Source organism: Catharus ustulatus, chromosome 7, assembly GCF_009819885.2.
Source record: "Catharus ustulatus isolate bCatUst1 chromosome 7, bCatUst1.pri.v2, whole genome shotgun sequence".
Taxonomy (NCBI): domain Eukaryota; kingdom Metazoa; phylum Chordata; class Aves; order Passeriformes; family Turdidae; genus Catharus; species Catharus ustulatus.
Genome location: NC_046227.1, coordinates 19,918,629 through 21,013,628, shown reverse-complemented (window position 1 = coordinate 21,013,628; position 1,095,000 = coordinate 19,918,629). Strand labels below are relative to the sequence as shown.

General features: G+C 37.7%; 9 protein-coding genes, 1 long non-coding RNA gene and 1 pseudogene across 38 annotated transcripts; 3 read left to right on the top strand and 8 right to left on the bottom strand.

The window, feature by feature from the left end:
• Positions 1–177,920: 177,920 nt before the first annotated feature.
• Positions 177,921–225,093, bottom strand: GRB14 (growth factor receptor bound protein 14). The gene is made up of 13 exons (XM_033065358.1): positions 224,993–225,093; positions 206,077–206,233; positions 201,506–201,627; positions 199,362–199,436; positions 194,062–194,199; positions 190,286–190,396; positions 190,000–190,095; positions 189,364–189,444; positions 187,019–187,135; positions 186,751–186,808; positions 186,571–186,658; positions 182,782–182,875; positions 177,921–178,855 (listed from the first exon to the last, which is right to left on the bottom strand). The coding sequence occupies exons 1-13, from the start codon at positions 225,053–225,055 to the stop codon at positions 178,709–178,711; spliced, it is 1,347 nt and encodes a 448-aa protein (XP_032921249.1). The 5' UTR covers positions 225,056–225,093; the 3' UTR covers positions 177,921–178,708.
• Positions 225,094–257,412: 32,319 nt separating this feature from the next.
• Positions 257,413–338,108, bottom strand: COBLL1 (cordon-bleu WH2 repeat protein like 1). Of its 9 annotated transcripts, none has more exons than XM_033064809.2 (14): positions 337,729–338,108; positions 295,437–295,616; positions 290,224–290,425; positions 289,113–289,341; positions 287,434–287,472; positions 286,443–286,537; positions 286,086–286,325; positions 276,857–277,001; positions 275,838–275,906; positions 269,485–269,743; positions 266,935–267,020; positions 263,439–265,036; positions 262,655–262,837; positions 257,413–259,934 (listed from the first exon to the last, which is right to left on the bottom strand). In XM_033064809.2, the coding sequence occupies exons 1-14, from the start codon at positions 337,797–337,799 to the stop codon at positions 259,848–259,850; spliced, it is 3,483 nt and encodes a 1,160-aa protein (XP_032920700.1). In that variant the 5' UTR covers positions 337,800–338,108; the 3' UTR covers positions 257,413–259,847. The 9 variants fall into 9 exon arrangements, with proteins under 9 accessions (XP_032920700.1, XP_032920702.1, XP_032920703.1 ...); XM_033064811.2 differs by lacking the exon at positions 337,729–338,108 and adding an exon at positions 337,612–337,669; XM_033064812.2 differs by lacking the exon at positions 337,729–338,108 and adding an exon at positions 332,046–332,083.
• A 22,946-nt stretch (positions 338,109–361,054) lies between these two features.
• Positions 361,055–382,797, bottom strand: SLC38A11 (solute carrier family 38 member 11). 3 transcript variants are annotated; one of them, XM_033065256.1, is made up of 12 exons: positions 382,774–382,797; positions 380,351–380,468; positions 379,870–379,944; positions 379,145–379,279; positions 377,505–377,570; positions 375,794–375,900; positions 375,553–375,632; positions 367,570–367,640; positions 366,553–366,714; positions 364,749–364,861; positions 363,946–364,077; positions 361,055–362,032 (listed from the first exon to the last, which is right to left on the bottom strand). In XM_033065256.1, the coding sequence occupies exons 3-12, from the start codon at positions 379,928–379,930 to the stop codon at positions 361,787–361,789; spliced, it is 1,173 nt and encodes a 390-aa protein (XP_032921147.1). In that variant the 5' UTR covers positions 379,931–379,944; positions 380,351–380,468; positions 382,774–382,797; the 3' UTR covers positions 361,055–361,786. The 3 variants fall into 3 exon arrangements, with proteins under 3 accessions (XP_032921147.1, XP_032921145.1, XP_032921146.1); XM_033065254.2 differs by lacking the exon at positions 382,774–382,797 and adding an exon at positions 381,452–381,589; XM_033065255.2 differs by lacking the exons at positions 366,553–366,714; positions 382,774–382,797 and adding an exon at positions 381,452–381,587.
• Positions 382,798–418,302: 35,505 nt separating this feature from the next.
• On the bottom strand, positions 418,303–487,935 carry LOC116998528 (sodium channel protein type 2 subunit alpha-like). Of its 5 annotated transcripts, none has more exons than XM_033064282.1 (29): positions 487,646–487,935; positions 479,103–479,344; positions 478,404–478,655; positions 472,035–472,351; positions 468,348–468,466; positions 467,376–467,465; positions 465,624–465,752; positions 465,032–465,123; positions 463,719–463,991; positions 463,357–463,420; positions 462,352–462,493; positions 462,015–462,221; positions 458,600–458,899; positions 454,875–455,228; positions 453,868–454,000; positions 451,975–452,213; positions 450,705–450,878; positions 449,099–449,455; positions 447,741–448,226; positions 437,834–437,954; positions 437,094–437,248; positions 435,927–436,100; positions 431,652–431,774; positions 429,413–429,694; positions 426,952–427,005; positions 425,612–425,749; positions 423,818–423,922; positions 422,404–422,674; positions 418,303–421,573 (listed from the first exon to the last, which is right to left on the bottom strand). In XM_033064282.1, exons 4-29 carry the CDS (start codon positions 472,299–472,301, stop codon positions 420,381–420,383), a joined length of 6,042 nt encoding a protein of 2,013 aa, XP_032920173.1. In that variant the 5' UTR covers positions 472,302–472,351; positions 478,404–478,655; positions 479,103–479,344; positions 487,646–487,935; the 3' UTR covers positions 418,303–420,380. The 5 variants fall into 5 exon arrangements, with proteins under 5 accessions (XP_032920173.1, XP_032920175.1, XP_032920171.1 ...); XM_033064284.2 differs by having other exon boundaries at positions 454,881–455,228; XM_033064280.2 differs by lacking the exon at positions 465,032–465,123 and adding an exon at positions 464,844–464,935.
• Positions 487,936–496,205: 8,270 nt separating this feature from the next.
• On the top strand, positions 496,206–571,895 carry SCN2A (sodium voltage-gated channel alpha subunit 2). The gene is given in 31 exon segments (XM_033064300.2): positions 496,206–496,555; positions 517,012–517,330; positions 520,370–520,488; positions 522,937–523,026; positions 524,671–524,799; positions 525,288–525,379; positions 526,459–526,731; positions 530,532–530,595; positions 531,157–531,298; positions 532,073–532,088; positions 532,091–532,176; positions 532,179–532,248; positions 532,251–532,278; position 532,743; positions 533,690–533,980; positions 537,126–537,506; positions 538,470–538,602; positions 540,220–540,458; positions 541,276–541,449; positions 543,155–543,511; positions 545,141–545,620; positions 554,632–554,752; positions 555,121–555,275; positions 557,284–557,457; positions 559,569–559,691; positions 564,449–564,730; positions 565,251–565,304; positions 566,216–566,353; positions 566,970–567,074; positions 567,251–567,521; positions 568,564–571,895. Coding segments are annotated over 30 exon segments (6,051 nt in total). The 5' UTR covers positions 496,206–496,555; positions 517,012–517,063; the 3' UTR covers positions 569,760–571,895.
• A 1,414-nt stretch (positions 571,896–573,309) lies between these two features.
• On the top strand, positions 573,310–677,119 carry CSRNP3 (cysteine and serine rich nuclear protein 3). 7 transcript variants are annotated; one of them, XR_004418423.2, is made up of 7 exons: positions 591,738–591,839; positions 606,646–606,817; positions 649,612–649,782; positions 660,817–661,076; positions 666,126–666,422; positions 667,894–670,946; positions 676,608–677,119. XR_004418423.2 is itself a non-coding variant. In XM_033064293.2 (6 exons), exons 2-6 carry the CDS (start codon positions 606,670–606,672, stop codon positions 668,935–668,937), a joined length of 1,920 nt encoding a protein of 639 aa, XP_032920184.1. In that variant the 5' UTR covers positions 573,310–573,598; positions 606,646–606,669; the 3' UTR covers positions 668,938–677,119. The 7 variants fall into 7 exon arrangements, 6 of the variants coding, with proteins under 6 accessions (XP_032920184.1, XP_032920186.1, XP_032920183.1 ...); XM_033064293.2 differs by lacking the exon at positions 591,738–591,839 and adding an exon at positions 573,310–573,598 and having other exon boundaries at positions 667,894–677,119; XM_033064292.2 differs by having other exon boundaries at positions 667,894–677,119.
• A 3,903-nt stretch (positions 677,120–681,022) lies between these two features.
• Positions 681,023–699,625, bottom strand: GALNT3 (polypeptide N-acetylgalactosaminyltransferase 3). 2 transcript variants are annotated; one of them, XM_033064299.1, is made up of 11 exons: positions 699,549–699,625; positions 691,393–691,987; positions 689,946–690,118; positions 688,626–688,775; positions 688,141–688,375; positions 687,310–687,427; positions 686,667–686,867; positions 685,450–685,581; positions 684,718–684,819; positions 682,038–682,190; positions 681,023–681,569 (listed from the first exon to the last, which is right to left on the bottom strand). In XM_033064299.1, exons 2-11 carry the CDS (start codon positions 691,899–691,901, stop codon positions 681,447–681,449), a joined length of 1,896 nt encoding a protein of 631 aa, XP_032920190.1. In that variant the 5' UTR covers positions 691,902–691,987; positions 699,549–699,625; the 3' UTR covers positions 681,023–681,446. The 2 variants fall into 2 exon arrangements, 1 of the variants encoding a protein (XP_032920190.1); XR_004418424.1 differs by lacking the exon at positions 681,023–681,569 and adding an exon at positions 683,980–684,325 and having other exon boundaries at positions 682,108–682,190.
• A 3,818-nt stretch (positions 699,626–703,443) lies between these two features.
• On the bottom strand, positions 703,444–742,300 carry TTC21B (tetratricopeptide repeat domain 21B). 2 transcript variants are annotated; one of them, XM_033064290.1, is made up of 29 exons: positions 742,183–742,300; positions 741,869–741,998; positions 740,811–740,921; positions 739,488–739,654; positions 736,650–736,772; positions 735,047–735,204; positions 734,549–734,633; positions 733,066–733,164; positions 732,290–732,482; positions 731,282–731,379; positions 730,573–730,773; positions 729,202–729,331; positions 728,616–728,773; positions 727,494–727,718; positions 725,624–725,862; positions 725,246–725,318; positions 724,188–724,298; positions 723,691–723,829; positions 722,165–722,271; positions 720,933–721,121; positions 717,855–717,965; positions 716,649–716,730; positions 715,785–715,935; positions 713,482–713,643; positions 712,895–713,090; positions 710,238–710,462; positions 707,639–707,759; positions 705,130–705,197; positions 703,444–704,181 (listed from the first exon to the last, which is right to left on the bottom strand). In XM_033064290.1, exons 1-29 carry the CDS (start codon positions 742,261–742,263, stop codon positions 704,104–704,106), a joined length of 4,011 nt encoding a protein of 1,336 aa, XP_032920181.1. In that variant the 5' UTR covers positions 742,264–742,300; the 3' UTR covers positions 703,444–704,103. The 2 variants fall into 2 exon arrangements, with proteins under 2 accessions (XP_032920181.1, XP_032920182.1); XM_033064291.1 differs by lacking the exon at positions 741,869–741,998 and having other exon boundaries at positions 742,183–742,248.
• Positions 742,301–743,722: 1,422 nt separating this feature from the next.
• LOC116998526 (sodium channel protein type 1 subunit alpha) lies at positions 743,723–835,687 on the bottom strand. Of its 6 annotated transcripts, XM_033064275.1 has the most exons (28): positions 835,274–835,687; positions 827,481–827,560; positions 807,841–808,156; positions 801,330–801,448; positions 797,242–797,331; positions 796,332–796,460; positions 795,507–795,598; positions 794,317–794,589; positions 788,837–788,900; positions 788,326–788,467; positions 787,959–788,165; positions 787,170–787,475; positions 786,060–786,440; positions 784,759–784,891; positions 783,706–783,944; positions 781,320–781,493; positions 780,360–780,716; positions 779,168–779,650; positions 775,424–775,541; positions 773,874–774,028; positions 771,069–771,242; positions 768,446–768,568; positions 756,502–756,783; positions 749,880–749,933; positions 749,401–749,538; positions 747,947–748,051; positions 747,321–747,591; positions 743,723–746,971 (listed from the first exon to the last, which is right to left on the bottom strand). In XM_033064275.1, exons 3-28 carry the CDS (start codon positions 808,102–808,104, stop codon positions 745,803–745,805), a joined length of 6,042 nt encoding a protein of 2,013 aa, XP_032920166.1. In that variant the 5' UTR covers positions 808,105–808,156; positions 827,481–827,560; positions 835,274–835,687; the 3' UTR covers positions 743,723–745,802. The 6 variants fall into 6 exon arrangements, with proteins under 6 accessions (XP_032920166.1, XP_032920167.1, XP_032920169.1 ...); XM_033064276.1 differs by lacking the exons at positions 795,507–795,598; positions 827,481–827,560 and adding an exon at positions 795,697–795,788; XM_033064278.1 differs by lacking the exons at positions 795,507–795,598; positions 827,481–827,560 and adding an exon at positions 795,697–795,788 and having other exon boundaries at positions 786,093–786,440.
• A 354-nt stretch (positions 835,688–836,041) lies between these two features.
• LOC116998536 lies at positions 836,042–920,712 on the top strand. Of its 2 annotated transcripts, none has more exons than XR_004418425.1 (3): positions 836,042–836,180; positions 909,454–909,534; positions 920,343–920,712. It is a non-coding gene; the product is annotated as an uncharacterized LOC116998536 (long non-coding RNA). The 2 variants fall into 2 exon arrangements; XR_004418426.1 differs by lacking the exon at positions 920,343–920,712 and adding an exon at positions 912,960–913,046.
• Positions 864,353–933,193, bottom strand: LOC116998535 (annotated as a pseudogene).
• Positions 933,194–1,095,000: the final 161,807 nt, after the last annotated feature.

The window sequence follows — 1,095,000 nt, the reverse complement described above, 5'->3', positions numbered from 1 at the left end:
GACTTCTGCTTTTTTCCTGATATTCTGTATTTTTCACAGCTTTTATTTCATGTTTTATTTTAGAATCTTGACTTTAAAAGTAGTGATTTTGCACAAAATCTTGCAAAATTCTATTAAAAAAAAGGAAATCACTGTTATAGTAAAAATAGGTGATGTTCTTGTTGTTGAACAACAGTATAGACAGTGGTTTTTAATCACGATACCAGGAGGTATCAATTCAAGTGATTCTGAATGTTTGAGAAGTACAGCTGAGCAGTTGTATGGAATACCACATTTGTAATCAAAACAAATAATGTAGTCACAATTATTTGACAGACTCTACTTTCTTAACACCTGTTAACTGGTATTGATCATAAATTTTCTTCTCCATTCTCTCAGAAGAATCCTATATTTTAACTCTTCTTTTACTTGGACTGCTCTTCAGTTAACTTGCCTAATTCTAGCCCTATTACCCCATTGCATACAAAGTGCATCAGCAGTTGGTTTGTAGTGGGACTTCATGAATACCCACATCCTTTCCCACAAACATTAAACCATTAGACTCACAAATATTTGTAATTTACTCATATTTGAGACAGGCATAATAATATTTCCTTCTCTCACAGGGCAAGAACAGTCTGTTTACAGAGCATTTTGGGTTAAACTGAAAGGTATTTCATACCTGGAAATATTATTGAAGAGATGAGAATGAAAAACCAATCTGAATCATTATTGTTACCTGCAGACTGGCTGGCCAATGTCATAATGAGGGAAACAGAGTAAAACAGAAAAAAAAACCCTAAGAGCTAGATTTTAATGAAGAATTGTTTATTTTCTTTAATTAAATTCCTAAGTTTGAGAAGTCAGTGGTTTTTTTATGGAGCATATGCTCACCAGGCAGGCTTTCTCATAATCATCTCCATTTTAATTACTTTAATACTTTCATGAGAGAAGAATCTGTATCAACATTTATTTCACATTGGAAGAATAGAAAAAATTCTTCTATGTGTCAGTCTCAAGAGTTTATATTTGTAGTTTGAAGAAGAGCAGTCAAGGTCAAATAAGTGGCTCTTTACCCACTGCATTAAAAAGATGCCCCTAGACCTACAGGTAGCAGTTTCTTAATAATTATGAGAAACCAAGGATAGTTAAGCTTGCAACACAAAACATACAAGCCTCAAACTAAAGCCCACTCAAGTCAGCAAATGAAGCCCCTTCATTTGCTCAGCTTGTTGATAAGTCTTTCTGCTCCCCAGGGACGCATAGCCATCCACCCAGTCTTTCTTCACCCAGGTCTTGATTAGAAGTGATACACATTCTGAAATAGTACTTATGTTTACTATTCTCAGCTATGAGCATCAATAATGGCATTTTTATATCATTGAAAAAAATGCTTTAAAAGAAGCAAGATTTAAGCTACAATAAGAGTGTAATATAAATATTGCTTAACACAATGTAACAGAATAGTTTTGTGTAATATACTATTATATACTATTTTGAAATGGTATGTGCAGTATCTGCTCCTGTACAAACCTTTCTCTTTTTTTGGTCAGAAATTTTATGTTTTATATGCTGCACATCTGTGGCATTTAAAAAAATATAACAGCTAATCTCTTCTAATTCTATACAGGCCAATATGCAGGTGTGTATTTGTTTATATAAAACATTAAAAAATAACCTTTTGGAAACAAAGTTACCTGGAAATAATTATGTATTATGAAATCAGGTTTAATCTATAGATTCATATTTGATTTGTTCTCGCTTCGTACAATACTCCCATCAGAGCAACCTGGGAAGTGAGGAATCCAACATCCATTTGAAATTTCTGAGACACTTTTTAAATTTTGAAATTAATTTTAAAATTTATTACCCTTTGTAATCTTTAACTTCCAATTTGACACTATTGGATTTAATAAGTAACTGAGTATGTAGCAACTACTACATCTCTATCCAGGTGAGCTGGCTGTTCATGGCAAAAGCTGTTGGCTGAGGATGTGCAAGAGACAGATTAACAAACTCCTGATGCAGAATTGCATTCAGACACTTCAGCCTCACGCAGCATAAAGAAATCTTCTGGGACTGAATCCCTTATCATGGTTTGAAATTAACCCAACTCACCAAGGACTTAAATCCAGGCAGACACAATGCCTTCTTTCGTCCAAGAAAGTATCCTGGAATCAATCAAATCTGTACTGATGGTAAGGTCAAACCCTACTTTTTGGCACAGACAGTAGCAGTATGATAATTCAGCATTATACGCTGGCTCAAAATATCATTACTACATTATCAAAAGAAGTCAGCTTTTTGGAACTGAGTCAAACTACATCTTCTGACCTCCAGACCTCTGGTACACATCCCCAACCTTGGATACCTTATCAGATATTTGAAGGGTTTTTTGGAATGGGAATTTTAGTGCCTGCTGAAACTGGTCCCCTAAATGCTCATGTCCTGAACTTAAACAACTCACACTGCTGTGATGCTTGACCCACCTTTCAGTGTTCATGAGTTATGTTTGAGACAAAATGATTAGAAAACAAGAATCACAAGTTCAGTGTTCTTATATTTCTAAAGCACTTAAGAGAAAACAGATCATTGAAATAAAAACTGAAAATCACTTTCTGTTTAATTTCACCTTTTGTTTTTAGCTGATCTTTCAGCTTTGTACAGCCTAATTAAAAAGCCTGTTGTTCCTTAGGATTTGAGACCAGTACACAGCTGATATCTCACATTATACTTTGGTAGCTCTTAGTACCAGCCATTGAATGAAATGTCAAATGCTGACTGACCCTGGTGCATAAACTCCAAAAATATGCAACATAAACTCATTTTTTGACACAATTTAATAGCCTACTTTAGCAGGATCTCAGATTCTCTAATTCTCAACATTCTCTTACATTTAGAAGGCCACAGAACTGCCGACGTGATGTTGGGTTTTTTATACCACTTCTGAAGGTAGGATGCCACCCACTAAGACTGCCACCAACCAGCAAACTAGGCTATTCTTGACAAGGTCTCATGAAAATAATGACCAAACCTAACCCAGCTTCCACTGTGAGCAAATCATAACCTTGAGTTCAGTGTCTAATCCTGGGAGGAAATGTCAGCATTCCCAAAAATATTGCAAAATTGTCATTACCTAAGGTAAATCTACTCAAACAGCCATTGTCTATGGGGGAATTCAGAAGCTGAAGCTTTGTGACTTGCGTGGTAAAGCTGTGGCTGCTAAAAATGAACAGTTGCTAATTGATAGGGGCTTTAAAATGAAGATATCTGGTATGTGAGATCCTGTTTTGATCTTTTTTACTTTCACACATGTGCCCTTCTGTATCCTGTGGATCTTCTATGTGGCTCGGTGGGTACATGCTCCACATGGTATTCTCTCTTTCTGATGTTAAAATACAGCACATAGGCTCTTACACATGGTGTAGGAACCTCTCTTTGATGGACATATAATCAAGCAGGAATTTGAAAAATGTCCAAGACTTTGCTTTTATTTCTTGGCTATTGGACATAAGTGTGAATTTAGCCTATAAAATTTATTTCTTTTTTATTGCATTAGATAAATTAAGTGGGAAAATCCTTCTTCTTAATTCCTTCTCCTGCAGTCAGTTCCACAAAGTGTGGTTTAAGCTATAAGTACTTAAACATATAATATATAATACCATTGTCAATAACAGATATTTTAGGAACTATTTTATGCCATGATAGAACGGAAGTGTGTTTCTTTCCTTTCTCTTTTAGTCTTACACATCAATGTTTTTCCTATTTGAGCACACTTCATTAACTCCCATGTGTCATTCATTTCAGTCTGCACAATAAAAATACTTGTCCACAAAAAAAATTTCTCAAAAAGCCCTCTCTATCGTGGTAGTTTCCAGTATTATTTGTTGTAGACGTATTTGTAAGTAGTTCTTCTAAGCACCTATTTGAAGCATTATGTTTACATACTATATATAATATATTAATATTTCATTTGCATACAAACTTAAAAACATATTCTAAAGTATATAAAATATAATTTAAACAAGCATGCTCATTATAACTTTTCTCTTTTTATACTGTTTTCTTCTAAATTGAAATAATCTTCCCTGCTTGGCACAGACTATCCCCCTCAATAACTATAGCTTTATCTCTGAGTGTAACTGCAATTAGAATAGCATGCTACTGTAGCATTAGTGGAGCTTTTTTACTGTGAGACAAACAACTATTCAGTTATTCTATTCCGTTATTTTGTAAGTTAAAAAGCATATTTACATCCCAGAAGAAAGTTGAAGCCTGAGGAATTTGTTTTTCTTATAAAATGCAATGGATGGATAAAATATATAGGCATTAAAAAGTTTAATTTTTTTAAAGTATTGAAATATTATTCTCCACACATGAAATAGTAATCTGATAAAGACTGAAGCAAATGGACAATTCTGAACAAAAACTCTATTGAAATAAATTATTTCATTTAAATTTCTAGCACCACCACCCCCTTCCAGCCCTCATCAATAGTCAATTCACTTGTCCCAGATCTACATGAGGTCACTCAGATGGCCTTGGATCCTTTTGCAATTTCTTAGCACCCAAAAGAATGTAAGCAGAACTCGTGTTCTGGCTCTAAATGTACAAGGTCATTAGGTTCTTCCAAGGGAGAAATTTTACAGAGTTTCAGTAACTCTGCAGTTCCTCTTATGCCGCTAGTGATCACCAGCAAGTAATATATTGATTCAGTTATCCAAAACCAAAATATTTTTAAGCACATCTACAAGAAATGCAACAACAACAAAAAAACCTACAAAATCCCTAGGCCTCAAATACTTTGTGAAAAATATCACAGTATCTGCTGTTCAAAAAGCAGACTGATGAAATAGCAATACTTGCTTTGCAAGCATTGTGAATTTCATATCACTATCGTCTCTGTAACGTGATCATGCAGTGGTTGAGGGTATTGCAGAAAACAAACCACACAACTGCAGTGTATTGGAGGCTCCCACCATCACAGAGCAAGCCCAGCATCCAACTATTGTCCTTTTATTCTCTAGAACTGCTGGAGGTTTATGCCTGGTTTGGTTTTGATGGCCTTTGTCTAACTTACACTGTGATCTACAGTCCTTGCTCTGTTTAACCCTTCTTTGAGCTGTGTAGACCATGCATTCAAGACCTGTGCCTAATACACTGACCATGCTAGAATTATAGCCCATCCAGCATTATTTCCAAAACAGAGACCGGTTAATTTATCACTACTGTGAAGTCAGACTCCCTCTTACGAGTACTTATCAAGGACAATTCAGCAGCTACTATTTCCTTTGCTACATATATTAGTTTCCTAACTTAGAACAAAACAAAATAATTGTAAAAATATATCTTTTAAAACACAATAAAATGTATTAGTATTTTTATTAAATAATGGGAACAACACTGACTTTTTTATTAACAAAGTTTTATATTATACTTTCAAAAAATACTCTTGCATTTTAAATTTTTCTTACAGAGGAATATATCTTAACATGAAAAGTAACTAATATCCAATCAAGCCTGATCTCCAGATAAATGAAAAAAAGCAAGATAAAATTAAAATACTGAAGACAGATTAGGCAGTTTGCTGATAGCTAAGATCAAAATCAATATAATGTGTAAAACTTCAAGAGATAAATAGTGGTGTATTCTTGTTTTCTAGAAGGAGAGCACAGAGTACTAACTAGAGACAATACTATGTGCTTTTCATTTTCAACTCAAATGGGAAAGGTTTACTCTTGAATCCCTATTTATATAAGAGTGGAGCATGGCTGTAGAGAAACAAAGGTGCAAATATTGAATAGAAATCCTTATTCTTAAATACATGGAAGGGGTATTAATATGCTCAGTTTTGTTCTTTGGTTTCTTTCTTTGTGAATAACTGGCTAAATTCATGAGCAGCACATGTAAGCTGCTAAGAAGTCATCAAACATTTTGTCACTCCAAAGAAAGGCTTCAGAATAGACCTCCTTGTGAAAATTACGAAGCACCATTAATACAGCCAAAACTAGAGTATTACCTATAGAAGAACCCACATTTCACAATTCTTCCCATTCTTCTGCAGTATTAGAACCTTTTCCTTAACCGACACTTTATGCCGTAAATGCATGTGACCTTGTGTAGTTCCTTCAAAAGATTCCTGGATTCAGTAAAAAATCAAGCTAAAGAATATTACGACACAATAAATAGGAGGAAAAACTAAATTGGATCACTAATGAGTATTAGGAACTTTTCCTCAGTCACCAAGCAAAGAGAAGGTCCACACCAAGCCATGTGGGCATGACAGGGAGGCAGAAGGACATGCCTTTAGTGGTGGAAATGTTCCTATTCCTGTTCATTTGTCAGGAACCAGATTTTTTTTTTCTTTTTTTGACTATCATCAATTTTATTTTGGAGATCTGATGCCTTGCAGCCTTCATATTCTTACTGAAAGAGCATTCCTTAAAACAGTACGAAGCAAATTCTCATGTAGTGAAATAGTTTTGGTTTCCCATTTATGAAAATACCCATAATATCTGATTCTATATTAATCCTAAGACATTGGAGGAATGGGAAGCATTCTAATTGTGAAAGTCTCCTTACAGCCTTTGTCTTTTCTTTCTACCTCCAGCAAAAGCACTTTTGTGCTCGTGAATAAAGCCCATTGCTGAAAACAATCACTTCTGGAACTTTTGTTTATTTTACTGATGGCTAGGGCTACACCACAGAAGGAACTGGAAAATATCCCTTTACTGCTCCTTCATTTTAGTGACATAGAAACTTTGATCCATATCAAAGAAATTCCACATGAAAAATATTTATGGACAAATCTGGATATACAAGAAAATATGCAAATATTTCTATTTTCTGAAAGATACAATAGATTACCATGTAATCACATCTAGTAAATCTTTAGACCAACATTATCTCTCTGAAGAAACATCTAGCAGAAATATTTCTGTATTTTGAATTCAAAAAGCATTCACAATAGTTTGAAGGATTTTTGCAACTTTTTTTGCAACTTATGAGTTAGTGGAAATCATCCTTTTTTATACTTTAAAAAGCTGCTATAGAAACCCTATTAAAATATAAGAACGACAACACAACAACAGCAGCAGCTTTTTTTATGTTATGCCCTATTCAGCTGATACTGTCCTTTTGGAAAGCCAATGACTTGTTAGTACCTCTAGCAGGAGTGTGAACAGATGCGTCCCTGACAGGCGATGGATGGTCAGGGTCCATCTGGCCAGTGCAGCTTGGACAGAAATGATGTATACAGCTTCATCAGCGAATGACTGTCATCAATCCTGTGCCATGGATAGCGTAAATGACAGCTACTCTGCAGCTGAGGCCCAGGTGTGAGAACCAAGAAGGGGCTGATTTAAGAATGCTGGGTAATCAGGAATGTATAGTCTCCAGGACTTTAATTTGTATCTTTAACCTCTTATAAATATCCCTGTATGCTGTAGGAGGTATGTGTTTTTAAAGAGTCCGATAGTGAAATTAGCTTCAGGATGACAGACATTCTTTGCTCTCCTGTAGCTGCTGATTACCCCAGTTCCCAGTATACATTAACAAATGCATGCTGAGCTTTGGTCACTGTACTGTGGGCTCCACAATTTAATTATTACCTCATTGATTTTTCATGTATTTCAATTTTCTTTTCTTCAAGTCACAGTGGCTGTCCTATTGGGGGCAATGTTTGTTTTTTCTTTCCAAGATCCCCTTGTGGAATTTATTTTGAATTCAAAGATTTATTTCTTTTTTTTTTAACCATCAGGAGCTCATATTTGCTTAGTCTGTCAGTTCATAGACAGGTAGATGCACAAACCCTGAAAATGAACTTTATGGTTAAAGCTAGATATAAACAGAAAACAACAATGCATTGACCACTGATATTAAAGGTACCTCTGTTTTTTAAAATGGCCCCTTTTTAGCATGCATCAAAGAGCATGCATAATTTGCATTTATTAGCATTTTATTATTTCATAGCATTGGGGACAGGAAAATGGACACAATTATTGTATCCTCACAGGGTATTTCTCTATTTATATCTATTTCACAATAAATTACTTTTCTTTATCAGTGGATCATATGTATTAATGCAGCAATTTAAAAGCACAAGAAATTATTGTATTTTTTTATATAAGGGTACGGATTGGTCCTTTCAGTACGCAGCAATATGTTTGTAGTCATAAAAGGACATAGTCTACAATCATATTGTCTTAAGAGGCAATTGATTGCCAAGGGCTCCATTTTGACCAGGTAAAGGTGTTTTGCATGCCTGAAGCAAGACTTGTATGCACACATTGTACTAGATCTATCACACTGCATGAACAATTTTTCTATCAATGCAAAAAAAAAATTAAAATCTCTGATTTCCAGAGTATAAGCCATGCTAGCAGGCATAAGACTTATAGTGTATTTCTTTCTGACTGAAGCCTGAAAAATATAACAAATCACTGTCAATCAAGGAAAAGTTTTAGGAAAGCATGATGGAAATTTTGGTAATATCATTAAAAGGAGGTGGTGTGGGACAATACACCAAACATCCCCATTCCAGACACAGAACTCAGTTAATATGCAACATAACCAGCAAAGAGGCCTTAACATGAACTTTGAAGAGGAGGCTACAGTGAGCCACATTAATTGAGGAATGTGATCAATTTTCATCACCAAGGACTGACTTTTGCTGGCCCTTCAAGCTCCTGGAGCAGATGTGAGCATAAGGACAACAGAGGAAAGTGGAGATGTCTTAAAATTGTCTTAAAACCCTGGTTCAGCTCCTTTTTCATCCAAACAGCATGGATGAATTAGACTTAGCTTGGACAGAAATCCCATTTTTAAGTGTAATATATATATATAAATGCTTGAGTATGTGCAAATTTGCATGTGAGAGCATTTGAGCATGTATATATTTCCCAATAGTCATTTTCTGAAAACAGTTTCACTCATATTCTGAAAACAATCTTCTTCAAGCTCACTGAAAGCCACAATCAAGAAGTATTCTGGAGAAAGAAATTGGAAAATTCTTTGAATAAAAATTCATCTTGGGCAACATGGAACTTTTTGTCATCCAGACAGAAAATTTAATTGATTTTAAAAAATCTAGTAAACATATTAGGACTTGTCATTTGGATTTTCCTGAAGAAAATCTGTCTACTCCAATAGGAAATAATAATAATAAAAAAAAAAATCCCCCCAGTTTTGTAGAAAGGAAAATTGTCATCAGAATGCTAATGCTACAAACCCATGACAAGTCTACAAAAAGACCATAGTACAGATTCCTACGGAACACACAGGAGTTGTATATACACAGACTTTTGACTTTAAGTGTTTTAGGGAAATGTTTTCAAAAAGTACACGTGGGCTTTAGTGTTGGTGATCTCCAGAAAGTCTTTGCAATTTGTGCTCTGAAATTCTTGAGCACTTGAAAAACTATCCCTTTTAATATTTTATAGGGCTGTGGTTTAACCTTTAGAATATGAATAGAGCCCCCATCTGTGTAGGCTTACTTGTTACCCAGTAGTGCAGGTCAGTACCCATCAGATCAATACAACCCCAGGAGAAGACGGAAGTGGAGATGGGCCATTGAGCAGGGAGCATTTACACCAATGAATCACAATTACAGGAACACCTGTGCTAACAAACTGTGTCCTGGTCCACTGGGAAAACCTGCACAGTGCTCAGTAGCCCTCAGAATTTCTCATTTATTATCACTGGTGGGTTGGCCTGAAGTTGTATATTGTGTTACAGTGCAAAATTCAGAAGGATACTGGTCAAGACCTCTTAGGACAACTAAGCTTTCATAGGGCTTTTTGCTGCTTCTCCTGTATAAGAATTTTAATATTATCTTCAAGGTACTTTCATTCATACATCTTGGTTTCAAACAGCAAAGCACAGGTTCAAAAACGTTACATCTAAAATCATGCTCACATTGAAAGTGATGTACGTTAATGAACTGTTTATAAGCTGTGGCTATGTATCATGTAACAGAGAAAAAGAGAAAACAGGAAAAATAACCATATAATACTTGAAAACACCTCCCTTGCACACTGCTACAATATTTTCTGTTATTATAGGTGTGGAACAGCTTTATTATTGCTGTGCCATTAGAGTAAATTATCTACCTGAAGTGTAAGGAAAGGCAGCAGTATAATGAGGAACTGCCACTATGTGAGAGTTTGGACTGGCAGGAAATACAAGCATTGCTGCCCTTAAAACCTCTCTCTAAAGGAAGACTGTATTAATACATCTCGAGTCTCTTCTATGCTGTCGTAATACTGTACAACATCTGTTTTGCCACATATGCCAGAAAACCAATAAATGTATCACTGAACAATGGACTTTTAAAATTACCTAGAAGCCGGAAAGCTTACAAACACTTCCTGTGGAATTTAGCAGATAACATTGGTAGTATGCAGTAGGCAGAACCATGACATTTTGCATATATTTCACGGTGAGAAAGCATCAGAGTAGAAGACCATGCTACACAACTGAAAGTGTCCATCCAGCAAGCCTCGTTCTGACTTCAGAAGTCATGCTTTTAACACCACGCTGAGAAACATCTAGCTGGAGATCGAGACAGATGAAGATCTGAGTATGTTCTCTTGTTCTATCTCAAAATTTTGTCTAGGCAAAATCTAAGGCCTTGAACATATGTTCAGGATTTCTGTCTGGATACCCTTCAGGCCTGCCAAAAGGACACAGCTGCTTTACCTCTGACTAGGCTTTGGCACATCTGAAAATCCCATGTACCAGGATTGGTGAAGAGCATACCCAGGAAGCTGGTACACTGAAGACATGTCACAACACATAGGTTGTGCTATGTAAACGATGTGGACAACTAAAATATCTCTCATGCAAGGTCATCTGTGAAATATCATCATTCTAGGGGACATTGCACCACACAGGCACTATTTGGCACATTTGCATATATTTGTTAGTACAGGTAAGGAATACTGAATATCACAAAACTCTTACATCCAAAAGCCAGAAGAAAGATAAGAAGTGTGACTGAAGATTATATGAAGGAAGGAAAAGAATGAGACATCTGGAGAAAATCTTCATTTTCTGTAGAGTATACATGACAAAGTGCTTTAGGGGGAAGAGAGTTAGCTATGCACTAAGCTATTTAATTTATCACTCTGCAGGGCAGAATGAAGATATCCATTCTCACTTGCCACACATGAGTACTTCTCAGGATTCGAATTCAGATTTGATCACAACTGGAAAACTATTCAGCTGAGTTAGCCTTTCCCTCATTTCTCATAAAAGGAGAAGGTATTTATTTTGTTTAACAAAGCGAGCAAAAAATCACCAAAGATTTGCTTATTTCTGGAGCTTTCTTTGTTCTGAGTCCTACAGCTACTTCTCTTTTCCCAGTGTTTGTTTTTTCTGTGTGTCTCAGATACCCATTGCTATCGCCTTCAAAACTCCCCAACCAGGCCACATTTAACAAAATTCCTCCTCAAATCTCATCAGATTTTTCAAAGCAAAATACCACATGGTACTGAATAAACAAATTAAAAGGAGGAGAAGGCCCCACATAGAGTGTACCTCTAGTATCACTGATACTGCCTTTTCAGCCATTGCTTTAGAGTGAGAACCAGCACCGGACAAAATGAAAAAGGACATGTAAATTTCTACTACAATTTCCAGCTCTGTAGGAAAATTAAGAAGGGAATGCCTAATCTGAGATATTAGTAATTTTTTAAAGTAATTTTCCATTAGCAATACTTTCACTGTCAAGATTTTACATAAGTCCAGTGTGCCTTAAAACTCCTTTGATGTGTTTTTGCTATTCTGGTTTTGGAACCTGATTGGAAACCACTAAGTATGCTTAACTGTGCCACTTATTTTTCCTTCTGATTAAAATGCAGGCTGGCACAAGCAGAGACTGATGGCCTCTGAGTTTATAGATTGACCAGGGCACCTGCCGTGCAAGCATCTTTGTGCTGCCCCATCACTGAATTTCATTCTGACCTTGAAGCATCACACTTGATAAAGCTGAAAGTTAGTTTCTATTTCTATTTCCAGCCCTGTTTTTTAGTATCCCTTAACAGACTGTCAATTGTACTCTGACACAATGGTGCCTGCTTCTTCTAGGCTGTAGTTCTCAAGAGATAGTAAACTTGATGTTTTCAGCTTGAGAGTTTTGCAGCTTTTTTGTATGATTATGACTTTAAATATTTTTAAATTAATCACAGCAATAAGACCAGTAAGATATCTACATGACAGCTTAAATCTCCAGTAATTTGGCGGAATACCTAAGACTATACCTGGTCATTTTGGTACCAGAGAAGATTTTTTGGTTAAAGGTCTGTTCAACCTATTTTATAAGCAGTAGTCAGAAGGGAAGTTTCCTCAGAAAACAATAACATTTTCTGAAATGTCTCTTTTTGAAATATCTCTTGCAGCACTACAGCTGTAGATACACGTCACAAGGAATGTGAGCTTTATTTAGTATAAATCTTCCAAACCGTGTTTCAATGTAAGGAAAGCGAATACAAAATTTTTTAAAAAACAACATATTTGTGTTTTTAATGTTTCAAATAGTTTCCCTTTTCTATCCATAATCAAAAAATCAAGTACCCCAGAATTTAATGTATCCATAACTGTGCAAAAAGATGATCACATTTTACAACAGTGGGGATTGGTTAGAAGTGCATTGCTAAAGATTATACTGAAAACACTGAAAACAAAAACCTGTGCCTATAGCTCTCTGTTTAGGATCATAGAGACCTTACTTTCTGAATAACATGAAAACCTTTCCAGCACACAAATAGAATAAATTTAATGTAATTAATAGAATTCCAGCCCTGATTTTTTTTTTTTTTTTGGTTTGTGACATGTATGTAAAACCAACAAGTATTTCGCTGTCCAATGACCATGATGTGGCATCAACTCGACAACAGTTTCCTAGAAGGGTTTATGCATAAAGCTGAGCAATAACTGCAGTTACAAAGCACACAAAACATCTGAAGACAAGCCATCAAAAGCAAGGAAATTCTGATTTCTAGTTGAGGCCTGTGACATTTACAGGCTATACAAGAATACATGGGATGTTATACAGCATTGCGCATCATTATTGTGGAAGTCATTGTTTCCCTCATTAGTGCTCTAGATCTGTACATTACTTTCATTCCAGGTCAATGACCTCCATGCTGACAGTCCATCCTTAACTCACCCTTTTGTGCCTAGGTATTGTAGCAAATTTGCTACAGTACGTGACATCTCACACTTGAATTTTCTGCAATATTTGAAGACATGTATCCCATTCAAATGCACTACTTATCAACTCAGAGGTCTTCAGAAAACCATTAAGAAGATATGGGACACATATCTAAAGGAAAATTAGGTATAATTTCATTTGTAAGTGTTGTATTTTATTATAATATTTAAGCTGTAGTTCTCTGTAGAGCTTTTAATTTTATGTGATAGAATGATGTGCAAATCATGCAGCACAGTTACAGTATTTCTGAAATGTTTTAAAAGTTTAATAATGTTTTCCAAATGAATAAAGATATTTATTCTCTAGGAACATGCAAAACATTAAACATTTCCATACTCATTGTCCAGATGTCTTTAAGTGTTAATTAAAAGCATAACTTAATAGGCTGCAAACATGTTAGCCTTTCATTTTTAATGCAATTGAAGATAAATGGCTAAAATTTAGCAGTGATTCTGGACTCCTGAAAAACTGTGATTGACACAGTATCATCCTGTAATGAAGCAGTTAATATGCAGACATTGACATGGCAGAGCCATTATGATAGATCATATCAATTCATAATTTGGCTTCATAAATATGTAGAATTATTGACACAATATCTTACAATGGCACTTCCTTTTCTACAATGCTAATGCACAGGACTGGCCTTTGCAGTGAGAACTTTAAAGTATAACCTGAGAGAATGTGACATGTGGAGAGGAGACATGTTCATGAGGCAATAAGTCACTTTCTGTTTTAATATCAGAAAACGAGGGAAAGGAGTCAGTCGGGGTTTTCACACCTGAAAGTCAGTAGTGCTTAGATAGGTTTACTGTCCACATTCGTTGTTTTGCTGTTCAGGAAATTGCACAGAATTTGTCAGACAGTGGGAAACTGTTTGATCAAACTAGCAGGAAAAAATGCAAACCCAATTTTGATTAATTGGTTAGATAAAGAAAGAAGATAACTGACCAACTGCAGCATTTTCCTTTGTGTTTTTCAAAGAAACCTTGTGTGGACTTGTTCTATGAAATTAGATGTTGAGGTCTTTTTTGAAATGTGCAAAGTAACTTTTCTAATAACTTAATACCACTGATGTTAGAGCCCAGGGAAACAAGGGCAAAGCAGAAGAACCATGCAAATGCAGCTAGGAAAGTCAGTTTTGTCAAAGCTTAAAGAGCACCCTGTCTCTAATACCACTGTTTAAACTAGCAAGGATTTGAATCAAAACATAGAATTCTGACAGATCCAGAATATGCTGATGGGTACACAAAAGATTTGTATTTATTTGTCCCAGTGTTCTCGGGTGATGTCATGATGTTCATATTGGGTGTCCAGCAAAACTTTTAACACTTTAGTTCTATGTCTTAATTTTGGTTTCCACTCTTCTTGCCCTTGACTAATAATGAGGAGAGGATGTTTGGTGGATATAAATGAGTCACTTGGTTGATCTCAAATCTCAAAAGACAGAAGACAGTCAGCTGATTCACCCCAGCTGAGGGTATGCATATTTAAATTTTACTTTCACAATTAGCTTCTGTTTAAATTGTGAACAAAAGTACTCTTTAAAGTAATCAAACCACTACTATGTATACAGGATAAACAGAGGCTGCGATGATATACATACTTTAAAAAACCATAAAAATTATTGTGGGGGCTGAGTACTTTATATTGGCTTCTGGTGCTAAGAGAATTTTGTAATGGAATTATAAAGCCCTCGAAAAAGGGATTTATAAAGGAAACTCTAATATACCTTTATCTATCATGGCACGGCTGGGGGCTACTATAATAATCCTTTTGCTTTCATGTGGCCATCTGGAGGCCTATTAAAACTAGTATCTAAAACAGACTCCCAAGTGCATTGAGTTTGCCAGTTCCCACTAAGTCACTAAAATCAGGGAGTTGGCCCTGCTATAGGGTGAACTGTCTGCTACAGAGCGAAGACAGATTGAACTCTAACCTTTTACACTGTGAATATGTTGTGTACAGGTTGATTTTGATACCTACACTTTAATTGTGGAAAACCCCTTGCCCTAGGCCTGTAGTGCACCTCTGGGGTTGTACAACAAGATGCAAGAGAGTAGGCAAAGTGAGAATCAAAATATTGCAAATTTAATGAAGTATTCTGTTTCAGATGAGAAATACTCTATTCTGATTTTTATGGAGACCAACAATAAAATATTGAAAATTTATGCATTAACCTACTTTCCTTGCTCAAATATAAACACAGAGATTATATATAACATTTGTTTAGTGCTGTGAGTTTTTACCCAAAGTGTAATGGAAATAAATATTTGAATATGCAAATTATTTTAAGTGTAATTTGTGCTCTCTGTTTTTTATTCAATTAAGATTAGGTTCATGTGAATTTACTCAGTGAAACATTTTGATTCAGTGGAAAATGGGTATCATTTGTCCAAAATAAAGCCCTTTCCATATACTCATTACTGATCTTATTCAGTAATGTTGTTACATCCTATTATACCTGATACATTAAAAAAAAAAAAAAGAAATTAAGTTGCTGTCTAAAATCACACTAGAACTTAGATCTAGGACCAAATAAGATGCATTAATTGCTTTACTGCTTCACTGCAAAGCCACTCTTAAAACATAATTCCTTAATGAAGTCCGTTAATTTGTTCATGGCAGTACACAAGCTGTTCAAAATGACACAGAATTGCACTCTGTTTTCTAACCCCTGCAGTTTCTTCTGTTAGTCACTCTGCCTTGTGTTGTTATCCCATGGATAGTAATTATTTTATAGTGGCTGTAATTAGGAGAGAATTAGGCTTGGTAAACAAAACCTGCCTTCTCCTGTTAATAGCTAAGGATAATAAATTTGGCTCTGACATTCACTATATTTGGACAAGGCTTGGCCTTCTTCCAGTTTTCCCAATAAGAACTTTATTATATAATTATGCCTTGGAGGAGCTCATATTACAAGGTAATTTTTTTTTTGTTAAGACACATATTGCATGGCTTCCAGCCAGTAAATGATATACTGTAATATATGCCTTCAATAAATGTTTTAAGCAAAATCTCTCTAAGCAATGTTCTGCTAGAGCTGCACATTGCAATTCAGGAGCTATATTTACAGGAGTTTTTCATAATGCAAATTATTTTTTTTGCTCCCATAGCCCAACATAAAAGTGTTTACAAAGAAGCCTAGGATTATTTTTATTAGCAAATGACACGGTTAGATCTTTAACTTATATCTCAGTAGCTTAAAAAAATAATGCTTTTTATTCTGTGAGCAAAGTTAGAATTTTGTTGACATGCACAGAAGTTCAGCAAGTATCTTATTTTCTATTTTCAGCTTGATTTAAAAAACAACCCTTTGTTCCATCACTCAACTCACATATTAATGCATCATCTCCCACCCTTTCCTTTATTTATCTTTTACCGTTTATGTAAAATGCAATTTAAGTCAACACACAATAGCACAAAATGCTTTTCAAAGGGAGTCCATCATATGCTAAACAGAAAAGGAGGGGCTTAAGGGAAAATGCATGAAGTAGTGAGTGGCTCAAAAGAGAGAAAGAAAACATTTCAGTGACAAGGAGGAGCAGAGATAGGATCAAGACAGGGAAAAGGGAGCAAGCAATTGAATTCTGAAAAAATACAGTAATAAAAATCAAACAAGACAAGTACACTAAATTTAAATATTTCTGCTGCTGAGTTAGCACTTCTCAGAAGATATAGGCAAATAATTTTCCATAATTGCATTCACCATTTTTTGTAAAAACTGTGTAGGTAAGCTCAATTCAATTTACATACTTAAAGACATAAACCAAGACCAAATAGATTAAAAACTAGGTAAACAAAAGAAGATTCCAAAAGTCGTGTTTCCATGGCTGCCTTTTCTGGTCACTAAATAGCATCCAGTTTTTCTGTACACTATTTTATACTACAGGTGAAAGAGTTTAAATTTTTCAGCTACACAACCAATGCAGTTCAGATAAGATACACACTTACCATCAAAAGTTTTTGGTGTAAAAATAGTATATTTTGTGTATTTTTACTTCACTCATTTGAAAGCTCAATCTATTTTCTGGTGACACAAATCAGATCAGTATTGATAACTCAATATACAATCCCCAGGGTAAGAGGAGTCAAAAAGATCAGGAGAAAGGAACTGGTGTATGTGTCAAGACAATGATGCCAAAGTGCTCTTGCATAGAATATGAATGATATATTAGTTTTAAAAAACTCTGCTCACATAGACAGCAGCAAGAAGATTCATTGTGATGCAAAAAGAGTCAAATCTTAAAAAGGAATCACACTGCTTCAAATTTAAGGCGTAACTTGGCACTTAAAAAATTAAATTCTTGAGCAAAATTCATCTGCATTAGCAGCACACAGTGGATCAGTTTGGGCCTTGGTAAGAAAAAAGCACACGGGCAGGGACCAAGTACATCAACAGTCATTCCAAAGAGAAAAAGATCATTAGATCAGCCAGGCCTGTCTTATTCCCATTTGTTGATGTAACACCATCCAAGACAGTATTTTCTTCCATGTTCTTTCAAACATGTATTTTTAATTACTCAAACTAAAGAACTAACACTCTTTTCCTCAGGGAACAATTGCCTAAGCATTCCTTATTGTTTCAATCATACCTTGAAGGATATACATTTTACATTCTTCCAGAAAGTGTCCTATTATTTTACTGTTGTCTGTTAACTTTCCAAAAGTTTCAAATTACCTTTTTTCTTCTCATCTTGCTTCCTGGAACTCTCTTAGAAGGGGGTCCACAGAGTTGCCGTGGCCTTTGAGACAACAGGGTTCAAAGAAGTACCTCTTCTATAGATTCACATGGAAATGTCAGGGAAGCAGGGTGAGACCACTTTTTTCATCAGGAGAGCACAGACCAGTAGTGGTTTTATAGCGTGAGCCTGTGTATAAAGGTACTGTTGACAAAAACTACTCATCTCAAGCTCTCTCCAAGAGTTGGATTCTATAATTTTGTGAAGATCAAGTGGCAAAGAAACTTCTATTGTTGCCTTTCCTCCCTCTATTTTTTTCCTCTTCCTTTCCTCTTCTTTCCTTTCTCAAAGGGGTTGCAGAAGAAGGAAAAGAAAATAAAGCTGAAAGGGCATGAAAGATATTCAGGGTTTGTTTTTCCTGTCTCCAAGATGCAAAAAGGAGATGCAAGACCATGAGCGACTGTTTTATGTATAAGAGCATTGATTAAGAATTTCTTTTGCCATCTTATCTTAAGCTAACATGATCTCAGTGTCTGGAAGGTTTTATATGGTTCATAATTTTAAAATATCACTTTAGAAGGAGGAGAAGGTGGGACATAGACATAATTCTGTCCTGTATTGAAAGATCAGCTACCTGACAAACACTAAGAGCCCATAAATGTGCATGTTGCCCTATGATGCACAAGGCGACCAGACTCAGACTTTGATAGATGACCGGTGGAAACACATTCTAACATCAAAAATCTCCTCTTGAAGTCTCTAGGATTTGTATTGATTATCCTCCAAAAGTTGTGTAAATTTGAACAAAGATGAGGTGACAGAATAGCCAGTCTCTTCAGAAAAAATAAAATAATCATGTCTTAATAAAGAAACAACTAAAAAATCATGTCTTAATAAAGAAACAAATAAAAACCTCTGTAAATAGAAAGGATAAAAATGTAGTTTATAAACAACGTATATAGGCTATAAAGAAGTATACAGACTACTATATTCTCCCTCCTTCCCATTATGCTGTCTCCATCTGCAGCTGCAGTAAAAGGCAGAATGCAGTTTAAATAATCGTGTTACAACTTCCAATACAGACAACTTACTGAAATCCTATCTTAGCATACTTACTGCTCTGGAAGAGACTTGGGTGAATTGGCCTGAATAGCTACTCAAAAACTTTCTTTCAGGACTCCCCACTGTGCTTTACTCTGAAGAGCTCTGAGATTACTCTAAATTGTGCACAAAGCCAAATTATATCCTGGTCAGAGCCAGGGTGCAAATGAAATATGGAAAATTTTGTTCACCTATAGTATCTGCAACTGAGAGCTAAGGATTAAGCAAACCTTGTTACAAACAGGGTTTTGGAGTTTTACTTTCTTACAGGTTGAGGAAAGCAAGCTCAGAGAAGGGCATAGTGAGCAGCAGGGAAGCAAAACTCCCCTTATCATTATTCTAAAATGAGATCAAGTGAAAGACTGGTCATGGAGAATATCAGACATTAAATAGTATCCCTGTGTGCAAATCATAACTGTATACGCTGTTTTAGATAATGGCTTACATAGGGAGATGGCTTCTTATAATGAAAAAATACTAAAAAAGGTGATAGAGAGACCTGATGGTGTCCTTATGAGAAATATTAGGGAATAAAGATAAAATGTTTCATTTGTTTCACATTTATAACATGTGCCCTGATTCTTTCTTCATTATTGGTAAGCCATCCTATGAACAGAAAAACAATATGTGAAGCCCATAGCATATAGTCAGCTTTGGGTGGGTAAGCTCTCTAGAAACTCTGAAAGCTCCATGCAGTGGTAAGGAAAGGTCTAAATAATATTGACTCTAAATCTTTGACTTACCACAAAAGGCTTTTGGGCAACTAGCTTGGTAATACATCCTTGGCTGGATGTCTGGTAAAAATGGTCATTTACAAATGTGCAAAATCTCTCCAGCTCTGCACTGGTCAGGTCACATTGGAAATAATCACTTCTGCTCCTGACCCCTCTGTCTGAAAACACATCAGACTTTGAGTTTGCTTTACTCACAGTGCCCAGTAGATACGGGGACTGTGCTGTGCTCTAACAAAGGCCTGAGTTACTGACTAGCTTTTGGCAAGTATCTGTGATACCAAACAAGAGCATTGGTCTGGATGCTGATGATCTATGGCTTGTAGGTGTAAGAGATGTGAGGGAATGTGATTCTTGTCACACATGGTAAGATCAGTATGTTAAAATGGCAAATGGAGTAAACAACTTCTGATCTGTTTAAGGCTGGTCAATGTCTGTATCAATATCATCAACTATGTCAATTACTACTACAACCAGGTAACAGAGACTCTCCTTTAGATAAACAGCAGATGACTGTGGTTTTGGAAACAAAGGACAGAGAGAAGCTGAGCTGTCTATACAGTGTAAGACTTAGACTGATATCTCACACCCAGTCAAGATGCTTTGGTATAACAGTGGCATCTGGACCAGAGCAGAAACATTTGATTTGCATAAATAACCATACTTTGGTCCCTTTCACCTTGAAAAACGTTTCTATGCATTTGACTGCTGCAACATTTCACAATTGCCTGGGAAAATAAATTATTTGGGGGTGGAGGGGTAAGCGACTCTGGCAGAAGGATCTAAAATGCCAGCACTTTATTTTCAAGTTTCTTTATGATGTCAATACCCACACCAAATTATTTGTATTCAGATTTCATGACTACTTGGAAGAAATAAAAAAGTAGCAGAAAAGCAAAGATTGCACCCACAAAGAAAAAGTGATAGCCTCCAAGGACAACTTAAGGAGAAAACTGGATTGTGGAATTGCCAGTTTCTGTGCACCTCCCAGACAGGCAGTGAGGGGAAAGTTTTTGCTTAGCCATTTCTGTCCCTCTGCAAAGGTAAGCAAGGTGCAGCTAGTAACTAAAACTTTCCTAGGTCTAAATACAAGGAATCAAGAACAACAAGAAAGGAGTTAAAAACAAACCAACAGAAGAATATGAGAGAATGAAATAAGCGTAGTTTATGGGTTTTTTTTTTCCCCATGGATGTCAGTTCATGACCAGTCTCATACTATAACTTCAAGGGTCATTTCTCTGCAGTCACTAAAATACCAAAACAAGAGAAAGCTGCATGTAAGTAGAAAAAAAAATCAAAACCCCCAGATTTCTATATTCTCAAAAGAATTTTTCATAAAAGAGACCTTATAAAAGAGAGTCCCCCTAACTCATACACTGTTAACTGCATTCCCCTGCTAATGAAAGAGAGAACACATTAAATGGAGGAAGGATTCATTGGAAATACACTGGAAAACAAGATTAGGTAAAATTTTTGATTTTAAAAACTTGTAGTGCATTTTAGAGGGGAAGAAAATGGTAGGACAGTGGTAGATACCTCTTCCTATGCTGTTTCAATGTACCCAAGTGTAACTTAAATATGAACTTTGCCTCACTAAAGTTGACTGCCTACATATTTTCAACAACATTGTACACATGGTTCAAGGCCATTTGTAGGACTCAAACACGGAAATTCTTTGCATTTCAGATTTCTGTAAGGATTAACAGATGAGATTCCCCTCTGGTAGCTTTGCAACTCATCAGACAAATTCAAATGATGTACAGATATTGCTACTCTCACATCAGGACAGTAGATACACAGTTTGTCCACAATATCTCACAAATATCAATTAAGCAATTAACTTTGAAAAATAGCCATATTCAAAGTCCAACCACTACTGTCCAAATATTTCAGAGATAACACAAGTTCAGAGCAATAAATGAATTCTTGGACAAGTTAAATTTTGTAAGCAGTTATTTGCCCAACAACAGTGCATAAAATAGAAACTGCCAGGTAGGTTTAGTGGTAGCAGAAAGCACTTTGATTAGGATAAAACTGTTTCACATTCATTACAAATAGGAGGTGAAATTATAAAAGTAGTTTGAAAAATAAACCAGTGAACCAGCATGTCAGTGCAGCTCCTCATAACAGGACTTTATTGTGAAGTTTATCTGATCATACACACTCCTTCATGAATGCCCACTTAAAAATGAGGTAAAGCCAAACTTTAGTACCCAGGTCCCTCACATTCAGAGTGAAAAGAAGCATCCCCTAGACATAAATACGTGAATAGTGAATTCCACAGGGCCATGTGTACCAAACTGTTTCATTTCACAACCCAGGTGAGGCTGTGCTCCAAACCAGGGACCTGCCTAGACCCTTTTCTTCTGACCTTGAGCAGTAGCTCTTAAGGAAAAATCTGTTTAAACAGATAGAGATTATCTCATTTTATATTTTGGGAAGACATAGTCAGATACAAGACTTCCTGGTTACTTTAATCCTTGTCAGAGAACAAAGAGCAAGATAAAATGGAACTTGGTGCTTGAGCCAAAATCCTTTGAAATCAATTAGATTCTTTTCATTGATTTCAATGAGTTGTGGATCAGACCACCTCTTCCTCAAGGCAGCAATAAGACACTTCCTAGAGAAGGCAGGGGTCCTCAGTTTTGCCATTCATTCATTTTGATCTTTCACTGTTTAATGAATCTCTTCATCCTGCTCTTATTCTCAGCTCTCAGCCAGGCAGGCATTAGCAGTGCATTCACTAGGCAGTAGACGATCACCAGTATCCATCTTTCAAAAGAGACGTACAACTGAGGCCACTCAGGGCCATTAAAGATCCCATGGTATTTTTGCAAGAGCAGAAATAACAATGCCAGAGTCTTGGCCAAATTCCAGCCTCTTTAATTACATTCTGTCCATCTATATTCCCTCCTTAGTTTCAGCTGGAAAAATTAGCCACCATTTTCCACTATCTTATTAATCTTTTAATGTAGAATTAATTATAACAGAAAGACTATGAGTGTAAAATATTGGCACTAACAGCTATAATGAGAATATCATTGCTGTCCATAAAAACTGGAAAATGCAACTCTCTTTCCACAGACAAAGTGTACATCATTAGGATAGCAAAAGTAATCATATAATCGTTTTCTATTTTTAAAAGAGAAAAGCCAAAATATGCCTAAGTGGAAAAAAACCCAAAAACAACTCATATTACCTTAATCAAAATTAAAATTAAAAAAAAAAAAAAAGAAAAAAGAAAAAGGAAAATAAAAAAAATACTTAGCACAGCTTGGACAAGCTCCACATTATTATTTGATATCAGGAAGCACTCAGAATTCTTGACCAGTGGGATTATTTATGTGCCTTTTGAAGCTGGAAACAGTGTGATAAGATATCCAGCTATTTTGAGGACCTCCAGACTAGAAGAACCTTCAGTTATTTTTCAGCATCCCTACTTCAAAACAAAAAAAGAGAAACAAACAAAATTTATTCCAGGTAATTGACAATGTGTAAAACAGATGATCATTCTGCTCCTTGAGGACACTAAAAATCTAGACAGTATCTTCACATTTTTTTCTGAAGAAAAGATCTTAAATGCCTTTCTTTCCACAGTATGGATGTAATGTATCATAGAGAAGACCGTGGCCCCAAAAAGATCTCAGATGGTACAAAACTTTAAGTAACAATTTGGAATAAAGAGGCAGGATAACTACTCTCTGTGGAATGCAGTAAAAGAGGGTTCAACCATGAAAGCTTACAACTCACTCACTCTTCTAGCAGATGTGGCTGTGATTAAAAGGTTGTTGGCAACAAGTAAAATGAAGAGCACTCCAGGGGGCCTGGAGAGCTAGTCCATTAACTTCATCAGCCCTAGATTTAGTTCCCATCTCAGTACAGTCTTAGGAAACATTGAAATTGCATTTACCCATCCTAATTATGGGATTCACTGAAATTGTAGGGCAATAGGCAGAGAATTCATAGCTAGAAATAAGGCCATGTGAGTATCTTTCTGTAGAAATAATTTGGTCATTTGCAGATCATATTAGGTCAACTCACTTGTGGTACTGTAATCAAAGCTACAGACTGGAGAGCTTCAGAGTGATGATAAATGGCAGGAGATTTTTTTGTCAAGAGTCAAGAGATCTGAAAGGAGAGGGAAAAACTAAGGGGAATCTTGCAATAAGTTCAACTGACCAAAGAGCGACTGTTGTTTAGTTGAACTCAGGGCAATCTTCATGATATCTGGGGTCTGTTTTGCCTCTTCAGCAGAATTGATGAAGTCTGTCATTTGTTAAGACATCTAACAGTGAAAAGCTGATATTTGGGAATTCCTAGGAAGAAAAAAATTTATCAATGTCAGGAAATAGCCTAGATAACTTTGGAAACTTTTCCCTTCAGTCTTCATGATAATTTGTGAGGAAAAGCACTTTGAAAACTAAGGTATTGCTATGTATTATTGGTATAGTTTTCTCTCAGAGGCAGCAGTACTGCTTTGATAGCAAAGTTCTGCTGTTCAAATCACCTGTAAAGTTGAAACATCCTGGATTTCATCCTATCTGTAGTGGGTTTTACCTGGCATTGAGAGGCAGACTGAGCAACTGAGCCTCTGTCTTATTTCTGACGTTCTCGTGGTGGTTACTGCAATATGAGCTGTAATCATTATACAGCCAAATGTGATGTTTCTCAGTGAATCAGCTCTAGCACGGATATGCACATTTCTCTTGAATCCCTGCCATTCATGACTATATTTGTTAAGACAATGCTCAAAGGATGGCTGATGTTTCACTAGCTACAGAAAATATTAGAATACTCTCTTTACTCCTGAGATTTTGCAAAGCAGACTGCAACTTCCACACAGATTAGAAAGAAAAGTTGAAGGCCTAATATGTTCAACTCAGAACTTTTTTCAGTAAGAGCTAACTTTCTTCAGACAGCCCCCAACCCTGTTCACAGAGCATGGAGAAAATAATTTTTAAAAATACAGGGAAAAATTATCTTCACTGATATAATAAGGACTTCATAAACATCCAGGAAATATTTCAAAATTTTTTGTGATACCTTTTTCAGACATTACATCTGCCTAAGCTCTCAGGATTTGCAAACATAGCTAACACTCAACACTTTTATGAGGAGAATATTTTTTTAAGTGTTTAACCTCTTCCTCAGCCCATTTAAACACTTTTTCTTGCTGTTTGCACAAGACGGACAGACAGGAAAAGTTGAAAATATGTTTGGAGATTCCAGTAAAACTTTTTATTACACAAGTCACTGTTAAATGTATGATTAAAAAAAAAAAGAAAATACATTGTTAATCAAATCTTTTACAGATATCTCAATCCTGTAATAAGGAAAGACCAAACAATTTTCAGGCCCTCTTTCTCACTGATACTGGTTTTTTTTAGCAAATAATTATGCTTGATAATTTGCACTGAGCAGGAAGAACTATTTGAATTTGAACATATGAAAAAAGTGTTCTCTGCAACAGATGTCTTCAAATGTAGCATGTCCTGTCCCACAGATTCAAATTAAAGATCTTATAGCAGTTACCCATCCACTGCATACCCAAACAAGAAATCTCTACCTATCAAACCTAGCTAGTAGGTTATAGAGAGAGAGAAAATAAATCTAGCAGCCTAATCTAATTTATGAATGTACATAATTATGAATAATTGAATGAAGCTAAAAGAAGAAAACTCTAAGTGAATGACAGAGTGCAGATCAATTCCCAAGTAAAGCAGTGCACACCCAATGGTTTACCACAAATTAAATTTGACTGAAAAAACCTAAAAAAATTACTCTTCTGGCAAGAAATAGAAGTGATGATCTAGCATATCCTATGAGCCCATTATTAATTGCCAAAAAGCCCTTTACATATTAATAACTTTCTTTTTTTATTCTCTTGAAATGTGCTTCGCTTTTGAAAACATAGATGCTTTCAAAGCTGTAATAAAAATAATATTTTAAAAGTTTTCCTCACCCAGAAAAGTATATTTCATAATTAAAAAGCTAGATGTAGCCTCATTTCTAGTTTGGGGGTCAGCCTGGATGACACAATGGCCATTTCTGGCTGGACTATCTACAAATACGTAATTGGAGTGTAAATTATTTTCACTATATAAATAGCTCCTGATGATATCACAATTTGTAAATAACATAGCTTGTTTTCCCAGAAACAGCTTTGTGCTAGCTGACAGCTCTGAAAAGCTTCTGCACTTGATTATGCCTTTTTCCTCTTTATAAGTCAATAGGAAACTAGGTGTCATGTGCCCAGTATGAATTGGGTCTGCTTTTTCAAATGTTCTGTTACATCCATGACACATAAGCACTTTTAACATCCTTGGGTAGGAAAGCAAGCTGCTTGCACACAGATGTATTATTTTTAAGTCTTTATTTTTATGTAGTTGCAACAGTGTATTTCACAGCTGGCTGATGAAACACACTGGAATGATTTGGAATTCCTCAGTGCTCCTTAGCAGGCAATTAAACTGAAAATAGAAATGACCGTATGTGGTCAGGTGCATTTCTTTACTGTATTACTCACACTGCTGCCAGCAGAATATTTAAAGCATACATTGGTGCAGCTGGGTTAAGGGCTTTCCAAACTTCACTACTCAAACTCGCCCTAGAGAAGCCTTAAAAATACATCTGTTTATTAAGATTTTTCCATTAACCTTTCCAATTTCATGGCATTTTTTTAACTTGTTTAGTGATTATAACAGTATGCTGTATAATTAATATCTGAAGACCTTTAAACACGCAGAGAAAGTATTCTAGAGACCTTCTATCCTTGTCAAATAGTAAAACAGCATTAAGAAATGGCTTTGAAGGAGAATATCCTCCTTTACGTCTTACTGAAGTTGAAGGTAAATACATCATAGAAAAGGCTACAAAATCCTGTGCTGAGATACTCCAGAACCTGGCACGACATATGGCGAGATGAAATGGGATGAGCCTCTGGGGTAATGTGGTCCCTCAGAGAGAAGTCCTCTTCTGTTACCTTGTAAAAATTGCCTTTTCTTGAAAAACTAGTGATTGTTGTATCCACCTCCCTTCATTGTCAAGAAGAGACAAAACTGTTACTGCTTTCTTGTCTGTTCCTTAGGCAAGAGTGCACAAGAACAAGAGCTCACTAAGGAGCCAAATAAAGGGAGGGCATTTTAGCAAAAATATAAGATAATATACGTCCATACACAGTACTATTTTCAATATAAACATTTTCTTCCTTGTATCCACAGAGAAAGCAAGGGGGAAGAAAAAAAAATACATAGCTTTTATGTTCTAATGGGAATATTTTGGAAGTGAAGCTCAGTTATAGAAAAGTTTTATAGAAGTTACAAATACTTTCTATTGTATGTAGCAGTTTTTGGAGAAACATCTGTAGAGTCCAGCTAAGTTATATCTTATCTGATCCTGTAAGAATTGTCATAGGGAAGAAATGGAGGCACAGTAATCTGATATAACCCCACAATCAAGTGAGGCCATCTCTAGGAAAAAAGAGAGTGATGGTCATAGAAACCTGCAGCATCCAGAGGGGAAGCAATCAGCCCAGGTGGAGGGAGAAAGCAGCAGTCTGAGATTCCAACTAGATCAGGATACCCAAGGATCTTCTCCCTCCACTCACACACATGGCAAGGGTTGGCAGAGCTGCCACAGGAAGAGAGGAAACTACCCCAGCTCTCAGTTACAGCTTAGCAAAGTACAGCACAGCTGAAATGGGGATAAAGGCAGCTATGTTGTATCAGTTTGAAGTTTTGTTTCTAACTTTCTGCGCTGAAGCTGCCATTGTTGAAAAGTCGTATTAGATTTACTTATCTACACATGAAAGTCTTGTTAAGGTTAATGAGAATTTCTGTTAGATAGGCGATAGCAGACTTTTTCATTATTACTATAACACCAAAATGTTTTCCCACGTTTCAGGATTAGAAAGCAGTGGGTGTCTTGAATTCTAGGTCTGAAAAGCTCCATGAGAAGTTCATATATTTAGATCAGCAGCAATGTGGAAGCTGTCAGCTAATCATATTTTGCTCCTAATTGCAACACACTAATTGGAAATAAAATAAAAGTAGCCTGTTTTGAGGAGAGGGTGAGGCACTGAGTTGATAGACATGTCTTTTTTTCACTTACATGTCATATGTTCCTTATTATTTAGATCCAGATACTTTCTAGATTTTCTTTTAAGCTAAAATATCAGATAGCATTTATCTAGGCATTTTAAAGTCATGACAAGATAAAAGCCAATCTTTTTGTAATCAGTATGCAGAGAAGAAGAGAAGCAGTAGTAAAGCAGTTGATGCATGTTTGCTGACAAAATATTTAATCCAAACATTTAATTTCAATCTGCCACTGTTCTCAGTTGGTATAATTACTTTAAGCAAATATCATGTAGAAAGGAACAGAAAATAGTCTCAACTACTGAAATGTAAATAATAAAATATAATCATAATCACATGTTTTAAAAGATATAATTTCATTGTAGGATCATTTTGTGTGGACTATTTTAAATGTTTAAGTGATTTTAAATTATTTCTGACATAATGGCTTATGATGCTGTCTATACTGGCAAGCAGTGGAAAAGATTTAATTCTCTCTTGTGTTCATACACACCATTCTTCAAAGGTAATATGGGGAAATCACACTGTAGTCCATGGAAAATTGTAGACTTTTGCTTTTCATGTCACTGAACATTAAAATCAAGACAAAATTTGTGTAGTGATCACAACAAATTTTCGTGGATTTAACCAAATTAATATGAACAATGTTGTCACTCTTTTAAACTTACTTGATACCTAACCAACTCAGCACCTGGTGACAGTCTTCAATTTTTAGTAAAAAATTTTTGAGCAAATTTTCTATTTTCTGGAAAATTAGGGCTGTAAAGTACCACTCCACCCAAAAGCCACTTTGATTTTCTACAATAAGTTAATCAATCCATCACAAATCTTGTGGCCCTACAAAGAGCTGAGAGTGTGAATAAGGTGGATTTCATTGATGACTAATTCTTTTCTTGTGGTTTTCCACATTCTTGACTCTATTACAACGCTTGTCTATAGCACTGATAAGATTTTGGATGCTGTTCTAGAAGTTATATAGGCTTGTAATACTTAAATACAACTGCAAGCCAAACGTGTGCATTATTCAAAACAAGCAAACAATAAACCAAAAACAAACAACAAAAAAAGACTGCTCTTTAGTGCTATTCTCTAGTGAGTAAAATTTACTTTTGTGCAGAGGATGATTACAAAGGAAGAGCAGAACTCAAGTCTTGTTTAAACACTGACTTGCAGATTAATTGGGAAAATTGCAAATACAGTAACTACGAAATTTATAGGTAATTTTAAATTTTGGGAAAAAAAAAAAAAAAACCATTAAATTGCATGTGTCCCAACCATATCAAGAAAATTATTACAAGGCTAAGAAGGCGCCAGGACAGAAGAATAGAAGCAGCTTTGTTTACTAATTGAGTGCAATACTTTTTAGCAAAGTTCTGTACTATAATATAAAGTTCAATCCCCAAAGAAACTTGACTTTACCTTTTCCTCTTCAAAGACTTCCTCTAGAACAGAAAGAGGTAATAGCGTTAACATGAAGTCTAAGTGACCATTGAATATCAGTCCTCTCCTCTCCTGCAGCCACTCAGGCCAGTCCATAGCACCTGCATGTCCTTGCTGACCGGGAACAGGGAGCCAAGCTCAAAACCTGCACTGGCAGTTCCCAACCACGCTCCAGTCTCTCAGGTCGCCTGGACACATAGCACGGTTTGCATGTATAGGAGGTGAGAGACAAAACATTCTACTTGCCATGGTGAGAGGGAGGCATTTTTGTTTGTTTCTGTACATAGCAAAAGCATAAGTTCATTTCAAAGCAAGAAGATGGGTGTGCTTAATTTGTTACTTATGAAGTGCATGAGCAGATGAGATAATGCAAACCAGCAGAGAGGTTATCCATACTAACTAGATATAACAAGAAAAGCAGAAACAATAAAAAAATGTTTTAGGAGGAAAAAAAAAAAGAAAGAAAAAGGAAATGTTTTAAAGTGAACTAAGCAGGATCTGAAGACACTCAGAGTCAGGTAATCTCTAACATAATTACACCAATATTTCTCTGAAGTGAAGTTACAATTTTGTTTACTTCTCAGGCAGACTCGCCTGTATTACAGGTCAAGCATGCGTGTCAAAACCGGCCGGCTTTTCAGCGGTGATTGCTGTTACTTATCGGGTTTGTTTCCATGGCTAAACAGGTAGCGCTCCCCTCTCCCAGCACCGGTACCACACCAGAGCGGGGCGGGCGGGGAAGGCGCAGCTGACAATGGCAGCAGAGGCTTTATTTATTGCTCCCAGCGGGGGTGCGATGCCGCAGCTTTACAACCATCAACACCCTGGGGCTTTTTAGTTCCACATATAAGACAAGGAAGATGGGGGATGACAACTAACCTCAAGGGATTAGGTACCTGAATCCTATCCCAACTACTAGCAGACTCCAACTGTGTTTAAATGTTTTTTGAAGAATTTCTGATGTTCAGTGGTTGCTGATTACTTCCAGATTTTAGTTCTACACCAGTGGAGCTCTGCTACAAAGAGTTTAGCAGTTTTTGTTAAAAATTGCAATTGCACCAAAGAAATGTCTTCTTTAAAACCAGTTTCAAAAATATTACAACACTGTTTAAAAAACCCCAAAAAACAAACAAAGAGCAAAACCCTAAACCAAAACCAAATTACGGGCTCTTCACAGTGAAAGAAGAATGCAGAAAAGTGAGGGGGAAGAGAGGAGAGAGGGTGAAGATGACAGGGATCATTTTAGCTTTAAGGCCTTCTCAAATTTTCCTTTAAATGCTATAATGATATTTTAATCTTCAGGAGGATGATTTACATAAATTTTCTATAGACAGCATTTCCTTTCTGTTGAGTTTACACAATTTAAACTTCAACCTGGGGCCTGTCTGGGCCTTTCCTCCATTATTAAGTGTCAATATAAGAGAATGCGTATACTTAGATATATCTTTTATCTTAGTAAGTTAGATACTATTAGATACTAAGATACAATTTCAATATTATAAAATGAAAGGGTTTTCTAACACACACAAAAAATCCCACATATTCTGTTTGCAGATGCACACATCTTTCTAGTAAATCAGAAGCCATTCAGTGAGTAGCCTGAACGTAAATGTGGTGAATCTGAGTTACTGAGTCTAAAAAAATACCAGTAAGGTGTCACTTGAGTTTTCTTCAGCTTCCTAGAGTATGAAAGGCTTAATCACCATATTTATACCTAAATACTTCATTGTTTTGTTAACAAAGAAAGCATATTAAGAAGAAAATATTCAAAGAAATAATTTCATTTACATAACTATCTTTTGTATATTTGTCCACTGAATTTAAGACAAGTTTTGCACATAACTCAGTGGAAGATAGACTTCCTTTGCAAGGTTGGTTTGTCTGTTTATTTTCAGGTGTGTTCATAGCTTTAAATAGCAATAAAGGCGTAAGCAGGCATTCTAATAGTGGAAGAATTTAGACGAATTATTATTTCCATCAACTTTCTTTCAATGCAAGTGTAATTTTTTTAATTCACCAAAGCTCCTTCCCACAAAAGGGAAAGAAAAAAGAGGAGTATGAGAAAAAAAAGAGTAAAAGAGAGACTAATAGAAAATTTTCCACTACTCTTAAGCAACTGTGAAAATCCTTAAAATCTTGGTATTAATACAAAAGCATGTAAACTAAAATTCACTTTATCTTCAGAAATGCTCACCATGTTTAGATGTCACTGTTCCCATAGCAGAGTTCCATTCTGACATGAACTACTGTTAGTTTTACAATGCAATACTGGAGTTTACATCCTTCTAGCAAGCTCCAGGACAGCGTAAAACTAAGTTATCTTGGGCAGGCTATAGCCCAAGCAGCAAAACCCAGGTACTACTGCATATTTGCATGGTGCAAACCAGACAACGGATCTGTTTCATGGCACTGGGATTTTTGGGAGTACAAATCCAATGCCGGAATAGATTTCAAATCTTTTCACATCCAAAATGGATCTGAAGCTGCATGTACAGACTTCTGATTCATCAACAGCACTATTATCTTATTACAACATGGGCATCCGTTAGAGATGAGTTGTTCTGATTTTGTGTGAAATAACTCACTGATGGTGAGCTGTATTTGTAGCACTGACTCTTGGCAGCGCACAATATACCACAGCCAGCATTGTGCAAGAAGGGATTATTTCATTCCACTACATCATATCACAACTGACTGTACCTCATAGTACAAATGCAACCTTGTCATTGCAATTTGTCACACTTTTTTGTGTGCATTATAGCTCACTGAAGTCTCATCTCCCGTGCTGAATAGCCCACTGCCGTATAACAGATGACACTATAAATGAAAAAGGCAAGATCTCAACAAGGGAGATATTGGTTGTAGCATCCATTACAGAACTGGCTGTCTCCCAGATCCCACTCATTCTGGAACTGCATCCAAAGCTCAAGCAGGGGACAGTTTTGCTGCCACCATCATGTGTCCACTGGCCTCCTAGCAAACGTGGCTTGCTTTATATAATCATTGGACCACTAAGCAGCAGCTGCATGCAAAACATCTGGTGTCAATCCTGTTTGTTCCTTAGTTATCTTAGAGGCCAATGTACAACTGAAAACAACAAAATCTATATCTCCATTCTCATCATTGTCCACATTTTTCTTCCATTTAAAATCATCTCTGCAGTATCAAGAGAAGCCAAGGTAGAAATGGGAAGGCAGAAGAGTTGGGCCTAGTCAGATGAGAACTGGTGGGGAGAGGGCACAAAACAGGGTGAGGTGCCCACCTGTTCTCTGGGTCTGTATTCAAGTACTGCCCTGCAGCCAGGGTGAAAACCCAGTCTCCTCTGGGCACTGGGTCAAATTATATCTGTGCTGGGGCATAGCTACCTGACTGGGACTCCGTGCCTATGTCTCACTGTTGATGTGATGATGCGAATTGAAACTGTAAAACAACCTACTCCAAGAAAAGTGCTGGAGGTGAGGGGGTATTCTTTGGGGTTTTCCAAAAGCATTAAGTACCCCACCAGCTTCTCATACCAACACTCTCTCATGCCATAATACCTGATGCTAAGCAGCTGCATTGCCTTGACCACTGCTTTTCATGAAGAAGAGTACTGTCTCATTGTTCCTTTTGTTATCCTTGTTTCATCCATCCTTTCTGTACAAGTGTAAACCTTTTACTTACACTGCAGGTTTTCCTGTGCAGTGATTGTCTTTGTTATACATTTGTAAAGTGCTTAACTCAGAGAATCCATGGCCTATGCATGCTACTGTTACAGAATGGTAATAATAGGAGGCAGATTACTTAGAGGAAAGTGGATGAATTTTTCAAACAGGTATGTGCAAATCAGGAAAAAACCCTCAACAGTGAAAAATTTGTGATAGCAGAGTGAGTGAAATACATGAGTGGGCAATTGCCTATTGTATTGTTTTATATCATTGTGAAGAATCTTTTAAGAAGTTTCCCCTCTCAAGAATTATTTCCACCTAGTTAACATGGAACCACTAATGCCAAAGATTTTGTGTAGGTTATAAAACTATTCAGCCAGCACAAAAAAACAGCGCACAGCAGGGAAACATTGAGATAAAACTGAAGTGTAATTTCTGCTATTCTTACATGCCTAATGAATACACTTTAATACAGTAGTACAATAGACATTGAGATTTCTTGAATCACAGACACACGGAAAATGTTTGTGTGCAAATAATTTTTTCCATATCCTACCACCTCCAATTTTCTTGCAAAAAACTTTGCAATACATTTAGGACTTCACAGTAAAATATTCTATTTCTCAGTATTAAGGGGTTTCTGTTGCTCTTAACAAGTCCAAGAGGTGTTTTTTATTGGTGAGGACTTTCTTCCTAATCCTCAAAAAAAATACAGGTTATTTCAGGTTCAGATCAACCTACTTGGCACATTTCACACCACCTTATCTGTACAGAATGCTTTCCTAAAGCCAAATTTCAGTTCATTATCAAAGGAAGAATATGGTACAATAACTCAGAAAAGACCTTCATAAATGCTCTTGATGATACAGTTTATTTTAGCCCACTTGCCAAGTTTTGCACTACACGTCCCATGCCCTGCCTACATAGTGCTCCCCAATCCTTGGCAAATGTAGAGTCTTCAGCTAATCACTTTACAGTTATCTCTGAATCCATCACACAGCCAGGCTACAAATGGCTTGTCAGGGCACTGTTTCCCTCTTCATTCTGCTTCCTTTTAAGTTAGTAGGAGCACTTTACAACATCAAGAACATCAATTAATAGTAAATTATGACAGAATTCATGTGGGATCATATATTACAACCTCCTTGATGCCAAAACCTTTCACAATGATGAATACCAATACAGTGAATACCAAATACAATTTATAATGATTTTGCCATTTCCTGAAAAGTGTTGCCAATCTACCTTTGATTCCAAAGAAGCAGCACATCTTTATCTGTTTGAAAATACGAACTTTTGCTCATGAGATCTACACAAAGGCTCTTTTATGTAGGTCAAAGGATGCTTCCCCTATGCCCATTTAATATGTTTTCTGTGAAGTTCTGTGTGCTGCCCTTAGGGCCATGCACATGCTGTCTATATGCATGCAAGTTGCACAGCAAGTTCTTCCCCCAGCCCCATCACAATATCTACAGTTCCATCTGCCCTGTGATGAAATTGTGTGCCTCCATCTATTTTTCAAGCATTCTTAAGTGTCACACATACAGTAAATCACTGCTTTATGAATAAGCCTCTAAGACAAGGACACAGTTTACAAGAAACTTAGCATTTGAGCTATTTTCATCTTGACAATGAGTGACATATCTCTCAGAGAATATTATATATTTAGAGTACTTTGAAGGCACTGTACTTAAGAAACATGTCTCATCAATTGGATGAACTACTGAACTAAGTCTTAAATGTTTAAAGAAGGGTCAAAAAGACACCCTGCTACAAAAGTGTGCAACCTACACCTGACTAATACCAGAGTAGAAATGCGCTCAATGAATATTTTTTGCAAGTCTTCTTCCTATTTAAAAAAAAATCTTATACCTTATCTCTGAATATTTATCAGACCTGGAACTGATATTTTAAGAAGTAGAAGCCAAGCTTTAAAGGAAAAAAAAGCACACACCATTCTTCATAAACTTCATGAGAATTTCCTCAACACCTGTCTCCATTTATACAACACATCAAGGAAGGCTAGAATCCAATTTCAAATCAAATAACCTCCATATCGATGTGTGGTGTAGTTCACAATGAGCTCTTATCAAGTTGTGCTTTCTGGTGGGTAATGCACACAATATAACTTAGAGCAGCCATTTGGCAGAACACTGCTGTAGTCAAATTGAAATAGCCTTTAGTACGTTGGTTAAAATGGAGAGCCATAAGGAATGCCTGTCATTTGGTGAGAAAGTGTCTTTAAATTAAGAAAAAGAATTTCCCTTGAAAATACGACATAGGACAATGGCACAGATGTTAGGATTTTATTTAAAACTGCAAAGGCACAGTGCAGCACAGAGACACAATTTGTTAGGAAACAAAAGATCATGTGCCAGTGACCAAAGATTTGCTGCTGGATTCTTGTCATAGAGGTAGCAAGAAAATGTGAGCTACCTACTCATAATTGCTCATTTCTCAAGGGAACCGACACCTCGAAACTGATATCACAGAACAAACATATATCTTACCAAAAAATGAAAACCATGGTAAACAGGTAGAGTAGCTGATGTAAGATTACACATTTAAGAAATGTACAGGCTTTTTTTTAAACACTGAGATGTATTTGATAGACCATATAAATAAGGAGTCAGCTAATATAAACAGAAGATCATTCAAAAAACAGATTATGGATGAGATTTAAAAATCACTGAAGGTCATGGAAAAAAATTTCCACTTACATCAACAGATCCTTTGAAATGTCCAGCTACGTCACCCAAGTAAGTCGCATAGCTAAATCAGGCACCTGAAACACCAATCTTAAATAAGAACTGGTGTTTCAGGTGTCTGATCTAGCTATGTCACTTATTTGGGTGAAATATCAAAGAGCTGCATCAAAGGGCAGTATCACAGAGATGAAATTCTGTCTTTTCCTAAGCAAGCAGTACACGGGACTGTTCCCATCAAGAACTCAACTAGTAGGTCAAGGACAGTAATTCCTCCCCTTTCCTAGGTACTTTTTAGGTACCTGAGCTATCAACTCAGATTTGGGTCTCCAGTGTCACCAATATGATGGTGAATTTTAGGGACTCTAGCAGAGATCACCAACACAGGTAGGAAGCACATAACCTCTAAGGAGGAGCCAAGGCTTGTTCAGCCCGGAGAGGAGGTGGCATGAGGGGAACTGTGCGAGAGCAGAGGTTACCTGGCTCTAGAGCAAGGGTCCTCACTGAGGGCAGTGCAGGAAAAGGAGAATCAAGCATCACTAATTAAATCAGAAGACAAGAAATAATGAAAATTCAAATCCTTGAAAGGATAGTTAGAGACCAGAACAGATTTCACCAAGAAGTTGTGGAATCTCTGTCCTTGTGGAATTTCATGGCCCAACTGATTGAAACCCCACAGCTGATATTGCTCCTACATCAAGCACACTAGGGCTCCCCTAGACTGACCTAAATAAGAAACAGAGCACCACCAAGATACTTTTCTTCTATGATGTGACAGCAGACACATTAAGGGTGATTACAGGGATAAAACCAAATAGTGCTTGTTTTGTTTAAGAATCAGCATTCTCTGCTGAAATTTATAAATACTTTTTAAAGGTTTTAAATACTTTAAAAAGTTTGTCTGTTAAATACACGTGCTTTCCACTTTGCTTATAGTGGTGGATATCAGAACATATGAAATTTGAAAATCTGTGTTAATTCAATGCCATATGGTTATAGGTATTCATCCAAGAAACTGGCATCTCAACAAATGATTAGAAGAGCTTTCCAGATTTGAAGTTCAGTGGAGAATCCAGTTGACTGGCTGCTTAAAGTGAATGAACCTTTTGCAAGGCCTGCCTCCCTGTCTTTACCTTGGGAAAGTCAGTCTCTCACTTTCCAGTAGCAACAGCAACTGCAGAAGGCTTTGCAGGGGTTTTTACACCTCTGTTTCCCCAGGACTCTCTGAGAGTAAGGATTATGTTCTGCCTTCCACCTTACCAAAAATGATGGCAGGAAGAAACACAATAAAGCACAATAGCATATTGAAAAGGGCCACATGATCTTCTCAAATTTCCCCACCCAGTACACCAGAATGCAGAAGGAACTGAACAATTCTACCCAGCACTACTGTGAGAAACCACTGCCAGGAACAATCATAAGAAGAAGAATTCGGAGAAATAATTCATATTTCACAGTGTAAAGTAGCATTTTAAGTAATCTAAATGTTAGGCAAAATTTAGTCAATTATTAGTATCAACCAAAAAAAAGGCTGCCAATACCACACTGCAACCAGTCGGGAATTTTAAGGGAAGACTAATAACACTATGAGATTACCTTGCTTAAGCTTGATCAGGGAAAAGTAAAAAGAAGCTGCTTAAAATCATGCAAACTAAACCATGTTAGTGTGTACATGTACACAAGAAAGATAAATATATGGAAAGTCAACAAAACTTGTGAGTTTTTCTTCAGATCAATAGTTCTGTTATTCCATGGTGAATCTGACTAGAAACTCTAAATGGAAGGAGAAAAATAAATACAAATGATATCAAAACTGTACAGTACTATTTTTGATAACGGATCAGAGTAACTGGAAAACCTACAAACTTCCATATTCAGACTTCACAAACAGCAAACGAGCGGTCAGACTGAATGCAATGGGATTAATCAGCATGTGAAAAATCTCTTTGTGCATGTGAAGAGTTAGAACCCTCATTTAAGCCATTTCACAAGAAAACAAATCCCTCTGCGTAAGTGGTTTTGGCAAAGATATGGTCTTACTTTGTTTCAATTATTGTATTTTAGAATTTTGATTCTTGACTCCCTGCTGGAGATGTATGAACATTTTAAAAACTTGTCAGATTTTTCAAAATTCATGTTCTTGTTTAAGTGTCTCTAAGTATTACTGATGGAGACTTTTATCTGAATCAGTTTGTTCATTACTAAGTGCTAAGAAACATTAGAAATGAAGTATGTCTGTGATCTTAGATAAAAGTATTCTGTTCTGTTCACAGTTAACTCAATAAAAGAATTGCATCAGACCAAATTAACATATGATGGAAAAATCTCGAAAGAAAGGCCTCTGTGAAAAGCGATGTTGGTAAAAAAATGCTAAACACTTTTGTTGCAGGAAACAGTAGTGAATCAGTATCCAGCAGAAGAGGATGCAATATATTGTCACAATACCTAAAATTAAGGTTGTGACCTTTTATCAAAATGAAATATCCTATAGATATTTTCTGAATGATAGAAGGATATGCATGATCTCCTGTCCAGACTAGAGACATAGAACATTTCAATTAATTAAATACAAACTGTAATGTATCACTGTAGACCCCAAATACATAGATTTTATACATGGGCCAAATTCTTCTCATTTAACTAAATCTAATTATCATTGCAAATGTGAAATTCTTCTTACTGATTTCAGTGAGAGGGTATCTTGTTTGTCTGAAAAATGTAACACATATATCACAGCTGCTCGATTTCCTCTACCAGAATACTATAAATGACAATAGTAAAACACAAAAGGAATTATTTATTACTATTAGCTATTATTATAATTATTTCAGCTATTATTAGAATTAAATATGATTTTACCTACTCCTTGTTTTCTGGGGGACAGACCCAAATCTTGCAATTTTTGTAGTATTTCCTTAAATTGTCTTATCATGACTTGCAAGTTGAATTCAAACAGGGAAAAAAATCATACTTGTGTGGTCTTATACTTGATAGTGGGCAAAGCTTAGGGGAGTGTGCAGCACTGCTTTTGAAGCAATCACATATTATCTGGAGGATTCTCGTCTTTCAGGCTGTGTGAGGTACATGGGAAATTCCATTACAGAGTTTGCATCTCCATCATTTATTATCTACAGCGACAGACTGGCATTTCTTGCAATCGGGGAGAAAAATACTGTGTGGATAACAACTCAATTATGTCTTAAAATTAAGTTTGAGAGAAAAGTTTGTGCACTGTATAGCTCATGCAAGTATTTTCTCAGAGGCTGTCAGCTCTGTGAAATGAAACTGTGAAAGAATATTTTGAAGCAAAATATAAATAAATATGAGAACTACTAATTAAGCTGAAGGATACATTATATAATTTAAAATATGTAAGTTATTAAATGTCTTCCCTAGTAAAGAAACATCTTCATTTATGAGATTTCACTAAGACATTGTGAAAACAAGGACCTGAGAGAGGGCGTTTCAGAGAATGTCTTGTGCATCTGAGTCACAGTTTTCAAGCAGCACCTGTTCCTTGCTTTATTGTTCCAGAACAATCAATCACAGAAATTTTATTGGAGAAAAAATAGTATCGTTTCACTAACTGTCGCTGCACAAAAATTTTAATTTGGTACTTTTATCTTCTGATATTTCAAGGGATAATGTTAGACCTAATGTTTTAAAAATATATTATTTTATTTTCTGTTGTAAACACAGGTCCAAACATTAGCTGGTGGTCTTTCTGAAAACATTTATCATCTTATGCAGGAAAGACAGAACATGCAGCTTCTAGGTCATTTAGAACTTCTGCTGCATCATCCAAATGTAATGAAGAAAACCCCAAATATCTAAGAATTTGGCATTCTGCACAACTGCTGCCAGCAGGGACAGATTTGAGTGAAGATTGTACCTGTTCTGATGCCCTGCTAACACCATAGAAAAAGGCTAGACCAGCTGACTCATAGAAACTGCTGAAATGCCAAACAAAACTGGTTCTATCATGACACATGCTAGAGCAGACACAGCAACAGTATTTTGCTGCTGCAAAATTTCATTTTCACTGTGTGTTATTCACTTTCATTCATTGTAGATGTGTGAATAAGTATGAAAATGTTCTTTCTAATACAGGACAAAACTGGGACTGCACATGTCTACCTGGCATTGAACAGGGAGGTCTAGCAGTGAGAATTTAGCTTCAAGAGTCAAGTTTCCCCCTAATACTTGTGAATGGGCAGGTAGACCACAACACCACTCCTCAAAAACAGCGGCTTGGCTCAAGTCCTGGTTGATAACTGGGCCAAGACCAGCTACTTCACCAACAAAAAATCTTAACTGATCCCCTCTGATGCCTGTCTACAGAGAAGACAAGGGCAGGACTGTACTGGGGTAAAAAGAAGAGCAGCCAGCTTTGCCTACATTTCCTAGTGAATGCTGTCATAGAAATAAGCAGATTTGAGCTTAAAATCTCAAAACTCGGAAAGCAGGCCAGGAAAAGTAGGTGATTGTCAGCAAAAAAAAAAAAAAAAGAGTAAAAGCATTTTAGATACTGTGTTATACTCTTAATTCTTGGCTAATATGTAGCCAAAGCTTTTTTATTAACATTCCAGTTTCTTATTACCAGTGAAAGGCTAAGATTAAAGGCTCAGGATTTCAGCAGCTGTGATTTGGTGTTTTGCTTTTGTAGATTTTTGTAGTGGGGTTTTTTGGTTTGGTTTTGTTTTGTTTTTGAGGGGGTTGGGGCTGGTGTTTGTTTTTAGATGTGGAAAGGTTTGAAAAGCTAAATGAAACGTGACATGCTTTCTAGAGCAACTTTGATTTAGTCAGCAAGGAAGTGTGGAGAGAACTGCATCTCCTATATCATTGTGTGCTTTCTGTTTGGCTTTGGCAATAAGCAAGCCAAAAAGATAAAATGTATTTGCAATAACTGAAAGAAAAACTATGAATAGAGAAATTACCATACCAGTGGAAATGATCTGCTCTCACATTGTGAGACCAGCTGTTCGAGCCTTCATCATTTGTACATTTGCAGTATGAAGGGTGAATATACCCCATTATTGGAGCTGTGCACAACCTAGCCTGACCTAAATGCCAAGAAATAAGCAAGTGAGAGTGAAGCATCAGTGGCAAATTGGAATCTAAGGCCTTTTGTGCTTGTTAAATGGTGGAATGATTATAATTGGAAAAAGTGATGTGCATTAGTTCTGAGTGAATGTACAAGAAATGACAAGCGTGTAACTTAATGATTACTTCACAACACCCAGGACTGCCTTCTAGTCTTGCACTGAGAGGCTGAGCCCTACAGCAGAGAAAACTGCATGTCTTCTCCTGCTATTCATGGGCATCCTCCACAGGTCACATGGAAATAACCCTGAAGTGATAAGTCTTGGTTTAGGAAGTCTGCTGCTTAAGCTTATATAAGTCATTGTGACAGAGCATTTTTTTCCTCTCTCCATAAGCCTTTGTCTGTATTAGTAGCAACTGGGTAGAGTCCAGTTTTAAATGAAAACATAGACTCACTGTGTATTCTCACAGGTAGAAAGCGTATTTGTAATTAACATCTAAAATACTTGCATGACTACACATCATTTATTTATTATTTTTCATGTTTTCATTCTGCAGATCACCATGACTGTAGCAAAAAAAAAAAAAAAAAAAAAGCCAAAAAACCCAGTAAAACGTTAGTCCAAACATATTAATGAATAATTTCAAGTGAATAAGAAAATTAATAACTGCAGATTAATTAAACTTCTTTTTAAAGCTGGCAGTAACTATTTCCCAGGATATTAGAAATTCAGTACAATTATTTTTTCTTCATTTTAAAATAATTTCTGTCTAGGAAAAGCATTGCCAAGCACTTCCTGGATGATAGGCATGTACTTTATGGTAGGCTCATATAAAGATTCAGGGTTAAATGCTCAATGAAAATGTATAGTACATAAATCTACACACAGAAGTGGCAGGCAGAGTGTCAAGAAGCAATCATCTCCAAAGTCAGTTTACCCTCACAATAGGGGCCCTGTCACGGTCAGAGTTAAACAGGCTCTGGATAGGACTGAACTTCTGTCTGCATAAAAGAGTCAGAACTCGGGAGTTTACCAGGACATTGGAACTTCACTATTAAGCAATATAATAAAACAAACCGATCCTAGTTAGTTTTCACGGGGAAGATCTTGAAGCTCTTGAAAAGCAGTTCACCAAAAATCATTTCACAGAAATTTTTTACTGCTGTTCATTTATATGTTGCTTTCAATATGCTGTCTTTTAAACTGGAAGAATTCCCATATTCTCAAGTAATTAAGACCTGTTTTTCCATAAATGAAAAATTACAGTCCCTTTCTATATCACTAGTTGAAGTCCTTTGGAAACTGCTGAAGATATTCAGCTGAAGAAGTGGTTTTTATGACATATTATGATGATAGAGATCTCAGTATTAAACAAAAATATATGAAAGGTGATCTTAAAAAAAAATTAAAATACTAATATAATTTCCTTACTCTTGTTTAAGACAGATATTGAAGCTCTCATAAATCAAGAGGTAATCCAGTACTGTAGACAATTTACAGACATCCAAAAATAAGCCAGAAACCAAATGACTGCTATAAGTAACACATAGAACACAAGACCCTAATCTTCAGGTCCCAAACAGGGACTTACAGCTCTTAAAGTTTTGCCAATTCTCACAAAAGTCTATGTAAGAACCTTACTTATTTCTATGGAAGAATGTCTAAGGAACCTGTAAAAATTCGAAAGTATTGAGCAGCTACTGCCTTCTTACTTCAGATATATCAACCTTCCAGAACAGCCTTGAGGTTCCCAGTCTTGCCCCACGTTTTCCCATGCAATGTTTGGAAAGATGGAACATCAGGGAAAGAGCTGTTCTCCCTTGTTCTCTTTCATTAGAAATGTTCGTTTGAATATGATTTACTATGGAAAAGGATGTTAATAAGAAATGCTTTTTTACATTTATTAGTGGAGAGACGGCCTGACAGTTGGGAAGGAGAATGTATTATAAAGACGATAGTGCAGGTAATATCCTGTATATTGAGTCTAATCACCCATTTAAAGTTAAAACAGGAGTTGTTAAGAATGTAGTGAATCACACTCTAATGATTAGTGATGAGAATCACCTAGATAATGAAATTGGTATTGAGAAACAGATTTTTCGGCAGGATGATTATCTTGCAAGATTGATTAAAAGGATAATTGTAGAACAATGTAACCTTTTCCATAATTATAGCACTGAACTTGTTTAAAGCCATTTGTCATAACAGTGTGGCTCTGCCATATCACAAAGAGACTGACCACTGATTAACACGATATTTCATTACCTTCCAGAAAAGTGAGGTATTGCCACACCTGTACATGGTAGTTTTAATATCTCTGCATCAAAAGTTAAGAGTATTGTAAAACCACTTGAAGCAGTCGGAACTATAAAATTCCATGTGGTTGCACATTTCTAATTGCTGAACCTCAAGGATGAGTTTTCCATCCCTTTTACTATGAAGTCCCATGAGACTAACATCATAGCACACTCTCACTGGTACTGGTATGTTTACAAGATCAGATTGCTTTTCAACATTTGGCACAGCAAAAGAAAACATCAAAAAGCTTTAAAATGGTACTCAAAGAAGTTCTAAAAGATGTGCAGCTGGAAATGGTAAAAGTTCCAGTATTTGAGATATGATAAAGCAGGGCAAAGAAAGAATAGTATTTTTTTGTTTTGTGGTTTTTGTTGGGTTTTTTCTTTAATATTTTAATGAGTGGCTTTAAGAAGTTTCACTGAGAAATTAATGGAGATTTTTAAGAACTTCCTAGCATTCTTTACAATACAATTAAATCTTTCAACATTTCAGCTACACATTCAAGTAGTAAAGTTTTAACATGGTAGAATCTTTTCAACCTTTAAGAATGATGAAATTGGGCAGCAGACTTATCAAAAGAAACAAACAAGTAGGATGATGATGACATGAATGTGGGCTACAGCATTTAAGGGAAAGAAGTAAAATGTCTGTATCCACAAGTAAACTTTGTAATGCTTTCTCCACAGACTAGATTTTCTCAGACAATTCTGTCAGGTAGATTTCTCCCTTAGCTTTGTTTTGACAGAAGTGCTTTGTTTTGCTAAGTTCACATGAGGCCTTTTAAATGAACAAAGCAGAACCCACAGCTTCACACAAGACAACACTCACAGGATGTGTGTGAGAAACACTCTCAGACATTAAATAGCTGGGAGTTAAAATACAGCCAGAGGCCCGGGGAAGGGCCTTCACCTAAACATCTTTCTCAAGTAGACACACACCAGCAGCCCAAGAAGAAGCCAAGTTTTTATAGCCTCCACAAATGAAAATTCCTCATCCTTTCTGCATAACCAGCACTTGGATACCTTCCTAGTGAAAACATTTCAAGGAAGTGTCTCTTCTTTACCATTGGTATTTTAAAGAAGAATTCTCTCTCTAGTTGTAGGATACTGCTGCTTCCTCTCTCAGTTCCTTCTTTGCCAGCCTTAACAATTCAGTCCCCTCAACTTCTCCTTTTTGGTCAAGGACAAGAGGTCCTTTACTTCTTGTGGGTCCTCTAGTGGAATCATGTCTAATATTAAAATATCCTTCTAGAACAGCCCAAAACTGGATAAACTGGATACAGTATTCCCAACCAAGTCAAGCAAAGGTAGAGAACCTCCTCCGTTCACTAGCCGTGTTTCTCCTAATGTAGGCAAGGGTGCAGCTTACCTTGCCTTCCCATATGCACACACTGTTGGTATCCCTCATATTCCCAGGGATGTTATGCATTCAGTTGGGTTTCAGTCTGTACTAACACATGGAGTTACTTTTCTTCATGTGCAGAGCTGTCAAGGGTGTCAAGGTTTCTCGTCAGATCAGCCTACCAGCTCCTCATTTCTACTCAGCTGAAGCTTTAGTGGATGGGATTATCATTCCCTATATGTTACTTAGCATCCTCAGCAAATTTGCTGAGTTTTACATCACCATCCAGCTTGCTAATGAAAACATTGAACTCTATCAGCCTCAGTATCAACCCTCAAGGTCATACAGAGGTTTCATCCTAAAGTTTGATATATTGTTAGGGTTTCTTAAATTTGCAATTTGAGATAAGATGAACACTATGTGGTATCATAAATCACATTTTAACATTAAAAAATGTACTACTAATCTATGGCTTGATCAGGTGTGGAGGGGTAGAGAAAGGCAGAAATATCCTAATAACTCCATATTTTGTTCAGGCAGCCCAAACTATCAGAGATGTTGTGGTTTTAATTTAATAATGATTCTCTGTTCTTTAAGAAGCTCTGACAGAATAAATGCAATGCTTGGTTATAACACCAATAACACATTCTTATTACTGTTGAGTTACTAGATTTCAAATTTTTAGCTACCACTTTCTGCTAATGTATTTAAATTCACATGTGAGTAGATTTGATGAAGAAGAGTGCACGTGGGCTAAGTTCTTCATTCTCCTCATGTTGTTTTAGCCTGCAGAATAATAATGATGGGAATCCACCATCTGGTGAACATATGTAAGGTTTGACTCAGCCCAGGGAGAGGACGAAAAGTGGCTTACTTCAGGTGAGTCACGGTAGGGTCTCTAATCTGTCCAAGGTAATGACGGATTCCTTCCCTCCTCCTGGAGCAAGCAATAGTACATTAGGGGCCAGCAAGAGACTTTATTTGTTTTAACTCACCTAGGGCTCTTGCATTCATTTGCAGAAGCCAGCGGCAGCAATTCCAGACACTAATGAGTAATGACATGGCAGGAGGAAATGTGTGGCACATAGTCAGTGTGTGGCTATGCACCATTCGATTATGGGCTAAGATGTGGGAGCAGCCTCACAGCAGCAAGACCTCCCACTACAGCCATCTAATGGATGCTGTTGGAGTGGGAGCAGCCCGTGCCACTGCATAAAGCCACCAAACACGCTGGTGACACAGAAGAGTAAAAGATTGTATAGGCCAGCAAGAAATCAAAAGAAATAGAAAAAAAGCATATTGGCTCAGGCCTAACAGTGGCCAAACCACATTGCTAATAGTCTAAATATAATCCATGACTTTCCTCTCTCACATTTGGCATTTGGACACACAACAAAAGTTAATTAAACAGTAAAACAAAGATAAATTTCTAAACACTTTTTTCAACAGAATCCATTCTAGGCATGTGCCTTTGCTGACCTTACTTTAGAAGTGTCTGACATCACATGGTAGGAGACAAAGGCTCAAGGTACTCCACCATTCATAATGAGAAGGATGGTGTTGAAGGGTTGAATGCTGATAGAGAGGACTCTGAAACTAGGTAGTGGAAACTGAATTAAAAGCCAGGACAAGATAGCCTTTTTTCTTATATTACTTTGTGTGATTCATAATTATAATGATTCCCTCCTGCTGAAAAGTCCTGGCTGCCTGGTGTTTTTGCTCAGTCATCTCAATTAGTTTTACATATGGATTTTACTGGAATGAGAGAATTAGAACAAGAATATGATTGTTACTATTTCACAGGTGATGAAGAACAACAGTAGAAAAGTATTTATGAAATCTTATTTTGTTGTCATCTTTGCTTTGTGAAATTTTACACACCTACCTCAGACAATGAGCAAATTTTTGCCTTAAGGTTTTCATTATGTTTTCAAGGGATGAGTGAAATTACTTGTTTTTTCACTCAGAATATCTGCTTCAAAGGTTAAGATACAGTGGAGCTTCCCTGAATTTTCTCTGTATAGACACAGATAGCTCTGCAACGATTACAGTACAAAGTTAGAGATTCATAAAACTGATATTCTTTTTTTAAAATGTGCATGTGGTGACGGAGGTTCATTTCTCCTGAAGCAGATGTGTGAAAAATATTGCACAACTTTTGTAGAACAAAAGTGAGAATTAATTTCAGAGCTCTGACAGATCTAAAACCCCCTAATATTACAATTTGTTAGGAAAAATAATCCAATAGCAGATTCAGACAATGTGAAAAAATATACAACACATGTTTGGGCTGAAGATCTTATACTGCTTTACAACTTTGGTTCTATTGTCACTTAGAATAAAATCAGGGGGAAAGACCTTGAGAGATAAGCTGCTTATTTATTTGTTCCTGAAGCTTTGATAGCGTGTAGGTTGCTGTGTGATCTTTATAAACTCAGAGGTGCTAAGCACAGCTTGTTTTTGAAAGTCAATGCCAGCAAGAGACAGACTTTTTGCAATAACACCCGATGAGCTGTGGCACTCTTATACTCATATACTTGTCTGTGCCAAATCCTTACCTAGTCTATATTAACAGAGTTCTTTTGACTTCATGCTGGGGATTTTGCCCATTATCCATTTCTTGAATATGTATATCCAACTAGGACAGACATACTCAAGAAGATATTTCTCATCTTCATGCTCACCAAAATCCAAACACCTCTAAACTAGAAATAAAGCCAGTAATCCCTTCCTTTTCCTAAATCTTACAGGATAGAGGCTGATCAGATGAGAAAATCCTTCCCCTCCTTCTTTTTGTTGCTTTTTTTTTTTCTGAAGATGGAACAGGTAGATAGTTTTAACAGAAAAAGGAATGAATTCATCAATTGCCCTAATTCCACATGCAAACTGACTTCAGAAGATAACCTGCACTCTCAAAAAGGATACACTATTTTAAAATAAATTATGAAATAATCTTCATTGGTAGCACACACAAAATTAGGTAGAAGACTTATTGAATAGGCATTTGGAGGAAACTTCTTGCATTAACCTACAATCCTACATCATTGCAGATTTGTAGTGTATGCTTGTAAGTGATTCAGATGCAGAAGTATGAAAGAGATCCAGCACCTGTGCCTGTTTTCCCTTTCCTAACATGGGTCCCAGGACCAAGCAAGGGACCGCTCCCTTGATCCATACCTTTGCCCTCCTAGAAGGTTATGGCAGGATTTTAGAAGAATTTCACTCTCATAGAAAGTTGTTATCCTACATGTAGAGGTGATGCAAAAATGCTGCAGCTTCTGCAGAGAAATAGAAACATCAGGATAAGGTGCTCATACATGTATGTGCATGTGATTTTCATGATTCACTGGTATGATGAGCTGTGATGACCAGGAAGGTTGGGAATACCACAGCCTAACATATGCCTTTTCCTTTTAATTTTATAATTGACCCATTTTCTCACTTTTCTTCTAAATTGGTCCATTCTTCCAGTCTGTGCATCACATATTCCAGAAACATGATACTCATGCTTGAAGCCCTAACCAAGCAATGCCCTAACCAAACTAGAGGGTATCATATTGTTTTGGTACCAAAAGCAGGTTTGACATGCTGCACCATGCAGGCTGCTAATCTTTTATTTTCTGTCCTATGAACAAACAGTGATTTAGTTGTATAGTGGAGATACAGTTACCCAGAAGGGAAGCACTTATTCTAATGACCTCAAACACTGGCATAAACATATAAAGCCACTGTTTCTGCTTTAAAAATATGATTTTACTTCAGAAGGGTAATATTATCTCATTTTTCTCTTTTTTGCAATTCAGTGATATATTTCACAAAAACAAAGCAATCCTGTAGCACTTTTACAGCCAATGAATTGAGGAAAATAGGAGGTCCTGGCCATTAATTCTCTTTAAACCCAGAGTGCTGGCAGAATGGCAAGTAAAGGAAAAGGTATCAAAAAACTCACACTCCATAATGCAGAATGCACTCTGTAAAATTCCATAATAAAGAAATCTAGCTGTCCACATAGGTGTACAAGAATTTCTTACTGAAGAATAGCCATAGTATGTGTCCATCCACTATGCCACCTCCCATATATGCTGATGAAGAGATTAAATACCAAGTTGTAAAATCTAGATTTTAAGTCCTGAAGTTTCTGCTTCCACTGTCCTCTATAATGAACTTGAGCTGTCTGTTGTACATGTACCCCTACATTTCTTTGTAACAGTGGCAGTGAGTTGCACAGCTCCATATTTTTAAATTTTTTTAACTAGCATTTTCCCCTTATTTTAAATTCCCCACTGTTCATTTTAATTGAATATTCTATTCCTATTAAGACAGGAGATGTCCTTAAAAAGGTATGCAATCTGAAGAATGATCTAAGAGAGACATGTACTTAAAAGAGTAGCAGTATTGTACACACCTTCTTTCATGTCTTTTCTAGTGGGTTTTTGTTTTTCTGTTTGCAGTTAACAACTCATGTTTTTCTCTCTTTCCCTACATAAGCATGTTACAAGTAAACTAAATTTGTGTACTTCTGTAGACCCTCTACTCTTTTTGGTGTTGACACCAGACCCAAACTTCCAGATCTCAACATTGTAAGACAAATGAGACAGAGCCCATTTTTAGCAAGGATTTCTAACCTCTTTGGTGCACCTCGTATTCTACTCCACCAGCTCCCTAACAAGATGGAGGGGACTGACCAGTCCCCTCCAATCTTATCCTACATTCTGCATTTATAATTAACTAGAATGTGCACAAATAGTTTTTATTGTTCTCTTTAGAGAGGGTATTTGTTTGTGAGTGATATAGTCCATCTGGTACATCAATGTCTACTGTTTTGACATTTCTTTATCTCTCCGGTGGAATTCTCAGCAACAGTTTCTGGAAATAATTGACCAACAGGATTTTGCATCATGAAACAAAATTTGACTTCAACAATTACTGCTTGTGTCTTTGTTTTACTCACTCTATCTTCCTATTTTTCCAACTTGTTAACAAAATATTAAATTTTACAGAAAAACTTGAAGCACCTCTTACCCATTTTCTCAGTATGAAAATCTTCCAGTTAATTGCTGATTCATAACAATACTTCATCTTTCTGCACAAATATTAGTTGCTTCTTCAACAAGCTAACTTTGACCAACAATTCTTGAGAGTTCACTTAACATTTCTGTAGGGGCAGATTTCATGTCTGTGAAATAACCTAGCTTGAGATTTGAATTAGCAAATGCTAGATAATTGACCAGCACAGACTATAGGCTTACATTTTATCTAGGCCTATGTCAGCACCTGGCAGTGTCTTGGAGAAAGAAGTCTGCAGATTCTCTGTCAATGTATCACTATTTGCCTCGTTGTGCTGGGAGTGCTCAGCAGTGGCTATTCCCTCAGAACAAACTGTCACACAATTAAAAGAAAATACAACAATCACGGAAAGGAAAAATGTTAATATTTCAAAATCTAATGTCAAAGAAAGTATGGTAAGCCAGTCTGTGCATGCTTTTTGCAAACTGTTATTTAGAAATAATTATCAAAAGAGATTGTTTGAGTCTTCTTTTAGCCTCAAACTCAGCATGACCATGTGTGAAATGATCCATCAGATTTCGTCAAAGTTAAGAATCCCATATGGCTAGTATTGACACAGTTTAAAACTTCCCATGATTCAAAATATGCCTACACTGTTCATAAAGAAATACCTCAGTTAGATGACAACTTGGTTGTTCAGTATAAATAACACCATTCCTACCTGAGATGCTGGATGAAAGTTTAGGATTTGCATCACATGAATGAGACTCTGTGTTGCCAGGTCCAGCAGGTCCTGAGTTTATTCCTTTGAAACTGAGTCCAGGCAGGATCAATATATCTGAGCTACGTACTTGTTTCATAAGAATAACATTTTCTGGCCCATAGTGTAAATAGCTGTTAATTTACTGGAATAGCATAAATTTGAATTATTGCCTTTGTACATATGTATAAATATATATACAAATATATATACATGCTTTACAAACAAGCATTTCTAAAGATTGGCTATGCTGCTTTGTTTGTATCCGAATGGGGTGTGAGGTTTGGATTTGGATTATTTTCAGTGTAATGACTACTGTTTTCAAAGGTAATCTGCTCTTAAAAAGTCAGATGACTTCCAGCATTTTCAGTTTAGGATCTAGTTCTTTAAACTTCCCTGAAGGCCCTCAGATAAGCTGCACTGGGACCCAAATTTTGAGAGGTTTTTTTCACTTCCCTTCCACACTAAAACTTCCAGAATTTATGTGAGAGAAGATGCACTCAAGTATATTTTACTTCAACCTAGTTTTGTTCAAAAAGAGAAATATTCTACAACGCACTATGAGAATATGCATATTATACAAGACAGTGTGCAGATCAGCCATTTGAAACTCAAGGCTTCCAAAGGTGGTGAAGATATAGAATAAAGGAAATTAAAAACACCAATAAATACTTCAGGCATTACAACTCAATGTATTACAAAAGTTTCATTTATCTAGAGAAGAAAGCTTTCACCTAGACTCAAATTTCTACACCTCTCCTTCAAGGCTTAATGATATTTTCCAACAACACAAAAGCAATATTGCCATTTCTCAAACATCTTACAGAATTAATATCGCACAATTAATTAATTAAATTAGAATATTATATGATTAAAGGTGAAGTAGAACAGCAGCAATCCTTAAAACTGGCTGTTGTAAATCAACTGTTTACCAGGAAAAAGCGAAAAGCAAGACCAACAATAATTACAAGATGCATGGTTTCAATTTCTGTAAATTAAAAAACAGAATGCCAAAGAGAACACAAATATAAAATGACAAGATTACCATTAACTTCAGTTATGTGATATTTAAATGCCTTTCAAATATCATTTATTTACAATAATCTCTCTCATGTTATTACACTGAGTTAGGAGACCTAAGTCCTATTTTCTACACTCTTGCTTCTCTTGTGCCTCCATTTCTGCTTTCTTATCTGAAAATGAAGATGATACCTAAGTGCTACCTTTGCAAAGGTGTTATGAGGGTTAGATAAGTACCATCTATAAAGCCCTTTGAGATCCTTAAACGAAAAGCTCTGTAAGACACAAGAAAAGCTCTCTGTAAGTGCAATATTTTTGCTGTAGTTCTTACTATATTTATTTGTTTACTCTCCTCTAGAGAACATAATTCTGAAGAGATTTACATTTGAACTCTGAAAGAATTCTGTTATCTGTCTTTTGAATTGCTCTTAAGGGCTCTGTAGAAGAAAGGCAAATGCTCAGAAAAGCACACTCAAATCTTTCCAAAGATCCCATTCTGCAAGATATTCAGTGTTTCTTGAGCAGCACAGAGCACTCTCAGCTGACTTCACTCATCATATTGCAAAATTGGGCCTTGGATTTCAGGTGCCAGCCTTCCTATGAACAAGAATCCCAGCACAAAAAGAAATGCAATTCTACAATTCTGTCTCAGTTCCTTGTTAGCTGCTCACAGATCAGGTGGGCAGAAACAGTTATTGAGTCCACTGCTTCAGTGCTCATCAGAACACTGATGTACTCAGCAAAGTACAAAGAGCAGGTCTTTTTACTGTCATTGATGCTGCAAAACAGAGAGTGCCTATCGGTCACTGCAGGTGTTTTTATTGCATTGCTGGACATTATGGACAGATTGAACATCCAAATCTCTTATCATAAGGTCGTTTCTCCCTTTCATTTCTGAAAAAAATAAACTTAAGGCCATTCAAACAGTTTTATATCTATTTTAATGCTATTCCTATCCTGAAGAATGAGAGCATGGAAAGTGGGTGAGAAGGAAAAATGTATAAGTAGGAAAGGAAACAGGCAACAACTTAAAAATAAGATTAAGGGAGTCAAACTTCCCTAAAGTGACCTACTATTTAAGAACCTAGTCTGGAAGCCTTTAACCAGATATTTTATGAGGTGGCTTCCAAAAAACCTCGAAACTAATACCAAAACCAAGCAAAACACCCCTAATACCCCAAAGCAAAAATACCCAGTTATAACTGCATCAGTCATGAGGAAGGAAGCAAAATGTTGGTTTTGGTCTTCTGAGGGTATCTTAAAATATTTTGCATGCTATGAAATCATTACTTCAAGTTTTCTTTAAGATAAAATTGCTCTTTCCTGGGGTTCAATAAACCAACATAACCGAGGCATGATTTTCTCCTTAATTTCAAGGCAGAATGAAAATCTTTTGCAAAAACAATTCACCATACTTATAATATACTTCCAATTTTACAGAAAAAAAACATAGATAATAGTCTGAGTTTTCAAAATATCTTTTGAAAGAATGGTACACAGCTTGGAATATAGTTGCATCAGAAGAGATCATTCATGCTAGCGCAGAGTCACAGGACACAGTGGATGTCCATTGCCTCAAGGATCAGGGAAGACGAGTGGCTTTTTGGAGTGGTTTGGTGTTGGGGTTTTTCCTCCATTATCCACATTAGCAAGAGCATTTCTGTTTCTTAGGGCAGCTCAAAAAAAGTATAAAAAGTTTCTTGCCACACTTCAGCTGAGTTTTAGGCCTTGAGGGTATTCACCAATAAAGAAAATTCTTTCTAGAACAATCCTGGTTCAACAATACTCTTATTTCAGCTCTGTAGATTATTTTCCTTTGTTTAAGGTCTGATGGATCAAGTATGTGTGAGAAAGTGGAGTAAATGAAGCTTGCAAGGCAGGCATTAAAATTTAAAATTGTCAAAATTAAAGACTATTATTACTAGAAAAGTGTTTAAAAGTTGAGTTTTAAAAAAAAATTAAATTCATTATGTTCAATATTTGCTTCAAGTTCTCCAACTTGCATCCTTAGATTCTCGCAGACTTATCTGAAAATCCACTACTTTTATGCAAGTTACTTTTTTTACACATCTCTATTGGTCCTTTTCTCCACATATAATCTCATTTCACTGAGAGAAAGGACAAGATAATTTGAAAGGAAACAAACTGGATAAAGAAAATAAAAAGAAAACATATGTTAGCTTTGTTTATTTCTTTGGGATATAGATGCCAGTGAATAAGAAACATGGAATGTGAATTCATTCCAGTCAAAAAACACTATTCACTCAGTAAATCAGGAAGATGCCATCCACCTATACATCTCATCAGTACAAAAAGGAAGCTTCTGCAGGGAAAACTGAAAATATTGTTAATTAGGTCCTGAAAATTAGAAACATCCATACTTATGGAGTTTATATGTGATTATATATTTGACAATAGAGTAATTGCAGTCACTGCTTCAATATTGTTGTATAGATCATCATGATTCAACCTAATGTAGTAATAAACATAAATGATACTGGATTTGGTTCATTACTGCTGATCTAATAAAATAGAACAAATTTTTTTTAAATCCTGAATGTAATAGTTTCATAAAAATAACAATTTATGAGAGATTTCTTAACTTCTTCAAACATAATATATAAGAATTGTGGTTTTGATAAAAACATCCTTATGAGAAATTTTTTTAATATCATTCCATTCCTGATAATATTTTTTGTCCAACGTGTTTTCCTCAGTGAGTGCCTCTTCATAATTTAGATTTCCTTGATTTAGTAATTGAGACAGATTGAGGAGTTTATTGACATAAATATTACTTCTCAGAGTAGAAAACAGAGAAAATTGTAGAATAAAATATCCCGAAGCAAGTTTCATTCTCTACCTATTCCTTTAGAAGAAGACTTAATTTCCCCATCAAACCCACATGGTAACTGCAAGAAATTAATGTATGGCTCTTTTGAACAAGTTTTCCTCATTAGCTAGGCCTATCTGCTGTGACAGAAAATTTGACAATACCTTATAGATTCTATAATACCAGCTTTAGGTAAGATTACTCATTTAAACCTGCATCAGATCAAGCTACCCAAATACACCTGTTTGATCAATAACACAGTGGACATTTCAGCCTACAAAGCAAAAGACCTGTGCCCAGATACAGCCAGCTGGGGCTTTGCACCTACTTCAAGATGTGATGTTTTGCTAAGACTGAAGTCCTCCACTTCTGGTGCTGGCAGTAGTAGGTCAAACTTACAATCCATTAAAAAAAAAAAAAAAAAAAAAAAAAGTTGAAGTTAAACCCTAAAGGTTTTCCCACTGGACGTAGTCTCAGGAACTGGTAACAAAGTGCTCAGATGTTTCACATGTTTTGGAAAGCGTCAAAAAAACTGCCTTTCTCAGGTTCCTTTATAAATAACATCACTGTTACAAGAAACAGCTTTTATTTTATCTTAAATATTCCAGAGGAACATAATTGAGCTTTGAATGTAGCTGGAAGCTTGGTACATTAAACACAGTAGAAATGCCTACAAAATAAACGTTAATTTCCAAAACTCAGTTGAAAACCAGAAATCACAAATGATAATTCAAGTGCTCAATGGGAGAGGATAGATTAATTACTTTGACGCTAAGTAATCACTGCTAACTAGGAATGTGGATTCCATAAACATTGCCAGCATTATTAATTTCAAAAAAATTCAAGCTAGTTGACAAATTTTTGGTTCGATCTAAATAATAATCTCATGAGATAATGTTATGGAGGGGTGCCAAAAATCTGCATTGGGGTGCAGGGGATAAACTTCCAAAGCATTTAGAATTAGCTGAAGACTATATTTTGTAGAGGAAATTACAGTAATTTCACGACTATAAGCCACACCATTTTGACTAAAATTTTGCTCCCACCCTGGAAAGGTGGCTTACACTCAGGAGCAGCTAATATGTGAAAAATTTTCTGAAATTTCCAACCCCAGAAGTGCAGCCAACGTGCTGAGCCGAGCACCTGCCAGTAAAACCCGGGATTGCGCAATTGTTACAAATTGGTTACTCTGTTGCGTGGCGGGTGGAGGCGGGCTCCATGCCAGCAGCACGGGGGGTGAGGCAGGGGGCACCCTCCTTCAGGTAGCACAGCCCGGGGGAGAGGTGGGGGTGTCCCACCCCCGCCTGCCACTGCAGGAGCAGGCAGGCTCTGTTCCCCCTGCTGCTGCGGGTGCCGGTAGGCTCCGTCCCCGCCTGCTACTGCGGGGTAGCACCGGGCCGGGGTGAGCAAGCCCAGTGGCAGCGGTGGCCAGCCCCGAGTGACCCCGCCAAGCAGCAGCGCCGAGTTGGACCACCTTGCCTCGTCATCAACCCCGAGCGGGCCGAGCCTGCAAGGCCTGAGCTGAGCCACTAAACCCCGCGAGCCAGTAAACCCCTGAGATTCTGTTACTATTTGGCAACTTTGTTGCACGCGGGTCCTCACTGCGAATAACAGAGTGGTTTATAATCAGGTGTGGCTTATGTATGGACAAAGAACCAAATGTTGCCAACACCCGGAGATATGGCTTATAATCAATGCGGCTTGTAATCGTGAAATTACTGTAATCTATTTTTTCTTGCAATAAAAAATTTAGAGACCCTTTGGATTAAGTTAAAGCAGAGGATCAGTCTGAGTTCTGTAACCATGGATTTCTGCATATCTGGAATAAGTTATTTCCCAGTCCCTCACTGACACCTGGTCCAGGATGAGGGAAAGCTCAACAAACCACAGAAAAGGGAATAAAATCAAGTGTTTAGGAGACCAGTGAGAAATTAAAGTCAATGTAACAGGCCTCTGCTGTGCAGCGCCAGCAAAATCTGTCTCCCTACCAGCAGATGGGCAGAAAATTCCAGATATCCATTAGTATAAGAAGCGGTTTCATTTTATCTGCCGTGGTAAATGGCATCCCATTATGATTTCTGAAACGATTGGCAAAGTGTGAAAACTCTCCAAATATTCTATATGAGAAGGACACAATCATTCCATACTTACAAATATTCAATGTTAAAATTACACAGACCATATTTAAACAGCTGTTGCCATAAATGTTGTATATCACATATACCATGTATGAAAAGCTTTTGAATTGCAGCAGTAAGCAACAGAAAGAAAAGGACAGAAAAATTCCTGAATATAATATTTTTTGACTAATGGTGGAGTAGTTACTCTATGCCAACTCTAAATACCTTGATAGTGTTTGGTAAGGTTTTTAGAGGGAAGAAAAGAATGCTCAAGGAATAACTGCCCATTAGTAACACGTGTCTCATTTGACTTTTTCCTTAGGTAAAGATTATTAATATATCAAAATTTATCAATGGAATGCACCAATAAGTTATGAAGGCTCATTCTCTCAAGTACTGCTCTTAATGAAAACATGGACTGTAAAAATATTTTTCTATTTAAGAATATGAATTTGCACACATTCAGAAATATTCATGTACCTTTACCGTAAATGACAAAAGCCTTGTAAAACCACAGCATAATCTGGGTATATGTACACCTACTTTGCTGTTTAACAGAGATAATAGAAGAGTTGGAAGCAACAGGATCAAGGGAATTAGAGGAAATGCTCATTAAAACAAATTTAAAAGGTCTAATGATTAAAATATTGATTAATTAGCCAAACATTGATTAACAGTCACACTTTATCAACTACAAAGGTTCTAATTACTGCACCATTATTCCATAGATTGACCTGCTCTCTCTTGTCACTTACGATGAAGAACAATTTTTATTAAGTGGGTTTTGGATTTTTGACCTGTAAAATTTTAATAGGGAGTGCAAAGAGGGTGTCGTGTGTGGTTTGGCATTTTAGTCACTGAGGGACTCGTAGTTACTGTCTCTACTTAACCAAAGGCACAGAAGTGCAAGAGGGATGTGAATAGTCAGGGATTAAAGCCCTCCCACAACTTCCCAATCATAAGAGAGAGAGAGAGAGAGAGATCCATTCAAAACTGCTCTAAGACTACAGTGAAAGGAGAAACTCTGTGATCCTAAACTCTATTGATGAATAACAACAAAGTGTTCTTATTAACCAGCCAAATCCTGTTTGTAAAGATATGCAATAATTTAATGGTGAAGTATAACATTAAAATCTCTTCTAACTTCTGCAGCTACTCCAAAGCAACCCAACTTAGCCTGGAGATTTAACCATTTTTCCATTCACCAAAAAAAAAAAAAATAAAAATAAAAATAAAAAAAAAATTAAAAAGCAAAGCAAACCACACCAAACAGACAACAAACAAACCAACCCCCCACCAAAAAAAACCCCAGAATAAACCCCAACAAGAAATCAAAGAGTACCTCTAGAAGTTCATCTACTAAAATATTTCCTGCTACAGCAACCCACATCTCAGAAACTGCCTCACACTTGAAAAATATTTCCCAGAAAATTTATGGATGCTTTCCATGAGACTATCTTGCTGATTTCAATAACTGTCCATTTAAATCTGTTGATGTAGCGTTTAAACCTTGCTTCACAAAAGAGAGAGGCTAATACACACACGGGGTTACACTCTCCATATAACTGTCTGGAAGTGATGGTCTGGATTTACTCCTGATGAGATCAGCTCTAAGGCCAGAAAGCAGATTTATAGTGTGAACATAAATGAGCATGGAGGAGGGGGACCTTTTTGATCATACATATGCTTGTCAGGCAAAAACTGCTTAAGACCTCATTGCCAAATAAGCAAAAGCAAGTCTCTTACAGCCAGTGGAAAATGGTATGAGGAGGACAAGTCCAAACAGATGCACCAGGCTGACAGTTTCAATAGCCAAAACCTGGTAAAAGACCAGGAAAAAATAATGGTATCCAGGTGCAAACATAGAGTTTAAGTTTTATTTCCTTCAGATTAAACTTAGTGGTTGTCAGAAGGGCAGCAGTATAGAAATACCCGTATTATTTCAGCAGCTTAAAGGAAAAAGAGGAACTACTGCCATGCCAAGATCTGAAACTACCTCAGTTTCTGCATATTGAGGAAATAAGGGCTTCACCCAGTTAGTGGTGCTCAAGGACAAATGAAGGAATTAATGCTGTAGTAAACAGGTAGATGCCTTTGGCCTTTCCACTCCATCTTCCTGTTACACTCTCTATTTGAACCAAAACAATTCCTTTACTTCTACCCGCCACATCAGCAAAATGAAATCTATTTCATTTCCATTATATAACGTATGGTCTCTTGATCTACCTTCTTGATCTTTTTACATCAGAAAAGCTGTCATATTTGTAATACAATTATAACTTAAATCCACAAAGACAGTTTACAGCATAATCAGACAGGTCTGCCTGAGCGTTATTTTGCTATGCCCAGGTTTATGGATTTTCTCAGGTTATTCAAAGAGAAGGAAAAAAAGGGGAGGCATGGGGGAGACTTTCTTAAGAATCCTTCTCCCTTCCTAGGTTCATACACACCCAAAATCAATACAGTAAGGAACTCCATGATAGGCCACCCAAAGGGTATTTCAGACTAAAATTCAGAAAAGTATCTCTCGTCTAGCGGCATTACCTTGCTCTTCAGCCCCCCGAGAGTGACATTTAATGACTACCACAAAGCAAGTCAAATCTTGGACTTGCTTTCAGTTTTGCACATGGAGACCAGGCTGAGACAATGACACCAGAGAGAAGAATGGTCCCAGGTGCCCTAGAAAGCTCATCTCAACAAGACTTAGCTTGTTGCTGCAAGTCCACACGTCCTCTCAACTCTTTTAACACCATGCTTGGAATTGTAGCACCCTCTGAAGAAAACCAGCATCTTTGTGAGGTTCACAGCACTATACAACCACTACTAACTTATCTTTTTCCCTTCAGGATCCAACTTCTCCAAGATTACTTGTAAGGGACAGGTTTTTTGTATGTTTTTGCTTTTGTATTTTGAAAAGGTACTATTTTCCCTGCCCACAATGCAGTCCTTTGCACCAAGAACCCAAGAATATGATCCTAACTGGAAAGAAAGATAATAAAACAAGGGTTTAACAAATTGTCCCTTTGTGATTACGAAGGGATTTGAAGCCCTTAAGATTGATTTTATTGCAACAAAAAAGTGCAACTATTGCTTCAGTGTCACAGTCAATCTCCAGAGTCAAGTGTGTTCAAGACTAAAAACTTGGATTCCACATTTAATGAACTATTACCCACTACTTACAAGGAGCTCAGATATACAAGCCTGTACAGAGCTTTTGCAAGATGCAAAAGCATACTGAATGCATACCAAATTTAAGATAATGCTAAGGCACCAGCACAGCACAGTAAAACACATGAGCATTTAGCAAGACAACCTACCTACCCAAGAGTGCTTCTGAAGAAAAATATTAGTTCTTGTTTGAGGGTAAAAGAAAGAGTTATTAAAAGGTTACCTTAAAAGAAGGAATCTTTTAATCATAAGTGATACTGAGAAAAACCTTTAAGATTAAAATATACCATAATTTCACTATTACAAGCCGCACCTGATTATAAGCCACAGGTCTGGGTGTCAGCAACATCTAGTTCTTTGCCCATATATAAGCCGCACCGGATTATTAGCCGCACTTCCGTTCGCAGCGAGAATCCACATGCAACTTTCACCAAGTTGCCAATTAGTAACAGAATCGCAGGATCACGGGGTTTACTGGCTCGGCCCTGCTCGGGGCAGCTGCCAGGGAGCTGCCCCAGGCCCGCTCGCCGATGCTGTCAGGAGGCAGGGGAGCGGCGTGCCCGGCCGGTGCCACCAGGAGGAGGGAGAGGGGCATCCCTGGCTGCTGCCGCCGGGAGGAAGGGAGAGGGGCGTCCCCACGCTGCTGCTGCGCTGCCACTGCCCTGCCGCCCGGGGCCGGGCGGGCTCCGGCTCAGGGTTGCTGCTGGTTCGGACTTCCGGGTTGGGAAATTTCCAAAATTTGTTCATATATAAGCCGCTCCTGAATGTAGGCCACACTTCCGGTTTGGGAGCGAAATTTTAGTCAAAATGATGCGGCTTATAATCGTGAAATTACTGTATTTGTTTCATCTAACAATTCTTGACTGCTCACTGCTAAAATTTTGCTTCCTTCACTACCCGCTTTCCCCAACAAGAGGTTGCTTTCACTCTTCACCTCATGATTCTGTAAGATCATCTATTCTACTCTTCTATTTAGCAAGACCCTTCCTAATTAAATGAGTTCTCCCCCTCTCCACCCCAAAAACATATAACCAATGAAATAATAGCTAGTAATGTGGACAGTAAGTATTTAGGCAGAATCTTTTTTATGTTTGAGTATTTAGTCTAAAAACATCCCTTTTTGTGTGATCCTTGGGTACTCTTCTGACAGTGATGTCTTTATATTATCGGTAGTGATGCTTCTACAATATATATATATGTAACTCCTATCCAACACCATTCAACTTTACCTGATTATAAATACTTTTCAGTGTTATTTCAGAAAAAAGTGCAAGCAATACTGGTTTACGTAATCTAAAAAGTAACAAAAACCCGGCAAATACGCATTTCTGGCTGTTTTACAAGATAGCCGAGTGATTTCAGAAAAATTGTGCTTGAAAACTTAAATTGAGGTAGCTCTACTGGTTTGATTCAGAACAATTATTTTACAGAAAAATAACAGAATCAGTGAATTGTTCAGCCCTATTAGAAACTGTCTTTTAAATTCAGGTTTGTATTTCAATCAGTGCTGTTTCCATCTCCTTTACAAAAGGGTTGCTAGGAAAAAACCCTATAGACAATCTAGAGCATACTGTATACCACAAGAGTGGTATGGGGTCCTGGACTTGCTCTTCCATCCAACAGCTATGGCTACAGGCTCCTTTCCCACCTCCCTAAAATTGGTGCTTGGGGCGATAAATTATCAGCATAGAGTTGGAAGTCAGTCCAGTTCCCTTTCATGTATTCTTCATCTAATTCTATTTATTCTACTAACCAGTACACCAGACATGGAAAACTTTGTGTGGGGACATTTAAGACTGCTTTAGTACAAAAAAATGACAATTCTTTTTCCTGTGTACAGATGCACTTTTTTATATCAAAGATATTAACTTAGCAAAGTAAGCTTCTGCTTCACAGTCTAATTATTTAAATATCTACAGTTGTGTTTCTCTAAAATTTGGTTCAAGCATGCTAGGTTATTCTTAATATCAATTTTCTTAAAATTGTAGTCACTTTTGGGTTTAGGAAATGTTTGTATCTCAGGCATGATTAGGTAGATTTAGTTGCTGGAAGGAAATAATTCAATCCCTTCTTTTGAAAAATAAACACATGCAAAAGCTGCATTTATACACGTCTCTTCAAATAGAACCTGGTGAAACACAGGGAATGAAGTTGATCCTTGTATATAGCGAGAACATAAAGCTTTATGTACCACTTAAGTCTTTAAAACAGTGTTTAAGTAGGAGTTGAGCATAATTTTTTTCAGGCACTCTTCATGGGGTAAAATTTACTAACAGAAGGCTTGAATAACTTGAGCAGAGGGCAGTAGGGGCCACACAAAAGGAAGGAGTAGGGAATCATGCCTCAACATGGCAACTGTTGGTAAAGGTCAGCTTCCTACCGACAATAAAGTGCAGTCACTGTATTTATCTGGCACATCCCTGTGACAATGGCTGGTAATCTACAGATAGCTTTTCAGAAAGGTTTGAGCAGTGGCCTTCACTCAGCATAACTATTATTCTCTAAAAAGTTTCTGTGTTCAGTTCTCATGTGCCCCGAACAATACAGTAGAGAAGGAATATTTGGAGCACATAAAATCATATGCAGTAAAAATATAAGCTCCAAACTAAGATTTTAATAAAATACTCGTTTTAATTTTCAGATTCTATGGCTGGTAATGCCAAAAATCATATTTTCTGCATTGTCAATGGGGAACTTTCCCTGGAGGCAATATTGCATAATCACTCGGAAGACACACTGCACTCATCTGCCCAAAAACATATGCAAGAACCAAGAGAAAACAAACAACAAGAGGGACAAAGAAAACACAGACTGATCAAACCATACTCTGGTGTAGACAAAAATTGGCAATACTTAGGCTATTTGCCACTGTAAGCTAAATGTCATCCATCCTTTGACTTATGCCATGGGTGTTTTTTGCTAACAGTTGACTTAAGATATCTTTAACTTTGAACCCTCTAGCTTTTATCTGTTTGCATTATAATCTCAGTGTTATCCAGGCTTATTTTTTTAGCACATACATGCACCCACCCAACCAGATGCATACATGGACAGAGAAAAATAAGGAAATTTTATCCTTACAGCATTTTGGCAGTATAATGGGAATAGACAGCAACTACTTTGTGTTACAAATTTGAATGTGAAAATTCAGAAAACCTCCTTGTATTAAAAATGAATTAACTGTGTGATTATTAATTGTGCATATTCCAATCCCTTTGTGCTGTACTGCATGTTTCTTGAATCTCATTTGAATCCTTTGGCTAAGTAATGTGTCAAGGGGGGTACTAGCCTGAATGCCTGGGTTATTTAAAAAGCAGGACAGCACTTCCAGATTAGAATACCAATGAGTGGGGTTAAAAAGGCTCTACTGTAGTTGGAGGGCAGCTCTCAGTCTGAGTAGTACCTGAAAAGGACCTCTATGGACTAATTTTCAGAATCACATTGTAATGTGGGCTCATGTCAATCATCAGAACAGACAGCTTCATCCCATGATATAAACTAGTTATACATTCAAGAGCTGCCAGAGGATCTTCATTAAAAAGGGACTTAGCATTAAAAGAAGAAGGTTGTTTTATTATAATACTTCAAACACAGTTTTTTGTTTTATATGTTCTCAGAAATCTTTTTTGTTCTTCTTCACAATATCAAAAAAAGTGCCACAGAAGCAGCAAAAACATTAAATATTCCATTTTTTAATGGGAATCAAGGTAGCTTTCTGGTTTAAGGCATTAAAATCATATACATTTTTCTAAATATATTCATGTATTTGAATAACAAAAAGAAGTCTCTAGATGTAATAGGAGGATGTTTTTAATCTTTTGTGAGAAGGGATTTGCAGAGCTGACTACTCAAGGTACAATATCTACTGGCAAAGTATATCAGTGAGAGCTTTATACATATAAATTTGTATAAAAGCTTTGGGCTATCCACAAGCTTCCAGATACCAGTTAGATATTACAATCCATGTCATTAAAATTTAATATGATTGTGTTAAGAAGAAAACATTAATAATATCCATGTAAGTAAATCATTGACACAGTAATCTAGTATTTCAAGAAACCTTAACAGGGGTTTATCAAAAAATAAATAGATAAATGTATCTATTTACCTATACGTGTATCATTTCAAAGAACTTGATTTAAATATAATTTTACAAATCATGCAGCTTCTTCAAAGTAGCTGGGAGTATCTTGAACTAAAATTGCTGATGCCTACCTGCTTCATACCAGGATAAATAGTTTACAGGAATCTAACTGAAATGAGGTGTTCCTTTTTGAGCAGAGTACAGTGTCCAGTCTAATACGCTTCCTGCTGTCCTTTTAAGCTATAGTACTCATACTCTGCATTATTTTCTGTCCTGAAAAACGATCTCTATTTGCAGTCTTTTTCCTTTTTTTAAAATCAGCTCAACAGTCTTCAAAAATAAGACACATTCTTAGTAACAGTAATTCTGAGCTTTTCATTGCACAGCTCTTTCCATTTTCTATTACCTTCACAATTATTAGCTAATTAATTATTTAAAAGTTAATGAGTTTTTCTATTGCCCTCATTACCATAATATCTAACACCTCTCAAAAATTCCAAAATTCCACTTCCAAACTGCCTGTGAAGTAGGAAATACTATGCTCACCCATTTTAAAGATGAGAGATGAAGGCACAAAAGATTTAATTTCTGTATGCACATTTTGTAACGATGATAACATTAAAAGCTAATAGAAATGCTTTTGAAACAAAGTTATTTCAGTCATCGTTGACAAGAAGATTAAGAAACCCAGCACAAAAAGACTTAGGTAAATTTATCAAGGTTACAGAGGAAACAAACTATTAATTAAAACTGATTCTATTTCTCTGGACAGACTACTAGACTTTCCATATTTATTTTTTACGTAAATCAGCCATGATGGGTTACAACAGTACTAGTACATTATATGATAATACAATATATATTGCATTTTTCAGTGACCCTCTTCAGATATTTCTCTGGAAGCAGTATCATTAAAAATGAGTTTCAAGAGCTTAGAAAACCCTCCTGGTGAGTGAGCTCTAGCAAACTCACATGAACCCAGGGATATCTTAATTAAAGTCTTTCTGATGCTTGAAGATAAAACAGACATAACAATTCTTGCTCTTTCGGGTTCTTAAAAGAACTCTTTTGAGGCCACCTTCTCTTTCTCTCTCTGCCATGCTGAAGCCTTGAATTACACATAAACACGCTCAAAATATCCACCTCAAAAAAATCTCTACAGAATGAGAGCATGACAATTACTTTGAAGTGCTAGCACCTTTGCTAGCCCCTGTCCTTGGAGCAGTTAGCGGTTCAGTCTTTGATTTGGCCTTTATCACTGCCTAACAGGTAAATGGCATTCCAATCTTAAGCCCAAAATACGCACATTTGGAGGACTTGCACAGCATAGTTCAAATCACTGGCGCAAGGCTCTTTGCAGCACTACAGAACCAAGAAATTAGGGGAAAAAAGCCTGCGTTGCTGCAGCAAATTGTATATAGAGAATACATGGTGGCAATGAACAGGACCATAAAAGGACTTGCATATAAGCAATATTCAGTGGGACTGCAGCTGCCACTGCTAACTATCTGTTGGGCATCCATACCTCTTACTAAACTTGTGGAATCTCCAAATATCTGTACCCCACAAAATCAAGACTTAGATTAACATCATCTCGTATTTGGCATGTTTCCAGACTGGTACAATAGCTGACAATATCAAAATCTTGTTTACATTATTCGTCTCTACAGAAGGTTGCTTCATGTCCCACAGCATGAAGAATTTTTTTTTTTTAAAGTATCCTGCAGGGCTAGTCCAACTTTCTATCTTTGTTGGTTTTTGCTTTTTTAAAGCAAACTACTATGCATTGTATTGTTTTATATTGCTTGCAGGGATTTGCAGAGCTTATTCTGGTAGATGCTGCTTATTTATTACAAATTGAATTTTTATTTTTGGAAAACCATGCAGATGTGTGACAGATTCCCATCAAATTATACATCTGATTACCCTCGACACCTCATTTGAGGTGCAGTATATTCTGTGCATTGTCTCCATTTAAGCCCATGCTCATCATGTCCATCTCTCTACCATTTTCAATATGCTGATTACACCAACTCAGAGGCTTCAGCACTATTTAAAATATATAGATCTTTTAGCATGTGACTTCCAAAGAGGCATCAATCCTAGTGAATTCAAGATTAAACACAATTCTTTTTAATTTATATTTTCTTTACATTTACATTTTAATATGTTTATCCTGAAGGTAAAACTTCCAATGCCATTCACCTGTCATCCATGAACCATGTGCTGCAGTCTCTCTACTTTTGGAAAGAGACGAGGGGCAGGTATACAAGGCAACTATTTTGGATCCGGTGAACCATTCTGGAGAGAAAGGAACCAGTATCTTTTATGCCACCAGATTACAGGAAATTGTCTTCTAATTTTACCTGTCTGTGTCTTAACATTTTCAGGGTTATATTTACCAGTTTACATTGAAAGTTGCAGTCAAAAACATGTATAAAAACATATTATAGAAAAAAAACTATGTAATCCTTCAAGTCTCAGACTGCAACTAGACAGAGCACTTAGAGAAACTTGAACGAAAGAAGGTTATCAGAATTCTTTGGAAGGGATTTATTGCCACCACTCAGAGAGCAACACTGGAAAAGGCCTACATGTTAATAAAAAAGAGAAATCCTCAACTGCTCCTCTCTGCAACACTAATTTACCTAAGGTTTGATGAAGCTGGTGAGTTTCACAGACTGTTACATGACAGCCACAAACCACAGATTCCCTGAACTGCATCAATGCCCAATAAGAAATGTTTTGTGACAGAGAAAAAAATTTCTTTTAGGGAAATAAAGCCAAAAACTGAATCCAAAACAACCAAAACAGTTACAGGAAACAGCTTGAGGTAAAAAAATCTGACAGTCTTGTTAGGTCATGTCAAGTCTTAACATTTTGTTGTGCTCAAAAAGGATTGAGAAAGGGATGAAGATGTTGTAACACCCATGTTATAGTAGCAGACATTAATCAGTTTTACAATGGCAGCATTACTAAACACAGCCACTTTTTATTACTTATTGCAAATAAAAGCAGCTTTTGTCAAAACAGCCTCAAAGAACACAGCAAGTTGACCCATTTATGAAATGATGGTTCTAGTTCTCAGGTAGCTGAAAATTCATAAATTTTTATGCCTGAGTTAAATTTTCATAAAGAAAACAAAACCTCAAATCATACGTTTTCTCAGAAAACCCACTGAAGCTTCCAAAGACATACACTTTTGAAAGAGTGGTAGACACTTCAGTAGCTGCAAACATCTTTAAGTAAGGAGCCAATTTTTTCTACAAATGCCTTAAAGGGTTTTTGAGAAACATTAGGAAATTAATCATCTGAATGAAGTTGTTTTAAGGAAAAAAAAAAAGGGTGGGAGGGGGAATGACGTTGTCCATAATTTTACATTGTTGTTCCACTTCACACTATGTAGGGAGTATTGAGTTTCTGCCATAGTTCCTCATTTATTTGAATTTAATAATTTTAGTGTTCTTGATATTATGCTTTACTACTCTGACCCTATTGATGCATTTTCACCAAATCCTTTTCTGTGTCCTCTTTTGGAAAAATCTTTAGAAAAACTGTGACAGCAAATGCGGGGGGGGGGGGGGGGGGGGGGCGGTGGCAGGGAGGAGGGAGAGAAGAGAGGGAAAAAAAAGAAAGGGAAAAAAAAAGAAAAATGAGTCTTGCAGATCTTAGACTATTTTTTTTCAAAGGCCTGTAGCCATCACCACACCAGAGAACCTCACACAGGTTTTTATATTTTTTTTTTCAGAAAATGTTTTAACACCAGGATTTGATGTCTAGTCTCTGCTTCACAGGCATATCTCTTTAAAGGAGACATTCCTCTCTATCATTAATGTGTAAGTCAGTCAGTCAGACCTTTTTAATAAGCAGTTGAAGAGCCACTGTCTTTAGCACATGAAACTAACAAAAGCCTCATTAGTCAAATGAACAAAGAATAGTTTGAATATCAATGTATTATTTTAGAGGAAAGCCTCCAAGAGAATCTCAATGCAATTCTTTTTATTGGAGTTTCTCCTGTCCAAATTGTAATGTTCTGGACCCCACCTATGAAAAATTGATGAGCAAAGAAAGCTGTTAAAAGACGACATCCATTGCATGTCATTTTTGCCATGTTCCACTGCATTTGACAATAATACAAATAGATAACAGGTCTTTAAATAAAAAAAAAAAACTTGTTCAACACAACTGTTTTTTCTGCTTTGTCAGTGATCTGTTGCATAAATAACCTTGCATCAATTAACAAGGTTATTTAAGTGACCTCTTAGCGGAATAATAGGGCATCAAGCCTATACAAAATTTGATGAAAACCTCCTGTTCATGTCACAAGCAGAAGTAAAATATCTACTGGGAATGTCTATAAGCAATTTGGAAAAAAAGTCACAAATGTTCTGTATAAAGATTTCATGAAACTAAATTCGGAGACAACAGCAAGTCAGATTCTTAATTACTTACTAAAACAAAGGAGAAAAATTTGAGCAGCTATTCCACAGACATAGTGCACAATGTGTTTTGCCTATACACTAGAAGGTATAATTTATCCAATTTCGTCGATAAATGCTCAAAAAACACACAGGAAGTTCTATACAGCATAAACATACAGAATGTTCCTTCAGAAACAAACGATCTTGATGTCACAAGCCTTCCTTTCAGAGGAAAGACTTACCATGTTAACACACATAGCTCAATGATAAAAAAATTATGTTTTATTGGAGTGGCATAATTTAAAAAGCTAGATGGGATCCATCCTTTTTCCAGCCAGAGGTGGTACAATAATTGGTTCTTGTCAATCTTGTAGTAAATCACAGACATGTGGTACCTGGTATACCTGTCTATTAAAATCCTGCAGAATGTCATCAGCATGTTTCCCTCAAAATGCAGTACTGTTTTCCAACACTATTCTGTCTCAAAACAGTGCTGTGAATAACTGCATATAGGAAGAGAGGAGAAAAAGCTGCAAATGGACATTAAATTTTATGTCAGATAATAATTATAGCTAAACATTTAAAACACTTGGGGAAATGAATTTATAATATAATTATTCATCCAGATATGTTGTTAGGCAGTAAAATTACAAGTGCTTTCAACCTCCAAATTATGCCTTTAAGGAATATTAGCATAGGTTGGAGGTGTTTGTCTTCATGCTATGACATGGAACAGCACAGATTAGTACCAAATCTTGCAGGTACAGGCTGAAAGTAGATGAAATCTGTTGCTGTATCTGGCTATTACAGCAATTGCAATAGCAAGACTCAGATACAGAGACAAGAGCAAGTGGGAAAAACAATTCTGAAGTGATTCTAGAAAAAACTAGTAAGAATGGGAAATTACAGACTTCTTTCTCAAAGTAACAAAAGTGTTGACTAGAGAAGTTTCAGACAAAACACATTGGAATTAAGGCATACTTCTGATACAGAATTGCAGAAAAGCCTGCCCTATAAAGGTCAAGAAAATATAGCACTAGAGGTGGTTAGAGAACTAGCTTGGATATCTGACACAAAGGTTATTTGTGGGGATGTAGGGAGTTAATAAGGGGGATGCCATGAGCATAAGAATTTATACTGTTGGGTTTGTTTGGGGCTTTTTACGTCTCCTTTCTGTATTGATGACCTGGCAGAAGAAATGTGAAGAAAGGTGAGACAGTTTTTGCTGACACAAAAATGGGCTGGGTGAGTGAGTCAATACAAAAGTGAAAGCAATATAGGTCAGAAAGTCTTAGGAAAAACTAGGAGTCTGAATGGATAAAAATGAGTTCCAAAAGTCATCCTAAAAATCATAAAATAATGAAGCAAGAGTAAAGAAACAGGAGATCAAAACTAATTTTTTTTTTTCACAGAGCTCAGTAGACAGCATACCATACAACATACCATTTTCTATAGCATTATGTGCATTATTGGTCATGTTGTAGTGATTCACCACAGTTATAAAGCAAAACAAATTCTGAAATGGTTAAGCAGCAGAGGTGAGTCTGCTGCTCCATAACAAGCAAACATTTCAGCCACTGGGATAACACTGGTAAGTCATCATGTCAGAAAAGAAAGAATACTTTGGAGTTGCCGAGTACACAACAACTTTACATGGTAACACTGGGGTGTGGAAAGCTTGATTATTTATAAAGCTAAGGGAAATTTTGTGGCTTTTTTCAAAAGCGAAGGCGATTATGAAGAAACTCTATTAAAGTACACACAATCCTGAAGGGAACAGAAAGGAGAGATGCTGCAGGCTATCTTGAGCTTGTGTTAAATAGAAGTACAAGGGGTTATGAACTTAAGCTTGGGGGGGAATTGGGCACTAAAAGAATTTAGGTAGAGTTTTCTTGCACTGCTGCCCTTAGTGAAATAACCTACCAAGGACAGTCATTGTAATAAGCAGTATACAAAAAGAAATATTAGAAAAGTATATTGTGGTGTGACTGTTCATTTAAAGCAGTATAGCAGCTCCGTAAGGGTTTTCTGCTCTCAATATGTCAGAAACTCTCCCAACTTTGCAGAAGTTTTAAGGCACTTAGTAAACTTTTGGGGGAAGTACACTTTAAATAGGATAAAATGCTTGAATTCTGAGTATGCAATTCAAAAGTATGAGCACACAATAAGAATATTGCCAGGCACCATGTAATACAAACCATAGAGTAAACTACATTTTATATTAACTTAATTGCTGGTGATGGTAGGTGTCCATCTACTGTACATGTAGGATGGAAAGTACTAGGGACAGAGAACTCCTCATTCTTAGAAGGAGAAGAACTTAGGGACTGACATGTTAAAAAAAATTGGAGTCTTTTATGGTCATATTCCTTAGGAAAAACAGCTCTGAGGTTAGGAAGTTCCGTCATGCAGTTTTTCTAGGTATTCCTTCCATAACTATCAGGATTAACACTAGACTAAATCTATTCACAAAGTGCCAACAAAATGGCACCTTCTGATTCCTAAAAGCACATAATTGCCTTAAATCTAAGAGGGAACGCTAGCTGTCCTAAAACCAAATATTATATCCTTCTCTAAGTTTGCTCCCTCTCAAAGATGAGTCTTTTAAACAAAGTTTTATCCAAAGCTCTGTAGAACCATACAGTCATTCAGGTTGTAAGACTTCTATGGTCATCAAGCCCAGCCACTAACCTAACACTGACAGGTCCACCACTAAACCATGTCTCCAAGTGCCATATCTACAAAGTCTCTTAAATACATCTCAGAATGGTGAAAAGCACTGTCCTGAATAGTCTGTTTCAACACTTGACAAACACTTCCATGGAGAGATTTTTCCTAAAATCTAATTAGATCTCCCTTGGCACAACTTTCAATCCACGTACTCTTGTCCTATTTCTTTTCACTTGGGAAAAGCTACACCCTCCTTATAGGTGGTTGTAGAGCAGTAAGGCCCCTCCAAGCTTTTTTTTCCTCCAGACTAAACAACCCCAGCTCCCTCATCCACTCCTCACAGATTTTGTCCTCCAGACCCTTCCCCAGCTCCGTTGCCCTTCTCTGGACACACTCCAGCACCTGAATGTCTTTCTTGCGGTGAGGTGCCCAGAACTGGACACAGCACTCAAGGTGCAGCCTCACCAGGGAAGCAACTAATGCCTGATCCTGCTGGCCACACTATTGCTGATGCAGGTCAGGATGCCATTTGGCATACTTGGCCACCTGGGCACAGCTGGCTCATGTTCAGCCACTGTCAACCAGCAGCTCCAGGACCTTTTCCACAAGGCAGCTTTTCAGCTGATTACCCTAAGATGTGAATACAGTGTCCTCCAACACTGGCAGCTAGGCATTAATGCGGATTTCACACTTCCCTACTGTTAATGTTTGTGATATCCCCTTGTCTAAATATCCTCATATAGCCAGCTCTGGAGACTGATGAAAGATACTGAGGCACATAGATCTTTGAAGCTAACACAGTACAGCTGCTCTTATGTTCTCACATATGCCAGGGAATTCCTTTTGTTTTATAATAGAATTTAGAAGTTAAATGCATTTTTAGCATTGCACTTCATGAACATTTGACAGCATTATACAGGGATTGAATACAATGTTGCTGAATTGTAAAATCAGAGAACTTGATCTGTTTGAGAGAAAATTTTTTAAACAGGATTAACGATTCAGAAACATAATTTTAAACCAAAAGCCAGGTTAACAAGAAAGCACCTCTCCTACATGGTCTTTATTTAAAATAGAACTATGTAATGCCAGAACACCACTGTCTGACAAACATCTACAGTAGAAACTTTTTATAATAATTTTAAAAGGAAAATGACCATAAATGACTTTTGTGCCCATATGAAGCAATGTAGGCATTCAAACTAGAGCTTTGTTACTGACTTCAGTAAAATTATTGTTTGTTACAGGTGAAATCATCTGCTGTGAAATACCACATTTCAGGACCACCCACAAAATTGTGTTTAGAGAGTATTAAGCCTGAGCTTTACAATTCATATGCTCCAACTTAACACCAAAATTTTATGTTCTTACAATTGAACACTCTTTGTTATCGTTCTAGTAACAAATTATTTGCTCCTAATGAATTACAAACTCGCAGGTTTGATACAATGCAAATCAGGAGAGACTTTTCTCAACCACTAACTACAAAACAAACCCCACCAAGTTCTGAAATGGAAAATGCACTCCCTAAACATTTCAAAGCACAGAAAAATTGTCTTTGTCTATTATCTCATGGATTTTTCTGAACAGCAAAGCTGTCAGGAGACCACTGAAGAGACTTCTTGAGTCTTCTAGCAGTTTACCCCCTTGATCGCAAAATACTCTCATTTCCTAAGTCAGTTTGGTTAGAAACTCAGCTTGCTAACAAGTAATTTGGAGAGAAGTCTTGTTTGGAAAGGGCTTAAAAATACACTATGTGAGCCTATGCTGCCTATTAAGTGATGAAACCCACACCATATACAGTTAAATACATACCATGCCTATTTTGTTGTCTAAAAAAAAAAAATTAAATTCTTGGACCAGTTTTAAGGGATCTCTCACGAAGGTGTTGACTTGCAAATGTAATTAACAAAATCTTTGAATATTCCATTTCATACTACCAAGATGAAATTACTTAAGTTAGAAGGTTTCAAAAACCCCACCCCACCCAAAAAAAAATTCACTAGAACCTGGACTAAGATCTCAAATTCTTTTCACATAGACCACATGACAGATCTACTCAATGGCTACTTTAGTTCTCTATAGACAGATTCAAACCTATTCAAAAGGGTTTCATACCTCATTATCATATATCTAACCACTCCTTTACCATCAAATTTACCTGTCCCAGATCAAGTAGAGCTCAGAATTAAGAAGGTTTAGTAACAAAAATGCCAAGAGCAGAAAGCTGACAAATGTTGTGCTTTGTAATGAATGACCTACTTTAAAACATGCCTATATGTTAATTCCTACACCATTTTACTGGTTATTCTCTAAAAAAATATGAGTCCTTAACTTATCAAGGAGGAAACTAAAAGGCATGTGCTCACTTTCAAGGAAGTTGTAGATAGCAGGTGCACATTTTTGTAAAACAGAGAGAGAAAAGGAGAGCTGAAGCAAATCAAAGAAGACTTCCTCTTAAGAAAAAGGTCCATATTGTTGAGTTACAGTACCACAATTCTCCTGCACTTGAATATGCATAGGTGAAAGTTACAGGTTTTTTTACTGTGGGGGAAAAAACCCCAACCAACCAACAAAAACCCAAGCTACCAACCAAAAAACACACCTCAATACAAAATAAACCAAATATCCCAAACCAGCTCAACCACCCAACAAACCACCAAAACTACTTGTATTCCAGATGTAAAAAACTAATTATCTTCACAGTTCATTTAACTTTTGGGGTAGGTTTTGCTGTCCACTCAGGACATACCTTCCAGAAAATGAGATTTTATTAATATCAGATTTTTAATTAGATAACATGTGAATTACTACATTTTTTAAATGCTGCAGCTTTTTGACACAGTGTTTCAGATGAGTCCATTATGCAGCTTGGTAGCTACTATCAGGATGAACTTTGAAAAGCAGTCAGAATTTAAAACTTTCCTTTCAAATTTATTTCACAGTTTATCTTTGAGAGGAAGTTTTTTTTCTCTATAGGAATTCTCAGACAGCTATGTTGAGCAAACTAGGTGCTTCTTCCTTTCAAGTCAAACCCTTTAGATTACTTTAACACAGTTCTTTGTGGTTTAATTTATCATATGTCCTGGCACCATTTATCACTAAATACAGAATGATGAAGAAATGGCTCTATTAAAATGGAATAACTACTGAATTAAAAAGCTGTTAAATGAGTTGGAGTGCAGACTCCCGTTAACAATATGTGGGAAGAGTGTTTGGCTGAAATAAATTACTTTCACAGTAATAATTTGAGAAGTGCACCTTTGGAGAAACATGTTCAAAAATTCACATCTTGATTTCCTGACTAAAATCACATTCACCACTAATAATATTTTTAAATTAGCTTCATGGCTAAGGTGGAGAAAAAAATTAGTCTCAAATACTTTGGTTCAAAACCAAAATATTCCTTAGTAAAAAAATATATGAACGGCAGTTTTGCAAATACACATGCAAAATAAAATAGCTGATTCCAATTAAGATATATTTCTCATGCTTACCCTTAACTTTAAAAAAAAAAAATTTACAATCCTTCAATGTAGTCTGCCATATAAACTTGTAAATAATATATAGCCCTGTAATTCAGAGTAGTCTGCATTGTAGCTCTGAAAATTGTAAACAATCAACTACCTAATGAGTCAAGATATATTTTCATTTTATTGATTGAAACAGAAAATGGAGGTAAGAGAAAGTACTGAATAGATACTCAGTAAATTCATGGTAATTGACATGTTTCAGATATAAAGCACTAATTCATATTCTAAAAAAATTTTGTTGGATTAAACAATTTATATTTTGGTATTAACAAACAACAGCCTATTTCCAAACAACTATTTAGTGCTGTAGACCACTGCATTCTTATTCTTGTGCTTAATCAACATATTTCTTGTGGTTAACAGCAGCATTTACACAATCCTTATTATGAAATTATTTAGCTCAATAAAAGGAAGTGTCTATCTATCACTCAGGGCTCTCTCATGTACTGATTGATTTCACTGGAAGCAAAAATAATTTCCCAGAACTCATGTGCATCATCTTGCGCCTTTGAAATGACCTCCTAAGGGATATCTTATAGTCACAGAGCGGCATCTTTATGGCTTTAAGAGCAGATTTTATTTCTATGAATTGTTACTAAAAAGTTGCGTCCTGGCTAAGTTTGTTTTCAGGCTCTACTGCAGTATGCAATACAAAAATAGTTATAGCACACATCTCTGTCAACGATGCCAACACCATGTGTGGACAAATACCATGCATGAGATGCCTGTGCAAAGGCATGTCATGATTATGCCCAGACATTCTAGAAAAAGCTAGCCATCTTACATAAATCTCCATCAAACAAAAGAAAAAAATCAATGGCCAAAGGGTCACTGTATGTAGATTTACACCAAAATGACAGAATATGTTACCAGAACACTAGACAGTTTTATAGAACAGACACTAATATAGTGATTGCAAGAAACATCCAGTATTCCTAAAGGAAAGCCTCATGGAGGGTCTTTGCGTTTCTCCTCAAAAACTGAAAATTATTGTTAAGTTTACCTCAAACCATTGCGTATTTTATGTATCAGAAATACATGGGCCATAAAAACCACAAGGATTCTGTTTTCATTTCAGACTTGGTTGGTGGAAAAACTCATTTTTACCTCTACAGACTGTGTGATTGCCAAGGCTGTTGTGAAATCCAGGGCAGAATATATACATTGACCTTTACACTTGCCCTCCATAGTCATCTGCATATATACCATCTTGCTTCCTTTAGCATATACAAGAACAGAAGGAGTAAGAATAGTAGTGCAGTGACCCACTTTCATACATCCTTCTTTAGCTTTAATATACCGCGATTTCCCCCCCTACACTAACTGAAGACCCCTTCATGCTTGTATACATTCATCTTGTTCTCTCCTTTGTATTCATCTGTGTTCATCTGGTCCAGCGCAGTAGCTAAGTCCACCTGCCCTTGCTCCTTTGCCAGCTAAAGCTCCATCAATCTGCCTAGGCCAGAATTAATACAGGAAAAAAAAAATTGTAGTTTCTTTCATAGTTAACTTCAACAGTGTTGAAGTAAAAAGAGCCTTGGAGCTTTGGGTTTTTTTAAGGGTATTTTTGTGTGTGGTTTTGTTGCTTGTGGTTTTTTCAGAGAATTATAAATCTGGCAAGTTAAGAAGTGAGTGTTACCTTCAGCTGAAAACTGTATTTAAGCATGAAATATACACTCTGTACAGTCTCCTCTGCCATGTTACCATAGATAAAACTAAGTATGAATTTAATCTCAAGTGGTTTTTGTTTTCTTAACAAGTAATCTTCATAGAATTTATCTTATTTTACTTTATACTAGTAAGAAGTTACATAATAAAATATAGTAATTATAAAATATATCTGATAAAATAATTGCTTCTTAAAGGTTTTGCCACATATTTAACACAGCAAATCTATCTTTATTGGTAGTCAAGTTATACCATGCAGCATAGCCACTCTCAAAAATGTAGAGTAAATTAAAGGGTTTATTATTTGGAATGGTATTTTAAACAAATGTTAGAGAGTCTCTTTCACAAGTCACAGAAAAACTGAATCATCAGGGTTGGAAGAGACCTTCAAGATCATCTAATCCATCCATCAATGCAGCACCACCATAATCACTCCTATCCAATATCCTCAAGTCCAGGCCCTTCCTGAACAATTCCAGAGTGATTCTACCTCCTCTCCAGGCAACTTTTTCTAATGCTTAACCACTCTGTCAGTGAAAGGGGGATTTCCTAATACCTAATCTGAACCTTCTCTGCAGAAAAAAACTTCAGAAATTGTCAACTGATTATCATAAAATCTAACCTAGACATAGAGAGATTTCAAAGTAACTTAGTTTCCTATTTGTAGGATTAGATAAGGTGGCTAGGCAGAGAAAAACCTCAACAAAGTAGAGGGAGGATCCAAGATGCTAGTCTGGTCCCAAGGCTCCAAGGGAGGGCTGCCACCCCCTTCTGCACCGTGCACAGTGGTGAGAGCTCTGGGCCAGCCCTGACGTACACATGCAGACCCACAAGTTCAGTGCTCATGCAGCCATAGCAAGATCTGACGCCCTTCACTTGAAATAAATTACTAAATAAAGTAGAATAAAATGTGCTGCTTTACCTGTTTTCTTACATTTGGCTCTGGAGATTCCTACAAATTCAAAATGGATTTAGGGAATAATTATAAAAATTTAAATGGCTGTCATTCATCAACACTGAAAACAGAATTCTCAAATCCAAAACCCTGTTTAGAACAAATGTTTCAAACGAAGGAGCTCTTACAAATGCTATACTGGGCATAATCAAATGTCTTAAGCAGGAATAAACGGACTAAGCTGCTGAACTGAGGTAAGGGCAAAATGGGAAAATGCCCAGTTTCAGAGCAGGCAATAGTTTTAAGCTAAATTCATTAAAGAGTATATTTTCATTTAAAAAAGCAACAACACTGAGTATTTTACCAACTTCCTATTTCTAGAAACTTTCCTTTGTAATTATTTATTTTTAATTACATATGACATTTCATTTGTGTTAATAATTTTGATTTTTCTTTTCAGAATTTTCAGCCATTTTTTGAGTTTCTTTATTTTTTAATAGATTTAACCATATTTCTCAGTGTTTGGGAAATAATACCCCAAACAATAACATCCAAAGGAACATACAGTTCATTGACTGAGAATCCAAACAAATTTGAACAGCTGAAAGAGAACAGAGCTTTTCAATAGTTAATATTCCATCCATTTAATATCTCTAATTATTTTCCCTCTGCAGCTTTGATGGGTAGTTATAGCCTGGAATAAAAACACTGTGGTAAGGACGACTGCACAGCAAGGTTAAGTGCCTTCTTGTCTTCAGTACCAATAATTACCTTCAAAAAAAAAAAAGCTGTTTTCAGATTTGACAGTTAATTTACTAATGAGTACGTGGACCCAATTTATAATAAAGCAATATTGACCAGAAATAATCCTGCATTGGTACTCATTCGAATTATTTTATTGTTCAAGTCTCCTATTAAATAAATTGGAAAAGATTAATTTTGCAAGATGGATTGTCAGAGGCAGCTGCATAAACTAGATACATGTCAGCACTAAGTTTAATTATTGATCACAATACAATAGTGCTGAGTATTCCAATCCCCAAACAGCTTCCAGTAACTATCAGCAGATTCCAAATATAGAAACTGAAGGGAAAAAATTTGATTGCAGATGACTACATTTTAAAATAAATAAATAATTCATTAGCACCCAATAAAAAATTAATTTTAAAGTACAATTCAGATCACTCACTAGAACATATAACAAGTAATCAGAAAATGAAAGTGCCTCCTTTCATGTGACAAACTCTAATGAAGTAGCATAATGTGCTTTTGATCAGGGAATTCCTATGATTTGCCAGTCTGGAAGAGAAATTATAGTTGGAAATGGAGGTTGGTTGGGGCAGACTCCCTCATTACAACCTGTCTTGTTGCAAAACAAATGCAAATATTGCAGGAAGTACAGTAGAATGCTCTGCTTACAGAAACCTGTAACAGGAAAGATGTGAGGATGCAGCTTTGAAAAGAAACCCATTTTCCAGGTCTAATTAAGTTCTCTAACTGTAGAAAGCACTCTTAACAGGACAATCCCAATGCTTTCTAGAAGCAGGTAGTAGTGCAAAGTTTTCCTTTTAATTTTACAAAGTTCAGCAAGTGGACATGATAAATGCCTATCTGAGATTTTCCACCTAGTTCTTAGAAATCTCTCAGAAAAAAAGACAAAGGAGGGTGAAGTTACAGGTTGATGAAATTCAGTCAAGTTACTAATTCCAGAGTAGCAAGTCATTATAAGAGCACTCTTAGATACAGGAAGCAGCAAGTATAGATGTGTGTAAATGTTCATTGAGATATATAGATATGTATGTATAGTGGCAGGAAAGATGGAAACAGCATACAGTGTTTTATTTTTAACACAATGACAAGCACTAATATATTATTGGTATGGTCACTTCAAATCAATTTTCACAGTTTAATTCTGTAGAGTTACTGTTTAAATTTACAGATTTTATTAACTTTCACATAAATAATATTAATGAAAGCCACTGTTTTTCTAGTGAATTTCAGCATGCATCCTGAAAATTTTTCAACTTCCTCTGACCTTTTAAACAATACTTTCAGAGTAAGTAACTCTGCTTCATTTATAGAAAAAATAATTTTCCAAGCCAATATCCAATATCACAGAGATCCAAGTCCACTTTAACATTATTATCATAAACATAGCAGAAATAGCACCAAGGTAATTTGAAGATTATTCGAAAAATAAACAAGCCCTTCCAAAGCTTTTTTTAAAGCAACTACAAAGTTCTAAACTTCACTCACTGTTACAAATATCAATGTTAACTCATAAATCTGGGCTTCATCCAACACCTGCTGTAGTCAATAAAATTGCCCCCTTGACTTAACCATGTGCTGGATCATGTCCTTTGTGACAATTATAACACACTTACCAAATGTTACATCCCCAGACCAGGAGAGTTTTTAATTGAGCTTTAAAAGTTTTTATTAAACTCTTGCTATATTCCAAAAGACCAAACACAGCTTGCCACTGAGTGTCCTGGAGAGTCTCCCAGGAGCACTAAACTCTTCTGATGAGTCTAAAGGAATGCTTGGCACACTCAGTGATTTTCACAAAGTCTGTGACTGCCTTTGGCAGCCATTGAGCTCCTTTCAGCATAACCTGCTCTAACATTTCTATGCCAGCTTCGGAGTATTCCACTAGCTCAGAGAAATTAATTAGTTTAAAAAAAAAAAAATAGGCTATTGCAAACTTCCCTAATATATGCTCTAAAGTCATTTGAGGTGTAAAAGCCACATTGTACTGGCCCTTACACCCACAGCCACTTTTATCTAGGGAAAGACATGGGTTCTCAGCTGTTCCTTATGCTACTGAAGCTTGGATATAAGGTAGACAAAATTTTCTTTCAATTGTGGGTTACTCATAGCAGGAGATATTCCAGTCCCTTTAATTCACTTGTCCAGTTACAGCTAGTTGTAGGCACACTGGCAAATATCAGCATTTAAAAAACAAGTTTAAAAAACCCAAACCAAAACCAAAAACACACAAGAAAGCAACCCAACCACTTCAAAATGAAGTTACAGAAGATGAAGGCTACAGAGTTAAGAGAATCTTTTGGTAATGTTTAGGCATTCAGGAAAATTATTTTTAATTATAAAATATGTTAAATACTAAAAGTATCATTTAAGAAGCCTTCTCTAAAAAAACATGATTTCTCAGACTAGGTAGTCAATTGAAATAGATTAACACATCCTTTCTATCATCTCACCCCCAAAGCTTCTATGCAGACCTAAGCACTCAATTTTAAGCATATATGAAGTCCAGGGGGGTGGAAGAGGCCCTCACTTGCTTAGAGTATGAATCTTTGCTGTATAAAAACAAAAGTCTTTAAAAGTCCCAGTAGCATTTTCCAAACATCACAAAACAACTTTTAGAGACGCAGTTTTCACCTTAACTCAGTTCACTTAGTGCACACACAAAGGAAATCTGTTTATATACCAAGAGATTCACAACACACATAACAATTTTTCACACCTAAACCTCAGAGATGAAGGCAGATGTTTGCAGCAGGAACTATACGGGGGAAAAAAATGAAAAAAAAAACCAAAACAGCCCATGATCAATATTATTCTTTCATATTATTATTATCTCAAGAATGCCTAGAGGCTGACAAATATAAGGGAATTACCATGACAAGTCAGTGTTTACAAACCTCACTGCAATACTCTGGCCTGGAAAATCTCCATGGCAGTTGTACCACCCAGCTCCTTATTCATCTACCTATCTCCCTCTCATTCTGAATGGATGCTTCTAACACAGTGAAACCCCCTGGCTCTCCTCCACACTAGTCCCTTTGCAGGATCCATACTCTTTGGTTTTGTCATCCCAGTAAGTCCTGTGAGATTTGATCCTGCAAATGAAGGAGCTTTGCTTCCTGACACTTAACTGCCAGTTCATTGGGTTGTGAAACTTCTGACAGACAGATAAATATTTTTGTTGTTACATGGACTGGTACTGCCGTCCAGCAGCCTGGTTGCCAAGTCTGAGAAGCAATGGTGCCACATGGGCTGGAAAGTTGCTTTTACCTTCTTCATTAGTGTTAGAGGGGAAAAAAACCTGAATTACAAATCAAGTAGTGAGTGTTTAGCAACTATTGCACAACAACCTACTAATGAAGATTTGCCATCTCCCCAGAAAGAGGATTTTGCCATTTGCTGAAGTTCTGAGCCTCATCACTGCCTTAGAGGCATATGGAAAGGACTGCAGCACTGAACATAGCAGCAACCTCAGAGTAAACTGGCAAAGGGAGAGACCTGCAAATAGTACTGCAGCATGTGGAGATCCCCCAGCCTGCCTTGGGCAGTGCTGATGAGAAGGAGATTTCACTGCTGATCATGAATTGTTAGTATGGAACATCAACCCTTTACTCAACTCTTTACTCCTGCAATAAATACAGGAATTCAGGTTGTGTGACTACATATATAATATTTATCAGAAATCAGATTCCAAAAGCAGCTGCATGAATTTCATCCTTTAATCTGTAAATGTCAATTCTAAATTTGAAAATTTGCTCATTTGTAAAAGATGTAAAAATCAGCAGTTTTATAGAACAGATAAAAACAAGTCAAAAGAACATAAATCTGTTCCAAATGAGTTTAACATTAAGAAAATTTACTTTTACATTATGTTCAAGTCTTATTTTAAACTCAGAAGGAAATAGCCAGATTTAAACTGCCTTTTCCCTCTCTACAAGACACCCAGAAATGCATATTATTAGAGTGTGAAAAAATAATAGCAATTACTTGTAAATATCCGTAAACATTTTATTTTCCACAACCATGTGAGGCAAGAATTTCAAAGATTTTCACATAAAATTAAATGGTCGAAATTTCAGCCCACACAGCTCAAACCTGAAAATCAGTGTTGACTTTCATCATTGCTATCACTCAAAACAAAGCACCTTTAAGGAAAAAAGAATGAAAGCAGTCACTTTCACCTTCACCTTTATAATAATCAAGGGCACCAAATGAATGGCTTTGCAGGGGCTCCAAGACTAGTAAAATTTGCCTAAGTTTTTTTTTATTCTCTATACTTCTTTATTTTTTTTCCTCAAATATGAACAAACTACAAAATCCTACATAGAGGAAAATGATGAAATCAACCCAGAGAGAGTCATGGAGAGCAGCTTAGAGTTAAATAATGGAACAGCTTTGTGGTTACCATTCACACAGCTCTCCGAGTTGGGGCTATCAGGCAATGAAGTAGAATAATGAAGTTACTCCTTCAGATAAGAGATCAGCTTTATAAATATGATCTTTTGTACAGCAGCTGTAGAACTGTGCACTTGAAAATAAGCTTGTCATATCTCTGACAGCAGGTGAAGTGGCTCAGGTTTGTGTATGCTTATGAGTTTCTGGGAATATTAGTAAGTTTACAGAAATAAGAACAGAACAAAGGAATACTTCAGGAGAAAAAGCTTCCCAGTCCATACAAGCTGTTGGCTGAATGCATACACACATGCTCAGCAGCCAGTTATATGCCTGTGGCTTGGAGAACTGGGTTCACAACCATCATTTCTAAAAGTGCAGGGCATCGTTTTCCTTGCACGGTGGAAACATCCCCTCTATAAGAACAGCATAGGAGTATATCCTCTTTCCAAGTTAGCACTAAGCTAACAGGGCAATACCTAATGAAATACATAAATAGATCTGACATCCTGTCCGTGGGGGACCACTGGGCAGTACCAAAGCCATAAAATAGCACATTATGTGCTCAAACACTATGTGTATATGCAGCATTGAAACATTTGCCATGTGGCAAGATCAGAACAATATTTGCAGGCATACTGAGCAGTGTGTTTTTATTTCCAGTTGTCTCATGAACAAATTCCTAAGAAATAGTAAGAAGTTGTTCTTAAAATTTTGATGTGCATTAATATGTAGCTCTTCAAAATCTTATCACACAAAGTTAATTGAACAATTGTTTATTTCTTTTTTCAGGGCAAAGGAGTATTTCTTTTCTGATTAGGTGGATTCATTTTTCTAGTTTAAAAAAATATTACTGCATTCCCCAAGGTTCTGATACATGTTTTTTGTTTTTTTTAAAAGACTAGTTTAGTTCTTCTATTGTTAATATCCACAAAAAAAAAAAAAAATTAAACCCTTTTGCATTGTTGTGATAAAGAAAAAATTATTTTCTAGCCACCACCAGTAAAGTAAGTTCATCACAGTGATTCTCAGTTCATAGACTGAATATTCAGTTTTAGCATAAGAAAGTTTTGCTGCTTCTGTCACCACAACTCTGAAATCAATGTTGTTGCTGCAGGTGGCAGAAGTAATGTGAACAGCAAAGCCACCATCACTGTCTACACATAATGTGGGTGCTAGGGAGTCTTGAAGCAGCATCAACAGAAGTGTTTGCTATGAGTAGAGGGTTCTAAAAAAGCTTTAAGAAACTAGGAATACAATAACTACTTTACAGACTCAAGGAGTAGAATGTTGTGGCTCAAATGTAAAAATTTGAGGCTTCAGAGATGGGAAAACAACAGGCAGTTGGAAAAATACACTACATGACTGCATGGGAAGAATAGATGTGATCCAAGGGCTGGATATTAGACTGAAGGAGACACAGATTGTATTTTTTTCCTCTACCATTCATTTACTGACTGATTTTTAGAAAATAAATAATCTATTCTTATCTATACTCATTATTTCTACCTCACCTATTTGGATAGCAAACTCTCTGCTCTTTCTCGAGTATTTGTGCAAAACACAGCACAGTGAAATTTCAATGTCTTTACAGAGTCTCTGATGTACAACTATAATATAAATGGTACAAAACGTGAATTATGCAGTGTAACATTTCTTATTATCTTTTCATTTTTGCCTAAGAGCCCCAAAATATTTTCTGACCAAGTAAATGTTAGATCTTAAAGCAATAAATAAGATCTACTGCACTGAATAAATAAATTTTAATTTCTATCACAATACAAAACACAGAGTATGTTTTATACATATAGGGCTCAATTTCAAAGGCTGCCTTGACTTTCAATGGAAGACTCTTGTGCATCCCTTGAGTATCTAAGTGGTCTCTATCTAGTTTTGAAGAAGGAAACAGAGAAATCATGGCTGAAGAAAACAACTCTAAAAAACCACCTCTACAATAGTGCTGGATTTTCTATTATTTCAGTGCTTCACCACACTCCAATATTTTGATAATATACTTCACAACATTTTAAATTAATTGATACAAAGCAACAAAACCTCAGAAGTAACTACAGTCACTGAATAATTATGAGATCATTGCAGCATTCAGCAATTCTGAGAACAGTCAAATGACCTTCAGAACAGATCTCCTCTAGCAGAGAGCAAGTGCAGGAAAACAAAAATATAAATAAAGAGGAAAAAGAGCCAGACCAGAGGGGGGGGAAAAAAAAAAAAAAAAAGAGGTTCCAAATTTGAGTGAATCGCCTGCATGTACTTCCTCCCCTTGCCTCCGAGTTAATGTTAACCAGCAGAATCATAGAATGGCTTGGGTGGGGGAAACCTTAAATATCATCTAGTTCAAACCTCCATGCCATAGCTGGGAACACCTTCCACTGGACCACGTAGCTCAGAGCCCAACGGAGCCTGGCCTTTAACACTTTTACTTATGGGCATTACACTCCTCTGGGCAGTGCCTCACACCCTCACAGTAAAGAATTTCTTCCTAATATCTCACCTAATTTGCTCCCTTTGAGTTTAAAGCCATTCATCCATGTTCTATCATTATATGTCCCTCCAATAAATCTTTCCCTATCTTTCTTGTAGGCTCCCTTCAGGTATTGGAAGGCTGAAATTAAGACAGAAAAAGAGAGGAACAAAATTATGTAGTGGAATCTACAGCCCCTATCTTTTCTACCTTACTTTCTACTGTAAGGTTTTGTCTAACTGCATTGATCAAAACTCCCACCATTTTTCTCATCCTCATCACCACTTCTTTTCTCTTTCCCTATAGTCACTCTGGATTTCCTCTTCTCCTCCCAAATATTCTTGTTTTCTTCATTTTTTTCTTTCCCCCCCACTCCCAGTCCTTTTAGGACATCTGAGCCACAATCATCTTCCTTACTCTTCTCTGCTCTTTCATAGTCTCTTTCAAAGTAAGTTGAAGCTACTGCATGGATGCTGAATGGGTGTTTGGTGAGGCTGTCTCTCTCTCACCTGTGCAAAAAGGCACTCACAGCAATGAGAGAAAAGGAGACAAGAAAACAAACAAAACAAAACATAAAACCCCACAAATGTAAAAAAAAAAAAAGTGCATGTAGAAGAGAAACAGGTATGTACAGGCTAGAGGGAAAAAAGAGAAGGTAGAGCTGAAAAGAGAAGGAATTTAGATGAAGCCCAGGGGATTTATAAAATGAAGTCAAGAAAAAAAAGTCAAAAAGCCTTGCTCACAATCGTGTCAGATGAAAACAAAGAATTTGAAACAAAAGGAGACCAAACTAGAAAATAATTTAAAGTGACATTAAGTGGAAATATGGTTTTCCCACGTTTATCTTCCTATTACTTTTGCTATCTTGAAAGCCTGAGGAGGAGTACACCAAGGAACCTGGGAAGAGATGTGCAAGCACTGTTCTCTCACATCTCAGATCGCCACCCTGGCTGTGTATTGACCCATATGGTCACTGCCAGGGCAAGGGTTGAGGGAGACAGATGGACTGGAAAGACAAGATTCCTAATGTGGTGGTAAGGTCTTTTTTCTTTTAAATTTTAAAAAATAGTTGCCATTCTTACAATTTGCAGTTTAGCATGCATCCTTCATGCATCAAATTATCACATCTTTTGTTGACAAAAATGTTTTCCAGAAACAACTGGAGAACAAAATTTATTTTCTATACTAAGTAGCTTTTTCTAGCTCTGAAATTTGACACAAGTTTGTTTTAAAGGTTAACCATATTTTAATTAATACTTGGGATTGATTCTGAAAGAAAAGGGGAAGCAACAATCTGTCTTTCCATTTACCAGTGGAAATGGTGACATAAAACCAGAAAGAAACTCATCCCCAAAATAGAACATGTCATAGCAAGAAGAAGTTGAAAGAAAGCTGTTTTCCTGACAGAAATTTCAAGATTTTTTTCCTTATATCAGGCTGCTTCTGATGCAATAATCAGAAATACAAAAATACTTCTTTTCATAAAATACAACAAAATAATTATTTCCGTACTCAAAAAATTCCTTGTTTTAAAAATCTGAAATTACAGCTTGGTTCCACTTTTTTTAATGTTTTAATTGGTTAGTCTTTTAAATTATATATAAGTTTTAACCCAAACTGAAACTGTTCTTGACAAAGAAAAAACAACACTTTCTCACACCAAAGCAAGACCAAGACATTTCACCTGGTCCTTTGTGAAAAATCTGTCTGAATTCAACAAAATGCGATCTCCCAACAACTGTTAAATCCAATTTTTGGCCAAGAAATCTCTTTTTTTTTTGATTACTGCTTCACCTCATGTGAAAACTTCCAACAGTTACTTACTAGATTAGATGAAGGTGCTCTGAGGAGTGCCAAACACTTCAGCACACAAGTTCATCCTGCAGCAGATCAGTTTATCTATCGGCTAAGGGAGAGTGTGTTTGCAGATTATTCACAGGCACCAAAGGGCAGAACACTCACTTTCCTTATAGACCACAAAAATATGCTTTGTTCCCAAAGGCTGCAGTGATGCAATCTGACATTAACTTAAACTGTCTACCTTGGATACTGAAGCAGTTCAATATATTTCAACTCTAAGTAACACAGTTTTAACAAATTCATAATCCATCATTCATTTTCTATCATAGAGACACTGTATTCTCTAGCCTTTCTTTTATATTCTATCCCTCATCCTTACTGCACTCCATTTGCTCAGTTTATCTTTTTATATTTATTATATGTGAGAAATATTCAAACCAGGGAAAAATAAAGACACTTCTAGCGATGATCTCTATTCTTTACATAATGTTCTGAAAGGTTCCACATGACAATGCTAGCAGATGTTGATGCAGGCAACGTTTTAGCTAAGCCAATGATTGACAGGTACACCATTATTTCTGCAATCTGGACTGACTGTTTCACAGAGTAAATGCTAATCCTTATCCATTCAGTTGTTTCTTCGCATTATTCATTTTTTCCCTCCAGTGTAGAAATCACTTGCTTGTTGCACTCCTAATCCTGTGCCTTTGTGCCAATGGACACCCAGACCGCAATGAACACACCTGGACAACTGTTCCCTGATGAAGCTACAGAAATGGTAGCCACTATAGCAAATGCCTCCTAGTAAAAGTCACAATTTGTGACTCCTGGGAAGCCAAAGAAAAATTCTCCTAGTTTCAATTAATTGATATATACCTAGAGATTTTGTATGCTTATGTAGGTATCTCATTTTATCAGGACTGCTTTGCATGCAGAAAAGATGCCTATATAAACCTATACCATAGCCTGGTTTAAATTAGGGACTCCACAAATGCATGCTCAGGAGATGGAAGACTTTTGCTGGATTTAATTGGATGTTAGCTTCTGAGTATTCCGAAGTGTGAATTGTGGAAGATTTTGATGCCATGGCACATCAGATTGGATTAGCAATAAAAGGAGAGCACATTCTGAGCAAACTATTTAAAAAAATGCAATTGAAACAGGAAAATATCTTGGGACAATCAAAAGCAAGTCTAAAGTAGTTTTGATTTGAGAATATTTTTCATCTTAAGTTCTACCCTGAGCAGATCAGTTTTGTGTTGGACAACAGAGAAAAAGCTAGGTTTAACAAGATGTATAGGACTAACCAAATTACAGAAGGCAAAATTCGTGACAAGAAATTTTCACTCTAGGTGTTGGTAGGATCTTTATGCAAAAATCAGAAACGTGCATTATAACCACTTCCCAACAGAAAAAAAATGTGGCAAGTAGATTATTGCAGTTCATTCCTCATTTCTAAATTTTGACATCTGAAAATGGAAGACTGGATTGACACAGGTCATGGATCTGGGTGGTTTGCACATTCCATTGTTACTCTTTGGAGTTTTGGTTTGTTGTGTTTTATTTTGCAGGTAAAGAAGAAAGTAACAAATTCAACAGACTGGGAACAAATCTATGAAGACAACATTCCTTGTGTTATTCTGGTCCAATTATCGTAACTGCAGGTCTAAGAAAACGTCTGTCCTTTTCACCTACCATTTGCAAAGCCCAATTTTCAATTATTTTAATGAATCAAGTACTTTATGCTTTCACCATATGACAATTATCATGGAAATAGAGGCTATTCCAACTTCTGTCAGACTTGATTTAAACACAGAATGCCTAGGAGATATTGCAAAAGGAAGTCAATGGCAAATTGCCAAAAGTATTTTCAGTATTAGGAGATACATCCATGTACTGGTCATCTGAACATTACAAACTTACAAAGTTCATTTGCATACTAAACCATAGGAAAAATATCAGTGCATACTCCTGAATGAAAATATTTTCAGTAGACATTTTGGTGAGTTATTCTGCAACACTCCTTTGCAGATTCTGATTTTGTTTCTCAATCCAAGAACACGCTACTTGTATACCAATAAAGTGTGGTTTGATGTCTAGGGTAGTATACCAGTTAACAGGTTACAAAATTTGATAAACTGTATTGCCCCTTTTGATATATTTTGAAATATCTTTTCTAAATATTTGTCTGTGATAAAGCAAGCTGAAAAACTTTGCATGGGGTATATTTAGCATGTGATTATATTTGTTCCCAGAGCATGGATCCAGCAAACTTAACACTTAACAAGTGGATGAAATTTTGTATTAAGTAATTCATCAAAATAATTCCCAGCACAATGTGTATAAAAATCACATAAACCTCAGATAAACAGACCTTAAAATGAGATGGTCTTGGCAACATTCCAGAGCATAATTGTAGTTCCATGAACCTGAAGTGGCACTGAAGACATTCTTTGACCAGCAGTTAAATCTGTAACAATCCTTTGAGAAACTTTGATTTGGTAGAGTACGGAAAGAGCAACCTGACACATAGTAAGCTGATATGACTGCAAAGCAAGTTTCTACATATGCTGAAGGACAACACGAAGTACAGATTTAAAAGGGAAAGAATATTTATTAGTGGAACCTGCATTTTGAATATCTCTGCCAGGTGTGAGGGCATTTGATAGCTAATGTTATCAGAGTAGGCATCATCAACCCAACAACTACTTTAGAAGATGAGATCAAGAATTGCAGTAGCACAAACTATAACTTGCCCTTGTAACACATGCAGTTGTTACAATTCTTGTTTCTCCTATTTTTAAAAGTAATACTGGCAGTAAGAAAAAAAACCAGTGGCCAATAAAAGAAAATTCCTCACCCAAACAAGCCTTGAAGAACTTCCCTAAAGATGGGAGTCTTTCGATAGATATGTCTTCCAGAACAATTTTTCCAGCAAAGTTCTCTGAAATAAAAATAAAAACAGCTCTATATGATGAGTGACCATCTAATGTTGCCAAGGAATGAAGCAATACATGACTGTCACAAAAAGCCATCACAGCTGCGTTCATCTTGGTGGTACCATGCCCCAAGCAAAGGAATGCCTCTGTATTTATGGAATCCACAACTGAGACCCAACCCATCAATAATTCTATAGCTTTGAAATAAATGAAAGTTAGTTTGAAAGCTTTCAGACAATCTCTTAATAGGGAGCTGGCTCTGCTCTGAAATGATGTCTCCTGGGCTTTTAATGGAGCCAATACCTGCTAAATATTTCATAGTCCAGACCTCTTTTAAGGGAGGAACAGAGCCAGGTACCTTTCTACCTTTTTTCTTAATTTCTCAGGTGTTGTTTCAAGGTGGTGAAATGAACTTCCCTAGATGGGAAATCCCACTTCTTCACCTTTGTATTTTTTATACAAAAGCATTGCAGTATATACAGCTGGTGACAAACTGTATTTAACACTACTGCTCTTAGCATTTTCCTAATTTCTAGTTATGATTTAGGCAACTAAAACTGCAAGAGCGATGCCTCTCAGTTCTGGCAACTAGCCCTCTTTTTGGAACAGAGATCTGCACTTGAATTTTCATCCAAGAAGCACAGGTAACATATTTTAACTTTTCCATACACATTAGATGCACTGTCCGATTGTCATGCAAATAAGACAAAGTAGCCAAGGTCTGCCATAGTCCTCATAAGCAAGTGATATTTGACAGGTTTTTTGCAGAATGTACAAAGCTTGAGAGCTCCCCTTCTGTAGGGAACAGTATGGCAATGCCCAGAGCATCGGCAGACAGAGAAAGAGGACATTTCCTGATGAAGATGGTGACTCAGACACCTTTGCGACTTCATGTGATTCTAGTTAAACACTCCTTATACTCAGTGCTTCCAGCATGACTGTCAACCAGACACTAATATAATCCACACATTCTGTGTTATTTGTCCCTGGATTTTCAGTCCAGGAAAGAAAATCAGATTTCAAATGAAGTTTAAAGTATGATGTAGAAAAAATAGAGTCCCCAGAATGAGCCTTATGGTGCATAACAACAGACCCCTTAATTCCTCACAGCTCTTAACCTTTTGATACCCTACTTTGAACTTCTGTAAAACTAGGATGCTGACCTGCTTCGTGGGTGGGTGATTATAACACTGAATTAATATTTGTAAACTACTGTGATACATTTGAATGAAAAATTTAGAACTGTAAAGAATTATGATTATGATGAACCTCCAATTCTTTTTTAAGTTGTCCATCTGTCATTATAAACCAACTTGAAGTAGGCTGTTATTCAAAAAGCTTAAATATAGTTGCATAATACTAGTTATCAAGACAAACCACTGTTTTAACTTAGCAAGTAGTGAAAGGAAAAAAATGCTTCACTTGTATTTTAGAGACCTTTTCTATTTATACAGCTTTTATACCATGATAAATGGTACAGCTGTTCTGTAAGATACCCCTCTATTGTTATAGAGAAGAACTTCAGATTTAACCTGACCTACTCAGAATGGATATCTACACTACAGTATGTCATGAGACCTTTGTGATACTTCTTTGATAATTTTTTGCAGACCTCCATTAGAAACATGGAAAAGCTACTTCAAGAGTGCACACTTACAGCTTACTGTTTACCTATACACTCATAAGATCAAAACCCCTGGTCTTACTGTTTTTGTTAACAAGGAGCACTAAAAGTCTTCCCACATACTGAGTTTTGGTTTCCATTTTACAATCTGAGATGACAGACAGCACAAAAATGATGAGAAAACTGTGGGGAGGCTTCCAGAAGATTGATTCTCTCATCAGCTGATTCTTTTCTAGTTAGTCTTTTATTGACTACAAAGGTATAGCCAATGCAGAAAAGGAAAACCAGACTGCCCTGTTTAATCCTGAGGGCATTGGCAAAAGGTGATCACTTTTTGAGAAAACAGAGGCCTACAAGGAAATCAGCACACTGTATGAGCCGTTAAGCTGATTTAAACACACAGGGGATGCCTGGGGTTGAGCTCAAGATCTCTGAGGTGTGAGATGAGTGAAGCCATTGCACAGACTAATATTACTGAGCTTTAGTAGCAGGTGGCATAGTTGATCAGTCAGGAACCTGTCATTTGGAGAATAGACCAATAGATCTGAGAGGTATGAAAAATCCTCTCTTTCTCCCCCTTCTTCCTTACCAAGAATAAAAATACCGCGATTGTGAAGTTTAGCAAATACCATCTAAAACTTACCATAATTTATGGAGTTACAAAAAATAAGGAAAAAACCAAAATACAGTTACAGTGCACACACCAGTAGAACTATAAAAAAATTTATAACTATTTGTAGCCACAATTGCAATAATATACAATGCCCCAGCATAGCAATATTTGCTTTGCATTAAAATCTATACTTTATCATGAGAAACACGTTCTGCAGGTCATACACTGTGTGCATGCTTCTAGCAACTATAGGGAACTAGCAATGGTTTCTGGTATGTGCTTCTCCAGCAAATGAGTCACTATTGAATGGATAAAATTAAAAGCAAAATTTTCACTGTGGTTTCTGCCTATAACCCATAATTCAAAATTCAGTTTTCCTGCCCTTTTTCTGATTTTATCTTAACTCTCCTCCAGATTTTCAGATAAAAATCTATTACTGTGATTTGGCAAGCAAAAGGTACCTAGGCAAGGTAGGCAAAAAAACAAATTAAAAAAAACCAATTTTCCCATTCCATCGTCCAAAATTTCTGGTGTCTTTTGCCCAAACAAATCTGTACACACTCTTCTGATAAAGAAACTGCTTGATCAGGGATTAGCTGGTTTTAAAATTTCAGCATAAAAGCACAAAACAAAAACAAAACAAAAAAACACTGGTATAGCTTTCTTGGACAATGTTGTGGAATATTGCAATTCTACATGATAGAGGTGTCCATAGAGCAGCTACCATTAACCAACTGCTGACATGGCTGCAAGACTGTAAATATTTTGTAAATGGTGAGATTTCTGTCACTACTCTTGAATGTCAAGTTACCCAATTCTACAATCAAACATGAAAGCAATTTACTGTATCTTTAGTTAGCTTAATAAATTAAGCACTGCTTTTACAACTAAAAATACATTCTATTCTGAACTAAATTTTGAACGCTTTCATAATGGCTATTATCTTAAAGCCTTCACACATTAAAAAACAACCTTCAATCTTGTAAGTAAAGTCCTAAGCCCTTTTCCAGGCTGGGAGAATACAGTTATTTCAAATTACTATTAGCACAAAAATAAATAGCATTAACCATGAGTCTACACCACCTTTGACTTGATAGGAAATAACTTCACTCTTATGAAACTAGAATAAAATGTAGAAATTAAGGATGTAAGAACTACCAGAGAGAATACCCATGGTTCTTAATCTCCAAAGCTGTTGCTTTTTTGGGTCTTAGATTCAGCCTTAAAGCATTTTTTAGAAGGTCTTATGGAATCACTGATTTCTGGAAGGATCTTAGTGTGGAGCCCTTACTAGATACAGTTTTGCACATATTGTACAAGTGCATCATACTACTAAATGCTTCAGATAAACCGAAAAACAGAACACATGTCGTACAAGATGTCGTTACCAACTTGCTGAAAGAGGGATTCATATGAAACTACATGCTATCAATATGTTGCTTCCCAAAAATAGAAATTTGTGAATACGTAGTTGAGACCATGACTGAAGATTTTTCTTTTTGTACATTTAAATCTGAATCAAGCAAACAGCAAAAAATTATGTTGACAAAGACGGGTGTGGCTGACTTCCTTTTCTTTCATCTCACTTTAAAATTAACTCAAATGACCATATGTTTGGACTCTATATTACACCATGACTAGATTGGTGCCAGTGTAGCTTTTTAGACACAGAGAAACATTTTCTGACAAAAACATTAGAAACAGACTCTTCAAAATATAAGGATAAAAAATTTAATTGCTCTCTAGCTATTATCTTCCTTACAAGACACAACCTTTTTTTATGCCATCCAGGCTAAACCATGCCTGAAACCTTCCAAAAGAATGAAGGTTTCGTGAAAGCTGCAAAATTGAGAGAGAAACTGGTGTATCAGAGGTATAACCAAAATAGCAAAATCCCTGCAACCTTTCACACAAAATAATTTAACTTTGAGAGTGGAAACTTGGGATAAGACAACCAGCGCAACCTTCATTGCTATTCTCCTTCACTTTCACCCAGTTGAATATTCTTCCAATTGTTTTCTGTAGTTGGTATTAAGCTAGCATGTTTACAGTGAGTCTCATATTGTGATCAACCACCTAAGTGAACTTTGCAAAGAAAAAGGACACTATTATTCCTAAGGCTGTAGCATGTAAGTACTACTTCATGGACGACCGAGTTACTGATCCAGTCTGGTACACTGTATGCTATGCACAGCTCCTTCTTTATGGGGCATTTCATTTACATTTCTTACAGACAGTTACTGGAGAACTTGGGGTTTTATCTCAGATTTTCACCACTAGATTCCTTTTCAGTCACTGACATGCAGCTCAGGATAGCAGTCCTCTTATTCACACTGTGAAATAAACAACACATAAAGCACATAGATGACTTCAAAATTCACATTTCAGAAGCGGAACATAGTCCTTCAATACCAGACCAGGTAAAACCTATCCTCTTCCTTTGAGGTTTTCCTTAGCCATCAACCATTTTCCCCTAACTCCTTCTATGCAACGAGTACACAGAAATTCTATGTTTGCAGATTCTGCCATTAGAGATCACAGATTACATCAGCAGATAGATATATAAACTTCTATCTATACATAGTGTGGTTATTAAAGCGAAGTTGGAGGGTTACTTCCATTTCCACTGCTGCATTTTGGGCTTCATACTCACCCATTCTCTGGTGTATAATGCCCTTTTTAGAAGATTAAGAAAAACCCTTCCTGATCATTGCTCAGTCCTCAGAACAGAGGTGTTAGAACAAAATTCTCCACCCTCTAACCTTGATCTTAGTGTGTATGTTTTATCCTACCCCTTCATGGCAATGACACCAACATTAAAAGAGAACAAAAAAAGGAGCAGAGCAGCAAGAATGTTGAAGAACTTAATGATACAAAGATTGTTAAAAGTGACAAAACAGACCACTTTTTTCCCCCCAGGAAATATGACAATTATTTCAGCAGACTTAAGATGTTAACTTCATTTTATAACATTGAAAGCAATGAAAAAATGCCCATCCTCAACAGTGATAACAATATCCACACACACATATGAAGTAGTTGTATTTTTGTAAAGCAAGATTTACCCCTAACTCAGTAAAATTGATGTTAACTTTGCTCCTCCTCCCAACACAAACATATAAAAACAGGTGAATGCCTCATCCTTCTCTTGCCTTTATAAAAGAAAAATACATCAATTTTGAGGCCTAAAATAACTTGTAATTTTTTTAATGCTTTTTTAATTCCATGTTTGACTGGTCACTGATGACCCCTCCTTGCCATAGCACAAGTTGCTGAGGCTGTGAAAGCGTGCGGGACTAACCAGCCAATGACATTATAGAACAATGAGAAGGTCAAAGTTGCATTGCATATTGCTGTCCTTCTTCCAGCAACGCGCACAGCATCCAAACGGGAAACATTAACCCTTTGCTCATATTTCTTATTACTCAAGTGAAACAGTGCAGGATGTCCTGCTAAGCCAGAGCAAGAAAAGTAGGATAAAATTCTTGGGGAAAAGCTGTTATAATTAGGGTATTGCTTGTCCCTCCATTCTGCCTTTTGTGTCTCAAAAAAAAAAAAAAGTTACTAGTGAGGACGACATGGAAGTGTCTTTTGTTATCTAAAGAAACGAACTATAGTTTTCATCCCACTAGGGGTTTCCACAGTAAATGGAGCTTTTCTTTCTTTCAGTCTTATTTTAACAGTTCTCAGACTGACAAGCTGTTATAAGCATCAAGTTATCTTCTATTGGAACTGCACTAAGCAAAAGGTCCTATCTTTATCCCTCAAGACAAAAAGAATTAATTTTACTGAAAAGCAAAAAAAAGATGCAAGTATGGAAAAAAAAAATTAAATAGTGATTTTCAATATAGGCATAGCAAGAGCTTATAAAAATGCAATGCTTAAAATACTTTCATATTCACACATAAGAATAAACATAGAGATATGCATAAATAAATTGTATATAATATATGCATATATTTGTGTATATTTCATAGGTTCAAATAAAGCAATTGCTGTGCTTTTATACTTAAATTCCAGGCATCTGATATTAGTTTTTTAAGTTAATGAGCCTTCACCTTATCTTGCTACCCATATTGTATATGTTTTGCAAGCTGCCAGCTGTACATCAGAGTTGCCTTCAAAATTTCATGTTTGCTTATAAGTAAAAAAAAAATTGAACGAGAATTTCTTAAGAACCCTGAAATTTACAAAGCAATGAAAGAAATGCCCTCTATTTTTCATACTTATTCTAGTGTCATTTTACAATTTTTTTTTAATAAAATAAAATCACACAAAATTATACTTTCACTGGAAGGGGGGAAATAAATTTTAGTCTCACAGATTTACAGGTCTGATGGAAAGATTTCCTCCTCCATGATATAAGCAGCAGTGATTCAAGCCATACGGGGTGCTGGCTGGCTGGTAGGGCACTACAGCTGAGGAAGTAATTCCATCTGAGAGCTCCCCAGCTGAATGAAGAAGCCAGCCAAGGACAGTGGGAGCCAGAAAAAGAGAAATGGAGAAACATAAAACACACACCAGAGAAATGTCTTTTGTCAATTCTCCTTGGACTTAGGTTCTTTCATATTTTTCCAGACTACTAAAATCAGCACTATATTTTTTTTTCCAGATACAACAGTATCAAGAAGAAAGAACAACTATTTGCATAGATTTAAAATGACAGCACTCTTCCTACTGGCAAAAGGATATACAAATTCAGAGGGTTTCCCACAAAGCTAAATGGAAACTTTCAGCTCAATTCATATTTGAGTCAACAGGAGCTCTTAATTCCAGATTTCTATTTGAGACGGAGAATTCAATAATCATTGCTACTTCTCAAAATTTGACTTGCCTGGTAATGTACTTCATTTTTGTTAGAAAGATAAAATATCGCAAGTATTCCATCATTATAAATTCTTATGCCACAGAATGATAGAGTGGGTTTTATGTACAATCAATACTTTTTAGTAATAGTTTTATGTGAATGGTTTATTCAAACATGGATAGGTTAAACAGAGAATTTAAAGAAATCAGCAAGCACTTGAGAAGGATATTAACCATATGGTCAAATGCACTAAAAATGAACAATAAACTTATTCTTTCCAAACGTAAAAAAAACCAAACAAAAACCCAAAAAAACCACCAAAAAACAAACAGAAAAAACCCAAACAAACCAAAGAAATGAATTTTAAAAAACCACAGAAATCGCAATTTCCTCCCCTCCCCATATCCCCCCCCAAAAAACCCCAAATTAATCAAACAAAAAAACCCAAACAGAGCAGACCAAACAAACACCTTAACAAAAACAAGACTTGTCTAATATTTATAACAAATAAAATCACTCCTATATGACAACCATTGGGAAAAATGATACCACTACTCCAGATGCAGAAAAGGCCATATGCAAAGTATTTTTCTTCAGTTGTCTGGTGTGAGGGGAATAATCAGAAATAAAGGCAAAAGGATAATTAGGTAAAGGAAAAAGTACTTGCCCTTTGTGCCCTCACTTTATTTCCTACTCAGATATCTGTCATTGATTTCCAGTAGGAAGAAAATGGAGAATTCTGGTCCTTTGTTTTTATTGCTCTGGAGATACTAGGGATCAGGAAGACCCACCAGACTTTTGCTTGGATTAGGCCGTAAGTGCAGAATTTAGTTTCTCATGGCTTTAGCTGTGATATGCAAAATGAGAAACAGATAATGGGATACACTTCCTTTTGCATTAAGCCCTCCTTGGTGCCTGCAATTTCACGAGGAAAGCTGACTTTCCATTATGTATTACAATTCTTCAAGAAAAACAGAAAATATTTTTAATTATGCTGGTGCCCACTGAATAAACTTCTCTAAATGAGATTCTGCACTGCCTGCTGAAGGATGAGACAGATGAGAAAGAGGCAGTAGCCTGTGTAGGTTGGTCCAGTGCCAGAGCTGGATGAGATGGCTAAAACATAATAAAACAAAACCAAGGTTAACCTCACAATAATTTTAGCAATATTAGAGAGCCTTTAAGCAGAGGTGCAGTGATGCTAAGTGGGGGTGATCACATTTTAATTTCTTTCCTTAATCAAATGTATCTAAATTCATCATCCCTGAATAGCAAAACATATCAACAGCCAAATAGAAGATCATGCATAAAAGACAAAAGATCACATTCCTCAAAGTCTGAGAGGTTTTATGCATACTTGTGCCACATTCTTCAATCTTCAAAGGAGGTCATTCATATAAATTCAGTAAAGACAGTAATGTGTGAATCTGATGCTACCCTGACCCCTCTTCCACCTTCGAAAGCGACTCTAAAAGCTTAAACAGTAAAATTCAAGCAAAAAGGCACCTCCACTGCTGCCAAAGAGATAGATAGCCTATGCCTGAACTCAATTTACAAAACAGAGACATCACTGTATGTTAGCCACTTTAATAGATTCAAGTTTATTTTCAGAATATACATCTACCCCTTCGACAAACTGCAAAACCAAATAAAAATGCTGACAGAGACAGCAATCTATAAGTAAAACAGGCAATGGAAAGAAAAAAATTAACAAATAATAATAATTACTTTATTTTCATAGAAAATGAGGAGTTTTACCTTCAGAATTTGCCACAGCATGAACAAAAACAGTGCTTGTAAATCTACTAATCCAGAAGGAAAACAAAATATATTGGACCCATTCATGTTCAATATATTGCGGAAACCTGTCAGGAGCTCTGATATAGTCACCCTCAGGTCTAATTCCATTATATCAGATGAAACACTACAAGCATTCATATAAGACAAAGCCTACCCAAGAAATACCCAGAAAAACCTATAGTAGGGTAGGTGGCTGGTCATAAGTGTTGTGAGAACACTAACAAGCTGCAAGCAATCCATGAATCTAGAAATGCTAGTAAATAGGATTGCTCTCTGTTTATGAGCCTTTTTCATAGAGCAGTTTCCTGAGAGTGACTGAAAGTTAGAACATTGGCTCATCCAGTAGTGCTTGTACTACATGGCAAGAGGCAGGGGGCCATGAAGGGTGAGGAAACGAAAACACACCAAAATGATAGCGACAAACATTCATCATACGTAGCCACCTTTTGAGCAGATGCGCAAAAGTTGGGAAATAGTTCTAAGCCGTAAGCATTGCTCAAAGGGAACATAGAACAAATGCAAAGAAAATATTTCTGGCTGATTGCCAAAGCTGCGGAAACAGTAGCAACAAATTGTTCTTGATACTAAACAACCCACTCCCCCTACAAAGTATTTGAGAAGTCTCTGGTTTCTGCCTGGAATTGAGTTTTCTTCTTTTTCCTTGAAATTGATTGTAAGTTAAATTCTAGGTTGTGAATCTTTTCAAAGAAAATCTTTTTGATGGTTCTTTCTGTCATAAAAGAATCTGTTCAACATATTTTAATTGTTTAATTTTGAAGGTAGTTACTTAATATTCTTAGAGATCATTTCACACATAGAAAAATAGAATAACAAATACAGAATTTAGAAAGATCATTTCTATGCTCCCTACTGACAGAAATAAGCAAGTGTAAAAAGATAGAATGGTGAGTCACATTTCCTTCCATTCACTCAATAAATCAAATGCACAGATGAAAACGCACAAAAAATACTAAGACAAAACTCGAAAGAGTATTGATAAAAATATCTCCAGAAACCACAGAAGAAGTAAGTGATTTATATTGTAAAAAACGGATACTACTACCAAACCTGGCTAGAAATATTTTGTCAGTGTTGTATATAAATGGTAGTGGAATGAGAAAGAATACAAACGCAATATTAAAAGAAAAAAAAAATCTATATAAGACTTAATTATTTTAATTCCTGTTATATTCTGTTTGCTAAAGAAACTCAAAGAATGAACTGTGTTTATATTTTCTTAGAGTCAATTACCAGTTTGGTATTGCTACATCATCATTTTAAGTTAACTTCACACATACAAAAACTCTAAATTACAATATTCCCAAAAAACCTGCATATATTTTGAGGATTATTTAACCCCTACACAGAAGTCTAGTAAAATCTTTCTCTCCTGTTTTGGACCACTAAGTCAGGCATATATACAGAAGAAACTTAATGTAGACTAGTTACACAAATATAAATTTCTGCTACAGATTTTATGTCTATCTAGCACTTAGAAAAATACTCTCTTATCATCTCTCATTTTTCATACTTTCCCAAATTAGAAGAAATTGGTTTAGAAAAAAAATAGGAAGGAGCAAAAAGAGATACCAGTCAGAGAAAATTCCAGTCTAATGTGCTGAAATCCTAGAATTCAAATTCAACTAAATTAGAATGAGCTCTAAGATATTAGAGGTGAAGCAGTTTATTCCACTAAATTCAGGATATGCAGGAAAAGAATAATGAGGATAGATGAGTAGAACCATTTTTCTGTTGGAACACAGCTCAAAAGGACTCTTCAAAGAACTTTTTTAACATTCTAAGTTTCTTCTTGGAAGTACTGCTTTTGCTTGGAAATGTATCCTTTTTTCTAGATTAATCAAGCTTCTCTACATTATGCCTTCAGTATACTAATATATTGGGGGAAAGGTAGGGAAAAAAGGTTTTGATATTTTCCATCAGCAACAAAACAAGATAAGCCACCAGATCTCCTGTCTGCAGCAAGCCATTTCCTGCTTCTTTTATTTGCCAAGCAGTTTTCCGTACTTATGAACATACAAATCCTTGAAACACAGTACCTCAACTATACAGGATATATTTTATGTGGCATTCAATTGGGAATGTGTATTCAGAGAAAAAGGATAAAACTATCACTATCACTCAAGGTTCCCTCATGTTCCTACAGGCAGGCCATTGGGTTTTTTTAGAACAAATCCTTTGTTATACAGCATCATAGAAGTTTAAAAGGTGGAGAAAAATCAGTCCCTTTTGTTCTCAGATTCTACCTAAATGCAGAATTTTCAGAGAAAATTGAAGAATCTCCAAAATTGGATTTTACCATTTCTTTAAGTATGTACACTACACAATTTAGCTGCCTCATGTAAAATATTGTTGGGGATATCCATTAATTAAGTTACTGCAAATTATGTAGGATTTAATGCCAATGTTATGAGGTATGAAGGCAACAGCATCACACTGCATTCAAGATCCTAAAGAGCCTGAAGAAAAAGGTCTGACGACTAATAGAATGCTTTCTTGCAATTTTAACTAACAGGAAAGCCAGTTATACCCAGCTCAGAAATGGTATTTGCAATGGAATACTGTAAAAGTGAAAAAATTATGCATCCCTCAAAAAATGGAAAAGCTCGTTTCCACCTCTATTATTCATTATGCAATTAATATAGTTCTCCATCAAGGATTAACAATATCTATGGATGCCAAAAATCAGATATTTACAGAAATGCTAAATTTTTTTAATAGAGACTTAGCAGACATAAGCAAGAGCAAACATTTTCTGCAAGTCAACAATGCAAAATCTTTATTTGGTTTGACTGAATTGCATCCCAATACCTGTAAACAGGAATATTCACACTCAGGTATTCTGTAAACAGGAATTACTAATTCCTAGGCTTGCATAATTCAAAATGTATTTCATATGTTGTGTTACAAATATAACTGTGTTTTGTTGCATATTATTTAAAATAATTATCTTGGATTTCACTAACATTTCAATACTCTTTCACTGATTATTCAAAGGTGAAATTATTGCTTACAAGTGTTGCTCAATACTTCCTAAAAGGAAGGGAGGAAAATAAAAAGGTAGATTTTTCTTTTCCATGAAAATTTCTCATTTTTCTTATATCCTAATATTTCTAGTAATGGATCATGACAGCAGTCCAGTATTCTGCAGTAAGAGAGAGAGTAAGCATCATTTTCTGCTCTTGACAAGCTCCCCCTTAAATGTGCCTCTTAGATGCAATGCCCTATGTCACTGCCTAGCTCTGTGCAGCCTCTGTTTCCATGGCTGCTTTTAAAGGTTTTAAAGCCTCCTTTTCACCTGGAAATGTAAATTTGGAAACTCTATCAGGAGGATTGCCTAGTAAGTATTTTTAATCAAAAACTAAATTTTAGGGGATACATTTATAGCAAGCTTGCCTTAATACAGCTGGCAAAATTGCAAACACATCAGTTCTGCACACATAAAAGCTATGTTTGTGCAAATAAACAGGGCAGTTTGCAAACGTTAACTTGACCAATCGTCTGGTTTCTGTGTCCAAATTCAGATTCACCATGTGTGTAATGCCTGAGTTGGCAAATTTCCAGCCAAAAGTATAGAAACATCAGTAGTTCTGTAGTCAGACAGTCGAATAAAAGCATTTCAAAACCAGTCTAACATTAAAGAACAAAAAATATTCCACCAAAAATGACATAAGATTCAATTGGACTTATCAGTTCACGAATACCCTATACTGCAAATCCATACCTTCCAGAACTTTCAGAAATTAGGATCTCAAGCAGGACTTGAAACAAACACATTCAAGAGTAAAAATAAATAATTCTGCACAAGATTGTCTATCCCGTTGGCAGAAAAACACCGTTGAACTCTGACACACTTAATAGATAATTGGTTTGTAGTGCAAAGCATAACAAAATTTTACAGACTACGGTATGCAATCAGCCCTGAAAACATTATGCCTCTGGAATAACAAAGTTGGAGAAAACCTGAATTGGTTTCTGACTGAGTTGAAATAAAGAACAGTTATGATTTAGAAGTGGCATTTTGTGACAGGCTTTCTAGATAGCTTTTAGAGGGCTGGTATAGAACTGTAAGGCCTTGTGTGGGTTATGACAAAGTTACATCTTAAAAATACCAGTTTAAGCAACCACAAAAATTATACCTGTGTAAAGAGTGTCCAGAGACAGCTTCTCACATTCTGGCTTCCACAGTGCCTTCAAGCACCTGCTCTCCAACCTGAGCTCATTTTAACATCTAAATCGAACTGACAGGGCTAGATCATTACTATGGCCCTTGTCTTTTAGTAGTCATATGTGCATCACACACGCATCTAGCATTCATGAACAGGCACACAAAAAATAATTTAAAAGGAAAAAAATAAATAAGATATGAAAACCAACAACATTGCACAATATCAAGGTACAATCTTATGTAAGACTTCTTTAAGTCTCTAAAGAATCTCTGAACCAACACCAATCTTCTGACCCTAATGGCCACAGCAATGCTGCTTGAGTAGTAGCAACAGGTTGAGTTCGACATGAGTGATGCGGCATCTATTGGAGGAATAGGTTCAGGAGGAGAGCTGCAGCTTAGAAAGCTGATGGAACTTTTTACTCACTGGGCATCAACTGTTCAAATACCCTCAAAGGATGTGCTCCTAAGTCTCATGGCATTTAGCCAAAAGCAGCAGGGTTCTAAATCAGCAACAATAAGAGAGAGTAAACTTTTCTCCAACATGGGCACTGATGTCAAAAAACAGCCAGTCCTCTAGGATAAGACAGATAATTTCAGTGGCATATGTCTCACCTAATTCTGATCTTTCAAGCACTGGCTAAAGTTATGGGGCAATATCTGTGGAAATCTAACCTTTCAAGGACACATGCATAGGGAAACAGATGGCTTGCAACAGACTGTTTAATCCCAAATCAAATAACAGAATCAGCATTTCAGAATGACTGCTTATACAGTCACTTCTGTTAGAGAGTGGCCTACAGACAGGCAGCTTATGCAACGAGATGCCCAGAGAAGCTTACGTGATAAATTAATAAAACATAGGAATTCGATATTTAAAAAACTATTTTCCATACATGTGCTATGGTTATTAACAAATCATCTGATCTTTTCTAAGACAAATACCTTTCTTTTATACAACAACTTCCATTAGTATAAAAATCCTTAATAATATGTAAGATACAGCATTTTACTTCTATACACCCCTTCCATAAAAATCCCATTAAGCCTCAAAACTAGTCTTTTTTATCATGTTCTGAAGCCAACTAAAAAAAAAAAAAAAAATCAGTTGATAGAAAGTGATCAAAGAACAAAGAAAAAAAAAAGGGGGTTGTTCAATATTTAAAAGAATTTCATGTCACAACATGGCACACTAGAAAGTGTGAGCATAAGAATAATGCAAGAAGCAACATACTTGAGAAAAACAACAGCTTCATGATCACGTGAAACTCCATCTCTTACATTATTAACATAAGAAATTCTTACTGGTGTAGAAACACACCAGAGAATTAGCTGCTTGCTCACACGACTATCAGGAGGAGAAAAGTGTTCATTTAACATCCCAGTGTTTGATATTCATATTGAAATGTTTGGAAATATTTCCTTTATTTGACTACTAAAAAATGATGAAATTGTCAAAGACCCTCAGGTCACCTGCTTGCTGTATAACTGCTCATCAGTGAAGCCAACTCATCCCAGGAAGCATGAGCACCACACCAGTTGCACAAAATAGCATCAGGGTCTGTACCTGCCTTTACTCAATACACCTTCAGCTCCAAATATTCACCCTTATGAGAAGTATCTCATGTGTTAAATATCACCAGGATAACTACAACTCATATCTTCAACATGTCAGCCTGTTGCCTAGCAGAAATTCTGAGAAGCTAAGAATCATTTTAAAAGCCATCACATAGAACCTAGAACTATGTTATGCTGCTGTTGAATTTCAACTTGTTTGCTGTTGACCACAATAAAGGAAGGGATCTTATCCCCAAAACCCTATGCCTTCAATTTAAGGGCCAGGGAACTGCTTTGTTTATCTCAAGATCAAATCCATAACTTACTGTGTTAGAATTCAGTGAAGGCACTAAGTAGAAGTGTGTGTGATACATGCTTGGTTGGAAGACATAATCTAAATATCTTTAAAATAGTTTAGTGCACAAGGAATCCACTGTCTGGTAGCCACCAAGCAACAGAATTCTCATCCTTCTTAATAAGCATTGAACCAATTTGTCCAGCTATAGTGATTCCATAATGCCAACAAAATATTGTAGCATATCATGTACAAAGAGACATCCATTCTTAATTTTTGAAGATTGTATTATTACTAAAAAGTCATTAGACTTAAGAAGGTCTAATTCCTGAATTGTGGAAGCATTTTATTGATCTAAACCTCCCCTTTTAAGGGTTGCATTTTCTTCTCCCTATTCCTTCCTGAAAACTATTGCATGGTCTTACTGAGTCATCTCAAAATCAGGAACGCATCAGCAGTGAACAAGTCATATATAAATAATGTAGATCAATAGTTTTCAACATGTGGTCTGCAGACTCTTTGGGTTCACATGACCTTGCTGTGAAACGGAAGCCTACTGCAGTAAGTTAACTTTTGCTGCACAGAGATACATGCCTCTGCTGAAAAGTACTTGGGGATCAACAAATCAAAAAGGTTATAAGCCAATGATGTAAGTAATCCGTTAGCAGTTTTAAAGCTTTGTAGATTTTAAATGCCATTTCCGTTTACTGTTTAAACAAAATGTAGTGATTTAGGGCCTGGATAATTTCTCCAACAGAGATATTAAAAAATCAGAGTATGAATGTACCAAACTCCCAATGGAGGAAACATCAAGTGATTTAGCTAAATAAGTTTTGATGAAGTAAAAATCTAAAATTTTGTACCTGTTCTAGTTTTTCATAGCCCTTCATAGCTTAGCTCCCTTGGTATGTTAGTTTTTCATTCTTGTTTATTAACAAAAAAAAAAGCTGCAGAGTGAAAAAAAATTATTTAGCACAGCTACAAATACTATATTATCTTTGAACAAATCAGTAGAATTAATCTCTAACAAAAAGCACACAGAATCAATGAGGCTATTACATATAGACAATACTGAAAAATAAACAGGCTATATTTGTTTGAAGAGCTTATGGGTTCCCCCCCACATCCCCGCTCCTGCCTACAACTGTTGAAAAGATGTCCTTATCTCAAGTACTTTTCACATATCGGAGAAGTGGTAAATTTCACAAAGCCTGCACTAATGTTTTGCATTTCCATTCCAAGTGAAATGCACTTCAGTAAGTAAACATGAGTATTCAAATAAAACTGTTGCTAGAGACAATGAAAAAAAAAAACAAAAAACCAAAAACAACCAAAAAACAATGCCATTTCAAAATAGATTGATAAGTAAATCATTCTAAAAGCATTGGATCATGCAGCAGAACATTGAAGAGCCGAGGCATGCAATGCTGAGAGTAGGATTAGTTCCATTTTAGTGCTGATTTGGGTTTTGCTTTTGTGGGTTCCCTGCCCTGCCAAATCCTCATGGTGCTTGACAAACATAAGATACTTGTATTCTAATATTTTCTATACCTGTAGATAATTAAATTAATCAATGGAGAATAACCGCATCCCTCTTACAGTCTGAGAGCACAGACTGTAAACAGCGTGCACACATTCGTTTTCAAATGTTTCACACAGCTGAGGGATGGGGGTGGTGGGGGGTGACTTGCTTAAGAAATGTTTTGCCTTATTTTGCAAGCCCTGAAATTCATAGTGTGTTGGATTTGAGCACCTCAGGATTTCTATTCTCAGAACTTATTAGAAATTCATAGACAAAGTAACTTCTTTTACTGGAGTATAGCACAGGGGGTCACCATCAAGAACCACAGTCTCTGTATTCTAGTTACTAATTTAAAAATATGTCTTGACTTCACAAATGATGTATGCACATGCCTAAATTCACATGCTGTCAGATACTCTTACTAGATTCAGCAGGGCCATCTACTGCAAGTTAAAAGCTAGAAAGTTTTTAAGGCTTGGTGCTGTAAAGACCTATGTATTCTCTAAGATGATGCAAATTTAAAAAACCAAACAAAAAACAAACAACATGATTAGTGTTAATAAATTCATTAGAATATTATGTAATTTGTCTCCAAATCTGTATCTACCCTTTCTTCAGCAGGACTTATCTGCTTTCAAAAAACTTAGACAATTAATATTTTAAAATGAAATTATTTTAAAATATCTGGATAATATTTTCATAGAGTGGAGTAAAAGCTTCTGATGGCAGTGTCTTATCAGAGACCAAGAACAGTCTAGACTCATACAGCAATTGCATGCTGCTTACTGGAACAAGCACCTTAGATCCTGGGTTTCACTTCTGAACCATCCCTCTGAATGGGACTCCTACTACTGACCTTTTCACTGTCAAGTCCCTGATGAATTATATGTGGTCATTAGGTAGGAAAGAACAGCCTTTAGAGTAAGATTAACTTTGAACATATCTTTTTAAAAATCTACTAAAATCTACTAAATTTCAGTTTTCTGAGCACCAGGTCATGTTGTTCTCTCATGTAGTCATGTCCTGCAACACACTCCTGTGAGCTGCCTCAGCTACTGCTTCTAAGACCCCATCATATTCAGCCCATGGCAAAACAAGGCAATTTTCTATACCTCAGCAAGGTTCTCAAATGTAAAATCATTGGTTAATCAAAGATGGTAAAAACAGGATGTAATGTGTGTCCTAAGGCAGAGAGAACTCAGGCAGAACACTGTTGTATCACACTGCTGTATCACACCATATTAAAATCCAGTGGTCAGATGCCCTGAATCAAGGCAGAGGTCAGTCTTCCAGCAAGTTCGAATTTCTTAATCTTGCTTCTCAATTTTTTTTATTTCTTCTGTCTTCCTGATTCCAAGTTTGAGCCTGTTTTTCACCCTTATGCTTATTTCTTCCAGACAATCTATATTTTAAGAGACTCTTTTAACTATAATCACTTGTATGTTTATCCACAAAACCTTCTAAATACACCAGCCAGCCATCTACACTATGGTCTGTCAGTCAGATTCAGATTTTCAAAAATCACTTAAATCAGATTTTTCCATTTCTTTTTAGTCTTTCATCAAATAATAGTTCAATGGACTCTGAAGATCATATGGATTAAGTTGAGCTATAGGTGAGAAGCTAGAAAAAGACAGGTAATTTGTCTAAGGTCACTCTTTCTGTTAAAATAGGAGCACACTCAAGTCCAGCAATCTACAGTTGCTGAGAGTGTCCTCATTGTATAAAAAACTTTAAAATATTTGCAAATAACAACAAAATTTTAACAGCTACTCTTGTTTCACAGAATCAGTGAGACTCTCAACAACATAGGTTGATTATAAATGCTTCCAAATAACTTGTTTCTTAGGTTAGAAATTACTCAAGGAATGTGTAAAACAAAACCATGGACTGGTATACTTGATCCCACAAACACTTGTAATAGCATAGGATTTCTCATCCTAAAAATATTTGTGTAATATTTAATTTTTTTAAAAGAACACATTTTCCATAAAAGTTCTTTTCAAATCTTAACTTACATGTAACTGAGCTTCAGTTCTATGAAAAGGTGGTTGGTGAAATTCTCTATGGCTGTACTTTGCCTGCCTCTAGCATAGTTTCTACAATTCAGCCTACTCCAGATTTTATTTTTCAATAAATTTACTTTCAGCATTGACAAATCCAGCTGCTGTGTACTATTCTCAGCTGCCTGGAATTACGAGTACCATTGACCTTCAGCTTCCTCAGAAAACATGTTCTCCTTCAGCCCCTGACACACTAACATTTTTCTGCTTACCAGTAGGTTTTTAAATGGTAATTAAAATTAAAGTATTTTTTTGGGTGTCCCTATCCTTTTAAATAGCAATGTGTTTTGTGGGACAGAAATACAATCGGAATAACACAGGAATGCTTGGCATTCGGTTTGCTTATTTTTCTAAAATTGTTTATTTAATCCTTCTTCCCCACCCCCTGGGTATTGTTCTTGCCAAGACATATACATTTCTACTCATTCTATTTTCCAGTGGAACTTTCACAAAGCTAACACGTACAGTATGCATTAAGAGCCACTTCTAAGCTGCAGGCAGAATAAAACAAATCCAAAAAGTAAATGTACCTTTGCAGAAAATTGTTAAGTAGATTTAACTTACAACAATAAACAACAAATAATAAAGTCTTTCTGAAAGCTAGAGAAGCACATGTGTCCTCTTCTTTGATTTTATCACTTCATCACACACAACAAATCTGTGTCAACATGAGTGGCAAGTCTCTGAGGTAAAAGATGTACAAGTCAAGGCCATAAAAGCAGACCACATGCTTAGGAATTTGTCTATTGTAACCATAATGAGGTGGTCTGTTGTCTCTAAGGAGACAATTCATGATACAGCATATACCCAGAGAGAAGAGAAAGACTATTTTATGAATCCAATACAGTCAGCTGTAAGCAAATGAAGATTCAATTTCTTAAAGAGACAGAGGAAGAAAGAATTCATGCGAAAAGTCGTGTCTCAAAAAGCCTGATCACATGCAGCTGGATATTGCCATGCACCAATACTATAACCTAATGCAACCAGCACAGCTACTCATGTACAGTAATTTCACGACTCTAAGGCACACCGATTCTAAGGCGCACCTCCGGGAGTCAGTAAATTTCCGAACTTTTGCCCATATATAAGCTGCACCGGACTATAAGGGGCACTTTTTTTTTGTGGCGAGGATCCACACCACGCACAACAAAGTAACGAATTAGTAACGGAATCGCACGATCGTGGGGCTTACTGGCAGGTGTTCAATTTGAGAACATTTTTCACAGATTGGTGTAGCCTTTAAACACAGCCCCAGTCGCCTCCTCCATGACACGGGCCTTGGGACTCCCGCCTGACCCCAGCGCCAGCTGATGAGGCGTGGTTCGGGGCTGCCCATGGTTCAGGGCGCCTCAGGGCTGCCGTGGCGCGGCCGCGGCTCGCACTTCCAGGGTGGCTCGGGGTGGCTGTGGCTCGCGGCTTCTGTGGTCACTGGCCGCCTTCCCTCCCCACATGGCTCCCGGTGGCTGGGGCTGCCTGCTCCCTCCCTCCCCGCGTGGCTCCTGCTGGCTGTGGTTGCCTGCTCCTGCCTCCCCTCGCGACTCAGCGCTCCCGCGGCACCGCTCCACCCATTGCGGCTCACACTTACGGGTTGGTAAATTTCTGAACTTTGTCCATTATATAAGGTGCACCAGACTATAAGGTGCACTTCCGGGTTTGGGCCAAAATTTTAGTCAAAAGGGTGTGCCTTATAGTCATGAAATTACTGTAAGTAAAGATTAATCATGTGCTCCTTCAAGATGAGGCCTTTGATGCATAACATCATCTACCTTATATACATATATTGCATTTTTCAGCACTCTATTAATCCTGACAGTACTTCAGAAAGATTGCCAGTATTACATTTTCTGGAACATTCTGAGAAAGAAAAAGGTAAAGCAATTTTTTCAAATTTATACTGTGCCTTAGTACTACCCTACAATACAAAACTCACTTTGGGTGATCGCTGTAGAAACCACATAGCATTAAAATAAAAAAGGAAGCTACAGCCTAAAAACAACTGAAAATTGGGGTAACTGACTGCTGTCTGAAGTGTTATTTACAGAAGTCTGCTCAGAGAGGCATAAACTCCCCATTTTATTGCAATGATCACTAATAATAAAGAAAAAAATCATTATGGAGAATCTCCAATAATCTGAAATTGTATATCGTGTGTTTAACGAAGCAGGAGGGCAACAGAGAATTGAAACTAGAGTTTTAACAAACCTTTTACTTTTGACACAAGAAAACAAGAAGGGAAGAAGAGTTGTTTATCAAAAAACTGCAAAATAAAGAATAGATAAGTGTAGGGTGTTTGACTATCCAGTGGGAAGGGAACACACAGAAAATAACATAGTTTCTTGCTTTCTACCACAGACAAAAGGACTCTTTCTTAAAAGAAAGACAATACTGAAAAGGTTTTTTAGTCATTCTTTTTTTCTACGGGAAGTTACGCAGTAATAAAAGAGTTTTGTACACACTTTTGGAGATTTTGTTTCAAACCCTGTGAATAGAGTGCATGGGCATGGGACTCTCACTGGAGTTTATACTAAATATCTGATAAATTTTATTAGCCCCTAATTTTCTTTTTTCTGCTCATTCTGCTCTGTAACATAAAACATTTCAGACTCTTTAGTAGTAATTCATGTCAGCACATTTAGTCATAAAGGTTACTTCTAAATGCATTTTTTCACATGTGCAGCTGAGAGAAGTAATGCCAATATCAACAGAGTAGTTGATTATGGATTTATAGCCTATAAATGTGAGGGCATATGGTGAGACTCTAAAATGAATATCAAATGTTCACAGAGCCTCACACAGATCATGAAGTGAAGTGTAAAATAGGACACAAGTGACTTAGATACAGTAATTTAGCATCTGCTCCAGTTGTATTAATTCAGGTTGGACATTATACAGTAGCATGATACAGACACAGACAAGCAACTGCATACATAAGACAGCTTGATTATGTCCTAGCCAAAAATGAACTATCATGCAGTAGACCTGGGTTACCAGACAGACATTCCCTCTCCATTATGCTGGTATTAGGTGAAACAAAAATAGATCTTTTAGTTATATCGCTCCTGAATGTTATCCACAGTCCTCTCTTTCCTTCTTTACAATAGGAAAAAAGTTTTCTAGGTATCACACCCAGCATAATGTATATATCAATAGTAACTCAACATACTTTCTCTTGAAAGATACAGTTGATCACAAAATGAAAATCAAAGCAGCCAAGAGAAGGTACCTTAAACCCCTGGAATTTTATCAATTTCACGTAGACACTAAAACTGTGTCTTTGACAAGCAAAATCACTTTCTTGGAAAAGGACACATTGACAGGAAATCCAATTTGAAGATCTAGAGGCTTCACATCAGAAACAATCATCACTCAAAATATACAGAGGAAAGAGAGGGATGGGCTGCTATCTGATGTGGCTTCACCTTAAGGCTCCATACAAAGAGACCAGAAGCAAAAGAGGAATTGATTTCACGATGCAAAAGTAGCACTGTCAGTACTAGTCTTGACAGAGAGGGGACAGTAATCATTAACATAATTTACATAAACTATCTGGGGGTCTGTCTTTCCATAGCTTTCAAAACTGGATGGCACACAGTAATGCTAAACAGAAGTGCTGGTTCTTGAGGTGACCATTTAGTATGCTGCATGTTTGTTCACATTAGTCTCTGTAGTCCAAGCAGATGGATGTCAGTCTGTCTCTCTTACACACAAACCACCACATTAGCAAAGCAGAAAAAAATATTTTAATTTAATGCTAAAATTTTATTCTTGCCACCTGTTTTTACCATTACCAATTAAAATTAATTGTTTTCATATTACAGGTAGTTAATAACTTGATTGCTTTGGATCTGCTCTCTCAAGCTAAATTAGGAGACTGAGTAATTCATCAAGTCAAAATGAGTATAAATACAAATGCATAGAAAAATTTATGAAACTCCAAAATGCATGACCAGTACCTCTAGGCTTGATTAAAGGATTTATCTTTATCTTGTAATAACCAGCTTTTTGCTTTCCTTCTCTAGTCTCTTTAACTCCTTTTGTTTCATTGTTCTCCTTTTTCTCCTTTTTGGTTCTATTCTTTTATTTTTTAATAGTTTTATAGTTGCCACTCTTGTTTCTTCATCCAGCACAAGTTAAATAGTTCCATTTTTCAGCACTAAATGAGTTGATACAAAGTCAGTCCAGAGTGTTGTCAAAATTTAAGGGATTAGTAACAAAACAAGCAAGAGAAGACTGGTCACAAGTGCTGCTCCCTAGACCTGTGGATATATGTGGCAGCTCTGGGAGAACATGACAGTCACCTTTAAAACCCAAAGAACCACTGTTAATCTGAAGCACAAGAACACACTTTCCCTGCCGAAAGAAATGCTGTCTTGTTCAGCAATTTTTGTCCACATGCTCTCCATGTTTTGACTAATATTGGTCAGGTTGCAGATACACAAAGCACCATCTTCTGTAGATTCCAGATACAATGTTATTGCAATTCTTGGCTATAATCTAAACACAGAACTCCATCATCAGCTATCTCCAGCCTTTAACAGCTTTCAAAGACCCATCAGAAAAAGTAACTTAATTGCCAATGTCAGGGACAAACACAAGTTTTCATTGAATATTAATGAAAACAGCAAATACTTTTCCAAGAAGAATTGGTACTATCAGTAAATTTTCTAGTATCTCCCAGGTTGTTTTTTTAAACATTTAATCTAGAGAAGGCTATTAATGAAAAATTTTGAATTGCAGAAGTTTCATGACTCTTACTGTGAAATAAATTTATCTTCCTAAATAATGGAATTTGTTACTTGTTAAACTAATGTTCAAACATCTCAAACGAGTTCAGAAAGGTAGAAAAGGTATCATGTGACTTCAATGAACAATCATGCAATATCAGAGAGCATAAGACTCAGGTGACCAATTTACAAAAAAAAAGATAATTTTGTTCTCAGACACTTTTTTCCTATTCTCCTATCTGCAAATACTGTGCTTGTAAATTCATTTATTGCAGACTACAGTATTGAATTATATAATGTCAGAATACTTCTATAAACTTGATCATCTTGTTTAACAGATTAACTTTTAGCTATGAAAAGTAATTTTTCTCTACGTACAGAAATTTCATTTAAAAAGCAAGTAGAGTTGGAGTGCCATGGATTTTACATTACAAAATTATGAAGATTTTGAAGTCTTCAATGTTGTTTGCTTAGCATTGCATCTTCATTATATCCAATATTGTTAAAAGCAAGTTCTGTTCACTAATTAAGTTTCATCCTTGGCTGTCCCATTGCTTTTGCTCATGGCTACATACCAATCTTATTATTACAAAGAATCTTCTATTGATTCTACAAAGTTGACAATTTGCCTAATGGAAGGCAAGAATAATTTGCGACTGTGATTTCCCTTCCTTTCCAAAGCGTGCCTCTATAGAATTTGCAGATGACGTATGAGCAGTGCACATTAGGTTCAGAATTAAAACGTTTGTCAGCCAGATATCTAACGGCCCATTTCACGGTGAATAGACGATGTTCAAAATATGCCAATTTTCATGGGCATTTTAATTACAGCTTTGATTGGTATGGTTTAGTTTACCTCATGTTTACCTAACAGGCACAAAATGCCTGAAATCTCCTTTACTCTCATATTTACCTTGCAAAGCCTAAATTTATGTAAGCTAATCAAATGTATTTTCTTTCCAATGAATGAGAACTACAAGACTGGAAGTGCAATATCTAAAATTTGAAATATTAGACTGAATTGAATAACTAAAATCAAAGGACTGGATTAAATGCAGAAAAAAGAACTACCTTTCACCTGTGCAGAAAGGTAGAGTCACTCATCAGCTACACAATGCAAATATAAGGCAGCATCCATTCAGTTTTCAGCACCACTGTGCACCACATTAAAAAAATCCACACCTCTATTCTGGTTACTTTTTTTTTCCATGCATTTTTATACATAAAGAGGATTTTAAATGAATTCAGCATTACTGTAGAATTTCCTAGATTGGATATTATTTATTAATTTCTGAAAGCAGTATGGTGAAACAAAAAATGTTTTTAGAGAGATAAGAAAGGAATTCATAGCCCTTGCCCAATTAAGCTGCTATGTTGCTTAAGCAAATCTAAAATCTCAACATTTGTTTCATTACCTATGAAGTATCTTCACAAAGATTCAACTATTTGTGTTTCACCCTGCCTTACAAAAAACGTTTCAAAAATGGAAGCACAGAGGCAGAGATTTCATGTTGTTTCAGATGCTGTCAAAGAGGTTTCTTTTTCTCTCTCTTTCTCTGTTGTTTCCAGCCATCCTTCTCTCCATTCGCTTTTGTTTGCTAAAGTAGCTTACTGACTGTAATAAAGGAAGCCCAAGTGTCAGCTTGAGACTGCCATGAAAACCAACATTCACATAAACCATTTTTTCCACTTTTGTTAAGCTCCTTATCAAAAGAACTCTCCATCTCTCTCGCTCTCTTTTACTCTCTCTCGTCTTCTGTCCTTTTTAGGGTATCTTTCTAATTTTATTGAGACTCCTCTGTTAAGGTACAGCACTATAGTTCAGTAACTATAGGAAAGTGAACCCAAAAGAGCCAGCTTGAGACTACCACAAACCATTTTCACTTCTTATGTTAACATTTCATCTCAAAGGACTCTTTTCTCTCTCTGTCAGTTGCAAGGCATCTCTTTGTCTCTATTGTGCTTACTGCGCTAAGGTGCCTCATTGACTGGAGTGAAGTGAACTCAAGCGTGCCAACTTAAGGCTGGCACACATTTTTTAATTTGGTTGAAGTTGACAGCCTCTGACTCAGTTTTGGAGCAGCAACACTCCTCTGGTCCCCCACCTTATGCCCACTCCACTAAGGTATCTCTAAGATATATTTGTTATATTAATATTTTATATATTATGTATCAACTCAGACAGAATTTAATCGATCACAATTCTGTAGATCATTAAAAAATCTTCTCACATTCCTCACCACCTTGGACAGAACATGGGATACTGAAATATGAATACCAAATTGCCAAACACACGGAGCACTATACCTGCCAAAAAGCTTAGGAGAACTTAGAAGTAAAGTCTTCTTGAAACAGAAACACCTCTGAGAATTAGAGACTGGGAAAAATTTTCAAAATAAACATCCTAATTCACTACCTTAGCCTGTGAAGTTTCATGCCAACTGAAAGAATAAATACACATTTCTAAACTAAGTCCTGACGACTTTGGTTTGACTTTTATAATCTCTCATTCCCTTGAGGATATATTTTGGTGACAATCTAACGATTAAATAAAAAATAATCCCTATGATAAAATCAATTATGGCAACCAAACTTATATCCCTAAGTAGAAGGATGCAAGTTGAACGACAAGAACCAAAAGTGAATAAACTGGAAATTCCCAGGACAGAATTTAAATCACTTGCTGTCAGCACTTAGAACTAGCAAACCTTTGGTACCTAAAGGTTACAGTGGAATAAAAAACTCAGAAGAAAGAATCCAGTTTGCAATATTTTCCACCTTGTTTCTTGCTTGTTTTCTGTGATGTCCTTCACTTGCTTTCTATGCCTTTCCCAACTCTTGACAATATTCAGCTAGCTCAATTTAACATTCTTATCTCTCTTCTGTATTGCTTAAATTAAGTCTTGTAGTTTTGAATTGGAAAACAAAAATGGACATTTTTGATAACACATTTTGATATCTTTCAGTTTTTCACAGCCAAAACCCCCATTTTGCAGCACGGAAAGTCTGTACATCTTAAATTCATAATGTTGTAAAAAAACCCTCATTTTTGCACAAATCAGAGATTCATAATGAAGTTACCCAGAAAAGTCTGTGCTACTTATTTTCAATTTTTCCTTTTTAAATACCTTTGGATCACACTAGAATTTCAGGAACATGCCTAACATTGACAAAAACCCAATGTAACAAGTGACAAATTTTTAAAAAGTAACTCCAAGTAACAAATCTTAAAAACATGGCTATTAATACACTGCAAAAATCTTACCTATTTTACAAGTTCTCATATACAGTTTGTCTCTGGGAGGAAAAAAAAGAAAAAAAAAAAAAGAAAAAAAAATCCAAACAAAAAACGCAAACAAAAAAACTCCACAAAAATAACCAGAAACACCCAGAAAACAAACAAACCAAACCAGACCAACCATAAGCAACCTTTTTAAAAACTCCTTAGCTGCTGGAGAAAGTACAAAAATATTGTGATTTCAGGGCACACAAAATTTAATACCACATCCTGTCCATTATACCAAAAGGCAGCATTGAGCACAGAAGTCATTTTACTTCTAAGATTACCAGTAAAAGCCTTAATCTTGGTTGCTACCCTTGGGGTCTTTCCAGTTCCTGAATATACTACTGTGCAACAGTGCCAGATTCACTGAACATCACCCCAAGACAGCAGCATTCAAAGACATAGGTCCTTCCACATCAAAAGGGCTTTATTTTTCCATAGTACATTTGGGATTCATTCTATTTCTCTTCTTGTTTCTGAAACTTCAGAATTCAGTCAAGTCTATACTTTCAGTTTTACATTGCCATAGCTAAGTGATGTAAAACATGCAATTTACCCAACAGAGAAAAAATCAGGAGGAAGGTGTAAGTTTAGAGCATAGAAGCTAAAAATTAACAAGAGAAGGGAATAAATATGGATTGTAAACTTTCAAAAAGCTTGATTTTCACACTATGCTCTGATTGAAAACACTCTTTGACACATCAGTGCTTATTAACAAAATGAAGTACCACAAGTTCCTGAATAGTCAAGGTCAGGGATACACAAAAAACCAAACAAAACTCAAGAACACCCACACCCAGTCATGACCAGAGAGCAAATAACAACCGGGTTGGTGATGATTTTGTAGAAAACCTAACTTGAACCAGGTACATAAAAACATACATTTTAGCATAGAATTTCAAGGATGTAGCTAATGTTGCAAAGAACCACTTGCAAATAGTTAATGTACTGTAAAAACATATTAGGCATTCTATCTCAATATTTCATAAATTTCAAAAATTGGTTTAAATCTATTTCTTACATGATTACCAAAATACACGAAGTCACTAGTCTGCAGGAAATTATTCTAAATAAATAAATAAGAGTCACAATTTCTGCTAGGTCCATGGGTGTTCTGCCATTGCTCCTGGTAAAATTATATTTTTATTATTGCTTTTGGAGGACTGTTAGAAGCAGAAAGAGGTGCTTTTTGATTTTTGAGTAAAGGAATGCTTACTTCACATTGCACCAGCACAAAAGCCATTTCTCAAGCTGTGACCAGCTAAATTAACAATGGATATACCTTTGTGACAAAGCAAATCAGTCTCCTGGGTGAAATGCTTGGATGTGCTGTAAGCAATATCTTGCACAGCATCATAGGACACAGGAAGTTTTCTGAGAACTTTCTGGGCCCCCTTGCCTCATAAAATCAGTTAATAATCTATTATTTGCCAGCAGGAAACAAAACAAAATGTTAAAATGCTCTAAGCCTGCAAACCTGTCTCTGGCAGACAGCAAAATAAATACAACTGGCCAATTTCAATCAGAATTCTTTGGCAATTTTTCAAAGATGGGAAGAAGCATGACACTAGTACTCTGCCAGGCCTCGTGTCTGAATATTCTGTAAACAAAAGCACTTCAGCGCTTCCCCAGTCAAAGTCATACCAGCTGTTGCTCTTCCTGCACTTATTCTCTGCAGTGGAAAAGAAGACAAAAATCGTAATGCTTGGGCAAAAAAGGGGGAAAAAAACAACAAAAACCACAACAACAATGACACCACAACCAAAATAAAACCAAAAACCCCATCAAAATAAAAACAGGCAAGACAACGTATCAGGAAAAGAAAGGGATATTAATGGCTATTTCGAGAAGAAAAATTTCCTTTTCAGCAGGCATTTTGATACTCTCATAAAAAAAGGGTCATGATGATGATGATGATGCTATAAAAAAATAAAACTATCAAGCTAGGACTTTCATTTCCTTTTGACTCATGCAATTTTATCAGATTTGTGTAAAGTTCACAGCACTTCAAGAAACAACAGAAAGACACATTAACACTGCAGTAGTTCATAGAAACTTTCTATGAAATAGAAAATGTATTCATTTTGAAAATATTGAGTCACTAAGCTTTCAGACTGCATTCCAAAAGTCTACCAGAAACATTTCAATCAAGAAGTGAGTATGTGACAGCCAGGCCATTCGGGCTAAAAAGCATTGTGCAGAATTATGTCGGGTGAATCTAGTGCCCTCTAAATGACCTCGTATTATGGCCAGGGTATTAAGTCATGGAGAAACCTGCAGGTAAGATGAATAATTTTTCTTCCCTTAAAAATAAAATTTTAAAAAAAGGGAAGGTAAAACTCTCAAGTTCCTAGTAAGAATGTTAAATTACCCCCTCTCCCAATGGAATGTTTCACTTTCATTTCCAAGTAGCAGTAAGCCTATTGACCCCCACAGTGTTATCCTTTTCACTGCTCTTACAGTACTTTCTTTAATCTCTTGGATCAAAGATTGGTCAATAAAAATCATCTCTGCTTTTGTGGGGAGCAAACAAACTGCACCGAGAGCTATGGTAATTTTAAATCTTCACTAAAATCCCTGACAAACTAAACAAAACAAAATAAAAAAAAACTAAATAGAACACCACACCACATATATCTTGATGTTAACTTTGCAACTGGAAAGGATTGTGTTCTTTTTGTTTTATATTAAATATTTTGACGTATTTTTGAATATTATTAATTGAATAAAATCAGTTTTTAAATAATTTTTCATGGATGTTGTATTAAGTAGTTTTATGCCTTGAAAAAATAAAGCTAAATTATATTAACACACCAGTATACACTTTTTCCAAACAACTGGTTTAAGTCCTAATTGTAGGAAAACCTCTGCATCCTCCACAAAGATTAAAAGATTGCACAATGTTCTCACAACTGAAAAGACAGTTTTTAACACATAGCTTCCAGAATATAGAGCATCTAAAGGCTTTGTGTTACACCTTAGACATCAAATCTAATAAGAATCTGAGCCGGGGGAAAAAAAAAAAAAGTAAAAATAAAATAAGAACAAATGCCCCAGTAAAATTATTTTGCTGTGAAAAAAAGCCAAAAACTAAACCCAAACATCCAGACGTATTATCACCAGGTTACAATATTTTACAACTTAACTCAATTTAAAATTATTTTTTAACTTTAACCAATGCCTCCTGTGCACAGCATCCATACCCTGACCTGATTATTCACAGTGTTCTAATATCCATCAGCTTCCCTGTCATCTAAACTGAAAGGAAGTGATTTCTGTTTAGCTGAAACTCCTTGAAGTCACTCATTATCACTGATAGCTTTGTCTTCATCTATCTCTGGACTCCCTGATGAATACCAAGCATTTCCCCCTTCCACGAGTCTCAAAAAAACCACAGACAGTGGATGGTCCTTTGGATCTGGCTGTGACACACGTACAACTTCACCAGGTCCCCCAAGACAATTCTTGAAGGTCTTTACATTACTTACAGCATGCCTTGTAGACAGTCTCTTGCTATCATAATTTTATTGTCACCTCCACGCTGCCCTCTTTCTTCCCTTAGGAGCTGTTCAAACCCAGCATTGCTACCAAAAGGTCTCCCCATTTCACCAACTGTATTTTCCTGGCCCTCAGGACAGGTTGTCTGCAAAGCTGCTGAGAGATTCATGGTCAAGCATTGCTCATAGACTCACCAGAACATTTTAGTTATAATAACAGAATTTCCATCATTTTGGGCTACATCTTCTCAAATCAGAGACCCAAGACTTGGAGCTCGAGTTCAGGCAGGCTCAAACCAAGTCTTAACTCCACTGTAACTAATGTCCTTGTTTAGTAACAATTTCCTACTTTATTTTCTCTCTCAATGCCATTTTTCAGGTCATGTGAGTGAAAATGGATCAGAAGATTCAAAGGTGAAGGGGAATGTTTTCTTATTTTTTCTGTATGGCACCTTGTATGCACTCTGAAGTGATGTAAAATAACACATCAGGGTAAATACAACCCATAATTACTGAACTATCATTATTTTCTTGCACGTTTATTGCAAGGTCAGGAGTTACTCTACCAGAGATTTTGAAAAAAAAAAGGCCCTATCTTCCAAATGCAGATCACTCAATTCCTGATGCCAAGGCTGAGAGAACAGTTAGTGCCCCCACACCCTACAGTGATGTTAAAGATTATGGAGATGCACTTGGCATATCAGGTATGTTCCCTCAAGTCCTAGGGAGAGCAGAAAATGTTTGGAAAACGGAGTAGTTTAGATGAATCTAGAGTAGCCTAAAACAAAAAGGGCAACCTTGCATTTACTGCATGAACAAATTCCCCATTATTTTACTAAAAACTTTGAGCATACAAGCAACAGACAGTCCAAACCCTGAACAGTTTTTACTATCCCCACTGCCCCTACCATGACCCCCACGAGGGAAAAAAAATTTCATTTAGAATACAGATGAAAAAAGTAGTTTTTAAAAAACTTAAGAATTAACAGGTTGTTACTGAAGAAACAACCTTTTTTTTCCTATGATGTAGAAAGGGAGCCTGCTGGACGTTTCCACGGTGTCAGTGATATTAGCACACAGAGAGGCTAACAAAAGGCAGCCATGCTGTCTGCTGCAGCACTAAAAATGGAGAAAAATACAGTAAGGTGAAGAGGGGAAAAGGCAGCTAATTTCAACATCAATTTTAACAGCAGATTTAGAAATGTGAAAGGAGTTGATACTTTTAGGATAGGCTAAGCTGACATTGATTCAGTTACATTTTTATAGTAACCTCAGAAAATATTTCTTTGTTTAAAGGTACTTCATGATTCAAAAAACATTATTCATATGCATAGTTTATATATAGTTTTTCCTAAATCTCAGTGCATCTGACACATACATCATATGCACTATCTATTGATACATTCTTGCTGTTCGACCATTTTTAAGATTTTCCCATATTTGATAATAGTAATTCATTTAAAATATCATGGCTTTATTAGTTTTTCTAAATAAAACATTTCCATACTAAAAATGGACACTTCATATAGAAAATGGGTTGCTGTTCTCTAAAACTGATTCTAATGTTAATTGAATATTAATAAAATCCATAAACCATTAGTATATTATAGCTGCTTTGTTCTGAAATACTTAGACCTTTCATGTTTATTCCTCAGTGAAAATGCATTTAAAAAAATTAAATCCTCTCTAATTGTGCTCTCTGAAGATAGCTACTAAAATCATTTCTAGCAGCAATAAATCAATTGTAGTATTAAAATGACCTGCCAGGTGCATCTTCTGCATATCAGACTAATTAAGGGAATGCATTAATTGCAACTATTCATCAACACCACCAATGTTAGATAACCCTTACATTGAATCTTTTTACCATATTATCCAGCAATGAAACTTCAGTTTGACCAAATATAGAGGATTAAACCACAACAGAAAATCTTTTTTTAAAAACTATGCACAGCTTTGTAACTTTGTTCCAAATTTTTTGCTGGTAAATCAATCAAACTAGAAATCATAACTACATGTACATATGTAGTTTGTATTTAGACATATTTCTATCTTAGGAGAGAGTTTCACAAGGTTTCAGATACTAATGTGGGGTTTTTTCCTCTTTCCCCAAATCTAATTCAGATATAAATTCATATACATTTTGTGTAGCTATGAGCCAAATGTGACCCAAATTTGGATCATCAGGCCTTCACTGGAAATAACCATCTGAAAGTAAGCTTCATGGTATCTCCACTGTTTTTCCATCAGATGTATTTATCATTTTATACATTTTTATAAACGCAATAACAAAATTTTGGTCTACTGTTTTGCATGGTTTGCTGATTCCACCAGTCTTATTTCCTGGGCTAAAAATAAAAACTGTTTTTCAAAAGTTTGGAGGTTTTTTATTCATATCTTCGGCATACAAAAATTCTGGATTGCACAAGTACTTCATACAGGTCAGGCAAAGCACTGAAAGTTGCAGGATGAAGTAAAACTCCTACAATGCCAATTTCTCTCCCATGGGATTTTTTTTTTTTTTGTTATAGAAGATGATTAAGAAAGGGTTACAATTATAGGCAGAGGGGGGAAATCTACATGTATAAATTAAATTAGCAAAATACACAGAGAACAGTTAATGCACAGACCAAATCCAAAATATGTGAGGAAAAAATTTGGCCCACAATACCAAAGTTCACATTCCTGTCCCCAGTGTGCTGCAAATGGCTCCTATCTAAGAGACTGGCTCTTGTTGACTTAGTCTGTTTAGACTTCATAGGTATTTCTAAGTGACCCTGGTGTCTAAGCACTAAAAATAATTATATATAATTGTGGCTTTTCCATTTCCAACCCTCACTACTATCACCATTATATCCAAGGTGAACCAAAGATTTCAAGTCAGACCTATAGTTTCATAGAAAGACATTGCTATACCTGATAAAATTTACCTTCTCTTCTGGCTGTATATCCATAGGTGGTCAGTGAGATAAGGAAACTGGTCATACTTATAAACCAGTGTTCACACACTTGTATAAGACCAATTACGTCTTGGTTTTATTCAAAAGAAGAGGGGCTGGGGAAAACTTTACAGCTCTGGGGCTCCTGTTTGGGCTTTTGTTAAATTACTCTAAGTTGTATTTCTGCAGAAAACACAAAGAATTATTCACCTTTTCTTGAAGGTCACAGTACTAGACAGTGGTGAAAGTAGTAAGTGAGACTCCGGCATCAGCATTACAGTGCAGATGCACTGATAGCACTTCCCCAGATGACTTCAACACAAGTTCCCAGTAGCAGGCACTGGGGCTCATGGCAGGCAGCCTGTTCAGCACCCACAGCCATGCACACCACAGTCAGGATGCTTCTCTTAACATGCATCTCTGCAATCACACTGCAGTCCTGACCTCGAACACTGCTTATTGTGGGTTTGAGTGTTTCTTGAACAGCTACTGCCAAGAATTGTCAAAATGAATGAAATCGAAAGGAAACAGTCCCACAGTGAAAAACACTTGATTCATTTTTATTTATGACTCACAATAAGAATATACACCTTCCTACTTTTAAAGAAATCTTAAAATTATATAGACACTTCTCAATCTGCAATGAATTTTAAAGCCAGTCACCTGTCTCCAGCTTGTGTCAATATGTCTGAAGAAATGCTCTCCATTGCGTTTGGTATTCAAAGAGTTAGAAATAGAAGTTCACAAGTAAGATATTGTTCCTGTCTCTCCCTTCACTACCCAGACTGCTTTCTGATCTTCCTTTTGTCCTCAATCCTTTCCTTATCCCTTTCACCTCGCTTTCTCACTCTCACTCCGTCCCCTTGATCCATCAGACACAGCCAAGCTATCTGACACCAATGCCTTAAAGTAATTTTGGACAGAGGCAAAATGCCCTAGAATCCTTAGTAATCCTCCTCAGATCCATGTACTGAGCCCCAGGTTGGCTCTTTTATAGCCACAAACAGTCTTTCAGCTAGGTAGCCTGGAAACCGAAAGCTGTTTCAGTAAGAGGAAGGACAACAAGTCCTGAAAGAAAATCAGCCTTCTCAGGAAGAAGGGGAGAAAAAAAATCCACACTTTTTTTGAGCGCTAACATTAATGTAAGCTAGGATGAATGAACTGGTCAATAAACAAAGGAACTCTCTAACTGTACTAAGCGAGTGGGGGACAGTCAGTTATGAAGGCAGGATCTGTCCTTTCATTGCAGTTGTATACACTCCACATCCTGGTACAAGACAATGGTTTCTAATAACCAGTGGTTGTGTGAATTATTGAAATAGCTACAGTGTTCTGTACGCTCCTAGAAAAAAGTATTTCGCCCTTTACCTTATCATTCCCTACTGAGTCAAAGTATAGTTTTTGACATACCAGATTGCGGGATTTTTCTTTGTCCTTTTCCTGTACAGCTAAATCGAAAGCCATATGGAATTCACAGAAGTAAATAAAAAATAAAACACAGAAATCAATAAACTACTGCCAAAGCCCTGTGGATCATACTAAAGTCAGTGTTAAGTTACCTTTCATGACTAAGCAAGAATACAGAAAAACTGAAAAGACTGTTTGTACCACAAGAGCTGCTTTCCCCCAGGCTTGGTGTGCACCAGCACTCACACTCCCCTGGTACAAAAGGTAGATTGCAGTGACAGTGGGTCCTAAAGCTATCTCACCTTTGAGAGGAAAAAAATATTTGACAAAATTATTCTTCTCAGTGTGGGAGCATAACAGATCCTACTGTTCACAGCCTCATATAAGCCCCTATCATCTCATGACTTTCTAATCTTTTCATAGAATAAGAGAAGAATTTATGTTGGAACATGCAGATACACTGCATGAGCCAGCCCTTCCCAGAAAAAAAAACAAAAAAAAAATCAATTAACCAAAAACCAACAACAAATAAAACAAAAAAAACCCCAGCTGAGTACAGTTAGGGAAAATAACACATGATCAAAAGCAATTATCTTTAAGTTGCGAGTACTTTTACTGAAAGAATGTGAGGATTTTTGGAAAGGAAGATGAAGGAGGAAATAGAAAGAAAGAGGAGCAAACTTAAGCTGCTTCTTTCTTTGAAGGCCCATCAGATTTGGCAAGTAGCAGGACACAGAGCCAGCTATCATGCACATTTTAGGGTAAGGGCTTAATTCTTCTTCAGCTCTGCCTTGTTGCTCTCGTGGTAAATCCCCAGGGACAATGGATGTCAGAAGATTTGTATTAGACTTACTCTAGCATAATGAGGAGCAGAACCCAACATCAAACTGTATCAAATACAGTCAACGCGAACTAACACATCTATCTGCCAATGATATTAGATCAGATTTTTACAAGTTAAAAAACAAAACCTCACTCTCTGCTACTCAAGTTACCAGTCATTTCAAAATCGATTAACCAGTATTTCTCTGCAAAACAAAAAAGATGCCATATGAGACTTTTTAAGAAAAGAAAAAAGACAAATCATCACTGAAGGAAGTGCAACATACCTGTTACTAAGAACTACAAATACAGACTTGGCCAGCCCCTCTCCTTCCCCCAAAGAAGCAATTTACAACAGTGAGAGAACGTAAGTCAGGGGATCAAACACAAGAGAAGTTTAAAAGCAGGTTTTGGCTGCAGTACTGATGCAACCTAATGGGGGCAAGAACAACTTAATGCCACACAAATCCATTTTTCTGGTAGGGCCAGAAGGCTCTGAGACAGCCTGACAGCTGATCCCACCTCTCTGGGATGTCAGTAGGCAATGCTCTTTAGAAAAGCACAGCCCAGACTTAAGAAGCTTTACTCACTCTTACTTCCTCCTGATGAATTACAGTATGTACCACATCAAGAGGGAAAGACTTTCAGCATTGCCATGTGCAGTGCTCCTGGTATTAAGCTCTTAAAACAGACCAGGGTTCTTTTATAATAAAACTCCTGCTTCTAAACTCCATTTTTGCTTAAAAGTGAAAAAATAAAGGAAAATAAAAAGACTGGGCAATATAAGCTCAGCTCATACTACCACAAAAGCCATGAGATTAAACAAGTTCATGGTTTTGGAAATATCTGATTTTTGACATCTTTAGTCTGGTCATAACAGCTATTTGAGAACCTAACACGAGGGAGATAATTTTCTATTCACGTCTGTATGCCCCCTCATAATTAATGGAAAAAAATCATGAAGAAGAACATGTGAGTTTCAGTTTTGCTTTATTTTGCCAAAACAGGAATTGTCAAGAAGAAATATGACCCTAACTTTTGTGGATGAATGATTACAAAACATATTTTCTTAGTCTGCTTTAACATCAGTTATTAGCTTCTTTCTCCAGTACTGCAGTATTGAGGTAAAATTTTACTCAACCACTCCAGATATCTGCCAATTCAAATGGCACATAAATACTTGATTTCCAAGGGTCAATGCTTTGTGACAGGCCAAAAATTAGGTATCCCCATTTTAACTCTAGTCTGTTCACGAAGGTGCACGCGTAAAGACATAGCTACAATCTTTTGCACATACCAATATATTCTATATGCTGTTTTCTTAAGAAGGCATTTGTCCTTATACACTTTGTTTACAGCAACAGCAGATCCTCTAAAAGCAATATCAAAATCTATATCCATAATCTGCAATTTTTCAGATTGTATTGGTACACCAGCTTCCAGCCACTACCCTCTTCCTTAGCTAGAAAAGAAAAAAGCATCCCTCTAAAATCCTATTGATTCTAAAAACATCTCCTCCGAACCATGTTTGTTCCAAAAGATTGTTGTTCTCTCTACTATTCTTCTAAACAATTATACCTTCAAAGAGCAGATGCTTTCTTCCAAAGTTCATATTCAATTTTGACTTTTACTAATGGCAGTGCTTTATTCTTAATATAGTTGCAAAATATACCACATTTTGCACTATTTTCACATTTTTATTCTGTAGTTGCTCTTTTTCTCTGAAAAGTGTCCTCCTTCATGGCAATTTTTCAAACAAATGCATGGAGTCTTACACACTTTTCATTCATTAAAAAATGTAACCGTTAGATTGCACAAACACAAAAATGAGAGAACTGTTTATCTGGGAAAAAAAAAAATCTGTTCTTCCTAATAAACCCTTGTTTAATGCTATTGCATAGATGACATTTTCTTTTAAAATCTTTTATTTAAGCATATTTAAGATGGCTAGACTCATTTCACAATACAGCTATCTGTCTTTCACTGCACATGTAGCTAAGAAAAGCTTTTGTTCAGGACTTCAGCGGCCTTGCCCAGTGCATGAGTCAAGTTGATTTTTGCTGAATCAGGGTCTTAGCTCTAAATTATACCAATTTTTCTTTTTCGACTTCACATTTGCTCTTTAAAAATAGAGGAGTGGGTGGTTGTGGTGTTAAGGCAATTTGTTTACTTGTTCAGGAGCACTGGAATATTAGAACCACCATTATTTACTAATAATTAAAAAAAAATAAGAAAAAGGATGAGATCTAACTTTGATAAATTTTCAGTAGACTTGCTCTTTTTAAGAGTCATTAGTCTTACAAATAAAATGGAATTTTGTAATTTACATTATGAAGAATAACAAGCCAACTAATAGATTAGCAGCATACTTACTTCCATATGCTAGACAATATTTCCAGCATCATTCACTATTGTTAATTTTCACTGCTATGATAATAGAAAATTATCTGCAAAATGGCTCAATAGAAATCCATTCACATTGTTTGTTCCTTTAGAGAAAAGTACATCAGAATAATTATGTCAGACAACTAAGAGTTTTTATAATGACAAATGCAATTTTGAAACTTTCTGGGCCAGAAGTACTAAGATATTATGGCAATTTTGAACATTCTATATTTTCTTATTAAATCCTAAAAGAATTTTGGTGCTTACATTTCCCAGTTCCTCAGAAACACTTATTATGAAGAAATTACTATTTTACTAAAGAAAATGTGTACAATGATAATGGCATTAATCCATTTTAGGAACTCAGTTCAACCCAGTTAAACCTCTTAAACCAGTATATTGCCAGTGAAGTAAATTATCATTCTCTCAGTACTTTTAGTTGACACAACACTGTCATTAATAATCTAACTTCCATATCAATGTATCACTAGAGACACAGGTTACTCTTTAGCTGGTTGTACCCATATACCCATACATTTCATTCAAACTACATTTAAACATGACTAGGTTTCTATTCCAGCCTTTCATCCTTTTCTTCCTCATTTTTCTCAGTAGACCAAACAATTGAGAATTGCATATTTCATCTGTTGCAGTGCTTCAATAATTATGATGGAGCTATAAAGGAAATTACACACTCTGCAGATGATTAAATCAGCCTAAACATTCTACCCTCATGATTCATTGTGGCATTGAATGAAGACATCATATTCTTAGCTTTATATCTGTCCTGCTAATTTTCCTTAGCTTCATTATTTTTTTTGCCTAGTACTTTTGACCCTTCTTTTGCTCCCCCCTACCCTACACCCTATCATCTGTCTCTCTCCTTTTTTCTTCTAATTAGGCCACTTCTGGGTTTTTCTCTTTTTTCCTGTCCTTCTTGCTCCAGGTATACTTCTGTCCCTGCTCTCACCTCTTTTCCACATTATCTCTTTCTAAGTACAATACCAATGCCACAATTTTTCCCTTTCTGATTTGTGAAACTCATTCTTTCCTCTGTCCCTGCCCAGGCTTCCTACCCCCTATGGGGAAAAGCCTGTGCTTTTCCTTTCTCCTCTATTATGAGGTATGGTCTCTCTTGTATTTCAAGCTTGAAAGTTCACTGAGCTTTTGGGAAGAGAAAACTACAGCTGTGGTGAAACAACATAGGTTAGTCCAGAGCTACTGCTGTCAGTTCAATTCAGTCAGAACTTTTATTCTGAAGTAATAATATAATTGCCCTAATTACTGGAAAATTAGAAACCAAATAAAATAAAAACACCACAAAACAAACAAAAAAACCCCAAAACAACAACAAAACAAAAACAAAAAAATACAAATTCCCCCAAAACAAAAACCAATCAAAAAACCTCAAACAAAACACCAAAAAATGACAATCTCCTGGGGAAATACACTTAGAGAAATCCTTTTGCCAGAAATTTCATCAACTGCTTATGCTAGGTGATTGCTTTTTAGAGCATTATAGCACAGTACAACTCAACAAATTGCTAGACTTAAGTGATCTATACTGAAGCATCTCTGCTAACAACAAAACTGCACTAACATAATCCAAGTGAAGAGCTAGCTCTTCAAGTATATAGCTGTATGGTATAACCCTCTTGTGTAACACACACTCTCTGCATCTATTCAGTTCAGCTTTTCTGACACCTAATGTTCCAAATCTAGGAGAATTTTATTATATTTTTTTGTTTGCAGGACTCCATAAGGTGTAAGAAAACTAAATAAAGTGACAATTTGCAGTCATTTGCCAAGACCTTAGATAAAAGCACAGTAAGGAAGAAATGCCATAATTGTATATTCTGTCTCACACTTGATCTGTCTTGAAGTATGTTGCATTAAGGTTCTCGTAACATTATTAGTACTTACACACTTTTGTAAGACAAAATTACACACCTGTACAATGCACCTTACTAAACAGATTCTTTTCCCTACAACTAAATGTTGGTATTTCTATAAATCTTTGCTGATTTGGGTTTCATATTTTATCTTGTAGCCTTCTCATTGATATTTTATAAAGCCATTCCTATTTCTATGCCTGTATTAAGCATATTATCTTCTCTCTATACATATTTTCTGCAGAACATCCATTGATACAAAACACTTTATTTCCTTATATCTTGCTTAAAAAAAAAAAAAAAGATTTCTCTGGCAAATTAAAATAAATTGCTATTAGATTAATGAATTCTTTTAAATGTTGCCTTTAGGCAAAACAAAAGAAAATCTAAGGGAAGAACTTTAGAAATAGGCTTTTGCAAAATAATCTGTAAAGTCAAACAGTTTTGTTGGATTAATTACTGCACAATTTGGTATATAATTTTCTTCTTTGGTTGACTAAAAAAAATTACTGTGCAATATTAGGTAGGCATTCTTATATTCAAATAAGTGGTGAGTTCTCAGAACTGTTAAACACCTTAAGAAGTTCTAATTATCACATGGAGTCCTTCAGAAAGTGGCTACCCATTCCCAAGGCATAAAAGACTAATTTGAGCATTTAACTTTAGGCATACAATGTTAGAAGTTTTGAAGTGTAGAAATTATGGTCAGGTTCACAGAGAAGACATTCATGTATATAAATATATTAATGATTGAATAAAAACCATTGTAGTCAATCTAGGTTAGCCACTCTTCATATTCAGTAGAAACATAGCTGAAAGCAATTCAAAAGAGTTAAACTGCAAAACATGAGAAAGAATGAGGACTCCAGTCTTTGCTAACAAATGGATTAAGTTAGCATAGCATGAATCAAGAAACAATATCTAACCCACATATTCTGGAAGTTTTTTATTAAAGACTAAGAATTAAATACATAGACTGTTTGACTGCTTTTTAATGGTATGAACTAGATGAATTTTTGCAATCACCTGCAAATTAGAAGCAGAATTTGAAATCTTGCATCACAGTGGTCAGGCTGATGCAATTCTACTGCCCAGATTAGAACTCTTTAGGAAGCACAAACTCTACCAAAAAAATTATATTCCATTCACTGCCACATTTTTTTAGAGTCATGTTAAGATAAATAGTGCTGCGATAAGAGGAAAAAAAAGCATTAGCACTAGCATTTCAGTAAAACTATTTTATTCTGAGAAGTTCTGCAGAAATCACACTATGCCAGTGATATTTAATTGTAACATAAAAATTAAACACCATTTACTTGGTATAAAATTGGGATAGTATGTAAATTAAGTAAGTTTCAATTCATGTCTTCTTACTCACATCTGTTGGCAGTTTAAATAGTTTTAGTGTCATTAATTGTTATAAAAGTGCAAGATTTGCTGTATGCTTGCCACTTAGGACCAAAGGCACAAAAGTCTAATTGAACTAAGTAATTAGTAATTTGTCATTTCCTATTGTCAGCAATTACTTTCCATTAGAAATCCTCACTGAAAATTCTAATTTGAAGTGAAGTTTGCATTTTATTGCTGTCCATCCAAATTAGTTTAAAATTGACAGCTACATTTTCATTTAAAAATTTAAAGATATTAAATATGCTTGAAGACACTAAGACATTGTACCCTGTGTGTTAGTTGAGATAACATATGTGGATTCAGAATGAGAAGCAAAATCCAAAACATTTCTTTATTTTCTTCAATTACAAAGTATACACCAGCTTTACATAGTAGGCTACATCAAACTCTTGCTCATGTGAATAGCACCCTTAATTGGCAATTTAAACGGGTAACACAAACAGAGTATGACACACAAAATTCTGTAAGGACTCGTTGTATTTCTTACTCACTTCTATACAGGAACCAGAAATATATACTGAAAATACACGTAAGAGCAATAGAAGTATTTTCATGCTTTGTCCTAGAGGCTTATCTCTGTGGTTTTACTACAAAAGAATTTTTCGTTCGTTATTTTGCAGACTTGTTAAAGCAATCAGTGGTGTTCAGTTATGAATGCTCATCGTGCAGCACGAGGCTGTGCTTGGGAGGGCAGGAGTGCCACAGATTCCTTGGAAAGCACAGGGCTGATTAGCCATGAGGAGGTGGAGATTTATGATTAAGACATGTCAAATGGGTATGTACCATCATTTTAGGGCTCATAACATGGATCTGCCTAGCTAGTAGCAACTTGGTGCCTGGTGAAATGCTTCTGCTGCCCAGTACAAACCAGTACTGCAGCTAGGGGATGGCTTGAAGTGCCAAGAGGCAAACTGGTTCAATTTTCTTGGCAGAAAGTCAAAAGAAATAATAGCATAAATTCATCACTGTCCCAGAGATCTTTTGTAAGCAAGTTACAAACCTGAACACAAAGAGCACAGAGGTTTATTTTTTTAATGTGAAAAATGCTCAGACCCAGAAATAAGATCATGCTTAGCTCCAGCTGACAAGCATTTCAACATAAAACTGACAGTTTAGCAGAGGTTCATACTAAACATGCTCAGAAGATAACAGCTGAACATGAGTTGCTATCCACTTGTAAATAAACCTCTCAAAGTCACATATAGAACATAAGAATTTATGATAAGTTCTCACCATAAAATGGGAGAAGGATTTTGATATTTAAGAAGTTGCATTAGTTTACGGAACCAGAAGACAACAGAATTGCACAAGTTTTTTGCCTAATAATGGACAGTTGCTAACAGTGTTATCAAGCCCACCTGCACTTCAGCTGCAGTAATATACTATGGTATACTGCTGTCTTTGTTTGGTTTGTGAATACGATAATTTAGCTTTAAATCTTGCAATGGTGATGAATTTCCCTTAAATAATTACTCTACATTCATATTTCCTGAAAACATACATCTTTTACTGAAAGTGTCTCTGATAAGTGGTTAATACACATCACAGATAACTATCACTCTAGATTAAGTGGACATTAATTACTGTTAACTTGGAACATAATTCTTAAGAAGACACATACACACATGCTTACACAAAGTTCATGACAATTAATGCTGTGATAGACAAAAGTGAAGATTTCTAATGATTTGTCACTAATAAGTAACAGGCATTGCCCACAATGGCATTGTCCACAATATCATTGTCCACAATATTCCCATAGCTGGAGTAGACTGTATCAGGGAATCTCAGACAGTGTCCTAAGCCTCTTTTCTTAAACTGATTGAATAGATTTGCAACTCTTTTAGGGAAAAAAATGTTTAAAAGAAAAACTGAAACAATCCCACGTAAAACCCAAAACACACGTACACAGAAAGAAAAACCCCACACACAACCAAAAAGCTGCACCAGAAGTGGAAAATGTCATCTGGACCCTCAAAACCAGTCCTCTGAACTGGCAGAAACCTTAGCCCAACACCCCCACTACTCCACTGAAATCAGTTCTACTTTGTACACTATTGGTAGGAGCTAGTAATAATTAGATGTTTGATACATATTTATAAAAACCCTGATCTCAAATGCAAAGACTGTTTCCTAATAATGTGATTCCTACCACGGGGTGTTCAAAGCTAAGGTTTAGAGAAATTTTCAGAATAATAAAGATAGTGGGTATGTTGCAAACCATTATTCTGCTATTTCTGCAGCTGTGTTTAATTGCCAATAAGGCACTGGACAAAACAGAGAATTAAATTAAAAGTTCAATAAACACAGATCAATATTCTTGTAAATACCAAGTCTATAAAATGATCTCTTTAAATGTAGTTATACTAACAGTACCATGTAGATAATCTGTATTTGAATTTTATACTCTGCTTTAAGTCTAGTTAATTTTTTTCTCAGTAAAAATGTTTTTGAATCTAGGAATGCCATCAAAAAAGAAAAAAATATTATAAACCTTTGTTTATTCTTTAACTGTTGCTGTGGTCTCATTTCACATTAGCTCACGATCAGCTGAATAAAGAAGTCATCTTCTGTCTAACATGTAAATAAATCATCAGCTTCAGTTACTTTACCACTAGCTGTTTGTCATTCAGAAAAATAATGGTTAATCAATGACTAATCAATGAAGATGTGTAACGTATTAGTTTGCAGTCCTTCATCATCCTATTTTCCTCAATTGCCTGGGGGTTTGTGTTCAGTACTTACAGAATCGATTACAATTGTGAGTGATCATTCAGCTCATGTTGAGAGCTGTCAGCTGGGCTTTCTGCTAGGAGTTTTCACCCTCCTGTTTACTACGAGATGCTAATATTTAGCTGCATTTGACAAACCAGATACTGTAGTAGAAAATTTTATAAGAAGTGCTTAAGTAACTAATTGCAGCACTACATGTCACTTGATGAAACTAAACTTTTCCTGACTTCACAATAATCATAAGCATTACTGCCTTTCTGTGGAAAATTAAAGGAAAATAGCTGTCTGCTTGAGTCTGATCATGCCTGCAGGGAAGGCCTAAGAAAGGCGACTGACAATGATGCCTTTGTGCATAACTGCAGGGGAAACACTGATAATTCTTCAATTTTCATATAAACTGACATTCCTCACCATATGACATTCATGTGTGCACTCAATTTCCTAGGAGAGACACTAGAAAAGTTGGACCCTCAGACTTTTGATACAAAACAACATAAATTAATAACAAAGGTTTCTATAACAAAAGTCATGTTTCACTGCTTGACAAGACTATTTGCTTTGAAGCAGATATAAGCCTGTCACCAACATAAGGAGAAAAGATTGGGTGTTGTTCACACACACACACTAAAGATATTACTGTCAACGTATAGGTTTATTCACTTTAATTATTGTTTTCATACTTCTCTCATAAAATGCATGTCAGAGGTAGTCAGAGTGTGATGGTGGAAACTAATAATTGTTAATGTATTTCATTAAATATTTAGAACTGAGAGCTATCGATTAAAACGGGAATACGTAGGTGTGCAGTTTTATCAGTTTGAGCTCCAACAGCTCCCTCTTGTGATTGAAGTGTCAAAGCTCCCTTGCTTAAACAGCAACATTTGGGTGTCAAGCTAAGTTTAGAGGCACTCTTTCTATACACAATACTAGGAAAAAGAGCGAAAGAGACATAGCCTTAACTGCAAATAGTGCTAACAAATTTTTACACAAAATATTACAATTCATTTCAATAATCAAGTTTATTATACAAATTTAATCAAGAAAAATCAGAACAATAATTTCTCCACTAATTTAAGGAATATATCTCACCTAAAAATTATTTTTCTAGTGTAGGGGTTTGTTCAGTTACCTTATTTGTATGGCTAATTTGATACGGAAGATAGCAACTGATTTCAGGAAACAATCACATTCCCACCAGAGACCCAAAGCTGTACTTATACCCATAGAACTGAAAATAGTCAGTGCCTGTTTTCTACATAGTGCATAAAACCAGTCCTAAATACATCCTCTAATTCAAAACAATCAGTGATCCACTAAAAATAGCTACAAAGCAACATTATTACCTTGCTACAGAACATTTCTAGCATTAAATCTTGTTTTGTTTCTATGTTTTTGTCTCTGATCTGTATTGAGAATAAAATTGCCTTTTGCAAATGAATAGATATTCCAGAACTATTTTTTTGTTTATAAACAGATTGACAGAAAACATTGGTTTCTAGCATGGTCAGAGAAATCACTGATGTATTGCCTATTAGTGCATCCAGCAAAAATAAACCAAAATTGCTATTAGTTACAAGACTAGTACTAAACCATCAAAAATATAAGGCCTACAAATTAAGTGTAGCAAGAATCTCTCCACAATCAAAGAACAAGTAAATACTGTAAAGGAGTAAATACAATACTCGTAAACACAGAACACTCATATTTTGTAGACAGTTGGAAGAAAGGGTGTTTTAATTTAAAATCGCTTGACCAAGTTGCCCCCAAGGATCTGAATGAAATAAAATATTTTAACTGTTTGTTTCTCCCCTAAAGCTTCCTATACATACACAGACATATTTAGATATGGTCAATTCACCTTAGCAACATCCTGAACACTCAGCCCAGCTTCCACCCCTTCAGAATGACAACATAAATAATTGCTCTGAAATTGCTTTAAACATGGTTTAAACACTTTAAACCATGGGTGGTATTCTTAGTGCACGCTCCTTTTTGTTTCTCATTTCTTAAGTTCCTGAAGAGATTCAAAAAATACAAATAGGCAAAACAGGTCCATTCTCTCCTAGTTAATTGGTGTCTGCAGAATGGCCTCATTTTATTAAGCTGTTGAAGACTAGGGAAAGAAAAAGCACACTCATCTGCTTATATCAAATTCATACATTGAATTACCTTGCTTGGTCACCTGAAATTTTTTCCTTTGGTCTGGAAGCGCCCAGCTCGCTGCAGTTATTATCAAGAACAGCCAGAGTATGGTGGCTACGTGCGAATAAGTATTCTCATTAATGACTTCGCAAGCCATGCTGACATTTCATTAAAATGCATTTCTAACAAAATCTTCTTGAGCAAAATTGCTAATCTTTGTCTTTAAAATGAAACCTCTACGCCAAAACATCTAAGCAATCATAAGACAAAAAAATGCTAATTTTATCCAAAAAATTGATAAGCCTTATGAACTATGATATGATTCCCAATGCACAGAACATTTTTCTTTTTTTTCTTAAGATATAATCATCAAAACAATGACAAATGAAAGACTCTGAAAAGGTTATGACTTGACAAAGTAACATTTTAAAACTTGGACACCAATCAAATTGATATAAGCATCAGTGATGCAACACTCTCTGACACTAAAGTCTTTACCACTGTCTAAAATATATAGAATAGCCTATTGTGATTGCTTAATGTCAACTTTTGTTCATAAACTCTTTCATAAAAGTGAAACAGGGAAAAATGATTTAAAGCAGTTCAATTTGTCTATTTACCTTAATCTCTAACTATTCCCATATGTCTTAGATACATGATGTATGACATGCCATAAACCAATTTTTCAAAGATCCACCAGACAGAAAAAAGTCAGGCTCCTAACATTTTATGCACTGAACTTTCATAGACAGCTGGCAAAACAAAACACTTCTAGGCTTCAGAAAAAGCTGGAAGGCTTTACTAGTATCTCTTAAATAAGACACAGTTAAAATATTTCATCATACGCACAACCTCAAGGGAGGAAGGTCTTCTTAAAAATCTGAATTAAACCAAACAGTTGATGGGTCATATTTTAATAGGACAAGTAGACTTTTATTTAAGAGGCAAATGCTTGAGCTCTGTGCTCATTTTTGAAAGCCAGCCTGTGACACTGTACATTAAAAATCACAAGTGGTGTAATCTCACTTTTTGGTCGTATGCATAACTCAAGGCACTAAGTGCAGTGACTTTTCCCAAGTATTTATTAGCAATGTTTACTTTAATATGCATCAGTCTGAAGCACAGAGCAAAGGCAGTACACATTTAACAAGATTTCCACTGACAACTTAGAAAACAAGAAACACACTGCACAGTAAAAATGTCTGTCTGACTTACCTAGCAGTAGACCGGAGGAAGGTGATGTGCCCATTAGCAGAAAGTTTTTGTTGTATCCAAGTTGCAGCATAGAATCCATTTGGGCATAGGGAGTAAGCAGGGTCCTAGGTGGGATTAGTAAGAAAATTAACACTGTCACTCTAAAAGAAACAAACAAAAAATTAAAATAAAAGAGAAAAAAATGGCATAGATTGAAACTAGTTTAGTTTTATATAACAAAATTAGTTTATAATCCTGTGTAAAACATATAATATTCAATTTTTTAAAATTTCATGCACACTTTTTGTTTCAATTTGAAATATTTAAATAACATTTGGTATCAGGTACAGATACCTGACAATGAAGATGAATGTGTAAAAATTTTCTAAGAATTTAGCTTCAGAAACTCCACTCTAATGAAATATATTTATGCTAAAAAAGACCAAGAATGTTGTATATAGAAATAGAGGGAAAAATAAACATGAATACCTCAAACTTATAGCTACAAAAATAGATTTAATCCAGAATATAAATTCGTACAACTATATTATAAATCCTAGGATTAAAATGGTTGGTTTTAAACTTCAAATAACATTGAGAAACAGACTGCAGATCATGTATGCGATGTAGGGTCAATGCTGTATTGAATTTCTAGGCCATTTTCAGACTACCTTCTGGCAATGGAAGCATTTTGACCACTGACACTTCCTATGGGTATATCTGACTATCCTGGTACAACGCACCATTCCCCATTATTGAATCTACAACAAACTGCTGTAGGTTATTCATTGATTGAGTGTTTAAGTGTATTCTTTGGGAGCAAATGGAGCACAAAATCTGTAAACAATCATAGACACAAAACCAGCAGAATTCTTCACTTGGACATGGCTTTCAGTTTCAGCAGCTAATTACCTTTATTATTTGATAAAAGATCTGTCACTTTAAATAAAGGTGCATAGGAATTTTACACTTAAAAGTTATACGAAGTTACAGTGTGGAGCTGCACATTTTCTCTCAAAGATTAAGCCCTCATTGGCCAATATGACTACATAGGGACATGTAGTTTAAGCACATCTGCCTGCTTTACACTAAAATCTTTATCTAGATCAATTACAATATGCACTATCACTGTTAAATAACAAATATAGATGCAGACTGCAGATCTATAATATTCCTAATGGAGGTTAGAACATATATTAAGAGCTCCATTTTCATAAGCTCAAGTAGTAATCATGTGTGCTTGTACGCCTGTGCATATCTTCAATCAAGCTGTATTTTGATATCATAGGAAAATGTTCCTTTTTCTCCTTTAACCTGTGCAAAACACTCTCATATATATAGATATAGCTCCAAGTTCATTTGTACAGTTTGTCTGCCACTATGTATTTATAGCTGCTGCCCGAATGAGCTGTTCATACAGTACTAGGGAGCTAAAAACATAAGAAAGACGTTTGAAGCTCATTTCATCGTAATTTCCACTTTTGATTTAACACACAAAAAAAAAGGTATCATCCTGAAAATATGTACAAGTTATATGTGTCTTCACCTCGAGAAAACTGTACGTATCACTGCAATACAAAAGCATATTAGGAGACTTAGGAGATTTACAATAAATATTTAATTTGACCATAAATCTACAAAGTTTTATTATTTCCTCCCATTCTCACTGGAAAACTACAACTATTACTTCTAATTTCAAACTAGCCTCCAAACACCAGGAACACATGAGTCTTAGCCATGTAAAGCCCTTTCCATACAGATAGCAAAGGTTTGTCTGTCCTCCAAAGAGCTCAAAGTTGAATAGTTTGGAGCAAAACACACATATTGAAAATAACATTGTGTTCTGTGAACAGAACTTCATCATGATTGTTACACTAAATCCCTGAAGAAGGATGAAAATCTGCACCCCTGCTCACAGAGATATTGTAGTGTACACTGAGTATAAACTATGTTAAAAAAATCTGATCCATCCGTACATACACCATTTACATATGCATATTCACAGACAAAAATATATCTGGGTAAAGCACAGCAGGACTTCGTAAGTATTCAAGTACTTTAGCTGCTCATGTACTGCAAGTCACAGCATCAGAATATTCCAAGCTGGAAAGGACCCACAAGGATCATTAAGTGGCCCATACAGAGATCAAACGTGTAACCTTAGCATTATTAACACTATGGTGTAACCTAGTGAGATAACCTCAGCCCACCAATGATCTCTTCTTCCTAGTGGAACCCAAACACATGTAGCTATATTCTGATTGCAGGTTGGAGTGACATCTTCAGCAAGGTTCCCTTGGCGAGAACCATAAGTCCACAGTAAATCCAGAAGGACTCCTTTGACATTCAGGGAATAAGACTCCAAATTGCACCATGGAGAGCATCCACTCTGCAACTCAAACACTCGCAATAGGAGCTTTTGAGCAGACGCTCAAGTGTGTTATTAAACCGTGGCAAGGTATCAATTTCCTCTTCTGTCTGACAAAGTTCAAATTCATAGCTCTTACCTCCCCAGGGGACAGCTCAGCCATCTGCCAATAAGCCCAGGCTATTCTTTCCCTTCCATTTAGTAAAGCGTGCTCACATGCTTGCTGGCTGGTGTGGGACAGGAGAGACTTGTGCTCAGAAACCCAACAGTACCAACTTTTAGATGTTTGCTTAATTCCTTAGGTGTCCAAAACTCACTCAGGAATAAGATGCAGTTGCACTCCATTACAGGTATTTTTGTAGAAATTCTAGAATATTTTATCTGATCTCCACCTGCCACTTCAGAAAATGCGTAGATTTTCTGTAGTGTATCTTCTGGACAAATGCAGATATGTCAAATGTTCCAAGACTGAAACAACATCAAGTATCTACATTTTGATACAGAATACATTTAAATTGGCAATAGCCCATAATCCCAGGGCATCTCAAATTAGAAGCAATCTGATTACATCACCTTTCTTGAAATGATTAGCACAGCCAGAGTAGCCACAGAAACTACGGTTTCACTATTTTAGCCTGAAGTTCAGGTATTTCTTCACAACATTTATTGGACTATGAAGACTTAGACACTTATTCTGTTTGTAAATACACCCAGAAGTATCTCATTCTTGAGCACTGAACAACCATGCATTCATACAGCTCACTGGGAAGCTTCTTTTATGAATGAGATTCCACATACTTCATATGAAATCATTAATGAGTAAAACACAAGTAGTCCCTAGAACAAGGAGCAGAGCACAGACTTCCCATTCCTAGCAGAATACTCCATCAGGAATTCTGCTTATTCCCTTCAGGCTAATGCTTTACTTCTGCAAAGAAGGAAAGGAACAGCAGCCTAGATATATAAAACATTGAGGACTCTCACTGAAAAAGGAGACATGGGATCTGATATAGATTCAAGTCTCTGGCAATCAGACTGATGCTTCTTCTGATGAGCACCTCACACCAAAGGAAAGAAATTCCTTTCAAGAAAAGAATATCATGTTTTGCTTTTTGTAAAGAAACAGCTCCCAGGACCAAACACCAAGAGAAAGCTTAAGGCTATAAATATCACATAAAGGTATATGTTCAAGGTCTGAAAAATTAATGCAGAGTTTCAATACTGCTTGTAATCAGGATTTCTTATTGACTGATTTAGATAGTCACCTTATAGGTGTCTTTAAATAAATCAGAAGATCTGATGGTACGTGCTATCAGCAAATCTCTATCAGTCAGATGACAGAGTTTTCATGTCACAAATGAAACCACTAAATGTAAGGTATTTCCACATCCAGTGCCATAACATCTGTATTGTGCCCTTTAGGGGCATATGTACCTGCAGGTCCAAACATACAATTGTGTGGACTAGAAAGAAGACTTGGAAGCACTTTAAACCTCATCTCAAATCCCTTGTGACTGACTAACTTCATGCGAATTCTGTTATGTCACAGGCTTCCTTTGGGAGCCTTTGCAAATGAGGATTCATGTCATTATGCAAGTTTTCGTAATACTTCAAAGTAAAGAAATCACGACTCTTTCATGCTTTCATTCTCCCAAATGCCTATTTACCTGCTCCCACCTATTCTGTGGTGTCTAAGGGAGACATTGACAGCTGAAAAGAAATGTTTTCCACGGTTGCTACGTAAGCCCACAAACTTGCCAGGCACAGAAAGAATTACATCTTCAGGGAATACCATTGTCAAAAATATGTTACTAGGACCATACCAGGTTTTATCAAATGTGTTAGTAGGCACTGGTTTAGAAGTTATGAGGTAAAGTTTGCTTTTCAGTAAAAGTTTTATTCAAGAGGAACAATCTTTCACTTCCATCTTTTGGGATGAGAAAATGCATGAAACAGAAAAAATTCCTTGAAAATTCGTTAGGTCCAGGTTATCTCCATATTACCTGAAAATTATTAACCACCACCTTCTTAGCAACAGAAGTTTTTCAGTTCCAATTATCCCGACTCAAAATTTTGTCCATTCTGTAAATTTCTGTATTAAGAAAGGCTGAAGGAAAATTATTTTTTATCAACACAATGGTTCTGCTTCTAAGAAGGAATTTAAGGTGAAATGGCAAAAGCAGAGAGGACTTAGTAGAATCCTGATGAATCACAGACTCATTAGGTGATCTAGATGATTTTTAAGGTCTCTTCCAACCCAAGCCCTCTTATGAGTTAAGTTGGAAAAAACATTTAAGAACATAGAATTCAACTGTTAACCTAGCACTGTCATGTCCACTGTTGAAAATTATTATATATATAGTCCGCTTCTCTTTGACCAACTATTGAAGTCTAGTGTTTATGACAGAATACCTATGTATTAATTAGTATTAAAAATAATGTCAGTCTTATATTAGGAAACCTAAAGAGAAAAAACCCTCAGAAACAGCTTTTTGAATAGACTGAGTTCTGACCCATCCCAATCCCAAGTAAGAAAAATTTCCTCCTCAAAACACAATTTGAAGGGAAAAACTGACACTTAAAAGGAAATATTTCTAAATGTTTGACACTTTTTTGATATTTTCAATTACATTCTCTGGGTACAAGATAGTCCCTTAATTTATGAGTCCTTTCCACATTAAAAGTTTGTTAGTCTTACATCATGATAGATTCAAAAGGTCCAAAACAGAAGACACATAGGTGTATATCTCTAAGTGGTAGTAAAGGAGGAAAGTAATATTAGAAGCTAGGTTATTACACCTGAATGCAAGTAAGTGACTTCTGAAGATGCTACATTTCTTTTGTATAGAGTATAAATGAGATGAGTTCCTACTTTTTTACATCACAGCTCAGAAAATAACTGTTGATCTAGAACAGCTGCAAAAAATTATCTATTGACACATCAGTTTAGAAAAGGCTTAATACAGAAGGACAAGGAAAGGGTTGCATATTTAACATTAGCATAACAGAGTGACATTTATTGCAAATATAATTACCTAATATGCATGTTTGAAAGTTGTCTGAAAATAATCACTGATGACTACTTGCAGCAACTGAAAAATTAACAGCTCCGACTGCTAAGGATGCCAGAGTCTGGCAGAGGCAATGCTTGGGGCTCTCAGATGAAGGAGGAAGCTGGTATTAACACTGGCACACTTGGGCTAACTAGGGTAGTATTATCGCTAAGGTAACTGGTGCAGGCGCTGCATAAGTATTTCTGATGGAAGAAAACACCTACAAATAGTAGGTGGTAGACCCTGAAAAAATTTCTCTTCTTCCTTCTTCTAATAATCCTGCTACTTCCAAGTTAGAAAGAAAAACCCAAGTGTGTCTAATGTAGTGGGAAATACAGAAGATATTATAATGTCACCTGCTTTTTGCTTACAAAATTGACCCTTTACTAATCTATAAGAAAATAGCAGAAATAAATGGACTTTGCCTGGAGTCAGCTGAATGCAGAAGGTGAGCAGGGATGCTTGTACTTGATAAAAGATACAACGCTTGGAAGCCTTGGAATAGAGAGACTAATCCATGAAACACAAATCAGAACAAGTTTTAAAAAAGCATCCCAGACCAGACTGCAAATTCCACCCTAGGACAGGAACTCTATAAATTTTGTCCCATGCTTTTTTTATGAGAAATGGCCCTAATAAAGATATTTATATTGTAGTCACAGGTATACCTGTTCATCACCAAATTACAGTAATTTCACAACTATAAGGCGCACCCTTTTGACTAAAATTTTGGTCCGAACCCGGAAGCGCACCTTATACTCCTGAGCGCCTTATATATACAAGCAAAGTTCGGAAATTTGCCAACCCAGAAGTGCGAGCTGTGAGCCAAACCACAGCCGAAACAAACCCCAAACACTGACAAAGTGTCTTGGGTTGCAATACAGGATGTGATCAAAGTATCTATTCTATATCTGCTGTGACCAGGTGGGGCAGTGATCCTTATCTCTGTGGGAGATATTCTGCTAATGGGCCATCCATTGAAACCAGGCAGGGCATTGTTCTTTATCTCTGCACCCCCCATCCTTCCTCCAGGGAATTATCTTCTGCTAACGGCCCATTGAGTCCCACTGTGTGACTGATAAAATTACTTCATCCCATTGAGAGTCGCTCCAGCCAGGGGAGAGAGTCAAGCCTTTCCTACCTAGATAAAAACTAAAATTCTGGGACACCATGTCGCCCTCTTTTTTTACGCACAGCTGGTGTGATTGTTACTAATTCATTACTTTGTTGTGCGCAGATCCTCGCTGCAAAAAAAAAAGTGTGCCTTTTAGTCCGATGCGCCTTATATATGGACAAAGTTTGTAAATTTGCCGATTCTCAGATGTGCGTCTTATAATCCGGTGCACCTTATAGTCTTGAAATTAATGTAACTTAATCAAGACTAAAAGGTAATGCAAGACTTAGCAAGAACTATTTTAACTTCCCCCCCAAAATACTTGAGTGCTTCTGCCACAATGTCAACTAAAATTCACGTTAAATGACATGAACTTGACGTTATATACATACTATTAAGCAGAAGTCAAATTTATTTATACTTGATCTCCTGGTTCAAATATTGTTTCCAGACATCAGATAACACAATTCAGAAATAAGACTGTGATTACATTTAGACCATGTATATAGTTGCAAATATTTCAATAGAAATGTGGTTGCTGGTACAAGAATTTATTCTTATCTATTGATTTAATTGTCTAAATAACCTCCAAATGTGAGGGCATAAGATGACATCCACAATCCTACAATAGAGTTCTCCTTTCCACTGACTAGGATATGCAGTTATCCATACAAGGATTACAGAAATGAACAAGAGTTGCATGACACAATCTCTCCTTATTTTATTTTATTTTTAGCTGTAGCATAAATGAGGTCATCGCCTCTCTAGGACAAAGACTACACATGGAGAAGAGCCCATTGCAGAGTTTTTTCCTGATTCAGAAAATTAAATTAGCGTCCTTTATATCTCAGCACCCTCCAGCAAAAGGAAGCCCATAAGAGATGAACAGTAAATTTGCAAATCAGAAGTGTTTGATTCCTTAGGAATCTGAGCTAGCCACTGTCACTTAGAAGACAAGAAAATTGCTTATGAGTGATCTGCTGCACAGCAGGACTTTGGTTGTGGTTACTTGAGTAACCAAAGAGCTCAGAGTACCTGAGAGCTACTCATCCCTTCTGTGCTCAGGGAGTCTCAGAGCAGAAGTAAACATCACCTTGAGTTCTTACTGTTAAAATTAAGCAGCTCCTTAACAAATGACATCAATGAAGGGACATCAAGCACCCAACCCATTTTAAACTTACAAGAGACTCACTTCAAAAGCTGTTTAATGCACACTGCATTTCTGATCAACAGACTCTTTTTCTCCATACAGGCACAATTGCAAAGGGAGCATTTGTTTGAAATTTATCCCCCATTGCAAGTTTTAATGTGCTGTTAAACTCAGCCATTTAAACCAGAACCAGTGAAATAAAACTCTGATGACTCTTAAAGATTTTAAGATTAATGCTGGAGGAAATTACCTTGCCTAGTCATGCCTACTTTTATTAGTACCCTGCAGTCGTGTTTCGTTTTGAATGTGGCAAAAGTATGATTTGAAAGTCAAGAAGGCAACTCCTTGCATTTTGTATTTAATTACTGAACACAGAACAATGCTAAAGCTGCATTTCTGAAGTTTGTGGTGTTGTGATTTCAAGTTTTACTTAACAAAACTGCAATCTGGCTGTAAAACATTGTCTTATCACATTCAGACTGAAAAATATTATGTGTCTTTTATAATACATATATGTACTAATCATTATACTAGCATTGTAGAATTTGACAAATTATTTATTTCCTTATTTTTAGATACATTTTATTTTAAAACAGTGAAACATTTCAGTAAGCTGTACTGATTACACATACGGGGTAAAACTTTAGTATTTTCCCTGGTGTATTAAATTCAATTTTTATTGTAGTATGGGATTTTAAAGAGAAAGCTAGTTTCAGTTTATAGTGAAGTTGGTTTTATTTATAAGGCTACAGCGTACAGGGAATTCATTAGCAAAACGGCAAAACAAACTAGACCAACTGGGTTAGAGAAGTTCTAAAACATTTATCAAGTTCTTCAGATGAGCTATACTCCCCTGGCACATCCCAGCACACCACGTGAACTTCTGCCCAACTCTGCTCATGAGCACTACACAGCTACACTCCTGTGGAAATGTTTCAGTGCCTAATCATTAGACACAGAGCTCAAAAGATATTCAATATACAAATTCAACTTGAAATTAATATAACCTTCTCTGCTTATTTAGGCCTGCCTTTAAATGCAAAGCTGTGCTGAATGAAGCAATTTAATCACCTCCCATATATTCTCATCTTTTCCCTACCCATAAATGCAAGTCTCCAGGAAATTTCTTATCAAAATATATGTACTAAACTGTACAGAGCCTGTACTAAACAGCAACAGGTAGGTGGAAGGTAGTACACTGTCTGAACAATTGAACATCGAACAATTTCTATTTTAGCATTATTGAATAGGAGAATCACACAAGAATTGCATGTGCTGCTCCATGATTTTATTTTGATGGTAGTTCACGTGAAGAAGGACTGGGGGAAACACACAGAGTAGTAGCAGGAAATAACTAAATATTACCTGAACATTTTTTCTTCCTTCTACGGCAATAATGAAAGAAAAAAAATTACAGAAAATAGTAGCAAACATTTTTTTAAATGTTCTTCTTAAAGAAAGATGAGACATAAGCAAAAATTCTCCAAGATATGCAATGTTTTCATCATGGAACAGTACATGCTGATATTCAAACTTGAACTATGAATTACACAGAACCCCTTTCAGCTATTTGTGTCTGTGCACCTGTTTAGCACAAGGTGGACAGGTCTACAGAGAGAAGCAAACAGATTCTGCCTGAGTCTATGCTTAACCCTCTCTGGCCCACGGTGAATGTTTTTATAGCACTCAGCATCACCAAGTAGGAATTTTGGGAAGAATATAAAACACAGATTTTCCATTTGTAAGCAGCAAAGATACTTTTAAGGAAGAGAAAGTGTTACTGAAGTGTTACTAAAGTCATCTGGCCAGGGCTTTGGCCTTAACTTTCTTCCTCTTGCAAAGAGCCCTATGAATACTTTGGTGACCACAAATGGTCAAGGACCTTGAATTTACATCTTGTCTCGAAGACCTGAAGATTGTTATGCAAGTATATATGAAAAAAGAAAATCTTGCACTCAAAGGTGCAATTCTTAGAGTTAAATTTAAATGTCAAGGCAGACTTAGAGAAAAATCTCACAATCTCATCCCTGGATTCAAAGAGCACTTTTCCATAAGTCACTAAAAGAAATCAACTTTAGATGTTTTAATTTTATGCTACAGAAACTTTACATTTCTTCACTGCAGGTCAGACCTTTGTCTGAATAAAGTAGGAACACCAGCAATTTGTTATATCTGGGATCTTGGGGTGAGAGAAGAAACAGGGAGGTAGAAAAAAGAAAAACAGAACAAGCTGCAATGCTAGTATGCACACTTGAGCATACACTATGAGGGCCAAAGAGGAAGGCAGTGGATGGTACTGATAAAAATTTATGTTTGTATTCAAAGCCCTTCCCTTAGAAACAGAGCAGATAAAAGCTGTGGGATTTTTTAAATTGCTTTATTCCATAAATCAAATTCACTGAGCACAACACACTGTTGCAATGCCCAGTCAACCTCTAAATGATAAACCAATCCACCCTGTTGACCAGCAGGCACTTGCCCCAGGACATGGAAAGGGGATTCTTGTCTCAACCAGGAGAAAGGATTGAAAATCCATTGAAGTCTTCACTTCAAGGAGCGGCTGTCAAGAAATTCCTGACCCAAAATTCTAGTAGCAGTAGTGACAATAAAAGTTTTCAGTCTGTTCTCTGGGATCAACCCTTCCTCTCCCTGTAATAAGACACAGCACTGTAATCTTCTCAGCAGTACCAATAGGTGCCAGAGCTAATGCTTACAATGACAATGTAGGAGCTGAAGGAAAAAGGTGCCTAATGCAGAATTAATACAGATACTGAGAAAATGGTGAGGGATAGGTACATTTTGATATCTTTGGAAGATGGAAGTGCAGAATGAAACCTGTTCCCCCAACAACTGTATCCATCTCAGGATATCCAAATCAGCTCTTTCCATTTCCCATTCCTCAAATTCTGTCCCTTGCCAAAATTATTTAAATTCAGCTTATACCATGAGGAGATCTTATGTCAGGTGAGCATACAACAGCATCAGCCTTTGGCAAGATCTAAAAGTTGTGCATATTCATGCAAGTTCAGCCTTATTGTGGAACACTTTCATAAGCATTTGTTGCAATCCATTTTCCTAATTTCAGCCTTTTGCTAATTTTGAAGGCTCTTCTTCCCTCTTGCTGCTTGCTTTTATGTCCTTGTCATGTCTAATATCTCATTGTGTGTAATTACAAAACAGATTATTTTTCTAACTCATCTCCGAAAGTCCCACATATATACCCAACAAGATTTATTTCTCCAGATAAAGTCCTCTTAGTTTGTTACTGTAAATAACTAGGATTGGATGGAAAGAATGGCTAGACTTCAGCACTGCTTTATTCTGAATTAAGTTCTTGAAGATAAAGGCTTTACTTCTCTAAGTATTTGTTTTTTATTAGAAGCCATTTGAATTATTAGACAAAACATAATCCCATCTATTCAAATATAATAGAAGTAAATCAGATTAGGAAAGGTTATATCTTTACAGAGAAAGTCCTAGTTACACCTAAACGAAGAAGTTGTCCCTGTTTAGCTAATAGAAAGAGGCTATGTTGTTACATATGTAGGTTTGGGAGTTTCCCCTTCTATATTTACATACTTCTGTACACAGTTTCAATTAAACTAAGTTCGCACTTTTTATCTCTTAGCATGAGAAAACCTCTCTACAGCACACGTCATGAGTAGTCCAGGACAGCAACTGACATACTTGGTTAATTGTTACATCTCCATTCATACACCATTAAAAAAACATTTAATCATTCCCTCGTGGAGTCTGGCATTAGGCTTTCCCCAGCAACTCCAGGGTGATGCTGTGATTGTACTACCAGTGGCTGGGCAACACTTGCTGATGCGAAGTTGTGCTAAACTTCGCTGCGTTTCTGCATGATAGTTAATTTTTTTCTGGGATTCCTGCCATTGCAATGTATAAGTGTATACTTAAAAGTTTGTCTCTGTACTCCAAAAATTATATTCATTCTCCAACGAGAAGAAAACCAAAGAAAGCTCTAAAAAGCTATAAAAACAAGGTTGGGGATACCAAAAGAAGCAGGAGCTGTGTTGCCAGCCAGGAGCAGAGCCAAAAGGGAAGCTGAGTAGAAGGCAGAGGACATCAGATGTAGTAAATTTTTAAAAGCACAAACAGAAAAAATATATATTGAGCAAAAATTTAAAAATAAATTTTAAAAACCCAAACACATTCAAATATACTAGAAGGGAAGACAAGTGTTTCAGAAGAAGAAAACTAGAAGAGTTAAACATTGAAGGCTGTGGTAAACAAAAGAAAACCCCAAAGAAATAAACCAAACCAACCAAATAGCAGTACACTGCAATTCTTCAGGCACACTAACAGTGCCAGTTACAGACACAATGTCCAGAGGCAAAATTCCCTGAGCATACACACAATAAAGCCTGAAAAAAAAGATCTGAATGTCCAAATATATTTATACAACTTTGTGCACTGACAGTGGTGCTTCTGTACTCATGATGTTCCACAGTTGGAAGTACAAGAGATGACCCTTCCTTGGAAATTTCGTTTGAATCAACTACATAGAATTGGATTTTTAACAAAGGTGAAAACCCAGAAATCAGTCAAAACACCTGAAGATAGACTTCTGTTCTTGGAAACTTCTAAGTTGAGAGCTATTAAATCTTCATTTGATTAATTTGGAAGGGAAGGAGGTTCTAATCCCTCTAATGGTTTTTAAAACAATCAGCACCAAAAAGACAGTCTACCCAAGCTCCAAAAACCCTAAAAGGCCCCGTGATCTAGATCACAAAAGCATCAGGCTTTCAAACTCTTCAAAAATGTGAACAAAGAGGTTCTCACACTGCCTCACTCGCTTTCAGAACATCTCAAGCAAACTAAGGGCACCTTGCAGATATTCCTTTCTCACAGACCCTTGGGACTTTCCTAACTCTTCTAGAGGACACATGGCTTCTCCAAAAATGTACTATATACATACTCAAGATTTCAGGGGCACTCAGTACATCTATATCCTAAATTGTCATCTACCAGATTTCCTCAAAATTTCATTCAGATGTTACATCTTATACTAGGGGAATATAACATGTCAAGAAATTCACTCACATTGGAAGATTGTGCTTTTAAAGTAAAACCCATTACTGGAATCAAATATCCCACAAGTCATCCTTTGCCTAATGGAAGCCAGCAATCATAGATTGGTCAGGACAGAAGATGGCCATTCATTGCCATAACTACACCTGAAAATATTTGCTAAAATTATTTATACCACTAACAAAGCTATCCACAGGTTCAGCTAATTCCTAACATCCACTGCTGATAAAAAACTGATAAAAGGGATAAAAATATTGCTAAATACTGCAGAATATTTTTTCCACAAAAGAATCATTTTATGTGTAACTTCTCAGCCCTGAATTGAGAAAGAGTTGAAGAAAGAAGAGACAAGACCAGAACTAAGAGTCATAGCTCTACAGTGACAACAGTGTTTTGGGAATATTACAGTTTATTCACTAACCCTCTACCCCCAAATATTGCCTTAATGTTTCACAAATGCTAATTATCTGTCTCTCTCTCTGTGCCATGGAGGTTAGTGACCTTGTCACTCTTCTCCTTGTTAATACTTCCCCTTCGCTCCACAGGTCCAATCACCTTTTCTTTCAAATTGCCTAATTGATGAACATAATCAAGTTAAGCTCAGAGCAATTGTTCTCTACCTATATTTAATTTTGAAGGGTTTTGGCTTCTATTTCAGACACTGAGACTGGTTTTGTGTTCAAGAGTTTGTTTGTCCCTCCCCTAGGAGCCTGATAAGAAATGAGCGGATACAGATGCAGTCTTATCAGAGTTTGAGGTGGGGGAATACAATTTGCTAAAACTACCCAAAAAGTTGAACATCATACCATTATTACATTACTTAGTCTTCAGTAATGCACAATTTTTACCTCAAGATTCAATTTGTATTTGTAACCTGAAGTTCTGGAAGAAGCACCACTGTTTTCTGTAACTATGTTTTCTATATCAACAAATACACAAATTAAGAGCAAGGTAAATCTTGGACAGTGATAATAGCCCTAAGACCGATACAGAGTTCTGTGTTAAGACATTTCCCTCCTCCACAATCATTAAACCAGCCTTATCACGGCTGCAGCAGCAGGCTTTATGACAAGTAAAACACAAATTTTTTCCAAGTTTTGGGGATACACAAGTATGGGTTGAAAAAAAAAAAAAAACCACACACACAAAAGGAAAAAACAAAACCAAACCAAAAAAATCCAAAAAACAAACCAACCCCAAACAAAACTTAGACCTTCTTCTACCTTACTTCTGAAAAAACTTAGCCTCCTAAGGAAAATTAGATGCTTTGAAAAGATTGATAAAATTTCTGCAGATGCTATCATATTCTGATTTAAGTCAAGCCATTAGAGACACAGACCTTCCCTGCTGAGTACAGGGAACCGACGGCAACTGACATTAAGAGCCTCCCAACTGCACATATTGCTCCAGTGTTGGCCATCGGACACATTGAGACCAGATAATTCAGGGATAAAGTTCAAAGAATCAAGTGGAACCTTTTAAGCCTTAATACACACTACTGCCTTGCAAAGGTGCACATGCTCTGTAATGTCAGTGTTTACTATATCTGGAGACTAAGCATCATTTTGAAGTTGTATCACTGTTTTTCCCTCCAGCTATTTCAGGCCCTTTCCCCATACAGTGTAAATCAATGTATAAATTTATCATGCTTTACCATGCATACTAAATTACAATGTTTTTAAATCTAGTCCAATATCAATAAACCACTCCAAATCACTTCTGTAGCTGGAAATTTTAGAACTCCAGAAAGAAAAATGGTTATTTTTCAGATTAGACAAGTCACACCTATTGCTTCCCTCCTGCCTCAATACTTTGGGGTTATTTTATTTCTGCTGCAAGCAACTACCGATTTATGTTTGCCAACTTGCTTGTCACTGGATAGGTATCCTCACAGAAGCACACTAAGCTAAGAGCTGTAGTATCCCTGCTTTCCAGCTCTCACCATACTTATGCTTGAAGCTGCCAGTAGTACTTAATGTTATGGTTTTAGGTAGCAGCTTTACCAGCAGTAAGAGAGAAACCACCAAACCATTCAGCACCTGCAATGCCAATAAGATCTGAACTCAGGTTTCTTGAGGTGAAAGGAGACTGTACCAAGTCCACCATGCCACCTAGCCCTCAGTGTATTAAGATTTTAATTAGTCACTTTACTTATTATTCAGTCAAAATATGCTGGATTGAAACAAATTAGATTTTTAGCACATATTTCAGACATTGGTTCAAGCCTTGCAAGGATTTTCTTTTATTATTTATAAGATCATGTGCTGTCTTCCTGCTGAAAATGAGATAGTCTGCATGAGGAAAAAGGTAAAAGAAAAGCAGAGAAATGAAAATCAGATATTCCCTAATGATATTTAAAAATAGAAATTTTGCTACTGTTACATACAGCATGTTCCATCTTTTGAGATTTAATGGCTCTCTTGTGGTTTAATGGAGAATTACTTTCAGTAATTGATTATTAAAATTTAAAATTGCTAACCATCTTCATTATTAGATGAGCGAACATGTTATCCTTGTAATTAAAAAAGCTTGAAATTCACTTTCATCCTGTTGACAGAATAGGCAGATAGGCTCAGCACTCCAGTGCAATAGTTTCAGGGTTCTTGTTTGACAAAAATAACCAGCAAGCTATTTGATGGTGAAAACAGAGAACATTCACAGGCTGAGAAAAAAATAATGAACAGAGATTAAATAATAAAAATCCTTACAAACTAATTAAAGCTTTCTGTCCAAACTATCACAGGCAGAAAACAGGGAGCATTTTCCAAAGAATTTCAGTTTAATGAAGAAAATAAAAAAACAAACCACTAAAACCAGCACATTGTTTGTGTTACAAATACGTATGATAATCTCCCCCTCCGCCCCCCCCAGATCTAGGGCTATTTACACCTTTTGGAACTCAGTGCTGGACTCATCACCTGCAGTAATACAGAAACATGTCTGGGAGAAGTGGGAAGACTACCATGTTCCCTCTTAGGAAAGCCTTACAGCTGAAGGAAGGAAAAGAGTCTTCCCAAATATTACAAAGAGGGAGAACCAATTTTAAGATCATGTCTTAAGTATAATCCAAAGGTATGAGGGTTTCCATAAGAAAAGTGATCTTTTAGCCTTTCTGTTCAGACTAATAACACTTTGAATTCTAATTTTAATGCCATAGGCAGCCAATTTTCATACCACAGACAGAATATAAGCAAAACAAAACAAACCTGGGCTTCCACCCCCAAATACACGTCCCCCCTACCAAAAAAAAAAAAAGTATATTTATTACAAGGTTTTAATGTTAGTAAGCATATTACCTTTTTTAATGTTAGTAAGCATATTACCTTTTCGGAAGTATCTGCATTATGCTGTCAGTTCCCACACTTTGCAAAATTATGCAAGACCACCAGAAGTTCAAGACTGCTACACAGTGGCAGAGTTTTAAACAACTGAAAATGAACTTTTCATCCTATATATTTCATAGTAGTTTCTTTGCCATGGATATCACTTGCAAAAACTTATTGCTATATTTTCTCATTTCTCCAGCAAGATGAGAAATTTACCACCTATGCTTCTTACACAAAAAAAGCATGAAGAAATTTCCAAAATATAGAGCAATGCTGGAGAACAATTATTTTCCTATTGTAATTAGAACAGGTGTTTTTACCATCAAACTGGGTGATCTTCACCACTAATGGTAATATCAGTGTAAAATGTATGAACCATCAGGAGCACATTCCACAAGCCCTAGGAGTGTTTAAAAACTCTTCTCCTGGCTATTCCAGTTCAGTTTGTTTCCCTTCAGTTCTTCCCTAAAACTGTTCTTTTCAACTCATCTCAAAGTGCAGGAATGCTGTTTACTGTATGCATATGTTGGCACGGGTTGCACCATCTCAGCACAATGCCAGGGCAGATTCAGAATGACAGTAGCACCTCAGGTCACAACATCAACAATGGCCAGGACATGCCATGGGGGAAATTCCACATTGTCAGCAGAGCATGTTCCACTACACGATGTACAAAATTGTGTATGTGTTCCTCCATATAGTTACAGCAAGTATATTGACTGTAAAATATGAATTGCAAAATATGCAGTTTATATGTTTATTTTTCAATGTATATGTTCATTTCTGTATCTTGAGTGGCTTGCATTAGTGCATAAAGGTATATTATACCATATCCTATCTAATGCTGCAAAAATCATTCAAGAGGGGCATTAAACCTTAGTTTGAATGACAGAGCAGGACCAAATAAACTGAACTTTCTAACTTCAGCGCATCCACAACTCTCTATAGCTAAACTATATATTACTAAAATACAAAATACTTTATCTGGTAATAGCTTAACTATAGGTCAGAAATGTGTGTTAAGGACCCATTTTTCTACATACATTATCATCATGAGACAGACTTTAAAGAAATTTCTTATTGAAGGGAAAAATTAGTATGCATTTCCTGTCTGGCAGGATGCAAGATATGTAGAGCTGTTCAGGAAGCCTCTGGTTTGTTTTTAAACAAAGACAAGTTGGAGCTTAAAGTGTGAGGTTAAGGTATCACATGGCCCATTACATGTATAGCTCTTCCTTATAGATAGTTACCTTCATTTTACATAGATAAAAGATTCTTTTCATCTTTCAAACTGCAAAAACTACTTTCACTATAAATCACAGAACAGAAAAAAAACTAGAATAGATTGCAAAGAAGAATGAGGTCACTATTTCAAATGTTTCTGTGTGAATCATTTTGCATTTTTATGCATCCCTCCTTTGAACACTCAGCATCTTTAGACTCACTGGCAGACAACAGAATTCCACAGTTAAATTATTTCTAAGTAAAAACTGTCAGGGTAGGACCAGGGAATTATAAAATGAAATGGCAATACGATTAATTACAGCAATAGAACCAGAAGAATTGTATTTTTAATTACAAAAATCAAGACTTCCCTCCAATTTAAAAAAAATATGTGAAAGTTCTTTGCATATATCTGATATTTCACAATGTTAGCAACCCCACTCTGCATTTTACTTCACCATGCCTGAACTTCATACTTAGTATTCAATACCTTAGCAGTGCAAAGACAAGAACCAGATTTCACCTTCCTTGGTCACAGACAAATTCATATCAGAGATTTATTCTAATGCTAAAGACCTAGATGGGGTTGGGAACATGAAACAAAAATACAGAATAGCTTAGTTTTCAGCTTTATCCTGTGAGGCACAGAACACACAGAATAGAGGCAGGTATCAGAAAGGTCTTAAGTGATATATATACTTTGGCACACTCAAAACACCAGATTACCTGTTAGCCTCTGATTTTAGCTGAGATTCAATTAAAAAGAAGGATGTGAAAAATTAGATTTGTTGATTCTTTTGAGGAGGCTATTATGGTTAGTAGGAAGTATTTTGTAAATATCCAATGAACTATACTTCCTTTGGTCACATACTGTTCAGTTAATAATGCTTGGAGAGATTGTACTGAATGGACTACATTTGGTAATCTCCAAATTGCCCACAAAAAGGATTTAGTAGGGTAGGGTTGGAAGAAAATAGGAAAGGAACGAATGGACACAAATCTTTGAAGTGCTACACAAATAGTAATCCCAGTGTGGTTTGCAGAGCCTAAAAACTGAATCAAAGAAGAGGCAGGAAGAAAAGGCAATTTCTGTTTGACAGAATCTGTCTTTTCCTTTAAGGACGATTCCTAGTTAGCAAACTCAGCCATAAGCAGTGTCAGCAAGAAGCGTCCCCACACATGTCTAAATGTAAATATAACCCTCAGATTTATTTTAGAGATAGGGAAGGGGAAATAGGATAGGCAGAGTGAGCACTCCAAAAGGGAACAGTTACAGCTTGGTCAAAACCTTCAAGACCCAAGTACCCAAAAGACACATCCACACAAAGCTAGTGCAAATAACCATACAATCACGTGCCTATATACAGCATATGTGAAAATCCAAACTCTGGGCATGCTTGCACTTTGCTTTTCTTGTGTACAGTAATTTCACGAATACAAGCCGCACCAATTTGACCAAAATTTTGGTGGAAACCCGGAAGTGCGGCCAATATTCCGGGGCGGCTAATACATTAACAAAATTCTAAAAGCTGCCAACACGGAAGTGAGAGCCCGCGGCAGCCCCAAGCCAAGCTGGAGCCCGGCCGGCCCCGGCAGAGGTGGGAAAGCCTGGCAGAGGCGGGGCCAGCAGTGCGGGGGGCGGGCGGCAGAGCCTGAGCCAGCAGGGCGGGGCAGGGAGGGCGGCAGAGCCCGGGCCAGCAGGGCGGGGGAGCCCGGGAGAACTGGGGCTAGCAGTGCAGGGGAGCATGGCAGAAGCAGGAAGGCCGGCGGGTGGGGCTGCCTGGCAGCGGGGGAAGCCCAGCAGAATCGGGGCCAGCAGTGTGGGAGAGCCCGGCGGTGCGGGGGCCTGCAGTGCCGGTCAGGGCGAGGAAACGCGGTGGCGGTGCAGACGGGAGGGGGCGGCCGGCGAGCCTGGCGGCGGCAGCCCGCCGGCAGGGCTAGCGAACGCGGCAGCGGGGCGAGCGAACGCGGCGCGGGGCGAGCGGTGAGCCCGGCGGCGGCGGCAGCCCTGCCAGCTGGGCGAGCGAACGCGGCAGCGGGGCGGTGCTGATGGGAGAGGGGGGCCAGCGAGCCCGGCGGCAGCGGCAGCACCACCCGGCCAGCCCCGCCGAGCCGTGGCGCTGAGCTGGGCCACCCGGCCCCGTCGGCAACCATGAGCGGGCCGAGCCTGCCTGGCCCCGCCCCGAGCCAGTAAAGCCCGCTATGCCGCGATCCTGTTACTAATTGGCCAATTTGTGAAAGCTGCGCACGGATTCTCGCGACGAACGAAAGTGCGGCTAATATTCGGGGTGCGGCTTATCTATTGACAAAGACAGCAACATTGTCGAGGCACCGGGGGTGCGGCTTATAATCCGTGCGGCTTGTATTCGTGAAACTACTGTAACTCGTCACAATCTCCTGTATGAAAACACTAAATCCCTTGAACTTCACTAAAAGATCTATTTCCATAAAACCCTTATTAAAATTACAGATTGCTCTAATTCAGTATGTCATTAAGTAATGTTGTTGTGGCTGGATTACAAACCCAATGTCACCTCTACATGTGATGCACTGGGTATCAGTTGGATGTTTGGCTCTGTGCCTGGCTACAGCATGGGAGACCCAAACCTTCAAAGCTGGCCTTGTGTCCTTCTTTCCTCCTGAGAGAGTTTCTCCTTGTCCTTACATGGCTCTGTTATGCTCTTATTATAGGAACAGAATACCTAAAACCTCATGCAAAGACAAATTTCTACCAGCAGAGACAGAATAGAAAGGAGCTAAGTAGGTAACATAGAAGTTGATTAAACTCACATTTTCCTTCACTTACATATTGTAAGTTTATGCATGCAGGAAACCCTTTCCACTCTCCTTTTATTGTTAACTGCATGCTCCATTTTGGTTCCAACACACACCACCCTGTCCAAGCTGATTTCCATTCCACTAATATTCTAAATGACTAGCTTATAGCAAGCAATTTCTTGGATTTTATAGTTTTACATACAATGAAGCAAAGAGAATTGTTTTTATTTTCAAGTGAATCAGCTAAAATTACGTGTAATTTAACATGGATGTTTCTCTAACCAAGATGTGGAGGGAAAAAAAATAGATCATTATACTTGCTTAGAAGCAGTATCAGAAATCTACTACTACTGACAACAAAAAGTTGTGTTTATATTTTCAAAGAAACTTTTTTTAAAAAATACAGAAGCATTTACAATAGAAAATTCTACATTTAGTTTCACAGGAAAAAAAATATGAAAGCAGGAAAATTACTTTCAAATCCAATTACAATCTGATGAGAGAATACCCAAGAAAACACCACCACTCCAAAAACTCCATTTATCTTTTTTGTTTTTTCTGAACATGGATAAAATCTTATGCTAGTGACATTTGCTCTATCATTATATACTGTTAAACATAACCATCATAATTTTTCATTCATATCTATATTCATTCAGGCAATGAAAGAATTTATCACATCATTAACGCTTGATTTTAAAAAGGATGCACAAGCACTTAAGTACTGCATCTAGAACAGGTGATTAAAGGCATTGGTATGTTTTTTCAATCGCTGAACTACCAGAGTGTACCAAATTCACACATTACTACTGAAGTACCAATTTGAATATCATCCCAAAATTATAAAGGGGAATGGTGAAGTACTTTGAAGACATTTTTTCAGACACCATCAGTGACACAGACAGACAATACAATCTTATTCTACTGACACCATTCAAACAAAGCTGAAAAATAGCATTCCAATTAAATTCATAATTTAATTTTAAAAATAACATCAAGTGGTAGTTATAGCATGCCACCACAGCATTTTTCTCCTTGTCATGATATAGTCTATATGTGTTCTGGATCTAGAGGCCTATGCCACAACTTGTGTAAGTAAAGTAAAACAGAGTATCACCAGATGAAAATAAGAGTTCAGCAAAGCAGCTTGTTTTGTTTTTATAACAAGCCCTTACATGATTAAAATTTTGCACTGTTATCTTTATGCAGAAGGTTTTTGATAGGCATTTTCTTTCTGTTGTTGTAACCATGACAATTCATAACTATAATATAGTTATCCATTTTAAAATCTCTTCATTAACATAAATGTTATCAACTTCAGTCAGTTTTGATCTTTCTGCAAGAAATGCAACCTTCAAATGATAGATAACTCTCTCAGCTAACTACATTTTCATACCATAGCAAACCAAATAACTGGTTCACTGATATATTCAGCAAACAGGATTTATGAAACATCCCCAGTCAAGTTTTTCCATGGCTTTAAATATGCATTTGTTCAATTTGCAGGATCTTCTTTAGCTTGCTAAACTCCTGCAAATCCCTATTATTGTGCCAGAGGGACTTAGATGGGGGTTTACTTTAAGTATCTAACACCTCCTAGAAAGAGGTCCACTCTGGCACCTTGGGCATTTGCTTAGTTAGACCAGCCTAAAACCCACAGTACCAACTGTCCCAAAAAAGACAGTCTTGTACTAGCTAAAGAAATTATTTGAATTATTGTGCTGTATCCAGAGCTATAAGAGTGCAGAAAAGCATTTCTTCCTGGCAGCCACTGAATTAAGTACTGCTTCCAAAATTGATTAGGTGCAGAATGGCAATTTTAACAGTTGTTTTGGCTTTTGGTGTGAGGTGGAGGAACAACAGACTGAAAGACAATTTAGCATTGTAAATATGTGCCTTATTTCACACACACTAAAACCTTAAGTGAGATGCTTTTCCCCTTTTCAAGGAATTTTAAGAGACATCATTTTGATGAAAACCCAGGGGAAACTTGAAGTCATGAGAGCAGAGAACAGCTCCTACTCAGAACAGTGAAAAACAAAGATCCTGTTGTTCGTAACTGCTCTGATCCCAGGTCATGTTAGCTTTTTGTGGCATTAAGAAACAGCTGCTTAAAAACTGTCTTTCTGCAGACCAGGGGGACAAAAACACAGCAGTGCAGATCATTACTTTTCTGATAACACTAAAAAACCTAGGGTACAGTTGAGCTGCTAATAAAGCCTGCACAAGACATTCTCTCACACCCCACATAATCTTCTGGTGTGTGTTCAAGGTACAGTTACTCCTTTTTAATCATATATTACCTGTTAGCAACTCTTAGTCAAAAGATTCCTACTCTCTTCCTTTGCTATATAGGAGCTGGTTATCATCCAGTCTTTTACCTTCCTCTGTCAAATCCTGCAGAAAAATCTCACCCTCCAATCCCCAAAGGCACATGTCCCTCTCTGCTCAAGGACCATCACCACCTCTCTTCTGTCTGGTTGCCCAGTGTATTTGATTCTATATTGAGGCAGAGCTGAATGCAGTGTTTTATACCCGCCTCCTTCAGGCTTGTGGACACACTGCTCAGCCATCTGGGAAGGTTTCTGGGCCTCTCTTTTTGGTGGAAAGAAAGTTGTTCTGCAACACCTGCTTAACTAAGTATTTCTAAAGCTTGTGATCCTTTTGGATCTTCACATCACTTTTTCCTCAGTAAACCAAGTACAGATCCATGACCTTCCTCTAGTCTCTCTCACACTAGAATTTCAACTGCAATAATTGCCACATTTTGTTTCAATAGGATTTTTACTGCTATTAAATTTAAACCAAGTATGAGTTGCAAATTGCTTCTAGCCTAGGGCAGACACATCTTACTCCAGGGCTTAATACTTTATTTGACCCTAGTTTGACTTCATATCAGGATCTACAAGACTAATCAGATGGGTAGCTTCAAAGAAGAATCAGGCATTAGCTTTTTAGGCCTTTTTCTTAGAAATTTTTCCTCTAAGAACAAGTACAACATGAACAGTAGTCAGTTTAAGAGCAACAAAGACAGTTTCCGCAAGCTTTTCCTTTTCTCCCAGATAGGGAGATTGAACCCCCATGATTCAAGGACCTGCAAGGCCTCTACAGCAGTGACCTTACCTAAGAAATGTTGCACGTAAGTCAGTAACACACATACTTCGAGGCAGAATATCAGTGTGCACAAGGCACTTAATATGTGCAATACTCTACTTATTCTCTTCAGGAATTCTAACCTACAAACTGAGTCAAGAACAAACACAAACTGCATCTATAATATATTTGCCTATAAGCAGCAATATAGTAATATTCTGTATTTACAGGAAACTCACTAATGGATCTGGACACAGCCCTTAAAAGACCTGAAAGCTTGGGATCTTCCAATTTGGTTTATTTCTTAGCATCTGGAAGGGCTATGAGAAATCTTTCCTCTACACATTTTTGACCCTTTTGCCAAAATTCATACACTTAGTATCTTATGTACTGTGATAGATGAGGCTCTTTTTCACCTCTGTTTTCATGCCATCCCTAAAACTCATGACATTATTAACCTCTGTTTTTCAGCATCTAATAGATGTCACTAGAAAAACAGTTTTAATAAATGCATCCTGGAACATTCAGTTTGGAGCTAAGGTACAATGTGTGAAAAGGAAAAATAATGATAAGTGATAAATGGAATAAAGATTTTAGGGAAATTTTATTGTATTTAATTAATCTACCATTTTTACTAAGTTGCTTTCAAGTGAAATGGCTTTTACCAACTCCTTTTGAAAAGGTTAGAAGGGTATTCCCTGAGCTACAATCATTAGCATATAGATGTCTCTAAGTGTTAATTTCTGTTTTCACTGAATGAATGTAATTTAAAATGAGGCCCTTTCAAATCAGTTAACTTTGGCCATTTGAGGAAGATAAGAAAAACGGACTCAAGCATGAACCCCAGCAAAATCTGCTTCTTAAGGATAAATATATGTGACTATTTAAGAGTCTCCATTGCCACATGCTGCAAATGATAGATTTCAGGAAAATTATGAGGAAAGGTGGATGATGGGATTAAAGTCCTTCCACTAGGTGATAGAGTCCAATAATAGGGTTAACAATAACAAAAAGAAGGGCTATTTTTATAGTTCGTTTTAAAAAAGAGTTGAAAACCAGTCTAGAAATTACAGAGGCAGCAATTAGTCTTATACCTACAGCAAAATGTTGAATTTCTCCTCTTTCAATTTTATGCAACAAAGGAAGAAATTTAGGAGCTGATCCATCTCCTAAATTAACAATTAATATACCAACTCATCTTCATCTGGATAAGGCTCAGGACTCTATTGAGGTTTTCATTTAAAAATAACCCAGTACATGTCCAGTATGATGTACCATGAACCTCTGGCACAGCTGTCCATCCAGGCCTCCCATAGGCCCCAAGGGTTTCTCTTCAGCAGGTTTCTAGCATATATACACCATAGAACATGGTTAATAAAGACACAGAATATTAGTAAATGCTCCTCATCCTCCAACACAAAACCATACCTTCACCAGAACATAACTTTTCTGAAATTACATTTTCCCCCATTGATAATTTCTTGCTTCAATGTTTTTAATTCATGGGAGAAAAATAAAGAAGCAAGCAATCAACTTTAGTCTTGGAGAGCAGAAAATAAATAGGAAATTTGGGGAAAGTTATTTGTCCTAACCTACACAGAAATTCCACCTGTTCTGGCAAAGCTACAAGTTTTTGATTATGTTTAATTTGCACACATTGCCATATTTTGGTTAAGTCCTAAGAAAACATGCTTTCTCTGAACATATCAGGATCTGGAGAATTCGGACACAAGCCATATCATTCCCTTGGCAGCAGCAGATCCCTCGGGTGTGGCAGGAGCTAGAAAGACCATTCTTTCTTTTTACCCATACAAGATATGATTATGTTAGGGAAAGAAACAATGCAGTGTTCAGAAAGTCAAAAAACAGGAGCGAAAGGAGAGACTAATGCCTTGTCAGCCCTCTTCCCAGAAGCAGAGAGCAGCAACAGCCACAAGATTGAGTCTGATAGATAACACTGGAAGTCAGACCATATATACACCAAAACTACAATCTGAAAAATCCACAAACCCCTGCTTCTACATTCTTGTTCATCAAGAGAGATAATGGAAATCTTCTAAGTTATTTCTCTTTGCCACTTCCACAAGTTGCTTTATTAAATCAATTGAAGATTCCTGTTGTAGGCTATACCTGATGGATTGGTCAAGAGAAAACTCAATATTTTCCCTTACATATAACTTTTCTCTTGTTCCCCCACTCAAATAGCATTTAGGTTAAAAAGATGTAGAATATCCTCAGTTAGAAGAGACCAACAATGATCATCAAGTTCAACTTCTGCACATCTCTGAAAATCACACCATATACCTGAAAGCATTATCCAAACCCTCGAACTGTCAGGCTTGGTGCTGTGACCAGTTCTCTGGGGAGCTATTCCAGTGTTCAACCACCCTCTGTGTGGAAAACCTTTTTCTAATGTCCAACCTAAACCTCCCCTGACAACTTCAGGTCATTCCCTTGGGTCCTAGTGTTGGTTACCAGGGAGAGATCAGCCACGGCTCCTGCACTCGCCCTCATGAGGAAGCTAAAGACTGCAATTAAGTCTCCCCTGCCCAAGCTGAAAATCCAAGTGACATCAGCTGCTTCCCCTTGAGACCTCATAGCCCTCTTCTGGGTACCCTCTAATAGCTTTACATTGTCCTTATATTGTGGCACCCAGAACTGCACACAATAATGAAGGTGAGGCTGCACCATAGTGGAGCAGGACAGTTGCCACCCTTGCCTGGCTGGCAATGCAGTGCTTGATGCACCCCATGCCAGGGTTGGCCCTTTTGGCTGCCAAGGCACTGCTGACTCATATTCCACTTGCCATTGACCAGGACCCCCATGTCCCTTTCCATGGGGCTGCTGTCCAGCCTCTGTTCCCCAGTCTGTAACGTACACGCAGGGTTGCCCCATTCCAGCTCCAGCACTGCAGAACCCAGCACTCACCCCTGTTACACTTCATACAGGCTGGTGGTTGCCCAACTCTCCAATTTGTCAAGACTTCTTGCCCTCAAGGGAGTCAACAGCTCCTCCTAATTTAGCGTCATCAGCAAACTTAATACACCTTGGAGTCCTGCATCCGAGTCAACATTCAGCAAGGGAGGAAATAATGTATCAAACAAGTCCTGACAATTACACACAGATGCAAGACTACTGATTTGAGTTCAAATTAATTTCTCTTCCTGAGAAAGGCAAATCAGTGCAAACTTTCCCCTCTAGATGCTCTAGACAATGTGTCTAGATCAGTTCTCTTGCCTCAGCCTTTTTTCTTGTCTACCAACAGCCAAAAACAGGCCAGCTGATGTCAGCTGTAGTATGGATACAAGACTATTTTGACTTGGATTAAGACCAGCAACATGGTATATGAAATAAACTGAGCAGATGGCAGAACATTCAGCTTTGATATTCTTTTTTACCCTGGTCACTTTTTGGTATCAGATTCGCTTGAAATATGCTTGAAATCAAGCAAACCATGAAAATAAGCCTTATACTCTTCAGATAAACATACACACATTATGCAACCTAATATAAACAGGCCAACCCCTAGCTGGTATTACTATGAATTATTGCTAATAAATCCACCTTGTTTGAACAAGTTATGCAGTGGAATTGCAGGTAATCCAGTCTCTGTGCTGGATGTGAATTGGCTAGAGGAGGAGGGATTTCCCATACACAGAATTCTTCACAAGATTTCCTAAACTTACACTACTTATGAGCATTATCTACACTGCATATTGGCTTCAACATCCCTGTTCTATGAATAAGCAGAATTTATATGTAAAAGGTGAAGTGAAAGTTATGAAATCACCTTCCACAGTTACAAGCCTATCTGTGTTAGCCATTGCACAGTGTTCTAAACAAATTCTAAACAAACACTTATATTGGTTTCTAATCTGAAAGCTATTTAGAAAAAGCATTACATACTTTTTACTCTCATTTACATCCCTGAAATTCTATTTTGCTTTAAGCTTTCCTATATACAGTTCCAATAGAGTTTCAAAAAGTTCAATAATTAAATTTCTTCACATCATCCCTTCCACAAACAAAAATTACTAAAAAACTCCTATGCTTTTAGCAGAGTTGTAAATTAAAAAATGCCATCATAGCCTGTATGTTTTGCAAGGCTCTTCATAAAGTAGAATCCTTGTAGTCTGTTCTTAGTACGTATGAAATGTACACAGTCTTTAGAAATGCAGATAATCAAAAAAAGAGCCACTAGGGAAACAAAGTGATAACATTAGCTAATGCCACACAGTAATGTTTATTTAACAAATCTGTGTTGCATGCCTGACATTTCCCCTGGCATCAATTTGTTTTGCTTTTCTCTGATAGTAGCACAAATGCATTTAAAATGTAAACTTATTTTACACCCACCAAAGTGTATACACAATATAATAAAAGCATATACATCTTTTTTCATATCTTATGGGAATACATTCTGGAGATGTGCAGAAAGCCCAGCCACCAAAGTAAATGATCTAGATTATGGAAAATGTTCATTTTTAGCTTTCCCAATAGCTACTAAAACTGCAATTGTCAGTGCACTGTACATCACTGCATTATGTTATTTATAAAGTGCCACAATGTGACAAAATGATGCTATCCATCAGGATCCAATCTTAACTGAAAGTGGCAGGGGAAGTGGTGTGGATGGAAAGATATCTTCACAGACCATTCAAACTGGCAGTTTGGAATAGTTACAAATGGCAATTTTCAAAAGTTTAATTTACTAGTCATTTGTAAAAGTGTACACAAATGATTCAATGAACCAAATTTGAAAAAAAAAAAGTTCCTACTTTCAAACTTCTCTGTAATCAAGCCATCTCTTTTCTCCACTTTCCTTCCAGCCAAAGTTCATACTGCTTCATTCATCCACTCAACTTCATTAGAGTCCTAGATTTTTCAGCCTCTCTTTTCAGAATCAGTACCTTTCTTGACTTAGAAAGCCAGCCCAGCCAGTTGTCTCAAAAATATCCTATATAGTTTCCCTTTTCCTTGATATCCCACAGTCTTTGCTGCCTCACTGGGCTTTTTCTGAGCACTGACAATCCCAGTTTTACATCTTCTAAAATATTCAAGTTGTATCAGACAACACCAAGGATGACACTGGACAACAGTTCAGGCACGATGACATCCTCTCTCTCTTGTATACCCATAATTTTCTGCAGTAACAATTTTTATCTCCCATTTAAAAAGAAAATAAAGTGTCATTGAATTCAAAGTAATGAGGAAGAATAACCCTGAGGCATGCATATGCAATGATTGGTCAGCAGTCAGACAGTACCACTACAAAAACACCAGTTCAATTCTCAGAGGTTAGAAAAATAAGCAGTATTAAAAACTGAAGAAAAAAATAAGGGAAAAAACCAAACAAAAAAGTAAAAAATATTTGTACATTTTGTAAATCCAAGTACTCACAAACCTTTTTTGTTAAAATGCAGCTCTGATTACCCCATTAAAAAGCCAACAGGAATACAGAAAACATTCAAAAGGGAGACACTTCAACTCTTCAACTAGTCTCTTTCCCAGCAGAGTTTCACTCATATCTATAAAGTAACAATTGCGAAGCAAAGCACATCACCTGCTTACTATCTGTTGCTTATAAACATCTAGTAAACACATCAAGAAGCATATTTAAAGACACCAAATTTCCTCCACATAATCAGAACTGCAACACTGCCTGAGAGGGGGTGGAAGCCAAGAGTATGCATGGAACCAAATGGTTGCAAATAGCTCATAGTCCAGTAGTAACTAATCAAGAACAGACAAAATGCAGCCCACTGAAAGGTGGTCTCTAATGACAGACTGGTTACAAAAGGAGACCCAGTGTTTTGGAGATGAGATGAGGAGAAACTCTTATCTCAAATTAGCTTTTCTTAAAGGTAAAGGTTACTTCTCTTTTTGATTTGTTTAATCTCATCTCTCCAGTGCTCCATTGTGCTTTCTCCATCTCTCCCGCAGAACCAGTCAGCTTGCATTTCTACCTTGGGGAAGCATTAACAGTTTTTCAGATGCAGGAGTTTGGGGCAGAAGGTTTCACAGGAGAGAGGATACATAAAAATTCCTTGACTCAAAGGAAATCTTAGCCTTTAACTCATCTGTATTACCTTCAGTTATAAGCCAAAGTATTGAAAAATTAAAGTAAGACAACTGGAAAATTAGGTTTAACAAGGAACTGTACACATCTAGGTAGTTTTGACTGGATATGAAATTAATACTACAAGGTTCATGCTTTTTTTTTTTAAACTATCCTTAAGAAAATGGGTGCAGATAGGGAACCTATTTTAGAACATAGAAACCTTACTGGTATTATTTCCACAGCAGAATCTAGAAGAATATGCTAGGATATGCTGCCATATGGTCATATTTGCTCAGTTCCCCATCTCCATCTATTTTCTTCTCCTTTATGAAGGCGGCTTGTGTTGCACAAAAAAACCAAATCAAAACCAAACAATAATAAAACCCCAAAAACAAAACAAAAACCATACACACAACAAAAAACCCAAGCAGCAAAAACAAATCCCAACAACAACAAAATTAAAACAACTCTACAAACCATTACATGAAAAGATATTAATCTAGGTATAATGCATGACCTAAAGATCTCTTGGCCTATATAAAAATATCCATGTTTATTTATTTGACTGGTAACTCCTCTACAGCAGGAAAACAAAAATAACATGAATGCTTGCTCAAAGACATATCATGTTTCGCATTATAATAATGAAAAAGTCTGCACATAATAGTCACAGCTAAATGCCATTAAGTGTACTAACAGCACGCTGATACATTTGGTACACTGCTATGCTGTAGGTATGGACACATAGGTTGTACTTCAGAATATGACTTGTTGGGTAGCAAGAGTCTAACACCTGAACATGTTCACGGGATTATTTTTGAGTCTGCTGTCTTAAAAATATTTGAGTTAATGTTCAGTGGAAAACAGACAACTGAAAACACAGTTCCTCCTTCTCTGACCTCAGTGTACCACACTAGCATGATTCGTTTTCACCTATCACCAGGATCAGCAGTAAATGAATTGGCAGATCTCAATTTTTAAGTGGAAGACACCTCAATGCAGTCACCTACTTCTTTGGTACTCTTTTTCACAGCTTCATTCAATCCTGCTCTCTGTTACCTCTGCAGAAAACTAGTCTTTTTTGGTTAGCAGAGGAAAACACAAAATCTTCCACAAAAAATTGTAATCACTATATTTATTCCACATTCATCAACTTGACATGATGAGCCTTTATTGTTCTTCCTTCTAAAGATGTTTTTCCAGCACAAACACCAGGCAACACAGAAATGTTTAGGTCAGACTAATGTGTTACTGGCTGTAGGCTACAGTGTTTTATTTTCCTTCTTCAGTGCCAGTGCTGTTTATCCTCATACAGCATCACTCTAGACCTTTCTCTACCACTCCTGTTTTTACTAACCTGTTAGTTGCCCTTGTGCCGATCTGTCATTGCCTCTATCCCAAGTTCAAAAACTTGGACAGTAACATTCAAGATCTCCTATCAAAGTCCACAGTGTAATTATATGATTTTGGAAGCATCAGCTGGGGGCAATGTGCAAACATCACTACTCTTTGAAGCCTCACTTTTTCTTGACTTTCTACTACATAAAGGATCTCCTATGCAAAGTATCACAGAAAAGCAAAGTTAGAAGGTACCCATCAGGATCATCAAGCTCTTAGCCCTGCATAGAACACTCCCAAGAGTCACATGCGCCCATGAACATTGTCCAAACTCTCCTTGAACTATGTCAGGTTGGTGGTGTGACCACTTCCATGGGGAGCCTGTCCCAGTGCCCAACCGCCCCATGGGTCCCTTTTCCTGATATCCAGCCTTAACCTCTCCTGACACAGGTTCGTGGCATTCCCTCCAGTCCTGTCACTGGCCACAAGAGGGATCACTACTTGTCCCTCCACCTCCCCTCATGAGGATGTTGAAGACTGCTGTGAGGTCTCCTCCAGGTTGACCTCACCTGCTCATTATAAGGCTTCCCCTCCAGATCCTTTACCCATCTTCATGGCCCTCCTTTGTACATTGTAATTTGGAAGCATAAGTTTTGGTTTTGACTTTTTATTACTCAGCACCAGAAAAATAAAACAAAAACCTTGAAAAGAAAAACAAAAAACAACCTACTCACACTGAGGGTAGTTTCTTTGCCCTGCTCATATCACAGATACCAGAACATGTTACAAATAATAAAATTGAGGCAGTAGTCTAATGCAATACACAGGAAAGTAGTAATATGCTGGGATTCACTGAGAACTGTTGCTGACACACTAGACTGAGATAATCAATTCACTCTTATTCCTCTTCCCACTACCCACAAATAACCTATAGTATAATGAGAGATGAAAGTCTGTTTGAGACTAATTAGAGATAAAGAAGTGTTTTGCACAGATTCTCCTTTACCAGATGGTTTCCACTAATACTCACTTATAAAAGCCTGGTTGAGGAGCTTGCATTCAGTTAAATTGGGGGAGGCAAGAAACAGCACAACTCTGTCTGCAATTATTTCATTAGAAAGACTGTGTCAGTACTGTCCCGGAACTCTGTAGGCTTTATGATTTCCCTTACTCTGTGTAGATTTATTTTCTGCAGTGCAACATACCTGACAGCCTTTCTGTAGCAAAACTGGCTTTTTTGGTTGTGAAGACAAAGTCCAAACTGGAGTCCTGTCAATATACAAACATGCATGTATTAATGTGGATCCTTGAGGACGGTGCTACCTGTCTGTCATTTGTCATCAATGTAAACATACTATCCACCTATCAGAAGTTTTGAACAACTATGACTGGTCAGTCAATGTATCAAAATCTCTCTCATAAACACTTCTGTTGGCAAGGTACTGATTCATCTCAAGTGTAATCAAATTATTTTGGCACCCTTTCTTTGTCTCTCCTGTTCCTTATTACATCACTGCCCAGAAGGAAATTCAGAGAAGCATATTTTATATGAAAAATATTTTAATTCAAGTAGTAGAAAAAAAAAAACGTAACACTGGCCATTTGTCAGAAGATGTAAGGTAACATGCATTTAAACATGAATGGCAAATCTTTCCCAAATAAAGTATTATCATGTAGAACCTAGAAGCTATTTGTTAAAGATGACAAAATGCAAGTAATTAGATTGCATCCACACATTCTAGATATGAAAATTAACCACAAAAACACCTAACTACTCAAAAAAAGAAGGACCTACCTCCCCTCAGAAAACCCAACAAACAAACAAATTAACACATACTTTGTGTTTCTTAATGCCCAAGAACCATTTCAACCCATGATCTTGTCCCTTGCTCAGATCCTCTCCGTCACCTGATAACTTTTTGCCATCTTCCTGTGCTCTTTCTGGTAAGATTTCTCTTTACTGATCTTGACTTTAAATTATTCTATCTTCTAAATACCATCTTGGTTCCGCCCACACAGAGCAGACAAGTGATTTGTTCCTCCTCCTTCCTCCCACACCAGTGAGAAAACAAACCTGAGGTCAGGGCTGATTGTTTATTTTGCCTCAGAATCTGCATCCACAGGCAGAATACTCATCTCCCTTTGTACCAATTACATTTCTACAAACTACACTTATATGAAGTCCCTACTTTAATGAAATCATCTTAAATATGATTGTACCTTGAATGTCCTCTGGCAGAAAGGCATCAGAAGAAGAGACTGTCTGAGATGATCTTGTGCTGTCTGTGAAGACTATTATATGTCCAGATAGAGTAGGAATAGAACAAGAGAACCTCTTCACCAAACCTACTCCTAGAGCCAAGCAATTTAAACTCACATCATAATTCCTGGGAAACAGAAATTCTTTGCAAGAATACTGTACAGAGGTACAATATATGGACAGGACATTTTGTTTAAAAAAGAAAAAAATAGAATTATTGAGTTGATTTGATACTTTGAGCCTGTATACAAAGTGGGCATTTTAAAGATAGTCATCTGCATTATGAAGGTTGTGACATCATGAGCTATTCTATAAAGCACTTTTTAAACTGTCCCAGTTATATAGGTGAAAAACTATAAAAATCAGAATGAATGAACAATTCTTAAATTAGTACAAGGGCAGAGCAACAGCTTTTTTCAAAAATGGCTTTTATGCTGAACATGTTTGCAGTTTTCAAATTTATGGGTGTAGCTGTCAACATGTATATTCACTTTTAGAATATCATCCTGGCTTAATGAGGTCTCCTGGAATGATTTCTTCTAATAAAAAGTTAACATGCTTACATATGTGGTTTCCACCTTTCTACTTTTTTTAAAAATATCTAAGCTACCCTTCAGCAGAAATTCCACAGCAAAGTTTAAAAGTAAACTTCACAGCATATTCAAATACTTCAACACTTCAAAGTCAGCTTCCAGTAAAACTTTCAAGTAACAATTGTCAAAACTAACTCCTAACAAGCATAGATCCATATCTTCAGCCAGAAACCTACGCCAGAATAGAGTCACAAGACAACAGCATTTTAATTACAATTACATACCATCACACCAAATGATGCCAAATTAGTAAATGGAAATAAGACTTCTTACTAATCTCTCATCTTGCTCAGGCCTCATAATTGCAACCCATACGATGGGTACAGCTCACTTCTGTCTCACCATCTCCCCACCTCCAGTTTATACTGTTTCTGTCAGGCAGAGTGTAAGATGCTTAGATTCAGATAATCCATACAACCCCCTCAGAACAAAACCTCCCCTATGACATCAGGCTGCCAAGTGATGATTGAGAATCATCCAGTAAAACTACTGGTGCTTTACTAACTCAGAATTGCTCTGTGAGACTCCACAAGTCACTGACAGAGGTGGGGAGGATTTTCAGATTCATACACATCCCTGCAAGAATGTCTCAATTATGGGTCAAACAGATTAAGACTCCTCCTCAGTCCCAAGCAGCCGAAGTAGTTGTTCTTCTCTAATGTGTTCCCTGTTATTTTCCGATTTACTTTTCTGGTTTGCAGGGTTCAGACTGCTACAGATCACTTGGCTAAACAGCTCATTTGGAGCTCATTTCCTCCAGATTCATCACTGTTCTCTTCTTTGGGAGATCCCTATTTGTCTACTTTTTCTTCTCTTGTACTCCCCACAACCACTCCGATACACCATGAAGACAAAGTACTCCACTATAAAGATAGTCAGTTGCCTCAAAACATCCTGAACAGTGCATGTGCATTAATCTATTAAATATCTAGTGCTTCCAGCACTAGATTCAGCAGCTGTAGATACAGAACCAATGCTGCTTCCAGATTACATCAAAAATTTGTTAAGAGAATTTAATTTACAAGTCTCTTGTCTATAGGAAAATATCTAGGACAATAACTGACAAAGAAAGTGAGAAATTAATTTCTGGAGCTAACCAAAATATAATTATAAATAATTATATACAGAAGAAAACAAAAGTTGAAAGCTTAAAAGAACATCAATAGTTAACATTCTTCAATTCCTTGGATAAATGTGATGGCAAAAACATATTCATTCTTCTCTGAGTTTCGAAATCCCTGCTGAGTGATATGGCCTTATTTCAAGTGGAAATAGAAGCAGAAGAGGAGCACACATTACTGCAGACAAATAAGCATTTCTCAGAACAATCTAGAATTTGTTTGTTGCAAACTCCCATTATCTTTACCAAGGGGCAATACAATTCAGCTGTACTTCTTTTCCATGGAAAAGCCCTTTTAAGCACCACCTGTACTGCTGGTACTCTGAATTAGCATGTTAGTTTTGTTTCTAGCAAAGAAACCAAAACAATCAGATCATTCCTTTAATGGTTTTTAGTTCTGAACTCCACAGTCATGAGGAATGAAGAACTTTTTTCTTTAAAAGTGTCATACATCTTACACTTTCACAAGGCCAAGGCCACTTCAAATATAGATTCCTACTGCAAGTTCTTTCCTTATGGAAAGCTGAGGGCCAGTATGGGGGAGGTTTGGTTGGTTTTTTTGAGTGTTTCTTTTTCTTATGCACACACAATGCAGGACAATAAGCATAAAGAGCAATATCAACGTACAAAAGAAAAACATTCTTAATTTTTAGTTCAACTTCATATACTGCTCTTCATTTATTTAAAAAAATAGAGATGATATTGTTCAGTCACAGTGAACCCAGTGACCACAGTCCATCATTAAATATAATATCAGCTACAATTTCCACTTCAGCACCAATTGAAGTATCACCTTATTACACTTTGTAAATTTCCACAAGCCCTCCAAGTTATTTTTGACATCTTTGACTCTGATCCTGCCAACACTTACGCACATTATCTTAAGCACACAGAAATCCATAGCATTATGCACAGCACACAAAGACATACACGCATCATTTAAAAAATGAGGACTTCATTAATTGTTTAGTGCAGAAGCAAAACCCTCCAGACGTGATGTGTACAGGTTAGGAAAAATCACTCCAATAGCATATCTATTGTTGTTCCAAGTGTTAGCATCTTTTAAAATTCTCTCAGTACCCTTCCACCCTCCTACACACATCACCTCCTTTACATTCTCCTTAAATGCCTAAAAATAACTAGCTATGCATATGGTCGGAGCACCACAGCCCTATACCATATAACTGGGGAAAGAATATTTTAGTTTGCATAGTTGACCTCACATCCATCATCAGATTATATTTTTCTGTGAGTTATTTCCCAGAACTTAAACATTTAGCATAGGCTGCAGATTTGGCAATTGCAAAGTTCCACACTATTTAGCAGAGCAGGTTTCTTTATTAAAAAATTATCACATCAAACTGCAAATTAAACAAAACAAAAAAAAAAAAAAACCTGTGAAACCTTCATCTGTTTTCTCTCCCACCTGCATTCTCTCACATTGTAAAGGAATTTTAAATTATATATTTCATTTTCCTCAGTTTAAGGACTTTTTCATTTTAGAAAGTTTTCACTGACATTAAAAATCAGTCTAAACTCATGACCTCACATAGCAACATAGTATTCTATGCTATATTCAGGAACAGGAGACTAACCACTCATTCTTTGTTCAACTTCAGCCACAAGGAGAAAAGCAGGAAGCACCTCGGTCAATGTGCTCTCAACTTTTTTCTATCAACATTCTTGCTTTAGCTAATGCTTTTTCATCTGCTCCTTCCCTGTCCCCAAGCAGGTGACTGGTACAGTAGAAGGGGAAGCTGAAGTATCTTTGTCAAAAGTGGTGTTTTGAGTTAGCTCAAAGCAAGGACATCTGAGTACAATGCATCTCCAGGAGCACTGCAGAAACACTTCCCAAGACTGCCTTCTGCTGAGGAAATTCCTAGGTCACAGTCTTAATTTCTCACCAAAGAGGCACACCTTCTATTTTACCTAAGGAACAATCATTTTTGTTCAAACTTATCCTCCACAATGAGCTCCTAGCCATGCAAGCTCAGTGGGGACAGTAATGCAAACACTGTTGTTGGGCTTTGCCCTAGTAAAAGCTGTAGTACAGTTCCACTGCCTTCTACAATAAGGGCTAAAAACACAAACAACACTTAATGGAACTGAGGCCTAAATACTGCTGCACAGAGCTTAGCACTTGAAAATAAAGGCACCCTATTTCATAAAAAGAAGAGGAAAACAAAAAGGAGTAACACAACAGATGCATGATAAGCTCCACTCATTATTTTCCCTTCCCATCTCAAAGCCCCAGTCTTAAAAAAAGTAAAAAATTTCACTTACATTTCATACCAGCCTCTCAACCCAGCACACACCTACTACTCAAACCCCATTGCACATACTTTTTAAGGGCAACTGATTAACTCCGATTGTTTCCAGCATCACCTGAGAGGCAGCTGCTGGGTCTTTCAGGAGGCTGGGCTGCTCACACCCCCTTGTCCAGGCCCTCTCCTCCCTTCAGGCCTCATCCACAGCAACTCACTCCTGTGGTATGCCTGGGGCCATCAGCCATGGCCTTTAGTGGCACTGCACCAGGCAGATCTGAAGGAGAGGGAGAGAACAGAGAATTGGGCTCTCCCTGCTGCAGGGTGCCCCGCTGGGATGGCAGCTCACAGCTCGCCCCTAAACTTCCCTCACACCCCAGCACACTTCAGCTCCCAGTGTGTGGCCAGGTCTCACTTCCTCCTGAACCCTCTCACACAGGTGCTACAAACCAACTCACCCCACTGCACATACCAGCAGATGCTGAAAGCTGTGCCATGTCAGCACCCTTAGCTGCCATCAGCCACCTGCTCTTCCCACAGCCATAGCTTCTGCCTTGAGGGCTCGCATCTCTCAGGAACATGGAAGGCAAGAAGCCTGGCTCCAGGACCGACTTCTGTTCCAGATAATCCCTTAAGGGGCAGTAAAGTAATTTGTTTCCTTTCCCCCATGGAAAGGAGGACAGACCCATCTCCTGAGCCAGCCCTTCAGGCTCAACAGCACCAGGCTGCTCCCCCTCACAGTGGGCTCTGGGGAGACCCTGCTGCCCACACCCCAAACAGGCCATGGGCACAGCTGTGAGGGGCCCGCTCATCTCCCACCCCTCAGGAACACAGGGTGAGGGCAAACCCTCCTCAGGAACAGTGTGAGGGCAACCCCAGCTCAGGAACAGTGTGAGGGCAATCCCTTCCTCAGGAACAGTGTGAGGGCAATCCCTTCCTCAGGAACACAAGGTGAGGGCAATCCCTTCCTGAGGAACACAGGGTGAGGGCAATCCCTTCCTGAGGAACACAGGGTGAGGGCAACCCCAGCTCAGGAACAGTGTGAGGGCAATCCCTTCTTCAGGAACAGTGTGAGGGCAATCCCTCCTTCAGTCACACAAGGTGAGGTCAATCCCTTCCTCAGGAACTTCAGCCGGCGCTGGCCACGCTGCCCAGTGGCACCCTGGGGCATTAATGCTCCTGTACCTTCCTTCCCATGGAAGCCCTGGGGCTCCTCACTTGCCTAAACCCAGCATGTGCTCAAATGTTGTAGGAACTGCATCTTTACAGAGTTTTAATTGTAAAGTTTTGGGGAATCATCTGTATTAGCAGTGTTAATCACATGAAGTTCTATTTTGAAAATATGACTCACTAGTTGATAAGAGTTTTCCCAAATTGCTTAAAAGATTAATAAAATAATCAACTTAGCAGAGGGGAAGAAAAACCACAAACTATTCCTGTAAGGAAATCACTTTATTGCCTATACATGTGAATGAGCTGTTTTAATGCTCAGGTTCACTGCCTCCTCTGCATTTAATCTCTTCCCTTTTATGTCCTACTCTGAATTTTTTTAAAAGACTTTCAGGCTTTTATAAAATTAATTATACAAATCATTAGTATTAAAAAGGTAATATAATGGTTTCAAGAACAAGCTTCACAGACTATCTGCATATTTAATCATCTCTGCTAATAAATTTTTAATCACTCATTGAGTTCAGGTTCTTGTCTTGAAGCTTAACTTGATAACAAACCTAGCAACTGGTAGAACTAATTGGTACAGAGTAAGTGAATAATTTATAAGAGGAAAAAGCACTGGGTGTTCTGGAGGTGTGCAGAGACCACAAGTCACAGATATTTCTGGGAGGAAGCATGAAAACAGCGGCTGATTACAGGAATTTTGTGATACACTGCTGACATCCAGAGGCCAACAGTCAATACTGTTCACATATGTGAGCCAGGCTGTAAAGCGTGCTGTAAAGTCAGATTCATTAAGTTTTAAATATTCATGCATTTCATTAAAGTTAACATTAATTGTACCACCATACACATTGATTATGCATAGACCATAAGTGTTTAACCTCTGAAAGCTTGCAAGTATATTCAAGTAATGGGGTATGTCCTATCTTCGATGATTTTGGCTACAAAGTTGAAATTAGAAATGGAATGCATTACAGTACAAGACTCTGAAATACCAGAACAGTAATAAAAATAATTATTTTTCTAATCAAATAGAAACACTGATGTAAGCTGTAAATGGCTTTGTCTTTTTCTAAACTAATTTAATAAAGGTAACAAAATTATGTAAAAGATTTCTTACAGACAAATGCAAGACTGATTTGCAAGCCACACCTAATAAATATGTTTAAACAGTTAAAACTAATTGGTTTAGTCTTATGTTTAGATGAAGATGAGTAGCTTTTGAACAACAACAAAAAAAGGCTATTCTCTTGAAATAAACTGATTTTAACTTAAAATGAGAAACTCCAAGCCCACTATAGAATAATTTTACCCCCAAGGGAAGCACAAAATGCTATAGTTCTCAAACCAGGATGTAACAGACAACATTTGACAGAAATTCAATTATCCTTGCGACATCCCACTTGTAGTTAGTTACATACATAATCCTCTTTTAATGGGTTAAAGCTCTCTTTCAAAACATTTAGTTGGATGACTCGAAGACTCACTACATTTCAAAAAATTCCTCAAGTGACTTAATAAGATTGTTAACTAAAAACACTCAGAAGTTTAAAAATGTCATTTAATGCTGCCCGTGCAACCTTAATTCCAGCCATGTATGTATATGTGTTATGAAACAGCAGTGAATTAACTTTTAATCTCCTTCGAGCCAAGAAGATTTGTAGATTGGAAACTAAGGCACAAAGGGCATGCCAACAAATACAATGCTGAGCTTTATCACAATCTCTGCACTAGCTCACATCTAGCAGAGCATACCCCTGCAGGGCTAATTACCCCAGATAGCAAGCTAGGCTTGTGCACTTATGTTGCTTTTGGTTCCTCTACATGGCAAGCTCAGTTCTCTTTTCCTGGCAGTGCACTACACATGAACACTCAGAGAAGATAAAATTTTAATCCAAAAAAACCATATACAGTTTTTCAAATATTTTGCTTCATACCTAAGTGTTCTGGCACTGACTTTCCATCAAGTAGAGGTAAAAACATATCATTTAAGTGTTAAAAAACCCTTCTGCAAATAGCATCAGTTTTTATTGTTCTGTTGTTTTGGGATTTTTTTTTTCTTAAAAATCAGTTAATAAACATTCTGTGAGGTAGATATGAAATTGTCCACATTTTGTAGAGAAGAAAATGTTGAAGACAGATAGACTGACTTACCCAAAATAGTACTGATTTCTTCCTGAGCTGTTAACAACTCCTGATTAGCCAATTCTCTTTGTGAAGGTGGGCACCAAAGTGTAGTATTTCTAATTAGAAGTGACAGTTAACACACTGAAATTCTGTCTAAATAGCATTGCCTACACCCCCAAAGAACTTTATGTCAGACATATCCTGGCTGATCTCATAGAAATTCCTTGGGTTTTTTTCTGACTGGTTGCAAGCAAGGATCTTGATAGTCATATATCAACCACTTGTACCATTTAGTACATCTGGAAGAAATCTGGGATATCAGAATATTTGACTTTTGAGGGGTGGTGTTTGGTTCTTTGCTTTTACACATTAAGACTACCTCCTTCGTGTTTGTTCCTTCAGTAATATTTAAACAAGGAGGTTGCCTGTGAAGACATTTAAACAGCAAACTAGATTTTATTAATTTTACTGGTTTGTTTTTTTCTGGCATAGTCACAAACAACAACAGAATTCAGGAAAGGTATACACATCATAGAAAGGGATCATGTATTCTCAGCAAAATTTCAGTTTAGATTTTAATTAAGAGAGCTGTCAAAATGCAGGAGGAAATGCTTTGCAGTATATGAAAGTTTTGAAAACATGACAGTTCAAATGCCCAAATCCCATTAAGAAATACTTAATTTTACTCGGGTTTTTTTATTAGTATTATTTTCATTTAGTTTTGTTTTTTGGTTTTTTTTCAATTTCACTTGTGAAACAAAAAACTGAAAAAGCAAAGCTTCTTGATTGTTAATGTCTCTCACTATGTGACATAATCCTTACATTATTTTCTTTTCTGATAGGTCCAAAGGTGACAGGTACTCACTCACTGAGCAGCTGGCTTCTCTGCCAAGCATACCTAGATACAAATAAAAGTTACAGTAAAACTTTCACAGGTCCAAGTGGAAATGGACTACAATAGACAATTGTCAAGAGATGATTAAAAAAAGGGATGCAGAGAATGTTTCTATTTATTCTATGCCAACATCTGAAATAAAACTACCTGAGAAGTAATTGCATTATTAAACCAAACCTGAAGAGGTTTTAATTAAAATTATTTTTTTAAGTACAATTTGAAATTATGTTTGAGGTTTAAGAGTTAAATTTATTAGACTGTGAAGAGTTTTACAAAGCTTTCCTAATGTAATGAGCTTAGGCACCACATATGTTGCATCTTTGGTACACATTAGGAAGAGTTGCTTTTTTAATGAGCTTTAAAAACTGCATTTGCATACCAGAGGAAAAGGTCAGTGATGTGTGGATCAAGTCGGTAAATTAAGTATCACAGTATTATGTTATTATGCTTGCCTACCAGAGACACACAATAACAAAACCACAGGCTACAGTTCCCATACTGTTCTAATGCTTCCATGTCCCTGACCTTGTCAGCTGACACATCCTGGCACCGCTGTGCCTCGGCCACCGGCTCCATCCTCGCACAGGCCTCCTTTACCTTCTCTGCCACCTCCTCCTGCAGCACAGCAGCTGCTGTGCCGGCCAGTCATGGAACTCAAGCAAGCACAGGAAGTCCAGCTGGACTCAGTGTGACAGCCCATCTTCAAATACTGCTTTTACTCCAGCCTTTACCCTTTGTAAAGATAGCCAGGAAAATGTCCTGAGCCCTCGTAACAAGATCAAATCTCTTGGACAGCAAAGTATCAGGATGGGGATGCCTCTTTCCCAAGTGCCATTCCACTCTAGTTTTTGTTCAAAGACACAGCAGTATCAACTCTCTTTCAAAATACAAATACTAAAATCAGTTCTAATGCTGTGGTCCAAAATTTGACTTGGTCTACCGGCACAGTCCTTTTCAGCTGGAATGTTAGATACTTGTTAATCTGTAAAGATTGCTTGCCTAGTAGCTAAATTGACATTTTTATTTCATAATAAATAATAAAATAAACTAGGAACTGACTGCAAAAACACTTTCATGAGGTTTTCAGCAAAGTCCACTGGACTTACCTTTATTTCTAAGTATTGTAAAGTATTGATAATTTACAACTATTATAACATTACTTTTATTTTTAAAGGCAATTGAAAATTATTCCCTCCTTAACTGTGCAAAGATCCACAGTACTTAACAGGTCTTTCCGCCTCTCTTTGTGTCAGAGATTATAGGTAAACACTAAAGCACATTATGTACTACATAATAATTTATGCATGTTTATACATTTCACAGCCAAATAAGTGACAGTCCAGCCCTGTATAAATATGTAGATTTAGTCATGGATTAGAGGAAAAAAATCCTTTAAAATATTACAACAAGAATAGCACAACTCAATACAACTGAGCAGTTTTAAGTGGTTTTAATGATTTTTCACTTTTTGGATATAATAATCCTCAAAGTAGCATTCAAAAATATAGTGCAAAATATTTATTCATTTTATTTACAAATAAAATGTGCAGTTCAGCTTCTTATCCTTGCCACAGTAAATGTTATTATTTTATGTAATGAACAGAAATTATGAGAAACATTTATAGAGAAAAGAGTTAATTTTCAACCTAAGAACAAAGATCATCCTTCAGTTATATTTTTGTAGGAGTTACACAATATTTTTCAAACTGTTTTCAGTTGAGAAGGAAATCCAGAAAGTCCAAGACAACACTAAAGAATTACATTGGAAAGACTGGTTTATCAAAACCATAAAATTAATTTTGCTGTGACAATCACAAAGCAAAGTTCTTATCTACATAAAATATAATTTTTTATTTATTTATTTTTTAGCTTAAACATAGAATCTTTACAATATAATGGGTTTTTTCCCCCTTTTGCTATACAAATTTAGGGGAAAAAGTATACTAGTATCTTGCTTTCCCTTTGATGAAACAAATGCTTTGGTTAAAGAGCAATCCGTGCACAATAGTGTTTTAACTTGCAAGGCAGTACTCCTTTATTAAGTTGATAGAATTCCACTAGCTGGATGAGATCAGTAAATCTGGTATGACCATCATCAAGGGTATAGAACAGCTTCCCATCATCTTCCAACTGTAAAAATGGAAAAACAAGATTCAATAAAATCCTCTTTTGCTATGGTATTTCTTTATGACTGGAACACGTTTGAGATTTTAAATTCATAATCTTACAGCTACTGTGAGCAGAAGAAATACAGTGATCATATACATAAAATAAACAAACAAACAAACAAACAAACAAAAACCCCAATAGGAAAACAATGAATTATTTGGCTTCAAGCACACACCTAAAAGGAAAGAACAGTGAAGTACGTACAGGAGTACTCTTTCTGCACTAGCAATGCTACTTCATGCCTTTGCTTTGGAATGATAGCTGGGGTTAATATCAACCCTGAGTTCTTACAGAGCACCATGAAGCAACCAAGTTTGAAGTTACTCATATATTTCAATCTCTGCTCCACTTCCTTCCGTTACTTTCTATCATTTTTTTAAGGTGACGATGCTACACACCAGTGCAGTGGTGTGCTGGGTAGTATTAGCTACACAAGTCACTACCCCTCACAAGAATGACATGCTTGCTCTGGTAGTTCTTTGTTATAGGAGGAAGAATTGCTGCAGCTCCAAACACGTATTAGCACAGATACAGAAGAAAAAGAAGAAACTTCAACACATACCTTGAAAGATTCCTTTTGACTTTTAGATGCTTAAAAATTTGCAATCACTATTTCCCTCTTCTAAGTTACTGAACATTAGCCCTTGCACAATTTGTACCGCACTGCTGAGTATATAATTCCTTGATTTAGTTCCTCTACCGCTGTTATGTCTAATATCAAGAAGATTGGTGAAGTAGTCATTAATTGGTATTCATGTAAATATAGAATGAAAAAACCTATTCAAACTATTTTTAAAAACAAAAGGGGGAAAAAAGATACTTTACAAGACTGAAAGAGTGGTGAACAGAGGATCCTGAAGTAGGGCTAGCATGGAGTAGCAGATGGTGTTCTAGGTGAAAACACAACTACCCTACTTGAATACTGGGGAAGAAAGAAGATAGAATTAGCTGTCTTACCTGTAATTAAGATGTTTTATCTTAAGCAGCTGCTGAACTAGTTATGACTCCTGGTTATTCTACCCCTTTCTACCATGACTGGAAGTAGTTTGTAATTTCTTTATTCTCAGACTTTGGTCAAACCAGGTCAAACACTGCTAGTTAAGGAATTACCAATTTGAGAATGTGTAAACTCCTGTGCTCCAGCCAAGGACCTGAAAATGGATTATCATTCATTGGACTTTATTTATGCATGCAATTTTCCTGCCAACACACTGCAGGCAAGGAGAGTTAACAATTCAAATGTCTGTTATCCTCCTAACAAGTTAATTCCAAACCTTGAAATGAATACCAGACAGACTGCTAATTCTAAAGCTTTCAGTATTTTGCAAAGTAAAAACTCATATCAAAGTTGTGTTGCCCATAGAACCTAGCATCTTCTGCAAGCTAAGAAGGCTGTTACAAGAGAATGTTTATTAGAAAAAGACAGTCCCAAAACGGTGCATCAATTCTTCATCTTTCATAGGGATGAAATTTCAGGACATAATCCCTTGAAGTGGACTTGCATCAGCTCAGAGTATAACACCTGAAAAAATACCTTTAAACTAACAAGCTCTCCAATTTTCACAGTACAGGATCCCAAAAATGTATTCCAGAGGTTTCCTTTGGAACTTTCTCAATCAGTTCCCTACTACTCACTTGCAATACCTGCTGCACAGGTTGCCAAGGTTAACACATTGGCACCTTTTTACATAGGTGAGGTGTGAACTAGCAGGCTGCATACTCTATCTAAAAGGAGACATTTTTATGTGCAGCATAACTTGAAGCAACCTAAAATATAAGAGAAAAAATAATTCAGAGATTGAATTGCTTTTACCTTAAAAAAAAGGCTTTGTAAATGACATTTATTTGTTTACATTTAGTAAGAAAGTTTGTCTTTATGATGGCTGGAAACAGGTAAGAGTTTAGGACAACAGTAGAATTTGAAATTCAAAGAAGTAACCCTGATCTTCAACTAATAAGCTATGAATTTACTACAGTGATACAAAATGCCTTATTTTTAGAAAATGATCACTTCATTTAGATCAGCAGCAACTGGAACCAGAACACCTCCTCCGTTAAACAACAATTTTCTGAAATCTTTAAAGAGCACTGTTCTAGCAAAAACAAAGCACATTTAAGTCAGGGTATTGAGAATGAAATGAGGGTACTGAATGCAACCAGCAACTGACAGGAAGGAACTGAAATATGCCAATATCTGGGGGACAAACAGCTTCCTGAGCTGAGACACTCTCTCTGGATTAAGCTGTTCTCATAATTATTTTTTTCTGGTTACTAGCATAGGAGAAATTGCTTTACTTAAAAAACAATTCAAAAACATTTACTTCAAATCAAATTTTGCAATGAAGTGGTACAGGTCTTCTCAATGAACAGCATGAAAATGTGACCCAAGTCTTATATCAAAACTAAGAATTCCTGGTTCTTCCAAAGATTCCACAACAGAAGAGCATGGTTTTAGCACTTTAGTCTTTTGAAGGGAAGAAGAGAATCATCCATCTCAGAGGAACTGACCATAACTGCAGTGTCCTGCTATACCTGCACTTAGAGGAGAGAGGGTCTGCTTCCTGATAGGGAAAGCAAAAGTGGTCTCTTAAATCTGATAGTTAAAGGACATCCCAATGAAGAAGAATCATACACTCTTTGTACAGAGTTCAGAAGGTTTTCTAAACCACATAACAGTTATATCAAAGTAAATACTAGAAGTGACCACTGTCAATAAACACAGAGATCTTACACCCAGGATTCTTATCGAGGATTATGTGTTGACGATCCCATGGGATCCAGTGCATAACTACAAGCTTTGGATGAAGGAATCCTCCTTCTGTACTTCTGTACTTAAACACAACAAAATCCTGGACAATTCTTATAGCTAATCTGATCAACTTTTTTCCTCCTCTCAAATAATGCTTCAATTTTATTCTGCATGAACTTTTTTTTAGTGGAGGATATCAGCTACAAGCCCTAGGTAAGGGAGAAATTTGGTGAATCAGAGAGAATCAACAGATCAAAGACCAAAAAAAACCAGTGCCACTTGACTAATTTCTACTGAGAAACATCAGAATCTGCTAGAAAATTCAGCAAGAAGATACATGGATGCTAGAGTATTATGTGGTCTGGCAGAAAGGTTCTTGTAAAGAGAGATAAAAAAGCTCTGGGTCTGTGCAGTTATGTTGAGTATCTGTGGCCAAAATACAAAATTCTCAAGTATTTCTCATCTCATGAGAAGCAGCATGTAAAGAAACCCACATAAATCACCTCGTGAGAGTGGAAACAATGGGGATGGCTAACCATTCTGGCAGGATAACTGGACAGTATGTTCAATGAAAACTAACAGAAATATGATTTTAGTAACTTTCATCTTACCTATGAAGCAGCTGGACTAAATAACGATTTTTTTTTGTTCCCCTGAAGAACATGTACATGAATATACCACAGCAACCACAAGAGAGGTCAAAAAAATGTGTTTGACTACAAACATTGAAACTATCCTGAACAGAAGACTCAGTAAGATATGGACACATGATGGAAGCAGTCCAAAAGAGATGACTTAAGAAATCGTGTACGTACTGAAAAGTAAAAGGAAACATGAACTCTATTTATACATGATTTTCATGCCATCAGGGTTGCTTCTATTCCAGCTGAAATAGATTTGTTTAGTTTTTCAATAATTTTTTTAGGATTTCATAACACCAGTCAAGCTTTAGAATAAATCAAACAGCAAAGCTCAAAAACATTCAGCTCTACTAAAGAATGCTAATTGTATTTACTGATACAGGTATGATGCTTACATTTTCCATAAAACAGCAAAAGAAAAAAAATCTATCAATATTCTACCACAATTGTTCAATTGTTTGGTTTTGCAACTCCATATATAAACTGAAAAAACTTACTGGTACAATTTGAAAATGTTTTATTTTTAATCCATGACTCAGGGACAATACAAATGTTTTGGGGTTACTTTGGCTATCGCGTACCAGGAATACCCTAGAAGAGATGAAAAATTTTAAAGTAAGATCATTTGAAATACTTTTATAAACATCCAGTTAAAACTGTTCTAAATTCATTACAGCAAGTATTAGTGAAAAGCATAAATAATATCAATTATGTAAGTTAGGCTTTTAATCAGTATTTCTCTGCAAATGTGTCACTGGGAATACTTTCTCTTAAAATCTTCTTCACCTTGTCTATTATGTGAAAAACATGCATTCTCAGAATAAATGACACTGTAGGCGTTAGTTTTTACACTGCATAGAATTACAATACATTTCTTCAGACAGAAAAGCACCCTCAAAGTTTGTGCTTTGAACAAAATTTTTCTTTGTACTCTGACTAGAGAAAACTTGAATTTTCTAAATCACAAACATTATAAGGAGAATTCAAAAGGTTAAACAGGAATTTTACAGAAAAGGTAATGCAAGGCACAAGAGAATGCTTTTCACATCTGGCCAGTCCTCATAAATGCACTCCCATTTCTGCACAGCAGAAAAATTCCCAACAAGACAGACAGAGCTACACCCTGCTTGCTTTATGGAATCACTATTCAAATCATGACACTCTGAATGGCCAAAAGGGCCACTGCAACTAATTCACTGGTAACTTATTCCAGCCAGAACACAGACAAACATAACTTTGCCATAGTCCTGGTAGAATAATTTGGTACAGGCAAAGATTACCAACATGAGACAGTTTTCATGGAATCAGCCAAAAACCAGCCAAAGGTTTGCAGTTGATTTTCACTGACTTCTGCCATGGATTCCAAGTACTAATTTCATTCTCAAAATTTTTAAGAGTTCTACTTTTACATAGTAAGAAAATATCTGGAATTAATAAATTTGGAGTCCATAATCATGACCATTTCTGTCCAAATCCCTGTGTAGTGTAGTTCAGAGCCTTGTTACTAACACAGCTCCTCTCGAGGGCGGCTGTCAGCTCAGCAGGGACAGGAACAGGGACAGGGACAATGACAGGAGCAGGGGCAGGTGCAGGGACAGGGACAAGGGCACGGACAGGGACAGGGACAGGAATAGGGACAGAGACAGGAACAGGGGCAAGGACAGGAGCAGGGGCATGGACAGGGACACGGACAGGGACAGGGACACGGGCAGGGAGGGGGCAGGGACAGGAATAGGGACAAGGGCAGGAACAGGGGCAGGGGCACGGACAGGGACGGGACAGGGGCAGGGACAGGAACAGGTGTAGGGAGAGGGACAGGGGCAAGGACAGGAACAGGGGCAGGAGCAGGGGCACGGACAGGGACAGGGGCAAGGACAGGAACAGGGGCAGGGGCACGGGCAGGGACAGGGACAGGGGCAAGGACAGGAACAGGGGCACGGGCACGGGCAGGAGCAGGGACAGGGGCACGGACAGGGACAGGGACAGGGACAGGGACAGGGACAGCGCACGCCCGCAGCGCGGCTCCGCTCAGAGCGGCTCGCTCCCGCCACCTAGCGGGCTCCCCCTGCCCGGGACACGGACGAGAGCTCACAGCCCGGAGCACATTTCAATTTATTCACAAAAATGACACTGTAGGAATGTGTCACTTTTCAGATATCCAAAATGGGGTCTCTACACCCAGTTAGTAGAATCCACATTAAATGATGCACAATGTAATCACTTGGGATTTAAGTTCCCATCAGTTCTTTCCAAGTACATTTTCTTACTTCTTTCCTTGTTTTATCACAAATATAAGAAACATTTCTTCTTCAGAGAAAAAGATCATTATTATTTTCTAACATAATCACAATAGACCTACTTTAGTTGTCAAAGAACCTTTTAAAACTTTGTTATGAAGAAAGGGTTGTGATTCACAGAATCTCAGAAATGCTGGCTGGAAGGAGTTTTTTAGACATGCTGGAAGCCTCCAGTCAACTTCTCCCTCATGAACTATTCTGAATGAAAAGTTGGACCTTTCCATGGGCTTTTGGTAATGCTCTTATCCCTTTCATCAACCAGATGCCAATGAGTTTGCAATCCTGTCAACCATTTATCACTGGAAAGTCTTCAAACATACTTTAGGGGGTAAAATACAAAATCTAAAATATTACCAAGCAAACTTTTCTAAGAAAGTTGGTTTAACACCAGATCCAAAAACTTTCTTCCTTCCTAGCATGCCTTAAGATTGTTGCTGTCCCTAATTCTGTTATTGGGATATCCAAATACTATAACTACTGTAGTTAGTTTATATAATCTCCTCCTTGTCTTCTAAAAGTCATCATGAACAACGTATTTGTTGTTACATACAGTATTACAGAGGTCCTACTCTCTTGTCATATGGGCCGGAGAACTCCTTGCTCAGGATCACCTTAAAAGGCCCAATATGGATTATTTTCTCTGCCCTCACTCCCAGAAACTGAAGTATTATTTTTCCCATTAAAAATGGCTGCATTTCTGGTTAATATATAGTTAACCAGAATAATTCATGCTTTTAGCTCATCAAAATGATGTCATATGATGTCATGTGTTCATTACTTCACTGTAACTCCTGAATATGTATCTGTCAGCATATGAGTACTCCTACTACCAGTGTTCTAATTAATTCTAGGCAGTCCACACAAAATATCATCCTTCTCAAAATCCCACTGCACAGCTATGAATGGTTCCAAGAATATAACATAAACAATACTGTACTAAACCAATGCTAGCAAGGTATTCACGTTCTCGTTTCAGTGTTGTGTAAGAATTACACCGAAGATGCATCATGCCTAAAATGACATCCTGCTCAGAAATACATGTTGGATTCATCCCCATGTCCTGTCTCACTCTTCTAACAAATGCAAAAATGAATGCAGAGCACAGAACCAGCTTCAATATTATAAGCCAGGCTTAAAAACAAGACCCCGGAAATATTAAAAAAAAATTAAAAATACAAAAGTGGAAGTCCAATTAATCATCCCTGTGCTGAGTTTGTCTCCCTTTCCTCCCTTTTTTTTTTCCTGGGGCTCTTTCTGTAGATGTAGAAAACAGTACTGCAACATATTTAATCTAAAACTGAAGGAATTTAACCAGCAATGTGATGTTCCAGGTACCTAACTGGAAACAGACTCAAAGAAATTGAGATTTTTATGGAATTACTCATTGAATGAAGGAGGCCCGAGTTTACATTTAATACAGGACTAAGGATAAAAACGCAGGAATGAAAAGCAGGATGATTTGACTTGCTTTGTCATTTTAAAATTAATATTTAAATTCAATATTTTAAAAATTAAAGTCTTATCCTAACATTTATTGTCTACCAATAAAGGATGACACAATTTTTAGTCAATTCATGAGAAAAAAGCATACTTTTTTTCAATGTCTGTCCCAGCACAGCTCATCTTAGAATAATGTTTTCAGGCTTTCTTTCACTCTTTCATCGCTAATAGAGATACACACGACAGCGGTGCCAGGGCTGACAGCTCCTAGAGAATCCTGTGCAAAGACACAGCTCTAGTGCTTGGCTCTGAACAGACATAAGTAATCAGTCAGTGACAGAATCAAAGTCTTAGATCACCACATCATTGTTTCCAAATGATATAAAATAGGAACCAACTGATCCCCAGATAGCCCTATATAAAAAATTTTTTATTCCTATTAGGTAAGTGCAAACTTCTTCCTCCACCTCCCCCCAGTAAGAGGCACATGAAAATAGAGTTGTTGGCTAGAAACATGTCTTAGAGAAACTATGTAAAGAATTAACTTACCCATCTACAAGTCCATGCTGCAAAATAAGTCTCTGAGCCTCTTCTCTAGAGATTTTATGATGAAACCATGACTGAGATCTGTGTATAGCTGTAGAAAAAAAGATCAGTGAAAAAACATTTGCCCTTCATTGAAAGAACCAGCTATTGCATTTCTCTGGCAAAGAATTAACTCACACATACCCATGTTAGCCATGGCAATAGGACTACCATGTGAGTTGAGTCGGAGACACCCTCTCCTCTGTATGAGAGAAGAAAAAACATGACTTCAAAGCTCTTTTGTTAAAAAAAAAAAACAAAACAGACAAACAAAACAACCAAACCAAACCAAAACCAACCAACCAAAAAAAACCCAAAAACCACTACCAACCACCACCAACAACAAAAAACAACTAAAAAAACCCCACCAAATCAGAAAACACTATTGTGATAAATCAAAGATGTTTAATACCCGCCATGCTAATCCTTCTTCAACTGCAACTGAAAGGGCTTCTGTTGGATTTTCTATAATTCTGCTTCTGTGTCCTGAGAAATCCATTGCTACTAAAGAATTTTCCGAAATGCTTCTCTGCAACAAAGAAAAATAAATTTAGTTTGCTCACTTTTTACAAGATTCATCATTTAAAAGTGAGCTTCTGAGAAAACATTATGCTTTTAAGTGATATTTCAAGTATTGGCAGTGTTTCCCATCAGAGCCAAACTCATTTTACCCTAGGGAGCATTTGTAATTCCAGTATGTTGCTGCAAAGCTCAATTTTACAGTCTGGCAGGACAGACCATCTTTTTGCATTACCACAATGGATGACAAATACATCACTTTACCATAAACTGTATTTATGTTTTTAACTATAGCCTTTCCACGTCAAAACAGGTCAGGAAACTGTTAAGATGTCCAAGCAACAGGGGAAAAAAGGTGAAATACAAAAATTTTACACATAATGATCAAATTAAAAAATATGCAAAATATTTCTTAGAAATATGTCAGATTTATATGTTTGCTATATAAATTTCCATTCAGTTTACCATATTTAAGCACTGAAAACAGCAATTTCTATGAAGTATAACTTCTATTTTAATACATCCCTTCTAACTCTAATCACAGACTCAACAACTGCAGCATCTGTTACAAAAAAATGCTTGTGTTTTTTTCTCTCAGTGAAAATCAAATTTGTAATAACTGAATAAGAACACTGAGGTTTGACAAAACAGTCCTAAAAACGCCCAAAATGTTTATCAGAAATTGAGGTTTACAAAATCAGGTTTTATAAGAATTATGATGGCTCAAATGTAGGCAGGCACTGGAATATCTAATAAATAAAAGAGCATTCTAGCACTCTGTAAGTTAAAGCAACATCTGGACACAAGAGGCCCAGATTTCTGCAGGGTTAGCAAAGCTTCCCAGTCCAATCCAAAACCAGAGCAGCTCTGGCGTTTGTTTGTTTCTTGTTTTTTTGCTTGGTTAGAAGCATGAATACAACTAGAAATGGAAGAGAGTAATTCTATAGTTCACTGTGATTCTTGACACTGTAGACCAAGTTCTATCTGAGTAACTGTAAACCTGTAAAAAACTTTGCAGAACTAAAAAAAAAAAGGGCAAATTAAGAGAAAATCTTTGCCTCTAGAACTCTTTGTAGCTGACACAGTTGAGAAATTAAGGAATGTGAAATGTGGAAGTGGCTTCCTTTATGAAGTATGATCTTTAGCATGTGCACTTAATATCCAGATTATTCAACGTGCTGTTTAATTCATGAACTACTATACACGAGTAGAAAAACAGTGCCTTTGTTAGCAGTGGGTATAGACTGTGCCTGTTAGAAGCTATGGGAGCTAAAATGCACACAACAGTGAAAGAGGAGAGAATCAGTAGTGACTCCCTGATCCATCATAAGAGCAGCAGCTGGCTATTGCAGTAGCTTCACATAACACAAACCAAGACATGGGCAGCGTATTAAGCACATGCTTAATAAGCCATGCTTATTAGCAAGATCACTGAAAACTATTTTTGTGAATACCTGTGATAGTAAATGCATTTCTTAGGTATTTTATCAGCAAGAACTATAATAAAAGCTTAAAAAATTCACCATAAAATCATTATCACAGATCTTGGTAACAAGTAATTTTTATCCAATTTAGCCAACAAAAACTACAAAAGGGATATAAATCATCCATGAAAAAGTCTGAAATTAAATGACTCATAAAGAGCTGGGATAACATCAGATATTAAGAAATGGACAACCTCATCCAATCCCAACTACCCGACTGAGAAGATAGACACAACATCTAGTATAGGCTGCGTTTTCTACAAAACAGGGCAGACCATCTGCCAAATTATGGTTTTCCTCTGAAGTCCAGTCAGTATTGCAAGAGCTGAAATTCATCTCAAATACTTAATTTTTTATTTTTTATTTAAATTAAAAGAGGAAGCATACCAAAAAGGATTTTTATAATCTTCTCATTTGTCAGCATGTGTAACCTTGAACACTTTGCTTCTCTTTTAATGCATTTACGGTTCTGCTGCTTTGTTTTCAAAATCTTCTTTCCATTCAACAATAATAAGTCAATGAACTCCCAATATACTGCAGATTTTACAGAGGGGAAAGCCTTTTAACTGCTTTGTTCTAAGCAAGGAAATTAACTCATTAGCTCTCTAGTCAACATTGGCAGCCCTAAATATTTCAGCAAGCGTTCGCACATGCAAGGTTTTGAAGGAGCAGGTCAGTAGTGGAACTGACACAAGTTGGAAAGAGCACAATGGCAGAAACATGTATTTATTCATGGAGCTACTGTGGGACATACCATAGGTGTTATATTCAAAGGGCTGCAGCCACTTCTACCTTGATATGGTTGCATGTAATTCTGATACAGCTGCATCCCATACTAAAACCAGAAAATAACATGGTTAGCATTGTAAATTATAAACCTAAGCCAAGTAAGGTTTTTTTTCCAGATGAAAAAGATAGCACACGCTTTTCTTTACCATAAAAAAACAGGGACAAAAGCTGTTAGGCTAAGGAAATGTACATCATCATTGCTGCTGCTGCCTTTATAAATGTACAATTTGCATTAAATGCTACCCATTTAATATACCAACTGGCCTGCTCTATTTTGTCACAGACACATTTTAAAAACATTAAAGTTCCCTTCTTGTGTATTCTTGTTGCTTTGTTCAACATGACAGCAATCTCACTGAATTCAACATGGTTACACAGAAGCATATACTCAATGTTAAATATTTTCAGGAGGCACCATTCATCCCTTACAATGATTCCAGGATTTGATCAAAAAAAAAAAAAAAAAAAAAAAAGCTTTCAAAGTACAAAATTGATACTGCTACTGCATGGGAACCTAAAATTATGTTACCTCTCTACTCACAGCATCAAAATATCACATAGCACACTTAAGCAAGAAGTTAACTCCACACAGAAAAATTACCTTGAGTAACCTAATTGCTGTCATCCAACAGGTCCTACTTTGTTCATCATCTGCACAGAGCTGTTTCAGGTCTCTGGTCCCTCCTGATTTGTTAGGCTAGAAGGCCACAGCACATTTTTTTAGCATTAAAGCATATCTTGAAGATAAAACCTGTTGAAATAAAAGCCACTAATTCTCCTATTTTATAATAGACAGCTGAGTATTGCTTTCAAAGCCTTAAAGAAACTTAAGCTTACCTAAAAAACTCTGTCTTGCTTTAATATGTATCAGAATAATAAGCTTGTACCTTAAAGCAGAATCCATAGCTTGTTGGTGCTCCAGAAATCTTTTTGCCTGTTAAAGACATGTACATATCACTATTGCTGAATTCACAGAAAAACTGCAGATGCCTTGGCTCCTAAAAAGAAAAGTAATGTAATACAGTTAGACTACTTTTAGCTAGCCTCTCCAGATAAGAAACTTGGAAGAGTACAGTAGTTATCCTGTTCCAAAACACAGTCTTACAAACTGCACTTTTAACCATGATACCATGAAATCTAAAAAGAAGCAACTCAATATTCATTTCATAATGCAAAGGGAAAAAAATCAAATCAAATCAGTTAGAGTTTACTCTTCCAGAGGGGGGAAAAACTCCAGACTACAAGTTATATAATTTCTGAGAAAACTTCCACTAAATTCAAGCAATAATAAAATTAGAGTAAAGGCAAGTTTTGAGAGCAGTATGCATTTCAAATATCAAAACAAAATAAATTTTCATAAATTGAAAAACAACATACTGTTATAATTATTGCCTGGTACCATTTCTAACCATTATCGTTACCCACTAAGGTTACAGTAATTTCACGACCATAAGGCGCACCGGACTATAAGGCGCACCCCCCGGGAGTCGGTAAATTTCGCAACTTTGCAGATCAGATAAGGCGCACCGGACTATAAGGCGCACTTTTTTTTTTTTTTTTTTTTTTTTTTTTTTTTAGCGAGGCTCCGCCCCCAGCTCCCCCCGCGCGGTTGCTGGCCAAGGCCCCGCCCCAACCCGGCAGCCATTGGCCCCCGGGCCTGCCTGTATCCGCCATTCCGTGCGGCGTCCCCGGGGCCGGAAAATGCCCGCCGCCGCTCCGTGCGGTGTCCCCGGGGCCGGAAAATGCCCGCCGCCGCTCCGTGTGGCGTCCCCGGGGCCGGAGAAAGCCCTCCGCCGCTCCGTGCGGCGTCCCCAGGGCCCCGCTGCTCCAGAGTTCCCTGGTGCTCCGGGTGCCCCCATGTCGGCGGGCTTGCCCCGCGCCGCCACTGCCCTGCCTCCCATCCCTCGCTCGGCTCGGCGCACTGCGGCCCCGTCGGCCCCTACTGGGCTGTGGCCCTGCTGCCTCCAGCACCGCAGCCCCGCTGGCTGCGCCTGCCCCTATCAGCTGTGGCGCCGCTGCCCCCAGCACTGTGGTCCCGTCGGCCCCTATCGGCCTGTGGCCCCGCTGCCGCCAGCACTGCAGCCCCGCTGGTTGCGCCTGCCCCTATCAGCTGTGGCGCCGCTGCCCCCAGCACTGTGGTCCCGTCGGCCCCTATCGGGCTGTGGCCCCGCTGCCGCCAGCACCGCAGCCCCGCTGGCTGCGCCTGCCCCTATCAGCTGTGGCGCCGCTGCCCCCAGCACTGTGGTCCCGTCGGCCCCTATCGGCCTGTGGCCCCGCTGCCGCCAGCACTGCAGCCCCGCTGGCTGCGCCTGCCCCTATCAGCTGTGGCGCCGCTGCCCCCAGCACTGTGGTCCCGTCGGCTCAGGCCGCTGCGCACAACAAAGTTACAAAGTAGTAACACCTCCCTGCCCGCGCTGCTCCCGGTACCTGGGGCACCCAGGGCCGCCCCCTGCCTTCCAGCCCGCACTGCTCCCCGTGCCCGGGGCTGCCCGGGGCCACGCCCCGCCTTCCATTCCACGCTGCTCCCTGTGCCCGGAGCCGCCGGGGCCACGCCCCGCCTTCCAGTCCACGCTGCTCCCTGTGCCTGGGGCTGCCCGGGGCCACGCCCCGCCTTCCAGTCCACGCTGCTCCCTGTGCCCGGAGCCGCCGGGGGCCGTCCCCCGCCTTCCAGTCCACGCTGCTCCCTGTGCCCGGAGCCGCCGGGGGCCGTCCCCCGCCTTCCAGTCCACGCTGCTCCCTGTGCCCGGAGCCGCCGGGGCCACGCCCCGCCTTCCAGCCCACGCTGCTCCCTGTGCCTGGGGCTGCCCAGGGCCACGCCCCGCCTTCCAGTCCACGCTGCTCCCCGTGCCCGGGGCTGCCCGGGGCCACGCCCCGCCTTCCAGTCCACGCTGCTCCCCGTGCCAGGGGCTGCCCGGGGCCACGCCCCGCCTTCCAGTCCACGCTGCTCCCCGTGCCCGGGGCTGCCCGGGGCCACGCCCCGCCTTCCAGTCCACGCTGCTCCCTGTGCCTGGGGCTGCCCGGGGCCACGCCCCGCCTTCCAGTCCACGCTGCTCCCTGTGCCCGGAGCCGCCGGGGCCACGCCCCGCCTTCCAGCCCACGCTGCTCCCTGTGCCCGGGGCTGCCCGGGGCCACGCCCCGCCTTCCAGTCCACGCTGCTCCCCGTGCCCGGGGCTGCCCGGGGCCACGCCCCGCCTTCCAGTCCACGCTGCTCCCCGTGCCAGGGGCTGCCCGGGGCCACGCCCCGCCTTCCAGTCCACGCTGCTCCCCGTGCCCTGGGCTGCCCGGGGCCACGCCCCGCCTTCCAGTCCACGCTGCTCCCTGTGCCTGGGGCTGCCCGGGGCCACGCCCCGCCTTCCAGTCCACGCTGCTCCCTGTGCCTGGGGCTGCCCGGGGCCACGCCCCGCCTTTCAGTCCACGCTGCTCCCTGTGCCCGGAGCCGCCGGGGGCCGTCCCCCGCCTTCCAGCCCGCACTGCTCCCCGTGCCCGGGGCTGCCCGGGGCCACGCCCCGCCTTCCAGTCCACGCTGCTCCCTGTGCCTGCGGCTGCCCAGGGCCACGCCCCGCCTTCCAGTCCACGCTGCTCCCTGTGCCCGGAGCCGCTGGGGGCCGTCCCCCGCCTTCCAGCCCGCATTGCTCCCTGTGCCCGGGGCTGCCCGGGGCCACGCCCCGCCTTCCAGTCCACGCTGCTCCCTGTGCCCGGAGCCGCCGGGGCCACGCCCCGCCTTCCAGCCCACACTGCTCCCCGTGCCCGGGGCTGCCCGGTGCCACGCCCCGCCTTCCAGCCGCGCTGCTCCCCATGCCTGGGGCTGCCCGGGGCCGCCCTCTGCCTTCCAGCCCGCGCTGCTCCCTGTGCCTGGGACTGCCCGCGGCTGCCCCACCATGGCTACTCGGCGCTCCCGCGGCGCCGCCCCCCCTCGCGGCTCTCACTTCCGGGGTGGAAAATTTTGCAACTTTGTAGATCAGATAAGGCGCACCGGACTATAAGGCGCACTTCCGGGTTTAGGGAAAAATTTTAGTCATAAGGGTGCGCCTTATAGTCGTGAAATTACTGTAATTATGTCAAGGAAGCAAACAAAATATTTGCTAAAGGATACAAATCAGCTCAATGAAAACTTTGGCAGGTAATTACAGAAAATCCAAAACATTAATAAACATTGGTTTGAGTAGTTTATGTAAAAGGTTTTTCAACTCCAATGTTTAATATGATAAGGCTTAAACTAACAACATCAAAAATTTGAACTACTAAAATGAAAAACTGTCCAGTGACAGATCTTGAGAATTCCCAAAGTTATCCTGTAAAAATTCTTACTTTATATAATTAATTACTATATCCACTTTTCACAACATCTGCTTATACTTCAGGAATTTAACTAATATGTGAAATTAATTTTAACAGGGTACTCTGTTATAGGAAATATTAACCAGAATGAAGCAAACGGATCAAGCAAAAAGAATCTGCAGTTTCTAAGACACCTTCCCAGTTTTGTATCTCCATATCTCTCTAGATTTTATCTATAATAACTAGATTTATTAATTTTTCATCTCTATAAATTTAATTATTTTGTTATAAATTTTGGCGGTTATTATTACAATAAATTATAAATACATACATATTTGCTCTGACTTCTCAGTTCTTGCTCTCTTTCTTATTTTTCCTCCCTTACCTTAGATGTACCTTTAGTGGAAAAATAAAGGCCAGATCTTCTCAAAAGAAAGTACAATTTTTTCCATGATTTTTTCCCCTGCTCCTTTGCATGCAAATAACCATGAATCTCAGGATATGTGCTGGAGCTAAGGAACATCTGAAAGAAAGTATCAGACATGCATTTTTCTTTTCCTCTGAAACCAGCTTTGTGTTTCATTAACATACACAGGGCTAAGGGGAATGACTCCTAAATACACTATCACACCACAATGATTCAGTTATGATTGCATCTAATCCCATTAACAGTACCTCTGATTTAAGGCATGCAAGAATGTTACACAACTCCAAGGTATGCTAAGCAAGTTACATATTTATATGGAACCATATGGTTTGAAATGAGAGCATTACTTCTGCAATATGTGAACTTCTGCAACTAAACCAGTGTAAGAAGTACTGATCCCATGCCTCAGACCCTATTTATATAAAACTGCTAATCAGTACTAACAACAGAAGAAAAAAATTATGTCCCTCCCCTCACCCACCATGTTAGAAACCAGAGAAATTAACTGACCTGAGTTAAAATTAATTCAGCAAACCACAACTCTGAATTACAAAACTGAAGGTCAGGCAGATATTAGCACTTTCAAAAGGAGGGAATAAAGGTGTCTGCTCCTGAAAAGTGCTTAAGGAGGAACTTTAGTTGAACCAAAACCAGAGAGACTGGGCCAGTCCCCAAGACAGTTCCTGCCTCTACTCAGGATATTCAGTGACTTCTCTTCAGCTACTTCATCAGACATTGTCAGAATGCAACACAGCTCTTATCTTGCTGAGTCTTAGATAGTTCTACTCAGTCTACAAAGTACCCACTAAAAATGAGCAGCCACGTCAACTTTACCCTAATTCCATGTAACGCATTCATTTTTATCACTCTTCTTCCAATAACACTACTCAGAACAATGATTAAACATATTAACCCAGAATTCTTCTTCAAGAAACCTTGCTCTAGGACTGGTCTGTGGTATCATAAATTCTGTCGAGGCTGAGGTATGGCACAAAGGATTTTCTGGTCGGTATCTGTAGTTTTCATTGCTGTATTTTTCCAGAGAATCTTATTTGAGGAGTGAAAAAACTGATTACAAGCAAGAGATGGACTGACTGGGCAGTACGGGGCTCCAGCAGAATGAAAAAGTGATTTTGGAAGCACACCAAGTTCTCTGGCCACTAAATAATACAGTCCAACCAAGATGTACAAGGTTTCTTTGGCTTTCATTGTTTTCCTGCCTTGCAGAGAGATGCATGACACTACCAGCTGCAGACCAACCTGAGCTGCTGTGAGTGCAGTAAAATGAGCAGGGCTCCACTGGCCAGGGCAGTGCCCCAGCCCACCACCAGGACTGCATTATGAGCAGCTTCACTGCTGTTCACCTGGACAGTTCAATTACAGTAAGCCTAGGTACATCTACCCAGCGTGCTGCTGGCACACAGCTGTGTGCAACTGCAGTTTAAGCTATTTTAGCCACGCTGAAGCAGATGGGTAGGTCTTGGAACATGATCCGGCTGTTAATCTTCCATTTTGCCATGTACTAACAGGTTCACAGGTGGGAAATATACAGGCTGAAGTGAGAAAGTATAAAAGCCATAAACAAAGTCAAATGAAAGCCTTAGGAAAATTGAAACAAGTCAATGTATGCAAAAACAAAAGAGCATCTTTTAGGCTTTAATGTCTCTGCTGAAACTAAAAGGAGTGGTTGGCTTCCTGCCTGCACAAGTGTCTTCCCCAGGATTTCTGCCATAAGAGCTTCAAACCAGAAATGCTGTCATGAAAAACACTTATCTTACTCAGCAGAACAAAGTGGAGGAGCAATACAATGCTAAGCTTCGACAGTCACTGTTGTACCCATGCTATCAATTAAAATAAAGTAGCAGTAATGCTCAGAAAAAGGCAATCTTAAATCCATCTTTTCCTTTTTACGACAGCTGAGGACTGTGTGAAAAAATAGAACATGAACAAGCTGTAGTCAAAACCATTAACTGTCAGAAGGATGAGCAGTAAAAATATTTCAGAGTGAGAACTGAATGTCTGTAATAAATGCCAAAAATGAATGATAGTAGAAAAGACAATTTCCTTGGGTTGTTTTTTTTTTGTTTCAGGTTGTTTTTTGTTGGGGGTTTTTTGTTGCTCTTTTGTTTTGCTGGGTTTTCTTTCAATGGAGGTACATACAAGTTTGTTATAGGAGGGAATAGATCCCTGTTCATGAAGACAAAAATAAGAAAAAACCTTAATACTGGAAGAAGAGGGGAGACCTAAATGATAGCATGCTGCAGACAGGGACTACCAGTCACACAATATGCACAAATAAACTCACACCCTCTTCCTCACAGTGAAACATGTACCCTGATAAGTAGAGTGGTGTCAAATGCCACCACATCTTTCAGACATTGATATAGCACTAAGGACTTGATTACCATTTGGTTAGCGGTAAATCAACTAATTTAAAACCAATCTGAAAATTAAACAAAGCAAATAAAAGTGTTTTGGTACCAAAAAAAAAAAAAAAACCCAACCCCTAAAGAAATAAACAAAATATAAAATCAATCAGAAAGTGAGAAAATAACAGAATGGGAAAAACATTGCACTGTCTCAGGTAAATATAATGATAGTGAAACATGCAGAAATCCTAGATGTCACTGGCACTCCTAACTATAAAACTTATTTGTCTACGTCTTCAACACTTTTAATGAAAGAATGGCTACAGTAGCAGAAATAACAATATCTGCTAAGGTGGATGCTTCTTGAGCATTTATGTAGTGCTTTGGGGAGTTAAAGAAGACATCATTATACTAAGACTTCGTGAATCATGCTGAATTTAATGACTGACTTCTTCAAAGATGTGATGACAGCTAACAATGGTCCAGACCAATACCACTGGGAATGAGCTGGATTTTTACCCTGAACCTGCTGATATATTTTGGTCCTGAATTTTGACTGAATTTCAGTCCACCTGAGAGGTCTAGACTGGGAGGCCAACAAAACCTAGAGTGGAAGACAGAGTAAGCAATGGAGAGATTTAAACAACATCCAGGAGATTGCCAAGAGACTGAAATTCAGTGCAGGTCTGTTTTAGTCTGAAGCCCGGAATGGCAGTCAGGTGAGAAAGTGGTTAGGGAAAGAGGGAATTGTTACAGCAGAGAGATTAAAGAAATGAAAGCTGGCTCCTAATAATGATATTTAAATCTTCATATTACATTCATTTTGGACATATTTTAAAACACCCAGTTTGCAAAAACAGCCTAAAGCAAATTCCAAATGACCCAGATTGCTACCACTAAGACATGCATACAGCATTGTGTCTCAGAGCAGCTGTACCCTGATCAATACAGTGACACATCTATTTCGTAGGCTAAAGATCTTCATGGCAGCAATTAAACCTCTCTCTTTGGTATATGCCAACATGCACTATATCCCAGACCTGGTACTTTTACTTAGCACATGCTAAATGGATAGAAGACATGAACTTCTCTTGTTTTCATGACTCTGTTCTACAAAGATGTTCTTATTCAAAATCATCATCCAAAATACTCACTCTTCCACTTCCAATGAGAGTTAAGAGAAATAGACCTTGAAAACATTTTACTTGCTTACAGCTCAATGGAGAAAAAAAAAAAAGTATCAGAAGTGATTTTTTAATCACTTGTAAGCACTGCATTGTCAAACTAATGTCTCTTTTGATACTTAACCAAGCACATCACAAATAATAATGCAGCCCATTAACTTGTCTTAATGAAAGTTTCCAAGGAAATAGTGACTCACTGTAAACAATTTATCCAACAGTTTCTGCTGAAATGTGCACAATGGATGCACAATCCACCAAGGCACTCTCTACTTTGTGCCTATTAAGTTTTATTTGATGAAATACAATTCAACATACAATGCAACACAAGATAGCAACAGAGGAGAGTTTGCAACACGTTTTTCAAGCTACCAAAATGGCAAGTAACTAGATACATTTAGAATTATTCTTAACCTTACCTACCAGCTTTGAACATACTCTACATCTCACAATACAGGTTTAAAGAAGTTCTGCACAAGAATATATGGCAAACAGTTGTCTTATAAAAGTCTTCATTTTTTTTAAACTACTAAATTACATCTGTGAGGAAAAAATATAAAGTTCTATTAACATAGGGGACAGAATTTTCTAAATTAAATGTTTATGCTAGACTGCAAAATCTGTGTTATGTAAATGGCAAAAGGAAAACAATTTTCATTAGATTTGCAGCACTTTTGAAATCAGAAAAATTTAATTTAGGTTTGTAAAAATTACTTACAAAATCTAGTATGTATCAAATTTAATTTGCGAATTTTTTTACTATATTTGTGATAATCTTAATATATTGATTAACATCCAATTTCATAAAGATATAGGAATGCTTTGAGAATTAGTTACTTAAAATGGTTTTCATAATCTGGTAGATACTAAGGTAGATTTTATCATATAGATCTTTTAAAAATTATAATTTCTGTTTCTTTTACTTCTGCCCTGAATATCCTGTGTTATTATATCGCCTTTCCAATCATTCATTATCCCCAAAACTCATGCATAGCGTTGTTGTATTAAGACTAGTGGAAGTTCTTCTTCTATTATTTAATTTTTCTAATGACAAGCAAACAAGAGTGATGTGTATGTTTCCACCTTTATTACTCATTTCTCCCCTCTTTGAAAGTAAGAGGATGATCCCTGATATGGTCATTCTCTATTATCATTTCATTATTCCCACTGTAAATTAGAATCTTGTGTTTGCTCAAAAGATGACTAACTCTGAGTGACCTACCATAATTTTTTTTGACAGCTAAAGTAGCCTCCAAGCTAACAAATCATACTAGTCAGTCTAAATTTTCTTCTTGTTAAGTTTAACTATTTAACTCTTTTTTTATATCTATTTGTGTAACATCATCTGTTCTTTGGTATTCTACCATAGCCGGCTGCTAAGTTTGTTCAGCACTCCACCTATTAATGGAAAAAGGGTATTTCACCTGAAATACCCAATAAAGGTATTTAATGTTTTCACTGTATTTTTTCTGTTTTGGTGCTTCTTGATTCTTAAAGGATGTCCAAGCTTCCAAGTGTGGACATATGATAGCTGCTTGGAAGGGACACAGAGTTTAATATCTCTTCAGGAAAAAAGTTATTAACCCTGTCTTCACTTATTCAAAATCTAGCAACAGATCCAACAGCAATAAGGAATTATGCTCACACAATACAGATAAATGGGAAATTCTGAGTTGTGCTGGTTCATCTTCATTCAAGGCTTACATACCTGTAATATCCCAGAGTGGCTTAGAGCTGCATTGGTCTCACTTGGAAAAGATATCATATGATCTGGAAAAAAGCTCTGTAACAACAAGAACTTGTATCAAAGTTCTGTAGAAATAAATATAAAACTTTCTCTTTTGTATATGCAATTTAGGTTCTCAATGCATTGCAAGACACTGAAGATTCTCTGATCCAATAATTTCAGCTTACCTTAATATCATCCCAAAATTTGGCACATGCTATATATTATTTGCTGAAAAACATAGAATTTTGAGAAAACATCGATAGTCTCTGGAAGAGGGTTTCAGACACCAATGCAAATCACATTGCTATATTTGGCGCCTAGTGTTGATTTTCTAGCAATAATTTCTGTTGCTGCTGACATGCAAGACTTGCCTGGGGATTCAATATGCTACAAAGTAAGGAGGCTATACACCAACACGTTGAAAAGTGTATTGTTTTCTGTTGTTTTCATTACACTAGAAAACCAGTAAAATATTCTGGAATAACTTCCAGTAACACCAAAAAAGTTGCCTCAGGTTTTTGTGTAATTTTCTATTTTATCTATTATACAAATTTACAAAAAAAATATCTGACTACATCAACATGGTGGAGTTAAAAGTCTACAGTTAAAATGCCAGTTTCATTATCAATGAAAGCTCAAGGGATAATCTATGGGATAGCCCTGCAGCTGCAGTGTTCAATACAGGCATGAAGATATGACCATCACAAATAATGTTTTCTCAAGGCCTGGACAAGTTTGAAGTTAATATTCCCTTGGCTACCCAACGTCCAGAAATTTCCATTTTTTAATTGAACTGCTGGTAGGGTTAATTTATATTAACTCATCATAACTTGCTACAGCTGGGACCAGAACACCCAGAAGAACTCTGCTTAGCTACAGCTGTTGAAGCTGGTGTAGCTGCCGTTCTCCACAACCACTTCCACTCACTGATTAAACAATACATAAGCTAAATTTTTGGAGGCACCAGACAGAAACTGATGCATAGAAAGTCCCACCTGAATATGAGGAAGAACTTCTTTACTACGTGGACCAGATTGCCAAGAAAGGTTGTGGAATAAGAACCCTCTGGATGCAATCCTGTGCCATGTGCTCTGGGATGACTCTGCTTGAGCAGATTCTGTGATCCTGTGAAAGCCTCTTTACTAACTGTAGACCATCTCAAGCTGAAAAATTTTTCACTGGTATAGTGATATCTCCATATATAGCACAAATCTATCATGATTTGTCCAGAGACACATAGGTCAATCAAACAAAAAAATTCCCAAAACTCTTATATTTTTTGTCATCTTTATATTTACCTTTTTATCCTTTTCACAGATAGATAATCTGAGTTCCCTCTCACTTTTTACCTTTTAAGCCCTCACACAATTTTTCTGTTTCTCCTTTTTACATCTGAAACAAGCTGGCTTTATAAGAGACAGCATTAGGACTTGTCCAAATACACCATGGAGCAACCAGATGGCAAATTCCTTCTGCTAGCCAGGGCTGCTTCCATGGCCTTTGCCATCAGCCAAGGTCTGAATCAGCAGCATTAACCTTTGGCAACATCCCTGAGTTACAAGATATCTCTGCTCTCTTTCCATTCCTTATGTACACTAACTTTGGCTTCACTTTCACTTACCCCTAATAGGTTATGGCTGCTCATGGCCTTTTGTGTCAGTTGTCATTTAGCTACAGCTGGGAGAAGCTGCAATTGGGCAGTGCTGGGCCAGAACATTCAATTTTCACTTCAACAATAAAATCATCTTTGCTACAGGTGCCCCTTCTCACACTGCTTCATTTTATATGTTGTCACTTGACGAAAAGTTCACTGAGTTGCAAAAATTTAATTTTGCTTTACGTCCGTGTGCAAATTTCAATACAATTAAACCCATTGCTGCTCCCATCACCTCCAAAAATAAAAAATTAACATGGATGCTTTACAACTGTAAGAAAGAGACCAGCCAATGATCACATGCACTACAATACATTCCTGTACTTCACATATTCCCTCTCAATTATTCCTTTTGACTCCTGTTACAATTAAAATTTTAAATTCTGACTACCTGTGTGCAACAAAAAAAGACTTTTTTTTTTTAGGAACAGTAACTGCACCATTTCACAGATACAATGTCAGGACTTACCAGTGGATTTTTAAAAAACTCATACTTTGCATAATTTTTTCTAAAATACAGTTTGGTTTCCTCTTCCATTACCCAATTTGACTGGACTTCCATCACTAATTCATGGTCTTCTATAGCTCTTCCTAGAAGAAAACCAAAAAAATTTAAAAGAAAATGCAAAAGCAAATATCAAGCTCATGGCTAGCAGAAGATAAAGAACTCTTATGATCTACAGATAAAGCAGAGCAAAGTTAAACATCCATTGAATTTAACTCATTCTTCACTGAATTTAACCGATTCTTGAGTCCAAAAAGACAAAGGTTAAGGATGCTATATGAAACTCCCACTTTGTAACCAGATTAAATGACGCAAATAAAACCATAAAGAAATTCGGAAAACAAAAATACCCCAAAAAAAATGAAAGGAAAGTAAGCATTTTAAGACTTTGTACAGGTTGTTCTACTCCAAAACACATTCTTCAGATGCAAGGGCAAAGAGACACTAAAGAACTGAAGCTCTTAGTTAAAAACAGCATTTTTTCCTTTCAGTTTTATAGAGAGAGAGTGCTCCTCTGAGATGACATTTAAAACTCTTAAATGCTTGGCATTGTGACATTTAAGAAAACACCATTTCCTCAAGACTTACTTCTTGGTTGAAAAATATGACATTGTGCATCACCCCAAAGGATGGGTAAAGGTGCTGATATTTCTTTATTTTTAAGGTGTCACAGCAAAAAATATTTTATAACTAAGTAAACTTACTTTTTTGCAGGAACTGAAACACTGAGTGCCCTCCAAAAAACAGCCCTGTCATCAAATCCCTAAATGGTGACATGAAAAAGCTGCCTTTCAGTTTAGGTAGATCATTTTTGTCTTCCAACTAGACTGGAGAGGTTCTACCTCCATTATCACTTTATTACTGCTATCTCCAACATGAGGAGCACCTGCTACACTCCACAACAGCCTCCTTAACTGTGGGGGTGGAAGTATTTAATGCACATGAATGATTTCATATTGGGGTACATGATAGAACACATTTCAAAAAGCCTCTTCTCTAGCCAGCAAGTGGGGAAAAAATTTAAATTATATAAAAAATAGAAACACAATGCACAGGTAGTGCTTTATGAGCCTTCTCAGCCTTCACAGACTACCTGAAAGAATGCAGAGTCAAATCAAAATGCAATTGTAAGACACTGATGATGTGCCTGGCCAAGGCACTACCCTCTACTCAAAGAAGAGGGTTCAACTGCAGACGCAAACAGAAAACTGTTTACAATCAGCACAAACATTTCTCAATAGAAAAGGAAAAATTTCTGGATCAAGATAGTACTTCCTTAACAAAGCAGGGCAGTTATGGAGAACTGTTGTGTTTTCAGAGCCTGCCCTGCTAAAGGGGAATTGCAGTGGAAGTATTGGACTCCCAGCACCAAGGTACTTGGTGGTAGGAATGGCATGGCATCATCCAAATTTAGGTACACTTCAGCTGCTTTCAGTGATCTTAGACATTATGAAAACTGTTCAAAAATGTATTTGAATTCAATATATTAGGATAAAAAGAACAGAAAGATACCAGAAAGACACAGTTCTGAAATATATTCATTTATAGAGCTGCAATAATAGCTGAACTTCAGATATTTGAAACAGAACCCCCATTACTGCAAAACCTGGGAAGTAGGGAGGAAGGCTGAGCTTCCTGGCTGACAAGGCACCAGCAGTGGGCTGGGTGCAGTGAGGACACAACCATCCTTAGTGCTCAACAATAGAGCTGTGCACCAAAGGGCATATATGTTTGGGAAAATTCAAATATAGAGAGCGTGGGTTTATGCTTTCCTTTAGGTGGGAATTTTGTTGAGTTTTTCTCCTTTTTAAATTTTCACAGCAGATACCTTCACACATCAATGAAGGCACAATCCAGTGATGTAATTAATGTCTGTCTTGATTAAAAGTAGAACACTGTGCTCAGCTCACTAAGATTCATGCAATTATATCTAATTCAGGAATATTCAGACAGCTGATAGATTTTAAAGAAAATGTTCACTAATTGATGGATGAATTATTAATCCACATCATCCTAGAGTTTACACACATACATTTGCTCACAGCACCTCTCTTTTCAATACCAATTCAGTTCCCTTATGAGATGAAAAAGACTTAAAAAAACTTTACACGGGTAAAACATACAACAATAACAAACAGAAAACAATCCCAAACTAACTCATCATTTGAAAAATATTTGTTCAAGCTACTTTTCCAGTGCTTAAGAATATACTTAAAGCAAGTGAAGATGAATTTGTTAACTCTTTCTAACAAAACCAGATCTAAACCAGCATCGCAAAAAAACCTCCACTATTCTTCAGCACTCAAAAAATATGTAGAGGATATCTCAAATTGTTCCTTTCCTTGGCCAGCAATGTTGAATTGCAAACCTCATCATCTAGGAAATTATTTTACTTTTAAAATGAAACATTCACCTTTTTCTAGAACTACATTGAAAGCAGTTGGAGCAATTATAAGACTGCGTGTTGAATGAATGTCTTCAGCAATTCTGAGAATATCAGAATATTAGGAAAATCAATTTCACCAATTATTTGATATTTAAAACTTCCAAGAAATCCTTCAGATTGAAGAAAACACACTAGTCAAAAAGTGTACTGTGCAAATACAGAAAGCTGGAGAATGAGTGCCACTATAGTTCTGGAATGGTTTCTCAAAGGTGTCTTCTTCAATAGTTACTACACTACTTGAACAGCAGCTACAATATAAAGCACAGAAAACACTTCTGCTGTTTATATAGTACTGTTTTCTAAAGCCATTTTTCTACCTCTTCTTCTATAGCAGTCATTTTCATCCTTAACCCAGATTTAACTGTGGCCTTACTCTGAGTTGGAAGCATCTTACAACTGATACATTGAGTGCAAAAGGTTACAAATATCTTTGAAATCTTATAAATCTTACAAAGCAAGAGAAGAAATTTGAAAAACGTTTGTGTCTGCCTTCATAGGATAAAGGAGTATAAAAGGGCAGAAAATAGTTTTAGCTTTTGTAGTTGATCCTTAAAATACACCTGCTAAACGTAATTGAGTCAGAGATGCACAGTCAAGTTTATTTTCAACAAATGCACAAGGCCGGATTCCCTAGTTGCATCCAGAGAAAGGGACTCTGACAACAGCTTTTAGCCTTATTTAAATATCTGGGAAGGGAAGGAGGGAGTGGCCAGGGAAAATGTTTGTGGGGGTGTTTGATTTTTGTTTGTGGTGTGTACATTTTTTTTTTAAATCAACAGCACTGAAGTTACCAGCTACCAGTGCAGTCTCTTTTGAGAAGTAAGAACTCCATGGAGTTTTCTATGTATTTTAGAATGCAGGAAGGCATCCAGAACATCCTCTTTTTCAAGCCACACTTTGCACTAGCAGATGGAACTGCCCTTGAAGTTGCAGAAGTACTACCTTTTTTAGCTCTAGTACAGTGCCAAAGTTCAAGAATAACATGGAAATTTTGAGTGATGTGAAATTATAAGCACATTTCTTTGGCATTTGTCTTCTAGTAGATTTTTCTAACATAATTTCCTATCAAGCGCATACACAATACACTACTGAAACACAGAGCTGCAAAAGCAAGTAAGATTGTCTAACTTGAGATTCAGTTCAATATTACATTCCAGCAGTGGGCTTCTAAACTCCTCTCTTTCTAAGGAAAGTCTTTCCTGTATTCTGCATTTTTTACATCTCTACAAACATCCCCTTTCTCCCTTCAATTAATTTGCCTTATGTTTTTAATACTGCAAAAGTACACCTATACACTTCAAAAAGGAACACAGATCAGACATTATATTTTGAAACCTTAGATTACACGTTTTGAACTGTAAAACAGAAAAGAGGAGTTTTACTGCACTAGAGGAACACTGATGATATGAAAGGATTTCAGAACATCTTGTTACCAGCAACTTAAAACACTACACATGGCATCGCTTCAACACAGCTCACTAGTCCTATGTGGAAGTTTAGAGGAATGGTTTTGTTTTTCTTTTAAAATAGTACTGTCCCAGAGTTCACCATAAATCAGCCAAACTGAAGGTAGTGAAGGAAAATACTGACAGCCCACTCTGATATTTTTTCTGAAAACTGAGTCCTATAGTAAAGATAAAGTAGCACTGTGTAACCTCTTTCTGTCCCTGATGTCAGATATTTCACACAGGTGTACTGGGAACAAACAAGATTTTATTTGCAATGAAAATAACCCAAGTCTTTCTAGAGATAAGCAGGAAATACCACCCATAAGAGAGGAAGAATTGACAGAGAAAAGAAATGTAGAGTAAGGAAGAATTTGCAGTAAGAACTTTAACTGTTACGGTCTTCCAAATCGTTCTTACAGATGCAGATCAAGCAGTGTGAAGCAAATGTGCCATGAAAAAAAATCCAGTTTATACCTACACTTTCAAAAATAATCAGAAGCAACAACCTCAAAAAGAAAAAATTCACACAAGATTTCCTATCATTTTGTTTCAAAGCCTTTCTACTAGAATTGTACTTCCATATGAAAATGAAAACCAAACACCTTATTTACCAACACATCATTGTATATTATTAGTCTTACCTAAACCTGTGTGGGTAAGTTGCTCAAAGAGAGTCCAGCTGTGGTCATCAACATAGTGGTTCTTCAATATCAAGAGCTGACACACATCCCTGGCTGTTATATCACTTGGTACTTCCAAAGCTCTGCTAGTATCATCTTCATTGTACACTTTGATTACCTGCAATAAATAAAAACTCTAAAATACCCATAAGTTTAATATTTGCTTAGGTTACTCCATATCTGTTTCTCTCTCAGCTTCATGACTGAGACAAGAATCCACACACAGAGAATGTAACACGAAAGACAGCCATTCCTCTGTAGTGCAATGGCAAAATTGAGAACAGAACAGCCAAACAAATCATATTCCACTTCTAAATTTGGCTGCTGGATACCTTGTCACAGGACAGTGCATTAGCTTTAAAAAAAAAAATAATAGAGAGATAAATAAATGCAGTGAAAATGTACATTCTTAAGTAAGCTGAAAAAGAAACCACAGTGCATAAACAGTGAAACTCAAGAACTCTGTGACTGCAGAACTGTAGAAAGATTTAATAAAGATGTTAGTTCAGAGAATGGCAATCAGACTCAAGATGCTCACAGTTCTGTAGACAATAAAACAGGAGATGTTACAGAGTGACTTCAAATTTTGACAAGCAAGAACTGGAGCTCTTGAACACACATCCTCAGTTTAAAGGGTGCCCAAGATGCTTTTAACTGACAAAATACTCCCCTCAGTTTATTGAATTTATCCATATTCATGAGAATGCAAGACAAAACTCTCCAGAAATTTATGCACAAAACCTAAATACCATTGTAAACCCCTCATTAAACAGCAAGATACAAGTTCTCACTTTAAAGACAAACAAGCCTGTTACTGTCAGTCATTCTTAACAGCTGCCTTGCCAAACACAGGTTCATTTCAAGCATCTAATCAACAAAATAGCAATGTATTATACCCTAACTTATCAAGGAAGCTCCCTCTCTAGTTTGTCCTGAAGTTGGTAGGAAATTGAGCAAGGAACTCCAACTGTATCTCCTGCCACCTGCATCTTCCCACCAACAGAAAAAAATCCAAAAATATTTTTTAAAAAAAAGAGTTCCTCTCACTCATGTTTTCCAAACATCAGATCAAGGAAAAAGGACTCCATTTGTAAACCACTCTGAGATTCTAAAGCATACTGATGACCTTACTCCTCTCCTAAACCCTGTTTTTCTCAGTGGAACTAAAGCGATACAGAAGTTTGGCTCCAAACTTAGCCTCTGCACATTAAATGAGCAGGAATCCATGATAATTTGCTTTAATATCACACTTAATAAATGTTGACAGGTCAAGAGTTCCACACAATACTCAACCACCCTTGCCACAACACCAATCTTCAGGACATGGCAAACATTAAATTGATACTCCTAAAGTGCTGGAAAAACCTCTCCCTGCTCATGAATCAACCACCTCAAAGCTGAGACTTTAAAGGGAAATAGGCAAACCTTGGAGAAAGAAGATGCAATGTTTCCACGGGCCTAAACTGCAGCCCAGTACTTCCATTTAATCCAAAAGACAAAAAGATCACATTGCTACTGAATTCAATACTGCCAAAGCAGCCATGGGGGATGGCAGTGGTTGGTTTTGAAGGTGTGTATGCTGAGGCAGTGTTCCCACTGCTAAGCAAGAGAGACCAGCAGCAATGCAGCCTGCTAGCAGCAGAGCCTGGTTCCACACACAGAGTCCCCCTCCAGTCACACAGAAATGATGTTTGGCAATTCAGGATAAACTAGCGTGAATTATTTAAATTCCTGCAATATTTACAATGATTCAAAGATGAAATCAAGAGATGGGTCTGGCAGGGTGCACTGTGAATGGGATGGAGGGCTGTAGGGGTGACCAGAGGAAACAATGTCCCACCACCTTAAAAGACATCCTGCTCTGGGCAGCACTGAAGGTCACGAACAGCTTCATTTGTCCAGCAAGTCTGTGTCAGGCTCAACCTAAAGAATTTTACAGGCTGAAATGCCAGAAAGGAGAGAGACAGCAGAGAAGGTGAAAGCAAAGGATAGAACTTAAGCAACTTTCCAAGTATTTACGATTGCTCTAAGTCCTTTCCAGCTGAAATATTCTATTCTGTTTCCTAATATTCTTGCAATAAAGCCAGGGTGGGAATTCATGTGAGCATGCAGGCTAGGGACTCTATGGCACAGAGCAGCAACTGCAGTTTTCCCCAGGCACTCATCAAGTTCAGTGATATGCTTATTTTACAGCAAGAGCACGTACAGTCCATGCTGAGGCTCTTGACGGATATTTTAACAGAAATTCTTTTTAAAAGGGTTAAGAGTCGCAGTGCAGATGACTTCACTCTTATTGCTAGAGAACCAGAAAAAGAGTTTTTAAAATGCTGGAGACAGCAACACAAGTCATGATAATGAGCTGCCTGTGGCCATTCAACTCAGGGAATGGGAAGCCTTGGAGGTGGCCTTGGACTACTGGCGCTCTGCTAAAGCAAAACAAAACAACAAAACAACAAAAAAACGGGAGAAAAAAAGCCAGTTTACATTCTCTGTGAGTACTCTCACTCAGCTTTCTCAGTACAGGGAAATAAATCCTTCTCAAGTCTAAGACAACATATCACCCCAGCTCACAGCTATGAGGGGGTACCTTATAAAACACAAATGCTGTGGCCTTTTTCTCTTCCTTGCAAGGGATTTGGATGCAGCAGGAGACAAGGGTCATCTAATAGACTCTCATCAACTTCTGTCACACATTTTGCTTGACAAATTGGTGTAAATCTCATCACAGAGTGACCTTTGAGGGTTTTTTTTAATTAGAAGTTGCTCAGTACGCACTTGGTGCTATGTTTGAAGCAAAGGCTCCTGTAAGATTGCTGGAAATGTACTTATTCCAAGGGGAGTGGATCAGATGAAAAAGGATAAATTTCAAATCTGATTTTTCCTTGGAAATACATTGGAATACTTCTCTTCCTACAAGTAGAGGATGCCTTGAGAATTAAACGGTGGTAGAGCTATGCTAAAAATGCAGCTATGCTGGCTTTCTGTAGAAATGAGTAAGCCTGAGTGATCACTTTATTTTTATTAGTGGTTCTCAGCATGTATTTGACTGGCCAGCCATCTCCATTTCCATTTTTTTCCCTGAAAAATTTGTCTGAGAAGTAGCACACAAGAAAAGAGCTGCTAAGGGAGAACAAGCTCTCATTACAGTTTTCATTACCCTACACTCTGAAACTTTGCTCCAAAGCAAGCTGTTTCACTTCCCTTGACTATACCTATTAGTAGGCAGAAAAAGTTGCCTCAGCATCACTGAAAACTTCTTTTCAGAGTAATTTATAAATACAAGGAGATTTTAGTTCTTCCCAAGGATAGAAAAAGAAACACCTCAATAGCTTCTATTTAAGTCACTGGAAGTAAGAAACAAGCAGCTCCAAGATCTTCCTATAAGAGGAAAACACCAGGCTCAACATGACAAGCATTGATCATTTTCACTGCCTATGGGAGCAGACAAAGAGGTACAGCATTGCTACATGTTCTCTTTCAGTTTTTCAATATACTAAAAATAAGCCAAGGTCCCAGAATTATGTTCAATGCATCTTTATCCCTCAAAAAATTACTCTTACAAGAAATGTTGCTTCAAAATGAAATATATTATTGTTTATTTTTCACTAATCAAATGAACTCAGAATGTAAAATAAATGTTGAAAAATACAATCAAATATTTAACAAAGGAAAATAAAAAGAAGACCCTAGTTTTTATACTAAAAAGTAACCAGAAGCAGCAAAACCATAGCAATGGTTTTAAAAGAATAAGTAAAAGAGCACATAAGGTAAGCAGTGTGGGAGGTGGGAGGAGCAAGAGAAGCAAAGCTGGACTCTACTCCCCCGAGTCTTCTTTCCCACTCAACCATCATCTCCACTACAATAATTAAATAATGTGTTCATAGACTTTTAAGAGAGGGTGTCCAAGTCTGATTCTTCAGAATCTTCATGCCATCTGTTTCGGAAGTTCCAATCTGCAGAAACAGCACAAACATATGCCCTGCACTGAGGAATTTAAAATTTCAAACCAAAGTCCTAACGTGTGAAAAAAGCCAGGTAGAACCCCTAGAAAAAGAACCACTAGCACACAGAGTCCATATTTAGGTGCCTACACCAATATGACCTGACATTTATATGATCCTTAACCCTTCTCTGTAGCCATCCACACAGTGGGTAGTCAGCATCTTTAAAAAAATATCAGGCCACTTTTATACGTAAAGATAAAAGCACCTAAAGTTAGCTTATGATTTCTAAAATTATTCTGCCCTCTCCCCAAATAAAACACTGCACATTTCTGTACTTACATTATAATTTCAGTCACATATTAGTTAAATGCAGAATTATTGTATGCAAAACCAGGCTTTGAAAAGTCTTACACTCCAGGGTGTCATACTTCTCCTGAAATGCTGGCCTGATACTCTGCTAACCCCTCTTTTTAGTGTTAACAATCAGGCTATTTGCCTGCAGCATTTGTTCTCCAACTCCCAACCCTGCTGCCTGCTAGACAAAATTTTTTGCTTATTGATATTGGCAAAGGGTAGAGGAATTTGGAGTGTATTTTAACTACAATGGAGGCGCTTGGAAACTTCTAGCATTTCGAATTGGTTTATGACTTCTAGCAATGGTTTGTCTTGGTTTTAGTGAGAATCTGCAAAATTCTGCATCTATAAAAGTATTTAAGAGGTTAAATCAAAAATGTTGTTAGAAACAAACAGTTTGTTAGTAAAGTTTACTGTCTTTATCAACTGTGAATGCAAGACTTTCTCTTTAAATATCCCAGTATACAGTTATAATGTCAGCTTCCAATATTTCCTCCAAAGGGAAGATTTCCTGGCCAAAAAGATTCATGCAGTTTCCAGAAATCTACATCTGTCACTAAAACAAGGTGCTTATAATGTCTACCTGTACACATCCTTGCTTCTCATTTGGAACACAGAATAGCTTCAGAAGGCAGAAGGAACACTGCTCCTATATTCTGTTTTGCGATGAAACCAAAGTTTCAAAGGAAGAGCGAAGGAAGAGCAAAGGAAGAGCAAAGTCTAGGAAAATTGTCTACCTTTCCTTCCACAACCTAGAAAAATCTCATACTTTTTCCATAATCTAACCTTTTTTAAAATGACATTTCAAAGAGCAAAAACAACGTTAATTTCCAGCCTTTATTCCAATGTAAGACAATGGATAAGGTCAGTTTCTCTAGCAATTAATAAATTTGTTGCCTCAAAACATAAAGAGTTTTTTAAGCCCTAAATATTATTTTATAAGGTATTAAAAAACTTGTTAAATTTCATGCTATCAGTATGCATATATTATCAATTAAAATTTCTACTTATTTTCTGTAATAATCTTTTGTGGCACTATATTTACTGTGGCACTATGGCAACTGTCTGTATTTCGCAGCCCACAGAACCACTCCCCTCCTTCAGACTCCTGATACAAACTCCATGCCCTACCTAATCCAACCACTCCTGACCATCCCTGGAATGAAAAAATTACACCAAAAATAGAAACTGAATAGCAATGCAAAGAAGTAGTAAAAAAAATACTTTCTATTACCTATAGGCAAAAAGGTCCAATTCTTACTTTTAAAAGTGGCTTATTTACCACTTGACTTTGGGCAAGTCGGCGTTAGCACCTCAGTTTCACTTTTTACAACATGGGGCAGGGGAAGTGAATGATTTCTGTACAGATTGAACTCATTAAGATTGGTAAAGCACTTACACCTCCTCATAGGACTTCTACTTCAGATGTGTAAATATGTTGTATTATAAAAAGGCATGTTCAATTATGCAAATTGTAACAGGCTATGGGTAAAAACATACCAGCAAAATTCTTTCAAACAAAGGTTATGACAATCACATCATTATACTGGCTGGAAAAAATGGCAGAATGAGGATAATATGACATGCAATCATGGCAAAGACAACGTCAGTAAAACTGAAGAGAAACAATTTGAAAGACAGGACAGGGAAGCTAAAATACAAATATCATTATTTAATCCTGAATTTGATACATTCAGTTTTACAATATTGGTCAACAGAAACAAAATAAAGTCATAAATAGTAATAAAATAGTTACAGAAGATTTCATTTCCCTGTATAAAACTGAACAAAAAAGTAAAGCCTGGAGAAAGCCACTGCCACATTTTGGACAATTAACTCATAGTACAACTACTTTTAGAGGCAAAAATGAGATTCTTGTAAACTACATTATAATTAGATGACACTTGGCCCAAAATATTACAATTATTGCAGAATTAAATAGCAACAGCAACACTGTTCAACTCCCTGTAAGTAGGAATGGCAGTAATATATAAACTAAAAGTTAAAGATTTATAACCATCAATAGTCATTACCTCATAGGACCAAATCAGGAGTGAGAAATACAAAGGGATCTACAGAGGTAAAATCCACAATAAACTCCTTAAAAAGAATATATGTACATTATTTATAAGGAAAGGTAGGGGTAGATCAAACAATTTATTTAAATAGAGACTCTCAAGTTAATCTACCTTACAAAAAAAAAATTTAAAACTATGGAGATTCCAAACAAAGACAGTGAAAGAGATACTTCAAATACAACTGTTAAGACGTGTGTCAATAACTAGAAAGTTGTGAGGAAATTTAAATGAGCAAAAATTTCAAATACTACACTTCCATGGAACAGCAGAAATGAAAGAAAATTAGCAGACTTGCCAAATGATTAAGCTGTCAAAGGAGCACTTACACAAGATAAACACACCCAGAGAAGCTAAATCATTTACCTGCATTAATCATTTACAATAGATATGGAAGAATAGGTTCCCAGATTTAGTCTTTATAGGTGAAATAAAATTGTCAGTTTAAGTGAAGGGAACACGGGAAATAAAAACGCAAATACCTAACAGGAGTCTAGCATTTAAAGAAACTTAAATGGTAAACCTTAGCATATCCTAGCACCAGTAGAAATAGAGGCTTAGGCTCTATCTATCACTTCATTTGATGTGCACTGAGTACAAAGTTCTGCTCAGACCTGAAAAAGTAGAAAAGCCCAAGGGTTATTGCAGCACATTAACTTTGGGGTATTGCTTTGTAAATTTGTGAATCACCAGTGACCAGCATCAGGCAGCTAAGAAAGAATCTACTAACATTACCTAAATCTGTCTCTTCCTAGAAGAAAACTTAAAAAATTTATGAAAACTTTTCTCCATCTTGTTCATAGCAATTCCTGGAGTGATTTAGAGTAATCATCATAATTCTGAAAAATCTCAGTGGGGTAATGCAGTTTACACTGACTGGTATCAACAACCTTTCCCAAGTCCTTTAAAATAAAAGCCATAATGAAAAATAAACAATTATGAAGAATGAGACTACAAAATAAGACAAATTTGGAATGCACAGCTCATTGTTAGAATAACTGTCTGTAGTCAAGTAATTTCAGGCTCTTACTCATATTAACCCTTAAATCAGAATAGAAGAACCATGTCGTACCAGTCATGATAAAAATAAGTCTTAGTTATTTTTTATTAAAATATTATTAATGCTAACTTAATGCATTAACAATTGACACAAGGCTATTTGCAAAACTTCTTTGTGCTGGGAAAGGTAAATGGCTCCCTATTCCTGTCCCCTTAAGACTACCACTTAAAGAGAGCTAATCCAACATAGGCCCCTTCTCAACTCCAGTGCACAGTATGCACGGCTTTCCAGTTAAGCTAAACCCAACACGTGGATCATTAGGAAGGCAAGGGAGTTTTACACCTTCCTGGCCACTAAAAATAAATTAATTAATGGTGAAATTTCCAGGACACTTGGGTAAAATTCTTTATGCAAGGGAAAGTAATTTCAAAACTCAGTTGAGACCATAACGTAATCCAACCACTGAGTAAGCTACACAGGCTATTCTCCCTTAAGTCAAGCATCACCACTTCTCAGTGTTGGAATAACAATGCTCTTCCATAGAGCTCAGCTTAAACAGTCTGCCCAACACAGTTCAGTTGTTTAGTCTGGATGTACGTGCTTTATGGTCCATTATTTTCACCCAGAGCTTCCTTATTATTTCTCATGAAATCCACAGAGGATTGCTAAAATAACCAGCAAGGTACAAAAAGACTTGGTAATGGTTAGGAGTTGTTACCCTCAAACCAAGGCCTTTTTTGATAAAGGTTCAAAAATCTTATTGTTTGACTTAAAGAGATTAGTATTCAGACCAAACCTGAGTATTCAGGTTAATAAAAATGTATATGCACATGAACTTTTCTTCATTAATTTAAAAGTTAATTTAGTGGCAGTGATCAGCTTATTAGTCTTTTTAATATACTTACAGTATTACTATCTTCTCTCCTTTGTTTCCACACTGCCTGCTAAGTTTTAGCTTTAAATAGTTTTTATATATTTAATAGTAATATGCAGGTTTATATTTTACCACATATAATAGCAATATTTAGAATGCACTTACCATAGACAGATGGAAAAACATCCAGTTAGACTAACTGGGCTAAAAAAGAGAAATGGAACAATCCTACTGGAGGATTCAAAGAATCTGACTTAAGAAGGTACTTCAGTATTTTATTTTTTTAAAAAAAGTTTTTGAAATAGAAAATAAACAGAAAATGTGAAAAGCTACCAGTGCATCAGTGGTTTTATCCCCAAACCTAGAAATATGGTAGAAATTATCCATGTACTACTCTACTTTCCAAAGAAGTCATGTCTGAAGACAGAGGAAGAAAGAAATTTAAATACAAAACCACTAAAATAAACCACTGTTTTCTGTTTTCTGTGTACAACGAAGATGAGGGCAAAATGTTATCAGCCTCATGTTTGTATAGCTTGTCCCTATTTATGTCAAGGCACTAACATTATTTAAATGAGGCTTTCTGTATTTAATAGTGCAGTTTGTCCAACATATCCTTTGCTTGTCAGAGATAAATAGAATGCTGTGTTCCAGCACAAGAGAAAGCAAATCTGTTACTGCCGCGTTCTGGCTGCAATCTACGTTTCTGAAGAGATACCAGCTATAAAAAGAAGTACCTATTGTTTCTACCAGGTTTTTCACACCATGTTGCTGGTTTCTCAGTAGAGCAGATCTCTTGCAAAGCTGAGAAAGACCAAGTCTCTGAATAACACTGCTAAGAGACCAATTAGCTTCCTATTTCCTTTGCAGCAGTCCTGAAATAGATTTTTTAAATAAGAAAGAAGAAAAAGTAGAACAGATTTTTTCTTAAAACTCTCTTTCACTTTGGCGATTTTAAACAGAAGTTTTGGCTTGAACTGTAACACAGTTTCAAAGCAAAGAATGCCTTTATCATCAGCTATATCAACTGTGTATTCCCCTGAAGGTCACTGGAGGAGAAAATAATGTAGACTCCAAGACAAAGCAAAGTTTAGATTTTTAGCTAAAGAAGATAAAGTTTGGAAATTTTCTCTGTATTTCTGGAGTGGTACAAGGAATATCCAGAGCAAATATGACAAAGGCCATGTAGGGTAACCCACTGTAATAAATGGTTGCTTTACAGTGCTGAAATAGTTTGCCACTTGGTATACGACCAAAAAAACTTGCTTTGCTGGGTCAGACTATAACACCCTTCCAGTTCAGTACTGTTATCTCTGAGTATCTGTTTCGAGTCATCAGTGGAATATAAGAGCAAGGCTTAACTGTTGTAGGATAGGTATTCTGACAGAACGTTTTATTTCTCAGCACTTCTGAACCCTTTTTTAATTCACATAGCATTGTTCCCTCTGGCCAAAGCATAACATCCAAATAAAGAGTAAATCCTGCAGTAAAGCTAGTAAGTCTACTCAAACCACGTAAAACCTTCAACTATACACTGTTGTGTTATTACAGATTTGTCAGCAGGTTTTGCTGGGAAATCCAAACCCCTAAAGAAACAGAAAAAAAGATGAGGGGTATCTGGGCATGGAAACCAGTCCCTGTAACTGTTGGCAAAAATGTAATAGTCCCCAAGTGCAGCAGAACTAAAACAAGTGAACAAAGTGAAATAGGAAGATAATAAATGGGTGACGGAGTTAAAAGGGGGTGATAATTCCAGAAATTTAGTCTATTTTGATAATGTTTGCCTCTAATAATTCTAAAGTGAAAATTAGATACACAGACTGAGCAGTCTTCAGTCATACAGGAAAGCTGAGAAGCCAGCAGCACATTTCCCATCTCAATGCTTGTTGTGATACTCTACATTCAGAGGTCTGCTGGGTTGTCTGGCTGCTGCTTCGCTTGCCCACACACAAGCCACGTTCATATTACCATAAATGCATGCATTTTATTTCTGTTATGATCATCCTACAAGTCCTGTCAAACAGGATACCCAAAAAGACAGTGACAGAACCAATCCAACAAGTTACAATCTACAGGACCAAAGGAAAAATGACAACACTGAGGGCCTGCATCTGCAGCTGATGGGTATGATGAGCTACTGAAGCCTGGCTTTCAGGCTAATACAACACAAGCTGAGGGCTCCAATTGCTATTCAGTCTTGATATCATTTAATTGCTAACCTGCTAATTGAGAATGGGAATGACTAGCTCAGAAAAGCAGTCCAAGTGGTCCAAAAAAAAAAGCACAACACTATGTTAGGGCAAAGGTAGTCAGTAGAAATGATACAATAGGCAACAAGAGTGATAAAAAGACTGTGAAGAAATTGGAATGCACTAAAGAATAGTGGGGCGGGGGGGAAGGGGGTCTAGTAGAAAGTAAAGGAAAAGCATTAAGGGTGTCAACTGAACACTTCCTCCAGGTCTCAGTCCTTCATATGAATTTTAGTGGTGTCAAACAAAAAAGGTATTGGCAAAAACACCAACTGCAAGAAGCTGCAACTGCAGGGATGTGCAAATCATGGGGAAGAAAGGAATCAAAGATGTCTCTCCAAGTTCCAAGCATCATTTTTGATGCCCAAGCATGAGTTTTGGTGAACATATTGGTCAGCAGTCCAAGACAGTCATTTGCATCTCCCAGAAACAGAAAAAGGAGATGAAATACAAGAACTGGGATGAAATATGAGATACGTGCCAAGAGCCTGTCAATTCTGGGTGAAGAAAGTAGATGTGTATTCTTGGAAAGTGTACCTTGGAGTTTGACTCGCCTGGCTTTGTATTGTTCCCAAGGCACCCGTTATAAACTGTATTGCAGCAGAATAAATCTGTTCTTATATAACTACTTTAAACTCTGAAAAGCTGGTTGCCTTGAAATCATGTAAACATAAAAAAAAGAGTTGAAAGCAACTGATTATGGACAATATCAAAACAGGAATGTTAGGAAGTCACTACCAGTGTAAGAGACTTAGAAAGACTGGAACTGGGCTAAAATTTCCCGTGTTACAACAGAATTTTAATCAGTTGGAGCATTTTGACCCGTGATGGGTTGACATTGTCTAGACACCTGATGCCAATCAAAGTCACTCTATCAATTCCCTCTTCAGCTGGACAGATAAGAGAAAACAACAAAAAGCTTGTGGGTCGAGATAAGGATGGGAAGAGACCAGTAACTAATTACCATCACAGGTAAACAGACTCAACTTGGGGAACCAGTTTTATTATCAATCAAACCACAGAAAGGCAATGACAAATAAAAGTAGATCTTAAATCACCTTTCCTCACCCTTCCTGTCTCCCAAAGTTCAACTTCACTCCCAATTTTCTCTACCTCCTCCCAGTGGTGCAGCAGGACAAGGAACACAGGTTGCAGTCAGTACATCATTGTCTCTGCTGCTCCTGCCTCCTCAGGGGGAGGACTCCTCATACTCTGCACTTGCTCCACAAGGGCTCTTCTCACAAGTCCACAGGTCCTGGCAGAGCCTGTGCATTGTGGGCTTTCCGCAGGCATCACAGCCTTCCTCAGGCGTTCACCTGCTGTGGCGTGGGGGCCCCCAGGGTGTGCAGGTGGGTCTCCACAGCCCCTGGGTCCCACATGGGCACAGCCGTCTCACCATGTCAGCACCATGGACTCTGGGGGAATCTGCTCCAGTGCCTGGAGCACCTCGTCCCTCTCCTCCACTGACCATGGTGTCTGCAGGGCCGCTCCCCTCACATGTTCTCTCTTTTTTCTGCTACAGTTGCACAGCAACCTTTTTTCCATTCTTAAATATGTTAAGCATTGCCCCTATTGGACATAGAGGGAACTTTCTAGAAGCTTCTCACAGAAGTGACCTGTGTAGAGCCCCCCCCTCCCTCGTTACCAAAACCTTGCCATGCAAACCAAATACATGATCAATCAGTCATAACTTCTTTAGGTCCTTAAGGTCCTTTAGGTCCTTGTTCTGCTGGACTGGTCTTGCCTCTATTCCTGACCAACAGGCAGAAAAACAAGGAGTGAAGAGGAATGGGGCATGGGCAGTACCTATAGCAACTGCATGAAAATGAGGAAGAAAACATGTCTAAATATGAATAATTCCTTGGTTAAATGTGACAAGTTTTCTTTGCATTCATTTAGTTTATCAAAAGTAAAGAAAAATTTCTAATTTTTCAGGCATTTGCTTATGCATGTTGAAAGTAACATGCAACAAACATATAAGTAAGGAAAACTTGATCTTTTGCATAAGACACACCAATACCTTGTGTGCCATTTGTTGAGTATCTCCCTTCACATACAGCAATGCAGCAGAATCAGTATGGGGTTTACTTTAGCAGAAATAGCTATTGATGTACTTCAAGGCCAGATAACACTGTCTGAAGGTCAAGCTCTGACTTCTTGAAGTCTAATTTATTCAAGAGGAGACTAAAGTACTAGAGCTAGAAAGTGGCCAAGCGCTTTCTTCAACTGATGAAAAAAAACTGGTGTTTTTTTTCCCCAAAGGATTTCTGCCCACAGAAGAGGATTATGAGCAGAGTAGGGCACTAAACACTGCCAATTTCCTTGGTTACTGTATGAAGAATGTTAGATGTTCAAAGAAAGCAAGAAGAAACTGAAAAAAACACATCAAAAATCTGTTCAAGAGAGAGGAGACCAAGTGCAACATTAATTGTACCACTAAACCTTGTCAAACTACACAAAGGACAAGTAATGGCCAAGTGCATTAAGCCACTGAGATTTTAAAAGACTTTTAAAAAGCTCTGTACACTTAATACTCACCCTCTCATAGGCACATACACACATACATCTCTACCTACCCTTTGTGGTAACTATGCAGCATGGTGCTTTACATTTTAAATTTCAAGATCACTGATGATTTTGTGTACAAAATACTCTGAAAAATGTGATTGCCTGTAGAGACTGGAATTCCAAAGGATAGATTAGAAACTACCTCTCCCTGCCCACACCTGAACCATAGGGACTGCTAAAGATAGTCCCATTTTGATTTCATTTACACATTTGGGATCACAATAAAAACAGTAGGAAGTTTTTCTGGTTTCATGTTAGTCAAAGCAGAAACTATGACTGGTCAACCAATTTATGATGGCTATACCAGAATCCACTTTTAGGCTCCTGCTTGAGTATAAGTGCAAAAATTGGTCTAAAATTCTTTTCAAGAACAGTTTCTGATCTAGATTGATTTGACCTACAGCATAAGGAGGAAGCTCTATCAGTAGCTCTCTCCTAAACAGTCCCTGGATCTAAGCAGAGTTCTTCCACAATGACAGAAAATGCTGGTCTGCCACCCTCCTTCTTCCCTATCATCCATCATGGAATCATTAGCCTCTCCTCATCCTCTGCCACAAGCAGGTAACTCAGTATCTCCAAGTACTGTACAACAGATGAATTTTAGGCAGTTGATTAATCCTTTCAGAGCTAACATGAAAGCTGTATGCTCCCTCATACAAGGACCTGAGGTAGATACTTGTAAAGCTAGCTTCACAAAGTTTTACGTATTAGAAGAAAGCAGGAATTCCAGATCTCCCCAAACAAACTGTAGCTATCCTAGCACATGTCAGAGACACAAAGGTGGCAAGACCTTTCTGTAAGCCTACATCTTAGCTTGGCCTTCTAGCAATCTTAAACATAAACTTCTTTCATAAAACAAACCACCATTCTTCTGAATTCATTTTGGGTCTCTTCCATTCCCATATATATTCCTCCTTCTCAAACTTCCTCAACTCTTTTTCTGGCTCAAAACCTTTATTCATTGTGTAACAAGCTCTGCAGATAAAGAAGTAGCCTATCATGATGTTTTATTCTAGTAATTTATGTCTAAGATATAATGCTGTACTGAATTTCCAGTCACACCCATCCTAAAGATTTACCTGTCCTTATCCCCTTTACTGTCTCCTCAGATCCCTCAATAATGCATTTAAGAAAATATTCCATTTTGAATAAAGACTTCAAATTCAAAAATTTCACCTCAACCACTACAGTTTTTCTGATTACTGCTCCTTAAGACTTTAAAAGCCTTTAAAGCCCACTCAAATCCATCTCCTACTCTCTCCATCTCTTAAGACACCTCTTAGCTGTCTTCAAAACTGCAGGATGCTGTCCTTATATGATTGCATTATAGGAACATTTTATTACTGTATTATAGAATCAAAGAATCCTAGAAAGACTTGGGTTGGAAGGGACCTTAAAAATCATCTAGTTCCAATCCCTTTGCCATGGGCAGGGACATCTTCCACTTGATCAGATTTCTCAAAGCCCCACCAACCTGGTCTTGGATTATATTATTTATTCTTGTATTTCTTTTATTTCTAGTACTGTATGAAAGACAAAAAAGGGCACTGGTATTGTTTTTGCATTTTTAAATTACTATTTTTTAAACTGTCCTTATGAAGAGATGTTTCATACATGAATGCTTCGTCTGCATCCAGTAATTTTATAAAAGGTGTCCACTTAATGACACCATTATCATGTCACTTAAAGTGCCTCATGTAAAATTCCTGGATTAACACACTGGCCTTTCCTCTCAGGGATCCAAACGCAAAAGTGAAAAATTACTTTCATGCTCTTAGCCTTGCAGACAGACATTACTAATTCTCAGTACAATTTGGCTTAAGTGACCATTTTTCCTTGGGGGAGGGATAAGTGTTGATTAAAGCAGCATGTGATTTTGGACCAGAAAAATAGATGGAATAAAGATGCAAGAGCATCTTGAAATTTGCATGCTTACAGTAGTCCTAGATTTGATCAATCTAAAGTCATATCTTCATTTTCTGATCAACATTTTTTCCATTTAAAAGACACTATACAATCTCTTCAAGAACTGCTGCAATTTATTCAGTCAATACATATTGACTATGTACATAATGCTTTTTAACATCATATGACCTAGTATGCTACAAAGTTCTCAGTTGTTGTGGAAAAAACTGCTAGTCCCTGTTTATACACCTCGTATAGACATCAGGTGCCTAAGTCTTTACTTACCATGTAACAAATCTAACAGACCTGTGAGTGTTTATATTGAAGAAATCTTTGGTCTTTGACTGTAAAACAATGTCTTGAGTGCATTATAACCTTTCAAGTCTAATTTTTTAAGTACAGTAATTTCACAATTACTATAAGCCACATCTCTGGGTGTTGGCAAATGTTTTGTTCTTTGTCCGTACACAAGCCGCACCCAATTATAAGCCGCTCTGTCATTCACAGCGAGGACCCGCGTGCAACAAAGTTGCCAAATAGTAACAGAATTGCAGGATGGGGGGGTTTACTGGCTCGGCTTGGGTTTACTGGCTCCGCTTGGGCCGTGAGGGCTTGGGGTTGCCGATGGGGCCAGGTGGCCCAGCTCGGCGCTGCCGCTTGGGGCCAGCCGCCGCCGCCGCTGGGCTCGCTCGCCCCAGCCCAGTGCTGCGCCGCGGTGGCAGGGGGGCATGGAGCCCACCGGCACCCACGGCGGAGGCGGGCGGGGACAACCAGCAGGAGGGAGCCCCATGCCTCCCCTCGAGTCGCGGGGCCAGCAGGAGGGAGCCCCTCGTCTCTCCCCCAGGCTGCACTGCCTGAAGGAGGGAGCTCCCCCGCCTTCCCCCGCCCGGCTCCACCCGCCGTGCAACAGAGTAACCAATTTGTAACAATCGCGTAAAGCCGGGTTTTACTGGCAGGTTGCTCGACTCGGCACCTCGGTTTGCAGTTCCGGGGTTGGAAATGTCAGAAAATTACTCACATATTAGCCGCTGCTGAGTGTAAGCCGCATTTCCGGTGTGGGAGCAAAATTTTAGTCAAAACGGTGCGGCTTGTAATCATGAAATTACTGTACTTTTAGAGTAGTACAACGTTATTCATACAAAAGATAAAAACATTTACTCTGAGTTGGATTAAGTATATGTCTAGTCTATATATGCTATAAATCTGGTTGTGATAGCACTCAATATACATAATTACCCATGGTCATTAAGCATGTAATTTTCCCATCTCTGTCACAAGACCCCCTGGAACCTAAACAAGGCCCGATAGCTTTAGTCAAAAATATATTACTTAAGAATAAAACAGATCAACCGTGATAAGTACTTCACATCAGACTTTAAAACAGGAAGTATAAAATAACTTTGGACAAAGCATATTAGACATTTTGAATGAAGATGAGAAAACCTAAGTGTTCAAGAAGTTGGCAGAACAGTCAGATTAGCACATTGATGATGCAAAATTTTACCTTTTGTGAGATGGGAAAATAAATACTTGTAATTTTTGCAGTATTCTGATTAAACTAGACTTCTTACACAATTACCTATTCCATGAATTTAAGAAATAATTATTTGTAATTATTGTAATGATACTCTAAAACAGTGTTTCATGAGCTAATGTTTCTCTTGACTTTGCAGTGTTAATGTAAAAACCCTACTTTTTCAGTGCAACAAAAAGTAGAAATTGCACTTTAAGTCAAAGGTTCTAATGTCCATGAGAAACATGAACAAATTTACACACGCACATATGGCACCCCTTACCAGCAAGGCTCTGTCCTGCTTACCTTCCTGCCTTCCCTTCCTCCAGTATTCTAGTTCTCTAAATTAAGGTGTTGCTACAGAAATAACAAAGCCCCTTCTGTAGAGAGAAAAGATACTTTCAGAAGGAATTCTACATGCATAGATAGAACCTTCACAAGCCTTAACAAGCCTATTAAATTTGGCACACAGTGAGACTTCAGTGAGGACACATGCCTTCAAAATTTTTTGAAACAGTGTGCAACCCAGTAGCTACTTACCTAAGGCAACATCCTATGCTGCTTCCTCCTACTGCTTCCATTAATTTTATTCTGGGCTTACAAAGTGCATAGATAAAGAGAAGTAAAGCCAATAACTGTTGGCAGCTAACTTGATAACAGCATGAAAAAAAAATTGAGAGAGAATGTGCTGAAAATTATTTTACTGTGAATTTGTCAAAAAACTCTAGTATTTTCTCAGAGAATTATTATCTTTCAACATAAAGAAAAAAAGAAAAATCAATCCATTGAAATACACACTACAGTTAAAACTGAGTTTCCCAGCCTTCTGAATGCTAGATTGAGCAAAGTTACACCTCTCCCATCCCACACAGCACCAAGTACTGCTGTGTGCATACCAGAGGAGTCTAACACAACTACAAACTGCAAGAACAAAGACCTTCCTCTCCTTACATAAAATTAACAAAACCCAGATCAAAACAAAAAACAAAAAAACCCCAAAAAACCAAAAAAACAACCAACAAAAACCCAAACAAAACAACAACAACAACAAAAACTATGACAACTAAGATTTGAGCTCTCTCTCAAGGGGTGTTAGGAGGAGGAAGAGAGCACTGGGAGATAACCACAAGACTGAGAGGATGAGAGCTGAGAAGATAAACCACAAGTTTTAAAGAAGCATTTTTGAGAAGTGTAGAGATATTGCAGATTTGTTAGATAACACTGTGTAAGAGCACATCTTGCACATATCTAAATGTTAAAGTTACTATACCAGAAAAATAGTACATTATTGTGCAAGTAAAACAGCAGCATAATCTAATCTGTACCAATCAATCCCAATAAAACTGTGCATTCACAGGCTCCCCCTCCAACTCAAACAATGAAATAATATAAATGAATACCACATATCCCAAATCAATAAAATTATGTGTTTATATACTTCTTTAGACCCACAGGACTAATGCCATAAATATATGCTGCATTCCACATAAACTGCTCATGAGTACCACTTAATACTGTAGTAATATTTCAGTGAACTTTCATTTTTCACAATGTTGGTACATTAAAAGCCACTGAGTAACAGAAGAGTCTATTAACAATGACTCAAGCACATTATGCAGCAATGAGGTTTTGAAAAATATCTACACATTTACAAAATAAATCGAACTAATTAATAACTTAAAGCTTGTTTGAAATAACCTCTCATAAATTAATATATCTGGCTCAGCAGAGAGTGTTATTTCTGTACTTCATTTCTCTGAGTATTTTTAACTTCACAGATACCCCCAGCGCATTGAGTTACACTAGGCAATCCTAGTGCACACAGATGTAATCATTTTGCACTGCTTACACGTTTTACTGAGATAACAAAAAAAAAAAAAGGCAAGTTACAGTGGCTATGGAAAAACACTGAACAGTGTCACCCTGGTTCCCAAAATACATGATGGGCCATCCACTATTAAGGCATTAGCCAGAAAAGGTCAGGAAAAAGCACACTGTGTTTAAGGCTGATGCAAAACCTGTGGAAGCAGGCTCCAGTAATCCCCTGTTAGGAACAGTATCATAGCCTTCAACAGAGGCATATTTTAATGCAATCATGACACTTTGAAAACTACATTAATCTGTGAGAAAAATAATTTTCTGCACAAAGTACAAAATTATACTAATAAAAATCTAGTAGAGAGTAAAAAAAATATTCAATTATGGACACATATATATTTATAAGCAAACATATTCCAAATAATGAAATAAAAAATTTCTACATTTATCAGAAAAGAAACATTATTATTACAACAGAGCAATTTTTTTTAAGTGAATAAATAAATAGAGGCATGTTTAAGCATTCTTATCAACCCATATTAATGTCAGAATTAAAAGACTGATTTAAATGCCATACCCTTTTCTGCAGAGTTATTGGCATAACTGCAGGCAATGTTACTCTTCTGGAAGATAAACTCATGTCTGCTTTTCAGAGAATTTGCCAACCTTCATCCAGGTGATAACATGAAGCAGAACAAAGTAGTTAGCAATATTTCTTGAAACCTAATTCCTCATAACCTAAATACTGGAGAGTCAGCACAAAGAAAAGACTAAGGCTCTAGTAAATGTCATTCCATTTATGTGAATTCAGTCCTACTCAAAGCCAATGACAGAACACACTGGGGTAGGACAAACCAGAAATCAACCAACCAAAGAGCTTGAAAACTTCTGTTCTGTCCTTGGAAATGCCCACACTATCTCTGGCTATAAAAATAAGCAGAACAACATGCATTTCTATCACTCAGAGCTTTGTCTTTACTGTCAAAACAAGACCAAATCATTAAAGACTGCATTCTAACACTTCACACTGAGTGGTTACAGTCTTGGGGCTCTATCTCTGGCTTTTTCCAGGGAAACAAAATATTCTTCAGTGCTTCTGATCTTAGAGTTCATGAAAGTAACTGAGAATAAGAACAGATTTAATGAATCCATGCAGTTTTAATTATATGATTCTTAACTACCTTTATTCAAAGCAGAAGCAAAACACACCTTTTAAGTAATGCACTTACTACATTTCCAATGCAACCAAGGCCTGAAAAGGTGGCACATAAAATGTTACAAAGAGTGAAATGTTTTATGACTGTTTTATGAACCCAAGTTTTTGCAACCTCCACTGACATAATTATTTTATGTATCAAATATCTGCATAACAAATCTGCTTTCATTAACATGGTTTGACAAAGGAAATCTGGGTTTCTTCTTTCCTTCATTGTCAAAAAAGGTAACATTTTGTAATGTTTAAATGATAAGGCAAGCTATAATCTTTTTAAAGGTCTCATAACGCACTTAATAGCCATTTTTTTCTGCTTTCATGCAGCATGACTAAGCAATATTCCTGTTGTAAACCAAATTATTAAACAGATGTTAGAACTGTGATATTGGATATTTCTTTCATAACTCTTGACCAAGCAGTTCTCATCAAAAACACTCCTTATTGTAGCTGAACATTGCAGACATTTAAAAAAATTATTTGTATTAAGTATCCATAGCATCTTGAACAACAACGTCAGACATGCAGGCTACTGTATTCCACAGGCAGTCACTGCAAGTGGATTATTGATCATACATCTGATGTATAGGTCCTAGAAGTATTCAGGAATGACTTGGTAAATATTGCAATAATCCATACTAAATTTCACTAGATCATATTTATAGGGTTTTTTTTCCCTCAGTAACTGGAAATGAGCATACTCTGTAGTAATCCCAAAGTATCTAGAAAAGAATCTCATCTCCAAGACACAAGAAACTGTACAACGACAAGTTAAAAATAAACAATTTTATTTCATGTGATTTTCTGATTTGAGTTTTAGAGGTGGCAAATACTTAACAAGGCTCTGGCACTAGTGATTCAAAGCATCTCTTTTCATGCTAAATTACCTTCCTCAAATCCTAAAACCTGAAGTAAATTCTGTTGATGAACAAGAGGATCAAACCTCATAAATACAAAAAATACAGCTCCCTCCAAAAACTAAAACCTGCATTGCATTGGCATTTTACCAGCAGCTCTCAAATAGTAATAAAATACTGCCAAGGAATAGGAAGTAAAGATAAATATTTTCCTAAAATTTCACAACCTGTTGTCCTTGATTAAGACATACAGGATGGAAAAAAACTGATAAGAAATCGATGCCAAGTCACAAAGATAATTTCTTTAGAGACAGACATTTGATCCTTGTTGTTGCTTTAAAACAACAGCTTCTAATAAAACCATAAAACAATTAAAATACAGCATTATTATCAAATAACCAATTTCCGTGCCTCATAGTAAAGGTTCACTTTTAACTCTGATTCCTTTTACATTCAGTTTATAGCAGCAAGAGATCCATAGCAACTAATCTTTTAGGTTTAAGGTATTTATTTCATTTTATTTTTGTCCAACTCCAGTCTGAAATCTTTATGACTGCTTTGATAAAATAAAAAAGTATTTCTGAGATCAAGTTTAAAGTGCTACTTATGTAACATTTGGAATTATCATCCTTTTCTACTAGAGATAGCTATGATAAATGTCAAGTGTTTGCAATTAGGTTTTTACCTTTCAGGCACACAGTTTTTATTTCCTATGGGAGCATGTTTTCAAAATCCTATAACACAGCTCCAAAATTTTGCTGTAAGAGTCAGAAAAAAACTTGTGGTACCAGAGCCTGATCCCATAGGCATTTTATTCAAGGAATATTAGACATGCATGTATTTGCAGCACCAGGACAAAAATCTCCCTCTACTCTTGTTCCCTTGGATCTTATGAAAAATTGTTTGGGTAATAGTGACTGTAGAACTCGCAGCATTGCATTAGTGACTTTACTGGGAAAGAAACCAAAATAACCCAAGCCATTTTTCCTCACTCCCAGGTACTGAAGGTCCTTGGCTCTTGAAAGCATGTGCAGCTTTTTGCTCTATGAATAAAATTGACCCATTTGTCTGCAAGGTGAAGCAAAGGCTTATTTTCTTCAGTGAAATTATTTGTATTGTATCTTTTCCAATCAGAGTAACAGACCAGACCCACTCAGAAAGTAACCAAAAACTTAAGTGTTGCATTTGACTTGGTAATAAAAATCCAACAATCAAATAATGATTAGGTTTTAAACAAAAATATTAAAGCGATTTATGTATATTAGTGAAAGTAAAAATGGTTGCACCAAAAATAAAATTACAGAATATTTCCTTTTCTTAAATTTCATGAACACACATTAAAGAAAATAAATTGAATAAAACAAGTGCAAGCCTTGCAGAATCACTTCACCGTGTCAAAGTCAAGAAGAGTTCTATTGATAAATGTGAGATACAGAAGGCTTTAAAAGCCAATTATGCCTTCAAGGAAATATATATAACCACTTTTTTTTTTGTCCTATAGATAAAAGATTTCACTTGTCTATGGCAGGTCTGCAAGGAACTTTGCTCGTGCTGGTGGACAGGAAGGAAATCAGATCCAGCTCACTTGCTTAAGAGCTCTGTGAAATGACTATGTTTATGCAGCTTTTCACTCCTATTTTTGTCACTAAGCTACCAGATACAGTTGTGAAAACATTGTGCAGATACTTTTTAGATACTTCAAAATATAAACCACTTCTACGTCTTGCCACTTAAGAAAGCGTGACTAAATGGAGTGGGCAAGAATTGAACTGCCCTTAGTAAATTAGTAACTCCAATAAGGGTTTTATAACAACATATGGAATAGAGATATCCTGCTAGAAGAGGAAGGTCAGTGATGTCCTTAAGGCACTGAGTATGGAGTCACAAGAGCTGATCTATTCCTAGCTTTGCCAGATATAATGCAGGAATGTGAGCATTTATAGGTAACAAGAGCAAACCAGACTCAGCTTTTGCTTCTGTAGATGAAAAGTCAATCTAGATAATATAAATCCAGTAAGGTTTATAAAAAATTTTGATGCTATTTTTCGTACTTGTCTTTGAGCTAAGTCAGAAGTTTATTACACAAAACCAAGATAAATCAGGTAAGTTATTTTGGTGCTATTTGCCCTTCCTTGTGAGTACTCCTGTCTGCCTGGCACAGTCACTCTGTCTCTTTACCAGAAGAGCCCTTTAATATGTGACCACAGAAACACACAGAGGGTGTTTTTTTGCACAGGCACATTTACATACACTTGACAAATAGCTACTTACTTTAAAACCACCCCAAAAAAGAGAGGTTTCAAAGTGATTGAGTTGTTGAATTGTTGACTACTCATATAGTCCCTTATCCAAAGAAAACTAGTAAGTCTTAGTCCTCACATAGAACACACACTCTCTTGGAGGGTCAATAAGGACTGGTGCAGATGCAGTTGCACTAAAACGGGCTATATTACCTGCACAGCAATATACACATTACAATGTACCTAGGGAATTCACAAAGAAGTTTCAGCCACAAGGAACATAATGCAGTTTTCCATCCTCACCAATTTTCCTCACAAACTTGGGGAGATCTCAAAGCATTGTTAAACATGCTCCTTGCAAAGCTTTTCAGCTGCCTATTTTTGTAATCAATAGGTTCAAGCCTGATAGAAAAGCACACTGAAGTTCTCTCAGCTGAGTTGTTTAAGAAAACCCTTGTATTGCATGGGTTTCCCTCTCACAACATTGCAGTAAATTCTAGTAATTAGGAGAATAAATTCTTGCAAACTTCCAGCCTGTTTCTCAACAGCTGATACCATTTCTGTGCCATTACCAAGAGCTTGCAGCTGTTCATAAACACCAAGTCTTAATGTAATCAGTAACAGGAGTTATCATAACATAACTAATAAAAAAAGGCTATTTATAGCCCAAGAATGCAGTAATTGAAAAATCCCATTCTGATCACAGGACAATCTAGTGTATATTGACTTCCTGTGGATGTAATATCAAGCAAAGAAGCTAGAAGACAGACCTACCAGTATGCAGTATAAACATATCAGAAACAGGCAGGAACACCTCATCAGTATCCTAATTAGAAGCACAGGCATACCACTAAGAAAACCAATATATGTTTCCCTTTTGAGACTTAAGTATTAAATATCCTGTACACTACTGGGCTAAAATATGAGTTGATTAGCTGCAAATGAATGTTCTGTGATGGAAACAAGAGAAAAGCAACTTCACATTGTTACTAGAGCAGAGGTCTAATTTCTTCTCCCTCTTAATTTCTCCTCCCACAACTGCCCTTCTTGAAAGATTTTTGTTGGCCTGATTAGCATTTTTTTTTAAATCTTCCCATTTGAGGTGACTCCCATCAGGACTATAACATGAGAGGCATGCTTAAATACTCTGTCTTGAAAGTCTCCTCTTCTGTTCATTCCCAAATCAAAAGCAGTCATAGGAGTGTGAATGCCTTTAGAAGTAGCACCTTTAAATATGCTGAAGACAAACATGGAGAACATGGGCATTGGTCAACTGTTATCTCCCATTTATTACTGCCAAATTTCACCACTTGCTAGAAATACAAGTGCCATCTTGTTAGTAGGAATAATCAACTGCTAGAAAAGTTTGTAAACTCTGAGCCCTGAAATCCCCAGCTGGAAGCTGTATCTATTAGTGCCTCTGCACACACACAAGAAGAGATTGAAGAAGAGCAAGAATTGTCCATAACAGATTGGCCTTCCACCGCCTGGCAATCAGCATTCCTGCTACACAAGCACCAACACACAACTATTATCCTAAAGATACTCATCTAAGTGATGTGCAGGTGTTAAGACACAGATATAAGTTGCCCTCTACTACAGTGTGATAAGGGTGAGAGATCTCAGGGTTACTGCCAGTTTCTGTACATTTTCTTATGCAAGAGAAACTGAAAGCAGGGAGTGAAGCATGATAGAAGCAGGCACCTTAAAAAAAATGAGGAGTCCTTTTCCTGTCCTAACAGTGACATCTCCAATTGATCCAGTTTTCATTACAACTCGAGCTTGATCTCTTAATTACACTGGCACAGTATAAAGATCACTACTGCAAAGAGTTTAAAAGAGCATGAAGCAAAAATCATGGGGGAACAACCATACTGTATTAGTGGCTCTGGAATTATCATGTGAAAGAACAAGTCCTCAGTTATTTATTGTAAATAGATACAAGAAAAAATGAATATATAAAGAGTATTAAATTATTTCATCAATCACATATATTCAATACATGGATGATCAAGCTAATTCCACCTGGTGAAAACTGACCAGGTTCAACAGTGGTATCTATATGGAGGCATGGGGATTTTTTTAATATAAAATCTAAATTATACTTATTATGTCAACATCTATGCACAGAAGTAGGACAGGAATATGCCACTGCTTGTTTCTATAGTTCTCAAGCTCTTATTTAAAAAGATAATAACTCTCAGAACACCAGAAATGCAACAATCCAAGGATATATTAAAAACTGCACCAAAATTCCAAGTAATAACTGATTTGAGTTTGAGCTCCATTCTTCAGTCAGTGCCTCAACAATAGAGTAACGAACTTATATGATGATAAAATCATGAAAATTCAATCATCTTGCACACTTTTTAGTTCTGTAAAATGTATGATAAAGTACAGTAAATTCACGAATACAAGCCGCACTGAGTATAAGCCGCATCTCTGGGTGTTGGCAAATATTTCAGTTTTTGTCCATAAATAAGCCGCACCCGAATATAAGCCGCTCTGTCGTTCGCAGCGAGGACCCGCGTGCAATTAGTAACAGAACCGCGGGAGGGCGGGGTTTACTGGCTGAGCTAAGGCTGTGCAGGCTCGGCCTGCTAGGAGTCGCTGACGGGGCCAGGTGGCCCAGCCCGGTGCTGCCGCTCGGGGCCGGCCGCCGCTGCCACTGGGCTCGGTCACCCCAGGTTGGCGCTGCCCCACGGTGGCAGGCAGGGACGGAGCTTCCCCCGCTCCTACGGCAGCGGCGGCAGGCGGGGATGGAGCTTTCCCGCGCCCGTGGCGCCGGCGGCGGGCGCGGACAAAGCACCCCGCCTCCTCCCCGAGCCGCGGCAATGGCGGCGCAGGGCCCCCGTCGGCTCCCCGAGCCGCGGCAATGGCGGCGCGCACTTCCCCCCCCCTCCCCGGGCCGCGGCAATGGCTGCGCGGGGCTCCCGTCGGCTCCCGGAGCCGCGGTAATGGCGGCGCCCCCCCCCACCCCATCCTCCCTGAACCGCGGCAATGGCGGCGCCCCCCCCACCCGTCCTCCCCTGGGCTGCAGCAGAGGAGGGAAGAAGAGAGCTCTCCCGCCTCTCTCCCCACCCCCCGTGCTGCCTGCAGGGAGCCAGGGCAACATAGTAACACTGTAACAATCGCGGAATGCCGGCTTTTACTGGCAGGTGCTTGGCTCGGCACTCTGGCTGGCACGTCTGGGGTTGTAAATGTCAGAAAATTATTCACATATTAGCCGCCCCCGACTATTAGCCGCACTTCCAGGTTTCCACCAAAATTTTTGTCAAATTGCTGCGGCTTGTATTCGTGAAATTACTGTACCTTGTATTTTCTCCTTCTATTGCACACCTTCCCATTCAAAAGGGGTTGTAAACCTTTATTAAGAATCATCTAAGTTGTCAACTTCACTAAACCTGTCGCTTTTAAGTAATTTAACTATTAATCATGGACTACCCTAGGCTTATTCAATGCAACTATAAACTGTTTACTATATAAAAACAGCAGTAGCTGATAAAAAACAGGTCTTTAAAATACTGGGCAATGACACAACAAAAGTAGACCAGAACAGAACTACAGAAGTTTAATAAGACCAGAAAAGAACACTGAGGAAAAACAAAATGGAGAAAAAAACCCACACAAAAATACTTAAGGCTTGATCTGATTTTATGAATATTACTAAACACTATTCTGATTAATTTAGACTGTGTGTCCCAGGAAACCAGAGGGGAACATGTAGCTGCTCTCATCAAAGACAGCTCAAAAATAGTCTGTAAAAGGAAGATGTCAGTAGTGTTCTGCTGTTACAATACTGACCTCTTGCACCTTCTCCCTACCACAGCATCACTTACTGACAATGCCATCAGTGAGAAGAAACCTCGACAAAGATCTGTAAATAAAATCTTTCTTTAATCATGTATCTGTCTATGGCAGGTATGGAGTGGCTACAAAATGACCCAAACTTTTCAGTTCTCCAGTCTAATCCCAAATAAAAGCACCCATCCCTGTGAGCAATTATAAATAAAAACTGTGTTAGTATCTGTCACATCTCATTTCCTTCTGAAAATTATGAGAATTCAAGATCCATTCATGAGAGTTTAATCTTTTAATGTCAAATTCAATAAAACTGAGCTGTCAAAAGTGACTCAGCAACATTAGAGAAAGTTCCCTGCATTTTCACCTGGCTTTAACTGACAAGTCTCTTGTATACTCAAAGAAGTTGATACTGTCTGTATCATCATCTGCTCTAGACACCTAGAGCAGACACAGAGACATCACAGGGCCAAAATGCCAGGTAGTCAATGCAGAATTCAAGTGGTAAATATTAAAGGTTCACTTTTTGGAAAAATCAATGTTTCCAAATTTACAGAGGTTTTTCTAGATAAGTTATTAGATCTGCTGCAATAGCTCAGAGGTTCCTTGTTCAAAATAAAACTTTCCAAATACCACCGAAGAGGCAGTTTCTTGAACTGTCTATTTGACAGTATTGGTAATTTCTTTTATTCTATTTAAGTAAAAACTGTAAAACTTAAAGCCTAAAACCTTCCTGATGTTACCAAATTAAACAACAAGCTTGCAGAGGCAATAGCTGAGTAAGCACAAAAGTTAGAGTGCCCTTGTTTTCTTGCTTATTAGAATGGGGGAAAAAAAATCCAAAAAAAGAAAAAGAAAAGGAAAAAAAAGAAAAAAGAAAAAAATAAAAAGGACATGCTATTTTTGTGAATTTAGAATGTTGACAGTGTTAATGTTTACAGTCTTTGGTTTGTTTCTGGACAGTCACAAAGTGAAAGAAAACACTGAGGGTTGATGTGAAATTTGACAGAAAGCAACTAATTCCAATGTAAAGCAGATAAAGTAAAATACAAAAGGAAACAAACAGGTGATTATTCTGAAGTTGCCCCAGGCTGATGTATCAGACAGTTGGTGATAGGACACCTCTACTATAAACCAGGCTAAAAGAAACTGTTCAACCTTGCCTCCTGACTTTTACCTATGCAAACCTGTGCCTTTCTGTCAAAGTGTTAAGATGACTGGTTGAAGTACAATGGTATCTGCATTAAAATAGCAAGTTTTAATAGGGCTCTAAATTATTCCAATTTACTTTAATATCAATCAATCTTTCCTTGGTGGGCAGGAACACCATATAAATGAAGAACAGAGCACAGGAACTGGAACAGACCACCAAAAGAAACATCACAAAAAGGAATCCAACTGAATCCTTTTTGCAATCCTCACATTAGAGATTTCATTGAACTCTTTAAGTTGGTTCTGTACAAAATGTTTTTACTGTTAATCTATAAATCTAATTTCAAAGTACTAAGTTTTTTGTGTAATTTAAGGGAAATAGAGAGAAAACAGATATGTTCTTAGAAGCAGTAAAGAAGAAAAGATTTGAGAACTGATAAAGGAGGACATGTGCAATTGTCTCCAGCTTGGTAGTTAATCTGGTAAGAAACACAGAGACTGGAATTACAGTAGTGCCTCTTTTGCTTGGAAAAAACGTCTCAACCCTTGGAAATTGATTAGAAATTTAGGAATCATTGCATTAAAAAAACAAAAAAAATCCACCTTTTTGTTTTTGCTTTGTTTGAAAGTCAAGAATAAACAGATATTTCAGCCAAAAACTCTGTCATAAAAACATTTAAGCACCAAAGACTTAGCCCTATATGTCTGCTAGTAGAATTACATGCAGTTTTGAAGAATGGGGCTCCAAGAAGATATATTAGAAGACCCTGCACTGTAGCTGTAAAAAAATAAATGGTACTCCAGTTACAACAGTCAATGCTCAATATTATTCATACACTTAGAATAGTACACATTAAAAAAAAAAAAATCTGCTCTTTAACATAAAATTCCTGTTAGCTCTTCTTTGTCAAAGAGCTTTACATAAAAATCTTTAAGAATACAAAAAGCTAAGTGAATTCCACTACAATCACATGTATTTGAGGTCTCTATATAACCGATTTCCTGTAAAAAACATTGTGGGAGTATATTTGGATTCTACATGATAAAAATATCTACTTGTTTAGAACATCAAGAAAGACAAAAGAGACAAGGTACGATTTCAGATTTTCTTCACCTTGAGATTTACTTGAGTTTTATTTTTGCACTTCTAATTTAATTTAAAGAAACAAGGCACTAATTACCTTGAACTACTTTTGTCATGAAATACTTTTTGGCTTATCCTTGAGCAGGGTAAGAACTGTCACTGCAGTGCAAATATTCAGGTTTTGTTCTCAGAAAGCATTAAAAACTAAGCTTCTATAAAGCTACAGCAACCTCTTCTTAGTTCATTTGACCAAAGACAACAAGAACAGGCAAGTTCGCTTACAATTAATATTTTTCCCTGCTAATACTTATTTTGATCATAATTAAAGACAGAAGTGCAGTGTTTTATATTTTCAGTTCCTGGTAATTTCTTAGAGAACACAGGCTCTGAGACACAATTAGATTTTCCATACGAGTTCATGAATTCCACCTAATAGCAGCAGACGCTTGATTCCTCAGAGGAAGGCAACATTTCCCACCATCCACCAAACTGACCATGTTGTGTTGGACATGAGGGGAAAGATGGTCTTTTTGGCCTATTCAGATAAAAGTCTTCCACCCTGAAACATGAAATTCAGTTTATCTGAACACATTTCATAGAATCAGAGAATCATCAGGTTTGGAAGACACCTTTACAATCATCTAGTCCAACCATCAACCCAGCACCACCACTGTAACCCCTAAATCAGTAAAGCATCACCCAGCACTAGATGCAGATGCCTCTGAAACACCTTCAGGGATGATGACTTCACCACCTCCCTGGGCAACCTACTCTGATACCTGATCACCAGTGAAAAAAATGTTTCAATTATCTAATCTGAATTTCCCCTGTCTCAGCTTAAGGAAACTTCCATGTGTTCTCTCACTGCAGGCAGATAGAAGAGACCAGCCCCTACCTCACTCCAGTCTCTCTTCAGGGAGCTGCAGAGAGCAGCAAGGTCCCTCCTGTGACTCCTCATGACAAAACAAACCCAGCTCCCTCAGCCACTCCCCACAAGACACATTATCCAGTCCATTCATGAGCTTTGTTGCCCGTGCCTGGACACTCTCCAGTGTCCACTCTCCACGTCCTTTTTTGAAGCGAAGAGCCCAGAACTGGACACAGCACTCAAGGTGTGGCTTCACCAGTGCCGAGCGCAGTCCCTGGCCCTGCAGGATCCAGGTCAGGATGCCCTTGACCTTCTTGGCCATTTGGGCACACACTGGCTCATGTTCAACCAGCACCCCCAGGCCCTCTTCCACTGTGCCACTTTCCAGCCACTCTGCCTCCAGCTTGCAGCACAGCATGGGGTTGTTGTGGCCAACATGCCACACCCAGCATCTGGTCATGTTGAACCTCATGGCTCTTGGTCTGGCCCATTGATCCAGCCTGTCCAGGTCCCTCTGCAGGGCTTTCCTACCCTCCAGCAGATCAAAATCTGACCCAACTTCCCATGGTAGGCAAATTCCCATTGAATTTGCTAAAGGTAGGCTCAATCTCCTCATTCCGATCAGCCGTAAAGATGTAAAACAAGACCAGGCCCAGCACTCCTCCCTGGGGCACACCCCTAGTGACCGGACATCCACTGGATGCAGTAGCACAATTCATCATCATTCTCTGGGCCTGGTCATGTTGACAATTCTCAAATCAGGGAAGAGTGCACCATGGGTTGCCAGCTTTTCTGAATTTTTCCAGTGGAAGGGTAGTTAAGCACTGGAACAGGCTGTCCAGGGAGGTGGTAGAGTCACCATCCCTGGCAGTGTTCAACAAAATAATGGACATGGCACTTTAGTGCTATGGTTAATTAACATGGTTAATTCAGTCAAAGGTTGGATCCAGCGATCTTGGAGGTCTTTTCCAAACTTAATGATTCTGTGACTCAAAGATATAGCACAAAACTCTTCCAAACTGCAAGAGGAGAAAAGAGATGGACAGCTGTGTTGGTGAGGCAGACTGAATAATGTTCAGAGATATAGACATGCTACTTCCCAAGGACAGAGGCAAATCACTACTCTGCTACATGGCTTTTACCAATTTTCTTTCATAAACTTATTTTCAATGAGTCAACCCCACAAACATGCTGTTCAAGTAGCATGTTCAACATTTTGAGAGGCTTACGATAAAAGATCATCAGAAGACAGTAAGCTTACAAAAACAAGAATTCAAAATAATGTTAATCTATTTTGAAGTAGAAAGATTTCATATGTCACAGGTGCTATGAATAAAAGAGCAGATATTCATGACATCTTCTTTCTTTACAGAAGCAGAAAATCTTTTTTGGAGAGAAAAACAAGACAGAAGAGGCATCTTTTTTTTTTTTTTCTCTTTGAGAAACGCCCATTTTGATAATAGTTACCTACAAGACGTAAGTAGAAATTCACTCTGCAATTTTTCTTCCCTATGCTTGAAATTAAAAGCACAGTAGAAAAAGAAACTAAATCAAAAGCAAGCAATCTAAAAGAAGAATCACTGAAAACATATGTAGATCATCGGAGAGGCAACAGAAAGAATTCTGGCAGCTGTCAACGCTATGCACAAGAAAAAATTTTTAAGAGTAGTTGGTTTCTCTTAAGAGTTAGTAAACTATCAAACTGTAACGATAATATTAATGAAATTTTTGTATACAGATATGTATTTGCACACAGAGTTGCTACAAAGTTGACAGAATAAGGACAGGAGGTGGAAACATGGTATTTCCAAACACAGTTCCACGGCTACCTGTGGGAAGTCAGTCATAGCCAGTTCACTTCTCTTTGCTCACCTGCTTAGCATTCTCTCTCTTTTTAAACCTGAATAATTTTATTAACCTATTAGAAGACTTCAAACTGAATTTCAAAGATAAAAGTTTGATTTGACAGTTGTCATTTGGCCTTAACTTTAATAATTTTCGATGAAGAATGTAAGAACAGTCATGCTGAGCCTGACAAATGGTCTGCTTGGCCTAGTATCATTTCTCCTGCAGTGGCCATAAACAGACACCTAGGTGACAGAAACCATAGTCTTGTTAAAATGCCTCCACAAAAGTAACAGGAATATTTCTCTCCATTTTTCTGGTAGCAGAAAAACAGGTCAGGCCCTCCAACAGACACCAGCATTATCTTAGCTCATTTCTGTCAGGAAACCAGTTGTTCTTGTTCCTGCTTTAACCAGAAAGAGCATTACATTCTTAAATGAAAATCCAAGAGAAATGGAAGGAGTGTAAGCAGAAATCATCACAAAAAGTACATGTGAATCTTTTTGAAGAAGTAGAAGTAAAGTCAGTGAAGACATGAAGTTCAGCTTCTGGAATACTGAGGCTATCACTTAGCTGGTTTAACTGATCAAGCCTGTCAGTAATGTTAAATATGACTGGCCACAAAACCAGTTGACCTTTGTGTGTTAAATCATGTTTTCCATTTTCAAGTCCAAAGATTATCAAAATGACTGCAATTTAGGTCTCCAACATGACTAATTTAAACTATCTTTTTAAAACTGTGACTTTTAATCCTTTTGTTCTGAAAGACAATATTACCAATTTAGTGTTTTTCCTTCCTCTGCAGAGACAGTCAATGCTTCTACTTTGACCAAGAAGATGAAACTAAAACAGTTTTATCCCACTGCATTAGCAACATTCAGATGCACACTGACCAGACATGCTTCAGATTAATACTGCTATTGTAGGAGATCTAAAAGCAATAAAAGTAGTCCAGAAAGACACCACAGCTTACAGACAGACACCACGGTGTACATGCAAAATAGGGCAAGATTGAACCAGGGCAGTTTCCCAGACACATACATGTTTTTCACTGGAGAAGTGAGGAGAAGGTTCCTCCTTAAGGTGCTAGCCACAACTTGGCTAACGAAATTCTCTGGCAGATGCACAGAAACAGCTGTGGCAGGTTAGCTTCAGAAAAGCTAATACAACTACAAGAAACTTCAACTTCCAGGCAAATTCTTCATGCAAATCTAAAAATGGAATAACCAGAAGAAGTTTAAGTTCCTACACCTCCAATGTCTCCCTTAAAACTGTTTAAAAAGGGATCATGCAGACCAGACAGCGTGAAGGAGGCAGTACTCTTAATACCACAGATGTCCCTTGTCAGAACTCTTTCCAGTCTTAAGAAGAGAGAATGAGACAGGTAAGCTTCCAAAGAGTGAAACTGATCTTCGACACCAGTAATCTCTATTAATTGGAAACTCTGTGTTTGAACAGTACTGCCAGGTCTTTCTGCCCACTCAGATCTTCCCCTGGCTCACAGTTTAAGGTCTTCACGGAAATATAGTAACGTCAGCCATACACAGATAAACACACGCGCATGTAACACATATCCAGGTACACAGCATTTGCTCCTTCCCCACCAATTTAGGTTTTTTTTCCATTACCCTGGCAAAATTAGAACTTCAAAAAAGCTGTTCAGTGACTGTTAAAACCCTCTGTTCCATAACACTGATGACAGTAATTGGAGGTGGGGAGGAAGGGAAAAAAGAAATTAACTTCTCACTTAAGGACATAAAGTACCTCCTGCCCCCCAGGTTTCACTTAAACTAAAAATCTGCAGAGCCACACATATGAAAGAACAGCCATGTCTTAAGCCACAGATTCCAAAACCTCATTTTCTATAATCATTGATGACCTGCAGAGAAAATTTCACCAAATTACAGAAATATGGAACACCTCTATTAGAAAAATAATTTAATAGGTAACCAAGTTTTTCCTCAAGCTTTCATTTAACCAATTTAGAAACTGTCAAATAATAATTTATAAATCTTACCTGCTTTTTTCTTGAAGTTGCCTTGGGCAACAGACTGGCTGACAAAACTGATGCAAACGGCGAGCAACACAGCTCGGGAAAAGGATTTGGAATTGATGGGTTCTCCAAAATACTGTCACCTTTCTTTTTTCTCCTATTTCAACAGAATACATAATATCAAGCAATGTTTGTAACAGCTGCTGTTAAAATTGCAATAGCCAACCACAATACTTGAACTACTAGGCACTACTACCATGATGCTTCCTGGTTGCTGCAATTAGCTTCTTTTCTTTGCAGTTATTTTATTTAATCAGTAGGCTGAATATATTAACATACAGTGCCTAACACTACTTGAAGGCAATCCAAGTACTCAGCTCTGAATATAAAGTTATTTGAACATGCGTAAATCTTTGCAGAGTAAGAGCAGAGATATATTTATATTGGCTTCTAAGGACATTAGTAAATATTTTGTTGTCCCTGTGTTTATGCCATTCCCTATGTACACATATTACAACAGTAGATGCATGTAACTTCTCAGCAAAACTTCCCAAGTATATCACAACAGCATTTTAAGCAAATGGAAACTTTTTTTCAACCAGAATCTAATCAAAGTGACTGACAAGAGAGAAAAGTGCAAAGCAATCCATTAATTTCTGTTTTCAGTTAGTTTTGTATTGGCATCTCTGCAGCTCTATCATAAAATAAATGTCTCAATTGTTGCTGTCTGCTGAAAAAGGATTGTGTCAGAAGTATCCCCACGCAGCATTTGCAGGAGTAGAGAAGGTAATCACTACTGTACTTGCCAAAGAGCTCAGTTATGCACTGGTTTAAAGTATCACATTAATAATGTGGCTGTTTAGACTGCTGTGTACATTACAGTGCATGGTTTTCTCACATAAAATATTGAAAAGCACTTTGTGTACTTGATTTCATCTGAAAACCTGCACCCAAAGCACCTAATGTATTTGCATCTGCCAACATATAATAAGAGTTTTCTACATGTGTGAGTTGATGTCTTCAAGCTTCCTATTTTACATCATTACCTTCTTTATTATCATTTCAGATTTCATATAGTAATTAGTACAAACTAGGGAAAACCATCAGAATAAGGAAACAAAGTAGAATGAAGATACTTTGCTTACTGAAAATCCTCACCAAAAGGATTAATTTAACGTGATATTTTGCTTTAGGAGGAGCAAAAAAATCCTGTAATGCAGTATTTTAAGATTCTGTAAACTTCAGTCTACCAAAACTCATCAGATGCTCCATGAAAAACTCAGTTCATATTCCTTTACCAAGAATAGAGAGCAATGCCTTTAAGAACAGCCTGAGAGGGAACAAACGGGGTGCACACCGCTGACAGCGGCACCGCTCCCGGTGAAGCGGTTTTCTCACCAACACTGAGAAAGACACTGCAAGGATAAAGTAGCGGCTGGCTCACCCTAACGAGGCAGGCTCGGCACAGCCGGCTCCTTTCACCTCAAACTGAGAAACCTCAAAAATAAAAAGGGGGGTGGGGAGGTGGGACACACACGCATCCGCAGCGGCGGAAAGTGCCTGCAGGGCCGGGAAACAACTTTTGAGCTCCGGGGAAGCGCGGGCCGGTCCAGGGCCAGGCCGCCCCACTGCTGCACTTCGCCCCCTCCCCAGGCCCCGCCAGCCCCGGCCCCGCCAGCCCCGCGCCCCGCCCGCAGGGCGCTGCCCGCCCCCCGACGGCAGCGGGCGGCCCGGGGCAGCGTCAGGGCGGCGGCGCCCGCCGGGCTCCGGCCTTACCTGTCGGGGGGCGAGGGCTGCGGGTGCCCCCCGGGGGGCCGAGGGAGCGGGCGGGGGGAGCCGCGGGGGCCGCCGCCAGCGGGCTCCGCCGCCCGCCCTGCGCCGGGCGCACCGGGCAGCGGGGCGGCCATCGGCGGCGGCGACGTCCTGGCGGGGCGGCACGGCGGCGAGCGGCCCCGGCGCTGCCGGGCGGAGGCTGCTCTCGCTCCCGCTGCGGAGGAGGGGGAGGCGACGGGGAGCCGGGGGAAGCGCCGCCCGGGCGGCACCGAGCGCCTTCGCCGGCACACGTGCGAGGGCGGCGGCGGGGGCGGGCGGCCGCCGGCTCCGCGCTGCGACGGGGAAGCGGCGCGGGGCGGGCGGGGGCCGAGCGGTGCCCTTCGGCTGCCCCGCCAGGCCGGGCGGCGGAGCGGGGCGGGCCCGGCAGGTGCGCGGGCCCGGGACCCGAGGCCGCGGCGTGACCCCATGGGGCCGGGGGCGGTGGGGCCCCGCTGAGCGGGCCCGGCCCGGGCCCTGTCCGCCCCTCGCCCCCTCCCGAGGTGGGCACCGCCGGCAGCGCTGCCCCGGCATGGCCCGTGACCTCCTGCCCCGCGCCGGGCACCGCGCTCCAGCCGCGCACCGCCGGACGGGCCTGACACGCGACCCGGCGCCTGGCAAATCATTGACTCGACTGGCACATCCCTCTGTGCATCGGGAATTCACGGATGTGCCTTGGAGGAACAGGGCATGACCGAGGCCGGGGGACAGAGCCGTTACCTTGAGCCAGGAAAGCGGCTCGTGAGGAGGCTGCGCTCCGGGCCGGGCCCAGCACCCACGTCCAGCCACAGCCCGAAACACAGCGGGATGTGATAATTTTTTCCTTGTTCCCAGGGCTGCTCCACAGCAGCTTGCTCCTGCTCTGCTTTATGTACATAAATCCCCTGTGGCAATTTCCATGGCCGTCCTTATCAGCGTTCATCCGATTTCAAAGTGAAATTTACCCCTTGCTGTATGAAGAACAGTTTGATGGCACCGAGCTCAGTGGGTAATACTGTGTAAATCAGTCAATTTGATAGGCAGAAACTGAAACCCCGGTGAAGACAGCCCCCTGTAGAAACCTTCTGACTGTCCTTGGGCATGGTCAGGGGCAGTAACTGAGGTGTGAGACTGGTAAAAATACAGGATGGTTTGAGGCAAATGCTTTGCTGTTTTCTTGAATCCGCTGAAAAAATCATCACACACAAGCCAAGATTTCAATTCTAGGGAAAGATTTTTGTGTCATAGAAGCAATACTCACAGTTTTCATTTTGGCTGAGTCACAGATGATTTTGCAGGACATTCATTTTCAATGAAAGGAAGGATTCCTTGTCCCCTGAACAGCTCATTCTGTTACAGTTACAGTAGAAGTTGGAGCCTGAGTTGATTAGCAGTTCTTATATACAAAGTCTGGCAAATATATCAGGAATTTTACAGCGTCAGATAGTTGACTGGATTTGCTCGTTGCTTGTGAACAGCTATCCTTTTACTAAACTGCAGAGACCAGACCACTGAAGTTTTTTGCCTAATTGATTCTCAGGCACAAATGTAGCATGTTAAAACATCATTGTCTTCAGAACAGAAGGCAGGACAACTGGTATAGGTGCTCTAGGTAGAAAACTGAGATTGGGAAGAGATAAAAACCTGCAAGTGGCAATTGTATGCTGATATCTTTATTTTAAAAGTTCAGCCACAAAAAGAAAATACATTTTGACTTTTCACCTATTCTGTGCAAGGTGTTACACAGCTGTATGGCTTTTTTTGTATCTTTGGCTTAGTCATGTAGTTGTTTTAAAATACCAGGCAACTAAAAACCACAATTAGAATGAATAATAGCAAATAAGTTAAATACTTTATTTTTCAAAGTATCTTTGGTGGTAATCTAATTAGTCATGACAGCAACAATGCCACTTCTAGAAAAAAATCAATTAAAATGTAATGCTATTATTATTTCACTTGCACATTGTAAGAAACAAATCGACTTAATCTTTTTTTTTAATACCTCATAGTGTATCCTGATGCTTGCTGCTGTCAGTGCTTTTTCTGGGAATAACATTGCATGAGGGAAATACAGTCAGTGGAATACTGAGGAATAGAAGGAGCTATGTGATTGTTCCAGTGTAGCATTGGAAATGTTGCATGCATGAGAATGTGAAACTGAAGATTCTCCTGCCTTACTGCCTTTCTTTACAAACAACTGTAAGAATAAAAATGGTTTCCTGAGCTTGGCTAAAGATATCTGAGAGCATTTGACCTAGAATCTGCTCAAGTGTAACCTTTTTTAACTCCTTCTTTGAGCAAGTACAAACCCTTCTTTGAGCAAGTAATCTCTGAACAGTTAATAGAGTTGATAATAAAAGAATGGCAGATTTCTGTTAAGACCCAACATTAAAACATTTGTTGAGCTGCGTGACTTGGTTTTCTTTTCATCATTAATACACTTAAGCTGTCCAGTGTGGTTTTTGGTAATTGCTATGCTTGTGCAGCACAGTTGTTCAAAGATTTACCATTTCCCTAAAACTAAATTTCTGTGCATTCTTCAATACCCGCAGTAGGCTTTTCCCCTTCTTTTAATTTTACCCTTCTTAGTCATCATCAGGTCCAGGTGTTTATCAAGTAACATTAAAATATATATTGAGAAAAATTGCAACAGATTCAAGCTATTCAGTATGCACCCCACTTCCAGAAAATCAAGCTCTCTAGTTCTCAAAAGCCTTTATGCTATTTAGAATCACAACACTTGATTAATGTGACAAAATTATGCCTTTAATTAGAGTAAACTCACAATTACTGACAAGTGGAGGTTTAAAAAAATCCAAACTTACTCTGATTATCTTCAAAAACTGTAGAGGATTTTTGTTGGATTTTTTGTCACCCTTCCACATATCCCCCATTGCTTTTATCAAAATATTCACAATGTATGTATAATGGTTCTACCACAAAACGTTTCACTGCCCTAAGAGAACTAATACCATACCTTTACACCATCTTTTAGCTGTAGTAGGGAAAGGAATTGCTTCTATTCCAGTGCTAGATTGAAGCCACAGAAATAGCTATTTTTTCCAGTGCAAGACTACAACCAGGCATGTCTTGTCTCTCCATACATTTTTTCCAAAAGCCCCCCCAAATAAATTGCATCAGCAGCAATGCTGAGGATCACCCTAAGAAAAAAATAATTTGTTCAGTAAAAAAGGCATGCCCCGATTTATTTGTATTTATTATCTCAATGGACTTAAAATGTGTTGAACAAATGATCCTCATACAATGAGTTGAGCATTCTTGCTCCTTCTTGAGCATTTCAAAAGCCCATTTAACTTTGAAAATGGACTCAAGTACTTCACGAGAGCCAAATTTATCCAGTGACCACAAGTGGAGATACCACTAGCTAACTTCCTGGCAGTAGTGCATAAATCTTTGAAAAGTAGTGGTTGAATGTTTTGTGAGGAGCCTTCCCTACTATTACTGCTTGCATCAAATGTTACATTTACAATTACTGTTTAAAAGTAAGGAAAAGGTTTCAAGGGATTAAATTACAATTCAAGGGATTAAATTAAAGCAGTACCACCAGTCTAAGTAATTTCTCCAAACTGCTTTTCAACCTAACCTGAAACTCAGTGTACAGCTACACAAACCACAGTACAGTAACACTGCAGTGTTTCCCCTGACTACATTCTCTTTCTCTCCAGTTACTATCAAGAAGCAGATTTGCACTTGTCTTCTGTTGTTTGGTTTAGGATTTTTTCTTTATCAATTGAAAAGCAAGAATACTTTAGCATACTTTTGTAAGAAACGAGTAGAGAGATGGATTTTATTGCCAGCTTTGACAACAGTGCTTGTTATTTCAATAGTAAGTTCTGTGATTCCCTATGATAGCTCTGTCAGAACTTCCCCCTGATGGAATTTTGCCTTGAACTGTAACACAAGATTGGAACGAAATCCTGTGCAGGTTTTCTCAGAATAAGAATGATACCCTTCAAATCTATCAAATTAAATCAAATGAAGAGCTTGTGATTTTTGAAACATTGTTGTAGCCAAGAGCAGATAATAGGTTCAGCGCAGGGTTGCCTGAGTGGCATGTAGGGCTTGTGAGCTGCAGGTCAGACATGTGACGTGCTGGCTTCTGCTCCCTCGCACTAGGGCTGCATGAAATCAGTCACACAGAACGTCTGTAATAAACGATGCATTAGGTGATGCAATCTGTGCTGGCCAACCTTGAACTGAGGCCTAAAGTTCTTTCCTAGAGAGAACTGTAATAGCCCAGGGTGAGTGTTGCATACGTGGGGGTTACAGTGGCTATGCCTGCAGTTGGAGGCTGCGCGCTCACTCCTAGAAATAACTGCAGCACTATATTATGTGGTTCATTTGTCCATAACTACCCTGAGTACCATAACAGCTACTGCACTAGATGTAATCTTCTGGAAGGGAATTGACAAGTGGATGCCTTTAAACATCACATAAATTATTAACTGTTTAGATAAATTAAACAGGCAATGTTTCACAACAGCAGAGTACTGCTGATACTTTTACAGCCCTATTTCTGGAACTCCACCTTACACAAAAAACATAATTTTTGACCTCACATGCCTTCAGAATACTGCACAAAAACATGTAATTACTATGGAAGGAAGGTAGCAGGTGACTGTGCTATCTGGTACTCCATGTGCTTTCTGTAACGTGAGTTGTTGGGAAATCAGATTTGAGATTCTTTAGTCACTTTGTAGAGTGGGTAACAAAATACAAGCATTGAAAAAACAAAAACAAAACAACAAAACTCCCACCACCCAAACAAACCCAAACCACCCACAAAAAAATAAAACCAAAAAATGTAGAGCTAAAATGACTTTTCACAAACAGCCATACTACTCAAAAGTCTCAGCTGTTTCTGAGCTGCTGCCAAGGACACTGAAACAGTAGAACCAGACAAAGCACAGTAAGAGTCTCCAGACACATGCAAAAAGGAAGGCAAATGTAAACTTCTTTTGGACTTAAAGAAACAACATATCCAGTCAGACTCAAGGCATGCAGCACTCCACTTTTGTTATCAGAGTACAAGGTTGACGCATGCAATTGAAAGACAAAATGAAATCTGGTTTTGGAAGAATTAATGCGAAGAAATTTACTTGTGTAAATGCAGACGTTCCATACCATTTTAGATCCCTATTCTTCCATGCCCTAAGATGGCCTAGCTTTCCTGTTCAGCCTATGTCACACAGGTCTGTCCTGTCAGGATGTTTTCAGATATCACTGGGTATTAAATATGTCACCAGTCATGTGTATTTAGGTGCCTAAACGTCACTCATTATTTCTTTTCTCCTGTAATATGCAGCTTGCAAAAAACTAGCCATGGCTTTAAGAAACAAAGTCTAGGAACATCAGGCATACTGCAGTGTGAAACTGGAATTTTAAAGCTTTCATCAGATCTAAGGAGATTTTCTCTAATTCTTGGAACAGTAAGACATTTGAAATGTGTTCGTATGCATATCTGCATACATGCGAGGGAAGGAGAAATTTTTCTCTTCCAAAATCACTGGAATAATCTAGCTCAGACTTGCACCCCCAAATTTGCACCAGCCCTGGCTGAGCAAAGCAATTTCCAAATCAATCTACCTGTGCATATGCAATTTAGAATGCCTTGAAAATGGGCTCTGAAATGGAAAGCTCTGCTGAACCCTGATGATGGAGTCATCATGTTTCTGCCAAATGACAGAAACCAAACAAATGCTCGTCAGTCCAGCTGGAATTCCAGAGGTAGTGCCACTGTACGATAACATACCTGCCACCATTTAATACACCACCTGGTAGGACATTTAACACTCTTTGGAATGAATTAATTCCACAGAGAAGGGCATTTGCTTTGTCTCAAGAGTTATTGCAAGAAATCTATATTCAGGCAATAAGATATTCAACAAACCTTAAAAAAAACAACCTACCATTCATATTTTAAAAGCATTGTACTGACTACTTGGAAGTTGCTATATTAAAAGGTTATTAATGCAAATCTCTGTAATTGAGAAACCCTATCTAACAATGCCAATCTCAGCACTTATTACGGACCTAATTATCATAACATCAGTGCACCTAACATTTTAATGTATTTATTCCCTTCATACGGATGAGTAAATGTTTGCATCTTTATGTGCCTGAACATGTTTAAAAATTAACCCTAAGAGGGTATTCGGAGTACGTGACTTTAGACAACTATACCATGTTAGCTTGGTCATCACAAAGGAGAGAAACAGAAGACTCCAGATGCCAGCTAAAAAACACAGGGGGTTAGCACTGACAACCATCCCAGAACAACTTATTGGTTCATCTGAATATATAGAAAACCTTGGGAGAATTGTCTTCTGACTTAAACATCTCTGCTTGCTGTTGAAAATTAGACAATGCAATTAATGAGCTAAGTGATTTTCTCAAAATCGAATGGAATTTGTGGCTCAGTAAGAAATGCAAACTCTGAGTCAAAAATGAATACTCTAACAATCAGGCTGTCCTTCTTTGTGGAAATGAACCTAATGAAGGTTTCTTGTTTCTAAAAATAAAAAAGTTAAAGTACTTTAATATTTTGCCACTTCAAACGATAAACCAGCTTTAAATCTGGTCCAGAAGGCATTTTTCCTTTGAGCTGGAGAAAAAAGTACCTTTTACTTTGATTTCATGTTTAGTGAAGCCATGCTCTGGAGTTGTTTAGTACCTACTGGAATTTTTAAATTTTTTTTTTCTAATAGTCATAATTTTACCATGACAAATAGAACAATTTCATAACACTAAATTTAGTTTGCTTTTGTGTTTTTATGAAGGAGATACTCCACAATATATGAATAACAATATAGAAGATAATCCCAGGAAATTATGTTACACATAGTGACCTTATAAATTCTGTTTAACAGTCAAAAAGTCTTACAAAACTTCCCTTGGGGTGGGAGGACAGGGAGAGAATAAGAAAAATGCTGGCTACTGAACAAGTTCATAAATAGTTTGCACCTGACTTCAAAGAAATCTAACATTTGGTGTATCTGAAGTGTTTGGGAAGGAGTACAAACTGGGATCATGTCTAAAATTAAGAAAATTATTATAGCCACTCAGCCCTTTCAAATTCAACCTTCAGTGTTCTCCTGCACTTCCAGAAATTTATCCCAACCCATTATACTTGTCTCAGTATTATAATGAGAAAGCAGAATTTCTTTTTTCTTTTTCTTCTTTTTTTACACTACTTGAACTTACTTGGTAAGACAGTGTCAGTGAAGTTTTCAGACTTCAAATGCATTTGAGCTTTCATCCTACCCATCAAGAAGAACTGCTGGACTAAAACATCTCCTTTCTATAATGTCCAAGTCTTTATGCATCCACACTAGACATAAACTTGGTATACTTTTCTTATGACTGGATTTCTGTGCTACTGGATCACTCAAGATGACGTATCCATCCCACAGATGGATTAAGCACACAGGCACAGTTCTGTCAAATTTGCCACAGCACACGACAAAGATTCTGCAGTAGCTTTATGGTTTTTGTGTTCTCATTGTGGGCTGTGGGAGGACAGACAGTAACTAATCTGGCAAAAAGCCTACTGGTAAAAGTTCAAACCATTGAAAGTCTCTTAAAGAATTGGAATTAACAAAGTGAGTTTGAGAACTTTTCTTCCTGTGGTAGCTCTTCAAGGCCTGAAGCCCATTTTAGCATTTTGTCAAGCACTGCCCACAGAGCCAATAGCACCTATTCATCCTGTTAAAGCTAAGATAGATCTCTGAGGGTGATACATGAAACTTACTGACTGATGCACTGGACTTTGTGCAAGTCTCTTAACCAAATTCCAATTATAATTCCCAGCCTGCATGGTTTTATCTGAAGAACGTACTTTGCAGTGTAGCTGGATCCAAATGTAATTGCAGTTCAGCAGGAGTAAAGGGAGTTAATTCTTGCATGGGCTAAATTTTGCTTAACTGCAACTTGGATTCAGGCAAAAGCTGTTTGAATTTCCATGGGGAATAAGAAAGGAGTATTTTAATATCTTTTATTATCACAGTCCCTTCAGAACATTTCTCCTTTTGTTTATTTGGAGAGAAAAAATCTACCATTAAGTGATTTGTTAAAATATTAAAACCTCAGTTTGGCTGGCTCTCAAGCAAGAACGTAGGCTTCTATTATAACATATGGGAGCTTTTAAACCAAAGCAATTCATAATAAATTTATTCAAATTGACACATTTCTGGTTATAATGTCTTCATTATTTCTTCAGAGTTATGAAACATGAATTATATCACTGTAACCACAACACTAGTCAAGGAAATCTAATTTTCTGTGAAGTCTGTTTGAACAGTCATCCTGTAGCTCAAGGCATACATTCAATTATTTTCTTCTACTGTTCCCTACATTGGTGTTATTCCAAAGGCTATAGTAATATTATAACCTCATTGCATGTAATTCTAAAAAATATTCTTACTTGGCATGTTCTAAAAATATACACCAACATAAAAAATTAAAAATAATTGCATCATTAAAATCTATTAGGCATACATTGAAGAGAAGTGCATTTCAGATTATTTGGTATATTTCAAACACTTTTGCTTTAAGCAGTACAAACATTTTATCGCCATAGCCAGTAAGTTACCATATATTTTATTCAATTCAGATTAAAACTGTATTAAATTAATATGGCATAGAATTCCTGAATCATAAGAACAATCACTAAAATGAACAACATAAGCTAAAAAAGAACTTTTAAAAGCAAAATAAAAAGGTTCCCTATAAGTATCTTTTCTATCTTATACTTCATTTAGTAAATTCTTTTAACAAGAAAGAAGTTAATTATAATTTTAAAAAATAAAAGAAAGAAAAACAACCAAAAACCTCTGATAACCTCTTTTAGTTTCTTAGGATGGAAAGATTTTTTTTCCTCTCTCTGCTGTCAGAAATGAAAGCCCAAGCTGCAATTATTAAAGGTCTGAATTTGCATTTTTCAGCAATCCAGAGAAATGAGAGCAGGTATTGTTATCATAATTATCATTAAAAGTTCTTTGTCTATGGATATTCTAACAAAGCTGATGGTCAGTTGTTTGTCAGATGCCTTGCCAGTTATCAGATAATCTTTTAGTAGATTAAAATGAACAGCAAATTAAAATTATAGCTTTGTGAACTCATAGCTGTTAAATCCTCTATAAACTAAAGTAACTGAATGCAGTGCGCAGTGCTAGAAGCTAACACAGAAAAACTCCTGAAGCTAAAAACAAATTAAAGGATTTGTTTGGAAATAGCTGGTAGGATCTTGTCTTCTAACACAGTCCTCTTTCCCTCTGGTCCTTTTTGTTAACACAGCTGGACTGGACAACCTCACAGAGCTAAAACTCCCCTAAGCCAAGACCTCTCCAGCTTACTGTATTTGGAACAGGGATTTAAGGATGAATATTAAAGTCAAAATGACCCTTGATAAGATCTTGCTGGCCTGAACTATCAGTGAGAAGGATTGAGAGAACAGTGTACAAGAACCCTTCTGGAGTAGTGGACAGCAGTGTCTTCTCTGCCACAAGTCAGAGCAATTTAGATGGCTCTAAGAGAAACTGAGCTGACTGAGTGAAAGAGGCAAACTCAGCTTTATTCTATGAATGAATCATTACAGACCTGCTGTGGAACCTGTCTAAAACCCCCAGAAACAGTGTGTGTCAGTGTGTTATCTGCTAAAAGGTATCAGGAAAAGTGGAAGCCAAGAAGCTCCTAGTGAGATTTGAAGCATGCATACTTTGTTTCCATCTTCTCTTACAAAGCACCTTTATTAGTATTATTTTTTGCTATGATCAGATATTTGTCTCTCTAGTTTCCATGTGGAGCCAGTCTGGAAAGGTGGATTCCAGCACAGTATCCTTTGGTAAATCTGGGCCCTGTTTAAATACTGTTGCTGCAGTGGTTACTGTGGAAGATTTCAGCAGAGAGCTGCCACTGGCAGCTCTTTCCAGCCTTCTCCCGAGGGAGAAGGTGTAGTGTTAGTCAGGGATTGTGGTGAACTCTTTGGAGTCTGCTGATAGATTTGGGCAAGAGACTCAGACCTGCAAAGGTCTTCTGAACTGCTCAGCAGCAGTCAAAGAGGGCATTCTACTGGAATACTAGGATTCCATTTTCCAGGGAGTAATAGTGAGAATATATCAAATTGCTGACCCTTTGCAAGTTAAATTAATTGTTGTGTAAAAAAATGAATTTTATGTTTACACTGCAATTTGTCCCTGAAATGGAGGCTCAATTAGAGTTTCAATGATTTACTAAAGACATTTTAAACATAATGTCCAAACAATGCTACATAAATTAAACATGATGTAATTGAGTGTAACACTAAGTGGCTCATCACTGTTGATTCATGTGGAAATCACTGAAATTCTACTGATCATTATGCATTCATTCAGTATTAATGTAGATACCATATGTGCTTCCATAGGGATTCTAGTGTTACTCAGCATTCATTAAGTTTTAATGTACCATTAAAAAGGCATCAAAAGACCCATCTAAAAACACTGCCACAAAGGTAGTTCATTGAAAGACAGTTAAAGCAGCATGTTTCACTTAAACATTGCAATACAAAGTAAGGTAACAATGAATCAGCAAGAATTAGTTCAGGAAAAATAGTGTTTGATTGCAAGCCAGACTAGAGTGTTTGAACTAAAGGCAATACATTCACCCTGTTCCAGATTTCTGGACAGCTACTTGTATTTGTAGACAAAAGTACTTATCATGCAAATACATGGCCTTCAAGTTGAAATTAATGAGCAAGTATATATCATATCCTTAAGGTTTTAAGTTCTTTGGTTCACTAGCCAGAGAACTGAAAAGATCATCTGTGAATCAGGTGATCACATCTGTGAATAAAGAGAACTTCAGAAGATTATATTCAGCTTGGTATTTAGTGCTTTAGAAGCATGACACACAAACTTTTCTCAAACTTCGTTTTTGTACAGAATAGGTATATCCTGTATCACTATAGAAGACAGATTTAAAAAATAAATGTTTTTAAGATTAAAAAATTTTCTTCCCAAGATATTGAGAGAAATAAAGCATAGGTATGCTCAGACCCACGTGTTTGTTTTGGAAAACCTTGATGATATTTAATTGATAAAATGGCAAAAGTGTACAAGCCTCAAATGCCTATGGCACAACTCCTGATGTTATGTAAGGATATTGGTGGCACAGAGAGCATGAATGGGGATTGATGAGTTAACGTCTCTTTCAGGAAAAGCACTGGAGAGGATTAAATTAAACTAGAAAGTAGAAGTTCACAACAAACAAAAAATCATTTATCAGACAATGTATCATTAAGTCAAAGAACTCCATGTCACACAAGAATGTGTCACTTCAAAATTTATGGGAGTTGAAATAAATCGACAAGCTCTTGAACAAGACTAGTGAAGACTATTAATTACATAGAAATCATCTTCACTTTGGCATTCTCAGAGCTAAAAATCGTTGAAGGTTTAGCATACTTAAGTATTACTTCGTGTATTTTATAATCTTATGTTTTTCCCTAAGCATATAAGCATTTTGATCATTGCCAAAAACCAGATAACCAGCTAAATAACCCTTCAGTTTGACCGAGCGAACCAGTCCTTTATGCTCTAAAGCTGGAGCAGCCTATTGCTTGAAGATACAATGATTAATCATTTGCATTCATGTAGCAACTTTTGTGTTGAAACATGGTTATTCCTTTAATCTCTATTGAAATGGTTTCTAAAAGTCTTGTTTTATTCTCACCCAAATTGCCTTCCACTGTTAGACAAGCAATCTAAAGTGTCAGAATTCAATCCAAAATTCTGCTGTTTTTAGCATCTTTATTTTTCACTTGGAGATTTGTTTGATTGCTGCTTATGTTGTTTTTCCTTATGATGATCAGGCAACTCACATTTCACATCACCTCCAAATTATGTTTTTAAAAGAAATGTAATAGTTATACAAGACATATCTACTTCCTTTTCCTGACAATATGGTCTAGCAGACCATTCCTTACACCTTTTATCTTTAGTTGGCAGCAAAGACTGTCTTTTATGTCTACTGAACTTCCAAGAACACCTGACAGTCTAAAATTTTTTTACTTCAGAAATTTCCTTTAAAAGAACACAACAGCAGACAGTTTGAATAAAATGAAAAAAATTAAAGTCACCATTTACAGGTAAAGCCTTGCAGCCCATGTTCCCCTGGACCTTGTTTCCCCATGGTTCCTTTTCCTGGGGGGTCAAGCCCTAGCTGAACTCGATACCTAGAGCTTGTGCTGTGTCTCATGGTAGCTTCTGTTAAAGCTCTTAACACAGCTCACAGTAGAGCTCAGACAGAGGTTACACAGATGTGTAAGACATGGTCAAAACAATCTTAAGGAGCTGGGGCCACCAGCAGCTCAACTGCCTGCTGACCATTCAAGAACCACCCTGGCACTGGCACTAGTGCTGCTTTTGAGAAGCATGCTAATCATTGAGGCACCTACCTGTGCAGCTGCCTGGGTGCCCAGGTTGCTCCCAGTCCTCTGCAGTTTAAAAAGGAAGTTGTCTGCAACCCACTTCTTCAACCTCCTTGTTGCTTTGCTTCACCTCCTGCTTCACTTAGGTGCTGAAGTTTAGAATTAGCATTCACAGCATAGGGATTTCCTTTTTGGTACATGCACTTTGAAACTGCAGGTGGCCAAATATACTTCAGTTAGCAGAATGCAAGTGTTTAATTAGTTTTAGCAATTAAAGCAATGGAATAGTGTCTGCTGATCAGACCAATCACGCTGTTTAACCAAAGGTGACCAATTGCAGCTCCTTCTGCATTCCATCTCCCCATTATTTCAAGTATTTAATTTAGAAAGTTGGAATCAGTTTAACTATTTAAAATATTTTTCTTGTATTGTTGATAAATCAGAGCTATATAAAGCCTTAAGCGAATGTGAGTTTAAGTAATTTTTTTCTTGCTTTGCCACTTCAGATTAAGTGTGACTATAGCCAGTTGGATTGCAGTCTTACTTGCTGAGGATCACATGGTGGGGCGGGAGGGAAGGAAAAAGAGACATTAAACAAACAGGCTGACAGACACATATAGCTGAGGGGAAATTATGAAATTCTGATTCCAGCTATAGTTTATTAAATATTTTTTAACTAGAAATATTTTAACCATTAGTAAGTACTCTAGTGGTTAATGTACACCACCATAGCACACTGAGTACACTAGGCCCTTGCAAACAATAACTGTAGGCCAGATTTTATAGGTTATGTGGTCTTAACTCTCCCTCTGTCATGAGCTGATTGTATGCTTCAATTCCTTTACTCCTTTGAATGTTCACCAGCGCATACACAAGCCTAGTCTTTAATAATCACATTCCTTAAACTATTCTGACACTTGTGAAGGTTTCTTTGGGTGTCTGGTATTTTAGCATGTGCTTGTTGCTTGGCTGGGATGACATCAAACCTAACAGGCAAAGCAAAGTCTGTCCTGCTTAGTACTGAGAACAACTGGTAAAAAAGAGATAAAAAGGCTAGAGAAAATTTATTCCATCAGTCTAGAAGACTACAAATTTCTGAAAAATGCATTCTAGTATTGTCTTAACAATGACAGCTTACATATCACGTTTGTTATTTTATTAACAGTGACCCAACTCTCAGTGAAAAGTGTACCAGTTGTTCTGAGAGCAATGAAATGACTAAGGGTAAACTTAAGAATAAGCTTTCTACCCTATCCCTAAAACTCCTGTTATAAGCATTGTTTGGTAATTCCCAGACACTCATGGAAATTAATACTTTAGAAATCACCAAGCAGATTAGCTGAAACAGAAGACAGTTGTTCTTCACCCACAACAGCTGCTATCAACAAACAGCTACTAAAAATACACTCGTTTTACAATCACAAACTGGTAACAAGCAAACATCACTGGCATTTGTCTATAATGATACTGCTATGTTATGGGCACAGGACTGTTACCAAAGTTTGGGAAGTTCACAGAGGAATTAGCAACTTACATTCCAATTAAACTCGTTGGAATCCTTTTTGAATAGAACTAGAATTCTATTTCAACTGGGAATGATACAGCCCTTGTTATTTCCAGATCCATACATGCACAATCACTCTAAAATAATACTAAGTTGAAATTTCCTTAAATTGTTAGTGTCCATTTTGGATACATTTATTTTTCCTTGTCCCAATGACAAGAGATTTTCTTCCATCACTAAATTATTACATGCTGTTCAAGAAAAGTATTCCTTTTTATCTCCCCCATCCCTTCTCCTTTCCCCTCCTTTTTTTTTTTCCCCTCTTAACGTCTTGAATAATTTAGGAATAATTTAGTCCATTAACAGTTTTGGTGACCTTTTCACGGTGATGGAGGGACGAGAGAAATGTTCATCTCTTCTTTCCCTTAAACTCTACCTGTTGTACTGTTAGTGAATGTGAGGCGTATTACAGTTAAAAATCAGAAAACTATACATTTCTTCCAAATATGCTCCTTGCAGACATAAACCCACCAAAAAGTAAACTCCTTGTGTTAATAAATAGGAACAGATGAAAAAAAGTAATGCAACTTTGTGCACAATATATTGCAATAAACTCTTGACAAAGAGTTTCTGTCTCAGTTCCCATACCACATTGCTCTTTCAAGGAAGACAGAACAAAATTAAGTATTTAAGTTTTTAACAAGTATAGTTTCTCACATTTACAAATTTCATGCCATTTTAATAAGGACATCTTCCCTCTCACAAAGCTACCTGATCAGAAATTTTAAAGGAAAAGTCCATCTTAGCTGTGATGTTCTATTAGGTTGTATAAAATAATTCCCCATAGAAGGCATGCTTTTCCATTAGAAGCTGTCAAACATTTCCATTGATATTGCTACAGCTTTGCTTTGTCACCAAAATAGACTTCATAAGCAATCTGTCTACAAGTGATATTTCAGCTACACCATCAGGAGCCAAGCACTAACAAAACACCACAGCTCCAGAACCTCAGACCTCTCACAGCATCCACAAACACTTTGGGGTGCGTGCTTGCAGCATTCCTGTCCAAACACACCATTTTGACTTCAGCCTTGTAGTCAGTTAACATAGACAAACTAAGACATGTTCCCTTCTGCAGAGAGCTCTATTTGTTTGGCTACCAACCCACCTGCTTAGTCAGTTACATTTAGTCTTTTATCTTGCTGTAGATGTCCAACACCTCAGAGGATGCAGTGTGGCCAAGCATTCAAGGAGTACACCCTACTACTCAACAGCACTTTTTCCTTGTTCTATTTAACAGAAGTACAGCAAACCTTTTGGTAACTTAAAGCAGAATTGTAAGCAACTCCAACTGAAAATGTTTGCTTTGGCTGGTAACAGTTACCTGTAATAAATAAAGTTAAAAGTATTAGGTGCTGTCATATGTGATACCATGCTTCTTGGTCCATATCCACATAATTTTCATGTCTTCCTTGGAGAGTGTTGTGTTGTACATTACAGTTATAAGTAGCTGGAAAAACTAAGGGACTGATTACTGAATGTACGTCCTAAAAATGGAGACACTGAGTGGTTTAACATCTTGCAGCTGTAAAGTATGAGAGCTCTTACCTTGGTCTTACAACCTTTAGTCACAATAATATTTCCAAGTTATCTGGTGATGCTGTCCCAGAAAAACTGCTCCCTTCTTCAGGTACATCTGTAGTCTTAATTTTGTTCTTCTGTAGGATAAATTTAAAAATATATCTTCTACAATTGCTAACAAGATAATTTTTATTACCTCTCTTTGGTTTGCTAGCCATCCTTACCTTGAAATCCCTGGAATCTGAACTGTGCACTGTGCTAGGTGGACACCTGCTGCTTCTTCAAATAACTGGTATCAGCAGGTCATAACACACCTTCACTGGAGCCTGCTGTTGTGTCTGGACAACTACACCGACATTTCATTTACTTCAGTATCCTGATCTTCCTTCCTGAACATTTTGACTGCCATGCAAAAGGCAAGGGGGTTATAAGAGGTATGGCATAACTAGTTGCCTCCTGTTAGAAGACATCTGTGACACATGTTGTCCAAACTATAAGTATTCTTGGGCTCAAAAAATAGTCTGTGGACCCTGCATGTAAGGTATCCACAACAAAAAATGAAATTCTGTCCAGCTTGGGCTTGTTACTTGAGCAGAAATGTTTTTATGGTTGAATAATGAATAAACACATCAAGTTCATCAACAAGAGTTTGTCTAGTAGACTTTAATAAAAGAGTGTAAGAAAAAAAGCATCTGTAGAAATACAACAGAAAGATTTTAAAATGTCTTACATACATATCTTGAAAGAAGAGGGAAAGAGAAAGTTTTGTTAATCAAAATTGCCAGCTAGTAACGAAAAGTCTTATTGAAGAGTTTCACAGTACTATAGCGTGTGTAGACATTACAGTCGGTTATCAAGCAAGTTCAGTTACAGAAAGAAGAAACGCTAAAATTCAAGCAAGGTGGTTTTATCTCTCTTATGTAAGATATTTGCCTTCAGGAGTTCACATGAAAAGGCAGTTTATTTTTAATACATGGGACTAAGATACACACAGCAGTACAGTTTTATAGTCAAAAACTAAAGAACAGAGTGTGATTATTTGAATTTTCCCCAAAACAAGAAATCAGACTTTGTTGATTGGTTTGAAAAAGTGAAACATCATATATATTTGTATTAGCACAGGTGGAGATTAAAATAATTTTATGAAATAACTTTGGTCACCTTAGCAGAGAATACCAACATTTGAAAAAAAACCCTGTAACTCCCACACACCCAAAGTACAAGAGACTCTTTTCACAATGCAACCTTTCTTTGGCAGTTACAGATCAGCATGTTGTATAGGAATGCCTAAACCACAGACTTCAAATACCACAAAAAGCACAGACCAGAATCCAGGGAGCAAGTTACAATTTTCAAGTGTGTCCCTCAAGATAGAAATCTAGAATGCAAGCCCCAGTTAGAAACTAGAAAAGCCCCTGTATCTTCTATCTTATTATTTTCAAGTAAAGGCTGAAACATTCTTTTGCAGTAAGAACCTGAAACAGATGTTTTGAATTATCATGTGAGCTTCCCCCATGGAATGAACTCTTGGCTGGAGGTAAGAACAAGGAGATGGAAGTGGAAACACACATAGACAAGGGACTAAGACACAGGAGAGAAAATGGAAGAGAAGAGAAATGAAAAAATGTTCATCAGATCTCTGTATGAATTTTTATTTACTAAAACATTCCTTAAAGGGTTTCAGCATTAAGTTAACACCATAACTTGTAATCGGTAATTGACTCTCTACTAGGAAAGTAATTAGACCTCTTTGAGATTATTGCACAAAAACCTGGCAGCAAACAATTTGAAAATGCACATATAGATCAGTTTCTGAAACTGAGTTACGTAATGTTCCTAAAGTACAAAATATATATATTGTTAAAGAGTAGAAATTAAATACAATTGCTTTATTTTAAATCAAGTCCAGCATAAAAATATTTTAATATGGCAAATACCCCAGGACTTGCTGCATGCCTTCATAATGTAGCTATTTCATCATGAGTGTGATAATATTTCCACCCTCTCCCCAAAATGTATAATCTTGACAAGAAATTTAAAATAGACAAAATACAATGTGAAACATTTTCTTTTAATATATATTCCCATTTTGGTATTTAATGCTTTATCTATAAATAGATGCTCTCTTACATAAGCATTATTTATGTGGTTTTGTCTGTTTTAAGATTAAAATATTTTGTATGATTAAGTCCAAAGCGGTTCATTTTTCGGTTCTACTTTGTGTGAAAAAATATTCTATTTCATTAAGTATCAAAACTGGAATTTGTTATTTATTAGTAACTAACTATATGTTCAGGACTACTTAAAGATATAATTAGTTTACAGAAAGTATTGCTTATCTGAGTGTTAGGTAAATACTATATACAGACATTTAAAGAGTAGTTGAAAAATATAATGTAGTGCTACTGTTAAGAAAAGGTTTTGAGTAATACAGAAGTTTCCAATAATTTATGTCCTGATTTTGTGTGTGTGTGTGTGCTACCAGGAAAAAAATTACAGGAGGATAACAAATAAATCAAAATATATATCCTAATTACTCTCTGATAGAGGAACAAAAACATCTATTTTTTTTAGACAGAAACAAAGTATTACATTGAATTAAGATTTCTACTAATTACAATTTTAATTTAATGAAGTAATATGGAGGCAGCATGTGGTAGATTTAAGTTCATACAATCTGTAAAAGTAATACATAATTGAAAATTATTTTTTGATCTAAAACTTCTAGGTTGCTTCCAATCTGTAATTTCAGCATAGTGCTACACATTGTTAAGTCTTGAAGGCTAAAATCAAGAATCTTCAATTCTCATTCTATCATAAGCAAAGCTCACCTACACCTCTTACACGTCTTAAAACTTTTTAGCAGCATAGTCAGCTTTATAAAGAGAAAAAGGCAAAATATTACTATAATTTACATACTCTAGTAATCTTTTCAAGGCATCAAAAGACCCAGTTTGAAATTGTTAAAACTGTTGACAAAAATATATTAACATACACTTGCATTTACACTTTCAAAAATTTGTAATTAGTATTAAGTTGGCCTATGAAGCAGTAGTAAAGTGCAAAATATTTGGTATAATATCTAGGGATTAGCCTTAGATTCTGTGGAATACAAAGGATTAAGCCTGGCTCTTCCATTGACAGCTATGGTGTTTGATGGAGGACCAACCTGGGAGGATGGAGAAAAACAAAAAGAAAGAAAAAAATATTAAAGAAATGTTAAAATAAATTTCCAGATTTTTCTCTCTCCAATATGTTACACAATGTTACTTCATTTGGTGTTTTTCTCAATGCAATGGAAGACCTCCTATATGATTCCTTAACTAAGCACATATTCTACAGAAGTGGAAACAGAAGACTTAAAAACATTGTTTAAACATATTTTATCCTGACTAAAAATTTCATGCGTAACTATTCAAAAGATGTGTCATTTTTTGCCCTTCTCCACACCTGGATGCAAAGAAGTACTTGAAAAACATCACTAAACCATACATTTTTATTAAATATTGAGCAGACCTGATTTCTTACTATATCTTCTAACACTTCTTTATACCATAGTAATATTTCTTTTATCAGAAGCAAATCATAACTTCTAGCACTGATAGCCAAAGCCTGATTTTCAGTGGAACTGCATAACCCAACAGCTCCAACTGGAGTTGACGGGAGCTGTAGATGCTCCACAGCCATGAGAGCCACATACCACAGCACAGAGTTTACTAAATACAATGAAAACATTCTCAAGTGAAAAATCCTTAAAAAGAAACTTTACTTGACCCATTTTAGATTAGTAATTACTGAGGGCCCTATTGAACAGGAAAGACCAACAACACAAAAGGCCACAGATCTCAGCACTGCATACTCACAACATATTAAGTAAAACAGATGGTGAAAAGAATTAAAGAACTTGACAAGTGGTGCCAAGATTTACTTTTTAAAATGACCCTCAGAGCTGCAAGCAGAGAGAGTATGGTAAGAGGTAAGAGAAGCAAGCTCCTGATGGACATCACTCATTATTCAAATGGATCTGATTAGGACTCCTTTTCCTGACTGCAGTACAATATTGGAAGCTATGAGGTGTATGCATTCTGTAAGTCCTCTCAATTCTCCAAAGCACTTTTGGATGTAAATAACTTACTGATACAAAATGCTTAATTTCTCTGTCCTACTACTGCCAGTTCTCCACATTAAAAATTAAATGAGACTATGTTTTTATTAAACTTGCTGTAGGCCAAAAAAATCTCTTTCTGCTGTCAGACATACCTGTATCACAGCATATGCACCCTGAGAGTGAAAAGAACAGCATGTACAATTTTATGCTTGGCAAAACTTCAGTGAGTTCTTCACTGCATTTTGTTTGTGTTCCAGGGGTTTTTTTAAGCCTAGTTCAGATTTCTGTGCTGCAGACTGCTCTTCTTTATGGTTACAGCTTCTTCATTATTCATAATTTCTTCTTTAAAAGTACAGCCCTTTCATCACCCCAGTCTCAACATGTAATTTACTGACAAAGCACATCTCCCACCCACAGAAGAGAAAGGGAGAAGATAACCAATTTCAGTCATTATCTCTCTCCTCTTCCCCATGCCATTTTTTGTACCTAGACTGATAAAGACTATATGGGTCAAACTCTACACTAAGAACATTTCTATTAAAAAGAATGAGCAAATAAATAAGTGTCATAGTATTCAGAATGCAATAATCTAGTGCAATTATGCACTAGAAGGAAAAAAAAATGTTAAAAATATATGCAAATAAAATCCGAACAGTATTTCTGGTAGAACAGATTTTACCTCTAACAGATTCTGAACAATACAGTGTTTCCTTAATCTTATCCTGTTATTAATATGATTACTGACATGTAGTTAGAAGCAATTCTAAAGTGTATTATATACCAGTTTTGCTGATCAAACCCTACTTGAGTGTGCTTGCAACTTTTCCAGGAAACTCAGTCTTCCTATTCACTGCAGAAAGGATGGGAGACATATAAGCCTCAGAGAAGCTGTTTCATTACTACAATGAAACAAAATCCTGTAAAATGGAATGTTCCACTATCTGGCCATTCACTGTGAGATTTCGACCCAAGGGAATCAAAGACTTCCACAAAACAAACAAAACTGTCCCTTGTATCCACCTACCACACATTGTTACTTTCTTTCAAGTGGAAAAGGGAAGAAAAACAAAAACTACTGAATTTCTTTGACCTTCTGCAATGAAAAAATTAGTCCTCAAAACAGAATGCAGAATACTAATGTGAGTTCAAGAAAACTTGGTGAGGTTATGGTCGGTTGCAAAGTTAAAACAGTTCAGATTTTAGAAATGTAGACTGTTTTATCCAACGAGAGACACATAGGTTAATTTTAGGAAAGCTTTTAACCAGAGGGGTTAGGGGAAGATGTTCCTTCCAGGACTGTTGACAAAATATTGAGAAATATCTCAGTTATGATGCCTAACAGATTACGGACCCGATAAAGTCTAATAAATAGGAGAATAGTCTCAGAACTGTGCACTATCTGCCTGCAAAAGGTTGCAGCCACTTCAGGTCCAGAACAAAGCTGCTCAGCTGGTTTCTAAATCCATATAATTTCAATCCCTGTAAACACAAACAAGTCAGATTTTATGGACGAGATATTTAACTGATAACCTAGAGATTTCTATTTCATTTCAGGAAGATTTTGATTACATTTGTACTGCATGAAAATAACAGACAGTTGAAGCTCTGTGGGTGCATTTCTGCAAAACTGACCCTCTTCCCCACCTCTCTTCCCATTGTTAAGAGACCTCCAGGCAGGAGTTTGTGCCAAAACTAACTGCTTTTAGAATCAGGCATTAGTATGGTAATTTTGAAGGAAGCACCATGAGTTCTTTGTTTTGGATGCAATGATGAAAACTCACCCTTTTCAATTTGGCAGCAGCTTCTCCAGAGCGGATTGCAGCCAGCAAGCTCTGGTGGATCTGTTCGGGGTCAGCGCGCGGGAGCGTCATCGCGGTTTGTCTCTTGGTGACAGGGCGTGGGTGGTCAGGGGAAGCACCTGACTGTGCCTGACTCTTCTGCTCACTAGGCACATGGCTGCCTTTCTATAAAGGGAGGAAGTGGAAGGAAAAGAAGCCAAAAGCTTTTAATCTGAATCAGTTATAAATGGAAATCTGAATCAACCTGGCACAAGGTTGCATAGCAAACTGCTGCCATTCTAGTGTTTGCTTGGTTCAAGATTTCTGAGATCAGCCACATTTCCAGCACAGCATATAGTTTCTCTCTCAAGTAATTATGCCAGCAAAACTTCATATCTTCATTCAAGAGTGCTTGTGGCATGACCACTTGAAGCCAAATGGATCATGCCACTCAGAATTAAATTTAAGAAACCAGCACACAGAACTATAAAGAACAAATAATAAGTATTACACAGGATGAATGACTATCTAATTTACAGTTCTTTAAAGTAGGGGATGTTAATTATGGAAGGAAATTATTATTTCCAATCATCTGAATGATGTTGCGCTCATTTTTAACATTCCCTGTAATCCTGCACTTCATTATTATGCTGTGCTACTGGTGGACATCACAGGCTGTTTTCCCTGCACAAATACAGTGCTTTCTGACCAGGGAGTGGTTCAGAAACCAGCCTTTACACAGCCTGCACTTGATCCACAGTCAATTAGTATCAGAAATAAAGTTTACCTTATCCATCAGACTATTTTGTGACCCTGCTGTTATGGTCTGTAAGGAAGGACTTTTCACTTCAGGCATGGAGGTAGCTGAGGAGAATTCAGCTGCCCCAGGGACAGAGGAGAGCTCCACTGGCAATTCCTCTCTCGGTGCCTGGCTAGTGATCGTACGCGTCTTGTTGAATGACTGCGACCTTTTGACTGCAGATGAGACAGCAAGAGCAAAAGGGGATGGTCTTGAACTGGAATATGGCTTTGGAACTGCGAAAGTTCTGAGAGTTTTTAGATTCAAAGGTGTTGGAGGGCAGGAGGGAAAGTTTAAAGGCTTATTGCTTTTAACAGGAGAGGTGGAAGATTCAATGTTTTTTCCATCATCAACTTTTTCTTGATCTGCAGGAGGAGATGGAATACTTGTTTTTTGTAAAGCCAAAGAAGTCAAATCTGGTGGTGACATTTTTTTACCCATCTCTGTATTCTTAACTTCATTTTTAATTGAATTAGGAGCACAAACCGTGCTTCTGGCAACTGCAGATGTCACATAGTGACCTGAAGCTCTTCGTTGCATCTGCAGATAAAAAGAACTAGGCTTTGTTGTAGGACTTAATGGACTTAATGCATTTGACTTGTCCTGAGTCTCAGAAGAAGCATTTGTATTATCCAAGTTCAGCATCAGTGGAACATGCTGCTTGAAAGATTGTCTTTCCATCTGGTTGGTCTCAGTAGTAATCTCAGCTCCAGAGGTGATAGTATGTTCAGAAATGCTGTTCACCCTCTGCAGCAGACCATTTGCTGCTGCAGCTTCATTTTGTGAACCAGCCTGTAAAGGACCCACACTTTTTGACAGATGAGGAATTTCAGTTTGCACTGTGAATTCCTTGGGGGCTTCTAAAGTAGATACCTCTTGATCCTTATGATCCGATAGAACTTCTGATTCCCAGCTCTTCATCATTTCTAAGAATTTTGGAGGCACTATCTTATAAGTAGTCATCCCAATTTTTGGTATGTAATCCCTTGTAATTTCATTAGCAGGTTTGGGTTTAGGTTTGGTGTCCTGTCTATAAAAGGGGTGACCTTTTACAGGAGAGTCATCTGAAGTTTCAGCAGTTGTTTCTGGTGAAGCAAAATCACTGCCATTTATACAGATGTGACTCTGGTCTTTTATTGGAATTACTTTTTTATGAGTAACTTCTTGTGTCTCAAGATTTTGTTCTATTGAAGTATCTTCACTCTCTTGATGCATTTCATGCATCACTTGAACATGGGAGTTGTTCTTATCTCTGTCGTGTTGAGGGACCAGTTCTCTAAATGTGGATGATTCAACATCCTGAGGAACATTAATTTCCTTCTGTACAGTCCTTCCCAAATCCAAAGTCTGGATTCCAACATCCTGAGTTTTTACTGTATCCAAGCCAGTTTGATTTGTTTTGTCATCTTGTTTTTCTGAAATCAGTTGAGGATAATTCCTATGACTTACAGAGATGTCATTTTTACATGCCTGGCAGTTTGATAGTCTGTCAACTTCAAGATTGTTATTTTCTCTAAAATCTACTGTTTTAATTTCAGCTGTCTGAAGTTCTTCTGTTCTTGGAAGGAGTTTTGTATCACTGTGATCTTTAAGTTAAAGAAAGATTCCAAAATTAATAAAAATTACAAAAAGATTCTCTCTTCCCTATTAAATCATGAAGCTCTGCATCCAGTATATTTAGTAACAATTACTATTTTCTTACTGATGTTAGTATTTTCCCTAACCCTTTTAAAGGCTACTTAAATACATGTTTATATTTGGTTTATATTGCCAAATAATTGTATTCTAACTCAGATATTATTCCTTAATAAAAAGATTACAGATGCCATGCATCAACCAAATAGAAAAAAACTAGTCTAGAACAATTTTTAAAGTACAGTAATTTCATGACCATAAGTCGCACCGGACCATAAGGCGCACCCCCTGAGAGTCGGCAAAATTCGCAACTTTGTAGATCATATAAGGTGCATCGGACTATAGGGCGCACTTTTTTTTTTGCAGCGAGGCTCTGCCCCCAGCTCCCCTTGCGTGATTGCTGGCCGAGGCCCCGCCTCAACCCGGCAGCCATGGGCCCCCGGGCCCGCCTCCACCCGGCAGGAGCGGTGCCGCAAGCCACCGGGGCCGCCTTCACCCGGTAGCCATGGGCCCCTGGGACTGCCTGGACCCGGCAGGAGCGGTGCCGCGGGTCCCCTGGCCCGCCTTCACCCAGCAGCCATGGGCCCCCAGGCCCGCCTCCACCCGGCAGGGGCGGTGCTGCCGGCCCCTGGGCCCACCTCCACCTGGCTGCCGCGGCACTGCCGGCTCCCCCCACGGCTCACAGCTCACACTTCCGGTTTGGCAAATTTCACAACTTTGTACATCATATAAGGCGCACCGGACTATAAGGCGCACTTCGAGGGAAAATTTTAGTCAAAAGGGTGCGCCTTATAGTCGTGAAATTACTGTACTAATGAATTTCAGTTCATTATATAGGCATCAGTGACTCAAGAGCTCAAGGACTATTCAATATTGAGTAAGATGCAGTTTTTATTTAGTTCCACATGCTTGTGGCTTCTGTTCTTCAGTTTTAATGTTACAAATCTTGTAACATTAAAATGCACCTTGTGTATTTGTACAAGGTAACAACTGAAAAACACAGCAATTTGCCAGACCTATTTTTCCTGCCCTTTAGTTGCCTGATAATTCAATTTTCTACCCTGGACTAAACATGTGATTATCTCCCAAACACATAAATATTTTCGTCAAATTGTTTAAAACACAATATTGGGAAAATTAAATTCTTCAGGAATAGTCATATGGAGTGTTATTTTTTTGGGGGGTGAGGGGGAATCTTCATTTCATGTATGCTATAAACCGTCAGTTAAAATTTATATCACATATAAACAGGACTTGTGTTGTTATGATTTATTAACAGAGGTGTACTGAGTAGAAAAGACTATAGAAGGCCTAATATATAAATCTGAAAATCAGTGTCACAAAATAGTAAAATAAATCAGTCAGGTCACTAAATCCACAGGGAAATTTATGACCCATTAGATGCACAGGATGTCGTCATTTTGTTTCAGATCAGTGTGTCACTTTCTTTTATTTGTGCTTATTTCTGCATTTTCATGCAGAAAACTCATTCTAACTTCATAAGCAAAGAACAACTGATGGCTTCTTCCCCAGTGGGATGTAGCAGCCATGTCACCCCACGTGGCAGGATTACCTTTGTGTCAGCCTTCCCCCTCCTCAGCACTGTCCTACCCACACCATCCTGTAACACCACAACACAGCTTTGACTACTGCTAAAACAAAAATATATTAAACCCAAAAAACACCAAACTACATCCAATTCTTGCCATCTCATCTCAAAGAAAATACACTACAGCTAGGGTAAAAAAAATCATCTGATGACAACAATTCAAGAGTTGACTACACAGCCATCTCTTCAAAGGAATAGAAAAGTTCAAGTTTCAAGTATTAACAAATGTGAACTACTCACCATCAGCTTTAACTTGATCTAAAATTTTAGGCTTCCTGTCTGTTTGAAATCCAGCATCCTCACTGCTTATCTTAGTCTGTAGTCCTCTGCAAAGCACAACAGTACATTAAATATGCTGGTACCATTCATTTCAGTAAACACAAGGAATGATGCAAGAGAACTGGCAATATTCTCCAAACACAGATGGACAAAACAGAACCACTCTGCCAAACACTGGAATACTCAACAGAATCGATTTTTTTTGAAAAAACATGAGGAAATGCTGCCATGATATTTTACCAAAATGACATGCAGCTCCACTTGCTTCTGTGTAAGCAGATGATCAGTCTTCCCTTCTCTTCTCCCCCTCCTTTTGTTTACATGTGCAGTTTGAACAAGCCACTTTCCAATGGCAATTCCATTCCAGTGAAGCCACAATGGTTTTTCACTCATATAAAGTGTTCTGATAACACCAATCTAAATTGTGTCTCTGACTTTGTCCCCACCATGCTGCATGAGACACTGACTGTGTATGAACACATGAACTGAGCAGTACAGACTTCTCAAAGTAGTCCCTTTCAAGAAACACATTGAGAACAGCAAAGGAACACACACAATATGTCACTTGCATACTAAACATCTTGGAAATGCATGCAATATCTATTTACCTCATTTCATGGGAGACAAGAGAACTTCAAAAATACTGAATAAAAAACTCATCTTTTTAGGGACTGGGGGACATATTAAATCTTTGGCTTCAAAAGGTAAATGAAAAAGGAAAAAATACGTAAAATTTCTTAATAAAAAGTCATTAAAACTTCAAACTTTGTTCAAGATATTTTTATAATATCTAGTTAGAAATACTGGCATTATGAAGATTCCAAATTATTCGCCACATCAAATCCACTAGTTGTCAGAATCAGTGCATTGAGTTGACACATCTGCTTTGAATAATTTAAAATTATACATTTCTCAATAACCAGCCATGCTTGTGTTGCCTGTATAGTCCCAAACATACTATAAGTGTCCTACAAACCGCTGAACAGGAGTATATGCTCTCAAAATTATTGTTGGAAGAAAGTTAAAGCTCAGTCCTCCTACACTCTGTACTCTTGCTTAGCTCCATTCCTTTTAACATAGCTGGGTGAAATTATTAACAACAGGCTAAACTAGATTTTAAATAGGAATTTAAAAAAAATCAAATCAAAACCCACCAAATCCAAAAGCTCCAAAACACCACAGAGTATCATTATAGAAATCAGTGGTTTTGAGCAGAATATTTTGCATATATTCCTAGTTTGATTTTAAAGAAAACACTTCTCAAAGTAGCTAGATCTTATATATAAGATCAAAATTAAGTTTTCTAGAAATATGTCAGAGAAACCCCACTCCTCTTTTTGGAATCCCCAAAATAATTCAGGAAGCAATTGCCAAACTGAAGCCAGAGTGCAATCTACCTGATTGTCACCAGGATTATATGACATGAAAGGTTACTACCAATTCATAGGGGGAAAGGAAAGAAACATCCCCTGGACAACTAGGCAAACTGGCCCAATAACACAGGCTTAATAAATTGCAAATTCGAGACAATTTATCAGATCTCCAAAGAGGAGAAACACCCAAGCAACTGGGACAATATTCACCAGGACAGAGTATCAAACATTTTTGCAAAGCCACATTTGACCTTGGACTGACAAAAACGTCCCTTCAAATACAAGTTAAACCTCTCTTTACTACCTTGAAAGTTCTTGGCTACCAGGGCAGTCTCACATTTTGGCTTCAGTACAATAATCGAAATAGTTCTTTCAATTTAATTTGGGAACAGTAGCCAGCTTAGTTGCCCCAGGGAACAGAGAAATAGTGAATTACATTAACACAATGGGACTTCTCTGGACAATCAACATTTATTTCAAGCAGGCACTAACTCATGTTGGAAACCTGCTGAGTCAGGTAGTTTAACAAACATGCTGAAGGGCAAAGGTATAGCATCACCAGAAGGGAAAAAGAGCGGTTCAGGAAACTAATGTGTTTATTCTTTAAAAAAGCTGGATTAACTTGTTTTCCTGCGAGCAAATGGATTGAGACAGGTCAAGACCACATATAAGGAAAAGAAAAAACAAAAATTAAAGCCAAACAAATATGCAAGCAATAAGAATCATACCCAAAAGAACAGAAACGGTTGCTGTATCTGTTATCCCCCATCTGCAAGAATGAATTTGTATATTTTTATTTAACTAATCAATTAAAATTTTTTTTGCAGCATGCTGCTCTAGTAAATACACTGGGCATTTTAGAGCTGGGTTCAGCTTTTCTGAGCTCCAGCTGTTTGAGTAGTAAGGAAAGGGAAGATTAAACAGAATGACTGCAGTACATTTCATTGTCATTTTTGTTGAAAAGCTTTGTGAATTACTGTGCACAGAAGAGTGCTACAATGAAAGCTAAGCATATTAAAGCTCATTCCTCTCTCACAATTCTCTACTCTGTGCTTCATAATGAAACAGCACTCAGCATTTTATTTGCCTCCCCCATTGTCCCCCCAATGCTCCTTTCTTTGTCACAAAACGTACTTACTTGCCATCTGTGCTCATATTTTCTTGTTTTTCTTCCTTGAAGCTTTGCAAGTTGTCTATGGGAACACTGCCAGGAACAGGAGCTGATGAAGCAGGATCATTTTTGTCATTTTCCAGTGGTACCTCAGCAGAGCTGAAGGCTGCAGTAACCTCTGCTATCCCAGGAGAGGTGTTGGTGCTTCCACTGTCATCTCCCTGTTGCACACTTATCTCTTCCCTTTCATCAATTTCTTCCAGATTGTATTCTGAGTTCCTTACATCTACACTCACAAAAGAAAGGAAAAGAAAGTAAAAATACCCCCAAACCAGGAAAACCCAAACCAAGCCACAGCTCTCAATGCAGGTTGTAGATTAAAAAGGACTGTTCAAGGCAGCCTAAAAGTCTGAAGAAGGAAAACTGACTTTTTTCACAATTCAGGTAAATTTTTAAAAAATAATTTTAAAAAGAGATCCATTCAGACTTCACAGAATTCTGTTTATTTTCAATTCTTTCTCTTGACACAAGAATATCACCATGCTACTGTCCATCTGGTTCTGTATCTGTACCTACTGTAAAATATTTTCCATATTTAACCCAAATGTTGAATTAAGATTGTTAAATATATTTTTAATTATTTCATAGCCCCAAATGTCATGGACAGATGCTTTTACCCATACTTCTTCCATTAGCTCTCCAAAGAGTTTTAAAATACACAGTTCCTCTATATCAGAGTAGGAATGTTCAAGAATGTTCAAGAGTTACAGAGTAACCCAAATATCAATTTTTCCCATGGTTTGAACAAGTCTTCATCACCACTATCAAAAGTTTCCCATAACCATCCTAAGTGTATTAAAGTGTCTCGTGAAGTGCTTCATGTTACGGTAGAAAAAGAAAGTTCATAGGAAAGTGTTAATCCATAAAAATACTGACATTTGCAGCCAGAGTACAGTTAAACTAAAAGGCTGAGTTGCTGGATTAGGACATAAATAAATCAGTGTACTTGAAGTTAAACTAATAAATACACCTGCCCAGGGTACTCCCATCAGCTTTGGGTGCAGTGACACCTGTTAGGAACAAGCCTTGCACTCGGACAATTAGGTTTCAGTCTAAGTACAGTAATTTCACGATTATAAGCCACACTGAGTATAAGCCGCACTTCTGGGTTTCAGCAACTTTTTGGTTTTTTGTCCATATATAAGCCGCACCTGATTATAAGCCGCATGTTACAATACAGAGTGTGATAAAAGGTATCTGTTCTATCACCATCTGTTGAGGGTGGGCACAGTGATCCTTATCTCAATGGCAGATAATCTGCTAATGGGCCATCCATTGAAACCAGGCAGGGCATTGTTCTTTATCTTTTCACAACCCATCCTTCCTCCAGGGAGTCATTGTCTGCTAATGGCCCATTGAGTCCCACTGTGTGACTGATAAAATTACTGCATCCCATTGGAAGTTGCTCCAGCCAGGGGGAAGAGCCCAACATTTCTTACCAAGATAAAAACAGAAGTTTTGGGACACTAAGGTAGCCCCTTTCTCCACTGGACTCCAGTGGAAAACCGGATTTCTCCACATCAACACTGGACCTCCAGAGGGAAACTGCACCTTGTACAGGAGCACTGCTCCAACTGAATCACATCTGTCACTGCAAGACGACTGCAACCACCATTTAATGGGACTGCTACCAACACCCTGCCTGACGGGGTGTCAGGTTGTACTCTGACTTTGTCAGGGTTTAGAGTTTGTTTCTTTGTAGTACTGTATTTCTATTTTAATTTCCCTAGAAAAGAACTGTTATTCCTAATTTCCATATTTTTACCTGAAAGCCCCTTGATTTCCAAATTATAATAATTTGGAGAGAGGGGGTTTACATTCTCCATTTCAAAGAGAAGTTCCTGCCTTTCTCAGCAGACACCTGTCCTCCAAACTAAAACAGCAACTTTTTGTTCTTTGTCCATATATAAGCCGCACCTGATTACAAGCCGCACTTTGGGTTCGGACCAAAATTTTAGTCAAAATGGTGCGGCTTATAATCGTGAAATTACTGTAATATCAGTAGATTTCCAAGTATAAGCCAAAGTCAACAAAGAAAACAAAAAGGAATACTGGAAAGTCGCAGATCCCAGAGTACAAAAAAAGTTAGACTGACTTTTCTTAGCAGCTCTAGTCTACAATGGTACAGTACCTCTAGAGAAGTACAGTGTTACACAAAAGTTATAAGAGGACGCATGTATTGGAGAAAGGCTCAGTACAGAACAGAAACTTTGAAGTTTACAATAGGGTCACTAGCTAAGAGTAATACCAAAGAAACTCAGAATTATGGGGAAACTACAAAATACAAATATTTTACTGTTTAGTTCTTGGTTTAATATTGCAATCTTGTAATAGTGCTTTGCAGTTGCGCATTAAGCAATGTGATCAACACATGCCATAGTGCTGAATGCAGAGTGGATTTAAATCCCCAAGGAAAGAAAGGCAGGACTGCAAAGCGGTGCAGGTAAGCTCCTTCCATGTGGTTTCAGCATAGGACAATGTGACAAATATGTCACATTGGTATTACAGGACTCCTACAGGGTCTTCTCTTCCTTTCATCTTCCACCCTATTCCACCTAGGGAAAACTCACACTCAGCAGCCTCATACTTTGGGGGATCATTTTAGTGATGGCAGTATAATTTCATATGTGACAAGTTAAATATAAATGTCAAAATGAACAAACAAAGCATAACAGAATATGAGCAAACACTGAACTGGCTAAGATTATCCCACAGCCTGTAACTGGCACTCTAGAACATCACCTCTGGTGAGACCTATTATGACATGGGCCTGAGCCATCACCAGCTACAGGAACAAAGACTGAGATTTTCAGTTTAAATACTCTATGGAAACCTGAATTATGCAACAAAGAATAGCGAGGACTTCTGACAAGAGAACTGGAAGCATTCTGGAGCTGCTATGGCTTTGTGCCCAGGCACTGCTGTCATTTCTCTGCTGCTTTTTCTCTGGAGAGGAGTGTAACAAAGACCCAGTTGTATCTCCTAGGATGGAAACTTAGCTTGGGTTGGTAGGAGACATTCCTGACATTCCTGCTATGTGAAAGTCTGTTCTTTGCTGTGCTAGAAACACTTCAAGCGTTGGAGTGGACTAACCTGACCTACAAATGGATAATACCAAAGAAAAAACAGCCCTCACACTTCTTAAAAAATGCTCTACCTCGTTTGTCAGCATAACATCAGCCTTGCTTGCTAGTGGATTTTCATCTGTTGCTGGGTCTCATTTCAGACCTGGGCCATCACTGCTGCAGCAGAATAAAATCTGAATACATTTGAACACAAACAACATTTAACAAACATCTTTCACTTACGTCATGCAGGTAACTCCCTAAGGAGTTACCTAGAGCAGTTCAGATTCTGATTTGTTTCCAAACCCTCAGTTTATAGCTTTTACATGCAACCTATTTCTAGGAAGAACTTACAACAATAGTGGCTATATATTGTTGCCTATTGCTTATACACCCTATCCATAGCTTCATATGCAATATAAATTGCATTTCTACCTGCATATAGTTTATTTGCTTAGAACATTAGTCACCAGGTTTAAAGTAGCCCTAAACCAATAGAGGTACAGTGTGTCACTGTGAAGGTAGACACATAGATACATACACACAGACATATATATACACATATACACACACACACCCCCCTAATGACTGACATAGCAACTGCAAGTCTCCTTTGAGCAGTAAGAATACCCTCTGCCCAGCAGAGAACAGGCTGGTGCTACTCTGTGAGTTGTCATGCTTGTAAGCACCAGAGTTGGAAAGCCTGACTACATCATGCAAATCTGCTCTTGACTCTACAGCCCCTAACAAGGTGCTTAAGAAATACTGCAACCAATACGATTATATCAAGTGATTTGCTTGATGGAAAATTTTATGAAAATCTCTAATTTCAAAATTTGTTTTGAATACTGTTTTACCATCTTCCCTAGAAAAATAAAGACTAAGCATAATTAAACTTTCGGAAGGTGAACAAAAATCATAATTGATAAAGAAAATTGTTGTTTATAAACCCAAACATTCACATTACTTCTCTGTCAATGTTTATTCTAGCAGATATGTGTCCTCAAACTACTTTTGTCAAGGTACACACTGTTTTTACACCATGGGAAAACTGCCATTTCACAAGAGAAATGTTGCCTATTCCATACTACATAGCTCCACTTATGTATATGTGTTTAAGTACTGCACAGCTAAGAGACACCAAATTGAACATTTGCAGTGGTTCATTTTAGGGCAAAGAGTAACACTATATTTGCATCTTAGGTTTTTTTGCTTATTTGCTGAAGTAGCACTGCAGAAGAGAGAATGCCAGTCACAGCCAAACAAAAACTAACAATGCTGCCCAGATGCCTTACAATCAAAGCAGCAGCAACCCAAACGGAAGGAACTCCAGTTTTTGTAAAGTTAAAATTATGTCCAACTTTGCAATTTAAGTGATACTGAGCTGTTTTAACCATTTAAAAAAAATAACCAAACATGGATAATTTTCAGACTAGGACCAGCACAGATGTGCTGCATCTGATTTTGCTGCAGGTTAATATTGGTTCTCACAGCAAGAGGGACTTTGCTAAAAGGACCCTTTATACAGAGGCCTCAAGACAGTTTCAGAGATGCCACCAGAGAGCAGCAGTATCCCATGAGAAAAAAAAAAGGCAATGAAGCTCTGCTATGTGACTTCTACATACATTTAAAAAAAACAGCACTACATTAAGTCTTCAGCAAAGGACACTGCATGAAGGCACAAGGAAAACCAGAGACAAGTTTGTCACTAACTGCAGAGGAAAATCCAAGGGTTCAAGAAAGACTGCCCTAAGCCCAGTAAAGATGATTACCTTTTTCTATTTCTTTCCATTACAGTTTAAATTAAAGTATTTAATTATAGAACTCAAATGCCTCAAGCACAAGTTTCTAAATCTATGGGAAAATAAACAAGCCATTTCTTCCAAGTTCAGGGGTGCTTATCTACACAGCACTTGGACATTACAGTGATGAGAAAGGCAAAAATTCTAAAACAGATCAACAATCTAAAGTTAGAAACAAGTACAAGAAAGATAAAACACTTGATTTAAAATCACAGTATTATAAACTTGTTCATCTTAGACCCACTGCATGTAGATAGTTTTAAACACACAAAATTCAGTACTAATTTAAAAAATCACTCAGAATTGATTATTCTCTTTCATCTGCTACAACAGCTAGGACAAGGAAAGGTTACAACTTTGTTAGATCTTCAACCCCACAGTACAGGTTCCTACTCCCATTTATTACATTACATATTGTTTCCACGTAATTTTTTTGCAATAATTTACATAAATTACCCTAAACACAAACCAAGCCCAAATTTACTGATCACTGATTTTTTATTTTTACCCCCTCACCAGAGACCTAGCATCCTAGCAGATGACTTTTTCAGCTCTTGTGGTACATTTTTGCTTTACCACTCCAAACAATTTGACTGGCATCCAGAATAAAACAGCTGGAAAACCACTTAAAAATTCCTGTCAACTAGCACAGTAACTGAGTGATTAGCCTCCTATAATGACAGCAGCACTCCACAGGCTTAGCATTTATATACTTCATTCTTATTAAATGCATTGAAGAGTTATTTTTTCAGACTGCATTGGCACTAATTATTCTAAACACTTCTGCAAATTTTAGAAGACTTCTAGATGTTGCATCTTGTAACTGAACTCTACAGTCTGGTGCTTACAAACAACAGTATTTCACAGTACAAACTGAATAAATTTTAAAAAGCACTATGTTCAGCACCTAAATAATTGTATTTTAAAGAGCTATACTTCCATACATCACATTTTTCCCATAACACCCAACAAATAATTTAATGTATAAACAACTATTTATGCATTCCATTTGGATTTACAACTTATGTTTTCAAAGGCTGTTCAGATGCCAACCAAAAGCCAGGCACAGATTTACTCCTGCCCCTGTGTTATGCAGGTCAAGGGCAGCACAAGGCAGGGTTCTAAAAACAACACTGGGCTTTAGCTTTTGAAAAGCTTATTATGAGGTACAGAAAAAAAAACCCAGAAATTCTGGATAGTTCTCTTTAACTTGTGAGGAAGGAGAGAAAACAGGGATAATGTTTAGTTTATTAAATGCAAAGCATAGATACCAATACAAAATATATTGTATTTTTTTCCGTAGACAACAGGGGTAAAAAATACCCTTATTTTGGAAGGAAAACTTAATTGAACTGAAGCATTACAATTAATTCTATAGTTATGACACATCTATAGTATAGTAATTCATTACTATGAAGTAAATTTTATCAGTACTCTTGTAGAAAGAACCAACCTGTTTCAGGCTTCATTTCAGTGGCTCTTCCTTCTGCTTTAGTGGAGGCTGATTCTGTTGACTCTGTTACTGCAAAAAGTGAAGCAACATTCTTTACCACCTCTCATTTTCAGCACCAACAAAAGTCCTAGATAAAATATTAGACTGTGGTCATACAGACTAGTGATTTCTTCAAGAAACACCCTTAAATCCACTAGTGCTGATTGTCACATTTTCCAGATATTTTAACCTCAATTCTTAGGTAGTTTTGAACCAGAAAATTGGATTTTTGATCAAAGAGAAGAATTACTAGAAAACAAGCGGACTTTCTCTGAGATTCTTCTAGTTAGTCCATTAGTCTAGTTAGTCCAATAGTCTATTACTCTCTCTGATCCAGAGAAGCTAATGGTTTCTCTCCACCCTAAGCAGTCCACTTGAGCAACAAACACAATTCTATACTTAACTATAATTAATATGGTATTGTCTGGGTTTTTTCCTGATCTGCATGCTCTAAATACCTCTCTCTCACTTGTGGGAAAATAACAGAAGACTGGTGAGGAGGATTGCAAACACACTCAAGAGACTTGCAGTAGGGGTGCAAAACCCCAGATTTATCATATTAATTGCTGCTTAGTCTTGTGTGTTTCACAAGTGGAACACCTGTGTTCAGCTAATATAGGTGTGTGATAGACCTACAAGGCATCTTATGGGACATACTGGAGATTACTGCCCTGCCGTGGGAAAGATCAAAGCCCTGTGTAAATACACCTGTGTGAATCCCTGACACAGAGGGAAGGAAGCAGGTTTGGCCATCATCTGGCGCAGACTGAGCTCTGCAGTGCCAGTGTTTCCCCCCGGGTGCCTCTGCCCAGGCACTGCTTCGAGGCTTCCCGTTAGTGAGGTAACAAAGATAAATGCATTCTTAGCATCTGCAGTTTTGTGGCTGCCCACTTGAGGTTATCTCATAAGGTGGCATTACTTTCATGTTTAGCCAGCTATACTTTCTGTTGCCTGCCAATTAAACAGCATAAAAAGATTACCAGGCTCATTAGTGCTCTCACTTTGATCTTCTGGTGCTCTAGAGGGTGGTGAGGGCGCCTTGCGCTTCATCCTGCGCAGAGAGGAGTTCACGGAAGCGGTGTCACTGAGCGGCAGGGAGCCCTTCCTCACCAACCCCACAGAGGCCTGGGAAGGGACACAGGGCACAACATTATCAGCAATCAGTGAAAAACAGAAAAATAGCTCCAGTAATTATTCCCCAGAAGTATTTATAATATACGTTTGGGAAAGAGAGAACATATTACCAAACGTATTGTGTTTTTCATCTTAAATCCTCCAAGGAGTTGTTTTTAAAAGAAAGATTTTCTCAAGTAATTGAATATATTCACAGAGGTGCAACATAGAGCAATAAAAGAAAATCAGTTGTTACCTGTAGTGTAAAACAGAATTTTAAATCTTTTATGCCCAAAGGCTATTCTAGAAACCCAAAATAAATCTTTTCTAAAAGTAGCTAAAATCATTGTGGAAAGAAGTTTCAACTACACCCCACCATAACAACATAACACAGTGTTTCCTTCTCCATACTTTCAACAGCAGTCCTAATTGACCTGTATACATAACTATTATGAATTTCTTTCCCTCCTTGAAATACCCAAACTTTCATAAAAATTTTTGGAATGCCTGATTTCAAACCTTATCAAGTACAACTGTCTTATAACATTTAACAAATTTAGTAAGTTGCAAAAAAGTTATAGTACCTACTGATGTTACAGCATAGCAATGTCCTCATTATTGCAGCAAAAATAAAAAATGTTAATTCACAAATTATCAAAACGATTTAAAAAACCGACAAAGGACACCTGCTGAAGACCTCATATTTTATAATACAGCTGTCCAATTGAATTTTAAGCTGTTTAAGAAACACATTCGCTGTCTCAGAAAGACAGTAGCTGTAAATTTGCCTGCCATTCTTAACTACAGTTTGCCTTATGCTGAAGAAAATTATATCCACATCTACTAGACAGACAATGTTCAGAATTCCAGCAATAAAGGAATGCATTTTGAAACTGGACACAGCTGCCAGTTTCTGTAGTAATTCTGATTCCTATCACTTGTCTACTCAACAATATAATAAAATCCTGCAGTGACATTCATTTCTGTGTAGAAGCATCCACAGAGCAGTTGGGTGTGGGGTCAGCTCCGGAGAACTTCTCTGTGCTTCAATTAACCAGCCCACTTCACAAAGCACAATGCCAAGGAACAGAGAAGATATAAAAACACCTACATATTCTTGTTTCACTGGCAATCCTTTCGAAAACGTCAGACAATAGAATTGTTGACCGTGTCAATTTCCATGGAAAAAGATGCTTATCATTTAGAAAGCTACCACTGAACAAATATCCAAAGATTCCACACTAAGTGGGATATGAAGGACCAAAAGCTAGAGTATTTGGTTGTATACAATCAAATCTATAAATTACAACAGAAAAGGTACTGTAACAAGGTGTGCGTCAGGCAGTGTTTGCCTGAGAGACAAATCCCGTGAGACTGCAATACAATGCCTGAACAAATGAACAGGGCTTTGAATGGAAAACTATCCTCTGAGCCACCCTGCGCACCCTCAGTCATCTGCTTTGTCCCACCCTGGTATCAGGTACAACAGATCCACAGCTACTGCTCTAGAACGAGCTCCACTGCCCAAAAACATACACACAATTCCACCCACCAACCAAGCAAGCAACTCAAACCTTTTACAGCAAAGCAAGACTCAGGCTTTAAGACAGAAAACACAAAGCACAAGGTGAAACATTCTTTTAAGAACACCGGAGGACAGGAACACAGCACTCCTAATTAAAAATACTTGCATGCTTGACTAGTTTTTAAACAAGTCAGTTTCTAGATTAAAATGTCACACAACAAAAAACACTTTACATTTTTATAATTCCTTATTCACAGTTCCAAAATAGCTCTTAAGAAGTAAAAATCATTAAAAGTATTCAGTCTTTGAATTTATTCAGGAGGGGATATCAAATGCAATATACAGTAATTTCACGAATACAAGCCGCACCAATTTGACTAAGATTTTGCTCCTAAACCGGAAATGCGGCTAATAATCAGGAGCGGCTAATACAACCTCAGAAGTGCCTGCCAGAGTGCTGAGCCGAGCAGCTGCAAAGTCGGCATTTTGCGATTGTTACAAATCGCTACTTTGTTGCACCGCGGGTGGAGCCTGGCTCCGTGTAGGCAGCACGGGGGGCGGGGAGAGAGGCGGGAGAGCTCTTTCCTCCTCTGCCACAGCCCAGGGGAGAGACGGGGGGGGCCCGGCGCCGCCATTGCTGCAGCTCGGGGAGGAGAGGGGGGACCCGGGCCGCCCCTACCGCGGCCCGGGGAGGAGAGGGGGGACCCGGGCCGCCCCTACCGCGGCCCGGGGAGGAGAGGGGGGACCCGGGCCGCCCCTACCGCGGCCCGGGGAGGGGGGGGAAGCCGGCGCCGCCATTGCTGCGGCCCGGGGAGGGTGGGGGGAAGCCGGCGCCGCCATTGCTGCGGCCCGGGGAGGTGGGGGGGAAGCGCGCGCCGCCATTGCTGCGGCCCGGGAGGGGGGGGGGAAGCGCGCGCCGCCATTGCTGTGGCCCGGGGAGCCGACGGGAGCCCCGCGCAGCCATTGCCGCGGCTCGGGGAGCCGACGGGGTGCTTTGTCCCCGCCCGCCGCCGCCGCGGCAGGAGCGGGGAAACTCCGTCCCTGCCCGCCGCCGGCGCCACGGGCGCGGGAAAGCTCCGTCCCCGCCCGCCGCCGCTGCCGTAGGAGCAGGGGAAGCTCCGTCCCTGCCTGCCACCGCAGGGCAGCGCCGACCCGGGGTGACCGAGCCCAGGGGCAGCGGCGGCCGGCCCCGAGCTGCAGCACCGTGCTGGACCACCTGGCCCCGTCAGCGGCCCCTAGCGGGCCGAGCCTGCACAGCCTTAGCTCAGCCAGTAAACCCTGCCCTCCCGCCGTTCTGTTAATAATTGCACGCGGGTCCTCGCTGCGAACGACAGAGCGGCTTATATTCGTGTGCGGCTTATCTATGGACAAAAACCAAAATATTTGCCAACACCCAGAGATGCGGCTTATAGTCAGTGCGGCTTGTATTCGTGAATTTACTGTAATTTCCCCACATGAGGCTTGTTTTGTTGCTGAAGTATTTCCTCCTCACAGTTGGGCAGCTGTGTTTGTCTCCTGTCTGGCAGCTGTGCTCAGGCTGCAGTCCCTGTGCTCTGCACAAAGCCACATCTCCCTGTTCCGAGGTCTGCACCCCTTGTGCCTCACTCAGGCTCTCTCAGCTCGGCTGGCACCGAGCTCTGCGCACGCTCGCTCGGCTGAACAGATGCCACCAGAGTTCCCTTCTGCACACAACAAGTGTCTGTGTAGGGGGGGGATAATGTTCTCAGCATAAGAGCACAAATGCTACTTGAAGATTTTTATAAGCCTTTCTACTGCCCTTTGCATCCAAAGAAACAAACAATTTGCAAAGAGAGATTTCAAGAAAGTACTAAATGTTCCAGTTAAGGTTCAAGTGTTGAACAGATTTTCTCAGGAATTATTCAACATATGAATATTAAGAGCTTTCAAATCCTAACAAAGGCTGTAATGTGAAAATAGTACTTTAAACAGATGGAAAAAAATTAAAATAATGTCATTAAGACATATCTGACAAAGCTTTGGAATATACATCTGGGTGTTCATGTGTCATACCAACTGCCTATGATAACCGGTGTTTTATCAGCTCCATTTAAATTAAAATTCTTGTTAAGATCACTAAAGTAATTAACTGTGTTTATGCAGAAACACCAGTGAACTCTGTCATAACTTCTATAACATATGCAGGAGTTCTACTTTTAACACCATACAACACCCTCTTCATCCTGCAACAAGGGGGGATATGAAAACTTTTTAGTCTCAAATCTGGCACCAAATCCCACCCAAAGCAAACACTAGTAGAGGTCAGTGCTTCCCAAGTTTCAGCCTCTATAAGCAGTGGTAGACATAGTGCCTTGCACTTCCTCATTTCAAAAAAGCAAAAAAAGTTAATTAAGCCACAGTAATTTTGAAGTTGCAATGGAAGCAAAAAAAAAAAAAAAAAAAAAAAAAAAAAAAGCATTTGGGACAGAATATAGAGGTAGTGGAACATTTCCGTGTGCTGAAAAGCCTACCTCACACCGAGGGTCACTACAGAGATTTTCTTATCACCACATCCTACGTCTTGCTCCGTATATGTATCTATGTTTAACAGAAATACATAGGTGGCTGTATCATGCAGGAATAGCAAAGCACGTTGCTACTCATATTGCTACTACTTCTTTCTTCCCTTTGTGTATGCAGGTAAACATATGTCCCAGGAGTAACAGCAAAAAATATGTATTTGACCCTACAATAACTCATGCATTCAATTTCTATTACATGGCTTAAGCTTCCCAAAACACTCACACTTATCCTAAGTACTACAAAGGAAGTAATATATCTCTGATCCATTAAATATATCTCTGATCCAAATAAAAGACCGAGAATATATTTGGAGAAACTCAGCTAGTGGTATTCTCTACAAACAGCCAATATGACTACTTTCTCCTAGGATTTATCTTGCTGGTACAGATGCAAATACAATAAAGGAGTAAAGTTATACATTTGATATACTGAAAAGTGGATGCATGCAACATTCACCACCAATTCTGAAACATCTCAGAATAATATCAGATTGTCTTCATGCAAACTTTGGGTAGTCCTGAGCACACTTCTCCCTGGTAACCCTGATTCTACCCAAAATTTCCCTGCTGTCCACAGTGCTTAAGTGCATCATTGCCCAGTTTCTCCTTTAAAGAGCTGACCATCAAGTTGCAGGCAAGCAAGCCTCTGGTGTAATTTCCCCAGCATAGAACTCACCCCCACAGAAATCCTAACTAAGTTGTCCTGTGACAACAGCTAAAAAAAAAATCTTTTCAGAAGTACTCTATGGTTTAGTTGCTTCCCACCCTTTCCCCATCTTTTTCTTCTTTTTTAAGAGGTAGCCTGGAGATTTAGATTTCTTTAGGAGCTAGGTTTGTGTAAGTAGCAGCAATTTTTATTTCTACTGTAAATGTTTTAACTAAAAATCATCACTTAATTGTTCCTACCTAAGCATAGTTTACACGTGTTCCTAACAATAACTGTAAACAGAATAAGGAGAAAAACATTAATGGGATAAAATGCAGATGTATCAGTCTAGCTTTTATAAATAAAGCAGTAGGAAGAAAATCAGCCAAGGCATTTTGAGCACAATCAAATGTTTTTCTTTTAAAGAAGTGTTATTACTAGAAAATTGCAACCACTTTTATGAAAACAGTGAAGATACACACACTAAATTATACAACAACACTGCAAAAATCCTTGAGAGTCCTCTCTACTCGCAAGTGTATTTAAACTTGCTAGTTCTAAACATACTTCTGACAAGAGTCATCTTGCCCAGAACTAGAACTGACAAATAAGTGAGGGATTCCAATATTAGGGACTAACGTACTTATTTCCCACCTGATTGAACAGAGAAATTTGCTGGACAAACATTAACCATTTAAGCTTACTAGGCATTCCCAAGTCTCATGTAGAAAAGTAAGCAAATCATGCAATATAGTAACTTGTAAAAGGTACCCTGACATCCACTGTACTATTTTCTCCCCTAAAAATAGGGCCATGTCCCTAAAAACTAATTTTATAATCACCTTGAAATGGAGGCAGAAAAAATTCCAACCCTCATATCAGAATGTAACTACTCACACAAGGAGAAAGCAGTTTCTTTAATGGAAAAGTAGCAGAGAAGCAGTAGGAGGTAAACATTAAACCCCTTTTTCATACTGTGAGAAACTGGACTACAATATGTTGAGAATTTGAAGAAAGACAACAGTGAGAACTCTGTTCCCTTAAAGTTGGCTCATTTCATGTTGTCTGATATTACTACTTTCGCACATTTCTCTCAAAACAAGGCAGACAATTCATCCAGGCAAAACCGACATTTCACTTTGTCTTCCTTGTGGATGTTACAAAAGAGGTTTGTCCATCATAGAGCCCATGCAGGTCATCCTGGTCCATAGAAGAAATAAAGTATGTATCCAGTCTGCCAAGTGAACTGAAGGGCAGGCTATGGAACTTAGGCACTGTTAAAAGCAGTATGATTTGCAATGAAAGGCTTCTTGTAAACAAAATGAGGTTAAAAGTAATACTTAAAAGAAAAAAAAAAAGTATATCTTCACTTTTGTAAATTAACTTCATTGGATACTGAAGTAGCAGTGAAATTCCCAGACACACCAAATATCCCAGTGAACACACCAATCAGCCTGGTGAGCAACCTGAGAGAGACCAAGTCCTACCAGCAGAACACCCATTTTCAACAGCAGAGAACATGATAGACCAAATTCTTATATTGTTTACAATTAAATACTTGCAATCCAGTGTGACCATTATACTGGCCTCATTTACTGAGAGCTGACCTGGATTAAGTGAGACCTTTTGAGATAATTTGGTCCAACCTTCTGTTGAAAACAGGTTCTTATGCTTCACTATTGGTTATTGCCAGAGCCTGTCAAGGAACATCTCAAACATTTCCAACAAAGAAGCTTCTACCATTTCCTATGAGTGACCTATTCCAACAGTCTCACAGTGTTCTCACAGTGGTGAGTTTTGTTCTTCAGTCTGAATGGAATTTCCTCTGGAGAAGCTAATGCCCATTGGTTCTCCTCCTGCCACATGCACCCTTGTGAAGAATATACCTCAGATTTCCCAGTAGCACTGTCCAGATACCAGAAGAATGTGATTAGATACCTTCTTTCCATCAAACATTTATTCTCTCCAAACCTTTAAACATCATGGTGGCATGTTTTCAATCTCTGTCTTTTAACTGCAGGAAACAAATCTGGACACAGTAGTGCAGGCATAGCACAAAATTACTGAGCACACTAGATTCAAGGTGGATGATGCGACCACACCCCAGCCTGTACTGGTGCTTGGGATTACTTCACTCCAGACAGAGAATGTCATATCCATCTTTTTAAAATCTCATTCAGTGTCACTGCTTCCCTGAGTGGTGGCTGGAGCACCTGCCTCTCTGCCCATTTTGGGGAAAGCTTGTTGAAGGTGGATTCAGTTCCATGATGCAGATTGTTTATAAAGATATTTAACAGTATTGGTCTTACTACCAGCTTCTTGGGAATTCCACATTACAACCAGTCTGACTTGGGCCCATTATCCCCACTGTCGGAACTGCAGCCACTTACTGTCTTATTTTGTGTTTTGTCTGTCCAGCTTGTATCTTGCTTTTTCAACAAAAAAAATTGAGGTAGACTGTGATGAATACCTTGCTAAAATAAAAGGCAGATGACTTCATCCTTTACCCTTGGATTTCTGCTTGCCACTAATTTAAAAATTTCTTGCTCTTGACATCTTCTGCCCCTTGGAACACCAGGCTTGCTTTTGCACTCCTAAGAGAACATCTGCATGTCCAAGTATCTGTGTAATTCCTTCTGGGAACTGTTCTGCCCCCTTTTATTTTTGCACTTGTTCTTTCAGTAGCACATTTAAATAAGACTGTTTAAAAACATGTAAGTCTTTTTTTTAATGTCTATTCCTATTCTCATTTAGGAGAATGGACTACTCTTGTACTGCAGGAAGGCTGTCTCTGAAAATGTCTCAGTACTCTTCCAAGCAGCAACTTTATTGTCCAAGGAAGTCTCCCACAGGATCCTTATCAGGAGTTCCCTGATCAAGTTGAGCAATATGTACTATGCTAATTTAAATGTTTAGATGATAGAAAGGTAGATACAAAAACACAAACTATTTTACTTGAATTAATAAATTCAAAGGAAAGAGTAAATATTTGTCCCATTTAAGTCCCAAGCACTATATTTTCTAATAAACCACTGTGCAATCAAATCCCAATCAGAGAGAAGTCAAATTAAAAAAAGCATGCCAAAGGCTTCTAAGTTGTAAGTTGCACAAAGTAATACAAAATAGAAAATATCCACAAAAATTTAACTTAATCTGGATGTCCTCTCTTTGTAAGCTATTCAATTTCAGTCAGATCACTTTAGATCAGTAAGAAATTACAGTACAAAATAATAAATCTTAGCAATTGTTTGAGTGACAGCCAAGCAATCATACATTACTTTTAGACATAATAGAATATTAATCATTTAAAGCACGTTAACATTAATAAGCTACTTTTTAAGAACTTGAATTCAATTAAAAGAGAAACACAGTGCAGTAAAAAATCATGATTTTCTTATTCTCCCCAAAGGTTCCTTTAACTAAAATTGAGAAAGAAACCTTTGTCTTCTTCAAATGATAAAGCTTTTCAGCAGGACACAATACACAAAGGCAGAACTTCTGTTAAACAGTGCTCTCTTGTGGTTCTGTGCATCAGTGAAAGACTAAATCATTGTATAAAGGTAGTCACAGCCTGAAATTTCTTGTCACCAAGTCTAACTCAAAATAAATCCCTCAGACTTGGATTACATTTAGTTCTTCACTTAACTTATCTAGCATGTCAATAACCTCATATCTAAAGACCACCTTTAAATACTGTATTCAAAGCAAAGTAGGAAATACAAATATGTATTAAATTTTGAACCTAGATCTTTAACCAGAATTCACAATTGACAATATGTGTAATACTAGGATAGCAGTTAATGCATCAATTCTCACAAATTCTACTGGCAGAATTTCTGTATGTTATGGGATATATACAGGTTACTCAAATACATAGCCCAGATCTCGTAGCTTCAATATAATACAGCCCAATTTAAAAAAAAGTAAAAAAATCTTACTTTAACTTGCTGGGAACAATGTTTATACTGCTCCCCATGTCCACCTTTTTCTACAATATGGTGTGAAGTACAAACTACTCATTATCCCATTAATTAAAACATCCAAAATTAAGAGGAATAAGTAACACAAATTACTAGTTATAATAAAGTGAGACCATCTTCTCATATTTAAATACATAAAGTATTCATCCAACACAACAAAAAGGTGCTTACAAGACCAATTTACATAGTAAGTTGGTTTTACCTTTTCAAAATACAGCAGCTACTTTGGTTATAAAGTTTAAAAGGAAGGCCTTATTCAGTTTCTATCATTATTTTCTAGCTAAAATTTTTGAAAGCAATTACTTCACTTTTCTATTTATTTCAAGCCTGATCATATATTAACAAGAGGGTTTTCAGGGTTACTATGTCTGTACTTTCAAGAGAAGTGAAGTAGATGTAACTGACCTGTTCGTTCCTCTCAAAGCTGTTGGATTTCACAATACCAGACGCGGGTCTGACTGGGGCTCGCGCGAGCTCCTGGGGAGCGCTCTGAGAGGTCGGCATGGGCGGCAGAGGAGCTCTGCGCTTCTTCGGCATCTCCGCTGGCAGAGTGCTTGAGTCGTACTGCTTGCTGACAGTGTTAGACCTCGTGATAAACGCTGGCCTTGGCTTGCTCATCAATGGAGTTGCTGGGGCACTGGCAGCCTTGAGGTGTGGGAAATAAAAAGAAACCCAAGTTGCATGTATTTTCAATAATCAACAGTATTGACTGCTCAATCTGAATGTTTCCAGAAGTTTTCCTTATACAAAGTTACACCTTACTTGTTCTCTTTTCTTCTTGTTTCGTTGAAAAAAGCTGAAAAATCCTTTGTTTTCTTTCTCCTTCAGAACATCTAAGTTTTCAGATTGGTAAGAGCCTAAAATAGGAAACAATAGTTCTAGATGTTATTTCATGCAGAGATTATTTCTCCTGCATTCTTACTATTTCACCGTGTCATAAACCTCCTGCAATGATACACAAACAACATCATAAATCACCTATATAAATAATTTTTTCTAAGTGCTTCAAAACAAACAGTTTGCCTATCACCCATGTTCTTCCTCTCCTTCTCACAACTCAGGGCAGATGAGTTTCAGCTGCTCTTAATACCAGTACTTAATCCAGCCCACCCCACTTGTCATATGCTATGGGTCATATTACAAAGCTAGTAAAAGGGAAAAAGAGCATCAGACTTTTCAGCCAGACTTTTCAGCTCTCCATTCCTACTGGCTTATATTTGTGGCAAAATGTGCAGTGGGACAAGTCAGCCCCCAGCCTGCACATGGTGTAACTATGGAGAAAGATCACCCAAACACTCAACCAGTGCACACACAACTGCATGGTAGTCACAGTGAAGACAGTCAAATTCTTCTTATCTTGCAGAATTTATCCTCCTTAAATTGCTTTATTCATGCAGAGGGCAGAAAACTTGTAAATCTCACGACCGATTTTTTTAAAATTTTACCAGAATGAACTTTCTTAAAGAAATCCCATTGAATGCAAATGCAATGAGCAACAGAAATCACCAAGTCGGGAAAAAGTATCAACATAAACATGACTCTGAATTGAATAAATTGATCTAGGGTAAAACTATACAAAAATACTTTCTATATAATTGTGTATATCCAATTCTGCACTATCATTGGCAATATGCATTTAAGACAGGACAGAGATATTACTTATTATTGTCACAGCTAAGCAGATGTTATAATAGGAGCAGGTGCTAATGTCTCCTAAGTGTTAAATTTCACTGTCTGTTGTAGTAAATCATACCTTGAAAAGGTGGTAAATTTAAATCAACTGGTGATGCAGCTAAAGAAAGACAAAAAGAAAGACAGAAAACGTGAATCTGAATCAAGGCTATAGTAACAACACACAAAGACAGAAAGCCAAACTGGATTTTCAACATGAGGAGAAAATTACTCTGGGTACATCGCAGAAGTAAAGGGACGTGCATCTTTACTGCCTCATACTTAAATCATTCAAGAACTTGAGCCTGAAGACATGCAACAGAGACTGCAACTGCATTCATAAGCAGGGAGGCTCCACTTATATTTCTGAAGCAAAGAGAAAAATCAGTATGTCAAATAGTTTGCTCTGGTTTGGATTGTTTAGGCAGTCCAAACTTGGAAAAAAAGAGGAATGTAAAATTAAAATATAATATTAATTAAATAAACTTTGAATTTAAATTCTAGTAAGTAAAAGATAAACCTCACCATATACTTTCATAAAGATAATGGAAAATTCAGAGCTTTAAACCTGCCTGTAAAACTGAAATGGTGAACTATTTCATATTAAGAGAACTGAAGAATATCTAAATTTCCTAGCAGGGTACTGCTGTGTAGAAAGCATATATGCTGTAGTATGCCCTCCTAAGGGTTTTTGCTTCAAGTGAAACACACATCGTATCATGCAAAAAGCAGCTTTTCCAGTCTGTAGACGAAAGCAGTAAATAATCAGACAAAAAACCAAATAAAGCACTTGGGAGCACACATAGTCAAAGTAACACATTTAGGCAAGTTAAAATATGTTGGTTTCCAGTGTGGAAGATAAAGATATTTAATTTTTGTTTTCTCTGTGGAAAAATGAAATACTGTCCAAATCTCTGACCTTTAGGAAGTAAACTGAGAGAATTCTTGAAACTGTAACCACCAAACAGTAAGGTTACCATATTTAGGTAGAATGAGGGGCAAAGACAAACAAAACCCCAACAAGCCTCACAAGTTTTAAGCAGAAAGAAAATCAAGCAAATAAAGCAACAGTCAATACCCAGAGTGAGTTAATCAATACTACTGCTTTCTAAATTGAGGTAAAATTTCCTGCAAGATATGTCTGAAATGGAAAATTCCACACTGTACAAAATTTGTAATTACAGTATAGTAAACCTGCCACCTCTCCAGATGAAGTTAAAATCTGGCCTAGGAATATCTGTACAAATATTAGAAAGTTAGTACATTGTGTCCCTGTTGGACTGGAATTAAAAAGACAATTATGATTCCTTCATAATCTATCAAACTAGCAAGCAGCACTCAGTAATATACATAAAGACCATCAGAATATGCTAGTGTTTTTAAAATTTTAAATAAAATTAATTTTCTCTAACATTTCTGCTCTTTTCATCAATTATGGCATGTGGGAGCTAAAGGAAATAGAGTGTTGGGGTTTTGGGGAAGGTGTAAGGAAAGGAAAATGAGGTTTTATATTTAAGTATGGATTTGTACTCGGCTAACTCTGCTGGTACTGAACACTTGGTTAGAAAATAAAACTTTTAAACAGCACTTCTGTAAACAAAAGTCCAGGCTCACATGAGTCAGTTTCAATTTTGTGGAAGACCAATGAAATATATATAAAATTTCTAGAAAGTATTTTCATAAGTAAAAAACTCAACTACATGTATACAATTATTAAGCAATTATCCTTCCTATAACAGCAGTTTACAAAAGTTATCTTACCTTGACTGACATCCATGGCATATAATTCTCTTAGTCCCAGGTCATTAAGAGATTTTGTCATATCAAGCGGTTCTTGAGACTGGTAACTCTTCAGCAGCAGAGTGTGTGAAGGATCAAACTCACATTTGCTGCAGATAATTGGTATGAGTTCTTGAAGGGGTGAATGCGGACTAACTCGTACTACTGTTTTCTGTGTCTTCTTGTAGTTTATCACTACCCTCACTGTTTGCTAAAGAGAAGAAAATTCCAATAAATACCAGCACAAATTCTGACAAAAATGGCATTTTTACAACAGCCTCACCAGAATTCTACTGGCCAACTTGACCAGTGCTGCAGATTCAGAAGCATTACATAAGAAAGAACTATTTTGCTATTCCCTGCCATGCAAGGAAAGGACATGTGAAGCAGACTGCCTTCTCCTTCAGCAGTGCCATTTGCCTGTGCAGCAAATGCAGAGTTACACTGGGCAGCTGTAGAAGTCAGGTGATGAGCCACAAGCCAGTGCCTGTGAGCACGTTGTGTAGGAAGAAAGCAGAATGGCAGCAGAAGAGCTCTCCTGACCCTCTGTAAGTGCTTTAGATAAATTAAAAGTCAGTATTCTTCTACACAGTAGAATGACAAAGGTGGAAGGAAAGATTTAGGCAACATGCAGAAATTTGTTTAGTACCTCTTAAAGCTTCTGCCCTCTTCAGTGTAAGTAAAAAAAGCCAAGAGAGAACAGTATGTATTGAAGGAAAATGAACATACAATCAGAAGTGTACATCTATCACAGAATGACAGACGGTACAAGATGTTGATTTTCAGTTTGTTCAAGGCTGTACTCAGCCACACTTCATCTGCAGAATTTTTCAAAAGATTGATAAAGCATGGGATTTCAAATAATATTGTAATGTTTCCTTCTTTCAGCAGCAAAGATGTTTGCTGCAACAAATTGACACGCATTTTACCTAAGAGAAGCTTATCAGAAACAGACTAAAGCATTTCAAAGAGCTTCAAGATGAGAGGATAAAAGACAACAGGAAACACTGAAACAAGAGGATGAGCTATCAGCTTAATTTGTTGAATACAGCAGTAATTCTAATTTCTTCATGTGCATCATTTTAGTTCTCACCTCTGGTATAACTGGAGCAGGTTTCTTCTTATCCATTTGTTTTGCCTTGACAATGACCTTTTCCACATCAAGCATTCCCACTGGTGTGTTGGGTTTGAATTTAATCTGGCTATTTTCTGCTGATACCAACTCTATGGTATAACTTGATGGATTTAAATGATACTGTGCACAGAGAAAGATCAGCAAGTCCATCATGGGCTTCCTGTAACAGACAAAAGGAACTGTCACAACAGATGACAATTAAGCAGGCTATAACAAGACATGCTGCTAAACATTTAATTCAAGTCGTCCTTTCCTTGCCAGGATTAAAAAATTACTGCTAGACACCAACTTTAAATATCTTGAAGCTTTAAAAAACATAATTTTAAAAAAAAGTCAATCCCTCAAAAAGCCACTAAGAAGAAAATGAAACCAATTTGCACAAAAGTATGCCAATTATTTGAACAGAGTGGAAACTTCTTGTTGCATGAAGCTTCTTCTGAGGTCAACAGGGACAGGTGAATTAGTTACCTCATTTGATATTTAGTAGGAACTTTAACAGTGGTGATAAATACTCTGTTATTCACTAAGAACAATTCTTTTGCAAAGCTTGGCCTTTTTATATCCATTTTGAGTTACAAGGGACTTTATTTTCAGAAAGTCTGTGCATAAGCCACTTGGAAGATGCAGGAGAAATTAAGTTTGAGAAAGTCACATTTTAAGCAGTTCTTGCACTAGAGAATAATCTAGGTGCTTAGTACCAACAGTGAGAAACAAGCTATATGACAATATAGTAGGCAAATGCCATTTTTTGAGAAGCTCTGTGTGATGTAAGATGTCCTTCCCACAATGAAGAATGGCCAACAGAATTTTTCAGGTGTAGTCAGTACCTGCATGTCCTTGTTACCTCAGCATTTAATAAAGAACATGCAAAACAGGGTATTAAGACAGGCTGAGTATTTCCAGTTGCTACTGAAATACATTTAATACAGTTGTACTATAAACAGAAATGTCACAGATGTTTAAACAGACCAAAAGAAGGAGACTGTCCTAACTTTGCATGTTATGGAACTGAACTAGGTTACAGCACTATCAGATCAATTCCTCGATAATTTTTTTGGAGTTGGGTATGGATAATTTCATTGTGACACCCTCTGCACCTTTCAATTACAACTCTGAACAAGGAAATCCATCACCTGCTCTGCCTCACAAGGATGTTTTGAAAATAAAAGTCTGTGAAGCAATCAAATGGTATGCTGAAAAAAACGCTGACGTGTCTCTGAGAAATTAATACAGGGTTTGGCTGGTATGGCTTTATCAGAAATCTTAAATTCTAGATGTAATCTCATAACAGGCAAGCACAGCCAAATGTGGAAATATCTTCTACAAAGAACCATCAGATTAATCAGAATTCTAGATAACAAAGACAATGAATACATTCATTAAGCAGTAAGTTAAAGCAGACTTCTCATATGATGCAGTTCTGCAAAAATAATTTAAAATGACTCAATATTAAAAGCTATTCTGAACACTGAATTTTTCCCCTTTAAGTCACCCTAGAATATCATTCCCGTTTCCCTTCATCTTAAAGGACAAATGTTCCATAAGCAAACTGTCTTCTGATTTCTAGCAGGAGGACTGTACTCTCTGGTGCACGTGCTGCACTTCCAGCAGATAACTCTTTGAAAGCTGACAGATATTTCCTTTCCAGAGGAAAGCATCTGCCTGCTTCAGTGGCAGAACACTTGCCTCAGGAGACAAAGGCACGAGGAACAATAAAACAAAAAAAATACACAATTGGTACTCCAATGTGTGAAAAAGCAGTTATCAGATGGACTGAAGAGGTACAGGAGAATGTAGTATCCTCCCATGCTTTCACCTAGATGATATATAACAGCCTGAGGAATACCATGTGAAATGCAGACTAACAACTGCTCCTCCCTCCTCACATTGCTAAACGAGGAAGCTTATTTCAATGCACCTCCAGTATACAGCACAACCTGCTTCAGTTACAAGACAGAAGGAGGGAATACTTTATTTCTTGTACTTCTAATCCCTAATAAAACAAGTACATCCATCCCATTCTAAGAAGAGAAGGGCTGCAAATGCAAATCTCATCATTTCCCCATCTCACTGGGGGCAGAGCAGGGCAGGCCCAGGGAGGAGGAGACAAGAGGAGGCTGCAGACACTGCTGTGACCTTTGTGGTAACCAGCGTATGCAGTAAGTTACTTGTTACCCTTTTACTGGTGAATTTTTATACACTGACTGATTCAAAAGCTGCCCTGCAGTTATTGGAGAGAAGTAAGAATATCAAAGGTGACCAGAGCAAGAATTGACAAGCAAGGATCCCAGAAAGGCATCCTATAGAAATGCACCAGTGACAGGGCACACCCTCAGTTAACCAGTCACAGTGACTGGTAAGTGAGAAACAGCTGCTCACAAACAGGTACATGCAAATTAGTACATGAGAACAGTGATTCAGTGCAAATTTGCTTTCCAATGGTACTTCCAGAAACAACCTGCTTTACTGGAGGATGATGGACTTTAAAGTTCCCCCTACTCCACTGGAGCCAAGGTATCTTCAACAACTGCTTTAGAAAGATATTCCCGCAGTGACAAACAAAAAACCAACCAAGCTTTCCTTGTAACCACATCCTCCAAAACTGTAAAACTCATTTTTCTAAAGCCTTCAAGGAATTATAAGTGGAAGAATACATCACAGTACATTCAACAGCTTCCATAATTAATATTAAGCAAAGCACCAAAAGGAGGTCATCTGCTACCTCAGAGTACATCATCTGCTGGTCTTCCTTTATCTAACTTTAGTAACCTAACTTCATCAAATTACTCCAGGTTTTCTGGAAATCTCTGAGTGTAAATGTATTTACATATTCAGACTTCTACATAATCAGAATTTTTATCTCACTAACACCTTGCTTTGTGCAACATAGCTCTTGCTACCCATTATGCCAAAGCAGGGAGAAAACCAACCCAACTTAATCTGAAAAAGAAAAGTTTCTTCTAGGGGACTATGGAATTTAAGGACACAGCTGTTAGAACTCACCATTTTTCTTTTTCTACTATGATTTAAAAGGTGTTCTCCCCTCAGGACCTTCAGAGCTGCTTACCTCCAATTATGAATGTGGAAAGAAGCAAAGTAACAATTTGTCTATGTCCTTTCTAGAGGGATCATGCCTATTTGTTCACAATATATGACTATAAAGACAGAGCAAAGCTAGAACAAAAGAGAGTTTGAAATATATTTCGCAGTGGACTGCTGGTCCTGCACATCTCCCCTCATTCTGAGATGAGCCTAGCAGTGATAATACTGGCTCTTATTTGCACGACAGTAATTTATGAAATCATGCACATACAGTATCTTTACTGAGAAATCCTGTAACTGTGGGATCATAAAACTGATTGGGAAATGAGTGCAATTCCCGACAAGCCTGTAAGGCCTGTCTTGAACACTGAGTGATTACACGCAATGTAATCTGACCAAGGGAACAGAGATGCAATATTCCTTTCCGGCACTTTGTTCTGAGCAAAGCATGAGAGAGGGGCCATGGTACTCATCAATACAGCTAAAGGGAGCAAAAAGAACAAGAAGCTCCTGACAGTGTACACATGGAGCCTCATGTCTAAGAAGGTTTAAAAACAGAGGAAGGCATCATATTTACAGACTGCAGTATTCCTTGATATAAATGTGCTGAAGGATAAACCATCAAGTACTCACATTATATCAGAAAATTTCTTCTGAGAAATAAAATCTCACATTTCAGTTATCCTGAAAATCACAGAGTCAGGGGGAGGTGTAAAAAGACCCACTGTAGCTCTGGTGAACAAGCTGATATTTGATGTCTAAACAATAATCTCATGAACTCCAGCAAATGACAGTGTGCAAACAGACTCAAGCCAGATTTCATCTCTCGTTAAGAAGTAGGTATAAGCACACATTTACAGTACCTGGTTTGAATGAATAAATAAGTCAGCCTGCTTGGTTTCAGTAGGAGATACATGGGCTGTACACTAACACAAGGACAAAATACAAACAGGTTGTCTTATTTCAGCTTAGGATAGCAACAAACTGCCATCTAAATTGCTATGATCCACACACAGCCTTACACAGGACCCTTCCTAGTAGGCCTATATTTTAGGTTCCAAGATTTATCATTTCAGCTCAACAGTAAATGTTCAGGTTTTTCTGAAAATAAGGTGACTTGAGATTTACATGCACAATCTATCCTACCAATTAACAGTCTGAAATTAACAGTTTGCATTTCAAACTAAAACCAGCTTAAGCAAAACACAATTGTTAAAAGAAATCCAAAGCTGTAGCTATATGGTTTCTTTGAGGCATTTCAGGTTTTGTCTGGAGTGATGACATGTTTTTTGATCACCTCTAGTAGTCAGTCTACAGGTAGCAGTGCCGAGCAAGTGCTGAACACATAACTTCATACCCAAATAGGATGAACAAAGTCACTTTTTATAAGCAAAACTTAAGTGGGAAAATTCACTGAATCATAAAAATAGATAATTTATAGAGATTTTTAGTGACTAGAAAAAAATAACAGATGTGGCTACACATACTCACACGTACCATACAGAATTTCTGAATCTTAAAAATTTTAACAGTCTTCTGAAATAGCACATAAATGTATGAAGATATTTCCACATCTATCCAAAAATCATAATAGAATCACAGAATCATTTAGGTTGAAGATGATCTTTAAGATCATCAGGTCATTAACCCAGCACTCCGAAGTCCACCACTAAACCACGTCCGAAAAATATCATATCTACACATCTTTTAAATACCTGCAGGGATGACAACTAAACCACTTCCCTAGGTTTCCTGTTCCAGTGCTTCCTTTCCATGAAGAAATTTTTCCTAATATCCAATCTAAAGCTCCCTTTAGGCCATTTCCTCTTATCCTATCACTTGTTATCTGGGAGAAGAGACAAACCCTACCTGGCTACAACCTCCTTTTGCGTAGCTGCAGAGAGCAATAAGGTCCCAGCTGAGCATTTTTCTCCAGGCTACACAGCTCCAGCCCCCTCAGCAATCCCAACCCTCCTAAGATTTGTGATCTTGACACTTCACTGCTCTTCTTTGGACACACTATGTTCAGGCTTACACATTCTACCAAGTGATTAAAACCTGGATGAAGGTTGAAGAAAACTTGAGCAAAAAAGTAAAATTAACCAAAAATATAATTCTGAATAACATACCTCCCATTAACTGTAGTGTACTTGATCACATCTCCTGGCAGGACCACTGATAATTCAATATCTTTATCAATTACATTCTCCTTCTGTTCCATTATGAGGTTGGTTGGCTCTATGTTATCAAATTGAGAAACAGCAATGGATTTTGTTTCAGATGGAGGAGGTGGTGCTTTAGATTTTCTTCTGAAATAAACAGATAAAAATTAAAAATCAAGTATGCATTTATACTTACACATATGATTCCAAGCTGGCAAACTAACAAGTCTCAAAAGAGAAACAAACAATTTCTTTTCTAAAGTAATATTTACAACAAAGGGATAAGAGAATATCTTAAATATACTATCAGTGGTGACAGAAGACAAAACAGGCTGAAGTATCCATCACATAAAAAAAATAAAGGGCACCCAATAAACACCAAGCATAAAAAAAAGTTCTTTAATGTACATAAAAGAGTAAATTAGTTGGTTGTTTCTTCTCCCTTGGGTTATGCAAAGACCCTATTTTTCCATTCCCCAAAGAGATTTACTGGATTAGTATAAACTGAAATATTGTATTGTGTAGTATGAAGCCAGTTGTACTACCAGTGCACTTTAGACAGGATAGATACTGGAGCAAGTAGTGATACTTTTCCTCCCCAAATTTTTCTTCTGGTTATTAAAATCATTCAAAGAAATCTTACCAGTTCTACATTATTTAACTTCTATACAGTAATAAAACTACAGTATAACCAATTCTACTGTGTTGTAATATTTCCTGACATTTCATTCACAATATGATTTCATATATTCCCCCTCACCTATGCTGATCTCCTATTTTAGTTTTCTCCATACCCTTTCCCATGTCAGTGACCAGACAGTTTACTCTTGAATACAAGGACTATTCACTAAATAAGCTGCATTAGCTTCACTAAAAAAAAAATAAATCTAAAACAGCATAAAACCCTCTATATCTCTTAATATATGTATGTTACAATAAATTCTGAATGCAGGACTCTCATGTCCTACAACATCTAGTCCAAGATCTCCCTTATTTAAATAAGTCTCCACAATTAACCAATATATTCAGAAGGAAAAAATACTATTATTAAGAATTTTACCATTAGAAACAAAACCGAAACACAGTCAAGACACATTATCCCATGAGAGCTTTTCTTATAAGCATTCTTGAATAGAGACACATTACAAGAAAGGTAAAATACATGTCTGCATAATTCACAAAAGTTCCAAAAATATGCTCATCATTTAGATGGAGTTGTACCAGTTTGTTTACTTTAAACCTAAGAAAAGAAATTAACTTCCATAATTGTCCTACAGAATTAAACCAAAAATAACTAGCACACGACTAAACACACGTTTCTTGAGAAAACAAAGTTTAAAGTCACTCACAATGAAGAACAAACAAGGTCCAGAGCAGCATTGCAAAAAACAACTGTAACGAGGCTTCACATGACTGATCTTTTCTGAAAGTGCTTAGAGTTTTGAACTTCAGAACTCTGTGCTGAATAATTAACTATTCACAGCCCTCAAAGCTGATCAGGAGCACCTCCAAAAAAACTGAATGAGGATCCACATTTAAAATTTATAACTCCTCTCTCAATGTGTTTCATTAGTTTGGTGTGCTCTATATGCCATTCACGATGTGCAAAATGAGCTGAAAATTTGACTTTGGTCTCTACAGCAGCTTCCCTGGGTTGTTTCAGGGTTACATAAACACTACAAAAATGTTTAAATCAAACTTCTTTGTATTCCTCCCCAGCTTCTTAGGGGGTTTTCTTGAAAGATTTTTTGCTTTCATATAACTGTCAAATACAAATTATTGCTAGTACAGAGCCTCAATACAACTATTAGAAATACATAAAATCCCAAAAACATAAAAACTTACATTATGACATTAATACCAAAAAACCCAAAGTGAACTAGTACTGCATGTCCTTCTTTCCTTACTCTCTTACATCTTTAACTTCAAATGACTATTCAAAGCTATTTATCACAGAATTTAATCTTTGAAGAATGTCACAAAGATTTCAAATGATAGTGGACTGTATTTTCCATTAAGTACACAAATATAATTTTATCACTGGAACTCTACTATCACCAGAGTGCTTAATGACGCATAGCAATATATATGGTTTATTCATACAGTGTCTAACAACTGTAAAGAGCTAAAACTGACCAAATACTCTCATGAAAATGTGTGTGCAACAGTTGAAGTTTCACGTATTTACAAAGAACACACACACAGGGTCAGGCAGGTTAACAAGGCCGCTGAAGCTTCGCGTCCCCCACTGCAGAGCCACGTGCCCCACCCATCTCTAAACAATCTGAATGTGCTTTATGGCTAGTTATGCTTACCTGCCCACCCCACACAAAGGAGGAAAAATCCCAAGTGTACTTTCTCAGAAGTCTTGCCAAGTTTTTGACAACCTCTTATTAAACAAGAAGGTCAATGCTTTCATTTTCTGTTTCCAGATCCCATGTTTGCTTTTTTTTTCCTTTAGTTCTCACTAATTCTATCATCTCTCCTTCTCAGTCCAAAGCATTTGCATTTGGTCTCATAGCTTTTTCACTAAATCAGCTTTTGTTTCTACGTGATGAGAGGAGCAGCTGCCTAACAGGCAGGCTGGACTGCACTCCCAGCCCCAGAACTGGTACTGGACAGAACAATTCAAGTGACCATGATTATATAAACAAGTGATAGTGGAAATACACTTGCAGAGGTAGCTTTTATCTACAAACCCTCCTCTCCCTACTCGGCAATTCAAGAAGCCAATGAAAGTGATTTTCTCACCAAGGCATCCTCCACACATCATTTTATCCTAACACCAAAAGTAATATAGTCTATACCACCAATTCAAATACTTCCCCATCATAACGAACCAACAAAAGCCTGGTTCTCTCTTCCCTCTTAACCTATACCAAGTACTCAGCAAACCAGGAGAGCTGTTGATTTGTAATGATTTTGCTAAAAAGACAAAGATTTTAATCTAGTTTCTTCTCCTGAAAACAATTCCAGCCACATACTATCTTCTACATAAATTTTCTGTTTTAATTACTGCTTGCCAAAACAAAAAAATAAATAAATGTTTCTTCACATTCTTCCTAGCCCTGGACAAGGCTGTCAGAGGGACACCTGCAATGCTCTCACAGGGACAAGGTGGTGCAGCCTGGCAGAGTTTCTAGTTCCCTTGTTACCAGAGTACCTGGGAGCCCACTGCTTATGCCAAGGCATTCAGCTTATTCTTATCTAGTAGAGATTATATTGTTCCCCAGCGAACTGATTCATATCTCTTAGCAATTTAAATTTCTGAAGTCCCACCTGCAATTCCTGCCAGTCTCTGTGACAATTCCTGTATTAAAGAATTCTTTCAGCCAAATGCAAATACAAGACTGTAACTTCTTTTAAGAAAAACAGTGCATGTTTACATCAAAACCAAAACCATGAGGTCAACGTTTTATGTGCTTCAAATCCCACCTCAACAGAATAAAATGTCATTGCTGTATCTCAACAACTTTTCTGCTTGCAAAAGGAAAAAAATAACAGTGTCAGCGATCTGGATGCATAGAAGCCTTTTTAAAATAAAGGTCGGACACAGTAAATAAATAATGCATCTATTTATTTAGTTTTCAAAAAAATCCTGCTGGGAAGTTACAAGCAGTAAATTTTTAACTATCAGTAACTAGAGAATGGCACTATAAAATAATGAGGAATATTTGAACTTACAAAAAAAAGGACCAAAAAAAAAAAAAAAAAAGGAAATCTATCTGCTAGATTAGTGTACAATCGAAGGTACAGCATCAAGGAATATTACAGCTCACAGTACTTCCTATTTGGAATACAATTATATGAGTGTATACAAAGATAGCTTGATAGCACTCTCACTGAAATTATTTTGAATTTAACCTCCAACATCAGAATCTTTCCCCAAATTTTCTACAGCATTCACCTAGGACAGGAACGATCATAAAGAACCCACTTGTAATTCAGTCATGTCTCAGGTACTGAAACAGTTCATTAAATATAAACATTTAATATTAAAAACCTTCTAGGCACAACAGACATACTTCAGTTGGTTAATTTGACTTAGGGCAGTATGAAGAACACTGGTGTATTCAAAAATCAATTAGTTGTTTGTTTGGGTTTTTTAATCAAACTTTAAATATTATACTTGCCAAAACTACAAGCAGCATTTTGTTTTATTTTCACTCAGAGTCAGTAAAGGATTCAACTCTACTAAGATCATATCATGAGAGGAAAAAGTCCACTGTAACAAAGCTTCTTCTAGAGCTTTTCTTGTCTTCAACTTCTCATCCCAAGCTATTATTATAATGCTCTCCTGACTACTGCAATAACGCTGTTTCGCTGCCATGTCCTAGAAGCAGACAGTCGAAACCTCACACACAATCTTCTCAAACAAGGAACAGTTGAACAAGTCTTCAGGCCTATATTAAAAACATAGATTTGGTTTTTTAAACAATGATACACCAATTTTGGCCAAGAGGTATACAAAATATTTAGGCTCCCAGTTTCACCTATAAGCATCCCCGGCCCAAAACTCATCTTTAACACTCACAGAACAAATATGCCCATTGGACTGAGTTTATCCTTTTCCCTCTTTGTGGATAATGGTTTCACAGCATCACCACTGCAAGTCTTCAAGATCAAACACTACCTGCTAGGAAAAAGCTTGGAGACAACTGCGGCATTACTATCTGATCTGCTTCTCACAGTCCAGCACATGACTGAAGCTGTCAAGGCAGGTCACTCAAAAAATCACTTCTATATATTTCAGGCCTAAGTGTAGAAATAAAAATACTTTAAAAATAAATTCTATTCATCTTCACTAAATTATTGCCAGGCACACAGGTTTGTATACAAAGTTTGGGGTGTCACTAAGTGCTTCGAGAAAGGTTACATTTAAGTTAGACATATGGCAGTATTCTAGTATTTTTCCTTAACGTTAAGCAGTCCAAATATTTGCTGTGCCAGCCCCAGAGCATCTGTGTAACATGACTATCAGCCTTGATACTGGGCTTTCATTTCAACATCAATATCACTGTTTGATATACAATCTCTCTTTATTTCTACTACAAAAGCACCAGCTAGATGTTAAGATCAAGGTATGGATCAATGAGAGTCAAACAATGTCCATTCTTAGGTTATCCCTTCAAGCCAGGCTTATGATACATATAGGATGAGATAAAGGAAAAATATTTGCTGTATCTGCTCCAGAGAGAAATATGATCTTTCAGATTCTAAACTCATCTGTTTAGTTATCGGGGGAAGAATGTGAGGTCATATTGTACAGCTACTGAGTCTAACAAGTGGTTCAATAGGTACCAAGAAGAAAAACAAGTTCAGAAACACAATTTAACTTCAATTTCCAGGTAGAGGAACAAACATGAACAGTTTGTAAATCTTTTGTGATAAGTTATTTTACAGGGCACTTCTCTATACATATTTCCAAGACTGAAGGGATACAAATATTGTAAATAATACTGGTATTTTAGAAATAATGGAGAAAAATAATAAGGCATAAAATAAGGCCCTGGGTATACAGCTCTGCCAACACATTAATTCATAGTGCAACTGATATTTCAACTGACATGGCAGTAGTAATGCTACGGGTGATAATTTTACTAATTAAGATCTTTGAAGATTATCTCTATGGGTTTACTCAGTGAGGCTTCAGCAAACAGCAAATCATCTGCAGATGTTCTCTTACTCATGCCTTTATTCTGCCATAAAGCAAGCAGAAAAAAAAAAAAAAAAAAAAAAAAAAGGAAAATGCATTTCCACTCTCTTTCAATAAATAAAGTGGATCAAGAAAAGGAGACATCCCTGGAATCAGGACATGTTTTCAAGGATCCTGTGAGAGAAAAAGTTTCCCTAGTCAATGGGATGTGAGGATTTACCCCCTAGCTAGCCTCACTGCTCTGAAGATTTTCTTTTTAAGTCTTATCCTAGAGAGAAATAAATCACAGAACTGGGACGGTAACCATGACAGTAAGGTGAAAGCTTAATGGAATCCCTGGATGTCTGGTTCACACTAAAAGCAAGAAAGCAGCAAATGAATCCTTCAGTTCCCTCCAGACCATCTGGAACAGGCACTTGCCCCCTCTGATTATCTGTCCCCATGGCAGTGACAATCTTGAAAACAGAAGCTACAGTATTTGAGCCATAATTCATTAAATGTTTTTTAGCATTACAAGAAAAAAAGAGGCAATTCTGAGACAACATAAACACAAATCTGTATTATGGGCATTTTTATAACTGTGCCACTCTTAGCATTAAAGAGGCACTAACTCTGGTATAAACATATAATTGAATTAAAGTACAAATTTTAAACTTTTCTAGAAAAAATATTAATTCATTGCTCTTCAAAGCCAAGTCATAACTAATATTACAATGATCTATTCAAGCTCACTTAAAACAAATGAAAAACTCAATTTCTGAGAAAAGAAAGCTGCTTGCTGACTTAGTGCTGTCATGTACCATCCAACAAAACACAGTTAGCTCCCCTCTAGGCATAAGAATCACTTTGCTCTCAGGAAGAAAGCCAAAAGGTCAGAGTCCTAGCAGGCAAGAGAGGATTTTAAAAAAGGAAAAAATACTTTCTCCTCTAAATTAGCCTAAAGTTTATTATAATTATTACTATTTTATTACTGAGGGATTATAGAAATGTGTTCTGATACAAAGTTTTGTTACAACACATTCTATTGTGCCAAGAAGTACTTCTTTTTCTCCTGGGGAAAAAAAAACACCTAACCAAAACTAGCAGATAAAATGAAGTGGAAAAATACTTCCAATCACATTACTTCTAAAGAGGTTGAGAACTCAGACTTCTGAAGTAAATAGGGATAATACAAAATACAAATACAAACTTGGCATGTCCATTTTTGACACACCTCTGCAAAAAACAGATACTTATATATATTTTTGCAACCTTTTCTCAATGTAAAAAAGGCGAAAATGTAGCCTAGATTCACTACCAAAAGAAAGAACAAAAAATCTGAATATCTGAATGGCATTCAAAATTATTAAAATCTTGTATGGCTCAGTTAGCTTTTATTATATTTACAGTTACAAAAACAGCCTAACAGAAAAGAAGGCTAGCAGGGAAGAGAAAGCAGTAAATCTGTAACAGTAATTGAGTAATATATAACTGGCTGAATAAACAGGAAAAGAAAACAAAGAGCAGCTTGATCTGAAAGGGGGAGCTTAACCTTTGATACACTAATAAATCTAACAAATACTTAAAACTCAAGCAAACGTATGTTACCTCCACTAAAAATAAACTCTCAAATCTTTATCGAGAGCTGCTAAAAAAGTTGCTCATACAGCTGTTTTTCTTCCATGCCTAGTAAGAAAGTTCAATTAAGAGCTCTCAAATAAAACCAAACCTGAATCTGTCCTTCTGGTTGTTACCCCCAGCCATGAAAGCAGGTGTAATGCCACTGTCTTTTCAAAGTCTGCAGACAAAGCACCCAGCTCTGCTCATGGCTTTTCCGGCTGCTATTCTGAACATCAATAGAAGTAAGAATTGTCAATTATCTGAGTTTTGCTGCTGCTGCTTTTTTCTCCTGTTCAAAATCATGTTTTAGAAGTAACACTGGAGGCAGGATGGGACAGATTTAGAGGCTGGGAAAGGTAAGGAAAAGAAGAGCAGAGGTGCTCAGTATCACAGCAGCCAGGAAAGAGGTTAATACAGACCCTTCCCTTTTCCCCCCATGTATTTATAGACACACATGCCTCAAATACAGGTACATGGATGTAGATGTAGGTGGGTAACAGAGAAAGTGCTGCAGGACAGCAACTAAGAAGCTCTACAACTAACAGGGAAGACAAAATCCACCTCCTTTCCTTTTAGCTGCCGTAGAAGACTGGGTTCAACTACAACAGTAGCACTTCCCAGCTGAAAATTCAGATACAGGAAGAATAACTGAGAAAGCATAACAATGCAACTTTAGAAAGCACTGCAATTTATTTTCATTTTTCCTGCAGGTGTTTTGAACAGAACAAACTTTCTCCCTTTTAGAAAATTCTTCATTCACCAGAAACTTTCTCTTAGCAGTTATATCCTTTATCTGCCCAGAGTTTGGTAACACTGAAAATCTCTTGTACAGTCACATAACCCAGAAATAGGAAATTTATTAAACTGAAGAACAGAGATGATGTTAAGTATTAGAAAGGAATGTGATGCAGGAAAAGTTTCCTATCTCAAGCAAGATTAAATATAAATATCCCTGTGTGCACATCTATATGCACTTATACACAGATGCTATGAGACGTATGATGAATGTATAGAGCTCCTACACAGACAACCAAGTGAACAAATAAGGCGTCCTCGTTCATTATAGAAAAGAAAGATAAAAAAAACCAGTTAAGTTTAAGCTAAGAAATTGAACTAAGCCGGGCATTTTCTTTACTAGATTTCAAAGGGAGAATCTTGGCATTTAGTATCTGGAACAGCCTGATGTAAATAAAGAGGTTTCTCCCTACATATGAGGACAGTAGCTACAGTTCACCAAACAGAAACACCAAGCGTCTTGGGCTAACACTGCTGGCAAGAAATGCTTTGAGTACCCACCCGCCACCAGATTCTCCTGCTCATCCTTTACAGCTGTCTCAACACTCACCCTCCTGTCTGCATCTTCCTCAGAAAGCAAAGTGGAAAAACCTTTTTACCTTCAGGAACTGGGTCACACTTACTACCTCCTCACATGCCAGCGCTGCTGCTGGAGCCCCAGCCTCATCTCAGGCACTCTGTGAGGGGCAATGAGCAGCAGGAGGCAGAGGCACAAGTCCCATGCCAGCTCTCTGCACAGCACAAACCCGACCAGCAGTTTTCATGGCCACCTTCGAGTCACTGACAGCAGGAGCTCCCTCCCCTTTGTCCTACTTTAACTTTACCTCCCTCATTGGTTGGCAGCTCAGGGCCCCAAATGAATGCTCTTATTTTGTCTCCAAATTCATCCCCATCTGCACACAAGAGCTGTCATTATCGCCTTTCTCTGCTTATATCTGCACACTCAAAATCCCCTGGATCCAATCCTTACTGCATTCTTGCAACAGGCAAGAAAGAAAGAAGGTATTTCTTTGAAGAAAGAAGATATTTCTTTGAAGAAAGCTGGCTCCCTGCATGAGGGTAACACCAAAGCTATTTTGGATGGCCAACTCTTTCCATTAGAAAGCCTCTGCACTTTCTGCAAAAAGGTACAGAACTTCAGCATAAAAAATAAAGTAGGAAAAAAATCTTATTTATATAATAATGATTATAATCATCAGCAGTCTGCTCTGGGGAATGTAAAGAAACTTTCCTAATGAATGCTTTGCTCTAACTACTATACTTAACTTCTACATTCACCTCTGAATCCTTTCCAACTTTCTCTACCACAGCCAGTTTACAGCCAACTTCACTGCTGAGTTTTTAACATGCCAACAGATGATACAGTGCCAGCAGCATACTGACTTCTACAAGAAATTCAGCTGAACACTGCTCCTTAAATTCTTCCTTTGTAAGCGAAGTCCATTGTGCAGTTATTTAGGAACTTAGTCTATTTAGGTATTACAAAATATTTTAATGGTTTTATTGATAAATAAAACCAGTATTCAACAGACAACGAACACACAGAATACAGAGCAAGGACTGCACTAAATTAAACACTAAAAGAACCAACTTTTACAAGGTATTACAAGAAACTAGTGTGGCTTTTTTCCCCATCAAAATTTTAGATCAAAATCTGATGAATGCAAATCAAAGAAATCAGAAATGCCTTACGTCTGCATGAAATAACAGCATTTCTTATTTAAAATAAACTCAAAAACCTCATTTGAGCTTCTAAGAACTAAATATCAACTTAAAATAAAATACACAACAGCTTCTATACCCAGAAATGTACCACTAAAATTTCAGCAGTCTGTCCACATGGATAAATGCCTTTACACACCCTCACCTCTTAGCCAGAGATGGGATTTTAAAAACCTTTTGTAGAATTATTACATACTTTGTCTGAAAGAGGATAACAGACATTAATCCTTCTTTCTTCATACAGGCCTATATTTAAGTTCTGGCAATTTATGTACTGTGCTTCACCTGAATTCTGTGTTCCCTCCAAGAGCAAGGACTTATATGCTACTGCAGGTATATAATTATTGGCAAACATTTTTTTATTCACAGCAGGTGTAACAACACCACAAACATTACTTTGAAGCCATTCTGCTCGGCCTCTAAACAAGAAGGAAGAGTAATAGCTAAAAATCACTACATTACTTTTCTGCTTACCTCCATGATAGCACAGGTGGTTCTTCTCCATTAATATCAGGTGGGTTTCCTTCAATAGCATATGGAGGTAGAAGGGAGGGTGTGAGTGTGGGCATGGCAGGCTCACTGTTCCCTTCTGCTACTGCTGACATCAGTAAGCCTACCTATTTATAATCCCACCACCTGACCAAACAGCCTGCAGAGTACATCTAGAGATTTGTACAGCCTGTAATCCTGACATATCTACTTCAGCCAATTCAAAAGAGAGTATTAAGTAGCTTTGTTATGTCTTCTGTGGCTTTATACCATAAAAAGAATCCAATCCTGTTTTCCACACCCCTTTTATTTGCACAAAACAAGTTTAATGGGGATTTTTAGAATTAAGACTAGTCCTCCCATCCATGCTTTTTAGCCTTCCCCATTTCTCTGCCTGTGAGATGCCCACCTAAATACCTCAAATGAGCATATTCTAAGGATTAATGGAATATTTAGACAACAGAGGCAAATACGCATTTACATCCAGTTAATTTGATCATCAATAATCCCTGCAAAATTATTGAAATTTAAGATTTTCACAAAACATTTTCACAAGCCAAGGACAATATTTACACTATCACAAAACAAACCCTTCTGCTCCCTCAAAAAAACAACCAAACAAAAAAACCCAAAAAACTCAAAAGTGTTTAAAGTAGGATTACTTACAGAAGCTTGACCTCACTGTCAATTCAAACCAGAAGCTGCTTAAAAGCAATTCTTGATTCAGTTACCTCTTCCCAAAGTCAGCCCTAATGCATTCAGCCATGGGAGGGCTGCTTGCAGCTGAGTCTGCCCAGGGACTGGGAAGGAATGCAGTCAACAATCTCTTTGGGCAAGTGCTGTCATCAATGACAACATCCTGCAAGTTTCTATCATTGGTAAATGTTGCTTCTAGATCTGTATCAGACCACAATGTGTTTCAGAGTGGCTTGAGTACTGCTTCTGTGAGAGGAAAACATCTGTGTGAGTGCTTGTGTGTTGAGTAAACATCATTACTGACAGCTCCTTACCTAACCTTTCCTACCTGAGATGTCCTATCACCAGCATCCATCCCACACTAATGCCAGACAAAGGAGAAATCTACACCAGCTTTGCCTAAACGTGTGTAAGGTTGAATGAAACAATTAGATGAATCAGTTGTGTTCCAAGTCAAATGCACTCTACAACCAAACTCCAAAAGTTAACAATAAAAGAATAAAAATCCTTTCACTCGATTGATAAGCTGGGGAGGGCAATAATGCAGATGCAGCCAGGCTTGCAGGACAAGACTGCCTGTAGGAAAAGTTTGGTGAATGCAGGGTATCAACGTTGGCTAAAACAGCAACATATTGCCTGGGGCAGGCATGTCCAACACAGGACACAATATCTGAGAATTTCCTTTGGAGGCATTAATTATTATCTGGGTCTAAGGCCTACAGCTTGAAACCTAGAATTAATACCCACAGTAATAAAACATCTGATTTTTTTTTAGTCCTGTTGTTCTCTTGTGGTTATTTTAAATACAGTTTATCTAGTTAGCAATATCCTCCTTATGGCTTTCATAGATTAAGCAGTAAATTTATCACTGTTGAAAAGTCATGTTCAGGGAGTGACCAATGGAATTTAACAATATTGACCACAAGCAAAGTGTCCAACATTTCAGATAACCTAAAACAATATAAAGGTTTTCCATGTCTATGAGTATGTGCCTGGCCATTTTCCCTTCATCTGACAGAGGTTACGTTTTCTTTTTCCCCAGTATCACTCAGGATAGATTACAGTAATTTCACAATTATAAGCTGCACCATTTTGACTAAAATTTTGGTCCGAACCTGGAAGTGCGTCTTATAATCAGGTGCAGCCAATATATTGATGAGATTCAGAAATTTGCCAACGCAGACATGTGAGCCTGCATGGACCCGAGCCGAGCCAGAGCGTGCCCAGCCCCAGCGGGGAGGCAGCGGGGCCAATCCGAGCCCACGTGGCCCTGAGCCGAGCCAGCAAACTCCGCGATCCCGCGATTCTGTTACTAATTGGCAACTTTGAGAAAGTTGTGCAAGCATCCTCACTGCAAACGAAAGTGCGGCTTATAAACATGAAATTACTGTACTTGCTTTTTTGGGAGTTTGGGTTTTTGTGGTTTTGTTTTTGTCTTTTAAAGTTCCCGGAATAATTGTGGAAAGCAAAATTGTAAGATTTTTATAAGATGAGGAAGGAGGAGAGCTTACACACGGTATTAGGAAAAAAAAAAAAAAAAAAAAGGAAACTACCATATAAAGGAATAGAATGTAAAAGTTTTGTTAGAATTTGGTTTAGAATTTTAAAGTGCTTCTCATTTTTTCATAAAGCACCTACTTAAATTACAAATTCTGGCATGCTGTGTAGCAACACTTCTTAAACTGAAACATCACCTAAATAGTATCAGCAATGAAAGGCAATATATGTGGATGCACCATAAACTGCAATTTATTTTACAATTTTTAGTGTGTATATTTAAAGCAAAATAATTCTATTTTGCTAAATAGAATGACATTATAGGGCTAAATACAAAACGCTTCCCAAAGAGGTTTCTGTACAGGTCACATTTGAGTACAGATCTTTCATGTTCTCTAATCCATAAAATTGTTTCCAAGACCAAAAAGATAAGACTTGCATGTATTAGTGAGGAAAAGAAACCAAAACTTTCCTAGTATTTTTAGCTCTTTAATACTTTCAGATTCATTTGTCTGTGATTACCCAGATCGTTTAGTAACTTTGCAATGAAGATTTAAAAAAAACCCCAAATCCAAAAACCCAATGTACTGTTAAAACTCTGGATGTGTATCAATAGTGTGCATATGGAAAAGCTTCTCAGAATTATCTGGGTTTTAAAATCCCCAATAAGGACGTATCTGTGAAGCTGGGAACTCTTTGAACCTATTGTCTCTATTGTTATAAACAAACCACCGTTTTTTAAAACTCTCTGGTATTTCATCTAACCCTGAAATAGTAATGATTATTTTTTTTAATAAAATCCATGAGAAACTAGTCTGAAAGCAGCAAGAATAGCAGGAAACAGATTACCAGGGTAAGAATGGCATTCTTCCAGATTAAATTCTTGCTTTATTAAATACTCTTTTCTTCAGTTGCTTTGTACCTACTGAGCTGACATCTCATCTGTGATGGACAGTCTCCAGGGAAAGGCGAATAGTTTTGTTAAATCAAAAAGAATTGGAGAAGAGAGCATAGACAAGAGGCTTCCAAATGGCTTGGAAGCAGACCAAGAACTTATTTTTCTTATGCAAGTCACACATCAATGAGGAAAGTCAATTTTAGATTGTATCATCACTCAACAATAAGTGTGACTTAATTATTTTACCATTAGTTAACATTTGGTTTAAGGATTTCATGCATCATCATTAGATAATTCTGTTGCATGTTGTCTTTTCACTCACTTGGAACAGTAAGAACACAACAAATTGGCACATGAACAAAAGGTAAACATAAGAAACACAGTGACATGGTCTCAGCTCTCACGTCCCTTAAGCCATATCTCATCTTTGACCATTCTCTTGATCCTCTCTGAACCTTCTTCCATTTACTACATCCCTGTGGATATGGCAGAGACCAGAACCATGCACTGTATTGCCATTAGAGATCTATACATTGGTGAAATCCTGATTTCCCTTTTGTTCTCTATTCCTTTGCTGATGCACGTGCCAAACTGATTTGTAATAAGTCTATCTAAAGTGAATTTAATCTCATTCACTTTTGAAAAACCTTTCTGCAAATCTTCAGAGTCGTATCTCCTCTTATTACAACAAATAATAAATTTTTACCGTCATTAAAGTTCACTTTATTCAGCTGCTTTCCCAGACTACTAACATGCTGAACTAAGAGTTCCAGCACAAATCCCTATGGAACTCCAAGGCGGCATGCCCTCACCTTCATAGCAGAACATTTCCCATATTGCTGTTCTTATTGGGACAAATTATCTAATCATGCAAGATACTGTCTTATGCCATGTTTGTTTAGTTTCCTAAAATGCTTTGGGGTACAGACAAGGAGAAGCTTTTCAAAGGACAAGCACGACTGCGCCAGCAGGCTTTTCCTCATACATTTGGTCAGCACAGCCCTTAGATTGTTTCCTCTTTCCACAGCCTTAAGATATTGTAGAAACACTGCTACATCGAAGAGTTCCTCATTTTATTCTAACTGTGCTTGTTGCATGAATCTGCAGAGAAACAGATTTTCACTGTTAAATTCAGCCACCAAATTTAGTTCGTCCTGAATAAGGTAGTACTTAAGAGCCCTCAACAAAGCTGTCCTAGCTGCTGCACAAATTCAGAACAAAAAAGAGAGTGCCTACTCAGAAAACATCTGTGGACCAAAGGACAAGCCTTCCTTTTGGGCTGCCTGTTGACAGTATGACTTGGATAAATCGGTGCCTGACTCTTTCACTTCTCTACCTCAATTACAACCTTTTACCCTCATTTTAATATTATAGATACAACTAACACAAAAGGTAATATGCAAACAGTAGCACATCTTTTGACCCGAGTCATTATTTCATCACAGTTGCAAAGGATCTGCCTCACTATTCCAAAATTGTTTTAGTATTTTCTTCTGTGCCAATTCTCTGTCCCAGCCCTGCAAGAGCAAAATCTATAACTTCTTCCACAGGACCACAACCACATTCTCACCTATGGCTCCACTTGCATTACACCTACAAACATCTGACAATCAAGAATCCATACTAGCTCTTGGTAAGTGCCAGGCAATACATGACAACTTCCCTTATTGTTAAGGTCAAGGAAAACCAGAAATCAAGGGACTTGGAATAGCTTGTGACAATTAAGCTCTGCAGAGGAACATAAGGGTTAAGGTAAAAGTAGCAAAGCCCCCAGTGTCTGATGAGCATGCTCACTAGGTCAGAGAATAAGAGCATACTAATAGATGTTATCCAGAAGTTTTGTTCCCTTAAAACCAAAAAGAACTGCAAATTGCCAGACAATCCTCAACTTCCGAGTTTTGGTGATTCAGACATACTTGAGAAAACATGACTAAAATTAAGAAGTCATTAATCACCCAGAAATTATCGTTTTGGGAAGACAGTATCATCTCTCCCCTAGGTACACATTACAACACAGAAAGATCTAAGTGAACCAAATACATCATTTAAGGAGTAAACGACACATTACTACACATTGGTAGGGAGTACTGACATGGGATTAATGGTTGCCAGGAATAAAAGATAAGAAATAAGAGACAAGCAGGGTTGTAAACTCGGGGACTTTTTTCCAATATTTTTCACGTCAATTTGATATAGCTAGGTAACAGATGGTATATTATGTTTTTCCTGCCTTGACACAATTTAAAAACAAGTTACAGATGGCTATAATGAAATCCTCATTAACACACTTACATTTTCACAGTTCAGAAATAGCAATAATGGAACTTTCAGGTCTGGAATTTCCTGTTGGTTAATTAGTGGTTAGGTTAATAGCCTGAGGAAGTACACAACCCAAAAAGTTTCCTTGTTTTTTAATCATATAATTACTATATTCATATTTCTGGGAAAGCTCTCAAGAAAAATTTAATGTCACAGTAAAGCTACCTTTATAGCTCTTCCTTGTTTTGTGAAACAACTGTATTATTTTATTTAGCAGAGCACATGGGCAGGAAAGCCTAATTCAGCTGCTTGTTTTTATTTTGAAGATAACAACTTAGAGAATTCCACCAATACACATTACACCAAATACCTTCTACAGAAAAGCTAGAATCAACAACCATGGGTCCACTGCTACAATGTTATCGTAATATCATTGATTAATGCTTAAATAATTACTTTTTTAAACTCAAGTTTATAATCATCTACCACAGCTTGAAATATGACATATGGTTAACAGCATACTGTGATATTGCTGAATCTCTCTTCTAGAAAGAGGAAAAAAAGACCAGAACCACTACAAATCTTGCACTCAGGCTATTTCCACAAAGTAATTTGTGTCACGAAACAGTACAGTTAAAGTGGATGTGGAATTCAGCACTACAAACCCTCTGGGTTTTAGTAACCCCATGCTTTTACTGATTGATAACACCATGCCCTCATCACTGTGCTCCTCACACTGTCACGCCAAGGCTGCAGCCAAAGCCATTCCCTGGCCCAGCTGTGCCTTCACCAGGTGCAGCCACACCTCAGGTAACACAACCCACACGGTGCTACAGAACAAGGAAGAGGCTGGCTGGGCAGAACCAAGTCCCAAAACCTTACTGAGTGCTGTTGCTGAACTTTTTCCTTTTTTAACTGCCATCACCGAAAAACAGCAGAGAAATTGTGACACCCTTGATACCAAGCACAAATGGAAACAACCACACAGCTCTTTGAAATGCTAGAGCTTCAAAGGAGGATAGCCACTGCCAAACCATCATGAAAGTAACATAATGTGGAAAACCTGACTTGTAACTGAAGTTACATAGCTAGAAAGAGACAGTATCCAAATATTTAAAAGTTGTAATGCTAAAAATATCTTTTAAGCAACCTCACGACAAAAAATGGCAGGGAAAGAGAATTCAGATTCTCTAATAAACACATTATTATAATTATGTAAGGTTTTTCAGCCCTCCCATTTCTTCACAATCTATTTTGACAGCAAGAAGAATTGAAGCATTATTATCTTCCTTAACTAGCAGAAATGAGAGCCATGTACTTCAAAAACTTTATGAAACACTGAATGTCATTACTGGTTTCAACAGTCAAGTACACCCAGAAACCAACTGAAAAAACCCAGAGTGTTCTTAGAGAGCTGAGAACTACAGCTCCAAGCAGAGCTACAGTGCTTGCTTAAATCACTCTTGGACACCTAAAAAGTCAATTAAAAAGAAAAACAAACAAACAAACAAACAAACCAAACAAACAAACCAAACAAACAAACCAAACAAACAAACAAAAAAAAAACCCCAAAAAAACCCCAGACAAAATAAAGCTCTTATAATGATTTTCTTCTGGAAAAATCCTGTATTTTAATTCAGAAACTTTCAGATCCAGTTTCATATACAAGTTTCCATAATCATATCCATTCCTTGACAGAACAGTCCATACTGTGACAGATCTTTCTATGGCAGTGTTGCAGTAAGAAATTTAGATGTAGCTTTAGTAAGAAGTTAAACAAGCTTCTTGTTTTGAATATTTACACGCAGTATAATGCAGTTTTTATAAACCTGTACCTCTGGTCAAGTTCAGTTACACTTGCTTGTCTCCTTCCAAACCAAAAAGCTAAAAATAATTGCAATGTTTCAATGCTAAACAGCAATTTGTGAAGCAAGGACACCTTGTGTTTGCTTCACCCAGCACTCCCTCACTTCATTCTTCATAACAGTGCGTCTGGTGCAACAGTTCTCTTTATGTTCTGAGTTTCTGTGCTTATCACATGACAAAAAGAAAAAAGAAAAAAATTAATATATTACAGTTATAAACTTTGTTGAGCAAGTTTCAGGTACTTCTTCAAAGTGAAGTATACATAAGACAGTGGAAAAATTATACAGTTAATTGTACTACAAGGATAAATACTAAAATCTGTATAGAAAGTCCTCCCCTTTTTAACAATGACATCAAACAACTCAGATAAGAGTTTTGTTTTACAAAACTGAAACTGATTTACAAGAGGGTCTTCATTCCAGAGGGGTAAGAATTTGTCTGGGTAGCAAAAGTCCATGACTATAAAGATGGCATGTGGGAAGGAACATGCCTCAGGTTCCCTGCTACCCACAAGACAGGAATGAGGAAGAACAATACAGTGCTTTTTCTTACTCAGTGCACACACACACATAACCTCCTTAATTCAGATAAACATCTATCTTTGGAATCGGTATCACAGACAACTAAACTGAGAGTGTATTACAGCAGCATCAGCAATGGGCAGCTAGTCATGTTTGGGGATTCTCTCTGTCACTCTGTAGGAGAAAGCTCAAATCAACAAAGCCAAAAAAATGAAATATAAGGAAATATGCCTTCCAAAATACAGACTTTATTCTAGATAAAGTGTATGTTATATAGAACCATTACAAAACAGTTTAAAATATCTCAAAGAAGGTCAAATGTAACAAGTTAGCATGATGAAAATGTTACTTGTATTAAAAAAAAAATTGAAAAGGCTCATTTGGTTTTCTCTACTTCAAACCCTAATTCCAGACTAATATTCAGAAGTGCAAGTGCATTCAGTCTCTATTTCAGTACAGAGTACGCCCATCCAAGCCATGAGCAGTCACAGATTCTCCAGTCCAGTGCTGTGGGAAATCAGAGACTTTACTAAGGCTCAGCTAAGCAACATCCACTAGACCTTGTCATAGGAGTACAATAAGTTGGTCAAGCAGAACCCACCTTTACCAAAACCATGCTGGCTGGGACAGACCCCCTTGGTCATCCTGTACATGCCACATGATATCCCTCTGGATAACCTGCTCCATAACCTTCCCTCACTGCTTGGGGCATTCAGCTCATCACACAGTGCCGTACTGCCTGTGCAGACTGTCTGCCCTGTGAAATGGCACAGATATGCTTAACAAAACTTTGTATAATAATAAATTCCAAGTTCTTAAAAAGCTCTACACATAATTGAGCCATGCCCTTGATTTTCTACCCACTCAGAAAAGATTAAAAGAGGTGGTGACACAAACATTCAAACACTTCTATTTGTGTGTACTTCAAACACTGAAATTCTACCAAATGTTAAATAAAAAAAGAGAGCGAGAAAGAGAGAAAAAGGAATATATTTACTTATGCAATAATAGGCCTCTTATACCATAGCAAGTTGACAAATGTTTCTAGGAGTCCTGTCTTGATGTGCTGCTACAAAAGCATTATATTATTATGGCTACAGTCACAGAACATTTGGTCTGCCTTTATCTGCATTATCTAGTTTTAATCTTAAGAATACAATACACCAAGTTTTTATGACTCAGTGTTTTACTGTAGCCCTGTAAACATTCCAAGCCTTCACAGAAAGGCAAGCAGTTACAGTAAGTGATTATTTCTGGCAATATTTTTTCCTATAAAACATCAGACAGTCCAAGTTAGTATATCCCAGAATTCAAGGAACAGCATGTATCAAACCATTTTTTTTTTCTTGGGTGTTTTGCTGTTTTCCGTTCCCCTTCTTGGCTGTTTGACCAAAATGTCTTTTCATAAAGGGTCTTAGAGACAAAGTCTCAGAGGTGAATTCTTGCGACAATATTCTGAATTTTATTTAAAAGAAAGACATAAACAAAAGCACCTATCAAAAGGCTATGGCAGGGCTTACAGCACAGTCAAATTTCACTTTCTCAACAGATTTTCTCTCCCAGTGAAAAGCCATCAGAGACACTAATAGGCTTTAATTCTAAAGACTGAAGACCAATGACAATTTGATACACTGTATACAAGTTTTGAAATACATTTTCTTAAAATACAATTACAGTTCTTTTGTGATCCACGGTACTGAAAGAAACTTTGTGTCAGGCAAAATAGTAATACAGGAAGGACTCAAGTCAGGACTCGTGATACAAAAGAACCTACATCTACATGTACATTTCCACATTCTGTCTTCTGTTTTTAGAAGAAGTAATCAGAACTGTCCATGACTTACACCTGAGTCACTTTAAAAACAAAATGCAAAATCTAAAGCACAATTAACTTGTTCCTTCCATTGCAATTTATAGCAGCCTGAAAGACTTCTGCAATAACTAATTTAAATCACAGACACTTAAGTTCACAAACCCCAATACCTCAGAAGCCTGATGTGCAGAAGAAAGAAAAAACAACCTTCCTAAATTAAGACAAGTAATCAGAAACTGCTCCTCACATCCCCTTCTACCTTTGGCTGTTCCTGTGTGGAAATCCAGGTTTACCAAAATATGTATTTAACTGCAAGTATTACAGCACTCAAAACTGTTTGACAAAAATACAGTTTTTAACTGTTTCTTTGTAAGCTTTTTATCCATCATTTTGCTTAGATACACACTGCATTTATGAGAAAAATAATAAATAAAAGAAGCACAAACATGCTTTACAAAGAATGGAATCATCCTGACAACACTGGAAGAAGAAAACAGCATTTTTATCTCTCACTATTTAAGACTCTCCAACTTTTACTACTAAACTTTCCAACAAACATTACAACTATTAGTATGGTCTGTAGCATCAGATATTTCCATTGCTGGTTTTGAGACCCTGCAAGAACTCAAGTACCACATTCATACAGCTGTACTTAAAATTTACACACAAAATATGTCCATTGGGAAAAAGAAGCATCCACTTTCCAAAAAAGACCAAGAATAACTTTTGCAATTAGGAGACAAATGTAAATGTAAGCACCTGCTTATAAGAAAAGCCTAGACACATCAAGCATACAGCTTGATACTTACCATGCTCTCACATTTTTCCCTTCTCTCACCGAGAAACACCCAGCCCTCAGTGCAGCCACTGAAGCCCAGAGGTGTCTCAGTAAGGCTGAGGCTTTGCTAGCCCAGACTTGCTCTGTCCCCTCGTCACTCGCCTGCCTCCGCACAGCGCGAGCGGCTCTGGGGCGCACACGGAAACCCAACAGCACAGCGCGTGGGAAGTGCCTTTTGTTAAAATAAACACTTCTGCAGCAAGGAAACACTGAAAGCGTGTCCAAAGTACGACAGTAAAACCTCTTACAACACTAAGAGCGCTGACTCCAATGGGTATCCAAACGCTGGGGCCTAGGGAGTGGCAGGCCAGCCTTTGGGGCATGGGGGAGAGGTGCTGGGCTGTGGCCCTAAGTCCAGGGAATGCTGCTGAGGCCCCACTGAGCAGGGATGCTACTGCTCCCACCTGTGCACAAGGGCTGCTCTGCAGCTCCCTGCCAGAATGATAGTAAGAAAATACACAGGTAAAACCGTGCCTTTCATCCAGAGATGTTACTTAACCTAAGTTGGCTCTGAGGATAGAAAGCTTTTCCTCTCCAAGATATGCCAAGCAGGAGCTGAAAACTTGCTTCCCATGTGCTTGCTTGGTGTGAAACATCATCCACATTATATTATTTCCTATATATGAAAACCAATCCTAAACACTCAGGTACTTATCTCAACAAGATTTGAGCAACTCTGTAAAATGGTGCAAGGCAAAGCACTACTACTTCAAAGCATAATGCTCCTTTTAGAAACAAGTCTCTCTGACATCCTTCAGTTAAATTTAAAAATGCAGACGTCTTGAATACAAAATAAAATCAACTACCTTCATAAGCAATGTTATGTCTACTAGACAATCTAATTTTAAAGTTAAACCATCTGCCTAGAAAACTGACTACCTGGAAATAAAACATTTGCATATGTAACACTGCTGGAACTGCTGAGACCAATTATCATATGACATTTTCCTCTCCAGCTCCAGCGTGGTCTTTTCCTTTTCAATGACCAAACCAGGCATTGCTTAGTGATTTGATGCAGTAGGTGAATGAACTGGTATTGCTCAGAAATTCTCTTTCTGGTTCTTCATCTAAACAGGTTTCAGCAAGGACAAATAATGCTAAAGACAGGCAAAAAAAAAGTGCTGCAGTATCCTGGTTAGACCAGGTCTGCAGCTGGGAGCACAGACATTCTACAAGTTCATTACTGACTATCCCTCTGGGGATGAGGCAACAGAAACTGGTTGCTTTCACACAAGCCATGAAAAAAGAAAGCCACAGGGTGGCACTGCAAGTTGGTTCTATTTTGAAACGACTTGGCTGTTAGTTCTTTTCCAGACAAATCAGAGCATATCTAATGCATTCTGTATAAGACAGAAGAGTGGTTCAGAAGTTTTTCTTCAAACACATTTTCCAGCAACAAATATCCCTAGAATATAAATCACCTCATAAAAGAGGCACCTACTTCTCAGAACTGTCAGGGTATTTTATAAATTCATGAAATGGTATTTAAAGGCATTAACGCAAGAATGCTATAGTAAAGGCAGGCGAGGAACTGACACCTATTTTGGGTTTGTCCGTTCATTCTGTAAAACAATTCAATTTTCCCAAAACGTGCATTTTCATACAAAAGCTAAAGAATTTTCTTCATACCATGACTTTTTATCAATGCTGAGATGGCAAAATCTCCAACAGATCTCCCTTTCTCTGAAAGGAAGGACAGTATTAACTTCAAAAAAAGTATATGAAAAAGTCTTAACACAGCATTCAATACTACCATATGTTTTTAAAACATTTGCCTTCTATATTCATATATAAAAGAATTATACTTAATGTCATCCAAACTAGATGACTTAGTACAGCAGTATTTCAAAGCTGAACTTAGAAGCCTATTTAATCTGTTTTGTTGGCTTCTTCTCTCCCATATTTCAAATCCCTGCCATTTGAGTTAAAGCAGAAACATTTGCAAAAAGTGCTATTCCTGCTCATTTAATGAACTAACCAATTTTCAAAGGAGAGTTGGAGGTCATCCAGGATTGCAAGTTACTTTCTACTTTATAAAACAAAAAGTCACTTCAAGGCATGAATTTGATATTTCAGCAGATCCTGAACTAACAGACACTCTATGACTACGCACAACCACTTTGGTTGCTGAAGTCCTAGACCAATTTATTTTTTCAGTTTGAAAGTACAATCAGTAACAAATGAAAATAAAGTTGTATTTTGGTTTAATGGAACCATAATATAAATTAGAACACCAATTCATCTGCTATCATTTTTCTTACTCCAGAGGACAAGAATTCTAAAAAATAGAAAGTTTTCATTTTTTCCGTCAGACAGAAGTTGAAGACTCAACTAGCAATTATTCCAACTGCCAAGTAAGTATAAGCCATTCTTTCTGCTCCCTGTTTGTAAATGGAGATTATTTCCCATCTGATAGCATAACAGTAATATATGGGCAGAGAAATACGCCAATAAAGTTGTGACTTTAACAATAGATAAGGCAGATGATTACATAATAGTATTGATTGCCAAAGCTATATAAATTTGATTTGAGCACATATTTGCCTACTTTGTGGACTCATACTAAAGCACTCTGCATGCTAATAAAGGATTTCTGCATGACAAAGACTAAATTAACAAGTTAGTAACCTGGAAAAAGTAAACTAATTTTGGTACCAAGACACCAGTACCTGGTGTCAATATTGCTTAAAAATCATGTATGTAACAAAAAAGTAAGTAAGGCACCTCCCTCACAAAAAACCCAAAAAACACCAAATACCGAAACAAACCACCAGGCAACCACAAAACTCAAAGGAAAGTTATTACTACTATCATGATTAGTCTGTTATTATTTCCTGTGCTTGGAATGGGAGAGCAAGGGCTGCTATTGAATTGCTGGTGTGCAGACACTGAGTAACTATACTTCCAACACTCCATAAAATAACTTCCCAGTTCATCAGTTCAACATCAACTATTATACTGTTTATATATAACACTGCAAGGTCACGTGCTGAATGCAGCTAATGGAAGTCAACTCCAGTTCTAAATAAAGTAACTATTTAAGCAAAAAACAGACACACTGGATGCAACTTAATATGCTTCCAATAGACTACTCTGTGCCCCTCTATCAACACCTATGCCATTATGAATAGAAAGTTAAATAAATTGGAAAAATTTGAGAAGTAGGTACATTGTTCATCAAGCCCATATCCTTAAAAGTACGGACTTTGAGGAAGCTGTGTCTAGGAAGACATATGGAAGCAACCAGCATGTCTTTTCTTTGAATTATGTTTTCTTCTGCTTTTTAATTTCCTTATTCAAGGCATATTAGTGCTCATAGTTAATTTGTACATATTTTTCACAGCTTTGGAATAAATAGTGCTTCTGGACAGTAGAAGCTAGCCAATGCATTAAGCTTTCCCAGTTGGACATTGGTAGCTGGAACAGCACTTGGTCTCCGATGTGCCATTACTGAATTTTCAGTTCTAGATAAGAGGTCACACACACATACAATCCCACCAAGGGAAAAAAAATAAAAATCAAACAGCCAAATTTTGACTCATAAAACCAAATATCAAAGGAAGAATTCTACTACTCCTAGTCCTGTCTCTCCCAATATGGAACAAAAAATAAACAAAGATAATCTATGTTTTGACATCTTGGATATCTGAGAACTTCAAAGTTATTTATTTATGCAGATGACTAAATATTTCCCTTCATTTTTCAAATATCCTTGAACACAAGTATTTGTTCAAAAACATAAAGGACAGAAAATAAATGGTTGTATTGCTCTTGTCACTGCAATGCAAAACATTTATGACCAGTTCTTAAAAACTGCAGAATCACAAAATGTAACACTCTTCCTCAATCAATATTTAGCCCAAATTTCTGCATGATCCATAGGCATTTAGATATAAGAAATTTTAAAAAGCCAAACAAAACCCTGCACACAACTATTCTTAGCCAGCACTGCAAGGCACATTCTTACATTCCCATGAAAGTTAACAGGATGAGGAGCATGGTTGCATGTTCCCTTGAGGCCAGGCACAACTGAACTACTGGACAAAGAACAAGTTCTGGTCCCCATCACTTGCACATAGACCATGGGAACCCACTTGCTCTGGGTCACTTGGCTACACAGCTGCATATGTGCTGTTTTTAGAACACAAATATTTTCTTTTAAATGAACAACCAAGTACTACATGATCAAAAAAAAAATCCAGAAGAGACCAAAATATCTGTCTGTATGGAGTGATTTACAGCACAAGCTAAACACACATGCAAAGCCAGTTAGAGAAACCATCTCATGAGTACAAATTCTGCCAAATTAAAAACTTATCATCATAATCCTTCCAGGAGTCCAAAACCTATGACGCAGAAGCCCCATCGCACTTTGACAATCTTGTCCCTGTCCCAGTTTCTACTCAGAAGTCATGAAGACCTCTTCAGCAATTTCAGTAGGACAGAGGAGTAAAGGTGAATGGAAAATTGATGGAATCATGCTACTGCCACTACCATAATACATAAGAGGTTCTGTGTTGAAAGTTCTGGGACAGCCACACGTTAAGTTTTTTGGACAAAGCTGGTCTATTACTGACTCAGACATATTGACAGGGAGCAGAAAAATAGGATACAGCTTTGTCATTTCATTTATATAAAGAGCCTCAAACAAGGTATGACTTGCTGCTAAGAGATACAAGAATTCACCTGTCAAATTAGGAGTTACAGTAGGTAAAGCCACAGGAAACAGTGATTCTGGATGCCTCTTCATAAGGTCCACCGTGTTCTCAATCTTAAAAGCAGCCATTGGTTACTCAATCTCACTGGATCCCACTGGTAATCATGATGTGAACCACAAGAGGACACCTTCTAAATACTCACCAGCAGCCCAGCTGAATCTTTTTGCTAAACAAAAAACCCCTAACCTGGCTTAAAAAATGGATGTTCATAAAACACTTCACATTAGTGCACTATTTCTGTGCATAAGATCACAAGGTTTCTCAAGCTCACCATCATTTATACTCTCGTAACTCCGTTTTCTGTGTATTTGCAGAAATGTGAAATAGGGTTGAATGGGGGATACCTGTTCCATGGTAACATCACAGACTGTGTGAAACATTTTTTTAGACTGCAAATATGACCCAACAGCCTTTAGAAATATTCTATACCAATAGCTCTCTGGTGTCAAAGGTGGCTAATAAGGATATCAGGTGACTGTCAAAAGTAAAGAATAATAACAATGACAAAAACGTCAGAGAAAATTGCAAGAAAAATTTTACAGTTAGGTCAAGCTATCATTTCTCTCTATCTTTTTATAATTACATGACTGCATAACTTTATCACAACTGATGTTAAGCAATGAAGGTAAGTGAGTGGGTGAAAGAAACAACAGAAGCACAGAATAATTTAGATTGGAGAAGACCCTTAAGATCATGAAGTCCAACCACAAACTTAAAATTGCCAGGTTATCATCTTCTCCACTGGGGGGATGAAAATGCCTTTTCAGATTGTCTACTCCTTTCATTTTTATTTTTTTTTCTTTTAAGTACAAAAAAGACAAAAGGCAATCATCCCTTCCATTTTGGCAAAAGTACCTACAAGCTTAGCTGCCACAGCATCCAGTTGCAGACCTTGATACCCCACCTTCTTTAATCATGTAGTTTTTTTTGAAAAATCTCAATATTTTATTGCCAAATTCAAGTCTGAAATTCCCACGTAGGGAAGCTTCAGGGATGTAAATCATCTGCTTCATTTCTTGGCATCCTGTGTCTCCAAACATGACGTTGTTATGTTCAAATCAGACTAAATTAGGAAGCCAAGACATTTAAAGTGATATTAAGCAGACAACATTGTGGTCAACCCTTTCAATTCTTGGATATGACAGCTTTATCTCACCATTCTTGCTTATTTCCAACAAAATTATAATAACATCATACAGTTTAAATAAACCAACACAGAACTCTCATTGTTATTTCACTGGATTTGCTGTACATCATTAAGCTTAAAAGTAAACTGAATGATCTCTTACTATTATTTCAGTATTGTACTAACTGCAGCAGGAGTCCTTACATCCATTGACCAAATTAAAATAGAAGTCAGGGTGTATCAGCTGGGCCTATGAAATGTTATGGTGCAATGCACCTATTCCACCTAAAAGTCAGTTAGTCAAAACAGCTCAGATCAGTAAGAATTGATTCAGGTCAGGTTATAGTACACTGTGTATAGCACTGACATTTTGTGATTACAAAGCCAACATTTAACAATAGGAACTGGTGATATCCCTGACTTTTCTAGTTTAAAGCCTTAAGTGAAGCATCAGAGGTTCTATGAAAAACATTCTCCTGATGGGTTTTTTTAATCTTTATTTTTACTACTGAGTATCTTGACATGTTGAAAGAAAAGTTTGATCAGTGAAAGAATCCATCAGTATTTATCAGCTCCTTGCATTTAATTTCTTCTTGGTTAATTCCCAGAAAATCAGTCATTTTTCTATTAATTTTAAGGTCAAAGAGGACCCCATGGAAGGAATAGGCAGCAGGAACTAAATAAACCGAAGACCGGATCTTTAATGCAAATGTGTTTCCTGGAGGAAAGGAGTAAATCAGTTCAGATAATGTAGTACAGAAGTAGGAAAAAAGTTTAAAAAAATAAAAATCACATGTTCTGAAACAATCTGTTCAAAAGTTTTCCCCTGGAACATAAGTACCTCTTCAAAACCAGTGCCCTGCTGAGGAATTTAAGAACTTGCCAAGGTTTAAGTTACTAATCAAAAGCAACAGTTATTTGCTTTGTGGATGACAAAGTTGTAGCACTTGCTCAAAACTAAAATAAACCAAACAAATCACAATTATTTTAAGATACAATACAAGTGCAGAGTGAAAGCTGTCTGTGTGAGTGTGTAACTGAGACAAGCACTCCAGAATACATCCCCCTTTATTACAAATTCTAAGAAAAAGAATACTGGCAGTACAATTAAGAGGGCTTCAGAGTACTGAACCAGTTTAAATAATGCTTAATGCTTTTCAAATCCACCAGTTACAAGGTCACACCAGGGTAATTCCACAGCATGTCTCCTGATAACCATGCTTCCAGCCTGTTAAAGAATCACACATTTTTATGAACAGCTAGAATTTAAAGTTTATCTTTAATAACCAGAGAGCATGACTATTTAGATATTATATGCATTTCCCAAAATCACTGCTCAACCCTCAAACATTATCCTTATTTAATTAACCACTGCTCCAGACACTAGGACATCTGATAACTGACAAATATGTTCTCAAAGATTAGTTTCTGGCCCCAGAAAAGGTCCTCCTTCACAGAACTTTTTTATCTCTGTATGCAATATCGTATCCTCCCAAGTACACCCAATATAAATTGTTCTGTACTACAGAAAATCCTTGTGTTTCAAAATTAATTAATTAATTCCTACAACTGCTTAGTAAAGAAATGAAATGCATTTAAGATTTTGAGATTTCTTCCTCCCATGTGAAAAAGCAAAAAGAAGATTATAGAGGCCTTACTTCTTAAAAAACACATCCATAACTTCTTATTGGAATACAGTCAAATCCTAGTTTTAAATATAGTCATTTTATCAGTATTTTTGATTAAAAAATAATGAAAAGTGAGTACCATAAGGAATCAGGAATTATGAAAAGGAGATACCAATAGGTATCTTGAGAACCTAAACACAGCTACCTACAAAGTTCCTGCAATATCCTTCCCTCACAGAACTTCAGTGAAATGTAGGTAAGTGATGGCAAATAATGGAACAGTCATTATGAGCATCAAACTTCATGAAAATTATGCATTTCTTTATGCTTCAGTACAAAGCACAACTGATACTAAAACAGTATTAAGTATGTGCTGTGTGAATATTCTTTCAGGAGTGGATTATATCTGCTTTCTCTTAGAGTACTGCACACCTGACTCACCATTGCTGCCTTCTCCCTTTCTTTCTCTTTTGCTCTGCTTCCATCAGCAGCATGGTTTCCCATTTGATTCTGGTTGGGATTCTCACTGCAGGGAGGCTAAATCTGCACTTGAGCACAAATGCTAAGAGCATGACAACTATTAATCAGTGTAAACTCACTGAAAAATCAGCGCTAAAATCACTCTACCAAAATGGTTCTGGCTTTGAGGACTTATCCAAAAAAATTTCAATAAAAACATATGCATATTACAGGAATACCAATTCAACCTTTATCCAGGTACTTATTGTTCCAGATGCAGCTACTTCTGTCTAAGAAAAGTTTATTTTCATGTTATATATAATAACAATCTAGGCCATCCTACAGCGCACCACAGATCTACCACTGGGGCTGGAAGAGATGATCTTCAAAGGTTGCTTCCAAGCCAAATAATTCTATGATTTCCCTGAAGACAAAAATAAACCGGTGGAAATCAAAAGCAGAAAAGTATTTTGGCATACCTTCTTCCTGAAGAGAGAAAGTATACGTGGATGTAGTGCTTAGAAGCATAAAAACTATTAAATTTTAAAACAAAGGCAACACCATTCTAGTTGGCATTAAGAAACAGTGGAACAGTACAAACAGGGCAAAGAAGTCCTTTAAAAGAGAATATGAAAACAAACCAAAAATGGTTTAAGCTAGCCAAAAATTTAAAGAGGCTACAAGTGAATGCAAAAAAAAAAAAAACCCAGCAAGGACACTGGCACAGGGAGAAAGCCACTGGCCATTTCTAGATGCCACAACTAACTGGACACAGTTTGAATCAACAGGGTTTAACAGGCACTGGGGAAATACTTCACATCCTCCTCAGTAAAATCACCTTTGACTTAAATATAGCAAAGGGGTTTTCTACTTCTTCTAAGCAATCATAAAGAGATAAAAATAACCCCATTCTGTTTGTCCTATTGAATAGGGGATTAAAATAACTAGCAAGGCTTTAAGTCGTTGAGCTGGAGGTAGATTCACCAGGTCACAATTGGAAAAGGAGAACTGCCAGTCCTTGATAAGCACAGCAATTACCATTCTTTTATATACAGAACCACTCTAAGGGAGTACAGCTTCCTTAAACAGCAATAACAGCATATCCTTTGATTTATACAGCAGTCCTGCAGCAATACAACCAACATCCTGTTTTCATCTTAAAGTACAGCTGGGCACTTTGTCCACAGGCTTTATTTATCAGAGTCCCCATAACTGAGCGCCTCGTCGTTAGAAGAAACAGCACCCTTCAACTTAGCAGCATTTTATCTCTCTGGTTCTTTCCTCAGGAAAATACTTACATGCTACCTATCTGACCTACAGAGCACATAGACTTTTACTGCAAACTTTGACACAATGTGACTTAAATTTATAAATGTTAACTAAATACAGTAACACACTTCTCCCACCCAGGAAGTCATGTAAAAAACCACCCAAGAAAATTTAGACAAAAAGGGATTTCAAAGGAAAGGACAAAAATATCTAAGCTGCCAGATCTCCTAAAGCCCATGAAACACACAAATTCCTGATATCTGAAACCATCTTTTTAAGTTCTCCCTGGATTTAGAAGTTTTCCCTGAATATAACAACAAATCTCTGTAAAATGCCTTAAAGAATATATCTCTAAAACATTTGATCAGACAGAACATTGATTATTTAATAATTATGTATCCTGGTTATCACAACAGTTGGAATCCTGTCAGAAATGCAGTATTTTCCACATTCTTACCCATGAAACTAACCAGACAAATAGAATTTTGAATGATTTACATGCTCATACTCTGTAACCATGCAGCAACTCATGAACATGCCATTCACATGTTGTCACACTTCAGAAATAGACCAAGAGTGCTTAACTCTTTACCACTTTATTTGTTCAAAAGTTTTAGAAGGAATTGTTGCTTATTGAATACATTAAATCACTAAAAACTTACAAAATGACGAAACTTTTGCTAGCTATATCTGTAACACATCCACAATTTTTACCTATTTATTCTCAAGCAAGTGGTAAGCTGCGTGTCAGCACAATCTCAGTGAAAACAAAAAGGCAACTACTAATATCAATATAGGGAACACTTCTTATTTAGAAGTTAATGGCCCTGATTCAAAAGCAATAAAGAACATTGGATTTGTCTGGCCAGAAAACAGCCTGTGGTATGGGCACAGAACAGGCAAAATTACTGCCAACACTGTACAGCAGAAGGCGGCAAAGTGACAAGGATGCAGAACAAAACATCAACCTGACCAGAGTGTCTACTCTTGTCCTTAGTGGTAGTAGATAAGGCAAGGACAAGTTGAAGACAGTTAATTTGCTAAAATCTCCAAAATTTGTCCACATTTAACTGCACCAGATCAGTGCTTCACTCGTCATAAAACTGAAGTTAACAAGTGGAAAACCAGAGCAGTCTATTTGGATAAAAAGTTCATAAGCAGCCATCAATACAGATCACAAAAGCAGAACAAGACGTAAACAAGGGAACACTAATACTCACAAATCTGTGAGCTTCCTCAAAGTTCATCTTCACCCTGCTGAGTAAAACTAAGCATCAGTAACCTAAAGCCCATCACCACCCCCAAGCACCAAATTCTCTCTCTCCCAGTAAGTATGGGCTGGGTTTTGAAAGCCTCCCAACAGAGGAAATCCATGAAAAGAACTCTGGCTTCATATCAGAGACTGAAATTGTGGCTAATGGCCATTGCACTGTTCTTTTGGCACACATAAAATGATAATGATCAGAATTCTAGAAATTTTTATTACGTGGATATGAAGTCAGTAGCATAATGCTGTTAGCTTAAAGCAGAAAGGTTCTTTGGATACAAAAATTCAAAGCTGACACTTCAAAAACATCAAAAACTACAATAACATAAGGTGAATACAGAGAAAGAAACAAAAGTCTTGTCTAACATTAAAAACAGAAAAAGGAACTACCCCAGACTTCCATAATTTGATTACCAGCAACTTAACACTGGCTTCTTCTGACTGAAGAAGACATGAAGCTGCAACAAACTGAATCTATCAGCTCAACAGCAGCAGCAGCAAACCTACTCAGTCGAGAACAAACACACAAACTTCTTTCTACCTAGAGAGCCCATAAGGGAGGGAGAGAGGTATGCAACCTCTGTCAATTATTCAATGACTATCAAAATTCAAACAAAGAAACAAAAAAAATGGGGGGAAGAAGAACAACTAATCTCTCCATCCAGTGTCAGATCTTTGCATGAATCAGCCTCTCATAACCAAAGTAACTAAGTCACTTCTTCCTCACTGTCACTTAAATATTTAAGTGAAAATATTTGTTAATCAAAGTGGTAAACACAAAGGTACACAATAGTGGTACAGCTGTGTCAGTTTGAGAATGTGACTCACATTTTCTGATGGATCTCATTTTATCATCAGAAGCCAAAAGCTTTCTGAGTTAAAAGACTGTTTACAATCCCAACCAATGGCTATGCCATGTTTAGATATGCCCTTTTATATTTGATAAAAGATCACATGTCTTTTACAGACAGATGGGAGATCTTTCGACCATGTTGAGCATTTATTCACATGATACCACAAACTGACTCAAGGAAACAGTCAGTGTATGACTGAGATATGAAATATGATGTGACAGGATGTGGGAAAGGCCGGTAAGTGTAGATGGAGTTTTCCAGATCTCAATCGGCTTTCAAAATTATTTTTAAATGGAAGTTAAAACTTTATCAAGTACTTCTAAACTTGGAGCTTTTGTTTTCCTGTAACAGAAGGACTCTGAACTCACAACCATTTTTCTTTACTGAGAGTATGTTGTCAGTAAATTAATTGCATGCTTCCCCATGAACTAGAGTAGAATTTTGCAAGGGCGTTTCTACATTAAGTTGTTAAAGCTTTTCCAAGTGGTCCTGACAAACATTTTTACAAAATAAACAATTCACTGGACACGTCATTTCCTACTGTCCATCTCCACCACAAGCAGGAAGAGAATACACAGATTTCATTCAGGAAATGTGAAGGAATATCCAGCTGTTCTTGTCTAGTGGAGATAGAATGCAGGACAGCTGCCTCTTATGCAGAACAGCAGAGTGCTGACCAGCATCACAGACATCTTTCCACAAGACCACTCAGCCAGGGTACCAAGTCATTTTAAAGACTCCATCTACAGGAGCAGTATTGTATAGGGTGAAATCTCAGCATTTATGTTATGTGTCATTATTTCCAAACAGTCTCAATTCTAACATAAAATCTTATTTTGGATAAAGTACTAGCAAGCAGTCTTCAAAAATAAAAATTCCTATAAACCTGTTAGCTGGCAAGCTTTACATATTGTAACTACAAAATCCAGGAAAATTTAGGGGCAAGTAAAAGCAGGAAGAAAATCTAACAACAGGAGCCCATAAGCAATAAAAAGTATCTTAAAGAACACAATCAGGAAAAAAAAATTCTAAAATTTCTGAAAGTATCATACCACATCCCATTTTTTCTCTAAATTAAATTCTTCTATACTTTCAAGTATACTTTTAAGGTCTCATCCAACATTTACAATTCATTGCATTTCTCTCCTTTTTTATTAACTTAAGATTTATGGATGAAGATACATTAGTGTATTTTGGGAGGAAGACTGGAAAGTTTGTAAGAATGTTTGGGCAGTGGAAATATAAGAACAGTCAAAGAAAGATGCTTAGAAATCTGACAGAGATCCCAACAGTGCAGACAGTGATGTCAGATCCTTATTACTTTTCCAAAATAAGCCTCTCCAGATTCCCTCTCATACCCCTCACTATCGACAACCAGCTCTGAAAAAGTGCTTATAAAATTCTTTGGTTTTCCTTATCTCCTACATTTTCACCTTGCTTTTCTACAAAAGCGAACAAGCATTGCCTGGTGTATTGAGAATATCTCAAAAATACCGAGGACAGGGCAGGGGGAATTTTGTGCCCTGCACTGCAAAAGAACCACCAAAACAAATCACAAAAATTATCTAGATTCCAAAATCCTCTGATCCCTGCATATATCACCTGGCAGAGAACCATAGCCCTCTCCCTACTTCAAAAAAACCCTGATCAACAATCAAGAAACAAGAGAGAAGCATGAAGAAGCTGAAGGAGTAAAGATACATCTGTCCCAGTTCAATTAGTTCATTTCTACAACAAATTCCTGATAATCTACCATGCAGATGTAAAATTACATATATATTTAATTTTGAGAAAGGACAGCATGTAATACACTTATAAAATTACAGCTACTGGTCCAACAAAATCATCGGTAAACTCTGACTTGCTTGAATAAAGAAAAAAAATCCTATTTAATGTCTGTAGCTATCACTGCCAGCCTTGAGACCTCAGCTTCAAGTCCTGCAATGTCCAAGGCATTACTCAACTATAGATAAGCAAGTAGATGAGATCAGCAACTGCAAAGACAGTGAATGACTCCACTTTAAAATGGCACATAAAAGGGCCTGGGAGATCCTTCTCCCCTCCAACAGTGTAGTGAAAAATATTCTCAATGCCCATATAAGTACAAGGGAATAAGATGTGTTGAGCTAGATAAAACAGAACACACAATTTTTAAACACAAAAGCATATTTATAAAAAGAAGAATTTATAGTTTCAGAGTGAAGTCAGGGAAGAGGAATTAGATATAGAGAGAATGGGATACAGGGCAGAAAGACCAAACTGAAGGGCCAGGCTTTTACTACATTTGAAGATTTAAAAGAATGCACAAAGCAAGAATGTGACAAGATCCACTCAAATTGCTGTGTTCTTACCCCTTCAGGTAAAAATTAAATACATCTTTCTTTACAAACTTATTTAAGATTGAGAAAAAAGGAACTTCCTCCAAGCAGTGAGTACTTTAAAAAGTGAATGAGGCAAATATAGCTCAAAGAGGATGCCAAGGACGGAATTAGAGATGCTGATTTATAATGTGGGTGGAAGGAGAGGATCAAAATTGCAGGCAAGGGGAAGTAAGAGACCATGAATCAGACCCCAACAGAGGATACAGAAAAGTTTGTCTGGAGACTTCAGAGGGTGAATGGAAAAAGCAGTAACTGCTCAAAAATGAAAGTTGGGAACCTAGGAACAACTTTCAATATATAATGATACCTGATTCATGAGGAATTAAATATTCTGATTTTTTTTTAAAATAATAATTTAAAAAACTTAAAAAGCAAAGCCCAAATTTCTGTCACGGGTTGAATTTCTGATTTACAAAAATGCCTGAAAATTATCAGAAATTCATCCTCTAGAAATTCCACCTGCTATACTATTGTCATCAACTAACACACAACTTCTTGCTTGTCTTACTAAATAAGTAAAAAAACTCATCCATCCATGCAAATAATTTCTATGCTCTCAAAGCCAGAATGGTTACATTTTGAATTCTGCACAACATTATTTTTTCATGAGAAGGGCAGAACGTTTAAGTCCTTAGCTAGTAGTAAAGAAAGAAGAACTTCATCTTTGCCTCAAGGATCACACCCAGCAGGACAAGTTGTAAATATTTGTTTTTTCAACTTTAACAGATTTTTTTTTTTAGGAGATCAGTGACAAAGCATTATTCTTCCCACATAAAAAGAATTTTCAACATTGCTGTCACAAGAGCAGTTAAACAATAGCTAGCTCAGTAGATTATCCAGTTGGTTTGTCATCTAGTTTGACAGTACAGAAGGACTGAGCTAGGTCTTAGAAAAGTCAAGAGCAATACCAATGATACTTAAACAAATGACAAACTAGTGAAAGACAAAAAAACACAAACTAAACTTGGCATGCCATGTCCTTCCCTAATGAAGGATAAATCCTTCCCTAAATTACTTTGAATATTCTTATTTAACTCAGTTCAGCAAAGACCCCAGCACATCAAAGGTGAGGGGGGAAGGAAGGGACACAGATGGACAAAAAACCCAAACAAAACAAGCAAACATTCAAACTGAAGGAAACAAAAAAATGCAATTCATTTGGGAAAAAATTTTAAAAATAAAAGCAGCAGTTCCTCCAGACAACTTTGTCAATTTTAAGTCTGTATTAAGTTGAAAATCCTTATGCTCTTTCCACTGCACAACATTTAGAAGTTACCTGTCAAGCCCCATATATAGAAAAGCTTCAGTCTAGAAGAAAATCCATCTGAAGGTCTGACATCAAAGTAAGGTAAAATACCAAAAGGGAAAACTAATTCTCAACAAAAAAACACGTCCCATGAAAACAAAAAATCTCCACTGTTAAATCAATACATCAATAACTCAGGAATATTAGATTGAAAATTTATTTGATTTTAAAGAAAAATACACATATTTCTAGTGCTGTTCTTTTGAGATAGGATGGCGTTTCCCTTGTTGGAGGCTTTTTGTCTCTTTGTTGGAGGAAAATTCAAGCTTACAACATTTCTTGTCTAACACAGAACAACAGTTTGCATTGTTTGGAAAGGAGAGGTTTGTCTATTATTCCATATATCTATAAGATTTCAAATCAAGTAGCTCTATTTCCAGAAGAGAAATGAAAATCAAATAAACATGCAGAAAGTATTTTTAAAACACAGCTAAGAAAGCTTCCAAGCTGTATCATTTCTTCAATGGGAACCTCTTTAAAGCTAAAGCTTGCAACAAAACCCATCTTTTCTCACAGAAGAAAGCTTAAGCCCAGCTACAAATATTTACGTGCTCTATTTTCTTTAACTGAAAATAATAATCCAGACAACCATGTCAATAGTTCCCAAGGGAGATATTTCCTGGATAGAAAAGGGACTCATCCTTTAACCACCTATGGCACTCTGAAAATTTGCAACAGCCAAGCAAATGCACATGCCCCTTCTGAACTGGATAACCTCGTAGCAAGTAAAAACAAATCTAGGAACTCTGAATACTGTAAGAATTCCCATGGTATTCCATTTCTGCATTAAAAAAACATTTCTTAAGCCATGAAAATATGCAGTTATATCCATCAGTCAGAAAACGTCTACTGGAACGCCAGTTAGTAAGTGCTTAAATTTACTTCATAAAGAGCTGCACTTTAAATTGTGGGACCTTACCTCAGAGAATTCAGGTGAAGCATCAAGTTTTTAATTGGTTGCTACAGCTCAGAACAGCAGGGGTGGTTTTCCCCTCCATTGTTGCAAGCTGCACAGTCAGAGTTTCCTCTTCATTGTGCTAATGCTGGGCACAGCCACAGAACTCTACAGGAACCTAGGAGCCAACATCTCAGCTTCTTGTCATCCTCCAATACCCTGGAGTTAGCTCTTTTAGAGCTGTACACAGTGATACTCACAGTGAAGAGCAACTTTCTCAAACTGCAGCTTTGTGAATTTAAGTTAGAGTAGCAGCTGCTGGGGAAGCAAGTGAGAGCCAGGTGAGAAGAAAAGAAAGTACACAATCAGATCTGGTTTAACTTGCAAGCAGCCATAAAAGAGAACATCTGGCATTCCTTGTATCCACTACATTAACACAGCAACTCATTATACTGACTTGTTAATTTCTAGAAAAAAGAATAAATATTTAGTTGAGCATGCTAACCTTGTTACAGCTTCAAGGGCTGGCTGGATAATCTGGCATCTGCTCTCCTCCAGCACACATAAAACTACAACAGTGGCAGCTCAGAATAGCAGTCAGGCTAGAAAAACCAGCATGCTCAGAAATTTTTTTCCAAGCTACAGTCAAGATAGTCAGAAACAGTACAGCACTTTATGAAGGGAGACCTATTTAGGTGTTGCCAGATTACAGGAGAAATAATTTGTTTGTGAAATTAAAATACTCCGACTCAATTATTTTGTCTGTAAGATGACAGAAATCCTCAAGACTTTCAGTTTCCTCTGGAATCTAAGGTTTTGGTCCCCCACAATAGACTCTTTTCTTCTTCCACCCAAAACGGATGGGCCTACTCAAAACAGTGATCTTCAGGTTTATGTAAACACTGTGGTCCCATTTAAAGTACATTTAAAAAAAAATCTGGTAATTGCAGAAAGAAAAGAACTTACCCTAAGGTAACACCAAAATCCACCTTCCAGTCTCAAGCACTTTTTCCCCTCAAATGCTTTTGATACCTCACTATCTAGCTCTCACTTTTATTTTTTCATAGGATACCAACACACTTGGACAAAACTTGGAAGTAACTCTGCTGATCTCTATTTGTGTATTACCCTCCTACACATTTTTTCACCCTAGTATCCACATTCCACCCCCTAATGTTTTCTTGATCTCATTCCCACAGCAACACACTCCAACAGGGAACATTACCAGGAACTAATTCCATAGGCACCCAGCTATGACTTCAGACTTGACAAAGTTTGAGCAAACAGTTTTTAAATACAACATTCAGTTAATGGCATCAGTGTCATTCCACTATTTAAGGTTGCCTTGCTTAAGGCAGATACATTAAGAAGAAAAACATAATCACCTCAAGAAGTGTTATGTGTACATTTGGAACTCAGCTGGCAAATTGGCCCCTGGAATGATTAGCATTCAAGTGGCTCCTATGGGCATCCACCCACAAAGGAGCTAACTCCTTGCTTCAAATATCCAGCAAGCTCTACAGTCCCAAATTCTCAACATTCTTTCCATTTTGTTATTGCTCCTTTACTTCATCAGGGTCATGAGGCTGATAAGAACATGCTAATTATTATCTTGACGTCCTCAGTCTAAGAAGAAGCACAACTAAGATAGGACTACTTGTTAGACCCATAATGGCCTAACCTCTGACCCTAGACAGTGCTACCACTTAGCAGCACAAATACAAAAGGTCTTGCACTTAATGATAAACACATGTGTACAATATACAGAGCAATGGAAACAGCTAGTTCATTGCAAGAGAAAAACCTGGTTTCACCCTTACAAAAATTTCACCAAACTGAGCAAATTCAGACACGTACCCAAGTCCTCACCCCCACTCTGGGGCTGTGGCTCAGGCATATAGAATGTTTGGTTTGAAGCTATTGCTAACACTTGCTGTCCCTTCCCACACTCAGCAACAGGAAAGACTTTCATTTATATCTGAATAAACCTGTGGCTATGTTGTGAGCTGACTCAAATGAACACTTGAAAGAGAAGGAAGAGAGCCCAAATCAGTATTCCAAGCTTGACACCACGCATTTGCCAACACTGCGCCACAGCTGATGCCTCCACAGTGACTGAAATGATTTGATAAAAACTCAGTTACATGCAAGAGAAAAGGTAAACTTGTTGGGTTTTCTAAAAACATCTCTCACTTCCTGAGACAGCCCCAGAAATCATGTGAAAAAGACTTTTCTCCTGTTTTTAAATTATTCAAATACATCCACTCTGCCAAGCAACAGTGAATGGGATGCTAAAGACACACATGAGAAGTGTTTCTGGCGCTATGCTAATCAAAGCTGTTTGGCCCTGCCCCTTTCCCCACACAATCAGCTCTATCTTCAGGCCCTGGAGAGCAGCTCCCTCTCCTAAGCACGTTTTTGTTAGACACACAATGAAAATTATAAAAACAAAGGGGGTTTGCTTGGGTAAAGCAGGTCAGAAGCTGTTATTTTGTATGTAAGCATATAGCTTTAAATACCATTTATGGGAACAAATGAAACAACACTAAATTCTCAGAAACGTTACAATTGAATTAAAGGTGGATCTCAACATGAAGGTATTCCAAAGGATAGCAATATTACATTTACCAAAATCCACATTTGCTCCAGTATTCTAATGGCATATTAAGCCATAATACAGTTCTTCACAGTAAAATCCTGTGTCAGCTATTGACATCTACTTGTAACAGAAAAATGTATTTACTCCAGGTTATGGGATTGCTGTCCAGCAACAGTAGGAAAGTTGTGTTCAGAAGGTAGGATACCTGCTACAGCCACTTCTTTTTTTATTTATAAGTATTAAATCACACATTTTCCTACCATTTCATAAAGCCAATTCAGCTCTGTGATGAACAGGAGCAGACTCTGTCAACTGGCCTGGCAGGAGCTCTGTGCCATGAGTGCTGCTCAGACTCAGGGTAAAAAAGATGAGCTATAAAACTGCCTAACTGTCCAGCCAAGTTTCTCTTACCAGGAGAAGAAACTATGTGTCATGGCCAGCCAGTTACTGGGCACACCTCCTATTCATCAAATTCCAAAATACTCCAGCCAGTCGCTGGGCACACTCTCTAGTCACCACATTATTAACAAAAACAAAAAAAAAAAAAAGAAGACATTGTTTTAAAAAATCTTTTCTTCTTTACCTTGAATGTACAAATATTTTTATCAACAACAAGTTTTAATAAACAATTTTTAATAGGAAAGCATAATCCTGGATAAAAAAAAAAAAAAAAAAAAAGACAGGATCCTTTCCCAAAGCTTGTCCCCGTAGATCTGGTAACAAAATTTTGTATTAAAGAGCCACCAGTGCTCAAGTTATATAGGAGTTCCAAGCTTTAACTAACATCAGTGCTTGAAAATTTACAAAACACTACCTTCTTAGTAGTTAACATAAGCAAACTTTCTCATCCGTTAAGAGTTACCAGCCATTACTCCACAGAACTTCAGTGATTTGAGAACACATTGGCTGGTAAACAGTTTTCAGCTGCAGATTAGCACTTTCAACCTAGCCAGACAAGTTAAGAGATGTAATGTAGTATATTACATCATTTGGTAATATATTTAAAGAAAAATGCTATTTCAACTGAAATTCTTCCCAGATTGCACAAATTTTCCTATCATCTCAGAGAGGGAGCAGTAACTGCATACTATTCAAAAATGGATCTGTGGACCATTTTCAGTAAAACTGGGAGTTGTCCTCTTTTCCGGTATATCCACATTTTTTTCCTCAAATCCAGCATTTTGTGACCAAATGAGACCATCTTACAGAAATAGTTAAGACTACGAATAAAGAACTTCTGTAGCAAGAAAGGCACAGCAACTTGATTTTCTAAGCACTAAGTTATATGTGAACAGCTGATAAAAGACCTGAAAATCTCTCTCCAGAGCTAATGCAACGAGCGTTACTGTTAGTTATACACTTCTCAAAACTGAGTAGTGGATGCTGGCAGATGCTTGAAGTCACATAAAGGGAACTTAGATGTGAAGCAGCAGCCAAATTTCACTATACCAAACAGCTTTATAACAGGCAACATGCCTAGAGGAACTGTCAGAACAGCCAAAGTTTTAATTGTGTCTTTCTGCTCGTTCTTAGGCTCCTGCTCACAAGTAAAACCAAAGACTTTCAAGAAATAATGTTTCTGCCACACCCTAACCTGGAAAAAAACATGATTATCCTACACTCAGTCCTTCCAAATCTGCCTAAGTACATAGAGTCTTAAAAATGCAGTAATTATCTATACTGTAATTATACCTTCTACATTGATCAACAATATAAAGTCAATTTCTCAACTACATATAAATGTGGAATGGTGACAAGGCCTTAAGTGAATAAATACTCCTCCCTTTATTAGTCTTATATATTCACTACAGCCATGACTTCAAACTGGTTTGATTACTGCTGCAAATACTACAGTAAATTGCCATCATCTGCACCTGTTTATCCTACAGTCACTTGGCCAGCAATCCCACAAACCCATTTTTGCAAGTATGGAAGCTTCACAAAAACGTTCATGCTAAAAAATATATCCATCATGTATTTTGCCCATTCTATTTATAGATAACTTCAGCAATCTTACCAATATTTGTATTTACTTCCATTCCTAGTGAAGCCACTGAGTAAACTAATTTTCTTCAAACGTACCTGAATAGTTAAGGAAAAATCCTCCTTCTCCTGATCTATAACTGGGGTAGTTTTACATAGGATTTAAGAAAGATATTCTTTAACATTAGATTTTCTACTTATAAGCAAAATAAAATCAGAGTGGCCTAATACGTAAAAAGAAACAAGCCAGCCCTTTTACTATTCCAAACAGATGCTGCTTGTTTATTTTCTTCTCCCCAGCGCCGGCGGTCCCAGAGTAGCGAGGAGGGCGCAGCCCTCCCAAACCGCCGCCACTTTCACCCACCGCTGGAAGTTGTCTCTGCACACCTAAGGATGCTCCGAGCGGCAAGTGCTGACCCGCAGGGATTTGCCAGAGGCGCCGATCCCGGCAGTGCCGCGCACCCGGCAGGTCCCGCGCCGGCAGCGCTGCAGTCCGGCACAGGCACCGGGACGGCAAAGCCGGCGGGCGGGCGGCGGCTCGTCCCTGCGGGAGCTGCCCGCGGCGCGGGGCTGGCGCTGCTGGCGCTGCAGCCACTGCTCGGTCGGGCACGGCCAAGGAGGGCGGCGGCCCCACGGGCCGGTCCCGCAGCCCCGGCCAGCAGAGGCGGCGCCGGTGCCGTCGAGGCCCCGCTCCCGCAGCCGTTCAACGGCCGCGCCGCTCCATCTGCCCGCGGCTTCCGCCCCCCCGCGCAGCAGCCCGGGAAGGGGGCGCGGGGAGCACGCCCGCCCGCGCCGCTGGGAGCCGCCTCTGCCGCTGGCCGCCACCCAAGCGCCGCACCTCACGGCAGGACAAGCACGGCACCGGCCTCCCCGACCCGAGCTGCCCCCTCGCTCTCACCTCACTTCACCCAGCCCCGCGCACGGCCCGGCACGACCCCAGCTCCCGCCGGCTGTTCCTCCGCAGCCGGGGGCGGCCGCGCTCCCGCCCGCACCCTGAGCCGCGCTTACCCGGTGGGCGGCGGGGCTGCAGCCGGCCGAGCGCAGCCGTCCATGCCGGCGGCCAAGGGAGCGCAGGGCGGGCGCAGGCCGGGGACCCGCCCGCACAGCCGCGGCTCCCCGCCTCACCTGCTCGGGGCGGGCTGAGGGCGGCCTCGCTCCACAGCCCCCGGCACCGCCTCGCCCGCGAGCCCGGGCATTCCCCGCTGTTTACGGACACTGAGCGCTTGTCGGGGCGGCGGCCGTGGTCACGGGCTGCGCCAGGCTCCTGCCGCTCGCGGAACCACACCTTGGGCGTAGGGGAAAAAAACACAGAAGCTAGGGGGAAAAAAAAGAAAAAGAAAAAAATAGCAAAGCCGAACTTCGCGGCGAGAAACTTGAAACCCAGAACCTTCCCCGCACGGAGACACAGAGACTCCCTGTTCCCGTCCCAGCTCCGTCCTCCTGCCCGCCCCCACACAGCGGGCTGTCCCTCCAGCTGCGGCCGGACCGGGGACTCCGCTCGGCCCCGGGTGTCAGCGGCCAGCGGGGGCAGGGCCGCTCCTCTCGGCTGGAATTTTCCTTTCCTCGAGCGGAGCGTCCCGCCGGCCGCCTCGGGCTCAGCCCTTTCCCATTCCAGCCACCAGGGCGCGAGGCGAAGTCCCTCAAAAATCGTTCCAAGGGGAACACCGGAGTGCCACGACATGACTCCCTCCACTCCTTTCTACTTGAGACTAGCCACAGCCCATTGCTGATTTCCCCATCCAGCTAGGGTAAGGGTATCGCCTGCAGTTAGGGTTATACCCAAGGCTAGGGTTCAGAAAACCACAAAGCCCACATCTCCAAGCAAATCACAGCCGCAAAAGTCATGTCAAGCGGCACACAACACTGCCACAATATGGCTCCATCCGCACCTTTTTGCTGCTTGTGACCATCCACAGTCCAGAGCTGCTTTTACTCCTGTTCATAGGGTTAGGGATATGCCTAGGGTTATGGTTCAGAAAACCACAAAGTGCACATCTCCAGGCACTCTGCAGCTGCAAAAGTCATGCCAAGGGGAACACATGACTTCTACAACATGGTTCCCATCACAGCTTTCTCCTTGGAACCAGACTTACTCCCAAGCAGCTTGTAAAGTTTAGCCTAGGGTTAGGATTACGCATAGTGTTAGGGTTATGCCTAGTGTTAGGGTTCAGAAAAACACAAAGCCCACAGCTCTAGGCACACTGCAGATGAAAACATCATGCCAAGGGGAACAAGACTGCCACAACATGGCTCCATCAACATCTATCTAATTCACACCAACCTCACCCCCATGTGGCTTTTATGACTTATCCCGGGTTCAGCATTATACCTAGGGTTAAGGTTGAGGAGCCCCAAAGGCTCAGACCTACAGGAAGGATGCAGCTTCAAAAGTCATGCAGTGGGGAACACAGGGCAGCCACAACATGTCTCCCTCTGCAAATTGTTCCTTGGTACCCACCTCAGCCGAAGTCTGCTCTTTCTTCCCCATCTAGTTCAGAGCTATGCCTAGAGTTAGGGTTCAGAAAACTACAAAGCTCACGTCTCATTTAACCCTGTTTCTTGAGAAGAGCATTTCTGAAGCAACAAAACTATTTTGTCTAGGTGATCTCAATGGAATCCGTAAAATAATCTGTTAGATTTGGACAATGACTTGCAGTAAATAAGTATACAGCCCAGTTTAGTAACGGGTTAAAATGTGTAACATTATTAACACAAAATCGTAAAGTTTTCTTTCATATGAATAAATTGTGTGTAAAAAAGAAATCATAAAATCACCATTTCTTTGAAAGTACATCGTTTTGCCTTTTTTTTTTTCTCCTGTCAGCATAAGGAGCTTGATTACAATCAGGAAAGACCAGATTAGAAGCTGCTAACTTGATGGTCATAATAATCCTCTTCTCTTATTCCTGCTTTTCCCTTTATGGGTGGACTAAGGAGGGGAACAATCACCTAATAGCATTTGATGTAAGTTACTTAAATGTAGATGTTCCTCTGCAAGACTTGGTTGGACTGAAGATAGTGCAGCAAATGGATGGAAAATGGAAATTTAAATTTTAATTTCTTTAGAGTTTTAAAGCTATAATTTATAAATACCACATTTCTAGTGATTTGATCTTTATTTCTGCATTTATTTATTAAATTCCTTGCAAACAGATGTAAATTTAAGAAGCAGAAATCACGAGGATTTTTTTTCCAGGGAAAATATTTCTATAAATATTTAAATTAAAATATTCAGGTTTTCAGATTAACCTTGTGGTAAATAGTAACAATTTTACTATTTTATTTAGAATCATTTAGATTGAATAATTGGTAACCAGTTTTCCATATCCTATGTCAAGGAACACTCTCCATAAAGCATCAGAGAACTACTTTCTTCCTCTTGTACAGGTAATATTTTGCCCAATGTTTAATAAAAGTTGAAAAATAGCCAGTGTCAAAGCATTTATAACTTTCTTTTTTTCTCCATAGGAAAAAACTAGATCGTTGCATTCAATTATCAAAGTTCCTTTTCTGACTAGTTCTAAGATTATATATCAGGAGAAAATTATTATAATTGACCCTTCAATGTTAACATTCATAATAGTGTTCATATTCTTCATAGCAAGTGTAATACTGTATATAGCATTACAGAGATACTGTATTTTAATAACAGTTTGCTTCTCCCCGTATATGCCCTTCTCATCTGCAGTGTGCTTCTTCGATAAAGATTTTTTTCTTCCTTTCTGCTTTTTCACTGGAGACTAACCCTGAAGCCACCTGTTTTGACAGACCCTAGAGGTTGTTCCCACCCTGAATAACCACATGCCATTTTCAGGCACACCCCATTAATCTGTGTATGTTTCTTAAATCAAGAAATTAATCACTGGTGAGTCAGATGCATTTCCCATGGTCCAGTTTTCAGAGAGGCAGTGTTCAAATACTTGATCTATTAAGAATCTTAGGAACAATTTCATTGAGGACCTTATGTAAGTTTTGGCCCCTTTTCTCTTTTGACAGTCTACTTTCTATTCTCACACTCCTCAAATTGTTTGGCCACTTCCTAGGTTAGGATGAAGGTTGATAATTCTTTTGAATGTTGACTGTTCCTGCAATCAGGGCATGGTAGGTAACTTTCTGCATTCAGTTTGTAGCATTAGTTTAAGTATAAAAGAATTCTCTGCTTCCAACCAGCTACTTCTTGGGCAAAACCATTATGTGACAGCACCTTCTAAACTCTAGTGAAACTCCCATGCTGCAAAGGTGTGAGATAGTTCAACAGTATAATGATGTTTCAACTGAAGATCCTGTCACTGATTGTGTATTCTTAGAATAATTACACCTGTTTGTGTCACGTTGTCATCCCTTCTAATAAACTTTGCTTCACCACCAATAGATAAGGAGCTGTTGTACCACTCATTTATAATCTCATTTAAAAACCAGTATATGCTGTGGTCTAATTATTTTAGCAGGTATTATTGCCACAAAGATTGCAATCTATTGAATAGCTCACATGGGCTCATAATAGAAACTCAGCAATGCCAAGCAGAAAAGTGACATTAGGGAAATAACCTAAAAAAAATTTATTAATGGTGACAATATCCAATAGAGCCTGGGGGATTAGCTAAAAAAGCAGTTCACTGAATAATGCCAATCTCACTTTAAGAGGAGAGAGGTTAGGCTTATTGTCTTACACTACCACTTCTTACGCCTATCTCAGTTGTTGACTAAACACATCTGAAATTTTGATCACTAGCAACATTTTAGGCTCTAAACTTGAGTGCCTGCAGGCCATGTTCTGCAGTGGCAATTTTACAATAACTATACTTAAAATTGTTTGGTTTATGACGTACTGGGGATACCATTTGTCTTTGAGCTCTCAGTTTTTGGGGACAGATTGTGAACTCCCATGGCACTTTGTTTGTTTATCAATAGAAAATCTGTTCTGTGTTTGAGTTTTAAAAGATGCTGACAGAATCAAATGCTCTTTTTAAAATTCTTCTATTTTTATAAAGTTTCCAACTTCATCCTGAGCTCAAGACATTGTTCATACAAATCAAACATAACTCTCATAAACAGAAGGCTGCATCAGACAATACCGTTAACACACTATTCATTGTCTCTTCTCCTGAATAGCCAAAGGGAAAAAAAACCACAACAAAACATTTAAAGTTTTGTCGATTTTTCAAGGTGATCCATGAAGATATCATTGTAACAATTAATTAAGTGGTAGGTTATTAATTGCACTGTTGCAATAATGTCATCTTTTGTCCATGGTTTGAGGTAAAACAATCCTTTATCTGAAGGCATTAATCCATGTGGCAAGCTGCCACCCGCTGCACTTGGTGAATGTACTCGGTGCTATTGTATATTTAGTATAAATGTTTGCAGATTAATACCCAGTTCTGATTACTGTTAACATAACCTTCAAATTATGCAGGTAGTGAGAACTGCTAATTGCAACTGATATCTGAAGTTGAACTTCTATCTTAGGTAGAAACATGAAGTTCCTTGATACATGAAGGTATCTTACTATGAGACTTTTATGAGTTGAATTACTAAAACCAAAGTCTTGCCTGTTCTAAAAAACCAGCAATATTCCATGGCATTTTTCATAACAGTCAGAAGTTGCCCTAGATGGCTTCAGTATTTTTGGTTGCTCTTCTCTGTTCAAGAGGTAGTCAGAAATGCAAATACAAATATTTCTGAATTAAAGAACCTGTAGAAATGTAATAGACAGTATGATTCTTAGAGGTATGCCCACTATTATGTAAGGTGAAAGCTTTTTGAAGTGTTAAATAGACCACAGGAGCCTTACAGTAATTTTCACGCTTGTAAAGATCTGCTTATGAGGTCTTTTAAAATTTCTTAATATATAACAGGTTATAGTGACATTTTGTGATTTAAGGATATAACTGAATGCACTCTTAATGTGGGTTGTGGTACATTGAAAATCATACTGTGTCACACTACAGTTGTTTTGAATATTATTGTGCAAAGTAGTTGCCACTGAAAGATGTTTTTCCTTTCTGATGCATAATTAAAATACACTAGAAAATTGAGCTGTTTATTCTATATGTTTTATCACATACAGCAGACATGATAAAAATCAGATTTTTGCCTTTAAAGATAAAGCAAGGAATTATATGATTCTTTATTTTGCTTAAATGAAAACTAAATCCATATGTTATTCACAGAGTAGTCAAACAGCCTGCAGTGCATCCTGCTGAACAGTTGCTGTTTCCGTGTTTGCATTCCAGAATGCGGGTTAGGTTTTGGGAGCATGCACACACATGTGCATAGCTACAGAAAGCACTGCTGCAGGCACAGGGACACGTTTGGGAGCCCATTTAAACAGTGCACCTAACTGAAGGGCACTGTCCCCTGCACACTGCTAAGGGCACACCTCTAATCTCGTGTTCTGTTTTGAACTACAAGAAAGACATTGAGGTGCTGGGGTGCATCCAGCTTTGGCCTGATACACAAAGTAGAAATAAGGCTACAAAAACTACCCCATATACTTTCAGATATAGGACTAAGTAATATCTGCCTTTTGTATAAGGTTTTCCCTGTAGTCAAAACTACACATAATACTGCCCCAAACAGTTTTTGCTTCTAATACGTGTATTACAGGCATTTACTTTCTTAGCGATACCTTGTTCTTTTAGGTCATATGTAAGACCTGCATAAGGTTACTATTACGTACTCTCATTATTACCACTGTGTTTTCACTGATAGTATTTTATTTTTGCCTTTGGATCATGAAAGAAAATGTTTTACTGCTTACAAGTCATGATTTCTAAGTTGTTTTCTTGCTGAACAGTATTTTTGGGGATGTGTTAAATAACAATTACTGAAGTATGCACGTGGATTAACATTGCGATTGAGTAATACTAGAAAGTTTCAGACGATGAGTGAGTGATATAAGGTGTAGAATCATACGCTGTGAAGTATCCTTGCCAAGTTAATTATTTTTTAAAACAGTTTTGTCTAATTCTTTTAAATCATATTAGCCACAGCAGCTGCAATGAAAGATAGAATTAATTTAAATGTTAATCTTAGATGGGGTTTAGAAGAAACTTCAAGTTCACTAAATTGTTCTCATGCACTAAATTCACACATTTTGAATGCAGTTAGTGTGCAAAATCCTCAACACTAAAGTTTGCGAAGTCTAAATAGTAAAAAATATTTCTGAAGAAAATCACCTCTGGAAAGAAATACATTCGTAACATCTGTTCAACTGTTAGTAATTCATTAGCTAATGGCGTATTGTATCATATAACACTACAAGAAACATAATCTCCCTTTTCTGTTAGAAAATACACTTAGATACAAAGGGAATTGGGAATTTCTTCTACAGAGACAGAGAAAGTGTAGCAATAGCTAAGCTACAAGCAGATGAATTATCTTTGGTTCTGAAATCTATATTGCTATGGCTGTACTGTGTCATGAAAACAAGCTGTATTAACCAAGGAGAAGCCTTATGCTGCACAAATTTGTATCTCTTGGTACTTAGCCAGCTTGCTCAGCACTAGCCTGGGTATCTTTACAGCCCATGCTTTCTGGACAGCCCCGGAATGCTATAGTGGAATCGAATCCCATATGTTATGATGCTTTGGAAGCATGGAGAGGGAGTAAAATGCTTCACTTGTTCACTATGAACTGTGTACTTTGATTGGACGACTGGATAAATGGGGAGGAGAGAGGGAAGAGACGCTCCTCCTCTGGAATGCTAACAAGGAAGTGAATTTGCTCTGCGCGCAGTGTGCTTATTCAGGTGTGCTTTCGGGACCTACAGCTGGAGCGGGCCTCACAGCCGAGCTCCAGAGGGACACATCACGCTGTTTTAAACACGAGATAGTACTGAGATGTTCAGCACAGACAAATCAAAAGTAGTTTTCACCCCATACGTGCACACAGTGAAGTCTAAGGACCTGGAAAAAAATATTTGTTGGGAAAAAAACTCATCCCACCTTCATATGCTGGCAGTTTCAAGAATACAACACTGCACCAAGTTATATTTAAGTCACATATTCTGCTTCACAGATCCAGAAATAATTAGTGTTCTAAGCTTTCAGAAATCTGGATTATTTTTTTCCCAATAAATATTTGAATAGAAGTCATGAACACATACTTACACAAAGGTTTCAGAGTTCCTAGCAGAATTCACCTACCTTTTCAAACACACTGGACAGGAGCCCAAGGCTGTGTATTGCAACTGAATGTGGCTTTAAGTTTAGTATAAGCTTCATCACAGGGAGATGAAACATTAGTTACAGAAATTCTTTGAGGTTTTAATCTGAAAATTATTACTGCTCTAAGTTTGAGAGCTTGCATAAATAATTTCAAGTAATTTCAAAGCCCGGCTTTGACTGCTTCTTTTCTGCAGTCTGCCATTGTCTTCTTGTAGAATACCTCCTTAGAGAGCATCTACACATAGTCAACACAGCTTGTGCAGACATGTCAAAGACAATTTTAAATTAGCATATGCATGAAGCTCAGCTTAGGCTAGCAGTTCAGTTTCAGAGCCAGGTTTCTGGAAAATGTAGAACTCAAATTATTCTTCCTTGGCTATACTTAGCAGCAGCACACAGGAAAGAACAGCTCAAGGTATATTCTCTGGTAAGAATCTACCAGTATATATATCACTATATCTGCCCTGAAAACAAAAAATGGTAATTAAGCAGCAAAGTAGTCTCACATATAACAATATGCCCCTGGCAACACAGACTGAGAAAGCTGTCTTGCCTTTGTGAGTCTTGTATAAAAGCATAATTTGCATCCATACTTATTTACTATTGATGTACCAAACTCCAGTGTAAATATTCAGCATCATTAAATGCTTCTAAATTAAGCAGTTACGCTTTTGCTAAGTTTAATTTTATTTGAGAAATGTTTGAAGCATTTTCTAGCACTAGTTTTCCCATTTGTTTTTAAAGGAGTAATTGTAACTATACATCATAGGGTGCACTCTTCCTGGCACCAGAGATGCTGTTCTTTCAATCTTCCTTCCTTCCAAATTGCTGTGCTAAAATCACTGCTTACTATCAACTAAGTAAGGCATAGCTTGGAAAGTTTCATTTGTATCTTGCCACAAGCAGGAGGCAAAAAAAGGCTTAACAATCTAGTTTGGATTTGTTCTGTTTATTATGGCATAAAAACAAATATAATGATGCTTAGAATTCTCACATGCTAATTACTGTGCATACAGGCAGCAATTTATATTGCTTCTTACTGTACTTTAACATCTATCAATTCACTCTAGTTAAGTACTTTGTACTAATTAGAAACAGAAGTTGCATAAAATTGTCCAAGTATTTTCATTAAAAATAAAAAATATAAACAAGCTAGGATAGGGCTTTAAAAATACTCCATATGCAATCTGCAAAAAAAAATGCCCATAGCTCACCCCATCTGACTTGGGCATTAGACCAGATTTAGAAGACTGTGCAATATTCTATTCATAGAAGTATGACTACGCAATTAAAACACCTGAAGATTCAGCTTTTAAGTAGCTCATTAAAGGTATTTTCAAGCTTTTCCTTTGAAAGAAAACCCCAACTAAATACAGCAAAAAGATCAGTCCCACTACATGACCAATGTGTGGCTCCAGTGCCATGCACTTGTGCCAGGAGATAGGAAATTGCCATTATCATTCGAACTGGAACTATAGGCCACTGAGCTACTGTAACAGCACTATAGCTATTTCTGACTTTGTGGAATAGAGACAATGTTTTCCTCAGAAATAAAGGTTAGAAAATGAAAAGAGCACTCATTTTATCTCCCCTGTCTCTTCCTGGAGAAGACTGGGAAAGTTAACAGTAAAGAAATTCATCAAGAGTTCTTAAATACAAAGCACCATCTCTGGCTCACGAAGTTCCTGAACCACAGACTGCTTGATGATAGGAATATTTATGGGAGTATATATGATTTCCCTTCCTTTTCTAGTGTCCCCTCAACATCCATTTTTGGACATTGCCTAAGAAAGGATACCAGGTTAGACAGGACATTCAGACTGACACTGAGAGGCCATTCTCAGGTTTTGTGGTTCTTTAGATATATTTGGAAGTCTGACTTTAAAACAGCAAGACCTCATTTTTAATAAAGGTAAAGGAGTGCTATAGATACATGTAGTTTCTTTGAACCTACAGTAATTATTTCAAGATTTTGCCTTCGGTCTTATTTTTTACATTGTAATGCACCACACCTTTCAAGCACTTAAGCATTCAAAGAGCTGGTGAAAGCAGTTTGGTGGTGTTAGAAAGTAAATTACATCTCTGCTGAATGACTTACTTGGGTATTGACTTTAGATGCTGTGTAAAGTGGGGATGCTGAATGGCCTCATTAACAACTCTGAGGCCACTGTGCCTGAGAGATGGCACCAGGACAAGGAGATGTTTTATCTCTCTCTAGCAGTGTATGAAATGCTTATTGACTGGGATGAACTTTAAAAGTCAGGCCATTATAGGCAAATACAAGTTCATGGGCTTCATTCCAGACTAAGATAGACATGTATATGCTAATTAATGCATCAGAGTGTATTTAGGGCAAACAGTTAAAGATTGAAACAGAATAGAGCTGCCCAAATCAGAAAAAAGAGCTGCAGAATCAGAAAAAAGATGGGGGAAAGAAAGGGTAAATAAAGAGCTACCTTAAATAGTTTGTAATTGTTTTTAAAATTTATTTTACCACTTATGAAACTGCATTTGAGAAATAAGCAATTGAAGACTCTGATCAAAATTATATCAATTTGAGCCGAGTCATACAACCACGTTTTAAGTGAACTCGTCTCCTGGTTTTACAGAGAGAACCTTGCTGCATAACCTGTTTAAAGTAATTCAAGATCGAAAATCCCTGGCCTAAGGGCAGAAAATTTTTGAAACATTTAAAGTGAATGGGAAGATAAAGCTGCACAGTAGCTCAGAAACCAGATTTTAGTGAGGGTAGAAGGAAATTGTTTTAAAGCATAGACTGTGCTTATCAAGGTTAAAAGGAAACATAATAGTTTTCAGCATAAAACATGAAGACTGAGATGAGAGAGAGAATCAACAGGTTAAAATGTCTGGCAAGGACAGATTACATGGTTAAGGAACACAAAGGTGTAGGAACAAATTCATGGCACAAGTAAAAGTAATGTCCTTGAGCTGGACACACGGTTAACTTTGCTTACTGATGCTTTAATCCCCAAGTCACTCTGTCCTCTTTAGATCAGAGCGACTCTTAGGATAGACTGTATAACTATCATAATATTTATATAAAAAACAACAACAGCAGCAATAACAACAACTATACTAATACCTTTTCCTTTTCTAAACTCTTCCAGATGACCTTTTTTATCACTTCATGTGCCACTGATGAAAGAAACTACTGAGTACATAAAGAAAACTGCAACTGAATTTTGCCACAACTTCCTCCTTTGTCAAGACTGAAAGAGCTTAATGCTAGTACTCTTCAAGAACTGTGCTCCAACAACTTTCATCAACAGTCTTCAGCAAATCAGATTTGTTACTTTCTCAATGTATGAAAAAAACAGAACTAAAGTGATGCTGATGTATCAAGTAGCTATCATTCCTATGTAAACTTGAAACATATTGAATATGAATCTGAATTACAGTAATTTCACGATTATAAGCCGCACCATTTTGACTAAAATTTTGGTCCGAACCCAAAGTGCGGCTTATAATCAGGTGCGGCTTATATATGGACAAAGAATGAAAAGTTACTGTTTTAGTTTGGAGGACAGGTGTCTGCTGAGAAAAGCAGGAACTTCTCTTTGAAATGGAGAATGTAAACCCCCTCTCTCCAAATTATTATAATTTGGAAATCAAGGGGCTTTCAGGTAAAAATACGGAAATTAGGAATAACAGTTCTTTTCTAGGGAAATCAAAATAGAAATACAGTACTACAAAGAGACAAACTCCAAACCCTGACAAAGTCAGAGTACAACCTGACACCCTGTCAGGCAGGGTGTTGGTAGCAGTCCCATTAAATGGTGGCTGCATCCTCCTGCAGTGACAGATGTGGCTCAGTTGGAGCAGTGCTCCTGCAGAAGGTACAGTTTCCCTCTGGAGCTCCAGTGGTGATGTGGAGAAATCCGGTTTTCCACTGGAGTCCAGTGGAGAAAGGGGCTCCCTTAGTGTCCCAAAGCCTCTGTTTTTATCTTGGTAAGAAATGTTGAGCTCTTCCCCCTGGCTGGAGCAACTTTCAATGGGATGCAGTAATTTTATCAGTCCCACAGTGGGACTCAATGGGCCATTAGCAGAAAATGACTCCCTGGAGGAAGGATGGGGTGTGAAAAGATAAAGAACAATGCCCAACCTGGTTTCAATGGATGGCCCATTAGCAGATTATCTGCCATTGAGATAAGGATCGCTGTCCCCACCCTCAACAGATGGTGGTAGAACAGATACCTTTTATCACACTCTGTATTGTAACATGGGGCTTATAATCAGGTGCGGCTTATATATGGACAAAAAAACAAAAAGTTGCTGAAACCCAGAAGTGCGGCTTATACTCAGTGCGGCTTATAATCGTGAAATTACTGTATGTATTTCAAACTGAAACAGCAGAAACAACTAAATTTATAATATCTAGACAACTGCAATTTCTGGCTGGAATTAGTGAATATAAAATTATCCTTTTTGCTAAATATGTGTTCTGTTGAAAGCAAAGCAAACAACAAAAGTTAATCTGTTCTATTCTAAATCACAGAAATATGTAATGGTCCTCTAGTTAAGCATAATAGAAATCACTCCTGGAAAAAACCATAACCTCTTCTGTGCTATTCTATAGACTCACCAATTCAGAACAAACACACACCATGGGTGAACTCAAGCCTACTGGCTTCAAAGGCAAGATCTAGATCCTCTGTGATTCCTAAGGGTGCAAATTTACCTGATGTTTCAAGTTACATGCAGAAGTGTTTACAAGTCTCATTTTTCAAAGGTTGCAGATATTGAAATCTCCATTTCCCTTTAAATTACACAAAAACAGGTAAAAGACTGGACTTAAAGATCACTTGGGGAATAATAAAGAAGGGGGAATTATCTTAAAACTATTTTAAATGTATAAGGAATCTTTTAATGTTTTCTTTTTTCTAGTAGGTTTTATTATTGTGAACAACATGTATCTTGCTTTGTGTACGACATAACACTATCTTATCTTGCGTACTTTTTATTTTATTAACAATTTATGCTCTAATGCTACATACAGCAGGGTTTTTCATGCATTTCTCAGTTTGTGACTGAGACTCCAGAAAATTGTGGTTGTTCACCTGCACAAGGTTGACAGGTGGAAAACACTGTTCTGTCTTCTGAGTGAATTTGCACCAGGATATCCATATGTGCCTGGAAGGTTACTGATAAAAATTACTGATCACTGCAAAGATCCCTCCTTACTGATGGCTTTTTCAGTGTAATTTTTGAACAAATTCCACACTTTACTCTAATTTCAGAGAAAGATTTGAATTGCAATGCTGAAGGAGAGAAATGCCAGAGGGTAGATTTTAGAGCAACAGCTTTGTAATGTATTGAAGTTGTACAGATGTCCATTTTCTAGTTTTAACTGTCTCTCTCTTAACTCTAAATTAAATCATGAGATACATATTGAAAGATACTTCTGTTTAAGAGCCCTAGACATCTGGAGTTTATGATAAGAAGCCCTTTACAATCTTGAGCAAAATAGAACAGGGGGAAAAGGAGTGAGGGCAGCATTCGGGATTCATTATCACAGTCATTGTGAAGGGAATTCTCTCTTAAGAGCTCTGGCAATTATGTGTAGCTAAAAGACTGGAAACTCACTCTGATGACTGATGAATGTGAAATCAAATATCGTCCAAGTAAAAACCAAGAGTACAGCACAGAAAAGGTATCCAAGTTGAGTATGATATGACAGAACACTAGGAATGTGTATAAGCCATAAGAACTTAACCTGATGCTGGAAAGAAGAAAGTGAAATAATATTTCTTAAATCCTTCTATTCAACACAACTTACTTCTTGTGTTTATCCAGCAAGCTGCCCTTTCCAGAGATCTCTCCAGGTTGCACCAGATAGCAGTGAGTATCACACATAGCAAAATGCCATAGCAGACTGCCATCTGATTAGAACGTACCATTTCATTTGCAAAGTCTACTTCAGTTACAGATTAACAGAAAGGATTTAAATTATTAAAGGAGAAAATTAGTAGCTAGTAAAAGGTAAGAACAAAGCATGCTGGAAATTATAGGGAAACCACAGGACTGGATTATACTACATGCTTTAGCTTTTGCATATGGTTTATAATTTTTATGTGAGAAGTCTCACCAAGACCAAATATACTTTCCAGAGATTATTAATTTATCCAATGAAAAAACATAGATATTTAACTGAATTTTAAGTCAGCTTAAAGCCTCTGAAGTCAAGCCTCAAATTTACACAGTAGGCACAATGAAAATGTGACCAATTTGGAACAGTGGAATTGTAATCTAATCTATTTAACTTTTATGGTTGCCACCATGGAACTGGTAGTAAAGGCATGGGAACTCAGTAAAGACATGGAGTGGTAATGCCTTTTCCCTTTTTGCTAGAAATCTCACTCCTCATCTGCTTCAAGATCTACTTTACCTGCAGATCCGTCCTCAATAGTACCTGTGTTTAATCTGCAATACATGAAACAGAAAAGGGCAGAATCCTTTGCCAAACTCAGAACAAACAGCAAGTACCAACAGCTCCTCCAGTCCTCCCTTTCACTACCCAAAGGCGTACAAAAGTCAAGCAACTCTTCCAATTTAGTCTCTTTAGCAACATTTGATCTAGCAGGCCCAAGAGTACTTTTTCTATTCCCATACATGCATTAGGCACCATAAACCCAGTATCATAGAGCCCATTGTAAGGATGAGTAAATTCTACAGAAAAAGATCTGTGTCAGTCAGCAAGAAAAGCTTCCTGAATTTCTTCCACCTGGCATTCACTGTCACCTTAGTCACTTCTCAAATAAGGCTCATAAACCCTTTTACTGGAAGTGAGAATGAGCAGAAAGGTTTCAGTATTAAAAATATGATTAAGAGCAGCAAGTCTTAGCACACCATCTGCAGTGATCACACTCAAATATTTATTATCCAAGTTCCACTATGGAATAGTCAATATTAATGTACAGAGCTGAGGAGAGCTCAGAGGAGAAAGCTGTGTCAAGCAGCTTGTCACAGTATAAAGAGACTACAGAAATATATGCATCCAAGGGGAGAGGTTTCAGGCAGTAGAAGCTGAAATATAGTACGCAGTCTCTCTCAGTTTCATGAATACACACTGGATTATTACGTGAAAGGAAACTGCAGTTCTAGCAATTCTGTGTACTGCAATCCAGGTGTGTTTTCTGTCAAGGATGACCTCCTGATACCATATTTTCACCTCAATGTCCTGGATTCTCAATTATATACTTTATAATCACTTTGATATAATGAATATAGACTTCCTAGAATATTGTCTAATAGTTTGTGCTAAGAGCAAATCCCCAAAAATAGAATGCCTGGTCTCAAAAAGAGGCAGAGACTGCTCTAGTTCCTTTTTCTCTGTGGAAGGTCTATTCTCAACTATTAGACTGCTAACTTTCTAACAGTCATCTTCACTTCCAGAGGCATTCAAGGATCAAAAGCTGTATTATGAACAGGTTCTGAAGTGTTCTGTGCTTCAGCTTGTCTCTTGTGCAGACTAATACTGCTCTGCCAGTGTTTATTCAGCAGTTGCCATTGTCTGATACAATGGGCCGGGGTTACCATTTATCAGACTTGTTCTTCCAGCTACTCTACATTCCTTGTCCTTCCACTTCCAGGATCAGGAGATACTTTATAAAGATACTTCCTGAGCCTGCCAAAGGGGCATGCTCCCCTCTTCAAAAGGAATAATCACTTTCATAATAAATTGAAAACCGAAACAAATGCTTTGAAAAATATTTGATTAATAGCCCTGATATATATTACCTTTTTCTTCTTATGCTTCTTGGTTTCAAGAAAATAAAATATCACATTTCTATATTCTAGCTTGATTTCATTATGTCTTTTCCAAAATTTTCGTATCTGTAAGTTTTGCCACGCTCTGCAAGTTCAGTACAACTTTGTGGAGTAGCTTTATTAAGAAGCAGTTTAAGCATTTTGCACTATGTAAAATTTTTTAAAATGCAAAGAGTTAGAAATTAACAACAATAATTTAAAACACTTTATAACTAAAATGAAAAACTAGTTCAGCTAGCAAAATGTATTTTTGTTTAGGAAAATCTCTGATCAGCTTTTACAATTCTTCTCATAACCACATTTTTCATCTGTTTCATACGTACTCAGCCAGAGGTTCTCAGAATCTTCACAGAAGACAGGTATGCTCAATAGACCAATTATCATAAAGCTCCTAGTTCATGCACCCTTAACTGAGATAACCATAAATAATCCTTTCACTATCAACTAGAGAGTAATGATGTACTGAAAAGTATGAATGCCCTCTGCAGGTAGAATACAAAACCACTGTAATTCTGGACTTTATTTGAGTCTGCCTATTTAAGTGGGAGCTACATAAACAGGTCTAGGCTAGTCCTTGTCAGCCTGCTCTGACATCGTCTGACAACTTCAAATGGTACAGTAGCATCTCCAGATACTGTTCATAGGCAGTTTTTAATCTATCACACACTTTTCACCAGTCACCAAGGCAGCCTGACAACAGTGACTATACTGCTGAATTAGACAGGAACATAGAGCCAGATCAAGTCCTGGTGTGGCTGGACTGTACCAGCTACTATTCTTTCCCATACCTTCTGTTTAATGCTACCTATAAATCTTTACCAGTTGCAGGAGGTGTTGGGTATCCTTCCCTGAATTCTAAATATTTTGCACACATAAATTATGCCTAGAGCCAGAGCAGTGCTCTATTTTGTCCAGAGGACATCAAGGGCCAACTGATGCATATCGTGGATACAACCAATTCTGTGCCATTTGCCCCCTCATCTAGAGAACAGTTTCCCCTCTTCAAAGCCTCAACAACCTACTGCAAGAGCCAGGTTTTGAAATAATAAATACTACATTTTCCTGAAAGGCCAATTTAGTGTGGGGGACAGCATATGTTAGGTAGAACACAAGCAACAGGTGAAGAGCTTCCTGTTGAAGCTGTGATCAAAACAGATGCTAAACCACCAGGCTTGTATAGGCCTGCTCTGAGCCTACTGCTGGTCTTTGTCCACTACATGTTGCCAGAGGTTTCAGGGCCTGTGTCACTGCAGTCTCCTATTCTTTACAGAAAAATAGCAGTCAGCAACAATTGCATGCCTGAACTCCATGACCCTCAGCCCCATGATCTCCATCTCAGCATATTCATGATGGTTTTCTGATTGGCCAAATCTGCTGTGGATGAGATCAACAAAAATGTAAATATATGCACTCAGTTGAAGAGAAGGATGATGTCATCTCTCAGCCAAAGACTAATGTGAATAAAACTATTTGAAGACAATTATGAAAGCAGAGCAGGAAACAAGGTTTTAACACAGTCTTTGCTGGAACAAGAAGACTGATGAACATCATGTGGAGTGCAGTAAATGTCATATGCAACAAGAGTAACAAAGAACAAAAGCCCTAACAATCAAAATCAGAAAAAGATGACAGTGTGACAGAGAAAGATCTATGACTATGCTTAACTTAGTCACTATCATTTTTGTTATTTTCACAGAAGCTTCTGACCTCTTTCATAAGAACATGCCCAAAACATCTTGCTTTGTGGTAGATTGACTCTAATGGATGGCCTTGACTTCAGCCTGCACATGAGCTGCAGCTCTAATTTCATGTGCAGTACAGAGTATCAGGTGTATTCCAAGACTCCCAATGTACAGACAAATTACTTGCTTGTACTTGTCCCTAACTCTGCCATGGAAGTTCAGGTAATTAATATAGCCCACAAAATCAGTACACACAACTACAATGCCTGTCTGTTTACTGAAAACATGAATAAATTATTTCATTCCTGTATTTGAGAAAGCAAAGAGTGGTATTCCATATACAGGAGCCTCAGCTGCCAGTAGAATAGGAACTGAGGAATAGAAAACTGTTTGATCAGTATTAAGTTCAAAGACATGTCACAGCATATGCAACTTCCAAACTGGATTATTGCAACATGGCAGTTACAAAAATACTTTTCTTTTTCTGTCTATACCTACAGCTTACCAGTCAGGTGCATGAATGTTGCTTTGGACTTTCTGGGTAGTCTGATTCATTCTCAGTTAATCAAAGGTCTTGAGTCATACATTTAAGTTCCATAAAAATCACAATGCATGTATGCACACAGTTCTGAATTGAATCCTGATTTACATTTCAGCAATTTTTTTTTTTCTGCTGGAAATGCAGCAGTCTCAGAAGCTGACATCAGAAAACTTAACAGAGACATGCCTCTCATGGATGCTGCAAGTGTGCCAAGAACTAACCAAGGCAAGAACAGATCAACTGTGATCAACAGATCAATTGAGAGCTGTCATTACTTGAAAATGCTTTTCTGAAGGTGTTGTATTAAGGTCCCTCCTTTTATGGACAACCTAACAAAGAACAGCTAAGTCCTTACATTTTCTCCCCTGACACATTTGTTGAAACACTAATGGAAAAATTATTTTTAAGATTAAGTCTATGACAATAGGCTTAGCAGCAAGAGACAAAGACCAGTACCTTGTTTTATTTGCATGTTGTTTTGCAAGTTTTTCTTGTTTCCAAGCTGCGTGTTCTGCTTTCCAAAGAATGCACAGGTAGTTTTGATTTTGTGTATGCCCATTTAAAATTTCTACTTCCCAAACTCCAGTGTACTGCACACTACTTGCATTTTCCTGGAAATTATGAAGCCCAAATTTTGTTACATATCATAGACCTCTTACATTAATTGTGAATTCTGTAGCTGTCTCCACTGATATGCAAGTTAGCACTGTACACAACATGCATGTCCTGCCAAAGACCAATATAATTCATCCCTCCTGCCCAAAATGCCACCACCACTACAACACTTGTCACTTTTTTATTTTTCATCAAATCTCTCCATTTCATTACAGCTACCTCAAGGCAGTTACTGCTGGTGTTAAGCTTTCATATTCGACCAAAACATCCTCATTACCTTGCCAATATATTTAATTAAAATAGACTCTATGCCTTGGGTGGGGCTTACACAGCTCGTTAGGTTCATCTTCACACTTTGTAACATAAACTGAAGTGGGAATTCATCAAGGTGTCTGCACATGAAATATCCAAGAAAGCGGGTACTGTAAAGCTGCCAAGTTTCAAAGTACCTGAGCATACCATTCACAGAATCTGCAATATAGCATGTCAACAGGTTGTCACAATCATGGACTGAGAGTTAGCAGGATAGCACAGTATATTGAATTTGCTGCATTTTAACACAGGCCAATGCTTATTTTCTGAATACAATATTAACATTTGGTTTTCTGATTTGCAGAATGTTTTATGGTTAATGGACTGTGTGTAAAATTCCCAAGGCTCTTAAGAGCCTTACTGTGTATCATTCCAGCTAAACTTCAGTTCAAGCAGAGATTTTTTCTGTTTTTAAAAATAAGTTAATAACCATCACCTGCATCTACCATCACCCATCCAAATATTATTAATTTGTGCTTACATCTACAAGACAAAACATCTCAGTCTGATTATGAGAAAAGCCAGAGTTTAAAGATAAAGCTGTTAGCATTTGAACTGAAATTACATAAGTAATACAATAAGCTAAAAATTAAAGCCAAAAATTATTGCTAGAAAAAAAAAACCCAGTGAGGATTCAGAGACAGAATTCCATAAATTGCTGGTAGTCTGTTCTTCCATCCTTATTCATAGTTTCATTTAACGAAGAAGCGTGTGTAATAGCCATTGTATGAACAACAAAAACAAACCCAAAGAAATAAAAACAAAAACAAAAATGAACTGAAAATGCACCACTCGGTTCTGATGCAACTAATTTTGGAGCACCATCTGCTGGTCTGTTTCTAAAACAACAACCAAATTTCCCAAATGCCGGTTACACCTAGATAATCATCAGGTCTGTACTGACTTACCTGTTACATATTTAGTAAAAGCTCCCACGAGTCATGCATTCACATCACACTAGAAGAAACTGCAGAATTCACGTAGTAATGAATGGCTATAGAGGGAATGTGTTGGGAAGTTGAAAATGCCTGAAGGTACAAACACATTCTGAGTTCCCAGTTTACATCTAACTGAAGAACAAGAACAATGATGGGGGGTTTTTTTTGCTCTAGTTTTGAAAGCCTTAACCATCAGGTGAGAGTATTTGCAAGTTTTCAAAGAAGTTCTTACTCAATTCCAGGAGTCTCCTCTTTTGGTGTCCTACTAAAATTTCAGGATGATTTTCTTGTTGCATCCTGCTTTAATTCCAAGATATAAGCCCTTTTGGAAAATCCTACAAGTTTCACAAGGGGAAAAAAGGGGGGAAAAATTACGATGGAATATCCATCTAAGGAAGAAATGCACTCTAATAAAAGAGGGTGGGAAGAGACTATGAGTAATTAATAATTTAAAGTAGTATGCAACAGAACCCAGAAAACCTTTTAGAATAAATTCTGCTCCAAGAAGTCTAGACTTCTTTACTTTTATGGATTGCATTATGCGTGTATTTGAGGAAATAGTATTCCTATCTATTATTCCTGTCTATCTTCTACTGCATTTTGAATGTTTATGTTCATTTCCTGGTTCAGCTGATGTTTAATAGCAGCAGAAGATGCCAAAGTGAAAGATTTGTTTCAAGTTTCGTTGCATCTTTCTGCATTTCCCTGCCCTTTTAGGCAATGGTTGCAGTGAACTTCAGAGTAGACAGAGGTGACTAAATCAACCCCAGATGCTTGCATTTGTTTACAGCAAGCAGAATTATTACTATCTTTCTGTTGTTATCCATAGGCAATATAAGATTGGAGACTCTCTACCTACAAAGTCACAACACTGATCCAGCTTAGTCTCATGGTTTTTCCTGTTGTAGTGCCCTGTAAACCACTTCATGCAATAGACTAGAAACACAGGGCTGAAGGGAAAGACTGCGAGGAAGAAATGTACATTTTGCCTGGATTTCTATTGCTTTTGCAGCTCAACCTCAGAAAACTGACAGTGCTACATACCTCTGTGGTCCAGATCCCCTTCCTTTATCCCCATGAGCTGGTTTAAGACTGCTGCATCCACATGCTTTTCCCACATTTGGGACAAGTATTACAGAACCCACCAGCAACATTTTGGTATGCCATCAATTCTGTATTTGCATTTCACCATCAAGGCCTACTCTTCTTCTATAAAATCTGGATTAAATTACATCTGATTTCTGAAAGACTGAAAATGTCAATTATCTGTGATAACTGGGTAACTGTACACTTGTCCCACCTTTCCAGGAAGGCTTCATGGTGGTTATGAAGTCCCTGGAAGGACCAGCACGCTACAGGCTGCTCTTGGACAATATGATTTCGGCATAAAATGAGATATGTAATAATCTTTCTGCATTGTTTAAGAATTACTGTCCTCTTAGACAGGGTAATATTCCATTCCACTGCCCAGCCATTAAATGGGAACAGATTTAATATACACTGTTAAATAAATGAATGGGAGTATGAGAACACCATTTGTCTGACACTCCACTCCACTGTTAAAAAAGTTTGGTGCCAACATACAGCATGCCACTAATTTAAAATGCTGGAAAACACTGTGTTATGGTACTGTCTTATATGTTACCTCCTTCAGAATTTAATTTTAGGGATCTATCTCTTTAGGGATTCTCTCTTTTCTGGAGGATAGCTAACAACATAGCTCAGGAAAGATAATAATCCTTTTGTGAAAAATCCTGTTATTTTAAGATGTTTATTGTTCTGCAGTAGGCTGATAAGAATATTAATGTAAAAAAACTAGAAAATACTTTGCATTTCCCACATCAGAAAGTCATACATAAACTCTCTGCTTAGCTCCTGTGAGAATGGTAATTGTACATCTGGTGTCCTGAAATGCCTTTTCAGCTGGAGAGAGGAACATGGAGAAATAGTGCGTCACACTACCAGCTATTGATCTGAAACTTTAAATGCTGGCATCCATGGCACCCAGCTTCTCATTTTCAATATACTTATGGCTGGGAGAGCCCCATCATCACCTGGGAAATTCACAAATGAAAACAAATTCATGAATGATTTTATGATTACATTAATTCAATTAGTTTTGTCAAAAGAAACTTCTAAGAGCAAGAGAAGCTTTAGCAGCAATGAAAACATTTGACTGACCACTACTACTTCAGACTTAACACTTCAAAAATTAAAAAGAGCAGTCAAAAAAAATTCTTTATATTTTCATTTATAAAGTACAGAAGCATAGAAAGACTCATCCTTCATAAAGGACATGCAAACATGATTTAATAACAACATAGCCTCAGTACAATGAGATGGAAATTATTCCATTGACACTCTATAGTAAAGATAGTTTATAATTAATACCTGAAATTAGGTAACTTACTTTAAAAGCAAAAAGAAAGAATCAGAAAAAAAAGAACAACAGAGCTCATGAAAGAATTATGATTGATCAAAAAGATTTCATTAGGTGTCACAAGGAAATTTTACCTGGGTTTAATTCCATTTGGCATAGAAGAAAGTGAATCTATTCAGTAACAATTCACCCACAGCTAAGAGAAAAACAACTCTTATTAAATCTAAACTAGTGAGAAATATTCTCTGTGAACAGTATCAGGTACCTGGAGAACAACTAAATTATCACCCTCAAAGCTGACACTAGGTAGAGAAATGCAAGCAGAGTAATACTCACACTTCTCTCTAATTGCTTTACAACTTAAAAAAAAACCGACAAAAAAACCACCAAAAACACCCCCCAAAACCCCCAGTAATATTTAAAGCATTTATTTTGGAAGCACTACTTTTAAACATGTGTTATTCTTACAAGTATTATCACCATCTCGTGACCCGTGCTTACATATCTGTTAAGCTGTAAGTCGTGAATGACATAGCTTTGTCATGCAAGAAGACAAAACCCATCCCCGTTAAGCAGCATAAAATGAAGTAGCATTGTGCATCTAGTTGGCATGAGGAACCACAAGGATCATAATAATGCAAAATTTAACTCAAGTACACATTTTGATTTGGTAACAAAACATTTTCAAAATGGCAGTATTGATATGACTGAGGATACTCATATTACTCAACCTCAAATTAGTCCTATTTTATAGGCACATGAATCTATTTTTATATATACTTATGTGTATATGTATATTTATACACATATATACATGAATCCTTGATGTTGAATTTTAGAAAACATAACAAATCATCCAAATTTGACAAACCATGACAAAATTATTAGTCATATACTGAAAAGAAACAGGACTAGAATGATAATCAGGTTTAAAATGTTAGTTTCAATTCAATGTACAGTAAATTCACGAATACAAGCCGCACTGACTATAAGCCGCATCTCTGGGTGTTGGCAAATATTTTGGTTTTTGTCCATAGATAAGCCGCACACGAATATAAGCCGCTCTGTCGTTCGCAGCGAGGACCCGCGTGCAATTAGTAACAGAACCGCGGGAGGGCGGGGTTTACTGGCTGAGCTAAGGCTGTGCAGGCTCGGCCCGCTAGGGGCCGCTGACGGGGCCAGGTGGTCCAGCACGGTGCTGCCGCTCGGGGCCGGCCGCCGCTGCCCCTGGGCTCGGTCACCCCGGGTCGGCGCTGCCCTGCGGTGGCAGGCAGGGACGGAGCTTCCCCTGCTCCTACGGCAGCGGCGGCGGGCGGGGACGGAGCTTTCCCGCGCCCGTGGCGCCGGCGGCGGGCAGGGACGGAGTTTCCCCGCTCCTGCCGCGGCGGCGGCGGGCGGGGACAAAGCACCCCGTCGGCTCCCCGAGCCGTGGCAATGGCTGCGCGGGGCTCCCGTCGGCTCCCCGGGCCGCAGCAATGGCGGCGCCGGCTTCCCCCCCCCCTCCCCGGGCCGCAGCAATGGCGGCGCCGGCTTCCCCCCCCTCCCCGGGCCGCGGTAGGGGCGGCCCGGGTCCCCCCTCTCCTCCCCGGGCCGCGGTAGGGGCGGCCCGGGTCCCCCCTCTCCTCCCCGGGCCGCAGCAATGGCGGCCCGGGTCCCCCCTCTCCTCCCCCGGCCGCGGTAGGGGCGGCCCGGGTCCCCCCTCTCCTCCCCGAGCTGCAGCAATGGCGGCGCCGGGCCCCCCCCCCCCGTCTCTCCCCTGGGCTGTGGCAGAGGAGGAAAGAGAGCTCTCCCGCCTCTCTCCCCGCCCCCCGTGCTGCCTACAGGGAGCCAGGCTCCACCCGCGGTGCAACAAAGTAGCGATTTGTAACAATCGCAAAATGCCGACTTTGCAGCTGCTCGGCTCAGCACTCTGGCAGGCACTTCTGAGGTTGTATTAGCCGCTCCTGATTATTAGCCGCATTTCCGGTTTAGGAGCAAAATCTTAGTCAAATTGGTGCGGCTTGTATTCGTGAAATTACTGTAATTTTCTTCTTTGTCAGTCTTGAAATTTTTACAAAGAACACCTAGTTGAATCTTTTTAAATCCACTCTTGTGGATTTATTTGTGCAGTATCTTTCAATTACAAGACTAAATATCTCAATGGTTACAATTAAATTGTATCAGTTACAGTTCAGTCAGAATACAAAATTTCCTTTGACTCAAGATCCAGTAAAAGGGAAGCTTTCAGCCCTAAAGGACAGTTGCTGCACATTCAAAGACAGAATTAACACGGATCTTTAGATTTTACAGCAGAATTGTAATACACAGAGATCCAGACATACTTTTTCTCAAGACATCTATAAACCCCCATACTACAGTGTGCTAATAAATATACATGAAACATTATAAAATTAATCAAATCTAAGTTAAATCAATGAAAACATGGGAAAGGTTTATATTCCAAAAGATTTAATTTATAGCTTTCAAACAGCATTGCAGATTACGTTAAAAAATGCACCCTTTTTGGTAGGCTTGCAAGTTATTCAAGTAATGTCTACTGAAAGGCACCGCTGAGATTTTGTGCTTTGATAGTTAAAATTGAAGTCTTACCTGAAAAAGGATGGCAGCATAAAATCAAGTATGTAAAAACAGTTATACAGTTTAAAATCCTTAGTGTATCTCAAAACAAGAAAAATCTTTGTTCCGCTCTCCTTTGAACTGTCATGTGTGGCTCACGATGGGATGTGCCCGATCTAGCCTGGAGGTTGGTGTGCTACCTATGGTGGAAGTGTGCTGTTGTGTAAAGAAACATTACTAGGGGAGCAGTAGAACATTTCTTTTCCATGGCTACATTCCTGGGGATGCAAGACAGTCATGACAAACCCAACTGCCATCACTACCACACCAAGAACAAGAATCAGGCAGGATATGAGGTTATCTGAATGGTTCCACCGCTCCTTCGACAGCTTTAGATAACACGCAGATGGGATGATAAAAACAAGTGGGGTGGCACTCAGAACTCCCTGTGTGGGGGAAAGAGCAATAGAAAAAAAACCTCATAAGCATGTTTATTTAGATGTGGAGAGCAAAACCCTAAATTTTTAAATAGTTGTGATTAGACTGATACAACAGTAAAAACAGAGGATAAAGGCCTTTTCCTGTGTTGCTATATGGAAAACTTTTTCAAAGTCCCAAATAATATGAAAAATATCTGTTAAACTGTTTCAAATAATTAAGATTTAAATAAATGCTTTTTGCTTTGCTGATACAGAATAATATTTTAACATTGCAAGAAGCATTTAATCTTATTACCCAAAGCTCCTCAGATTAAGAGATAGAATAAAAGTCCAAACATAATTCTTCAATACTTGAACTGATTTAAAATATTTAAGATAATTCCATGGAGGGGTTTAGATATAACACTGCCTTTAAAAGGAATAAAATTTTTGGAAACAAAAAAGTGGTAGTACCATGTAGCAGTTCAAAGAATTCTGATCAGTTTTGACATTTATGACCTGATTTAGGTTAACTTCCCTATGAAAGCCAAGCTCCTTTTGACAGAGTAGAATCTTTCACTAAAACTTCAGCTCCTCTTTAAATGCTCTCTTAGAAAGGAACAAAGAAAAAGCACTTTTAAAAACTCTTTTTATAGTAAAGCCACCGCAGATTAGCATGAGTTACATGCCAAAAGGGAACAATTTTATGTAGAAATTTTGAATGTTTATTATTTTGCATATTTAAAAAATACTATGTTTCAATTTAATTATGGTGAGATAGCAATCCAGCCTAAGTAATAACTTTACATCATCATTTGTACTAAAGTTCCAATATTTGTATGGTAAAATGTCTTAACAGTGATCAGTATAGACATCAGAAGTAGGTACAACCACTAAGTATCTTCACCATGAAAATTAAGATTTAGGTCTGTGAAGTAACACAAACCAGCATCCCAGTAAAAGAATAACAAAGCTAACTCTGTGGCTCTTTGACTCCCATATGACCCAATAGTTTCCCTGGGGAATTATCACCAGGCAAACACAATGGCTTGTGTTTTGTTCTAAAACCAGAAAGCAGGGAAAGAGTAAGCAGAGTCAGAGAAATAGTATCAAATGCCATCTGTGGTGATAAGCCAAAAGACAGCTCTTCTGCTGGACAGAAACGCAGCTGAAAAGACAGATCACCTTTCCTTCACATGTAAATACTCTGTCTATTCATTTTTCCCTACTGCTGGATATCAAGACTGAACTGTCTTCCTAAGCATAATTACTACATCCAATAGATATCTACAGCTGTATTGCCAAATTCTCTTTTAGAAAAGAAAAAAAACCCCACACAAGATAGGAGCCACGCATGCAAATGCCTGATTATCAACTTCTATTTGTAACTGAATAAAGATATCAGCTCACCTACTGACTAATTCCTCAGGGAAAAAAAATGCATTGATGGAATGCTTGCTTTTGAGGGAACTTTGTATTTCCAGTGACCATCTCTGTGGTCTAGCTACTACTGGTTCTTTCTTTCTAGCTCCCTTTTTGGTTTTAGCCCCTTTGGCACAAGGCAGTCACTAGAATCTGCCCCAGTGTTTAGTAATTTGCCAACTTAATTGAAAGTAGGGACTAGAGAAAGAAATGCTAAGTCCAGTGCCACTATACAGTTTGGGTAAGTATTTTAGTGATTTCTGCTGCAACTTAAACATTTGGTAAGTCATAGCCACTTGCCTATCTACAAAACTTCTAAAACCTTCCCCAACCACATGACTTTTACTTCTTGAACTTCCTTTCACCTTTAATTATCTGTTTTTGAAGCAGTAATTACTTCCAGCACTACTACTGACTATGTCAAATTACGTAAGATTTTCAGTAGAACTGTGGATTTTTAAAGTTCTGATTTATTAAAAAATGATTTATTAAATAAAAGAGTACACAAGTTCACTTACATTCAGCTCTAAAACTATTCCAAGGCAATCATACATTAATGATATACCAGTGGCCACAGCAACAATAACTACTGTCACAACAACATGGAAAACTGTTGAGAGGTTCCCATGGAAAAACACATTGGCAATCACCTGAAACAGAACAACGATTTTAAACCTTGGTTTTCCTCTTTATGTTATCAAACAGCTTACTCCAAACCTTCTAACCTTAGGAAACTAAAGGAATGGGTGAGAATACACTGGCTGAATTTTACTCACCTTGCTTTAAGAAAACATCTTCATCTGCTTCCAAAAATAACTCATAACAATCATTACTAAAACTGCAGAACACTTGCCAAATTGACTTAGTTATACCTGCAGGATTTTAGGATTTACTCCTTTCTCATTTTCCAATTACAGAATAAATCCACTTACAATTATTTATTGAAATGATGGTTTTCCTAGATGGAGATACCTCCAAAAAGCAAAACTATTAAGAAAGAAAAGTATGTATTTTTGGCTATTCTCAACACAGTAGCAACAGTGTCATTTATGCCAAACTTTTAATTTTAAGCAGTCCTGATATTATTAAGTCGTTATTAATATAATGTTGACTAATATTATAATAAACATAAAACAACATTACATGGCCAGTGTCTAAACCGTTATAACTAGTCCCCCATAGTCACTGCACATAGCAGGATAAAATATGCTACTATTTATGACAGACTAACCATAGATTCAGCTACAATATATATTAATAATGTGAAAATATTATTAATATATAACAACAGTGTTAAAGGGAAAATGTAATAAATTCTTACCTCTCTGGTCACAAAACATTCAAGGGGGAAGGTCAGAATTACAGTAACTCCATAACAAAACCTTCCAAATGTAGCAAGGTTGTCATCTCTACAGTAGTTTTCAAATATATCTCCTGAGGTATAGCAAAACACCAATTAGCTTGAACTTCACATCACTTACCTATATTTGCAACTTGGAAGTGCAGGTTACTGGAGTTACTGGAGTAACTGAGATTTTGCGATCCCCTCTTCTGACATGTAACTAGAAACTAGTTACAGTCACAAGTTATGTCCAGGAGCAACTTTCAGCTTATCCTGCTGGAAGCAGTGTTTTTACCTCAAGTAGCATTTGTCTTCAAAAAACATTTTAAAATATACATATCTGAGTTTGTCATCTATTATCTTCCCCGTAACATAGATTTTGCATGAGATGCCAGTGTTTGATTAAATAAATACATGACAGATTCAGAAAGAAAGCTTATGTGTAAAAGATAATTTTCCCTACAAACTCCTAAAACAATTACATAAAAAAGGTGAAAGTTACCTGTCGAGAACTGCATTTCTCTGACAGTATCTAATCACAGCAAATAAGCTGTAGAGAAGAATTTCAAGTATTCTGACCCCAAAAGCCCATTATAAACATATGGATTATGACCTAGCAAATCTTCTTATATGTGAAAACAAATGCATCACTATAAAATTCAAATCATCTTGCTTAGTGTTTACCACAAGGAATCTGTAATAATCATCTGTGAAGCACAAGAGACAGAGCAAGACAGTAACCAGATATTCTATCAGTTCTCTTCTACATGATTACGATACTGTCTCATGATTTACTAATTTAGGGATCACAATGGCACTGAAGAAGCAGTAAGGTGTACTTTAAAAGCCAAAAGATTTTGACAGGGGAGACAGAAGGTGAGATGGAACCTGCTAATACAAGAGTCATAAGCTGAGGAGGAGCTGCAGGCAGAGCTTCCTGCACCTGAAAGTTCTCAGCCAGCCAGCATTTGGTCTACCTAAAGTACATTGAGGACAGTGACTGCAGGAGCAAGCACTAGAGGCAGGAAAAAAGAACAGATAAATCAGGAGTCCCCATCCTACAATTTCTCTGTTCTCAACTAAATGCTGCTGCTATCAGAAAAGGAAAAAGCTTGGAAGCCTCCTCCTACAATCCAGAATGGATTAAGTAACAGAAAATATGCTTACTTATGAAATGTGTATTTTCCTTGAAGAAAGCAATGCACTGAAACCAATTTGTACCTTGCTCATATGAACATACCTTTTTCACTTCCACAAAATGATGTTAAATAGCATGACACAACATTGATTATTTATGTGTATTCATATACCCACAGAGGGGAGAGTAGAATTAGTAATACCAGTACAGCTGTTGAGAAGATAGGAAGTATCTCTAACTCTAGGATGATGTATTAGTACAGAGAGGAAAAAATGTAAGAAAATATACACAGATATACCAGATACCCTGCAGGAAAATTTTGTTCTTACTGCTCTCTGCTGCTGGACCATGTGGATAAATCATAGCTGTGTAGCCATCAGAGTTTGAATGACGGAAGTATTCAAAGGGGACTTCCACTGGTGAGGCTTATGCTTAAGAATCTGACAGCTATTAGCACACAGCTGACATCTTTGGATCCCATTTTGGTTGTTGGGTAACTATGAGGAATAGTCCCATTTCTGCCCAAATATACTCTAATTTTTGCCTTTTTATAGTCACCAAGATGTTTACAGAAAAAAGTCAGACAGAAAGGCAGAAATGTAAGGATTATAGCAAGCACCAAAATTGAGGGATCAAGCAGTTTACCTTCTGTGTATCCTGTAAAAGTCATATATCCACAGGCAGCAAAAACTACACTGATGACAAGAGCAAGAGCCACAGACATATGTGTGACTTGAGACCAATTCTTTAATGTGGGTTCTTCCAGAGACCCATATATTAGAAAGCTGTTATGATGGCAGATGAATGCTGAAACACACGACAGTTAAAAGTAAACACATGGATTCATGCATAAATGCATAGAGACATAGCACAGTTTGAATTCACTCATTATTAAATACAAACATTAATCTTGCAATGAGTGGCAAAGATAAATGTCTTGAACCTTTGCTTGCTTAGTTGATTTGATGAAGGTTTATATTCATCCTGAGATGGTTCTGATTGCATTATCCTTAAATGCTATGCCATTGCCCACCCTGCACATCTCCATTCCACAGCTATTTCCTCTTCCTGCTCTTCTTTTACTTAAGAACCCAGCAGCAGATTTGGGAAGTTAGTTTTTTGGGGTTTTTTTTAAATCTACAGAGACATTTGCTACTTTCAGACTTCATATGGCATCCATTTCAGACAGCAGCAATCATTGGGAGGGCTCAGATTATCACAATGTTAACAAGAAATATGCCAGATCCTGCAGGCAGGAACAGATTTCAGAATGAGGACTTTTCTGTTAGGAGTTTACCCAAGGGAATGCAGAATGATCCCAGCCCCCTCAGTTTATCAGTTAGATGAACCCACTGATGCAGGGGCTTTGGGATGACCTGCACAGGTGAGCTGGACTCATGTGCACACTGTCTCTGCTAAGTGGCAAGCCTCTAGGGCCAAATGGACAATGGATGACATTAATGTCTTACAGAATAACAGTGACATTCATATGGATCATACAGTCAATTTCTTTTCTTTTCTACCCCAGTTTAACAAGCATATGTATATATATATAAACATCTTGGTTCAGAATATCAAAAATTTTCTTTAAAAATTTAAATAATTTCTTACAATTTATCTTGATATTAAAAAAACCCCCGAAAAACAGCAAAAAAGACTTACCAAATGACATCACTCCAATGGCTTGTACTGCATTTGATTTTGCAAATATCCATGCATTTTCTGATTTGGGTCTAGAACAGACATTTAAATAATTATCCTCTTTTCAATTATCAATTATTAAAAATGACTCAAGTAACAAACTGTAATACAGAACTGCTGCTAGACAGATCTCCAGAACTCTCTGAATAGCCCCAGTGTTTATCAACAAGCTGAAACCAGGGAGATACCTTTCTCATCTCCCTTGTTTTGATTCAAGTATTTCTGTAACCAGTATTTACAGTCAAGAATGTCAGTTTTGTTAATAAACTCTTCAAGTCAGTATATACCAAGAAACAGCAACACAGAAGGTAAAAGCTGTAACAGATTTTGACTAAGGTTATCTCAACTGAAAATGTCCTCTGACTTTTTAGAGGCAATTTCTACCTCTGAATTTAAACATGTAATCCATGCAAGTCTAGAGATTTTTCTAGACTACAAATCAAGTGAGAGACTTGGCCTTTCTTTACACCTCTTCCAACTGTTCCTCATAGTAAAGAATTCTGCTGCTTCCCAAAACATGTAAGAAATTGTAAGAGAGGTACATGGAGACCTTTATAGTCAGGCAAGAATGTAATATTCCCCACACATCCTCCTCTAAGATATGCTCACAGATTTGGACCTGTAGTAATTGCAATGCTTAGAGGAGGACCATCAGCACACCTTGTTAAAAACCATTAACTGCATGAACTGCATCTTGGAATAAAGAGCCAAAAGAAAAAATAGGGAAGGACACAAAACATCCTTTTCCAGAAATACAATTTGCTAAAAACGTCAAATGAAATTCACAAGCTAGTTAAATATTGAATTTATAATACTAAAGCACAGACAATGAAAAACAATCCAGAGAAGCTTGCTCTCAAAAAGTTGGCTACTGCTAACCTTGATTGCTCTGTTTTTATTTAGAGGGAAAGCTGCTGCCACCTGCAGCCTTAAGATGCTCTTCTACTGCCCTAGGAAGCAGTAAGGCACTCAGGCCAGCTCTGTGAAGGTAACAATGGCAGCTTTCTATCTCTCCTTCTCACAGATTTTGACAGCTGATGTGGCATATGCTATGCCAGGTTTCATTGCTTTCAAATGTTTAAATTACACCTCCAGCCCCTAAAAATAAACAGATTAAAATAAAAGTAATAATAATTTTAAAAAGTAAAAAAAAAAAAAGTTGCATTTCCCTCTTCCAGAACTCATATCTTACTATTTCTTGAGTTCAAATAGTCAATCCTTCCTGCTCATGTTAAGAAAACCCAGATTTTAAGTACCTAATGCACATTCAGTTCAGATTTAGAGCAGCTTCTCAGCTCTTAAGCTGTGGTTGTGAAGCTTAACTTTGAAGTTAACAGAACCTGAACATAAAATCAAGTTCCCCTTTTTTGTCCTCAGGTACAGTATACTGTCTTGAACTGCTGTAACATACTGCTTGGATCCTAAAGCAGATGAATATTGCTGTCCTAAAACATCCTCAGACACAGCAAGCAGATGTAAAGTACTATGGATAAAATAGAGCTACCTGGCATTTGTCTTGAGAAACAGGAGTTCTGACCCTCTCTAGCTGCTGCTGCTCTATATATATGAAGTCCCTTAATATTATAGTGCCACTGATTTCAAATCACTACACCTAGCAATTTGTCTGGAAAATTAGTATTAATAATTTTGAATGTAGTATCTGATTGGTAAAATTGCAATAATATTGCAGAATAAAAAGAGTATAAAGGAAGCTAACGCTACATTTGTTCCATTCTGTAACCACTAGAGGTCAGCTTTGATAATAAACATACAAAACGAAAATCTGTGTTAAATTTTCCTTTGACAGCAGAATTTATCAGGTTTCTTTGACTCTTTCCTAGTAATAATTAAGTTAGACTATCGAATAACTTATAAACAAAAATAGTTTTAAATGCACAGAAATAAAGAATGCTTTTGCCTGAAACGCATTTAATTTCTGTGAAAAGAGCATATTCTGTGCAATGTTATAGGCATATTATGAGCTCCTATAAATACAGATTTAAAAAGGGAATTCAGAAAGCATATGAATTTCACTTGAAACATTTTTAATAAAGTGGCAAATTAATTTTAAAAAAACAAATCACAGGAGCTGTTTTTCCCCTTGCACAGTGTTACCTCAGGCACTAGCAATATGCCAAAGACCAAGATATTGCTTTACTTTACCAATGAATGACAAATCAGATTAGGAGTATTATTTAGGGGAAAAAATCCAAAAGAACAAAATCCTGCTTATTTAGCAGCCTAAGAAGATAAATTCCTTCCATTCTAGTTGCAGAACAGAAGAATTTCAGATCCCTGATTTCAACACTACCAGCAGCTTGCAATGTCCTACAATGTATGCTGGTACAGATGTGCTATTTTCTTCAGTAACTCATAAACTGCTGCACGTGCTTTGAAAAACATTTTCATATCATGGGAATAGAGGGATCTCATGCAGTGAAAGCACACAGCCAAAAATTTAATTTGGAACTGAGTGTTTGGAACTGAGAGTCAACAGTTCTAGAGCTGTGATCATATCAATAAGAAATTACTCCCGAGTTCAGTCTGCATAACACGAAGACTTATGAAAAGCTCCTGGGAAAGGGTGCAGGTAACATGAAAGTGTCTACATAAAATAAGACTTCATAGAAAAACTTCTCAGAAAAAGAAAACTGTGTCAGAAAACAGTAGGTGTTAGTTATGAAAGAGCCATATAGTGAACAATCACATAAAATCACAAGCCAAAGGGCAGCTAGTGGAAACACCATCTGTCAAAGTAAATATACACACATTGATATAAATGTATGTATCTCTGTAGGCAGATGCATACACACACTGAAAGAATATCACAAGAATACAAGATAACTTGTGGTTTTTCAATCCTGCTGCCACTGGTAAGATGATTTTTTTTTTTTTTGAGGGGATCTTTGTTCTGACCTACATTGTTGTTAAGAGTTATTAGGGGAAGATTTTAACTGCTGCTTATACAAGAATAGCATTAGCTGTGAAAATCCATGAATAACAAAATCAGCTAGCTCTGCTTCTCGGTGTATAAAAGCACAGGCTATGCCTGCATGAACAGGAAGTTTTTTCATGTTGAAGAATTATTAGTTAGATGAAACAATGAAAGAGAAAAGAAATACATTTTTGAACTAAATGCACTTGCTGACAGCTGTACTGTCTATCATGTATAGTAGAAGCTGAAACACAAAGTAAAACCTGGGATGTAATTTACCTGTAGTACTTGGAACAAAAATAGTAAAAGATTGAGTAAAAAGGCAGTCTAAGGGAGCTCCCATACAGGAAAAAAATCTCAGCTGAAACTAAGACAAAAGCAGGACAGAGACTGAAGGTAGTGAGGCCTAGAAACGGAGAAGACCTAGAGGGTAAGAAAATAAGACTTTACCCAGTATATGTAAGTGAAAATATACCATAATAAATGCATTAATAAGTTCTAATTTTAAAAAAAATATTCATGTTTATCTACATAAGAACAGGGAAACTAAGAAGAACAAATGAACCAGGCAGAGGATAAGACATCCTAACAGGGTAAGAATCCAGATCATGAGTAAGACTTGGGCAAATTTGTTGGCAATCTAAGATGGCCTATCTTTTACTTTCTGTAAAACACTTGCAGCATAATAGTCCTCATCTTAAGATCAATGCTATACAAAAACCTTTTTTGTCATCTATATAGAAATGCTGCAGCAGAAGAGTGCATAACAAGCAAAACATCTTTAATAAAGGCAAGAGAAATAAATACTCCTGATCTCAACCAGCTTGTGGCTATGAAACAGTGTCTTGAAAAAAGAAAAGTGATTTCTAGAGAGGAACAAAGTCCTACTATTGACATGTTGGAATGAGCAAAAGACTTCCACTGTTTTGGATTGAAGATAAGTGTCAAACTGCCAAGTGTAGGTGCAAACCAGCAGTTAACAATGTAATCCAGATTCATTCAGGTTTAATTCAATAATTTAAACATTTAGGGGATTACTTGTAACATTTCAATTTAATTCTATTCTAAGGTAAAATGCCTTTCTAGGTATTTTTGAACTTTAAAAGTTTAAAGATACTGAAAAGTTCATAGATGCTGAATATAACTTTAATCAATATAATGGAAAGAAAATGAGTACAGCTCACATTAGCCATGATTTTATATTAATCAAAGTCATCTTGTGAAAGAACACAGATAAGACAAAGATATTATGTCAGCCCAATTTAGATACAGCTACTTCTACTCTTTCTTCCTTAATTAATTACTTAACAATTCTGTAAATACAAAGTAGCTTAGTTGGGTTTTTTAATTTCATCACACATTAAGTTTATCTTTGCTTACTACTGGATTTTTTATATGAAGGAAAGAATCGACTTTTTACTTGCAAGTTTTTTCCTGAGCCCTTGGTGTTTTATCCCTGTGATCAGCTGCCAGCTGAATAATTCTCACATCTTCTTTATATGTAGCAGATGCTCCTGAAGTTTTCCATAGACTTTTATGTATTATGAAGACACAGACATCATAACATTCTTGCTAAAGAACACCAAATTAAATTAAAATGATCCCTCTTTATAAGCTACATAAAATATTTCCTTTCCCAGAAAGAAATGTTAGTTTCAGGTTTGAAGCATGAAGCTATTCCATGCAGTATTAACATGCTGCACTTTAGAGTTTGAATTAATTCTTACCTATTTTTACTGATCACAGTAAGTAAATATCCAGCCATAAGAAGATGGGAATAAAGATCAGGTCAAAATGTATTTTTATCCAACATAAAATACTGAGAATGAACTCTTAATAATCCAGAACACTGGATTCTATCTGCAGGTTTATTATGATAGTTATCAAAACTAAAACTGGAAAAAAAAGTATCTCAGTTTTGTATTTGTCATAAAAGGAAATAAATTAAACCAAATAATCCTACATCTTTTTTTTTCTCATGAGAACGTGACAATAACATTTCTAAAATGTCCTTGGACAACCTGCCCCTAACCCAAAGCAAATAAAGACGAAAGCAAACAAAAAAAAAATAAGCAACATTCAAAACCTTGTAATTTCTGTTTAAAACAGTAATAATCTTGTTTTTTCTCTGATGGTCTAAAACACTGGAGAACATTTCAGATTACTGTACAAAATATTCTTTATTGCTTTGTTGTCCAAATAAGATATTTAATTTTCAACTCAAGCATGGATTGCATTTAAGCAAAGAAAGTTTTATCATTTCCATATAATGATCTTATACCCCTCAAAGGGAAGAAGTGTTCACTTTGAAAAATCTAAATTAAAACTGATTACTACTCAGAAAGTAATTATGAAAGCAGGAAGATATCCAAATGGGATTCCAGTGGAACCTGACCTGAGTCCAGTACTTTTGAATGAATTCAGCAATGATTTGAATGATGGAACAAAATGAAAAAAGTGTCCTTAATGGAAAGCACGAAATGTGCAATTAATACAATCATGCTAGAGAATGGGATGAAAACAGAAAAATCATAAATATGTTGGTAAATGGAGAAATCATCTGATAAAGCAGCAGTCAATTCTATAAAGACAAATTCTACGGTTATGCAGAGGAAAAAAAGAGGTCACAAGAACAAGGCAGGAAGAACAAACAAAAAAAATCCCAAACTTCGTGAGAAGAGTGTCAAAGAAAGGAAAATTCACCAGCCAACAGTTCTGCAGAGTACCTCATGCTTGGTAGTTCTACTAGATTGCAAACTCAAGGCACATTCATGATATAATGCTATTTTCCAAAGAGGCTAACATGAAACTAGGTTACATAAACAAAGGCATGGCAATCCCCAAGGGATACAGTTGAAAGGGACCTTACAAGACATTTGCATTTAAACATCAATCTTTCTTTTCTACTCCTCAGAGGGAATATACCAGGCAGGTGGGGCACCACGATTCCACTTTAATTTGCAGAAAACTTAAATCAGCCATTGAGCATGATTAGAAGCACAGGAAATGACAAAAAGAGAAATCCTAAAGGAACTGTGCTTGATTGGTCTATAGAAAGGATCCCCAAAGGGAGGGAAATTACAGCTTTCTTATATGTGTTTTTCAAGCACTTGAAAAAGCATAAGGAGTTTGCTGACCATATCCACTGTGGTTAGGCCAAAAAGCAACCAATATGAAATGGAATCATACACATTTTAGGAAGAATTCATAAGAAAAGGCTAATTAAAGATTGGAATGCGAAACCATGGAATTGTCTAGTTTGTTCTTGGCAATCACCTGTCATCAGTGGCAGACACATAATCAGTTCTGCCATGTAACAATTGTAAGGATTAAATATTCTTGTCCCCATCAAGCCCTTATCCAGGGTTGTACAAATTCTTTTCTTATATGACAGATACAAGGACTGTTCTTTCATAAAAATGATTTTAAAAAATCTCTTCAGGAACTCTGACTTCTATTGCATTTTATTTTAATAAGGATTCACAGTAAATGTGTTCATTCATTTGTTTCACTTGTAATATGATGACACCTATTTTAAATATAACAGTATTCTTTATTTTCATTGCAAAAAAAAGAGCCATACCATTATACAACAAAATAGAAGAGAGATTTAACAATGAAAGTGTACATGTATGCCCAACTGTAAAATAAAAATAGCAAAGATAGTAGAAAGAGACATTAACAGAATGTTGGTGAGGAAAATAAAAACCAACTTGATATGCATTTTTGAAAACAAGAATTGTAAAGGCAGAAATAGAAGTCTCTAAAGAATTAAGAAGTAAAACTTCAAGAATCATTCAAAAACAAACAGCATGTACTGTAAGAAAAACTAAAACCATGCCTTCCATATTTTTCAGCGCATCACAACTATGGAGAAGAAATGTTACCATAGTAACAAGGTTATCAGTAACTATTATATATAGCTTCTTCCTTTTTTAACAGGGAGTTTTGAGATTAACCTTTTAAATACCCCTTTGACACACGGTGTGAAAAACATGCTGCTCCAGAATTATGGTGCGGAGGGAAGTTCCACACTGCTCTAAGAGACAGATTTTGTGGATGATAGACAACATCATCTGGTATAACTTAAGAAACTGCTATTCTAGGCATCCTCCTACCATTAAACCTGAATATCCTGCAATTAACCCATGTATCACAGCAGTAATACAAATGAACAATTGTGCCTAACACTGATGAAACAATTCTGGTGGAAGAATCTACTTCGGAAATAAGGGCATTAGAAGTACCATTTCAATAAATAAAAAATCACATTCAAAAATAGAATTTACCATCTTTATTAATATATCTATACATTTAAAGAATGAGACAAAAGACAGCCCTTCCAAGCCTTTAAGGAAAAAAAATAGATTTGTAACACTTTTTTGCAATATAATCATAAAAATATTGTCACAACACATACTTATGTGTACTAAATTGTCTAGACACTCCAATGTCCAATGTTAAATACTACTTTCAGAGTATGAGTGCTGTTAGAGTTTTTCATATTATACAGTTTTTTTTTCAAATGACAAAATAAAGATTTTATTATTGTCTTGTTTCTAAAAATTCTCAGTGTTTGTATTTGATTTTTATTATGAATTTCTTATATTTATCTTATCGGAACAGAAATATTCCTAAGATAGTATGTATTTTAATGATTGTAAATATAGGTAGTCTGACAATAATGGAAAAAAATTTTAAACATCTCAAATGACAGACAATCTCACATGCTGATTCAGGACCCACCTGCTATTAGTCATCCATAATTTCCCATTTATCTCAAGGGGTTTTGAGACTCTCTAAATTTGCTTATACCCAATAGAAGAAAAAATTTAAAAGGATGAAGTATATTTAGCTGTTCGTTTTGAGTTACTGTTAATAGAGATTTTTCAATTATCTGCCTGTTCCAAAGCAGGCACATTCCACAACTATGCAGGTAAATGCAATAGTGAAATAACAGATTATATATGAACAGAAGTTCACTTTGTGGCAAGTGTAAGAATACTCACACTTGTGGACTGAAGGTTACTGTTCTCACCATCACAATAATCAGGATGACAATAGTTAGAATCAGAGAAAGAAGAGATACCTGTAAAGGTAAAAGCATGACTTCAGTCAATAAGCTGTTGAAAGGTTGTCCGTTGAACAGCGTAATGCATTTATTAATTATTTACACAAATTTATGACTGGCACTTATTTTGAATGGCATATAGAACAATAAACCAAAAATCAACTGCTGTTATGATTTACCTTTCCCAATTTTGCTATGTCTCGATATAAAGATATAGGTAAGGTAAAGATGATGGTGGTAACAAGAATTATGAAGTGACGGTCGGTAAGCACGTTATCCAGCCCAACTGAAGCAAAAAAGAAAATAATTTATTTCTTTAAGATACCAACTGAAGGAAAAGATTAGCTACATTTGAAAGGTTAGAAGTAACAAACTGTTGGTGATCAAGCTTTTATTTCCTTTACTCAGCCTAAGTAACACTGAAAACTAGGCATTAACTACATTGAGAAAGCCATGCACAGCATGGGCATAAACACAAGAATTCTGAAAATTGAAACCAAATGCATAACATATGGGATATATTAAATCAAAATTGCAAAGTCTGGATTCCTACATATAGATTGGTATTAACCTCTTTCATCATGTCTAGGTCAATGCTGGGAGACTGCAAGTAAAAAATTTTAATACTTCTTTCTGCCATTTAGTCTTGAGAATTTTTTGAAAGTCTGAGCTGACATCAATTACTGTGCTGTTTAGGATAGCATTGTTCTGTAAGAAATGGCCTAAAATAAGTTAATGTTGAGGTTTCTTTTGAGCACCTCCTTTCTTGCCATCAGCTGGCTTCCACTTGCAAAGCAGATTACCATGCAAAGGCAACAATGCAGTTATTCCATGCAATCAGTGGGATTTGTTTGCATAACTGGTGGGTTTTTTTCAGGCCAATGGCAACTTAAAACATCTCCAAGTTCCAGTGAGACCATAAATCATTGGCCTGAATGAACACTTGATGAATAATTATGGTTGGAAAGTGACTGGCAATTGACATGGAAAACTCAGTGCTCTGTTCCCTCTTTTCTTTGGGAGATATAATGCTTTCCCACCTCTCTCCAGGCAGATATTCTACCAGACAGGTAATAAGATTTGCCATGCCCCTATTACAGAAGTCATTATATATAAATTATTATACAGTCACTGGCACTATCAATTTGATCAGGTATTCACAGTACAACAGAGTGTGACAATTAAAACTGCATCCACACCTTTCAGGTTTCACATGCTGAATATTACAGTTCTCCTACGGAAATGAAACAGTTCATACAAATACACATTTCCACTTCATCACAGACACTTCATTACATTTTCTCTCAGTTTAATTTCCCAGTGAAGAATATTTTAACTTAGCTGCTTTTGTGCTAAAGTAGGTATCAAGCATATACACAAATTACTCCACTGATGCTGCTTTGAAAACTTAGAGCACAGAAAGGGAAACAAGGAGGCTTGAGTTAAGAAGCATTCAATTCATTAAATTATTTGCAACTTATCCAGAATTATTCACTAGATGAAGTATAGTTCCACTATTTAAATTATTATTATTATAATAGGAAGTATATAAAAAATATTACAAAACCCAATAATCTTCGAAATACACAACTGTGGAAGACTCACTTCTATCTGCTTAGTATTTCACTGAAGCAGCTGGTCTCTTCACTGACACTGAGTCCACTGATAGCCAAGGACTAGGATTCATAGTTTTTATTTGGGAAAGGCTTATTAAAGAAAAAAAAAACAAACTCAAAAATCCCCACTCATAAACATATGCTTAAAGTTCTTAATTTGAACTAAACTTAAGAGTAATTTAGAAGCTAAATTACAGGTAATTCCAAAATACTTATACAACACTTCTATACAATACATAATCCCCAATTCTTACAATTTTTAAATGCATCTTACCTCCAGGAATTCTCTGAAAAACTTTAGTTAAAGTGTCTCCTGTTATTATATTGTAACTGATCATAGCTTAAAGAAAACAAGTTTTGTGTTAGTACAAGGAATATCCAAAATACTTGATTAACACTGAATTCACATATTTTGTAGATTTCAGGAATACATGCCACTATCCCTCTAATATGAATTCTGGCTAGCAGCAACAACTAAGTTTCAGGTTTAAAAAACAATTATGTAATGCCTTTTTTTTTTTTTAACAGGTACAATCTACAAAAATGCAGCCTTATAAGCAAGGCCATTGTGCTGAGTGGCCATATAAGCTTACTTCAGAAGAGGATAAAAAAAGCTTTCTAAAACTGTTCGTTTCAAATAGCAATCCTTTGTCAGTTTATTTTCAAACGCTTGTTTCTATTTAGTAAATTTCCTGTGCTAGTCTAATAATCAGTTCTGCAATGAAATGCAAAGGATTTTCTAGCTCATGCAAAAAACTAGCATGGGCCTCAGCACTCATATTTCATTATCTAACACTAGCCTAAGATGGAGTAAATTTGTGTATGTGCGTATATGTACACACAAAATATGTTTATACACTCTTGTGGTCTTCTGCACTTAGCATATATTTAAGTATTGACATATTGGCTACACATAAACAGTTAATATTGTGAAATTTTAAGTCATTAACAGTACTTATATAAATTAATTCAAATGCTTACAAGATCATAACCATAGCTCTTTGGTAAGGACTGAGACTTTTATAGCTCTTTTTTCATATTATCAATGGAGTAGTTGATTTATAAAGGAGTATAATTAAAAGTGTAACACTGCTGCTTGCAGTAACAGTAACTTGACGCCCTTAAAAATCTCAGGTACCTGTAGATAGACCCAAAATAAGAATTTTGATCTGTGACTCTGTGATCACCAAGTCCAGAATCTTGATATCTCAAGTTATCACGTCTTGCAGCCCCATGTGTGAAAATACCAAGATTATTTCAGATTTGTTTTAATTACATTGCTACAGCAGGGGGCAGATTCAGATTATAACTTCATTTAAAATTTTGTTCTAAAAAAATTCCTGCCCTGCTTATACCTTTTTGTTTCTTTACTATTTCTTCGTCAAAGGGGTCCTGACTGCCCAATTTCCTAGTACCTCATTGGGTATGAGGCTGAACTAATGCTTTTGAAGAGCAATGACAGCACATAATATTCTAGCAAGCCCAAAGCAGTGGCTTCCCCAATCACAGTAACATTGCATCTCTGAAAAAATACTAATTTGGTACACTCCTAAATTCATATTTTCCTTTTGTTTCAGCCACATGAACTTTGTGCTCTGCTACTCAGCCTAGAACATAATTTCCTTTGCTCTTTTTCTAGCCACTTTTGTCATTAATTTTCATCTGTGTGATCACAAATTTCTCTGCTATTAAGTTTCAGTTAATTTCTATTATTCTGATACTTCAATTAATTTAATTACTCCTCAGTCATTTTTCAGAACCCACAACATAAAATTAATTTTTTTTAAATAGCAAAGGAGCATATATAGTACATTCTTTATATAGTTCTTAATATTTAATCAGAGAAACAATGAAGTAACGTGAAAAACTTTGTTACTTATAAAAGTTAAACATTTATATTTTATGTGATCTTACCAATAAATGGATATAAAAACTGGAGAATTGAAAGGATTAGATAACCTACAAGACCATACGTCTTTTTGACTAGCTCTTGATAGGTTTTCGTGCTGGATAGATTTCCTCCTTTGATAAGTAATATAATGGAATAATCTGTTAAAATATAAAATTACTGTTAAAGACAATATGAGCCAAATTGTGGTTGATCACGTTTCACCTTCTTTCACTCCTTGAAAAAAAAAAATCTGTAAGAAGAAAAGCAGAGGCACTAGGAAGAGCCACAAAAACTTTCAACCCACCAAACCCAGGAGCTATAGCCTCATATTGGAGGAAAAATACTTAAAATAATAGTAGAATCAAAGGTTTTCATTCTGCAGTCTATTTTTAAAAAGTCATATACCACCCACTCAAGATTCAGTCTCTTAATTAGGATAAAAACATGGACTCCAACAGGTGATTAATGAGGGTACAAATAAGAACATTCTTTCAAATGTTACCTCAACCAGGAAACTAATGAAGGTATCTTCTTTATGAAGATAAATGCAGTCAAAAAGCAGCTTCATATATTATACAGTGTAATTCTCTACTTTTACTAATCTGCTCAAGGGATTAATGAGGTAAGGAAAAAATTAGTAATTTTTGTTGTCACAGATATACTTGTTTAAGGTATAATTTAACTCAAGATCAGCTAAAATATTGCAGGACTAATTTTATCTTTTCAACAGAAACTGCCTTTAGAGTACCTGTGATATAGGCAACCACCAGCAAAAGCAGTACTCCTAGAGGAAAACCTGCTTCCTTCATGGAATATGGCAATCCTGCAAAACAGAAAAGGAGAGATTCTACAAGACTCTTTCCAAATATTTACTTGTGAGAATTAAAATAAAGGAAAATTCAGATTTTAAAAAATGCTAGTGATCTCCCAAATTGGACCAGCATGTTTGAACTTCAAAAAGATAATTTTCAGTGGACAAAGTGTTGCTTAAGTTCAGTTCAATCTGCCCAACCTCTCTGATCATTACGGCCAAGAGACTCTGGGGTATTTATCACTAAGGTGTGGCCTCAACGGACACCTCTGCATTTTTGCAAAGTAAGCAAATAAATACAGTGAAAAATCTTTAAAAACAGCAGCAGAAAGTAAAGAGTCAGTGTTAGTCTCCAAGCTGGACAGTCATGCATGAATAAACAGGACTAAATACAGGATAGGAAGAAAAGTAGACCTACCTATAATGCCTGATCCTATGATTGAATTAATGATGTTAAAGCCAGCTGATGCCAGATCACTGTTTCCTCCTTTACTCCTGGGTTTACTGAGGAGTGCTGTTTGGTCATCTGTTTCTACCTATTTCAGGAAGACAAGGAAAACATTATGCATGAGAAAAATAGGTGAGAACAACGATTTTGCACATAATCTATTAAAGATTTTTTTTAAAACTGTCATAGATTCAGATTTGTAAAGGCATTTTGATAAATAAATCTCCTTTTTTTTCCAGTGAGAAATCAAAGAGGTATTAAGCAGCTAATTCCTGTATAAGTCTGACCCATAATCTTCTGTAATTCCCTGAAAATAATAAGTGGAAGGACAGAAAAATATATAAACTCAGAGGTAGGCTGCTAGACAAAGACATTCTTAGTCATGTTTCAAAGGCAGAAATGTGAATAAAGTATTTTTGAAAATATTTTGGCTAATACAATTGGTCAGTAAAAAAAGTTCCTGAATCAGGGAAAGTAAATTAATTTCAAGACTTAGTAGTAACGTCTGCCAACATCTTAACATACTCTAGTCCAAGGTTTTATCCAGTATTTTAAATATTTCTGTGCCATTCAATGGTTTAGTTAATGATGAATAGTTAATGACACTACAAAATCAGCTAGTCCCAGGAAGTTTCTGTGGGAAAGAACCGAAGTTCAAACCACAATATGTAGCCAGTTCATAAAAGAACTTTTTAATAAACATGCAGTAATCCTCTCCTTAGATCACCACTGTGCTGCCAGAGAACATTTTAGAATTATTCATTAGAAAGACCGTATTTTACCTGAAGTTGTGAAATTCAAGAGAAGAATTTAATGAATAAAATGCTTGACTGTGTTCTGTGTACTAAGTTTGAAGGTAAAACCACTATTCAATGGATGCAGAAGCCTATTTAACGTACATAGTAGGTATTACAAACTAAGATGCTTGTCACTAATATTCCTGGGAAAAAAATTAAATTACTGAAAAATCGAAGTCATCCATAAATAGACACATAAACTGACAAGCATAAGATTGCCTGTCTCTAGTAGGGCACATTTAAGTGGAACCTTTAATCCTTAAGCAGCACTAACATAAGAAGGGTAATACTGTCTCAGATCAAAGTCCACCGTAGCTTGGTATCCCATTTCTGAGTGATGATCACGGAAGATGCCTAGGGAAAAGCGTAAGAACACTGGAAATAGTGAGCTAGCAAATAACTTTCCTGTCCCAGCTTTCCTCAGTTTGTATATTTTGGACTTCCCAAAGTGATTGTGTTCTTGGTGCATCACACCTCTAAAAGGACTGCTGCTTGATTTTTGAAACTGTCCATAAGTTTTAGAATCTGCAATATCATGTGTCAGTGAATGCCACGTTTTAATTATGCATCCTAGGAAGAGACAGGTATTTTAATTTGTTCTGAATCTATCATTCAGTATTTTCGCTTGGTGTCTCCAAGTCTTTTGTGTCATCACAGACAAGCTAACCACTATTTCCTATCTTCATACCACGTAGTTTCATAAGTAACATTCCCCTGCAGTTATTTCTTATCTAGATTTGTGCTATATTTTTATTTCACTGCTAATTTCAGCAACAGAAGCATCACTGTCATTCTCTCCTGAAATTTTAATGCTCTCTGCTAACAGCGCAGTACAAGTGAAATTGCTCTGAGTAGAACAGTCCAGTTCCCTTTCTTCAGTTATTACAAGAAATTAACACAACATGCATTGTTAAGCCCTGGTCCCTTTCCCAGGTTGGAAGGGACATACTTAAATGGGGGAAAAAAAAAGGGCAACAAAAACTTGTGGCACAAGTGAAACGTCTCCTGTATGAAGAGCAGCGCTCCCGAGGATGCCCCTGGCCCGCAGAAAGAGAGGGATGCCCGCTGGGAGCCCGGCAGAGAGCTGTGCAATGCGGGAGGCTGCGGGACAGGAGAACGGGAGGCGTCTGCCTCTGGCAGGATCGTCTCCTGGGGCCCTGCGAGCCACGGGCCAGCCAAGGGCACCCGCTATGGCAGCGACGGGGCAGAAGATGGGGCACGGACGGAGACGGGGCGCTCACGCTCTGCTCCTCACGCGACACCGAATTTCAGCCGCCCTTCCTTCTCCTGCCTCACAAGGGTGAGGCTCCCGAAACGGCATTTCTTCCTCTGCGTGGCACCTACACTATTTCTTCCTCCTGTGAATTCGGGGGCACCTGAACAGAGATGAAAAGGCCATCGCTGCCGCCCGCCCGACCGCGGAGCGGGGACGTTCCAGGGCCGGCTGCCCCGAGCCACCGCAACCGGCCGCGGTGCCCTCACGCCCATGCCCGCCCCAGGGCCGGCGGAGCGCAGAGCCCAGTCCGGCGGGTGCCCGCGGGCTCGCTGCGCCGCGCACAGTCCCAACGTCGCCTGCCCCCGGTGTCCGCCCGGTACCTGGCGAGCGGCGGCCGGCGGCGGCTCCATGGCCCGCGGGCCCGGGCCGGGGGGCCCGCGTCCCTCGCGGCGCTCGCGGCGCCCAGGCACGGGCTCCCCTCAGGCGGGCTCGGAGCGGTCCCGCGGCGCCTCCGCCGTGTGGGACAGCCGCTCTGTGCCCGGCCGCGGCTGCAGGGACCTGTGGGACCGCGGTCAGGGGCGGGAGGAGCGCCCGGGCTCGCACGGGCCCCTCCTCCGGGCGGCCCCTTCACTGGAAACATGCCAGAAAGTAAGAGCTTCTCTGCCTTGAATTTGTAAAACTTCGAGTTTATCCAGTCCTTGCTTACGCTGAGGGCACCAGAAAAGCTTTTTCGATGGGATGTGTAACAAAAACCAGCCATGTTTTAGCTACTAATTTGTGGTTGCTTTTTAATATCAGTGTTGTTGGCAAGACCTCACTATTCTCCTCAGGGAGGGTAATCTGCTATAAAGAGTGATGAATCAGTTGAACATACTGAGGTTCTAGCGAAAGTATGAGAAGAGGCCAAACTAATTAAAAGATCCAAATGACAGCGCTGAAAGTTTAGTCGCTAGATGTCAAGCTAAGACCAAGCAGCATCCCGCAGAAATATGCTTTGGAAATGTAGAACAAGCCACATAAAGAAACATCCATCTTAAACCAAAACCCGTAGGAAGCAATAGGCATTGATGAAAAATTGGAGGCAGTCATTAATTTCATCACATATTGCCAGACCAAAAAAGGTAGGGCCCACAAGACTAAACAATTCCACCTGTGGTATCTTACTCTAATTACTGGAGGGCATCATCAGAATGTGGACCCAAAATTTTCGACAAGATTAAATCATTATGGGGAGAAATGCCTGAGAGATGACAACTAAGTAGCAGAGAAAATAGAGCGTGCTAATTTCCTTCTATAGTCTTAAGAACTCCTATATTTGATAATACTTTGCGGGAGTAAACTGTGGTGGTTAAAGGAGCACATGTGCTGTGCATCAGTAATTTTGTCCTTAAAGATCTATGATGCATATGATTTAATATGGAGAACAAAGTGCACATAAAGAGCATATATGACATTTTTGTTCAATAGCTTAAGCACATTAGCTTCAGCTCCTTCAAAAAAATCTCTAATCATCTCCATGACAAGCTACAAGCTGACATATATTCTTGTGTGACTAGTCAGATGACATGACTCAGCAAAGAAACTTTGAGAGGCCTAAGATACAATTCCCGTGATTTGTAGCACTGTTATTTTCTTGGACTTACAATGAATTCTGTGTAAAACCAGAGAATTAAGCTGTTTTAAAGCAGAGTGTAATAAACCATATAAGTAGGTTTTCAAGATAGTCTTTTACCAGACTCTCTAAGTTTAGTACTGTAACAATTTCCTCACAAGGCTTCTGTATCTAACATCCACATTCTCTGCAATAGTGCCCTGAATAATGTGGTTTTGTTTTAATTATTGTTTGGAGTGTGCATTAGTTACCTTAGAAAATAATTTCTGGTTTGTGCAAATACTTTCTCATGTATAACCTTATAATTAACCACATACATCCTTCAGGCTTTTTTTGACAAATTAAGTGAAGTTTCCACTATGCAGCTCTTAGTACATAAGGGGGCTGGTGCCTGAATGTGGCACTCACTTATTTAAGAGTCCTAGAATTTTACTTACATTGATCACATTGACATGATCCAAGTAGTGTTATAAACTTAGTTTTAATTCAGTGTAGTAACAGTGAATTAGGGAAAGGAATAGGCACTTCCCAAAAAATTGTGCAGAGATGCTTTTCCTATACTATGAGAGTAGTTTTTGATTACTTGGATTGCTCTGTTCTTCTTGTGCTTTGGAATGTGGTTATTGTATAGAATGCTTAATACCAGTTTTAGTCCTAGCATTAAGACTTGCAGTACGTTGTGAAGAAAATTGCAGAGTGCACTGCAAGTCCACTGTCTACATTATGTTCTTTGTGAGTTTGCTGTAGGACAGTTTGTACAATTGTTTACCCCTCGGTTGTGGTGCAGGATCAAGCTCTGAAGGATTCCAACACAATTAAACCACAGGAGACAATTATTAAAAAAGCCAAACAAACAGATGGCACCTTCAAAAAAAAAAAATTGGCACAAAGGAATTGGTGTCTAGAAAAGGAAACAGAAAGAACCGTAAATTTTCATGAAATGCTGAAACATACTAAGGAGGCCAAAATGGGTTAGAGCAACAGTCACCAAAAAGGAATCTTTATTAGTACCTTTTGTATTTATGAGCAGAAATTCTGCAAGAGAATCCTGAAGATCCACAGAAATTTAAGGCTGGGTGGTAAGAGCAATCACAATAAAACCAGAACAAAGTGGAGAGGGTTTTTTTTTATTTACTGGAGCTTATGTTGGGAAATTTTCCATGGCAAAACACTTTTCACAAGGAGGACTAAACAGAGAACATGCCTTAAATTCAATTATCAGTAGAGTGACTGGAAAATACAAGTGATAATGATTTGGGATAATCAGATCTATTAATCTTGGAATAATAAATTTATTTGTGACTGGGGAAGGTAGTGCTGAATTTTTGCTTAATGTCAATGGTACTAGTGGTACTGGGAAATGGCACGTGTGACATGAATATGGCTGCCCGAAAGAACTCCAAGAGTGATCCAGGACACTATGTACAAACATGCCTGACATCCCTACTGGGCAAGGTGTACAAACTGTAATAAATGATGGGATGAGATGGTGCTGAACCGTGTTGGCAGAGCTTTGTGGAGAAGCCTTCACTATTGCAACTTCTGCTTTGCCAGTGTTACTGCTTAAGAAAGATTTCTAAAAGCCAACGAAACTATTGTCATCTTTCACAAGCTTTAAACATATTAAAGCAAACGAGGCATTAAAAGGAAGAGTCAATACTATAAGCTCTTTGTGTACTCCAAGAATATCTGAATCATCTGAAACCATATAAGATTAAAGATATAAGATTAGACACAAAGCAGGCCTAGAAAAATACATCATGTGATGCAAATTGACATATAGAGAAGACTACATTTCCTTTTATCTCTAAATGAAGGAATAAAACAGTAAAAAATGACCATTTTTTGTAAGGAATTTTTGTTATAATCACATGACACTTTAATGTCTAATTCTTTAGGCCTTTGTAAAAAGGTCAGTAACCTTTTACTTTTTAATAGTGTCTTTGAGGCAAACATTAAAAAAGGACTAATGTTTTCAACAGCAAATTAATTTAGCTGTGAGATATGTAACAGTCTGCCAGGAAGAGATTGTGGACTTTTGAAAAAAAGATTTTTGTTGAGAAATGAGCTTTGATGATGCATGTGAGGAATGAGTGAATTCTGTCCAGCTACACTGTGCCCCCTGCAAGGATGACCAGGACTACTGGGGAGTGCAACCTCCTAATATGACAGCTGTGGGCAGTCTGCCTGTGTTGCTTAGCTGATGAGCTAAGAGACCTGGTCTCCTTAAGGGTGTATAGAGCTTTACAGAAACTACTCAAAACAAGTATGATTTGAGGAAAATGTTTGTTTATATCCTAAAACTTCTAAGCTGGCCTTCATAAGAACCTGTAGTGGTAGTGGACAAAAACGAAATACAGTAATTTCACAACCATAAGGCGCACCGGACTATAAGGCGCACCCCCTGGGAGCCGGCATATTTCGCAACTTTGTAGATCAGATAAGGCGCACCGGACTATAAGGTGCACCTTTTTTTTTGCAGTGAGGCTCCGGCTCCAGCTCCCCCTGCCCACTTGCTGGCCGAGGCCCCGCCTCAACCCGGCGGCCATTGGCCCCCGGGCCTGCTTGTACCCAGTGGGACCGGGCTATGCCCACCGCTGCTCCATGCAGCGTCCCCGGGGCCCCGCTGCTCCAGGAGTTCCCTGGCGCTCCGGGTGTCATGTGCCCCCCCCGGGCGCACCGGGAACCCCGCACTGCCGGCGCGCTCCGGGAGTCCCCTGGCGCTCCAGGTGACCCGATGCCGCCAGGCTTGCCCCGTACTGCCGCTGCCCCGATTCCGGCGGCTTTCCCCCTCCCCACATGGCGGCCGCTCCAATTCTGGCAGCTTTTGCCCTCCCCGTGCGGGGAGCCGCGCTGATGCCGGCGGGCCCGCCCCACGTGGGGGATGCTCTGATGCCGACGGGCTCGCACTTCCGGGGTGGCAAATGTCGCAACTTTGTACATCAGATAAGGCGCATCAGACTATAAGGCACACTTACGGTGTCGGGGGAAAATTTTAGTCAAAAGGGTGCAACTTATAGTCGTGAAATTACTGTAACTGACCTGGAAATTATCAGTACAGCTTTTCCTCTCCTGCGAGATGAAAGTACCATAATCTGTTTTGGAGAAACTGAGTCTTTAAACTCATCATTCTGTAGGCAGTAACCTTGTGTTGGCTCTCATTGTGGATCCTGGAGCTTCAGTCTTACATCATAACATTTTCTGCCTCCTGTCCTGCACTGTTACGGTCAAAGGAAGCATATGGAGGGAAAACAAAATCTTAAACTGCAACTGACTATGCCTTACTAGTTGGTTATACTGTTTATTTAATTTACGTCTCACTTTAAACCAACCAGGAGAAATGGAAGCTTTACATATGAATTTTTCTTATGGCAAATTGGAAATGTAAACTCATTGTTTGTCTCTCTCACTCATTAACTCATGAGATCTGTAGCTGGGAAAATCAAAACTGAAATTCTTCTAGTTCAAAATAGCCACAATGAAACCTAGAGAGCAGGCACACTACTGTTGGAGAACTATCCTAAGTAATGAATCTGAACTGGGAACTGCATTGATGTGTTACACTCTGTAAGTGTTCAACTAAGGCGTATGAGTCCAAAAAGAGCTGGTTATTTGCTTTCCTGGAAGTTAGAAGTTATTTTTCTCTTTCTAGAAGCTTGGAAGTTTTTGTCCTTGTGTCCTTTTGAATCACAGCAGCTCTACTGTTGTTTCTTTACTATAACTGAGAAAGTAATTAAGAGAATAAATGGTTGCTTAATATTCCAATTACTCGAAGATGAGTGCTGTGACACCATGTGGATTAGCAGCTATCTGTGCTTGTGTGTAACTAAGGGTCTCGGTTTAAATACCACATTTTAACCTGCGGGACTACCGTTGTTGGGGGAGAAAAGAGAAGTTGAATAAAGGAGTCAGTTGCGTCTCCTTAATTGTTTACTGGGTATGAGTTAGAATTTCAGTGAGGAGGAAGTTAAAAATTGGGATTTGCTTGAAGTATTGCTGTAATAGGTTTTAGATGAAAGGATCTTAGGAGAAGTAGGAGAACTAGAGGCAAGAAAGTAAGGCACAAGTGGCTGATAACTTACTAGCCATCAGCTTGCCTGAAGGCACTCAGTGTTCAGAGAACACAAAGTAAGGCCACAGAGGCTTATGTTTGGCAGACTTATATTTGCATTCTATTTAGAGGTATTTTCGTGAAGTGTTCTTAGTTTCTTTGCCTGATGCATGATATTGATTTATGGCACTGTAATGGCACTGTGCTGCCCATTTGTTAGCTTAATTGATTCAATTCTGTTTCTGAGCTGTAGCAGAAGATACTAATATTGCATGTGCTGGTATTCTGCTTGGTGTTTGGTACCGATTCACTGGTAACATGAAGCCATGTGCAATCCTAGAGCTTTTACTGTAGTATTTTTCCAGTGCCTTAACAGATCTTATACAGAAGTAAACCAAGTTTCTCTGATTAGTGTTTATGTGCTTTTATTTTCAAAGGTTTAAAATAGGTGTTACAGTATTAATTTCTGTTACTAGTGCATGTCGTTTCAGCTGTGCTTTTTGTTCTTTAATCCTTGAATGTCTTTAGAACAAATCCTAGTCAATGGCATGATTCCCTTCCTGTTTACAGAATATATTTTTTGCGTTTTCTGAAGCGGATGGTGAACTGATTACTTGTAGTAGCGTAAAAATGCTACCTTTAATATGGTAAGCTCCTGTTTTATTTGAAAAACTAAGGTCAATTTACTTAACATTTGTCTTCTGGTTTAAAGACAATACACTGTTGAGTATAAGCAGACCCCTCTTCTCATCTTTAGACATGCAAATCCCTAGTACCCGTAATACACAGAGTGGATTATTTCCTTGAGTTCTTTAACTCCTCCTTGCAGGGCGGAGGGCCTCTCGCTCAGGCGCATCCTCACGCGTTCCTTTGGAGCTGTTCTGAGCAGCTCGGGCAGCAGGGGCCGAGCAGCGCGGTTTGCCCGTGGGACCGCAGCGCCCGCACTGCCACTGCCGAGTGCCCGCGCGGGCACCAGGGGGCGCTGCGGCACCGCGAGGAGCTGCGCAGGAATGCTCCAACAGCCTCTGGATTCGCCGCGAAAAGATTTGTCGGGGTGGGAAATAAAGATCACATCAACTGATAGAATGTCGTATTATAACAACATAACCAAACTTATGTAGAGTAATTGAGATGGCTGTGTCTGAGATTAATCAAACTCCTGGCTTTTATTGATTTGTTCAGGCCCATCTTTGTAAGCTGGCATTTCTGCCATGTCTGTCCAGTTATGACTCTTGGAGCCACTTTCAAACTCACGTTTCTCTCTATTTCTATGCAGAGATAAGATATTCCAAATCTGATCAAGGAAGTTGGTGTTTGAATGATGCTATGTAAGTATTTAACTTATTTATGGCATAAAATGTTACAAGTAGTAAACTGATAATAGTTTATTTATTATGTACCAAGGGGCAGAATATTTTTCCTATCCTTTTGTAAACTCTGAACTCCCCATACGTTTTCGCTTGTTTGTTATTTTAAAATATGATTTATAGAGGCAATATTAATGATGAAATCTTGGCCAAGGAGCAGTCAGTGGTGAAACTCCTAAAATGCTCTATGGTATTGTATGAATATAGCAGAAGAGCTAACCAATTCCATACATCTGTAGGATGTAATGGATTGCTTTTTTATACTTTTGTGTGTTTTTGTTATTTGTAGACGTGACACTCTTGTTAGTATGTACCCTGTAGTTTGTTCTGCAATAATGCAGGTTTGGAAGCCACTAGGAAGTGAAAGACTGTTTTTTTTGAGAAGAATAGGCAGTTTTTGTCCTGCCAAAAGGACTAGCCAGGGGAAGGAAAAAAGAGAGAGAAAACTAGAAAGGACTGTGGGAAGGGATAATTTTTAAATGCTTGGGCAGAAATAAGTAGGAAGCAATCAGGCTTATCAATTATTATTATTTTGCTAATAACTTCTCTGCCATTTAGCTTTTGACTGCATTTGCTACATCTTCTACTTTTTCTTTCAGAAGCATTTTCTGATTTGCCATTCCTAATGTTTTATCTTAGGTGATTGTTTCCCAATCACTATTCACTTCATAATCATATCTGATTGCTAATTTTAATCCTAAATGAAAACATTACATTGTGAAATGCAGCCAAGAAGTATCTGGCAAGAGCTGTTGATTTCATTTTAGAGGTTGAAGAGCTATATGCAAATAAAGTTTCCATTGAAGTTCAGTAAAACAGTAGATCTCCTTTCAAGTATCTACTTGATATAAACCAAGAGATTTGTTAAACATATAGAGAGCAATGTTTGGTCCAACATACTCCTACTGGTAGGGGCTCCATATAACATACAGAGATTTTCCATTAGCAGTAGAATGTGGATGTACCTTACAAATCTCTCCTCAAAGCATATGTGACAGATGGTTACAGTGACACCTTAGTTCTGTCTCCTGCTTCAAAATAGACTTGCTGTCAATTAATTCAGGCTAGGAGTGAAGTAATTTGGTTATGTTTTTTTATTGGTTACTTAATACATATTATTATTAGCTTTTCCAACTTGTTTGTTTGCTAACATCTAGTAGAACAAATCATGACCCATAACTTCTATATGTTAATATAGTGTAATGAATTAGATAAAGTAAAAAGTTGCATTCACCACTCCATTCAATTAGCATCATGGAACAATAGTGAAAATATATAGCAATTTTTTCCAAAACACTGACAAGAATTAGGAATGAAAATGATTGTATTTTCAGAAAGGCATTCCTGATCTCAGCATATTTTTCTCTTATGATGTTGCACATGCAGTTCACTATCTGTGCATGAGTTCTCTACTGACGAAATGAGGACAACAGTATTTTCCATTTCATGAAACTACTGTGAAGAAAAATCCAATAATATTTTATCTCAGGTATTAATGTGGTATATGCTATAGAAAATTCTTCAAGTAAATAACCAAGAACGCCCCCCTCCCCCCAGTCTACTACCTTTATTTGAATTTGGGGAAAAAAAAGGAAAAATAAGTATTTTCAGCAAGAAGTTAAAGGATTATATCCCTTTGAGCATTGAGCTGAATTTTTCCACTTTTGATCCATTTGGAGAATGACTTATGTAGGAAGAAATCTGAGAGAAGTTAGAAGTTGCTAATGTGGAGCCTGCATGAAGTTGCTAAAAAGGAAAGCTATGTAGGAAGAGCCTATAATTTTCATTCCTATCTTTGGACTTGGATTAATGCCCAGAATAGTGACAAATAGAGCGTCGCTGGGGAAAGACTGAGAATAATCTCCATTGGCAATAACAGCTAACTAAAGGGATGGATAACTGATTATATCAATAAAGTATTTGCTAATAAAAACAATCCTTTTCTATTTTCAGTAAAGATAACTGACAAGAGAGACTTTTGTAGCATTTTCAATGGGATGAAGAAATGGAAAGGTTGATAACTCTACATGCAACTGTGTGAATATATGTATGATATATATACACATATTTCTGTTCAACAGACAAATTCAGCTGGAGGTATTACAAGATATCCTCCACCTCTCAAGGCCAAAACCACCCTTTTTTTAGGAGATTTACTGAAGAGGCACTGTTTTGAAGAGCTTGGCATAGCAGGTGCATAAATACCTGAGAATACCATTTTCATAGCTGTAGGGGTGGCATGTAATGTGGTAGTGGTATTTATTTAATTTGTCCTCTTTGCAATTTAATCTTCTTTGTTTAAAAAAATATAGACAGACATACTCTAGTTTTAGTGATAAGTACTTCCCCACACATCTCAGTCCCATTTTGCTATTAATGATATCCCTTCAGACCCCTGTCTTTGCCCTGTGCTCCTCAAGAAACATACCTCACCTGCTGTCCTATTTCTGCCTTCCTTCAGAAGACTTAGACCTACAGAAAACCACCATGTGCTGTCTGAGTTGATAACATCCTTTGAGGAAAAGGGTAATGGACTTTCCTGGCTGTCTTTGAAGCCTGAAGGAACAAGTGGCCCCTGTAGTTCTCATATCCCTAATTCAAAATTCAAGTCATTCTGTCTCTTTTTTTTGCTGGTAAAGTATTTATGACTGTAAGATGCAGTGATTCTGACTTTCTTTAGGAAAGGTTTAAGAAAGTGAGGCTCTGGCAAAAGAACAACAAGAAGAGGGACAAATGGAGCAAAATTGCAGTATTTTGTAATGAGCAATTCCATGTATGATTTTTAAAGCTTTGATGAGTTTGTTTTTGTTTTTGTTTTTTTAACGTGGTTGCATATATAGAAATGGAAAGCAGACCATATCAGCTAGGTTTGTGTATGGAACACAGTGCTACTCTAGCACTGCATGAACAAAAGTTCCCCTTCTGTAAGGAGGTAATAGTTGTATTTAGTTTGTGGGTTTTGGATTCCTTGTGGTGCTTTTGAAGCATGGTTGACGTAAAAGGAATGTAGAATTGCAAGAAATCCACTGCAAATTCTGGCCAAAAAGCATCCAGAAACAAGACATGGGATTTGAACAGTGGACGTATTTTCCTGTCAAATGGAGAATTTACTTATAGAGATAGATGTCTGCTTTTAGGTATTCATGCTGCTGTAGAATTCTCTGACCTTATGACTCTCCTTCTTTATGAACATTTTTAGTATCTTATGAAAGAGATAAATTATATATATATAATTTATAGAGAGAGGGTCTGTCCAGGTTGGGTCTATGTTGGAAGACCAGCTGACTACTGAATTCCCTTCATGTTTGGAAGAAAGTCTTCCAAAACATCTTCCTTTATTATAGAAAAGTATATTAATGCAAACATGTGTGTAAAGTTTGATATGTTATTTTTTAAAGTTCTTGCATATCCTGCATGTTCTTTCCTAGTACATATAAAATCTCATTATAACTATTGAAACAATTACATTTTCTTAAAGAATGTCACAGTCTTATCTCTTCTATTTGGAGTATTCCTTATTGTGCATATGGAGTAAAATGAAGGAATATTCAGTAAATAATTAAAGTAAAATATAGTAACTACAAAATTTTAAAATAAGCGTCTATATTTACAGGAGTAATTATCACTATGTGATCAAAGGTTTTGGACAATTTAACATATCTTACTTGCTTCTACGTACAAGGAGGCAGAATTACTTAAGGCAAACCCATATATATATGTGTATACTTACATATATTTTTATAGTAGAACCAAGGGTTAATAGGTACTAGTTGGTAGAGAGATCTGCTTTTGGGCTGGAAGACTGCAGTCACTCAAACTAGTGACATTGCTGGGGAGGTAAAGACATGCTGTACATATCAACTGGTATGAAATACCCTGTTGAAGCCTGTTGTTGACAACCTGTTGTTCTTTAACAACAAGAGTCTGTTTGCAAGCAGAAATAGAAACCTGTGATGATATGGCTGAGCAAAATACAGTTCTCCATATTATGTGCAGTTGCTAAGGTTGTAAACCATCAGTGATATCTCATTTTAGGAGTTCAGAAAATGAATAATAGTTCTATGACTAACTATTAGTGATATGGACTGAAAAAGAAGAACTGTTGGGTAACAGAAGGTAGAATCATTTTACTATATGCAGTGATGAACATTACCTTGCACAAACAGTACAGCCTTGAAGTAGGGTGGGTGGAGGTGCAGCTGGGTGGGAAGCAGAAAAGGATTGAGAGAATATGATTTATGGGTGAGAAATCTTTACATTAGAAATTTAACACTAGAGATGCTGCAGGCTGAGCTGTGAGTTTCCAGATGCTACCTGCTTTCAATTTTGGATTAATGACAGTTATTTCCACAGCAGCCATTAGTGACATTGCAGAAAGGACTGCAGCTAGAGTTGTTCCATTATTAGATATTGTTGTGGATTACAGCTATTTTATTGGTTTTTAAGGTGATCCCCTATCAATCCCTTTCCTCTTTTCCTCGATACATGTTTTTTACTGACATAATATATGCAAATAAGCATCACAATTGCATAATCAAAAATCAGCTAAACAATTTTGCCCAGCGTTTCTAAATGTTGATTTTGTAACATAGCAGTAGAGATAGCACATTATTCAAATATTTTAAAAATTATTTTAGGGTTCCTGGTGCTGCCTTAAAAGCATAAGTACAACTGATTATAAAATTGGAAGCATCTGCAGGATTGAGGTGATGCCAGGATTGAGGTGATGGCAGTAGATTACTGATGCAAATAGAATCATAGAATCCTTAAGGTTGGAAAAGACACCCAAGATTATTAAGTCCAATCACAATCACCACTATGTCAACAGCTCACTAGATTTGGGCCAGAAGTGCACCAATGTGGTCACAGTCATTCCGGGTAGGATAAGCATAAGTCTGATGAAGCCAAGAAACCCACACTGTTATGAGGAAATTGAGTATCTCAATTCCTGTTACAGCTAAGAGATGGAATTGCACGAGGAGTTATAGTAGGCTCTTTCCACTTAAAATAAGTGTTTTCTTATTATTCTATGAATAATTACTGTTGAACCATACTATGATAGTAACAGCTTGTCTGACTACTTTCTCTTCAGTCAGTTTTATTTGCAAAATAAATATTCAGTAGTCCTGATCTACAGGGCCAGTTCAGAAAAGAACACTTGCAGGTCTGTTAATCTTTTTTTTCTTGCTGAATCCTCCAGCATCAAAAAATTAGGTCCAAGGAGTTCTCTCCCATGCTGGGAGCTGCTATGTCACTCCTTTCCCATGGTGCATCTCTGTGTAGGAGAGACTGCACACTGTTGAAACAAGCACTGAGCTATTGCATTACCACACCAGCACACGAGAGTGCACTGTAGGGGCTGCACAGCCAAGGATGTCGCAGCCAAAAACACAAACATAACTGATATAGTAAGTCTAATTTTAGGTGCAGAAGCCTCAACAGTTTCTTTACAAATAACAAGAAAGACTTAAAACAATCTCAGTAGATATTATAAATGAGCCATGGTTTTTTGGTGTTATTTTTTATCAGTCTTGAATTTGTGTATGTAGGTACAATTTATTAAAAGAGTTACGTAATTAATTTTTTCTTCTCATGTTGTAAGATGCTTCAGTTACAATTTCCATATTTATTTGGCAGCTATCTGTGTGTTTTAATAAATTTAACTGGATTGAATTTCTTTAATTTATCTTTAATAATATCAGCAAATACTTATTTCACTGAAGATTAACACCGTCTACAAAGCAAATATCTAGTATGACACAATTTTAAAGTATTTCCTTGTGGGCTTTCTTTTAAATAGCTGTTTCTGAAAATTTTATTTCTTTTAAACTAAGAGCAGCTTTTGTATGTGCAGCATTTTGAGGTGTTAAGACATTAACACACAGGTTGCAGTATCTACATAGGCATAAATACTCTGAGTGAGCAGAATGACACCCAGCCAGAACCATGTGTAAAATGCCTGCTACAGTACTTGTCAAATCACTTATAAATAGCAAGGGATCAATTTATACAATATTAAACTAGTTATTTGCTAGCCTTGGCTTCAGAAGTATAGCTCACATTTTACCCTACTAATTGCATACATTTGATTTAACGAAATGAAATTTTGTGTGACTTGAGCTAGATGGAGGAGGACCTTGACAGCAGAGCTGTGCTTAGTATTGTAGAAGTTGACCTGCTCCTTCCTGAGCTTCCTGAAAGCACTTAAGGCATGGGGAATTTTAAAAAGTGTATATTCATAAGCATATTTCTTGGGTTGCTACTTGATTTTTCCCTTTACATCACCAATCTGAATGGACCAGGGATTGAGGTTTTTTTCTTTCTTTTAATTTGTTTAGAATTGCACTTACCTTTAGATCTGTTTGGTTTAAAGGTCACTAAATGGAGTTATAACTCCAGTAACACAGACATTGATGGTGTTGGAACACCTAAGCTTACATGCAGAAAATCCCGATGCCAGAAATGTGACATCACTAACTTCAACAAATTCTCTGGATAATGTTTTTAAAAATACAGTAATTTCACGATTATAAGCCGCACTGAGTATAAGCCGCAATTCTGGGTTTCAGTAACTTTTTGGTTTTCTGTCCATATATAAGCCGCACCTGATTATAAGCCCCATGTTACAATACAGAGTGTGATAAAAGGTATCTGTTCTATCACCATCTGTTGAGGGTGGGCACAGTGATCCTTATCTCAATGGCAGATAATCTGCTAATGGGCCATCCATTGAAACCAGGCAGGGCATTGTTCTTTATCTTTTCACACCCCATCCTTCCTCCAGGGAGTCATTGTCTGCTAATGGCCCATTGAGTCCCAGTGTGTGACTGATAAAATTACTGCATCCCATTGGAAGTTGCTCCAGCCAGGGGGAAGAGCCCAACATTTCTTACCAAGATAAAAACAGAGGCTTTGGGACACTAAGGGAGCCCCTTTCTCCACTGGATTCCAGAGGAAAACCGGATTTCTCCACATCCCCACTGGACCTCCAGAGGGAAACTGTACCTTCTGCAGGAGCACTGCTCCAGCTGAATCACATCTGTCACTGCAGGAGGATGCAGCCACCATTTAATGGGACTGCTACCAACACCCTGCCTGACGGGGTGTCAGGTTGTACTCTGACTTTGTCAGGGTTTGGAGTTTGTTTCTTTGTAGTACTGTATTTCTATTTTGATTTCCCTAGAAAAGAACTGTTATTCCTAATTTCCATATTTTTGCCTGAAAGCCCCTTGATTTCCAAATTATAATAATTTGGAGGGAGGGCTTTTACATTCTCCATTTCAAAGAGAAGCTCCTGCCTTTCTCAGCAGACACCTGTCCTCCAAACTAAAACAGCAACTTTTTGTTCTTTGTCCATATATAAGCCGCACCTGATTATAAGCCGCACTTTGGGTTCGGACCAAAATTGTGCAGCTTATAATCATGAAATTACTGTACATATGTAATTATATGTGACTTAAATTAACTAAAAAGTGGGATTATGAATAATAAGACCCTTTGGTCTTGTAGCTAGGGTCCATAGCCTGTAGAGTCAGAATCTGCCCATGTTCCCTACATGCTCTATTAGCAGTTCAAAGCGGAAAAAGTGATTCATGACAAAATTTGATTTGCTTTCAGAAGGAGTCTTAAAATTTTGGGTTCTTGTTGCAATACTAATATCAGAAACAAAATCCAGCATAACCTCCATATGTAATACAAGGTCAGTAATGATAAAATCAATTGTAGTGTTTTAGATTTATATTTCATATGATTACTTTAAAACACTTCTACTCTGCTTCCATGTGTTTGTGGAGACCTAGTTCTGTCAAAAGGGAAATGGTGATAAAATATGCATAGTGTAGTTAATCGTACAAAGATAACCCAGTACAAAAACCTCTTTAGACATTCATGCCACAGAGAACACAGTAACTTAAACCTCTCTTTAGATAATTCCTATTTTAAATCCGTGTGCTCTTAGTAAGGTAAGATTTTATAGTAGATGAATTTTTTTGTCCAAAACTTGATTTTTATTGTTATATATATTAAAAAAGCTTATTTTCTTTTTGTTAGGCTTTTTCTCCTCAGTTATAAGTGTGTATAAAGTGTCAGTTTTCTGCTATAGTAGATAGAAATTTTCTGCACTTGTAGTCTACTGCCAGTGGTGCAGCTACTGGCAGTAGATAATGTTTTAAGCATTTGCATCAGTGAGCACATTTTACAGGCACTTTGAGCTATCCTACCATGCATTTGAGGGAAACATTGTGTCTCTTTTGACCACAAATTGAATTTACTTGCAGGTCTCCATTTTATAAAATATAAAAAAAAATTCTGCCAAATTCAGTTTTGTGTTTTAAAGTCACTCTTCCTAAGATGAACTGAAAGTCATTTTGAATCAGGAAAACCCTTGGTTTTCTTAAAAAAGGGGAGGTTCAGTATGAGATATGAACCTGGGAGAGCAAGGATTGACCTGCAGAATTCTTTTTAACTTTTCAAAACTACATAGAATTTAAACCCAGAAGGTAGTAGGAATTAAAACTATTTTTATTTTGCAAGATAAATTTGTCTATTGCCCTCAGCCCATTTTTAAAATGGTATTCTTCAAATCAACTCTCTTCTACTGTCTCATTAGGTACTGTGTCATGAACTGCAAAGTTCTGGCGGATCCAGTGCTGAATGCCATTTTTCACCCTCTCCCACTAAAATTGACAAGAAACAAATATATTGAGAAAGGACTTTAAGGGTATGGGGAAGTTAATTTTGTTTTAATTTTGGAGGCTATCATGAATTGCTTCTTTTTTTTACAGGGACTCTTTTAGCTATGTGCAAGCAGCACTTACCAGATCTAAGAAACTGCAAAAATGGTAATGGTAGACTAGGGAAGAGGGAGTGGGCACACTGGAATTTTTTCAGCTTCTGAAGTATATTAAAATAGGCATATTAAAGGTGCGGTATATTTTAAAAGGCTGGTTTGTGTAGAATGTTGCAGAATGTTTTGTGGTTTTACCTATCCTTGTAAGACAAACCTCTATGCAAAATGCTGTAAGTTTTTTGCTCATGATGATTTATTATATGGAAAAAAAGCCCAATGTATTGTCCAAATTAAGTGAGATTTCAGTAAACAGTGAATAAACAAATTGCTTTCCATGTTTCTGTGTACCCTGCAATGTCTAGTCTAGTGGTGTCAGAAGTTTATGGCTCCTCTGCTTTTTCTGCTTCTTAGAGCACTAGGGGTCTTTTTAAATTCTGCCAATTCTCTATCTAGATCTGTCCTCTATCTCTCGGTGTCCTGTAGGGGTTTTGAAGTTCCATTCCTAGGAAGATATTTTTGTGTAATCCTGTATATAATTAAGATTTTTGTGTTTTTACACATGTGTAATGTCAAGCTTAACTTGCTTAAAGTTTATGGATCTGGAAAGCAGCCCAAAAATTTTAACATATCCTTCATCAGGTAGAGAAACTTTTAGATCGTACTCTTACACTCCTGAAGCTATTTAAGTCGCTTGTTTGCTGTAAAAAGGTGCATTTCTTTTCGCAAGTTCCAAATTCAAAGTTCTTTAGCTTATAGAATTAAAACTACTTCTCATTTAAGTTAAAAAAGAGGTGTGATCTATTTTTTTATGAATCAAGGTCTGTTTGTGTTTTTGCAGTACCTTCTGAAATCTTTGCAATCTTTTGTGTTCCTTGATAAATAACATCTGTATGTGAAATTCATGTGCATCATGACTTGTGATACTTTTTTGTCAAACTGAGTTTTGCAGTGTGTATTTTTAACATGAGTGCTTAAGTTTTATATTCTCAAAATGAAACTACTGGTAAAGTGGACTCCACATGGTGTTCCATTCTGTAGCAGAGAGTAGGTGTTCACCTGCTATAGTTCCTGGTTCTAATGTAAAGAGAATACGCAGAAAACAAAGGGGTCATGTCAGCAATCTGTCAGCTAACCCAGTAAACAGAAATGGAAATGTCAGCAGCTTATCTGCCAGGAGGGATGAATCACTTGTGCCCCTGTCTGGAGAGAATCAGGAAGGAGCAAGCTGATTTGCTTGACCATGTGCCCAGAGGTGCTGTCCTGGAAGTGAAACTGACTGTTGGCTAATAGCCACAGGTTAACCTATAATCTTTTCTCAGATGGTACTACAAGCAGATTAATTGTCTAAGAGAAGGAGAGGATGGTAGAATGATAAAATCCAAACATAAGTTACAGTAAGGCAGAATTCTTCATCTGTAAATATGTAAAACTGTTCTATTTGTGAAAAAAATACTGGAGTCAGACAATTTGAACTCCAAAAACATGGAATCTCATGTGCATTATAATACCGTTGAATCCAAAGAGATGTTCTATGTATGGGCTTTTAAAAAACTTCTAATTCTTGCTGTTTTATGTTTCTTGAAGATATTTTGACTGTTATTTTTTTTTTTTTAGGATTCTAGTAGTAATTCTAATAACTCCTCCTTGGGAGAGTAAAAGAAGTTGTGTAAATCATAGTAAATAGAGTGATTTTACATGGCTGTAGCTCTTATGCAGATATTCTGAGATTGGGCATTAGACTTTGCATCTTTTACAAGATTATGGTATTGAAGATAATAGTATGCAAGCCGTATTATCCCACTGCATTTTAAGAATGGAAAAAAGGAATATCTTCTGCAGGTAGTAGGTAGATGATAAACACATTGCTTCAGTATTCAGTTGGATAGTTGGTATGTGAAGCACAGTTTTCATTTGTCATTATTTAAGGTCTAAAATTGTTCCTTGAATATATTTTCAGTTGAGTCTTTTTGTCTTTTAACTGACTTTTTCATCTTCTCTTCCTGAGTGGGTATGCCAGAATGTGATGCAGGACCATGGTCCAGGCTATGATAAATAGGACTGTCTTACTGTTGGGCAAAACCATCCACATAGAATTTGCATGGAAACCCTCCATTGTATTGGAAGTGTCTCATTTACATTTACCTTTGGATACCTGTATTTTATATATTACTGGTTTTTGTTTTCTGTATCTCAGAATGTCATAAAAGCCTAGTAGAAGACTCTGCAAGGCATTTGATGTCAACACAGTTGCTTTTATCATATAAATCTGTTTTCAGAAAAAAGTGATGTTTGATGAGACTTAGTTCTTCTTAAGCTGTTTCAATGCTGATCAGTTATCTTAGCATCTCCAATTCTAAACTGCAGTCTTTATTTTCTATTCTATGATTTTACCCAGTATCAGTGTCAAAGTAAAAGCATATATTTATATGTCTGGTGGCTTTCATGCTTTGAAAATACTTTGTAGTAATAAGAGCAAAAAGAGTAGGTGGTAATTAAAACAATAAAGAAATCGCAACAATATGAAGACTGAATTTAAGATAAATATAAGGAGCAGAAAGTACATAAATGTATAGCAAGGAAATAATATTTCTTTGCTAATGGCTAGCAATTACCTTAAATTACTTTAATGCACCAAGATCAGATATTTATGTAATCAGATAATCCGTTTGTATTTTTGAGTAATATTTGTGTTTTAAATGTGCATTCACAAAGAATGGCAGTGCATACATAATTTTAAAAGCAGGTTAGTGTCCTGTGCCTACTCTATTTCCCATCCTTCATCTTGATCAGTTATTCCTTTTATGAATACTATAGTCTGCAGAAACAGAAATCTTATCTTTATAGTGTTGAGTGCTTGTCTGTAGAATGCCACATTTCGTCATGAAAATAATTTATTTGCCTTACACAGAACAAGTAACCTTTCTATGGGGAATGTCTAGAACACTTCTTTATGTAGATATACATATATTTGTGTAACACATACATTTGGATTCTGAATGCAGATGGAAGTAAAGAAAATAAGTAACAGTCTCAGCCAAAAGTCTGAAGTCCTGTAGAGGAGTTGGTAACTGGATACAGTCCTGTTTACTTCAGCAGTTGCGCTTTAACTAGAAAGCCATCCTTTGGAGCAGTGACAGGAATGGAAGTAAAGCTACTCAGTATGATTTTTTCTATATAACATATATTAAGTTCTTGAACTTTGTTTTCCAGAACATTTTTCAGGACATGAAGAAGTATAAATTACTTGGGCTCTTCAGTTTCCTTTTACAATGGGTGCTGTAATGCCCTTCGGTCCTTTGGCAGTTTTTCTTGTTTTCCTGTGATTGGTTTACAAGCTCTTTGGAACAGAAATTATTTTGATTTGTATCACCTTTCTGCTTGTAAGAAGCATCATATTCAACAACTAACAGAAAATCCATCCTTGTTAAATGGTAAAAGATGCAAATACATTAAAAAAATGCTATCAGAGGAAAACAGTAATGAGTTTGTCTCTGTAAATACTGGTGTTTGAAAGTTACCTTTTATGTGGAGTGTTTGTGTATTGCAAGATGAGTGTCTGGATTTTTAATGAATTCCATGCAATAATACACAGGTTGCTTAGTTCATCGACTCACAATTTATCTCTTACTTAAAGAATGTCCTGTGAAATCACAATTTCTGTACATGATTTATAATTTGAAAGGAATTGCCCAACCTAATCTCCTGAATTGTTTATCCCTACTATTTTTGTAGATTTTTGCATATGTTTTAGTATCTGTCTGCGGTTTGTTTTATTCTAAAAAATGTGAATACGCATTATCTGCTGTTATTTTGAGCTCTGATGTGGCTTTGTATTAAATATTAGTTAATGTGTAACTGGGTTTTTTTCACAGAAATTCAAGGAAAATAAGAGTTTGTTCTTTCACACTTGTTTAAATTTTAATTGCCTTTTCAAGTAACAAACAAGCTTCAAGCTAAGACTTGCCGATGTTGAAAACTAGGTCATCTTGTTTATGCACAAACTCTGCTTGCTGTACTGCAGAGTTATGGTCTATAAAAACATTAGAAGGGTTTTACTAGGATTAAGCAAGTCAATAAGAATTTTAGAGTATCCTTGTTACAAGTTGCCATGAAATAACCATTGTTTTTTATGAGTTATTAACCTACTGTAATCCTGGTTTTTGCTGATTGGATTTACTTTATTCATCCAGAGTATAATAGTTAATTTTTAAGGATACTCTTCACTAAAAATCTAAACCATAGAATCAGGCTGGTATTTAACCAGAACTGATCCCGTGGTTTCCATAATTTGAAATAATTTGTAGGGTACCTTTACACAGGTCACTACAAAGAGAACAGGATCATGCAACCCCACATAATCATATATGGCCATTACACAGCCATCTTTTTAGCCATGAAGTTAATTTAGAATGTGGTGATTTAAAGATGCTTCCTTCTGCCACCTCATGTTAGTCAGACAATATGCTGTCAGCCATTCTATTTGCTAAAGTGGTGCTTATACAGGCCAACAGTTTTCATCTTCACTGCAAAATCTTATATTTGACCATTAATCAGAAGTGGAGGATAAGTGTAAAATGGTGACATCACAACTACACATGAAAAAGATCTTAGTGTCAATGAGCAGCAGTGTATATGTAGTTTATAATCATTTTTAGATTTAAACTGTCACTTATTGAAATACAGTAAAAAATTTCAGGATCATATACAGTAAACTAGAGTGAACACAAAGGCATGGTGAGATTTTTGAAAAAAATTGTTCTTCTATATCTGTTCTGCTTGGTCACAGCATCATCAGTGAATGCCTCCAGTGAGTTAAAGTGCAGCCTGGTTTCCTATGAAAACCTATATGCAGTTGGGTTTTGTTTTCTCTTTGGGAATCTCTACCATTTATGGCAGTAATATTAAACATATTAAGAAAATTTTATTGCGTTTCAGGGCTTTTTATAATATCTTGGTAAATAGCACGAGATTGGAGCTTCATTTACCCCTACTAATACCCAGTCTTGTTTAGAATAAATAACACAAAGCTATATGAGAACTGAGAGAAAATTGTTAATGTTTAATTCTTCTGTATTATTTATCTCACATTCTGTAAATGACCAGAGTGCTCATGCTACTATCAGTGTTAATACAAGTTCAAGAGCCTCAGTGTTTGTCTTCAAGACTTACCTTCCTTCTGTAATTTTTGTATTTTGTATTTGTCATCTTTTTATTACTCAGAAATAGGGTAAGAATAGTTACCCTGGAACGTTACTGCAATGCTTGGTAGGCTGAGCATAATGTACACAGGAAAGGCTCTCTCTGTTTCCATGCTTCCTTCTGTTCTACTTCATATTTTCCTGTCTGCTTCTGCTTTACAGACATTAATGTATGTAAATAGATGATCTTGCACTATTTGTTTTTTATTCCCTCACTTCCTGATAGTGTGTGCATGTACTCAAAATGGTAGAATTTTAAACTCACTGGGGTGATAGAAGAGAAATGGAGAAAGTTGACTTTGTTATTTATAACATTGCTCACTTAGAAAATTTATTTTATTATTTGAGATGAAATGTGCCAAAACAACTAGGCTAAGTTGATAGACTTCTATTTTTCACCAGATGACTGGGTTTTTAACAAAACCTTTTCTTTATGAGAAGCAGCTATCTCCTTTAAAACTAAATAACTGAAAACTTGAAAGGATCCTGTTTTCCTCTGGAATTTGCCATGTTTCAATGTGAATAACACTGTATTTAGTAAATAATTATCAGTTTTGATGTCACTGCTTTCACTTTTCTTTGTACATTGGATTCTTTGACTTCACTACATGGTCTGCTATGAATTCTGAATCTTTCTCTCCCTTCCTTCTCCCACTTCATCATGAGGGAAGAAATAATATTTCCTAGTTATTTTATTCATCAGTCCTTTACAGATCAAGACATATTTTTCAAAAAAGCTTGAGGCACATTTAAGAGTACATTTAATAGCAGCTACATAACTGTCCAAGGATTAAAGCAGAATTTAACCCTTTCTAGCATTTTATTGAAGTCTAACCCATGATTGTTTTTATTACTTTTTGCACAGATCTCAGTTGCATCACTTAAGTAGTTATGCAATGCAGTCTATACTAATGCCATAAAGTGATTGTATAGGATCTCTTCATCTCATCCCTTTCAGAATTGTTAGAACAACTGTACAGATACTATTGTTCACACTAGCTCTTGTATCCTGCCACATGCTAGACTGGAATTGCAGCTACAGGTGATATGTTTTCTTGGAACAAGTAGTACAGTTCCAAAAGTAGTATTTGGTCACAGAAATCCCTTTAATGGATCTGAAGGAGGCCAACAAACTTCAAAATTAAATACAATTGTGAATAATTGATCTCAGATCATATGAGAAAGGAAATAGGTGATAACAATGGAGAGCAGCGCAGAGGATGTAGACAGGGAATAGAGGTGCCAAGATTATCATTCACTTGGGGAGAGTAATAGGTAAATTGTAGCTCGTGGAAGAAGAACACGTTTCAGTCAGCACCAGTAGAAAAACCAGAAATAACATAACTTGATCTTCAGATTCTGTTTCTGGAATTTGAATTTGGTAGGGAAGGGAAATAAACCAAACCACACAATTTAGTGAATGATTTACAGTAATTTCATGATTATAAGCCGCACCATTTTGACTAAAATTTTGCTCCCACCCTGGAAATGCGGCTTACAATCAGGAGTGGCTAATATGTGAAAAATTTTCTGAAATTTCCAACCCTGCAAGTGCCAACCAGGGTGCCGAGCCGAGCGCCTGCCAGTAAAACCCGGCATTTTGCGATTGTTACAAACTGGTTACTGTGTTGCGTAGCGGGTGCAGGCGGGCTCTGTGCCGGCAATGCAGGAGGAGGGGGGAGGCGGGGGGCTCCGTGCTGCCATCCCCGTGGCTCGAGGGGGAGGCGGGGGCTCCGTGCTGCCGTCCCCGCCGTTCGGGACAGAGGCTGGGGGCTCCATGCCGGCAGCGTGGGGGGGGGGGGGAGGCGGGGGACTCCGTGCTGCCATCCCCGCGGCCTGGGGGGAAGCGGGGGGCTCCCACCCCCACCTGCCGCCGCGGGAGCTGGGGGGGCTCCTTCCCTTCCTGCTGTCGCTGCCGTGGGTGCCGGCGGGCTCTGTCCTTGCCTGCCACCGTGGGGCAGCGCTGGGCTGGGGCAAGCGAGCCTGGCGCAGCGGCGGCTGGCCTCGAGCAGCCCTGCCGAGCTGGGCAACCCGGCCCCGTCAGCAGCCCCGTGCCCGCACGGCCTGAGCCGAGCCAGTAAACCCCGCGATCCCCCAATTCTGTTACTACTTGGCAACTTTGTTGCATGCGGGTCCTTACTGCGAACGACAGAGCGGCTTATAATCAATCAGGTGCGGCTAATTTACGGACAAAGAATGAAATGTTGCCGACACCCGGAGATGCGGCTTATAGTCAGTGTAGCTTGTAATCTGAAATCACTGTACTTAAATTTGCCCAATTTACAATCCAAGCAAATGTAATTTGCATGAACAGCACTCAAGCAACACTGTTATTTTAGTGCAATTTTAAAGACGTTTTCTTCATAGAAGGCTTATAGTTGTTCAAGTTCCTCTGAAATTACTTTTTGTGTATTTTATATAAATGTATTGCAAAGAAAATACAAGACTGTTGAATAAGCTGGGAGTTTTTTGTTTTCTGGGAAGATTTGTTTCAGATGGTTTTTGTCCTCTTTACTGTTCTGGGTGGGATATCTTCATGGTGTCTTCTTATAGCAGTTGCCTTGCTTTAGAGTCTGTTTAGATTAGTAGGTATTGTGCCACTGATCACCACCCTTTGAGACCTGCTATTCCACCAGTTCTTAATCCATCCACCATCCACCCTGCACTTTCTGAGCTTGTCTCAGAGGATATAATTGGGGACAATGTCAAAAGCCTCGCTGAAGTCCAGTTAGACAACATCCACTGCTCCCTCCTTGTCTGTCCAGTCAGTTGTCATTGTATAAGGTAATCAAGTTGGCAAAGCGTGATTTCTTTGTTGTTATCTTTTTGTAACACTGCTGAATCTTTATGAAATTTCCTGAACTGTATTTTGTATGTGTGCGTATATATAATACATGCCCATAATGAGAAAAGGCAAAGTTATAGATAACTGTAGCAATTTATTTCATTTGATACTGTCATTTTGTGAAGCCTTTGCAGAATGTAATTGTATTCAGATATCACACCAATATCAGTTAGGAGGCTACGACTACTACAAAATTATAGTAAGAATTTTAATTCAAAACTGTGTCCCATATGTAGAATTTGGATTTGCAAACAGTGCTTAATTTTAAACTGAACTGAACAAAAAACCTGGCAGTAATTCCCCTGAAAGATTAGTAGTTCAAAATCCATGTTTTAATTTCATGGCAGGCTTCCATTTCTGATGATACATTTCCCACTGAGATTAATCAATACCCCATAACTGAGACAACACCTAAAATGGAGCAGAAACAATTCAGGTGGATTGTATAAATAAATACAATATATAGATATAAATATAGATTTTTTTTCTTAGCTCAATCTGTGTCATATTTGAATTTGTAGATCTGTTGTAGTACTTTATAAAAGTGGAAGTAGGTATTCTCATCATTGACCTGGTAGGTATAAGTTTTTGCATGGGGGAAGGCAAAATTTTGATTCACCAGGCTACCAAGCTAGTCTTCCATGAAAATATTTAATGTCAGTATTAAACCAATATATATTATATTTACCCCCACCACATCCCTTTCTGCAAATCAGCTACACTGGAGATAAAAGGGGATCCAAAAGAAGTCTTCTGCTGATCATGTTCTCCCTGTGACATAGCTTTGCACCCAGGCAGATTCATTCAAGGACTCAAAAGGGTAGTATATCTGTGATGCTGTCATGTCTGTCTACTGCTAAGATTATCTTTGTCTGGGTAAACACCCAAAAGCTCTGTTTTCTCAGTCTGAAAATACATCCCAGGTGTTCATTAGATTTTTTTTTCCCTCCTGAAAAGCATTTTGGAGGGACATCATAAGCTATTGAGACATACTTTCTATTGCTATTTGTTCAGATTTTTGTCTCATTTTCTTTAGAGAAGATGGCTATTTTACTTTAGCTAACCCATAAAGATTCCAGGTTTCCTTTCCAAGAATGAAGCTAAATCCTCAAGCCTGCTGAAGAAAAATGTGAATCTTTACCACAATACTTACACTAATGATTCCCATCATGGCTCTAATAATGATGGTTTAAAATGCTATTTACCCCTCCTTTGAGTCCATTTAACTGTTTTTATTCAAACAACCTAAATACCTTTTGGTAAGACATAACCAGAGCTTTGATTTCCAGTTGTTAAAAAAGCAAAATGTTTTAGACACGTGATATCTCCATATTAGTGTATTACTTCTATCTAGTAGAAATATTCCTGTGAAAACACCTCAGATTCTTATAGCTTTGCAAATTGTCATGATCATCAGGGATGAGGAAAAGTGTCTTGATTGCACTTGGATTACTCTGTAATAAAATAGATATATATCTGTATATAAAATAGAGTCAATGTTTTACTGTTAATTTTATAAAGAGTTTCCACAATTCATGACTAGAGAGAGATTTCTATTAGAGTAAGAAAAAATAAAGGACTTGAAGTCGATAGAAGTTTGGAAGTGTCTGCCAGGGACCAACATTTCATGACACTGTTGAAGTTAATCACTAATTAAACTAGTATAATTTCATTATATTGTAGTGTGTTAATGTAACAATGTTCCACACAGAATAGAAAAAGCCATTTGCGTTTTAGAGCTGTAGTTAAACACATTTAAGTATTTTTTTTCTTCGATGCTCATAATTTTTTGCAAGTTTTATCTACCTATAAAAAAAACTTTTTATAGGGGAAACACTTCTGATGTTTGTACCATTGCAGATGCCATTTGGACTTTTCCTTTAGATTGCCACTTTCTCTGTGCCACATACAATTTAACTGGCAGCCAAAGCAGTAATGAAGTTGTTACTCAGCGCCTCATGACTGATCTTTCTTACTGGGTTTGAAAAAGAGTATTTTTTCTTTCTTTTTTCTCTCTCTTTTTTTTTTTTTTTTTTTTAAATTACAGTAATTTATTAGGCAGTTAACTTGTAATTTATACCTATATTGTTATTTGTTTGAAAGTGACCAAGTTTCCATCCTAGAGTGTCTGTCCAACTAGAATTACTACTGTGTCTTGGATAATATTCTTCTGTGGTTACTTCTTTAAGAAGTACAATGTTCATTGTGGATGTCTTCTTTACCAGGTGCTAGGTTGTATTTGTATCTCCCATTTTTCATTCAGAAAGCTTTAGGTAGTTTATATGCAAATACAAGATGTTAATTTGTCTGTTATAAATTGTATGGTTGATGATAATAAAAGTGTATTGTGACACATACCCACAAGATGGCAGATTGACTTTAGCACATGTGACCTTTAGCATTTGTTGAATATTGGGTGTGGATGTGAAGATTTTATGTTTACTGATGCCAGAAGGTCTCTGTGTGCCTGTTAAATAGGTATATTGAAAGGGGAGTGACTATGGGTGGAGTGCATAAGCACATCACCTTTGCGGAGTTTTAAGGATTAGTCAAAATCTAATCAATTACTACGTGAGAGCACTGAAGCACTCCTAATTTCTCCTGACTTTATCAAAACTATGCATTTTCTGCTATCACTTGAAAGATATTTTTTTTTCTGTTATGTCATAATTGATGGAAGAACATCTGATGTAATCTATGGCACCTGTGACAAGGTATTTCAGTGGAGGAGGGAAAAGCTGAGGATGTCGTCTACCTAGGCATTACTGAAGCCTTTGACACTATTTTCCATGGCATTCTCCCATAGAAACTGGCTGCTCTTGATCTGGATGTGTGTACTCTTCTCTGGGTAAAAAACTGGCTGGATGACTGGGTCCAGAGATTGGTGGGGAATGGAGTTAAATCCAGTTGGCTGTGGTGTTCCCCACAGGGGAGTGGTTCTGGTGTCAGTACTGTTTAATATCTCTTTTGATGATCTGGGCAAAGGGATTAAGTGCATCCTCAGTCAGCTTGCAGGTTACACCAAGTGGAATGGGTGTGTTGATCTACTTGAGAGCAGGAAGGATCTGCGGAAGGATGTGAGCAGGCTGGATTGATGGGCCAAGATCAGTTGCATGATTTTCAGCAAGGCAAAGAGCCAGGTCCTGCACTTGGGGTAGAACAACCCCAGGCAGTGCCACAGACTTGGGACAGAGTGACTGGAAATCTTTTCAGGAAGAGAAGGACCTGGGGTGTATTGACAGCAGCTGAACATGTGGCAGCTGTGCCCAGGTGGCCAAGAAGGCCAATGCCATCCTGGCCTGTATCAGCAGTAGTGTGGCCAGCAGGACCAGGACACTGACTGTACAGGGCACTGGTGAGGCCATACCTCGAATCCTGTGTTCAGTTTTGGGCCTTTCTCTCCCAGAAAGACATTGAAGTGTTGAAGTATGTCCAGAGAAGAGTCAGCCCACGTGAGTAGATCCATAAGAGATCAGGTGTCTAGTAGCTCTTGCCTACATAGGAAAATAGAGGTCCTGCCCAATTCAACAGTGCAGCCTCGGAAAACTTATGTACCATCTCTGATGGTAAATCTAAACCATAAATAAGAGAATTCTGCAGCTTGCTTTTTAGTCTTTACCTTCAAATTCACCCATTTCAGGGAACTTGTAAATACTGAAAATCCTTACTAGTCTGCATTTTTCTCCTGGGGAAAACCGGTGTGCTGGGATGATAAGAGAAAGGAGATTTTCCCACTGTGTCTTGCCTAGTGCAAGCTCAGCCTGAGGTAGGGGCATGCAGCCACATCTGAGAGCTGTGAGGGGCTGGCTAATGTATGCATGACCTGAGGTATAGGCTAGATATCTGGGATAAGGAGGAAATACTCTGCTCCCATTTAATTTAGGCTGTCCCCTTCCTTTAACGGGATGCATTTCATCTGCTTGTTTCATTATTTATAATGTTTACTGCTTCCCTTCACTGTGTGGTGTTGTGCTGGTACTTAAGCCAGTTTGTCTGTGATTTTTCGTCAGCTGATGTTTAGAGTCAGTACCAAAACCTGCAAATTGCTGCAAGCTGGACATTGTTAAGAGCAGGCAAGCAGTTTATAACAGTCTGTGTGCGTTTTCAATGGAATAAAAGCAGTGTGTGTTAACAGTTGCAGCACATTTTAAATTCTGTTTCTGTAATGTCGGCATTTTCAGCTTTTGGTCATAAAGCATCTTTTTTTATGATTTTGTGACTAAAATTGTATTTTGAAGAGTGTGAAGCATGTTAATTCATGTAGATTTTCAAGCCACTTTGTTTTATTGATTCATTTTCATAAGTCCTTATTAATAAATCTGGAACTTTCTTCAGATTTTATGTTTTGAAAACTGTTGTCATTTTCTTTGGTTTCTGTTTGAATCAGGCTATTCAGAAATGTGCTATATATGCATTCAGCAGCAGCAAAACAAAGCTTTGCATTCTGGCTCATTGCCTCCATTGCAGGGGCAGACAGGTGGTGATGTCTTGTCACCATGACTACATACAGCCCTTAGGGAGGGCTCTTGTAAAATGATAGTAATTCCTGAATGGGGGAAGGGCATGAAAATATTCTCCTCCTAGCTGTGGGTTCTTTTGTATGGGTTACATATGATTACATGCCTACCCTGTCTACACTATTATGTGTGTGCGTGCTCCCTGAAATGCAGGAAGGGGAAAGAATCGATCACTGCAGACAGTGTGATAGAGGCTGCTTGCTTTTGCCATTTAAAATCTCTAGTGGATTGGAAAGGCAAGAGAACAATCGCAGTTGCACTGCCTGAGCTTTTGCATCGTATTGACCAAAGGTTTTCCCTGAGTCATGCACTTCAGAAGGTATACCTGTATACTGAGGTGAAAACATATTGATACAGCAGTGGTTTAAGACACTGGTCTGAATAAGAAGGGAGAACTCTGTGGCTATGATCACTTTTAGCAGCAGAAAGTAGACACACACATGGTGGGAAATGGTAATGCGAATAAATTGGAAAAGTCCTTAATCTCAGTCTTCCCTCAGGATATCCCAGCAATTTAGGTGAGTAGAAATACAAAGTTGGGCTTTGCTTAGGACACACAAACCTTGGCTTGTGGAAGAGGTCTTATGGCATTTTCAGTGATGAAATATAGTTTCACCTTGTCATGTCATAGCAAAAAAATGTGATTGAATCTTCTTTGGCTTCACATTCAAGTAGGTCATAAAAGTGTCACTTAGTGAATTACCAGTATTTTCTTTCCACATGCTTTGTGGCCTGACCTGGAGTGGCCTCATTTAAACTTCTGCAATCTGCCAAGACCACAGCTGGAGTTGGAGTTGCTGCAGGATACTTGTCTTTCAATTCCATTCCTCCTTTGCAGCAGTGTGAGTAAACACCTCCTGTAGCATACAGGAGGAAGTGAAGTGCTTGAGTAAGGAGTGGGAAACTTGAGAGGTATGTAAGAGAGTTACCATAACCTCAAAAAAGGTAAAGGACTGTCAGACTTGAAGGGTACAGAACAAGGTAAATGAAAGCTGGGAATTTTTGTGGTTTACATGAGTGAAATTTTTTATTTAGGGCCATGCAGCTGTCACTCTGTATGTCTGCCTAGTGAAGATGGGTTGTGGAAAAGAATTTGTTATCTCTGATATTATTAATATTATTCAGTGTTGGAGTTTTCAGCATAAAGTTCAGCCAGGAATGTTGTACACAGGCAACAGGAAGATGTCCCTGTTTCAAATTAATGTAAGCTGACATAAAGAAGGAGAATATAGTGCTCTGGGAGAGTATAGATGGAAAGAAATCCTACCTTTTTAATAGGGAATTAATTAGAGTGATTTGGCTAAATGGAAGAAAGGACTCCAACTAGTACTTCCTTGAAGTGTCTAAGTCCCCTTATTAAATGAGAGTTATTATCTGCATCTCAGTTTCCCAAGGGGAGCAGCTCTGTGTATTTTCAGTGCTGTGGAGCAGTGTGGGAGCAGTGGTGAGCTACAGAGAACAATTGGTCTCCTTTGTACTTCATCTTCAGATGAAGCATTTCCTTCACTTTGCTGTTTGTTCCTAATGATTAAGAAAAAAAAGCAGTGACCTAGAAAATATAGGAATATCATTTTATTGTAAAATATTTACAGTCTCTAGCTTCAGCTAGACAAATTCTGCAGAATGTGGATTGGGAACAGCCAAGCCAGTAAACAGCATTGACAGTTACATATTTTAATCTGAAGCAAAACAAAGAACTTTTTTATTCTTGTATATATGAACAGTCTGAAAAATAGAAATAGAATTGTTAAGACAAGAAATACAGGCTCACAAAATCAGTTTGAGAATTTACTACCCAGCCATCAAATAGCTCTACCTGTTTCATTAACAGCACAAATCACCTAAATGAAAAAACATTTTATACTATGGACAAGTACTCTGGGATTAACAAAACAATAGAGGGCTTTGTATTTGTTACCTACTAAGTTTTATGGGTTGTTTTTCATGATAATCATGAAGACATACAAGGTGTCTGTGTCAGAGACTCAGATCACAATATGAAGATAGGCTGATCGGGCTGATCTAGGAGCTGAGAGTTCCCCTATAGGACTTCCCAATAGAGGCCAAGTACCCCTTACAACTATTTGCACTCAGTATATATTTCTATGCATATGGACAGCAAGCAGGATCTTGCTTCATGTCCCCATGTGGAGCTCTTGAAATTCTGCTGTGTGTGCGGAGCCCAGAAGGCATGATAGAGGATGCAGGTAATTTAAGTACCACTGATGCCTATTGCATGGCCTGGATGCACCAGGTAATTTATTCTCATTCTTTGCTAAAAGAAGAAAAAAAGAAAGCTAAATGGAGCAGTTATAGATTTTTAAGACTGAAACATATAATTGAAAATACACATCTAAAGTAGATTCTAGGTTAAAATGTTGCACTATGAAGGTAACAGTAAAATAAAAATCATTGCTTGTCCTAATTTCTGAACAAACTCTGCAACACATGAATTAAGGATGTGCCTGGTGCAGATGGGAGATGTTAGTAACATCCTTTCTACACAGCACACATTCATGGAAGTAGCATATGCTCTGCCACTTTTGTCTTGTCACTTTCAGAGTTTGGAAAGAATGTGCTGTTCCCTGGACTTGCAGTAACAAAATCCCATCCAAAGAATAAATGATACCTATGATACGTGTCCTATGTGTTAGGATCTGACTATATGTTAAACTATTATCCCTTTGACCTTCTGTATATTTTTGTGTTTATGTATTTCCTTTAATGTTTCTAAGTTGAGAGAATTTGTACAACTTTCGCATTGCATGCTTTCACACGCTTCTCAGATCTTTCTCTGCATATTTGCGTGAAGAGGTAAGATAAGGCCTTTGATATTCCACAGAGGTAAAATCTGTTATTTTTTTCTGGGTCAATCAATTTCCTTCCTTAGATCAGAGCTGGGATCTCTGAAGTGTATACCAGGACTGAGCTTCCTGCAGTCATGAAATTAGACCCATCACTGTCATCCCCCTGAAACAGCAACAAGAGGAAAAATTGAAGAAGTGTAAATTTTTGTGGCTGTTCAATTCAGTCAATCAGGTCCAAATCTCTGGGAAAGAAATTCATAATGCAGCTTACAGTGTTTGTGTGACATAATTTCAAAACCTGTGCATGTTATCTTTGAATATAGCTGCCGTTATATGATATGTTGTTAAACTGCTTCTTTTGGTTTGCTGGATGTGATATCACTGCATTAGGCTGAGGGAAAAATGGCATGACCCACTTTGATGCAGGATGACTGATATCACTCATTAAAACTGTATTTGCTTGTATTTCGCTATAAGCATGTACCTGGGGCTATGCCTTCTGTAAGCAAAGCAAAACACTTCTATATCAGGAAAATGGTGAGGTAGTGTTTGTGATCCATGTACAGACCACTAGGGTTTTAGAATAAAGAGTAAATATCCCCGTGATACTGAAATTCCTATTATAGAAAAAACAGTAATGCTATGTAAGGTCTGGTAAGTGCTTTTTACATTTTTTATGCGTGTTTCCTATAAAAAACAATGAATACTTCTAGGGGTGATAGTGTTTTCCCTGTTACCCTTTAATGTAGGTTATGAGAAAAAAAAAAAAACATTAAGTGGCTTTTATTATACAGGAAATGTACTTGAAGTGTGGAATGCTTGGGAACGAATGCCTGCTTTACTGCTATAAATTGTTCATGATATGTCTTTTCATATATGCATCAAACATAGCACTTGCTGCAGAGATGCATGTGATTTGTCTTCTCTCCTGAGAGATGGTAATTGGCTTCAGTTTACTTAGGCTACTGCAGTACAATTTATTCTCTTAGTTTAGCCAAGCCTCATGTTGCAGTATGTTTTCTTCTGTGAGAGTGAGGTATTTAATTTGTAAAGTGGTGCAGAAGATGTGTTACATTACAAAGATGAAGCACATCCCTGCTCTATAGTGTTTAGTGGAAACAGATTACAGCACTTCACCATCCTCCTTTACCTTATCTTGCTTTATTATTAAATTGTATGTGAATTAATAATGATCTTTTAGAAAACATCCATTGTAACAAGCTCAGTAATTTGAACACATGACTAATGAACTCTGCTTGCTATTTGCTTTCTCTGCTTATAATTAAGTATTTCTGTGGTTTTGAGCTTCACTCTCATGGTGTTATTTGTCTTTTGCAAGGCTTATCTTTTTCTGGATAGCCAAAGATTCTTCAAAATGGTAAAAATTAGAAATAATACAAACTTATTTAAGTGTAAGATTTTGTTTAGTCCAGTATCTTTCCTGCTCAGATTTCTTCATGTTTTTTCCATTTTATCTATCTAAATGAGGGACTAAAGAGATGAACATAAAAATAACAACAACTGACACTTCAAGAGAGTTAAACTCTGAAATGTAAAAATCTCCACACAATTGTGACATTTAATGTAGCAATAATAATAATATATTGTGTCAGTCATATACTAGTGATGAACCCTCTGGGTAAGGACTTTCCCGATTTTTTAATTCCCGTGGTGATTTCACCTTCCAAAGGATTTAATTTTTTTTTCAATAAACTACAGTATGCAGTTTTTAATGGACTAAGAAATGCTGAGCACTCACCATTTCCTTTAATTTTTAAATGAATTTCACAATAAATACATTTGACTGCTCAGGATCCTAACTTCTCATAATGGCAGTCCTGCTTGTCTTTATTGTGGCCAGTCTGCTTCTTGGAGGAAATGGTTGGAGGTTTTTCCACCACATACTGATCTTTCCTCCTTTGTTAAAATTACTTCAGTGCTGAATTAGCTCCAGTTAATTCTACAAACTCGTTACTCTTTTATGACTGTGCACATGGTAGTGCTGCTGCGTTAGCTCATGTGAAGCACTGGGACTTCTGGGAACACTGGCTTGGGAACAGCATTAAGCTGTGCTGCCCTATGAATTAATTTGTAATGTACTGAACAGGAATATGTCTTCTTTCTGGGCATCCATGTGGAAATTTTTTCATCTGAAAACTCATTAAGGAAAAGTACCAAGTAATGAACTTACAGTAGGAGAGTGACTTAGCTCTACTGTCAGCATTACTAATGCTCCCTTTCTGGCAATACGTGACAGATAAGAAAATTAATACAGAGTGGAAGGCATTTTGTCTGTGGTTGGACATGTTGAAAATTCACCTGGGCATGGATCAGTAAAATCATACAGTGAGAATTTTAGGAGATAATAAAATAAGGAATCCTCCTTTGCTGACTAGAAAGAGAGGAGGACTAACAGTGGGGAAGGACTACAACCACAATATGGTAGTAATATAAAACTATGCTCAACTGGAATAGCCATCACTACTGGCTTGCCTAGTAGCATGTGGAGAGTTCTTTCAAGTGGCATTTCCATTCAAATGCATTGGAAGCATAGGAGTGGAATAATGTCACATTTAAATTATACAAATTCAACTGATTTCTGTGTGAAAAAGAATAGGTAGGAAGGAAGAAGTTGTTCACAGACACAGCAAAAGGGTAATTAGGAGGCTATACATGCCCTCAAAGTGAGCCTATTTACAGACCAGATTGAACCAAGACCAGCCATTTCTGCTAGTCCACACCAAAAGTGTTGACAGTGGTTTTGCACATACAGTGCTTGGTAGTGAAGATGGATGCAATAACCTCACTCTTACAAAGCACTGTAAGAGACTCCAGGTTCCTGAAAATGAATAATGAACTTCCATTCCTCATCAGAACACTTGCCATCCTGTTCACAGAGCAAAAGTTCTGCAGATTTTTGGTGCTGATTTGAACAGGTGATATGAAAAGATAAGAGTAAAATGAAATTGTTAGATTGAAGTCAGGAACCAAAGAAGCAGAAGAGCTTCAAAAGTCTCTAGAAGTAAACTGAATCATTTATAAGGTTAGATGAGTTAGTCAGAGAGCAGTGGAATAAATAATGTATGTAACTTTGACTTCAAGGATGTACATATTGGCATTAACACTAGTTAGAGGATTCTCTCATTTAGGCCTGAAGGTGAGGTGCTTGTATGTATGCCCAGACAGCTAGGGAAGAACATGTCTTGAGCTTTAACCTGTATTCTAAGAAGGCCAGAGACCATCTCCAGGATCAAAGGGTATGAGCAGGCTAAACAATTCTGCATGTTCTTAGCAAGGCATTTTTCTGGTGTAGGGAAAGCCAGTCATATAAGCACATAGCTGGGTAAGCACACCATGTGATGAGTGAGCAACTGACTCACATTGGGTGCAAAGCTTTGTAATGAATGGATGACGTAAGGCTGGAGATGTGTCACTGGGGTTCCACAGGGCTCCATCTTAGGTCCTTTCTCTTCAACATCTTCATGGAGGACTTGGATACAGGACTGGAAGGAATATTAAGCAAGTTCACAGATGATGCAAAAGTGGGAGGAGCTGTTGACTCCCTCAAAGGCAGGGAGGCCCTGCAGAGAGACCTCAACAAATTAAAGGCTGGACAATCACCAACCATATAAAGTTCAGCAAGGGGAAGTGCCAGGTTCTGCAGCTGGGATTGGGCAACCCTGAATGTACAGACAGACTGGGGAATGAGGTGCTGGAGAGCAGTGCCACAGAGAGGGACTGCAAATCAGCAGTGCCCTGGCAGCCAGGAGGATCAACCATGTCCTGGTGGGATCAGGTACAATATGGCTTCCTTATTGCATGCTAGTCCAACTCCGAAACAGCTGCAGCAACTGCTGATGCTCAGTGTATTAGAGATTTTGATAGACTTTAGTGTTAAAATTTTCCATCAGTTATTTCTTGGTTATATGAGCAATTTAATATTCAGCCAAAATATGGTTAATATGGCATAATATCCACAGAATAAGGAACATTGGAAACATGCCAGTGAGAAAACTCCCAAATATTCTAGTTACTGTTAATTTTGAAATATAATAATACATTTTATATTTAATAATGTGATAATGTGGTGTTTCAATGTCCTGAATCTTTCTGCCCTTGAACAACTTAATGACATCCATATTGAGTCAATTTGTGTTACTGCTTAACATCCAGATATTTGGTTATGAACACTACTTGTCACAGCTCAACATCAGTGTTATATCTTACTTGTGAGATCAGATGAGATGGCATTTAATAATTTTGAGAATTACTGGAGTAAAAAAACCCCTATGCAACTAAAAGCAACTTTTATCTGTTTACAATGAGCCCCTTAGCTAAATGTTAAATGGGACCAAACAAAAAAACTTCATTGGAAAATTTGTTTGCATATTCAAGACTCATAAAACATAGGCAGCTTTGGCAGGAGTACTGAGCAGTGCCTTTATAGCTGAGAAGGGCTTTTTGAGGGTTGAGAGGACATTTTGGGGGTAGAATTGTGTAGGTGTCTTTATTTCCAGACAATATGCTGGTAATAAAAAAGTAGAATTAAATGGAGTTTGCTCATAGTTCTCAGATTATTTTTAAAATAATTATTTTACATAGAAGTTAAAATGTGAAGAATAACGTGCTTAACTCTAGGGAAAAAGAAAGCAATTCTTATTTGCACTGAAGTCAGTTTTTATCGTGCTTTAACCAATAGAAGGTCAGAGAGAAAACAAACACAATTTAAAAAAAAAGAAATCTTTATTTTTTGGCTCATATGTAATATTGTTTGCGTTGTTTATGATAATAACAATTTCCTGCATGCATTTCACCAACACATTACAAGTCAAAAGCATTTGTAAAAGAAAGATTCTACATTTAATGTTAGCTTGTGTATGAAACACAAAATGTCCTGATGTCCTCAATTATACAAATGTGCCATTTTCTTCTTGGGAAACATTTTATTTGTACAAGCCTAGTGCACTGTGATTCAAAAAAGAGTAAGAGTAGACTATGTAAACAGACACAGCAAGATAGCAAGGATTTAATCAACTATGAGACTATCTTAGAACTTCTGATGCAAATAGTGCTAGAAATTCGCACATTCCCCTAATGCTTTCCTTGCTATGTCCTGTAACTATTTGGAAACAAGCTGGGTTCCAGATTTACACAATTTACTTCACATTGGAATATATGCAAATATATTATTAAAACAAGATATTTTACAAATACTCACTTTTTTTTCTCATAGTGTGATGATGCCAGTTTGGAATTGCTGTGGTTAGAAAATAAGCCAAGTGAATGAGGAAAGAAATATAAGAAACAGTGATCTAAACTTGAAGACACTTTTCTTATATACAACTGTTGCCAAATGGTATTTCTTTACATTATTTATATATGCTAACCACATTGTCAAAAGGTTTAACAGTTTGCAATATGGTCTGTACAGTCTGATTCTACACCATATAGCAGCCACTTCAAATTAAAAATGCAAAACTAAAAAAGCTCATAAATAGCTGCAAACTATTGCTTAATGATTTGAAAGAATGAGGTCTGGTTGGACAACTTGATTCACTTCATCACTGACACATGGCTTCCTATAGTGGAGACTGTGGACAGTGGAAGGAGCAAGGTACAGCAGCAAAAGCATCGACATGCATCAGTGATACTCTCCTAACTATGACACAGAATACAACGTCCTGTTGAGCTCTTGCAAATTAACCATACTGTGGGTGCATATCTGATGCAATTCAATGCTGCAAAGCCATTTAACTCTATGCTCAAATATGCACAACAGTATACTGTTAATATTTACATGGAAAAGGGTATTTTATGGATTCACTGGATGTTGGAGATAATGAGAGAAGACAGTAAACAAAGAATAGCCCAGGAAAAAAAAAAAAAAGAGCTGTTAAAAATAAAACAAAAGAACTCCCAGATATATTTTGGTGAAGCTATTTTTCCAGTGCAGAAACTGCACAATATTTTTTGAGCTGTAAATATTTTAACATAAACAAGAACTTGTTCATGTTTAATCATTCACATAAAAATAAGTCATTGCAGATTCCTGTAAATTAGAGGAGACTCTCCAGGCACATTAATCTGGATGCACATAATCTGGATGCAACCATACAAGTAGTTAGAATACTTCAAATTTAAGAGCAACCCTAAACATGGAAGTTCTTAAAATCTTCAGCTTTGTGCAATGTCATATTTTGATTTATGCATGATTGACAAGTGCAGCATGTCTATGCAAATCACTCCTATCTGTACATTATAGAGAATCTGAGAGTAGAACTCCTGGTCCTCATACCTCTTTCCCCAACATAAAACCTATTACAAAAATAGTCACATATAATAGTAAACAACCTGTGAATTAAAAAATGATAAATACACTAATACAGTTTTTGTAAAAATATGACAAATGTGGCAGTTGCATTACAAACAGTGAAGAGAATTACTGTTCTACATGTTGTGGAAATAAAGTATCCTTTTGTACTCATTTCATGCTCCATCTTCTCTATGGAGCCACCTTTTCACTTTTCTTAGCAGTGTCAGCTGTAGTGAAAACAGTAACCTCTTGTCAAGTTTTTACCCTGATTAACAGAGTCACAGTCTGATGATGGAGGTTCACTGTTTTTTTATAGGCACTGACCTTAAGTATATATGTAATGTATATATATGCACACACACGCGCGCGCACACACACATATATCTGTAAAAACTGTCAGTTTGGCATAAATCTCCGGCAGGAGTCCGGTTGATGATTCATTCTCAAAGACTGTAAACAAGTTGTCCCCTTAACAAAATTCTTAGATCATTATTTTTTATTTTCCCTGATGTCTTTACCTTTGTAGTTCTTTTCTGCTTTATCTTTTTCATATTTTTCTTTCTCTGGCTTTGTTACACTGTCGTAAGAGGGTGGGGAAGTTGTAGAAGAACTCTCATCTGTTTTTTCTGGAGTGGAGTTCCCTTTTAGTTTATCAATAGTTATCTCTTTTATAATGTGTCCATCTCCTTCTTTGTTTTTATTTCTATTATATATACTAGACACCTGTTTAACTTTTACCCTTAAAAGGTGACGTCTGTAAGCACGCTGAATGATGACAGCAGACACCTCCTCTTGCTTTCGTTTCAGTGTGGTTGTAATTGGTTCATAGGACACTTTAGAAGGGTTGGCTGCCATAAACCGATCTTCCATCTGTATTCTGAGGGCGTCCATCTCCCCACTTTCCCCCAGTACACGCTTTGTGAAAGCAAACAAGATGTCAAGGCAGTGAATTCTGTCACCGCTCACCATGGGCAGGTCCATTGCAATAAGCTGGACTTTGTTTGGTTTCGCTATGAGAAGAGGTGGATCTAATGAAGACGCAAAATCTGATAATTTACTATATTCTATGAATTGTGTTGCATCGGGATCAAACTTCTCCCAAACCTCATAGAACATCTCAAAGTCATCCTCGCTCAAGGGTTCAGCGCTTTCTTCGGTAGCAACGCTGAAGTTCTCCAAAATCACAGCAATGTACATGTTCACCACTACCAGAAAGGATATGATAATGTAGCTGACAAAGAAGAAAATCCCAACAGAAGGGTTGCCACAGTCACCTTTCACAGAGCTCCCTGGATGATCTTTATGGGGGTCACAGTCTGGCTCCCCACTGTTCAGAATTGGGGCGAGCAAACCGTCCCAGCCAGCGGACGTGGTGATCTGAAACAGGCAGATCATGCTGTTGCCAAAAGTTTCAAAGTTGAACATGTCATCAATCCCAACTTCCCTCTTGACATAGGCAAAGTTGGACATGCCAAATATTGCGTAGATGAACATGACCAGGAAGAGCAGCAGCCCAATGTTGAACAGAGCAGGCAGAGACATCATCAAAGCGAAAAGCAGAGTGCGGATTCCCTTAGCGCCTTTAATGAGGCGCAGGATTCGACCGATTCTGGCAAGCCGGATGACTCTGAATAGTGTGGGAGATACAAAGTACTTCTCAATCATCTCAGCTAAGAACATACCTAGAAAAAAACAAGTGAATAATTAAAATAAAATTTTAAATTAATTAATTATGTATAGAAAAATTTATTTATTGCTATCTCCAAAATAATCAGTATAGAGATTCTATGTTATAGCAAAAAATTATACCAGTTATTACATTTCATTGAACGCTGTTAATAAGGTGAAAGCATATCTCTTTATGTTGAAATGCTATCCTGGAGAAGGTAAATAAGTAAAATAAAGTAGGTAGTTCCTGTCAAAGCTTTCAGTAGTTCTTAAAATGGTTGGGAAAGGGATGATTATGTCTTAGATACAGCCAATTCTTGAAGCTGAGCCTAAAACCACTGTCTTTTATGAAGGATGATATTGACTTAATTTCTGCAAGTCAGAGATTTCTTTACCAGATCTACGTTTTATCAGCACAATCTTTCTCAGATGTATCACTTATTTGCACCTTGGGTAGTCACTAGCTTTTAACTGACAAATCTTACCTAGCAGAAGTAAAAAATATCTCACCCATTTAATATAATTTTCAGTTTTAGTACTGGAAGTAAATCTGTGGTTAGTTTGCATATACCACTAAACCTTCCTCTTTGGATTTGTACACATTAATCTAATGTGCCAAACAGTTCCATTATGGCTTTTGATGTGGAAAATGACAGTGAATCTAAGGGGAGAGATAAAAACCTCATATGCAACATTGCATATATTATATGCTAGATAGTATGAAGATCTGAATCAACAAGTAAGTCATCTAGGAAAAAGGAAATTCTACTATCAGTATCAACACTTGAAACAAATGTTTCCTATTTCTTCCACTAGCTCTTTCTTGAAAGGCAATTGCTCTTACCTACTATGGAAAGAATCACAACCACAAAATCAAAAATATTCCAGCCTACAGTGAAGTAGTAATGGCGAAGTGAAATCAATTTCAGTACAAATTCTCCAGTGAAAAGGACAATGAACACCAGGTTAATCCGGGATAAAATTGTTTCCATTTCTTTACTCTGATCATCCGTTTCTACCATCATTGTGACCATGTTAAGGCAGATGAGAATCATGATGCTGATGTCAAATACTTGTTTGGTTACAAAATCAAAGATCATGCCTTGGAATTTGTTCTGCAAACACAAAGATGGAATACAGTTTATACAGTAAAAATATTTGTCTTTTAAAGTGCCAAATGAGACAAGAGCTCCCTTCAATGTTTAGGAGTGCAGAGCAAGACTCATTCACAATACAGGCATTAATATAAGCCCAATACATGCTGATTTATATCTCATCCTGTTAGAGTGCATCAAGAAGTTCACCACTGTTGACTAAAGAGAGAAGAAGGGAAACAGTGCAACAATAAGAGCAATAACAATTAAAATTAATATATTAATTAATATTAATATTAATATTAATATATATTCTTATATATAATTAATATTAATATTAATATATTATTGGGGTAAAAAAGGTGCCAGCAAGGGCACTAGCCAAATAGAAACTAATTTTCTTATCTTTATTCTTCGATAGTTTTAGAATGCTAACCCTCTTTCTTCCTTAAACTAATTATGCTTGGTGAGATCATTGTGCTGCTGAAGATACATGTCTCAAACACACCATGACAGTAATATCCTAGTGTTTCTTTAGTACTTAGCTCAGTGTTTTGTGCCATATGTCTCTCCTTAGAAAGTCTATTTTTAACCACTTGGTGCATAAGGTGCAACAAGTATTTTATTTTTTTAAACAGTGTAGGAGTTCAGTAAATTACAAGAGTAATGTCTTATCTTAGAGACAAATTTATCCTAGTCTATGCTTTACTCCCTAGGACATTCTTTTATTCAGTAAGATTTTCTGCATTTGTCCTTCCCATTGGGTTGTCAGGGCTCCTTGCTGTCTTCAGCAGCAAGGGCCAGTGAATCCCCAATTCCTAAATTTCTCTGTGAGGAGAAAAAACAGAAAATGAAGTTTATCCCTGGTAACAAGAACCAATAAATGATACAATTAAGTGTGATTTTCCAGGACTTAGGAAGGGAATTTTGAAAATTATCATATTAACATTATTAAATAACTGTGTTCATACTTCAGTGTGTATGTTTTTAAACAAAATATGAATGATCTAATCTGGTGGATTCAAAAGGGGACAATTTTTACCTTACAAGAAAATTAATGGAAAAAATATTTTCTTGACAGACCTATAACCTTATCTTGTAGACAACATTATATTCCCAAATAAGCATTTAATATTAGGGGTGTAAAAATCAAATCACTCGTACCACTGGCCTAGGTATAGGTTTCTGTGGCTTTTTGGATCCCAGTTTTTTCATTGCATTATAATATTTCTTCTGTTCTTCTGTCATAAATATATCCTGACCTCCAAAGTAAAGAAATAATATCAAAATTAATTAGTATCATGTCCACACATAAAGCATTTACCTACAGTATGTCTCTCTGCAATACGATATTAAAATTAATTTTTATAAAAAGGGAAGGGTTTTTTCAGGTGTTTATTATGTGGATGCTCATATACATTCCTAATACACAGGAAAAACCATTGCTAGTGCCTTGTCAGCTTGACAGTTGAGTTTTTCCAATGTCATCATGCTCATTTGCTGAAATGTCTAAAAGTTCTTGCTGTACTGATGCTGTTCAATAACTTGCTGATTAGGATATGTTTATTGAATAGGAGCACCACTAGTGCCTTATATGTCCTATCTTCTGTGCAGATTTTTAGGATTACAGCTGGACAGGTCTCAAAGAGGCATAACTTTGAGGCACAAGTTGTGTTAGGAGAGTGTATTAGTATCTAATCCGTGGGTTTTCAATGGCAACCCCCCCACTTTGATGTAAAATTAAGAAAAGTAATTCATGTCATGCCTTAGCAAATTAAAACACCACTGGAACTTGACAAACTCCAATCAGCCTTTGTTTGCAGGTGCAGATGCTGCCAGTCAGATGTGCAATTGACTGACTGATTTCCAGTTTAAGTAAATTGTGCCTATTGATGAATCTGTGCTAAGTCAGATGGAAGCACAATGTCAACGTCACCATCTGCTAAATTGGCTACCACAGCCTGAAGCATCACACAATTGATAGTAACCCCAGACATGTTTATGACTCTTTTAGGAAGCTAAAGAATATTTGCACAAGGGAAAATTTCTGTAGTTCACAGTTTTCTTTTACCAGAGAGTCTGTTTGATATTGCTCTTTTTTAATTGGTGATTGGAAAAAAGCAAATCATATGAAACTGCTTTTTCACAGCACACAAAAATTCAGAATGACCCTGACATTTGAAAACTAAAAACTCAAGGCTTCAAAGTATTTTAAATGTGATTATTTGGGTTTTAAAAAATATTTTAAAGTTCTTAAAACTGAAATGTATGTATTATCAATATAATTATTTTAAACATACTTGTACGTCAAAAGTATACAGAAAGAAACCACCATTTCCTGTATATCTTTGATTGATTTATTTCTGATAAGAAATTATAGTTTGTATTTGTGTCTAATGAATTAATCTCATTTCTCATAAAAGTATTAGGAAAAATAAGCCTTTATGTACACATTTTTACTTTTATCTATAAGCCTATTCATATGAGGTCTATTTGACTTACTCTTAACTTACTGTTTAATCAGTTTGCAGATCCATTATTCATTGTATGAACACAATGCCATATTGTGTCTTCATTAAATGTCAAGAGTTTGTAAGTTACAATTAATGTACCTTAATTTATCTTAATTCTTTAGAGTCAATTGAAAAAGGAATTATTTCATGCCAGATAATATTGCACTTAATCAAACCAATAATTCATGTTCACTTTTCATGTCTTTATTTTAACTGTTTACTCAATTTGAAAATTACTATGAACCAACTTTTCACTTGTCAAAATGCTAGAAATGCAAAGTTCAGAATCACCTCCACAGATTTTAGCATAGATTATTATTTTAAAAGAGAAACTTTATTTAAGGTCTTGAAATTACTTTTGATTTTCATTAGTCTTACAGAAATAACTTATTAATTAATTATAACTAGTAATTAATACTAATATGAAAATGTTCAAAATACTTATCTTCTTTTTTTGTTGGTTGAAGTTGTCTATAATAACACCAATGAAAAGGTTCAAGGTAAAAAATGATCCGAATATGATGAAAATGACAAAATAAAGATACATATACAAGTTGTCCTCGTACTTAGGTTGATCTTTTACCTAGAAAATATAAAAAAAATTATAACCCATGAGAATACTGGATGTAAAAAACAATACATATAATTTAGATTTAGGTGTATGCCATCTCAGATAGAAAAGCTATGAACAGCACTAATTTATTACAAAGATCCAACTCATCCATTCCCATCCATATCTGGAGAACTAGAAGCTGACATAAGTATTGCTCATGTGGAATTTTTAAGTGAATGTGCTCACAGATATGTTTGTGTATGTATGTTGTATGTATATATGTATATAAAATTCCTCATATAGAAGAAAGAAGCAATGTGGGATGCAGAGCACTCATTATTATTTAAAATTTTAATAGCAGAAATCTAAATATTTTATATTGTGTTCAGTATATTATCATGCAACGGAATCAATAAATATTACTCTCACCTAAATCTCCCTGGTACTCTTTTGGTCTTGTATGAGCAAACTTATATTCAACTAGGAACAGATGCTTTCAATAAGTTTCTAGTGGATATATGTTTTGTGAAATACATTAAATTGAGGAAGTTTCAAAGGAGGATTTTGTTACTGTCTCGATTTTTCTGGATGCCACATCCCAACATCTGCACCTCTACAGCCCAACAAGCTGGAGTGTAGAAATACTAAAGATAATGAAACAGGATATTTCACTCTGGGAGACAGTATCATAAACAGGACTATTTGTGTAAGTTAAACAGAGTATTAGTTTTGTAGCCAAAATAAAATTCTAATCCCCAGAAAGCATAACAGGTTATCTTCAAACTTAAAATCTAATTTCACTTAAGTATTCAGATAACATAGGTGCTCAACCTAAGGAAACAATGAAATGCACAGTTACAAATCATAAAACCTGATGAATGTATTTCATATTTAATAACTGCATAATATAATCCTAAATTAATTCATACTTATGTTTACCAAAAATTTGTCAAAAACATCTTCTTTGTTCTATTACATTAACATTATCCTTAAAAAAAATTTAAAAAAACCCAAACAAACCAAAACTAATAGTTAATTTAGCTTTTTTGGCTAAACAGAAGTGGGGTTAATTTTTTCCAGTAAAAATTATGAGATTCAAGAAAATATGTATTGATGCTGATTATAATTCTTTGTTATATGTTTAGCTGTTTTAGTGTGTGTGTAGCTGTTCAAATTCTGTACTCTTTATCAGAAAATAATCAACAGATGACCTTTGAAAGGTTTACACTTACGTCTCGTGAATCAACAGCAGCATACATAATATCCATCCATCCTTTGAAAGTAGCCTAGAAATAAAACAAAGCTTTTTATCTTCTCCATAAAAATTCATAATATGTACAATAATTAGGGTATTTATTTATCTGGACCTCCATTTTTAATAAAATCTGTTCTTAATTTTTAAACCACACTTGACGACATAGGCATCATAAATATTTTTCATAGTAATATTAGGGGTTTTGTATAATTTTCTTTTTCTTAGTTATTCAAATAATATATTAAAACCAGATCCTGAAGATCTCAACAAGTCAACAGTATGTTTGGAACTGCAGATGTTTACTTTACAGATAAAGAATGATAGATTTAGACATTAATGCTGGAGATATTTAGGTAGGGTCTACTAGAATCACTCATGGCCACAGCCATTTTGTTAAGTTTACGACATGAATTGATGGGATCAGTAATACAACTTCTGGACAGAAACCAACTTGCATCTGAATGTTTTTTTTCTGTCTCTAAACTGACCTGGTATTTTTAGAAATGTTTTAATCCCACATAGTTAAAGAGACTGTTCAAAGTAAAAATATATGTTGGTTTCTGAGAGATGTGTTTTACAGATCAAAAAGTCAACTGCGAAAGAGATGTAATTGACATGTACAAAAATTCGGCAGAGTTCCTATAGAGAATTTTTTCAAGTAAAAAGTAAAAAAGATTTTGCCATCACTGTTCTAAGAAGCTGATTTTAATGGATGCAGGATGTCCATTTTTTAAGGAACACCAAAGTTGGTGTGAGTGTGTAAGCATTGGCCAGGGCTTTCAAGCTTATTTGCAATAAAGAAAAAAGAGCTCAAGAGGCTGTGAAATGAACAAAGTGCATCACTGCTGAGGAGGTTTAGGAGAGGAACCATCCCAAGGAGTGTATTTCCATTTGTGCTTGCCAGAAGTAGATTTGGTACTTTGGTTCAGCTGCCGGTTTCCACAGCAGAAACTTGCACTCTGGAAGCGTTCATATTCTCCTGAATCTTGCAGTGCAATAGCAATTACTAAGAAGGTGTGCTTCAAAGCCAGGCTTCAGAGATCTTTCTAGCTCAGCTGGCAAGTGCCAGCCTTTTAGTTCACTTTGCATAGCAACATTAGGAAAGGATCAGAGTTAGATAAGAACAATAAATATAGAACTGTGGAGGGAAAACATTAATGGAGGCAATCAAATGAAAATATGACACAATACATGCTCAAAGAACCCATAATCTCTGTGGGTAAAGTAAAGGTCAGGAGGAATATTTGAAAAGGAAAATTTTGAAAAATCAGAAATAAAAAGAAAGAAAGAAAGAAAGAAAGAAAGAAAGAAAGAAAGAAAGAAAGAAAGAAAGAAAGAAAGAAAGAAAGAAAGAAAGAAAGAAAGAAAGAAAGAAAGAAAGAAAGAAAGAAAGAAAGAAAAAAGAAAATGAGAGAATGAAAGGTTCACAGCAGTGAAGTAGTTATTGAAGACCTAGAATGCTAGAATGTCTGGATGTGTGACACAGATGATATTAATACACAGCTTCAAGGGAAGCACTTTTCCTTACACATCCTCAGAGGCAATGGTAACAATGAGATCTGAATCCAGAGAATCAGAGTCATCGTCCAGTACTACTACTCAGCACAAAAGAGTCACATTTCCTTTACAGGCAAAACGTTTTAACCTAAGTAGTTAATTTTGGAATTAAGGTCAGCTAGAGATACTGACCTGCTCTGAGATAGAAGGGACAAGCATACAATTCTTAGATAACTTTGAATATCAGAGCTGTAAAAATATTTTCATTACTGAAACTGTATGTTGAGTTATAGACAAGTGATTTTACAGAGTTCACTCATCAAAATGTAATTACGTGTTTTCTTCCTTGTGTTTTGGATCATATCCCAGCTATCAGAAGCTTCATTCTAAGCAAGGAACTTGTAAAGAACTAAGGTCTTTATTTCTTTGGCAGAAATAAAATATGCTCAGCACCTAGAATAAAGGCAGTTCTGAACACAGTGCATAAGATAAAGAATTGAAGGAGGAATTCCAATTACAGATTTTGTATAAGTAGCAGTAATTCATGGAATGAATATTCTATGCAATAACGCTCAATACTTCACCAGGATAATACAATAAGTAACAGAATACTTACATAGTATACTATAAGGGCTTTTTAATAAGCATTAAGTAATATGATAATTCTATACTATGCACCACTAAAGAGATTCTTTTATTTTCTACACTTACTATTTTCACATTATTATTATTATCATCATAATGAGACTGTATTCCCTGGTCCTGGAAAGGAAAATTACTCCATCATTAATAAAAAAATTACAAAAAACAATGTAATAGAGTTACATGAGCTCTACATTATTGCTAGGAAGAAATTACTCCTCTACTTAACAGTCTTAACTTGCCCATTTTTCCTAGATATCTTTAAAAAGAGCAAAGAGAATATATATATATTTACTTACTACTTGAAGCAGAGCAAGATATCCAGCTCCTACATTATCAAAGTTTACTTTCACATTCTTCCATCGGGCACTTTGATTGCTTTTTATGAGTTCCAAACACTGAGTATAATTGTTGACATCACTGATATCGAACATCTCACCAGTTGTGGTGTTGACACAGTGATAGAATTTTCCAGCAAAAAGATTTACTCCCATGATGCTGAAGATTAGCCAGAATATAAGACATACCAGCAATACATTCATGATAGATGGGATTGCTCCTACAAGGGCATTTACAACCACCTAGTGTACAAATTAGACAAAATAGCCACTTAGCTTATAAAAAGAAAATGAAAAATACTTTTAAACACTTAAAAAAGTCAAAACAGTAGTATTATAGGATGGACAGTTAAAATATTACCATAAAGTTTATGGTGGAAATTTTAATTAAGGTTTTATAAAATGCTAATAAGATTGCAAAAAGCAAGAAATAAAATGATGTGGAAACAAGGACAATGCAAAAGTCTGAAAAAAAATCAAAAGGCAAAAGAAAACCTGTTAGTAGCAAGATGGATTCTTAGAATTTGTGTGCTCTAGAGAAAAAGAGAGAAATAAATGTTAAATTCCAGCAATATAAATTAAATTCTATAAAGAGAAAATAAACCAGAAAAAGCTCAACAAATGATGATGTGGAAAACTGAATAAAAATGTCTGCATGTAAAACTAACATTACTAATGATTCTATTCTTAGAAACCTTATATAATATATATATTGTCATCAGTGTATTTTAGTATACACATAGAATGCAACTTAATTAAGGATATCTGATTTAATCTTTATTAACTGCATCTGCTCTAAGTCTTGGTTTTAAATTGCCTGGGTCACTCTAGTTGCTTTTACACTTATCCTTCTTTTTCTTTTAAATTGTTGTATTTAATTCCATTCAGCTACTGTGTATGGGCAAGAGGTAGTAAAAGACCAGATGAAATTCTTGGACAAAAGTTTTCTTTTAGTTGTGATTCAACTAACAGAAAGCTGCAATATTCAATTCAAACAATATTTTTTTTAGCAAATCAGTACAGATTCCAGTATCTTTTGCGTATGGTTTTGAAAAAGGTAGTACTTTTCATTTCACTGAGTTGACCAAAAGTAGTCTGGCATCAATAGAAGTTTTGTTTATTAATTAGATAGGCACTTAATGTGTTGTTTAGATTGCAAATCATGTAAAGCATAGTAGTGGTGGTGATGTGCACAGGACACACTTCCTGCACTGGCAGGCATGGCACCTTTAGGATATTGGCAGCTTTTCCCAGACAGCAGCCATGTTATTTATTTGGCAAAAGAAGACCTATGACCGAACTATAAATGTGTATTGCAGCATTAGGGTATTTTGAGGTGAAAGATTAAAAGGAGATTTCTCAATAACATTTTCTTGTTCATTTTTTAAGTGTCAATTTTATCAGTAAGTAGTATGGTCTGCTAACAGTTTATAATAGAGTTTTTCAAGGAGGGCTTTTTTTTGGTTGGTTGGTTTGTTTTTGTCAGACTAGCAGAATATGAAAATGACAATCTCCTCAACAGGAATGTTTTAGCTCTCTTTACATTCAAATGATGTAAAAAAATCTCTAGCTGCAAAAATGATTTCCCATCTCTCCCCTTCTATACTCCCAATCTATCCTTATATCAGGTGTCTGTGCAAAAAACCTTTCCCTGATACTACAGCATTTACTCTGGGATTTTTTTTTCCCCAGGCAGGTAGATAGGGAGACACAGTGAAGCTTTAGTTTCTGGTGTGTCACTGTTGTCAGCTTTTTCACCTTTTGTTGGTTTGTTTTGTTTTCTGGCTAATCATGTTCCATCCTGAGCCACTGACAAACTAACACAGAATTGAAGTTAGCTACAGAAATTGAGTAAAAAAACATTCCCAGAGAAATTGCAGGAAAAAACCTCCAACCCTCCAAAATCTGCCATGTCCTTTTATTTTTCTAGGTCCACAAATCATTGAAAATTTTAACAGTCAGGAGGTTGGGAAAACACAACTATACAGCAGTGACCAGGCAAATTTAAGAAGCTCAAGGTCTAATTTCCAAATGTAAGGTATACATAGGTCTTGTCTGTAAAGACATTTTGAAAGGCCTCTTTCCCACATTTTTGCATGCCTTCCCATTTTGGAGTTCTTTGAAGAAAACATGAGTATAACCATTAATACATTAATTTTTGTATGCATAAATTTGTTCAGATTCATTAGTTTTATCTCACCCTCATTCCTTCAAATCGTGACAAGGCTCTTAAAGGTCTTAAAGCTCTTAATGTCCGTAGCGATTTAATGGCACCAAGTTCAGAATAGCCCAGAGCATTGGCTATTAAACTAACCAATGAGACCTATCAAATACAGAAAAAAAAATTTAAAATAGTTCTACACAGTTTATTTAAAAAGAATACAAATTCAAGCAACAAATCAACAGTGACAAGTTGTAGAATGCTACCATTTTCATACTTGCTGGAAAGACAAGAGGTCTCATAAAGGCATGGTTGAAAAAGGAATACATATTACTAAATGCTTATCTATCACGGTTGGATAGTTTGGAAGCATAATGTTGGTGAAGGATAAAATTTTCAGGAATATTTAAAGACAAAATACCATACTTTCTGTAAATTTAAAGATCAACCTTCCAAACAAATTAAAATTCTGAATACATTAAATTATTTTATTAACTTCTACTAATATTGTGACTATCTATAAACACTAATAATGTACTAAATATTGTATTAATAATTACAAATATTTGTTATAAATATTACTTCTAAGTGAAGCAGTTCATAGCAACAATAACAAGGATATCTCTGAATTATGTATTGAAAGAAGTGGTACTTACTTGCCTGGCAAGTCTCTGGCTTTTGTTTTTTTTAAAATCTTTTAAGTATGGGAAAATATTATGGGACAGATATTAACAGCTGCTCACCTTATATCAGTAAGAGCTTTTTTATCTACAACAGTATTACGCTCCTGATGCATGTTACTGAGATTCTAAGACAATATACTTAAGTAAGGAACAATTAATTTGCTTCTCAAAAGGAAATGAGCTTTAGACAGTGTTAATATGAAAGGAATTAATTTTCTTCCAGCAGTTTTCGAGACAGGAGTGGAGAAAAATCATACCTTACTCATATTTTATTAATTTCTAAAACCAAAACCATAGATGACATGTAAATGAACATAGGCATATTTTGGTCCTTAAGTAAATCCCTCAAATGCTAATTTCTGTGCCACAGTTTAAAGAGCTCTTCAAATACTGTACAGAAATAGGCATTCACTGATAATGGTGGTAAGATTTTGCCCGTTATATGAAAAGTTGGTTTTCTGTCTTATAACCATAAAGAACAATTAGATGGCTCACAAACATAAGAGTTACAAAATCATGTCTAAGAAAGACAGTCCAAGAGGAAATACAAATCAATTATTCATTGCTATGTTGCTGTGTATATTAACTAACAGAAAATAGTTTTTTAATGAATTCACATTGCTGGACATTTCAACTGGATTTCATGTCAGAATGTAATTCGTTTTATCAAAGGAAAGGATTATTTTATTGCTCTAATTGATAAATGGAACTTGCTGTGATTTATAAGCACATTAAGAAGAAAATCTTACTGATTTTCTTAGTCTGTAAATTTAGTCTGTTTGCTTACAAGAGATAACATTTTTCAGCCATTATATTAACTATTGATATTATTTATTATTAATAATTATCATCAATACAATTTATTTTTCCTGTGATGCTACAGTGAGAGAGATCTTTTTCATCCTTAGCCACCCATAATATGTTCCAGAGATAACAAGACATGGAATTTTCTGTATTTTTATTAGAATATTCATTTATTTACTCAAATCCACAAGATACCCAGGCATAACAATAAACCTTAGTGTAAAGACAGCACATTTTATGAACTAAAAATCAACAGTAAAACAAATATTTTTAAAATCTTTCTTTCACTGGCACAGTGAGGTGTCCTATGAAATTAAAATCACATTAATGGCTCCTTCATTTTATACTTTTGTCTCCAAATATGTGCTGTGCCCTACCTATCTTTCATAATAAACAAGACCCCTTCCAAACTGTTAGGGAGCAGCAGCTCCTGAAAGCCTTCAGTGGCACTGTATGTATTGGCAGTTCTTAGGTTCTGACTGTAAAATTCTTCAGTCTTCTTTGTGCTGCCTATTTCAGATTATTGGCAGCTTTCTTACCATGGTGATAGTGCTCTTACAACATAAAATTTCTTTCTCTCAAAGAAACCCTTTATCTATTGGAAACAATGTGTTTTCTCCTGGACAGTTCATATGGGATGCAAAGTTTTGCTTGGAATTCTATTGTAGATACAGTTGTTCTGTGCCTCTCTGGTGATCTCAGTCTTGTTAACTTGGTCTTTTCTCATCTATTCCACCTGTTTTGTTGCTAGTACTTGAGAAAGTAAATGTCTCTGTACACTGATAAATAGACTAATGCATGAAGATGCAGTAATATTAAGAAGTAAAAATGAACTTAAAAGAGTAGAAAGATATGTCTCCTAAAATTGAAGGACTGTACACCCTCATCTGTGTTTGTCTTCTAATATAGACTACCTGTTGCAAAAAAATTGTTTAGCAGCTTAGGAGTGACAGCCCTGCTCAAGGTCTTCAGTCAGGCCATACTGTAGGATGGCATAATAGTCTTAAACTGAGACAGGCAGATGTACCAAGAGTCATTTGTCACAGTTGTAATGTGACAGAGCTGAAAATTACCATTTCTTAGTGTAATTATCAAAATCTAATTTAGTCACAATCAGTGAGAGCAACTATGGCTACTTGTCAGAGTGAGACACTCAGGTATGTGAGATATTAAAGGTCAAAGCCCTAAAGGACTATCTGTGTTTACTCTTGAATAATTTTAGAGAATGGAATTAAACAATCTGATTAACTTTAGTCATTTCTAATGAAGGAGACTCTGGTGTTCTCACTGGCAGAATGCCACTGAATCACACCTGTTTAAACTCCCAGTTAAAGCAGTGCAGTCTCCTTCTCTATAGGAAGATAACATGAGCTCACATGGTTCTTTCAAGTGCTGATGGTGCTAAAGGAATTTCTGGGTTAGCCTTAAACACAGTAAGGCATTTTTTACCTCTTGCTAGAACACTGAAAATAATTCTTCAAAAGAAGAAGTTTCCAATCTTATTTATTAATGTTTTTGTTTATAAAATTACAAACAATGGTAAAAAGTTAGCAACATAAGCTGCTTTACTTATAATGATGTACTTTTAAGTTGAAATCTTATTCAGATAACAGCATCTCTGAGGCTAAACTAGGAAATCATAGAGTATGGCATAGAATAATCTGGTTACATTTAAGATACAAAAATAATAATTTAAACATGAGTTGTAGTTTATCTAAAAAAAAAAAATCAGTTTCTAACACAATCCTGTGAGAGTGCATCCCTCTATTTCATTAATATCCCCTTAGCAAAAGTATTCACACTGCTTCATTCTAGTGTTGATTTTCAGGACAGAGCAAGAGATTAACTGTATAACAAAACTAACTTGGGCAGGTTAGAAAAAAGAGAAGATCATCCATTTTTAATTATGGGCCAATCTAGCTGTTTTTTTTTTTTCCTGTGGGAGTTACAAATATAATAAATTTCTATATACATATAGAATAAGTATTGATGAGACCAAAACTTATGCAATTATCTCATGAAATATGGTAGCATGGGCAGAAATTACTATAAATGCACAATTGCCCTGAGATGCCATCTCTCAGTTCCACTCTGAGGACATGTGTAGCCAATGAACTGGGTCAGATAATGTGTGAGGCAAGAGACCAAAATATTCTGGGAGCAAAACCAGCTTTGATCCCTTCCGACAACATAAGCAAGGCCTTTGCACAGAAGTGTATCACAGCTGGGAAGGCAGCCAAGAAGCCTTGTATTCTCCTCTGTCATAAACTCTGCCAAGTCATAGCTGATTTAGCTATTGCAGATAGTCAGCCCATTAAAATAAATTATTTTTTAGATCAAATAGCCATTGTCTTTCTGTTTTTACTAGAAATGATTACAGAATAGTTTTCAGTGAGAGAATTCAGAGAACTTAGATGAAATCTGGACCAAATGAATTGCTTCATTTGAAAAGCTGCAGCGTTCAAAGAAGAAACTTTAACAATGAACTGTCTTATTTTCTAAGGAATAAAGTAGCAGGATCAGAGTCCATTAATGATAGCATGCTTAAAAACTGCATTTTCCTCATAAAATCTCAGGTTTGATAAATCCTTTGTAGGAAAACATTGACTATGAAGAATACACTAACTGACAGGCAGCCATCCCTTTCCTCTCTGCATATGAATGAACTTTAAATAACTCCTCCAAATCACTGCAGGCTGTTACTAATGCAGTATATCTATAAAATGAGAATTATTTTTGCACATTTATAATATTAATCTAGTACAAATGAATTTTACAACACAGAGACTTTACCATAGTGAATTTTACAATATTAATTTGTACTTACATCAACAATCAGGAAGTCCAGCCAGCACCAGGCATTAGTAAAATATATTTGAAAACCATATGCTACCCATTTTAAAAGCATTTCCAAAATGAAAATATATGTAAAAACTTTGTCAGCATATTCCAACATGGTCTTGATAGTTTTGCGTTGTTCAATATATATGTCTTCAAAAGCCTATAAAAATATATTCAGGTATTACTACTGTTTCACAGAATATACATGACTAAATGAAGGAATAAAGAATAAAAAATAATTAGAGCAGAGCTAATATTCCCCCTTGTTTTTCTTATGTCTCTTATTTTATATGTTTTCCATCTTTAACCATACTACTAATTGGAACAACAGGAGACCTGTCTGGAGTTGAAACAATTTTTTAAAAAAATTATATTTTGCTAATGAATGAAGAAAGAATCTCACAGCATGATTTTTTTATCCTTTGTGGTATTAAGAAACTTCCACATGGACACAAAACTCCCCTTTTCTTATATACCTGTTCCAGATATTTATATTGCTTTCTAAAAAGCAGTTAGATAAAACTTATGTCTAAATATCAAATTAAAAAGTAATGTATTTTCTAGAATATACAATTATGTGCATTGATATTGTAGCACATGTTCAGCTTGAGTAAAGCTGAAAAGGTGGGTAATGCAAATCTTTTTGGATAGTGGTTGTTATGTTTAATTTGCTGCTGCACTCTTCCATACCTCCTGCCTTCAAAATAGGAATAGAATGAAGTAATTATTCCATTTTTAGTATGGTCTTTCACAAGCAAAATTCAAAAAGTGGATCAGTCTAGGAGGAATTAAAGACTTAAACCCATATATTTAGCTATATATTCACATTAACAATAGTCCTTTATACTCAAATCTCTTGACAAGTTGCTGAAAATTGGCAGGCAATTTAAACTTTGAGTAACTACGCTGTCTTACAGAAAATGGCACCATTTTATAGCAGCAAGACAAAAGCATGACTAAAAAAGTGCATATGAAGTGTATCAAACCTTTTTTCAGGTTTGGGTCAAGTTTTCATTCCATCCTGGAATGATGAAATGTAGGGAGTTTTATACAGCTCCAAGCAAAGCAAGTCTTTCTGAAGCAAATTTGATTTTTGCTGTTGCTCCTAAGAGATAGCAAAATATTTCAGCATCTGCAATTTTGTTCTACTTACTAGTGCTCCACTGCTGAGGAGAATCATGAATACAATGAAAGTCTCAAACCAGTTGTGTTCAACTATGCTGTAGCAGGTTTTCCTAAGATTCCACCAAGTTTTTCCTTTGCCATCTTCTATACTTACTTGACAACATGGAAATTTCTGCACACAACCTGCATTAGATTAAGAGATGTTAGTATCCAAAAGCCAATTTCTTCAAAGTCAATATTTACTGTGGTATATATTTTTAGTGGCTTTTACTAATTCTATACGATTTTAAAAAAGTAATCACTAGAATGCTGAATAAGCTATCACATCACACAGGATGATGAATATCTGAATTAAGAAAACTAATCTGGAGAGAAACTAGACAATTGTATACTTAATTATGAAAGAAGTCAATCCAAAAACATTTGTATTTTTGACTGTTGGCATGTAACTGTTCTATTTGTTGATGGAGTCACATAAAAATTTATTTCTTCCAAATTTCAAGGGCCCTTTCAAATAGCTGAAAAGATTTTACCAGTAGAAAATTAAGGAAGTTTCTTAGTTACAAGTTGTTTGCAGTGGCCAGATATATGAAGTTACTCAAAGCTTAGGGAAACTTTGTTTATTCATCTGATTTCCAGTATTCTGGGCTAAAAATATTTTCTTTTGATTTTTTAGGACATGAAGGTACACCTTATTGGAAACCCTCAAGAGCTAGTAACAATGTCATTTTAGTAATACATCTCTTAAGTCAACAGTTATTGAACAACCTTCAGTAAAACAGGCTTCTGGTTCAAGAGCTTCTTCACTTTCAATTTCTGCTTGCTCGCCCTCTCCAGGAGGAGCAATATCAACAGTGCTGCCTTCTGATGAGCTTGATGCATTTAGTTTCTGTAAGTAAATTTCCACAAAACAATTTTTTCTCATTAGATACATATTCTATGAAAAATGGTACTGAATCAAGGCATGCCAGTCTAATTTTTAAAGCATGGCAAATTTATCAATAGGCATCATTAAAAGTAAAACCACAGTAAAGACATGTAGATTTCATAGCTCTGTTTCCCAGTTTATCTTCTCATAGGGAACAATTACATATAATTTGGCTACTAACTTTATCCATGTATATGACTGGTGAAGTATTCTGAGTAGTATTAGTACTGGAGAGCTTGCACGCACCCCACTCTCAAGTTATTTCATTTTATTTACTATTTTGCTGGATTACTTTGAAAATATGTCTTAGTTTTCCTAGCAAAGTGAACTAACACAAATCTGCACATATATCTTCTTGTCCACTATGTATGGTACTTTCCCAAAAATACATGTTATCTGGATTAAAAAGTTGTAAATCTAATTACATTTAATGGAAAATTTCTGCACAATTTAACTTTTGCAGAAAGCACAGATTACCAGAGCTGAAACATCTTCTTTGCATTCTGGTCTCCAGTGTTTATCGAGAGACCTCCTGATGTACTTTCCATCCCAAATTTTTCTACCATTCTACTGCTTTTTTTGTAGTGGAGTACTATAGTCCTTACTACTTACAAGCACTTCTAGATCTGAAAACTGCAAGAACTGAAGAGTGATAGAAAATAAATTAATAAAATTTTTACCCAGTACATTAAAAATCTCATCAGGTCATACAATTTATCAATCACACAAGACTGCCCATATTTTTGCCCATTTGAGAAAATGTAGTTTGAAAGGAATATCCTGCTAAAGATGCAAACAACAAATGCAATAATCAGACATAGTGTTTGTAACTTGCTTGACAGTACTGTTGTAATTTTTTCATCCAAAATACTTTCTCTTTTACTGTGAAATAAGGCTTGTAATCACAAAGAAACATTAAAGAAATCATGGCAGTGGAATTCTTCTGATTTATCACATGTAGCAATTGTACATAGGAATTTCACAAGGGATGCAGAATGCACCTCTCACTTAAATACTTTAAATTGTACACATACTCATGTAACAAAAGGGCATTCCAGCAATGAGTAGATTTGTGCTTTTAGCTTAGCAGGACTGATCATGTCCTTTCACCATTGGAGGAAGGTCATATTTAGAAAGTATGAAGATACTTCTATACCATTTTGTTGAGAGAGTGCTTAATATCAACTACTTTTCACATTTAATTTTCAAAATAGTGTCATTTTTAGAATATGAAAATCTCCTACTGTTCAGATTTTACAACAAATAATAAACAGTAACTTGTTTCTTGGAAGAGGCATTTCCATGTGTTCTCTTCTTCTTCAGGGACAGAAGAATCTTTCTGCTGAAAATTAAAACTGGTTATTTAACTCTTCAGTTGAAATCCAGTCTCTTCAGGAAAATGTATTGACCTTTTTCTGCCAGAAATGAAGTAAGTGGCAGATATATCTTAACATAGCTTTGTAAGGAATTATTTCCTCAAATTTAACTTTTACATGAATGAAGTTTTAAACAAATACCGTGTTGAATGATGGATAATTTCAGGGACAATTTTCAAGAACTGCCCTTTGTACACACAACATGTAGTCAATACAGGGTGTTTCAGACCTCAGGTCCCATGATTACTGCATTGTGACCAAAAATACTGTGTTTCACTTCTCATACTGCATTTTATCTATAATTTCCAAAATTTATATATGTAAAACAGTTACAACCATGTGGCCTCTACATGAAATAATTTTATTACTGGTCATGTAAATCTGCAAGTTTGAGATACAATACCATGTATCTCATTGTGAGAATATTTTAAATTTTACTTTCTCTATTGTATTCACAGCCAAAAATACCCAGTAATGTACATTATATTAAGAATTATTAGCACACTGCCTTATAGCCACACATAAGGCTGTCTCTCTTTTGAAAACAATACTTGTGAATTTACTCTCTTATTACATGTCATTGAAATACCAAGAAATAAGAAACCTTCCATTGAAATGATAGGCAGTTTCTTCACTAAATACAACCCAAATATTGTAAAACTAATTTTCTGTCACATTCAACTTAGGAAAAGTAAAACTAATTAATGGCTTGATCCATCATCATTAAATAAATTACTGACTTAATAGTAGCAAGATAAAGGTTCATAGTAAGCATCCATTATAAATCTATGAGTCCAAATTAAAAGGCAGTCAAATTTTTAACTACATCTTCCCATGTAAACACTGCTGCAGATAGTTCTGTCAGCAAAGTTACTGAAAGCCAAGTGACTGAAGAGCAGTACGAACAAACACTACTATAATTCTTTTCAGTAATTTTCACATAAAGCATTCTCTTAGTTATTTTTCATACAATCTCAAACAACTGTTATAAAGAGAAAAACCTCATTACTTAATAAAACTCCTCTTCTTTGCTTCAAGACCCTAAATTGGGAAAGAACCAATACATTTTAAATAAGGTGATGTTAATGATATTCTTTCCAGCAATAATGCTAATAAAAGTAATAGGAAGCTCGAGATACATGATGGATTAGCACAATCTTCTTATCAGCTCATAAATGTGATTATCAGCCTGTAGAACACACCATGCCCTGTAAATATTTATTTGCATCTTCAATATCACATTTTCCTTTATAAGGAAACATTTGAAAGCAATTGCTTATGATGCAGCATTCTCAAGGCCTGAATCAGCAAAACAACATGCTTGACTAGAGCAGAAGCCTGAGCAATACTGTGGAAATCACACACAAAAATAAAAGAAACAATCAGACTACCTCAGTGGGATTATATTTTTCTGAACAGTATTATAAATATTATTGTGTAGGATTTAAAAGAAAAAGTGTTTTATCACCCACCCAAATACTTGGTTAATGTATGTATAATCAGCCTCCACAATGTTCTTTCAGAGCAGTGCATCTCTTATCAACAGCTTCGACCATTAAAACAAGCTTTGACCAACAGCGTGTTAATGTGCCCATTTACAAGAAAATGCATTCACTTATGACCCAGTCTTGCTCTCATTTGATTCTGTTCTAGATTTCAATAAGAGCAAGAGCAGGCTACTGACGTTTTAAGCTTTACAAACGGCTTCATGATTCAAGTGACAATAAAATAAAAGGATTCAGCCATTACAAATTGCCTTTAGTAATTCAGCCATGTGGTTTTATCCTTTAAGTCTTTAAAGCTGCACTGTAATTGAGTGAAAAATATAAAATGATGAAGATTGATGATTCCAAAGTGATTCTAAACTGGCTTTAAATCTCAGATCTTATGATATTTGACTTTTATATTATATTAAGAATGTAATTTTTAAATCTCTTTCCTTAGAGTTTTATTTGGTGTTTAAAGCATATCTTGGTTTAAAATTTATTCATTAAAATCTGAGAATTTTCAGAATAGTCACCAATACTGAATTTTTTGGCACCTCTGGGCAATTTAGACCACAATATAGTATAGGTAGAACATGCCACACTATAATCAAGGGTATAAAATGAACCATTTGGTGATCCTTTTGAGGCTAGTGAAACTCTGACTGAAGGAAACAGCTTTCAGTCCTGCTACAGGACTGAAATCTCAGGCCCCTCCAAATGTTGATGCTCAGTTTTAGTAGAATAATTTAACCTCCTTTGTTTCATGTAACTTTGGCTCCTGTGCAATAATTGCTGTCACTATCCCTGAAGGCTCTGCCAATTACTCATCAATGGAGAGCATGTTTGCATATAATGAAAAAAGTCCCTAGGATAAATGGATATGTGCAATTTTATAAAATTGATGCTGACTACTCCATAGTCTTTCTAATTTATACAAGTCCCCCAATTCATTTATGGAGCACTATCATGAAACACATTCCAAATACCACTATTTATAAAGAGGTTTAAGAAAAGAAGAGTTGTAAAATATTTAGCTTTTGAGAGTTCGTTAAGGAGAGTTATTTGCTAGGTATAATTTTAGCAATTATGAAACTGTTTGCTTTTCTTTCAGTTTATAAAACTCAAGATATGCACTGTCCAAATGAATACAGAGTGTAGTTTGTTAACATCTTGAAGATCTGCATTACAGTGCATTGTAGATTTGAAAGTATAACTGTTATTTTTACACCAGTAGCTACTGAAATAATTCAAATGTTATTCATTAAGGAGTTGAACTCATGGCAGTAATTATTTCAAAATCACGTAATATATTTTATTAAATATTTACATTTATAAGGGCTGAATCAAAAAGGGTTGTTTTTATATTTTAAAAACTATGCATGCTCCCTTTTTCTTTGGCTTCTTTAGCATAAAACATTCCAGTACTTTTATGATCCATACTTCAAAACCTGAAGAGCATGCAATTATTGCTAAATACTGTATTTAAGTATTCAGAAAAACCACTAGCGGAGTTTAAAAATGTATGTTGGGTTTGCCCAATCCCACCTGACCATGCTGTGATGTGAGTCCCATGACTCAGCAGAGAGCAGCTGTGCATGTTTCTACTCTTGCAATGGATAGGGAAGGTACATAGCTGAATAGCATGCAGGCCAGTCAAAATCCATTAAAAAGTGATTATATATATATATACATATATATGTATAACTTGCTTAGGTAACCTGTGTGAAAGTGGTGACACGTTGCTCTACCTGGTTAAAAAGCACCAGAGCTGCATTCTTGATTGCTCCAGCTTGGTTTTACCCCTGTGAGAAGTAAGAATGGTAGGTAGTGAAGTTCAAGACACAGGATCACTAGTTTTTCTCTTTTTGGAATCTCTAATTCAAACACGCCTTTAACACAATTAAAACATAATTATGAAATTTTTTCTTATTAGCTGGAAAAAGGGAAATACATACTACCTGAAATGTTCAACAAACTTTTCTACAGAACTTGTTAGTTTATTTAAGAGAAATTAGAAATATAGAAGCTAGAACTAGTAATCTGTGCAGAAAGATTGTGATTCATAAACAAAAATGGAATTAATACAATTAACAAAGACATGGTTAGCAGATCTGGAAACTATTCCTGTATTTATATAGTCCTTAATGCTTATTAATTAAAATTTTAAGGATTTTGTTTGCTTGTTTGTTTTCATGTCCTAGTCTTTGTTTAATTGACTATGTGATTATCTCTTTTGTTTGAAAAATATGTACATACAGGAAACAAAATACTTTGAAGATGTATGCCTTCCCATTCCTCCTTCATCCTCTAATAATGGTAGAACTCCTAGATCTTGGTAAAATAAACATCTTTGATTTCTCTTCAACTTAAATGTGATGAATTATCACACTGTGTGAGTTTCTAGTTTAGATTTAGTATGCTATACACTTCTGAATCTATAATCTTTATCTCATTGTTTCAAAAGAGGATTGTATCTGTCTGGACTGTGGAGCATCAATGTATCCAGAGCTATGGCTTAAATCATTAAACACAGCTAGTCCATAAATTAAATAGTTTGTCACTTCTGAAGATACTGGTCAGTTTTAGGAAAAAAAATAGATAGATTTTTGGACATTTTAAAAATTATTAAAAAGTTATCCAACAAATTGATGAAATCCTGCTGAGTCTGTTTTGGCTAAGAAATGTATTGGAGCCCAATGAAAATGCTTATTTTTTGGGAATGCATTAGCTCTACTTTTGTCTTTTTCACTTCACCTAGACATAAAGGGCCTGATGAAGCCAATCAGAAAACTGAATGTATTAATTGTTTTTAAAATTCAGTAGATTTGATGATGAAGGTTATTTTTAATTTTATCAAAATCTTCTGTTGTGGTCATCAAAAGTCAATTGAGTAGCCTTATTTCTCCAATCTGTATTTACTGTACATACACTGTAGATAGAAAGGTTTTTGGAATTGTGAGTGACTGAGGCCTGCAGATATATGTATTTCTTTAGTTGTAAAATAAGTTTTCCATAACTGAGAAATAGAATTGAAATTATTTCCCAAGTTGAAATGCAAAACAGTATTTATAAAGTTGCCAATCAGTTATAACAAACAGTTGTTAAGCAGTATACAATTAGGAGTCTTATGTTTGGTAAGATTAATGTATTACTCATTTCACAATAGAAACAGCATCCACATGCTAATGTTAAAACCCACCAAATTATCCCCTTTGGCTGTTTCTAATTTTTTTATCTTCAAAGCTAATGATTTTGAGTATCTTTTTTTTCAGAGCAGAAATCTGTTTCATTTCTGATGATTATCTCATTGGGTATTGCACCTCTCTTTTCTGATTATTAAAAAAAAATCCTCCTCCAAAGTATCAATGAAATGTTCATTTATTGCAGGTACTTTGTACCAATTATTACTCTGAAGCAGTGAGTAACTTTATAATCTTATACGTGCTATAATTCTGTTTCATCCAAAAAGAGATTTCCTCAAATATCTAGTGTTATGCATTAGAAATATTAGAAAGATCTTGTTTGGGTCTGGAATTTGTAACCAGGTTCCAGAATAGATTCTGGCAGAGTTTGAAAGTTATTAAATAGCAACTTAATTAGAAAGTGTTTCCATGAAATCATGAAAGGGAAAAAAAAAAAAAAAAAAGAAAGGGAGAATTTTTATGGCTCAAGTTCTTTTCTACTATAGTATATCTGGTTAAAAAAATAGGAACTATTACAATTTGTTCCTCACTCACCCACAATTACAATGTCTAAATTAATTACTTGCTCCCAGTATATTTCTCAGGGAAACACACTTCTGGCATGACAGACTTCAAATAATCATTCTGCTCTTAACATCAGTGACAGTCAGTAAGACACCAGAAAAAAATATATATTCATTTTACAGTTCCTGTGCAGATCTAGCTTCCCACAGGTCTGTGGTTAAATAAAATGTTATTACAGGGGATGTCTCCTCAAGGAATTTTAAGTGCTAAGTACTGCCACAGTTAAGGCAGGGAAAGTTCTGCCCCATCTCTTACCCCTCCTTTTGCAGACCAGGCCTTCTAGCAGGAATGTTTGCTCAGTGGGACCCCTTGAGAGGCAAAACAAAGCAAGTGATGGTGTACTGTTCTAGAGAGAACTTAAACCAGTGTACTCTTTATCTTCCTTGAAAGACAATCAGAAGGTAGCAAAAGATTCAACAGTACTGTTGACTTGGTAGGAGAAGATTGGGAAACTTCACAAATTCCTGTCACATGCCAGAACTTCTCCTCATATATTCCAAAAGCCAGTGGATTTTTATACACACAATAAAATAACCTCATTTTATTCTTTCCATAGAAAGCATTCAGAATGGAATAAGGAATCCAGAGCAGGAAGTGAAATTAATATAGAATTCACAATTTTCAGGACACTGTCTGATTGGATACTGTTCACAATATGCACACTTGCACTGTATGAGTGAGTACATGTCAGTTAAACAAGAAACAGTTGTGTGTGAGCAGAACTTGATGGAAGTATAATTGCTCCAGTTTCCCAATGGTACTGACTACTACAGTCTACAAAAATACTGAAGCAGCATGAAAGTCCTAAACCTATCTTAACTCCACTGAAAATGTCTCCCCAATTTCTTATATAAATACTATCCATCATTTACTCCTGGATTTCCCACAGCCACCTGAAATTTTCACTGTCAAATTGCTTATTAATTGGTTTCTCCTCCTGAAGACATGTAGATACCAGTCCATTAAAAAAAGGACAAAATCCCTTTTGATTTATTACTGCCCAGAAACTTCAGGATGGCCTTAGAAGATAAAGGCATGATGCCTGAACCAGGCTAAGCTGGGGTTGAACAACAATTTGCATTGAAATTGGTATTCAGAACTTGTCAGCACATCAAGGGCTTTTACTCCATTTTCTTGGGGTGTACATACATCATATAAGCGCCTGGAAAGTAGAGGAATTTCTACCTTTGCATTGCATTTAGTTTTTTCCTCAGCTGTTCTGATAGAATATACAGCAGTACACTGTAACCTGAGCCATTCAATCTACCTTGCAGGAGAAACAAACCAGTAATACCTATGGCACAACCAGTGACCTGCGTTGTCTGAGGCACAGAAAGTGCCAGGGGATCACTAGCCAGGTGTGGATGGGAACTTCCCAAGTTCCTTTAGAGTGGAGGCTAACATGTCATGTAACCACAAATTCAGTATCTGCACAGGCCCCCAACTTCCTAATGCATATTCCAAACCTTTTAAGAAGTAACATGTTCAGGAAATTTTTAGGCTTGTAACTTGATGGAAGTAATAGGAAGGCACTTATAATTGTATTTATCAAAGTTAGCCACAAGGACAGAAAATATATAGTGTAATGTCATTTAAAAAAACATCAGAATATTTGAAAGGACATAGAAGACTTTGCTAAAGGTTCACTGGAAATGAAAACCATTGAAATGAAAACTTTATTAGATCAGCTTATATAAAAAAACCCTTAACTCTCAGATCCAGAATCACTCTGAACGTTTCGGGGGTTTTTTTAATACTACTTGATCTCTTAATTTACACTGCTTTACACGTCCTTTATCTCTTATATTCTAAATTTACCATGGATAAGCACTACTGCTATACTACCTTATACATCTGCATTGAAACTGTTTGTCTCATAACTGAGCAAGTCAGATGACAGAATATCTTGCTCCTAATCTTGCAATTATTACACAGAGCAGCATTTTTTGCAGCTGCAAATAAACACACACTCTTGATGTTCTTTAGCAAAAACCCCATACCATGATTAACTGGATCATGGCTATGCATTAATGTAATGTGGTGTAGTTTGATATTGCTGAGGAATACATCATTATCACAAATATGGCAGATATACAGCTATGATAAAGTCATGAATGCAGGGCTTCTTTATAGGAGAACTTTCTTCATTGGCAAACAAACCCTTTTGGATTAATGAGTTATTACATAGCATCACAGCTTCTAATCTAATTGAAAACAAATTTATCCATGGTTCCTGATCCCTTAAACTTCAAAGTTCCTAAATTTCTAATGAATATATTTCGATTCTGGCAATGCATTTATTAGCTTGTCATTGATCACTACCCCAAAATACAGAGTTTTCCTTGAATACCATTAGCACCTGTTCATGATCACTTCTGGTATTTGAGCCACTTAGATTTTGAAACACATGGCATTGGTATTTTAGACCAACGTTTGTCACTTTGCACAATAATAACAGCATAAAGCCTTCAAGTAAGCTGTTTCTGCATGAATCCATATTACAAGCATTCTGCTCTACAGGAAAACTTGAGCTGCTGCTTTACCATGACATTCATCAGTACCTAGATTACTTTATTTCAGCCAGCCATCATCTGTGAACCCAAATTCAAATATGTACAAATATTACTCACAAAATTTTTTAGATAATCTAGAATACAATACTGGTTTGTGATGTCTCAGGGTGAATTTTTAGAACTACCCTAAATATTGAAAAAAAAATAATTTCTCCACTTATATTTGCTTTGGTATGCAAAGCTTTTTAATTATTCTTTAGCCTTCTACCCTTATTCCATAAGTTCTTGTCACATGTAGGTACTACAGAAAGAATGCTTTATCGAGTGTTTACAAGTCCTAACACCTCATAAAACTATGAAAGAAATAATAATATTTAAAGTCAAATATCTTCCAAATTTTAATAAGCAAAATACTAAAAATATAAACTCTAAGGATCCTTTACTATACCAATATATCTTTTTTTCTTGAATGATAATACATAAAATTCTAAAACATAAAATATATTTATATGGGATATTACAGTTTTAAAAAAATTCTAAATATGTAACTGAAACACATAAATTTATTACTGCAATTTAATAGTTAAGATATGAAAAATCCTACCTGTTTGCTTTCTTCCAAATCAGATTCACTGCTAAATTCTTCTGTATTTAGATTTTCAAAATCTGATTCTCCAAGTGCAATGGGCACTGTCACAGTGAGGCCTGGATTGTTTATGAATGACATATAATCATTTTCATCAATTACATATTTTTCCACACTACTGCCTGTGCCTACACCACTGGTGGTTCCATTCCCATCTTTAAGATAATTCAGATCTTTGCTTATTTCAACGGCAGTATGATTGGAAATGCAGCTGTCTTTCTTGTTGTTTAGCTCTTCAAGTGCTTTGATTTCCTCTAAAGATTTCTGCTTTCTAATGAAGGCTTTTCGGATGAACTCCTGTATCTTTTTTTTTACATAATCTATGCCTTTCTGAATCCTCGCCACAGCAATCTGGAGATTGTTCATTTCATTATCATCATCTGTAGCAGCAAGGTTGTCTGAACTAAATGAGCTCAGCAGCAAGGCCAGAAATAGGTTCAATACCTAAAAGATGAGAAAATACAGCCATATAGTAAATACAATCATATCAGATGTGTTAAATTTGGCAGTGCAAGGTTAACAGTTGTATTTGATGGTGTCAAAGGACTTTTCCAATGTAAATGATTCTATGATTCTAGAAAAATCAGTAGAGCAGGTTGTGGAACATAAATAATTTTGGGGCTTTGCACATTTTTGCTGGTAAAATGACAAGATTACAAGGTCGGGTAAATTACTAAGATACAAACATTTTGAATTCTATTTTATAAAAATGTATATCATGTAAAATATCACCAAAGGAAGATAATTTTTAAAGGAAATTTTGATGGCACATTTTAACAGTAAAAGAAACTTAAAGTAAAATGTTGCATCCCTTTTATAACACTTATGTCTAGGAAGTTCTCATCAATTCAATATTTTCCAGTTGAAATTTTGCGTTTTAACTTGTCAGCTTGAATTTCAACTTTTTTATATAGGTTTCTTTCACAATCTTGAGTTAAAAGCTTTTTAGCACGTTTTTAAGCTGGATGGCAAATTGCTCTAGGTTTCATTTTTGTTTTTACACATAAACAATCCAAAAAGTTCAGTGCTAAAAATTAAACACCACCTCTAAATTAGCTGCAGCACTCCCATGATAGGATGTTGGATTTGACATTTTAGTTTCCTTCTAAACGCTTCTACTCATAGTAAGAATACTTCAGTGATTAGAAATGTGTGGAAAACAGGAAAGGGAAGCTTCATATATTTTTACCCAATATTTAACACATTCAAATTAGTTTTTTATTCTAAACAGAAGGATGACAAACATTTTCATTGCCTAGCTGTAAGTCCTGCACATCTGCATCAGAGTTAATGTTAAAAAAAAGTTCATCACGTACCACTAGGTTTCCAATCACCATGACCAGCATGAAAACAATAAGGCACATGGTTTGGCCTGCAACCTCCATGCAGTCCCACATTGTTTCTATCCATTCTCCACACAGCACTCGGAATACAATCAGGAAGGAGTGGAAAAAGTCATGCATGTGCCAGCGAGGAAGCACACAGTCACTGGAGATCTTGCAGACACATTCCTTGTAGCTTTTCCCAAACAGCTGCATCCCAACCACAGCAAAAATGAACACAATGATGGCCAGCACCAGGGTCAGATTCCCCAGAGCCCCCACTGAGTTGCCAATAATCTTAATCAGCATATTTAGGGTTGGCCAAGATTTTGCCAATTTGAAAACTCGAAGCTGTAAAACAAAAAGACAGATCAACCATTAGTGTTAGTTACAAAATAGAAGCTAGGTCCGAGATTTTTAGCAGAGCGTACCAATTTCTGTAGATTAATTTGTTCTCCAGTAGTACCACACTATTATTTTAATGTAAAGCAGGGAATATGGAGTATTGCTCAAAATTACATTGTTTATAATTTCATTCCAATGATGCACAGCGATAGTAAAAAAAAGTCATAATTTGTGTTTGTAAGACATTTTATTTTACTATTTTTAAACGCTCACTTACAGATGATTCCCAAACAATTCTTAAAGACATTTTAGAAGTTTCTATTCTGTTCGCTTTCACTACACTTTCTTTGCTGGTTTGGTTCTACATTTCCCTCAGCACCACATTAAGCCTTCCGTGCTTAAACGGAGGCCAATTTTTTAAGCAAAAACTTGATGCAGACATTGCCATGTCCATTCAAATTGTAAACACTAAATTAAAAATACTGTTCACTGCCCTAACGCTTATGTTATGTGAAGTTGGGTACTATTGCAAGTAGTGCCAACTAAGTCACTTCTTCCTTCTCTATGTATTAAGAGATAAGGTTTTCAAGTAATGTGGTAACTATTGGTAATAAAGACTTTTAAATCATTAATGTTGTGCCTAAGTAAACATATTTATAAACTAGCTTGTGCACAATGCTAATTGCTATCGAAAATACATTTCTAGTAGAAGCTCAATAATACTCAATTTAAATATTATCTTAAAGTCAGCTTGTTACAACTCTATTATATGTAATGGAGTGACTAAAAGTTTATTGTTGGTGCCCATTAAAATTAATATGAAGAGAGGGTCTGCTTAAGTTCTTAACAAGTAACACAAAGTAATGCTCACAATATAAAGATTAAAAATGTTATGATTTCTTGTTATGATATCTACTGCACACAGATATGATACACACAAATATTCAGCTTTTATTATTTCTAATGAAATCAGTGAAATATTCACAAAACTCGTAAAAGTTAGCAGTTAGTGTTATGTTGGGAAAGATATCAGTTGGATAGAAGATCAATAGGATAATTGATCTAAAAGGTATCAAACACCTTAAATTTATACTCACCAAATATAGCTTGCAAATTAGGCACGTATTAAAAATAATGTGAGTCATTGAAGTATGTAATATATATTTACAAAATATGGGAGCTATTACAGGCACCTATGCTTTTATTTTTTGAGTGAGATAATTGCATGCAAATATTTAATTATCAACGTATTTACCAATCTGAATGACCGAAGAACAGATAATCCTTCAACATTTGCAAGACCAAGTTCCATTAAACTAAGGCTAACGATAATACCATCAAAAATATTCCAGCCTTCTTGGAAATAATAATAAGGGTCCATGGCAATAATCTTTAGTACCATTTCCGCTGTAAATATCCCAGTGAATACCTAAAAGAAAATATAATGAATTGTCATGAGAAATTTATGTATCTGAGGAAATTTTTTAATCCAATGAGTTATCTTACCTGTTACTATAAAAGCCAATTGGTATCGCCAAATGGAGATAGCATCAAAGTATTTCTAAACACTGAAAACTAAATCAGTAGGACAGAGGTTTGATAAACACATAAAAAATTATTGACCTGTCAGCAGTTCAGCTCCCTTCTAGACTATCCGTTCAGTAGATGATGTGATGTGACCTGGTGTTTTAAGTCCTGTTTGATGAGGATGGTTCCAGTAAGAAGACTTGACAGCAAGTATTTTCCTAGCTTACAGTCTGAAAAGATGATAGTCTTTTATGTCAGACTGTCTAAGCATAGACTTTCTGAAGTCTGTCTTGTAGACAGGGGAAGTTGGAGATTCTTGTAATGTGGTTTTTATAATAATATAGAGGTTTCACACATAGTTACCATGCTGTGTGACAGCTATTTCCTTTTAGGAAAATGAACCTCAGGGTGATAATGTTATTTGAAATATCTCCAAGTGCCAAATGTGAAGTTATCAATGTATCCTAGTGTTTTTAAGTCCAGAATTTAACTCAACACTTTGCTGCGTAGTTATCAGTGTTTTGTGTAGCACAACAAGAAGTTTGGGAGCATGCCTTTTTTGTAAAAGTAGTGCAATTGAAGTGCAATTGAAAAAAATTCCAAGAAAAATTCTAACCTTGAATATTTCATTGATTTTGTACAGAAGAAAAGTATTTTCTGTGATGTTATATGAGCACCATGGTAAAAAATATCATAATCTACCTTAACGTTTGAAAGAAAAAAACCCAAGGTAGATATCAAGAAATCTGGCATTCGAGTGATGACTGCACTTCCACACATATTTGGTTATTCCATTATAGTTGTTAAAAAATACATTCATGAAAGATAGAGGCTCCAGTAAAAAAAAACCTTTGCCTGTGAAAATCATATATACCTTTTCTTAACCGATTATAAAAAGATAATCTGGAATAGATTTGAACAAATACAGTACATTTATAAGTTTCTTCTTTTAGAAAAGGGTATTTTTACCATCAAGCAGTGCATGAGAAGCTACTTACCAGGTTCCCCACTGAAAGGACACTGCTAAACTGTTCTGTCATTGGGTAATGTTCCATGGCCATAAACAAAGTGTTTAAAACAATGCAAATTGTTATAGCAAGGTCAACAAATGGATCCATCACAACTAAATTGACGACATGCTTTACTTTTAACCATGGACTCCAGCAGTCCCAGATCAAGAAAGTATTTGCAAATCTGTACCAGCATGGTGGGCATTTCTGTCTGGATTCTTCAAGCTCTGGAAAAAAATAGAAAAAAATGAATATTATAAATGTATCTTCTGGAAATTCTTTTTTAAGATATGGAAGAACATTATATCAATCAAATAAACTGCTCTCACTAACATGAGATTGCTCACCCAAGTTCATCGACCTTAAAATAAGGCATCTAATTTATTTAAGATCCTCTACCATCAGTGGACAGTGAAGTTCATTCACTTAAGAGTAAATCATCTGAGACAACTGTCTAAAGGGAGAAATGTGTTTACCTTTCCCAGTACAGTAGGTAGAATCTAGACATTTAGTTTAGGCTACTTGACTTCCTTGCAGTAGATAGCTTAATCTCAGATATGAAAAGTCAATATGAATCACTCATCACTGACCTATTATAAATAATTGGTATAAATTTCATAAAGGATTCACATTTTTTGTGGTATGTAATATGAGTACATATTTTGATTTGAGATACTAAAATGGTTATAGTTGCTACTACACTGAACCACTACAAGATCAGATAAATTATTTGGAGTTCATACCTATAATTTCTCTTTTTAACTAGATATGGGTAAGGTGGTGAACCATCAGGAAAATTTTGATTACATTGACATGGTTTTTTTCTGAACAGGAGACTGGAAGCACAAGCTATATAACTGGAGGAACAATGCAGCAATATCTAAGGAGATACCTTGTTTGTGGAGTGGAGAACCAAGATTTAAGAGGTATACCAACAGCTCATACTTGCACTAAAGTAGAAAGACATACTCATAAAGATAAGTGTTTGTGAGAAAAATTTTCTTTAGAAGAAAATAGGTGATATAAGCATTATATTTCTGACTACAATTATTTTGTGATCTATTTATTTATCTGAGAGGGAAGGGCTTCAGGACTCACTTTAAAATTATATTTCAATGCTGGCTTAGTAACACTGTCAAGTTTCTTGGTGATTTCTTGTCTTTTTAGAATATATGTTGAATCTGCAGGGTTGGTCTGACTATAACACCTGCCACACTTTGTCTCTATCCAGTAGATAGATCCTTCAAGCTTATAAAAATACTATAATGGCATACATATGGAGAGTGAGTATACTCAGTTTCCATTAAATAAGAAAAACAAAATCCCAAAAAGTATGCTTTTTCACACAGAAAATACAATATTTTTTATCTTTGATAACTACAATAATTTAAGAAATACTTAAGACACTTTGTGGGCATTGGCATGGGTTGATTATATTTGGGCTTTTTTCCTTTAAATTTCTCATTCCAATTTCCTATTGTCTATCCTTGGATTTAAAGCCTAAGAGAAATGACAGTTCTAGCACATCACCACCTTTATCATGGCAATTCCTGGGTTATCATAATTGATTTTTCCTGCTATGTCTAATTGGAAAAAAAACCCTCTATTTTTTCTGTTTGAGGCTCTAGCAATCCCCTAGCTACCATTATTTTATCTCTGTTAGTCCACTCAGTAAAGTGATATTTTGGAAGGTGTCATGAAACATGGTTAAGCATTCAGATTGTATAAATGACCTTAGAAATGTTCAAAAGCATTTTGTATCTGATGTTCAGAAACTCCACATGTCCAGTTTTACATTTACAAACGAAATTACGTAAATAATTTATCTGTATTTGTAGTTAGCAGAACTGAACTGCCTGTCAGATAAAAAGCACCAAATACCTTCCATTGTATTTGTAAGTATGCTGGCTATGCTCATTGCTCTTTGTCTTGCAGCAGACTCTTCCAGCATTTCCATGGAAATTTGGTATGAACTCAGTCTTCTTTTCCTTATTTCTGTTTCTGTAGTAGTGCCCTGTAAACGAAATACTGAGGAATTAGACTTTCCTTTTCAACGACCAATTGACAGTATTTACTGCATAAATATTGTGGTGATAATCAAATCAGCTTTGTGCAATGTATTATGCTTTTCAATGAGTGTTTCTCTTCTTGTCAGGATTTCTTTCTTATTTATTGAGGAACTCAGTGGGAATTTTGTACAAATAATCAACTGGAGGACCAATACAGTGTGGGACCAAAGGTGGTTCACACTTAAATCACCAGCTGAACAAAATTTTTGTTCTGTACCTCCTTGATAGTGATGATAATAATAATAATAATAATAATAATAATAATAATAATAATATATAAAATACTATGTATGGAAAAGGCTTGCTTGTTTGAAAGAACATCTTAGGTTACGGAAGTCTGAAATTGAGACTAGAAAGTTATGTAATTTCAAAGGTACATAAGAATTGTATATATTTTTCTCATGAAAGGTATGAGAAAAAAATCCTTGAGGAAAATTTCAAAAAGGGGTATTTCTGATACCTATCATGTCAGTAGTAAACACCTTCTGCTTAATTTTACAGGCATTTTCCTATACATATTTCCAAGCTATAGCCTTATCAATGTATTGAATATCTACTTTGTTGAAGTGAAACTATATAGAAATTTTCAAATACAATTCATCTTTTTTTTCTTTGTGTAAATCTCTTGCTGAAAGCAAGAAGAATATAATACTTTACTAAGGCTTAGACATAGGAGGTTGAGGACTTTTTCCCTTTATGTTCTCTTATTTAGAAACTATTGCAAATTATTTCTTTAAGAAATTATAAGGAATAGAGAGGTGAGGAATAAGAGAAAATTCTGTGCCTGAACCAAACTGTAACAAATACTGGCCTACTTACAATTACCTCTGGTATAAGCTGACCAGTAGGTGAAGTTAGAGTTGAAGGCCCTCCAACCAAGGAAACCACTCCATTGCAATCCACGGTGCTGTGCATCTTCCCATTTACTGGAAGGGCTGGTATCATTCTAGATGACACACTGGCCTGGCTAATGTTACTGTTGCGCCTTTCTCCATGTCGATTTGGAACAAAGAGAGAATCTCTTCTGCTCTCATTGTCTTCAAGAGTGCTATGCTCGTCATCAGCAAAGTCATTTTCAGATCCTATGTCCTTTGCATGACCTCTGAAACTGAAAATGCTGGTTTTGCTGTTGCGCCTTGGTGAGAACAGAGAGCCACGAATGCTTAACAAAGACTGTAAAAGATTTAAAACAGACCAAACAAAACAGCATTAGAACTAAACTTTTACGTTCTTGGCTTTTAAAAGAATGGTTACAGTCCTGGAGGAAGGATAGTAATTTTTTTTCTGCCATAGTATAAGTATGTCCACTAGGGGAATGTGTTCAACAGGGGACCTGAAGCAGAGGGGAAAAATTTCTTTTAAGGTAATGTAGCAGGACTGAGGGAAAGCTGTGCAGAAGACATAAACAAGGTTGAATGGTCCTGAGTGAAGAAGGTGCATTGAACTTCCATGGAGTGTGCTGGAGACAGTTTTCAATATCACTATCAAGATTTTAAAGATACTTGTCTTTTATTCCTTCAATTACAGTACAGAGCTAAAAGTCTTGTCTTCTTCATCCCCTGGATTCCTAGGGATAACAACTAATAAATGCTCACTGATCATGCTTTTCTGTTTTGTTTGGTAGATGCAGAAGTGATCTTAAGTTTGCCATTGAAATCCTTCTCAACTGATGTAAGGAACTTGACTGACCTCTTCCCAATAGACTCAATAGTGTGGGAGAAATAACTAGAAGACAGAGGGGGCAGCTTGGGAAAGCTTTGGAAGTACAGCAGCAGCACTCCTAGGCATAGCTCTATGGGGCCATAGCAGGTTGCACACCCCTGTCAGAAGGTATCACTTGGTTATCAGGCAGCTCAAAACAAGTATTCACTAGGGACACCGTTACCTAAAGATATTCTCTTACAAGTGAGAAAAATAAATCAGTGGTTGTTGGTAATTCATTTTTTAATTACAGTAGAAGCCAATTAATGAAGTGTTCTTCTCCCTTGCTACATATTTTATTAACATGTTCATGAATAAATAAAATGAGTACTAATTGTGGAGAAAAGTAACATGGCATTCTGCCTTCTTCAGTTCTGCATTTGTACAAATCTTCACATCTTGGTTTATCAAAAACCTCATTTGAGACTATTGTCACTTTTTCACTATTTCTGCAGGTGGAAAGTCCTCATATATAATATCAATGGGTTTGATCCCAGAATAGTTAAAGTGAAAACTATCCTATATTATATAAACCTATGTTAATATTTTAAAAATCAAACACTTTATATGTACATGTATCAACCCATATATATCGCTGTATATGCATAGTCAGATATATAAATTCCCACACATTATGTGTGCTGAACTGGTAGAATTGCCTGTTATAAGGCAGGTTTTTACCATTATGAGATGTATTTTTTTGTGCTCTTACAGCTATACCAAATTTTTAGTTTGGGCTGAAATTTTCTATGCTGGCTGTCAGCCTCAGGCTGAGTTACTTGAAAAATATCAGCCAAATGATTTTGCTAAGCCATTTATGTAAACTTGGCTGGAGAAAAAGTGCTGTTTTGCTTATACTGAAAGATAATTTTATCAAAAAAAAGCCCTATCTTCTATGGAATATGACACTGAATTCTGACAAAGCAGTAAACTAATTACTACACCCTTTTTACATTTCCTTGTAAATAAATCTGGCCAACCTACAGTCCTTCAAAAAATGACATGCTCACCAGGGTTTCATCTGACTACTAGTGATACCCTTGTTCTTTTAGACAATGTTCCTATGGTTTCTATGTTTTATTTGCAGGTCAATCTTTCCAATATGTGTTACCACATTTTGAGCACAGCTAATTGGATCCAAATCCCTCAGGGATTTGGGGAAGTAATGTCTTTTCTGCAAGTCCCTGCTACATTGAGACAAAAGCTATTAGCCAAAATGGCTGCAATTTCAACACATGGAGAGGCAGAAATATATGTGTCTACATGCTATTGGAAAGTCAGGACTGAAAGGAAGGTTTGACTTTCCTGGCAAACTGCATCATTCATCTGTATATGGTATCAAAGAGTATATGAATATGCTGTAAAAGGACAAAACCTCTTACAAGGCCCAACTGAGCAGATTATCTCCCCTTACCATTCTGCCTCACTGCTTCATGCTCTGTCCCTGTCTCACCAGGGAGGTTCTCCATGGCTAACAAAACAAATGAGCTGTTCCTTTACCAATTTTACTGTTTGCATTTCTTTTCCTCTTGTGGCACCTAAGTTTTAGTTGTATGCTATTGACTTTTGCCCCAAAGCTTTGTTACAACTGCAAAAATAAAATTAAAAATTATCAAGACCATCTTTAATTAATAAGTTATTCCTAACCTGGGTGGTATTCATAGGTAAAAGTCATCTATTGGCTCCAACCACACATTATCATTTCAAAGAGATGCATTTTGAGTGATTTTTTCTAAAAATGCCATAACTCTTGAAATAAGCAAAGGTACCACAGAATCATTTAGGCTGGAAAAGGCCTCCATGATCATCAAGCCCAACCTTTGACCACCTTGTTAACTAAACCATGGCACTAAATGCTACATTCAGTCATTTTTTTAACACTTTGAAGGATGCTGACTCCACCACCTCCCTGGGTAGTCCATTTCAATTTTTTACAATCCTTTCCATGAAGGAATTCCTCCTGATGTCCAGTCTGAAATTCCCCTGCCACATTTTGCAAGTTAAACACCCTCAGCTTCTTCAGCTTCTCCTCATATAACTCACTCTTTAGACCTTCACCAGCCCTTCTCTTGACCTCCTCCAGCACCTCCATGTCTGTCTTGTACTGAAGGACCCACGACTGGACACAGGATTCAAGGTGTGGCCGCACAAGTGTCAAGTACAGAGGGCATATCCTTAAGATTTATGGGTATAGAGCTTAGGACTTTAGATTAAATTATTTCTAGAGGTTCTTCATAAACTACTTTTTTTCCTATGATTGCAATGATTCTCCATCATGTGTATAATGGATTTTTAATGAAGAAGAACAGTATGAGTAAATTGTTACACATACCAGCCCAAAAGATCCCTGTGTAGTTTGTCCCTATTGTGCAGTACTAATGCTACTTTTCTCATTATCTTCACATTAAAGAAGCTAATTAAGGAAAATAATAGAAATTAATGATAATATGGGATTTCCTGGGAAGAGTATTTTGATGTTGCGGTCTGCTAAAAACCCCGCATATTTGTATGGTTTTGAAATGAATCCAGAACAGAAAATATGTGGTTCGTTAATACATATATATGAATACTAATCTTTCTTTCTCCAGTCTACTAGACACACCCTCAGAAATACATTTTCAGAAATGTGTTAATTAAGTTTTTAAGTATTTGTAGTACATCTTTTTTATCCCTTTGCTAATAGAATTGGTCAACCCATCTTAAACCTACTCTGTGAATGGAACTACCACTGATTTTTCCTTCATTTACCATTTACATAACTTCCAATATGTAAACCTGCTATAATATCAGTGAAAATAAAAGTAGAATGGACACATATGACTTAGTAAAATAGAGTGTTGTACCTGGTGAGGAGAAGTGAGCCTTTTTTCATATGTCAGTTGACTTCCTTCTGTGGAGAAGCGAAAACTTTTCCTTCTGATACTGTCTTCTGACTCAGACTTGGGGAACTTATCAATATCTCCTTTGTCCTCTGCTTCAGACATTTCTTTCTGTCTTCTTTTCTTCCTTCTGTTTCTTCTTTCTTTAGCACTCTTTGAGCTCAACTTTGATGCTTCTGAAGAGCTTTCCAAGAGTTCTCCTAATCCCCCTACACCACTGAAATCTCTTGATGCAACTGATGCCGCTGCTACTGCTGCTGTTGTCTGTCAGGTTACAAAGCAAAGTATTCTTAGTAGGCCAAAAAAAGAATAATTTTACAGTCTTTTATCAACTGGTATTTATTATCACTGTGCTAATAATGCTCTTCATACCCTCTTGAGTGTGTAAATATATTCAAACAAATTGCACTGAAGATAAACTATTGAGTTGTATTTGAAGCTATTGAGTGTATTTGAAGCACCAACTTCAGCAGAAGAATAACTACACTATATGTTAAAGAATTGCTGCACAAGACACTTGTCTGAAAATAAAAGTACAGTAATTTCATGTGTATAAGGTGCACCCTTTTGACTAAAATTTTGGTCTGAGCAGGACCAAGCCCGCCTGGCCCTGAGCCGAACCAGTAAGCCCCGCGATTGCGCGATTCGGTTACTAATTTGTTACTTTGTTGTGCGGAGATCCTCGCTGTTGCTGCAAAAAAGTGCCTCTTATATGCCGGTGCATCTTGTATATGGACAAAGCTCGGAAATTTGCCAACACCTGGAAGTGCACCTTATACTCCAGTGTGCTTTATACTCGTGAAATTACTGTAGTCAGAAAAACGTTAACATAGTGATTTTTCATGTATTTCAGATCTGTTATTCCATTTTCTCTTGAGAAAAGCCCCACATCATGCTCTAATTCAGATGATCCCTTCTGAGTTCTTACAGAGAAAATTAATGCCTAGCACTCATCATGTGAGTTCATGTATCAAAACCCAGCTAGCACCCTGAAAGCAGTTGAATCCAGCATTTCCTCACTGTCTTCACAGCAAGAACAGTCCCTTTACTTTCCTTCTGCCTTTCCTGGTACCAGGCACAACCTCTAGATGCATCTTCAAGCCCTTCTTCCCTCTTCATGTTTCCCCTCCCACACGTCCCACTGTATCTGCACCCTAGGCACTCTAGGTCTTTGTTATAGATACGCAAAGGTACGTTTATTGCCTGTGGGTGCTACAGACTGAGAAAAGAAAAAGTTGAAATTTCTTCTCTGGTGGAAAGGGGTGAGATGACTTACTGGAGCAGAGTCATCCCAAAACTCAGGACCAGAATCTTTAACTACAGTGGTCAGCCTACTTGTTTTGGTTCATTAGAGAAAGGTTCTTTTAGTCAACAAAAAAAGAAGAATTGAGAGTATGTCCAGTGCTGTTCCTTGAAAGAACTGTGGGAGATTGCGATGAAATTCTGTTGTGGAAATATCTTTGCGGAGATGATAGGCTGCTCTTAGCTTACAAAAAAGGGTGGTATGATAAATGGCAAGAGACTGGGTTATATAACAGAGATGACTAGTAATTATCCAGCAAAACATATTATATTCAGTGCCAAGTATTTCAGGAGTGATGACATATCTCTTTACAGCAGGAAAGGATAGTTTGAAAGCTCATAGTATGAATTAATGTCTTTCTTTGCCACAATATAAAACCCATGCTATAGAAGTTGACTTGATACAGACTTTTTCTGCTAAATTGAGTATTAAAAGGAGTCCGAATTGTTTATTGAATAAAAAAGCAATACTCAAAACTGGTTCAGAATACCATCCTTCAAAGACTAACAGAAACAAAGGCAGCAACTGCTGAGTCATCACCCATCTACTTCATAATACTAACAGTAAAGGTCAGACAAGTGGAGCAATCCAAAGATCACTGTGATGACTTAAGTTTGTGGATGAATAGGTTCATTGTCAAGGGGGGGGAAGAGATGGGTCCCAAACTAATTTCTGACTTAGCAACTAATTCAACACTTCAGTGATCACTTCAGTGCCTACTTTCTGCTAATGTTTGCACAAACAAAAGAAATCCTGACCGTAATAACGTTTTACTTATAATTAATGTACTGGTCATTCATTTAAAAAATATTACTTTCCAGGGTCTTAATTCAACCTTACTTATAGTCTCTGTTTATTTTCTATTCTTCTGTCTAAATCTGGATCAGCTTCATTTTTCCCCATTCTCAGATACACATCTTGATGACCCTGATGATATCTTTTAGTATAATGTGATTTAGTGCCTTTAAGGCATTAAAATACAAGATTTAAGAAAAACCCAGCAATATACACTTTGATGACATTCAACCTTTCTAAATTTGAGTTTTGCAGGATTCTACTTTTTCTTTAGTAATTTGGAAGGGATAAAGTTTAATGACTAAAATAAAGATATGCTAATTAAATTTCACAAGTCATACATAGAAGTTTCTTTTCAAGCAAAAGACAGAGAGTTTGTCTTTTTGTTAGCACTTTATGGAGTCATTCTAACTTAGTGAAAGTACCTGTAAAGTACTACCGAAAATAGAGTTTCATAGGAGTTTCAAATTTGCTAGCATTTTATAAACATTGTCCTGTTGAAAATTACTAAATGCCTTTTGAAAAGCAGTGGAAAATCAATCCACAAATTAGACAGATGGCTGACTCACAGACCTGAACTCCTGCATTTATTTTACTTTCAGATAAGAAAACCTCTCACAAAAGTATCTATTAAAATGTCTTTTTCCTCATAAAACTTTAAATTATTTTCTTTTCTTTTCAAATGAAACAAAGATTTCTTTAAAAGAATTCTGAAGTACTATATTTATAATGAATATTGATCATTGGTTTTGAATATTGCTTGTCTTTTCTAAAAATACATAAACTTCTGATTTACTACAGTGTCAGTTCAGGATATTTTTAATTATCCTGCTGGATAGAAACCTAGAACACTGATCACAATCTTTCTCTCTATTTGATGAATATTTGGGCACAGCTATTAAGTACGCCAAGCTTGACAATTCTAACTCAGATGTAAACCAGAAGTAACATCACTAGACTTTGTTCATGATATTTACAAGAGCTGTAACATTATTTATGACTACTTAAAGTCAGGTTTCTAGAGCATTCTTATGATAAACATTTTACTTTTATAGTCTTTTGGTGAATGAAATAACATTCTTTTTTGTAACAATATCTTGCTTTTTTTACTATTTGGTTAATTCCTGGTTTTCGTTGGCTATTTCCACTTTTATAACTTGCATGGTATGACCTTTTATTTTCTGTAATTCATTGCACAATTTGTTCGTGTTCTTAATCACAGAAGATTTTTTCCTTGCCCTAAGAGCAAAGTCATTCAGAAAGTACAATTTCCATCATTACCTGAGCTTCCTCTTGTTGCTTCTTCAGTTGTTCCAGCATTTGCTGAAATTCTGCCTCTTTCTGCTCTGCTTCTTCCATTGTTGCTTGATTCTGTTCTTCATAGGCCATGGCAACCACAGCCAGGATCAGGTTTATCAGATAGAAAGAGCCCAGAAAAATCACCAGAACAAAAAATATCATGTATGTCTTCCCAGCAGCACGCAGTGTCTAGGGAGAAAAAAGCATATCTATATATTATTCCACAACTCAATTTTTTCAGCTCATGCAAAAATAAGCATATGTATGTAATTTTGGGCATCACCAAGAGTTCATTATTTATGTCATAATAATCTCTTACCAGCTGATAGAGGTTTTCCCAGAAGTCCTGAGTCATTAGCCGAAACAGTGACAAAAAAGCCCAACTGAAGGTGTCAAAACTTGTGTAGCCATAGTTGGGGTTTCTGCCAGCTTTCACACATATATATCCTTCTGGGCATTGTCTATGTAAAAATCAAACAGGAGGCACTTAGTCATAACTTTTATTCCCTTTTAGAAAATATGCATTATCTTTTGGAAGAATATGCATTATTTTTTTAACAGAAAATCCATAAATTACAATTAAATTGATTGAGAAAAAAAAATATTCCAAGAATTTAACTAATAACATTGTAAATGAAAGACATTCTTTTCATCCACTCACTGGTTGAAATGACCTAAATATTAAAATTCTCCTCAATTACATTTTGCAAATAGAATCTTTATTCCAAATGAATTATTTCCTGGCAGAAATAATTGCTAAAATGTTGTTAAGGTTACAGAGAGATTAAACAATATTATTAGTTAAATCCAATTGTAGTATTAGGGATTTCCCACATAATGCTGATATATATTTTTAGTGACCCTCTTCACTGCTGCCAGTCAGGCATTTACATTTGGCACATGCAAATGGCATAATTTACCAGAAGTGAAAGAGTTAGGCTTGAAAAAAGAGGTTCAATCTCGAACTGTGAAGTTACTGCTATGCTTTCTTAATATTTTCTTAATATTTCTTAATACGTTCTCTTTCTCACTTTTAACTTTTGTTTCCTCCTACCTTCTTCAATCAGTAAATTACCAAAAGAGACTTAAAAAAATTTCAGATCTTATCAATAAAACCAATTTCATTTTCCAATCCAGCAGGAAACAGTTAGTTAGTTTTTTTTTTTCAGCCAGAATGTACAACATTTTGACTCCAGTAAGAAATTCTCACTTAGCTGCAAAACTCCATAAGTTCTGTAACCCCGCTAAATATAGAGTTGCAACTAGATCTCATGTTACTTCTTTTTCTACAGAGCATAACAGAGAATTTTTGAAAGGGTCTTACCCTGCATCAGAGCTATTACCACAAAGTAGGGCATCTCTTTGTCCTTCCAAAATGTAAAAATGAGCTGTGTAGAAAGCATTAGAAATATTTATGAATAGATCAAATAAACCTGAAAGTGCTACAAAGTAAAATAAAAATTAATTATGTTAAATAATAGTTGCTTGCTACTGATCACTTTGCAGCTTGTTTAGGAACCTTTCTGGTTGTTGTATTTTTTTATTGTATATATTTGATCTGTAAATCAGTATTTGTAAGCAGTTGTACATAAGGCAGAAATATAAACCCCTCAATGTTCTTTGGTCACAAATAATTACATATTTTAGCCACAAATATATTAAAGTAGTTATATCAGACATTCTTACTTTCATCCTCAATGTAATCCTTCCAGTTAAACGTGCTCACTGTCATGTTAACAAATGTACCGTTTTCATTCATTGTGCTGTTAAAGTAGGAAATAATGTTTATCTCAAAAGTAGAATTGTCTGGAGGCCACTGAAGGCATTTATTCCTCAGGTTGCCCATGAACAGCTGCAGCCCTATCAGTGCAAATACACTCAGACAAAACACAGTCAGGATCATCACATCTGAGAGCTTCTTCACAGACTGAATCAGGGCTCCTACAATAGTTTTCAGGCCTGCAAAGACAAAAGATCCATAGAATTATCATAGAGTATCTTTGCCCTTCCCATATAATTAAGAGGCCATGCAGACACTTAAAAAGAAATTATTTTTTATTTCTTGAAAGGTAAAGCTTCATGAGCAGCCTCAGAGCTTGTGAAGATGAATGAAAGAAAAAGATTCATTTTTATGAATATGCAATGTACATATATTCCAATAAATCAAATATGTAATCTTCTCAAGCAGGAAACTTTATCAATCATGCTTTCCTAGTTTAGATTTGATTGCATTTCCTAATTTTTGTGTGCATTAAATATTCTGCCAATAATTCAGTTTCCAGTTAATTCTAAACATGACTTCACAGTAGTGTGAAGCAGCATGAGATAGAATTGCTGGTAATTTTGAATGATAAAATCTTTTGCATTTGATAAATTTTCCTGTGCATCATTTATTTCCTCTTTGGTATCTTCTTTTTTGTTACTTCCTTATTTTTAAGATTAATGCCAAATTTAAGTGGTAAAAAAAAGGAAAAATTTCAAGACCAAGAAAGCCATAGCACTAAGCTTTTGTAATGTAGAGGCAATTTGTCACAATAAAATGCAGAAAAACAAAGCAAAATAACCCATAGGCCTCATATTTTATGTTTCATGCAAGATTCTGTTAAACTCAAAGGCTGATTTTGCAAAATAAAAGAAGCTAATGCTGAAAAGGCAAAGAATCATAAACTAAGTTAATGATCCATGCCTTTATTTCTTTTTTAAATTTTTATTTTCTTTTGGCAACATGAGCAGCGAACAGCAAGACTTATGCTCAAAGGAAGTGAATTCAATGGAACGAAAGTCAGCCTCGGTGTTTAACCTCGCTCTCACCTGGAATGACTGATATTGTTTTCAAAGCTCGGAGAACTCTGAATGTTCTCAACGCTGAGACATTGCCCAGGTCCACAAACTCTGTCACATATCTGTAATAGGGGAGTTCACACACAAACACAATGACAGCACACAAATAACAGTTGGAGATATGAGGGGCCTAACACCTTACACCAACTACTTCTTACCTGGAATTACAGAAATAGTTTTCAAAGCTCTCAATACTCTGAAAGTTCGAAGAGCTGAAACATTGCCTAGGTTTACAAATTCTGTTACATACCTGTAGAATTAAATCACAGTTATTCAGAATTGAGGCAGAGCTTATACTAATTATGTGGGTCTTCAAAACCTCTGTGGCAATACTAGCAATCATACTTCAAAATTTACCTGTCTTTTCAGTACATTTCGCTTTAATAATTATTTTCATCAATTTTGCTTAAAAGTAATTGAAGTGAAACTCACTGATTTGTATTTGAACATCTAGTTAAACTAATTAGCCTGTAATGGGATGGTAACATGAAGTCAAAGGGATGGTTTCATTTCTAGTGAGCAGTAAAATGTAGGACATGAAATTAGTGTCCCTCAGCAGTAATTACACTAGTGGCTGACGCTCCATTTTGGCTTCTGCCGTATTTTACTTTGATTTATGAATGCTAAAATGTGTGATACAGGGTCTAAACTTCAAAGGTTGCAAATATTTTTAAATAAATACATTTATTAGAATAATATTTACCACTAATTTCATGCCCTAAAAGCTTAAAAAGTTCTTGAACCACTTACGCCATTAAAATGACACTGAAGTCAAGCCAGTTCCATGGGTCTCGTAGAAAAGTAAAACCTTCTAAGCAGAAGCCCCTTGCAAGAATTTTGATAAGTGATTCAAAGGTATAAATTCCAGTGAAAGTGTACCTGAAAATCATCAGAGCAGGAATAATGGATTTTTGCATACTCACAGACAGTGCCATTCTTTAGCAAAGATGACTTAGAAGAAAAAGTATTCAGAGGTGAAGGGAGTAAATTATTAACTTCACTTGCCCTAAATACTGTAGTTGCTGTTCAGTCTTTGTTGAAATTTGAACCTGATATATATGCTACTTAGTTTCTAAAAGGTTGATTTGATTTCAGTTCTTGTGCTTACAAATAATTTCTGACTCTAGTATTTATGGATACATTTCAGACTTTGATATTTATATGTACATTCTTTGGCACTCACAGGGTTGCCTCTTTGCTTGCATTCATAAATCAGGTAAATTTCTAAGTGTTACAAAAACTGAAGAATTTTTTTTTTTATTTCTAAATCAGAGAGTTTTGTAAAAATCAGTTCTAGATAATAACTATACTAATGCCAGTATTACATGTTTATTTCATAAATAATCATCACATATTAGAAAGCATGCCCAGACTGTTATTCTCAAAGATGGGGAGCATGATTACCAGCTTACCTGGTGTGGGAATAGCTATGCACTTAACATAGAACAGTCAGTTATAACCAGCACAATGCAGGCTCTTCCTGAGACCCACATGGATTTCAGAGCTCTGCCTACAGACCCCACTGCTCTCCTTTCAGACTCCCAGCAACTCTGACAAGCCATTGTCACTGTTAATTGGGAATGCATTAATGATAGATGTTTCTAAACAGGGTTCAGTGTAAGGTTCATTAATGCAGAGAAATAAATAAATAAATAAATAAATAAACAAACAAATAAATAAATAGATAAATAAATAAATAACAGTAATGGCTCTTTAAGAAAAGGAGGGAATGAAAGAAGCAACAAGTGATTAGAAGAAGGTTTTTCATGAGTAGTATTATTTCAAACAAAAACATAAAGGGTTTTGAGGAACATGACCTGATGGAAGGTGTCCCTGCATGCCAGGGGGTTGGAACTGGATGATCTTAAAGATCCCTTCCAACCCAAACCATAGAACAGATTCTACAGTAGTTCAGAGGAAAACATATATTTTGTTAAAGAATAAACATGCATTTATAAGCACGAACAAGAAAGATAAATATTCCTTATTTTGGTCAGCTCCTTATTACCCTTTCATAGGTAAGGCCCTTTCCTTGGCAGTTTGAGTTTCTTGTGATTTGTGGGTTGTGTGTGTCCTTGTGGCAGGCACTTAAGAGGTCAAATCAGTAAGGTACAATAAAAGTCCCGCTGTCATGAGATCATGGATACTCATGCAATTTTACATGCACAATTTTACATGCACATCTGCAGCTCCTTGTCTGATTTATGCTCAGAATATCCAAGGACAGGAGCTCCTATTTGCATTACACAAAAGAAGTTCAGATATTTCTCACATATAATTTTAACAAACATGGTGTTACTCTTAAATCATTTAAGTTATTCAGGGGGAAATAGGAAAGATAGTGATGATCTCATGGAATCTGATTCTTCCTAACTCTGGACAAACCCATTCTGGCATTTACATTTTTATAAATGCTTGGAATCACACAACAACATTTTATAAATGTTGGAATCACACAAAAGCAAAGACGTAAAAATAAAGAAGTAAAAATGTTTAACTTACTCTACATTCTTTGTCCAGTCCGGAGGGTTACTCATGGTCATAAATACACAGTTGGTCAAAATAGTGCACATGATAAGCATGCTGAATAATGTAGGTTATAGTTAAGGCACATAAGTAAAAAAGTAGGACAGTTTTATAACACTGAAATAACTTTAAAATATTAAGTATTTACAAATGTGTACAAGTAACATGATACTCTAATTTAAGATTAAAAATAAAGCCTTGCACATAATTTTATGTATTTTAAATGGTGCGCCATCCGGCATATTATGGTGCACTTCTGTAAAAAAAATGCAATACTTTTGTAATTATAGCAGGTTTAGGTTTTAAATAAAGTTTAAATATATCTTTAACTCTGTAAATCATGAAATGACTACCCAAATGCAATTACTCATTTAATACAGGTGGATTGTTCTAAAAGATCTTTAGTCAGAGATTGGTTGTTTAGGCCCAAGTTTTTCTTTGAACATGATTGAAATATATTTAAAAATACTCATCCTTTATCCTGAATCTTTTACAGGACACATATCTCAATACTGAAAACACAATGCTGGAAAAGCTGCTCTTTACCCATGCTCTTTTGTCCTTGCTAAGTGAGTCTAGTTCATGAATAGTACTACTGGTCTTGGTAAAAGTGTGACCTTAGATATGTTCAAGTGCAATGGTTTGTTACTAATGTGGCCTTAGCTGCAGGGCTTAGTATGGGATCAGGTCTCCTTCTAGATATAAAGCCTGATATTTAAACTCTGACAGATTTAGGTGGTTCAGTAGAGAATTCTCTCGGCAGGGATGAAGATCATACTGCAATTCACATGGGATATTGCTCCTTTTTTTAAGGGTGAACAACATATATTTATTTAGCATAGTTGACTCCAATGGATGCAATTTGTATGTCCAGATGAAAAGTGTTATTTCAGTCATTAAGTATTTTTAAATAGCAACACATAAATCAACATGAAGAAAAAAGGATATGAATGTACCAAAATCTTGATAGCAATTTTTCTGATGGGATTAAAAGGAGTTAAAATATACAAGGCAGATGTGGCACTGAAGCGGAAAATTGCTTTTCCCTTATTCAATACTATGAAAGTCTGCAAAAAAGAAATACAAAATTAAAATACAGTGTTGACTACATATGTATCTTTGCCTTCTACTTAAAGTTTCCATTCTCTACCTGAGAGGTACAAGTTCCATTTTACTGTCTACCTGTGCTAGGAAAGTAACTGATTTCTATGAATACAACGGAATAAGCCTTCCACAGCCAATTCTCCAATTTCCAAAATTTGCCAGCATGTGGACTGAATTATGATGTAATTAAATTGGTGGGAATTACAAAAAATAATGGCAGTATATCAATAAAAGCAAAATGCAGGATTTTGCCACTAAAATATTTCAATTTTATTTCTCATGAAGTCTTGGATTAAAGTGAGAGCTTCAAATTTATCAAATATATTCCACCTTGTGAGCAAACACAAACAAAACCAAAATAGCAAAAGGACAATTCTAAATGCCAGTTTGTATTTGGAACAAATACTTGACAGAGTTATATACACACATACATATATACTGACAAGGAGAAATTGTCATTACAAAATCAACCACAATTTAAAAATAATTTTGCTTCCATTTTCTCTTTTAAATACTACCGATATCAATTATATGCATCTTCTAAAACATATATCTGTGAAAAAATTAAAATTATTAATATATTGCCAGCTAATGTATTTCTAAGCAATGTGAGACAAGCGTATACCAGAATTTGGCATTCTATCACAAGAAGTATTTTTTTTAAAAAAAATTTGCTGGTTTTCTTGTTGACAATGTGTACTTATTTCCCCTATATTTGAGCAGAAAAATTAGCTAGTGATTACCTTTTAAATTTTGGTCTGATAAACCTATGGTTTGTGTTCAGTTTATTCAATTTCTGTGGGCAGTTGTTGCCTAAGTGTATTTGTCTGTGAATAAGGTTTACTTGTATCTTTAGTGCTGCTTGAAATTTCTTCAGGACATAACTATTTTTCATTCTTTTGGCTCTTTGTCAATGGTAATGGTTCTGCTTTGTGTTACCATAATAGAATCTTTGTTAAACTCTCACAGAGCTATATAGTATCACTGTTCTCCATGTTGATTTTCATTCTCTGCAAAAACTTGGCTGTGATCAGAAAAATTCTGCCCTCTCTGTGCCCTTTACTGCCTATTTGGACAGTCATCTTGGGCAAGGAAAGCAAACCTCTTCACAGTGAGAAAGAAAATAAGTAAAGGAGTGTTGCTGGTGCCTGTTGACAGAATAACAGCAAGCTTACACTGAGGGTGGCAGAGAACGGACACACACTACTTGGCATTTCTCCCTGCCCTACAGTCCTTCACCCAGCTGGAAATGCTAGAAAGATGTTGCCTGTCCCAAGGTCACTGCTGCAGCTGAGCCTGAAGACAGACTAAATTCACATATGATTTTCTCTGCACTGACAAGTAAATGATTAAGGGTAGTTTCTACTATACACCAGAGGAGGGATGACTAATTCTAGTCCATGATTTAAGATGTCCATTTGTTTTCTGTTGAGCATAATTATACTGCTAGGTTATATAAACATAGATGTAACTTGTGACTAAAGATCCTACACTTTACTAATTGCTCTCATACATTAAGAAATCCATTATTAGTATGAGCTTTTACACTTTTGTTCAAAAAAATCTGACTACTTTTCCTGATCAATAAAGGTTAGAAACTATACTTCAGGACTTCTCAGGCTTGCTGCAACTTCACTTCAGACAATTTTATCCCTGAACTCATGCAACTTTATTCCTGAAGTTTTGGAGCTAGTCTCAAAAGGCTTAGTACTGACAATTATGTTGTAAGTAAGAATTTGCATGGAACTGTTGTTATAACCCAAACAATATATATTTAAATAACCCTTGGCAATTCTACTTCTTTAAGCTTTAATCTCTTTACATTTCCCTAATAACATACATACTTGTATTATCTACAGCATTGTTTATGTAACTTTGGCAACTGTTAGGTTATACAATTGCATACAGATTCTGCTTCCTTTTCTGCTTCCATTACTGAGGCCATAATTTTTAAACCTGTTTTACAAACCAAAGGCAACAAAAAATTTAGCCACAAATTAGCCACAAAGATTATTTGCATGATCTTTTTCTAGCAAACAAAGTTTCTTTGGAGTTTAAAGTATTTTATGCCTTGATTTTTTTTTTTTATAGTGGCTCAAAATTGTTTCTTATCTTGATGGCAGCCTGGTATGCTTCAAGCCGTCAATAGAGCAACTGTGTCCAGTTCTAGCTCTGTTTCACAGAGATGGCAAAAGATAGTCCCAAGTACTTCTCCATAAAACACTTTCTGCATTTTTTAATTTAGGGGTGTTATCCACCTCTTCATCTTCCTTCACTCTCCTTACCTACAACACTTTGCGGTCTATCAGAAACTGAGAGAACATCATGATGATGCTAAAGGAGCACACAGAAATAAACAAGAGTATAGAGGAAAATTGGCTATTGCTGTCACCTGTACTTTCACTAATCAGTGCAGGACCTAAGGTACTTTTATCTGTTCCCAGGTGGGATTATTTCAGACCCTGGAGGATTTATAACAGTCTACAGCTAATCAAAGCTATGGAAAACAAATACTTGTTTTTTCCTTGTCTTTCTCCTAACTCAAATAACACCAGTCTGCTGCCAATTGTAAGCATCATTGCAACAAGACCAAAACCCATATGCTGTGCTGTAGATCTTGACTTTTAAAAAGTCAGACTTTTTACTTGAATGGATCAGTTTGAACTACCTTTTCTATCTCTGACTCCCTGACTTGGGGATCATGTGAAAAGGAGGATTGTGTATGACTGTGCAAATTGGAAGGGAAAATGCACCTTTTTTAGGAGTTTGCATTCTCCATGGAGCACAACTTGGCTAATAATGGTCCCATTGTGTTACAGCCACACACATGTAACTTAGATATATTGCTTTTATTTCATAACTCTTTTCTCTGGTCTTTCTGTATAAAAACTCTTCAGAACATCAAAATCATCATCAAGATCAAAAACATCATTTTGCAATTCCTTCCTTTAGAATAACCCTTTCCATGGTTTGACAGAGACTTCTAATTGACAGCTCCATGGTAGAAATCTATCACAGCAAAACCAAACATCTCAAGCAATAGTTTGCATTGTGGTAGTTTCATATGAGACAACATTTACAGAGTCTCTATATGCTACGCATATAGACATACATGTGTTTCATATGTATGTTTGCATATGTTATATAGCTATAAGGAAACAAAGAATATGGTTACAGTCCTATGTTTAATTAACTTGAGTGGATGCTACCTTGTTATCTACAATTACTTACATTGCAAAACCGTGCTTGGAACATCACTTTTGACATATCCAGTCTTACTAGTATATTAAAATCAAAATAATTCATTTTGTTCTCAAGTTCAGGCAAGATCAAAAAAACACATCTTCCTGACAATAAAGTAAATAGCAAGTAACTCAACAGAATTGAAGCAGTCACAGTATGGAAGAGCATAAATCAAAAGATGATTCTGGATATTTAGCAGATTGATAGTTCCAACCATCAAATTTTGTGATTAAACTTTTCTGGTGTATAAATTTATATTCTATTTTGTGCAAAACATAATTCACTCACTTTTTTATTGATATAATATGGGTCCAGGTCTTCCAAAGGTTCAGACACCATTCCTGGAGGTATGTCGCCGTAAATAAATGGCAGTGTCTTTCCTGCCTCCAAGTCACTGTTTGGTTTTGGACCATTTTCATCATCATCATCTGTATGCTCTTGCTTGGGCTTTTTAGCTTTTTCTTCTGCAGAACGCTTTTCAATAGCTGCGAGAGAATCTCTAGTAAAATAGCGGAAGCTTTCAGGTCCAGGTGGTACCAGCAGTGCCTGTGCCATGTTTTCATCCTGCAAATTTAATTACTTTTTGCTTCTTGCATAAGAACGACCTATAAAAAAAAAATTAATAATTTAGGCAAGCTAGATTGTACCAATAGGAAAAACCTCAACATTTGGTTAGAAACTCTTTCCAGGCTTAAATAGAAATAGAAGCAGCATATTTCAAGGCTGAATGGCAGTTAAAAGCAACAGAATTTATTTAGATATTTTATAAATTATTTTTCAGCTTTTTCCTGCTGATCCAGAAAAAGACACTGTTTCTGCCCACAGATACTGCTTTGCCTGTGTCCTTGGACACTCCCAGTTACAGCAAATTGCTGATACAAGTGTTTTAACAGTACAGCTGGTTTTTTTTAACAGCAAGTATAAAAATGCATATTCAGTGAGGTACTGTTGAAAATTGTAAACCTACATTCTACTTCTAATATATTTCATTTTTTCTGTAATTTTTTCAAGTATTAGTCATACAACTTTACAAACATCAATACTTTCATTAAATTAAAAAATTGTGCACAACTGGTACTGTTTAAATGACAGCAACTGAATTATAGGAGGAACAAGCATAATTCTTTCTTACTGACACTTAACTGTGGTGAAGGCTAATATTAGATACCAGAGCAGCTTAGGTTGCACTTATTCACTGTTAACTGTGAATCAAAACCACAGGCCTTTAAGTAAAAGGAAACGGCATGTACAATCAAGGCTATGTGGGAAAAGATGCTGCTTCTGATTCTTTGCAAGGCAAGTGTAATAGTATTTTTTCAGACTGAAACTAGTCCAAAACCTAAGGCTCTGGTTCCCTGTGAATGTCTTTAGTACCAGCAGTGGATGATGCTGCTTTTTCCTGCTCTCTGCATTGAATTCGCTACTGTACAGCAAGTCTCTTTATGAAGTCCTGCAGCGCATCAACTGAAAGCAGTGTTATTTTTCTCTCTTCCAAGTCCTTCTGAAGCAAGATCAGTTATTTAAAGTGATGTACTGTACAGCACAGTTGAGAGGTTTGAATAGCTGGAGGGAGAGAATGGCAAAATGAAGGCAGATATGGTTAAATAGTGCTGCCACCAGGGAAGAAATTAAAGCTTCATTCGGTGTCTACTTTGCAAGAGTTTACAGCATACTGTTGTAAAAATTTTAATTATGAGAACCAATTTTAAGAAGGAGTTTCAATCCTTAACTGATGAGCTTTAATTATATTTTCTGTTACATGAAGCCATGTAACCTTTGCTGCATTACTTCATGAATGTGCAACATCTGTATCCTGAAGATGCCACATCTGAATTTGAGACATAATATTCTGCTCATTTACACTCATTCAATAGTCCTTCTCCTAAAGCTTCCACACACAGAGGCACACAAAGTGCTACAGTAATGATCTTATGAAATAAGATATGTGAAGGCAGAAGGGGGTGTTAAAAAGTACTTGAAAAACCTAGAGTAAGAAACTGGAGGAAAGAAATGAAACAGCATACTCCTAACTCTGAATTACTAATCCAATGACATGGTAAGGACTCATGTTCCTGTGCCACTTGAAATCTTTATCTCTGGAATGGGTTCACAGCACAGAGATCACTGAAATAATTTAGTCAGTAGATTATAGCACCAAGTGGATAAGTAATACAAGACCAGAACCAAGATACCATAAATTCAGAATTCAAATACACTGTACTGTAGACACAAAGAAGAAAATTTCTCTCAAGGAGTATCGCGGAGAACTATGGGTTAATGCAATGTGCAGAATGACAGAGACCTTGGAGTGGCTGAAGACATAGATGCAGTATAAAAGAAAAAATAAATTATAAAGCCAGAGTCTCCAGCAGGCAACTTTATCACAGGCTTCTATCCTGAAATTTCTACTAATTTTTTCTTTGTACAAGATGGATGCCTTTGCTAATCTCTTTTTTAAATTAATGTAACTCCCGATAATAAGGATCCTAAACTCAAACTTGTCCCTTATTTTTAGAATTAAAAGCATACCTCATTTTCTGGACACAGTCCTTTGATTACTACTTTTGCTCATGGAGGATTAATGAACTAAGAAGATGTCTGAGGTTTTTCTTTGGTCTTTCTGAATAATTCATTTCTTTAAACCCCATTTAACATGTCTGTGATTCAACTTTTCACCCTAGGTGCCTTTTCTATGAAACTAGTCTCAAAAGATGCATCCAAATCAAGTCATCAGTGTCTGTCTTGTCTTTATAGTTCAGTGCATTTGTCTAGGCTGCTTTTCATCATTAACAGTTACAGCTATGAGTACTGTAACAAAATGCATCGTCCTCACTTAAAAGATATGTATTTGTATTGCCAGAAATCCAAAAAGGAGCCAGTCACTGACTAGGGAAAAGTATTGGCAGATTGAGGGATTCACTGGATTTCTCAGGGAAAAAACATGCCCTAAAAGTTATCCTGATGAGTTGGAAATATTACTTGAGACCTGCCTCCCCTACTGTCTAGTGCAATTACATCTCTTCTTTGCTGCTGCTAGTACACAAAAAGGTTTTTAGTATACTAAATATGCCCCAAGCATTTTCATTTAGACTACAAATCTTAACAGAACTACACAGAAATATGTCTGATTAGTGTTGCTATACATGCATTAATTTAATAGAACAATGAAATAGAAATTGTGCTGTTGCCTGTACTGAGCTTGAACAATCTCTTAGCAATCCTTGAATCATGAACTGCTAATCTGTTAGTGATAGCTTCCCTCTCCTTCCTTCACTGGTTTTAAAATGGTTTGTTATCTGCTAACTAAACTGCCAGGATATGAGTGATAATAGGCAGAATTCAGACACTCTGTATATCTAAAAATTCAGAATAACTGTCATTAAAAACCAATCTTTAAAGAAAGAGTCTCAAAACTACATGTGGTCCAGGCTACTCAGTACCTTCTGCTGCTCAGCAAAGACAGTTTCAAGTATTTGAAATACAATTCTGGTCTATTTATCATATATGTACTACACTATAATTAAATACATTTCATTAGAAAAATGAATTTCCCATTTATTAAAAACATGCTTTTGCCATTTAGTTGTAATTAAGCATGGCATTCAAGTCCCTCTCCAATTTTCCTTCAGTCCCTACCTTTAAATAATAAGATTGAGCAAAACCCAGTATCTATATGTTTTTAATTTTATACATATTTCAGCTACTTATATTATGTCCACAGATATCTTGTTAAATTTTATTTTTAATATAATAATCTTCTCATCATTTACAGATGATGAGTCAGAAAGTAAGTAAAATATCTTTGGTAACAATGTCAAATTAATTTTTTGTGTCTCTGAAAAAGCAAGAAGTGGCCTGAAGGTATCTATTTTTATGATATCTTAAATAGGGCAAATGGTAAAAGTGAAAGGACCAGTGTAAGTACCAGGTAGATACCATGATTGTTTATTAAAACCTTCAGGTTATCTAACAGGTTATCTGCATTTTGCATAAAACTGCACACACCCCCTTCAAAATTTTCAAGGTGGAGAAACAGCAGACCTTGCTGGGGCTTTTCCCTTTAAAGTAATGCCTGTTAAAACCTTGGAAAAGCTGACTACTGAGATTTTCATTCCATTAAAAATAAAACAGTTGATTAGGGTTGAAGTAAGTGCAAGGATAGCAAATGGAATCTGTAAAATGACCAGCTATCCTAATTTTCATATGCTAATCTTTTATTTGAGAAGCTGTAATTTGGAACTAATATCTTCCCCTGTGCCAAGCCCTGCAACAACCTCTCAGATGCTAAAGCCTGGATTAAAAACTTTCCTCTAAACCATTTGTGTTAATAAGACCAGCTGTCTCAATGGAAGTAAAGCTATTTGTCCAAATCAAAAGGATGGGTCTCCCAAAGTAGGACAGAAACAGTAGGGCTAGTAGCATCACCTCAGCATCAGCTAGACATTACTTTCTGCAGTTTAGAAATAAAAAGTGTAGCTCTTGTCTGCTGGTATCAGAAAAATATCTAAAATCAAGCTCTTACTGTCCTGAGGAGAGAGGAGATACAAGAGATCATATACTGGGACTGGCTGAAAAAATGAGTCATCTTAGCTCCCTTTCTCAGTGTTTGGGAAATTGCTTTGCAAAATTCAGGTATTGGTTTTCTGGAAGTAAAGGTAAATTACATTTAAGTTACTGTGCTCTGATCAAATTCCAAATCAGGAAATGCTGCCTTCAACTTTTTCTAGAAAGAAAAGGTTAGGTAACTATTATTCTGGTGAATAAAATATAAATAATTTAAATCTAAATATTCTTGTGAAGAAGAACTAAAACTAAATATTTTTAATTGACATTTCTCATGGCTTTTGTGCACAGAGAATAATTTTATGAAGAAATATTTTTTTAAGATACAGATCATTTTCTTTTCATAATAGACAGTTACCATCGTTTATCATTTATCCTGGCATATTTACTCTATTTTTTACTGCTTTAAAATATTCTAGTAAAAAACAGTATTACAAAAAGATCAAAAGAGACTCAAAATGTCACTGCTGTAGTTCACAGTGGTAAATGCAGTGCAATACAGACTTCTTTGAGATATCCAAAGAGACATGCAGTTAAAATTATCTGTGGATCCTAAGGCAAGGAATACATGAAAGTTGGTTTCATAAAAATAGGTGTTTCATGGAAGGGAGTGATTTCCTCAAAGGTGAAAACAGTCTCCAGAACTTAGTACCTGGTCAGAACCAACCTCTTTAAACTGTAATCTAGTACTTCAAACTTTGTCAATTTGTTTTAATAGATCCTCCCTGACTAACACATAGGATTATTTTCCTTTTTTCCAGTAAATTCAACATTTAGTATTGATCCATTGTATCCTTTTTTTTTAGACTATACTTTATCTGTAGCCATGATTTTATTTTTATCTGTATTTGTACAGTCAGCGTCAGTAGCCTATAGGCAATAGTGTTACATAACTATTCAAAATAAAAATATTGAAATCACCACCAGATGTTTATTAATAAGATTAATAAATCACAGAAGACAAAAATACTTGTTATGAGAATATGAATAAGGATATGTCACAGAAATAATATTCCTTAATAAAAACTTGCTTTAAAATTATTTATAATGGGGTTATTTAAAATAAGTGTCTGAATGTGAACTGGTAGTTCACCTTGGACGAAACCTGGCCAAAGAACAGTAAATGTAGTAAAAGCTTCAGGTGCTTCAGGGGTATTACATGCAATTTTATTTCATGTTCTCAGTAATTACTTGAAATTAGGTGTGAAAGTACATTAACTGAACCTTAAGAACCCCAACCTCAGCAAAACAAAACACTGTAAGATTTTGGAAATCTGTGTAGAATATATTACATGAAGTTTAGTCTGGTTGGTGAAAGACTAGGCAGATGGGAAAACACTCAGAGCAGATTAGATTACAGACTAGAAGCAATTTCAGAACTGTCTGAAAGATCCAGAAGCTGCTTCATGGGAAAATATTGTTGGACACTACTCCCTCTCAGCAGAAATTGCTATGGATAGCCTTTCCCCCACTTATTTGTCTGTTTGTGCCCATTGCCATTCCAGTCGCCCCTTTCCTTCCTTTGACCGCTCTCCAGCATTTGCTTTTGAATTAATTTGTTCCTATTTCTTATCTTAGTAATCAAAAATTGGTAGTTTATGTAAAGGAATAAACCTGAATTCCTCAGATACCTACCTGCAAGCTGTAGAACTCCCAAAATAAATTATCTGACCTGTTTATCTTATAGATTAAATTGACCAAAACCTCTAGGAATTCTTTAAATGTAAGTCTGCCTTGTATTTTCTTTAACACTATGAGTTGCCTCTGAGAATGTGTCAAAAGAAATTGTGTCAATACTTGAAGTATTAGAGAAACCTGAAGAAGGACAAATGAAAACCGGAGGAAGAGGAAGAGGAAGAGGAAGAGTCTCTTTCTTAGTCCATCAGCCTAGTTGGGATACTATACCTTCCAACATTAGAGATCCTCACATTCTGAAGAAAAATAGCCACAATATATGTAACAAAAATTTACACCATCGGACCTCATAAAGGTGTTCATTTCATTTTTCCACTGTGAAGATATGTAGCAGAATATCAACTAGCCATCTTTTGCAGTGAAACATTACTTCTGTCTGAGAAGAAATTACAATCTTACCTTTATTTTTGTAAGAAATGCCAAATCTCAGAATTTAACTTCTGCATCTTTTGCTAATGTGAAAAGAAAAAGGCTGCATTTCTAGCAGAATATGAATTTGTAACGAAGGCTTCTCACTGGGACCTGAAGCTCCTTCAACACTGCAGTTCCTTCAAGACTCTCATTCTTTGTTCCTGTGTCCAAAGCTTCTCAAAAATTAATTGCAGTAGACAAGGGTAAATCTACATATTCACATAGATGTATTTTTCCAACCTAAGAGCACCAAGAAGTAAAAACAGGATTGAAAATTAGTTATTTCACAAAACCTAATACAGAATAGAAGTACATTTAAGAATATTCTTTAAGTACATTTCAAAGACTCCACCTAATCTTTTACCTGAACACTTTTACTAAAAGGGGAAAATGGTTCTTGTTGGAATTATTGCATTACTAGTACAGTCTTTGGTAGATGTGGGGTAAGACATGGTAGACAGTAGCCCCCAGATTAACAGGAGTTTTCTCACCTGTTATTTGGGGAACTGAGCAGTCTAAAATTTTTTTCCCTGACTAGTAATAAAATATCAGAAAAACACAGTATCTTCAGGTTCTTCAGTATAAATTACTTGCATCATTACAAGACCTGGCCAAAGGTTGGCCATGTTTTCCTCAGTCTTTAATAATCTGGGTATCCAGTTCATTAAATTTAAATAGTCTACTTACATCTTATACATATTAGTCTTCAGCCACAGAGATTCAGATGAACTGTCTTTGAGACATTTATTCTCATTTGGATATCTCATATAGACATATTTCTAGCTTTTTTTTTTCTGTTTATGTTGTTATTTTCCTAGAGAGGAAAAGAAGATGACATCCCTCTCTTTTAGGTCTCTGCTCTTGCCAGAGCAGTTCTTAATAATACTTTTCTCCAAATACAGTGAGAATGAACAGCCACTGTAGAAACTCTGTAGATAAAATAAAGAAAATCTGAGTAGACACAAATCAGGTCAGAGAGAACACAAAAGGGGGGAAAACAAAAAGTGAAAGCTTTCTCTTAGACTGCTGCTTCTCTTATACTTAAGGACAGAGGATCTCCAAATACTTCATGTACAGAGAATAGCTTTAAAAAACTAACCTAGAATTTGCCTAGTACTATTTCCTATCAATCTAGAATTACATTTTCCCAAATATGCAATAAGTGGTAACATAATTAAACCTTCCATTGTTTAATGATGGTTAAGAGCAAATTCTTTCAATGCCTTGGTCATTTTGAGTGAAGCACTGATTCAGCACATTTTGCTGTGGTGAGTCACTAACTGGAGAGGGCTCCACTGAAGACATCTGAAAGCTGTGTCTCCAGTACTGACCTCAGGGAATCATGACTCTGCCACCATTGATACTTATCCACCAATGCATATTTTACACTCAATGCAGCTTTCCCTGGGGGTACAGACAGGGCTTCCCCATCCCTTTGACTATTGGGTGCATCTGAATTCTGCCTCTCAAGCAGCACTGTTGCTGAAATTTGATCTCATGGTCAGATACAGCAAAATGCTTAAGTGCTTTTGCTCACAAGTTTCAAAATAATATGAAAGGGATTCTAGAGGTTTCTAATAAAAGAAAAATCACTAACACTAAACATTTATATGACATTTACTTTCAAAAAAGGGAGTGTAACTTCTCTCCAGTTGTAAAATATCTGCTAGTTTGCAAAATGTTGAGGAATTAATTTTTAATGTGAGAACTATTAATAACACTAGAAGAACAGGTAATTTCAACAAATCTGTGCTTTGAATTAAAGCCCTTTTTCACATGTAACCCCAACCTTGTCTCTACCTCTATGCATCATGGTAGCATAAGTGGTAGTTATGGCAAAACTTGAAGGAAGCAGGTTGGCTGAATTGTGTGTCCTTTGTCCTGAATTTATTGTAGACCTAGGCCATGTTAGTGTAATTTCATTACAGAATTTCAACTAATATCTCATCTCATGTAGTTTTTAACATATTTTTTGTATAATTTTTAATGCACTAAAAAAAACCCCAAAAAACAAGAAACCAAACGAACAAAGAAACAAAGCAAACCTACCCAGAAAACAAACAAACTCCCTCCAACTCTCACGCAAATTTAAAAAAACAAAACCCAAACCTCTAGGGTTTTTTTCTTGATCTAATATCTTTGGTTCTCATTCCAGTACCAGAAATTTTCACAGATGGGTCCAGATTACACAGTTTTACTGTAGTTGAAAGCGATGACAGAAAATTATTTTGGCTTATAATTTGTTGACCAAAATAATTTTATTTAGGGTAGTTTATCTTAATTCATCTCCCAAGAATGAATCATAGGTAAAATCTCAGGCCTAGTCAGAGGTGATTCCTGATGGACAAATTGCACAGATTCTTTCATGTAGGGCTCTTTCCTGAAGTTTTCTGTATATATGGCATGAGCATTTCATTTCAAACTGGTTAGAATGTTTCAAATTCTGACACATTATATTGCTTCAAAGAATGTTTCAAACTATATCTTCACGCTCTTTAGCTCCCTCTCAATATAATGATAAACTGGAAAAGAAAGAAATGGGGTTATTCAAAATGAGGTTTTCTTATGAAGACCATTATAGGACAACATGCCAGTGATGGTGCCACCTAAGAGAAATCTCATGTCAGAGGCAAATGCAATAAACAGAAATTGTGGGCAGCTGTATGGATATTTGGTGTTGAGCAATTATAAAAGTGTTAACACAGTTCTAGATTAACAAGAAAAAGGATTATTCACAAAATTAATTTTCCAAATTCAACTAATTCCTAATACTTCGTGTATTCAAAATTTAAATGTGTTGACAAGTGAAACACTAGTACATACAACAGTATCCACAGGAAAGGTGTTAAAGAAGTTACAATAACACATCAGTGAGCAATATCTAAATAAATCACAATATTGATTTTGCTGTATAAAAGAAATAGAAAGTTCTGATTGTAAAGTGGTACTCTTTTCTAAATTTTTATAGGGAAACTTAGGAAAATGCACTTGCAACTGAAAACATTGTTTATGAATTTAAGATAAAGAAACAAACTAAACTTGGAAAATTAATTAAATCACTAGGAACCATGCAGCTAAAACACTTACATTCCTAGTCTTAGTATGCTGCAGAAACTAGTCAATACAAAATATGAAAGAGTAAGCTTCGTATAACACAAGACTAATGGACTGTATTTGGAATTTAGCAGTTGTCTAGGAAACCAAAGGGAAAAAATTGGAACTTCTGTTTGAGAGGCTTACACAGAGTCCTTGGCTGAATGTGATTGTTACTACACAATGAAGAAAATGCACATAAAGTCAACATTAAAATAGATTGCTTTATACCCAACGTTTAACACAGCATATGAAAAATGTGCGCAGATTTCTCCAAGGCATTTATTCAGGCGTCATGGAACTGTCTACTAAAACATAATTAAGCCTTAATTCTGGAATGCTTTCCAAATGGAGTATGGAAGTATGACTTAGATCTAGTCTCTACCTGCATGTAATAAATCTACAGGTGCAAAATGTTTAAGTTACAATTTCTACCACCTCTCTAAAAGTTATCTGTTATAATGTTCAAATATTAGTATATTAAAAATATTGTACTAATTAGAGGCCTATAGCTTTAAGTTATATGCTATGGAATGATAGCTAGTGCTGTAGCAGCTACTAGAATTCTAGTATTCTATCTATTATAATACTAACTAAAGCAAATTTATATGTTGGAAATACTTAAACTGTTAACTGTTAACAATTAACTGTGTTAGCAAAATCCTTACAGGAAGACTCCTTTAATGCTCAGTTACAGGTTCGCTCAGTAGGTAAGAAATTTCTTTATAATACAGGTTGAATTTTATTCATATTGATTTTGGTCAGAACTTCTGTCTCAGGTCAGATTTCTTCATGCGAGCATTTTGGCTTTAAATATTAGTGGCAGGCTTTTCTTTAGACATTTCATTTAAATGACAGCAAACATTAGGATTGCCCTCCTTCAGTTCAGTCTGACCTTGGACTCTTGGGCCCTTTTGAAATTGCCTACTTATTTCTGTCATCAAGTGTACACCACTCAGACATAAAAATAACATTACTGATTGCCTTTCTAACTGTAAAACATGAGACTTTTGCTTTTATCTGTCATAAACAAGTTTTGAAAATTACTGACCATTAAGTAAGAATAAATTTAAAGAAAATTTAAAAAAATTATTCAAAGTTGTTTGTTTGAGGGGAATTTATTTTGCTCCTTGATAAGGTGCAAGAGTGTAAGTTAGGTATACCTTCACTCATAATTTAAAAGTGCCCTCTATGTAACATAAAAGTTCTCACACAACTTAGATTTAGAGCATTATTTTTCTATAAAGAGTGCTTTTCAATGGAAAACATATTCAAATATCTGCTGAAAATAAGAATAATTTTCTATCTGTCTGTCCCTGAATGTCACTGTGGAGTTGGGCTAACTTTGCTAAAATGTATAGGCATTTTTCATTCCTATGACTTAATATCCTAATTTTGTAGTCTGCCAGTTTTGTCCTTACTATTTAACCACTGTGCAAGAACATAAGCATTCAAAAGTAAATGTTCATGGTAGTAATAATGCGGAGAAATTTCTGTGCTCAAGGAAATCAAGTTGGTATCATATTAATTGCATTTGAGGAAAAAAAATCCTGTGTGTTTAGGCAGGACACAGACACATCCAGGTTTCCAAGACTGTCACATGTGTATTTCAAATATTAATAAATGGGGATAAATACATTCTTGTATCAGAGTCTTGATACAGTTACATAGTTGTCCTCTGTGACTGGCTTTTGAGAAGGCAATGAGGGTTTTTTGTTAAGGAAGCATATTCATTAACAGCTGAAATCTTTGTGTTTGGACATATTAAAACTGAATCAATCAATCAATTTAGGTTCCTATGACTATATTTTTAGCCAACACAAATTTGGAATTCCTCAGTGTGTCCAAACATTAAAAGACAGTACAATAATGCCTAAGAAAGGACAGTTTTCAGAACATGCAAACCTAGGCAGGCAAGAAATTGAAACATGTGGGCCTGAATTCAGGCTACATGGACTCAGAAAATTTCTGCTTCTATTCCAGGACTACCAGGCAGGGAAAGGACATAATTTATGAGAAATGGTGATAGAATTTTCCTTAATTAATACAGTAGCCAGGCCACATAGTTCTATGTTGCCCTACATAAAAGGAACTCTTTTTCCTGTGAACATTTAATTTCCTCATTTACTTCTTCATCTGCATTTCTGTAGTGATTTTGAACACAAACTTGTAACTTTCTAGAATCCTATATAATCATACATAATAAACTCTGTTCCCCTCTCACACTGAAAAGCAGGACCTTAAATAATTTAAGTATAAATAACTATAAATGGAAATTGCCTGCAGTGTATACTTATCCCAAGATATTCCCCCTGTGTGGTTTTAATGGGTATGTATGGTTAAGGGAATCACAGAATCAGTAGTGCTGATGCTCATCCCAGCCATTTTTCATACTGGAATGTGTGATATCCTCTCAGATTTACCAGTGTGCCTCATTAATTTCATTCAGCAAATGTTGTAAAGAAATATGAGGATGTCCCTGATGCATCACACAGACAGGGAGTCATCTGTATTTGCTCTTCACTTGATCCATACACATTCACTTCAGCACCGTGAAACTGCAGCTTTGCTGAGCAGGTACAGCATGTATGCAACTGATATATCTGGCATGTGCCAGACCCATGCATATGGACTATATATTCAATATGTATATTCAAAATGTGACCATTTGACAAGGGTACATAACATCCAGAAGGTAGACCCAAAGAAGTAGCAGGAAAAACAATTCCAGGTTGAAAAAATTACCTGTGCACATGGTAGCTCCATGATTACACATACCTAAGTAAAACTACTCAGTTAAAAGAGATCAATAGCAATAAAGAATTATTAACTAGACAAATAATGAATCTGATCATAAATAACCTTTTCCTTGAGCTTTTACATGTGAAAAAGCCTCATAAGCTCTTTAATTAAATATTAACTATTTAAATTGCATTTTTCACTCTAAAACATTTTCTGTGATCTGTCTTAATTGATAGAGTAAGTGAAGAGCAATTTTTCATAAGAAGATGTTACCAAGTCTGAGGACCACATTAAAGTTTAGCAACAATTTGAAATGACCATTTTGGGGTTGATTCTCTCTTACTTTTTGTTTGAGATCTGGATATTTTGCGGGGGGAGAGGGGTGCTGTTGTTAGTTGGTTTGTTGTGCTTGTTTGTTTGTTTGTACTGTGAAAAAATAATTTGGGGTAGTGTAATGAAAAAATGAGAGACTGGATACATTTGTGACCTAGAATTTAACTTGCTTACTCCTGTTTAGGATTATAGTGGTAGTACACACACATTATGGTTACGCAAGAGCATATGCTGTACCTACTCTGTATTTTCAAGTTTCACAGTCCCTGCCTGAGCTGCTCTTATCCCTATTCTCTCTGTTTTACCTCATTATGAGGCAAGGAAAGTCAAGCAATAACACTATCACAGTAATATACTGGAGATTCCTTCCAGCTGTCCGTAAAGAAAATTTTGATGAAAGCAGATGAACAGGTCCTATAGGAGTCCAATTGGCCAATATCAAACTTAGACATGCCATTGCAGGTGCTTCACAGCTTTTAACTAGGAGCAGATGTAATGCATAATACCAGGTTTCCAGTTAAGAGAACACCTTTTTTCCTACAGGTGGTTTTTGTGGTGGTTTGCAGTTGGTTTGATGGACTGATCAACACTGCAGTTCACAGCATGTACGTCTGTTCTGTAAGCAGCCTGAACTAGTGGCCATTAATTTTACTATGATGCTTAAAAACGTTTATTTATTCAAGTGAGGATGAAAAAACCACTATATCTTGCAAATGGCAACAGTATATATTACTGATTAATAGTAGAAGGTAAGAAAAACAAAACAGAAGAGTTATACTGAGTGGAAAATAAGCTAACTAGAATTTTGTAAGTTAAATTTCTAACTTCTAAATAGATTTTTTTGATACACAACAGAATAAATGTAACTGTCTGAAACTTATTTTCAATTATCATTGTCAGAATTAGAAAATATACAAATAAAGCACCAAATATCAGAAACTTGCATTTATTCTCATTAGGTTTAACTGAAGCAGTTCAAGCAGTTCTTTTCCTTCGTCACCTTAGGACAAGAAAAGCATACAGATTTAAAGGGGCCAAGATTTGTACTTCAGAGAACAAGGGCAAAACCTGCTTGCCTTGTACCTAGATGTCTTTTAGTATCAGCTATTCACTGATTCATCAAAAGTTGTGAGACTCCAGTAATGTCATCAGTACATAGCATACGCACAACAAATTATATTGGGCTGAGATGAGAGCAGCAGAAGGAAATGGATATCATCAGTCAGAAAGTTCCATCCTACATCCCACTATCCTTTTTTTTCTTTTGAGGGCAAAAAAATTTCTCTCCATGCCTAATCTTCATAAGGTAAAAGTTAACTCATCTAATGCCATCTGTGAAGAAAAAGAGGTGAAAGCACAAAAGGTGTCACCAGCATACTGATTAAACACACCCTACTTTTTATTCTTTCTTCTTTCTCTTGATGCTTCCCACTCCAGGCTACCTGATAATAAACAAAAATGACCAAACTACCACTCTGACAATCTTAGAGTGGCACAGGGGAATTGTTCCATGTTCTTCACAGAAAATGTGAAATTGTCTTTCTTTGCTAACATCTAGTATTACCTATACAGAATTTTGCAATACTGAGCTTAATTGGCACAGCTCCGAAAATCAGTAAAGGGATCTAACGCCTGCTCATTGAGGGAAAAATTGTAAACTGACGACACAAGCATAATTTCTGTAAATATCACGGTCTAATAAACAACATATCTGTTTAACAGGTGCTATGAAGCTTCAAATTACTGCAGCAGCTCACATTCCTGTCTTTAACAACCTTCCGTCCCAAAATGGAGATGTGTAAGAGAGCAGATATTAAGTATTAAACTGTTACAGTTAAAAAGTCCTTTCTGAAACTGTTTTCTTGACAAGTTCATTATGAAAGCACAAACATGATATGTTTCTAAAACAAGCATCATTATTACTGATAATTTATCTTGGAGTTTAACAAAGATATCCCAGGCACCATAAAGAATACAAATGAAAACTTCTTTCTTTTACATCACTACTTCAGGCACAGGCCTTGCTTGCTACACTGAATATCAGCTTAGAGTCAATCCTACTTTTTTAATGTATGTATGGATTGAGGTGGTGATTTGTTAACTGTGGTATCCTTATTCTGCCCTATGGGTTCTTTTGGGCATGTTTTTTCCCTACTGTTTCTTTTGGAATAATTTCCAAACCAATACTAACATAACACATGTATCTCTAATGTCTATGTGTGTCTGTAGAACCACTAGTGAAAAAAAGAATTAACATATCAAAGTGATCTTCAGTAGATGTTTTCTTTTTACCTTTAATAACTGGCAGCTTTAATTATTATGATAACAATGAATGAGACAATAGATGAATGGACAATGAAATGAAGAAATATAATAATTCTTGTGTTGATATCTTCAAACATTCCTGTTAAGAAGCATTTTAAGCTTGACAGTAATGTTACAGACAAAATGTGACCTACACGTTTGGTGTGGACCTCTGGTTAATTAACAGCTGGTGAGTCCATTCTCTCCTACACACAACCATGCAAAAAATGGCACAGAAAGAAATTATTTCCTTATATATATTTTTTACAAAATTTAGCTAATAGGGAATTTCTTCAAATACTACATGTATATATATATGCACAGAAAACAGCAGTAAACAACAATGTAGATTTTATCCCTGAATCATCAGAATCTGAGATGCTCAGAATCTTAGGAGAACCTTCTCTTCCCGAGTCTGAATATCACCAGATTTTTCTTCCTAGGAAACAAGGTCACTTCCATAAAATGCTTGGAATTAATGTTGTATACATTGATTATAAAATGATCTGATGTTGTGAGAAAGACTACTGCGTTACCACATCACATTAAGAGACCAGATATCAGATTTAACGGTGTTGAAAAGAAAAAAAATCACACCATCATCACAATCAGTCACTACAAAATGGCTTTGAATTCCCCATTCCATCTTTGACTCTACCTTAAAAGCAAACCAGAGGGGAAAATCCAGTTCCAAAATGTGGAAAAGATCATGTTGCCATGATTGATTATGGGTAAAATTAAATGTTTTGCCAGCTTACCTGATTGAAAGAGAATGAAAAATCACTGCAAAGCCCAGCATCCAAAAATAATGAAATATATGTCTCCTCCTGAAACAGCCCAGATTTCCATCCACAAAGCCTTACTAATTGATCGTAATTTCTGTATTCTCGGTGGAAAACACAGAGACCTTTCCAGAATCCTCTCTGCTTCTGCCTCCGCTTCCTGTTGTCAGTCCCTCTATGGTCCCCAACATGTATGAGAAAACAGCTAATTCTGCGGAGGGGGGCCGGGCTGGGGGCTGCAGGGGCGCAGTGACGAGCCCGCAGCACCTGACGTGGCAGCTCCACCTACTGGTGGCGATCCCGAGCGAGCGCGGGGCGAGCGCAGCTCCCGCCCGCCGCCTCCCGCGCTGCTCTGACCTGCGCTGCAGCAGCTCGGGAGCCACTCACTGCAGAGCGGGAGCACGACAGACCCACACAACCACACTGCTCATTGAATAGCCCCTCAAAGTACCGCTCTCTTAAAATAATTGCGTTTAAAAACAGTTGTCGTATACGTTGAGCAGGGCAGTTGGTTTTAAATGTGCTGTTTCCTTTAAAATGCATGGGAACGGAGGAATGTGTAAATAACAGCACAGACACTGACTGTCTCCCTAACTGGTGTATGCAGAACTTGCTAATTATCTTGATACTTTCTTATTCATTAAATACTACCATGTATTTTTGGCACCATGTTCATGTCTTTCAAATGTGTAAAATGTACTATGCTTATGTAAAAAGCAAACCCCAAAGTCTTTCCCTTAGAAAGGCTTCCTAGGCACGTGCAGATTTACATCTGCTTACCTAGGATTCCTCTGGCCATCCTGGGAAGAATTATTAGAGCAGTGGCTCCAGCACCACCTGCTCCATGGGCAGAAGTATTGAGTGAATAATGGCCTTTGGGCAGCATCTTGTTTGTGCTCCCTGGAAGTTTGAGTGTTGTGTCCGTGGAAAGGGAAGTGTAGAAATGCTGAACAGTGTCAGCAAGTGTGTGCAATATAATGACTCACAGCCTTGGGGTAGAGGCCACTACAGATCCTACCTAATTGAAAATCAAGCAACCAGCTTTGTTCACTCATGTGGGATTTAACAAATAAACATGAGTCCACTAAACAAGAATAAATAAGTTTAAGAAGCAATTAATATCTTGCTTTCTTGTAGCTCCTGTAGTTCCTTTAAATGCCTCTTCTGCAGAGCTTAGAAACAGCCCCATTTTCTGTCCCCTGGTCAGTTTGTTTTAGAAGCAAGGACCCCAGGGCAGCCAGCACATGTTCACCAAGTCACAACTGCACAAAGTAATAGGAGTGGTGATAACTGCCTACAACTCATGTCCTATATCCCTCATATCAATAGATATCCCCTTTTCAGTTAGCATTTATCCTAAAACATATGTGACAATTTGTGAGAAGTCCTTTTGATTTTAGTTACACTTGCTGTGTGCTTGACAGATACAAACACCAAACTCCTGAATCTGGTGGCAGGAAACAGAAATATATTTTCAGAGGATGTATGTATTCTGTATCTACAGAATAATCTCTGTATACTAAGCTAAAGACATGTACCCTCACCTTCAAAATGTTTGGGTTTTGTGAACTTGGGGCATACAGGAATACTCCTGATCCTACTGTTCACACAAGTCGCCCTGTTTGCTTCAAAGAGACTTTGTGAGTGTGATCATAGTGAACATATACCACAGCCCTATTAAAAAAAAAAAAAAGTAAAAAAAGTATCTCTTGAATTTTAACATTATAAACTTCCAGCGGTTAAGAAGGAATATATTGTTAATTAAAAAGTGTTCATTGTCTATATAGCATAGATTTTGCTTTCATGGGATTATGTTAACTTAGCAAACCCATGAATGATGAGAAGCTGGTGTCTGCATTTTAAATTGCTTAGGAACATTTTTTTGCAAACACATCATGTTTTGGAAAACAAACCAGTCCTTGAATATGACTTTCATTTGCTTACATTTCTTTTATTTATAATTTTTAATCTTAAAAAATCTTCTTAGGGGTCTTTGGAAGTTTTCTTTAGAAAGTCTTTATGTCATTGTCCAAAGGTAATCATCATCTAGTAACATCAGTGTTAAAGGGGAGTGATGTTGAATCTGTTTCTCCTGGAAAAATAAATTTTAATCTAAATAACAAACTATTTCAACTTTGTTAATAAATAAGAAGCATAGTCCTTAATAGTAGCTATGTAATTCTCATAGGTGTAGGTGTGCTATTAGAGAAATGTTATTTCACTGATACATAAAACAATCTTCACACTAAAAGAAGAATCCAGAAAATCCAAGTTCTGTTTGTAGAAATGCTCATGCCACACAAAGTCACGGTAAATGTTCATTTACAGAATCACAGAATGGTTGTGTTGGAAGGGACCTCTGGAAATCATGTAACCCAACCTCTCTGCTAAAGCAGGCTCACCTAGAGCAAGTTGCAGGGTCACATACAGCTGGGTTTTGATATCTCCAGACAAGGAGACTCCACAGCCTCTCTAGGCAGTCTGTTCCAGTGCTCTGTCGCACTCAAATTTCCTCCTCATGTTCAGATGGAAGTTCCTGTGTTTCAGTTTTTGTCCACTGCCCTTTGTTCTGTCACTGGGCATCATTGGAAGGAGTCTGGTCTCATCTTCTTGACCTTTGTCCCTAAGATATCATATGCATTGATAAGATCCCCTCTTGGTCATCTCTTCTCCAGGCTAACCAGGCCCAAATCATACATAGCTCATGTACAACCTCTATTCTTCTTTAATCATGTATAGACTTCAAATAATGTTCTTAAGAACTTTAAAATCTATCAGCGAAACAACAGGGCACAAAAAAATAGCTATATACATTTATAATATAAATGCATCAAACCATCTATACCGAACAATGCCCTCCAAACCCCTGAATTTTTAAATATGAAAATTTCATTTAAAAAAACCTTCTGTATAAAATGTATATATGTGGTACATAGTATATATACAAAATTTCTCTCCTCCCTTTCCTCAGCCGCGCTAGATCCCACTGACAGATCTGAAAACCAGAAGTGGCCATTCAAAAGACAACAACAAATAGACTGCTTTGACAAAAGTAATTTATAACAATTCCAGCCTGACGCTTGTTTCAATTTAAATCATGATTATAACTTTTAGTGAATCACCACTGAAAGTTCAACTCAGAAATTGCATTTTAAAATGTAACTTGAAAAGCTCTGACATTTCTAAATAATCTGTCTGGGAATCCTGCCTCAGGTCCAGTTTTGCTCCCAGTAAAGACTGAATAAGTGCCAAGCTATCCAGTCACTTTTAACTAAATGGCTGAAATACAAATGTTGAAATATCTTCGTTGCAAAGAGAAAAAAACCACCTGCTTTTAATAAACTTTGTACCAGCTACTAATGCATATTTACAAGCCATGGACCGACATAGTAGCTTTTCAACTAATAAACTGAATTTCTACTTAAGAATCTGTTTTAACAGGCCATAGAGCATACTATCTGAAAAATTAACTGCTTTAAATTATTCCTAACATTGTAATAAAGATATATGATCAGCAATCTGTACTTTAATGGCTATAAATTTTAATAATAACAAAATTATTTTAACATTGTGTTATTAAATAATAGTTAAACCCCTCCAACTCTTGTAGAAGAACCAATAAGAAGGCCATCCGCAAATGGACTTGGTTGTGATAATTCCATTCATTCAGTAAAAATGAACTAAAAATAAGTGACAAAGTATAAAACACCCTAACTACCTTCCATATGTGCCTAACTGCTTTCAAAATACTGATCTCAGGTTACAAGTTTCCTGCCATTCAGATGAACTACAATCACAATCATGAAGTTATCATAAGCTGAACAAAATGTACACAACAATCACAGCTCTCTTAAAATGTTCACTTTATAAATGCACATAATCTGTTCATGTATTTAGAAAGAGTAGGACCCTTGTGTATCTACATTTTGAAGAAATAAAATTATTGTATGAAACTGATGTCTAAGTTCAAGATAATTACCAGCAGACAATAATAAAATAACTGATCAATAAAAACATTTTTCTTATGCCATCATCCTCAAGGTAGAGGTGGACTCTACTGCATCACTACTGGTCTTTAGGAGCTTCACAGCCAACCTCACTTGGCATTGTTCACTAATTAGTGAGAGGTTTGGTGAAAAGTTCCATAGGTTACCGGGAAAGATATAGCTTTCCCATCATATATGTTCTAGAAGTTTCTATCCTTAGTATGTAGTAGGCACTGCATCTGTTGCCACTGCAGAAGTAGTTTACAAATTTCTGAGTGCCAGAAGCAATATTTCTTCTAATCTTGTTAATCTTGCTTGATAAAGTATTTTATTTTATATTGATTTCATCACAACACAGGAGAATCATAGAAAGCAACTAATTTATTTGGAAATATATTTTTTGCATGGCATATGCCTCAAGAACTTACAGAGATACAGGCAAACAGGTTAGGAGGATTCTAAAAAATACTAGACACTTATATGAGTAATAAAAGAACAGGAGACAGCACTGACTCAGATAATAAGAGTTCAATATCTAAGACTTGCAATATTCTTGTGCAACTTCCAGAACTTAATGTATGTATGTTTCTCAGTTCTTCTCCTATGGAATGGAAGTAATTCCTGACATCAGAAGAAGCTATAGGATAAATCAGTTTTGTTAGACAACAAAGCTGTAGAGATCAAGAATGAAGAAATGTTTTGTTATTTTTTGTAATGTCTAAGGAGGCCAGCCAGGCCTAGGAAGCTAATATTTCAAGCACCATATGTTCACAGGACATGGACCATGTTCAAAAGGATCTAACATATATATGACAAGACCAATAAACAAAGATGAAATGAAAGCAATCGATTTCAGAGTGAACAAACACAATTTAAGGTAGGCAGATTTTAAGAGGTGGAGAAATGAATTAAATGATACCTCAGCAACAAGTGCACTAGTGTGCTCTCAGAGCTAGTAACAAAATCTAATAATGTTCTCCCAGGACACCTATAAACAGAGAGATTGCATTCATATGTTTTCATTCCATTTATTGCTACTGAGTCATGTGGTTTAATTGGTCAGATGAAGGGTAATCATCACTTGGAGAGAGGGGAGGTTTTTGTTAGACAAACCTCAAGTTATGATTTATTTATTTGCTAGTCTTTAAAAGCTGGAATGCCTAGAATAATTGCTCTGTTTAATAACATATGCTTGCCAAGCTGATTTTGCTTTAGAAAGTTTCTCTGTGTCTCATAGTACATGTAGCAGTTATCTGCACTAAAAATAGTACCTTTATAACTAAACTATGAAAATATATTACACTGAAAGAGATGGAAAAACATTTATACAACTGACTCTAGCATGTTAAAGAAAAATAATTGTACCTTGATCTGCTTTTGGCCAAGAGTGATAAGGATACAGAACATGTAAACTGTTTGCTGTACTGAATTGTGAAGTACAGGCATACAATATCGCAGAGAGCAAAGATGGAAGTGATACGTTCTTTCAAAAACCATTGTACTTATTCCTTGTTCAAATCTCTATCCACCATTGATCATTAAAAGGGACTTCAGCGTTAGCTTGGGCAGCAATGAAGTTACTGGTTTTAAAGTTTGAAAATACTATAAATGTGATATAAAATAGTCCCTTCTTCAAAAGTAACTACCAAGACCAAAGAGTTTTCATTATGTAGAAAAACGTTCAGAAATCTTTTAACTTCCAAAGCTTTTTTGAAATAACTTTTGATTGAGATTAATTTCTGTCTTTTAAAAAGATGACACTTCAGTAAACCACTGTTCAATCTGCAGACCTGTCTTTTGCCTTAGCAATTTACAGATTTAGGTCTAGAGTTTGAGAGTTAAGAGATTTGTGGATTAAAAAAAAATAAAATGGAAAAGAAAGGGTTCCACATATGGGAAACAGCTATTTCTTTGAGGCATGTTAATGACAGGCGTAAATAAGTGTCTGTTGGCCAGAACAGCTCCAAGCATTGCTCCTGAAGCTTAACATCCTATGCACTGTGGAAACCGGAGTTTGACCTTTTGCTCCATCTCTTCTGGGCAAATGTTTTTTGCATGATTTAATAGAATGGTTATTTTTTATGCAGATGACTGTTAGCCATGCTCTAAGAGCAAAGAGAAATTTCTGGTAGAAATGAGCTCTATCAGCATGGTTGAATAAGCAGAAGGATTCTTCCAGCTATCCTAGTTTTAGGACACTTGAAAAAAAATCAGAAAATGAGATTTGTTCAATGCATATTTGTTTTCATTCCTATGGAATTCCTCTAATTACTATTAAAATTATTAATAACAATATGAATGAATCATGTTTGTAGGTGTTGTTGGATACCTTTAGGAGATTTAGAATCACCTCTGAGAAATTTGCTAGGCTCTCTCTGGATCTCTTCTGAAATTTTTATAGAGAAACTATTTACTTTCTCCCAGACATGTAACTGTTTTAAATTTTATGCCACTTTGTGAAAAGTCCATTTTTTATGGGAAAATAAAAACTTAGAAAAATCCTGAGGATCTCAGCAGTTAGGTCTATTGTTTCTGATTTACTGTGGCACTTTATTGTGATATATGTGAGATCTTATAATATCTCATTTTAATTTAACTTTTCATGAAAGATACAAAAAATCAAATCTCACTTTGCCAATGAGCTTTAGCACTGAGATGTAATTGCAATATACCTACAGATTATAGATGTAAGAAGTGAATAGAAGGATTAAGATTACAGACTAAAAGCTTCTCTGAGTTTGTGTATATTTTTTATAATGCAGCTGAAATTCATGTCTATTACCAGTACAGCTTCAAGTAAATTGCTACTCTACTGCAGAAAATTACATATTAGTACTATTATAAGTAATAAAGATTCATATAATTTCCAAATTTCTTGTAACAGTTTTATCTCATTTTTAATATTACAGATGTTATTAATTCAAATGATATTTATTTTTTCTTAGATAGCATAGAAGTCCTTGGTTAGTTTATGAAGTTGAATAAATATTCAAAACTTTTATATTACATATTCCAATTAAATGTTAATTTTACAAAAAAACCCCACATTTTAAAAGTGACTCTAGAATTAGGCTTTCGAATAGTCACAAGTGGGCCTATATGCATTCATTATGTATTTCCATATTTATACAAAGTTGTCAAAGTACATTCCAAAGTATCTCGTGCTGCGTGCTCTACTGGGCAGTGCGGGCACTGAGGAGCCTGGCCATGGAGCCAGGCCGCGCTCCAGCACCGCGGACAGCGCCGACTGGGAAACCCCCTTGCAAGTACCCCTAGTTCTGTATAAAGTAGTATTTTAAGGAAAAAATTCCTGGAAGTCAAACTAGAGCACATTTTTGTGACAAAAGGATTTCTACGATGCTCAGTCCATGCTCATACAATAGGTGTTTTGACCTATTATTATCACTGCTTGCACTATTTTAGTATTTTGGAGTCCTTTCAGGGTCCAAGATCCCATTGTAGGGCTTCAACAAGCATGAGAATGGATCATTTTCCTGGGACACTCCAAGGCTTTGGGATAACCGTGATGAGTGGTTTAAGCTAACACAAATATCCATCAATCAAATACACTGTTTCTTCAGCTACTCCCTTGTGTTGGCAACACTGATTTTTGTGATGAGTTAGATCATGGATCCTAATTATAAAGTCCATGGTTTTCATCTAGATCCATTCCTAGTTAACTCTGCACTTTTTCCTCCCCCAGGCCCCATGTTTTGGTATGATTAAATTTTCCTCCACAGCTGAGAATTGCTGAGCCAACCCCACATGCAGGTGGCTGCTAGCTGTGTGATGTGACAGAGCAGGTGTACGTGATAGAAATAGAAGATAAAAGTAGAAACAGGCAGCTACACAGCATTCCAGTATAAGGTATCCTTTAGTAACACTAAATCCAACACTGCTATTATAGGAATTGTGGCTAGAGACAACTGGGGTGAGGCAGTCAATTTGTACATCAGTCTTTTACAACTAATTGTATCCAGAATACCAAAGATCAATTCTAAGATGCTATAAAATGCAATGGAGCCTTGGATTAAAGTGAGTAAAACAGATCACCCTAAAAAATCTTTATTGAGCAATAATGGAATAGTCTTGGCTACATCCAAGCATCCGTTCCTTCTGTCTTACTTAACAATTTTTTCCCCTCTGGCTTTCAATAAATATGTAGATGTCATTTGCCGTTTGCAGGATCAATAATTGAAGGAAAAAAACAGCACTCTTATTTTCTACTATTCTGTAGTGGAGGATTCTGCATAAAGAATGATTTCTTTATATCCTAAACAGAACATGCATTATTACATAGTAAAATAAAGATAACAGGCAGAACCTTGAGTTTTCTGCAATTACGTGTATACTGATGTGTTCAAACACTTACCTCACTGTAAAAAAAAGAAAAAAAAAAAGAAAAGTAATGTTGTGTACTTTAAATGTCAAGCCAGTTTTCAAGAACTGGTGAGCACTGCTCAATGTTCCCGTATTTAAAGCTGTGTACTCAGTAACGCGGTGCACAAGCTGTGCGGGCAGGGTGTGCGGGCTCTGGCGCGCTCGGTCCTGCCAGGAGGTGGAGCCAGCACGGAATCCGCTGCCGCTTCGTTTCCTCCCTCTCCGCTCTCCCCCCTCCTTTTTTTCCCCCCCACAACCAATTTTCTGATCGATGCTGGGATTCAAGGAGTGAATCTCAGAACAGGAAGCAGGCGAAGAGACTACAGAATACTGCAGAGGTTCCTTTGTTGCTTTTATGGGGAGGCTCTTTGTTTCTTTCCTTTTTCATTTCAGTGAAATCAAGAGTTTACAAGCTTCTTTGCCCAGGAACCTGTACCTGCAGTAGAAGGAGCCTCTCATCATCTATCTACAAGTGTATGGATATTTCTTATGCTATGATTTTAAATTCTCTTTTAATCAGGTAAGACAACATTATATTTAATTAGAATGCCACAAACCAACAAATTCTAGCTGGCTTTTACCAAGATTCTTCTCTTGTGGTGCCACACCTAGTTTTCAATTAATATTAATAGAGCAAGAGGAGAGGAAATAATAGCCATCTTTGCCACTGCATGGATTTTTCACAGCATTTAATTGGGTCTTAGCACAGTAATGAAAAAATGATGTTGCTCTTTGCAGCTTTCTGGTCCTGTGTTTTTTAAGCTTGCATGTTTGTAATAAGAATTACTTTCGAGTTTGTGTTTTTCGTCTTAATTGGAGTAATTTGTTGCTGTTGTTTTGAGGTGGTCATCCACAAGTGTTTTCTTTTGCTACTGGAGGCTATATTGGTGCTGTATTCTGAATACAAATTGGAGTGTGTTTTTAAAGCACACAACTGCATCCCTGGGATTGCACAATTTTGATGCAGAGATATACTGTTGCTTCTTTATAGCATTTTCAGTGTGAGGCTCTCTTTACTTCCTAAATTCATCATTTTTTTTTCTGTGAGGCATAGGAGATTTATAGGATTCTCCCCTCCCTCATCTCCCAAAACAGCCTCTCCCTGATGGAAGACAGAATGGAGGACTTGTCTGTGACTAAACATGGTTTTGCACTGCTGCCTATACCATATGAAACACATATGTTTTGTGAATTGTTTTATGTATATAAGAATGAAATTTTTATTTCGAAACTTCATTCCATATTGCATGAGAGAGAAAAAAATATTCCTTTCATTATTTTTTTAGAAGCACGATACCCACTGGGAGAGACAGCAGAATGACTCAGGAGGTGGGAAGCTCATGCAGCACCCCCTGACTCTTCTTTCAAACCTTCTGGTCTTTTTTATTGCCTTCTCTTAATTACACCAATAATGGTTTTAGTTGGGAAAAACAAGACAGAAACACATTGACTTAAAAAGTCATAGATCAGAGAAGGGGCTCAGTAACCAGTTTGTGAAAAAAATAGAGAATGTGCAATCAGGTTTTTTCCCTGTTGCTTTCTATTATAAGGTGGTAAGTAGCTCTCCATCAAAATTTTCACCTGTGTAAAGGCAAACTTTTTTCTTTTTGTGGTGATTAGTGAAGCAACAGAAAATTGTCTGTTGGGATTTGAATGCTTGATGCTGTCTTGGCTTTAGATGATTCCACAGATACAAGTGAAACGTTAAGAAGGTTCACACACATTCTCGCCATCTCTGCAGGTTGCCTGCTTAGCTGCATTTTTCTGATCAATGTTTTCAATATGCATATCTGGGTAAGGCTGAGCCATTGCAATGTCTGAAGGTCTCTTCACTAGATAGTAAGGATTCTTTCATTATTGAACGGGTCTGGGGAAATGATGAATTATTATGTTCAAATGATCTGCAATTTCCTCTGGTGACAAATGCATTAAATAAATGATGCTCTTATATGTCTATAGGCCCCACTTCAACAACAAACAGACATGTCAGTGGGATGACTCATATTCTCAATATTAGGCAAGTGGATAAATACCTGGTTCTGTTCTCTTGGTTTTTAGACTGCACCAATTTTCAGAGAAAAAATACTATTTGAAATCAGAAATTTTGCAGTGTTCATAAAATGCAGTTAGTAGGTCAAATGGGCATGTAGCTTCAAAGGCAATCTTAAGATTAACTCCTCTGTTTAAAATAATAAAATCAATTGAGTTTTAGCCCTTAAAGGAAACTATTGAAGCAGAATTCTTACAGATTTTGAGTATATTTATTGTGAACATTAGGTCTTGGGAATAGAGGCACATAAATGGCTCTATCATATCAAAACATGATCCAGTTACCTTTCACTAAGAATAAAGTTGAGTATTTCTGAAAGAGTTCAAGCAAAACTTGACCCTAAGAGAAAGCTTACTCTCCCTATATTATGTGAAACTGAAGTATAGGGGCTATTAAAGCCTTCTTGTTATTTTTGAGTACTGAATTACTCCAAATGATTTGTACTTTGTACTTACTCCTATAAGCATCAGATCTCAACAGCAGAGACAAGTGGTACCCACCCTGCAGCAAGAGCCCAGCATCAGTTATGCTGTCAGTGCTGCTTCCTTGATTTCCTCTCAGACCTTGATGAACAGATTTGTGTGGTTAATACCTGCATCTCTGCTCCACTCTCAAGTAGCCCTAAAAATTTTTCCACCAAAGGGATGGAAAGGGCACTGAAATCTAATATAGTCTCTCTGCTTGACTCATACCTGGTAGCAAGAAATGCAACCGTAATCCCGTTGTGCACTCAGCTCTCGTCTGGAGCACGAAAATCTCAAGCAAGATTTTTACTGTATTGCTTCCAGTGCTTTGAGGCCATAGACGTGCTCCCACCAGCTTCTCCAAGCCATAGTGTGGCTCCTTTGCAGCTGCAGACCCTGGCCCTGCACTCCCCCTGAGTGAAAGTAGCCTCTTGCCCATCAGAGCCCTCCTGTTCCTCTCTCTTTGCCCTCAGTCCCAGCTTGCCAAGCAGGCGTCAGGAATCCCAGGGCCTCCTTTCTAGAGGCTTCCTGAAATCTCTTGAATAAATCCATTTCTTGTACCTTCTCTCATTTCACAGACACCCACCAGTCTTAGAAGAGCAGGTTGAGAAGACATTTCTGCCAATGATCACTTGCATCCCCTGTTCCTCTGTTACTGTCTTTGAAAGACAAATAATGTACCTCATTTCCCAGAGGTGGTAATGAAGAGAGGCAAATGGTGTTGTGAATTGCTAAATGCCTTAAGGATTTAAAAAGAAAGCCAAGGAAATTAATCATTCTGTATTTAATACATGCTTGGGAAGATATGTTATAAAGAAGATTTGGAACCAAAATACTGACAGAGGACAAGCTAAAGGAACATTGAATAACTATTCATGATCTTCAGTTCAAATTCCAAGTTTGTAGCTTTAACTCTCTGATTTTTGCTTCTTAACCTACTATTGTTCCTTTTCCAACCCTTACCTCCAACTGAAGTTCAGCTGCTTCCTCTTTCTGCCTGTGGCTGGTTTGGGACCAGCAGAAGAGCTTTGCTTCTCCTCCTGCTTTCAGTGTTGGGTGCCTCAGCAGTTCTCAGTATTAACTGCACTGAAGGGACTGCTAATGTAGAAACACAGCCAACACATGGCAGCTCTCTAAGTATTTATTACAAGCTGATAAGAAGCTTCTTCTGAACATATCTAGAAATTATTTTAGAAAAGTGTTGAGTGGCCAGATTTCAATAAATTTAAAGAGGAGAAACAAGACTCAAACCCATATATTGCCTGAGCAGCCTACTTGGCACAAACCAGAATAAATAGATTATAGCAAAAGTTCTCAAAAAAACTGTCTGGAAATACATTTTAATGCTAATTAAAAACCAGTTTTTAATCTTCTGCTTAAAAGCCCAACAACACAGATTCATCATTCTTTTCTGTGTTTTTAAAACTTCTAGATTAGGGAAATAATACTTTCAAACTTTTTCCAATAAGAAAACTAAAAATGTACTTCTTCAATTAAATGGTGAAGCTTTTGTTGTTATAAGCATTCAAACTGAAAGAGGATGAATCTGCATTCAGAAGTTTATATTTTCTTTCTGATTTCATTGAAAGAAATATCTCATCATTTATAGTGAAAAATGTATTAAAGAAATTTTTTAAAGAAATAAATCAAGTCTCAACTATTAATATTTGGCAAAGCTGAAAGCATTATGAAGTTGTTCACCTGATGGAAACATTGAGCAAACAAAACTCTGCCAGGTTGTTCATACTATATGGAAAAACAATTTTAAAAAATAGCAGTAACTTATTTTATGTCTCTCGAGCTGAAGTTCAGTGATTGTTCTATGTGAAGTTTTCTTAGGCTTTGTGCAATTGTGATCCCACTTGCTACTTGATTCTTTGCTTGGTTTACAGCGCTTTTGGCCAGATGAATTGTTGTAGCTAATGCTAGTTGGTTATCATCATCTTTCTGGAGAGATCCTCACAGCTGGTTGCCATTATGCATTAAAAATGCAAACTTCCTTCACCAAGAAAGAGGCTCATGTTCAATAAGATAAGGATTGCTCCATGCAGAGTACAGCCACCTTACCTGCACAAACTGGTAACACGTAGCATGAGCAGGCACACATTTTAAGATGATGGATATCCAGGTTTTGAACATACAGCAAGTGGTCTTCTGATGTGGCCTTTTCATATTGAGAGGAGGTGCCTGGGTTTTATGCCGTAAGGTGCTGATTGCCTGGTCTTAAATGAAGTTGTAACATACAGCTTTTGAGTAATTCAGATGTCAAACCACCTGCTCTCACCAAAATATTGGGTACAGTTCAACACTGCAGTGAAAAGCAGGATGGCAGCAGGTCCAGCCAGCCTTTAGCTTAGCACGTTGGTTTCAAAGGCTGCATTTGTGCTGTATGGAATAGTACAAGCCTACCTGATTGTTTTGGCCGTCTAAATTCTGACTCCATAGCTTCTGATTGCTGATACTGAGCTAACTTAATTAAAGCTACAATGTTTCCCCATCTACTGCTGTCATTCTCCCCCTAGCAGGGTGAGTGTTGTTTTAGTTGAATTTTTAGCAGCAGGTTTTCAGAGCGGGGCATTAACAGTCTTCCTATCTGAACGGGAGGTAATTATAAATCATATTTTTTCTATACCATCTTCACCATCTCACCATCCTCAGTGTAACTGCAAAATCCTCCACAGACTTTGACCCTAATGTAGTTTTGTTTGATGATAAATGTAAATGACTCACTCTGAAATTAGGAGTCTGAGTCAAGTTCTCTAAAGCAATACACTGTGTTCTAGACTCACCCATTTGTCTCAGTAGGATAACAGATATATTAGGAGCTGGATTCCATACGTGTATGCAAAATGGAGACATGAAAAAAAAATTGACAGTCTGTGATCTCAAGAAAAACAGTGGCCAGAGTTTAAATTTCAGAAACTGTGAGGAGCATGGTTAGAAACAAATTTGTCCTTTGCCTAGACACTGGGATCTGAATTTGCTGTTTAAAAATGAGTTCCATAAACAGGTGCCAGCACCCGAGTATCTAAACAAACCCTGTGCTTATAGACAAGTATATGGCAAATTTCTAAACAAACACTACAATGAAACAAGGACTCTGCCCAGGATAGTTGAAATTTGACAGCCTGTCTCTAAGTATGCTAATTGTATTTTGTGTATAACAAAATTTGTCAACATTTGTACCAAAGACAAACCTGTGGAAAATCCTGCTTCTTGGGCCACAAGGCAAGCTTTGTTAGACAAGTCTTCCCTCCTGGAAGTCTCTGACAAAATTATTTTAACTGGCACTGTAGCATGCGAGGTTGTATCCAAAGAGTTTAACAGGTGTATTTGTAGAGTGTGTGAGCTCCATGTGTTTTCTCTTTGCTGAAAGTCAATAATGCAACCATGGAAACTAAAAGATAAGTACTGACACCAGGCAGGATGAAAAAATCTTCCATCTGTAGTTGTGTTAACCTGAAAGCAGACATGGGGCAAACACTGCACAATTGTTTGCAGATTGAGAATTCGGTGATGGCTGCACAAACACCCTGTGCAAATGCATTCACACAGGTTAAAGTTTTCAGTGCAGAGGCTGGTTTCCATTTTGTAAAATGGAAAGCACCACAAAAGTGTTGACAGCAAACAGCCTCCCAAGTACCACGATAATACGACTGAAAAGTTCTTCTAGAGAAGAATGAGCATTTGCTTTGAAAATACTGGGGTGCAGGTTGAGGTCTACTTTCATTTGGCTTCTGGAAAATATTAATAGATGAAATAGAAAGCACAGCATTTTACTCACAGAAGCAATGGGAAGAGGGAAATCTTTACAGTTATTAAGGAAGTCAATTTGATTAGAAAGAAATAGACTGTAAATGTTACTGGGCTACACTTTAAAAGAGTCACTCTTCAACAGAATAACATTTTATGTCTTGCAGACAGTTTGCTTCTGTAGTTATGTTGGCTAAACATATGCAACAGTCACATTTTCAAGACTTACTGTTTCAAATTTTTATGATATTTTCAGTTAGAGTTAACATTTAAAGTGCTTCACAGCCTTTACATTTGTGACTGTAAAAAGATATTGTGCTTTTGCCAGATGAAATTTTTTATGAATATCATGATCTTTGATCTGAAGCAAAGCTTTGGCCTGCAAAGCCAAGCCAAAGGCAGGCTACTCTCATACAGAGAAATCTGGTACTTTACTCCACTAGGGGAAAAAAATTGAACATAAGCCTCAGGGAATGATGATGATGATGACCTTTAATGTTATATGGGACACTTGGGTGTTATTACTCATGCTGATATCTTGCTCTGTGGAGTGTCAGAGGCTGGGAACTCTGAAGAAATGTTCTCCATTGCTGGGAAGGGGATTACAGTAATTTCACGAATACAAGCTGCAGCAATTTGACAAAAATTTTGGTGGAAAACCGGAAGTGCGGCTAATAGTCGGGTGCGGCTAATATATTAATAATTTTCTGACATTTACAACCCCAGACGTGCCAGCCAGAGTGCCAAGCCAAGCACCTGCCAGTAAAAGCCGGCATTTCGCAATTGTTACAGTGTTACTGTGTTGCCCTGGCTCCCTGCAGGCAGCACGGGGGGCGGGGAGAGAGGCGGGAGAGCTCTCTTCTTCCCTCCTCTGCCGCAGCCCAGGGGAGGAGGGGGGGGGGGGCGCCGCCATTGCCGCGGCCCCAGGAGCCGACGGAGGGGGGGCGCCGCCATTGCTGCGGCCCCGGGAGCCGACGGGGGGAGGGCGCCGCCATTGCCGCAGCCCGGGGAGGACGCGGGGGGGCCGCGCCGCCATTGCCGCGGCCCGGGGAGCCGACGGGGGGGGGGGGGTGCCGCCATTGCCGCGGCCCGGGGAGCCGACGGGGGGGGGGGGGGGGGGCGCCGCCCTTGCCACTGCTACGGGAGCCGACGGGAGCCCTGCGCAGCCATTGCCGCGGCCCGGGGAGGGGGGGGGAAGTGCGCGCCGCCATTGCCGCGGCTCGGGGAGGAGGCGGGGTGCTTTGTCCGCGCCCGCCGCCGGCGCCACGGGCGCGGGAAAGCTCCGTCCCCGCCCGCCGCCGCTGCCGTAGGAGCGGGGGAAGCTCCGTCCCTGCCTGCCACCGCGGGGCAGCGCCGACCCGGGGTGACCGAGCCCAGTGGCAGCGGCGGCCGGCCCCGAGCGGCAGCACCGGGCTGGGCCACCTGGCCCCGTCAGCAGCCCCTAGCGGGCCGAGCCTGCACAGCCTTAGCTCAGCCAGTAAACCCCGCCCTCCCGCGGTTCTGTTACTAATTGCACGCGGGTCCTCGCTGCGAACGACAGAGCGGCTTATATTCGTGTGCGGCTTATCTATGGACAAAAACCGAAATATTTGCCAACACCCAGAGATGCGGCTTATACTCAGTGCGGCTTGTATTCGTGAATTTACTGTATATAGCTTTTCTCAGTATTGACCTCACTTCCAAATTAGTTCATGGATTCACACATTCTCAAAATAATCTGTCCTTAGTGAGAAAGATGAAAGATATGATGCAGAAATGGAGTGAGCTGGTGAGCTGGTATAAATATTCTGAGGATGGGCAAAAGGCTCTGGAATTGTGGTAAGAAGAAGAAATATCATCTGGGAACCTAGAGAAGAGTGACTGATGGGCAAGAAGCAGTCAAATGTAGGGTGTGGGAAAGAGAAAATTTAGAAGGGTATACAAATTGAGTTTATATGAAAAAAAAGTTGAATACACTGTAAAGGAAATATTGACATGTATATCCATGTTTCTGTATGGAAATAAGCAGCGTGGCGTGCACGGCTCCTGTGGGAAAATGACCTTGCAGTGGTACAGTTCCAAGTTGCAGGTGACACTGTGAGCAAGGAATGCTTCTAAGAACTCTTTGGGGAGCTCCTGTATTCCCTCTAATCAGAACCTGTTTTGCTGGCTCAAATGTACTGGCAATGGAAAAACTCTCCTGAGGAGGTTTTCAACATCTGCTCTGTTGTTTTATTCACACATACCAACAAATGTAAATGGAGTATATAAAAAAAAAACCTTACACTTTGGAAATTATTTTGAACTGGAAAAAACTTATCAAGCTTCACTGAACAAATTTCACTTCCAAACAGTCCTGTTACAATTGGCTGCAGTTGCATTTTAGCCTAGAATTTTGTAATTGTCCTCAGTGATCCTTCTTTTCCCCATAGTTATAAAATATTATAATGAATAAACCTCCACTCTTCTTTAAGTTACCTTGAAACTGGATCTGCATTTTTAAAGAAAGTGACTGAACTTCAAAGCTGTTAATTGTTTTGTTCCTCTTATGAAAACAATCTGGAGCTATAAAAAATGAGTTTTGGGCAGATATATGACATATGTATTCAGCTTTCTATTTCTGACACATTTCCATACTTTTGTTCCACTTCTGTTTTTCCTAACATCACTACCCAGGAAAGTGATGTCCAAGTATAAAACAGGGCACCCATGTTATTGCAGTAATATTTTGCTATAAGGTAACTTACTAAGGGTTTCTCATTAATTTGGTGTGTTTCAGCTGAGACTCTTTTAAAATCAGGGGACTGGTATAATCCACATTGGGCAGAATGTCAGAATAAACACTTACAAACATCTCTTCTGATCCTACACTTATGAATCTGCATTGCTCCCTCAGGCCTTTCAAGTTTCTTGATGCAATAGTGATACTACTTTCCTGCTCTTACTTAACTGCATGTGTCAGCCATAGGCACTTTGTCCCTCAGGATAAATTGATCCATAAAGAGGTTTTCATAGTTCGGAATATTCTCAGTTTATGTCTTGATATCACAGGTTTTGAGAACACTATAAAAGGCAAACAGAAATTGAGCCTGGCAAACTGTTTCAGGATTTTTTAATGGCATTTTTATTTAATTGTGGGCCAATTAACTACTCTGTTTCCTTTCAGATAAAAAAAAATCTTCTAAATTTAATAGAGACTTGTTTAATGCTTTCTAATGTTATATATCTGACGGAGCTTTTCATTACCCAGGGAAACAAACTTGCTGGTCAGGTCACCAGGGAGTAGTGATGATATTTGCTCTCTGCTTTTGCGTGGGACGTGGAGGGGATGAAGGTGCAGCTCTAAAGCTTTCTAACAGTTCCTGTATGATGGTCTGGGAAATCCTGTATAACCATTTGGCTGTGTTCTGCACAAATCAACGACCATATTACTCATCATAGGATCTAATTTCATGCTTTTTGGTTTAATTTTTCCCTTTTGGTTGCTAAATTTTGAGTGTACATCCAGCCTTAGGTGTCTCCCACTGCTGACATCTTCATTTAAAATACACAGTTACTCAGCTGTAGAGATGCCTGTAGTGTGAAGCTTTGGAAAGTTGGCAGAACTATAATACATAATAACTATTAAAATTACAGTAATTAATACAAATTGTTGAGTAATATTCAATTCTCCCCATGTCTCTGTCAATGAGTATTAGAACATAGACCCCATATATTTTCCTAAGTCATTCTGGTTCCCAAACCACACGTGAGTCTTCTACTTAAAACACAGAATGTGAAAAATGGTAATAGGTGCAAAATAAGTGGCTGATATTTAGTAAGGAGATGTGGAAGTAAAAGGATCCACTAAATAGTTCACGTTTTAAAAAATCACATTGAAAGTATGCTAGTAAGTGGCAGAATCAAGCAATCAATTGTGGAACATTGAATTAAGGGTATCTTTACATTCTAGAAGTCACACATATGATTTTTAGCCACCTGTGAAGACAACAGTTTGAGTAAATTGCCTGCCATCGGGCAGTACTGAGTACTCAACTCTTGCCCCTTCTAGTCAGTCCAGAGAGACAGGCACTTCTAGGGCACAAGCTACTTCATTTTAAGGTAGATATCTGAAATAGGTCAGGAGAATTGTCTTTTACAGGACCTATTTTTCTCCAGAAATACAAAAGGAGTTCAGATTGGCTTAGACAGAGATGCCAGTAGATACAGGCGTCCGATGCCAGAGAAAGCAAACCCTACTTGTGGCATGGCCAGTTCTCCAAGACAGTATACAGACCTTGCATGAAGGACATAATTACCATCCTTCTTTTCCCTTTCCCACTAGCCACTTCTCCCCATCCCTGTGCAGCACCAAATCAAGGAAGTCTCCTCCAAAACAAATCTCACTGCTTTTAAGAGCTCATCCATATTGTATACTACATCAGACAGTGAACATTGCATTACAGTATCTACTGACAAATGCACCAAAACTAAAGCAGATCTCAATTCTATGCTGGCATTTCAGTCCTTCTTCCTACAGTAATAGTGCTTTTTATTGGAGTGTTCATAAAAAAATTTAGGGAGGCCATATTGATGCACATATGAATGAGTTATTGAATACATGTTTACCCATACTTCACAGAGTTCTTAACTTGTCATGCTTATAAACTCCTTTTCACATATTTTTGTCCATCCTTCCAGTTATCTCAGGTTTTTATTCCCTCTCTTGCCCATTCATCCCAAGCTTTTTTGCTTTCTCCTATCTCTGCTTGCTCCATTATACTGCCTTTCCTGCTTCCCTTTTCCTTGACTGGTTCCCCAGTCTGGTCTCCTTTGATTTCAAATTGATCAACATAGATTAATTTCTTTACCATAATAATCTACAAGCCTTTTCAGTTTTTCATGTCTCTCTAACCAGCCTGCAGGACTACTGCAGCCAGTTTTGAGACTGTTGCTTTATCCAGGCAGACAGTTCTTACACATATCATTTCCCTGGAGGTTTCTTATGCTGCTGGTCTTCAGTCTGAGATATGTCTTCCTTTTTTCCTAAATGCCCCATTTTCCTTCTATATTTCCTTCTGGGTTTTTATGGGGTAATTTTGTTTGTTTGTTGGGTTTTTGTGGTTTTGTTTGTTTGTTTGTTTGATTTCTTTAATAACCAACATACAAAATGATTGAGAACAAAAAGATGAAAGCATTCCCACTCCTGGGTCAGCAGAGTCCACAAAGACAGACTTCATTTGAAGGAAAATCCCCTCAGATGGACAATGAAACATTAGCAGAAAAATGCATTATCTCTGTAATTCACACCTTTAGGTCTCTGGAGTGTTCTTTAAAATACATGCATCCTAATTTTTCAGCATTTTTCAACTCTAGACAAGTATTATAGATACCATTCCAAAAGAAAAAGTCCCAAATTCAGAATGTGACTTATTCATGCTTTGAACATTGGCAGCTATAAAATTTGAAGGGTAAATACATATAAGTAGCCTTTTTCTTAGAAATCATTTCATTTGAGTAGAAGCTTCCCCCAAAAAATTGGTCTGAGGCAAAATTTAAAATTTTAGCCCCATCACTTCAAGATAAGCATAATCCAGCTGGAAGGGGGAAGAAAAAAAATAAAAGGAAAACTGGACAGGTCAATGTCAAGTACCTCGGTAGTAAACAGCACCGTCAGCCCCATCTGCAATTAGCATGAGACATCACAACCTGTAACTAGTAGCTGGCTTGGACCCATCTGCTCTCTGTCCCTAAGGATATAGCAAGAACTGCTAACCATAAACCATCATGAGACTGAAAGAATATTTAAAAGCTAATATGGGACCTCATCTGTGACTTAATTTCCAGAATCACTGAAACCACTTTGCTTCTGGTTTATTTGAAGTGGCACTTTACTGAAACAAAGCCAACTCTTCATTCCAGTGGCAAAGGGAATCTGGTGGGGACCACACATGAGAAAGGAAGTTGTGCTGAGTAGTTACGCTTTTTTGTAGTTGTGCTTATTTGTGTATGTGATTCTAACTCCTTTAGAGACCTTGATATGTTTCCAGGTGCAGCAACATAGTAGGGGCATGAGTAGTGCTCATGAGGAAACATTTTGTGGCATCCTGCCCTTGAAGGTTGATATCCAGGGAGTTAATGCTTCTTTCAAGCTGCATTAACTCCTGCAGGATCCCCTTGGCAGCTGGTGCTGTGCAGCTGCAGGGAGCCTGTCAGCGTCAGTGCAGTTCCCGGGGGGGAAATTCTCATCTGTTATCCATGGAGATATTTGTTTCCCCCGTGTGGGATGGCCCTCATGCTTTCTCTGCCTATTGTGTTTTGGGTTTGGAAGTTTCTCAAGAGGCAGTTGTGTTTGTCACTAGTCAGCTATCTTTGCAAATGCAAGCCTGTTTAGAAAATGCTCCGTTTAGATCCAGGTTTTCTTTGTTTATTTTCCAAAGTTACAAATTGGACATGCACCCCCTCTCACAAAGTCAAAACTCAGAGGTTTTGGCATGTAGTGGATGAGGTTAATTTTTAATCAAAAATATACCAACAGCTTGAAATGAGTGGAGATGATGTAAAAACGGTCCCAGCACCCCACTCCCCAGGCCCGTTTCTATGGTTTTACAGTCACCGTCTCCTATTTAAAAAAGCCCCACAACACACCCGCCCACCCGGAGCAGGGGAATTGGCTGGCTGCAGGCAGTAGGCAGCATGGCTGACTCTGTATCCAGCACAGACGGTACACAAATTTAACTGAGGGAGGGACGGTGATCCCCCGGTTTCTTCCCGCCCTGATGGTAAACCCTGAATTTGGCTCCGTCCCTGCTCAGCTCTTGGGACATCGGGCAGGGAGCTCGCCCGGTGGCTCTGAAGGGCGGGCTCCTCCTCAGCAACCCCCTTCCCTTCTGCCCCTCCTGCCGTTCTCTGCCCCAGACACCTGCTCCTTCCCGCCCCTCCTGCTCCTGCCGTGCGGCCGGGCCCGGCCGAGGCTGCCAGGGCAGCTGTCCGTGCGGAGCGGGCCGTGTGTCAGGGCCGGCTTTGCGGAGTGTCGGAGGCCCGCGGGCGGCGGCGCTCCCCCTGCGCAGCGCGGTGCCGCAGCCGCCGGACCGTTGCTTGGCAACCTCCCCTGGGCGCCGCGCCATTGCGGAGCCCGGCACTCCCTGGCCACCTCCCCAGCCGCCTTTGCACGGCTTTTCACTCGGGCCTGTCGCTTCCAGCGACACCGGGCTACCCGCCCCGTCTTCCCTCCCCGGGGCAACCGGGGGTTGCCGAGGCTCGGGGCGGCGGCCGGGCTGCCGCACCTGCGGCGCCGGCGGCGGGGCGGGCTGGGCGGTGTCGGCGGGCGGGCTCCGCCCTGCTCCCCTGCCTCAGTGCCCTGCCTCGGTGCCTGCCTTGTCCCGCCTCTCCCGGCTCGCCGCAGCGCCCGCCCTGGCGGCTGTGGGCCCTGCCAGGTTACGCGGAGCGGCTGGAAATGTTTTGCGTGGAAGTGGATGCTGCTCGCAGCAGTTCGTGGAGATGGAGGGCTCGGTCCGTGGCCCTTTGTCCCTGACTCGAGGGAAGCTTGGCTCGGCTTCCCTGTCAGAGTCTGACCTGGGCTTACGTAAGCGATAACTGAAGAGGCACAGTCTTATTCGTAGGTTGTGTTTGCAGCAGAAGACGGCAAGAGGCTATAAAAGTGGAATCACAGAGTACTTCCCACAGTAATTTGTCAGTACGTTCAGAATCATTATTTATGTTGTTAATCCAAAACTTCTAGACAGATGTTTGGGGGATGTTAGAATCTCCCATCTACCTGGTGCCTTGTAAACAGAAGGATATAAATTATATATGAATTTTCTGTAGCCATGCTCTAACTAAGATTAATTGGAGATTTCATTCTAAACATCTTTGCATAATGCCCATTACTGGGAATGCTAAATTCTGAGTTCTGGTTTGTCAGGAAAGAAATCACAGCATGTTTTATTAACACCATAAGTAGTCAGCACATTCTCCTATTCAGGCATCTGGAAATATCTAGCTCATCCCATACATATGGCACTTCTGTTATCATTACATCTTTGAATTGTATATTCACTCTCCCCACACAAACACACTAAAAATGGATATATCTCTACCCTGACACACAAGACTCTACTTGTGGGGACAGTTTCTCACTATGTGTATCAGGGCAAAGATTGATTTAAGAAGAGCCCACTGCAGTAAGTTTTAAAGAGAGTAAGAAAACTGATTTGAAGGACCCCCAAACTTTCCCAATATGGATCTTTGTATATCTGTTTTCACATTATATGATCTTTGCAGCACATTTTTCTTAAAACACTGTCCTGATGTCCATGTTGAAAGGAAACAGGTGAAGGTGATCCTTCTGATCTTGGAAGAGCAATCCTGAGGCTGCTGTAACTGAGTGGTAGCTTAATTTCATCTTTAGATTTGCTAGCATTTAGGCATTTTAATAAGCCTTTTTACCTTTTTATTCTACTTATGCTGGGTTCTGCACCAGCTACTGCATCTGTGCCAATATTTGTTGACTAGTGCCCTAAGAGTTGTTAGAACCCTTTTCTGGTCCATTGTTGAAGTTCTGGAGATTCATTCATTCATACTCTGGTGCCTTAAGCCTTTTGAGCTTGCATTAAGGGAAGCACTACAATTTGAAAGACACTAAAGGCAGTCAGCTTTTCACTCCAAAGTGCGAGGACATCTTGAGACATTAAGACTCCTAATTTGTTTTCTTAAGTGTGGTGGATAAGCTCTTTGATCTTCCTGAAATCTGCCCAGTTATTTACAGTTTTCAGCCACACTAGTGAGCTGATCTGGTTAAAATGCAGAGGTGCAGAAATGCTCAGGCCAACACAGTGGGAAATGAGCAGGGTAAGAGTGGGTGGAAAATGCAGTTGTCCTTTCTGACAGAACTGTCTCATGTTGGCTTAAGGTTTCAAGTAACTGCATTTTTCAAAGGTGACTTGCTAGTTATACATCCATCTAAAATGTTGGAAAATGTGTAGGAAGCTGTATTTTTAAATAGCTCTTCTAAGAGCCATTTGGAAAGATTTGTTTTGCAGGAACACCTACTGTTCAAAGTGCAAAATTCAGTACATCAATATTGTATGAAGGGACCTCTGTCTCAGCTATGGCTACTGAACAGACAGTGTAGCATTATATGTAACACACAAGCCCCAAGCACAGGAAAACTGATGTTTATTTGCTGTCTAATTTCAGAAGTGGAGCACTAAAAACATAAATCTTAGCAGAGGTACTATACCAGCTCTAAACCTTCCACCTTGCAACAGGGCAATCCATGTTATGTAATCTTTCATGCAGCTCCATGGCGTGCTGACAGCTTCCTTGAGGCCTGGGGAGAAACATAACAGATAAAGCAGCACAAATAAATGAGAAACATACACTTATTAAGACCCTAAAACAATGAAGTCCTGTTACAAGTTTCTTGATTCTCATCCTGGTCAATTTTGCTGCAAAACTCACACATCACTGATCCTTTTCTTCCAAGGTCTAGCTTTTCTTAAAGTGCTTGAAAGATTGCCATATGTCTACTCTGTTAATTCCCTTTTTTTCACTGGTGAAAAGTTTTCCTGACAAACCCTCTTGCTGCAGTTTATGCCACAACCCGTTTATCTGTATGCTAGATAAGCTCTTCCTTAGAAGAGCTTTTTGGACATATAAAGACAGTCACATCTACTATCAATCTTTTCAGTGTAAAATTAAGACAGAAAGAGCTCAAATCCTACATCTCCTTGGAAGCTTTCAAATGTAGGATCTCTTGGATCCTGCATTTCCTTGGATGTTTTACTTCTGTGGTCTGAATTATTTCCATATTGTCTAAGTATAAAGTAGAACTTAAATATCTTGAATTGCATCACTTTTTGAGCCCATTTTGTTGTTTGTTAGGACATTTTAAATTCTAATACTATCCTTCTGTTTACTTGTAGCCCTCCCAGTTTCATGTCATCTCAAAGCTAGCAAACATGTTTTTCAGTCACCTAGATCACCATGATTAATTTAGTAGTATAGTAAGTATTGTAAGTATTGTAAGTATCATGGGAGGAAGAGGTGACAGGAATTCTTTAGATTCAATGTATTTGATTAAATGGATACTATTTACAAGAAGAAAAAGCTCCTCATAGGTCTCTTTTGCTCTTTTAACTAAAATACTATTTAATTTTAGAGCATAAACTTACTGGTTGTTTGTGTTTTAAGATTAAGGGTCTTAGAGTAATAGTAACGTATTTTGCAAACTACAGCAAGTATCACATTAACCTAAACTTTGGTTGAAGTTGCTTGCCACTGTTTTAGTTTTGGGACAGATATTATTTAAATTTTAATTTATTGTTTCAGAAAGAAATGGAAATATGCCAATGCAATTTGCTCCTATCACAAAGTCATAAGGCATTGTCAAAGACTGAGCAAGCTATTATACAGAAAGGACTAGATGAGCTTGATGACTGGTGTTACTGGAACAAGATGAAATTCAGAACTATAAATGAAAAGTCATTCAATTAGGGACAATCTAATAGTACAGGGACACACAGCTGGAGAGTAAAACGATCACAGAACCACAGAGAATGATGGCAAGTTGCCAGTTGTGCATTTTAATGCTTCACTTTGCCATTGAACAAAGACAGTTTTTACACATTTCTGAGGAAGAAATGGTTATCTGTTTTCCTTCTAATTTTATTAATCAGGATTGTCAGTAAATGAGAGCTCCTAGGATGTTAGGAAAAGATTTGGAGGTTTCTCTTGGGTCTGTCCTGCCAAAAATCATTAACCCTCATGTAGAGTTTCTTTACATATGACACTAAACACGTCTTCATCTCTACCCTCTCTGTGGACCTTGTGTTTTAAATTAAATTACAAAGTCCACTTCAAGCTTTCACACATGCCACAGTAGAGGGAAGATGGATACCATCAGTGATGAAATTGTTCATAAAATGTTCCCATGGCTGTAGGTGGGAAGCTAGACAGCAGTTGGAATGACTTATTACCGGAATTGCCGTTCTTATTCCGTGTTTATGTTTTAGGTAAGTTTTTACCACAGTCGCACAATAGTTCTTAATCATAATCTATGTTGGATTGGGCTTTCATTGATATTTGCTATTTGATTTAATAATTTTCCCTTTCTATCTCTAATAATTTCATCAGTTACATTTACTATGGCTATCTGTAGTATGTAATGTATTTTAAGGATTGTTGCAAGCTTCTCTAGATGTATTACTGTTGTCTCCTTTTTAGAAGTGTATATATTTGTCTTTTAGACTGCAAAGCTGATACTGCATTTCCTGTCTAGTCTGTCTCTCTAAAATACATGTTCATTTTCCTTAGAGCCTGGTAAGACTGTAGACCCAAGCCTCTGAAGCAATGGGATACAATGTCCCCTGGCTATTTCCTTTTTGTCTTCTATTTTCACTGTCCTTCCTAACACTGTGCATATAGATTGTATAGCACTGATGGAAATCAAAATGGGATTTCTGGTAAATTCAGACCCTTACAGTAAGAAACAAATAATCAGATGCTTTAATTTAATATACTGTTAATGGAAGAATGAAGCTTCTTTTCCACGTTGTGTGAATTACCCCAGCTTTTCAGGCACATGATTTACTATAACTTTCATACATAAGCAGTTGCCTATCCATACAAATAAATAATCAAAATACTTTTGAAGTTAGAAGCTTCTCTACTCCTCCTGTGGATCTGTGCTGTCTCACAATCCTCTTATTTTGAGACCTCAGAACAGCCCCGAGTAAACTGTAGTCCTAATTAGGGCCAGCCAGAAGTTTTCATCCAAAGCTTCTTAACCAAAAAAATTGGTTACATTTGTAGACTTTTTGTTGGTTTCTTTGAATCATCTGTGAAAATAGAAAACCCTATTGAATGAAAAGAAACATTTTTCTAAAAAGGCTTTTATATTATTTTAAAATTTTAAAATATTGTATAATTTTTAAATGAATCTAAACAAAATCAATACGTTTGATGTGGTTCAATTATAGTTCTCATTTGGCAGATTTTTTTCTTAGTTGCTGAAAATTTCAAAAACTTATTTTGACTAAGTCAAAAACTCTTCATTCTCTCCACACAATTACAAAAGGAAAACATTATCAATTTTTTCCCCTCTCTTTGCTGTCTGTTTTTTCAAAGCAGTGACGTTTCTTCAGCCACTTGATTAATTCCATCTCCAACAGCTCTCACTTTAGACCAACCTTTTACTTTTTATTACTTTCCACACCTTTTTTTTGGTCCTCTTCATGGCTGAGGGAGACAGCAGAGAGAAAATGACTGCCAGATAATCTGAACGTATAGACATACGTATAGCAGTGTGTCTCGCTTGAAAAGTTTGGAAGAGATTTGTGTATGTGTGAAAGAAGGAGGGAAGGGCAGAAGGTTGATGGTGAGGTAGGAGGGAGATAAAAAAGTTTTATTGGTGCAGCAGGAGGAAAAAGTATGAAAATTGGTAAGCATGGAAAATACAGAGCAAGCAGAAGAGTGGAAAGAAGTAGGATGGTGTTTTGGTGGAGTGGTGCCCGAAGGGGGTGTTTCACTGATTTGCCACAGAGTGGCTTACAGTGCTCCCAACCACCTGCTGCAGCAGGGAGCAAGAATAAATGACTTTTGTACAGGAGCTTGCTGCTGCACTGAACACTCAGGAGTGCCCTCCTTCCCTCCCATTGCTGGCCAATCTGCATTTAGAAAGAATGCATAGTGAACATATTGTGTACATTTATTTTAGAATATTTACACAACCTATAGTTTAAAATAATCCAGATTGCTGATAGTACAGTTTCAGCAGTTGCTTAGGTTGTACTCTGCCTATGTAACCTTCATTTTTTTATTTCTCTTTCTGTGCTATCCCTCCTACTTTCTTTCTATCTCACCTTCACAGTTTTAACAGCTATGGTCACATCAGCAGTAGCTGCTATGTATTCAAAAGAATTTTTGAGAATCTTGAGATTTGACTGGTTATATAAAACCATGTATTTTAGTCCAAGAGTCCTCAGTTTAAGCAAGTGTTCAAGCATGCAAAAATTCTTTACCGTTTCTGAGAAGAATTATGAGTACGTATCAGTACCATCTACTGGCAATAAGAGTTACAGCACTTAGTAGGCTCGCACAGGAAATGCCAGACTTTACTTCAATAACCAGGATCCTTCAGCAGGAAGTTAGGTGTGGTCTGTAAAGGAGAATTAAAAAAAAAAAAGAAAGAAAGGAAAAAAAAAAAAAAAAAAAAGGCATGATGGAATTTTAACTGCAGTCTTCCCTGGTGCCATTCCAAACCCACATAACTGCAAGATTCTTCACTGGTAATGAATTTTTAATTGTTTCCTGCAGTATTAAAACAGTATTGTGCTTCTTCTTTTTCCTTTTGTAACTAGAAATAAAATATAACAGGATTCTGCTGCAGGACCACTTTCATTTTCCTAATGAACCCTTCTGTTGCTGGTAGTCAGTGCAGCTTTGGTACAGACCATCCATGACAGAATGCACCAGGTGCATTTGCCTGCAGTGGAGGAGCATGCTCACAGGGAGACCTGCAGGAGTTAGGATGTGTATGGATTGTGTAGGTGTAAGTGGCTGTGTGCATATGGTTGAAAAGGAGGAGAAAGCATCATGTTGCAGCTTATTTAACAGCCTTCAAAAATATTAATTTGTTGCGGCTGTGCTGGAGTACATGTGCTAAGGGAGACTAAAATAGAATCAGGCTGATTGTATTCAAACTGTTGTATCATTTTAATCTAATAATTGTTTCTGGGTATATTGTCTTACTCAGAATTTGTTACTTTATTGCATTTGCTGTATTTTTAATATACTTACTCAGAGGGACGCTTGAGAAAAATTCTTGTAGGCTATAGCAGATATCCTGCTTGCGATTTCAGATCAAAGTATTTGCATTGGAATATTTTCCACTTGTTCTTTCTAAACTGAACTGCCTGGAGACATTAAGAAGAGATGGGTCCCGCTCTTGCTAATGAAATTTGTGAAATATATGTACAATTGATGTGATAACAAACATAAAATAGCTAAGTGCAGTATATAATGATTAAAATTTGGTTTTGTTTAATTCAGCAATTTTTCTAGTGCACAGTGTGTTGCCAGGCAGGGGATCTGAATACAGGTGCTTATGCCTGAACCTTCTTTCCTGAGCTGGCAGTTTGGCAAAGGCAGCATATTTGTACTCAAAGAGAAGGAGTATCTTGTGCTGCTTTCAACTGGCCTTATGTGGCAAGAGAGGATTCTAAGAGTAATTTCTGGTCCATATAGCTAGAGAGAGGACTGGTCTAAGATGCAACTTGAAGGATAATAAGGAACTACGTGTTCTGCAGTCTCACTCCTCAACACTGAACCGAATACTTCAGAATTGTTGATTCCTCACACTCAATGTAGTGGACAATATCTCCTACTTTATTCATGGGAATGGATAACATTACCCCTTGATAAAGGCAAAATATGCTGTTGTATTGTATGTGACTTTTTATCAGCCTGTAGAATTGACAAGATATTGATTGCAAGTACTAAGTGAATTTTAAACTAAATGTTTTAAGAGTTGATACCTCTGAGAAAACTCTAAGAGGCAAGCTGCAAAGGAAAATGGTTTATCTTGAAACAAAAACAAATTTAAAAATTCATTTCACTGCAGCCTTCTCTTGGATAATAATTTAACAAGGCACCCCACACAAAATTCTATGATGGTATATTACTTCACTTTGTTTGTAGCTGTGTTGCTCTAAATTTTTTTCTGTTTTTATTTTATTTTTGTATTTTTAGCACTTTTTTTATGAGAGAGGCTAAACAGTAATTAAGAGGTACAGGATGAAAGATGGCACAACCAGTGCTGGTACCACCAGGACCTGACAGCTTCCGCTATTTCACAAGAGAATCACTTGCAGCTATTGAACAGCGTATCAATGAAGAGAAAGCTAAAAAATCCAAACAAGAACGCAAAGATGATGATGATGAAGATGGCCCTAAACCAAACAGTGACTTGGAGGCAGGAAAGACACTGCCATTTATTTACGGTGACATACCTCCAGGAATGGTGTCCGAGCCCTTGGAAGACCTGGACCCATATTATATCAATAAGAAGGTGAGTGTATTGTATATTTCTATCAGACTTTAAGAAGAATAAATAGCAAAGAACCCTTCAAAGACATAGTATTTCTGTTATTTTTGACCTAGAGTGTTCCATATAATATTTCCCCCAACAGCTGATGTGATTGGCAGAAATCTCCACTCTAAGAACAGAAATTAGCAATGCAAGTTTATGGGACCTTATATGTCAGTAGACATGCACTAAAATTTTTTTGTTATAAACCTGGCATTTTATTAAAATCCATAACTTTTAGTGTTTTACATGCAGGAGAATTGAAGTAGCAACACGGGTTATCTTTAGAACAAATACTGATTGCTATATTATAGTTGTGAAAAGAGCAAGTCTTCAATATGAAGTCTATCTCAAAGGTAGCTACACATCTTCCTTCTAGATTTCTTCACTGCTGGGAAAGTTTAGGTTGCATTCTGCTGTCACTGGGAAGGACAGGAAGTATGTAAAGGTAATTTCTCAGGATATGATGGTCATCCTGATTCATATTTACACTGTAGAGGCATCATATCTCCAATTTAGTCTGGGTGTAAAAAAATTTCTTATCCTGTTCTATTTTGTTCTATGATTGTTTTCAAAGAGGAGGTGTTTAAAAGAGGGACATAAATAAAGAGGAGGTAGAAATTGCACTTGGAGTGTTGACAAAATGTTACATAATTTAAAAAAAACTATGGAGATGTTAATTCAAAAAATATTAAATCCACATATTTTCTTTTTTTTTTTAAAGTAATAACAACTGCTGTGGCCAGCTCAAGGGTGTTGAACTTTAGAGTAATTTCCAGATGGCCTTGGGTTTCCTCCAGATTTTCAGTCCCTTTGATTTTGGCATCATATGTATTGCAGTCTCATTATTCTAATAGTAAAGAAGAAATGATTTTTTTTTCTGTTTTCATAATTTTTTCTCCTGCTTTCTTTTCTTTCCTGTGGAAACTAGCTAGCTAACACAAACCAGTGAATTAAAAAACAAAACCCATGAAAGTGAAGAAACTGCTTCAAAGAAAAGTGAAGAAAAACTCCAAGAATTGTTATGATTCAAACTCAGACTAAGAGAAAAAATGCAAATGAAGATATTTCCAGCAGGAATTAGGGGTATGCCTCATCAGCAATATGTTGAAACAATAGCAATATAGGCATACCATGAAGAACTAAGCAGAACAGCTCAAAAAATTATGCCTTAAGTGTTCATTGCAGAATTTCTAAAACTGAGTTCATGTATGGAGAATCATGAGTTAAATTTGAAAACAGGGTTTTCAATTAATTATTGTGTTTTGCTCCCTTTACTCAAGTGATTTATCCTGTTGAAGTCTGGAAGGCAAATAGAATTTGGGTCAAAGTACTGATTCCTCTCCTTAATTCTTTCCACATTCTGTAGTAGTAAAAATCTAAATTCAATGCCATAAATCCTAAACTTATAGCATGTATCATCACGCTTTGAAAACTAGAAGAGTAATTGTGCAATTAAGTGTGGATGTGAAGTAAAATCCTGCTGAATTGCTTGTTCCTGATTGAGAAATGCATAGCAGTTGTCATGATCTTTTCCAAAAGCATTGTGGTTTCCAGTAGGAGAAGCAAGACTTCAAGCTGGATGTTGCAATCATAATTTCTCTTATTGTTTTTCTTAGTGTTCTCTGCACATTTTTGAGCATCATTTTTTGGGTCAGGATTCATTTTCATTTTTTAATGTAAGTTGGTGAGTCAGCATAACACAAATACTAATTCATCAGAAGTTTTGTCAGAGTAAAGGGAACAGAAAACGTAGAACTCTGATTATTAGAAGTCCTGTTTTCATTAACTCCAGGACTAATAGTAAGAGAGTTGAAAAAAATCTTCATAGTAAAGAGCATGCTACAGACTCCTGTACAATAAAAGATCAAAGTGCAGCTTGAGAATCACTAAGTATGGGAGAATGCAAATGTTAAGTTTGGAAGCACTGATTTTTATAATTTATAATTTATTATTTCAGGCAGGGAGAGGCATTGTGGTTTCAGCTGCTCTATTTGCCACACCTGCTCAGATAGTAGAGCATAATCCTGACAAATGCTGCCCTCTGATTGCAGTTGAGGCAGATCATGGCTGCTGGCAGTGTTCCAAGTCTGCATGGCTCATGTGCCCTTTGGGCTTACTAGGACTGCCACAATGCTGTCTGGATGCACTTCCTTTCAAAAAGCATGAACTTTCATCCATGTGTTGAAAGAAGAGATGATGGAAAAGACAGGAATTTCCCCAGATGTGTGGGAATAAAAGTAATTTTTACAAAAACCTTACAGGTTTTATTCTTTATTTCTTGAATTTTAAAATCACTGTTACATTTAGAAATGCTTTTTTTAAGTGTTGGTAATATATATGAGTCATTGCTGAAACTGTGGAGAGAGTGAAAATACATGGATACAGTGAATACAGTGAATTCTGTATTAGGTGAAAGTAAAGTATGCCAAGGAAAAGAGATTTGAAGGTACAGAAGTGTCGCAAGCAATAGGTGAAAAGCAGTGTGATACATTACCCTCAGAGTACAGCAAAAATAAAGTACATTAGTGTTATATTCAAATATGGTTATTGGACACTCTTGATTTCCATATTTTCATGATCACCTAATTTCATTGAAACTTAGATCACTTTGAGTTACTTTTGTCTTACTACTTTGATTTGATAATTTATGCTGGTTATTTGATTTAGGGATTGAAGTTTTACTGGCTCTCATTTTGGTTGCAGTCACATACCTCAGTGTGTATATTATACTGTACAAAAAGTATATACAAAAAGTATATTTAGTTCTTTAAATATTACCTACACTGCTTTTATACTTGTCTCTGTTTACTAGCTAGAATTATCAGGATTACTAATAATTCAAGTATTCATTTTATTGTGTTTATCTGGCTGGACAATATGTGAATTGGACAAGGGGTTTGTGTCAATGATCAAAGAGCATATTGACCAAATATGATTAATGATGAAATGAAAATGATTCAGGGTTTGTAACCTGGTATCTTCTAAATGCTATTTTTCATTCTCTTTTTCTTTTTCCAGACCTTTATAGTATTGAATAAAGGAAAGGCAATATTCCGATTCAGTGCCACCTCTGCCCTGTACATGTTAACTCCTTTCAATCCTCTTAGAAAAATAGCTATTAAGATTTTGGTACATTCATATCCTTTTCAAGTGGTTAGTCTAAAACTGTAATGAGTGAGATGTTACTTAGTATTTAAATCATTCTCTGGCACATGTCCCAGGATCAATATGATCTGTAGTGCTTTGTCCCTCTTCTCTCTACTATTTCTGTCTTCTGTTCTTTTTCTCATTCTCCTTTTACATTTCTGTTCATTACTGGATCCTAATATAGTAAAACTGGGAGCCAGACAACCAGTCATCGTCTTTTACAATTTCCATGTCTTCTTTCTTCCCCCATATAATTTTTCTTCTTTCTTATTTTTTCTGTAATCATCACATCTTTTTTTCATCTTTTCCCCTCTTCCACATTTTTCATAAACTGTAGATATCTTGCTCAGAATATTTTCAGTTCTTCCCTAACACTGTGGATTAAAATCAAATCTTTGATCTCAGGTCTGTGCTTGCAAGAGTATTTAGTGAAAATATGGTTTAATTATTACTTTTCATTTTCTGATTCAGATAATGCTTATAGAAAGATAGATTAATGAAACAGCTTAGGTTTCTTGTTTTGTTATACATTCTCAGCCCTGTATGTATCCCACCTGTCTGTTTTATTTCTTGATCATTAATGCATTATACGCTTGTAAGCCTATTGATGTTTTAATTTCAGTCTTCAAGAAGGTAATGAGATTTATACATTGCAGGTAGAGATTTTAAAAGCTAAATTATTATAATTACTTAACTATTATTTTGTCTATTTTAGTGTTCTAATAGCTGACTGTAGTAGACATCCCAGTGGTCTGATCCCAAATACCAATATGTGCAATTGACTTTAGAAAGCCATATTACTTAATAAGGAACTGATACAAATGTTTGAACACTTGTATTTACAGAAGTCTAACATAAGCACACTGAAAGTAGTTTTGTGTTAGCATTGCATATAGTGATCCCAAGACTACGTAGCCTAAAACTTGAAAAGACTTTTTTCAGTCTTGGTATACTGGAAGACTGGTAATTAACAGCAGTTGGTACATGTTAGATGTTATCAATGACTTCCAAAACTATCATGATATTTCATGGCCTGTTTCCATTTTCTTGCACAAATAATTATTTTTCAATTATGTGACACTCTTTACCATATTCTGGAGCATTATTGAGTTATGGGGAATAATTGAAGATTGTGGGACTGAGGTGATGATGAAGAGCTAGTCACCAAAGTGAGAATGCTAAAACACATTGTTTATATTTATGGTAATGTATGTTATAGTTATTTTTCCACTAATGAAAACATAGTGAGGATTTGCCACTGTGGACACATCATCAAAAGGGATTTTGATAGCCTATGTGAAGTATAGACTGGTGAAACACGTGTAGGATGCATTTTTTAATGTATTTAAAAAATATTTATTTCTCTTTTGCTCTGTTCATCTGTGAATTACATAAAGAGAAGCTAGGTTCTCAGTAAAGGATTTTAAATATATTCATTGCACAGAAAACCCAAAGAATTGTTGAATGTAATGCCACAGTTTTTTGACAACTCAGAAGATAGAGGTATCAATATCACTTGAAGGCTTTTTTATTAACACAGACATGCAAAGAAAAGTTTTTGAGGGGAACCTCACGGTATTTCTCACCCCATTATATTCGAATTTCTATTTAGGAACAACACATGAACCGGCTGCTGTTCTCAAACTCGAGCTTTGTCCTCTCTGTAGCTTTAGGTGTTGGTGCCATCATGTGGGCGTTTTGTGTTCATCTGCGTGATTTTCATTTTGGTGGTTGAATTTTTTTTTTAAGAATGTCAGCAGTTCTGAGAGTAAAAGGTTGTAGATTTAGAGTGATTTTATTCAAATATATGGTTCTTTTTATGACTTGGACCTGTTCAGGAATTCTCTTTGGATTTCTTTTTTGGAGAATCGAATGTACCTTCCCCTCCCAACTGCATATATATTACAAAAGTCATAGATGAAACAAACAGCAATAAAATACCTTTCTCATTAAGATTTCCCTATGTTCTCTCCTCGTGTGTGGCAGGTAGCTTTCAGGGTATTTTAGTGATAAGGAAATATGTTGATACATGCCTAATTTTATGATAAAATATTGAAGTGAAGAAAATTTATCTTTTATTCCTTTGCATGCATGAAGCAGATCTAGATCATCTAAAAGAAATACTTTTTGTGTTATTCCATGAAATTAGAAGCTATTAATTCAAATGTTGACATTTTTGTCAATAAGAAAAAATAATTTAGAGTTGGGGTGCTTTTTAAAATACCTTTCAGATTTTCTAATTTTTAGGGTATGATTGTTCTCTTTTAGTTGTAAAGCAGTGAATGAAAGCTTTAACATATTCGGGGCTTTTCCCTGGCTATTAAAAGAGCAGTGAAGGGATAGATAGCTCCTGATCGTGAAGATCTACCAAAGCAGTGTGTTATTTGATACTCTTTTTATGAGATTTTCCAGCTTACATTCCTTAACTCCTAGCCTACATTATTCAGCATGCTTATCATGTGCACTATTTTGACCAACTGCGTATTTATGACCATGAGTAACCCTCCAGACTGGACAAAGAATGTAGAGTAAGTTAAATGAATTTTCTCTGAAAAATATCCAGTAATCAGAAATAAAGTACTGTAAATTATATTAGGATGGCTTCTGCTGGCAGCTGCTACCTTGTTGGCACATCCTATTAACAGCTATTCTGATGCTATTTCCTTTGTTGTAACATTAAATACATATAATTGTCTCATGACAAGTTCTTTCATGTCCTTTCTCTGTTTGCACTGCTTGATGGAAAATGTAAGAAAAGCTGTTCTTACGATCATACAGAAAAAGTGGATTATAAATATTTTTGATTGAGCTCTATATCACATCTGTGCAGGGAAATGCAGTCTTTTGTCTCTGTTGCAATGACTATACAGATAAAGGAATCATCTTATAGACGGCTGTGTTGATCACAGTGCAGCTTTCTCTTACCAAAACCAATCTAACAATGCAAATAACTTGTATGCAAATAAGCTGTTAAAAAGTATTGAAATGGTTAGCTAATCATTGCTGCAATATGATGTGTGCTTGGCTAATTGGTCCAGTACACTGACAGCTGTGAGGTGCTGATACACAATGACTGTTCCAAAGCTGCAGGCCACAGTGTGAAACACTGTTCTTGGTGCTTCCTTTCTGCTGCCTCTTCATTCCTTACGACTTGGGCTGATACACACCTGTATAATTGTCACAAATCAAAAGTGAAGTCATAGGGCTATTAAGGTCAACAAAGACATTCTCATTTTGAGTTCAGTGGGAGCATCTATGTATTCAGCATATAATAAATATTTATGATGAAGATTCATTGCTTGAATATTTCTTCATGTCTATATATTGTGCCATTTAGAGTTACAATACACCTGTGGAGTAAAGTTCTGCAGGAAATAAATTTTTTAGTAATTGAACATAAAACTTCATTTGGAAAACTGTTTTCAGATTAGCTTAGTTAGAGTAAGCTTCTTAAGCAGTTTAATTTTAATTCCTTTCCATTAAGATATAAATTAAAAGTAAATTTCAGGATGACATCACTTGGACACAGAAGATTGAAATTACTCAGAGTTTCCAGAATTAGTATTTTTCAATTTACATTTCAACTGCATTTTCTAGTCAAAATGAGTACCTGAATTTTACTGGCATTCATAAATAATTTTGGTGGTTCTTGCACTTGTTTGATTCCAGTACTACATCTGCCTTGCTGAAGGTGAAAGTACTGGATATACCTACTCTGTAACACAGTTACAGGGGGAATGAAGAATGGTAAGGGCTGGCGCTTGCCAACTATTGGGACTAAGCAACATTTCAGTATAAAAATAACATTGAAGAAAGGAATTTTATCTTGAAAGTAACTTCTAAAATCCTAACATAATCCATCAGTGTGTTTTGTTATAACATTGGTTCAGACTGGTCATAAACGTGCACCAATGAAGTAACTGGAATTTTGCATCTGTCTCATTGCATAGATTATAGAAGTTGAATTAAAGATGTGGGTTTATCAGTCTTGTAAATCCTAATTTCATTCCTCTTTCCTTATGGTATATAGCTAGGCAAATGTTAAAGTTGGTTGTAACTGCCATTATTTCTTATGCCACTAAAAGAGAAGAAAATGAGAATAAAACAACTGGAGAGCATAAACTGCAAAAAATAACACAATCTATAAACTCTGTCTTGCATATTTTCCTCAGATACACATTCACTGGAATTTATACCTTGAATCACTTATTAAAATTCTTGCAAGGGGCTTCTGTGTTAGAAGATTTTACGTTTCTCCGAGACCCATGGAATTGGCTAGATTTCACTGTCATTACATTTGCGTAAGTCTTCTACTTTTTTTTTAATAAAAATTCTTTGTGGTAGCATGAGATTAGTCACTAAAAATTGCCTCATATCTTGTCAGCCAGAATATTTGGAGCCTGGACTTCCTGCAGTTTCAATATGTTTTTTCTACCTCTTTTACACATTTTAGTATTTCTAGCCAAGCATGTGCTGCGGAGGCCAGCATGGTGTGCCAGCCCATTAGGATTGTGAATGCCATCACCCTGAACTGTTCATATCCTGTCTCCTTTCTGCATACCAGAATTAAAGGAATCTTTCTGACTTCCTGCTAATAGCTGACCAGATTAGTTTTCAAACATCAAGTCAATGTGGTTTATTATGATAAAACTTAATTTAATTTTATGGCCAGAAGCACATTTATAACACAGGCAAAATACAGTGAACGGTGAAAAGGTCTTGCTCAAAGACCCAAGCAAATAGAATAAAAACTGCCTCAATTCTGAGTAATTGTGATTTAATTCTACAGGTATGTAACAGAATTTGTAAACCTAGGCAATGTTTCAGCTCTTCGAACTTTCAGAGTATTGAGAGCTTTGAAAACTATTTCTGTAATTCCAGGTAAGAAGTAGTTGGTGTAAGGTGTTAGGCCCCTCATATCTCCAACTGTTATTTGTGTGCTGTCATTGTGTTTGTGTGTGAACTCCCCTATTACAGATATGTGACAGAGTTTGTGGACCTGGGCAATGTCTCAGCGTTGAGAACATTCAGAGTTCTCCGAGCTTTGAAAACAATATCAGTCATTCCAGGTGAGAGCGAGGTTAAACACCGAGGCTGACTTTTGTTCTACAAAGGCTATACTCACATTTTCAAAGCATAAGCCTTGTTTGCTACACATTGTCAATGAACCAAAAAAAGCAGGAATCAAGAATGTAATTTTATTTAAATTGATTCATGCCTGTATTATATTTTCTTCTAAAAAAAAAAAAAATCAGCCTTTGAGTTTAACAAATTCTTGCATGAGATATTTGCAGTAAACAGCCTATGTGATTTGCATCTTATGACATCAAGCTTTCCTTTACATGTTTTAAATATTAGTTAATTTTAAGCTTTCATACTGATGCAAATTTTCTCATTTACTGAAGGCACTTTATACAGCAACTTAATTCAGTTTTAAGTTATGTCCAAAAAAATTAAATTCTAAGGGATAGCATGGGCCATGCATGGGCTATTATTCTAAAGATGTCTTTCTTCTCCAAACCATCACCCCTCACATATTGTAACAAGATTATGATGATGTCATTTCAATGTGCATGTATAATGTCTTTACAATGGAGTTACATTAATGTAGAATACATTGCAAAAGTTCATAAAAGAAAGGTTTGGGCAAGAAGCATCAGCAAAGCAACAAGTGCTATTCTATGTAGGGTTGAGATATAGCATGAGTAAGAAAATCACTTGTTTTAGCATAAACAATGTGTTTGATATTTTCTACTTTATTATTTTCTACACTACAAAATAAGTGTAAACGTCCATATTTTCATTCATATTTCCAAATAACGAGGCTTTTCTTTAAAATTATTGTGTCACAAATTACTAGTCTTTTTGCATGAAATCTTTATCAGGAAAAAAAGTCACATGATTTTTGTGTGTCTTTAGTATCTGTTTAACATCATAATAAAAATCTTTTCTCTTTGCAGGCCTGAAAACTATTGTAGGTGCCCTGATTCAGTCTGTGAAGAAGCTCTCGGATGTGATGATCCTGACTGTGTTTTGCCTGAGTGTATTTGCACTGATAGGGCTGCAGCTGTTCATGGGCAACCTGAGGAATAAATGCCTCCAGTGGCCTCCAGACAATTCTACTTTTGAAACAACTGTTATTTCCATCTTTAATAGCTCTTTAGGTGAAAATGGTACATTTTTTAATGCAACAGTGACAACATTTAACTGGGATGAATACATAGAAGACAAAAGTAAGAGTTAATTATATCATCTACTGCATTGATTTTCTGATATTGATTTAAACAGATTTGAGAACATCAGTATCTTTCCCTTGCTTTTAAAAGTGTGTAATATGGACAAGAAACATAAAAGCACTCATTTTTCTCTAGTAAGTAAAAGCACAGTCATTATATAATTTAACACTCATAATATTATACTGGGTAGCAAAATACCTTTTTCTTTCACTGAATATGACTTTTAGAGTAAAATCACATTGCAACATAAACCAGGAATTTCTGTGCTAGTTTCAAGCCTCCTGAAATAGTGTGAGAGCCCTGAGAGGGATCTGAAATGTTATAGCTAGGTTAGTGCAAGATAGTGCCCAATATCATAAGCCCATATCTGAACATCAATTAGCCCAAGAATCGTGCCAGAGCAGGTAAACATTACTATGTTGTTCTTTCTGGAGTTGGGTGAGTGTTAATTTGTTTCTTATCTTTGGAAAGGCAGGAAATGAGCACAATTTTTGTCTTTGTATCTCATAATGAACTACTTCCATCATTTTGGGTAGTTAATACTGTGTTTACAAAACTTATTTAAAAATTCAGATAGAGCAACTCTAAACATACCTGTAGTAGATTGCTATTCTGTCTTTCATAATAGTATTGTTAATCTCTCCCATTTATCTGTTCAGCCCCTTCTATTTATTTTAGTGTGTTTAGCATATTTAATGTATTCATAATTAGGCATAATAGGTTTTTAATAAAGTCTATATATATATACATATTTTAATTGGTGACTGTATCAATGAAAGTTAGGAAACCTCAGTTCAAGAGCTAAATGCTTTTGGATCCAAGTTTCATTGCCTTATAATCTTTTAATATACTTATCATCTCAGCATGCTTGAAATATACAAATGTCATGCAGAAACTTTGTATGATAACCTATTCTTAAAGCCATCTGAAGAACAGATTCCATTCCCCTTTAGTTGTTTCTGGTACTATGTCACACAAATAGAAAGTCTTTTTTTCTAAATATCTGACGTACATTTTCCTAATTTCTGATTGCATATATTACTACATCTGCTGTGGACTTAGAAATAAAATAATCACAGAATTTTATATTAGACTTCATGCGGTTTAAAAACTTTTATCCTCTGCATTTCTGGTCTTTCCTAAGCCAAGCAATCCTATTTTCTGTTTTGCATTTTCTATACCATTTTTTTTCCAATTAGTCTGGCATTTTTTTCCTTGGTGTTGTTTTTATTTTGCCTTTTTTTTACAGTTTTTGTTTGCATGGGGTTTTTTTTATGAGATCCTCAAATTGGGTGCTAACTCCTCTAGCAATTTATTCTAATTTGTATCTTTAGCTCATGCCATATATGCACCATTCCTATTAATACATTTCAAAATTACCTCATTTTTATGTCAGCACTGTATTGTTGATTCACAGTCAATTTGTATTTTGCAGCATTTATTGCATCTTTTTGTACAATGGTGGCTGCAGCCACACCCTGATATTTTTTATTTACATATTTGATTTGGCCTTGTCAGGTGTAGCATTTTCCACTTGTCTCTATTGGAATAAATCCAATTGCTTTTGGACAAACTTGTCAATTTGTAAAGGTCATTCTAAATTTCAAATACCTTTTCTGCCAGGCTTATGTCTTCAGAATACTTTATGCATTTTTTTCCTACTGTTTCATGTCTTGACTTGGTAATGAAACTTGTTAGAAAACCATGTCTAGCAGATACCTGGGAGATCTTCAGAGAGATGCCCTTATGAATTTACATTACCTCACCGGCAATTGCTCTCTATGAACTTTTTTCAAGTATTTTGTGATATTTCCAGCCAGAACATATCTTCTTTATTTGTATCTGGAAATGTCATGTAGGACTTGTACCCATGACTGTTCTGTTATTAAATTGGCAGGAGACAGGAATAGTTTTGGGGCTTTTTATGGCATATTTTATACAAACTTGTATTTACTATTTTTATTACTTTATCATCAATTTTTTTGTATTAAAAAAATCTTATTTGTTATCCAAAGTAGTGGACTGAAAGTGGAGCTGTGCCACATGAAAATGTGAATTAGGTCCACAGACATGCCTGGAGCATGTCTTCATCTTTCGCCTTCTTTTTGGGTAGGGGTCAGATGTCTCACAGGGTCTGACTCTGTGATCACCAGAATGTCTGAAAACGCACTGATTTCTTATATGGTATCTGAGACTAGAATTGGAGATATATAAATTATGGACATAATTTCTCTCTCTCTTTAAAATAAGCAGATTTTATACTGCCTCTATCATATACTGGTGCTGAGAGGGTAGAAGAAGTCACTAGGAACTGGTTGCAATTCCCTGCTTGTCTGTTTAGCATTAGCCCTCAGTTAGTTCGTGCCAGCTAAGCTAGTCCATGCCAGCTGGCAGTGAATCTCACAGAGCCATCTGCTTCCTGAGAACAGCCAGAACATACCTAGTTCTGGCAACTTTAGCTTCATGTGCCACCTGACCAAAAATCTCCATTAGAGATTCCCATTTTACCGTAAGAATTGCAAATTAGGAATTGATGGCAAAATGTGTTTCCCTTTATGCTGCAAAGAAGGAAATATAAAATAAAATAGAAGAGTGTTGGGGGCTTTTAGGCCTTCTGTCTTTTTAAATTGTATTTTACCTCATCTTAATAGTTAGCCTAAATGTTCAAGTACATTCCCCTGCTACACAATTTTGTGTATTAATTTTGTGTAAGGTACAATAAATGCTTGGTTTCTTCTCCAGCTGCCCAAGTCAAGATCCAATTAGAAATTTCTTGAACGTGTTGTGTTATCACAGAATCAGTGGGATTGGAAAAGAGCTTTGAGATCATGTAGCCCAACCTATGACCTAACACAACCTTGTCAAGTAGACCATGGCCACATCCAGTCTTTATTTAAACACCTCCAGGGATGGTGACTCCGCCACCACCCTGGGCAGCCCATGCCAATGCCCAGTCACTCTTTCTGTGAAGGAATTTTCCCTGTGTCCAACCTAAACCTCTCCTGGCACAGCTTAAAGCTGTGTCCTCTCATTCTGTCACTGGGTGCCTGGGAGAAAAGGCTGACCCCCACTTGGCTACACCCTCCTTCCAGCAAGTTGTGGAGTGACAAGGCCTCCCCTGATCCTTCTGTTCTCCAGGCTAAACACCCCCAGCTCCTTCAGCTGCTCCTCACAGGACTTGTGCTCCACACCCTTCACCAGCTTCATTGCCCTTCTCTGGACCTATTCCAGCACCTCAATGTCCTTTCTGAACTGAGGGGCCCAGAACTGGTCACAGCACTCGAGGTGTGACCTCACTGGTGCTGAGTACAGTGAAAAAATCTCATCCCTAATATTTCAGGTTTTTTCAAGGAAAACTTGGATAAAATAATAGGTAATTGATAATTATGAATGAGTAGTACTAAATATTATGTATCAAAATCCATGTATGAAGGCACAGAATTGCTCTCATCCTTTGCCTCATTTTCCTGGTATTTTTTTGATTTGCTAACATACACAATTTGGTATTCCACCCCTTGTATCTTATAATTTGGTTAGGTTGCTAAGAATTAACTGCATAACGAACCTTTTGTTTTCTAAAGAAAGGCTAACTTCAAGATTCTGTAGAAAGTAATTTTCCTATCGATACAATGCTTTCTATGCTTTTTTCATTTCTAACCACTATATATCGCAGTTGAATGATTTGTTAGTTCTGCTAATTTCTTTCAAGTGTAAAGGTCTATATAACTGCACAATTTTCATTAGGCATAAATATAATCTTTCTCATGACCTCTTTGATTTTTTTTTTTTTTAAACAGGTCATTTCTACTTTTTGGAAGGGCAAAATGATGCACTGCTCTGTGGCAATAGCTCAGATGCAGGGTAAGAAAATGATCATAATTTTTCATTATGCATTAAAGAAAAATAATTAGCTACTTAGAATAGCTCAGTTAGTCAACTTTAATACCAAGTGTACTGTAGAGTCGCAAATTACCAAAGTTTTGCATTTGAAGCTATACCTAAATACAACCATCTCTGTGATTTCAATTTATACAGTCACTTCCATCAGCCTCTTTGGCTACTTTTGTAAAGGTAATCACATGAATGATCTGTGCATAAATGTTGCTGCCAGCTTACTAACAACTGTTTATTAGCCATGCTATTTGATGTTCTTCTCTTGGCCTAATGGAGTTGTGTTACGGCAAATTGTGGGGAAGGGTAAAATACTATTAGTTATATTATTAAATTACTGAAATATTATTAGGAAGTGGAATTTAAAAGTGAAAAATAACTAACTATATATTTTTATCTTAGGTATGTAGAATAACATTTTACTTGTTCATAATTTCCTTAGCAATTGGTACTCCTGAGCAATTTTGTTTTACTGCAGCATATCGTAATGTAGAGTAGTTGTTAAAAATAGCATTTCCTCTTCTTTTGTAGTCAATGCCCAGAAGGATATATATGTGTGAAAGCTGGTAGAAACCCCAACTATGGCTACACAAGTTTTGATACATTCAGTTGGGCATTCTTGTCACTGTTTCGATTGATGACTCAGGACTTTTGGGAGAATCTTTACCAGCTGGTGAGGACTTATTAAAATAAACAGCACCATCACCAACACCATTGCTACATAGTACTTGCATAGTTATTTTCATTCACTTGTCCTAAGGCCTTTGGAACAGAAATCTTTAATTTTTATATATGTAAACTTTTGTCTAAAACAATAAGGACCTTTTTCATTATTTAGGTTCCCATGTGCCTCTTAAATGTATTATAAGGAATAGCTGTTATTTTATGAAGATGGTTAAGTATTACTGTTTGTTTACCTAAATGAAGAAATGAATTTAAGTTGTTGAAGTTTCTTACCCAAACATGCTGTAAATAGATGCTATGTTAAATTGATTTGCAGTCTAGTAAAATTATGTTTTCATTTGCAAGGTTACATTTTGTCCCTGCACTACACAAATCCTTACCTGAAGGACTGTAATTTTCTCCACTGTAACATTTTGTGTAATGCACTGTTTTGTGGCAGTGTACTTTGGGACTGATGAGACAGGAAGGTAAGATGCTAATCAGTGCCCCACCTACTGTTAAATTTAAAAGCTGTAATGCTAGATGTATAGATTCTTATTGGTATAAGTTCTGAACTATTCAGAATTGGATTTACCTTGACAATAGCAGACACAAACTTTTTAATATGTATTCAGGATATAATACTATTTCTATAAGGAAAAAACAACTATAATCTTGTGCTAACATAAATCAATCTTATACTTTTAAATTATAACACAAAGGCAAACTTATTATGCAACAGTAGTTAAAGTCTGTTAAAAAGTGTATTATCTCTTTTCTCCAGACTCTGCGTGCTGCTGGAAGACATACATGATTTTTTTTTGTTTTGGTGATTTTTCTGGCTCTTTCTACCTGATCAACTTGATCCTGGCTGTGGTCGCCATGGCCCTATGAAGGAACAGAATCAAGCAACAATGGAAGAAGCAGAGGCAGAAGAGGCAGAATTTCAGCAAATGCTGGAACACTGAAAAAGCAACAGGAAGAAGCTCAGTATCCCTGCTAAAGTAAAATTTCTTCTTCCATTCATGACTCTGAACAGATGCTCATGTCCACACATAAGAACACTTTTACTCCGCTACTCCCAACAATATATTAATATTCTCATAAATTCCCTACATATTGTTTAATAATCGCTAATGTTTTCCATTGCACTGTTTTTGCTGGTTTGAGTGAACGTGTAATTTTGTGACAAAAATAATAACCAACAAGCTAATGCATTGGATTTTAAATTGGAGGTGGAAAATCAGCTTTTGACCAGAGCACCTAAACAAGTTGCCCAGTGTGCTTGAGGAGATAATCAAAAGCATCTGGGTTATGGTCTGTGGGCAACCTGCTTTAGGTGACCCTGTCTGCTGGAGAGGTGGACATGATGACCTCCAGAGGTTCCCTTCCAATCTCAACCATTGTGTGATTGTCTGAAATGGAGGTAGAAATGTGGGAAAAAAAATCCAAAGAGTAATTGTGCTTATATAAGTAACAGAAGCAAAATTATTATAGGTGACGGTGCTTCAGCAATATTTATCATTTTCTACTCCCTCCCCATCTATCACAGCAGAAAGCCATAGCTTTCCAGCTTTAAAAAGTATTGGAAAAAGTGGAGAAACCAAAGAAAACAGTTCTGTGGTACAAATGTAATGATTACATGTTGCTTTCAAATTCCTTTTCCTTTTTTGAAGGCTCTCAAATCTTTAATAGAAAAATTTATAAAGTCTGCTTGGCATGAGGCCACATAGACCAGAAGTTGAACTATGTCTTTCCATATAAGCACGTGACTAAAGTCAGCGTCAGGGATTTTTATTTCATTGGTCAATTGCTATCTGTTGGGAGGAAATTGTGGGAATTTTTTTGGGTTTTTTTTAACACAGCTTATAAATAAATGTTAATAAAATGCTCCACGTTTTGAAAATGAAACAGCAACAAGTATGTAGTAGTGTGTAGTTTAACACAAATCTCTGATTATAATTTGCAATATCAACGTTACACAAGATCTTTAATAGACTAGAGAGTATTCAAATCCTATGAAAATGTTGTAAGAAAGTGTTGCTTCCTGTGAACAGGGATTTTGCCACTTGTTTGAGCCTTGATTCCTTATTTTTACATAGTACTTCAGATGAAAAATTCATTGCAACATATTGCTTCAATCTGAAACAGATGCTTTTTTAACTTGGTTTTTTGACAGCACAAATCCCTTGTGTTACTCTTGCTCCTGGTTTATGAAGCAGTGGCAAATTCTGGTTCACGTGGTATTTCACAAATTATACTTCTTATGATATGCTGGGTTTGGTGAAGTGGAAACATTGCTTTTATTTCAAAATAATAAGCTCTTTAAGAGTGACAATAAATTTGAAACAGTGAGTTTTTGTATAAATGCTGTAAATTGCACATGTGCTTGTATGTATAGGCGGCGGCAGCAGCTGCAGCAGCTGACTCAAGAGATTATAGTGGAGTAGGTGGAATAGGTGGATTCTCCGAAAGTTCTTCTGAGGCATCAAAACTGAGCTCAAAGAGTGCTAAAGAGAGAAGGAATAGAAGAAAGAAAAAAAAGCAAAAGGAACAGTCTGAAGGCGAGGAGAAGGATGGGGAAGAATTTCACAAATCTGAATCAGAGGACAGCATCAAAAAGAAAGGTTTCCGATTTTCCATTGAGGGGAATAGACTGACTTATGAAAAGAGATTCTCTTCCCCACACCAGGTACCATAGTATTATTACCTCTTAAACACCTTTTTTGTCTACTCATCATATAAAGAGAGCCCTGTACAGTAGTTTTGTTTATTCTTGCAAGATACCACAGATTCATCAATATCCTAAATCAAAGACTAACCAAGCAAAAACTTGCAGCCAAATATGAAACTGTAAGAATTTGAGAGAATTTGGTTTTACTCTGAATTCATGTGAAAAATAAAAATTACATATATTAATTAATATGAGCTGTATTTCAAGCTTCTTAATAAAAATGGACCTATCTCCCCATCAAGTTGGATGTATTCAGCATGATGAGTAGCTTCAAAACACGGTGCATACATACAAAATATATTGTTTCAAATGAGAAGAGTATTAAAATTTGGGATGCAAAAGCTCAATAGAAATTACATTAATGCTTATGTGAAATTTGAGAAATTAATTGATGTGAGACCATTAATTGTGTTATCTTAAAGAAGGTGGAAATGTGTGTGGCAATGTGTCTTTGCATGTAATCTCTTACATTGAAACACCAGTGACTCAGAGTGCCATCTACATCTCCCATCCAGATGTTTATTTAATTTGATAGCTTTTTAATGTTATCTCCTACAGTTTTCAAAGCTCCTCTTCATTTGCCCACTTCTCACTCTCCCCTTAGCACTGCAAATCCAGATCTCACATACATTCTCTCCTTTTTCTGCCCCTTTTTGTGCCTCAATATGCTTCTTCCTTTTATCTCCACCTTCTCAATTTCCCCTGATCTTTATGACTTACTTTCTCCCTATTTTTAGTCATTATTACTAAACTCATTCCTGCCTTTTTAATCTTCTTCTATTTCTGTCTCTGGAAAGCCTGTTTCATCCCTTAATAGATCATGAGTCTTCATACTCTCTTCATGTATTGTTTTCTCCAGCCTCCCATTCTCAAAGAAACTCAGACCTCTTCATCCAGTATTTTCTTACTAAGGACTGTCCTCCTTAGACCAGACTGTGGTGGGAATATAATGTTTCTGGCTTTCTGTTTTTGCCATTCCTTCCACTCACTTCCTAATGTATTTCCTTTATCAACAGTAATTCATCCTTTCCCCAAACCCACCTCCTTGGTCTGACACTGTTTTATGTTGTTAACTGTCTAACTAATCTCTGTGAGGCTTCATTGCTGAATTTAGTTCATGATTCATTCTGTTCTTTATACAAATTTTCACACATGTCAATTGACTTCAACTTCATGTTGAAGATCCATCTGATCCTCTAGGGGCATATTCTTGCCTATCTCTTCATTCAAACTGCAGCCTTATTCAACTGCTGCTCAATTCATCCATCTTGTAAGAAATTAAGCATTCCTCATACAACTTGTTCTTCTAACATTTTCATCTCCAAGTTCATTTACAGTTGTTTGACTATGACAATCTAGAAATCACCTCCCCTCTGGTTTTCCAACCCTAGTTCCTTTTCACTCTGGATTCTAACCACTAAACTGAAGTTCCACTCACCAGTTTTTAATACCATTTTCCTAGAGAAAATTCAGGCTTATATATAATCTTTGAATTTTTCCTTGGCATTTCATTTTCTTTCAATGTAAATGACCATTTTATTCCTCTTGAAATCTTACTCTTCCTAACATTCATGACTTTGTCTCCTCTCGATTCTCCTGGTTTAGTTGTGCTTTAGGAGATCCTTTTACCCCTTTGACAGTTTTCCAAGGGATTTCCACAAGGCCTTTTGCTAGATCCCTTTTCTCTCTCTTTTTATTCTTTTTTTTTTAAACGCTATTCTGAACCCACAACTGTGAATCATTTTTAACTTGGACCTCTTTACTGCTGTATTCATCAAGAATGTTGTTGCAAAGAGCACAAACCTATCCCATTGCTTTTCTTTAATCTGCTAGTAAACATATTTACCTAAAGATTTTTTTTTTAATATCATAAAACATACTGTACTCAAAGTTCCTCCCAACCCACCATGTCTACTTACAGTAAACAAGTCCCGGCTTCGACTGACCCAAAGCAGCATTCATAACCTCCTGTTAAGTTTTCAAACTAGTTTCTTTGAGCTCTTGCTGGTATGCTGCCCTTCATGCTTGGAAGAAGCTCCCATGAGTTTTCACAGAACACTTCATTGCTTTCCTCAAATCCCTCTTTAAAACTCTCTTTTACCATGCTGCCTACAGAAAGCTTGACAGGGAAGTGACTTCAGGTGAGCTAAGATGACTGTTTTTCATACTCATCAATTTTGCCTCTGTGTATCCCCTCTCTTTTTGTATCCATTTGTTGTGTAACATTTACATGATAAGTTTGCAGAATGCCTTTTTGTTCTGCATTTTGCAGTCCCTAGTACAGTGGGGCTCAGGCCTACAAAGATAAGTTGCAGAAGAGAAACAAAGACACTGCTTCATTATCATCTCTGCTGTTCATGGAAGTCTTGGGTGAAATCAGCTACTAATACTTATCAATCAAGTCAAGGCAATTACTGATACGAATTAAAATTAAGACTATGTATAATTAATTGTACGATTAGAGCATTATTTTTACTCTAATACTGGAGATCCTCCAATAGCAGAACATTTACTCCTATGAGTAAACTGATGAAGATTAGCAAACCTATTCATACAAAATTACAGGCAAATCATTGCATATTCAGGATAGCTAAGTCTTTAAAAAAGAAATAAGAAACCTATTATGGCCTACTTGACTAATATCTGAAAAGATATATATGTTTTTAAACTAGTCAGTATTTGGGAGCTACTTCTGTGTGCAGACTGAGTTACAGAAAATTTGCCTAAAATTTTATTTACTCAGCCTATCATACTAATGTCAGCCTGGGGTAAAGAGTGTCTAGATATACTTACTCCGTTTATGAACAGTTGTTAATAACATAGGCAGAATAGCAGAGGAAACAATTCTGTCAAGCAGTTTCTTTTCTCTAATTAAACTGATTGATTTCATATATCCAAAGCAGTAGAATAACTAGTCTTTGTCTGTCACTTATGTGCTCTTTGTTTACTACCCAAAAGGGAGTGTGTTAGAGGGGGGACTGTACCAGTTCATTTCTTTGTAGATGACCTTGCCCTTTAAGACATTGTGGGTTTTTCCTCTGTATGAAAATGTTGTATTTTAAAGGACTTTCATCTGATAATAATTGTTTTTATTTACCTGCAGTCTTTGCTGAGCATTCGTGGCTCCCTGTTTTCCCCGAGGCGCAACAGCAGAACAAGTCTTTTCAGCTTCAGAGGTCGAGCAAAAGATGTGGGATCAGAAAATGACTTTGCTGATGATGAGCACAGCACTTTTGAAGACAATGAGAGCAGAAGAGATTCTCTCTTTGTTCCTCATAGACATGGTGAACGGCGCAACAGTAACATTAGCCAGGCCAGTAGGTCATCCAGAACAGTACCTGCGCTTCCAGCAAATGGGAAGATGCACAGCACTGTGGATTGCAATGGAGTGGTTTCTTTAGTTGGTGGGCCGCCAGCTTTGACATCACCTACAGGACAGCTTCTGCCAGAGGTGATGATTGATAAAGCAGCCACTGCTAGCAATGTAAGAAAGTCTGCAATAGCTCAGGCATGATGTTCTCTCCCTGTATGATCAGTCACTGTTTCCACAAAATGTAGTCACATGGAAATGATGACCTTTCTGGCTAAGCTGTGAATGCTTATTCCAGCTACAAGCTAAAAGATAAACTGAAATTGTCCAGCTCTCATTAATTAAATACGTGAAAATGCATCCAAATTGACTGGGAATTAACAGAATAGCATAGTAAAGCATTGAATAAATTTAATTTGTGTAGTTTTACACCCGTTGATTCTTTATGCTTAGACTTAGATGGATGGTTCTGTAGTTGTATATCAGAAAGGATATCAAAATGGAAAAAAAAAATTGCATTTACTTAATGGAATATATCAGCTTTCTGCTGTCCATACGTGAAACTTTTGATGTTACCATGGTAGTACAACTTACAAGAGTTGAGATAGTGTTCATGCAATATAGCTAATTTTTCTATGAGTTTTTTAAATGTCAGAATTACAAAATATTTTTTCATTTGTTTGAAAAATGTGCTAGGAATTCTACAGTTATTCTAAATTAAGAGTTATCTTAAGAAAATGCAATGCACATATGCTTAGTTCCTTTACTGCTAGCTGTGTGGGCAGTGCATTTTCATGTTTAGAAAAAGATTTAATTGCCTAAATAGAAAGATATTTGCAGCAAAGCTCATTGACAAGTACTGTGGAACATCTTTTAGTCTGAAATCTGCTTTAATGTCTCAGCCCTACTTCAGCAAAATACTTTAAAACATATTCGTCAGGCACAAGAGCAACATACTGCAGCATTTGACTGTTTGTTCTATACAGAGTTAGGTATACCTTAGTCTGTTGTGAAGCCTCAATATAGCAGGAGCATGGTGTGGGACAGCAGTGCTTTAAACCTGTAGAGCTCTACAGAAACTTACAGTGTTATTAAATGTACAATCAATTAGCTATTTCATCAGTGTTTTATTTTCAGGGCACTACTACAGAAACTGACTTAAGAAAGAGACATTCCAGTTCTTACCATGTTCCTATGGACTACCTAACTGACCCTAGTGCAAGGCAAAGAGCAATGAGTATAGCCAGTATGCTTACAAACACAATGGAAGGTATGTAACACAGATTATTTTTGTACGACAGTAGCCTTAATAGCCTTAAAAGTGCTACTAAATGTGTGATGCATTAAGTAGTAAGATGTTTTAAGGCAGCTAATTCAGCCTAGAGGGTACAGGTAAGAAGAGATTTCTATATATAGTTAGGGGTGGGATGTTTTTGTGGTTTGTTGTTTTAATTTGGGTCTGATAAATTTGGAAAAAGAGTTAAGCTTGCAACTTACTGACAGGTTTGAGGTAGAGGTAGCAAATTTCCCATTTAAATGCAAGCAAAACCAATTACTCCATGTATTCTTTCTCTAGTGAAGTTATGTTTTGGGGTAAGCTCTTCTTAGTTTACTGAAATGGCTGTGCTTGTTGAGTAGAACAATCACCTTCTGCCAATTCAGTAGACTTGCTGTTTCACAAAGGAGGGATCATGTTCTTCTTTCTGTAAGGCTAAATACAATTACTTTGAATCATGGAATTAAGCAACCATTTGCAAGAAAGGGTGAAACATTATGTTGAGTTAAATGACTATGCCCAAAATAGAAAACTGGAAGGTAATAATGAGCAGTTGTCCAAATGGGGACCATAATGCTGTCTAAATACTTGTCTGACTTCCAGCTTGCTCTAAATGCTTATCTTTCATGAGGAATTTTTAAAATATTTTATTGTAAGGGACCTTAAATTTCATCTAGGTCCAACCCCCCTGCCATGGATGGGAACACCTTTCACTGGAGCGCATTGTTCAAAGCCCCATCCAACCTGACCTTGAACATGTCCAGGGATAGTAGGGCATCTACAGCTTCCCTGGGCAACCTGTGCCGGGGCCTCACCACTCTGACAATGAAGAATTTTTGCCTACTACCTAATCTAAACCAACCATTTTTCTATTTAAAATTGTAAACCCTCATCCTATCACTGTACTCCTACTAGATAAAGGCTCCTTCTCCATGTTTCCTGCAGGATCCTTATAAGGCTGCAATAAGGTCTCCTTGGAGCCTTCTCTTGTCTAGATATAAACAATCCCAGGTCTCTCCGCCTCTCTTCATAGGCCATGTGCTCTGGCCCCTGAATATTTTTGTGGCTTCCTCTGAACCTGCTCTTGTGCTGGGAGCCCCAGAGCTGAACACAGCACTCCAGCTGGAGAACTCCTTCCCTCAACCTGCTAGCCATGCTGCTTTTGATGCTGCCCAGGATATTGGCTCTCTGGGCTATGACTGACATTGTTGGCTCACATTCAATTTTTCAGCCACCAATAAGCCCATGTCTTTGTCTGCTGGGCTGCTTTCAATCCCCTCAATCACCCAGCCTTATGACAGGTTTCTAAGAAAAATTAATTTTTTGCAATCTATATAGCATTAGCTTGTGAATGGTTCTTTTATCTACTGAATCTTTAGTATAGTTGTTTTTGCGATTTTTTGGTGTGTTTTTTGGTGGGTTTTTAAAAAATTGTTTTTAATAGATTATTTTAAATTGTAATTTCTTTTAACGGAAAGCAGTCTTAGTTCCAAAATATCAACAGTTTATCAACAGTTCCTTGGAAAACAACTTTTAGGCTTCAAGGAAATATCCAGGCAATTCTGGAATAGAGAAATATGTTTAAAATGTTATTTTCATTTTTCTCTCTAGAACTGGAAGAATCCAGACAGAAATGTCCACCATGCTGGTATAAATTTGCTAACACTTGCTTGATTTGGGACTGCTGTACTCCCTGGCTGAAAGTCAAACATATTGTAAATTTGATTGTGATGGACCCATTTGTTGATCTGGCCATTACCATCTGCATTGTCCTAAACACCCTGTTCATGGCCATGGAGCACTACCCAATGACAGAGCAGTTTAGTGGTGTGCTTTCAGTAGGAAACCTTGTAAGTCTTTCGTGATGTACCATGTATGTAAAATGCATTTTTCTTTAACTCTTTTGTGACTTATGCACATTCATGTAATAGAAAAGTTGACTATTTAGAGGTTTGGGATTGTTGAACTGAAATTTAAGTTGTTGACATTTGTAAATTTTACCATTCTTACTTTTCAGAGTAGAGATCTACTGAGTCAATATGCATTTGGATTTTAAAAATCATCTTCTGTCACTGAAGCTCATTAAAGGAACTTTTTTTCTTGATGGACAGTTACAAATCATAAGAATTTAATTTCCATTCCCCCACTTGTTCTGGTCCTCACTAGCACCTCCTAAGAGCTGGGTGTTCAAGGAATTTTAGAGGGAAAGACCCAGTAAGCATATATAAGAAAATGATGAAATGGAGCAATGGTGTCTTCCACAGATCATTCTGAAGAAGAACAGTTCTGCTCAACTTTCTGTATAATTTTTTTCTTAATAAAATAAGTTTATGATAGGAACAATTATCTTTATCCCTAGAATTAAAAAGGTGGTCTAAGGGCAAAGATGAGCTCTAAGGATATAAAAATGAGCATTAAAATCTGGTTATGTTCTGTATTGGCATACATACATATTAGCAGGCTAGATAACAACCGTGTTTTCCCATTTTGGAGCCCAGACATTGTAATGCATATGTAAACTTCAAATATAAATTTTATTCCTAATCCCAGTGTATGGAAATATAGAGAAGGTATTCAGATTTATAATTAATTTCTTGCTGAAAATTAGTTTTGCTTTTTAAATATTTTCTTCCTAAACTGGAGTAAGGAACTGTATTTCCCCTGCAGGTGTTTACTGGAATTTTCACAGCAGAAATGTTTCTCAAGATAATCGCTATGGATCCTTATTATTATTTCCAAGAGGGCTGGAATATTTTTGATGGTTTTATTGTGAGCCTTAGTTTAATGGAACTTGGCCTTGCGAATGTAGAAGGATTATCTGTCCTTCGATCATTCCGATTGGTAAGTATACTATTTAAAATGTGTTTCTATATTACATTTTTGTATTTGTGCGTATGTATTTTGTGCATTTTTCATTTGCAAATTAAATATTTGGCTGAGACAGAAGATCTTTTCAGAACTTACAAAATGCTAAATTGCATACTCGCTAGATGGCAATGTATATATTATGTCAAGTTTGTTTTGTGTATTATCTTAGTAATGTCTATTTCTCCTTCAAGATATTGTCAACATCAATTCTATTCTTGCTGAAAGTATGCTTAAAGGATTAACTTTTATAATAGAAGTATTTCATAGAGTCTTCTCCCTAGATGAGGGAGTAAAAAAAAAGCTAGAGCCACAGGGCCCTCACTACCTGTGACTGAAGATTAGTAAATTGCTTGGTAAATAACGGCTTAATTAATAAAAGTTTCTTGACAGTTTTAGCTTATATACTTCCATTACCAATTGCCATTATCAGTTAGTTTTAAAAGGGATTAGTGTTAAGATTTTTCATTGTCCAGGGACTTTTCATCCCTACCAGCCTTCTCCGTACTATCCTCTGCAAGGGTCTATCTGCTGTCTAACAGTTCTGTTCAGAAGTCACTACAGTGTCTCTATCTCTTATTAGATACCTCTTTTATGAACAGGAACTTGGTCTTGCTGCAGACTAGGCTAGCATGCGATCAATGTTCAAATCCTCTTTTGTAAAGACCACGCGGTGAGAGGCATGAAGCTAGAGTTCCTGGTCATCAAGCTCAAATTCTGCCTTAAATAAAAAAGAGATGTTTAACTTAAAATGAAAGTTAAATACATTCCCTATTAAAAAAAAAAAAAAGGGCTTTTAAATATGTGTTTTCTGGTTCTCTGCATAGCATTATATGGTACTTTGCCTAAAGTCTAAAATCTCTCTGGATTGACTTCTCTCTCAGTAGTTGATTCTGGTTTTAACTTGATATTTATGTGTTTTCTTTATAAAACATAAAATCATCACATGAAACAATATTTGGTTTTATCTTCTTTATAGTATTCTCCTCTTTCAATTGTCTGAACAATTGCTGTATCTTTCCAATATTTTCATTTTTGTCTGTTTCAAGCTGTACTTTATACAATACTTCCCTTTTTTTGTCTCAATGTTGTGTGACAAACTTTGTAAGACAAATTACATTTCTTTTAAATGGCAGAAAATATATTGTTAAAGGTACTTGCAAGTCGCTTGTATGTCTATCCTTAACAACTCTAGCTTGTTTCTCTTTATAGGAAAACCATTTCCTCCATCTCATTGCCTGTTAAGATGAAAGAACCTGGAAGTGACTATACACTTATGGTCCTGTTAAACTGATCACATTCCATATAATTTTAGTAATATTTTCTCAGAGTTTACAGAAGAAAGACTGTTTTGTCCAACTTCTTTAACAAGTACAACTTTTAAATACCTAAAGTCACCAAAAGAGTCAAAGTCTGAACTGGAGTCTTTGTGATAGTTTCAATGTAATTGAAATGAGAATAGAGATATTATTTTTGATTTCTTATCACTTGAATCAGGACTTAACACTGCTGATGTGTAGTATTGTACAAAGAACTAGAAACAGAAATTTTGTAACTAAAACTTCTAAAAGATTACAAGTGACATGATGAAGACACAAGGTAACTGAAATATTAAATGTATAGCAGTAATTTCATTACAATTAGATAACAAAGAACCATATACCATTCTTCTGTCTTGCAGCTTCGAGTTTTCAAATTGGCAAAATCTTGGCCAACCCTCAATATGCTGATTAAGATTATTGGCAACTCAGTGGGGGCTCTGGGGAATCTGACCCTGGTGCTGGCCATCATTGTGTTCATTTTTGCTGTGGTTGGGATGCAGCTGTTTGGGAAAAGCTACAAGGAATGTGTCTGCAAGATCTCCAGTGATTGTGAACTTCCTCGCTGGCACATGCATGACTTTTTCCACTCCTTCCTGATTGTATTCCGAGTGCTGTGTGGAGAATGGATAGAAACAATGTGGGACTGCATGGAGGTTGCAGGCCAAACCATGTGCCTTACAGTCTTCATGATGGTCATGGTGATTGGAAACCTAGTGGTATGTCATCTGTGGGGATTTTTTAAAACACTTAAACATATCTCCTGTTTTTCACAATTTAGAAATCTGAAATGAAGATTAGCCAAGGACTTTAGGAAATCATGTAGTTCACTTTCTCTTTCTGTACACCACGTTCAAATATACCTTGATTATCTGTGAAAAATATCTACTTTTTCTTTTAAATCTCAGTAAGTTTGTAACCTTTTTAGTAAGATCAGTACTGACGTATGCTTACAGCTAGGAGTGTTTAGAGTGTTTTTTAAAAACTATCTAATTTAAATCACCTTTTACAGCCAAGTAAATTGTCTCAATATTGATGGAAAACTGTTGGTCTTTATGACAACATTTATAATACTTAAAAGCTTACTGTTTCCACTTTTAGTCATTTCTCTGTGAAACAAAACAAACCTAACTTCAATTTTTTTCTCATAAATGATGATTTGTAAATGGTTTATCCCTTTTGCTACTGGCCTCTGAATCCCTCCCAAGCAATGTTTTAAATAAAGACACAAGTACTGAATAATGTGGAATAATCATACTTTCATTTCTTACACTCAGCATTCCTTGTAGTACATCCCCAAAAGACACATTAAATTTCTGTACCAGCATTGCTTTCCTAATGAAGCCTCTATGCCCCTTTCTTCAGTGCTTCCACCTTGCCAGTTTTCCCACCTTCTGTATATATACTTTTTATTTTTCTTAACGATCCTTAACACAACGGTACTTCAGAATTAAACACCATATTGATTTTGGTGTTTTCCACCAAATTTCTCCAATTTTCCATAAACCATGGCTATGTTTAATTGTAGTTCTTTCTCCTTGAGTGCTGGCATCCTTTCTCTTTTTGGTATGATCCACAAATTTTATAAATATACTTATCCACAGTCATCACTACCAAGTCTCACAGACTAATGTGAGTCCTGTGGCATATCTTATAAAATATTTTGCAAGTTTGAATGGGAAGAACTGACAAATATAATTTAACTGATTTTTAATTAAATTACTTTCAATCAGTTTTGCACGTGGTATGTCATAATTTCATGCAATCCAATTTTCTCTTTTATGTTTGTAAAATGTCATGCAAGAAAGTCTGAAATAGCTTCTTGAAATTGTGGTGTATCACATCTGTGGACTCTCTCTCTTAGCTAGTGTTCCTTCCCAGAAGCAAGAGAGCATCATATATACTTGCCAAATACAAACTTTTACTATATTCTGAATTAGAGGTACTAGAACTAAGGTCTGTTGAACTGTGAAAGACTGATATTTGCCTACATTTCTCTGGTTTATGAGCACTACAGTGGATGCAGCTTGCATAAATCACTGCATTATGTTGTACTCTGCCTCGTTATGTCATTCTCCATTTTGAGGAGCAGATCTGCACTACTGCAGATTGTGGAGGAGACAGTCAAGGAGCAGTTCAGATTTTCACCTGTATTAGTGAAGTTAAACCAGCTAAAAGTACTTTTTGGCAAGATAATAAAATGTTGGGGACAGGGATTATGAACTGAAAGAGCAGCAGGAAGGTGCATAGAAACGAAGTGTTACACGTGAAATGAAAATTGAAAACTCATAATGGTACTGTTTTTATGATTTAAAAATAAGAGTAATTTTTTCCTTATTTTCTTTTAGGTACTCAACCTATTTCTAGCCTTGCTGCTGAGCTCATTTAGTTCAGACAACCTTGCTGCTACAGATGACGACAATGAAATGAACAATCTCCAGATTGCTGTGGCAAGGATTCAGAAAGGCATAGATTATGTGAAGAGAAAAATGCGTGAATTCATCCAAAAAGCCTTTGTTAGAAAACAGAAAGTTTTAGATGAAATCAAACCTCTTGAAGACCTAAACAATAAAAAAGACAGCTGTATTTCTAACCATACAATAGTAGATATAGGTAAAAACCTTGCTTATCTAAAAGACGGGAATGGAACTACCAGTGGCATAGGCAGCAGCGTGGAAAAGTATGTTGTTGATGAAAGTGATTACATGTCATTCATAAACAACCCAAGTCTCACCGTGACAGTGCCCATTGCTGTTGGAGAATCAGATTTTGAAAATTTAAACACAGAGGAGTTCAGCAGTGAATCAGACCTGGAAGAAAGCAAAGAGGTAAGCCTATTTCTAAGTTTTAAATACTCTGATGCTTTTCTTTTTTTTTTTTTTTTTGCTGAGGTTACTAGCGTTGAATTAAAATATTTCTTTAATTCCTTTACAATAGCAAATACAAACTTGTAATGTTATTTAAGGTAAATTGATGTAAGGATTGATTGATATGAGCTTTGAAAGGTGGTGATACAATATTGCATTTACAGTAATAAGACGTAAGAAAATTTTTAAAAATTAATATTTTTTTCTATCTTATTTCGGTAAATCCTTAACAAGCAAATGAACTGATGTAATAGTCCTGGATACCAGAAGTCATACAAATTATGTATGGCTAGTGCAAATTTCTCCATGCGTATTTCATTAGAGCAGTTTATTTTTTAATCTGCTTTTTTAACAGTTCAGTCTGATGTTTTTAACCCTTTTTATACAGCGAAAATGCATCCATATACATCATAGATAGGTACATTTGAATACCGGACTAGCATCACTAAACAATGTCATATAAATCCCTAATAACACATCTGATGGTAGCAGAACGACTCAAGTGAAGTCATAGCCTTATGGTAAAAAAGTTACAAAGCTTAATATCCCAGTATAAGATCCTTTCATTTGACTACTCATTGTTATTTTCAAAGCTTTAAGACACTTGAGTCTGTTGCCTACTGTGACTAATATAATGTGCCTCTTTCTGGCACAATGTGGTGCCAAGTGGATAAATCCAAGCTAGCACTGGGAGTTATAGTGGATGCCAAGGCATTATTATTGTGTGTGTATTATTAACCCACTGCTTTGTCCTGCACAACTGAAAGTGGTGGAGGCACATCAGCTCAAGTGGAGTAAGTCTGCAATGCTCAGTACTGATGCTAGTTCGTTCAGCATTAGCATGGGTATTTTTGAACAGTATTGCATGCTGTGGGGTAGACATAAACTAACATAAAGGCTTTCGTTAGTGATTTTCTCTTGCTTGAATCTGAGGGTATAAATATGGGCAAGAGTCGAGTAATTTTCCAGCTGAGATCCTTTTTTTTACCAACTGCATTACACATTTAGTCATATTTACTTGTTTCTTATCACAAATGTCTTTATTATTATTATAATTTTTTTTTCAGATTGATTGTATTAATATTTATTTTACTCTTCAAAACCAGTACTTGGGTGTAGAACAAGTTGTAGTTTAACCTTCAGTTATTCTGTTCTTCACTGCACAAAAGCACTATGGCAGTAGGAGAAGTGGAGGATGAGCTTTATACAAACCTCTGTGCTGGTGGTTTGCAGGGTTGAGTATGACAATGTGACTGCTGACTTTTTTCATTAGCTAAATCTTTCTTTTCTTCCCATGGGTTATTCTACAAGATGACAAAAACACTGACTTCCTATAGGAAAACTTTTAAAGTGTATTATCCCACATTTGAGGCATGAACTCCTGTCATTATGCTTCCACTAATGAAACAAAGGCTTTCTACTCCACCTACCATAATTAAAAGAAAACAGTGTATTCATTGCATTCTTGGAGGCGTTTAATGCTGTTATGCTTCAGGAAGCGCAAACTGATCAGGTGATAAGACAACGAAATAGACATTAAGTCAGAGTGTGCTAGTGCCGAGCAGTTTTGGCTGGCCAAGTCTGAGACTCTGCTGAGCCTATTTGGGGCCAAAACTTCTTACTAATGCAGATGCCGAAGGTGAAAAATTGAAGGGAATGTTTATCATTTCAAGAGAGACACAGAAGTAAGCGAAGATTGTGAGCATATTTCTTATAAAAGGGCCTAAATTTCAAGTAGATTTGAGTCATAGAAGCGTGACACAAAAGCATTAAAATCTTACTCCTAGTTCCTGCTCTTCACTAGATATTCTTAACCACCATGCTTTTTTGATATAGTGGAGTGTTGGCTTATTAGTCAGATGACCAGGACTCTTGTAATGAAAATGATCCATTGGGAAAGAAGGCATTTTTAAAATTAAAAAATTGACTACAAATGACTTTTTTACAAGGCTTCCTCTTTTGTGCTGTGCTATAATGTGCCTTGCATTTCTGGCCTCTCATATTTTCCTATTTATATGACACTACTGTTGCCAAGTTGATCTGCCAGTCTCTTCATTGCTTACACCACAAATGAATAAATCTAAGTCAGGAGCTGCTGTCAAATTGTGTTCAATTATTATATGTTCAGATGGAAGGCAGCTGAGGCATCCAGATGCTGTGAGGACACTGCACAAGATAGCCAGATGCTGATGAGTGTATGTCTGTGTGCTTCTGCTTGCTTCTGTGTCTACAACCAAGTACATGTATTCACTGTTGTATGGGGCAATAAGCTGAATTCCAACAAAATTATTATTATTTATTAGCAAGTTTTAATTAAGCATGTTAATGTTTGGTGGATTCTTTATTATAGCACATGTATCTCCCAGTAGTTTCATAGAAATGTTAACTAGATTATGCCTTTGTAGAAACAATACATATAATGTTGTACATGCTTAGTAGGTGTGAATTAACAAGGAATTTTCTAGAAAGTTACTGAAACCTAAAATCAATTTAATTATAAAAACACTGTGTCCATAAGAATGCCAGTTGATGAATACAGTATAATAAGGAAATTAGAGAACAAATACTAAATAAAACTTTATCATGGAAATAGGCCTTTAATAATTGTGGGACCACTGTGCTGAGTCCATTGTCCTATAAATAAAGATCTGTGGATCTGAGCTGCAGTACTGCTATCTAGTGTAGAAACTGCAAATATATTTTTTTCCATTTTAGGTTCTTAAGTACTATGAGGATGGTTTATATGGAAAAATTTGTAGTACATGTATGACTGTATAATAATTAGTCAAAATAATCATAATAGCGGGTAATAATTAATTTATGTTAAATGTAACTTATAGGCCAATAATAACACCAAGATATACCAATGACAAAATATTTTTTAATGCTTTGAAAAAATGGGATCTCCTAATGCTTTTGCAGACACATTAATAATGTGTATTTTACTTTAAGCAATATTCAGTGCAAAAAACCAGAGGTGCTGTGTCCTGAACTTCATTTCCTACCGTTCTTACTTCTCACAGGAGTAGAACCAAGCTGGATCAGTCAAGCGGGCAGCTCTGGTGCCTTTTAGCGAGGCAGAGCATCGTGTCACCAGTTTTACACAGGTTACCTAAGCAAGTTATACATCTCTCTATATCCTATTTAATCACCTTTTAGTAGATATTGACTGGCCTGCATGCTCTTCAGCTATGATCCTGTCCCATTCATTGCAATAAGTACCAACATGCACAGCTGCTCCCTGCTGAGCCACAGGACTCGCATCACAGCATGGTCAGGCAAGAGTGGCAGCCCCAAGGTTTCTGTGGTTCCAATACTCTCCATAATATTTTAATGGTATTTTGCAGTGCATGCTATGTACCCTTCCCAATCTTGGTGATACAGAATTCAGGATTCTGTTTTTGAAAGGTTTTCTTTGGTTTTGAGGGAAGGCAGAATATGTAACACATATGCCACGTTTCTCACCAGAAGCTTATATTTATATTTAAGTCCATCTGTAAATTGTGTTGGTAATGAAAAACTGCTAGCTGTTTTAGAGAACTTTCGTAGTATTGTATTTTAACTTATAATGGAGGTAACCTGCAAACCCATCATAGTCATGTTTTTGTTTTTCACATTTTTTTAAGAAGTGCTTTTCTTTAGTACTTGTATAAGTATTTAGTTCTTTTGGAGATCACTATGCAGTACTGGAGCACCATTAAGCATGAAATTAATTCAATTTCTGCAGTCAAAGCATGTGACCATGATTTGGTTGAAAGACTTCATACAAAGCTGTTATTTGGCTGGTTAAACATTCAGAGATCAGTTCTGCTCTTACTTACGCTCACACTTAGGTGTAGAGGTGCAAAGAGAACACCGATTGCAAGATGTGGCCCAATTCAATCTCCCATAGCTCTTTAATTTATAGTCAAAAAATTATTACTACCCCAAACTTCTAAAATTGTCTACTTTGAGAAACTTAGTTATTCTGATCTCATCAGGAATAAATAAAGTTCAGCATTCAGGTAAATAAGCTACTGAGTCTGGATAAAAATGTCTGGAAGTTCCCCAGCTTCAGTGTGATTTACATCTCACCTATTAAACAATGCCATAATATTTATAACACTACAGTTGCTGCTGGTGAATTAGTGGAATTAAAATATACTTGCTCCAGAGATTTTCCTCTTAAATTTTATAAAGAATAATTATTCTGATAAGATATATTTTGACTTTAAAATATTCATTATTTAAAATCCTTTTATACTCTGAAGAATTTAGGCTTTGTATTGTGAATGGGTAACATTGTTTTGGTATATTGTGATTCACTGTGGATGATATTAAGTTGTTCATGTTGGAGTTAACTGATGTTTGCTTAATTAATATTTTCAAACAGCAATCCCTTACACTGTTTCAGAAATATCCTTTCACTATTGCTTGTGTGAATTAAAGAGCCTTTTAAAGTAGGTTCTGGTGGGAGAGCTTTTTCCCACTGGAACATATTTCCACTGCTACTCAAAATGTTTTTGCTCTCATACAACTTTTTTTGCAAATATTTTCATTTAATAAATTCTCATTAATAAGTAGATAAAAGGAATTATGAATATCAATGAAGTCCAGAGTGAACTATAATTTAGGGATACTGGGTTTTTCCAGTATGTGCAACCACAAAATGGTTTTGCTTTGATTTACAGTGTTCTGGATTTTTTTACTCATAGAGTTATTCTGCCTAACTGTATAAACATTAGAAAGAGTGGCATACAGAATTCACTTAATTACACCAGAGGAATCACAATGATATCTTCCACTTTGAAGATTTTATTTGTGATATAGCTGTACTGAAAAAGTCTGGATAGTTTGTATATAATATTGCCATTTGTATCACAGACCATTTCATTTTCATACTGACATCCACACAGCACTGAGAAAATAAAACCAACTTAATTTCCATTATTTAGCATTTTCACAGGTATTTGGGAGGAATGGAAATTGAAAGCAAAATCAGAATTGTGATTTCTCTTGGCCCCATCTTCCTGGTTATATCCCTCCTGCTCTTTGCTCCTTCAGTGCCTTAAATTATGATTTCAATATCTATTAGTGGCATCCTCACCAATCATGAAATTTCGGGCTTTGTTAAAAATGTTAAGCTAAAAGCTGTCCAGCGACTGTCAAATAATCATCTCTAGAACAAACAAAGAAGTGCTAGAAGTTAAAAGTGGCCTGTAAGTGAAGCAGAATTGTGTGAATCTATGCGATGTTATCAAGGTTCAGAAAGTAGTTATGTCAAAAACTTCCTGACCTAATCTTGGCTGCTGCTTTTTGCAATGCTTCTCTGATAGGCAAGCTGCTTTCCTATCTTGAAAGCTGAACTAAAATCTGTTTGTCATACTGTTCTGTATTGCTGACTAAAGCATGACTGGCAAGGCTGTTGGTACATGTGATGTAAAAGATGTTTAACTCTCTATGATAATCAGTATACTGCTGCTTTAGAAACATGTAACTACTTTTGTCTCCTTACTGTTTTCTTCGAAAAGGAGGTGGAGTATGTATATTCTAAGGTTTTGAAAACCAGATTTCTCTGAGAATCATTTTCTTAGCATACTATTCAGAATATTTGTATCTTCATAACTCTCAAAGAGTGTCTAATGCTTGATCCTGATAAATCTCTTATAATCTGCATGACTGAATCCCTTTGAAATCTAGAATCATGGTATAACAAAAAGCTTAAAATGGACATACTATTAGATCAAAGCTAATGCTTGGGTTTGATGATTATCTTGTTTCTATAGGTTCATTTCTAAAAAAAACCTATATACATGTTAAGTAAATAGCCTAAATCTAGTTTTTGTAATGCTGGTAAACAGAGAGCTATTTACCAGGTACAAAGGCAACTTTCAAATATGTTTAGGTAAAGAACTGGGATATATACTGCATACCTAACATATCAGGGTCTGCAGTTAGGGGCAGTCTAGCTAGCTGGATTTCATATTTATGTGAACACTGGCAAGTCACAGTAAGTGATAGAAGAAGTCTTCCTATGTATTAAAGTGTGGACAATTGTAATACCGATAACATGGTCCATTCCCAGGTCATATTGTGTTGAATGCACAGAAATCAGTATAAAGTCCCTGGGTCAGTTGTTTTATACCAGAGCAAAAGTACACTGTGAAAATACGTAAATGTTACTGAAAAGTTTTCCTAGCATATTGAACTTAATTGATTCAATAAAATCTTGACATGTTGTACCATAAAATCTTCCTAGCTGTTTCTGATATGTACTAAATTTTATAAATTTTGTACATAATGCTATACAATTAATTCAATGTTAAAAATAACAAAAATGAAAAAAGAAATTATGCTGTTGAAAATGTCTAATTTTTTTATTCTTTCCCAAATTATGCTGAATTCTTACAGACTGAATTTATTGAATAATTTTTATAACATTTTTCTTTATATAATGGTCTGGCTGGGACTAAATTCAGGTATAATAGAGCAGCAGGGAATACTCTGTTACATCAACAGCAGAGTGAGTTCTCAGCGGGATAAAGCATTTAATTGTTGCATTTCAAGTATCAGCTGCTTTTGATTCAGTTTAGCATTTTTCTGTTCATTTTAATTCCTATGATTATTGTTACAGCTCCGTAAATGAAGCATTCCAGATTTTTAGTGAGAAGAGGCTTGAAAGATACATCTCACCATACATAGTGTCCCACATAAATAGTCTTTTTGATGTTCCTGAAAATTGACAGTTCTATTGATAATTTTTTACCTTTCTGTCTGATATTTGTGATCTTTTCTTACAGTAGCTATATCTAATCTTCCATGTTGCGTTAACTGTTAGTCTTAAGCAATTTTAATAATAGAATTCATTATCCCTTTGTGCTTATTAAACTAACTTCATAATATCTGAGTCACTGAACTCTTCATTTTCCTGTAAAAGAATGGACAGTAGGTCTTTCAAACTTATGGTTCAGCCAGTTCATAATTTTTGTTTGCTCTGCTACTACTACAGCATTCTGCTAGAAATGCTCTCCAGATTGGAATGATGCAAGCAACATTTTAAGAAAACACTATGTAATAAAAACAGTCACTTCTCAGTTTAAAAATTATTTACTGTGTTGTATTTATAAATGGTAATTTTTAGCATAATACATAATTTTTTTGGAATGTACCTTTCATTTATAGTATTTCCAGCCTTTCCTCAAACTGATGATTGACTTCCACTGATATTTAAATGCTGTGGTCATTACTTGAGGACTACAGTATTTATCCCATACTTTCCAATTTCTCCATTTTAGAGGCAGTATTCCACAATGACCAAACTGCCCTGCATTATGTGTAATTCAAACATATTGCAATGTAAAATTTGTCAATAATAATCTGCAGAAGAGTGTGCATCCATCTCTTTGTACATTGGATCTAACCTCAATAGATGTTAAAACTCATGCCAAAATATGAGACATGAATGTCTAAGCTGGGATTTTCATAAAAACATGGATGAAATGGGTGTGCAGATATCACTAAAACTAGGTGCATAATACACCCTCCAATACATGTATTCATGTATTCTAACATCCATTTGGCTTTACTCTGAAATGTGCTCTATAATGAACCGTGGTACACAAAAATCAAAGTTAAGCTTATGTCTGAATCACAACACAATATATTGTCAGTGTGATTCAATAGAATCAGAATGGGGGAGAAAGGAATTAATCTTGGTTTTTTTTGAAGAATATACTGAATATTTGTTGCTGTGTAAAATTCTGTTAATGTCTCAAATTACTTTCTGTACCCACTGACTTATATTGCTTACATTTCCTTTACAAAGAACTGTACAGAATTTGAAGCTACGCAGAAATGTTTTAAAGGAATAATGCCTCTAACTTCAGATTTAAGTGTCAGCAAAATAGATATCTTTAATGTTACCACAGAACATCTCTGTCTAATATTAATTCCCCATAGAGTATTCTAAATCTGCTTACATCATTCCCTTTATCAGATTAGCTACTTATCAATGCAGCCATTTTACTGATGTTATACTCCATATAGTGATAACATTAGAAGAGTCATAGAATGCTGTAAACAAACTACTTTTACTTACTATAGTACTCATATTTGTCTGTTGCCAACATCATATGATGTGAAAGAATAATTTTTAAGGTCTGGATTATAATATTGGTATGCTTTATTAGTGCAGTATTATTTTATTACAGTATTGTTTTAAAATAATTTGTTTTCAGTTTAGTAATTCAAAAATTTTTTTGGCCTTTTTTAGTAATTGGACATCTATGTGTACTGTACCAAAGTAATAAGTAGTTTCAAAATGCACAATAAATTCAGAAAATGCATTGGCAAGTGAGTATGCAAAATATCAGCTATTGCTCCTAAAGTAATGTGCTGCTCTTTCAGAAATAAAGATAATTAAATTATCCTATAAAACTCATAACATGTGTTTTCATGTCAATAATAATGAAAAAAAATCGATTCAAACTTTTTTTATTTAGGTTTTTACAGACTTGCTAGAATAATATTTACTTGAGACATGAAAATACATATATGCAGCTTGTTGTTGGTTTGGTCATGATGTTGGAAATTTATTTGTATTAACACATGCTATCTGAAGTGTAACCTAAATGCAGCCACATGATTGGAATAATTAAACAGTACAAAATGTGGAAAGCACCCATTCTTAGCTTACTGAAATTTCACTTCGAAATTTTTATGTGTGGCTCAAAATAATACTCTAGCAATTTCAGCAATTTCTTGTATGAAAATATCAAAATATTTTCAATAAGAAAAATGCACATTAAGTAGTTTCTAATCTTGTGACCTCACCTGTAGTAGAGCAATTTGGCATTATAGATTGTAGATAAGAAGTTAATTTAGTATCAGAGCACTGAATAAATTCGAAATATTTTGATATACATTTCCAACATTAATTTCTATTCAAAATAATAAAACCAGGAAAAAATAATTACATGGGGTTCCGTTCACAGAAATTGAATGCATCCAGTTCATCAGAAGGCAGCACAGTTGATATTGGACTACCTCCAGAAGGTGAACAGCCAGAAGCAGAACCTGAAGAAGTTCTAGAGCCAGAAGCTTGTTTTACAGAAGGTAGGCAAAGCAAAATAAAGGCAAGATAAATTGACCTAATTGTGTTGACTTGGGCGGGATTCTGTTTTTATTCTAAATCAAAAGAGGTTTACTGACTATAGTTGTAATATCAGTTTATATTAGTAACTCTTTCAGAGTTACTGCCATAGATTTCCTGTGTTCTCGAGTGTTCTCTTTCTCTCTTTGGAAGGTATTGTGAAAGATACTTTAAAAAGCTTTAAATTCAAATGCTAAACAAAAATTCTCAAAGGGGAATTATAAGGATCTAATGCAGTAGTACTGAAATAAGTAAAATGATTACCATTCATTCTGATTCCTAATAAATATTTACTTTTTTCTGACATGTCAAAATTTATTATCACATTTAGGGTGCGTACGGAGATTCAAATGCTGTCAAGTCAGTGTAGAAGAAGGAAAGGGGAAAATCTGGTGGAATCTTAGAAAAACCTGCTATAAGATTGTTGAACACAACTGGTTTGAGACCTTCATAGTCTTCATGATTCTTCTCAGCAGCGGTGCTCTGGTAAATTAAGTGTGGAACAATTGTGACTATTGTGATTTTAAGCAGCAAGCATTAAAAATTACAGTTAATCACATAGCTACAGGTAACAAATTAGAATTTGATATCCAATTAATGAATGCTCTAATATAAACATACATCTGCAAGTATTTTGCATATATTGTAGGACATGTAAGAATTTGCTTGAGGGCTGTGAAACAAATTGTTCGGCAAGTTCAAAATGTAGTGTTAATGGAAATAAGAAATTAGTTTTATCAGACTGGTGTTCTCATGTCTTAATATTGATGGTAATAGCTTTTTTTTTCAATACACATTTAAATAAAAACACAGCTGAGCTATGAACTTAGCAGCAGCAACTCGAATTGTCAAACTGAGGAGGTAGGTGCCAACACACTTCCATCAGATGTTTTACAAATTGGTGTTAAATCAGGTGCGCTGAGTATGTATTGAAGTAGTTTCTCATAGCAGGAGCACAATATAATGTTCTTGCTACACTTGGCTCAATGCACAATGATTCTCTGTCAATGTATAAGTTTTCTTTTGACAAGACAGTTCTCTCTATTTGGGATTGCTTTGTGGGTTAGTATGCATTATTACTCAAAAATACTGTATCATAGAGTTATTTTTAAATCTCTCACATAATTTTATCATAAATTTGTAACTCTCACAAGGAAATCCTTATATTAATAGGCCCTTGCTATCTGTAGTGAGTTGACCCTGGCTGAATGCCAGGTACCCACCAAGGGTGCTCTGTAGCTCCATGCATGGACAGGGGAGGGAAAATATAATGAAGGGTTCATGGGCTGACATAAAGCCCGGGAGAGATCAGCCACCAAATATTGTGATGGGCAAAACTGACTCACCTTAGGGCTATTAACTGAGTTTATTGTTAACAAGATAAAAGCAGGATAATGAGAGTAAAATAAATCTTAAAACACCTTCACCCCATCACTCCCTCCTTCCCAGCTCTAAATCCTCCCTCAGCAGTGCAGGTAGACAAGGAATGGGAGTTATGGCCAGTACATCACACATTGTTTCTGCCACTGCTCAGGGAGAGGAGTCCTTCCCCTGCTCCAGCATGGGGTCCCTTCCACAGGAGACAGTTCTCCAAAAACTGCTGCAATGTGGGTCCCTATTCCATGGGGTACAGTCCTTCAGGCACAGCCTGATCCAGTCCTCCTGGTCTGCAAGTCCTACTGGGCCACATGCTCCAGCATGGACTCCTCTCTCCGTGGTCTGCAGGTCCCTGCCAGGAGCCTGCTCCAGCATGGGTTTCCCACAAATTCACAGCCTGTTCTCAGGCATACCCCTGCTCTAGTGTGGGGCCCTTCCAGGGGCTGCAGACAGGTCTCTGCATCCATGTGGATCTCCATGGGCTCAGGGGCTCAGCTGCTTCACCACTGTCTTCACCATGGGCTGCAGAGCAATGTCAGCTCCAGTGCTTGGAGCACTTCCTGACCTTCCTTCTCCACTGACTTTGGTATCTGCAGAGCTGTTCCTCTCACGTATTCTCACCCCACTCTTCTTTGCCTGCAATTCTGCCTGTGCAATAATTTTTCTTTTTCCTTCTTAAATATATTGTCAGAGAGCCGTAACTGATTGGCTCGGCCTTGGCCAGCAGTGGGTGTGTCCTGGAGCCAGCTGGCGTTGGCTCTGCTGGACATGGGGGAGGCTTCTAGGAGCTTCCCACAGAAGCCACCCCTCTAGCTCTCCCCACTACCAAAATCTGGCCACACAAATATTATCCATGAAAACAAATTAAAATAAAGTTTGAAGAATGATCTTACAGTAAGTTTTGTGTATCGCTGTTCAACTCTGCTGAGAGATGAATATTGTTTGGACCCAGCTTTATGAAAAGTATTAAGTGAAAGCCAAAGTTATACTTGAGGGAAAGATACATGCCTTATAATCATGCATGTTTTTGCAATTAATATTTTTTTCCTGGCCCTTCCTATACAACACTGCAAATTGTGAAGACCTCTAATTATATCCTAAAAAATCTTTTTCACAGGCATTTGAAGATATCTACATAGAGCAACGTAAAACTATCAAAACCATGCTGGAATATGCTGACAAAGTTTTCACCTATATCTTCATTCTGGAAATGCTTTTAAAATGGGTTGCTTATGGCTTTCAAACCTATTTCACCAATGCATGGTGCTGGCTGGACTTCCTGATTGTTGATGTATGTATTCTTTTTCATGTCCTGCATGACAGGCTTTAAAAATCAGAATATTGTGTTTTCAGGATAAGATTTCTGTTCTATTTAACAAAAACCCCATTTTAACTGCTGTGGAGCTATGGTTTATAAATCTGTTCAGAATGGAAAAAAATATTTGGATATACTTAGTTGTCAAGATTTGTTTTGTTGAAATTCTCTAGTTTTATAAAGTTGTAATTCTTTCTTGAGATGATGCTTTTTACTATATTTTTTGGTGATATAGAGAAGATGTGGTTCATCCTCTTCATTTTTTTTTTTTATATGGAAGCAATTTCTCAAATGGTTTCTAATATTCTATTCAATTACTGTAAGTGTCCTGTCACTTATTCTGTGCATTATGAAAGGAAAATACTGCTAGGAATGGGCAGTTCCATTGTACTGTTCAGTACCCTTGCACTTTTCACTGTGTCATGGGGGTGATGTCAGAGAGACACTTCAGAGAACCAAAGATAAGCCCCCTTAGAATGGGTTTCCAGATGATTTTCCAAAGGCTGCACTACCAAGGAGCAGATAGACATTGTCTGAAGGAGACTTAGTGAGAACTGCATCGTAATTTCAAGTCTACATTCCCAACAATGTATGTAAAGTATTAGGTAGCATAAATGGAAGACTACAGATATTTGGCCATATGGTGGATATATTCACTTCCCTTCCATCCCCAATAGCCTGACTTACCTCTGTTTGTGTTAATAGGCATCTCTCAGTTCCACAGATGTAATTCCCATGGAATGCAAGTTAAGAGCATGTCTTAAACCACCTATTTGGGCATTACAAAAAGCACCAGAATTCTATAGAAATTGCTAAATATCTCCATAAAACTACAGTGATAGATCATGACATCTTTACTGCCCAGAGCTTGGAAAACGTTATACCTTGTAAATCCAGACCAGCATTGCAAATCCCATGATAAGATATGACTACATGGCCATATAGCATTTTATGATGGAGTCAGTACCTTTGTAAAACATGTATTGGCTCAATCATCCAATGTGTCAATTGCCATGACCAGTAGAGCTTGTATTTATCATCAAATATTTAATTCTTATTTGAAAACCTGTGGTTTAGTTACTTTTGTGGCCCTTATAAATAGCTTTATTAGTTTTCCATGTCAACCTTATTAGTTTTCCATGTCAGCCTTATCTTGGTTTTATTTTTTAAATAAGAAAAAATTAATATCTGAAGCATTCTTTTTAATTTATAGTCAGGGGGTTGAAATAAAAAAGCAAAAAGAACAATCTGGAGATGAAGGAATTGAGAGAACAGGAAGGATGGAAGGGAAGGGCATTAAATTGATGGAAATAGAAGGTGATTTGTTTAATTTTTGATTTATTAGGGCCACTCCTTCCCAATGGCTATTAGAAATACATTTCCAAGGATTATTGATGAAAGATAATTGTATTATTTATTTTACAGCTATTCTAGTTTATTTACTCATCTGCCTGCAGACCAGACCAGCGTTATGCAAGCCAGAATTGATGAAGTGGTTAAAGGAGTCACAGGGAATGTTAAGAAGTGTGGATATGCCTAACAGTGAAGCTTCTACCATTGTCTAACAAACAGTTGGTTCTCAGTCTTGATTAGTCTGGTTAAATCTGAGCAGCACTGGTAGCTATGGCTGTTGAATAAGATTTTCTGGACACTATAAAGTTCCATTTGAACAAAAAAGAGGTCTGGATGTGGTTTCTGAGAACATGTACATTCTCATCAAGTTCTGAAGATGTCATGGGAAGTCCTGAACTAAATTGACCATTCCAATTCACCCAGCTTTTGGGTGTTTTGTTTTTGCATGTGACTTCATTTTTCTTTAAATCCCACCAAATGTTGGCTGGTTTATGTGAATATAGAAGGGACTTTTATACCATTCTACCAAGATGATTTCATCAACAGGTACCTAGAATATACTTTTATTCTACTTTGTCTGACATAAAGATTTTTCTGCATTATAGATGGTTTCCTGGAGAAAGAGGTCCAGCCTTGAATCTTCTTGAGAAGTTCAGGGCACATATCATTCCCACCATATGTATCAGAAGGATATAAAGATGAATGAGCAATATTGCCTTTCTGTTTTTGTGTAGGTCTCTTTGGTTAGCTTAACAGCTAATGCCTTGGGCTACTCAGAACTTGGTGCGATTAAATCCCTTAGGACACTAAGAGCTTTGAGACCTCTAAGAGCCTTGTCGCGATTTGAAGGGATGAGGGTAAGACATCGTGAAAGAATCTGAAATAATGCATGCATCCACAGAAACAATGCATGCAGAATAATCAACAACCAATCCATGCAGAAATGCTACACTACCATCCTATATATTTCACATTTATCACTAACATATAAGCAAAAGGCTTCATCTGCTTATATGAATTCATGTGTAATTGCACATATTGTTACACTTAATGAGGCTCCTTGGCCTTTCACCATTTTTCATATTTTCATGGATGGCCCAAGGATTTATCAACTGCATGGATCAATGCAATATTACTGATTTTATCCTATACAAACACATCCTGCTATAGTCAGAACAGTTCAAAAAAACTCCAATACTTCCTCTTAAAAGTGTGTGCACATACACCATGTATGCATGCACATGTGTATTTTGTACCAGTTTAGACAATTATACATAGTCTATGTCTTTTAAAATAGTATTCTGTATATATAAATTGGGACTGTATTTTAGAACTAAAAGTTTTGTAATTAATTTGTACATTAAGGAGTAAATCGACACTGTTAAAATACCTTCTCTCCTTCATATTAGAACCATTGCATTCTATTTAAGAAAACTTTTCCAGCATATCAGAGATTGAGCTGGTTTTATGATTTCTGGTTGCTTATTGCTTTCCATATTGATTGTAAAATGTTGATTATAATCTATAGAGCACTAGGCAGCCTGAAAACATATTAGACTTTTTCTGGTATGTTTGAGAAGTTACTGTCCCCAGCTGTTCATTATCACTGTCAGTTACCAGAGCTGAGATCCTCACCTGCCCAACAGGGCACGTTCAGTCTGTCCCAGTGCAAGGTCAAAATTAGTTTAAATCACTTCTTTAGTGCACTGAAATGGACAAAGACCTGATGTACACTGCTATGACTTGAAAGCTCTAGAAATATTTCTCTCAGGGGTAGTAGTGAACAACCAGATATGGTAGCTGTTTCTAGCTGCAGCCACAGGAAGATGTCTGGCTTACACCTCCAGGGTCCATCTGTCTTGGATGTACTGCCATAGTGGGCATCAGCAGATGCACCTCAACTGAAGCCCTACTGCCATAATTAAAAGGGATCTTTGTGTGAGCTCCCTTCTGTGATCACTGTTCCTTTTTAATTAGCTGATTAGCTAATTTGTAAGTCAACTACAAATTGGTGAGCTTCTGAAGAAAATATCATGTTCTCTGTGTGTGGAAAGAGAAGACACTTCAACCAAAAAGGAGATGGGCTTTGATGAAATGTTATAAATTCAACAGGAAATAGCATTTCTTTGCCTCCAAAAAATTTCTGGACCTTTACTAAAGCAAATTTGAAAATTTGGGATGTTTATATCAGAGGTAAGGCCTGTATAAAACATCAGTATTATCTCACTAAAACCACTTTAACTGTAGAGGTTTTTTAAATTACAACGATTAACAAAGCAAAAAAACCCAAAACAAAAATATTTCAAATTTTATATAACATTCCCTAAGTGGCAATTTATTGTTGCAAGGAAAAAACCCAGTAACCTTGTCATGAAGGTTTATGAGTAATTGTCAATTCCATGACTTCCATATTGGTGTAAAGTTTACCTATGGATTTGATCCTGATCTTCCAACTGTTTCTCTTTGTACAGATGAGAAAAGACTTTTGAGTTTAGCAAAAAATACAAGACAAAGTAGTAGATTATTTGAAATTTGAAATGTAACCTATAATTTTATTAGTTAGGCAATTAACCATTGAGATATTCCAATGGATGTAATGAATTTTGCCTTATTTAAAGTAATTAATTCAAAGTTCAGTGTCTTTAAAAATACAGTAGCTCAAGATGACAGATTAGTATGAGAACATTTTAAGGTCTGATACATGGAAATTCAAGATGTCTCTTCATAAAATAATCATTCCATTAGTGTTTATCATGTATGAATTGAAAATATGACAATACAGTACAATGCATGTATTTGCACAGACGCTTAAATGTACTTCCATTGAGCATTATACTTCCCATATACAAGCAGGAAGTTCCATTCAATACATGTAAAATTTTTAACTCAATGTACTATTCTCTAGGATTTGGACTTGTGTCTGCTCAAACTAGTAATTAATAGAAAAAAATTGCCTGTATGAAAAACATGATTCTTTTTTCCCTGCATCTTCCCACCACTGTTACTGTTAGGAAAGTTATACTTCAATTTGCACTTGGTACTTCACCAAAATAGCCTATGGGAATATAATTAATCTGTCCATGCTCTGTCCCGAGCAGTATCACTCACCACTGCAGGTGCTAAGCACTACTACCTTTTCCTCTCAGCTGAAAACATGTCTTTGTTATGCTTCCCCTGCTTTCACTTGCTAGGCCTAGCCCCCTTTTTCATACCCTAACTACCAGTGGAAGCTGGAAGGTGTTGGAATCAGTGTTTCCAGAGATGCTCAACCATGTATTTTGAGTGTCTTCAAATGATTTGTATCACAAGCTGGTTCTCTATAGCTTTAGGACTCAGACTAATACCAGAGAAAGTAGGTCAGCTGTAGAAATCCAGCAATTAAAGAAAGAACATGACTAGACCTGCAGCTGCAGCAGAAACAGGAACAGAATTATTGGGTGTACTGAGACTGAAAGCTTGCGGACAAATATTTTCACTTCATTAACTATCCCTTTTTAACTCAAGAATTGTTCCTGATGGATTATATTATTGTATTTAAGAAATCTATTTATATTTTTTGAGTACAAGAATTGAGATCACTTTGAAATTTAAAAACAAAACAAAAAAAAATTTGGAAAATATTCCCAAATCGGGAAAAATTATCTTGCCATTTATTATTCCAGTCAAACTGCTGTAAACATAAGTGAATTCATGATTTTCTAATTTAAACTAATTCAGCATTGTTATTAGACTGTTCATTTGCTTAGGTCAAACAGCATCTTATGGCCTCCTACAGTCATGTGGTTCTCAGAGCTGAGTACAAACTTGTCAACAGAAGATGTAAACATAAGCACTGTTGAAATAGTTAGAAGAGATTTATCCATCAGTTAGGGAATCCTCTCTAACCAGTTGCTGACTTATAAAATTCTATATTAGTTTTGCTTATTAATTTATAACAGGTATTGCTAAGGAGATTTTTGATATGATTAAGAAACTATTCTGATTTGTTTTACATTTCCCCACTAGAAATAACCACTTATTAAAGCATTTGATTTACAATATGTGGGGAAAAAGGTATAAACAAACAAAAAAGCATGGAAGATTTGGACTTTACGCACCACTCTGTGCTTTTATAGGGGCATGGAGTAATTTGTATTGAAAGCAACTTCATTTGATCCAGTTCCTAAATTTAAATATAACAACAATTTCAATTAAGTCCTATAGGCTCTCAAATGTTGTCCAAAGTATGCATCACCCAAAAGAGGTAGTGTTTTGGCAGGAAGGGGCCCTGAAAGTAAGACAGTAATTTCTCCTTTCCTTCAGCCCGATTCTACTTTATAGTACACATGATGATGGTTCATCACCTACCTAATATTCAAAGGGTTTATTTTCTGTTCTGGAAAAGGGCAAGGAATGAACGCCCATCTACCTGGATGGCTAATTTTATAATTAATTGATTCTATGGATGGTATTAGTTGCAGATACAACTTTAATGCCAAAATATTTCATAGACCTTCACTACATATTTGTATTTCAAACAGAAACAATAATTTTATTATGCTAGAGGATCTGACGTAGTGCTTATATAATATAAAATAAATAAATTATAAAAAAACCCATCAAAGTAATAGCTAGGTTTTGCATTAAGGAAAAAAAAAAAGCAAACTTCACTAAGTTGTGAGGATCGGATTCAGTTGTTTTAGCAAAGTTGGTGACAGTGCTCTATACATAATAAATTTTATATTATTAGAGTTATTTACAGAGAGATTTAAAATGGGAATTAACTTAGTTAGCATAATCAAATCCATCATTAAATTAATAATTCTCATTCATAACGGACCTACTTTCTCCCAGATTTTATTTTCCTTAGTGTTTTATTTTCATTCTGGCATGTTTTTAATCATTGCTCATCATCACACATGAACTCATTTTCACATTTTTCTTTCCTGAAGCCTGATTTTTCCCAAAATTCAGTTGGTAATTAAATCAAGTCTCTTTTTCAAATTTTATAGGCCAGTTGCTTGAAAGCTAACAGCTCTGGTGTGTTCAGATACTCCATAGCTTTCCTGGTTTGAACATTTCTATTTTTCTGATTGTCTATGTAAACAATCAAAGGAACATGCATACATCACTGGGTTTTGTTTCTAAAAAGACTCAAAGTTAATTTCAATTAGAAATTTGCTCAGTGATGGATTTGAACTTACTTGGATTTGTTTATCCAGTAAACATGTAATATTAAAAATTTGGTTTGATTCAATCAGTGATTATAATTATTATAGTTTTGCAGACATACATTAAGTAAATATTCTAAAAAGCATTGAGAAATACGACTTTTTGTTTGGTTTTTGTTTGTTTGTTTGTTTGTTTGTTTGTTTTACTGGTTCTTCTTTTACCCATTCTTTAAAGCTACCGTTTACTACTGTTTGTATTTTTTCCTTCTATTAAGTTTGGCATTTTATCTTTCATCTTTTCTCTATACTGCTTTTCTGACTTGTTAGTCTCAACAATTGAAGTGGAACACAGATATTATAATAGCATGTTACATTTAAGAGAGGCTGATTTGTAGCATTTGTAGCTTCAGATCATGGTGCCTATGTTCTTACAGTGTCTCTCTGTGGTTTCATTTGTACTCCAGGTTGTGGTGAATGCCCTGTTAGGAGCAATTCCATCTATTATGAATGTGCTTCTTGTTTGCCTTATATTCTGGCTGATATTTAGTATCATGGGAGTAAATCTATTCGCTGGAAAGTTTTACTATTGTGTTAACACTACAACCGATGAGAGATTTGATATCAGCCAAATTAACAACTTTAGTCAATGTGAGGAGCTCATACAAAACAATGAAACTGCCCGGTGGAAGAATGTGAAGGTTAACTTTGACAATGTAGGCCTTGGTTACCTTTCTCTGCTCCAAGTGGTAAGTCACCAATCCATAATTTCTCTTTCTATATCTCTCTACTGTTTTCTTGTAACAGTAAATGCTTTCTTTTTTTTTTTTTTTTTTTTTTAATTTAGAAATTTTGTCTCAATTCTTGGTTTGAATTATGAAGTGTGGGATAAATCCATGACTCTACAGAAATAACACAAAGCCTAGAGGATGTACTGACTATGAGGAAAAAAATGAAATTCAAACCTAATACACCTTAGCTGCATTGAATCTGTATCAAGTAAACCTCTAATGCTCATGCACAGAAAAAATAAATTTTACATCAGATATAATTCATAATAGACAAAAGTTCTTAATGGATGCTGTATCCTCTATAGTCATATTAGAATTGGACTGCAATTCTTGTACATGAATAAAACATTAAATAAAAGGCAATGCTGGTTTCTGTGATGAGTACTAAAGACACTTAGTCTTCAGCTCCTAAAAAATGGCTTCTGACAAGCCATTTTCCAGGAAAAGTGTGACCTAAACACCTGTGTTATTTTCACAGGCTACATTTAAAGGATGGATGGATATCATGTACGCAGCTGTGGATTCTCGTAATGTAAGTATAGTCCCTTGTGTCTCTTTGTTTTGATTGTATGAGCTCCAAGATTTGAGAATGTAATTTTAACATCTGTCAGAAATTACAGTAAAAATGAAAGAACAAAGAGTTGCTATAATTTTGTAGTTAAAGAAAATGGAAACCATGGGAAAAATACAAGAAATGAGGAAAGCAGAGGAGCAGTCTTAAAGGATTCCTTGTTTTCTACGGTACACTTGAATCAAAATTCCTCAATCCTATGACACATTTACCATTGCCCTGAAATATCTTTTTGTCCTCTCATTATGCATTGAGCCATTCTTTACATTTGGAAAGAGACTGATACAGAGAGGGGTTTTGGGTTTGATTTGGTAATACTGATCTTATTTACCAAGTTACTTTTCGTTAGACCTGTGCATTTTTTTTTCTTACCTTTTGGATTTTTTTTTTTTTTTAATAAGCTGCTCTCACAGCAGGAGGCCTGTTGTAGTATGGTGAAAGTGCATTATGCTTGGATGCATCTCTTCCATAATCCTGTGCAGTTTCCCAAGTGTCTGTAGCAGTGAAATCTCCACAAGCCCACAACACTGGCCTCCCCCAAGATTTACAGAAAATTCTGAAGGTGTAAAACTTGGTGGTTTTGGTCTGTACACTCAGACCAGTGGAACTTTGCTAGTTTTAATCAATTGTGTTTTCAGTATTTATTCTTCATGCATACAGGCCATTCACATTTTTTAAAATGAAATATCAGGTCTGATAGAAAAGTCCTTTTTCAAGAATGTAACCTCTTGTAGATTGAAGGTCACTGGAATATATGTCAGGATTTGACCATAAGAACCAAAGGTTACAGTGACAGACTCCTAAATTCTATCCAGCAGACATTTTGTGTTCACTGTTAAACTAATGGGGAGTTTTCTATGCCTTTTTTGCAGGTTTTGGATCAGCCAAAGTATGAAGATAACTTGTACATGTATCTTTACTTTGTCATCTTTATAATCTTTGGATCATTTTTTACCTTGAACCTTTTTATTGGTGTCATCATAGACAACTTCAACCAACAGAAAAAGAAGATAAGTACTTCATTGTTACTCTGAAAAGAACATAAAATTTCTTATATTTGGTCCACTGATTACAACTTCATTCATAAAAATTCTAAATGACAAATCAATTAAGAGCACTGCATAGTAAATACATTAAATTATTAAAGCTTATAGTTTGGCTTGATAAAGGTTTGATGGACAAGTGACAATCTATGACTCTCCGTGGCTAATAAACTGTCATCTTTGTAAAGATATGGATTTGAGACTGAAGCCTAAATTGTCTCATAAAAAGGCTAACCATTGAAATAGCTAAATGCAGCTATAAAAACTCTTTGCTATACTATCTTCATGCCACACAGCTCAGCAGTATAGACTTCTGAACTTTGACAATAAACAATGTATCATCTTTATTCACATCCTCTTTAGTCTTTGTCTTTTGTTAACCCTGTCTGAAAAGGTATCAGTGTTCCAGCTGCCAAACTCAACATTTTCTGTAGCTTAATACTTAATATAAAAACCATAAAGGAGGATTTTTATGTCCGTCCTAAATTTTCCCACAGATGAGAATGTGAACAAGAATGATCATTATTTATAAGTAATCAATAAAGACACAGGATTGTAACCAGTTTTTGTCTCTTGGGTTTACTTTGGAGGTCAAGACATTTTTATGACAGAAGAACAGAAGAAATACTACAATGCAATGAAAAAATTGGGTTCAAAGAAACCACAGAAGCCTATACCTCGACCAGCAGTAAGAATGAAAATATTTTCTGTTATTTTTACATCTATTTAAAAAATGGATTTTTTCTATTATGCCTTTTGCTGAAATAAGTTGTAAGCTAAAAAAAAAAACCAAAATGTGATATAAGAAAAGCCTTATTAATCTCAAATACCCTTTTTTTTTTTCTCTTTCTTCTGCTACAACAGAACAAATTCCAAGGCATGGTCTTTGATTTTGTAACGAAACAAGCATTTGATATCAGTATCATGATACTCATCTGCCTTAACATGGTCACAATGATGGTAGAAACAGATGATCAGAGTGAAGAGATGGAAAACATTTTATACTGGATTAACCTGGTGTTCATTGTCCTTTTCACTGGAGAATTTGTCCTGAAATTGATTTCACTTCGTCATTACTACTTCACTATAGGCTGGAATATTTTTGATTTTGTGGTTGTCATTCTCTCCATAGTAGGTAAGAGCAACTCATTTTTATGAAATATCTAATTCTGTGAAAATGAAATATTTTTGTTGTATAAAATCTATTTATATTTTGGTTCAACTTTATCTTAAGATATCTGAAAAGTAAGAGGTTTCACACACTCCTACTCTTTTATTGGTTGAAATTAGATCTTTATTCTGAAATCAGTAGAGATTCCTATTGCCTATGAAAGGCAGTTTTGATATAAATGTACAGTGACAGTTGCAGGTGAAAGAGTCCAGCCATCCAAAATCCAAATCTGTGTGGGACTATTATGAGGGTAGGATGCATACACCACAGACAGCACGGTAAAACCCTTTGCTTACTTCAGTTTTCTTTATCCTGAGCTAGGGTGAGCACTGGAGAAGCAGAGCTGAAGCAGATGTGGTAACGAATAATGAGTCCACTAATCTTTGTTTTATCTAGAGCAGAAAACCGGAAAGAACTTCAGTAAAAAATGTGTTATTTTAACTTTTAAGTACTTCTTAATTTGAAAATCAGTTTTGGTGTATTTGTATAAAAAAAAAGTTATTTTTCTGCTTTGAGATACATAATACAATGTTCAATTTTTTATTCTTCTGTGAATTATAACAAACCTTTTTATCAATTTTTTAGTGCTTGGAATTTCTGTGTCATTAGTAATAAACCTGTGTTTATGTTATTTTATGTATGATTAAGAAGTTGCAGTTCTCTTCAAATATACATGTTTTTTAAAATAACTTGATTACAAGGAGTTTTAATACTACTATGCATATGATCTTTCTTCATATTAACTGAGATTATTTTTGTTACAATTAAACTAAAGAGTATTCCTCTGAACTCAGCCTTTGCTAATATACATACACTAGTTATTAGTTTGTCCTAAAAAAGTATACCAAACACAAAGGCTTTGTAAAAAAACCTGGCTGGCTAATTCCTAAAAATCTGTTTAAGTATCCTAGTCTTCTTAAAGTTCTACAATCCTTGTAGAATATATCTTGAGCAGTGATTTTTAAATGTAATAATACTCTTTACTGATTTAACTCATTTTTTCTAGGTATGTTCTTAGCTGAGATGATTGAGAAGTACTTCGTATCTCCCACACTATTCAGAGTCATCCGGCTTGCCAGAATCGGTCGAATCCTGCGCCTCATTAAAGGCGCTAAGGGAATCCGCACTCTGCTTTTCGCTTTGATGATGTCTCTGCCTGCTCTGTTCAACATTGGGCTGCTGCTCTTCCTGGTCATGTTCATCTACGCAATATTTGGCATGTCCAACTTTGCCTATGTCAAGAGGGAAGTTGGGATTGATGACATGTTCAACTTTGAAACTTTTGGCAACAGCATGATCTGCCTGTTTCAGATCACCACGTCCGCTGGCTGGGACGGTTTGCTCGCCCCAATTCTGAACAGTGGGGAGCCAGACTGTGACCCCCATAAAGATCATCCAGGGAGCTCTGTGAAAGGTGACTGTGGCAACCCTTCTGTTGGGATTTTCTTCTTTGTCAGCTACATTATCATATCTTTTCTGGTAGTGGTGAACATGTACATTGCTGTGATTTTGGAGAACTTCAGCGTTGCTACTGAAGAAAGCGCTGAACCCTTGAGCGAGGATGACTTTGAGATGTTCTATGAGGTTTGGGAGAAGTTTGATCCTGATGCAACACAATTCATAGAGTTCAGTAAATTATCAGATTTTGCGGCTTCATTAGATCCACCTCTTCTCATAGCGAAACCAAACAAAGTCCAGCTTATTGCAATGGACCTGCCCATGGTGAGTGGTGACAGAATTCACTGCCTTGACATCTTGTTTGCTTTCACAAAGCGTGTACTGGGGGAAAGCGGGGAGATGGATGCCCTCAGAATACAGATGGAAGATCGGTTTATGGCAGCCAACCCTTCTAAAGTCTCCTATGAACCAATTACAACCACATTGAAAAGAAAACAAGAGGAAGTGTCTGCTGTCATCATTCAGCGTGCTTACAGACGTCACCTTTTAAGGGTAAAAGTCAAAAAAGTATCATGTATATTTAGTCAGGATAAAGGTAAAGAGGAAGATGATCTGCCCATGAAAGAAGACATGATTATGGATAAACTAAACGAGAACTCCACTCCAGAAAAAACAGATATGACCCCATCCACAACCTCCCCACCCTCTTACGACAGTGTAACAAAGCCTGACAAAGATAAATATGAAAAAGACAAATCAGAAAAAGAAGATAAAGGTAAAGACAGCAGGGAAAGTAAAAAGTAACATAGAACACTGTTTGTAATAAACTGTTTACAGCCTGAAAAAGTATGTATTTGTGTCAACAGGACTCCTGTAGGAGGTACATGCCAAACTGTCAGTTTTTACATATATAGATATATATATAATTATATATATATATATAAGGTCAGTGCCTATAGCAAGACAGTGACCCCTCGTCATCAAACTGCAACTCTGTAAAACAGGGTAACATCTTGACAGGAGGTTGTTGTTTTTAGTACCAGCTGACACTGCTGAAGAGATGATAAAATGGCCAACTAGACTGTAGGGACCAGTTTGAAAAAAAAAGGTGCAAACCTATGAATCTCTGTGTTTAACATGAAATACACAGTACAAAAATTGTATCCACTGTTAGCATTTCAACAGTCACATTTGCCATGTTTTTACAAAAATCAGTGTTGGTGAACTTATCATTTTTTAATTCACAGGTTGTTTACTATTATATGTGACTATTTTTGTAAATGGGTTTTATGTTGGGGAAGGGGGTATGAGGACCAGGTGTTCTACTCTCGGATTCTCTATAATGTACAGACAGAAGTGATTTGCATGAAGGCATGCTGCACTTGTAGTTCATGCATGGGAAAACATGACGTCGCACAAAGCAGCAGTCTGACTACTTCCATGTTTCAGGGTGGCTCTGTATGTTGAGGTGCTTAATAACAGTATCCATCTAGTATCTCATCCAGACAAATCTTAATGTGCCTGTAAAGTCCCATAGAGTCTACAATAATAGAACAGATGTTTATTTTTTCATAAGTCATTTAACAATAGTTGAACAATCTCTGCATAGAAATTCTACCAAGGGACATAGAGTCCACTTCTAATTATTCTTCTGTGGAAAACAGTTTACCTGACCTTGGGAAATTGAGTTTACCAAAAACCTGCAAAACATAAGGATTATGAAGTTGTTCTGCTTCACCCTGCAGTATCATTTAACCATCTTCTGCTCTCAGAAAGGTTGACATTGTATGTGTTGATTAAAAAATACCCTCTATGTAAATAGTTAATTTATCCCGTGGTGCATGTTTGAGCAAACAAATAATGACATGTGCACAATATTTATTGCATCAAATATGTACCACAGTAAGTGTAATTTGCAAGCTCTCAACAGCTAATATGAAGTATTCTGTACCATTATAGATAGTTTGGAAGCTATCACTGATGCATGTTTATCTTGCCTTTGCTGCTGTAATTTTACTCCTTCCACTGTTAAGAGTCTAATATGGGAAGCCATAGCTCAGTGGTTAAGTGAAATAAATTGTTCAATTGGTCATCATTCTTTCACGACATCAAGCAATAGTTTGCAGTTATTTAAGAGCTTCTTGCTTTGCATTCTAAAATTTTAAGTGACTACTGTACGGTGCATATTCTTACTGTACAGGATATGTTGCAAACTGCTTAATCTGTTGAAAACTACATGGATAAAATTTTCTAAGAAAATATAAATACTGTAAAAAATACCATTTTATTTTATTTTTCAGCGTTTTGTACATAAAATAAGAAATGAGAATTATCTTCAGGTTGATGTTACTGTCACTTTTATTACTTTCTATCCATAGCACTTTTTAATTCAAGAACTTCACAAAATAAGAAACAAAGGAAAGAATGGGGTAGCTTTAGGTTTCTGCTTTTTTATTAGTACTGTATTTTTGCACACATTTTAATGTGAAATAAGTTTCAAACTGAGTTCAAAATGCACTTGCTTCCAAATAGATATAACTTGTAATTGAAATGTGGTGGGGAGGATTTGTTTAAAATTCTAGCACTGCCTGCATCAGAAGTTTCAAGGTAGTCTTTTTATTCATGAAATCTTCACCAGTGTTTGTTTACATAGACTATTCTTATTCTTGTTGATTCATGCTGCACTAGAACTATTCTAAATATAATATGGGATCCACAATGTTTTTTTTTTCCACAGGAATTAAATAGCAAACTTGTATAATTGATCACATCAGGACATTTTGTGTTTCTTACACAAGCAAAAATTCGATGTTGACTCCTCCTTTTACAAAAATATTGACTTGTGTGTCGGTGAACTGCATGCAGGAAAATGCTATTACCATAAAGAACAGTAAACCACATTACAGTTGAGCCAAAAGAATAAAGATTTCATTTTTTATTCTATTTAATGGTTTTGTCTTTTTTTTTTCCCCCCCTCAAAACTACTGGAAATCAAGAGGTGCTATGAAAATAAAATATTAATATATAAAGTGTTAGAAATAGATTTTTGAAAAGTAAAATAAAAATAAAAATTGAAGCTGCATGCTTTCTGAAAGATCTTAAACATTTGCATTTACACTCTTGAAGTTATTAATCCTATTCAGGATCTTAGTACGATAATGTTTAAGAGCTCATGATGCTTCAATCCCTTTTTCATATCAGGTATTCTGAGACAACTGGAAAAACAGATATTAAAGAAAGATTCTAGCTACCAAAGCTGCAATGTATGTATTACTTCAACTATATTTTACATTTGAAGAATTATCTTTGTGTTATAAAGAAAAAAATGTTCCTCTCATTATTTTCTAAGAATAATTTATGATTTTGTGCAAAGACATAAGAGCAAAATTTTTAGGTAGCAGTCATATTTGAATGCTATTTCTAAAAAGAAATTTTCCCTGATGTAAATTTAAAGTACTGCCATGAAGGTTAGAGTGATCAAATTAAAAGCACAAACTAATAATCATCACATATTTGCAGATATGGACTCTACATCAGATCCTCTGGAGAGTATTGGGAAAACCAGATGTACCCAGGGATCTGTGTGATGTGGAACTCCGAGCTTTGGGTGCGCACCCCAGCAGAAACACTTGTAAAGGGAGCAGCCGGATGGTGCGTGCCTTCCGTCCGTTCTCTCCGCAATTTTCAACCACTGATGGCCTACTGAGGTTGTTGACTTTAAAAATGAGAATTGCTACTCTCGTGTAGATCGTCAGGCAAGGGTGTAAGATAGGTAGAGAATTAAAAAAAAAAAAAATCCAGAAAGTGTAATTAAAGGACAAGTTTCAAGTTGGTTTGATGGAGGGAATGGTCTTGAAAAAATTGCAGGTTCGTAAGTACCATGTCTGACTTATACTGAAAATAATCAGTATGTGTCTGAGAGGAGTTTGTGCTTACCAGAAGACTAACACAACGGAAGTAATTATTAAATGCCTCGAACAACAAGTGGCTGTGGTTTTGCTTGGGCACCCCCCCTTTGTTTGTTTTGTAAACAAGTCTGTAGCTGTACTGGGTATTGCTGTGACAGTCACGCGGGCACCGGCGATGCCGGGGTGTCCGCACGGCCTCCCCCGGGGGCTGCGCGCGGCTCGGAGCGCTCGCTGCTGCCCCGGCCCCGCAGCGCAGGCGAGGGGCGCTGCCCGGGCACCGCGGACCCGGGCGGGAGGCGGGGGCCCAGCAGCTCCGCAGGGCGGCCCGGGGAGGGCGGAGCGGCCGCGGGAGCCGCTCGGGTCACCCCGCCCCGGCGCTGGGAACGCGCCGCTGCCGCGCTCTCTGCCGGCGATGGAGGGCGGGGGCTCGGCGTCCCCGGGGGTGGCGGCTGCCGGCGCGGGGCTGGCTGGCGAGCCTGGGAGGCGCCAGGAAGCGCTGGAACACCGGTGCCTCAGGTGAGGAGCCGCAAGCGCAGTGCGTGTTTGCCAGCGCAGGGCGGCGGTGGAGCCCGGCACCGCCGCTGCCAGCCCGGGAGATCCGCTGAGGAGAACCAACCCCGCTGCCGTTTGAGTCACCCAGGGATAGCGGCTGTCCCCACACGTTCTGGATCCTCGCCTGTAAGACCGCCTGTCTCTCCGGGCGTTTGTGACACCTGAGGCGCGAAGGGATGCGAGGTGAGGCGGCCTGCGGCACCCCTTTAGGGCTCCCTGGGTTTTGGCTGGCCCTCGGCGCTGCCGCTGGCGCAGCCGCTCCATTGGCAGCCGCTCCATTGGCAGCCGCGGCCTCGGCTCGGAGCCCCGCGCTGTGTGTGGGTCCGCCCGGCTGGGCCCGGCCGGGCCGGGGGTGCCGCGCACAGCGCCCGGGCCTGGCTGCTCGCTGCTCGGGGGCCACAGCCGGCCCGGCACAGCGGAACCAACGGGAGGCGGCTCGGGGCACTCCTGTGTGGTCTGTGCTTCTGGATGGATCCTGTGGGGTTGCGAGACTGTGCTAATCCTGTGTGCGAAACTGTATTCTATATCCACCCAGCACAGCAAACTCTGGAGCAACGAGATACCTCCAGTTCATTCTTGGTGTAAAACATCTTCTGGTCTGAGTAGACAGGAATATAGACAGTTGTGAGAGGCAGTGGCTGACCCGGGCTAGTAGAGCTAAATATTGAACAGATTGCTCCAGGCTGCAAAGCATGCTCAGTTTCCCGTGTTCTTTCACACTTACTGGTTCATACCCACCATGTATTGTGCTGTTCTGAATGAGGATATGTTTTACTGGGGAAAGATTGCTACCAAAAGTCTGCCACAAAAGATTTCGCATCCACATTTGTCACCCTTACTTTATCAGTGTGCAGATTGGAGAATGGATTTTTGCGTAGTGTGCGTGGAAAAAACAAAGCTCTAAGGGATTTGTAAATCTCAGTATGTTTGCCCTGAAAATTAGCAACGTAAATAAAGACCCAAGGGCAAAGGTGCTGGAATGACATAGGGTGATTCCAAAACAACTTACGTGCTTTTTAGTCTTGTCAGAGGAAAGCAGGCTGAACTAATCTCAAATACAGGTTTTAAAAATTGACTGTAAGGAAAGGTCTGCCCTTTTTGTATGCCTGTTCTTATCTGTGGCTGTTATTTCAATATGTTATTTAATTGTTTATTGTTTGAACAGTAGTTCAGGTTAGCTTGGCAACATCTTTCTCTAGTCATTAAAATCTCATCACAATTTGTTTTAGAGAATGCAGTTAAGTGCAGCAAAATGAGAAAATGATAATTTGTGAATAAGCATGCTTTATTTTAGTGTTCTTACGCATCATAAAGCTTTTTAGGTCTTTAACTGTCTTTAGCTTTTACTGTGAAATAGATAGAACTCTCTGCAATACGTGGTAGAAGTTTGGTTGAACCTTGGGGGACCTGTTTATATTTTGAGTTAGGTAGTGTATATGGAACGTAAAGCACTTGAATGTAGATTGGTTTCGTCACTCTGTAGGGACCCTTACTTGTGTAATAGTCTGAAAAGTGTTTGCAGCATGCACTGTTACCTGCTGTGAATTTATCTTTGTGATAGGTCTTGTGTTTTAGTGTTTAGATTTTTGATTCCATGAGGTTGCTCTAATGACAATTTACAATTATTTCCTGTGTCTATGATTGCATCCCAATGGCTGTGGAGGGAATAGGCAATAAGCAACTGCAGGAGGTTGTAATGTGTGTTACAACACGCATTCTCTATTGTAAATTGTTGTATTTTGGAAACAAACGGCCTTGTAGAGATGCTACAGATCAGCAGACAGCCTTGTTTGGCACTTGTCACACTGGTAGCACAGCTTGCTTTAACCACAGACAGATGTTAGTGCACGGATGTACTACATCAGTCTGTTTCTTCAAAGTGAAGGGGGGGTGAATGGGGCTGAGCTGTGGTATGGTTTACTTTCTACAGGGGAATCTTCTACAGGTGTTTGATGGTGACTGATGGTTTTGGTTTAACCCCAGCTGGCAACTAAATACTGCGCAGCTGTTCACTCACTCCAGCAGCAGGATGGGGGAGACAATCAGAAGGGTAAAGTGTGAAAGCTTGCGGGTTGGGGTAAAGGCAGTTCAGTAGGTAAAGGAAAAGCTGCGCACACAAAGAAAGCCAGACAAGACACTCATCCACCAGTTTCCATGGCTGGCTGTTCAGCCATCTCCAGGACAGCCAGGGCTCCACCACACAGAACAGTGACTTGGGAAGACAAACACTGTCACTCCAAACATCCCCAAACATTCCCCCCTACTACCCCCAGGTTTGTATGCTGAGCACAACACCATAGGGTGTGGGATATCCCTGTGCTCAGCTGGGGGCAGCTGTCCTGGCTGTGTCCCCTCCCAGCTCCTTGTGCACCCCAGGGAAGGACTTGACTGTGTGAGCACTGCTCAGCAATGACAAAAATACTCCAGAATTACCAACACTGTTTCCAGACAAATCCAAAACACAGCACCATACCTGTGCTACAAAGCTGCTAGGAAGAAATTTCTCTCTCTCCCAGCCAAAACCAGCACACTAATTTAGAGAAATGTTGAGCCAGATAATATGAAGGTTTGAATGCTGGAAGGCCCCAAACAACTCCCTTGATGAGCCACTGAAAGTTGTTCATGTACTGTAAGTTAAACCCACAGGAGAAATACTGACAAGGTATTCTCAAGAGATCAAAACAACAAGAACTTTATTGACAACTTTAGAAAATCAAAGAAACTTTGAAAACGGTTTAATGCAGCATTCAATCAACATAAAACACTTCTCAAAGCATTAACTTGACCCATTCAACTTAGCAAACTCTAAGCCAGTTCAGTTCTAACTTCTCAAAGATTCCAAGAAGGGGGAATTAGAAGAAAGAAAGACAGAAAAGATACAGAAAAGGACACATGTTGGTACCAACTCCTGGATTCCAGTGGTATTCGGATAAAAATTCCAAGAGGAAGTAGGGTCAAGATGTCTGATAGCTTTGTGTTTGGCCTTAAATACCCCATGGCTTCCTGGGTGGGACTTCTGGTCATTTGGACACTTAGGAGCTGTGTTAAGGCTCCAGAGGTGGGATGTGGAGCATTACCACCCCTTTTCCAGGAGTTGGCAGCCATAGCAGGGCTGGGATACAGCTCTTGGGTGGGGGGTGTGGAGCAGGGCACGGCCTGACCTGCCCATGCCCTCTCGCACATGCACTCCAGAGTGTCTCTAGACATCAGTCTTTTCAGTCTCTCACAGATGTCTCTGGCAGTGGAGATGTCTTCCTAATGTGTGTATGAATCTGAGAAAAATAGAGCATTTGTGTTACTGGAAAAAGGATTCATCAAATAGATGCAGTGTTAAGTGAAGGACTGGTACGTGCATGGGGAATGATCTAGAAGATTTACTATTTTCCTTTGTTTTTTTTCTGTTACTGGTATGCATCCTTGTACTGTATTAGTTACTTTCTTATCCTACATCCCATTTAAGGAATCTTTTATTTTTGCTAATTCTAGAAACTTGTCAAGTGAATAATGCTATACTATTCTGAAAGTAAAATTTTATCTTTTAAAGGTTTTCTCACTGAACTGGTTCACTTTGTTGTAAATTACTTGACCTCTTGAGTCCAGTTTAAATACCTTTGCAGACCTTAAAAAGATGTGGGTATTGCTCTCTCTCTCTCATCCTGTTTGCTCTATGACAGGTAAAAAAGAAAAGCCTGTTGCAATTCCTTTTTCCCAGGCAACTACCCTCCCCATTTGGAATGCCTCCCATTACTGTCAGTATCCTCAGTAACTTGATGATTATTCCAAGCATTTAGCAAGACCTGTGCAGTTCTGTGCCAGAGCGTGCAGGCTAGGTCAAAAAGGAGAGTGGGCATGGCCAAAATGGAGATAGCTGCTCTTATCTGCCCTCCAGGGAGGGGGATGAAATGAAGGTAATCAAAATTAATTAGCTTCAGTGATAATACATTCTGTATAATGTGCTGTCTGATAAGTAAGTGTTGTTAGAACAGATAAAAAAGAATGTATTTCCTAATTAATGGTTCTGCAAAGCAGTCAGGAACCATGAGCCAGTCTGCAGATAAGACTTGTACCTAGTTTCCTATGATTCTTTTTAAATTAATCATAGCCTGATACTTGAGTAGCTATAACGTTAAAAGGTATTTTAAACTTGTATGATACTACTTTGACATATCAAACAGATTTTGCAGGTAACTGTTTTCCAATACTGTTTTCCTCGGGATTCTCCCCAACTTCTTTGTTGTGAAAAGCAGCATAAAATCAGCATATGTGACCTAAAGGTCACATCATTTCAGTGCAGTACTTACCATGTGGTGTTCTCAAAACATTTGGTATCATACACATATTTGACAGGAAAATAAATCTAGTGTCTTGATAAAATTATACTGGGGTGCTGAAAGGGTTATGTTTGAAAGTATGAATTCCATGTTATTACATGAATCCTTTGATCAGCCTGTTGGGGTTTTTTATTCACACTTCTGCAAACTGTTTGTGTTCAAGTGGGAGCTGCATGACTCTGGGTTTGACACTGCTTTTTCACTTTGCTTTGAAGTGCCAACAGCCTTCTCAAAAGGCATGATGTTCTATTTTAGTAATCAAGCACTGGGTTTTGTTACGTGGTGAGGACAGATACAAAGGGCAAATTGCATGTATACCTTTGAAATATTGTTTTGTATAATTGCATTAGAAGTCTTCCTCTATATAGTTCGTCTTATGCAGGTTTTTTTGGGTGTGTGCTTTAGTCTTTTGTCTCTTCTGCTTTTTTGAGATCTGTTTACTCAGTCCCTCTACACAAAGTGCGGTAATGTAAATCACTAATGTGCACTTTGTAGCAAATATATCAGGAAAAGACATATATGGAAGTAGGTATTTTTGCATTGAGTGTAGTAGATATGAAATACAAATTTACCTCATTTTGTATAAACAATGTCTATATATATGATCATGTTTTAGTGAAAATTTGCAAGATATTTGTGGAAGGAGGATGTAGAAGTAAGATTTGAGACAGCATCTTGTTTTCAGGTTTAAAATACTCAAGCATTTTTATACAAAACCCTGGACTATTGGTCATTCACAGCAGACTTGTTTCTGTTATAGCCTTGCTATGTCACAACTGGTTTCTTTTGCAGTTCCCATGGCAACAAGGATTTTTGAACTGCAAAGCAGGATAGTGGTTTGAGGGGATATAAATATTCTTTATTACGGAAGAAATTTTGATCCTTGAAAGCTGATCAGGCAGTCTGCTCTTCTCCCTCAAGTTCCTCCCCTTACTCATCTGTGTTTTGCCCTTATGTTTACACCTAAATGTGAATTCCTATTTGACAAGAATACAGTTACCTGTTTTAATTTTTAGTATAGTATAAGAAATTATGAAAAAATTGTCAAGCTTTACTGTCATGATAGCATAAGAAAACATGTTGTCTTCCAGATACAGTCTCAACAAGACAGCGCTGTACGTACCTAGAGATTTGTATTTGTGAACATTGTATATGCTTATTAAAAGTAGTGAGGGTTTAGTTGCTCAGTATTTGCCATGCTTCTGCTAGTGTTTACTTTGGCTTGAACTTGTTTCCAAGATGCATTCATGAAATATTTACTTCTTTAACACTTACGCTAGATTTTTTAAGTGAAGGATCTCAAAATACTGCACCCAGTTCACAAACTAAAATTTATTAACAGTGGCAATAATTTTGTGTGTTTTTCGCACAATGTCTTTCCCTTACCATCTCAGAGGAGCACAGGTGGTATGGGGGTGTATCCTGAACCAAATACAAATACCAAATACTTTAGGATAAGCCTTGATAGAGTAACTTTGCTGGGGTCATTTTTTCTAAGTTAGATAAGTTTTCTGTGTTGTTGTTTTTCCTTCTGAACATTCATTCCAAAATCAGAAGCCAGTTATTCAGATGTGACAAGTTCCTGTCATAACCCCAAGTTTAGTTTGGGTTGTTTTGTTTTGTAACTGGTAAAAAAGAAAATGGGAATTTTTCAGTTGCTGAAACAAACAGCACAAGTAAAGTAGATATTTTAATGGTGTAAAAGCCTCTGAATAGTACATCTAAGAAATTTATCCACATGGTGTGTGATAGGTAATTTAGAGATGTATTAAAAATACATCTGGAAAGTAAAGGCAGTTGCTAGTGGCCTGCAGGTCTTCATGGTTTGGGCTGGGAGACCTCTGTTTCCCTCTGTCACTATCACCACACACAGATATGGGATTATTACGGATTCAGGAAAAGGAAGAAAACACCACTTTGACCTCTGCAACTGGAGCTTCTCATCCAAAGACAAGCAGTTCTGCTGGAGAAGGATTGTACAGGAAAGAGAAACCTGGTATTTAGTGATAACTTCATCTAAATATCCATTTGTTAAAGACTTTTCACTACCACTGTCACCCGTGTATGTTATAGCTGTAACAAAATAACTTACATATATACATGAGAGAGAAACTGAGCCTAGCACCCAGAGTGAAGCATGAATACCCTGGATACTTATAATTTGTTTTCAAGTGAAGCTAGAATTTCTGGAATGACTAGTTTCAACTTTTTCTTTCAACTAACTTCCCCCAAATCCATTCAATACTGGAAAAATGCTTACAGGCTGCAGAGGTATATAATTCATAATGCTGTATGTGATTCTGGAACATTCTGTTTGGAATTAAAGAAACTCAAGCTGTGAAAACTGGAATTTTGAACGTGGATCTGAAAAGACTTATAGTGATGGACAGCATCTGGCAGTGTATTGCATTGCCCCTCCTCCCCTGACTTCCCAACACAACCTCAACTCACTTGTAAGAGCTTGAAGGTTTATTTTGGCGTTTGTTTTTCTGGCTTTGCTTGTCAGTGCAGTTTTTCACTGAATAATTTGTCCAGTGCTCCCTGTGAGTTCAAGAGAACAGATAATTGCTACCTTGGATTTTAGGCTGAAGAAATGCAAAAGGTTTGGGAAAAGGGATCCCTTAAATGCAGTTAAAGAGTAAGAGGAGTTGAGTAACAAAGTCAGGAATTCTCTGTTGTTTCTGGTGAGGATGTGAGGCTGGTGATTCTGCATGAAGCTCGATGAATGGGTCGAACAACTAGCTTCTGCATCTCTGTTGAGACACATTAGGAGTGACAATGTGATGACATAATCACTGACCCCAGATTGTTCTCGGCTATAAATCCTCTGGTTGTAGTCTCCACTGTTTCTCTGCATGTGCCGTTCACGTTTAAGGGCTTTTCAGATCATCTCCAGCACCATCTGCTGCATAATGGAAAGAAAACAATTGTGCTGTGTGTGGAGCCAGCTGGCTCCCCGAGTGGAGTTGGGGGTTTGCAAAATCCATTTCGTTTTGAAGAACTTGCCTGTCTGCTTGTTCTCACTGCCACACTGAGCACTAGTCACTAGGCTGCCATTATGTTTGAAAAATAAAAAAAAGTAGGAGCTCTTTTACAGGGACATAAGGCATTTTTGAGCTGGTCAGGTATCTAATGTCTTCTCATGCTCCTGTACAGGGAGTACTGCACATCGGGATGTGCCCTAATTGGAAGAAGGGAAACGTTGTATTTGAAGCATCTTGTCAGTATGAGTGTGTTGGTAACACTTGTGCACCGGCTGGGAGGAGAAAAGCAACAGGATTTCTTAACTGCAAGCATTCACTAGGTGTCAGTGCGTGATTGCATCGAGTAATGCTCTCGCTGAGTTCTTTGATTGTGGTACCTCCATTATGAAGAGGGTGAAGAGGGATTTTAAGGAAAATTCCCACTTTTGTTTCCAGAATGCAGTGTGGATTTAAGAATAACTAACGAATAAAAGTAATTACTTCAGCCTTTTTTTTAAGGAACAGTCTGATAAGAACACTGATATTAAAATAAAATTGCTATAATGTTTTGTGCTTAATGAAGATAATTTAACGACTTAGAATAGCTCCTGAATTGATCCCTGTCAGGCTTTCTTGTAAACATCTGATTTATTACTGATGAAACACTCTATTCATACTGCTCCTGATCCTGGGTATGACTAAAATTCCTGTTAGGTTGTGGAAAAATTGTAACTTTTACTGCGATACATTATCTGTAAAAGGAGTACATTTACTTAATTATTATCAAAACTATTGCTTTCCTTAAGAGATGTTAAAGACCAAGTCTGTAAATGTCAGAGAGGAGGAAAATCCCATTAATATGGCTAAAATTGCCTGGTTTTCTGTTCTCTTATCATATTGCATCCCTAGAATGAAATATGTTTATTAGAATATCTTGAATTGCTTACATCTCACTATTAAATGTTTTAAAAAAATTGGACTAAAAGTGATTAAAAATAAATTTTTATACTAGATTAATATTTAGTTTAGTTTTAATAATGAATGGTTAAGGAATTAATCTTTTCAATCTGTATAGAGTGATCAGCATTCATCTAGAAATTTAATTTGTTCCAAAATGGCTATTTTTTCTGATGGTTGTGGAAGTGTTTGGTGAGAACTGTATATTAGCAGGTTAAAATAGCAAAAAGAGTCCTTCATGTGATACATGAAAATACTTGAAATGGCTTTCCTGTATCTTCCAGTTTATATTGAACTTTTCCTATTATATTTGAATCCATAACATTTGAGTGGATGATACCCTTTGCCCTTTCATACTTATTCTATTTACAAGTGAGGCCTTTTTTAGAACTGTTCCAGTTTACCCTCAGGGAAGTGCTAATGGTCATGCTAATAGCCAAGTTAGCTTGGTTACAAAGACAAGTTTTTGACTTGTGCTGTACGCTGTATTTCTACCTATTCAATGTGTGTAACAAGAGATACTGAAGGGATTGTCTGATGGCCAACCTGCAGTATTATCCCTGTCTGAAGTAGCTGTGCAAGGGTGCCACCTTTGGTGCCCTCTTTGTTTGATGGTACCACTTCCCTGTGGGATAGGAACCATCTGACCATCAAAGGTCGATTTCTTCCACCCCAGAGTCCCTCCAGTTACATTTGAGCACTGCTTCTCTCATCGTGGGACACAGCTACCTGGCTGGACACTTTTCAGACAATTTTTGATTGAGTTTATATAAGATCTGTAAGGGGTACAGTAGGACAATTGTGGAGACTATTGTCTGCACCTCTCTTACAGACACACTGAATATAAACACTTGTTCTGAATAAAGGAGAGCTTGAATGACTTCTCGTGCATATGACTTTGTGATTTTGTGGGTCTGAACACTGAAGGAAAGCCTGTTCTCCAGCTTCTATTGCTCATTAACTTCACCAAAAATTATTATCTATTCACAATGATGCAAAATAAAGCAGACTGTGTCACTGCTTTGAAAATCGTTCCTAGCCTAAGGCTTAACGGTTTGTGTAAGAAGTGAGGCTTTTTGGTTTTAATGACAACTTTGGGATTCTTCCAGAACCTCTCTTCAGAAGGTGATCTGTCTGAAAAGAGCTCTCTCTGCCCAGTGAAATTTTTTTTTTGTCTTTCCTTGTTTGACATGTCCTGAGAAAGCTGTTCTAAATTAGTTCCTGGTTGTTGCTTCTGACTACCCTGCTTTTCACTGCCAACCCTGACGTTCTGTTGGTATGGCTCCTTCAAAATTTGTGATTCTGCTAAGCATTTTCTTGCAGGCTGCCACTGCACTGAAGGTGATTAAAAAGGCATTTGCAAGTCAGGAAATCTATTTGATGTCTCTCTGCAGCTACAACTTTGAAAGTAATGCTTACTGTGTTTTTAATAGCCAGTAGAACTTGTGTCTGCAAAACATGTGAAGAAAAATTCAGTCATCTGCATTTCACTGGGGCTTCCACCTTGCTGAAATGGGCACTATGAGATATTTGAATTTATGAGCTTTAGAGTACAGTCAACTCTGTGCACTGGAAATCCAAAGTACTGATCTCTCTTCTGTGGGTGATCTTGTAATGTAGTATGATTTTCTCTTCTACGTGACAGACATGCACTTGTTTATTGTAGTTGAGAGCAGTTCCTAAGAAAATGAGAGACTTGGATACTGTTTTTTTCTTGACCTGAAAATGTTGAAATTGACAGCTGCATCTTTCAGATATATAATGTAATGAACAAGCTATAAATTAATATTGGGAGGATAGCACTAAGCCAGGGACTGCCATTTGTCCTGGTGGATATTGGATGAAATGGGGCATAACACTAACATTGGGCCACTCACTTGTGTTTAGGGATAGCTGGGCTTTCTTGTTCACAAGATTGATTTGGAAATAGAGACTAGACTCTTGTTCCCTGCCAAGTACTTGTTCTCTTTTAGAATGCTTTTGCAGATCTGTACGTGAAGACACAGGTTGATTTTTGCAGAACACTGCTTTCTTTTGTGCAGTGTTCCTGTCTGAAGTTCCTCTCACTTGGGGAATGAGGACATTTTAATTTATCAGCAAAATAATGTACATTTTGAACCTTAGCTATGACAGAGCAAAGAGGTAAATAATGACGTTCCATTTTACAGGGAGAGAAATTAGTCACAGTTTGAATTTCTGAAAAAGCAAGTGATCTTTCTTATCATTTTCCCCTCATTTTTTTAACAGCTCTGCCACTTAAAAGCTTTAAATTTGCTTACTATTCATTCAGTAGCTTAACTTAATGCCCTGCTCATCATCTTTTGTGATTAAAGATCTTTAATCTTTATGTGATGCAGAGCTCACATTTGTTTCATGTACAATGGTGATTTTTCTTTAAAGAGCCAATTTTGTTATTAAAACCAAACACACTAGGACAAAACCATGCATGGAACAGGCATGAGAATGGCTCCAAGGAAGTGGTTGTATTGAAAGGCTGGTAGTACTGGTTAGTCACATGTCGTTATGAACTGGCCATGATTTCCTTGATGCTCTTTCTTTGTCTGTTTTGGTGAGCTGTGCATCAGCGGCACTGGGGAAAAACAGTGAGTACTACCAATAACAACAGTGCATGGCCTTTCTTAAAAGTATGCATGGGGTAAAGGAGGAGCTCCTTCAGTGACTTCAGGAATTAAATTTTGCGCGAGTGTATTTAAAAATTTAATACTTTTATTGGTAGAAATGTACAACAATTAATACGTTATGAAAAAAGAGTTTTGTCTGCATAACATACTTGAGGAGCTGATTCACCATTTGATACCTCTTTTGATCACGGGTTGGCACATGGATACATGTAGTATATGGCACAAAATATAAAATCTAACACAGGAGAAGGGTGGCTTTTAGATATCAGTGTAGCCTTGTGACCTCTCTGGTAATCTGTGTGAACTGACTGTGGGCAGCCCTACAATCCCCAATAAAAGTAAAAGGGCTACTTTTAGGGACCAGTATGAATGAATATCAATGACCAATAGGCGAGGCTGAAGATAGGGTAGCTGTGGACTCATGAATGAAGCTGGAGAGGGTAGAGAGAGCAGAAACTCGCCAGGAAAAAACAAATTAGGAGGATAGGGTCACTGTGCATGTGGTTGAAACCAGGATGATAATACTCAGGGCAAAATTTATCTAAATCTAGTTAATTTTTAATTTTACTCTTGAAAAAAATGAGAGATGCCCACATCAAATGTTTGGAGGAAATGTATTTAGATATTATCCCTGTTCTTAATGTTTTTCCACCTCTCCTGTTTGTGACTAATTGTGGTCTGGCTACTTAAACTCATAATATTTGCCTTCATGCGTACATTTATGTTTCTGTACGTTTTATTAACTTTTAAAGGCTTCATCAGGTCAGTGCATTAGTAGAGGAGGAGGAATATAAATAAAAGAAGAAACTCTTGCATGTAAAATAAGAAGAAAAAGAACCCTTATTAATGGGTGTGTTGGGTGTGTTGACTGAGTAAAATCTCGTAAGGTGCCTGTGTCATAGCAGTGGAAAGTGGTGTTCTTCCCTGGCATAGCTTTCAGTCTGTGTCTGTGCCCCTTTCAAAAGGGGGTAGTACCTCCTCTTTTCCCTTACTGTGCTGTGCCACCATCACTGGAGCAGATAAAGCTGAAAGACGCAAATTTTTATTTACCACTAATAGAACCTGGGTTAATAAACTTTTTCAAGTTTGTTTAATTTTGCATTTCAGTCATGAAGCGTAGGTTATGGTTCAAGAGAGGCTTGTTTTTGAAGTCTGATGTTTTAGGCTTTTGTATTGTTATTTAGTTAAGAGAAGTCAATTTAGGATTTTGGGAAGCACTTATCTGATATAGTTGGCATGCAAATATGCAAAATTGGAAATAATTTCCATGGCAGAAAGCTGCTTTATAAGATAGTCACAGATGAGTTAATGGAAATCCATATATACTCTTGTGCAGAAGTTCTTTGCTTACCTTTTGTCTCTTTGTGCCATTTGTTATACGACTTTTGCTTTGAAGACAGATGACTATACTTCTAAGCTGATTGAAGGAATATAAACTGAATGTTGGTAAGTGGTTGGGAGTCTGAGAGACTTGAAATCTATGTTACTTGAATTTCTAAGAGGTTAGAATTAGTCTAAGATTGAATATATTCTTCAGTTTTGCCTGAGATTTGTTCTCACCTGGCACTGTATTCATGGAGGTTTCTGTAGTGTGGGGGGTTTTGTGTTTTTTGTTTGTTTGGTTTTGGTTTTAATTTTACTTGATTTCACACAAGCTCTCCACATGTATTTTAAGAAGACAGGAACATTTGGTTTGCTTTTCCTTGGTTTTATTTATTAAGGAGTAAAGAAAAAGGTATTTGTAATGGGTGCTGCAGTACTGTTTGTGTTAAAACTATGGCAGGTATTTTTGTCCTTTAGCAGCGCAATAGGCTGTGGAGTCCTTCCCCGCTCGCCCCGTTAAGGAAAGTTCCCAGTCTGCCCATTCCTGAGGCTCTGGCAGTCACACTTCACAGTTCCACAGATGGGACCAGAGCCCCTTAGTGGCAGGTGGCCCCAGTGACCGGGCAGGCCCCTCTGGATGCCCAGCACAGCCCCCTCACACAGCCAGACCGAGCTTCCTCGCCAGTTCCACCCAGGGTGCAGAGCCTCAGGTGTCCATAAAGCCCTTTACTCCTGGCCCAGTAACACAGAGAGCTGGTGCCTCTGAGCAGGGCCCCCAGCAAAGGCTTTGTGCCTTCACAGTCCCAGTGCAGATAAGCTTTGCTTCTCCTCAGTCTTCAGCTCCTGCCGCCCTCTGCATGTCCATCCACCTTGCTGCCTTCACCCAACTCCATCTCCTGTGTAATTAGTAAGTTCCTACTATGTCTGTCATTCACCTGGCCAGCATCACCAGTCTTTGTGCCCTTTGCCATTCCAGAGTTGGCAGTTCATAGCCTCTTGTTTCTCTCTGGCCTCCCACCCAGAGCTCAAGCTGCATCTCCATCTGAGAGCCAAGCAATCTCAGTGTAGTTCTTACAGCTTCTGGATAGGTAATTCCTCCTATTGTAGTGGGAGGAATATATGTAAGTGCCAGATCCACTGACCAGTATGATGTGCCTTATGAAAAAGGACTTGGTTTGTTGATGCTCTGAACTGGAACAAGCACTGTTCAGCTCCTTCAGACACAGTAGAGTCTCCTAGGTTCTGTTAAAGAGTAAAAAAGTGTGAATGCTGTCATTAATTAATCCTGTTCTTTCCTGAAACAGTTTTGATTTTCAAAATATATGGTGATGTGTTTTCATTGTGCATTGCCCATAATTGCCCACCACCTCTTCCAACCGGAACTGTCATCCCTTCAGGCTTCATTGAATGCAGTCAGTAGGGCGTTGAAGCCAGTATGGTTTGTTATGTGGATTCTGCATTTTTACTTTTCTGTTTGACTGTGGTTTTGTTGTGGTTTTTGTTTTTTTTCCCAAAGACTCATGGAAACTGTATCACACATATCCTGTTTGATAGCTTCAAACTACTTAAACCTCAGAATACTGGAATTCTGCAGGCGTTTCTGAAGACTAGATGATGGCATTTGTCTACCACTTGTGAGAAGGAAAAATCCATTTTCCATTTGTTTTCAGTCATATATCATATGTAATTTCCTGGCAATGCCAGCAACTTCAAATTAGGCAAACCTTGGCCTGGGTTCCATAATCAGACATCAGTGGGTTCCAGTTTTTTTGACCATGTAGGATTTTTCTAGGTAGCTGAGTACACATCAGTAAGTCATACATAATTCATGTATTATGTTATCCTTTTTCCCCTCCATTAGTGTTTATTCTGCTTGGGGACCATGGTGGCACATTTTGTAACAGCACCAGATATCCTGAGTTGCCACATGGTACTGGCATTGGCTGTGAAATTCATGTAGTCTTGCTGCTGCCTTACAAGCCAGGTTCCTCCCACTTCCAGTATCCTTGCACAGACATAGGATGCTGAGAAACAGGGTGTTACAATACCTGTCTGTATTAGGAGATCTAGTAGACCAAATGTGTGGAGCATGATGTGCCTTCTTGGGATCCTGCTGGCAGAACCATGAATAAAGGTCTTATCTCTAGACCTGTGTGAGAAACTTGTTTCAATATCCAAGTGTGCATGATACAATTCCTCCAAAGCCATCTTCCTCTGGCCCCTGGAACTTACTATAATAGATAAGGTCTCCTAGATACCAAGGCTGAGCCAAATTCCTTAAGAATTTGGTCACTCTCTAATACTTTGGAAGATAATTGGTTAGAAATTAGTTTGTGTAATTGATCAGTTCACCTTTAGAACTTTTGACTTAGGTTGGATGCTGTTCTTTGTATAAACTTTTTATTGGCTGTAGTTTCAGTCCCCCTTGAACCTATAAATATGACTGTCTCCCCTTTGTCTCCGAGAATCCCTGCTTGACACCCTTCGCATGAAATAAAGATTCTTGTGGAATGTGTCGAGTAAGGCCTCTGGTCTTTCTCTGCTGGCTAATGTAAGCTCCTGAGAGAAGGCTGATCGATATTAGCACTCTCAGGTCCTGGTAAAAGCACTACCAGAGACAAAAAGAAAGCTCACATCCAAGGAACAATCTTTCAGAATAACGATTTTGCTGTGGGAGACCTGAGCTCTTACAACAGGTCAGGTGATAGCTGTTCTGCTCCTGAGCTGGCCAGTAGCCATTGCTTGTCTTAGGCAAATTCCTCAGCCTGCAGTCAGTAGCCTGGTGAACAGACTGGTGACTGTCTCAAGTGTCTGCCTGGAGCATTCTCCAGACCTCAAGCTCCACCCATGCCTTCATGCAGGATGTTAGAGCTGCTCTTGTATACTTGTCAGGAGAGATGTACAGTAATCGATTTTAGTGAAGAACTGTGTGATAAGCTCTCATAAAATGACATAAACTGAGGATAGCTGCTGGGATCCAGGGGCTTTGAGTGCCTGTGCGGTGTGCAGTGTATCAAGTGGATCAAGAGATATTAGTTACCAGTAATCACAGTTCTTTGAGATTTGTACATCTACAAGACCATTTTGTCCTCAGCCGTTGTTTACCTTCTCTCCTACTTGGAAAGATTTGTATTTCCGGAGAAACTCAGATGGTGAAGAAGGTGCTATCCAGTACCCCAACCTGAAAGTTCCTTTAGGAAAGACGCAATCCTTTTGAACTATTTCATACAGGGATTACCAAAAGAAACTTCATTCTTTGTAAGTCAAAGAAAACAGAAGTAAATATTTTGGTAGCCATGTATATAATTGGGAAAAAAAAAAAAAAAGCGAAGGAAGTTGTTGCAGGAATCTGCTTTCTGGTGAAGCTTTCCTATTTTCCAGTGTAATAGCTCTGGAGAAAAAAAAAAAGTGTGTTGTATGGAGTATCAAGTATAGGTAAGTTAAAAATAGGAGAAATAGCCAAACAAATACAAGTACAAAAAGTAATTCCTTGAGCCACAGCAGGGACTAGGTACAAACCTGGATTTGGTTTCTCTTTCTCAGTCTCTGTGGATACGTGGTTAATTAGTCCAATAACGGCACTTTGGAGCTGGAAGGCATTGCTAGGGTTTAGCAGGTGCTGGCTCCGGAGAGGGCTGGTCACGTCCAGGTGCTCTGCCAGGGAGCAGCCAGTGCAGCAGGTGGCTTGGAAAGAGCAGGTGAGACAGAAGCCGAGGCAGCTGAGCAGTGCGGAGCAGCTCTGGCCTGGGGATGGCTGCCAGGCTGGGCTGGAGCCTGCTGGGGAGCAGGGGCTGGGTCAGCCCTCTGGGTTCAGTCAGGAGTGTGCCTGGCCGGCTCCCAGCAGGGCTGCAGCAGTGGGAGCACAGCTCCAGCAGGGACCAAGGGCAAGGGGCTGAACTTGAAGGAAGGGTCCTGGCAAAGGGTGGGCAGGGTCTGCTACTGCCCCCCTCTCTGAGGGCCACCAGCTGTGCTGTCTGTAGGTTGGCCTTGTGCCCAGGCAGCCAAATGATCCCACCTGCACAGGAGAATGTCCTCAGCACCCTGCAGAAGTGAAATTCATATATTTAAAATGCATTTATCATGTAAACGACTTCGTTCAATTCTTGATGTGCAAATCGGGGCAAGTTTCACAAGGACTGTCTGATTCTACTCAGAAATCTGAGGAGAGGCAAGGTTGGGTTCTGGAGATTACACAGACCCCACTGCTAGGGAGGTTTGTGTGTGCAGCCCTTGTGGAGTGTGGGGGAAGCAGCAGCCTACTTAATGCTAATCAGTTTTTGTGTTTTAATTTAGAAACACTGTCTATCTGTCTTAAGAGTTGCTTCATTCTATGACTATTCTAGAGCTGTTGGGGTTTTTGTTGGTAATACTCTCCTATTTTCATAGCAGATTTTGCAAGGCATTCTGATTTACTTGTTTATACTGCCCATTTTTCTGACTAGCTATTCTGATGGTGTTCTGGGGATGGAACAGTGCTGCACCTGGCATCTATATTTAAAAAATGTTTATTAGGTCTAGTTTTGGCCCTACAGTTCTGAATGTCTGCTCAGTTCTCTCAGCACTCAGGCTGATTGAAAGGTGAAGTGTTGGTGCTCAACTCCAAACTTCTTTCTGCAGATCAAAAAGAAAATAAATTGAAAGTCTTCCAGCCAGCTGCTTAGCAGGGCAAAATGTCTGTTTAGGTGTTCCTCAGTGTTCCCTTTTTTCCCACTTAAGAAAATTTATTTTTTGGATTTGAAACCTAATAGTTTTTTAATGCTTGCAGGAAGGGATTTCCATTTTTCTAGGCATCTAAGAAGCGGTTTTATGTAAAACTGAGGTAATTTGGTTAAAAAGACACCTACTTTACTTGTAAAGACAGAATCTGAATGTTATGCACAGGATCTGCTGGCAGTTTGTTGTGATAAGACTGACAGCTAATTTTTTCAGAAGCTAAATCAGCTATTACTTTGTAGTGAAAGTATGCTAATTGGTATAGTCTTGCTGTGGTTAAAGATCAATAATTCATTGAAGAGAACAGATGCTCGTATTTAAAGGAATTCACAGTTAATTTTATTGGAAAGCTATAGATGAAGATTAAAATTAGTAAACACAAAGGTATTTGTCAGCTTCTGCTGCTTAATGTTTTTCTTTAAAGGGGAAGTCCTGGAGTACAAATGCTTTGATATGGCAGTAAATTATATCTTAGCTAAGATGACTCATGTTTGATTTTGATTTTAAATGTAATTAAACTGTCATAAACTAAATGTGATGCTTTTGTCTTCAACTGAGCTGATACCTACCTCATTTTTATAAAGAGGTAGAAAATAAAAATTCTCTGATCTTGGATTTTTTTTTCAAACTAGATTTAAGAGGCTACAAAGAGACTAGGAGTATATTAATTGAAAATTATTCACTTAGTCATTCTCTGCATTTAAATTCTTATTTAGGTAGAAAGTTTTGTGTAAAGTTCATGCAGCATACTGAAAATTGGCTATGTGTTATAAATACAGTAACATAAATGCACACACACCAGTTATACAGGTAGAGTTTTACACAGCTGGCATACAAGTAAAAGTATTTACTAATTATTAATTTTGGGTATTTTAAAAATACTGCCTCAAACTGAAAGAAGACATATTTTGTCGGAAATTCTTGGCATCTATCTCTGAATTGTTCTAATTTGCGCTGAGATTTCAGATCCTGGTTTGCATAAAAGCGCCACTGTTACTTTGATAATCATAAGCTTTCCTAAATACACAGCAACACTCTTCATTGAAGATCTGGAGAGCTGAGTCAGTCTCAAAGAATGTATACAGGCAGTAACTATGTTCCTACAGCTGTTTGCTTGTTTTTTCCTTACAAAAAGGAGCTGAAAGGGAGAATTCCTATTCAGTAGTGGAGCTGAAGGTTTATTAAGAGACTTTTTTTTCCTTGTCTTTAAATTATGTCATTACCTTTTAGTACTGAGTGTCCTCACTGACTACTAAGTAGCTTATTAAAGCTGGTTTTTAGATGTGCTTTTTTGTTCTGTTTTCTTCTTGCTGTTTTCCCATTTTGCTAGCATGCAGATGGGGGTGGGGAGTGGGAAATAAGGAAGAGAGCATGTTCCAGAGGATGCCAGGATGACTTCAGTTATTGGATGGCTGCTGTCTGATGGATGGAAAAAGGGGGAGTAAACCTTTCATTCTGCACTGACAGAGCTGAAACACAGAAACCCGATTTACAGGTAAGGGTAAAAAAAATTCCTGTTATGAATAGCTATTCTTGATCCTTGCCACAACATTTCTTGGATATAAAAATGCATGTGCAAGCATCTTGCCTGTTCCTCACAAATTACTCTGAAGCAGCTTTTCCCATTATTATTTCTCCTGCCTTGGAGGTTTCAACGGATGTGAAATCCATAAACAGTGAAATCATAGGCATGCCTGATGCTGGCAGCTTTCTCATGTGACAGGATACGCATTGCATCTCATTGATGCCGAAGTTGCTCAGTAAGCTGTGGGAAGAGAGGTCATTTTGTGTGATGGCAATACTCACTGTTGAAATACAGTGTATGCTACCAACAGGAAGAGAGTGCTGGAAGATCTAAAAATGCTTTCTTTGATTTTGGATAGGAAAACGAACTGCTTCTGAGACTGTCTTATTTAGTGGTGGACAAACAGTAAGAATGGGTCCTCAGAACTACTGAAAGGGATTTTTGTAGATTTTTTGCATTATTTTTAGGTTTGGAATGACTGTGGTTGATAACTCAGGTATTAAATTATTTTTGTTATGAGGGGAAAAAAAGATGCATATAATTATGTGTATGAGACAGACAAATCTTGTAGTACCTGCAGCATTTACATATGAGTTTTAATAAATTGTTGAAATTGCTTGCTTCTGCAGAGTTTGTGTTAGCAGCAGCTGTTAGTTCACACAGTCTGGAGATGGCAAGCAGCAGTAAGTTGCTTTGTACAGAAAGCAGATTTATTTATCAAGTTGCATGATATGAGAATATAGGACTACAGCAGAAGTCAGGCCTCACTGAAACAATAGGATATTTTGATTTTCACCTCACTGGGGCAAGGATTTCAAGGAGTCAGCTCTCTATTGACTTACCTCTACATGTTACATGTAGGAAATAATTGTTATACAGAATCCTATTTTTCTGATTTGAAGCAAAAATATTAATTGATATAAATAAATTGTGAGTATAATTGATTTGAGTGTATATATATTTATGAGATATATTTATAAAGCAAAAAGGGTGGAATTTAGTTTTAATAGATTTCAGAGATTAAAATCAGTAAATGCATGACGCCATTTTTGTTGTATTCACTGAGAGAATTCCCTTAAAGCAGTCCTACAATTACAAAAAATTTATACCGTAAAGAAAAACTGGAACAAGTCGATAGAACTCTTATGAGTGCTAAAAAGGACCAGAAGAAGCTTTGTCCACTGCCCACTTACTTATGTGTACCTTGCCATTGGGAGTGGTGTCTTTTCCTCCTCGCTTTCTGTTTCTTCACAAAATGGAGCCTGGTATGTTTGCTAAATTCTTTTTTTAAAAACCTAGTAATTTGCGGCAAATGTCATTGATACACAAAGTTATTCTGAAAGACTGGTGGGCAGTGTCTTTTGTTTGGTTGGTTTCTTTTTGTTATACTGGAATGTAAACACTGGTAAATAACACTGAAAAATAGTGGAGTTGTATCCTAACATTTGTTATTTTTAGGTACTGGATATGTATTTGAAAACTAGAGCTCAACTTTTAAATTATAATCTTAAATCCATGTATTCAAATCACTTTCCCCCATCAAATGAGAAATCTGACTCAGAAGTGCTCCAGTAACAGAGAGTAGTTGATGAAAACAGAGATGTAGTTCCACATGTGTTTAAATTATTCTGTCTCCTTGGAAACGCTGCTGCTGCAGATGGATTTGGCTTTTGGTGGCTAAAAATATCTACCGCTTAATAATGACAGCATGAAAGATACTGAATAAAACTACTGTGCTGTCACCAGTTTTAAAGTTCTCTAATGATTCAGGTATTCTGCATGAGCTACAGATTTGCATTTTCTGTCCAGCATTCACTGTCAGCTGCTGCCAGCATTCACCAGCTCGCTGGAAATGAGATAAGCTCATTAGCCTTGGTTGCAGACCCTGCTGAGAAGGGAGCATGTGAGTGAGAGGTAGACTAGATGAAGAGTTGGAAAGCAGGTAGGAAGTTGGTTAAAAAAATTCATGGTGGTGATGCAGGTAAGGTGTTGTATAATATTTGTAGATACAGGCTTATTCCCAGGGAAGTCCATGATAGAAAAAGTGTGCATAAGCACTGACTTTGTAAGGTAACAGCCTGCAAATGAAAGAATTTTTTTTCTTTTATTTATTGCATTAGTGAATGCTTTCTTATCAATTGTATGTGCAGGTGACTGAAATACCATGCAAACAATTTTAAGTAAAATATTAAATTACCATAAGCAAAAGCCAAAACCTGTATCACTAAAAAACATGTTACAAGCAAGAAGTAGCATTCAATTACTTAGCATTGCTAAGCAATTTCATATTTCAAAGAATTAATTATTTTCAGTTAAGAATACATAACCACTACATGCAGCAATTGGACTCAGTGATACTTGTGGGTCCCTTTCAACGTGGGCTATTCTATCGTGCTACTTTTTTTAATGCAGTTCTTCATTGTTTATTCCTTCTACATATCATAACTTGTTTTATTGTTAGCTGGGTTCAATATAAATGAAAAATACAATTTTTTTCTGTTTCTGCTTCTTTCCCATTGAATGACTTCCTGTTTGTGCTTAGAAAACAACAGATGACAAACATTTTCTTAGTGGGCTAAATATACCCCTCTTATTCTTTTATTTTGATGGTATATATATGATTTCTGGTAACATATGTTACTCAGTATGCTGATTCATTTTTCATCATTGAAAAGGGCATTTTTCCTGTTATGAAGTGTCTTAGAGATAGCATTAAAATATTACAAGGTATTTTGACACATACAAATAAATAATCCTCTGAAAATTAATATAAAAATCCATTTTTAACTGACATTACAAGTACTGAAGGTCAATTTAAGTGGAAGTTGAATACTTGCGTTTGATTACTTGAAATCACAGAATCAATTAGGTTGGAAAAGATCTCTGAGGTCATTGAATCCAACCTATGACTGAACACCACTGTATTAACTAGACCATGACATTAAGTGTCAAGTCCAGTCTTTCCTTAAACACCTCCCTGGGCAGTCCCTTCCAGTATCTAATCACTTTTCTGTGAAGAAATTCTTCCTTATGTCTGGCTTAAACCTCCTGGGGCACAGGTTAAGACTGTGACGGCTTGTTCTGTTGCAGATTGCTCGGAGGGAAGAGACTGACCCTCACTTGCGTATACCCTCCTTCCAGGGAGTTGCAGGCAGTGCTGAGGTTCCCTCTGAGCCTCTTCCAGGATAAAAACCTCCAGCTTCCGCAGCTACTGTTGACCATAACCCCCAGGTCCTTTTCCACTATGCCACTCTTCAACCACTCTACCCCCTGCCTACAGCACAGGGGCTGTTGTGGCCAACATGCAGGACCCAAGACTTGGTCATGTTGAACCTCGTGGCTATTGGTCTGGCACATTGATTCAACCTGTCCACGTCCCTCTGCAGGGCTTTCCTACCCTCCAGCAGATCAACACCCTGACCTAACTTTGGGAATTTGCTAATGGTAGGCTCAATGCCCTCATTCAGATCATCAGTAAAGATATTAAACAGGGCTGGGCACAACACTGATCCCTGAGGGACACCTCTAGTGACCCGACACCACCTGCATGCAGCACCATTCTCCACTACTCTCAGGGCCCATCACTACTCTCAGGGCCCATCCATCCAGACGGTTCTTAACCCAGCAAAATGAGTGAGAGGAAATGATATGATGTCTTTCATTGTATATGAGACTGTCAGTGTATTAAAAAAGCAGATAATTAAATGGATTATAGAAATGTTTTTATAAGTCTTCTTCAGTATAATTTGTTTTCAACTGAGTTAAAACCTGAGTACTTTAATTTTAAATTTCCTTTTCCTGTGTATGTACAGTAATTTCACGACTGTAAGGTGCACCCTTTTGACTAAAATTTTGGTTCGAACCCGGAAGTGCGAGCTGCGAGCCGCTACAAAGAAACAAACCCCAAACACTGACAAAGTGTCTTGGGTTGCAGTACAGGATGTGATCAAAGTATCTATTCTGTCACTGTCTGTTGTGACCAGGTGGGGCAATGATCCTTATCTCTGTGGGAGATATTCTGCTAATGGGCCATCCATTGAAACCAGGTGGGACATTGTTCTTTATCTTTTCACAACCCATCCTTCCTCCAGCAAGTAGTTTTCTGCTAATGGCCCATTGAGTCCCACTGTGTGACTGATAAAATTACTTCATCCCATTGGAAGTTGCTCCAGCAAAGGAGAGAGCCAAGCCTTTCTTGCCTAGATAAAAACTGAAATTCTAGTACACTGAGTATCCCTTTCTCTACTGGACTCTAGAAAAAAAAGAGATTTCTCCACATCACTACTAGACCTCTGGGAGGAAGCTGCACCTTCTACAAGACCACTGCTTCAACTAAACCACATCTGTCACTGCAAAAAGACTGCAGCCACCATTTAATGGGACTGCTGCCAACACCCTGCCTGACGGGGTGTCAGGTTGTACTCTGACTTTGTCAGGGTTTGGAGTTTGTTTCTTTGTAGTACTGTATTTCTATTTTAATTTCCCTAGTAAAGAACTGTTATTCCTAATTCCCATATCTTTACCTGAGAGCCCCTTGATTTCAAAATTATAATAATTTGGAGGGTGGGGGTTTACATTCTCCATTTCAAAGAGAGGCTCCTGCCTTTCTTAGCAGACACCTGTCCTCCAAACAAAGACACAAAGAGCACAACCTGGCACCCCGTCAGTCAGGGTGTTGGTAGCAGTCCCATTAAATGGTGGCTACAGTTCTCCTGCAGTGACAGATGAGGTTCAGTTGAAGCAGTGGTCTTGTAGAAGGGTGCAGCCTCCCTCTGAAGATCCAGCGATGATATGGAAAAAAAGTCCAGTTTTCCTCTGGAGTCAGGGAAAAGGGGGCAACTTGGTGTCCCAGTTTTTATCTAGGTAGGAAAGGCTCGGCTCTCCCCCCTGGCTGGAGCAACTCTCAATGGGATAAAGTAATTTTATTGGTCACACAGTGGGACTCAATGGGCCATTAGCAGAAGATAATTCCCTGGAGGAAGGATGGGGGGAGCAAAGATAAAGAATGATACCCTACTGGTTTCAGTGGATGGCCCATTAGCAGAGTATCTCCCACAGAGATAAAGATCACTGCCCCACCTGGTCACAACAGATAGTGATAGAATAGATACTTTGATCACATCCTGTATTGTAACCCACGACAGCATGACTGGTGTGATTGTTACTAATTCATTACTTTGTTGCATGTGGATCCTCACTGCAAAAAAAAAAAAGTGCTCCTTATAGTCTGGTGCGCCTTATATATGGACAAAGTTCGGAAATTTACGGACTCCCAGAGGTGTGCCTTATAATCCGGTGTGCCTTATAGTCGTGAAATTACTGTAATTTAAGATTCTATGGAGATAGTAAGTAATCTAAACATTATTTGAGGAAGTAAAGGTGTGATACATTGCTGGAAGTACATATTTGCATTTTATAGTGGTAGCCACGTTGCGCCAATTTGTCATGAATCCTCCGGTTTTAGATGTAGAACCAGAAGTTCTCATCTGGTAAAAATAGGAATGAGAAAGTTTGTTCCATATTGCTTGTGATGTCTAGGTTGTGAAAGATAGTGATGATAGCATGGAGGAAGTACTGTGGATTTTTTTTTTCCTGGTTTGCTTTGGCTTTTTTTATAGCAAGTTGCAAACAGATGAACTGAGGATTCTGCCAGGCTAGATTTTTCCAGCAATTTTCATCATCGCTTTTTCATGTGTGAAGAGAATTCTGTGCTGTACAGTTGATATCAGACCACAGGGTGAAGACAGTTTTACCACATTTGCCACTCTGCAGAAAACCTCCAAAATACCCACTCGTCTTGTTTGTAAACAGCAACCTCCTAAAGTTAGTCCTTTTTTTATCTTGTCACATAAAAGTAGTACTATTATTATTAAAATTGTGGCCAGAACAAAGTATTAAATATTTGGTTGTTTTGACCTAAAATTTCCATCTATGCTTCCCTGTCACCACTTGGACATGTGCAGACATACCTCAGTACTTGAATAGTTAAACTGGGAGAGTCTGTTCCTGTATTTTCAGAAGAGAAAAAAGGGAGGAAAACCTAGTTTAGAGTGAGTTTTGCAGATATGCTCCGGTATGGTTTTGTGTTACGAGTTCATACTGCTGCTCTTGGAGCTCAGATTTTCTGAGTTTGAACATGTTGAGTGTTTTTGTGAGTTTGTTTGTTTTGATTTTTGAAAATCTATTAAACACTATGTATTTCAGAGTAGAGAATGGCTGTCAAGATGCAGAGAACAAGGGGCAGAAGAGGAGAGCTGTTGAATTTACGCTCTCTCTCTAGCAGCTCTGATGGCGGTGGTGAAGGAGCAGCCAGGCTGTGGGCTAATGCAACATGTAACAGCGAGCTAAGTGATGTGTACAGGGGCTGGAGAGGTGGGAAGACCCCTTTGACATGTACCAGTCATGGCCATGCTGTACTTTGGCAGGAGATACACAAGATTCCCTGCCATGTTGTGCAGTTCCTCTGCAGGCAGGATGGATGATTGATGTTCATGAAAGAGCAGTGTGGAAAATCAGCACTGAAATAGAGTGTAAAGGTGTTGCAGTGAACCAATTAGTATTACTACATGGGCTAATATGGGTAAAATTTATATTAAAGGCCACTTATTTCCAGCACTCAGGAAGTTGATAGCATTCCAATCTTCATTATGGAGCTGGACCCTGCTGCAATTCTTGCAGCTGGAAGCACATAATGCAAAACTACTGTGCCAAATACACTGCTGCCAGTCTCAGAACCTCATTCCAGTTGCTGGGAAAGTGCTAAGCAAGCCAAATGTTGTATGTCCTTCTGCAAAGAGGTGCAATAAAGATGTGTTGGCAATATACTGTCTTCCAGATAAGACAGACTGCTTCTTTCCATCACCTACCTGTATGCTGCTCACTGCTCTAAACTCTGTGTATCTGTAGAAGTCAGTAGGACCGACTCCTGTTGTAGCAGTGTTTTTCCATTTTCACATTTCAATTTTAGAAAGAGTTGTGACTTCTTCTGGCCAGACCTTTGCTGCAAGCTGTCTGGCAATACAGGCAATGCCAATAGCAGTAAGCCTTTTCTGAGAGCATCCATACAAACTTCAAAATTGCTTCTGGCATACAGGTAGTAATTTCTTTTTTCTTTAAAAAAGGTAAAAGAAAATCTTCTGCAGAGATTTTGGATGAAGGGATTTTAATTGATGAAATTTCATGGAGACTCAAAACCTAGAAGAGTAGTGCCCAATACCAGGTCTTCAGCAGCGTTACCTGAAGACTATGGAAAGGACTTTGACAGGTGCAGCCAAGTCCTAAACGACTTATATGGATGTTAGGCGTTATGAACCTGAGTTTGTGACCCAGCTTCAGGATATCTTTCTCCTGAATCTCCTGTTTTCCTCTAGGACTTGCTGTGGCAAGCTTAGAAAATTGTTGTGGGTGCATGAGCACAAGCTCAAACAGCTTCTGTGGACAAATCTCATCTTGGCAGGAGGGCCCTCTTGCTGAATTCCTCTGAATCTCTTTCTACCAGGTTGAACCCTCATTGCTAGAGACCTGAATGCTAAGGTCCTGGCTTCCTGGATTAATTAATACTGCCTCTTACTCATTTTACTTTGTTCTCTGGGGAGCATACTGAGATAAAATTTAAGAAAACTAGCACAGAATTTTCTTCTGTTGGCTGAATTTAATTCATTTAATGCAACTGTTGACATCAATTGATGTAGCTAAGAATTAGAAGGCCATTTCACTGCTGCTGTCTTGTGCCGGGTGGTGGAAAGGGAGATATTTGCACGCCTGGTTCATGTAGGACTATGTGAAATGCTTTTGGAAGACTAAAGGAGACAGATCTATCAGTGTCTGTACTGCTTGCAGATGTGAGAGGTGAGCATATGCCAGCATCATTTCTGCATTTTAAATTCATTGCCAGTGGAGCTAGGTGGCATGTGTTAGAGTGTACAACAATGTGTAGGCAGCCTAGAAGATTAGTGGATTAGTACTCAAGTGTGAAATCAGGAGTACTGTAAAGTGATGGTATAGAAACCCTGCAAAGAGCAGACTTGGCAGGATTTGGCTTGCAATGCCAGAACAGATTCCCGAGGTGGAATTGTGCAGTCTTATCCTGCAGGATTTACTAGGTGCTGTGGATTTAGCTAGGCTGAAGCAAATGAGGAGAGAAAGACTTTACCTATTTTATACTTGCGCAAGTTGACCACTGCTATAAGCAAAATATATGGGTAAGATTATACTAAAGATAGTCCCTGTACCTATACAGTGTAGTCTCTTAAGTGGAATTAGCTTGCTATGTGTTTGTAAATTTTATGGATTGTAGTACTGAAACTACTAGAGCCTACCTCTGGCAACTGGTGCTTATGATTAGAGCTGCCAAATGCAGCAAAACATGTATTGCAAACATTAATTTGAATTCTGAACAGCTGTTTGATTCATGTTCGTGTACCTCTGTTGTTCACTGTTTGCAAGCATTCATGCAAATGTTTTTTTTGTCTGCATTAATGCAGTTCCTTATGTGAATAGTCATTTTCACAAGCAAGTAATATTCTTTGTGTGTGATGATGTCACTGTCGGTGCTTTTGGGTTTGACTACCCCTCCCCTCCCAAATTTAGAACTGTCAGTTACACAAAAAGTGGAATATTCAGTGCATTATATGGAGCCAAGCAGCCACCTCGATTAGTTCGCAGCCATCTCTGCTGCTGACATTTATTTAGCAGATAAGAAAAATGTCTTTAAAAAATTGAAGCTTTGTTTGCAGGCTAATAAAAGGACTTAAATTCAAAACTAGTATTAATCACAGCAAATAACCCAAACATCTTGGCTTGTGAGCATCAATATTCGTGATTTGACTGAAATTATTTGCCAAATCTCCCTAGAATGTTATAGTACATGCTGACTGGCCAGTGGGTGGGAGTTGTTTGTGATGAGTACTTTGCAGTAATGTTTTATGGGTAACATCTGTTTTCTGCATCCTCCAGTTCAGTTTGCAGTCATTTGCATAGAAGTGTTTTATGTTCAAAAGTGAATCTGTATTGCTGCTACAGACTTTAAATTTTTCGGTACTTTCAGTTGATACATTTGAGACAAGGAAAATGCAGTCTGATGCATAGGACAGTTATTTATTTAATGCCCACCTTTGGTGTTTATTGTAGGTTTTATTTTCAGATGAGAATTTTTATTCAGGTAGATTTTATAATGAAATGTGATCATATCTCAAGAGGAAATCAACACAAAATATGGTTTCATAAATTGGATTTCTTATACTCTGTCCCCCAGCCCCCTCCACTCCAAATGCCAATGTGTTCTTGAGCTCTTTTTCCTCTTGATTTTTTCATCGCTTTAATCAATAACTGATTTCTATAGTGAGGCTTTTTTCTAAATCGTGAGGATATGCAATTTAAATAGGGTTCTGTTTTATTATTTCATTTTTTTTAATGTTTACTACATATGGTATATTCTTGATATTTATTTCTTCATAGGTACGCTCCATACTTGTTTAGGGTCCCAGATGATGTTGTATGAGCTGTATAATATAGTGCAGAATTTTGCAAAACATTTATTTGAAAATTTTCGCTAGGATGAAAAATTGCTGAATTTGTCTTTGTGTCTTGTGCTGGTTTTGCCTGGGACAGAGTTAATTTTCTTCTTAGTAGCCAGGTCAGTGCTGTGTTTTTCAGATTCAGTTTGAAAATGATATTGACAACACAGTGATGATTTGTTTGCTGCTAAGTGGTGCTTGCTTTAAGTCAAGGACTTTTCAGTGTCTTGCCCTCTGCCAGTGAGGAGCTGCACAAGGAGCCTGGGGGGGACATAACCAGGGCAGCTGACCTAGACTGGCCAAAGGGGTATATAAACTGTCCATGGGTGTCAGTGAGACACTGAGGATGTGGCAGCTTAAGTTAGTTTTTGTAGAACAAGTTTAGCAGTGTATGTTACCACAGTATATAAAGAAAAATTTTCTCCTGGGAGCACAGGTAATGAATGCACTGTCTCCTGTCCACTCAGTAATTCTAACATCACTCTTTTTAGGCCTTTCACTGGGATTTGGAGATACCTGCTATCTAAAGAAGATGTCTAAAGGTCTGCTGCAATGAGATTGTTACCAAGATTCTCTAAAATTTCCAGTCTTTTTAGGTACCAGAGAAAGTCAAACCAGCCAGGACTTTATATTATTTTTCTTTGTAGGTTCCAGATAGTACTGTGACAGTGGGAAATATATCTCCTACATTTACATGGGATTTTTATCTTCTAGTAATAATGTAGTGCCTCTGAAATTTTTAAATATCGTGTGCCTGCCAGTTATCTGGCATCGTAGGAAGGCAAAGCCTGTTGCCATGGAGCTTTGAGGACTTGCTTCGCCAGTCAGCATACCTCTGACAGCATCGGTGCTCCCACATACTTCCAGCTAGAGAACTGGCTAAATGATCTCATTGTAGGAGTAGTTTCAGGGTGGAGGAAAACTAGGAAGTGAAGGAGGAAAAAATGGAGGTGTTTAAGAAAGATACATCCTTCTCACAGCCCATAGCCGTCATATGCTTCTGCTGTGGCAGGTTTTCACTTTCTTGAAGAGTCCTTAACTGTGTTAGGCAATTGGTGTTTGACCTAGAGCTTATAGCAATGTGTTAGCTTATTTTCCTTGCTTTAGTACTGTTCCCTCTGTTTCAACTTTGTTTTGCCTTGCAATGGACGAATGCCACACAAGCATGGTGAGAAGGATGGTGTACGTAACAGAGGATGATGTGTCACCTCGCTATGCAAGGATTCTTTTCTTGTGAAGGATCTATATATGAACAGGAAAGATTCCAGTGTCTGCTTGTTACTTAGTTGTGTGAATTGGAAGGGTGCTGCTCCAAATCAACTGTAGCTACTAGCCAGCTGTTTAGTAGTTGTCTGGTAAGGTCTGATTGAACCTTTCAAGCCAACTTTCACCCTTTTAAACTAAATGGATAAGTATGATAAAGCAGATCTCTTTAGCTGTAGCTGGCAGTTATTTTTCAGCCTCTGAAGACTGAACCTCACTGGTGCCTTAGTGGAAGTCCAAGGATATTGATTGACCATCCATTTGTTTTTCTTGGTCATGTGCTGTTGTTTGGTTCCTATAGTAAGACATGGACTTCTGTGTGCTGCATTCTATACCTATATATATTGTTTCCTCACTTCTTTTAAGAATATGTGTATTGCTGAAGTACTTCTGTGTGTTTAAGATATTCCCGTCCTATATAATGGTAGTCTCACATACTCTAAGTGACTTGCATTAGCAATATTATATTGCTGCATAGTTAGATTACCCTTACGATTCCTCCAGTCAGTTATGGGATTTATGTATTGTTTTGTTTTCCATTCGTGTATTGAAAATTTGACTTGTGTTCGTCTTTGGTACCTTGTACTATTAGACCTACCTGTAGGGTGTTCTGTTCGAATGAGGTTGGATTTGGATTTCTTTGTGACTGCAGTTGCTTTAGCTGATTCCAAAAATCTGAATTTACCTATTCAATTGTAGTTACAGTGCAGGACAAAGAAAAATTCAGTTGAGTTCTCTGTCCTGGTACCCAGATTGTGCACTTAGGGGACCTTTAGTAATAGCACTAAATTTGTGGCCTCACTGTTAAAAGTTTGACTGTTGCTTATTCCTGTTGGTCTCTGGCATATATCTGTGTCTTCCGCTGGGATATATCACACAATGAGCAAAGAGCCAAATAATGCTTTCCTAAACAGCATAGGGCTGTGTATCCCATACTTATTACATCCTAGTTCCTGGAGATGTGGATGTTGCTCAGGTACTGCAGGATGCCTGTGTAAATAAGGCTATCAGATAGAACATGCCTTGTGCACTCCTGTGCAGATGTGCTTCTTTCTGAAGAATACTGGCTTATGGAGCGGCATCTGTTTATACAGATGTTATTCTAAAGGGATCTCCTGCTGGTACATAGTGTGTACAAACAGCTTTAGATACTCTTTAATCTCTCTGTGATAGCCAAGCTCTTGAGTAATGGAAGTGTCTCCTTTCCCCTATGTAACATATTCCCGGGGAGACGATTACAGCGAGATTAGAATCAACAGATCTCAGGAAAGTGGCAACACCTAAATTTGATCACAGCTACTTTGTCAAACAACCTTCTCAATAATCTTCCTGGAAGAGATTCAGAACAAAAATCAGGCAGCAGTCACACGAAATAAATGTAATGGCGAACTATGCCTTCTTGGTGTTGTGGTGAGCTCGGGTTCTGCATTAACCCTGTACCTCCTGTACCCTCTCTTGATCAGCTAGCGATGTAGCGCTAACCTGTGTCATTTCCAAGGATCCTGAGACCCCTTTGTTATGGTTCTTTATACAAATTGCCTTAATGAAATGGCTGTGCTGCTACCAGGTTGTGGCACTTGTTGCAAATGTAGGCTATGCTAAAAACAGGCAAATTTAAAACCCTTTGGTGTAAAAAAAATACTTGTTTTCTGCTTCTTGCTGGGAGCAGTTCTGGCTGTTGACACTCTCACTATATGCAGAAATCTTATTGGTGTGCAAGTCACCGTTTAGTCATCCAGCCACTGTGTGCTTTTACTGGTGGGAGACAGTGTCTGACAAAAGGGCTTTTGTCTGGAAGTCATTCTCAGGGTATGAAATGAGTTCTTGCTCTCTGACTGGTTGTGCACTCATGATGATCACAGATACTAGGTTTGCCTTGCAGTGCAGTTATGACTTATGTTCGTTGGACCTGGAACTTCATGACTCCTGTAGCCACAATCTCAGTGGGTGCACACGTGGATTTGACTTAGGTCTTACTTGTACAATAAAGTCTTTGTCAGCTCATTTCTCACTCTCTTTACTGAGATGTTTAAGTGTAAGCATTTTCTTTCTCACACTCCAGCTGCTTCTTTACCCTCTTCTACAGTCAAGCTATAATCCTGTGGATTTGATATTGCAGGCTGTTGCCATGGAAATAATGGTGATTTCACAATTTCAGTGCTGTAAGCACTGCAGGAGACAATGGAAAAGGTGGTTGGCAAGAGACATAGTGGGGATATGGGGGACAATTCAGAGGAGTTTTTTCTGAACCTGTGCTTTTGGGGTGACTCTTTATGGGGTTTCAGAGTGTGTGTGTGTTTAGTTCTTTTAACTATGTATCTTTTTCTTTTTTGTACATGTATTTTTATTAGAGTTTGGTTCATAAAAATGCAATTTTTATGTTTTTGCAAAGGTTGTTGCAAAGTGATGCTAAATTCTCATTTCCATGCCCTCAGAATAAAAATGCAGTGCTTTCTTTGCAGTTTATAGTAATTCATTTTTGGACAAAAGGGCAGAGGTTGAGATCTAAGCAAGTTCTGTTTGAGTCATAAATTTAGCCTGAAGAAATCCCTTTCAGGAAAATATTTTTTTCATAAATAGTAAAACAAGCTGAGAACATCATGTTGAACATATGTATTTAAAGCTGTCTGTGTGACTGACTGTATGAAGCTCTAATATATTTGTTATTTAATTTTTAGCATGCTCTGCATGCAAACAAGTTTGATGCTGAAGATCATCTTATGCAGCATCTGTTCTTAGCATTATGTCAGGATTCCACGTCTATACTGGAATCTTTTCTCTAAATTAGACAGATCCATAAAGGTAGAGTGAAGCTTACTGGAAGAAATAACTGTGGTATAAAATGAATTGAATTGGCAGCTTAACAAGCTGAAGGCAAGTGGCATCAGATGAGAATTTTTGATACTAAAAGCTTAAAGGCATCAAACAGAAGCCTTTTTTCCCCAGCTATTTATGGTGGCAATTCACTGATTAGCATAGTCAGAGAGTAGATATTATCTGTAAATTTTAACTTAAGATCTTAGAATTAATTTTCAGTCTGCAGTAAGAATTAATCAGTAATGAGGGTGATAATAAACTATTTTTTAATTAAAGATAGAGAAAAATTACTTCAGCCTATCAGATGTGTTAAAATTATCTAAAAATAACTTTAAAAATATTTTGATCTTTTTCTGCTTGGCGTTCCATAAATGCAGATACGAAGACCAGCTGTTATACATGAAAGGGAAACAATAAGGAATGTTCAACATGATTCTGGCTTTGTTGGGCAATGTGATTAAGAAGTTAGGTTCTTAAGGATGGACCCAGTACTTTCATGCTTGTGTGAATGGAAATAGTCTACTTGTGTGCCAGTACTCATATCTGAATTTCAAGAATTGTAGGCAAGAAACTTCTAAGTAAATTAAAATGACAAAATGAGCCAGAACTGTTTATGCAGGGCCTGACCTGGAAAGATGCAAAGTGCCTCATACTGCTCTCAAATCTAATTGCAATTGCAAGCATTTGTTAATACTGAGAATCACATAAATCAGGCTTTTGAAATAAATCAAAATAGAGAATGTGGTTTTTTTCTGAGCTGTATTTATTACAGAACAATTTTTGTCATGTAATATTTCTTGGTGTCAAGTAAGTTTTTAAGTATTATATAAAGGTCCATTTTTGATGAATTACATTGGAGTATTATGCTTGACCTAAATTTGCTGCATAACTGAATATATATCTATTTATGTGTGAGATTGGCTATAGAATTGTCGTCATTGGTAGAATCCAGGTAGCATTTACCTTCTGTCTTAGTAGGATGATAAATATACTGATGATGGGTTGTGGGGTTTTTGGATTTCTTCTTGGAAAAGTTGTTTAAAACTCTTGGTTAAGGAGCTATTTAGCTATAGGTAGTAGTATCTGATGGTACTACTAAAACTGTTTCATTATAAATGAATTGAGAGACCTGCACAGTAGGGAGGTGTTTTGGTGCCTCATTTCCTCTGTTTCTGTTACAGGTGCATGGTGACAGCACTGCAGCAATGAGTGGCATTTTAAAAAGGAAGTTTGAAGAAGTTGGTGGAACCTCACCCTGTTCATGTGTGTGGGAATCAGATGATGACGTTTCTAGCAGTGAAAGTGCTGATAGTGGAAGTAATGTCCATCCATCTGCTTCTAATCATTTTACTCGTAAGTACTAAAGGGATGTGTATGGCATGATACTGCTTCTTGTACAAGAAAGGTTCATTTTATTTGTTTGAAGTACAGTGAAAGCTATCTGGTTTTTTTTTAATGTATATTTTCTGTTCTATTGCATTGAAATGCTGGCACTGTGAGGAAGTCCTTATTTTTGAAAAAAATATCTATTTCCTCTGGTAATTGTTTCTGTGAAAAATTTTATGTCAGAGTGAGTTTCAAGAGGAAATTCCACGTTTGTGCTCTATCATTCACATCTAGTTAGTATGACTTTTTTTAAGTGTGTAGGAGAATGTCTTCCATTTTGGGTGATGATTTGGGGGAAGGGGAATATTGGCAGTAACTAATTTGGAGGCCAGTGCCTCTGCTTGGCCTTGTGTGTTCAGAGTTGAGAGTAGTGCACTCTGTGACAGAATCTGATCAGTCATTCTGCCGCCTAAGCCAATGCAGCCCTACAGTTTTCAGTCGTTTTCTTGCACTCATTACAGGGGTAAACAGAGGAACAAAATTGTAATCTTGCCTGAGAGGGTATTTATAGTATAGTTACAGTACAATTTTATTTAGGAAGAATGGCTTTATTGGAGTGAGCACTGTAACAGATTGCTACTTAAGATTTTTCAGAGGCTCTGGAATTTCTCATGTTCTATTAGAACACATCCCTTTACAACCAGATTCTGATAGTAGTGGTTTTCAGATTCCTGTCCTCTTTGTTTTCTGTTAGTCATCAGCTTCTGTGAAACCCAAATGCCAAATTTATTAACAGTCAAAAATCTCCAGAGGTAAATTGGAAACCAGTAAGAATATTTGCAGATAAAGATTTCTTCTGTGAGAAAGTTGCGGGATTGGGTTGCATAATGTTGGATTATGTAGCAACACAAGAAAACATGCCTTGCTGTAGCAGATGACTATTTTCACTAGTATATGCTATACACAAACCTGCAGGATTTTAGAATATGTAAGACATTTGCTCTAGTCTCATCTGAGTTCAGTGTCAAATTCTTACCCCCTCAACCCACCTTATGAAGTACAGTAATTTCATGACCATAAGGCGCACCGGGCTATAAGGCACACCCCCCGGGAGTTGGCAAAATTCGCAACTTTGTAGATCATATAAGGCGCACCGGACTATAAGGCGCACTTTTTTTTTGCAGCGAGGCTCTGCCCCCAACTCACCCCGCGCAGTTGCTGGCCGAGGCCCTGCCTCAACCTGGCAGCCATTGGCCCCCGGGCCCACCTCCACCCAGCAGGGGCGGTGCCGCGAGCCACCAGGCTCCCCTGGACCCGGCAGTCATGGGCCCCCGGGACTGCCTGGACCCAGGAGGGGAGGTGCCGCGGGCCCCCTGGCCCACCTTCACCCGGCAGGGGCAGTGTCGCGGGCCTCTGGGCCCGCCCCCAACCGGCTGCCGTGGCACTTCTGGCTCCCCCCACAGCTCACAGCTCACACTTCTGGTTTGGCAAATTTCACAACTTTGTACATCAGATAAGGCGCACCGGACTATAAGGCGCACTTCCAGGTTCGAGGGAAAATTTTAGTCAAAAGGGTGCGCCTTATAGTAATGAAATTACTGTAATGTGTTTATCCTGTACACATACTCCATGAAGTCTGGTCTCATACTGTGTACCCAAAGCCATTCTGTTGTTTAAAAAAACCTAAAAATATTAATATAAATTCTTCCCACTCTTATTTATCAGTACATGTGCACATTGATTTCTTCTCTAAAGGACTTCTGTGACACACAACAGCAGTCTGAAAAATCCTCCATTATATGGTGTGCTCCAGTAAACCATGTCAGTACAGAGCAAGTCTTTGTGGTAGTAGAATGTTTTAACAGTATTTTATAAGCTGCATGTAGATTAAAGCTGTTGTTAATAATTAATGTTAATAATTAATACTCAGTATTACACAATTATATTTATTTTCCTGTGGTAGGCTGTCATATACAAAAATAAATGTTGTGCACATCCAAATCAATTAAATTATTATAGCAACCTTATCTTGATTTTCTTTTCCTCAATGACATCTATGGAAATGAATGTACCTTTTTAAGAATTAAAGATAGAAGTCTGCATGCGTGTAAATGCTTGTGCATATATTTATACTGGGAGAAGAGCATAACTATGTACATGTATATGCTTTTTCCAGTGACATATATGTACATGTGCTTGTGTACATATGTGTGCACATGTGCAGAAATTGTGCAATGACATACAGAAGCCTTGAATGATATTTAAAATGTAAAGTCTGTAACAGAATGCCATAGAACTGAAGAGTGAGAAGCTACAGAGTTTTATACATAGTTTTGACTAGGTTCCCAACTATGGTAACAGAAGAAATATGTTTGTCTCTCTTTCGCTGAGGTTTACGAATTTATGTGAATCGGGTACTCTTCTAATAAGAATCCTGCACATGCAGTAAACAAATGATGCTGTTCTTTTCAAGGAGATTTGATATGTGGTTTTCTTCCTTTGTTCCTTGCAAAAAAAGTTTATTATTTCTCTCATGGATTATTTGCTGGTTATTTTACTGGAATCAGGATTTCACTTTGATTTTAATTCCTAAACTCATGGTTAGGGAAGTTAACAGGCAAATTTTGTTGTCTCAAACTATCTTAGGTGCAGCTGGAAAGTTTCTCTGTGCATGTCAGTTAAACTTCATTGAGCTGCTGAAGCATGTTACACTCTAAGTATGCTCACCCTACCATTAAAGGTTATCCTTAAGCAGAGTGGGAACGGGGGTGTGGTGTGAGCATCTGAAGTTGTTTAGCAGGTTTGGAAAGCCCTAGATGCTATCATGATAAAACAGAGTTTATTAGTACCTGTTTACTCTCTATTCAAAATATGTGTATACCTTTTTTGAAAGAATAAATTAAAGGTACAGAGGGACAAAAGGTCAGAGGAAACCAGCTGAAACAAAAAGTCCCTTAAATTTCTCCTTAAAACTTAATTCAAGGCTTCTGAGTTGGTTATTTTAAGATCTGAGTACTTCCACATCCACACTGCTGTTAGTGTTACTTGTAGTTAAGCTAATCAGTTTGCTCACCTGCAGTGAGACCAGTCCAGTAATACTCTTGTGTGTTACGGCTATTTTCCTTTCAGCAGGGTGATCTCTGCTTAAAGGGCAAGTGTTCGCATAAGGCAACCCTGTCAGTAATTATGAAGTGTCAAGTGGTACCAGTAAAAGGCAGGAAGAACTCTGGAATTGAAGCTGGTTTGTGATTTAGCTCTGAGAGATGAAGAGGGGAAGACTCTTGTAGCCTGTGTTATTCAGGAGTAGAGTAATATTTTACAGTTTTATGTCACAGGGAAAAAGCCTGAGATGTTTGGATTGGAGCTGAACATCCTGTGTGGGGCAGAGGCCTGCAGATAGAAGTCTTTCTGAGCAACGTTTCTAAGAGACAAAACCTAATGGCAATAGAGATTTTTAAAGTGGTTTGTGTCAATTTAAAAATGCCAAAAGCAGGACCTTAGAATTGCTGAGAACACTGACCAAAGGCTCCTCCAGGCTATCTAAGATGTGTAATCAGAGAAATTCAGTCCCCTTACAGCATAAGCTTGCAACAAATGTTTTGAGAAGAGTCTGTTTGCTGTTAATGTAGCCAGTGTGTAGAGCAGGAGTGATGAATACTATTGCTTTCCAGACTCTGAACAGATTATTTAAAACAATAATAATTCCTGTTGTTGCAGTATTCTTCATTAGATTTGGGAAACTTGTTGACTCCCTGGTTAAATTCATAGAAATACCTCCAGTACAAGAACCTGAGCCTGCAGACATTTTCCATTGCTCTGTTGTTATGTCATGACTGAGTTCAGTTTTTACAGTTTCTATGACAACTGTCGTTTTTTGATTGGTAAAGAGTCAAGCACTAAGGGATTTTTTGGAGCTGTAAAGTATTTTTCCATCAAAGGAGTAGAGTGAAAATATCAAGATGCTTTTCACTAATCAGTATTGAAATTGAATTGCTGTCGAAATGTGGATATCTGTTTGTGGCAGACTCCACATACACTAATTTTTCAGATAGAACAGATGAGAAAATAGCACTATTACAGTTGCCAAATAATTTTCTGGAAAATTAATGATAATTTATGCCTACAATTTAAGACATTCTTATTTTTCAAATAATGTAGGTATTGACATTCCCAGGTTACCCCTTAAGGAGAGGTACTTATTAAGACATGGTTCAAAGCGGCACAACTGGATTGTTTTCTGAGATTCTTAGGCAATTTTTTTGAATGATCAGCAAAATGGTGCTTGGGAACTAATGATGAAATTACCTTAGATGGGAGTGGAAAAAAACAGATATGAACAGAATGCACAGGTGAACAGTTTGTGGTTACTGCGGAAATACAGAGAGGAGCTAATAAAGAGGTCAGCAGGGTGGGAAGACAGCTTGTGGACTATGTCATATATGAAGGAAAAGAGAGAAGGAGGTTTCCCAAGATAAGGAGCTTGACAAGCAACAGGGTGTTTTTCATTAAGAGCAGGAAAGCAGTGGTAACAGATTTTACTTGGTAAATATGTCAGCTTGCTGAAAGGGCTACAGATTGGATGGCTCAAAACTGGGAAAAGGGGGAGCTAATGAACAGAATGAGAACGAGCCAGCTTATCAAGATCAAACGAATTTAATGCTCCAGGAGTTTGCAAATTCTTAGTCATTGAAAGTGACTCATCCTCTTTCACTACATTGATGTATATAGAACATATTTCAAAAACAAATTAGAAAATTACTGGGAAATGTTGATTTTCATTCTACAGCACATTTGTATCTGCTGCATTTATTAGAGAAAAGCACCTTGCACTCAAAACATATGTATAAGGCCTGGTCTGAATGCAGGAGTGTGCACTGTCAGCAGATCTGGAACCATATTTTGCTGGCAATTCTTAGTTCAGGATGATGCTAACACAATGTATAGGATTCTATCTGCTTGTTGAATGTTGTCTGTGAGGTTGGATAAAAGTTAAACGTGATGGTTAGATATTGTCCTTGATTTGTTCTACAGAATTACAATTATACCAGATCATGTCTTAGTCACTGGTTTTAGTATTTTTATAGCAGTTGCTGTCTATAGATGTTATTACAATACCCAAAATAATTAATTTTAATACCTTTACAGTCTCATTTATAAATTCAAAGAATATTAAGTTTCTTTTTTTCTCTCAGTGATGCATCTAATTTTAGAAAAGCAAAATCATAATGACTGTAGCTTTTTTGTCAAAGAGGGATGAACACATCTAAGCTTGCAAATTTTCAATTTTTTTCAGAAGTTTTTCTTTTCAACTAACTTCTAGCTTGGATTTGAATTAGTCTCAGCTAACATCCTTCTCTGGAGAAATGACAAGATTGGGAAGTAGGTGAATTTTATTTTAGGGAAGACTTGCTCCATGGTCTTTGTCAGAAAAGGTCAGAATTTTAAAATCAGTTTCTAACGGTAAAAAAGCCTTAAGATGTCTTGGGTATTAAAAGGAGCTTGTCCCTTTTTTCAGGTACAAAGTAGCATTATGACGACATTTGGATACCAGTGAAAGCTGTGGGTGGCCTGATACCATTACACTAGCTTCTGTAGGGAAATAATTGGTGAATCAAATCACAAAGAAGGAAAAATTGGATTTTTTCTGTTACCAGTTTATAAGTTTTAATAGATCCATTTTTGTCTGAAAAGAAGTGTCATGCTTGCTTTCTCCTGACTGCTGTATCCTAATGCTCACATTTATTCCTAGTGAGAGTCCCAGTGGCCTTCAGCAGCCTTCTTTGAATTGCTTTATGTGCTCTTACAAAGCAAATGAAGCTTCAGAACGATTATTGCAATATCCTCTCTCCTCATCTAGTGCCATGATTAGTACATATTCTTCATTTTTTACAATTCAGTTTACAATGTTTCCTGCCAGTCTGTGTAAAGATGGTATTAAAGACGTTTTGAAATTTAAAGTCAAGTTAGATTCAGTGCTTTGACAGAGTGTGTTGTCAATAAGGTTGGATGGGACTCTGAGCAACCTCATCCTTGTGGGTGGCATTCCTGCACAGAGGTGGGAGGTTGGAACTTGACGGCCTTTAAGACCCCTTCCAAACTAAACCATTCTGTGATTGTCCATTACAGTGACCTTTATAACTAATTTCAGACTGTAGCACCCTCAGTACAGGCACCATTGTGCTGTGTTTTCTCCTTACTGAACGCTGCTCAGTTGTTTACTCTGATTTAGTGAAACACTAATTTAGCAATAGGGATGACTGAGGCGAGTTAACTCCAACATAAAGGCACAGCCTCTACTGGTAGTGGGTCTTCTAGAAGAAGTTCCTTCCAGGGGCTTGTTCCTGCTCAAAGGTTTTTTCTCTGTCAGTTGCTATAGCCGTTTGTATGAGCATGCTGATCATAAGTCTCTAGCAGTGAGCTGGGAGGAGCCTTTTGTGGGGTTTGGTTTGGTTGCTCTTTTTGCGGTTTGTTTTAGTAGACCAGCAGTTCTGCTTGCAAAGCAGAGTTAACAAGCAGATGAACTTAATAGTTTTATCTTGGTGCTTCATAATAAAACCATTCTAATGCTTACAAGAAGGATGCAACTGTATTTTATCTCTGCTTGCAGTCTTACCAGCCTTCAATGGTCGTTTTATATTCTGATGTTTCACATAATTTGTATTGTACTAGGACTTTCTGGCTCTACTGGGGACCTGGAGCTACTTAAGGTGAAAGCCTGTATCAGCATACAGAAAATTATTCAGACTGATTTTCTCCAATATAAGATAGCAACCATATACAGTAAATGCATATGGCTGCTGTCTTATATGCTCCAGGGAGGAATGAATCCATGGAAATTACTGATCCATGGGCAAAGATTTCAACAACTTTGATTGAGACATTAGGGAAAAAGTCAAGTATTCTGCTAGCTGGAGGCTGTATTGATTCTTCCTTTCTTCTTCCTCTGCTGGCCAGCCTCATCTCCTATGTGTATATTAATCTTGCTGAGATGTCCTGGTGCTCAGGGCAGTTCCCTGGTGCGCACTGAGTGTGAAGGTGTATTTAAGGTCCCAAACCTTACAGAATATAAAGAAATTGAGTATCAGTCCTCTCCTTCCTAGTGATGTTTTCAGCAGGTGCAGTTAGGAGACTGTAAACAAACTATTATTTCTTTGGAATTTGCCAATTCAGTGAATTAAAAACAATTACATTAATTGTTTGATTCTAAAGCTTTCACGAGCTGTCTCTACTCCATGAGGGTTTGTCTGTTTGGCTTCCCAGCAATCTTGCTGTGGTGTCTTGTGTTCATCTACCTGTTCATGTGTCTGTTTTGAGCTTTCAAAACTTTGAAGCAAGTGAGGCGATGTGATTCTTCGTAGATGGTATTCAACAATATGGATCATCATTCTTTTGTTCACTAAATATACAGCATTTTTGGTGTTCTGATAGCAGGACTACTGATGCTACCCTACCGCAATGTATTTGTAGTACTAATAGCATTAAGGCATGTGGGTAGTATCCAGATATCAAAGTTTATATTTCAGAGTTTTTATATTTCAGTTTTTATAATACCTGTAGCAAAAAGAAACTTAAAAAAAACCAACCCTCCCCATCAAAAAAAACCTCAACAAAACAAAACCAAACAAACCCTAAAAAACCCCAACCAACCAAAAAGAAAAAAGCAAACAAACAAGCCCCAAAAAACAAACAGAAAAAACAGACAAAAAAAAGAGAGAAGATAAGCAACTCATTTAGCCTGAACTTACATAATAGTGTTATGTTTTTTTTGAAGGGGAAAACCAGTTAGCAGTTATCAAGGACATTGGCTTGTCGTCCTTTTATTTCCGAGTTCACTATCAAAGCCAATTAAGACTCTTTTTGTAATGTGGAGTCTTTTGTATTTTAATGAATTCATCACCAACTATGTATGCCCCAGAGTAATAGTGGTGAGAAAGGGAGTTTCACCATCAAACTGATTGAAGACCCAATGACTTCATCCCAAGTGAGGCTTCAGCTATTATTATCCATGATTCTAGCCTTGTTACATGACTGGTTTTCAGTGGGTGCTTGTGTGCAAAATAATAATGTGCCAAGCCAGTAACCCCCACTTGCAGTGAAGGTACTGAATGCACTGTCACAGGACTTGCTGTGAGGGTATCAGAGACAGCTTAACCTAATGGTAGTGATTGTTGAATTTCTGAGTTACTGATGTTTAGTGAAATGCTCTGTATAAATATCTTTTGTATTTACAACTTGTAAAGTTGTTTCTCTCCATTTTGGAAACTCCAAGCTTTAGATACAGATGAAGACCAGATTTTTTAGTAATGAAAAGTAAGGTTATATGTGTTGTCAACTGGTTATTTGAGTACTTTATTTAGACAAGGATATTAGGAAATGATTTGAAAATGTTTAAGCAGGGGTTTGGTTTGCAATGGAACTAATGTCAATTTCAAACTCTCTTATTTTAATTGAGGTATGACTGCTAGCAAAGAAAGCAGCCATAGGCAGTGGTCATCTGTAGAGCAATAGTTCAGCTGTGGTTACTATGGCAACCATAGGTGACCTACATTTTACCAAAAAGTGATTGTGTGTCTTTTTTTTTTTTTTAATGGAGCATACCTATTGACTCCTATTAATATTTTTCATCTTTTACACATTGTTTTACTTGAATAGTATTCTTAGTTTTGAGTGATTAGTGTGAAATGGACATAAAATTTTTGGAGCAGAGATACTATTTCATTGTTACACTACTACTTAAAATTAGTAGAAATTTTAACCTCTGCTGTCATGCCCAATTGTATGTTCTTAGGAAGAAGGTAACATGATTTAATTAATTACAATTGGATTAAAATAATTTATTATTTGTATGCTTACCAGTGTGTGGTTTAAAATGATTTGCAGTGGAAAGACTAATTGTTGTGAATTTATCTATTTCACTAACATTACAAGTCAATAGGCTACGGTATGATGAAGCTACCCAAACTTTAAACTTTGAATAAGCTTCAAAAATGCTTTTGGCTGTAGTAAATTCATCTTGTCATTGCCTTTAAGGAAGTGAGAATTTTCTCAAAAAATGAGACTATTCTCATTCTGTCTGCAGACAGACAGAAGAACAGCTAGGAAAGATGACAAAATGTGGCATTTCACATAAAAAAATGAGTTAGCATTTTAAATATACATTTCTCACAATGAGATTAACACAGGAGGGGATGTGCTGGGTCAAAGTATGTGTCCAAGGAAGTCATTAAATGCTGTGATTTGTCTAGAATTTTGGCTTGCAGATGAACCGGGCCTGGATTTTCATAAAATTTTGTTAAAATAGGTTCTTCAAGAAAGGATTTACTTTTATTTTATTTTTTTTTTAGGTTGAGGTGACATTGGTAGTCTTCAGATAAATATGGTGTTCTATTTTGAATTGTTTATTGTCCTTTGTAGTGTGGAGGAATCTTTAGCTTCACATAAATGAAGAACAGAGAAATCTACAATAGGGGCTTTTGGGACCAAATTTTATTTTTCATAATTTAATGGATTACCTGCTAATTATTAAAACCCTGTCATACCTGTGAGAGTCTATCATGGCATTTTGTGGGACTACTAAGGGCTGGGATGAAATTATTTAAGTCCATATTTTGCAGTCCTTCCTCACTGTTCCCATGTACAACATCATATGCATCTTGCAGCTGATAATGGAACCACCGCCGTATGTCTCCTATATTTTCATTTTCTCCTCTCTGCCCACATGTCTTTTGTAGCCTGTTTATTGCTTTGAAGTTTATACAGCCCACTCAGTTTCATCCATACTGCATTGCATGCTTTGCACAATCACTTCAGTCATGTGTTATTAGATTAACTATAGACTCATTTGTTTGCATATCTCAAAAAAGAAAATGTTTTTTGTTTGTTACCTTCTTTCCTGCTTCAGAAAGCTGGGGCTGTGTGCTCTATGTCCATCTATGTGCACTCTGATACGTGCAAACAGCAGCAGTAGTATTGGCAAGAAATATTAATTACTTGTGTGAAACAGCCAGTACTAAATGCTTTTGGTTGATGCAGTTTGCCTTTATGATGCCGAATTTAATTATCACCTACACTTCCTGTATCATGATCAAAAACTTCTTTTTCTCAAATCATTTTGATCCTAAAAATTATTCCATATCCCTTAAGCAAAATGTCATGATAGCAAGCATTGCAGCCCTGATTCTCAAGATCATAGCTAAGACAGTGTGTAAGAGCTGTATGCCCAGAGAATTATGGCCTGTGCTGGAGGAGGATGTGAAAATCACCAGAGGTCTAACTGGGGTCTGTACCAAAGCTAAGACCAACTAAGCTAGGATTCCTACATTATTTTAAAGCTGGATCACAAGTGTTTGGGGCAGAATGTAAAAGGGACACTACTGATTTTGGCAGAGCTGAGTTTCTGCACAGTGGCTGGTAGGGGGCTGTGTTTGGGTTTGTGCTGAACACAGGGTTGATAATACAGAGATGTTTTGTTATTGCTGAGCAGGGCTTACACTGAGCCAAGGCCCTTTCTGCTCCTTGTTCAGCCACACTGGAGAGGGGGCTGGGGGTGCCTGGGAGACACAGCTGGGACAGGTGACCACAGCTGACCAAAGGGACATTCCAGAACACGTGACATCATGCTCAGTTTATGAAGCTGGGGGGAGAAGGAAGAAGGTAGGACATCTGGTGTGCCAGCGTTTGTCTTCCCATGTAACCTTACCCTTGATGTGATCTTGCTCTCCTAGAGATGGCTGAGCCTGACTGTCTGTGGGAAGCAGGGAATTAATTCCTTGTTTTGCTCTGCTTGCATGTGTGGCCTTTCCCTATTCAACCCATGAGTTTTCCAGCTTTTGCCTTTTGATTCTCTTTGCAATCCTGCTGGTGGGGCAGTGAGTAAGTGGCTGCTCAGGGCTTGGCTGCTGGCTGGAGTTAAACATGACACAAACAGGCATCTCTGATGGCAAAGCTGCTGCTGTCACTACCTTGTGCCACCGACCCTTTCTCTCTATATGAGGACCACAATTTTTCAGGATGGATTAAATGTTAGTTCATTTTTAGTTTTGCTTTTCCAAAAACTATATCCAAAAATGTATTTTAGAAAGATATCCAACCTCAGTTTAAGGACTTCAGCAGATGGCAAGTCTGTCACCTGCCATGGCAAGCAGGATTAATGTTTAATTGTCCTTGCAATTACTGAATTTTGCCCTGCTCAGTGAAATACAGGAAGGTATTCAGACTCCCTGTTGTGTCAGAGCAGAAGTACCTCATGTGTACCAGAAATCAAATGTGCATACTGGCTGTGTGCTCAAAGGTTGTATGATCATTTATTTTTTATATATCAGTGTGCTTTTCTGAATTTTTTCACCCTAATATAGTAAATTTGCTTTATTGCAAACAAACATAATTTTCTGTTTATTTTGTGAGTTTGCATATAGCATCACATCATTTTTGATAGAAATTCTAAGATTTTGTTGGTATAATTTTAACAGTAATGAGACATGAATTTCATTTTTAAAGGACAGATTAAGGAAATGTCTACAGACTGAAAACATGATTTCAGAGGTCTAAAAATCTCCTGAGAGAAACTGGTGTTGAGATCACAAGGGCAGTAGCACAGTAGCAGTTATTCACATGCATATATCTCTACAGTTATACAAGTCCAATTTCATTTTGTACCATTTGATGGTGTGAAACATGATGCTATATTTTATGTCTCTGCAGGGATTTTGATTAGCACTTTTGTAAGAACATAATTTTTAAAAAAATCAGTTTTCCAGCTGCACCTTTGTGCTTCAAAATGTTTAAAATTCATGCTGAAACCTACTGGATTAGCATACATCAGCAACTTCCAGTGAAATTAGACTTATGCAGGTAAAATGCTCCTAATTTACTGTCTGTGTTTGTAAATAAATTATTATTGTATATTTGCATCCTTTGTCGCTTGCAAAAGTATCTTTGGCTGTTTAATATTTTGGAAAGGGAAACACCAAGTTATCTGAAGAAGTACTTTTAAGGTTTTTATTTTAATTGTCACATCATGATGTGATTTATTCTTTTTTTCCAGGGACTGGAAGTAAGGGACATGATTTATTCAACCAAAGAGAGCTGGCCAACACATCTCAAGTAGTAAATGTGTTTAGAGAACTGTGTGTAATCAGTAGAATATTTTAATAATGTCACAAAGTATCTTAAAATGCTGATAAATACCAAGAAAATGATAATAGCATCTTCTCTTGGTTAGCTAATTCATCTAAGCTTTACTGGGATACTAGAAAATGGGTATTTATCTTTTATTTGTTTGTTATTAGAATGTTATTTTTAAATGTTATGTGTACTGATGAAGGAAAAATCAGAAAGCATGACTGTAGGTAACCCTTCTTCTGAAGGGTCTGTTTGATTTAATGAGTTAATCATGATACGAATACAGACATTAAACCTGTCTGGTTTTTGTGTCACAATTTGTCATATTGTTCTGATTTGAGATGTGGAGGAAGTTCCTACAGCCTCCTCACTTCTACCTCTGGTACTCAAGAGTTTGGTTTCTGGTCTGTGTTGGAGATGAGTTGAAAAGGGTTTCTTTTTCTGGGCTTTATTTAGTAAAGAACATAAGTAACCTATCTAATACATGAGATAGTAGGATAAACAAAATTATAAAAGAACAGGAAGGTGGGGGTTTTTGTTGTTTCTTTGCCCTTTGTTTTGTAAAGAGGAATTTTGCTCTATGTGCTTTTCAAATGGCAGATTAACTGCTGTAGCTTTGGAATAAGCATATTCCAAAACAAGGTCAAGGAAAATTAATAATTTAACCTCAGATAGGTGGTATTTTTGAATTTCAATTACAGGGCAGACAAATGATAGAAACGTAAGATGACAATTTTGAAGAAACAGGTTTTACCCATGTCACATGTAAGACAAAGGAATTGCTAGGCGACTGCAGTTCTGCTTTGATTTTGTTTGTTTGTTTGGTTTGAGTTTTTGTTGGACTTTTCTCTTTGTTTATTTTAAATATCCAAACATAAGATCCTTTTCCACCATTTATCTTTATACCACAATCTCTGACTAACAACAAAGAGGGAAAAAGACTGTCACCAGCACAAAACAAGCAACTCCCCACCCCCCAAAAATCCAAATCAAAACTCTTCTACAGGTCTTGAAATGACTCTGCATTCACAAGATCTGAAGAGTCCTGAAGATGAAAAATTTACATGTTCAAATCTCAATCCATTGTCTTAAAATGGGGAGAGTGGAGAGACAGCATAAATCACTAATCCAATTGTGCTAGAACAGCTGCCCAGATACAGCAACCGTGAAATCTGTGCTAGCAACCTGATTAAGTTGTTTTTTAAGCACTGTGTCATCTAATGTAGCTCTGCTGTGTGCAGTATGACAGTATCTGGATTCAGTGGCTGCTTTAAGACATTATAACTCGTAGGGATGAAGCCCTATGAGAGTTCCTGCACAAATGCAGTGTTTGCAGCCTCTCCAGTGGCGCTGGCTTGGGGCTGGATTGTGCACTTGGTGCAAGAGAGATGTGAGACGTACTGAGATTTACCAAGGGCCATAAATTTCTGAAGGGGACAATCACCACTATCACAAATGCAACAGTTTTCCCATGTCAGGTTCTATAAAACTGCAGGACAGCTGAACAGAGGATATTTCTGGAACAAATGATGGCATAGTCTTATTTTTAAAAAGAACATAATTTAATTTTATGTGATGGTGCCTGCATTTTAATGCATAGCATAATAAAACCTGAACCCTTTAGCTGAGGTCAGCCTATCTACTAGTGTCTTCTTTTAGGAGGAGTTAAGCGTATAAAGAAAAAATTTCTTCTCTTCCCATAAATACTTTACAGTAGTTAAATTCAAGAGCTTTTAATTAAAAATTGCAGTATATGAAAATTGGAAGATTTCTGTGACTATAAATTCCCTCATACAACGTTTTTACTAGAAATTAGAAATACAGAATAAAAGATTTAAAAAAATGTTGTTCCATACTGTAAAATTTATGTTGTAGTACTTGGGGTTTGTGTTATAAGCTGTGGCCTGTGGTTCCCTTTCTGAGGGTTTTGCTCAAGTTCCAGTATTAGCTAAAAAGAAGTAACTGTTTACTGGGGATGACAAAATCCACTATCCAGAGAGCAAAATTAATATGTAGGTTTTGTACTTACGATGTAAGTGATAAAAATGCATGACTTGCCCATTTCAGGGCTGGAAGACAGTTTAAAAACCCAGAGTAATTCCACTGGAGAAGGTATGTGTTATGTAGAGAATAAGCACTTTGATAGTACCTCTACCCTTTTGTCTGGTAAGACACATTTTGTTGATAGTATGATGTAGTGTTTGAAATGTGACACAGGGAATTCAGAGACTTGCATTCTATCCTCTAGAGTTTCCTTCCTTTGAGAATTTGAAGAATTCATTAAATAAATCTGACCAGAGGAGATTAAAGCCCTCTTTCAGAAAGGTGCTTAAGTTGGATTCATGGTTGATCAAAATAATTGTGCTGGGACCGTTGGTTTCTAATATTTGTTCTCACTCAAATGGGGCCTTAAAAAATGAACCAAATAAAATGATAGCAGAATAAATAGTTAAGGATGCTGGTAAACAATTTCCAAAAAGCATACTATTCACAATATTTTAAGAATCTATTTCTTTCTACCTCTATTTCTTCATCACTATTCCTATTATCCTTTTGATTGTTTGAAAAGCATTAGAATTCAGTGGTCTGGTTCGGTACTTAAGTAAGTCCTAGACACATTCTTGTTATTTCTAATCCATCAAGAGTACCCAACAGCTCTTTTATTTTCTTTATACCAGTCTAATGAGGTCAGAAAGGTCAGAAGAAACTAGCAAGAAGGGTCAGAGTGGCTTATGCAAGGGTCCTTTTCTGTAGGCTGATATTCAGCATGCTGGGAATGGGTCTGGCTGTAGTATTTGCATTCTGCAGTGAAATAATGACATGAGCAATTTGACAAGTAGGCTTCATTATCCTTTCCCACAAAATGTATTTCCACAACTAGAGCAATTAGTAGGGATTATCTTTGAGAGGAAAAATAAATGGCTTTTAACTGCTTCATGTGTACTAAAATACTGCTAGATGCTTTAAATTTTTCCCATCTGGAGAATTTTTATCTTTTAAATTGAAGTGCCAGGATATCACCCTATGACAGAAGAAACAGTACTTTCCCATACACTTATTGATCTAACTTAGAAATAGAATCCTGAAGTTCGTATCAGACCTAAATTTCCAGACTTGACACTAAAATTTTCCTTCCCCCCTCACCTATTATTGCTGAAAGTGCAAAATATTTTCTTCCTCTAATTGTTTTGACTTGTTCAATGAAACAGGTTCTCTCCAACTGATGGCATTGAAGCAAACATTTTACTTGTAACCATTAAAAGCACAGTTGAAGGATGGGTAACAATAAGATATTTGATTAGGGTTTTTTTTAAATTTTATTTTTTCAAATGGAGATGCTAGCTATGGAGTAGTTAAACTGCTCAAAATCCTACAGAAGTCCTCAAATGGATTTCAGGATGCAACGGATCATGCAAACTGATTTCATATCCCTACTGCTAAGTCCAATGCTAGCAGTACAGTAGGTTCTTCTTTTTGCAATCCAGAGAAAAGGTTTGATATACAACCACTAGTTAAAGTATTAATAACATCTGAAAATAACAGTAGTGTAGCATTTAATAAGTGCTTGGCATCCTATTTGTTACCAGATTTTGTTCCTACTGCTGAATTGTATGCAGTCTGGCTATGGCTTGAGAGTCCCCATTGGTTACCTACTGTCTGGTGAAAAATTCCTTTGTATTTTATTTGACATTTATTATGTGGGTGTCTGAACTTTTGAGTTTGTGTTCTGAAGATTTGGCTTGGGCTGATGACTGGGTGTTGGATAGAGAACATAGTGTTGGATATCACTGCTAGATTCACCTTATTTGTATGCGTGGGACAAAACTGGATGTGCAGACAGGCAGGAATTTTCATTTCTGGTTCAGACTGTATTTAACTCTCAGCTGTCAGCTTGTCTAGTGTTTAGGTTTGGCATTTCCCACACCCATTGATAGTAGTCTGAGGCCACTGGTATATTTTCACCAGATTCTCTGGTTTATTATAGCAGAGTGAAACCCTCTACTCGCACTTCTTGCTCAGTGCACTTTGCACTTTGTGATTTTTGCTGCTGCATTTGCTGGAGGGTTAGGATGCAAGGAAATTCCATTTTATTGCTTTTTTGTTTTTTAATGGATATAGTTACGTTCCTGGCATAAATTGGCCATTAGTGCCATAGTATGGTATTTCTGGTATTTTCATTCAATTAATTTTTTTCTGACATTCATTTACCTTAGGACCAATGAGCCGTATTTTCAGCACATATATATTAGATAAAAATATATTTTCTGGATCTCAAACATTTTGGCCTCATCCTTCACAATTCATCTTCAGTAATTTACTATATTTCATCTTCCAAAATGTTGTCTTGCCTGTGCTTTTTTCCACTCTTGGTTCTTTTATTCTTCTAATTGCTACAGTTTATTTTTGAAAAGTTGCTTCATTCCTTCCACATCTTACAATTTTCTATAAAGTTATATTTTTAGTGGCCTTTTCATTCCCATCTGTACTTTTTCTGGTTAATCTAAAAAAAAAAGAAAAGCTTATATATAATGTCTGTGCTAACAACATATGTATCCTTCTCAGATTTTTACTGTAAGATTGTTTTCCAGTAAGCCATTTGTCTCTCCTCCAAGACAGTTGACTGAATTCAGCTGTGAAGCAAAAGAAAAATCATATGCAAACTTTTTAGCGATTTCCATCTCAATATCACAAAATCCTGGCCTTAAAAAATACATTCTTGCTGTGTTCTCTCCTATATCTCAATATTGCTTTAAAAGTGATGTTACTTTGACCTGCTGATGAATCTATTTGTATCCCCATTGGCATCACTTTTTACTGTCATAAATGTGCATTCTTTGTCTCTGCCTCTTGAAACAGAGGCAAGTTTTCGGTTTTTCCTGTCCACTTACCAGTCAGGGTTCACTGATTAATATTGGTAACTTTTAAAATGTTTAAATCCCATGCCGTTTCAAATGTTTTGGAGCAGTTCCTGCAAATATATTTAATTGTTTTTTAAAATACCTTTGAAAACCTGCCTTTGTCATTATGTGTGTGAAATTTTCAGGTGTGCAAAAAAAACTGTTACAAGATGACAAGTGGTAGCTCTTTGTTTTCTCTGCAATGCTAGGTCTTTGAATCTATCGTTGCTTCCTGTTTGACATTTACGATGTTTAGCTTCTAAAATTATATATCAGGTTATAGATAGCTTTTAAGCCTGTAGATGCTGTCATTATTGTAGTATACTAATTTAAGGCATCAGGCAAGGGTTTGTGGAGAAATTAACATTTTTTAATTAGATTAGCTTCTACAGCTAGAAAAGGAGGCAGGCTTTTGTGTCTCTGACCCCTTTCTCATGTCCTCAAAGGGTTTGGTTTTCCTACTCATCTCAGTTTGTCTACTTCAAGATACTGCTGTTCTCTACAAACTGCCTGTGTCATTGCTTGACACACTGAATGTCATGACAAGGCTGGCAGTTGCTGATCTGGGTCTGTTCCTGTGTGATTATGATCATAAAGCAATTTTTGAGTTGTTTTCAATTTTGCAGCTACAGAAAAGAATATGAAGATCAGCACAGAGCATGTACCAATTTGCTGTTGTAAGTATGTAGCAAGCTAAATGTGACAGCTTTTCAGGAATTCTCACTGTGCTGGAGATAATAAGAAAAACTGCAGGATACATGCTGCACAGTTATGAACTCATTGCCATTGTAAATGACACAGAATATGTTTTCTGAATGTAAATGGGCTGCTCCTGACTCTCAATCCAAGACATCCAGGGCAGTGAGAATGTCTTTTGCTCTGAAAAAGCAGAACATTTGGCACTGGCAAATCTCTGTATTTCTTGAAATCTTAAAAGGCTGAAGTCTGCATTTGCAATCCTGTATCCTAGAGCCTCTGTAAGTGGATATAGGGCAGGAGAGCAATTCCAGCCTGGCAGCTAGGACAGTGCTGATGTCCCTGAAATCTGCCCACCACAGAAGATGGAAAGAGAGAGCCAAGGATCTTGACTTCCCTCTCTTCAGTCACAAAGCTGGTGAGTTCCCCTATGAGCTTGGAGCTGTTGATGTGGTAAAAGTCTGCTAACAGCAGATGACAGCTGGTGCTGTCAGCTTGCACCTTTGCTGTGACCTGGAAGGTCATAATAGACACACTGACTACACTATTTCTAAATATCTGACAAGCCTAGTATTATCTCAACTTAATATAGCAGAAATAAACATGGTCTTCATGTTCCTAAAAGGGAAAATATTATGATGGAAACAATATTATCCTCAGTGCCTAAAGATGTTAGGCAAAAAGAAGTAATCCCTTTGAGAAGTTCCCATCATTGCAGGGATGCCAAAAACCACACTGAGTTGGTAATTGCTTCTTTTCTGCAGCACAGGAAACTATCAGATGATGCAACTTTGTATCAGGTGATATCAGCCGTCCTTACGGTTTTGTGTATAATTGGTGTTCCTAATGCAAAGTATTTTAGTGTAATCCTAAATGAAAATCGAATTTATTTTTTTAAGATGTTCGCTGGAAAATATGTTGAATAATGATTTCAAAAGGGAAAAAAAATTCTTCCTCTGCAAGTGCACCAACACAAGAGGCTGCAGTCTTTAGGGACTGTAGTCTGACATCCTCAACCCTGGGCTATTGTACTGCTGTCAGGGTGAAAAGTGTGTCTACTTAATATTGTGAACAAAAAATCTAACTGAAACATTTAAGTTCTGCAGCTGGTGGTTTTCAAGCAGTTTAATTTAAAAAAAAGAATCCTGACAGTTTCTGAAATGCTGGAATCTTGAAAGATATTTAAACTATGAAAATTCTCTAATTGAAGTCTTTATTTAGTTCTGATTCCTTTTAGGTAGAAGTCTTAGATAAAACAGTCACTCAATAGCTACTTCTACAAAAGAACTTCCAAACTTGATCAGGTTGCAGAAATGTTGAGCCTTGCATAGCTATTATACTTAACCCTTTATGCTCTTGGAAAGTCAGACAAAAATCACAGTGTTTAGAACTTTGAACACCAGCTGTAATCAAATTCTAAATCAGTCCATTTTGATCTCTGAAGTTATACCAGAGCATCCTGGAACTGTCCGCTGATTTGCTAATATGAATGTGGTTATTTAAGCACATCTATCCATCTTTCTGTGTGAAAGAAATGACAGTCGGTGTTCCTTAGAAACATACTTCTGAATTGGACTGGCTTACTTTCATAGAATAGAATCATAGACTTGAGTTGGAAGGGACCCTAAAGATCATCTCATTAAAAGCCCTCTGCCATGCACAGGGATGTTACCCACTTAGAAAAGATTGCTCAAAGCGCTATCCAACCTGACCTTGAACACTTCCAAGGAGGGGACATCCACAACTTCTCTGGGCAGCCTGTTCCTGTACCTCACTACCCTCTGACTGAAGAATTTCTTCCTAATGTCTAATCTAAATCTCCCCTGTTCTAGTTTAAAACAGTTCCCCCTTGTCCTTTCACTATCTGTCCATGTAAAAAATGAGCCTCTCTCTTTTTCATAAGCCCCTTTTAAGTACTGGACAGCCACAATGAGATCTTCCTGAAGTCATCTCTTCTCCAGGCTGAAAAGCCCCAACTCTCTCAACCTGTCCTCACAGATGTTCTCCAGCCCTCTGATGATCTTTGTGGCTCTTCTCAGGACCTGCTGTAACAGGTCTGTGTCTTTCTTGTGCTGAGGACCCCAGAGCTGGCCTTAGTTCCACAGATGGACTCTTCTGGCAGTAGAGGGGCAGAATCAGCTCCTTTGACCTGCTGACCACTCCTCTTTTGGTGCACTTGGACTTCTGGGCTGTGAGTGCACACTGCTGGCTCATGTACTTTCTGAAACCTTAGAATGTTACAATGACATAGTAAAATTTTGCTGTAAAAGTACAGCAGTTCAGCTTTTAACTTGATGGAAATTGCATATATATGCTAAGAAAATTATTTTGGATGCTAAAATACACGAAAAGATTTTTCATTTAATTTAACACTGATATTAGGGGAAGTGAAATCATTATTGTGTTTTTAGGGTAGGAGAAGGGAAATTACTGGCAAAAGACTTTTACTTTATTAATGCAGGCTGCTGCCATGGAACATTTGGGGAGTGGTGGGGTCTGGGGAGGAATTGTGTTGTGTTGTGCTGGTAGAGAAAGCTCAGCATAAGCAACAAGATTCCCATTGCTGTGCTGATGTTATCACTGATGCTGGTAGACAGACAAAGAAGTAAATAAAAAATATTTTCAAGCTCTTCTGGATACACAAGAAATCGATGCTGGCCAAATGGAAATGGACAAAATTATTAAAGAAGAATCAATTTCTATTCCTTAACGGTTATTTGAAACAGTGAAAAGCTACCTTACAACCTAGAAGTGTTTTTTCAAGCTTTAAATTATTGTGTTGTATGTCGGATATACAAAGATGGGAGGAAGTGTTGTAGCAGATTGACTTCCTTTGGAATGAGATCCTAAGCTGATGTTCAGCAATTCTAGGCAGGCACCTTTCATTTTAGTATTTAGATGTCTTCTTGTCTATTAGATTAAAAGTCCACTATGTAGCATTATATATTTTGTTCTAAGTAGTATGTTGAAAATGCCTTGTGCTTGGGAACGCTTCATAAACTAACTGCTGTAAAATGTAAAAACATGTTTACATTGCTACTTAGATATGTCTGTGTGTATGTTATGTTTAAACATGTATCTCTGCTCAAAATACTTGTTTTTATGCTAGTTGGGAACAAATTTGAAGATTATAACAAAAAAAATATATCTTTCTGTGGAAGATGAAAACTAAACAGCTTGTCTGCTTCACTGTGGAAGTTGAGAAAACAAGGAACGAGGTAATGTTGCTGGTTTAGCAACAGTGGTGCTTTAGGAAGGTCTGTTGATGACAAGTCCAGTAAGGAAAGACAGTCTGCTTCTGTCTGGATTTTTTTTCGTGTTCCAACTGCATTGACTCAGTAAACTTCTTTTTGGTTTTCTACAGTACGTAAAAGGGAATTAGAAGAACCAAATAGTTGGAGAGAGAGAAAATACTAGCTATCATACTTGCTTCAAATATCTCTTAATTTAATTTAAAATGTTTTCTGGTCAACAACCAAGTGAAATTTTTAAGTTAGAAAATTATACTATGAGAAAAGCTGTACTTAGTAACCAAGGAAAAGGGATGGAGTAAGAACTATTTCAGTTTATTTTAAGCCAAAAGGCACCTTTGTTTCTTCTGTTTATGTCTTTCTTACAATTTCTAACCACACCAAGCATAGCTCTGTGTAGTTCTGAATTACTCCTCAGCATGGATCATGTTGGAATGTCTGAGGTGTCACGGAAACTGGATGGAGAAAAGCTGGGTTACAAAGCCATACCAGACAGCACAAGTATCTGTCTTCTTCTAAGTTTGGTGGTTGTGGTAGTTTGTTTTTTGTTTTTTGTTGTTTTGAGAGAATGACTACTTTGCTCTTTCAAATAGAACTTACTTTGTTTTATTTTAAAGAATCCATGCTCTTCTGGCATTTTGAATGATGGCTGTATCAAGCATTACATTATTAATTATTTACTTCAATTATTCACATCATCTGAAGCAATAGCAATCAAGAGATTCTTTTGCTACTTGGTTACACACCTCTCAGTACACTAGTTTGCCTGTCAAAGTTAGTATTTCTTTGATTTTGGTAGTTAACTATCAGTTTTGAGAAAGTTTGTGAAAGGAGAAAGAAACCCTGTATGTTCACTGCAGAGGAATATTTTTGTTTGTGTGCAGTAGCTCTTCTAAAGCGTAGTATTTCTCAGCACTGTTTTCTGAAAGGAAGTGTGCTCTCCTCTGAGATATCAGCTTGAAAGAGGTTAATTTTATCTTGGAAGAAAGTAATTTATGTAAGATGTAGCAGGAATGTATCATTAAAAATGAGGTTTTTTTTCAAGACTTGTGCTAAAAATCATTAGGAAGCGATATGCTGTGCTATATCCCACAGTATGTGTAAAGAGAATTCATTCTTACTCTATGCTACTTTTTTACCCCATGATTTTAAAACTTGCCTCTGGTCAAGCAAATATTAAGAGTCAGAAAAAAAGCAAACTATAGATGGTATCCTTCAAATTGGCATGGCAGTGTAAGGGTGCTGGAAGTAGGAGTGAAGGACAGCACTGGCAGCCTTACACTGACATGCCAGGAGTCACAGTATGAAGTTTGCTGATGGGATTGCTAGAGTGCCAGAAATCAGAACAGCTGCTCACAGGCCTGCCCCTCACTTATAAGCTGCTTTTTCCATCCGTCTGTTGATCTGAGGATATTTCCTTTCAAATAGATTTTGTCTATTTTCATTCATTTCACTGACTAGACTCTTATTTCAAAACATGGTTGTGGTTTTTTTTTTGTTGAGAATGCCATTTTTGAATGAGTAATACTTTCATATTTGCGTAGTTCAGGAACCCAAAGAATGTCATTCCTCCTGTCATGGCAGGCTATGGGAATCTATCAAGCCCCAGTATTTGGAACTGAATAGTTAACATGGCACAACTTGAAGATCATTTGATCTAGAGAAAGCTAGACATTTGGGGCCAGGGTGAGGAAGTTTATTTGATTAAATTATACTTGGTCTAGAAAGAAATATGTAGAATTTATATTTGAGATTATCCTACCTATCTAGTGTTACTGATCGTAACTTTAGATTAATTAATACTACACTATTTTCTCTTAGGTGAGCATTTTTAACTCTGTAGAACTTCTGTAATGGCACAGTTCCGTGGGAAGTTTGCTGCTATGCCTCATCCCAAATTCAATTTAGAGGAGTTTGCATGGGCAAGGTTTATAGATCTTACCAAAGAAGTGACCACAAATCATCGATTCCAAGCCTGAAAGCCAGTGCTGAGGCATTTAGAGCTGCTGCTATAGCTCATAAATTGCAAGCCATGGCATACAGACCATACTGTTTGAGCTGGAGTAGAGCATGCATGGTCCACTGAATACATTTTATAAATCCTGAACTTCAAATCTTTTTTGTCACTAGAAGACTGTAAAAGTTTCAGCAAAACCCTCTGTTTACTGAACTGGTGGAAGTTATTACATTTCTGTACTTGAAGAAACCAGACCTCTTGCATTTTATTGCAAGATACAGGATTCCAACCTTTAGAGTAACAAGGCATTGAATGCATGTTGTCCCTTTTTTCTTTCATGAAATTGAACAGTGCTCTTCCCATAATTGTTTTGATTCTTACATGATACTTCCAATGATGATACAGGATACTGAACAGCAGATTAAGTTTGATACCCAACAAAATAATGTAGTTGTATTAGGTGGAAATGATTTGAAGTTCAAATCATGGGCTTAGTCTGGTTTGTGATATATGGCTGGTTTTGGGTTATTGTGGGTCTTTGGGTTTTTGTTTGTTTTTAAATTCTGTCCAAGATAGGTATTTCAGTGCATGTAACCTTTATAAAATACTCAAGTCTGAATGCGTACAGAGTAGAATAAACCAAAATTTATAAAATTATTCCTTATTTATTGATGATTGTGATTGCTCAGAGTCCAAATTTCCTTAGCCAGTTCACTTTTGCTGTTTCTTTAGTGAAGTGGGAAAGCATAAGAATGTTCCCATTAATGGTTTTTCTTGCAAAGTAGATGTGGGATCTGACAGTTTACCCTTTTTTACAGATGATCAGCAGGTTCTTGATTCTGTTTCCATTTGGATTCACAAAGAACCTTTTATTCAAGAAAAGAGAGCCCTTGCTTACCTTGACTCCCATGGGAGACCCCGAGTGGAAGAGACTGTTAAGCATTTGTATTCTTCCACTGTTGTTTCAAGGAGAGGTGAATTTGGATTCTCTTGAAGAAATCCTGTCTGTTACAGGAGGTGTATCAGGAAGTATTGTCTCATTTGAACATCTTCCTTCTGTGGAGTGACAAGGGAGGCTTAGGTTTTGGTTCCTGTGAATCTCTTGGGTGATCTGTAATCCCTTACTCAGTAGTATGTTTGGGCAGAAATTAAGCAATGTGGCTCTGGCAAAGACTTCCCTCTATTTAGTAATCCTGTGAGAAGAGAGGGTGGGATGGAACATAATTTAGCTACCTAAAAATGTCAAGTTATATTTAGGAAATTCAAAATTCCACAATGGAGGATTGAAGCCTCCCTCCCCCCACCAACCTTGAAGAAGTGATTAACCGAGGGTGCCTCTCAGCATGGAGACTGCTTGCTTCTATTGTCTCCTGCAGAAACAACTCTTTGCTGCTAACTGGTTTAACTGTATCATGTCCTTGAACATGTTTCCCTATAACCACCTTTCAGGATTTGAGGAGTGTTCCATACTGTATATAACAACACACAGAAAAATGTGGCAATGGTACTCTTTTCCTGGCCAGTTTTTGTTCTTCTATCTGTCAGATGTTTGGGTTTTCTTTTTTGCCCTAGTGCTACTGCAGCAAAAATGCCTGCCTTTTGTTTATGTCTTCCTACATGAGCATTGTGACATCATCAGTGGTATCGCCAGGGGAAAAAATATGCATAGCTGTAGCTAAACCAGCTGTTCGTTAGCAATCCTTCTAGCCTGCTTGCATTTCTTCTCATTAGTGTACACACAGTAGTGTTTCCTGCCTAAGAGACATGGAAGGTTCTCAGCCACAAAACATCTGCTTGGTCTGTGTCTTTGGGTGGATGAAAACAGTGGCACTTCAAAATACACTCATTCTTGATAATGGCATTTTTACAAACTGAAATCAATGTGAGAACATAGAAGATACTTATTACTGGATTGGGCTGTGGGTAATTCTGAATCCTTTACTAAACATCTTGTATAATTCAGTGTAATCATAAAGACTGCATATCAACTGTTACAAAACCTTAATAATACAAACCGAGCAAGATGCCAAGAACAATAAAGAAATGAGTTTTGTCATTGATTTGCATGACGACACGGTAAAGCAAATGAATCTGTTTGTCATGCTTGTCCCTTCTTCCATGCAAATCAGCAGCAAAACTTCCACTGACTTTGATAGGACCAGAATAATGCCAACATGAGCTGCAAGCTGTCATTTATTCTAATGAGAGAGATCTTAAATAGAATACGGAGGTATTTCATCTGTGGAATGTTAATGAGAAAACAGTTTCTTTTGCTATCTCATGTTATCAAAATGCTCTGAATTATTCTAGAGATAATTGACTGTTTTGTAGAATAGCTGCATCTTTGCAATGTTAATATTATGAATAATTGCGTGTTCGGTATGAGTTTTCAGGAGGAGAGATGTTCGTTTATCATCGCTAGCTGTTTGTAGAAAGCTAGCTTTAAATTAAAATATTTGGGGATTTCACTCTGCAGTAGGAATCAAGCTATCTCCAAATATTCTAGTATGGAACCCTGATACTGATAATGGATCAGTGAAAAAAAAATATTTACCTTTTTCTGTAAGGGCTTTCGTAATTTGAATTTAGATATTCGCTATTCTAATATTGAATACTCAGGTAAATATTAAGTTTTAACCATTATAAAAACTTATTTAAATTTATAATTTTTTGTTTAAAATAAACAAGAAAACGCAAACCAACCAACCAAACACACGCATGCACAGACGCACGAAAACAAACCCCAGAGCATCACCAACTATTACCAAGAAGAGATTAGACTTCATTGTATTACATAATTTGTCATTTGCATTTGAGAGTAATCCCTGCTCAAATGGCCAATTCTTATTCACCTGAGTAGCGTCCCTGAAGCCAGCAAAACTAATTTTACGACCAAAGATTACAGGATAATGCCCTTGACTGATGAGACAAATTTAAATTAAGGGGGTGTTTTTTAGGTACAGTTTTTCATTTGGAAGCTCATCCTCCACATAAAGGATAAACACTGGCAGATTAAGTGTTGGCAAAATATTACCTCTTTGGAATATTAATTTCAGTGTGTACTGTGTGCAGAATGATGCAGACAATGCATGGCTTGTGCCACTCCCCTTAAGAAAAAATTATTTTAACAAATCTCTTGAATTTCTTCTTGGACCAGTCTTACCGTGGGAATGAGAATAATTAAAAAAAAAAAAAAAAAAAAAAGTTGATGGGATTTCCATAACAACGACTGTCTTAATGAACTAAAAAATCCTTAGAATTTGTTATTCCTTCCTCATAGTAGACCTCAGCTGATAAAAATATCTGTAGCCGGTGAAATCAGTGGCATGCCTGGCTTTCTCAGACAAAACTCCCATGTGATCACACAGGCAGCCTCAGTGAGCCCGAAGCTGCTCAGCAAGCAGTAGGTAATGAGTCTTTGTGCAGAGTGAAGCTCTTGTAGCTGAACAATAAAGCATATGGTACCAGCAATAAAACACAGTGCTGGGAAATTTAAGAAGATTCTGCTGGAAGTGGGAAGACAGTGAATATGTCAAACGTTATAAAATGACGATCAATCTGGTTTGGGTCCTAATTAATAAAAACAGTGCATGGATTGGAAAAACAACAATTTGAACAGGTCAGTTGTTTTACAGATTCTTCACACACTTCAGTGTTTTAAATATAAATGGGTTTTTTGCTATTTCTTTATTGTTAATAAAGCCAGGGTTTTTTTCATTTTGTAAGGTGGGATTGGAAGGATGCACATTACTGTGATACCAAGCTAAATAAATTGTGTAAGTTCTGTGATCAAATTCATTGTAAAAATGTTTTTACCATTATTCCTATGCAATTCAAATTTCAATTGTGCATGAAAAATGGGATAGCAAGCAAAATTAAATTTATGCTAGATGGATCATTTACCAATATCATAAAATATTTAGTAACAACAATCTATTACTATGCTATGTATTTGAGATTAATTCTTTCTCAGTAGGAGATCTGCAGTGTTTGTGTTTGGTTAAAAATAATGTAACATTAGAGCATATCTAACAGTGCACTTACATGGGTTTTTTTCCTCCACATTCTTCTTGGAAATTTTTAGAAGTTGTATTTTATGTTATTTTTAATGCAAGTGTATACACATGGGAGTGATACATTATAACCCTCTGCATGCATTTCACTCTGATATTAATGCAAAATATTTTATTATTTTTCCAGTAAGTAATTATTTCTCTTAGTAGTTCTTAGTTAATTATACATAATTATTTTATTTTTTGAAAACTGCTCCCAGAGATTTCTGTGGCCTGTGTCTTACAGAGGAAAGATGTGCAAAATCTCGGTGGTTTCACATAATTTAGAAATTAACCATGTGAAAGTTTTAATCCTTAAATCTCTTTACGGTATTGGGTTTGGGTTTTTTTACCTTTCATTTCTGAGTGCTGAAGATCGTGAATTAGATACGCTGAATTTTGAGGGGTATTTCAGCAGGAAGGAGATGGAGCCCTTGAAAAGCAATTGGGGAAATAAGGAAACAAAACTCGATATGTAGAGAACAGTATGTCTTTTCATGTGTACTTATGATTTCAGGGGAGAAATGTGCTTTATAAATAGCACGTTTATCCTGTGGCCGCGGCCGTGCGGGAGGCGCAGGGCCCGGCGCTGCGGGCGCCGCGCAGCCGGGGCTGGAGCGCTGCGCTGCGCTCCGTCCGCAGGCTTCGCTTTGTGCGGGGCTGCGCGCTCGGCGAGCCGCGCTGCCCGCGTCTGTAATCACAGAGCGGCAGAAGGGCAGAGGGAGCCGGGCTCCGGCTGCAGAGCCGGGCGGGGGGAGCGGCTCTCCCAGGAAACCGCCGCGGCGGGCGGGCGGCGCTCGCCCGGTTTGGGGCGGGGGGCTCCGGCGGGCCCGGGGCGAGGGGCGGGGGGCCGTGCCCAGCATGCCCCGCGGCGGGGCGGGGCCGGGCCATGCAAATGTGTGGGCGGGGCGCGGGCAGGTACGGGCGGCCTGCCCCGCTACCCCCGTATTGTGCTCCCCCGTATTGTGCCCCCCGTGCTCCTGACCCTATAGCGTGCCCTCCCTTTCCTGCCCCCCGCTCCTGCCCCCCGCGGCAGCGCGTTCCGCACTCGGGGCCCGGGCGGGGCCGGGGCTGCCTCCGCGGCGGCTGGGACCGTCGGAAATGTGCTGTGGCCTTAAGGGCATCATTTCCCAGTTGCAAACATTGCTGATGTCTAAGCGAAGGTGCTTTGCAGTCCGTGCTTTAAAACGGTTCTCCTGTAAAAGGTAATTTTATATTGCAATCCTGATACAACTTGGCATCTCAGAACGCAGGCCTGTTCATGTTTTAGACAATAGATCAGAAAGGATATGTAAAAGTTCTTTTTCACCGTACTGACGTGCAGCTATTCATCTATTTAACAGAGAGCCCTGGTAATATCGCAGTAACACCTGCAGTATGTACCGTAAGATTGAATGAGAGAACACTGAACATGTCGCTCTATGCTAATTTAAATGGAGAAAATATAGCAGTATACAGTCGTGCAATTATCATATAATTACTATATTCGTCTAAAATGAGTACAGTGGATTTTAAATTTAAATTTATGAGGCAGTTAGGTACTTACAGTAAGTGCATAGAGAGATAAAATGAACAGTGTGCAGTGAAATAACAATAGGAGCATCCCTACAGAACAGCATTCCCACTGATACATTGGAATCACAACTTTGAAATACAACTGTCTTGTCTATTTATATAAGAAGGAACAGCCTATGGATCAGGCTCTTCATATTCTAAAACACTCCCAGTATCAAGTTTTCTAAGAAAGCTTTAAGAAAAAATTCCTGAAGCAAGAAGGTATTCTGTGTTGCTACTAGGTTGTGGTAATTTTCAGATACACTTTTCTTTATCTAAACTCTATTGAAAATGTGGTTTATGTAAAAATTTTATGTTGCAATTTGAATGGTGGTTGTAGAGTCTCTTGAAAAATCATAAATAGCACCAAATATTTATGTATGTATCCGGCATTTTGGAGACAGAACCATGATTTTGATCTCTCATGTTATTGAAGTTTTGTGTTCATTATACTGTCTTAATTTACTTCTGGATCTGGGGAGCCCAAATCTGGTGTGCAATGTTTTGGTTTAAGGATGCAGTATTTACTTTATATCTTATATTATTTTTTTCTCGTTTGTTTATCAGAGGAATTTGCATTTATTGTAAAACTTGCTTTGGATAGATGCTATAGTTGACTAAATTAAGTTTAATATAAATTGAAGACATGTCAGTTATGGTTTAGTCATGGCAAATGTTTGGAAACTAATTCCAAAGCTTAAATATTTTCCCTGAGATAGCAACAAATGATTGTCCCATCTAAAACTTTTACTTGCTCTTAAAATATACTTCTAGTAACTGAACCTTGAAGTTTAGCAGTTTTCCCTTTGAACAAGCAGGTGGAAAGTCAGGCTGAAGCAAAGCAGCTATAACATATTGCAGCATTGGTAAAGATGTCTTAAGGATAAATTTACATGCAGTCTGTCAGTATCTCTTCTTGCCCTTGCTCTGAGCCAGATATGATGCTGAGGAAAACTTGATTATAGATGTGCCCTTTCCTCAATAAAATATCTTCAAACACCATCACATCTTTAAAATGCTGATACCATTGGAAGTCCTACCAGTGGCTTTTAATTGCTGCTGCTTCATTGCTCTTTTGTAGGCTTTTTTGACCCTGGAAAAGGGATTGAGTGTAGATAAAAGACAGATACAACTCACCTACAAATGTACAGAAACTGAAAGTATTTACTAGGTTAAAGCTATGAGATAATTAGCATGTCTTTAATTTCTCCATCTCTCCACAGATTTGGATACAATATTCTAATGAAACTTGTGAAAGATGGGAAATTCGAGTAATTGATACAGAAACAATAAAAACAAAACTGTAAATTTGTGGCCTTTTTCTTCCCTCACATTTGCATATAAATCTCTCTTACATCTCCCCTATCTCTAGTCTTATTTCCTAGCCTACAAAAGAAGTTTTCATTTTTAGCACCTGTCCTTCAGTTTTCCATCACTTCATATTATTTTTCTACAAAGAAATAGAGAAAATGGGAAAAGGAGTAAAAGCTTGTATTGGTATAACAATTTGATGGAAAATTCACTTAATATGTGTAACTGGACAACTTACATACTGCAAAGTTAAGGATAAAAGGAAGAGGTGCTGCTTGAGTTTTTAAAGATTTTTCTATGCTTAAACAGAAAAATATAAGCAAGGATACTTCTTAAAAACTAGCATCCAAATGCATTGGACAATTTGCATTCAGGCTTTCGGATGAAAAGATGCATGGCTTTTGTTTAGTACTTCATAAATAATTTCATGGAATATATAACTTGAAGTCCTGATTGATTTTGGGCTGGTTTGTATCCTGCTCTTTCATAAGCGGTAGGGATTTGCATATTTATGCCATTGTCTAATGTGAAGTAGGAAATGTGGGCTGCATAGTATGGAGCCTGACCCTCATCAGTCGTTCTGAGGGATACGGGCAGGAACTACAGCATCATTTACCGACTGTAGCTTCACCATCTCACGTAGTTGTTGGATTTTGATGAGGAAATGCAAGCAGTGGTACCGTTGTGTAGTGGAAGGCTGTGGAGTAAATAAGCCTTTGTGATATTTGTAGCTCTCATTAGCATGCTGCCCCTTCATTTCATTTATTTATTCAATTCTGGCAAATCATTTCTATGCATGCCTGTGAGTGATGTTTTTGGTCTGTGCTGCTCGGGGGGATAAAGGCAGCGTGCAGAGCCTGAGCTGCAGCCGAGCTGTCTCTGTGACCGTTCTGGCATCACCACGGGCTCTGCAGGGGCAGGGGGACACACCAGCCCGGCCCTGGCGAGCACCCCTGCTTGGGGAAGAAGGCTCCATTTCAAACACATCTCCCTGGGCCGCTGGGAGTGTGCTCAGGGCTGTGCGGCGGCTGTGGCTGTCCCACCTGAGGCGCACCTGGCTGACCCTTTGGGAATGAGGAAATGGGCTGACATGGGGGTGGCTTCAGGAGCAGGTTGGGTTTTTTGAATAGGGATATGAATTTGATGAAGAAGTGCTCAGTGATTTAAAATCTGTTCTCTGTCACTACTGAACAAAGTCTGCTTTCAATGTACCATGAATATGTTAAAACGGAAGCTGGATTGCAAATGTTTTTAGTTGCACTTCCTAAGCGATAGCCATCTCTACTAAGTGCCATTTGTGTGGGGGTGATAGGGTAAACAAAAAATGTTGAAAGCCACAAAATGTTTTTGTTAATTGTTTTTATTGTGAACAACAAATGGTAGCACTGCTTACTTCCAACGTGAACTGTGACAGCTGAGCAGGCTATTTGCAAGCAAACATTTTTGTTTTATGAATATTTTATTTTGGGGGCGAGGAGGGAGACCCCATGACTCAGGGGGGAATTGACTCGCAGAGTTGCCATTGTTTTGCTCTCTCGTTGTACCAGAGTCTTTATTGAAGCGTTCACTTTCAGAGTAGCCAGAGGTTTAACTTTGTAGCTTTCAATGAAGTTGCTCAGTTGTTTACTGTTGTGCCCTTCTCACCCGCTCTTACTTCTAAACAAACATCTTTCAACAATAAAATGGAAATGTGGAAATTGCACAGTATTAACGTTTTTAGCTCCTTTGGAAAAGACAGTGATCAGAGATTTAATAAAGCAAAATATATCAAATAATAAAATAAAAACACTTCAGGTTGGAAGTGTAAGCCACATACCTTCACACCGGTGCTTTTCAGGAGAGTGTAGGGCAGATAATTACTTTTGTCCCAGCAGACTCCCCTGGCTGAAGTGGTGCTGAATGGTCAAAAGGTGCTTACAAGTCAGGCAATGAGATAGCAGTGGGCTCGCTGCTCAGCTTTTATTCAGCACTGTCTCAGTGACAAGAGTGCCTTGGGAATTGGATGGGTACATGCTTATTATTAGAACTGCAGCTCTTCTGTCAGCTTTCTAGTGAACTTTTCAGCTTTGAATTGTAAAGTGAACTGAAAAGAATTCTTAGACATGTTTATTAGCATACAAGTCACTACAGGCATAAACTCCCAATTTTCTTTAGTATGAACAAAAGGTGAAGAGAGTCAACATTCAATTTTAACACAACCAGGAATGTAATTGTAGGTCAGTCTTACTGTGGTCTGCAGTGTTGTGTTAGCACCATAGGTCCTTCCTTTGGGTGCCTTTGTGTTGATTGTACACAGGTACACATGTACAGGTGAGTAAGGACCTATGGATAATTTTTGCTGGCCACAAATAGAGAATTACTATTGGAAATTTTACCTGTAATTGAATATGTGCTTTTAAAATTCTTTTTGAGGTTTTCATTTATTGAAATTATGGAGAAGACTACTGGCTTACAGAGAAATGTTTTAGTTTATTGATTACACATATTTTGTCTGCCTTCATTAAAAAAACCTCATTCTATGATACCATGGTCACTAAATCTGGGACTTTAAAATCTTAGTGTCGGTGATCTTTTTGACTCATTTCTTAAGGAAATTAAGTTTATGTACTTGTGCTTTCTCTGTGCCTGTCATATTGTTCAATCTGTCGTTCGTATTTTCCTAATTAGTTTTTTTAACCTGTTAGCTCATATCAGCTGAACTTGAAGCAGAAGCAGTCAGTCCTCTTCAAGTATTGTGCAAATGGATGATGAGAAGGGAAAGAGAGATTGTTAGTTCACACCAGTAAAAAACAATTTGCACTGTGACTAAGACCCTGATTATCAGAGTAACCACACAGAGGAAAGCTTAAACATCATGATGACCCTGGGGAAGAGCATCAGTGAAGCAGCCCTCATGCTGTGCCTTGGGTAATCCATCCAGTAGAGACCAATCCATAAATAATCAAGTTCTGTTGTTTTCTCAGATTTTCTTTTTCTTTTTCGTAAACTTGAAATTAAATTCTACTAATTTTTAACTGATAGCTGAGTAGCTTATTTTTACCTTGTGCTCTTAGAAGAGAAGGTGAATTGTCAATTCCTTACATATATGTCAGTGGCAGAAGAAAACTTCATAGCTGTGTTGTATGAATTCATCGTTTCCTGCATTCAGTAAATTTTTGCATATATTGTGGGGAGTGGGATTTGGTGAATTTCCCTCATCAGTGTTTAATTGCAAATAATATTATTTCTAAAAATCTCCAGGCTTTTAAAAATAATTGTATTGTTTGTCAGAGTTGAATAGGTACGCTATGTATGGTGCAAAGTCAAAAAGTAAATCCTAGAAACAAATAACAATTTTACATCTTTCGTTTTTGTGTCATTTTTTTGTGGGCCTGAATGCCTACTTAGGACTGTCTTGGATGTGCATGAAAGATGCAGTTTGTAGCATTATATTTTGGTTGTGTATTGTCCTTGATCTAGATAGAAAGCTTGAATTATTATAGCCATAAAGCTATTTTTGAAGATAGTAATTTCAAAACATCACAGCCTTCCAGTAGATATTAATAATTTATATTTTCCAGTACAAATAGTTTTATTGACTTTATTCTCTAGGGAGAAAGATGCACTTAGACATATTTTTACTAATTTTGGCTTTACTTGAGGCCAAGCCTTGAATGAAGTCATGATATTACTGTCATGCCATGGAGCTACATTCATTTCATTGGTGGCAATTGAATGTTGGCTCCTGCTGACCAAAATTATTTTTGTTTTTAGAGGCCTGGTTTAGTTTTCCTCAGATATTTCTGCTGACGAAAATAGTAAGTTTTCTGGTATTTTCTCAGCTGTTTGGTTTCTACCATTTTCTTTCAGCTTTATAGTACAAAATAGCAACAGAGTTTTGGGCTACCAGAGAAGCCAGTCTGTAACTTTACATGACTACTAATAACTGTGCTAAATATTTACTTGGTGTCTTAAAAATGTGCACAGCACTGTGATTTTATTAGAGAATTGGGTTAATTATGTTCTTTCTAATGTCAACATTTATTAAAAACTTAAAAACAAGCTGTTATGGGAGATTTTTATGCTTTTGGTGTTTCAAAAAAAAGGGGAGAAGGAAAAAAATTAAAAGCTCGTCAGACAAAAATCTTTTGATTGGTTGCTTGTAAGCCGTTGGATGCAAAGAACCAAGATCATACCATGAATTTTAAATGTCTTATTACTAAGTTGAAAGAATATAATATGACTGTTGAAATGTCAGGGCTCCACAATGTTTTTTGTGTGTTTCCTCACTGAACCTGGAGACTCCTGGAGCATCCAGATCTGTCAGTGCTTGCCACAGGAATAGGAGAAGGCAATCCTGTAGCTGTGCCTTTTTTTGAGTGGATGTGACAAGGCAAAGGCATGAGGTAGGACAAAATCATCTGCCGGGCTGGAATGTGAAGGCTGAACTGAGGAGAGTTGAAACAGTGTCCATTAGGGAACGTGCTGAGCATGTCTATTGTATAACGCTGCAGCAGTACTGAAACGCAAATGGCTGCTGGCTGTGCACAGGCAGGTCTTTAATATCACAGTGTTTGGTGCATAATAAGCTAAGACCCTTTTCCATGCCACCTCTGTGGTGAATATTTGTTAAAACATAGTAAACGTGTACGTTAAATGTATATACATAATTAAATTTTACCAGTGCCTGACAAAAGAACATCTATGTTAGAACAGCAATGAAATTTGCAGTTAAGTAAAGAATAATTACTAAATAGCATATTTGTCCATCGTGTGACCCTCTGCTGTGTATTTATTTTGATATCCAAAGCAATGTGTATTTACACTACCGAGATGCCTGTTGAATCTAAAGATGTATTTCACAGGGGTGCTGCAAATGGTCTGTGTGAGGGCAGTGTTCTGCTCCACGGATTAGTTCTGCTCAAAAGCTGTGTGTATTAGTACAGCTGATCTGCTTTTGCTTATTGTGCTGCTCGTTCAAAGTGAGCTGAGCTAATGCAAAACCTTAGTATAATTTCAGATACATAGATGAACCCCTCTGACTGGTAACACGCAGCTTTGGGGACAGCTGTATTTTTTTGTATCTGCTTTGTATACCTTCTCCTTTATACCTGGCCTCCAGTGATCATGACAGTGACACGGCTTCGCTATTTGATTTATATTTCTTCTAAGTAGTGAAAGAAATTTGAAACTCACTGTTTTTGTCTGAGTCCCACTTCTGTACGAAAGGAATACTTTCATAACCTTTTGCTGCCATCCCTTCTCATGTTTTTTTCTTTCTTCAGTTTTGCTTCTTTCATTGTGGTGTTACTCAGTCTGTATTACTATTTTCAAAAACCAACTAATTTAGGCAATTTTTCATGTTTTTAGGCACATCTTTGACATTTCTCAAAATGTGTCTGCTAAGAATTTAAAGTCTTTTCAGTAATGTTTGTTGGAGTGAGAATACTTTTCAACCACTACAGTTGCAAAATTTTTAACTATCATTGTTTTTTAAATGCAGATAAAATAGTTTCTCTTTATCCTTCTTAAATATTTTTGTCTAGTTTAGACATGTGGAACATACATATGTAACTTGTAATGTAGATGAGAGAAAGTAAGTAACAAGTGAGAGAGTGAGAGCAAGCTTTTCATGTTGCCTCTCCAGAAGAGCCCATTTAGAGGTCAGAATAGCCAGCATAATTGATTCCTGCCAGAGGCAGTATGAATTTATATCTTTACCCTTGACTTGACTTTTAGCCTATATTTGTTTAGCCATTTAAATTGTTGTAGCTGTTTCTTTGGACCATGCCCTTGGCAGTCTCATTGTTGACATTTTCACGACACATCCTCTGCATTTGAAGTCATAATGCCTGGAAGTATTTTTGAAAGAAAGCATGTAGGCTACAACTAAATACTATGTAACCCTTATCCCAACAGTTAATGCTTTCCCAATTAATGCAGGCATTGAGTAACATAAGGTGTATTTCCTCACAGGGAAGTTCTGACTAGATACTGAAATTGTAATTTTGATGTTGTGTTAGCTGGGATATGCAACCATAATGCTTTAAAGATGCAATTAGGGCTGTTTAGAGAGAAAAATTGATTTTAAGGTGTCCAGATGATAAGTTAAGGGAATTCACTTGCCTTTTGTTGAAGGGGGGAATTCATGTTCGGAAAAAGAATTTTGAAAATTAATAAGCCAAACCGTCATTCCCCCAGAGATCCTATTAATACATCTGCTTTGTGAATCAAACATTTCATTTTGGAGTGTTTAGAATTGATCAGAATCACATTATATTTGAAGACAAGGCAGAATTACAGGGCCAGCAAAGCTAGTTTTACTGATGCAGAGCTGCAAAGTATAGGGAGAAGCGCACGTTTCTTAGCAGAGTCAAGATGGCTGTAAAATTCCCTGTCCTTCCAATGGCTCTTTGAGCAGGAATGGTTTTTCTCTTGTACTGAGGTTTGGCTGTGGCCACTGAGGACTGCAGGTCTTTGCTTCTGAGTAAGTTTCAGGAGTATTCTCTAAGTCCCATCCCCTTACTAAAGTAAGAAGCAAGGCAGTTGGAGCTTGAGAGAGAAATATTTTAATCCCCAGTGTCTGTGTGGTTGCCCTTCAGCATGGAACAGCTTGTGCTGTTGGAGCTCCCTGAACTCTACAGTTACAATCCAGTGCCTGCTCCTGAAGGGAGGTAGTCAGACTTTCCCTTTCAAGAGCAGAGCATAGGTCACTCTTCCTCTCAAAATATCTTTCTTGTAAAGATCTGCTGCTGAATGGGTCTCTTGTTTATTTACACAGCAGAACAACTAAGAAACTTACCCAGGTGCTAGAGAGCTGAGTCTGTTGCTCAATACTTGCTGCCTCTAAGCTATTGCTTAGTCCTTTGCTTAGGTGAAGACCATTTTGTTGTGTAGAAAATAATGCCAGGATTCATAGTTCAAACAGGGTGGACACAGGTAGCAACCAAGTACTGTATTTACCAGCCTTTGGGTACATAAACAATTGCTTGTGGGTTTGGGTCTGGCCCCAACCTTTCTGTCCCTTTTCCTTCTCAACATGCTTTGCACTCATAATAGATTATCCTTTTCTTCTTGGACACCTTACTTGGAAGAACACAAAGTTTCAGGCTCCCGGAGACCTCAACAGGAACTTACTCAGACATTTCAAATTTCTGTAATTTTGGGTATGTGCAGTAGTGCCTTTATGCTAGGGGAACTTGAAAGTGAGACCCTGGAAAAGCTCACGTGATTTTGAAAAAGGCAATTTGGTGACAGATTGGCGGAGCCTTCTAAGAATTGGTTTTTGTTTTGAGAACGACCAACGACAAGGACGTTGGAGTAATTTCAAAGTTTCTGGTTACTCCAGTGAAAGCAGCTGTTGCTCAGTCAGCAGGCAGTAATCAGCCATTTGTATGTCCTTGTGCCCTTGCAGGGGGGAGACTGAGCAGGTGTAGCTGTGAGGTGCCAAAGTGTACCTGTTGAGATAGCACATCACTCCCTCTGTTCTTGTTTTCTAGCCCTAGGAAATATGGCACCACTGCCCTGAGCAGGCACATGTTGGCTGTACTGGGGACCAGTGCTCCCTCTACATTATTCTCACGATCTGCAACTGATGGGAATCTGCATCTTGTTCTGGAGATTAACAACTCAGAATTGGGAAGAATCTGAAGAGTAAACAAATGCTCAAGTGTTTCCAGACCTGCACAGTTTCTTGTTCATTTTCTCTTCCTTGTTCTTGTTGATGAACGCTTTAGTTCTTACATTAAAGGTGAAATAGTGTCAGCAAGAGGCTGTGTGGCTTTGGGGAGCTCCCCAGAGGCAGGCTGTTGAGGGTTGCACAGCTGTGAGATGGAGAGTGTAGGCAGGAACATGCCAGGTGCTTTCCAGCAACTGCAGCCATTGGACAGACGCCCCAGCTTTGGGATGCGGAACTTAACGTGCAGCTCCATTTCGTGCAGCTCCATTTGTCTCTCCATCTCCGTTCCCAGCCTGCACACCCCCCAAACATGAAGGTGTTTCCTAATTCTGTACAGGATCAGCAGATGCACTCTGCCTCCCGTGTAATGCAATCACTACTGGAATGGAAATTTCACTGTAATACAGCAACAAGGTGTCAGTGACTTCTCTTCAACTGTCTCAACTTTAGTGGGGTGTACCTGTGTAGTTCTGTCCAGTCCAGCATGCTGCTGGACAGTGCTGCCTTTCTGCTGCTTACTGTCCAAAATATTGTAGAGATTGCAACTGCAGTGATTTTGAAGAGGGTGTGGCTGTAGTTTCAGAAGAAGTGTTTTGTTGTGGTTTTTTTCTTCTCACAGAAAACTAGTAAGAAACTTGTTGCCTCAGGAGACCAAGTCAAGTGAATTTTGAAGAGGCTGGGCACTGTCATATAGCAACATTTCAGTCTCTTGCTTAGGGGAAATTGGCTGCAAGGATGAGGAGGCAGAGCTGTGTATCTGCAGTGGTTTTGGCTGGATTTTGCATCCCATTGCTTTCCATGGAAACATTAAATAGTGACTACTGCTGGAGACAGGATATTAAACTTGGTATAATCACATGTGTACTTTTTAGAATTTTGATTCTCAATAAGTGAATTAACTCCCTTATTATAAAACCTTTGTTCTAATCCTTGTAATTTAATAATATAATAAAAATCTTGTATAATGTATATGCAGTTTCTGGTTTTGACTTACAAAGGCAAGTTTAAACCTGCTCATAAATCCCTCCTGCTGTGCTTAGGAGCTGGCAGGCAAGGTAAGTGCTTTGTCAGCAAAGCAAAACAAGTAATTAGAACTAAATTTCTGTTGCACTGGGAAGAAATTACTGTGTTCTTGCCACCTCAGATTGTGAATTTCCTATAGACAAGCTTCAGTGTTTGTGGAATTACAATTTTGAATTAGTCTTACAGACTCTGTAAGCTGGTGAGTCCTACTTCTTCTTTCTTTCTTTTTTTTTCCTTATTACTTTTTCTCTTTTTTTATTTTGCTACTTCTCATTCTCCTATACCTCCTTTTGTCTTGTTGTGACTTCATAGCATGCTGAAAGGTTGCAATTCTCTTCACACGGTCATTTGTTTTTTCTAGGAAAGAAACTGGTGCTGGGGCTTGAAGGGAGCTATAGAATACATAGGAGACATTGAAACTACTTAGTATGAGGCCAAGTGTGAGCAAAGATAGCAGAGAGCCTGCTGAAGTGCTGTGCTTGCAGGGTCAGAACACGGGGGTTACATCCCTCTGTACTAATTGAAAAGATAAGAACGATGAGGGCTAGAAACAGCATTCTCTGGCTTCTGCTGCCAAGTGCCAGGATACAGCTCTGTTCCACAATGGCTGAGCTGTCAGGCCTCTGCCAAACCCAGGTGCCCTCCTCCAGCCTGCCTGCTGGGAATGGTTCTGGCACCTGCTTCATCCTGCATTATCCAGGAGAGCGCGAAGTGGCCTGAGCCAAAACCCTGAAATGTGCTAATTGTTAAACGTTTTGGCTAGTACTGCAGTCTCTGCCTTAACCTTGTCTGCTTTAGTAGCCATTTAGTCCAGCTTATTGCAAGCTTCCTCACAGATATATTGGGGTTTTATGCACAGAGGCATAGAAATGTTGGTTGGAATGGAGTTCTGGAGAGTACCTGGTTTACCTTTCTGGAAGGAGCAGAATGTGTCTGTAGAGGTAACTGTAGAGATTTTATTAGTTTTGTTTCATGAGCAATGTAAATTAATTTTTTATTTTTCTTGCGTTCAGTGGGATTTAGCAGAACCCTTTGTCAGTCTGTAGTGCTGGGTTGTGTATCCCTGATAAGTACAGCGTGTCATCTGTCCCAGACAAACTTTTTGCCTAGATAAGTGTTAGGAGCATTTGTCTTTGCAGTGCTACAGGCAGGATGGTGGCAGCTATGCATCCTCTGGGCAGGCTCCAGCTGTTCTTCATCTCTCCTCAGTTAGTTAATTACATGCAATATTTCCACCCCTGCTGTGTCATGGTTTAGGAGGGGTACTCCCCAGTTTAGTGCTCCCACAGAAACTCTCCAAACCATGGTGCCTCACTCCCAGACTCTCCCTCCCCTCTGCAGTGGGCTGAAGAGGAGAATTGGAGGTATAAAAGGTAAAGATCATGGGTTGATGTAAGAACAATTTACTGGAAATGGCAATGAGATTAAAAAAGGAACAGTAAGGGCAACAATATTCATGACAGAGTACAAGAAAAGCAATGTTACTGTTCACTGTGGAAACCCACAACAGACAACACTGCTCCCTCTGGCTTGGAATTGGAACCATAAGGAACTTCTACTCCCCAGAAAAGACTCCTTTCTCCCTGCCCCCAGTAATGATGTGAGGAGGTATAGGATAACCTTGGTGTCCTGGCCATGCCCTCTCTGGGCTACTGCAAAAAATTACAGTAATTTCATGACTATAAGGTGCACCCTTTTGACTAAAATTTTCCCTCGAACCCGGAAGTGCGCCTTATAGTCGGGTGCGCCTTATCTGATGTACAGAGCGGCGAAATTTGCCAAACCGGAAGTGTGAGCTGAGAGCCGTGGGGGGAACCGGAAGTGCCACAGCAGCCGGCTGGGGGCGGGCCCGGAGGCCCGCGGCACTGCCCCTGCCGAGTGGAGGCGGGCCAGGGGGCCCGAGGCACCGCCCCTCTCCGGTCCAGGCAGTCCTGGGGCCCCATGGCTGCCGCATGAATGTGGGCTAGGGAGGCCGCGGCACCCCCACTCCCGGGTCCAGGCAGTCCCGGGAGCCCATGGCTGCCGGGTGAATGTGGGAAAGGGGGGCCGTGGCACCTGCCTTCCCGGGTCCAGGCAGTCCCGGGAGCCCATGGCTGCCGCGTGAATGTGGGCAAGGGGGGCCGCGGCACCCCCCTTCCCGGGTGGAAGCAGTCCTGGGAGCCCACGGCTGCCGGATGAAGGCAGGGTAGGGGGCCGGCAGCAACCCCGCTCCTGGGTCCAGGCAGTCCCGGGGAGCCATGGCTGCCGCGTGAATGCAGGCTAGGGGGGCCGCGGCACCCCTGCTCCTGGGTCCAGGCAGTCCCGGGGAGCCATGGCTGCCGCGTGAATGTGGGCTAGGGGGACCGCGGCACCCCTGCTCCTGGGTCCAGGCAGCCCCGGGAGCCCACGGCTGCCGGATGAAGGCAGGCTAGGGGGCCGGCAGCAACCCCGCTCCTGGGTCCAGGCAGTCCCGGGGGCCCATGGCTGCCGGGTCCAGGGTGGCCTGGTGGCTCGCGGCACCGCCCCTACCGGGTGGAGGCAGGCCCGGGGGCCAATGGCTGCCGGGTTGAGGCGGGGCCTCGGCCAGCAACCACACGGGGTGAGCTGGGGGCGGGGCCTCGCTGCAAAAAAAAAGTGCGCCTTATAGACCAGTGCACCTTATCTGATCTACAAAGTTGCGAATTTTGCCGAATCCGGGGGGGTGCACCTTATAGTCTGGTGCGCCTTATAGTCGTGAAATTACTGTAACCCTGTCCTGGCTAGAACCAGGACATGCTGCTAAATTTCTGCTTGAATACTTAGCTTTATAATATTCTACTCAACCTCAGGAATATATTAGGCATTTCATTTCTTAATTTTGGTATCACGGAATAATTTAGGTTGGAAAATACATCAGAGATCATTGAGTCCAACCATTAATCTGACCTGACAAGTCTGCCACTAAACCATGTATCCAAGTGCCCGTCTATATGTCTTTTAAATACCTCCAGGAATGGTGACTCTGGGATAACTTCACAGGGCAGCCCATTCCCATGCTTGATCACCCTTTCCTTGAAGGAATCTTTCCCAATATCCAATCTAAACCTCCCCTGGCGTAGCTTGAGGCCATTTCCTCTTGTCCTGTCACTTGTTACCTGGAAGAAGAGGCCAGCCCCCACCTGGTAAAAAGTCCTTTCAGGAAGTTTTAGAGAGTGATGATGTCCTCCCTGAGTCTCTTATCTCCAGACAAAACAGTCCTAGCTCTCTCAGCTGCTCCTCACATGAGTCACTTTCTAGATCTTCACCAGTTTCATTGCCCTTTGGACTCATGCCCAGCTTACTGTCATCTGCAAACTGACTGAGGGGATGGACACTTGATCCCCTTGTCCAGATCACTGATAAAGATATTTTAATAGGACTGGCCTCAGCGAGCCCTGGGAACACCACTAGTGACCAACCACCAGCTGGATTTAATTCCATTCCCCACCACTCTCTGGGCCATCCAGCCAGCCAGTTTTTACACCCATCCAAGATGTAAACAGTCAGTTTCTCCATGAGGATGCTGTGGGAAACATTGTCAAAGGCTTTAGTAAAGTGCAGGTAGACAACATCCACAGGCTTTGCCTCAGCCACTAGGCAGGTCACCTTGTCATAGGAGGAGATCATCTTAGTCAAGGGTGACCTGCCTTTCATAAACCCATGGTGACTGGGAGAGGAAAATGTTTGGAAGGCTGTTGGTGCCTTTAACTGGTGGTGGGTAATGTCTGAAATCCAGGTGTTTATTGAGCACAAATTCATATATGGTCTTTGTGCCTTCACTGTCTTTTATCTGTCTGTGATACTGGAATTATCAGATGGAATTCTTAAAGGGTGATGTGAACACTGGTTACATCATATATATTTATCATTGGGAACAGTAGTGTTCAGGATAATTTCTCCTTACTTTCATCTCTGAATGTGAATATTGCTTCCTCCTGTGGCAGCCAAGGGAGGGACCAAGTGAGTAATTTTTTTCTTTGTTTGAAATTTCACAACATAACCTAGAAGAAGATAGGGATGCTGTTGACATAGTGGGAAAAATACTCCCTGAAAGCAATCCGTTACAGATTATTCTAGTGAAATAATCATCTCCATACGTGTCAAGTTAGAGTAGGACTTAAGATTTTTTTCTTCTCTATGGCTTCACTCTCCTAATTAGTCATATATAATTTCATATTAAATGATTATTCCAGACTAGAAGTGGCAATTTACCGCTGTTTTGAAATAAAAATTACCTTGGAGTTTATGATTGCATATTCTGCAGCTGGATGTTGCAGTGCCTCATTGCCTCTGTTCCTGTTACAGGTACATGTGACAGCATTGCAGCAATGAGTGGAATTTTAAAGAGGAAGTTTGAAGAAGTTGATGGCTCCTCACCTTGTTCCTCTGTGAGAGAATCAGATGATGACATCTCCAGCAGTGAAAGCGCTGACAGTGGTGATAGTGTCAATCCATCTACTTCTAATCATTTTACCCGTAAGTATTAACTGTGTACCCAAAGAATTTTTCCTGTTTCTTAAAATAAAATAAGTGTTGTGGTTAAGTAACCATGATGATTTTTAATTGAATAAATCATTAAACAAGTCATCTTCATGATGTTCGGTTTGTGACTAGCTCAAAACGTCTTAGTAAAATACTTTTACATTCTTTTGACTTCATGTCTGACCGTTGTAAAAGTTTTAAATTCTCTTGGAAGCTCCTACTTATTTGCTATTTGACTTATGTAGCTGTTTGTAGTTGATATTAGGAGTTATGTTCAAAATATTTCTAACAAGTAGTGTAGGGGAAGTATAGTTTGTTTATTTTCCTATCTCAGTTTATTTTCCTTAGTGGAATGTATTGCAGCTGTCAGCTCTCTGTAGTACAGTATTGGTGAGAGTTCTTCTCTAAAAACATTAGAAGCTTTTTTTTATTTTTAATTTGGAACTGATGAATGTTGTGTATGGTACACATTATTTTAACAGTTTCTATTTTTCAGGTACCAGAGGATATCTCTGTACTTCACAATGGTTTTGTGTACAAATAAAAATCTGGTCTTTAGTTAGCAAAGCTACATTTGCAGCATATATTTCTGGGAATTATAAAGTTACAGTTTATGTCTGCAGTTTATGATACGTGATACTGCATCTTCTAAAAAGCAGGTGGTTGCCTCCTTCAACTCTGTTGCATTTAGATCTCCTCTTGGAGTTATTCCTGAAAACTGTGAGCTAAGGAGTAGATGAGGCTCCTCACTGCTGCCCATACAGAATGTGGTCCTTGTAACTGAGTGGTTTGGATGTGCCTAGAAATCATGTTTGTAGTGTGTGATATGAATGTTCTTATAACTGACTTATCTACCAGCTGCTGCTGTTCACTTTGAATGGGAGTTTAGATGTGGGGGTCTGAATCCTCTTTGCCCTGGTGGGGAATGTTCCTGTGCACAGGAGGGAGAGGCAGGACTTTTGAAATGGGTTCACATGGAACACTCTTGAGCTGCTATGTGATATTTAAGTTGCAGTGCTAGTCGAGGACCTATTTTATTGAATAGGCCACAAATGAGTAGGTGACCCAGTAAACCTCTTTGGTAGTATTTAGAAATGTCTTGGTAACAATGTCTTATGCATGCTGCTACTTTAACATTTGCGTCTGTTGAAGAAGTTAGTTGATTATTCATCACAGACTGAAAACAGGCTTTTTACATCAGTTATCCCCACCCACACAGATGACCACAATTTCGTTGTGAATACATGCATGTAACAATAACCTTTAATTGTAGTTGACATAACAAATAATTTAGTTTAAAGGAACTTCCCTTTCTGTAAGAGAAACTACAGTATTTCAGTGTTACGAATAATGATTTATCTAACTGAGATATTGGTGTCCAGAGTAATAAATGTTTTTCTGTGTGTGCACTCACACACATACAGAAATTGTACATATTACATTTTTTAAAAATACGTCTGTATATATCCATTGGTGATACAGAAATAGAAAACAGTTTGTGTGTGCATTGACAGTATTTTTTAAAAAGTGTTGTCTTTAATATAGGTGCACCAGCCTAAATTCCAAGAAATCAAATACAGAACCCCTGTATTACTTAAGAGCTATTAAGTGATACTCACTTGAAAATTGCATGCACATGTAATGTATACTAACAAAACTGTTAACAGTGTACATTGGAAGGTGTTTTGTTCATGCTTTACACTCACTCATCTTCCATAAGAAAAGACAAGAGACAAGTTTTTCTAAGTTGAATATTTGAGCAGACTGAAAAGAGCCAGTGCAGAAAAAAGGCTGGCGAGATTCCTTGCCTCTTTTACATGCCTGAAGAGCTCCTTGATGGAGGTTATCTTCCTAAGCTATTTCTTGACATGTTATACCATTTTCTGTTCTATTTAGTGAGACACTGTCAGATCGTGTGTACTGTCTTTTTCCTGGTCTGTTTTCATATAGGTGGATATGAAGTTCACTATAAACTCTCTTTTAGGGGGAGAGGGTTGTGTGATCTGTAGTAACCATTAAGATCTATATATAAAGTCTTAAATTGAGAATTAAAAAAAAATGTTAACATGGTCCTCTAAGTCTTATTTTTTCTTTCCAATTTACCTGACAATAGATAATTCTAAATTGCTTGTAACTACAACCTCTTCAGCACTTTAGCAAGCAGGTGGTTTGTATATAGATCCATCTATCACAGCTGATGCATCCCTGTATTTACACAACCCTTGAAATGATAAGTATTGGGTCAGATAAACAGGAGCTTAGCAAGAATTCTGCTCCATTAGTCCCAAAGTCAGTTTAACCTGCCAGCTAAATGGGGCACACAGCCGCTGTGGATCATTCAGGTGGGCAGAACTAGCAGAAGATAGCGTTGTTCTCAGCAATTAACCCTGTAGTGGGATGGCAGAAAACACATGACTGAGATGGCCCTAAGTGCTATTGCTTGTGACTATTACACAGGGATAAGTACAGAGTTTCTTTAACAATATATCCATTGAAACAAATAAAGACAGCAACAAGAAGAAATTAATAAATCCCTGGCCTAGGTTGCAGGCATCTGGGTCAGTACATAAAAATTACTGTCTGTAAAGAATAGGCAACTTTTACCATTAGCATTTTCTTGATTGGATGTGTGTATTTTTACAGATGTGCGCATTTTAAAATCTCTTAGCAAATGGTGATGGAGTGCCTTCATTACTACTGGCAGATATATCCCTGTTGTGTATTTTACTTACCTTTCTCAGTCTGTTGAAGCAATTTCAGTTTGATTTAGCAGGTCATTAGTCATTGAAGATTTACTTTAATGGATGCCAGAGCATATTACTAGTTAGTCCACATGCCTGTCCTATTTCACAGCCCTGCCTTCATATCAGAAAGAAGGATGTTCATCTTCAAGTAGCATTGCAAGTGTGCATGTACAGTATTAGTCAGGACTTAGGCATACACAGAATACAGGGCCGGAACACTTACAATGCCATTTGAGCTCCTTTCAATTGCCCTGTTCAGTTCTGGCACCCCACTGTGACTGCTCCACAGCAAGCTGAAAAACCTGGAATTGCTGTTGAGGATGTCAGTACAACACCCTGACTATTCCTATATTGTGTGTACTGAGGAACACTGAGTTCCACATTCCAACTCAGCTGTGGGGGAATACATGCCCTTCCCAGGGAAGGGTAATGAAGATCCTGAAGGGTCTGGAATATAAATCCTGTGAGGAGCAGCTGCGGGAGCTGTGGGTGTTCAGTGGAGAAAAGGAGGCTCAGGGAGACCATACTGCTCTCTACAACTCTATGAAAGGTTGTGGTAAGGTGGGAGTCAGTCTTCTCACAGGCAAGGGGAAATGACCTCAAAGTGTACCAGGAGAGGTTTAGGCTGGGTATTAGTAAAAATTGCTTCACTGAAAGAGTAGTTAAGCATTGGAACAGGCTCCCCAGGGAAGTGGAGAAGTTGCCATCCTGGGAAGTATTCAGAAAACAAGTAGACATGGCACTTGTGATAGGGTTTAAAGGGCATGGTGGTATTCAGTCAAAAATTGTATTTGATGATCTTGGAGGTATTTTCCAACATTAATATTGTGATGATTTTGTGATTCTTCCTGCTTTGGTGAGGTACCTGCCTCTAAATGCTTGGTGGTTTTTTTCTGATGCAGAGGAATACCCAAATTTAACTTACAGAATCACATGCAATTGAAGGACCTATGGGGACTTTGTGAAAGCCTGTCTTTGGTGCTGGTGATGAGTCCCCATAGAATATTAATCACAGATGTAGCTCTTAAGAAACATAAGGGGCTGCTGCTTTCCTCTGCCATTTCAACTTCAGTGTCATGTAACTGAAACTTCCTTGCCTGCATAGTCACTTGAGATAACCAGCAGCAGCTTAGCTGATAAGGTGATTATTACCAACAGGAGGTGGTGCCATCACAGTCTGGTTGACACCTTCTGTCAGTTATCTCCCTCTAGTGTCATTAACATTGTTGCTGTCATGAGCAAGGTTATCCTGTGGCCATAATCATAGGTCCTTTTGTTCTGCTAATTAGGGTACTGTCTTTAGAGTACTTTTGGATGTGCTTTGGTTTGTTAGGAATGGGGCAGGTCACTGAGAGCTCTGAGAAAACCCTTTGGTCTCTGAGTGCTCTTACCATCTTTTGATTTGGCTGTTAAAGGTAATGAGGAATTTGAAAACACAAATACATCCCTGTTGCAGTTCCTTCAATATGCCCTGTAAAGCACTGTTTGAAGTTTGTAGAGCTGCTAGCTTACTGAGATTGCCTCATCTATGTGGCCATGCATAACGTGAAAGAAGGTATAAAATCTTTAGGAAGGTGCAGCTTCTGAATTACCTTGTAGAGGGATAAAGTTTTATTTGGTGTAAGGTCAATAGCACAAGACACTACCAGAACTTTGAACTTAAACTGCATGTTTAATTACTGGTTAATGATAGAAATCTAAATGATTTAGAAGTGCTGGTTTACTATGGGAAAACGCTTAGGTGTAACAAATGCAAGCATTCCTTTTTTCATGGCATCGTGCAGTTATTTATGTTGCCAGCAACCAGGCTTGGAATTTCCTTGTTAATGAGGAATATGTTCTTATTGCTATTTGTTGACTCATGTTATGAAGTGCTAACAGGTTGAGAGGTTCTTGTATTTGATTTTAAAATTAGTCAGCTCATCTGACTAATCATTAAAAAGCAAGAAATGCAAATAAATTCAGTGAAATGTAGTGCAATATCTTTGCTCAAACTCACACAGAATGACAAGACAGGGTGTACCATGACAGCATCTTTTCATCTGGAATAAGGAATACTGTGGTGACAATTGTTAAAAATTGAAAAGAGGAGTTATAAAGCAGGCTCCCACTAGTTTTTCAAATGAATTGTGCAATTATGTTTCTATATTTTTAAGTAAGTTCTCTTATAAATTAGCGCACTTTGCACACAATACAACCAGAGAGACGATTTTTGCCTACATTATGTTTTCGTTGGCTTAGAAAGCATCAAAATTGTTTTGTCAGAAAGATGTTCATGATACATAAAATATGTTTGTAAACGCAAAGTGTCAGTCAGCTGAATGGGTGGCTGTGTTTGTATGAAATGGCCATTCACAGAAGTCACACACAGGATGGGACAAAGGATTGCCTGTAGTGTCACAGGAGAGCTCAGTGAATGCAGTTGTTATGCATGGGTGTTCCTACTGGGATCCCTGGTAGGACTTTACTCCTCACAAAGCTGGATCCAAGGCCAGGAATAATCATCTGTGGAACAGCAGCTGGCATTTAGAGGAAATGGTGAGGCAGAGAGCATTTAACCATCTCCACTCCTCCCCACAGGCTGATGATATTTGCAGAATTGAGAAACTGGACTAGTATGATGGATGTCACAGAAAAGCACTCTGGAGGTAGAGGGTGCTGAGGAAGTAAACTTAAAGCTTTCACTGAAGTTTCAGTGATAAAGTTCCAGCTTCTAGTATGCATCCTAACAATTAAACATTTCTGCGAGATTTCAGACAAAACTCTTGACAGTGAGCTAAAATGCTTAAAATACAAATTAAATCCTCTCTATTAATGTCAGACTTGTCTGTGAACTAGTAATTTGAAAAAACCTTTTCAAGTGTCACTTAAATAAATCTGGCATTAGGCAAGTATTCCCATCCAGCTCTTCCTGGGAGGCAAATTTAGCTTTGGCTTTACCCTAAGGGAAGCTACTGGAAGGATAGAGCAGTGAAGTGCTCTAGGTAGGTGGTGGTGTTCCACAGCATTGTGCCTTTTCTCTCAAATTTCCACTAATTTACAACTGAGTATGCAGTTCTCTTCAAGACTTCCAGTTTCAAATTTCTTCTAGAAAATACCTCCCTCGTCCTCAAGACCACACATTTCTTTTGGAGGGTGTATTTTATGTCGCAGGATTTCCTCTTTATGTAGATTTCCAGCATATAGGAAAAGTGTTCTATCTCTCAGGGTTGGAAACTTGTAAATTAAGTGTATGGAGACTCTTAGCAAATACCTTTTGGAAGACAATGGGAGAGAAGGAGAGGTAAGAGAAAGAGGTAGAAGCAATCTTTGGATACAACCTTTTCCTAGATGTTGCTTTCTGTGAGGGCTGGGAAGCAGGCTGGCTTGTGTTCTGACCTGGATTACCAGAAGGGATTAGGTTTTGCTGTTCTGTGATGTTAGACTTGATGAAACTGCATGGAAGGTTGTGGAGCAGGTGGAGAATGGTGCTAATCCTTCTTGCCATAATGGTTTATATGACACTGAGTATGTAAAAAGCAGACAAATGAGTAGTAGAGTGTAAGAAATGCAGGATTTCCACTGGTCTAAGACAGAGCTTTAATCCAAAAAGCTGCTTCACACATGTTTTTTCCAGCCTTTTGAAATTTTCACGTGCCTAAGATATTTCTGCCCTTGTGACAATGAATTGCTTTGCCCTCATTGATGCAGGAGCGTGAGTAATCTGCTGGGGAGCCATATGGTTCACATTTATTTTAATGTGTCTTTGACATCAGAGAATAGCTGAGACAGCAGAAGAAAGTGCTTATGTCTTGGAGTTCAGCCAGAACTGAGATCATTTAAGTTTTGTAATCAAAGAACTACCAGTTTTCTGGGTAAAAAATGTTAGAAAAACATGATGAGCTTGAAATGTCATTCCTATCAGGACCGTATAAAATTAGGAAGCAGATTTTGCATTTGATGGATGAACACAGCTTCAGCAAGTGCTTTTCTTTGGTGGAGGTTTGGATTCAGTTTCAACCACTAGATACACAGAAGGAAGTGCTGTGTTTTCCACAGGTTTCACATTGTTGTAGCTCCACTGCCCAGCGTGGAAAATGAGGATATTGGGATATTGAAAGGCAAACGGACAGTGCTGCTGCATGGTGCCTTGGACATATGAGAGAGCAAGTCAGGCAAGCTTTGTTTCAGTCTGCCAGCATTACTGCTCTTGCTTACCTATTGCATCAGTTACAATTTATTCATATAGAGATGAAACTTGGGTGATTCTTTTAAGCATACATTGGACTGCTAGTAGAAATACTGATTTTCCCCTTTAGAAAACTACTATTTATGGAATCTGAGAGTTGGATGGGCCAATGATAACGTCTGTTACCAAGATACAAGAAATAAATGATGACAAAGTATGAAAAAACCTGAATTTTTCAAATTTTCAGTAAATTTTGTGGATGTATGTATATTCTTGCTTTCTAATAGATCAGAACAAATATATTTTCTGTGTTCTTCTGCTCTGTCTTGAGTTAAGCAGGGTCCTTAGCAGTGATTCCAGCAGATTTAACATACTGTATAAGGTGCAGTGCATGGGAAATAGCAAATGCCTCCAACTCTTGATAAGGTGGTAGTTCTGTTTTGGTTGGCTTGAAGTAAAGGGTTTGAATCAGGTATAGAGCACTTTGTCCCTAACATTGGAAAATGTTCAACATTTCCATTCAATATCTAATAATATTTTTGAGCTCACATCAAGGCAACCCTCTTCTCAGTGCTGACTGTGCTTCTTTCCGTGTCCTTGGTAGCTGAGGTGGTCACAATTCTCACATCTCCTTGCTGACATTCTAATCTGTGCTTTTCAGTAATCAAATGCAATCCTGTGAACTCCTGCAGCTTCTGTCAGATTTGTTCTTGTAAACAACATTCACATAAATATGAATGTATTTTAGCTCCTCCTGACAGTAGCATTCAGAAGATGACCATGGAGTTCTTCACAGGGCCTTAACTCTGCCCTTTAATGAGCTCTACTGAAAGATAGGATGTGTTCCAGAAAACATTCTGAGGGCTCTGAATGTTTATACACGTTTAATTGCATATTGACATATAATTTGTCTGACTCAGAACTATAATGTTAATAAATAACATCACAAACTTTAATGGCATTTACAACAAATGCATGTCAGCTCTCACATTGTCTTCATACACGTCTTCAATCTAGAGCTGAATTTGCAGTGCTGGTGATGGTACAGTTACCATATGTCAACATTTTAATGAAGTTCAGATTAATTCTATTTTGACACAGTTTTAATCAGTGATATATCAAAAAAACCCCACAAACAAACGCCTTCGATGGTGTGGCATTGACAATTCAATTACTGAAACTGATAAGAACTATAAAAAATTGAAGACATGCATTAGTGGGTTCTTTAAGACAACCCATGACATCTGCAGTCTTAACTGAGAGACTGCTGACTGAACTTTTAATCATAAATGTATGGCAATGCATGAAATTCATGTTCTAAATTTTGATGCGCACACATGGGCAAAAATGCACATAGTGTAAAAGCTCATTCATGGTATCTGGTTTTTATCAGAGATAGCACTAATTTTTATTTTTTTTTCCATCTGGGATTAACTAGATCACAGACTCTTCTGCTTAGTTTCATTTAGCTATTAATGTTAGTGTGTAGTGTGTGAATAAAACTTAAGGGTCATTTATTTATGTTTAGCCAGTAGTATGAAAGTAGTATCTCTACCAGAAAGAGATTGATGGGCATGAAAAACAGAAGTGCTTTTATTGCAGCATTTTTCATTCCTGCCAGTAAAGCAGCCCTGTCAGGAGTTCCACTGCTAAGATCTAAACCAGATTACTGTCAGCACAGATTTTGTGTCGTAGATACTCGGGTTTACAGATGAGGATTCAAAGGGTTGTGTGATACTCTAACTTTCAAGATTTACAAGTGCAATTACCTTTGATTTCTTCATGAAATGTATCTATGTGTATTTTTTTTCAAGAATAAATTTCCTTTTCTTTCCTTGAGAATTTTACAGTAGTTTTATTTCTCATTTCATTTGTGACTGGTTCATTTATTTGGTGGAAAAGCTGCCTGCCTTTCAGTAGCTGTCAGTATTTATTCTGAAATAGAAGCATCATCCTGTTGAGCTCCAGGTAACATCGATACTGTTGTATCAGAAATTGGATAAACCCCAGAATTTTTTAGATATCTCCTTCAGCAGAAAAAGGGATTTTTAATATGCACTTTCTTATGTATTAGAGCACATTGGCAATGCGGGTTCTGAATCAGAGTATTTGCTTTTATGTTGCATTGAAGGAGAATGTCTCAGTATGAAAATTACCCCAGCTTACAAATGCTAAAAAATTGGTTTTATAAAAGGTGGTTTTGTTTTGAAACTGTGGTATGTATGAAAAAGAATGGCACATTAAAACTATATTGAATATCATGCAAAATTGACACATCCCTACCAGCTAGTCTGCTAATGAAATACCCTCTTCTCTCACTAAAGGCTTCCTATAAACATTTTTGACAAGCTCTATTGATAGGAGGTTTGCTTCAACATGGATGTAAGTTAAACATGCCTAATTAAACAGAATTTGTCTTTTGATTTCCCTTTGTACATCCTATGCCTTTTTTTGTAACACACTTTACTGGGAGCATGTGAGTAACAGAACCTGATCTTACTTACCTGTTTTATATTTAAATACAGCATACCTGCAGGAGGTCTGAACTGCCTGTTACTTATATAGCAAACCATACTTTTAGCAGCTTATTAGTACTTAGGAGAAGTAGTCCTGTTTCAGTGAGCCACAAATAATTCTGTGGTCTGTAGGATATATTGTCTGTTATTTGGATACAGGGCTTTATTTTCTAATGTACTTGGTTTTCACACATCTTGGTAGATGGGGCCAGGGCTTTTGACAGTTTTACTTCATGTAGAAGTTTGTGGATTTATGTTTCTGGTGATTACCATTTCACAACATAATAACAGCAATAGAGCCTGAACTATGTTTTACCTGTGACAATAAACCGGACCTGTTACAAAACCAGACCTGAAGGCCAAGTGCATCTCATCTCTAGAAATGGTGGAATTCTAGATTATCAGTGTAAGTCTTGTTGCTCTTACTGCTTTTATGGAATGATTCCAAGTCACTCAAGAGTGGTCAGGCACCCTTTAAATCATTTTACTGCCTGAATTCTGTCAATGAACTCTCTCATTCATACCTGCACACACCTGCAGTTGTTGCCTATAAACTGCAAAGCAATGCTTTATAAGCTGCATTCTCAATAACCTGTTGCTATTTTGCAACAATTCAAATAAATTGGACTGCTTGTCTTGAAAATCAAGGAGTGCCCCTTACCTTTCCCTAAGGTTTGTGTGTCTTTTTTTTTATTTCCTCTAAAGGCATGTAGCTATTACCACTGAGAAACAATAGATCAGTATCATGGGAATGAGTTGCTAAGTGTCTGTAGAATCAAATGAAGAATATTAAACAGTTAAATATGGCATTTGTTTTTAAACAAGTTTCATATGTTATTCTATATGCTTATCAAAAAACCTGAGCGCAGGTATGAGTGGAATCAGAAGAGAGTTAGAAAATACTAGATTTAATTTTTTGTCAAAATTCTGCACATTAGACTATACACACACACACACACGCGCGCGCGTATTCAGTGGATGGCAGCAGAAAGAAGGATGAAGGTGAAGAAAAACAAAGTGGGTGTGACTCCTAGTCAGAATTATTTCTATTATTTCTATGGTGATGATGATGGTATGAATTTTTGAGATGATATGAAAAACTAAACATTCTGCTTTTATAGTTTTTCCAACATCAATTTATCACAAATTAGATTATGGGATATACTGATCTTTTCTGTCAGTGTGACCCAGTGCTGTAGCAGTGTGAATCTCTGCTGCCTTATGTCACTTTGTTGGCAGGGATTGGAAGAGGTGCAAGTCAGTGGATCACCATCTGTGTGGTGGTAGCCCAAAGAGGTTTCTTTTGCTGGGATTTGGTTGCTTTCTCATTAAAAGGACAAAACATTTTTATGATGTGATGGGGAAGAAAAACTTTGCTGTCCTAGTATTTCTGTTCTGAAGTAGACAATGACTGTAATAGCTTGTAGTAGCTTCTAGGTTTGCATACGTGGTAAATATTTCTAACGTTATCGCCTCATTGTCTCACCTTGGAATACGGTGTCTGTGTAGTCAGATATTGTCACTTGTGCAGTTCCCTTTACCTTAACACATCTGCCTGATTGCAAGTTACCATTCACACTGAAATCTGCCTCTGTTCCAGCATCTTCAATCCTGAAGAGAGAGAAGCGGAAGAGAACAAAAAATGTCCATTTTAACTGTGTTACTGTGTATTACTTCACAAGAAGGCAAGGCTTCACCAGTGTTCCCAGCCAAGGGGGAAGCACACTGGGAATGTCCACTCGCCACAACAGTGTGCGCCAGTATACACTGGGAGAGTTTGCCATGGAGCAGGAGAGGCTTCACCGAGAGATGTTGAGAGAGCATCTAAGGGAAGAAAAGCTCAATTCCCTAAAGTTAAAGGTAAAACTTGTCTAAGACTTTGATCTCTGCCCTGATTTAAATGAACAGTGTCAGAACTATACGAGCCCAAGATGTGTGTGTTAATGCACTATCACCTTCTATGAGGTCCAGTTTCAGTTGAAAAAGATGTTTCCCTGGGGTTTTCTAATTTTACCGAAGATGCATTTTTGTTTGATTTATACCAAGTGCTCATGTAGTTATCATTGCTGTGTTCCTCCAAGTACTTTACAGGAGGGTTGTTGTTTACTCCCTGTTTTCCACGGAGAGACAAAATAAAAGCAGAGAGTGGTGGCAGTTAGCCTTGAACAGGGTGTCCAGCAAAAGTCTGGAAGTCCAGGAAGGGAATGAGTCTTCTAAGGCTGACGACCTATTAAGAGAAGAGAATGGTAACATTATAGGTACAGAAAATGAAGGAGCTTCTTTTCTTGGCCAAGTTGAGTGAATTTGGGGAACAGTATACTAAAATGTTTTCATTTGCAGCATACCAATTTTTTTGATTGCATGTTCTGTGCTATTTCACCAAAGAATGTCCATTAAAGAAATATGTCAGATAAATTAACCAGCTATATCAGTTTAGCTAGTTAGAACAAATCCTGGCTAGTTTTCACAGGATCACAGAACTTTTAAGATTGAAAAGGAGATCATCTGCTCAACAACCCCCACCAAAGCAAGGTTCACCTAGAGCAGATGACACTGGAATGTATCCAGGTGGATTTTGAATGTCTCCAGAGAGAGAGGCTTCACATCCTCCCTGGGCAGTCTGTTCCAGTGCTTTGCCACCCTCAATGTAAAAAGGTTCTTTCATATATTGAGGTGGAATTTCTCATATTTTCATTTATGGGCATTGCTCCTTGTTGTGCTGCTGGGCCTCACTGAAAAGGATCTGACACCATGCTCTTGGCACCCCCTTTGAGATTTCTTGTGCATTAATTCAGTCTTTTATTCTCCAGACTAAGCAGGCCCAGCTCCTGCAGTCTCTCCTAACAAGAGAGATGCTTCAGACCCCAAACCATCTCTGTGCCATTTACTGGTCCCACTCCAGTAGCTCCTTGTCTTTCTTGAACTCTGGAGACCAGAACTGAACACAATACTCCAGATGTGGCCAAGCAGGGGGGCAGGATCACTTCCCTCAACCTGCTGACCACATTTCCTTGATGCACCCCAGGATACCATTGGCTCCCCTCAGGCCAGCTTCCCAATACCACTTTCCTTTTGAATACAACATGGGAGAGGAAAGAAACTCTGTATTTGAGTAAAGGAGAACAGGGAAAGGGAGTGTATTCCTTCTGCTGCTTTAAAACTGGTGGCAGAGTTTCTAGTTTTTTTGTGTCATGGATTGTGTTGCATATCTTTTTTACTAGTATATTGTTTACTTTGATATTATATTTTTTCAGGTGAATCCTGTAATTAAAAGTGAACAGTATTTAGAACTGTAATTGAGCTTCTGTGCTGCACATCCCCTTCTTTTGTGATACTACATCTGTGCTTCTATAGTTGTGCAGAGCAAAGTGACACCCTCCAAGTTTCAGAAATGCCTTTTTAACCATTATTTCCATATAATGAACTAAGAGTCCATGAATTCTGTGTCTCAGGGTCTGAGGAAGTATGCATGATCCTCACATTTGTAATTATTTTTTTTTCAGTCTCGTAACTGTTTTGGGGTTTTTTCATAGCTAAATAGATTCTTCAATAAATTCATAAGGTTATAACATTTGAACTGTCATAGAACAAACATAAAACCACTCAGGACAAAGGCAAATCAAAGACATATTTGGACAGGTTGGAAACCAAAGACTAGTGGAGTGTTAGTGACTTACCACTTGATAGAGGTTATACCTCTAATATCTCACATCACAGGATTTTCAGAGCATCAAGTGTGAACTGTGCTGTATAACTGATGAGTAGCTGTAGATCCCTTGGCTGACTTCCAGGAATCAGCTCAAAGAGAGGAATCCCCAGTGCAGTGAGTAAAGAAGAGTCAAGCACACAAATATTTCACTTTTCTTTTCTTAGCTAGAGGGTAAATCTAGAAAAATCACAGATCTTATTTACCTTGAAAGAGTAGATGAGGCATTTTAGCCTTTACTGGAGCTTGGCTCTTCATCCTTTCCTAACCTTCCTCTTGGCTGGAATGGATCTCCTTTCTTCTTTAACTTACTTCAGCCCAGTCTGTTTTGGGGACACAGACCATACTTTCTGCTTGTTTTCCAAATACATGTTTTTATATCTTCCCAGTTACTTGTTTGAGTGGATGGTTATTAAGTTTCTACAAAATCTCTTCGTACGTATTCAGTGAATAAAGAGAGCCTTATTTGCATTCCTTATTTGCATCTTACTGGTGTTAAATCTTCTACTAGAGTGAAATATTCCTCTTCATCTGGAGCATGTATAAAAACATAGGCAACAGAAGGCTTCCTGTTTTAACTAGTCCATTAACCTCAGTTTAGTTGCATCCCTGATTATGTCCTTAAATTGAAAAAAAAAGAAAATTTCAAGTATGAAAAAAAAATCCAGGACTCACTGAATTAGTGAAGAGTCACTGTAAAGCACTGAGCATGTTTTGTTTGCTAAAGAAAACAGGGCCTTGCTGATTTTTCATTACAGAGATGGAAGAGCTGCTTGGTCGCTCACATAGTTTCTAAATTAATAAAAAAGGAAATGTTGCATTCTAAGGTGGCAGTGTCAGCAGTTATGTCAGCAAAATTATTATTCATTTAATGAAAATGTGCTAATCAGGATTTGCATAAAAAATTACTGTACATCACAGAGAAATGAAGAAAATGAGAACATGGAGTAAAATGAAGTTTACTAAGAAGTTTTTCTATTTGAAAACTATTATGTAAAAAGAAGGTAACATTTTCGGGTTTTTTCGGGTGTTTGATTTCAATTTCCCTGGAATTTTTTTTTTGTGCATTGCATTACAATATACAAACTGGTGGGTAGAAAGTGTTTGCTCCAGTAGAACCTGTTTTTAAAAGATAAAAATACAGGAATATATTGAAATTGAGTTTCCATAATATTAGGTACTGTTTATTGTTTTAGTTGCTAAAAGCAAAGGGCCAAATAAGAAACATCTCTAAATTAAAAGCAGATAAAGACTGTGAAATTGTCTTCAAGTCACTTTGATGTAAACATTGCTGACAGGAGCATAAACACTTGTTCGCAGCAGAGTGTGAAAATTCTGGATATAAAAGCCATCTTATCAAATGAAAGGTACGAGGTAATCAGAGATTACCTTGAGGTAATTTTTTGTGCCTACTCATGTTTTCTAAAAGCGCCCTTATTGCTTACTCATAATGTCTCCTGAAATTAACATTATTAGCATGAGATTAGTGGTGTTAATGCTCTCTGGTCAGTGGACACAGTAGGTTCCCTTTGTGGGAAGTTGTAAGTAATAACTTCCAACTAGGGCAAAGCAGAGGTGTCCATCCTACTGAGTGGGGCTGAATTTCACCCAAAGGCTTCACATATTCACTGGCCTCTGTTCTGTGGTTATGACATTAATCTTTAGATTTATGAGGAAATTTACCCATCTAAACATCAAGTTTATTTCATATGAGCAATATTATGACAGTCAAGAGAGCTTAATGTTCCCCTGAAGTTCTGGAATTTTTTTTTAGTAATCTTCCTCCCTCTAGTTACCCAGTTACTTTTTTGAGAAATGTTACTCTTTCCTTTTATTGAATCATTTGTTCTTTGTGTGGCAAAATGGAAGAAAAAAGAATTAGAGGAGATGACAAGGAAATCATCCTGCAAAGGAGTCAGGAGCTGTGGTGCTTTGAAATGGCAAACTGCTGGCTGATGCCACATGTCTGATGTTCCAGCCTGCTTGGATTCATGTGGCATTCAGCACATCTCTGGAGGCCAGTCCTTAATGCTCTACTGCTGTGGGGCAAAGTAGTTAAGATTTGCAGGAGGAGGGGAAATACGTGACAGGATTGGTATGGTTCTGTAGGTGCCTTTGTGTGCTGACCAGTTAGAGCATTCACCTCATGGGTAAGAACCCTAAATGTTAATTTTTATTAAACAGTATTGACTACAATAGTATACTAATTAAAGAAGCAGGGATTAGAATTTTTCTCCCTCCACAGTTTCAAACTTAGAATAAATAACAGTGATCTACTTAAAGAGTGGTTTGAGCCTTGTGTATATAAAACTAGAGAAATCAGATTTCTTAGGTAGGTCGTTCCCCTGTTATATATTAAACAAACAAACAAATCAGAAAAATATGAACACATTCTACTTAGTTTTACCTTGCTAATGTAAAAGGAAAAGATATAAGTGTGCCATTTTGGATTGAAATATTCAGGCTGAGTTGTGTGTATGGTGAGGTATTAGCTTCAGGCAGCTAATTTAAGATGCATTTAATCCCTTTGTGGATTTACATCTCTCTCTCTGTAGCATGTGCAGGAAAAAGGATGACTTCTAATGTTGCTTTTCCTGCCTTATTGGACTAATACGTTGAAATACGTGGTGTAAATAATCTCCCCATTGACCCAGGGCCAGGTAGAACTGTTTAGGGAGCCATTACCCCCTCTTTTACCAGTGTAATGTGAAATGCATAACAGAAAATGGGGCAGTACGTAAAATATACCATTTTACAAACCTGTGATGCATCATTTGAAGCCATGTCAATAGTATCATTGCTATCTCAGAAGGGATATTTAAGAATTTCAGAGAGCTCAGAGACAGCAATCAATTAAGGTCTCAAAAACTATCTTGTGAAACAATACAGAAAAGACTGGAATTTCAGAAAGGAGTGAGATCTAGCAGCTAATGGCACACAGTAAATTTAGGTAAATAAAGAACAGATAATTTCTTACCTTCATTACAAACTTGGTATTAAAAAAGTGTACTTAATTAATATGCTAAATGTGAAATAAATACCTGGTCACTCTATCTGTGATAATTTTCTGCAACTTCCTTCAGTCATGCAGCATTTTTACACACAGCTTAGTACATTGATAATGCATTTCACATATTGACATCTGTGACATGACGTACACGTGAGCATTGTTGAAGGACTTTGTTAATTGTTCTGTGCAACAGATGACAAAGAATGGTACAGTGGAATCTGAGGAAGCCAATACACTGACTCTGGATGACATTTCTGATGATGATATTGATCTAGACAACACTGAAGTAGATGAGTACTTCTTTCTCCAACCCCTGCCTACAAAAAAGCGGCGGGCATTGCTGCGAGCTTCTGGAGTGAAGAAGATCGACGTGGAAGAAAAGCATGAGCTGCGAGCCATCCGCCTGTCCAGAGAGGATTGTGGCTGTGACTGCCGCGTGTTCTGTGACCCAGAAACTTGCACCTGCAGTCTTGCAGGCATAAAATGTCAGGTAAATGTCTACATTATTGTCATTATTTAATTGTCTGGGGAGGGGGAAGGGGGTGTGTCCATGCACACGTATGTACTTTCTGTTCCTGAAGTTATAACTATTGGAATTAGGTATTAGGCAGTAACACTTGTGAATGTCCAACCTGTTTTTAAGACCCTGTTTTAAGGATATATAGTGGGCAATCAATTCAGTCTCCTACCATATCTTTAGTATGATTTTAGGCACATACATGGCTTAGGGTGTCTTTTTCTTACACAATCATTCTGCTCCTCATACTCCTCTTAGGCCTTTATCTAAATAGACAGATGCAGACAACAGAAGAATAAATAGCCTACAGATTTGAGAAGGGATATTGCCTTTTATTTTAGAAACAATTAGCAGACACTCCAAATGTGAATTATAGTCCGAACTCCATGGGAAGCAATAAATGACATTCTGTGATACTGTCCTTTATGTAATGTGCATGGTACTTAAAATCTGTGCATGATAAATTTGCATGCAGGCAGTAAAACAGTATATGCTAATATAGCAGGGAAGTTTTTCCTCTGCTGAAGAGGTATTTCATATTGTACATTTACATAGTGTCAGCTGTATGTGTCCCAAAACGTTCCCTAAAAGATATTTCTGCTAGTTCTGCTGAATTGCTGTTGTGCAGCTGAGTTTTCTTTCTGAGTGCATTTTTCATCATCTCATAAATGCAAGCTAAACTTTCTCTGCTATTTTAAATAATATATTCTCTTTGCTGTTCCTGTTTTCATCTCCACATGTGGGGAAGATGTACTGGGTTGTGTTGTGTGGTTCTCCTGCACGTTTGATGTTTAGGTGTTACAGTGCAGGTGAAAGTCACAGGTCTTAGGCTATCTAATAAACCTACCAACACATGGATTCAGTCACATTTTCAAAATTTAAGATATTAGATATAGAAGTTCTGTGCCCAGTCTGTTAATCTTACAATATTGCATCTAGAATTGACTGGATTACCTTTGAACATGCACTTGAGTTTTTGTTCCTGTTTTCTGAGGTGTCCCAATTGGTAACTTTATAAAGGTTTGTGTATATCATTCATTTTGTTTCAATGAGTGTCTAGTTTCCTTGATTTTTAGCAAATTTTGAGGTGTTCCTGGTAATGCTTTTGCCTGGATTTGAGCATAAAGTGAAGTAAAGCTGTAGCAGATCTAGAAGTTGAGAAGCCACCTATTTTTTGTTCCATAGTGTAATACTTTCACCTATGGAGCAGAATAATTTTTTCCCTTCTCTGCAGTCATGGAGCATGTCCAGACCCCTTACTTTTCTCTCAGTTACTGCTAAACTCCAGGGCTGACTCATGAATGATTGTTAGCTTTGGCTAATTCTACCAGCATTTCTCAAGGTGAATCCCACTGCACCTTTGTATTTCTCTAGGCTGTCTAGGCTCTGTCATGTCACCAGGCTTTTGCTTCCTTTTGTTAATCTGTATTCTCTTTTTTAAAAGGTGGATCGTATGTCTTTTCCATGTGGTTGCACTAAAGAAGGGTGTAGCAATACAGCAGGTAGAATCGAATTTAACCCTATCCGTGTACGGACTCACTTTTTGCACACGATAATGAAACTTGAATTGGAGAAAAATAGAGAGCAGCAAGTTCCAGCACTCAATGGCTGTCACACTGAGATAAGTGCACACAGTAGTTCCATGAGTCCAGGACCCCATCCAGTTGAATATTCGATTGCAGAAAATTTTGAGATTGAAACTGAACCCCCGGCTACAGTTATGCATTCCCAGTCAGCCGAGGACTTGGACTGCCCAGGGGAAGAGGAGGAAGAGGAAGATGGGAGTAGCTTTTGTAGTGGAGTTACAGATTCTAGTACACAGAGTTTAGCCCCTAGTGAATCAGATGATGATGAAGAGGAGGAGGAAGATGAGGAGGAAGATGAGGAGGAAGAAAAAGCAGATGATTTTGTAGAAAGTATGAGCTCCCATGCTGATATGGTGCCTCTTCCTTCTGTCCTTTGCTACTCTGATGGAACTGCTGTGCATGAAAACCACTCTAAAAATGCCTCATACTATACTAACTCTTCAACTCTATATTACCAAATAGAGAACCACGTTGCTGGCACTGCTAACCAGATTGGTGAGACTTACTCAGAAAGGGATGCTGTCAAGAATGGTAGTCTTTCTCTGGTGCCTTACAACATGACTTCAGAACAGTTTGTTGACTACACACGGCAATCAGAGGAAACTTTTAGCAGCCCTCATTACCCTTCTGCAAACCCCTCAGTGATTGTTTGCTGCTCATCTTCTGAAGGGGATGGCAGTGCTCCCTGTAACAGTTTATACACTGAGCATAGGCCGAGTCACCCGCCAGTGGAGTTTCACTCATACTTGAAAGGTCCTTCTCACGATGGCTTTGTTTCAGCTTTGAATGGTGACAGTCATGTGCAAGAACACCCTGCTGAGAATTCATTAAACCTCCCAGAAAAAAGCAGACTGCACGAAGAGTGCATCAAATCACCAGTGGTAGAGACGGTGCCTGTTTAATATTAAAATTATTTTAGGACTGACTTCCTGTGTTAAAATTCACTCCCATTGGATTTTCCTAGAAACTTACTTTTTTAAAAGGTAGACAACACTTGGACTATAGTAAAATGTTCCAGACACATTTTGTTTTCTCAAGCTACACTGGCAGTGGTATTGCACAAAACCAGTTAATGTAAAGATTTAAAATAATCAACCCCTTTTTTTGATAAAAATAAAACAGACAAATGAAAAACACACCCAACATATTTAAAGTCACCTACCTATGAACATATGTGAAACCTGCCAAGCTATCTGAATCAAAGCTTCATGTTTTTGACTGTCGGGCCTGTGCAAGATTGTTAAAAATGATACTTTGAAATAATCATGTTTAGAGTCCTAATTTTCAACATATCTTAAAAGATGGTAAGTTTAATGTAAAAGTAACTGCTGTACAAAGAAAAAAATTTTAAATGTTCTGTACTGTATGTATTTTATTTATGGTAGTTTAAGATTCATGTTTTGATAAAAATGAACAGCATGTTCATTGGAGCAGAAGATCCATAGCTGCTTACAAAGAGCGTGTCCACTTTTCATCTGGAGTACCCTGTATTCCTTATTTTTTCTTAATATCATTTCTGATAAATCATCTTGAAACACATTTTTAGTGTACTATTTTCTCTTTTACTGTTCTTCACAAACAGAAGAGTCAAACAGGGGGCATTTGCATCTTCTAGAATAGAGAAAGGTAGACAATCCTCCATTTAAAACTGAAATCAGTGGCATTCCAGAACTAGTACCCCCTCCCCAAAGAAAAACGATCTTGTATATAGTGGCAAAGCAGTAGCTTAAGCTCACACAGCACCTTCAGCCCAGCCACCACTCAGATACTTACGCACTTTAGTGCCACTTTGCAGTACTGTACGAACTGCGGGACCTGTGAACCTCTTCGGAGAAATGCCATAGCTCCAGACCCTGAGGCAATGTAAGATCTTAAAATTCACTGTAACAAAACCTGTACATTTTTCCCAAGCCAGTTTATGAATATGTCAGTATGCAGTTTATCAAAGCAGAGCCTTACTGATCAAAGTTTAAATAAAGCATGGAAAAAAAATGTGGAAATGTCTAGATTGCCTAAATTCTTATTAAATACAAGACTGGCTTATGTGGACTTCTGATTGTATCTCAAATTTAGTACCATTTGGTCTTATTTGGAAACAGTCCATTCAGTGAGGAAAAATAGCTTCAGAAATTTTGTATCTGCAAAAGTCTGCAAGCAAACATGTGCACCATATGGATATCCATTACCTTGTGATCCACTTGTTTTTAAATAAAATGGGAATGAAAGTACCTTTAATTTATTAAACAACCTTGCTTTTGTCTAGAAGAGGAGGCGTAGGAGCCAGCTTTTCTCTGCACTGGTAATTCTGCACTGCCTTATTTTGATTTCAAAATTTATTTCAGCATTTTAATTCTTCTAATACTGAAATTTCATTGATTATACATCAAGTGGTTGAAATGTAGGTCTGTCTTGTTTGTCAAAATAAGGATCAGCATCTTTGTTTTTATCGGTGTCAAATCTAGATGGTTAACAGTGTGCATGTAAACACAGTGTAAATTTTATCTCTGTAACAGTGACTCTTCTGGTTAGAAGCTCTTCAAAAAATCATGTACAGTACTCCAGTAGAAAAACTGCCGATGTAAAATACGCTTTTCAAGAAAAGAGCTAACTTAATTGTTTTTATATGAAATCTGGGCAAAGTGATTTCTCATATTTATGCTAAATTAGCAAAATATTTTTACTCCATGTAGTAGCTGGAAAGGTTTTTTATTTACTTGTTTCCACAAGAAGTCCTACATGTTTTATATGAACTGCATTGAAAAGTCTAGTTCTCTAGGGACTGGATTCCAAACTTGCAACGTGTTCCATCTCCTGGGAAAGTGCACTCATGTTGGTTATCTGGCTCAGCAGTTCCACAGCCTCTGTTCCTCGCAGTCACAGACCACTCTAGTCTCTAAGCCTGAGTAGCCAGGTAAGTGCCTGTATCTTCAAATGCCATACAGCAATTACCTATGATTTTTAAAGAGAAACGTGCTAGTCCTTAAAGTTCTGCACTTAAGAATAAAATACTCTGTTCAAGATATTCTAAGGGCAAATGTAACAAGTCTCCATGTATACAGGGGTCTTGCTTTAACAATGGGCTTAAATTAGACACTCTCCCTTTCTTAACACCAGCACTAAAAGCACAAATCTCTTTTCCTTGAGCTGGGACAGTAAACGAGGATCAGTAGCAGCTCTTCAGAGTGTGTTGGAGAACCATACACACTTTACTGGGGTATTTCTCTCAGGGGAAGGTTAAATGAAATCTTCTGCTTTGTTATTTGTGCCCTTACTGAGCAATAAGTAATTATTTTCTTGGCCCCTGTGCTTTCACATGAAAAATATCTTTAATAATATCAGCAAGCACAGTAAGTGATCAACTTTATAAAATATTTCTGAGCTAGCTTTAGAAATTGAGATGATGGTTATTTACTATTTCCATTGGCACAGATTTCTGATCCCAGTTCTCTGTAATATTAGCATCTGTAAAAACTTTTGAGTATTTGGATGTGTATGTTCCATGCTGTTGGGCCACCACGGGTGAATACAAATTCTCTAAAGCCTGCAGAGTAGGATAACAAGCAGTACCTTGTAAGAGAGAGGTAGAGGGAGCAGGGACTATATAAAGCATTTGTGATGCACTGTTTTCCCTGGGAGTCAAAAAGTAAAATGTGCAGAATAAAGATTTAAGTTGAAAAAATATTCCTAATTGACTAGGTGGTGATAATGAAGCTAATAATACTTCTCTTTTGATGCAATGTGATATTTTGTGATCAAGATTTGATCTCAAGATACAAAGTAAAGAAATCTTCTTTAGTTCTTACAGCAAGTTTTAAAATCAAGTCTGTTTATAATTCGTGGAGAGTTCCTGGTAGCTATTATTAATAATACCACCAAGCCTTCTAATAGAGAGAAACTCGTAATGGTTTTTTTAGAACAAAAAAACATACTCTTCATTTAAGGAAAAGCAAGCTTAAGTCATGGGATGAAAACTATTTTAGTGTTATTTTCTGGGCTGGTACATTATAATACATGCTGTGCCCCGTTTCCCAGCTGGTTAATATTCATGTTGATAATCAGTCCTTTCATTTTTGGGTAGGCTGTTTGTGTGATAAAATTATTATATGATAACCAGCAGTATTTGCTTCTGTATCAAGACAGTGTATTATTTGTGAAAATATCTACTTTACTGATAGTCTTTATCAGCTTTATTTACAAGATATCTGGCTACTGATTAACACTCCTAAGAAGCCCAGTATATATTTGGGATTATATTGCATTGTTCACAAAAATTAGTAATGATGACAGCATTTCCATTTCTTGAAATAAACTGGAATTTTCACACAGACCATTACTGGAACAGCACCTGAAAGCAGATGCCTTTTTGCCTATAAGGTGAACTTCACCTCTCTTGGAAAAAGGTGCATTGTTAAATATATATAAAGCTTTAATTGCTGTTAGACATGAAATTACAATTTCGTCAGCACGATTACAGCAATTGCAGTTGTTACTTAATAGCTAAAATTCATGTCCATTGAAAATCCTTAAAAGCTGGTCAATAGAAGTTTCTAATAGTCTTTGTTGAGCCACTTAGGTCTGAAAATTCTAGATTTATAAAGCTTTACCATTTTTCATTTATGCAAGTTCCTGCTAGTAAATCATCATTGGAGTTGACATTTGTTTATTTTAGGGCCATTGGTTCCACTCCATAGTAACTATCACTTGCTATAGATAAGGTTCAGCTGCTCCCCTGCTCCGTTAACAGTGGGATCCTGTCTTTGGTCCAAGTGCTGCAGGATTCCTCTGTGGTATTGGTGGTGCTGTTACTCACTGGATTGCTGACTGGTCCTAGTCCAGATCCAGTTTCTATAACCTGATCTGGCTGTTTTATTTCAGTAATAATAAACTAATAAACTGATCATGTACTTTCCCTGCCTCCCAGGCAGTACCTTCACAGTTGCTTTGTTAAAGATTGTATACATATATTTGTATGCAAAACTGAGCATGTGTAAAGGCTTTTATTAGTTCAGGTGTTCCTGACAGAAATGTGGTACACTGGATAGAGAGTACTGAGCTCAGACAGAGGAGACTTTGTTCTGTTGTGTCATGTTGTACTCTGTGCTCTGGTTTTTAGTGTACTTGGAGATACTGTGACAAAACATAATTCTATAGAACAGGTAAAATACCATTTTAGTCTCATGTTTTGGCACTGTAACTATGGCAGACTATGCCATTTTCCAAATGAAGCCCAGCTTAGAAGTGACCAGAAATTTTTCACTAACACGAAACACAGCTGAAATGAGCTCTCCTTTCCTTGGACTGGATTAATGAGCAGGAGTTTAAAAGTAAATTTCACAGTGAAAAATTAGAATAAAAGCTGTGTTGAATATACAACATTTACCTGTCTAGTGCTTAACATTTGAGCAGCAAGATTGTAGTTTCCCTGCAACACCATACTTGGCAGCAGCAGGCAGTCTTACTCCTTTGCATGTTGTCTTTTGCCAGCTGAATTCTCTCAGTTGAAACTCCTTGTCTAGGCTGCTCCTGTAGCAATGCAGGTGTCTTATTCAAATATAAAATAAGACAGACCCATGATATCCTTTTAAAAGGCATTTGCTAAATAAGGATCTCATTGTTACAGCTCATGAGATTTATAAACCGATGTTCATTGTGACAATTGTTTTATTTCCTGAAACAGTCAGGAACAGAAGAGGATGATATGGAAAATCCTTACGCTTTTGGGGTAGTTACGCTTTCCCACTGAGACTAGAGAGTAATTCTATTATCTGCTTTATTATGGGTGCAGGACAGTTGATGTAAAATACTTTGAAAAGCTAGAATTAACTCAGAGAATATATTCTATAGAATTTATTTCTAAAATATTAAATCTGATTACTATTTTTTTAAAATGGTAGAAAGCTGTTATTTTCAAAACAGAGTCTAGTTCACTTACGTGTTCCTTGGTATGAGAAATCTCAGCATTTGCCTTTTCAGTGTTTCAAGGTTTTTTAAAATATTCTTAATTTTGCTATTCTCTGTATTTTGTCCATGTGCAAATTATTGTCCATTTTCTCCAAGAAGTGTCAAATCCAAAGTACAAGTATTGTGCAGTGATGAAGTGCAATGTAGAGATGTCTGAGTGAACACATGCTTGAGTTTGTCACACATTCTCCCTTTTCACTGTCTCTTCCCTCTCCTAAATCCAAGGCAGCTTTTAATTTTACAGCTAATAAATGTACCAGAGTATTGTTTATAGTTAAGGAAGAAAGTTACACCACCTTTGAGGACATTTCTGCTACCCTGATAGCTGATACCAAGAATTTTACTTTATGTGAACATTCACTTTATGAAACAACTCTTTTGCAACCTTAGTATTTTCAATTCTTTCCTTCCTGTTGGTGTTTTGGAGGTCTGTTATACATTAAGACTTTCCATTAAAATAGAGCACAAGGGCAACTACTGTCCTTTTTGCTGAGAATGAGTTCTTGAAAAGCCAGGTTTGGTGCGGTTTTGAACAATGTGATCTTGTGGATAGCAGAGGCAAGGGGAGTTGGAACTAGATGGTCTTTAAGGTCCCTTCCAAACCAGGCCATTCCGTGATTCTAAGAGGTAAAATACGTATCACCCTACTGGTATCTTTAGGACAGACACCCACGCCTCAGAAGGTCCCATTGAGTGGAGAACCATATTCCTGGTGCTATGTGTTGCATTTTCTCAATTGAGAGCAGAGTCCTTCATCCAAGACTGGGGATGGAACAAAAAAAAAAAAAAAAAGTCAAAAGGTAGATTTTGTACTTTATTAACAGAATTATTTTAATTTGGAGTTTAGCAATGACACTTCTGTTTAATTAATCTCCAGTAGACCCAAGTCAAAAAAAGTTTGTCTCTCATGTACACTCTTCTCTAACTGTTCACTTTTCCAACAAACCATAGAGATAGTCCTGATAGGGAAAATGGTGGAAGATACAAATGCACATCATTGTTCTAATACAAGGATCAAGATAATCCTTTGTCTTCAAACACTTGAGTGAGTGCAGGGAGGATAGAAAGAACCATTTAGAGAAAAAAAAAAAAAGATGAGGATTATTTTTCTTCTAAATGGAACAGTAAAGCATATTTAAAAAAAACCCACAACGGAAGGAAAAAGGTAAATTAAGATCTCTTCAGTACAAGGATGGAAAAGTATAAGGACATTCACTACAAGCTTTCCACATGAGATCATAATATTGTTTGTTATTTAATATATTGTAACCAAGCATGAACTCAGCGGAAACAGGAAATTACTTTTTTTTCCAAACCACAATTATACAGGTGGCCATTAAATAAAAGACTTATCCAAATGCATGGGGTAAAAAAAACTAAAAACCAACACCCTAGAAGCATTGCTACCTTATCACTCTTTGTTGATGGCAATTTTAAAGACAAGTTCAAGATCATTTTAGTTAACTCTGCTCCCAGGCACATATTCTCATATACCCAGTTTCTCAGCTAGCATGACACGCTTAAAGCAAAGACAAAATGTCCTTTCATCAGCATTTTATCCTGGCATTTTCAAATGAGGCTTAGTACATTATGGCAGGTAATTAATTTAGGTTTCTCCATCTTAAACTTCTAAAATACGTTTTTAAGAATGAAATTTTGGGTTGGATTGTGGATGAAGGTTAAGCTTGCTGGGGTAATGGGAAAATCACTGTAAAAAACCATTTGTGCATCTCAGATATAGATTCATCACCAGTTTGCAGCTTCTTGAAAAGATGATCATGTGCACTGGCAGCTGATTCTCTTGAAACCCGAAGCAAGCATGCTGGTTTTTTTCAAGCTATTTCACACAAATACCACAACTTCAGGTCTCAAATGCCCATGCGAACAAGGCTTAATAACTGGGCATTTCTTTTGACTGATTGTAGGCACTTCTATGGAAATACGTCTGAAGCGTAGTTTGTGAAATATGTTAAAAAAGTGTTTGATGTAAAATAAGCGCTAGACATTTAACAGTGCAAAAATAGTCAAAATCTGTAGATTACAAAATGTTCCTAAGATCCTCAGCCTGTAATGTTGTCTTAGTAAAGTTGATCTTTTAAGTTAAATTGCATTCTGGTGTAATAACCTCTTACAAATAAAATTATTAATACAAATGTACTGGTTAATACCTGTAAACATAAAACATGGCAATTGGTTATTTTGATTTGCTTCAATCTACAACTTAGAGAAATTTTGTAAAAAACCACAAACAACACATTACCCTTTATATGTTTAAAGGGTTTTAGCAGACTATATTAACATTCACACTGTCTAGTCCAACCCTGTCTTTTAGCACGTTCATCTCTCTCTGTATACATATATAAATATATATATCTCCCCACAAGAATATAAAATTGCTTTTGAAATTTGTGTTGGCAAGTGGTAAATAGTACACTGTGGCATAAATTCAGAAGCACTTAAGTTGATGGTATTTCAGACAGGTAATCCATTCAAATGGGACTAGTAAGAATGTGTAATTGCAGCCATTAATTTAAAATTTGTACATTACTTCTAACGTTACTAATTTCTGAGAAAAATAATTACGTGATGTACTTAACATTTTCCATTACAGATGATCTTGCATACTAAAATTATGAAGGTCTCAACAGTTAAGCAAGATATTTAATTGGACTGCTGCTTTTAAACTGTTTGAAGAAGCAAAGGGAAAGAAAGTTCATCTTAAAATCTGTATATGGAAATAATTTTAAACTTCATGAACTACACATTTCCTTAATTTCCTTTTTTTTTTAAGCAAATTGTAACATCAAAGATGCCAAAGGGTAATATAAGCTACAATAATATTCAACAGAACTTAACCTAGATCTTATGTTGTAATAATTTATTCAAATTAACTGTATTCTTCTGTATTTATATTTTCGGTATTTATTATGAATGATATGAAATTTGATGTATTTATTGTGGCTTATTACTGCAGTGTATATATTACAAAAATGAGCATTTTTAAGTCTTAACATTAGTTTTTTTGTTAATTAGTGGCACTTGTATCAGCTGTATTTTTATTATATATTGTACAATATATATTGTCCATTTGTTTGCAATGAAGTAAACCAGGTTTCTACCTTACATCCTGGCTGCCAGTGCATTGTGCGTCTCATTTCTGCTATGCAGTCTCTAGAAAGCCTCTCTCTCTAGGAGAGCCAGAATCAGTACTGCACCTCCTCCCTGACACCTGCAGAGCCTCCAGAGGCACTCTGTGAACTTTCAAGCATTTCTCCCATGTCTGATAGCATAAGGAGAAGCAGTTTGTGGGGAATTTGTGTGTGTGGGGGTTGTTTTTATTTCAAAATATTTGTATGCCAATTAAGTTAAATAAACAGAAATGGCTTCTTAGGTATATCCATTTGCCCTTTAATGATACTACTGCCACAATTTTCTTTGGCCAGGGAACTAGTCTACCTGATTCATCTGTGCCTATAATTTTCATAATAAGGTAATGAAACAATTGTTTTCAACAGCTGCTGGAAAAAAATTTTGCAACAGCTCTCTCTGGTGGACAATTTGCAGTAATTTTATACATCAGAGCATTTCAATGGCAACATTCAAATACTGCTAAATTTCAGCACAACTGCTTATTTCAAAAACTGATGATCAACACAGCTTCATTAAGAAAATAATTAATAATCACAGCACAACTTCTATCTTTTCATTCAAATACTTATTCAAACTGAGATGCACATTTATAAAAAGTAAGTTGTCCTTAAGTTTGCTTATAGGATAAATTACATATAGCTAAATTGTTTGTATTTTTAAAAAGGGATAAAGGTGAGATGTTGTTCCCTAGATTATAAAAAAGTTCTCACAGGAATTACACTATCGCTTGGTTGTAGTCTGTTGGGAGTCCCATATTTGCTGTTAGACTGCTTTTGGCATTGCCTTGGACTGTGGCTAAAAGGGCTGCTCCAGGGCTTGCTAAGCCATTCTGACATAGCAGAATGTAAAACAGCTTTCAACACTGGTTCTAATTCAAGATCCCAGGATGCTCTTTCAGAAGTAGGAAGACTTAACTTAAGGTTCACTTGTAAGTTGATCAACAGATCACATTATTCTATACTCACCCTAAAGCAGCAATTACTCCCAAGGGTAGTAAAACAAAATCCTCAGATATGGTGGGCTGGCAAATTCCCACTGCAGTGAATGGTCATGAGCAACCAGTAGGGACCTCTTGTTCACAAGCAGCATTACTCAGAGCCACAGGCCCTGAAGTCCCAAAAGGTTTAGGACCTGCTTCATCCTGCTGGGAGCAGGGCTGAACTAGCCTGGCCTGAAGTCAAGCCTTCTTCAGCACTTGTGGCTACTCCCTGAATGTGTAAGAGAGCACAGTAGGATGATGCCAGCCATCTGATTGAGGTACCAATTTTTACATGCTGTGTATGAAATACTATTTACCTTTGTCCCCTTTCTTAGGAGACATTATAATATTACTGAAAGAGATTTGTATTAAAGAAAAAAAAACCAAACAAAACATAAAAAGAGCTGGAGAACCCCTCTGCAACAAACTGATTTTCAGCAAGCTTTTCTAACTATTAGAAACTATCAGCCAGCCACTTTCAAGAGAACAATATCAACAGCCACAAGATGCTGCTGCTTTTTTATTAGCTTTAAAAAAACCCAACATCCAACTTCCCAAATCTCTAGTCATATTTACAGATCTCTTATTGCTCTCCTAGTATTGTATGATGCCTATATATGTGTGTACACACACAAACACAGACATAGAGACACACACAAATATCTGGAAGCGAAGTAGTCAGTGTGACCTAAAAGTTAATTTTAAATCTTCAAACAGAACAAAACAAAAAAAGTCATTAAGTTTTCCTCTATTTATAAATCTGCTTCCCTCTTTTCTGGCAGGTAGTGGGGAGTCCAAGTAAGACTGCTAAGAAGACTAGATACTGCAAAATACAGACTAAAATGCCACAGTTTAAGGACTATGATAGTTAACATACCTTAAAAAACATATATAATACGTATTTTGTATTAGTGACCTGTGTTAGACCAGAAATAAGTCTCAAAAAATGGAAGGAAAAACTTAAAAGACCATTTTAAAATAACAAAATTAATTTCCGTTTTTAAATCTAGAACTAAAGACAAAATATAATAACTAGGTAAATTGCTATACCTAATCTTGTCAAAGAAACAACTACATATACTGCTATATCTGAAAAAAAAAACCTAAAATAACCAAAGTGGAGCTTCTCTGGCATTGTTTAGGAAGAGGTTCCTACCTCCAAGTTCAACAGAACACTAATTTCCTTGCAATTTAAATTCTACCCTGGTTTGAAATGTTAGCTCTTAAAAAAAAAGCTCAAACAAATGGCAAAAACCCAACTGACAATGAGTAGGATAAGTGATGTTTCATATATGCATATCTCAGTCTGACAAGCTTGAAAGAGAAACAGGTTGCATGAAGAAATTATCCTTCAGTGGTATTTTCTGTATAACATGACCTGAGAACTAAAAGAACAAGTACTTTTAAACTGGTATGCTAAATACCTTGTCTTATAGAACAGGTTCCTTGGACACTGTTTGCATTCCATACCCTCAAGGTTCAGCACAACACAGCTGCTGTCTGTGTAATCACCCATCCTCTATTCATATTGTTCAACAATTTTCACATTGACCTGCATTCTGTTTTTCCTCAATTCCTCCATTTTATCAAGTACTGTATTGGCCTTACAATATTGGTTTGATCTGCAAAAGTAATAACACTTTGTATTCCATTACCAAATTAAAACATTTATCAGAGGACACTAGCAGATCTTTGTGCAGTGTTGTTCCAGTTTCAGTGGTACAAATATCCCTTCCTGGTACAGCCTTTTCTGCAATTTCTGTTCACTCTGTATCAGTCATACAGATTTAACTTCATGTGATGCTCTCACAGGTGTCTCCAAAAGCCTTACAAAAGCTGAGACAAAAGTCAAAGGCATTATCAAGCACAAAAACTAAATTACAGTTTAAGCTTCTGGCAGATTATCACTGGTCCTTGCTTATACACTGCCTTGTCTTTTAGATGACTTGTAAGTACTGAAAGGAATTTTTCTTACTTTTATTCAGAAACGAACGAATTAGTCAGGTACCATTAAATTATGAATAGACAGGCTCCCTCCCCACTGTAAAAGTTAAAAAAACCCCAAACACATCACTATTCATTCACCCACAAGACCTAAGTTAGCATTTATCTGTAATCATTTTACTTAATTACTAGGACAAAAGAACAGATTTATTATTAGTGTATTTTTGTCCTATTCGGCCTTTAATACCCCCTTCACATTTATTCTCAGCTTTATATTTGAGCATGCAGCCAAACATTTTTGTCTTCACTTTACAAATTTTAAAAATTGATTATGTATTTGATTATGCTATATTGTTTTCTGTAATTTGCAGAATAGTTAGAAAGGCCAAGGTCTCACTCAGACTGATAAAACTGAGATCAGTTCTTTGTAAAAGCGGAAACAGAAACAAGAAAAAACTATTAATATGCAAGTGTTGGCACAAGAAACTATGTATGGGTAACATTAGAAACCTGTGAGATAAATATTGCATAGATCACTAGAAAGTAGGGGCAGAAGTTTAGTAGATAACATGTAATTTAAAAGCAGTAACAAACAGAATGCTGAAAAAAATGTGTGAATGTTAAGCAGCTTGGGAGCCTACTACAATACAACTTTGTAATACATTTTAAGTCCATGAAATATAAAAAAACCTATACAAGAAGTTGTGGCTAAACAAAAGATTAGTATCAAAATAAGCAGATTTTCCATTAAAATAATAATAAATACATATTTTAGTGAGAATTACTTTTTTCTCCTACAAAACAACTGACATTCTAGAAGCTGAGCATAATGTGGTATCCTATTTAGCTTTGACCTGACAGTCAAATATTTAATTTTCCAAGTGAAAGCACTTAGAAAATTTTGAGAAAGTTTCATGAGTAAAGGAAATTGTTAAAAAAAATAAAATCAGCCATTTGAGCATAAAAACATACATATAAAGTGTATTGAGTTTTAGACCATAGACAATAATTTCTCAAGACGCTACAGAGAAAACTTAGTCTTCTTCAGAAGTACTTACAGTATGTCAAAAAACCCCCCACATATGGCCCCTAAAATAAAAGAGAACTAATAGGATCCATAAATCAGTGGTCAACATATAAAGTCTTATCATAGAAATACTGTAAACAAAATATAACCAGGATCCCAATTATCTTTGGTATAACAGATTCCCAGGGAATCTCTGATGACACATTTTATATCCACCTTAAGAGGAAAAAGAAACTGTTTAACCATTTTGCATTTAAAATATCATGTAAAAATCCAGTATATGTGTATGATCACAGTTCAGAATGGTCCTTTTCTTTTAATAAAATGCTTCTGGCCTATTATACCAAATCTTAATCGTTCTGGCCAAAAATCCACTTCTGGAAAGGGTCTGATGGATTACAGGACGCTAAACTTGGATGCTCTCCATTTCCTGTAAGGCACATATGTAGTGCTTCATTGTACAGAGTTTGATCCTAAAGTGAGGAAAAAAAGAGGAAAAAAAGTGAACAAACAATAAACATGCTATTTCCGCCCCCTGGTTCTTCCCCCAAGCTGGGTGCTAAAGAGTAAGCTCAGACAGGTGGTGCAGAGGGGGCTAGAAAATACCTAAGTAGCAGGCAAGTGGCAACTTGCTTTGTTAGGAAAGTTTTGTAAAGTATTTTAATAATACAAAGCATCTGAATCGACTTCCAAGTGGATGCCTAGACAGACACACTAAAGGATATCAACTGCTCTTTTAGGTGACATTCCTACTAGTGACATTGAGTTTTGATCTGTAACTGAAAAGCTGAAATTATCTCCATTTTCCTGCCAAAGCTAAACCAACTCTTCTTTGGCTTCAACGTTTTTGTTTTGGCATTTTTGCTTTTAATGGAAATCTAAAATGAACTAATATCGAAGATCACTAATAAAAATGCCATTTCACTGCACAGGATATGTACCTTCTGATGCAGCCACTGCTCCTCTCCAACAGCAAAGGTTTTCTGGCCTTTGTAGGTGCACTCACGAAGCTGCACAGGTCCCTTGGCAGCATGCAGACAAAGCTCCTTCTGAATGTTATGGCGAATTTCGTGGTGTGCAGAATATTCAAAGTACTATTTAAATTTAACAAAAAAATTTGGTAGACAAACACAAAGAAAAGTATTAAACTAAATTAAACCTTTCCAATTCCCATACACAAAGTAATACATTCCTTATTCAAAAATTTGAGACTACAGAATAATTCCTCATATTTTTGGCACAGACACTTCAAAAGTGTTTACAGAACTAAAAACAGTTTTTAGTAGATAATGCAAAACTAATTTATACTTATATGCATAAATTGGAAGTAACATTTGCAGCATGAGTACTATGATGCAAAATCTTACTCCCACACAGAGCATATATAATTCAAGGAGATAAACTGAAGAGTAGAGATAGTTTAAGATAACTTAAATTTTGGCATTTCTGAACTTTAAAAATCTGTGTTCAGTTCTGTTGCTAGATTTTGGTTTTTCTTAGAGCAACCAAAAAAAGTTCTCACACAAAACAATACTGATTGCTCTCTGCCAACTTTAGCTGCTTGACCTAAACAGTAAGTGTGAACAATAGGATACTATTATATCCTCTTGTGAAGTAACCATGAGAAGAGTAATTATAAACATGTATTTTGTGAGCTAATTCTACCATTATTTCCTGACAGCAGAGTACTCCTAGGGTTCAACTATAATTCTGATGCTAACAGGGATTTACTTGTAAAAGTTACAGACACAGCTGCTCTTTTACCCCTCCAGCCCTAACCTAACATCCTGGTCTCTTCTCCCAGGTTTAAGCAGCAGGGTCCCTAACATTACATCTCACTGCTACTGGTTCTTGCCTCTGGATGGCAGCCACATTCATCATATCTTTCCTTTGAATATTAAGGCCAGGTTTGGTTACCGCCCTTGGCCTTCCACGTTCCAGTGCTCAGCAATCACCTCCTCATTACCTTGGAAGCAACAGGAACAGCACTGAGGAACAAACAGGTATCTCTCTCAAGACTGTATGACCAACACGAGTCCTCAAAATGAAGGAGTGACCTGCTTATTCATTTAGCTCTCAGACATAGTAATTTACTCTTAATCTGGTATTCTGACTTAATCTGTCCTGATTTATTTTTGGAACTTCAAAATCTCTGCATTTGCACTGAAAATAATGACTTGAAAGCTATGTTTAGAACTTTATTATTTAGATATTGAGATGGGCATGTTTCCAGCCTCCAATATACAAGTGATGTATAACTCTGAAAACTAGATTCTCTTTGCTACTCCCATTTCAGTTATACGGATGATGATGACAGCATGGGACATACCAGCTTACACTGCTAAAAGTCTGTAAAGAATAGAGGACAACTGAAAACAGAGCATTGAAATGAGAAGGGTTAAGTAAGCAAATATGCATCTCTTAAGCAAAATCAATTCTCTGAAAGCTGGTATTTAAAGGGATTCAGACTGTTATGCTGTAGCAGGAGGGAAACCAAGAAACTTAAAACTTGAAAGAATAGTGTTTTAGTATAGCCCAAGATAACTTAGAGAACAATAGAAGCACTCAGCAGATCTCTTAATACAATGTCTTTCAACAGTGTTCCCAAATTAATGACTGTGACAATGTGAAAAGGCTAATAGTATTAATCCACAATTTAATAAAACCCCAAGTTCAATCCTGTAAGAAGCTAGCATAATAGGGTAGTTCTTAAGCCAGACAGCATGCCATGTCTCACAAAAAATTATTAGGAAAGTATCACCTGACTAGGTGCCTCAATTATGTGCCTCAGTTTTCACAGTGCCATCAATGGATGTCTTTTAAGATTGGAAAAAAAATCATTAACACCTTCCCCCCATAAGATAACAATTGACCTTTGCTGACCTTTAATTATTAAGGATCACTTTTAAAGGCAACAGAGAAGTGTGCATTTCTGGGCAGGGAAGGAGATGTTCCTATTGTTAGTATTACAGAAATGACGGAATGATTCGGTATCTGACATCTATCACAAGTCATGTTGCAGAAGGAACAGAGCACCATGGCTGCCTCCGGGAGCTATGGACCAAAGACAGCTCCTCTTGAACAAATGGAATCATATTATTCACTTGCATTAGCCACTTTGACCTCACACTGTGAGGCTGCAAGCGTGATAGGGAAGGTGGCTCAGGCCTGGACACTTGGCCTCCCACTGGTCGGATTCCAACCAACATCTTCCTTGACAGAGCGAGTCCTGGTGACAGAGAAAGAAGCAATAGGAGGAAGCATAAGGAAAGGAAGAATTAAGAAGACAACACTTATAAGACAGGGGTAAGGGTGGCATGTAAAGGTTTTGCACAGAAAAGAGAGGGGAAGTGAAACAGTGCAAATGTGTTTGAAATCTGAATTTGTATACTGAAGTTAAAACATTAGAAACAGGACATAACATGAAGAGTAGTATGGAATTTTTCTTTAAAAATATATATAGAGGAATTAACTGTTAAAGAAAATAAAGGAAAAAAAGAGACAAAGGAGAGAGAAATTGCATGTTAAAAATCAGTCAATTTCTCTAAAATTCATTACAAACTTTTATAAAGTAAAGTCACAGCAGGAGAGAGAAAAAAAATCAGGTGTCAAATATTTTACCTGATTTCCTCCAAGTCCATGACAAGAATACATAATCAATGGTTTGCCACCATGGTTATTTTCACCAACATCCAGACACATGTGGTTACCTATATTTTTTAGCTAAAGAAAGGGTGTTGCCAGGATAAAAAAAGTTTAGTGAAATGACGGAAACCTAAACTCTCAGTCATAGACAAAAGTCACTGTTAGTTTAACAACTACAGCTGTTCGTTCGTTTTTACTTACTGCTATGCTCACATCTAAAATTCCTGTTTTCTCAGTAAATCTTTTCTAACTAAAAGCCTAGTAACTACAGTCACACATTATTAGCCTGCTCTGTACAATGTTACTGTTACTCAAATCACAATTTGAACAGATACACATAAAATGTTTAAAACAGGAAGAAGGCAAATATTTACTTGTAAATACATGCTAAAAATTCATGTTCACCTCAAGCTAAGAACTATTACTTTTTTTGTTTGTTTGTTTTAGCAGTGCAATGTCTAAAGTCATTTGGCAGGGAAAATTACTATTGCCATAAATGAAAAATGAAAATGATATAGCTATTGACAAAGCTACAAAATGTATGCAGAAGAGATTCTTTGTCCAGAGTAGTGACAGATACCTCAGATAACCCTAAAGCAGTTAAAAATAGCTAAAGTCTAAAAGTTATATCTAAGGTAAGGTAGTAGAAGAGATTAGCAAACTTCCTGGACTATGAAGAATATAGAAAGTAATTAAAATTAAACTTACATATCCAGAAAACAAAGGATTCAGGTCTGGCACATATGCTTCTGGATAAACATTATTGAGGTACCAGGTAAAATTTTTACACTGCAGGCGCTGCCTTAAATCAAGTCGTTTTGATATGTCTCCAAATGTTTTCTGTTAAAGGAAAGGAGGTAAAGAAGGATGGAAGATAATATATTAACATTCATCCTGCACATGTAAAGCTATGATATTCTGTGTAGTACTAGACAAGTTTTAAGCTTCCTTTGTTCACTTTTTTCTTGTTAATGTTGTACTACTACAGTTACTGCTGTCTTTCAGTGTCATAACACCAAATGACATCCTGCCTGCAGCATTTCAAAGCACTTGCAAGAAAAATACATTGCAAGATGGATAACATACAAGTATCTTTAGTCCCAAGAAAGTTTTAACACAGTGTCATGAAGTGGGAGAGTACAAATAAGACCATAGTGATGACAACCATAAAGCCAACTGATCTCACTTGAAGTGTAAGCTAAAATAACAAACTGGATTAATTAAATAATTAGCATAATATCCAGTACAATGTAGACTCTTCCAAACAAAATTCAGTTGTTTAGCTGCTGAACTTTCGTAGGAAATTTAATGCTTTCAGTAATATAACAGTCATGAAAAATTATCACATGAAGGGGGAAAAATAGCTTCTAAAAGAAAACTCTAGATTCTAGCTGGGCAGAAAACTTACAAAATAAATAAGCCAACACCCAACCTCAACCCCCAGTATTTATTTACTTGAAAATAACTAACTTTTTAAGCAGATAGAGACAGGATGGTAATCCACCATCAAGTAAGTTTTATTCTGCTGCTAAAGAACAACAGAACCTGCTTTTTCAGTAAGAATACTAAGTAACTTGAAACTAAGACGTTTTTTCTCACTCCAGAAAATAAGTTGGTTTACATTGTCTACACTCAGTAGTTTCTCTCATGTTCTTCTGGTAGTTCCTGTATTTGCACAATGCAAACAACCCAGGGGAAAGTATGAAAAAAATCACCAATAAAAAAACCTCATCATACAAAATCAACATTTAGCAACCAAACAGTTTAGTTTTTTCATGTTTGTTGGGGCTGCAGCATTAAGCAAACTGAACAATCTTTTCATTAAAATATCTAGAATCCTTACATACTTTGTCAATAAATAACTTTTGCTCACCAAAACTTTCACCGCAGCAAGTGTGATTTCTAATACCACCACCACCACCTACTTGTTTCACAATTTTTGCTGCCTCTGTGTTTCTTCGGTAAAATATTTCTTTATATTCATCCATCCACACTTCTGCAAGGCGAACTTGATTTCGTGTGATCACCTGAGTACCCTTTGGGAAAGTATGGGGACTCTTGCTGCGAAAGACATGGCCAACAACAGAGCAAGGCATGATCTCCAACTGTCCACCACATTGCCATACCTAATAATAACATTTAGTGTGTAAGTGCAATTACAATTCAGGGGGTGGAAAAAAAATTCAGTAATACTATTGCTTGCCAGAACACATCAAAGCACTAGCAAGAGTACCTATATTAGGCATACCATTTTATATATATATATATATATAGAGAGAGAGAGAGAGAGAGAGATACTGTGAATATATATATACCATATACCAGCAAATTTTCTGATCAGATAAACCCTGGAAACATTTCAGATACTAACCCTCAAAACACTTAAAAAGAATTAAAAGCAGTTTAGTGAATGTGTTTGCACTTTATTTCATAGGTAATTAGTAATTCGATTTTCTTGTCTTAGTTGGCTGATTGAGCAGAGGAATCAATATGTAACACTAATTTATTCTCAAACCCCCTGTACACTGTCAGCATAGAGACAATTGCTAATTAGGGAGCTAAACTTACTCTGAAGGACATTTCTATATTTTCACCTCCCCATATTTCCATTTCTTCATCATAGCTTCCAATGTGTTCAAAGTAGTCTCTTGATATTGAAAAGAGACCTCCAGCAAAAGTAGGTGTTCTGCAAAAACAAAATTTTACTAAGAAAGACGGTAGGATTTTTTAAATATAGATGTAAAATCATAGTGCAACTGTTCTATGAATTTTCCATGCACTTGTTAGTATTTCACTACAGTGATGCATATTCCTGGCATAAATAGTATTTATAGCACTTAAATATGTGCACACAGGGTCTCATTTGACAGCTTATTACCATTTATTAAGAATTCCTTCAGACTAACGACTGCTAGCATAAAAGAAAGCATCAGGAAAACCAACAACTTTTCTCTGTATGGAGAGTACAGCAAAAGTACAATTCCTACAGACCAGTGACCTGTCTGTGGACAAAGCAGGTACAATTATCATCAAATGCACTACTGTAGCAGCCTAGTATTTGGGTGTTCTGACATTTTTGTCATTCTTTCAAGTAAAATGAATGAGGAGACAGAATCATTGTACTGTCTCTGAAAATAAAGGTGCATAATCTTCCTTTGCCCCTTCTTCCTAGGAATATATGTAGAAGATATAATGCAAAGCAATTACTATCTTGAGGAGGCTATATTTTTATGAATGCTTTAAAATGTGGTTCTTAAGGAAATTATTACAAAAAACATCTAAAATGCTAAGATGTCTGATTATACTGATCTGAAGAACTAATTTATTTACAAACTGCCGTTCATAAGATAAACTCCATGACAACAGAAGGATTTAAATAGTTATTCAAATTATGTTTACCTAATTGGATAGGTTTCATCTTTTCTTCTTTTATTCTCATGTTTTGGAAGAGACTCCCATCCAAATGACAAACTCCAATCAAAATTTCCTCTGTTGTGGCTATGCACATAAGGAGATGGTTTAATGAATTCAAAGGTATTGAGATCTATAGAAGCAATGTCAGGGCTTACAACAGCAACAGGATTCTCAGCTATTCTTGCCAGTAATGGCTCTAACCAGCCATAAAAGCATTCACCTGTGGAGAAAATGGGAACACTGAATTTTTGCTTGGCTATAAAGTAGTATACAGTGTATATTTTAACATATCTGGCAAGCCAATATGGACTATTTTAAAATAGCATTGCTTATTATACTTTCAATAATATGAAATAGCAATAGGAAAGATTATACATTGCTAACATTTATAATTCATAAAAAATCTGAACATTAAATCAAAGACACCTGCATTATAAACCAGAGCTGGCACAGTCACAGGTTACACTTACAGTGTGCATCCAGGAAGGTAAGGGTCTCTGCGGTTGCCACTGAAGCTCCCAACAACCGTGCAGTGATCAGACCTTTCCTTTCCTTCTGACGGACTACTTTAACTATCTGAAACTGTTTCACATATTCATCTAGTTTATCATGCAGGTATTCTAGAAAGAGAAATCAGTCAGGACATTCAGTGCATACACATGCCACTGCCCAAAACGTTGCACTATTAAGCAAACAAGATAACTCACACTAACCCCAGAAATTATCTCAACATCAAAGCCACAAAAATTCCTATCAGCTGAAGGTAATTTTTAGGGTCTAAGTATTTTGGGCATAGGGGTGTAGGAAGAGGTGACCAGCAGAGAACAGGAGATTTTACATTAAAATAATTCTGAGCAAGAAAGGACGTGCTAGTACATCTCTGCTGAAGTGTTAACCATGTGAATATCAATTCCATTTTCATAGCAAATGGATCTTGTACTTACATTATCTGAACATGTAAATTCTTTCCTCAATGATGGCACATCTAAGACAGTTTTCAAAGGTTACAGTATTTACAAAAGCAGCACAAGTCATACAGAAAACTATTTAAATATTCAGATTTCGAGAAAGAAACCCACATCTCTCGTGAAATATCCCACATCATCTTCTTTATTCTGTCCATCCTTAGTATTAGATTGTACTAATGGGCATATTTCATATCCAAGTGTTTCAATGTACTCAATACAGACTTGCAAAAAAGTGCAAATACATTAATAGAAGTATGTATAAACATATTAATCTAAAGCTAAGCAAAGTTTTTTGAACTTGCATTTGTGTTGACATTAAGTATATATATAATTATTTTTGAGACTCAGCTTGACTGTCGATTATTTTGCCACTAAGTAATTTTACTGTTTAATAAAGACATTGCCCTTCATAATTATGAAATTAATTTGCATAAAGACAACCACTATGATAAAACGCAAATTTCTGCAAGTCCGGCCAATTTATACTTGGATACTTTGTTTTACAAATTGCAATTGGTTTGAAACACAAATTACAAAGCTACTTGTCATGTAAGCAGTTATTCAGGTCAATCAGCATTGGAAAAAATATAAATGGGGTTTAAAAACCTTTTAGAGCACAGGAATTTTATATTTCACTACCTTAGGGAAAAATAAGGTAGGGGAGGGCTATTTTATATTAAAATAAAAGAAACAAAACCACTTAGAATAGTGTTATATATGTTAATAGTGGTAAAGAGACATCCTCTTAGCTAATTTATCTGCAATCCTAACATCTTCAATTAAGGAACCAAAAGCAGGAGTGACAGCAGAAAGACTTCTTACCATCTACGCTGGCATCATCCACCAAAATGATCTCCTTGAGCAGAATGGCAGGAGATGTGTACATCACACTGTGCACGGTTCTGAGCAGAGTTGACCACGCTTCATTATGGAAAACGATGATAACGCTTGTGGTTGGCAATGGCGGGCAACGCTTAAACTTTTGTTCAATGCATCTGCAAATCAGAAGGTGTCAGGGGTTACAAAAGGGACAACAATTTTTTACTCAAACTCTAAAACTTTTCTTTCTAGTACAAAACTTTGTAACCATGGACATTAAATAGTTCTGCTTCTCTGCTTTCCATCCTAGCTTTGGAGTGCAAAATAGGTACGTCAACTGGAGCAGTTGTTTAGAGTATTTTTTTAAATATCATGACTGAGAATTGAACAATTTAGCTTTGCTTCTGTCTCACACACATTTGAGTACATTTCATGTAATACCCAGGCCTTCTGCAGGAGAAAATGTAATTTTATTGAGAACAGCAGGTACTGACTGAGCTAACTCAAAAGTCACCATTACTGCTGAAACCTAAGAATACAAAGAAGAATATTTACTAGAAAAATTCAGAGTTTGCAAGGAAAAATACAAACTATCTAATTCAAATTTCAAAGCTTTGTAGAAATTCTATGTAAGCCTTAGGGCAGCATGTCACATTTACGGGATACAATTTTAAACCTACAGTTTTTCAAGATTGAAACATCCTAAACGTAACTTTAGATCCAATGGCAAGTCAAGATGACAATGTTGTATTCATAAGCTGCACAGTTATTTATCACCTGTCAGCTTTAGGGCCTGGAGGACACCCCAAGGTAATAACCACAGTCATTGCCTCAGTTTTGCTCTAGGAGAGGTTATGGTGAACTGCACCACATGTATCAGCAGCAGCTCAGTAAGTTCAGCCACTTCTGGCACAGATGGCTGACAACATTTCATCTGACACTGACAGAGACTGCTCGTAACTAAAACCCACTCCCCACCAAGTCCTACATTTTAAAAATTCTTCAATATTACAAGATTGCTGCTGAGATCATTACCTTGTTCAACAGTTTACAAGTCCTAATTTATTAAATTATGCCGGTGGTTTTATTATTACTGAATGCTAAAAAAATGGGGGTGGTGTTTTAATTGGAAAAATGTTGAAACCACATTTTTTGCTTTCTTCTAAGTAAAACTAAGCAGGCTTCCTGAAAGTTACTCAGAAATTTTAGCCTTAAAGGCAAAAGCAGAACACCTTATTTAAATATGGTTACTTTGAATTCAAAACCATGAAAGAACTGAGCTTTTCTAAACATTCTTGGCTTTGGCACTATGGATCGTTATGTACAGCCAATCATTATGTATAGCTAGGAGACTTTCCTAAACTATCACCTACTGCTGAACTCAAGTCAATTTGCAGTCTGAATTTCTGAGAAGTTTTTCAACTATTAGGACATACACATTTCAACTTACTCAGGAGGTCGAGTGTCTGGTCCAAGATCTCGGTGTAAAGAAATCCTATCACTTGCAAATGCATTAAAACAGTGTTTCTCTTCTCCAAGCTGTTTCTCTTTCTGTTCTTCTGAATTTAAGTTGGTGGTTTTAAATGCTTTACCAGAAGCTCCAGGAGCATTAGGGTCTTGAAGTGGTCGATCTAAAAAGGGTTTCAGTTCCACTGGAGTATAGTGCCCTGGCAAGCAGTGCCTCTCTCCAGGAATCTTAGTTTGTCTGATGGGTGCCTTTATCTGCATTTTTGGCTTTGCACCTTTCATATTGTTCATAGCATTTAACATAAGACCTAATACATGACTTTTCTTTCCAACAACTGGCTCAATCCCTGCTTCGTCCTTAAAATCTTGAACACCCACTTCTCTTTGTAATAAAAATAAAAATACCAGAAAGACAAACACAATAATGCTAAATTTCCAAAGTTTCCAGTGAAAAAATGTCTTAAATAGTTTAGGTGTCTTTTTCAAGGCCATTCTAGTTTTAAAAATTTTCACAAAATGAAAGTTTCTCTGAGTATTGTTCTTCAAAAATGTCACAGCATTTCTTGAAATTATAACACCTGAAAATTAAAACAGATAGTATTCATTTAGACATCTAGTATATTCAACTATGTAAAGCCATAAAAAAATAATGAGAAGGAATTAATTCACACCTGCCAAAAGTCAAGTGTTATGCATGCTACATCACTTAAAGATACATCAAACCTATCAGTAAGATACCCAGAATGTCCTTCCCTGCCTTTTGTTTTGGGTTTTATTTTCTAAATGCACTTCATATAGAAGAACCAGAAATCAGGTACACCATCAAGAATAAAACATTATTTCTACACAGTGAAACTACTTTAAGTTTATTTTCTTCCAAGTAGTTTGTTTAAAATTAGAATAGTCCTATGAAAGCAGGGAATTTTGTTTCAATGATGGGACAGAAGAAAAACAGGTAGCACCAATACAAGCAGCATATCAGAAAGAGCCATGTGGGAAGTGAACTAAAAGACAGGAAAGACTTTTCAATAAACTTATTTCAACAATCTTCAAGTTTCCGCCACTATTTTTTTCACAGACAAGTAATTATTCATTTGCTTTCAAAGATAAAACTATGAAAGACATGCGAGGACTACCAAAATCAAAGTGATCTGAATTAAATTCTCTCTGCCAAACTGGCAGTTTACAAGAAGGGGATACATTCTGCCACCAGCCTGAATAGCTGGAATAGCTATTCAGGGAATAGCTTAATTTTTGTCCAAATTGCATGTATGTGAATCAAAAAGAGAAATAAATAGCATCTAGCTTAAAGCCACAGTTAGTTCCCAATACTGACCGCAAAATTGCAAAAAACTACTACTTCTCTATTTATTCCTCTGAAATACAAGCAGATCTTAACTGGAGTATATATAGTCAGGAAGAGATACAAGTCTGAGAAAACAAAACCCCCCCAGCCCTTACCTGCTTTTCTTCAAGAATCTGCAGGAGAAACTAAGCATATGGATTTCCTCACATTATACTGTTTTTCAAAGCTTATGTCAGCTTAATAAACACATACATTCAAACTACAGAGTTTTTACCATAGAGTTACTGTTAAAAGAATGCATAGGGGAAGCATATTAGATCATACTAAAAGGTATCAAAAACATGCTTCTCAACTCACAAAAATTTTAAAAATCCAAACCAACCAGTCCATTTCTGTATCACATATTACTCCATTTTTCCTTACTGCTGAAACATTTAGACTACAATACTGACATCCTTATAGTGGAAGACTGCAAATAAAAACTGTCTTGCCAATGAAAGGATTGCAACCAAATTGCCAAACTGCCAAATTGAAAAATGTCTTGTTTTCTCACAATGTCTGGTGGGTTGATCTTGACTGGTTGCCAGATGCCAACCAGCCACTCTCTTGCTTTCCATCCTCAGCATGACAGTGGGGACAAAATAAGATGGAAAATCACATGGGTTGAACTAAGGACAGCAGGATCACTTACCAATTACTGTCACAGGGAAAACAGACTTGTAATGATGATTTTAAATTTATTGTCAATTAAAAATAGAGGAGGATGGTGAGAAACAAAGACTGAAACTACCTCCCCTGTCTCAGCTTCACTCCTTCATTCCCAATTCTTCTCTCTCCTTTCTGCCTAGTGGTGCAGAAGGAATGAATAATAAGGGCTGTGGTTAGCTTGTAAGACTTTAGCACTAGTTCCTCTGCCCACTTTTCCCTTGCTCCAGCACAGGTTCTCTCCATGCAGTACAGTACTTCAGCATAAACTGCTCCAGCATAGGCCATCCATTGGTCACAGCTCCTGCCAGGATCTTGCTCCTGCATGGGCTCTCCATAGGCTGCAGCTTTCTTCAGGGTACATCCACCCGCCCTGGCCTGGGGTCCTGCACAAGCTGCAGAGTGGATGCCTCCTCTGAGGTGGTCCTTCATGAGCAGCAGAGAAATTCTTCTTCACTGCAGTCTTCTCCATGAGCTGCAGGGGGAATATCTGCTCCAGTGCCTGGAATACCTACTCGCCTCCTTCTTCACCGACCTTGGGTTCTGCAGTTTCACATTTGTCTCACTCCTCTTTCTCACAGCTGCTGTGCAGTATCTTTTACCCTTTCTTAAATACCTCATCAGGGAGGCACCACCTGCTACACTGGGTGGCTCAGCTTTGGCCAACAGTGGGTCTATTTTACAGCTGGCTGGAACCAGCTGTGTTCAGCCCTGGGTGAGACTGGAGGTGGCGGGGCAGCCCCATGTCTCTTATCAGAGGCCACCTGTGCAGTCATCCTCACCTCCCAAACTTACCATGAAAATGCAACACACAATTGCATTTGTGTAAAACACAAACTATATGTACAGATCAGCACCCAGCATTGCAGGGCCTACAGCCCCTGCAAGCTGCTAACCAGGAATGCTTTCCTAACAACATTAAAAAGAAAATCACATTACTGTTTTGCAGTGCACTATGCAGAAGCACATAAGATACCAGTAAAGCTTAGAAATCAATTAGCAATATATCTTCATCAAATGGAAAAAAGAAAACATCTTTATATATATATACCTGTATCTATCTATACATATATTTGAAATACATGATGTCATAAGAGGCATTAGAAACAAGAGATGTGAAGCATGCTGCCACATCACACACATGAAATATGCCTGTCCCTAGAAAAGAACCTCCTCTTGAGTTAGGTGGGTTGTGGAAGACAGTAACACAACCCTTTCAGTGTGGATTACTCCACTCTGCCACAGAAATGAGTGTAAGTGATTTTTCTAAAAGAAAGGATCAAGTGACAGCCTCAGAATAGTATGTGCAGCAAACGCCAGGTGGACAGAGGCTTGATTGCCACAAGCACACAGCAAAACCTTTTGATATAGACAAATGCTGAGTGTAGCTTTGTTGACAAAATATCTGATAGGGATATTGCTTACAATAAGAGAAGAGTTCTTTGTCGCACAAAACAGTAGCAGTTTCCAGAACAGAAGCTGCATTGTCCAAAGAACTTTTGCCATGAAAGCTGTATCTTACTTAGGGTTTTTACCAGGATAATTTTGTAGTCAGAAATACAATCTTTATTCTCCACAAATGCCTCTCACATTTTCATGGCAGAGCAATGTGTCAGCAAACACAGACCAAGCTACTATTCAATCCTGCAGGACATGCTGAAGAAATATGTGGCATGATTAAACTCCCTGGGGTGACTGTTTAGCAAAGCATTTAATCTTCTATTCATTGGTGTTATTTTCTAATAGTAGTCTGGATTCTTACAGCACTTCGAAATAACTAGCCCTAAACATCTGAAGTTGGCTTTTTACTTTTTTTAAGGAAGAAAATAACCAGAAAACTAAAATGTACCACTAAATTCTTCTAAAAGTGCCAAAAAGCAGCTGCCACACTACTTCAAACCACATCACATGGGCAGTGTGAGAATTCAATGCAGTCTATGTTACATTATGCCACCCACTGGTTCTGATGTCAGACTGTCTGCAAAAACTCTTAGAAGAAAGCTTTGCTAATGTAGCCAACTAGCACAAAACTCAGATATTTTTGTTAGCTTGATACGAACAACTCAGAATAATCTTTTATAAAAAAGTGAAAGTATCATTAATCCAAATCAGCAGAAATTATTTCCAATCATGTGAGACAAAATTTATTGGGGTTAGTATCCACAATATACTTGATGTCAGGTTTGTTTTTTTTTTTTTTAATTTAAAATCTACTTTTCTTCTATCCAAGTGTTAAATAGGTTTCAAATGTTTCCTGACAATATTGCTTATAGAACCTTAAAACCTAAAAGAATAAGTAAAAATACTAGAACCAGAACAAAACAAAAATCCTAAAAAATGGGAAAAATAGAGAAAAAATGGTTCAGAATTATTCTAATCAAAACTATTTAACTACATATTTTGGCTTCAACTTAATCTAATTCTTCTATAATTCCAGATGCACAGTCTCATTAAAAGTTTGTCTATTTTTCCTAGTTATCAAAACATACAATCCCTTCCTCAAACCTTAGAGACCCCTTAATCAGAAAGTGGGTGTGCAAATAAAAACACTGAGCAAATACTTTAGGAAAAACCAAACAAACGTGACAGTGATGATCAACTATTCTCACTCTATATTTCAGGATACTTTAACTGTCAGAAGTGCTATTTCCACTACTGGTATTTCTGAATTTAAAATTCTAGACAGGGCCTTTTGTTTTCTTTGCACGAGTATCAATGTAGGGACTACTAAAACATTAGTTACTGAAATAATCAGTTTGGTAAATTATATTTTCATCTTCTGCCACCATGGAAATTGATGGTTCTTTTTATAATGTAAATAAAAAAAAATATCACTGAACAAATCTATTTGGACTTCCTAGAACTTCATCCCAGAGGTAAATCCATTCACATAAGCACCTATGGTGACTAAGAAACATCCAATTCAGAGTAAACCCTTCATAAAGGTCTAGCTTTACATGGAATATGAAGATTCTTCACAGAATCAAAACCATTCAAAAGCACTTCAGAAATCTGGGATAATTAAACAAGTTGCTTAAGTTTAGCAAACTACGTACTGTTTACAAGAATATTAGCTCTTGATTTAAATAAAGGAACAAATGATGAAATGCACAGAAGACTAAAGACATGAAAATGAGAAACAGAGTCAGCTGTTTAGTTTCTGTCTCTACGCTTGCTTATCTGTTTCACTCAGAGTTCCAACTGAATGCACTCCTAAACAGGGTACACATACCTAAAAGAAATAGAAATTCACAAACCCCAGGTGCTGTACCTCCTGGGTACATTCTTTGAAGCTCAGCCAGTAGAAATGTGGTTCTATTCCTGAAAAAAGGTTGTTAGATGAATATTGAATGTGTTCAGTTCCTGAGCCTTCATTTTAGAAGCATTAAGAGCACAGGTTATTCTAGCAAATACTGGAGATAACCTGTCTCACTGATTGTTACAGAGAAATGAGAAGCTTTTCCTTCTGGAGGAGCATACTGAAGAAGATTAAGAAGTTCTGAGCAACTGCAGCACAGAACAGCTTGCTGAAACAAACTTGGTCAAGAATCTCCTTCAGCAGTTTCATTTAGATTTAAAAAAACCCAAAAAAACCCCCAAAAAACAAACGAAAAACCCCTAACAAACCATCACCAAACCTCCTTCTATGTATTCTAATGGAAGTGCTTCAAACTTAAACTTTCACATGCTCTTTCAAAATTAGCACTACTACCATTTTTCTACAGCCAAGCACTGTATGTGATAGGCAGAGATAGACAGTTCCCTTTGACAACTGAGAGCATAATAAAAATATACAGTAACCATATATTATAAAAATATTTATGGTTTATTTTTACAGACCTGAAACATGTAAATGACAAACACTTATCTTATTTAAATATCACTCAGCTCTTTTTTTTCCTTAGTCAGATTGTTTTGGGCCTCTGTTAAAATTATTTTAGACTGCCCCTAAAAATGCCATGATGAAAAGTGAGCAGGATAGCAGCTGTAAAGTGCTGTTTCAATTTAGGAGGATTAGTGTCTCATTTTCATTTAAGCACCAGAAGATAATGTCTGGACCATAAACAGAGGACTTTTGTTTGTTTTCCTGATTGTAGGAACATTTCTAAGATAACAAAAACATCCAAGTATCAAGTGCAGGTCTTGAAATCACAGTTTTCTAAGTGGCCCTAAACTTTTGTTTAAGTGATAAGTGTAAAGCAAAGAAAGTCCCCTCGTGGGAGATTTACCAGGTTAGTGATTGCTAAAGTGACTGTTGGAAGCTCCCATAGGTATCTTCACTTCTCTCCCCACTTCAGTGCCTCTTTTTCCAGATACATTTCCCTACTGAATAATGTTAGTCCACTGTAGTTAGTCACTTGATGCTAGAATTTAATTGCTAAATCACTATCAGTGGTTTTGTGATATTGTTCTCTGTTTGTAAGCAGAACTATTTCCTACAGCACATGATCTCAGTGAGTCTTGTGGAAAATCAGACAATTGTAAGACAGCAAGTGAATAAATCCATGCTTTACATGACTGAAAAAATTCTAGCACTCCATAGTTTAGAAATTTGAGACACTTTCAGATCTTGTAGAAGACAGGCACAACAATGAGCAGATTAGGATGAGAAACTTGTAAGTGTTGGCAGGCAACTGAGCAGCATTTCGTATCATGAACATGATTCTCTACATTGATTCCAAAAGAGGGAAAATCTTGGACTAGCTCTTGGAACTGGCAAACCAGGTAGCAAACTTGGGCAAGGCAAAAAAAAAAAACCAAAAAAACCCTTCAAAGCAACACAGTGTGTGTTCACCTAGAGCCACAGACACTGGGGAAATGTCACAGAGAGGGCAATTATATATTGTTCTATTTTGACAGGGATCAAGATATCCCAGCTGCTTCTGGTACCCACCCCAAAAAAGGGACAAGTTAAGTGGCAACAGCAGTTATGAGGAGAAGGAAAACTGGTCTTCTGCTCCTTCCCACAGTGCAACAGAAATAGCAATTCAGGTTCTCTGTAACTAACTTAATTTTTACTTTGCTCTGTTATTGAGAAGCCTCAAGATGACAGTAGCAGATGCCAAACTGACCAGGCCTTTGAGCAAACCTAGCTAAAAAAGGAAACCAAGCCGTTTAGTTGGCTGCTTTGTCTCAGGCTCTAAGTCTGGCAGCTCAGCAGTGTTACCACTGCCTTTAGTCGAGACTGAATTGATCAATATAATTTATAATCTTTTAAACAAAGGAGGTCTTCTTGTTACAGAAGACTAACATGTACAACTGAGATGCATACATATTTGTACTTCCAGTAAGATTTTTTTAATTTAACCAACAAAATTTTTTATTAATTAATTCTTCTTTGTAAAAGAATATTTTACACAATGTTAAAAAGAAATTAAAAATCCATGACACAAAGGTTATTAAATTAAAAGGACACTTCTTCTGTCAGTTTCCAGATTTAAACAAACATTGTTTAAGCATTGTCACCTGCTGTGCAGAGGACGAACAAACTGCCGGAGGGGAGAGACAATGCGGCAACTCTTTCAAAGCCCTTTGGGTAGGATGACATACACCAGAGTTAGCTGGCAATGTACACAACCGGTACCACCCTGCCGCCCGAATCAATGCGGGACTGTGGGCAAACCCTTGGGCGGGATCCGTACGTGGCAGAGACACCTCCCTCGGTCAATACCTTCGGTTTGGACAGTGCATCCGGCCGGCACTTCCCGGAGCCCCGTGTCCGCACAGGCGGCAGCCTGGGCTCCTCGCCCACCCCCCGTTAGCCCGGAGCGGAGCTCGTAGGACTGGGCTGTCCCGGCCCCGGGAAGGCCCCTGGGGCCGGCGGCCTCAGTGGGAGCTGAGGGGACCGCGCGTGGAGCGTGCGCGCCAAGGGGCGGCTGAGGGGCACCCCCGGGGCGGCTGAGGGGCGGCTGAGGGGCACCCCCGGGGCGGCCCCGCGACCCCCGGACCGCTCCCTGACCTCACGGCTCCCGCCCGCCCGCCTGCCGAGCCCCGCGGGGCGCGCCCGTACGGGCTGTGGCGAGCGGAGGAGAAGCGGCACCGGACGCTGCTCCGCCGCCGGGCACAGCCCTTGGAGAGGCCAAGGAGGAGCGGAGCCGCGCGCTACCTCCCGCGGCTCCCCCACTCACCTCGTCCGGCGGGAGGACGGCGAAGGCGCTGCCGAGCGACCGGCACCGGAGCCCCGGGAGGCCGGAGCCGGGCGGGCTCTGCGGCTTCCGCCCCGCGCCCGCCAGGTGCGCGCGGCCGGCCTCGCGCCTGCGCCCGCGCGCCCGCGCCCCGCCCTCACCTGGCGCCCAGGTGCGCGAGGCGGCAGCAGGGGCGCGCCCGGGGAGCCGCTGCGCCCATCCCGCTCCGCGGGAGACGCGGGGACCCGAGCGCGCACCCAGCGCCGCACGGCCCAGCCAGGGCTGCACGGCAGCGGGGCTCGCTTCAGCCACCCAAGCGTTATGTTGTGCAAGATGGGGCTGACCAAGCACTCCCAGTGCGGGGAAACAGAACACAAAATCCCTCTGAGGTGAGATCACAGACTGGGACAAGGGATATCACACAGCTCTTCCTCTTCACGATGTAGTTTCCCGGAGAGATAGGTATAAAATCACATTTCTACAGAAGCATGGGGGATTAAAAACGCAAAGTAATATTTGCACCTCTGTAACAGAGTGCAGAGTCTCCCCTACTTGCTCCTCTCTAATAATAGCAGCACAATTCACCGTCTCACCCCAGCCCTTCCAACCTCCTGTGACCTGCTGAACCGCAGGCATCTAAAGGTGCTCAGCAAGTAGCGGGGAAATTGGCAGTAGTTGTACTGATTTGTGTCACAGCAGTGACACAAATTCCTAAATTTTAGGAATTAATACTGCCCAGGAACAAGATTTGTATCAGAATCTCAATTTACAGTTTCTGTTATTTCTAGGATGTTAAAATCCTTCCTTTATGACTTTGACAACTGATATCTAAACTGTGCTAAGCACTACATCACCTGTGACAGGCATAGCCAGTGTTCAACTTTTGTAGCACAAAATTCAAGTAAGGCAAATTTCTAGAGTGAACCTTTAAATATCTGCTGTTTCCCAAAATAAAGCCTGCATTAACACCATACTGACTCCTTAAAAATCCAAAAGAACCCAAACACCCAACCCCGACCAAACATCAAGAACAGTATCAAAGAAAACCCCACTTCAGAAGACTCAGACCATTCACATAGCTTCTCTTCTAGCAAGCACCATGTCGCATAATTAGCAAGAACTTTTAGCAGACAAAAGCATGAGAATTTTGCAGTAATGCTCCAATTCTCAACATTTTATGGCAGGGCAATGTTGTTGCAAAAACTAATTTCATTGCAAGATTAAGCAAGAGGAAAAACCACAGAGCAAATAAAGCTAGATAGCAAAATCACTTCTAAGATCTTTGAAAAGTGGCATAGCTGATAGAGAAGTAATTGCTCCTGAAATATTTCCTTAAGTTCTTTTTCTATTTTTCCCCTGTTCAGAACTGTATATGGAACACATTAATGAGTTATCATCAACTTCTGAAGAGCCAGAATCCACTGCCACTGAGACTTCCCTGAAATGTCATCTTTCAAAGAAAATCTTCAGCAAATTGTCTAACATCATTATAAGCTCTGTTAAAAGTCTGTTTATAAAACTGCTCACTCATTTAATGAATAACAAGATTAAATTTTAAATTACCCAACCAGAGCTGCTTGACTTTAGGAAGTCTACAGCCTTTCTAAAAATTGATGTGGCCATATTTGAGAAATTATTTTCAGTAGTCAAACCCAGTCCAGAAACCAGGGAAAAAAACCCTTCAAATTCCTTATTTTTGTTAAGAAACTTACTACTTCAGTAATTTTTATCTATTTATACTAATTATTTCTGCCTAACTGTACTCCCTTGACCATCTTTCTAGCATTGGGACAAATCTAAAAAACAGGTTGCAAATTAAAACAAAAAGTTTTATTATTTAGCACAGTGTTACCAAAAATAATTGCATTTCCTCTAGAAGATACTCTAAGCATTCTGTATCTGCAGATGAAAGGGGCACAAGAGAGTAGAGAAAGAGATACCTATGGCTTATGTTGCTATAGCTATAAGATGCTTAGATTTTCAGTTCCAGTGAATGAATCAATAGAAACCACAGCTTCACTCTCCTCTTTTATTCATCAAAGGCAAAACTAGAAGATGGGTTGCTAAGCAACATCACACTGAAGAGTGCAGGGCTTTGAAATTAGCATTACTGACTCCCCTCCATCCCAGAAGTCTGTTCCATTCAAACCCACTTATTAAGGAGCTAAAACCTCCCACCAAACATGTATTTTTAAAGTAAGAAACAATAAAAGCAGAGAGGTATGACATCAGACTGTTTCTTCTGCAGAGAAAAGGAAAAAAAAAGAAAAAAAAAAAAGCAGCACAGGAAAACTTGAATTTGCTTATATAAACCAAAAAACCCAAAAGTATATAGGGAGGACATTTATTTCTTCTGAGAATATTATAATATTATATTAAAGCAAGATTTTTTCAGAAAGACTACTTAGAGCTTTTCTTTTAAAAACTGAAATCCAAACACATCTCATTTGTAGTCTCATTTTTAAGACCTCATCTATAAAAAGACACCAGTGCCTAGATGGCTAATGGGAATTCAGAAATCTTACCTGCATGGTTTATACATAAAACTCTTCACTGACAGTTAGCCACAGAAAGCCTAAAGTCTCAGTCCAATTTTTATCAACTAATTTTTGTATCTTACCATTGTCATGACTTAATCTGTCATACCTACCTTATGAAAGGATAATGTCCATCTTATGAGAAAAGCAAATCACATGCAGATGTCCTGAAAACACCTTGCACCTATTTTTATTCTGAACTTCAGCTATTCCTGTGCTGTCCAGGAAGTAACAACACATTGATCCTGCATGAATATGGCTGTGTAAAACGAAATGTTGCTTTACTAGAAGCTGCCTCAATAAGTACTTACTCTTTTAATAGTGAAAAAAACTCCACCAACAAGCAGTTTAATTTATAGCCTACTGACCCCTGCAGCCCACCTGTCAGATTTCCCCCCATCCTCAGCATTTTCCAGATCTTTCCATGTTCCTCACTGCACTCCCATACCATCAGTTTTTCCCTAATATACTAAATCTTCCTCCTCTGAGTTCTGTCATGCTGTAAAACTTACATGCAAAAACCAGGGGGCTTGTACTGTGCCTGGAACAGTCATGTAGACACTGACTGATAGTGCTCAAACAGAAGGGACAAAGCCACATCGTAAGTTTCAAGGACCCCTAGGGAAGAAGAGGCCACTTATTTGAGTTTCTCCTCCATTCTAATATTCACACAAATCTTGCAGAAGTGTGATAGTTCTGAGACACATCTATTCATTTTAGTTTAGCTGACCAACAGCTCCAAAGTTACTGGAATGCAGGACCTAGCAACCACCAGCAGGCAGCATCATTGTCCAAGTAATGCACCTCACTGTATTCAGGAAACAAGGCGAAAAATTCCCCAAGATACAGCACCCACATATTGATAAGCAAGATTAGATACAATAGTAAACAGGCTCCCTTTGGTAGCCTTAATACTGAGTTATCCTAAAAAGAAACCCAAAAATCAAACCGAAAGTGACTTTACACAATGTCAGCAGGAAAAGCTAAAAACTCAAATTGCTTAATCACTACCATTTAGAATTCCCTTTTCATGACAAAATATTACTTTTCTATTAAGATGTACATTAAGTGCTGTTTGAAAACCAAATACAGCAGTGCAACAATGTTTTTTTCAAAAATTCCGCATCAGTGAAAAGAAATCTTATCTTTCTCCTTCCTTTCACTACTGTGCCCCTAAAGATTCACAGGTATATTCTGTATATGAGACAAGATCATAATCCCCTGTAATAAAAGTTACTTCCCTAAAAAGATGTTTTATAGAGATCAAACAAAATGAGTGCTAGTTTCTGCATGTATGACTATATTGTCTACATACACAGTGTTGAAATACTATCCACTACAAATTAAGAACAGTTCTCTTCATGGAAATCTGACAGGTGGATACTAACATGAGCAGAAAGTAAATTCTGTGTAAGACCTGCAGGATCTATGAAAGTCTTTACTGAGTATTTCCACAGGATCGAAATTGTAACTGTTATATTTTCATTAGAAGTGTAAATTCAATTGAGAACAATGCATATAGCTGTTTGCTTTCAAGATTTTTAAAAAAATAAAGCATGCCTTTAGTATATGTAGAAATAAAACTCCCTCATAATTTAGAAATACACCTCTACTAATAAAGATTACACCGTAATTATGAAGTAATAGCTTAAATTAACTAAAATTCAGCATCTTAACAATACACATACACTAGATAAGACAAGTTGTTTTAGAGTTATTTCAAATAAGCACAACAAAATACCGCGTTATATGTTAAAAATGTTTTTATAATGCTTGTAACACTTTGTTATGATGATACTTTACATAACACATGTGGGAATGGTATTCTATCCTGAATGAGAAAAATATGGTTTCTTTCAGGGGTGTAGATTTTTCATAAAAATAATCCAGATCTCTAATACAGTTAAATCCATCATATCCACAGTATTATTTTGCTGACGTGGTCTCTGTCACTGCAGTATTTCATTCATAGCTTCCAAAGTTTGATTAACAAAACTCCATGAGTCATACAAAAAACAAATTCAGTTTCTTAGAGATGTACGAGCCTTGTCCAGTATTTCCTTTCTGATCTTCGGATAGTTTGGATGCGCTTTAAGAACCTGTCAAAGGACAAAACAGCCCAAAAATTCTGAATTGGTAATCCCCCTCATCACTGAGCTTACACATTTTAAAACTAAAATAACAATATGACAAGTGTGTTTAAGAATGCACAAATATTGAACTGTGGATAGAGACCACCTCACATGCAAGTCAAAACCAGCTGTATCAAAGACACTTTGCCTCATTTCCACTATCCTTTCACCTTGGTGCAAAAGACATAGGGGTAAAGGGCTAAAGCCTGTGGGTGGCTTGAGATACACGAATCAGAAGGGACTTCTGGAGTAATTTCTGAGGTTTTAATCATACTTTCTCTGCAATGATTAAATACCTTTATGTTTTCACTCCCTTGGCTCTTTCTTAGAATATTCTACCTACTTCATCTTCTCCCCTTCAATTCCTTCTTCTCTCTTATCCTTTCATTCATTTTGTCCTTCCTAATTACCTTTATTTATCCCAAAAAGAGCAAATTAATTTTATTAATACCAATAATTATTAATTCATTAAATAATTAATGCCTCTGCTTCTTTAATAGTAGCCCTTCCTGTTACTCTGCATTTGCTCTGCTTATGTTTGGACCATACAAAGATAATATCTCAAGTTACTTTCTAACATTGTCTTCTGATACTAATATTTGACTTGATAAATTTTGTCAGCTATATTTCTGTATGGATTCACAAGTTGCAACCACAAGGCCAAAAGAAGGTGGTGCCATTTGAATATCCCTTCACATATGATAGCCAGCCACTTTTATTTACCTGGTTCCATGGAGCTCACGACAGAGCAGATTATGAAGAGGATATTTAATTCAACTGAACTTTTTAGATAGGGCACTTTTCCAACATTAAGCTATGTATTTTAGAAATGTAAACTTAACTATAAAAAGGGTTCATTATGTAAAAGAATGTTGATACAGGAGACAGAGTATTAAACACATATACAAATTCTACCTTGTGGCAAACATCGATTGCATCAACGTATCTCTTCCCTTTCAGGTAATTGAAAGCCAGCTTGTAGCCTGTAATTAAAGGGGTGAGGGAGAGGGGGAGAGAAAAAGCAACTATTTCAGTTTCTGTACTGAATTACAAAAATACCACATTTGAATTTATTTTGTGTCACTCTGTGTTTCTAAAGTTAGTATGGTTTTTTTTCTACTGTTGTGTCTTATAAGCCTGGTAATGATCAAAATTTTTTACTGAAAGTCACTTCAAGTACTAAATAAAGGTCCTTCACACACTGATAGCTATGTCTGAATCAAAAGGAGACATTATTCTGGAGAGCATGTGCTACTAGAGAGAATACATAATGGTTGCCTTCTTTCAATTCATGGTATCCCACAGAGTTTCTCACTGTGGCCTGTAAGACACTGTTCCTCTGTAAAGGTAATTCCGTTATTAAAGGACAAAAGTGGAAAAAAAACCAAACCAGATAATGAACTAGGGAATTAAAATGCTATTCAGTACTACTGTCAGCAGACCACTCATAAAAAGTCACATGGAATAGCCAATTCACATAGCAACATGCCAGGCTGATACTTTTAACCTAAGAGGTAAAACTCAAATATATCAGCCTGGACAGAGACTAGGCCTGAGAAAAAAAAACATTCTAAGCATGCAATTTCCAAAATTTGAAATTTTGAATCTTTCATTTCTAAACTTATCCTCACTGACAAAGATAGGATGTCATGGCTTTACTTGCCAGATGGAAATTAGTGCTGCTTTTACCATTTTTGTTTTAATGCATGACAATCCTCACAATGCAAAATAGAAAAAAGTGCACAAAGTACCTTCAATATCATACTTTCTTCTGTATGCAAAATTATTTGATATTTTAATTTCACTAAAGAACCCTCCTATCTAGATATCAAAAGGTTTTGCAATTTGTTGGATTACCACTCTATAGAGGATTTCAAAATAAAAAATTTAAGGTCTTGATCTATGTTCTATACAAACTCAAGAAATCACAACTCTTTACTATTAAAACTTCTTTCTAATACATTTTACTTGATTAACAACTGCAATATTTTAGCAATAACCACCATGTCTCAGTCTACAGGAACAGGAACATCTAGTGAAAGTTACTCCATCCAAACTGATATATATAGAGGTTTTTCTATTTAACCTTAGTCAGATTTCTATCAGTCATTTTTATTTCTGTTTTGATATAAGCCTTCCTCTAGTTTGACCCTCCTAATTTTATGATTCACAGTACATAGGATTGACAGCACATTCAGTTTTGATGATCCATCCATGTATGTGCATTTTCAGAACTATGTTATAAGAGCAGGAGCTAATCCACAAACATTTAGTCCCATTAATAAAACATTAGAATAATTTCATGCATATAAGGCACACCTTTTTGACTGAAATTTTGATCCAAACCCTTATACGCCCGTGCGCCTTATATATGGACAAAGTACGGAAAATTGCCAACAACCGGAAGTGCGCCTTATACTTGAGAAATTACTGTACTTTACTTTACAGATCACATTAGATAAAACCATGAACCAAACCACTGCAGCACCAGCAGTTACAGGTAAAGAAACAAAATGTTTAGCAGTTCACGTACATAGCAGTTAAAATCTCTTTTTTAAAAAACACTGGTTTTTCAGCTGATGCCAAAGTCTGTCCCATCCTAACACTAAAAAAAACCCACAGAGCACAAAGAAAGAGCACAGATGAATGACCAGAAGTTGTATGCATTTCCAAGGGGCAACAAACACATCCCAAAACCTGGAACAGAATTTGTGTCAACCACCAGCCTTGGGACCTACGGACAGATTCTAGGTGTTGAGTAAGAAAACGGCATTTTATCCTATGTATCCTTTTCACAAAGTGTTTCCTACATTTAAACTGTCTTAATATGCGACAATTTAGTGCAAATTTCAATTTGTTATCCAAACTGGAACTTGACTAGAGCCTCAAGTTTTCAGGTGGCCATCTTTTTATAAATAGATATATTTAAATACATTTAAAATAATTAATTTTTAAAATCCTCACTCGTGTACAGAAAATCTCATCCATACAGATAATCTGAATTTTGAATCAAAAATGAAATAAACAAATCAAAGACCTGCCACCATCATATATATATATATATTATTATACAAGTCTCTACTACAAACAGTATATAGTAGATTACCACATACATTATTAAAGTTAATGCTGTACATACAGAGAAAGTTGTTCACAAACAGCCAAATGAAACTGTTTCAGATCAAACTTTGCACTAAAACAGTAAGCAGGAACTTCTGAATTATCATAAAGCTGCTACCTCTTGCCATGGGGGCTTTCCAAGTGACTGTTCAGTACACCTTTAAACCTTTGTAGTTTTTATGCAAGGAAAACTAGTGATACTTTATTTCTACGGAAAGTTAAAAGCAGTCTTTCCACTTAAAGATAGTTGTTTCATTCCTACCATAGTGCCCAAAATCATACTTTGTAGGTTATATATACTTGCCTACTGTTGGATTCGTCTGGTTTCCATACTTCCAGGCCATTTCATAATTTATTGCTGCATCCTTATACGCCTGTTCCTTTTCCATTATGTATCCCATGTATTCATAAGCCTTGCAGCATGACTGCAAAATATAAATATTAATTCAAAATTTTATTTAGATAAGCTTGCATATAGTAATACTGACAACTTAATTGCTAAAATACTTCAAGTCCATACAAGTGGAAAGCACAAGTGATACTTGTCCCTTGATGACACAGTAGCCTTGATTTAAAGTATCTGTGTTACAAATGAGTTATGTGGAATTATGCACTCCAGGTCAAGTACAGAGTTCATCACAGAGGCCACTGCAATGACTCTCTGAGTTAGTAATAACCCCACACAGCTGCATTTCCAGTCTAGTGTTATACCTTCCACAAATACTGTCTGGGTTTTTTTTCTTAAGAAAGTATGATCATAGCTTTGTTTTTTGGAAAAGGTTTAAACATTATAATTTTCCAATTGAAGCTTAAAGACAGTCACAAATAACCTAAAGAGAGAAGTCAACCATTAAGTATTAATTTCTTATGAATCCAAGCGGCAAGTCATAAGCATCTGAAAAGCGGGTTCTAAAAATCTATTAAGTACTAGTTGCAAATACTAGCCTTGCATATATCATACATACATCTGAACCCATCTAACTCCATAATAAAACTTCATATGAAAGATACAGTAATTCATGCAGAAATTTTAAATTTAGTACATAAAGCAGGAAAACAATTTATAAAAAACCTAACTACTGTAGGCCCTTACCATGAACAGTTTATATTATTATGCTGCTAGTAGCCATTTTCAAGAGAAAAACATATGCACCTTTTTTACAAAGACAGTGCAAAGCAATATTCATATATTAGTTACCTTCCATCTTTAAATTTACTATTTCCAATTAGGCTTTTAAAATCTACCGATAAAAAGCTTTCAAATTACAGCATAGTGGGATCAGTATGGGAATGCCTGAAAGTTGAGGATAAAAATATACATTCCCTCTCATTTGTGATAAACAAAACAGAAAGTTAAAAATCAAGAGGAGTAATCAGTAGGAAGCCTCAATTTCATAGAAACAGTCTGCTCATTGGGATCTCACTAACCAATCCTAAGTCTTTTAAAATCCAAAAGAATCCTTATTAAGTTACACTAGGCTTTTATGAAATTTTCACTCAACGTATTTACTTAAATTGTATATATATGTCATTCAATTCTGTTAAAAATAATCCTAAAAACTAATGAATCATAGTAACATGTTTTTTCAATCCAATCAAGTCTTCCAAATTGGAGAATACCACATAAAATATTGCCTTGTGAATTGACAAGGTATGTTAAGAGGTAAACTATTCTACATCTATTTGTGTAGCACAATTCCTGCTCACCAGCTTGGCATGCAAGTTGGAGAAAAGTCACTCTCTTTCCAGTGCTGCTTTGCAAGGAGCCAGATAGATACACTTCTAATCTGCCATCCTCCTTGCTATAAGCACAGCCTGTTTATCTAAGACCTCAGAGGTCTCGAACTTTTTAGAAGAAAACAAATTACTTGGTAGGCTATGTTTTTACACTTGGTAATTTCTGCAACAAAGCACCATTCCTGGTATACACCTGCTCAACAGACCATCTATTTCAAACTAAGTCTTGTTTTGGGATATGACTCCTGTTTATCCTCCAGCAGTATGGATTTTGAAACTGAGCACATCCTCTTAGCACTATACCGAGAACTGTTGTAGCAGTCTCTCAATTTTATATTTAGAAACAAAAAGTGTTCAAAAAAACCTATCTCTCAGAAGTGGCTAAAATGTGACTGAATAATGAATCTTACCTTCTATTATAATGAATTAATAAAAAGTATAAGCATCATGTCCTTTTCTAAACCAAATCTGTGCTCTATAAACAGTACCCTGACCCTACAGCATAGGTGAAGGAAAGTCAAGATAGAAAAACATGATCAGCTTTTTGCTGATCAAAATGAAAAATAAGCACAAGCTAAGATCTGTGCTTGTTCCCATGTAAAAGCAGCGTATTGTGCAGTTTGCCTGCTCAGGAACCCTGAGGTAAGCAACACATTAGACCTTGTCCCCTGACAATCTACCAGACAGTATTGCCACAGAAAAAGATTAATAACAGCAAGAAATAAAAATAAATCCTGCACTGTAGTAGGCTTATGAACATAAATGTTAAAAAACATAAGATATGAAGATACCGAATCAGTAAATGGAGCAAGTCTCCAAAATTTATACAGCCACACCTTTCTTCATCAATTTTGTGAGACTCAGTAAAATGTATCTCTGACATCTCTTAAACACTCCAAGCTTTTAAAGTCCCCTGAGCTGAAGCTTGTGTAAGTTGCTACAGAACATGAACAGAAATGACTAAGCAGCATTCACAGGTTTGTTTACTACCCTCCAGTGTGAAGTTGCTGGTTTCCTGTCTTGTTTTGGTCTACTTCTCCTTAGTGAAATTCCAGGCAAATGAACAGATAAATACATTTCAGAATTCTGTTTCAGAGGAAAAGTGAACATTTTGATGAATTAAAATAGAAAGGTACTAAGGTTACTTTCCATGTGCTTTGACTTACCCTGTTATGACGAAGGCATCGTTTCAGAAGTTCACCTGCCATATCATATTTTGCAGATTGAATATATATATCTGCAAGCAGAAGCCAACTCTTTTCAAACTCCTCTGCATCAATGGGATTCCAGCTCATTTTTGAAATCCGTTTTAACTGATTTCTGGCTCGTGGCGTCTGTTTCAAGATCATGTAGGCAGTGGCCATTCCCAGAAGTGCTGGTATATGATCCTTCTGCAGTGAAAAGTACAGTAACTGCTTGGTGCTTTTTAATTTTGATTTTAATTTTTTTTTTAAAAGTAAGACTTTCACCAGGTATCTAAAACCTAAACTAAATCTCAGGAAATAAAGATACAGCATCTAATCTTAGACATGTTTTGCACCTAGTGCTATAATTATTTCTGTAACCATGATAACCCCCAGGCACAACAAATGCTAAAAAAATACACAGGTTATTTCATCCCACAAGAAAAAAATATCAGATACAACTAAGAGCTATACTTTTCATATACAAATGAATACTTCAGATAAAATCTGGAGTCACTTGGAAGTTACAATAAAAGTGGTATTTTTCACTTGTAGAAATATCTGTCAGTTATCAGCGAAAGGGACTCTTGATTCCTCTTATTAGGTGTACAGCTCCTAAAAATTTAAAGTCTTAAATGTATGCATCCAAGCTATATATAAACAAACAGGATTCTTAAAAGCCATCATTCTATGCAAGAGCCTCAAAAGCGAGCGGTAAGAACTCTGGGTACAAGTGCAATTTTTGACATACTGCCTTCATTAGTAAAGGATGAGAATGGGGCTCATATCTTGCAACAGCAACCGCCTCCTACACGCAGAGAATAGTTCTACCAACAACTAATTGAAATGCTTCTTTCTCCTTCTCAGTGCTCCTGACTCACTGTTGGTATTCTGCCTCTATATCTCTTTCTAAGGTTGTGCGGTAAATACATTTGTCATAGTGCATTGAAAAAAACCCCAGATCTCACCAAAAGCTTCTCTTCCAATTACAGTAATTTCATGGATACAAGTGGCACTGTTTTGACCAAAATTTTGCTCCCACACCGGAAATGCGGCTTATACTCAGGAGCGGTCAATATGTGAATAATTTTCTGACATTTTCAACCCCGGGAGTGCAAACCGAGTCAGTGCAAACTGCAAAGTCGAGCACCTGCCAGTAAAACCCTGCATTTACGAGGTTGTGACAAATTGGTTACTCTGTTGCGCGGCGGGTGGAGCTGCTCCCTGCAGGCAGCACAGGGGGTGGGGAAGGCGGGGCAGCTCCCTCCTGCTGGCCCCACGGCTCAGGGGGAGGCAGGGGCTCTCTCCTGCTGGCCCCGCGGCTCGGGGGGCTCCCGTCCCCGCGTGCCGTCGCCGCAGGAGCGGGGAGGCACCATCCCCGCCTCCCACCACCACCGTGGGTGCCGGCAGGCTCTGTGCCGCTCCTGCCACCACGGGGCAGCACCAGGCTGGGGTGAGCGAGTCCAGCGGCAGCGGCGGCCGGCCCCGAGTGGCCCCACCGAGTGGCAGCGCCGAGCTGGGCCACCCAGCACTGTCGGCAGCCCCGAGCCCGCACGGCCCGAGCCGAGCCAGTAAACCCCACCCTGCCGCGATTCTGTTACTATTTGGCAACTTTGTTGCACGCGGGTCCTCCCTGCGAACGACAGAGCGGCTTATACTCAGGTGAGGCTTATTTATGGACAGAGAATGAAATGTTTGGCAACACCCAGCGATGCGGCTTATACTCAGTGCGGCTTGTATTCGTGAAATTACTGTAATAAGCTCATCCCCCTTCTCCCTCAATAGTCACACCTATCATGGATCAACAACATCAGAAATCTGAAGAGATTAAAGCTGTATTTTTAATGCAACCCTAGGGGGAAGAACAAATAAACTCCAGCATTCTTCCTGGTGGAACTGTCACCATGTGAAAAAGATACCACATTCACAGGATCTCAGATCAATACTGAGCAGGACTGGGAAGCCAGTACTAGAAGCAGAGGGATATCTTGTTTGTGATTCCCAGAACTGCCTCACATGTAAGATTAGCCTAGGTATAGTCACCTCAGACAAGGTGCAATTCAACACATAGTTACAGAGTAGTAGTAACTTACGCATTTTATGGCATTCTGATGGACTAAATCTTGCTACACCTGCTGAAATAAAATCTACTGAAAGCTGCTGCTAACAGGAACATCCATTATTAATCCTAAAACTAATAACTACAAATAGTTATAAAATATTGAAGATTTCTATCATAAGGATGAATTTTAAGGTGATGGATAATATTGTCCTGAAGTCTAAATTCTGTCAAATTGCCATGAAGCACTGCATAGATTTAAATTGTAAGACATGCTGCTGGCAAGCCTGGGAATTAAAAAACAAGCCCAGTAACCAGCCTACTCATATTTCAGTAACTAGCAATATTAGCATTTAGTTGGGTCCTAAATCTGCAATTCAACTGGAAACTTCTAAAATATTATTATTTCAGAAACGTCTTTCTAAAATTTTATATAAAATATTCTTTTATAGGAAAATAATCGTTAGAATAAATAGCACTAACACACGCCACTGATGCCGAATGCAAACAGCAAGACTAGTTTTAAAAAAATGTAGTAAGTATGAAGGGGAAGAGTGAGGAAACGAGACAGGTTACTAACCTCAGCCACAACTATTTCTGTGAAAGTGTTCAGGGCTTGTTCAACATTTGATTTTTGTTTGGTTGCCATGAGACAATAATTCTCCATGATTCGCAGTTGAATGTGACCCTGAATGGTCTGAGGCTTGAGCTCCTTCAGCAGGTTTCCTGCTGTTCTTACAGCCAACTGCACAGACTCCTGCTTCTCTGTTGAGTTACTATTATCAGAAAAAAAGTGGTCATAGAAGCTTAATACATACCAAATTAATTACAAGTTAGAACTGCTTCTGTACTGAAGATATGCCATCTTGTAGAAAAATGGTTCTGGTATATAGGCATCCTACATCAATTATCTTCAACAACAGGAATTCCAACCCAACAAACTGATTGTAACACTGCAAGTGACCAGCATTCCAGAGCAAATCTTCTAAACTTTCTACTCGAGACTGACTTATTACAGTATAGAATGGCCTCTCACAATAACACAGAATACTCAAAGCAGTAGATGATCTCAAAGTTCTAGCAATTTAAATTAAGGCACATTGTCAAGAGGCAGCAGAAGAAACAGATGACAGAATAATCCAAGCAATATTTATTTAATTCACCTACCCTATGTCAGCATCAAGATTTTCAAAGACTTCTCCACCCACAGTTTCATTATCTGGGTTCAAACAAATTTCAATCATGTTGTAGACTGCATTCTGTCCCCAGTCACTGTCCTTTCGAGCTTTATTAAAATGCCGCAGTGCATCGTTTGGTTCACCTGTGTACCTACACAGATAATTAAAATATTTAAAGCTGGGCAAGTAAAACTGTCTGTTGGAAATTCCACCAAGGAAACCCAAGTACAGTAATTTCACGACTATAAGGCGCACCCTTTTGACTAAAATCTCCCGCCAAAACCGGAAGTGCGCCTTATAGTCCGGTGCGCCTTATCTGATCTACAAAGTTGCGACATTTGCCACCCCGGAAGTGAGAGCCCGTCGGCATCGGGGCCTCCCCCGTGCGGGGCGGGTCCGCCGGCTTTGGGGCCGCCCCCGCGTGGGGCGGACCCGCCGGCATCGGGGCCTCCACGCCGGCATCTGGGCCGCCCCCGCGCGGGGCGGACGCGCCGGCTTCGGGGCCGCCCCCGCGCGGGGCGGACCCGCCGGCTTCGGGGCCGCCCCCGCGTGGGGCGGACCCGCCGGCATCGGGGCCTCCCCGCCGGCATCGGGGCCGCCCCCGCGCGGGGCGGACCCGCCGGCTTCGGGGCCGCCCCTGCGCGGGGCAGACCCGCCGGCATCGGGGCCTCCCCGCCGGCATCGGGGCCGCCCCCGCGCGGGGCGGACCCGCCGGTATCGGGGCCTCCCCGCCGGCATCGGGGCCGCCCCCGGGGCCACCCCCGCGCGGGGTGGACCCGCCGGCTTCGGGGCCTCCCCACCGGCATCGGGGCCTCCCCCGCGCAGGGCCGTCCCGCCGGCATCGGGGCCGCCCCCGCGCGGGGCGGACCCGCCGGTATCGGGGCCTCCCCGCCGGCATCGGGGCCGCCCCCGCACAGGGCCGTCCCGCCGGCATCGGGGCCGCCCCCGCGCGGGGCGGACCGGCCAGCCCGCCGACATTGGGACGGCTCCCTTGCGGGGGGTGTTAAAGCCGCAGGGATCGGATCGGCTGCTGCGCGGGGGGGGCGAAAGCCGCAGGGATCGGATCGGCTGCTGCGCGGGGGGGGCGAAAGCTGCAGGGATCGGATCGGCTGCTGCGCGGGGGGGGCGAAAGCCGCAGGGATCGGATCGGCTGCTGCGCGGGTGGGGCGAAAGCCCCCGGAATCACGGCGGCCGCCGCGCGGGGTGGGCGAAAGCCCCCGGAATCACGGCGGTCGCCGCGCGGGCGGGGCAAAAACCCCCAGAAGCACGGCGGCCGCTGCGTGGGGGGGGGCGAAAGCCCCCGGAATCACGGCGGGCGCCGCGCGGGGGGGGGCGAAAACCCCCAGAAGCACGGCGGCCGCTGCGCGGGGGGGCGAAAGCCCCCGGAATCACGGTGGGCGCCGCGCGGGGGGGGGCGAAAACCCCCAGAAGCACGGCGGTCGCCGCGCGGGGGGGGGCGAAAGCCCCCGGAAACACGGCAGCCGCCGCGCGGGGGGGGGCGAAAGCCCCCGTAATCACCGCGGCCGCCGCGCGGGGGGGGGCGAAAACCGCCGGAAGCACGGCGGCCGCCATGCGGAGAGGGGGAAAACCGCCAGAATCGGAGTGGCTGCCACGCGGGGAGGGGGCAAGCAGCTGGAATCGGGGCAGCGGCGGCACGGGGCAAGCCTGCCGGCATTGGGTCACCCGGAGCGCCAGGGAACTCCCGGAACAGCGGGGCCCTGGGGATGCTGCACGGAGCGGCGGTGGGCATAGCCCGGCCCTGCCGGGTACAGGCAGGCCCGGGAGCCAATGGCTGCCGGATTGAGGCGGGGCCTCGGCCAGCAAGCGTGCGGGAGGAGCTGGGGGCGGAGCCTCACTGCAAAAAAAAACCCGGTGCGCCTTATAGACCGGTGCACCTTATCTGATCTACAAAGTTGCAAAATGTGCCGGCTCCCGGGGGGTGCGCCTTATAGTCCGGTGCGCCTTATGGTCATGAAATTACTGTATTTAGAAACAGATGACGCATTTGCACACACAGACACTGCAAGGTTTGGACAGCACGCATATGATTGCAAGGAATCTGTTTTTGCAAACTAAAAATAGTCTGACAAGTTATAAAATGTGAAGATAAATAGTATTACATTATTGAACCTGGAAGAACATCCAGAGATATTCAGAGAAACTGAGAAATTCCTTAAATCCTGACACCTTAATTAAATCAACATAGCACCTTTAAATGATAATAGATGACAAGAAAATTAATTTAAATCTATACTACATCATCAAATAAATCTTAATTATAATTGCAAGTACCAAAGATATAGTCCTTTGCAGTAGTGAAATCCTGGTTCAAGCTTTGTTCGGGAAGAATGTTTTTCAGCCATTGAAAGAAATCTTGGGATTTCTTCTAATTTCCCAGCTCTTCTTAACAGATCAATTAATCGAGAGAGGGTTGCATAGTTATCTAAATATACAAATAATTAGGAGATTGTAATTCTACTTATTTACTATATGAATAAGTTAATAAAGAGCCTGCCTTAATTTTTCACATATAAAAATGAGGTAAGATTTAACATATAAGGCGTATTACACAGTAACCTCAGATACAAAAATGAAAATGTCAAGTGATACTTGCAATATCTCTATATAGGTTTTTTATAGAAGTATAATTGTACTTCACTTTCAAAGCACTCAAAACCATTTGCTGCACTCTCATGACTTCTTTCCAAGTCCATTAGAAAGCTTTACATTCATTATAGTAAAATTTTAATATATTTCAGTAGATTTCTCCACGGTCTCAACTTGAAAATTGCTAAAAAAACTTACTGCTGTCCAAGACAAGTTTCCTTTATTAGTCTTCAAATAAAATATTACCTTGACATTTTTAGTACAAAAGAAAGTCCTTTACAGTGAATAACACCCTATTTGTATTTGACTTAAGGAAAACTATGCACATTTTATTGCAGCAAAGTAAATTACTGTATCTACAACAAATAATTTTTATCATATTCCCCTAAAATATCTTTGTGTTTTTATATACAGTAATGGTCTTTGGCTTCAGTATACATTACATTATAAACAAAGCATTTCGTTTTAATTAAGCATAGAGTCTTTATTCAGCTATTTATTAGAACTATATATCAGAACAAATTAAAAGTATGACTGCTAAATATTGACCTGGCTTGCGTTCCAGGAGCTGCTGGAAATGAAAAACAGCTTGTTCGTAATCTTGCTTCCTGAACATGAGATCAGCCATCATCTACAGTATTGAACAATTTAGAGAAAACAAAATATTATAAATTGTGAAAGTGTAAAATAAGAATTACAAATAATGAACTCTGGTTATGCGCAGAGATAAAACTATAGCTTTAAAGTGCAGCAGGAGCTGCACAAGAAGTAAAATAACTTGGACTTTTTATTGCTCTCTGCAAAACACACATGATATACAACATACATGGGTAATAATGAACAACTGTATGAACACCTTTTCACATAAGGTGAAAATTAAAAGGTAACTAAGTAGTCTGCCATATCTTTCAAATATCCTTTTTGCATAGTTTTACTCCTGATTTTATTTCCAACAATTGCAGATTATGCACATGGAAAAGCAAAGTTAGTGTTAGGGAAAAAGAAATATGATAGCTCTTTACCTACAGCAGGGAAGGTAAAACAAGTTATTTAATTTCAGTTTTTCTCCACTGATAGTTAGCTAATACAGATTTAATAACATATTTCAAGAGTGCCATTACTTCTGTTCATGCACCATACTAGAACAACTTTCAGATGTTAGATTTCTATGAGAAAACAAATTATTCCCATCTCAAAATAATTTTGTTTCTAGTGTGTTAAATCAAAAGTTGCTCAGTCCATTGAGTCGTCTTTTAGGTCAAGAAGTATACAAGTCCTGGATAGGAACATGCAGCTGTAATTAAAACTTGTTAAGAAGGAATATGATTAACTAAGGTTGAATGAAGCTATAAAATTACCTTAAATACATAGTTCTTTTCTTCTAGCAATTAAAAAAAATATTTGTTTTAATATTACTGTGCTGGAAAAATAGCTTCTTCCTTCAGTATTAGCAAATACTCAATAGAGCATGCATTGAGCCATACATTATCCAATCTTACTACAACTACTTTTTCCTTTGCTTCTAAAGACTCATTTTATATTGAGATAGAACAATGGCTATGATTGCTAGAAACTTCATATTGAAACATCAGGTGGCATAAACAGAAAAACATTTTGTTGCCATGGATTTTTCACTTTTTTTTTTAAATCACAAAGCTGTAGGCTTTTTTAAAAGTAGTGCTTTATGAATATATCATATTGCAGGCACATAAACTTCAGAAAGCATTGATGCAGGGTTAGTATAATATCACATACCATTGTTGCTGCTTCATTATCTTGGTCGTTCTTCAGCAGTAAGGAACACTGATGCTGACAGGCATCAGTATCGTCTTGTGCAAGATATAAACGTGCAAGTTCCAACATTGCCTGTATATTAAAATATTCAACTGTATGTAATTCGAAGATGAAGAAAGTTGGTTCAGTTCTGAGTACCTGATATTACAGGGTTCCATGTAAAAATTGTATCTCCACTAAAGAGAGTGCCTTTTCTGTTGTTTCCTGTGGGAAATTAATGTTTCCTCTGACAATTAATGTTATCCATTTGCATTCCCTCACCTTTTAAAACAGACTAAACTTTCCTTCTTCTAAGGGATACTCTAAAGGTATATTGAAAACAGGGCTGCTCAATAATATTGCTCTGAAGATACTGGTGCATTTTGGTATGAATAATGTTTTTGGAAAAATATAAGTAAAAGCAGTTTTAAATGTATTGAAAAAAAGCAAATAACTCATTAACATTCACCAACTAATTCTGGAGTACAAGAAAGTTTCAGTAGAAACTATTTTCTTATTTGCATTTCCAACCTGTCACATTAAGACTCTATGGAAATTTATTTCTGAGAAGCCACCAGAGTAAATATTGACAAACTGAAATGTACACCAGCATACATTCTTAAAGCTGAAGTCCCATCATAGACTATTCTGAAGAAAATGCCACAGAAAAGCTTACAAACATGAGTTACCACAGCTTTAATCCACTTTCTATTAAAACAAACAGAAGGTAAACTGATCACAAAGCAAAATTAGCAGTAGATAAACTGTAAGTCACTCCTGCTTAATCTTAAACGGTGTTTTGATTTTGTTTCCAAAAGGGAGGCATTTATAATTGCATCATAATTCTTTCCCTAGTTACACTTGTGAAAGGCACTTCTGAATCAGAACAGTGTTTTGAACACTCTGTTCAGAACATGCAGGCTTCTAGCATAGTTTTTAACAACTGTTTTCTTCCTACTTCCTGTTCTGTTCATACTTGAACATACACCATTTAATTCTGAAACAGGAAGGCAGGTGGGTAAGCACTGAAATGATAGAGAATGTATGCATGCCAGAACTTTAACTATGAAAGCTTTCTTTAAGCTGCTGCTCTTATGCGCACGATGCAGTGGAATACCAAAAGGCAGTCTTGGAGTCAAGGAACAGTTCCTGCAGGAAGCAAAAAAAGCTAACTAAATTGGAGTTCTACACTAGATTCTAGTGAGTGGAAGTGGTCTCTGAATTTTCAATTCCAACACAAACAACAATAACGCAATGAAATGACGGGCATAATGCAATCCACAATCCTCTTCGAGTCTCCATCTGGAAACTGCACTGCCTCTTACCTGATCAAGGAAATAAAGGGAGAGTACACTACCTACCAGATTTCACCATGTAAAACAAAACAAAACAAAACAACTCCTCTAAGACATGGACTGCAATTTCTTCACACTGACCTGAATAAATGCATATTTAAATCCATTATGGTTTACTTTGGCTAAAATACAGCAGATTTTGTTCTGACAAAACAAGGTACAGACAGCTTCAAAGTAATTTCCATTATTTCCATATATAATTTTAAGGCAAGCAAACTGAAGGTGCTGAGAAACAGATGTGAGCTTTTAACAGCTCCAAATAATATTTTTAAATCTAAAAGAATTCAATTCTAATCTTGTACTAGCAATGCTTTAAAAAATGCAGAGAAGTTAGTATCTACTGAAACTATAAAAATATACTGAGATAACACCTTTATACTATAAATATACCCACCAGTATTTGTTGGCTAACAAAATATTTTGCTTTCATAACTCAACAAGTAGGCAGCAAGTTCTTCATCAGAAATTCAGACTTATTTTTTGTCACTGTATTCTGTGTTGCTAGAAAAGCAGGATTAAAGCAAAAATCTTCAGTAGTATCTAATAGATATTTAGTACAAATGTCCACATCTTGTAACAACGGGAATCTCTCGAAAGTATGATTTTAGGAAGAACTGAAGGGAAATGCCATGCTGGAATGAAAGTCAAAGTAAGGCTTTGACACTGATAAAAAGCCACGGCTGTACCTGTACCATGACAGGCAGTCTCCTTCCTCATAATGGTAGAATGGGGAAATCACCATTTTAAGGATGGTTTTTATTCCCTTCCCAATTTATTTTTCTTCTCCATATCATTTTTAGAAGATGCCTTGAGAAAAGCCTGTCTCAAATACGCTGAAGTTGTAGCTCTAGGAAGGACCTAGATTCTTAGAACCATGACACACAAGTTCAAATATTAACACTAAGTGATGTATGTAGCAGCTCATGCATGTGACAGCTGTTCAATAACAAGCATCAAAATAAGAAGTCTTCACATAAACACCTAAGTATATAACATCATTAAGATAGAAAATCATGGCAAATTAACAAAGAATAATATTCATTTATTTATTTATTTTTCATCTAGAAAAACCTCACTAAAGATGACAATTTTTGCGCTCATTATAACTACAAATTTCTTAGAGTTTTGCTTCTCTCTCTCTTATCTCCAAAGCCCAGGGTTATGAAATGATAAGAAGGAAGAAGAGGATAAAACTAAATCTGAATTTACCTGTATCCATCAATCTGTGGGAAAGACTATGCAGAAAAGAGAGAAGCAGTACAATTATCCTGCTAAAGAACAGCAACATTTTGTGACTAAAATCAGAATCCTACCAAGTCCAGGTAAAAGTCTGAAACTGCTAAAGTAGACACAGAAAAGATAGAGATGGTCTGTACTGACCAAAATCACTGGGAGTTCATTCCAGAGGACAAGCACCAAGCAAGACTGAAACAATCCATCATTGCTGGTACCTGAAGACTGGCTCACTGTGAGTGCATGCAGACACCACTTGAGTCAGGAGTTCTTGTAAGAGACAGAAGTTTGCAATGCATGCAACTATTCTATCACGATAACCAATAAAGGGGAAAAAGTTCAAGGTTTGATGTGTATCATGAAGCAGAAGTAATTGCAAATTATTCTGTTCTGCGGATAACTGGAAAAATGTTTTGTGGCATCTAAAAACTGAATGGAAAAACAACGCAAAATAGTCAGAGGGAGAACTGACCTTGTTATTGGTTTCACAGTGAACAAGGGCTTCTTTGTAGAATTTAATTGCTTTTTCATAGTTTCGCTGGGCTGTTGAATGTTTTGCAATCTCAGCACAAATCTCAGCCGCTAACTGTTTCTGTGCAGGAACTGCATCCAGCTGTTCTACTTGAGCCCGTTTAAGCACTCTGCCTTGTAATTCCCGAGCCTGGTGTGGGGAAAGCAGTGAGTCAAAAATTGTCAAAGGAATTAATTTCATTTATCTACTATAAAGTAGTGTACTTGGTTTTTTTTAAAAGAAGGAATCACTAATACTATTCTGCTTCTTACACCCCTACCATTTTGCCTAGCAGGGAATTAGAACTAAAACACAAAATAACATCCGGGGAGAACTTCTAACATCTCTTTGAAAACTGCTTAGGGGGAATTTTACTAAAGGACAATTAGGGGGGAAAAAGTCAACTTTGAGAAAGAAAAAAGTAGATTATACGGAAAAAATAAGTAAGAATTTAACAAAGATAAACCTTACCAATATTGGTATTTAAACCTTTAAATACAATTACCTTTCTAACCAATCTTCAGACTTTTCTTGCTGGTCAGAAGACGCTACCAAGGCATTTCTGTTACCTTCACTTTCACAGAGTGAAGGTATAATGGAACAGAAAGTACTGACCACATGTCTTGCTAAACCTTTTTGTTGAGAAAGCATTTTCTAAGGGGTCAAACCTCTAGTTTCCAACCTTTTTCCTTCAAGCCTCAGTCTGAGGGATAATGTTGAACTGCAGAATGAACAGATTTTATAATTGCTATGTAATACTAATACTGCTGTTTAGCAATACAACAAAACAACAGGTAGCCCTTGAAAGCTGTTCCATTTTGCTCTGCAAATGGTTTTCAATGCTGAGCTAAAGATATGTAATCTAGCTGCCCTCATGGCCAATTTCATTTTCACCTGATATGCTAAAACTGTGAAGTATGAACACAAATGAAGGCAAAGTAAGACTGCAGGCTTGCAGTAAAAGCCTGCATTCTGATCCAAAATTCAGATAATACTGACCACAAAAAGTTCAGACTGTGTAACACTTTACATACTTTACATTTCACAGAAGTCACTGATGCTGTATCCCCAGCATACACTAATTTTCCACATTCACATGGATATTATAGTTAGAATATGGGGATGAAAGTGAAACCGGGGTAAACATAAGGACATTGCAAGTTTTCACAGGTATTTTTGGTTTTTCTCTTTACCTGCTGTAATGAAACAATAGCTCTGTCAATCTTCTCCATTTTGCTGTAAATTTTTGCCAGAAGTACCTGGTAACGTACATCTTCCATCAGAGAAGACAATTCATTAACTGTAACAATGATATTAAACAAACATTATTCTTGAAGTAACGGATTCCAGTGAAGTCAAAAGAAGAAGAAACTCATCACATCCTCCAGGCAAGAGTTTACATAAAAAATTCACAGCTTCAACTTATATATTTAGAATTGTGATCTGACTTGGTGCATTGCTGGTGGGCAGAGTATAGTAGTAAGGAGAGTAAACATTACAGACTATAAACAAAATGAGATTTAAGGCCAAAGATATTGAAAGATGCAAACAGAAAAAAAAAAATTGACTGTCTGGTCTATTTGATTTTCAGACATGAGAAAAAATATTTTGATGTAAGCGGATAGGAAATAAAGCCATTCCTGACATTTCTTGTCCAAATCCTCCTCAAAGTCAATGAAAAATGTCCAAATTGGTATAATGTGCTACTCTACATGCAAAAAGCTGAGACTGTTAGAGGAAATTTCTAGGCAGACTACTTCTTTTACTAGAGTCTGGAATAGACATGAATACAGAGTTATTTTAACCAAATATTTCAGTATCTACTTAAAAGCAGCAGGCATCTTTTGAATAATGGTTAAAATAAATATGCATAAATTACTATTTGAAGAATTTAAGTCTTCGCTGGCTTGAATTTATTTTATTCTACTGACAAAGCAGTATTTTGAGCATAGTTCCACATTAAAATATAGATGCCACCAAAAATTTTGTATCTTTAATAAAATTAAGGAGCAGTATTCTATCAGAAAACTGATCTTCAAGGTGCTGTAATTGTGACATATTATTCTAAATCAGAGATTAGACTGCATACCTTAGACCATGTAAGATCATTCCCTCAGTATATTTGCTATAATTCATTTCTTCTCCCAAACAAAGGATATTCAAACATTTCCATTAAAAATATTAAATTGTTCAATAATTTTCCCAATCAGACAAAATAAAACATTTTTCTCTTAGAGAATGTGTATGTATCAAAACATAAAAAAGACATTAAAAAACAGAAAGACTTTTTGCTTCATATTAAAACAGAAGATAAAATTTTTAAATACATGGGAAAAACTGTATATACTGCTAATTATTTTTCCTACTAGAAAAATCAAGCTGTCTCGAGCATGACTATTAAACTAGCCAGATCCTCAAAGGCTTAACTAGGACAGGAATACAATGTTAAACTAGAGGACTTTTTCAGTAAAAAGTAAACAGGATGGAAAATCAGCATGCCTTTGCAAAGCATGTAAATGATATAGTGACATAAGAAAACCTTACAGAATGGACTACTAATAATACTGCTTGTCTATTCAGACAGCCACAAAGGTTAACAAATGCAATTAAACAACTGCAAAAAAAGTAGCCATAAACTCATTCACTCCTTAGAGTCATGCAGAAAATACAAGTAACAGTAGAAATTGTATGTCTTCCTGTGAATTAATAACAGTCCTACCAGGCTCGTGATCTAAAGCTTGCTGAAGCACTTTTTCTGCCTGTTCATACTGCTTCAGTTTCATTAAAAGCTCAGCCAAATCATAGCAAAGGAAGTTCTGTTGACCATTTCTCACTGCAGCCTCATAGTAATTGATTGCCTTGAAGAAAGAAGCAAACATTTGTGAATACTTTAAAGACAACAACCCTGTTACTTAGGTATTTAATGACATACTGCTTACAATTTTCTTTACTTTTTTCCAATGGAGATTTAATAAAACATGGGTTTGAGTGCAGGCCCAAACCCACTGCAAGTCCCCAGAACTACAATTCAACAGATCTGAACCCACCAATGTGTGAATTTACCAACTGTGCCTTTGGCCAGATGATCTAAAGGGAATCTACAAAATTACTTTCAGGATAAAATGCCTATTTTAGCACTCGGAAATATAACACTTATACCCAAGCAAAGCCCACATGTTGACACAGTACTCAACTAATACAGTACTTAGAGAATACCTTTGAGTAATTATGTGTTTTGATTAGGGCTTTTCCAATTTTGCTCGCTAAAGATGGATCTTTTGGATTTTTCTTCAAGGCCTGCTCGTAGACTTCTATGGCTTCATCAGGCTTCAACAGTAAAATATAAATACATGTAAGTAAAAGATTATGATAAAAGGTGTATGAAGGAAATAAAAACTGGTAACAACTCCAGGAATGACTGCCAAGCACTACTGATCCATAAGCTACAATACTTCAGAGAGAATGGTTACTATAAAACTGCAGGAAACGTAAAGCCCATGTAAATTAACATTTTCACGCTAAAACAAAATATGGAGAGACTTGGCAAACAAACGAGTTTGAATAAACTTCACTCTTTTTTTACTGCAATTTCTCTACTACTACCTTCCTTAGTTAACAAAGAGGCAGATGTCTTAGTTATAGCAAATTTAAGAAATTCCACTTTGTGTGATAATTCTTCATTAAGGAGAAAACTACACACAAATATCAATATGAAAACAATCATGAAACATCTACAGATGTCCAAACCAGTGATCTAAACTATCAGTTGCATGTCCTAATTCAATTTTTTTAATATATTAATTTAAACATGTAGTCTTCAAATTCCCATGTCCACTTGACTACATTGTCTTCTGCCAATACTAAACAGCATTTCCAGTTCATCAAGAAAGTGAAGAATCCAAAAAATGTATAGGAACCACAAAATTAGAAACTTCAAGTAAAGCCATCAGCATGAGAACTAAGTTACCTACAATTATTCTAAGTTTCAGAACACTATTTAGATCTCATTCTAGGTATCTGTTAATCTTATGAGGCAGTGCTCTTTTAGAAAACATTTCCTCCTTGATTTTCACCAAGTAAGCTTTTAGAATAAATATATTTTCAACAGTTTTTAATTTTAACAGTTACTCGTAGTCAATATTTATTGTTTTATATCCTAAAGCAGTTTCTGTTTGACAAACATCAAGCAATAAGAGTCAGCATGGCACAAGGTTTCCATTAGACAAAGTCAACAAACTACTTAAATATTCTATTCTTCTCCAGCAAGCACTCACCTCTTGAATATTCATGTATGCATCACCAAGAAGAAGTAAAGTATGAGCACTCGGCAGTTTTTCTACTAGGTCACTGGGAACAGAAGACAAAACCTTGCTCAGTATTTAATATGCCAATACTGGTATCTGAACAAGAGAAGGGCACAACAATTTTATCCTCTGCAGATTTTAGTTTCTATTCTGAAAATAAACCAAAAAATCCCTGAAATATCTTTTCAAAGTAAGAATCCCAACTATCATTTTAAAAGTTACCCCATTTACTCAAATGCATTAATGTCACTAAATATTTCTCCTTTACTGCTGTAGAAAGAAAAAATGAGTTCACCATGCTATCAGTAAACATCTAGAAAACTATTTATGCACACCACTAACTCTTACCTATAGCAGGCAGCATATAATTTCTTATCTTTCCTATACTGAAGATAAATATCGGCCATTTTTTCTTTAGCTTGTACAAAGTAAGGCTGTTCAGGTGTAATATTGCGGAGCATAGTCAAGGCATGTTTCACATCTCCTTGAGCAATTGCCAGATCTGCATTTGCAATCACAACTCTTAGCTCCTCGGGTGTCCCAGAAAATTCATTAATGGCATCTTGGATAACTATAGCAGCTTCATGCTGAAAATAATAAAAACAACAGAATTAATTTATTTCCTGTCATTGAACAGCAAAAAATAAAGACATCATAAGCATTTACGGGCATTATGCAAATCAACCAAAAAACCCTCAAAAAACACAAACCATAGTATCCACTTGTTTTGCTATAGTTTTTGATTTTTAAATAAAACTCCTGTGATATCAACTACAGTAAATTCACGAATACAAGCCGCACGGAGTATAAGCCGCATATCCGGTGTGTTGGCAACATTGATGTCTTTGTCAACAAATAAGCCGCACCTGGAATATTAGCCGCACTTTAGTTCGCCGCGAACTTTCACGAAGTCGTCATTTAGTAACACGATCGCGGGATTGCCGGGGCTTACTGGCTTACTGCCGACCTCGGAAACATTGTTTCCAAGTGAAAAAAGACACACCCTTTATTTACAAGCCGAAAAAGACAGGAACAATAGTGTGGTCATTTTGCGAGCATTCCCAATGGATCCGCGTTGCCTTTAAACAGCCGCTCAGCCACGCGGGCAGGCAGCTGAGCTCCGAGCGGAGCCACATCTCCGTGCTGGAGCGGCCGCTCTGGCCCTCGCAGCCCTGCGGGGCGAGCGGCCGCTGTAGCCCTCGCGGCCCCACGGGGCGAGCGGCCGTTGTAGCCCTCGCAGCCCCGTGGCCGAGCGGCCGCTGTAGCCCTCGCGGCCCTGCGGGGCGAGCGGCCGCTGTAGCCCTCTCCCTGCGAGCCGAGTGGTCGTTCTACCCCTCTCCCTGTGGGCTGAGCGGCTCCCCCAGCCCTCTCCCTGCGAGCCGATCGCCCACTTCATCCCTCTCCCTGCGGGGAGAGAGGCTCCCCCAGCCCTCTCCCTGCGAGCCCAGCCAGCCCCGTAGCCGCACAAGACTGAAAACACTTTAAAAAGTACAGAGAAATATCACACACTTTTATCGAACTGCCGAGGTAACTCGCCGAGGTAACTTACCCCGATAAGAACCCCCGCCCCTCAGTAACGCCGCCATCCACAGGCAGGCAATAAGCTGTTCTCTGATTGGTTCATCGTCGGAACAACGGGAAACCATGGATTTCAAACTGTTTCGGCTCGGGACTGGACTGGTATGATACTAGGTAAGGGCAGATATCACATTTTTGTTCATAGATTAGCCGCACCCAAATATTAGTCGCACTTCCAGGTTTCCACCAAAATTTTTGTCTAATTACTGCGGCTTGTATTCGTGAAATTACTGTATACCATAGAAAGTTTTAGTACAGAAAATTACATTTGTGTTGCATATATATAAGTACATGCTCAAACTTCAACTAGAGAATGTCTTCAGCACCTTGCTCCAACAGGTCCTGCCTTGGGCTGGTTTGGGCTGGCCTCCAAACCACAGGACTGTATGACTTCTTTTATATTCTTACACTTAGGTAGTGCCCTACCACTTATCCAGACACAGCTGATAGTAGGGATGCTGCTAAATATGATCCAAAACTACTGCTCATAGCATTCTGACAACAAACAGAGGTCTACATCCCTGCAAATCCTCTTGGTAAAAGAATTGATGGTTTTCTGTTCTGAACTATTAGAAGTGGGACTGAGAAGAGGGAATTGTTTTCAGGTGTGTTTTGTATTTTAGCAGGTTTGCCATCTTACCGGTTCTCCATTCAAACGATGAGCATCTACCAACTCTAGGAACACAGACACACGATCACTTGTATCAATTTCAATACTTTTTCCTTTTGTTTTTGAGGAAGCTGTAGGTTTTCTCATTCCAGGCAAATTCCTTGCCATCTGTAAGGTTTTAATAGCTTCTGGTATTTCTCCCAGCTTCTTTTGTGTTTGGGCCTTAATTAAGTGATACACAGGATGTTCTCTCACCTAAAAAATACGTAAAATGAAGTTTCCAAATTTTACTTGATGTAAAGTATTCAAATCCCTTGCAAGATTTTTTTAAATTTTGACTTTGGTTTCTTTTTTTTCCTCCAAATATACATAAATTCAATTTCAGAAATTTACTTAAAAATATAAGAATTACCAGAGTATGCAAACTAGTGATTTAGTAAGTTTTTAATTACAAAGAAAAACTATTGCACGGGGTGAGACTCTGGGATAGAACAACATTAATGGCTGCTTTATTATAAACTAGACTAATTTTAAGGTATTCTGAGTGTCTCCCACACTGCTGCATGCACATTTCACCAGACTATTAATTAAAGGTATCATAATACAATCATAATTTGGCACAAGTCCTGCATTCCATTCTTCACCTTCCTAAAACACACTTCACATTAAACAAAAGCCTGTAAGAGAGATATGGCAAGGACCTCAATTAGCAGTTAATTAGATATTAATCTTCAGCTTTCTTGTATCACTTGGAGGAAGAAAACAAGATGGGACACACTTGCAAAGAAACGGTAGCTTTCAGCCAAGCCATCTCAGGACACTTGGGCAGAACTCAGACCTAATGAGTGGTGTGCGTGTACTGTGTTCCCAATCTCTGCTAATCCTACATAAAAGTTCAACTAATGTCAAGAAATTAAAAATCCCATACTGTAATGCGTAAAGCCAATGAAGTGTAACTTGTGAGGTATTAGTTTTGCCTTAATGGTCATTTCTTTGATAAATATCAGATACCACATTCATATAAACATTTAGATATTCAATTCGAAGTGGAAGAGTTATAAAAAGTTCAATTGAAAATTATGATATACAAAACCATACAACTTCAGATGACTGAGACTGAATAAAATTATTTCATTCTTTTGTTCAACTCACCTCAAAATTATAGCTTAGACAAAGTTCCAAGGACTGAGAACATAGCTTGGTATTGTTTTGAGCCAAATACACCTGGGCCATCAGTAAGTGTGCATCTGCGTAAGAAGGGTTCCTTTCCAGACAGTAATGTAGATTACTATGGGCTGCTTCAAGATCCCCTAGGAAGTGGGGAAAGGAAGGGAAAGTGAAAAAGCAGTTGATATTAAATACAGGGGTTATTATAAACATATCATTTTTATTTGCTAATTGTCAGCATCCAGTGAATAAACTTAGATACAAAATATTATAAGGTTATGACATAAAATCAAAAGCAGGTCAAAGGTATGGTATTTTCCCATTGTTTCATCTGTAAATCATTAACTTTGGGAAATAATAAATTTAAAAAATACTTTATTTATATGTCTGTACAATTAAGATAGTCTCATATAAAGGACAAAAGAGGGAGGAATAAATGTTCTTCACTTAGCTGGAACATAATGCTCTGCAGTGAAAGAAAAATATTCATTATTACTGACACGTGTGAAATTAATTTTTTATATTAAATAAACTATGGATGCAGTTAACTACCCATTCAAATAGCTATTACCTGACAAGTACTTCACTTTTGCAATTAAAAAGACAGCTTGTTGAAGACCAGGCACAGTTTTTACAACAGTTTCAAGAACTGAAGCACAGTGCTTGAGAAGTGGTGAAGGAGACTGCCCAGGACTTGCAGGCTAGAAGCAAAAAATACAAGTAAGTAACACAAAAAGAACCCCAAAAAACTAACAAAACCCAGAATTTGTGTCAACAGATTTTAGATTTAGATTTCATTCTAAGTCTGAGTTTCACTTTAAATTCAAACAAGCCTTAGCAAAGTCATGTTATGTCCTTCAGTCAAAGCAGCTCTTGTTGTGAAGAACTATAAAAATAAGTTGAAATTTCAAGGGACCAACTTCTTGATATCAGCAGGAACACAAGACAGTCTCACTTCAAGGACAACAAAACACTTCAGACCTGACATACACAGAAGAGTCAGGTCATAAACATTTGGTTACACATTCTGAATTTTCAGGCCAACTCATCTAACACAGGAGTACCATGAATTAAATTTCAAGAAGGCTAAAGTTGGAAGGGATGATGAGAAAGTTGGGAAGAAAAGGTTCTGGTCCTGTCATGCCTACCCTCATCCCATGCCAAAGAACATATCCATACTGCAGGCAACAGATTGAAAACAGAAGTTAAAAACTAGCTATTTTCATGCAAACTGCTAGTACAATATACCACGTTTTAGCTGCTCTATATCAGAAATATTACTCATTTCCCTCTACTACCTTAGCTAGTTGCTAACTGGTTTATACATTAAAAAAGGTAAAGGCAACCTAAACATCATTCTGTTCACAAATAGTATTTCCATAGGACCCAAAACCAAAATGGAAGCCTCCACTACCTTTGTTGCCAAAGCACACAAATTCTGCCACAGAAAATTAAGCTACCTAAGCAAGTGAGATTTTTCACTGGAATTAACAATACTATAAAAAGGCAGTATTCCACCAATTTTTACCAACATGCAAAATAAAGAAATTTTATATATGGAAAAGATATCCTAAGCAAATAAAAATATTTCATTAGTAGGTGGTCAGTGTGAACATCCTAGTTTCACAATAAGATAGCTTTATTCACTGTATCATCACAGCTTCCTAAGAGATACTAAGACAGTGCAACTACACACACAGAGTGCACTGAACAAATATCCAAAGTTTGATCAGGTGTCATTACTGCCACTTGCTCACATCACAAAATACTTATTTTTATAATTACTTTGATAAGGGGTGTAATATCCCAAAATATACTACTCTTACATCAAATAAATTCACATTTGAAATGGGAAAATTTTCCGGTTTTTCACTTCATGATTAACTGTTCTCAAAACAAAAAATTCCCCATCCCAGACAAATGTGATTGTACAGGTGCTTACCTGTGCTGGACAAAAATTAAGATATTCTCTAATAATTTCTAGCAAGAAATCAGGGTTTAGTTTTTCAAAATACTCCACACCAAGAGGAAATCCACACAAAGATGAAAAGTGAGTATCCAAAACATCATTCAGTAAAGCAAAAACTTCTTCTTGTCTCTTACGTTTTTTCATAGCTAGGACTGCATGCAGGAAAGATAATTCCTACAGAAAAGAAAAAACAAACACAAAATTCCAAATATTCTGCATATTCCAGATACAGTCATCTGTTATTCATACAATACTACATAATTATTAATGTTAGCAACTTCTTATTCATATTTAGGGATACTCTAAGACATTTAGTGTGTTGTAAAGGACACTTGATTATTCTACCAATTCATTCCTTTAATTTGTGCAAGAACCTTTGCATTTGTCTGATCACAAAATCCTGAAAATAATTAATATTTGTTCCTCCCTGACATTTCAAACTCATCTTCTGAGAAAAAACTCATCTAGAAAGTGATGATGTTTTCTGTCTGCAAGCAAACAGCCTAGTTGCAAAGTTAAGCAACACATTAACTTCAACAGAAAGAAAAACTGAAACTTAGACTTAACAGTACTCTATTAAGAATGCTCTACTCAACTGACTGAAATACAGAATACATAATAGTTAGAAGGCCACAGTTGAGATTGTAATCAAAGTATCTCAGTAAAGAAAGATGTCTCCTACCCCAGATTTCCCAATGGACTGTTGAATTTCATTAAGAAACTCCAACTGCTGCTCCGCATCTTCTAATTGCCCTTGTATTAGCTGACAGCGGATAATTCCTGTAACACACGGAAAGACTTTATTTTTGCCAACTCATCTTCCTGGTCAAGCACATGCTTTCTCTTCCACAACTAACTTTTCCTCTCCTCAACCTCTTCATAAAGCAGTGACAGGAAAAGAAAGAATGGATCAAGACTTATGGTAATGGAAATTTTGCATACTCAGAAAAACCTAGGGTAGATGATAAAAGATATATAATAAAGCAATTTGAAATGGTAAACTTTCAACTGGTTCTAGACTAAGCAGAAGCACCATAAACTCAGAAAAAGTACAAGAAGGAAAACAATCTCAAGCACACACATAAAACACTCCTGTCATCTAAGGTTTTAATACTGTTTAAGGCCATGGCACAGTCAAGGAGGAAAGAAATACAGGGAAAAAAATCTGTCAGGCAAATATGTCTTTTAAAACTTTACACTCCATTTTCTTGACACAAATGGGACTTATTATAAAGTGGAGTTCTTTTGGATGTGACACCTACATCCAAAGTATGATGTTTTGATTTGATTATGGTTTTCAATATAATTTGGACAAAATGAGGACATGGATAGCTTGTTCTATCATACCCTTGATTTTCTTGTTTTTGTAGTGCCTAAGAGTTCTCTAGTTCTTTGGCACTACAGAAATTAAATGATAAAGTAAGTAAAATACTGCAAAATGTCTGTGCCTACTATTACTTTGAGAGCTCTAATTTAGAACAGGGAAGATTAATTTTTCAATACGGAAGACCAAAAGACATATTTAGTAAGAGGCACTGTTGCCACAAGGAAGACAGCACACAATGAATCTGAAAAAACAACCCAGTGCTCATGTTCTAATAGTTCAAGATTTTCCTAGCACCAGTAATAGGAAAATATGATCAAAAAAACCACTGTTTAGTAAAAATCAAAAGGAAGTGCAAGACCTTACCAGTTAGTGCAGAAACACTTGTTTCATCAAGTGTCATAGCAGTCTTGTACCATTTTAGAGCTTCTTTCACTTTCCCTTGTAAGATCATTTGATAGCCAAGTTCAGTAGCAAATTCTGCATTGTCAGATGCCAAATCAAAAGCTCTTTGTACTAAGGTTTGTGTATGTTGAAGGATGAGCTGGTTCCGGCCACACTAATGGTAAGAACAATTTTTAAGCCTTAAGCTTTTCGTAGTTTTCAGATTCAGTTAGAAAAACATACTGAATATAGCCAGGTCAGTAGAGACAACACTATCCCATGTAAGAATGAATTGGTCACTAGTAATTCTGTAAAAACTGTGACATTTATGTGGGATGGATTCAAACATAAATAGACAATACCATACAATAATGAATAGTTGCTTTGAGTGCTTCCTTACAGCAATTTTTGGTAAATACACAGATTAAAAAAACTTGCACTTTCAAGGTTATGTGATTAACCTTGTCAGTATCATACAGTAAGAAGATGGTTGGTGAACATTCGTGTATTTTCACTGCTTCTCACTTAAAAGCAAGCAGTAAAACCATTTTTGCAATGAGATGGCTTAAACATTGTAATTCATGCTGAATATAAGACTAGAAAAACATGGCTACCAAAGCTACATGACTTAATCTATTTCAATTGTCTACAATTTTTGACTTGTTAGTAGACATTTAACATCCGCCTACCAAAAAACAGAACAAAACCAGGATATATAGATTGCTGCATGCTGCTTAAGAAATAAAAAGCATACTCACTGTTCTACTGAAAGCTAATGCCATTTTACAGAATAGCTCAGAATTACGTGGTTCTAATCTATCCAGCGCTTTAATCAGGTCTCCCAGTCTTGCTGAAGCCTTGGAGAAAAAGGAATAATAAAATAAATAATAGAAATAATTTAAAAATTAGGACAATCAAACAGTTTTCACTATAAACTACTCACATTTTTACTATGCACTAATACTTTGAAATGTAAATTCAGAGGTTTTCAGGGTGAGGAGTCAGACTTGAGAATTCCTATGACAACACTTTAGAATAGTAAAGTGACAATAAAGCAGACCATGTGTCCTTTATCCATGCTCAAAAAGGGTGGAAGGCTTGAGCTAAATCTGATGTAAGACACACATGCCCAAAAGCAAAGCACTTCCAAATGCTTTTAACATTAGTTTCTCAAAACACCTAAGGGGATTTTCTGGGTATGCAATAATAAAGTATTTTTAATATGGTTTTAGATGCACCTGAAATGTGTAAATCTAACAGGTCTTGAAATTTTTCCCTAGACAAAGCTCTTAGTTGAGACATTTTACTCCTGAATCTTTAGTTAACACTACATGTCCAGCAATTCCTTCCTGGATGGCTTCACTGGAGTCAGCAATTCTTACTACTTCTCCATATTTCCCATAATTGTGCGTAAGACTTAAATTTGATTGTAAGGAGGTTAATGACTCAGTTCTTTGCAATAATTGAAAATGTGTTAAACAACATAAATACCCTTTCTTCTAGAAATTCCAAACACCTACAACACAATGAAAACACTTCTTTTTTTCTATCTTTCCACTTAAATTATCACAGTATTTTTGTATGATGAGTAAAAATATAGAAAGTTTTTGGTGACAAATTAGATCAACTGTTTTAGAAGTTCCTGAAAAATGGCACAAGTATCGTACATACAAGATTCATGCATATAGACCTGTGCAAGAAAATGGATCTTGGGAGTAGAAGAAAAAGTAGCATAGAATGCTTAGAGCTGAAAAAAACCACAATGATTGTCAAAAAAATGATGAACAAAACACAGGTGTAACAACTACGACCTGCTTCCAAAAATCTATCACTATAAGACCTCATCATTTCCCTTACTTCAATTAATAAAATATTTAAAATAATGGAAGGCTTACAATAACTTATGAATTTATCAAAAGAGCATTTAAACAAAAAAGATCACTTTGATGATTCACATCATCATGATTCAGTTCACTGTCCAAATCAGATTTTGTTTGGCTTGACACTTGTTCTCTGGAAAGATGAAGGTTAATTTCTTTTCCTCGGCATCCAGAAAACACCTCAGCAATAAGCTAGAGTAGCCACTCAAATCAGAATAGGTGAATACACCTCCTTCACATTACTGCAGCACAGAACCAACCAAAGTATACGAGGAGAATACATAAGAAGACAGGCTTTGTAGGGACTAGATGCCACATGCACTAGGTTGTGCTCAACATTCTTCTAATAAAAAGGACTCACCTCAGATATATTTCCTTCCCTGCACAGATGATGCAGGGCCTCCATTCTCATGGCTTCTAAATTGAGGGGATCTTTCTGCAAGAGTCTAAAGCCAAACAAAAGGTCAATATAAAGAAACCAAACCAAACACTTGCTCAGTCATCTACTTTATCCTAAAACAGGAATAGAATAACTTATATTGCACAGTCATTTTACATCATGGATCTCAATTGAAAGCAAAGCTCTTATTTCATGCCTATCTCAAGGAAGACAGGAATGTCATGCCTATCTCCTCCTCCAACCAAAACAGATTCACATATTCATGTAGCATCCTAATGGAATTTCAAGCCTGGGTTCTAATAAAACTTAATTTACTTCAAATTTATTTTAAAAAAACTGATGTAACTAATTCAGATTCATTAACAATGAATGGAAACCTATATAGTTTTGTTTCAAAGAGTCCTTAGGGTGTAAATCTGACAAGAAAATAACTTAGTGGTGTGCTACTTCATACTCAACCTATGTGCCGTTTCAACTGTCTGCTCCCAGTCCTGCAAGGCAAGTTGTAGCTTCATTTTCTTTATGAAAGCAGGAATGAAGTTTGGGAAGATTGCAATTATCTGGTTAACAATGTCCAGAGCTCCTGAATAATTCTGTCGGACTTCAAAATACTGTGCCTAATGGAAGGAAGAGAAGCCATATCAAGAGCCTGTACACTCACACAGGTGAGAAGATTCAGAAGTCCTTTCATACAGAAACCAGGAAAAAGAGCCAGAGAGAAAAAACTCTTTCCTAAAGTAATAGTTTTACTTGAGTATCCAGCACAATTAGACACATTTGCAGCAACCAAACAGCAAAGGATGACATGTAAAGCCTGGTGTGTGTGTGTAAGTGCTCTGTAACAATGGTAATTGCAGTATTTACAACTTACTAGTCAGTTGCAATTAAGAAAAAGACAGACATAGCTGAAAATTGTTTTATTAGGTTTCAAATACTTTTGTATGAAGTATCCCACAATTTTAGGATAGCTAACACGACCCACTGATGAAACATTTATTCAAGCCCTGAGGTATGTAACATATAAAAACCCACACTCTGCAGGTAATTACTGTTATTGCCAGAATTAACAATTTTCTAACTGTAATGAGATTTACAGGGTATTCCAAATACCAAACTTTCAGAAGTCAAGAATCACAGGTTTAAACTAATCCAAGTAGAAATAAATTTAGGACTTAAACCCTGTTTTGCTTTGATGCGTTGAATTTACTTACCATATTCCGGGTGATGTTTAATTTCATCTTTTTAAGACAGAAATGATGCAAACACACCACACGTAGTCTCTGAGTTACCCTCTTAAGCCCTATGAGATTCCTGTCTGTCTAAACCCCAATTACAGTAACTACACTTGACATATACTCTTAATCTAATTCAATGGTCCACATGCAGCCAAGCACACACCTAACCAAATACCATTGTGCACACTCTCCTGAACTTCAGCCTTCTAATATTCATTGAACAATTTTTTCTACATTTAGCTTTAGAATATTAAAAACACATCATGTTATGTTAGTAACAACGTCTGCGATACTGCAATATGCTCTGAAACAGAAAATGGGGAAAGAAAACAATTCATGCCACTCCTTTAATGAAATATAATCATCGATGATTACATGAACACAAATGAACTCACGACACAGACTAATGACAATTAAATAGAATGTTAACAATATTATAAAAAAATCACACTACAGTGTTTAACTATTACATCTTGGCCCACAGCAATTCTGTAAAGTGCATAGGTGTCCCATGCGAAGAGACCACACATTATTACATTTTCAAGTGATTTGAAATTCATTTTGTAAATATAAATACATGCATAGAAAGGTTTTCTTGTGTGCATAGCAGAATTATAACCACAGTACACATTTAGATTGACTGAATTTAATCTATACCTTTCTTTTTACATTGGTGTCTAAAGAACCCTGAAGTACCTACAGGGTCTGAGCTGTATCTCTGTTCCTTGGACAAGCTCATTATGCACTACTCTTCTCTGCATCTCTCCAATCCCTTTACAATACTAAAATAACATTTAGGAAGAGCTGAAATAATGAAGTAAACTTACTTTACCAAGCAGTGCAAAAACATCATTGCCTTCCTGCAGTGCTTCATCAAAGTATTTCAAAGCTTTCTTAATGTGAGTTTCTTTCCCACAGGTGAGATCAAGCCAAGCTTTCAAAATTAAGCCCTGTTAACAAAATACAAATTGGAATTCTTTGCTAACTAGGTAATAGAAAATTATACCACATACAGTAAGTAGAAATGACCTAAATAAAGGACTTCGAGTATCTATTTTAACTACTTCAGGGACATAACCTGTCTATAGCATAACCTAACACTTAAGCAATTTATTCCAGACTTAAATTAATCAAATAGTACATTTACTTACAGAATTAGAATGGCACCAAACAAGTCTAACATGATCATCAGTCAGAACAAAACCTCACAAATGTGATCACATTAGACAGAATATTCTTTTCAAACATTTCAACACAATGTTTTCTTAAGGTTTTGTTTATATGAGACACCGAGAAACATACTAGTGTGAAAAAAAGGGAGAAACTTGAGGTTTTTCTTCTACTTTTATATTAAATTCTTATACTTTCATTATTAAACTTTCATATTGTAAAAGGCAAAACTCATTATATTTCTCAAATCCTCAAAAGTTATTAAAAGAACACTCAAACTTTTAAAAGGTGAAACGTGTCCTTTCATTGAAGAACTTACTACTTATAATGAATGAAATGTATTTCTCTTATGTTACAAACATTAATTATAGCTTAAGTAAATAAAATATATTTTGAAGTGCTGAATTATTTAATCGAATTATAATTGCCATCAAAACAAAAATTTAAAATACAAAATATCACTAGCTCTCTTAGAACAAAAAGAAATGGGTCCTGTATTTAAAATTCAAAGGTTAGTAAAAGAGCCGTATTTTGTAATTTCTAACAATCAGGGTCATGGTTTTGTAATGCAATAGAAACTGGTTGAACTTTATGGACTTGAGCAATTTTTAAAGAAAGGCAGGTGTTGTACTTCTATACAAGGAATACATAAACTATCTTATCAAAATAAATGTATACTAAACAAATCCTATTTCACCAAGTTTAAACACTCTGAATCACCTCTCAAAAAATCTGATATAAACATCTAAACATAATTTCGTATTACGAAACTAGAAAAAGAGCTAACCATAACTGAACTTTAAAAAAAATCTATGTATTTAAATACTAATGCATGTGTCTGAAAAAAAAAATTACAGTAATTTCACGATTATAAGCCGCACCACTTTGACTAAAATTTTTCTCCCAAACCAGAAGTGTGGCTTACATTCAGGAGCGGCTAATATATGAACAAATTTTGGAAATTTCCCAAGCTGGAAGTCCGAGCCAGCAGTGGCCCCGGGCAGTGGGGCAGTGGTGGCGCAGCGGCAGCGCTGCCCAGCCCCGGGGGGCGCGGCGGTGGCACCAGCCGGGCATGCCCCTCTCCCTCCTCCCAACGGCACCGGCCGGGCATGCCGCTCCCCTGCCTCCCGGCGGCAGCGGCGGGCAGAGCCGGGGCTGCTCCCTGGCAGCCGCCCTGAGGAGGGCCGAGCCAGTAAACCCCGTGATCCCGCGATTCTGTTACTAATTGGCAACTTTGTGAAAGTTGCACACGGATCCTTGCTGCAAACAAAAGTGCGGCTAATAATCCAGTGCGGCTTATATATAGAGGAAAAACGAAACGTTGCAGATACCCCGGAAATGCGGCTTATACTCAGTACGGTTTGCAATCATGAAATTACTGTAATTACTTCAAATATTTTTAAATACTTCAGCTGGAAATATTTCACACTAAGCAACGTACCCAGACAATATTTCCTAAGAATAAAAATAGGCAAACAAAACCAAACTACTATTGTTTGAATAAGCAGTCATAAATACTGCTATATTTCACCAAATTGACCTATCCTTAGTCTTTTTAAGAATTACAATATTATTGCTTTGTGATGTCTTCAATTATGTCTTCATTAATAATAAATTACTTCTACATTAGTATAAATTAGCCAGTAAAGTAGGTCTTCTTTAAAATAACTACGAATTTAAATTAATAATCCTCTTTAGTTTGAAAGCTAAGCCATTACTTAAATTATACTTTCAGAAACTAATGTTTAGAATAGTTGCAGATTTCTAACTCATGTAATAGATCAAACATAAAATTATAAATTACAAATTGAACAATGTACTAAACCACACAGTGGAACATTTTTGTTTGATATTACTGTACAGTTATGCACACAACGTTAACAGCTCTGCTTCCAAGTTATTTAATTACAATAAAAAGCCAAATTTTTTATACTTCTCTCCTTGAACTGAAGCTGATACCGCCTTTAAAAAAATAACATAGTAAGTTTTCAGGAACCTCTTTAGAGATTCAAGATTTTAATGAATTGTGATGCTTGTATATAAGTGCCAAAGACAATGCCATATACTTATTCCAGTAAAACCCCAGGCAAATTTTGCCTTTAACAACAGCTGAAAATTTATAACCCCAATCCTCTGACTATTTGTGAGCCTTCAGATTGTATGTCTCCCTCTAGCGAGACTATCATGCTTATTTTCTTACTAGGAATTATGAGGCTTGGTATCAAGTAGCAATACTCACTTTAAAATCTATTTATTGATTTATTAAACCATTATTTATTATTTACTAAGTGAAAATAAATATTAGTCAATAAAAAAAGTCATTATGGGAACTTACTCAGCTGTGTCAAATAAATTTATGACAGTTAAGAAGGGAAGTAGTAGAACACAAAATAGCTCATGATAGCCTCCAAACAGCACTAATGCCATAAATCTAGCTTCACAGTATGCATTGTCCTATTAATGTTTTACATTAAAGAAAGGTAAAAACCAGTTACCTCTTTACCACCACCAGAAACTTTGATCATTCTATCAACATATTCACGGGCTTTGTCCTCACGACCAAGATGCCACAGAAACAAGCCAGCATAGTACAGAGCCTGCTGTCCTGCTGTTTTACGCTGTTCCTTCAGCCTTGCATCCAACTCCAGAATAGCCTCTCGATCTGAAAAGGTTTTGTTCAGAGTTCTTGTTGTCAGCCTCTCAAAATAGTACCAGAGCAGCACATAAGGCAAGGGTTCCAAAAAAAGTAAATACTGTTTTTCAATGTACAGTACAGAAAACATGCAGGCAATCCCACCCAATTAGTAATATTTATCAGGTACAGATGGAAAAGGTAGAAGAGGGCTCCCATTAACACGGTTGAGGGCGAGGTCCCAGAAGTTGGGAAGTCCCAAATGGTGGTTAGCCAATGTGATGTCCATCTAGAAGAAGAGCAGGAAGGAAGATCTGGGAAACTACAGGCCTGTCAGCCTGACCTCGGTGTCACGGAAGATCACGGATCAGATTGTTGAGTGCCATCACACAGCACCTATAGGACACCCAGCCAGGCACTGGGAAAGGCAGGCCCTGCCTGGCCAACTCCATCTCCTGCTCTGGAAGTGGTGAAAGGCTCTCATGAGAGAAAGGCTCTCATTCTCAGAGAGTCTCGAGATCCACAATAATTTTGCCATCCTGCAGTATTAATCCTCAGGTTGATCCATCAGAGCGATGCCATTCATCAGAGCTGTTTCACATCTAATTTTTTAACAAACTGTCAGCAGCAGCTATAAATGTGCACAGTGAGAAAGACACTGCAGCAATAGTTTAATGACTACTCAATGCACCTGATAAACCAACTCTTACTTTGAGAATGTAATTCTTAACAATACCATCCCAGCTTTTACATTGGAGAAAGGAATGCCAAAATTCACAAAATTCTTTTTTCCATTTGTATGGTCAGGAAAACTTGAAAGATACAAATGGCATGGCTTTAAAGACATTTCAAGTTGCAGTTCTGCTCAAAAGTACCAATACCACACATGAATGAACAACAATCACAAGAAGCTTGATTCAATTTTTTTCCTTCAAAGATTTTTCATCATGGTCAATAAGTCAGATCTTGTGTGTTTTATTTTAACATTCACTCTTAGCCTTCAGAGTTTTGTGGTTTGGTATTTTTATTTACAATCTTTGCAAGCATCATTCAACTCAGTAATAGATCCTATGTCAAATGCAAAGCCAGAGTAAACCTTTTTAACTTCAGCAGAACTAGCCTACAACACTCAGGCCTTCACACAGAGCTGTTAAAAACAAGAAACAACATGTCTTAATAGGCATACCTGGATTAGGGCTCTTTTTATGGGCATAAATCAGAGCCATCATTGTACAAAGTGACACCTCCTGTTTGTTTTTAATAGACTCCAACTGTCGAATACTTTCTTGGACATCGCCTAGGAAAAAAAAAAGCACAGAATAAGCTATCACATTTCTCAAGACAAAGTATATAATCATCAAACATCAGACTTAAATTTTCCCTTCTATTTTTTCTTCCATGCATTTGTTTATTATGCATATACCCACTTTCACTTGTTTGTGCAAGTCTTCCAACCAGAAACAAAACAGCATCTCAATGCAAAGAACTTGAATTATGTACTAATTCTACCGACTGGCAGATAGATACAAATGACATTTATTGTTTTATACAGGGCATTGAGCAGCTCCTTTTGCTCCTGTTTCTTTATATAACCAGGATTTTTGCTTATTTGTGTGAATATGTTGAGTATTGGCAAAATAGACAACATCTTGAAAAATGACATGATTCTTACATAAAAACATCTGGGAGTTTGGGAACAGACACACTCCCTCAAAACCAGCACACCTTCCTAGATTTGCCTCAGCCCTCCTGTTAGGTTACTTGTTAATATTTCTGACATCCTTGGAATATACATCTTGCTAAATTAACTTCTCAGAACAGTATAATTTATACAAAGATCCCCTCACTAGCTATTAGCTGTCAGTTTCGCTAAGACAGAGAATACAACAAAATTAACACAGCTGCTTTGAAGGGAAGAGCTCTTAACTGGCAGACACCAGTGAGTTTCTGATCAAATGCAATACGGGCAGGGCTCAAATTCCCTCCAAGGAACGCATTTACCTGACCCATGCTCATGAAACCATGAAGAAGAAAAACACTTGTTTCTCTCGCTTTGGTACGATGCTGTCACTTTCATTCAAACCGGGGAGGAGCGCTGACAGATGTTAACACACGGGTAATATACTCAACGCGGAATACATTCAGGCTAACATCGCTCTTCCCTGCGCGGCGGACTAAGGGCTGAGTTTGGGGAGGCGAGGCAGGGAAGCGCAGCGTTTGGGGAGGAGCGGCCCCAAACGTTACCTGTCCTCAGCGCGCCGTAGGCCCTGTAGAAGAGAAGTACGGGGTCCGCGCCCACCCGCGCCAGCGCCTCGTTCGCCGCGGCCCGGGCGTGCTGGAAGAGCCCCTCCTGGCAGTAGTAATTGAGCAGCGCCTGCGGAGAAAGGGCCGCGGGTCACCGGGGCCAACGCTTCGCCCCGGGGACACCGCGCCCACCGCCCCGTCCCGCCCCAGCCCGGCCGGCCGCACTCCTGCCCGGCACCCCCAGCCCCTCCCATCCCTCCCTCCTTCCCAGCCGCTCCCTCCCTCCGCCGGCGAGGGACGGCGGTGGCGCCCACCTGCTGCACCTCAGCGTCCATCGTCGCTACCCAACGCCACTTCGGGGGGGCTCCGGAAGGGTGAAGACACCGCCGTGCCATTGGCTTGGGCGGGAAGGAGGCGGGAGGGACACGGGAAGGAATCCTGCAGGAGGGCGGCGGGGCGGGACCCGCGGGGCGAGCTTGAGGGGGCGGCATGGCGGCTCTCTGCACCTTGGCGCCCCCTGCCGGCGGGCAGGCGGCAGTGCTTCGGGAGCGTTCGCGGCCGGGACGGGAGCTTTGGGAACGGCTTTATTTCCTTGCTTTTCTTGGCCCAACGTACCGCTAACTGGCCCACATTCCATACATTTCATCATGTAACTGAGCGCTTCAAATTATGGGACACTTATCTTAGAAATAAAATAGCAACAGGGTCACATCAGGTTGAGAAACTTCATCTTTCCCCCCCACCCTTCTTTCCTCCTGAGAATTAGAGTTGCAAAGACTAGTAAATTCAGGCTTTCCTGTGGAGCTGAGAGCATTCTCTGCTATAAGTTCTAGACATCAGTAACAAAGGTTGCTGAAGAGCATTCCTACAACTTGGGTCTTTTTACATACTTTTTAAGGTAACCCATTAAGGCATATTTTGTGCACATATTAATAGGAAAGTACTTATCTTTTAATTTTGATACTTAGTGATTTTTAATCAAAGTTGTAGACCTCATTTTCCATAATGTTACCAACAATTTTACACAGAAAAATGTCCCTCCCTTGAAAAATTTGTGCTGAATTTCAGGGGAAATGCTGTGCAATTTTATTTCTGCATTAGCCACTGAGCAAGCATACAGACTACAACTGCTGATCAACTGGTTTAATATTAAGTTCAGTACTCACCTATGAGTGTATTCACTGTAATCTGTAGGGGAATGCAATATAAAATTATGTAAACATGTAAAATTAATATTTTCAGAAATTCACTGAAGCAACTGATAAGGAACAGGCCCACTTTCCAGATGCATTTGTTTTTCCCTTATCAGTACCCACAAATGGTTGCTTCTAGGAATGGGGTGCTTCTAGAGAGATTTTTAAAATTCCTGAGGGAAAGACCAATGATTTATTTGTTCCAACACCATTTCACCTTTCTCAGAAATGCACTCAAATGTGAGATGCTCTGTAGCCTGCTTGTGAACGGCACCCAGCAAGAATAAACTGGCTCTCCATCCAAGCTGGGAAATGTCATGGATCTAGCACTAATTTCTGCCCTCACATTGTCTTTGTAAACTCTTGAATGCTCAGCTCTCATTCCTGTGACTGCTCTGAGCTCCTGGACACACTCAGGGCACCCCACTGCATGGAGCTGCTGCATGAAGGCACTCAGTGCAGAACTGTTGATACGTGCAGAAGCATCATGCTCACTGTCTAAAGCACATTAAATAAGAACTTCCTAATTAGTGACTAACAAGGATTTTCTTACATGGAAGAACAGTGTAGTTGCTGTAAAGGTTTTCAGTATCCTCTCATTCTGTGGTTTAAAAGCATACCCTTTTTACATTAATGTCAGATAATAAACACAAAAGGAACGTACAATAAAAAATGTAATCTTTATTATTTTGACGCATTAATAATGTTCTTTAGCATCAGTTAGGGTAATAGCATTTTCCTGCATGCAGTTCACTAATACTGATTTAGTCAATAATTTTAATAAAAGTAATCTATATTTAATTTTCCTGTGTAAGAAACATAAAATGTCCTGATGGATTGGATTATACAATTTTGCTACTTTCTCTGTGAAAAAATATCGTGGACCCTAGATAACATTTAGAATGTTCTAGTGCAGCATGAATGGGAAAAAAAATCAGTGAGTAAATATGAGAAAAAATTCAGGATTCTCTGAAAGAAAGGTTGTATCTGAACACTTATGATGCAGGCACTGCTTAGACATTCAATTTGAACTTTAGACCATTTCCCAACTGCAAAAAAACCCCAAAAACATAGCTTTTTAGAAGCAAATTATGAACTTATTTCGCAGAAATTATTTATATGTTGGCAAATACTGTAAAAAATAAGATCCTACAGTTATCCATTCTCTTAGATATATCTTGTTCTCTGGAGTTCTTCTGTGAAAAAGTGCTATGGACTGAAAGTAACAAAAATGCTGTGACATCAACCTGAAGATAAAATTCAGTTCTTGTTTTATGTACATAATGCTGAAAAATAAAATAAAATGATTTTTACAGTATTTATATTTGCTTATAAAATCCTAACATTATTTTCAACAGGTTTAGTAGTTTTCAACATCTGTACAGTTTGGATATACACTATATGCTTTTCACTGAAAATTCAGAAATGTAAAACAAATAAGCTCCTAAATAGCTGCAAAATATTGCTTAATGGTATGGAGGAATGAGGTCTTTTTGAGTAGTTTATTTCATTTAGCTCTGATGTATGGCTTCCCATGTTTAAGAATCCTGGACAGTTAAAGAATAGCAGCATAGGCAATATAAACATGCACTGATTGCATCCAAACTATCTATAATGGTAGATAATACGTAATTTTACCTGTCGAATGCTTGCACACTACACTTATTGTGGTACATATTTGATGCAATAAATGTGCTAAAGTCATTATCTGTTTGCTCAAACATGCACCACAGGTTAAAAATTATTTACATAGCAGAGGGCTTTTCATTAACGTGTACAACATCAACCTTACTGAGAGCTGAAGATGGCTAAACAATACTGCAGGATAAAGCAGAACAACTTTATAGAGGGCTCTTTTTTGATCAATTTGGTGGGCTGAGGCAGATTCATTTAGTATTTGTATGCAGAAAGACATTTGACAAAGACATAATCTATGACTCCAGACCTAGGAAGACATTTGCACCTTCTGAAACTTAATGGTCTGTGCAAAAAGTAAACCATATTTACTATTCTTGTGAGTTGTAGAGGACTTTACAGGCATACTAAGACTTGTCTGAACATGATATAACATGAATACATTAATTAAGCACCTCAAAATCTGTTATTCCTTTCCAGAAACACTGTGCTAAAAAAACCTGTTGTTCTTTATGACTTAATGTTATTTTCATGCATGATCTCTAAGTGCAGCATGCCTTCATGCAAATAATTTCTGTGTGTATATTAGTTGTATAATAGAACACCTGGCCCTTGTACCTGTAAAGGTATACTTAATTCCCTGCCCCAACAGAAGCCCCATTTACAAAAATAGTCACATATAATAAACAACATATGAATAAAAACAAGATGAATCCACCAACACAGCTTTTGTAAAAATATGAAGTATGTGGCAGTTGAAATGCAAACAGTGGGTACAGTTACCATATTGTTTTATGCTAAACACACAAATACTTGGTTTCACACCCCTTTAACTGGTCCCTACAGTCTGTGTAGCCATTTTTTCTCTCCTCTTCAGCAGTGTCAGCTGGTAGTGAGAACAGTAACCTCCTGTCAAGGTTGTTTCTTCTTATCACAGTCACAGTCACTGACAAGGGATCACTGACTTTTAATAGGCACTGACCTTTATTGTACAGTACATTTGTAAAAATTGTCAGTTTGGCATAGACCTCCTTCAGGAGTCCTGTTGACACAAACATAGGCTATGAACTACTTTGCACATATATGATTTTGCTTGCTATTTGCTCTTATTTCTGACCATCTTTATCTTCCTTTTCATGCTTTTCTTTGACTGGCCTCATTACACGATCATAAGAAGGTGGACAAACTGCTGTTGATGCGGTCATATCTGTTTTCTCTGTAAATGAGTTTTCATTTAATTTGTCAATAAGGATTTCATCTTTCATACCCTGACCAGCCCCACCTTCAGTTTTATTTTTATTATAGATAAAGGAAGCTTGTTTTACTGTTCGTTTTAAAAGATGACGTCTGTAAGCACGCTGAATGATGACAGCAGACACCTCCTCCTGTTTTCTTTTCAATGTGGTTGTAATTGGTTCATAGGAAGCTTTAGAAGGATTGGATGCCATAAACCGATCTTCCATCTGTATTCTGAGGGCGTCCATCTCCCCGCTTTCCCCCAGTACACGCTTTGTGAAAGCAAACAAGATGTCAAGGCAGTGAATTCTGTCACCGCTCACCATGGGCAGGTCCATTGCAATAAGCTGGACTTTGTTAGGTTTGGGTAGATGAAGAGGAGGGTCAAGTGCTGCTGCAAAATCAGACAATTTCTCAAATTCCATAAATTGTGTTGCATCAGGATCAAACTTTTCCCAGACTTCATAGAACATCTCAAAGTCATCCTCACTCAAGGGTTCAGCACTTTCTTCAGTAGCAACACCAAAGTTCTCCAAAATCACAGCAATGTACATGTTCACCACTACCAGAAAGGATATGATAATGTAGCTGACGAAGAAGAAAATCCCAACAGAAGGGTTGCCACAGTCACCTTTTACAGAGCTCCCCGGATGAGCCTTGTTAGGGTCACAGTCTGGCTCCCCACTGTTCAGAATTGGGGCGAGCAAACCGTCCCAGCCAGCGGACGTGGTGATCTGAAACAGGCAGATCATGCTGTTGCCAAACGTTTCAAAGTTGAACATGTCATCAATCCCAGCTTCCCTCTTGACATAGGCAAAGTTGGACATGCCAAATATTGCGTAGATGAACATGACCAGGAAGAGCAGCAGCCCAATGTTGAACAGAGCAGGCAGAGACATCATCAAAGCGAAAAGCAGAGTGCGGATTCCCTTAGCGCCTTTAATGAGGCGCAGAATTCGACCAATTCTGGCAAGCCGGATGACTCTGAATAGTGTGGGAGATACGAAGTACTTCTCAATCATCTCAGCTAAGAACATACCTAGAAAAGAAAAAAAAGAAAGGAAAACCAAGGTACATCACCATATCACAACAGAAATTTAGAAACATAGTTTTAAAATTGGCAGTTTTATGTAGCAATTAAAGATATTCTGGAGATTACACTTGCATAATTTCTGTTTTAGCAGTTATAGGTAATATTTGCAGATGCAATACACATTGGATGATTATAACAGTTTTGATGGTTTAGCTAAATTACAAGTTAAAATGTAAAGTGGAATGACATGGCTGTAAATCTTGCAATGGTGAAAGCTCACCATATAGCTCTATTCCAGTAAAAGTTCACCTCCTATTCATTTTACCTTCTTTTTAGTTTAATTGACAAGACTTACCTACTATAGAGAGAATGACAACCACAAAATCAAAAATGTTCCAGCCTATAGTGAAGTAGTAATGACGAAGTGAAATCAATTTCAGAACACATTCTCCAGTGAAAAGGACAATGAACACCAGGTTTATCCAGTATAAAATATTTTCCATTTCTTTGCTTTGGTCATCTGTTTCCACCATCATGGTAACCATGTTAAGACAAATAAGAATCATGATGCTGATGTCAAATACTTGCTGTGTCACAAAATCAAAGACCATGCCTTGGAATTTATTCTGAGGAAGAAAGAAAAAAAGAAACATCCAATGCAAACTGTAATTTATTTTCTTTTCCTGTTAGAAGAAAATAGAAAAACACATGCAGTAAGGCTTATGAGACTTCAATAAAATTGTAACTAGTGGTCTTGAGTATTCAAATACAACAACTTAGTTTAGCCTCCTGTGTTGCATATTCGTATATAAAACAGTTGTAAGTGAAAATAAATTTTTGATTTTATTTTTATTTTGCATTTCTGCTGACTTATCAGTCCCCGGTTACTGATAATTTTCAATCGGCATATTTTTGCTCTCCCTATATCAATAAAAACTCTTTGTAAGTAACTATTTGTCTGATGTGTATAAATAATTTTACCCCTGGTCTTGGTATAGGTTTTTGTGGTTTTTTGGATCCCAGCTTTTTCATTGCATTGTAGTATTTCTTCTGCTCTTCTGTCATAAATATGTCTTGACCTCCAAAGTAAAAACATGAAATCAGAACTGGTTATAATCACATTTATATGCAGTGCTGAAAAAACTCTTAGAGAAATGTGATTGAGTGATGCAAAAATCAAGACTAAATTGGGAAAAATCTCTTAGCTATCAAGTACAGTTGTCGACAATTTAAGCATTTAGTCTAGAAGTCTGGACATCCAGTCCTGTATCTCTCAAAAGAAAAAAAAAAATGCAAGAAACATTTTTTACAGTTATTTTCCTGGAACTCCAAGAAATAATTTCCAGTACCTCTTTTATTTTATAGGAAGAAATACAGTAAACAGTATTTGAGATAAACTCAGTTGGGGCTGCTCAATACTGTCACTTCTGAACTGTGATTTTAGGAAACAAAGGAAAAAGACAAAGTCAGTTTTCAGTACAGGAGTGTGCTTTAGGTATCTCTAGTTTAGCAATGACATTGGCATTGGGGCCCAAAGTCTTCAAGGTTCTTGAGAAGATGGATTATCAGACTTTGGAGAAACTTAGCTGAAGAATTTTGATTAGTTCTGTGTTCAATGAAGTTCTGTTTAGCAAAAGCATGAACCAGCCTTTGTAGTGTGACAGTGAAGATAAAGAAGGAATTATGGGTCTTTCGTATTTCTAATCAAAAGCCATAGTAACCTTGTTTTAGAGACAGTTTGAATGAAAACCTATGAGACTTCCCATACCTCTTGAAATTTTTTCCTTGATAAGAGATACTTGTAGACATGTAATTCCAGGAATGCCAATGCACACATAGGACTGGATACAGTCCTTTATGGATGAGTTATGGGAAGCTTGAAGATGTAGGAATGCATGGACCATAAGCTGGACAGGCTCCCTGGCCATATACCTCTGTGTTTCTACATAAAACCAAAATCCATATCCAAAAAAACCATATCCAGAATTCTTGCTTAGTGTTTCTCATTATTAACATAAGCCCAAAGAAAGTGATGCAGTCCAGTAAAGTAAAAGTAAACTAGTAATTCATAGCTGCTTTGGTCCTTGAGCTTTCATTGCTTTATCTATTTACAGAAAATAATTTTAAAGGTAAGCATCTCCTACTCTGACCACATATACCATTGAGATTATCTACAGCTGGATCAAGCAGGAAGACTTCATGAAGTTGAATCGTGAAAAAACAGATGACTTGAGGAAGACTGAACTGGGCATTGAAAACAAAAGGATCTGTCCCATTCACTAAATGAAAAATCTTATGACGTTAATGATTTTGTCTTAACATACTGCAGCTTTTTCAATTTTCAACAAGCTATGGGTGTACTTTCCATATATCAGGCACCTGCAAAAATTCATTATTTAAGAACATCTTTAGAAGGGAAATGAAACAATACTTATCTTCTTTTTTTGCTGATTGAAGTTGTCAATAATGACACCAATGAACAAATTCAGGGTGAAAAAAGACCCAAAAATTATAAAGATGACAAAATACAAGTACATATACAAGTTGTCTTCATACTTGGGTTGCTGTAACACCTAAGGGAAAAAAAAAGGTGAAATATGATTCCTAAAACTTCATGTGAAAATTTCAACCAAACAAGTGGCAACCTTGCACAAAGTGTCCCCATTATTTTGTATTTGGACAATATTCCTACCACTTACATAAATGTATTTTGTCTATTCCACCTCTTGCTGATAGCACCTGGCAGTTTGCACTCAGTTGTCTAAATTTTGTTACCACAGAATCTCCTACTAATTAGTTTAGTTTTTTCCTTCTATTGTGTGGATATTAATTGCTTATGCAGGATAAATACACACTTGTAGAGAGACAGACCTCAGGAAAAAAAAAGATAATTCAAAATATTTGAAGTACTTACATCTCTTGAGTCAATAGCTGCATACATAATATCCATCCAGCCTTTAAATGTAGCCTGTAAACAGTACACACCTGTTTAAGCATTCTAAAGACAAATCATTTAATAATTTCCAGCAATGCAGTACAGCACCAGGAATAATTAGTAGGATTAGATTTCTAAAGAATTTTGCCTTTTGGCTTTCTATTCAGCTGCTCATCGGATATACTGCTGTGTATCCCATTACTTTGCCTTGATATGAACATTTTAAGCAGTATGATTAACTTCTTTCTGATTTCTAATTACCAAAAATTAGAGAAGGCATTTTAGTTCATCAAATCATGTCAACTGCAAAAGTTGTTGCCACCAATTAACACTAATATTAACACTAATAACTAACACTATATAGTTCCACCATCCCAAATCAGAAAGGGAAACCAAAAATTTCATCATCTCAAAAAAGGTATTTTCCTATAATCAGAATCTACATTGAAAAAATTTACCTGGTTTAATATTTCTATGTTCTCTTTAAATATAATGCAATGTGCTTTGCGTAGCCCAGATGTCTCATATATTCTGAGATAAAATAGTAGGAAGTGTTTTATGTGCACTGAATACTTAATATGCTTCATAAATGACAGCATTTACTGAAATTTTGGAGCTACTTCCTCTGCCCAAAATCTGTAAATTTTTGTATTCGACAGTGAGGTGTAGATTGCTTCATCAGAATGTTCGAAACAGAAAGTAATTTTCTCTGTTGTGGCAATTCTCTTTTAACTAGCCAAGATTTCCAAATAGAAATCACTTGTTTTTTAATCCAGTTGTGCCCAAAAAGACAGCAAAAAAAAGTTAATAGTTCTATGTTGTTTAATCCTCATTAGAATTTTGCAAAACAAGGCTGTAGATCATTCGTTCCTTCATTTTCCTTGCCACAGAGACCACTTGCAGATAGACTCTGGAATGGCACACTCTTCATCCATGGTTTTTGGTCTACCACCATCATCTTGAGGTTTCATTTCTAGTGAAAGTTTCAAAAAGCCTTTTTTATGCAGGAACCTGAAGAAGTTTGGCATCAATTTGAAGTGAACTTAAAATGAGAAGAAATGAGTTTTCTTAAAGGACAGGTCCTTAAAGTTTTGAAACAATGGAATACTGAAAAGAGCATGATTATCCTTAGAATGAAATCCAATGTGCAGCATCTTTCATCCTGGAGTCAACACAGAAAATGTGAAGCTCAGACAACTAGCAGTATGAAGGTGAAATCAAAATGTAGTGTTGGAGGACCAATAAATCAAGAATAAATCTGAAACAAGTAGAAGTCAGCTGAAGAATTCAAAGCCCTAGTGGAATACTTGGACTGCAAGGGATTAGGAAAGGTAGATAAGGTCTATTTACATAATTACATTTTGTTCTCAAAGGCTTTTAATGGTGAATAATCCACAGCCTTATAAAAATATGTATTCTAGCATTTCCTTTTTTTATTTCCTAATATATCCTTTGGTTGCTATTTAAGACTCACTTGTCATAGCTATTACATATCTGGAGAACTGCAATAATCATATTCATACAGCATTTTTACTTTTTGCAAATTGATTGTTGCTGTCTTTTTTAGGTAGTGATCACTGTTCCTTAAATCTTCCCATGCAACTCTTGTTTTCCAGAACAGATCCTCTCCTTATTTTCCTCTGAGTTCTGTTATACAAGTTCATCTGTTGAAATGGCAACCAAAACAGGACTCAGTGTTTCATCAAACAAGGTCTAAACAGGGCGAGATTATCACCTAATGTCTTGCAGTGCTACTTTTGTTGCTCTCTTGGTACACTATTTGCATTTTTTGGAATGCCATGACTTGAAATTAGCCCTTCAGTCTGAAACACATTGAGAAAATAATGGGCACACTTTTACTTCAGAAATATGATGCGAATGATGGAGTGGCACTTGTGCTAAGCGTGTGCTGTTGCCTCAGAATCAGACACAAGATGATCTTTGCATATCATCCTCCAGGCAAAACAGAATTATTGGGGTTTTTTCAGTTTTGTTGGTGTAGCCAAGACTAAGCAGAGTCAATGAAAAAAAATAGACTTATTTTAAAATATTAAGCTTCACCATCATCATTAAAGTACTGCAGTATAAACAGACAGTACCCTTTCAGCTAGTGATAGCTGAACTGAGATGTATTATTATTGTTGTTGTTATTAGTATTATTATTATTGTTGTTCTTGTTGTTGTTGTTAAAAAGGAAACTTGAAAAGAGTGTGGGGTGGAGAAAATAGAAATATAACATTGCTATCTTTTGATTTCTATAATGAGTTTCATAAAACTAAGATATTAAAATTTTTGAAGAAGTTAAGAAAGAGAGTCAGGGAAACCTATTCAATGAAAGCACTATTTCTACTGTGGATGCATAGACCTGCTTATATTTATCTGCAATGTGTTCTCTTTAAGAGAAGATAAGTTATCATTTGTGTATTTTTGTATCCTGAAAGAAAATAACCCAGAAAATGACCAAGGGATCAAATTATTAGCTTCCATTTTGCACATTACTATATAAAATATATTGTATATTCTCATTGACACTAAATTGGGAGTAATTAGTTGATTTCAAAGATTACAGCAGTATAACTGAAGTCAGCATCAGTTCCAAATGTTGTTTTTTTCCACCAAGGAGATTTCAATGACAAACATTCAAATGCAGATTCAAATGTAGTTAGAAAAAGCAACAGAACAAAAATCTCCCATCTCCTTTACTATTCGTAAAAAATAATAGGTTTTTTTCACCCTTCATTATTTCTAATGAAGTTGTAAGTCATGCTGGAGTTTTACCACTCAGTTTCTTTACCAGAAATAGTCACCACAAAGATTCACATTCCCTTTTGCAGATATTATAGCCTCTTGTTTTTAAAATACTAACCTGCTGGAACTTTGAAAGTACCCTAAAGTTTTAGCCTTAGAATTCAGCTTCTGATATTTTTACCATACACTTCAAGAGATGTGTTTTCTTACTGATATTAGTTAGACAGTAGAGTATAATATTGTGCTTTGAGACCCACTGGTTTGCCACATTTTATCCTGGTAAACAGGATATACCCTTACCAGCAGGATAAAAGCAGGCCTCTGGGAGATTTACTTACCAAGGAATCCATACACTAGGTTCAAGTTAAAAGGCATAGGGCTATAAAATTATCAGGGCAGATGCCACATCTCTTTGTGTACACCAACCTCTTCCTCTTCACTCATTGGTGCATGACAATTGTTAAAGGAATTTCTCCAGCAGATCTGTCTCTGCTTTGATGCTTCTCTTTAGGGACAGAGAAATACTCAAGCAAATTCAGACCGAGAAACGAAAAATAAGCTTGAAGATCCACATAAAACAACATGATCTATGCTGTATTATAGAAGAAAAAAAATCTTATAGAAGAAATGTGCACTTATATGATTGATGGCATGAATAATTATACTCCAACTACAAATTATGTAAGAATTCTCGAAAACAGTCTGATCAACAAAGTCCATAAGACTTGGTTTTATCATTGACATGTATTGTTAGACTGTATTTTTGGGCAGAAAAATTTACAACAATGCTATAATACTAAAGATTTTCCACACATATGCCTCCCATGAAAGAAAAAAACCCAAGAAATGTCAACCAAAAATTAGGCAATGTTCTTTTCCTAGGCCACTCATTCAGGAAAGTCATTCACCACCACTACCAAGTAAACTCAAGAAAGAGCTTGTTAGAGAGCTCCTTTTGCTTAAAGTTACTATCACACATTTGCATTTTTTTGAGCCCAGAATACTTCTTTCTGAAATTATCCCTCTGCTTTTGACTGTTTCTATGTGAAATATATATGTTTCTTTTTCGTATCACTCTTAGAAGAGTTTTCTGTGATGAACAGAACCATATACTCCTGGAGACATTAACAAAAAAAACGGTTGCTCACAGGACTCAAATATTTATGTCTTTGCCAGAATAATAAGGCCCTTGGTGCCTTGGTTTGAAGTTCTTTTGGCTTGTTTTCATTTCAATTTTTTGTCATAAAAATGGTTATAACTTTCATTAGTATTCACTCCTATTAGTGATACAGATAGTAAAGACCTACATTAACCAAGAAAAGATGAAGGGATTTAGAGCATTTTTTGCCTGACTCAAAGTGACTCAAAGTGCAGGAGTCGGAGGGCAGAATGGAGAATGGAAATGAAGGGGAATAAGAGGAAGCTTTCTGTATTTCTTTTCTAGCCTCCTGGCCTTGTATCAGTAATTCATGCATTGATACTCTTCACAGAAATTGTTGTTAGAAAAATGACATTGACCTCTTTGGGGTCATTTTCTCAGGTCCAGCACTAGTAAAAGTCTGTGCCTGAGATTGTTAAGGTGGAGAACCAAATGACTTCAGTAGAAAGGCCATTAATGTTCACTTTAGGCAGACAGAAAGTACATCCACTTGTAACCATGGGTTTATAATCACATTTTTCAGGCTCAGTATATAATTTTGGCCAAATGCTAAACCTTCAATAGCTTTGTTCTGACACAATAATGTGTACCTTTAACTGAGTTAAACCTTAGCATTTAGTCTTCTTGCTGCCAGTTGTTTAGGAAGGGTAGGAAGACCTAGGGCTATGACATACCTGTTCAAGTCTCATGTTTGTTTTGACTTGATGGTTTTGGAGACTTATTCTAGAGTTTGATCCAAAGTACATTATGTATCAAATAGAAAATCACCTTATAAATCTTTTTTGATTGAGAAAGCAATGTAAAAATCTCAAACAGATATGAACTGTGAATTATGAATCTCTCAGTTATGGATTGTGGCCTTGTTTTCTTGAAGGTGAAAAACCATAGATTCTCCACATTTTAATGCATTAACTGAAAATCAATCTGATATTATTCTTTCTTAGACCTAGGGCTCTTATCATTCCATAACTGCAAAATCACTACTACTGGCTTACTCATCAAACCCTAAAAGAGGCAGAGACAAGTTTCTGTTTTGTTCAATTACAGAAATGCCCCTGTTACAAGCATTTTAGCAATACAGAAAAATTAGGTGCTATTGTCATGGACATTCTACTCACACAAAAAATCCTCCATCATTAAGTGAGGGTCTCTTGTTCTTGCAAGATCTCTACATTGTAGATACTGCACAAATAAGTAGGTTTGTCCTCTATGAGGGCTAAGTCCCTCTGTGGTAGGTCTAGATTAATTTTTGTGTTTGGAATTGTGGGAATAGTTGTCAAATTTCTCCTAATATGCCTGCCAAATAATCCAATAATTTAAGAATCTAAGTCTTGTAGACATTTTAATGAATAGAAGATGAAATAATCTATGCATAGCCAGGACACTGAAATAGGACTGCAAGTACCTGAGGGTGGTGATTGAGGCCACAAAGCCAGGAAAGAAATGAACCTGCAATAATTATTGCAGATTAGAATAGGTTACTACTAGAAATAGAGTTGCAAACTACTTGGAATTAGTTTTTTGATGTCTTCTTTTTCCTGAACACCTGTAATGAAGCATTTTGCCTCTCTGGGTGAGTAAACTTCAAAAATAAGGCAAAGAAAATAAGTACTTAAAGTTTAGTTATCAAAATCAAATTGTATTCAGTTCAGTATTTTATTTTGTTAATACTATTGGTCCCTCTCCACTCTCTCCCGATGTGACAGTAAAGTAAGTAATCATATTGAAATTTAAATGTGCAGACTTATCAGTCACAGAAGTAAGATGCTGTATTAGCTGGGAGAGGCAGTTCAAATTGCTCAGAACTATTGTTTTAGACTTTGTGCAGGACAGTGTCCATACCACTGCATCAAGTTAATGATTTGTTTTAATGAGATTTTGTATAAACAGCATAAAATCTGGAAGCTTATTTAAAAGCAATAAAAGTAAACCTAAGATAATCCCGATTCAGATAGTAACCTCATTAAAAAAAGTATATAGAGGTTGCTGAAGGTACACAACATAGGGAAAAGTCCAGCATTCTCTTGATTAAAGCTGGGTCAGACTGGTGGCTCTTCAAAATACAAAGATAGACAGTGTTCTGAGGACATAATTTTTGATAGTGACATCATAATCTTACAGTATCTGCATATATTTTCTTTCTTCTTCCCTGAGATTTTGCAATAAACTCCATGAGGTCCTTATGCACAGAAATATCAGGAAAATATTTCATAGATTAGAGTATCAAGTGCTAGTTTTATTTTCTTTTCTTATTTCTCTTCTGAATGAGAAATTGCTTTTTGGATTAGATCTGCTCTGGCAGCAGCCACAAACCTGAGATGAGGTTTATTACCTGAATTCTTTGTGACTTAATCACACCAATGGAGATTTTTTTTTCAGCAACTGGAAAACTTAAAATATTTAGATACCTGAGTACCACTCCTAGGTAATTTTAGAAACTTTAAAAGTTAGAAGGGGCTGTAGGACTAAGGGAACCATAAACAGGAAGATGTGTCCATTAGATGTCCTAAAAATTCTTTATTCATCATAGTAGACTCGCTGCTTATGATGAAAAGAGTCATCAATTACCAGTGTAGCAGCACTACTATGTGACAGATAGAAATCATCAGGTGAATGTTTTGTCTCTGTGTTGCTAGAATTGCTTTTCACTACTGCATATAAACAGGAAAAGGTATATAAAGAGTGATCACTTACTACTTGAAGTAAAGAAAGATACCCAAATCCTACATTATCAAAGTTTACTTTCACGTTTTTCCATCGGGCACTTTGATTGTTTTTTATGAGTTCCTCGCACTGACTAAAATTGTTGATCTGGTCGACTTCAAACCTTTCATCAGTTGTGGTGTTAACACAGTAGTAGAACTTCCCAGCAAACAGATTTACGCCCATGATGCTGAAAATTAGCCAGAATATAAGACAAACGAGAAGCACGTTCATGATGGATGGAATTGCTCCTAAAAGGGCATTCACAACCACCTAGTACACAAATACAGGGGGAAAGAGAAAAGAGTATAAGCATATTTACAGCAATACATTTTTGTATACTGTTTCACCATTCCTTAATAAATGCTAATTCAGAATCTAATACTATAACATTAAAGCAGTACATTAATAACTGCAGCATTGCACCATTCCTTTAAATTATTAGCATTAGTACATATAACAAAAAGAAAATAAGTGAGATAATGAAAATAATTAATAGAAAAACAAAAGAGAAGACCTGGTAGTAGTAAGATGATGCCTGACACTGACTTGTTCTACACAAAAAAGAAAAAATGTGCTAAATGAAAAATGTAGACATAATAAAATTCTAAAAATGCATTAAATTATAGCTTTAAAAATGTTTAAATCAAAATGGCAACCTGTAGATTTGATCAACATTGAAATTTAAGCTGAAAATACAAATGCCATGAATCTAGAAACTAAGCTCTACATAAAAGAATTATGCGCGAATTAAATACACAACTTTATTGCCTTATTGTTCCATGCAAGATTGTAACAAAGATTAATTTCTTTGTATACGAAAGCAAGACAAGTTTGCAATATGTGTCTACTTGAATTAACATAATTTATTTCAAGCTCCAGTCTTGTTGTTTCATGTATTAAGTTAGCAATACCCTTCATTTATCTAAAAAAGGATACATTTAGGACTTTTAATTTTGCATTTTGAATTATTTTTGAGGGGGTTGCCTTCTCAGACATTTGCAGGCAAGATGTCAATAAATCTTATGTAGCTAAAAGGTGTATTATTCTGATATATGCAGTAATTAATCACATGTGTCTGTCAGACCTATCAAAACTTTTGTGATGAGCAATTATTTTTCCTTGTGTATCCAATTCCAGGTTCTCATTACAAGTTATATTTTATTTTAAAATTTGTATTTTTTCTTCTGTAAACTTTTGGGACCTGGTAGGAAGGAAAAATAAAATATGAAGTAGGGCTCTGATTCTCAGTAATCTGGGTCCTGCAGCAAGGCAGGAGAGGATTGGTATGGATATTGGAGTATATTAAGTTGTCTTAGTCTTTCTCTGCTCCCTGAAATATAGATGCACTCACCCCCACTAGCAGCACAGTTGTGAGCAAGCTCAGAACTGCTCAATTTTACTACCTGTATTTCACAGCCTCTGGAAGGCCTTTGGAAGAGGAATACTGTGGTTGTGTTATTCATCACTCAGCAACCTCCTCCCCTCCTCCTCCCAAATGTTATGGCCAGGAATTAGGACCTGTTTAGAGATCTTAGGTAGAAATGTTATTTTCAGGGTATATTTTCTTTTCATTGTGAAGTGTCTCCTCCATTACCAGACAGTAGAAATGGACCTTTCTGTAGCAAAATATCCTTATAATTTATTTTTTTTAATTTAGCACTTTTTTCTTTTTTAAATATCACTTGTATTTTTGGTGATTAAAAGATCCCAGCGATAAATCTGATGCTACTCAGCTTCATGGAACTGAGAACAACATACAAATTAGAAATGGAATTAGAAATTCTGAAATTTGTTCCAAGTCTGACCTGATCTATGACACTGCATTATGCTATTGCTGCTTTGAAATTCTATGCCAGCTAGTGTCTGTCTTATCTTTTTTTCTCCCCACGCATAAAAATGTTCCAGATGTGTTACACTGATTGAATTCCTCTGTTTAGTCTTGATGAAAAACCTGAAAATAAAGATGTCAAGAAAGAAAGATGGGGATTTAGTTCTGCAACTCAAATGAATTAAGGTTACTTCTGCTCACACAAAGAATGGTTTTTCATGAATTGAGTGCCTGTAGCAGTTACCTTTATAATAACCCTGACATCCATTGAACCGTAGCACAGATCCAGAACAGGCAGCAGAATTCTAACAGCAACAACAACTGTTACAACAATTATAAATTGATAATAGCTGTAGAAAAAAAGATTTCTACAAAATGCATCAGCGTATCTTGCACCTTTAGATGAATAGGTAATGCAGTCTCACCACTGAGACTATGAAAAGATCAGCCACATCTTCTTGGATAAAAAGAGAACAGCTTCCACCAACTGTTCCAACAATGCTTCCAACAACTTATTTCATAGAGGTCACTGTAAACCCATCAAATGGTAATAATTTTTGGTCACTACTGACCTGGCCTGGATGCGAACTGGTGACCTAGAGATGAAAGGCTCTGTATCCTATTACCAACCCCTTGAGCTATCCAGTCCCCCTGGAAGGTTTTTTAAGAAAAGAAGAAAAGAAAATTAAAACTTTTAGAAGCTGTTTTCTGTTTGCATTGTTTTCTGTTTGAATTTTTTTCCCCAACAGTGTTGAGCCTTGCCCCTAATGCTTTGCCTTAGCAGTGTTTTTCTGTATTAACTTTTTTGTTTTTTTGTTTGTTTTTTTCGCTTTGGGAATTAGCTGAGGTATTTAGGTATTTCAGGATAACCAGGACATTAACTTAATACATATCCAAAATTGCACCCATATATACACAAACACCTACACGTGAAAGTTACAGTGAATGGACAGAAGAAAGGGAGAACCAATTGAAAAGCAAACTGAATGCAGAAAAGAGGTCAATTAGCATTTCTTAATGAGTTAATTTAGCAAATAAAAATTGTCATTCTCATCTTGTTGGAAAGAGGCTGTAGAAGGTTAAAAGAATGTTGACAACTACAGCTCTTATTTTTGCTTGCTCTTTAAATCTAAATCAGATATACATGATTCAAAATGCATTTTTTATTTTAAAAGGGGCTGTTCTCTTTGGTTTATTTTCTGTTATTTCTTGATACAGAATATAATGCCAGTAAATTGGAAAAAGAGGTATGCTAGTTTGTTCGGTTTTATAAATTACCTATGCATTTCCTCAAGGTTGGAATGTTGCTGGTCAGGCTGACTCCAGTGAGCAAAGCTGCAAAAGCCCAAGTTGATTCTGCTTGTTCACCTTCCTATAGCTTCAGGTAGGTGGAACAGCAATAAGAACAAGTGAGAAGCAACACCTGATGCCTAAAAAGACAAAGGAGCTCTAGACTATTTTACATTTCAGTCAACATTCATCCAGGGGGAAAAAAATCATTGTGGGAAACCATGTCTCCTCTACAAGAAAGCAATATTTCATATATATACCAAAATTTTCATGTTTAAATTTCTGTAACATTTATCTTCCAATATCAGATTTATATATAAGATAAAATAATTACTACAATGCAAACTGTATGTCCTATCTTCTGGCCAATATGATTTTATGTAAAGACAAATCAGTAGTCCACGTGTTTTTCATGGTTGCTGTTTGTATCTTGTTTTGAAAAATTCTCAAAGAAAACAGCAAAACCAGGAAAAAAATCAGTTTTGCCGTGAGAACCATTCATATGTGTAGAATGAGGATTGTACAAAACACCAGCTTATCCCTGCTGTGTGAATAGAATATAAGGAAGCTTTACTAGATTGAGTCCTGCTGTGGGAGACATAACTGAACACATGGTGAGATATACATGCATTTTAGTTGCCTGGGGAAAGTATTTTCCATAGATCCTGGCACCTCAGCTGCCACAGATTTTCCAGAAATTCCTACATTGGAGCTGAGTAATGAATATATCAGGGCCTCCTGAAATTTGTAAACAAGGAAAAATCTTTAGCAGTACTTATCCACTTTTCCCATAGCTTTTGCATATTCTGTGAAAAAGTTACAAACTTTGTTCCTGGTGCAAATGAGGAGGAAGTTACTATTTTTGGGATGGAAAGGGAGATTATAGGACTGCGTGTAGAACATTCTTTCTACTCAAAATTAAAAAGTATTTTATCTGCCTCTACTTGGAAGGTATCAACTTCATAATTTTATGCCTAAATAGGAAAAGTTCCCAAAGAGCTGCCAGAGAGAACATTTGCATTGAGAGGTGGAGAAGTGAACAAGTAGACATTGGTTTAGATCCTTGGTCCAGAAGACTGAAACCACGCTGATTTGAGCCAGTGGGTATCAAGTAGCAGACAAGAGAACACTCTCTCCCAAACTGTGGAAGAATTGAGGCAAGGGAGGAAAGGACGTAGTAAGTGTATGTAAACGTAGAGTAACTATCCCAGGCAGGGGATCAAAAGAGAACCTGAGGTAGACCATGAGGAAAGCCCACCCCTTAATCAAAAAGGTTAACTACCTGATGCTGTAATAATGGCTTTCTGTTCTCCCTGGCACTGTAAAATTGATGATGAAAACTGTCTTTCTCTGAAGTTAGAGGAGCCTCTTCTACAAATCATAATACAGCAGAAAAGGCAGTGGGATTGGAGGAAATGGTTATGAGGTTTAATTAAGGAGCAGCTAAGTCAGTTGAAAATGTTTGTCACAAAAGCAATGGAGGTAGTGGACCTGAGGGCCAGCAGACAGAATAAAAACATGGCCCAGTGCTGAGGATTAAGAGTGATCCTCAGCAGAGGCTCTGGGATCTCTGCCACAGTTGCTCAGTGTGAGATTTGGAGATGCCCAGGAAGGAAGATAACTGGTGATGCACTACAGGAAAAATATTCCCATATAAGATACCCTGTCTCCTTTGAGCACATACATGGAGTTGGATTGAAGATAGCTGTTGGGAGGGAAAGGTTAAAACTGGAAGATTTGGTGAGGAGGGAATAGTTTCTCTCAAAGTGAACTTGTAGCTGGGAATGCTAATCATGTCAGTGTGGGAAAACTCCATTTATTATGTCTAGTGTTGTTTTCCTCTGCCTGTTTTGAGAAGTAGAATTCCCGTGTAGACATAACGCACTCTCACAGACATGCTTGAGCCTCCTGCTGGGAGACAGAGGGAGCTCATAAAAGCACAGCCTTGTGATAAGCTGCGCATGCACGAAGCCCTTTCATGTACTGGGGCAGGCTGCAGATCCTGCTGTCCCCAGGAGGATGAAGGAACCCTAAGGGAGCCTGTGGCCCCGTGTGTCTTGCCTCCCAGCATTGTTGGCAAGGTAATGAAATAAATCTACTCTACATTTGAGCTGTGTTTTGCTGATCACACTGGTTACCTGTCAATTCACACAGTTGCTATCTAAGGATAAAAGTCCTTTATATTGAAAGGATAAAGTACAGTGCCACAGCACTCTACTGTAGATGGGAATTTTACTCATAGATAATAATTAAAATCTCTCCCATTTTATCAATGTTTATATATATCAGGTAATAAACATATTGCAGTCTAGCAGATGAGGACAGAACACAAAAGGAATAAATAGAAGGAATTGAGAGAGAGAGAGATTGTGATAATTCTTTTACCTCAAAACTACAAATTTTGTCATTGAGTAGCTTGGAATGGTACCCTGGGAAGAAGCATGCTGCATATGCTTGGTGATCAGCTATGAACTGGCTGTAGAGGCAACAGTGAATGAAAATTAGGAATATCTGTGAGAGAAAGTGCAACCTACTTGACATGATCCAAATAATGGTTAGAGAGGAACTGGGAGAATTTTTAGATTCTAGGAACCTAAAAATCTAGAATTATCTAAGTAATTAAAACTTTCTAGTTTTCAATTAACTACTTTTTTTTTATCTTAATGGATTTCTTGCAAGAAACTAATTTATCCCACAAATGGAAATCAGAGCGCTACACCATGCACCATGTTGATATGAATGTATGATCTATAATCCACTAACTACATTCTACATCTGAGAAGAGTCTGGCTTTGTCTCTTACCTGTCTTCCAACACAAATTACAGGTAGTTAATGGATTTTGCCATTAAGAGGTGCATAGTAGAAAAACTAATTTCCACTTTTGCTACACAGTTTGCCTTAATTATATGTGCGTACATATATTTTATTTTTAATGACATGATATAGGATTATGTAAGGTCAGAATTAAATAACACTTAGAAAAATGTTTAGAAAAGTTAGAAAAAGTTAGAAAAAATTTTTAAAAACCACCTTATTTTAGCAAACTAATATTTATCTTTGAGTCACGATCACTAAAAAGTTAGCAAACCAAAAGTTTGTAGAAGTAAATTTTGATGGTGGTACTATACTGTTATTTAAATCAATTTTTTAAAAAAGAAAAAAAAGAAACAATGAATGCATTTTGTCAGTGTTAGGCATGAGAAACACCTTGTGTGAACCAACTGAAAAAATTATTTATGAAAATGTCTTCAATTTTTTTGAGTAAAAGGAAGACTGTATTGGGAACATACAGTGAGGATTATTAGAAAAGTACCATTTAAAACAGTGATTGTAAAAAAAGTTGGACTTAACTGAGAATATGCAAAAGCAGGCAGCTGGAAGAATCAAAGAGACCTGTCAGGAAGTTACAAGTAAATCTTAATCTGAACAGCAATGAACAAATAAAGCTGAAATATGGTATAAAAGGTCTTAGAGGATAAGAAAATCACTCCCGGAACAAGACAATTGTATTTTCTACTTCTCTGTAACTGTTACTGTACAAGTGCACCTGACTGAAGAATGCTTCCGATAGTGAATTTTCTCTTCATAGAAAGCAAAATACTTTCTCAAACAATGCACAAACTATTTTCATAGTACCTGGTGCTGGAGAAATTTCATACTATTGGGTGGTGAATTTATATCTTGGAATGCCACAATTCTTAGCAGAGAGGTTCAACTAAGTGATTCTGCAGTTCTGTTCTGGCTTTAGTAAGAAAATTTAACTTGTTAAAGTAGCAACACAAGCATTTGTTACTCACATAACAGTCTTATGAAAAACAAGCTACACAGTTGGATTTAACAGAAGATGAGGTTCTGGAGCAGCCTGATTCTGTTTCTCACCAAAAATCAAGTACACAAAAAGTACTTTTGAAGACAATATAGAAGAAAATACATGATACTACATAATGTATTAAAAATAATTATCTACCAAGCAATAAATCACAGAGCTCCCTTTGTTTGAGAAGACCTGGTAAAGAGAAATGAGCTATTGTAAAAAGAGATATTTTAAAGAGACTCGAGCATGAAAACAGAGCAGTTACTTGATGTCAGAATAGTATCTTCGTATTTCACTGGATGCAGTGAAAATACACCAACTTCTTTCCCTCCTTGTTGCATTAATGAAATGTTATTGACTTTCACATGCCCTGTAACATTTTCAATTAAAATGCAAACTATATTATGTGTCCCATTCAAATTTCTTTGAATTTTGTTCCTAACAATAAGGGTTTTCTGTAAGATACAACAAATACAAAACTGGAAAAAAATTGAAGCGGTTTCAATTACATAAGGAAACTCTTCAGAAGTTCTCTTCTTATTGTAGAATTACAGTCTAAAAAAATTCTAAGATGTTTCCTGTATGATTTATGAACATCTATATAAAGTTTATAAATTTTTAAATTGCTTTTCAGGAGACACAAAACTTCTAATAGACCTTCCATAAAACTCAAAGGTAATGAATAATATCACAGTCCTCAAAAAATCCTTCTGAGTGCATGATGCTTAGATCAACAAAATATATTCCTCTATTTTTAAGAGAAATTTGCAGAAAATATTGACTCACTTTCTTGAGAGTGAATACATAATTCTTAATTGTGAGATAAGATGCTAAATTGACATTGAACATGGTTGATACTGATACATCATTTACACTGAAGCTACAAACCCTCTGCACTAATGATACCCTCCTGCAGTTGGTGCTTGCAAGGGCTGTAGCTCTATGAAGTGGATTTCCTAGAGAATGGAAATTTTTTCTATCGCTGACATGTCTCCTGCAAGACATTTTTAAACCCCAAGAAAGATAATACTCTTACTGGCATTTTGTTAAAGAATTATGAAAACTAGTTTCCAAGACAGGCCAAAGAAGACTGAATTCAGATTCCAAGAAGGGATGTTATATGTTGTATATTGTGTGTATACACTTCAAGTGATTTACTTAATGTAACATATAGGGTGTTTTAAATTACACAAAAAATTTAAACTGCAATTATATAAATATCTGTAGTTGTGACTATTCAGCTCGCGGTGTTTTGGAGTGTGTTTAATGTATTAAGAGTAATCTTCAATACTTTCTTCAGGTTATTTTGAATATATTAGTTATAAATTGAGTAACAGGGTAAAATATAGATCTTTCCAAAACAATTTTTAAAGAAAGCTAATTTTTATCTCAGTTTAAAAAGCCACAAAAAATCTTAAAATGGCTGAGTTACCTTTCTCCTGAAAAAAAATTTCCAGAAACGCTAAATAAAAATACTCATTTGATCATTTTCATGTGTTTTCTTTAACATCAAAACTTCAAAGAATTATTTCCAAAGATTTAAAGCAATTGAGAAGCAGTGGAGGATGAATATATAGAATCTACTTTTACTGGTACTGGGATTTGCAGGTTGTCTCTCCTCCTAACCCTTAATATACAATGTAGTTATTAATCAGACTGTACTCATTAAGGGTAGAAAAGGGGGAAACACTGTACCCACAATACAGATAAGGGGAGGAACCAGTGGTCCACCCCATCCAAGCAGAAATATATCCAATATGAAATAGAAATATATAGCCTATTATTAGTTGTGAATCTGTAATGACAGACACTTGATGCTGTGTTTTATAACACAGTTCTATGAGAAATATTTCTTTCATGCTAATGAAGTTTTGAGTATTCTTGAAAATGCCTCACTGCCACTTTCCTGGTAAGGGAATCTAAGGAATAGCCATAGAATTTTAGAAGAGATTTAAGACATCAAATACTCTAATTTTGTTTTTAAAGTTATGAAATTGGACTGGAAATTTGAAATACAGTAAATGTTTAAAGCCATCAGCCAGAAATATGCATAAGGCATGCAAAACTGAAAGTGCGAGTGGATTTCAGATTGTTTGCTGCCTTCTACTATTTCTCTAATAAATCAAGCACGGCATGACATGCTTTATTTTGTGAAGTTAGACACAAATGCATGCTTTATTTTCACTTAATTCTCTAACTCAGCAAAGCAAATGTACTCAGTATTCTACATTTTCAAGTAGCATACCAATTCAAACTAGTGCAAAAGCATTATACCGCGAGTACTAAAAAGCTAAACAAAAAGCAATGGGTATATTCAAATCTCAGTTTGCAGCTACTTCTGCTTAGTCCATACAGTAATTGAGATGAGAATATAAACCCTAAGACATAAATTTAGGTTAAATTAAAGCAATCCTTTACTTTGCCTTCCAGCATCTGGGTGGAGTTGGTTTTGAGATTCAATATAGAAAGTATTAAAATTTCACAGAATTCAGTATACTAGTAGATATTCTAAATGCCTTTAATATGGCAAAATTCATTCCTGTGCTTAAGGCAAGCACAGGCAATGGATCACTTGCACCCTATTATGGTGTGAGTGATTCATATATCTTATACTCAGTTTGGAAAGGGAACTATGAAACAGCATAATTATAAAATGAAGTTGTAACTAAAGAGTATAGCTGGAGACTTCTAAGAATGTAGCTTAAAATCTGAAGTGTGTTTCATATTTAGGCATAAGAGAATAGTCATTAGTATGTACTGACAGTGTACAATGCTGCATTCTTCCTATTCACCAGAATTAAAAACTTATTAAGAAAAACACCGATTGAATAAAAGTGGTTGAGTACTTGGCAAATTGTTTTAAAAAATAATGCAGAGCTTTTTATATCCAAAGCCTCTTGTTGAATACTTTAGATATTTTACATTTTCAGTGCAAAATGTGAACAGTTTTGAACAGGGGTGAACATTAAAATTTGAATACATACTGAATAAAAACATTTTATCACAGCTCAGTGTAGGTATGGGCAATATAAGAAAGCCAAGAAGGCTGCTTTAGTTTTACTTTCTGCAGACAGAAAAAATAATCTCTTTTTATGAATTTTTATGAAATGAACTCAATTTCTGAGAAGACTTCGATTTGACTATAGTCTTATGAGCTGGTCAATTATTTATTATTTGAATCTTTTTACTGTTTGTGAGTCATTCACAAAGTAATGCCAACAACTGTCAGTGAGCTGTTTTGAATACTTGCCAAGTGCTTTGGAAAAAGAACACTATTTCAGAAGTGCCAGTAGTAAATATAAGGCCTATATATATTTGGCCAGTCAAATCTGCTAAGTGACTGGAATCAGGTATCTCATTGACTATCATTAATATTGGAGGATAGAGCTAAAGCCTACTTGCTTTTCCAAGCTTGTCTGTGACTCCTAACCAGTAAATTGCTCATGAATTATTCACATTGTGTAGGTGAAATTCTATCATATGATTGGGTTTCTGGCAGAGTTTCATAGTTATTCAGCAAGCAGTAGGGGAAAGGAGTAAATATACTTCAAGTAACAGGTACCTTAAAAACAGCTTCTTTATGCATGAATATCCCAAATCTTGTAAGTGGAAAATTTACTAAGGCAATCATGTAAAGATACAGAAAATTTGAATAAAACATTTTGCAATCAATTTTGACATCTTTCTAGAAATGGTCATTTCTTACAATATAATTTTAAGAGCTTTATATTCCTTCCTGCATAACATCTATACTGGTCTCCCAGATCTGCTGCTGACCAGAAATCATTGAAAATGTAAAGCTGACAGCAGTTTCCCAACATTTCTCTTCACAAAACCACATCATTTATCTGAAGGTTCATGAACAGTATGTACGAAGAAAGACAAAGAGAAAATGGCTAAATCAAATAGTTGCATATTTTGTAGTACTTGACCAGCTCTTACCCTGCTGAATATCACTTCATGAGTTTCATACAAGGAGAAAACTGTTAAAAGTCAACTTGCTGCATGAAGCTGAAATTTATTAATTTAGTAATCATTGGTTAGCAATGTATTTTCTGTTGCATTCTGGAGTGGAAATAGGTAGTCTGCTGAATACAGTTTCAGGAAATGAGTTCAAAGCCTCAGCTTGAATTCATCATTCTTAGATTTTTGCTAAAGATTTTGCATTGTTTCCTCTTACGTTTCCATGACACAGAAAAAGCATTCTCTTGAAGCATATTTCACTGACATGCATATAGAGTTAGTTTGTATTCAGTGGCTTTAAGGAACAGAACGTATAAACAAATGAAAAAATAAGTCAAAATGCCTTCTCGAGTGAGATGAATAGTAAGCAGGGCCTCTAAATTACTCAGGCTAGCAAGAAATAATTTTATATACATTGTACTGAATATTGAATAGAGATTAGTTGAATAAAAGAAGCATTTACCTTACAAAAAGAATAACTTCAGAGTGGAATCAAATAACTTGATTTGCTTTTTGAGTCAGCCAAACTCAGAAATAGATTTAAACCACTAGCAGAGATGAATATGTCTGTAGTATCATCTAATGAAATTCAGTGGGGTTAGATTAAAGGAGGTTTATAAAATATAAGGAGAAACAAGGGAGTTCAATTTATAGAAGAAAATATCTTTGTTAACTAATGCTAAATTAGATTCCTGTATAAATATTGTGATATGTTTATGAGTAAAGAAATTAATACAATTTTGTTACATTTATTATTAAGACTCTGTTAAGAGAGTTCATAGTTGGCAATTTCAAAGACTCATATGAAAAACTCCTGAGATTGGCTAGAAAGTAAAGTAACCTTAATGAATGTAAGTTCTACGTGATACTGCATATGGATTCAGGTGAATGGATAAAGCGTTTTGCTTATCTGTTAGTAAAAGATATGCAATAAAAAGATAATGCAGCCTTTCTGCATAGACTTGTCATTCCTTGTTGTGCATGCATGTATTCCTTCTATGCATGCATAGTTTCAGACACTTTCACGTTGTCTTACCCTCATGCCTTCAAATCGTGACAAAGCTCTTAGAGGTCTCAAAGCTCTTAGTGTCCTAAGGGACTTAATGGCACCAAGTTCAGAGTAACCCAATGCATTTGCTGTTAAGCTAACCAAAGAGACCTATATGAAAACAGGAAAATGAAAATTATTATATTGTACATTCTACTTTACATACCATAGACGTGAGATATACACTTCGTTAGAAGATTCTAATTTTGGATCACTAAAAAAAAAAAAAAGAAGAAGAAAAAATAAGCAATATGAAAGAAGAATAGGTAAACAAACAAAGATAGCATAAGGTAACTAATGTCTGGAAACATTAGTACTACTGAATTTCACCCTTTGCTACCGATCGGAGGGCATTTAAAATCACAAAAACTGAATTAAATTAATTTCTCCTTTTTACCCATTTAGGTATTGGTCTTATTTTTTCTTTGGTTTACGATACTGTAGGGATCAATAATTGTGGTTGATTTCTCACAACTGAAAAGGGAAGTGATTGAAGTTTGTGTTGAACTACATGTGGGTCACAGAACAACACTGCTCCTCTGAAATTTGGTGAAAAGGATATTTTTTGCTATAGGCAGTTAAACTGACTAATCCTTTTGCCTGACTGCTGAAATTACGTGCTTTACAAATTGACATTAACCTGGACTATGCTGTTTCTAAGACCTTAAAAGAACAGTTCCATAGGTGGAAGAATTTGGCAGGCCTTTAAATATTCCATGTCCCTAAATTACCTCAGTGCGAAATGCCACATTCTCCACATTTGCTATGGCTCCTGTCCAAAATATTACCTTCTATTTGTTTCCCAATTTTCCTAAATGTTCCCTCATTATGCTTTTCTAATTCCTTAATTATTTACTGGGCCAAAAATAGTGTGATGTTCTTAGGTAGTCTTTCATTATATAGAACGTTTGAGGTAAAGAGAACTTTAGGACTGTGCTCGTATTTTAAAACAAGCATGATATGTGAAATTTTTAGCTTTTAAAAGTTAATAGTGTTTCTGAACTTTTAAGTAGCTCTAGCAACCACAAAATGTGGTTCTTTTGAAATCTAAATTTCTTTTTCCAGCACATTCATATTATCACTGAAAACTTTCAGGCTGTCATAATTTAAAGGAAAAGTAAAGAAAATATCCACATGTGTAAATTCAGCATTTATCATGAATTAATTCAGACACTTGAATATGTACTATACCTTCACATAATGATGTATTCCCATTTTCACATTCGTAAGATTGCTGTTTGAGATATTATGATTTAAATAGGGTCAAACATTAGAGAAATTTATTTTAGAAAACTAGCAGCTGCTTCTGCTTGCATAGTTATTTAAGTTTTTTTGTTGTAGGTGCCACTTAGGTACCCATTTTGAGAATTTCCATACAAAGATCAGAGAGGGTACTTTCTTTGTATGAAACACCTGTACCTGTATATGTGGAGTTGAACCCTAGATGTATTTAAACCACAAAGTACCCAAATGAAAATGTTGTAAACACCCATAAAAAAAAACCAAAAACAAAAACAACATCAAAAACAACAAAGAACCTGAAGAAAATAAATTGCTCTGATGCTCTGATTAACCCTTGTATGACAGGAACATATTGAGAAAGTGGTGGGGTTTTGGCAATACTTTGGGACAATAACTTCGTATAAAATTCTCTTTTTGTCTATTCGGTGTACATTTATAAGTCATTGAAACCAGGACAAAAAGAAACTTAATTTTAAAACTGAGCTTGTTCAATACTTTGTTTTTGTATATGTTTTACCAGAAATTGCTGTCTTGAAAATACAGTGACTACTTCTGGTTTTGTTACTCTGTAAAACATAGCATTTGAGGTTCACCCACAGAAATTCATGAATTGCAGAAACAGTTTACTTTCCTGTACACTGGAGGTTTTTTCCCAGAGGGTATACTTAGGATATTCTTAAATGCTCCATAATTGTATCAATGCATCAAGAAATGTTCTCTCCCATTTCACAGCATAGTACCATAGACCTAGAACTATGAGATAACCATTGCAGCAAAGATTTCAAACATGCCTGTGAAGAATGCAAGCTCAGTAGTATTTACTGGACTTCAATACTAATTAAGTCACACTACCAGCACTAGAGATAAGTCCTGCTTTCCTTGTGGAGTCCTAATTTATCCATATGCTGAAATTTCTGGATGTGATGTTCTTTTTCTTCCCAGAGGAATTTAGATTCAGATGGTTGTCTGATGTCTGATAGATCAGATACCCATCTAAATGCTTGATTCAACCTAGACCACAGCAGGAGGAATGATGGTTCTGAAGGTGGGAGTGAGCAGCCCAGGCCAGAAAGCAGGGCAGCATGACCTCTTCCAACAGCAGGGTTGGGGTAAATAAAGCCCCTAACTGCTTGGGGGCCACCGTGTGAGGTCCCTTCTGTTCAGCAGGAGAACTTCCAGTCTCTCTTAACATTGCAAGGCAGTGCAAGCATAAAGTAAAAGACAGAAACATGCAATTTTTCAATCTACCTTAGTTTTCAAATTGAAAAGTAAGCTAGTTGGCATTAATAGATATTATGGCTGCAGAGAAAGGAAGTTTAAAAATTATCAGATAAATATAAAGGTTTCACCTCAGAAATAAACTACATACATCAACAATCAGGAAGTCCAGCCAGCACCAGGCATTAGTAAAATATGTTTGGTAGCCATAGGCCACCCACTTCAGCAGCATTTCCAGAATGAAGATGTAAGTGAAGACTTTGTCAGCATATTCCAGCATGGTCTTGATAGTTTTACGTTGTTCAATATATATGTCTTCAAAAGCCTGTGAGAATAAACATTCAAAGATGTGTTATTTTTTGTTACTGCACATACTTCAGGTTGTACCACAACAAACAAAAAAGGCATCAAAAAAAGGAAGTAATCTTCAGAAAAGGCAAGGGTATGTCATTTCTATCTAATGCTTCTTTTTCTGATAACTCAGTATATACCTGTTTTTTCCCTATGGAAATATATTTTCCAGTTCACAGGAAGAAGCAGACATTACACAGCAATCACTCCACTGGCCAGAGATTTTCTAAAATGTATTTATTTATTTATTGCTGGTAGTGAATTATTCTTCTGAGATCATATTCCATAATGAGAAATAGAATTGATTCTGCCAAATGTTGTGCCTGAACTGAATTCTACTGAGATCATTTGGGTTGTATTTAGGGAGACCTAACTTCAAAATCCAGGGCCATAGCTGCAAAAATTTTAGGACAATGACAATACAATCTACCTTTTTCTTTAAGTCCTCTAACTTCCTACAAATTTTAATTTTTAAATCTTAAAAGAAGCTCTTCCTTTCTTAAAAAAAAAAAAAAAAAATCCGTTGAAATCAACTACCTGCCTTATTGTTCACATTTTATGAGAAACATAAACTTTCTGAGCTCCTTGCCATGCTATTTACACTTTTTGAGTTCTCATTTTTAGGCAATTGAAAAAAAAAAATCGTTCCTGCTTTTCATAAATTCTTCATTTTTTTTCCTTTAATTGCTTTCAAATTTCAATTATGCTATTATTTCTTACAGAGACTAAGGGATTTTATCAGGCTGAAAGGACTGGAATGTTGTGCTAGTTTGCAAAGATTTGGATGTTTTTTGATGTTAACATTCATTTTTACTCAGCCTGCTTATAAACCACTTGACATCTGTCAGTTTAAATGATCAGTGTTTGTATATCGGGCATCAAGCTAAGATCTGTGTAATTCTGGTTACCTGCATCAGACACTGTGGTACCTGACACTCGTGAATTCACTAAAGTCTGGGAAGTCAGCACTGAATGTCGTTTCATTTGCGCAGGTGGGGTGACAGAGGCTGAGTGAGCAGGCTCCTGGCAGCAGAACGGCGTCTGCTCCCTGCCCAGGAGCCCTGGGAGGGGTGTGCAGGCTGGGAGCACCCTGCCTCTGCCTGCCACATCTCCTGGCTGGGATGACACTGAGATGTGTCTGGAGCATGGCCTTGGGGTGAATATGGGATATAGTGCTGGTAGGTACAAAGAGACTTTTTCATTATCACAACATACTTTAATTTAAAGGGAGGGCAGAGCTTCACATTTCCAGAGACTGGGAAATTCAAGTTCTTTCACAAAATAAAGGTTATTTGAATGACACACCTTAGGCTCACAAGCACAAGATGGGGATCTTGTCTCAAACTTCCTCCAAATATAATAATAGAAATTCACATTTTTCAGATCTCCTTCCACTACTTTTCTCATTTAAATTCTTGTCAGTGAAAATTTTCTGCACTTAGTTGTATGAACTAAAATTCAAAAAAAGCGTAAACTTGATCTTTTTTGTTATTTGGAGGATTTTAAATGACAGGGAAGGTGTCACATGGTATTGCATAAAAGTTGTTTTTCTGATGGTTGTGTTGATATTAGACCAAACAAAAGCAGAATAATTCTTAGAGATGTAGCTGAAACTAGTGATAGGTATTGTCATAAACTGCTAACAGTATTAACAGTATTTTAAAGAGTTGAGAGTCATCTAATGAGCTTATAATACAATTTGAAACACATTTTTTTTATTATGTAGGAAGTTAAGTAATTTGCCAAAGGGCAATTAAATCTGTCAGGGTAGATGCTAGATATACTCCGCATTATCTTACACCAAATAGTTTGCCTAAGAAACTTCACCTCAGTGTATATAGACAGGTTCACTTTAATTTAAAAATTAATCTACAATTTCTTTATTCTTCATTCTTATCTGTATTTTTGAAAAAAAATATTATTGTCAGGGTTTGTTTCATTTATTGTTACAGATTTGTATTATGGTTGGCTTCCCTTTATTCTACCCTTCCATGCTTGTTATAGCAAATTCATGTTTTTGCAGATGTCCCTTCAGTCTACATGAGCATGAGTCTTTGAGTCTATATTCAGTAGAAGCTGAATTGTAAGTCTAAATAAAAAATTCTTATTGTTAGAAAGGAATCAAAAAACCCACACAGTCTTAGCTTTTTGTTGTTGTTCTAGCACACAGCATTTATAGGACTACATAAGCCAGCCCTGGCCCTTGCAAGGTGTTTCGAACTCTTTATGCCATTATAGTTCCCAACACTTCAACAGTGACAGTCCTTTTCCCTGAGCTACATCAGTAAGCAGCAGTGAAAGGAGAGAACATACTCAAATAAGAAAGTTTAGTATGTTCTCTTCTTCACATGTTGTTCCTCTCTGCCTGAGGCATATCACTGCCACTGCCAGCAATGAAGTTAGGCTCTCTCTAATCAGTTATGTCTGTTCTCTTTTTCACATATTGTTGGGAAGACACTGTTTTTGCTATTTTCCCCAAGGCCTGAATAACATTTAGTCCTATCATTTGAAGAATGGAATTGTGTTAAGTTAAAACAGTGTTAGAAGAAACAATTTTAAGGAGTTTTCTGACAATATGAAGTCATTCTGTTCATGTTTTACTTACCAGAGCTCCACTACTGAGGAGAATCATAAAGACAATGAAAGTCTCAAACCAGTTGTGTTCAACAATCCTAAAGCAGGTTTTTCTAAGGTTCCACCACTGCTTTCCTCTCCCTTCTTCTATACTTACTTGACAGCACTTGAACCTTCTTACACAGCCTTTAGAACAGGGTATGTAATGAGAGGAGGAAAAAACCAAGATATTTTGTTGAGTTGCATTAATTTTGGTAATGCATTCTATTACTGATACAATCTTTACTGTGTTATTTAGTAAAAAACCTAATAGATTTTCACCTAGAAAACCTTTTTCTTCAAAGAAAAAAAAAACCAAAAAACATTGAGACAGTTCGAACTTAGTTAAATGAACAAGTGAGAAGAATGTATTTCTCATTTATCAATAAGTAAGTGCTCAATACAGTGCACACAAAACAGAAAAGTCCGTCAAAGACAAAGCCAAATTACAGAATACAAAATAAGAGTTAAAATATACAAACTCATTCAGATGTCAGGTAGGTTTATGTAGTAAGATATGGGCAAATGATATTAAACTGTACCTTTGTTCAGTATACTCAATTCAGACAATGTTGTATTCATTGCATGGAAAAAATCTAAGCCTCTTATCTGAGTTCTGGGCTTTTCAGTACCAGCTAATTTCTCTAACTTGTGCCCCTAATTTATTTACACTTTTATGATTTAGCTGCTGACTTTTATGTAGAAAAATAAATAATGGTATTTTCTGTGAGAAATCCTAGACTGTTATAGTACTACCTCTTACAAGTTCAATGTAAATTTTCAAGGAATGATCTGTTATCATGTCCAGAAGTAATCTAACCTGACAAAAGCATTTATTGTCCAATGCCTAAATCTAACTTTTGCTTAGATATACCAAAAATGACATTTTTATCCTTATATTACTGTTAAAAAAAAATTTCTTTCCCCACCTCCTTCACATGCACACATCCATAAGCTTTCTCCCAAGAAAGTGCCATTGGAAAAACATTTATGACCAGGTTGTGATGTTATTGAATTGTGGGCCCATTGAAGGAAAAATAAAAGATGAAGGAGTCTGCCAGGAGAGACTGTTCTTGCCCAGGGGGCAAACAAGGCTCTTCCTTCTCCTTTTTACAATTTGTAGAAGATTCATTTGGCATTTTGCACAAGACCACATAAGTGCAGTTTTTATTTATCACTAAACAGCTGTTTTAGTAATGTATACTTTATAGAGCACTTAGGTATCTGTGAAGAATATTTTTAAATGGTGTGCTTATTATTTCTAACTAAACTCTGAAAATACAGTAACATACTAAAATAAAACTTTCAATACCATATTTTTCTTATTTTAAAAATATAGATACATTCCCAATAAAACGTTTTCTTAACTGTTTATTCAATACATTGTATAATTGTGGTATCAGGGTCCATATGATATATTATGGACTAAAAGTACTACTGCTAAAAATCAGAGCTTAACACTAACAAAATGGTAATAGGATTCCTATATCTTAATACTTAACTTACATAGAAAATGATTCTGTAATTCTATTAATAAAATACCTTCTGTGAAGCAGGCCTCTGGCTCTTGGGCTTCTTCAGGTTCAGCTTCTGGTTGTTCTTCTGCAGGAAGTCCAATATCAACTGTGCTGCCTTCAGATGAACTAGAGGAATTTAATTTCTGTAAAGGAAAGAAGCATCACAAATGCACAGTAAATAATTTTAAGGCAAATATTTGATTTTGGAATAAGTAAATTAGACAATGTTTTTGAATGTTCTGGAATTCAACATAAGTAAATTCTTGATAAACATCTGAGAAGTTTCTACAGTCTGGTTTTCTTCCTGCACTGTATGAATCTATTAAATAGAAGGTGTATCAGTAACAGATCACGCTTCAAATAAAACTGTGCTTTAAACTGAAAAATGTGGGTAGGTAATGATGCCAAACCTGAGAAGATTCATGACCACAACAAGCCATAAGTTGCAATGATGTCTTGACCCACATAGAAATCATGAAGCTTAAACAAATATACAGGAATTTGTAGTGTTTACTGAAAATCAGGTAAGAGTCTAAAAATAACTACAGTAATTTCACGAATACAAGCCGCAGCAATTTGACAAAAATTTTGGTGGAAACCCGGAAGTGCGGCTAATAGTCAGGGGCGGCTAATATGTGAATAATTTTCTGACATTTACAACCTCAGACGTGCCAGCCAGAGTGCCAAGCCAAGCACCTGCCAGTAAAAGCTGGCATTTCGCAATTGTTACAGTGTTACTGTGTTGCCCTGGCTCCCTGCAGGCAGCACGGGGGGCGGGGAGAGAGGCGGGAGAGCTCTCTTCTTCCCTCCTCTGCCGCAGGCCCGGGGAGGTGGGGGGGGGCCGCGCCACCATTGCCGCGGCTTGGGGAGCCGACGGGGGGCGGGGCGCCGCCATTGCCGCGTCTCGGGGAGCCGACGGGAGCCCCGTGCAGCCATTGCCGCGGCCTGGGGAGGAGGCAGGGTGCTTTGTCCACGCCCGCCGCCGGTGCCACGGGCGCGGGAAAGCTCCGTCCCCGCCCGCCGCCACTGCCGTAGGAGCGGGGGAAGCTCCGTCCCTGCCTGCCACCACGGGGCAGCGCCGACCTGGGGTGACCGAGCCCAGTGGCAGCGGCGGCCGGCCCTGAGCGGCAGCACCGGGCTGGGCCACCTGGCCCCGTCAGCAGCCCCTAGCAGGCCGAGCCTGCACAGCCTTAGTTCAGCCAGTAAACCTCGCCCTCCCGCGGTTCTGTTACTAATTGCACGCGGGTCCTCGCTGCGAACGACAGAGCAGCTTATATTCAGGTGCGGCTTATTTATGGACAAAAACTGAAATATTTGCCAACACCCAGAGATGCTGCTTATACTCAGTGCGGCTTGTATTCGTGAATTTACTGTACATAAATGAGGTGGGAGCTCCAAGGAATGAGAGAAAAAAGCAGAGAAGGCCATACTTCAGATGTTAGTAAATCCAGATTAAAATTGCTGAAAGTTTAGCTCAGAGTGGAGCAGAATCTGCATACAGTAAGGCTGAGGTAGCTTAAACCCATAAAATAATCAGATTGCATTTTACCAACAAATTTTCAACAACATAATGAGCATAAAGAGAGAGGCATAAATTGGAAACCAAATTTAAAATTAAAAAAAAAAAAAAAACACTTTATCTAATTGTCTTCCTAAAAATCCAAAAACTGTTATAACATGTAGCATGCAGCTGGAACCTGGTTGCAATCTATCTTTTTTGTATTGTGGCTAAAACTTGAGCAAAATTGTGAAGGAAATATGTTTAAATATGTATGGCTAAACAAAATAATGAAACAACTGCAATACAGATCACGAAGTCTAACTATAAACTCAGCAACGCCAAGACCACCACTAAACAATGTCCCAAGGTGCCACATCTTTTAAATACCTTCATGTATGACCATTCAACTACTTTTTTGGGCAGCCTATTCCAGTTCTTGACAATCCTGTCAGTGGAGAAATCATCTCCAATATCAAATCTAAACCTCCCCTAGTGTAATTTGAGGCCATTTCCTCATCCCGTCTCTTCTTACTTGGGAAAAGAGCATGATCTCCACCTTGCCACAAACTCCCCCTGGGTTCATCAATGCTAGGTGGCAGCAGGCCTTTTGGTGTTGAGGACCAAAAACCCCAAACACTAAAACAACCCTCTTATTAAAGCAGTAGAAAGTCAGAAGTGTCATAGTACTTTTTCAATGAGATAAAAGATAACCTTGCTCCTACAGGTAGCAGCACATCAGCAGACAGCTTTCCTAAGCTTTCTAAACTGAGTCTATGTCTAAATGGGGATCAATTCTCCATTGGTCAGTCATAAACCAGGAGGTGTCTCTCTGTTTGAGTGTCTGCTCTGTGATGGGTTGGAAGATGGACTGGACAACATGAAGGTAGTGATGGAGAGTATATAATAAGTCATTGTTTTCCTTTAAAGGATCTTTGTTTAAACATTTTATTTTTAAATTCTTCATGCTGGGAGTTTTTGCTGAAATTTTAAGAACCTTTATTGTAGCAGTTGTCTATAAGCATAAGTCAAATTCATTATAGACATTTTAGCTAATTTATTCAGGAAAAGAATGATTAATACTTCAGCTATTAATTAGGAAACAGGAACAACACTGTCTCTGAAATAAGTTCCTATGGGGGAGAGGCTGTTTTGTACAGATCTCCTTTCTTGGAGGAGGATCCAAAAATTGCACTTAGCTTGACAATAAGTTTTTGCTAAGAGCACTAGAGGGCTCTTATCCACACTGACAGTGGTAAAGAATTCAGCTACCCTAAAATTTAGTGTCTGAAGCACTGTTAGCAATACAACAGTGGGACAGAAAGGAGAAGATGAGCTATCCTGTGAAGATACTGCATTACTACCAAAATGGGAACTAGCTGGTTAAGACTGAGATTTCTCAAGTGAGAAAATTAATACTGTTAAGTGTCTGGAAAAATAATTTTCTAATTTGACTAAAATGGCAACAGAATAAGTCATTGAGGGTATAGTTGTTTTGCAAAATCTGTCATCAAATCAATTTAAATTATTTTGCTAAAATAGCCACATACAAAAATTACATAATGGAACAGTTGCAGCCTTAATATGCTTTTAAAAATTGTAGTTCTCAAAAAGGCTTTATATCAATAGTCTTCTTTAGCATTCCTTTAGCAACAGTACATATTTTCATCTGTTGGTACTTTTCAATATTAACAACCAAGTGAATTTGAAGTATATGGGAGAGTCTATGGTTAAGGCTTCTTTTTATGGGAATCTAGGTCTAGAAGAGCTGACAATTTTAAAATCTAAAAGAATTGATATGTCTAAAGGAGTTACACAATCTATATGTTTTCTGGTTTATATCTGCTTTTTCAAGAGGCAGAGAGAAGATGTACCACACACCTCATAGGACTCTTGTCACAAAAGGCAAACAAAAATTTCTGGTGGAATAACACTGCAGCTAAGGCATTGTTCCCTAAAAGTTGTTACAACTACCATGTGGACCATACATAGTTTTTATGGATTATTTGAGTCTCTCATTACCTGGCCTCTTATTCCCTCTTGGAGACTAATTTTTAACTCTTTCTCACACTTTTGCCCATCAAGAATTAAGTCTTCCTTTATACATTCATTTATGCTCCTCTATGAAGAAGTGTCAAAATAAATGATAAAGAATATAATATACTGGCTAATGTGAAGTAAAACAAAAAAACCCTAAAGAGTGAAACAAAATCCCCTATAACAAAGACCCTCAAAAGATCAGAGAAAAATGCAAAAAAAAAATCTAAATACCTCTTTGCTTTCTTCTAGGTCTGATTCACTACTAAATTCTTCTGTGTTTAGATTTTCAAAGTCGGATTCACCCACAGCAATGGGCACTGTCACAGTGAGGCTTGGGTTGTTTATGAATGACATGTAATCACTCTCATCAATTATGTATTTTTCCACACTGCTGCCTGTGCCTATACCACTGGTGGTTCCATTTGCATCTTTAATATAGTCATGGTCCTTGCTTAGTTCCACGGTTGTATGGTTAGAAATACAGCTATTTTTGTTGTTTAAATCTTCAAGCGGTTTGATTTCATCTAAAGCTTTCTGTTTTTTAACAAAAGCTTTTTGGATGAATTCACGTGCTTTTCTTTTCACATAATCTATGCCCTTCTGCATTCTTGCCACAGCAATCTGGAGATTGTTCATTTCATTATCATCATCTGTCACGGCAAGGTTGTCTGCACTAAATGAGCTCAAGAGCAAGGCCAAAAATAGATTCAGTACCTGCAGAAAGATTTAAAAAAAAGATGTTCTAGACTTTATTAAAAAATAACATTTATTTTATTAAAAAATGTCCTATTAGTGACATCAAAGGCTGAAATCCCAATAATTCACCATAACCAAAAAAAGTACCCATGAAAATTTTTCTCTTCTCCATAAAAACCAAGCTTCTTTCACTTAGCCTAGGTCCTCCTCACTATTCAAAAATATTCATACAATGGACTAATGTTTGTAAATGTGTCTTTAATTCCCCACAGTATAGAAATATTTTGGTGTCAAAGCCCATAATCTAAAAATGGAGTGATCAGATTTTCTGTTCAATCATTAAAAAGTTTAATTCAGCCCATCACACAAAAAAAAATTAGATTATTCAGGTGACTAATCATATGGTATAAATAATAATAAAAAAAATCCACAACAAATGGTTTATAAAGAGCCCATAAACTAAAATTATTTAGAGCACAAAATATTTTCAAAGAGCCAAAAGTGAAATTAGACCCATTCTTAAGTGCCCACTCTGACATTCTTAGGATTCTGACATGGCAGAATATTTTGTTCTCTATCCAAAAAAGCTCTTAAGCTTAACTTTAAGCATTTCTTGAAACCACCTGCTTAAGTGCTTTGTTGAAGCAGAGCCAGAGCACTTAGTTCACTTCAGGACTGAGACCAGCCTCTTGCCAAATCATTTTTTGTTAACACTTTGATTACATACCACTAGGTTTCCAATCACCATGACCATCATGAAGACTGTAAGGCACATGGCTTGGCCTGCAACCTCCATGCAGTCCCACATTGTTTCTATCCATTCTCCACACAGCACTCGGAATACAATCAGGAAGGAGTGGAAAAAATCTTGCATGTGCCAGCGAGGAAGCACACAGTCACTTGCAATTTTGCAGACACATTCCTTGTAATTTTTCCCAAACAGCTGCATCCCAACCACAGCGAAAATGAACACAATGATGGCCAGCACCAGGGTCAGATTCCCCAGAGCTCCCACGGAATTACCAATGATTTTTATCAACATATTTAGCGTTGGCCAAGATTTTGCCAATTTGAAAACTCGCAACTGGAAGGAAAGAAAAATATTGTTAGGAGAACCAGAAAGACACAAGGCATTTTAAAGTTAATTTGTGGAAGGATGTTGCCACAAAATATGTCTTTAATTGGACTCTTCAGAGACTATCATCTTGTCTAAAAGCATGAAGATGGAAATGTCCCTCAACAAAGATTTGTAAAATTGTAATTTGATGTTGTCAAAGCATAGCTTTTACTGATGGCCAAAGAAGCTACTAAAACTTAAAATCTAGGGTTCACCTGTTAAAATCATCTGGACAACTTTTCAACTGGTATTTGTAGAGAACTGTTCCTGTGATGCCAATCAGAGCATAATAGCTCTAGTGAGTCAGTTTTTTTCTGCAGAGTGGGGTGTTTAAAGTATGTATAACAATGGATACATTGGAAGTGTGCCTAGGGCACTCACTGCTATCTGTTTGGATCTCTATCAATTCCCATTGAAGACTGTAAGACACCCAAATCAGTAAGGACTTGTGCTAATGAAACTGTCCTCAGGATCAGTATCATGGCAAACATCAAGGACATTTTTAAGAGAAAAATAAAATTGTTTTAATTAAGCCATATTGAAAAATCAGCACAATTGAAATATATTTACCAATCTGAATGATCGAAGAACTGATAGTCCTTCCACATCTGCAAGACCAAGTTCAACCAAGCTAAGTGTTACAATAAAACCATCAAAAATATTCCAACCTTCCTGGAAATAATAGTAAGGATCCATTGCAATTATCTTGAGAAACATTTCTGCTGTGAAGATTCCAGTGAAGACCTGAGTTCAAAGGGCAGTTAGTTATTTCATTGTGAAACATAATGCTACAGATCTAGTTGTTGTCTAGGTTTTTAATTCAAGCTATGCCTTATCTAAAAGCAAGACTTAAAAATAGTTACATCTACTGTAGTGATTTATTATGCTCACCTTCCCATAACAAGTGTCAGAAATTAATTAAATTAATTAAATTTTTTACTAAAAAAATTACATAAACTTCTGTTTTATAATAGTTAAAATCCAATTTCAACTTGCTAACAACACAGACTTTCTCATGTACTGTACAGTGTACAAATTTGATTTTCAGAACATAAACCAGAATGTTTTCCAAGAAATTATATGGTCTATCTCTTTCCTGGTATACAAATTACAGATGAGGCCAAATCTAAGACTGCAGGGGGTGCAGCTTATTGCCTGCTATGGCCTGTGATTCAGTTGTGCTGTGATTATCTACACCAGATAAAAAAATGGTATATTATAATATATCTCAGTTGATACAGCAACTTATACATTATAAAGTACTGAGGTACAACAATTTCCTGAAGCTGAGTAACTTCCAGCTGTGTGTGCCCAGCAAGTTCAGCAAAGTTGGTTGGCTCAAACACTTCGATGTCAGGAATAAAAGAGTATTTAAGAAGGCATTTTTAACAAAGTACTGCTGGTAGTGGTTTCTCATCATGAATTTCTATGCTGAATGAAGTAGGAATTATATTTAAGACCCACCAAAGTAATAACCCTGAGTAGCTTTGAGAGAAGTCTTGGGAGAATTCCTTCTAGGATAGGAATGTACTAAAGCCACCATTAAAAACTGCTTCAGCCCTGCTCCGAAATGTTTTTTTTGTTTGCTTTTTTGGTGTTTGTTTGTTTGTTTTTGTTTTGATAACCCATTTTCCAGGAAGCTGAAAACAAAATAGGACAGCTAAAGAGAATAATCTAAGTGGGATAACCAGGTGACAGGGAAGAAGAGTCTGACTTGCTCTGCCTAGGAACACCAATACTCAAGATAGATTGTTACAGTCTTTAAATACACGCAAGATACAAACACCAGAGAGGGAAAGGCTACCAATTTTTAAGATACAGGATTGGAACTCCTGAGAAAGACATAGGAAGGATGCAGTTTGAAACGCTGACTTAGGTTCCTAACAATCGGAACAGCACAAGCAGCTTTGTTCTCTCACACCCTCTTTGTAGTTAGAGGTACATCAAGATTTATATGGAATTTTCTTGGTTGGAAAACAAATGTATAAAATGCTACAATACAAGATTTTACATTTTATTCAGAAACAAAGGTTCAAATTTCCCTTATTTTAAGTTTAGGAAAATCAGTTGTGCAATTTTTTATTCATTCTCCCTCCTAAATTCTATATTAGTTATTTAAATGATCTATTTGTTCCTCATTAAAAAACAAGGATTATTAAAAATCACATTATAAGAAATCAATTCTTAAAGTAAGAGATAAAGTAGGACTGTAGCTGCAGATACTTCTATGTGATCAAACCTGTCAGTTCAAAAGCATGAGAGCTACAAAAAGTTAACTCATGAAATCTTTAATAATTTATCTTTTTGAAACAGAGAGAAAGGAAGAAAATGCAGCTGACAACATAAGGAAAATATATCTTACTAATTATCAGAGGATAAAAACAATAATAAATAGGGGACGAAAAAGTACTGCAGGATATTTTTTACATAAAGCATAGAAAGAAAACAATTCACTTATCCATATAAAAAGACTTGCAGGAGAAAATTCTAGAAATGATTTTTAAGTGATCTTTTAGCTATTGTAAGTTTCTTCTTAGGAAACAGCAATTAAAAACACATTCATAAATGTAAATATTTATATTTTATTGATTAAGAAATTAACACTGCATTTATTTGCATTGTGTCTTTCATGGAAGCAATGCATTTCCTGGTTTAGCAGTTACACAAATCAAACTCTGCTTAAGATGGACTTTACTTAATGTAGCATTGGAACCAATTTTTAAATTTTTAATTTGGTTTTGCAGAACACAGCAGTGATATTGATTTTACAGTATCCTAAGCTACATGAGTCAGGGTTAACAGTCAAATTTCCAGAAATGTTCTGATATGTATATCTGAAGGCCAATAAATTTCCAAAAAGCTGTTAAAACTTTTTCTTTCAGTTAAAACTTTTTCTTTCAGTTATTACAGGCATATTTCCTTCCAAATAATGAACATAAAACCCCAACAAACTTACCAGATTTCCAACTGAAAGTACATTATTGAATTCGTCGGTCATCGGATAATGTTCCATAGCCATGAAGAGTGTATTTAAAACAATGCAAATTGTAATAGCCAGGTCAACAAACGGGTCCATTACCACTAAGTTGACAATATGCTTAACTTTTAACCAATGAGGACTGCAGTCCCAGATCAAGAAAATATTTGCAAATTTATACCAACATGGTGGACATTTCTGTCTTGATTCTTCAAGTTCTGTGGGGAAAAGAAAGTTTACATATGTAACTATGTGATTTCTCTAACATTCCTCCTTGCAATATGAATTGTACCAATCAAGTTTTCAGTCTGTAGTGGGAGTGATTAACATCCTTTAAGCCCCTATTCCACAGAGTTTTTGAGGAAAGTCTTTAAAAATTGCTGTCCAATAAATTTGCTATGTTCAAAACTTACCAGTCACGCACAACTTCTTTGTATTCCAACCACTGCGCCAATCAGCATCAATTTATGCATCAGTTTGTATTATGTATTTAATTTCTCCTTGATTACACTTCAGTTTGTTTCTCCCACCTACTGTTCTAGTATGTAAATATTTTTATTCTGAAATTTGTAGCATTTAAGGGAAAATTTTCATTCCTAACTCAAGAAAAAAAATCCCATTTTGATCACCTAAAATAGCTTTATAGAATAACTGAATAAATATAACTGCAAAAATGCATATATATTTTAACAATAGTTGCATATGTTTGAAAAATATTCAGTGGTTTTTTTGTGTCCAATAATACATTTTTAATTACTATGCAGAAGCATCCACTCAGTTATGACCATGCATATGAGTTAGATGGTGATAAAACAATGAGATAGAAAAGCTTCCTTATGTAATAACTTTAATGCTTAGTTATGTAATAACCTTAATAAATAAAGAGCTTTGAGTTTACTGATAAATATATGTCAGTTTGTTGGATGTTATCTGTACTTAAGCTATTTTAAATCTCTTTTCAAGTTTCAACTCAAATTTTCAGAAATCCATAGGAAAAACAGGATTAAATATTAAGCTATGCATAGCACAGACCTTCCACAGTGTTTGTGAGGATGCTAGCAATACTCATGGCTCTTTCCCTTAAAGCTGGATCTTCCAGGAAGTCCATGGAAACATGCAAAGAACCTGATATTCTCTTCCTCATTTCTGGTTCTGTCGTGGTGCCCTATACAGAGAACAACAGTAGGTAAGACCAGGTTGAAGAAACAACCAGATAAGCAAATACTACAAAAGCCTGTTAGTAGTGTCTTAGCTCGGACACGTGCTCCGTGCACTTCATATTTTATCATGTCGGACTTTTATTACTTTTTAGTACGTTTTAAATAATTTTAGGAAGGTATTAGATCATAGGTACCTACAGTTCAAGGTTGAGAGCTTATTTACTTAATTTTTGGTTTTTTTCCCTTCAAGATATGAAAACTTTAAACATTTAAACAAATTGAAACAAATAGAAAAGGGTTGAGTTCAAAATCTTGAACAAAATTTTTCCAATTGTAATTTTTTTCCTCACTCCCACTGACAGAATACTCTGGCATTTGTATAACAGTCTTTTCCTTTAATCCAACTTTAGCAAGTAAGAAAAGTCTGACTTCCTCATGCTTCCTCATGCTAGTACTTTTTAGCAGTCTGAGTAGACAGATTTGGACTAAACAAGAATTTTTTTTGAGACATTTTCTCTTACCTTGTGTATGGTAAGAGAATGGCAGCAATATGTGCTGCACATATGTTCACACAGATATTTGCATTTTTGGAAATACGTATTGAAGTGTGATCTTCCAATGTTGTCTATACTGCAATACTCCACCAGAAATGGATGGAAATATATCGGAATGAGAAATAAGTGGTAATAAGGAATTGACAACTTCCTTACATTTTTAACCAGGTTGATAAGGAAGAATGATATCAAAATTAACTAATAATGCTAATTTTGATAGTGGCAATACAGCATCATATTGACTGCAGTTCTGTAACATTTTTGTATAATATTTTCCATTGTATACCAACTACAATAGCTAAATGGACTTTTAGATTAGCTAAAGGCAAGTATGGCACAGTAGTACAGTGAAGCAGAGCATTTTAATGAATGTGTATGTTATTATTTTATTACTTGGAAACTGTGACTTGCATTTGTTAGTCATGAGAATCTTTGTAAGTAAATGCTTAGGTTGCAAACCTATCTTAGTTGTTTTATATACTAAACATTTTACAAGATGCAGGAGGCATTCACAGCTTGACCAACCAGGAAGCATTGCCAAGGGTTCCATTCTGTGGAAAACACTGGCTGGTGCAGTAAGAGAAGGCCACCATGCCTAAGCTATTTAAAACTTTCTTACATTGTCATCAGTAGCTGGTTTATCTATTATCACCTCTGGCAGAAGCTGTCCAACAGGCGATGTAGGAACAGATGGTCCACCAACCAGGGAAACCACCCCATTGCAATCCACAGTGCTGTGCATCTTCCCATTCACTGGAAACACTGCCAGCATCCTGGATGACCTACTGGCCTGGCTGATGTTACTGTTGCGCCGTTCGCCGTGTCTGCGCGGCACAAAGAGAGAATCTCTTCTGCTGTCATTGTCTTCAAAAGTGCTGTGCTCATCATCAGCAAAGTCATTTTCTGATCCCACATCCTTTGCTCGACCTCTGAAGCTGAAAAGACTTGTTCTGCTGTTGCGCCTCGGGGAAAACAGGGAGCCACGAATGCTCAGCAAAGACTGCAGGCAAACAAAATATGTGATTATTAGCTGAAATCCTCAAACTTAACACTGTTATTAGATAGGCACTGGTTTTCTTTTTTTCTTAAATGAGAGTAACTGTATTACCTGGAAGGTACATGTTGCTGTGAAATTTTTGTATGTATTTTATTAGGGATATATTTTGAAGATAGAAGTATCACTATTCATGGATTCTTAAGGCAAAACCAGTGCTGAACTCCTTTTTCAGCTAAAGTTGTCAAATAGATTGGTTGCAAAATTCCCACCAAGAAAAAAAAGGAAGTCCATATATGCACTTTGTTTCATGTATGAAGCATCTTGCCCATAGTGAACAAACATTGGTTCAAACATCATTGAAACAAGAGGAAAATGTGAGGTTATTATAACAGAAAAATACTGTAGCATTTTAACAAGTCTAGATAATATAGAATCATGCTAAAAAGAACCCTAGATAATCAATCAATCAGAGAATATTTTAATATTATTTTTAAATAATCCTATTAGAAAAACAGAGATATGATGTTACATTTAATTAATACAAGGCAATCCAGCAGCTAGAGCACTTCCTCTCAAGGACTAGCAACACTGATTAAGGTAATAAAAGTATCAATATTTCCTTTGTTTATGCAGTAGCATCATATTACTGTACTTCAGAAAGACTAAAGTAGTTTTGCAATAGCCTATCATGCTTTAAATATAAGCTTTTACGAAAAAAACTATAGGCAGTACCTGATGTGGAGAAGAATACTTCTTTTCATATGTCAGTCTATTGCCCTCAATAGACAACCGGAAGCCTTTCCTTCTGATGCTGTCTTCTGATTCAGACTTGTGAAATTCATCATCATCTTTTTCCTCTCCTCCAGACTGCTCTTTCTGTTTCCTTTTTTTCCTTCTATTTCTCCTCTCTTTTGCACTCTTTGAGCTCAATTTTGACGCATCTGAGGAACTTTCTGAGAGCCCTCCTGCTTCTCCTCCAGCACTGGGCTCCCTGGACTCTGCAGATGCTGTTACTGCTGATGCTGTCACTGCTGCTGCCTGCCATGATGCAGAAGGAATTCATGTCACTGAGCAAACCACATAATGTTTTCCTTTCTCTAATTTACTTATACATAATTTCTACTCCAAAAGTCTCAGATCTTAATACTTTCTATCGGCTACCCTCTCCCTAGGTTTTTATTCTAAGTATTATTAATCAATTGACTCAAGATATGTGTTGGTCATAGATTTCTCTCATCCTTCATGAATAAATTTTAAATGCAGAAGTCTACCAGAAGGTGTTAATGACACTAAACTAGAAAAACATAGTGAATAACCTATACCTAGTTTTGAATATTCCTTCTTGTTGGCTGCATTATTCACAATACCCTTCTTCAGTGCAGAATAGAAAACCTCTGAACTAGCTCTGTCACTGAAAGACCAACCGGGTGCTTTATATTTCCAATTTCAGAAATTAGAAGTTGAATATCTCTACTAAACTCACTTCCTTACAGTCCTGCATTACTACACCATAAGTGATACCTGTGCTGCTTCTTGCTGCTTCTTCAGTTGTTCCAGCATCTGTTGAAATTCTGCCTCTTTCTGCTCTGCTTCTTCCAGGGTTGCTTGATTCTGTTCTTCATAAGCCATGGCGACCACAGCCAGGATCAGGTTTATCAGATAGAAAGAGCCCAGAAAAATCACCAGAACAAAAAATATCATGTATGTCTTCCCAGCAGCACGAAGAGTCTGGAAATAATAATACATTTATAATCAATGTATTATACATATATCTTAACAGAAGTTCTGTTTTTCTGATTATTAAAATTCAGATAAGAAAATTTATTCTAGTACTTTTGCACCACTGATACAAATATATTTGGTCTATTTTCCATTAAAAATTTCTCACCAATTGATAAAGGTTTTCCCAGAAGTCCTGAGTCATCAGTCGAAACAGTGACAAGAAAGCCCAGCTGAAGGTGTCAAAACTTGTGTACCCATAGTTGGGGTTTCTGCCAGCTTTCACGCAAGTATATCCTTCTGGGCACTGCCTACAAAGACAAACTGTACATTACCTATTTAGTAATTTTAATATTATCCACTGGATGTTAGTGCACTCATATGTGCAGCCAGAACTGTAAAATAACATGTTTTGCCAGGTTTCCTCATCAGATATTCCTCTTCCTGTTACTTATAAACCAGGCAGGAACTATACTAATACTAAATTACTCATTCAATTAACAAACATCCAGTTTATCCACTGGGCTCTGATCAGGAACACAGATCCTAAGCTCAGTGTAAAAGCCTTTCTTATCTGAAAAGAAGTGGTGACTCAAAATAAGCCCCACTCAAACTGCACATCTACAGAATGTGGATCTAATTTCTACACAGTGCAATAATATGATGAAATTTGGTCTTACCCAGCATCAGAGCTATTTCCACAAAGCAGAGCATCGTTTTGCCCCTCCAGAAAATAAAAATGACCTGTTTCAAAAAGAATTTTAAAAATTATAAAATTAAAAATACAGCCATTATCTCTAAAAGTTTTAAGGTGGTTTGTGATCTAATTTTAAACAAGCAGTGTTATTTTCTCAGCAGGACAACAACTTTAGAGTAAATTACATTATGAATTTCATTTAGTGCTGTCGCTCACAGTTCTCATTGGTAAAATGCCAAAATTTACTAAAAATTCTGTCAAATGCTTCTGGATGTGGATTCCCCCTTTTGTCTGATCACTGAACTAAATCATGCTTTATGAAATAATGTACAGTTGTTTATTAAAATAATTACAAGCTATCTGAAAAAATATTGTCGTAATTTCTTCAAAACCTTCTGATCAGTATTGCCAGGGGTTTCAGTTTGTTTGTGCTCACAAGCACTTGTGACAGTTATCTAATAAGTAAACCTGCAAAAACCCGTCCAGTGTCAGTGGCTCTGATGGTCATGGGTGTACACACACTGCAGCTGTTGCCCTCTGAAGGCCTGGCATACATGTATATTTAACTCAGACATAATTACTGCAGCAGTCACAACTTCTTAAAGTAAGATTTTAAGAGTACATGACAAAATTATTGAAAACTTTAGTAAAATAAATTGGTAATTTCCACCAAGTCAACCTGTTACCAGTCATCCGATAGCCTGTACAGTAAGGCTGTAGTTAAGTGACATTTTAGATGGTTTAAATAACAAAGACATTAACCTATCTCTTCTTACAAGAACAAAGAGATGAGCAGAACGTTGTGCTTATTAAGATTCATCTTGACTGTATCCTTGAGAAGTGTTTTTCTTTTCCCCCTCAAAGCAGATACCTACAGTCTTGACTGCTAGTCTTGATTTTTGGAAGAACTATCGCAGGAGAAGCTTCTCCAGTAATGACAGTCTCCCTTTCGATCACAAATGGTTTTCATACAGGGTCAGACCATATATCACATTTCTGATGGAATCCAAAAACACTGCCTTAGGCTGTCTGTAGGGACAGGACAGGGACAATGGTGATGGTGCTCTGAGCCCCTCCCTAGCTCAACACTTCTGAATCATAGCAGCTTCAGAATTAAGGTGGTACTTTTTTTGCTTCCTGAAATTTGAACCCCATGTTGGATTTCTTTTCCATTTAATTGTCCTGTTAGATTCCCTTAAAATGATATAATTTGAAAAGGAGTGCAGGTTGAGTTTAAACTTGACTTTGCCTGTGCTGCCCAAGCCAGGCTACGACAGATACTAATGAACTCTGAGTGTGAGCACGTGTCACAAGCTGCTGGCTCAGCACCTATTGATTTGCTGCAAGAAGGGACACAGCACCTGGGCCAGATGCATCACTCCATCCTGTGAGCAAAATTCACCATTTAGGAAAAATGAGTCTTTAAGCTGTATGTAGGCCTTGTTCCAACACTTTGCAAGGGGCTCATTTTCAGTCTATGATGTATCTGCATCTCACAGGGAACAACCTCCTGTGCTGTGCCAATTGCACAGCCCTGTGTGTGGCTGCTGTCACTCTGGGCTGGTGTGCATTGCAGAGCTGCTCTGTGCTAAAACACAGCTGTAAACAGAAAGCTGACAAGATGCTGGCTACAGCTGACCCTTAGGAAGCAAATCTTATTCTGCCTTAGGTCAGCTAATCATGATTAAAACATGCTGGAACATAACAGCTTGTTGGGAAGAATTCAAACCTGCCTTGATATGGTTTACATGAAGCAGTCAGTCCTGATCAGCTGTGCACCAGTTGAGCTGAACGGCTACAACAGATCTGCATTCAGGTTCTGTGCTTCAGATAAGATGTGCTCTGCAAGGGTGCTGTACTTGCCAGCTCCTTGCCAGAAACTAGAGCCCCACAGGCTTTCTCTGAGTGTACTGACACACTTGGGCAAGTGCTCAAAATATTACTGTGACAGGAAAATTTTTATAACACACAAGCTGAGCAGTATAAGTATGTACCTCTATCCAGATGAAAAACTTGGAATTGTGTTTTACCTAAGTGAAGTGAAAAATTCCTCATTACACCAATGGTGTAAGTTTTGCTCCTCTTTAATTGATTGGGAAATAGGAAAAGCTCCCTGTTCGGTGAGCATCTAACTTCAAGCAAGATTAAAGCTGTTTGATTGAGCATAGGCTTTAATAGAAAAGCACAGAGAATAACTGGTATTTCATAAAATAGATTCTGAGATGCTTTTCCTTAGAAAAAAAATTGCTTATGGAAAGCTTGTTAATACAAACCTCAGCTTATCTGAAACCAAGTGTATCCAAACTCTTATATTGGGAAAAAAAAATGGGGGTAAAAAAAGAGTGCTTGACTCATTAATACCAGGAATGTTTACATAAAAACCCTCAAAATGGTGACTCCAAAAATGAGCTCAGTGTCAAAATTAGGACTTACATGCCTTTTTCCACATAGCATACACAACTAATGGCATAATAACTTCCATAATTCCTACAGAAGACACTGCTATTGCACTCCTCTGAGTTGCAGGTAAAGAACTGCCCTGTGAAGCAGCTGGTTTTTGTATCTTGTCTGCCCACCCACACACAAAAAGAGAGCAGGAAGCTGTAAGAAGATAATTTTTCTTTTTGAAACTGCTGGTAAGCAAGGACAACCTTATTAACTTCATAATAAGACTTGTAATTGCATTATAAATTTCATAATACATATGAAATTCTGTAAATATACCAAAGGTTCATGTAGCCATTCAATAAAGTACTTCCTGGAACCAATTCAATTGAGCTTTATTTTCAGAGGGCTTCAGGTCTTCTTTAAATCAAATGAAATCAGAACTCAAGTTTATAAATTCTTTGTTTAAAAGTCAGGAAATTAAGTTTGGCCTTGAAGTCTAGGTCTTCATTAGGAGACTGCTTAGTCTGTCATACTCCATTGCATGGGATCTCCATGAATTCACATGTTCAAGTAAACTGAGTTGCACAAAAAGATTGGTTTAAGAAATTCAGATGGAAAATCCATCATAGTCATTGATTAGCTGTGTGATCACAGTTAGAAGTTGTCACTTCTATTCAAAATTTGTCTGGCCTTGACTTCAGCTACTGAATCTGTTATATCTCTGCTTGCTAGATCAAAGATATGTCTATTATGAGAATTCTGTTCCCCATGGATTTTTTTTTTAACTGTGATCAAATCACCCCTTAAACCTTCTCTTTGATATGCTAAGTAGGCTGAGCTCCTGGTCTATCTTGGTATAAAGCATGTTTTCCAACCCTTTAATCATTCTGCTCTGTTTTGAACCTCCTCCATTTTTTCAACTTTCTATCTAAATTGAACTTTATATAGTATTCCAGTAGCAACTGAAGTAATTCTAAATACAGGGGTAAATCTGTCTTCCTGGTCAATAATTTATTTATGTGAACAGGATATTATTTAGCTTTTTGGCTGCAGAGTTTTAGCCTTAATTAGTCAGTCCTGGCTGCACCAGAGTGCCTTAGGTGCCTCAGCCTCTATATTGTTAAGGGCTTTCCAATTGCACTTCTGCCTTTCATTTTCCCTGTAGCCTTACACACAAGCTCCTGTGGCAGTGTCTCCCAGAGTTTCTGTGGCACTATTTTTCCTGTGTCCTCATACTGGTCTTCATGTCACTTTTATTCTCGTGACATCACACTTGCAAACACACTATTGCCACAGCAGGTGCTCAGATGAAACAATTGTCTCTGGTGTGAGATTCGCCTGTCTTTCTCCTCCTTTTTTCTTGTTATTTGCTTGTGACTGTTGGTTTATATTAAGTGACCTAATAACATGCATGTACAAGCTTAAAAACCAGTCCTCTGTGCAGCACCTACTCTGATCAAAGGGCACTCCAATTAGTGCTAATAGCACTGTAAGAAGGAGCACGCTGTAGGGAATCTGAGGAGATGCTAATGAAAATCACAGAGATGCTATGGGAAAAGTGTTGTGATTACTGCTGCACTGGAAAGGATACCCAAGTGAGGAGACTCACCTGGAGACCCAATGACTTCTCTTTGCAGCTGGTCACTGTGATCTCTTTCCTGTATCTCTCTCCCCTTTAGTTCTTAATTTATTCCAAAAACAACTTTCACTGTTAGAGATGATGTATGGCATCATCTACAGTCTCTATGAAAACCTGTCTCAACATGAACTGTAAGCATTGATTTGTAGGATAGGTTTGTACCCTCACATTTAACTGTACTGGAAATGTATTTCTTTTATCTACTCTCAGTTTGCCAGACTGCTCTGTATCAGCAAAGCTGGTTGAAAAATCATACTTTGGGAAATTATGAAAGTGGAAAGATGCATTAAAACAATGTCTGAAGGAGTCTGTCTGGTACTCAAGGTTTTAAATAATCTAGATGATGGAAGAACTCTTTTCATATTTGGAAATGACACTGATCTGATAAGGATGGTGGTAAGTTTGAGAAAACAGTTACATTTTCAAAGGTCCAGGCCAGCTGAAGAGATGGTTTGAAAAAACCAGGGTGCTGTTCAGGCTGGAACAATAAACTGTGCAAATGCAAAGTGAGAAGTCAATGAGGTGGAAGTCTGCAAAAGATTCAGGAACAGGTAGATAAAGGCTGAACAAACTACAATTGCAAACAACAGCAATCTATATAGGATTTATAAAACAGAAGTCACTATGCTATCACTTCTTTCCTACTTTGTATGCCTTATGTGGAGTAGAAATGTCTGTATGTGGGTACTGCACTTTAAGAAGCATGCTTATGAAGAAAGGATCCAGATGAGAGATCAATATCTAGAAAATACATTGTAAGAGGAAATGGTTAACAACCTGTGTTGTTTAGTGTACAAAACAGAAAAAAAGAGGAGAGAACAGGGCATGAAAACACAATAGTCTCTAAATACTTCAGAAACTGCTATTCATGATAGGAAGGTTGTGTTTTTTGGTGACTGTGTTACAGTTTATAAGAACAAGCATTAATTTTGGCAGAAAAATCTGTTAGACCTCAACCCCTCTCAATAATAATAATAATAATAATAATAATAATAATAATAATAATAATAATAATAATAATAATTTTTTAAAAGTACAAGAATGAATGGAAGGTGAAAATACTGAGGACTTCACCACTGGACTTCTCACTGTATATCAGAAGTCTCTGATATCCGCCAGAAAGGGCATAACATGCTGCTGCTCATCTGCTTTGGAAAACAGAATGGAAAATGTTTAAGACTAGTAAGTAATTTTAAGATTCTTTTCTGTCTCAGGGGAGATGTGAATTTGGCAGATGGAGCTGAGAAAAAGAGCTATACCAAGTAGAAAGACCATGTTCCTTGTTCCTTCTTCCATGCAGGCCTTCAGAGCAGACATATGAGAAAATACTTCTCCTGTTCTGTCTTAATAAAATTTATTGTCCCTTCCCCTTCTTCCTTCTAAGAACTGGGTCAGCCACAAACTACTTCTGTGAGAATTCTTCAGACAATACTTACTTTCATCTTCAATGTACCCCTTCCAGTCAAACGGAGTCACTGTTGAATTAACCAATGTACCATTTTCACCTATGGTGCTGTTTAGCTGGGAGGTAATATTTGTTTCCAAAGTGAAATTTTCTGGAGGCCACTGGAGGCATTTATTCCTCAGGTTGCCCATGAACAGCTGCAGCCCTATCAGTGCAAATACACTCAGACAAAACACAGTCAGGATCATCACATCTGAGAGCTTCTTCACAGACTGAATCAGGGCTCCTACAATAGTCTTCAGGCCTGCAAATAGAAAGGAGGTTTTATTCTAATGTTGGAAACTTTTTCAAAGCACAAAAATGACAATGTCTCCCAGTAAAGTTACAGATTTCATGCAGAAGCCCAAATACATGATTGTAATGTCTGTGAAACAACGTTTTTGTGAAGAGCTTTTTCACTTGTGAAAATGAATAAATAGCTGAAATTTATGTCCGCTTGAAACTGTGAATGGAATGAGTTGCATATATTTCAAAACAACTTGTTTTAATGATAAAACAAGCAATTATTTTTTATTCATGCTGTACATTGATCTCACATAAACATCTTCTTTCTTTTCATTTGTCAATACATCTTGCTCCAAACCTTTGCTACTATCAGTTTTATAACATACTTTATTTAGAAGACAGTAGTAAAATGCCTGCTCAACAATAAATAGGATTAAAATTCAATGCTATAAAACTGGAAATGGTTTGGAAAATTGTAACTTTTTAAGATAATAAATCCCCCATGCAACACCCATGCTATTCTTTATTATCTTATTCCTTCATCTTCTTAGTAAGTCAACATTTCAAACAATTTTATTTTTTAGACAGAAATATTCACAACAAATACCACATAACATCATGTAGGTAGGATACACATGGGTAAGAAAACTTCAGGGTTTCTAATATTCATTGAATGAGGAGAAGAAAGCTTGACATCATACAATGCAAACCACACACACTGTGTACTGCAATGTCTCATGCAAGAATCTGTTAAACTCAAAGGCTGATTTCAAAAGGAAAGTGCTCATTTCAAAAGCAATGAATCAGAGATTTCAGGGAATTCTGATATCTTCTGATTCCTGCTTTTTCGTGGAAAGAAATAAGACTTAAATTTAAATAACATGAATTCTGTTTCAGTAAGTTAAAGTCAGCCTCAGTGTTTAACCTCGCTCTCACCTGGAATGACTGATATTGTTTTCAAAGCTCGGAGAACTCTGAATGTTCTCAACGCTGAGACATTGCCCAGGTCCACAAACTCTGTCACATATCTGTAATAGGGGAGTTCACACACAAACACAATGACAGGATAAAAAGGAACAGTTGGGAGGTAAAAGGGGCCTAACACCTTACACCAGTTACTTCTTACCTGGAATTACAGAAATAGTTTTCAAAGCTCTCAATACTCTGAAAGTTCGAAGAGCTGAAAGATTGCCTAGGTTTACAAATTCTGTTACATACCTGTAGGATTAAATCACAGTTATTCAGAATTGAGGCAGAGCTTATACTACTTACTTGGGTCTTTCATCAAGACCATTTTGGCGTTTTTAGCAAAAAATTTAAACAGCAACAGTCAGAGGTTTACCTTTCACTGCAGTTTGCCTTGCATTAATATACTTTCAGAGCCTTCAGTTAAATTAAATGTCTCTGAAGTGAATTGCACTGATTTTATTTTGAAAGCCTAAAATTTATCTAGACTAGATTGGTAAGTTTGGAGAATGAAGTCAAAGGGAAGCTTCTTTTCTGCTCAGAAAAAAAAAAAAATAAAAAAAATAAAAGAAAAAAAGCAGGACATGAAATTAGCCTCTCTAATACTAGCTGTACTAATGGCTTCTGCAGTATTTATGTTTACCTCAAAATATGCATTTTTGAAAGTGAAAATTGTTTTAGACAAAAGTAAGTCCATAAAAGAATTTCCATTTAACAAATTGGTATGTATTGATACTAATTTCATGCCCTTTTTGCCCTTCTCTTTCCAAGAAAAAGCAAAAAACAAGAACTTACGCAAAGGTAATGACAGTGAAATCAAGCCAGTTCCATGGATCTCGAAGAAAAGTAAAATCTTCCAAGCAAAAGCCCCTTGCAATGATTTTTATTAGCGACTCAAATGTGTAAATGCCAGTGAACGTATACCTGAAAAACAGAAGAAAATTTAATCAAAACAAGTGCAATTATTTACATTGATATTCTAACAGAAATGTGATAATAAAGTGAAAGGATTTTTTATTTCACAGCTGGAGAAGGAATATAATAAATAAGCAATTTGTTCTAAAACACATTATGTTATTCAGAGATACTTGGTATTTACATGAATTAGTTGCGCTGTTGAAGTACAGCAGTCCTGATCTTGTACATATATAAAAATAAATGAATCCATCAAATACATTACATATGAAAATTTATAGGTGACATTCAGTTTAAAAGTAAGCATGACTAGGTCCTTTACTGTTAAGTGAGAAAACTGTGAGTATAAGGTACTGAATACAGTCTGAGTCACTTACATGTAGAACAACTGGTATTGGCTCTAAAGAGAGAAGTGCAAGCGTGCACTGAATTCTCATTTTCACTTTAGCTTGTATGCTGCTCTTAACTATCATGAACATTTAGGTGCCCATGGTTCTGCTACTAATGCAGTGGTGTAAGGAAGGGTGAAAACACTGGGTAGGTGCTAAATCATAGAGAAAACCAGTGGAATCTCAGTAGAATACCATCTGTAAAGTATTTTCACGGTTTTTCTACCCAACTGTTCTACTAGAATGAGATTCAAATAATCATGCAACATCGCTACATGATTCAGAGAGGAAATAGTCAATGCCTCATGATAGCTCCTGCTAGCACATCTTGCACTGCAGTTACTGGCACAGTAAATCCTAGAGGAACAGACAAAGATATATTGAAATAATGTGTAACTTACTCTACATTCTTTGTCCAGTCTGGAGGGTTACTCATGGTCATAAATACGCAGTTGGTCAAAATAGTGCACATGATAAGCATGCTGAATAATGTAGGTACAGTTAAGGAAAACACAGTAGCTATTCACACATCACATCAGTCAGGGCTTAAGTACAGTAAAATATTGCCACTTAGACAAAACTTTAAACTTTGGTAAACACTGACATACACTTTGCTTAATGTCGTATTTTTCACTTTAGTACATCAGCACAGTCAGTCTGTTGAAAACACAAAATGAAACATAGTTTTATAAATATAAATAACATTTTTAAATAAAACTGTTTTTAATTGCTGAAGTGAGTGCATTCTATGTTTCCCTAGCACCATCTTAATAGTACATGCTTCTATCAGTGAAACAGAAGTCCCCAGAGAGCATGAATAGTTTTTCAGTATTAATTTTGGTCTCTCTCAAAACCCAGCCAAAGCAGTGTATCTTTTTCTATTAATGTTATAATTTGAAAATGCTTATGTACTCTGACACTGCGAAAGCCAAGACTAACAGCTCATAGGGGCTGGTTCTAGGGAGGTGGGACAATCCACTGGGGCTCCATAACATTCAGTACAATGTTCTTTGTCCACCAGATCACTGCCTGTTCAGACAGTGTAGTTCTTCCCTTTTTGTGGCAATAACCTCAATTCAAACATTTGGAAATACTGAAGTATATGAAACCAAACTAGACGAAAACCTGACTCAAAATGGCCACATGATGGCAGCAAAAAATAAGTGCTGCTACACATTTATATTAAATGGTTAACTTATTTTTCTCTAGTCATCTCTCTAAATTATGTATTCCTTAAAAGTACTTGCATCACCATAACTGGCAAAGAAAATAGTTTAATCTAAAGAAAGCTGTTTACAGCTAAACTTGTACCTGAGAGCCCAGGATTTAATTTTTTTTAATCACGTAGATAGCATTTGGTTGTTTCCTGTATATTTTTATGCCCTTGACAAAAACAAAATGAAACAAAAACCAAACCAAACCAATCAACCACTACCATGAAATCCAAACCAAGGACTCAATCCTTCACTCTAGGTGAAGGAGGAATAAGAGAAGTAGCACCACGATCTAAACTTCCCAGAAAATTGCTGCAATCATTAAGACTTTGCTTAGAGCAGCTGAAAAATTCAAACTTTAGCACATCTTTTCAATAAACACTCAAATCACAGGGAAAGAATTAGCTGCCTGATTCCCACAGACAGGTATTTGCCCTTTGCCTAAATGTCTGATCCAGCAGTGGGTATTTTGGTATATTTCAGTAAATTATTTAACTAATTTTGAAGATTATGTTGCCATACAAGCTTTGTAGAGTAAAAATTGTTCAGCGCCTTAAAATAAATTATTAGAATTCCTTACAGTGTTTGCCATCACAGTCCACAGACAGGTCTAAAGAACCTGCTTTGATTAGGAAATTCCTTTAACTATAGAGACTCCATTTTGGAATGCAAGTTGGAGATGCCTGGCTGCAGTTCCAGTTACCTCATGAAAGAGATGGAGAAGTGCAATGTGCTCTTAGGAGAGCTGAGGTTTTACCCCTGTGCAGTGTGTTGTGTGCTTTCAGCTCAGTATCATGGTACCATTCATTACAAGGGCCACAGGCAGGTTCTTGCACATTGCTCACTCTTTACAAAACTTGGCACGCCTGGGAGCCAAAAGTCACCAAAGTGCTGTTCACTCTGAAAGGCAGCAGATGCCCATTAAGGGCTAAAATACTTAGAAATATAGACTCTTACCATATCTCATATGGGAACCTCAAACTGACACATTCAAAATCTGTGCATCTCTTCTGTCCTCTCCCACATTCCGAATGATTGATTTATAAGCTTAATACTCCCTTAATTTACTATTTTATGTTCTATAACAATTCTAAAACTATACACATAGGCAAAAAAAATCTGATCTATGATGACTTCTTCACAGAAATGTTCTGCCATTGTCATGTTCTTCCTATAGGCATGCAGAGGCACCACACAGCCTCCAGCTAATCAATTACGGGAGCAGCTGAAGTCTCTTATTGCCTGTGTGCATTGGTGGAAGATGAAACAATTTGGAAAAAAACAGTCATTGCCAACTGGTTTCACAGACACCTTCTGGAAGTCAGGTCACACTGAGGAATACTGTAATTTAAGCTTCCAAAGCCTTGCACAGAATCACTTACACATTTTCTCTAGAGCACCTCCCCAATTCTAACAGAAATCTCTCATCTGCAGCTCCAGCCACTGCCACCTCCCTTTTTTTTCATTCTTGTGCTGCCTCAGTTCATGTTCTACCTTAAGTCGAGTCAGGCAGGCAAAAGGGAAAAAAAAAAAAAAAAAAAAAAAAAAAAAAAAAAAAAAAAAGCAGACTACCAGGAGATGAGTCAGCAGACAGAAACTCATGCTGCTACCAATTTCTGTATTCAGTATTACAGTAGGTACTGGCAGTGAGAATAATTGCAAAGTCTGTGAGCACTGGAAAGAGACACACTCTATTTCTCTGGAGGGCAGAAGTATCTGCTCATGTATCTGGGCACATGTGATCAGAGCACTCCACACAATGGTTCAGAGAATTTGGAGGACAGATAGATGAAATTTTTCCAATCAATGTGCCAGTTTCAGTGTGCTCAACACTTGTATTTCACACTGAAAGGCACATTTCTGTTACAAAGGCCAAAATGCCAAACACCTGCCACAAAATGTGGAGGGAATAGATTTTATCTATAAAAGTCAGAGGATTAACAAAAATAATTATCAATTCTACTCCCCATTTATTTTTGTGTAGGTAGCTAACCTTAAGCAGCTAAGGTATAAGCAGCTGAGATTTGAGCTGTAAAAGGAACATATTTAATGGCTCTTAGTTAAAATACTTTAATATTTGCAGTGTTTGTACTATAATGTATAATATAAAAAAAAGGAAATTACAGAACATGCACATCTATTCTTATGCTTTAGATTTTAAAAACCCAGTCCTATGCGTATTTCTAAGATAAAAATAGCCCCTGCAATAGTTATCTGGTTGTAAAAAGAAATCACTCCATATACTGGAAGAAAACCTCTTCCTATAATAGAGTTAAATTACACAATCAGCTCATAGATGGAAGGAAAAATACTGAAATTACATATTGTCTATTGGAATTTCTTTTGTTCTTACTGTAATCAAGACCAGCTGCATGCTCATTGAAGACAATTAGGAGAAACTTAAAACCAAGACCAAATTCAGTAACCAATATGCCAGTGAAAAGCATTACCCACAACTCAGCCAGGTGCAATATTGGAAGGTACTGTAAACCACTGCCATGTGAATAGATGAGCATTCATTGGAGGCTGCAATCTGACCGTATTTGGCTGTGTTTTCTCACCATCAACACTGCTGTGTCTTTCAGCTCCCCTAGCTACTGTCCCCAAATGCTCCCTAACTCCTCTCCAGCCTGACACCTTCCTCTTCTCTCACATTGCTTTAATGTCTCAGGAGCTCAGAGTAAAAGGTATTCGAAGCCAGCAACCACCAGCCTTGTTTCTTACTTTTTCCAAAGACCTAGAAAATTCTGCCAGCAGTCTCTATTAATAAGACTTCTGCCTTTCACTACTTGTTCAATGTTAAAAGTCTTACTGTCACACTGGAATTTGATAACCACATTTCCCAGTCCTGAGGTTCTGCAAAAAAACCCAACTGCACCAAAACTTCACTGACCAGAATTTCCCAGCAACCTGTTACAACCATAGGGCAGCAATCCCCCATGTCAGTCTAAAACTTCACCTTGTGCACATCCCATCAGTTACAGTCCCCTAATCCATCCACCATCTGCATGTACAGATGCTTTGCAAACCGCCTGCAGGAATGCTGCCTGTGCTCTCTGGCAATGGATTAGATTTGGCAGAGGCTTATAGTGCAGCTGGGTGGGTTTGGGAATGTGAGAAGCAGCATACATGAGCCAGGCTTCCAGGCACACTGCTGCAGCAGGCTGGAAAGCTGATCTTGAGCATGGCCCCAGAAGGACCCTGAACCTTTCTTTATAATTAAATCATTACAGGTTTTCTTAATTTCATTTTGAGCAACCACTAAAAAAGGATATGAATGTACCAAAATTTTAATAGCTATTTTTCTAAGAGGGTTGAAGGGTGTTAAAATGTACAGGGCAGAGGTGGCACTGAATCGGAAGATGGCCTTCCCTTTATTCAATACTATAAAGGTCTGAAAAAGAGAAAGAAAAGACATTTTATCAGTATTTATTCACAATAGATTCTCCTTTAAAAACTGTTACAAGTAAGCAATCACCAAAATTGTAACTTTTTGAACAGTTAATACATAAAAAGCATTAATTATTTTCAAGTAAAAATTATTTTCAGTACTTACCTGATGGATCTTACATATGAAAAAGGAATCAATTCAATTCATTAATGGTTTTGTTCATTAAACAAACTCTGTGAAGTTCATGTGTTTCTTGTAAATAAAGAGACATAAATTGTTAACTGAAATTATAATTTTATTCATGTTTTCCCCTAGAAAACTCTCCCTGTTTTAAATAGCACAAGCAGGGTGTGGTGGTGCATTCCCCCTACTCCTCTCCACCCTACCTGTGGATTTTATTGATATATTAGTCTTACTAGAAATCCTTCTGGCAAGTGATTTAATAGACTATCCACTGGTTTAATTGTTGGGTTTTTGTGCTAAGGAGTGAGGGAAATAGCAGTAACATATACAGCCATATTTAGGTAGGTCTCTGAAGACTCGACTTCTGAATACACCTTATTGGAGGAGATCAAGAGACAATCCCAAACTATTCTCCTGCACAATTGTAGTTTCCAGATGTGAAACTTCCCCAGAAAATAAATAATTTTTAACATTTAACTTTTAATATCTATGCAGCTAATCAAATTTAGAGAAACTTGCAGGCATGCAACCCTTACTTCAGAGAATTGTAGAAGACTCTGTAGGTTAAATATCTCAAATAAATCCATGAGCCAAAGATAAACAGTATGAGAACAAACCCTGCAAATATTGCTTTGCTTCCACTGCAGGCCATCGTTGCTGTACCTGCCCTAACACTACAGCACACAAAATGTGGGCTGTCAGGTTCTTTTATGTCACTAAGGTGCTCTTCAACTGCAAGATCAATCAGAAAAGAATGAAAAACAGTGCAGAAGGAAGGTCCAGTAACTCAGAAGAAATCTGCATCCAGTGGAAGGGACAATACAAGAATCATAACCTAAATTCAAATGAAATTAAAGGGAAATGTCTAAAATTGTCTTTTTTCTTTTTTGTTCTTTCCATTGCCAGAGTTGCATATTTTGCACATAAGCTATGACAAAGCCTCCCTGATTTCAGCTAAATTGCTGACTAAATGAGCTGCAAACTTGAATTCCAGTGGAAGCATGCGAAAGGGTATGTTGGTTTCATCTGGTGTCCATGACACCAAGTATTGCTTCAGGACTGTAAGCAGTGAACCACATGACTATTTCCAGGAAGGCTGGTAGACAGGGAAATATGCCAAGCAGCTTCAAGAAGGACAATGCTTCAGTCTGCTGAGATTTGCTAAGTATAGGATGTATGGACCATGAAGTACAGATACAAATGTCTAGAAGCACAGAGGAAATGGAGAGAGATGTAGAGATGGGGGTTTACTGAAGGCAGAGGAGAAGCAAGGATTAAACTGTAAGGAAAAACTGCTCCAGTCCTAGTGGTTTCTTCCCTAAGCTGTCCCTCTGTCACAACTCTACACAGAACACCTTCTTCTACAAACCAAACCCCTTAGGAGTAAGGGACACTCCCAGGCAGACTTTACACTGTCTTGAGTACAAACTCAAGTGTGTAGGAATGTAAAAGATATGTATATGATTTCCGACTTCTGTACAGAAAGGGAGAAACTGCATGTGAAGCTGAAGACAGTCTGAGCTAATGTTTACAAATTACACATCCATTTTGGGCTTACAGGTAACAGCCTGTAGATGACCTGACCTTACATGAAGCTTTAATTTCAACTAGTAAAGCAACCAACCAGATGAATGACTTTTTGGCACAATGTTTTAAAGCCTCACACCCCAAGGGGGAAGGCGAATTTCCTCTGCCAGGTCTGTCCCCAGCCCCCAGGACTCACATCTCAGACGCCTCCAACTCCTGCTCTTTTTTGTAGTTATGAGGTGGTTGACAAAATGCATTAAAAATCTCACATCCTACTAACTCTGTATCTAAGACTACTGCACCTTCATTTAGTCAACCTACATTTTTAAAAAAATCTTTGAACACAAGCATATTAAACATACATCTATTTTCTAACATGCCTTATGGAAAATAACAGCATGCTGGCACAGTTCCAGTTTCAGTTGGAAGCTGCTGCTATTTTAGCTGTTCTACTTTCTGCTGCCCTGCATAAGCAGAACCAACAAGACATAAATTCTCTACCTCAGTTTTAATTTTTCACTCAAAGCATTTTTGTGACTTGAGCTTTCAGAATGACTTTGTTGGTCCTCTAACTTCTAGCCTTAAACATGAATTAAACCATATTTCTGAAGGAGAATTTTCATTTAAAAGTACAGATAAGAGCTGATATGCAAGCCCTGTGTAGGCTCCCTGCCATGTCTGTTATATCTCACTCCACTCTCAACCCAGATGCAAGCCAATGTGTAGGCAGTGTGGATGAACATGAAGTATTGTACCCAAAGCTGTCAGGAAAAAGTAGACATACACTAAGAAAAGCTAGATAAATGCTAAAAAAAAAGTAAGAATAATGCTTGTATAGGAAGGACTATGTATAAATTTCAGGCCTTATGTTTTATTCATTTTTATAAAGGCACAAAACCGACTCACCCTCAAAATATTAGAGTGTGACTATAAATTCAGAGTTCCCTGAAAGGAAGTCCCTGATTTGCTGCTTTTGAACATGCAACCTAAAACCCAATCCATCTTCTGCCATGTTTGAAATAAAGCCAGAAACTAAATTTTTAGCAGGGCAAAGGAGGAGGAGTGTTTTGAGAAGATGTAGCTAAGAGAGAAGAGTCAATACTGAATAAAGATAAGTTTCTGAGAACCTCTTGGGATAAAGAGTTCCCAAAACCTTATTTCTCCTCTCCTTCCTCCTAGTTAGCTTTAAATGTAGTTTCTGGAAGGCAAGATTCAGTGCACTGCGTGGTACCCCATTGCCTTTCCACCTTCTGAAACTCAGGAGCAGGGTTGAGCTAGGTCCTCAGCTTCTCCGGAAAAGCTCCAGCAGCAGCTAGAACAGGAGACCCATGGCATATCAGAAGTTTCCATTTCTTGGGTTTGTGGTTATCTTTTGAAACATTTTTTTCTAGCAAGTCCTTAACTTTTTTGCTTTGCTAGAACTTTTCACTTAAAAATTATTTCACAACTATGAAAACATCCAAAATCACTGGTGCATTCACCTTTGCTGGTGTAATAAATCAAAGCAATTTTACAGAATCTTTTTGGGTTTTTTGCAATGCAAGACACATCTGGGAAACCCAGGAGTTAGTGATTTGATCAGATTGGGACTGATATAATCTAATGCCAGGAGAAGAGGAGGCATCTTCGTTGACAGACATCATTCAGATCCTTCTGGCAAGAGGCAGGGCATGGAGTGGCAATACGCAATGTTGTATCTCTATCATAGCAGGAGGAAAGTGAAGTTTTACCCACTTATTTCCACCTATTTTCTCCCTCCTCTTTAAAGTAGCAGCCTGGGTTCAGAGAAAAAGAGCCAGCCTTTAAAGAATGAAACCAAGTGGACCAGATTTTGATTTGTGCCCGCAGGTCAGGATCTTAGGGATTCCAGTTGATCTTTTCTCTATAGACAATGAAGTGAACATCGTTGATCCTTTTGATGGTAGCTGGAGCATGAACAAGCAGGCCCTATGACACTGGGAACACACAGATTTGCACTTACACAGAAGCAGAACACAAAACATGAGTGAACTTCCCGTTCACTTTTAATCAATTTTGGATTAAAAAAGAAAAAGAAAAAAGAGCATTGCAACCTTTTAGGATGTTAAACTTCACAGTTCTAAAGACCAGCATTTATTGGCCACCACAGTCAGCAGTATTTAAGTATAAAAAAATCATAAGTATAGGAGAACATTATTCTATTCTTTTAAAATAAAATAATTACATTTCAAGGATGCAGTTGCTGGCTTTCAGGCTAGCTGTGATACAATGTAAATCAAAAATACTATCAAGTGCGTAAAGCTGATATAAAGGGCTATCCTATTGTCAGCAGTTGTCAATATTTTCCTTTTCCTTTCAACTTCAGATTAGTATTGAGTACAAATTTGTCCTCTTTTGTGGTAGGTCCTGCATAGAAGCACACTTACAAAATCATAAAACTATTATATCTATTTGGTTTTGCTTCTCTTAAAGGATTTTTATTTTAACTTTTCAACTTAGGCCTATCTAAGGCACAAATTAGGGCTCCCAAACCAGCTCAAAATATGTATTTATTTCTGCCTTATTCTCTATAAAACTGCATCAAATCATGGCATGCACAAACTTTTTGCTTCGAAAAAGGAGGCCCAAGGATGGAACATAAAATACTCTAGATGTCATTAAAACATTCACTGCATGAAAAATATAGTGAACTTGATGAATCTTGGTACAAAGAATAGGAGGGGAAAAACAGCAAGAGAGATGCCATACTTACATACAAGGCAATGATGGATGACTTCATTCACAACCCAAACTTGTAATAAAAAAAAAAAATCCTAAAATTCCTATACAGCTTTTCCAATAAATACAGTGACCAGTGCTATGAGCAAACATTTCTAATCCATATTTGAAAGTTTGAAAGCCGAACTTTCTGGTAGTTTCTGTCAACAAATCAGCTATAGATTATGCAGAGGTTACAACAGAGCTCTGAAGAAACAGTGGCATCTGGTAATCCTGTACGCTTGCCCTAACCCTTTCTTGCAAACAAGTATTTTCCTTTATTCTGATGTTTTTCATTAGATCCATGACATTTCAGATCGATGCTTCACCAGGGAGAAACATAATATCTCTAATGATTGTGCAGCAGTTGTCACACTGTCACATTGGACAGGGTGTGCTGATGGACTTCTTGGCTTTAGAAATCTAGAAATTAGATATTTTAAAGTAAAATTACAGGTGAAGAATTGAAATAGGAGTTGATTTTCTGTTAGGAACATCTCTTTTACTGAAGGAAGAAAAAACAGAGAATTGAAGCATTTGAGAAAGTTTTGCCTTGTCTTAGACTGACAGGGCTGTTTCTATTTCCATCCTGTAGAAGATTAAAGCACGTGCATAGAATATGCAGACTTCAGCAGAAAGAAGAGAATCCCAGAGGGTATGTGTTTGGATCATACATATTTAGTGTGCAAATAAAAGGATTCTTCCTTTCAAGTAGTACAGAAACTTGACTGAATATGTTCATCTGGTTTCTCTCCATTTCTTGCAACTCTTATCACCAGACCTGGCTGATTTAGTAAATTTTCAGCCACATTTGTGAAGGGACTGAAAGTCTTCTATTCCCAAGGGCTTGAGAGACATATCTATCATAAGTCATACCTATCATGTATCTGTTTGCACTGCCAGACAGGCTGATTTGGTCATAAAGGTACAGCATGAGCTGTGGGCAGGGAGGGATAAAAATATGGAATACTGTATCATAAACAGACACAATTAGTACAGAACTCTACAAGGCCTGCTTTTATAGAAGCACATCTTTTATCTTTGAAAAAGTAGAACTGTGATTTAAAGATAAATCTTCATATGCTGTGAATGGCAGATAAAGGCTCTTTCAGAGGCACCAGATAATAGAGATAAAAATATTGTTCTTTCACACAGTATTTTCTCTCTTGTCAAAATAGGACTCATAAATCACATGAAATTTAGCAAGCTGAAACACTAAGAACACAGTATTTTGTGAAATTCAAAATAACTCCTATCTTAGTATTGACAGTTTTTTTACAATCATAGAATCCAGTAATTAAAGTATCACCCAATCTAGCTACAGCTATAAAGCAGGAACTTTTTCTGCTGCTAATAGGTTGAGCAACAGGATCATTCTGAAAGGATTTCAGGCCTGTCCAAGGCCAGTTTCACTAAAAGTTTTAAATCACTTTTATACTGTTTTTGTTACATTTACTGTTTATCTGTTTGTTTCCCTATTAATTCCATAAATTTCCTAAGCATTTGCTATCAAAGCAGATTTCCATTAATAAAGTGCTCTATCCATCAGTTCATGCTGTCAGTTTTAAATCTGAATAACCTTAATGAATTTTGGTGTACTCAGTATGAATATATGTTCATTTTTAAGAAGTTCACACAGTATATATGTATTACATATCCACATATTTCTATAGTTATTACATATTGATTATAATCAAAGATCACATACTATGCTTCAACTTTGATACAAATGTTCCTTTGATATAAAGTCAGTTATAGAAAAGAAAAAAAAAAACTGTGATAAATTAAAAGAGAAGGGTGAAAAGCTAGTAATCATTAAGGCAAATGGGTTCTGGCTGCAAATTAACATACTGAAGTAACAAGCTATGTGATCCATTCCAAGAAAATGAAACAAGCATGATAATGCACTCCAAACACTGTCATCTGAAGAGGATTAATGTTAGACTCACTTTTTTATTGATGTAATATGGGTCCATGTCTTCCAAGGGCTCAGACACCATTCCTGGAGGTATGTCACCATATATGAAGGGGAGTGTTTTTCCTGCCTCCAAATCACTGTTTGGTTTTGGCCCATTTTCATCGTCGTCTTTACGATCTTGTTTAGGATTCTTAGCTTTTTCTGCAGCAATGCGTTGTTCAATAGCTGCAAGAGACTCTCTAGTGAAGTATTGGAAGCTGTCTGGTCCTGGTGGTACAAGCACTGACTGCTCCATCTTTTCATCCTGCACATTTTAATTACCATTTATTCTTCTGCATAGGAAAATACTAAAAGAAAGCAGAAAATAAAATTCAAATAAACATGTTGAAATCACCAAGTAAGAAAGATGAAACAGTTATTTTCAAGTGCAACTATTTTTGCTCTGTTGAATTGTTAAAATACATGATTTGAAAATGATGTAGAGAGAGACAAAGTAAGCAGTTTAATCAGTGATTTGGCATTTGTAAGAAGCACTTGTGTTGTTCTTATACTAGTTATTGAAACTGTAAAAATTTCTTAACTTCAGGACTACAATAGTCTTTTACTCCAAATAAGGAAAAGTATGATAGTTAAGAATAACCAGATACATTCTTTCCTCATAACTCTAGTTATATTATGATCACACTCTTCTAGAATCAATCAGGATTACCTTGGTAACTATAAATAGAACAGCTCAGCACAGAAAATTTCACTGAGATCAGCAAAAGTATCAGAAAACAAGCACTGTAAAATCAGATTTTCCATTTTAAAAAATCAAGTCTCTATATTATGAAGTATTAAAGTAATTATTCCAAGTAAATTTTTGTATAGGAAATTATTTTAGACAAGAAGAGCAATTGCCTAGTATTGTTTAAGTTTAGCTGTTACTGTGTGTCTGGTTCTTTACAAAATAGGTGTAGCTGGAAAATTCTGGAAGTACTCTAGTATACATGTTTATTTATATACTGCAATTGCAAAAATAAACCTGTTGGGAAGATTAAACACAAAGAAGAAAAAAAGAATTTCTGTTAAGACTACAGATTTAGCATCTTCCATGCTGCTGAATAAATGTCTGATGACACCAGACTTGCAGATGAAATGTATATTTGGGCTCACAAAGGTGCATATATCCCACATGCCTGAATGTAAAGAGATAAATGCAGTCTCCACCCATTGCAGAGATCCTTATGAAATGATCAGTCAGTCTTTCAAGACACTCAAAGGTCAAGGCAGGTCAACAGTCACTGAAATAAGCAAGAGATATGGCATGAAAGAGAAGTGGGAATACAAGAGGTGGTTGGGGGAAAACACATGAAAACAAATTAAAAAGTGATAAACAAACCCAGGAATTGTAAAAAGACGTTGGAAATTAGGAAGGAAATAGAGAGGGAAAAAAAAGTGGCTCAAAAAGAGATTGCAAATCACTAAAAAATTAAGGGAGAAAAAGAAGAATGCAAAAAGATAAAAATTAGGAATTCTGGAGGATTAGCAATATAAAAATGACATGAAAACAAACTAAAATAAAACATAGGTGGAGGAACAGATTAGTGAGAAAGAAACAGAAAGGTAAGCAAATACGGAGAGGGCTAACCTTCTACTAAAGAGAAGTCAATATGGAGAAAAAGAAATTAGATGACAAATAAAGAGAGAAGAAAGGAAAAACAAAGCTGGGAAATAAAGAAGAAGATCACCAAATTATATTACACAATAAAACCTAAAATTCTCTTGATCAGTCACTACTGAGCACAACATCTTAATCATATATGATCTCCACCAACTCAAATGTCATGATTGCTAAAAGAAGTTAAACCTCCCCATATTTCACACAGGTTTGTAAGATCATCACCCATAATTGGAGGAATGACTTTCAAATAATCAAGGTGCAAGGTTCAAAAAAATTAAAGTGAGCTGATCTCACACCAAATACAAAGTATTCAACCAGGCAGACACTCATGCCAAAACCAGTTCTGTACAGCTTCCCTTCTGTCCAGGGGAAAAGGAACATACTGCTCTGTCTACATTGGTGGGAGTGGGGAGCATATAAGAAAATGTACCTCAGTCAAAAAGGATATTAAATCTTGCCTTTCTCCACATAGAGAGTATCCTCTAGCCCTCAGCTCCCTATGTCATGGCTCTGCTTACTTCTGTGAATGGTCACTACACTTAACTATTGAAGTTATAAACTCACTATTTGTGCACTCTGACACTGTTTCTTAATGTTTAACCACACCTTGTGAATACTGGGAGGGAAGGAGAAAAAACTATCAACCATATCACGAATTTTTCTGATCCCCATGAGTGCCACCACAATTTGGAAGACAGATCTTGTGCTAAGCTGTTACCCAAATGTTAAAGGGGACACAATGTAGGCGGATACTACTTGCTCCTTGGGCTTCAGGTGGATACAGAGACAAGAGAGACAATCAAGCCCTCTTCTCTGCTCAAATTATTTGGCAAAAGAAGAGACCTCTCCCTCTCCCTCTCCTCTCCTCTCCCCTCGAGTCTACATAGACATGTCTGCCTTTCCTTCTCCTCCTCCTCTTCATGAGACCCGGGAGGGTCCTTTTCCCTTTGCCATTTGAAACCTTCAATCATTGTCCGAACCCACCACTGCCAACAGCACTTGGTGTCCCTGCCACAGTAGCCAGGGAGGGCACCCCAAGCCAGTCCTGGCGCAGTGGGAGATGGGTGCTGGACAGCAGCAATGCTGACCTCATGTGCTGAAGGAAATGGACAGCCAGTGAGCAGTCAGCAAAGGCGAGATCTGAAACCATAGGGTGCTGTGTCAGGATCACCTTTTAGCTCAGTCAATGTCCACACCTGGCATGCAGGACAAGGATCACCTCAGGATTTGCTTGCAGGTGCACAGAAACAAAATGCTTCACAGCCATTAGTTACATTGCAAAAATGTTTGATTCTGCTACTGTGTTTCTATACCAAGTTTAAAGCCAACAGATGTTGTGGGCTTTTCTAATAATATGTGCATTTCTTTATATAGAAAGGATCTCCACATTATTTTTCTATTATCAATCTTAGAATCCTAGAATCTATAATCAAGCCTAGTTCTCTGGGCTGTCAAATGTACATGGAGCTAGCTAGCTGCACCTTTAGATGTAACTAAATCTAAGTAGGCTGTACTTAATAAATTTTTTTAGGAGGCTTTGTGAAGATTAACTACCTTTTATCCTCTACTTAACAGATTAGAGGACGATATTCCAGATATATTTTCCCCTTCTTCACACATTTCAATGATTATTAAGTCTTCAGAACTGCAGAACTTCTATAAATTTAAAAGTCAATACTAAATACATACAGAATTTACTACAGTAGTAATCCCAATTCACTTGCATATGGCAGCGCTTAACTAATAGGTTTGTATTTCCTTTATTCTAGTCAATGGATTTTATTCTCACTTATTTGTGATGGGATGGATAAAAATTGATACCAGACCAATTAATCAAGTGATATCCTTCTGATTTCCAAGTGATTTATTAAATATTAATTGAATAACCACAGATTGTTTACACAATCCAAATGGGCTTCTTTTTTTTTTTTTTCACTTTAGCACAGCACTAGTAACTCAACATAGGAAAGAATGTAATACCAAAAATACTAATTTCTTACTAAGTTCTTTCCTACTCTCCTATAGGGAATGAGTTCTTTCCTTCTACATTTCCATGTCTGAGTGACCTTCTTATGAGCAGTGCAAAACATTTCAAATTTTGGAAACTAAGGTACTCAGAACATTTGAGAATAGAATCATTGTTTCTTCTGATATTTACCGGGCAAAATATATTCACATATACTTTATGGTATATATTGTAAACCAGATAACTGCAGAACACACTCAGCACACACAGTGTGCAGGGATCAGACCATCTGCAGAGCACAAGTAGAATAAGTCAGAAGTTATTCAGCTGCATGAGTGCAACTGCACAAAGCACAGCTGATCCGCCCACGTGGATCAAGTCTGAGGCAGCCAGGACGACACTGGATTAGCTATGCACAGACACATATGATACAATCACTGCCCTCCTGGATGTGAGCTGCCGTACACATCATGTAATTTTATATTTATGCATTCTTTGAGAGTAACTAAACTATCAAATACCCATAGAGTATCTGTGTATTTTTACAGTCTTCACATTTCATCTAAATAATTTTTCTAGGCAAGTAAAGGGGCATATTGGAAATAGATAAAGAGATGGTGCCTTGTCAAACAATGATTTCAAATCAGTTACACATAGCTCCTCGAAGAAGTCATTTAGACAATATATAACTCTCTGAAACAGAGACAAGCTTGAACAAGATTATTTCCTAATCTAGTAACATCTAGTACTGTCAGCTTGCATATCCTTCATGACAAGAGTTTCTGGAGAGTTAGCTCAGGAGGACCTTAGCGTACATGTAGAACTACAGTGCTGCACATACTTAAACTTTAGCAAGTGAATTTCTTTATATTATCCATACACTTAAATCTGAAACTGAAACATGCTTTATGTTTGACCTTCTGGTAAAACAGCCACGAATTAAAATTTAACTGCTGCAAAATAAAGACTAATGAGTCTGCATGTAAACTCATAGAACCTAGACCTCTCTTATAATATTTTGCATCATTTATTGGTTTCTCACTTATTTCTCATTTATTACAGTTTCTCATTACTTTTGATTTATCAATGAATCATTATGATTTTTGTCTTTAGCATACTGAATAAATGTAATTTACCTTCCTCAAAGTGTGGATCTGTGCGAGGAGAGGAAGGAAATTGTGAGAAGCCACTACAGTTTTGTATGTGTGGCCTCAGAACCAAGCCTGTATCTGTCCTGTCTCAATTACAGCATTACTGCAGGTAGCAAAGGTAGGTAGGATATTCAAAGCAACATACTTGGCAGAAAGGCAGGAATCAGACTGGAATATTGGAAATATACAACTTTTTATGACTCTCTGTAGCTCACATATAAAATTAAATTTAATTCTCATGGACACCTTTATAAGGGAAACATGCATATTACCAGACTGATAATAGGATTCTCCCATATATTTTTTTACCATCTTCTTGATGTTCCCTCTCAGCATGGATAATGCAGATCTGGCACAAGGGCTTGCTTGCATTACGTGACTTAGACTTGGATAACTGCATTTATTTAATGCATATTAATTTTAAATAAAGGGTAGGTACAGTAATACTACAGACGTCAGAATAGGATACATAGATATGCACTGAGCTATAAATAAATTATATGAAATATTGGAAGCAGTCAAACTGCATATACCAGTTGAAGTGAAAAGTTACGCTTTGCAGTTGGATATTTCCATTGCTAAACCTGAAAGGGTCGCTGAAGGGGGTGGATAAGGGAGAGGATCACTATTTAATTTGCCACAGAGTTGCAAACAGCCGTGGGTAGCTGTGTGATTCAGGAAGGCAGTTCAGTGCTCTCTGGGCTGCCCAACAGCCAGAAAGCAGAACAGACAGGGATAGGAAATGCAGCTCGTGTCTCTGATATCCAAACTTTAGAACAATTGCTTAGCTTACATGGCATAAGTATTTATGTTGAATTCCCTCATCAACTCCAGGGACTTCATAGCCACATTTTCCATCAGTCAGCAAAATTTTTACATGACCCCAGCCAACAGACCACCTGATCTCTCTTTGCAGTATTCCACCATCACTGTGCAGGAATGAAATCAAGATTAATGGGATACAAAGAAAGCATATAAGAAAATATTAACTTAGCATGTTATTGGTAAGATTTCATTCGGAAAGGCAATCATGGCTTCTGATCTCTGCTCCTAGAGCTATTTCTCTATTATACCTAGTAAATTCACTTGAGAAAATTCAGTTAAAAATCCCCAGAGGAATATTAGCTGAGGAAAAAAAAAAATTGCAGCACTAACTATGGGCAAAGAGGGTTTAGTTCTAGTGTTCACTCACAACTAATTTCTTGAACTTAGGAAGAAAATGCAAGGGTAAGTTATGAAAAATAAAGCAAAGTAAAGTAAGGCAGCCTTCCCCAAAAAGATAACTAGCCAGCAAAACCCCCATGCTGGTAAAATCAGCATGCTCCCTGTGAGTTGTTTGCTGCAATCTTTTCTCCCACTAACACCTAGATTTTCAGTCCTGTCCTTGTGTCTTGTTCAGAGGAAATCAGAAAATCATGTGATGTAGACACAGTATATGATCCATCTCCATTAGCTATATATATGTATGCATTGTTGAAATTGCTGTTCTCAGTATATTTTTAAATTCAACTAATGTATCTCTAAACCAAAATATAGGTACTAGGCTTTGCTTTAGATTAAAAAGAAGTAGGTTGCTTTGGCTTACTGCTTTGCTATTCTAACTCCAAGTCTAATTAACTACAAACAAGTATTTTCTATTTTAGAAAACAGAAAAAATAATTAGTCACGCAGTTTCATTAAGAACGAAAGAAAATGTTTTAATGGAACAAGTCACAATGCAGCTGCATTAGTACTCCATCTGAGCAAATGCATTTAATAGCTTAGAACTACTGGATTGCTACCAAGCTGAATGGCTTCTCTGCTTACTCTGTTCCTGCAGCATATCTTGTGCAGCAAATGACTGCAGTACAGAGAAGCAATCTTTCTGCTTTCTTTCGTTTGATCAGAGCACTGACCCCTTTTACTGGCAATCTATATTACTAACTCAAGTTTAATTTTCTTAAACATCTGTTTCTTAAACATCTGTTTATATTTACCTTAGCAAACATAATAGCACCTTTCTTCAGTTAAAAAAACAAACAAAGCTATGTAGGCTATGCAGTGTACATTACATAATGCTACTGATTCATTTAACATTAAGGTTAAATTAAATTTAAATAAGATTAAAGTTCTGATCTTGGCATGTTGCCACGCTTGGGAAACAAATGAAAGTTGATGGAAAACAGATTGTTCCATATCCTGGAATGATGTAAAATTTGCAGAGCTAACAAACCCTAAGACATTGCCATACTCGAATTAGTGGGTTGCCTGACCCCATTAACAGCATTCAGGTACTTGCTATCTCCTATGGTCAGTAAAAGGCCAGAAGCCCAAAAGACATAATGACAAAATGATTTAATTTCTAACAAATTTAGCAAGCACAGATATCATTCTTGAGGTTTTCCTGGGTCAAGGAAGCAGATGCAGGAACAATAGGAACTTGTTTAACACACAAGACAATAGGGGGAAAAAAATCTATCATAATTAAGGAATTGAAAAGAGGTTCTGCTTTTCATGCACAAGGATGGGGCTGTTGTGCAGTAATAAACCCCCCAAATTGTAGCAACTTGTACTTTTTATAGTGCACTGAAGTCCAGACACCATATGAAAGCAACTTTTGAAACTTTATCCCCTTGCTTTTACACACTGCACTCAAGGCATGCCCTGGGACAAGGCTGTGTATGGTGCAGAGAGGAGGCAGCAGCAGCCCCACCAGCCTGTGATGGAGCTGGGTATCACCTGCTGAGCTACTGCAGTGCAGCACCCAAAGGAGGGATCCATCTCACAGACTGTCTGTGAAAGAAGAGTGCTCAAGGAATGGCAGATGCTTAGACCACAAATGAACTCTGCAGCCCAGGAAGCACTATGGCCACTGCATGATTTTGGGATGGGTGTACGGCCTCAATCCCCTCCTGCAGCCCTCAGCCTGTCTCAGGTTTCACAAGTGCAATAAATATATGTGAATCAAGCATTTTCCATATTAATTGGTATGCTATATGCTAATGCCATGCAGCAGGTTACATGTCTGTAACCAAATGACATTTGCATTTCAGTTTATGTGGGTAAGGCACTGAACCTTGGTCACTGGCATCTTCTGACCCTGCTAAGGCAACTCCTCTGCAGTTCTCCCCTCATGTCCCTCTGCATTTTGTGATTCTGAATACACAAACCACTTTTACCAACAATAAGTGGATTCTGGTGTTTCTTAGTAAGCTTCTTTGAACATAATAATTACCTAACAATGTGTAAGAAATGGTTTATTGCCAGATTGGCAATTTCACTTTACATAATTAGCATCTGCTCTTACAGATACAATTTTAGTTTTTAACTTCAAAAACTATTTTACATATTTTCACATGATTTTCAAAATAAAAATAAAATTTTAAAAAGTCACACCACTGCTGTCCAATGTAATTTTGGAAAGTTTTCATTCAGTGGACACTCATGAGGCCATGATGTCCCAGTCCTGTGTCCAGGCATGTCTATACATGATGTGCTCTAGGGACATGACAGTGCTCAATCCCTGGCACCTTGTGCCCTAGAGGTAGTACAGTTGCAGAGTTCATTTAGTCTGTTGAATATTAGATATTTAGCTTGTTTTAAGATCTAAAAAGCTCCTATATGGCACTCAGTATTTTCAGCTGCATAAAGGAGAAAACAATCCTGAAAATTCCTAGAAAAAACAAAATAGTTCTCGCTATTAAATGGTTAACTACAAGCAGCAGCAGCAACATCTGCTGCCTCTGCCCCATCCTTTGAGCAATGCATTATTGGAAAAAGCTTCAGATTTGCAAAGAAAGGCAGGGCCTGGGAATTAGTATTTCTGTAGAATCAGCAGTTTGAAAGCCATTGAGTGAGACTGTTGGCCATACTGACTTTCACTTAAAAGCAAAGATTTCAAGGGTGTTTTTTCTGTTGAGGTGCTTGTGATTTTCCGGCCATTTAATATTTTATGGTCTAACAGCACAATAAATGCTCTGGATGTTAAGTTGATTAAGTAAAGATATAATAAATAATCCAATCAAAAGCCAAGAGTAATAAAATTATAGACTAAGAGACCTCATGCTATTGGAACTTTGGAATTTTTTAAAATCCTATTATTGACCAAGAGAAACAAAGAAATATGCTTCTTTAAAATACAGAAGATACATTATGTGCAGGGACTTGAAATGTTTAGCAGCGCAGAACACTTGAAAAGGAATAAACTTAATGCTATAAAGTGTAGTGAGAAAACAGACAAGATGTAAAACTAAGGTAATATCACAAGATACAATCTGTTATTCAAAAATGGAAGACCATTAATTAGAAATATCTGAAATATTGATATGCAATTATAAGCATAAATGATAATAAATTTTGAAGCAAACCATCCAGCCACTCAAACTCTGAACCACTGGTAGTTTTCTGAAGATCAGCTAATGCAACATTTACTTTATCAAATATAGTATTAAACTATGTTGTTAAACATGGAATTGTAGTGCATATTTAGTGATTATTTTTCAGAGAAGCTATTCTCAAACATAGGTAAAGAAATATAAAAAAGGAAAGAGGTTTGAGATCTGTAGTTTTTGTAAATATCACTTGGTGCACAATCAAATGTACACAAACTACATTAGTGAAGCTAATGAAGCAATAAAGTATCTAATAAAGCTTTCTATCTTGTATTCCACCTTGAAATCAAACTGGTAGATTACAAGGTCTTTATAATGTGAATCTGCTCATGTGGCTCCAACTGTAAGATGAGAACTCTAATAGAATTATCAACATGGTAACTGAAGATCACAGCAAATAATGTCAGTAAATAATGTCTCTTTCAGTCTCAACTTTTCTGGTTAAAAAATACCAGATTTCCCATTTTGTAGGATTTGTGATTGGCGATTAAATTACTTTCAGCTATTCTCACTCAAACCCACACTTTCATCTTTTCATTAATTGAAAATACTCTTGCATTTGTGATTGAAACTGTTTATTGCTGTTCTAAATTGTCGTTTTTAATGTTGTAATTAGAGATTAAAGTATTTTGGAATGTTTTTTCTAACTAATAATTTTCAGTTTATAATAGTGAGTTGTAATGCCTTGTGGTATTTTGGCAACGGGTGTTCAGGGCAATATCTTAAATAATTTAACAATAAATTATAAATTATTAATAGTTGTCCCATAACTATTTACTCCACTCATAGCAGACCAGTGCAAAAGTTAGTTCTAGCCCTACTGGACAAGAGAAAACTTCAGCCACTCAACCTCCCAGAGTCAGGTATGGATTTACAATACACCCAGCTGAGAAAAATAAAGAGATGCATTCCTCAGCAGGTCATATTTCTTGTCTGATCAATGCATCTGAAGACAAGGCACCATTTCCTACCACACTGAAAGCTGGACAGTATTTCTGCAGGTATTGCATGTACAGTCTAGAAGCATTTGCATAAATAAGCTTACAATGAGAAACAAGGTAGGAAATTTCCTTTTTTAGAAACCATTTCTTAATGTACTTGAGCACAACAATGGAAGAGCTCTACATAAAGATAAGAATATCCAGCTATGAAAAACCAGTCTTTAGTATGTCAACAGCGAACACTGTCAGAGAAGAGATCAATGCAATTTGTAGGGTCATGGCTCAAAGGAATTGAAAGACATTTAAGTCTGAGGGAATGCACAGTTAAGAAGCTTAAAAATATTCGCGTTTCATTCATTGTGAGTCAAGGACAATTTGGGGACTTAATATCATAGGTGGAAATGACATCAAAAAGATTTTAATTTGACTTTGAGGAAAATCCCTATGAAAAGTATAAACTCAGAATAATTTTCAGTACTTAGCAATTTTAAGTAGGAGTTGGTTTTTTACACCCATTTATGTAGGTTTTCATATTTATTACTCCTAAAATTCCTTGTTTTCTCTATATTTAAAATTTCATCAAGAGGTATGAAAACGTCATGACAATTTTTGTTCTCCCTTCCTCTCTTACTTTTCTGCTCAAACTTCTATTTTCCTCCATGAAATCTTTTTGTCTTTCTGGCAAACCACGGAGGATATGAGCTTAACATGGTCCTCAAGTGGATCCTCGAGAGTGAGATGCAAGCTCCTCCCTCCCTGCCTGTTTGAGTCTTCCAAGGCAGCCAGGCTTGCTGGAAGCTGAGTGCTTTGGGAATGTTTTGGGCTTGATGGCATGGAGGTTGGGTTTGCAGGTAATGTGGTTGTGAAGTTAGGCTTGCTGTGGCTCAGTGATGAGGGAATTCTTGGGTCAATTGCATGTTGACCACAAAAGCTTGAAGCAAGCCAGCAAGTGGGAAGAGGTGCATGTATCTAAATCCACTAAGGTCAAGATAAAAATTATTACCATTGTAAAAGACAGTTAAAGACAGGTAAGAGTGCAAAATGCATTTTTTCAGTGAGAACACCATGATGTGATGCATAACCGGTGGCCAAATAACAAGACTGTCATTAGGTACCTTTAAAAGACTGTCCCCTTAGTGACTGTGTCCCCCAAGAAGAAAGGACCTCACTGAAAAAGTGCAATATATTACATTATCAAACCTTAAGATGTTTGTTTTGAAACATGAGCACATAGATTTTATCAGCAGCAATATGAATTGTTACGATTCTGTTTTACTACCTATTTTTCTCAGGCTACATCTGTACTATATTCAACAGAGTGCAGCCAAAACTTTATTCTGTCACAAGCCGCTCTTGAGGCAACATGAACTTGCCTGTACTGCCTTTTACAGGCAGTTTTCCTGGACTTGAGAGACAGTATGCTTTAAACTTTCCAATTCTGCAAAGTCCATCTTTAATTACTTTTGGTTTTGTGCCCTGAACAGCAGACAGCCATGTTCGCATTGCAGGTAAATGGGTTTACACACCTGTGAAGTTTACCTTTTCAGAATAGCATCAAAGCTGTCCAAACCACATGAACCCTGCTGAAAGCAGGAAGAATGGATGGCTGTAGCTATTTTAGTCTCCAAGCTTCTTTCAAAATCACCCTATTTATCCTATATGTATTCCAATTGACCCAAGTCTTAATTATTTCAGACTTCCTTCTGCTGCCATTGCTGGTATAAATGTCTTCAATTTCTAGATGGAGTGATTCATCCCAAACTAAGAGTGCTTAACACAGCAGCTCAGCACATAAAAGGCAACCTAGCCTAAGGGCTGCTGAGGTTAGTGGAGCCTGTGCTACTAGCAGTCATAATGAATCTGATTCTTATACGTGTCAAATGTCCTTGTCTAAGTTTTGGAGCCAAACTATAAATCATACTGTACTCTCCCTGCTGCCACACATATCTGAAGTCTGTTTTTCGTCATTTTTACAAAGAAACAAGAAAGTTTCTTTGCCCTTATCAGAAAACTCTGCCCTTATTCGGAATTATTTTCTAGCTAGTTTGCTTGGGCTCCATCATCCTGCTGTATAAATTCTCAAAAAGCAAATGACTGATTGCCTCTCAGAGGCAGCCCTTCTTCATGATCTCAAATTTAAGTTTTTACATGTTAACTCTGTTGTTTAAATTTTTAACTTCCATCAACAATCTAATTGTGAAGATTTCCAGTCACATTTAGGAGATATAATTATTTGCAAGGATGCCTCACTTTGCTTATGCTCCTTTTAACCTCTTATTTTTCAAGACACTTTCCAAAATTTTTCAGTAGTTAGGTTGCTCATCTCCTGATACTACTTCATCACTATAGAGGGCATCTCTTCCTCTGTGTAATCTGAGCATTCTCATACTTAGGTTGTATCATGGCTGAAGCAGCAATTCCCTCCTTCTCTGTTTTAACAGCACATTCAGATTGGGGTCCTATGCTCCATGTCAGAACTCCTGCCTACTAAAGACATCCAAAAACACTCATACACCCTTCCAAGGCAACCCTTCATGCTGGACACAAATAGAAGTAGAATAATTTGCAGGTAAGTATCTGGATGTTAAGTGTTAAAATTCAAGAGTGTGTACTTCAGATGAGCAATGTGAAGGAATGAGGTCAGAATTGAGTCTGGCACAGCCAGAGAGCAGAAGGCTTTTAATAACAATGTTCCTGAAAGTTCCAGAAGAGTAAAATACACAATACAACACTACAATATGGTATTTTAACAGGGATGACACATGGATGTCTCAGAAAATCTAAAATCTGTCTTGTTTTAATACTCCAAAGCAGTTAAAAAATACTGATTCAGCAAAGCCACTTGAATTAAAAGCATTACACACAGAGCAGCACAGACCAGCAGATCTCTAAAGAGAAACAGCTTACTTGGACTTCACTTCAGAATACGGCTAATCACAGTTGCATTGCCCTCAGCCATTATTTAGCCATCTTCACCATCTTTTCTCACATGAAAGAGAGAAAATGGCTCATATGTCCTATCTGAAACTTATCTGAACAGACAGCTAAAGGCAAAAGCCATCCATTTCCAAAGTGCTAAGCAATCAAGAATCCACACAAAAGTCAACATTAAATTCTTGTCACATTGTACAGAGGCATTGTACTTTTTGCCTCAGCACTAAAATACAGACTTAAATATATAAGCTGAGACATATCGTATGAAATTTTAGCCTTATATCATAGTCAATCTTACTTTAATCACAGGAGGAAAAAATACCTATTCCCAAAACGGACCATTTTCCTGCATTTCAGAATTCTGCAAAGCATATAAACCCGAGAAATAACTGTCGCTGCTGAGACCTGCAGAGAAATATCATGTGCAAAGCAGTCAAAAGAAAAAGGAGAGAAAATTTTGAATAAAAAACTTTCAGAGAGTTAAACAGAGCTTAATGTCCTGAAGACAGATTATTTTGGAACAAAGAAATAGCTTTTAAAAATAAAATTTGGTGTTTACTACTCCCCTCCATTTAAAAAATTTGATTAATTTGCATTTCCTCAGCCTTTATTTTTTTCTCTTTTCCCAAAGTGAAATTATTGTCTGGGAACTGGGCATGCAGACATAAGAGAGGGGGTATTGTATCGGCTACTTTGCTTTCTCTTGCTAAACATCTCATAATTCATCATTCTCTACTCTCGGGCAGTAAGCATTTTTGTTTCTCCCAGCAGAACCATTAAATATAATTTAGTGCTGGTTCAGTAGCAGTCTGAACTTAGACTTCACAGATGTACAGAAACCTGCTTGAGGGGAAAGCAGAGGGCAAGTCTGAGGTCAATGCCCTCAGTGCCAGACTCTCAGGCAGGCTGAGCAGCAGCTGGAGAGCACACAGCACAGCCACCAGCTGCACAGGCTGGGACAGCACAGGGCTCTCACCACACTGCAGGCACACAGCTCCCAGAAACTAAGAATCCTTGGGCTTGGCACTACCTGTAACATCTATCACCTGTTTAAAAACTCTCCACAGAAGCTGTGTGCCCTTTGAAGCTGTGGACACTGTCAGCTCATGGCAGTGATTCCCTTGGCAGATGTTGGCAGAGCTCAGGAGACAGTGGCTCTCTCCAGGCTGGACTGAAGTGTGTGTGGGAAACCCAGTGGTAGCACCACTGCCACTAGTGTTGTAAGAAAACAGTTTCCAAAATTATTGCAAAATAAAAACCTTGAAATATTATTTGAATAAAAGCAATCTTCACCTGGATTTTTATTTAAAAGGTACTCATAGTAATTAAGACTTTTCCCCCTATTTTCCTTGCACATTGATGTCAGTAAAAGCTGAAAACTTCTGTCTAATTTATGTCCCACCCATGAAATATGGCAATTCAGAGCAGGTACACTCCTCACACCTCATGATGCAACACTACATCTACATTAGCATTTACAAATTTTCTAATTTTTATTTCTAATAAAAGAAATATATTTATAATTTTATATATTTAATACAGACTTTATAAATATATAAATTTTATAATTTATATTTATATTCTCATTTTTTGTCCTTGGCGCATAGCTGCTCCTTATTAGAAATGAACAGGCTGGTGCCAGCCTCCACCCTGCACTCTTAGGATATAGTTTTGTATTACAGGCTCATAGAGGCTGAGAAGGAAAGGCACCTCTGGAAATCAGCTGTTGTGTTAGAAAGAAGACATTTTGCAAAATTTTCTCAAATTTGTAGCTCAGGTGGGTGGAAATTCTGTTTCTATAAAATGTTCCAGGCAATTTTATATTTGCCATCAAAAAGTACACAGCAATATCCTGAAACAGTATCTGGCAAGCTTTCTTAATCTGGGTGGGCCTAGAAAACATAATTTTACCTAACTCCACAGTTCCACAAGTGCTATAGAGTATATTCTTTTTCAGAATATTTTAAGTATATTCCATACATGTATCTCATCTTCAATCCTATATATATATCATACTAATCATTCCTTAAACAAAACTAATTTAATGCACCTTTAAATAATAATGAATTTTTAATTATTCATGTACACTGGTTTCCATGCAAATATTCAGAATTATTAGTTGGTTTTTTTTGTTTTTTTTTTTTTTTGTTTCAGTCAAGTCCAGTTTGGCATCTCATTTCACAAGATGCTTTCTAAATTGGTTTTGCATTTCCTGTATTTGTTATCAATCTTCTACACGATAATTAAGGTTTTTAAATTAGTTTTAATCACTCTGAAGGTGTATCCCTCCATAGCATTGAGTTTAACTGAAGAAAAAGAAGATAAAAGACAAAATAAATTGAACAGAAGCTAAAAATACTCAGACACAAGTTTTCTAGATTACACTTGGATCACATAGTCCCTGTTTAAGAAAAAAATTACATTGCTGCATAACTTCTTTTTCAATTAAGCATTATCCATGTACAATGTACAATGTATGGAGTTCTGAACATTTCTCTGTCTCTATCCATCTCTGCACATTTCAAGTGATATGCATATATGGCATTATTTAGGTTTCACTTCAGAAAATAAATGTACCAGACTGGGTTTCTCAGCTGTGAAAAATACTGAACATGAACACCAAAATAGAACTTTGAAATGGCTCCAGTACACTCACTTTTTAAAATCATATTCTGAAGTGTCCTGGTTATTTCTATAAAGAAAAGCTATAAATTTAGAAATCTTTTTAAATGTGTACAATTCCCCAGAAAAATATGGGAATTTGATCAGATTTGCAAATACCCTTTTCCTACCCCTTGTATTCACACACTTGCTATGGTTTACTAGTAAAGACTATATCATCTAGAAGAAACACTAAGAAATTAAGTAACTTTATAGGACCAGTCTCCTCCTCTTTCTTGATATATGTGAAGCATTGCAGAGTGCATATACCTTCAGGTAAATATTTTTAGGGGATGTTCTATATACTTTTAGGTAATCCTAGTGAAGATAGCTTTTATTGGACCCTATATAATTTATTGCACACTGTCTGTTATGACTCAGATATCTACTTCTTTTCGTAGACTCACAGAAAAACTGGGTTGGAAAAAAGATCTGAGGCCACCTAGTTCATCTTGGTGCCCAAGGCAAGATTGCTATACCTATTTCCCAACAGATGTTTCATCTAACTTCTTCCTACAGACCTACAGGACAAATTTCACAGATTCTTCTTACATTCTATTGCAGCTCTGCACTATCTGTGCTGGTAAAATGTGTGTTCTCATATCTCATCCAGGTGAGTTCATTTCTTCAATTGTCATTTCCTGTCCCACCCACTCTGCACATAGAGAACAAAAATAATCTTCAGCATTCAGCTTCTAATGATCCAGTGACTTCACTTCTGTTTTCATGTGTGGACTTATCCCAGGGATCCTGCAAAGCTTCTTAAAGAAGAGGAGCTCCTATCATCTGCGTTCAGGAATACCTCTATCACAATTTCCTCTTAACAAATCAGTTTGACAATAATTTTAAACAAAATAAGTTAAACACTTCAAATAAAAAAAAAAAAAAATAAGGCTCTCACTCTGAAGGAAATAACATTTGGTAACAGAACTGTAGTTGCTTCTTAGATTTGTTCTCTTTGACCAGTGCCATTATTAAATAGAGTTATTAAATAATTGAGTCACAAAAGCTTCTGCATTTACTCCTAAACTTTTATTTCTGACTTTGACAGGATTTAAGGTTTTGTTTGGTTTTGCTTTGTCTTATCAGGAGGATGATTATCAGTTTTCTTGATTTCTGTTCTGAAGTAATTTTAAAAGCCAATTCTAGAAGCAAATTAGAGAGCCTCTTGAAGGAGTAAGAGAAAGGTGAAGATCAGTCTGCATGTTTACAAGGTACTGATATAAATTACAAAGATAGAGGGAATTAGAAGGAATAGAGTTTGGGAACTAAAATTGTTTCTGGATGTTTCTGAGACTAAAAAATATAAGGGTTTTGTCCTTTTCTCAGAGACTTGTGGCAAAAAACAGGAAACTAACAAAAAAAAGGCTGAAAACACGTTAAAATAGAGCACTGCAAGAATGGTTAGAGATCCACTAGATACTGCTGAGACAGAAAGCCATGGAAACTTGGGTTCTGAAAATAAAATATAGTGAGAATTTCGTGGCAGAAATAGGAAGAAGAGAGAGAACTTCTGGGCCTGATAAATTACAACAATAAATAACAGGGTGGCTGAATGAGAATTGTGGATTTTCAAGTGATGTTTAGTATTCCCGAAGGTTTCTACCCAGATTTTTTCAACAAGTATAAAATAAAATATTTTTTTTATTTTCAGAGCTAAACAGAATTTCAGAGGAGCACAAAAGGCGACCTGAAACTACCACACACTGGGAAAAATGGAAGAGACCGAAATAACAACTCGTAAGTAAAAGGCAGTATTCCTAAAAACACTGAACACCCATGTATTTAGTAAAACATCGCAGTGTCTCTTTCAACAAGCATTACTAATATTGAATAAAACAAGATCAGCATGTTTTACAGAATTTGGACTAACCCCAGCATGGAAGGAGTGATGATTTCCACATTTTGCTATTTAATTAATTTCTTCACTCATATCAAATTTTCAGTTGTTTCCATCCAATTTCTATGTGTTTTTATGGACAGAAATCTACAGTGAATAAGCCTACAACTAGAAAAGTGGAAGTAACATGCCTAAACTATTGAGATTTGGGAAAAAAACATCTAGAGAATTTGCATGATATTCCCCATTTCCCTACAATATTGTGTTCAGTCAGAAATACCAGCTGTAGATTTTCATGGTTCAAATTTACTCAAAGGTTCTTTTTTCCCACGTTTTGGAATATTTTAGCTTTAGGATTGTTTTTCTCTTGTAGCAATGTGATCTCTTAAGTGGTCTAAAGTATTATGCTAAAAAAGCCTAATGGTATTCCTTTTCCAGTATGTCATACAGTCTCCATAACACAGGCTGTCTCAGTTTAGAAGTGTGAATAAATATTGTTCAATTTCTAATTCAGTTTTTCTTCTGCTGTAGATGTCTGCTCTTGTCATTTTGGCAACAAAGTCTGCAGGTCCAATTCAGGACTCTTGAGGAATCCCACTGCCTCCCACCTACATAAGCTGTTATCAATGGAGAAAAAGAAGGCACAGTATGCTTCTGTTACTGGAAAACAATCCACAATTCCCTTCATGATATTTAGCCCAAAAGACCCAATGAGTTTTCCCACAGATGAGCTGGGACTGGAGTTCAGAAAATGAATAAAATGAAGGAAAAGACATTAATCCATAAGAGTGTCACAATTCTAAAGGCACACAGAAAAATAAGATCAAGATTTCTGCCTCTTTTCAACGCAATTTGCAAAGTATCCACTTCTCCTGATGATCAACAGACGATTTCTCATAACTAAGGGCAGGAGAACACACTCAGTTATCTCAGTTCTTCAATTTCAGGCAGCCAAAAATGACAGAGAAGGATTTGTAGAACATAATTTAAGGGACAAAATTCAGTGCTAAGCTATGTGGGTTTGCCCCTTAAATATGCTGTGCTGTCATGAATGTACAAAACTCTGGAATTAGAATTCACATGCTGGAAGGATGCAGTGCAATGTGGATTGCAGCAGCACTGCCATCTTTAAAAGTCAACAACAGTCAGTTGTCCTTTAAACTACTTGGCATTGGATAGTGCATTCAGTGCAGATTCATAAATATTGTGAAGGTTTTCCAGCTCAAGGCCATCTTTATTTTAAGAATAAAAGAATCTGTAATTGATTTTAGCTTCTCAGCTGTTAACAATAACAACTTTTGAAGCTTCACAGCAAGTTTAGGTTTTTACATCATAGTTTCAACAAAGGTTTCAGTGATCAATAATAAGCTACCCTTGTCCCTATATAAAGCATTGTTTCAAACAGCTGATAGGATATATATTTTCTTGATATATATTTATCTACATAATTTTTCTGCAAGTCATTACAGACTTCCAAAATTCTTTATTTTTGGTACCAGATGGTATGGAAATAGCTGTTTTCTTCCTAGAATTTCAAAACAATTTCCTAGAATTGCTCTGATTAGACTATGCCTTATGCAAGCTCTTAATTCCCCTAATTCCCTGTCCCACTCCCCTTGATATTTCCTTCAAAATAATGAAAACTGCCTGACAAACTGAGGACAACCATTTTAAAGCTGCTGGTCTCTAACTTGCTTCCCTGTGCCTAAATACTTCAGCAAATATTCAAGATCACACAAAGCAGCTCAACAGAATAAAGTATCAGGGTGTCAGTCTTGACAGCAATCCTGTTATTGTTTTGCATTAGATATCTGAGTAATTTTTAGCACAGCCTTTTTTCTTTTGTACTTGACATCAATATTTTGGTCAGGTATGAAAAACAATCAACAAGGTAGGTGCAGTACAAAAGCGCAACACTAATACCAGCCAGTATCAGCTAATACAGCTCAGGAGTCTGACACCATAGCCACAAAATAAGCATTTCTGGAAAAAAAATACTGTTGAAGAGGTTTTTGATGGTGACAGAAAACATCAATTCATTTTCAAATACTGTTGAGTGAGTACCAACCACTTTCTCAAAGTGGGGCTGAACAAACAGCCCAATCCCAGGTAAATTAGTACATTGGGATTCTTTTAAGCACATACCTCAGACAGGCAGCAGAGAAGAAATCCATGTGAGAAAAGATGCTGAAAGAGCTTGAAGTCCACCTGGCAAATTTCTTGTGCTGTTTAAAAAAGCAAGACGGTTCAGATTATGAACCAAGCCATATCTACAGCATTAGAACCAGTCCTGGTCACTAATTAAATCAAAGTAAGAGCTGCTAGCAGTGCACCTGATAAGAAAGGGCAGCGGGAAAGAGAGAGAAAAGAGAGGGCTTCTTTTCTTCCTTTGGTAAAACATTTGTGTGAAGCATTTAGCCCTTAAGCAGAGTTTCTGTATGGGAAACAAAACTCTACGATCCTGCAGTGCTTGCTTTAGACTTTAATATGTCTTCCATGAGAAGGAACAACATGACCTCTGTCATCTTCCAAAAAGTTCAGGGGAAAATATGTAATAATTTAAACAAAATCACCCTCCCAGAAAAAAGGCAAATATCCAAAAATTTAAGGCCACTGAAACACATCTTGTAACAAAACGCTGAGATGCCAAAAAGAACTGACTACAGCTTGAAAAACATTTGTAAAGCAAAAATCCCAAATTTCCTCTTAATTATATGCTTAACAACTGTAAAGCAAGAATTAAAAAAAAAAAAAAAAAGGGAATTGGGGCTGGGGTGGGGAATCCATGCTGGCTGCTCCCATAAATGCATTAAAGTCTAGAATTTACCATCCTCCTGGCTTACCTGATAAAACTGGAATTTCAAATGCATTGTGAAAAAAACCCAAAATAAAAAAACCACCAAGAGATAGTGATGACAAAATGCTTTAAATTCTAATAAAGCTGTTTACATTCTCAGTTCCAAAATATTTAAAAGTGTATATAAATTGCTGCATTCTCATCAAGAAGAGGGGGAAAAAAACCTCTGCAGTATCCTCTGCTTTGTTCTCAGCTTCCTGTTCTGAGGCTCGCTCTCTGGTACCTAATACAAATCAGCAAATAGCAGGGGGAAAGAAAAACAAAAAAAGAGGGGGGAAGGGAGGAGGGTAAAGAGAGACAGAGAGGAAGGTAAAGATAAAAAAAAAGGGGGCGGGGGGGGGGGGGGGAAAAGATAGCAAGCCATCACCTTAAAGGACAGCCCCATCTATCGGCAAAAGCAAAGAACCGGCTGTAAAAGACTGCTTTTTTTGAGATTTCCTGACCTAAACGAGACTGAAAATCTGCAACCCCGTTTTCCTTCAGGGAGGAACAAAGGGCAGGGATAGTGCTGAGAAGTAGATTTCTTTATCCAGTGTTAAATTAGTTAAAGTCTTCAGTAATTTTAATTTCTTTTCAGTTAATTACTTGTCTCTGAAACGTGTGAAGGTAATAGTTTGTGTTACTGTCAGCCCTTACGAAAGCACCAAAAACTTTTCCAGGTCAGCCTCTGACATGTCACAGCTAAATGCTACCTGTCCTCTGTCTTGTTTTACACCTGCCCACTGAGGAGTGGTGGTAGATTCAACCTCATCAGTCATGGGTGCAGTCACCAAAAAAAAAGGGTTCCTGTGCCAGAGTCCCGTGATGTGTCCATCTATCACAGCCTGCAGCGCTAATCACTGCCTGGTACACGACTGCCACGTCAGCTCTATACATTCCCCTGGATCCGATGGCAGCTGCGCAGCCAAATCTGGAACCCAGACAAAAAAAGGCTCCTTTTGAAAATTCAGACTGCTAAGTAACAGTAAGGGTAACTGCTAACACAATGAGCCCCATCCGCACTGGATCAGCCTCAGCTGGAGCTAAATCAGACAGCATTCTGTGTTTCTCATTTTGCTTTACTGACCAATAAAAATAAAAGTGGGGATGGCCGTGAGCAAACACTTGTGAAAGCCCCAGTGTCTGCCATGCCGGAGGGAGGTGGGTGCACAGTGGTAGGAAAGGAAAAGAGGAGGCAGTGACTGCAAAGGTGAGAGGTGCATGGAAGGAGGGCTAAAAAATAACATTGCATTTCTTTCATTGTTCAATACTATTTCTGCATGTAAAGACAGAAGAATATGAATGTAATTAATACCTGTATGCAATGAGGCATATCTATGATATAACACACACTTAATGTTAACCTCTGATTCAGTGACCTCAAGCAGCTTCAATGAATTTTATGCCTTAGAGTCAATTCTAATATTCTGATTTTTTCCTAATAGTTTCACAAAATGATATTCTGATTGCTTGAAGTTTGCTTGAACCGAAGTTATGTGAATTGGATTTTCTCCACCTCCCACCTCCACATGAAGTGCTTGTCCCTTCAGAAGATGCACTTGGAATTCTCTCAGTATAACACCTACTTTGCAAGCATTTATCAGTACAGAATGTTATGAGCAATTGTTCTAATAATGAAATCTAATTGCAAAATTTTTAAATATGCTGTCTTCAAATATTGCAGTGATTAAAAGGACACAGCAAGCAAGCTGGTGACACCAAATACTTAGTTAAAACACACTAATACAAATACTAATACAAATACTAATACTAAAATGCTGACATAGAAATGGCAAGACCAAACTGGACACAACCATTCAAGCTGCCTCCTTTGAATACATCTGAGTTCTGATTTAGAAAGTCCTCACATGCTTTCATCTTTCACTGCTGTCATGATGAAGAGTTTCTAATTTAGCTTTTCTGCTGGCACTACTGGTAGGTTGCTTAGTGGCTTAGACAGGCCCCCTTTACCCAAAAGCAGTTTGAATCTATGATCTTCAGAAAGAGAGAGCTTTAAATCATTATCTTAATATTAGCAGCTGGTAGCACACACTTCAACTGTTGGGTTCTTTCTCAGGTACAATTCTAAAGGCAGATTTATATGTTTTTCATATATTTGCAATGTTCTTCAGGATCACAGGTGACAAATGACTTTGTAGCACTACCTGACTCAGGAGCCTAAAAATTTTAAATACTAAACAGATGTTCAGATACAATTGCTGATGCCAATTGACCATTCCCAGAAATCTTTCTGTTCATGGAGAATGTTTCTGGAAATGATAAACTGGCTGGTGTTAACAAACACAGATTTATCACAAGGATAAAAGGTAAAATATTTGCTCCTCAGTTTGAAGTTTTAGTATGAGTCCCTCCAGTCTCAGTTACAAGCTGGACACATTGGCATGTTGCACTTTGAAATGAAATAACACAAACTTAAACACTAAACTAGGAATGAATGAAGACATCCTTCTTTAAGCATCATGGGAGGTTCAGCACAGGATGCTTAACATGACCACTGACTTTGAGAAATCTCCAAGTATCATAAACAGAATCCTGAAAGCTGTTTTTTCCAAGTAGATTTCTTATGGCTCCAATTTCACTGCTCACAGTATAAATAGGTGCTCAAATTCAGCTCCAGCAGCTAAGATTGTCAGGAAAAGTGATAGGGTTTCTGATTATTTTAACAAGCTTCTCTTGGTGGCTTCTTGAACCAGAGTGTCATCTGTTACGGGGTTTGAGAAAGATTTGATCAACACAACAGCAACTTTTTTTCCAACTGCTAAAGAGCTGTATCTCATTATTTCTCATCTTTTTAAAGTTTTATATATTTCACCACAACTGAAAAAAAAGCAAAAAATGTATACATTTCACCACCAAAGCTGCTCCAATTCTCAGATAGACAGAAAGCTAGTAAGTAAAATATGGTCTCCCTTTCCTCTCCTCCCCAACACCTAATATTTGCCTTTTTTCCATCTGTAAACAAAGAGTAAACTGCTAACAGCTAGTCAAATCATTTTCAAAACCAACCAAGTCCAGGATACTCATTGCATTCAGTTTGAAAATCTTTGAGCAGTTCTTCATGCAGGTGTGGTGACAAATCCCTCCCTGAGTGCCCAAGGAGAAAATGGGCATGGGCTGAAGCAGCCATCCACCAGGCACTGAGGAGAACCTTCCATGCCATGCACAGCAGGGACACAGCTGCCAGGCAAACTTCCAATGAGCCATGAGCTTGCAATCCTGCAGACTTCACATTCTGCAGCCCTGGTAACTTTGCTGTAATGGGGGAGGATCTGTGGTTCACTTCTCCTCACACAAATTTTGACCAGTCCTATCTCAGGAACACTGCATAAATATTTAAGAGCACTGGTGAAGAACAGCCCAGTAAGATTTTGGCTCAAGAGCCTTAGTGATCACCAGGCATTAGGAGAGTCTGCCACTCTTCAGCGCATGAAGGGATTCATCTGGAACTCTTTCTCTAGTGCTCCTCTGCAGCACAGTTACCTTTCTGAAAAGACCTTATAGTGAACTGTAAAGGAATTTAAAATGGAATGTAGGCTTATTTGTCTCTATCCTTCACCATTTTTGCTGCAACAAGCAACAATGTTTCAGCATTTTTTGCTGAAAATATAGTTGCGTACATTCTAGAGAAACCTTCAAAATTAACCTTAGAAGTTCAGATGTTCAGCCATGGCAAGCAAATCACATAAGCAACAATGCAGAATGTTATGTTCAATTAATAAAGTGTACGTTTTTTAAATGAAAGTTTATGAGGTATATTTTATTTACCAAAAAAATTTTTTTAGAATCTCCCTTGATTCTTTACAGTATCTCTTTCTAGTGTTCTAGCAATGAATTCTGTGAATTACAGTGGGTGTGGAGAACAGCTAAGGGAGTAATTCATCTAATAGATAAGGGATTAGCCAACCAAGATCCTTCATGGACACGCTGGTGAACATCATGATCCAAGGGACATTTCGTTTTTCTAAACTTGAGAACCAATTGTACTTCAGTCACAGAAGTGCCATCCAAGCCGTTAAGGATGGGAAAACATCATAACGGAGACCCAGGACCTGTAAAATGAGACAAACTGCAGCAACACAGAAGACTGCATCCAACCAGTTTCAAGGAAGAGCAAGGAAAACCTCTGAATAAAAAGCATAGTAACTTTTTGCAAAAGGAACAAAGCACATCTGCCAGCTTCTAAATGTCCATATTCAGAATAGGTAAAGCACATTTCTACAGGACTAGATTTTTGTCACACTAGGAATACTTTCGTGTAATAGATGTAAATGAAAGTTGGCAGTTCTAGACAGTGAAAGATCTGCATTTGAGAGCTCAAACTTACATGGAAAGCTTGTCAACTAAACTACTACAGTCATATTTAGTTGTTACATGACATAAACAAAAACACTAATATTTTTAGTCTTCCCTTTTCAATTTAGCACTAATTTAACATATATGTCATCACAATATACATCTCCACTATTCAACTAAAATGGACAGATAAAACCTAAGATATGAATAACTTAAATAAGACACACTTTGGTATTGTTTCCATGCTCCTCATTTTCAGTGGAATTTCCATAACTATGAAGAGAACAAAGAAATTCCTTTGCAGTATAGAAAATTCTAGTGCTCTCAGGAAAAGTGAAAATTTTATCAGAAAATCCAGCTGCATACTGTGATTTGAGGAAATAAAGAATATTGAAAGCAAGCTACTGATGTAGCCATGGATTGGAGAATTCCAATAAATCACAGAAAAATACCACTAACAACCAATATCCTGCATTGTAGTGGGTTCAAAACATATTTAACAGCTCAGGTTCAATTTCTTAGACCCAAACTGATATACCAGAGTATGGGATATATGAATACACATAGGAAACACCATTTTCTAACACTTTGTGGCCTGCAGATATCCCATCTGCAGCTTGCTATGCTGAGAAGTACTGTGTGCCCTGCTATGAACCATGATGCAAAAAATAAAAATAAGACTTTCAGAAGATCACTATACATTTAAAGACAATAAGGATTTTTTTTCTTCTAATTGAATAGATATGTTATTAATACTCCTTGAGCCTGTAAGAAGATACCTCAAGCACCCACACTTGAAATGGGATGGAACACAGTGTACTCATATATAATAGCGTAACTATTTTAGAACACTTCATGCAGCAAGAGAAAAAGAATGTTAAGTACATCATTACAATAATTCATGGTACCTAGCAGTTTTGTTCTAAGTTCCTATACTATGCTATTATTTTAAGTTTGTTTGAAAGATATACTTCTGTATTTTGAAGTCTGAAGTGGTATCTATAAAACATTATACAATGTAATATGCTGCATTGCAACAGAGGTGTTATCAAGACACCAAAAATGAACTACACTTTCTTGAGTCTAACTTCCACAATGTAAATAATGAAGGCAGCAGCCTGGTATATCTAATAAATCTCAGCATAGATCTATACAACCGTCCTTACAAAAAAAAAAATAGTAACTGGTAAGGTAAGACCATGATGAAATGATAACTGACTGTTTGGCAGTTCTTTTCCAGAGAAAGAGCTTTCAAAGACAGTAAGAAAATGATAAAACAATTCACCTCAATTTGGAACAAGTGTTGAAATGAAAGTCTATTAATTATTTCTAGCTCAATGGTAAGAACAACTAGGTTTTTTACGGAGAGAAAAAACACATTTAAAAGGCTTCCAGGCTTCCCTTCTTCCCACCAAAATTAGTTTTAATCTGATATTATTACAGAAACCTATATAAATATCCAATGTAATTTTGATTTAAGGGACCTTGGCATTTCTACTTGAAGTGAGCAGTTACCTATCAGATATGAAAATGTTGTAAATGTCATATTGTAAATTGCCAACAATTTTGCATTCTTAATTTACTATTTTGACACTCATTAATATAATTCAATATAAACACCACTATTTTAAATTTAATATTAATAGAAATCTAGGCAGTAAGCTGTTAAATACAGTGTATTGATACAATTCTGACCAAAGTTCCTCCCAGTTTTGGTTTGTTGCTTTTTTTGTTAACTATACATTCCCCAGTATTTTTAAATTCATTACTGTATCTTAAATTTGTATTAATTTTCAGAAACTGCTGAGTCCCACGAAGGAGACTCACTGAACCACAGAACAAAAAAGTTGCTGTCCAAGGTACTGCACATAAAGACAAGTGTTCCAATTAATCTCTCAAATGCATTTAAAATGTTTTCAGATTTATTAGCTGTCCTTAGCAAGCAAGTAAGTCTTGCTGAAATTCCTTATATGATACTGCAGTATCAGTGTTATGCTGTTACTTTCCAGGGCCTCTTCTACTGCATTCCAGTATGATCAGACATTCCAGCACCTGACAATACCCAGTATGTATAACTAAGGACAAACCTGTTCTATTCTTTGTTACAGACTTATTTTCAGCAGGGCTGAAATACAAAAAAAGTCTTTGAATTCTACATGGTTCATAAATAAAAGCAACCCTCTAACATAAATCTGGCTCCTATGTACAGTTCTGGCATTCTGCAGAGCAGTCACTAAATGTAATTTTATCTGCAGTATTCACCTTACATATCTCAGAAGCATAAAGATTCACACATTCATGCAGTACATAGCAAATAGCATCCTGGGTTTAATTGCTGCTTCAAAAAATAATCACAGAGTAGAAGAAAATAAAATACACTTTTTGTTTCTTTTGTTACATTTAATAGGAGAAGCATATTTATAATTTGCAAGGCTAAAAAAATGCAACAGCCAAGAACTGCAGTAAACCTTTCAGAGCTAATAGCAATATGCAATAATGCTTTCCCCACACCATCTTCAAGCAAATTGATTTAATTCACTGCTCAGTCAAATTAACACTAATCCGCATATGGTTAGAAAGAATGTTTCTTAACAAACCCGATTTATGATTTATTTATTTGCAAAGTGTCTTAAAGCTGAGATGCCTAGAAGAACTACTATGTTAATACACTCATGCTGACAGAGTTGGTTTCACCTAAGAAATGATCTCTGCAATTCACAGCATGGCTGACAGCTATCTGCATAGAAAAGCAGCACAGTAACCATTTAAACCATGCAAAAACACTCACCCAAGATGATGTAGCAAAGATCAGGATCCAGCTTCCAGACCCCATGAAGCTGAGGAGCAATCCAGCAGCTTGCTCAGGCCAGCAGTCTCTCCTACACTTGACCTAGACTGCCTTACATAATGAGGAAGCAGTGCTGTATCCTGTGTGGAGGAGCAAGCTGAATGTCATCACTGGCAGAAGTAGGGAGAACCGGCAGCAGGCAGGCTGGTAGTTAGCATGGAGATCACGAAGTCTGCCTTCCCTGACTGCTCTGGGAGAAAACACAAGAAGAGCTCAGAAATGCTAGTGTCATTCCTCCCCTGGAACGAATGACCGGAAGGAGTGAGGGTGTTAAAAACGTGAGCCAGCAGCACTGGAGCTGCAGCTGGACCTGCTCGGAGCAGCAGAGCTCCTGTCACAGCCTGCAGCACTGGAGCTGCAGCTGGACCTGCTCGGAGCAGCAGAGCTCCTGTCACAGCCTGCAGCACTGCTCAGCTGCAGCTGGACCTGCTCGGAGCAGCAGAGCTCCTGTCACAGCCTGCAGCACTGCTCAGCTGCAGCTGGACCTGCTCGGAGCAGCAGAGCTCCTGCCACAGCCTGCAGCACTGCTCAGCTGCAGCTGGACCTGCTCGGAGCAGCAGAGCTCCTGTCACAGCCTGCAGCACTGCTCAGCTGCAGCTGGACCTGCTCGGAGCAGCAGAGCTCCTGTCACAGCCTGCAGCACTGGAGCTGCAGCTGGACCTGCTCGGAGCAGCAGAGCTCCTGTCACAGCCTGCAGCACTGCTCAGCTGCAGCTGGACCTGCTCGGAGCAGCAGAGCTCCTGTCACAGCCTGCAGCACTGCTCAGCTGCAGCTGGCAGGAGAGAGCAGTGAGTGAGGCACCGAGACACACACTGCTCTGCACACCTCTGCCTGGGCACTAACTCTGGTGAGTAGAAGGAAAGCATTGGTATGAGATAAAGTCTGGGATTAATTTCCAAAGGGAATTGCTATTCCCTCCAATAGATCTTACTGTGTGCAGGTTAATTTCTGGAAAGTAACCATTTTTTACCTGTTGTACATGGTGTTACAGGGGTTAAACTGCTTCTGTTACAGAGGTTTGATTTTCCAAGAAAAGGATGGGTAAGATACATTCTCTACTGTGAAGATATTTAGTGTAATTTCTGGTGTTTCTTTGCTTTTTGTTTGTTTTGTTCTTGAGAGAAGCCTTGGTATATTTTGTAGTTTGTTATTGTTTTGGTCATATCAGCATTTCTCTGCAGGGCACCACAGGAGAAAAAAGCATTCAGGCTTAGCCAGCCATTAAAAACCTACACAATCTTGTTTTAAAAAAACCACTTTATATAAATTAAAACTACTGCATATAATTTGTATTCCATAATTTATTTCATTTTAATGCTTCAATAGTAACTAAAGAGCCTTAAAACATATAATGCATATACACATTATTCTTGAATTAATATTTTGATTGATAAGGCTTCTCTTTAGAAAAGAAGGAAAAGTTTTCACTACAATGTTTTGTGGTTATATTTGAAACTGCTTGATTAGACATGATCAAGAGTAAATGCAAATGGACACGAAATCCTGTGGCAACATTAAAAGACAGGTCAAGAGAAGTTTTAAGTTTCAATGTGGAACATTGACAGAAGTCAGGTAAGGTGCAGACTCTATTATTGTTAGTATGTCCTTAGAGGTAACATGATTTTAGCTCTGATCTCAAAAGGGAAAATCAAGGTGAAAGAGATAAAAACCCAAATTTTTGTCTTCCAAATCTATTTAATTTATATTTATCTTTTTGAGATAAACTTACAATGATATTTCTATCAAACATGATCAGGTAAAAAAGTACTTGGTTTTCACTAGTTTTTGAAATACGCATTTTCATTGTATCTTGTTGAATGCTTTCCTTTTTCCTTTCTTGACAATTAAAAAAAAAAAAAATGAAAAAGGAAAAAGAAAAAAAATCAGAAGCATTTTATATAAAAGGTAGATCACTAATAAGACCTACAGTTAGCATATTCTGAGTTAAGAAGAATGTGGAAACAAAAAAAGGAAGAAGAATACAATATGGGAATAATTCTTAAAAACCTACCTATTATTCCTGTGTTTTAAATCAGTAACTGTTCTTCCAATCTTCAGAAAATAACAAAAATACTTTGATTCATTTAGTTTTTCACATATTGGTTTAGACTGCTGATGAGAAGTCCCTCTCAAAACTTTACATAATTTATATGTACCAACCTCTACTTTTGGTGTGTTTCAAGGTTAAATAAGAGTACTTTGTTTAGAAAAAATCTGTTTACATATTTGGCCTGGGTTAATCCAGAGTTGAAAATATCATGACCTGTGTTAGGCTTTGGAAATGCACAAGGACAGTTTAATTAAGGTGCAAAACCAGCAATTGTGTTGGTCCTGGCACTCCAAACAGCAAAGCAGACAAAGTACTCAAAGTACTGCCTCCACAGCCATGGCACTGGGCAGGACAGTCTGACTAGAGATAACCAAATGCTGACTGCATCAGGTAGAAAAATAAAGAAAGTTCGTTGATAAACTACAGGTTACCCAACCCAATACACAGAAACTGAGTACAAAAGGCTACCTAAATGAACAGAATGCAAATTTGGCAGGCAGCATTGCAAAGGCCCTATACAGTTTGATGCTGCAGTTCAGGCAAACTTGTCTAAGTTTAATACAGCTGATTCCCCATCTTTGGGCTAAATTATGAATTGGATATTCCTTCTAAGTTTTCTATTCTTGTTTTCTGTGATATTTCTTATAACTGTATATCCAACCAGAGGACAACCTCATGACAGTCTGTTCTCATGAGGATAAGTAAATCCAGTGTGATAGTTTGCAAACATTAAGTTTTGTCATTCAACACCTAAAAGCCACAGCTTTTGTCTGGAGTATAAATACCGTTTACTTCTCTTAGGCAGTAGCCAAATTGCTCTTCCACTGAGCCACAGTACTTTTCAGCTTACAGTAACTCCTATAAACATTTTTCCTTGAGTTTGATCTGCTGTCAAGTCAAGACTATCTAAACACAAATTGATACAGAAATTGCTGACATGTAGGACTTTCAGCAAAAGACTCTTTCTGAGCCAGCTGCACTGGTAATGTGAGTATTAATGTCTAATGCTTGACAGTGCTAAGAAAATAAGTCAAGTTTATGTAAGACTCAACTAGCAAAGTAATTATTCTGATGCCTCAGCAGACAGAGGGTCAAAGTATATAAAGTAAATGCAGCAAATCCTTTTAAACACTGTAGTCTTTTGAAAATGACTGCAGAAAAATCTGCTGTTTGGAAAAGAAGAATGGACTAGACAACCCCTCATGAGGATGGAGATAAAAATATGTATGTTTGGGGACTTAATGTGAGGAGTAAAAAACAATCTAAACTCTTTTGCCACATGTAGCGAAGATAATGCTAGTCATTATTACAGAAGACTGTAAACCTATGAAACTAATTCTGGAATTTTTCTTTTATGGAAAATATGGCAATAAAGGTTTGCACTGCTTGCCACTAAACTGCCCTTACTTGCTGAAGTTTATTTCCACAAGATCCTTCCTATTCCATGCTGAAATGAAGGAAGCAGTATCTCATAGACCTTACTCCTGCCAACAACCTTGAGTAAACAGGACAAATTTTTTTAGACACCTTGCTCTTAGATGCCTTGCACATAAATAAATCATTGCTTGAGGTTTGCTCATACTCATATAGATTCCATTTGGGATCTGCTGAAACACTAAAATGCTCTGGTATCAGTGACTGGAGAGACAACTTCAATATCTTGTGGTGCAGGTTTTTGGCGCTTTTTCCGTCCTTCTCTGACCTTTCTTTCTCTTCTCAAAATAATTTATCCCTTGTGTTCCTGAACAACCCGCACAAGTGAGTCATGTTGAAATGTGTAAACAATGGCTCAAAGTCTTCTTAAAATGAACTCCTATACTTAGACCCAATAACACACAGTCTCCTTATGGGAGTCCTTTACCCAAGTGTCTCTGAAGACTTTGGCCATTTCTCTGCATTTGCTACTTCTGCAAGCAAATCCTATAAATGCATCGCACAGGTGGCAAAAGCTTTTGATTTCTTTCTTCAATATTATCTAGCAGCTCAAGACCTCAATTTACTCTGCATATATTTTTTTTTAATTTGAGCTGGTCATATCACAATTCAGATCACTGGAGGACTAGTCAAAAAGGAATGTTTTTCTCCTTTAGTTGACTAAACTTCCTGATATCTGACTAATGCCAATATTCAAATAGGCAGAAGAACATCTCTAAATACCCTTTTGTCCTTAAATGGTATCTTACCAAACTTGCAACTGAATTAAAAAGCATTTTTAAAAGCAGTCATATTTTCAAACATCTTAGATGTTATGATTTGTCAAAGATTTCAAGCCTCCTTTCCATAGTATTTCCATAGTATTCCATAATATCCAGTATCCTACGTATTTACAAGAAGGTCCCTGATTTTCCTCCAAATGATTAAGTATTCCAGTCATGAAAGGTGAACACTGAATTCTTTAATTCAGTGGATACTCCTCAGATAGGTATCATTCATTTTGTAATTTTGTATTCACATGCAGTTTCTGATATTTAACAATATATATTATCCCAGAAAATAGCTGAAAAATTATAATCCAATTAAGCATAAAAACCTTCTACAATTAAACTATGAACATTAAATAGGTCAAGGTCACAGTAATCTCAATATTCATGGATTGTTCTTTCATTTCTCTTTGACATCTCTTCCTCTACAATAAAACTAGCTATGATAGTTTTTTAAAATCCTTTACAAGATTCTTTGTAAGATTTATAGGGTTGCCTATTATACCCCTGAGAGTGCTTATAAACTGATTTCCCAAGCGACTATTTTTGTACTTATCTCAAAAAAAACCATCTGCTGTTTTGCATATTAATACTAAAAGAGAATGGCAAAAATAGGAGGAAAGAAAAAAGTTGAAAAATGAAAAAGCAGTTAATTAACCATTCAATAAATATGCCTATTTATTTTGAGTAAATGAATGATCTTTATCAACTGAAAATAATTACTACTGGCAGGCTTTTCTGTTGGATTTTCTTCTGTCACTGATTCCAGGACATTGAATTTAAATTTCAATTATTTTTAGCATCTCCCTAAATTAGCTTTTATGAGCTTAAGAGCAAGAAAGGAACCACACTTACTTTTGGAGATTTAGTTTAGTTGTCAGTCATCCATGAGAACATTTCTAGAAATTGTCGTGGTAGTACCTTGAACTCCAAGCCATTAATGATACCTAAGAACAGTATCAGGCAAAACAGATTTATGGTTCAGCATAATAAATGTACCATTAGCAGTAAAAGCAATAAGGTGCCTTTTTTCTTCTTCTTTTTTTTTCTTCACCCAACCCCCTCCTAAATAGCCCCCAGCATGCACTATTTGTGATATTGATTTAACACAGATGCAGAAGTGGCTAACACAAAATCCTGAAGGACCTACTACAGCGAACACATTTGCAAGACTGGTCATCCCCTCTAGCAACACACAAAGATAAAATCAGTACTCACATTTAGCTAAAGGGCAGCTAAATTAATCACTTCGATTTCATTCTGGACCCAAATATCTTATCTTTGTCTTTCTTTGACATGGGCCCAGACCAGTCAAACAAACGATATCACTTCCATTAAGTTTTAATTTTTCATGTCATTGGAATGTCCATATTTTTGGGAAGAAAATGAAAATAATTCAGATGTAGTTCTTTATAGAAAAGTGATACTTCTTGTATTTTACTTTACCACAAATTTTAGAAATATGCTTAATAAAAAAAGGGTGGCTGACCTGTTAAATGTTTTTAATACATGTCCTTGGTTCCCACCAAAGAAACTCTTACAGCTCCTGTATTCTTCCTCTTGTTTCCATCATTTCTATGCCTCCAGGAAATAACACAGATTCCCTTTTGGTTTCTTGCTTTTCTTCCCAAGATGTTCCTAGTCACTTCGGCATAATTTACAATATAAGAGCTCACAATTACCTAAAGAAACCTGTGTCTCAGGTAACTTTTCCAATCTCTAGTATCAGTCAGTGTTTTCCACAGTGAATTTATTGAGCAGTAATCACAGCTCTTCAGGTTATGTATTCCACATCCAAATTTTGAACTTGTACACTACAAGCTCTCATAGGCAAAAGACTGTTCGGCCTTCAAACTATGTAGTTAAATATGGATGGTGCTCAGGCATCTAGGTCAGGGTGTGCTTCTGTCTACATTTCTCCTTCACCCACCCAAAGATAAAGCTCAGCAAGAATGAGACAATTTTTTTAGGATAATTCCTCTGTATTAAACACCTTCATTCAGTGCTGAATGACAGAGTGGTCCAACCCACAAGATGTCCCAAATCTTTGTGCATTGAGGGTAGTCCTTTGTAGAGCAGGAGGACCCAGGATTCTGCAAATCCCAGGTTCTGAGGTTCCAGTCCTTTGTTGACTGATAACCAGTGTTTTATTATTTACATAGCAAGATACCTCCTTGCCAACACTTTAGTTTTGAATACAGATTTCACTTACACTTAAGTGATCCTTTTCCTAATACTGAGCTTAGCAGCACTGCACAAAAGTGTTAAAAAATATATGAATACTATCTCATCTAAAGACAAGTCAGTAACTTCTAGAATGCCTCGTTTTAAAACATTTGTTTTATCTGTCAGAATAAGTATTATTTTGGCTACTATTCATTGATCTTTCATTTAAGTAAACTTTGAAATAAAAACAATTAACACAGTAATTGCATAATCAAGAACAGTACTTTGAAGTTTGCAGGACAAAGAGATATGAAAGTCTGTTATACTTGCTTATCCTGCTCATCTTTTTGACATAGCTGTGTCTTTTTCCTTCCTTTATGTGAGAAAGTAAACCGAATGTCCTTGTAAGCCACTATGGCTTGATTTCAGGCAGAGTGAATCAAACAAACAAACAAACAAAACCAGCCGTGAGCAGATGAAGACAATGCCAAAAATGCCTTGTCATCAAATGATATTAGCTCTCTATGCTAATCTCTTTCAAACTGATTCCACACTGTAAAGTAATGATATCTCAAAGAAATCTACTGAAGAAGTTCTCTTTTTCTCAATCATTTCTAGTGGGTAATTCTTTAAGATTCAGCTGTATATACTCAAATCAGTAAATCCTTAGAGGTCAATAAGGGAAAATACTTTTCCGTTCCTATTTTTAACAGGTCACCTTAGGTGAATTCAGCAAGTTCTATTGTTTAAGCTACTTTAATGAAGCAAAATTCTTTCCTTCATCATAATTACTTTAACAGCTTTTAACTTTTTATTGGAAGCTGTGGCAGTATGACCTTGGGAAAGACAGGTTTCTACTCCTCCTTTTTCAGTTGCTTACAGTGCAGTATTGGGTTGCCTATCACAGTCATGACAGAGACCATCTTCCTCCCAGAACCAGTATCTCAATTTATGTCAGCTTTGAATCATTGCCTTGCAAAATTTAGATTTTGGTCTCTTTGTGTCCAAAGGTGGACTTGCAAAGGAAATCAAGCAATGCAAATCTCCCTGTTCATTCACCTAAGAACAACCGGCTGAAGCCCTCTGAAAGCTCCAGGTCTAAACAGAGTCCTCTGGGAAGGAGATGGAGCTTTCTCTCACAATACAAGTTAGAAGCACTGTGGAAGTCGAATAGAATCAGAGAATAATTTAGGCTGGAAAAGACCTCTAACATCACATACAACCATTAACCCAGCATCACTATGTTCACAACTAAGCCATGTCCCCAAGTGCCATTAGAACAGAAACTGAAACAGAAACATTTATAGGACAGTCTGCCCATAAAAGCAGCTCTCAAACCTTCCTGCAGGATTTCTGTTTTAATTTACCAGCTTCCTGGAAACATTGAGTTTTCCACTGAACTTTCATTACCTCCTTCTTTAAGACTACGAGAACAGGATGAGTATTTTTTTTCCCCACTTTTTAACACAGCACCTCAGAGAGGGTGCTCTAGCAGAGTTACTCTGATTTTGGTTGTGAGGCTGTTGATATTTTCTTCTTACAGCTTGTGCCTCCCCCTCTTTGTTACTCTGAATCTGCTGGAATAGTCATGTCAGTCTAGAATTGGAGTAGTATGATAAAATCTGCCATTGCCAAGAGCTGTTCTTAAGTATTTTCAATGTCAATATAGAAAGGAATGCTAATCCATTATAAGTTTACTCAAGCCACATTCAGATAAAGCAGTGATTTTAGGCAAAAAAAAAAAAATTAGAAAATATTAGCAACGTTACTTCATAGAACTTCAGGCCTCATGGGCTTAGTCTTAGCTTCATTCCACTGGATTTAGCTCAGTTACTCCTCTAATAAAGCCACAATTTATTTATTTTGACTGGAATCAGAAGGAAATTAAATAATTGGGTGACAAAGGTCATAGAATGAAGACAAAAATCACAGCAAGTGCCTCTATGGTAAGTGATTGCTCGATGAAATGTGTTAAGATGTCCTGTGCTGCAGAAGAAAGGTTTCCAAGGGCTTTTCCCTTCCTTGCTCACTTGAACATTAGCTCTAAGCTCAACAACCACTTTAAAGCTGAGTTCATGAAAAAGGCACAGCTGGCTCATTCCCATTAATCCTTCAGACTACAGGTATATTCTGAAAACTGTCTAATTCCCAGTGCTAATTTAAACTTTCTCAAAGCAATTCAGAGAGAAAAAATAAACAGAATATAGACTAACTTATGCATCTTTGAGAAGCTGTTTCATGACCTTTAAAGGACATAATTTGATTATAACAATAATCTTAAAGCAGAACTGTTCCCATTAGTCATAGGAAAAACTTCTTTAAAGATAAAGGCAAAGGCGGAATTGCTAAGTTAACAAGGTGTACGATGGAAGTGAAGAATTTAAATTTCATTTGCTCTGAATCTGAATTAAAGGCCCAGACCAGGTCTATATCCACTGCCAGCTGTTCCACACTTATTTAAAATAAACTGAATTTTACAAGGTAAACTCACCTAGGATCAACTGCTGTTTTTTAGAAAATATTACTCCATTGTCAGAAAAGCTGGAGAGTTCCCAGTGTAATATCTTCTCCACCCAACAGTAATACAAGCTTCTTAATTTTCTTTTCATTAAGTTCAGAAGCTGAATTATTAAAGCTTGGTTTAAATCTCATTGCCAGTCCATCAAAACACTTTTTTGCATCTCCCACAATCTGTTAATAGACCTTTAGATTCCCCTTGAATAAAAGGCAGAATATTTTAAAGAAACCTCATCAGTGCCACACGTTTCAGCTCATACCATGCTCATGTCCCTGCTTGTACTTGTTGCTTTCCATTCCCATCATCACAGTAGCACATTAGCCTTCTTGCCCAGACCACGCACTTGGAGGCGGTTTTGGCTTTTAAATCTTTCATTCTTTGAGAACGAACTTTCTTATCCTACATTCTGAAGTCCCAATTCTTGTACCTTGCATTTGACTACATTCAAATTAGGAGTTTTCAGCTCCATTATTTAAACCAGACTGTGCAGCTTGCCTTGAAATACCAACCTTATAAACTTTGTTCCTTCTTCCATGTCATCTGCAAACTTTACTATCAAAAACATTACAGCATAGTGTGCATAAAGGACAAAAATATTAATTACACCAAATAAAGAACAAATTTATAGAGGGTCTTTTCCAGAAATAATATCAGTCAGATACATCTCCTCATTAATAATATTTTAAAATCTATTAGCCTAGCCTGTAGCACACCTAATTTGATCATTTGCACATGAGATTTAGAGCATTAAAAAAAAAAAAAAAACAACCAAAAGCTATGCCTCTACACTTGCCTTTTTAAACAGATTTAGGATCTTTTCAAAAGAGAGAGTCATTTGACAAGATTTATCTTTGTGCTCATTATCATAATTAGCACTTTAGCCTCTAACTGTTTGTTGTTCAAATAAAAAAATCTTCAAATTTTACTTGGAACTGACATTCATGTAACTAATCAATAGTTCTTCAAAATGTCATTTCTAGTGTTTATAAATTTGGAGTTAGATTGGAAGTCCTCCAGTATTCTTAGTGTCATATTTTCAGAAACTTGCTATTAGTTGTACTAACAATAAGGGAATATTACTGTTGTTCATTAAGTCTTCACTGATTCATCTAATTTATTTCAACTTCTCATACACAGTAATAAAATGGAGTCTATGCCTGGTATGTCAACCATTCAGAATATTAAAAATAATGTATTGCTTCACTCCTTTTCTTCTCATCTGTCCTAATGAACTGTTGTTTATCTTTCTTCTGCTGTTTCAGTAAGATGCAATCTACCCAACAGTCATAAGCACTACTGTTAGTGCCATGAATACTGAATGTATATTTCCATATTTACCTGTGGACCACACTGAATATTCTCACAAAATGCTTTGTGGCTCTCAAACCCGACTATAACTTGAGCACTTATCTCTATTGATAAACTTTTGGGGGTCACATCCCTGCCTGTGCTCACTGCATGCCATCCTGTCAGGAATGATACAACAAGCTTCAGTGAAATGTGGTTGCTCCTTAAGATGGGAATGGTAGGAAAGTACTTTCTGTAATTTTAACTGAGATTTGAAACAGGAAACAAGTACCAGCAGGCGGCCTGTGCAAGACATCATGTGGCTAAGACGTGCCTCTTGATAATTTGGAGTTAAACGATTCTCCACTCTCCTGGTTATATGTGTGTTACTACATTGTTAATGCTTCAAATGTTTATATTCTCATTTAAAAAGAACTAACAGAAGAGTTATTTTCCAATATGAGAAAAAATATGTAAAGGTATTGTTTCAGATGCATTACAAGCACATGTTAATTAAATGTTTTGGACATTGTCAACATAAGCAATAGATGGTATAATTTGGCAATGAAACTGAATTATAAATGAAGTGGGTTTTGGTGGACCCCAGCAGGTGCAAAAGAGCAGTAAGTTGTGTATTTTTAATTTCCCCAAGTCCAACACACAACCAGGGTGTGCCACAAAAATTCCCAAAGCCACACTGAAGCTCCTCAAAACAGTATAAAAGATGGTCTTACATAGACAGCATCACAGTACAATGCACAGCTCCTCTAAAGATTTAAAATACCTCAGTAATGTTTACCTTAATTCAAGTGCTGATCTGGTGTGCTTTGCAGGCTTCATATTCAACATGGGCCTGAAGTCTTACAATCACCAGTTCTCTTGGCTAGGAATAGCCATTAGAATGTATTAAGCTCATGGAACATTTCCAATATTCCTTCAGCATGCTCCTGAGAATAGCTTTCCCCTATTTCCAAATATCCTTGCAGTCTATCTGATATAAATAATTATTAGAGAAAGAGGATTCACACAATCTGTGCATGAATGGTGAATAACAGACAACTTAATACAAGCTTTTGTGGGGATGAGAATTCATCATTTATACAGGCTGGAATTTCTTGCCTGCAGAGGCAAGGAGCTTTGCACAGCTATTGTGTGCCAAGAGCTATTGATCGTAATTTTTTATTGAACAGAAACTGGAGGGAGTCAAAGTAATTATAGACATATAATTTGACATATTCCCCAAGGACCTTAAGCTTATAATAATCAGTAGAAAAATAATTATCAAAGTTGTTTTAGATAATTTTCATCCCAAATCCTGCAAGCAAAGTGCAGAAAAAATTATGAAATTTTTGAAAGCAAGTGAGATAATAATCTTTAGAAGGATGATAATGCCTTTAGTCTAAAATATTATCAGGACAGTAGTAACATCAGTAGCAAAAAAACATGTTCCCCCAAATAATTTTTTTTGAGAACCAGAATAAGTAGCTGAATAAAATGCAATATGTCATATAGTAAAAAGTGTTAGCTTTTCTTAACTTTAACTTAAAACTGTGCTAGTTATGGTAAATTAAATTCCTGAGTTTGTTATTTAAAGATTGGGGTGGGATTTTTGTGTGGAATTGTATTTTTTCTATTTATTTTATAATAATAAATAATTTAAAACATTGCATAAAACTATTTATGGGGTTTTTGTAGGAGCATGTCTCACTTTTCATTGGTCTTGAAGGTTTTGCTACTGAAGTATTTACTGCTTCCTGAGGTATTCCCAGTGTGGGAAGCTGCCTACTGTTACTGTTGCATTTAGCTTTCTGGATTGCATTTGCAGGCTGAAGTCTGAAAACATTACAAGCTTTTTTTTTTTTTTGCTACAACTTTTCAGAAAAGAGCACAATGATTTTCAGTGATCAAAGTGATGGGAGTATGCTTTCCTGCTCACATTACCAATTCTTGCAACCAGTATAGCTGGGAGTCTACTCTGCTTGGGAGCAGACATTCCAAATTATTCAGTTTAACAGGACATTACCAAATAATAAGCTTTTGCAAAACTTATTTTCTTCATATGACAGGCACACATATGTAGATAGTTATTTCTCTGTCACTCTAAACTTGTATGTTGCAGTTCATAGTTAAAGAGTCTGATTTCCCTGATGCTGTAGTGTAGGAACTACAGGAAGTATTTCTATATCTATGATCTCATCTCTTGGTGTTTCCTTGCCTGTACCCAAATGATTTGGAGCTAAAATCCTGTCTAAGCCAAATCCAGATAACACAGAATAGGAAATATGCTGCCAGTGGGAACTCTTTTCATCATAAGACATAAGGACTGATCAGAAACAGACTTTTTTTATAGCTGATTTAAAGGCATATGTGTGAGCTTATGTTTAGGAGGGTCTGCAGAGGAAAGCACATATGCATGCTATACTTACCATAAGAACCTCTTCATCTTTCAAATATGCTTGGCATCTACATTTCTGTTTTCAAAAAGATTGATGCATTACATATTCCAGTAACTTGAAAAGCAAAGCAAAGTAAATTTCAGAAGATGTTAGCCTGTTACTGAAAAATCTCAATCAGCAAATAGTTGGGTTGATGTATCACCATGCCTGAAGTATTTTTTCCCCAACCATTTTGATGTAAAAATAAGTTGGAATTAAAAAAAATACTAGTGTGTTTTGGAACAAAGCCTAGGCTTAATTTTACCAATTACCACCCTTTAGAGAACTCAAAACTCTTTTTCCAACACTCTGTATATGTTGATTGCCTTCCAGTATTCTGTCTAAATGATTACAACTAAAGTAAGATTCATTCCCCTCACTTAAAATTCATGTTGCTCAGAGGGTATCCAGAATCCTTAATTGTAGAACTGGCTACACAACCAAGAGATTCAAAAATGGAGAATACTTTCAATTATCTATGTTTTGCTAATTACATTGAAGTTGTCTTGAGTATTCAGTATCTAAGCTAGTTTTGCTTAAATTTGCTGGAGTGTCTGAAATATCGATCCTAGACCTCTTCTTTGCTTCTGTGGCCTGTTCTAATGTACTTTCTGAGTTCAATCTTTTTTATTCTTCAGTTCATCATCTCTCCCATTAGACACATTTTGAAAGAAGCTACACTTGGATCAGCTTGGTATTCCTTAAAACAAATGTAACTTTGTCAAGGTCCCCTTGGACCACACTTAATGCAAAATATATGTTGATACTGGTGGTGCTTTCAGACTCTTTAAAATAGATTATTGACACATAGACTTGAATATGTCGGTAAAAGGGTCTGAAAGCAACAGAAAGGGCTGAAATGTCAACAAGGATTTTCTGGTGTCCTGAAGTGAAAAGTGAAATTTTAGTGAGCTGCGTGGCGGTGTGTTAATTCTTCTGAGTTTCCCCAATTTCTTCTGAACCTGGCATCTCTATGTCTTCCATTTGTGAATTTAATGATAGGATTATGACTAGACAGCTTTGATTTAACAGAAGGGGAAATATTTAGAACCCCTACATGGAGTACTTGTTTTGCTAAAAATATTATCTCAATATTCTAAATTTCTACACACTGATCAGGAAGAAGTCGAATAGCTCTCAACACCTACAGGCCCCATCAGAAGACATTTTCCTTTCTTGCAGCCAGCACTTCCATAATCCTGAAAACTCCAGTCACTGACTCACAGGTCAGCTTCAGTGGGATCTGAAGGCAGCTGAGCCAGGAGTCTTCCAGCTCACTTGTGACCTGGTTCCTCAACTGTCTTCCAGTTAGGAGCCCCCAGAGTGATGGCTTCTAATAATATTTTCCTTTTTCTCATTATAATCTGCTGTCCTATTAAAGCAACTGACTCATTCATAGACCAGAACAGTAGAAGCAAAACATACACTACCCAAAAACTGTTGCAGAGGTGCTTTGTCATGATTTGATTCCACTTCTTTTCTATCGGTATTTTTTCAGAGTATTTTTGTATCTCTCTCTTTCTCTACATGATTCAGGTCATTCACTTCCTATTGCCTACATTTTCTTCCATTTTATCATTTATTTTAAGCTACAAATTCTCCCTCATTCAGCCAAATCTTAACATTTAACACTTTGTTACTATTTATGAAGTCTTCCAAAAATTGGTGACTGTGCTTGAGATTCTGGAATGAAAGGGACTGGAACAAGTATAGCCATGGACATAAGCCCAAACATGCTGTGTAGTAATTCTTACCTTAGAAGAAATCATACAAATAAAATCATACACATTCTATTTATAAAATGCAGGGTAGTGTATTTTTTTTTCTTCAAGAGAATGCCACATTTGCATAACCCATTATTTCCCAGTTCTCCCCACCTCCTCAAGGAAAATCATAAAACTTTGTGCCTTATGGAAAAGGGAGAACAGACTTGTCAAGAGATCCTTCCAAGTAGTATTATGCCTCTCATGCTATTCACTATGCATCAGTCCTGCCTTGTCTTGTCATCCAGAAACTCATTCTTTCTCCTCCCAAGGAGCTTAACGTGAAATTTGATAGCTTTCAAAAGTGGTTTGAAACCTTAAACAAGAAATAAGAGCAGTTGGGACCAATTGTTCTGAACAGTGAAACCTGTCACACTGCATATAGCCAGGCATGCTTTGACAGTTCTTTCACTCTGAGCTGGGTAATAGGAAAGTCATTAAAGGAATGTTGTGTAACCTGCCTTGAAGCCCATATTCTCTGAGTATAAGAGAATTTGAATAAAACACAATGAAAACTGTATTTGTTGTGTAGGAAAAGAACAAGTTGGTTCTGCTTACCTTCTAAAGTAAGCTCCTCCAGGCAGGGACTGTATCTTTGTACTTTTTACAATATCAAGTGTGCTGTAAGCACTTAACAATTAATAATGAATTTTAAGTTAATGCAAAGCTTGCAAGAGGTGCCAGATTGCCATCTCTGGAGAACTGGCCTGTCTATTTATGTAGAGAATAGGCAGCACAGCATTGCAGGCTTGTTTGTACTGCTTCAAAAATTTACTAATTTATTTCACATAGGCTGCTGAACAACCATCAGATGATAACTGCTCACAATCATGAAAGTCCTAGAGAGATTTAATCTGCTGCCTTCATGTTCAAAGCTAACAGGGGGTGTATCTCAATTTCAATCAGCAGCATGAAGTAGCATCCTCTATTTTTAATTGGAATTAACATCAATTCAGGAAATAAAAGGTTTTTAAGACATGCCAAGAAATATTAAAAATAGCATTAGAGGAAATTCTACTTACCAGAACTCTGTTTAAGTGCCATAGCAAGTGAATTAAAAGTAACTTGTTTGCATTTTTGCCCTATAATTTTTAGTTATTTAATTATGAGGAATCTAGGCATAACTGACAGTACATAGAATGTTTAGGTAATATCTAATCATCCTCTTTGAATTTCCCGTTTAAAATACCTCTGTAATAAAATGAAAAGTATGAAAACCTTTTAAAAGAAAACCTGAACAAAGTAGAATGTTTCATTCAGTGTTGTACTTACCAGTAATTCTTTGGATGGCAGTTGGGAGACAGAAGGAACTTCTTCAATTTTATGCTGAAGTAAAAAAACAAAACAAAAAAATCCCTGAAATTGCTTCCCAGTGCCTACATCATTCCAGAGAACAACTGAGTTCACCTTCACATCAGTTGCTCCGCAACGAACAAAGCAGCAGCAAATCAGGCATATCTCTGTTACAGCCACCAAAATCAAACCATTTTCTCATTAAGCAAATAATGGAAAAAATGGGAATAGTAGGGTAACATCCTGTAGAGGTACCCATCTTTTTTGCACTGAGGCAGGTAAATAACATCAATCTGACCAAAATGAGCTCCTGCAGACCTGATCCCACATGTCTGTGTGCTCTGAGTGTGATGGCTTCAGGTACAGATTCACACAAACATATTTAGGTCTAGGTCTAACTATGTCACCAAATGTTGATGGCACTTGGCTTTTAGACATAGCACTGCTTGCCGCCACCCTAGGTCCCTCCCCATAGCTGAACCTACTGGAACCAGCCTGTTTTTATAACACAGAAGTCTCAGCCTCTCTGAAGCTGATGCCTCCCTCCCTCCCTCCCCATGTGGCAGGTATAAATGTGCATCTCTCCAGTGGATTTACTATGTAGATTTTTAATTACCAATAAAACACGGCTCAAAGTAAAGTCTGTCTGCTTAGTTTACAGGTGAATAACTTCATAGTTCGCTCAATTACCCACTCTAGGAGCCACCAGCCTGCAGCTTTTCTGCTACCATTCCCGGCTATTTCTCAAGTACAACACATTAGCATTGCTTTGCATGGCACACATAATCAGCCTTTCAATTTTGCCCTGAAAAAAATCAGCAAAACACAACTAATAAGCACATGTTTACCATTCACTTTGAAATAATAAATTCACAGGTAGTATTCTGGATAGTTTTTGCTCTCGTTTAATCCCCAAAATATAGAATACTGCTACCTTTTTTTTTTTTTTTTTTTTTTTTAATTATTGAAGTTAATTATTCAATTAGTTTACATTCTGCACTTGGAACAAACCCCACAAAAGCCGAAGAGTCACTATCAGTATCTGTTCCTACATATGTAAGAAATAGCACTGGCAGGTTTGTTACTATTTACTACAGTAACATAGACATTCCCCTGAGTCTGTGTAGTGAAGAAGACATTTTAGCTAGTTCATCTCTCTGAACTTCATAGCGTTAATTTATTCTAAAAGCCTCTAAGAAAGCAGAAATTTATTGAATTTCTCAATACCCTCTTAAAGGCACCAACAATATCAGTGGATTTCTGAGAGAACAAACTGCAAAGGTTGCTGTCCTTACACCTGCAAACTGCTACAGAGCATGCTGGCAGCCTGCTTCCAAAATCTAACCCCCTGCTCAGCAAGCATACTGCAGAATCAACCCAGTCTCCCCATTTCAGCCCCCAAAATCTTGGAACATTTACTGAGCCTGGAATACAATTACTAATTTCTTTCATTTTATTAGCATTTGTGAAGAGACAGGTGAGATCTAATTTTAAAGCCTTCAGTCTAATTTTTTTGCCATACTCATGGGTCTTGGCAGAGAGCCCACAGACGAAGAAGGATTCTTCTATTCATTTGTAGGGGTATCCTGCTCTGATTAAATCCCTTAAAGCTAAAAAAATATCCCTTTTTCTATTACTGAGGCATGTATAATTACATGACATATTTGTGAATTAGGTTAATCGAGTATTTGCAAATGCATGGCTCACATATTCATATCAGAAAAAATTGTAATTCAAAGAAGCAAATTATTGCTGCAGCTCGGGGAGGAGAGGGGGGACCCGGGCCGGCCCTACCGCGGCCCGGGGAGGGGGGGGGGGGACCCGGGCCGGCCCTACCCGACGGCCCGGGGAGGAGAGGGGGACCGGGCGCCCCTACCGCGGCCCGGGCGAGGAGAGGGGGGACCCGGGCCGCCCCTACCGCGGCCACGGGGAGGGGGGGGAAGCCGGCGCCGCCATTGCTGCGGCCCGGGGAGGGGGGGGGGGAAGCCGGCGCCGCCATTGCTGCGGCCCCGGGGAGGGGGGGGGGAAGCCGGCCGCCGCATTGCTGCGGCCCAGGGGAGGGGGGGGGAAGCGCGCGCCGCCATTGCTGTGGCCCGGGGAGCCGACGGGAGCCCCGCGCAGCCATTGCCGCGGCTCGGGGAGCCGACGGGGGTGCTTTGTCCCCGGCCCGCCGCCGCCGCGGCAGGAGCGGGGAAACTCCGTCCCTGCCCGCCGCCGGCGCCACGGGCGCGGGAAAGCTCCGTCCCATACATATTCTTTATCAAAAGGTATATTGCTGCTACCAGCTGCATTTCTGAAATTTAATGATTGATCAGGTTTTTGAGACAGAGAGAATATCCCAAGGTTGTTCACAAACGTGAAATAACCATACCATTATGACTTAAAAAAATCACCATCTGGGAATCCTTCCATTCAGCTTAAGCAGAGTTTGCTTCCTGATGGCATGACTCAGTTTGATAAATTGAGGCAGCCAAAAGTGATAAAAAGCCATTAGAGGTGGGGTGGCAGGATGCTAGAATGAAAAAAACTAACCAGAGATTGTGTCTTAATATAGTAATAATAATAATAATAATAATAATAATAATAATAATAATAAAAGTCCCATCAGACATTAAGAAGTGACTAAAAAGATAAAAAATTCCTAAATTTGACTATGAATACAAATACCTGAAGAAAAATTAGTGTAGAAATTGAAAAAAAAAATCAACTGCATGGTAATAAACACACAGAGACTATTTTATAAAAAAAGTCATGGAGTCACTTGCTTCATAAAAAGATCTCTGGAATTTAAAGATTTATCATTAATTGAATAAAGATGCCTTTAAAAAAAAATCTTCTGATCCTTAGAAAACACGGCTACGGCAAAGGCAGTTATGCATGAAGCACTCTCAAGTTATGCAAATCCTTAAGAGGAAATTATATTAATTCCCAGATTCTATGCATTCTTTACTAATCATTTATTATGCATACTCAAAATACAGAAAGCAACCCAACCAAACAATTTTAATATTTTTACGAGTCTAAAAATCCACTGATTTTCAAAGAATAAATAATCCAGGGACACACTACCAAAAGGTTCAAGTCAACTTCAAAGTGGAAATAAATCCACTGAGCGGATGTCATCTTTTTCCTTACCCCAGATTTTATACAATTGCCACATTCCCAAGTTATCAAATCCCTTGTCTATGGTAGTTGTCAAACCACAATATTGGGTCCTCCTCCTACCTCACCACGTCACTGCCTCTCCCTTAATGCACCCACCCTGCTGCCATCTCACTTCGCCTCTGCCAAGGCACATTTTCATGTCAGACAAAAATATATTTGATTATACTACAGCAGAGTAACAGATGGAATTCCTCTACACAGGACTGCAGCACACAGCCCTCTTCTGAAATAGAAGTAGCCTGCGCTGACTTAGTCTACCTCAACACCCCTTAACATTCACTGGTAGAAGACAGAGCTTTGGGAAGCTGGAATAACCAGAATGAGCACATCTCAAGAGGTGGCACTATGTACAAATCATGGACTGCATTGCAGCCATACTTATGTCTAATTATTTGTGGCAACACTGGGTAGGGAGAGGTATCTCCCAGGAAGAGTTACAAAGGATTCAGGTCTAAAAATTATCAATCAGAAGTGAAGCTGATCAGCTATACAACTTTCACTTCTCTTATGGGCAGATTAAATGACTGGATAGTAAATCAATAGCTACACATGGAATAGCCTACTTTGCAGGGGACAAGTAAGACTGTGACTCAAATGTCGAAAGAACAAGAAAGCAGTTTTCTGTTGGGTAAAACTTTGAAGAAAGTAATGCCTGAACTGAAAATTTAGTGATTGAAAGACAAAACTAAGAAATTTTACATCACACATTTAAGGCCATTGAACTACCAGCAGCAGAGGCACGGAAAATAAAGCTATGTACAGTAATTTCACGACCATAAGGCGCACCAGACTATACGGCGCACCCCGCGGGAGTCGTCAAAATTCGCAACTTTGTAGATCAGATAAGGCGCATCGAACTATAGGGTGCAATTTTTTTTGCAGCTGGCTCCGCCCCCAGCTCCCTCCGCGTGGTTGCTGGACGAGGCCCCGCCTCAACCCGGCAGCCATTGGCCCCCGGGCCCGCCTGTACCCGGCAGGGGTGGTGCCGTGGGCCCCCAGGCCCGCCTGTACCCAGCGGGGCTGGGGCATGGCCGCCGCCCCTCCGTGCCGCCTCACCGGGGCTGGGGCATGCCCGCTGCCCCTCTGTGTCGCCTCTCCAGGGCTGGGCTATGGCCGCTGCCCCTCTGTGCCGCCTCCAGGGGGCCGGGGCATGCCCACCGCTGCTCCGCCCCACCTCCACCCGGCAGCCGCAGCACTGCTGGCTCCCCTCGCGGCTCACAGCTCTCACTTCTGGGTAGGCAAATTTCTGAACTTTGTCCATCAGATAAGGCGCAATTCTGGGTTCAGGGGAAAATTTTAGTCAAATGGGTGCGCCTATTAGTCGTGAAATTACTGTAATTAAAGGTTGGACCTGAGTATATTTTAATTATTATGATTAAACTTAGGACATAAAACTTGCTATGAGGTAACACACCTAAACTACTGACACAGCTTAGAGCAATATAGTACCAGACAACGGTATTTTATAAAAAATCCTCTTAGCAGAACAAAAAGTTATAAATAAACTGAAACTTGAATAATAAGTATACACAGATAAATCAAAAAGAATGAAAGTTTTAATACAATGGTGTTGAGTTTCTGAGTTTCCATACATATCTTGCATTTTTACATGTGGGTTTTTGGAGGTGTTTTTATCCTGGGATTTGGGCTTAGTTTTTTGTTTGTTTGTTTGCTTTATTTCTTTGTTGTTGGGGTGTTTTTTTAATAAGCATTATTTCATAACTTAGAAACTATGGTAGAGACAAATTAATCACAAAAATGTAATACACCATAGTCCTTGAAGTAGTGTGAACTGAATGGAAAAATTACCTAGGTTAAGGAAAAACTTTTTCTGTTCTCACTGAGTTTTTAGTTCCCCAATCCAGTCTGTTGAAGGAAAGTACAGTAATTTCATGACTATAAGGTGCACCCTTTTGACTAAAATTTTCCCCTGAACCCAGAAGTGAGCCTTATAGTCCGGTGCGCCTCATATAATGGACAAAGTTGCGAAATTTGCCAACCCGGAAGTGTGAGCCCGCAACAGTTCTGAGCAGAGCCCGCCCGACGGCGCCATCGGGCCGGTGCTGGGCCAGGGCGAGCCCGGCGGCATCGGGGCAGCGCCAGTGCGGGGGGAAAGCTGGTGGCGGCGGAGCAGTCCAGGCGGGATGGGGGAAGTCGCCGGCAGGGGGGCAGTGGCGGCACGAGAAGAGCCCGCCGGCATCGGGGCACCCGGAACGCTGGGGCAGCGCGGGGCTCCCGGAGAGCCAGGGGACTCCCAGAGCGCCTGGGCAGCATGGGGAGGGAGGGAGCGGGCTGCCGCAGAAGCCGCAAGCCGCGGTGGCGCCCTGAAGTGCCCCAAGCCCCGCCTCGCTAGCCGGGAGCGGGCGGGAGCGCAGGGCCGTGTGCACGGGGAGGGCGCTTGGGGCTGCGTTTAAAGGCTACACCAATCTGTGAAAAATGTTTGCATATTGAGCACCTGCCAGTAAACTCCACGATTGCGGGATTCCGTTACTAATTAGTTACTTTGTTGTGCGCGGCACGGATCTTCACGGCAATAAAAAACTGCGCCTTATATAATGTACAAAGTTGTGGACTTTGCCAACTCCCGGAGGTGCACCTTACAGTTTGGTGCGCCTTATGGTCGTGAAATTACTGTATAATTGGTTGTTCTAACCGGGGGAAAAGGACTACTTCTTTCACTTACATTGCCACCTTATGGCAGTTAAATATATTTGTGAAACTATGGCCTAATTTAGACCTTCCACTTGACAATTAGTAAGCCATTTTCAGAGATGTCAGCTCTCAGAAGTGCTACTGAAACAAAAATCACAGTGAGTCACCAGCACCAGAACTTACTCACCAGAGATGTCAAGAATCCTAAGCAGGAAAAGAGAAAACCACAGACATATAAAACATACCTACTTAAATGAAATTTTGATTGTATGATAACTAGGTTTATAAACATTATGGCTGTCAGAATTACTTTTATTTTATTCACACTGAATCAGAAGAGTCAAGATTAATGCATTGTATTTTAGGAAAGGAAACTGGAATGCTGGAAAATAATTTCATGTAAGTCTACAAATTAAGAAAATTATTTTGCATTAATAATAAGTAAATAGTGAAAATTTTTTCTAAATCACTCAAGATCAGGAAAATTCACTTATTGGTAAGATTTGACCCTGACTTCCCCATGCCCATTCACTATCCAGCAGCTGTTAATGTGTCTCTTACATAAACCCTGAACATTGAAAGTACCTAACAGTACTATAACAAATTCTTTTCATAAACACTGCCATTGCTTTCCTGCAATGCCTTTCACAGCTGAGTTGTGAGGAAACTGCAAAACTGTCATTATATCCTAGCCAATTTCTGAGCCAACTGGAGTATTCTTCAGTTATATTGGAACATAAAAGTGCCCATGTGTTTTAAACTTCTTTCAAAGTCCCACACAAATGCAGTTTCTAAAAGTATCAAGGAACAGCATTGATAAAACCAATGAGCTGAACCAACTCCTCTGCTCTCTGCTACAACTAAGATACAACTAGGAAAGGGTAATGATACGGAATGCTAATTGAAATACACTATCTGTGACTGCAACAATACCTCATAACATGTCAGTGTAACTGACAGCAGTAGATCTAGAGGGCTTCAGACAAATCTGCAGTAATCCCTTAACATATAAACTGAGCAGAAGCAGGCAGAAACTCTTAACCATGCATGTTTTATAAATACAAAGAAAGCTGTGCAATTGCTCAATACCGCTTACACTAAAGAATCCTAATCGATATCCAGTTCATATTTTCAGTGGACTCATTATTTTCTGACATATTTTTTTCTTAACACTAAATTAAGCCAGTTAATCTAGTTCAGTCTTTGACAGTCTGGAACAGAAGTTATTGCTCCTCCTCATTCTGTTCCTTTCCTTTGTCTTTATCCTTACTCAACTCCTTGTCAGCTTTCTGAACTAAAAAATTTTGTCCTCTTCCTTTCCATACCTTTACTTATTTCACTCGTCTCACCACCTGGTAAACAGAGCAGAAAAATGGGATGGAGAAACCCTGCCTCATCAACAACAGAGGTTTCTGGTTAGGCACTCACAGTGTTCAAGGTGGAGAAGGGACTTGTTGACTGCTGTGCTTTACAGACTTATTGAGGCATTAAGAAGCCAAGCAGTTGTTTGTGGCTGAAAGAACTTGCTTCCTGCTTGGTAACTACCATGGCTTATCCAACGCAAGAGCAATCAACAGGCTGGAAAGAATCAGAAAGCAATTGATTGGTCAGCCTCTCACCCTGGTAATCAGATAAACCTTGGCTTAGCTTGGTAATACCTCTGGTGGCTTTTTGGCATTTGTTTTTTTCACTGGCAGAAGGGCCAGCAGCCAATAATATTCAAGGAAGGTTTTTCAGACCAGCATCCCAGTTATGCTCAGAGGGACTAGAAATTTAGTAGTCTAGATCACATTCTGCTAGATTAGTTACAGATTAGCCAGATATCAGAGAAGCCCTAAAGCACCATGTAAAAGTTTTTAAAGAGCTAGGGAAGTCCATAGGTGAAACTGTCCTAACATTTAACTGTAGACTTAAAACTGTTAAGAAAATGCAGTTACACCTCAAGAAACTCTCACAAGGTTATCAACAAATACTTTACAAAAATCCCTATTTCATCAGATGGGATACTTCTTAAAGAGACAGAACCAAATTCTCTACATGAAAAATATAAGTACAAGGAGGAAGTAATTGTTTATCAGTCTCTGAATATCCAATTTATCTGCCTCTACTTGCAGTTAAACGGGACATTTTAAGGTGGTATTTTTTGCCATGTTTCAACATTATTTAAAATCACTTCTGAATGTCCTTTATCTCCACAAGGGAGGTCTGTGTACTGTGCATCTGTTTTTAAAGAATTCATACACAAACTTGTAATTTAACATGGAATAAAATTACCTATAAAATCTAGAAGATCTTGTCTCTAATTTTTGTTCTTAACCACCAACCATCTTCTCTCTTCACTCTTTAACATTTATTCTAATTGCTGCTGAAGTCTATTTGTTAATGAGGTTACCTGTCATCATTTACTGGTGGTGTCACATGTGCTGCAGCTGATTCAGTTACTCTTCAGCTCCACCATTTGAATCATCTCTAATAATAAATTGATTTGTGGTCTTCCTGCTTGAAAGGTAACTCTTCTGTCTTCTAGACTGGGAACTGAACAGGAAGGGAAAGGAGACAATCATACTCTATTAGAGCTGCCTTAAAGTCAAAAAAGCACCTATGTGTAGAGGAACAGGTATAGGCTCTCACTTACCTAGTTGCATTCTCTTCCTTTAGACTTCCACAAATATACTTCCATAAAACCAGAGGCAAAAGAGATTGTAGACTAAATACAGCTTTGAAGAACATAATTTTTTATTCTGTGTTCTATGTATGAAGAAATACTCAGGAAATACTGAGGAAACCTTTCAAATGCAGTTCCTTTGACTTAACAATGCAGAACTTTTAAAAAGCCGAGAATTGCACAAGTAGTTTTTGGACAGTATATTACTGACAATGCTATTTTATTTTACTTCATAATGGATTTTTAAAAGGAGTGCATTTCACCACATCAGTCTGAATTGCCACATGAAACCTTCATCTCATGGAAAGAGATTGATAGTGGAACAGGGAAAGGGAAGCTGGAATGTGAATAGATACCAAGTAATACAGAAAAGTTGAATCTGCATGCCTTCCTACGATACCTTTTCTCTGTTGTCTTAATAAAATTATGAGAATTCTTAAACTGTAAAATTATTAAAGACATTTATATAGCAATAGATGTGAATAAAAAGGGTATATATACATAGATGTGTTTTGGATATTAACACATATGTAAGCATATTTTTTAATCCTAGCTTTTAGTATGAAGTATTCTCTCTGATCAAAAAAGCAAAACATTTCCATGCAAGACAATAATATGTAAGACAATAATTTCTAATTGTACTCTGCTGCAGATTTTCCTTACTTCATGTTCTGTGGTACAATCTTTTATTTTCAGAGTTCATCAATTACCAATTAATTTCTGCAAAAGACTTCATATTAATAACCTTTCAGTAATTCCAGCACTGTAATTTCTTTTCCTGGTACTTCTTCTATGTTGCTTTTGAAATTTCCTGTTGGATGCTTTCCTTATATGTAGTAGAATTCAACTGTGAAAAAAAAGGTTTTAATCCTGAAATACAAGTAGAAAAACCATGTCAACACTGTATTATGCTGTCTTCATACGTCATTGGTTACTATCTTTTCAAAGCAAACAGTTTCCTTTCCTTGTTCTTCTAGTATTTATATAAAAATAATGGAATTCTAGAAGATTGATGGAACATAGATAAATGAAATATCAAGTAACTGTTTTTCAAATAAATGGGAAAGCAAGAGTGGTAAAGCTGCTGAATTCACAGTGCTCTTCAACATCACTCTGAAATTTTTTTTTGGATGTACATGCAGTTCCAGACAGAGGCTATCAGGAGCCTGCATTTATCTGCCTTCCTATTCAGCATCACATAAATCACATCCAATTTCCAATGTTATACAGTTAGAGCATGAGCAGCTGCTTTCCATTTGTATAAATAAATTTACTAGTATTTGCTGCAGCATTGTAAGACCACATTTGACAACCATCAGGGCCATGAAGATGTTAAGAAAAGAGAAAGGGTACTCACAATGTTAATTACTGGAGAGAATATTTTAACTATTTGCCTGCCTGAGACCACTGAACTTGAGACCACTGCTGACTCAGTTCAGTTTGCATTATGTTGTGGATGCAGTTGCAATTTTTACTAAACACTATATAAAGATATGAAGGCAAGTATGGCTGCAGAATATAAGCATAAAGCTACTATACAGCTTGGCAATCAAGACATACCACATGATGGGTTGCTATGGTATCTGCAAGCATGACTTTTTCATAATGAAATATTGCAAACAGCAGTACAGCATGTAATTGTCTGACCATTTTTAAACTGTTACAGATACTACTTTGAAAATGAAATCAATGTCTTACATTCCATTTAAAGTACACATTTTTTTAAAATATATTGTGCTGGTTTTTAATCAGCTGTCACATTCCACAAGCATTATTATCAAGACTGCTGTTAAAGTAACATGCTTTTAAGACAATAGAAAATGGAAGTGCAGAGCATATCTGGAACTGCATGGTTTGATTGTTATAAATTGTTTATGAAGTGTCATTCCTTATTTTCATCAAGAGCTTTTCTTGCAGCAGTCATCATGTGTGCTTCAGCATGCAATTTTCCCTCTCCAGAGGGATGAGAATATGCCGCAGTTTACTTTGCTTGGGTTACACTGCAGTGTCTTTTTTTTTTTTTGAGGCAAGCACTAGAATAGGTCTCTTTCCACCGTGCAACAGCTCCCACTGATCAGCAAGGAAAAATAAATACACTGAGTGACAGAGCCTGCATACAGTATCACATTGACAAAACCTAGTTGTGCTCTGAGAATGAAAGAAATGGTACCATCCCCCACGGAAAAAGCTGTTGCTAATGCAGAGGTTTGTGAGCCATTAAATATTCTTACACTGCAGAGATTTCAGATTATTTCTCCTAATGCCTTACTGAGTTAGATAAGCCTTTCTGAATCTATGCTATAGAATGAATATTGTAAGGATTTTCTGTGTCCAAAAATATCTCCTACATTTTTAATACTTCATTATATATATTATATATATATACACACACACACATATATCTAGCCACATATATATATATCACTGTTTGCCATGCAAATGACACAGATACTTTCATACGTGATTCTTTTAGAAGGTTGGGGCTGTTCAGGGGTGCATTGTGGGATTAGATAAAAATGCCTATTAAGAAAAGCAAACCTAAAGCTATTTGAGGAATTCCCCGCTGCATCAGAACCCTTCAGGTGTAGTTTAGTAAGCTCAGATGAGCATGGCACTGTTTAGCCAACGTGGTATCAGGTCTGGATATAGGTGCCCATGTCTTAAGGGTATAGAACTGAAATCGAAGAAGTTGCTGTTCCGGTCACACCAGCACTGCCAAGGAACCTCTCTGCACACAACAGACAAATGATCAGGTTGTAACAAGCACACAACCAGTGCATTCTCCACAAGCCCAAGCTCTCCCAAGCCGCAGCAGTTGGTGCTGGAGGTGTCCCTGCATCTGCAGAGTCTGCGCCTCTCTGCCAGGCGCAGCCCCAACAGCCGCGCCAGCAGCTGGGAGATGGCTCCACCGCCCCCAGGACGCCAATCCTGCTGGAAAACACCAACCACCCCAGCACCTGTTTGAGGCCCCTTAATGAAAACAAGCAAGTCAGCAATATCCTACCTATTCCCCCTGTTATCTTCTCCGTTTTCATTTTTACAAGTGGTTTCATATGAGGGATGTGGGGCTAATCTTGTCCTTGTAAGTGAAACAGTTTTGTTACAGGGTTGAACCAGGACAGGATTTGAAAAATCCCAGAAATGTTCCACTTTTATGTTCCCATACAGGTTTGGGCTATATTTGGAGGGGTTTTTGGGGATTTTTGGAGGGTGGGGAGGGGAGCTAGAGGTTGATGACGCCTTCACAAAGTAAAATACACCTACATTCCTGGTTTAGTAAGAGAGAGTAAACAAAACTCATTTCTTAGGCAATTTTAAGCGAGATTTTCTTCTTAATTTTTCCTTCTCTGTGAGCTGGGACAATAAGAGAGTGCAGTGTCCTACTGCTCTAGGAATTCTGCTGAATGTTTTGCATAATGATGTACGATTGACCCATTACCTGAAACCACTCTCTTATATCATAACTAGAACACAGATTTATTTTATACCTGCAGGTTATGGAGGAAGTCTGCAAGTCAACTGTGTCTTCCATAAGCTTTTTACCTTCAAGGTATACTGGAATAATTTCAAAGAAATACAGAAGTATCCGAATTCATTCAAATATATACACTTGGAATCCAAAAATATATTACTTTTTTTTGTAAAGGTCTAAGATATTGCATTTGAGATACCAAAAATTGAGTGACTCCAGCTGGATTATTGGTTCAATAGCAATAAATCAAAAAATAATAGAAATTTTATAGGGTAAAATTTTATTATAAATTACCTTATATATTTCTGCACACTACCAAAATGCGTAGAAAAATTATTAATTAAATATCTTATGCTTATTCCACATAGAATTTTCAAGTTAACTACACACCCATCCAGCACTGACTTAACTTCATTCTTTAAACAGCAATTTAAGAGTATAAGCAATATTTTTAAAAAGTATTTACATTATTACACTATTACGTAATTAATTACTTAGTAATTAACTACAATATTAAAACACTATTCTGGACTGAAAAAAAATGCATATTAATAAAAATCAGGTATAGTTACTAAAAACATGCACATTGTCCTTCAAAGCACAGCATAGTCCAGGTTTAACCTGTATAACTGTTTTTTTCCTGTTAGTTATATTGGCCCAAGTATAAAGCAGCTGCTCTTCACAAAAGAAATGAGAATTTAAAAAAAAAAAAAAGGGATTAATTACTAATTACCCCATGCTCAGATCCAATGCACACACTGCTCCCCTTATCCTGCCACCTGTGTGTAGCAACCTCTTCAACTCTTGCCAGGGACCACGCCTGAGAGCCCCAGCAAAGGCATCAGCTGCCTGATGACAGCTGTGACATGGCTACTAAAACCTCTAACAGCTCTTGGTCCCTGTTCCTGGCAAGCATGGATTTCTTCAGAGGGAAAGGGATTAAAGCAGCTCTGTTATGGTCCCATGGGGTTATTTTGGTGACAGATCCCAGGTCACCTATCCCAGGGTGAGCAGTGTCTACAGGACCATCTGTGGAGCCCTCCTGCATAGGACTTGCCCAACAGAGAATATCACTGGAGCTCTTCCTGGGCAACTGAAAAATTTGACAAAAAACCACATAGTTGAAATGCATTTTTTTTTCTGAATTCTAGAAAAACTCCTCTGGTCAGGACAACATCAGCATTTCATTTCATGTTGATGGTGACAGGTTGATACTGATCTAAGTGATTAAGCAACATGTGATCTAGATGTCTAAATATCCTCACTGCTGAAGTGGCTGCCCCTTAATTTTACCAAGCATTACTTATTAATCTTTATAAACTTCATACAATAAAAGACAAAGACTAAATTAATTACATAAAAAGGTCATCTTTATTCTTTTGGGTTGTTAGCAATGTAGTTATTTTTGGTAAAACAACTTCCTGCATGCAGTTTATCAATACACTATGAGTCAGTCATTTCTATACAAGCAGGAGCCCATCAACATTCTAGTTCTTCTGAAAGAAATGCAAAGTGTTGCACTGCTCATTGCACAAGTTCACTACTCATCCTCATGAAGGAAGATTTTTGAATTACAAATTATATTTAAAGTGTTTCTACTGTAGCGTACACCAATAAATAAAGCAGACAGTGTGAGATTAGCTCTGAGGAAAAAGCAATGTTCCCATGACTAAGACTACCTTGAAAAATCAACAGAACAAAAAAAAAGGCCTTCTATCTTTTTCACATAAAAAGACTTACCTACGGATCACAAAAAAAACTGTATTGTCCATTGGTTTTTAGATTATTCCTTATTAAAAGCGCTTAAAGCAATTAGCAGAAATGTTCAAATATACATTGTATTTTAGGTTTTTGAACAGTAAAGTGTTAAAGACAGACAGCAATAAAAATTAATATCAGGAAAATATGTGTAATTTCTTATAGTAAGTATAAAATGTTATAAAATAAAAATATTTTTAAAATAAAAGGAATGTATGTTAACATTTTCTTCCAGCCCCATACTGTAAGCCATCTATTTGCCCTGTATACACCAGTACCTTACTGCATATTTGCTGATTACAATATTTATACAAAATAAAATCCTTAATAACAGCAAACTATTGCTTACTGGTATGAGGAATGATGGTCCTGTCAAACAGTTTTCCTTTTTACCATTCACATTTCTTCCCATGTTAAACTTTTAACAGCTGTAGGATAATAGCAGCAAGCATGCATCAGAGTTAGAGCTTCCAATTATTTGAAGTATCACAGCATATATCATAGTATCTATTGAAATGTTGTAAGCTAACTTAGCTTAGTTTAGCTTACTTACTCAGCTAACTTACCTTAACTTAGGGTACATATTTGACATATATACGGTAATTAGGTCATTGTTTCTTTGTTCAAAAAGGTACCACTGTGTAAAACAACTGATTAAATAACAGAGGGTATTTTACTTACATCTATAGTGTCAGCCTGAATGCAAAAAAGCTCATCTAAACCCCAGTGCAGGACAAATTTGATTTCAGTACAACTTTTTGGTCATCTCAGCTTTCTACAGAAGGTTATATTAAAGTGGAAACCTGGCTAAATTGCCAAGGGGGTGTCTAAACCACCTCTCTCGTGTACATATTTTGTGTTTCCATGATCCATCCTTCCCAAGTAGGGAAATTTAAATCTGAGGTATATATTAAGGTAGTATTTGTCCCCTAAGGTACTCTGCTATTGACTTATATTCATAGCTTTGATTATTTTCCTAAGTGGAATACACTTATGAGAAATAAGAAGTGTAGCAACAGACTTTGGAATAAAGTATGGAAACTACACCAATATTACAGGGTTAAAACATACCACTTTTAAAAAATACTATAATTTCTTATAGGCAGAATTTGGCATTTGTAGCTTTTCTGTGAAAAGAATTGCTTGAATTCTTCAGGAATTATGAGTGATCTTATATTTTGAAAGTAATTTTTTTTCATAGTTTCACAATTTTCCAAACAGGAGCTCTATGTAGCATCATTTATTAAACCACTGTATCCAAAATGGACAGTACAATAAATTAAGAACTACCAGAAGGTAATAAAAATAAATACATTAAACTTAAAAGACTAAGTTACCAACCTCTTTTCTGTGATAATTACTCCCTTGTTTGATTTACCGACAAATTTTCTATCTGGACTCTGTTGTTTATTTTATAGTTTGCTGCTTCTTTGATCTACATCCTGAGGTTTGATAACCTGGAATCCTGGATTTTTTGCACTTAGAAGTGGCTTGAAGAGAACTCTGTTCATATTATGATGCCATAATTACATATTCCTGACATTTGTGTTCCTCTGCACGTAAGAGTATTATTTAGTGTTTATCTAAATAAAAAGTATGTAGATTTTGTTTTCTCAGCACACCAGAATCAATAGAACAATATGTTATTAAAGCAAACAAGATCATTAAAAAGAACTGACACACATGGAACATAGATAGGAGATGAAATGTACACAGTGGACACACTTATTCCACAAAGGTACAGGCTTATTAGGACCCAGGAAGGGTTCCTGCAGTCCAAGCAGAAATTTTGTGTCTCCTCTCAATTAGTAAGAGCTGATAATCCAAACTATTGCTCTGCAAGTTTGCTTCCCTGTTACAGGCCAGGAGTTTACTAGTGAAGGATCATTGTCTTGGACAGGCACTGAGTGCAGCAGTGGGTAAATATGTAAAAACTTATAATTTTGGCATAATCCTCCAGTAAGAGTGCTACTGACAAAAACATCCTATTTCCAAGCTTGCAAACATTCATCATGGATAACCTCTGCCTTTTACTTTTTGTTTCCTCTTCTATCTTTTCCTTTGTCTTCCTTTTCTGACTTATCATCTTCATATTTTTCTTTTTCTGGTTTTGTTACACTATCATAAGAAGGCGGAGCTGTAGTGGATGCAGACATATCCATTTTCTCTGGAGATGAGTTTTCACTTAGCTTACCAACAATCATATCTTTTTTGACAAGCTGATCATCTCCATCTTTCTGATACATAAATGAAAGCTTCTTTACTGACTGTTTTAGAAGATGACGTCTGTAAGCACGCTGAATGATAGTGGCAGAAATTTCCTCCTGCTTTCGTTTCAATGTGGTTGTAATTGGTTCATAGGAAACTTTAGAAGGGTTAGATGCCATAAACCGATCTTCCATCTGTATTCTGAGGGCATCCATCTCCCCACTTTCCCCCAGTACAACGCTTTGTGAAAGCAAACAAGATGTCAAGGCAGTGAATTCTGTCACCGCTCACCACAGGCAGATCCATTGCAATAAGTTGAACTTTGTTTGGTTTTGGTATATGAAGAGGAGGTTCAAGTGCTGCTGCAAAATCAGACAGTTTGCTGTATTCTATGAATTGTGTTGCATCAGGATCATATTTTTCCCAAACCTCATAGAACATCTCAAAGTCATCCTCGCCCAAGGGTTCAGCGCTTTCTTCAGTAGCAACGCTGAAGTTCTCCAAAATCACAGCAATGTACATGTTCACCACTACCAGAAAGGATATGATAATGTAGCTGACAAAGAAGAAAATCCCAACAGAAGGGTTGCCACAGTCACCTTTCACGGAGCTCCCTGGATGAGTTTTGTTAGGGTTACAATCTGGCTCCCCACTGTTCAGAATTGGGTTGAGCAAATTATTCCAGCCAGCGGACGTGGTGATCTGAAACAGGCAGATCATGCTGTTGCCAAACGTTTCAAAGTTGAACATGTCATCAATTCCATCTTCCCTCTTGACATAGGCAAAGTTGGACATGCCAAATATTGCGTAGATGAACATGACCAGGAAGAGCAGCAGCCCAATGTTGAACAGAGCAGGCAGAGACATCATCAAAGCGAAAAGCAGAGTGCGGATTCCCTTAGCGCCTTTAATGAGGCGCAGGATTCGACCGATTCTGGCAAGTCGTACAACTCTGAACAAAGTGGGTGACACAAAGTACTTTTCAATCACCTCAGCTAGAAACATACCTGTGAAACATGAAAATAAAGAGATTAAGTTTTTAACACAGATTACATTTTCCAAAAAAATGTATAAACACCTCCCCCCCAACTCTAGTTATGGAATTAGTGGAAAATATAATTGGAGATAAATTTTATGCGCTACGGATAATTTTAGAAGTTTTACCCAGCACTTTTAGAAAATAAACCCAAATCTAGAAGTATTACAACTGATACAGAATTAATAAGGAAGTTAGCACTGTCAAGTACACATTTAATTTCCTAAATAATCAAGAGAAATTAAAATTAGGTAACTTCTCTAATTTGCACAACTTGACAGATATAAAGCATTAAATACACATATAATTATATTTCATTTTGAACATAATAATTTCTTACCTATTATTGAAAGAATAACAACCACAAAATCAAAATATTCCAGCCAATGGTGAAGTAATAATAACGGAGTGAAAATATTTTGAAGACACATTCACCAGTGAAAAGGACAACAAAGACCATGTTAATCCAATATAAAATATTTTGCATCAGTTCAGACTGGTCATCTGTTTCTATCATCATTGTGACCATGTTAAGACAGATTAGAACCATAACAGTGATGTCAAATAGTTGCTGTGTTACAATGTCAAACATCAGACCTTGCAATTTGTTCTGAGGGGAGAAAAAAAGAAAAAGAGTACTTTTATGCAATAAACATCTGTTTCGACCCTCCTATTTCATTCTTCCTCTTCCAAAATATACAACCAAGCAAAAGGCTCAAAATCTAAGAAAACCATTGTCCAGTAATTTATATGCCAGCTCAAAGTTTTCCCCTCAAAACCCAACAAGTCTATATTTCTTCACATTCTTTGATTCTCTGCTTCTTCAGGCATTTAAAAAAAAATGACAGATTTTTCTTGCAGAACAGATATGCACATTTCAATCCAGAATGAAGGGATAATTTGAATAAGGCTGAAACCATTTTAGAGTTAAATGAGAAATTTTGTTATAATTAGTGTACAGCTGTGATTTCTCCCCAAATACACATAAGAATAGCATTATTCTTACCACTGGTCGAGGTATAGGTTTTTGTGGTTTCTTGGATCCCAGTTTCTTCATTGCATTGTAGTATTTCTTTTGTTCTTCTGTCATGAAAATGTCTTGACCTCCAAGGTAAATTAATAAAAGAAACCCCAAATCTGATTACAGCCAAGTCTTTACATCCATAAATTCACAGCATTGCAGAACATAGTTTTAATGAACCCTTTATTTATCCTTATATTATGTTACCAAAACCAAAACGTAATTATTTAAAAGATTGTTAAAATATCAGATGAATGTTGAAGGAAAAATGAAATTAAGGAACAAAGAAAATCCCCAGAAATTCTATCTACTTCTTATTTTAAAAACATACATACATGATTAATTCAGTTAAATAAATAAAATTTTTAAAACCTTGTAAAATATACATTCCATAGACACTTATAAATCTAGCATCATAAACTCCACATTGTAAATCAATCTACCAGAAATAAAAAAGTTTCAAAGATACACTGTGAGCAGATATGTCTTCAGATAAAACATACAAGGAGAAAGAAATTACTGATTTTACTTTTCAGGATGTGCATTTTACCATTTGAGTATTGTATCTCAGTTCAAACGATATATGAACAGTGTACTGAAGCTTGATCATCCCCCTACATTGTACCTAGATCAGAAACATGGGTTTAGTCTGGGGTTTTTTGTCTGAATAAAAGGATTTCTTCACTGGTGTAATACACACGTGGAAGCCCTTATCAGAAACACAATTCATACAGACAAGTAACTTGTTTTTTTTCCTTTCATGCATTATTTTGTAATTAAATTCCTGATATGCATGAATATCAAAGCAGTGGCATTTGGAAATGAACTTCAGAGTCAGGGGTGATTCTGTGACTTTGACCCACTGAATTTGTCAAATTTAGCGTCAGTCTTATAGACAAAGTAATGATAAGTCTGAATGAAAGTGTGTTTAACGTTCAGCTGTGGGTATATATTGACATGAAGATTTACAAGCCAAAAGAGACTGTCTTTAACAAACTCTCCTCATAAATCAAATATTCAAGTAAAATTAACTTTTGGAGTGTAAGAGTTTTGGAAGAAAAACAACTTGATTTGATAATTATGGTGGAAATGTGCTGTGACTGTTGGAAGATTTCACTCAGTGGTAAATAAATAATTTTTTAAAAAGCCATAAAGAAAGTGGGATTGGGTTGTGGATTTTTGCTGCTGTCTCACTGATGCAATGGCTCTCATGAGTGAACAAGCCATCCATGCCTCAGTGAACTGTCCCTAGGGAGAATATAGGTCTCAAGGCAAGATACCCTTAAGGACCAGTTAGGAATTCGACAGTAGAACATTGGCTCCCTCATGGAACTAATGTAATGAAAGCACACAGAAACCACAAAAAAGCACAGTTGAACTACACAGAGACAGTATATTGCAACATGAGGTCTTTTCCCATTCACATCCCAACATGCTCAAATGTCAGTGATATGAAAAAAACCCATGAACTGTGTGATCTGCACATTTCCATGAACACAGATGCACCTATTAATTCAAAAGACAGACAACTAATGCTTGCTAATTTGCCACATAAAACCATAGAGACAGAATTTTCCTCAGCCTAATTGTATGTCGAGTATTTTACTTTCTTGGTGATTTAAAACAGCTCCAAATGTACAAGGGGTGTACACCACATTGCCAGAAAAAGCCCTTTAGCAGGAACCCTTATCTGCCTTCTGACTCATGATAATTCCAGTGGAGAGTGTCAGCCAAATGAACTTAATAAAATTTGTAATTATCTCGTTACTGAGTAAGGTCACCTTGTTACATATTGACTGCCAAATTGCCAATAACATGTATATAACGTTAGTCTTGCTCTCCAAGGATGACAAACAGATCCACCTTTCTGCTATGTACTGGATGTCCCCGAAGTTCACTCCAAGGAAGGTGTAAATATTTTGAAGGATGAAGATTCCACCATTTATGGTTTAAATAGCAAGTACAATTTAATTTGCCATTATAGCCTGCATTTTCATCTATTTACATGTCCCTAGAGTTCTTGACACAATCCTATGTTCATTTAAATAACTGAAACAGTTTAAGTTGAAAAGAAAACCTACGTATTTACAAATTACATCCATTTTTGTTTTCTTGTAAATTCACTAACTCAAGACAGTTTCCCAACCCTCTCTAATCCTACAATACAGAGAAGTATTTTCAGCATTCAACTTGTCTGTATTAATCCCTGTAGTGGAGGCCTTCACAATACTGCTGTATAGTTATCTCCTTTGAAATTTATAGTTTTGCATATTCTCTTCTTTCCTACCTTTCATTTGCTTAAGTCATCTGCACTTTCACATTGCTTAGTTACAGCATTGTAAAGTTAAGAAAAACAAAGACATAACTTTCTGATGGACAACATATCCCTGGCTGTACAGGGATGTGGAGAACACTCATTCAGGCTACGTTTAAATTACTTTAAATGACTTAAAATTAAAAGATTGTAATTTAATTATTTTGAACAAACAAAAATCTTAAAACCTGATTTCTTTTTTCTTTCTATTACTATGAGAAATTTCAGACACTATTATTTATCCTTGCATACATTTGCTGAATGCTCAATAACAATAAAGTACTGTGAAAATGAAACATGTGGTACTTATCTTCTTTTTTTGTTGGTTGAAGTTATCTATGATGACACCAATGAATAAGTTTAGGGTGAAAAACGATCCAAAGACGATAAAGGCCACAAAGTAAAGGTACATGTACAGGTTGGCTTCATACTTGGGCTGTTTCTGTGCCTATGTAATATAGAAAAACAGCAAAGCATCACAAATAATAGTTAAGACAAATCAAAGATTCTTGAGCAGGAGGAGAAGCTGCATCCAGATGGACGGGGGTAAACCCAACCCTTTTGGAGCATACACTGCACTTGCCTCATATTTGAACTTGAAAATCTATTTAATACAGGTTTCTGTAATTGCACACATTGCAGGACTTGCCATTCCTTCCCTCTGTCTGCTCTCTGATGAAATTTGACATTTCATGTAGGTCCTATTAAATTTGACAGAAATGTGCAAATCTCAAAAGCAATTCAGTTCCAATAGACAATATGCAAATTGAGAGCAGGATTGAGGAGAGATGCAAACAAATATCAAGATCAATTGAAAAATAGGCAAAATGTAACAAACTATGATTTTGAGATCAAAGTTTGCAGCTCTGGATTAGCTTTTGCAGTGATGCCTCTTGACGATCTGGGTTATTTTTGAAGACACAGGATAAACTTTTTTCCTGATCTATACAATCTCAGACATAATACCAGATCTTATTAGTTTGGAGTGTTACAGAAGAGTTACTAAATTATTAATAATTTATGTAATTTATAGCTACAATTTTTTTTTACCTGATAAAAGTATAAGTACTCTTTGGGAACAGATTGTAGAAAATTCATCAGGGCTTTACATTTAATATTTAATGTTTTAGCTAATTTCAACTGCCATTCAAGGAGCATTACATTAATCTTAGATTTGTTTTCCCTCAGTAAATTTTATTTTTACTCAGTAGATTTTATATTGCACTCACTTCTGTAGAATCAACTGCAGCGTACATAATCTCCATCCATCCTTTAAATGTTGCCTAAAAACAAAATTTGTTAATATTTTCTATCAAAGCTCCAGTTCTGATAACATTCTAAATAAAACAGTATCTTCTGCAATGTATTTCTGTTCATAAAAATAAAGAGACTATTAAAAGTCTGGTGTGTTACAAGTGAAGCATTCACAGGAAGTTCATTACCGTAGAATATTTCCCCCCAATTCTTAAAAAACATTGAATATATTCCAATCTTCACAGAAATTCATATGAACTCATCTCTACATATGAGAGGAGCTGCAGTCAATATCATCATACCAGAGAGACAGTAATTTATCTCCCAGGGAAATGGGATGTGCCAGTTGCCATCTATAAAGCAGTACCTTAACAGGAAAGGCACTGTGCTATCTGACATCCCAGTAAAGCCAAGTCCCTGATGTCAGGATACAGGGAATCTACATGACCAGCTAGTCCAGCTGCACAGGGATGGTGTGGGTCACTCCACTGGAAACAAGGAGCTCCAAGAAGAGACTGAGTGAAGCTGCCCAGGGACTCAGTAGCTCGTCTGTCCTTCAAGTGTGAGCCACGGTGCCCACAGCATGTCATGGTGTCCATGGGGGCCACTGCCCACACACAGCTCTGTGCACCCTCCAGAGCCAGCACCCAGCCTGGATCCACTGCTTCTCCTCCAGGACCTCCCTGCACATTCCAGCTCTCTGGTGCCCTTGTAATTCCATTATTGATGGAACCACTCCAAACTGCACCGTTCCTCTGCCCCAAGCGTAGCACATACTGCCAACACCAGCTCTTCCCAAATAGTGCTTGGTTTTCCTCAAGGTGTTATAATAAGACTTTCAGTTCTAACTGTCTAAATACCAAAAAACTGGAGGACTTTTTATTCTTTCAGATAAAAACCATTTGTCTTGTCACTACAGGGTCTGTAGTGACAAGGAAAATTTTCCCTCAATCTTTCTAATAAGATTGAAAGGACACCATAAGGTCTCCCTGGAGTCTTCTCCAGGCTGAATAACCCCAACTCTCTCAGCTTTTCTTCAAAGAAAAGTCATTCCAGTCTTCTGATCTTTTTCTTGACTGTCTTCTGGAGCTCTAAGAGTCTTGTTCTGGTGAGGTCTCATGAGAATGGAGTGTATAGGGAGAATCACCTCTCCATATGTTGGCCACACATTTTGGCCAGCCCAGGATACGACTGACTTTGCAGTCAAATCCTGTGCAATCACATGCAAGTGCACATTTGAAATCTCATGTCAAACATTTTTCCCCAAGACCACTTCTGTGGGGCTGACCTCAATCCATTCATTCTCCAGTCTGTACTGATACTGGGGGTTGCCCTGAAGCAGGTGCAGGACCTTGCATGTGGCCTTGAACTGCCTGAGGTTCATGGAGTTCAACCTTCATCCAGCTGAGGTTCCTCAGGCTGGCATCTCCTCTAAGCCTATCACCAAGCTCAGCTCGGTGTCATCTGCAAACTGCTGAGGGTGCTCTCAATTCCACTATCGATGTCACTGATGGAGCTATTAGACAGTACCGGTCCTAGAGCAAATCCTTGAGAGCACACTTGGTACTGGTTCCTTCTTGGACACTAAGCCACTGACTGTAAGTCTTTTGACACAGCCATCCAACCAATTCCTTATCCCTCTAGAGGGCCTTCATCAAGCTTACTCTGGTGAGCTATGATATTGAGGCCATGAAAGGTAGAAATGATATGTTTACTGCAATCATTACATAGGTGAACTGTTGGTGCAAGACATGCTACAAATGCTAAAAGCAGTGTCACTCTCTAAGCTGATAATTTATGCAATTGCCCCGTGCTGTTTAGTAATAGCTACTGTTACTCCCTGAGGCCATCAGATGGTAGTCTGCTAGCACAATACTAACTACTGAACACTGCCAGTAGGAAATTTTAAAAGACAGAATCATTACCAATTGCTTACAAGTAATAATTTCCCGGAAGCAGTTTGTGAAATGAACTCGATTATAAATGTATGTTTGTCTTACTGGCAGTTTATATAAAGGGTCATGCCTAGAAATCTAGCACTCTCTTCTTCTTTGAAGATCAGATAAGTCCTATAAAGTATCTATGACAACCATAGTAAAAATATTAGTCAATATGCCTTAACAGATAAATAAAAGAAAATGAAATCTAGTTGCAGTTTTTAACCACATATTTTAACTACATACTGTATTTCCCTAGCATTTGAAAAGGTACCAGCAGTTGGGTGTCAAGCAACTTTATATCCATCAAGTAAATATAAGATATTCCTCCTCTTCCAAAATGGCCAGAGAATGTATCACATTTTTACCATAAGTAACATTTATTAGCTCCATAGAACAAAACTGTAAAGTCAAATCCATATCTATTTATTTTAAAATAACATTTAAAATTATGGAATTAAATAATACTGCAACTAAAAGCTGGAAAATTTATGCACTTACCACTTGAAGCAGAGAAAGATAACCAATTGCAACATTATCAAAGTTTACTTTCACATTTTTCCACCGAACATCTCCAGTGGTCCTGTTCATATCTTCACACATACTTTTATTACTGACTTGCTGTGGTGTGAGCATCACATCATTTGTGGTGTTAACACAGTAATAGAACTTGCCAGCAAACAAATTTACTCCCATAATGCTGAAAATTAGCCAGAATGTAAGACAAACCAGAAGTACATTCATAATGGATGGGATTGCTCCAGTAAGAGCATTCACAACCACCTAGTCAATAAACACAGGAAAAAAAAGTTAAAAACACAAAGGTTATTTTTTTACATCTAGAAGATGATTTAATATAAAGTATTAATATTACATTGAAGTAATGCAAATAGAAAAGGAGAAAGGCATGTCATATAACCAAACATGCTACTGCTGGCCTTGTTAACAGACATGCAATTACTGTTCTTCAATGATTTTATAATCTGGCATATTTTTAAGAATATGTTTTACACATTATTTACATTTTTTGTCCTTACCCTCATGCCTTCAAAGCGTGACAAAGCTCTTAGAGGTCTCAAAGCTCTTAATGTTCGGAGGGATTTAATAGCACCAAATTCTGAGAAACCAAGGGCGGTAGCTACTAAGCTAACCAATGAGACCTAGAGGAAAAATAAAAAAACAAAAACAAAAGTGTTTTTCTTTTTTAAGTAGCTTCAAAATAAAAATGCCTTGAGTGGCAACATTTGGATGTGGATATTGAGAAAAAAATTTCACAAAGTCTCCAGTCTTTCAGTGAAAATAAATTTAAAAATAAAAAGAAGAAAAAAAAATAAGAAGAAAAAAGAAAATAAATAGTCTAATATTGCATGCAAATTTCAGAACAGTTTGAATAAAAACATACCTTAAACCATAATAATATCTGTGGATGTGTGTGTATGGACATTTTTATTTTTAAAAAAATACATAATTTCCTCTCCCTCCATGTGTGAGATTGTGGTGATACCAGATATCAACTGAATTCTACATATAGATATGCTAAATATTACATTAGAAAATTAGAAAATTCAAAAAAAAAAGGGGAAATACTACAAAATCCTGCAATAATGCTCATGAGACAGATTACCAACCTCAGCTTCATTTCAACTTTCTGGTCTTGTAACTACCAAATAGTATAATTGCAGAAAAACACATTGTTATCAGAAACTGGAAAAATCTTACTTTGGATTTTTAAAATTGTTTGTATTTTGGACAATTAATGCACTGTCTTGGTTTAAAAATGCACCATTAGAGTTCCTCTTTTAACATTATTATTTCTGTGCAAGGAAGGGTTTAATCCACAAGAATTTTTGAAACCTTTAGTACAGCTGCATTAACAGCTCAGAAGTTGATTTTCCTGCTGCTTTCCAGTGAAAGTTGATGACTTGTGTCCTCATTGAACCTCCCACTCCAGATAGTTGTCCTCCTGTTGTGTTTACACATGAAGAAGTCTTCTGCAGATTTCTTTCCTCTAAAGGTAGCTCAAGCAAGATGCCAAATACCATACAATCCCATCTTTGCTCTTTTCTGTGATACCATTTGTACTTGCACATGGCAAGCTGAGCAAAACGAACATTTTTATATTTTATATGTTTTAGAGCTTATTATCTGTTTCTGAAATAACTGTAAATATCAAAATGGGTAAAGAACTCTTCTGCCTGTATATTACAAGTTTCTTCCCAACCTGTGAAGAGCTGGAGAGTTTAGGCTGATAGGTACAGAATAGTTAGCCTGAAAGGATTCTGTAAAATGTCTCTCGGTGATAATTTAACTTGACTGGTACTCGTATGGGATATTTGTTCAGTGTTTATCTAGGTAAAGAGATGGGACAGAAAGATAAAACAAAGATCTATTTAAGCAGTTGAGGGCAGTACCCGCATGCTAAACCAGCAGGTAAAAATGGCAGCAAGAAGAGAAAGAAATAAATTTCTTGTTACTGGTTGAAAACAACAAGTCTGGCAATAATGTCAGAAACAGCAAAGCAGACCACGGCAGCTTTAGGAGTGGGAAAGAGTGGGTTTACAATATAGGAGGTCAAACACTGGGAATGGATTGCTAAGTAAAGCATTCTCCATTCAAAACATAATATCATCCTGAGATGTCTGACCTAACCTTGAGGTTGGAAGTAATTGAAAACCTCCAGTGGTGTCCCCCAACATGAATTGTTATATAATCCGCTACTACAGGGCCACAAAATGCAGACACTCTAAACAAAAGATTAAGATGGTTACATGAAAGCTCTGAAATTGCTGAAAAAATGAAGAACCTATACTAATCCACATGAATATATGGTATGCCTAATTAGAAGAATTGATCTTAAAACTCAAGTCAAGATCAACCTTTCCCAACACAGTCTTGTACAACGAGACACTAATTCTGAATACTCCTTAAATAGTAATAGATTTATTTATGTTTCATTTTCTTGCTTTTTTGCCAATGACCATTGTAATGGAAAAAAAATTCCAAATGTAAGTATCACAGGGTTCTAGAAACATACTATCTGGTTACTCATAATATGAAAAAAGTCTAAAATATGGCATCAACAATTTTATGCAAAGTGACAGAATCTATCCAGATGATTGCTGCTGATTTCCCATTAATTATAAAATTGTCATAATTTTTCACTTAAGTTATAATAAAGAAAAATTAGAATGCTATAGCATCCACAAAGAAAGCAAATACACAAAAATTATATAATCCACCTTACTCAAAGACAGTCCTAACTTTTTTCCCCTTCATGTGCTGAGTTTATCTTGTTTTGGAAAATTTAATCTTAGGGGAGGACCCTTATACTTGCTAGGTTCTTACAGATCAGTACATCTGTTCTGGGAATATGTTGATTTTATACTTGGTGTAAGTATAAACCAGGAGTTCACAACAGAAGAAATAGAGAGACCATGAAAGTAAATAGCAGGAAACTGCATATATCCCAGGAAAGATATATCATATATTTTCTCATGTCACTGAGTTAGCCCATTTGCTAAGAAAGGGGATTCACTGAAAAGAGAAGTAGTTAAATGAGGAAGACAAATAGCAAGCACCAATTGTGCATTTCCTTCCAAAAAAATCTACTTTAAAAAGAGCCTTAGGTAAGATTAAATTCTTCTAGTAGGGGACAAAATTTCTGTCCTAGATTCCAGATATCATCCAATCAATAGTTTTCATTTGTCCAATTGTTGAATTTCTACTCCAATATCTTTGCAAAAAGAAAGAACTCCTTTAAATGAACATACCATGAATGTAATGAATTTCATTTCTTTGGAGTGCGCTACCAACACTAGTTTTTAATGTTATTGTTGAAAAAATATTCTCCCCTGCAGTGCTTTTTCAATGTCCTCATTAAGACCATAATCAAGTGCTGTACCCCATGTGCTCACTTAAATTTCCCTTTCTTTTCTTATGTCTGCATCCTCCTCACTCTCTGTTGCCACACCCAGCAGACTGAAGACAAATCAGTAAACAGTGCTCCCTCACCAGCTGGGATCCCACACAGAACACATGGTGTCAATGACAACACAAAGGTAGATTTAGTTACACACAGCATACTTGCAGCAGGATCTTATTCACCAGTACGTAATTTTCTGTTTCTTTAAATGAAATTTATATTATTCACTGCAGATACCTCTATCGGATTGAAGTTACATAAAATGACCTGCCTAAACAACAGAAACAGACTACTTAGAAAGCATAGTACCTACATCGACAATCAGGAAGTCCAGCCAGCACCAAGCATTAGTGAAGTAGGTCTGAAAACCATAGGCAACCCATTTTAGCAACATTTCCAGAATAAAGACATAAGTAAAGATTTTATCAGCATAGTCCAGCAGGATTTTTACAGTCTTGCGCTGTTCAATATATATATCTTCAAAAGCCTGGAAAAAATGGGTTACATATAGTCAGATATTGAAAAGTCTTGGAAAATTACAAATCAAGCCAGAACTAAATGAAAACAGCAAAGTAAAATCACTTTCAACTCTAGACACTTAACCTTGAAAAACCAAAATAACAGACATTACAGTTACATTCTTTCCGCATTTTAGATTTTATTACTGTCTGAAAATGGAATTACAATATAAAGTCTGAGGTTGCCAAAAAGATTTTTAGAAATTTCAGTAATAGTCAACACAGAATTATAATTTTTCACCCTGAAAAGCCCTGCCAGGTTCCATCAGAAGGCAGTCCCATTATTACATTAACTTCAATTAACAAAAGAGACCAGATATTATGTTGATGATCTCTAGGGAATTTCAGTCTTAGGTGCTGATGTAAGGTTTTAGTAGTGGTAGGCTGTATATGTGGCCACTGTGAGAAGAGATCAGGGGACTGCTTTGTGCCAGCCCCACCATGGATCCCCCAAAGGAAACAGCCGAGCACATCAGTGAAGCTGCTAGTGCCTCTGGGAAAACACATTTAAGAAAGGGCAAAACACTACATGGCAGTATGAGCACTGAATGGAAAAAGTGAGAGAAACAACCCTGCACGCAGCAAGGTAAGTGAAGAAGGAAGCACATGGTACTTTAGCTGCTGGAGCAGAGATCAAGACAATATATAGCAGATCCTATATCAATCAGCAACCAAAATGAACCCAAATAAATTAAGCACTAAATGTCACTAAGAATAGTATAAAGAAATTCAGGAATTCCTATGGAACAGCCCAGAAATACTGCAACTAAAACTGTAGCAAAAATAAACTAAGAACGTGATGAATTCAGTGTCTGCTTTTGGGAACAATTTTCATTTGAAGTAGAATAATTGTTTCATGCACATATTGCTTTTTCATGATTTTTAAAGTTTCTTAAACAAGACTTTTAGCGTAATCCTTTTCATAAACACACACATAACTTTGCATTCATCAAAATTGTAATGCAATGCAAATTAAATGTAATACTCAAAATATTCTGGGAATTTAGTTCCAAGTTCTCTTCAAAGACAATTTTGTGTTTTATTCCTAATGAATACACATGTGTTATAATACTAACTTTGATAAAACATTTTTGTAGGTACTGTTTCTATAGGTGCAAGCTCTACTTACCAGAGCACCACTGCTGAGAAGAATCATGAAGACAATGAATGATTCAAACCAGTTGTGCTCTACTATCTTGTAACAGGTTTTTCGAAGGTTCCACCAGATTCTTCCTTTTGTGCTCTCCCTATTGCCTTCACAGCATTTAAACTTCCGTACACAGCCTAACAGCACAAAAATTAGGAAACTGTTATATGGTAGAATTTTCATTATCCTGAAAAATCAAATTGTTCTTAACTAGCTACTTCATGCTACTTATGCTACTTACCTTTTCAATTTTATACTTCGGAGGTAGGAAAACTTGAGTGTACACAATTTTTTCTCTACTCTGAGAAAGCAGTAAATGATAGTCATCTAATTGAGTTAATTTTCATTTACAAATACATTTAAAATATATATTATTCAGTTTATATACAGATAATTAAAGAACATACGCAATTTTCAGGGAGTAGAAACAAAGAGCATACATAGCAACTTTCATATGAACTTGTTTGAGAATACAGAAGCTTCTTTTAAAGGATTTGCATTTAAGAAAAAGTTCTAATAAATCAGGCATAAATAATATTTTTATTATACTGAGGACCAACCAATGCTCCAAGAGCTGTCTAAGGATACCTCTTTACATAAACAAATGTTTGAACAGAAGTTCATGAGAGCTTTTTCAATGTGATACAGATTTGTGGCAATTGTCCACAGAAATTTGCCTCATGTTGGAGAGCTCTCTATTTTATTGTGCGGCCTCAAGGCATTGTAAGCAATGAACCTCAGGATCTGCCTAGCCAAGAGTAGCCTCCTTAATTCTTTAAAAATTATTCATCACATAGAAACAAAACCAAGTTGACATGACTTTAATGGGTCCCAAAGGCATTCTGGTTCTCCTGTTAATTTGTAACATATGAACCTATGTCATTAAGTTCATATGTTACAAATAAGTTACACTATATTTCATCATCTCAGCCACCACGATGAAGAACATGAACCACCTTACCTTCAACCATTCAAAATGTTTACATTATGAAAAAATTAATTTTATGGCCAAGAATGAACTGGTATCACATAACACAGGGATAAGGAAGAATTGTAATATATCATCAAATTATTTGAGAAAGGAACATTTGTTTGCTGGATTTTTTAAAATATAGTCAATACAGCCCCACACTGACAAATATAAAGACCAGTAAAATAATATTTCAAAAGGCAAAAGTCCTAGCCTAAATCAAAGATATCTGTGCAAAAGCAAATGAAAAAGCATGGACAGAATAGGAGAGTTAATTCTGGACCATTTTTTTTTCTGAGTTATTTAATTCATTGTTTAAAAGGAAATTAAGACCTGCAGTATCATAAAAAAACCCAGAAATTCTTTCCTATACAGTAAATTTCATTATTCCCCTAGAAGATATAGCTATATTGAATTAAAATTAATCAAAATATTAATCAAAAAATTTAAGGATATGCAAGTATGCTGTTATGACTTCTTTACTTAAATAGATACACACGATCTCATCCACCGGTTTTAACCCACAGTATATTTCTACAGCCTCTCCCTCCATTAACGGTGTAATGTCAACAAAATAAATTTATTGGTTGAGTCAAACTTTCCACTGAATGGCAGTGGATGATCTGAATCACCCACGGGATTGCTTTCCAGCACTAGGAAGTGACCATGAATAATCACATGACTCCATTTTAAATTTCTCAGTGAAGTAAGCCCAGTGTAGGGTTTGATCTCACAGGTAATTAAAATCAAGATAATTACTGTCTGCTGAGGATAAGTTTACAGAATTGTGCCTAGTGATTACGTTAAAATACACATGACCACATAGATACATAGTATTTCACAGATGTCTGTATTGCTAGCTACAACAGGCAAAATTAATCATACCCTAAGACTTGATGAACCAGGATCCAGAAAGCTATAGCTTCCTTGAACTGCTAGTGCTTGTTGCAGACAAGCAAAATGTAATTGCTAGGCCCAAATTTTATTTTCATACCTTCTGTAAAGCATGCCTGTAGTTCTGATGCTTTTTCTGGTTCAGATTCACTTTTTTCTTCTCCAAAGACAGCTAAATTAACTGTACTTCCTTCTGATGAGCTGGAAAAATCTATCTTCTGAAAATAAAATTCAATTATATTTTTACTTTATTAATATTTATATTTTCAGAAGTGTAATTAACTAAGCATGCAACACCATGTGCCAGTAATAAGAACAATACTTTTCACCAGAAATACAAAGAAAACACCCACATGTAGCAGTCAATGCTGTTGAAATGTGCATAAATCATCCACTTCTATCTAGAGATTGCAGAGCATATCAAGGAATCTTTAATGGAATTCCAGATTTACCAGAAAGTTAACTGTTAACAAGTTGATTTGCTAATATATATATATAAGCTATTTATTTTGCTTTCTACTATTACTTTCTTATACATTTCAACTGGCATTAATTTGCATTCATTTTTGCCAATGCACATATGTAGTACATTGTGCATTCTGAAACTACCCATTACTCTGGTACACATACCCGTACAGTCAACACCCATAAATAATATTTGGCATTTTAAAAAAATAATTAATACTACATAAGTCACATTATTAAAATGATCCCCAAGCATAAAAACAAACACATACACCCCCCAAAACTTCCCATCCAATACAAGAATAAGCCTATATATTACTTTATAATCTGCCTGTAATTGCAGAGATCTGGAGATTTTTAGGGAAGATGTGGTGTCCTGTACACTTCAGTTAAGTATGAGTACCAAACTAAACAAGAGTAGTTTTGGTCACAGCATTCTCTGACATTTTACAAAAATGTTATTATAAAGAAGTATATAACATCAGTAATGAAGCCACACAAGTAAGTGTCAGTAGGGAATGATGTAAGCACACCTCATAAAACAACCTTGGTTTGTCAAAGCAACACCACTAATTTAGGTTTTTTATGATTAAGAGATATTTAAGAGATAAATGTAGACAAAGTTATTATCCAATCAAGTTGTATTCAGACCTCAATTGTAAAATGTGAAAGGACAAGATTATTTTTGTTATTACACAATTCTGTATGTTTGTAAAAGAAGACAGACGATATGAAAACGATAAGTAACCCAGTACCCTGCATTAACTTTTATTAAAAAATGGGTTTATTCCATTGCCTACTCAGCTATTACTTTAGAAACTGATTATCTGGAATAGATATAGAATAGAATCCCCGTGTTACTCATTTTTACTTTTCTTCTTTAGTAATGTAATTTCAAAATAGCAACATTCACAGCAAACAACTTTTGCTATCATTACTCCTACTGAACCCAGGGATAGCAGAATATGCCCTTCACAATTCTATTATTATGCTGCTTTCATCATTCCATGACATAGCATATATATTACAAAATGTTGCAGTGGTGGTGAGTAAACCAATATATTTAATTAAATAAGTCAAATTTTTATTTTTAAAATATATACTATTTAAAGAAAAAAGTAGTTTTGTGTCATATTACTAATAAAAATTCAAAGCAATGTGAATTAGCCTGAGTAATTTCCACTGTAAGATTAGCACACAGTTCGGCAGATGACATTAATTCAAATGAAAATATAAAAGATGAACAATTAAAAACACAAAAGGAACTGAAAAGAATCAATGTGTTTAGAACATGAAGTTATACATTTCAAATAATTCATGGTAGAAGAAGCAGAGATTAGTGCTTTTTAAAATTTATTTTTAATTACAACAGGCAATTTTCTTTACTCTAGAAATAAAACTAGAGATTCTATGAACTATTTTGATATAAACCAGGTAGTCTGGTTTCCTCTTTCTTCTACAGCTGGTGTAGAGTATGAACCTACTGCTTGAAGAGATACAGATTTAATTAAACATTGGTTCTCTTTTTTTCATGTGAGGGGCTCATACTTTTCACTGAGATGCAGATATCAAACAACAACAACAACAAAGTGATCATAAAAATCAATATGCATAGAAAAGTTTCTCCCTCAAATTAAAAATCAGAAATCTAGTTTCTTTGCGATTTACAACAGAATTCTTTGCAGAAATCTAACTGATCTGGGGAATCACTCCAGGAAGAGGGCTTTTAGGAAAGACAAAAATGTTCATCCTTCAACTTCCAGAACCCTTAGCTGCTGTTCAGTTTACTAAACAGAGATAAGAAGGCCACATTGCATGTAAACTAAGCACTGGATTGACTAGATCAACTTAGAAAAAATTGGTACACATATCTATTAAATAAAAGCACTGGTTTATTATGCAGGGAAGGTTAAGTCAGAAAAAGTGACATCCAAACGTAAAAGACTTGTGTGTTTTTCAGTCAAATGATTGGAAGCTCCCATGTTACTGATATGCACGCTGGTCTATGCTTGACCAGACTCAGGCAAGCAGAAGCTTGAGTTAGGAGCAGTGTCACATAATCAACAGCCATCAAATAAGACTCATCCCCTCATACCTGGGACCACCAGGATGGGATGTAACCACATTCTACTCTTCCCTACTGAAGTGCCTTTTTGAAAACAGCTTCCAAAAATTCCTGGAAAGATACTTTTCCGCTCCTTCTGAACAGTTTACCGTCCACTCGGACACAAAAAAAAAGAGACCTAAATACTTTCAACATATAATACAGTGAAAAAGAACACATGGTATATAATGAAAAATTCCACAACAAAACTACGCAAACAGAATTTTTATTTCCAAAAGGATTGCCCCAATGCTCCCTAAGTGGTGAAAAGAAGAACTGTCAAACTACTGAGATCATCAGGAATAAGAAATGCATAGCTTGGTACAATTAAGCTAAATAAAAAAACTTTGTGAGTTTTAAGGTTCTAGAGTTTCTGAATTTAGAGGTTTGGGAGTGTAGTAGTTCCTATTTTGTCTTTTATAAAGTTGTCTTGATTTTATTCTTATCCTGAGTTTTCCTATTTTATATTTCTTTCTTGTTTGAACATCCTTATTGACATAGTTTTAAACCAGACAGATATATTTAGTCACCTGCATAGAAATTTTGATTACAGTAATTTCACGACTATAAGGCGCACCCTTTTGACTAAAATCTCCCCCCAAAACCGGAAGTGCGCCTTATAGTCCGGTGCGCCTTATCTGATCTACAAAGTTGCAACATTTGCCACCCCGGAAGTGAGAGCCCGCCGGCATCGGGGCCGCCCCCGCGCGGGGCGGACGCGCCGGCTTCGGGGCAGCCCCCGCGCGGGCCGTCCCGCCGGCATCGGGGCCGCCCCCGCGCGGGGCGGACCCGCCGGTATCGGGGCCTCCCCGCCGGCTTCGGGGCCGCCCCCGCGCGGGGCGGACCCGCCGGTATCGGGGCCGCCCCCGCCGGCATCGGGGCCGCCCCCGCGCGGGGCGGACCCGCCGGTATCGGGGCCTCCCCGCCGGCTTCGGGGCCGCCCCCGCGCGGGGCGGACCCGCCGGTATCGGGGCCTCCCCGCCGGCTTCGGGGCCGCCCCCGCGCGGGGCGGACCCGCCGGTATCGGGGCCTCCCCGCCGGCTTCGGGGCCGCCCCCGCGCGGGGCGGACCCGCCGGTATCGGGGCCGCCCCCGCCGGCATCGGGGCCGCCCCCGCGCGGGGCGGACCCGCCGGTATCGGGGCCGCCCCCGCCGGCATCGGGGCCGCCCCCGTGCGGGGCGGACCCGCCGGTATCGGGGCCGCCCCCGCCGGCATCGGGGCCGCCCCCGCGCGGGGCGGACCCGCCGGTATCGGGGCCTCCCCGCCGGCTTCGGGGCCGCCCCCGCGCGGGGCGGACCCGCCGGTATCGGGGCCTCCCCGCCGGCTTCGGGGCCGCCCCCGCCGGCATCGGGGCCGCCCCCGCGCGGGGCGGACCCGCCGGTATCGGGGCCGCCCCCGCCGGCATCGGGGCCGCCCCCGCGCGGGGCGGACCCGCCGGTATCGGGGCCTCCCCGCCGGCTTCGGGGCCGCCCCCGCGCGGGGCGGACCCGCCGGTATCGGGGCCTCCCCGCCGGCTTCGGGGCCGCCCCCGCGCGGGGCGGACCCGCCGGTATCGGGGCCTCCCCGCCGGCTTCGGGGCCGCCCCCGCGCGGGGCGGACCCGCCGGTATCGGGGCCTCCCCGCCGGCTTCGGGGCCGCCCCCGCGCGGGGCGGACCCGCCGGTATCGGGGCCTCCCCGCCGGCTTCGGGGCCGCCCCCCGCGCGGGGCGGACCCGCCGGCTTCGGGGCCACCCCCGCGCGGGGCCGGCCCGCCGACATTGGGACGGCTCCCTTGCGGGGGGTGTTAAAGCCGCAGGAATCGGATCGGCTGCTGCGCGGGGGGGGCGAAAGCCGCAGGGATCGGATCGGCTGCTGCGCGGGCGGGGCGAAAGCCCCCGGAAACACGGCGGTCGCCGCGCGGGGGGGGCGAAAGCCCCCGGAATCACGGCGGCCGCCGCGCGGGCGGGGCGAAAGCCCCCGGAATCACGGCGGCCGCTGCGCGGGGGGGGCGAAAGCCCCCGGAAACACGGCGGCCGCCGCGCGGGGGGGGCGAAAGCCCCCGGAATCACGGCGGTCGCCGCGCGGGGGGGGGCGAAAGCCCCCGGAATCACGGCGGCCGCCGCGCGGGGGGGGCGAAAGCCCCCGGAATCACGGCGGCCGCCGCGCGGGCGGGGCGAAAGCCCCCGGAATCACGGCGGCCGCTGCGCGGGGGGGGCGAAAGCCCCCGGAAACACGGCGGCCGCCGCGCGGGGGGGGTGAAAGCCCCCGGAATCACGGCGGTCGCCGCGCGGGTGGGGCGAAAACCCCCAGAAGCACGGCGGCCGCTGCGCGGGGGGGGCGAAAGCCCCCGGAATCACGGCGGCCGCCGCGCGGGGGTGGCGAAAACCCCCAGAAGCACGGCGGCCGCCATGCGGAGAGGGGGAAAACCGCCAGAATCGGAGCGGCTGCCACGCGGGGAGGGGGCAAGCAGCTGGAATCGGGGCAGCGGCGGCACGGGGCAAGCCTGCCGGCATTGGGTCACCCGGAGCGCCAGGGAACTCCCGGAACAGCGGGGCCCTGGGGATGCTGCACGGAGCGGCGGTGGGCATAGCCCGGCCCTGCTGGGTACAGGCAGGCCCGGGAGCCAATGGCTGCCGGATTGAGGCGGGGCCTCGGCCAGCAAGCGTGCGGGAGGAGCTGGGGGCGGAGCCTCGCTGCAAAAAAAAACCCGGTGCGCCTTATAGACCGGTGCGCCTTATCTGATCTACAAAGTTGCAAAATGTGCCGGCTCCCGGGGGGTGCGCCTTATAGTCCGGTGCGCCTTATGGTCGTGAAATTACTGTAATTTTTCATGCTTATCTTTATAAAAATAAAGCAACTGGCTTAAGTTCACAAAGAAACAATTATTTATGATGAAGAATGAAACTTACATAAATGATTCCCTATATTCCAATCTTGCAGACATACACAAACTTCAAGACTAGAATATAATTGAATCATTACATTCATATTCAAAGGAACTATGTATATTTATAAAAAATACATTTGATTGTGCCTAGGAGTGTATCTTTCATCCTATATCTTAGCTTCTCTTGTATGTGAAAACTGAAATATGAATTACAAAAACAAACACAAAACAATTTATATCAAAGATATAAACATTTTAGCATACAAGTAACTGTATATACGTAGTATTAAACAGGCACTGGTCAAATGAACATGATCAGAAAATGTTCATAATTACATGACAGCTAAAAACATGGTACAACAGATGAACAGAAAACATCAAGTGAGGACAACCTTCCCATTGTCATAAAATCATAGGTTGTTAACCTCTGTTAATCTTGAAAAGTGCTGATGCTTAACCATCCAGTTAACAATAATAAAACTTACAAAGCATGCAGGTTATGCCACAGAAATAGTACAGAAAATACCAAAGATGTAACAAGGAGAGAAGAATGTTTTGGTGTTGCCCTCAGTCATGCTGTGATGTGAGTCATGGGACTCAGCTTACAGAGTGGCTGCACATGTTCCCACTACATTCCAACACATGGGGAAAAAGAGATTGTAGCTGAGTAGCATGCAGGCCAATCAATCTCAGAAGTGATCAAATATGTATGATTTGTTTAGGTAACCTGTGTAAACATGCTGACACGTTGCTCTGCCTGGTTTAAAAGCACCAGTCTTGACTGATCCAGCTTGATTTTACTCCTGTGAGAAGAACGGTACGCAATGAAATTAAAACATGCTACCCTTGAGGTTCTTCGAGTACTGGAAACAGAAGTGTGGATTCCTCCTTACTTAAAATACGTGTTTTCTAGAAATGTCACATATTTGCAAAGCATAAAATTTTTAGCAGTGGATTAGAGCCTTAAGCATACCCAAATATGTAATAGAAGAGGTAAGATTAGCAAAATATCTGAAGTTCATAGATGCATACTGGACTTGGGCATGAACATATATGACACCCCACAAACAAAAAACCAAACCACCACCAAAAATCCTTCACCCTCAAGTCCTTCTCCTCCAGGAACAAAAAAGAAAGTCCCAAACAAAAGACCAAAAGACATTCAGATAACACCCACACTATCTGTATTTCAACTTTAAGTATCCTAGTGGTATTAACTAGACATTTAAAATAACAAAAATATATTTCTCCTTTAATTTCATTTTCAAGGTTATTCCTGGTCTTCACTAGATGCTAAATACATCTAGGTCCTTTCTCACAGAAAAAAGCTGTAGGTAAAACAATAAGTAAATCATACCATGTTGAATACGAAAGCTTCTGCTTAAGAAATTTTTCCTGTTATCTATAAATATTTAATGGAATGATTAAAAAAAAGAAATTAAAACAGTTCAAGGTGCATTATGGATTGTAGCAGACATAGCAACGAAAAGCAAAATACTGAAGAATAGGTGTCTTGAACTGAAGGCTTATTTCCAGGCAAGTGGTAGATTTCAAGTTAAATTACCCAGATTCATTAAATATTCCTTCCAAAAAACCAAGTTTTATTAAAACATTAAAGAAATCCAGTAATCTTCAGTCATGTTAATAATATCTAAAATTGCAGTAGCTATTCAGCAAACAATATAGCTTCATTACATACAGCAGTTAACATTTTAAACAGGTTAATAATACTGTTTGTTTTGCTTTAAAGAAGCCTCTTAGTAATCTACAGTCTTCTCAACTGAGTGGTCAATTTAACATCTGGAGTAACACAATCTCCACAAAGTAGACGGAACAAATCAAGGATCGGGAAACAAGCTACTGAAATAACAAAAAAAGTGTAATACTACTGAACACTGTACTCTACAATAAAAGAAACACCTAAGAAATACCGTATTACATCTTTTTAACTTAATTTTGCTACACTTCGCTGGAATTAATGTATTTTCTAAACTTTGGAAGTAATTCTGGCAAATTAACTGCCAGTTCAAAACAAAACACCTGAAAACCTAAAAAGCCCACAACCAATCAAAAATCTCTCAGAGTCATCAACTGAATGCCCAAAACCCAACCACACACAAGAAAAAAACAAACCAAAAAATCAAAACAATTCTAGACAAAGCAATCCAGACTGGAGTACAGCTGTCTGCACAAGCGATGATATTCTATTTAGGTCCTCGTGTCTTCAGGTGCCAGAGGTGGTGATACCAGACACAGTCTGCTCGAGCCACAGATTGCAATCTGAATTTTTAGCATCTTTCAAAATCCTGCCGAAATCCATGAGTTTGCCTTTCCCCTCAGACTGAAGCTTCTGTCAAATGACTACAGTCCTAGAGCTGATCCAGTTTAAAATCAGCCAGTTGTCTTAGAAGTGTCTTAAAACTCACAAAAAAGCAAAAATTAATATTTTTTCATTAAGTAATTTTTTTCTTGAGTTTTCAGTTGATACATTCACCTCATAATACAACATTGCTCCCTTGTATTTCCCCCATCATTTTGATTTGAGAACATAAAAACTGTTTTTAATGCTCTCATTAGCCTGCCAACAACTCTGTTAAATTCATCCAGTAAAAGTAAAGCTGATTTTCCTTAAAGAGTATTAATAGTATTTATTAATATCTTCTCTAATATTTTTAAAAAGAAATTTGCTTACATTTGTAGTTCAGAAACATGAAATTATAAAAAACCTCCAGTCTCTTGACACTGTTTATTCTGTACATATATACTAATTTCTCTATTCAACTAACAATTTGGCAGTTTGCTTTTCAAGCATCTTCATAAATGGGTTCACATAGATTTATACAGTTCTTCCAGGATCTCCTACTCTCTCAAACTCTACTTTCCCACTTCAGATTATTCACTCTCTGTACAGTCCACGAATCTTGAATTACAATTGCTTTGCATTTCTAAGCAGGAAGAATTACACTATGAAACAATATAGTTGGTACAATTAATTCATCTAAAATATAAAATATTTAAATTTTACCTCCTTGCTTTCATCCAAATCTGAGTCACTGCTAAACTCTTCTGTATTCAGATGTTCAAAATCAGACTCTCCAACAGCTATTGGTACTGTAACAGTAAGGCTTGGGTTGTTTATGAATGATGTATAATCACTGCCACCTATAACAGTGGCCATTCCATTTTCATTTTTTCCATAATTCGTATCTCTCCTTAGTTCAGTGATGGCACAGTTGGAAATGCAACGGTTTCTCTCATCATTCAAGTGATCTGTTGCTGTTCTTTGATTTACAGCAGCTTGCTTTCCCAAACAAGACTTTCGGAGACATTCACCTGCCTTTTTCTTCACATAATCTATTCCCTTCTGAATTCTTGCAACAGCAATCTGCAAGTTGTTCATTTCATTATCATCTTCTGTAGCAGTAAGGTTGTCTGAACTAAATGAACTCAGTAGCAAGGCCAGAAAAAGATTCAATACCTAATTTAAAAAAAAAAAAAACCAAAGACAACAAAGCTGATTTTTTTTTCCATTTTTCATTCATATGCTTATGAACCCATTATGAAAACAGGCTTTGTGCTTTCACTTACAGTTTACACTTCTGAAAGTACACAGTAAATAAAATGCAAATGCAATTTAAGCACAAAGGTCAGAAATTAATGATTCTTTGGTACTGTCTGAACAGATTCAACATGTTTACTCTTCTGGCAAATTGCAGCACTTTGACCTGTGCAAAAACACATTTTCTGCATGCTGGTTCAAACTCACAAAAATATTTTTCTGTATGTGACTTAAAAAATGAGGAATGTACCCTTGTTTTTTAACACCCAAGTCACCCTTTTCCCACAGCAAGACAAAACATAGAACATAGATCAGTTATAAAAGCCCAGAGGTTACCCAGAGGAACTCAAATGCCAAAGCAGCAGAGTACCAGCTCTTAATATCTTCAAATCAGCTCTTCAATCAGCTTGGAAGATAAGATAAAAAAATATGTTGGGAACACAGAAAGACAAATGGATAAAACAGCCCATAATATACAGCAGGGATGTCTGCTAATGTAAGAAGTTTTCCTAGAGATATGGAATAATATCAGAATATAGTAAACACTGCGGAAATATTCACATAGGTGGATACTTCAGTCCACAAAGTTCAATCTTCTGGTTTAGAAAACTACTTATGGAGTTCAATCAAGAAACTTCACAGTTCTCTTCATTATAAGACAATAGATTTACAGAAAAATCTGAAGCAGTGGTTGGGCAACTAGAAGCAGCGCTGGCTTGGTTTAAAGATACTCACCTTACTCCTCTCAGCTATTTTATTCCTAAACAATACTTCCAGGATGGTCAATTTAAAATCTCTTCTGCTACTGACAGTTTAGTTTAAAGCAGAGATGTTGAATAACAGAGGGAATGAGAAAAGCAGAGCAATAGGCAGAGGACTTAATGTCTTAAATACTGGCAAGTTAAAAAATGTTTTATATATAAAAAGAAAAATTTATACTCAGGCAAACTAGTGTCAAACTGATGCTTTCCTCTGAAAAAGAAAAAAGCAGATTTAACACAGGCCACATTAGAAGTATCTGTAGAAAGTACTTATGAAATAGGAAGCAAAAAAGCGAAGAAGCAAAAGAAAATATGAAGCAATTGAATCTAGGTTTATTTCCACATAACAACTTCCTTCTAATTGAAGTTTTCTTATTCCATTTGTGTAAAATGCTGGTTGTGCAGAAAGCAGGTCTCAAAATGGCATACATTTCTAAATGAGCCTTCAGAATCCAGAAGCAGTCATTTAGACAGGAGAGATAAGAAAATTTTTTTTATAAAGGCCCAATAGCCTGCCTATGGGTGATTGGAAGCAATGACTAAATCAGTTAGGGAGAAAAGGTCCTGCTCTATCCTCTTCTGCAAACTTTCACCCTGGAAGTCCAACAGTGGGGATGCATTTGCTCTTTTCTCCCTCTCTAGGTAACCAGGAGTAGTCCACAACACCCTGAATACCCGGTGCTGCACACTCCCATCCGTATCCTCTGAATTGCACTCTGGAACCCTAAGGGGGCTCATCCACCAAGCTGAGGACTCTAGACAGGATGAGAAATCTAATAAACACATACTCATAGCAAATCCAAAACAATAAAAATTATATTCAAAAATCACATTTAATAATACTTTTATAATACTTTTATAGTTAATTACTGGTTCTCTTACCTTTTGTATTCTAAATTAGTTGTAAAATGATTTTGGTTACATACCACTAGGTTTCCAATCACCATGACGAGCATGAAAACGATAAGGCACATGGCTTGGCCTGCAACCTCCATGCAGTCCCACATTGTTTCTATCCATTCTCCACACAGCACTCGGAATACAATCAGGAAGGAGTGGAAAAAGTCATGCATGTGCCAGCGAGGAAGCTCACAATCACTGGAGATCTTGCAGACACATTCCTTGTAGCTTTTCCCAAACAGCTGCATCCCAACCACAGCAAAAATGAACACAATGATGGCCAGCACCAGGGTCAGATTCCCCAGAGCCCCCACTGAGTTGCCAATAATCTTAATCAGCATATTTAGGGTTGGCCAAGATTTTGCCAATTTGAAAACTCGCAACTGGAAAAAGAAAATATACAGGCATTATTTATAGTAGTTACAAAAATGCTTTAGAGGTGACAACATATTACAAACTAGCGACTCTCAGCAATAGCAAAAAGAAAAAACTTCAACACGATTCCAACAACCACGACCTTCACAGCATTTCATGAAATCCACACTTTTAAAATGTAATAAATTTTAGATTGTGCTCTTTTTTTACCTGAGTTTATTGTTTGTTGTTGTTCTTTGGGGTTTTTGCTGGGTTTTTTGTTTGGGTTTTTTGTCTTCATTTGTTTCATTTTTTTGGGGTTTGTTTTTATTTTAGCATAGTAGTACTTTTCCACATGAAAGAAACAGCTCACTGATTACAATTGTTCACAAAGTGGATTCTGAATGTTATACACCTTGGACATTACATGTAAAAATACATTAAAATAAAAATACTTTTGTAATAAAATTAAGATTTTTTTTTTTAAGGGGAAAAGAAAAATCAATCTTCTTAAAAATTATTAAACCCATTAATTTTATAATTCCTACATTTTAAAAAACACCTCTAGCCTTCTTGCTCTTTCCAGATATGAAAGTCAACAAGACTACAAATGTTTTCTACTTCTCAATATACATCAAATTGTACATTTCACTGAGCTTTACCCATTCATATTTAAACAATTACAATAAAATTACAGTTTTTCTTTTGAAAGAATATTTGCTTCTGAACAATAAAATGGCACATAGCATTCAATGATACATAATTTTTAAAACATGCCTGGAGAGATATCCTGTGTCACTTACTAAAAGTATACCTAATGCTAAAAGGTGTCTCATTTATATGAATAGTGTTGAAATAAAAAGATAATTCATTAATTAAGGCAGATGTATTATTTACCAATCTGAATGATCGGAGAACAGATAATCCATCCACGTTTGACAAAAAAAGCTCCACCAAACTAAGAGTAACTATAAAACTATCGAAAATATTCCAGCCAACTTGGAAATAATTAAAAGGGTGCATGGCAATTATCTTGAGAACCATTTCTGCAGCAAAAATTCCAGTAAAAACCTGAAGAAAAAGAAATTTATTGTTACTTTATGGATGAATACGAAGAAGTTGAACCAGCAGATAAGGAACAACTGAAGTAAGATCCCCCTTACAGCAGGATGTCACTAAGTAAAACTGTCACAGGCTGAACCCCACCGAGAAGGTAAGTGTATTGGCTAAAAATATCAGTACACAATTTAAATGCTGATACTTTAACACTGTCCTTAAGTCTGTTACTAACATGTATTAGAATTTCACATATTCTAATAACCAAATTGTTTTATTATTTCTCTGGATCCTAATCACCAGAACATCCACTTAGAATAAGCACAGTTTAAGAAGTATGACATATCTGTATTATTGCTGTTATAAGCCAAACAAAGCTACCTCACCAAACTCTACCCACAGACTGTCCACTAGGGATCAAAACCCAGTTGTATCAACAGATACTCTAAGAAAAAGTCACACATTCTTTGCTTTCCAAATTGATATAGTTCAATCGAATAAATGGTCTTCAAGGAAATACATAAATCAACACACAGAAATAGCAGTGAGAAATAATAACACAAAAATAGCATTCAGCTCTTTTTGTGTTATCAATGGAACCTACACGAAGGAGGATTTAATTTGGTTCCTACTTATTTTTGTAATACTAAACAAAAATACGCCGGATTTCTTTCATTTTCATGTAATTCAAACTCTGGCTATTGGAAACTCTATTGAAGAAGTTTTAATACAGAAATCAATCTTTAAGAGACAACATCTCTCAAATACTCTCATATACAACATATTCTAAATGATATTTTTAGTACAATTAAACCTTTAATACTTATTTTATGGGATAACAATAACAATAATAAAAGCAGTTCTATTCCAAAGAGAAACCAGGTTCCAACTGTACAAAATTTTATAGATTGAAGGACTTACCAGATTTCCTACTGTAAGTACAGTGTCAAATTGTTCAGTCATTGGATAATGTTCCATGGCCATAAATAGTGTGTTTAAAACTATGCAAACAGTGACAGCCAGATCAACAAATGGATCCATTACAATAAATTCAACTACACTCTTTACTTTCAACCAGGGTTCACAACATTCCCAAATTAAGAAAGTGTGGGCAAATTTATCCCAGCAAGGTGGACATTTTTTTCTGGATCCTTCAAGTTCTGGAGAAAAAAAAAGAGAAATTTGTATTGAACAAGTTTTGGAGAAAGTGAGGATAATTTTTATCTGCTTTTTCAGATTTTAATCTTTATACCTGGAGCCACTAAGGACATGTGGAGGAACATCCTCAGATTTCCAGGAACTTAATTTATTGTTTCTGACACAAAAGGTTTTAGAAGACAAGAAGAAAACCCTCAAGTGTTCTGAGCAAATAATTTACAACTTGTCTATTTTTAATAACATACAATCTTGTTTTAAAAAACCAAAAAACCATAAAAACTATGCTTCTGATTAGGTACCCTTTTTCAGTAAAACTTTCAACTTCAAAGTCCTCTTAAATGTCTAAGTATATTTATTTTCGGGAAAAAAAACCACATTAATTTTTAGCCTGAATTGGGCTTTGAAAATTATTCAAGTTTTGTTCATGTTTATTTTCACTAGCAGTCATTCCACTATTCCAAGTAATCCTTGTATAAATTACTTCTTCTCCTTATTAACTAAAGCATGACCTTCAATTTTCTCTAATATTTTTAGGGTATAGTTAGTTGAAAATGTATCACAAGGCATTTCTTCCAATAACTGCATTGCTAAGCATAAATAACTAGCATAAAATACATACATATTACTCATTTTAATTAGAATGAGTTTTTTTACATCAGCCTGCTTATCAGATTCCTTCCTTTCTTTTTTCACTATGTACATGCATTTTTTCCCTGTTATTCAGTTCATGTATTTGCAATGGCTACATATTTTTTCTCTTCTGTATTTGCATTATGCTGTAACACCTTTAAACAAGTCTAAGACTACGTCAAGAAAGTTCAAGTATCTACAGTTATAACACACCTTCCATTCTATTTGTGATAACATCAGCTAGACTCATGGCCCTTTCCCTTAAATCAGGATCCTCCAGTAACTCCATTGGTATTTGATACGAACTTGTACGTCTGGTTTTTGTTTCTATTTCTGTGGTAGTGCTCTATTAAAAAAAGAAAAAGAGAGAGAGAAAAAAAGAAAAAACGTGTAAATTAAATTCAACTTTAAACTTTGAAATACTGTGACATTTTTGTTAATTACTATTTTCATTATATGCTTCCTAATACTATTAAGACTTATAAAATATTAAGAAAAACATTCTTACATAATTCCCATATTTCCACTGCATTATACTCAAGTAACATTACTCCACTTTTGAGACAACAAGGAATTTTGGAGAGGGCTACAGCCAAGAAAACCAAGCAAGACCTGCAGAACTTGTGTAAAAAAATTCCCAGTTCTATACTTTCTCTACCAATATTTCTGTTCTAAACTAGTTCATTCACAAGATACTTCTAACAAGTGATTAATGCTAGGAAGATTCTGCAGCAACAACTATTCCACAAAAGCAACTTTTAAAAATCAGTTTTGATCTCTATACCCATTCAAAACTTATTTAAATTATATTTTCTAAATTGAATTGTTATCAACTCTGATTTATTTTACGAATTTCAACTGAAGAAACAGCGTAGTTCTGACTTAATTGATCCCAAAAATGAATACTTGTTTTACATTACTTTATCTTAAAAAATGAAAGCTGTGTTATAACTATAGTATTGAGCACACCTCAGTTATGAAGAAGTTTTGAATGCATAAGGATGGGTAGATTTTTTTTCAGTACATTAAGTAAATGCATGAAAATAAAAGTGTATAAACTGCAAGAAGATTGTAACTGCAAGGCATCTGGCTGATAACTGCAAGGTAGCTGGCTGATGTACTTTCAGGTGCTGTGACCCACATAGAAATTTCTGTTTCATTAAAATAACATTGTCAGGAAAAAACATGCAGATGTCTCTGCTCCATTCCTAAAGCAGTCTGAGGGAAAAGAAAAAATCAAGCAGAATTAAAATATTTTGTTGATTTGGGGTTTTTGGGTTTTTTTAAATTATACCCTGATCCTAGGCAGTGAGCAAATCAGATAATCTTTGAAATCCAGCATATTACCAACAGAGGATCAGAAAATACACTTAAAAGGAGGCTAAACCATAAAGAAAAAAAAAATTGAAATAATCTAATAATGTACAGGAAGCTTAGAGTTGAACATTCCACTTTGGGTTCTAAAACAGATTTAGCAGTGGAACATTACTAATCTGATTCATTAAGCAGATGTATGAATATCCTTGCTTTGCAGGTATGTAAAAACTTACTACTTACTACTTACTTACTACTTTTTTTACTACTTTTGTCTGAATCACTTCAAACCTATTTCATTACAGTAAGATCTACAAAAGCATTCACAACTTCCAGTCTATTCTCAAAGCAATAATTTAATTGAAGCATTGTCTATGCAAGAAAGAAAGGCCATGAAACCTGGAGCAATTTTTAAATTTCGTACATTGCCATCAGTTGCTGCTTTATCTATTATCACCTCTGGCAGAAGTTGTCCAGTAGGAGACAACAGACTGGGCGGCCCATCCACCAAGGAAACCACTCCATTGCAATCCACAGTGCTGTGCATCTTCCCATTCACTGGGAAGAGTGTCAGTCTTCTGGATGACCTACTGGCCTGGCTAATGTTACTGCTGCGCCGTTCGCCGTGTCTGCGCGGCACAAACAGAGAATCTCTTCTGCTCGAATTATCCTCAAACATGCTGTGCTCATCGTCAGCCAAGTCATTTTCAGATCCTCTCTCTCTTCCGTCGTCTCTAAAACTGAAAAAACTTGTTCTGCTACTAGGCCGGGGAGAAAACAGGGAGCCATGAACACTCAGCAAAGACTGCAAAGGAAACATAAAAAATGACGGTCTGAAAATTATAAGTATACAAAATGCATGTCTACATATAAGAAAAACAATAACAAGTTACATTCCCCAGGAATTTGTCCGTGTTATCTTTAATACACTGCCTTAGGCTGATCTCAAAGATGCATTACAGATGAAAGTCAACTGAATGGGTAAATCTACAGTGTACCTAAAACAATAACTGGAGAGGAAAAAAATAACATGCATAAGGCCATAGTAGTTTCAATCTCTGCTTTAAAGAGAAAAAAACCAATATTTCCATAAATCCCAATGATCCACATAGATCATGCACTACATTAAAAGATATCAATACCTTTAGACTTCTAAATTCATACAATATACTTAAATTTACCTTTTGCTAATTAAGAAGGTATTTCTATTTGAGATTAACTAGGAAAATGCAATGCTGCTGTGCATGTTATGGTCCTAAATAACAAAATGAGAGAGAACATAACACCTTTTTGAGGTACACTCCAGAAAAGAGTACCAACAGTAAGTAGGTATTTAAGAGAATGCTACATTATTTTTCTTTTGTTGCTTTACATTGCAAAGTTGCAGTGAAGTTTGTTGGATATGACAGTAATCACAAATTCCAAAAACGATGATTGCATTACTCACAGTACCTGGTGGGGTGATGTAAACGGCTTCCCATAAGTTAGTCTGTTCCCATCAAAAGAAAAACGGAAACTTTTCCTTTTGATACTGCCATCTGATTCAGATTTTGGAAGTTTTTCATCCTTCATGTCATCCTCTTCTCCAGAGAGCTCTCTCTGCCTTCTTTTCTTCCTTCTATTTCTCCTTTCTTTGGCACTTTTCGAGCTAAGCTTGGATGCATCTGAAGAACTATCTGAGGGTGCAGCATTCCCACTTTCACAGCTGTACTCAGTCATCTCTGCTGCAGCTGCTGCTATTGCCTGCCACAGCAATTATTTAACAAGATGCTTTGTAATCACACCATTTTAAAAGGATATAGCCCTTGTTCCCAAGATTTGTATCAAATTACTTCTAGTAAACAACATAGTTGGATTTGTGCAATACTACAAATGAAATTCTGCAGTATGAATGGAATTTGAATGGAGTTCTACTTAGTTTCCATACTATGTTGTCAGCCCACATCAACTACAGCCACAAAGTTCACTAGAAAATATTTGAAAATTAATAAATGTATTAATTCGAGTGAATACAACAGGAAACAAAAGAGCTGAACAGAGTCACTCCAGTCTGTATTAATTTAGTAAACTAATGTTAAATTTTATTGTAAGTAGTTTCCTTAGGCTGGTAGCAGCACAAGTAGCAAAAATCAATCACAAATTTATAGATGAAAATACTTTACACTCTAATCAAGTCTTGAAAACTATTGAAATTATTTATAAGATAAGAATTTGAAAAATCATCATTACAGTTTATTAGATGCTACCCCAAGATAAGAGAGAATTATTTAAAACTATTATATTAGAGACTACTCTTTGTTCTCAGTTCAGAAATTCATTAACACTTTAGATATTATATGTTCAAAAACAATAAAGAGGCAGAGAAAAAGGAGTCTGAAGTATTTGCAAGGTATGTTAAGGAACGGAATTTTTAAAATATGTGAATTTAATTATTGGTTTTAACAAATAGCATGCAAAGAAACACACTAAGGCCCAGACTCTTGACAGAAAATACCTGAGCTGCTTCTTGCTGCTTCCGCAGTTCCTCAAGCTTCAGCTTAATGTCTGCCTCCCTCTGCTCTGCTTCAACAAGAGTAGCCTGGTTTTGCTCTTCATAGGCCATGGCAACCACAGCCAAAATCAAGTTAATCAAATAGAAGGAGCCCAGAAAAATCACCACAACAAAAAATACCATGTATGATTTGCCAACAGCTCGTAGTGTCTATAGAAGGAGAAGAGAAATCAGCTAGCTGGAGAAGAAATGCATCAGTTCTGCAGTTCATAAGCATTAATGGCTTTGACAAGTGCAAAACTAATACTTAGTTGTTTCCTTCTTTAGTAAAATCATACAAGTTTGCTGAATTACAAAGTAATCAAAACAGAGAGTTCTGACAAACCTCTTTCAATGCCTCATAATCTTCGAAAGTATGTGGGATCAGAGTTATAAATGGAAGTCTCATACCACAGGTTGGAGGATTAGAATGCTTACCTAGCATGCTTTTCCTTTGAAATAACCAAATGAATTTAAAATTGCACAATTGAGTAGATAATTAGGAGATGGTATTTATTATAATTAACACATTTTCATATACCATATAATGAAAAGCTACTGTGAGAAAGTTAGTTTATTTCAAGTCATGTATTCTGTGTTATAAAAAACAGGATTAAGAGTACTGAAACTAGGTTCAGGTTTTGCTGTCATGAAGTCTTTTTAGAATTTAAACTCAATATTGATATTTTTGAAAATATCATAAGGCACAAAATGAAATATACACTGAAAAAATTGAATTAAGGATCAAAAAACCTCATGTGCCTCTTTAGAAATCATGTGAGGTTCTGCACTAAGGGTCTGTATCTGCCTAGTTTTGCAACTGAATTAGTTTCCTTTGATAAACTTTGATGGCTAATAATAGAATGGTATGTTATAACGGCCTTTCCATGATTGATTTGCGGCCAGTAATACCCTAACCATAATTTTTAAAATATACTCACCAACTGATAAAGATTTTCCCAATAGTCCTGTGTCATCAGTCGAAACAGTGACAAGAAAGCCCAGCTGAATGTGTCAAAGCTAGTATATCCATAGTTAGGGTTTTTACCAGCTTTCACACAGATAAACTCTTCCGGGCATTTTCTAGGAGAGGGGGAAAAAAAAAGAGAAAAAGGCATAACAATCCATACACAAATTTCATGTAACACTTTTTAAAAAATTTATTATTGTTTCTTGAGCTTCTTATGAAGCTTCAACAGTGGAGGGTGCCGTTATTTATGGCTTAAAATAATTCAAAAATTAGTGAGGAAATTAAAAGTCTGTTCTTTAAAGAATAATCCTGAGACAGCAAACAAGTAATGACAAAATTTCCTTCTATCTCCTTTCAGAATTTTAAGCAAAATAAAGTTTATTATCAAAAGTTTAATATGACCTCTGCAGATATCTCTTCAATCAAAATAATACACATACTGAACACAGAGATTTCAATAGGTGGATACTTCCATGCAGGAAAAAGACAGCCAGCACACATATTTTATGCTGAATTTTGTCTGTCAGTGAGGTTGGCATACCAAATTTCTTGGCTTCTTCACCTCTATGAGCATAATTAACAAATTCTACCAATTTGTCAAGAGCAAATAACCAGCATAGGGATACTTTTACCTCGTGAAATTTTTCATATTGGTTTTGAGAGTAGGTGATACAATCTTGATATCAAGTGTAAGCACACTGTTTCAATTAGGACAGAGGAGGCTCTTCTCCCCAGGACTTCTATAGAAAAACACTATGAAGATTTCTTTTCATGTCTGTGTGTCTATATTTTGTGCATTTACACACATACACAAAATTAACTCATAGTTATGTACATAAATTAAATGTTTACAAAATAATTTGAATGTGTGGGTTTTAAAGCTATTACCAACCAAAACCAAGGAATTGACTGGTCATTCATAAGCATACAGAATTATTTAATATTGTTACCACAACACTGTCACAGAAAGAGAGCAAGACACTGCCATGCATGTAGGTGTCAGACAGAGGAAGCCTGAAGATGTCTTCCTTAAATCTAGTTCTAAATCTCAGCGCTCCATGCCAATTTTAGGACTGAGAAATGGCAGGAAACCCACGATAATGTTCTTACATCATTGATAACACAAGATCTACCTCACTGTGTGGAATTTTCTAGTTACATATGAGCTTTTAAAACAAATTTCCAGCAAAGTATTTTGTCATTTAACATTTTTATTCACTCAAGTGTCTAGCTACTAGGAACCATGACCATATTATTATTGACTGTTACGTTAGGTAACTAAATTAGCTTTTTAAAGCTTAGATTGATATTTTTTACATGTTGCTTAGACAGATAGTACGTCATTTTGAGTGTACCTTACCCTGCATCTGTGCTATTGCCACAAAGCAAAAAATCCTTTGTTCCTTCTGGGCGATAGAAATGACCTAAAAAAAAAAATAAAAAAGAAGAAGTAACATGTTTACAAGAGAGGTGTTTTTTGGTTTTTTTGTGAGCATGAACCTATGTTCAAGCCATCATATTTTGGATGTTCATAATCTGCCATTAATGTTTTCCCAACGGTATGTTCAAATACTGGCAGAATCACAGAATTTCTTAGGCTGGAAGTGACATCAAAGATCATCTGTTTCCAAAACCCCTGCCAGGAATGGCATTAAATAGATCAGGGCCCCATGCAACCTGGCCTTGCACACTTCCAGGGATGGAGCATCCACAACCTCTCTGGGCAACAATTTAAAAACACATTGCAAAAATAAAATCCTAGAACAATGATTAGGACATAAATTACATATTCTTTTCTTGAGTTATTGCACACTGAATACCCTTCCAAAATAGATAAGAAATAGAAAATACAAAACTTAAAAGTCCTCTTATTCGGTAAGTAGATTGTAATCAGATAAAGCCTATCTTCTTTAAAATGGAACTTTTATAATGGCTTTCTGGCAACTTTGAAGTCAGAGCAACATTAACTAGCACATCCTGTGACTATTTCACATCCTGGGAAAATATGAAGACAGCATTTAAAAACAAGACAGGTGTTCAAATTGCAATTTTTTTATAGCTGCTGTACTATAAACAACTTTACAGAATTGTTCTTTTAATTATTAGGTGGTAGCCTTCAGAAAAAGAGAAATATATGTTATTAATGGTTAAAAATTGTGCTGTCCTTAAAATAAAAGACAAAAAATATACAATTATAAACATGGCAATGAATTAGAGAAGTTTGTAAGAGTGAGAGTAGACCCCATTTAGTGAAACCTAGGCAAACTGGAGAAACGGGCTGACAGGAGACATACAATTCAGCAAAGACAAATACAGCTGTGTATCAGGAAGGAAGAGCCCCTTGCAGTGATACAGGCTGGGAACTGACTGGTTGACAACAGCTCTGCAGAAAATGCACTGGGAATTTTGCTGGACAGAGAGCCAGGAGAAGCTGTCAGCAGTGTGCCCTGCAACCCAAGAAAGGCAGCAGCCTCCAGGGCTGCAGGAACAGAAGGCCAGCTCACAGAGCAAGGGAAGTGACTGCACCCTTCAGCTCTGCACTCACTAGACTATACCCAGAGTTTTGTGTCCAGGCTGGGCACCACAGTGCAAGCAGACATTGACAAAATGGAGCAGAGGGTCCCCAAGGTCACGAGGGGGCTGAAGCATTCACTGTGTGCCAAGAGGACAAGGAACATGTGTGTGTTCTGCCCAGCAAAGGGAAGCTCTGGGGAGCATTGAGAAGCATCCAGCAACTATAAGGAAGTTATCAAGGGGACAACCTGTCAAGAGACAGGTTCTTCTCAATTGTGCATGGCAGAGGAATGACAGACAACAGGCATAATTACAAACAGAGGTTCTGACTAGCTAGAAGGAGAAACTTTTCATCATAAGGATAGCCAGGCACTGAGATCTCAAAAAGAGACAGAAATCTGAAAAAACACTATTATCTCAACTAAATCAATCTTCTGTTATTCTCAGCTGATTTTTCAAGCTGACAAAGCTTTCGGTTTTCATAGGTTTTGTATTTGAATAGTCAGAAACAGCTCATAATTTATGAATATAGGAGGATGAATAATACTTGAACATAGAAGGATTCTAAACGGAACATTTAAATATAGCAATGCCAAAATCTACCATCCAAAACCAGTACTTATAAAGCAGCTGACACTGCACAAATGATCATTATACAAATGATTACGAATAGTTCTATGAAAAAGGAGGAATACAAACAAAACCAGACAAAACAGTCTTGGCTATATCAGCACTCGGTAGACTCCCAACAGAGACAAAACATGTAGCAGAAAAAGCAACTGACATGCTGGACATTTTATTTCTTTTAGATTGCCACCTGCTGCAAACTGGAAATAGAGAATCTATGTACTGTATAATCTGTATCAGAAGTGAGCATTCACAAATGTTCTGCAGCATATAAACTATCAACCAAAACTGCCCCAAAAGCACTACCACTACTCAATTTTCACTCCATCCCTCCTTAGGTAAATAAAATAGCTAAAATGATAGATATCACAGAAAACATAAACACAGTCACAGAATTTAAACAATTCAGAACTACAGAAATACATTCCAAAAATACAGAAAACAGCAGACAGCTTTAATGCCCAATGTTAAAAATGGGAGAAAATCTGGTTCATCAAAAGTCAGTCTGTAACAACTGTATTTCCCTTTACTTTTTGTGAGAGTCACTGAGGAGGAAAGCTATCATCCATTATCCTATAAATTTGTTTTTACTTAAATACAATATTTTTACAATTAATCACTAAGCAATACTGTGTAAATCCACTTCTAGTACAAACCCACACAGGAAAACTGATTTTTGGCCATTAGAGAAGTTATTATACGACACCTCACAGTTCATTGTGTATTACAACGTTACTGATGCTATCACTTAAAAGGTCAGACATACTAAACATAAGCATCTGCATGTTTATGAACCAGACTGGATGTTATCTCTTCAGTCTACAGAGATTAAGCTTGCTGGAAAATATCTGGATAAAAATGTCTTTTTCAGTCCCAAGCAACAAATCCTAAAGCTGAATACCATCTCTTTTCCTACTAGAAACTCGGTTTGGGGAAGTGTATATCCATGAAAGCAATTGGTTTGTTACCTTCATCTAATAATAAAAGCAGATCTTAACTTGGCTCTCTTATTTATCTACTGCTTCTCTGTCTTTTTTTATACCCTAAAGGCCTAAATAAATTGGTTTTGTTCAGCCTTGAGAAGACTAGGGAGAGAGCAGGTGGGGAGGGATGGATGTGTGAAGATCTTCACTCTACCTACAAGTATAACATGAAAGACTGTAATGAAGATAGAGCCTGACTCATCTCAGGAGCGCACTCCACAAAGATAAGAGGTGATTAATAGAAGTTTGAGCATGGGAAATTCTAAAATGATATTCAAGAAAGTTTCTGTGAGACTGGTCAAATGCTGGCACGCACTGCCCAGAAGAAGCTGTGGCATCTCAATCCCTAGAGATACTAAAAACTTGACTGGAACAAGGGGTTGAGCAGTCTGCTCTAATTGGACCTGCAGCTGAGCAGCAGTTGGACTGTGGAGATCCTGTCCAACCTGCATGATTCAATGATTCTAAAACTAATCTAAGCCTCTACAAACATTTCTAATGGAAAGAGCAATCATGTCAGCATGAGTCTGGGATGCAATATACAAATTCCTATTCTTTGACATCCAACTGAATTTTTTATCTTCAGTCTGCAGTGTGACACAGTTATCTTGTGACTGTGTGTTTGCTTATATACAAAAAAAATAGCAAGTTACAACAGTCTTTCTTACTTTCGTCATTAATGTATGCTGTCCAGTCAAATTCTGTATCGTTAAAGTATGGAACTACGTATTTTTCAAAAGCTGTTGAATTTTCTGATGGCCAGAACAGGCATTTATTCTTCAAGTTGCCCATGAACAACTGCAGTCCTATCAGTGCAAATACACTCAGGCAAAACACAGTCAGGATCATCACATCTGAGAGCTTCTTCACAGACTGAATCAGGGCTCCTACAATAGTCTTCAAGCCTGCAAACAGAGGCAGATCTTTACCATAATATTTTATCTTTAAATAAGCAAAAATGCAATGTAAACATCTCCAACACACTACTAAATACCATGCACAGCTTCAAAAAAACAGTCTTAAAGCATTTTTCAAAGGAAAATGTACCAATAAGTTCCATCATTCCTGAAAAGTAATTTGAAAATATGAATGGGAATGAATGGCATACATTCAAAAGCACCTGCTATTCAAATCAAGAGTTTTCAATTCATGCTCTCTATACATATACAATACATCTAAAGAAAATAGTTGATTTTATTTTCTTTTTGATGCCTCTTGCTCCAAACCTTTGCCAGTACTCTCTTTCAATACACAACATTTGGTTCTATAACAGAAAACAAAAAGAGACCACAATCTTATTTCAGTAGTAATTTTAATGTCTGCATTCTAATGCATTGTCTTCTGTTGGAGGTGGGGTTTGGTGAAGATAGGCATCATAAGCTAATAATAATTACATCATGCAATCCCCATGCTACTCTTTATTATCTTATTCCTCTGTCAGGGATTCAACTTTTACAAAACACCAAAATTTTCAATCCCAAATGTCTTTCACAAATACATATAAGTAACATTCACATTAAAAAGACTCCTTAATGTGGGAGAGAAAATTTGACATAATTAGATGGAGGAATATACAGGCCATGTAAATGAGATCTTCATGCAATTGACTATTAAACTCTGAGGCTGACTGTTTTAGAGAATTAGAAAAGGAAATGAAATGGAAATTAAGAAAAAAACCTGGATGTTTCTGTTAAAAACTAGAGTTCAGCTTCTCTGCAGTTTCAGTCAGCCTCAGTGTTTAACCTCGCTCTCACCTGGAATGACTGATATTGTTTTCAAAACTCGGAGAACTCTGAATGTTCTCAACGCTGAGACATTGACCAGGTCCACAAACTCTGTCACATATCTGTAGTGAGGGATTCCACACACAAACACAATGACAGCACACACAAAATTAAACGGAGGTGATGTAGAGTGTCTACTATTTTACACAGTTACTTCTTACCTGGAATTACAGAAATAGTTTTCAAAGCTCTCAATACTCTGAAAGTTCGAAGAGCTGAAAGATTGCCTAGGTTTACAAATTCTGTTATATACCTGTAGGATTAAATCACAGTTATTCAGAATTGAGGCAGAGTTTATACTACTTACCTGGACCTGAAATCCAGAAATCCTATTTTTTTTAAAGGGGTAAGTTTAAATGAAAGATTTGCATTCATATTTTCTTGTTTCAATTAAGTTTGCCCTAAGAAATTCACCCCTCAGATTTTCCATTAACTGCAAATGTAAAATGAAACCTGCTTTTGTTTTTAAAATCCTATTTTAAATTGATTTTTAGTGGTATCTTCTGTACTATGGAACAGTCTACTAATTCTGCTATGTGCTACATTAGTGTAAAACATTCAAGTGGAAAAACCTGAAACACAACTCATCTACAATTCATTTCATATGAACTAATAGAAGCCAAACAAACTATTACAGGTTCAAAAAAATTTCTGTTATTTTACTTGAAAAAATATTATATACTTACGCAAAGGAAATGACAACAAAATCAAGCCAGTTCCAAGGGTCACGTAGGCAAGTAAAATCATTTATACAGAAGCCTCTTGCAAAGACTTTTACTAGAAATTCAAAAGTATAAATTCCAGTGAAAGTGTACCTATGAGAAAATATTCAAGTAAAAGTTAAAGATTGTTGTGTTGTTCAGTGATACATCATGAGCATACAGGAAAATAACTCAAACCCAGTAATCAGTACAGGTACTGAACAGCAGTTATAAACTCACATAAAGTATGAATGTTTTCCCACCATTCTTTTGTGAGATAATAGGATTATATCTACTTATTTTGTCCAAAAAATATTTTTGCAGTTTCTAGCACAGAAGACATTTTAAATTTCAGCACTAATAATAATCATGAATAACATGAAAAAAAAATTTTGTTCAAATAACATTTGAGCACGGTTACCACATCAGAAATAAAGTCCATGGGTAAGTGAAACCTAGTATTTACTGAAGGTACTTGATAGCTGACCAGGTAGACTTAAGAATGATAAACAATAATCCTCAGCAGAGGTATTTTCTTTAAACAGTGGGTGTGTCCCATTATTAGATTCTGCTACACAAAATGAAGGTGTTTCAGAGGGGCTATAGAAAGCAACTTCCACACTGAAAAGCAGTACTTTTGGCCTGAATGACCATTTTCTTCTTCTAATGATACAGAACAGCTAGAGAGGGAGAATGCATGAACATATTGCTTGCATGAACATTCTGAGGAAAAGTACAGTAATTTCACGACTATAAGGCGCACCGGACTATAAGGCGCACCCCCCCGGATTCGGCAAAATTCGCAACTTTGTAGATCAGATAAGGCGCACCGGACTATAAGGCGCACTTTTTTTTTTTTTTTTTAGCGAGGCTCCGCCCCCAGCTCCCCCCGCGCGGTTGTTGGCCAAGGCCACGCCCCAACCCGGCAGCCATTGGCCCCCGGGCCTGCCTGTATCCGCCATTCCGTGCGGCATCCCTGGGGCCAGGGAACGCCTGCCGCCACTCCGTGCGGCGTCCCCGGGGCCAGAAAATGCCCGCCGCCGCTCCGTGCGGCATCCCCGGGGCCGGAAAATGCCCGCCGCCGCTCCGTGTGGCATCCCCGGGGCCAGAAAATGCCCGCCGCCGCTCCGTGCGGCGTCCCCGGCGCCAGAAAATGCCCGCCGCCGCCGGAAAAGGCCCGCCGCCGCTCCGTGCGGCGTCCCCGGGGCTGGAAAATGCCCGCCGCCGCTCCGTGTGGCGTCCCCGGGGCTGGAAAATGCCCGCCGCCGCTCCGTGTGGCATCCCCGGGCCGGAGAAAGCCCTCCGCCGCTTCGTGCGGCGTCCCCAGGGCCCCGCTCCTCTGGAGTTCCCTGGTGCTCCGGGTGCCCCCATGTCGGCGGGCTTGCCCCGCACCGCCACTGCCCTGCCGCCCATCCCTCGCTCGGTTCGGCGCACTGCGGCCCCGTCGGCCCCTATCGGGCTGCGGCCCCGCTGACGCCAGCACCGCAGCCCCGCTGGTTGCGCCTGCCCCTATCAGCTGTGGCGCCGCTGCCCCCAGCACTGTGGTCCCGTCGGCTCAGGCCACTGCGCACAACAAAGTTACAAAGTAGTAACACCTCCCTGCCCATGCTGCTCCCGGTACCTGGGGCACCCAGGGCCGCCCCCTGCCTTCCTGCCCTTGCTGCTCCCCGTGCCAGGGGCTGCCCGGGGCCGTGCCCCGCCTTCCAGCCCGCGCTGTTCCCGGTGCCTGGGGCCGCTGGGGGTCACGCCCCGCCTTCCAGCCCGCACTGCTCCCTGTGCCTAGGGCAGCCCGGGGCCGCGCCCCGCCTTCCAGCCCGCGCTGCTCCCGGTGCCTGGGGCCACCGGGGGCCGCCCCCCGCCTTCCAGCCCGCGCTGCTCCCCATGCCTGGGGCTGCCCGGGGCCGCCCCCCGCCTTCCAGCCCGCGCTGCTCCCTGTACCTGGGACTGCCCGCGGCTGCCCCACCATGGCTACTTGGCGCTCCCGCGGCGCCGCCCCCCCTCGCGGCTCTCACTTCCGGGGTGGAAAAGTTTGCAACTTTGTAGATCAGATAAGGCGCACCGGACTATAAGGCGCACTTCCGGGTTTAGGGAAAAATTTTAGTCATAAGGGTGCGCCTTATAGTCGTGAAATTACTGTATTTATCATCATTTTGTTCAGAGAAAAAGGTTAACAATGTCACAGCTTCTTTCCTTCACAGATCTTGCAGAACAGTGCTGCTTTGGCTTGCATCTAGGATCAAACTCCAAGTAGGAAAAAGGAGAATACTGGTATCACACAAGTAAGTAAAACTGCATGGTCTAGGTCTGAATTTATCTTTTCATTTGAAAGCATGATAAAAATTATTAGCCTATTTAAGAATACTTACTCTACGTTCTTTGCCCATTCTGGGAGATTCCTCCATGTCATAAATACACAATTTGCCAAAATAGTGAGCATAATGACCTTGTTGAACCATGTTGACTGTAGTTAAGGAACATACCCCTTTTAAAAGCCAAATTTGCTCAACACAAAATACAAGGAATTGACCAGGACATCAAATTCTGACAACATGTACAATACAAATCAGTTTACTATCACTAGCAATGTCATAAATAATGCAAAGCTTTTTCACAAGAATGATGGTTATACACCTACCACAGAATAATTTTAGGTTGGAAAAGACCACTAAGGTCGCCAAGTCCAACTTTTGACCTTCACTTGTCAACTAGACCACGGCACTACGTGCCACATCCAGTCATTTCCTGAACACCTCCAGGGATACTGACCCTACCACTTCCCTGGGAAGTCCATTACAATGTTTGGAAACCTTTTTTGTGAAGAAATTCCTCCTGATGTCCAACCTGAACTTCCCTGGTGGAGCTTGAGGCCATTTCCTCTTGTCCTGTTGCTTATTACCTGGGAGAAGAGGTTGACCCCCCCACCTGGCTACATTCTCCTTCCAGCAAGTTGTAGAGTGTGGTAGGGACCCTCTGAGCCTCCTCTTCTCCAGGCTAAACACACCCAGCTCCCTCAGCTGTTCCTCATAGGATTCACTCTCTAGACCCTTCACCAACTTTGCTGCCCCTCTCTGGATAGACCTTAATGTCTTTCCTGAACTGAGGGACCCAGACCTCAAGGTGTGACCTCACCCCCAGAGCCGAGTACAGGGGGACAGTCATTGTCGTGGCCTTGCTGGTCATGCTATTCCTGATCCAGGCCAGGATGTCATTGGCTTTCTTGGCCATCTGGGCACACGCTGGCTCGCATTCAACCAGCACCCTCAGGTCCTTCCCCACTGCGCTGCTTTCCAGTCACTCTGCCCCCAGCCTGCAGCACTGCACGGGGCTGTTGTGGCCAACATGCAGGACCCAAGACTTGGTCATGCTGAATCTCATGGCTCTTGGTCTGGCCCATTGATCCAGCCTGTCCAGGTCCCTCTGCAGGGCTTTCCTACCCTCCACTCCAGCAGACTGACACTGACTAAACTTGGTGATATCCACAGATCTGCCAAGGGTACACTCGCTCCCTTCAATCAGATCACCCATAAAGATTTTAGACAGCGTTGGGTTCAATACTGCATCTTATGGAACTCCACTAATGCCTTCTCTCTGTCTGAATTTAATCAGCAGGTTAAGTGACTAATCTTAGCTCAGATTAATTTTCAAAGAATTAAAAGCAGGAACACATTCAAACACTAAATCAAAACTCCTAGTGTTAACATTAGTGATATTAATCAGTATTTTTAACAAACCACTTGAAAAAGGATATGAATGAACCAAAATCTTAATAGCTAGCCTCCTAGTGATATTGAAAGGAGATAAAAGGTACAAGGCAGGTGTGGCACTGAACCTGTGGATTGTCTTCGCTTTATCCAGTACTATAAATGTCTTTAAAAAATAGACAAAAAGGGCATGGGGGAGCAGGGTTAGGAAATTAAGGATACATTTTAGCAACCTTGCCATAAGAAACACAGCTTACATACATCTAAGTAGCCAAACTTATTTTCAGTACAACTATGGAAGGAAACAACAGATTCTAAATTTTCACATGAGCAATGAAAATGTTACACCATGCATTCTTTGTCTCTGTGCTTTTGAAATCTGCATTTCAGATTTCATTTTCTAGGATTAAATAATTACATTAAAACTATAATTTAAAATGTCACTTTTTACATTTAAATTTAATGCAGCTCTTTTACTTGCATTTTAGAACAAAGCTGGCAATGCAAAATAAGGCACCTAAATAACCATTTCATCATGTTAAAACTGCTTTTGGGGTGAGACATCCTTCAAAATCCTTGGCTCTACTGCCTTTATTGCTTGCGCAGTTGTCACTAGTATCATCAATGTAGCCATTTCTGATTTTGAATAGGAGACACAATGAAAATATCACCTAATGAAATCTTAATTCTATATTTAATTCTATATTTAATGATTATTCTATCAAAATCTAATATCCAAAAAAAGCAGGTTAAAACACTGAATATTTCTGCTTTCCAATGACATTTTACTGTAAAAGAAATAGGTCATTTGTCAATAGTGTTTGTGAAATTAAGAGAACAAGAACTAAAATAACTAAAAAAATTACTTCTGATTATTAGTCTTCAACATTTTATACTAGAAAAAAGAAACTGCTTTAATTAGGTCGCTTATTACAGATATAATACAGCTCTTTGGTAAAATTCTTATCTTGCAAGATATTATTTTGTTGAGTATCCAGTACTTAATTTCAAGAACCCATTCTATGTTTTTAATTCGAAATGCATTTTATTGATTACACAATAGAATTACCACTTGCTGTTTATTTTGTACTGCCTATTAAATGCAAACTCAGGGCTTTTTTTCTTTCTTGACATAATTTCACTTCATATGCCTACATAAAAATAACTTTCCTTCATCTGCACTTACCAAAGTAAACACCTTGCTCTTTTCTTCCTTTTTTATCATTATGTATATAAATGAAACTGAATCAGGAAATGTCAATTTAGATTGTCTTCAGGTCTACCTAGGGCCTGTAACACAGACCCATAAAGACTGGTTTGGTCTTTACACTTTTTTTTTTAATTTGGAAAAAAAATGTTTTTCTGTTTTCAGGAATGTTTGACAGTGATTGCTCTGTCATATGACTGAACGAGCACTTTGTCTAAACACTTCTGTAATGAACTAGATCTCAGATACCATGTTTCTTAAAAAAACCTGGAGTACCCAGAGAGATGGGAAGTTTTCAAATGGTTCAGCCTTAAATCAGATCTGAAGAGAATACAGGACACCTAATATAAAATCCATTAACTGAAATATCATAACATTAGACATTGAAAGAAAAGAGCCCTTTTTTTTTTTTAAAAAAAAAAAGGCAACTTAAGCAAGAATTACAGTTGTCTTTACAGTGAAATCATAATAATTGACATGATAGCACCTACTGCATAATGCTTTCAAACAGTGCTTCTGACCAACTTCCCAGCAGAGCATTTATCAGGTTATAGTTAAACAGGAGTGTTCTAATTACATTCTTAATACAAAACACTTACTTTTTTATTAATGTAATATGGGTCCAGGTCCTCCAGGGGTTCAGACACCATTCCTGGAGGAATATCACCGTAAATAAATGGCAGTGTCTTTCCTGCCTCTAAGTCATTACTTGGCTTTGGGTGATTTTCTTCAGCATCATCTGTAGGCTCATCTTGGTGACAATTAAATTTTTCATCAGCAATACGTTTTTCAATAGCTGCAAGAGACTCTTCGGTGAAATAGAAGAAGCTGTCAGGTCCTGGTGGCACCAGCATTGCCCGTGCCATCTTTTCATTCTGCGGATGTTAAAGGCTTTTAGGCTCTTGTGCAAGAAGATCCTAGGAGGACATGTAGGAAAAAGAAAGAAGAAATAGAAGGTCGCACCACCAACAAAATCCACAAATAAAATCTTTTGGTATAGCCAGCATCTGCCTCTCTTCTCTTTATAAAGCCTTGTAGCAAGATTTATTTCAATTCACAGTCAGATATTTAACAGAAAATTAGCTACTCATGGCAAAGAGATAGAAGTTAAGAAGAAAAAAAACAAAGAAAGAAAAAAAGAGATCAAATTTTCTTAGTTTAATTCAGATTAATACCTCAGAATAATAAAAAAAGGAAAAACATTCTCACTTTCCCTAGTATAACATTAAGTTACCTTATTGTGAAAAAGTAAAAGATGTTTTAGCACAGTTAAGTACTGCAGTCAATGGTCACAACCTCTAACATACATATTTATATATTTTTGGCACACCACCATAAAAAACCTTGCATTTATATTACAAAAATAGAAAGAAAAAACATGCTATTTTTATTCCTCTCCATTTCTGATGGCAAAATTACTCCATCTGGTGGCTTATACTATGATTGCCAAGTTGATATCTATGTTATACTACTAGGTACTATAAAAACACATTGTATATTTAAAGCCATATTCACAGGCAGAAAGTAACTGGCCTGAAGTTTAGTCTTTCCCTTTTAGGTTTTCTGATTCATATCTACCTGATTTTCAACTGTAATTTTTTGATGGCACTATCTCGGAAATTAAGGAAGTTTTGATAGATGAAATGTTTTAGATTTATACAAAAAAACATAGCATAATCAAAATTACAGTGCTCTCTTTGAGACCAAGGATATTTTTAAAATACTTAAAAATAACAAATTCATTAAATTACAACAATCATTAATTGATCATTTCTTTCTAGGTTATATTTTTCACACTGAGTGTACAGTTAACACTTAAGGGTGCAGTGTCTTCAGAATAAACCAATTTTTTTGTACAGAAACGAGACGGAATCCAGTCCCACTTGCTCAGAGTCATTAAGTGTTGCAGCTTTTGTCAACACAACATTGTGGTGAGTTGACCTTGGCTGGCTGCTCTTCCACTCATGCTCCACGAAAGGAACTGCACAGGGGACAATGAAGTGAAAAAGGTCTGGTATTAAAATAAAGACAAGCAGATCATTTACAAATTACTGTCATGGGCAAAACAGACCCAGGGAAAAATAACTTACTGTCAATTAAAACAGAATTGGAAGGTAAAAAGCATCAATACTAAAATAATTTTCCCTTTGCTCAAACTTCACTGTTTCACTCTCAACTCCGACTACTCCTCCCTTCCCAAGAGGCATGGGGAAGTTGGGGAACGGGGGTTAGGGTTAGACACATACCAAAAGAGACACAAAAAGAGGGAGGGTTCTTTACACTGACTAGTAAAGAGGTGAGAAATTTCCTAAAAAATAATTATAGAAATCAGACATTTTTCATGTCAACTGCTAAGCACTTTAAGAAAACACAGACAGGGTTTTTTTCTCTGAAAAAGAAAACCTGAGAATGCCAAGTCTTTTGTTATTTATTTAAAAATGCCTAATCTCACCTGTTCCATCTTAAAACGATTCACCTTTTTCAAATGCAAGATTTGTTTAGCCTTTTGGTGCAAATCCTTAGCACCAGTGAACCTCAAGATCTGCCCAGTTGTACTTGGACTGAGAACCAGCTGGGTCTCAAAAGCTACTTTTCCTTCAGAAGCTGAATGATACTTGTGGCTCTTAATACTCTGGAAACCTTCACCAGCATAAAGGGAGAGAGATCTGTCTTCCAAGGAGGAACACCAGGATCTCTTTCTATAAGCATCATTTTTACCTAAGAGCTAAGGTAACACAAGTATTAATTGGTACCTTTAGGTCATTTATTTAGCTTACAACTCTGGAGGTTTTTTTAATAAAATTGAGGGGCAGATATTTTATGCTTCTTCATTTGTAAGCTGAAAATTCCTAAGAATTTTCTTAGTGCAAGCAGCTGAGTCTACATATTAATGTCAAGGAAAGTCTTTCAAGCAGGGGCTTTCTCCTACACCAAGGTGGTAGCAGTATTTTTTCGTAAAAAAAAAAAAAGTCTATAATACATATGAATGACTTTTTACACACCAGTACTGCATGTATTGTAACAGATTCTGAGGACAGCAGTTGTAATAAAATTTGTATTTCATGAATGATCCAAACAGCAGTTAATGCCATTATAAGTAGTCCACACACACTCAATTATCTAAAATGGTTAGATGGTTGCACAAAGTCTTTTAGAGCCTGAAGAGACAAGAAAGCAAGATCTACAACTATCAGACCAACTTCCATCTTGTAACGAAATAAAATAGGAGATGTACATATGGTGTGGCCCTGCCACAGGAATGTTGCTCTTTACAGGCTGAATAAAATGAAAGCTTTTCAGCACATCTACACACCACTGACCAGTCCACCACGCCTACAAACAAGTAGGAGTACATTTGGCAGTCTAAGAAACAGGCAACTTTATGTTTCAATGATTATCTTCAGAAACAAACATGACAACAAAAAAAACCCAACCAAACAAAAAAAAGGAGATACTGGACAAGAATGCAAACATATACCATAACATCCAACTAGTCTTTTAGAGGATGCTCTCATTACTTGGATAAGGACTCTACAACACTTTAAAAATAGTTTTCTAGTCAACATTAGGCATCTAGACTTGGAAAGTGACAAATGCAATGCCCACAGAAACTACTTGTTATCAAAATGTACTTGAAAATATCACTAACTATTATGTCTGTCTGTGCATTTTGGTTATATTTACTCTTTAGAGGTCTGTAATGCGTAAAACAGAAAGTTCACGACTGTTCATTTCACCAAATACCACTAGGGCCTTATGGCAGTTTTTCTGAGTTATTGCAGTTGTTATCAGAATGAAAATCTTTCCACTTGCATGTTCATATTCCGCTGGTTTATTCAGCAAGGCTTAAATGGTACCCTTAGGGCTGAGATGAACTGTAGCATTTCTCTCTTGAGATACCACAGCCAATGGCTGCAGCACAATGCTCAGTGTTAAAACAAAAAAAAGTTATTTTGCACTACATGACAAATCTCTTCTGTGAATGCTTTATGCTAGCAGCCTAATCACAGCCTACGTTTGGAAAAAAACCCCACACCTATTAAACACTTCTTGATTTACAGTTCAGTGGCTGTTTCCTTGTCATGACTTTAAAAAAGTACTGCAAATACAGTAATTTCACAACTATAAGGCGCACCCTTTTGACTAAAATTTTGGTCTGAACCCGGAAGTGCGCCTTATAGTCCAGATGTGCCTTATATATGGACAAAGTTCAGAAATCTGCCAACCCGGAAGTGTGAGCTGTGAGCTGAACCGGGACCCACGGGAGCTGCGGCCGTGCGGGGGAAGTCGGGAACCACGGGAGCTGTGGCTGCTGGGTGGGGGAAACTGGGAACTGGCGCGGTCACCGGGCAGGGGGACGCTGCGTGGCCGCTGGCTGGGGGGAAGCGGGGAGAAGCGGTGCAGCCGCCGGCCGGGGAGAAGAGGGGAGAAGCGGCGCAGCCACTGGCTGGGGGAACACGGCACAGCCAGGGAAGTGGGGAGAAGCCGCACGGCCACCGGCCAGCGAGAAGTCAGCCGGCCAGGGGGACGCCGGCAAGCAGCGCGGCAGCGCAGTGGGAGCTGGGAGTTGGGAGCTGCGAGCCGTGAGCCAGCCGGCGCCGGGGGTGAGCAGGAATGCTGAGGCCCACTGCATGGGGAGGGTGCCTGGAGCTGCATTTAAAGGCTACACCGATCTTTGAAAAATGTTTGCAAATTGAGCACTGCCAGTAATTCGTTACTTTGTTGCGCGCGGCGCAGCTCATCGCTGCAAAAAAAAAAAAAAAAAAAAAAAGCACGCCTTATATAATGTACAAAGTTGCAAAATTTGCCGATTCCTGGAGGTGTGCCTTATAATCCAGTGGGCCTCGTGGTCGTGAAATTACTGTACATAAATCCTGTAACACTGTAGAAGAAAGTGAAGCTGCTTATACTGTTATCTCATGGAAATCACTTCACCCAAAAAAGAAGTGGAATGAAAATAAAAAAAAGCAGGATGGATTAGTTTAATGACTTAAATGTGTCTCTTTTCTGCAATTTTGATGGAATTTGTATTATGAACTAAAAAGTACTAACGATCAAACCAGAAAATAATATTTAATGTGAATCCTGAAGAAACTGTTACCCTTCCATCCAAAAAAATCCCACAAAGGTCTTCCTGAAAGCCCAACATTAAAAAATCCACCATCAGTAAAAAACAAAACCCAATACATAAATCCCCATTTTCTCAGTTTACTCTTAAGGAATAGGCTTCTAATCTTTCATGGCTATATTGTGCATGTAAGCCTGACTGGAGACTCTGTTCATCCAGAAGAACAGAAAATTCAAATTACAAATGAAAGATTACAGAAAATTGCTACATACCACAGACTCTGTAGTAGCACAATAGTGGGAGGAAACTCCTGGGGAAGGAAGGAGTCAGTTAACAATCTGATAATGTTAACATAAATATATTCTTATGGAGTATGACTGAGTGAGCAAAAATAATTTTTAAATAATCTTTTAGAAGGTATTTTTAGTATCTATACAAAGAAAAGCACCAGAGTAATTTATAATTATTTTGAGGTTTTAAGTTTGATCCACTGGGTTATGAGAAAAAGCATGAATATATGGCTATGTAAAAAACCACGAATATATAGTTTTTATTGTTTTCATATATATATATATATAAATAAATAAAAATATATGTATGTTTCTGTATGTCCTTTACTATTTACAAAAATAATGGTCAAACTTAAACCCAAGTCAACCAGCAACAAACCCTCAATACTGGTAAAATGTATTTCCCTAATGTAGTATTTTTATCTTAACATTTTTCAGAGGTAACAATCTGCGCTTCCTATTATATATTCTAGAACATAATGATGGATTTTTTACAGTACTGTTTCTGATGTTCTCTCTGCTATGATACACTTGCTAGTGTTATTTGAGTAACTTGAATAAAGTTTTCAGTGTACTAAGGAAGCCATACTACTGAAATTACTAGGTATTCCATTAAAAATAAGAAGCTACCATCTTGACAGTCAGGTAAAGATGTTCAGTGAATTTCATTTAGGCAAGTGATCAAATCTGATCAGTTATAAGCAAATTTACAGATATTTTCTCTGCCATGCTCTTTTTTGTGTATTTCTGTAGATAAAAAAATAAGGTGTTTTCTTTTACAGACATTTAATTCTATTATATAAATGAAACCTACTCTATTAACTAATAAATTGTCATTGAGCAGTGATGCAGCCTTCAGTTTCTACAGAAAATAAGCTGAGTTTATTGCTGCTAAATCAACGTCAGAATTCTGTGACTGTTTGCAAAACATGCATGAGGCTATAAGACAAATCCAGAAAATTCTTAGGACAGTGGTTTAATCTAGAATGCATCTGCTCCTAAACATCAATAAGAACTAAAAGGTTTCTGAATTATTTATTGCTTTCAGACTGAATAAATTAGACCTATGCTACATTTCACCCCTGATACTTCTCAACAAAAGACTGTGCTAATGCAATAGCACTAAGTGGGACAGCTGATTTTTAAAGAAAATATTTTACCATGTCATTCTTTTGTCTGTAAGTCATTTAATTCTCTATAGCTTGTTCATGAAAATAATTTTAAAAACCAAAATAAATGCTTATGGAAGACAAAATGCATTTCTGTTCAGCTTAATGGATTCTACTCCTCATACAAAACTTGCCTGTATCAGTTCCAAAGGTATAATAAACTAGCTATTCTCAATTAAATAGTCCCTGATTTTAATTTATTAACTTATGGTAATACACAGAAGACATAAAAAAAATATTAATATTGCAAGAATGAAAAGCTCCCCCAAATCAAAGTTTACCAACTTGAAGATTGTTTTATATTAAAAAAGTCCTCTTAAACAATAATAAACTAAAAAGACACAGATTAGTAACATACTACAGAACATAAACCTGTTTCACTAGATTTTAAACAGTAAAAAATGTTCTTGAATCCTTAAAATGTACACTTTTTAGTTTTTATCTACCGAAAGCTCAAAAAATTATCAATTAGAGCACAGCAGAAAAGAGCATATCTACAGAATAACGGAAGAGAAAATAATTTTTCTCTATGGACTGAAAACTGCTAAAATTCTGAAGTAATCTTTATTTGCTGTTATAGGTAACATTGGTATTGTGACCAAATAAATATGACTGAATTTTATTAGATGTTTCTAACAACTATTTTAAAATTTAGCCATTTCATTGCACTTCGATTTTCCACGAAGAAAATGAAGACTTTTGTGAAATGGTCAGGAAGCATAACTGAACAGACATACAATTTGGCAGACTTTAGACAGCCAATATGCTTTGTTAGATCTTATTTAGGTCAGGTCTTCTCCCTCAAATTTTTGAATTTTTTTTTTTTCCTTTTGGCAAATAAGACAACACAGAAAAAAGGAGCAGAGGGAGGAAGAAAACAACTCTCCCACCAAAGTAAACACAAAGAATGTGACTGGCTGCAAAATATAAAAGACAAAGCAAGGAGTACAGCCAGATCTCTTCCCATTCCTCTTTCTGGCCAGAGAGGCTCCCTATATCTCATTTAATGGCCTCATTAGTGCAATCTGAGTCTACTTTCTGTGCTGGTCACATTTCCTAGAAAGACTCAGCTACTGTTCTGCAAATGGATACAGGCTGGGATGATTGGAAAAACCTGGCTCAGTTTATAGCAATGTGGGGGCAAAATTCCCACATCCATTCTAAGGCTTCCTGTAAACACACCGAAAGTGGAAAATGGCATCAACATACATCAACACAGAGATGTATGGCAGGATGTTCTTCAAAAGGTTCACCTGTTAGGTCCAAAAAGGATTTTGCTCCTTCCAGTATATTACTGAACTTTTGTACGTATCAGAAAAAAATTGTTTACTAATGACATCCATTAAAAAAGCCACAGAAGTACGATCAGCCTGTAAAACTGAAATGAGAGTTCAATGCCAATTATTCTGTTCAGTTCAACAGCCTGAAACACAATGCTGTGTTGGTAGAAGAGACTTTCAGGATGTCAGCCTCACTGACATGGCTTACTATCTGCTTCCCAATGAACATGAGAGCATGAGAAGGAAAGCGAGAATATGCTAGAACACGACACCATGATGGCATTTAAAAACTGCATTTGCTCATTTTTTGGTTGGTTGGTTTTCTGTTTTAATGGAGATTCAATTATTAAGTACAGCTTTCTTTTTGTACAGATTGCCATATGCTCTGGGATGACACTGCTTGAGCAGGGAGGTTGGAGCAGATGATCCATTGTGGTCCCTTCCAACCTGACCCATTCTGCGATTCTGAGCCTGGGTGCAGTATAAACAGTGGCATTAACATTACTCCAAAATACCTCATTCCTGTGGACAGAACTTTTAAGTGGAAGTCCTTTGTCAAGGCTTTATCACAGAATGAAGTTTCTCTTACATGTCTGCTCTGGTCCTCACCTCCTGTGACTTGTGTTCCATAATATGTTACTAGTTTGTACCTCATAGGTTGTCATCTGCATACTCTGTCTTAACCAATTCAATTTACATGGCACATCAATATTAAAAATTCACTTACATTACTAAAAATTCACTTACTGTGCATTTCTATGAGTTTACAAAAAACACTGGTTTTTATAAATATGGAAATTAATGTTTTCTCCTTGGCACAGTAGCTTTGAAATAGCCACGGCAATACTCATCAAGCAAAGATGCCAGGAGGGCATAAACAAATCAAAATGTTTTGGAGAGTCAAAGAAACTCCTCTAGTTGAAGCAGAAAATATATACACAAAATATGTACATCTTAACAGCAACGCACGAACTTGCAGAACATGGCAAAATTACAAACAGTACAGCACTTAGAGTGAATATAACAGAATTAGGGGAAGCATCGATAGCCTTTTTCCTCATGTCAAATTCATGACAAAAAAAACCCCAAACAAACCAGGCACCCTCATCATCATCATTTTTAAGCCAAATGTTAACCAAACTAAATCCACAACTATGCCAGTGGGTGAAGTAAAGAGTCAGAGAGCATTTCCTTCGGTTTTTCTCCATGTTCTAACAGTCAGAACTACTTTAATACAGATTTGCTTCCTATCACAAGTGAAAGACAAATGGAAAAGAGATTGTGAAAGAAACTCGAAAAACAGGTTACTTGAATTTAAAATATTAGAAAGTGTCAAGATTAAACTAGTTTGATAACCACAGGCCTCTATCACAAACAAGTAAGACCTGGATTTACTACACTTTCAGTTTTGCTCAGTTTTGTTCAGGGGTGTAATTATTTAAAAAAAAATAAAAAATTCTTATGAGCAGTCTTTCCTATAAATGATGGCAATTCTCTTAGTCTTTATCAGTCATTTTCAGACACTGATGTGATCATAAGCCAGAAAAAAGGAACTTCAAGGCAAATTTGGCAGTAGTTTTCTCTGGGGCTTGAATCCAAAAGTCTTAACATTTTTCTGAAGTATTTGTCCTCCTTCATTCCTTTTTATTCTTGGCTTTGTATTGTGAGACAGTCTGCATTCGAATGTATCTGACATTACATCCAGTTGGCAAGAATACAACAGGAGACTTTCTCATACAAAACCCTCACCACCAGAGACTAAAGGACAGTTGGAAACACACCTCATGTTTTCGTTTGCTTTCCCTATTTACTTGCTTTTGAAATTACTCCTGTTGTAGATTGTGTACACAAAAACTATGGACAAGAAAAATGAACTGGATTAGATCAAGCTATTATAAAACAAAACCCCTACGTTACTGCTACTTTTGTGCCTGCAGAGGAAATGATGAACAAATAAACAGATATTACAGTATCCTCTAAAAGAAAACAAACTGCTGAATAAAAAAGGAAATTGTTAATCTAATTTCATAATTGTTTTTTCCCCACTGAACATGTTTTACCCTCTACATTTAAATTTAGAGTTTCAAAATCAAGACTGCAGTGGATGATTGCCAGCTGAAAAATGAGTAAGAGGCAGCAGTAAAACACTACATCACATTGGATTATTGAAAAATACTGAAATACTGACAATTATTAATGAAGTGTTACCATTAGTAGTACTAGAATCTAGTCAGGAAAATACATTCTACAACCAATTTATCTGATTGAGAATCCATTTTAAAGGATGTCACTTCTTGTACAATGAGAAATAATGTTCAGCAATTAAGTATAAAAGATTCTTGAAGATCAGAAAGAAAAGGATAGACTTCTATGAGCTTTTTCATTATAATCTTTAAACAAAGATAAACGCAGTGTTCTGGTTCCATCCCCTCTTCTGGTCATTGAAAACATAGAAAGAATTGAAAAATAATTGCTTTTTCACCTCAGGTTAGAATGCCAGTTTTCATATTTTCCCAATGCATGCCTAAAAATTCAATGGTTAAGGAGACAAAGTTGGTAGTTTTATTGACCTAGGCTTTGTAAATTGTGAAATAGCCAAATTGCTTGCAATAATTTTTTTAGCAGTATGACTATATTAAAAAATCTGACAACTTCAAACTGCCTTATCAGGGTATGCCACTTGGTGAAGAAAAAAAATTTCAGAGAAATGTGTCTGCCAATAGTACTTACTCAGAAGTCACAGAACCATCTACTGGCTTGGAATCACCTGCCTTGAGCTCAGTGATTCATAACCCTTCTGAAAAAACCCAACTGGACCCTTGGTGTGGTTCAACACATCAGGTTGGACAGGGCTTTGAGCACCCTGATGGGGTGAAAGATGTCCCTGGGTGCCCCTGATGCCAGGTTGTCCCTGTCGAGAGTATACACAGACTGAAACACCCTTTTGACCACTGAAGGCTCCACCTCCCACACACAAAAGCACTTGGTAAGAGTCCCACTTTTATTTCTACTTCAAGATCAATCAGCACAGGAAACATCCAAAGATGGCCTGATAGTGATCAAGTGTTTGTTCATCATAAAATCTAGAGCCATTAGGAATACTTCCAGAAATGACACTTGATAATCACTTACTGTGCACAACAAAGCACCAGATGAGTACGGGCAACCTACAGGCAGATGTTTGAAAATATATCTAGAGCAACAGTAACTAAAAGCAGTCATGAGCATATAGAGAGAGAGAGTGAAAAATCCTACTTCCCACCACCTGTCAAAAAAACCAATAAAAACCAACCAAAACTAAATCTAATCTTGCTCCTCACTGTAGGGACACACAACTTTTCTTAATACATGTGCAATAGTGCACAGTTCCCTGTGACAAGGGAGTCTTTGCCTGAACTGCTACCTTGCTGCAGAAAGCAGTGATTAATTATATTGTGGTTGTGCAATATAAAACAGAATTGCAAGGCATTCACAGAAAAGAGTCATTAAAAGAGCAGGATATAAAGTGCAGCAGTTGGTTTATAAAAAGTAATTTTCTTTTTTTACATAATATGCTGCCATTTTCTCCTTCAGACAAAGAGAAAACAGCTGTTTCAGTCCAGACCACCAGAGCCACTGTACTTTGTCAGCACTGTGGAATGACATTCAGCTTCAAAACCTTCTGTGTTTCTTCCTTCCCAGTCACAGAGTAGGAATAAATAATTTAATCAAGTGTTCATCAGGAGAGGGGAATATCCTATTAGTCTGTGCCTGCATTCCTTCCCCCTCACTTCTTTGCATCTCTTAGATTTCCGGAAGTGTACATCATTCTTTTTAGCTTAGCCAAAACCACAGCTCAATGAGTTTAAAAAAAAAATAGGGAGAAATTATACTTTCTAGAACTAGAAGTGAATACATATCCATTATAAACATAATGTTACAGTTTTTAGAAAAGAGACAGAAAATTCACAATGCAAAAGAAACTAGAGGAATGGCACTAAAACACCATTTTGGAAAAACAGTTACTAGAGACTTCTTCAATTAAACATCCATCTCCATCTAAAAGATACCAGCAAGTACACATCAGTGTGATGCAAAAACCATGAAGAAGGATTTTGTGGCTATTTGATTTGCTCATAAACACATTTACATCTCTTAAATTATTTGCAAAGTACTAAGCTACTGTCATTTGACACACTTGTCCTCAATCTGACTGAGAACAGATTTTCAACAGAAAAACTTGAAGATCATCCTTATTTATTATTTTCTGAAGGCTGTAATTTTATTTTTTCATCATTCATGAAGTAGTATCTTCATACAAAGAACAGAACTCTGGTTAAATTTAGCAAAAGGAGAAAGATATAACAAGACAAAAAAATAAAATATGCCTCCAATGACCAGATGGATGGAAAACGAAGGAAAGAAAGACAAAATAGGTGATCATGGTTATTAGGTGCTTGAGACAAAAGGACTCTTCTTTCATTCAATTTATTTAGTCTAATTTTAAAAATAATCTTTATTAGGCCACAGAAACTTCTACAAAATATCAAATATTAACTCTAAAACATCTCAAATCTCTTCTTGCCTAGGACAGTCTTTGTCTAACAAAAAGAACTGATAATTGATACATCACTTCAAGGACGTAAAATAAGATTTAAATCCTTAATTTTGTAAAGGAAAATTATCATAAAAATTCTCATTAGTTTTACTTCCACATAAATTCTTTAAAAGTCCTGCAAAGTATCCAATTTTGAAGTACATTTTCTGACCAAAACTGAGGGCCATATTACTAATGAAGTGAATAACTTGAGAGTAAGTCAAGAGTTCTGTAAATGAAAAGACCTGTATAATCTTTTTAACAAGGAAAAAATGTAATAACTCCTTCAAAACACATCAGTTAACCTGCAAGCAGAAAAATAAGCTTCCAAGAAATAGGATCTGAATCCAAATGTATATTAATTAGTATTTTTTTCTTAATAAAAATGGTATACAATACAGAACTCAAAATTATCTAACACAGTAGTTCACTATGTCATGTATTTACATGCCTGGAAATCTCTTGTGTAGGCTATGGAAGAAATCCAGGTTGTGTTGATCGAGACTATTGTACCTAACAGGATTGCCTGCAGGAAGACGTCAAGCAAGCTACTCATTTATATCCTCTAAGACAGACCAGGAGATCAACAGAAGTTCAACACACTCAGTACCACCAAGGTTCTACGCAAAAGCTGGAGCCCAAGTGCCAAAGCAGAAGTGCTGTAACAGAGAAGAAACCGCCTTCTGATCGGGGTAGAACAAAAAAAGAAAAACCAAAACTACACCATGAAAATTGGTATGTCCTAGTCAGAAATGGGCTCTATTCCTGGATGAGATTCTCTGACTGCTGAACCTAAGGTCTCCATTGTCATAAAGACCTTTCAGATTTTGATGATTTATACGGGAAGCAGCCACCTTCATGTTACCCTTAATATGAGGTGATCCCAAATATTAAGTTCCTTTGTCTCCACTGTTCTATAGACACATTTGCCTAAGAAGTGCCCTCACACATTATTTTCCTCATTAAGTGCCCCTCAGTGTGCCAGCTGCTCAATCATCCTTCCTCCTGCCTTGGTTGGCGCATATGTAATCAAAGACAACCAACACTAGAATTACTCTGTTCAGTAATTTAGCTCTCAGATAATGACCATCTCTGTCCCCCACAAACTATCTAGGTAGGAAAAAGCCTCAAAACTTTAAAACAGCCTGTGCACCAGATGAATAAATCCAGTAAAACTTGTAGCAAATCGGAAGGTTTGGGGTTTTTTTCAACACAAGGCTGCAAAGACTTTATAAACAAATTGCAGATAAACATACAGTAATTTCACGACCATAAGGCGCACCGGACTATAAGGCGCACCCCCCGGGAGCCGGCACATTTTGCAACTTTGTAGATCAGATAAGGCGCACCGGTCTATAAGGCGCACCGGGTTTTTTTTTGCAGCGAGGCTCCGCCCCCAGCTCCTCCCGCACGCTTGCTGGCCGAGGCCCCGCCTCAATCCGGCAGCCATTGGCTCCCGGGCCTGCCTGTACCCAGCAGGGCCGGGCTATGCCCACCGCCGCTCCGTGCAGCATCCCCAGGGCCCCGCTGTTCCGGGAGTTCCCTGGCGCTCCGGGTGACCCAATGCCGGCAGGCTTGCCCCGTGCCGCCGCTGCCCCGATTCCAGCTGCTTGCCCCCTCCCCGCGTGGCAGCCGCTCCGATTCTGGCGGTTTTCCCCCTCTCCGCATGGCGGCCGCCGTGCTTCTGGGGGTTTTCGCCACCCCCGCGCGGCGGCCGCCGTGATTCCGGGGGCTTTCGCCCCCCCCGCGCAGCGGCCGCCGTGCTTCTGGGGGTTTTCGCCCCACCCGCGCGGCGACCGCCGTGATTCCGGGGGCTTTCACCCCCCCCGCGCGGCGGCCGCCGTGTTTCCGGGGGCTTTCGCCCCCCCCGCGCAGCGGCCGCCGTGATTCCGGGGGCTTTCGCCCCGCCCGCGCGGCGGCCGCCGTGATTCCGGGGGCTTTCGCCCCCCCCGCGCGGCGGCCGCCGTGATTCCGGGGGCTTTCGCCCCCCCCGCGCGGCGACCGCCGTGATTCCGGGGGCTTTCACCCCCCCCGCGCGGCGGCCGCCGTGTTTCCGGGGGCTTTCGCCCCCCCCGCGCAGCGGCCGCCGTGATTCCGGGGGCTTTCGCCCCGCCCGCGCGGCGGCCGCCGTGATTCCGGGGGCTTTCGCCCCCCCCGCGCGGCGACCGCCGTGTTTCCGGGGGCTTTCGCCCCGCCCGCGCAGCAGCCGATCCGATCCCTGCGGCTTTCGCCCCCCCCCGCGCAGCAGCCGATCCGATTCCTGCGGCTTTAACACCCCCCGCAAGGGAGCCGTCCCAATGTCGGCGGGCCGGCCCCGCGCGGGGGTGGCCCCGAAGCCGGCGGGTCCGCCCCGCGCGGGGGCGGCCCCGAAGCCGGCGGGGAGGCCCCGATACCGGCGGGTCCGCCCCGCGCGGGGGCGGCCCCGAAGCCGGCGGGGAGGCCCCGATACCGGCGGGTCCGCCCCGCGCGGGGGCGGCCCCGAAGCCGGCGGGGAGGCCCCGATACCGGCGGGTCCGCCCCGCGCGGGGGCAGCCCCGATGCCGGCGGGGGCGGCCCCGATACCGGCGGGTCCGCCCCGCGCGGGGGCGGCCCCGATGCCGGCGGGGGCGGCCCCGAAGCCGGCGGGGAGGCCCCGAAGCCGGCGGGGAGGCCCCGATACCGGCGGGTCCGCCCCGCGCGGGGGCGGCCCCGAAGCCGGCGGGGAGGCCCCGATACCGGCGGGTCCGCCCCGCGCGGGGGCGGCCCCGATGCCGGCGGGGGCGGCCCCGATACCGGCGGGTCCGCCCCGCGCGGGGGCGGCCCCGATGCCGGCGGGGGCGGCCCCGAAGCCGGCGGGGAGGCCCCGATACCGGCGGGTCCGCCCCGCGCGGGGGCGGCCCCGAAGCCGGCGGGGAGGCCCCGATACCGGCGGGTCCGCCCCGCGCGGGGGCGGCCCCGAAGCCGGCGGGGAGGCCCCGATACCGGCGGGTCCGCCCCGCGCGGGGGCGGCCCCGATGCCGGCGGGGGCGGCCCCGATACCGGCGGGTCCGCCCCGCGCGGGGGCGGCCCCGATGCCGGCGGGGGCGGCCCCGATACCGGCGGGTCCGCCCCGCGCGGGGGCGGCCCCGATGCCGGCGGGGGCGGCCCCGATACCGGCGGGTCCGCCCCGCGCGGGGGCGGCCCCGATGCCGGCGGGGGCGGCCCCGATACCGGCGGGTCCGCCCCGCGCGGGGGCGGCCCCGAAGCCGGCGGGGAGGCCCCGATACCGGCGGGTCCGCCCCGCGCGGGGGCGGCCCCGAAGCCGGCGGGGAGGCCCCGATACCGGCGGGTCCGCCCCGCGCGGGGGCGGCCCCGAAGCCGGCGGGGAGGCCCCGATACCGGCGGGTCCGCCCCGCGCGGGGGCGGCCCCGATGCCGGCGGGGGCGGCCCCGATACCGGCGGGTCCGCCCCGCGCGGGGGCGGCCCCGAAGCCGGCGGGGAGGCCCCGATACCGGCGGGTCCGCCCCGCGCGGGGGCGGCCCCGATGCCGGCGGGACGGCCCGCGCGGGGGCTGCCCCGAAGCCGGCGCGTCCGCCCCGCGCGGGGGCGGCCCCGATGCCGGCGGGCTCTCACTTCCGGGGTGGCAAATGTTGCAACTTTGTAGATCAGATAAGGCGCACCGGACTATAAGGCGCACTTCCGGTTTTGGGGGGAGATTTTAGTCAAAAGGGTGCGCCTTATAGTCGTGAAATTACTGTATTCTGAATGCCGCCTTCTGTCTCTTATTGTACCAATTAATTTGGTTACAAATCCTAAAAACACTGCAAGTACTGCATATTTTTAAGTAATTGAATTTCTTTCATTTCCTTCGATGCTTTCTCTTAAATGTAAACCTTGCAACAGAAGGGTTCCCAGGCAGAATCAGGGTGAAGATATAAAAGCTGAGCACACAGAAACACACCCCTTGTTGAACAGCCAAAATCTCAATGCTGAGCAAACATGCAGCTCCCAAGTAGCAGGTCCCAGAGAAGCCACTGCTGGATTAAGGGCAAAGAAGCACAGATCTCTACGAGGTGGCACACCTTCAAAGTAAACATTTCCTCACTGGCTGGCCAGCTGCTCAGAAGGCACATTTTTCATTATTATAAAGAATTTGCATGCTAGCTGAGCAAGCCAGATGGTCAAGAAGTATACTCACATTAATTATTTGGGTACTAGAAATACAAAGCTCCTTCCTGGTTGCTGTCTGATCAAATATCAAACATTTCCTCTACACATACAGTATGAGAACAGAACAACTGTGTCTCACCTGCGAGGGAAATCACTGCAGTGGGTGGAGGCAGCTGTGGGGGAGCTGGGGGGGTGGGATACATCATAAGGAAAGGGTGGCTATAGTAAGGGAGATGAAGTATGAAATAGTCAAGAATTACTAAAGAAACTGTGGAAAGAAAAGAAATACAGCAAATGTAGGAGGAAGAGAAAGATGTAACCTTTATACAATCTGTAATAGCCAAACCCCTGGTATGTAAGTTTTTCATACACAGTAAAAGCAGTTCGGCAAAATACTTCCAGGGATGTTGGGAATATTCTAAGACATACATTATACATTCAGGAAACCTGGAGCTGTAATAATAAACACAGTAGGATTTCATATTTCACACTTAAGGCACAAAAAAATCCCCATATCAATGATACTGTAGCAAGGCAAATCAGTATCTATAAAAGCATTGTAAAGTTACATGCACTTGAAAATTGAATCAAAGTGAGTGCCAAGATCGTGCCTGTATTTGGTTATTTTTCCTCTGTAGTATATCGTCACTGATTATATATCCATTTTCATGCCAGGATAATGTGTTCAGTGAATCACTGTTGTCCAGACACAAAACCAAACAGGGAGTCAAATGCAAATGTTTTGTCCCAGAACTTGGTGGGGTCTTGGGAGCACTGAAGACAGAAAAGAGAGATGCCCTCCCAGCCCCTGCTTTGTGTGCAGCATAAATGGCATCACCTCTCTGTATGCTGGCAAGTACCTGGCCACAGGTCCAGAGGGACCTCAGCACTGCCCACCCCTGCATGCACACAGGGGACAGCTGGTAGAGAACACTGCTGCAGCCCCTCTGCAGCTCTAGGTAACACTGCAAGGGCACAGAGAGACACTTTAGGTCTCTTGGGTACTCAGGCCCTACTAAGAAATGGCAACTTCAAATAAGAATTTTAAGTCCAAACGTACAGGATAACACTGGATAATGATTCTGCAAATGCATCATCTGAGAAAGATATAGTTTCAAGCTAAAAAAAACCCCTTAGCCTAGATCTATACATCACTGGTTTCATCAACACAGTAATAACCCAAGAATCAATTAAAACTTTAGATACAGAAGGGACTCCCATTCAACATATGTCACAAATATGTCACAAAAGAGGCTTGCTGGAGCATTTTTGGTGTTTCTCCTTATTTGTTGAACTGCAGGCAAGAAAATTTCATAGTGAGATTTTCAGAGACAGCCCAGTCCTCACAGAAAACACGACAGAATTTCTATGGAAGTCACTGTACAAAATCTATCTTTTCACATATGAAAATATATTCCAGTTTCTGTTGGGGCGGAGGTGCTTTGTCTAGTACGCAACAACTGCATGCAAGATGATACAATTTTTCTTTTAAACTTCTGCTTTGATACTAAACTTCTAGAATGGATTTCTTCCACAAATTTAAGGAAACTATTTATACTAAACTTATTACATCACAGGGGAAAATGCAACCTGTACTTAAAAATCTGAGAAAGAGTTAGTCTTCTGTCTTGAAATCAACTAGTCAACAGTGACAGAAACCTTTACAAAAGGAACAATAAAATTAGTGGAAAATCTTCCCTGGTAGCAGACAGTGTGCTTTGAGCACAAGTGCTTCAAGCAGTGCAATCAATCATCATTGAGGATGACTCAACCCTCTCTAAGGAGCATGACATCTGTGATTATTATTGATAAATACATCCTTGTCCTGGGCTGAGTTTACAATTTACTTCAACAGGAAAGGAAAACATTTTTGAAGATTAAATTATTCCAGTTCTGTCTCCATGCGCTCTGGATTACATACTCTTGTGCAGTCCCAAAGGACATACTGCAGAAGGCACCCAAATTAGGGTCCCTATAAAATAATTAAATGAGGACACATAATCTTGAAGGATTAGATCCAGGTACAGTATTTTTATTTGGATTAGAATAAGATTAAATGTCTTCCACATGCTATCACCACTTATTAGTAGTGAGCATGTAAGTGAGCATGTATTAACAATAAATTATATTTACTTATATGAAGGAAAAAAAGTGTTTTTCAACACCAGCTCAAAGCTTAATCCTTGCCTCAAATAAGAGAAACAAGTTTTATGATAAAATATTGAAGGTAAAAGCTGTCAATATCAATACTGTACTGCTGGTAATAAAACCTTATTTTAACAAAATCTGTTTAAAAGCTCATAAAACTGTTCATGTCTTATACTATTTATCTGCACTTAGCATTTCTTTTAATGTGTACAGTTTTAAAATCAACAACCTGTTTTACCCACTTCCATTTCTCTTTGTTAAATTTCATCCGCAAACACAAAATAATGTTTTAAATATGGAAAGAGCAATGTTTGCTTTCATGTCTGATAGGAATAATATAAAATTATCAATGCCTAAGATTTACACAGGACTTGTATTTTCATCAAGTCTGCATTTGTATAAACTTTACCTAAATGCACCTTTAGATAGCCAGTTAAAAACCACATTTTAAAAAAATATAGGAAAGGAAGGGGAAAAAAAAAGAGTCTACATGATACTATCCTCTTGAATCCCCAAAGCAGAGAAATATCAGGGATGGAGTTGGGGGGTGAAGTGGTGGGTGACACCAAAGCCCTTGGACTGGCTAATGGCCAACATGGCCCTTGGCAAATCTTGCAGCATCTTGTACACACCTCTGCCCAACCCGAGTCTGTGTGTGATGCACACACAGAGCTCTGCCTTCCCAACCTGACACACCCTTTTCCACCAGGACCGGCCAAAAGCCGCCGTGTTTCTCACACTGAGATCAGAGCCAGCACACAGGATGGATTCCTCCTCTTTGCCTACAACAGCTGTGTTTGGCAAATACTGACAACGACGCAGAAACTGCTCAGATTTTAATAAAAGTAAATTTTCAGTCCACTTAAAAGCTGAAAAATGTTTAGACACACATATAACTGACATGGAAACGGCAGTGTCAGAACTGCCTTTCATTCCATATGAAAATTCACACCTTAACAGTGCCATGCTATGCATCAAATCACAAACATATCACACAGCAACACCAATTTTGGGGGGGTTTGATGGGTGGCTTGGTTTTAGTTTGGGGGTTTTGGAGTTTTCCTTGACTGTTGTTTTTTTATTTTGTTTTGGGGTTTTTTTTTTGCTGTTGTTGTATGTATGGGGTTTTTTCGTTGTTAGTAACTCATACGCACATATTTGCTCAAGTTCAACAAGTTCAACTAAGAAAAATAACATCAAATCTACCCTTCCACAATTTAATCTTGCTTTTTGCATCCCACTCAGACTAGAATTTTTTTATTATAATCCAGAAACTATGAGGTATTTTGGCAAGCAAAGAAATATTAAATACATTAGAATCCTTAAGTTAAACAGCAAAATCTGATTTTGCAAAAGGAGGGGGAAACGGTACTGAAATTAATTCTTGTGACTAAAAGCTCCTTTTCATAAATCACCTCACACTTTCGTGTAAGGATTTTTCCCATCATTTGTTTTCCTATCAAGCCTTTTTTTTTTTTTTTTTTTGAAGCTGAAGCAGTGCCACTTATGGGAAGCAAAAAATGCACTTCTATAAACGACTTCTCTTTGTATAAATCATGACAAACCAATTTGGTTGAACAAAATAACTTTGCTGCACCTGAAATATAAACTGGAATGCCAGAAGTTCAGAGTTAAGGAAACAGGTGCATAAGAAGGATTCACGCATTGGTGTTAGTACTCTGTAAGAATATTCAGCAGACAAGGTTGCCCAAGAGGAGATTCTGCTTTTCCTCCTGGCTCTTCCTGTTGCTCTCTCCTCTGCGCTTCTTCCATCTTTCCACAGATGTGGTCACCACTGCTTAGCAACCAAGGGGACATGATGACAGAGGAAAATCCTCCATCTAGAGCTCACCCTGCTCCACCTACACAGCAGCAAACTACATTTCACAGCTCATTAGGAGAATATGTTTTCTTTGTTACCGCAGAGATATCAAGTGGGACCGCATATGTAGCTTCTTGCGAGATGCATTTTCTTTCCTTGGTGGGTGCACAGGAAAGAACTTAAGAACAGGAGAAGAACCTGACACTTGTTGGTAAAACAGCTCCCCAAATATTAATACCAGGTAAATAAATACATAAATAAATATAAGTAAAAGAAAAGGAGAAAAAAAAAAAAAAAGAGAAAGTTCCGATACCTCGGGGATGAGAAAGAGAAAAACGAAGACAAGAGACTCAACCAAATACCCTACCTACTTTTACTCAAGTGCTCCAGCCGAGCTCCAGGGAGAGCCCAGGCAGCTTAGACCCAAGTCCGGACAAGACCCCGCCACCCGGCCGCCGGACAGACCCCACTCACCTCTGCCATGCCACAGGTCGGTGCCGTGCGGGCTCCGCTCCGCGCCCCGCTCCGCTCCCCCGAGCCCCGCCCGGCCCCGCCCGGAGCGGCCCCGCCCGGAGCGCCCGCAGCGCCCCCTCGCGGAGCCCGCGAGCGCCGGGAGCGCGCAGGGAGCGCACAGGGAGCGCGCCGCCGGTAAACTCCGGACGCCGGGATGCTGCTGCCGCCGGGATGCTGCCGCCGGCCAGACACAAACGGGAGGCTTGGACAGCGTGTTACCGCCGGGCAGCCATCCCGCGGCCGCCCGCCCGTGACTCACAGTCCCACCGGGAACCAGAGCAGGGTCCTACGGCCGCCGGGGGCTGCGCCGGGGCTGGGGGTGCCGCGCCGCCGCAGAGGAGGCAGCGGGCAGCAGGGCCGGGTAGGGCCAGGACGATGGAGAGATGGCCCGTTCCTGCTCGCAGCCCTCCCGTCCCCTCCCTGTCCCGGCGCCCCTTCCCGTGGCGCTCGTGGGTCGGTTCCAGTCAGCGCAAAGCCACACTCCCCTCTGCTATTCATTCACGTCCAATGCTAAATGGGTTTCCGAGAGGAAGTCATGGTGTCCTTGGCTGCAATTCAAGGTAGTAACATAATATATTTGTCTTATGAGCTTTTACAAGCATTTATGTGAGTTTTGGTTTCTCCTATTGATGACTAACTCTAATACCTTCTGTATCTCTCTTGGAAACCTGCAGTAAAAAACAAGTTAGTTCACAGCTCATGAGAAAAAAGGTGTTTTACGTGATACATTACTCAATGAAGTGTCTCAGTGGAGCTATGTTCTTTAGAGAATAAATATATTCCCCCCTTGCTTTTGGATGTGGACAACAGACAATAATTCTGTGCAGTTTTTAGGGGGAAATCAGCACTGGAAGAACACTAAGCATAAGAGCCATAGAGCATAGTTTTTACAATGTGTATCTACAGCCCTTAGAGATCACTATCTGCAACTAAAGCCACAGCTAAGCTTAAGTTAAAATGCTTAGTCCTCAAAGTAAAATGTCAGCCTACCACTGCTTCCCAGCGCTTTTCACAATCGGTGCTTCCAAATCCTGAAGGCCTCCTGCTGTGGCCTGGGCACACTGTCTGCATCAATTCCCTTAGTCCAACGTTCATAAAGCTTTGGTGCATCTTGAGGGCTTTATAAGTAGGTCACAGCTGTAGGTTTTGTCTGTGCTCATAGTGTAAGACCATAAAAGTCACTGGAAATACCTTGAATCCCCTGCTGCTACAGAGCAGGGAAGGGCAACACAAGACAGTTTTGACAACAGAGCATGAAAACTCCATATATACCATATCTGCCAAAACAGAATGCCAATTCTGTAATACCAATTGTTTTTCCAATATTTAGAAATAAATCTTCATCTCTGTAAGAACAATAAATTATCAAAACTCACAAGCATATTTGAAGATGTTCTTATGTGATCTGATTTCTGTGCTTGTTTTCTTGCCCAAAATCTCACTTATCTTGATCCAGCACTAGCATACCATGACAGGGAGGAGGAGATGCTAAGAAGGCAATTTCCCTTTCACTTCTATTATTTTAGCAGAGGCAGCAAGTCACAAGTTTCTATAGCACACTTAAGCCATTTCCCCATTACCTGATTCAGTAGCAGCACCCAGCCACATGGAACCTGCTTGAAATAGTATCCATATTATTCCTGACTGTCTGGAAGAAACCAGTTCCTTGAGTACATCCATCTAAATTAAAACAAAAAAAGGCACTCATTCCCTTCAGTATTGCTACTGTAACACTATTTGATAACATATGTCCCAAGAAGCTGTAACTTAGTCGAAGAGGCACCTGATTTTGGTGCCTACAAATGAAATTCTTTAGATTTCTGAATGCGTTTAAAATTGAATGTGCAATTGAAAGAGATCATATGCAGAAGAAAATTTTATTTTTACCTCATTTCTCAAAATTCAACCCAAATAAAGGGAATTTTCCCTTTTTCAATATTGTTGTAAGTTATTTCAATTTTTTTCCTTTTCTGAATCATTTCCACATTTTAATGATGATGTACAATTACTTTCTGAATGCCTTGTCTATTTTGAAATCAGTAGTATTTCCATATCTATTACTGGAACAGTAATATCTGTCTTATTGACAGACAGCTCTGTGACATTTTATAGAATGAGTATTATGTAGTCAGCAAATAATGACAGTGCTTTTAAAATTAATATGCATTATACAACCAACAGATTTTCTTACAATACAGAATACTAAATTATTACTAAATACATAATTTGTTATATTAAACTGAAATAGGTAATTCAAAAGTATCCCTACAGAGCAGTCTTGTTTTTAATCTGTTTATATAAAAACAACTACTGCAATTCATTACTTGGCTGCAATAATCAATGCTAGAATTGCACAGACAATGAGTACACTACAGCTATTTCACTTATTTGGTCTCTGGTTTGACAAAGTTTTAGTCATGCACAATGGTATAATAATAATAATAACAACAATACCACTCTTATTACTAGGACTCTAACTGTAATTGCAATCTAATAAGTGAAAAGTGATGGGGTTTATTGGATGGTGCAACCTGTTTCCAAGGGAGAAGAGTGAATTGTAATATTTAATATGATAGCACCACTCAGTGTTCAAAATGGACATGGCATTGTAATCAGTACATTTCTTAACAGCTGCATTGAAACCTGAAAAAACAGTGATGATGCTATTTATAATCTCATTAATTCTATATATGAGAGAAGTAAGGCATGGATACAAATGTGCTGAATATAAACATATTGGAAGAAAAATGTTTAATACCTATCTTGATGTAAATGACCCATATGGAAGCGTGTACAGGATGGAAATCACTGAAGTTTGTTACCAGCATCTTTTCTCCAAAAGCTAAGACAATTTTTGGCATGTTTAATCCTTTAGTTCCTTTGCTACTGACAACAGATCATCCTGAAGAACAGAACAGACTTACCCTCTGCCCACAGCTCCCACTGAAGAACATTATACCATATAATCTGCTAACTTTTTATTCATGAACACGATCAGCAAGGAGACAGTCAATAATTGGTTTTAGAAAGTCTTGGCTTGGCATTCATCCATGTTAAAGTCACAATACTTATATTAATGTCATGGTCTCCTCAGAAGGATTGGATATCTGGGAAATTTAAATTATCCTATTTTCTTCTCCAGCAATCCTTTTTTCTGTCAGTAACGAAATATTGCTGTCTCAGGACTGCTTCACTGTCTCTGCAGTGCGCCAAGATCAGCAACTTCCTCAACAGTCCAGAAGAAATTTTCAATGGAATTTTTTAACATGTATTTATGTCAATCTTCCCTTCCCTTTAATTAGTAATTTCATTTTTTTCTATAAAAGCTGTAACACCAGACTTCACTACTGACATTGTCCAGTTAGGTGTTTCTTTCTGACATTACATTGTGTATCTTCTCCTGACTTTCCTTTACCATATAATCTGTATTTTAAGATACAGTAAATTCACGAATACAAGCCGCACTGAGTATAAGCCGCATCTCTGGGTGTTGGCAAATATTTCGTTTTTTGTCCATAAATAAGCCGCACCTGAATATAAGCCGCTCTGTCATTCGCAGCGAGGACCTGCGTGCAACAAAGTTGCCAAATAGTAACAGAACGGCGGCAGGGCGGGGTTTACTGGCTCAGGTAAGGCTGTGCAGGCTCGGCCCGCTAGGGGCTGCCGACGGGGCCAGGTAGCCCAGCCCGGCGCTGCCGCTTGGCGGGGCCTCTGGGGGCCAGCTGCCGCTGCCACTGGGCTCGGTCAGCACGGCCCGGCGCTGCCCTGTGGTGGCAGGCAGGGACGGAGCCCCCCGCCGCCTCCCCGAGCCGCGGCAGTGGTGGCGCGGGTCATCCCCGCTCCTCCCCGGGCTGCGGCAGAGGAGGGAAGGAAAAAGCTCTCCCTCCTCTCTCCCCGCCCCCCGTGCTGCTTGCAGGCAGCCAGGCTCCACCTGCGGTGCAACAGAGTAACAATTTGTAACAATCGCGAAATGCCGACTTTGCAGCTGCTCGGCTCCGCACTCTGGCTGGCACTTCTGAGGTTGTAAATGTCAGAAAATTATTCACATATTAGCCGCTCCTGAGTATTAGCCGCATTTCCGGTTTAGGAGCAAAATCTTAGTCAAATTGGTGCGGCTTGTATTCGTGAAATTACTGTAAGTAATTTGCAAGATGTTTCTCAATGAAATGAGTCAATACTATCATAGACAATACATATTCCAAAATACATAGTATGTCAATAGTTAGCCATAAAACCAAAGGCACAGTGTTCTGAAGTGCTGTTTCACCAAACTGCTTATTAATTGCAGAAAGCAATGTGTTCCTCTGTGTGATTCCTCTGCTCTCCCACAGTATATCTACCACTGGCTTGAACTAAAGAAACAGTGATTTATTATCAGTGACATATTAAGATCTTTTTAAATCTACTAATGAACTAAAATGTGGCTATTAAATTATCTAACTATAAAAAAACATAAAATTGAAAAAATAAGCAGAAGTCAAAATTTCCAATTACAAATTTTCCTGTAGTACACCCATTCCAAAGCCATGTAGAAGCAGTATCTGAAAGGTCTCACTGGGCTGCAGTGTCAGTGGCCTCAGAGGATGCACAGAAAGCACTATTTCAAGACAATGGTTTGAATTAAGGCAATTAATGTACTGCTTTCACTCTTTCACCTGCCCACCAACAGTGATTTCCAGCTTCCTGCTCAAGACTTCCATATTGGTTTATTTCTTATTTTACTGGAAATGGCATCCACAAATGCTTCTTGTTTAGAGGAGGCTGAATTGAACTTCATGACTTCTTGTTGACTATAAGAAGTTTTAAAGAAAATGAGTATTTTTAAAACATCTTTTGTATTGCTTGGTGTTTGGTTTCACTATGAGTGACTAAGTCAACACTGTAGAGAGATCAAATGAAGGATTTAGTGCAAAATATCACTGGATAGTTTGATGCTTGCAGCATTTGATTATTGATTTTACTTTTCAAACACACTCTTTTGCCATTTCACAGTAAAAACAAGATGAAGCAAAGTGGATGGAAAAATCTATTTTGCAGAAAAATGTATTTTTTTTTAACCTTAGGTAAGCAATTCACTTGCACACTAATATCTTAACAAATCTGCTTAATTTTTAATATTAATAAAAATATTAATGCAGTATTTCAGTATCATAACTAATTAGTTTGTCCTGGAGCAGAGCATCAAATCTCACCTGGATGTGACATGGATTTTGCATGTATCTTTCCAGTCACATAATCCTGGTATGTCCAGAAGAAAAATCCTCTGTGTTGCTGTGTATGTCTGTGACGTCTGTTACATCTGAGAGGATGGAATATAAAACACAGAAAAGTGCAGAGAGATGAAAAATATTAGCATTTTAATTGTCATTTAATAAGCACTTTTAGAGTAGAAGGTAAACAAAGAAATACATATTTTGTAAATAAGTTTTTACTATGAAATCAAGAAAATATTTCTACTCATAAAATGGATTTGTAGAAATCTCCATTTCACAGCCACATCAATGTAAGGATTTATCTCATTTTCCAACATGAAAACACACATAGTAATGCAGATGAAGTTGGATATATTTTACATATATGAAATGCATATCTGTATCTGACTTAAAATCCAAATAAGTGTTAATAAATTAATATTGAAAATTAATGTGGGCAGAGATTAGGTGCTTTAAAAATGTATTTATTTAAATCAAGTCTTACCCTATCATTCACATTTACTGTCTTTTCCATATACATTGACTACTTTTTGTCTCCATCAGTTTTAACTCAACTTGCACAACTTATACTTGAATTTGAAAGAGAAATTTATTATTGAAATCAAAAGCAAAACCATAAAGAGAAAGATTTTCAAAGGACCATACTATGAAGAAACAAAATGATTAATTCAAAGAAATTCTCTGTTTTCTAAAGCAGTAATTTTTTTTACTTGTCTACCTGCTGTAGTTACTGTACCCACTGCGTTGTTTTGTAAAATGAACCAAGTCTACAAAGTTCACTAAAAAATCTTGGAATCACCAGGACTGTGTGCTCACAGTCTCCATAAGAGGGCACCCTCACCTAACAGCACAATGTATTTAAGGCCTGTCTAAAAGCTTAAGGAGAGGAAAAGTTACCAAATGCCCCATCCCTGGCAGTGTTCAAGGCCAGGTTGGATGGGGCTCTGACCTGGTCTAGTGGGAGGTGCCTCTGCCCATGGCAGGGGGGACTGGAACTCTATGATCTTAATGGTTCCTTCCAATGCAAACCATTCTACAATTCTATGACTAGGATTCTATGGAAAGCATTTACCAGCATTTTGTATACATTTTCTTCTTACCTGACGGTAAGACAAGATGTACCATTCCTTTGTAGCAAACCAGTAAACACATTGCCAATTCCACTGTGGATCATAGAATGTAAAGCTGGAAGGGACCACTGGAGGTCATGGAGTCCTGGGGTCAACCTGCCTGCTCAAGTAAGGTGCCCTAGAGCACACCTTTTGAATAGCTCTAGAGAAGGAGACTCCAGAATCTCTCTGGGTAACCTGTTCCAGTGCACAGTCACCCTAACAATAAAGTTCTTCCTCATGTTCAGGTGCAACTTCCTGTGCATCAGTTTCTGCCCATTGCCTCTTGTCTTATTGATGGGAAGTGCCAAGCAGGGCTTGGATCCATCCTCCGGACAGCCTCCCTTCAGACATTCACAGACATTGATGAGGTCCCCCTCAGTCCTGTCCTGGCTGAACAGGCCCAGCTCTCTCAGCCTTTGATTGTGAGTGAGGTGCTCCAGACCCCTGTTCATCTTTGTAGGCCTTTGTCGGAACTTCCATGTCCCTCTGGTCCTGAGAATCCCAGAACTGGACACAGCACTAGAGATGTGCCTCACCAGGGCAGAGAAGAGGGGCAGGTCACCTCTCCTGAACTGCTCCCAATGCTCTTCCTAATGCACCCCAGGACACCATTGACCTCCTGGCCACAAGGGCCCTGCTGGCTCAGGGACAGCTTGTTGTCCTTCTGCACAGATCAGCTTCCCAGCGGCTCAGCCCCCAGCCTGTGCTGTGCATGGGGTTTTTCCTCCCCAGTGCAGGACCCTACATTTGCTTTCATTGAATTTCAGGAAATTCCGCTATTTTTTCTGATTTTGCTAATCTGACATTAGAGAGCTCTACATAGATACTGCATTCAGGGTTTCTTTCCTTAGAACGAAGTCTGATCTGCAGCCATTGCCTTGTCTAGTTCCCTGTACATTTAGAATCTGATCTTATTTACAGACATAGTTGCACTGAGGACTACATGATTACTCCCGATTTATGTACTATAGCTAACTTTTGAGAAGAGACTTCTGCCATTCCTATGAAATACCAAGGGGAATCTCTCAATCACTCTGTGATTCACTTCTGTTGAATAGCAGTAGTTCAAAGAAAAACATCAGTAATTTAAGAAGAAAATTTAAAAATTGACAGTCATTTTCATACCTTAAGTCACAGACATAATTAACAGAAAACTTTATATGTGAATAGAAGAGTAAATGTATTGAAAAATTTTTTACATAAGAATGAAGTTTGACAACTTCATCTTGAGCTGTTAATTAATTTTTAATCATAAATTTTAGTGTCAGAAATTGTTCTGCATTGTTTCCAGAAGATACAGATTGTCCCTGATGAATTTTAGGAATATAATTACCAATTTTTAATGGAAAATTATTTTCATCCAAGCTAATATCCTAATAAGGGTTATTAATTACAATAGCTGTCATTTGCTGCCAGAAAATGTGTCAAATGAAAGGAAATTCATGTCCTGATGTGTTTAGCTGGGTAACAGTTTCTTGTTTTACCTTTTCTCACGCTTTTTTAGCAGAGTACTGTTAATTACTTTTCCCTGCCTCAATATTTATTTAGCCTGATTTCTTTTCCACATTCTGCTCTCACCAGACCAAGATGCACATAGTTCTTTTAAATGGCACAAATGAAATAGAAGTGAAAATTAGAACTATTTACAACCATATTTGATAGAGAAAAATGGTATTTATTTACTAATAATATTTACTGTATTTTTATATACTTCTAAGACCATCACCTGTTCTAGACTCCTTGATAAGTTTCCTTCTTGCTATAGGAATACAAAATAACTAGCTGGGGCTCTTCTTTCAGCACCAAAAAGAAATAATTTTTAGGAAACTTTGAGTATTTTAGAAGCATTTAAAATAGGAAAATATATCTATGATGAGTAAGACCAGCAGGAATTGACACCTGAGACTCAAAAATGTGTAATAGATGACACGCTGTATTTGGTTTCCTTCTGTGTATTTTGCTTCCATCATTATCCTTGTTACACCTTTGTTAAAAATACGACTATTAATACCTGGTAGACAACCACATGTGTAATACAGTATTTACATTAAAAGGACAAAAATACTAGTAGTCTAAGAAACTTACAACTATTACTGCTATAAATACAAAACAAAATTATTTGTTAAATGGTGTGGGATTTTTCCCTTTTCCACAAGAAGAATGTGCAAAATACTCAGGTTACCCGTGAGGCCAAAAACCAGCAATTGATAATGTACTCCATTTATTTCCTGTACTTTTATGAAGTACATTTACTTCGTGTACTTCCACAGAGCTCTTATTGGTCTTGCAAGGCATTGCACCGATTTTCCTGAAGATGGAAAACTGATTTACAGCAAAGCAGCTTTCCTTATCTCCAGGATAAGGGGGCACTTCGGCAGACAGATAGTTCAGTCTCAATACTTACTCATTCAAAGCTGAGATCAAAGACATAAATGGTGACAATGCTTTGTGTACCCACTGGAAGCTGACCTGCACTGAAAACACAGTGGCACTACATCTCAGTGCAGCAGCAGGTTGCAGCAATTATCCCATCTATCTTTAATGCTACCTTGAGTGCTTCCATGTGTGCATTATAGCTGATAGGAGTACAACAACAGGGCCATAAAGAGATTGTCAGTAATCATAAAAAGCTGAATTTGACCTACTTACCCAGAGATGAGTAGCATCTTATTTTCAAGCACCAGAGGTGGATTATACACCGTATCTATATAAACATGAAAGATAAAAATAGAATTTGACAGGTGACCTGAAAGGATTGCTATAGAATTTGAATTTGGAGGAAGGTGAGAGAATAAAGACAGGGAAGAGATAGCCCGTGTCTTGGCTTATGCCTTTCCTTTCCCCACGCTGAACATTCAAAATTCTCACTTCATTTCACTCAGTTCAGGCAGTAAGACAGGAAGCCATACAGCAGGAGATTGGTTAAAGGGTGCCTGTGAGGCTTTACTAAGAGCATCTACCAAATGTGAACTTTATTTTCTTTGAAGTGCCTGTCAGTTATACCATATTCCTTATTGACATGACTGTTTATTCTTACCACACCACTAGATAACTCATATTGATGGCACAACCATTCTGGTTCCAACAAGGTTAAAATGCAACAGAGATATTTTTGTTTGTCTGTTGAACTAATTATTCCAGCCCATCCAATATTATCAAGCCAGAGTACTAACCTTCATATAACAGACCTAAACTTTCATCTGTACAGCATCTTGTCTTGCTTTTAGGAGTGCTCAGCAACTGGAAAGCCTGACAAGAACCCTCATTCACTGTTAAACTGGCCTCACACTTTCAGAGAGAAGCCTACGAATAGATGGAAAGCAGACTCATCATGAGACAAAGAGGGTTCCCACATTAAAGAAAACAGGAGCAACCAAGTCTGCTTTATAAATGGATTACACTTTTAAGGGCTTATGTTTCGGAGAGCTGTGAGCTCCTTTCAGTTTTCCGCTAGTAATTGCAAGATGAAAGTCTTGGAGAAACTTAATGAGACACTATTTCTTAGCAGTCACTCTCGAGCAGGAACTTTCTTTCTAGCAAGGGCTTTCTAGGCTAGCTTTTGTTTCAGACACTAAAGCCAAACAGAAAAATAAATGGAGGATTTGTGCTATGAGGACAGTTAGATCTTCAAAGGGGATTTCTCAGTTGCTGGACAGCCTGAGCATCCAGATTAATATCAAAGCATTATGATTGCTGAAATACAGTTAGCTGAAAACAGATCCTTTTCATATTTTTTTGCTTTCATTTCTTGTGCAGAAAGATGCATTCAAGCATTCTGAACAAAACAGCACTTTGATCTGTTTTGTGGACTTCTGTCACACACAAATCAGAGACTTCCTGATACTAGAAGATAAATTTCTGATCAGTGAAATTGCATTATTTTCACAGAAAAAAATATACACATTCATAAGAACATTAAACAGTACCATTTACTCATCATGCTTTCAATACGGCATGAGTAGTTGATTGCATCATCGAAGAAAGAACAAGTTGCAGTACTTAGGCAGAAGGAAAACTCTAAGTTTGAGGGGGAAAACTCAAAGAAAGTCTGGAAGGAAAATTAAAGAATAATACACTTTTTTTTTGGTAAAAAACCACAGGATGTGATGAGAAAAAAAATCCATGTGATGAGAAAAAAATCCATTGGGAGCCTTTTTGTTAAAGATTACTTCAAAATAGATCTGGTCAGACTTTTCAAATTTCATTCTGCTGGGAAGGTTTTCACTGTGAATCAAAAAGAAAACACAGAAATTATGAAGTTCCCCATGGGTATGAAATTTAGTCTCATTTCATTTCATTTCCTCTCATTTAATTTCATCTTTTTAACTCCTTCTACTAATTTAATTCCTAGCACTGACAAAAATCTACGAGCAGAGTTTCTGATCCTAGGAATAAACCAAAAAATCCACTATTTATCTCTTAGTACGGCTGTGATCCCTAAACTGCAGAACACTGCATTGACAACTATAACCACATCATGAGCAAGAGTCCTTAGGCAGCTATTATGAAGAAGCCAAAGTAGAAATGAAGAACAGATAAAGACAAGGCTAAGAATGCAAAAATCTTCACTGAGATCACGATTAGGAATCCTTCAAGCACCAGAAGTTCTCGTTCAGGCTTCTGTGCCGGACATGTTCTTGAGTTTTTACAGTAACTTTAAGTAGTGCTACATGCAGAGTCCACTGAGCAGAAAGAATGCAATTTTACCCACGGATTTACCAAATAAGACCTTGAACAAAGGAAAAGCATGCAATCTCCACAGAAAACAGTACAACTCTCAGTGGCTTTGAGAAATACAATATAATCATAATTTTTGTTACAATGGCCTCAGTAGATAGGATTAAGCAGTTCCAAATGAGCCTTATTATTTAGAATCACATTTTGATTATGTGATTCACCCTCCCAGCTATTTAGGCTGCGTAATATCCACTGTCTGTTTAACCAAAACCTGATGATGGATACTTTTACACTGGGTGAAATTGACTGTGCAGCTGTTTAAACACTGAAGGCACTGAAGCGACTGCTTAAGCTATTATTGCTAGAGGTACTGCATTCTGAATTAAGCTTTAACTAGGAAAGAAACACCTTTCACAAGATTCTCATGAAAAATACAGTGAGACAGAGTTACTGGGTAAGTACCACTAAAAACAGGGTTTGTAAAAAAATTACAGTAATTTCACAATTATAAGCCACACCATTTTGACTAAAGTTTTGGTCCAAACCCGGAAGTGCAGTTTGTATTCCGGAGTGGCCAATATATGAAAAAAGTTCTGAAATTTGCGAACCTGGAAGTGCAAGCTGGCAGCAGCCCCAAGCTGAGCTGAGCCCACCTGGCCCTGGCGAGGCAGTGCCGGGCCAGGGGGGGCAAACATGGCAGGGGCCGGGCCAGCAAAGCCAGGCTGGGGGGAGCAGATGTGGCAAAGGCGAGGCCGGCAGCGCCAGGCCCTGGGCTGGGGGGAGCGAACGCGGTGGCAGAGGGGCCAGCAGCACCAGGCCAGGGCCAGCCCACCTGGCGCTGGCAGTGCAGGCGGGGGCGAGTGAGCCCCGGCAGCGGGCCGAGCCCGCACGGCCCCAAGCCGAGCCAGTAAACCCCGCGATCCCACGATTCTGTTACTAATTGGCAACTTTGTGAAAGTTGCACAGGGATCCTTGCTGCCTATGAAAGTGTGGCTTACAATCCGGCGCAGCTTATTTACGGACAAAGAACAAAATGTTGCCAACACCTGGACGTGCGGCTTATAATCAGGTGCGGCTTGTAATCGTGAAATTACTGTAAGTAAAATTACACCATCTAAGTCGGTTCTGAATAACATTTCCCCAGGGTTTATAGGTCTCTGTTGTGAATTTTTCATAATTGGAAACATAAGGAACATTATCAACTTGGAAAGAAAAAAAAGTGTATTAAACAACAACAACCCTACTATATTTAATCCTGTATTTAATAAATGACATTCTTCTAAACCAGTAATGATCAAGATTCTTTGACAACTTGGTTGTGTTATTTGCAGGAAGTGGAACTATTTTGAAACAAAAACAGTCTTCACTGAAAAGCATTCATGTTAATTGATAATTCTCATTTTTTTAAAAATCAAAACTAAAAAATCTGTTTATTTTGCTAATTAAAAACAGTGAGTGTATTAAGTTTTGCAATGCTATTAAGCGCACATCTCCCTAAAAAACCTCCAAACAAATGCAGATTTTATTACCTTCATATTCCTCACAGGAACATGATACAGAATTCATTCCCCTACAATTCAATGTCAATGAATGTATTAATTCATTAATCACTAAATTTTACAATTGTTTTTGCAAATGGGTAAAGTGCACAACGCTGTTTTTATCTAGGAAAATTCTAGTTTAAATAATAAACGAGCACTTTATAAAAGACATATTCTCTTGATTTGTTTTACTGTCATGAAATGGCTAACTACATGGAAATACATGCAGTTTTCCAAGTTGCCTTCCTATTTTAGAAAATGTAACTACTATTCTTTATTGCAATAACAAATAACTTTGCTTTTAATCTGAAGTGGTTATCTAGGGTTTAGATAAAGAAAATCAATATCTGAAGCAGATCTGTAAATGTTTAGTATTTGAATAACAAACATCTTTTTTTTTTTTAGATTCAATAGTTCGGAGTATAAATAAAAATCTCAGACAAGGGATCGACATAAAAACTAGTATTCTTGCCTGAAAAATACATATCCCCATTTCTTAGTTTTTGAAGACATGAATTCACTAAAATACAGTACCATTATAAGTAATAGATATTAAAGACAATATTGACAATTTCAAGGTTGAAACTGACCAACTTCAAAATTTGTGAAATTCTCTATTTTTTAAATTTGAAATTATCAATTGTTTCTTACCTTTGGCATGGTCTAACAGATGTGATGTGAGCTATACAAAGTATTTTGTATTCACTGTGTACTTGGTCATGTACCATAACTTCACATGGACAAAATGGCACCTAAGAAAGATTGAAATGTCAACATCTGCAAAAAAAATTGAATAAATTTATAAAATTTGCAGTGCCAATCTCACTATATTACAAGAAAATAATAAATGAATATTGTGCCATGTCTGGGTTTTGGCTGGGATAGATTTAATTTTTCCATAGTAGCTGGTTCAATGCTGTGCTTCCAATTTAATATGAAAACAATTTTGAAAACACAACGTACTGTTGTTTTGGTTGTTGCTAAGTGGTGCTTACCCACAGTCAAGGACTTTTCAGATTCCCATGCTCTGTCAGTGAGAAGCTGCACAAGGAGCTGGGGGAGCCTGGCCAGGAAAGCTGACCCGGCCAGGCCAAAGGGATATTGCACAGCATGGGAGGGCACTCAGCACAGAAACTGAGGGAGTCGGCCGGGAGGGGCCGATCACTGCTCGCGATGGGCTGGGCATCCATCAGCAGGTGGTCAGCAACTTTGTCCTGTTTCTTTTGTGTTTTATTCCTCTCTCTCATTTTCATGAAAATTATTATTAATAATTTTCAATTAATATAAATTATTATTATTGTTGTCCTGTTAATTACTATAATTAATGTTATTATAATTTTCCCCATTATTAAACTGCTCTTGTCTAACCCACGAGTTTTGCTTTTTTTTCCCAATTCCCCTCCCCACAAGGCAGGCAGGCACAGAGGAGAGCGAGTGGGCATCTGCATGGTATTTAGTTTCCAGTGCGTTTACACTACAACATGCAATTTCTTTCTTCCTTTAAAATCTTTGTCACAACAATCATTCTTTAATGTTCAGAGTTGGTAGGTTGCTAGTCAGTCCCAATCAAGTCTCAAGACTTCACAATAAATGAGTTAATAACAAGTGCATCACTGGCTTTGACTTGAATTAACATTTCATAATATGTTCAATTTGGTGGTACATCAACACAATAATAGTTGTGAGAATGACAGATATCACAGACTAATTCTGTTCTTCTTGCATTCTGTAAAAATTATAAGAATCACATTGTTTTGGAGAGAAGAAATTGCTGTTTAGAGATGTCAAACCTTTCAGCCTTGCAATTTGCTTTCCCATGAAGAGCCAAAACAGACCAAAAACTGCTTTAAAATGAGATAAAATAATAAATCAGAAGTCTTAAAATCTTCTCAGAAACACAGAAAATAGCTGCAATTTGGTACATAACATTCATAGTGCACTATTAGTTCCCAGCTGCAGAACAGACAGATGGCAGCATATAGCCATACATTTGTGAAATGGAGTAGAATTTCAACATAGACCTTCTGAACCAGGGGCTCACAAAAATTCTACACAAGATGGTTGCTTTTGAGGAAAAAATACATAAATAAACACATATAACCTGAAAAGAGATTGCAAGAATAAATGCTAAATTGACATTAAGCAAAATGCTGTTGCTAATCCCCCAGTAACTAAGCACACAGATACATTTGTTGTTACATTTTTTTAGTAGAATATCTCTCTGCATATGGTCCTAGAAAAACAGTTACAAATAAAGACTAGCATACTGTTTTAGTTAGAATTGATACTTAAAGTTATTTTAAAGGGCTACATTAAAGGCTTATTTTGAGACTTCTGAGTGTTGCAAAACACACACAGCTTTCCATTAACTTCAGCACATCACACATCCAAATTAGAGATTATATTCATGCTGGTGACTTTCCAAACATGGTAAGCAATGTTTAGGAACATCATGCAAGACTGTCAATCTCCAGTAGAATTTTGGCACGAACTTACCTCAAAAACTATTGATAACAGCTATGTGAGCAGAAAAAATAATTAATGAACAAAAAACCCCACCTTTTATTCCAACATCAGAACCCACATTGTTTAATTGAGTACACGAGCTTCCCATGTAAAACAGATGAATAGTAAAAAATTTAAATGTTAAAATTTAGGTCACAGCCCCCATCCACCCAGGAAATATATCACTTCACAAATCACCACTGAAGTGAAAGATTGCTCCCTTCTAACCTGCCTAAGAAGTTTATGCTGATATAATCAGACAGGAAGGATCTCTTCACCAAAGGTTTTCCAGAAGAAGCTGAAAGGTAGAGGAAGAGTAAGGAGGGGAAAGCAATTCTCAAGCTTGCATTTCCTAAGTGTTGGGTGCACAGTTTCTTGCTAGCAAATCAATAGCAAAGATACCAGTTGTCACCAGAATATGAAACTGTGAAAGGTTTTCAAAGACACCAAGAACAAAGAAGATGGTCCACAAGTCAATCACCACATGTAAAGATGTAAAGATAGAAATATGGAAATATAGTGCTAGCGTCAGGGTTTTAAGGCTTATTTCTTAAGGATAGCAATAAAAATTATTCATTACTGTTTTTGCCTTCCTGCCCTCCTCACAGTGATGTTTTTGAAATGTAAAGACTAATTTAGGATAGATTTCATAAATCTGTCAGCTATTAAGAATTTAAAAGTTCCAGGCAACTATGTGGAGAGGGTCTAGATGTTATTAATGCCCTCAGAGATGGATAGACCAGAGCCTGAGTGCAGGAGTCATTAGTCACCAAAGCATCCAGATGGGACAGAACTGTTGGAAATATTTGAAGTTTGTATCTCATTCAAAGGGGAAAATAATATAGAAAGCCATAATATGTTAAGTTCTGTTACTTCCAGCATTTAAAAAACCCCACTGAAAATGCTCTTGTGATGTTATACAGCTTTTTTAATATATTGAGCATGGTTTACATGACAATAGGTATCTAAGTATTCACATAAAATAGGCATAGGATAATTTTTCAGATAATTCAGATTTGTACACATAGAGGGCAACATGAAACAGGCTGAGATCCCTATTCTGAAAGGAAACTTTACAGAAAGAAAAACAACCTGAAGTGTTATTTTCAGTTCCATCTTCCATCAGTTCTGGTTTCAGCCAAGTGACCTGGACGTTACTTAAGGCACTTAAGTCACCAACTGTAAATATAGCCTGGTTTATTGGCCATGGAAGAAAAGAGAAGAAAGACCATATGACCTGTTGCTACAGCTATGTAACAATTAAAAGGAAGAAAATTGGATTTCAAATCCACAGATTACAGTGGTTTACAGCCACTGGGCTATTAAGGAAATTGTCTTTGGGAATAAACCCATTCCATGTTTTTTGAATGTCAGGATTAGATTACTTTCATTGCTTCAGGAATCTTCATTCTTAGACATTGTGCAACTGTTTCACGCTTGCATAAGTTCGGAATGGGTCCTGAGCTAATGAATTTTCATGAAGTCTTTTAAACTATCCAGTTGAATTTAATGCTAACTGAAGAGTTTGTCCATCTGTTTGCCAGAATAAAGGCAAAACACAGGTAGCAATGTCAACAGTTGGACTGCTGTATCTCATTTATTAATGGGTTGGCTATAATTTTCAGTTCATTCTTTTATCTTACCATTTACATTATAGGAATCTAAAGACAAAACAAAAGACAAATCAAAATACTTCATCAAATACTTTGTTTCTGATTTCTGCTATTAAAATTGCCCTCCTAGGGTCAAAATTTTCAAAGGTAACTGTGGGGTTAACTCCCTCGACTCACTGACTCCAACAGGTGACTGCTATTGCCTTCTGCTTCCCCAACATGCAGCACAGCTAGTTTGCTTTTTCAAAGCTTTTTCAGCTGAGCATGGGGCTCTGAAGGCTCTTCACAAATAGCAGGGTAGTGACTTTCAGGCTGCCCTCTCCTACTGACAGAAGCATGCTTGGAAGAAATCAATCTTTGTGGCTACCCTGGTTTCCAGATTGGATATGGGTGGGCAGTTCTATTCAAATAAACCTCTCAAATCACTGTGACTTCTCTTTCCTCATCTTTTGCACAGACAGAAATTCTGAACGGCAGGATAGGCAATTTAGATACACAGTAACATGGGTTTAGATGGCAGTAAGAATGTAGCTGCACTTTTTCCAGTATTACCTTAAAGAGATAATACTGAGCCATTTACCATACAGCAGCACCCAAAACTGTCACAGGGATTGATGTCTATGTCTATTTCCAGGTTAGAAGTCATTGTATCTTTGTGAAATCTTACCTTTAACTATTGGCACAACCTTGGGGAAATAAGGCAGGCAAGGCAGAGTGGTAGGGAAGCCACCTGTACGTCCAGAATTGCAGAGGAGATGGCACTGCCATACACAGAGGTGAAATAATGTGATAGAACAGAAAAATCTAAAGCTAGTAGAGCATTAGTTGAATTAGTCATAAAAATTATTCACAGTCTGTCCTATTTCAATCAGTATATCCATGTAAATGAAAGGCAGAAAGCCACTCAGATTTTTTTACAACAAAGGTTATAGATTCACTTCCCAAATGCCCTCTCTTCAGGCTAGTTGCACCAACAGTGCATAAGGTGACACTGGATAGAGCTTGAATTCTTTAGCACACATCTGATAAAGTGCACAATATAAGAAAACATTTAAATGTTACTCAGCTGGCTGCTACATTATTTCTGCCAATCAGACAAATGAATGCACTGGTTTACATTTGTAGTCCTTATTTATATAGCTAGATTTAGAATCCCCCTCTCTTAATCCTCCTTTTAAGTAATCCCCTTTTATGTGGTCATTTTAATTGTGTATTTTGCTGATGCCTATTTTTTGTTTAACACAGCAATCAAAAAAACCATCAAGTAAGCAACAGCGCAGAAAGACTATTTCACGAGAGACTATTTTGAAACATACTATTGAAAAACTACAAAAGCAAATTTTTTTAATGGTGTAACTATCACGCTTTTAATTCCTGCACGAAGATTGAAGCAGCCTCTATATGCTGTTACATCAATTACCCTAATTCTCCTAGAAGGGAAATGCCATGGTTCAGAATGAGAACACTTCAATATCTTTATTTAACTTCTATGGCCAACCATAAAAATGTTCAAATCAAGTAGATTTTGTGCTGATATGTCAGAGTAGGGGTAACATTACCTAAGAACTGTATCAAATCCATGAAGCTGGGTCTGCACCTAAGACACCAGACTTTGAAATCTCAGAGGCCTTTTCCTTGAGTTTGATGGATGAGCATGGCTGCAGTGGCAGGATGCACCAGCTGCCTGAGCAGCATTCCAAAGAGTGAGTTCAACTGGAGCAGAAACACATCTTCAAAGCACTGTGTCATCTGCACCAAAATTAAAACGGTGCTTTCTGCCTGATTTTTTTCCCTGTGGCCATTTTTTAAGAGGAGTAACATTTTGGAGAGAAGCAACATTACATATACAGAAAAGAACTTCTGTCCCACGGGTTGTTTTGGGTACTTGAATATATCTTATTCACTTCTTACTCTTCCTATTTGATGACATTTCATTATCTGCCTGGCTGTAGTGAAACACTGCTGCCATGTTTTGAAATTGTCTTCACTGCAGGCATCTTCCTCTATTGGTTCCTGGCTAAAGCATTTTGTACTTGAATAATAGTATGAGTCCTGCATCTGTACTCATGAATGAAAGCACAATGGTATAATAGCTCTGCCACCATTTTCTTCTTCTTTGGTAGCAGAAATGATCATTGGTAAACTAAGGAAAAACAATTGCAACACTTACTACTGCCTGAAGGAAGTGGGGCAGGACAAAGATTGCTTTCCTTCCACAGAAGAAGGAAATTTTACATAATATCCTTTTAAAATTATAAAATCGCTGAGAAAGTTTCATTCTTCTGGCTGTGTCAGCTTTTTCTGTGTTTCAGACTGAAAGCTATCTTTACAACTGTGTCTAAGTGAAGAGATTGAGTGAAGATCATAGATGAATCTGTAGACAGAATAAGAGATAAATGCATTTTTCCTGACTGCATATTCACCTGTAGTATTTGGCTGTATTTCACTTCACATCCCCTCAAAGGGTTTCATACAGCTACACTAGACTAATATTTTTTTCTTGTCTATCTTCCTACAATAGGTTGACACAGTCTCCTCATGTTTTTGGCAAAGTTCAAAACTGATCTAAAATTTTCAAGATACATGACAAAATTTTGCATATTTGAGTACTTTTTCAGTGAATTAGATTTTATTTGAATATTATGAAAGAAATTGAGAATGCTGTAAATAGTTACAATTTAGTGGAGAAGAACATTTTATATCCCAGCACACTTACTCGATCTCTGCTTAATAGGAGAAATATTTTCCCTAGGCTATATCTTTTTAGCCTGCAAATAGTTTTTCTTGTTTCAAGTTTGGAAACAAACAATATTATGTAAGTCATCTTTATCTTTCAAAGTTCAGTCTGTCATCCTGGATAATTATATCATTCTGATCCTCATAATTTCTAAGAATCTGTTTAATATTAAAAGCAGTAATAGACAACTCATTAGAAAAACTGCACAGCAAAAATTCAGTTAGAAAAACTATTGAGATAGTCTCTTAATTTTCTATGCATTTATTTTCATAATTATTATTCTCCCAGCTTTATAGCTTGGCAGTTGCAGAAACAGTGTAATTACTATTAGCATCCAATAAAATAATTTAAAGTACTTTCACAAACCTGAAAATTATCTAGCTTTTAACTCAAAAATTTGCAATAGAAAATGAAGAATTAACCCTGTGATTCAGAAGCTATTTAATATTCCCTTGTGATATTTTGGCTATCAGCAGGGAATGCTTCCAAATTACTAATGGCATTTCATAGTTCTTTTGCAAAAGTGCATTCTTTCAGTTTTAAAGATTTAACATATTTGTGAACAGTAGTAATTTAAAATAACCTTTCTGTTTCAAATAATCCATACTAATTTCATATCTAGCATTGTATCCACCTTTAAATTAAACTAAAACTTTAACTAAAAGTAATGGCTGCTGATGTAAGAGCTAATGTTTTTAGGTTCAGGCTTAGGCAGTGGTTCATAACTGTATTTTTCTAAAAAAAGCAAAAAAAGAAGTACTTCTTGTTGCAATCAGCATATATTTTCCATCCTGAACATGGAGCCTCATCTAAATTTAACTTTTTTGTGACTACTATCACCACACCCTCTCAAGGGAACAAATAAAACAATAACTTTTCATATCAGAAGTCAATCTACATTTTCGTACTAATGTAACCCTACATGGTTATGATTAATGACCTGCCTGTGGCATTTTCAAAAGGATTGGAAATTCAACGTATAAATTACAATATTGGTCCCATTAAAGTCAACAGTACAATTACCACTGACTTAAGATGTTAAGAACTTCATTCACTGCCCTTTGATTCACATTGTTCTTGATTATTTATTTGGAGATTTTATGAGAGATGAAAAATATCTTTTTCTAATCTATTAATAAAAGTTTAGATTAGCTGTAAACAGCTGTTGTTTCTGTAATATACATAAGCATCTGGCTAGGCACAAAAAAATCTGACTTTCAAGATCACATGAAAGCAACTCACTGCTGTGATGTTTCTCTTGTAACACTATATAGATATATAAAGAAATGTATATTCAAGTTTCAGTAATTATGTATTCATATATTTGATTGTGCAGAGATGTGAAGATTAGAAATTTAAATTTGTTTTAAGCCTGAAAATTCTTTAAATGCTCTTCCAGAATCACAGATAGAAAATATTTTCAGTTCTTAAATAAATAACGGTTCGATCACTCTTCTGCATCTAGTAAATATGGATGTGCAGGTGAAAATAAATCTAACACTAAGTAAGGGGTAAGAGATACAGAGCAGGCAAAAAAAATCTTTTCCATTTATTCCTTCCTTTGGTCCATTGTGTGATGTCAGTGCTGTAGAGCCAGAAGCAGGGCTGTACCAACAAAGTTGCTGTCTCTGGCACCAGTATTCCCCTATTCCATGTCAGCACGGTTCTATTGCTCACTATCACAACATGGGCACCAAATACACAATCTATGGAGAAAAAAAAGAAAAAAAAAATCTCAACTTGATTCAATGTTCCTACCTGATAAATGTCCACTAAAGCACTTTGTCTTCATGTGTTTCTGTGCCACTGGATCCTTATATTCACATTTGCCTCCATTAACTGTACTGCATTCAGAGGGCTCCACTTCATGTGGCATTGTGTCCTGCTAACTAAACCGTCTAATTACAAAATAATTGCCAAATATACAAAACCCCCAAACCACCCCCCCAAAAAAACCTCAAAAACCCCCAAACGTCTATGATATCAAGAGATGGGGATTATGCTTAAGATGATCTCTGTGACTTTGTGTACCTGTATATAAAACTGGCATTTACATGGAAATTTTTATAAAGGCATTTGGTGAGAGTTGGAATCTCACTATCTTTGGCAAAGGTAATATTGATAAAACTGTATAACATGCTACACAGTCCAAAGTGCAAAATTGTTTCAGATTACATTTTAACCATCTAAAGAGGATACAAGCAATTAGATAAAGCTTTGATGCCATAGGGAAGACTAACTCATCCCAAACTATGCTATACTGTACAACAAGTGCTCAGGAGCATCAGAGCACTAAATTCTTTGACTACACTGACCCTCAGCAGCATTACTAACATATCTATTTTTGTCCCTAATACATCAGAAATGACTGTCCAGTGCTGCCATCAGAAGAAAGGTCCAGATCTGCAAAAGAGATTTTTACCTGAAGAGCCTGATGTATCAGGATTCGAATTCTTGTTCTTCCCAATGATATTGAGAATTTTTCAGGAGAGAATTGTGCCAAACGATGGGCAAAAATTTCTGTATTTGTGGGTGCAGTTGACCTAGAATAGAAAAACATGTAAATAATAATTTGTAACTGTAGCTATCACACAGAGTAGATTAGCAGCTGAAATTGTAGAAAGGCATATTAGAATCCTGACAGCAAGGAGGTTTGCAGAATCCCATTTTATGCTTTTACTTGCAAGAAGTATGAACACAGAGATAAAAAGCTGGCATGTTTCATCTTCCCTCTCTTCTGGCCAGGTCTAATGGAATTCTGGCTATCAATAAAACAAAAGGGTGATTGAATTTTGACACTCTTCTTGTGAAAGTGAATAATAAACCAGAAAACCTTCATCTTTGACCAGGGTCCAAGAGAAATTACCTGTGTTTTATGTTAATATTTGATGTAATTCCATTTACAAATTGGAGTTCTACGCTATCATTTGGTAATAATAATTTCATTTCAATTTGATTAGATGTGCTTCAGCTTATTGTCCTATTCATTAACTACATTCACTGCCATGGGAGTGTAATGCTAATCTGTTTGTTTGGATTAATTTCCCTCAGCCAAACAACCTGGGCAGCAGTGGTCTTTCTGGGTTTTACACATACGTAACGTCTACTTTTAAATCAAGAGTGTCAGCTTGAAATTACTGTCTCTGCTGTAAACAGAGGTATAGAAAAACTAAAATTCCAACAAAGTGCTAGGCCGATTATGCCTACCATTACTTATCTTGATTCACTAATTGATTTTCTGGCCTTACATATCTTTAAAAAGCAGCTGGGCTTTTTAAATGCTGGAATTTTTCATAAGCTGATGAGTAACAGTGAGATTTAGAGCCTCCCAGCAAACATTCCTGCCATCATCTAACTTTCAAAAGAACACATTTACAATATTTACCCCTAAATTTTTCTTTTCTGCTATACATTGTAGAAATCCTCAAGACCCCCAGGAGCATTCTTTTCCTACATTTCTGTATTCACATGAAGATTCTCACCCTTCAGCATTTCTTTTGCAACTGAAGCTAATAGGACTTTTGTTTGTAAGGATATGGAGAGTATGTATTTGCATCACAAATTATGCCAGGGGTTTTTTTTAAGTGAAAATATGATTAAAATTGATCAGAGGAGACTGACATAAAAATGAAGTTAAATATTATAGACCCATCTACAAAAACAGATGTGAATCCAGGGCTAATCAAGATTCAATACTGAATTATAGGCTTGAAATATCAAATGCATGGGTGAAGGAGTGCCATAAAGAGAACTGTGTACATTGCTATCTAAGATCTTAAATGCTCAACTCAATATCTTGTTCATAAAACAGTACTTGCTCATTATGTGTAAGCCATGATCTTACCAGAGGGTCATTGTGAAGGATTCCCAAAACAAGAGCCACCGGTTCAATGCTGACTACCTTGAACATAGGTATTTCTGTGTTGAACTGAGAAAAAAAAGCACAAAAAACATAAACAAAGAATGTTTGGATAAAAATATGTAAAGTTTACTGACAAAATTAAACAACATCAAAACTATTCTTGTGAGTTTCTGCTTGAGCAGGAATTAATCCCGAGATTGCAAAAAAAGACTTCAAATTTGATTATAATTCTTTTAAGTGCAAAATGAAAATAAGAAAGTTTTAGAAGAAAAAACCTAAGTAAAACCCAGCAAATTATCTACTGATAATTTGTATTTTAATTATAAATTGACTTCATTAGACTGTAATCTGACACTTACAGAGAATAGCAACATAGGGCTCATTACTTTTATTACAAAGCAGTAATTTTTTTACTGGCATGGGCATTTATTCAGCCACCAAGTTGTCCTCTCTCAAAAATTGTCCCCCTAATAGGGTGATGGAATAGTGGTTCCCTTTCCCTTTTGATTTTTGAAATTCAATTACAATCTCAATCTCTGAATTCAAATTACATTAATTTCATGACTGTAAGATGCATCGGATTATAAGGCGCACTTCCGGGTGTCAGCAAATTTCTGGACTTCTGCAGATATAAAAGGCGCACCGGACTATAAGGCACACTTTTTTTTTGCAGCGAGGATCCGCCACTGGCTCCCCCAGCACAGTTGCTGGCCAAGGCCCTGCCTCAACCTGGCAGCCACGGGGCCCCTGGCCCGCCTGTATCCGGCAGGAGCGGTGCCGCAGGCCCCCGGGCTTGCCTGCATCCGGCAGCCACGGGGCCCCTGGCCCGCCCGTACCCGGCAGCCGCAGCCCCATGGCCCCGCCTCCACCTGGCAGCCGTGGCACTGCTGGCTCCCCCCGCAGCTCCCAGCTCACACTTCCAGGTTGGCAAATTTCCGAACTTTGTCCATATATAAGGCGCACCGGACTATAAGGTGCACTTCCAGGTTCAGGCCAAAATTTTAGTCAAAAGGGTGTGCCTTATAGTAGTGAAATTACTGTACTCTTCTCTATTATAATCATTCAGTTGTACTATGCAGGTACTTTAATGAGATTTGGAAAAATACTTAGGTGTCTGAATATCTGGAAATAAAGACTTTCATTGACATTGTATGGCAGTGCATACATTTTTTTCTCCAGAATAAAAAATACACAGCTAGAGCTATGTAGGTTTTGTGGCATGTCCAATTTTAAACAAAGGTATCAAACACCTTTTTAATAAAGGGATTGCCAGATCTTCTGGAACCATTTTTATTAGAAGCCATCACTACATCAAAATATCACTGTAGTGATATTTTGCCCCTATTGTGAAGATTTGCAACTCAGTCAGGCAAAACAGCAATCTTTGTCTGTTTCTTGTAGTTTTTTCAGAATTTATCTAAATTCAAACTGCAAAGCATGCTTGGTCTGAGTTTTTGTTGTTTCCTCTGATATCCTCTTTGAACAGTCCTGGTCCAATTCTTGCCCCAGAATATCCCTGTAGGAGTCTCACCAAATAAACATTGCTCGGGACTCTTACTTAAAATGATATCCTATCTAATTAATTCATTCATTACACAGAATAGATCAAGCACAATAGAAAAGCTCTTTACAAGCTAAAATTCAGTGCAAGTAGAAAAGAGATGACAGGGAAAGAAAAATAATAGCAAAATCTGTTGCATTTTAGTGAAAGCACACAAGATTTCATTCAAATTCTTAATCTAGCCCTAATCTATTCTGTGTAGGGTCTAAGAAGGGAGAGTGGGAAAGAGTGGATCAAATGTCTCTAAGGATATATACTGAGGAAAAAATTATCCATGCCCATTAGGTCATTTAACATTGAGAGTAATACAATTTTTTAATATATGACTTGCTATTTAGATTGAAATCAGTTGTCTCCCCCTTGCAAAAGATTCACACTGGGAACTGCAAAAGTAAAAACAGTTATTTCTTTTTGTCCTACTCACTTTAAGCTCACTGGCCAATGTGACAGAAAAACTACGAAAAGTACTTGTGAATTCATACTAGTGCTTGACATTTTGTGCTGGTTTTAGCATCAGACAGAAATTAAACTCCAAATAATCCACTCCCCTTCTCTCACCCTTTCTGGTTAAGCAGGGACAAAAAGCAGAGAATACGGGTCAGGGTCACAATTTACTGAAAGCACAAAGCAAGGATAAGACATGCACAATAACAACAGTAATATTAACAGCAAAACCTTACAAAAAGAGGAGGTGTTTTACCCCCCAAAAAAACTTTATCACTGGGAACAAAAGCATTGTGGGGTCCCCATTTTCCTACCACTCCCCTGTGAACCTTTTGGCTCAGCCTGGCTCCCTCCTGGCTCAGCTGCTACTGGCACCACCACTCATGATCCCTTCATTTTTACAAAAGTCAGACCCGTCCTGGACATCAAGACCAGCCTTCTATCTACACTTTGAAAAATACATTTGGTTGCATAAAGGTTCTCAACAGCAACTGTGCAATTTATTAAAACATGGCAAGAAGTATCTGAAACCAGCAGCTGGTTCATTTTAATCATTTGTCAAGATGTAGATAGGCTACAGAGCCAGTTCTTCAAAAATGAGATTCATGTCCCATAAAGTCAGATAAGAATCTTTGCTGTTGTGCTTTGCTTTCCAACTTAGTTCTGTGTAGCCAACATCAAGCAGTGTCTCATGCTGTTGGTTTGTGAGTAACAGGTTGAAATATTAACATGTGGAAAAGTTAAACCTTCAAGAAAAATTTAAACATCTTGAGGGCTCTTGTCTCATGTCACTTTCTCAGTTATTCTGTATCTTACAAAAAAGTGTCACTTTGACATTTTATATTGCTTCTTACACCTGTATCTTGAAAATTTCAGAGATGTTTGAACAGTAATGCACAATGATCGAGAGACATCTGTCAAGCCCAGACATACCAGAAGCAGTGACTTCCTGAGGCTGCTTTGGGACAGGGTGATTAATCAGATATTCTCTTTTGCTCAGACCTCCTGTAGAATTCTCGAGAAGAACGTCTGAAGGCTACAGCTGCTTGCTCATCCTCAGCCAAATTCAGATCTCTTAAAATTCAGCACAGTCCTATATGCAGAACAAAGAACACCACGAAGGTAATGCCGATTCTAGGAAGAAGAGTAGCCGTATTTTTCTAGTAATAATTAGAAAATATGCTGCAAAAGTAATTACAATACTTGAGCCAATATTCTATCATTAGATATCAAGTGTAGGATTTTCAGTTCTGTCTCACTGGCAAAGCTTTTAAAATGTTATCTGACATATCTTATTGTGTTCATTTTCTACAGTCTTTTTTCCCTTGCTGGTATTGTTGCAGATATTAATCATAAAGTGTATTTGCATAATATTAGGGGTCTATTTTATTTTTTACATGCAAGATGGAATAAAATGCTTTAATTCTAAAAAATGTAGCTGTTCAAAATGTGAGTCATGAAATACTGAATCCTTTAAGTACTACAAAACATTGTTGACAAGGTTGTCATTCAGTCCCTCATTTGGGCATACCTCTAGTTTTGAACTTGGGCCCATTGAACCAACTCTTGCTTGAAGATAACAATGAAATCCAGGACCTTGATGGATCAGAACCAAAAAGAGGTTCATTTCATTCTACAAGTGTTGTAACCCTACACCCTGATGCCTTAAGAATGGTATGTCCCTGTAACTCTGTAACCCTGTAATACCTATGGACTGACCCTCTGAAAGCCTATTGGAAAGAAGCCAAGATTTTCCCCTCCCCTTTCCTGACCTATAGAAAAATCCCGAGACCCTGAAGATCCTCCTCTTTTCCCTGCCTTTCCTCCATGGAAACCGTCCAAGAAATAAACTGAAGATATCCCTGGGATAAAAGAGCCTCTAATATCTTATCCTGTTCTACATGATAGCACCCCAGGCTAGCTCTGCAGAGTATATAGGGAGCAGGGTCAGCCTCAGGTGTTGTATCATACAAGGGCAGTCATTAAAAAGATGGCTACTCTAACTAAGCCACTTACAAACAAGAAATTTAATGTATTTACATCTGTTTTGTTCTTCATGTACCTAGAGACAAATTATCCTCAAGACATGGACTCCAGCATTTTAGAGCCCAAAACAGGATCTTACTAGTCCAGCCATACTTAAATTTAGTAGCAGAAACAGGAAGAATATCTGTTTTCTCAATATCTGTCAAATACACCATCTCCTTTTCTGTTATCCTCTCCTTCCATTTCTGTTCTTTCCTGTCATTCCCTCCCACCCCTTTCTCCTGCAAAACATACAAAAACATATGAAAAACATACAAAAAAGTCAAGGACAGAAAATTTTGTTACTGTACAAGGGCTTACAGACAGGTAATGACAAGTTTAACCAGGTGTCATCCAACTACATTCTCTTTCTAAAAAAAAAAAAGATAAAGCATTCACCCACACAAAAGAAAAAGATAAAGCACTCACCCGCAAAAAAGAAAAAGATAAAGCACTCACCCGCAAATACCTCCCGTAGCCTCAGGATATCCCATCGGTGACAGGCTATTAAAACAGCAGTGTAATTTACTACCCTTCATTATTATCCTTTGTCTCACTAAACATTTGTTTCACACCTATCAAACCATTCAGTGTTACTTCCTGTTTCATGTCATAATTAGTACTCCCAGAAAAAAAAATTATTGCTAGTTTGTGTAGCATATGGCCCAGTCAATTAAAAACCCCAATGCTTCCAGGATATTTTATTTCTTTGGGGGCTGTGTTTGCATCCATTTCTTGTACTGCAGCCCTATTCACAGACTTTGCACTCAAACCATCATGACTGCTGCATTTACAGTGTTGCTCCCTGAATTATTTACTTTTCTTTTTTTGTCAGTGTCTCTGGGTTCTTTAAGGGATCTTATTAATCAGAAGACAACAGAGCTGACACTTTAATTCAGCACTACCCAATGTATGCTTCTGCAATTCTCTGAAGTGCACTGAAATTCCAGAATATCCTATTTTTGATTGAAAGTAGACTCTAAAAATACTCAGGTTTTTCTTGGTCCCAGGTTTTGAATATATCTGAAAACAGAAGTGGGAGAGAGGAAATCCTAGTTTAAAAAAACCCATACACTTTCAAACCAATATTATTGTTCAGCCATATCACAAAAGGAATAAAAGGAATTTAAGGGCAGGTTTTGAATGGAAGAAGGATCAAATGTTCACACTCTCCATAAGAGAATTTTACAATTCTACGTAACTACAGAATCATATGTGATAAAGCCATCCATTTAATCAGGCAAGGATCTGAGGAGAAAAAAAAAAGAAAAAGAAAAAAAAAAGTGTTAGCAAGCTGAACAGCTTTTGTCAAGGTTGAAAAAAAAGCTTTACATGATTCTAAGAGCTTCAAACTCTCCAATTGTCAGGCAGTATCTCCTGTGACACACACATATTGAGGAACATGAGAGCAGGGAACAGCCATTCATGATAAATCAAGTCTTAATCCAATTCCATCTGAGATTAACAATGAAATCACAATTTCTTTTAATGCTGAAGGGAATCTTCCACACACAACTTAGTCTATTAAGTTCTCCTCAACTATATATATGCAAAATTTTACAGTATTACTCCTTCGGACTTCCAAATATATAACCTAGCATAATACATAACTTCTATAGACTTAGTAAAATATATTAAAATATTTATAGATCAAAAGCACGTGACATCAAATAAAGCCATCATTGATTGAAGGTGTCCTCTCTATTAAGCTGTGGCGTTCATTACAAACCTATTTATATTTCCCATATTTGATACCTTTGCAACGCATGTCTTTTTCTAAATGAGAATTTTCTCCCAATCTCAGGTATATTCTAATGTCTTGTTATTCAGAACTTTACACCATTCCTTCCTCAATTTCATGAGTCTAATTAAGGTATTTATTAACACCTGCTAAGAAGGTAATTCCAATACTGCGGAATTACAATATTTTCTTTTGAGAAAGATCCCAACTGTAAAATGTTCTCTATCCCTGGAGCAACAGTACTGAAACATTGCCCTGGAAAACTCAGTGTGGAATTTTTAATTCTGCAGGGATACAATGGCTTTAGGCATTCAGACTGATTAATTGATAAAAATAGAATCTGGGCTATCACCTGACCTTGACAGCAGAAGTTCTTTGTTTTGAATCTAGCTCTCAGATTGCTACTATCACAATGAATGAATCTGCAATGCTTATTGCAGTTTCAGTAACACTTATTATGGATTGTATACAATCAGTACCTCATACTAATTTTCTCTAAACAGAAGGCTTTTCCTGAGAAAACTATAGTAATGTAAACTACACTCTTGAATATATTTATATTTTTTAGAAGGTTTAAAATACCGAAAGGACTATCATGGCCATTCTAATTAATCCTGAAAGCATAAAAATGGGAGGCAGAACATTTGGCACCATTTGTAAAAACAAGATGTAATCAGATTTCTTAAAAAAAAAAAACAAAACAAAACCACCTTGGACGTCCTCTGTGCATGTCTGCTCTGCCTTAGAATATGCATTTGTTGAAAATTATTATTGGTGTCACTAGGCTGTCTTGCCTGAAGAAGTGGTCTCTCCTCTACTGTTTTGTTTACAAATGTTGTTTGTGGAGTGAACTGCTGTCAGTGGAATGCTTGAATAATACTGCGGACATGCTAAATATGAAATTGCTCTCTCGCTGGAGAAAATGGGAGCAACTATGCCAGGTTAAAATATGTTGGTTTCAAGTAAATTTAAAGGCACACTCAGGGCCATATAGTGTTTTTAATGAAGATTTCAATGACATCAATAAATAATAAGATATTAAACTTATTCTAAGGTATATAGTATCTGTTTTTAAAAATTTATGAATTGAGCACAGAATTGTGGCACAGTTGAAGAAAATTTCAGGAGGAAGATGATTTGTGCTGATGTGCTGGACTAGGCCTTGAATGATCTTGGATCCATTCCCAGTTCTGCCCTCAACTTCATCTAGAGTGAAGATAAGCTTCTTTTGACAACACTGCAAAGCTATTTAGACAATTTAAGATGCACAGAGGTGTCTGCTAGAATTTTAAAAAGACTTTACTATTCTTGGCAATTATAACCTCTGGAATTTGGAGACCCAATCTCAAATGTGGCTTGACCATAAATGACAAAGAGCATAAAGTCCTTGTTCAGAAAATCTTTATCAAAGTCTCAAATTGATCATCACACCTCAGCAACTGAATCAAAGAGTTAAGTCAATACCTCCTCGCAGCTGGGAACAGTTCACTTTCTGCACCTGACAGAATTCAAACTGCTTTCACTGATTTAGGGTGATTAGCCAACCCATGGTCACTAAGTAGAGAATTTTCAATGGATACACACCCTTTGGCTACCAGAATAAATCCAATCATTTAACCATAGATATGAATTTCTGGTTGAGGTTTCTACATCTTTTTTTTCCCCTCAGTACTGCTAGGAGATAAATGTATTAATGTGCTCTGAAAAGTTTCTAACTGGATCAGACAGTATCATAAGAAAGTTTTGAGCAGAACTATTTGTCATTTTGACGCTAGACGTATTCTCAGATAAAATGTGTAAATAATTTGGAGTTCACAAACATTTTCATCTTACTGTTTACTCACATAAAGATTCTAATTAGTGCAAATTATTAAAGTCCAAATCACTAAAATACACTAAGACTCTGTTATGTTCCTTAACCCTTCCTGGTGAAGGAATTTAAAATTATTCTGAATGGCAGAGTAGATAGAAGTTATACTCAAACCTAAAATAAGTCAAGCCCTAGAACATAAGGTCCAGAAGAGGGAGTAATTCTCAGAGACAATTTTTTTCAAGTGGGAATAATATGCAAGTTAACCTTCTGGACAAGAATGACAGCTTGTATGGGATCTCTTAGCTCCTTTAAGTCAAGAATTTCTATATAGCCAATGCACCGGGCTACAACCGGAAGTAAAAGATAAGAGTATGAGAACAGCAGAAGATAGAAACTACAACTGTTGATATGGCAAGATCAGGATGACTAAATCCAGTGAACAAATACACTCTTATGTTGACGCACTGGGTGCTTTCCAAGAATCACAGAAACATCAACGTTGGAAGGGAACTCTGGAGATCATCTATTCCAAACCCCTTCTGCCAAGCCAGGGTCACCTAAAACAGGTGACACAGGAACACGTCCAGGTGAGTTTTGAATGTCTCCAGAGAGCCTTCACATCCTCCCTGGGCAGTCTGTTCCAGTGCTCTGCCATCCACAATGTAAAAAAATTCTTCCACATCTTGAGGTGGAATTTCTCGTGTTTTAGTTTATAGGCATTGCTCTTCATCGTGCTGCTGGGCCCCACTGAAAAGGGTCTGACACCGTGCTCTTGGTGCCATATTCTTGTGCATTAATGAGATCCCCTTTCAGTCTTCTATTCTCCAGACTAATCAGGCCCAGCTCCTACAGTCTCTCCTAACAAGAGAGATGCTTCAGACCCCAAACCATCTCTGTGCCCTCCACTGGTCCCACTCCAGTAGCTCCTTGTCATTCTTGAACTCTGGAGACCAGAACTGAACACAATACTCCAGACGTGGCCAAGCAGGAGGGCAGGATCACCTCCCTCAACCTGCTGGCCACACTTCCTTGATGCCCTCCTGGCTGCAAGGGCACTGCCAGCTCACGGTCCACTGGTCATCCACAAAGACTCCACTCTCCATAGAGCTGCTCTCTAGCAGGTCAGCTCCCAGCCTCCACTGGTAGCAGAGTTATTCCTTCCAAAGTGCAGGACCTTACATACACCTACCCTTGCTGCATCGAAGTAGGTTTCTCACGGCCCAGCTCTGCAGCCTATCAGGGTCCTGCTGAATGGCAGTACAGCCTTCAGGTGTATCAGTCGCTCCCCACAGTTTCACATCACCAGTAGGAATTGTGCAAAACAGAGTACTCTTGTGTCCCCAAAATAGCATACAAGGTCCATGTCATCATAGATCAATGCTCTCAGGCACAGCATAGAACTGTTGGGGAGTTAACAGATAGTCTTGAGTAAAGGAATAGAGGATATGAGATCCTGAAGCTCTCAGTTCCACTTCATGGAGGCTAATTGTAAGCTACTCTCTTCACTAAAAATCTCTGGCTTCCAATTACGTACTAACAGTCTCACCAATGTCCTCACAAAAGTTATGAAAGAATCCCCAGGTGCAAAGCAACAGCCAGGTTGTTTTAACAACAGCTTGACAGACAAAATCCTTGGCCTTCCGAGTGCTCTTCAGGTCAATCAGAATTCCCCCTAACTAAACCAAACTGTCAAGTGTTCTTGATAATGGTGCCTGAGTTGTGGCAGCGGAATACAGGTACAGGCCCTAAAACACTCACTGAATACTCATAAGAATCCAGTGCTATTTACAACACTGCCAGCTCACCAAACGCCCTGTGTCTATCACAGCAACTTGTTATGCTGTGAATGCCAATAGGCAAGAAGCTGTTAGGGGCAATAGTAGAAAAGACTGCAACACACAGCCATATACTACTGCAGTAAAATCTTAGGATTATGTTAAAAAGGAGGGGAAAATGAAGACTTCCACTGCTAGATACCTTTCAGACATTTGTAGGCATTCTGCTCACTAGTACCACTTGTTACAAATTCCTGCACAACACCACAGGACAGATAGTGAGAGTAGAAACTATCCCTGAATAGTTAAGTCACTGGTTCAAAAAACAGTTTTTATATAAAAATGTGACAGCCCTCAGGCACCCAAGAGAAGCAAGACAGAGGCAGTAGCTAAAACCTGAAGTTATGGTATCACATATTGCTCATGAGGCAAGGCAACATGAGGTAAAGTAATAGAAGATGGTTTGAAGAATTTAATAGTTCCTGTGTTTGGAACATATTGGAACGAAGTTCATTCGAAACAGATTGTTCACTCAAAATGATTCAAAAAGGCGAAGAGAATACAATGTGTTTCAAATGAGAAGGGATTTGATAGCTCCATCAAACAATGGAATGCATATTTAAGCTGCATGCATATTTTAGAAATACAGTTTAGAAAAGGTGTATTTGTAGGAGTTGGTTAGGTTTGTGGACTACTTTTGATCTGGGGGAAATTTCTGTTATTAATTGATCAAGTTGGTCCCTCAGTGTTCCCAATAGTCAAATCCCACCAGATGTGTTAAAACCAAACAGCAGTAAAATGGTGTGAATTTTTAATAATATAAATGAACACTATGTATTAGACTGCTGTATCTGCAGAGAATTTATCTTTGCTGAAATTTAAACCATGCTGAAAACTATTTGCTCTGACATCTTCTGCCAAAGTAGAATCTGCTGACTTTCTCTAAGGAATTGAAACACATGTGGCACCTAAAACCTCTCATGCTGTGAAAGGAGGAAAACGCTCTCTTAAAATCACTGGATGTACATCACAACTCACATTACAGCAGGAGTTAGTAAAATGAAAGAAGATGAAGCCAGAAATATGGTGTTATTGAACAGAATAGCTCTTACTATTCTTGTGTGACTAAGACACGTGAAAATTAAAGTATTTGAAGACCACTGCAAATGACCATAAAATCCTACTTCCAGCTACTCAGCAAGCAAGCAAATGTTTCTAGAGAGGCCTGGAGGACATACTTACAATACATGACAAGAATAGAAGAGCCAACTTACACTGGTAGGCAACAAGAGAAGCCTGAGGGTTTTAACACACATATTTAGAAAAGGTAGTATTCCTCACCTTCAAGCACAAATACTAGAATTATATATACCACATCAGTTATATATCCTTCATATACCACCTTTGCCACGACCCCAGGTCAATACTATCCTTTGATCAGGAATCCTAAAGCAAACATAAAACCAAAGGGACTTGAGCACTGCAGAGCAAACGCTGAGTCTTTCATAGCCACTAAAAACGTAAACATTAATTTCAGTAAAAGATAATATTTGACTTTGAAAATTTTTGGCAGAAAAGATTACCTCTTATCACAAACGTAAACATCAATTAAGGTCTTCAGCTTCTTAAAAGATCATGAAGGATTTAGTCAAAATGTTGCTGTGTCACCCAGTGTAGATGTGAGCACCATATCAGCTTTTCCTAGAAATGTAGAATGGAGATGTTTTTCTTTCTATCCTCCTCCCCTTTCAATTAAAATAAAAATCCTGCTTTCTAGGTACAAATATAAGTAACTGAACTTAGAGTTACAGAATTATTTACATTGGAAAAGACCTCTAAGATTATCCGGTCTAGCTGTTAACCCAGTATTGCCAAGTCCACCATTAAATCATGTCCCAAGGTGCAACACCTACATGTCTTTTAAGCATCTCCAAGAATGGTCACTTCCCTGGGCAGCTTGTTGCAATGCTTTGATAAACCCTTCCATTAAAAAAATTTTGTAAGATCCAGTCTAAACCCCTGGAACAATTTCCTCTTTTCCTATTGCTTATTACTTGGGAGAAGAGACAGCCCCCCATCTGGCTATAATCTCCTTTCAGGTAGTTATAGGGAGCAGTAAGGTCCCTGAGCCTCCTTTTCCCCAGGCTAAACAACCCCAGCTTCTTCAGCTACCCCTCCCAGGTCTTGTGCTCCACACCCTTCATCAGCTTCATTGCCCTTCTCTGGACCTATTCCAGCACCTCAATGTCCTTTCTGAACTGAGGGGCCCAGAACTGGACACAGCGCTTGGGGTGTGACCTCACCAGACCCGAGTACAGGGGACAGTCATTGTCCTGGTCCTGCTGGCCACATTATTCCTGATCCAGGCTAGGATGCCATAGGCTTTCTTGGCCATCTGGGCACACACACTGGCTCATGTTCAGCCACCGCCAATCAAATCCTCCCACGTCCTTTTCCACTGGGTCACTTTCTAGCCGCTCTGCCCCCAGCCTGCAGTGCTGCCTGGTGCTGTGACTCAAATGCACTTCACCTTGCTGAAGCTCAGGCAGTTTGCCTTGGCCACTCCAATTCAGTCTATCCAGATCTCTCTGCAAAGCTTTCCTGCCCTCCAGTAGATGAACACTTCCACCCCACTTGGTGGTGTTTGCAAACTTATGGAGGGTGCCCTTGATCCCCTGGTCCAGACCATTGATAGAGATATTAAATGAGATTGGACCCACTACTGAGCCCTGAGGAACACTACTGGTGACCAGTCACCAGGTGGATGTAACAGTTACAATCTAATGACTTTTCATGTTTAGAAATGAACTGCAGCTTTCACACTTGGACGGATATTCTATAGGAGTTTCTACAAGAGTTCTGTTATAAACAAAGCAACACTGATGGAAAAAAAAATGCAGAAAAACCCATCAATCTCTAATTTATCTGTGTTTAAAGAAGCAGAGTTGTACAGTTGGAGGCACTTTTGTAATTCAAATGAGTTTTTACATACTCCTAGCCTGTCTGAAATTACCATACTTAAAACATAAAATGATCAAGAGAGATATGAAATGAGCATTGAAACAGAAAGTTCAAGTCATTGAATCTCTTTCTGAAAATGAAAATTAGAACCACCTCTCCTTTATTTAGTAATAATCTAAAATACTCTCAAGAAGGTTGGGAAAGAGCATGAGAAAAAATATTGGGACCACTGAATAGAAGTGAAATCAAATAATTGCTCAAAGATCAAACTCCATGAAAAAAGTCAGTCTCACTATTTCATTATAAGTTTATGCAAGAGGTAAAAATATTAGTTTATAATAGAGACATAATATACAAAACAGAAAATGCCTTCAGAAAATAGCAATATATTTTAAACCCACCAGAATACTTACATTAAAATCTAATGTTTATAATTTAAAATGTTGTTGCAACCTTTGGAAGGAGCCATAGGTCCACTTTTGCTCTATAAGTAGGACAAGTCAAAATTCTCCCAGTATATGGATACAGTATATATAATTGTGCAGCTATTCAGTTACAAATGCTATCTGTAGGGATCTAACTGTACATTGTGTGGGTACATGGCTACTCATTTAAATTATTCTTACACAAAATTTGCGAAAAGAAAGTCTGCAGTTCACTACAAATTTATTTATGCCTAGTGGCTTACTTGTAGCAACATCATAGAAATGTTCAACATATCTGATAAAAATTTGAAAAAGAATGTATATACATCTTCCTTATGTTTCCCTTTGGGGAAAAAAAAAGTCTCAATTCAGAGTTCCTGTCTTTTTACAGTTAGATCTCATTTCACTCTCATTCAATAGGTAGCTAATAAACACAAGTTATTATTCTACAGGCATTAATAATCACTATGATTTCATTTTTAACTTTCACTGAGTTGCTACTGTCATGTGCAGATTACACTGGTGTGAAGTCACTCACTGTGACACTTTGCTTTTAAGTTATTGGACAATGTATGTTCCTGTTAGCTGCAGACCCAGACAATAAAGACCATGGAAACTCCTACACTAAACATCAGGCATATGTGTGCATGTCCACCATTGATTCCCAATCTGAGAATGATATTCCTAGTAGTGTAAGGCTAGGAAATACTGTTTCAAGCATAAATCCATAGTATTTAGTTTGTCAAGATTGTATAATCTCTGGAGACAAGGCCATGGACCATCTAAATGCAGTAAGGTGGGACAGATTGCTGTGGCCATAATAATCATTAAGGAGAAAGGATGCTCCAGTGAGAGTACATTAATACCTTGACATGACATATCACTCCATTCTGGGAAGCAGTTACCAAAATATGACAGGGGTCAAGGAACTTCAATGCTTTTGAATACTTCACAAATCATCCCAATTGTTGGAATGATACTTGCATATGAACACATAAATATTGCCTGTATACAAAATAAATGAATAATTAAAATATGTAAAGAAATCAGCCTAAGCTGTTTGTTTTGCTATTTAAAACAACTGGTTTACATAGTGCAATGAAATATTTATTCACCATGTTTTCCTTTAGCTGATCTACTTTTCTGGATTGATTATGTCTGAAAGCTTTCCTGACATGAGCTTTTGTACGCTGACAAAAGTGAGGTGAAGTGAAGCATCTTGATTAGCTACAATGCAGATCGGCTTCTAGGCAAGCTTACCAGAGCAAGAAGAACACAGAGCGTGTGGTCAGGGGAATGCATTGATGCTAAACTAGGTTTTAAAGAGAAGAGTAATCCACTCTCATATTTTCACAGAAAAACTAGCAGATAATACCTACAACTGAGCTTTTAAATTTTAGGTCAGTTCTTTTGAGAAATAACAACAAAAACAATGGTTAGATTTGATGCTGTGAAAGCTGTAGGTATTCTGATAATGTGCTGCCTCATACTCAGCATGCTTCAAACCATACCCATCCTGGATTCCTAAGACGCCCTGACCTTGTCAAACATTCATTATATTCGACTGAAACAACATCACTGTACATTATCTATGCACGTGTCCCTGAAAAATATATTTTAACAAAATTCCACAGTTTTATGACTATCCACTGAACTTAAAAGGCAAACAGACTTGTTGAACTTACTGCTTATTGTATTAACATCCTCCAAAGGATTATATTCCCATTCATGAGAGTCTAGCTCTACTGTTAAGTTCAACCTTCTAAATCCTATGAAAACTACTGCTTACACTGTGCAGGAAGATGCACAACTGTTTGGCTGCCATTTTAAATACTGTTAAGCAGGTGCTTTATCTGTGCTTCAGTAGCTCCCTTTGCAGTTCAGTCCACTGAAGTTTTAGGAATTGCTGTGACACAGATTGTAAGTAGCTATGTGTTACCTAAGTATCACATGTGTCACAGAATCACGGAATTAGCTGAGTTGTAAGGAACCCCCAAGTCCAATTCCCGGCCCTGCAGGGTACCATCCCCAAAAGTCACATGTCTGTATACCTACTCCTTATAAAAAGTAATGTATTATTTAAGATTGTAAGTAGTTTATGTATTATCTGCTAGCAAAATAAATGAGATCTCATTTTCTTCCATTTAAAGTTATGCTGTGATTTGATAAACTAAGTCCAAAGTACACACAGAGTTTATTCTATACACAGTTCTAACAATCTCAAATCTTTTAAGATTTCATAATTGGTTTATTTTTCTGGTTTTTTAGGCAAAATCTAGTGAAAATAATATTTTCTTTAAAATAACCCTTCCTGGAATTGTATTTTATGGGCTTATTATTTCATAATTTATGAAAAAATATGTGAGTTGCATTAAAATTATTAATAAATCACCTAAGAAGTTCTCACTGACACAAGCTTCAATAGCTATATTACACAAGAAAATAAAGAACAAAAATGTACAAACAAAATGGGACAAATTTGCAGATATATTACAGATGTTATGTTCCATTAAGTGAAAAGAAAATTACGCTGCCTAACATGAAAAGATCACCATTACAATGATAATCCTCTAGAGTCTGCTTGTGTCAGTGCCAAGTAATTGCTGGACAGTTTACAGGGGACCTGGGGATGATTTTAGGCCTGATCAGTCTCTACCATGATCTTGATCTTGTGCAGGCCACTGATTATGTAATTTATCTGCCTTACAATAACTCCAATTTATGCTGTGACATGGAAGATGACACAGCCTGAACCGAAAAAGATGAAAGTGGAAGGGTAACAGCATCTGTTTCATGCACCTTATTCTAGCACTCCTCAGCTGCAATTAAAACTTAGAGCTAGCAACCACCTGGTGCTTCCTAAATAAACTGTTTTTCTCTTAGTACACTATATCCTGTGATCAACACCTTAAATAAACCTTATTTGCCACAAAAACTGCAATCCTGTCCTATCTTTAGGTCTGCTTACAGTTACCTATGCAATAATATATATTGAATGAATTATCAGATTTGTACTGACATATTGTTGACAATTAAGTTGGATTAGATATCATGATAGATAGACAGTAATTTCTTCCCTCCACCAGAAACACCCCATAAATGCCACAAAGGACTGACAAGCCCTTCTGTATCAACTAGCCCTTCTGCATCAGTTGTATCAATCAGCAAGTCCCTGATATCTAGTGATGTTCATTTGATACATTATGATTGTGGGTTTTTCCTCTATTCGCTTTGTTGTTTCTCTTTCTAATTAATTATACTTGCCTATACTGTGTGGGGAGGCTTAAGGACTCCAAGCAGTTCGCTCAAAGTCTATTTCCTACCATTCAACTAAAAATAAGTATCACAGCTCCATCTGTGTCTGTCTCTACAGATAATTACAAACAGTATTCACTGTGTCCTCTGTATTGCAGTATCCATGAAGATAAGGACCCTGACAATTCAGTGCCTGACACCTACTCTCTTCCTGCCAAACTGGAAAGATGACTTGAGCATTTTCTTGTCAGCATCAGTCATCTCAAATCTGAACACTCAAGTATTATAGATCTTGAAAATAACTGCTACTTAGCTGTATAGTAAATAATTCTTTTTAGGCACATACATTTCTTTAACCAAGTAATTTATAAAACCCACCTAACACAGGACAATTTGTAAAAGACTCAAAGAATTAATTGATTTTTAATAGCTTTAGTAGCAGCATTTTAAAAGGAATACTAATATTTTTTAATTCATAACAGAGTAAATTAAATACCAAATAAAGAACTTGCTAGCTTTTTTTTACTTTGATTACTACATTTTGCACTATTAATTTCCAATCTTTCGCTATTAATTTCCAATACACATTGCAGCTAAATGAATATGTACTCACTGTTTGATATCTCCATTTGATAGCTTCTATCATGCAAGATGTATCAAAGCAATTCTCTTATTGGATAGATGGAGATGGATTTTTTTCTTTTCTCCTTCCCCATCCTCAGGATAAATACAAAATAGAGATTTTAAGAAATGGAGCACAGACTAGGGATGAAGTTGAGTATGGTATCAGATCAGATGTGTTACAGCAGCGAAGGGTCACAAGAGCCACCTCAGCTCTTCTGCAAAAGTGCCTAATTCAAATTCTAGTGCTCAACTAAGTCAGATTCTATTATTCCATTCATATTTCTATGAATATTACAGACCCTTTTACATAATTTGACTTCAGAACTACCCACTAAGTTGGAGGGAATGCCTACCTGATCTGATGATGTTGTAGCTTGTGGCTGCAATAAAGTACTTCAGCAAACCACTAAAGATACATGTATTTGGCATTTCCTAAAGCCATTTTGCCGTTAGCAATTCTTAGCAATTAATTAATAATGGGAATAGATTTTTTTTTTTATATTTCATTCCTTATTACTGGTAAAACAACCAAAACATATAGGTTGGCTGCTTGTTCTCATGAACACAGCAGTTCCTTTTGCATACATATAATTGTCACCAGAAAGAAAGAATAGAAGCTTGAAGGCCAAAGACCATAGGGAACCCAAAGGAAATGTAAAGTTTAATTTCTATCCATGCTTACAGGAACATAAAGGATTACAGTCTGAATATTATCTTTTAACCTCATTATAATATCTTGCAAACATTCAACCCTTGTAGCTCAAATGTTTTTAGAAAACAATAATTTCAATGACAATTTATGATCTCTAGTTCAGGCTTTAGCCACTAATTCATAAAAATATTTTTTAATGCAAAAAACCAAAAGAACTACAAACAAACAATAAGAAACCAAATAAAAACCAAAAACAAACAAAACAAAAGCAGAAAACAAAACAAAATACAAGCAAAAAACCCAAAACATAAATGTGTTCTACAGACCTTTAAATAGGCTTCTTTCTGCACACATCCTTAAGGTCATTGGGTTATTTTAATGCTTTTTGGAGTGTTCCACGAATTTCACACTACAGGGACAATGTAATTATTATGTTTTCACTAATGGCAAGTTCCAAGAGAAAAAGTCAAAAAAAGAGCCAATGGCAACCTTTTTTCTCTTCAGCTAGGCTGCAAACTCTGAATTCATTCCCAAACATCCAAAATATTAACCTTTGCAAGTCTGGAAAAAAGCAAAAAAACTCAAAAAACCAAACCCCTATGCTTTAGGAATCTGAGTAGAACCAGAAAGTTCAAGCATTCAAGCACCTCCTCTGGTTATCAAAAGCACCTCCACTGTAGTTGTAAGAACTGAAGGATTTTGCCAGGAATATAAACAGAAGCTGCATTGGCACCTGCAATTTCACATGGGCAGAAGTTCCTCTTCTGAGTACAAAGACAACCAAATTCTCTCTTACATTTTCTAGTTACTGCACTGTCCCTCCCCTATAAATCATGTGGCAAAAAAACCATTGCACACATATTCAGAGTCATAGTACAAATTTAACTCAGGTCAGGAAACGGCCCTCACACATCTCTCTCAACAGTTGGAACTTCATCAAAAAGAGTCTAGAATAGAGCAGAAATTGATATTGCTCTACCATATAAACACACATCAGCTACAAGGTCTTCCCAAATCATCTTACTTTATATAATGGCGTCATTTTCTGGAAGTATTTGTGCAAAAAACAACATAAAGACCTTGCATAATTTTAAAATCATGTAATATTGTGTGCTTTGTCCATTTCAAAAGCTGCATTGCTAACAAGAAGAATCTGTTATTAGAGTGTTTTATAGCTCTGCTGGCAGAAATGAGTTAAGAGCAAAATTTCACACATTAAGCTCACAATGATATTTTTCCTATACTAAAATTTAATTTAAGAGGCATTTGCTGCATTTTAATAAAATACGTCACTGATTTCAACTTTTTTTATGATTCTGCATGGAAAAAGGAGAAAACTTTATTTTACATCTGCTTCAGTTTTCCTGCTGATGCTTTAAGATATATTCTGGTTTTGAGTGCCATTTTCAAACTATCTGCCAAGTTCTCAGTACTTACTCTTGCTATAATTATTTTTTTTTTACCATATGTTCACTACTACACAATTGTTAAAGGTACTTTGAAATGCATTCTATGACTGAGCATCTAATTCAGGAAAGCGTTACATGTTCAATGTTCCCTGATCATTGTCTCAGGGAAAGAGTAGGTTAGATTGCTTTCCACACTGATTGTGTATTATATGGCTCAGCTTAACCTTAGATTTCCTAACTGCTTTTGCACAAAGTATTTGTATGGAAAAGGTTTATTAGATTAACTAATCTGATTTCCTGCTAGGGAAGATCTTTAACATCACTTTCTGACTTCCAGTTATGAGCCAGGTATTGGGTATGACAAAACAAGATCAACACCCACATATTTACCTGAAAACCCAGAATGCAGGATTCACTTCACTGCTTGAGACAGAAAGAAAAGTTATTCTTCTGTCTTAATTTTCTCAATTTGGGAATGGTGGAAATATGAGAATTATACACTTAGAAGAGAGCTAAAATAATACTGTAAACACAACAATTTAAAAAGTCATATTTTATTCACTGAAATTTTAATCACTGAGCCACTTCAGCTTTAGCATCCTTGGCATCTCAATGCAAAATGTTTCACATTTGGAAAAGAATGACTGGGGGGCGTGAGGAGGAAAAGAAAAAAAACCATACACCTATGTAATAATAGGTGTATGTAATATAGTAATATAATAATAAATAGCAATAATAATAAAAATTATAATCATCCCATTTTTACTTGATGTAAGATCTCATATAATAGTCTATCAATTTCTTCTTATCCCTGGACAGTTCTTTCTACCATTGCAATTTACCTCCAACTGATACAGATAATTTTACTCCTTCAGATAAATTGTGCCCACACATCTTTCTGACAAGTTCTCTGTATAGTTGTTAATAATTGATACATGAGTTCATAGGGATGGAAATATGCCAATTTCATGTCAATGTTAAGATAAACAGGACTGCTTAAAGTAATTGCACAGCTTTTTTGACTACAGTTTAGTGGTGTTCATGTTGAAAATATGCCTTGTGTAAAACAAGACATCACAGAAAATTACCATCATGGTCTCTCCTTAAACTCTCCAACTTTAAGAATAATTCACTGAAGATGTTCAACTGTGCATTCATAAAAACTAGCTAGAATTTCTGAAGAAGTCAATCAGGGCTAACTGCTAACAATGTATTCCATTTACCCAAATATTTAAAGGCAGAGAAAGGGAGAGTTGATATCCCAATCTCACCTGATCCCACCCAAGCATAACATGCTTTGAATAGAGCTACATAAGTTTTTTTTATCCCAGTCTTTCTGTGGTGTGAATGATTTTTTATGTCATCATCCAGAAGTCCTTTCTCTGAATCCTCATTCAGTTGTAGCTCTAGGAGAAGACTAAGTCTGGATAGTCTTTAATCGCACATATGTAATCTTATCCATAATAAAGAAATGAATTCCCAGTTTTAGTATTCTTGAAAAGTTTTCACTCAATGTAACCCCAAGAACACTGTAAGTATTGCAAAGCAGGTTAAGTTGCAAAGAATGATTCTGCTTCATGACCTTCACAACATTCAACCTACGGTAGTTCACAAATCCAGTACTAAGTTAGACTTGATACATGTGAAAAGCAAACCAAGGTTATTACTGTCTACAGAAAGGAAGCAGTCCTTGCAAACAGAAACACATGAAGTAAAGTATTAAATAATTCATGTAGTTGAGCATTTTGCAAAAAGTGCTCACTGTGAATTGCATATGGATATCTGGTTTTATGACTGAAAAACTGATCTTGAAACTCCAGAAAAAACCTCATGTCATTAATTTTAAATTCAAAGCAATATTGAAAAGAGTTGTATGAAGATCAACAAATAACTACAATTATTGTGGAAAATTATGAATAAAACATTAAATTGCAGGCTGTAAGCCCCTGGGCACTTTGCACCATTAAATGCATTTCTATTTTTGTATCTCAGCTCTCTCTGAAAAAAAAAGAGGAAAATGACAAACTTAAAAAGAAAATTATGGTTCTCTTACTTTCAGTAAGAGAACCTTGAACACCTTCTTTGTTATGAATAAAAATTACACTGAAATGAAAGTCAGCTTGTAATATATTATTATTTAAATAGAAAAGAGCAGGAATTTCTTCAACAAGAAAGAAATTGGAAGGCAGAATACTTCCAATATAGCATGTACATTTTTGGGTACAATACATATATTCTGAGGCACTAATTTTTCTGAAGTTTGAGTTGTATATACAAAAGTACACCTCAAGAAGATAAAAGTTGTTTTTAGAGATTCAACAGAAGCACCAATTGCAACAATTACTTTCTCTTCTTGTCAGGATCTCATGGTCCCTTGAAAACCTAGTTTGAAGGTCTCTCTGATGTCTAGATTAATTAGATGAGAAAACTATATGATGCTTTGATGCATTCTATTCTATGTCGGCTAAGTAGACCAAATAAATAAAAATGTTTTTTTCCATAAGCTTATATGTTGTATATGACCTAAAATATATTTTAACTGAATTTTGTTTGTTTATTTGGGGCATAAACCTTTTTTGGTATCATTTTATGCAATTTCTTTATGTTAAAATCATTGTTTCAATGAGTATGATATCAGTGGAGGACTTCTGTTACCCTGCTGTAAAAGGCATTACTCACAGAACTATTTCTGCTTCATAATGTAAACAATGTTTCATTTCTTTATAATGGTTCTGTTTAAACATTCATACTTCATTCATGCTCTATAATTACAGCACAGTGCTTCTACTTTCTGATTCTTGTTAAAGCTGGTAAATTTTTTCTGTGTTTTAAATCTCTAAACTCAATTGTTTTGGACTTACCAAGTGGTCATTTCCTTCTGTTCAGTATGCCTTTTTCAAACAATTATTTTGCAGGTATTTAGTATGAATCATTGCAAGTTCCTGTCAAGTGGTTTGACTGCTAACATCCAAGCCAACCTTGGCCAAACATTCAAAAACCAGCTCAGCTGTACATGCTCCACTACAAACACTGTACTGTGCAGTGCTCAGTGCTCTTCCTCTAAGAGAGACAAGGTAAAATAATTGTGCGCTTGCTTTTTAAATATAAAAGGTGAATTAGCCATGTATTCAAAATCAAGTAAAAGCAAGATAACTCTACCACATACATACCACAATCTTAAATTTAGTATTAATTATTGCGAGATCTAGATGTGTTTTGATTTTCAGCTTCATGAGCCCTTCTCTCCTAAACCAAATCTATTTCATCATTTTAGCAAGCTCTGTCCTGATGCAAGACATTCAAGTCTCCTCACCCTCTTAGCCTTTTCCACAAGATTCATTAACCCTTTTACTGATTTATTTTCCAAATTTATCATTGACCAATAAATACAAAAAAAGATAACACATCATGGTTTAATTCCATATCTGTCAAAGTTAATGATTACCCTGCACAGAATCCAGGAGACTCCTAACACAAAGTTACAGGTTTTGTGTCACAAATGAGAAACTCTTCCACATTTATTTACTGATAGAAAGGTGACTGCATTGTTACTGAACCAAAAATACTGACCCAATGGCATGAATACAAAACCAACTATAACTTTCACAGGCCAATTACTTGCTGTTTACTTGTAATTTGTGAGGATCTTCAGAACAAGATGGAACTTAAGATGAGCCCTTGAAATAGAAAATGGGCATGAGAAATGTTGGACAAGATGATCATGGAACACCTCCTCACTTCATGCACATGTTTTACAGGAATTCCCAACATCCAGAGTGTAAAGTAATACTGAAAAGGCTGCAAAAAAACTATTGTTTGTCAAAGAGAGCAGGAAAGATCCAGAAGAGGGGCAGCTATCCTGAATAAATGAAAAGTCTGCCAAGTTTACATGCTTGCCCCACACGGTGGCCAAAAGACAACTAAGATAGATTGAAGAGAAAGAATAAAACAGTCTTTAAAGGTACAGCAATTTCACGATTATAAGCCGCACCTGATTATAAGCTGCACTTCCGGGTTTGGACCAAAATTTTTGTCAAAATGGTGCAGTTTATAATTGTGAAATTACTGTATTTAAAAAAAATAATTTCAACAAGAATTGAATCCATTTAATTAAAATGTATTCAACTGCTAGCTACAGCTTGAAATAATTTGCTGAGTCATATGTGGGTTAAAATTTAACACTGGAATCTGAAGACAATCTCTAGCAAGTGTCAAAGCTTAGCCTGGAGCTTTAGCTAGAACTTATGTCTTGTGCAGTAACCAGAAGAGCTAAAAAAAAATGAAATAAAGATAGAAAAATAGTAAATTCTGCTAACTGTTTTTTTAATTGCATCTTCACACAGGGAATTAATATTCCATTGCTATGGATAAATAACTCCAAACAACAAAACACTTGGTATGACTATGTTGTAATAGAGAAGTGCTTCTAAAGGTACATAAGTGATAGGTTTATCACTGTGCCAATGCCAAACACTGGAGAGTGCTAAAAGAAAAGTATTTTCTACTTTAAGAGACCATAAGGCTTTAAGAACTGATTTCAAAACACAAGAAAAACAACAGATATAATCCATGTCATACTGAACCTGTTTCTGCATAACTGACATCAAAAAATTTCACAGAAATTAATACCAAAAGTATATACTTCTACTACTATACATTTGATCAGAATAAAATAGAACATATTTAATGAATTTAATGAATCCTTGCAGAGAAGTTACTGTCACTAAGACAACATCACAGTAGAAACAAAACCAATATTTTGAATAGTTACTGAGGGTGATTGAAATTGTTGGTCTAAGGGCTTCTATAATGCACTGTAGGCAAGAACATTGACATTAGAGAAATGACCACTATTTCAGAATGCACATGCTAACTACTGCAAGAAATGACTAAAAAGCAGTACTTGGGCCTTAATAAGTAGCACCATGAAGCATGCCATTAGGAGTGAATTCTCCACAGACAAAATCACTACAATGTGCTGCATGTTTTAAAAAGGGTTAAAACCAGAAGCTATCAAAAATTCCGATCAATTACAGACAAGTGCTTCTTGTCCTTGTTTTAAAAATGCACATTTATGTCCTGCTTCCTTTAAAATAATAATTGATCGAAGAAGTACTTTGTTATGCTTACTGTTAAAGAGAAAATAAAGATGAAAAAGCAAAAAGGGAGATGGCATGTAGGAGCTGATTCACAGACAGATCATGTTCAGTGTTTCTTGCTCACTATAGCTCCCCTGACAGCAGAAATACTTCATATACCAACTTTTGATTAGCATGAGTAGAAATACAGCTTTAATTCCCAGAAGGCTGTTATACATTCAAGGAGAGCAGATGACTGATCATATAAACAGCAGCAGACAATATATTAATAAATCAGCAGATCCCCAAGTATTTCCAAGAGTGCCAAGTGACATCTGGCAAGTGACATAGTATCTAACTTCACAATACCCATTACTGATGTTTCTGAATTGCCAAAAGGAAACAATAGTTCACTCATATTAATAGTATTTTCTGCTTTAGTAGGTTCCAAGAGTTCCTCTACTGTAGCCAACTCAAGTCACCTTTTTATCTCAAATATGACTCAGCTATCCAAGATCATTCCCACCTAATCTTGTAATAATACTTTTAATTTTCATTATGATCCTTTTGATATTCAAGTAGTATCTGCCTACAATAAATCAGCAATGGAGCTCAAAACATCCTTATACAGAATCCTAGGCTACGTGCACAATTTCTCAGATGACATGAAGGCAATTGGCATTGACTTTACAGAACATCATAACTGATGGAAAAGCTGTTGCTGCTCATATAATCATGAAATAGAAAGCCTTTTTCAGACAGCTGGAGAACAGGTTCACTCAGGCCATTTATATCAGATAGCAGAGTGGTCTCAAATCATGTAAAAGTGATTCTTGGTAGCTACCATACATATGGTGTCCTCCTTTTGGAGTCCAATAGGACAGGGAAAAGTAATCCAACTTGCAGTAGGCCTCAAGTGTTCACAAACAGAGAGGGGAAACAAGAAGGAGGATAAAAGTAAAGCCACAGAACAAGTGCAAGGTCTTAATAACTCCCATTTTCACTTATAGTCTGGGTACCAGAAGGGGTAGGGACCAAGTAGAAAATCTGTGGCATAGAAGTCTTTGATCCTCTTTTCCCATAAGGAATCTAAATTGGTAGTCAGAACACTAATGCTGGTTAAGTTGGAGGAACTACAGAGGCATCATATCAGACAGTCAAAATAAATCCACTATGTTTTGACACACTGCATAAATTATGTCCTCTAATGTACTACCACAGAAATAGAAAAAAGAAAAACAAGCTAAACCTGAAGCCAAGTCTTATTTCTCTGGAGCATAACACAACATTGTCCCACTTGCCATATTCATTAGGGAGACAAGTGAAATCTCCAGTGACCTAGTACAGTTGTTCACTTGACATTTTTAATGTAAATTGCTGAACTTAGGTTCAATTCAGGTGTTTGTCACTCCAGCCCAGAGGCTGCTCCAGAAAACGGCGGTTTCTGAGATAACTAAACTTGAAGGTCAGTTAACCGATACTTCCTTAATCAATAAAAAAATGGACCCATCAAATAAACTGGTAATTTCTTTAAAGCCAACCATATGGTTAGCCTGACAACCCCATCCACGAATTTGTCAGTAACTCATAAAATATTGCACAGTATTAAGCAAGCTGCTGGAGCTCTGGCAACAGTCATGTCGAACAGCTCCTTTCTGTACATTCCTGGATTTATTTCCAAATAAGATAGCACAAAATGCATCAAATATACATAAGAGACTGAAAATCTCAGTCCCTCAAGTGTGTCTGAATCCCTCTGTGTTGCTGTAGCACACAGAGACCAGAAGTAAACTCAATTTCCCCAGCCAAAAGCTTCCCTGTGTTTGCAGAACTCATAGAGAGTCCCTCTGGCAGACACAAAGCTGGCACTTCTATTCCAACTTCCAGCCTCAGTACAGGAAGCACAAGGGGCACTGCTGGACTGTCTTCTCTGTTGGCAGGCTGCTATTTAGAGGACAGTTGGAAGACTTTAGAGTATCTCCAAGACTGCTCCAAACTCCAGTGAGTTGGCATAAATCTAGTCTGGGAATCAAATGAGACTGCAAAGTTCAAACACTGTATTTTTTTTTTTGCTCACTCGTGACTCATTAGTTACCAGGTATTCTACTTCTTTCTCACTCAATCTCTTTTCCTGTTGCAGTTTCCAAGCTTTTCCAAGCCCTTTGAATATGAAAATTTGACATTGGCATTAATAAAGGAGGTCTTAATTACTGTGAACTCTCAAGTTATCTTAATTCAAAGGAAAAATACTAATAAGGAATAGAGATCAGGTGCCCCCTTAATTCATCACATTTGAGCTTTCATCTCAAACAAACCAGGCAGACTTTGAGAATACTTTCTTCTAGTTTTAATAATCTCTACATATTTTTCTCAGATTTTGTCTCTACATATTGAACTGTTCCCTTTCTTTCTGCTGGAACACTGCTTAGCTCACAAACTGGGAGTTATGTATAATGATTAGGGGATGCACTGCATCCCTCAAATAGATGCTTACCTTTACTTTTAATTCCTTAACAGTTAGACTGCTTTCTAACTTTCAATTTTTATTTTGTGTGACTGGCAATGCAATATGAGTCTTTTGCTTCTCTTCCCTCAATGTTCTCAATTTTCCTAAAAAGCTGTTTGTAAAATGCCATGCAAATTAGAAGAGATTGAGAGATTTCTGTGTGTGGAGAACATGTTAAAATATATTTATCCCTAATGGCAATGCGGGAATAACAACTGTGCTTTGCCATTAGTCATGGACTGGAAATACACCTATCAGCCAGTAACATTATGCACAAACGTTTCCCCCTCAATATCAGAGTATTGCAGAAATATTAAGAGGTTCACTGAGGGGAAGCTGCTCTGCAAGGGGAGGCAAGCTGCAATGAGCTCAGCAATAGGGCTGGCACCAGCCACTGCACCAACAGGGACTAAAAAGTGCAGTAGCAACTCCAGGACAGGGCTAGAGATGATGGCAGGGTCAGGCACAGCCCAAATCACACCACACTTCTGTAGTGATTAGGCTGGTTCCTTTCCAGGAAAATAGAACTGAATCTACCCTAGATGATCTAACAGTGGGATAATCTGCTTATCAAACAACAAGAAATGCATTTCCCCTTCTGTTAACCATAAAACAGAACTTCTTTACTGTAGAGAAGAGCCTGGCCACTGTAACACATGCTGCCAATAGGCACAGAACAAGAAACTGCTGCCACACTGAGGGTAATGCTACCTTTATAGAGAAAATGCAGTTCCTACAACAGTTTAAAATCCAAGCATGAAGCAGAGCATGATCTTGGCTACAACCATCATATGATTCTGGCTTCCTGTCTCTGAAGCCAGCCTCAGCATCTTGATTTTTTAATAAAAATCCCAAATTCATTAAGAGCCGGGTTTTTAAAAAACTGTGTACATAATTATTATTCAGAAAAACAAATAGTGGATGTGATACCTAAAGATTTTTAGCTTTTTATATATTTTTCATATATTTGTAGCTTTGTAGACTGTTAATACACAATTATAGCTTTAATACTTCTCCTGCCCTCTCCTGTAGCTTAACAAACCCTCAGTAACACACTCTTGAACTTCTGTGTAGTCTTGCCTTCAGTCTAGCAAGAAGGACACTTTGTTTTGCACCACACATCCTAGACACAATAATGTGTAAGGCTAAAAGACTGGGGAGGGTTCCAATGGGGCAGAACCCATGGGGAAATTACCTAACCAACTGCTTTTCTAATTGGACAATATTTGATAGATACACTAATTAAATAAACTTATAAAAATTATAGAAATAGTATATCACATGTCCATATTGCCATATTGTGGCAAGTTCTCAATTAAAGACTTGCTCTTATATCATCATTATTACACTGTTTGGAAAGGTTTAGTGTTTTATTCCAGGCAACAGATGGAAAAGCCAAAATCCAAGATCTCATCCTGAAACCCTTACAAGAGGGTTACATTAAATAGGGCTAATAGAAACAAAATCAGGTTTTCAGAATACTTGTTTGCTAACATGAAAGACAAGTAGAGAGGATAAAGGGTGTAAAAGTGACAGTATTTGGAATACCTACTCATGAAGTATTCTTAGTATACAGATGATCTGATATGAAAAAACAGCAAGAAAAAAGACCCTATAAGATATTACTAATGCTACCTAATCACACTGATTCATACTAGACTGACAAATCCATTAGAAATACTTAATAAGAAAAGATAAAATTAGTTTCTTCTATACTTAATTCCATACACACATTTAAGGCTGCTGTAAGCCCCTCATGGAACTTAATGTCATGTTCTAGCCCTTTCCTATTCCATTTATTAAAACTTTGAGATCTTACATGTGAAAATCTGTATTAATGATACACTAAGACTGCAGAGTTATAAGAAATAAATCAGAAATTCTTATTTCTCCAATATACACTCCAATGACCTTGACATGACATTACTTTTTGATGCATGACACAACTCTACCTTTACATATGTAATAACATTAGTATCCTAGGAATTATACATTTTGAACCTTTTGGCTTTCAAAGGCAATCTGAGGCCTTACCAGTGCATTGATACAGACTTCAGACTCCATTAATTTTTATCTTCTTTAGACCAGAATGAAGGAAATATTGTCAGCTACGTTTGAAGAGACTAAATGGACTGAGAACACTTTTTCTTTTATATGGTCTGTTTTAAAGGACAATTAAAGTACATTCAGAGTAAACTCAGGAGAGTTTCCTATAGAAGCAGAGGTTGGAGAAGAACTACTCAGCTTGGTATCAGCAAAAATAAAATGCAACTAGAGTTGGAGAGGAGGATTTTAAGCTGAGCATGGAGGCAGAGAGGAACATCTGAAAGGTGAGAAGACTAAACAAAAGCTGAATCGATTGACACACAGTATTTTCCCTAGGCAATGAATATCATAGGTAAAAGTCTGAATTGCAAGAGGAGCAAAACCTGCCTGCAGAAGGCATGACTCCTAGAATGCTGACAGGAAAATTCTTCTCAAGGCATTTCTGTAATTTATTGTTTGTTTGGCCTTGGGGGGAAGTACGGAGACAAAACCACAAATGGATATTTTATCACTGTACTGAAAATGCATTGAATTTCCTAAAGAGGCATATACTTTAGTTCTACTATTCTTTTCAGTTCACAAGAAAGCTAGTGCATGAGAGAAATCATGGAATTTTACAGTAATGACAGCTGCCTGTATCTTAACTCATTAATTAAGTTTCTCTTCTTGATCCCTCTTGTCCTTTCCACTGTTTTTTTGGGGTTTTTTTAACCTTTTTTTTTTCTCCTTGTTAAAGTGTATTTTCCTAAATTACCAATATTTCATTTTGCCAGACAAGATAATTCAGCATCACTTTCTCACAGAATCATAGAATCATTAAGGCTGGAAAAGACCCTCAAGGTCACAGAACCAAAGACTAAAGTCTGAGCTGGAAGGGATGCACAAGGATCATAAAGTCCAACCCTTAAGTGAATGGTCCATACAGGGACTGAACCCACAACCTCAGCGTTTTTAGCGCCAGATCAATACTAAGATCGAGGAGTCCAAATTTATTATCACCAAGTTACTTAGCAATACTTTGATTTTGCACTGTATGTTTTTATATTTTGGAACACAAAATAATTTGTTGTATTTTGTTGACAACTCAGGAGCTAGTTACTCTATTGGTGAAGCAGAGAATTGATTCTGACCAGAGTAGAGAATGCTCTCTTCTCTCCTATCTGAAGATGCAACTGGTTCTATGTGTATAAATGTATAATTCATATTTCCATAGAAAAACAGTAACGTGTAGAAACATAATTTCTAAATTCAGATGGCTTTTAAGTATTACCTATAAGAATATACAACACAAACTTTGTCCTTTTTTTGAGTTTTTCCTAAAGCAAGGACATAATCTAAAAACCTTCCTGAAAGACAAGTTTTTCCATAATGTAATACTAGATACGGTGTAGGGTTCAAGTTTATTACCCACACGAGATCCATAACCTATGAATACAGTACTGTTAAAAAATGTCATTCCTCTCATAAAGTATACACTTTCCAGCTGGGTGCAAGTTAAAATAGTTTGATATTTATGTTCTTGTGAAACTAAAGTGCAGATGGACGTAAAATTTGTCATGGAGCCCAGAAAAAGACATCTCCAGGGTATTTTTTTTCCTACTACAGCAGCCACATACAATCCAATATGTGCTCCAGAGCATTTAGTTCTTCTAAAAACAGTGTCAGCAAAATTTCTGGGTCTCTTTCATGAATATTTTAAAAATGTTAATCAGGCTGAAACATGAATGTTCTTTAGAAAGAAGGCTGCACCTCATCACTGGAGGTTTAGCAAGAGGAAAACAGCACAGAGTGGCAGCTAAGTAGATTCCAGAACACTTTTATTGCACACATAACTGGATCAACATTTTAATAATAGAGTTAAATTTCAAGCATTCAAGAAGCCTCAAAATCCTGACTTTCTGGAACCTCACACAGAACACATACATTTGCTGACATCGCAAGTAATTTGCTCACAGTACAGCTCAAAGACACTCAAAAATATGTGCTACAATATTGTTGCCTAAAGGGTGTCTCTCACTTTCAGCAACTCCAGAATCTACATCAGAGAATTTGTCTGATTTAGAAAAAACAATTTTATAAAGTTTTACTTTAAAAAGCATCCATTACAGCTCCTGCATTTAACATAAACCTGCAGCTGAGAACATCAAGTCCAGCAAAATAAGCACACAAATGGTGGGGTATAATGCACAGAGAATGCTACCTGACATGCTCTACAGACCCCACCATTCTATCCGTATCACTGCAAAGCAGTTACTGATTTCAGTCACAGCAGCACTACTGCAAAACGTTGCTTTGGCACACTGAATCCTATGGCAAATCTTCTTGACAAAAAACCCCACTCTTTATCAGTGTCTTTTCCCTTAAGGCATATTTAAATGAGTTTAAATTGAGATTTTTTTTCCTCAAGAAGACTTTACAACTAACCAGCTTTCAGGGTTTTTGTTTACATAGGAACTTCCTAATGTGGCAAAAAGGAAGAAAAACATTACCTATCCATTGATAAAATGGAAAACAAACATCCCAGGCAGGGCTTTTTTTCTGTTTGTGCATCTCTCATATGAAGCCAACCAGATTTTTTTTTAGCAATCACATGCTAATGACATGTTTACTGTATGAATACTAAGTTAAATCACAATGCCTGTAAAAGACTGGTCCCCAGATAACACATTATTGGTCTCGTTTTATGAATTCATTTTTTTTACAAAAACAACAGCAAATTAGAGAAACTCCAAGACAGCTCACTGCAGTTTTACACCAGGCTCTTTACAAACATCAGAGACACAGTCTCCAGGGCAGGGAGCTTACCAAAGAACACTCTGCTCCTGGAGGATCTGGGCACACACAGAGTAGCCCAACAGCTGTCAAGTCTTGCAAAGTACTTATTCACACAGATATAAATACTTCTGATTACAGTTCTACTGAACTAATTTTAAACCACTCAAACACTTGGCATTTAAAAGCACAAAACTTCTGGGCTTACAACAGCCCCAACTTCCCAATAGCTCTGCAGATGTGGCTATTTCAGGAGTCACTGGTGGCAGAATGGCTTTAGCATGAGGTGCTGGGGGCCTTTACACATTGGAGGGGATGAGGGACCTTCTTACAATGGAGGATGTGTTATTTATATCAAAGCCCTTAGCCAAACACCAAATCACTCTCCATCCCAATCTGGTTGGATAACACACACTAGAAACAATCTCTACAGAAAAAGGTTTCTGGTTTCCCCTGTGTAGTCAGAAGTGTCAGCCTCCCTGTATGCTGGGATGGGGGTTCACCTCCTGATGTACTGCTGCCTTTGTGGGTGGGGGTGGCCAGTTGTGCCCCTCATCACCAGAAGGGATGCAGGGTGTAATGTGCATGAAACAGCAGCACTGCCACACAACAGCAGCCTCATATGTGTGAGTAGGGGAAGGGCCTTCCACATCTAATAACCTCTTAGCAAACTGGTGGGATTTTTTCACTTATAAAAGCTGCACATCCTTGATTGTTGATACAGACTATGCCCTTCTGCTGGTTTCAGCTGGGGTAGAGTTAATTTTCTTCACAGTGGCTGGTAGGGAGCTATGCTATATTTGGATTTGTGCTGAATACAGGGTTGATAATACAGAGATGTTTTGTTATTTCTAAGCAGGACTTACACAAAAATAAGGCCTTCTCTGCTCTTCATATGGCCATGCTGGAGACAAAGTTGGAGGTTCATGGGAGGTTGGGAGGGGACACAGCCAGGACAGCTGCCCCCAGCTGAGCACAAGGATATCCCACAACATGTGGTGTCATACTCAGCATACAAACCTGGGGGTAGCAGGGGGGAATGTTTGGGGATGTTTGGAGTGACAGTGTTTGTCTTCCCAAGTCACCATTCTGTGTGGTGGAGACCTGGCTGTCCTGGAGATGGCTGAACAGCCTGCCATGGGAACTGGTGGATGAGTGTCTTGTTTGGCTTTCTTTGTGTGCACAGCTTTTCTTTAACACATTGAACTGTCTGTACCTCTGAGTTCTGCATCTTTTACCCTTCGGTTCTCTCCCCAATCCTGCTGGTGGGGCAGTGAGCAAATGACTGTCTGGGGCTTGGCTGGAGTTAAAACACAACAGCTCCTAATAGGACAAATAGTTGTCACACAAACACAGAACTAGGAATACAAAATAAAAATTGCCAAATTCACCTGAAAATATTATATATTAATGCCTCTCTTTTACTTTTAAAAGCTTTATTGTGTTAGGCAAGCCAGACTTTTATTTTCAAATTCTTAAGGCAAATGCTCTGGTGTATTCTCCCTGCCACAATCCTTAGGTAGCTGCTTACCCCAGCCTGTGAACAACTTGAGCTGAAAGGAAAGCCATACTGACAGAATTATTACTTTTTCCTTATTTAGTATTCTCCCTATTAGTCTCTTTGTTTAAAAAATCACTCTCAACTTCAACCCTATTAGAGAAAACAAGGAAATTTGTAATAGGTTTGTGTGAATCCAAACATTTGGTTTTTCCAATTAAAAAGAGGGAGTGCAGCAATAAATAAGTAAAACAGGCACTGCAGTGGGGACTGCCTGCCACAGCTGACAAGGATTAGGAGACATACTCAAAGCACAGCTGCCTCAGAACAACACTGCTGCCAACCTGCATGGTTTGGGAAGGCAGGGAAGAGCAAGAAGGGAAGACTCGATGCATAATAAAAATCCTAATTCTGATATTAAACTCTTCTTGGATTAAGGTTTCCTTTTAATACCAAAAGTAATGCAAATGTCTGAAATTATGTCCTCACACACTCTAAACAACAGTCCTCACATTTATAAAGAATTCTGAATCCCGGCAGGACCACTGGCTCCACTGGGGTTATCAAGACAATGCAGAAAACTCATCATATTCTTGTAAAAATTATTTTCCTTCAATACAGAAGAAGACTTGAAAGTAAAAATACCATGGACTGGCAGTAAAAATGACAAAGAGCAGATTGTGAGGGCCTATAAATGAGTTCACTCATCCAATCAAATTTAACTCAAGCCTATACAGTCACCACACTGAGTCTGTGAGGTGGGAGGTTTTACAGAAAATTAATGAGAAGGTGGATATTATTTCATGACCTGCTTAAAAGAGTATAACCTAAATGCTGCTAAAAGGTTAGCCTCACTATTCCCTCTGCCTCCACTTCTCAAGGAAATATTCATTCTGTGTAAGCAGAGACCAGAAAGCACTTTCATGTCTTCTGTGGCAGGCCCTAAACACATGTAATGCTAAACCACCATCTCCTGTTAGCACTGTCCTTTTCTTCTAAGGAGGCTTTTCTGAAAGAACTCACAGAGCACATCCTTCTTCTACCTTCCTAGCCCCTTCATTATCTTGTGGTTATACAGAATCAGTCTTTCATTGGCGAGCTAACCAAAATCAATTAGCTATAACTTTGATCAGTAATCCCAAAATAATTTGTCTTCCTAAGTCAAGAAGAAAGAAATCATTGTCCCTATAAATTAAAAGACAGATTACAAAAACTATGATTGCCTTTCTTGACAATAAGGACACATCAGGCTTAATTGAGAGGAGTATAAGCAGCTTCTGAAGTTGTAAATTAATCTCATTCAGAAAAAATACTGTACATCATTGCATAAACTGGAAAACAGGTCCTCTGTTAGAGCATCACCAGCACACAAATATACTGTGACTTATGATGAAATTATTCAATGAGGAAGAAGGTGAAAGAAAGCAAAATGCCTCAGAGGCAGAAAAGTCAATTCAGTGGCATTTCAATCCAATTATCTTTCCAGAAATTTAATGGAAAGACCTAGTGAACAAATAAGCTCCCCACACAACCATCCAGAAGGTACACACCATAAAGTACAAATCCTGTCCCTTCCATTGAGGCAGTTTCAGTAATGAAGCAAGTTAAACTAGATGCCTTTATGTCCAAGGAAACACTCCTCTTTATGGGCAGGGTGGTGGGATTGCTTTGGCTCTGGAGAAAAGCCAGTTAGCATTTTAACCTTACTGGCAGAAGCACTATGGGATTACATGGAAAAACTCTTAATTCCATTTCACATAAAGCATCAAAAATAGAGAAAAAGTGAAGAGAAATAGTAGTTTGCACATTTAGCTGCAAGAATGTGTGTGCATCAGTTCAAGGCTCACCAGGGTGGGCAAAACCAAAACAAAGAAATCCAACCCTTGTTAAAACATCTTACCCACATTAGTACTTCGAGTCACAAGTGAACAGACAACCTGCTTTTAATTGACATTTTCAATAAAAAAATTATACCTTTATGTGAAAGAGCATCAGAACAAGCATTCATACTGAGTCAACTCTAGATACTACATTTGCATTCCTAAGTTGCAGTGTGAGCAACGTGACCACCCCACATATAAATAAAATTAACAATTTGTTTCAGATAAACATTAAAAAAAATATTCAATTGATTTGTGCATGTGTATTTCTGGGCACAACACAGATTAAGAAAGAGGTATAAAAAACAGAAATTACAGTAATTTCACGACTATAAGGCACACCTGTTTGACTAAAATTTTCCCCCACACCTGGAAGTGCGCCTTGTAGTCCAGTGCGCCTTATATAATGGACAAAGTTGTGAAATTTGCCAACCCGGAAGCGTGAGCCGCAATAGGGGGGCGGTGCCGCGGGAGTGCCGAGTCGCAATGGAGGGGCAGGAGCGGGCGGCCACGGCCAGCAGGAGCCACGTAGGGAAGGAGGAGCCAGCGCCGGCCCCGGTCACTGCGCGGAGACAGATGGAGGTGGCGCCGGTTCCGTGCGAGCCGCGTGGGGAGAGAAGGAAGTGACACCGGCCATGGCCACTGCATGGGGAGAGAGGGAGCCGCTGCTGGACTTGGCCGCAGCACAGGGAGAGAGGGAAGCGACGCTGCTGGCCCGGTGTGAGCCGTGCAGGGAGAGAGGGAGCAGGCGGCCACAGAAGCCACGAGTTGTGGCCACCCCGAGCTGCTGTGAGCCGCAGCCGCACTGAGCTGCACGGCGCCAGCTGGCGCCACAGGCAGGCGGGAGTGCCGAGGCTCGCGGTACGGGGAGGTCACCTGGGGCTGCATTTAAAGGCTACGCCAATCTGTGAAAAATGTTTGCAAATTGAGCACCTGCCAGTAAGCCTTGCGATTGCATGATTCCATTACTATTTCGTTACTTTGTTGCGCACAGCACAGATCCTCACTGCAAAAAAAAAGTGCGCCTTATAGTCCGGTGCGCCTTATGGTCGTGAAATTACTGTACATTTTATTTTCCAGTACTACTCTTTTCCACTTGGCTATACCTCATCCACTTAAATGGAAAGTTTACAGGGAGACAAAAGTAAATAAAACCCACCAGCAACAACAAGAGAACAAATTAATGATTTTTATGTGTTTTACTCAGCATTGCAGTTGATTTGGCTATGGGTTTTTCTGTTCAGTTACATGACGTCATGCTCACTCCTGAGTAGAATTCCTCTGGGTTAAAAATTGCTGTTATCTTCATAGATAATGGTATCTGAAGTGCCCATTTTCCCTCATTTTTTCCTTTTAAAACCACCATTACACATGCCTGATACTCTGACCTATAAAACTTGCCATAATCACTCCCTAAAAACGTCTAAGTTTATTTCATGACATTAACTAATTTTCCACAGCTACTGACTGTGCTGTAGAAACTGGGACCTGAACAGTTTAATATGGATGCTTCTGAATGCAAATATAATAAAACGAATACTGCATTTTGCTCTAGCTTAATTTTTACTTCAGGTGCATCATAAAAGCTATTTGGAAATATGAGGTCTCCTGGGGTTTTTTCCCCTCTGCTTAGTCAGAAATACATCTGAAAAAGTATCAAAAATGCTTGTTCTCTCTTTGGAGTTTTAGTCAGTATTAACACCATTTTCCCCAGAAGAAAACCAATTTATTTCTGCTACTTTTATTAATGAAATCTCTTTCACTGTCAGGGTGAAAAGTCTAGCCCAAAGACAAGAAGATGACATAAGCAAGCAGTCTTGATAGCCAGATTTATTCATATGACACAGTAAATGCTGTCACATCCTTCTGACAGTGCTCTTGCAAATCCAATGGAGACAAGAGACAGAGAGGTTCCTTGTAGAACATACTGACAAAAGGTAAAGGCATACTGCAATGCTGTTTCAAGTAGACCATAGAAAATACATTCATAAGACTGAAAAAAAAGTAAAGCAGTGGACCAAAACTGTTTCAGGCTACTTTAAAACCTAAAAGCTACCTGGCATTCTAAATACTTAAATCTTTTAAATAACATGTTTTTCTAAGTCATTGCTTGCAATCCTGAGGCTACAAATTTGTTTCTTGCCTCTATGGTAAGGCCTATCTTTGTTAAGCTCATTACTTTGGAAAAGGGCTGTAGTTTTCTGAGACAGCTGGTAGAAGAGCAGATGTGAGTTATCTGCATGTTCTCAACACCTTCTCTTTCAGAATACCCTTTAGTATCATACTCTTAGAGTAAATTTTATTTAGAAAATTAACTACAAAGCAACTAGTTTCTTTGCAGCTGTAATTTGAAAATAAGGAATATTTCAGAAGTTAAAGAAAACAAGAGCACATGATTTAGTCTATCTGAAACCTGTGTAAGTTGATGTGCCACCTATTCTGCTGTCATGAGACCCCGTCTGGAGTACTAGTCCTAGCTCTGGGGGATCTTAGAGGCAAATAAGCAAAAATGTGTCAGAGACAAAGCCTATCTTAATACCTTTTTAACCTTTTGCAACCACTTGTAAAGAAAAGCATGCAGACATCTACAGCAATATCCTATTCTGTGAGGTCCCCAAGTACATCTGACCGCACAGGTTCACATATGTCTCACATTTTATTTTACTTCCCTATTTTAGTGGTTTTTGCAGGGCCTTGTGCTTACAACATGAAATAGCAACATTACACACCTATTTATGCCTCTCGGGCATAAAACTTCCATGAAAGTATGTCTTGCTACAGGACTCCTACTGTTCTGTGGAGGAACAAAAGCAAAAAAGAATATTCCTCTCCAAACCCCAACCCTACTATATTCTTACTAAAAAAAAAAAAAAAAAAAAATTCTGTGTTTAGAAGAAACCAAAGGAAGATCCCAGGCACTGACAGGGGCACTCTCAAGCCACAAAACCCTAGCGGATGAGATGAAAAGATTAATCAGGTCTAAAAGAGAGAAAAAAAAATGTATGTATATATGTTTGAATATATGTATGAAGTATGACCTCGTATGTCATACTTTAAAAGATTGCATTCTGACATGATCCATCCCAAGATCTTACCTTCTCATCACATCAGAAGTTGTTTCCCTACATTTAACTGTAGTGACAGCAAAAGTGGATCAACTCATATATGAGATAATGAGATATAAAAATCTCATTCCTAATACAAGCACGGTCAAAAACAGATATGCCTCCTCTGCATCATCAATTTTTTGTTTAACGTGAGTTTTAAGTACATTACTCCACGTGTACTCCCTATACTGGTCAGGTTATACACCTTTTGTCTGCCCACCAAGTGTCTCAAAGTACTGCTTCAGCCTTTTAGCACTCATTTTCTTTCTTGTCTTTGTCTTTAAGGTCTGTCTTGATACTGGTATTTCATTCAGATAATTCATGCACGGATGTTACCCAATGCACTTGGACTAGCCTTAGTCTTTGGACTGAACTTTGGTGAGTTGCTTCAGTCAGCTCAGGGCCTGTTCACAATGATCTCTGCTTCCCTCAAAAATGTGGGACCTTTTTAATCTCTGTTTCATACACAGTATCAAATTTGAAATAATCCAATCATTTAAAAATTATTTAATATTGTCAAAACTGACAACCAAGGCTACAATTGTGTTGACCGATTCCAGCATACCAGACTGCAATACACTGAAGCTCTCATATGCTGAAATATGGGAAAAATAAATGCAAAATTCATTTACTTCCGGGAGCTATTCACATGCTTATCATAATAATAATAATTTGATGCAATAATAATAAATATTCATATATTCAAAAGAGTAATAATTGCTCCACTGAAAGCTTTGTTTTCCCGTATGAAGGCACATGGCAAACAACACCTATTCAAGGAACAGAAGTATTTTAAACAATATATATTAGTAATACTGTCTTTCATGTGGAAAACTCGACCAGAAATCCTTCTCATGACAGTCTCAGAAAGATGGTTGAGATAACTACAGTATATTTGTTTCAAGATCCCTCAGTATGGAACTCCCTTCTAACTTAGATGCAGCAGTGTTATGAATAAAACCAATCATGCTGAGAAGAATGTTATACGTCATTTCACCAGCCATTCCTGAGAGACAAATGTAAAATTAAGGCATCCTAAATATTTTTCTCCTCAATGGATGGTGAGTGATGAAGCACAGTGAGCTCTGGTCTCTAGAGTTTGAGGGGTGACCATCCACTGTCATCAGTTGTGCTTTTAATGGATGCCACTGTCTCTTGAAATCACATAAGGGTTATTTTCAGTGAATTATACTAATGGAATTATTATTAACATAGTCATAACACATTCTTCCCAAAAAGCTAGCCTGTTGCAATTTTTCAATTTGAAAATAACTGACCAATTAGTTATCCAGTTTGAGTGAAGCATACCATAATCCTGGGAATTTCACCCAGATATTTAATGCATGTTGCCAAGGCTTGCTCTGCTCACTAGTTCACAAAATGATTCTGCTTTGTGTGCTGATTCATATATTCCTGCCAAGATGAAGCCATAAGAGTTACACGTGGTTGCAATTCAGGCCTCCCAGAACACTGACTAGATCAATGAGGTTATAAACTCCTTACTTCCATTTCACTGGCTCTATCTGTGCTGGCAACCACCCCCACCACCCCCCAAAATCTACTTTGAAACAGATCATCTAACTCAAAACTCCTTATTTAAACTCAAGTTTCAGGATTTTTTGTTAAAACTCAACATTAAAACTTTTTATTGGTTCACCCTCCTCCTGCTATATATTCCCAAGGACATTTATTAACTGTCAGTTGAATACAAAGGTAGAACAGATGGTACCTAAAGTAGACAGGTAATGTGTATCTCTGGATCCTTTTATCATAACCATGAAGAACAAGTTGCTGTAATTCAGGTTATGTCACCATAGATTTCTTTTCCTGGTTCTCTATAGAAGCAATGAAGTCTACGTAGGATATCTCTCCACTTTCACTTTTGTTAAGAACAGGTTAACCAAGAAAAGCCACTTCCAGAGGACTGAAATGTACAGTAAATTCACGAATACAAGCCGCACTGACTATAAGCCGCATCTCTGGGTGTTGGCAAATATTTCGGTTTTTGTCCATAGATAAGCCGCACCCGAATATAAGCCGCTTTGTCGTTCGCAGCGAGGACCCGCGTGCAATTAGTAACAGAACCGCGGGAGGGCGGGGTTTACTGGCTGAGCTAAGGCTGTGCAGGCTCGGCCCGCTAGGGGCCGCTGATGGGGCCAGGTGGGCCAGCACGGTGCTGCCGCTCGGGGCCGGCCGCCGCTGCCACTGGGCTCGGTCACCCCGGGTCGGCGCTGCCCCGCGGTGGCAGGCAGGGACGGAGCTTCCCCTGCTCCTACGGCAGCGGCGGCGGGCGGGGACAAAGCACCCCGTCGGCTCCCCGAGCCGCGGCAATGGCTGCGCGGGGCTCCCATCGGCTCCCCGGGCCACAGCAATGGCGGCGCGCGCTTCCCCCCCCTCCCCGGGCCACAGCAATGGCGGCGCGCGCTTCCCCCCCCCTCCCTGGGCCGCAGCAATGGCAGCGCGGGGCTCCCATCGGCTCCCCGAGCCGCAGCAATGGCAGCGCGGGCTTCCCCCCCCCTCCCCGGGCCGCAGCAATGGCGGCGCGGGCTTCCCCCCCCTCCCCGGGCCGCGGTAGGGGCGGCCCGGGTCCCCCCTCTCCTCCCCGGGCCACGGCAATGGCGGCGCGGGCTTCCCCCCCCCTCCCCGGGCCCCGGTAGGGGCGGCCCGGGTCCCCCCTCTCCTCCCCGGGCCGCGGCAATGGCGGCGCCGGGCCCCCCCCGTCTCTCCCCTGGGCTGTGGCAGAGGAGGAAAGAGAGCTCTCCCGCCTCTCTCCCCGCCCCCCGTGCTGCCTACAGGGAGCCAGGCTCCACCCGCGGTGCAACAGAGTAGCGATTTGTAACAATCGCAAAATGCCGACTTTGCAGCTGCTCGGCTCAGCACTCTGGCTGGCACTTCTGAGGTTGTATTAGCCGCTCCTGATTATTAGCTGCATTTCCAGTTTAGGAGCAAAATCTTAGTCAAATTGGTGCGGCTTGTATTCGTGAAATTACTGTACATAAAATAGCCTCACAAAGACTGTGCTTGAAGATTTATCAGGAATGACAGAAAATCAATACTGATCAAGAGAATTCTTATTTTAAAACATAATCCTGTTTTTTTAAAAATGTAAGAGATTAAATACATTTTCTTAAGCAAAAGTTAAATGCAATAAATTGCTTAAGTTGCTCTGTAGTTTCAGTTAGGCTTTTCAGTTACAAGAGCTTTAAAAGAATATAGGAGCATTCTACCAGTTCACAAGGACAGATCTGGGGGAGTGTGTAGCAATTATGGAGGTATAGCAGTGAGATGGATGATCCTCAGAACAGGGATTTCATGCTCAGTAATATCTGCCATGAGCTTTCTGAACTTTCAGTTTAAAACACGTCATGAAACAAGAGGTCTAATTCCCTGCTGCCTTGTAGTCATTTAGCCATGATTAAACTTGAGAGAGAGGAAAAAAACCCACACAGTGATTTGGCAATTCTCTGTAATAACTACAAAGAAGTAAATATAACTGTCAAGGGCAGGACAGAGGAGATTCTGCAGATTTTTACCCACCTCTCATTAAACACTAGACTGAAGCATGAGTCACATATAACCAACTGTCATATATAACCACTATTTCAAAAGGTATGGGGGAAAACTGAAGGAGTTTTAAGAATTTTAAATAAATTTGTCATTTTTTACATTCTCTGGTCTTCTGTTTTTAAAGTAAGATTTCTTTATCATTTTTGTGAGTTATAAAACACGTGGCACAAGAGTGGAAACAAGAGGGTACCTTAGAGTACCTCTCTAAAGAGTCCTTTAACTTCTACTAGACAAGGAGCTTTAGCCTGAAAATCAAAAAAGCTTCAATTACACAAAAGAAAGAAAAAACAAGTGTAAATCAAAGAAAACCAAGCATGACATGCCAGAGCTGACTGAACACTTATTCCTGCCCAGTTGGCTATGCAAGAGAACCTGAAGTTAGCCAAGTAATTGAGAGTAACAATGAAAAAGAGGTGCTGCTTATGTGTGGGTATTTTCATTGTCTACAACACAGTCCACCCAAAAATATGTCCCTAAGGACACCAAGTGATTTGGGGAGAGGTTGCAGAACATGTTCTGTCCTTGTGTTTGTCCTCCTGCTTGGTGTCCTTGGAAAAGGGGTTCTGGAAGCCAGGTTGGCTGTGCTGAGTAGCATGTGCCTGCCCACTGGGTCAGTAGCCCAGAAAACCCAGAGTTCAGCTGTGTTTGTCCACAGTTGTGAGGTGGGTAAATATCAAAAGGCAGCATCTGTTGACCACAGTCTTTGCCTGCTAACATGCAATTGTGATAGATGTGGAGTGGGACAGGAGGAGAGAAAAAATACACAGTAACAGCCCTGGAACACAGCAGATAAAAACAGCAGAGTGAAAAGGAGTGGAAGACCATTGAAAATCCTTCTAACTTTTTTCCTGCATGACTTACACTCTGTACTTTTGGTCCACAATGAAACTGTTCCAAAGCAATTCTGTTTATTATTAAGAAAGTCAGCTGCATTGAAACGTGGTATCTTTAGATGGTCTGAATTGTACAAATTGACACAGTACTTTATTATCCATTTGACTTACGACTTACCAATTTTACTTTTTCTCCAAACCATTCCTAGGTACTTAAGAACCAGCAATTTTTCACTGGAAGGAGCTTTGTTTCCTGCCAAAGAGCACTGAAACAAAAGCTGTTGCCTGCAGCCTTGGCCAGTGCTAAGCAGTGTAAGGTGAGCACATACAGCACAGCCAGAGGTACGGCAGAAAGCATACCTTACCTCCACACCTCACTAAATAATACATTGGCAACGCAAGCACGCAAGAGATTTGGTGTCTTGTAACTACTATCAGACGTGTGTCTGTCAAGCCTCATGTTCGTTAGTCAAATGAGAGCAATGAATTAGAGAATGCTTAAAATTGTCTTTCTTTAAATTTGCTCAAAATGAGTGCAGCAGAGACACAACTGGAAAACTTGCCTGAGAAGAACACAGTGGTAAGAAACTCAGTGCAAATATGGAATTTGTTTGTTTTGTTTTTTTAAATAGGCTGTCTGGTGGGGGGCCTGTTAATGCTCATGTAATAAATGAGAATCGTGGGATAAAAGGAAAAATAATAAGTATGTCTTTCCTCAATCCCATGAATGAATTATTCACTTTCTAGTCCTCTCTTATTAGATGATAAAATGTGTTGATTTTGCTGATAAGATATGAGAAATTAATGTTGCAGCACGATTTGCCTTAAAATACGGGAACCTTGTTACACTAGCTATAACAGCACCTGTCATGATTCAAAATTGAAACATTTAAAGTTTTATTATTTACCTATGTATATTTGCATCAGGATAAAGGTTGGCATGTTAAATGATAGCCCCAAATAATATAATTTCTCAAAAGATGACTAGGAATTTGGAAGTGCTTTACATTTTATAGCAATGAAGAACTATTTTAGCTCTTCATAAACTTGTCTGAGTTGCTTTTGTTAAGAAGCATCTGAAATGTAAATGAAGAAATGTTACAGATACTGGAGGCTCTGCTTACCTGCAAAGAAACTGCAAGCTTTTCAAGGAACGGCATCAGAAACATGTGCCCAGCTATTGTGTGCACATATAAAGAGTTCTAAGCAGAAGACAGATTATTTAGTAATGTGGCCAGTGAATATTGCAGTTGGACTATAGGACTGCTGTCAATCCCTTCCACTTGAACAATTTTATTCTATTCTTGACTAGATTTAGTGGAGAATTTAGGCAGATACTGATCCCCTCTTTCACCCCAGAATTGCCATAAGGTAAGGGGTCAGCTACCTATTGATCTGCAGCTTCTTTCTCTGGATCCTGGGGGTTGCTCTTCAGTAGTTTGGGAAAACCATTGGGTTAAATGATAGACAGTCTTCATTTGCAATGTGTTGTTTTTTTTCATAATTTAGCCCAAGATGTTCTATGGAGCCTCATGCCAGGGATTCCTCACAGTGAAGACTAATTGGAATCAGGGTGAAATAGAAAGGCAAGTCTCAGATGCAAGAACTGGATGAAGTAGTATAGAAGATCATAAAAAGGACTCATCACATCCCGTCCTCAAAAGATTTTTGGGGTTTTTGGTGTGAGGGTCTTTTTTGTGTTGTGGTTTGTTTTGTTAGGGTTTCTTGCAGTGGGTTTTGGTTTGGATTTTTTTTTTAATTTTTGGGGGTTTTTAAAATGAGAAGGAAATCCAAGTCAATATGCAGTGGCAAATGCCAGTTATTTGATAACAGACTGTTTTCTAAAGTGAGGAGGGGACTTACCAGTACAATATGAATGATGGTATCATCCCATGTGGATGCAACACTATTCACAAATAGTTCTAGAAGTAAACTCTATCAGTTTCCTATTTTTATAATTTCTATTTACTCATTTGGTAGTGAACAAATGAGAGTTTATAGGTAAGAAACATTTAAGGTAGCAAGAATATGATTCAAATGCAGGTAGCCATTTTGCCAAATGAACGCAGAGCAGACTAAAGTAATTTTCCTCAACAGCTTTCCTTGAACGCATATGTTCACCTTCTAATGGAATACAAAGTCTGAACAGTAGAGGAGGGCATGTCTCGTTGACAGTGCAAGAAAAACAACACCAATTCCATATCCTACTGTGAAGACAGATTTATCAACAACTTCTGATTTTAAAAAAATCCTGACATTTACTAGACTCCTGCAGTTCACTGGTCCACAGAATCCATAGGCCTTCCCATAGCTGTTTGTTCAAGAAAAGTATACATTTATCAGATTTATAATATGAAATGAATAATTACTGTAGGCCTCTTATTAAATTCATGGGAGAGATATATAAAAGACCCCAGAGAAGAAACACATGAAATAGAAAACCTACAATTTAACTGCAGCGTTTGAATGCTGTACCACCATTGGCTTAATAAAGCAAACACATTAGTGCAAAAGGTTTATAGGTAGCACTCACAAAGACCTACTTTTGGAGGTTATATAGCATTTTAGGTACTGTCTTCAAAGAAATTCTACCATCTATTTCTGCCACAATGACTGCTCACTAACTAGCATAATTTTTTTTCATACTGTAATCTTCATTTTTCCATGTTCTGCCACAGAAGTACACTTGAGCCTTCAAACCAAAGAAAATGAAAGGACAATGCTCCCTGTAAACTTTTAATCTGACTGAAACCTTTATCCTATCACAATAATACTTTTTAAAAATATGTTGCTCATTTTTATGGGCTCTCACCCGTTATGAGCAGGACTGAAAACATGAATGTAACAGACTGTAAGTTCTGCCCTGCCACCAGTCCCATTCCTGGGTGGGCTCCTATCATGCACCTCACAGATGCACAGATCCAAATGTGCCTGCTTTTCAGCTAACTGGATGATGTAGTAAGTCTATTGTCACTATGAGATAGTAAATCAAGACATGTTTGGGGGAAAATAAATAAGTCAGAGGACAAATACAGACAGCTGAGAGACAAAAATAGCAGGCACAAAAGAAAAAACACTTCAGATAATTTCACAGATGGACAGTAAAAACTACAACCAGCAGAACCAGTATGGAATTATAACAATGATATAAGTCAAAGTAAAAACCTGTGTTTTTCTCATTTCCTCTATTTTCTTCCTACATTTTCAGAAAGGATAAGGCACTAAAAAGCTCAGGAAACAATTAAAATAAATCACAATCCTAGATATCAAATATCCCTCAAATATTTTACTTTCATAAAATACTGTTAGTATTCTACACTGGTTGAAACTACTATGAACACATAGGAAAATAAATCAGAAGATCAAAGACACCATTAATAAAAATTGTGAAAACCTCAACCTCTAGAACACACCCAAACCTGGTTTGGGTTTTTTCACTTTGGTTTTCCCTCCTTCCCCAAGTTTCAGAGGAACACTTCCATTAAAACACATATTTACAAAGTGGCTGAAAGTAAAGTTTGGGCCTATATTCAAATTTATTCCTGACACAAATGCAATAGTTACAATGAAATCACTCTTTTGGGGTGGGAATCCAATTTCATAAACTACTGAACTTCCACACAATTTCCCTTCATGCAATGCACACACATGAACAAAGCAGATGCTCAGTTTATCCACTATCAGTCACAGGTTCCACACTAGACAAAAGAAGCCACCACAATTAGTTAACAGCATTTTGAGAGCTGTGAGGAACAAGCAGGTGCGCTCCTGACTATTTTTGAAAGATGGAATAACACGTACCCTGAAAATCACTGAAACCAACAAAAGGACCCACCAGCAATGAAGCAAAATAGAGGAGAATGTGGGTATTGCATAAGCACTCTCAAGCAAATTAGAAAAAGCCTGCTCCACAATCTGAATTCAAACCTTAGATGTGGCATAAATCAGGAGTATTTCTAACCTCCAGCTGTGAGTTAGGATGAACATTCTTGCAACTGGGGAATTTAACAGCTGCTCTTCACTTTGGACCAGAAGCCAGACCCATTTAGGATCTTTGATGGAAGAAGTACATATGGTAGGGGAAGGAAGGATGCCACTCTTTTGCTTGCAGGAAGGGTTTGGGAGACAGCTTGTATCAAGCTAAGGAAAACTAGCAGGATGTTAACCATAATCACAATATAGTTCTGGCAAAAAACTAAAGGAGAAACAAATCTTGGGCCAACTTCTGGTTACAGAGGTGAAAACTGTGAGTGAAAAAACTCCTTTCCATACTGTTCAAGAAACATGAACCTTGAAGTCTCATTTTAAAATTATTCTTGGAATACAACAAATACCCAGCACTCCTCATGTGTTTTTAACTCTTTGGTAAAATATTACAGACCACATTAATTCTGGTTTAAAAATTACTTAAAAACCCCAAAGTTCAACTCCCAACAATGCAGATCAAATCACTCAAACAAACAAGCATGTTAATGGACAGCCATACACATGAAAGAATTCCTTTCCAAAAGAAAGGGACTAATGAATTGAGATTTTAGTAACTAATTGGGTCACAGCTCTTGTTAGCATTTCTTGCTTTCTCGTTACTATTTTAAATTCACATTCTTTTTAGTTAAATCACCTTTAGAATGAGATGTGAAAACTTACATTTGAGTATTTGCTACAGGACAGAAAACATCAGAATCAAACCTGTTGGGAGCTGATTTCAGGAAAAGGGGAGCAGAATTCACCAACTGGTGCAAAATAACAAAATGGCAATTTTCCTTCCTGAGCGTACTGTGAGAGAGACAGAGTAAGTCTTTGTGAGCAGGGTCAACTGATTAGAAAGGTTGGATATCAACACTTAGCAATTTACCTGACAAGAGTTACAGTGCAATTAGAGAGAAGAGAGAACTAACCTGGGTTGTGTTTCCAGGCTACTCAAGCAGTCTCTCAGCTAATGGAGTAGCCGTTCTGTCTCCCAGCTGCTTTAAAATGCTATGACTCAACCCACAACACAGACAGCTGTATCAGGTCTTAAAGAAATCATCAGTCACCTGTCACAACACCTTTCATGTCGCACACTGATTACCAGGCATTCATTCATTAACCTCACTTTGTTTCTCACTAATTGTATGCTTGCTGCTTTTCCATTCATGATAGACAGCAATTCTGCTGTCAAGCTTAAGAATATCTGAACAGCACCTTTAATTCACTCTATAATTCACACATTCCTCCTGTATGAACACACTGAACCCTTTCATTGACTCCTATTGGATTTGATTTTACTGGATCTCACATCTTCCATTGGGAAGTGCCTTCTGTCCCAGCCACCAGCCTGTGTCCCAGCCTGTCCTGCAACCCACAAGGGCTTCTGAGCCACTCCATTTTGCCTCTGCTGGGACCATGCACCAGCCTCTGACCCCAGGTACATGTTGCATTGGCAGGGCATGCTGGACCTGGCAGACTTGCCCCTGCAGAAGGGCTCTGTGGAGCTCCTCAAGAAGAGGTGGGAGTCTGCCAATGCTACAACACCAGGCCTGATGTTCCTGCACTCGTCACTCCCACCATCCCTGGTGCCAGATGGGATTGCCCTGGAGAAGATGCCATCAGACAGCAGGAGGGCAGATGTGTTCAAGGAGGAGAGCCTAGGTGGATCTCAGGTGATGGAGCATGTCCCTGTCACTGTGGAGGAGCTGCGGAGCCACTTCGAGGCGCTGGGTGGTAGGAAGGTAAGTGCCTGGGCAGGGCAGACACTGGGGAGAAGGAATGGAGAGGGGTCCCAAGCTGGAAATGGGCAGCACTAGGCACAGCTCCCATGGATGTCCTGTGGACAGTTTGCTTCAGTTTGTTAACAGTGGTTGTCATTATCTATTATTATCTATAGCTTTTCTTACTGCGTATTTTTATTGGTCTGTTTCATTTTAATGGTTTCTGACTGGTGCTAATTGCCAAGCTATCAGGTAAATTAGTATGCAGCTGTGTTTGATTTATGCTTTTTAGAAGAGGAAAAAACCCAAGATATTTCACAGAATCACAGAATAATCTAAGTTGGACCCACATGGATCGTCAACTCTTAAGTTAATGGCCTGAGTAGGGATCAAATATACAACCTTGGCATTATTAGCACCATGCTCTGACCAACTGAGCTAATCTCAGGGTCTCATATTAAGGCTGAGAGAAGAATTCCCAAATGAAACTATTTACAAACACTCCAAAACTTTCTGAAGCATTTGATTCTTATTTGTAGAGCAGAATTGATTCCCTTTCAATGAGAAGCTTGCTGTCATTTTACCCATTGTCTTTCATTGATGTTAACATGACAAATCTGGTCAAATTGCTGCCTTTATTTGGCATCAGATTTTTGTCTGAGAAACATCTGTGATTCCTTTGAACTATCAGGGGAGAAGCTAGACTTTTTTGAAATTTAAAAAATGCTTGACAGAAGTAAAGGATAGGGAAAAGGTTAGTAATCTTAAATAGGGTGACTTCATTCATTATTGTAGATAGAAAGTCTTTCACCAAGCTTTATCTCTTCTGCATGAAAACTGAAATGCCCCTGCAAGGTTTGGCTGCTGATGAAGTATTTTATGCCTTCCAGATTTTAATTCCTCACTTTTTATTCACTTATCAGTTTAAAAACAAAAAGTATAAAAAAATTTTAAAATAAAATCCCGTTTGAATAACTTATACCCCTCTTCACAACTAAAGATATATCAGTATTTGATTTCATCATGTGTTCTGCTGCAGGATGACCCTGCCAGTCCATGCAGTCAAATCACTTACCCAATTCATTTTAATGCCCAGGGTGATTTAAACATGGTTTTCTGGTCCAGAAACTGCAATTCAAAATAATGCCTGCTGACAATTATATAATTCATACACAAAAATTGAGGTATTGAAAGGTATTAAAAAGCTTTTTTATGTGAACAGTAAAATAAAAATTCATGCGATTAATGAAAAAATCTTTTCATTGGCTTTAAACATTTAACATACAAAGTAACAGGATCCAGTAAAATAAAACTTTATGGGGTTTTTGAGCACCTTAAAGACCATATAAAATAGCCATAAACTGCTTCTAAGTGGCATGCTCAAATGCTTTTAAGGTGAAGACCTGTTTGGTAGATCTTCAAAATTTTTTTAAGTTAGCAAAGTAAACTTTTCTTCCTATGAAGGAAATCATTCAGTATTGTAAATATGATAAATCTTGTACGAGCAAATTGGTTCTATTTTCAGTCTTATTGGAACAAAGAGCGCCTTACTGAGTGAGAAAGAATAATATTTTGAAGTTAAACACCATTATTCTCTTGAAAGAATTGAAGACTTTTCTTTAAACAATACTGAAACACTTAAAGTTACCTATTAAGCATTTGATGTGTATCAAGTTAAAGCTAAAGACTTTAGAGGTTAGAGTTTACAGTGGTGTTTATTAATATTAATGATTACTAAGTATTTTAGTAGTTAAATATTATACCACGAGATAAAAAACAACAGCATTTGTATTAGGATGTCTTCATGACTACAGTTCTATCATCAAGTAGTGACTGACACAAGATACTTATATCACAATATAATAAAAGGCCATGGAGAAGTTTCAGTGAACAGATTGCTTAAGATTCAATCTCTTTCAGCCATAGTACATTTCCATGGGCAGGAGGAGGGAAGAATGAAGAATGAGATGATGTAGTTTCCTTGGATTTTTGTAGTGGTTTCACCCAGAGGCCATAAAGAAGGTTAGAACAAAATTAGAAATAGAAATATGTAAAACTAAGTCAAAGCCATAGAAATCACAGTGGAATCAGAAAAATTCAATCATCATGTCTAAACAAAATGCCAGTGAACTACATCAGTTACCTTATGGACAAATGAATATCTTAACTAACTTTATACTCAGGAAAAGACTGCCAAATGTTGGAGCCTTGCTTGAACTATCTGTTGACTAACAAGACTTAACACTGGGCCCATTTTTTTACATTATTCCATGGGGAAAACTGATTTTATTCTGAGGCAAAATACTGCTGATTAAATATTCTAAAATCTCTCATTCAGGTTGCCTTTTCATTCCAGTGCTGTTATTTGTATACATACAAAATTTATAGAGAAAATCAAGTCAATTAAATCATGCTAAACCATAAAGCCACTTTTAAAGAACTAGATCAATCATATAAAGAACACTCTACTGCTTCAGAAGTGAAAGGCATCATTATAGACAGCTGCAAATGTATTTAGACTTTGCCCAATCCTATTTATTTTGATTACATTAATACTTCATATTGCAATAAATAACAAAAACCTAGTAAATACTAAGTTCAGTAATTTTGAGGCTAAATTGCTTGGTGAATTCAAATTACTTTGAATTCACCTGAGGTTATCCCAGTGGAACTTGGATGTATTTCTTTCTTAAAAGTATTAATAAGTTAATAATCAAGTCTAGTTTCGAAGCCTTTTGATTTAGGCTTATTGTATCAGGCTTGCCTGTATCTTTTCATTAGACATAAACTAATAATCCCATTCTGTTAAAATGAAAAGTATTTTCCCCTTTTCTATAGGAAAAAATGTTTCTTGGGAAGTAATAATATATTAAAACATCAATTTACTGTACTGGTGTCTCACTCATATGAATTAACTAGTTTATTAACACACAAGGCATGGAAATGCTAAAGCAACTATGGCCCATGTTTTCTGTAAAGGGATTTTGTACATTTTTCTTAAAATATGTGAAAAAATCCCAACTGAGAAAGTAATTTCATGCTTACTTCTTAGAGAGGCCTATTCAAAGAACTCATTAAAACCATTCATTTAAATAATCTGGTATATGTGGTCATTAAATTGCGTCCTTTGCTGAAAACATATGAACTGCTGCCAGAAAGTAAATGAAGGCAACTGTTGTTTAATGTAAAAGGTTAGACCTTCATGAAAATTGTCTAAACAAGCAACATCTTTTTTTCCCTTAGCACTCTCAGAGACATTTATATTAATTTAGCACAGTCATGTAATGTGGAAAAGAATGGAAACCCCATGACAACTGTAGATTGGTTTTGTATCCTGCTAGCACTTGCATAATTTCTATTTTTTGCTATGGATGAATGAAAGGGAAGAAGTACACAGGATGGCCCCAAAATCCCCCTTGTTGAAAAGCTTGCTGTTAAGGGGAATGCTGTATGGTCAGCCATACAGCATAGATGGATTAGATAGAAGCATACAAATGGATTTTCACTTCATCTCTTCTTTTACTTGCTCTTTTTGTGACACATGCATTCTCCCTTTTGTTTTATCAACATTTTTTAATGTCAAAAGATTCCACAAGAAAAGACCAAATTAAAGGAACTTTAATTGCAGATCATGAAAAACAACTTGGTACAATTTCAATTTCCCCCCCCCCCCTCACTTAAGAGGAAAACTTTTTCCTCTGCTTTTAGTTTCTAAGTAAATGTATCCACTCTTTCTTTACAAGTAACTTGAAAATCATCTGAAGAAACAATCTTCATCTCACTTAAGTTATTCTTTTTTAACTCATCTCTAAACTGGCCTAGCTTTTCACAGTTTGGAAAATGTATTAAATTTTTGCCTTTCTAGAAAGTATTCATGTTGTCAGATTTCTCACTGGCATTTACAATGTTTTACACTACAAAAGCAGCTGTTCTAATGGTAAAAATGAAGCTTCCCAAACCTCCTTTATTCACAAACAGTTCCTCAAACTATTACAGTATGCACATGTGTGCACATATATATACAGACACACAGAGGTCTTCCATAATGTACTGCTGCTCTTCCCTGTTTAATCAGTAAATTGGCACAGACTCACACTCAATCCCTGTTTATCACCTGCAGTTCCCAGCTCATCTGAGCTATTTTCACCATTACACTTGTTGGCATAACTTTATGCAAAACTCGATTTGAAATGAGCACAAATGATTCACACTTGGGACACATCAACATTTCAGGCTTTCTCTAGAAGTCCCTGCAACTTGTTTCACTTCTTGCCTAATTATTAAGCAGCTATGCTTCGGTCAAACATTTTAAAGTGTACCAAATAAAAAGTGGTAATATTTTTCTTTAGCAGATCCATAAGAACACTTTTATCCTTATGCCTTCAATTCAACTTTACCATTTGGGGCTTTATTTGGAGGTGAGGACAGCAGAGGAAACAATCTCTAATGGGATCTCACTCTACAAGGGTAGAACCATTCCTTTTAATTCACAGTGAGAGAAGTTACTGTTTGAGCTACAGCACATGACAGTGCATCAAATGCCACTTCCCAGGATAACTGAATTTCCTAGGAAGGCAGTCTAAAAATCACAGTTATTTCTGGAACAGAGAAGTATTCAAATAGGACCATTTAAAACCACAAAGCACATTTTTCTCTAGGAGATTAGGTCCAAATTTTTTTAATGCTGTTAAACACCGTAATTACATCGTAACAGATATTCCTACAAATTTGAATGTATAAACAGCAGATTAATAGGTATTGTAGAAATCTAGAAAACAAAAAGCCTGTATAACACAAAAAATTTTTAAAAAATAAAAAGCTTCTGACAGTTTTTGAGATTTCCTGTATACCTGCAGATATGACAGAGTTTTGCCTTTAGGTGTTTCAGTAAAGACCATTGAAGTCAAAAAACAGTATCATTTAATTTTGTGCTAACCAAAATTCTACAGATGAGCCTGTAATTTTTAAATAAAGTAAACAGAGAAGAATCTCATTCACTTCAGGAAAACTGGAAAAAAAGAAAAGCATCAGGTTGGGTTTTTTTTCAATACGCTAATACTGTAATATAAATTTATAGAATAGAAGTATTTATGTTTTTTTCTACATGAAACATATGAAAGAACAGTAAAGTGTACGGAAATAAATACAACCATGTTTCCTTTTGCACTCTCTCCTTGTTTTTTAGAATGATTGAGGAGTGTGACTTTAATTTTTTTTTTTTTTATTTTTCACTGTGCCCTTCAAGCTGAGGTGGTTGCAAGAAGAAATTAGATTTTGCAACTAGCTAACTTCATTTTTAAAAAATGGTAATTTCAATCCAAACAGAGAGGAGATTTGATATTTTTCATATTTCTTTAGGGCCTGATTTAGAAATTACCTTCTGCTAAATTCAGGATTATCACACACTGGCTATTCTTTGCCTCAGTCTCCAGAAGGCAGAGAAAAGCAAAGAAGCTCTGTCTTCATATGCAGATGCTATCTCTTATGTGACTGCGTGTCATTAAACAAGCACACCAAAGGATGGGGAACTAAGGAACATGACACTTGGGATTTCTTAAGAAAGACACTAAAACACACAAACACACACAGTCATGAAAGCATTCTTTAAAAATATAATCACTCATAAATTATCCAAAAAGTGGGTGGTGTTGAAGTAATCAACACCTTTAAATCTGCAGGGATCAGTAAAGTTAAAACCCTTTCTCTTAGAAAAAATGTCACCATGTGCACTGTGTTTTGTACAGTTTGATCTTGAGGGTGAAGGACTGATTTTTCCAGGTGATAAAAAAAAAATTATTTCTTCCCTTTCTGACACATAAGTCAGTAAATACCTTGCTTTAGCCAAGTCCATTTTTGTTGTACGGTTTCCAAGCTATTAACCAGCAGCATCAGAGCTTGATAACCTCTGTGGGAAGCTGACCATAGAGCACTTGAAAAGGCACAGCTCCTTTCCACAGTCAGCAGCCAGGAAATTATGTTTGAAAAAGTATGTTTTATTTATAACATGTTCTTTCACTTCATCTCCACATTTAGTTTAAATTTAGTTTGCAACATTTTACAGACAATACTTCTTATCCTAAATAACTTCTTCAATATTTGTCCCATGTGTCAGAAAAAGCAAATATCAAAATATTTTCACTGTCATTCTGTCTGCTCTATTTGGAACATTTTACCAGCCTGTGGTAGCTTAATCAATTCTTGAAGCATGAAAGTGATGTGGAAAGATGAGAAGTAAATATGTCATTACTAGCCTGTCTTTGGAAACAGCACTTGTAGGAAAACATAACACTGAGTTGATTAGAAAGGAAATAAGCTTGTGACCTAAAGCCTGAGAAATCAGGCATAGAGGTGCTGGTATGCAGGAGAGAGCATATCCATAAGTTACACAAGAGTGAAAGAGACATTGCTTGCGGAGTACAACACGTAATGTGCCAAATGAACACAATCAAGTTAATCAAATAAGGACCTGCACCAGTACTCACAATTAATATTTCAACAGGCTATTATATATGTAAAATAAAATCTTCAATATGTCTATTGTGTTATCTCCAACCTGAGCAGCATTTGTGAGAAGAAACTGTTAACAATTCTGCTATTCTCTGACAGTATCTAGTACAAAGAGAAATGGACTCACCATGTTTCTTAAGTTGTGAGGTTGAAGTGCATGGGTCCGCACAAACCACGCTCAGGAGCTGCATGTCACTGTTGTGAATCTTCATGAAAGCAGAACAGTTTCTGTGCTTTCCACGTGCAGTATAGAAGACTTCCCATCTTTACATGTCCAAGGTACAGGTAGTACCAGCTTATGGGTAGATGTCAATGTTGGCCATTATAGGGTAGAAGATACAAATCACCTCCTAAATACATTTTACTACATCAGCTGTCTTAACAGAAGAGATCCTTCAGGAATCCTTTTTACTATAAAGATCTCATCTGTGTGCTTCTCTTTCTGCTCCTTTAGCTCTTTCTTTTCCCTGCTGGCAGAAATTCTGCTTGCTCTGCTGTCTCTTTTAAAAACATGCTGTAAAGATGCTTCCCAGATGTTCAATGCCTAGATTTAAAGCAACAAGGCATGTTATCCTAAAGCTTAGCAATTATGAGGAATTTAGCAAATGGGAAATGAAAATTTAAAAGAAAATACCACTGCCATACTTGAACACTGTTTTTCCTCTTCTGTCATGGTGTGATGGTATGGTTGTCTCAACTGCAACACCTGATTAACAAGTTTGGAATAATAGATGTTACTCCGGATGAGGCAGTCTGTGAACTCTGTATACCCAGGGATGTTCAAGCTATGCACTGTATTCCTTTAAAGCTGTTTATATGAAATTCTGTAACAAGCATTAAACATCACTGCTGGACTGTGGATATGAAAATTGTCCACAGTAATACTAAATTTGAGACTCTCCCTAATTACACCCATTGACTCAGAAACTCCATCATTTATAGCTCATCTTGAATTCCTTGCAGCTACATCTCTTACATAATACTCTCTTTATATGCTCAATGTTAATCACCCATTGTTGAATGTTTCATTTTTTCTTACTGCTCATTTTCAAACATCAGTCCAGTATCAGACCAAATAAAATGTTATTTCCTAAAAAAGGGGAATGCTGATAACCTATAATTTTACTAGCTTTTATAGATAGTAACACTGTGGGGGGAAAAAAAACCACCTAATTTAAAACCATGCAATGAATATTAGACAAAATAACCTTTGCTAAAGATAGTTGCTATCTAGAGCTTATACAATTATTCTATTAAAATAGTAATTTAAAAAAGCAGAGGGGTAAAACTTAATTTAGCTCACTGAGAAAAAGTTTACAAGGAGTTCCTGAGTGCTTTGACCACCAAAATTCCCAGCAAGCAATTCTCTGGTGATGTACAGAGAAAATTATGCTGAATGTGCCCTGTATAATTCCCGAAAAAATGACAAATGCTGGGCACAGGAACATATATTACTTTCTGTAATTTTGGACGGAGTGTCAGAGAACGCACCACATATTTAATTTTTTTAAATTATTGTATGTTAATGGAAATAAATGCATTTAAGCTTTGATAACGTGTCAATTCCTTGGACCTTGTACTAAGGGAAAGACTGCAGCTATACCTAAGACTGTGCATTTTACTTTTGGCTCTTGAGTACAATAGAGGGATCTGCCCCAGTTGCTTGAACAACCAAAGGAAAACACTTCTGTCCACCTCAAAAAGTGGTATCATTGAAATCTGGGAACCAGCACTACAGGAAATTGTCAAATCTTAGCACCCAGGCAATGTTTTGGAAGGAAACAAAGGGGAGGGTTGAGGAAAGAGTGTATGTAAAATAGAATACCTACCAAGAACTAGAAGTACTGGTCACTTGGTAAGCCATTTGCTTCCCCACTCTGCTTTTGTTTCTGCTTTGTTTTTTTAGTTTCTGTTTCACACCACAACATAGCTCTAAATAATTAAAATAATTACAAAAATCATGAAATAGTAAAAAATGATGACAGAAAGAATGTAAGTGTATGCAGCAATACCAGACACAAAACGATTTTGTTAGAAAATACCACTTTCACCACCATTGTTTTGTTTTGCTGAAAGGCAGAGACACACACAGATATTTTAAGAATGTTGAGGTCTAAACTGATAGGCCTCTGTGTGTAAGCAAATTTCAGCAAGAATCTGCAAAGAAAAGCAAATACTGTCTATGAATTTATAAGAAACAAACTAAAAGCTGGAACCCCCACATGTTCTCATGAACCCCCCAAAAATGTTTGTTTCATACTTGCATACATTCAAACACAAGCACTGATAAAGATTACCAAATTTCCACTGTACAGGTGGAAACATAGAGATAAGAAATTGCATCCTAAAATACGTTCTTTAAGATGAATAAAGAAAAAAAATAGGATAAACTTAAGTTGACACATGAATTTAGCATACAGGAGTGTTCCTTTTACAACTGCAATGCAAAGAAGGTAATAAGTTTATTGTGGACACTTAAAATAAGACTTTATTGCACTAAAAAAGAGCAGAATTCTATTAAAAATGTTGGTGTGGATTATACTTAATATTGTGGTAGACGTTTTTCCAATTATTTTGGAGTTACATAAACAGAATGTGCCAGTTATCATATTTGATTCTCATGTTTAGTATATATCTGCACATTGAAAAAGGCAGGAGAAGATAAAGGAGGAAAGCTACTATGTCTAATTTTCACTGCATTTCAAACCACAATTTGTGTCTCCTATGTGGAGAGCCTTTTATGCTGCCCCAGGTCATGATTCTGGAAAAAACACTCTGATATTATTCTTGGTTACTAATGTCACTGGTTTAGTAAACAATTTCCGTTACTTGAATCAAGCCTGGAAGTTGTAGTCTGTTAATGATGGTCAGAAAGCTATGCTGCCTGTACTCTCTATAGCCTTTTGTTACTGTTCTTTCTAATACATTTTATATTAAATACAGCTGTCTCAGATCCAGGCTTCTTATTCTGCATATTTTTCTGGTAATGTACTGATGGTTAGTTATGTAGACTTCTAGTACATACTTAGTATAAATTCTCTTTGATTTTTATGTGATTTTATTTAAATTTGCTTTCAAATGCTGCAGTAAGTTCTACTGAGTTGGTTTTTAAAATTTAGTCTTCATAAATTTTATCTTGATTTAATTTTTTAAGGATGTTGCACCTGCCCTACTTTAAAAAATATTACACAATCACTATAGTACCATAATACTTGAAAAAAGGCTCATTCAAACTTGCTTGACTACTGTCAAATTACTTGACTGTGGCCTCAGTTTCTTTATATGCTTATAAAACACAGAAGTATTTTGACTGCCAAAAATACCAGTAGATATGGACCACTGTACAGGATTTGTTTAATCAGGGAAGTTTCTGTACCTACTGTATGTCCTCCAGTTCCCTATTTAATCCATTGTCCACTGCTGATTTAGCACCAATCTTCATTATCATGCTGTGAAAAGCGCTGTAACATTTCAAATGAATATCATAAAATTGGCTGCATATAACTCTGTGTGACCTCAGCAAAAACTGAAACATCACACTACCCAACACTGTTTACAATACAAATGCAAAACATACCAGCTACTGTGAAAAAAAAAATAACTATATCCTAGACAAAACCAGCATAGATGGCAATTCTGCAAATGTATCTTCTTTTTCCTCAGGTTGACACAAGCTCTCTTCAGGGCCTCTGTTTCTCGTACACAGCACAGCTATTTTATACCCTTCCTCCAAATAAAAATAGTCTTATTTTAAAACTGTCTCCAGCTGAAAAGGATACGCATCTCTGGATCTGGTCTGGAGATAAAATGAACGAGCAGGTTCCAGGCAGCTACAGGGATTCCTTTTAAAGCCTCCAGAGAAATTCTGTCTTAGTGCAATGGAGCACTGCAGAGCATCAGCCGAGAAACATGGCTTTGTCTCAATGGTTCCCTTACTGGCTTCAGAGAGTTTATGTAGCAGGTGTTATTAGCACTCCTCTCTAATAGTCACTTGAGGGGGTCTGTCATCAATCTTAATAATGCCATCAGCATTCCAGCAGATGGGAGACAGAGTTCCATGCACTCCCACTGTACCAGAATGGACTCTCACCATAATTTTAATTACAGATGAGAAATGTATCAGAAAGAGGTTTGTCTCATATTGCTATTTCCAAAGGCATTTTCCAGACAGGACAAGATTATACTATATATATATTTTTTTTTTTTTTTCATATATTTCACTATGATTGAGGGATTTTTAGATTTTATCAACTCGCTGAGCACAAGAATTAGCCTCAAATAATTTCTGTGTACAGTAATTTCACGACTATAAGGCATACCCTTTTGACTAAAATCTTCCCCCGAAACCAGAAGTGCACCTTATAGTCCCGTGCGCCTTATATGATGGACAAAGTTGCGACATTTGCCACCCTGGAAGTGTGAGCCGTGAGCCGTGGGGGGAGCCGGCAGTGCCGCGGCAGCCGGGTGGAGGCGGGCCCGGGGGCCAATGGCTGCCGGGTTGAGGCAGGGCCTCAGCCAGCAACCGCACGGGGGGAGCTGGGGGCGGAGCCTTGCTGCAGAAAAACGTGCACCTTATAGTCCGGTGCGCCTTATCTGATCTACAAAGTTGCGAATTTTGCCGACTCCCGGGGGGGGTGCGCCTTATAGTCCGGTGCGCCTTATGGTCGTGAAATCACTGTACTCTCTAGCAAAGCAGTCTCTTGTTTTGAATTAGAATTTGAGATGCCAACTTTTTGTAGGCAATGTAAATGTTAGTAAATGTTAGGAGTCAATTCTGCAAAGTGCAACCTGAATTGCCCTTTAAACAATTATTTGAATAGCAACCCTAACTTTAAATTAATACCCAAGTAAAATGCATTAACAGATCAAGATTTAACATAACTTTAAAGCAACAAATTTGATTTGCAAACACTTACTCTACTGCTTTGCTCGTTTTCTACCTCCTCAAACAGAGATTTTTTATTTTCCTTTCAACTAACACTTTCATCTTTTCTCTTTGGGCCTATTCCTTCTACTCCTCTTTGTCCTTCCTTAAAAATGCATCCTTTTAGTAGACACCACATAAATGAAAGTTAGGTGCTAGACAGCTTCCCTTTAGGTAGCACATGCAACGAGTGTAGTTAACACAGGATGAGGATGAGTGCATCTTTTCAATACATTTTAAAAAGTCCTTTAAAAAATATTGAATACTTTGAACATTAACAGTAGATCTGACAACCTACTTTATATTCTGAATGCAAATTCTTCTTGCAATCCAAGGTAGTTCTATGTATGCAGAAAAGGTAGTCGTAATTTGGTAAATAGTTTTCCTCTATTTAAAACTTCATGCGTTCTGGCTTACTGACTTTTAGATTAGTCCAGGACTGGATAGCAAGTGGAAAATTCACTATCTAAATGAAGCATAGCCACTCAGTAGGCCAGTGAAATTGGAATCTTTACTGTTGGCATTTCTAACTGTAATGATTGCATATTCCTTGAAATTTGGCACTACAGTGCTTTATTCTTTTCATCATGTCTAGAGTATGAGATCAGAACATAAAAATAGCTTCTTGTGTCATCTTTTTCTGAGAAGTACATGTAAAAATAGAATATAATATCAGAGGCAGTACATAAAACTGAAGTAATTACAGGAAGTAATGATAGGAAGTTACTTGAGTATGGACAGACTTCAACAAATTGTATCCAACAACAAAAATGAAATTTAATAAATGCTTTTATCAGGATGCTCAACAGAACAGTTTATATCCCAGTTCAATACCTGATCCCACCAAGACCACACATATAGTTACAAAAGCAGATATGAACGGAAAGCTGCATTAATCAGAAAGAAAAAAAAAGTCTTTTACTTTCATTTGGCAAGTTTTGCAAGAGCTGCATGTATTAGCCTCTAATTAAGCACCTCTTGGCACTACCTCAGTGCCTTTTCAAATGTTAATTCTATCCTTATTAAGAAGATGTCTTTGACATTCGCCATCATTAGGTTATCTGTGTAGATACCCCAATATAAAAGAATGCAAATTAAATTTATCCTGATTAAATTGAGTTTATGGTAATCATAACACTCTTCAGTAACTTTTTCACAGTAGGAAATGGTATTTCTCAGCTCTAGCACTGCAGCTGGAGCTGTCGTCCAAGAAAATCATTGCCCCAAAGCCCCCACTGAGACAGGGATGCTCTTTGTAAAACGGGGTTAGAGCAGCTTGAGACTGAAAGTACCTTCTGCCATAGCAGCCCACATCTTAGAAATCTCTCCTTAAGAGAATTTACATGAAAACCCCTTCAGTATGGCCAATATTCCCATAATATATATTTTAAATGGTCCAAAAATATGCATTATTTTTTTTCTAAATCCTATTCAAATTAATGTGTAAAATACTAAGTTATTTAAATTTTACAAGTAATGGAATTGCTACCACAGAGATTAAAATTTGAAAAAACATCACAGAAACATGCTGCAAGTTAATGCAATTCATAGTGTTAAGAAAAATGCAAATCAAATTTATATTGGTTCCTGGTTTGCAAGATTAAGAGTAAGAAACAGTAAATTCTGAAGTTTTTAGCTATTGCTGGTATCTACAGGAAAAAAAAAAAGAAACAATCTAGATGAGCTTGTTCTCAACTATGCCAATGGTAACTGAAAACACAGTATATTCTGAGTTCTCTATTTTGTTCTTATACTGTAGAAGTTAGAACATCATTGAAGCGATTTTCTGGTGTTCACTTGTGAAAGCACACACAATGCTGGGGCAAGATGATCCTGAGGCTGTTCTCATTTACGCCAGGCTGCCTGCAGTACCTGGAGGAGACAAATATGATCTAACAACATGCACAGCTGTTCTTTTAATTTCTTCTCTCCTTCCCCATCCTTATTTTCTCCTCTGCAGAGTCATTTCTGCATCATGGGTTGTCCACAATGGTCAGCTCTTGAGTGGTTTTAAACCAAAATACCACAACCAATACTGGGCTGTAATTGTAACTTATAATGAACTCTGAAAAAGGTTATAAAATTAATAGCATGTTTAAGCCATAGCTTTTCCCACACAAAACACCCTATTCCTTTCAGCCACATGCTGTCTCCTGCTACCTCTGGCACACAAGCATGTCATTCCTCTCAGCACACCCACATTCTAGCCAAGCTCTCTCTCCTACCTGTGCTGCAAATGTCCACCATTACTGCTGTGCACTGTAACCCAGCCTGGTCACAGAGCTTGCCTCACTGGCACTGTGCCACTTCTGACTGGGGTGTACAACCTGAGAGTATCAACACATTAGTGAGGAAAGAGCATGAAAGCGTCATGCAGCAGAACAGCTACTTTGTTCACTCCAGAAATCTTTATCTTGCTATTAGCCTCCAAAAAATACTTTCCATAATAGTCAAGGAAAATATGCTTCTAACTGTAAAAGCAATAAGAAAACAATTAGAATTAGTTTTAAACCAATTGTTTTTTGTTTATATTATTAAACCTGATAAATAAAAGGCAACAAACCCCACAGGATTGGCTAAGATCCCCTGGATCAGGCTTAGGAAAATTTGTTCAGGTTTTCCAGTGTATTGTTTGTACCTCTTGGCCTATCTGCTAAAACCACCCACCATACCCAAGGCCACTTTTCAAGTTTAATTCAGGAGCAGCCATGGTTGTTGGGAGAACAGAGGGGGAAGAGGGGACAGACTGACGCAACAAGATAATGGATGACTGGTGATACCTTAGTTATGTTTTCCAAAAAAAGTGTGCTTTACAATACTCCTGGTAATAAAACACCTTTAGCATCTATGGTCTAATCATCTTATTCAATGCTGACACATCCTGCAAAACCTTCCTGTTGCTGTCAAGCAAAAGCTACCATAAGTCATAGAAGTAGACAGACTGTTAAAAAATAATGGATTGCCACAAGACATAACCTATTGTGCATGTACTGGAAGGAATACCCTTGGAATGAATGACTACTAATCAGGATGTGAAATACAACTCATATATAAGAAAAAATTGGTAGCAGGTCTGAGAAAAGTATAAATTTATTAAAGATGAGTGAAGCACAATCGTCCTTGATTGCCAATAATGCACTCATTTTAAAAGTACAGTAATTTCACGACTATAAGGCGCACCCTTTTGACTAAAATCTCCCCCCAAAACCGGAAGTGCGCCTTATAGTCCGGTGCGCCTTATCTGATCTACAAAGTTGCGACATTTGCCACCCCGGAAGTGAGAGCCCGCCGGCTTCGGGGCCTCCCCCGCGTGGGGCCGTCCCGCCGGCATCGGGGCCGCCCCCGCGCGGGGCAGACCCGCCGGCTTCGGGGCCTCCCCCGCGCGGGGCGGACCCGCCGGCTTCGGGGCCTCCCCACCGGCATCGGGGCCTCCCCCGCGCTGGGCCGTCCCGCCGGCATCGGGGCCGCCCCCGCGCGGGGCAGACCCGCCGGCTTCGGGGCCACCCCCGCGCGGGGCGGTCCCGCTGGCTTCGGGGCCTCCCCCGCGCGGGGCCGTCCCGCCGGCATCGGGGCCGCCCCCGCGCGGGGCGGACCCGCCGGCATCGGGGCCTCCCCGCCGGCATCGGGGCCTCCCCCGCGCGGGGCCGTCCCGCCGGCATCGGGGCCGCCCCCGCGCGGGGCCGTCCCGCCGGCATCGGGGCCGCCCCCGCGCGGGGCGGACCCGCCGGCTTCGGGGCCGCCCCCGCGCCGGGCGAACCCGCCGGCTTCGGGGCCTCCCCACCGGCATCGGGGCCTCCCCCGCGCAGGGCCGTCCCGCCGGCTTCGGGGCCGCCCCCGCGCGGGGCGAACCCGCCGGCTTCGGGGCCGCCCCACCGGCATCGGGGCCTCCCCCGCGCAGGGCCGTCCCGCCGGCATCGGGGCCGCCCCCGCGCGGGGCGGACCCGCCGGCTTCGGGGCCGCCCCTGCGCGGGGCGGACCCGCCGGCTTCGGGGACACCCCCGCGCGGGGCCGGCCCGCCAACATTGGGACGGCTCCCTTGCGGGGGGTGTTAAAGCCGCAGGAATCGGATCGGCTGCTGCGTGGGGGGGGCGAAAGCCGCAGGGATCGGATCGGCTGCTGCGCGGGCGGGGCGAAAGCCCCCGGAATCACGGCGGCCGCCGCGCGGGGGGGGCGAAAGCCCCCGGAAGCACGGCGGCCGCCGCGCGGGGGGGGCGAAAGCCCCCGGAATCACGGCGGTCGCCGCGCGGGCGGGGCGAAAGCCCCCGGAAGCACGGCGGCCGCCGCGCGGGGGGGGGGCGAAAGCCCCCGGAATCACGGCGGTCGCCGCGCGGGGGGGGGCGAAAGCCCCCGGAATCACCGCGGCCGCCGCGCGGGGGGGGGGCGAAAACCGCCGGAAGCACGGCGGCCGCCATGCGGAGAGGGGGAAAGCCGCCAGAATCGGAGCGGCTGCCACGCGGGGAGGGGGCAAGCAGCTGGAATCGGGGCAGCGGCGGCACGGGGCAAGCCTGCCGGCATTGGGTCACCCGGAGCGCCAGGGAACTCCCAGAACAGCGGGGCCCTGGGGATGCTGCACGGAGCGGCGGTGGGCATAGCCCGGCCCTGCCGGGTACAGGCAGGCCCGGGAGCCAATGGCTGCTGGGTTGAGGCGGGGCCTCGGCCAGCAAGCGCGCGGGAGGAGCTGGAGGCGGAGCCTCGCTGCAAAAAAAAACCCGGTGCGCCTTATAGACCGGTGCGCCTTATCTGATCTACAAAGTTGCAAAATGTGCCGGCTCCCGGGGGGTGCGCCTTATAGTCCAGTGCGCCTTATGGTCGTGAAATTACTGTACATTTCCAATGCTTTTAATTCCATAAAATCCAAGGTAAGCACATATAAATTGTTTATATTTTACTGCAAAAAAAAAAAAGGCTTTTATAATTTATTTTACATTATTTCCTTTGTACTATTTCTATTTGAGGATTCAATAATTTGCAGTGCATTTTTTTTTCTTTTTTTCAGTAGTTACGGGAAAATACTCTCCACCTAGGATAATCAACTCAGGGGTCAAATTATTCTGTTTCTTACACAAACTATGCATAATAACTAAGTCTAAAAGCAGTTAGAAGTTACTTCAGTGAGATCACATCTAAGGGTAGCACAAAATTTGTACATAATCATAAAGCTGTCTGCAAATAATAAAAAGGAAGTAGTTTAATGAAGCCACCGAGTCCAACTTCATACTCAGTAGCATATTGCATGGAAGGAAGGAGAAGCATCCCAAAACACAAACTGCAACACATTAAAGCCTTGGTTAGCACTATTTACCCATTTTGCCTCAAAGGGCTGAGACCACAGAATGATTATGAGATGCTGATGATACTGTGTAAACTATCTGTACGGAACATAGACCCACTACTCTGATAACCTAAATTCAGTTGGTAAGTCACAGTAGAATTGAAAATCAAATTTCTGAAGTACAAATATCCATGTATATCTGTCATCATTTGCTGTTTTTTATATATTCTTATGTAATGATAAATGAAGGTAAAATTCCCTCTGTCAAATTTTCTATGCACAAGAAGTGTTTAAAACAGCATCTGGTATTTAATCCACTGGCTCTCTGTACACTCGCTTTGCTCCAAAACACACATCTCTTCCTACTAATAACTTCTAACACATATCATGTTCCTGATGTCTTCTAACAGGAAACTGAAAGTGAGAGAAATTCACTTTCATCACCACTGAAGAGTCAGCCTGGGAACCATTCTGCCATTTCTCAGGAGGAGTCTAGCGTGAAAAGAGGGAGAGCAATCTTTGAAAAGATGTCATCAGAAAATGGCCATAGCAACAGCTCTGAAGGTTAGCATTGCCACATTGACCTGATACCTTGCTTTAAGGCAGTGGTCTCCAAACCCTTCTGATGGTCACTACTACCATTAAAATATTTATGAGTCTGCTCTCCCAATGTTTGTATATTTATTTACATATAATGTACCTGTACTACTCTGCTAGTAAAACCTAAGGCAACATACACCAAAATAAAAGTTAAAGTCGGATGGATGAAAAAAGAAATATTTAAAAAGTGTTTATTCGCAAAAAAATGTTAGATTCCTGCACCCCAAAGGACTGTCTTGCATGTCCTCCAGGGTGCACATATTCCACTTTGGAGACCATTGCTTGACAGTATCAAGAAGAGTCTATAGCTGTTTTTTGGTTTGTTTTAACAGAGAAAGAATATGCATGATCAGATTTCTGATTGAAAACCACTTACTGAATTCTGAGTGTCTAGGACTTGATCTTATATAAAATAACCAATTACCCAAACAAATAGCATTAAAAGACTTGTCCAGTCTCCCAGTAAAATTAACAAGCCTTCTACATCATAACAAACAATTATTGATTCCACTCCTTTTTTTGATCAGAAAATGTTTAGACTGCACATCTATGTATTTCAGACTCCAGAATTTTAAAGGGAAAGGGAAATTTGAATGTGCAAGACCTTTCTAGTTAATGCTGCTAATATTAAGCTCATTGTTCAAATTAAGACCTGTTCTTCTATCAAGTTCAACTTTCAGCCATTGGCTGTTTTTCTTTTTTTCCCTACCAAATTAAAGAGACCTTTAATACCTCCTCCTCCTTTCTTTTTGGAAGGATAATTATATATTATGACCATATCACTCCACAACTATCTTACATTAACTAGACAGAGCTACAGCTCTCTCTGTGGCAGTATATTTTGTGCCTCTTTTCTGCATCTTCTGAAGTTTTTCAGGTGTCTTTGGACTAAAGGACTATTTTGGGGGTCTTTTCCCCTTCTCCTTTTAGAGATTTCTAGTACAAAACCTTTTTTTCCCCTCTCTGACAAGAAAACAGAATCCTCCACTCCACATCTACTTTGCCTCTGAGTCTAAATATGGCACAGCATGTTTCAAAAGCATTTTTTGATCCACCAGGAATAACAAAGAATTTGATTTATGCAAAAATGCACAGTCAACAATTCATACCTCTTATGCACGAAGCTTTTTCCAAAAATGTGACAGCCCCATAGGGGATAATGTTTTTCTATGCTCCCGTGAGAGCCATAATATCCCATTTTGCATTCAGACAGTCTTATGAGAAGTAAATTCCCTATAGACTCATTTTCGTTTGAAATCACTGGCAAAAACTCTTAAACTTCTAATAGCTAAAACCAGGCACTGAAATCTGCAATTCCGCACTGAATAAATACTCAGGTCCTGAAAAAAAATAAGATAATGCTGATCCATAGATTATTTCTCCCATCACCATGAGATTTGAGTTTTTTTATAACCAGTAACAATATATGCCAACTTGCTTCAATTTTTCAGCAAGAACAATACCCTCAAACCACTAAAGTGCTATGGAAGCTTTTCCTAAATGTTCCAGTTATGCCAAAATCTTATTTTCCTAGAAGAGATATTAAGCAAAATTTATTGCAAGCTCTATGACTGAGTACCAACAACTTCTGTTGTGTCCACTGAAAAACAATGAAGGCAATGCTCATGTTGCTGCTCAACTTACCATGAAAACCTGGAGAAGCCCATACTGGATACCTATGCAGGCATATTGTTGGGGAAAAAAATGGCAAAAAGCCAGAATTCTCAAGTTCTATTATGCACAAATGATTTTTCAAGCTTCATTTACTTTATAGAATTAATGTAACTCACTACTAATAAAAGAAGTAAATTCTCTGAAATAGATATTATCATACAAATCCCACATGACAAAGGCAAACAGATTTTGTTGGCATAGCTCAGCTTGATAAGGCTCTTCTTACCAACTAGCTCATTTTAAAACACATTTATCTCTTAAATAATCAGAATATATTACACCTTCAAGTTCTCTTGAATGAGCAAAATGAATGACCAAAGGTTTAGACCATATAACCTCTCATACCACAACAGAGTTTCACATTATGTTATAAACCAACTAGCTTCTTAAGACAAAACATTTTGTTTAAAGCTTTTAAAGCTAACAAGAGAATAGTTTCTATTACCTTCACTCTCCAGGTGGTTAATAATATGTATCTATTAAAATGTTTGTTAAAACAGCCCACTAAATTCATTGGCCCCACAACAGCAAGGAATTAAAGCACGTCTAACTTCATGCACATGAGTATTCCCACCGGACTTAATGAAACCATTCACATGCTTATGACTACGTACAATCCAAAAATCCCCTGTTGAACCAAAATACCAAGAAAGATTTTTAATTCCTAAAAATTATTCAGAATTAAAGCAATGGCTTATAAATTTTGTTCTAGCGTGTTACATAATTCAATCTGCCTTTAAAAATGACCTGACGCTTTCTGGCTGTGGTGGACTATCCCTCTGTGTTCCCAAAGTGTACTTTTAATTTTTCTATGATTTTGGTTAGACTTATTTGAAAAACAGTCCTTTTCTCTCCCTTCTGTTTTCTACTTTCCCTGAAAATCTTTCTTTTACTTTCAGCTGACTTTCACTGACTTTCACTGCTATTATTATTTCTTGAATTGTACAATTCTTTTATCTGTCATGATAACAAGAAATATGCAGAATTACTGCATGGGATAAGCATAATAGAAAAGAAAATTATTCTTATGTAAGTTATGAGTAGGGTCATGTGAATATACTAAGAAACTGAGTATATATACACTGAGATTACTCTTCTATGCATGTCTGCATCTGATTTTTACTGAAGATTAGAATTACTTGTTGTATTTGCTTGCTATATCTGAACCTTGAACACTTATGCCAGCTTAACAGTTTCAGAGCGAACAGGCAGAAAGGCCGGGTGTGCCTTGAAAATCTTCCCTGTTTGGTGAGATACCCCTTCCCTGGCAATATGTTCTGTGCAGATGAACAGACAGTTGTTCACTTTTTTCTGGTTGCATTTCTGTTATCACAGACCAGAGAGATGATCATAACATACTTTTTTGTTTTGTCTAAAAGAAGGAAAAATATCTTTACATTTCATTTAAGGCACTTTTCAGAGTACAGTAATTTCACGATTATAAGCCGCACCAATTATAAGCCGCACTTCCGGGTGTCAGCAACTTTTCATTCTTTGTCCATACATAAGCCGCACCTGATTATAAGCCGCACGTTACAATACAGAGTGTGATAAAAGGTATCTATTCTATCACCATCTGTTGAGGGTGGGGGCAGTGATCCTTATCTCAACGGCAGATATTCTGCTAATGGGCCATCCATTGAAACCAGGCAGGGCATTGTTCTTTACCTTTTCACAAGCGAGTCATTTTCTGCTAATGGCCCATTGAGTCCCACTGTGGGACTGATAAAGTTGCTTCATCCCATTGGGAGATGCTCCTGCCAGGGGGAAGAGCCCAGCATTTCTTACCAAAATAAAAACAGAGGTTTTGCGACACTAAGGGAGCCCCTTTCTCCACTGGACTCCAGTGGAAAACTGGATTTCTCCACATCACCACTGGACCTCCGGAGGGAAACTGCACCTTGTACAGGAGCACTGCTTCAACTGAACCACATTTGTCCCTGCAGGAGGATGCAGCCACTATTTAATGGGACTGCTACCAACACCCTGCCTGACAGGGTGTCAGGTTGTACTCTGACTTTGTCAGGGTTTGGAGTTTCTTTGTAGTACTGTATTTCTACTTTAATTTCCCTAGAAAAGAACTGTTATTCCTAATTCCCATAGTTTTGCCTGAAAGCCCCTTGATTTCAAAATTATAATAATTTGGAGGGAGGGGGTTTACATTCTCCATTTCAAAGAGAAGCTCCTGCCTTTCTCAGCAGACACCTGTCCTCCAAACTAAAACAGCAATTTTTCGTTCTTTGTCCATATATAAGCCGCACCTGATTATAAGTCGCACTTTGGGTTTGGACCAAACTTTTAGTCAAAATGGTGCGGCTTATAATAGTGAAATTACTGTATATGGAATTCTTTTGATACAGTCAAATGTGTGCAGAAAGCAGCAGAAGAACCTCCTAGTGCTAGTAACTCAGAGCTGCTTTTTCAGGAGTCCTCTGAGCTGTTGTCTCCACATACACCATAGCTGAATTGCAAGTATTTCTAGATAAGTGAAACAAGGTTAAAATGGAGTTAGCAATAGAGATAATAGTCTAAAAGGTTTTAGTAATATTAACCAACCAAAAAATAGCCTAATGTAAGATCAACAAATGGCTGAAATCTGCAATAGTCTCAGAAAAGATTCTAGTAAGCAAATTAATGTTATAAAGTCTAAATGCTAAATAGAACATAATATATCTAATTATAACACATTATTTGTAGTACTTTAAATTACTTTTTACAGTATAACTATAACACTATGAGAAAAATACTATGCATGTTGTTTAAATTTTGTAATTTTTTTAATTAAAAAAGCTTATTTTTTTACCCAAGAAATTTCTCCCACTCTGCAAAGTTTCATTGACTTATATTTTTCTGTACTCTTTAAGCTCTAAATTGAAAACAGGATAAACTTGCTAAAAATTGATGATACTTCTTTCTACTACCGTTTTTATTTCAAGATTTAGAAAAAAATGTAGCTATTTTCCTCTTAGAAAACACCATGTCTGTTTGTACTTACAGCGGAGTCTCGCAAACTTGTAAGAGGACTATCTAAAGAGAGCACTGCCAGGGCTGATAACACACTGCTGGATTTCCAGGAGACTGTCTCCTTTAAAGAAAGAATGGCTATGTACAAGGCTGCTGTGTCCTTTGCCCATGTAAGATATCAATGGTTTCTTACCTTCCTACCTCTCCATTTGCTTTGCGCAGTGACATATCCTGCATTCTTTATTTATCCAAGCTGACTGATGAACCATTACAGGGATCAAAATTTGACACCTAAATTAACAAACCTACTTAGCAAACTTATTGATGCATCAGTCTCTACCTCAGCTGAGAGAGATTTTTCATGCTATAAAGCTTTGGACATCTGGACAAGTCCCTTTAATTCATTAGGAAGGACTGGGTTTTTCTTTCACTGTTGCGTGAGATGCATTTACTAGGGCCAGAGGCTTGTGATAGATTAAGCCAGCAGCTTCTGCATTACTAAAATTATTACTAAATGATAAAACATGAAGTTTAGACCTCTTGCTGTTCAAACTATGGAATTTGAAATTACTGCATTTTAAAATAGTAGCTCTATTTATTTATTTCTGAGAAAAAGTGTATGAAGAAATATTGTTTTGCAATAACATTATTTAAATCAGTGTTATATAAAAGAGTAGTTAGGAAAAAACACTAATTTTTTTTTTACATCTCTCTCTACATGTCTGTCAATTGGATTAAGTATTTTACTGCAAATTTTAAAATACTGATACCAAGTAGCACATAAGGTATTTGATTAACAGAATTTATAAACTAGTAAAATAGACCTCCTCACTACACATTGAATTTTCAGCCAGGAATATCTGAAAACTGTGTCTTCAGATCTCAGCCAGGAAAATCTTCCTCAGTTCTGCAGAAACACTAAGGGTTAAAAAGTGTATTTTTACCATATCCTAAAATCCCAGCTAGAAGTTGCAGCTCAGATCCCTTGTACAAGGAAAGGAAGGCATTATGAGGGCTTGCTCTAATGTGAGAATGACAATGGTCTTTGTTTACACACATGGAAGAACACCTTTTTCTCACTGTAAACTAGGCCAGAGTAATTTCTGTAAATGAGAGACCATATCTGGCAAAAGAGCTACAATTCCGTTCTCACCAGACATCATCCATACGCAAGTACAGCTGTGGAAGGATTCCCAGTCTTAACCTGCACTTTAGTCTTGGGAAAAGGGGTCTGCATTGCCTCAAGGGACCTTCTGCATGCCCAGATAATCCAGAAACCACATAGTGAAAACAGCCACCACAATCCAGGTGTTTTCCAGCCATCAAATTCCTGCCTGCTGACTTCTTTACTTCCTAACTGCTTGGTGTGTATTTGGAGCAGATTCCTGTATTTCACTTGTATGAGAAAGTACAAATTCCCTAGTCCAGCAATTAGAAGCTTTGTTGAAGTTAGTACTTTCTCTCACAATGAAAAAAACTGCGTGAAGCCTGACCCAAACTGTGTTGAGCATACAGGAACTATTAATACTCAGAAATGGCTCACAATTTCTTGCTGAAATGGATGGTTGCCTGAAAAAAAGGAACTTTATATTTGGTTCCATTAAAAGGAATTAATACATCTAATTAGAGGACCCATAAGTACACTTACCTGCTCAAAATATCTCCAAATGGCTGTTAAGGCTGTTAATGTTCATTCATTAAAACAATTGCTTTCCACACTCACATATCCATGTACATATATAATCATGCAGCCTTCACCACAGGGAAAAAAAAAAAACCCATCCTGCTTTTTATGATCTGCCTACTTACTCATATGTAAGTATTAAATCTAACTTTACTTAGTAGCAAATGTATTCGTAATTTTTGGGTGGGCTTTTTTCTGCATAGCAATTAATAAATTAAAATGCTGAAAGCTTCATCCAATACCATCTAAAAAGTAATACATAAGCAACAGAACTAGAATAGGAAGTCTGAGGGTAGGAGCCCTCTTGTGACCCTCATCGCTGCTGTTGGGGAAGTCATCTCACAAAGGCCTGCTTGAAGCTCTCTGCATGTTTTTCAAAAATACCCATTGGAAACACAGAGAGGACAAGGGGGCAACTCTGAATGCCACAGAATTCAGAAGAGACAAGAGAACAGCAGAAGGACTGTTCTGGAAAGTGGTTGTTACTGCCAATCAAGCAGATGGGACTTTCTTCTTTTGGTGCTCAAGATTCAGACCAAGCATACCTTTAAGTTGTTTCAATCAAGTATGGCTCTCGTGCAGTGGTCTATGAACTTGCCAAAAACAATATTTATCATTGTTTGAGTCATTCTTGCATACTGCTGTTAACTAGTTTAAAAAAAAAAAAAGGTCATACATGCATGTTTTTAGCACAAATAGAAAACAACTGGTCTTATTTTACCATCCTAGAGTTCACAGAAGACCAAGTTCTGTACTGTGCCTGGTGGCTTGGCAGCAGTGAGGAAACAATTTGAGAAAGCACAAAGGATGTCTCCAAAAAAAACCTTTGTTCAGTACCAGCACCAGAGATCTCTACAGGTACCAACAGTATTTTAATACTACCTAATTAGGTCTGCACTGCTCAATAACAGGAAGAAATATGATTGCTTGCTTTACTGACGAGTTTTCATTATCACTAAGACAATAATTCTCTAATGTTCATACTTAAAAATTTTTTTATTTGAGATATACCACCAGATTTGTATATATTTTATGCAGACGAACACTCACTATAGACTAGACTCAACTGGACTTAGATTGAGTAAAGCACTATATAACTACAGCAGTATTTTATACTGAAACCTGTCTATAAGACTGTGATTTATACATTATCATGTGTCATAGTGATATTTTGCATTTATTGCACTTGATGTTGTCATTCTCTTTCAAAAGGAGTTTCCTGCTTCCACTGAATTAAATCTAGTAAATTTCCCTAAACAGATCAAAAATTGCACAGAAGAACCCAAACACTGCATGAAAGTAAAACAAAGCAGCAGCTAAGTGTTACTTCAGATAAAAGACCTTTACATTTCATTGCTTCATTAGGCTATACCATGAAAAATTGTTGTAGGAGGTAACAATTTTGGACTATGTGAAATCCCCTGTAATAAAACACTTTACAATCTGTCCTGTGCACTCTAAAAAACAGTAAATTTCTTTACCATCCTATACTTCCTGCAGAGATTTTTAAACAACATTGTTCTCCCAGCTTTGTAGGAAAAGGCACATTAAAATTTTGCCACAGGTTTATTTTAATGTTAAGTAAGTATCATCATATCTACCACTCATCTCTCATTTCTTATACATTAATACCTGTATCAACAATTTGCACAGAAAACAAGCAAAACTCTAGGTTGTAGGGAAGAAGACACAGTTTGCTGCAGGGCTATTAATGCATCTTTAAGCAAGCAGAAAAATGTCATAGTGGGACATACACTGGTGCATAAACTGTGGTAATAGGAAGGATTATGAACATACTTTTCTGATAACATGGCCCACTCTACCTGCCAGTTTTCTGGGTGAAGAAATACAGAACCCTGTACAGAAATTATGTGACTTTTCTCTTACGTAGAACTCTATAATTTCATTTCTGTGATGTGTAGATGCATTTTCCCAGGACATCCATCTCTCCACAAAGTCACTACAATAGTTCCATTTCTTCAGTCAAGACCTCATTGCATATTTCTCCACATATTTTTCCTCTGTGGCCAGTTGAGGAGGCTCTTTCAAATCATAAGCAGAAATAGCCATACAACATACATTAAAAAATGAAATCACTCAGACCATATTGAACCATCTTTAAATTTAGGTTAAATAACTTACTGCAAGACCATAAAATCCCATTTTTATGTAACATAACTGCACTTTCATGGAAAATGGAATTATACACTTAAGTAGTTGAAAGATTATTCAAGGTCACTGAATCCATCCTGGGGCAAAACAGAGAAAACATAGTCTGAAGACAGATATGCACATCTGGATAAATTCAAACTACTAATCCAAAACAAAGTAAGGATGCAATTAAATTTTTAAACAGTAATCTAAATACCTGAACATTCTAGTACATATTCAATTATTACATAAGAAATTAATGACTTTTCCTTCAAAATATTGTCATCAATTGTTCAAACAATACCTATTCATCTTCCTGTTTTTCCCAGGCAGCAGTCATCACTCTTAGCTCTCTGCATTGTACTGAAGATTGGTTCCTTGTAATAGGTGCCATAATACCAGTAGAGCTCAATAAACTCGTGTCCAGAATGGTGAGCAGCAATGAAAACTGATCACAGACTTGCCCTGTGCTCATAAACTCAACCAGAGTCTGAATAGAGACCTGCACTGTGTTGTGACCACTGGTACCATGAACCCCTTCTAGCATCAGCCACCAAGATGAGAGGAGGCCATGAGCTTTGGCGTCACACCTCTGCAGGTGTCAGCTGGGAGTGCTTTCCTACCCCAGCTCAGCTACCTGACTGCCCAGGCACAGCCTCAGTGCCCAGTGTCAGAAACAAGCCAGTGCTGGCAAGTGAGCTGAACCTCCAACACAGCAAAGGAGTGAAATACAGAGAAAACATCTGATATTCACTCCACCATATAGTACAGAATGTCAGAACTGATTCGGGCATAGCTACCCCTCCTTCATTGAGGGTCATTCCAGAGGAATTTTCTAAGATGGCTACTGTAGCAATTGCAGAGAATAAGATTGAATAATAGGATAACATCAGAGAACAGTGAAAAGCTTACACTTTTATGAAAATCTTTTTTTTATATAGTGCCCAAGACACACTAAGTATATACATACAAATAAGTAAGGCTGAAACAAATAAGAGAGACTGAAGGATAAAGAAGGCTGAAAGAAAATTTTAAAATTGCAAGAAACAATTCATGAGTGAGCAGCAAGCCAATAATCATCCAGCTGACAGTGTTTTATGAAGCTTACTCATGATATGCCATAAACAAAATGTAATTTATCAATTTTATAGAATATACTGCGAAGTCCATGGGATCTACAAAATATGCCCCAAACCATAATGGGGTAGACTAAATTAATCCTACCTACAGTAATCCTATATCCAACAGTTGGCAATTACAGAGGAGTGATGAAACCAGAGGTCTTCTAATTCTCCATTTGTTCAGAGTAATAAACAAGCAGCATTTAACACCCCGTTACTGGAATTTCAATTACCCATTTTGACTGACACAAAATAAGAGATCCGCCATGTCCCTCTTCCTCTCAGCACACCCATAGCAAGGCTGTGTAATTGTATCATCAAAATCTGGCTGATAATGTTTGGACTGCATTTTAGACGGCCACAGCTATAGGATTAAATTATTATGGTCTTTTGCAATATGGCAACTACTTCATAAGCAGTACCAAAGTTATAACAATAAAGCACTAGTGACATTCAGATTAGATTTGCTTCCTGACTACATTAAGTCTAATTATATTTCTTTTTAATACCCCACACCATTCAAAGGACACATAATGACTATTCTGAACATCTTTCATGTCTCATGAATAAGCTTTTCCAGTAATGAGAGCTTGAATTACATATCTAAAACATGCACATTAGGACAGCAAAGTGTATCTTAAATGAAAAAAGCATATATATATATATATGCATAAATACATGAAAAAGTATATCCATATAGAATGAAAAGGCATATTAGACATACACCTACACAGTCATTAAACAGAGAATAGATGGAAAAATTTGTACTTCATTCTTTTTCAGCAGCCTTTTTTCAACCTGGTACGTGATTAGCTCTACATCTCCTCATGTGTTGTGCAGCTCCCTCACAACTGTTATGTACACAGAACTTGCAAGAGTAAAACAGGACATCCTGTAAAAGCAGGACATGCTGTGACCTGCTCTCTTCAAGCCTCAATGCACTCTGACAGTTCAGAAAGGACTGATTTTGGTACTGGTAATGCACTAAATCACTTACTGGGCCAGCAATAAGAAAATTTATTCTACCTTTTGTTCATACAATTTTAATTCATTCTTATAGCTGAAACAGGATCTGGCAGCACAGAGGTGGAAGAGGATTCCTAAAGCCCATGGAGGGGATACTCATTGTTTCTCTGCCATAGATCTAAGAACCCTTGTTGCCTACTGCATGGCAGAAATTACAGAGATTCAGCAGAAATATTAATGGTCATGCAAGCAGTGTAAGCATTCCTTAGTTTGAAGGTGAAATAAATCCCATAAATATATGCTTTCTCATGGCATGACTAAGAGAAAGAACTAATTTCTTGCCCCACAATGAACTGAATTTCAAGTAGTAGTCAGGACTTGAGATGCTGGAGGCTTACAGCTCTATACTGCACCAGGTGTACAGCAGCAATCTCAGAAACACAGGACTGTCTACATTCATGTTCAAGTTACATTGAACACTTGGGAAGGACTGGAAGCTCCTTTCATTTGAAAGCATATTATCAATAGAAACTAATAGACAAGCTTCCTTCTAACAGAGGAAGATGAAAGTATCATTTGACATGAGAGAAATTATTTGTTAGACAGCTCTGTGTGCATGATAAAGGAAGCACAGGACTGCTGCCTTAATAAATCACTAAGTCTAAAAGTACCCCATGGAAACTGATAATGATATAACACAGGTTCGATGGCAGGCTTCAAATAAGAAAACAAATCACTGTCAGAATCTGAAGCCAAACCAAACACAGATAGACCAGAATTCAGTTTACACAGACATCTTGGACAGTGCTTTAAACTCCCGAAGATACACTCTGTTTATTACACTGCAGTTGCCAGGCTTGTAGTTACAGTGCTACCTGTATATTTTATAGGATCTTTTGGTTACTCTATGGGTCATATTTTTCACAATTGTAACTCATCATGACTTTTGCACCTCATACAGACATACCACACTTCCTTTTAAAATGTTGCATTAGAGTTATGTCCACTGACAGGCAACAAGTTGGAGGCACAGGACACAAAGCCAGAACAGCCTCCTTGTCACCTCTGCCCCCTCCCAGTCCAATTATGCATTTTATCTATTCATGCAGCCTGTCATATCTGCTGGGCAGAGCTTTGCTGAAGTAACAAAGACTTGACATCTTCAGTGTTATAAAAAAACCTGTTCCAACATTGATATCAATAAATATCAAAGATAATAACAATGGCATTCTGCTGTAAAATGGCAGCTCTAGTTACACCATTTACAATAGAACTAATTTCTGACAGCCCTTCAGGCAAAAAAAAATCTGATTTACTATTAGGTGTTAATGTAAATTTTTTTGGTTTGTCTTGAGGAAACATCAAGTAGTAGGCACCACACAGTATCAACTAGCACCAGGGAAGCTGAGTGCAATGAAATGACCTCCAAGGAAAGTCAAACAGAAGCCTCTCAAACACAAGAGGTAACTATATAATTTAATAATCATTTCATTGGACAATTACACTGATACTGATACTTACCTGCTTTGCTTCTTCCTCCTTTACCTCTTGGTACAGCAAGGTCTGGATTTTCTGCTGAGAGCTTATTAGCGCATAAAATTTTTTAGAGGTGTTTCATTAGTGTTTTTAACATTATTGTTTTATCATGATAATTTTTAGATTTACATTTATATGTTTCATCAATGCAGTATTTTAAATATGGTTTCAGAAGTATGTAAAATTCTTACACATTGCACTAAATCATGACTAAAGTGAGGGTTTTGTGCACAGGTTTCTCCTCACGAGCAATTTACTCATGAAACGAAAATGGCATCTACATTCACTCAGCATGACACAGGTAAGAAGTGGCACAAGAGTAAAGGTTCACAAATGAGCCATGTTAAATGTCTTTACCCCCCCAGATGTACTGTTCTTAGCATATACACATGAAAATACACACTGCTCCGACTTCTCAGCAATGCATATTCCTTCAGTGGGACTTAAGAAATGAGTTCAGAATTCAGTATGAAGAGATTATGTTTGCATAAGGATGTGGTTTTAAATATGGTCTGAGTTGCTTAAAAGAAGAGGAGACTTGATAGCTTCTCTGAAACTAAAGACAAACACTAGTCCATGTACGTACAAAGCTGGATGGGTAAGGTTCAGTTTGCAGCTGATCTGATTAACCCTGCAGGATATGATCACAGTATTAAGATGCTGCTGCTTGAATGTGAATTCATGCATTATATTCCACCACAGACCTCAGTCACCCATTGGCCCTGCCACGCCACTCAGGTATGGCAAAACAGTAGTTTATATCATGTCCCTTAACAATTATTTTGTCATTTCCTCTACAGATTTCTGTACTGATCAAGTGACTCTCTAGACTTCTACAAGGCTAAACACAATTTTTCCAAGATAATAATGTTTTATAATTCACTGATAAAGTCAATTTTAAAATATGCAGGTTGGTGTAAAACCAATCTTTTTTATTTTTCTTCCCATTGCAGTAAGCAATTCAACTCAGAATGAAGAGCTCTCAAAAACTGTAACACAGATTTTAAAACAGCAGATTGAAAAGGCAGCTCAGGAAAAGGCTGACAGAGAGATCACAACACCGGCTAAAGAAGTAAAGGTCTGTATTTTTAATAAGAGGAATCTTTCCTTATGCAAATTAGAAGTTAAGACACTGGTCTGTCATGCTGCCTGATTTTCTATTTCGAATAATTATGATTAAAAATGTAACCTATGGAAGTGGTGGGAATATATGGACTTCAGGAATTAAGTGCACATAACGCAATACGAAATACGTTAGAAGGCTCCATAAGTATTTATAGTACGTGACAAAAACAATTCAAGGTAAAAACTACTGCATTTTCTACTCCTCTGCTGAATAGTCTCCTCTTTCCTTGTTTTAAATCTGTAAGTATGTATAATTTCCCACCACAGACTCTCCAAAGCCTGGAAAATACCACTTTCAGAAGAAATGAAAATGAACATAAGCTACAGCTAAAGTTTGCCATGCTTACAGTGCAAAGTGTGCATTTGTTGCAGCAAAATCCCCAAGACAGCTCAATCATCATTTTGCATGGATTCCACATTTCTTTATATATTCAATGGTGCAAATATCACAGCTCTTAGCTCGAAAGATTTGGTTTATGCATTCTGAGAATAGCTGATAGATTGTGTCTTTCCAGATCTTATTATAATACTATTGCTTGGATGCTTGCAGACCTAGCTTTTGTGCAGAATAGAAAAAGGGGGAAAGAAAGAAAGAAAAAACAATCACAAATCACAGACAACCCTTTTGTCCCCTAAAGATGGAAAATACATACCAGGAAATCACATTGATTTTGATAGTTCATCTGCTACTGCTACAGACTACAGGAAATTTCTACACCAAGGAAAAAACAGGATGGAACTTCTACCTCTGCAATTATTTGCTCCCAATACATGGAAGAACAGGGAAATTTCTCAATACTTATGCAAAAGCTCCAATGGAAATGTCAGTATATTCTGATCCACTAGGCCAGCCAGCTCTCCAACAAAGTCCACTATGTCCACAGATCTGTACCCAAAGCAATTTATGTGAACTAAGACATTTATATATGTTTACACCAAATACTAAGAACACTAAGAAAAACATTTTCTAACATTTTATGTCATGGATCATTTAGATGCACAGCAGACTAGAAATGGGTTTGCCTTCATCATTCAGATGTTAACAAGGCCAGAAAAATAATGTTTAGTGGCATGAAATCCAGAGAGGAGAGGTTCTCTCTCTAAGACAGGTTTGTGAGAACCAGCCTTTCATTCCATTTCAAGATGAGCCTCCAGACCCAGATAAAGCAAGAAGTACTGCAGAGAAGGAACCATTGCAGGAAGAAATGTTAAAATACACAGCCGGAGTGTTTCAGACACAGCCTCTTGATGCGCTGCATGCGCATGCTCCAGGCTCTTCAGGAACTATGGACAATGTGCTTGCATTAGGTAGAGGAGGTGTTGGTGCAGGTAGCTGGATGTTTGAAATGCAGCCACTGAACTATATGAATAAAAATCACCCCAGTGAGGAACAAGCATCAGCTGAAAGACACATCTAAGAAGTTTCTAATGGTGCTGTAAAGACTCTGAAGTACATGCTAGAAACACAGTCAATGTCCCATTCCCCCTCCTCAACAAAAAGAGAAAAAATGGAATGAAGAAGCTCATGGGACAATATAAAGATAGGGAACAACATAAGGACACTTATCATTTACTTTTACAGCCATGGGGAAAAAATAATTGCTAATTAAGATAGATTTTGAGAAACAAACACTGCAATACCTCCCTCCTGCCCTCCTTTCATAGTCTCAGCTTTACTCCTCCCTCTTCCTCTCCCACAGAGGGGATGGGGAATGGGGGCTGGAGTTAGTCCATATCAGCACACATATCAGCAGCAATTCTTCTCTGCTGCTCCTTCCTTCTCACATCTTTTCCTTGCTTCAGCATGGGCTCTCCATATGCCATAGTTCCCTCTGGGAATACCCACCTGCTCCACTGTGGTGCTCCCCAGGGGCCCTAGTGTGGATGACTGCTCCTGCGGGGTCCCCTCCCAGGCTGCAGCGAAATACCTGCTGCCCTGGTCTCCTCCCCTTGCTCTTCTCCGACCTTGGTGTTCGCAGGGCTGTTGGTGACATTTTTCCCCTCAGTCCTGGCTGCACGTGCAGCTTTTCGCCCTCTCTGAACACTTTTCCCAGCGGCCGAGCCGTGCGCTGCACGCGGAGCTGCCTGTGCCCAGCACGGGGCAGCGGGGCCGCTCCTCACGGGCTGCGCCAGCCCCGCAGCTGCGCCACCGGCACACAACACAGCACAGCACAGCACAGCACAGCACAGCACAGCACAGCACAGCACAGCACAGCACAACACAACACAGCACAACACAGCTCAACACAGCACAACACAACACAACACAGCACAACACAGCACAACACAACACAACACAGCACAACACAGCTCAACACAGCACAACACAGCACAACACAGCACAACACAGCACAACACAGCACAACACAGCACACCATGCAATTTCACAGAGATTAATAGTGCCTCACTATTCAGTCCTGGAAGTTGGATTGGGACAAATTTCCCTTAAATTCCCTCTTTGCTTTCCTCTTCTCTTGACTTGCCTTCTGAGGCACAACACTCACTATCAATTACCACCTAAGCAAAGTAACCATTCAATGAGCCAGTTTTCCAAGATACACATCACCATTTTTTCCCCTACTAATTGCCTTATATCCTTCCTCTCCTCCCTCTCTACATTCAGAACACTTGTGTACCTAAGGATATTCAGCTGAGTCCTGGATCTTGGCTCACAAGCAGTCTGTACATCAGGAGTGGGAGGCATGTCTGGAACACTGCATTTTTGCCTGCCAGGCCTCTCTCTCAGCCTCCTAGGCGTCTAAGCAGAGTCTACATTTCAGATCTTATAATTCAAAACCAACAATTCTATGAGAGATTTTTTTTTTTTAACTGGTGGTTTATTCTGGTTGCAAGTTCTACATTATCTTAAAGATATGTAACTTTCAGCATTTTTCACAGCCCTCATTATAGATTAGAGTGATGTGGCAACTAAAGCTGTAGCTATAAAATCTACATCACTTTTTGTCTTGATCTGTGAACTGTTATAAAATCAACACCAGCAGGCAAACCAACAGACAGACCACTTAAAGGGGCCAAATTTTCTGCTGATGTCAAGAGGCATTACTGTCATCAGTGCAGATATATTCATACTGCAATTATTTGGTCCACCCTTTTTGTATTTGTCTGCTAATACAATTTTCATAGCAATTCAGAGATCAAGACAGAAGACCAGCAGGCATTCTTCTGCTCCTTACTAGTATAAAACTTTCTATTCATGTTTTGTACTTTATAGAGGAATCATTTTCTTTACAATTAAATGTGCTTCACAGAAGAAAAAGACTTTATAAAGTTGTTAATATAAATGTAGCTACCTTAGTATTCAAATTTAACTGAAACAAGTATCATGTCTGACAACTAAAACTGTAAAAGTCACAAATAATTATGTCCCCAGCACATTTGGACCATATGAGTGCACAGTCTAGAGGTTACCACAAAAGGGGTAACCCCTACTGTGCATTTGGCATGACTAAGCAAAAAGTCCTCATCAGAATTTCAAATATCCATCCCTACTTATTGATCTTTACATCACTTTGTACATTCAAAGATTATACATACATTAGATCAACTCCACTTATACTAGAAATCCTGCCACATTTCATAAAGTAATAAGTTATTACAAATAAAGGGAAGATATTGTACCTGGTGAAGTGAATAGTCCTTTCAAATGCATGGATTCCTGCAAAGGGAAAGGTAAGTAATTTTTAACTTTCAAAGTATCACTGTTAGTGGAACAAAAAGGAAGCCCTTCAGCAAACAGCTGAGATACCAATTAACAGAAAATGGAAAATGTTCTAACAAAATATATGGACTGATACTGTTCAACCCAAATCATAACATGTGGCTTAGATTAATTTGTTTCGTTTTCCTGTGTGGTTGTAGAAACTGCAGATTCAGGAAAATGAAACCTGCAAACTCTGTCAACAGAGAGTTTATCCCATGGAATGTCTAGTTGCCGATAAGCAGAATTTTCATAAATCGTGTTTCCGATGTCACCACTGCGGCAGTCAATTAAGGTAAGAAGTAACTGCATGTTCACTCCCACAACCCTGCTTTTGAATATAAATACAGATGGTGACATTATTTTCAACTGGAGGATTTTTCAGCCTGTAGGATGCTGGGTTGACAGAGTGGTATCCTGAGTTCTCCTTTTCTTCTCTGCTCCTAACAGCTGCACTGTGACAGGGAATGAATCCTTTAAATTCCGTATAGAACTGCTCCATCCCAGTACCTTCCAAATTCTTCCCCATATTACTTCCTAGTGACTGCTGCAGACCTTCAGGACAGCATCAAACAGCAGACACAGGAATTCGGGTGGAATTTAACACATCCAAAATACATCAAATTTTCTCTTAATTTTCTCATTCATAAAAAGAATTATGATGGTTCTCTACATTAGCAAATTACTCTGTAACCTTTATATAAAATGTAGGATTTATTGCATTATCTGGCTGCAAAGACCAACAATTTTGATTTTAACACACTCTGGTTTAGTTACACACATTTCCTTTACTTCATTTGAGAGGAGAATCCAAATATAATCAAACATAAATTTCTATAATTTGCACAAAGACTAAATTCTGCTTCTACGTTGTAGAAAGACCGAAGATTTAAAATTTTCTTCTTTGGATGAAGAAAAATGGTGCAAAAAGCCCGGAAGTGCTGTAGAACATTTCTATTTGTAGCTTATTCTGTGCAACAAGCGAATGAATTTAGGTTCTTTTTTAAATCACTAAGCATGACTCTTCTCCTTCATTTTGTCTTTGAAATTGTAAGGGAATTTGCAAGTAAAGATTTTAGATAGTTTTTTTGGGGGGTGGAAGAGGGAGAAAGAGGGAGGTGTATGGTAATTTATGACATGTAAAAGCATAAAGCAAATTTTCTTCCATTTGGCAGCTTGGGAAATTATGCGTCTCTACATGGAAAAATATACTGTAAACCCCATTTTAAGCAACTTTTCAAATCAAAAGGAAATTATGATGAAGGTTTTGGACACAAGCAGCATAAGGAATTATGGAATTCTAAAGATCAACTTAGTTCAATTAAGAAAACTCAAGCTGAAGAAACAAATCCCATTAACACTGTACCTGTTGATCCTAAACCAATTACAGAAGTTGCTAAAGACTTGTACTCAAGTACTGAAGGTGCTTGTCCTGATATTTTGGATAATAATTTGAAAAAATCCACAGAAAGAGGTAAATTAAAAATGACATGGCCTCCTTCAAAAGATGATGCAACATCTAAGAAAACATTTTCTATTGAAGAATCAGCTAAAATAAGTAAGTCAAAGTGGCCCCCAAATGGTTTTGCTCAAGAAGATTCTAATTTATACACAAATAAACCTCTGGGCAACAAAAAGGAATCTCAGAAAAATCCCGCTGTGATGGAGCAAAATGAAAACACCACCAAAAATTCACAACAAAATCAACACTCATCCTTTTGCTCTCTGTCTGAAAAAGAAGGTACAAATACTTGTAAAGCAAAGAAAAATGAAGCAGGCAATAAGGGAAAGGATGAGGAAGTTGGGAATGTGCAAGATAAGGTGAATAAACTAGAAGCATCAGAGAAAAAGGAGCAAAGTGGAAAGGATATTAATGAGGGTGATAATGTAATTGTGGATAGTACTGGTAAGAAGCAAGAGAAACAAATTAATGAAACTGGTAATTCAGAAGTTGTTCAGGTTACTAACATTGATGATGTAATGGTACAAAAGAATCACAAAGAATGCAGCTTCAATAACAACAACAATAATAATTATGCCACCTTTTCTCATCGAAATATTTGTACACAGAAAACAACTCTCTCAGCTATGTCTACCCCAAACACAGCATTAAACCATGCTATTTGCACTGAATCACAGCACACCTTTGCAAAGCTGGACAATCAGTCTGGAAATGAAGAAATATACGAGATGTACAAATCTCATGAGAGTTATTCTGGAGATACTGTACTTGCACAGGATGAACAGAACTCAAAAGATGAAGATGCTGTTACTTCCAAGAGTCTTGCTCAATTTAATAATGATACCACTTGTCAGAAGTCTTGTACTAGCAGCATGTTAGTTTTGAAGAAGGCAACTAACACAACATTGTCTGTTGATACTGAGTTTTTATGCACTGGAGAAGAATCAGAATATGACAAAAAAGACAAAAAGCTGAATACTATTTTATCTGACACTCTGAAGATCCCTTTTCTTAAAAAAGACAAGCTGGTTTCAAAATGTGATCTGATAGACTCTGTAGGTGTAAGTAAAAAAATCCTGCAGTCCATATTCAAAAGAACACAGAAATCATGATACAGAACTGAATCATATTAATGCTTGTCAATAAAGTGAAATAATCCAATTGGCAAAGACTGACATAAATACAAGCTTAGATTTACTGAGTTCAAGACATTCTGCTGTTTCATCATTCCAAGGCAGGAAATTGAAGTTCAAATGACTCACTGCAGATGAATAAATTTTTAAAAAATATTATGAAAATTAATAAAATATCCAAGTTACAAAATATTTCATAAATAGGTATTCCTTCAGTCTACTTATTTTAGTCTTTCATAAAGATTTTAATATCGAGAAATTACACAAAAGAATACAGTTATACTGTCAATTACCTAGACTTTGTTCAGTTAGTTTATATTTAAGGCAACGAGATGTAGATTCTTTTTCTATCTGTAATTATACAACACCCATTGTTTTTCTATGTTTCTGAACATTGCAAGGAATATTTGACTACACTGTCCTGGTGAAACATAATCCATTTCAATATTTATTATTTGTAATAACTTCAGACGTGAAGTACCTGGTATGCACAAAGGGAAAAAAATAAAAAATACTTCCAGTGCTTTTCCTAATGTTTTATTACTGTAACTGAGCTGTTTCTCCATGACGTATTATGTACACTGGTTGTGTTAGCTCATGCTAGAAAATCTGGGGCTTGGTTGAAATTTTGGGGGGGGGTTAATCTCTTTTGTTTCTGTTTTTGCAGTATCATGTAAGACTTAGTTTGTAATGGATCATTATTGAACAGTAACCACAGCTGGTTGGTGAATAGCACTGTTTTGCTATATTCCTAGAGCTGCTACTAAGTTATATTGAGTAACAGGGGAGAAAAAAGTGTGTACATTTTAACACTGGATAAAAGCAAACATCCTAAATAGAACTGAAACAGGGTTTGGGGACACCGGGTAGTGAAGACTAATGGTTGTTTCAGTAACTAATTCAAAGTCATTGTAGCTGAAGCAGCTCTACAGTGTCATATTTAAACCTGTACAAACTTATGCAGATCTAGCACTTTCTTCCTTAAAACAGATGCTTATGGATTAACATTTGCTCACTTAACACTATTCCATCTTGTATGAAAGAGCAACACATCATTTAATTGTTGAAAATGCTTAATAAAAAAGCACTTTACAAAAAAATACTTTGTGGGTTTTTTTAATATGAATTTATACATACTATTTTCCTTAAAGAGTTTGCCAAATTCTTCATCCAATGACTAGTTTAAGCATCAGAGAGAAAGGCAATCATAATCAAAATACATTTATCAAAATAATTCCTGAAGGAGCCAACAGAGACAGGCATCTGAAATAATTTACAGGAAAGACAAGCTGATGTTAAAACATTTAAGACAGTGTGCCTCACACTTCTAGAACAAAACATCACCTGCACTACAACTCATTGCCCAAAGCAACAGGGTTGTGGGCAAGTGGGAAATCCACATGACTCTTGTATACCTACACAGAAACAACCATAAACTATACATACACATCAGAAAACCAGCAATAGCATTTTTTCCACAAGCATACTTCAGGACTATATTGCTCCAAAGTATTCTCAGTAAATGTAGAAATATAAGAAAATCTCTTTAAATTAATGTTACCGGAACAGCCTTTGCACAAGACACTCCAATATCACTATATTTGAGAACTTTATTAAAAAGCATCAGCTTACAGCTGCTTTTGAACATCTCAGAATTATTTCAGCAAGATTTCTCTCTCTACTATTGCTTCCCTCTGTTTGGGTGTAACCATCATAATTTGTTTTTAAAAACCCAAGAGATTACCACATAGCGCTAAATGACTTTGCTTTCTTTTTTTGAGTAGATAACCCAACTAAAAGTAACATCAACAAAATTCCTAAGACAAAAAAAACCAAACCCCACACCAAAGACAAACAAACAAAAAAAACACCCCACAGCAGAAAATGCATGCCTGAAGAAAATAAACGAAATTTGACTGGCATATTTAAGACTTCTATATGAATCAAAATTTTGAATCTCCTCCATTTCTCAAAATTTCACATAAAATAGAAGATTGTTTTCAGCTGTATTAGTTAGGAAAGAGGAATTATATCAAAGGTGAAATGAAGGTGTTTATGTGCACATAAATGTGTAGGTGTGATCATATGCAAGTTAATAATTCAGGATAATGCTAACATGGCTGCAACATTTGTACCTGAAGTACAGTACTGTGCCATTTGTTAACCTCCTGCATATTCTGATGAATTTAACCTTGTATCCTACAATCTAAAGGAGTGACAGATGTCAATTATGATAATAAAAATTCACACCAAGAAATTAGCACCTCTGAAACTATGCTTGCAAACTACAGACCTTTTAGCTTCCCCCAAACAAAAGCAAAAATGAATCAGAGAAAAAGTGTGTTCCTTATGGCCAGCTAGATATGACTAAAAGAAAGGCTTTGTTGAAATAGTGTAAAAAAGCGAGACTATACAGAAATTTTTACTCCCAGAGAGAATATTATGTAGAGTCAACATACATAAATTACATACCAAATGGGGTAACTTTCTCTGGATACTCCATGACTGAGATTCTGCTTAGTATGGGATAGACACCAAAGTCCTGAGCCTTCCTCTAGTGGATTAACTAGCTTTGAATTCTCTTCTCTTAGTGAGTGGCCTTTGTACTTCCACCACTAGTGAAGACAAATGTTAAGGAAATTAAATAATATTACAGAATTATTTATTTGAAGCATAAACCCTATAATATAATTTGGGATTCTTATACAAATAATAAGGATGACACCCTCTAAACCTGTTCTAGAAAACTAACAGCCATGGGCAATAAATTATTGTAGAAAAATGTAAATAACCTGAAAAAAAAGTTGATGTAGAAGAGTTCTGCAGAATTTCAGCCAAAAGCTTAGTGTAGAAGTAATCAGAGATGAGATAAGGCTGGAACTCACTGAGCCTTACACCCTTTTCCTTCCAAGGCAAAAGGATGGGAGAGGTCACCCTGATGTATACGTACATTGCCACTATAGAAGTCACACTGTGGAGAGAATGCATATAGCAACTGAAAGTGAGATTAAGTGTGTAGAAAGTAGAAACCTTATAGGTTTTCTGTAAAAGAAGTACTAAATGAATAATAACTACTAAGCTGCTAAAAAAACTCATGCATGTTTTAGTGAACCCGTACAGATTCACTGCAGCCAAGAAGCTGGTCTATATTGGTTTAAAAAGAACTAGCATACATATAGAGTTGTATTTCTGTGAAGGGAAGTTGCTATTCTAAGTTTAAGTATGTTAAAGTTAGCCTCTAGGCTTTCTACGTTTTGCTACCTGAGTTTAAATAATCAGTCATCAGTCTGTAAGAGTCTCATTCGCTGAGGAGAAGCTTGATGGCTCCTGGGAAGAATTCTGGTACTGAGCTTCCTATTCTCTCAGCAGGATAACTTTCTCTGGCTACTCCTAAGTTTCATCCCATGGACTGGATATTTACCCTAAGAAAGGAACCTTACAGTCAGAGGGCAGAGCTGATCCTTTTCCAGCACAGCTTCAGCCAAGCACTGTTCAACAGTAAAGCTGCACTGACAAGCAGCATTAAAACGAAACTTTTCCACATCATTATTTAATACAGGATACTTGCAGTCTAAGAAGTATATTTTCACTAGCTATTATTGGCTAGTGAAGATGTTCTACTGCTTTTAGAACACAGCAGGGTTCATGTATTCTTCTATACTGAAAAGCACCAATTAGAGAGATTAAAGAGCCTGATTTAATGGCTGGGCTAGCGCTGCATTTTAGAGAACTTCTAAATTTGCAGTCCATTTGCAACTTCATTAACATAATTGGCACAAAAATTTACTTGGAATTACTTAAATTGTTTTTATAGGTGCAGCATATCCACAAATCCCTTTGGAGCCTTTGTAGAGTCAGGGGCATCCTCAAAACTCTTTGAAGAGACCTAAGCAACACTTAGATAGAGCTGAAGTGGACTCCTCCTAAGCGAAGGACTTGCTGAAAGCAAATGCTGGATTACTTTGAAAAGTGTAAATACCTTGCATGTTTTCTGTTAAGCATTTATCTCCTTCATACATATCAACAGGCAGACCTACACTAGTTATCTTAAATGACTAACAGTGCTCAGGGTGGACAACTAATCCATGCTAAGGATCTGCCTTGTTCTAACACAACATGTCTTGAAATATCTCTTCGTAAATAATTATAGTTCAGGCCTTATTTGCGAAGTGCAGGATAATTATCAGAATTGGTTATAAAAGATTTGGGTCACTTCAGTCAAGTATACCTCCAACTGGCAGGTATAATTGCAAAAACATTAACTACACTGGGTGCACTCACAAAAACAGGAAAACAGGAAGACAAAAACATAGATTAAAGCCTTTGTCTCTTTTCATGCTTTCATCCATTAAGAGGAACCTAAGTTAAATTCTTTGGGTAAATTCGACTGCCTTTCACAAACAGTGTTTCACCTTGTATGTGGGTTACATTTGATGATTTTGACATGAAAAGCATTTTAAATGTTTTAAAGAGATGATCTGCATTAAATTTGGCTTAGAAACATAATTAAACTGACCTTACTTTTGGGCTTTCTGAAAGAGTAAATTACAATTCAGCCATGAAAGATCTGAATTTTTCAGTATAGTCTTTAAGCAAAAAAAGCTCTGTAGTGTACTAGTGTACTAGTTTGGGGAAAGAGGAGAAAAAAAAATACTGTTTCCCACTGCTCCCTCTCTTAGGGTACGGTATGAGAGAGAAAGAAAGAACAAGGTCTTCTTAAATTCTCAAAAGGAAAAAATAAGATCTATCAAAATAAAATTCACGTTTAATCTGACTTTTATTAACTAAGTACATTGTAATTTTACTAAAAAGAGACATAAAAATCTACTACACATTTCAGCAGGTGATTTTCAAAATCACATAATCTCTTTAAATAAAAAAAAAACAAAAAAAAAAAAACCCTAGGAAAACCTTAGAATGTTTCAACCCATTTTACCTTTTGGCTCTTGACACTGTAGCCATCACTATCACTATTCATGTAAAATTACTCTTAGACTGATTAAATGATACCTGTAACAGATGCTGACAAGGAATAATGTCCTATCACAACCAATACCTATGAAGGAGCCATTCCTCCCCCACAGAAACTGCATATTCCAAATCAAAAAGTGGGCTGTTTTTCCAGTCAACCTTACTAGCCAAAAAAATTGACCAAACACAAAATTTCTTGATCAAGAAGTTATCTCTCAACAAAAATAGAGATGGATTTTCAGTAAATGAGATGAAATAGTCAAAGACTTTCAGGAGGAATAAAGGTAGAGCTGTACCATGAAGGGCTGGAACAAAGTACTAAACAAAGTACTTCAATATACTGCTTAGTAAATTAGACTGTCATCCTAATTGTAATCCTGGTGCACATATCATAATAAAAATAAAAACCAATCTATATGAAATAATGAAATATCATCTTAGCACTTAAAATATGCTTCCAATTTCTCTCTGTAATCACAGTTAAGACCTCTACAGGACATGAGATAAGAAGGAAGAAATCAATAGCTATAAAGTTAGCTTATGCAGATAGACATAGAAAAAAATTTCTGCAGTTCCAATCTTAAGAGCTTTTGTATAGCTTTTCATAAAGCAGTATTAGAGTGGAAATAGCACACAAACAGTGTCATATACTGTTCTAAACAGCGTTTAGAATATCTTTATCTTTGTTACCTCCCAGAAATTGCTTTTCTGCTTTGGTAGGACAGTACTGCTATACTGAAGGCTACAGATTGGGTCTGGATGGCTTTGGCTGAGAAAACCATTTTGCCAGCAGTGGCTCTGATGTGCCCAGAGAGAAGGTAATGAGAAGTTGCATTACCAGGCACTGGCAGCTATCCATGCTGACAGCATGCCATAAACCAGCAACAGCATGGACTCAGCTTCTTGGCCAGAATATGAAGCCTAAACTGTTTTTTGGGTTTTTTCAAAATAAAGCATTAAGACAACAACCAACAACACCTTTATGTATTTCTGAAGGCATCATGATATAAATATTTGGCTAATTATATATGTGAAACTATATCTGAAAATACTAATGTTATAAACTGACACACTGCAGAGTGCGCCATTATCCTAATTTTTTATTTTTAGAGAAAGCATATGTGCACTGTAGGAAAGAGAGGGAAATGAGGTAAAAAAGTAGGGTTAATTTACCTTATTTTTGGGTACCTCTGTAACAAAACTCAGCTTTACAAACTTCTTCCAAATAGCTTCCAACCAATTAGGTGAGGTTTGAATTAAGCGTCCAGAAATTTATGCTCTGCGATGACATTTCAAGACTACTGCAGCACTCCAGAAAACAAACCACTTTCTTTAACTAGCTACAAATTTCATCATCACCTACAAGAGTGAAGTGACATAGCATTGGTTTTTTTGACATGAAGACCTGCCTACAGAGAGATGACTAACAAATGAAATTCTGCACCTCCTCCTATACCTTTACTGAGTTTGTTCAAACGTGTGTACATGCATTACTGTATTTATTAATACCAACTACATTACTGATTCATTTATTACTGACCAGAATTTCTAAAAATTAATCATAATTCACAGGGTCAGGAAATAAGGTCAAACAGACAACTTTAATTTTACCAACTTTAACAGACAACTTTAATTTTTTCTTCAATTTTAATTTTGCCCAACATCTGAGTGCTTGAATTTGAAACCTTAATGTTCCTTTAATATGTTTGCTGAAGACATACTCACTTATGTGCCAAATACAATTCAAAAGGTTGAGTTCTGAAAATTCAAAATCTGGATCAACTTGAAAGTTATGAAAATTTTTAAAGACCATCATCAAGATATGGTGCTTTATGGATTTCTGGACTTTTAAAATATTAGGGGTAATTCCTCCCCCTTTTCAAGTCTTTGAATACTAAAAAAAATAAATTCTAGAATTTTCAAGAACTTTCTAGAATGATTCCTCTTTAATACACATTGAATGCTTTGGTGGAGCAGAAGAAAGAAACCCCACCTACACCTGTCTGGGATGGTTTCTGTAAATGACACACTCTTGCTCAAGCTAAGCTGTAATGTTAAAGTCTATGTTTTACTCTATCCTACACAGGCAGGTATGTATTTTAATTGTGGGAAAAGGTAATGCCACAGTAGTAACACTTTTGCATATTTGGCATGTAAAAAATGGGACTTTTGATTGCTTATAATTTTGTCTCATGTTATCTTTTTGGGGAGAAGCATTCTGCACACAGGAAAGGACAGACAGACTGATTTACGTTTAAAGCTTTACCAAAAGGCTTCTTTCATTTCCAGGAAAAATACCTGTTAAGAGCATAGATTTTTGCCCATGCTAAAAAAATACCTTTCAGCTGAAAAACTTTGAATCAGTCTATTGCCTCAGTTTTGATCTGGTTCTGTTCTGACCATATTTGCAATATAGCTTTCCTTTTCAACACGTAACATTATTTTTTTATGGTACAGATGTCCTCTTGATATACAACCAGGAGAATATTTTTATTAGAACTTCCTTCTGAACTGGTGCAGCAGCTAGAAGATAAATTGGAGACTGTAATCAATAAAGCCTGAGGTAATATTTTAATAATTCAATAAATCAAAATATTAAATAATTGTACAAGTAGCAGGACTCATCCCTTCTATGTTCTGAACAAGTTAAGAGTCCTAAGAAAAATGCTGTGTGATCACAGAATTAAAGACTTTACCAGACAACTTTTGAGTTCAGGCATTTGCAGTTTCAGATTTAATGATCTTTTAATGTAATACACGAGTACTATGGCTGTAAGCATATAAATATATAGATACTCATGTATACATAAGTAGAACCACGAGCAATCAGCAAATTACTGTATCACCGGCGGTGTATATATAGAACTAGGAAGCTCAGTGCCACTAAACTGATTCATAATGTGGTGGCTTCACTGCTTCCCCCTCTCTCTTTCCATCATATATTCTGTGTTTTCTTTGGTTGCTCTTCTACTACCATTACAAGCTCTTTTGGGACTGAGACTTCACACAACTTTTTTCTTCCAGATGATAAGAAAAAGCACACAGCCAAATATTCCTGACATAGTTCTTTTATCTCTGAATAAATTTTGGTACCAATATCCTCAGTCCCTTAGTGAGCAGACATCCTTATCTATGAGGATGCCACTCCAGCAACAGAAAGATGTGAGTAATTTTTCTTAAAACGCTCTTCAATGAAAATAAGGGTAACAGAAACTGTCCTGTGTGTCAATCATAAAATAGTCCCAGTGATGACAATTCCAAGCTTTGCAGTGTTAGTACCAGGGAACATGGCTCCTGTATTCTGTTAGCTGCGTACTTCAAGAAAATGGAAATTAAGGACCAGTCACATTCCAGTACTGGTCACATCCTCTTGCTGATAAGCAATCAGTTGACACAGAACCAAACTCTGGTTTATGAGTAGCAATCCTAATCCTCCAAAAGCATGAAAAAGTGAAAAAAAAAAAAGAAAAATGCATGCAAAATTATAAAATAAGTGAAAACATTAATCATAATTAAACAGAACCACATTGATTTTTGCCAGCTGGATTCAGCCACTGACTGTGATGGGAAGGCTCTTCTCTTGGTTAAACCTGCTGAGAGCTGTATTAATTCTTTATAATTAATTTCTTAGGTAATAGTGCAAATTATTTGTCAAAACAGTTGATCCACCACAAAATTAAATATGGGGTGGGGAACAATGAAAACTCTAATATATTTACAACAAAGATAAAATACCCAAACTGACTGGATCAATGGAGGGAGGAAAAAATGTTCTTTATATGAACTGGTCACTCATGCAAAGCAGAATTACTTGGATGTGAAAAATGGTCCACCACCCATCTATTCCTCTACACAAAAGGCCTATCTTACATCACTGCTCAAGGCAGTTGCAATTAAATATATGTTTATAGAATCTTTAAACACTTCTAAGTATATTCATTATGTTCACAATGACATTGCTCTGAAGGACGCTATATAAATGGAAGCTGTGCTTACAAGTGATCACTGCAGATAAACAAAGATCTTGAAGGACTCACTCTGCACACAAAAGAAGTTGCCTTGCTTTGTTTATGGGGAGATTAGCTCCCTCCAGCTGACATATACATGGGAGATAAAATAACAAAAGGAAACACTTTGCCATGCAGTGTGAAATCAGATCCCAGTGCACTTCCAGAAGAGTGCATGACAGGGCAAGTTTGGGGGACAAGAACCCTTTGTCTCCTCACTTGTCTATATAGCACCTAGCACACAACTATGATTTGCATCTCACAGCATACATCTACATGATATTAACTAAAGGGTTACCAAATGAGGCTGAATAATGCTAGCAAATTGTAACACAGTTAGATAATCAAACACTCCTCCCCCGGATCTACAAAGGCAGCGCTGCATCCATGCATCAGTTAAGCATTCAAACCCTATCAGAAGGGAGGAGTGATATAATGTTTATCTCTAAGAGGTTATTTTACAGTTTAATGTAGAAGTTATAGTATGCTTCGGTTCTGTAGTACAGCTTTCCTTAAACCTGAGGTTAAAGTCTAATGGATATACAGCAACTGTGTTTCTTTCCTTCGTAAAGGAATGTCAGGATCGTTCCTACCATCTGCCAGAATCTCCACTACCAGCATTCAGCCCACAGTTCACATCTCGTTGGTCGTCTTAACAGCTAAAACAATGATTTTAGTAGGTGTGACTCTTATCTTCTGTCACCCCTGTTGATCCCGGACAGAAAGGACTGCTGCTGACAGAGCTATATGGAAATTACATTTCTTATACTACTGATTCTGCTATGAATAAGAGCAGGTCAGCTCGTGTATGTCCTTTAGTAGTTTCCAGGAGTATGATATTGTTTTTTAGAAAGAACTGTTGAACTCTTCCGTCTTATATGACTGAAGACTAAATTACAGTTTTGTGGGCTGAGATACAAAAAAAAAAAAAAAAAAAAATCTAAACCTACGAACCTTAGTTTCTCAAGGGGACTGCGAAACTTTAGAATATATTATGCTGTAAAGCACCATAACGAAAAGACCTGTATTTCAGGTCTGCTACTTTTTATTCTCACCTCTTTCCTGCTTTTAATTATTTGGTGCTTCTACGTCTCCAGCACTATCTTCCTCTGAGTTATTTTGTCTCAGAAACAGGATATTTAGCTGTGGTGGTGTTTTTGTCTTTCTTTTTAAGGATTTAGCTAACTTACACACTGAGCTGTGCACATGATTGCAAAAAGCTGCAGTAGAACCTTAAAGCCTACTCTTTAACATGAACATAAAACATGATTATCTGAACTTCTGTTTACATTTCTGGATAAGTTTAAATCACATGTATGTTCTGCTTACTATAAAGGCGGTCCTTTACAAGGATTATTTTAAATATTTCCTCCTTCTTTGCAGGAGTTATAAAGTTACGACTGTGCAATGCTCTAGTCAGTTCTGTAATATTTGTAAAACTGTCAACAGTAATAAAGGGTGTTGAGTTTTGTGTTTCTTTCAAGATAATGATATGGTTGACATGGAAAAATAAAAAAAACCCCCTGTTTTAACAAGGGGTAAAAAATCTGATACTTTTTCTTAAGTATATAATGCTCCTATTAAAAATTTACTTTCTCAAGGCTTGAAGCAGTTCCTCACTTAGTGTGAGATCTTTAGAGTCTAATAATTATTAGTTCAAGAAAAAGAGTAGTAATAATGCAGTTACTGTAGTAATAATGCCTCTCCTGCTGTTACATTCCCCTTTCCGCTGCTCCCCTGGATCTCTTGCTCAGTTTCATTCCACCCTAGTATGAAAGGGTGAGAACAGTGCCTTTGGCCAGGAGAAGTAGAATATTCAGGTTTATTATCTTGTCCCCCTCCTCTAGTTTCCCCTTAAGATCATTTCTATCTTTGCAAGCATGCTTTTCTATCTTTTTCTTTCTTGACGAGTTTGCAGCTCTAATTCTAACCTGAATTTAGCATGTTGCCTCTTAGATACGTCAGGTACTGTTTCTTTGCAACCTCCAAAAGCATTTTCGTCCAGCTCCAGACTTGCATTTTTTACGTGCCCGCAGTGATCCGTTCATCACCTTGGGCCTCCAGTACCAAGCCCATGCCCCTTTCCACAGCGCCTTATACCAATAATCCCCTACGGGTCATCCTCGATCTTCACTTCTCCAGGGCCTGTGGTACCCTACCAGACCCCTACACCTCTCCGGTACATCACTGTGGTTAGCGCGCAGACCTCGTTCTCCTCAGAGTAACAGCAACGCAAAGCTATGAACGAACCACATATACGAACGTGAGAAACAGGCACCCGGTCCACTGGCAAAAATCGCTGCTATAGCTGAACCAATTTAAACACAGATGCGGGCAGATGTGGCACTGCCAGTGGGGTAAGTTCTGAGGCCTGGCAAGCCTCAGAACTTGCGTGACAAAGTGACAGCCGCGCCGACGGAGGGTCCCGCACAGCGCAGCAGCCGCCGGGGACGCGGTCCTGTGCCCGCCGCGGCCGCGCCAAGGTCGGAGGCAGCCAGATGTTGCCAGCGGACACGGTTTCAGCTCGGTGGGATGCCCTTGGAAAGAATACATCTTCTTCCACTAAATTTTACTTGTTTTAAACAAAGCGCCCTGGCGTGAAGCTCCATATTCCTGTGCACGCGGGGAGTGGGCGGCACACGCTGCCCACCGGCACGGCCGGCCCTCAGCCCGCTCCCGTTTTCCAGAGTGGCTGGGGATGGCCAAGGTTGGCCCAGCCGCGTGCATTATCACCACCGGCACTCTCTGCCGGGACTGCAGCGCGTCCCGGAGAGCCCGCGGGGGGCTGCCCGGTGGGGACACCGAGCACAGCGCCCCGGCGGGCACACGGCCCCGGCACGGCCCCGGCGCGGCTCCCGCCGCCCGGAAGCGGCGCTGCCGCGCGGGGCGGCTCCCATTGGCCTGTTCTCGCCACGCCGTCCCGCCCCCTCGGCGCGGCGCGAGCGGCCATTGGCTGCCGGCGGTGCCAGTCGGCGAGGGCGAGCTCCGCCGGTGCCCGCGCTGCGCTCCCGCGCGGCGCGCGCTCTGCCGGCTGGTGCGGCTGCGGGCGGAGCAGGGATGCGCCCCGGCTGCGGGAGCGCGGCGCGGAGCGGCGGCAGCCCGGGTGGCCGAGGGCGGCGAGCGCGGCCGGTAAGGTCCGGCCGGGGGAAACCGGGTGCTCGTCGGCGTGCGCATCCTTTGCGTTCGGTGCTGAAGGGGCCGCCGGTGGGCAGCGGTGCCGGCACAGGCGGAGCGGCGAGCGGGCGCGATGCCGGGATGCCGGGGGCGGCCGGCGGCGCTGGGCCGCGGCGGGCAGGGGTCGCGGGCGGGCGCGGTCCCCCACCGTCCCTTGCCGTGCCCTTCGGCGCGGCGGTCCCCGGGCGGGACCGACGGTGCGGTGGGAACTTCGTCTGCCCCCGCCCGGCTGGCGGCGGCCGGCGGTGCCCGCGGCTGCCGCGGCGAGGGGCGACATCAGCCCTCCAGTAGGGGCTGCGGCGCTGCCCCTCCGCTCCGCCGCCTCGGGAGGGCCGCCCAACGGAGCCGCCGAACGGTGGCCCCGGCGTTGCCGTGCGGGGCCGCCGGGGGTGGTGGCTGGAAAGGCGGTGTCGCGGGTCCCGGCTGTGCCCCGGGTCCCGGCTGTGCCCCGCTCGGCAGCGGCAGCCGGCAGCGCGGACGTGCCCCGGGCCCGCGCTGGGGGCGATCAGCGCGGCCGCGCTTCTCTTGGGGCGGCGCGTTGAACTTCCCTTCTAGGGAGGGTTTCACTTGAAGATGCTCCCGGACGCCCAGCGGGGAGAGTCACCCAACCGAAGGCGGCAGTGGTGGCGATGTGGCCACAGACTGGATCTTAAAGTTGTTAATACAGTTAGCTCAAAGAAAAGTTATTTCAAAGTAAGCGTATCGGTGACAGTAGATACATGACCACTGGCTATTGAGACGGAGGAATTAGAAAGACGAAGTCCTGTGCATTAAGTGCATTATCGCTATGCACTCCTTTCCATTGTTCTTCAACCTACTGTATTTTTAATGACAAAGACGATATTGGAAGGATTTGAAGGGTTGTCAAATCTTGTTAATTTAGATAAAAAAACAGGCTTTAGATGCTCTTTAGGAGATATCATTGTAAAACATTAAGTATCGTGATTATGTAACAGTTCAAGGGGTCTGCCAGGATGTTGCCGGACTTTGTGATGAAGAACATGATCTTCCAGTCATAGAAATAAAGAGGAGCTTGACATTGATTCAGTAGGAAGCAGGATAACATCCGCAATTAACAGACGAAGAGAAAATAGTTTGTGTTATCTGTTGGTCATTTTGCATCTCTTGGGTTGGGTATTTTAAATATTTAAACACTGCAGAAAATTTAAAGAGCATTTAGTTTGATTTAGTTGGGGTTTCTTTTTTGTTCCTCTGTACCTTTAAGCTTCCTTTTCTACTTTCTAGGAGTATACTGATCTTGTTCACCCTTTCTTAGATAGAGTATTCTGATTAGTTAGTCATAAGGACGTGTTCAGTCACATGATGCATAATGTATTTTCAGAAATGTTTGAAATCGTGATAGATGCAAGGGTGAATAACCATTGCAAACACCATTGTAACACATACATGCTCTGCTTTGGGGAGCTGAAGCCCATTTTTACAATTGTGGCAAAGGTAGAAGTAAGTGTAAAAGATTTGAGGAGGTGGAATTTAGAGCAAACAGGTTAAATATTGTTTCCTCCCTGCACAGTTACCCACTAAATGTCATTTTTTGGCAGAATAAAAATTGCTAATGAAATCTCAGTTCTTGTACATCTCTAATTCTGTAAAAATCTATACAGGTTTAGCAAATCTCATATTGTCAAACCAGTTTTTCTGAAACCTCATTTAGTTAACTTGATTCAGTGTCATCAGAGTATTTTAGATTAATGTAAAGAACAATCCTCATCCAAGTATGTCACACACAGTCATGATGCATTCAGTTTTGCTCATCTGCCTCATAACATCACCGTTGTTTTCCTTATGTGCTTTTTTAGAATATCATAAATTTTTGTGGTTGTTTTGTGGAAGAGAGCAGTGAAATCTGTAAATGACAGGCTGAAAACAGTAAGATTTCTCCCTGGTCTCCCTTGTGAGTGACACCACATTTTAATCTAAAAATTTAGTTTGTGAATGGGTAAACTGTAGAACCTTCAGCACATGAGAAGACTTTATTTGTGACAGTCATTTCAGTGGGGCTGTTCCCAAGACAACATGCATGCAGGAGAATGTATGCCAGTGTATTTACTACATAGGCAATCCTTGTCTTAAATACTTTTTTTCCATGCACAGTTCTGGGGAAACCTTTTCAAAACGTCATTCAGCTCCCAATGCTGAGAACACAGCTCTTCAACAGGGGGAGAGAGGCAAAGATGGGCAGGTTGTTCTTTGACTGACAGACTGCAGATGTGTTAGTGGAAGAGATCAGCCTTCCCCAACACAACCAGGAGAAAGCAAGGATGTACAAGAGTCTTGGGTCTGTTTGTGGCTACTATTAATAGAGAGATGAATCAAGATGATAATGAATGAATTACAGATCTGAATTACAAGACATCTTTCTTCTTGTATCACTACCTAAAATGTAAAATTGCCAGTTATTGCATGTGTAGTGGACACTTTTTAACCCTCTCACATTTTGATTTTTGTAGCTTTCAATTCAAAGTCCCACACTAATGGGCATAATCTAGATAATTGCAATAGTTATTCATCAAAACTCTACTTACCTTAAGGATTAAATGCATAATTTAATACATACATAGATGTATAATTTAATGTAGCACTACAAATATTTATTAAATACATAAATATGCATTTTTTGCATCTGAATAAGTAGTTACCAAATACTGGGGAGGGAGCTAATGGTGAAGAGTGCAGTGAACAAAGAAAATGGTACATAACTGAAATCTTGTGAGAATACTGTTAAGCTACATTTATTCATTTCTGTGGAGTGTTACCAGCATACCTCTTCCCTTTGCAGGTGTTCTGTATTATCAGTACTCTCAAAATATTGCAATTATAATACACCTATTTCATGTATAAACAGTTTCTCCAGAGGAAGGCAGAAAACCACCAATAGATATTGGCTTTTGCATTCAATTTCTTCAGACTGCCATCTGAGTACCAGTAGGCTGTAACTCTATCTTTTGAGATTTTAGTAAAAGCATGAATGTCTTATATGGCTAACCTTGTTTCCCTTTGAGCAGTTCTGCGGCTCAGCTCTTTGAGGGGCTGATGTTTGTTTCTTTTGTCCCTCAGCAGGTGGCTACAGTTCCACTGAAATAGCTGATCTTGCTGTGGAACAACATCTGTGGTTTTTTGGGGTCACACTGCCTGGAGTAATGCAAATATTTCTTCCCGAATCTGATTCTTATTTTTGTTTAAAGATATTGTACTAGTTGTTTAGCATAGGATGTTATGTTGGAATTTATACCGAAGGACTGCTGTTATTCAAATCTTACCTCCATCTTTCACAGCTGCTAAGAAGTAACCTTCATGGATTTTTCAGAGCTCAATAGAAAATACTAAAGGCAACTGAAGTGAAGAACATGAGAAAAGCTCTGCTGTGTCAGACCAGTGGACCTTCATATTCAGGGTTCGGTCTCCAGCAGTGACGTTACAGGATGCTGTTAGGGACTACACGCAAACCTCGCCATTTTATGAACCTATTCTCTTGTACTCTTCCTGCATACTTGTTTGTCATATTATGGATGGTGTGTATATATCTGCTCAGTGGTTTTAGAGCCCATTTGTGGACCTGCAAACCAAGAACTTGTCTTTCTCAAACTTGCTGACGCTTTACTATCTACACTACCTCCTGTGCCAACAAGTTCCAGAACCTTACTACTACCTAAAGAAACACTTAATTCTTTATAAACTAATGCGGTGCTAGCTTTTTAAAAGGTCCTAGGTTTAGTTCTGTTACTAAAGGATTTAGCAAGCTGCTTTACATTATTTACCATCTTCATGATTTGATCGCTCATATTCTACTTCAGTCTTCTTTTCTAACTAAAGAGCCCCTCAAGTCTCTTTTTCTAAGGCAGGCACTCCATCCTTTTGGTATTTTACTCTCTGACTAGAGTCTGTTCTTGAAATGCAGAGATCAGAAGTACTTGAGATGTGGATGGACTAAAGTTGTATAAATGTGCACTGTCTTCTTCTCGATGCCTTTCCTCATGATACCCAATGTTTTGCTAGGGTTTTCCTTGCTGTTGTATATAAGGATCTGTCAATAGTGACTGCTGGATTATTTTTCTCCAGTCATTTGTCAGTATGGTGTGTATATGACTGAGAATATTTTCCAGGAGATGTATTAGCCTACATATATCTACTATCCACACTGAAGTTCATTTGTCATCTTTTTGTCCATTCTGAGTCCTGCACAGTTCTTCTGGAGCTCTTTGCCATCACAGTGGCATTAGTTCTGTGCTCAAAGACAACTTCTTGTCATTGTCTCAAATTTGCCAACAGTATCATACCTTATGAGTTTTTTTTGCATGTATGTCTACAAGGAATAAAAGTGTTACAGCATATCAGACAAGGGTGTTCAGAGATTTAAAAATCATTTGAATGTAACACAGGCTTTGGTTTTCCGTTGGGTTTTTGTTGTTGTTTTTTTTTTGCACTTCAGTAAACTCAGGTTAATGCTGTGTTTAGAAATTCAGACCACATGAAACAGAAAGAAAACTCTAAAAAATGCCATTCCTAGCACTTATTCCAACTGCAGTGAATGGGGAATTGAGAATAGTGGTATATGGTATTTGATCCATGTTGATTGCTGTTAAAATTATTTTTAATTAAAACCAAAGAAGCTTTTAAAAATATTGGAGTGCAAAGCGATATTTACTCAAATACCTTTAATGCTTTCCTAGCCTCTATGGATTCAGTACACAACAGCCTTAACTCCAATGCTATCTAATTAATCACCTTTCATTTGTGAACTACATTTCATAGTAAGATGAAAATAATAACTGAAGCTTTTCTTCTCCTCTCTCCCAGTTGTATTAGAGGTTAGGCTGGAAGCTCGCCATATAGAAAGCATCTCTTCATGTTCCTTGTTCAAAGCCAGGCAAGTCATTCCATACTCAAAGCATGTCACTTAGGAAAGCTGCTGCATTGCCAACAGCATTGAGAGAGAGATTTGAAGAAACATCAGAAATGTATTACAAGTGTGCTGTGTTACTACTTTGTGTTACTTAGTAATAAATGTGGATTCACAGCAGGACAAGTAACTCCAGCAGTGTTTGTGATGATCCTGTTTTCCCTTCTCCCAGTCACAGTAACACCATCCTTCCTAACCCTTTGCAGAACTACTTCAGCACATAAGTCTGGCAGAAGACCACTCCTCCACCCTAGCCACTGACTTAAAAAGCCAAAACAAAACAGAAACCCACTTTCTGCCAGCTTGACTCTGCTTCACAGAGGACCTTATGAAGGCTGTGCAAGGGAGGACATAGAACTATGAAGGTAAATGAGGAGACCAAGATGGTTGAACAGCAGCAGTTAATAGTTGCCCTATGTGCTTGTCAAACCCCAGTCTGAAGTGCTGTTCTGTTTCTTGATTTATTGTTGTTTGAATACTTGGCAGAAGTACAGGACTATTTGAGTAGGCAGCGAATTGTTTTGTTAATTTAAATATTTAGCTTAAAGAATTGCATTTTATTTCCTTTGAAAAAGGCCCCAGCTGCTCTGCTGCCCATTTATGTGGTCATCTGCTGTGTAAATCTGGTTGTCTAAAAGACTGTTACCAACTGTAGTTGGTTGCAGCAATAGGATTCTTCTTTCATTTTATTTTGCACTATAATACAGTTCATCAGAAGAAGCTTTTTTCAAATTGTTATGTATTCAAGTACATAACAAATATATTTCTACTACTTGATTTTTGTCATGGGTGTTTTAAAGTTATATTCCTGATCTATTAAATGGGTGTTGTTTGCTGGAATCTGTACCAACCAAAACAAGGCAGTTTGCCAAAGAAAAAGATTTTGTTGTATTCCATTTGCATGGTGTGCTTGAAACGCACCTGGTGCTACTTCATGACAAACATGTCCATGTGTACAAGTAGCTGCAAAGTCAAAACAGCTTTCTGCTGGCTGATGCAGCTCAAAATTAGTGTGGCACAGTGAGCTCATGGCAGCCTGTAAGGATGTCATGGATGGACAGGAACAATGTCAGCCTGCAGAGTCTTTTTCCCCAGTACTTACAGGCCACAGTAGTGATAATTGCTGAATCTGTGCTGAATACATTTGGCAGCAGTGATAGAGCAGTGCCACGTGTGCTGCTTATCTGCCTTAAACAGACTATCACTGTAAAAAACGGAACTTGTGTTCCATTGTTCAACTGTGACAATATCTTCTTCTGTTGAGATGCCTGCAATCATTCATCTAACATTTTTGTAAAGATACTTCAGAATTATTAGCCAAATTTTACTATGTTCTTCCCTAGAAAAAATACTCAGGTAGATACAATGGTACATGTAAATAAAACCACACCATTGTGGGTGTCCAAAAATATTCTAACAAGTTAATTTACTTTTTAAGAAGATACATTAAATCTCAGTAATTCATAAGGTCTCTCAGGCAGCTAGTTAGAGTGGCATTAGTACAGTGATAGCATTTTACTATAAAAATCTATTATATTAATGTTTACCTAAAGCTTTCAGCATTTGCAAGATTTTTCCGCATAGAAAAATAATACATTTAACTTGGATTTCAGACTTTGTAGTAAAGCCACTGTTTCTTCTTTTTGGCAAGCTTTTGAGTATGCTAGATTTTTGTTTAAAGGCCACAGAAAATGCATCTCAGCTCAAATATAAAAATAAACCAAATTCTGTTATATATAGTTTATACTGTATTTACTTAAAATAAGCTAGACAGTAACAGAGCACTGCTAAAGTTGGCTTAAAGATTCAAATATATGAGGTTTTCATTACAAGAATTACACTTCAAATTAAAGTTTCTCACCAAGTTAGTGGCAACTAGCTCATGTTGAGTCTGATGTCATTAATTTACTTGCTCAGGATTCACCTCTATCCAATCACTTTGTTAAAGAGCACATTACTTCTTCTGCTCTGAAATACTTTTACACAAATATTTTGCTGTTTTGCAGCTAAGGTGAAAAAATGTTTTGTAAACCCTGAAGAGACTGCCCTCCTTGCTGGAGATTTTCATGTGCAGATTTCAGATTACTGTACAAAGTCAAACATTCCCATTGATTAATCAGGCATTGAAATGGGCCAGAAAAATCTGGAATAGAATTCAAGCATCCAGTCTGCTACTGATTCTCTAAGTTGGTTCATATTTAAACATTTCACATGGAAGATAAACTGCTACTGGGAAAAAACGTTCTTTTACCCATGTATTCTATCTTGTTCATTAAATTAGAAGTCAATGGAAGTAGAATTCAACACATTATGTCCTAGTTACAAGCAAGGAGCAGATACTGAATACCATTTTATGGGTACAGTAATTTCACAACTATAAGGCGCACCGGACTATAAGGCGCACCCCCCCGGATTCGGCAAAATTTGCAACTTTGTAGATCAGATAAGGCGCACCGGTCTATAAGGCGCACTTTTTTTTTGCAGTGAGGCCCCGCCCCCAGCTCACCCCGTGGGGTTGCTGGCCGAGGCCCCGCCTCCACCCGGCAGCCATTGGCCCCCGGGGCCGCCTCCACCCGGTAGGGGCGGTGCCGCGAGCCACCGAGCCACCCTGGACCCGGCAGCCATGGGCCCCCGGGACTGCTTCCACCTGAGAAGGGGGGTGCCGCGGCCCCCCAGCCCGCATTCACGCGGCAGCCATGGCTCCCCAGGACTGCCTGGACCCAGGAACGGGGCTGCTGCCGGCTCCCTAGCCTGCCTTCATCCGGCAGCCATGGGCTCCCGCGGCTGCCTGGAGCCAGGAGCGGGGTTGCCGTGGCCCTCCTAGCCCACATTCACGCGGCAGCCATGGCTCCCCAGGACTGCCTGGACCCAGGAACGGGGCTGCTGCCGGCTCCCTAGCCTGCCTTCATCCGGCAGCCATGGGCTCCCGCGGCTGCCTGGAGCCAGGAGCGGGGTTGCCGTGGCCCTCCTAGCCCACATTCACGCGGCAGCCATGGCTTCCCAGGACTGCCTGGACCCAGGAACGGGGCTGCTGCCGGCTCCCTAGCCTGCCTTCATCCGGCAGCCATGGGCTCCCGCGGCTGCCTGGAGCCAGGAGCGGGGTTGCCGTGGCCCTCCTAGCCCACATTCACGCGGCAGCCATGGCTCCCCAGGACTGCCTGGACCCAGGAACGGGGCTGCTGCCGGCTCCCTAGCCTGCCTTCATCCGGCAGCCATGGGCTCCCGCGGCTGCCTGGAGCCAGGAGCGGGGTTGCCGTGGCCCTCCTAGCCCACATTCACGCGGCAGCCATGGCTCCCCAGGACTGCCTGGACCCAGGAACGGGGCTGCTGCCGGCTCCCTAGCCTGCCTTCATCCGGCAGCCATGGGCTCCCGCGGCTGCCTGGAGCCAGGAGCGGGGTTGCCGTGGCCCTCCTAGCCCACATTCACGCGGCAGCCATGGCTTCCCAGGACTGCCTGGACCCAGGAACGGGGCTGCTGCCGGCTCCCTAGCCTGCCTTCATCCGGCAGCCATGGGCTCCCGCGGCTGCCTGGAGCCAGGAGCGGGGTTGCCGTGGCCCTCCTAGCCCACATTCACGCGGCAGCCATGGCTCCCCAGGACTGCCTGGACCCAGGAACGGGGCTGCTGCCGGCTCCCTAGCCTGCCTTCATCCGGCAGCCATGGGCTCCCGCGGCTGCCTGGAGCCAGGAGCGGGGTTGCCGTGGCCCTCCTAGCCCACATTCACGCGGCAGCCATGGCTTCCCCAGGACTGCCTGGACCCAGGAACGGGGCTGCTGCCGGCCCCCTAGCCTGCCTTCATCCGGCAGCCATGGGCTCCCGCGGCTGCCTGGAGCCAGGAGCGGGGTTGCCGTGGGCTTCCTAGCCCACATTCACGCGGCAGCCGTGGGCTCCTGGGACTGCTTCCACCTGAGAAGGGGGGTGCCGCGGCCCCCCAGCCCGCATTCACGCGGCAGCCATGGCTCCCCAGGACTGCCTGGACCCAGGAACGGGGCTGCTGCCGGCTCCCTAGCCTGCCTTCATCCGGCAGCCATGGGCTCCCGCGGCTGCCTGGAGCCAGGAGCGGGGTTGCCGTGGCCCTCCTAGCCCACATTCACGCGGCAGCCATGGCTCCCCAGGACTGCCTGGACCCAGGAACGGGGCTGCTGCCGGCTCCCTAGCCTGCCTTCATCCGGCAGCCATGGGCTCCCGCGGCTGCCTGGAGCCAGGAGCGGGGTTGCCGTGGCCCTCCTAGCCCACATTCACGCGGCAGCCATGGCTTCCCAGGACTGCCTGGACCCAGGAACGGGGCTGCTGCCGGCTCCCTAGCCTGCCTTCATCCGGCAGCCATGGGCTCCCGCGGCTGCCTGGAGCCAGGAGCGGGGTTGCCGTGGCCCTCCTAGCCCACATTCACGCGGCAGCCATGGCTCCCCAGGACTGCCTGGACCCAGGAACGGGGCTGCTGCCGGCTCCCTAGCCTGCCTTCATCCGGCAGCCATGGGCTCCCGCGGCTGCCTGGAGCCAGGAGCGGGGTTGCCGTGGCCCTCCTAGCCCACATTCACGCGGCAGCCATGGCTCCCCAGGACTGCCTGGACCCAGGAACGGGGCTGCTGCCGGCTCCCTAGCCTGCCTTCATCCGGCAGCCATGGGCTCCCGCGGCTGCCTGGAGCCAGGAGCGGGGTTGCCGTGGCCCTCCTAGCCCACATTCACGCGGCAGCCATGGCTTCCCAGGACTGCCTGGACCCAGGAACGGGGCTGCTGCCGGCTCCCTAGCCTGCCTTCATCCGGCAGCCATGGGCTCCCGCGGCTGCCTGGAGCCAGGAGCGGGGTTGCCGTGGCCCTCCTAGCCCACATTCACGCGGCAGCCATGGCTCCCCAGGACTGCCTGGACCCAGGAACGGGGCTGCTGCCGGCTCCCTAGCCTGCCTTCATCCGGCAGCCATGGGCTCCCGCGGCTGCCTGGAGCCAGGAGCGGGGTTGCCGTGGCCCTCCTAGCCCACATTCACGCGGCAGCCATGGCTTCCCAGGACTGCCTGGACCCAGGAACGGGGCTGCTGCCGGCCCCCTAGCCTGCCTTCATCCGGCAGCCATGGGCTCCCGCGGCTGCCTGGAGCCAGGAGCGGGGTTGCCGTGGGCTTCCTAGCCCACATTCACGCGGCAGCCGTGGGCTCCTGGGACTGCTTCCACCCGGGAATGGGGGTGCCGCGGCCCCCCTTGCCCACATTCACCCGGCAGCCGTGGGCTCCCGGGACTGCCTGGACCCGGGAAGGCGGGTGCCGCGGCCCCCCTTGCCCTCATTCACCCGGCAGCCATGGGCTCCTGGGACTGCTTCCACCCGGGAATGGGGGTGCCGCGGCCCCCCTTGCCCACATTCACCCGGCAGCCGTGGGCTCCCGGGACTGCCTGGACCCGGGAAGGCGGGTGCCGCGGCCCCCCTTGCCCTCATTCACCCGGCAGCCATGGGCTCCTGGGACTGCCTGGACCCGGGAAGGCGGGTGCCGCGGCCCCCCTTGCCCTCATTCACCCGGCAGCCATGGGCTCCTGGGACTGCTTCCACCCGGGAATGGGGGTGCCGCGGCCCCCCTTGCCCACATTCACCCGGCAGCCGTGGGCTCCCGGGACTGCCTGGACCCGGGAAGGCGGGTGCCGCGGCCCCCCTTGCCCTCATTCACCCGGCAGCCATGGGCTCCTGGGACTGCCTGGACCCGGGAAGGCGGGTGCCGCGGCCCCCCTTGCCCTCATTCACCCGGCAGCCATGGGCTCCCGGGACTGCCTGGACCCGGGAAGGCGGGTGCCGCGGCCCCCCTTGCCCACATTCACCCGGCAGCCGTGGGCTCCCGGGACTGCCTGGACCCGGGAAGGCGGGTGCCGCGGCCCCCCTTGCCCTCATTCACCCGGCAGCCATGGGCTCCTGGGACTGCCTGGACCCGGGAAGGCGGGTGCCGCGGCCCCCCTTGCCCTCATTCACCCGGCAGCCATGGGCTCCTGGGACTGCTTCCACCCGGGAATGGGGGTGCCGCGGCCCCCCTTGCCCACATTCACCCGGCAGCCGTGGGCTCCCGGGACTGCCTGGACCCGGGAAGGCGGGTGCCGCGGCCTCCCTAGCCCACATTCACCCGGCAGCCATGAGGCCCCAGGACTGCCTGGACCGGAGAGGGGCGGTGCCTTGGTCCCCCTGGCCCGCCTCCACCCGGCAGGGGCAGTGCCGCGGGCCTCCGGGCCCGCCCCCAGCCAGCTGCAGTGGCACTTCCGGCTCCCCCCACGGCTCTCAGCTCACACTTCCGGTTTGGCAAATTTCGCCGCTTTGTACATCAGATAAGGCGCACCGGACTATAAGGCGCACTTCCGGGTTCGAGGGAAAATTTTAGTCAAAAGGGTGCGCCTTATAGTCGTGAAATTACTGTATCTTCTTCTGAATGTTTCTCTGGAGAAAATAAAAATTCTTCATAGGTGTGTCCATGGACACAGAGGCATCAAACAAAATACTGGTTAAACTATGAACTAATTTGTAGAAGTTCTGTACAGTTTATTGATTTGTGATGGGCAAATTAAATAAATTAAATTGTTATTGCTGCTGATTCCAAATATAAACAGACTCAATTCTGTTGAGAAGTTCCAAAATAAGATGTTTAGTATCAATTGTTTTTTTTATTTGCAGAGAAGAAACAGTACTTCTTTGTCTTTAAGATTTGGTATTGATATCAGCTGAAGTCTCCTGCAAACTGATTTTGGTACTGCAGCTCACATTCTAAAATTGCTCTTTATCATCTGATACCAGGAGAGTTTTAATCTTATGAACAATCATGACAAAAGTAGGTAGCAAGAGAATTTAGTAGCAAAAGCAGAAAAGCTCACCTGCAGGTTTGGGGAGAGGAAAGTCATGCTGTCACAAGTCATCAGCTGTCCACTTGCAGACTTTTTCATTTCAGTTTTCTGAAACAAAATTTATTAATTATTTTAAGAACATAAAATATAAAATGACACTGCAAAACAGTTCAAGAAAAATTTACAGAAAATAACTGAAAAAGTAATAGGCTTTCCTCTGAAAGTGCTACACTTGTACTGAGTATCTGGCCATGCATCAAGTCATAGTAAAATGTGTAAATGAATGTGGATATGCAGCAGAAGTGCTGGATCATACAACAACCACTCTGCCACAATAGGCTTCTGCTAGGTTTTGTTTGGCCTGCAATGACTTGTCAGAACAAAGACAGCCCACCTGGAGATGGAAAACTTCCCTGAACCTCTGCCTGCTGTTGCATTGTGTCAGTGGTTTTTGACTGAGGCATCTGACTGTTGCTGGCTGTGTTATTGCAGATGATTCTTGTTGGCTGTCATGGGATCACAGATCCACTTAGAGGCGGGCACCAAGGCATACGAGTTTGAGCCATGGCCAGATTTTATACAATTGTATCTAATTTTATATAATTGTAAATTATATATTACTATATTAACTCCAAAGTCTGAGGAAGTCATGTATTGGTTAATGTATCTCAGCTGAGGTCACCTGGAAATCATCTCCTCCATCACTTGAAAACAGTGAGAATGGAAAATTTCTTTATGACCATAAAAGTAAGCAACTTAGAAGTGCTAATCAGTCTTGTCTTTTGTAAACTATGTCCCTATTTTCTGAGTGGTCATGCAGCCGAGTTACTGCATGCTTTCCTTTTGCTGCTAGTGATGAGTTAAGAGGTGATTGCTCTGTAGTGAGACTTCTGGCATGAGCAAACAAGTCTCTTATGTCTGAGCAATTGCAATGCACTTTGTACAGCTGTCAGAGAAATGAAGACTCTGACCTGTTGCATTTTTGTGCAAAATCATTTGGGCTCAGGTGGTTTTGACTGCATGTGACCTGATATTTTAGAACTATTTAGAATTATTGTTAATGCAGTTCTATCAAGATACCAGTAAAGGTTCTGTATGGTTTTTCCAACTTTTATAGATCTACCCAAACTTTTTAAAGTAAAGATGGGGTTTTCCCACCTTTCAAACTATCAATTTTTGTTATTGGGCCAAGGTTCCACTTACACAACATGGAGTAGATGAAAGTAATTTTTAGTCATTCAAGCAGCTGTATTAAAAATACTACCAGATTTTACATTTTAAAAAGTATTTCGTGATTATCTTATAGACAAAGCATGTGTGTCAAATGGAATGAAGCAATTACTATCTTGTATGTTGAAACATCCTCTGAATAAAAACTATGATGATTAATACCAGTAATCAGTTTTGGTATCAGTTATAGTACAAATGCTTTTAGGAACGAAACAGTCTTTGAGACTGAGTTATCTGCAGAACACGTTAAGATTGCACACAGTGCAGCACACACGTGGTGTCAGGTTTGGCTCCTGGATTCCCTGCTGCTGTGAAGCCCAGAGCAGATTTGTTCAGGCTAGAGATAATCAAAGGAGCAGTCCTGGCTGGATGGGGTGGATCTGTTTCAGTCACATTATGGACATGGCATAGCCAGAACTAGTTGGTCCTAGCCACTAGAGAGCAACTGGGAGAGCAGGATGAGAACTGCTGGCTTGGGAAGTATTTTTAGGTGCAGAGACATACAAGGGTACATGGTGGCACTTGTACTTGCCTGAATGGGTGAAGTTCAAGGACACTATGGCCTGCTCCCCTGGTTGAGCCTTTGCTGGTGGCACCACAGTTGTGTGAGGACACTACAGACTCAAGTGGCTGTTAACTGGCTTTGTGACAGCCTACTCCACTTGTAGAATCTCACACACTCAAGAGCCTGGCCTAGCAGTTCCAAAGTGATGACAAAAATGCTGATCAGAAGTTTAGTTTCAACATTTCGCCATTCAAAAATAATCTAAATATGCTGTATGTATTTATGCATGCCTACATTGTTAATCTGTTGTCTTGTGTACTATCTCAGAATTTTATAATTGCTTCCATTTTGTACGTGTTGTTCTTATGCGCCAGGACTTCATCACTCACTGGATGACACTTTTGCCTGATTTGTCAAGAAGGGCCTGGTATTAATAACAACATCTCTTCTTTGTTATCTGATAGACTATTTTAATGGAGGAAAATAAAGACATTTGTTTGACTTTCATATATTTTCATTGTTGAAAAATAAAATGTTGATCTGTTGAAGATGATGACCATGTCTTTCATATGTAAAACCATAAAGATCGTGGCAGTCTTAGCTTCTTTTGCTATACAGTAGCTAGATAAAAATGTTAATGTTAGATCTACAAGTACCACATTATCTCACAGGATATTAAAATTTTTGAGTTGTTTTCTGTCTCAGAAGACAAAGATTTAGAGTATTTTAGCAGTACTAATAGGTGGTAATATGAAAGATAACTAAAAGAGCCATGGAGATGACATGTGGAGTCTAGAAAATAATGAAACCCAGATTGGTTGAATTGAGCACCTGAAACTGGAAGACTGTTTTTTTCTAGATTTCCTGACTCTGTAAGTAATACAGTTATATTGTAATGAAAATGCAGGAGGTGTTCCCCGTGAAGCACAGCACTAATATTTCATGTATAACCAATATGAAAGTGATTAAATTGTTTTACAAGCAAAGGTTGGTAGCATGGTAACAAGAAACTTTACAAGCTAATACTGCCTCTATCTGAAGATGTACTGTTTTGTGGTAATGAAATATTGTAATAACCTTGCACACCTTAAAAGAAGAACCTCAACTACAGCTCTCTGGAGTTATTTTTCAAACAGTGCAATTATTCTGCTTAAATAATTTTTATGCAAAGAAAAGTTACAATAAACAGAACCATAAGAATGAAATGACCATATTAATTGTTAACAACCACATAAAAGGTGGGCTAATATATAACTATACAGATAGAAATAAAATATTTTTTCAAAAGTCAAAGTAGTTGATTGCAAAGTGGATTTCACATTAACATCCTTATCCAAAGCCCACTGGACTAACTGAAAGTGATCTCTAGCATCTCAGTTAAATTCCACCAGTCTTAAGTTCCTTCCCTTCTTCCATAAGAATGAAAAGCCAGGACTTCCCTGAATTTTAGTGAATCCAGAGTTCAGGATTTAGGTAGATTTTAGTCTATTTAACAGCTTTCTCTAGAACATATTGTTGCAAAGATTTATACCTTCCTTTCCCACAAAAACTGTAGCCTGGGGCTTAATCAGAATAGTATCTGTACTGAATTTGTTCTTTTATTATTTGTTTACTGTCAGGAACACCTTGCTCAATTTTTGCAGTATATTTATTCTGGAAATAATGAGAGAAATAAAAAAGTGAAAACTGAGTTTGGGTGAAAAATTTAAGTTGGCAATACAGTTAATATTAAAGTTGACATGCATTTGAAGGTTTTAAAGGAGATTTGAAATAAAATGGTATGGTCTGTTTTATAAGGATGGTTTGAGCATTGCTAGAAAACGTGTATATTATTTATTTTTTGTTTTTTTTCCTGAGTGTAACATTTACAAAATGATTTTTATTTTTTTCTCTTCTGATCCAGCTATATTTTCATACATAGGAAGGCATGCCACATCCATATGTTCTTTGTTCCTTTAAAATACGTAACTCTTTCATCCTTTGGGGCATTATACAAACACCCCAGTTAGTTCTTGTTCTGAGGAAATTCAGAACTGAACCACAAGCTGTTATATTTGTGCCTGTTAGCTTAAAAGGGAAACAGCCTGCCTCTTCTTCTTGGTACATTAATAGTGGTATGACAATAGTTCTTTTAATTAGGTCATTAAAACATATAGAGGTCTGACTAAATTACATAAATGTCACAGAAAAGTCAACAGAATGTTTGTTCATGAAATGAGAATCACACTGAACAAAAGACTGTGCTACTACTAATAACACTTTGCATCAAGGTTGAATTCATAACACTACCAGCTATACTGCATTGAACACTCTGATGGAAGTGTAGTCTGAACTCCAATGTTTATTCAATATGGAAGTGATGAACACATGACTCTCATAGAAATGCCATTTTGTGTGCAAGGTAGTTATCCAGTGACTGAAGCTGAGTACTTTGGTTCAGGAATTGGGCATGTCTGTTAGCACTGTCCTAACTATGATTTACTTCAGTGGCAGTTTATTAAATATGCCAATTTCTGTATAGTATTTCACTTCAGGAGGTGGTGACACAGGACTTCTTAGAAAATGCATTTCTGCTTTGCCATGTGAGATGCTGTTCAGGGCCCTGTTCTAGGGTCACCTCAAAAATTGGCATAAACTGTATGTGAATTTCATTTACTCTTGTTCAGAGACAGTTTCACTAAAGAGTGCCAAGGAAGATGCTTGACATGTAGTCACACAGCACATGTTTTGCTTTTAATCAGAGAGGTACCAGTCAACAGAGCAGGGGTGGTTGTCCTGTTCCACTGAAAGGAGAGATTCCATTCTCTTCAGAGGTCAGTAACAGTTCCCAAGACAGAATTTCCTGAAGGGAAAGGATAATGCTGTTCTACTTTTGCTTTTTCCGTCGCTAGCTAACAGGTGCTGTCTTTTTGCCCATGCACAGAGTTGCATGCCAGTGGAGGCTGATGTAGATGAGTCCAAAACCAGCAAACTAGCTTCTGCCTAAACATGCTAAACCTGGCAAGCCTCAGAGTATCACACTTGAAGACTTGACTCCATTGAGGAACTGCTGTAACACCCTTTCCCTAGCAGAGGGGATGAAATTTCTAAATGTTGGTGAACAGTTCTGTTCATTTGTGAAGTATTAATGGGCTGTTATTATTCTGGTATTACATTTAACATATTTTATGATGTGTTAAAATGAATAACAATGTCACAGCAGCCACATCTTATTCACAAGGTGTGATGCATGAGCATGAGGCTAGTTGTTTTTAAACAAGGGCTAATTTCTGTCTTTCCCCAGATATTTACTAAGTTCACTTAAATAGACTGGATGACACAAGAAGCAATAGTTTACTTAAAAGCTTATAGTTCTTTGAAAATACTTGCAATTCCATTCAGTATGTGAATGAAGTCCAACCAAAAGACTTTGGCATTCCACAAAATAAATTCAGGGTCTTCACTCTTGCCAGCATGCTAGGAGTTAGATTTTCCATCTAAAACGCATTTCTAGCTCATGATTATAATTCTTGTATAAATAGTTAGTTTTTATAGGGAAGACATTTCTTGGTTTGGAAAAATACATTTTTTCCTTGGTGCTAAAATCACTGAGGTGGAAGGTTTGCAAAAGAAGCTTCAGTATCAGAACCCAAACAAGGCAAAGGGCTAAAAATGCATCTTAAGGACCATTAGTCAGAACAATTTGAGGTGACAGTAGTCAAGATTGTTTTATATATGAAGTTCATCAAATAGAAAGTTGGTTTCTTAAGCTGGAAAAATGCCTGAAGGGGTATATTTTTGCTGCAGTTGCTAGGGAGCAGCTTACACTGCATCTGTGGGATATAATGTGAGTCGTGTAAAATGCACTGTGCTGATAATTTACCTCAGAGTGGTTAGAGCTGAATATTACATTCACAGAGCACATCTCATTGTACAAAAAATAAAGATGAGATGGATGTTCTTAGTAATGTTTGGTGACAGAGCCACTGTGGTACACAAGGCACAGTACACGTGTCAGTCGGCTGACAGGAGCGTGTCAGCACTGTATGTTCCTTAGGTGGGGCTGTGATTAGGTGAGCAGAAAATTAATGCATTGGCTAGATGGGAGGAAAGAACACAGCAAAGGAGAAGTAAAACCTGTGTTTTCATGTATTTGACAGATCTTTGGAATTAACAAAGTACTAAGAATTCCAAATAGTGTTGTCTTATTTTAAGACCAGCTCACTTGACTGGAAGTCTGTGTTACCATTTATATGTTTAGCAAAATGAGGATGGCTAAATCAGGGGGGATCTGACTAGCCCTGCTCCAAAGTGAAAATGCTCCACTGCATTTGGAAACAAAACTGCTTGGCTATGAAATGGCAACATCTGTAATATAAACCTTTATAATTACTTGGTTATAGGACTTCATAACTTTATTTCAGAATCTGTCGAATTGGAATTATTTTGGTAGAAAGCACAGCTTTAGCAGTTCAATATTATTAAAATTGTAAATGCAATACATAAATTATAGAGCTATAACACTGGTTACTTGTTTTTATAGCACTGAACATTTCCAAAAATTATCAAAATATTGCTATAGATTTTCATTTTACTATAATAGTTAAAATCTCTCCAGTGTTTTTTCCTTACTGCATCAATACAGTGATACTGTCTTTAAGTTAATTGCTTCACTCATTTGAGCACTGGTGCAAGTTTGTCTCACATACTGTACGCAGAGATGGAGCGTGTTTTCCTCAGCAATTACTGCATTTGTTCAAAGTGAATTAGAAAATCAAAAATGTTAGGAATACTCTTTAATTAGATGATTAAAGAACCAAGCAAGTAGTGTGATGTTCAGATAAAAACAAAAGGTATTCTATTTTTAGGCCACAGCAGAATTCAGACAGGGCATGAGTTGCACTGTGCAGTTAAAGGGTCTGCCATTTCTTGAAATATTGTATGGCATATATTTATAGTTTTCAAGCAATTTTATCATTCCAGGCTCAGCTGCCTCACCTTGAAAGATGCTTTCAATAAGCAATTTCACAGTAAGCTGTCTGAAAACATGATGTTATTCCTAACAACAATCTGAAACCCATTGGACTTGGCCTTCATAAAACTTTGTGAACAGATACTATCAAAATGCAGCTGAAGTTAATGAAGTTATGTACACTAGCTATGCTAGCTAAAGATTTTAAAAAACCCTTTCATAATCTGCTTTTGCAGATTATTGACTTCTCCAACCTTTTCTAAATGTTAGAGGAGTTTTTTTTGCCTTCTCTAATCAAACTTTAGGTATTTGGCTCTTTCAACACTTTAGCTCCTCAACACTTTAGTTCCTTTTTCATAAGATCCAATTGCTCTTTTTAAAATAAAATACAATAACTTCCTTCTGTAGTTTTATTTTTTTTTAATATAATTGATTATATTTTTATAAATTAATTATTATTATACAAATTTATGTGTTTTTCATTCAGCTGTTTGGGTTTGCTTTTTGCTTTCAGCCCCCTGAAATTATTTTAAAAAGTACAGTAGTTTCACGAATACAAGCCGCACGGATTATAAGCCGCACCCCCGGTGCCTCGACAATGTTGCTGTCTTTGTCAATAGATAAGCCGCACCCCGAATATTAGCCGCACTTTCGTTCGTCGCGAGAATCCGTGCGCAGCTTTCACAAATTGGCCAATTAGTAACAGGATCGCGGCATAGCGGGCTTTACTGGCTCGGGGCGGGGCCAGGCAGGCTCGGCCCGCTCATGGTTGCCGACGGGGCCGGGTGGCCCAGCTCAGCGCCACGGCTCGGCGGGGCTGGCCGGGTGGTGCTGCCGCCGCCGCCGGGCTCGCTGGCCCCCCTCTCCCGTCAGCACCGCCCCGCTGCCGCGTTCGCTCGCCCGGCCGGCGGGCTGCCACCGCCGCCGCCGCCGGGCTCGCTGCTCACCCCGCGCCGCGCTCGCTCGCCCCACGCCGCGCTCGCCCCGCGCCGCTTTCGCGAGCGCCGCGTTCGCTCGCGCCGCCGGCAGGGCTGCCGCCGCCGCCGCCCGGTTCGCCGGCCGCGCCGCGTTCCCTAGCCCTGCCCGCCGCCGCCCGGCTCGCCGGCCGCGCCGCGCCGCGTTCCCTAGCCCTGCCGGCGGGCTGCCGCCGCCGCCACCAGGCTCGCCGGCCGCCCCCTCCCGTCTGCACCGCCACCGCGTTTCCTCGCCCTGACCGGCACTGCAGGCCCCCGCACCGCCGGGCTCCCCCACGCTGCTGGCCCCGATTCTGCTGGGCTTCCCCCGCTGCCAGGCAGCCCCACCCGCCGGCCTTCCTGCTTCTGCCATGCTCCCCTGCACTGCTAGCCCCAGTTCTCCCGGGCTCCCCCGCCCTGCTGGCTCAGGCTCTGCCGCCCGCCCCCCACACTGCTGGCCCCGCCTCTGCCAGGCTTTCCCACCTCAGCCGGGGCCGGCCAGGCTCCAGCTTGGCTTGGGGCTGCCGCGGGCTCTCACTTCCGTGTTGGCAGCTTTTAGAATTTTGTTAATGTATTAGCCGCCCCGGAATATTAGCCGCACTTGCGGGTTTCCACCAAAATTTTGGTCAAATTGGTGCGGCTTGTATTCGTGAAATTACTGTATATCTGATAAAGATACATCTTTCTGATAACAGCAGTTTAATTTAGCATTGTTTTTAACCAAAATTGGTGGTCCGGAAAATTACATATAATTTAAATTATAAGTCACTTATAATACCAATTAAAATGAAGATTACTGTCTGCCACTTGCATTCTTTGTTACATATCTGATGACAGAAAAGATGGGTATAAAATACTGGTATGATGGTACAGGCCTCCTTGGCCTTGCTGCCAATCCTTTATTAACTCAAGTAGAAAACTTGGCAGGTGGAGCTGGGCTTCTGACCCTTTGAGAAGGGCATGTTCCTTTGACAGAAGGACCTGTTTCAAACCACAAGGCAAGAAACAGGACTAACAGGTATGAACAGCATTTGTGTGCATACCACAGCCAGCATGAAAAAGGTTAGTTAAGGCAAGGTTCAGACGAAAAGTAAGGCAGAGAAATGAAGAAACAGCCACGTGGTTATGTCACTGTTACTTTGTTTACTGGTGCCCACATCTAAAACTAGTCCTCTGTATAGAAAACTGAAGGAATTAGTTATGAGGTTATTTTGGAAACCTCAAAAAAAACCCCACACTCATAAACAAAAAACCAACAACAAAATCAAACCAAAAGAAAAAAACCCAACCAAACCAAAAACTCACTGGGGAAAAGCTATTGCTTTCTACCTGCATTTAAGTTTTTTAATTTTACTCCTGAACACTGGAGTACTTTTTCTAACACAGGCATCTTCATACAAAGGGCAAGAAATAGCAGGTGACACCTGGATAAATGTCTAAATTCCACTGTATGATGATATGCATTCAGGGACTGTATAGTGTGTCCAAACCAATTTTTTTCACAGTATGTTAAGAGCCGAGTAGACAGAAGCTTTAATAGCAATTGGTACCTGTAAGAGTTAGAATAATGCAGGCAATAAATAATAAGAATGACCCTGTTCAAGCCAAAGGAATACTTAGCCTGACTAATTGTAGGGGGGGAAAAGAAGTTTCTACCACTTTTATAATGTTGTTCTTCATATGTATGTTCTGGGCTATCAATCAGCTTTCTTTAACTGAAGCCAGCTGGCAGGTGACACTGCAGTTTGTCAACCACTAGTAAATAAAATGTTATGCTCCAGAAAAATTCAATTCCCAAATCCCACCCCTAAAAATCAATAAAGCTTCTCCTCCAGCTAAAGCATTTCTTATGAGCATTCACTTTCTAAATACAGCATATTTTGTCACTTTTCTTAAAGATAAGAACTAAAACCAAATTAATATTAAGAGCAATGTAAACAGTGGTACTAGAAACAATTTCTGTTTAATTTAATAAACATTAAACTTTTTTTCATTTGGGTTAACAAATAAAGTTATTTAAAATTAGTAAGGATCAAAAGATTTATTATATGAGTCCTTAAAAACTAAAATCATGTTTGGAATTTTGGGTACTTCTAATATAACTTTACTGTCACTCTCTAAAGTGATGGAATGTAATCAAAGTCTTACAAAAAACAGAAAAATATCTATATGGAATTCTAACAAATTGGCTTGTTAGACAGCTCATGTTTACTAATACCTGTTTTAGCTCAAAAAATGTAGGAAGGAAAAACTGTACTTTGTTAATGATTAGGCTTATTAAAAACATGCTTGAATTTGGGGGGGGTTGTTTGTTTTGTTTTAAACTGAGATGCTTGCATGCTCATAGGTTTCTGGATGGGAATAATACTAGTACTCCTACAACTTTATGAAAAGTTATGGGGCATATTTACAATGGGAAAGAATTATCATCTCCCTATCTTGAAGATAAGTCATATGGACAAACGTACTTGATCAAAAAAGAGAAATAAAATATCTCCAAGTGAAGATGAAATTCAAAGAAACCATCATCAAATAAGACCCAGAAGTAATCTCAGATCTATGTATTAAAGTTGAGCCAGTTCACTAAATTAAAAGGATTGGAATTATATTCATGTTATTTCTGACAGTTACATTTTCCTGGTTTACACCAGAACATCAAGAAGGACATTATATACTGATAAATTTAGTAGCATCTTATTCAGTAACTAGAAATATATTGAAGCTTACATTTCTAAGAAGCATTTACAAGGAGATAACTACTAAAAATTCTGCCCAGTGTGTGGAACAGGCCATTTGGGGTTTTTCAATAAAGGAAAATACAGAAACAGAAGAGCCTAAAAATCAAGACAACCATTTTCCCAGTTGTTTTTGCTTGTCTGACAGTAGGATTTCTTTTTCTCTCCTGAGTAGGTTTTACAGACACTGAGAATGAAGTATAGCATTTTTTGTGGTCCCAGTGAGAAAGCCATCTTCAGTGGCTGAGCTAATCCAGCAGTGGCCCTTTTCCACTGAAGCAGGAGTTGTGTAGTTGTGTCTTGCTCATGGATGCAGCTTTGGCTGAGTGACCAGCCCTGCCTCGCAGAGACTCCTGTCCTGGTACACACCTGCCATCACTGCCTGTCTGCTCAATACACCCACAAATACACTTTTGTTTCAAAGCCAAGTTTGGCACTGTAAGTCTTTGAATTTTAGTGGTGCTAGATAATTGTCGGGACAAATGAATGCACTGTTGGGAAAAAATGATGTTCTAGCACCTCTGGAAACAACCTCTTGTAACACTGTAGTGTGTTTGGGTAAATTCAGGACACCAAGCTGAAGCTCTGTCTGGTTCTAGGTAGCTTCTGAGAATAAGGATTCCTTAGTTCTTTGGCCTTCTAAAAAATTATTTGCCTACATTAGAAAATGGAAAATCTACCAGGAAGACAGACGGTTTTCTGGTTTGAAAGCCTATGGGAAAAGTGAAACTAGTTTGCTTTGCCTTGTCATCTGAATGAAGAAATAAATCAGGTAATGCCTTTAAGAAAAATAATCACACTTTATTCTTCCCCAAATGGTAATACTGGTGCACAGAAATGAGGAAAGCTGTATTGCACATTATCTCCTGATACTACATTTGCTTTATTCCAATTTCCATGTAAAAGGAATTACTTGAATGTTAACAATAAGAAGAAAAATCAGGACCCTTCTACCATTAGATAATTTAATGCCAAAAGCACTGCCACAACAACCTTCCTGACATTATTTATGTAGGGAAGGGAAACAGTCAACATCTATTATGTCATTTTCCTCATCAGCCCCCACCCCAGGCATGCTGAGCTTTAGTGTCAGAGACATAGAAGCATTCAGCTACATTCTTACACTGAGGTGAGAAAGTCCCGACCAAAGCCAGCACAGTGAAAAATGGGGTAATTTGTAATAAATATGAGATAGATGGTATTGACAATCTGACAGGGCAAATCCTTGTTTGCAGTGAGAATGACTTGCAGTTAGCAGATAAGGTCAGACAGAGGATGTTTTGTATCCAAGTCATCATCAGCTCCAAAAAGTTACTACTTTCCCCCTGGGCAATTGGTCTTGTCACTCACATCTGTCTTTACCATTTTTTATGGATACAAACCTGATTTTTTTATTCTTGAAGCCTATATGCTAACTATGCACCTGTGTATCCTGGGTAAAGAAGGTAAAGAGGGTAAATACAGGATTCCATCATCTGAACCAGCATTTAAATAAAGCAGCAAGGTCCTTAGTTTGCTCATAAGGTATTCTGGTAATTAAATAACTTACTCTTGACTGTATTCACAGACATTTTGCCAAGAAAGGTTCTACATTAAAATCACAAAGACTTACATCACTCTCTAGAGTTCATTCTTGGTTTACTTCTATGCTCTTCCAGAATCATCCCATCCATCATGAATTTACTACAGGTCACTGATCCCAGGTAAAAGTCAGGCTGTGTTACACTGAGTAGGGAAGACAACTGCTTGTGTTATGCGCAGCCCAAGGATATTCTTCTCAGAGGAGACATGGAAGAAGCTCACTGATTTCTTGGCATTAATTTCTAAAAAAAGACATGAGGATTTGATGGTCCTTTTCAGCTTTGAATTGTCTGGCTAAAGCAGCATGGTACTATTCAAACCTCTTCTATCACTTGTGATGATCCACTCCAGATCTGCAGTAAAATGCCGTAACTTCTTTGGGTATGTAACAACCCAACTTGCTGTACTGATTACATAAAAATGGCACTCCTTTTACTCCACTCTTACAAAACTATTACCTGATTCACATAAAGGAAACATTTCTATACCTTTTAATTCCAGTTATACTCTGAAGAGTGAAATATGGCATAATTTTAATTCAGTCTACCTTTTTTTTCTTTCTCAAAGCATCAATGAGCATCCAGAGAATGCAGGGAGACAGTGAAAATTCTTACTGTACCTTTAATCTATTGTACTTTTCTTATTAATAATACATGTGAAAGAATGAGCTTCAATGGACTGATTGGATCCAGGCGCTCTAACTATATGCCTCAAATGATAACAATGAAAGCAGGGTTTTTAGAAATAGGAGTAAGAAAAGAATGCATTTAATATTTACTTATAGAAATAACTTTATATCCATTCATTTTATGGGCACTAATCTAACCACACATTTTTAGTACATACTCAGTTTTTGCACTAATCTAGGACTTTGTCAAGGCATCCTGTTGTGCCTTTGTCAAGCAGAATTTGAATAAAATAACTCAGTAAAAAGTAGAACACACTAAGGAAGAAATCTAGCCACACACAGAAACAAATTGCACATCATACTGTAACAAGTATATAACCTTTTGCACCATGAAACAAAAGGAAAGCTCACTGATTTTCCAGTGTACTCACTTGCCACTCAACCCTCATCTGTGGAATCCTCATCTGTGTCACTTCCTATAATAGTGAATTCAAATAGATTAATTTTCAGTTTTCATTATTTGCTGTGCTCTCTCTCCTTCAACCTGTTTATTGTTATTGACTTTTGTGAGCCTCTCATCAGTTTTGGTGAAAAAGACAATGTATATTCAGCCTTCTAATCTTTTGAAATAGGGAATAGATTACTAGAAAGAATGGGAATATTATCAAATATAAACTGACATCACTAGAAATTAGTTTGTTCTGAGTTATATCATATTATCAACAGAATTTTGCACAATGCAAATCAAAACGCATGGGAATAAAAGTAAAAAAAAAGGAAAATTAAATTCTTTTCAACTTCTCTTTAATAAGTGTTTCATTCCTAATAGAGAACCAGAGCATCTTCCCTCCATAAGTATAAACAGAAAGCAATAAAAATGAGTTTGAGATTGAATGAGGATCCTGGTACATGAAGCTGACACCAGAGGGATGGAGGACAGGAGTGCACAGGAGGGTGGCAACTCCAGGAAATAAATGTGTGTGTGTGTCTGTGTGTCTGTGTGTCTGTGTGTGTACATGCATGTACTCTGAAGGAAGGAGGGAGAGAAACAGGAGAGGGTGGCAATAAATCATTAAAAGACTAAGAAAAACAAGTGACTAGAGAACAGAATTATTAACTCAGCAAGGAAGTTAAGAATGAAACTTGGAGGAGTTGGGATGTATTTCCTAAGCAAAGCTCATACTTTGCAGGCAAGAGCTGCACAACTGTGATGAGAAGATGAGAATGAGGACAAGGAAGAAACCAAGAACTGGACAGGTACCCCATAAAAGCAGGTTATTTTTGAAAAGGACAAAAGTCAAGTTTGCAAGCTGAGTCAGCAGTATCATTTATGTAAATATACACTCCTAAAGACCCCAGAAATGCAACATTAAGCTTTTAACTTTCCTGTTGTATCAATATAATCAATAACTTGAATTTTTAAATATTCATTTCACAACCAGCATTTCAACTGAACCAAAGTGAACCCTGCAGGCATGTAAGCAATATGGTTGACTTTCACAATACAAGTGTTCTATACTTGCGTACTCTTATTAATCACTGTTTATGGTCCTAACAGTATTCATGGTAGATGTACACTTCTGGATAGTAGCTTTGTTAGTTTGAACAGATACAAACATTGACAACCTACTTTGTCCTTTTTATGTTTTGTTTCTTTAGCAAGAGTATAGTAATATCTGCTAAGGATGGAGCCTGCAGCACAATTGTCAGAGAAATAATTTGAAATGGCCACTCAGCTCTTTCAGTGGCTTCATTTCCAGCACAACATAAAAACACAATTTATTATTTTGTTGGGCAGAGTAAATAACTGCAATTCAATAAATCAGAAGCTGAGCACAGGCTGAGGCAGGACATTGTACTTGTGCACTGCTGGAGAGAGCAGTGGGGCCCCACAGCATCCCCTGTGTGCACCATGGACCTCCTTGTCATCACCAGTCCCCTCTGCCTCATGCTGCCAGTGCTGTATTACTGCCAGACATGAGCAGGCTCTGTGCTGGTGCTCTTGTGCCTTTCCCTTCTCATTCCAGGGCTGGATATTTGCATCAGTACTGTATGAAACTTATAAGAAATCACTGAAGTGTACAGAATATAAAGACCTCACAACAGAGTATTAAAACTAATGACTGTATCACTAAATCCTCATGTGAGATTTTGAAGACATACAACCCATTTATTTCTCTGGGCATCAATACTTTAGGAATTAAATTTATATTATCTGACAATATGCAGTATTTTTAGAGTTGCAGCTGGCTTTTCATAGGTATTCTCCAAATAAAAACTATTTTATGTGCTGAGAATCCTGAGATGGAGCTGTTGAGAGTAATTAGGGAACTCTAACCTTCCCCAGGAGTGATATGCTTTTGGAAACAGATTTTAAATCCTCTTTATTAAGAAGGTAACTTACTGTTTAAAGAGAACTGTACAGTTTCTCATGTTTGCATAATTATACCTTTATCTTGCCAGCTCACTGTGGAAAGCATCATAATGAAAGATGAGAAAATGTTGTAAGGGTGATGGAAATCTTTTTATCCAGACAAGTCACTGGTAGTCCTCTGCTATTGTTTTAAAATATCTGTCAAGATGTATAGGAAAATGTTCTTGTAACTTGTAATTTTAATTTTGCGACAATCAGTATAATGCTTCTTTCATATTAACATACAACCTTAGTAGCTTAAGTGGACACTGAAGTCATGGAAGAAGGAACCACAACCATGGCAAACTTGAGTATCCTAGTAGTAGCGTTTTCCTCTATTATTCACTGATTTATCTTTGTTTCAAATGCAACTTGCAGGGTTTAAAACACATTTTCTGAAGTTGGAGTTCAGAAGAATTTCCAAAGGCTTCCTGATCACAATGTGGCTTTTTGCAATGAAAGCAGTGAAATTGCCTACTCATTGCAAGTCTACTAAAGACACAGAGATGGATGACTTTGGATCAGTGATACAGTTATTTTATGTTATTATTTTAGTGATACAGAGGAGGAGGAAAATCACAACGACTCAGTGCCAACATATGACCACATTAGGCAAGCACATTCTAAATGAATTAATTAAAAAACTGGATACATGTCAAAGGAGATTTGAGAAATTCATCCTTTAAAGATTTTAACAAGTTGACTCCCGAGAACAATCTTGAGGCAACCAATTCTCAATTACAAACCTTACTGAGGTCTATTAAAATCATGAAAAGGACTCCCTTTTAACCTGGATGATTGATCAATCAATCTTTTCTCTGCATAATGGTAGATGACTCACCTAGCAATGCTGACCTTTTTATGAGAGTCTCATGCTGGGATCAAGACAGGCTGGCCAGCAGGGAGAAACACAACAGAGGAAAAAAATGACTGGAATGTGATTCAAATTTGTGATGCAAATTGATCACATAATTCACAGATCATTGGAAATGCTATATAATACAATACATTGCTAAAGAGTGACCAGTCACTCATGAGTTCTTTTTTTCTGACAGTGGATCAGTCTTGTTGAGTCTCCTAACACTTTAAACCATAATGGAAAGCAATCAACTCTGACTGAGATCTCAAATTCCCATAGGAAACAGCATACAGTGCCTAATAGATTAAGATACCCATTCAGTGAAGTAAAGGTCAAGTAACATTGAGAAAAGAGAAAAACCTACTGCATGCTGTGCTTACATTAGGCTGAAATTATAAAGCCTTTGTCAGAAGTTTATTCTAGTATTCTCAGAAAATAATAGTACTAAGTGTTTAGATGATTTCATTCGTGATTTTAAAAATCAAAATATTTATCATCCTGAACTCACTTGAAGTGAACAGATTTGATCTAAAGACAGTTATTTAAAGAGAGATAATATTTTATCTCTGCTAGTAGTATCAGTATATGTGAAAAAGCCAAACAGTTCTGTCACAGACCAGGATGATGCCTAAGAAATGGAAAACATCTCTTCTGGTGGGCTCATTTTTGACACCTGACTGGTCCAATACTGAATTTATGGCATATGACAGTATGAAAAATAAGGTATTATGCTTGCATATACAGAAATCCTTTTGAATTCTTCACAGCTGACTTGTACAATATTTTCATTTTTTTACTAAACTATTTGTTTCAGAAAGTTTTCTTATAAATGCTTGGTTATACAAGGATAGTCATTCATTCATCACGCCTTTAAAAAGTTTATGAAATCTACCTAAGAAGCCTTTTGGGTGTATTACAAGACTAGGTTGTTTTTGTTTTCCATTGTGTTTGCTGGGTAATTTAAACTACATTTGGAAAGTTGGTTTGCTTGAATGGTGTTTGTAGCAAAGGCTGACAGTCTACTAAAGTTATCTGGCACTGAAACTTAAAAGTCTACTGTTAGCAAGAAAACACTCTCCCAGGTACTGAAAGAACAGTAGAAATCTGCATTTTTTGAACAGCAGTCAGCAGATGAAACAGGAAATGTCCTTCTACAGCCCTACATTTATTCTTGTCTCTACATTGCAGTTGCCTTTAAAATGCTGGAAATGTTCAAAGTTGTTCATACAGCCCCTACTTGAACAAGCTTCCTTATTTACTACTTCCTGCCTCATTATATATAAACACACAGTTGGAGAAATCCTGGAAATGTGTTTTTGTCTGTTCCACAGCTTCTGTCCAGAAGTTTGTTTTACCAGCTCTAGTGAAAACTAAACTGCATGGGTTTGTCCATAGATTAGCAAATCTTTACCAAAATTAAATACTCAAAGATGATACACACCCCATTATTTGGAAGTGCAAGAATGTTATGTAATATTACAAAATTGGTTGGCTTTAGTGAAATACCTTGATAATAAGAACCATACAGTATTTGCATCTCCATTTAACCTTGATTCTCTTTCTGGTTGCTGAGCACTGAAAAATCAAAGCTAGTTTGTTTTTGTATGATTCTGTGTACCTACGTTATGGACTCACTGCAGGTTTTGGGGGAAAAGAAATTCTGTGTTTCAAGGAGAAATGTCACAGCAATTAAAGTAATTTGAGTAATGGCCAAAATTTTCAGAGAGATCTACAGTTCTCTAATTTTCCCTGCTTGAGAAAGGCAGAATTCACATGCTCCAGAAGCATTAATTAGCTAGTCTGATTAAGGTATTATCAAAATTTACAAACAAATTACTCTTTTTCGTATGGAGCAATCTTTTTTATAGTCTGTAATGCCTACTTGTTAAAAGACCACTCACACTTGCAGTGTAGAAGGATTTTAGTACTTGGGCACAGACAGGCAGAAAATCTGCAGTCACCTTGCAGTTTTGGCACTGGCCTCTTCAGTGCAGTAAAGCACATGCAGCAACTTATGGGCAAGGACTTGCTCCACTGGCACTCCAAAAAGGAAAGTCCTGAGAAGAGTTAGAGGGGACCTTCGGCTCTTCGGAGTTTTAAATGAACAGTCAATTTAGCTGGACCATGCACTGACACTATTTGGTTCTAACAGAAAAATTTGAAAGCTCTTTACAAGGTACAGGAGAGCTTTATTCTAACCCCTGAACAAAATTTGTAGCAATACAATGGGATTTGGAGATGGTCCACATTTAAGATTATTAAAAATTGTTGTGAAATCCTTCTCTTATCCATTCTGCATTTCAGATTACTCTTCAGAATGTGAAGGGAGAGAATTAATAGACAAAAAAAGACAAAAAAGGAGACAACTAAATTAGCTGTTTCACAAAGACTACTAAGATGTTGTAGTTGCATATAATTATCTGTAACTAGATAGAAAAATATATACCATTGGAGATGTAACAAGAAGTTACTTCAGACAGCTGTTCTTTTCTGCCAGAACAGGCTGTGCTCAATTATGTAAAATCAGAATAATACAAAAGCATATTTTTTTTATTTTAAGCTCTCACAATTTATTGAGATATTCTCTACATGGCTGTGCAGTAGTGATCCTTGTGCAAGAAAATATTTTGAAGAAACTTATAAGAAGATTTATATTTCTTAATTCCATACTAATTCTGTCCAATCACATTTCAAGTAGGTGGTGCACAGGACCATTGCCATTTACTGTGGTGGTCTGGTGAAGATCTAGGTGGGCAGCCATGGCTGAGGAAGAAGGCAAAGCATATGTGCTGAGACAGTGGCTTAGCAGCCCATTAGCAATTTCTGCAGATGTTCCAAGGTAATTTGTAAGAGGGTTCCTGTCTAGTTTCATTTCCTTCTCAGCTTTACATAATGTCTCTGACCTAAAGAGACCAATGAAACCTGTAAGTCTGGACTTGACAAGGCTCATCAGGACAGCCTGCAGGCATTTTGAACCAGTAAAATTCAGTCTTCATAGTGGCTCACTTTTGTGAGAAAGTGTGCAAAATCTGGTTTGTTCTATGAAACCCATTGTCTCAACTTTGCTCCATGGCAATGGCAATGAGTTTTTCTTCCAGAGGCTTGGTATATTGATCATTGGACACTTCACTGTACAGGAGCCTGGCATTTTTCTTCTAGAACAATTTAACAGTGAAATTTTAGCTTATTAATGTAAGTTTCCACATTGATTTCTGTAGCATTTGGACATTTAATAGTATAAAAAAGTTTTACAAGCTAGAATGGCTACATGTTAATCACCACTGTTAATTAATAGATACATATTAATGAAAACAGAATATGTGTAATTGATATAATTTTTATTTTTTTTATACTTGATGGCATTTTCTGAAGATGAAAGCATGAATAAAGAGATAAAAAGGTGAATTCAAATTAGTGCACAAGACAAGAAATACATGTTTGCAATTGATGCTAAAGTTATTAGAGTATTTTAAAAAACAAGTTGGAAGAATAAAGAATGAAACCATCAGATCTTTAATGCAGGAAGAATGAAAAGGTGAAGAATTTAATATGAATCTAAACTAGGCATATGGAATGTGATTTTATTTTAAAAGCATGTGGGACATGTTTTTTCCATAGTTCCCACACAGAGCTTTCAGTAACCTGCAGTTAACCTGATTTAAAGATCAAACATCTTCTCTCTCAAAACAAACAAGCCAAAACATAGAGACTGCAAGTCTATCTTTAAGAAACACAGGTGGGAAGGTGATGTAGCCAAGTATTTTTAATGCAGAAAACAAATCATTCTAATGCAGGCAAAGAAAAAAAAGTTTTTTAAAAGCTAATAGCTGAGTATTCACTTGGAATGTAAATGTTGTATAAGTAACTCATAAGGCATTTCAGAGTTTCATATCAGTCTGGTAAAATAAGTGTTTCTGTAAAGCCCATGTCAATCTAAAGAGAGAAAAACAGTAGAGAACATTTGTCTGAAGTGCATTTCAGTACCACAGAGCCAATAAGTATCATTTTCAAAGATAAACTGTTTTTCCAAGAAAGTCACAAATGTCTGTATTATGACTTTTATGGAAACTTTTTGGGAAAAGTTCTTGATGTTTACTGTGCACTAATGATCTCATTTTGGAACTGGCAGGATTTGCACATTCAAGTTTTCTCAACATTGTACAATAGAATAATATTTACTGGGTTTCCAGTAAGAGTAAATAAAAAATTCTGAAGCTTTAAAATCAAGTCAAGACTCCATTATCTATAGCAAAACCAGAAGCTCTCCTTCCGAGACTGAGGAAGAATTTAACTGCACTGCTGAAACTTGGTGTGCCACCTGTGTCTGCTCAATGTGGGCACTGTGCAAACACGTGGAGCCAGTTCAGATGCTGCAGCTGGGTCTGCTTGACCCAGAAAGACACTTTGGAACCAGAAGTGTGACAGGAGGGCATGGCAGGAAAGCCAAAACTGGCTTCAGTTCAGCACAGTACCATGTACAGTAATTTCACGACCATAAGGCGCACCGGACTATAAGGCGCACTTATTTTTTGCAGCGAGGCTCCGCCCCCAGCTCCCTCCGCGTCGTTGCTGGATGAGGCCCCGCCTCAACCCAGCAGCCATTGGCCCCCGGGCCCGCCTGTACCTGGCAGGGTGGTGCTGCGGGCCCCCAGGCCTGCCTGTACCCGGCGGGGCCGGGGCATGGCCGCCACCCCTCTGTGCCGCCTCACCGGGGCCAGGCTGTGGCCACCACCGCTCTGTGCTGCCTCCACCTGGCAGCCGCGGCCTTGCCGGCTCCCCCCATGGCTCGCAGCTCTCACTTCCGGGTAGGCATATTTTTCGAACTTTGTCCATCAGATAAGGCGCACCGGACTATAAGGTGCACTTCCGGGTTCCAGGGAAAATTTTAGTCAAAAGGGTGCGCCTTATAGTCATGAAATTACTGTAAGTTTTGTCTTGTTTGGCTTGGCCAGAAACCATGCTCTGGAAGACTCCAAAGCTAGTATGCCCTTGCTGGACCTGAGCTGGCCTGGTCTACATCAAGTTTTTTTCCTCTGCTCTTGGTAGCCATACCAAATGAGGCTGCACACAATGCGTGGACAATTCTTATTTACAGAGATGTTCAGCAAGTGACTTCAGGGGTATTGTCTAAAGTAAATATTTAGTTCCTCTGAAAGGAGAAGCTTAGTCACTCCATTGAAATAAGCTTCAGAACATGCTAAAAGGAAAAAAACCCATTCTACAAAAAGTAAAAAGACCTATTCTACATAAACAGAAAAGAGAATTATGCCAGGAAGCAATACCTGAGAATAACCACTGGGAAACCGTTGCAAATCTGAATAGCTGGAATCTTGTATCAAAAGAAGTTTAATTCCTTTGTGCCAACCTGTTAGTTTTAGGTGACACGTTGAATGTGAAGTAGAAGACCTTACAAAAAGTAAACATACAGATAGCAACAAAAATTCATTAAGTCAACTTAATTCTATTGTTGGTAATTTCTGGCATCACAAGGCACACACAGATAGTATTCCCTTGTCTTTGGGGAGGAAAAATTGTACTTAGTGCCATCCTTGTTAGAAGAATGTAAATGGGCTACATCACTGTCTAGAGATTAGACTAGCACTGATGTTACCAAAGAATAAATTTTTTAAATGCACAGATACTAATTTTGCTGTACTTAACATTAAGTAGCCATTTGCTTTTACTTCTGTTGGTATTTCTGATTATCACTTAGAAACTCAGACTGCCTTTAGAAGGCAGTTCCAGTTCTCTTGATGTGAGTAGTATCTTTTGCAACCAAGGTGATGATTTTGGATTTTTTCTTCTAACCTTTTTACTAGGTCACCATCTGTTAGAGCAGCTGCATATTTTGTGTGAAGTAGATAGGCCAGTGTTTTCGTATTTAGGAGCAAGCAGTGGTGAGACCTTCATGTCCTGGCTAAACAAGGACCTTAGGTGAGCTTGGAGCCAGAGAGGAGCCCCAGCTCCCAAACCATTGCTAGTGCTCCCTGCAGCCCTGGGATGGTTTTTGCTATTAGAAGTAATCATAAGCAATAATGAAATATTTACAAATTCATAATTTAAAAAAGGAAGTTAAACACAACGGGCATGCCAGACTGCTCCCAGTTTTGGAAGTATTAAGATTAATCAAATATGACATTTGACTCTGCAGTCCTTATTAAATGTAAACTGTAGTTTTTCCTTAAAAGTTACCATAGGATTTGTCTTGAGTCTCATAAAAGTAAAGGAAAAAGTAAAGGAATACAAAGGCTGATGACAATATGCAGCTTTATGGAAGAAGCACAGGTTTAATATGTCAGTAAAATACACAGAGTGAAAGAATGCTTAACTTATGGGAGAATAAATTGGTGCAAATCTGGGAAGGTAGCAGTTCCATCACTGATTCAGAATGTACTGGACGTATTTTCCAGCAAGTGCCCATAAGGGAGGCAATAATGAATATATTCCTTGTGCAAATAAGGTGATGGGAAGTGAATTGACTGCTGTTTCTTCATTACATAAAATCGTGACTTTTTTGAGAAGATGGCAGTTTGAGGTTTGATGTATGATTTAAAACTAATTTTGCCGTCCAGGATAGCTTGTGATACAGCTCAAAGGGTTTACTTTCTTAAAAAAACCACAAAATTAAATCCAACAAGCCACAAAACCATCTCCTCTCCCTCTCTCTGGCCTTCTTTTAACTTGAAATGTTTATGTAGCAGACCTCACCAGCAGTTAAAACGTTTAATGCCTTTTCTCAATGGCCTTGATCAAGTAGACACAGTTACAGCTTTCTATGCCAACCATAAATATGGAGAATGAGCTATCCTCATGCAGAAGTCTGTCTCATCTCTTTTTATAGATAAACAATATGTGCACATTAAAAATAATATATTTTCAAAGATATATGCATAAACAAAAATATATACAATTATATACATTTGTATTTTATATATTATTAATGGTAGTTAAATACTAAACATTTCAAGAAGCTACCTGAACTCTATAACACCTCATGACCTGCTTTTAATAATGGAAAAACATGTAGGTTTCCATTTGTGTACGAATTAAGAGGACTTTGCTGCATCTGGAAGCATTCAAGTGACTGCTGTAAGAGCTATTTGCCTTTGTGTCAAACAAAGACCATGCAGCAAGGGGACTAATTCTGCCTCAGGCACTTATGGACACATTCAATGCTATGTCTGGACTTCCTTGTTAGCTGGTTTTTTTTCATAGAACCTATCCATTCATATGAATAATCTGTTTTCATGGTGATATTCCTTCTTCCTTTTAGTAAGATCATCAGAAGAAAGCCTCTTTTTGTTTTAGCTGCTTTTTCAAAATGTTTCAGTTTAGTTCATGACTCCATACAGGCTTATTTCATCTGCAGGATGACAAAAGCTTTCTTGATCACATGAATGTTATTTTCTGTAAATGAGAACTCTTGAGATTTCTAACATGAGCAGCAAATTTACAAAAATGATTTCTTTTTTTTAAGATTAATTTCATGGAATACTACTAAATTAGGTCAAGCTCATATCTCTAGAAAGAACATAACTGCTACCATTCACTAATAAGAATGTATTCTAATAGCACTGGGGTTAAATCTCTAGGCATCCCTGTTTGCTTCTATTTATAACTACTACAGTATAGGTGAAATACTCACCATGTGTTTCAGATAAAATGAAGAGGGAATCATATGACCAAATTATACTGAACATGATTGAAAGAAAAAATATTTCACCATGCATTTTATAGAGCTATTAAAGAAATATAAAATAATCAATAATGAGATTTACGGTGCTTCTTAATATTATTGATTTTTTTAGTGTAAAGAGTAGGTCACACTAGACACAATATATATTTTTCTACTTTAATTACTGAAAATGGCCTTTTTCTGCTTTTGAATAGTCAATGCTCCAAAATGAGAGGGGAAAAGGTTTTTTTTTTCAAAATGTTACTTTCCTATCACAGTTATAATTTTAATTTAGAGTCCAGTGGAATTTATATGGTCTATCTAGTCATAAGTTTTAACTATTGCACATACCGTACACAAATTGTACAACAAACTTATTTTTTCACAAAAGAAGTAAAATAAGTTCATTGTTATTTGCCCATTCTGCTATGAAGATTTTAGTACAAATGAAACTGTATATAGCAGCTTTGTTATCATAATAACTTTACATGTTAAAGACAAAAATTATGCCTAAAAATCCCCCAACCCTCATTTGTCATATGTAACTGGTGTTAGATTGACTTTTCTCTGGTAAGACAATATTTAAAATAGGGATTACAAAATTTCCTTGACCAATTGGCATTTTCTTTGCCATTCACAGGGTGTGTTTCCTCTGTCTTACTCAAGTGTCACTGAAGTGATTTTTAATTAGAATTTCATTAGTATAATAGTTTGCTCCCTATAAGATAATTGCAGGATGGCTCTTAGGATGACTGATAAGAACTCAAATGTAAACTGGTTGCATCATAGCAGAGATGGTTTTGACTCTGCTAGAGTTTGAGCTATCAAATTCCTCCACAGAAAGGTAGAGGACTACTAGAAAATCAAGATTATTCTGCTGCAAGAAAGTTATTTCCCATAATTTAAAAAACAAAGAGAAATGCGTTCCTTAGGTAGTTGTTTTTCATATAATTTTTTAACTTTACAATTCATTTAGATTGATATTTCAGGATGCAGAAAACTGAGTGATGGAGGAAGGCATGTGAAAGAGAAAACATGTAACAAAAGGCAAAGGTTTGTGCAGAACAAATCACTAGACTTACTGAGAAAAAATGCTGAATTCCCTTATGCATGTAGTTCCTCTCAAATAAATCTCTTCAATTTGATTTTGTGGTGCTGCAGTACTGGGCTAGACTGGACTACAGACCACCAGGAAACCCAGTGGTAATCCTTGAAGACCACTGAGTTACACTGTCTTACTTATGAATATCTGGAGAATATATGTCCAATCTTTATTTAAAATCCTCTGTATCAACTCCAAATATCTCATAGCAAAAGCAACAGCACCATTCAAGCCTAATAAGTGCTTCTGGATTTTGTAAAATTCAGTTGTAAACCCTGAAAGTCTAGTGCCACATATCCAGGTTGCTGTTTTTTAAGTCTATCCTTGTACTCATCAAACAAAGAACATTCCAGCAGGCATTGATACAAAACAGGAAATCTCTTTACTACAGCTTTCAACTCATTAAGGTTTTCCCAGTTGGCAGTGCAGGGGTAAAAGCACTTATAAAATAATTGCAGAAGGATAGAAATACAAGGAGAAAATTATTATATGGATTAATGAAGAGTTGATGAAATTAGTCAATTTTGAAATAGTTGGCAAACTGAATAAACTTATTTAGGTAAATATGCTCTCAAGAGATAGGAGGATCAGAATACAACACAACTTGTAAAACAGCTATTTAAATAATATAAATAAGGGAAATGCTTGAGGAATTTTAATATCCAATATATTGTCAACATTTGTGTTCCTTTTAAGGTGCAAAAATAAATCATTAACAGAGTTCCTGAACATCTTGGAATTAGCTTTTTAAAAGCATGAACATAGTTCTGTGAAGTATCTGAAAAATGGGGACAAAGAGAAAATGAAAGCAGCATCAATCTTTCTTCTACATCCTAAGCCCGAACAATGTAGTGCTCCCTGCCATGTCCATAGCTTGCACCAGCTGGTGGTGTTTATTCAGATTTGTGCTATGATTCATACACACACAAAAAACTGCATGACAAAGAAATGGTTACTTCTCTTGTAGCTTCCTACTAGGAGACTCAAGACAAGATGGCATATGTAATCAGTTAACTGCCTTTTGTCAGGGACATCAGCTGAACAAATTGATGATTTTTTCTGTGCTGAATTACAGTGTTATTTCCATTAATGTCTCATATAAAGGCAGAAAGTGCTGGCAAATACTTGGAACTTTGAAAATGTGATTTACAAGAAAGTAACCTAGAGTGCTTTGTTGGGAAGTTCTTCATATCTTTGTTCCTCAGTCATCTGTGTTATTCATTATATTTCTACTAATTCTTCATTACTAGTTATCATCTCCTAAGAGTCCAGTGGAAGCGTGGACTTCATACCAGTAGACAAGAACATTTGCTATCTTGGCTCCTTCTTTTTTTTCTAGTTTTCTTTTTCTTTGTTTTTCATCCTTCAAGATCTTACCAGAAAATACTTCAGTTCTTTTCATGTCAACAACAGAAAAACAATATCCCTTATTCAAACAGTTTTGCTGAGAGATGGCTAAGTGATACTTAGACCATAAAAAGATCAGAAGTGATCTATGTGCTATTCTATGATTATTAAAGCAGAGCTGAAGTTCTGAGTTTAGAAATTGTAACAGGGTCCTGCACTGGGGAGGAATGACCCCATGCATAGCACAGGCTGGGGGCTGACCTGCTGGGAAGCAGCATGTGAGAGTGATTCTTGGAATCCAAATATGCTATCCCTTTATCTTCTTTAATGCTGTTCATGACCCAAACTCACTCTCTTTCTTCAGAGGCCTTCCTGGGGATTGATTTTGAGTCTGCCTTTACACTGTAGACAACTTTTGTGTCATTCATTTGCTTTAAAAGTGACCCTAAAAATATAAGTTCCTAGCATGTAGAGATTTCTCCAGACTGTGATGATGACCAGCCTTTCTTTCATTTCCTTTACACTAGCATATAAAGCAATTGAGGATGACAGTGTTAAGTTAGAACTGGCTGGCAGATTGGCTTGAGGAAGAGTAACCCTACAATATACATAGCAGTGATTTTGTCAAATGTTGTATAAAAAGCAGAGCAATGCAGTGAACATGAGATAACAATCCACATTCATGTCAGGATGCAAATTTACTTAATTAAAAGAGAATAGTTGGAAATCAATAGAAAACCCTGATGGATGTAGTAGCTGTGAAGACGTTTCCTGTTTCTGAACTGAGACAGCATTGGCAATCCAGACATAATATAGCACTGTATATGCCAGCAAGGTACAAGATGGTTGCTAACTGAAAAATTGCTTGTTCTGCAGCAAGGAAGTCAGGTGGCAAGTTATGTAGCATGGTATGAATTTAGTGCTTGAAAAATGAAACCTGGTTTGAGAATTCGGATGTACAGGTTTCGAGATAATAAAACAAAAATCCTGGTAGATGCCCAGATGTCTGGTTTTAACTTGGTTTTTTCTGAAAAATTTGTTAATGTCATAAGTGTGCCATGATTTCACTTAATAAATACAACACAGTATTAATTAACAAATAAGCTGGAGTGTTTTGGAAAAGAACAGTTCACAGAGGCCACAGAGGGAAGGATAACCTCAGAAAGAAGAGTTAATAATAGTTCCAAGTAACTTTATACTGACCAGTCTAAAGTCTGAAATATTCGTCCACGTCATTATTCTTGAGAGAGATACAGGACATAAAACTTTACTAGTTTTGACATTTTGCTAACACTCGAGTATTAGGTACTTTACATGGAGACCTAATTGATAAATGCTGTCTTTTCATATTGGCTTGTAGGGTCTGAGATTTTCTTCATGAAAAATAATTGTAGAAAATCTAAAAGGCAAAAAATGGATTTAGTCTGAATTCTTCTTGACATGAGAGAATAGAGATGACTCATTTAAATCACATTTTCTAGAAGTAATTTGTGATAAACTGCTGCTTAGAAAAACAACATGTCATTTAAATATAACTGATTACTGTAATCCCTTATATTTACCCAGCGACTACAGGTTTTGCAATAACATAATATTGAAAAGTAGTGAGAATGCTAAAAAATATTTGCCAGTAAAATAAGAACTCTATGCTCAGAATTCACAGAGGGTTTTGTCTAGTGAGGTGGTAATTTTCTCATAATATCTACATTTTATAGTATGTGTCCTGATACATCTTTATTTTTCCATGTAATTATACCTAATTTTATTCAGCACAGCCTTGCTTTGTCTGTGGACTGAAAAACAAATAAATATCCCTGTAGAAAGCCTGCAGTCTCAAGATTCACCTGGCAGCCCTACTACCAGTCTACTTTCCACATCTTTTATCCAAAAAATAGATTGCAATGTATTTCCCATTGGAAAAACTCCATCTGCTAGCTGTAAAACAAGATCAAAGTCTGAAAACATTTTCCTGTTATGCCTCTGTCTGTATATCTATATACCTTGCTCTTGCTTCTTTTTACGAACAATTAATGTACTTTTACCTCTCAAAAGAAATTATTCCAAGTCTTTATTTTAGCACCCTGATTCTTGCTTAACCATTGGACCTGTCTCAACTCCAAAGCCAATTGTTAATGTTTCTTTAAAATACCAAGGTTTGGTGGATTTTCATGTTTAGAGATGCTTCACAGAGGACACCAAAAAATGGTTACCAAATCAGGCTACAATTTCCTGACAGAGTCAGTGCATGTCAACTGCATGTCAGGATTAACTAAGTACCAAAGTAATCCTCCTATTTTGTTGTAAATACAAAACTCCACCAGCTTCCAGAGGTCCATTTCAGAATACTGACACTATCATAGCCCTGGTAAGAATCTGATAAGCTGGCAGATGCAAAATATGAATTTCAAGCCTCCTCAAAACTAGGCAGGGAGCTAAATCCAAAATCTGGACCAATTTTTTCTAACTCCTTAACCAGTGGTGATCATTGGATTAATTGACAGGAAGCTTCTCAGCTGTTTCTTGAGAGTGGTATAATATCTGTATTAGATCCAGCTCGGGGGTGAATACTCAGCTGTCTTAATCCTTGGAAATAGGCACTTTTCCTCAGCCTAGAGTTAAGTATCAACGTGCCTAGGATAGGATGGACTTAGATCTCCATTTCCCTCCTGGAAATGCAAGAGGTTACCTGCAGACCAGTTACTGTAGCACTCATTTTAAAGCATCTTGCAATCCCTATGGATACCCACAGAAGAAATTTTGTACCTATTTCAGGACTGTGATTTCCACTAGGGATAAAGGAAAAAATAAATATATGCTCCCTGAAACTTAGTCTGATTAATAATACCAAAACAAGACTACATTTCACTTCCCTGTATTTTCAAAAGATACTTTGCTTGCCCAGATTTTCTTCTTGTCTGATCCATCAACTCTAATATCCACTATGTGAAATTGCTAAGTACAAAAACAAGACATATTTCTTGTAGACATTTAATGGGGCTGTGTAATATTCACACAACTGAATAATTTAATAGATTTTAATCTCTTTCCTCACAATAGTCTGTGAATATAATAATGTCCTCAAAATACAGTTTTTTATTCCTTCTTTTCTACTAAGATACAGCTATAACATGCAGTATAAGATGCAAATAAAGTATATCAACATTGATTTATCTGTTTTATATTACCCTGTTTGATGATGAAGAGCTAAAGTATAAAAGAGGTTTAGGAAAAGTAATCTGAAAACTAATCAGTGGTTCAAGGTAGGAAAATGCTCTGTGACTTTATGATAGTAACAGGATAGAAATATCAAGAATTGGAAACTAGCATTTATTTTAGTGAATATCTACTTAAGGCCTGACTGGCCAGCATACAAGTATTTGAATTATCAGGGTGAAAAATAGTGTATGTGAAAAGAGGCCATCCTATTTGTCCAGTGTGGTAATGCAGGATTCACTCAGACGCAGGGAAAACATCCTGGAGCAGCCTACAGAGTGTGTCTCTTGTGAGAGGCAGGTAGCATGGAAAATGTAGCTGAGGTCCACAGTCTGGACAGTTCAGCCTATCGTGGCACTCAAGGGTGTAACAAGATAGTCTTTGATGGCACAACACTACAGTGAGGATAGGATGCCTCACAAATTATGAATTTCAGCTGGATCACAAAGTGTAAATTTTCCGTGAGCAGGAGATCTGAAAGGTAAAGACATTACCAGTGCAGCCTGTGTCTGAACTATGATAGAAGTTCTGTTCAGAACTAGAAATACATATGAATTTGCCTTTGAGTATTATCTAACTGACAAAGGTGATGAATGAATAGCAGCACAAAGGTACACCCTCATCTTAGAATTTCCTATTGATGGTTTATAGGTCTGGGAATGCTTTCCTCTAATGTGAACAGCAGGCCTGTGCATTCTGCTTGTACACTACAGACAAATGTAACCAAGAGGAAAGAGACAGGGAGTTGTTAACACCTACAGTTTATACTACTTGTCAGACTCAATAGGAATTTAAATTATTTTCTAACTAATAAATGTATACTGACTCCACCAGAAGAATGTATAGGTCTTGGGACCTAGAGGAAGAATATACAGATTGTAATGACAGCATAATGAATGTAAAGTCATAACCTTTTGAGACTTGTTATATATAAATGAGATTGCAGTCTAGTTGAAAATACAATATGTAGTTTTGACCTTTCTTTGAAATACAGAAATGGTGCTCAGCTGTGAAATTCATTA

Coding starts and splice junctions, on each gene's coding strand:
- GRB14 (XM_033065358.1), bottom strand. CDS start 225,055: ATGAGTTTATCTTCCAGAAGAGTAACATTGCCTGCAGTTATGCCAATA. Junction 194,200..199,361: donor GCCACTCTGGGATATTACAG/GTATGTAAGCCT, acceptor ACTTTCTTTCAG/ATGTTCCTTAGCTCCAGCAC. Junction 182,876..186,570: donor CAGCATGGACTTGTAGATGG/GTAAGTTAATTC, acceptor CATCTCTTCTAG/GGTATTCCTGGTACGCGATA.
- COBLL1 (XM_033064806.2), bottom strand. CDS start 305,846: ATGTCAGCAGTAGCAGAAGGGAACAGTGAGCCTGCCATGCCCACACTC. Junction 277,002..286,085: donor GCTTTGAGAGGAACGAACAG/GTCAGTTACATC, acceptor GTCCCTTCCCAG/GCCTCTGTGGGGTTGGTGAG. Junction 275,907..276,856: donor TGAGAGCACTAATGAGCCTG/GTAATCTTTTTA, acceptor CACTTTTTGCAG/TAACAGAGTCAACAGAATCA.
- SLC38A11 (XM_033065254.2), bottom strand. CDS start 381,505: ATGGGATACCAAGCTACGGTGGACTTTGATCTGAGACAGTATTACCCT. Junction 380,469..381,451: donor GACAGTATTACCCTTCTTAT/GTTAGTGCTGCT, acceptor TTCCTGAAATAG/GTAGAAACAGATGACCAAAC. Junction 379,280..379,869: donor GGTGGTTGCCTATATCACAG/GTACTCTAAAGG, acceptor ATATTTTAACAG/ATTATTCCATTATATTACTT.
- LOC116998528 (XM_033064282.1), bottom strand. CDS start 472,301: ATGGCACAGGCACTGCTGGTACCACCTGGACCTGAAAGCTTCCGCTAT. Junction 468,467..472,034: donor CATATTATATCAATAAAAAA/GTGAGTGAATTA, acceptor TCTTTTTTGCAG/ACTTTCATAGTATTGAATAA. Junction 449,456..450,704: donor TTCTTCGGTCATTCAGATTG/GTAAATACGTTG, acceptor TTTGTTTTACAG/CTTCGAGTTTTCAAATTGGC.
- CSRNP3 (XM_033064292.2), top strand. CDS start 591,771: ATGGAAAAAGGGGGAGTAAACCTTTCATTCTGCACTGACAGAGCTGAA. Junction 606,818..649,611: donor TGCTTCTAATCATTTTACTC/GTAAGTACTAAA, acceptor TTCCTGTTACAG/GTACATGTGACAGCATTGCA. Junction 666,423..667,893: donor TTGCAGGCATAAAATGTCAG/GTAAATGTCTAC, acceptor CTTTTTTAAAAG/GTGGATCGTATGTCTTTTCC.
- GALNT3 (XM_033064299.1), bottom strand. CDS start 691,901: ATGGCCTTGAAAAAGACACCTAAACTATTTAAGACATTTTTTCACTGG. Junction 690,119..691,392: donor CCAGACACTCGACCTCCTGA/GTAAGTTGAAAT, acceptor TCTGATTTGCAG/ATGCATTGAACAAAAGTTTA. Junction 687,428..688,140: donor GATGAAACCTATCCAATTAG/GTAAACATAATT, acceptor TTGTTTTTGCAG/AACACCTACTTTTGCTGGAG.
- TTC21B (XM_033064290.1), bottom strand. CDS start 742,263: ATGGCACGGCGGTGTCTTCACCCTTCCGGAGCCCCCCCGAAGTGGCGT. Junction 739,655..740,810: donor TAAAAAGAGCCCTAATCCAG/GTATGCCTATTA, acceptor AAACCTTTTCAG/ATCGAGAGGCTATTCTGGAG. Junction 728,774..729,201: donor AAAAGTGAAGTACTTGTCAG/GTAATAGCTATT, acceptor CCCACTTCCTAG/GGGATCTTGAAGCAGCCCAT.
- LOC116998526 (XM_033064275.1), bottom strand. CDS start 808,104: ATGGAGCAGTCAGTGCTTGTACCACCAGGACCAGACAGCTTCCAATAC. Junction 801,449..807,840: donor CATATTACATCAATAAAAAA/GTGAGTCTAACA, acceptor TCTCTTTTTCAG/ACCTTTATAGTATTGAATAA. Junction 788,468..788,836: donor GGAAATAGCTCTGATGCTGG/GTAAGACCAAAT, acceptor TTGTCTTTGTAG/GCAGTGCCCAGAAGGATATA.